Raw genomic sequence first — 1064061 nt, 5'->3', positions numbered from 1 at the left:
GCAGGAATGAAAAAAAAAAAAGTCCACTGTGCCTAGAGTGAAGCAGAGTTCTGCTCTCCGCTGCTGCACAGCAACATAACTTTGGATGTATGGCTCTTATTAAAACTGTCGTTCAAGTACAGATACTTATAAAACAAAGTATTTTACTGTTTTTAATGGCAGGGTATTGCGATACCTTTTTAATATTGGTATGCTGTGCAACACTAGTTAAAACACTACTGAGCGTTCCAGCTTCTCAAATGTGAGAATTTGCTTCTTTTTATTAAAGAAGTTTGAGGCTCCAGAAAATTGCTGCTCATGTGGATTTTGGTGCAGAGTTCTGTGTGGTTTGTGTTGTCTGACTATGCTCAGTTTGCCTGTTCCCCTCATGGGACCTTTTCCATCCTCTTACAACCTGCTCTCCTGCCTCCCCCAGTCCTCCGCTCTTTGTGAAGTTACTGTACATCATGTCTGTTCTCCCTCTTCCTGCAAATGTTTCTTGTCTTTAGAGAAATTGTGCTAATGTGCAACCTGGCATGACAGCATCTGGTGATCTAATGGTCCCTCTGTGGACATAGAGTTGGGGTTGGTGTGTTTACAGTTGTGTATAAATGTGTGTGCTTCATGTAACAGAGAAAGGTAGATGAGTGATTGCTCACAGGTGACTGCAGCACTAGTTGGTGGACACGAGCTGGTTTGAATGTGACAGGAGACGTTTATAACGTCAGGCATAATTATGACAAATGGCTGGGGTCATAGCTTATGTGTTCCTGTAAAAGCTCTGAAATAATTTGCTTAAAGGAGTTCTTTCGATGTATACAACTTGATTTATAAGTTTGATTATGTTTTGTGGAGCAGTTAGTCAATGAATTAATCAGTTGATTGCTCCAGAATGAATTGGCTACTATTTTGATAATTACCTTTTTTTTCATCTCATTTTTTTCTGAAAAAAATTACAAAAATTTTTTGGTACCAGCTTTGCTTACAACTTATATTTGTTTCTTTACTAATAATAAATGTAATTGTGAGTTTCAGCTATAATTATTAGTGGTGTGGAGCTGGACATATCAGGGCAACATACCACTGGAATTCCCAGTACTACTTAAGCTCCAGTAGTTTTACTACTTTGGCGTTGGCGTGCTGAGGAAAAAAAAATACAAACCACCAAAACTGGTCTGCAGTTGATTGCAGTCCATTTAGCAAGGGAGTTAATCAGCGCCAGGTCGAGTGTGGCTTGACAAGGATGGCTGCTAGTGTCAGGGGCTCTGGGTTTCCTTGTAAATGCATTTCATTGAGGTGATATTTCAAGCTTGAACTTCTCTGATGGTCGATGCTCTTATCAACAGTTCCATGTGGGTACTTTTTAAGTGTAAATGTTCCATTCATGAGGCCAAGCAGCATCTTTTCTTCTCCCTCTATTATGTAACAAAGCCATTATAGCTCAAGTGGTTTAAATGATGCACCGGAGTGAAAGGGCCCCAGAGAACCTGATTAATCAGTGTTAATTTTTTTTTTGAATGAATTATTTTTTCTGTGATTAATTAATCAGAATCAATGCGTTAATTTTATAGCCCTAATTATAACACAAGAAGATGCTTGCTATTGGACTATGGGAAATAATTTTGTAATCATATTTGGTCCTTTTTGATATTTGTGGTATTTTATTTGTCACGTATTCATATGCTGCAGAAGAAGTGCCAGAAAATTTCCAAGCTTGTATGAGAAAGCAATACGTGAGGCATGATCTGACCTGTTGGGTGAGCATGTGGTGTTTTTTTTTTTTTTTTTTTTTTTTTGTTTAAATCTGTGCCAGTTCCTATTAGTCTTAAGTCCTCATCAATCATCTCGACAGGCCCTTCCCTTCGTCCAACTCAGTGATTGGCTGACAGCCATTGGCCAGTACACAGCATTCACAGCTACTGTGATGTAACAGTGTGAACTCTACCTGAAACTCTACCTCCACCTTTTCTCTTTCCTGAGATGCTTTTAGTCAGCATGCTTTATGCTAGTGATTGATACTGTCTGCAAACACACAAACACACACCCCTCAGTGCATCATTAGCAGTCACAAGGCTCCTTTAATGTTTGCTGTGACTGTTCTGACATGTCAATCAAGTCGGCAGGCACGTACACACATAGACAAGTGACAGAGATGAAAACTAGTTTGTGCAAACTGGATTTGCAGGTTTGGAGCTTTCACCAGAAGCAGTGAGTTGTGTGAAGGTTGTGCAAATGCTGGGTGAATAAACAGATCTGTCTCATTGTCTGTGAGTTCATCACTGACCTCATTCTTTAATTTCACTGGAAAACAACTTGGTCAGGCTCACGTGGAGCCAAGATTACCAGGTCTAGACAATGACTGTCAAAGCAGCAGGGCCAAGCTGGAATTCTGATTGCAGGGAACCTAGCTGTGGTGGTAGTCACAATTTTTGCTGGAAAAAATAACATTAGGTTCATTGGAAAAGAAACTTCCACTGAATTTTATAGAAGTGGAGAGTATCTATTATTAGGCTAATTTTCTGTATTTTATATTCATCCTTTCATTCAGTTTTGCCAGTAGTGTGGCTGACCAACTAGTTAAATGTTTGTTGTTGGAGTTTAATGTTTTTAGTAAAAACAGACGCTGGTGTGTGTGTTCTAGGGCACGTTCCACCCTGTCCCATCAACATAATGTTATGAAGTAATGTTATTAAAAATCATTGTGAACTGATTAAGAATCATAGAAGCTAGGATTCACAATTTGCTCAGCCACTGGGACTGTGACTGGGAATCTTTGAGATTGGGAATGGTGAGTGTTTAAGTGCTGGTCCTCTGGGATGATGTGAGGCAGATCTGTGACAGCATGGCTGTGATCTTGGCAGACCGGCGGGCTGCTGAGGGTGACAGACTGAGCCAGACTGGGTAGCAGGTCACTTTCCTATGGGCACCCAACACCTTTGATGTCTGTTCATCACAGCTCACCAGCAGTTGGTGCTTCTCTACATCCTTGCCTGTCCCACATTACATTGGCAGACCACCCATAAATGAAAAAATGTCCCACCAGGTTTAAGTTTTCTCAAGAATGCGGCCCATCTGAGCATCCCCTAGCCCATCTGGACCCCTCTCAACCTGAGAAACCATGTGATGATTGCAGCGAGTGTGTGCTTTTGGGGTGTGGTATGCTCTGAGTGTGTGGTCACTGGGGATAATTGAGAGCCTCTGTAAGTTAATTCCAGAGTCTCAATATCATCTAAAGAAATTCACATGTGCTCACTTGAGAGGAGCTCTATGTCGATAAATGCTTTAAGGATTATTTTACAGTATTCATGCAACTCAAGAACTTGCTGAATAGATGTTGGTGATAGATTACCTTTAATGTATTAAAAGTTAAAGGTACTTTCCTCTGATTTTCCCAGTTCACCTTCAGCCATTTGGACCAAAGTCTGTTGTTTATTCAGATCAACGGCAGGTGATCGGCATTGATATGGAAAGCATTTGATAGTGTTTATGGGAGTTTGTCGCAGCAGATGTAAAATGTTAAGGGCTGTTAAAGATGCAGATGAAAGGTTAAGTGCCTGTTTGAGCAGATAAGGTAGAGCGGGAAGGAGGGAAGACGGTTGTGTGACGCAACCAACCTGACTGCTTGAGTCTTGAGTCTAAAGCTGCACCTGTAATGCTGCTTAATCTCTGTGTACATTTTTTTAGGCAGGATCAGAAGAAGAAAAGAGGAAACTTTATGATTAAGCTACAGTATAAAGTTTGAGTAAATGATTGACAAATACTAATAAAACAATTTAGTATCATAAAAACAATCATAAAAAGCTTTTACCACATTTAAAAAGTGACCTATTTGAAAATTGTGTGCCAATAGGCTACTGGCACACTGACAATCCACCAGGCAGTCGCAATGTATTCTTCTCAGCTGTGCTTTACAAAACACCTTGCTACACAGGACACTCACAGTTCAATTATTTGAAGCATGTTTAATTATAAGTTGTGCTTGATGTGTGATGATTGATTGAGTGCCTGTTTCCTAGAATTACATCTGTCTTTGTCTATTCCAATGCTTCTTATCCTACATGTGGTCATTGTACATAGCCAATATAATTACAGTACATAAAGTTTTGGCACGGAATACTTAGTGAGTCTTCTGTCCATTTCTACATTTGCTTTTGGTGTTTGTTCTTCAACAGTTCATATTTAGCAAGGATTATTGCTAAACACTGTAACTGCAGTTATATGACAAGCAACAAATGAGTATCAAACACATTAAATAGTACTAGAGACAGTCATAGATTTGTGTGAAATGAGTGTGATAACATGAGTCACAGGTCATTTACTCAGAACGACTCTGAACTCTGTCTGTCACTGATGTTTTGTTTTGGCTGTGTGTTTGAGTCACAACCTCTGCGTTGTCTGGTAAAGACTTTCAGGTTGGCTTACCTGTCTTTCTCAGAATGTGATGCAGACACATGTGACCAGTAGCATAAGTGTAAGTACTACAGTAATTTCACAATTTCTCTTAAGTATCAGGGCCTAACACACAAAGTCAGCAGATTTTTAAAGATTTTAAAGGCACATAAAAAGTCAGTAGATTTTTTTTTTATGTGCTTGTTGGGTTTTCAGACTGAAAACAGTACTGCTTCAAATACTGCACTAAGTTGAATTGGTGGGAAGCTTTATTTCAGTTAATACTGAAGTGAAGTTCAGATGAAGTTTAATTTAGAATAGAATAGAATTTAAATTTAGAGATTCTCCTTGGGCTTGCCAAACAGAAAAGATAAAAAAAACACTTGCATGTAGAGTCCAGAAAACATAAATTACTAAAAGCATAAATACAGCATTCATTTACCAAAGTGGTCTATGTGGACTTTGTGTTTTATTGTATATTGTAAGTGTAGGTCCTTGCCAGGTGACTTTAGACTGTGTTGCAGCTAACACTGAGCCAGGTAACTGTTTTGTTCAGACTGAAAACAGCCCTGTGTTAAAATAAAATACAAGTGACTGCATTAGAGGATTGTGTTTTTTCAGGTTGTGGTGAATTTATAAAATTCATGTTACGAAACCCTGTTTGTGTAACAGAGTCATGATTTTTAGAGGCTTACCAGTAGTTATAAACATGAGCATTATTTTAGCTTTTATTGCAGCAGTCATCAGATAAATAGTAGGATTCATCACCACATTGGTACCACCACTGCAAAACTGATTAAGAGCAGCTGCTGTCAGATGAATAATGGGGTTGGATTTTTTTCCATACAGTGCTGATGTCTGACTGAATATGGTCCTCTTGGTGGCTGCTCATCTGATTGAGCACATTGTTGTAAAAAATGATTGTTGTCGAACACAAATTGTTGTGTGGCTTGTCGTTAGTTCCATTACGATTTCTTTCTGATCATCACTGTCTGTTCTTTTCCTCTTCTACAAAATTAGAAGATTAAGACATTGTGGGATCACTCAGTGCCAATGCACATCAGATTTATCTTGTGGATTATGAACACAGACTGGTTATTTCCTCTCATGCAGGTGTTGAATGAACATGCATGTTGGCCTTCACCTAGCTGTCAGTCTTTCTGGTGAAGTCAGCTGCAGCCTTGAATAGAAAACATTAGCTGCTGTAAAGATTAGATGCAGGTTAGTTCTTTGCTATAGAATTGATGCATTAGACCCATAATGGTCGTTGTGTCAAAATAATGTAGACAGGTATGCTATAGCTACCCTAAGTTATACTTTAGGTCATACTTTAGGACACGTAATTGAATTCATTTCCCACACCCACTGGCTGAATGAGAAAGCAAATACCAGCAGTAACAAATTTGAAGTGTAAACTGGTATTATAGCATATTTGCCCTGTTATTTATTGTACAGGGACACACACCCATAATATAACATAGCAACAGAATCAAAACATTGATCCACACAACATGTTTTTCGCTTACCTCTTTGTCAGTTACTGCCACAGAAAGAAACCAGTCAAGCAGCCACACAAGGAAAAGAGGCATAAAAACAGGAAACATTTCTTTTTCCATTAAACCTGTCAACAAAACTTTTCCTTTGGCTAGTTTTTAAAAAACAATTTAAATTCTCCACAGTATCTGAAATCCATTTATTTTGTAAATTTATATATATATATATATATATATATATATATATATGTGTGTGTGTGTATGTATTTAGAAAAGGTTTAACAACAGCCTAGCCTTGTGAGTTGTGAATGATTAAATGTTGTATAACATACCACCAATTGTAAAAAGATGTTGGGTCCATCTACATGTATGTGATAAAATGTGTTGCTTTCAAATGGCTGTAAAATAAACAAAAAACTTTTTGCAGTACCATTACAAGATACCCACATATTTACACCCAGCGCACTCACTCAAGTGACTATGACACACACCCATGGCACAATGTCAGGCCCCAGGGTGGGAGAACAGTCTCAGGTAGATTGGGTGTCATTGTTCTGTTCCTGCTCATTCATTACATCTATAATCAGGTCATAACCCAGTTGATGTCTTTAGGAAATAATCTGCCACACTACAGGCGAGTACATGTTAAGAGTGTAGAGTGGCATGGTGTGGAAACTCTTCCATCACACACTGCAGCTCCTCAGACTCAAACCTTAGCATGGGCGAGTTTTATGTGGACTACACACATTAGGTCTATTTAAATACAGAATGAGCATGGTGTATAATTTGAGTCATCATAGAGAGTGAATAATCTGTGTAGGTGGGCATTGTGCTAGTGTAGTGTGGGTAAGAGGTACATGTATACTGTTTGGGGTCAGTGTTGGGTAGATTATATTGTACACCACCGGGGGGCAGTAGAATAGTTCCCACTGGAAATGGGGGCTCTGATGTCAGGATGCAGGTCATGCTCAAAGAGACAGTTTCTTTCACTTTCTTCATCTTCTCTGCTTATCTTTGCTTTTCTTCCTCTTATTAACGTTTTTCTGATCCTATTCACTCTTCATTCCCTGCCTTCACATTTTCAGTCACAAAGAACAGGCACTTAGTTTGCACAGTTATTTTCAGTAAAAACACCTCCAACTACTGCTAACCAAATTACTATACATGGTGTCAGCGTTCTTGTGAGGTGTGAGGTCGGCATGTTTTGGAGGCGTGATGGAAGAAAAGAATAAGGTACAGTAGGTGGGAAAGCTAAATCAAGTAGAGGGGGTTGAAAGACGCATTAGAAATGCATATACAGTGGGAGTTAGTGTGGGTTGTAGATAAAGCCTAAAGTAAAGTAAAGTCTTCACATTGTGTTGACTTTGAAACACAAGATGACATGCTGAGGTGAATGGCCAGAATGATTGTCTGGCCAAAGCTGTCTTTTTTTCTATGAGTGCTTATGTGGTTTAGGGAAACTGAAAAGTATGATGGAGGAGGAATTTTATTCTGTTCAGTTGTGGTCACTTATGATGAGAAGGGTGTGAGTGTTTGTGTCTTTTTGTGTATGAGAGTCTGTTGATGTGAGATTTGGAGTCAGCAACAGCAAGAAGTAGTACTCAGATCCCTAAATATCAATTCAACAATGACAAAATACTCAATGACAGTAAAGATCCTGCATTCAAAATCTCACTTAAGTAAACACACAGAGATCAGGAAAATGTACTTAAACTACCTAAAGTAGAAATTATAAAATACTTATTAGTGATGCATCAATAAGTACTCTACTGTTGTAGCTGCTTGTGTGCTAGTTGTAACTTTTTTGTGTTTGCAGTTAGAAAGCTTATTCCAGTGCTTCACAAACTAGGGGTTAGGACCCCTGTAAAGAGGTCATAAGATCTGAGGGGTTGTCAGATGATTAATGGCAGCTGAAAGAAAGTTAATTTCTGGTAATTTGTAATCAGTTTTTATACTGTTCACCTAAACGTTTTTTAATTTGAAAAGTAATAAAACTATCTGAGAAATTTAGATTAGAAACTAGTGTCTCATAAACAATTGAAGGAAGACGAGGGGTCCCATCCTTTTTTCTAAGGTGTCACTACCCAAAAAAGTTTATAAGTCGTTGGCTTAATCTTTACCAATAATTGTGTTGTTCTGAAGTATGGTACTTAAATTAATGTATGTGGCTATTTTCAACCACTGGGTATCAGCCAATTTGTGTAGGCATTTAACACCGGCTTGATGAGGTTTGGAGGGCAATTGCTCACAAGCATGCTTTGGTGTGTGTGCGTGTCTGAGTGGGTGGGTGCTGGTGGGGTTTTTTGGGGGGTGTTGCATCCATTCCCGGGTGGTTGGTGAAAAGTGCAGCACAGCAGAAATGCATTCCAAGGTGGGGGGAGAGCTGCATGGGTTCCACGACTATCAGGTTCTTTGGCTGGGCTGTGGGTTTGGCTCCACTGTAGCTTAATGGCAGGAAAAGAGGGGAGTGTGTATAGATGATTAGTAGTGAAGGGGCCAAACCAGAAAGAAATGTTTTAGCCCCAGCCTTTTATTGTTTATAGATAAAACGCTTTGCCAGAGCTATTAAAAGGCAAGCAAAGGGGAGAAAAATCACAGCCTTAGACCATTAAGAACAATAACTGATTCACTTCAGGAAGAAAAAGCTGCTTGTTATGTGATGTTCAGTGTGTCTGTGAATACGTGTGTATGTATGTGTGTGTATGCATGTGTCATGTGTGGCTTGGAGAAGCTTGCAGCAGGCTGTGTACCCAGTATGACTGCTAATGAACTTGGACTGGCGTCCGTGAGCACTAGGTCTGAAAGGGCTCTTTCTCCAGCTCGGCCACAGCCACTCAGCTGTCACTAGCTGACCTACAGCTCTCTGATTATGTCACTGTCGCTTAGAAGGCTCCACATTTGCATCCAAGCCTGGATCCCCAATCAAACGCCCTATTAAACCCTCTACTGGTCTCTTTCAGTTTGTCCGTTGACTGCAGCTGCTGCTAAGAACAGAAGTGAGTCAAAATAATCCAGTTTCATCTCTTCTTGCTGTCTTCCTGACTTTAAATAAGGATGAACTGTATAAATCTAGTGATAAAACTGGTTCAATGTCACTGTATTTTTACTCATCTTCTTTTTTACTTCTTTTTTTTTTTACTTCTCTTTACCTGTAGTCTAATTCTGAGGGATTTTTTTACATTGTAATATTTATGACTCCTGTACTTACTTCACAGATCAAGAATTAATATTAAAAAAACATGATAATCTACGAAGTATAAAACAGTCAAAAATACATCCAATGCTTTTCAGCTTTTTTGGCTCGTAACAGGCCTATTTAGCTTTATTTAATCAGGAAATCTCATTGAGTTCAAGATCTCTTGTGCAAGAGCTGACCCGATAACAAAATTACATATACAGAGGATTATAACAAGACATTTTATTCGCTCAAAACAACCATCACTTGCACAAACACAGATGGCCACACAAATGAAAAGAGACAGAAATGCTGTTAGACAGTAAAGCTTTAAAGTCTCTCTGAGAAATTAGTGTCTAATTTCAAGCTTTGCTGCAGCTCTTTGCAGTAGTGAGGATCACAGCACCGGAAAGCAGTTATCTCCAGTGGAGTGTTGGTATGAGAAACGTTTAAAGATAGTCTCTCCTGTGAGCCGATCTCATGATTATAAACTCTAAGACCAACTAAGGATGTTACATTTCGTGACATCTTAGATAGCAAGATTTGTCTTGTGAATGTTTGAAGGGACTGACCCTCAGGTTGGGTACTGCTGAATTGCATCACTTTAATCTATATAAGGCAGTGAAATACAAAATTACTAATAGTGCTAATCTATCAGAATTAACATCTAATCTCATTTATGTTAAAATGTCAGTCACAACGGACAGTTCACTGATTTCCCTTTTCTTGCTTTTAAGCATGTTTTACAGATAATACCTGCCATGGAGTATTTTCACACTGTCGTAATGGTGTTTTCTCTTACAGTAAGTAAAGGAATACTTTGTTGTCCTATACAGTTTGTGTGCGTTTGTCCTTTGAAGGAGTCCATTAAACGTCAGTCACCATGAGCAACAGGCCTTCAGGAGGAGGGGTAGGAGGTGGAAGGGTCTGGTGTTGACCCATCCACACCTCCCTCTGTCTCTCTTTCTGCCATCCTCCCCTCCCTCTACTCCACCCCCGTCACATGGGCTTTGCCTTTGGCTGAACGCTGGGATTCTTTCACAGAGGCTGCCAGTTGCCAAGAGAGAGCGAGCCCCAGGAAAGCTGGGCAAATGTATGTGGGTCACTGCGAGTCAGAAGGGGGCTTTTCATTCTCATCTTCCCTCCTTTTTTCTCCATCTTTTTGTTCCTTTGTTCGTTTTGGCTCTCTGGCTCACTCTCATGAGTGAAAAGATAACATTGATTTGTGTCAGTCCCGTTTATTATTGTCCTGGACTAGCTGCTAAAACAAGGCCCAGTAAGATATGGAGCCGTGTCTTATTGACTTATTAACTTCTCCCTCTGTGTGCACACATCTCTGAGCGTCTCTTTGTGTGTGTGTGCGTGTGTGTGTTTGGCTTGTGTTCCTGACCAATGCACAAACAAAACCCTCTGCGAGAATGGGTCGGACTACACTAAAAAGGATCTGGAGCAGATGTTTCACTGGCCTCAGTCTCACTTCCTTTCACCAACTCTCGACTTCTTCTTTCCTTTCCTCTTTTTCTCTGATGGATGCTGAGTGCTTCGTGCTGTTTTTGTGGAAGCCTGTTGGTCTGGCTGACTGTACAGACGCGGGAAAGTAATCCAGGCTGTTGACACCACAGACACAGATCAGGAGACAGCTTGTGGTGTTGATTTGGTTATTACCTTTTATATATTTGTCTCTGCAAGCCATATGCACTCTGTCTCTCTCCCCTATTCTCTCACTGGCTGTTTATGACTTTCTATTAGTTATCAAAGTTAATCATATAAACAACCCACAGGCAGAGTGGCATTTAGGCCTATAAGATTAATCAGTACCATCTCAGTCAGACCTTTGAAGTCTTTAACCTCTTACAGAGGATTCAGATATACGGGATTTTTGTTTTAGTGGACATGTCATCTCCATTTTAAGCATTGAAAATGATTGCATGTATAAGAGTTCCTCATTTGTGTCTGTATACTTCCCAAGGTTGAGAAACACTTTGACAATTGGGGATAAAGTCTAGATATCCCAGATATCGACATCAGAGTGCCTACTATTATTTCATTAGATTGATATCAGGTTGTCTGACACTGCCCTCTTTCTCTCTCATTCACCCTTCTGCAGCAGAGTGTCTCATTTCAGCAAAGACAATGGCCTGTCTATCCTGTGGTACTAAGTAAATGTCAGGTACTGTCTACGCTCCCCCTCATCTATTCACTGAAATGCTCTAGGGGCTGAGGGGTAGATATCCATCTAGCAGGGTCTGTATACATGTGTGTTACATGGTACAACTCTAGTCAAGTCACTGGATCGAGTTTCCCTTCAATGTATATAGTTTACAAGGACTCAAGAACAGCTCTCAGGCATATTTATTTGGCTTTACCCAATTGTGTTGGCGGGGATATTTGAGTCTTTTCTCTGTCCCCAACATATTTCTTCATTAGTAAACAGGCAAATCCCTGATTGAAATTATGAGTTTGGGGCTTTGACCTTAGAGCAGCATTTACCTGCTACAAGTAAACTTTCATCAGTAGTCCTGTGTCTGTGGAGGACATTATTGTGTTAGGCTGCAGGAAAAAGTTTTTTTGTTTGATTAAACACATCACAATTTTCATAGGTTTACAATGTTCAGAAACTTTTCATTAAGATTTACAAGTATCAAACAGATCTTATTTCAAAATAAGAGCAGCTTGACATTTAAAGTGGAATGAAGCTGTATTTTTATATTGATGTCAGTTTCATTCTCATGATGATGAATCAACATAGTTGCCAACTGCTGTCACCCATCACCATTAGCTCTGTCTGTCTGTCTGTCTGTCTGTCTGTCGGTCTGTCGGTCTGTCGGTCTGTCGGTCTGTCGGTCTGTCGGTCGGTCGGTCTGTCGGTCGGTCGGTCGGTCGGTCGGTCGGTCGGTCGGTCTAATAAAAATACTGCTTTGTACATGAAAACAAAAGAAAAAGGTTTGACCTTTTTGTACTCTCAGGTATACACTAAAGTTGAATTAGTTCTAGCTTGAAAAAGAAAATCTTCACTGTCGTCTTCCTTCTGCTTTTCCAACATCTCAGCTAAATGAAAGGGACATGGCTTTAATAAAGATTGGGGGTTGTTACTCCTGGAGGGACTGACGGCATGTGTTATGTTATATCGTTAGGATAATAATTCCCCCGATATAAGACACCTCTGGCAGTCTTCAGCCCTTTCATACTCCCCTTTTCTATGGACATCTGGCAGACATACGCTTCAGGCTCATGGCAAAGGGAGGATGTGGGGGCAGGGATCAATTCCATAACTTTACGCACTGTTGATTGAGAACTTCAGTATTTTTATGAAGAGAAATATGGGTCTTTCAGGTGTGAGGGTGAGCATTTTTGTGCCATTTTTCTGCCACTAATGGACACACTCTGCGACGGAGTCTGTTTCTACTGTAACACTGCGAGGTAGAAAAAACACTATAACCTGATTTCCTGTTTCTCATTTGAACACTTTTCTTCTCACTTCCTTCATGTTTTTTACCAGATATTTTTAGAAAACCTGTCTTAGTGGTGATGACAGCAACACGTGTGCTGTAAACCTGTTTTAGGCTGTAGTGCTGTGAACAATAGGTCATATGTGTTGTGACCTACTTGTTTATAAAGCCCACTGAAGCTTAATTGCTATCAGACATTAACCAGGGCCTGCTTGCATGAGCTATACAGATAAAAAAGCAGGTAGGGGATTGTATGAAAGAGATATGGGATGTGGAATTCCTGCATGATTTATAAGATGAGATAAATGTTATTGAACCCACCAGGAGGAAAATACATGCAAAATACTGAAATACATTGTTATAAGGAGGATGATCATTTCCATAGCCATAGCAAATACCAGAAACAGCAATAGATTATTAGTGCTGCGTTATCTTAACCTCTCTTTCAGCATCCCTTTGTGGCCCTCACAGGAAGCTCGTCCACCTCCAGTCGAGCACCATTCATCTTCCCGTTTATTTTCTTTCCACTGCACGTGTCCAGTGAGAGCTTTGCAAATGACCTAGTTTTTGTCAGGACTCAATAGGGAGCGTTGTACCAAGAGCTCCAGATGCCAGACAAGTCCAAGGACAGGCCAGACCAGATAACACAAGAGTGCAGAGTTCTTCAGGAAGGCTGCAAGCGTCAGGATCCTTTACAAATATTCTTTTACACATAAAGGTTTCCCACCGAAAATGTTTGAAGTATGTAAGTATTATCAGGAATAGGTTCTTAAATATTAAAAAGTAAAAGTATCTCAATGCAGAAAACTGCCTCCAAGATTCTTATATAGTTAGATCGCTCATACTCATACATTAATGTGTAAACAGCATTTATCTTGTTGAGGTGCGGCAGTTTTTTTCTATCTTATAAAGGCTGCAGATAATGATTATTATGATTATGCCTTAGTCTGCAGTTTTACTTAATCACTTGATTAAATAAAATACCTAATCAGTTGATTGATTATAATCAAGGTTGTTTAAATATGAGGATAACATGGCACATTTTTAGTCTCTCCTGGAAATCATTTATAGACTTGCACTCAATTATTAATGAGACACTAAAAGTTGTATCAAGAATAAAATAGAGAGAACTTGAGTGAGTTGGTGTATGAGAGTACGCATGCGTTTTGGAAAGTTACAAATATTCAGATAAAAAGCCCTCTAATCCAACATAGAAAACTCAACTAATCATTTAAACTTTTAATATTATTTTGGGTAGTTTAATCTTTAGCGGTGCTTCATATTTTAGAAGCTACCAAGTAACTTAAGCTGTCAATTAAGTGGAATAAAGTGCCCAAATTGTAGTAGAGTAGAAGTACAAGGTAACATGAATTGTACTAGAGTAAATGTACTTTCCACCACTAGAGTCCTTGCACTTGAGGTAGAAGTGTGAGGATGATCCCAGAGGAAGTGAATGTACCTTTAGAGAAGGAAAACTCAGTCTCTTTATTTGTGCCTGACTGCTATAACCAGCGGCTGTGCTGTAAAACAGCTCTCCAGAATCCTTACGCTGCTTCTTTGCTAGTTAAATTAGAAATTTATGCTGCGCAGAATTTGAGGGTGGGAAAGCAAGATCTGCACATCATAGCGGGGTCTATTTTGGTCGTTTGGTATTTTAATGTGGCCATTCTCATCAGTTATGTTCTGTTGGATGTTCTGGGTTTTAATGATGGAGGTACACAGCTAGCTACCTCATGGAAAATGTGCATCATTACCACACTTGGCCTGCTGCACAACAAACTCACAGACACACAAGGAAACACACATTGAAGCACGTACACACGAGTCAATGTCAGAAAATCCATGTGTAACATAAAGTAACTTTGCCTGATGCTAGCAAACAATTTTTCTAATGTTTCAGCCATCATTTCCTGTTCCAGTTGGGATGTAGGTGATGAGATGAGTAGGGGGAGGATCTGGGTGGGGTTTTTTTCTGGGCAGCCCTGTCTAATGAGCAACTCTTTCACTGAACCAGACAGTTTATGGGGTGGCTGCCAGCCTTATTAAGAGCAGCTCTTAATTGCCTTTTTTTTTTTTAAGCTAAAACCCCAAAGCTGAAACATCTGCTGGGCCATGAACCTTGTTCCTCCTGATGCTGTTCCCTCGTCCACCCTTCATTCTGCTGTGGCATTTGTTGATCACTCACTACCAACATTACTGACTTCAATAACAACACTCAGCAACAACATGCAGGCAGCTCGAATGAACACAACAATCCAGGGTGGTTTAGAGCTGGGTGGACAGAACTTTTAAAAGTCACATAATGTTGTTGTGTGTGTGCTGGAAGTTTAAATAAGCAATTGCTTAGTTGCTTTTACAACTTCTGCTGATCCTAAGTGACCAAAAAAAACCTGTTAATGCAGTTTTAAAACTCTGGCCTTTTCACATTCATAAACCAGCTGCATATGTGCTGCACATTGCATCTCTGTACTGTTTAGTTTAAAGTGAAGTACAGACTGTACCCATCTAGACTAAAGTACCATCTGGGTGACAAAATTCATCTGTAAATTAAAAGGACTGTCTGTATACAGTTTTAAATAACCTTTACTACTGAGTAAAAAATAAAGATATTTTGTCTCTTATGTGGAGACAAGTATATTGTTGGAAAGTGTTAGAAAACAGAGTAATGTACAAAAAGAGTGCCATTTTTGTTTTTGATCTACTGTACGAAGAATTCAACATCTCAGAATGAGGCTAAGTCTTTTCTTTGGCACCACACTGTCATGGTAGCATATCTTGTCTCTGAGCTGAGGAAGGTTGTAGGAGTCTGTGGGAGAGTTTTGCCTGAGAAGACCTGTTGATAATTTTTCCAGATACAGACTGGCTGCCAGAGGAGACTGATAAGACAAGCAGTTTAGAGAACTCCTCATTGTCCAGTGCCCAAGGTTAGACTAATTCCCTGTGTGTGACAGAGTTTTCGATAATGAGTCACTGTGTGGTCGGAGTGACCTTCCTTGCCTCTGTGGTAGATACAGAAAAGAAAACAGTTTATGGTCTAGCAGATCCTGATCACCGAGTAAACAAAACAGTTTTTAGCCATAGTTTTTTTTTCCACTTTAGGAAGTTAACAACATGAAATCTGGAGCTAAGAGCTTGGAAGATCTTGGTTGTTAGTTCTGATTTGTTTTTCGCTTTTTACAAGCCAGAACGTTTCAGATTTGAAATGTAATTGAAAAAGCTACGACATATGCCAACACTAAGTCAAACCCTGTCGCTGTTGTTTGAAATGTTTAGCTTTCCTCAGTTTTACATAGAGTTGAAAATATTAGTTGGTTTATCCATGAAAAACCATGACAAACAATTTTAATGATCAAGTTATTCGTCAAACAGAATTACTAAGTATTGCCTTCTTTAAGACTTGCATATTCTGTTGAAGTTTGGTAGAACACGTTTTTGTAAAAATTGATAGTTTTGTTTGTTATGGCAACCATGGAAGGTTTTCCCATTGCTTTTTTTTTCTTAGCGGCATTGTAAAGGGTTACATTTAAATGTAAGTTTTTTTCTACTTTTATACAACTGCCAACTGGATATTTTCACTTTTTAAGAGGTTGGACAGGTAAGACAATAAATGTGGAAATGTTACAATCAGTTGTGGGAAATTCTTATTGACATTTTATCAACCAAAGTATTCATTGGCAAATTTTAAAGATAATGAACAAGTGAATTAATAGGGAAAATAATCTTAAATTCCAAAGGCAACACTGTATTTTTATGTGCTTATCTAAACATATATTCCATGTTAAGTGTTTTATTTACTCTGTTGCAAACACAATCAGAAACAGCGACAGTGGTTACACTTCAAGGTGCAAGTTGTTAAATTCCTGTGGTGGGAAAAGCCTAAAATAAATTGATGTTGTTTGACCTCCTACTAGTGTTTTCTAGCTGTAGAGTGAGAACAAGCAGAGGAACATAAAACATACAAAGGGGAACATGGTCATCTAGCCAAAGTGACAGATTTGTTTGTAAGGCCTACACTTCACAGCAGCTCGTCCTGAGCCCTTTCTCAGCCGTGTTGTGTTTTGGGTGTTCGTTTCCCATTGATTACCTGGTTGGCTAGGAGAGATGAGACAGGAGGGGAAGGGTGGGAGAGTGGGTCTGTGAGAGAGTGTGCAGTGGTGGTTTTCATAACTCTGGCAGGCTGTGGACAGCTGGACCACTGGTTCGAGTTTCTCCTCACAGTGAGGCTGAAATTTCAGCTCCTGAAAATCGAGGGTAATAAACGATTGGGGCTCTCAAAACAACCTTTCTGTGTGTTTTTTTTCCCTCCACCCTTTCCTTTTTTTTCCTCTTCCAGTTCCTTCGGCCCAGCGCGGCTCTAGCAGGCGCTGGTATAATAGCAAATATGATTATGTCAAAATATTTTACTCCAAACATGGAGTGGTAAAACGGTAAATGATAAAAAAATAAATTCCCTCCACAGCATTAGTACTATGTCGAATCAGCAGGGTTCACAGCTGGTATATGCACAGCGTGGTTCACGTGGTTGGGATTATTCCTTGACCACAGCCATTGTTTCTTCCTGATCTGAAATCAGCCATCCAGCCATATTTTTCGATCACAAAGGTTTTGCGGAAGTGAGAAATGCTGATGTGTTGCAGTACTGGTGCAACTGGAGTGAGTAACAACAGGATGAAGCAAGGTCCTAGTGTGGCCTGGGACGTGACTGGGGAAGTGCGACCAGCGTGGAGATGCATCTCAGATTGAATCATGATGACAGTAAAAATAGAGTCAGTTGAAGTTAATCATGATCATTCTTCCACTTCATGTGCATTTTTACTTTATCTGTATTTTTTGTGAGCCGGTGGCTACTTCACATTTTAACAGGTTCTGCTTTTAGCTGTGACATATTATGATTACTTTGTGATGGTAACTGCTTTTTGAAGAGACTATAAATATTGCTATACCCATATGGTTCATGTATGTCCTAACATTACTATGATTCCCTAACATTACTCATGCAGCACAATCTTTTGTTGTCAGTTCTGTTATAATCTGTCAAGAGAAGCTGAGAAATGTTTAACCTGTAGGCATTTGTTAGTGCTGAAAAGATTGGGTGATAAGATGCTAGGGTTGAAAGTTCCTTCTCCACCTAGAAAACACTAGCTGATAACACCATCTCTATACATATCAAAAGTTAAAGATACATGACAACTTGGGAAACCTCATTTGTTGTGTTTGGGGTAGTAGGATTATATTTGAACTTTGGAGAGAGCCAAACATTTCTTCTTGATTACAGTTCTTATGCTATGCTATGCTAAGCGGGCAACTAGCCAGCCGTATGTCTTTATTTACCACTGTGTGTTATCAAACATCTCATATAGCTTTTGCTGTGCCAGGAATTAGCATATTTCCAAAGGTGTTTTATTCCTTTAAAAACAAGTTGAAACCAAATTGTTGTCTATAATGTAAATCATGCTCAGTAGTTTCCTGCACATCCTCTTAGTCTACAACTGAGTTGACTCTATACCAGGCTGCTGCAAATCTACGATGACTCGCATAAAATGGTCACATGAATGAGATGTGAGCAGTCAATCATTGGAGCAGAGGTTTCACAGCCCAGCTGTCAGAAAGTTGAGCTTACCTCTGTTCTTACTCAGCAGAGTAGACAAAAAAACACACTCTTGTCTCTTCATTTCCTCACTCTGTCTTTACCCTCAAACTCCTCCTCTATGATGAATGGAAGGTATGAATTCTCCGTGGCCTCCCTGGGTTTCTCTTTGAGGCCCTCAGCAGCTGAACAAACAACGCGCCCTCAACTTAAAGGTGCAATCAGGAATTTATTTGAACCATATACGTTTGGGTATATTTGTGTATGGCTCAGAAGTGCTTGAGAAGAAACATGGAAAAGAGATTTTTGTAGCGCTGTCATAACTCAAACCCTTTTTTTTTTTTTTTCCTAGAAAGTCTGCAACTGTAAACAAAACCTTTACGAGCTCAGACTAAGCCCACTCATTTATCAAATGTTCAGGTAATGAATTTTAATGAATAAAAAAACTCCCCACACCCAAATAAATCATTACATAAACAAAGCCAGTAATGGGAAAACAGTTCTGTCTTTAAAACATGTGGGCACAGACACATAGAGGAGGAGGAGGTGGTCGTGGTCGTGGGGAAGGAAAGGGAGTGTTGTTGGTCAGGACTGGAGGGGTGGTCCTGGTCAGGAGTTAGACCCAGCTGTTGTGGTCTATTTATCCATGCCACAGTTCCAGAGATTGCGGTGGTGGAGGGTTGGATGATTTGCTGAGGCAGAGCATGAAACAGAAAAGGAGAGAAAGACTCTGTATGACAGGGGTGGGGGTGGAAGAGGAGATGGATGAGGATGATGAGAAGCAGATGGAAGGCATGTTTTGTATTTTCTTTTTTTCTTTTCTTTTTTTCTTTTTTAGAGACTATCTGATTGTGACGCAGGTTGAGCTCTCCAGGTGCATTGTGGGTAGCCTGGAGGAGTAAATGCTCAGGTTCTTGTGGCTCCAAATTGATCACTGAAGACTGGCTGTGGTCATGCTGCTGTTTACAATGGAAGAAGTATCCAGATAATTTACTATAAAGTACCAAATTACCACTTATGGAGAAATAGAGATGTAATATCAGCATTCCAGTGCCTTCCAGCTTAGGGGTTGTGCCCGCCAAAAAGTCACATATGTTGTGAAACATTTAACAGGATAGAAAAGTCAAGAATGATCTGCAACCCAAATGTATTTTCATTTTTGGACTACTATGATTTTTGCTATTTTTGTGAAATATTGGGTAATTTTACCTCTTTGGGACTCTTTTGAAACAGTTTGAGAGATTTAGATGAAAGTGTCTCTGGAGGGAGCTCATGAACATGGCTAAAGTTTGAGAGGTCCCACAGTAAAGTTCAGAATCTAACAGGTTTGGGGACCAGTGATACAATATTAACAATGTGTTGTGTTTGATGAGCTTCTCATAAAACACATATGTATTCAACATAAACTTTCTTGTAACTACGCCTGCCCAAATAAATGTGGAGTAAATGATTAGGAGTTTGATCTTAAGTTGACATGCTAACGTGCTCAGTGTTAGTGCCACCATATTGATAGATAGCAGGTACAGTGCTGAGCTAATTGATGATGGCAATGTCGTCAGTATTGTCCACATTAAAATTTTAAACTCATGATTGTTGTAGATGAAAGTAATGGGATCACCAAAGTTGTTATAGGTCATACTGACAGTTTCCACATTTCATGGTAATTGCAGTATACTCTTTCACTCTCAACCACAAATGTCAGTCTCATATTGGTGGTAGAGGAAATGCCAGGGGCTCATAGAGGTTACTGGGCTTCATCCACTGAGGACAATGAAAGTCACGACAATCGATTACTTTAGTGACAAAAGTGGTGGTCCAATTAAACCATTTAAACCAATTTAACATTATCATCTCTAGAGTAACCCAAAATGTAGTTAAGTATAGTGGTACATGGTATAAAAAGGAAATAGTCAAGTAGAGCACTAGTACCTCAAACGGGTTCTTTGGGACAGCACCTGAGCAAATGTGCTTACTTACCACGGCTGTCAGGCAGAAAGGTGAGACGGCAGCTGCTCGTTTTGAGATGATGTGAAATACACAGTAGAGCGCTGGAGGCTTGACAGCACTTTAACGATCTGCAGGCTGTGTAATTCAACTGGTCTTCACTCCCCTCCACCCTCCCATCCATCCACCCACCTCTGCACGCTGCAGCAGCCAGAACATTCCTCACACATCTGGCCCCCAAGTCTTTCCCAATCGCTCCCTCTCCCACTACTCTGCGCCATAATTACCCACAAGCCCTGTGTTCTCCTTTTCTCTTTTCTTTTTATGATCCTCAGCCCCCTCCTTGACTCAAATCATAAAAGCATGGCGCACACAAACGTCATTTATAGCCATGATTTAGAAGGAAAGAGGATTTCTCATGTCCACAGAGATGTACCATCCAGAAATATGCTTTTTCCTCAGCTGAGCATGTGTAGCCAGAACTTATAAAAGCAGGACCAACATAATGAATCAGTTACCTAGTTTGAACTGTAATTTCTTCTCTAGAGAGCTATTTTCCCCTTGAGATGTTTGTGCTGTTTTGAAGCAGCCAAGCAAGGAGTGGGAGTGGGAATGAGGACGATTTCTGATGCTATAGATGACTTAGATGTTGGTGTGTGTTTTCCAGAGCTGAATAATGACAAAGTGCATACTAAATTTTTTATCTATTTGGTACAGTGTTGAGGTACTTAAGAGTATTTTCATTTTATGGTAATTTATATTTTTTATCCGCTACGTTTCAGTGGGAGATACTGTATCTGCGTTCATCTGGCAAGTAACAAAAGTGCTGTTACTGATCGTATGAGTAAAATGACAAATTCTGTAGAGACTACAGAATTGTTAACTTCTGCTTGGGCCCTGACAGCACTTGGTTATAGAGAAAGATCATGGTCTTGGTTTAATGACAAAGTCCACAGTTAAATTATCATTAAACTGAAACCATCTAAAGGATGTGTACATAAGGGTCTGTGTAGTTCTGGATGACTGTTCATGCACTGTCGGTATGTACTGTTTATTTTGATAGCCTTGTAACTGTAGTGGTTACACATTTTTTGTTCCACCTTTCATGTTGTTCAGCCAAATACAACAAACAAAGGAGCGCTTCTTCTTGCTGTTGCTTGCTGTGAGAGGTCATCTTCATGTTGTGCAGTGCGCATGTCTGGAATGTGTCTGCGTTTTCATACTTGATTGTAGAATGAATAAGCTCGTCCATCTGAGACCAAGTGGAAACCAGTAACTGGTCTTAACCTTAACCACCATGTTTTTGTTGCCTAAACCTAACCACAGACACTCGGGAATCAAACCCCAGTTTCTGGTGTCAAAGTCCTGAACTTTGTCTGAACGTCATGCAGCTAAGTCTAATGCTTAAAAGGCACTGCATATGGACATTATCAAGGCAGTTGAGTTTGTCACCATGGTATAATCAGAAAAAAAAATTATAATTGTAATTTGAACAAAGCAGGGTTGGTGCAAGTACTTTTGCAGTAACAAGTACTTTTACTCTTGATATGTCTATTTTACTGATAATTCTTTTATACTTCTACTAAAGTAGGATTTTGAATGCAGAGCTTTTTTTGCATAACTTTATTTAACCAGGAGAAGAATAAATGTCTTTTACAGAAGTACTGGCCAACAGAGCAGTAGCACCTGCAATATTAAACATGGAGGTTTTAAAAACATGGCCACAAACTAATATTAAAACAAAATCAAAATGAAGATAATTATCAAATGTCAGAAAATGCTAAAATGACAGCAGCTAGTACACTATTTCAATTAATGCAGAATCAGATTGAAGTATACAAGAGTTTCACAGAATCATAAGGAACAATTATGTTGCATAATACCAGGCAGAATTCCAAGAATGAGCTTATGAATCAGAATGTACCAACATTAGAGTCTGTGTAAAGGTAGTGAGGGCCAGCACACCCTGTCTTAAAAAAACATGATGATGAGCCTTTACTTGGATTGTATATTTTTACATTGCAGTATTTCTCTTAGGTACACAGTCCAAATACTTCTATCACTATTGTTGTGTGTGAGAGTGGCATTGGGGTCAGCGGTTGATGCCGCGTGGGGTCAGTCAGCGCTGATGCGTCTGTGGTGAGCCACAAGGCTGAACGTCCACAGGAAGCTAGGGCGCATGCAAGGGGACGTACATACAGGAAGGTGCTTTGTTGTCGTTCCCTGCCAGGAAAGAACTATTGTTAAAAGTACTTGGCTGTGTTTTTTATCTGAGGGTACTGTTTACTCCTGCTTTGTCTGTAATCTCAGGCCCCTTGCTACTGTACCTCCCACCACTGGCACTTTGCCATACATTTGTCTTGCAGCTCTTGTGTTTTTCAGATACTGGCTTACTTTCACACTGTGGGAACAATTGTTGCGACACTTGAGTGCCTGCTATCTGAATTGGATTAAAGGTTTGTTTTGAGCTGGATAACAGACACTAGAACTGATATGGTGGGAATACATATGAGTGAGGGTGGCTTCTGGCAATATTTGTAAGTATAAAGGTAAAAGCAGGGGAGGTAGATAATAAATGGAAGAATGGGAAGTAAAAGTTCTTTTAAGCATAGTTCTTTTTTCATATCCTTGAAAGCACTGTTCAGTGCAAGGGCCTTGGCATCGAGTTCTACTTGTATCTGGTGTTTGTTGTGTTTAACTAGCTCATCCTGTGAGGAAAGAAATCAGACACTTTTCATTGTCTTTACTGAGTACAGCACAACAACCACCACATTGAAAAAAACCAAACAAAAAAACCAAACAAAAAAACCAAACTAAAGTTCTTTGGCTAACTGGTGCTATACAGATTTATGACCACTAACTGAAGGACTGGTTCAACACCTACATGGTTCATTTGTTTTATTTGAGGAACATTTTGTTGTTCCATGTGGCTCCTGTTAGTTTGATCTTTGGTTTTTAAGTCAAGAAGACCTTTCACAGTTTGGTGTTGGTGTGATCTAAGGATATAACTTTGAAGCAAGCTGGTCAGTAAAACAGTACCATCTTGTCTATTGGTTAAAATAGATTCAGTGTGTTTTCCTTTGAGATGCTCACCTATTAATATTCTTCTAATTCACGTAAAACATTTTATATATTTTTTTTTAATATATACTAAATGGCATTTGTTTGTCAAAAAGTATGGTACTGCACAAAATAACTTTGTTAGAGGAATGCTTTCCCTCATAAAACTCTACTATGATTCCTTCTCTTTACTATTGGACTGTACCTTCGGCGTTCCTGTAGCCCTGCTCTCCCTCTTTAAATCCCCTCAGTCTGCCTTCAATAGAAATGGAAATTTGAGGCCCTCCCCTCCTGTGGCTCCCTGTCTCCTCACTTCACTCCCCCAGAATGAGCCAGGATGTTTTGAGAAGTGGGATATTGCTCCTAATGGATTCCAAACACCACAAAAGTTTATTAGGAAGCAGGGCATTGTAAAAGCAGGAGGTGGGGGTGGAGGAGTGGGGGGATTGAGGTGGTGGGGGAGATGTGGGAGTGGGCAACAGTTTCTGTTTTGTTTTGTTTTTGCATAATATTATTTTTTTTAAACTTTGCAGCAAGGAATTAAATTTAACCTGCTTTGTTTATGGGGGATACATTTTCAGTACAGCCAGGCACTTCAATCGACTTTTTAAATATACTTTTCTTTAGTTCAAATGACATTAAACATATTTGTAACGTTTATGTGTCAAATATAACTAGGAGAGCGAAGGTGGATGCTGTGTCATAGAATGCATTCTATTGTGAGGCCTGTAATAAACAATAATACAATTAGAAAAGAGGCATTTCCTAGGTCCACAAAATTGTATGCCTAAATGTATTTTAGTATTTCACAGTACATTACCTTCATTGTGATTCTTGAAATAAATTGAACCAAGCAACAGTGTGGTCCGAGCCTAGATAATTGCTGGACATGCTGACATAACTACAACTTACATAAGTTTTTTTCTTTCAATAGCACATTTTTTCTGCAGCAAATACTCTGGTGTCTCTAATGATCAGGAAAGTATGGCAATCAGTATCACAAAGTAGGCTTCTAACCGACATGGAGGGAGTATTTTTTCTAAGACTGCATTAGGTTTAGCTACAGTAGGTGTTCCTAATAAACAGCCAACTTAGTGCATGCCTCTGCATAGCTGTGCGTGTGGACATCCACTGAAAGGGAAGGAAAAATGTGGAATTATATTAAATGTCTTTGCTGTGTGTTGGCTTGTGTGCAGAGGCAGTTTTCCTTGCGTGTGTATATGTGTGTGTGTTTGTTCGTTCATTCATGGCCCCTTCTTGGCTGGGTCCATCCTTGCGTCAGAGTCCCTAATCTGGTCCTCTCCTCACAAAGCCCCTCTTTGATGTGCTGCTTCTGCTTCCTGCCATGTTCAAATCAACCTTCACAATCAAATTGAGTCTGCCTCCACTGAATGCATTAGTCTTTAACAGCATTATTGATCAGCTTAGAATAATTCCACAAGTCCCTCTCCCAGTTCTTTCCCTGACACATGGCTAAAACCTCCCACCTCTGTTTCGCTAGCACAGCTTCAGAAGTGAAGCGGTGAGTTGAGGAGTCCTGGAAAGAACAAATACCTTCCAATGACATTTTCTCTCAATGGGTGATATGAGGGTCTTAGGTGGGATTGCATTTGTGATTTCCTGCTTGATCCTTTAATCCTTTAGTCCCCTTTCTTAGACAACAAAACATAATTTCACTTCTCAAATCCTTGTTTTGCCTTGCAAGTTTCATAAAGTCACTTGTTGATTTGCAGAAGCTTCCTGAACAGGGCAGTTTTAGAAATAATTTGACATTTTGGGAAACAGGCTTATTTGATTTCTTCCTGATTTAGATGAAGAGCTCAATACCACTCTCATGGCTGTACCATAAATATGTAGCTGGAATACTCTGGACCTTAGCACAAAGATTCAAAAGGGTGGGAAAGTTATTGTAGATTGGTTGTCTGAAACAAAATTCTCCTCACTGCGTAACATCACATTAGTAACAGTAATCAAAGTGTACAAATGGCAACTTTTACTGGGGGTTATGTTTCTGACTGTTTTGCCTCCACTGCCTGGCAAAAGGTCCCAGTCAAGAAATAGATTGGTAGTCTAGACTCTTTTATGTGCATTTTCAATTGGCACATGAAAGAAAATGTTAAAATGTGTGATACGTTTGGATGATAACTTGACCAATATTTGGTTTACATGATTTTTCATATACTTGTTTCCATAGTGTAGCAGACTCTGACATATTTTCGTACACCAAAATTACAGCTCCTCAGATTTATGACCCTCTCTAAATCACATGGTAGCACCATGTTTGGTCACAGCTATCAAAATAAAGCTCACACTACTGTGGCAACTTCCTATTCAGTTCACAGAATATGGCCTAACACCGGCAGAAGCTTTGTTAATGGGCAAAGTATTGCATCAAATATAGGATGACCCCCACATTTAAGATGACCCATTCTCCTCTGTTTTTCAGGAAAGGGCCAGGAAACACTTTTGTTTGTCTTGTTTGCAAAGCAATTTCAGTTTCTTGTCATGTTGTAGTTATCAGGGTCATTTTCTCTCAAAGCATTTCACACCATGACAGCCCAGATTCTTGACTGTTGTCAGAAGGTGTTGTAAACTTGTTTATTTGTCAGGAATTATTTCCCTCCTGGCAGAAAATTTTTCACACCTAATTTCCACAAAACAAATCATATATTTTGCTGATAGTTAGAGAAGATGATTAGCCATGTTTGTCAATACATTAGTAGCTGGGCTGGACTGTTGATAGCTAACCATCTGCCTTATATTTATTGGGCAGAGATGAGAGAGTTTGAAGTTCTCATCTAATTCTGCAAGCAAGCAAAATGTGAGTCTACGCCTTTAAGTAATTTTTTTAATGGTACAGGTCATTCAACATGTGTCTATCAGATCGTGCGCTGAGAGAGCTGGCGTCTCTGTTCCTCAGTTAGTGGGCTCCTGACAGACATGCTCTCCAGCCCCAATAATCAACCCAAAAAACAAGGGGGAGATGTTTTCTCTCTGCTGCTCAGTGGGAACAGAAAAGCGCAGTGGGAAGAGAATGGTGGGGGCGGGGGTCAGCAGAAGACTTGAATTCCCTGAGACGTGCTCAGCCCCCACCTCCATGGGCCTTCCTGGGCCAAGTTAGCCGTTAAATCCCCCTTTCTTCTTACTGATGACCCATGAGTGATGTGGGGGAGGGGCAGGGGCAGAGAAGGGATGACGATGATGGAGGTGGTAGAAGCGGGGTGGGGGTGGTGGTGGGGCAAAACAAAGACTGGGTGAGGCCAGGCGAGGAGGTGCACTTGTCTTTCCACTCGTGTAATCCCTCCAATTTGGATTATTAAATCTAAATCTGTGTTCCGGATTCATCAGAGCTCACATTGCTCACAAATTACTCCCAGGTGTGCCGAGGGCATTGCTGCATGGGGATGAGAACATGACTCTACTTATAGATGCAATCACATATTGTTGTACAGCCCAAAAACTCTGAAGTCATTACAATAACATTTGAATAGCATTTTAAGACGTTGCTTTTGGATGAAAATCACGCCACTTTAGATTTTTTTTTCTCTCCCTGGTGGATTGAGAAACTTCTGGGTTGGGTTGAGTTTGTGAAATCTTTTAGATTAGTGGAAAAACAAAACAAACAGTTATGTAAACTCATACATTTGTCATTCAATTGCCATGCAGCTAATGTCAGGTTCCTTTTTTTAACACGTGAAAAGGTGATAACATCTGAAGATATACTGATACTGCTGTGGTGGTAGTTCTCACTGGACACAGTTGTCTGATGTAGCTGTTTGGTGTGAAGATGTTCTGTGAAAGTGAGAAATGAGAAAAGGGCAAAAGTAAAGCGAAAATGAGTGGGAGTGGTAGTGGTTGTCATTACCCTTTCTAAGTGCTGTGGGATGGAATATTTGATCTTTGACTTTTGATACCACTGAATTTTAAACTGCTGCACGTGGGGAGAAAGCAACAAGATGTACTCAACAACTTTAACATAAAATTCATTATAGAGTTGTTATACAAAGCATATTTATATTTGCTAAAGGAAAGTTTCTGGACAACTACTGAATGTAAGCTTTGTTTTGTTTGGTTTCACTAGCTGCTAAATTAGCTGTTAAGTAGTTCACTATGGTCAACAACTTGTTGCCAACTTTGTCTGTGGTTTGGTGCTGAGCAGGTAGCACACAGTGGATTTTTAAAAAAACTGACTGTTGCTGGAAACAAAGCTGATGGGATTAGTGAGAACACTGTTTACCATAAAACCAAAACAATCATCTATATTTATCTATATAAGGCAGATTGAGGTTATCCTTTATGCTCATTACGAAGCAACACCTTTCACGTTATTTATGTGAATATAAAGATATTGGTTATAGCACATTGGTGGCCAACTGGGGCCTCACATCAAGCCTGAAACAAAACGTCAATATTTTAAGTTGTTATAATTACATATCTGCAACATATATAATCCTTGTTGTCAGTTTTTCTAATTGCTAGGACGTCTCCATAACTATAGTCACCAACACTTCAGCTTACCATAGAGGATATTACTAACAAAACATAAACAAAACAAATATGTGGTAAATTGAGGGAGGAGTAAATTAGGCTTTAGCTTTGTTTTGATTGGAACACAGACTCCACCCCTAACCGCATCTGGGCTCGTACAATCCAGGGGATTGCAACACCTCAGCCAATAGAATCAATGCCAAGGTGAAATGCACCACACCCAGAAAGTCCTCCAGTATTTATTGAGATGGGTATCTATTCTTAGAGCATATTTAACACCTTAACCAACTTCCAGGTCTTTAGATGTTGACTTTTATCCAAAAATGTCTTCTTTGTTTTCATCTGGGTCACGCAAGGATAGTTACAAAAGTTCCATTATTAAATTCCATTTCACTCACATTTTCCTAAATAAAATTCATGTGGCTCTTTTGTGCTTTTAGAAGGGGACAATTTGTGTTTTAGATTATAGTTATAAAGAAGTAAACAAAAGCTTTGTGTCTTATGTTACAAAGGGTTTTGGTTTATCTGAGTGTCGGCAAACCCCATTTTCTTGATGTCTTATATTATTAACATTGTGATGTGTTGTGGTAAATAAACAAAGATGCTGCTGTAGCAGTCACTGCTGAATCATAAGGCCACAACCATAAAGCAATTAAACAACAATACAGCTAGAGACACCAGACGTCCATGTAACTTTTGAGTCATTGTTACCCTCAGTCATGCTCGTTGTAGAGCTGAAATGCTCTGGTGGAAACATACAAAATAGATATTTCTAATTTGTTTTTTTCCAATTTACACCCAAGAAAGTCAGCTGACTGCAATTTTCCAGCTAATGATAACCGCAACTGACAGGCATTATAATCAGTGCTAAATTAAAACTGCACCTAGATTAATTTGAATAGAGCGTTTTGCCTGAAGCTTTCCCTGCAGCACAGTCGAAATTATGCCAAGAAACACATTCCAGGGTGTCAGGAGCATGAGCAGTGGCTTACAGTTGACTACACTGTCAAGACAGATAGGCAAGACACCAAAGAGAACCGGGATATGCAAAAGACGAAGGGGACGTCTTGTACACAGGGGTTGTTTCATATCATAGGGCCCTGTTGAATTGAGCCAAGTTTCTTGAGTGCTTGCGCAGCACTGTTGGGGTCAACACATCTCTGCTGTGACCAAGGGAGCGTGAAATCTGGACGAGTGCACCCACATCTCCCAAATCCTGCTATTGTCCAAACACAGAGGCGGTTGTGGGGCTGTTTGAATGTCTGTGTGTTGTGTTTCTTAGAGGTGCAATGGAGGGCAGAGGAGATTTTTGATGGTTTAGATGAAGTATAGCACACTCTGCCATGCCTGCCAATAAGTAGGTAAAATCCCCTGTTCGCTAGTGTTGTGCTAAATTATGGCTTGGTAGAAGACACAGTTATTAGGTCATGAGGTGTATAATCAAGTCATAAATCTCTGTGCACTGACATTTACTGTAATAAACATTTAAACTGGACTTTCTGGTTTTTTTTTTTCATTTTGAACCAGCAGCACATCTACATTAGGCATCTCACATGTTCCTACATTCCTGTTCCAGCAGTCTGTTGGTGTTGTGTAGCCTGCTTCATATCAGTTACAGCAGAATTTAAATAGAATAGAATAGAATAGATTTTTATTGTCATTGTTTTATACAACAAACTTGTCTAATTAATATTCTTTTAATTTGAAGTAATAAATAATTAATAAAAGCATGGATGGTCTGAAAAGGATTTGGAAAGATTTCAGTAGCATAGACCTAATAAAGTGCAATTTAGCATGTTGATATAAAACCTGCTTCTTTGATAATTTAACAATTTTATCTCACAATCAACAGCAAAGTGTCTTTCTCTTAGATGTCACTCTCTCTGCATTTAACTTGCACACTTTGTCTTCTGTCTTCTTTTTCATCTCCTGTATATTTTTTTCTGACTGCATCACACTTACCCACCCACCAGCACTCAGTACATCGTGGGCACTCTGGACCTTCTTTAAGTCTTCCAGAGGAAGTCCTTGAATGTCCGTGGTGGTGGGTATGGAAACTTCCGTTTTTGGCCATGACCATCTGCCTCTAAGAGGCTTTCTCGATTTGTGGTTTGACCTTTTAGACCTGCTAACACGTCTTTTTCAACCACAGACAGTGAAAGATCAGACACTGAAACTAGTGATGTGTGGGTGGCCCATTGTACTGGAACACTGGTAGACAAAGATAGTAATGGTGTTTTTGTCATATTATTTGCCCTGTAATTTCTAAAGAGAAACTAAGGAACAGCAAGTAATGACAAATAGCCAAAATAATAAATGATAAAGCATATGTGTATGCCTTTATAAGCTCAAAGACTAGGTGGGGCTTTGGCCAAAGGTTTCCAAAAATATCTGTTAAAAAAATAGTTGTAGGTGAATCTGTAGCCAACATTCTTCTTAGTGTTGACCCAGAAAAATGGAGCCAATTTTGATCAGAAAATCACTGATCATGAAACTAAACTAGAAAATGTTGGCACTGCACAGAGTAGTGGAACAAAAATGCTGACCCACACCCACAGAAACCACTGCATCAAAAACAAAACAAAAACCAATAGCAGCAGTATTAAAAACTAATAAATGTAGCATATACAGTATCTACTAGTTAACAAGCAAACACAATTTTGTTTTCAGTTCCAAAACTACCGAAACCACCTGATAATTTATCATAATGGTCAGTTGTTACTATTTTCCCCCTGTGTTTCAAAGACTGCATGTATTTATAGTTACTGGAAACTACGACTTTTGAGAAGTGTTGATCAGGTTTTTCCAGTTGTGCCTGTCTTTTTAACAATACTGATACCATCTGCTTCTATTACCATTAGTCAGTCCATTAATGTCGGTCAGTAACTTTTACACATCATCATATCAGCAATGATCAAACCCAAAAGATGAACAGATAATGAACACATGAATGTCCCTCTGTTTTTTAATAAATTTATGATTAGCTTATGATCCAGTATTCAAAATAAATGTTGAGGTTAATGACGGGATTAATACCTGCCATTGAGTAGGATGCATGTATATACATGGTAATACAAAGATTCTGCAACTTGCAGAAAGTGTGTCTGATGTGCCCTTGACTGAGATGTTCTGCAGCTGATATTGTCTTAATTGGAGGGTGGAAGGCGAAAAAAGAATGTTCTTTAGGGATTAATGAACATCAGTATCACTGTCATTGTATGGCGCTATGTATGTCTAATTTGATAGTAAATTACCATGTTTTTGGATTTCTAGTGGACTAGTGGTGTGCTGGTCATGCTGACATGGGTAGAGCATCAGCGGAGGTGATGTAGGGGGTGAGCAGTCTGGGCGGGATTACAGTTGAGGGCTAATGTGACTTGATGACAATGGTCCTGCTGTGTTAGTGGAGGAGAAAGGTGTGGGTAAAATGGGAGGGTGGTTGGTGGAGAGGTTTGGAAGGATAAGGGGGGTGGGGAGTGGCAAGAAGGGTCATGAGGAGCCTATAGAAATGCAGATTGCTTCTTTGAATTATCTCACAGGCCCAGCTTTGATGTAAAGAGAAAAAAAGAGGGATTTCATACAGACTACCTTTCACCATGCCTCCCTCCTCCCGCCTTTTGTCCCCCACTGCTTCTCTCTTCTTTCTCTGTCTCCCTTCAACTGACAAAACAGACCCTCGGACACACTAAGCTGCCTCCTCCAGACTTGTATAGCTCTTTTTGCTCTACATTATTTTGCACTACTCCACTCTTTTCTCCTCCATCCTCCCTTTCCTCAGTGAATTTGTTGTTCTTGTTGTGATCATCCTGTCGCCACAAAAAATGACACTGTGCTACCATGATTAGCGTAAATCGTATATCTGGGGAAACTGTCTTCAAAGAGACGAACATTCGTTATTGGGTCAAAAAACTTGACAAAGTCTTAAAAAAACGCCCTCCTGTGGCCAAATGTTTCGAAGCAAAAGTGGAATTAACAAAACACTGTTTTAGCACTGTAAAACCTCTTAAAGTCCAAGGGACTGCATTGGTAGCAGTGTGCTGCGTCAGGTAACGGTGAGACAATGGAATCACCTGAGTACATTGTGAGCCAGAGACTACTGCTTTGGCAGCATCTCAGAGGGAAGTCATTCCTATAAATTAGTTGAATGAATTGTATTAGTACAGGGACATTTTGGCGAAACTGCAAATGATGGCACAACCTATTCTGCCAACATTTTGTCGATGTGTCTGTGGTTCTTTTTACCATGTGGGAGATGTTGGTGTCAGAAAGTCGCGACATCTCCAGGCTCTGAATTACAAGTTGGAGGCCAACTCAGCTTGTAATTACATTTTAAATAATATGACTTGAACTCAGTGTTAGACCGCAAGGCTACAAACAATTTTTGTTTACAGTACAACTCCATGGAGCCCCTTTAGCGAAACCTCAACTATCAGAAAACACTGAAGTATTATTTTTGTAATAGTAATAGATGTGTTGGAAGGCAGTGACAAATAGGAGCACCGCATCAGAAAATACTTATACTATGTATTATGTTTTGGATGGAAAGGACAAATCATTAATTTTCCATGCACCTTAGCATTTCCAAAATCATTCAAGAGCCAAACTCTCAGTAATAGAAATCACCTAAAAACCTTTCTTCTTGGTGTGTGCAAGCTGCTTGAGCCAGAGGTTTTAAAACAAATCACATGCATCAGCGTTCTTTGAGCACTGATCAAAAACAGTAGCTTAGCGAGGATGGAGTAGTAGAAACTGAGAGAAACAAATGCACTTTCAGATATTTCTGCACAAGCACACAAGCTGCGTATCTGTACACACACACACACACACACACACACACACATTAATTTGCTTAGTTGCCTCCTCCTAAGCTCCTCATGTGGTTCTTCATGCACTCAGGACCTGTTGATTTGGTGCTTAATCCCAACTGAATATAAAACCTTCTATTGTTTTTGATGGACAATATACTGTAACACCCCTCACCCTCATTCCTGATTTGAAATGCTTCCCCTCCTCGCACATCTCACCCTTTGGCCCTTCTTCTCACCACAGACTTGCATTTCTGATTAGTGAAAAGAAAAGGACACATACACACAAATGATGGAGTTAAGGTTTTGAGGTGGTCTGGAAAATGCAGAGTGGGCATATTGAAATACAGATAAAAGGGAAAAAGGAGAGTGAATAGTGGGCCATGCCGAAACGGTTGGCTAATTAAATCCTTATACCATGTCTCTGTGGAGAAGCTAATCTGGTGGGTAGGAGCTGCTCTGTCCTGCTTTAAAAAGAGTGTTCAAAAAACTTTTCTTTCTTGTTCCATGCATTTTATTTTTCAGCCCACCCATGGTTTTCTTTACCCTTGGTGATATATTTTTTTTTCCACTGCATTTAATGGAAGATTGAGAGCAAGGTGGACAATGCACAGCCTCATTAGTGGAACGAGGTCTGAGGAGAGATGTCGAGACAGTAAAAGGAAAGGAAAAAAGTAAATCACACAGCAAGGAGGAGGATTTAGAGCAGGGAGAAATGTGAGGAGTTTTATCTTTCATTTGAATGTATGAATACAGTGGGTGCTGAGTGTGGGGGAGTGGGCTGAGCAGTGGAATAACAAAACACAAGAGGAAGTGTGCTGTAAAAGAAGCACTTAGTTGCCAGTCTCATGTAAGGAGGACACACTGAGACTGCACTTTTGTCTTTGTCCCAAAGGGAACGGAGAAAGAGACAGAAGAGGAGGGGAACCAATGATCTGAGATCAGATGTTTCCTCTTGATAAGAAGCAGCTGTGATGATCACTTCCAGACACAGCTCGGGTTTTTTTCAGCAACGAGGCCAGGGGTTGACGTCCATGAGTCTTGACCTCAGACCCCATATCCTCCCCATTTCTTCTTCTCGTCTTCCCCCCTCTTGTTCCATCTTTTCAGCAGGCCTTTCTTACTCAGCAAGCCAAGTCAGGAGACTGAGGGCCAAATGTTATTTGCTAAATTAGATAATGGAATCTGTCCACAATATGTAAATATTTTCTGCTTGGTAAACAATGATGTTGTGTTTTGGGTCCAGCAGCAGAAGTTGTTGTTTTTCAGTGTTTTTCAGTCTTTTGGCATCGATAGCCCCCAGTGTATCTACCTATTTAATGTATGGTTAGGAATAGAAAGCTTGGAACTGTGATACTGAATTTCTTTAAATGGCACTAATATATATTTTTATTCACAAATTATGGGATATATGGCGAAAGGGATATCCTTGACACACTCCACATATAATCCATATCATTTAATTCCTAGATTACATCAGCATCTTTTAAAGTGTTTTCAGTTCATTATTTTAGTTTTTCTATAGTAGAGTAATGTTTTGACAAGTAGGGCTCTTTTGTGTTTGTTCTTGTTCATGTGGATGAGGACATATGTGAATATGTACCATTATGCTAATGGTTTTATGTTATTCTAATAAACTACAAGTAGAGGTAACATGTCCAGAAACACAGCAATAGGCCAGTGAAGGCAAGTGAAACATAGCTGTTAATCCAGAGTTTAAACTTTTAAGAAAAACGGGCTTTGCAGATAATTTTTTTAAGAAAATGTATTCAGCTAATTTGGTAGGCTTAAAGAATATACAGTTTGGTGAGTTTTTAACCATTTGTAAGCAGATTTAAAGCTGAAAAGTCAATTTATCTCTCTTTATTAGTGTGGAATGTATACTATACTGAACACAAATTGAACTCTCAAAGAAATAGATGAAAGTCATACATAATGTACAATCTAATGTCACTGGGTACAGCTGAGCTCATTAAAACATGGCTGGAAGAAAAACAGAGACAGGTAGAGAGTAAGGGAATGCAAGGAGAGGGAAGAGTTAAGTCCATTTCCTGAGTATAAATTAAAAGCGTCTTGTAATCACATTGCAGGAATGCAGTCGGTGTACACTGTTAAACACTCCCTAAGCCCTGGCTCCACTTCACTCTCTCAGCACTGCACACAAAGGAGCCTTTGTTCTCTCTGCTCTTGAAAAGCAATGCTCATTCCCTCCCTCCTCCTCTTTTCCCTCTCTGCTCTCTCGCTCTCGTGCTTTTTCTGTCATTCTCTCTTCTCTCACTGCTCTTCTCTCATTATCTGTTTCTTTCATTCACAACCTTGTTTTTGGCCTTCCATTTCTCCTCCCACTCTATCTCTATCCCTCTTTCTTCTCTCTTCTGTCTCACACACTGGGGTTGACTTTGGCTGCTGCACTTGTGTGTTTGCCAGAGTTAAAAATGAGAAACTTGCATCTTACCCCAATAGAAATGCACAAACTCAAACATATTAATCATCACATCCACAGGGAAGTCATAGGCTCTCTCTGAACCAATCCACAGTGCCCTCAACATTACCAAAAAACAGCCCTTCTGAAAATGCCCTTGCCTCAAGACTTGTTCTCCCCTCACCAACAGCTTTTTCTGGTTAACCACACATTTACGGTAAAAAAACTGGAATGGGGTGTGAGGGGGGGTCCTAGTCCCATTTTCTTCTCATAGACCTTCCACAGAAGATAGATAGATAAACAACACGACACACAGACACCTGGTACAGTGTCAGCCTTTGGGTGTGGAAACTCTTATTTTGTTTGGCAATCAGGTTATATGTGACAAGTTTCCCAGTTAGAACACGTTTCCCCGGGAGAAACCCTCACAGGCTCCTCCTCCTTCAAAACCTGGCAGCCCTGACCTGTTGATTTCTTTTTCTATTATGTCAAAATAAAGGAAGCCTACACAGACATGTTTCTACACTAAAGTGCCCTTGTAATGGATTGTGTTATCTCTTGTTTGAAAAGAGCAACATCCTGTCAAAACTAATACATATATGAAATATATTATTGGTAATACTTACCAGGCTTTAATGCATATTTCTCCTTTACTTTCTCTTTTCTTCTTTGGCTGTATTACAATTATGTTCTTGTTATGATTGGAGTTTATACCCTTATACATACAGTAAACATGACAGCCCCAGTAATTACATGATTAATTTAAAGTGCCTTTAAGAACAATAATTTCCTTATCTAGAGTTTTCATCTTCTTTTTGTTGAAAATCCTCTGTCATAATCTTATTGGTGCCATTTAGCATTGGTTTCTACAGAGTTGATGTCTGTCACAAACTTGGCAACAAAAACAGGTACCTCTAACTTGATTGTTCCTCTGATTGTTGTTAGAGATGTGTTTATGAGGGGAAAAACATACAGACACACAACTGCACAATATGCTTTTTTCTAACTTAGACATACTATAGGAAACAATGTTAAACTTTGTACCTGGGCTGTAATTAAATTCACTGCCTTTGAGAAAAAGCACCTGAGGTAAGTATTGTCATTGCTGTTGTTCACTTGAACTTGGCACAGAGCTACTTGATGCAGCTGCAGTATTAGATGAAAATGTTTTCTGATCCATCTAAAAGAAACAGCTGTATTGTATATTTTCACAAATCCTACCCTGAGTGTGCAGGGGCTAGTAAAGTAATCATCATGTTTTTTTTGTTTTTGTGTGTGTGTGTCTTTCAGCGTGTCTGGTCTTGCCTGAGTTTAGCCCCACCACATTGAGAGGACCTGAGGCATGAGCTGCAATCATGTCTATCAGCTGCTCTTATCAAACCTGTCACAAAGCGTCTGATACAGGGGTACGTTACACAATCACCTCCAGACAGATAAGTCCAGACCATGGTAAGGAGCTTTAACCATAATAGTATATTACAGTTATATGGTTATTCACAAAAGGGAATATCAGTGACTTCTGAAAATGTATGTTTGGCTCACATATTTTGATGGCCACACTCTTCTTTTCATTCATGGTTCACCACTAAATAATGTGTTCTGTATCACAGTTACTCCTAAAGCCTAAAAATGTTTCAGCTTTGGTTATCTGAAGACAAGCAGGGATAGAGAAAAGAAATCAATTACCATGATACTAACATTTTATGAAACAGTTTATGGTTAAAATGCAGACTCTTAATATTTAATAATGCAATTTAAAAAGGAGAAATACTGTCAATCCTTTGTCATGTATTTAGTTTTTTTTTTTTTTTTTTAGATTAATTTTTTTCCTTTGAGATTTTCTGTTTTATTGTAATCATGTGATAAGACTGAAAGTTCCTCTAGTGAACTATTTTTTCCAAGATTGAGGATCAAGTTTCGCTTTAACTTTCTGGCCAAAATGGATGAGAAGTCCTTAAAGTGCTCAAAAAAACTTACATTTTTAACATCTGCAATTCAGTAGAAGAAGGTTATTCTAGAATCTGTTTTCTGTCTGATGTAAATCATCTTGTCTTGACTGCTGTTCATCACTGTATTCACATTTGGGTAAGAAGACCTTTCAACTTAAATAAAAACATCTATCCCAATGAAGAAACATATAACACCACATTTTTATGCTGTCTGGACCTGATCCTTGAATACATTTCTGAATTTTTAACCCCTTAAGAGCTGAGGACTTTGTTGTAGACCTGGAAACTTTAAGGCGTCGTCACACAAGCATCTCAACTAGCAACATTTTATGATACAATTCAGTTAATCACTGGGATTAGCACATTTTTTGGCATTAACCTTAGTTGCTGAACCTTTAGCCACAACATAAACACATATCTAGTTACCAGTTAGCTTGATAGTTAGCTTGGGGGCCTTATTTCCTCCTTCAGTAAAGACGTTACCTGTGACTGATGAGTGCTAGCCTGGCTGGGTAGTGTTGATTGACAGACACTTTATACCATTGGCTAATATAATTCAGTTATAAGTTTATGGAGGTGGTCTATAGACACATTCATACATTGACTTTTAGTCTATGGTGTTTTTATTGTGTATGGTTTTGGTGTATCATCCTATTTTTCTCTGTGTTGTGTTTTTAAGATTATTTTTCAGTATTATATACAAAGCAGAACACATCAGATCTTGGCAGCATGCAGCAACCCGCCTGGCCTTTCCAGCAAATCTGTTTCACTCTGTGCAAACATACAATGACACACACACACTTACAGAAGGAGAGAGAAAAACATACACAGGCCGGAGTCTTTATATGTCTCCCCATCATGATCCCAGATGCAGGCCTGTAGCAGCCTGTCTGAAACCAAACCACCTTCACAAGGCAAGAGAAATAGCTCAGGGTGTATATGCACTGCAGGCAGGGTTGGGCCCATCTCAACCTCAGCCAAACAGATCAGGTGTCTTTGATGGCAGCTACACACATCAGAAGAGTGAAAGGAGACACTGATCTGAGGTGTTGTCGAGGAGAAACACCCCACAGGCAGGTTCAGCCCCAGCCACTTCCTTTAGTACTATTTCAGAGCAGAGAATATTGGAAAGTTTATATAGAAAACATGGTGTGAGTGAGTCAGGCTGAGACATACAGCAGCATCAGTGGTGTCAAGGTTCACAACACACACAGACACACTTACACAGATTGTCTGGCTGAAAGTTGTGGACACAGTGTTCTGAGTAGTTTAAACACACAGTAAAATATACAAACACACACGCTCCTCCATCATACACCCTGTTCTAGCTCACCCTACAAGTTGATCCATCTTGACTTGGGTCTGTTTGCATCTGCATGTTTACACCTCTTGCTACATAAAGAACTCATCTCAACAGGACTGCATTTGTTTATCTATTCTGGCGTCTTCTTTTGGGTTTTACTCTTCCTTGCTTTGCTTACATTGTGCTCAGAGGGTTTGAAGGAGACAGGGAGAGCTTAGTAGCAAAAAAAAAACAGATGAGCAAAACATCTGCAACCTTTACTGGAAGAGAAATTTTGAGAGCTGCATTTATTCAGTTATAATTCTGGCAGCTGTAATGAAGAAGTGAGAAATGTAATCAAAGTACCTTTAGCTCAGCTATATCTAAATTAATTATAAACAGTCACCATCCGATTTCTGATGTGATTCATTAACATGAGTGTTAATTATCTTTGTTCAATTTTAAAGTAATTTCAGTACTGGCCTGCCCTACCTACTCCACACCCTGCCTTCCTGTCATCCGGTCCACACATTGTTTCCTGCTATGGCATCAACGTAATCGAAAACATCCTTTAAGCTAGAGGCTTGTTAGGGGATGCAGTTAAATGACAAGTGACAAATCGTCAGGCAAGCCCTTCCCTGAGCGTTATGTTCTCTTTATTGGCCAATCATTACATGACCTTTGACCCTGTGTTCACAGCATGAGCCTCTTGGTTGATGAGTTACTTGTGTTATAGTGGATGAGAGGTTCCATTATTGCAGCTATGACCTACAAAGTTTTGAATGTAAAATATGGGTGACAGGTGGCAATTATCTTATATTTAATCCAAATCCTCTAGCTCCACTCATTATGGTACTGACCTAAGCAAATCCTTAAAATCCAAAATGATAACGAATTCACTTGATAAACAACCTATTGTTACTAACTACTACATGCTGATTACTTCATGCCTTTTGAATAATAACCACAAAAGTTATGTGTCATGGTGTTCATGTGAGTGCGCGTGTGTGAATTTATGTATGCATACACACGGATGCATTTTGTATGTATGTGTACATGCACAGTGCATGTCTGTAAGAATTTAAATTAAATTCTACTTGTGTGTGTCTGTTTATATGTTCAAATGGGTACACATGCCTAATAGTGGAAGTCAAGATGTTTTTCAGGAAGTCAGGGTGAGGGGGCACATGAACGCAAACCGTATAAAAGGTAACACTCCTGTGAACCCTTCTGGACATCTCACATCTCCACTGAACCTCCAGGGTATGGGGTTAAAGGTCACAGGTTGCAGAGGTTATGATTAATCCACGCAGTCTTCCCCTGGAGGGACAAGCACAACATAACACATCTCTATTTATAACTCTCTTTGCCTCTTTGCTAGACTCCCTTGTTTTACTGCACTTCTCTGGAACTTGTCTGCTTAACTGCCTTTTCTTATGCAGAATGTGGAGGTACAAAATGTGTTCCTGACAGTATGTGTGTGTCACTAATGACAGATAATAGCAGTTTTTAGTTTGGCAATGTGTTTGTGACTGATTACACCTTTGTGTGTTTGTTTGGCTGTTTATGTGTGTGTGAGAGAGGGAGCGACAGAACGATGGAAAGAAAGGTTTGTATTGTGATAAAGTGACTGTCTAATTGCAGAGAGCCTTGTTGTGTGGCATGTCAGATTGTTCTTCCTCTATGACCTGAGGTCTCCACCAACAAGAATGTGTGTGTGACTACATATGTACGTGTGTGATGAATTTAAACTGCTTGCTTCAAGTCTTGGCAGGTTGCCTGAACACCAGGGACCCAGTCAACCATACTTCATGCTCGCTCTGAAAAAACACCATACATTTTTACCTATGTGTGGTTCACCTAACACTGCATCTGTTACAGCAGTTTAGTGTGTAAATGTGTATGTGCTGAATGAAAGCATTTGGGGAGATGATGGAGAAAACTGCGGAGACTCCACGCTCACTGGACCACAATGGCTTGCATTGTTCTAATGCTATAATCAGAGCGGACATGGAACTTGGCCTGGAGACCAAGAGGTCTCTGCAGCCCTGGACACAGCTGCTGGAACTAAGATTCACACTAAATCCTACACTGGAGAGTGAACGGAGGGGGTGTAGGTGCTGCTGGGACATAAGCTGCTGCATTTTTTAGTTTGAGATGGATTTTGAGTCTGGGGCTAAGTTAAAGAACATATTTCTTCATTTGCCTTGAATGTAGCTTTGGTTTTATCTCCATAGTTTTTGAGATATATTGATCTCTGAGTATTCTGTCTCCCTCTACCTGATACAGTGAGGGTGAATAAAGCACGATTTGCTTTTAGCTCTGCAAACCATCAGAATGAGTCACCATAGATCATGTGCCTGTCCTCAAAAACATAGTTACAGCTTGAGACTACTGGAAATGTGATCACTTAACTGCTTTGGGGTTTTACAGTAAACATAATGTCAAACTGCTTAAATGAGCTTCTCTGTGTAAATAAATAATCAAACATTTTGGAAAACACATATATTAACTCTCTTTCCAGGACTTAAATGAGAAGCTTTATACAGTACCGCTCTCCTGACTGTGTATTAAGTAAGGACCTAGTGTTGGGAGTTAGCTTAGCTTAGCATGAATACTAGAAGGAGGGGGAATAACTACCCTGTCTTCACAAACATAACTAAAGCACCTCTAATTCTCACTAACATATATAGTTTCTCATTTATAAATACAAATGTCAGTTTGTGATTTTAGAGGGAGTTATGTGCTCTAAGTAATTCTCTGCAACAGACTGATTTGCCTGGCAACTACCACTGCGTTGGTTTGTTTATCATTTCCCTTTTCAGTTTACCGTTTTATTCATTAGTGGGCTTTAGAGGTGCTGGTAAGTGGATTTCTTCATTTGGAGAGAGCTAGAGTTCCAGATAAGCAAGGCTAAGCTATGTGAACACCACTGTGCACTCTTACATTTTGCAGTGTGAGCAACCTCACCAACCAGTCATTGGAAGAGTGTTTATGACCTAGAAGGAAAGTAAACATGAATATCCAGAGTGATGATGAGTGATGACAGATTAAACTGATGCACTATCACTGATGCACAGACATGACAGTTTTATCAGGCTTCTTAACTAACATGCTCCAAGAAAACCAAAAAGTATTTTTCCCAGAATGTAGTTTAGAATATATCTGAATCTTTGTGACCCTGTGAAACCTTTTCAAGTGCAGCTGCTTCATCACAATATAGAGCAGCATATGGTCTGAAATATAAGAGTACAGTTAAACATGCTTACCTTCCTTCTGACTTTATTTGCCTTTATTTAAATCTTCACACTTTTGTTTGCTACTCTGGATCTGAAACCTTTTGTGTAAACAACCAGTTCAATTCTCATATTTTCTGAGAGGCCTTTTTTTTTTACCACTGCTTGTTCTGTTGTTATTCTTTGACTTCCTTTATCACTGCTGTTTCCTCTTTCTCTGGGTTAGACAAAAAGCAAAACAAAAAACAAACCTTAATTTATTTGTGTGCCACATTTTAATTAAATGAAGATTCAATATGCTTCAAATTAAAATCTGAACAAAACTCAACCATATATATATATACATATATATATATATATATGTATATGTTGTATATATATCATATATACAATTCAGCATGCAAACATGCAGGTAATAGTAGGAAATCACAAATTAATTAAATGCATAGGAAGCAGAAAATGCCAGCAGCTGGGACAACAAAAACTAAACCCTAACCCAGCTTTTGATTTAACTCTTTGAAAGATTATAAACCTTGAAGGAGAAGAACTGTGAGGCAATTATTACTTCAACCAGCATGATGATAGCTGAGTGACTAATTCCTCTTTTGTGGTGGAAAGTAAATTTACCTGGTTAAAATAAAAACTTTGCAGCAGACTGTTGGCCTAGCAAGGTGTTAGGCCTGGGACACAAATACACAAATAGTATGACACCACAGAATTTGCTCACAAATTTGTAAATTGTAAATTTGTATATTTCTATTTTGATTGAGTATAATGATCAAAGACTCAGCTTTCAGCGACAGCACAAAAGAGTGTGAAAAAAAGTTGTCACTCAAACAACACCTCAACACCTCTTCCCTCTGTGCTTTCCACCATAATTCAAGTGATGCTCTGGCATTTTTTAAAGTGAGCTTGAGGTATAATGAGTCCGTTTACCACACTGATGCCCCAAAAAACAGAGCTGTGACTAATAAGCCAGTGGGAAAGCATGTAGGGAGCTTTCAAAGTTTTACAAGATAAGACCACAATTCCTCTGAGGAGTGCTGTCTAATAAGAGGCTTAAGATGGGCCAGCAGTCTCCCATGGGTCCAACCATGATAATGATACAGCTTGCTGTCTCTCTCACTCTTTCTCCGTTACATAGTGGATTAGGAATCATGCTGCAGTGCTGCTAGATTTTTAATGTAAGTTTGTTTCTGTGTCGTGTTTGTGCGAGGTGTGAGATTTATTCCTCTGGACTGTGTTATGGTTTTCCCAAGGGTTTGTTTTAGCTTTGTTATGTTTTGTGTTGTAACAATAAAGGTGTTTCAGAAATAAAATTCTTTTTCCCCATGAGCCAGCTGTGAGGAGGTAGAGTTGAGTTAAAGGCCCTAGCTGGTGAGTCAGTGTTTCCACAGAGCTGCTGCTGGCCTTTCTGGTTCTGACTAGACCTGGCCGAGAGCCGCTCTTATACACTATCCAGATAGAATCGGGGGAAGAGCCATGCGCACTGTGTGTGTATACAGATAAAAGAAATTGTTTGGTATTTTGGGAAATGCGCTTATTGACTTTCTTGCCTAGAGTTAGAGGCTTGACATGAGGGCTGTTTATATGTCAAGTTCAGCACCTGTAAAACTCACTCTTCAATATGCTATATCTTTTTTGTGTAATCCATCCAGACAGTGAAATTTGCATTGACAAGTTGCAATGTTATGGGTGGTTCTGTCCAGAATTTTACACAATCTGCACAAAAAATGCAAACCAACAAGATACAATGTGTGAGATTTAGACATGCTTACAGGCAGAATTGGACAGAACCTGGCTGCTGCCTGTAGCTTTATATTTAGCATACTAAATTAGAGAGTGGTATTGATTTTCTCATCCAAATGTTGGCCAGAACAAACTGTATTTTGTTTCTTGTTTAAGATTTTTACTCCTTGTTAAAATAAACCTGTTGTGCATCATTTAATGGAAGTGTTAGGAAAATTCTATTTTGAAGCACAGGAAACACAAGATGACACCCTGTATTGATTCAGTACATGTGATGGTATGGTTGATTCCACTGAACAACTTCCAAGGAATAATCATCATGATTACAAATGTGTTATATAAAGAATGCTTAAAGAAGGACTTGGTCAGTGGCATCCACTGTTATGTCTTTTGTGTGTCTCACCACTTAAGCTAAAGACGTAACAGCCTTCATTCCTCACACACTCATGAGGGGACTGTCTCATGCGGCTTGTCAACAGCCTGTTAAGCTGTAATAGTTGCACCATAACGTCTAAAAATTGATTTGATTCTGGGCTGTGTTTGTCTTGGCCAGGGCTTGCCTTTGTGGTTGTGGTCTCTGAGTGGAAAGCAGAGGGCAAGAGACGGAGGGGAAGCAGTTGGAAAGATTGTAGAGAAAGAAGGAGAAGAAGGTGGTATTCAGAGCATTATGTAAGACATCAAACAGGTCCAGTCTGGCAAGGAGTGTTGATGTGAGAGTTGTGGGCCCCTTGGGTCAGGTGGCCTCTCACATAGCCGCCCATATGGTCTGAATTTCCCCTCATTGCCTCCACCCTTCTTCTAATTGCCAGGTAATGTATCGTTACTTTGGCCTATTTCCCTCTCATCACTATTATTCTTCTTCTTTATTAATGGAAGGCACACTGGTGTGGTAATGATAGTGGTGGAGGTGATAGTGGCTCTGGGCTTGGCACTGTGCCCCACAGAGGCCCAGTACTGACACTCTATACAGTGGCAGGTTTTACCAAGGTGTTCATTTCAGGAGCATCTTCTGTGCTTCAGCTGTTTCTCTTTCTTCTCCCTACGGCTGTGGAAAGTAAATCAAAGCTGGAGGTGATACTGGAGACCTTCTTCAAGCTGACTGTGGTCATGACCTACACCTATCCCACAGTTGTGGCAGACACACAATATGTACATATAGACCACTGCATGCTTGTTTACAGCCATGCACATATTGTAAATGAGTCTTCTCTTATATTAATCTCTGCACCTCTCACTGTGTGATCCTACCATGCAGGTCTTTCTGTGTAGCTTATTTCACAGCCTTTGTACTCAAGTCACTGCTAAACATAACAATAGACTAGCAGGCATATGTTTGTCATAAACTGTAAGGCTCAGTATTACATTAAAGTTGTTTACACTTTGAACAAGGTTCAAAAAGAATCATTGTACACCACATTAAATCATGTGCCGTACTTAATGTTCATAATTCTGTAGTGATTTTCCACTGCTGGACAGTTGAAGCCTAACTGCAGTGAAACAACATGAGCCAATCAAACTAAGTAGGTCTTTTAGTAGCAGTAAATGCCAAACCCTGTTTGTTATGCCTCACAAGCCAAGTCTCTCACTAAACTCATTCCATGTATGGGCCTGGAGCGCCACTATATCCAGATTCTGTGTTAGTAAGCTCCTACAGATATGACAGTAGCAACATGAGCCCATCTGAGGCTTGTCAGGCCTTTGTCAGGGACATAAATGTCTATAGATTTTACCAACATCCTGTGCAGCAGATAAAGCCAGCATTACTATCTGGTGCACATGGAAGAGCTCAATTACATAACTTAAGACTTTCATTTGCCTCTTCGCTTCATTGAGTTCTCTGGGAAAGGTCCAGATGTGACTTCATGAACAGCCCTCTCTATGCAGAGCCTGTTCACTCTGTTCCGCTACGCCCCCCTTCTCCATCCCTGCAGCTGTAAGTACTCAGAGGAAAAGCAGGGAGAGACTGGAAAGAGGCTGAGTGCTTTATTAAAAAATTCAGACACCCCTTCGACCCCCCAATCTTCCTTCAAAACAGTTCCAGCTCCACCCACAGCAGGCCTATAGTCCCCTTCCCTCCCATAGGACTTCTAAAGTAGGCCAATAAGTCTTTTAGCATGTGGTCTCCCTGTCAGCCCAAGGTGGCTGACTAGACAGGCTGCTGCTCCAGGGGCAGGAAGTGGGAGGTGGCCAGGAGACACTCACTGAGAGACTGCCCAAGTAAACAACCCTCCTCCTTCAGGACACATGCTCATACACATTCATATGTGTTTACATATGTAGCAGACCTGTACATACATACACGCACACTTAATGCATTAACTCCAGAAACACTTGACGACCTTTACTGGGAAGTACTGTAAATGTGGATGGCACTGTCTTACTGTTACTATCATGATGGTTTATATATGACGTTAATTTGTTTCAGATGTTTGGTTTGGCTGAGACCACAGTGCCCTTTTAAGATTGAAAACTGGAAATTGTTAAGAGCCTTCTAATCAAATTAATGGCTGTGTTGTTTGATCGTGTGTGTGCAAAGTATGAACAGCTGTGTGCACGCCACTGTGGAACATCATACCAAAATACTATGCCAAAACAACAATTTTTTGCCCTAGAGAGGTAATTTGTTTTATGCATTGCTGCCTTTTGAGACCCAAAACTCTTGATTGTGTGACTGTGTGTCTGAGTATCATAGTCATCGCGGTTTTCCAGATCAGGGCAACTGCTTGTGTGACTCTGTTTCTGGGAAGACAGCAGACACAGGTGGGGAATCGGTTAGGACTGTGATTTATTACGATCTCTTTTGCCTCATATTGTGCTGCAGCCTTCCTGTGGGCCTCAGCCTGCCCTCACACATCATGTTCCCCTTCTTGCATGTTATTCCATGTCTCCGATAACAATGATGCCTGATTCTCAGAGTGGAAAACCCAGATGATTTCCCCTTTGAGAACAAATTTATTGTCTCACCTACAGAGCCATTGTGTAGGTGGTTTTCTTTTGGGTAGACACAAACCCAAGAAGTACTGTTTTTAAATATTTTGGGTCTATTCCAAGTCAGATCTTGTCAAAGCATGTCTTGTCTGTCATGTGTTTCAATTCCTTGAAGCAAGTACAAATCACAGCTTTATAAGCAATTTAAAGTCTTTTAGGACTAAATGTGGACAAGTAATAAATCCATGAAAATTAGAATTAACATATTTTTAAATGAAATTGAATAAGTTGACAGTGTATGAGACGGATGTTATCAATTTCAGTTGGACTAGATTGTTCACAAGTGGTGTAGCTGAGCAAGTGGAGTGATGTGGAACTGTATGTAAAGGACTGTTGACCTTCACCCACAGTTCCCTCACACTAGTACTCAGATCAGGAGGCAGAGGGTATGGGATAATGAACTATTCATCAGCTCTGCCTTTCTGAAAGTATAAAAAGCTTTTGCCAACAGATCTAAACACCCTGACCCATAATGTTGCTTTGCTCTGCTAGCTACTGTAAAGCACAAGCTAAGAGAGCAGTTTTAGAAATCATATCCAGATTAAGCTCATTGCCCCAAAACTCCTTTCCCTGGTAGGGTCTGGTGTGTTAACTAGTGCAGCTTAAGTAGACAAGAGTTGTGACTAAGTCAGAAAACAGACTAAGTAATGTCACTTATACGGCTAACTTTAGCTGACATTAGCTGTCGTAAGCCATGAGCACAAGAGTGTATTGAATTGAGCAATCATGTATTTTGCTCATAAAGTCAATTTTACTTTGTGTTTCTTGGAAAAACACTGAAATATTTACGGTTAAATACATTCAGTAAAATAAAGCAATAGCTGTCAAAGATTTGGCAAAATTAATCTTAGTCATTAGTCTTAGCTGAAGTCCCATGTTATGTCTATTCTTATCATCAGGTCTCAAAGTAGTGAAGTCTAAAGTCCTCTGTTAAGTCATCTCTCAAACCAACATCTCTGGACTTAATCAAAGCCTGCTTCTAATAGTGATAATCCCATTTTCAGTCAAATGTCTGTCTCCCTCTGGCAAAGTTTACAAAAAGCCTAACACTGCAGGCACATTGAGATGTGATGTTGATTTAGTAATATGCTGACACCACCATTACTCAAAGCCTTTGTGTAAAGTTCTCTAATCCATTTTTCCCGGCTACCTATGCGAGTGCATGTCACAGCAGGTTCGCAGGTGAGGCTCGAGGGTGACCGTAGGACGGGAGCAAGCTTGACAGGTTTGAGGCTGGGCCTTATCTGAATGAAAGACTTGCCTTGAGAAATCTGAGTAGAAGTCAGACACTTCCAACAATCTGTGTTGTGTTTTTACAGCTAAATTTCTCAATCAGGAGGAGCCACACATAAGTCCCAAAGGGAACCCAGTGTCAGCTGTTAAATGTGCCTTTCCTGAGGACGCTGGTTTATGTGTTCAGACTTCATATGAGCCAAAGCATACATGCATGTATGCCTCCTGTGTGTGTGTGTGTGTGTATGCGCATGTTCCGGTGTGTGCATTCAGTGTGTACGCCTGAGTGTTTCTGTGTACTCTTTCCTAGTGAGTGGGTGTGAGATCTGCGGTTTCTCACAGTCAGTTCTTATCTTCATCTCTCTGAGCCTCAGCCAGCAGGGCATTGTGAAATACGCACACACTGAAAGAGAGAAAGAGACACAGATACAGAGTTCACTCTTAACTATTCCCAAACGTCCCAAGGCCACATATTTAGGACTTGTTTACAATGCAAACAAAAAATGCAACAGCCATGGTTATATTAGCAGGAGGCTAACTTTAGTCCATTTATCCTTCCTGTCTCATTATCTGTCTTTGTCTGTTTTTGAAGAACTCACTGTCATCATTTTTTAAAAACTTTTTTGGCCTTGAAGTATCTTCAATCTTATCGTGTCTTCATTTCACTATTTAAATTTAGTTGCTCATCACCATCATGTGACTGAGTTGATGGATAGATAGAAGATGATCATCTGTGTATAGCACAGACCTGGCCTTGGTACAAGATGGAGCAAGGACTTCCTGTAAAGCTATTACTGATCTTCTGTCTTTTATACCTCTAAAAGGCCTGTGTGACTCAACTTGATCAACTTTACAGGTCTCTCATGGTCTGATGCATATTTGTAGGTAGGTAAGGGTGTAGGAGTTTGTTTACTGGAGTGTGATCTGTGTATGTGCTAAGGTAATATAAATCAGTACTGACCTGATAAGAACCTGAAAACTGTATTTAAGAAGCTAGAATGAGGCTGTTTTCCACTGCCACAGGAGGAAACAGATGCTGCAAAACGAAACTGAGAAATGTGTGAGCAAACGTGTTGTTTTTAATTTTAGCATGGTTCAGTGGCTGACAGGTAACCTCATTCACTGTCATGCGTCACAGATAGTGAGATGTTTGAAGCGGTTTAGTCTCTCCTCCATATGTCATGGGCTATGATACACATTGTACCGGCATGATGTGTTTGTCAAAGAAAAATATTAACAATTTTGGTCATATTTTTTCATGCCCTAACCTCTATGGGTAGTAATACAATTTTAACAAAATAACATTATTCACAAAGTTAATTATTGAGCTCTGAGAACAGGGCAACATTGCTAAACATTGTACTTTGTCTTACCATGCTTGCAATAGTCGTGCACATAGTTTTCTAATACAGTGAAGCATTTCAGTTCTGCTCACTTTTTTCCCCCAGACAAACTGCTAGAACGGGGGTTCTCAGCCCAGGAGTCTGGACCCCAAGCAAGAAGCAGTTGTGAGAAGCATACAGGAGTGGGTAGACAAGAAAAATGAAATTTTGTTACTTCTGTTAAAATCATATTTATTTTTGGCTTGTATGAATGAAAACAAAAAAGAGAATCTGTCAGGCTACACTGCTCACAGCTGCTCATAGACATATATGCTACAAAGAGGGGTTGCAAATGCAAATTATTTTGTATTAAGTAGTCACAAAAAAGCATGTTGACCTCTGGTTAAGAAAATCTGGTTAAACCACAGGTTTGGCTTATGTTTCCTGCTTGTCCTGTATTGTAGTGATGTTGGCAAGTTCTAAGATCAACAACAAAGTGAGCACAATATTATCATAATGGGAATGCAAACTGCAAAAATGAGACCCAAGTAATAATAATAAACAAGGTTGATCTATTAAAAAGTCATAAAGCTGACCAGGTTTTGCTCTGCTAATTGAGACCACTTTCCTCCCATCAGGCTATGATGAGTTAGGAGAGAGCACTGCACTCAGGAGAGCTGAAGGATTCATTCACTTGGCCCAGTAGACCAGAAAACTAAAGCATAACAGTGTCAGGTTCGAGACAGGTTCCCCCATTGGCTAGTCCTCAGCTCCTGTTTCCAGTGGACCAGTGTGTCTCATTAGCAAAAGGCCATTGCTTGTCCATTAGTACGGGGCTCAGCGAGAGTTTAGAGGCCCCATGTTTGTTTTCCTGTCGCACTAAGAAATGGAAGGTTGTGTTTCCACAACCTGTCAGAGCCATCACTAGTGCTGTCCCCTGCTCCTCTGCTCAACACATATTATGTTTTCTCTTCCTTTCTTTTACAGGTCAAGGATTTCCACTTAGTCCCAAGGAATAGAAGCATATGTGACACCAGATCCTGGCAGGACTAATGGTCATTGCTCAGTAAGCAGTGTGTCATAGCCTCAGTAGCCAGATAATAAGGCTGCACAGTGCCTGTGTTAAACCCACAGGATCAGGGAGTGGTTGTGATTGTTGTCTTTGTTGATCTGCAATCAGTCTCACTGTGACACATATAGTCATAGACCTTCAAAGATAAAGCCTGCCATTTGCTGCAGGCAGCAAACTGCATTAAGTAAAAGTGTGACATGAACAGAGATTAGAGTAGCCTAACAGGTACTGCTAATACATAATCATTGTATGAGGTAGCTTGTGAAATACTGCATGTGATTATCCAGAAACATGTTTGTTGGGCAAATCAGGTCAAAAGTAGGACTGTACCAATGTTGACAATGTGAACGCTACTGTACATGCAGTGTTTAAACTGTAATACAGTAGTTGGCATAGTTGATTTTGTTTTGAAGGTGACATTTTTTTTAAAATATAAGTATGTAGGTATTCCACTTTCTATGTTACTCAAAGCCAGTAATCTGTACTGTTTTGTATTCAGCAGGTAAACTTCCCAAACAATGAAATGTAAACGCTACAGACTGATAATAGTCAGGAAGGGATTAGAAATGGGATGTGACGTCTCCTGGTTAACATAAATTATGAGACACATCCCCATAATTAAGTTAAGAATTTCATTATTTGTGAAAACAAGACTGTAACTCCCCCCAAATCCCCCTTATACATGAGCAAACCAACCACATAGCATAGTTAAAAGTGAATGTAGACAGAGAAGATAAAGGTGTAATTTAGCCATACTTAAGCAAGAAGGGACCTTTAGCAGCAGTGGCAGGGTTATGAGTGTGTCCTGTAATAGGAAGGTCAAAGGTTTGATCACTACATGTCTTGTTGAAATTTGTTTTAGACACTAAACTTGTGTTCTGTGTAGTCATGAGCTTTTGTAGATGCCAAAAATGTGACTTCATTCTTCATTAGATTGCTTAAAAATTTGACTCACCATACTGGTATTTGCCAAACACCATTATTACGATATTTAAATCTGCATCGAGGACAAAAAACAGGTTCTGCAAACTTTAAACTTTTTTAACATGAAATATATTGGGTGAGAACATCCCATCCATCCATCCATCCATTTTCTATACCCGCTTTTCCTGGCTCAGGGTCACAGGGATCTGCTGGAGCCTATCCCAGCTCTCTCTCAGGTGGAAGGCAGGGGTACACCCTGGACAGGTCACCAGTCCATCACAGGGCTGGGTGAGAACATAAACAACAAATATTTCAGTTAACAACAATATCAGCAAAAGGCTTATTTGCAACACCAGTTTAGCAGAATACAAGGAAAGGTTTTGCTGTACTGTGATGGATTGGTGACCTGTCCAGGATGTACCCCTGCCTTTTACTCAAAGATAGCTGGGATAGGCTCCAGCAGATTCCCGTGACCCAGAATAGGAATTAGTGGGTATAGATGATGGATGGATGGTTTTGCTGTAATGCAGTGCGTTGACATTATGAGCTGTATGCTTATTTGCTTTATTGTCAAGAGATGATAGATGCCACTCTGCAGAGTACATATGTAGTTGTAACAAAAATCCAATTAACTTAGTATACAGACTGAAAACAGGGAAATAGCCATCTTGTCTATCACTTTCCAGCAACCCCAAAGTTCACAAACACCAAAGTGTAAAAATCACTATTTGCTCTTTGACACAGGGAGGCTATTTCTTGGCTATGATCAGTTGTCAGGCAACCACTGAGAACTGCCATCCAAAAAATTGTCCAGCATGTAGCTCTGTAAAATGGCAAATTGCAGAATTTACCCTTTGGTTTTTATACAGATTACACAAACCAAGAGCCTGGCTAGCTGTTTCTCCCTGTTTTTGTGTTTATGCTAAGCTAACTGTTTGCTGCCTGCAGCTTTATATGAGACATGACAATGATACCTCTTTTCACAGGTACAGTAACTCTGCAAGATGTAAATATTTCCCAAAATGCCAAATATTTCTTTAAGCTTGACCATCGTGTATGTTAGTTTCATGTGGACTTATGATCCCACCATGGGTCAGAGGGATAGCTCATCTCATCCCCATAATGCAGGTTTCTGAACTCTGTTATGTGTCAGAAGTTAATCATACATCTCTATTTACAACAGACAAAGCAGCCTCTGAATACCCTCTACCCAAACCCCAGAACTCAGTGTTAATCTCAGTAGTTGTTTGGTGATTAATTATCTGTCCCACATCACCTGTCATGCTGCAGCGATGCAGACACAAGTCTAGTAGCTTGTGTCTGCTCTCAGCTTGTGTCTGTTCTCAGCTGTGAGTGTAGATAAGGGAAATAGCACAGTTAGCACTATTTGCTCAGCTCTTTCTTAAACAAAGAGGCAACCCTGCCTTTGATAAGTCAATTACAAAGTGTACATGCCACATTCTCTTGCTCAACCTTGAGGGTTAAAGGTGAATGAAGATTGGTTACTTAGAGTAAAACTACTCCCATCCTTTATCCTGTTGTGCAGGAAGTAATGAATTAACCACAAGCCTGATGTGTGTCATTGCACCTTTTCCATATTGGAAAGTAACCTGCTGCACAATGTGATGAAATAATGGAAGTTTTTTTTTTGGCACCTATAAAAGGCAACCTTCCTCCCGCTACCACCGTCAAGACCTGCTTCTGCAGGTTCAGAAACCCACTTCCTGGTACTTCATCTCAAGGTGTTTCTCTTCACAGACCACACAAACAGGAAACAGCCCTCTTTCATGTCCCTTGTACTGCATGCAATTGAAGTTCCTATGAAAAGGCTGCAGAAAGCCAGAAGGTATGCAAGAGTCACAATCACCTGATATAGTTTGAGATATGCAAACTTTAGCCTTTAAATGTGTTTTACATGTTATCAGGCAAAACTCTTATTGATAGCCAGTTCTCATCACATTAGAGAAAGTGGTGAAGTGTAAAGGTGATAAGACAATAACAATTGGGTTTTTAAACTGCTGAGGTTGCCTGTGCAAACAGAACATCCAAGCTTAGTAATTCATATTCTATTCTTATTTAAGTGACACTTTAAGAGTATACATTTGTATAACCCGATGTCTTCTTCTGCCTAGTTTGTTATTGACTAGATTGGCAGCCTGTCCTGTATACTCATTGGTTTCAGTTTGTTGTCCACATGCTGTGGAGGTTTTAACTTTCACTGCTTTTTAGAAATGATTCAGAATGAAACAATATGAAGTAGTGCGTAATCGTCTCAAAGCGAGTCATGAGCACCTGTGAAAATCAAGAGAAGCAATATTTTTATGCTGTTCCCTCTAATTGGTATGCAGAAAGTTATTGAAGTTACACTGGGCCTTGATGTAAAGTCACATGCTCAGTAGGCAGGCAGTTTGTTGAGACATGGCACTGGTGGGTGGGTAGCAAACGAACAAGATGAGGATCTTCCAGGCCCAGGCTCTATTGAATGAAACTAAAAGGGAGCCTCCATGGGTCAGCACCCAGCATTGTGTGGAGGCAAGGGAGTTCCTGTTCTGGCTCCTTTTTTGCAATCTGAGAGAATATAAACATGGACAGACGGAAGTGTCCAGAGAGGGCGGAAAAGCAGAAGTAGTGTGGTTGTTGAGTGGAGTGTAAGAAGAAAAAGCTAAAGTATGTTGTTACTGAAAGCAAATACCACTCTGCATGTAATCACAGTCAAATAGAGATTGTCATCTACTTTTACTTTCTATGTCAAAAATATAAAATTCTTCAGACCGTAATCAGGTAACCTCAGCAACCTCAGGTAATCACTTTTAATTCGTGGAAATGTTACAGCCTGACAGATCAATATTTCTGCTGAAACCAAGAGTGTCATGTATTTTTGTAACCAAACGTACTCAATCAGAGTTTGATCATCCCGAGGTCAATACCCCCAACAGCTCTGTGCAGCTCACCAATCAACGTGCATGACAGTGAAACTCCCCTTAGTTCTGCATCATGCACAAACAGCCAGGAGGCCTTTTTTCCCATTTTTATTTGATTTTACTATTAAATAGAACATTTGCAGATACTGACTTTTATAAAAAGCTTAGTCAGTTGGCTGTGGGCTTTAACTTAAGCTATTTTTAGTGGCATTATTAAAAGTATAGTTATTACGAGTATTTTGTAATTTCTCCATGAACGTGCAGACATGTAACACTAGAATTACTTTTATGCTTAAGAAAAATGAATAACTCATGCAAGTTCTGAGGAGGTTTAATAAGTTCTAAGCATAATTTTAAAACCCAATAAAAACTGACAACTTTCCTAAACAACTCAATTCCCTGAAGTGTTACATAAATGTTAAAAAGTTCATATCAAAGTTTGAATATAAAGTCATTCTTTAATAGACATTTTAAACATCTTCATTGGACAGATTTTAAAAAGACATTTGATTTGAATCCAAATATTTAACAATTTTTGCAATACCATTAGTCAAAGGTATGCTTTTGCCCTTTGGATAGATACTCCTGTCACTTCTAAAGGTGTAGGAAGCATCTAAAGCTCGAGATTTCCCAAAACCCTTGTACACAACTTATTACACAGTTTAATGATTCCAAAAATATGGGGTTTATTGATTTATCTGCAATTGGTACTTACAAAAGAGAGGGAAAAAAAAAACAAAAAAAAAAAACAGGCTTTCAAATAAACTCAGAAATTACTGTAGTGAAAAAACATGGCTGAAAAATACATTCAACAGCTTTACTTTCTTTGTGTCAAACTCAGTTAACCAGGCAACACAGAACAAGGGACTTAAAAATTAATTGTCCTCCATTATCAAATATAAAAGGCAGCAAGGCCTTACCTACCTGGAATGTATTCAGAGGCACTTCCAATGGTCAAGAGGGGGCCAAGCAAGTGCATCAAGCATCCAAATTAAAAACAAAAAAACTTTCCTCAACCCATTTGGTCACAGCTATTGCTTGTAATAAACAGACTGGGTGTGAGAGCATTACTGATATAACCAGTCTAACTTGGAGACTCTCTTAAGCCAGTGATGTCAGAGGTCATATAGCCCCCCACATACTTCTACCATTAACACAAGTACTGTGAGAATACCGCTCGGGACAAGATCTGAGACAAAAAAAAAAAAAATGAATCAGTGTAATAACAGTTAGTTACTGTTACTGTCAGATTATTGTAAGCTATGGGGTTGGGGGGAACACCAGGAATGAATACAAGCAAATCTACTTTTGATGGAATTGCAGTCCAATAAGAGGAATTAAAGAAAAAAAAAAAAAATACAATAAATAATCAAAACGCAAAACATCTTTTTTTTTTGCATTTTTTGCTTTAAATTAACTTTCATTTTGACAAAGTGTTGCAGAACAAAAGTCATTGAAGTACAATATATTAAACTGTGAAAAAAGGAAAACTGCACAAAAACTGAAAAACTTCACAATCTTTAGATTAATATGGAAGATCATAATTTAACATAAAAGAAAATATATTCTATTGTTCATTATCCTGATAAATACAAAACAAAATTAACAAAAAATGCATATGATCACCAATAAATATGTTCTGATAAGTTAAATAAGCAGTGACAAGAAAACCTTCGTTTCTGAAAGTTTTTCAAATAATAATAACCATAATAACATTAATAAAAAATAATTATCAAATAAAGAAAGCAAAAGGGATGCAATGAGTACAGAGAGTGCTCCTTGGAGCAGGTTTAAAGTGGGGGAAAAGAAAAGTAAAATAGCTTGGAGTTGCAGGATGTACAACTGCACCATGGGAATGCTGGAATTTCCCAGATTGGCAATGATGAAGGGAGGCAGGGTTGAGAGCCAGGACAAAGTCTTACAGGTTCAATGATCAGTTTGATATCAAGACTTCCTTCCCCCCCCAAAAAAAAACAACCAAAAAAAAAAAAAAACAGAGCCAGTGACCAGCAACAGGAGAAAGGGGTGGAAAAAAAAAAAAAAAAAAAAAATCAGGAGGGAGGGGGGGAAACATAACCAACTTCCAGTTCAAAGTCCTTCCTGCAGACTCACCCAGTCCACAATTACATAAGACGGTACTTAAAGAGAACCATAACGGGGAAGAGAAGGGGGTAAATGAGAAAGAACCAACAATAAACAGTAGTCCATTAAACACATGCAGGAACCACCCCAGGCACTTTTTTCTTTTTTTAAAAACAATTCATATCTTTTCAGGGTCTGTTACTTTTTTTTCCTTTTGTTTTAACTCAGTCTGTAAAAACGGTTGTGGTAGATCTACAGTTACATTAGCGAGCACCCTCTAGCTAGCTCAGGGGAAGTGGTATTGACAGGGAGGGGGGTTAAGGGCTAGTGCAATGCACTCCCCTTTCCAAGGCCACTTGTATTGCTACACATTCAAGAAAATAATGAAGAAGAAAAAAAACAAACAAAAAAAAAACAAAAAAAAAAAAAACAAGTGGCACCTGGCAAAACAGTCAATCCTTGTTCTTGTGATTTTCATTGTTCAATTCCTCTCCTTTTTGGCACTATGACACATGGCAGGGTACTTTTTAAAACTTGCTGTGCGGATTAGCAGGGATGAAATTTGAGATCCCTTAATCAACTACATCCTTACGATGTTAACGAGGAACTAACATGGTGTGTTGTGTAAGGGAAGCCAGAGAAGCTTAGGAAAGAGACAGAGGTAGAGGGGAGTGCCATGTTCTCTTTGTGTCACTGAACTCAAAGTCACTGGTGGTTGTATGTGGTCTAATCATCAGAGATGGAGAGGCGGCTGAAGATGGGAAGGCGGCGGGTGTTGTCTAGCGTGGGTGACTCTGAGCCACTCAGGCTGCCTCCAGAGCTGCTCTGGTAGCCCTCTTGATCTGACAGAGAGTCAGGTGGGCTGGGTGGAGAATCAAACATTTGAGGGGACTCCAACATGGGTCTGAAATAGTAAGGCGCGATGGTTGGAGAGGGTGGTGCAGGGGTGTTGGACTCTGTGCCTACAGGACCAGCATTGAGGCTGGGTCCAAAGAGGTTGGCCAGCTCCTGGCTGGAGTAGGTGAAGGGGTTACTGCTGGGCCAATCAGGGACCTCATCAGGGAAGAACATAGGTGGAGGGGTGACTGAGGTGGGGCTGTCTCTCAGCCCAGCTGAGCTGGAGAAGCCTGCAAAGCTGTAGCTGTGCTGCAGCCGAGGCCTCTCTATCTTGTTGGAAGAATTTAGAGGGGAGGACTGCTGGGGAGGTCCACGCCGCTCCTCAGCATTGTGGATGAAATGGCAGCGAGGCCCATATGGACAGAACCCGATGGTGTGGAAGGTGCGGCACAGCTCAGTTTTGTATTTGGGATGGCGGCTCAGGCTGCGCAGTTCATGGATTCCATGAGCAAACTGGCATTTGTCACCATACTTGCAGGAACCATTCTCCTCAAAGGGCCTGCAAAGCTCTGTCTTGTAACGGCTGGAGTTCACTTGGCTGGTGGGACTGGCAGGGCCCAGGCACTTGTTTAAGAGCCTCTCTCCTGTCTCAGAGAAAGAGCGGTCTCGCAGGCGGTTCTCCTTGTTGTTGCTGGTATTGCCAACCCCTGAGATGAGCGAGGAGTGGTCCGCTGCCTTCAGGCTATTCACAAATGGGTTCTGGCTGAACTTTGTGCTGCTCACTGAGTGCCGCCGCTGGTACACGCCTCCCGTGGAGGGAGATCCCACCGCCTTCCTGTCCAGCAGGGCTCCGGTGGGGCTGGAGATGGGCACGTTGGTGCCAGTGCAAGGGACAGACATGGGATGGGGCGCACCCAGGTTGTAGCTGAGCAGTTTGTTGTTCTGTAGAGAAACAAAAGAAAACAGGTTGTTAGAACATGGTGAACTATGGGGGAAAAAAAAAAAAAGAAAAAATCCTCAGCCTTCTTGGATGACTGATCTTTCTGGTTCCCTCAACATGAGCGGATCCAGGTCTATAGAACAGCAGCTGGTTTGGCAAGTTGCCCTGGTTAGTAAATGGAGCAGCAGCGCATGAGGCCATTGGGCCGCTAGTGGCTCTGCAAAGGCTGCATCATGAAAGATAATGAAAGTGTCAAAGCATCCTGCTGGATTACAAAACAACACTGATCTGCTTTAAACACACATGAGGTGGCTGTTGGACTTACAGCTTAAAAAAAAAAAAAAAAAAAATCTCTCAGTGAAAAGGTGAAAATATAGCCAGTCACAACAGTGCAGTGTCTGTTCACTGGTGAGCTGTAAAACCAGTTATTTCCCAGCAAATCTTAGTGTCACACACAAGCAGTGATATGAGCAGTTTTATAGGAGCAAAGAGTAGATTAGAGGCGCACAAATCTGGTCAATGATTAGCGAGCATGTGGCTGCTGCTTTGTGACGAGCATTAAAAGTGGCGCAAAACTGCTCTCGTAAAAAAAAAAAAAAAAAGAAAAAAGTTAAACTAAAGCCAGCGCTTGTGGTCGCTTGGCCTCGAAAGTGCACCGTAACTGGTAAGCAAAACCATAAATGTTATGTTCAGCTGTTGTGGCACATGTTAAATAGGAAAAAGCCCAAGTTTACCACTGCAGTAAGTTTTAGATTAACACTGGAGCCAGGTTACGGCTGACTCCGGAGACACTTGTTTGACGTAAATAAAGCCCGTGTCGACGCTGGACAAGGACGCGGGCGAAATAAACAAACAATGAAAGTTAAAGAAACGAACGAAAAAGCAAAACACAACAGCGTCCACAGGCAAAAGGCCCCGGACATGCAGCTCGTCATTCCTCCACAGCGGCTAACTCGGCTAACCAGAGCTGACTTTTCTAGAAGAGACGAGAGAGGAAGAAAAAGTTTTGCAGCTACCTTGTTTATTACTTCGAAGTCGAAGAAAGGCGATGCCACGGCTGTGGTCATCTTTGCAGCGACCAGGATCAAGTCAAAGTAGTAAAAAAAAAACAAACTGTGCTTGTTAGAAAGTTGCGCAGGTCTGCTGAGTTTCTGGTTTGCAGCTCCTGTGTATTTTTGACCCTGCAGAACTTCCCCCTCTGCCCTGCACCAGCTCGACATTTGCTTTTTAATCCTCTGCAGGAGGAGCCTGAAGCACTGGGCGTAACTTTCAGTTAACTTTTTTTTAGTCCTCTTCTGAGGGAACAAACCTGACTCGTTTCTCAGTTTGTTTGCGATTACTACATTGCTGCACGTAGTGTGAATGCTACACACTGATGGGGATTCATTGTAAGGGAACATACAATAAAATGAGTCCGTTTTAATCACTATCTTTTTTTATACTGATCCAGTTTTTATTTTTATTTATTTTTTTTTATTAGGAGAGCAGTGGATTAAACATACAATTATTCAAGTGAGTGATGTGGTGTTATGTTTACTCACTGTAAATAAGTTTAATATAAATCTTTTTTATCAGCAGGTTTTAAAGCCCAGTTCTTTTTGTTATGGAAGTCTGGTGCTTGAGCACTCTGAAGTTGTTTATTGGGAGGCGCTGCACTGTCCTCAGGGTTTCAGCTACCATCCACTACTCTGTAATTAATTTGCTCCTAATTGCTGGACTGCAACCTCACTTGTGGGACTTTCCGGTGAATTCAGGCAGCCAGGGTTTTTAACTCTTTCCTGACTGCATTTGTAGACTTTACTTTCTGTTTTGCCTACTGCTTCTACCACATTTCATTTCCTCTTGCTTCCCAGCTGAGTCAAGGCTGATCTCCTGATCCCCTAAGTTCAATATGTGCATGAATGTATGTGTCATTCCAACAGGTTGATGATAACCTGATACTTTAGGAGTGATTCACAGTCACAAAGATGCTTGGAGCCTCATATGAAAGAGCTGTGCTGCAGAGTGAAACCTATACAAATCTTTTGTGGCCCATATTCTACCTCCCTCCCCGCTGCACGCTAAATCCATGACAGAGCAGCCATCAGCCATGTGCACAGTCAATGTCAGGGTTGGGTTGCAATAGAAAAGAGGGAAAAGAAAAGCTGGGGTTGGGAGGGGTGTGGGTAGAAGAAGCTGTTAACAAAAAAAAGGGTTGGAGTTGGAGGAGGGGAAGTTGGTGTGAGGGGGAGATTTATAGGGGACATTTATTACTACACAGCACAGCCCCAGGGAGGTGAGGGAAGAGGGGTGGGGAGAGAGAGGCAAAACATTCCCTTTCCCCTTCTACTTCTCTTGCCTATACAGGAGCCACACAGGGGGTGGAGAGCTTAATCTCACTGCTAGCAGCCATGGAGGAGGCAGTGAAGTTGTTTTTGCACTGAAATGTTGAATTTAGCTGAGACAGAACAGTGAATGGTGGATGGCCATGAATCCAGCATGGGTTCTCCTCATCCAAAGCAAAGTTCTGAGATGTGTTTCTCCCAATTTTTCTTAAACTGAGCTTTAAGTGCTACAATGTTATTGTACCCATGCTTAAAAAAAGTAGATGTGCATAAAAACAGTCAGTCTGGACCCAGTTAGCAAGGAGCAGGAGTGTGTGTTTTAACATAAAAAGAGTTTTACGAGCCAGGGCTGTGTGGAGTAATCTCCCCCTGGAGTGTTTTCACAGACGACAGGGTGGGATGACAGACTTGCTGGAAATCACGTCTGCAGTTCAAAGGCCCTGTCACTGATTGATTAAGTGGATCAGATCGATTGTCTCCCTCTAAGGAATAACCACAGCAGGCAAGTAGGAGGGGAATCATCTTTTTTTCAGCAATACAAAAACCTCTAGCCGGTGTAAAATGACTTAAAGGGCCCATAATATATCAGACATTAAACAGAATCAGAGCCAGAGTTTGTTTAAGTACAGTAAAGTGATGTTGGCACTGGAAGTTTCACAGCAGATAATTGTACAGTTTGAACTGTGCAAGGTCAGCTGGGCTCAAAATGCGACAACAAACCACTGATGGAAAAGTATTCTTTGCTGGGCCTTGGCCTCAAGAAGCTTCACATGCTGCAGTTGTTTACTTTAATAGTCTCAAATGTATCGTGCCTGCTTGATATTGTGTGACTTAGTTATCCTTCCAGGTTTAGGAGGAGGCACCTGTTTCCTGCCAACATGAAAATATAAAGAAAAAAAAACTGGCTGCTCTCTCAGGGGATAATATCAGATGTGATCCTGTTTTAAAGATGCAGACAGTAAACCTCCATAACTGACACAAGTTTGACACAGAGCCCTGACTTACACCGCTGCTTCATGTTGGGCAAAAGGCATTTACTGACTTCCATGCAAAGCCCTTCTAGTCTTAATTATAAAAATCATTTGAGCTACACTGTAAAATTAAGTTAGAAGAAATATTTAGTAACTTTACTTCACAAACAAGCAAAAACAACCACTGCCCATCACAGCTTGTAGGAGTGTTGGAGACATACTTACGAGGTTTTCCATATTCATTCTACTAACTGCCATAATGAAAAAGGAATAAAAACTAAATCTCAGCTCATCAGGCAAGAATTTCCACAGGCTGTTGACAGAGTCAGCTTCTCTCTCCAGAGACATGATTTCAGAGAATATGTGCTCTCTAGGTCAAGGCTGGCCTCCTTTGGCTCATCGGCCCTATCAGGCTCTGTAGGAGCTGCAGTCAGTCACTCAACAGTTTCATTCCTGCCTCCTGCACTGTCGTCTCTGATGACCCCTCCGCAGAAGGGAGGATATGGATGAGACTTGAGGTCACTGAAAATGTTTATGTGGGATGACAGGATGTTAAATTTTTATCTGTCTGAACTGGATATAAAAGAAGTCACAACAAATTGGCTGGTGTGACAGTAACAGGAGCCTACTGCAGTACCTGCTTATAGCCAGCAGAGGGCAGAGTTCTTCATTTTCTCCATCCCCCATTTGCAGTGTTTCCTATTTTTCCCCCTCTTTGTAAAGTTAAATGTTTGCCTCAAGCATAAATTTAGGTTATCAGAATTGCTACACCTCAAGTGAGAACAGGTCAGCACAGTCAAACAGAGGCCTTTTCTTGTGTGGCTTTGTGGTGAATTAGGACTCAGCACAAGATTGTGTACTTTGTAATCAGCCTTTCATTTAACATACTAATTTACTGGCCTTATATGAAGCAAGGAGACTTATCAGCTACAAAACACAAATGCTCATACCAGTAGTGTGTTAATCTCATGCTGTGCTGCACCACATTCCACTTAAGGCAACCACAGGCTCATTAAATAAAGTCTTAAAGGAGGAATAAGTAGTATTTTTACTGCTATGTGTTACATAATATGCAGTTGTTGGTTGTTGATGAATACAAGTGACTTTCCTGTTTGCCACATACTGTCATGTATGATTTCATTTAAAGTCAATTTTCCAGCTGAAGTATCTGTTTTGGAAGAAAGCCTCCCCACGCACTTGCATTTTCAGTTCCTTAACATTGAAGTGTATTCTGGGCAAATGGAACATAAATAATTCAATTGAAATTTCTATTGAATTTTGTCTGTTTAGGTGAAAATATCACTGAATATTATTATCAGATCAGTTTCTTAAGTACAAGTGGCAGGACTATTATGCAACATTAAAGTGATGAATTTTACAGTACTCAATATACCAACATTTCCCTTGTTGACATGATCATACATTTTATATTTAATTGTTATTTAATCATTACTGAGCTGGGTCTAATTCTAATTATTTTATATAAAAGTAGCTTAATGTAAAATAATGCACTTATTGATATTTGCATGTAAAATCTTGATACTCAAAATCTTGATACTAACTTAACTGCAATATAAATGTATGGAGCAGAAGTAAAAAGTAGTATGAAGTACCTGAAATTTCTACTTAACAGCACATGAGTAAATGGGCTGAGTTCCATGTCACAAATGCAGACCGGATATTTTACAGAAAACTGGTATTTCAAGTTCTATTAAAACCCATAGATTACTTAATACTCCTATAACTTCCCATTTTTTCCTGAGCATGTGACCACGTCTTTCAACACACTGACAGGACAACTAATCAGCCAACAGCATTGAGCAATCAATCATCCAGTACAGTCTAGTTTGGGCTAAACAGGGTATTATTTCTTGAATATGCTGTCAAACGTCAGCCCATGTTTGCTGTGACACTGTGTGGGTTTCATTTTTGTATACATTCTCTTCCCCACATCCCAATTTGCGTGATCCGGTTTTTGTCTGTATAAGCTTTGACAGCCAGGACACCATGATTGCCTCTTTTCATGTGTTATGACATGTTTGCCAAATTCATATGGGAGGACCGTGGTCATCTATGGGGTGAAACCAGCCTCAGAGGAAGAGAGTTTACGGAGAGAGAGAGAGGCAGGGAGCGAGGAAAATAAGAACTAGCAGCAATTAATTGTCCATAAGAGTAGCCACAGCATTGTTAGTGGTGAACCGCCAACTGCTCTTGCTGATGTTGTTCCCATGAATCGCTCCAACATGCCCATCCGCTCGCTTCCCCTGCCCTTCATTTCACACTGGGTGGGATCCATCATCAGTACGAGCTTTGGCTAGTTCGGATGACTTTGACACGTCACAGCATTACAGTCATGACCAGAGTTCAAAACAAACACTATCTTGGAAATCAAAGTCTTGGGCTCCATCATTGCCAGTTTGCAGTGAAATCGAAGAAGCATAATGATGTTTTGGTTAAGTGCGAGGTTGCAAAAATAGCAACAAAACAGCAGAGTGAGGGGTCAGCGTTTAACAGAGATTTACTGTCCAATTCTCCACTGACACACTGGTCTCTAGAGGAAGGTTGTATTTAGAACGAAAGGCCGGCTTCCTTTTCTGACTTCCTGACCTGCGTTTCCTGAGGAACTATCTCTCTATCTGTCCAGAGGGCTCATGGGAAGGGATAGTTTGGTTTTCCACTCGCACATTAGGGGTTGCAAAGGAAGAAGCAGAGGTCAAAATCATCAAATGAGACCACAGCGTTATGATACACGATGCTGCGGGCTCACAGTGCAGAGATGGGAGATGATATTAATGTGCGTGAAGAAAGAGTTATGGATGCAGAGAGGAATCTGGTTTGTGATGTGTCCAGTCCCCCTGGACTCAGCATGCTTCTGCTGGGGATCAGACAGACCTGACCCTGGTCCAGGTGTCATGACCATGCGGCGGACGCTGAAACAAGATACTCCTCAGCTCCTCACTCAACACAGGAAAAAAATCAATGGGCTTTGTATAGTGCAGGAACAGTGGAAAGCATTCTCTCATCCAAAAAAATCCTGCCCTTGTCCCATCTGTCCCCATTCTCCAGCACTCCTGGACCTCACAACCGGCCCTGTGTGGTCACTCCCGGACTAGAATTACACAGTCCATGTGTCCAGCTCTGGACAATGCACAAAGTCAACCGTTCATGTGACCCTGCCCACTTTTCTCACACTTTATTGTCACAGATTTATTGAATTGGATGTGATTTCTCTGTAGCTATTGATATCCCTCCAGCTGCTGTTGACAAGGACTTACTTCTGACGTGGGTGCGTTATGTGTTTGACAACAGCTTGCCTATCGGAAACGAGACTTTGATAATTTGTTTTTGATCATGTGTGAATTGATGGGAGTGTGATTTTGATTAACTGATGTGGAGCTGTGAGAACAGGATCATTTGTTTGTGAGCCGTCCTCAGTCGACCCAGGGTGTATGGTGTCAAAATCCTCCATGTTGAAGACGTGATGATTTATTTTGAAAAACTGCTTTTGTTGTTACTGCAGCTCTAATTGGAACCTTTTTCTGCTGCCTGTTTATTGCTAGCAGAATGCTACAGATTAAATTGTCTGCAGACTACTTGATGAAGCGCTACATGACTTCTTATTTGGAGCCATGGCTTGCGATTTATTTATTTATTTCTTGTCTACTACTGTAGATATTAAATTTCTGTTTAGTACTTATTAGGGAGGGCCACGGTTGCTCACAGCGTGGCATCTTAAGAAAATCTAAATACACAAACAAATTCAACAACATAAAATGTATGTTGATGGTATGCAACAGAAACAAATGTGCGGCAGATTCAGACATCACAACAAAAAGAAACAGTTGACACACTGATAGCATGGTTTAGATATTCCTTCAGATATTTGCCTCACTTTGTGTTAGTGTTATTACAATTCAAATGTACTGACTAAATAGCGATTAGCGTGAGATATATGCTAAGATAGCCTGTATCACATACGTCAGTGAGGTAATTAACTGTGAGGTCACACATAGCATCGACTTGCATGCCTAAAAGTGTTTATCAGATTTTCTGACTTTGGTTTCTAAAATTTAAAAAAAAAAAAAAGTGCAACTCGCAGCATTTCTGAATTTGGTTGCTTTTGTTGTAATGTTGTAAGTCCTTTGGTGTTTGTTCCTATTGTTTGTATTTGCAACCAGTCCTTGCACTGAGTTGTGTTTTCTGTGTCTGTAGTGCATTTTGTTAGGCTGCATATTTTTTTGCACTTTTGCAAATATCAGTGTCCTCATATTTTTTTGTTAGTGTTGCATAATGGTGCACTGTAGTACTGCACATTATTGCTGTAATGTTAACAGTATTATATATATATATATATATATATAATTAATCTGTTCAACAATACCTTTACGTGTCCTACTGAGATAAAAATTCCTCGTAACTTTAATTCTTTTCTTCTTTCTGACCTCAGAAAGTCACTTGAGTTCATGTAGTTCATCTATCCCCTCTTAAATGGAAAATGAATAAATGAGGAAACTATCAAAACTGGATAAAGATCAAGAAGCCGGTGGCAGAATTATTTTCTCAACAGAATATAGACAAAGGCTCAAGTAGCATTTTATGGTCTCGGGGGGGGGGGGCAAAATACATCATCATCTTACCTCTTTGATTGGAATTATGCAAAAGCATTCCCAATCAGTTAAAGAAAACAACTCTGAGGGATTTTGTATGATGACTCACAGTACAAACAACACAGCCCTAAATAGAGTTTGATGTCCAAGATGAGTCTTAGCTGGTTCTTTTTGTGCTTTTTGTGTGTGTTTGGAAAACAGCCCTCTGGGTCTTTGAGGCAGGTCCAGTCCAACTGCCCCCAACTCTTTTCCACTCCACCTCTCTTTCTCTTCTCCCTCTTTCAGACTGTCCTCTTGTCTGGCAGTAAAAGAAAGTGCAGCTGTGTGGAGTCCTATGTGCTGAATGAGAAGAATCAGACCATTTGGTTGACTTTCCTAGCCAAAGCTATAATTTGCTGCTGCCAGGGCCTAACATCCAGTCCAGAGAAATTCATTGGTTCCAACCCCTTGTATCCAACAGGACAATACAGCCATATACCATACGGGGTCCCATGTGCATGCCTGCCAATATATGGAAGCACCCAAGGATTCAGACCTGGGTACAACACTAAGCACTATGATTTTATTTTAAAAAAATTATTAAATAATTAAATAAAAAAATTGCCACGTCCGTTTCTTTCCTGCACAAAGTTGCTTATTTCAAAAATTCTAAAAAAACAAATGTAATTTTCTTCATGCTACTGCTGAATTATCTCGTTTCAAAGTGGTAGCACTCATTTCTACTAGAATTCCTTAAACCAAAGAATCAAAATTAAGAACAAGTGGAATTATTTTACCCCAGTGCCTTCAAACTGTACAATCTGAAGGCTGAATGTGAGAAATTACTTGTCAAGACAGATGTTTATTGTAATTTGACCAGCAGCATGTGTGTCAGTCTGTTTGTGATACAGAGCTTTAACAAGCAACGCTGGTATGAATTATGCATTGAGTTTGGGTTTAGATTTAGTGAGTGGTTTAATGTCATTAGCTTGCCCTCAGAAGTACAGACAACGCTGCTTGTGTATGTTTCCAGTAAGCACTATTAGTGCCACATCAGGCCCAAATGGCAGCCCAAGTGACTGTGTCCACCCAGGGGAGTGCTCACATTATGTCTGTATTGTGTGACAGCTGAATATGGAAACACTTTTTGTGCTTGTTAAATTCTTTCTGGTTTGCCCATTTTTTCTTGCCTTGTATAAGGTTCTACAAGTCTAGTAAAATTCAATGACTTTCCCAGAAATGAAAGTTTATTGTCCCCCTCAGCCCACCCGACTTGTAAATAATGGCAGATTTACCAAAAATCTCAAGCCAACAGCCCCCACCTTCATACCATTACCAGTACCACTATACGCCAAAACGGCTGCCAAAGTACACCCAAACAAACCCCCTTCTTACTCATTGAGACCTTCCAGCTGTCTGTTAACAGTGTTTACACCACTAAAGCCCTCCAACTCAACACTCAGAGTGGAAACTGTTCCTGCAGCTCCTACGCCACTAAAATCCAATCTACCTTTTTAACTTTAATTATCATAATGAAAACTATAAGTACTTTACTAGGCATACTCATGCATCAAAGAACTGCCTCTTTGGTGTTTGACTAAAACTTTGTTGTAGCACCTCCAAATGTAAAGTTAATAAAGCTTAGAAATGGACATATAAATGATACACAAAATGAACCTTCGGTGCTAATAAAGTCTTTCTTTGAACTAGTTTTTTGAAAACTAGAAAATTACATTTTGCATTTCATTCTGGTTTTGTGCTGGCCTCCAATCACATGTACACTTAATAAAGGATGCGGTCAGTTTCTGTGTGAGATATTCATTCAGATCTTTTGAAAACGCCAACACAGTGTCTGCATGATCCAAAAAAATCAGAGATATTAAGAAGAGAGGATAAAATGAGTTCCACATGGGAACTACTCCTACATGGAGAAACCTGTTAATATTTTTAATACAGTGACCTCAATCATTTATGTTAGGTTAATAAAACCTCAGATTCTGGCTCACTTAGACTTAGCGTGAGAGTTTAATTTGACTTGCTTTGATCATCCGTTTTAGCTAAAATTATAAATAATCAAGCTTTAAAGCAGTCTATAAAGTCTGTGAATGAGAGAGCTTGAATGGAACAGTTAGCATGCGAGCGATGATGCATGTGTGTGCAGATGTGGAGACAGGCTGCTGATGTGTAGGTGTGTAAGTGCTGGTAGAGTACAGTACTGGAGCTTCCACTGTGGGTTACGTCTCACTGCATGACTCACTGCGTGAGATGGGCGTACAATTGAAATACCACAAAAGATCCTCACAATGTCCACATAAACATTCTTGCACCTACAAACTCTCATATCGAATAATGACATCAGTGTTGACGTTTGTACCCTTGGTTATTATATTAGAAAGTGTGACCTTAGACTAATATCAAATCCAAGGATGACACTCAAAAGATTTACTTTAATGATTACGTCTAAGCCGTAATCAACTTGAGGCTAAGGATGTTTGTTTTTTCCCCATGTCAGTTCTCATACACAGAATAAGAGTCTCTCATCTATGTGAGATTGAGATATTGAAACTGCCTTCTGTTATCACCTGGAATTTTCAGAGTTAATAAGGATTGAAGACTTTGACTTGACTAGAGAATGAAGAGTAAAAATAAAATAATAATGTTGAAACCCTGTTCTGAGAGAGAAAGACATAGAGTGGGTATTTGTAGAGCTCAGTATACAGTCATGATTTATCACCACTGAGGTAATATCAAGGTCGGCGCCCTGAAATGTCTTTGCTTCAACAAGATGCCTTGAGCCGGATAAGAGGGCCTAAAGCTCTCAGATCAGCAGAATGATGGATGAAAGTCTTCCATCTTGTTTATGCAACCTGACACAAGGCATCTGCTGGCCTCTGCAGCACTCACTTCATGCTGTAATAACCATCTGAGCTCGCTATTAGACAGTGAAACAGAGATTATTAAGGTATTTCAGATGCAGTGGTGAGGAGACAGCCATAACATTATCTGTACTTATTGGATTTTTGACTTATCATTGAGCAACATGTAGGTTAAATATAATAGCCTACTATGCTATCTTTAATGTATTCTTGATAAAAGTAATACTGTACTTAACCTTCTAGTTTGTCTTTATGAAGAAAATGAATTCACAGCTATAAAGCTAAAAACTTTATGGGATCCAGATTCTGGATTCTGGGCAGGTTTTTCTATTTTCCAGTATATCCAGCAGAAGAGAGTGGACACGACTAAGGTGTAAAGTTTGGCAGAATATCACAGGTGTGGCTCGATGTGCTAAAACTACAGCTTTCTATGGAATGAACTGCCTTGACTGAGCCAAATCATGTAACAAAACCCAACCAGCTTTCTCTGTTTATGCTCCTGCCAACAATGTTTTTTCTCTTTTTCAGATTAGACAAATAAATAAGTATGCATGGAAAAATCTGTCAAGGCAATGTGCTATTGGACATGCTGTAATCATTATACAGCCTTGTAATATACCATAAATGTCATAGCCAGAGGCAGTGATGGAGTGTGTTTGCTCTTGTGCGGGTTTGCTGTGTTTAGGGATTGCTCCATATGTGAAGAAGCTGCTGCTCCAATATGTCTTCCATCTGTCTTTGTTGTATGACTAACTTAAACATAATCTCCCATTCAGTTTTTTTCCCCTTTTCTTTCACCCTCCACCTCCTCTGTCCAGCTCCTTTTTAAAACATCCATTACTGCAGGACACAAATTCTCTCAAACAATCAGCTGCTTGCATAAACTTTCCTTCCTTCTTTGCTAGTGTACGGTATTAAGATGGCAAAACAACAAGAAAGAAAGACAGCTGAAGAAAGACAGAGAAGCAGAGGGAGGGAGGTAGAGACAGGCCCAGCACCAGTAAGGAGAAAGTGCGGAGTCATGCTGTAGGAATGCTGGAGGGGGGGATTGCTGGCGTGACTGCCCCATTTTTCACAGCCATAATCAGAGCCAGCTGTCAGTGAGAGGGCCCAGAAGATGAAGGGGGAAGGGGAGGCTGATGGGGAGGGAGGGGAGGGAGGGGAGGAAGGAGTAAGGGAGCTGGATTTTTTCTGAAAGACAAGGAGGAAAGGAAAAGCTGGTCAGAACTGAGTTTTAGTGAAGTTAATATATTTCCTCTCTGTGTATCACCAGGCTATTACAGAGTTATGCAAACGACGAGTCTGTAAAGAATCGTGTGAAAAACTGTCTTTGTGTGAAGATGCCTTCGCACTTGCATAACACAGTCAAAAGGAGGCGTGGATCAGACTGCGGCCTTGACTAGGCCTGACTACAGTCTGAGCCAGGTTAAAGGATGATAGAGGGGGCTTCCTGCCTTCCTGCTGCTCCTGGGACTTTTGCAGCACAGAATGACAAAGCAGAAGCTGTTAGACACTCCATCCAGCGTCTGTGTGAAGTGTACAGTCCCTTGTGTACATATATGGGGCAGGGATATAAACAACCAAGACGAACATCCTCATTCAAGATTAAAAAAAAAAAAAGATATAAGTTTTAATTTAATATTTTGAACATTATGGCAGATCAGGATCAAATGCATCTTTGACTCAGAATAAGCTTGGAGTCTAGTAGCTGCTCTTTTCACATCTGTGGCTGTTGTAAAGCTGCTGCCAACAGCCATGCCAGTGCCGTTAGCGTCCTAGAGCTCTGACTCTAAACTTCTGGTGTGTTTATGTTTAGTCTACAGTCGCAAGGTACATCCCCCTTCCACTATATGTGAGGTTCTGTTGTGTTTAGCAAGAGGGGCCTTCATCCGGTGTTCTGAAGGTCAAATTGATGAACCCATTGCACCTTAATTTGATGAAATATGAAACGAGGTGATAAAAATGAGAGTTGTGATAAGTTTCACCCATAAAACAGCCTCAGCTTGAAAAAACAGTAACTCTGAGGTGAATTATTACACAGTTGATTTCTGAAGTAGGGTAAGGTATTAAGGTTCATATACTATGGTAATATAGTTTATGACCTATCTCTTAACCTGCTCTGCCTTGTACAGTGACAGTGCCATGTGCTGTGTATGACCCCTGTTTAAAAAAGGCTTGGTTGAGAACTGCTCGGTGTTGATTTTTGCGTGATTCATGGCGACCTCCTCAAAGTTGAAGTACCACTTTTTCACATCAGCCGCCTCTGACATAGTATCCTAAACACATCCAAGAAATAGTCTCACTGCTAATGAACTTTGCAGCCACTACACTGATCTCTTTCTTTAAAAGTGGGTTAAATAAATCACCTTTTCAGGTTGCAAAAAGCTTTACTTGGACACTACAGCTTTCTTGGAAATCTGGTTTTCATCAGTGCAGAGGCCTTGTTTTCTATGAATGATTTAAAAATATCTCCCCTTTACATTATTTCAGAAAGCTGTTACTGGAGCACAATAGATGACGCGCCCAAACAGGAACCTTTAGAAACATGTATTTGGGTGTCTGAGCTATTTTAGATCTCACAGAACTCCCCTTTCTGCCCACTTCCTGTGCTCAGGTCTTGATGTAATGCGGGGTTGTGCAAACAGCCTCAAAAATCACTCGGGTCTCAGAGCAAAAGTTTTTTAAAATGTCCACCACGATTGACAATAAAAAACCCCATGGTTGTGAAGTAGTCATTCTCATTTAAATATTCAGGTGTAGGCCACCTTAAGTGCCATTACTATAAAAAACTAGAACTGTGTCCCTCCTTGTATTCTCATTGATAAATATCCTGTTTTTACAGTATTCAGTGGTACTGTACAGTAATTTTCCCGATCACTTTTTTTTCTAGCTCCAATTTGAATTCTTAAAATTTGTCTGGTCCAGTACTTAGATTTGCCTGAATAACAGCTTTAGGCGCACAGTCAAGTTACTGTAACCCCAAATGTGAGTGGAGAAGCCATCTCTGGTCTGGCAGTTCCAGACATGTAGTGGTCCCAGGTTTATGTATGGTAATTTGATTAAACACAAAGCCTTTGTGACACATATCACAGCACAGGTGTTCATAATAAAATGAATGTCTGAATTCTATTTAACTGCTTTGGGTTCAGGGTCCTTGCTTTGTACATGCTGGCTCAGTGCCACATGGTCATGCGACAACTGAAAAGAAAGGAGCCACTGTTAATGTTATTAGTAACACCTGTGGTGTTCGTGATGATAAGTCAAAATGGCTGCTGTGAAAACACGCCTTAGCAAATCTTGAAACCAAATTTTGACACATGGACCTTCTACACAGCAGGGTTTGCTGATTGTGTACTAAAGTGTGACCTGCATCAAGGACCTCATGATTAGAATCACAAAAGATTTATGTCTATGAAGCATTTGCTCCGTATTGCATTTACCACATGAGCCCGACGCAATAGACAATTTAGAAGAGTGTGTTTCCCGTTTTGGTGAATTTAACCTTTGCTCACCTTTGTTCAGCTTTGACTGTACAGATGTGCATAGTCATAAAGTTGAAATAATCATGCATACACACTGTGTTTGGAAAAAGAGAAGTTATTATTCTAGTGGTGTGCCATCACCCACTGCAGATTTGTTCTCAAACACTTACTGTAAAGGTTTGTGATTTCACTGTTCAGTAGAATTTTTTTTACTTCTTAAGTTGGAACCAAGGCATCATATAATTTTCACTGCTGAATGTGGGGCAGCTTTGTTGAGCACAAGACTAACCGACATACCGTGTAACCTAATCACTGTCCATATAACTTATAGTTTTCTGATGTGTCAGTGGAGCTGTTTCTTTTTGACTTCTTTGAGTCACTAAGTTGTCTGAATGTACTACATCTACATAATCTGCTTAGAGGTAGAGGTCAGTTGGACATTAAGAAAAAAGCTCCTTTTATGAAGTCTGCCAGTTTCCACCTGAGGAAAATAATGTAAACATATGTCAGCTGGACAAATTCTGTGCTTATTTACCAAAATGTAAAACATCATGTCAATTTTTTTTTTTTTTTTTTTTTTTGCGTATGGGGTTGACATGCTACAAGCTGCGCTCCCTCTCAGCTGGCCTGTTTCTCTGCCCGGGCCAGTTGTTTATCACTTCTGGGCAGGAGTGAACGGCCTGTAGCCTCTTTGAATTCCAGCCAAGTCCAAAGTGGAGCAGGTTCAAATTCCTTTTTACTCTGGCCCTGCCTTCATGTGCCACAGCTGGTCCATTATCAAAACTAGAGGTGTATGTTGACCCTCACAAACCGTGTTCTGGGGATTGGAGTGGGTCAATTACTCCGTTGCACAGAGAACCATCCAACCCAGATATGGTTTCTAAAAACCCTCTCAGGTGGTGAAGGGTTGTGTTGAAGTCATGACACAGTCATTATGTTGAGTTGTGCTGTAACACAGACTAACAAAATGATCATCTTTAGTGAATGTGGAGCTATAGTTTCAGACTCATATGCCTCCCTTCCAGTTTATTTAGAATTGATTTTAAGCTGCTGATTTTTGTTTTTAAGGCCTTAAATGCTTTGGCTTCCTCCTGCCTCACTGGTCTTGTGCAGTAGCACAAACCGACTAGATCACTTAGATCATCAGGTCAGTACCTTCTAGAGATTCCTAGGGCCAGATATAAACGCTGGGACGACTCTGCTTTCGCCATTGCAGCTCCTAAACTTTTAGTTTTTGTTTTGATTATATTAATAGTATTTTTTTATATATTTAATGATCTTATTCTGTCGACGTAAAGTACTTTGGTCAACTGGATGTTGTTTATAAAGTGGTATATAAATAAATATGATTTAACTTGATTTGATTTGCTTATTGTCTTGCAATACACAAAGACAAAAAAGCTGTAAATCTGTATGCATTTTTTTTCTATTTCATCTGTTTTCTTCCTCAGCATGTTGAGATTAAATCTGGGCTGAGAGTGTCTGTTATCAATTGATTATTGCTGAAGATGATTTTCCCCTGTCTATACAGCAGAGCTTCGTGGGTACTTTCCAGGGCACTTCCTTTTTTTGGCAGTATGTTGCCTTGTTTATCAAGCTGCTAAACTTTGGTAAGACCACAGGCTGTGATTCACTCCATGAACCCGGCAGTCGCTAGTTCAGGGTTCAGTTTACAAACAATGTTGCTCAAAATGTTCTCTCTGGCCTAATCACACTTGTCATTGTGATGTGCGTTTCCAGATCTGCCACTAAAGATCACTTCTCATGCCTGTTGTTTGCCTCACTGAATTACTGTTACTAAAGCTCTTCTGGCGAGGCATGATTGTAAAAGTCTCAGTTTCATTTCAAAATGACACCAACTCTTAAAATATCAAGAATGACGCCTTTTGTCATTTAGTATTAAAACTATGAGTCACTAAGTGCTGTTTCTCAGATACATCTGTTTAGAAATATTAATGGATATGATAAAATGAAAGCAGCAAAATGTCTTCAGAAAGGGTTGGCACTACAGTCATGATAAACTGAAGTTATTCTATACATTTTCTTATCTGTAATTATCAGGTTGTGCCTAATAGTGTGTAGGTTGTGATTACCTCTACATAACCTGGTTTATATTCTCACACAGTTAAGGGGATTTTTTTCGATACAGTGGCCAATAATTAATTCCAAGCACCAAGAAATCATCAGCCAAAGATTGAGAAAGAACAAATAGGGGTTGATGATGACAAATGACTGATAAAATGGAGGGTTTGAGATTATTTGTAGATTCTAAACAGTTCACATCAGACAAGCCGCAGTGTTGTTTTTTTTTTTTTTTTTTTCATGGCCATAACACATGCAGTGCTAACTATCAGCCTCGTGCCACTGGCACACAGCCTGCTACAGGAACTTAAGTCACTTCCTTTCTTATCTTATTGATGTGGAAAGAGGAAGCCCCCTTACTTTCCCCAGACCTACTTATCACAAGACCAGAAAAAGTGTGGTAATGTTATTTTGGACCTGAAATAACCTACATTTTTCACTTTTATACACTGAACAGATGTTAAAATAAACTTTATTTCCTGACTTGTAACTGTCACATATAGCACATGTGTATAGCTGTGTTTTTGAGTGTGCTGTGGTGTTGCAGCACCTGTGCGCAGATCTGTGTAACAGGATGTTGGGGGTTGTTCTATGTGTCTCCTTTTGCAGGCATCCGTCCCACCCACCAAGCCTTTCTGCGCCCTTATACTGTATGAGTAAAAGTGCTGAAGACTGTATGGAACATGCAGAGGAGGTAGAGAGCGCTCCCTTCTTTGATGCCTCAGTGCACATACCAAGGCTTGAACTGTCTCGCCACACAGCTGTTTAACCCATTCAAGCCCACACAAGAATAAGTTAGTAGCAGGAACAACAACAACAACCTTTGCCATTTGGAAAATCCACCCATTGTTCCCTTTTATTTACTTAAGCACTTTAATGTTGCTTCATTAGCATTTCCATGATCTCCATGCATCATAATTCAGACCAAGGGCCTTATTATTTAGCCCAGAATTAGCTTGTGGTAAAGTCTAATGACAATGGCAGCTCTGAGTGTTCCATGTGTTTCCTGTAAGAGCTAAACAGAAGAATGTGCTAATCAATAACACAGAACTGGGACTCAAACCAACCTTGATCAACTTGAGCATTTAGCAACTAAAGAGAAATAAGCTCCAGAATCTAACCAGACACCAAAATATAATAATTGAAATACTGTATATAACTCTATATAACAACAGTGACCTACGCTGCAAATCAAACTTTATACCCTGAGAGGATAAGGACCCACTATTTTTTATATATTATGTATGTTATCATAAAGAGCATGATCATAGCTGAATTCCAACCATTTTACCATTTGCACTGCATCTGTCACCTGGCCCCCGTGTTTGTTTAAGGAGGTGATCACGTGAAGGCCGGGACAGGGGCAGGTTAAGTAGGTTTAAATGGTGCCATATTACTTCCTCTGGGAACCTGTTAATGGCACAAACAGTCGCCCCAAAACAAGAATCCAATAGCAAAACAAGCAGCATAGCTGAAGGTCATCAGTTTTGTGATGGAAATAGCTGGAGGAAGTGAGTGATGCTTCTTATCAAATCATACTGTAAGTCATCACAGAGTTACAGAAGATCCATTACTGTGGTCTAGGAATTTTTTTAAAATATATTTATTTATATTCATGTCACTCGTAATTTACAGTCACACATCGTAGAAGGGAGTGGACGGGATTGTGTAACACAGTCTGAAAAAGTATTGGTTTTGCTAAAATGCAATTGCTATGAAAATAATGTCCACAAATTATAGCAACAAGCCCAAATAATTTCCTGTAGTGGTGCTTAAACTCTGCTATTTCTGCCTGTCCCTGTTTATTTTTGGGAGGAGGGGTCCAGGGGGATGGGGACTGCGGACACATAATCCTCCCAGAAAAGTGATTTATTTATGAATTCCAGTGCAGAACCTCCCCTCCTGAGAGCTGGCCAGCCTGCCAGAAGTCATTGGCTGATGTTTACAGGACTGGATTGGCTAATTCCCATGGCGCTGTGTGCCTGCAGTGCTATCTTATTTATACAAGGCCTGATATGGGAGAACAGAGGGGTTTATTTTGGGATATTCCCCATAGATGGATCTGATTTCTCCAACTGGAGCAGTTTCCTCCATACGTGCTGCCCTTCAGGTTTTAGTGGTGGACTGCACGCCTGTGGACACAGCTCGCCACTTACTGAAGTTTAAAAGGGCTGAATTGGCTCATTGGAGGAAACCATGTCATAACATCTTGAGTCAGACTCAAGAAGAGAGACAGAGTTCAGGGACAACACAGGAAGTTGAATATTAGTCTCATAAAAAATGCATTGTTTCTCTTGTCAAAACAATTTTCAGGAATTAAAACTCCTACGTACGAGTTAATTTATCACTGCATTTAACGAAGCATTGAGTCAGTGATTTTGCACAAGGGCTTAAATAACCAACAATACTTCAGGAAGAATGGTGATATCATTTTGCTGAAGTAGCTGTCATTTTGTCAAATGCTGGGTAGTTAACACTGCCAAAGAGTCATTTCACAACCTTCCTCAAGCTGAAACATTAAACGCATAGTAAACGGATTGAACAACGTAATTGTGGTGATAAAAAACAACTGTACTGTTTTCTTACCTCAGAAAACAAATTAACCACAGAATACTTGTCTCTGAGCAAAACATGCAACTCATGTTTGCCTTTTGAAGAACATCACCTACAGGCTTAAATTGAGTTTGGTAGAATGTTTTTCTCTTGCACTCAAGTTCTAGATGAGTAATTTGTAGAACGGATGATGCTCAATTGGAAGCATGGCTCACACACTCTGTAAATGTTTTAATTATGAAGCACAAACACATGGAGACATGGTCATAACAGAGCATATTTGTGATGTTAAAGCAACATCTGTCTCTTATAAGACCTGACGTCATTATCTGCAGGTCAGACTTGTGCTTACTGACATAATACACCAGTAATGCTGCAAAACACCTTGCAGATCCTTGTTTATTTCTTTTTCTGTCTTTAACTTATCCTCCTGTCTTTCCCAGCCCCCTACTGCTATTATCCCACCTCCCTCAGTGATATAATACTTATATAAAGGAATGAGGGCATTGTGGGAAGCAGTGCAGGACCCCTAGAAGAGCTGACACTCTGGCCGAGGTGTTTTTCTGGCTGCTTATGTGTGTTGATTGTCCATTGCAACACAGGGCTGCTGCTGGAGCAGAAACTCAGTTTGAAGTTCTGTGGCAGTAACTCTGAAAAAACATGACAAACTTCCTCATACACTGCCATAACTGCTGCGTATTTTTCCACTCCGAGCAAACACTGTATCTACATTCAGGTGCACATGCAACCACACACGTTCACCTACACTGTGGCACAACGTGATGAGATGATTTATATCTCTGTGTTGTTCTGTAGTTGTGTGCAAACCACAATAACCAGTTTGAAAATGGCTTTGTTTTCCCCTTAAAAAACATCAGTAATGGACAACAGACTTTCTCATCAGCTTGAATGGGAGGGAGCCAACTGGAATTAAAACATGACTAGACTCCCACCAAGCTGTGACCACTGTCCCAGAGGCATGACTGTAGGAAACTCAAGCACTGTGATCATATTCTGGTAATCATTTGTTAGCCGTATGTGCTGTTCTCTGGGATTAGCATTTCTTCAGAACTCAGGAATTAAATATCTTCCTTTCTGAAGTTGGATAGAAAGAATACACATTTCACTGTAATGCCTTTTGGCGTCAGTAACTGAAGCAGTTACAATTTTGCAAATAAAATATGGATTTAGTTTCCAACAATGAAGCAAACTTTAACATTCAGTCATCTAGCAGAATAAGGAGGAAATCACAGAGAAGCTAAGTAGTTCGTTGACATGCTAGGCTGCACTACTGCTACACGAATGGAACTGCTAGAGGCAGAGGCCCAGTCCTTACTTCAACATGGCTAATTTTCTTTACACTGTTATTTAAAGTTTGTTGTTTTGGATAATGCTTTTATTTTGTCTTTTGCAGTGAAGAAGGTGAAAACATTAGGTGAGAGCATTAAGACTGGGAATGGGAGGAAACCTGGCAGGGTCCAGCGATTATAAAGTTGGCCTAGCTCATTAGTACTCTCATGCCTATATGAAGCTGGAACCAGAAGACAGTGAGCTTAGCTTGGAAGAAAGACTGGAAACAGGTCTGTCTGCCACTAAATCTTTTGTATAGTTCAAACAAACCTGCTACTACAAGAGTGAGTTTTAGAGGCGTTTCCATTTATTACCTGCCTTCATGCTAAACTAAGCCTCCTGGCTCCATTGTGATTTTTGATTCTTGATTTGGATTTTTAGTGCCATCACATAAGCAGCCATTTAATGATTTTCTTATCTCTTATCCATTTTTCTTAACTTTTGGCAAGAGATAAATAAAGCTCATTAGGTTTAATAGCTTGAACTGCAACTTTCCATTGTTTGCCTCGCTGTATGTTTTAGAGGCCACAGACATGCACTTATAGTCATTAGAAAGATCAAAGCAAAATGAAAGTGATATTAGTAGACTTAGAAAGTGCTTGTACAAGTTTAAGGCACAGTTAGGGTCTATTTGAACACATCTTGTATCTTATAGATAATGTATCTTTAAAAGCAGATGCCATAATTATGTTTTATGGCGCAGCAGAACCACCAAATCTTGAGCTTTTCATAGTAGCTCAAGTTTCAAAACTTGTAGTTCAGCTTGGAGGACATTTCAACATTTGGGGGTGCTGTTATATTGGAATAGGTAAACTATGTCCTTCTATGTTTGACCAGTGGAAATGGGAGCCAGATGTGAAAATGGTTAAGGTGCAGGAAAAGGAGTAAAAACAGACTTTCCAGTGTGCAGAGAAGTCCAGAGAAGAAGTGATCAGGGAGGAGTATAAAATACTTCATAGCTGAATTTAAGATTCAGTATATCACAAGTTTGGTTGACTTATTCTTGTCTACTCTTTCAACACCTGACATGGAAAATATAAATCCTCATCTCACTTAACCCCAACTTGTCCTTTTCATTTAGAGGTTGAGTCAGTATCTACATTTTCTGGTCTGTTTCTTTTCTTCCACATCTTGTCAAGAAACTGCTGAAAAGCTGTTCCCTCTCTAGACCTGAGTGGATCATACTCTGGCTGCTTGTGAGCGATGATTGTCAGAAAAGAGCCTTATGTCATGGGAGAAGATGTGCAGTTTTTTTTAGCTGTTTATCTTGTAATCACAGAGTTGACTGGCTAAAGCTGCATGCAAGTGTGTTATGTCTTGTTGTGGTGCTGGTTTGAAGTGGTACAGATGGCGGATGTTTGTGTCATGTTTTGTGTAAAAATCCTATGTCTTCATTTTAAAAATCTGGAGGTCTGCCTCTTTCTGTCTCTTATTTTTTCCACACCTCTGAAAGATTTTTAGAAAATGCAAGCTCAAATGGTTCTTTATTTTAAAACTTTAAAAATGTCAAAGATAAACTCAAAATACCAGGTTACACCCACATACGTCTTGCAGACATCAAGAATTGAGTATTTATTGCGAAACCTTCAAAAACCACTTCCCCACTTTTTTTTTTTTTTTTTTTTTTTTCAAAAATGGCAATAATTCAGAAGAGGCTTGACTTGCTCAAACATTGCACCAAAGTGTCAAGTGCTAAGTGACTCAGATCAGAATGTCTTCATCCTACACATCTGGAGAGGTTGTTTTTTTGCTAATTTAAAGCCTTTTTTTAAATTTCCATATGACTGGTACTTATAAGGTTGTGTGAACTTTAGATTTTTCATGAATGACCATTATCCCATTTGGACAAAATCCTGTGTTTTTTCCTTTTTGCTTCTCTTTAGGCCTCTTTCGGGAAACGCAGCTAATGATTCATGATTTTTGAACACTGCTCTCTCTCTCTCTCTGTCTCTCACTCCCAGCATTAAAATATATGACACCAATATGACACATACTTGTTCTTCTCCTCCTTGGTTTCTAGTCTTACTTTGGTTGCAAAAAATGGATTCATCAAGCCAGGCAGGCCCCGTGATCTTCTCCGTCAATCCCCTCTCCTCTCTTGCTCACTAACCCCAAACTCCTACCAATGGTTTCCAGCTGGCTGTGGTGAGGCGGCCCTCGTGGGAGAGGAGGAGCACTCAGCTGGCTCCAGGCTCCGACTCGTACACCATCCAACAGCCTTGCTCAACCCTCCACCGCCCCCACCCTTACTTCCCTCTTCTATCCTGACCCAACCCTACACCCTCTTTATTTGTTTAATTTGTGGAAAAAACCCATAAATATTTGTACGTGATTTGTGGAAAGCGACTGACCGGGGTGTGCGAGCAGGGGGGCTGCATTTGTGTTTGTATTTGTTGTCCAAATTTTACATGCTGATTGTGTCCAATGTCTTTAATGATAAGGTGAGGTTATGAGGTAAAAAGTCAAGTACATGTGTAGTTGGTGTACTTAGTGTGGAGCGGTTTGGTCTCCTACATGTGTCTGGTGACTCATCTGAGGCTGCGACTGTGAATCTTCTGGGAGGGTTAACCTAAAGTCAGTTATGATGAGGGGGGATATGTACTTAAGAAGATTCATTTTATGTCTTTTATGTTAACTTCATGAGTGTAGCACTTTGCTCTGGTGGTGAGGAACTTCTAAATATAGTTAAGAGAGTTGAGAATAGTTCAATAGCAGGGCACTGCTTGCGTCACCCTGTGTAAATATTTCTCTTTTTGGCAACAGTTGTGTACTCTAAAACTTGCTTTTTCCTGAACATTCAGCAGAAAAATCAAAGAGTGTTGGCTTTGGTCATGGCTGCAGGTGGCCTGGATTTAGGAATTAGTTATTTAAAGGGCAGAGTAGATAAAAACAGATCAACTAACAGCTTAATAAAAAGCAGAACCAAAAACAAACCAAATGTTTAAAGAGGACCAAACAGACATGGGAACACATAAAAGTGTGAGCATACATTCACAAACATACACACACAGTATCAGTCCACTATTCTGTGTGTGTGCTAGTTTTTGTAGGATGCTGTGTTTACCTAGCAGGAGACATGGTGATGAAAGGCTGTTGTCATCAAGTTCAGAGGTCAAATGAGGAGGGGGAGTGCTGCTGATGGAAGGATGTGGTGCTTTGTCACTCCTCATGTCTGAACCGAGTGTCTTTGGCTTTGAGGTGTGGGTGTATGCGCGCGCGTGTGTGTGTGAGTAAGTATCTGCATACATGCATGTCTTTGAGAGTGCCTATGAGTGTACATAGTCATCTTTGCAGGCAACACAGTGCTGGGAAATGTGTGTGTTTATCTTATGAGTGTACCATGTGACATTGTGCACACACTGCAAATCAGCATTCATACCTTCACATTTTGTGAAGAAAATCTCCAGAGGTTTTTTTTTTTTTGCCATCAACTGAACCTTGACACGTCTGTTTGCTGAGCACAAGTGTTCAAGATTCACACTAGCTCAAACAGCAGAGTGTTGCAGTAACACTGGGGTGTGATGCTGTTCAACTGCTGTGTAGTGAGTCGTCCAGAGACCTGTTTTGAACTTGTGCAAAACCACAAGGTAAACATAAGATCAGCCGGGCCAGTTTAGTCAGAGCGAGTGGTGAGGAGGAACATTGTGTTATCTGTGTCATCTGACTCAAAGTTAAATGAAGGTGCAGCTTTGTATGGCTCGATTCTAACGCTGACGAGTCAGTAACAAAGCAAAAGTCTTTTAATTCACAGCTTTAAAACATTATATTGTTTAGTTTTAAGATAAACCTTGAGCAAGACTCTTTAGCTCAATTTCAGTTGCACAGAAGACTGATCTTGATACAGACCAAGTGTAACAAATGCTTCAAAGGAAGAAAATATAACACTTCTCACATGCAGCAGACACACATGGATCAGAAGCCGTGTGGATGGATTTAATCAAAAAGAGGGAGCAGTGCTGCAGGCTACTCACAGACTCGCTGTGTGCTCTGCTTACTCAGTGTGGAGTTCTGGTTGGTCCCAGTAGTCTGGTGTCAAAATCATGAAACAAGTGAACTTGCCATGCTTTACCATGTTCCACATGTGCTTTGTAGGGCTAGAATTTTTTCAACCACCAATTTTAAGTGAGGATATATATGTTTGTCATATATAGTATGTTTTAGTTTCTGTTTATTTAGCTCATTTAATTACATCTAAGGTATTTCTGTTTTCTTTTTAGGCTGTTTGGGTGGTTACCGTGGTTCTTGATGGTGTCTGGATGCGGTCAGTCATATTCACAGCTCATTTTTCTCCTCATGTATGAGGCCATTTGCTGCCATTTATTCTTGAACAGCAAACAAAATCCCTAGACATGAGGAAATCACTTCAGCTAATCCATCTGCAGAGATTAAAGGAGCAGTTCCATATTTTGGGACGTTGAGCCCATCACTCCCTATAGTATCCTGGTACACTTCTGGTGTACCATTTGTTTTGGTATTTTCCCTATTCCTTGTTTGTTCTTTGTCCTTAGGGGGCACTGGACAGTTTTTGGTATTTTTATTTCATTCAGTTATCAATAGTTGCTTATTGATTTTCTTGCAGTGCAATAATCATTGAATTCACTAATTGTTTGACTACACAAATATAAGTGAGCTGTAGCACTAAATGTTACTATCCATGCATCTATGTGAGCTGATTATCTCTGTGTGACAGGAGTCTTGGACACCAGACAGGTGTCCAACTGGTTGCTCAGGCCGGCTAACCCCAAGCCTCTGGCCTGGCTCTGGTGCCGTAACACTGAAGGTCAGAGGTTAATGGAGTAGAGTGGCGCCAACCACTCATCCCCCAGGATCTTGAGTGGATTTGGTAAACAGTGAAGCTGTCACTGCAGATTAATACTGAGAGGACATAGAACAGGGCCGAGTACACAGGGGGCTAATGGCTCCTAACTCAGCCATGAAAGTGACTGTCTTCTCCGTTCTCCTCTCTCCCTCATCCCTACAGATAAGCCCCACAGGTTTTTGAATGCAAAGGAGGAAGGGGAGGACGAGGACAAGAGAAGATGAAAAAAATAGGTAGAAAAAGGAGTTAACTCCTGAAAAGAGGAACTAACAAGAGGGCAATAATCACAAGTGCACTCGAGCACTTGAAAGTAAAGAGAAGAGAGTGTGGCACCTAAAAGCACAGAGATGTTTTTGTCTCTTCCTATTGTGTGGATGCAGAGCTCTGCCCTGAGGTTATTCTCTGGTTAGAGATATAAGAGCAAAGCCCCAACTGCCAGTATTGCTCTGAGGGGGATCTTTGGGGACTTTTTTTTTTAATATGAGGTACATGCTAGCCTTGACACTACGGTTTGTCTGTCTTTGCATCTTAGATACCAGGGGACGGCCCCCAAACCTTTGTCGTATGCAGCCGTATCAAAGCAGGATATTGTATGTCATGTCACTGCAGTGCTCTAGTTTGTGGTTCCACTTTCGCCACAACTCAGTAACACAGAAAGCAAAAAAAGATATGGACCCTTGTTCTACTAATGACAAGAAGTGGTGTTCTTCCATTTTGAATTTTTTCATTCTTCCATTTTTTCGATTTTTTTGAAGTTTTAACTATTAACTATTTCAATAATCTATTTAGTCTATCTAGTTTTTTTGGTGATCCTGTTGTGTGTGCACATATGTGTGTAACTCTTACTCTAATTGTGTGTGGCCTTTCTAAAATCACTGTACTTTCTTGTACACAGTCCCACTCCTTCCTCCAATTACTCCTGATGCCCCCTCCCAGCCATGGTGTCAGTTGGCCTGCAGGAGGGGGGTCGGGGCCGTGAAGGGGGCTGTTTTCTGAGCAGTACTCCATTGTACAGTCTTCACAATGGGACCAGGCTTTTGATCTCAGAGGGGTGTACCTCTCCTCTCCCTCTTCTTTCTCCTCCTGCTCTTCCTCCTCCTCATCTCTTTTCTCTTTCTTTTACTTTTTTTTCCCTAGTATTAGCCTTGACCCGCTGCATACCGACAAGAGGTCTGAGAGGAGATGGAGGAAATGAAACACCGACTGAAACAAATGAAAATTAAATGAAGTAAAGGGAATACAAAGCAAGAAGGGGAAACAAAAATCTGTTGTTATGTTCTTCTTGTCCTTCCTTATTTAAAAGTCCGGGGATGTACTGACATGGCCTTTTCACATATTGTCGACATATTGTTTGCGGTGTATTGTTCAGCCCCTCTTGTATCTTCACAGAGCAGGTGCTTCCAGAAGGAGATTGAGCAGCAGATATGGGGGCTCAGTGATGGGGGGGTTTAGTTTGCTATAAGGGCTAAAGGATGGGGGTAAAGGGGGGGCAGTAAAAGCCCAAACATCCCCTGATGGAGTCTGTCATGTCAATATTTTCTATATGTTGTGAAGGCACTGCTGATTCTGCTGCACCAAATCAACCATGCTCCCCTACTGAGTTGAGCCACTGCTGTGCCCCATCATGTCCTCTGCTTGGCTCTGGGAAACAGAGCGCTTAACCCCCCCCCCAACTTCCCCAACCCTCCTTCCCAATAGCCCAATGCTCCAGTGAGCGTTTATAGAACCTGGGATCTGCACAGCGTTGCATTGTCTCGCTTTCTTGGCCTTCTGCCAAGGACCAAGCCAGCTTTGGAAAAGTTGTACTTCACCAGAGCCTAATCTTTCCTTTGCTCTGCTTCTTTTCTTGCTCCCCTCCCTCCTCCACTGTTGCTTTTCTTCTCCCTGCTTGGCTATTTTCTTTATGCCAGAGAGCCTGCGAGTATTGACCAGTGCACTGGCATCGAGGCTTATTGTGTTTAGGGCTGGATGGAGTGCGAAAGGCAGAGTGAAGGGGTGGTGCTGAGGCTGCTGAATAAACAGGGATGTGCATGTCCTTACAGCAGAGATCCAAGCGATGGTCAGTACTTTATAGTAAACTATGTTAAAGGCTGGTTCACCCAAACAACTAACAGATTCATCTTATCACTTAACCATAGTATCTATTCTCGCTTCAATCTTGGTTTTATTTGCAAAGGATTTGAGATATCCACACTTTCTATTACAGATCCATTAAATGGAGGTGAATTAAATTTTATTTGTGGCATTTGAAAGTTTAACAGAAACATCTCTTTAGTATTCCTGCTTCTTTGGGTGTTCCCCAGATCTTATTGTCAACAGTTTTTATTAGAACTATTCTACTGAAGAAATTCTCCCTGTTACAACTGGTGACCACAATGTCTTTATCTTATGTAGTGCATGGTGTTAGGCATGCCAACCAAAAAGCAGGCAAAAGAGTTTATGCCTTTTGTGAACAGTGATGCTTGAAGTGAAAAGTATAAAATAACCTTCTGGCTGCATCTGAGTCCCTGCCTCAGTCTATCTCAAAGAACACTTCTTCTCTCTGTCCTTCCTTTTTTGTATCTTTTGCAAAAGTCTCAAAGGAATGAATCATAAATATGAAACCATGCTTCTCAGAAAAATGACAGTATCAGTTGTTGCATGTTCAAAATGTTCAGAGAAAGGAGACAGAAGTGGTTGCATGGTTCAACAAGCAATCTGTCTTTGACACAGGAGGGCACTGTTCACTTCCTATTTCCTACTAACCCTGAACATTGGTTTCTTTTTAACCACATCTGCAATTTTTTCTGAATCTTAACCCAATGGTTATTGCCTTGACTATAATTATAAGCATGTCATAACCTTAACAAACAATCAATCCAAACTATGATGTTTCCCTAAATGTTATCAAGCCATGTGTCCCTAAACCTAACCAAACCTTTTAAGCAGCTGTGATATGCAGTTGTAGACCCTCCGTTTGCTTTGGATACTCCCTGTTGTCTTGTCCACTTGGACTCTCTCATTCTGCTTGTTGCCAACTCTCTTCGATACCTTCAAGGCCCAAAGACCTTCACTCTCTGTTGCTTTTCCTCCTGCCTACAACACCCTGCATGTATACTTACACCTTTATAGGGACACTGTTTGTAGAAAGTGAAGACAGAAGTTTCAGAGAAAGATATCTCAGAACTATCTTGAGGGCTTGATCGTTTTCTAATATAACAAAGCATTTAGGAATTACTTTTTCTTTGTCACTCTGACTCACTCCTTATCTCAGACACTCATTAACTTGCTCTACTTCTTTCTCTTCTCACTCTGGGACGTGATAAGACTCGTGTTTCTTTTGGGCAGCTGAGAGGAGGAACAACTCATTCAATCCTGCACTCCTCCACCCTAATGTTGACCTCCCCAGTCAGCTTACCGAGTCACCTCATAACAGCACCCACACCCTTGGGGGGCTGCATGAGGGGTGGGGAGCATCCCATTTCGACAGCACTCTACATCCCAGACGTAAACACGGGTGACAAATAGGCCATGATATCAGATATCGGGTGTCGGCGTGGAAGATTTATAAGGTAACAAGACAATGGAAGGCAGACACAAAAAGCCTCTCTCTGCCATCAACGCTGAGAGGGTCACTTCCCCACTGTGGCAAAACCCTCTTCGGTTTCAACAGCCATGGAGAAAATGATGTCCCCTTTAATCCTCTCATCCATGTGGCATAGGTTAAGTGCTCACACAACCGAATCAGATGTCCGTGGCTCACCAGGAGAACATGTTTTGGTGTGCAGATTGACTTTGCAGGAGTCAAGCACAAGAGAATTTGTTGTTGTGAAGTGAAGGAAGTCACCACTCATGGATAAGGAAGTTCAGGGTCAGGCAGAACTTGGCCAGGGATGGATGGAGAAGGCGGTTTTATTAGCAGGAAACTCAGATTTCTGTATATCAAACTGTCTCAGAGGAGATTTGCAAAATTACAAAACAGAGATCTTGCTGTAGTTGGTGGATCTTTGATGATAATGCACAGGATATGATCGGTTTGTGGCCCACTGAGGTCATGTGTAATTTATGCTCATTGATGAGCTAAAATAAATATATTAAAGACCAAATTTTTAAAGAACATTCTTACTCGGGTGATAAGTTATTTGACTTTAACAAACTATCTTAGTTGCGGTCTTTAATCCGACACTCTGCAACACACAAGGATCCATCCATTATCTATACCCGCTTATTCATTAACCAGGGTCACGGGGATCTGCTGGAGCCTATCCCAGCTCTCTTTGGGTGGAAGGCAGGGGTACACCCTGGACAGGTACACAAGGATCCTCGCATCCAGTTCATCAGGCGTCAAGGTGATGACAGGTGGAAGAGTAGTGTGATTGTTGGGGTGGAAGGGGGAACAATAGGAGGCACACAGATTCATGAGATGCTGATTTGGACATGTAGAAATCCTGCTTGCACACACTCCCCCTCCCCCTGCTTATAGACACAATTGACCACATCTCCTCCTACGCAGCCTCGCTTAGAGGACCTGAAACTGGAGATGCAGTCAGCAGGAATGAACCTCCACCCGGTCAGCCCCACTCCCTGTCCTTTGTCTCCTCTCAATGCAGAGTGGTACAGTGAGCTCTGACACCTAACAGAGGGAAAGACTGCAACTTTTGGAGCTGCGTGTGTGGTTTAGTTTGTGCTGCTAACCTCTTTTCGTTTGAATTTACATATCTCAGACTCACTGTGACACAATTTACCTTTTAAAAAATGAAAAACATAAAGCATTGCTTCACCCAAACTACAAACAAATTGCATTAGTAGAAAACAATCAACAAAATTTTGTTTATTGTTGGCTCTTAAATGTCTTGTTTACTCAAAGTTGTACTAGTAACTATTAAATTGTCACCCAGCTCTGAAGTTTCTCTCAACTCTACAAAGCCATTAACTTATTTTTTTTTGGTTTGCAGCCCACAGGTTTGCTGTTTTGATTCACTCTCACGGTTCTCTTCATTGCTTTCCAACCACAGCAGGCAGCAATTTGCAGCACAAAGACCGTGTTGAACGCACAGTAAACTAACCTGTTCCTCGGCACACAGCACACAAATTTAGCGATCAACTGGTGATCATAGTGGCGCATGGTGGTAGTCAAATATTTCTCTTATGAACCAGTAATAAACCAACAAAGAGCTGAAAGGTGTAACTGTTTAACATGTTCACCGTGTCATTTCTGTAAAGTGGTAATAAGCTGTTTACATGCAACCAACAACTTTATACTGCAGATTTAAAACAAGTGAAAAAAAGCATGATTTAATCAGTTGAAAAATGGCTTGTTTTAATAATGTTTTAGAAATCACTGTCAGTATTTTAAAACAAGACAGAAGTAAACAAATCATTTGTACAATAGGATGCAAAAATAACTTAATAAGATCCAGTATGCTAGTGCCGTGGTGTCTGTTAAAAATGAAATGTCATGTGTAATTGTTTTGAGCACCACAAAGAAATTTTCGTCCACCTCCACTGGAGCAGTGACAGAAATTTCAAATTTGAAGCAAATGAAACCAAAAGTATCTTAATGGCTGGATACCACAAGGAGTAAGATTTTGTTGTTTTGCAGTTTTGAAGACCCAGTGATGTGAGTTATTTTAAGTTACAGTATATAAATCATTGTATAATCATATAATTAGTTCACTGATTGAATCTGTTTATATTGCACTATTTATTTCCAAAGATCATCACTCTTTCATTGCACTGCAGCAATAACCACAGAACAACATTTTTCCACTGCGGTCTATACATGGCTGTGCACCAAATTCTTAAGTTCCTTCAGTGGGTGGGGTTTTCCCAGAGGGTTGCCAGCGCTGGGACCTGATTGGTTGCCAGGGACAGTTGAGTGACAAACTGTCAGAGGTGATCCATCAGGGGACAATGTGCCCACTGAGGGGCCCAGAGGTCAGCCTGCGAACAACAGCTCCACTAGTGAAGTTTATTTTCATGTGAAGAGCCACCCTTTCATGTGTGCCACTTATTATCAGAGTTTGTGCCCCCCACTGCCCTAAACAAGCCTGCCCCTGTGTACAATTGTGTGTGTATTTGTGTGTGTGTTTTTATCAAACAAACCTCTTTATATCTTCTAGTGACCCTGTTTTGCCAGAACTGGAGTGGATACAATTGGGAATCCAACTCAGGTTGACCTGAGCTGATCTAGGCTCGCCTGTGTTTTGTTTGGCATCAAAGAGGGGCAGGAGGAATGGCGACATGAATGTCCTTGTCTGTTTAATCTGGACCTCCTCTATCTCTCGCTGTAGGTTTGCTCTTGCTTTCCCAAGCCAGCATCTTTTCAGATATTTTCCGCAGTATGAGTTCCAAGCGTTTACATAATCACTGTTGCAAAAAGACATACATCTTGAAAAACAGAGGGGCAGATTTCCTGGAATGTGGCTAGCATTGGGTTGATGTCATCAGTGTCAGATTTTTAGGAGCTGCCAGAGAACAGCAAAGTGAGGAGAAACAGTGGATGCCCTGTGGAGGAATAGACAAGTGAAGATCAATAGCTTGGAGATAGAGGAGTGTTATTCTGAGCCGTAACCAGATAGACACAGGCCTTTTGTGTTAAAGATGAGAGAGGATCTGACGCTGTGTGAATTCATCCAGTTAGTGTGGACATATGTGTGTGTGTCTGCTGCTAGTTATGCAAGAATGCTTGTGTGCAGACACTGCATGTGTAAATGAGGATGTTTGCATGAATTTCTGTGCATGTGCGTGGGTTCACTTCCATGTGTATGTGTTAATTTTGGTATGTGTGCTGATCAGACATGGCCTTTTCCCTGGAGAAGAAAGCAGCACACTGTGTTCATGCTGTCCTGGGTTTAAAGTCTAGCCTGGTCTGGTCTAACACCAGGCCTGCTTGGCTATGTGTCTCAGTATGCTGAAGCCCAGCCTTGTTTCCAACTGTTTGTTCAGCTGGCCCCCCAACAGCGACACCAGGGACTCAAAACACCCCTCTCAGGCCCAGTTGGACACCTCCATCGCTGCACCCACCCAGGTCACCACCTCCTGACCCCCTCACCCGGGGCTTGTTTGCTCCGAGGTCATCGCTTAAGAAGGGTGTTTTGTTCAGCCTTCGTTGGTTCCACAGTCTCCAGTGAGGCTCTTATCATCAGTGCCATTGATCTACTCCACTGGAGCTGATTAGGGGGACTGTAGTTTGTCCTGTTGAGTGGGCCAGTCTAAGCTGGGCTGAGCTCGGCAGGATGAGGGCAGGATTACTAGGATGAGAGATGGGGTCAGAGTGCACACAGAGCAGACAATTAGACAGTCATGCTTAAAGATGCAACATGAAATTAGTGATTGTTGGAAGATGGTTAGATCAAGGCCCAGCTGGTTGTGTTCAGTTGCAACTCCTGTGTTGTTGGCAATGCTGCAGGCACTCAGATCAATGTGGTTTCTGACAGAACTCTCATCATAGACCCTTTTCACTTTATCTTTTTGCTTTGTCAGACTTCTCTTTTCACTTATGTGTGGGTCAGTGTCCTTTTAAAGCCATGAAGGTTATGTGAGGGCTTCAGTGAGTTCATGCATGCCTTTTATGGGTGTAGGTTTAACTAGGAACAGCCATGATCCTACCAATACTGAGGTGTGGTTTTAATTGTCCCTTCAAATATTTTTACTGATTGTTCATGTCCACCATTAGATAGTACAGTAGATGGAGGTGCAGGGTCTCAGGGAAAACATTTGGCTATAAGTTTAAATGACTGAAAAGCCTGAGACCTAACAAGTCTTGTTTACACTGGTCTGAATTTGTGGGCGAGTTGGTAAACCTGTTGTTTTTTTGCCCCCTTTGTCTAATTTCTTTTCACACAGCAAAAAACCAAAACCAAAATCATCATTAAAAACCTTTGTCCTTTGAATTTTTACTCTGCGTTTTGGTTAGATGTTTCTAAAGTAAACACAGGCTTGTCTGTCAAAATAGCAGTGATGCTCTTTGTTGCTAGTCCAAGTCATACCTCAAGTCTTTTTCCAACTACATTCACTACTTGCAGCTGTTGATTTTGCTCATCTGCATCCCAGTATGGAAAGTGCACCTGGCTGCAAGAGGCATTGAGCTCAAAATTTTAAAGCCTGCTTTCCAAGGATGCCAAACAAACCAAAGTCAGACTCAACTGCACTTAATGCAGGTTTGAAGAATCCTTAAATGTGAGGAGACAACTTATTGGTCGCCCAATGAAAAATTTTCTTTTCAAAATAAAAATCAAACTTGAGCCCATGTGTTAATTTGTGTTAGCAGTTCCTTCTATTTATTAGTCAGTGCACCTTATAATTACAGTCTTAGTGTAATCTAACACTCCCACCTCTCCCTGTATAAACTGAAAGTCCTCCCTGTCCTAGGTCAGGGATTAAAAATGAGGCCTTGCTGAATAAGCTACACATTACTCTCACACATCCTTAACACTTGTCAAGGTAGACATCAATAACATTAGAGGATTGGGCTTTGTCTAAGGCCCTGAAATAAGGAGAGGGGGTAGTTAATGACACACAAAGTGGGGTTACCTACAATTATTCACACTATTTATCCTGGGGGCATAAACACAGAAGCAGTGATTTGGAATAATGAAGAGTATTGTATATCAGTGTAATGTGGACACATTGTGTACATGCGTGGTTAGAGACCCTTTTCATATACAATATCTGGTCTGAAATGGGCCTGAGAGCTACAATAAGGCCTTTGTTCTCTTGCTTGTTTACTGCCAACTGATGTTTTCCACAATTTGGGCAGTTTAATGGTGTTAAAGCATTTGTTCCAGTGGGATAGTGAAACTGCAAAATGTCTTGGAAGGATGTGATGTAATTGCCCAGTTCAAATGAAACCAAAGCTTTTTTTTTAAGCTAGACCTCTATGCTATGTTGTGTCACAGGTCAAAGTTTACGGGGTTAGGTTGCACACTGTCCTCATTAGAGGTCTGGAAGTACTCAGTAACCAGAACTCCTCCTCCGCCTCTTTCTTTTCCAAACTATCTGTCTAGTTCTGATAAACAGCTAGATCAGAAGAGAGGTCTTAGCAGTGTCAACACAGAGCTGCCTGACATGATCCACCAGTGAGACACTTACAGCGCTAAACAGTGTTTGCTGCAGTACATGTTCATTATGCTTTGCATATTGAGATAACAGAACAGTTGTGCAAAGTATGCACTTTGCATAAGCAACACAAGACAATTACTGCAAACTAAACGTCTTTAACAATCTGAGAATAAGATACTGATTCCCAATCTAGAAATATTTTCACACTAATTACTCTCAAAATTGGGGACTTGAATTAACAGGTTTCACAATTTAACGCAGATTATTTTTGGAGTTGTAAGAAGGAGCTGTAATAACCCAATGAGTAAACACCTGTTCTTCTGGGTTGCAAGTTATTATACGTTATTCTATGGTGGTTAGCATTAGTGCTAACCTTGTAGCCACTCCAAATAAACAGCCTAAATAAGTTTCTTTGTTGTGTTAGCAGCTTATCAAGTGAAGCCACATACAAAATTCAGCTGTTTTATTTTGATAGAACAGACAGCAATACTAAATTTTCAGTCCTTTTTTAAAAATATGTTTCTTGTTGTTTTCGTCTGCGATATTGTTAGAAATTCCTGGTATCTGCGCCCTATAAGCAGGACGTTTGATGTCAGTGTTTTTTTTGACTACTTGCCTGCTGATTAAAGCTAAGGTCACAATATGATGTGAATGTGCTGCAATGAGGCTCATCAGATTACCTTGATAAGACATATGGAAACCAAGATAGTGCCACACAGTGTAGCTTTATTATTCAGACATTTCTTTAATCTTTGGATAGTTTTACCACTTGAGGCCTCTAAGAATTGCTTAAATAAAACAGTCCAAAAAAAGAAAATTGCTTCGAATAAATCAAAGACCTCACAAATGGAGACTTTCCTTCATTTTATGGGGTCATATAAGGTTGAGAAACAATAATACAGTTTCAGTTCAACACTGAGACAGTGGAGTCAAGGTCAGGCTTGATAACTGCAGTTTGTTCCCACTTTTAGAGAGAAGAATTTAAAATTGCTCTTTAAATAGTCTCACACTTATGTGATGTGCACATAATTACACAGCTTCAGTCCAGATTGGAACAATGAGCGATTGTGTGCTGTCTGGTAATGTGTACAGAGACATGTGCAATGACAACAACATTGTTTTATCATTTGTCTCCATAATAAACAAAAAATGGATCACTTCCTGTGTGGCATGGGAATTTCACACCAGGGCTAAAAGCTTTGTTCCACTTTGCAGGAGTTAACTAGAATACTGGTTATTTAATAGAGCTTAAAGAAGCTGCTTTATTGCTTCCTTGGATTAACTTAAGTTGAAAACAGCTGCTGCGGAAATGAGATCAAATGCTGATTTTTTCCTAAAGTGACATAGCAGGCTTCCAAACCCACTAAATACAATCTTTATTCTCTTGTCCTCTTGGAGTGACCTGCTTAAACATTTAGAATTATTCTTGTCTATACAGAACCTACTGAGCCTCAATCTGAAGTTCAGGAAATTGGGGCCTATAGCGCTGCATCAAACTGGGCCCAAACGAGACTAAACTAGATTGAATTAGACACTTGACCAAACCAGACCAGACACAACACATGTGAGGGGACTGTCCCTCTTCCTCCCCAAGATTGTTATCAGAACAATGACATCACTGTAGTGTTGTTTGCCTGTGACATTTCCAAATCTGTGGCGAAGATTGACGACAGAGACCAAAGAGGCAATGAAGGGAATGAGATGCACAGAGAGAGTGAAAGACGGAGATTGAAAGAAGGGTGCATTGACAGAGACAGCAGTAGTTTCAGAGAGAGAAAGCCCCAAGTTGTGGCTTGGCTGAACTCACCGTGAACCTTGGGAGATTTATTTTCTCCGGAGCCTGTTGCTCACTCAAATGGGGCCAGATTAACGTGCCTCTCCCTGGGCTGCTCTGAAGCTCTACTAGGGGAGCTGGGGATGGGATAAGAGTGCTGAAGGGACTAGATGGAGGCTTTTCAGGGGTTATGGAGGTAATACAGAGCAGCAGAGGAAAGAGGTTTTCACATGGAGTCCACTTTCTAGTCCATTATTGGCTGCTCAATAATCTGGCCTTGAGTTTCATGTGCCCTGAGCGTTACTGCTTACCAGCTCACCATCCTAATTAGAAACATTCTCTCCATTAAGTGGGGTGTTTCATTTTAAACCATGTCGTTCATATTGACAGCTTTGGAGTGAGCACATGAATCCCTGCTCTCATAGCCCATGCTCTTTGCATCCTCTCTGTTGGCATGTGTTTTTGTTTTCTTACTATGACCATTATGTAATTTTTTGACACAGTCTGGTTTATGGAAGCAGTAACATATGTGCTGTACACACACACTTTTTAGAGACCCCAAAAACAGTTTCTAGAAGGATGTCATAACCAATTTGGGCATTATGTAACAGTATGAATGCATAAAAGACCTACTCAGCCCTACTTTACACATAATTAACTTTTGCATTTAATTGCCTGAAAGAGGTCTTTTCCTTTTAGTTTTATCTTTGGCTAAGAGTAGACAGTATGAAACCATGCTGAGACACTATTTACGTTTTATGCCGTGTATTACAGTCAATACACAAGGACCTTTTTCTATGTATATTTCCCCAATGTTCAGAAATCCATTGTAATAAGAAATTAGGATATTACATGCAGTGAATCAGCCTTACTACTAGTTTGTATCAGTGGCCAACTGCAGTACTGCAACCAGAAAAATCACTTGCAGTCCAAAAAGCATTCTACACATAGACAGATATTATAAAAGAGGCATTTGCAAAACCTCCAAATGCACTTATATGAGTTGTCTTAATATTAGGTTATTTAAAATCTGAACCTAGTAAACTTCCTGTGCATAATATTATTACACTATATAAACTGTGCTCTGTGGAGTACGGCCCAAGACAGAGACACTAAGGGTCAGTTTATGCTAAAAAAGAATTAGTCTGTATGATAAGTATAACAACCATGTCAGAATGCAAAAGTGTTTACTGTTGTTCCAACTGGCCAAACTCGAAACTGGAGAGAAAAGAGACACGATGATTGTTTAAATATGGGCAAGGGCTGTTTTCAGACCGCCTCTCCTGACAGATATTCATGGTGTTGCCTTCGCTTGTTCAACATGAAAAGTGACCAAAATATGAAAAGTGACCACTTTTGTAACAGACACAAGCCAATAAAGGCAACCACACCAGCAAGCAATTTCAAAACTTCCACCAAAACACAAATTAAAAGAAGTGAAATTAAAGATTTAAAGCTTGTAATTTCTAATGAAAATAAATCACTTCGTTTTTCAAGTGAGACTTTATACATTTTCCAACTACTTCAACCCAGCCAGGCTTTTTGGAGACAGCTTTTAGTGGTCGTTAGAGGAAATATAGCCCAAGTGTCTTTGGTAGTGGGTACAACATTGAACCTGAACTAAAAAAGTAGATGTCATCTTTAGCAAACTGAGGTGGTTTCTATGCTAAGAAACACTGAAAACCCCACTTTAAAACTTAACTTGGTAATTACAGTTAATGCATGTAATAAACATTTAATGTCAGATTTATCTTAAGGCAAACAAATAGACAGCTGACATAAAATGTCTGTGAGCAGTGTCCATATTGTATCCAAAAGTCAACTTCACTCAAATTTAAACATGAGTCCTCCTTGTCCCCCTGCTGTATCATGTACTTTATCTGAAGATAATAATACTGCAAGTAAGTTCACATTGGAGCCCACTGAGGAAGAGAAGAATTAGCCAGCTGTCCTGCACTTCTGAGTCAACTCTCTGTGAACTGCTCGTGGAACCGGGGTCAGAGACTCTGGATTTCATATCATTTTTCTCTTCTCACTACGCTGCTGTTTTTGCTGGGGGTGAGTCTGGGAGACAGGAAGACTCTTGGCTCCCGATCCCAGAGCTCATTCTGTTTGACAGGTAACGATCAACAAGTCAGTAGGTGTGGCCCAGCTGTGACCTAGAAAGTAACGAGCCGGGAGAACAAAAGGCCAAACAAGAGATAGGTGTAACGCATTAGAATTCAGCCCCGTTTATTTGATTTAGACTCATTTCATCCAGATATGGACTGTAATAATGTCTTTCATTTGAATCTTCCAAAGTTGTTTGCTTTGCAGAAGATTTCTTCATGTCAAGTGTTTCTCAAATTCTTTCTTCCTTCTGTTGTCAGAAATCTGATCTGTGGACTCTGCAGAGGAACATTCGATTGCATTTATGATGCAAGTTTGCTAAATGTATAGTTTTACTTCTCCAACAGCACAAGTGCGTTGCTAATACAATGCTGTAATGTGCTGAATCAGATGAATAAGTGATGATTTGCAACACCATGTTTTTTTAGTATCTCGGGTGATGTCAAAAACAGACGTTAACGTTTCAAAAGCAGTTGCCTGCTGATCCCACAATTATTACAAACCGACAACTTTCAAGTTCAAGTGGCGATGCTGATGTTTTCATGGATATCTAATGAGTTTTGATGCTTTTTTCCATTATAACATGGTGTCTTGACTCCATAACGTTGAGATCGGGGCTTTGTGGGGGTCATACACTTTGGTGCAGGACTCCATGTGCCTCTCGTTGCTGCAGACGGTTCTTTATTACTCTGGCTGTGTCTTTGGGGCTTGTTGTCATGTTGCTGAATGAATATGGAATGGAAGAGACTATTTTCATATCCAGCTTGTCTGTTGTTGGGTACGTAGTGTACAGTGGGGTTTTGCGCTGTATTTAAGTCAGGCACATCAGGCAGGCGGTTCACTAATTTATAGTAAATGGTTATTTAGTTAGAATTGGCAGAAAACCATTTGCAGGGACTTTGCAATGAATCCAAGCAATGATGTGGATTCTGCTAAGGGGGCTAATCCTCCAAACATAAGCATAAATCTTAGTTAACACAAAATGCTTCATAAGTAGGAGGCTGGTGTGGTACAGGGAGCTGCGGCAGCTCTGGCTTCAGTGCTTTGCATGAACTAATGCTGTGCTTCATAGCCAACAACTGTGCTGCAGCTGGAAACAAGGCTGATGACAGCGTTTGTGAGTGAACCGAAACAACAAAATTGTACCCCAGGAAAACCAATGCTATAAGCTGAAACATGTTAAAACACTCACACATAGAGACAAGGTGAACTACAGAGTCACCTGATATTTTTCTATGGGTTCATCATTACAGGTGACGCCTGATTTGAGGTTTTAATATATTGTAAAAAACACTGGGTTATGCAACTTGTGGTCCTTTTTAGTCAAATACAAAAAAACGATGGGAAAATGTGGATGCAGTGGTGTTTTAGAAGTTTTGGAAGTACAGACTTGTGTGATCCTGTGTGTAAACAGAGCAGAGGTAGATGGAAGTTGGTTTTTCAAGTGACATTTCAATTATAAAGTCATCCAACACCACATAATTATAGACCTGCAGATCCCGAAAGCCACCAAAACCACTCACGTACTGTACTGCACTTACATTACAAGACACAAATGCGAACACACACAAACACATGCACACAAAAACCACATTGTGTAAATGTAAAGACAGTGTAGTGTTTCATCTTTTGGTCTGAAGCTCCTATCAGAAGTACATGCACACACTCATATACACATCAGCGTGCTCGAGGTAAGAGTAGGAGGAGCCGATCAAAGTAAATGTGGTTAAAAAAGAACACCCAGGGACACCCACCTCCACATAAACAAGGGATCTCCTTACCAAAAACAAAGATTCCTGAGCAACCAGCCCACATCTAGCGGAACAGGGAGGGGTGAAAGGGGCTTCAGAAAAGAGGAGGAGGGATCAGAGAACACGTTACATGGGCGGAAAGGTAGAGCAAAATCATTCATTACTGTAATTACAACCTGAGCCCACTTACTCTTTCATTCAGCAGAAAAAAGGCAGAGAGGAGAGATTAAACTTGCCCACAGGGGTGTTTAACACATTAACGTAAAGGAACACACTTACAGTAACACACACTGCAGGGGTTCCTTAATCAGTCAGTGCAATGTGGTTTCTGTCAGTAAATGAAACGAAGTATGAAAGGCCTATTTAAGTGTTTTCATCATGGTATTTATTTTCTCTCCCTGCCCTGAGTCATGCTGTCTCTCCTCACCTCACTTTACTCATTATACTTCCAAAGCTGAACAGTGTTTGGACCTTTAATGTGTTTGACTGCCGGAATAATATTTCTTTCTTCAATCTGGAAATCGCACTGAATCGCTAAGTTTAACATTTATGAAACTGTGCTTTGCTTTCTTGCCAGGGCATAGAAGATGGATTACAGTGGTTGTAATCAATATTTTTATAATAACAACAGACCAATCATTACATCAGTTGTTAAAATGTTAGTTTAGTTAGTTCATTTAGCCCATAACTGTACTATTTTTTTACCACTTTTAACTTTTCAGTCAAAATGGGCTGCATGTAGTCCCAATACACCAGCAGTCAGCTACCTGTCCTGCAATAAACCACAGACGGACCATTTCCAGTCCATATGCTAAACTAAGGTGTCGGCTGACTGTAGCGTTCTAACCCACTTAAAGTACCAGATGCTGAGTTGCAGCAATCTTGTCAAATAAGTATGCTTCCCCCGAAGGTCAAAGCCAAATTGTTAATTTGATTGTTAGACCATGATACTCCCTTTATGTACCTTTATAAGGTTAAACAATGCATGCAACCCTGGGTTAAAGGGGCAATGTGTAAAATGTGAAAAATTTAGCAGCATCTAATGGTGAGATTGAAGAATGCAATGTTCTGAGCAACCCTCACAGCCCACGCCCCTTTTCCAGATGTGATCATCACATTTAAAACAAAACTTGGTTCCCTGTCTAGAATCAATATTTGGTTTGTTCTTCCTGGGCTACTGTAGAAACATGGCAGTGCAGCATGGTTGCCTCCATGAAAGGAGACCTGCTTCCTATGTAGGGTTAAGAAAACGCAACCGTTGATATTTTCTGGTGATCACGCAAAATGACAACAAATTTATAAATACTATATTCAGTTTCTGCTAATAGGTTGCCCTTTATATTACACATTGTTCCTTTAAGTCTCAGAATATGTCACTTTTATGTGACTAATTTTGAGCACTAAACTATTCTTGCTTCTGTTTGTACAACATTTTCTGGAGTAAGTGGACTCACTTTGTGACCACAGCTTCCAGTCTCTTGTCTTTTTACAGTCTGCCCTCAATGTGTTTACCTTGCTCTCATCTCCGTGTTCCACAGGACTTTTAAACACTGGCCTGGGTTTTCCTTTGGGGAAACAAATGTGCTATAGAGACGAAGCGAAACAGTAGCCTAATGTGATCTGAGGACAACAGCAACTTCCAGTGCCTGGAAAGTTAAACCCACCGAGCCACATTGTATAATGGTTTTTGCTGAAGGTGTTTCCAGTCTTTCAGCAGACCTACAGGTGTTTCATCAGTGCCAGGAAACAAGTCTTCATGCATCCTGTTATATTCATTCATTTATAAGATACTGTAAATTCATAGGAAAGTTACATGTGATATTGTGCATATATGCATGTATATGCACGTGTAGGTGTTTGGAGATGTGTGAATTAGGTGTTTCATGTGCAGTGTGGTTTGTGCTGTATATTTTGTATATCCGTTTATGTAAACAAAGAATACAACACTATACTATAACATTTTCATTTTATTAATTCTTTGACCCCAGAGGAAAAACAGACAGTAATTGGTTAGATTTTGGTGTCTGTGTGTCTGTGCTAATGGAGGTCATGGGTTTCAAACTCAGGCTGTAGTCAGATGTTTCACAGAGCACAGGGCTTAAACTTGTCAGCTGGAGAGAGTGAGGCAATCTGTGTTCTCTAGCAATGCAAAGACAGAGCACAAGTGGCACCTAGTGGACACAAACAGTACTGCACTTTAGGAAGTTCACAGCAGTTGGCTCTTGAAGGGCTTGACTGCTTCTTCACAGACTGACAGACTGGTAACACATGTTCTGAGCAAACTTTCTTAGGATTATAGTTTTATTTCGTCATATGACTTGACCTTTATTTTTCTTCAAAATTATGCCTCACTATGGTGCAGTGGAGCTACAGCATGTTTTTTCAGACATGTATATTTACACATTATTATTCAGGGTTTTTGCAGGATTCGTTGAATTACAGTAGACTTAACAGTAGACGTGTTTTATGAAAATATAATAAAAAACCAGGAGGAATAATATGGCTTAGAATAATGGTAATGTTTTATATGTAATTTTTCTGAACCTAATGAAATACAGCTCCTAAACATGTTAGTGCTGCAGCAGACAAACATCTTGGGTCATCAGATGAGTCATGAGTTATTACATCCTGTTGTTCTCCACAGCCATATAACACTCCATATGAGTCCTACGCTGCTTTGCTCTCATGATGCTCAGAGATTATAATGCCCTCATAAATATTTCAAAATAAAACTTAGACTTGTTCCGTAAACATCAGGATGAAGCAAGATGCCTGTTGTGTCCTCCTCACTAGTCACCGGATTTCCACGAATTACACTTTCCCTCTTGAACCTGGTCCAGTATACCATCATGCATATTTCAGGACTTGCTCTTATGACACGAAGGCACAGAGTTAACCTATTTTTTTCTATTTTTAGGCATTTATATTTATTTATAAGTGTGCCTTCCTATTTCTTGTCCATTTCTTTCTTTCTCATTTGTTTTTACTGAGAGTTTATGTAGTGGTCAGAACATCTGCGTCCATCTGTGTGTTTGTCTTCCCCTGACCTGAAGCAACTCCTTTTCCTTTATAGATGTTAAGCCTCCATGCCTTTAAAAACAGAATCCATCTCTGAATGGCTGATTGTATCTGCTCTTAGGGAGTTATGACTCTGATCTTCTCTCCTTCCACCCACAAAAATGCTGTTTGTTCTATGGCCCATTTGGTTACATACATAGACACATGTGTGCACAGCTTCTATATAAAAAAAAAAGATTGTGCGTTCTGTGTAAATAAGGATACACACAGTCACTCATACACACAAGCATCCACGCACGCGTGTGGAATTGTACATCTGCCTCTCGCCTCTTTTCTGCTGACAGTACATCTGCAGCCCAGATGTGCAGTGTACTCTGAGGTGCTGCTGAGTGCAGGATGTTTTGCATTCCCTCTGTGGAACATGAGGCGTTCCTGTGGGCCGTCCGTCTGGCTGCATTAGTCTCTGTGTCATGGGGATCTGTTTGCCTCGGCCCCTTGTTGGCTGGCTCCAGGGGTTTGGGCATGTCCGTTTGCATGCTAATTCAGGGCAGATGTTGGGTGCTGACTCAGGTGGTGAGAGGAAACTCCGGCCGTAGCAGGGAGAAGACAGTGACTGCCCTGTGTGTGGCAGCCCAGCCTTACATAACAAATTCTTCCTGGGCTGACCTCATCTGCTCCTGCATTTATCACATATGATGTGAAGAGTGAGTTTCTCTGATGCACAGTAGAGTTTTTCTTCTGTAAACAAAAATGTAGCTTAAAGCTCAACCTACAAATACAAGTTAGTGGATTTAGATGCTCTAACCTAAAGTAGGTCTGCTTTTTTATAGTTTGGCCACACAAACTATTTCAAGGTACTTGTGTTTTGTTAAGTGCTAACTTTGAATGTTACTTTGTGCTTTTTCTTACATGTCAGCAAGAAATATTGTGCTTTTTTCCACTGCACTTTTTTAACCTTGCTTACCTTGCAGATTCAAATTAATAACAAAGTTTGATTTGGTAACACTGGTGACCTTTAAATTTGGCAACATCATTAAAGCTGAACAGAGCATGAAACTTCAGCTGTTACATGAACTTACCCCCCAGATTAGTCGAAACAAAAGCTGACTTTTGACTGCAACAAATAAATTCAGTATAACATAAAATCGTAACATGAGCAGTGGCAAATACATTGATGTATAGGCAACACCTACATCTAAGCTCTTAAGGGTCCATTACTGAGTAGCCGTGTTTTTAGCACCTCTTCAAATATGCTCTGTGGAACAGAAGTACTACTTTCAAAAGGTCGGTTGTGAAAATTCCAGAAACATGGTTGTTTCACAGACATAACGGATGGAAAGACGAGCTGAATAGTGGGCAGTGTAGGATCTATTGGTCGACTTCTACAATTGATTTTGAATATTCTTTTTCTAATCTGACTGAAGTAACTCAACTTAATGAAAGTGTCATATTCTAACCTAATAACACAGTTGCTACAATATTAGCAGATGATTATTGATGTTAAGGCAAATATTTGGACACTGCTACATCAGCAGGAAAAGGAAAAATGGATCAAGTCCTTTATTTTATTTTTGTCCATCCATCACGTTCATCCCAAAGCTAATCCCATGTTTCCAGACTCAGCTGAGGCCTTGGACTCTTCTTTCTTAGCGTCTCTTTCCTCTGCCCTGTGACCGTACAGTCCTTCTTCTAGTTGAACTTTTTTCAGGGAGTTCATGCCGTTGGCAGGCGTCTCCACAGCTGGCCAGGAACAGATTCCAGCCAGACCCACACAATTGTGGCCCTCACACCACCTGCTATAGGGTCATGTTCACAGAGTGAGCTGGCTCACGGTGTGTACTATGTGTGTCGAGTGCATGTCTGCATTTAGGGCAGTAGAGGATGCTTTAACACACTCACACTGTTAACTGACACAGCATGAGGCACCATTGTGTCCTAATCAGTATACCAGTAACTGAGTAACCAGTGTGTCCTCCTTCCTTCGCTCCAGTTGTCTGAATATGATGAGATAGGGACAGCGAGCGACGGAGAGCTGGAATTCCCCTTTGATCAAACTGTCCGTTATTCAATGGGATGTGGCGTTGCTAGGGCTGCAGAGTGGGTTGAGGCTGCTGGGCCCCAGTGCAGGGAGAGTGCTTGATTGTCTTGTCCCTTTCTTTTTTTGGGATAGTCACCCCCACCAAGAAGCCGATACCGAGGTTGTGACCTTTTGCCCCCCTTTCCTTATACTTAAAGGACGCTTTCTGTCACATGTAACTGCTGAACAACCTGTTTTAGAAACATCGAACTGTTTCACACAGCTGCTTGTCTTTCTTGCCATCGTATATCATTAAGATGTGGAGGATGAGACGTTGGCTAGTGGGTGTGGAAGCTTTGCTTTTAAGTAGGAGACAAAACTGAGAAGAGATGGATAAATAGCAAATTGACAGTGTGAGAGCATCTGTTGCTGTGCGTTTTTTTTTTTTTTTTTTTTAAATAGAACCAGTTTTCTGAGAACTGGAGGAAACAGAAGGGAGCTATTTGTTTCGAGAGCCTGGTGTTATTTACGCTATTGTTTTATCTGTATGCAGCCAAGCCATCAAAGACTCCAGAGCAGAACATTTGGCCATTAACAGTTATGCTGTGTTTGACAGCTGTATGACATATTTTTCATGCACAAAAAGCATCTGTACTTTGTATAAGCTGCATAGAGATGCCCTGACACATTAATCTTTCCAACACAATCAAAACACTTGCAATTAACAAAAGAAAGAATCTAATTATCACCATTTGTTGAACAGGAGGTGGTCCAAGTCCTTGGCTGACAATAGTGCCATTGATTAGTCAGACAGATTAAGCTGGTTAGTGGTCTGCTGGGAACAGGACAAAAATAACATCAAACTGAGCAACAGAACAACACTGACATTTCAGTGTGTGCAGTTATGTGCAATTACAGAGACCAAGGCGAAAACAAAGCTGTATTTAAATTTATAATTTGCATGAATCACTCAGGAAGGTAACATACAAGTGGTGGAAATAGAGATGCTTGGAAACTAACTGTTAAAAGTTTCAAAACAACAAATGCAAGTTAAACTGCAACTTTCTTTCTTATTATTGTATCAATCCCTAAAATATGTCTGTTCTGGAGAATCTTGTAAGGAGTCTTTTTACTCTATTGAGACTCTTTGCCTTTGTTACCTGTCATTGTACAACATGTTTGTTTCTTGCTCCTGCCATAGTGGCACCTTTTTACCCTGGATCTGGATTCCCTTTTTGGAACTCCTGTTTGGGGGTCTTTACTACTCCCACTTCTGAAGCCTTATTATTGTGATTAATAGGAATACAAATAAGTGACATATAGACTTGACTCAAAATGAATTGAAAATGATTTGTTCTCCCATTTATTAGTGGGTGTCAGAGGAGCTGCAGTTTTGGCAGTCCCTGGTGGTGAAACTGAAAAATGAAGTCCCAAAGGACAGTACTTTTCTTGTCCAGCAGAGGACAGCATGTCTCTGAAATGGATAGATTCTGCAGGACTCATCCTGTGCCTTCCTCACTCTGCCACTTTCTTTGAGTCAATATTTGCCTTTCAATCTCTCCTTTAATCAGTCGCATTGATTATTGTTTCTTCCATCAGCCCTTCTTCCTCTTTCCCGCTTTAGTTTGTTCACTGTCATCTTTGCTAAAGTTGTTTATAGACAGACGATACCACACAAGCAGTCAAACCATGCCATGGTCTGGTTTTTGAATTGTACATCAGAGAGCTGTTATTCCTCTCTTCTCTATACGTCTGTCTGCTAAAACCATTATTCTCCACTCTCTAACCTACACCCTCAGTTTTTCACTCTCCATAAAAACAGTTATTCCTCCCGCTCATGTCCTCACCTATCTTCATCTCCAGCCACCTTTTCTTTCCTTTCTTCACCCAATCCTTCCTCCTTACTCATTTCTCATTTCTGGCTCCTTTTCCCACCCCATCACTATCCCTCCCACCTTCTTCCTTTCTTCATCTTCAGATCTATCTTGTTCTACTTTTCTGTGACCAAATGTCGTCAGCATTATTGGCAGCATGGGTATGAGATCAACACACTACTCACTGAGATAAAAAAGGCCAACTTTGCATCTGTCCAGAAAAAAAAGCCCCAAGGGAAAAGGAAAATGCATTTGAGTTGTTCTTGCCCTTTTCACTCTCCCAAAGTCATATTTCCCACATTTCTGTCCATGTTCCCCATAAAAGAAGATGCAAACCTCATGGAGTTTGTATTAGCAGTTCTGAGACAGTATAAGTCTTCAACTACAGGCACATGGTTTCCCCACTAATCACAATTTGATGACGTTATTGATTCATACAGTTACTGATTGTATTTAATTGTCATTGCACTTGCACTTTTATAAAGCTGTTAAGTGGAGTGTGGATAGAACCAAAATCTTATCTTGATTCTATCATGAGCGCATAGATTCCAGGCAGTCAACTGTTCAATATACTGTCCCTTGAAATCCTGTGTGAACCATTGGTTTCTTTAATAACTTTAATAACAAAATAACAAAGTCAGCTTAGTATGTGTTACACAAACCCACCATCAGTGTCTCCTCTCCTCCTTTGCAGAAACTGGCTGGCAGGTAACAAAAACATGTCAACACTGACTGTTCAGGGGGTTTATAGCTTCATAAACGCCTGGTTTGAGGATATGGTTAACAGTTTTCTGGCCAAAATCAAGCCCTTTTAAGTGTTGTGTTTGATCCACCTTTAAAAAACAAGAATGTGTTAGAGTTAATCTCTTTTTGCAGCATTCAAAGTTTTCTATCTGTTGTTGAGGCAGGAAAAGCACATCACGCTTTGAACAGGTGGAACATACCAAGATCGTATGAAGGTCTGTGTGGGCCCTGCTCCTTCTGTCTGATCTCCCATCTCACTCTGACAGACATGTGCACACATTCGTTGTTGTTATTAAAACCCACAGGCCATTTAGAACAAACCAAGCTGCTCTGTTTCATTTTGAAAGGTGAGATGGAAACCAGTGAGAGCTTTGGTCTGCAGTGGTTCACTTCTCCTGGTAACATCTGACCACAGTAAATCAGCTGCTCCACATGATTGATTTGGCACAAAGTTTTATGACGGATGCCCTTCCGGACGCAACCCTCTCATTCTACTCAGGCTTGGGACCGATACTAAGACGAGTTTGTGCAACCTCAGTGGCCTGAGTCTGATGGCCCCTGGTCTTCCATGGCTGTCTCCTATCCAAGTACTAACCAGGCCTGGCCTTGCTTAGCTTCCAAGATCTGATGGGAAAGTAAAAATCCAGGACAAAGTCTCAATTTCAGCAGGGGGCAGAGACAGCCTTGTGACTACAACATCTAAAACAGTCCAGGAAATACTAAAGGAGATCAGTGAAATCACAAACCTGCGGCTGATATGTCATACTGTCAGCAGCTGGGAGCAGACATTGCTGGGGTCATTGTTAATGACGTTAGGAGTTTGGAACAGAAAGAGGCTACAGAAAACAAAAACCCAAGTGCAAACTTTCTCTGGATGAAGTCAAGAAAAAGATTAAGAACTTTATGTTAAAGAAGTTCAAGCTTCAATTCACTAAATGATGGCACAACCAAAGTTAGTTGTTTTCCCGTCCAGTCTTTGCACTAACCAAAGCAAACAGGCTGCTGACTAAAGCTTCACATTTACCTCACAGACAGTTAAATAGTTTTCATTTTCTCTAAATAACCTAATTGTTCAAAATGTCAAACCATTCCTTTAAATAACAACTTAATTCCAAAGAGCTTCATTATTCCACAGAAACTGTAAGATTAGAAAAACATCCAAAAAGTGATTAGAAATTTGTGTCAGAACCTCGTTCCTTTCCCTTCCTGACCTATTAATCCTCTCAGCTGATTTAGTGTTTGACCCCTAAGACTCAATTTTGTTATGTTGATACTTACAGTATTGTTTGCAGCTAACTCTTTTACTTAAGTTTGATTTATGATGGAGTTTTGCTTCTAACGGTATTGTATCTGTGTATTAGCACTTTTAATTAAAAAAGGATTTAGATACTTCTTCCACTGCTGGTCTCTTGTAGTTGAAGTTTGGAGTTGAAAAAGAAATGCAATCCAGCATTGAAGACAGGGATTTAAATTTTGTCTCTGCTTTTCTATAAAAAAGGTTTGCATCCAAATCTCACATCCTCTCTGCTTGTGTCAAGCGAGACACTTATCAAAGCTGGATCTTATCATCTCTGCATGCAAAACACTCTCACTCTGTAACCGCTGACACCAGGCCTATCACAGGGCAGGACCGCAGCCAGAATCTCCCCAGAGGAGCGAATACTTCAGGCTGGAGAGTCACAGTTTACAATGCTGGGTTTTCTCCGTTTTATGCTCTCATACTCTCCATTGTCCTCAAGCTTTCAGAGCTTCCCATCTGTAGGGTTTTCAAAAAATCATGTGACATTGCCTCATCCTCTGTTTGCAAAACGCCCTGTTTTTTCTCCCTCCGCCCTCTTTTACTGTGTTTTTTCCAAATTTCTAAACACATACTATGCACGCTATCTGGCAGTACACTCTAATTCTATCTCTCACTTCATCATTCATCTTTCTCACCTGATCCACAGTTTCCCAGTGTAAACAGTGGGTGCATTATGTCCGAGCAGATCTCATCTGTCCTTGGTGCTGTCTGTTTTGTCTGTGGGAATCACCATGATGGACTGAGATCCTTTCGATGTGTACGCTAGACATTTCTACACACTCTGTTTTGACAAAACAACAATGGTGCTGTTATTGGTGTTTTACTCCTTCAACTAAGGGCAGTGAATGTAGTTTAAAAGGATATGCAGCTATAATTTTGTAGCATATCAGACAGATTTAGTGGAAACACATTTAGAAGTCTAAAGGCTTCCTTGCAAAGTGACTTCACCTCCTGTTAAGGTGTATAAATATTAGGATATTTTGGAAATACATTTATGTACTGGCAGAGATGCATGAGAAGATTGATACCACTTTCATTTCTGCACAGAAAATATGAAGCTACCACAATATAAACAATATATATATATATAACTTACTAATTAGAGATCTTTATAGATGCCTGCAGAGGGATTTGGTAACTTTCCTGCTAGCTGCTTCCTGCTGTTCCTCCTTTATGCTTAGCTAAGTGGCTGGTGTCTGCAGCTGCCTATACTGTAGTGTCATGGAGTGGTGTAAATCTTCTCACCGAACTTTTTACCAGAATGTAAACAAGCCAAATGTTTCCTAAATGTCAAACTATTCCTTTAAGCTTTTTGCACTGTAACAGCTGCATAACATCTTTTTACGATGGCCTGTTGATAAATGAGACCACCCCATAGCTACAAGGTTATAAGGCTGAATCCCTTTTTAATGTAAATGTTCTTCAGCAAGACATTGAGCTCCTCCCTCTGGTGCACAAGTATGTTTTCCTAGAGTAAAATTCCCAGTCGCATAATCCAATAAAGGGACAGAGCTTTAAATGTATCAAATATGACATTAGGGGCTTGTTAGAGTGAAATCTTTTTTTACTATAGCTGTGAATTTGTGACCGCAGAACGTGAACGTGGCTCATTTCACAACTTCAGTCAGGGAGGAAAACTATATTCAACAATTGCGGTTTGGTGGTTTGTGGATTGGCTGTGATTTGCACTCCAACCCATTGTAAACACTCTAGCTGGATCACCTATGGTAAATCTGAAAAGCATGACCACAGGATTCTGTGTTGTAATTTCGATCTTTACAGGGCTTCATCCTGCACACAGACAAGCATACGTTCACATGCAAACACACATTTATTGGATACACACTGCATATCCACTGTCTTATTGAGATACACACACACGCATGCAGTCCCAGTGTGCAGCTTTTTGCAATGAGTGTTATTGTGAAGTGGCTAAACAGTCATCACTCACTGGACCTGTGATTTAAGGATCACTGTCTGACCAAACTGACACTGTCTGCCTCCAAAGCCACTGTCACTAGGCAGACTACTTTACAACTCGCTCACCAAACATATTTTCCAAAAGTTCCTGTGCCTGTGATGTTGATGGTATGCACCATGCCAGTCCAGGACCCTTCTTAAATATCTGTTACACATGCTCAGTATCACAAGAAAGAAAAATGGAATAAAATGTACCTTCTGTAATTTAACCAAGATGGAGTTGGTTGTTTTAACCTACAAGTTAAATCTTGAAGCAGTTGTAATTAATATTTTTCTGAGAATTATCAGCTCAGCTTATTGTTTTGCTGACAGTCCCACAACTTTACTGTTTTCTTACTACTCTCAAAATGTTGTTCAAATGACCTAAAGGTCCTCAGCATACTATCTGCTTAGCACCAAATGGCAACGAGACACAGTTAGTGACTTAGTGAGGAAACATAATGGAATAATAATGAGCCAGAACCTTCCATCAGGAGTCGCTAACGACCAGTAGCAGAATTACTAGGTATTGAAATCATATTCATGTGCAAATAAGCAGCTTTTTGTTAACAAATGAGCTGTATCAATTTAAAATTATACATCTTGTTTCTGCAGCCCCCATATTGCCAAAATTAATGCCCCAATTTAGTGTTTGTTATACTAAACAATGTGGCAAATGGGATTCACATATTAGATCAGAATCATATATTAAGTGAATTTCCATCCACTTGTTTCTGTGAATATTTTACTGCTTCTAGTTGGGAGGGATTTCTACTATTTCCTTTCAAAGAAGTGGCCAAATGAGAGATGACCCCCTACCTGCGACACTAGCTTTGTTAACTTGAAGTCACGCTGCAGCTCATCAAGCAGACCACACACAGAGTGAGAGGAGGCATGCCAGTGAAAAGAGTGAGGGGAGACAGAGGCAAAGGGGAGAGGAGTAAAAAGTCTTGTTATCACAGAGGGGGAAAAATTAAATAAGTAGTTTTTCCGCTATAAAAACTCAATGTACATTCACCACCTCCCACCAATATCAGAAATGGTACTCTCTGTAGATCTCATCCATAGTGTTGTCATCTCTCTCACAGTGTTGCTGTTAAAGGGCGTTTGGTTTATTTTCTTTTTATATAGAGTTTCCATCATGCTTTAGTCCCTCTGTGGTTCCAGCACGGCTGGCCAAATGGTAATAAAATGCTCAAAGGACATCAGAGAGGAAAAGGAGACTTATTTGTTAGCCCAACAAAATCCCCAGTAGTTAAATAGCCAGTCAACATGTAAAAAATAGGACAATGCTCTGCTTCCATACTGTTGGGAAGGGCAGGACACGAGGGCTAATGTCAGCCAAGAGGTTTCTAACCACTGTCAGTACAGGAGATAGGTCAATAGTCAGTTAACCAACCTTTAGCATCTGAATTCAGTGATCTTTATTTATGATATGGGAGGGTTTTATGTAAAGTGTCAATTAAAACTCAATTGCAGCCAAAAATATGCAAAATACAAGAAAATAAAGTAAATACACACAAAAACAAGCACATAACTCAGACTAACTTTGGTCAAATTAAAAAAAAAATGCAAGCAAAGTCATCATAAAAACAACTACTTTCAACTGCTGTGTTTGCTAAAATTATGGCTTTAAAATGCAAGAGTGGAATGACTGTGTCTACACTGAGTTTTTCCTGCAGCCTGTTCCATTTGGATGTGAAGTGAATGAAAACTGAAAGCAGCTTTTTCCATGTTTTATTGTGGCTTATGAAACTTTGAAAACTGTACAGTCCAGACAAATCTATGCCAGCGTACCCTCTGACTCTCGCTACCGTTGGCTTTTTCTCAAGGTTATAGCTTATATGTGTCTGATACGTCTTTCAAAATCAGGCCAGAATCACCATTATGTCTGTTAGACAATCCACACCTCAGTACTTATGTCCAAAGCCAGAAAGTAGGCTGCTCTGTATGTAGCAAGACAAATCTTTAGGTTGTGAAGGTTTGAGATGAACCTGCAAGACGTTTTATTAACCTCATAAACAATCTTTCCTTGACTTTGACCGTATCATCGTTGCCATGTGCAAATATTGTAGAAAGAGTTTCTGTTTGAGTTACTTGAATGATATTTTATGAATACTGTCCTCCAGAGCTTCTCTGCTCTGCCACTGGTAAATGACATACCTGGTCACAGTCTGGGTCATCCCACTGTTCTGGAAGTTAAAAAGCTGCAAGAACACACATTCACCTACAGACACTGGAACTGGCCTCTCTACTGTCCTGCCTCCCCCTCACTGCACTGGCAGTCGTGCCCGGGAGTAGGCATGTAAACCATGTAGGTCTGACACCAGTTGTTTTGACTGAGAGCACTGAGGCACTGACTTATTGTGCAACACAAGGCAGAGCCTTTAGCCCGGCCAACTATAACTCTGAAACCCCTGCTGTAAACTCACCCCTCTCATTTACAAATTGACCTCTTCTAGGATGGAATTTGGAAGCATTTTCCCCAGAAAGGTGTGGTTAATCATATCTGAACCAGAGTGTATTTCTCAGCATTGTTGCAGTGTTTCTGTGAAACCCACACCCATTAGTACTCATGATAGTTTTGAGCAAGCTTCCAGAGTCAAATCAGTGCAGTTTCAATTTTACTGAAACTTTAACTATGGAGTAAGCTTTCAATTTGTCTAAAGTGTGTGGGACTTCACATATTGTCCAAGCAGGTTCAAACAAGGAATTAGCGCTAGGAATCATACAAATACAGTGTATGGTTTAATCCAGATGTAGATCATTAAAGGAAGGTAAGATGGCTATTTCAAGGGTTTGCATGATATTTAGTTTAAATATTCATGATCCCCAGTGGATAAAACATAATGGTGATAATGGTAAGACTCTAATTTTTCACATTAGTGAAAAGGCACCGACTTTTGGGTGAATTGCCATGAATTCATCCTGACATCACCATCTGAATTCTTATAAATTTGGCAGTCCCGTCATCTCCAAATAAATTTCCCAATACTTTGGTTTCTGTGCAAATATTCTGAAACACTTCTATCAGCCTCAGCTGTGCTCTGTGTTCAGTGCTGCTATGCTAATCTAAAATGTTGTACGTCAGCATTTAGCTTAAAACACTGTTGTATTTAATTGCATTCACATCTAATAACTAAAATGTGCAAATATGCACAGTATGTAAGAATAAGACCTACAGGCATGCCAACTGACTGCAAATGCACAGTTTCATCAAAATAAAAGCTTTTATGTGACTATGTGATCTTATTTCCATGTTGAGCAGCAGTTTTCACAGAGCAGCAGCTGAGAATTGCTTGCAGTTATTTGTGTGCATTTTCAGTCTGTGCCTGATTCAGTCTCCATGAATTCACTCTGTATTTGTGCTCTGGGACTACTTCAGCCTGTGGACGCCCCAGGGTGTGTCACACCACTGCATGCTTCTTACACTGCCACACACAAATAACACATAAAAAATATGCCGTAGTTTCATTTCAGGCTGTATTGTAATTAGGTTTAAAATATCCTTTGTGTGTTAGACTGAGAGACTTAAAACTCTGCTGTATGGGTTGCTATCATTTGCTAATTCATTTAAATGCACCAAATTTTTATTTGGGTATCACATGCAACAATTCGAACACTCAGACAGACATAAAATAAAATGTTCCAGATGGAGATGTATAAAGACTACAGAGAGGAAACCGATCTTCCCACCAGTCTGCTTCTCTGATTAGGCCCCATTTGTTTCTAAACGACACCATTGATTAAAGCTGCTTGTCTCTGAACCATTTCTGACATTACAGGGAATCCTTGTGAGGTTTAGGCAATGACGGCCAGAGCTCAGAAGGGGATCTGAGACCTGAGTGCACTTGTATTTTGTTGGTGTGGTCTCAAACTATCCCACATTACAATTCTTTTACAACCCAGATAATGATTCATTACAGTTGCAAAGCTCCACATGGAGGTTTAACAACTTTTGATTCCAGTAAGGCCCAGTCTGCAAGCTTTGCCAATAAACAAACATGCTGTAATTAGGCTACTTTAAACCCCAGAGTTGGACTTCTCAGTGCTCACTGATGGTGGTCTTTAAAATGATGAGTTTTAATCAGAAATAATGGGTATACAGACTACATGACTTACTTAAACAGCCCCTCCACTACTTATTTGATGTTGGGGCTTCACTGTGCACTACAACAATCCACTATCCAGTCAGACTCTGTGTACGAGCAAATAAAATGAATGACCATCATGTCTGAGCTGTATTGTACTTTGTTATTAGGGAATCTTAGTATGCTAATCTGTCAAACTAACACCTCAGTGTTAGTGTGGTAGTGTGGCCTCATAGCACTGCTCTTAACCAGTCCCATTATTTTGACAAAACTACTTCAGATATAAATATTTTTTTTAAAACTGAGCATTTAAAGCTTATGTTTTAAAACATGTTTGAAGCTATAAAGTACTGCACAAAAATATAGGAGCAACAGGTCTCAAAGAATTGCTCCCTAGGCTGTGTGTTTACATCCTAAAGGGAAAACCCAGGCCAGCCTTAATGTAATATCCTGAGCAGCTCCTGCACATAAGGGGGCCTGACTCCTGCAGAAATCTGATCCTGCATTGGGCCCTTTAAAAGAATATGGGATGAGTCTGTTGAATCGAGCTGTGAGTGAGCCCCACTGAAGTCTGCGCTCCAAAGAAAGCGAAGGACAGCAGCGGGACGCGGCGACACGAGACATGAAAACACAGAAAAGAAATGAATGAGAAGTGAGAGCGGAGAGAAAGTCGACGGGGTGACAAGGAAGTTATGAGCCGAATTGCGACGATTTACCGGCGAAAGTGTCCGTAAGCGGGGAAAGCCGACAGGAGAGGGGGCAGAGACAACAAAGTCACAAGGTAAAGTAGCTGTGAAGACTCGGCTACCGGAGCACTGAATGGTCTCTGTGCGTCTGCACGATCACTGAGTTTGTTGCACATGTCAATGGACGAAATTCACCTGGACTCAGGAGCCGGTTGTGTGTTTGAGACAGAAGCCGCAACTGTGTGTTTTAAGAGATGTCTGATGCCTGGTTGGACTACTTTTCTTTCTGTTTTCTTTCTTTGTTTATTTGTTTGGTTGTGCTGACAGACAATTTTACGGTTTCTGCTCTAATACTAAGCTTTTGCGCAGTTGGCGCACCTGTTGCTTAAAGCTTTTTTTTGGACGAAATCTTGTCCACTTCTTTCCAGTGAGGTAGTTCTTATAACATTTATTCAAGCTATTTTAAGTTTCTGGGTGAATCCACAAAAACATTGTCTTAGTTGCACTGGTTTGCCACATAAGCACAATTTCCCCAGAGTTTGTGCATCTGGAGAAGTCATAATGGTCCATATTGCTCCATACATCACTGGACCCCTTCAGGAACAGCTATAGCTGTTATTTAACACCTTCCCAGACTAAAACAGTAGAACAGAAGATTTATAGTTTGTCTCATAATGTGTGGTTAGGGTTGTCTGTTACTATAACTCATGCCCCCCCCACTTCTCAGCATCTAGAATTAAAGTGTATGTTTGCAGGACAGCAGAGCTGCAGAGGTAGATGTTTACACCTCAGTAGAGAGGAATGTCAGGGCCTGTATTTAAGGCTGAGACTGATAATGAGTGTGGTCAGTTTGCTGAGGCCTGTCATTAACCTATGCTGCTGGGACTGAGCTGCAGGTTTGCTTGCTGGCAGGTAGGAGGGAGGAGAAGAGGATGTAGAGGAAAGGAGGAGGGTGGAGAAGGTGCTGCAGGAGGAGAGGTGAGGCAGATAGAGGAGGAGGAGTAAGACGATAGATTAGAAGATAAATGAGGGGAGGATTACAATGAGACAAATTCATGATTTAAAAAGCAGGCAGAAGACTTGCACTGGCTTTTGTAGTATTTTAAATGCCTGATTTGAGTGATTGCTCAGTTAAAGCTGTCATTGAGTCTGAGTTATAGCAAGATAATGAAACCTAGGCTAAATGTTGTTATTCCTAAAGAATTAAATCATTCTTCCTTTGCATCATCTAACTTAAACCTCAGTTTTCTAAGAATAGGGTCAAAGGTTAAGAAACACGAGGCTGCATTGGCGATTTCCCCCTTTTATTTATAGGAATACACCTTTGCTATAGTTTAAAATGGGACCAAAATAGTGAGGCGCTAATTTAAACAAAAGTGTGAGGCCCACTTGACCGGATGGGAGTTGACAGAGGTCCCCCTTTGTTAAACATATGTGGCCGCTGAGCAGAAGATAAGGCAATATTTAACACACCCATACTTCACTCTTTATGCTCTCAGATCACTTGTCCTTGTCTCAGTTTTGTACACACAGATTCGACTGACCCAGATTTATACATACGCTGCTGTGGTGTCTGATGGGAGGCGGTTTTTATTTGAAGGTGGGGGGTGTTGGGGCCGCCAAAATGTGGGGAAGCCAAGTTGGACCTCGGCAGAGACAACAACAGTGGGGATTTGAAATGTCTGGTGGGGATGATATCACTGAACCACCTAATCACTTACATCACCACAGCTGCATGCTCAGCAGTGTGTGTGTGTGTGTGTGTGTGTGCGCGTGCAAATGTGTCTGTTTCCAATCTATTTCAGTGTGTATCTCCATCTGTGCCTGTCTGTGCTCTGGTAAGCAAGTACTGAGGAGTTACGACTGGTCAGGGAGTGTGTGTTTGAATATGTGGTGATTAAGGAGGTTCTAGTCAATGGAACGACTGACTTGAGACTTGTACATGTGCTCCCTGCATTGTCTAGAGGGCAGTACGCTGCCTTGATCTCTTTACTAAGCAAGAAATGTCAAAGTTGCAGTAACACATTTAGAAAGAAACATCACACACTGTCCAAACAATTTTATTGCAATCCATGAAATCTTTCTATCCAAACTCTTCTTGCTGGATATCAGATCTCTGAGTGATAATGCAGTCTGTCAGTGCAGTCAATGGAAAGTAGTTTTTGGCCACAGCAGCTGTAGAAACTATCTTGCTGGGATCTTTGCAGTGGCGTTTCCATTCACGTGCTATCTCCAGTTTGCTCTGGCTGTGACTGTGACTGCATGCAAGCTCTTGCAGCTTGATGAACATAAAGGAGAAGCTCCCTGGGCCTTTGTCTCTGTCTGCAGCTAGGAGAGGACTCCCATTCTGGGCTACGGCTGTCCCATGCACCTCCCCACTTGCCTGCTTTGGGTGGCCCAAGTGTTACCAAACATGGCTCTACAGTGCAGTGCAGATCCTGGAAAGCTAGTTTTTGTTGTCTTAAGTTTTTTTTTCTCCACTCCTACCTGAATGTTTCCATATGCCAGACAAGATACTACAGAAGGGAATAGTATTTATCAGATTATATATAACAGTAGACTCAGTGGAAAAAAAATCTGCATTTCTATAAACCATCCCACAATGGAGGGTTATGGTCATACAAAAGGAGAAAATGACGCCAGTTTAAGCCTTAACTGTAACAAAAGCTAAACGATGAGCTGCAATGCTCCCACACACGCAGTGAAAATGACCTCATTTTTGACAGGCTGGTGTAGTGGGTTGATTTCCATCCCTGTGCACCCTGATGCAATGAGCTGAGAGAATATCTGGTCATCTGTAACCTCTGGTTGCCTTCCTTCTTCATTGACTTTGCACTTGCAGATTATTCAGCTCCTGGCACTAGTTGGCATGAGCTGTAATACCTCCCCTCTGTCCTGCAGGCAGGGAGAGCTAAAGGAATTGTTCATGAGAAAATTAGCATGGCAGTGTGGAGAGTGTTTAACCAGTAATTGGCTTGTTCATGTCCAGCTGTTTCAGATTCTGGAAGAGGACCCAGTGTGGCCCAGCAAGACATGTCCAAGCTCCCTGATTTCCCCTCTTCCCTCTGCTGGTGTCTTGCTTTACTTGACCTTCATTCACTCCAGTCTTTTCTGGAGAGGCACATGTCGGTAGCTGAACCTTGACTGCCTGGGTACAGTGGTCGACTGGCAAAACCTCCACACGCATGTCTTCTGTAATTTGTTTGCTAGCCCTGTATTTATGAGCATGCTAATTGTAGGGAGCGCCATGGTGCAGTTATAGTTTCTGGACTTTGAACGTCTGCAATTCTGCTGACAGTGTCTGGCTGCGCTTTGAGCCTGTGTTTCTGTCTGAATGCTGTGTCTTTCTAACTTCTTTGTATTCAGTTTGGTTTATTTTTCATGGAATGATTTGGATCATTTCAATGAAAATCGTACATTTCTCAACATCATAAGCCCTTGTGAGTTATAATCCCAAAGCTCATTGTTATCGCTACTTTTATCACAAGATAATCACATTTTTATTGAGTTCACACAGCAGGGCCTTAACCTTTGTGAATGGGTACCCTGCCAGAGAGAAGTAGCCACTTCTCAATCCTCCTCAGGTAAAAATAACTCGTCCCAGTTTCCCACATTCAGCGCTCAACCCATTCATTCTCACACATTCTTTACTCCTTTCTTTGCCGAGGTGAGTTGACGGCCCCCCTCTCTAGCTGTGATGGGACTGTCATGCAGAAAGACACTATTGTGCCATGCAAGATCCCGTTTCACTCCTGCCTTGTAATTAAGAAGGGATTGCATGGCTAGGGAGTTGTGGGTGGGGGTAGGGGACTAGGGGATTGGGTTAGTAGGTAATTTGGCCAAAAAGCAGAGCAGTGACCTGCTTTGTAGCTGGCAAGCCTGGGAGCCGGCACGCATGAACCCAACTCCCCCACTGACACAGCGCTTCCCTGCTGAGGTTTTGTTCAGTGTGTGTGGGCATGTGGAGAGACTAGGCACACATCCAGTGGACGACAAGGAAGAAAGATTCAGGCTGTGGGGATCTCCATAAAATGTGTTTTGGTTTCTGTATAGAATGCATGTGTATGTTTCTTTGGGGTTATGTGTCACAGAGCAACAGAGAAAGTGGGAGGAAGTTTTCATTAAACTCATGTCATTGTGGACTCATTAGTGTGTGCTTTACTCACGTTTCCTCAGTGAATCATGGGAAATGCAGTTAGCATGGACAAGCATTTTAGAGGTTAAATTACTTTTTTTAACTTTTGTGCTGTAAGTGAAAACAGAAGCTGGACTGCTTGAGGGAATATCATCATCACAGGATTGTTTCTGCATCCAGTTGAGGCTGATATGTCTTGTTTACATACAAGTTAATACAATACAGTCTTAACAGCAATCTGAAACCAAACAGGCATGAGGTTCTAAGTAGATTTGTGCTTTGTGTCTTTCAGTCTGGTCTGAGTCAAGAGGTAGAGCACTGATTCTTCGCCATGGCCGACGTGCTGGAGGGTGGCGGCTCAGGAGCTGTTGGAGCAGCCAGCGTGGATTGGCAGAAACGCTGCATCGCTCTGGAGATGCAGCTGCTGAGGTTCCGGCTCCAGGCAGGGAAAATCCGAGAGCTGCTGGCAGAGAAGGTAAGAGAGAAAAGCACCATGGTTAGTATAGCAAACAGAAACTAAACACAAGAACTGTGTCTAAAACTCTCTTAAACTCCTTTACTTTACTGAATGTGATGAGCTTGTTAGTAGAAAGGGCTGTACCTTTCAGTGGCACTGTGTAGTGTCACATGGACAAACTCAGAATTTGGATACTCAAAGTGCTGAGGGCTAAATGTAGTGTACAATATAGTAAATAGGGAGTGATTTTGAACAGAGCCAGAGTCTGTAGAGTTTTATGATTTAGTCAGATGATAAACCTGTGAAATGAGACCCGTCTCTTTCTTACTATAACATGACAACACCTAAAGTACCAGGCACAGGTAAGACGTGAAAGAGAAAGTGGCAGATTTTTCATACATCTCAATAATGGCTTCCAAGAATCAGAGACATTTTTAACAGGACAGAAAAAGCTGAGGTACAAGAATGCTTGTACAAAAAAAGTTAACTGGGCTTTGAGTGAGATTTTCTAAGTTCAGCTTGAGCTATAGATCTGATCTGCACTGCTTTAGCAAGGATAGTTTAACTTCAACCAGAGTACCACTGTGTAAATTAGATTTTAACTTGTCATGCCTCTTTCATCTGCAAAATAGGGCATGCTGCTTACTAATGGCCTGCAGATCTCACTGCCTCGTCATCATCTTCTGCAGTGTTTTTAAGTGTTTCATGCATGAGGAAGTAATTAGAGCATGTGAATCAGCTGAATATACAGGTACGGATGACTGTATGTTTATGTGTGTGTGCAAAGACAGATGAAACTACTCATCTTATTTGGTAAACATTTGATCCACTCATTCTGTGTCATCAAAGTTTGACCGTACTTTCAGCCAAAATGAATATTTAAGATTTAACTCATGACTGCTGGTGCTTCCCCTTAAGTTGGGGGAAAGAACCGCCAGCAGCTGGCCAAAAGCTTGTAAAGCTGTGGCTGTTGTAAACCTGACTACCAGACACTCTGGAAAGTAATCAGCTGTCACTCTCACTGAGTGACTCAGTTCCAAAGAAATGATAGTAAAATAGTGAAAATCTTGGGATTAGACAATAGTGGAAGGAGTTCAGTATCAGGAAAACAGTTTTCCTGTCTTGACTTTTGTACAGTTTTCAGTTGGTTTATTTGGCTTTAACAGTGGCTGTTTTTTTCAAAGACTCAAAACATCTTGGAGCTGCTTTTGTTTGGAGTGACATAGTGGTTCACGTACTGTATCGTCTCTAATCCTGGAGGAGTCGAGTGGTTCATTCAGTCAGTCAGCAGGATGTTTACAGTCCAAACACAACCCGATGGCTGATAAGAGTAGGACGACTCCCTGCTGTGTCCTCTGTCAGGTTCTGTTTAAACCTATCGCTCCTCTGTGAGATCCATGCACACACAAATACACACGATTTCCAATGGTTAACACTCTCAGAAGTCACTAATAAAGAGTTTCTATGACAGTAATCTACACATTTTGAATGAGATTCAAGAACCTCTACTCATTTCTGTAAGTCAGTTAAGTAAAAACAACTGTAACTGTGAAAGAACTAAAGAAATCTGCACACTATCAGAAATAACAGCCTTTTCATCTGCAGCCTTATATTTCATGAAAAAAATCTGAAGTTAATTACTTGAGATCAAAAACTAAAGGTATATTTTACATCAACACTACATATTTTGTTCTAGTACTAAATAATTGCTGGTGCACCCAGTACATAATGTGTCAGTCTGCATCAAATACACGGTTCCTTCCTGTTTGAATATTTACTCATAACTACAATTCCCAGCTTATTCTGCCTTTTTTAAAAGTATTTATGAGCTGTTGGACAATGCACCAGTTGCTTTCCTTTCCTTCTCTCATAAAAACATGTTACCAAAGCATCTACACAGTTTCATTATTAGAGTTCAAACCCCTTCTTTGGAAAAAGTCTAATTAATGTCACTTTTTCTGCCAATAAACATACACGTAAACAAACACACACAGCGTTGAATGGGGTGTAAGTGGAGGCCTGAGCTGCTGAGTGTATTTTGCTGATTTAGTTTTTTTAACCCACCACTCCATCATGTTATTGCTGTTTGGAAAGACTGCTTCACACTCTTAATATACTCTCTTGCCAAGTTCGGAGTGTTTTACGCATTGACCCACTTTGGTATGGAAAAACATGAAGAAAGTTGACATGGTTGTCTGTGACATGGCATTTATCTCCAGAGGCTGACTGCAAGTCAGGGAATATTTAACCTATAAAAACTTACTCATATGAAGATGAGTTTGCAAATCTGACTGGGGAGAAGATTTGGTATATTTCTGAAACTCAAAGTTAGAGCTCTAGTCTCTTATTTTTAACTTACAGTTGACTGGACTCATAACAATACTAGACCAGGTTTACAAGAAAATCCTCAGTGACAATGTTGGGAATCAAAGGTTTCCATAATTAAATCCTGAAAGTCTGGTTTAGAATTTAATTTAAATTAAATGTAAAAATACCTTATTCCAAGGGTTTGTTTTCATTGGGTGGAGGTTTCCCTGCATTACTTGGCTAATCTAACAGTGACTAGATTAGATTCATCTCTTCCATTAAGTCTCATGTGGCTCAAGCAAAAGTAAGGATTTGTTTTTAATAGTTAAGCTGCTTTTAGTAGTTCAAGTCTGTCTTTCATATTGCAGCCCTTTTGATTTCAGTTTTTTATTTCTTTCTTTCATCACTTTGTTCTAACTCCTTTCTTGTGATTTGTGATGCCCTCTGTGTTCAAAGTTGCCAATGTGCACAAACAGAAATGGACAAAGACACACATTAGATTTTCAAAATCCCAACTCATGGACTTACATTAAAGGACTTCTCAGACATAGGGAGTGCAAGTGAGACAGGTTTAAATAATAAAGCCACTAGTAAAGCCCAGTCTATACTGTAGGTCCGATTATAGATTTCTGTCAGCCTCTTTCTATCAGTAGGAGTAAACAGATATTGGGCAGTGACTGATCTGTCTGTGTCTGAAGAGCAAATGATTTGCTGTGTGTAGTCTGCACTCATCCTTATCTAACTTTAACTTCATCAGTTATTCTGAAGTCCAAACAAAGCAGAGCAGGACATCACCTTCCTTCCCTACAAGATTATTCTGTAAAACTCTATTGCAAAAATACATTTACCCCAATGGTGATTTTCAGTTATATTTTCAGCTGGATATATTCTGCATTGTTGTTATTGTCAGTAAAGACCAACAGCACATTACTCTGCTTCTTGATACCTTCAAACCCATTCATCCATACTGAAGATGTGTTAGGAAAAGAATAAATATACTGTATGCTTTCTTTTTTTGAAGGCCAAATAATTTCCTGAAACAGCTGAACAGTGTAAATCTTGCATTCACTGGGGTCAATTCTGTGCTGTGGACTTGGGATTCAATCAAAATAAACCAGTCCTCATGTTCATATTAATAATATAACATGGCACTAAGTGAAAGGGTGTGGCTCATTAATATGTTGATATACGATAATACTTGTTACCATAAAATTAATGAGATATCCTCAGATTTCACCATAAAGACTGGCATTATATGCAATATAGACTATTAATACGAGGCTTTTGGAAACATGACTCCATCTCACCCATTTTCAGCCTCCTCAGCAGCAGACGTTTTGCACTGTGGCCTGACAGATGCTGGATAGCAGACATAGTTGGCTCACGCCGGCTCAGCAGCTCAGGCCTCAACAGTTGGACTGAGCAGTAACTAAACAGACAGAGATAAACTGACACCATGAGCTTCCTCAGTCTGTATCTATAGCAGATAACTGAAATTTCCTCCATTTGACTACTCAGACTAATAGAAACCCAGAGCTCTGATGATAGAAAGAGTAACAGTGAATTAGGTTTTGACTGGAAATGAGATGAATCAGTTAAACAGTAGCAAGGGAACTGAGATGTTTAAACAGGTAGATAAAAGTAGCAAATAAAATGAAATTGATATTCCTGTGTAGTTTGCATTAACTAAAAGTATTTGATGAAACTAGTTAAAATAATTGGAATCAGTAAAATAAATAAAAATACATTTCAAACAGCTGTCAAAAAGTAAAGAACATGTAGTTAAATTGTTACCTAAAGCAGCTGGACAAGTGGTGAAAGTTAAAAGTAAAGACTATACAGTTCACATTGATCTGAAGTAAAGATAGAAATAGCTGGTTAAACAGTTAGGAGACAGCTGAAAGTCTGAGAGTTGCCAATATGTGTTGCATAGCTAACTTTAAGTTAATGGATAAACAGGTGAAATTGTTAACTGACCATTGATAATGGACATCTTTAAAAATGGTTGGGAACTGCTGATATATAAGTTAAGTCTCTTCTTTCCACCCAGCTGTGAAGAAAATACCCTTAAACCACAGCTGCACACTTAAACCACATCTGTAATGCTAAGGTCTTTTCTCTGCATTGGTTGGAACAGAGGTGTAAATGTCCTGATGTCAGTGCAGTCTCTCTTTTGAACTCAGTTTGAATTTCACTGATGTGAAACAGTTACGCTGTGCATTTAACAGAGAACTCCTACCTTAATGAAGTGAATGTATTACTGTAGGCCCAGGTCCTTCAATATACACAGTCTTTATTCAAGCTTTGGTTTCAGCTTCACATTCAGACTGTGAGCTAGTCCACACTTTAATCTCATGACTCCAGGTCCTACCACCTCCACCTCCTGACCTCTAACGTCTGTGTCTTCACGGTGCTGTTTTGTGCTACATATGTATTTTACACTAAATATCTATTAAAAGAGGACTAGTTGTTGACCTCCTGTTTACTTTGTGCTCTGAAAATAGACTTGGCTACATCTACTGTAGATCCATGCCTCTGTTTTTCTTAGTTTTGCCTAAAAGTCCAGTGTTCCTTACTTATAACTCATGACTCAAATGGGTGTTTTATGTTCTCTGCTGGTGAATTCTGATGACCGCTTCTCTGTCCGACACTGTGACCTCTGAGATAGTGTTCTATTCACCTGAAGTGTTCGCTTGTCCCTCCTTTTTTGTTGCTCGAGTGGAGAGCAAATGATGTTTGCTCTTCTCTGGCTCAAGCCAAGTAAACCCTTTGACTCATGACAGAAGGTTCTGACCTTGAGGTGAGGACTCATCCACCCACTAACCATCAACCTCCACCCACGCCTTCCCATGCAGATGTGTTCTGGTTTTAGTGAGTGTTAATCTGGCTGTGTGGAAGCATTCAAATGTTGTGAGTGGTGGATTCTGGGAATTTATGGAGGTGACAAGGAGGCAGAAAGAAAGACAAAGGAAGGGGAACAAAGATGACAGCAGGAATTCAAATGCATTTCTCAAGCAGAGTGAATCCATTAGTATGTTTGCTCTCCTTTCAACTGGGTCACTGAACTCAGAAGAAAGGGCGTCCTGTGTTGAACTGATGTGTGTGTATACTGTATGTGTGCAACCATGTGGGAGTATTATTGTGCATATACTCATGCGTATGTGTGTTTGTGTGTGTGACTTGCTAAGAGAGAGGGTACTTTCAGATGTGTGCATACTTGCAGGATGGACAGTGTTTGCCTTTGAAAGCATGAGTATGCATGCTTGCACAAAAGGTGACGCAAGCTTGTGCACACATGTACTAGCATTCTTCTATCTCACTGTTGTTTGACCAGCAGTGTGAAAGATGTTCAGCTTCCACTGAGGGCCTCTGGTGCTTCAACCTTATGTCTTTGCCTTTAAGCTTACAGTGCCACTCCTTGTAAAACAGTAAATAATTTGATTTTTTTAAGATGAGATTATCCTTTTTAGTGACGTATTCCTCCATATCTCTATGTCTGATGTTTGGCCCTCCTCCAAACCACCACTTGTATTGGTCAGTTACTCATTTTCTTAATTAAAAATGCCTTTAAACTAGTTAGTCTGTTAAAGCTTTCCACCCCATTAATTTTTAATTAGCTTCTCTATGGCAATAATGATTATGAAGGATTAAGTCTGTATGTATCTGTATATATGTGTGTGTGTGTGTGTGTGTGTGTGTGTGTGTGTATGTGTAGGAAGACACATGAGATGTGTCTTGCCCATGACCAACTCTGCAATTTTGACTGAACTGAGCCAAAACCATGGTAACCTCTTCTGTCTATACCTCAGATGCAGGAGTTGGAGCAGAGGGTGACGGAGGCCGACCAGCGAGCTGAAAGTGCTGAGAGACAGGTAAAGGGGCAGCTCTCATTCTTATGAGCGCATTATATATTCAAGTCAATTTTTATTTATATAGCTCAAAATGACATATGACAAATTTGACTCAAGGGGCTTTACAGTTTCTACAGCATACAGCTGCCTCTGTTCTTACACTAGCTCTTAAATCAGATAATGAAATACTCCTCAAAGGTTTAAAGGTTTTTGTTCTCACACAGTTTAGCAGTGAGGATTATATGATTTCTGTTGTCATTTCATTTTCAGTTCTACCCCCATAAAAATAAAACTAGTATTTCTTGCCTTTTCTGTAAAACTGCTGTTTGCAAGGCCAAGAATGAGTTTTAATGCTGGGTTATATTTTGGATTATGTGTTTTTGTTTGTTTTTTCCTTAATTAGGAGTCAACATTTAATGGGGCTTAAAAAGAGAGTTTGGTTTGAGGCTCAGAAACCTCATACTGTACATATCACACACACTCTCTCCCTCGTGCTGCCGGGTTTAATCACAGATTTGCCGTCATTACTGGCTCTTCCAGGTGTTTTCTGAAGCTGATAATTTAATGGTGCCCTTTTCTTTAAAAACAAGAAATACCTGAGCTCTTACAAAGTGTTTTTTCCCTCATCCTAGTTGGCAAAACGTATCCTCTGTTTTCTTCTTTCTGGTGCCCATCAAAACCAAATGAACCATGTAAATCTGAGCTGTCTTTTTGGCCATCCTTGTGCATTCACTCTTCTACTTATGCATTTTAGATCCATGTCATGGAAGAAAAGCTGAAGTCTGCAAACATACAAACCAGCGAATCAGAGAGCTCATTGTACAGAAAGTATCAAGATCTGACCAGTCAGGTTCAAGAAAAAGATGCTGCCATAAAGAGACTCGAGATCCAGCTGGAAAAACAGGTATGAATAAAGCAACTAGATAAAACACAAATGCCCATTTATGTTCATAAAATGTAGTGTGAAATAATCCACAAACCCTTTTTTCCCTTGTCTTCAGATCTTAGTCAGAGCCCAGGAGGCAAAGATTATTGAGGAGAAGGCTGCCAAGATTAAAGACTGGGTCACCTTTAAGCTTAAAGAGGTAAGCTCAGACATGCACAGATACCCCCCTGTCTGAAGTCAGAATCTCTGGGAAAGCCCTCATCCTCGTGAGAGACATTATCTGTGAGATGCTTAAGTATATTATCTACACCTTTTATGTGCTTTAGTTGTGTCCACAAACAGAATTTCAGATGTTAAAGTGCTTATTTATAAATGACAACCTATGCATCTCTGAAATGTTTAGAAATTTCACTTGAAAATTCAAGTTATGCTTTTTAAGACCAGGGTAACTCTCTCAAAACTGCATTATAACATAGTTTCTACATTTATACTTGTATATTGCTGCCAAACAATGTGTCATATGCAAATTTCTGCAGATGGAGCAAGAGAACCAGCAGCTGAAAATGACCAACCTGAAGCAGACAGAACAATTAATGCTGCTGCAGGACAAATTACAATGTGAGTACTGACATAAAGGCAGAAGGCAGATTTAGCTTCAGTCGTAGCTGTAACAAGCTCACTTGCTAGCTTTTGCTTATATAGTGCCCTCACTTTAGCTACATTTACTGTGATTTGCTTTGTTTTCTTCTTCTTTTGTTACTGAAAATATAAAAAGCTGTTTTCCCTGAAATTACATGTTGCTTTGGGCTAAAGTTTTCTTTTATGTAGGAAAGCAACTGTTAAAAAAGCAGGTTCAAGTCTTAACACAATTTTTCCAAAACTGACTAAGTATTATGTTTTGTTGTTGTAGGGTAGAGTTTTTGATTTCAGTTCGTATTGAACCAGAGCAGACCAGAGAACCGTGCAGTGTGCAAACTTAGATTTGTCAGTAGAGATTCAGCATCAGATTAGACATAATAAAGTCATTTTAACAATTTGATTATTTTTGAACATTGCACTCCTCCAATGTGTTTGTAGTTCTATGAATACTGTAATTACAATTTGTTATACCAGTAAAAGGTCATGTAGACAATTAGGGAATGGATGAAAACTGACTAGTTGTCTTTCTCCTCCAGCTCTCTTAGAGAAACCTGTGTCCTTGGGTTCCCCTGCTACCTCCCCTGTGATGGATACCCACCTGGTACCCAGCAGTCCGCTGTTTCCTCCCAGCTGCCCCAGCACACCACCTGCCCAAGATGACAGCTGGAGACACACAGGTCCTCGAGGGGCTAATATGAAGATCCTACCAACAGGTGAGTTAACTTTGAATAACAGGAAGCTTTTTAATTTAAGCTGGGCTGATTGCATGATGGAAACAGAATCTGTAATGGTGGACTGACTGGTAGCCTCACCAAAAGTCTGACAGACAGACATTGATTATATGTTGCAAAAAAAATACTCCTGTGCTCTAATAATCCTGATCTTACAGTAAATACAATTCAAGACATATTTTTGTTGCTGTATTCCTTCAGTGTCAGTTCCTAGTATATAGGCTTTCTCAAATGTTATAAATCTTTCCACTCTCAGATGTGAAAAGGCCTCATGAACAGGTCAGTAAAGGGATTTGTGTTGGAGACCTTGCAGTCCATGATGGTCTTTCTCAGATTCGGACCAGGGATGGTCCCAGCAGTCCTGTTTCCATGAGTGGACCAGAGCTCCCAGTGGAGCTGAAGGGTCAGGCGGGGGACAACTCTTCTGATGAACTCAATAGCAAGTTCCGCTCTCAGTGCCTTCACTCATCATCATCCTCTTCATCTTCATCCTCTGCTTACGACATGGCTCAAGGACCAAGCTCTCCAGACTCACTCATCAGAATTACACCAAAAAGCCCACTCCTGTCACGGTCCCCCTCCACCAACAACCCCTTTCCCAATCCGCCCCAGCCTCTGGTTCACCAGTCAGGAACCAGTATGACTTTACCCAAAGTGCGGACACCTCTCACCCCCAGAGACAGCATCCAGCTGGTAAAGAAGCACTACAGCCAGCCACAGCCCAGTCTGGACAGACTTCACAACCTCAGTGTTAACATAGACATCATGACCCCATCTTCCACATCCTCCACCCTGAAGAGCACTGGCACTACGACCTCGCCCTTCTCCCAGGTGGTGGAAGAAACTGACATTGATGATGGTCTTCCTGACAGCATGGATGGGGTGGTGGAGGGACCAGGGACAGAGGACCTATCCCAGGACGGGGTTTCCTTCGTGGGGCTCTCAGAGGAACTGGAGAAGTTGGATCCTGAAGTTCTCAAACCGCCAACGCCTCCTTTACACCGTTTCCCTTCATGGGTATGAGTATAGTTCAACTTCTGCATGCTTCCTACATTACACTGTGCTGGTAAAATCTGATCTGCATGCTGGTTCATTTTGATTTTTTTTTTTTTTTTTTGTGGTAACCATTTATTTGCCTTTTGAGAAGCAAAAAAGATCAATACCACTCTCACTTCTGTATGATACATATGATAGTACCCAAGCAACCAATAATCATCTAACTCTCAACAAGAAACCAAATGAGCATGTTTCACAAAATGTCAGACTGTAAATTTAAAGACCTGTTTAGCAAGAGTGTTGGTGTTATAATGTTGTATTGTTTATTCTATAATGAATGTTTAAGTGAAATGAAGAGGAATATATTCTGTGTTAATCTCTGCAGGAGAGTCGTATCTATGCTGTGGCTAAGTCAGGAATGAGAGTATCGGAGGCCAGTCCTGGAACCAAGACCCCTGGACGAGGTCAGTCCCCCACTGGAGGAGACAAGAAACTACTGATCCACTCATTCTTCACTAACATCTATCAGAAGCAGTTTTTTGTGTAAAGATCTAGCTCACTGTGTGTGTGTGTGTGTGTGTGTGTGTGTGTGTGTGTGTGTGTGTGTGTGTGTGTGTGTGTGTGTGTGTGCGTGCGTGTGTGTGTGCGCGTGTGTGTGTGTGTGTGTGTGTGCATGCGTGTGTGTGTGTGTGTGTGTGTCATGAACTTAGGTGGTGTGGTAGATGAGTCAGTACTGTGAAGTGGCATGCCATTCAGTTGATGCTTAAGCTGCTGGGGGAGGGGTGTGTGGTCCGTGTGGATCTGTCATTGCTGCTTTTAATATCACTTCCTCTGGCCTCAGGCTCCACACACCTGTACAGGTGTGGGCTCCTCTTCAAGAGGTTGTTCAGACCCCTCATTCCCAACTCAACTTTTTAAGGAAGAGCATTGTAGGAGGGAGGTTTAGAAGAGCACAGGGAAAGGCTGCTTTTTAATCAGCTATGATGAAAGGATGTGGTCCAGGTGTAATTACTGCTATGTTTTCGGTCTCGGCATCATCCCGTTAGTCAGGATGCAGACAGTGAGGTTTGACAGCTCTGACTATTGAATTTCCTGGCTGCCAGGTATACGCAGCTGACAGCCAGACGGCTGTTGTGGATTAAGTCATAGCTTGCTCAGCTTATTCAGTTTTACTTTGTTTTATTTAAAGGCTGTTTTTTCACTACCAACAACTTTAAAAGCCAGTTTCTGTTTGAGAGTTGCATTTAATTTAATCAAATTTTTATTGTATTGATGTTACTGTTTTGTGACAGTTGTCGTGTATGTCTCTATAGAGGTGTGTATATTTATGCAAAGGCCTATTTTAAGCATGAGCTTTGCAAACCTGTAATTTATTCATAGTTTAATACTGTGGTTTTCTACAGCTATAGCCTACATTGTTCTGGTATCTCCAGTAGCTCATGGTGGTGTAATGTTGTGTAATGTTGGCCAACTTTGATAGATGTCGTTGTGTAACTGACATCACAGAGCCTGTACTGACTTTATGACTCTTCTGTATAAATGATAGTTACACTACATTTCAGTATTCAGCATTTTCTGTAATTGCCACTTCTGCCCACAGTAGCCACTGAATTAATGTTTGCGTATGTATGTTGCAGGGTTTAACTTACCCCAGTATCCAGCAGCAGGCCCGTTCACCCAGCTCATCTATAAGAATATTAATGTACCAGTTTACACTACATTGAAAGGGGTGAGTAAAATGTTCTTTATTACTGAGAGTTGGCTTCATCTGTATTTGCTTTTCCTCTAGCATGTCAGTTATTACCAACAGACCAGTTTTATTTGTATGGAAATGATGTGTTTCACCTTACTGTGCAGTTTCAATGACTTGTTTTAGAAAGCCACTCAAATTAGCAGTGTTCCTCTGCCTGATGATGACTCTGGGTCAGAGGACGACAGCAGCTCTCTGGCCAGTTTACGGACCTCAATTCTGAGTCCAGACAGGAAGGGCAGTGTCCCTGGGAGCCCACGTGCAATCAAGAGAGGTGAGTCATTGTCAGTGAAAACTATGCACCTCTAAAAATTTCATCATCCTCTCATCTCTTATTGAATAAGGGCATGAAGTATCAAATATAATAGTATAAAACTCTGGATTTTCAATTTAAGAGCTTCCAGAACCTCTAGTTGTTTGCTGGCTCTCAGTCATGAAGTGTAATTTATTTCCTGTTTTTCTCTCCCTTCCACCGTTTCTGTACTTATTCAACCTTTCTCATCATTTGTTTTTATGTGCCATCTTCTGTTTTCCAAGGTGTATCCATGTCCTCTATCAGCTCGGAGAGTGACTATGCCATTCCTCCTGATGCTTATTCCCTGGACAGTGATTACTCTGAACCAGAACATAAAGTCCAGCGGACCTCCTCCTACTCCTGTGAAAGTACTGGGCCTGTGAGTCAAACTGTCTTTGCTTTGCCACCTGCACTGTGCACAAATCCTCTAGTGTAAATCTACACATTTCTACTGCCAAAGTACAAAACCTGAATGATAAATAAATCATTTAACATAGTCAAATATAGTATGTTGTATTTTTAGGTCAAATATAACTTGGAGATATAGTGTAGTATTATCTATATACGGTAGAATATGATATTGGTCAGAATGAATAAATACAATTATATATTTTAGGTTCTGAGTTACATATTGTAGCAGATAAAGTTCTTATGTGAAATGAATCATATTGATGTGGGATTGTTTTATAGTCCACTAACTGTATTAGCATAGTAGCATAAATTCAAAATAAGGCTCTTGAAGGATTTTACAAAAAAAGACCGTGTAAAGAGGCAGAGTGATTGCAGATCAGAAAAATCAGACTGTAGGAAAAAAATCTGCACACAATGAGCTGCATTAGTGAGTTAAATGTTCTCCTATGCCCTTTGTGTCTGCAGGAGATGTTGGAGAAGTCTGGGTACCTGCTGAAGATGGGCAGTCAGGTGAAAGCCTGGAAGCGCCGCTGGTTCATACTGAGGAATGGAGAGATCCTCTACTACAAATCTCCTGTGAGTCTTTCTTGCCGAGCGTCTGCCTGACTTCTTCCTTCTAAGGTTTCACTTTCTGCACAGAAAACATTGCATGAATATTTCTAAATTTTTTGTGTTTGGTGTGGGCTGAGTGTAGGTGAAGGCACGCATACTGTATATCCACCCCGTCAGACTGAATTTAAGAAGAATGTACAATAATGCATTTGTGGTCACTGCAGTTACAGAGTTGGTGGGATTTGTGTATAATTCTGGACAGAGATGAAGATTATTTATATATATGTGTGTGTGTGTGTGTGTGTGTATTAATGTGTGTTTTCAGAGTGATGTAATCAGAAAACCTCAGGGTCAGATTGAGCTCAACTCATCCTGCTGTATAGTACGTGGAGAAGGGGCACAAACTTTTCAAGTAAGTGGAACACATTTCTGTAGGGACCCTAATTGTACTTTAATATCTATGTTGAACACTAGGATTCGCACTGTGACAAATGTAAATGGAGCTTTGATTTTTACAAATCTCCAAATTGAAGGCAAATGGAATAGAAGAATAGAAAAACTATTCAAATAAAAAAAGACAGTCAGGAGAGCCTACATGGAACTACAGACACACTGGCATTGTGTCACAGCAGAGCTTTACTGCTGCATACCAGAGAAGCAGCTTAAGATGACATCAGGTATAGCATTGGACTGGAATGTTTTCCTGGCTCTTCAGAAGCTGATTCTGATCTCCTCCAACATGATGATGCTATCTAAGTCAGCATGGCTTAACATTTTTCCCATATTTCTGCCTTTTGTCTAATCAGTTGATTACAGAGAAGAAGACCTTCTATCTGACCGCTGATTCACCCAACATCCTGGAGGAGTGGATCAGGGTTCTGCAGAACATACTCAAAGTCCAGGCCAGCAGCCAGTTTACTGCAGAGACCACCGCCAAGCCCACCGTGAGAGGCTGGCTTACAAAGGTCAGAGGCCAGGACTTATGTTCTGTTGTTTATCTATAAAGCTTAAAGTTGTAATTTGACATTTTGGAAAATACACCTCTTCACTTTCAAAATTAAGCTGGAGTTAGCTTAGCAGAAGAGAATTAAGTCTAAACAGCCATGAGAACATTTGACCATCTGCAGATGTAAAACTCACTGTGTAAAATGGTGTGTGTGAAAAGTGTAAACACCACCACATTTCTGTTAGCTACCAAAAACTACACTGCTGGCTGTAGTTTCTTAAGGCAAAGGTTTCCCAAAAGGCTTGACTTGTCTTTGAAGTGTTTGTGCATAGTGTTAAATGATCATCAAATCTCATTACATTTTGTATAGAATCAGAAATGATGCAAATTTAATCATGTTAAAAATAATTTCAAATTTCTTTGTGTATTCATTCATTTATATTTGTTGAATTAAGGTAGTCAAATTTATTCGGTTTGTAAAGTTGCAAGAGGTATAGGTTAGCCAGGCTTTCTTTCTAAAGAGGATGCCAGAAATAACTCTTTTTCATGCTTGACATCCTCTTCCAGCCAGATATAGTGTCTGTCAGTGAGGTGGGGAGGGTTTGACACAGCCCTCTTACAGCGGATTCTTGAAAACCTTCTTCACGTTGGGACATGGTTTTCAAACCAGAGCTGCTGGAATGCTGCACAGCTCCTTCCCCCCCTCTGGTTTTCTCTCTGCCTTTCTTGAGCTGAAGCCTGTCTGCCTCTTCACATCTGACGGGTGTGCTGGATGGGTCCCTGACAGATGACTGACAGCCTCAAGCAACCTCACCAACCCCCCAGTCCTCTTCCTGACAGTTGTCTTTGATCTGCTGGTTATGATGTGATCTCAGTTCAGACTGGAGCTGCTCTGCCTTTGAGCACAGTTAACCCTGGTGACCCCATTCGAAGGATGCACAGCTGGCTTTGAGTTGAAGGCTTCCTCCAGTGACATCATTCCCCCAGTCATATTTGTAAAACTCTGAAAATAGTCAGCTTGTGAAAGGGGCGTGTAATTATCATCTACAGCTGCATTCCTGGTTAAAATGACGTTGAATGCAACATGGAAATCAGAACGTGACCAGACTGTTTTTATTTGTCACTTTGCCTTGGAAACAAAAAAAGGTCCTGAAACATTTCTGTTTTTTTCTGCTGTTGGCTCTCTGTTTCAGGTCAAGCATGGACACTCGAAGTTGGTGTGGTGCTCTTTGGTTGGAAAGGTCTTCTACTACTATCGCAACCAAGAGGACAAGGTTCACACAACAAGCCTTTCCTTACTCTTAACATGCCTTTACTTGCATTTAATTTTATCTTTTGCTAGCTGTAATTAAGACTTATCTTTAAAAAGCTTTGCAATTACATGATGCTTTATGGTTGTTTTAATCAGTCCAGAAAAATAACATTTGACAAATAAAGAATAGGTGCAGGTACAGCTGTTGATTAGACAGGCTGATGTCAATTGAACGTTTATTTTATTGTAACCATATTTATTTTGTATGTTTATTTAATTAAGCATAATTTAGTCTATCAACATTAAGATGCGTTCAGAACTAAGAGAGCGTGCACGGCTGAAGCTGTCATCTTCTGTTTGATTTCTTCTTTACTGATTTTGTTTCTCTGTTCCAGCTGCCTCTAGGTCAGCTGCAGATGCGGGAGGCGTTGGTACAGGAGGTGGATCGCTCCTGTGATTCAGATGAGGACTATGAAGCAGGCAGTCGAGGTTTCCTGTCCTCACACTGCACATTAGTGGTTCAGCCCAGAGACCAGAGTCCTACATACCTGCTCATTGGCACCAAACAGGAGAAGGTTTTAATAAATGTTGAACTCTCATTTATTTTAAGGTTCAAACTGTTTTTTTTTTTTTTTTCATTAATTTCTGATTGTATATTAATGAGTAGTCTTAATTCCACGCAGGACACATGGTTGTATCACCTGACTGTGGCAGCGGGCAGCACCGCAACCTTCAAGGTGGGCACAGAGTATGAGCAGCTGATCGGTAAACTCCTCGATGCAGAAGGAGACCCAGGTGAGAAACAGCAATGAGACTTCACTGTTTTCTCACAGAGTCATCAGTGATTTGTTGGAGCGTTTGGACTTTTATTGGGTAACAGTGCTGACAGTAATTCTGACTTATTACAAGTACAAACAACCTTAGAGTTTTGACACTGCATATTCCTATTAGAGATATATCTATGAGAAACACAGTTCAGATGCACTGACTGAAAGATGTCAGGCTTAAAACGTCTGTATGTGGCTGTAAAGTAGCACCGTGTACACTGCATGTTATTTTGATCCACAGGGTCTGACAGGCTTAATCCACAGTGCAGACAGTGTTTATGACTGGTGCTCGCACATGTGAATTTTTGTCAGCTATCAAGCCATTACAACTTTGAAACTTAATATGTATGTGTGTGTGTGCATGTGTCTGCATGGATTTTGTGTGTGTTTATTCTTTGCCCAGAATCTGCCTTGTGGAGGAGCGAGGCCTTGAGCTTCAGTAAGGAGGGTCTGCGCTCACCTCTCACCACTCTGCCCTCTGAAGCTCTGCAGACAGAAGCTCTCAAGCTTTTCAAGGTCAGTCTCTCCACCTCTCACCCTTCTTTCTCTCACTGTCTGTCTTTTGTTTCATCCTCCTTGCTTTTGATTTTCCTCTTTCTTTCATCTCTTTCTCTGAACCGCTCTCACATTTTCTGTTTGCCTCCCTCACTGTGAGAGCCTGTTCAAGACATCATCCATCCAACCCCAGTTTGTTCCTGTCATATCCCCCTCTTTATCACCTCCTATGCACTCGTCTTCTCTTTCCTTCTGCCTCAAAACCAGATCAAAGGCTCAAGGATGAGGGCCCCAGCTCATTAAAAGTGTGGAAGCGAGATAATGGTCTTGATTATCTGCTCTGATTGAGGCTAACCATTCCTCTGGTTTAGTGTGAAAGGAGAGGAGAAGTGGGAGGTGAGGCCCTTTACATAGTAGCAGTAGTGGATAAGGAAGCCACAGGCTGGGGGAAGAGAAGTTTAGATCAGAGCAGAACATGGACCTTGGTGGACCCTTTTCCTCTCTTTTCAACTCTGTAGTGCTCGGGGCACTCCCCCAGCAGCCCCCACCCTGCCCGACTCACGCTTCACAGCCCCACCACTACAGTAGGACTGTTGGATTGATAGTTGAATGGACTGGATCTCACTTTGACTAGTGAGCCTTAGAAACAGTCCCAAACACACACAAAGAAACAGAATGAATGGAGGAGACACACTTTTCAAGTCTATGCTCTACTTCATGTCTTTGAAGTATTAATGAATCTGACAAGCTTGATGAAAATTGGTTAAATTGGTTATTTATCTTCAGTCATTGTGGTGAATGAGAACCAAATAATGATGATCATATTTTTTTCCTCATACAGGGGCTCTTACCGCCCTCACGCTATGATGTTTTTGTTGTTTTTTATTTGACCTGAATTATCACCTGTGTTCTGTTTATTTTGTTATTGATTCTCTGAAAATGTGCAGCTTCCACTGAGTTTGGAGTTTCTGATGAGCGTTTGGCTCCACCTGCTGGTAGTTAATGGAAATTAAACAGACTGAAAATAAACTGTCTCTGCAGTCTTGTCAGCTCTTCATCAACGTGCTGCTCGAGTCTCCGTCCGTCGATTACCACACCTCACTGGCCCAGAATGCTTTGCAAGTGTGCCTGACCCACCCGGAGCTGCAGAATGAAATGTACTGTCAGCTTATCAAACAGACCAACTGCCGCACGCCACACAACTACTCTCTCACACAGGTAAGTGTAGCACACACTAAATTTAACATTTATCTGATTTCAGCTGTATCTGCAGCCCTCAAGAAGCACTACACCACTGAGAGGTTTTCAGCAGCCCAGTTAGTGATGCGTTTGTGAAAGTACTTGTCCCTTTGCCATCCCTTCCTGTAGTGCTGGCAGCTGTTGTCTCTGTGTGTTGCGCTCTTCCTTCCTCAACAACATTTCCTCTGGTACCTGAGACAGTACCTGCAACGCAACGCTGACCCAAGGTTAGCTGCCTCACACATGTTGCTGATCCCAAAGTTCCATTTAAATCCATCAAAATACATCAAACTTGGTTTTCATTGTGTTTTTGAGATCCATGTATTGTTCCTTTCACACAGGAGCGAGGTGGGGAAGTATGCAGTGTACTGTCAGAGGTCTGTGGAGCGAACACTACAGAATGGAGAGCGCGAGGCCAGACCTTCACGTATGGAGATCATCTCCATCCTGCTGAGAAACCCTTACCACCATTCACTGCCATTCAGCATCCCAGTTCACTTCATGAACAACACCTACCAGGTAACACATAGCTATAAAACTACACCTATCTGGATTGTGATGTCCTCATCATCATTACCTTGTTGTCAGATCTGTTCTGCAACTCATATAGTGAAGAAAAGTAATAGCAGCTGTGTTAGTAGATGCTGTGAACTGCACTTGGTTGTTAGAACTAATTTATATCTGCACTGGAGACAAAAGCTGCAGGTCCTGACCTGCAGGCTCTGGACCTACTGTGTCACGTTTCTGCAGCTCTGTGATATCATCACTCTATGCCCATTGTCTTGTCATGAACTCTAGGTGGTGGGATTTGATGGCTCCACCACAGTGGAAGAGTTCCTCAACACACTAAATCAGAGGATTGGCATGAGGAAGCCTCAGCTGTCTGGGTTTGCCCTCTTCACTGATGACCCATCTGGCAAAGACCTGGAGCACTGTCTGCAGCCCTCTGCCAAGGTAGTATTGTGGGTCCCATCCACACACCACTGAGGCTTTTGGCTTTCTGTGGTGTATCCAGCCAAATCATTCCACTCATGTTACCTAATAATTTACAAGCTCAGTAGTGTGTAGTTCTGAACTGTTTTGTGAAACTGGAACTGTCCAACTCTTTTGTGAGTTTTTGATTTTCAGATGTAGGCGTATTCCATCATACCATAGCCTTCCCATATAATTTCATTTCAATATAATATAATTTAATTTCACTCAGTCATGCTCAAAGTGGTGCTTCCAGTATGTGTTTATTATGGTTACTGAAACTGTCCTGGTGAAGAGCCTACATCATAGCTCTGTGTGGCTCATAGAGCACACAATACAACCAACATTTCTGAACAGATCAGTGTCTTTGTCTCTTGCTGCTGCCACATCCAGGCTGACCCAGAAACAAGATAAAAGCTTTCATATGTCTGACTTGAAACTAACTTGTGTCTCTTTTGCCAGATCTGTGATGTCATTTCAAAATGGGAACAGGCCTTAAAGGAGCTTCATCCTGGGAAAAACGAGGGGACAAGGATTGTTCGACTAACATACAAGAGCAGGTGGGATTTCAGCCGTCACATCTGGACTTTTTAGAGCCAACTCACACATGTACATCCTTTGCCATGTGGCTGCTAACAAAGAAAGAAGAAAAAACTTGCTAAAGTGAAGAAGACATAGCAGATAGAAACAGTAAAAGCAGGAGATGCGATATGTGTTCTACCATTCTCGCTTTGTTGGGATTAGATTTTCTGTATCTTAGAAATTTGTCAAGTAGGGAAAAATTCAGCCTCTACCACATAACAAGTCCTATTACAGCATGTGTCCTCATTCCTTATCTTTTGTGTGTGTAGACTTTGTTTCAGGTCTCAGGTGAAAGGAGAGACAGAGCGAGAGCGCCTCCTGTTGGCATACCAGGTGAATGATGAAGTTCAGCAAGGACACTTCCCTGTTAACACAGAACTAGCCCTTGAGGTGGCTGCCCTGATGGCACAGGTTTGTTAAGATTTGTAGTATGAATTAAAAATAAAGATTTAAAAAGACCTGTCATTTGATTTTGTATTGTTATCACAATGCTGTGGCTTATTAAGAGATTACATGATTCTTTCCTTTTTCTCTCTTTCCAGGTTGAACATGGTGATCTGGAGCGACCAGGTGGCTCTCCTCTATCTAAATCTCAGCTGATTCTCCTGCAGGTCTTAGAGCGCTTCTACCCCAAACGTTACAAACAGGACTGCAGCTCAGAGCAGCTCAGGTAAAATAAACACATATGGTGTTTAAATACGTCACCCCACATTCTTTTTCTTGCTGCAACCTGAGAACTTCATGTTCACATACAGATTTATTTACAGTGTTTCGCAATGTTCTTTTGCAACAAAAACAAGTTCAGACATAGTAGTGGCACTTTGTCATGCACTGATCTATGAAATGAATTCACCCCGACCAAAACTCCAGGATGTTTTTTGTTTTTTGTGAATTAGCTACAGATGAGCTTTAACCAGTTTCTTTTCGCCTTCCAGAGATCTTACTGAGCGTCTGGCCACTAAGTGGTCTATGCTACGTGGGTGCAGTGCATCCGAGTGCGTGAGAATATACCTAACTGTGGCTCGGAAATGGCCCCTGTTTGGAGCCAAACTCTTCAGTGCCAAGGTATATGTGTATTATGTGTATAAGGTTGTGCTTTTTGTGATGATCCTCTACCTAAAAGAAACCATTTGCTCTTGATACAAAACTGAATCTTTCATAACAAATAAAAGTCAACTTTTCATTTGTCTTGAACCCTAATATAACCATCAGCATGAAAGGAAACAAAGGTTGGACCAGTTTGAGACTAGGGTGAAGACCAGGGCGGAGGCTGTAGTGTTTACTAGCATAATCTACACCTCTAACGTGATCTTTCTGGTCCATAGCCTGTCCCCCCTTCTCCTGTTGAGCAGAGCCAGGTGTGGCTGGCAGTCAATGAAGATGGACTGTGTGTGCTGGACTACACGATGGTGAGTTTCAGAATATGTCTAACACATATTTCCCTCAACACAGACCTGCATTGTTAAGAAACTGTGCAAAATGAATAATGCGTTATTTATTTGAAACATTACAACAGAATATAAAAGAGCTGCTCTTTTTGACATTTCCAGCAGCTTCAGTTTTTGTGTTAAAAAGTTAGGGTCCTTTTTACAACTGCAGTGCTCAGCGGGAAATGCCACAGCTTTAAAGCTTTATTCACCCTCTGGTCTGGAATGATTTTTATTTTGTGGTGTTTCAAACACCAGAAATCCACAGGAAAATAAAATTGCCAGCCTCAGATTTGACATTCTGGATCCTGACAGACAGCAGTTCCACCATGTTAAAGATGTTAAAGTGAGCTCTGTAATTTTCAGCGACCCATGCTGATCCGTTTCATTCTTGGTCTGGCAGGCAGTCTTGCTCGTGCTCTCCCAGAAAGTCAGAGGAAAAAAACAAAGTGAAAATTACAATAAGTTGTTGGATATTATGTAATGCTTCTTCACTCTCAATTTCCCCCTCAAAAAATCAGAAACCAAAATGATTTTCCAAATGAATCCTCAGCTCTATTCTGCAATCAGTATTAAAACCTGAACATGCTCACTGTTTATATCCGTTTCACTGTATATGTCACACTGGCAGCACTTTCATTTTTCAGCACACACTGATCACGTTCCCCTACCAGTCTGTGATTACCTTTGGTGGTTGCCGTGACGATTTCATGGTGGTGACGAGCCAGAAGGAGGCTGGAGGCGGGAAGAAGAGCGTGGAGAAACTGGTCTTTGCGATGGCTAAACCAAAGGCAAGCCTGCTATGTACATCTGCACGAATCTTTAGCCTGATTGATTTGTGGTTGTTTAAGAGCTGATGAACATCAGGTTTGCAGTTTGCCACCACATGTGAGGTTGTCACTTGCCATTTGTTAGAAGTAGCCTGAGATATCCTAAGAAGACGAGGGAGTGAAAACTGAATCCTTGACTTTTTTATATTCACCTGTTTTCAGATGATGGCTGATGGAGAAAACAGGTTGTTTCTACTTTATGTGCAGAAAAGCTGTGGAGCTTTAACACAAAATCAAATAACTTCATTCTTGAGTGCAGATCAGTTGGGTTTCTCATGTTTTTACATCTTCTGGGAATTGTACTGAGTTTCCACTTCTTTGAAATCTAATGAAACAAAATCGTATCTTAATTTTAAACTCATTAATTCCACTCTGGTCTGCCCTGTTGTTGCCCTCCTCTCAGATACTGGAGCTGACTCTGCTCATGGCCAGCTACATTAACCACTGGAACCCCGGCCTCCCATCTGCCTCACACCAGCCGCTCGGCCACTGTGACGTAGAGAGCAGCCACTTCCCCACCATGAACTACACCACCAAAGGCCCCACACTACTGTGAACTGTGATCCGATATGAATTACACACAGACTGTTTGACTTGATGTCAGCAGTTACCTTTGGTCCACATTCATCTGGAGTGCATTGGGTTGCATGTCTGGATGTTTACATTCTTACAGAACAGGTACTAAGTGATTATTTTTTTACTGTGTCTGATGAAGATAGAAATTTAGGAAATGTAGGTTAAGTCTTGCTAGACTGTACAACAGAAGAGTGGTTCAGCTCTGCTTAAAGTAGATCTAATATCACATCTATTGCTTAAATTGGAGGGAGTCATTGACACAAACCCTTTTCTCTGACCATCATATATTTCAGTCTTTTACTAAACAAAACTGTTGCATGCTGGGAGCCTGGCTGGCTGAAACAACAGTGTTGTGTGTCACTGTAATTATCACACATACTTGATAATGAACCAGAGTTTAAATTCATTGAAAAGGTACTGTGCAATTAGAGCAGGGACTGATATGATATGTGATACTACACATTCATAGATTTTAGTGACTTTATTTGATATAATGCACATCTGTTACTCTAATTTAGGGCTGTAACTAACATTTAATTTCTACCAATTTGATCTTTGAAATATAATTAATGAATCCCTAAAATGTCAAAACACGATATGATAGTAATGATAGTAACAGTAACGTAGGCAGTGGGGCTGCTTATTCCCAAAGAAATTAAGCTCATGCTTAAGGAACCTTTGATAATCCTTTATTTTTAATACAAACATTAATGACCATTAATGTAATATTACTGGTACATAACAAGACAGTGGAATAGAAAAGGTATATAATGGTGATAGATTGATATACTGTATGACTAAGGCATCTGTGAAATTCTAGCTGTGCAATGTGTTCGTATGTTCATTTTCTGCTATATTTTGTTCTTAAAACATAAAGACGTGCAACATTTTTATAACTTAGTAAAATCTTTTTATATCCAGCAGTCTAACTAAAAAGAGCTACCAGAATATTTTAATGACTTGAACTGTTTTGGATCAAACCACTGTCTTGCTTGTGTTTGTATTAGTTATTTATTTTATTTCAGTTTTTTTTTTTTTTTTAGCTTTTGCTTAAAAGGTGATGTTTTTTTTCCCCATGTGTCACATACAGTCACCTTTAGGTAGCAGAGTAATTTAAGAGTAGAGTATGTTTGGTTATTGTACTTGTACTAGAATGTGATACAAGCGTTTGAAAGATGTCTGCCTGTATGTGTGTGGTAATAAAATATCCTTTTCATGTACTTTTTTAACTCAATTTTTCTTTATCTGAATTCAGTTTCTGTATTTTACAGTACTGAATAGTAACTATGTACACTTACTTATGTAATGTACTTTAGTTACTTTTCATATCAGGTATTTACAGTAAATAAAAACACATCTTGTAGTCGATTATAATTTGTTTAGAATGAACCAGAGAGAAATATATAAAGAGCTTACTTTTCCTCAGAAGGCTGGACTGGGTGATACTTAATCATGTTACTATCAGTGTTTTTTTTAAATGAAAATTTAATTTAAATATTAATGCAAAATTACATGTGCATTAAACCTTCATTTTGTCAAAAACTAATTTTGGAAGCGGCAACTAAATACATTGACATTCTCATGGTGTGATTGCACTGCATATTTACCACAGAAACACAGTATTTAGCACTCTGAAAAAGGCCATACTGCAATTTGAGAATGCAATGCTTAATTACACTTTTCTATGTGCCACTGATGCCTGAAGTCAATATTTAGAAAGTACTATTCTGAAAACCCAAATGACTGAGCTCCTTGATAAAAAGAGTGTTTTCAAAGTGCACTGTTATTGTCTGCCTTGAATGCATCTGTCATTTTCTTGGCCCAGTTTCTTGTTTTGGAACAAAAACTTTCATTGGCTTCCCCCTGACGAAACACATTTTGTCAGCAAATCTAAAAAACACTGGTATTATACACTCACAAAGAAAATCATATTTCAGTCAAAGCTCCTCTAGGAGAAAACAACAACAGTGTTTCTTCTACAGTTAGTGCTATTAAAAAAACATTTCTCATTCAACACATCCATAAACTAAATATCCTCTGTGCTGGTTGTACACAGTCAGCCCCGACTGCATGTTTTCCTGGAGATTAGGTTGTAGGGGTGGAAGCTGTTCTTCTTTTTCATATCCATGAGGCTCAAAGTGGTAATAGCATTTTCCTGCCAAATACATGCTATAAATCCCATATTTTTTATAGTTTGGTAAAGCTCTTGTTGTTCTAGTGCTGCCCTTTGCAAAATGAAATGCTCATTATAGGACTCACTGCTGAATTCCTGCATGTCTTCACTGCACATCAAAAAAGAAATGTTTTAATTTTTCCACAGTGAAATATCACATCAAATTAATCATTAAATCAAATTAAATTTAAAGATTCCACTGATGTGGGATAGATGAGTATTTTGTTATTAGCATTAGCATTTTGTTACCTTTTCAGTATTTTACTAGACGACTATAAAAAGGACTGACTTGCAAAACAATTCTACACAATACAACAATTTTTATCTTGTGTGTATAAAGAGGGAGGTGTGGGATTATTAAAGTATTATCATAATATTATTAACTCATCCTAAGTCAGGAAAAGCAGTTTATCTTCTTTAGTACTTTTCAGGGTCTTTCATTCATTAGTTATTTCATTGTAACATTTGATATCTGAGCTGAAACAATTTTTTATGATCAATTCGTCTAATGAAATATATATATATATCAACATGATGTGCTTGAAGTAATAAAAGTATGAAGTAATAAAAGCTGGTTCCACTCAACATGTTCTATTCATTAAATACAGGTGTACTGCGTGTATGTAATTGGTAACAATTGGTTTAAAGTACTTTACTTCATTGGCTGTCAGAAGTTTCTATGAAGTGAAGTCACAGTGCAAATACACGTCGCTCACATGCATCAGGTTTTACTGAAGAATAGTTTTTACAAATCAAATGCCCTTTGTGCTCATTGTGCTTGTTTGCCTGCTCCCTGTGTGGGGGTCACGGTTAACCTCATGTGTGTGCAGGCTCACACTCTTCAGTGCTCTGAGGCAAACGGAGGGCAATTTTAAACCAGTTTGGTCGTAGCTGTTCATGTGAGCCGAGTCTAACTGAGCCTGGGAGCAGTCGGAGGGATTTGCTGCTGCTGGAGGAGCAGACAGCCCAGAGGGACCCCAGCCAGCACAAAGCGGGACGAGGTTGGTGCTGTGACACAGGATACCACGCGGAGAAAGCTTATAACGACTCCAACTCGTTTTATTCTTTGTTTTTAGCATCTTTAAGCCGTCCACGGAGACTACAAGCTGACAGCTGCTCCCTTCTTTCACAGCAAACCGGAAAATGGCAACCAAGAAGCCGCAGACCATGGTCCGGGAAGCCTCCCATCAGATCATTGCTGGCGGATCCGCTGGTAGGTCCAACATTTGTTTTCAACTATTTGAACTTACGGATACAGATTATGCAACAGCTTTCAGGGCCTGAATGCTGCTAAATCTGTGTAGCATGGCTAAAGCTTCAATTACACAAACCGGTTTAGCACGTCCGCCTCAAAGACCCCCCCACATAACAGGGACAAAGTCTTTGCGGGTTTCATTTCACATGCGTGACTAATATAAAGCCGAATAAATTCTAGCAGAAGGTCTGCGAAGAGTATGAGTTACCAAGATAGTTCACTTCCTGTTCACTAAGCGGGTCACTTGGAACATACCATGTCAGATGAGGGTGGAGACAAAGTGAATTAGTATCTTCCATCTTCTGATTGAGTGAACACACCTGACTCAGGTGATCAGCGGCGGGTAGGCAGGGACAGATGACAGATGGAAGACAAGGAGGACCACGGGTTGTCCACCCCAGGTTTATATGTTTTAAACCGGGTTGGCAAAGGTGGATATGCATTAACCTTTTAAAGGTTTCTCATGGACACTCTAAAATCTGTAAAATACTCCACCTGTTGGCCTCCAAGTCCTTATTAGGTCTTGTGCATCCAGACCTCAGGTGATGAAATAAAACTTGACATGTCTCAGTTTGTGGTAATTTGATTAAACACAACTGTATTTAGGAACATGCTCCTTGTGATGGTGATATAAACTAAAATATGAAATGTCTTTACTAGTGTTTCACACAGGGCAGATGGTGATGATCTACTTTACTGCTGAGAATGACTTAATACATTATAAATAATGAGTTTGACAGAACTATTGGAGAACCTGTGGTGTCTGGGGACCCTCTGGGTCTGTGGCCCCTGGAGTGTTTGCTTAGTTGGTAATTCACTCAGGTACAAATTCCTATTCCTGTTGTAGTTAGTTACAGTGCAGATGTGCAGAGATGATTAGATGCTGCCATGTGAACAAATAACCGTTTGTTAAATACTGATCATTAATTCTTCCAGCGTATCTTTTCTGTGGTTGGCTGAGTGGACCGAAAGTGCAAACCTTCAATGTCCAGTGCATGTTCTGTCAGGAACAATGCTCAGCAGATCAGCAGGCAGAAATAAAATCCTCTTCATGACTTGGATGAAGTAAACACAGACTGCACCTTGTAAAGTAACGTTTTCTCACTAACAGCTCCTGCTCAGGTGCAAAGTGTTTGGTATTTGTGCAGCAGGTCTGTAGAGGAAACTTCCTTCCTATTGTTGTGAACTGGTGTCGGCTGCTGGAGGCAGCACTGAGCACACAGCTGCAGGAACAGACCTGCGGGCAGGCAGTGAGAAAGAAATGGCCGCCATATCTCAGGTCAGCTGGGGCCTTCGAGGCCGCTGCTCGAGTTAACTTGTGGGTTTTGATTATTTGTGCTTCACCCAAAGGATCCCGTCATCTGGTGAGTTTCGTTTCTTTGACTTTATGCTCAGATCTGCAGGTGCGACACATGAAACTGTCTCAAGCTGTATTGACGAAATGTTTGTTGACTTGTGTTGACGATGTCTGGAAAAGTAAAGGACCTGTGTAGTGTTTTTCTCTTTTCTCCGTTTAACCTGACGCGCATGTTAAAGACGTTTATTAACTAGGAAATGTAGAGACGCACGTACAGCCCAGGTAATGTTAGTGTCAAACAAAATAACGTGTGTGTGTGTGTGTGTGTGTGTGTGTGTGTGTGTGTGTGTGTGTGTGTGTGTGTGTGTGTGTGGCTTTTTGAACGCAATATTTGAACAAAGTTATAGTTTATTATTCCTATTTTCCTACTTTCTGAGAATTGACTCTTATTTCAAACCATCACAATAAAGCCCCGCGCCTTCTAACTCTCATATAATATATATATATATATTTATTGGATCAGTGTAATTCATTAATAACAAGCAGGAACTGCATATAGATAAATAAAGGACTCAGGGCTCAAAATGAAAACGTCAATATTGGTCTATCTTTCTATACCTGGTCAGACGGAGGCAGGAGAGACGCGCTGCCTAAACAGGAAGTGAGCCAAAGTGAACTCTTTTGCTTCGTTGCTCCACTTATCCCGTTTACTCTTCGCTCCTCCATTGCTGCTTGGTTCTGTAGTGAGTTCATATTGTGCAACATGACTGTCCTGTTGCAAAACAGTGTTTTGTTGGAGCTGCGGGAGTAAAAGTCACAGGAATTAGGCAAAAGAAGCGCGTTAGATATGAAACACTGCATGTCCTCTCCAGTTTATTAGGTACTCCAGAGTCAAACTAACGATATGTGATCCAACAATTTAAATATTTAAATGAACTATCACTCCTAAAGTAAGTTTGTAATTATAATCTTATTGAACTGCCAGTATGACTGCCAGTACTATGATGATGTAATATTTTTGCAGCTTTAGCAAATCATACAGTGTTAAAAAAAATCTCTAAAAGAAGTGAAGAGACTTGTGCAAGCAGGTTGGAACGGGTGGAGGAAAGTGTCAGGAGGAATGTGTGACAAAAGAGTGTCAGCAAGAATGAAAGGAAAGGTGGACAAGACAGTGGTGAGACCAGCAATGTTGTCTGGTTTAGAGACAGTGGCACTGAGACAAAGACAGGAGGCAGAGCTGGAGGTAGCAGAGCTGAAGATGTTGAGGTTCTCTCTGGGAGTGACGAGGATGGATAGGATCAGGAATGAGGACATCAGAGGGACAGCTCATGTTAGATGTTTTGGAGAAAAAGCCAGGGAAGCCAGATTGAGATGGTTTGGACATGTTCAGAGGAGGGACAGTGAATACATTGGTAAAAGGATGCTGAGGTCAGAGCTGCCAGGAAGGAGGCCTAGAGGAAGACCAAAGAGGAGGTTCTTGGATGTAGTGAAGGAGGACATGAGGATCGTTGGTGTGGGTGAGGAGGATACAGAGGATAGGGTTAAATGGAGGCAGATGATTCGCTGTGGCGACCCCTGAAGGGAGCAGCCGAAATTGAAAAGAAGTGAAAAAATTCTCTAAGCAGCTTGTTCAGTATGTGCCAGATGTTTTTCTGCCACGTTTGCTTCCTGTGATTCCAGATGTCTAATATTTTCATTCTCACCAACACCTTCCTCAGGCTCAGTCTTATTTGTATGAAGGAGCCAACAGTGGTTCCTAACAGTAGTAAGAAAAGATAATGGGCTGAATATGGGACTTTTGGACATAAATGCTGTTCCAACATACAGTGACCTATTTATGGAGCACACAGGGCCTGACTGCTCTCAGGTAAAGTTTTTGTTAGAAATAAGGTGTCCCTTGTCTGCCATTGCTGCTTGTCACTCACTGTTCATGCCTAACAAGCCCCCTGGGTCTGACAACCATGCTGTCCTGAACCCACGTCCAGCAGCTGTGGAGGTTTCATCTGTCCTCACCAAGGATGATGGGAGCATGCAGAGGGCAGAGGTTTTACCCTGAGGAGAGTGACCTCATCTCCACCTTCCCCCTGAGCTTTTTTCATCCACATTCACTGTTTATGGGGATGGAGAGAGAGTTAATTTATGTGTCACCTGGTCCTGTAGTTGGAATTAAATGTGAAACGGGAAAGGAAAGCTGCTTCTGGTGCTCTCTAACGTCATCTGAGCACAGTTTGGCATCTTGTGGTGCAAATTTTGCGAGAGGACAGGACATGAGGAACTCATTTTCTCTTCATGTGATAAGGTGATAATGTGAAGTGTGAGCCAGCGCCTGTAGGGATACATTAAGTTTCTTTGCAACACATATACGTTGTGTGTGTGATAGAGGTGCAACACACAATTCATTTAACTTGTCTTTCAGCAGAACATTTTTGTTTCACAGCAAAAATGCCTAAAATCCTGTAGCTCCAGTTCCTACAGTTTTCAGGAATTTCTTTGTCTCATGTTGGTGATTTCCAACCTGTGTTGTCACTATAGGCCAAAAAAGATAGACCAGGAAGAAAACAACAAAGCTCTGCTACACAAATTAGCGTTTTTATGCTTTTCTTTTTTTTGTCAATACTGGGTAGTTTGACCTCTGTTACCCTGGTGGTAGCTGTAGCCTCCAGGATGTAAAATTTGTAACACACATCTCATACCTGCTATGAGGGCTCACATTTGTATGGTAGTTTATTTTCAGAGCTCATTAGTTTTAGCCTCGATCTGATTGGGAAACTTTTGTGAGAGTAATTGAATATTTTTGGGCTTTGGAGTGTTGGAGCTTTAGTGGCATCAGCCTGAGCTGCAGGAACCTGAGACGCCAAGTTTCATTGACACTTTATAGCCCCACCGATGATTTGATTAAATGAGGTAACCTGCGTGTCTTATTCTGCACTATGAATAATTATGCTTTAATTGAATTCATATTTGAGAGTTCATTCATATTTCGGCCACAAGGGGGTAGCACGCCCACGTTCTAGCTCTGTTCACGGTAAAGGGATGTTACAACGTTTTATCGCGTTTAGGCTTCAGAGAGCTTGAATAAAGGCACATAGTGATGCATGTTTACACTGCAGCACACAGGCAGTAGTATTTCTGGGTCGATTCTGGAAAAAAAAACAAAAAAACAACCACCATGCAATTTCTGTTCTCTTGCAAAACGTGAACAAGTTATAAGTAGAAGGAGAAAATAGATATGAGAATAATAAAGTTTAAAACAGAGTAATAATAAGCCAAATGTAAAAAACAGGAATGAAAGGCTCACACGCTCCCTGCTGTAATGCTTTCTCTAAGTCCTTTGTTATTTTCCTGCTAGATGCCTTTTTTTTAAGACTCATGAGTAAATCGATCCGTCTCCAGTAAATGGACTGTAACGACATGAGACAGACGGCCCGCCTGTGATTACTGCAGCTCTCCGTCCAGCCTGTCAGAGCCTCCTGATTTCACTGCTTTTAAACAGGCAACCTGAAATCAGCCTGCAGAGAACAAATAAAGCCGCTTTGCCCAAATGACGGAGGGGAAGAAACGAGGAGAGGGGAGATCAAATAAATAAAGTGTGTGTCTGTGTGTGTGTCTGTGTGTGTGTCTGTGTGTGTGTCTGTGTCCGTCCATCCATTGACACAGACTGCACTGAGCAATGAGTGTTTTTTCCCCTCCCAGGTTCCCGAGTGGCTCACCATTCACAGCCGAATTAGGTCTAATATTTATTTCCAGAAACAATTGTACGTGTTTGAGTGGGGCTTTGATTGAACTCCCGGAGGACATGTTGTCGACAGATGTTTAGATGACCTCATGTTTGAAGTAATGTTGATTCTGGATGGGGTGCTTCTTGGCCTGCTCCTCTAAATCAGCCCCCTCTGCCTCCCAGCTTGTTGTTGTTGTTGTCTCCGTATAGGAGGACATGCGGCCTGATATTTCATGTTCAGTCATATTTCATTGACTCGCATTAAACAGCACCCGTTCACATTTTTGTTCCATCTTTGACAGGCAGATGTCTGTGCGTGGGTGTTGTGGGTGGCTTGGTTAAAATGAGCCGTGATAGTGCTGAAGGATTGGCTCCTCGTGCAGACACAGCTGCCTCTTGTTCCCAGCGCGTCTGTCTCAGGGGGAAGCCGATCGGTTATTATTAGATCTCTTATATGTGATAGTCAATTTATCGATCCAAGTAATATCGGAAATGAATTTCAGTGAATCTCGTCTGTTTCAGTAGGAATAAATTGCAGGCTGCGAGGTGTGTAATTAAAGTAATCCCTCATGTGATACAGCGCAGCAAACATTCCTTAAATAAGCACCAAAGATTTATTTTCTCCGCCAGCTAATTACGGCGCTCCCTAAATGTGAATGATCACAGTGTCATAAGAAATGAGTTGAATGCGAGCAGGCATTAAGTCTAATTCAGTTAATAGTACACTACAAATGCCCCGCGTCCTAAAATAGATCTTATAAAGCCTCAGATTAACCAGGACCGAAATGCTGATGGGAAAATAATGAAGGCTTTTGCAGTTTCTGTGCCTTTTTGTTTTAGATGTTCAAATCAATTCTTCGTTATAGCTGAAATGTAATTAGATTTTAATTCTATAGAATTAAAAGGGCTATAGGGTTTTTGCTGAGGTTAATGTAATTATTATTATTTTAATTGTAATTAATATTGTACAATATCCTCGCAAAACCATGAACTTTGTATTTCCCCCGGAAAAATGCCACAAGTTGGTCACAGCTAATGTGCAGGGCAGCCTGTACGCTTATTACCAACCCCAGGGGAATGTTACGGTGATTTTTCTCGTCATGGGACAGATGTGAGTTACCTCAGCTCATGCTTCTGCTCTCAGAGACTGTGGATTCTGCCGGACATGAGCCATTTGGCTGAATTTCTGCGCTACAATCAGCGTAGCTAATGACTGCGTTTTGACAGCAATATGCCTATGAGGATTCTCAGTCATCCAGCTCGGATAGAGTCAAACAAGAAGTCCCTAATGGCTCCGGTTAAATCAGAAGTGGCTGTGAAGAGCAGCGCTCTCTAACTTCCATCCAAGTTCTCCAAATATCTCAGAATTGCTTCAATAATATAAGAATATTTTTGTTTATTTAAAAAAAAAAAAAAAACAAAGCCAGCAGGCTGGTCTCCCTTATTTATGCCTTAAGTCCAAATCCTGGTGTATGTAATGCTTACAAGAAAATCAAAACCATGCTTAGGACAGAAACTTGGTTTAGGTTGAGCTGTGTGTACAGGTGAGGCCTCTAACAGGCTGCAGGCTGCACGTGAATCATCCTTATTTGACAAGTGGCATAAATTTTCGCTCTGACTTGGACAGAGATCTGTCTCAGGCACAATTTGGCTGCGACAGCTCAAACAAAAAGGCAAATGATTCCTCAAGATCTAAAATGTAAGAAATGAACCCACGACTACACCGCTTCATTTTTATTGTCTGTATTTTATGCTTCCGACGTGTAATCACAACAGAGCGAGGTTGTGTTGCGGTGATGCTGACAGGCTATAACATGAACATGCATTTGCAGTCACAGTCTGGACGGGAATGGGGACTTTGGAGAGGCCCTGTGATGTGATGTATGAGCCCCAGCCGCGCCCCCGACGTTATCTTAACCACATGATTGATGAAAACTGTTCACTGGCGGGAGCGGGGTCGAGCCGTGCAGTCGAGATGCAAAGAGCAATTACCCGGTTCGTAGTTCCTCGAGCGCGCACGGCCACGCACACTGCTAAACTTTAGCAGCGAGCCAAGGGGAGCGCGCACTGCAGTGATTTCTGCATCAGCTGTTATTAGTCAGGGAGCCAGTGCAGAGGGTGACACACTCATCACTCACAGCAGATTATTGCACCTATTGTCATGCCAAATGTTTTGAGGAGAAAAGCTGTGAGTGCTTGTTGTAATTGAGCTCTAGATGATGTTTTGGTGGACTCCTGTTGTCAGTGTATAACCTGAGTCGTGGTATGATGATGATGATGATGCAGATGCAGATGCAGAGTTGCATAATTGCAAAAAGTCCAGGCTGTCACTGGCCAGTCAGTGGCTGAATTCTCAAATGGATCATCAGTCCTGATGAGTAAAAGGAGGCAATATAGACAGATGCTCCTGTCAGTTCATTGTTTGCAGTGGATTCAGGAGAGTGATTTGGAAAGTGGGCTTTCCAACAACCATCCTTAGTATGAACTGTAATGTAGAGATGCTTTAATAGGTGATTCAGTTGTTCTGCCCAGCCACAACTAAGAACCTTCACTTTTTTCCTGACAGCCGCTTCTGAATATCACGGTTATACACATCACACACAGGACATTTATCATTCATGCAAGTTCTTAAAATAATACTACTAATAATAATAATAATAATGATAATTATAGTGTTAGGAGCATAATTGTGATTGCTCAACATGGGAGTCTTGTCTCTGGATGATTGCCTCCTATTCAGAGGTACCAATTATTAAAACCAGGACACAGTGCTGCAGGAAACTCTGAGGCAGATTCTTAGATTTTGGAGTGTTTCATTGTATTATTGAATAATTTCATTCAGCAAACAAAGCTCTTTAACTCTTTTTGCCATGTGATGCTTAACGGTCAGCGTTCCAGTAATACAAGCGATTATGTCTGTGGGAAAGGCACATTCAGCCCCAAAACATGCTAAAGCAGGAAGAGGACAGATGTAAAGTGAGCACTGAAATCACTCAGACATTCCAAGGCGTTCAAAATGTGAAAAGTGAAGGGATACATGGTACAGCACATGGCAACAATAATAAAAGTGGGGAGGGAAGTCAGCTAAACAAGCTATGCTTAATTGAGCACTTAGACTAAGTAGTCAAGGGGCATAGAGAGAGTGACCCTGTAAGAAAATGAAAGTTTACAGTTGTGAGAATGGACTGTCTGTGTGTGTGTGTGTGTCTGTGTGTGTGGGTGTGTGTGTATCTGTGTGTGTGTGTGTGTCTGTGTTTTCGTACCTCTGGGTTATGTATGCGTGTAAAGGAAATCGCTGCAAGTGCGTGCATGAGCTATATTTTCATGCCACGAAATGGTCAATTGTACATTTTTGTTTGTTTGTTTTGCGTGTGTGTGTGTAGCCGAGTGAGAAATTTGTGCCCGGAAATTGGCTATAATTGCGTGTGTTTGTGTGAGACATGCGTGCACATCAATCCAAGGAGATAGATATATTTAAGTGTGTGTCTGTGTGTGTTCTTATGTGCCTGGGTTATGTTTTCAGTTGTTTTGAATATTTTTGATCCTGGCTCCGTCCGCAACAATCACAGGAGGAACAAGCTCTTCCTCTGGAGAGCTACTGTCTGTCATTAATGCAGACTTATTATCTCAGTGTGTATATGTTTGATAGCTCATTGCAGAAGTCAGGGTGCTTTGAATAATATTAAAATAGGTTAATAAAAATGGATGAGACAGGCTTTTTCAAAATTTCTATTTGGTCTCTCAAGAGCTGCGACATGCACTCTGTGTATCCTCTACCACTTTATTCCTCATGAACGCTGACGTGTGTGTTGAAAAGTCTTGAATTGGGCATTTAACCTCCTGCCCTGTAGCTTATAGCTGCAGTTGGTAGCAGGTCAGACATATGGGTCTGTTACACTGCGGTAGAAGTAACCACTGGATGGCTTCCTAATGCAGATTTTTCAGGCTCACCGGTTTTTGATCTCTTGTTTAATAGTTTTTGTTTAGTTTGAGGAAATCTTTGGGAAAAAAAGTCAAGGCCAAGACAAGCCTCATGTTATTTCAATTGAATTTGATACATAATTCAAGAGTTAAGATACAGTAATTACAAACTCTCTGTGCTCCTGCTGTAAGCGCTGAAATATAAATAAACATAATAAGTACTGTCAAAAAAACAAAAACAAAACCGGACAAACTAAAAACCCTGAATTACGTGGCTGCTTCTGTGTGTATGTATTTGTGTGTGTGCGCGTGTATGGTTGTGTGCCTTATATGTGTCTGCCCTGTGATTCTCTGGATGAGCTGGAAATTTACAACACAGGTTTTTACAGTAAGCCATAGTCAAAAACTGTAATTCTTTCTTCCCTTTTAGCTCTAAAGTTGGGAGACAGGCCTGCCCATTTTGGGTTAACTCTATCAACATGAACAGCATTTTGGCCAGTGCAGTAATCATATTGTAATTTGTTGTGCTCTTGGGCCAATTTGTGTCATTTCGGAGGATATATCTCGTGCCTGGTGGCCATGCGAGAGCATGTCCCGGGGAAAGGCTTTAATTAGGGAAGCTCAAATTTATGGACACTTTGTATTATTTCTGATCCTGAGTGGGTGAAGGATGACATACTTAGGAGGACGACGCTGGCAGAGGACGAGGAAAAATTTGATAATGAGAAACACTGAATGATAGGTCATGTTAGGAATTTGTTTACTGTTTCATTATCATTTTGAAATCAAAGAGTCCTGCAGTGAAGGCGAACCAGACACAGTCTGGAAAAAGCTTATAAAGAACAGTTAGAAGTACGCACCAGTTCTCTTTAGTGTGTTTGAAATGAGAGAAATGGAGATGTGAGTGAGGTGCCAGCTTGTAGGAAAAAGCAGTGTGTTAATGTTCATCTGTTGGTAAACCTATGGATATGCTGCTCCCACAGTATGTTAGAAATTGTAAAGCCTATGAGGGGAAAAGTCCAGACTTTATTAATTTACTGCACAGCTCTTTAATGAGGATTATAGCGTTTTGCTTTTAGAGCACAACCTGATCCAAGTATTTCATGATGACTCAGATGGAGTGACTAGAGGGCAGAAGAGAGCCATGTTTTTTTTTTTTTTTTTTTTTTTTTTTTTTTTAAAAACAATCTCAGTAAAGTTTTGGGTGAAGAGTTTGTTCTGTTCCCACTGGTACTTTTAGTAGTAAAGCTTGGTGAAGTTCATGGATTTCAAGGTAATACAAAGATGGATAACTTTTCTGATCCTTTCACATGTATGCACAAATCATTTCACTTAAGCGAGATATACAGCTCTCAAAATATGAGATAATCCCCTCACATCTGTGTTTAGTTTGCTGGAGGTATCATTGGAAATGTTAATATTACCAGCACAAATGACTTGTACAACAGACGCTGCCTACATTTATTCTGAAAAGCCTCCAGGTTTTCATTCAGCACACTGAGTCTTGAAATTGTTTCACCCCACACTGAGATCCAAATCATGACTCACCACGGTACAGGTGATGTTTTCTATGGCCTGGGTGAGTTTTAAAACAAGAGTTCACACTGAGATGCGTTTAGTAGAACAGAGACCACACAGGGCGCTGGCCCAACAGCTCTGCAGCGTTTGAAGCGGGTCCAGGGGGAGAGCAGTGGCCGAGAAATGGGACGGAGGAAGGTTAAGTTATCAGTGGTCTGACAGTGCGAGCACTCAGTCGGAGAGCTCTGTAATCAGAGGATCTGACAGATGCTTTTTCGATAAGAATCCCCCAGAAGCTTTGGAGGAACACACAGGCAGCCAGCTGTTTCTATAGTGAGGCATTGATGTTGGTGTCTTCAAGAGGAGAATGTGAGTCCAACAATAACTCTAGCAGAACCTGTCTTATTTCACGACGTGGCACAAGTCTCCCTCCAGCCTGTTGCATTTGTATTACAGCAGGTGAATTATAACTTGGTGGCTTTCTTCCCCATCCCGGCTTAGTGTTTTCAAGGTTTGCGTGTGGTAAATAACAGAGAAGAATTATCAGTCAAAAACGTTCCCAGTCTTTGGCTATACCGCACAAGAAGAAATCTTTTGTGAGTGTCATTGGTGTTCTGGTCTTTCCTGAGCTGCAGTACTCTTGGGTGTGTTTCATAATGGTACTTGGACCGTTGCAGCTTGATATATCGCACCCAGGGGAGAATCTGCACTCTGCACCAATCTATCAGTCCCCAGCCAGAGGAAGGGAGAATGACACGCTCAGGCCTCTACGATTATGGCTCCCCCCCATTATATAGAGAATTTTCTTTAAATGGATGGTATGACTTATTTTCCATAAAGGAAATGTCTTCAGTGACCATGCACAGGCCACTGTGGCTTTGCAGATGTTGTTTTTATTGTGATGTTTTGTCAGTAAAATCTTTTCTGAAAGATTATTTAATTTTATCAGTTATTAAAGACTTCATTTTAATAGTTCAAATATATATACAGCACTTACAGCTTCTGGTTTAATCCATTTATTATTTTAACTGTAAGAAATATTATTCATACTAATTTTAAGAAGCATGCCTTCTTCTTCATACTATAACACTACAGCTCTTGGTTTTCCTTAAGTGGAAGGGAGACAAGGTAATTACCCTTGGGGCAATTAGAGAAAGCGGCTGAGGGAGTAGCAAAGTCATTTTCTAACCCAAACATCCTGGTCCGAGGGGCCGGAGAGGCTGGACAGCCTCCTGGAGGCCGCTGGCTGGCTCACGGGGAGCCGTTCGTGGGGAAGCAGATCAGGGTTTGTTTTCTTTCTCTGGAGGCAGCCTCTGAAACTTCTGCCAGATGAACAGCACCTGAAACGCCGAAGCTCACCCACCACCGTCAGCAGAGGGAGTGATTTACTGTACTCGGCTGTGGCGTGCTTGGTTGTATGGAATCCTTTAGTCAACTTCATCACACTGTAAGCAGTATATCAGAGAGGAAGGGGTTTGTTGTTGGCTGAGGTCCCTAATGTCATTTCTCTAGTCTCTTCAAAGCCGCTTGAAAATGTTTGTGTAAACCTATAAACATGCACATCCCACATGCAGGCAGAATGCTAAATAACTGAAGTCTACTGAGGATACATGAACATCAATGTGGTTTCAGTGGCTTCCAGAAATGTAAAAATAGTTTTGAACTTACAGTAAACCTTTTCTCTTTTCAAAGAATGTCTGAGCTGAGCTCATTAATTGATTTAATTATTAGTCGATCTACATGGAAATGATTAGCACCTAACACAATAATTCCTGCACCAAAAACTGGCACTGTCCGGTTCACCTTTTGATCCAGTTGTATTTGACATGAGAATCACTCTGCGAGCTGAGCCACAGTACTGACAGTGCAAACCAGGGAGCAGTTCAGAAGCTTAACGGCTTGTGAGTGATATCCATCAGGGAAGAAACGGGGCAGAAAACTCTGCACAAAAACGCTACATGAAAAATTGAGCTTTGTGGGAAAGTGAAGGGGTGAAATGGTTGTTTCTACGTAAAGGTGAATCAAATTGCAGGATTTAAATGACAGCCATGATGTATTTATTAGTCATTCTTGAGAATCAGATCTCCTCCCTTCTGTGCTGTATATGTTTAACGTTGTCTTGTAAGCAAAGAAAAAGTTTATATGTGCATTTACAACTGAATGAAAATTTGTCTTGGCCTTCTGACAACAGTGTCTAATGAGCAAACACCAGATGACATCATTCTGAGGTTTGGAGGGAATTAGCTTGATTAGAATAACCCTCCACTCTCACCTTGGCTCAAGCATCCAGCTCCCTTGCAGCCTTCCTGTCAAAGCCTCTCTCAACTCCACTGGTTTTGGTTTGAAACTTTCTCCCCACATTCTGGTGTGTTTAATGTGGAATAAGTAGATTGAAGGAGGAAAGAAATATGAGCGCTGGTGCTGACATTTCGTTTAGCTCAATTTTGTTTTAACATTTTTAGCTGTTAGCAGAGAGGTGTACGGGGGGCATGGTTTATTTGTCATTGTGAGTTTGCACAGTTCCCTCTTTGCTGGGATGAGTGAGGCTTGCCATCGACTCTCTAAGAACAACAAGCCTCGCCTGCCAAACTTCCTAGATAATTAGTGAAGCATTTCACACACTGCAGAACATCAGAAAGCTATTGGACAATGGTCAAATTAAGCAAGGTCCATGTAGAGCTGGAAGGCTTTCTCTGGAGCAGAGAGTTGGTGTTGCTCCAATGCAGCAAGTTGTCACTCTAAAACAAGTTTTCTGTATAACTTTGTCTAATTTACACCAATCAGCAGAGCTGTGGCTTTTTAATGCCTGTTTTCATTCTTAAAAGACTTTTTTACATTCTGAATTAATTAGAGCTACTTTATCTGCAGTTGTTTGTCATAAAGGCCTCATAACTGATTATAAGCACCGCAATAAGTGTGAGATGAATGTGTTAAATAGTATTTTAATGCAACCACAACATGGCTTGACTGGGATTTTGGACAGAAATGATGTCTGCTGCATTTCCTAGCTGGGTCACACACTTTTAAAAGGCAATCAAAGTCTGAAATGTGATTAAAACGCTGTTTGGTTTTGTTCGGTGCTGATTGTTTAAACTACTTGTTTGTGTAGACTGTGCCTTTCGTGGAACGCCAGGCACTTTATATTCTCATTATTAGCTCCTTCATCATCAGTGGCAGAAAATACATTTACTCTGTACTTAAGTACAGTTTGGAGTTATTAGTGCTTTACTAGAGTATTTCTGAATCCTGTTGCTTCACACTTTTACTACAGTACATATAAATATTTAATTCCTCTACATTTATCTGATAACTTTTAGTTACTAGTTACTTTTCAAAATCGGATGAATAAAACTCAATACAGTATGATCATAACCTCATTCATCCCTGGTGGGAAATTCACAAGCTACCCAGTAATGTGTAAAATAGGCCTATTTGAAATTAGAAACCTCTAAGGCAGTTAAAATTAGCTCCACATTTAAGAGCTGCAAAGATAAAGTGAACAACAAAATAATGTGTCACTGTTTGTAATGATTATTATAGCTCAAGTCAGGAAAATCCCAAACATAGACTTTATTTTGTGTTTAAACAGATTGATTAAAAAAATAAGCGAATAGTATATTAGAGAATAGTAGAAATATGTTGTTCTACCCAACCAACGGTCCAAAACCCAGACAAATTATTTCACTAAGTCGACATTTAAAACAAATTTGTTTGCATTTAGCATTACTCACAAAAACAAACTGTGTATCCTTAAAGTCTTCAAAATGTTTTAAGATTTCCTGTCATCAAATATTTACAAAACTGAAGGTTCAAACGTCATTTGCTGACATTTTATTTGCTAGAAGTTATTTTTACTGTCTCTTTGCTGTCAGATTATTGTGTTTCCTGAATCATTACCAAACATTTTTTGTTCACTGAAATGCATTGAATTTATTTTTTTGGTTAATTTTGAAACATCAGCTGACATTTATATGGTAACTCACATCGGGAAAATCATACTATCATATGCCAAAACCATAAATTCATCCTAAATAGCCCTAATAAAAATATTGTTCTGCATGCATTTGAGCATACACATTTATAAACTACATATAAAATCACATACAAATACGAGGTGTCTGCACATACATACTCATCCTGATTACCACACCCTGTCCTGCTGCCCCAGCCCATCTGAGCCAAGCCAACAGCGTAAACTGTCAGTGTCCACTGTGGTACTCTGGAGAGTAGAATTTGACTGAAACATATGTCTTCAATTTTAATAGTGCTCCATTCCCCCAGATGGCCTGAAGGGGGGGAAGCTTGCCTGAGAAGCTGCGTTTCATGTAAGAATAATTTGTGCTAAGTAGCTGGGCGATCTGTTTGTTACGCTAGAGCTGACAGTTTGTTTATGTTTCTTGAGGAGTATGATGGATGGGGCAGGAGTTGATGCTAATTAGACTAAATTGTTGCGAAGAATGCTGAGGGTCTGCACTGCGCTGCTGAGCCCAGTCTCCATTGTCCCTATATCTTCGCACATTGGCTTTAATTGAATGTAGCTTGGGCCCATTCGTCAAGATAGTAGGTGCCTACTTCAGGAAACAAAAGACTGGACATGGACGAAGAGTTCTGGGGAGGACTGTGGGTGATGGAAGGAGAGCTGGTCACTGGTAAAAGATGCCACTCCCCCCACCCCCCAAGTCAATTAGAACAGACATAACCTGAGTCCAACTGACCATGAAATGAATGTTTACCCAGCAACTCTTGACCACGGAAGATTAGCAGCTCCTGAACTCCTCCCCTTCAGTCAGACTGGAATGGTCAACTTCAAAAGATGGCCATTAGTGAATGTGTCACTGCAGACTTTTCTCTAGGAACCATGTTCACGCTCCCATTACTCATGCTACAGCTTTTACTTTGAGTGTGAATATTCAAATGTGGAATTCATTCAGAAAATTCACAGTATGTTTTTCTGCAGTAGTATATTAAATATGAGCTTCCTTCCTCTGAAGTCTAAGTTTTTATGAAAGGATTTAAAAATCGATGCTGATAATTATACATTTCCTGCAATGCGACTTGCTTGTCTTTCATCCGTGTCCGATAAATGCACTGGTTTTGCAATGTCCCAATCGTCAGTCTGTAACCCAGGCTTTTTGTTGAAATTCTTCTATTTGAAAGCTTCCTTTAAAGCCACAGAACATATTATACAACTGTTTTCATGCTGAATAGTTCTTTTCATGAGGAACTTAAGCTGAACATAATTTGTGATGTTGGAGGAGGAGTCCCCCTTTTAATATTAACTGAACAAAACTTGCCAGTGCAAAGTCATCCCCGGTTACCCTTGGTCTCGGTAGCTATGGTCTGTATATGTCTACCTGCTGCAGCCTAGTTTTTTGTGGCTTCACAACACTGAGTCAGTGTCTCACATTTACTTTTGCCTTTATCTCCTCCATGTTTGCTTTTTCCAGCAGCAGGAACCTTGTGCAAAAGGGAAGAAACAAACTAAAAAGGAAATTAATTTAAAAAACAGTTAGGTCTGTAAAGACTGCCAGCTATGCATTGGTGCGTCCCTTGACCATTGCACATACAGTACTCCATGACTGAAACTAAAACAATTATACATACTCACTCATACATAAGGGGAACTTGGAATATTTCCCCCGTTCAGGGGGGGAGGAGAATATTCCTGCATTACAGCCAAGTGAACACATGTGCGTATCCCATACTGGACTCCATACAAGAAAATCATTGCTTAGTTAGGACAAGTTCAGTGCCTGGCATGTTGAGTCTGACAGTACAACATACTTGACCCTCTCAACATGTCCAGTGTTTAACACCCTCACCCGGTGAGTCCATGATCCTAGAAGCTGCATCTGAAAGTCATTAACCCTTAAACATGTGCAGTACAACAATGCTGTAAACAAAATGGCATTGTCACAGTTTTACAAGTAAATGTGTGAAGTCTTAGCTAACAGAGACCAGAGCAGAACTGAACAGGGTAGACCTAGCACATGTTCAACCTCACATAGGCTTGACAAGGATTTCACCCCCTCTGCCACTTTTGGCCTAGCTGGGCTTGAGTTAACCTCTGAGCACCTCCAGTTCTGCTATAATATATAATATATATATATATAATCCCTTGAGAATCAGTGTTTTTGCAAATTTTACCCCATCCTTTTATTCTGTTCTGAGGCCCATGGGCCTCTATAGTTTGCAGCCAGACCAACACATTCACAATTATCTTGTAGCTACAAGTTTACATTTTATTTTTTATATTCTGATCTTTGGGTCATGGTGATTTTTCCAGTTAGGAGAATTGCAGTGTTTAAATAAACAATGCAAAATCTCAGTCATTATGTAGTCGTCATCATCTCTTCTTCCTCTTTAATAGATTTCTGCCTGTCAGAATATATAATGCCAGAGCAAAGTGAATCTTCTAGTAAAATGCCAAAATCAGATTTTAATGGCTAAAACATTTTCCTGCACACTTGGCAAATGTTTTTGTAGATGCACTGGAAATAGCTGATAATGCTTAAGGTTCTGATATTATGGCAATTTCCTTGGAATATGGAAAATATACAACCAAGCAATGAAATGGAGAAGTGCAAGGTGCATTGCCAGTGCTTATTTTTATTCAGTAGAATCAGCATGATTTTTTTTTTTTTTTTTTTTTTAGGATAACTTTAACCTTTAACTCTGCTCATGGAGAATTAAATATTTAGAGCTTCTCCACACATCCTCTCATTGGCCTAGGAACAAAACCAGCCAATAATAACTGTTCACTGTCTCTACTTCTATTTTGAAATGTCAAAATAAATACAAAGAATTCTGAAAAGCTACAGCAGCTGCTCCTGAGCCCTAAGATATGTACTATTTTAAGTTTGTTTGAGATGATGGCATAGCAGTAATTTCAGTTTTAGCAGATGAAACGTTAAAACGCAGTTTGTATAGCCTTTCATTTTCTTTATATCCATGTGTGTTGGACAAGTACTGTATGGGTGGGATGTGGGTTAAGGATTTTAGGGATGGGGGGTAGTGTGAGGGGATAGAGAGAGGAAGCGAGTTAGCCTCGGATGGGCGAGAGTGAAACCTGAGCATGATTGAGTTAGGGGAAAGGAGACAGGAGCCCTGAGGCTGCCAGTCGGATGCTGTGTGTGTATACACAGTGCTCTTGTCATGCTGCCCTGTTAGCATGGGGAGATTGTGATGGAGTTATCTGGCCTGGCCCTAAAAACGGCTTGTCATGTTGTGTATACACAAGGAGGTAGCGTTAGTCTGTGTGTATGCTTGTACGGTGCCAGCAACATTACTCACAGGCCTTTTGGGACACTAGCAAAGCCTCGCCTGGTTCCTTTCCCTCTCACTGGAAATGTACTCATTGCATCCTCTGAATTCTCAGAAGATGGTTATACAAACAGAGATGGAAATTAGGGCTAGAGGGTTAAACTATTACCTTTCTTGTGGGATTCATCCTCACCTGCTTTTCAAATGATCTGTGACATGGCTGAAAATGGGAACAAATTAAACTGCCCTCTATAAAATCAAGCTCTTAACTGTCACCAAAGTTTCATTAGGAATATATTCCTCAGGCCTGATATACTTTCTTTTCCTCTTTTCCATCTTGCACCGTGTGTGAGATGCTGTTTAAACTGTGGGAAAAAATGTCCCTAACTGAACACAGTATGGAGCCCCTGCTTCACACTGCACCAGCACTAAGCAAAAGCAGATGTTATAAAGTTTACAGAAATCAGAACATTATTTTCCTGTTTCCATTGCATTCTTCTAAACACTTAGTGAACAAGCTTTGAAGTCACCCAAGAAATCTAGTCTGCGGGAGAAATGATAGGATCTCCTGGAGCAATGGAGCCAGGGAGGGTGGGGGTCTGAGTGAGGGAAGGAGGATGAGGAGGAGCCTTGAAGGGGGCAGGGTTTGATGAAGTATTAGAGGTGCTTGTTAGATCTAGATTGTGCTTTCTTATATGATTTCAGATTGAATCATCTGATTAGGACTTGTTCGCACATCTTGAGCTTTCTCTCAATCCCTTTCCCCAGGCCGAATGTGATCTGCGATGCACGGGGACAAAAGCAGTGTTTAGGGTGGTCTGCTGTGGGTCTGATCATAACAGCAGATAAATCCCAGTGACTGTGTTAGATAGCCTCACCGCAGGCAGTGTGCAGGACTGCCAGGAGCCCACATTAGGTCTCTGTAATGCGTAGCCAATTTTATAATAGATCTTCCAACTACATGAGTAATGTGACTGCCTGGCAGGCATGTCCATTGAAAGCCTTCATAGAAGTCCCCTATCAAGCATCCATCTTGCACCTATCCTTCATTAGTGGTGCGATAGCAGCGGTTGTAGCCTGTTCTTTCTTAAATGTTCTCAAATCACTAAACAGTCATGTTGTAACGAAAAACGTGTGTCTTGATCAAAGTGGTTGCAACATCATTCCTTGTATCCCCAGATAAATTGATACAATTCTTGTTCTCTAAACATTTTCTTCAAGGACTAGAGAAGCAACGAAGCAGCAGTGAAGCAAGCTTTCAATAAAACGTGTGACTTCTAAGATGGCTACATCTGCGGCGCATTAGGGTTTAAGCACGCTCTTACAGGTTAACTAACTCGTCATGTTACCTCGAGTGACTGAGTCTTCTGAGAAGCAAATGCATTGCAGCGGACTTCGATGCAAAACACGCCGATGCGCTTCATCATCTTAAGATGCATTTGACTTCAATGTCACCATCACTTGGTTTTGATTTAGCTGTGCAAATCACCCTTGTTACCATGTATTATGAGCACAGGAGAATACAAATGCCTTGTCCCCCTCCTCTGGCATTCCAAGCCAATCTGCCTCGTCTCAGTCCTTGTTGTACGCTAATATAGTGTGGCATATGAATCATACATACAATGCATGTCTTCATCTGACCTCTATAGACAGGACCTCACAGGACAGCCACTTTGGTGTTTCCTGCACTCTCATCTTCAAGGCTTGGTCGAGACGTGCATTCCTCCTCTCTTCTCATAATTCAATAGAGTATGACAATCACAATTAGGGCAAAGGCAAAGTAGTGTATAAGCTTTCTTTTTGTGAAATGCAATTGCAAAACTGTACCCAGTTAGCCACACATACATGGTGGGTCCATGCAGTGATGCATCTTCTCTGGGCTTGGCCCAAAAGACCCCCCCTCTGCAAAACAAAGTGCCTGCAGAGAGCTCTGGAAGATTGCCAGGTTGGATTGCCACTGAAAACCCATGAGAACTTCTCTGGGGAAGTGAGTCTTAAAGATTTCTGCATGTGTGAGAGTAGGTAAGGGGTCTACTTCAGAGTCTGATGGGAAGGGAAAGGATGATGTATATGTATAAAGTAGACATGCAGGTATTTCCGTCCAAGAGGCCTTTTTTTCCTCTTTGTTTGCCTTGTTTCTTCTCCACACACTCCATTGTTTTCATTGGCTGCCCAGCTGATGATGCTGTGATGCTGGAAAACGACTGGTGTGATTTTTACAGGAGGACAGGGAACATGGGTCATAAAACTTGTCTCCATTTTCCACAGCCAAGAAAAAAAAAAAACAGCGCCCCCGCCTTCACCTTCCCTGTCAAAGCACAAGACCTCTGTGGGAAGTCTGTACTGTATGTAGGTGTGTGTGGGCAGTCAGCGTGTGTGCCCAGGCACATACGCAGACAAGAAAGTCTTACATTCAGACATTGCACATCCCCACCACAAGAAAAGAAATGTGATGTCATTATCCTGTTATTTTTTTTAGTGATTCCAGTCGATTTGAAGCTGCACTATGCAGTGAGTGGAATCTCTGTGATTGAACAGTAATGTCCAGTTGTCCTGGTCTCAGCTCGCCTGTGGGGGGGTGCACAGCATTCCTGCCCCAGCAGTGAGCCGTGTCACCCAGACAAGAAGTCTGTCAATCATCCTGCACTCCAGAAGACCCGTCTGCTTTTTCTAAATTCAGAAATCAATGGGGTTTTTTTGTTTTTTTTTTTTCAAAACTTTATTAAAATGTGCTATTTCTTTTTCAATTGACAAAAATACCATCAGCTGTTTGAGGCAATATAGCATACAATGCTATACAATGGTGAAATGACATTATAGGGGCAACAATTTTGAATTTTTTTTTTGTTTTTTTTTTCTTCTTCTTGGTATGATGAAGAAAATAACTGATACTGTTATCTAGTTGGTATCGGCTTAGGCTTGCAGACCACAAATTTATAACAAAAAGCTCATATTAAGAATTATGGCTCGCAGTTAAAAAGGTGAACAATTCATATTCCAACACTAGGGCTAATAGATATTGTGGCCTGCTGTTAGTGTGAGGATAGTGGTACATGATTTGAACTTGCCTTCAAAATATAATTTAAAAGAAACCAAAATGATAATCTATCCATATCTAATCTTGGAAGTCATCCTAGAGATGTCTATGTAAGTCAAAGCTTCTACAGTCACAAAAATGCACTTCTTACCCAAAGGTCAGTCTGACCAATGAGTATTTACTTTTCTTCATGTGTGTGTGCATGTGCGAGACATTTTAGGATGTACATGTTAGACAGCTGCTACAGGAAACCTCTTCTGCTGCATGCTGTTTTTGGGTGTGAAGGAGAGGAAAACATGGGGTGAAAGATGGCCCTGTAGGACTGGAGCCAGACCATGAAAGTTTAAGTAAATATGGAGGGGTGGATAACCCTGGTGGTCTGGGGTCCCCCCTTCTCAGCTGATGTTTTCTCTCTCCTCTGCCCTTGTTTGGAAAACAGTGTGCAGTGTTGTGCGATGCCCCAGTGGCCTAGTCTAACAGTTTGCTTTGCTTGAGAATACACTACTGTATATTGACGGTGCAGTGGTATGAATTCAGCTTAATGCCATGCTGTCACAGGTCTCTGTAGGTACAGTGAGATAGGTGGGCTGAGTCAGGAAAAAGACAGGCTTGTTCCAATGTGCGCTCGTTTCCAACCTAAATCACAATAAACACATTTTTTGTGTTGTATTTCATTAGCTGTGCTGTCAAGATGTTGGTCAAGCTGTCTCATGAAAAGAAAATCAAAGCCATATTATGTTCGCACACATTTAGCGTTTCAGAACAGTAACAGTGTCATGTTTTCCACTTTGGTGCACCGTTTTCAACTTTTAAAACGTCTCATGTGTGGTAAACATCTGAAATGAGTTGCTGCTGAACGATCTATTCACACCTTGCATTCCAGCCTTAATGTCCAGCTGCTTTTCTACATAATTAAAAGCAGACCAATTCTTCTTTTCTCAAAACCTTCACACCATGTTTTTGGTCTGTGTAACTGAGCCTCAGAATCTGTGCCTGTTGTTCCACGAGGCTGAGAATTATCTCAAGCATCTCAGTTCCACTGTTCCATCTATACTGTCTTCAGCTGTGCTGGTCCATTACACTGCTGGACATCCATACTGTATCAGTGAGGTCTGCCACTGAATGTACTGAAATAATGTGGATGGAGGTGACGCAGATGATTTTCTAGCCGAGGCATGAGGGTGAGTTGCTTGACTTAGTTGCATCACCCTTGTTGGGGCTGTTGCAACTGATTTAATGAAGCAGCATATCAAAGCATTGCTAAGCTATAGTACTATTGAACTTCCTTAGAGAGGGGAGGACACTTTAGAGGAAAAGATATTAGTATTACAAACACCAAAACATGTCTTTTGTGTATACTTTTGAGATGTCGTCATCTCTGGATTATTGAAATTTAAATTGTGATAAATTAATAGTGAAAATGTCATAGAATTTAAGTCAATTTAGTCAGGTGACTATTTTAGATAGCTGAGGGAGATATACTCTGGCTCCACTTTGTCAAGTATAGATTTGTTCCCATAGTTTTTATTTTAAATTAGGATAAAGTGAATATATCTGGGTTTTGTTGTGTTGTGAGAACATGCACTTAAATTTTGTTGAAAAATTAAAAATGAATAGAAACAATAATGACCAATAAACGTCTCTAAATAATTTGCAAAGTCTGGTGCAAATGAGATTATATAAAGTATAGCTCTTGCTTTAACAATAAGTATTAGTTATCCTGTAAAACAACAGTTTTGAGGTGATAATGTTGACAAATGTCATCATAGGTCCAAAATCACAACTGTGAAACTATATGTAGACCCTGTTTTCATTATGATGAGGTTTTCCTTTTTTAAAATCAGGCAGTCCTTAAGAGTTTTATAGTAAATATATGTAACTAGTTTGTTACATGGGAGCCCACAGCTTTCATTTTAGATTTCTGCTCATATTTCATTTCCGTTTAAACACAGTATGATGTGGTAGCATGAGGAGAGTAACATGGTAGCATGAAGTCTAACATACTGTGTATAGTTGCTTCTTCCGGAGATCTGTATTGAAATAACTTCATCTGTTATGCCAGTCCGCTGTGTTTAGTATCACTTTTGTATTTCCTATGTGTTTCTATAGATGAAGTTATTTTTGGTTCTGTCCACTGCAGCCACATGATTAAAATTCATTGTGGGACTTGTGAAATATCCCTCCCGTGTGGAAATGCTCCGTTGAGCAGGTGTGCATGCCGTGTTGAATCTTTCCCACCATGATTAAATTGGTATGTTTTAGATTATGGTGTGTTTTTTGGCTCCCCGCCGTTTGGAGGTTGTGTGTGTGTGTGTATGTGTGTGTGTGTATTCATTTTGAACTCGTTGCTGTTTCTCTTTTCATGTGCTGCTGGGCCGAGTATCTTAGCTGGGAGCTGTGCGGCCTGAAATGAGCTGCATTCAAGGAGCTAAAGCTGGACTGCAGCTGTTCACTTATTGTATTCAATGTGAACTCAGGACACCTTGTATTCATAATGATAGGAACATCTGATAGGATGGTTAAATTAACAGAAAAATCTGCTTTTGATTTGAAAAAGGAGATAGGGAAATGTTTTGGGATTCTGCAAGTGGCATGACATAATATTCTAAAATAACCCAGATAAATGGATAAACTAACTGTTGTCTAAAAATGTTGGATAAAAACTACTGTACCTTTGGCTATTATGCTTAGACATTTTAGGTGTAGTATGAGCTGTATCATGGGCTTTGTTTCAGGCCTGGAAAAGTAATGGAAAATGGGTAATATCAAAAACATTTCAGGTGAAGTATTCATGGTGTTTATAGAATCCCTTAAAACTAGTTGAGTACTTTAACATTGGTTTTGGGCTCTAGAAGGTCACCCTTTGAAGCCACAATAAACGAAAGGCGAAATTTTTTTCATTATTTATATTTGAATTGGAAATCAAAGTCTGAGAGATTTGAACCAACAAACTGTCAGAAAATAACATTTTAGCATAAGCGCAGACAGAAATTGGCCATGTAAACCACACTGTTTCTCCAGAAATAGCAAATCAGAAAGTAAGAGAATATGAATAGCAACCCATAACCCATCCTGAACTCTACCCAATTTTCAGGGTGTTCCTAATGCAGCGAAGGCACCGAGTCTCTGCAGCAGAGGCCCTGAAACCTCAGCTCTAAATCTGATGGGTGGATGTAAGATGAGGCGGACGGTAGAATAACAGAGCATGCACTTTGTTCACCCCCAGCCTGCAGTAAAAAGCTCTGAGAATTACAGAGTGAGAGACAGTTTAACTCGTGGTCATAAATATGTGTTTGGAACATTTTCACTTTTTCCCTGCCTCCATGCTTCTCCTGTGACATCCCTGTTACTGTGCTATATAGAGGCTTTCGGGGTGTGTGTGTCTAAGATCTCTGGCATTTTATGTGTGTTGCCCATATGCCTATACCATTTAGTATACAATAGGTAGTCGTTCTATTCCTTACCTCTCTCTTACCAGATGCATTTCAATCCACCTGTTTCTTTGCACATTTTCAGTTTGCACACAGAAATACCTGGAGTGGAAATAAAATTGCAAAAGTCAAATTATCAGAAAAAAGTTTTGATTTGTGCCTGAGGTGGAAAAGCTGTCTAGATTAAAAGCAAAATATGACTAAGCTCAATTGAGACAGATTTGGTGAGTAAATGAAATGACACGTGACTTGTCACTTAAATGTCTGCTCCACTAAAGACACGGAGAATTGCAGAAGACAAAAACATTTAATATGTGGAGACCAATACGCAGCCTTTGGTTTTGCCAATTTTTTGTAAATTTGTTTAGGATTTGTGCTACAGTGCATTTGGCTGAACTCATATTAACACACTCACATACACAGTTCTGTCTATATTTTTGTCATTCGTGTTAAGTCATCTTTTCCCTTTAGGCAGTCTATCTGTACACACCTCACTATACTGTGTGTGTGTGTGTGTGTGTGTGTGTGTGTGTGTGTGTGTGTGTGTGTGTGTGTGTGTGTGTGTGTGTGTGTGTGTGTGTGTGTGTGTGTGTGTGTGTGTGTGTGTGTGTGTGTGTGTGTGTAAGAGGGAGAGGTCTCCCTCCTTTCTTGTTTCCAGCCTGTGGGAGAGTCCCTACCCAAACCGCAGCAGGGTAATACTCACTTAAACCAAATCAGGCGCAATCAGGATGAGCTGGGCTGCAGCTGGGAGGCACCCAACCCGTGGGGATGAGGGGGGTGGAGTGGGTGAGTGAGGAGGTGGGTAGTTGGTCGGGATGACGATGTGGACACTGATGACCACAAGGAAGATCAAGAGCGCCAGCCTTTGATGTGCCATCCTCGACCTCATCTGGCTCCAACAGGGAGCGAATCAACAGGGGGAAATTGGGGAAATCAGAGATGAGATTCCCCTGCAGAGTGAAGGTTAAATGCGGTTTCTTGTCATCTGTGTATGGGGGTGTGTGTGTGTGTGCTGTCTGTGTGTTGTGTCTACATGTGATTGTTTCGTTAGTGCTCCCCCGGCCCCTGCTGAGTCACTGAATCTGATCTTGTGTGATCCAGTGATTGTGTTCTGAGCTATTTTCCTGGTGTTTGTGTTGTGATGTAGGTCCTGTCACAGCTGCAGGCCCCACAGGAAGACACACACACACACACACACACACACAACTGCACGTAAGACACTTCATATAGCACACATGCACTACACATAGGCAAGTGTAGGTCTTGTCAGAGTAGTATGCCTGTTGCAGGGACAGCTGCAGACAGGCCTAGGCATGTGGGCACACACACACACACACACACACACACACACACACACAAACACACAAACACACACATATGCAGGGTTGGGTGGAACAATGACAGAGCCTGAAATCCAGGCGATTTATTGGGCTCTGCCGCAGCCAAGACCTACAGCCTGTCAAAACTGTCTCCATTTCTTTCCTTCTGCCTCTCAAAGCTTATCTCCTTGCAGTTTGCAGCTCAGGCCTGCTCCTAATCAAACAGCAATGCTGTAACACTGAGGTAAATCTGAACTGTGCATGGAGTGGTGGGTGTGTGCGCTTTCTAACGTGTGTGCGCTATTTGTCATAGCAGCCTTGCTGTTGTTAGTAGCCCACCTTATAGCATCTGCCATTCATTTGGAGTGGAAGACAAACACACTGATGAAAATGACTCAGACCACAGGACCATTTATGTCTGGATTTGTCTCTTTCCTTTCACTTCCTGACTCTATTTCTGCTTCTTTCTTGCTTTTCTCTTTCTGAGGGGGGGGGGGTTATGAAAGAAGCAAACAGGCACTTCCACTTCGCTGTATATGTGCATATCTGCATTTCATGTTTGCACAGCACATGGACCAAATTTCAAACTCAAGCTACATCTCCACAATTGAATTTTACTTTGTTTAAACATACTCTCTGTGCTGCCTCAGCGATGTCACCAATCTGCACTGAAACCCAGTGAAGACTCAAACGTATGCAAGTGTGTTTGTAGTGCATCTGCGTTTAATTTTTTTTTCTTTCTTTAAGTTTGACATGGAAACGTCAGGAGTAAAGATCCTCCTCATTCATCTTTGAAGCATTTAGCAATTTTCTGTCCGTCATCTCCAGAATGAATCGATAACTTCCTGGTTAAAGATTTGGTGTGTTATGGTTTGAGCTGCAGTGACCTGGCAGTCCAAAGCTTTTGAAAAATCACTGGTTTAATCTCAATAACAACAGCGTACTGAAGGAACATGAAATGTTTATTTATGTCGTTTTGAGAATTGTTCCTCTCAATTATTCAGAAAAGTTTACTCATTAGCTTGAGGTCTTTGGCCACAGCATCATCTATTAACAGACATTACAAAGCAGTCCAAGACAGGTTCTAAACAAATCCTTATTTTAACTATATTATCCAAACCAAATTATCATCTGTTCGTTTGACTGCTCCTGTTACTTCCCTCAATGCGCTATTGTGTGTCTGGTAAGTAAAATGTTATCATAAAAAATGGAAAAGATGGCCAAAACTATGAAAACAAGCCCCAGGATTTTCTTAAAACAACAGGAGGCCTCGTGGTGACCTGTAAACACATTCATCTCTCCCAGATGTAGATGAGGAAACCCACATTTCTAATTACACCCACTGTGACATGGCAGTTTGAATACTCTAAATTCAGACGATTTGAGAGGAGACAGATTTCCTACCTGGGTTCCTTTATGGCATGGCGAACTTGCGGGTGGGTGCAGACTTTGGAGGAGGGCTGGATGAGTGTTTTGTGACAAGGTGTTAAAGTGGAACAGCCCACTGATCAGCAGGATGGACACCTGCCCCCCTGGAGCAAGTGACCTGGAACCCTCCCACATCCTTCCTCACACAACGGAAATGCACACACTGTGTTAAAGCCTCTGAAAATGTTTCTTAAAAAAAAGCTTTTTCTGTTTTATAGCATTGCTAATTAAATATATGTTTTTTGGCAAAATAGAAAGAAACATTCCTATTTAAAGACTTCTTTTTTTTAAGGCTGACTGATCTTTTATAGATATTTATTATTTACCAGTTAATACAAGTAATAATAACAGGCTGATGAAAATATTTGCTTGTTGCTGCCTAACTCAGACTTGCTTAGTGCTATCATCTGTGTCCAAGAAGTTAGAGAATAGTTTATGAAGCCAGTGGTTTTGAAAAATGTTTTTTTAGCTGTAGAAGTGAGAATTTTTTTTTTTTTAATGTTCACTCATGAATAATTTTGCGTTGCCGTCAAAAGCTCCAGTGTACAACCTGCATTAATACCATGCATGTCATGGTTTTCAAAACTGGGTAGCGATTTCCCACATTTCCTTGCTTCTCAGCTGGGGCTTTGATAAGATAATAGGAGCAGTTGCTCAGTGAGTGTGTTCTGAAGCACCTGACCCTTAAATAGGTGCTGAGTGGAGAGCCCGGGCTAAGCTGCTGAGACGTGCTCATACTCTGTTGACTTAAGCATTCAGACTAAGCCATCAATCATCTGAGTGACGGCTCTGCCCCTGAACCCCAGCCTAGTTTATCTGCCAGTAAAGCCTCCCTGCTCTGTGTGTGCATGTAAAAACCAGCCCTGATCTGAAAGAAGTAAATCACATTTTAATCTCCTTCTGTCTCTTTCACTGTCTTAGAAAATTCCATTTTTCTCACAAACATACACACCTCCCTTTTCTCTCTCTTCCCTGAAACAGCTCACAGTTAGTTTTAAATCCTTCCTTCCTACTTTTTCAAACCGCTGAGACATTTGGAAAAGCTTCTTTGCAATTATATTTAATCGTATGCGGCCGTCCCAATCAAGGCCAGCTCCGCTGATCACATTTGCATTGGTTTCAGGTTTTGCCCTTCACATCAGTGTAGTACCCATACAGGCTCCGGGGGTAAGGACCACCTGGACGATCCACAGATCAGCTCTTTGTTTCTGTGCCTTTCTTTTTCCTCTTCCTCTGCTTAACATTTTTGTGTTTGTGTTCATCCTAGTTTTTTAAGCTGTTCAGCTTCGACACTTAGAGGAAGTGGAATGACTGATACCAAATTTCTATGAAATTGTAAAAATAATGAAATGTGTGTGTGTGTTGTGTGTGTGTGTGAATTCCCAGAGGCTTTGGCCCGTTAAGTCCAGCTGACCAGCCCACCCAGCCAGAGAGAGAGTGGGCTTCCATTTCTTTTCTCTCTGTGGACCGTAGAGGTCAGCGTGCTTGTGTGTGTCTCTGAGCATATCAGGTCGTCATATTTGCATGCCTGTTTTTGTGTGTTTTTTGAGGACACAGGCCATGTATTTGCATGTACATATGTTAGTGTGTGTGTGTGAACATGCTCATATGTGTCACAGGAAAGCAACTTCTGTCTATGATCCCCTGCGCCTCTCATTTTCTCTGGTGAAAGGCAGCATTATAACTGATTTCCATGAACTCAAGCCAGGGCCTTCTCTCCCTTCATGGCCTGAGTGTGTATATGTGTGTATGTGTTTGTGTACACGCATTATAACTGCTTTCCATGACCTCCAGCCAGGACCCTCCTCTGCGGCCTGCCTCGCAGCGCTTGTTTAGACAACAGTGGTGCACATGTTGGCTGAAATATGGCTGCTGTGCTCGTTTGCTCGGGTGAATTAAGCTTCGGCATGTGTGCTTAAACCCAGACGGCTTGCTGATTTATCCATATATTTAAATGATTGATTTAAGAGTCATCCAGCCAACACTTGTTGAAGCTGCGGGTAGGGGCGAGCTTACAGAGATGAGAGAGATGAAGGGCAGAATTCAAATTGGAGCACACACAGCTTCTCTTCACAGGTAGTGATATTTACGCCATCCATCGCGGTTGAGGAACATTATTCACAGAGCTGAAATAAATTACTCTGAAGTAAATCTTTACTTTGCACAAGATGGATACATTTAACGATGTACTGATTGCTTTTTAACATAGTCCATTTTCAAATGAGCTATAAAATTTTGTTTATTATGGTTCAGAACATGACATAGGCAATCTATTTTAATGTCAGGAAAGCATAGAAGAAAAAGTATGAAAACATGTCCTCCCATTTGCTGTGATGTGTGTGTATATGAGGGTGTATGTGCTAGTATGTTTTATTACCTGTCTCATTATTAAATGTGTTGGAGGCCGGCTCAGCTGGGACAGAACATTCCAGCTGCTTTAATGTCTCCCTCTCGTCTCCCCTGTCCCCCTCACTCCTCTCTTTGATAATACTTTTCCTTATGAGCTCATAAAACCGGACTCTTTCTCAGAAGACCACATTTTTACTCTATGCACTACAAAAAATTAACATCTTCTTTGTCCTAAGAACAAGATACGCTGAAATTTCTTGAATTTGGTGGTATCTTGCAATCACATTGTTTCGTTGCTTTTTCTATTCCCACACTTTCCATCCTGCTACTCAGTGGTGGAAAGTAACTTTGATACCACTGAGTTTAAGTAAATTTACTCCAAGTACAAATTTGATGTATTTGTAATGTATTTTTATTTCTGTTACCTAAAACGTCACGTGTAGTATTTGTTGAAGTCAGATTAATGAAGCAAAATACATAAACAGAAATTCATAATAAACAAGCCACCATGCAGTTTATAAATTCATTTCAATTCTAACCACATAATGTAAATAAAATTAGCAACAACTTTATCAGTTGCAGCATTAAATAATTGAACACTTGTACTTGTAACAGTATATTTCACAGTGGAATTACTACTTCTACTTAGGTAAAGTCTGAGTTGTTCTTCCACCGCTGCCTCTGCCTTCTCTCCAGCTCTCCTCTCTCTCTCTTACAGGGCTGAGTTAGGCATAAGCGAATAATTAGGTAATTGCCCCCTTGATTGAGCTCAATAGGAAACATTTCAATTAGGCTAAAACTGTGCGAGGAGGAAGTAGGCTCTTACAAAGGGAAACATTCCTTGTCATGCAACTGTCAGCCCCTGAACCCACACCATGAGCCAGGATTAACTGGATACTACAGAAGGAAATGCTGGGAAAGAGGGAGGGCGTTCTGGAAAGCCATAGGGGAAAAAATGCTGGGGAATAGAGAGCTATGGTGGTGGGTGGAGGTCTGGATGGAGGGAGTGGGGAAAGTTAGGGAAATGGAGGGTGGAGCCTTTAATGTAGGTGGTGGTGGTGATGGTGATGGTGGGGGGTTTGAAGAGACAGCAAGAAATGATTGCGGCAATTACGCCTATATTTAAACACGCCTTCCCTCTGATATGATTTTCCTGGTGATCCCTTGTCCAGATAAGAGGGAGACCTCTCTGCCTGCCCAGCTGCCTGTAACAAATTACAACCTCCCAGCCATGGAAGAGACATAGTTCCTGAGTGAGAGGGGTGGGGGGAAGAAAGGAAAAAGAGGGGAGCTTAGGGAGAGTCAGATAGCCAAGGAGAATAACAGTATCTCTGACAGACCATGCTGGGTTAAACAGGAGAAATATAGAAAGCCAGAGGAGATTAGCATTTAAAGAACAGGATATAAATAGCTCTGGAGAAATATGTGGTTTAGAAAACTGGAAATCAAAATAATCTCAAGGGTTTTTTTTTTTCTCTCCTTGCTTTCAGTTTTGTACATTCAGTCTCCACTTGATCAATAAACTCCCATCCCTCCAGCTGCTGTACCAGCGTATATTTTGGATAGTTGTGGAACAGATCCCAGCTCTAAACTGTAAATTCATCTGTATTTTATGTAAACACCTGATGCTCACTGATTCAATGTACAGGGGTGTGTACAAGCTATGCCTGCCGCCTGCATACATGTGTTTATTAGTGAGTGATAGTCCATCTGCAGCAGTGGAGCTGTCCTGCCCTTCTGTCATCACATTCACCTTTGCTGCCCTCATACATGGGCCATGAAATTGAAGAGCTGGGTGCTGACCTCTAATAGAATATGGGTGCCTGTAGGTGTTTTATGTAGGTGTTAATGGATAGTGTGTGAATGTCTATGTGGACAGGTGTTAACATGGAGAGATGGACAAACTGTTTGCCTGTGCCTGAGCATCACTGTGTGAAATTGAATCTCTGAGTGTGAGCAAGTGTGTGTGTGTGTGCACACATATATCTGAAGATGTTTGCATGTTAAAGTTTAATTTGTATCTGAAATTTTCTTGTCTACATTAATGATGCAAATATATCTTGATTTTTACAGTAGATATTACCAGACATACCAGATATGCTGGTATGTCTGAATTTATATATGTGTGTGTGTGTGTGTTAGTGAGAAGAGGCTTTGGCTTGAGCTTTTTATCCATGTCCCTGTGGGACTCAGTGTGGTTAGGAGAGTAAACGGTGGTCCATGTTAATACGTTTCCTGTGTCTGGCCCACCATACCTGTGTGGTTCACTTTGGCACACATTCTGTACAACAGTCCGTTGTACAGTCAGATGCATAGCAAAGCCTCTTTTAGTAACATTTAGTTAGAACATGCTAGATACAGATGGCTGAAACATATTGTCCTCTATATTTTTGCATTTTCACATCAGCAGGATATTAGTATAGTGACGGTGCTAGAAGCATTGATAGCCTATACATTTTAATTTGCATGCAACTGAGTTATTTTGTTGATAAAATGTGTTTTAAAGCACAAACAGAAAGAAGATATTGTTTCTCAAACTTCAAGACTTTGGAAAAGTCATCTGCACCTCACTTTTTCTTTTTAGTAAACAAAAATATGTTGCGCAAAAAGCTGTAAGGTTTGTGTGACAACTGATGGTTATATTCATTTTGCAGTAACTTAGAGCAGAAAGCAATTATTTTCTATAGTGATTGATCTCAACACTTTTCTTGTTTATTTGCTTTGTCTATACAATTTCAAAAAATAGTAAAACATACCCGTTAACATTTCCCACAGCTCAAGATTGATTTCATTTCAGTCCAAAATTTAAATAGAACAAAATACCATGTTTGAGAGGGTTAAACCTGCATTTTATGTTTGAAAAATGTCTAAAATCTTTTTTTTTTTTTTTTTTTTGCGGATCTATGATTTTTCTGTCAGTCAACTTATCAGTTTTTGCTGCTTTAAATTAAATCAAACGTTGATGAAAAGGTCAACTCCTTTGGTCTGCTTACAGCAATTAGATCAATATGTTTGAGTTAAAATGGGTGTAATGTATTCTATTAAAATGCCAACTGTAGCACCTCTAATGTGCACCCGTATATCTATGATACCAACTGTATTTCTCTCTTCTTCAGTTTGTCTATGTTGTATTTACCATCTGTCTCTCATGTCAATCACTCATACGTTCGTATTATATTGTGTTTACCCCAAATAATCCCATAGGACCTGCCTGGAATTGACTAAAACAGCAATCACAAGAACTCAGGCCACCTCCACCCTCATGGTGGCCCAGACACCAGCACTCTTGTTATGACAACTCCCAGCGCTGTCTTGATTTAGCCAGGGCAGGACAAACACATCCGCAGTTATAATTCAGTAATTTGTGTTTGTGCATTCTGTGACAATTGTGACAAATGACTGGCCTGGAGTGAAATGCCAACCTGCTCCCCCCATTTCCTGCTGGGGCCGGCGTATGCTTACACTGCTCAGGTGTATGCTGAGAGGGTTTGCGTGCTCAGCATGAATAGGCCAGCTGACAAGTGAAATGATTATATGGACTTGTTTATTTTAAATGTGATTTTTATTGATGAATCATATCGACTCTGCAGGCTTGTATGATCTTGTTTAACAAGTGGGTGGCATGTTGGCTTTGCTATTTTTGTTCTTCTTGAGGTGCAACGAATCACTAAAGGGCTCACGCATATAGTTTGATCCTTGTTGGGTGACATGCTTTGCCTGTCAGAACACACATGCTTACTCATAGACAGAAATCATTTCATCTAACCAGCCCCCTCATATACATGTCCCAGGGCATTTTTCATCATAAGCGCATTCTGTCATCAATATTTGCAGGGAAATTGAGGGTTCAAATCAGAGCGGGCCTCAGCAGAACACGGAACTTATTATGGAAGCCAGGCAGCAACAGGAGGAATCCTGGTAATGTTTTACCCACGAAATGAGTTCCATTCCCTTGGAAGTCTTGTGTGGAGTAAGGGATGTAATACTCATATGGAGCAGTTTATGAGGATTAAGAGCTTTTATTTAGTCTATGAGGCCAGCAGGCCGCCTCTCCGCAGCCCTCCTCAATCACATCCGAACTCTCCCTGCAGTCGGGTGGGTGACCAGCCAGTTAGCATGAGGGATGCGAGAGCAGGGCTCTGCATGTGTGGAACAGTGTTTTTGGTGGTGACTGTATCTGACTTTGTGCAGTCCTGTGTGCTAACCACCCTGCTTTCCACCATCCTGGGAGTCAACACGCCTGAGCTCTAACACCTGTGGCAGGTGGACTTGTAGTTTTTTTTTTTTTTTCCATCAACTCTTGACTTCTGGGCTTTTCCCAGCTCACGTCTCAATTGTCTCTACCTTTTTTTTTTTTTTTTTTTTTTTTTTTTTGCTAAGCTTCATAATGTCTTCTCTAAGTGTGTTGCTTTTTTGTTTTTGTTTTTTTTTTTTTATTTATTGTGTGTGAGTGTGTGTGTGTGTGTGTGTGTGTGTGTGTATTTGCTTTTTGTCTGTTGATATGCATGTTATGAGAGTGCATGTGCATGTGTGTGGCTTTCCTCCATCTTTTTCCCCAGAAGGAAAAGTCTCATATTCTCTCTGACTCGTCCTGGTAGAGGGTCAATTGCAACCAGTTGGCCGCCAGTCTGCTCCAAAGTAAACATTTGGAGAGAGGCGACTGTACAGGCAGGTACCTGGGGGCTTTGTGAGTTGCTCAGCTTTGCTTTTTCCCTTCTTCCCTCACTCATAGCCTCTTTTCCCCGTCTGCTTCTCTACCTATATGCCTTCTTCATGCCCAGCGGTGGACTGTACTCTCTTAAGAGCTGCCGATTGCAATGGTTGCTGATTTTGGATACAGCCAACTGGTTGGCCAGTTTCTGTAAGATGTTCTGTCTCCTGGGATATGTTTTCTAAAGCGTCTGCTTCGTTGGCCCAGTTTGTCCTCTCTGCTGTGGTCTGGCCAGTTAAAGAGTACTGGAGGATCACAGAGACAAGCCAGCCCAGGTCTATTTGATATGTATATATGAACACAAAGTACATCTCCCTCATTGTGTAAGATATCAAGAATATGGTTTTCATTTACAGCCCTGTGTGCCAGCTAGATTTATTCAGGTCCAGGCTGGGGCCATGTTTGTTTTGTGTGGCAGGAGAGGGAAGGTCTGCTGCAGATTTGCTGTGAAGTGTCAGGGAGCAGTGCAGGCTTGTTCTGCAGCTTGCAGCCTTTTGAGCCTGATCGCAGGCGACTCCTTTAACTGGGGCTGGGGAGCAGTCTGCACAGCTCAATTTTGCCCACATTAATCAAACTCACATTTCCTCACATCAGCCCGTGTGCCTATCAGCAGGTCTGGCTTGTTAGCATAATGAATTCAGCTGATTTTACACAGAGGGCCTCAGTCTCCTTAAAGTGAATTCAATCTGTTAAAGATGAATAAAACAAGAACATAATTTTGTTTTTGCTTAACTTATAATTTATTTTATCAGCTTGTCTTTGCCTTTTTCTAAATAAACTTATTTTAACCTTAATACAACAATAATTTCCAGCCTTCATTAACTTTTACATTTTTGTTAAAAAAAATTATTCAAATCCACATTTATGCTTCTGTAGCTCTACATCGAAATCTATCATTTCATAGAGAGTTAAAGTCAAAATGGCCTTTTGTCTACATGCAGAGTTATTTCTTTTCAGGAAGACTTCCTCTTGGCATGAGTAAGGGGGTCAGCTAGAAGGGAAGGGGCCAGAGGGGTTGTTGAGGTGGCGGCGGTCTGAGAGTGAAAGCATGCAGTCAGGCAGTGGGAGCGAGCTTTGCTTCTCTGTTCACTCATACAGGTGCTTATAATTTGCAGTGTGTGATTAATCATTGTTGTGTTTCGGGGTGACATCTTGTTTAATGGATCTGTCCATCTCCCCTCTTTCACTATTTTGGGAAGGAAGTAAGTAGCATGCGTAACATTCTAGACAGATAAGTACATGTATGTGTGCACAAAGATTTTGACATCAAAATTTGCTTAGTTGTGATGTCAAGTTCATCTTTTTGCTCCAAAGTAGTTCCATGCTTGCTCCAACACTGTTGAAGTCAAAAACTGACCAATGTCTGAATTAGCCAAATACAACATGTGTGCAAGCCCACCAGCTGCCACCACACAGAGGTGGTGGTGTTTTCTGTGTGTGTTTGCTTTGGGTGGAGGGCAGGCAGGCTGGTCAGTGTGGCTGTAAATCAGAGTCCTCCTGATGGAACCCTGATGGACAGGAACCTAATCTGTCCCCAGTGTGTCATTATGCTCAACCTCCCAGATAGCTATAGATCCTGCTCCTCCTCTCATCTCTGCCTGGCCTCCACACATACCTATGTCCACAGCAGTCCAGTCTTCTGGAAACCAGAGACAGTAATGGAGACACACATGTTGAACATAAACCAGTTGAGCCAGTGTCAAGAGTTCATCGTCAGCATCTGTCATAGCAAAGCCAGTGCCCAAAAAGCATTTGCTCCTCTCATACCACAGCTCCTCGCCTTTGCTTCAAATGTACACAGGCCATGCAACTACTGTCGCCAAACTGACCTCAGTGGTGGCTAAACATAAGCAAACTGACGGATCGTTTTAGGACGTGTCAGGATCTGTCCCAAGACTCGATTGGCTGCTGCACAAGAGCCCCCACACATTGAAAGGAGTTTAAGCCAAGTTGTCATGAACCTTTTTACATTCAAATCCTAAAGAAAATTTACAGATCAAGATTTTAACAGTATGTTTAATTTCATTCTTTCAAGGTTTTACTACCTTGTACTTAAATGAAAGAGCTTAAAACCTCAAAGACTCCATAAACTGTTGTAGTTACATTTCCTTTGCTGTTTATTTCATCTTATTAATCTGAGGCTTTTCAAATGTTTTGGAACTCCTCAAACACCTTCTTTTGGTTTTATTAGTCTGGTCATTGTTTGACTTCCCCTCGTTTTCTCAAAAGTGGTTCTCATTCATTCATTCTGCTGACAGTTTGGAGTCATTTCAGCAAAATAGCAGGATGAAAAGCGACCACCACATCTATGCATGGTTCACTTGGAGTTAGTCCAACAAGGAGATCTTGACCCCTCAATTACAGGATGATGGAGCTATTTCTTTTGCGTGTTGCTGAATTTCATTAACAATTTTGCATCCACACATGTGAAAGGAACTCTGTAATGTTAAGTCTTGCTATATATAGTTTTTTTTTTTTCCTATTCATTGCCCTAACTGTATATTTCTGACAAGTATTTTCATGTATATAGAGTATCCAATGCTACTTTAGTATGTATTCAGGATTACTGCAGTAATTATTCCTAAATGCAGCTGAGAGTGCCTATATTTCTGTGATCTTTGGCTGCTTTGATTACTTTCAGCAGCAAATCACTCACAATGCCAGAAACTGGAGAACCAAGGCTATAATCTGATGCCATCACAAAAAACCAGAGACAAAAGGGTTGAACTGCTCCATTGACAATGAAACTGAGACTTATGGACTTAAGGAATGTTTGCTTGACCTTTCCCAGCATCACCTCGGACACTGAATGAGCCTAGAAAGTCAGTCGGCTCATTCAGTGCCAGTGGAGCAGCTCCAGGGTTTGTCTCTTTAATGACAACTAGAAAGCCTTGCCTTTCGTTTCCAGCTTTAGTGACACGTGATCATGTATGCAAATCCTGACTTAACTGTCTGTAATTGCAAGAATAATGTCATGTTTGCTCTGGTTTATGATGGATTTCCCTAGTTTGATCTCTGTTTTTATCTGCACATTATGAGGAACCAGTTCTGTCTCTCAAGGCCTCTGCATGTGTTCTCTTTTCTACGGATCTGTAGTCTGTGTATGATGTTGATAGGCCAAGGTTAAGGCCTGTATTGTGATTAAGCCTTTCCCTTGAGCTGGGTGAGTGACATGGCATAGGGCCATCTGCCAAAACAAAAGTGCCACACAGTAAGCCTTTAAGCCTTCCTGCGACAATTAATGACCCCAATTCAAATAATCTTGATAAATCATAAACATAACACAAAGTTGTGCTGCCGATTGTGTAATTATTGCATTAAACAACTACCGTATGTAACCCAATCTTGATCTATCATCAGGTTCAAAGGCCCAATGTGCATCTGGAGCTGTTATGTAATGTTTGGAAAGAGACACAACAAGCTCGCTAATAATGTGTGAAGCTGGTAGGCTCGCATAGACTTTTCTATCTCCTGGAGTCTTTTATTTAGAAGGGACAAAAGAGCCCTGTTGTGTTTGGATGTGATAGACCTCCGCCCACACCCTACTTTTTTTTTTTTCAAGTGCTGGAACGTATTTTGACTGTGTTTAAGCAGTGATGGCTGAGTGCATTTACACTTTAGTAATGGCTTCCTGCCTTTAACTCTCCTGGCTTAGGACAAGAGCGAACCATGCGGGTATTTCCCTTTTGCTGCTGCCGCAGGTCCTGTCCCTGCTGCTACTGCAGCCTCGCAGCTCTTCTCCTTTCCCCCTCACGCCTGTCAGCCAACCCAGTGCAGAACAGACGGACCACCCTGTCAGCTTATTCACTCTCTCCTCTACTGTATCACTTCTACCATGGATAGTTTGTGGACTGAGAGATCGTATCACTCTTCAGGAATGTCCGCTGGTTTTTCAGTCCCTGCATCATTTGCATTTATCTACCTTGCAGCCCACTTTTTTTTCCCCGCAAAGATTGTATGTTTGGAGATTGTCCCCACCATGATGCATCCCAAAATGTCAGCCAGAAAGGGTTTTGGTCCAAGTTTCTTGCAGGGCCCACAGAAGATCTCTACCCTGTATTTTCAACCTCAAACTAGATCTTGGGTTTCTGAGCTGAAAGTTACAAGCTAGCCTGCACATGATGCGTTAAACGTCCCTCAGCAGCTTACTGTTATGACATGCAGGTGCTCAGCAGCTTGTAAAGGTGATGGTCTTTTTTTGCTTTTTAAAGGTGAGCCACTGGCTCTCTGCATGAACGTCCATCCAGCCCGTTCTAGACAGCAGCAAGCGATGGGGGGAGATTCAACCTGTCCTTATAGACAGGGTGTTAACAACTAATTAAACAATTTACTGCCTCACTAAAATGCTATTATTGCTGTTGCCTCCCAATTATTGGTTCTATTATCAGCTTTTATGGAGTCAGGTGATCTTTTGGAGAATGTTGAGCTTGTTTTAGTCGAGTGGTCATCTCTGGCTCTGCATGAAAGGACAGGATTGGCTGTTAAGCCACGGCAAGGCTTAAATCTTGAAGTTCCTTTTTTCTTTTTTTTTCTTTTTTTTCTATAATGAAGCAGAATCTTCCAGTCTCAAAAGTGAGTGTAGTGATTGATAATTTGTGTCTATTTTTTTTTCTTTTTACATTAAATGGAGTGTGCTTCTGTAGCTGCTTTCCCCCTTTGTCAGGCAGAGAGCCAACTTTTGTGTGGTTTCCACATGTGCTTTCCATCGCTCACTTCATCTCACCTCTTTGTGTATTAATCAGTCTCTGTCTCCCCTCCGTCCACTAGATGACAGTAACGACACAGCTCTCCCCTCTGGGGGTTGGGGATGGGATGAGGTGTGATTTTATATATATATTTCTTTTTACCAAGGTGAATTTGCTGAAGCCTAAAGGTTATAGGCTGGGTGGGTGTGTCAGCAGTGGTGCTGATGTTCTAGTGATGTGGTGATGTGGTAAAGTTAATGACAGTGTTGTCTACAGTGGGAAGTCCACTTACTACCCATTTACTATTCTGCTTCAAATCACTCAGCAGCGTGAAGACTTGCCGTAATGGCCCATTCACTCTGCTCTGCATAGCTTAAAAATATCACAGAACAGAGAAATGCCTTAGTTTTGATTATTATTGCTACACACCAGTGGTTCTCTAAATGTATTTTTTATTTGACTTAACCTCACAGCCCCATCAGATGAGGTAATGCACCAGTCATGTTCCAGATGTGTTGAATTTGAACTTACTTTAAATTTCTATCTTAAAGGTGAAAAAACTAAATGTATATGTATACTTTGTCATACATCACAAAGTGACTCATAGACTGTTGTATCAGTATAGTCTGATGCATACTTTTACATCTACTACTGTCCAGACACCACCTGGCCATTTTAACAGTTGATAAAGTACCAGGGGTCACTGGTTCTGACTGCAGAATCAGCCCCATAATCTTTTGCTTTTGCAGGACATAAGCGAAATATTAAGCTCAGTGAATTCTTGCTGAGATGCACTTTTGGATCATAGTTAATATCCACCTGGATGTTATTGTGTGTTCTTTTAATCAAAGAACCAGGTGCTTTGTTAAAACAGTTGTTAAACCTTTAGATTCTATAGCTTATCTAAGCTTTAGTACTGACTCTTACTTCTACAACTCTCTCTATGGGAAATCAAATCAGATTTTTCTGCTTGCTTTCCAAATAGTCATCACATGCAATTGGTAGCAGTAGATAAGTGCTACAGTTAAAGCAGGTTGGTGGTGGGTCCTGTCCAGCTGACAAGTTTTTATTTATTTTTTTAAAGTTTTTATACAAAATTAATTTGACGTACTCCCTATGATACAAGCAGCTTGTATCACTATTTGACAGGTCAGTGGTGTTACAGTGGGACTATTCAGCATGTCCAGGCTAGAACAACATGGACTGATAACCACACTGATGACTAGATTGCATTTCCTCATTGTTGCAGTAGACTGACACACAGAGCAATTTCTGTTCCATATCCGTTTTGTCAGTTGAAATTCAGTGTAACTTCAACTGAACTCTGATGCAGGAAAATAAACACCACTGCTTCTCCTTGACTGTCAGGCTGTTAGATCTGTCTGATTGCAAAGTAAATGATTGTAGGGAAGAGTTTGGTGTGGGCACAAGCTGTTTGTGTTTTCTCACTGTTTTGGTAACCTTTAATCGGTTTCTATTGAGGACATTGCTTAGATGGATTTACTGTGAAATCTGTCTGCCGCATTGACTGATCTTTATGTTGCATTTCTAATTTAAAAAAAATCTTTGTCATAATTGATTATCATTTAGTAATGATACTGCAACAACACAATGCATGCCCTTGTATAAAGTTCTTTTAATTACAATCAATCAAAGCGTTTTTGTCAGCTGCTATAGGTTTTCAGTCTGAATTTGTCATATTTGGATGTTTGATGAAATGGTGCAGACAGGTGAGTTTTAAGTAAAATACACAAAGTGAAGAGGAGCAAAATAAGCATTTTTCAGATTATTTGATTTAAAGAACTATGTGGTTTTCAGCAAACATTATGGACCTGAGGCATTTTGGTTAATAGCTGAAATATGTGACCGCAAAGTTGTATGATCAGTGTTTAAGTGAGGAATGCGGACTAGGTGTGCGTTTGTGATGAAATATTAGGTTTTCAGTGTCATGACAACCTGAACACCACACACATATTTCATGTATAGTCTAAAAAACTGACAGGAAAAACTAACTTAATAGTTGAAATGCTTTTAAATATTACATTATTAAAAGTATTCAATATTAGTCCCCCAAATTTGGGCAAATAGTGTAATTGCAATACAAATTGTTCAATTTGTGACAAATGACACATTTTAAGGGAATGTTTAAAAGCTCAGTCCCCTGGGCCCAACAGTAGCTACTATTGTGGACACAGAGGTCATGTCCTTCGGTGTTTTGGTTTACCAGTCCAGGAAAGTTACAGTCTACAATTTTAAAGGCTCACATACAGTGTAAGCTAATCCTGCTGTTTTGAAACACTGTATAAGTAGATTTTAATAACATTTAGGTCAATACATAAATCAGTGAATGCTTCATTGTTTCTCCACTATAGATTTATTCCTATGAGGTGTTTTTTTTTTTTTATTGTAGCTGAAGAATAAAATAAGATTAGTCTAAATAAGTAAACTATTCTCTAGGTCTAGTTGTTAGTTAGTGGTTTAAGAAATTCTAAAAAACATGAGGGTGTGATCCTGTGCCTGTCTGCCTTTCTCCTGATAATTTTAAATAGGTCGTGAACGAACAGACTTTTTCTATTTGTGTTCCACTTCGTTGTGCCTTTATAGAAGTGGTTTGTTCTTTTCCGCCCTAAAAATGCAGAGGTGCAACTATATTGTAGACTCCTCCACACAGTGTCCACGTCTGTGATCTGTGGGTAGTTGTTCCTGGATCATGTGTGTAGGTGGTGGCAGGTGTCCTGCAGGAGTTGGAAACAATTTGTTTAAAAGCTACCCTTGTAAAAGAAATGATGCCAAGATGACAGTGAGCACTTCCTCCCCGACATCAGTTACACCAGGTTTTGCATTCATTTTGTTCCCTTTCTTCTCCCCTCTGTCTCCAGCTTCCGCACTAGTGCAGATATTTGCATCACATGATTGTGTGAAGAAAAAAAGTGTAAACCACAGGTGTCAAGAAAGCAGCGACAGTAATGGAGGGGGGAGGCTTTGGCACTGACGGCACTGCACTGTCTGCACGTCTACCTGTCACTCACTTATCAGTAGCGCGGCTCTGCCACAGTCCACAGCACATTCAGCTCAAACAGCCTTTACACCTCCATCAATATCCCAGAGGTCACCTGAAGTTTAACAGACAGCACTTTCTGCGTATCTGGTGGGAGAAATGCGCCATTACGCATGACTTCAAATGATCACTAAAGAGAAGACAGCAGACTCAGCTGAAAAATCACTATATCAGTTACACACTGGATTCATTATATGCACAAATGGCCAAGCGGGTGAAGTAGAAAGGATTTATTTGTCTGCTCTGTCATCCCAACTCATGCACTTTGTGGTGTGTAACAGGATGCTGCGGGGCTCTGCAGGATGTGTGTCATTATTGGGCTCTCATTCAGTTCAGCGAGGGTGGAGGGAATTAAAGCGCGTTTTCTTGGCGAAATGACACTTAATTCATCTGTTTTAAAGAGACTGGATGTGTAGAAAAATAATCTCAAAGTATCCGCAGTGTGTTGGAGTTTGGTTCCTGGAAAGCAAATGTTGATGTTAACATATTCAGTGTGAATTTTATTAATGTAGTATTTTATTTACTATTCAAGGTGCAAAGAAATGGAAACATGTTTTCTCAGTTAAAGGGCTGAATTGATGCCATAATGCAATACATTTTTTTAAAAAAGTGCAGTCCATCTTAAATTATTTTGCCTAAAACATGTTTGACTTTGTTTTGCGTTAAAGTGAACAATGAACTTTAAAATGTAAGTAAAACTGGTCAGGTTGTATCAGGCTGGAGGCAGAGACTGTACTGAGGGATGGAGCAGCAGCACCAGTAACCGACGCAGGGCTGCATGTGGAATAAAAAATGTGGAGGTGGCTCCGCTTGTTTTGGCAGAATTAGGGAGAGTTTGGGGAGTTAACCGGGACAGTCCTGCGCTCCCGAGCCAGGAGGTCTGATTAATAACTGGCTTTCTCTCTGCCTCTCTTGCTCTCTGTTTTTTTTTTTTTGTTGTTGTTTTTTTTAAATCAGTTTCTACATAACCAGTTCCTCCTCGTTAGTGTTTAGTAGACGGAGTTTATATAATGTTCTCTTTTCCTGTTTCTGAGGATTTTTGTTTCCCCCTCCCCTCCAATTTGTTGAACATGGATTCATCCACCTCTTAAAGTTCAGGGTTAGATGAGGAGCATAAGTCATTTTTAGTAGTGTTTGCCATTTTTGTCACACCCATCTCTCACGTGAGATGGTCATTTGTTCTTATTACAGATACTTGTCATTGTAAAAGTATTTTATTCTCTCATATTAATTTATATGTGACCAGTTTGGAATTGTTACACTGCCTGTGGCCACAGGGCATTATTTCAATGATTCAGCTTTCTCAGGAAGACAGTGAATACAGTGTGCATTTATTATCTGCTGTAGTTTATTAATATGTATTATTTATTATATAATTAGGAGTTATTTGTTGAGCAGATTTACACTATATATATATATATATATACACTATATATATATATATATATATATATATATAGTGTAAATCTGCTCAACAAATAACTCCTAATTTTTTTTTTTATATCTGGTTGGTTGTTTATATGGTAATTCTTCTTTATTGCCCTGGCATTCTTCGTTTTTTGAGCTTTACTTCTGCCTAACCATTCAAACACCCTGAAATTCGTCAGTTTCTAAATCAGAGTGCCCGGCCCAGTTGCTGATGGATATCACATGGCTTTGTTACTGCAGATGACAAATTGCAGGGGAGCAGCAGCTCACAGGGCTTGTTTAGCATTCCAGACTCGATGTGTTTTGAAAAGTATTAATGGAGGACATGCAGGTATGCGATATCACCTGCAGGTTCAGTCAGGAGCACTTGTCAAGACCAGAGTGGGCTGGTGAGGTGAAGCTCTATCATCACGACACTCATATGCTTCATCTAATGCCTCAAAACCACAAGACGAGCTATGATTTTCTGCTTTGGCACTCAATGACCCAAGAAATGTGTGTCGTAGCATTTTTGTAAAACAGTTAGCAATATATAGGTTTATTTCTGAAGTACTTTATTCAAAAACACTTCTCTGTGATGTTTTGATGTTATTAGTTCTGTTAACCAAGAGCAGAATTTATAATCTGTCATTTTTGCTTTTTTATACAGTTTAAATTTGCCTAATGAACGTTATAAATGAAAAGTCTTCATTATTTAATGAGAGTAATTAAGAAACTATTATTAACATATTTAAGAACATACCTAGAAAGCATTTACTGTGTCAAGTATGTATGTCAAATAAGCAGCCAGTATGTATCTCATGTGTTACTCTATTTGACTGGGGGAGTGTTACTTCCTGTGGCAGTGACCTTCTCCCTGTGGCTGCTGGGAATTACAGTCATTCAGTGTGTGTCTCGGTGTGATGGATGACACCTGTTGAGCAATCGCTCCCTGGCGCACTATTGTTTTTCTTTTTCACTTTTGTGTGGGAGCAAACTGTGTGCATTCCTGGCCAAAACCAACTCAGATAATTATCTCATCTGCATGATGTATGATCATCTTTCTTTGGAAGATAAGTCATCGGATGACCTGGAATGTCTTACCGCTATGAAGGTGGCAGTACTAGTGCTACCAGTGAGGCCAGTTGTTGGACCCGACCTAGAGAACTACTACAGCAGGTCATGTAGGATGGCACTTTTTAACTTTCAATCTCCTCATATTTGCCATATGGTCTTCTTATCCAATACCCAGAACAAAAGCCACCTTCCACAGCTGTTAAAATACTGCACATGACGTCAGCTCTGTGCACAATTCCACAGCACAATTAGCCTTTACATCAAATCTTGGCGCAGAATGCTTTTGTGGCAAATAGTGGTCTCATAACCTATATGTCAGAGTGAGCCTTAATGGCTGTGCTCCACACACTCCATTGCTTTATTGTGTGTGTCTGCAAGGCACTGGATGACAAGCCCTGTCAGTACCATTGTGGTTCAGAAACAAAAGAGCCTTCAAATAATGGAATCTCCCAATATGTCAGTCACTGATGCATAGCAAAGCCATAAACATCAACCAGATGGCAGGTTCTCTATTTCCTCTCCTCCTAGCAGCTGGAAGAGGTGGGTGCCTACTGGGGAAGTTGGAGCTAGACTGAGGCAGGGAAACGTTGAACTAAGCAACTTGGTCCCATTGGCCCTTTGCTTTGCCCTCACTGTGCTCAGCAACTGTGCATCAGAGGCTATAGTAGGGTGTGAAGTGCTCCCGAGTGTGTGTGGGTTGACTGCTGCTGCACTCTGTGATTATACAGTAGTATGTGCTGACAGCAGGAGTAGAAGAGCATGATACACTGAGGCACAGTGGAGTAAGAAGCTGCCTGTTAGTGGTGTTATGTAAATGAAAATGATGCATGTGGCGGCGTAAGACCTTTGAAGAGGATTCCATGATGTGTCACTGTCAAAATCTAAATTAATGACAGTAATGCTCAGCAAGTGTTTTTTTTTTTTTTTTTTCTAACAGTAAACTATCCAGTGCTTCCCATGTAACAGAAGCAGACAACAGTCGGCTCAGGCTGTGTAACAGGCTGCATCTTTCATGAACCTGCTGCTTGTTTTATAAATACAGTTCCCTCTTCTGCAGCTTCATTTGAGTGACATGGTGCACAGAACTACATTGTTCTCGCTTGACTCACTTTTTCTGCACTGGAAATACTTTTACCATTGCTCTTTTCACCTTTATGTACACCACACAAAGAATCCTTGAGGACTGGGAGTAGCCAAAAGGCATTCTGGGAAAGCACCAACGAAAATCTAAGCTGAAACTGTCTTAGAAAGGTCTATTTAGGGTTATTGTTATATACTTTGTCCTGTTTTTCTTCAAACACCTAGACCCTGTCATCTCCTTTCCCATCAGCTGTTCTTGAGGCATCTCGTGTGCAACGGTGTTAGACAATGGTAAAATAAACACAACCGAGTTTTACATTCATGTGTGTCACGACCTAATCCCTCTGCAACTGCCTTTTTGGATATATAACACAGGCTGTGTTGCTAACTGACACTAGCCTCATATTAAAAAGACACTGGTGTATTGTGTGCTTAGACACTAAACTACTGACAACATGGGAACTGAGTACACACACACCTTAACACACTGAACTAATCACTGTATCTGAATGGCACAGTGGTGCAGCTCTGCATAAGGAAGTTACCAAAGCATTTGGAAACCTGTGTCCTTCAGAGTTCCTGTAATCTGAGGTTTACGACTAGCCCAAAATCTAAAATGAATCATTTTTAGTGAAGTATCCAGATGTGCACAGACACTCTGTTCACTTGCTGGTACAAGAAATATTTTGCAGTGGTCAGTTTTTGATTGTTGGTGAAGATGTTACTTCTTGTATTTTGTAGTTTAACAATGGAAATGGAAACACGACTGTTACAGCTGCTGCTGTATTCAGTCTTTCCTCTCTGCATGTTTATAATAATTTATTCTCTTCTTACATAAAATATCGTATTGCCCATAAAGAGAAATGTAAGTGCCATTTACTTCAGTAGTAACTGAGACACTGAGACTGTCCTGCACCAGTTACACATTCAGGCACTGGCGATGGGCTCTGCTGTGCTGTGACTGAAGAGGGCAGGCTAATTGATCCTCATGTTGCAAAATAACCATGTAACAAATCATGATGGTATTGACACCAAACTGAATTATCAGTCTTCAGATTAACTTACAAAATTCAGTTTCAGGAAGTGTAGTGAGCTGATAACATTCACATTGCAATCTTTAGGTCTGAAAAACTTGAGTTTCCCTACAAGAAGAGAAGTTTTAAAACTTTAAAATAGTTACTTAACGAAGTTTGATTTGAAATGATTTGCCTGTGAGTTAGCCTCCACAGAAGAACCCTGTAATTAGCAAAGTGGAATGTGTTTCTCTGCTATAAAGTGCATCATGCACAAATCTGTGGGAGATTTTTAGTGATTAGGACAATTGTGGTAGATTTCATCTTCTATCTTGTTATCTTTCATCTTGTTACAAATGTTGTTGGTTTTATACAAAGTGTACTGTTTGAATGGGACTGTTGAAGTTCCCAGGCTCTGCTCTTCCACTACGAGATCACCTGTTGGAACATGTTCGGTCATTTCCCAGCATCTTTTTGTTTGCACAGGCTGATCTGATTGAGCAGGCAGGTTTGGTTTCATCATGTAATCGGATTACCTGCTGAAAGATTTGATATGACTCAGCTTGACTGCTGACTGACTAGTGATAAAGCCTAAAAATAATGTGTCCAGTGCAGTCTTGTTACCTTTTCAGTACACTATCATTTGTAAGCATAGGCAGGTCAACTGAGTCGTGACAGGTGAAATTTTGTTTGACTGTTCTTGCCGTTAGCTTGGTTTAGTAGTTCTTGGTTTTTCTATTCTTATCTTAAGATGCAACTTTAGGCAAAGTCATTTTTTCTGTGGTATTTCACTTGATAATTACTTCCCTGGAAAAACCCCAGAAGACACACTCTTTTATAGACAATATGTTTAATTGAGCAAATTAGAATGGGTCCATATCGCACAGCAGCTGTGTACACACAGTGGAATCTGCAAGAAAAGCCCTCCGAGCACCAATAAAGGGATGCAGTGAGAATCATGACTTTAAAAACAGCCTGATTGAGTCAGAAGGCATCCGTGCCAAAGCAGTGGCTTTTCGACACAGATGCACATAGTTAGCATGTGTGTGAAACCCAGTCCCACACTGATCACCCAGCTGTACAGACTCTCCAGCTGCTGGAACAATGCTGATGGACTGGTTTAGCATGGACGATGTGGTTGGTGGTTCCTGCTCTTCAAAATGTTGAGAATTTCGGGGCTACATCCCAGTTCCCTTATTTAGAGTGTTCCCCAATCCTTGCTCAACCTGGAAGTTATTCCAGTTCTCAGTCTCTCTTATTGTCTAAGCATTGAGGTGGAGGAAGGGTCTGTGAGGAGTCACGAGCAAAAACACAAAAGACCATCCTTCACAAAAGCCTTTTAACAGTCAGGCACTTTTTGGAAGTCTACTTGTGATTGGGCACTGCAGCTTATTGGGCTGATATGATGGTACATCACATCCACTGCATATTCATACTAAAGTAGACAGGCAAATAACATTAATTTTATGACTTCCAAGTATAATTAGGCAGTCACCTCTTCAGACAAGTGTTAAGAGGAAGACATCTGACCATAGTCGGGTACAGGAACGTTAGAATGGTGTCAAAACATTCAGTCATAGCATGTAGCAAAGATAGCACAGGACTGAAAACGGGTAGCTGGCAGTTAAATTTGGCAGAGTAATAATCAGTGTTGATAGGGTTCCTGTGGAAGACTGGCTGACCGTAGCACTGACTTTGTGTCATTTGGTAGAAACCTTGGGCAAATGTGTTTGCACAGTATTTACTTTTAAAACTAGTTTAAATGAAAGAGAAAATGTCCAAGAACAGACATCCACTGACTTTTGTCTGTTAACTTTTAACTTTTTTATCAGATTATTCTGAGATGATAGATTTACATCAGTGAGCCAAAACAGATCTCATCAGAGTGTCACATGTCAAGGTCTGGGATATACAGTGTCAAGAAGAAGCTGGTGAACACTTTGGAATTACCTGGTTTTAGGTATAAATTTGTCTTAACATATGGCCAGAGCTTTATTTGATTTACAATTAGGAACATACACCATCTATTTTAACTAAACACACAAATCATTGTATTGTTCTTGTCCATACTGAATACATTATTCAAACATTGTAGGCTGGAAAAAGTATGTGAACCCCAGGGCTAATGACATCAACAGAAGATAATTGGAGTCAGGATTTAGTAAACCTGGAGTCCAAACAATGAAAGCAGATTGGAGGAGAGAGTTAGAAATACTTTAACTTGCTATTCACAAGAATCATCTTCTGATGTGAGCCATGCCTTACAGAAACATCTCAGAAGACGTACAATCAAGCTGCTCAGCTGACACGCTCCAATGTTGCTGAGAAAACGGAGACTGATGAAACTGAGGTTGAATTGTTGGGAAGGACACGCAGCACTACATGTTGCTCTAATAAGGCACTGATTAACAACAATGAAATGGTTTGCCATGGCTTTACTAGATGTGTGGGTGTATCCCTGTCATGTAGTTACATTTTTTGAGGAAGCTCCATAGCTATTATGTACAAATACTGTATAAATTAAGCTTTTTGAATATTAGTCCAATCTACACTTGTTTTCACAACATGAGAATTTGTCCATAGATGTTAAAGTTCTGCTTTTTTTTTTTTCTTCTTCTTAGGATTGGTGGAGATCTGCTTGATGCACCCCCTCGATGTGGTGAAGACAAGGTAAACCTCATGTGTTAGTTCATCTACTGTGTAACTTTATTTGAGGTATAAACTACTTATAAGGAAGCCATTTTTAGTCCACATCTGCCTTGAATCCTCTTGATGGGTATTTGGGTCTGTGCAGTGACGTTCCGAACATACCAGGTCTTTTTTTTTTTTTTTTCCAGCTCAGCAGCCTGGCCAGCTCTGTACTCTCATTCTTCACATGGGCACTAATGCCTTAGACATTTTGAGGAAAATGAAATGCATCATTTACCCATTCGTTCCCCACCCAGTGTTAATATGATATGTTTTATGTTTTCACATCATTCCAAATTTTTACCTTATTAATTTAAGAACACAGGATCAGACCTTTTCATCTCATTGTTTTTGGCCACGGTTCCTGACAAAGACAGACTTGCAGAGTAAATTAGATGCTACTTGGGTTTTCCGTCACTGTCTCCTGTTTGTGTGTAATACAGAAGTGGCGGCAGTCTTGGGCTCCAGAATGATCAGGAGCCTCACACCACAGTGTCTCAGCCGGCCATAAACAGGTCGTGGGCTACTACTAAAGCTTTATAGTCTTTCACAGGCCCAGCCAAGACCTCTGGCTTTGTTCTTAGCCCCCCTGCCCCATTCACTACTTGTCAGTAAATTGTACTGCTTTTTCTGTCATTTACTGCAGCAGTTTCTTGGTAAATAAATTGCCCGGTGTGCCTTTTAAAAAAGTGAGATGGTTGCACTTTGAAGGGAGTGCCACCACCAGAACATAGAGAAGGAAGCACAGCGATAAAAGCCAAAGGTGAGCGGTGTTGTATTAGTCGATATTTGATACTTTGAAGGCACACAGTGTGATTTATGGTCACATGGAGAAGCTAAGGGGGTTTATTACAGGTAAGTCTTGAGCTCTCCCTGTCCGTCCTCACACGGGGTCAGGGTTAAAAGTGCACTCACTATTTTCTTTGTAATGCTCTTCCTTAAAATATGGTAAAACCTGCTCTAAAATTGGACAGGTTTATCTGTTTGTTTTCTGTTTGTGTTGCCACGTGTTTGTGTTGATAGGCATTCTGTTTCTTAGAATGGGTCTGTGTAAATTGATTCCTGTTGGTCTTGGCTCAAGGTATACTTTTTTTTTTTTTTTTTTAAATGAAAAACAGAGTGGTCTTTCTTTTTATTTTAATCTGCAGCACTAGATAATGTTAAGACTGTTTAAACAACAGCAGATTGCTGCTTGCTCTGAATGACAAACACTCACGAAACTGCAGTGCACATACAGATCTTGCATGCATGCTGTACATGCATGTTCACACACTTAACATCCACACATGATTTCATAAACCAAGCATACATGCCAGCTAATTGGGACACTGAGGGAGCTGAAATCCATTAGCAGGAACTTTGGAGCCGAGAGTCAGACACAGACACACCTCCACTGGGTCTCTCTCACTCTCTCTCAGGCATGGCTCTTATTAGGCACCGGCTCCTGCTTTAATGTCCACCAGGCCAAATTGAATGGCAACTGGAGTAAATTTACTTTTTTCCACCATCTCAGAATCAAAGGGATTTTTTCTTTCTTTCTCTCTTTTCCTTTTTTGCAAGGTAAACTTGACAAAATGTGTACCTGCCTGGGAGCTGAGTTTTACCTATTTTCTAAATGAGGGTTTATCTTTCCCCCCTGTCCTCTGAGTGGGAGGCAGGGGCAGTGATTTGCAGATTTAGGTGTAGTTATTGTAGCAACATTCCACCAGTAGTCAAATGCTGCTGTTATGAATCAAAAAAATGTCAAGATTACTTGGCAGGTTTTTTTCCTTTAAATGAATACCGATTCATCCCCCAAGATGACTGCTTTGGCAGATGAATGAATAGCTGTGTTCCAGAGATTTGATAAATGATGACACTTCAATTTCAGCATGATTGATTATGCAAAATCTGGATGCCTTCAGAGGTATTTGAAAGTAGAATGGGAAAGCTAGTCCTGTGTGACAAAATTATTAGCTCAAAACATCAGTTAAAACATTGAAGAGAAATGCTTTTGGTTAATAAAAGCACTGTAAAAAATAATCACCTTGATGTCACTGGACATTACATACATATGGGACTTACAGATGATTCACAGTGTGTCTTTTTGCCTTTGTTGTTGCACTTTTACTCCCCATGGTGTGCTGACCAGTCTAGCTATGACCCCTGTTACTCACCTTTTCTAACAAGTACATCTATCTTATATCTGAGGGACGCCTGCAGAGCCCACCTTCCATCAGTCCTGACTCACAGTCTCTATTATCACTGTGAAAGAGTTGAGAGTTACAGATTTATATGAACCGTTCTGAGATAAGTCAATGGCTGTATTGTGGTGTTTCACGGTTCAAGAAATTACAGCGTAAAACAATTGGGCAGTTAAGTGACATTTACTGAAAACCATTTTAATTCATTTCAATCCATTTTAAAGTACAAGTGGTGCAGATTCACTGACTTTCTATTTTTCATGGAGCGTTTGAAGAAAAGAAATAGAGTAATCATAGTGATGCTAGACTGACAAAGTACAAATTGACACTGATGCAACTGGCTATAGCTTGGACTGAACCATGAGGGACCATAACCAGTACTAGGGCTGTATTTTCTATTTTCAATTATTAGTTAATCAATAGAAATCATAAAGTTTGACCAAAAAGCACAAAATATGTCCAGTACCCAGGTTGCCCAATCAACCGTCCAAAATCCTAATATATTGAATATATTTATTTTATTATTTAAAATATAAAGCAGACCTCATCTTGTTTAAAAATTTTTAAATGTATTTTTTGTCAACTGAATCATTTTAACATAAAAAAAAAAACTTTACTTTTGTACTACTATAGAGGGAAATCAGGGACATTATTGCATTTTGTATGTGCTATTTAAACTTAGGTTTCTATAGACACACTGTAAGCAGTCAGGGAAAATCACTTGAAATAGCCAAAACCATTTAAAACACAGTATATAACATGGAAACATGCAACTTTACATCTGCAGGTGTGACCATTCTGTTTCTTGTCCCTTTGATGCTTTTACTACATGAAATCTAAAATTTGAATCCAGAAATGGAAACATTTTTCTTAATGTGAGTTACTCTGGATAATAATCAGCCCAAATGTAAATGTAGCATAGTTCACACAAAGTAAACAGTTAATTACCCCTGACCCTGTCCAAACCCCTCCCACCTCCCTTCCCAATCATGTGTAGGGGCAGGACTGTGGGGGTGAAGATCGAGGGTACGGTGTGGGGAAGGAGGGCATTCGTCAGTTTAGCAGAGAGCGACAGTGGGACCGGAGTTACAGCTTTTCATTAACCTGGAAACCACCTAGTTACATGGTTCATGGGCTGGTCTCAGCTCACTTGGAGGTAACAAAGGGTGTCGGGCGGCACTTTCTGCAGGGGGCTGTGCGCTCGGGGCGCCCCATCTGACTCTGATCAGGTTCTCCCTCTCATTAGAGAGTTGCACCGAGCCCACATTTCCCTTCATGTTGAGATTCTGTTACATAGAGCTCCACCCTTGTACGCTGTGCAAACATACTCATGCTCTTCTCCACAAAACCTCCCATCACCCCCTTTACTTCCTGTAAAGAGTTAAGCCACACCTTTGCCGTGTCTCTGTTTGCCTGAGCAGCTTCTACTGTCATTGTGAACTTCCGCAGTTTACACAGCATGCACATGTTCTAATGTGTTTGCTTAATAAGCTCCAAAGATGTGTTTTGTATAACTCTTCACTGAGCCGCCACTCCTCTGCCTCTGTTCTCCCACTGCACTCACACTTTTTCCCTTCACTGATCCAGACAGACTGGATCAGTGAAGGGATTTGCTTCTTTTTTCCCCTGCTTGTCAGCTTTTTTTTCCCCTTCTGTAATAACCACTCTTCATTCAGCCGTTTAACTCCTCTCACTGACTATAAACTGCTTCTAATGTATACACATTCTGTCTATTGTGGTTTTAGTTTTTCAGCATGTATCTCTATTAGCCTGTTGTTGAAGCATCCATTACATTTAATATAAACCTAATTATGTAACAGCATCGGTAATGGTATGTGAAATGCAGTATTTAAACTGCCTTATGTAAGGATTTGTTTTAAATTTCTGTCATATATGGGTTTTAGAAGATTTGTCTTGACTCAAAGAATTCTCTATTCGGTTCTATGACCAAGCTGTCAGAGTCATTGCACACAGCCTCTTTCAAGCCTGATTACAAAAACCTGGTCGTAGACCTTGCTTGCGGCAGTATTAGTGGCAACACTACCTCCATTTGGTCACAGCATGCAAGAAAGTGTGCCCCACCTGGGGGGCTTGAAAGTGATCTTTGATGAGGGCTTTGACAGATGACGTCCAGTCTTTTTGGGGGAATGTGTGACAGTACTGAGGATGGCCCAAAGGCTTCACCCCTCCTCTCTCCCACCCCCATCTCTGTTTGCCCCCATCTGTTTGGTGAACCCCAGTGTGCTTATGGAGGAATCCCTCACACAACTCTCAAACAGCAGGGCACAAAGCAGCAGTGGCCTCATAGCTGATCTTTCCTTGTAAAGGAGCAGGCAGGTCAGCGGTCGTCAAATCTACTCCTAATCCCCCTGGCGCTATGAGGCAGGGAAAGACTTTACTCACAGTGTAAACCCACCGAACACATGCTGCCTGCATGGATAAACCAAGCTCAGCCGGTGCACTGTTTCAGTGCATGAGCATGACTGAATTGTGAGCGTAGTTCAAGAGGTAGAGAGCTCATGAGCATGGTAGAGCAGTATTTTTGGCTGGGATTAATTATGATGCTTTTACATTCCAGTCAGACTGTCTGGGTGATGCCTCAGTTTTCTGTACAAAAAAAATACATTCTTTACAAATTTAGATTGTAAAGAAAATATTGTGACTGCAAGATGGATAGATAGAGATACTGTACCTACCCTCCAGCCCAGCATTACATCCATACTGACTGCTTCTGTGTCATCTTGGTTCAGTGCCAACCCAAAAAGCAATGTGCCTCCATGTGGCAAGACAGAAAGTAAAGGTGTGGCAGTTTGAAATAGCCAGTGTGCCAGTACATTAAGTGTCATGCTCCAGTTCACCCAAAAGACCAAAAACAGTTAAACAATCCTGACAAATGGGACAGCTCCCTGAACTACCCTATTTATCTGTCCAATATAGCTTCAATACAACTAAATAAAATGAATGACTCCTGCTGTGGTCTTGAAAGAATCATTAGATGAGTTTTCACCCACAATTTTTATGTTTGTTTTCAATTTTCACATTAAAAAAACCTGAATAGAAACGCAGGAAAACTTTGATGCCTTGATGGTCCCTGTGGTAGAATATATGATACATACTGTACAGTGTAAATGTAACATCCATATTTCTGTTTTACTGTCAACTGTCAAATGAAGGCAAAATGCCAGAAAAATAAACTTTAAAACCCTAACCTATTACTTGTAATTGTGTGACAGATGTTAGAACCACTACACACAGATGCTGGAGATTTAACTAGCAGCTCCAAATGGATTACAGAATAAGAGAATTCATCTATGGAGGTCGAGCAGATGTACTTGTAAGTGTGCCTGTGTTTACCAGAGCACCTGTAATCATTATCAGTGAAGGGCTTCACATTCCACTACACTAATTACAGAGTGGAGGCATTGTGTGCTTTCATTTGACTACACCCTGACTGTGTTGCAACCACAGTGCTGCCCCCCTGCTGCCTCATCATTTTCTTTCTGACTCTCTAAACTTACACAAGCATGTCTGTACATCCTTTATCCGTCTTTCATCACTCCTTTTCCAACCTCTTGTATCACTGAGTTGCTTGGAAAAGGCACCGTCACACTAAGTATGGCAATTTCTAATGACACAACACCCTTTAGTCATCAACTTATTAACCATGGCAAGCTTACCTTTTCACCTATTCCCAGAAACACAGCTGCAATTTTCTTCCACTTGTTGATTCAGTTGTGATATTCTGAACTTGAAGTTTTGAGCAAACATTTAGGAGCTCAGCGTGGTCCCTGCCCCAGACTCTGTGCTGCACATACTATTAATTTGGTCTTGTCATTGTGGGAATTGCCATTGCTCTCCAGTAAGGCAGACGTGTACAAACCTACACTTAGAAAACAGGAAAGCTGCTCTCAAGGTTGATGAATGCAAGAAAAGGCGTGTGTGACAACTCTTTATTAAAACATTCAGAATGGCGGAATGTGACCTTTGCATAACATGTGCTGTTTTTCTTTGCTTGCTTCCTTATTGTTCTTGCCTCTAGAAATATGTTCTGTAGACTGTCTGGTTGCCTATACTGGTTCAAAGTTCTAGTTCAGCTGCTCATGTGTTTTAAGTGTGTTTTAAAAACCTTTGCATGGTTACTACTTTCAAAGGACTACATTGCTGATAGGATCCGAAATACTTTGTCACTTATGGGAATGTTTGCACTTAAAAATAACTGGATCTAAGAGACAGAATCTGTTTGGCGCCCAGTAAACGTGGCTATAGCCTAAACTGGCCTTAACTTTTCATCCTTAGTTCTTACTTACTAATACCAGTTGAAGACAGAGTTGCAGTATTTGTCTAGGAAAGATGTATATGTCTGAAATGATGAAAGGAACACTAAATGGTAAAAGAAAACAGAGAAAGATAACAGCAGTTGTAGCTTTTTAGCTAGATCCCTATTTATCCATGTTAGCATGTGCAGTGGTTCCTCTACATGCTGCTGATAAATCTGCCTATAAAATACAATGCTCATATGGTCCCAGTCTAAATTTATATTACCAAACACAGGGACATTCATTACAAATGTTTGAACAATTCTGAATTGTTAACGGTCCATGTCTGTAGGATGGTTATTTATATTTTACTTTCATTTTTATTTTGTTTTTTTGTTTTTTTTTGTGATTTGTTTTTGACATGTGTCAGATGCTAACTGACACAACAGTATGCTGTTTCTTGGCCTCTGAGACAAGGCAGGGCAGGGCAGTGCAGTAGCTGTGACTCTCACGTTTCTTCCTTTCTGGAAGCATGCAGGACATTTTTCTTTTGTCTGGGCCACATTGTGTTATAGCCTGTGGTTATCTGCTGTCGGTGAAGCCTCCAAAATCCTGCAGCATTTCCCCACATCAAAGTGACTGTTACTGTTGCTGGCCTGGCCAGTCCATCAGAGTAATCCTGACCTAGTTTGTCTGGCCTGCTGTCATCTATCATACAGCCAAGGGCTTGAAATCCTTCTCCTGTGTTGATATTGTGAATCAATCTAATTTGGTTCCTAAACAGTACAGTACTTTCTGGTCTGCTGGAAAAGTATTTTCTTCAGGAGTACATGGAGAACTGCTGCAAAAGATTGTTTTACAGAGATATTCTGCTACAATGGAAATTTTTGCTGTAACATTTGTGCCATCATTTTAGTTAACAACATTTGGCAGTGGTTAAGACGTCTGTTTAAACACCCAAGAAATCCTTTCTATTATGCAACCACATCAGGCAGATGTCAGTAAGTCTAACTCAAGTTTTCCACTTATCTACTCCACCTCACAATGTGTAGATTTCTACATTTGCTAGAGTCCACTCAGACCTATATATGTATGTATATGTGTGATCTGTCTGTCAGCTAGAAGTGTAATGCTTATAACATCTGAGTCTTTGGTGCTGTTTTATGCAGCTCTTTTCCTACTCTCCCATACTAACACAGGCTGATCTGAGGTCACAGAGGTCGCAGTATATGAGCAGACATCTGGACGAGCAAACTGGCCCCAGCATCACCATAGGGAATCAGAGGAGTCAGTTTTATCGGTGTGAGAAATATTCCAGAATGACAGAAAGATGCCTTAGCCCTTTAAACAGCCAGTGTAGCATTTTCTCCCTTATCCACACCAAAGCCTGTTCACTAATCTGGGTCTTCCCAGGTCCAGTAGGTTTGTAGTGCTGGTAAAACCCAACCTGGCCTGGTCCAGCTCAAACTCTGACAGCCTGCCATATCACAAGCACCAAGACTTTATCATTTCCCTTATGGTCATATTTTGTGTCCTCTTCCTCTCGACTTTATTTTCCTATTCTACCCTCCAAAGGTCTTTAAGTCTTTACTGGCCTCATCCAGCCACACTCGCACACCTTATTCTTTAAGAGTTTTATCATACGCATAATTTCTCACTATTTCTGATGATGTTGTGCATGTTGAAGGTCAGTTGAATTTATTACATCCGATTTTTTTTTGGCAGACGTTCTAAAGTGTTTTACAACAGTGTTAGTCCATCTAGTAGCAAGAGTTAGATATCATCAGTTATTGGAAGTGTATACCAAATAACTAAAGGCATGTTCAGTGATACAGTACAAGTGTTTAGACATCATATTCCTTGTTTTTATACTCTTTATATTGCTGAAAACACGTGTTGCTCAGTGAAAGTCAGTCAACAGACTCAGCACCGTTAACAGCGAGTTGTCAAAACAAGCAGCCTTTAGATCCATAGGGGACCCATTTATTTTTAGTTACACTCTCAACCTGAAGCACGATTGAATGGCTAAAGTCACAACTGGCCACATTTGCCATGTTGGATCATTTAGTTTGGAAAAGTGCTCTTAACCTCATGTACCAATGCAATGGACTTTTACCATCTTTATGATCCTGCTCATTAAAATTAACTGTCTAGCTGTAAAAAATAGATTTCCCTCTTTATGTTGCCTTCTGGATTGTCTTATGCACTTCAAATCTAACATGAGAAATTGCTCAACTTTCATCTCCCCCTCCGTATGAGTCAGTTCTTCTTTTTTTTTTTCAATTGTATTTTTTTTTTTTTTTTTTTTTTTTTTTTTTTGTCAAAGCACTTGGCATGCCAAGAGGAAAGGCGAGAGTAGAGCAAGGCTCTGTAGCAACTGATCCAAATACACAGCAACATAAGTCATATTGCTCACACTGGGAGAAAATTACGCAATCTGAAATATTACACTATAATGGATTGCTGAAGATAACTACCTGTTGTAGAGAAGGTCACTTCTTTATATTGGGTGTTAATTTATGTGTCAGTCTGCCTGAATGGCTATAAATATCATTTCATATCATGTCTATTGGACCTTAAATTTTTTTTAATGGCTGTTGAGGGAATACCTCTCATTTAATAGGGCATATTTTTAAGAGCTTTCCCTAAATGCTTGGCCTGCCTTTTTTAAAGTATGCCCATCAGGCCTCCACCTTTTGATCAACCCAATAACCTCTGTACCTTTTCCCATAGGCATCTTTTTAACGCCATCATTAATGAGTCTCATGTCAACATCTCATCATCTCTGACGTGACAGCCCATCTTGTTTGGTAGCCAGTTCAAGCCCATTACCACCGGGGTCTGCGAGCGGACACGGCCTTTTAAGACCCCAAACACTGTGCTCCTTTCCATTAAACAAAAAAAAAAAAACAAAAGATTGGACTTGAGCCAGCTACACTGCCCTCATTTACCTTTTGACTTTTTTGTGAATGCCTAGAATTTGTCCTTTTATAGGCAGTGGAGGAGGTCAGGTGGATGAGGTCCCCAAGATTATTTACCCCTAAGTGCTTGTCTCTCTCTCAGAAACAGCAACCTGCCCTTGATTTCACCTTCACCTGTGCAGCTCTGGGCCTGTAAAGTACAAACACAAGGAGAGTGGGATGTGGGTAAGGAGGAAAAGGAGGGGGAAGTCTTGATGAACTCACAGATCTCATCACCTCTCTGTAAACTCTCACAGTAGCTCATGCTGAAGGAGATACTCGAAGTGGCATGTTTTAAAGAAGCCTCTGGGTTTTCCCTGAGTCTTCCATCTGCAAAGTTTATGATCTGTGTGTCTGACTCTAAGGCCAAGTGCATCTGCCACAGACTATATCGCCTTAGTTACTGAGGTCTTATTAACAGAAACTACAGCTTTTCGTTACAAATCCTCTAAAACAGGACAGTTAACCAGGACTGCTTTGAGGCTTATTTTCCACTGTTGGTTACTGTGAAAAGTGACATTAGCTGCTTCCTAGCCAGGGGCGTTATGGTTCTCCTGCTGCCACAATTTCTTCTGGTCTTCCCTATTATCTCTCACTCCCTGGGCCTTGCTGTTTGGTCCCTGGCTTTTATGGTAGGGTAGAAGAGGGCCATAAGGAAATGAGGTGACCCCAGGGTCATAAGTGGAGTTAGGGGGCAGGAACTGGACCACGGCTATGCCAACCCCACTCTCTCAGGACCAGTTCGGGTCAGGACAGGCAGAACAAAGGAGACGGGGGAGACTGAGGACAAGGTCCTCTCTATCCTTGACCCCCCAGTGTCATATGCCTTTAATTAAGCCAGATTTGAATTTGTTTACAAGCCCCAGTAGTCTTAAATCTTCTAGGTCTCCCCCTTCATCCCACTATCCTCTCATACCTCGAGTCCTTCTTTTTATCTTCTCTTTAATATGGTGTCGGTCATCGATTTATTATGCTGTTGTAATTGGTTTTCATGAACATGTTACAAGCTGTTTGGGAATCCAGCAAATATGGTTTGAGGGACAGCCTTCTAAGATGTTAATCTGTTAGTGATATGAAAGGCTGCTCAGCACACTAAACTCCCCCCCTTCCCCCGCCACTGAAACCTGGGGGCTCTTTATGGCCCCATCAGGCACCCGCATGGACGACTTACTGCTGACCTTATGGCCTGGCAGTTGAAGCCATATGAGGAGGGAATCTTTCTCTTGTCCTTTCAGCTCTTACTCTCGTCACTTCTGCATCTGCTTCTACCCTGATGCTTTATGTTTGTAAGTTCTTCAAGTTGTCAGGCATCACACTGTTCAATCAATTTCTTTTATTAGTTTTATTTCATTAATCACTCAATTAAGTCTACTATTTCATTTATCAGGCCATTTAGTTTAGATCCACCTCCTCACTAGCCTTTATTAGGGAGGTACCCCTGTGTTTGCTATACAAGAAAGTTCTTCAGCTGACTTCATCATATCAGAAATCTATATGTAACACAAGAGCTCTTACAGCAGAAGGCATGGTCCTGGGGAGCTGGCTGGCTAATTGGATCAGTTGGGTTAAATAAATGTTTGAGTTCTCCGCTGCGCTGGTGGGACCTGGTGGTAAGAGCCTCTCATCTTAGCTGAGGAGGGAAAAAAATGACAGATGAAAGTGAGAGTGGAGTAAAGTAAAGAGGAGAATGAGCTCATTTATGATAAAGTTCAAATTTGTTCTATGTGTCACAATGTGATTTACGGAGACAGGACATTAAACAAAGCTAAAACATTAAGGTAACAACAGTGACATAACTATATGAAGCCTGATACACATAACTAGTTTGAACAATCGATCATGTGTATAATATTTAGTAATGGAAGGTTTAATGAGAATTTTGTTATTGCAGGTTCCAGATCCAGAGAGGAACCGGTGACCCTAACAGCTACAAGAGTCTGGGCGATTGCTTCCGGACCATCTTCCGCAATGAGGGGTAAGTTATCCGCAAGAGCTGTAACTGGTAAACAAAACTAAACATTTACACACACAAACCACTTTTATAATATAAAATATGAACATACCTGTCCAGGGTGTACCCCTGCTTTTCACCCAAAGACAGCTGTGATAGGAATAGGAAGTATTGCATGTAATTGGCGTAGGAATAGGTAGTGTCACATTATTAGTGACAGTGTATAAGGTAAAAATGTATGTAATATTTTGAGTGCTGCTTACTGTATACCAAACATTCTGATTAATATTAATCTAAGTAAAACATTTGCTGGCAGGTTGGTCAATTGGTTAGAAAACTGGAGGTGCTGCAGGTTTGGTTGTTTTAAAGTTTATGCCATATCTGTTAACAGCCTACAAAACAGCCCTTCGCTTCCTCCACTGCAGTTACTGTATCACCCATTGTATGCTAGGTTGGACAAAAGTGCAGCTGTTGCCCCTAAAACCAAAATTTAAGTTTCACATCTGACTGAAGACAGTCATCATGCTGTGATCCCTCCTCCTTTGCCTGGCTTGTGACAGGTCTGTGAGACAGTGCAGGCATAGGAGAAAGTGGTTGCCACTTGCTCTGTTTACGGCGAGTCGACAGCTTTACAGCGGATATAAAGTTGATCTGCTGTGAGGTGTGAGCAAGCACATGGTGAGAGGCCGGCTAGTGACAGTTGGAAATCCTCAGTTGGCTGTAGTTCAACAGACACAGCTATGCTGCTACAGTAGCTGTGCTGTCTTTACCCCACACACACTTACCGTATGAAATTTAATGCCTTTGTGCTTGCATGCTTTTTGGGTGTGCCCTTTAGGAGTAAGTGTGCGTAAAGTTCCAGAGTATCCCCTGACACAATAACAAGCTTGTCAAATTACACTGCATTCACATCAGCAACGACGACATCTAACCTTGACCCTACGCTCACATGACAAAGTTACAGTGTGTGTGTCTACAGACAGATCTCCTTTTCATCTCAAACAATTATCACCAACAGTATATTTTCCCTGTGCTGTAATCACTCCCCACTTGCACAGAGGATTACCTCCAGGCTAAACCACTTAGTTATAATTTATACAGATAGTGGTAGGCCCCACTGTTATAGCATTATTATTAAAAATAAACACCTCTGGTCAGCTCATGGCAAGCACAAGCTAACACCAGGCTTCACTCTCTGAGGTGATGAGGGATGAAACCTGAGCTCTGAAGTCGAGCTTGGTGATTAAACCGAAGAAAGACATGGAAATTGTGCATGTGACCCCATCTTGATGAACATCTAAAGCTTGGACCTGATAGCCAGGCCTAGAGAGCGAGCTATATTTTTAACATTAGTAGCTACGAAATTAAAGGTGACAGACATGTTAACTTAGATTCTTACAGTCGGTTGTTATTGAATTTGGAAAATCTAGCATGAAATCTTCTAGCTCATAAATGTATGACAGTGTGAACTATACTCACCAACCCCTGGTTGTGTATTGCCTTACAGGCCATGCTCCTTTTTCTGTTGCATGTGGGCGCAGCAGCATGTGTTAAGTGTTTCCGTCTGGAGGCAAACAAAAAGACTCTATGCTCAAGCATTCTTTACCAGTGTGGTATCCAGAGACTGGGTCGAGACCCAATCATGGCCACAGGATTATTAAAAGGGTCCATGCATTACAACAGAGCACATTGGCCTGTGTACTGATGTGTATTGTGTAGTGTATTGATGAGTAATGCCTGGAACTAACTGTGCAGGGCTGGTTTGGGGTGGGGGGTATCACTCCAGCTGGGGGCCACCCATGCAAAAAAATATATACATTCGTGGAAGTGTGAAGAAGTGCAGATTACCATGACCACCAGTTTACATATGTTCTGCTGTGCTGAAACAAGCGCAGGCTGAATGAATTTGCAATAAGATTAAAGGAGTAGTTCAACATTTTGGGAAATATGATTTTCTTCTTATTCATTTTAATTTTTACATCTCAATTTTTTTTTTTTTTTTACAAATTGAAGAAAAGGGAAATTTATTTCAGGGGTGCTGTTTTTATTTTTCTTATCTTTCGACAGAGCTAGGCTCGGTGTTTCTCCCTGTTATGGTCTTCATGCTAAGCTATGCTAAGCTGAGCTAACCAGCGTCTGGCAACAGCTTGATAGTAACGATACTGACATGAGTGGTGTTAGTTCTCTTGTCTGAGAGAAAAAAGGAAAAATCTCATGTTATGTCTTTGGACAAAATGTTATCAGACTAAAAGTTAAAAAAGATTGGTTTGAGTAAAATTCCATTAAATAACAGAATTTATAATAACAATAAAATAAAAATTAAAATAAATAGTATGCATGCTACACCAGAGTAAGTTTCCAATAGATTCCGTGATACCTGAAGATAAGCAGCGTGTTATTTGCACCCAGTGGATCCTGGCCACTGGTGATTCTGCTTTATTGTTCCTGTTGGTGACAATGGCAAGGTTACAGCAGACACTGGGGAAAGTGAAAATATTTGCAGTTGAAGCATACAGGCTGTTTACATATTAAGAAGTTCCCTGGGGCAGCTCATATTTTTCAAGAATTTCCTCATGGCAATACAGTGGAAATGAGCACACAAGCCTCCTACACATTTTTACTACTCAGTGTCTGAATTATTGACCAATTTGTTTAATCCTGCATGTCTGTTTAGTACTGACAGTGCTATGCTCCTCTCCAGATGGATGGAGGCTGTTAAAAAAGGAAAGGTTTATGAAAATGAAAGACAAATCATACACACAAGTACATACAAACAGAAACCTACATACATACACCCACACACACACGCACACACACACTCACACTCCACTCCCCTGTCCCCCCACACTTCATCAGGAGGACATTTGTTTAGGAAAGCCAAAAAGGGACTTAGTGTGTGTTTTACATTGGAAATCAAATTAGAATTCAAATGAATGCCACTCACTAGAGGCCATATTTGTTCTGTAACAAATTTCACTCCACCTTCATCACCTGGTGGCTCCCCAGCCTCACCACACCCGGGAAATCTGTGGTCACTATTTGCATGGACAAAGAGAGCAGAGGGAAGGGCCTTCCGTCTGACTGAAATAACTTGTTTACACAAACAATACAAGGAGTTCAATTTTGGCTTCTAGGCGGGATTTTCCTCAGCCATAATCCCCTACACTGGCATTATTATGATGGCTCGATTATCCGAAGCCATTACCATTTGTGTAACCTGAGGTGTTGATGAAGTAGGTTGACTCTGTCACCTGATGACAAGTGTTTTGATAATTAGTTCTGGTTCACTGCAGTTTTTGGAAGGCAGCCTTGGTACTGTGGATTCTGTAATGGGCTGATCTTCTCAGGTTATGTTTAGTGAAAATGTGTGCCAGCAGTGAAAATATTTACACTTGGATCCAATCAACCAAGATCATCTCTGTTGACTTGTTGAGAATGTTGCCACAACAGATCTTCAGCCGCTGTTCGCAGGATATAACCAGTCATGCCACGTTGTCCTTTGTCCACAAGCCTGTGTTCTATATCAATACACCCTCCTTTATACTTTCTATATGTCACCTGCAGGAAGCTTAGTCAAAAGGGGACTGTTTTGGCTGAGTGTGGGCCATGCATTGTTCTCTGATGCCCTCATCATAATTATCCTGTGCAAGCTTAACAACAAATTACCCATATTGTGCCACTTTTGACTTTGTTTTAAATGGCTTTGATGACTGAAAGGATAAGACAGGTGATATTTTAATATCGTTATTATTAACACATTCCTAGAAAAGACCAAAGCCAGTGCCCAAGTTCATTATAATGAGGAACTTGTCACAGTTGATGTGTTTTTTGACAACAGTAGAGCTCCTTGGCACAGAAGGATGTGTGACGTGACAGCATGGACAGTAGTGGTAATGGATCAGTTTATTGATGGTTTTGTGTTTTTCATTTCTGATGTTGCTCTTGTTAAAGTAGCCAAATATCCAGGTCTAATTTGAAAACAACTAAGTGACTTAAAAGCTTGCCACTCAATTACATCATGTAATGTAATGACGTTTGCTCACCTGGCTTTCAGATTAAGAAAAAATAAACTGCTCAGTCACTAAGGTGCTTTGAATGGTTATGAACAATTTTCATGTTTTGCGTTTTCCAGGAACGGAATATTTTCTCATGGTAACTGCTTTTTTTTTTGTTCTTTTTTAAAAAAAAAAAAAACAGGAAGTGTGGCAATCTGTGAAGCTTTTGAATTGTAATCCTGGTGTTAGAACTGGTTTGTTAACTGTTCCTATGTTGATTGGGTTTGCAGGGTCTCTCAGCTCCATAAGTCTTTGTTACACATTCAAACTGAAATTAAACAGTGGTTTTTACTGTTATATCAATTTGTTAATATTCTTCTTAAAGTGTGTAGGATTAGATAATTAAACAGACTAGACCTATTTCCAATGATTGGTTGATTAGTTATATATACACAAATGGAGGCGTTAATTCTTTAATTGATCTCTTCGGTCCATAGAACATCTGGATTTGTTCCAAAATGTGCGATGATGGTGTTCGCCGCTTCTCTTGTTTAAAGGTTTAGACCTGTTTTACCTGTTTCACTTCGAGGCAGTCCCTTTAAAACAACATTTAGGAATAAGAGCAGTGGAAAATTAGTTTGCTTTTGCCAGCGGCAGTTTGTTATCAACACAACAGCTAATGACTCAATATAATCTGATCTTACAGGTGTTCTGTGCTTTAGACCTGGGGCATAAACCACACACACACTGCTTTTTTTTAATTGTTGCCCTCTAATGTTGCAGATAGCTTTGGCAAAGATGCTTTAGACAGTAGACAGTTCTAAGAAGACATTTGGAACTCAATGAAGAACTTTCATATTTTTTCAGTCAACAATGTATCGGGTTTCATCTGCCTGGACCTGTTAGTGTAAACTACACAGATGGAAAACAAATGAACTATTCCACCCATGTTTTCACTAAACTAAAGCATGAGGGATATTCATGTGTATGCATTTCTGAATGTATACAAAACATGCTTTGTGCCCACTTTGCACAACAGAAAACATACTACTATCTTCTTATATGTATCAAAGCCTGGTCTTGCAGTTGTGGGATTTCATGACTTCCTTTTTTAATTACGTTCTTCGTATTTGCCCAAATGAGTTAAAAGACATCTTGGGCTATTGTATAGTTTAAAATGTGTAGAAAAATGTGCAGCTCAGAAAGATTCGAAAGGAAGCTCATTAAGACATTTGTGTACAATTTAGGAACATCAAATAAGTGTTAATAGGTGTATTAAGGGGAATTTTCATGGAACTAACCAGTCCAACCAGTGTCCTTTTACTCAGTAAATAAAGATTAGATTTCTTTCAAACTACAGCTTAAGTATATGTATATACTTCAATATGCATAATTCACTGTATCATTCATTATTTTTCCTCTCTGTAAATATATACAAATTCCCAAATTTGACTGAAATTATACAGCACCCGTGTTTTGAAACATCTGGTATATCAAATACTGAAATAAACTGTTGAATCACTTCCTCTGCAAATTCCTGCTGAGCATGTTTACGGTTTGTGGGTTGAAATTATATCTGGGTAGTTATGCTGCCAAACAGCAGCAATATACTTTCCTATTTCATGAGCTTGGTATTAGCCCTGCTGAATATATTCAGCACTGTGAGAGATTTGATTGCTGCTTGATTGAGAGCGTGCCATGTTAAAGAGCAATGCCCTGGTGTTAGCAAATTTAAGCTGAAGGGTAACACCACATTCTTAGTCTTTAAAAGGAGCTTGGTCTTGCCTAAGAAATGAACCCTCATGTCACTGAGGTTATCTCAGCTTGACAAGAGACAACAAATTTTTAACAGAAAGCCTGCATTACAAGCTGCAGGTGTGAGGCTTTAAAAACATGGGTGTCTACCTGGTAGGGAGGGCGGATCTAAAAGATTCTGTTGGGCGATAAGCTTCTTGGGGCTTGAAGCCTTCTAGTAACAGAAAGCTGGGATATCAAGATAAAACCCAAAATATTCTTTGTCAATTTGTTAGGTCCATCCTCCTAATGTAATGTATAATCTGCAGTTTTTGTTGAAAGTGTTTTTGCGAAGTGCTGATTCAACCATATAATTATTATGGAAGATGTGGTTCTGTTATACAGAGGTGTTCCTGCTATTTAGCCTACCCTCACTGATTTATATAGGATTGGCAAAATATTAGAAACATCTGTCAGTATGCTACAGTATAATTCAACATTTATAATCTTCAAGAAGGTCAGATTTGTCTGCAAGGATAATAGTTTTTATAATTTAGTGTTTGTGTTTGGCTTGTCTATTTTTACTATTTTTTAAACAATTGTTTGTAACTTCATGGTCATTTTGAATCAATTTTCACTTGTTTTGTCTGTTTTTTGTGTTTGGGGTTATATTTTCTGTTTAGTCAGTTTGTGTTTCAACAGTTTTATGTAATTTTACATCACTTTTTTTCTTGGTTTATTTTGTTTATGGTTGTTTTGTAGTCATTTGATTAAATTCCCATGGGCGAAGGAGGCCCGTTAACTAATCCATCCATGCATATGGCACAGAACAGCAGTAAATCTTCTCCACTGAAATGTTAGAACAGGGTAATGTTTGGCAGTTTTGATGATTAATTTTCTGACACCGGATCAACTGGCTGTTCAGCTCTTGACTACATCTTGTTTGATTAAAGTATTTGGTGGAACCTGACACGTCAAACGTTATGCAACAGTAACAGTCATCAGATTACTATGTGTAACATTTTATTTTCTCTTTCTTCAGCATCTTTGGCTTCTACAAAGGAATCCTGCCTCCGATTCTGGCAGAGACCCCAAAGAGAGCAGTCAAGGTGAGATAAAGGATGTACATGTTTGTTCATAGAAAGCTGCAAAGCATTCTGGGCTGTAACACAACCCTCAGCCTCTGGTTTTACTAAGAACTGCTCTACTGCCGTATGAAAACACTCCAACCACAGTTGCTCCAACATGGTACACACATGTTGATTAAACACATGATACCATTCGTCATGTCAGCCTCCTCTGCCACTCCTATTTGCTCTGTTAGCCTACCAAATATTGACTTACAAGCATTTACAGCAAACCTTCCCCTGAACCTGATCTTTTGATATTCATTAGTAGGGAGACTTGGCAACTCAGCTGCACGCTAACATGTAATGGGGTGACGGTGGTGGGAGCTGGTAGAGGGGTGCAGAGGCGGCCTGATGGCTGGTATAGAGCTGCTCTGTAATGAGATGCTGGAGAGGAGGATGTGTGAACTTTAAAAATAAGCACTCACACTGAGAAGATGGGGTAATCGCTCACACAGCGAACAAAGCTGCCTGATGGTGAGAAATGTCTGGAGTAAAGAATTAAAGCAAATTAAAGCTCAGATTAAAACGCCTCTTCTGGCATTTTGCCCTCTGCTCAGATAAACAAATCACTAGATGTGTCTGCTTGTGAGTGTGCATTAGACTCTTCTTCTTCTTCTTGACACTGAGGTCTAAAATTGGTGTAAATATGAAGCTTAATTTATACATGCTTATTGAGCTAACAAAATTCCCACTCAGGTTCCTCTTTCCTCTGGACTGCTTTTAAAATAACTACTTTTACTAGTGTGTACACTAGAGTGTACTTATATGCACGTGCATGTGTGTTGAGATGTCAGTTTATGCACTGTGACTTTCTGGCAGAACATTTATCCCAGTCTTTCCTCTTCAGTTTTTCACCTTTGAGCAATACAAGAAACTGCTGAAGATGACCCCTTTGTCTCCTGGAGTTGTGAGTATTCAACACAGAAACACCTGAATACACTCTCACCTGGAAAACAAACACACACACGTGCACAGGCAGGAAGAGCGTTGACACCCAGTGTCAAATATGAACGTTTCAGTTCACCTGCCAAAGGCTGGTAAAACAAAGACAATTGCCAAGTCAAATGAATTAATGTAAATGTAAACTTGCCTGTCAACGTACACTTTTCACTGCTGTTTCATATATAAATACAGGTAATGCATGAGTACATTCAGAAGATTTATTGCTCATTTGACATTTTTGACAGGTTTGTGAGTTTACTATTGTGAAATTGGTATACATATGACATATTTGATGTTTTTAGGTATATCATAGAGGGTACAATAAGAACAACTAGTCGGGTGCAATTCAGCATAAATTGTGTAGTTCTAAAACTGTGCTATCCTTGCCTGAACAAATGGATTGAGCCATGCATACAGCACACAACTGGGCATGATCGTGTTGTGGGGCTGTAGTTTAGGAACTTGATTTATAAAGTGTACTGTTGAAATAGACCACTGATTAGTGACTGGGGTGCAGTTGGAAAACAGAGATCAGTTGGACCTTTGCTAAGCAGCTTGGCACATATGGCTTAATTTCTGTGCCTGAGCATTTGTTGTATATGTAAGCTTCAAAGATTTTACAGACGTTTGGTTGGTACTGCTTTGTGTGAAGCCTGTGTAACTGTGAACCATTTTTATTACACAGCCAATGTTTTGTTTTATTGGCTTCCAGTGTGAGAAAATATTTGGTGATTAGCACAAAGAAAATATGAAAGCAGGAGGAAAGCTGCATGAAACTAAGACATTCAAATGTGGTCATCTTAAAACATTTACACACTCATGTGAAACTAAGTTTCAAAGTTTTGTTTTTTTGTTTTTTTTTACTGGTCTGGGACCGTTTTGATATTTATTTATTTAATTCATCGCACTGGATTTGAACTGACAGCAACTTCTGTGATTAAAATACAGACTCAAAACTGGGCAGATACTGTAACTATAGAACTGGTTGGTTTTGTCCACTGACAATTTCAATAAAGCTTATTCAAACAAGATGACTGTGTACTTAGCACTGTGGGCAAAAAGAGAGAAAGGCAGCATTACTTTGTGTCATTGTGCTAAAAAACATAAAGTACGAAGAAAGGCAGAAAAACATGTTGTCATGTTCGGTTTTATACCACAGCACTGTTTTATCTTTAACATGTAATATGCCACTTCAATAGTAATAAAACAAACTCACTACAGTTAATCCACTAATCTTCACACAGCAGCCATTTGGGAAATCAGACTGTGGAACCGATGAAAATCTTAAATGCCAGAAATTCATGTGACTGTCAAACAGCCAGATTGCTGATCGCTCAGGCAACTGACACCATAACCCCTCTAACCTGCACCGCAAACAACTGGTCTGACAATGAAATTGGTCAAGGGCAACCAGTTCAGGGTTTATGCCTTATCCATACAGTGTCTGCCTGTATTTAATATCAGGTTTTTAAATCTACATCAGATAAACTATGTCTGTGCAATATAAAGTGCATTGAATTTCTATGTAATTATGTGATTGGTATAAGTAAAATGCTTCATGATGTTTCAAAATGCATGATTTTTACTAAAAATGCAAAGATCTGAAATATTATAAACGCTACTTAAACCAAAAGTAAAGCCAAGATAATAAAATACATATAAACAGGCTCTACTGTATATTTGCTTAGCAGTTGTTAATTCTGGGCTTTCAGCACCAGAGGATGTAAAAGTGGTTTCAACCTTCTTGACTAATCTTTGTCTTATATTGAGTCAGAGTTTTAAGCCAGACAGATTCATGTTGCTGGGCTATGGTCACTACACACCACCTATTCAGGTGGCAGCCAGGTGTCAAGAATGATGGATGACTTACCTGTAGCTTAGTGCAAGGGCAGCCCCAGCACAGCACATATCCCCAGCTTGTTTTTGCAGCTATTGGTGGTGAAATCTTTACCTGTCTCATCCATCATGCTCTCTTCCCCTCCTCCTCTGCCTCCTTCACATTATCTCCTTCTTCCTCTTCTTCAAGTGCCTCCAATCTCAAGTACTGTAATCACATCAGATCATTAGTGTGAGAGAATTACAGATTGGGCTGAATGGTGCTCTCTCGCTCTCCTATTTAGCATGGCACAGCTGAATGCCTTCACTCTGATTAATGAGGACACACACAGTAATAATACAAATAAGGAATTAAAATGTGGCTGACTGGCTGTGTAAACATCACTAGGCATGTCTGAGAGGATGGGTCCTGGGGCTCTGACAGCAGGATAAAGAGGCAAGAAGAGTAATGAACTACAGACACATTCTTGACATGTTCCCATTACACTTCAGAGTACACAAGCACACAGTCACACACAGACATATACAACCTCATGCAAATGCATGTCCTGTCGCAACCTCCACTGCTAATTACATGTCAGGGTATACATTACTAAAACCTAGTGTGTTTATTACATCTTGTTATTATTAGAAAATAATTGATAATTCTGTGTTTTGTTTGACTTCCTTGCATTTATTTTTCTGCCTCAATGAATTGCAAACGGCTTTTTATTTTGTACACATTTCTAATTTCGTCATTTTGTTCAGCTTCCTTTCCTCCTGTCTGTCATCTTATATTTAGGCAAATGATAACAAAAGCAGGTGTCTTGTGTGTCTTTAACATTTGTCAAACAACAACAGTGGCAGGGCTGACATGTCCATTTCAAACAACTCAGAGACTTGGGAAACAAGTTTCTGAAAATGCGACCACAAATTGGCCTTACACTCCTATGGCCTGAGCAAGTTGGCAGTCTTCCTCCCTGTCTTTTCTCCACTGTCTTTACCCAAATATTATCTTCACATTCTCAGTCCTAAATCATGTCCATCTCCCCACCAGGCACTGTCTGCAGCAGGGCTTGGTGCAGGCTTGACTGAGGCTGTTGTCGTCAATCCGTTCGAAGTGGTGAAAGTCAGTCTCCAGGCCAACAGAGATTCCTTCAAAGAGGTTAATAGAAATAAAATACTGTCTTTACTTAAGTGTTTGTAATGTGCACATTTCTTTAGAGGCCCAGTGGTTTCATGTCAGCCTTTGACATGTCCTTTTGAATTCCCTCTCTCTAATACAGCAACCGTCTTCCTTCGCTCAAGCCAGACTTATCATTAAGTCAGACGGCTTTGGGCTCAAGGGTCTGAATAAAGGATTAACATCGACACTGGGACGCCACGGCGTTTTCAACATGATCTACTTTGGCTTCTATTTTAATGTGAAAGATGCTATCCCTACCAGCACGGTAATTATGCCAGTCAAAATCTATGATCACACTCTGACCTCCTGTTCTGGGTTTGACCACAAATTCAAACCCCAAAGCGAAGTGACAGAAAAGCCACTTTAGCTTTGGTGCTTGTAACCTTGACTACACTACAATTTTTCCTAACCTCAAGTTCTTTGATATACATGAATCCCAGCCACCTTGCCAGTGGGGAATAGCAAGTGTTTGACACTGTAATTAATTAGCCCGACTACCATGGCAAGAAGGAAGCGAAAATCAGAGAGAAGCTTGTAAGATCAGCGCCACTAATACCTCTTCTGTTTGCTCTTCATAACATCCTCAAAGTCTCAGATTACACATCCGGCAGGGCCTGATGGCCTAAACAAAAGTTAATTTTGTTTAATGGAAACATTACCATCCGCCAGTTCCACATGTACAAACTGCAGCATTAGATTAACTCCAATGAACTAATTGGAAGCAGACAACAGTACTATTTTCAAAAGGAGGTTTACAGTGGGAGTACTGGCCCTACTATATTTTCAACATTTTTCCAGTGACGCGTGATGTACAGAGAACTAAGTGGTCATCTTCTGTGAATGATAATTATGTGGCTGGGTGCCTCAAATAGCTCTCTTCTTAGATTGCGGCCATTGCTTTTGGGAAGGATCCATCAGCATGGACTTGGAATGATCCTGTTTGTGAGACGCTAACGACCGCCATTGTTGAGGCAGCATTGGATAAATATTGTGGCCTCTCGCAGCTTACAGGCTGAGCTGAGAGTGGCATCCCTCCAAAGCCCTTTTGTCTGCAACATGAGAAATGAGCTTGCAACTCAAACATGTCCATAGTCAAATTCAGCTGGCCACGCTCAGGCTTCTCTCATATCACATTTTAAATAGGACAGAGGAGACAAATAGCACACTTCTTTCAAGTCTATATGTGAGTAGATGTTTTTCTAAGGCTGTTAGGAAGTGGGTTGTTGGGTGTACTTAGGCTATAGGTATCCCCACATCCCACAAAAAAGTAGAAGAGGGATTAGCTGTTGATTTACCTCAGCTCTCAGGGTGTCCAGCCACTTGAGAAAGGCCTGGACCAGAGAGGCTGCTGTCATTTGTAAAAATATCCTGGCCAATTAGCTGTCAGAGCTCTCTGAGTCTGGGCTTCTTTGGTACAGTAATACCCCTGTGCCGAGTCACAGCCCAATTACCCAAATTGTCCCCATATGCCTCCCCAGTCTGCCTGCATGAACCCTGTTTATAAATCCTCTGTCTTGGCTCCCCAAAGAACATGTGCTTCTGCTCAGCCAATCAAATCACTGCACAACAGTCAGGAAGCACTAATCTGCCCCCCGCTACCATAAAATGATCAGGGCTTTCATGCCAGCTTTGCAATCATATGGACAAGCCCCCTCCTGGTCTCCCTCACTCACTTGCTCTCAAATATATATACACATAATGACCCGCTATCTATTTTGTCAACTTTGTGCCGCTACTTTATCTTTATTTATGTTTTGTGCCACCAGGTTAAACACCTGGTGCCCACACTAGAAGTGTTTCCAGTAAAATTGGGCCTGTTGACACTTTATTTAAATCCTGAATCTGCTTTTCTTTACCAGGACCCCACCCTTGAGTTCTTGAGGAAGTTTACTATTGGTTTGGTGTCTGGGACCATCTCTTCATGTGTGAACATTCCCTTTGACGTAGCCAAAAGCCGCATTCAAGGCCCCCAGCCAGTGCCAGGAGAGATCAAGTACCGCACCTGTTTCCAGACCATGGCACTGGTGTACCGAGAGGAGGGGTATGAACAAGGATACACAAATGACAGTGTGTCATTTATGCATCCAAGGATTAAAGAGCCACTTTGTCTGCTTTCTAAGCAATTGATAGTTATTTTCCAACCTGGCTGTCAGCAACCAACTGCAGCTACATGTTAGCAGCACTTGATTGTGTGGTGTAGGTTTCCTAGACTAACTACACGGGAAGTCCATGAATAGCTTGATGCAAAGCTGTGATCCGGTGATTGGAAACCGAATAGTGATGTTAGATTCTGGGCAGTATTACCCACGTGTGATCATACATTTCTGCAGAGTGTCAGTTGTACAGTGAATGTTAACATATTTTCAAGCCTCTGAGAATGACAACACTAAATGGAAGCTTCAAGGAAAGATTTATGTTATGTTAGCAAATGCCCCAGGCTTTCTACTTTCCCCCATGGAGCTCTGCTAGACAAGGGGCAGGGAGATGTTTGTAGTTAGTGGACGCAGGAGCCTTGGGGGCTACAGCAAGAACGGTACTGAAACACTGTCGTCGCAGGGGTGCGTGGAGGGTGCCCCCTCCGCCACATCCAGTCCCTGCTCTAACACAACACAGTCCCAGCTAATTAGTGGTCCCTATGGGAGATGTCGTTAAGCAGACCCTAACGAGCCGCGCGGCGCTCCACGGGTCAATCTAATCAGACAGAGGGCCAGGGAGGAAGTGGGTCGAGCCTTATTAACGCCATCAGTGGCGGGGGCAGGGAGCGGGACAGGGAGCACGAGGCGGAGGCAGGGAGCTGCTGATCACCTTGAATGCATTAAGGGGCAGGTACTCATCAATGCTGGCCCTTAGACTTACAACTATGTACCTGACTGGTGAGAGACAGGCAGACCAGAAGACAGAGAGGCAAGACCTCATTCATTCCAGTCTTTATATACACATAAATGTCCACAGGCACACATACCAATTGTAGGAATATGTGGGAGAAGTATTAATTTTACAGTAAAAATAGTGCTACCACAGTACAGAAATACTCTCTTACAAGTAAGTCATGCATTTAAAGTTTTACGTATGTAAGTGTGTATCTGTGCGCCACTTTAATCTTGCAGTTGGTAAATAAAGGCTGTATAGTAAAGTAGCAGTAAATACAGGAGATATTGTAAAGTGAATGCAAGTATAAATATATTCTCTACTCAAACTGAAATCTTCATAATATTTACATATTCTGGATTACAGTTATGGTTATTTGGTGTTTGTTTAATGTTTGGTTTCTTTTTTATAGGTATTTGGCATTATATAAAGGGTTGGTGCCCAAGATAATGAGGCTTGGACCAGGTAAATAAAATATGTTTATAACCTCAGATTATGTTAAAGATAAAAAATGTTTAGTTTGAACTTGATATATAGTTTTTGTTGCAATAGGTCTTGAGATTAATTATATTTCTATGTACTTTACATCTGTATTTTTATGTGGCAGGAAAAATTGTATATCTATAATGTGTTCCTTAGAAACCTAACTTGCTGGGCCTCTGAAACTGCATTTTAGGTCACATGACGCTAACTATCAGCTTACATTGGCTGGATAGATTGTTCTACTTAATCACTACCATGGACATGTGGGTTTATTCACTGTGGCTTCTATGTTCTATTACAGGTGGAGCAGTGATGCTGCTGGTCTATGAATATGTGTCTGGGTGGTTGCAGAAGAACTGGTAACAAAAAGTGTGCCACATTGCTAGTAATGTTACCTGATATCGGTAACATGACCAAAAAACTTTTTCTTTCAGTTTGTTTACCTTAAAAACTGAGCACTACTCTGCAAAAATACTAACTCATCATTTCAACTTATCTTAGAAAAAACAGTTTTCTAAAAAGAAACCCACATCTTCATTTAAATCATTTTCTCAGGAATTTTAAACAGCAGCAATATTTGACAGTTGGCATATATATTTTTAATATAAAACTGGGTTTTAACATTGGATCAACAGGTTTTAAAGGCCATTGATGCTATTTTGTCAGTCAGCTTCTTACTTTGGATACTGGTGCTCTACATGCATATATGATTTTCTTTCAAATACTTTGGTTACTTGATAGATTTTTGTCATTTTCTCTCTGCTCTTCTCACTGGTTTAAAGTGGATGGTGCTCACTTGGGGGAAAAGTAAAAGTCTTAAGTGGAGAAGTAAGCAATATTTTAATCAGCCTAATAACAGTTGAGTTGTGGTTTGCTCATGTTGGTCAGACTCAGTCTTAATCAGGCAGATTATATGTTTATGCTAGACTCAAAGCCTAAACATTTTTTTAATTAGAATTGACTCTAGTTGTTGCTTTGTTTAGTCATAAACACATCGTTTTGGGGTAGAAATACTCAATGTTACGTTTTTTAGCTTTAATGATAAGATCAAATAAAATATCACAAGTGGATTGAAAGCATGTTTTAAATGACAAACAAAAAAGAACTCAGCTTTAGATCTATTATAGAACACCTAAGTATACAAAATATTTTTATTATATTGCATTCCAGCCAGTGACAAAACTTCAACCTGTCCAGACCTCTACTGGACAGACAAATATATCTCAGATCTTAATCTGCCTGTTCTGCCAGTACATACACCCGCTACAGCCATGGAAGTACACATTTTGTACCTGCTATCTATATGTATACTTCTTTCACATCACATATACATAATTCCAAATATATACAATGACCAGACCCATAATACAGAATTTTCAGACAAACCAAACAGCTGTGATAGTGCCTAATAATTTTTAATAAGAATTAGGGTGTTTGTTTTTTTTATACACTAATATTGTTGAGGCCTGTTGTTATGATTCTTTGTGTATGACTGATATTTTATACACCTCTTTTAAATTGGACTAGTGTGAAATTGTACATTTTTATTGGAAAAAAATTGTTAATTTGATTTAAATACTAGCAAAATGTGTGTAAAATGATTACATCTACAGTTAAATAAAAAATTTTTTTTTTAAAACCTCTGTGTGTGTGTGTGCGTGCGTGTGTGTGTTCTGTATGGTTGTGTGTGTGTGTGTGCCCGTCCATGCGTGCGTGTTCTGTACGGTTGTGTAGTTGCGTGTGTGTGTTCTCAGTAAGCTTGGCATTGATATAAGCATATCACCTTTTTCTTCATCTTTCCCCCATTGGAGCACTTTGTTATTTGAGAAGCTGTATTGGCCAACCAGGTGTCAGTCTTTTTGCTGTCTGTGCTGGGAAGTCAGTGCATGAGTGTAGCTTCAGTGCAGGCTAAAACAACAAGCTTAAGAAATTCAAATGTGGCTGCATATCTGGAGCCACATTTTGTCCTGCCAGTCTATCTCCTACACAAATATGCACACTCACACAAATGCAAAAACACACACACACCTGTTGCACAGCCTTGGGGCTAGTGGCTGATCTCTGAGAGACCCATCTTATTCTCATCTGGTAGTTGCTTACATTGAGCCACGTTGGCATTTGACAGTCATCATTAATGTCAGTTTGTCTGCCAAAATGCAAAGGCTCCTGTTTTTTTGCCCAGGGGCCTGTGGTGATAGACTAACTACTGCAGCTTGCAGACTGATGGAACTATAAGTGCGTAACCTGTCCTTTCTGCAATGGCGTGCTGTGTGCTTATGTTTGTTTCAGACTTGACAACTTGTAACATGTGCTGCGTGTGTTGCTGGTAGCTAAGCAACAGAGCCACCCTTCACCTGGATTCTCTGCACCACGTTGATCGTAAATCTTTAGTGGCGAAGTCCCTCTCTCCTCCTTTTCTTTACACCCTTTCCCATGTTTGTTCCTCATCTTCACCCATAACATTTCTATGTAATTGCTCACCTTTGACAATCCTGCATGGCTGTACCTGTCTTTTACAATGCAGATGTGGTTAATAAGATGGGCAGATTTACACTTTGTGTAAAAAAGCAATGATTTTCATTTCCTTACGTGAGCCTCTTGCATACATACCAGACATGTTGTGATTTTCCAAGCACAGTTGAATTTTTTTTTTTTTTTTCTTTTCTTGAGGTTGTACTCACCTGTCTCCCCAGTGTTGCTGTTTTAAGGCATTAAGAAAACATTCTGGTGGTTGTCAGCTTCTTTTAAAAATGTTCATTGAGCAGAAACACGCATGAAGTCCTGCGTTCACCCAGTGTTACATACTCTGCTCTTTGTTACTCTGCAAATGGCTGTCTTGTTTCTGATTGCATGTGGAGAAGTAAAGATAACCATATGACACTGAAGTCAGACTCAACATAATTAATTACAAACACGTGTCTGCCCCTATTTTTAAAACTACGCCTTTTAGACCTCGCGTCCATAAAGCTGACCAACATTAGACTACAAGAGCAGGGATTATTAGACTTTCGAGAAGCTATTCGTCCTGTCTAGAACACACACTGTTCCTATTTTTTTTAAATACTGGTGTCAATTAGGACAACCACATTTTAATTTTGTTGTATGAGTCAGAGGAGACTAACAAGACTGTGCACAGTTCGAGTAGCGTAGTTAAAAGGAAACGCCGTTTGGCCTTGTTGTGTGTAGGCTGAGGTAAGAAAAACAGCATATGATGACATTTTTTGCCACTCAGAGTTAACTATCATTTGCGATGGATGTAAAAGGGTGGATGGTACAGTGAATGTATGAACGTCACGTTCCTGTGATGTGGTTCATATACGGTCAAAGCAACACTACGATCCCTGAGCAACGGTCCGTGACCACTGGATGCGGGGAAGAATGCTTTCCAAGTCAAATCAGTTCCTGCGTGTGGAGGATTGTTGACACTGTCACATGGGTGGACTGTTTATGCTGTACCACAGGAGGAATGGAAATATAGGGTCACAACCAACTACCTGCTGAACCTCCAGAAGCAGGTAATACTATGTAAAAGAGCAGTTGATGACTTATATCAAGTTATCAATCAACAGCTATGTGTCTGGAACCTGCTGTTTAAATCTCTGGTTTCCACTGCAGAGCTAGACAGGACTTGCCAGGCTCACTCATAATTTATTACACTATGCTCTCTCCACCTCCCCCTCGAAACTTTTAGAAAGTATTTTTGCATAATTTTGCAAACATGTCATTAGTCAGCTGGCCTGTGTGCCTTTTTGGTAATAAACAGGTTGAGTTGGCTCTGACAAGCCCTGCTTAGTCCTTTTGTGGCTGCTGAAAGTTCGCGTTTGGGTCACAAGTCTGATGACCTTAGAGACCGCAGGCCAATGAGCCTATTTGTGGGTCTTTGAATGTACATGGACTCCACCTCACCCCAGAATTGTGGGAGTCCTCGGCATACAGATCTCAGGTTTTAACGCAACAGTGATGTTCTAATTTATTGTGTCTCACATACGCCTAAGTCCAAATGCCAGATTACTTTTCACAGAACACTTGACTCGAGAATCACTGGAAATTATAATTCATGACAGAAGACCTTCACTATTATTTACAAAGGGTAGGAAAGCTTTTCAAAGAATACTGCATCCCAGGAGAATTTTACTGGAGGTAGTTCTTTTTTTCCTACATTTAACAATATAAACAGTAAGATTAGGAGATATCATGTATTTTGTTAATAATACAGCAAATTAAATTTAGATCATTTCGCAATCTACATAAAATATTTGCTTTAGACTAGATTTATTTGCGAAAAGTGCAATATATTTTGGACTAATTATGATCAAATACATAATAGATTTTGTTATTCTTTTGTTGCTGAGATAACACCAACACATATTTTTTATGACTATAGAAAGGCCCCTATTTAGTGGAGCCTGTTGTTGTGAGGGGACATGAGGGGACATGTACCTGATCTGTGCTATTTTATGGCCAGAAGATTTTATGAAAATTGCTTTGTGTGTGTGTGTGTGTGTGTGTGTGTGTGTGTGTGTGTGTGTGTGTGTGTGTGTGTGTGTGTGTGTGTGTGTGTGTGTGTGTGTGTGTGTGTGTGTGTGTGTGTGTGTGTGTGTGTGTGTGTGTGTGTGTGTGTGTGTGTGAGAAGCATTTCGGCTGATCTTTCCTGTTGAGTTGCGACACATAATAGAAAATACAGGCCTTGTATCAGCACACACACTGAAGTTTTTTTATGAAAAGCAGTTTCCTGCTCATGTAAAACAGTCTACAATGCCCTGAATTTAGCATCACTACATTGCCAGAAAGAAAGATAATGGAAAGACAAATATTTTTTTAGCTGTGATATACTTCTTTCGTTCTCAGACTAAAAAGTGTTGCGGATTCTCTGCAAACAACCGGAGAACTCCATGAAGACCAACAACAGCCAAACAATTTAATAAGATACATTCAATTTCATTGTGCAACATTTGTCAATTGTTAATTCTCTATAGACTCGAACATAAGATCAATGCCAATTTTGTCTAAACACGCGTGGAGATTCCCATGCTGTCGTATAAGGCTAATTGCACTTCATTCAACGTACCTTAATCTAATAAATAAACTCCTCTCTTCTCTCGCTCTGGCATAGGCTACATTTTTAGAGAAGTGGGAAAACGATGCACCATAAGACAGTTACTTTTATAAAAACATAACAAAAAGCATACAAACATACAAAAATGAGCAATTAATAAGCACCCTGAAACACTAATGCAAAGTTTTTTCCCCTCTTCTTTGATTGCTTATTCATGAAGTTATACATTACCCCATCTTGCCCAAAGACATTTGCAGAAGTGTGCAGTAAAGAATCTGAGAGGGATTGTGTTGATGGGTGGTAGCAGTCATACATCAGTCCTTCAGTACACCTCTCCTGCAAGTTATTTCAGACAGGTTTGTAGTACAAATTGACAGAGTGTTTTTTTTCCTTGGGTCTCTTTGGTCTGAGTGTAGCTGGAAGGAGGAGGGTAGGTCATGTACAGAACAGTACAAATATGGATCCTGGGGCTGAGTCCTTCATAGAAAACAGGCAGTGGGAGTAAGATGCAGTGACAGGGGACAAACTTGTCTCCTGTCCTCACCACTTCTCTCGCCATCCCTACCCCTTCCTTCCCCCCTCTTTCTCCTATTAGTCTGTGGAGGTGACTTCACAGCACCGAGGCGGTGACTGGGTGAATGGAGTCACGGTTGGCTGTCATGCTCTTGAAGGCCAAAGGGGTGGCGATGTCACAGCTGTGGGGAGATAGAGCACTGCCACTGCCCGGCTGCCATGTGGGTCCGGTCACATAGGCCGACGTGGTGGCGCTGTACCCCATGTAGGGTGACACTTGGGTGGGATGGTGGTAGGGAGGGATGCTGGGCGCTGTGACATAGCTGTTCACTGTGGGCAATCCATTCGGCGTCTGAGAATAAAAGACATTAGCAGGTGAAAATTTGTTTTGAAGATCTGATAAGTCACTGATAGTTTGGCTGCATCTTTAGAAAAGAAATCCTGGTTAATGATTTTTATTATTGTGTTTTCTCATCATTGGGAAATAGAAATAAATCACTAATAAGGTACACTTCTTTTTTTTTTTTTTTTTTTAGCTGTTAGTGAGCCGCCAATCCAGGTAGACAATCAGCTGAGCAGTGTGGAAAGCTGTAAAAGAAAGTGAAAGGAAAAGTAACGTTGGTTGAATTATAAACATCAGAGACTTAGATTCTAACTTCAGTCACCACATAAAAAACCCATTTTCCTGATTTTGATGAAAGTATGAATGATCAATTATGCGCACTCATGCCCCTGGAACATATTAAACATGTCTAAAAACCATAAATGCATGATTGCCCGTCTGTATGTGGGACTTGTTTTCCACCCCAAAGTGGACGTTTCTCTGGCGGCGTTGATATACCGCGGCAGAAGATGGGAGACAGGGTGGTTGAGGGTGCCACAAAACAGATGTCATGAGAGATTGAGAGTGAAAGGGCAGGAAGAGGGGAAATATGATAGAGAATGAGGCAAATACAGGGTTCGAAGCATGAATGGGCTTTGCTTCCCTGGCACAGCGACAGGACTTAACTTGAGGAATTTACCAAAGCATTTCAACAGGGAGGCCGAATTTCTGTTCCTGGGTGGTCTGCAACTACTGAGAATTATTTCTACAATTGGGATCTTTTCTGTTTCTCTGACTTCTTTTGATAGACTTGCTCAACTGGCAGAGTCACTGTTTCTCTAAAACAGATTAAAATAAAATTACACTCTACACCGACATTTGTGGTGATTGTAAAACATAACTATAGAGAGGAAAAACTTCATTCGTGTGTATATGCATGCTCCTGTGGGTGTGTGTTGGGTGACTGTGGGTGTCTGTGGGTGCTTTTATGGGTGTTTTGTGTCTTCACTTGGTTCCCTGATACTGCAGCTAATTTCATAAAATGCCATACAAGCTTTAATGCAGTCTATACAATAATGTTTTTTTTTCCATTTAGACCAGTTGGTATAGTTAAATATTTTTCCAAAGATTTTGACACTTTCCATTAATGGAAAGTAAAACATTTAACATATGCATATGCAGACAGGCTGCAGTGCATACCTATGTGCAAAATAACAGGAAACACTTTTCAGTATAATGGAATCCACTACTACAAGAACACCACTAACTACAGCTTAGACTCGACACCTGAGACAAAGTCAACACCGTTTAAAAGGTTTACGAAGGGTGTATTTATGGCTGTGCTGTTGTATCAGATTACACCATTTGTTTAGGTGTACCTGTTATTTTGTCCAGCCCTCCTCCACTACCCATTATCTAAGTGAATGTGTTTGTACATACTATCATGCCTGAGAATTTAGGTTTATTTAATATGCCCCCTAAATTATTTAAAATATGTTATCTAACGAATTCACTTTCAGTTTTTATGCACTGCATTTAATGGTCCAACAGCTCCATGCATGTCATATTAGGTTAATACTAGATTGGGGTTAGGTTTCTTATCTCTCAATGAAAAGATGTTATTAGAATATCTGCGCTATTTTTTTGTGTCATTTTAAAATTACCAGTTAAATAAACCCTGAGTTGCAGAATGAATAATAACACTAAAAGACCAACGCCATTCAGACAGATAATTACACCTCATATAGCTTCACCTCGCCACGCTCTCATTACGATATTTATATTTCAAATCAGTCATTAAAATGTTCGAGTATGCTCTCGCGATAATGCTCTCGCGACTGAGGTGATCTCTTTAAATCTCTTTTAATGATGCTTTATATATAATGAGACTTTAATTATCTCTTCTTCCAGAGAAAACCCTGACGCTCCCATGGGTGCGCCTGCCCTCTGAACAGCGCCTAAGTTTCTAACCGAGGCCTTTGGTCTTGGAAAGCGATGTGTTTTGGGCTCAGAAATAACATTTCATTGTCCAGGTTGAAAGGACTTTACAATCAGTCTATAGGAAAACAAGAAAATGTGTTTTCAAACGCAACACAAACACAAACTGCAGATCTATTTAGCTTCAGATCTGCAGCCTGCAATAGCTGCCTGTATAAATCTGAGTGACAGAGCACCGCTAATCCCCCAGTCTTCTGGTGGACCAGCACTTAATTCACCATTCTTTGATTTTCATGCAGTAAACTCTGTAATTTATAGAGTTGTTATTTTCTGCATTTAATGGCTGACTTGTGTTTTTGCACAGCTGCTTGGCTAACCGCTCACAGCCAGTGTACCCAGTTTGTGCAGTAACTTTAAAACGCGCCTAATCTTGCAGCATCAGCCCTGTTTTCTGTGCAATGAGCGTGAAAACTCATCCGTGATAAAGTGGCAAAATAATGCGGCATGAAACGGTTTTTTGTCTGTAACGAGAATCGCCTGCCCATTAAAATAAGAGGGAAATACACAAGTACGCATGCGCATCCACAGGCTTTCATCATTTATTATCTAATCTAGAAATAAAAAAATAAAAGTATGAAGAGACGTTTTCATAAACTCTTAAAATGAGTTTTTGATATGAAAGTAGAGACAAACATGAAAAATATATTGGCCTATCTATACAGGCGAGTTCTTGCCCATTAAAATAACACAAATAATGTAAAAACGCAGAAATTCTGCGTCGACGGGTTGTTCATCTTTTTATTTAAGACAACTATTTGCACGTTTATTTATTAGCTATAACAAATCGATGCAACGCAATGAATAGTCCTACTTCTAAAATACAGGCCTGCTCGACAAACACAGCTGATTAAGATTATTTTATTTTATTTATTTATTTTCCCAGTCTCTTTCTGTGTGTGAAGTACACTACAATTCATTTTAAAAAATCAACAAGCTTGAAAACTAAAAGCAAAGCAGTAACTGTGCTATTCAAAAGTTAACCTGCTAAATATGAAATCATTTCAGCTGTAGCCTGCTGACTTATGAAAGCACTGGCCATGCAGCAGGACCTGCAGGAGAGTCAAAATGCACCCAGCTAGTCAACAGAAGGAGCGCATTACTGCTGTGGAAGGGGAAAACTCGCAGGTCACATAATTATTAAAATATTATCAAAATACTCAACACTGCAATTAGACGAACAGGCTGATTGTCAGAAGTTTGGACAGACTGATTTTACTTTTTTTGTTACAAAAAATGAGGTGTGTCCATTTTTTTTTTTTTTACCTGTGTGTATTTTGCTTCAGGTTCTAAATGCGGTTTATCCACGCCATTGACTAGTGGAGAGCTTGCTGCTGGGAAATTAGTCCTGTTTATAGCGCTCCATTCTTCTAGTTTGGCGCTGGGAAAGGATGGACTGTCACTAACTGGGGGGCAAAAGAGAAAGAGAGAAGAGAGGAAAGTCAAAGAGGAGTTCGTAAGTTTAGAGAAAAAGCTTCGCACAGGCCGCTGCTTCTCATGCAGGCACCAGGCCCAGGATAGGCATGTTGCAGGAGACACAAAATGATTTGCCATTTTACGCATAAGTAGATAGTGAGCTTTAGTGTGTGTGATGTATTTATAAAACGTTTGTGTTCTTCGTCACAAAATATCAGTTTAGTATTAAGGCTATTATATAATTTACATAATCAAATTATTTTTCTTTTTAATTGTCTGCAAGTGAGACGTTTTATTAAAATATAAGGCTGAGATATTTTCTGTTTTCTTAAACTTAACCAGGCTGTGAAGTGAAATTCTCAAGTAAATGTGCTCAGAATGAATGAAACTAAATGTTTGTGTTCCTGCTGCAGATCAGACTGAGGCCCAGCTGAAAGCAGGGAAAGGTGTAAGACGCCTTTGTGGTGAGCCGGGGTCATTTTAACCAAAACGTCTTCCTGCAGGAGATAAATAAGATTTACTTCCTCTATCTAGCTCCTTTGTGCGTGATGCGTATTATACACGGTTCCCAACGCATAGAGCAGTGAGAGAATGGCCACCTACGTTACAGCTGAACGAAGAGCTTTTTAAAAATCTGCGTGTTGGACATGTTCAAAGTGTATATTGATGCATGTTACTGAGCTCACCCACAGCTTTTTGCTCCTGCACTGTGTATTCCCGAAGCCCATCCAATAGATTAGTTAAAATCACTCATATTTTAAGGCGATTTAGTCTGCACATTATGTTGTTTCTCTTTTAATTAGGACATGTCATTTTTCATACATTTGAAATGTATAAATAATCTGAGTGGTGACGCTGCTGGTGCAAATATGCTCTCGTGACACCAAATGTCCTTAATCATAATTGAACCTACTTTCTAAAAACTGCTAGAAACATCTGCTAATAATTTAGAAATACAAAGGTTGTTTATAAAGGCAGTTTTTCAAAGCACATCCCTCCCCTTATGATTTCTTCTTGATATCTGCCTTACATGTGTCTTGTCTAAATTGCCCGAGTTCCGTTTCAGTATAGAGGTGGAAGTGGAGAGCAGGCCGGGGCGTCTTGGCTCATCCTGACAGCAGGACCCCTGCAATGGACTGACAACACTTCCCCTTCTGCCACTGGAAAACACGCTCTAAGAAAATCTCTTCACAAGAGCGAGCCGACCATTAACACTGATTTATGCCGGATCCTGTTTCACTGTTTCCAAAACAGTCGTGGTCTTGTTGAGCGCAGTTATCTGGGCCTACCTGCATGTGACACGTATACGATAAACATAACACATGCAGCAGAAAATTTATCTGTGTGTACTGAGCCTCGCAGGTCTGAATCACGGTTAAACCGGCTCACTAAGAACCCCTGTACAAAATGTCTGGCTCCAAGTCATGGCAGACATTCCCCGCCACCTCATTTTGATGCACTTCATCTCACCGCCTTTTCCTCCGCTATCCTTCTAATATTCCACATCCGCCTCTTAATTATTAAAACAAGCCCAACCATCTGTTTCTGAACTAACCTGCCTCCCTTTCAAATTATATCAACAGGCAGGTCAAATGGCATTTAAACTCTCTCCGTACAAGCCTGTGAGGGTATCATGTCCCCAAAGTTACTTTTAGAGGCCAATAAAAACAATTAGAGTAACTGAAAAGAAAAACAACACCCCTTCTCTCTTTCAACCATACACACATTCACACTCTCGCGCGCAGAAGCTGAATAAATGCAGTGATTTAAAGAAACGAAATCGCATCCGTGCAGCCATGCTTACTTTGTTGCTCTGTGATAGACCGTATCCCCAGAATATCTGTTACTGAGTGCGAGGAAGGCCATATCCTGTGCATGGCCATGTGTCCGGGAAGGGTGGGCATGCCAGGGGGAGTGGGCACTTTGGAAGTCGGGTATGAGTATAAGTGGTTGTAGGGTAACGTTGGTTGTGGCGTTGGATGAGGCGCCTGCTTGCCCGACTCATACTGGCTCTGCTGGGACAGATTCCCGATCTTGTTGCGGAGGATCCGACTGATGGAGCTGACGGAGGGGAGGTTGAACTTGTCGCAAACGCCGTCGGCGAGTAGCCTGTCCCGGATTTCCCAGGCAAAAATCCCCGGGTCTCTCTGTTTGTATGTCCGTATGTGCTTTACCACGGTGGGTGTGGTGACCCGCGGCTTGCTGCCTCCAATGGCCCCCGGGAGGATGGAACCGGTCTCATTGTAGCGGGCCAGGATCTTACTGACGCAGCCGTGGGAGACGCGCAGCTGTCTGCTAATGTCACAGGGTCGAATCCCGAGCTGGGCCAGCTCTACTATCCTGAGCCGGATGGCGTTGGGGAGCGGCCTGCCGTTCACGAAAACACCGCCGAGTTGGTTTACCTCACCGAAGGCTGGCTCTGGTGTCAAAAACAAACACACAAAAGCACGGAACAATGAGGCAGCAGTTAGGTAACCAAACCAAGGCCCATCACAGACTGCTAATAACCAGAGTTCAAATAGTTATTGGTAGGAGTTTATAATTCTTAGCATGAATACAATTATAAACGAGCAAATAAATTGTGTTTAAAGTTGTCTATTCCTGGTTTATATCATTTATAAGAACATGGAAGAACAAATATTCTTTTAATGCAGGTTCATGGTTGACCAGCTTTACGCAGGAGTGCAGCTTTTACAGCATGAAGGTAATTTAATGAAAATCTGTTCACTCCAAATCACATAGTTTAGTTATGTGTAGTTTGCTTGTGAAAGTACCAACTAATAGTTTGACTTATCGTTGCCGCGCGCACAGGCTAAACTTTACGGTTATCCAGTAGTCAGTGCCAAAACTTATGCGTAACTGACACATGTAATAATTCAGCTTGCTGGTTTCTTCCCACTGGGTTAACAACTAAACTGACCCGTCAAAACATCACAGACAGACAGTAACGCTCTATATTTCCCCACCTTGCCGTAGGACGTTGGACCGTTCGCTGCATCCCTGACAAGAAAAAAACGATCCAACACCGAACTCACCCATCGTGTTAAAGCCGCAAAAGAAGAATACGGTGTCCGCTTTGTGCCTCCTGCGTGGATCCTGCTCCGCGTCCAGCGTGTCCACTGTCCACAACCGCGTCCAAGAAAACCTTCTTGTGCGATTAAGAACAAGAGGGACAAAATTCTCGATCTGTTTCCTGACGGCGCCGGAGACAGGCTTACATTTCAATCTGTTGAAATCAGTAGGCTGGACTTCCAACGCTTCTCTCACGCTGATTGGCTCGGCTTGCCAGTAGAGTTTTCAGCTTGCACAGAGCTAAGTTGCCATTGGTCAAAAGTTTGACATGACAAGTCCAGAGAGATTCGCCCCCAATCGCCCTCCTCGTTTTGCTTTCTCCCCTCAGAAAGCAAAGCTGGGATATACCACCATGAATGTGTTTGTCACCGACACAGATAGGGTGAGCATAATGCAGGATCAAGATTCTGGATCAGATTCTGCACCTTTTCAGGAGTGATGTGACGCTAAATAAAACAAGGCAGAGAAACCCCAGTGGGTGTCCAGCACAAGGAAATGTTACCTGAAAAACGTTCTTTTTTTTTTTTAGAAAAAGCTCATAAATTAGTGAATTTTAACGCCCCTGTGCTGTAATGTTGTCCTTTTGTGTGTGTGTTTTTATAACACCGGCTTATACTTTAAAAGTAAAATAAAAAGTTCTCACTTCTGTGCATAAAGAGAAACCTTGTGAACCATTGGCTTCATGCGCCAATACACCAGCCCTCATCTGAAAGATTTAAAAGCCGTCACATGGGAAAAAGGAAGGAAATAAGTGATTGTTTTTAAGTAGTGTAATTGTTTGGGTCATGTTGGTAAATTCTGTCTCCATGCGTTTAACCATCACTTTTTTTTCCTCATTTCTCTTTTGCTTTTTACTCCTCTTTGCGCATCAACCTCGACTACCCTTTATAGTCACGCCAAAAACAAAGATTTCCCGGGATGATGTTTTCCTGAAAATGATGCGATCAGAAGATAAACATGTTTAACCTTTGGCAAGAATCTGTTTAGTTTGAAAATAAATGGCAGCGTAAAACCGCCCCCAGATTTAACGCTCGTGCCATTTTCAAATGAAATATTATTTATTTAGACACCAGTGTAACGAACAGTACATCTTTACGTCCTGTTTTCACTCAGTAATTTTAGCTTTTTAATTTTAAACTCTAAGCCCATTTGATTTGCATTAAGGCTTTGCGCCTGACAGACGAAATGTTGCCTTTGTTTGCCAATTACGCACAGCAACCGTTAAAGATATGCAGCTTTTTAGAGCTTGTATATGATAAAGAAATTACATTTTATGTCTTAACCCTGCGGCTCCCAGTTAGCACACCAATATCTTAAAGAAGGATTTATTTCTGACGTTAGTACCTCTGCATACACGGATTGCTTGTACTGAAACCCACTTGCAAGCAATAAGAAAGATTTGTTGCTTCCCGACATGAGAAACAAACACATGCCATAACTTTGCGCCTTCACTCTTTCCCCATTTGACACATGCTTTGGGTTTTCTCGTGTCATATTTTAAAAAGGCCACGGTGCATGACTGACCTTCATCTCTGAACAACCTACAGAGATCAACGGGCATGTAAACATCAAACGGCACTCTTGTACAGCAGTGCAATTAGGAATATATTTGAAAACCTCTGCTGACATTAGACACCGAAGCGGTTGTGAGGGGATAAAAAGTACACCAAGTATTCCTCAGAATTTGTTTCAGCGCGCTCAGCTCTGTCGGCTCAGTGCTGGAGAGTATAGCTCCATTTTATTTAGGTTTGCCACTTTCTCATGATGGAAGAAATCTCTACAGTTACACAGATTAGCGTGTGCGCCTCAGCACTAATCCAAGTCAGTTACACGGCCCTTTTTAAAGAGGCGCAAATTAACGCTTTTCAGGAAATATTTTGTTTACATGAGGGGTTATTTGCCTTAAGATGACCGACCGGGAGTCTTAGTTGAGTCATTTTTCTTAAATTTACCACCTTGTCACTGTGAGTACCCCCAACATCCCCACCCTACTCAGCTCCCATGCCACTAATGCGTCAAGGATGTTTAGCCTACCGTGGGGAAACGTGCTCGGCTTGTTTCCACTGAGGTGCCTCTGGTGGCTGAAATAACAAAAGGTCAGTGGTGAGGGATTAAAGGTCCGCGCAAACCGCTACATCTTCAGCCTTTTTTAGTCTGAGCGCACATGGCGCTGCACGCTGAGTGTGTGCCTCCACCGGTTTTTATACATGTTTATCAGATTAAATGACACCACACAACAACTGGAAATTATTAACATTAAATCAGCGGTGGAAAAAAATTATAGCAGATTATTCATTCGTTCAAAATTCAGTCAAATTAGGCCAATGTAATTTTCACAAATTATCACACTCAGTAGCGATCATTAGGTTATTATTAATGTCACTAATGTTCTTCTTATTATTGTCACAACTAAACCATACTCTATATCCTGTTTAAACCTGACTAATAATAATGAAAATAATAATAGTTAATAATACCTTTTATCTTTTGTGTGTTTATCTTTAACCGTGTATTATATGTACAGTCTGCATGTATGAGCAGTCTTTAGTAAATAGACTAAAGGTTAGGGTACTGATTTTTTTTACTTGACCGAAGTCCATTTTTTGTTATTTTCTGTCCGCCCGTGAACGCCACGCCAATGCTAATAGGCCTCCACGCATGATTTCCAGACTCTGTATGGCTGTCACATGCCTGTACTACTCACAAGGCCAAAATCGTCCATGTCGAATTGAGTCGTTCGTACCGCCTGTGAAGGCAACGCATCACTTGTCAGACAAATTGTGTAACAGTGAAGTCTGGACAATGGTTCTCTGCAGCCCCCTTTCCTCGTCTCATCCTGGTTCTCTGCAGTTAGAGAACCATCCGCCTGTGCGTCTTGTGCCGTGTGACAGTGGGCCCTTCACATAAAGTTTTAAATCTCATTAAAGGTCATATCTTCTATTTGCATCAAAGGTTTTAAGATGAGGCTGGATCATTTAAAGACATTTTGTCTGTAGGTTTTTGGTTACATCCTGCAGGCTGTCAGCAGGCAGAAGTATACACGTCTATTCCAGCCCTGCAGTGTGTCTGGTGCGCAGTGCAGCGCTTCCATGACCCGGTCTCAGCAGGTCTCGATAATCTATGATTTAATGCTTGAGGAACATTTTGTAAATAATATCATATGGACACATACTTGAGTTTCTTCTACTTCCTCCAGCCTGTTTTTCAATACAGTGACCTCCTGCGTCATGGAGACCCCCCCCCCCCCCCCCCCCCACTGCACATTTTACACCAGGCTTTTTTTTCCTCTTTAGAAATAACTGCAGAAATAATTAAAGATATGTAGTAATATTAGTTTGGTAGCATAATGTAACAAAATTATGTGATTAACCCGAGACTGCTAATGAGTAAGAATATTGTAATTTAGTGGTTTCTTGTCTTTGTTTTTAACAAACATTTGGATTGTAAATCTCTTTTGCCTGCTCATTTGCACTTGTACCTGTTTATATCGCAGCTGCGTTTCATGTGAAAGTGTTTGCTCTGGTCATAATTGTTCTCATGGCTAGAACGTGTTTATTGACTCAAGGTGATGGGAGAAGGGTTTAAGTCAGATATATTTTTGTGTTGCTCTTTTTTTCTTTCTTGTAGGAAAACGTCTGCATGTTCCGTTCAGGTCATGGTCCTCACAAATGAGTTTAAAACATCCCCCCACCCCCCGCCATGAAGAAATGGAGAGGAAACTGAAATATATTTACAATTCGGTCTTTTCCAGGTAAATATGTAAACACAACCCAAATGTAAAAAAATTGTCTTACAACAGGTCAGAGTTCAGACACTGATGTTTTTTAAAGATGGGGCTGCATTTTTTTGAATTAAGATTCATGTTCGGGCTTTTTCTCACAGAGCTGTTGCGATGCCAGAACACGTAGCTCCAGTATTTTGGTTCTGTCTTTCTCGCACCGAGAGAGAACTGCCGTGCCAAAAACCTGCACAGATCCACCTGAATCTGTTTATTCCACATTCTGCAAAACCGCTATAATCAGATGAAACGGGCACTCCCACCTCAGCTATCTCCTTCAAGTGTGAGCAAAGTCACTTAACCAGCGTTTTGTTTTTAATTTCCACATTTTCAACAAGTGAAGACATCAGGAGCTTTTTTTCCAGCATTTGTCACCTCAGTGAAAGACAGAGAGCAGCACAACAAATACTGTTTGTGTCTCAAAGGCTGGTATCAGCAAAAATATGAAACCTGAAGAAAAAAACTGCTGGTTGATGCAGGACTTCGATTAAGTCTGATCGAAAAAGTCAAAAGGACCTCCATCCAGCTGCCCATGATGTTGTGACAAATAAAAAGCAGGTAACGGCTTTATGATCTCCTTTAAACGAGCCAAAAACAGACTTAAATCGATGATCTGTGTGTTTAAACACGTGCTTTTCTTTTGCACTGCTGTCGTTGTATGTCATCTCAATTAATCGCATCCAAAACCATAATGGCTATTCATCAATTATAAAAAAATCTCTCTCTTTTATTTATATATATATATATATATATATATATATATATATCGAATTAATGCAAAAAGAAATAAATGTAAATAATGATAAAGTTACTTCCTCGTTTGGCCAGAAACCTAAATAATTTGAATAATTTATTATTATTATTATTATTATTATTATTATTTAGCATTATACTTTGCATCCATTTTTAGCTCCTCTCTGTATGGGGGAGATGCTGATGAGAGAAGGAGTGGAACAGGCCTAAACTGTCTGTGCCTTTGATCCAATTAATTAGAAGCAGGTCAGGAATATTAATTTGGTTTATCTGTTGTAATCTGATCTTTAATCTCCTGCTCAATCAGGCCTGGAGCAAAGAGAAAGTCTAAGACAGACAGAAATAAACCAGCTCAGTTAAGATCCAGTCATTAAAATCAGGTCGATACTGTTTCAAATCCATCATCGTACAAGGCGCAATCAAAGCGCTCACGAACTCCTGAATAATGATCTGATAGCAGGTTACAATAAATCACTAACAAAAAGGAGAAGGCTAAACAAAACGACGTCTTTTGCCAGTTGTGCTACTTTGACTTAAGGAGTTTGTTGCTCAGCTGTGGATTTATGCCAAATAACATTTTAATAAAGGAAACAACCGAACCGAAAAGTTACAAACTCATGTCGAATTATTTAGGATGTTTTTTTTTTTTCGTTTTGAGGATGTGCACTTCAGTGTTTTTTATGTCAAATCCACGTTTTAATATATCGTTTCTAACATCATTACCATTATTATTCATAAATGCATAGTTTATTCTGCATTCAGGGATTTATTGTTAATAATCCGATCCATCCGCGCATAATTCATCGCAATCTGAAGTCACACATGTTTTTTTTTTTATCACTGGGCCCTAACTTCAAAACACATCTTCTGTGTAGAGACATGAAACTGAAATTAGATTAAGACGCTTTGGCTCTAACCCGCCTCCTGATTCCTCTTTGTAGTCCAAATAAAAAAAATAGTGCAAGGCGGGATTTGATGCCTGTAGCGCACTGACACAGAGCCGCTGTGCTGCTCAGATTATCCGTGCAGAAAACAAGCAGAGCGCTGAAAAAATGTCCCCAGTTCCCGGTTTACTGTTCCCAGTTAGATCCTGTGGGGAATTTCAGTTACCACTAACTAGGGGTTAGAGCCTTGTCGTGTCATACGAACTGTCCCCAAACTGACTGACATCTGCAACAGGATACACATATGCGGAGCGATATGGTATGTGTGTGTTTGTGTGTGTTGCTTTTGAGAAACAAGGCCCAGCAGTTTGTCACTCAAAAACGCCACAAATCCGGGTTATTAAGGTGGAGAGGAAAGTGTTGTCGCCTGCGACTGTTTGATGCAAACAAGATAAAGATTATATGGAGCATTTTTAGTGTGTGCAGGCTGCTGCTTTTTGGAGAAACGCAATTGCTCGGGTGCCTTTAAAATAACCTGCACTGATGGCTCCAACCTTGGCAGCACAAACGGCGGTGACACCATTAAGGTCTTTGTGCAGGTTAGCACTTCTCCCGGGCTGAGTGGCCCGGTGACTTTAGTGGGGCCTTAATGAGGACGAACGCGGGTTAACGACATATGTAGTCGTGTTTCAGAGGCCAAGCCTGGGTTTCAGCAGAGAGGGTCAAAAAGAAACAATATTTACGACACTTATGAGCATAGATCACCTTGACATCTGTTCGTCTGGCACCTGGCATTCATTACTATTAAATATTTCATTCCACCCTAATTTGAAGCCCTCTTTGTCCCGAGCCAAGGGCACCGGCAAAAAAGGAGAGCTCGACCTAAACTGTGCCTTTACGCGGCGTTTCCTCTGTGCAGAAAAGTGCAAATGTGCTGTTGATGCAGACCACACCGCCGCGCTCTGCGCTAGAACCGAGGAATCGTTGACTCATACCTGGATTGGACTTATATTTAATTTCCCCATCCATTAAGATCCCTGCATAAGCGCAGAAACAGCTCTGCAATCAGGTTCGGGCACAGGACCCTCAGATTTTTACACAGTGTTATTAGATTACTGAGTGTTCACTATCCTCATAAACAAACACAGGTCGACGAGAGGCAGATGTATAATGTCAGCGAGAATTGTGACAAAGTACCACTCCTGTGATTTTTCTGATATTTAACTCGGAGCCTGTCGCCAGGAAAGTAAACGAATAAAACTTAGGAATGGTAGAAATTAAAGTAAAGTTTCATTTTTTACGCTGTGACCTACAGCTGAATTGTGGGAGATGTAATTCTATCCACGTAATGAAATTTCACAGGATTAAACCAATCCTGAGGCCTCCGCGCTGCGTGGGGACACATAACATACAATCAAGGTGAGGCTGAAACACGTGGCTGCGAAGTTTACTGACAAGTCTGATGTTAGTGGAATATGAAGCAGCGTCTTTGGGCTGAAGCACCAGGTCCAGCGAGATGCGCTGATTTTACTGAAAGAGGCACCAAAAGGGGAAAATGTTGAGCCGAAGCAGCCGCACGCTGGGACAGTCCCTGTGTCCACCCAGACCGTCTCTGATGCTGCTGATTCACTGCCAACACCAGTCTGCCTCTTTATTCGCAAGTGCAGTGGCGCCGCCTGGTGGACATGTAGGAAACGACGCTGAAAGGTTTGATTCCTTTATGCACTGACAGATTGAGTTGTGAGCTCAGTTCTTGTGACTCATTTTTAAATGACTGGGCTCCATTCATCAGATCACGTGATAAGCTCTGAAGGTCTGATGTTTGAAATGCATGTAACCTGCAGCTTTTTGCAGCATAAGTGACTGGTGGTTTCCTTGTTCATGAACAGGTGTGATGGTGCCCTGTAGATCTTACCTGCAAGAACAGTGAGTTCACCCAGTTTCCCTTCTCCCAAACACCCACAGCACCAGAGGCACTGGACTCTACCCACAGCACCAGAGGCACTGGACTCTACCCACAGCACCAGAGGCACTGGACTCTACCCACAGCACCAGAGGCACTGGACTCTACCCACAGCACCAGCAGCGTCTTCAGGTAAGACTTCCTCTGCATTTTGAGTTGACAAGTACCAAGTCTGGTTAATGCGACCCAGTGACCACACAGACACTTTAGAGGAACTGACACATCTGAAGAAGTGACTGTGTGGGGTTAAGTTTTTGTGCTGAAACCACTTCACCTTTTTCAAAAGGCTGAAGTGAACTGGAGTCCCGTCACTTTAATGTGTGTCCTGTAGAGGGCAACCAAGGATCACACGTCAGCTGCATTAAGGAGAGTTTACAGTCTGAAGATGTTTGCTCTCAGGATTAAGGGGTTTTGTGTTCACTGGTGTCTTTTTTTTTTTTTCAACTTTATCTAGATGTTGTTAAATGAAAACCACTTTTCTTTATTTCCACAGTGGGTTTTTCAAAAGCACAGTTTGAAGCAGGCCAGGACCTTTATCTCCATACAAAAGTCAATAGGGTTTAAAATGTAAACTGCAATACAGCTGCACATTAATTCCCCATTGGAATAGCAGATTATTGCTTCATGAGACATTTGAGGAAGGAAAAAAGTGCATTAATGCATCTTCCTGATAATGTTATATTTGATACTGATTATTGGGTAATTCTGCTCTCATTAAAATAGAAATAAAATTCTGATCATAGTTTGATGCATGTAAATTCACTCAAAATTTCTTTGAAACATTTTGTGGCATTACTGCATCTGACAGACAATATTAAGACTATGTTTATTGTTTAATACAGTCTCATTATTATGATTTTATTCCCACGTTTGGCTTAGTTCTATTTAAAAGCCTGAAGTTTCATATACCTTTAAGGAAATACATGCTTGCATTAATTTTCTTATATCTTGTCAGAAGATGAAATATTTGATATTTATGTTCTATATCTTTCTTGCCTCCTTACGAGATTATTTAATCCTTTGGGATTATTTAATCCTTTGAGGGCTTTTTCTACTTTTTGAAAGTCTCTGACCTCCTTACAGTCTGCACAAAGGAAACACCTTTCAAATCAATTTGTTCCCATTCTGATTTTCTAATGTTAAACCAGTGAGAAAAGTTTGAAATATATAAATTCAGAACCAGGATGAGATTGACATTGGGAGTTCTCTCCTCAGATCATCAAATCATTTGAAGTTGAAAGTGAAGTTGGTGTTAATCGGTTTTCCCAGTGTGTAACATGTTGTTTTGGGAATCTTTGCCTGTTACAAGATCAGTCTCCTTTTGCCTGTTTCGTGTCTCTTTTTTTGAAAATCCCTTTGGCACACAGTGGTTTTGTGTCCTAAAGCACCGTTTAAACAAACCTGACTTTCTGACACACTTTCACTGAGCAGCAAACACACAGCTGCTGCATGGTCAAGCAGCTTCACAAGACCCCAGTTTACTGCAGGGAGAGTGATGTGTCTGCCAAGTAATTATCCCCCGCGGCCCCTCTCCAAAATGCTAATGGTATTTACAGGACAGAGAGCAAGAGAAGGGAGAGGACGCCAGCGGCAGGTGCAGCTGCTGAAGCACGATACTACACTGAGGGGTCACTGTGGCTGTTTAGGTGATGGATAATCAGTCAGAGTGAGATCAGATCAACATCCCCAGGAGCTATCTTTCATTTGTTTACTGCAAGGTCACAGTTTGAGCCAACCTGTAATTGTGCTATGTATTCTGGCTCTGCACAGAGCTTTCAAAACTCTTGGAAACAATATGATGAGGTTTCAAACTATGGACTGTTAAGGGGAAGAATAATATCCAGTGATTTTGAGGTTTGATGCATCATAAGAAAAAAAAAAAAGGCAGAGGAGCTCAACTCTCAGGACTGTTCACCTCTAGAAATGTAATAAGAACTTTTCAAAAGTAAATATATATTTTGGCAAAGAAATCAATTCAGCAAAAAATATCAAAGAGCCAAAACAACAGAGTAAATGGAAACCAAGTAAATTGATGAATTATCCAGAGAAGTTATGGAAAATAAAATTTTGAGGTACCTCAGTTTTATTCTTCTGTACTTTTTACTTCACTACAATTTTAGGTTTTACATAAAAACATGTGACCAGGTTGTAAAATGTGATGTATTATAGATTAAAATACCAGAATATTTCATGTAGTTAATATTAACTAAGAGTATAACATACAAAAAGATGTATACACAGTACATCAGTTATAATAATTCAAGAAAGTATAAAAATGTAAAAGTGAAATTGGCAGCTGTGCTTTGGACACTTATACTGTATTTTACATGAATGTACTTCTGCTCAAGTCATATTTTAAATGTGTAATTTTTACTTTTAACAGAGTTTTAATATTATTGCAGTTATTTTTAGTAAAACATCTGAATACTTCTTCCACCACTGTATCAAATGTACAGTCTCCTGTTTTTATAACACAGCTGTAGCTGACTTACACCAGACTCCAGAAATGTCTAGAGGTCTGATGGGTAATAACTAGTTTTAGTTAGAATCCTTATTCCAAAACTGAAGTAAATGTAGTAAGTGTTTGAGTGTTATATGGGAGCTTTGTAAAGGCTGTTTAGTTGGCCCGATTATCATTAAGCTCTTGTTGTTTTTCTAAAATGTCCAAACCGTCAGTTTTAGCTGCTGACTCCAGAACCGTGTGAGAAAACTCTCCATTTGGCTGAGGAAGGATCGGGGATGGAGAGCTGAACAACAGAGTAAATATTTGGCAGTGGAGAGCTCTTGGGAGCTGCAGAGGACCCTCTCTGGCTGAAGCCTGTGGGTGTTAAATAGATTAAGGGGCTGCTGGGTCATTGTGGACAGAGAAAATTCCCGCTCTTTGGATATGACTTTTCTTTGCCTTTGCGTGTTTATGCTCTCCAGTGGAGTGGCCTCTGTAAACTATCCACTCCAGCAAACCTGCGCTACTGTAATCCGCCGTTCGTCAGCCACTGAGAGGCCGGTGTGTACACAGAAATGATGCTTGAACAGTCAACTCTGTTTATGGTGATAGTGAATCTTTAATTAAAGATGCTTAGGAGTTTTGTTTTTCAGGGAAGTGCGTGTGCGTAATGTGCGTAAAGATTTGCAATTGTAAAACCTAGAGATGGAGTCTGAGTTTGTGGTATAAATCACAGGTCACCGACTTTGTTGAACTCTTAAAATCTAAAAGGAATTTAATACGCCTTGAATCACATGTGTACCATAGCGCTGGACCATAGACCGAGCGGCAATAGACGCAGAGCAGTAGATAGTGTCCCAGATCCTATTCAGCTCGATTCAAAACCATGACAACACGGAACAAGCTCGGATTTATCCTGCAAACTTAAAGGACATTGTGCCGGGGCGTCAATCAGGCATTATTGCGGGACTGAACAAATGCAAAATCTTGACTGGAACAAATGCTTCCAACGGGTCTCGGACGTGGGGCTACATTTTCCCCTTTTGTTCCTCTCCTCTGGTTGGCATGTATTTGTGTTCCCTCTCGTCCGACCACCCAGGGCGACTTGGGGAGGCATGTCCACCCCGGCTCTCCAGCCAGGCCTCATGCACCTCGCTGAAGTGGATGAAGACCGATATCAAAATCAAATATGACAGAAAGAAAACAACCCCACAAGAATCTGGATTCATGTTTGTGCATTGAATGCTGTTTAAATACCTGGACAACAATAAGAGCCAAAATATCAGCCTGTAGGCTTCATATCGGGTAGAGGATGTTCAGATCATTCTAATATTAGGATAAGTAAACAAATAATGCATCCCTGTGTGCAGCATGATAAACTGAGGATAATGTCTCTTGATTATCAGTTGAAATCTAAGATCAGTCATTGCTCCAATTTGTCAGACGCTGAAAATAGGATGGCTGGACATTTAATAAACAGCTTATAAAACACTATAATGGAGTCAAAGGCCATTTTAGTGCTTATATAATGAATGACACTTGTCTACAATTAGTGTAATTTCTCTCATGAGGACATTTTTAATATGAGGCTATTACATCTGTGTTTTACTGCATTGTCAATATCCACATTTGGGTGCAGGGGAAGTTAGAATTGGTGAGAAATTGATTAATTAACAGAAACAGCTGCTCAGAGCTAGAGCAAACTAGATTGGTGTGTTATAATTAACTGTCAAAGTCAAGGGTTGTAAATGTGTCTGGATTAAATATCGTAATAGTGAAAGTGTAAAAGCTAAAGAGGAAGATGTTGGAAACCCCTTTATATAGCCTAGAACACAGACAAAGGTAATGGGTCCAATGTACATGTTCCTGAGACCTCCATCCATAAACGTCCAAACCTCTCATGCTTGCAATTAATACGCCTTTAATAGACGTATTAGTTAGACCAACTCGCAGGCATCACGCTAATTGCTCACTTTGTATGTAAATGTTGGACACATTGTCTGGGCGAGGGGAGGAGGGAGGTGGGGGCGGGGGCGGTTTGATGATGGGACGGGCTCTGTTGTCAGTTGCCACCCAAGACGTGATTCAGCTCCAACAATTCCCATTATGTTTCCCAGTTTGACGATACGGGACGAATCTGTAATGATGACGAGTGTTTCCTTCACTCATTGTTGAAGCGCTGTGTTTTTTTTTTTTTGTTCCTGTGCTTCCACACCTACCGTCATTGGGCAACACCACTCGAGCCATTCAGGTACTCAGCGGAGGAGGGGGCTTTATAAGCGAGCAGCCTTGTGTTTGCAGCTTCTGGAGGACTATTTGTGTAAACACTGCGCCCAGTGCACAAAGCGCGGGTGTTTGGACAGTGCGTAAAGTGGAAAGGATCCGCTGCGTTTTTCTCCTCCTTGGAGAGCCGTGTTACTTCTTTTATCGAAAAACAAACCCGGACTGTATGTAAGGTGCGCGATGGCTGCATCGACCAAGTTCAGTTTTTCCGTCAGGAGCATCCTGGATTTGCCTGAGCAGGATGCGGAGGCAGCGCCGCGGTCCTCCCCGGTTTACTCTTCCTGCTCCACCGGCTCACCCTTCACCTCCTGGGTGGACTGTGACCGGAGCCCGTGCATATGTGAGTGTATGTTTAAGGACACGTTGAATTTGTTGATGCATTTTAAAATGTTCTTTTATCTGTATGCTTTTTTTAACACCCTTATTTTGAAGTTATAATGAAGCTTTGTCAAGAAAACCCCATATTAGAAAAACGATGCACCCTCTCCCGGATGTATTTGTTTTAAAATGCAAAATTATTAAAGATAGAAAGATCTGGACTAACGTGTATTCTTATGTCAACAGCTTCCGATGAATGCAGTCTGGAGGCCTCCCCTGACTCAACGAAGCCGGATGAGTCGACTCTGGATTCAGAACTCGACAAGAGCAAAAAGAGCAAGAAGCGTCGAGTTTTGTTTTCCAAGGCCCAGACCCTGCAGCTGGAGAGACGCTTCCGCCAGCAGCGTTACCTGTCCGGCCCGGAGAGGGAGCAGCTGGCCCGGCTCCTCAGCCTGACCCCGACCCAGGTGAAAATTTGGTTCCAGAACCACCGCTACAAAATGAAGAGAGGCCGGGCAGAAGGAGCGCTGCAGGAAGTGGAGATAGCACAGCCTCCGATGCTGCGCAGGGTGGTTGTTCCGATCCTGGTTCGGGATGGAAAACCTTTTCACACCTGCTTACTTGACACGGAGAAACCTGGCTGTTTACCCCCTTCCTCTCAAGCGGTACCCTTCCCCCTGGTCTACCCGTCTCTTCAGCATCACTCCCCGGTCGCTCTTCCTCCCAGGTACCAGCACTTTCCCACAGCGGCGGCCTCCAGATTCGCCTGGAGGGACTTTTGGAGCGACTCGCTCCACTTTAACGCTTTCAAGTGAAGGCCTCCTTTCAATGCACAAACTCATTTAGAATTGCATCAAATGTTTTCTGAATGTTTTACATCATTTCGAGCAACTTAAACATTTAGTTTTTCACTATAGAAGAAAAGATATTTTGCACATTTTATTTTGATATTTTCTGTGTGTGTCTGACTATTTTTAAATGCGGATATTTTCTCGTATCTCATATGTCCGGTGAGATAATGTATGTTTTTGAAGACATTTAAACACAATATTTGTATAAATAGCTTGTTGTTAAAGGCAAATAATGTAAGTTAGGCTGCATTAGGCGGTAATAGAAGAGGTAGCAGCGAAGCTATAACTATATCCTGAATCTCTGAAGGAAAAGATTATTTGTTTTATTGAAGGAGACTTTGTGTAAATGATTTCACTTTTTAAACTGTTTCTTTATGTGAACAAAAAGAATGAATAAACTCTCTCCCATATTTTGTACGATTAGATCCGATGTGGTTTCTTTTGGAAGTTTAGCTTAATCCATCTCCATTGAGTCTATTCATGAAACAGAACTGATGTAAAAAAAAATTTACATAGTGTTTTAGTTTTCATTTTAAACCCCTCAGTGTGTTCGATGTAGGGCTGGTCGCTGGTTTTAGAAGCATAATATGTGCTGTAAAATACATTAAATGTGTCAAATCAAACATGTAACAGGTTGTGACAGGGGCCCAGAGGCTTTTCTAATGGTAAAAAACTAATTATGCACCCAAAAGCTGAGCAAACATCACTTCTAAAAGGACTGGATTTGCTTAAGCATAAGAATACCCAGTAAACATTACAGCCTCTCTCCATATGACACCCTGTTGTTGTCTGGGCCCATGGACTGCTTTTCAGTTTTATACATTTATCTTTTGTTATTCTGAGGCAAGTGGGACGAATGTTTAGTTTGTGTACAGTAGATATGATCTGGATTTTAAAGGTGCCTTTCTTCAGGCACTATCCTCAAATATTTAACTTGGTAAGCGAAGAGGTGCAGTGAAGGAGCGTTATGCTTTCTAGAGTAGTAAGAAATAAGAGCTGTTACTTCAGTCTTTTGACATTACTTCCAGAAAGTGTGGGAAACAATGACTGTTTTATTTTCCTACCCATAGATGACTTTAAATATACTTCACTAATGTTCATGTTGTAGTGGCAGCTCAGTGAAGCATTTCCAATCCATATCATGACAAATATGTTTCAGTGTTTAAATTCATGTCAGTATTTCATCAGTGACGAGGGGGGTATTCTGCTTTCACGCCCACTATAATGTTGTTTGCACGTCCTGTGACCCTGCAGCCCATCGTCCCTGTCACCTGGTCCTTTGTCCCCCTCGCTGGGGCCACCTTGTATCACATATGGAGGGGACTGGCCGGACCCCTCAGCTCGCTGCATCTTCCCTTAAACAGTCTTTTTGTCTGTGTGTCTCCTTGTGAATGGACCATTGTCCCTCATCTAAAAAGGACCGAGACAAAATCTTTAGTGTTTCAATTCCCGTGATGTTTAATCAGTCCCTGCGACAAATTTATGAGGTTTAACTGCACAATGGTGTTTTAGAGCATCTTGGGGTTTAAGGGTGACAAAGACAGGCTTTTAGAGGTTGCCATTGGTTTTTTAAGTTGGTCAGAAGAATTGTCTGAAAAGGATGGGCTTGTATTAGCCGGCCCATCCTATAGTTTTACTGACTGGCCTGCCTCAGGGCCCCTTTTAGGAACATTATATGGTCAACATAAACCAGGCCACAGGAGGAGTTTTGTTATGTTGTTAAACATTATTTGCCCCCAGTTAGTAATATATAGATATATTTTTGTAAATATAATTTTAAAATTTTCTTCGCCTTTTGAAAATATTTAAAACCCAAACATTTTCCTAAATATTGCTCTTTGTAATTTTTTTGCTGGAAAATTTTTGTTGTAGAAACCTGGAGTTCTTTGGAGACACTGCATTGCTGCCTTTTCAATCAGAAAATCACGTTTTTTTTTTAACAGTGTTTGCAAAGATGTTACAAACCTAGTTTCTATGTGTTTAACCCACTTTTATAGTGCCTATAGATTATAATCTATAGGCACACATGGTGTAACATACACACAGTGAGACCAGTATCTGGGCGTACCTACTGATTTATTGCCAGCTGATGCAGGTGAATGACAGCAGGTGCAGAGAGGATATGCTGAACTTTACAGGCTCAGAGTCCACATAAAAGAGGGTTTTCACAGCTGTTACAGATAAATGAATCTATAATTGAAAGTGGATGGGTAAATAAGGATGCCATCAGAGTTCAGTCAGCTAAAATATAGTTTGATATGAAGTGCAGCAAGAGGTCAGTGGTTTTCATACAGTTTCCTGACATGTTAAATGGGCGGTGTTTAACTTTCCTCAATGTGATAAACAGGGAGTTGGTTGTTTTTTTTCCCACCATGTTAGTGATTTCTCAGACTTTGGAAAAGCAGATTAAATTGACAATGAGCCCTTTCTTAACTTTTCTGGGTTGTGGCCTCTTTAAGAAAAAGCATCATCACAGTGTTAATTATTTATTATGTTGTTTAACTGTTTTATAGTTCTTTTACATTTGACCTGCACACAGTTTCTGCAGCAACTTCGAGGAGCTGCTGCAGTCCTTCTGTAGATTCAGGCTGTCCCAGTGTCTTCTGTTTCTCATGTGATCCACACTGACTTTACACTGCCCAGATCAGGGCCTTGTGGGTGTCAAACCATCTGCTGCAGGACTCCTTGTTCTTGCCTCTGAAAACAGTTCTTCATAGGCTCTAATGGGTTCTTAGTGTACTTGTCCTGCACAGTGGGCTATACAGTGAACCTGGGATCAATCAGAGACCTGATGATGTTGTGTGATGAGAATCTAAAGTCCCTAAACATCTTCACAGTCCTGTATTTTTCTTATTTCACTGAAAAGTCCGTCTGTGCACTGGAGGTTTTGATATGTCACTAAATCCTTCTGTATGTACATGTCAAACTCAGATTAAAGGTGAACACAGCAGATGAATGGGAAGCCAAGCACAGTCCTAAACAAAATATATAGCTAGTATTCTATTAGCAATAATAAGTCAATGATAATATAAATCCTCCAGTATTTCAACTGTTCTATCTTCGTGTTAGGTCTTTGCTGTTTATAGTCCAACCCTCCACTAGATGGCGGAGTAACACACTGGATTTATTTTGCAAACTGTGGTGAACGTGCCCAAACTGTGTGTTTGATTGTTAGTTTTATCCACCAGGGGCCGTGCTGCACCCAAAGGCACCATGCTTGTTCCTTCAAGGATCCCCACTCCTCTGTTGCTCTGCAGGAGGGGATTGGTGTGGAAAAATGGCTGCTCCTGGTGACGTACATCTGGCTGCTGTGACGTCACGCGTAAGTATTTGCTCAAAGGTTGTTTCAGCACTTCAAACTCTCTTGGCCTACTTTACGATATGTGATGTTTGACGCGCGTTTCCTCTGAACACCGAGTTGTTGGACTGGATTGGAAAACATAGAGCTGTTAATAATTAGTGGAAGCTCCTGTGGCTCAGTAGAAAGGCTGGTGACTGTCAAACACACCGTGTCCGGGTTTCTTTTTCCCTGCTTCTCGTGTCCTTGCAGCGCAGGGGTTGTCAAAGTTGTCATGGAAGAAAACAGGAAAAGTCGTTAAAGTACCAATACTGTCAGAGCATAAGACAATTATCTGGGCCTTTTGTTAAAACTAGATTTAACAGGCTCTGTTTATACCAAGCAGGTGTGGTATTGTGGCATAAGAAAATTAATATTTGTAATAATTCTTAGTATAAACGTGAACTTCAAATATCACGTTTTTAAATATAAATAATCTAAATTGTGATATATCTATACTTGATGGCATTTATAATATTATTTGTAACGTCGAGGAGCATTTGATATTTACAGGAACACAACAGCTACTACATTAATACTTACATATAAGTATATAAATATTTGCAGCTATGTTTTGCTTTTAAAACGAGTTTATTTTTACTGGAATATAATAACTTTGTCACTTCCTTTTTAGTTTTTATTGCACTACTAATTTTTCCCTCCTGAAGTTGTTCCTGGATTATATCATGCACCAATCAGTTCATAAACAACAACCTGAAGACTCGATAACAAAAGGCTCGGTAGCCTCATACAAGCCACTTCAAAGTGTCCTCATTATTCTGAGGAATTAGCCGGAACATTTGGACTAATTATCGCTAATTGGCCATAATAGCCGTGTGCCAGATCAGGGAAAGGTACTGATTTAGATGATTAAGAATGTCTTATGGAAAAAATCCGTAATTAAGGAGGGCGTAAGCAAGATTTACCTTGGATGCAGAAACATGCTGTAATTTTAATTGCCTGCGATTATATGGCCTGCGAATCGTGCGCCCGCACCTCGGCTATCATACAAACAATTTATTCTAACTGTAATATTTAGTCTTCCTCTATATGATAACATTGCTTCATTAAAGATAATTGTAAGGCAATAGGAGGATATGGGTGTGTACAAATTGCACCACTGCGTCTGCGTCCTGCAGTGAAAATGGTGCATTGATTCTCCTGCTATAAGTGAAATATGCAGCCAGAAGCCTGTCAAATATAAAAGTGTGGCTGATGAGCCCCGTGACAAACTGTTAGCGATCTGCGTCTCGCTGCAATAGTAGGACTTTCCTCGACACTTTCCAGGAGTAGGTGCTGAGCCTACACGGGTCCAGCCTGATACTGGTGGTGCACCAACAATCAAAAACAGTACAACTAAAAATCCACCGTTTTATTTGAGAAAGGGAACAAGAAGCACGGGCTTACAGTTGACAAAAAGTAAAGCAGACAGTGTTACAGCTTAGTGCGCCTGCCACCAGAAGACGCTGTGTGTCTTTAATTCCTGTATAAGGGGATATCGGCTCAACCTGCAGGCTCAGACTTCTGTTAGGAGCTGGTGGCTTTAGCTGCTGCTGCAAGACTGATGTTAGACCTCCCGACAAGACCTTTACAAGACCAGCATTTCTAAAACCTGCTCTGTTGTTTTTGCAGTAGCTGTAGGTTCAGCTCCGATATGATCCTGACATCCACAGATTGTGTAAGTTAGAAGTTATTGCATTGATTTCAGATTGTGGCTGTTTATTTTTTTTATGCTGATTGTCAACAATTTTGTAAAAAAAAAATATACAGGGATAAATTTGACTTGTAGCTCGGCTAAATACATAAATACTTACATAATTTAAAATAATATGCCTTAAAAATAAATACATTGAATAACATGCATGAAATATTATATGTAATGATACTACCATTCCAATACGTAGGCTAATCATCATCATCATCATAATGTCTACAGTAATTGTTTGAATTCATATTTTGTCACTTTGAGCGTAGAAGGCGACGAAAAAAGGCTTTGGACTTTTGTTCAAAACTAACGCGCCACAACACAATTTCTAAACTGCAGAACTGGACTGGAAAAGTCCAAATATTTTCTTATGCTTTTGCGTAAACTTGTAGAAATGAGATACAGTTGAGTTAAACTGTTATGGCTCCTTGGGCATTAAGGAAATGTGCTTCTGAGGGCTACCTGGCGTTTTGCTGCAGGAGAGTACTTGAACGTCTTTAGGTTAACTTCACATGAGAGCCTCTCCCCCTGCAGACTCTTAGTTTTTTTTTTTTGTTTATTATGATTATTAATATTATTATCATTATTATTAGTAGGCTACTGGCTGTCTTAGATAACCGTGTGCATCTGAATTTAGGTAACATGCAGCTTGCGTCCAATGATATATAAAGAAAAAAATGAGAGGTTAATCATTTACGCAGCCACTTAACACGCGGATGTGTATTTATTTACTTATCAGTATCAGTCAATTTCCCTCCCCGCAAGTGCACTTTTGCATGTCTGAGTATGATAAGGCATAACACAAACAATCCTGCAATCACTGGAGGCCTCTCATGGCCATTAAAAGTCAGTAGTTCAATTGAGGAGTGGTTCTCCAACTCTCAAGTCCATATAGGCCTCCTTTCATCAAGAGGCCCTCGTAAACATCACTACAGTTAATAAAGTGTATTGTGGTCACCGCAGTCCCAGGCAAGTTGTAGCTGCGTGTTTATCAGCGACAGCAACAAGTCAAAAAGTCTGCAGCTGCAGCGAGCCCGGACACCGCCTGCAGCCGCCGCGTTGAATGATCATGTACGGCGCTTATGTTATTGTTAGTGGGAGGGGAGCACATGTCTTGTAAGTGAAATTACGCTCGGCGAAAGGAGGCTAGCGCTGTTTTGTATTGTTGCCGATGCCCCGCCTCTGATGGTAGCCTTAAACCTGGCACCCAGCTAAAACAAACCAAAGCCAGGACCGAGCTCCCACTCAATCCAATTAAGGCGGACTTGAGGCGCTCTCCTACGTGTTCATCTACCAGGATCGACGCTGAGACAACAGGAACCAGAGGGGCTTTGGCCAAAAAAAAAAAAAAAAAAAAAAAAAAAAAAAGGGGGAGAGAGGAGAGATTGCCTTGCCTTCTAATTTCTCCCTCTCCAGCCCCAGAACAATGTCGATGAGCCCTAAGCATACGACTCCTTTTTCTGTTTCCGATATCTTGAGTCCCCTTGAGGAGAGCTATAAGAAAGTAAGTATGGAGAATAACAACTTGGGGGCACCTCTCACTTCTTACCGGCAGCCGCAGGTCTCTCAGGCGGCGATGCAGCAGCACCACATGGGCCATAATGGGACTGTGTCTGCGGCTTACCACATGACTGCGGCAGGTGTTTCTCAGCTGTCACACACGGCCATGGGGGGCTACTGTAACGGCAACCTGGGCAACATGGGCGACCTGCCGTCCTACCAGGATGGGATGAGAGGCAGCGCCACGGCCACCGGCTGGTATGGAGCCAACCCAGACCCGCGCTTCTCCACCAGTGAGTATCCTGCACCTGCACTTTGACTCCAGTTCTGATTTATCAGAGGCTGCACATGCTGAAATCCAGGTTTTGTCTACATGCTTCGCCTTTTATGTTGCATTTAGCAATTATACTGTTTTTCACCGGCGCGTAATGGTGCGCCAAGGTGGGCGCTCTCCATAGCCATGTTGTATAGATGCGCATTTTTTTTATTGTTTTAGAGGACAACAATCAGACAAAACCCTGTGCATTAATCGAGTGTGTACAACATCTGGAAAAAAACTCACCAGCACCTGTTTTCCCTCTAAGCTTCGCGCATTTATTTAAGATTATTTATTAACAAGAGTCGACTCTTTTATCGCATTAATCCAATGAGCTGTCAGATATGAATCACTGTTGCACTGTGATGTCCAGAAATGTAGTTGATCTAGTTTGACAGCTTGATTATAAATGAATATGGACTTAATGAATAGGGGTACCTGCTTACTTAAGAATCATTTGGGATTATCTGCTCAGCTTTTTGTTAGAATAGATCCAGCTTGAGATCCAGCCTACTTTTACAACAACTATGGAAATACTTAGATTATAATGTTTTAATTAGATGGATTAATTAAATTATAATCCTTAATTTTTAACCGTCAAAAACTTTCTGTCTTTGAACTTGAACTAAATTTTCTATAAGGTGTTGGACATAAAGACAAAAAATCCACCATCTAACCCTGTACTTCATTGTGTTTATGTTCTTTTTCCTTAGTATCTCGCTTCATGGGGTCGTCGTCGGGCATGAACATGGGCAGCATGGGCAGCCTCAGCTCCCTGGCAGACGTGGGTAAAGGTATGGGCTCACTGTCAAGCACCCCGAGGAGAAAGAGGCGAGTGTTGTTCTCCCAGGCTCAGGTCTACGAGCTGGAGCGACGCTTCAAGCAACAGAAATACCTGTCGGCACCGGAGAGGGAGCATCTGGCGAGTATGATCCACCTCACACCGACCCAGGTGAAAATCTGGTTTCAGAATCACCGGTATAAGATGAAGAGGCAGGCTAAAGACAAAGTGTCCCAGCAGCAAATGCAGCAGGAGAGCGGATCCTGCCAGCAGCAGCAGCAGTCCCCGCGGAGGGTGGCGGTGCCGGTGCTTGTGAAGGACGGGAAGCCGTGCCAGGGCAGCGGCCATACGCCCACATCCTCCGCACAGACACATCACCAGCAAGGGGGCAATGTCATGATCATGTCCAACAACACGCCCGGCCTCGGGCAGCATCAAGGCCAGCAGGTGGGAAGCACAGGTCACTCTCCTGATTTGGCGCCGCACTCTTCTAGTCCGCCGTCACTGCAGAGCCAAGTGGCCGGCCTCTCCCACCTCAACTCCCCCGGCGCAGATTACGGCTCGGCCCTGCAGTGTTCAGCCCTGTTATACGGCAGGACGTGGTGACAAGAGGCACCGGCCTTGATTTAAACCCTCTTCTATTTAAAGAAAGACACTTTCTGTCGGGACTTCGACAGGTCTCACTGTAAATGTGCGCATTTGAACAAGAACCGAGTGAATTCGGTGTAGCTCTTCTTGAATTTTCACCATTTGGGAAGGAAGTGACTTGTGCGGAAGAAACACGTCCACAAACTGCGGACGTGAAAGTCTTTGGGATTAATTTATGTAAATTATATTGAGATAAAAGAAGAATCGTCAGTCAAATAGGCCGCGTTAGGTGGGAAAAGGTGAACTTGAACAGGAAGGCATATATATACAGGACTGCTGTATATGGGTGCTGATAAATCCCGCTCCATACACACACACACACACACACACACACACACACGATGACTGATTTCTAATAGAATTTAATGTAAACCGTAGATCTAGCTTGTATATTTCTGTAAAAGGTTCCAATTTTAGCTATCTGTTGTACAAAGTTTTTGACGCTCTTGCCGGTTTGTTGTCGTTTCATTGGTATTTGTACGTTTTATTTCTTTGTAACTTATATAGATATTTGACTTACTACAGAACACTGCTATTAATAAATTATGGAAACATGGAAGTTAAGCTTTTTGTGAAATATGTTACCACATGCGGTCTTAAGTGGCAAATATTTTCCTTTGGACAGGATTAAAATGAAACTGATGCGGTATTATTATTATTATTATTATTATTATTATTATTATTATTATTATAAAAGGAAGAAGAAGAAGAAATCTGTTGGCGCCTACTCGTTTTTGTTAGGAACCTTACAGATATTTGGACGGACCTGTACTATGGGAAAACTTCAAAGAACCAGGCTCTCCATGTTGCTAAATAGGTTTGACCAAATCAGCTCAGGCTCTTATTCTGACATGACAGTTCAATGGAGCCTGTTTTTCTGTTTTAGTCTCTGACAAATCACACACCGTTCAGGCTTATCGTTAAATGCTGCAGCTCACACAAGCATGCCCTGCAGAGTAAACTCAGCCTTTATGTGCCTTTTCTTTGCTCTTTCTGTGTGTGTGTGTGTGTTCTGTCTCTATGCCGTCTGTGTGAGTCAGAAAAGGTGAGGTCTCTCGGCTCCCAACATCAAACACAAACGCTGCTCAAAGCGCAGCTTATCGATGAAATCCTTCACCAAACAGCGCCGGATTCTTCTCGAATCACGCGAGGCGAACTGTCGGCGCTGCGGCCTGTCAGCTGCTTGATCAATAATCAATCAGGGAATTTAAAAGGAAACTGTTTGTGTCTGGCATCGATAGTCTCCAGTCTCCACAAACATTTCTGATGGTTTTAATTTATTAGCCTATTATTTATTAGGCTATAGTTTAGCCCAATAAACTGTTTGATGATGAAAAACTATTTTTTGAAAGAGCCACAATAGCGAACACACAAAAGCCGTACTTTATTTTTCTGTAGGTGTGGGCTCTGTAAATAAAAGTTATAATAATCGTTAGAGACTATTTTTCGTCATGGACCTATAGCTCTGAGACAGTAAACAATGCGGTTGCTAAGCGACGCAGATAACGATAGTTCCTTTTCGTTTACGGCAGAAATAAGTTGTTTTCAATTAATTGTTGTCTCGTATCCTGTAACTATAATTTCCAACACTTTCCATAACATATAATGTACCTGGGCTGCATTTATGTGACCCTGAAGTAATAGAACATATTAGCCTGTTTATTATTCTGGCTTGAGGGAAGGTTTTTATCCACTCTTCATTTTTGTTAGCTGTTTTGTAAATACTTGACATTTGTAGATCGAATTTTTGACCCTGCACTTCGTTTATTGAACATTTCATGGAGATTAGGATATTTGTTTTAGGGGGCGTCTTTAGCTTATTTCTGCCCTAAAATGAGCCGTGAATAATAAACCGTGTGTGCAGGAGTACGGTCGATTATTGCTCACAGTATGCAGCTGCATTAACCCTGCATGCCCACGCCCCTGTGCCTGTGTGTGCCTTGAGATCACTGTTTCTGCTGTTTTTTGTTTTGTTTTTTTTGTGTCATTATTCATCTGTTTGCTGTACCCGGGCCAATTATTCATTTCCAGTGTGTTGTTTAGTAAAATTAGATATGGTCTCTTATGTTGTTTGCCCATCTGTCCGCAGTTTGGCGTTAAAGCAACGTGAAATGTGTTGGAAGAAAACTTTCCTGTTTAATGCAATGGCTTTGAGTCACACTGCTGCAGCTGTTCTCATGTGATCTGCTTTTTTTCTTTCGGGCGACACTTTTTTACGTTTAGAAATGAAAAGAAAACGTCATTTGTTCAGAAATATTATGGAGGAACGGCGACCCCTTCACAAAACTATAGGCAGCTCCTCCTCTCATCTCCATGTATCACTTTAAGCCAGAAGTAGCCCCAGTTTTAGGTCACCGGGCTGCCCCCCCCCCCAAAAAAAAACCTTTTTGGAGGCTTTTAAGTGAAATCTCGCCAGAAACTGTCTCGCATCAGGTATTTTGCAGGGCTGGTTTTGTTCAGGGGAGAAGTGAGAAGTTTGGGATTACATTAACATGTCTTTGGCGCGGTGTGTGGTCTTTGTGTGCAGCTTGTAGCTGTTGAGAATGACTTGTTGGAAGCGTGTGTGCTCTCATCACTCTCTTTTGTAGAAACCCACAGTGCAACTCCCCAAGTCCTCCTGGCCTTTATGGTGGGCTGGTCTCCATGAACCCCAAGCAATTAGTCCCTAATCTCAAGGTAATCATATTTGAGTTAGTGACTAGCTGGTGAATTTTATTCGCCTGTTTAACTTCAAAATCACATTTGAGACACTAGTGAGGCTGAATGTACAGTCTACAATAAATTCCAAGATATATCATCAAAAAAAAAAACAAGTCTCTTTAGTGACTTCGACACGTGGAAGCAAACCCAATTAGAGTGAGTGACATTTGATTTACAATGAACGAAATTTGAAAGCTAAACTAAAAAAAGACTAATTTAACCATTAATCATGGCCAAGCTGCGTTTTCATTTTAAATCTGTATGTTCATAACGAAAATGATATAGACTACAGTGTCCCTTTCCACAACACATTTCCTGTTTTAGGGAAAGAAATCTAAAATCTGGAGTTAACATCTTCGCTGCAGTGAAAACTCAAGACACCGCAGGTTTTTAGAACTTGACAGTCGGTAGTTTGGCTGCTTGTGTTCAGCCTTGCTGCAGCACAGCACCGACTGCTTCTTCCAAAACACGTTAGTCATCGATCTGAAACTTGTTAAACTGAATGAAACTTTATTTGACAAAGGGAAAACAAGCATTATCCAACCACATGATATTTAACAGGTGTGGAAGTACAAAATTGAGTAAATTACTGGCGGGTCTAAGTGTCTGACGTATAGGCCTACACTTATTCATCTATATTTGGGAATATTACACATTACATTTCTACATTAACGCCACTATGGGGTTTGTTTGCACATAGACATATACAAATAACAAACACGAATCATGAAATAAAAACAGGAAACTTTTTACTTTTAATGTTTCTGTTGTAGAAACATTGTAGGCGGGCTGGGTGCTGTCCGCGGTGCTGAAACAGACATGTTCATTGAAAATCCTCACAAAGACTTAAAACATTAACACAAATACAGACATATTATGTGTTAGACAAGCCAAGTCATAATCAGACAAGAGAAATCGAACAATTTTACCGTGCAATTGAACTCGGCGTGGCTAGTTTTTAAAATAATACTTAATCACCTTGTTTACACTTTCTCATTTTAAAACACAGCCGCACTCGTTCCTCTTTCTGAAGTTCCTAAACATTTCATTGCTGCCGGCCTAAACATTCATGTGCATTACAAATAGGACAATTACACAGCAACTGCAATCACTCCCTTTGGTAAATGTTACTGTCAGCTAGCAGCAAAAATCTTTAATTGTCCTACGTTTATGTGGTTCTTCAAGCCATTGTGCAAAGAGCGCAAGCGAGGGTCATTTGTGAACCGAAATACTTTGCATGCAAAGCGGAGCACAAGATGCTGTAATACTTGACCTTTCAGCATAATTGTTGCAGGAATGAAATGCAGCATTCAGAGCTGGCTGAGTGGAGTCTTTTTTCTTTCCCTCCCTCTGATGAACAAAGCGCATTTTATACATCTTCGGTGTTCATTTGGCTTTGTTTCTTTTGAAGAAAAACTCGCTGGAACTGGCTGCAATTTATCTTCATTTTAATAATACTGCTGAGGCGAAAAAATTGCACAAATCACAAGATTTCTCAATTCAAGGTTTAACAATGGTCTTCATGCCTACAAAGAGGGAGCACGTGTTAATGGATGTGTTGCTATCATTTTGACATGACAGGTCTTTGGCTAAATTATACTGGACAGTAGGATTTCAGTGTTTTGCTCAAGGGCACTTTAGGAGGACAGAGACGGTGCATGAACATTTTGGGCTGTTTCTCAGATCAAAATTGAAAATGCTCACATGATACTGAAAAATGATCAAAAATATTTTATTTGGCAACTTCATAACCACAATGTTATTGAAGCGATTGATCTACAGAATCTTTAACTATATGCAAAGTTAAAACCTTCAAACCACAGAAAAATGATCAAAATTAATGAGCAAACACACCAAAATAAATTCAAAGGCAAAATAAGTGTTGTGTGAAATTGTCTGATCACGATCTGAGGTCAAGAGACTGATGTTGCATAGGATTTTACACAAAAAATATAATAATTGTAACAGTTAGTCTTCAACAGAGTAAAAGATAATGTTTTCCCAAATATTTGTTTTATAAATGTTTATACTTCAAGTTGATTTTCTGCACCAAAATCCCAACTGTATAGGACCATGGCAGTTTATTTACTTGTGCAATTAGATGGCTCACCTGGTATATTTTAACTATGTTTCCTAACTCCTGTTTCTACATCCAATACCAATTTATAGGTAAACACCAACTGGCCAGACAAACCACCCAATTTGTGTGTCAACTACCTGAAAGACAAAAAATGTCAATGCAGATTTGTTGTCAGGAATTTGTAAAGACAGATAAGACAATCGGATTTTTAGGGGGTATCATCTGCATAGAACTTAACTTCACAGTGAAGGTGGAGTTAGTGGTTTTAGCTTCATCAATGTGACATTTCCCATTGAAAGAAGACATGTGGAGTAGTTTAGTTATATTAAAGATTCAAATCAAGACCTTAACCTGTGACTGGATTGACAAAGTTGGTGTGACTTGTCAAGCACAGTATGTTAAGGAGATGCAGAGGACTAGTGGCTCCCATAGAGACCTCCCTCACCTGTATCACAGGAGTACAATGTGAAAGAAATCTATTGGAAATGTAAACATAGTTTTATCACAGCTACAAGCCCCACACTATAGCAGTCATGTCAGGAGGAAAAATAAGGGGTGCTTTGTTATATATATAAAGAAAAACATAAAATCATTTTTGACATTGGTCATTTAGCTTGTAAAAGCAGATAAATAATGAAACTAGCCAGGCAGGATAAGGAACTCATAAAATATATTTCCCATCTGTGTGTCTTTAAAATAAAATAATAATTACATCAGTGATATAATATAGTAGACAGAGGGAGTTTGGGGTAAAATAGAGCTGGTGTAGTTTCTAATTGTTGGCAAAGTGAAAACACTCATGATTTTTTGACTGAAATCAGCGCACTTTTTATCTAGACTGAAATCACAACCAGTTCCTTGATCACAAATATCTTTTCATGTACAAACTTAAAGGTTTTCACATAAAATCACAAATATCCATATTTGTTTAATTTATAGCATTAATCATCAGGTTAATTGAGATTATGGTCCCCATACCCTAAAGTTAAAAAATGATTTGTAGTTTTATTTTTTTCTCAGTCTTAAGTTTTTTGTGTGGATAGCGGCTGATAAATGAGGACCTGAACAACACCAGTACATACCATCGATCAGCTCTGAGAATTTGGGTCAACTATGACATTGTTAAAATGATTAGTGAAACAGAAGTCTGTTGGGATGAGATATATTGAATTGTGGGTGCTGTACATTACATGAAACCTTATTTCTATACAACAAAACATTCATATCTACTCTAAGAGATCTGGCAGTGCTGACAGACACACTCAAACACTTCAGTAAGTTAGATTCTCTTCTAAACTAATGAAGTACTTTCCTGTGTTTAGCTGAATTAAGCCAAGTGCGTACAATGTCATCATTCAGTTATCTGTGTCATTTGTCCTTAGATTACCTGGTCTGAGCTTTAGGACTGGGCCTACTTAAGTTTGGTATTTGGATTAGTTAAGGCAGTTAAGGTCTGTTATATCCCACCCTGAGACATAATAATGCATTAAGGTAAACTGCTTTCAATTTGCATGATTTTAGGGCAGAACTGTTCTTGTTTTCCCCTGCAAAGGTGTCTAAACACCTTGACCCCACTTTTTTATGCAGAAAACCTCTGGTACATTAAAAGGGAATATGATAACATTATGAGCCATTAGTTTCTTTTTCCCGTGCAAAGAAGTAGTCTGCTGTCATGCATGTTTATCAGCCTTTTGTGCAGGTGAAAAAAAACTTACTCATCTTTTCTAAATTTTGTCAAAAGCTTCTTTTAACCCTTGGCACAATCAGCAGAACCCAGACTTTGGTGTATACAGCCTGATAAGGTTATGTTTAAACACACAGTGGTGAATGATTTAATTGTCATGGTGAGCTGTTCTCCTTTTGAACTGAATCACACTTATTTTCATCAGCATTTCTAGGTAGTCTTTTGCCAACTTGTAGACTACTTGAGATTTAAATCAAAGTTTTGATTAGAATTATGTTCGATTCAATTGGTTCTGCCTGAGTAAGGGACTATATATATACGGGCCTCACAGGGATAAAAATTTAAAATTATGTGCGTGTGTGTGCGCGCTCCCCGTTAAGATGCCAATTAAAGAGAGCAGACCAAAGCGGAGTTGTCATGTCTGTGTACAGTATCAGCAGGAGTCCTTTAGAAACCAACGAGCCATCACTAACCCCGTTAACACCAAACAGTCCAGACCGAGCCCAGTCCCGCTGCTCGCTCCATTTAACGACGCTTTGAATAGGTCAAGACTATCCCTGCCAAATGGCCAGGCCGAAACTGACTTTAAATGGATGTGCACGGAGTCACCTAACATACAACTATTTTTTTTAGTTTTGGGCTTAGAAGAGTTGTTTGACAGTATTAAGAGCAATGATGAAACATTTTCTCAAGTACTGAGCTCAAGAAGAAATCTGAGGTACTTGAGTAAGTAATGTCATTTTGATCCTTTATACTTCTACTGTAGCTGCTTCTCTGCTGTTAATTATATATTTGAAGTACAAAGTATTGCTCCTTTTACTTAAGGAAATGATTTGAATGGGCTACTCCACCACTGATTAGGAGATCAGACTATAACAACACTAAAGTGCCATTGTAGGACACAATAGCATTTTGTAAACGCAAAAAAGTCACAACAACAAAAAAAAAAAAAAAATATATATATATATATATATATATGATTCCAATATATGCCTAATAATGAAATATATGGACCTGCTGTTGCATGGCCTCCTGATTACTTTGCTAAAAAATAATTAATACATTTTCAGGAAATCATCCCATCGTCCAGCAGTGAGTCCACTCTTCACTGTGAGTGAATAGTCGGTTCGTCTCTTTGCAGACTAAAAAAAAATTCCTTGAATGTTGCTACACAATAAGCAATCAAGATCCCAAAGCCTAGACATTTGACAGCTTAATGAGTTCAGGCTGCAATCACTTTAAGAAAAGACCTGGTCCATTTTAACCCGAGCAAATCTTCGGCTATATGAGCTGAGCAGAGAAAAGGCACGTCTCGTCCATTTAACTCACAGCAAAGACGCACATAACTACAGGTTAATGAAAACCCAGGGTGGAGGTGGATGTAAATAGGTCCTGTATATTAGGACCTGTTGAGACTTGCATTTTTTGTTCTCCAACCAGGAGGAGGGGTGATATTTGCCCCCCTAATGAAATATGTCATTACGAGGAATTCATGTGACACAAAAGGGGCGACAGTCAAAAATTGCCCCACTGCTGTTCAGTAATTATATAGTTTGCCCTGGCAGCGGCTTCAGGCAGGTGGCTGGTCCATCATGCAAATGGCTTGGCTGTGCCGCCATAATTAGCCACTGCGAGCCGCTTAAATTAACAATTAGCTAACATGCAATTCTGTTCACAACGCGGTAGTTCTCCTTTTAGGCCAATTGTCACTGTATGTTATTCCGGTTGCTGAATTGCTCAGTAGGATATAGCCTATGTGATTTCTTACTTGGTCAATTTACAGGCTAAATGAACGGAAATCGACAGAATAAGGGCTTATCCCTAATCCCTAAAGAGCAGCTATGTGCTGCATGGAGGCACATTTATGTTAAACACTTGGGTCTTGCCGTCAAAAGCCTATAACTCGCACCTCAGGGATGTCAGGCTGACAGGCAGCTCAATAAAGGAGTGTCAGGTGTTGATAGTAAAATGGCAGTTTAACAGAAAACAGCGCTGTAAGTGAGAGTGAATCACACCCGGAGGCCACATGCTGCGTCTCATCCAGCCCTAAAGGTTCTGCTTTTCTAACCTCTCCACTGATCCCCCTGCAGCCGACGTCCTAAACACTGCTGCCTCACTGCAGCCCAATCACGGCCCACCCACTCTCTCATTATTCTCGCTGCCCTCCGACATGACACGGGAACAAAGTAGACATTAAGCAACATTAAACCCAGGGATGGGAGTAATCAGGAACCCGTTATCTCTTAATGAAGGAAAACACATGCGGAGCGATACACATAGCGGGTAATCAATAGAGACGCCGGACAAAGAGAATCAGAGGGGCCAAAAAAAAGGGAAATGCAAATCAATTAGAATCGTTGTTTGCTTTGAAACCGTTCAGTCTATCTCCATTAATTACATGTCCATTAAAAGTAATTCGTCTAGGCTACACAGCAACAACAGTTGTCTATCCCTTGTCCTTTTTTAAGGAGTGATGGACAAGACACTGGCTGGGGTCCAGCTCCCCTTTTAGTATTTAATCTTACTCTGTCTGGGACTTTTGGAATAAGTAACCAGACCTGTACTGTTTTCAGCATTTGAGTTAAAACACTGCAGCATGAAAATAGTCCCGGGGGTTATTTTATTTACTTTCATTCTTATCATTAAAACGCTTTTTGCAACACTTATATTTACAGTCATTTGCTGCAGCCTGCCTATTTGCATATAAATCCCCAGTCTTTGTTGTTTAACCAAGTGCTTTGTTAAAATGTCATGTTTTACCATCATGATCAGTATGCTATCTTTTCTCCTTATCTCCTTTTTACACAGCCAGAGTTGCTTTTACCAAAGGCCCACAACCTCTTGTTGGTTGCTATAGCATTTTCAAGCACCATTCTGATAAATCCCAACCCCCACATAGACCTGCTCTGCACACTTGTAATAAATTATCCTCAAGTGAAACGACTAAAAACGAGCTGGACCGAAGCTGGACAGAGCCACTTTACTGAATCACACCTCATAAACATTTTCATTTTTGTGTGACTTGACCCCCAAAGCTTTTATACAATCAATGCATGTGTCTGGGTCTTTCTGCGCATATCCTTTAAACCTTGCCAACTCTATGGGCCTACTGTTATTGCAGCTCTTATCTGCTTGCTGATGACTGATGTTATGCAATCACATTTTGCAACAGCGGTAGACAAAATCTGTAGGCGGCTGGATGCATCTCATGCAGAGCCTTCTACTTATCCAGCGGCCTGAAGTGCAAACATATGCGTGTGGAACACCAGTGAGGAGAGCGCTGATTTGTTGATTAATTAAACATGCTCCCCCAAAATGCCCCCTAAAAGCACATGTTCACGATGTCGCACCACCAAGTTTACTGGTGAACAAGTGGAAATTTGAATCAGCCTCTTTATTCTATGAGCCCATCTTTGCAAAATTGAATGCAGATTGAAAATCATTTCTCAGCTCTTGACTTCAGCTATTCACAGCTCTCTGAATTTGTTTTGCTACTGTCACATTGCCACACAAATGTAAATAAACGCATTTAAGTCTTCAGCAAATTCTTCAAATGATTGTCTTTTGAAGGACACTGTCTCATGTGCATAGAGAAATCAAAAATGACAGCAATAAAGCATTAATTAATTTTCAAATTTTTTTAAATATATGCAGTCTTTCAAGTAATAACATAGTTTTTATAATAATACACCTTGAATAAGCATAAGCAATTTATACATGTAAAAGCACAACACATATCTTGCAGCATCAGCTCTGCAGCAAATGGCTGCAGATTTATACTTTTAAGAAACACTTAAAAAAAAAAAAAAAAAATATATATATATATATATATATATATATATATATATAATATAGAGTATATGTACATGTGTGCAACAAACCAGAGCTTACCTCCTCCAGTGGTTTCCCAGTACAGGACCAGAGCCTGCTGTGTTTTGGCAGGAAATCAATACAGGGGGGAAAAAATCTGTTCTAATCATCTGTACATTTACCATCACAATCAACAATCAAAGCCAAGACCTGAATCTTTATTTGTAGGCCTGAACTGAACAATTTTCCCACTGTGAAAGGCAAGCTAAATTAGAACCCTTGGTTCCTGTTAGTAGCTCTTAATGGCTCTGATTTGTGAACTGCTAAATGAGGTTATGTAAATTGATCCTGAATGTAGGCAGAGGCCCCCAGGTGACAGGTGCAGTCGGCTAAAGGTGGGGGGCAGGGATGGTTTCATGAAGTGAGGAGGGGGGAGTAAGATGTAGCGGCACCGAGAGGCATATTCACTGACTGAGGTGAGGTAGATTATCTGTGGACTGAGGGAAAAGTTCAACATATTCAAATTTCTATGTCACAATTTTGAACATGGTAGAAAAGTATTTCTTAATTTCAATTGTTTGCAATTCTATGTAAGTAAATTTCTAAAAGCAGGACTTTTGTTGCTGCATTTTTACACTGTGACCACTGCCAGAGTCTATACCTTTACAAAACCGTGTGTACCTCTTCATGTACTTTCAGTTCTTCTACTGATGTTTCTCAGACATTATTCACCTTCTCAGGCCACTTTACATATGTTGTGTTTTGATCAGTGTATCTGGTGTTGGCAGACAGCCATGTTGGAGACACGGCTCTGAGCTCTGGCTGAGGATGTAACAACAAGAGAACGATCAACATACAGCCTCTCGTTGAAAGAGTGCTGAGTGACTGGAGCCCTCTGACTCACTGTTACGCTCTGCTGGTTACTGTCTCTGCTGCAAGAAGGACAACATTCACTCAAGTACTGTATTTAAGTATAATTTTGTCTTGTGCTCACTGGAAGCTTATATTTCTACCCCACTGCATTATTGTAGGAAATATTGCACTTTTTTATCAACTGCATTAGTCTGACAGGTGATGAATAGTATGTCAAATTCAGAATGTCCTGAGAAGGAGTTTATGTTCAACATTAGGTTTTTAAGGCTTATTCTTAAATGTAGATATAGTTTAAACACTGTAAACACAACACCGACTGACTCGTTTAGCAAAGGTGCATGTTTATGACAACAACAACAATTACAGAGGCACATTATAGTTCATCAGGAGTCGTGGCCTACATGCCAGAGGTAAAACTTCTGTTTCGCTCCCCATCAACTCTTAAGGGGAAATAAATGACTCTTTGACTCTTTAGCTGCTAAATGCTCCATAATGATCACCAGCTAATCGCTAACTGTGCCTGCCTGCTGCTGGATGCTAAGCAGGTTAATTAATCAGAACTTTTTTTTAAAATCAGCTGCTGCTGCTGGAAATGGCAATGATGAGAGCAATGAGAGTGACACAAAACACTAAAGTTGCAGGATGTAAAACTGAAACAATTAGCTGAAAGATGCTAAAATGTACCATACAGCTAAACCGCACAACCAGACCAAAATGCAGGACGATAACATTTTCCAGGAACATCACTGTGTGCTAAACACATTTTCTAAATGATCAAACTTTTACTTTTTTTTTAAGATTAAAAATGTTTGCACAGCTTGGTTGATGGCCAGTGGAACATTTTTTGCAGGGGTCTGCGGAAGGAGCTCAGTGTTTCTAAAATCCTGGTCATGGTTGCTAGTTACTTTTACCAGTTGTGATGTGGTATTGTCAGATTTAACGTGGCTAAAAAAAAAATCTTAATTTACACACAGAAGGTGTGAAATGGAAAGCCATCTGAACATAAGTCAGGTAGGAGACCTCTTGAATCACCCCATACGTGCAAAGGAACCTGTATTAAAGCTGATTAAGCGGTTGCACATGGAAGGGCTGGTGTGCTGATAGCCATGCATCTTCCTCTTGCTGATTGGAAATGTGGCAAGAACAGCAGTGTGCAGCAGTAAAAGCCAGTTAATAACTTTATGAGGATCCTTAGCGCTTTGTCCATATCATTAATGCTCTTCACAATCAGAAGTGGCTTAAAGCAATAACCTGCCTGCCTACCCTTGTGGCTAACTTTCAGTAGAGGCTGTAGTGCAGAGAAGTTTGGTGTTTTTCCCATCATGTTATTTCACTCGAAGCTTAGTCATTTTTCAACCACTATTGGATGGATTGCTGCTAACTTTCATAGAAACAATGTTACCAGCAGGGAATGATGCTTACTGGCTTTGGCGATCCCTGACTTTTGCTCTTGTGCCACCATGAAGTTGACAGTTCCTGTTTTGGCTTTTGTGCTGTTTAGCCAATGTTAGCATGCTAACAAAGTGAAATCAGTGAAATATGTTGCAGGACATCCAAGTTGCCTGGAGGATGAATCCTAATAACTTTTCTTTTACTGTCCAGTGTAATATCCTCATATCTACAAAATGAATTGGGACATTTTGTACAGACATTTAGAGTTGTCAGACAATCAATCAACTTGGTAATTCTTTGAATTTTCCTGTTTTTTATAGCATTTTTAAATATCAGCAGTACTAATGACCAGCACCCTGTTTATTCCAAATTAACAATTGTTAGCATGTTAATCTATTCTCTCTCTATCTCTTAATCTAAACATCAGTATGTAAATATTACTGTGCAGACTTTAGCAGCTTAAAGTTGCAGCCCCAGTCTAAACAGCCACAAGGTGTTATTAGCATGTCTATAGCTTTGTTAAATACTGAAATAACCAGGCATCTCAGCAGATTTTACTCTTCCGTCCACTGTCCTGCATCATAACAAACGGTTCTCTTCTCAAAATAAAACATGGCAGCTAAAAACAATGGCTGACTGTTATAAAAAGCAACGTTGCCGTGATCATCTGCTCTTAGGGGGCTGAATCCTGAGCCCACAGGAAAGGAATACATTTAATTATTCCCTCTCTCAGTGAAATGAGACAAAACCTTCCCACTGCAATCCACTTGCCTCTCTACATTGTGCTCCTGACCCTCCCGTCTGGCCTTTACTCTGTCTCATGCTCTGTCAACATCATCTGCTGTGGAGCAGACAGGCTCAAAAGTGGACCTTTTTACTTTCCTGCAGGTGGCTAATGTAACTGAGGCAAGAGGCAGTGACAGTCCCTTTCCATGTGCTTCCCTCCTTGTTTCCTATATGACACAAACTCCCTCTTCCTACCAAGACTGCATTATTGTGAGCCAATGTAGAAAACTGAATACTGGATGAGCATGGATGGGTATCACAGTAGCACCTGTTAGCATTTGTGAGCAGTAATACATGTAAATAAATATTTTGTCTTTAATCATAAAGTATGTCTCTAACATTATAATCATTTAATACCATTCATTAATTGCCCATGCAAAAGTTACGTATTGACATTTAACAGTGTATACATAAACTACATTCAGAATTTTGAAGTATTTATATATTTTGCTTATAAATGCTAAAGGTGGGGGTTAAAGTCACACATTTTAAAACATTAAGACATGGTTTATCTGTAGTTGTGGCTTTGCTGATGTGCATCTATGACATCATATTTATAACAGCCAGGATACAAAAGATCTTAATAAAACAAAAAAAAATCTTTTAATGCTGTTTTATTGTTATTACTTGACTTTTTTTCACAAGTACAGATCTTCATTTTCAGATTACAAATGTTTTTTAACATATGGTGCCTTGCAACCACATATGTTTGCAAAGCTGGAAAAATTACATTCTTAAAGACTGTAAGCATCAGAAAAACCTATATTAGATTTTAAAAGTTAAATATAACTAAAAATATTGCCAAGTTGTTTGGTTATCTAAGCACCTGAAATCACACTTCTTGTCAGTTAAATAACAGAATAATCACAGCTCTTGGTCTGCAGCCAGGCAAATTAAATGAGCAGTTTTTAAATTTCTGAGCTCCTTGCTGTGTGGGAACATTCAGCAATGGCTCAGCATGTCAAACCATGTCAAGTGTTACAGTTCCCTTCCTGTTTTTTGGGAGGGAGGGGGATATCACCCCAGAGATGAATTAAACTAAAAAGGCTTGTCTTCAGACCCCTTCCTAAAATGATTAACCCTTCTAGAGAGCATTATTGAGTTCTGAGTGGTTGTGCTTTCTCATTGCCTGTAATTGTTCTTTTTCTGTTGTTGCCTTCATCAGTCTCTCTCCTCATTATATAAAAAGAAGGGAAAAATGTCTGAATAGAGAAGGGAGATTTTCCCACAGTCACTCAACACAGAAAAATACGCCATTGTGGCCAGGTTCCCATCCCAATACCCTGCTGCACAGTCCGCTGTGGTCTGAGGGACAATGTTCTTATAATTGAGTGACCATTCTTTCTCCTGTCTGAAAAGTGAGTGGGGGGAATACAGTCAAATGTAGCTACAAATCTCACATTTGAGTCAGGCCAGTCTGCAAATTTGTAGGTTCTTCTTGAACTGTAGATATAAATTAAAGTAGAAATCCTGAAGAATAACACAATATACTGAAATAATTTGAGTTTTATTGTGGCTGATGTAGATACACATGCAGTTACGGTCATTTCAGTGAGTACAGCCAAAACATAATTTTCTTCTTATAGGATCATTCATCTTGTATTTCCCCAATTTCTAAAAAGCTTCAGTGTGTACTGATCTATAGTATGAGTGTATTTTTATAGAATTTATGTACCAGTGCCATTGAGCCTTTTTTTTAAGTCTTAATGAGAACAGAGTGGCACTTTATTCTACAGAAGCCTCTCCTAATGATATCACCATTACCTACAGCATCCTACATTTACAGCAATAATGCTACCCAATGAAGATTGATTTAGGTGCCTTAGTTCATGCATAGGGCAGTGTCAAAAAGCTATTATAAAAATTGATTTTCCTAACAGGATATTTGTCACCAGCTTGACCAGCAAAAAGTTAAACAATCTATTATATTTTTCATAAGAAAAATTATATTAGCTGATGTTATTAAACACCAAAAACATCCTTATAGCAGTTATATTATAGTGTATTATAAACCATTTATTAAATGCTATATACTTATTTTAAATGGTAAATGGGGGACCTAGAGAATTACAACAATTAGATAATCAGAGATAATAAGTAAAATTATTCAAGAAAAAAATCAGGAGCTTAATCCTTAATGAAAATAATTTGTTGTTCATAGGTTTTTCAGAAAATAGTTAAAAAAAATTAGCTTCCCCTTAAACAGCTCCAATAAAAAATTTTAATACATGAGTGTTGATATAATGTACAGCTGAAATGATTAATCAATTAATTGATTGATAGGTAGAAAATAATCAGCAATTATTTTGATAAGATCTTTCTAGTCTTGAAAAAGGATAAGTATTTTACAATAGCTTCTTAAAGAAAATAAATTGCTGCTTGTGTGGGCCATAATCCTTTGAGTTTTGAACTGCTGATTGAACAAAATGAGATTTTGAACGCATCTTGGCAAAGTAGCGAGGGTTTAAGTGTTTCATTTCACAATTTATTAATGTTTGTACCGACTGATCACTTAATAAAAATAATCAGCATATTAATTGATCATGAAACGACTGCAGTTGTAATAATCTCAGGCATAACTTAATGACAAATTGATAGCCTAACAGTGTGGCGGTTACTATGGATTAAGAGTACATTTAGACTACCTGATTATCCATATAGCCTTAAGGTATACTTTAAGTGCAGTACTTCTACCTGACACGTAGATTTGCTGTGTGGCATTAGTACTTTTAATGAAGTGTCTGAATGACTGCTCTCCTGTTTTCTTTTTTTTTTTTATTATTGGTGAACCTCTACCCCCACGTTTACGGTAATATTTCTACTTCATCTACTGCGCATACTCCGCCGCCACATTCTGCCCAATCAGCGGGCAGCATTGTGCAAACGTTGAACAGCAATGGCGGAGACAATGAAGCTGAGTGGGAAACGCGATTCTCCAAACGAATACGATGAATTAAGCAGCTACATGGACTGTATGTGTGTGTTACTCAAGCTTTTGGTAGACTTCAGCAAAGAGGTTGGTTGTTGAGCAGTTTTGAACCGCGTCTCCCCGAGTTACGGTTCATTCAGTCCGCGTTTTTAGCTAGCTATATGCTAATGTTTTTAGCATCGTGGTATATTAGCAGGGCTGCTAACTTAGCTCATCCCACTGTTCGTTCACGGTTAATTAACAGCAGGTTGCAGCTGTTGTGCTCGGGTTTGTACTGTCGATAACTAATTTAACGCTGTTTCAAACCGTTTACATTAACAAAACGTGTTCAGGTGTGGCTGATTTAATACACACTTCAGCGGAATTTCTTATTTTCACCTCAGATTTGGCGATTCTTTCCCCTTAGACAGGTCTTATCTGGCCTGTGGTATTCATTTCACATTATAGGACGTTTTACTGATATTTCATTAGCATTACTCCTTACTCAGTGTATGTGTAACCATTTCACCCCTATTTTACAATCAGGTGTCCAAGTAGAGATTGCTTTTGTTAATAAAACACACACATTACAACTTTACAATAAGGTGTTTTTAATTTGCTTTAGTCTGACCAACAGTCCAGAGCTTTAAGATATTTTATTCATAGTAAAATAAAACAGAGTAAAGCAGAAAATGCTTGCAAATTATTGCTACACTTTAAAGTGGCTGTTCCACCTAATGACTTTTATTTTTTAAACAGAGACAAAATTAATGATTATTGAAACTGTTGGTTAATTTTTAAGTAATTTACTAATCATTAAGTTACAATCACTGTGGCAAATGTTAAGTAAAGCTGAGGCCATGTTATTTGATGTTATCTAGTAAATGTGTTGTAGGCTGATGTTCAGGGCACTCACTGTCTGTGTGTTTTCTCCCCCATTCAGCTCAAATTAGGTGATGGTGCTCTGAGAATAGAAGTCAACACCAGTGCTATTCCATTATCTACAGCTGCTAATGTTTACAGCTGTTTGCAGGAGCATATCACTAACTTACAGGTAAAGTAGCTACAGACAGTTTTTTATATTAGTTAAATACCATTACATTATAAACTATTTGTAATTGTCAGTGCATTATTGCATGAAATTACACAAATTGTTTTTATACCTCTTTTTCAGTTGTTAACGAGAGTCACTCATTTATGATGTTATTGTTGCTTTGACAGTGTTCTTCCTGTCTTAACATGACATTTCTGTGTATGTAGGCTGTCTCAGAAAGCTTAAAGACACTGGTGGATGCTGATGCTGGTAGATTATCCACAGAGGAAAACACAGCCGATGCAGTGACTACATGTTCATACAAGCAGCAGGCGAATGCACAGATAGAGCACCATTCACCCAGCGCAGAGTCTGCAGAAAGAAAGATGCCACCTGATGACGCCATGGTTCAGATCAGAGCTGGGAAATCAGAGGTTAGTCTGAGATCACTGAGCAGATCTGTCAGCTGTTCTGGCAGTGACATTTTTAGAGCACTCTTTACTCTCTGTCAAGCAAATGTATAATCATAAGTAATTGCTCCCAAGGATGTGCACATGATGTCCTACAGTGAGACAAATGCTTGATGGAGACCTGATAAGCCGGGTTCAGCAGAGAAAAGGGGGTCCTTTAGCACTGTGGTTGGGTAGAGCAGACCACATTGCTGGAGGGCTTTGAGAGAGGGCCAGGTCCTTGATGGATTATGAAGTGGATGCTCATTACTCTGAGATTGCATGTGGATGAAGGACAAGAGGCCCCATTCTGTTGTGCATTTATTTTGGTAGCCAAGCAAACAGTATTCATATTCCATCATGTGATAATGGCAAGCATTTCAATTCTTTTGGATACCTGGTATAATTTTCTACTACATTCCTCTTCCATGTAAAGTAAATTGCTGCATGCTGTTTTCCTCAGATCATTAACTTTAAGTAGGGAAAAAAAAATCCCACTGCATTCTTGACACCTATCAACGGCTCATCAATCCATCGCATTATCTGTGTTGTCTCTCTATTGTAACCCTAGATCGAGCGAAGAATATCTGCATTTATGGAACGCAAGCAGATGGAGATCAATGAAAACAATGTACGCGAGTTCTGCAACGTGATCGACTGCAATCAGGGTGAGAATGGGAGAGAGGTTGGGGGCAGGGTGGAGAGGGAGCCTGCACACAGATTGCCAATGTTTGGGAGAGAGCTGATTTCCACAGGCGAGAGGTCAGGCTGAACTGCTGCAAGAGTAGGGCTGAAGTAGCTAACGCACTCTGCCTGAAAACACAACCAGCTTAGTCCAGAAAAACAGGGAGACAGAGAACCTTTTATAAATTCAGAAGCCTATGTGAGATACCTGTAAAAGAAATCAGGACACACAAATAGTATGAGTGTATTAAATGTAATATATGTCATAAATTTTTTTTTTCCCACCAATTTATTTTTATATTTTTACATTACATGTTAAGTGTAATGTTCTCCTTTACAGAAAACAGCTGTGCCAGAACAGATGCAGTTTTCACTCCTTACCCAGGTTTTAAAAGCCATGTGAAAGGTAAGAAAATAAACATTTGACACAAATATTAATTTCACATTTACTACATTAAATTTAAGCATTGCAACCTGTCATTCTTGAAATTACACACATCACTTTGAAAAATACATCTGTATTTATCATTTTTAGGTATTTATTATTTAATATGCATACAGATAAATTCCAACATCACTCTACAGTGCAATATAAAGCACAAACAGCAGGACTATAAAATAAATAAATGTCAGGGGTTTTGCACTACCCATCTATGCATATCCATGCATTTTGCATGAGCTGTCTGTTGACATGTCAGTTTATGGTTAATATTGGTTTACAGCATCTGTGTCTCATTTTCCTTGACTGTCCAGTTACACGGGTGGTCAACACATATGGGCCCCAGACTCGTGGGGGAGGCAAAGCAGAGTCTGGGGAGCAGCAGAGGGGGCTCAGGGCAGGAGACTGTGGAAATACAGCCATAGAAGAACGACTGCACAACATCGAGACTCACCTCAAACTCCCAGCAGGTCAGACAAGGAAGAAGTTTTACTTGTACTAAAATGAGTATCTCACTTTAAACCAGTGTTAATTTCCAATTCAGCATCTCTTTTTCACAAATAAGCCAAAATGACATGAGTTTACTAGTGCTGTGTATAAGATATGTACCATTTTGGTATGTACGGTAATTATTTATTTTTTGACATATATGTCTGTAAATAAAATAAAGCAGATAATTAGTTTTTACCTTATATAAACAGTGTAAAATTATATATTTAAACTAACCCACTACTATGAAAATGCTTCTTCACAAATTCCACCCTATGTTGTTGAATTAGTCATGGAAAAAGATCAGTAGTCAGTGTGTTCAACAAGTATTTTATTCTACAGTCGGCCCGGTGCCATTTAGTGTCTACCAGCGACTAAAGAAACTGGAGGATCGTATCCTGGAGCTGGAGGGCCTCTCACCTGAGTACTTTCAGTCCACGGTGAGTCCTCTGCCTTTGAAACTGATACATGAAGGGCACTTAATAATTATTACTCAATGTAATGACACAAGTCATGTAATTTTGACATTTTATTAAGAGTGAAAATGTAGAAAAACAAGTGTGCATTCTGTCACCAAAACACAGACTAGTTTTAAAAATGTACAGAGGATTCATTTTATACAGTTTAAACAGATATATAAGAGCCAGAGCTTCAGCTTGTAGGCAGGTTTAGCTTTTTTAATTTAATGCAATTGGCCTGTTTTCTTCACACTCAATTCAACTTCATTTCTGACAATGAGTCACACTGTATTGGTCACAAGCTCTTAAGAGTATTTTTAGTTTGTCCATTTCATGCACTATTCATTGGTTGGCACACTAACCTGGCATGTAGAATACTGGTTTGCTGTAGAACAAAAATCCTTTCAAAATAAAATCTACCTACAGAGAGGAGGTTGTGGGATATGCTAATGGAGTTTCCCCCAATATGTTCTGACACTTCAACACGTTTCTCTTCTCGAGTTATACTTAAGTTGATTTGAATTTTTTTTTTTTAAAAAAAGCAACATATTTGGTTTACTTTCACAATTAGGTCGCTGCAGACAGCTCAAGAAATGATGACTTTTCTCTACACCATGCATTTTAAAGAAGTGCAGGCTCAAAAGAGGGCAGTAATTTATTGGACTTCATATTCAACCTGACAGACTTCGGCAGAGTCACACAGACTCTAATTTCCCATCTTGAAGGAGTCTGTCCAGCATGTGTTTAGTTATCTGAGTAAGTGTGCTTGAGATGCTGCATGTCTCTTCACACTGGTATTTCTCAGCACAGCATGCTCTTCTGTTGAGTGCGCTGCTTTTGACTCACTGCATATTTGTGTGAGCAGAGCAAGAGATGTCGAGTGCCTTTGACTAAACTGATAGCGTCTTTTTATTCTAAGTATCACTTTTTTTTTCAGTTTCTGAAAATACTGTAGCTTGGTGTTTATACCATATTCTCAGGAACATTTCAACACTGAAGAGCAAAAGGAGGATACTTAACAAATTATGCAACTTAAAAATAAACAATTTCACAGGTTGAAGTTGTGGGTAAGGCCATGTTCATGCATTTTAGCACCTTGGGGTGGCATGTTATAAATAGTTTCCAATGTGACGGGAGCATTTTCTCATTTTCTGTGCAGCTGGCCATTGCAGTTTTTTTTTTTTTTTTTTTTTTTTTTTTTTTTTTTAAAAGGAGTGCCCTGAACACCTCCAGCTGAAAAAAATTAACTTTGAACAGAAAACACCTGATGTAATTTGTAATTTTTTTTTTTCCTTTGTCAAATCAGATGAATGTGTGTGTTATATTATTGTCTTTCAGTGTTTAATGGTGCTGTATAACAACTGGGAGCTTAGAGATTCATCCAAGTGAAGCTCCAGGACCAACTGGTTCTACTTTCCCTTCTCTCCTCTTTCTGAGGGTCTCATGTACCCACATGGATCTCTGTTTCTGTGTCCACTGTGTGTGACCACAGCCTCGCACCCTCAATTTGAGTCACAGCAAGTGTCTTCAGGGCCTAAAAACACATTTCTTTATCTAAGTCTTAGGCCCTGATCATACAGAGCATGTTTTGCTGCTTAAACATGTATTTAAACATTAATTTATCTAAACATCTGTATAAAAATGGACAGAGCACACTTCCTCTGACTCTGATTAAGGGTGCAGGCTGTTCTCAAACACAGTGGACACAGAAACAGATCCATGTGGGTACATGAGACCTTAAGAAAAAGCAAAGATAAGGGGAGTACCACTAGTTGGTCCTGGAGCTTCACCTGGATGATGGTTATTTCACAGTTGGATAATCTACTGTCAATTATTGAGCTCCCAGTTTGCCTAGAGTAGGGGTCTGCAATTCTGGTCCTCGAGGTCCACTGTCCTGCTTGTTTTCCAACTATCCCTGCCCTACCCACTGCTGATTACCTGGATCAGGTGTGTTCAGCCAATCAGAAACTGCAAGGGCAGGGATAGTTGGAAGACATGAATATAACATACCCACTGCAAGTGGTTCCAACAGGTGCTCCGAATGCATAGGGTAGAGTGTGCAGTGCTGGTGGTTCGAGCCTGGTCACCAACAAACAGTTGGCCTGCTGACCTGTTGTTTTTTATTGACATCTTGGTAATTATAAAGTTCCGGGTATCCAGCAGCAGTCACCAATTTCTCCTCCATTATGTCGTCACTAGACTTCACCACCTTGCAGCTCATCTGATTGAATAAGAGGGAAAAAAATGCAAATGACGTTGGACATTTTTTGCTCTGAGATGAAGTTTACTAGTAAAATACTATTAAAATGACACCTATTCCTTGCATAATTTTTAGCATGTGTCCACTTTTCTTTGCACATTGAAGTTAACCTCTTTTTATTTCATAAGTGGCTATGAGGAAATTCCAAGCCTAGATTTCAATATTACAGAATGTCTTTCCATTAAATTGTCACACTACATTTTTTTCCAGTCCTTAATACAAAATGAAAGACAAAGACTTCAGTACACCTCTCAACATTTGAGGAGATTTAGAAACTGTACTAATTAAAAAGATCTAATGTGTAATTGTGTGCTTTTTTCGGTAGAGTCACCTGCACAAGCGACCAAAGACCTCCCCTTCTCAGGTTAGTAGTTTTCTTTCTTTCCTTTCACCGCATTGTGTAAGAGGACGTTTCCCGGTTTTGATCATTTGATCAGTTTTTTCTTACCATGTCCTTCAGGCCTGCAGTCTGACAGAGCTGGATGAAAAGATCAGTGCAGTGAAAGCAGCGCTACTGAAGAAGGTTAATGAATTTGGTCCTGGATATGGGGCAGAGTGTCCACTGTAACAAACAGAGCACATCTGTCAATGCATTCAACATGTTTCCTCAATTACTCATTAGCACTGTTCTCACCACCTATGCTATTAAAAACACACAAACATTTAATATGTGCTTACCTTTGGAAAGTCTATATGGAAACTATATTACTATAAACAGTTTTGTAGTTGACTGTGATGTAATTGCTTTGTAAATAAAGTTTGTTTTTCCTACATGAAAACGTGAACTCATAATTTGCTTATGGTTTTACTATATTAACTGTAAGAAACGATGCATGATTACTTAACTAGTAGGAACTAACAATGCAGTGAAAGACATTCACTAGCATATGCCTTAAAAATCTATATAAAACCTACATCTATAAAATGTTAGTCAACAGTAAGTTAACAAAACACGATTGTCTTTAAACATCTATCGTCTGACCAATAATTTAGAACTACAGCCCAACCAATATGGGTTTTTGATATCAACATATTGGCCGATATTATTTATGTGTATATTATAGTACAGTACCAGTCAAAAGTTTGGATACACTTGCACAGGCAATAGCATTTCAATTTGTGTCTTTTGACTGGTACTGTATATAGAATACAGAATAAAAACAGAATATATATACATAAACGCATTTTAAATGCACATAAAAAAAATGTCAATATTGGCGGCATATTTGCCGATACTGATATATCTGCGATAGGCTCATATCGGCTGATAAAAATCGGCAAAATGATATATCGGTCGGGCTTTATTTAAAACAACTATTAATTTCAAATATATATCTTTTTTTTTTTATATGTATTCATTTAAGTTTTGATTAAAGGTGCATTAACTCATATTGTTTCAGTCACTAGAGGATCTAGTGAGACTTGAACCAAACTCAGACTATAAGCAGGTCCTAACTGCCCTTCCATTACTTCCTGTTTCCTGTTGACAATGCTACAGATGTCGCAAAAGGCAGCATCCAGTCCAAAGCTAGAATCAGCTCACTAACGAATCCCAGCTCTACGGCATCACAGCGGCACAATGTCAAGTGACGAGACTGGATAGTTAAATGACACACACATCTAACATTGTAAAGGTCGTATTTACCTGGTCATGTCTATTCTGATGAGGACATATATAGCTAACTAACTGGGCTGTGTTATTCCAGACACTTGTTTTTAACAAAACTACAGTGTGTAGGGAACACAGTGAAAAAGGGAAAAATTACCAATATGCTAACTCGCTAATTAAACCAAAACAAACATTAGGTGTGCATCCATAAAGAACACCACCATAACCCTGCAGGGCTTTCCCTCTAGAAAACAACATATCCTCTTCAGTCTTGCAGAGAGCTCCTGTTTGGAAAGACTATTCACAGGCAGAAAAACGCTGCTAATAACCTTCCCTCGGTTTATGGACTGTACTTTGAAAACACTGAGTAGAGAAGCTGAAATAACAACACAAAGGAATGTGATTAAGTGTGAAAGGGGGTAGTATAGCTGACATACCATGTCCAGTCCCACGTTCACTTCACTTATCACACAACGGGTAAAATCTTAGTTAATGCACCTTTAAATCCTAACTAACAATTCATTAATTATCTATTGTTAATTTTTAAGTTTCTGACAATGGACAAATCTTTTTAGCTACAACTGTAGATAGACTTACTGAACAAACTTACCGGGCACACGGCAAGGGGTCGGGGGCTCTAGATCAGAGAACCTTGAAGGGACTGCTGAGAGAAAAGAAAAGAAAAAAAAAAAACAGATGCAACATTATACAAAAATCAATAAAAAGTGACAACATGACTAAAACAAAAGACAGAAAAAACACAGTTATATGCAAAACCAAAGTAGACAAGTAAAATAGCTGCAAAATGACAAGTTGCAAAACAAAAATTGACATGAAACATAAAAACACACAAAAAAAAAAAAAACAGGCATCAAAACTGACTCCACACTGCTGTTCAATCTGTGAGTCTTGCTCCAATAAAGTGTAGGACAGATATACATGTCTGTGCCTGGGAGCCCACTATCTCACAATCTGTCTGTGCCTATCACCAATAATTCAACTACCTAAATCACACATTTAAAAACAGAAAATGCATTTTAAATGATTTTTCTTTTTACCATGGATGTTTACCAGCTTTAATTTCTAATGCTAAAAAGTTGCATGTGTGTGCATGTTGACGTCTGTGAGCGTGTGTGTAATTGAGATGAATCAGAGAGCGCACCTGATTTATCTGCCTGACTGCTGTGTGACGATGATCACCCCTAATGGTTGTTATTATAACAAATGACCTGATTACAGCAACTCTGTTTGGAAAACATATTGGAGACCCAACGAACCACCATTAAATGGTACGCCACTGCGTTTGACACTGTTATGAGTGAACCAGGAGGACTGCAGCATTATCATGAAATTGCAGTGAAGGATTATTTAAGATGCTTACATTTCTGCCGTATGTTTGCTTCTATGGAAGACGTATCAGATTGTTTACTAAAGTAAAATTACCAATACAATTTAGTTTATTTACAAAAAAGGGCCAAAAAAGAAACAGCTTTGTTGACACAAGCCAAAAACATTAGAAACTCCTGATTCACTCTGTAACAATGTCTGCCTTTTATCATGTTTTTTTTTTTTTTTGGAACATAATATCTTACCCACAGAACTTAAAAGTGGGTCATGACTGGAACCATTTTAATCTCCAGGTGAAAGGATCGTTATCTCACACTGCAAATTAGCTTAGGCTATCAAGGTTTCATTTTAAATAGTTGTACCCAATCAAACAAACATTAGCAACTAGTACATATTAATTTTAGCTGTCAGATCAATTTAGTAGAATAAAAAGTACTGAAGTATAAAGCAGCAAAAATTGCACTTAAGTATAAAAGTTGACCACATCTGTGCCAGAGCAAGCAGTCCTCGAAACACCTTTAAAAAAGTAATAAATTAAGATCAAAGTAAATTAAATTAATATAAAAAAAGTTGTTTTGAAGGGGGGTTGTCCCAATAAAAGCATTAAAGTACTTTTGGGCTTTTTCCCACAGAACAAAAAGATAATTTATGGACGTTTTAAAATAATTTTGATACAAAAAACTTTCTCACGCCTTTGGAAATTACTGTAACTTCCTTTCCTTTCCTTTGCAGATGCTCTTTGTATGTCATGTCAAGATTTATTTCAGAGTTGATTGATGGAGTGACCTGAATACAATCGAAGATGGCGCATTGTGTGTTTTTTTTTTTTTCTTTCAGGTGTACCCCGCTTTTTCGGATGTGTCTTTCGCTTGACTAGACTGGAACTTTCTAGGCAACAAGGGGTCACAATGTGCTGGGAAGGGGAGCACTTGAGCTGCAATGATGTGGGCAGGGGGGTGTTCTCATTGTTCCCCAGGAGCTTTTGTCTCAGACACAGTCCCCCTTATGAGGGTTAATGAGGACAAATTGGTCTGAGTGCAACAAATGGATTTTGGAGTTGGACAAAAGGTTGTATTTTGTGGGCTGTGTTTGCTGGGATCCACCCATCATCTGCCCATTGAGCCAAGCATGCTGACTAGCGTCTGCGTGAAGTGGCTCACTAAATATCTCATTATCTTTATCCTGTCTGTTTTATTACATGAGCACATTATGTGTGCAGCTCCCTACAGTGAATTTAACTAAAATATTCAGTTTATATTACAATAATGCAGTTTGTAATCACTGTAATTAGCTGGCTTCTTTCCTACAGCTTATGTCAAGAATATGAAGTCAATATGTCAACATTAGTGTCATTAGTTAGTGCTCTAAGGTTGGGTGGGCACGGTGTACCCTTTCAAATTAACAAAGAGCCACTTGCTAATTAACTCTATGTAATTCCTGCCTGTCAATCAGTCCTCCCTCAGCCTGATTTCTTCTAATGTCTTTGGAAACCTCAGTAAAAAGACACAGAGGTGTTCCTTGTCTTCTATGGGTCCAGTTGTATTTTTTGGTGGGGTCGAAGGAGAGGATTCATATCCATTCATATCTCACAAACTCTTAATGGGCTCCAAGCCCAAAGAAAGCTCTTTCCTGTGACTAGTCAGCTCCAGTCTTTATTCATCTGTGGCTCTGTGTCAAAAAAGACTGTTGCTCGTTTGTGCCCTGAACAATGAGGAACAAGGCTGAATCTCTAGCTGGGAACAAAAGACAGAAAACAGGCTTTTCACTCTGCAGAACATTAGATTCTGACACATTTTGCCATGGCAGTTTTTTTCCCCATCCTGAGTGCTATGGCTCTGGTCTTTTAAAGAGACCACCTGTTGGCAACAAGCCTGTTCTTCATTACAGACAAGCCTATTATCACAGGATGAGGAGCGCCACAGGCTAACTTTTTTAAGTTAACCCTGCTGCAGTTACCAAAGCTGGCAGACTGGGAAACATAGATTACGTGTTACCACTGAAAATCTATTTCTGCTTGTAATTTTGTATCTTGTTTTAGAATAAGGGCTTTTGACAGTGTTAGAGGGAAGTACTTCATACTTGCCCTTGTCAGTCACAAATGTCGCAAACAAAGGGACTCAACTGTTCTATAACTACAGATTTGGAGTCATATTCATGCATGCATTGTTAGGAGAAAATCCAAACAAACCTACCGTAAAGCTGTCAATAGTGGTCTCATGGTTTTCAATTATTTCTGGCATCTGGAGGGTTTTTGCTCTTTTGAAAGCAGATCTAAGGAATTTTCAGGGCAAAAACATTAGCATAAATACAGCATGATAACTTTCACAACTGTGTATAAAATAAAAGCACTGTAGGTGGCAATATGAGGCAATCAAGTGCATACTTTGGCTTTGAATTGGACATGATAAACACAGGCTGATAGGAGCCAGGAGTGGTTGCCTTATTTATTTTGGATTTACTGTGCAGACTTTTCAAAGGTTGTAAAATCATTTATGGTTTTCATTGCTGCAAAACCCACAGATACAGCACTGAAGTTAAGATTCTTCATGAATAACCTTAGCTGTGGATCAGGTTGTATATCATAATTGGCACATACTGTACAGACTTTTGGCAGAAGATAGCTAGGGGGAAATTTTCATTTCCTATAATACACATTAAATGAGCAAATGCCTTTGTCATGCTCATGCCATCACTGTCAAAGTGCATCTGATGCAGTCACACTTGTTTCATGTTCACAAACACTCAGAGGAGGGGGGTGAACGCACCTGTGACCCTCCCCCACAAAACAGACAGCCCAAGAGAGGATCCCCCTGCAGCCCACAGGCTTCAACAAGAGGCAGTCAGCTGCTCTCTGTGGCCCTGCTGCACAGTCCCCAGGCTCTCCAGAGTTAAATGTGCCCGTGATATTGCCAGGAGGGAGCAGCGGGAGTTGAATTCAGGCAATTACAATCAAGTCAGGGCATAGTTAGTGCGTGGGCCCTGGCAGCACCTGAGCTGGATGCTGATGAGACACTTAGCCCTAAACCCTCATGCATTGGCCCAGGCACTGCGAAGAGCAAGCCTCCTCCCTCCACCTTCCCCCTCTCCTTCTCTCTTCCCACAGCAGCAGACCCCCTACTGGACACTTCCACTTCCCTTCACCTCATTTGGGCCTCTAGAGCTCTCTCACCCTCTCTCTCTCTCTGGCCCTCACATTGCAGTACTTCTGCTTTATATAGGTGGCGTGGAGTACTGCACTCAATCACTCTTCATTCATTCACACTGTACAATAATAGACTACTACTCTGATATTGTCCTTCAAGTACCTGTGCATAGCAGACCTTCAAACATCTTGTGATGTGTCATGCCAAGTTCTTGAGAAATATGTGGAGTTATTTCTCTTTAAGGTACGAAAGAAAAGCAGCAGGTAAGTGCAGATAGGCTGCTTTTCATCATTTCTGTTACACCATAATATGCAGAAGCAAGGACCTTTAGAAGAGCCTTCCTGTCTGTTCTTATCTTTATTACACATCAAACCATCAAGCTCAAGCCCCATAATACTGCTATCTCTGCAGTGACATTCATTTGCAGGTGGCTGACTATAGGATCCCGTGTCCCGACTCATGTTTTATAGCAGTAGGCAGACAAAATAGAAAGGGAGGTGCAATTCTTGAATATCTATGGCCCAAGAATATGGAGTCAGGCATCACAACAACACTCTTAGCCCCTTTTGCCAATAAGATGCTCTCAGCTCTTTCTGAGGGAAAGCCTCCCAGTTCCCGCCCTCTCTCAGCCATCACACTTTGCTGAAGTGTCATTAGGATTGGAAAGGGCAGGTTGCCATAGAACTCAGATTGCTGCAGATGTATGGACTCATAGATAAAACTATGATATTTTGAATGTAAAGACCTGAGCGTGTCACTTAATACGAGGGGCCATACTGGGGACTACACTTGCTGCTGCTTCATCTGCAGTCTGTGTGCATGCATCTTTCATGTGTTGCTTTAGTGTTCTGTTTTGTGAGATTGCTAGCTTTGCTCTTCAATCCACTTTCATTGTCTATCTGTAGCTGTGCTTGTTAGAGCTGGGCATAGTATTTGGCGGAACCAAGGGGAAAGGTGGAACACCTCTTTCACGATTTTTGCCATAATGGTTGTCTTTTGATTTTTCCTGGGCTTTGGAGACTACCAGGGATTGTCTCTTTGAAATTATTCCATTTTGGCAGAGAAAAAGAAAATGGATTGCGCTGATCCTGTTTTGTTCCTGGGGGGACGGCTGCAGTATTATCCTGGGATGACACTGGTGGCGAAGAGGCAATCACAGTGGCCCTCGCTCTGACAAAAACACTCCATCTGCAAAGAGAGGAGGAAATCACACCACAATGATGTCTGACTCTTCTGCCTCACTCTGGCAGCTGGGCCCTGGGACCCATGAACTGCTACACAACCACCACCACAGCCGCTGCTATACAAACGCACAAACACCACACTACAAATCAGCAGCTGTAACACACAAAGGCAATGCACCTGCCATCACACAACAAGAACAGGGTGGATTTGTTCGAGAAGTTTCTCTGATGAGAAAGATTTTAGTTTCATCAGCTGCATGCTTTTCAGAATTAGTATTACTAATTATATTGATATCATTATTAGTATTAGAGGTATTAGTATTGGAATTATTTTCAGTTTGTCCAGTTTATGGACCTTGGCACAAATGAATCCACAGTGGATTTTTCAAGCTTTTACCCACTAAGCTGTTTGCCTACAAAACACAAATACCATTAGAATGTCAAACACACACACCCCAGATGAAAGATAAGCAGCCATGTAGCTTACCCTGTTAGTATTCAGTTGTGTCACCTCTTTCCCTCTGTGTCCAATACCTGGGGATCAAACGCACCTCTTTGTGAGAGAGGCCTGACCCCCTGCTATTAGCAAACAGAAGAGAGCCCAGCTGACACCACTCTTGAGATGTGCCATGCAGACGGAGGCCTGTGATTACGGCACAATCCTGAGGAGACAACCCTCCACCTCCTGCAACTCCGCACACGCACGCACGCACGCACACGCACGCACACACACACACACACACACACACAACCTGCCCACCCCCACCCACACTGCCTCTCTTCCACGACAAATTCACCTATCTCTGAAATAGATGTTAATCTCTCGCCCAACTGGCTGCCTCTGAGACCTCGTTGACACGTACATAACTGTGTCAGAGCCATGAATAATCAATAGGCACTATTTTCAGGAACATATTTCCCAGAGCAGGTCAGTTCTTGTGAATTATCCTGTGGCAGATTAAAATCTGAGATTGAACTTTTCAGATTGGTGCTGAAGGTACTGTAGTCGTGCATGTATGTTTCTACCTATGTGTGTGTTTCTCTGTGTATGGATGGATGAGCTCTCTCTTGATACAGTGTAACACAAAATGATATAGGTCTGTCTAATGCCTTCATAGAACATGAAAACCAATGAAGGTAAAGCAGGAGGGGGGATTAATTTGTTGTGAGAGAGGCAGAGGCTCAAGTGGGTCTTCTAATAGCAAATTAGCAAACCCTCATTTCAAAAACCCTCATACATACTAGAGAACAGTAATGCACAAACACAGGGATTATGCATGTGCACATGCATACAGTATGTCCCTGTGAGACTGAAGATTAAAAATAATTTTCAGAAACATAGTTCCTACTTTTCTTTTTCTTTCTCACTGTGTCCCTCGACACACACACATACACCCATTCGCACACACAAGAAGAAAACTTCAATTTTATCTGCAGGGGCAGAAATCAATCTCACATCTCTTTAGTTAATCCGCAATGGCTCTCTACAGATCCTGACACTAATAAGGTATTGAGCAGGTGAGGCCAGGGGCTGAGGAGGAGAACAGAGGGAGAGGAGAGGCCTGCAGTCTGGGGCCCGACTGGCGGCTGGCACTGTTCCAGTGCAATTATGGGACTTGTGTATGGGAGAGAAGGGTGCAGGAAAGAAACATCAGAGATAGAAGGGAGAGAGAGGCAAGGAGAAAGAGAGGGAGGCACAGAGAAAGAGCGAGAAAGAAGGGGTGGGGGAAAGAGAGAGAGAGAGAGAGAGAGAGAGAAAGAGAGGGGAGAGAGAGAAAAAAAAAAGAAGAAAAAAAAAAAAAAATCGATCCCATCTGTGGTATGATGGTTAATTAAAGCAGCTCTTGAGCAGCCCAAGGATGAGAGGCTTGGCTGGGCTCCTGGAGGCACAGCTCTGATTACTCACACAGAATGGATGGTTTCTTAGCAATGAAAGGAGGAGGCCAAGAGCTGCCTGGTAGGGTGCACAGACGACATCAAGAAGGAGAGACATGTGTGCGCGTACACACACGCAAATGGACTCATACAGACGTGCACTTGCATGCGTATGCATGCATATACATAGGCACTTCTATACATCATGAGTCTGTAGACACAAGTGCAAACATCAGCAAATTAAATCAAAATAAATGCATTAGCAAACTAATCAGATATAATGTGAGTCCACTGAATCTGAATTTCCACAACAAGATGAGCTCAAGAGGTTAATGAAAAAACATACCCAAAGTTTCTCTAATTGTAGCTTATGGTGCATACTAATGTCTGTGTGTGACTACCTTCATGTTACTGACAGAAGAATCTTTAGTTCAGGGAGTGAAAACCATCATCTTTAGGGGGAATTATTAATTAATTCTGTATACTCTTTCTACTCTTTCCTAATTCCCTCGTCTCCATCATATATCTGAATAAGAAGACAATGATTCTTCCTCCAATTTCCCCCCAGTCTTCCAAATTTCATCTTATCTTACCATTACATTTAAATTACACCAAAGCCCATTAAACCCTCCTCATTGACATTCATGGCTCTTTTACATTGAGAGGGCACTGGCAAAAACACTAGCACTTCGGTGTGACCCCACCCCCATATGGTGAGATTTGGTATTGCATAACAGGGCTAAGCAATAGAGGTTAAAAATCTATGTTTTCTGCATTTGGACAGGTTCATACAGTAAAAGCACATTAATTAATATTTACTATCACTACATTTAAGATTAAAATTATTACTAGTGTGCAGTGCATTCTAACTTGATCATAAAGTATTGATAAGTGATGGAGAAATGATATGTACACAGCTTGACTTTATCTTCATATCATATCAATATCACAGAAATAACAACAGCCACTAGGACCACGAAAGCACGGGTTCTTGAAGGATGGTATGCAGACAGAACAGAAATACAGCCCATCCTCTTCTTTTTATAAAGTTGAAGCTGACATATAATCATACTCTCAGAGTTAGAGAGTGGTTATTATAAACCTCCAAATCTGAGGTGTATGAATTATGTATATGTGGATGATTTGATGGCTGCAGAATAGAAAAGAGGGTGCAAGCAGCTGATTGAGGTGCGCCATGTGGCGTGTCGTTTGCTGCTATGTCTGCTGGTGCAGACATATGAGGTCAGGGCCTCGTGCTAATTGGTGTCGGGCCGAACGCTTGTGAGCTAAATGAGAAAATTACCCGTTCTGGGAGGAATCAGCTGCGGTTGTTGGGGTGCCTTTTACAGTACGGCTGCAGTCGTATCTCTGTGGCAGAAACAGCAGTCTAGCTCTCTATTTCATGGCTAAAGGAGGCAAGTTAGAAATTAAACTTCCCTTTTTTAAATTTGTTCACAGCCACACCCGTTAAATATAACAAACATATAAACATAATGACATAAAGAAAACATTGATATTACTGTGTATATCAATGGGATTATGCATTTAGCCAAAAAATGTTGACCGTGCTTTTCTGGCATTACACAGTGCCAGAGTTCTGAGCACTGAGTTCTCTAATGCAACTGAAGTCAACACAATTATGTGGTACTGCTCAAAGCTCGTTTTCCTGGAACCTCAGGTAGGAACCTCAAGACTATTTAATTATTGTTAAAGTTATTGTAATTATGTAGCAAATTACTATTTATATGTGGAATAGGTTGCTCTTTGTGAGTAACCCACTTTACATATATATATTTACAGTACTCTGCACAAAACAGCAGACAGAGTTAGTGATTGGTTGATTAACAAAGTGGAGAATTCAGCAGCCAAAGATCAAGATATTTTTTAAAAGAAATGAAATACTAGAATGGTCCATTTGAAGTTGGCTGCTAATGTTGCTCCATAACTGCTCCTTGCATAAATAAGCAACTCTACAGTTAACAGGTTTGCCAAATCTACACACATAAAAAGGAAGCCATGTTGTATTTTGGGACTATTGCCACTATCCCCATGTGGCCCACAATTAATTATTGCAGGTTTATATACAATTTGAATGTATATGTATACATTGCTCTCATCGGGCTAGTAAATGATTGTACTTTATGCTGCTACCTCTACTACATATAGTATTTTGTAATCTAATATACCTAGTTAATTCTTAACATTTTAAGTGAAACATCTGATGATCTTATAAAACACGGAGTATTGTCATACATCAGAGTCTTGTGCAAGTATAAATTTAAATGACTGAGGCCTGTGCTGCTACTTTTAGTTAAGCAGAAGAGTTAAATACTTCTTCCATCACGTCAACAGACCTACAGGAGTGACATTTTTATGTGTGATTTGACTAAGCTTCTGTTTGGAAGCTCAAGGGAAATGAAAATTTCTACACACTAACAGCCTAATTTTCCTCTATTTGTTTATATCATATAGAAAAATTCTCCAAACACAATCAACATGATCCACTCAATATGATCTACATGAAGACGTATTCTTTGTTTTCAAATAATCTCACTAAATTCCTTGATTAGTAATATTGTTTAAGAAATTTTCACTCAACTTAAATTGTCTTATTTGTGAAATGCTTTTTTCACGTCTTATGCAGGAAGATTTGTGTCATTCAACACCTGTGAATTATTCACTTTGAAGCACAGAATTCCTCCGCTCCTCCAGCACACCCAACAAACAAATAACAATGTGGACTAAATGACTAAAGTTTGAATTGCCTTTCTTTTGTTCTTTCCCTTATTTCTCTTTTTTGCTGGTCTTTCTCTTTCCAAGACAGAGTCCTTTGGTGGGGAGCCCCAGTAATCTTAAGTAAACATCATTAACTGTTTGCTCATATCGCCCACAGAAAATATGCTGCAGCCTCCTTTGTCTCACTATCAGTTGTTTAAAGAGGTTTGTGCTGTAATGGCGTGGTCAGCCAGTGCCAGGGGCTTTGAAGTACCATCTCGCCTCAAGAATAACCTCAATGGTCACTGAAAACTGACACTGCAGTTACAATTTCAGGAGGTCACGTGGCAAAACAACTTGTAAACCCTGCACAAATAAGCAGAAACTAATTGCGTCCTGCTTTCTAATAAGACACAACTTACCAAGGCCTTATCAGTTCTAACAGATTGCCTTATGAATTGTTAATAAGTGATTTATTAATCCTTTACACATCCTGAATGACAAAGTAATAGACATTAAAAGGACAGTTTCTGATTGTCAGGTTGCCTATGAAATAATTAGCATTTCTTTTTAGCTCTCTTAACATTAAACAAACCACTCTCTATTTGGCTGTTTTTTACAAGCTGGAAAGCATTCAAGTCAAAAACTGCTAGGCATTTATTAACAATTACAATAGAATTTTATAGGAAACACACCTTATACTGACATTATAACTTCAGACTTCATTGTAAATTAAGAAACCTGATGTTTCATCAGTTACATTCTAATATTTAAAGGGAAAATATTGTACGTTTATAACTGTAGACTTGATGGGTTATTAGAAAATTACTAATATCAAAATTACTAAAAAAAAAAAAAACAATAATGCTTTGCATTCATCACTTGGTAATAAGGAATCTGGCCTGTAGTTTTAAATGTTACTAATTATTGTAAAAGGTATTTGCAAATATTTATAAATGGCGTCCGACATTGTACAACTTGTGACAGGCTAGCTTATTACATCTGCAGGAAACCAGTAATCCTTAATTAATAACTTACTAATACTCAAGAACATAATTCATAGATATATATGTACTGTGAGAAAATCTAATTAATTATGTAATAACATCTACAGACTTAAATATTTATTAAAAATTGTCAACAATTAAAGGTTCCAGCTGTTCTACCTTATAACAAAATCATAAGCTGAAAATGTTTTAGAGGTTTATCCCAAAAGCATTTAACCACTTAGTTAGAGATATTTATTTAACTTTTATAACTACAAACCCAACAGATTACAAGCACAAAATCCAAGCCCTTTTGTAATTCATCCTAGTACTTTTACTTAAATTTGCCACAACTGTAAAAACAGCAGGGAGTTTTTAAAATTTAGCAACCAAAGCGTTTTGTCTGGTTTCATTACTGATCTATAAAGCATCAATAGCATTTGAATCAACCATTAAAAAGCCATTAGTTACACATTTTAATACACTCCCTTTTAGAAAGGTTTTATCTCCATTTTCGTAAAATGGTGCTAACTTAATGCCAAGATGCTTTTGGAGACCCAGGCCCATTATTATAGAGATTTTAGCAGCAGCAGGACCTGGGTGAGTAATGGCAGAGGTGCATTAGGAGAGAGAGAGGGAGAGAGATGTGTGATAGCCTGAGTTGTGAGTCAACATCAGAGGCCGTAGACTGACCCCACAGGGGATTACACACTGATTTAAGAGCATCTCTCCAGCTCCTCTCCTCAACATGGCACTCATGGCCTCAGTGCCTACAACACCCACCGGATGTAACATAAAGTCCTGGAATACAGACACCAGCTCACATGCAGGCTCACGCATTCTCATTATACCCTTATTCTTAGCTCTACTCCATCTTCTGTTTATAGCTCTTTTTACACTACCTGTTCAAGGCTGTACTATGGCAGCTTTTTGCCGCCACATCGTGCTGTATAAAAAGGTACAAGTCTGGGATAGGGGGTTGGATTTTTGACCTCACATTATACTGACAGTGGAAGTAGCAAAACTGCCATGTTAGTCTAAATAAACAATGGCATCATAATGAAAAGTTAACTTCATAGTAAAATATCTTTCTAAAAAAGGCCATAGGATCGGGGCAGAGTTGGATCATATTAGGGTTTGTATCCAGAAAAAAAAAGGAGAGAGAGATCTGAGCTCCTGCAGTGGTAAGTAAATACAGCCTAATGGCCTCTGATTAATTCTACATTGCTCTCATCGGGCTAGTAAAAAGAGATGTAATGACCTGCATCTCTTTCTCTTTCTCTCTCTCTCTCTCTCTCTTTCCTTCCTTCTCCCTCATTTCTCTCCTTTACCCCCTCCCCCTCTGTCTTTCTCAATTTCTCCCTCATTTGCTCAGCTTTTGATTATGAATTAAAAGGGATTGCAAATGGCATGCTGTTGGTTGCCCCCCTGATTGCCATATTTGATTAAGAAATGTCAGTGCGCATGTTTCCCATGTCTGTCTTTTTTTAGTGCCTCTGTTCGCTGTAACATTCACACATGCACGAGAAACACAATGGCTCCTCGGCTCTCAGACAGTCTGCCATGAACAGCAAACTTGCACTAATCAAATGCATTCTTCTGTCTTCCCTTTCTCTTTTTCTCAGCCTCTTTTCTCATTTTTTGCCTTTTTAAGATTCCCTGGGTTTTTGTATCAGCTGTGAGACACACCAACAAGGCAGAAATCACAGACAATTAAAGAGCATTGAGAAAGAAAGGTAGAGCAGAATGAGGACAGGAACAAGTGATGGAGATCTGAGTTCTTTTGAGAGGACTGAAATCAGAGCAGAGAGGGGTCGCCTATCTCTGTAAGATAATTGTATTCCTGAAAACTGAAACTTCTTGCAGTTGTTTGGCAGTATCATTCTGATTTGTATTTTCATTCAGACCATGACCATACCGTATATATACCTATGTGTTTACTGCTATAACATTTAACAGCTGCAAGTACAAGCAAAAGAACAAACATACACCAACTCCTCTTAACATGAAGGCTGCAATTGACCCTACTGTATAGGAAATTCAAACAAAGTCTGTCTGTTATACAATTGATCTTTTCTGGCAACTGGACTCCTGTAGTTCTGCTTACCTGGAACAGCTCCTGGTTCCTTGCTTTAGGACTCCATAGCAGGTTAGTCGACAGCTGGCCTCCAATCAGTAGCTGAGAAACACACTGTAGTCATTCTAAAGGACAGAAGGAGTCATGGTTTAAAGGTCAAAGGTTTAAGCTTCATCCATTCATATTCATGTCCTTAATCTGAACAGGCCAACCCTGTCTCTGAGTAGTTGCACTTATAGAGAACTGTCTTCCTAACTATGTTATAGTGACAAATGTAATACTTGCCTGGATAATGTTCAGAGGCAGTGTTTTCTGAACTGAATGAAGAAGGTGTACAAAGAACATGGCTGAAGCACCAAAGTTCAGGTATGTCATCCAGATTCCCATTTGTGTAGGTTTAGACAACAAAAACACTTTGACCTTGATATCAGTTAAATGTTGATAGACACACAAGCTACTTTAGACTTTTCTCTGTCCTTGCTGGTAACAAAGCTCTACTGGTGTAAACATAAACATAAAAGGCTTAACAATGCTCTACTCTATAGAATATTAAATAAAATATTTTGGTTGAAAACAAATCCACTACTTATTCCCAGTGTGATTTCAAAACATTCCCTTCCTCATTGAAAACGTAATCTGGTCAGCATTACAATTCCTTCAAATGTAGTGGTATGTAAATATAAATTTTAACTTAAGTTATAAGCTACCAGCTCTTCATAAGTTCAAGCTTAGCCTAGTTATAATAAGAGGCAGATGGAGATTTAGTGAGCTAGCTAGCAACTGAGACTGAGTCAAAGAGTCTTTGACTTCCTCACGTAGACATTTGATGAAGACAAACAGCAGGAACATCTTATATCAACAAACCTTGTAAAAACTGTACTGTACATTTTCTAAAGAACACTATCAATAATCCATTAGTTCTTTCACAATGATGTATGCCTCTCTGTTACGTTATAATAAAGTATATCGGTATACAAAAGTACTGATATTGGTAGCCCTGGCATCAAATTTTGTGCCATCAGTTTCAGCACCAAAGGTATAATCACTTCATATCAAAAAGAAATGGTGGTAGTACGAAAAGAAAAACAAAATGATCTTACACAGTACAACAGTCATGGCATAAAAAATTATTTACATACAAACTGTTACACCAATGATGCCTACATACCTGCAAATGTACTGACACCTGCTCTTCTCTTTACCAAAGATACCATGATGTTTTTATCTGTTTCTTTAAGAGTCCTCATGAATCCTGCATCATATTTAAGTACCTCATAGGGTACTCACTCCTCACTTCCTATAGCAGCCCCCAAATTTAGACTATGATTAAAAATATATAACTACAGGGCACATTAGCTAGCAGAACACAAAGCAGCCTTACGATGCAGTGTGTTAGCCCGTGTATGAAGTTTACAGCAGAGTCAATACATAGTTACCTCAATCACCATTCAAATCTCCAGTAAGAAACCCACCCAGACATTTAATGTCTTCACAAATGGCTAAAGGAACATTGCATAAATTATAATTACAGTTGAGTGCTGCCTAGCGTTGGCTAACCAACTGACAAAGCTAACATTAGCCTGCTAATATGACCCGTTTACCTGAAGACCTTACGGGGAGTATGGTCAGCGATTAGCTGTCTAGGGTGCAGGTTTACGGCGTCCGTGCTTTCATACAGCCTTTTTTTCATCAACCAAACTCTAAAAACTCACTGTACGCTACCCTGCTGCAAACGGTTAGCACCTAGCTACTAGCAGCTAGCCAAACATTTCTCTCAGGTGTTGGTGGAGACCAAAAACGGAGTTGAAAGAGGACGACTGTCGGGTTTACCTTCATCAGGGGTCCAGAAACGCGTTTTCAAAGAAATGACAACGTTGCTGTATAACGTCTGAATGAGTAAATAATCCGCTGTTTTCTAACAACTTCATTATCGTTCTGCTTGTCCTGCGTCTTCCTCGTCTTCTTCGTCTTCCTCGTCTTCGTCTTTGTCTGACACTTGTGCTGGAACAACCAGATCCACATGGGGCTGGGAAACTTCAACCAGAAAGGCCCCTAGGCCAAGTGGGATTCTGACCCAGAACCTTTTTGCTGAGGCAACATCATCACTAATATTTAATTTATACTTGGTAATATTTTTTTTTTAAAGTATAATCAAGAAATTACTTAGAGCAGCATCTACATAAAAGCATTTTGCCAATTGCATTAGCTTTGCAAAGATGAACTGGAAATCTAAAACCCAATGGGAACTACAGGAGTCCAGTTGCCAGTCCAGTCCTGTCCTGTCTTCTAATGACAGCAGGGACAGCTGAGTAGTCGCCGTGTCTTTTCTCTATGCCTGGCCTGTCCAACTTTATCTTGTGGGAACCTACATACAAAATTCATCAGAAAATTTGTAGTTTGTGTTCATGGAGTATGTTGCAGTGAAGATTCGTCCACAGTCTTTTTTAACCACTCTGGCTTCAGAGTTAAAATAGTTGCAATATTTTTTCAGTCTAGTCTTAAGTCATCAATTTAGTGACGTCAGTCTCACTCAAATCAGACTGCTTACCTGTAGCTCTGGTTACTACCCTCAGATATGAGTTGGTCCTAAACTTTAGTAACAACCAGCCCTGACCATTATCCTCTGCACGTCCGGTCACACTCACAAGCAGCACTGACCATGTTTGTGTGAGTATGCGTGTGTGGTTGCTTGCATGCTCCCTGTGTCTGTTTGTTCACAGGTCTGCGCTGTTGTGCATGAGTGTGCGTGTCTGTGTATCTGCATGCATGGACATGTGAACAAGTGCGCTTTTTGTATGAGTGCCTTATGAGTGTGTGTGTGCTTGCACTTGTGTGTGATAATGGGCTGTGTCCATCAGCACACAGAACACGAGCCTTCTGTATCAGGCAGAAGACACACTTAATGCCTGTCACAGGGTCAGATCAAGTGTGTACAAAGGAGAATTGATTCCTTTGAAAAACAGAATCCAACCAAGGACAGTTTTCCCATTTGCCAAGGAGTAAGAAAGAGAGAGGTGTATAGAAAGAGGGTAGAGGGAGAAAATGGGAGAGAGAAATTGTGTAGATGCCTGCAGCAGAGAAATGTGTTGATCTTTTGAGATGAAAAGCCTTACTTTCACAGGCTACAAGATGGAATGGTGGGCTTCAGGGCCAAGGCTATAAGAAGAGGAGTTTCTTTCCCCTCTAGGTCTTTTTGTTATCCTCTCATCAGTCCGTCTCAGAGGAGGAGGTATGGGGTGAGGGTGTGGGAGCTGATGGCTATGTCAACTCTATGCTTCCTCAGCAGGAAAAGGGCTTCCTCCTCGGCCCTCACAAGCTACCTTACTGAAAATGAACACAGGAGCAGAGGAAGAGGTGAGGTGTAAGTTTGAAGCAGGCGCAGAGCAGAGGAGGGTGTTAATGAGGGGACGCACAAGTAGAAAAGGTTCCACTGGGTTCTTTTTTAGAAGGTGGCCCCTCTCACATTATATTCTTGACTCCCCTCCAGGAGGGCCTAATGATGCTCTCCAAGGATGGCGGTCTTGAGGAGGAGAGGGGGGCTGACTTACTGGGAGGAAGCACCCCAAACGCCACAGAGGAGGTAGCCAAGAAAAGGGAGAGAGAATGGTGTGCCCACTAGAGAGATGAGTGAGAAGGAGCTCTTTTTCTCAAGACTCTTCATGTGCCCATCTTCCTCTCACTTCAACCTCTCTCTTCTTCTCTGGCTCACCTCTCCACCTCTAGCCATCCTCCCTTTTCTTGCTGCTATGTCCTCTGGAGCAGGTTGGTAATTGTCACGTATAGCAGCACTCTTTTCCATTAAGTATGTACAAGGAGTTAATATCTGAGCTAAACTGAGCTAAATGTTGATTTAGTTGTGAATTCAAGCTCCATTACAGGCAGGAGCCTTAGGTACCATTTGTAGTACAATATATTTACAGAAAATTCCAAGATTTTCTATCTTTCCAGTGCTTTTTTGCCTCTCTAAAACAAATTTATAACCCACACCCATCTACCCCCAACCCTTTTTATTCCCCAAGAATGTCAGAGTATCCATAAACAAAATCAGAGGGTACAGTAAGGTCTCTAATCAAGGCAATCAGTGCTGTTTTCAGAGGTGTACAGCACAGCAACAGCGCTGGTCTCATCTTTATCTGTGCTTTAATTACTTGCTTTTGCATTTTGATGGAGGGGGGCGACGGGGGTGATTGTGCCTTATCACCTATCTCCAAGGATAAAAGACTACCCAATTACTTTGTTTGGATGCTAATGATTGCATTTCATTAGTAGCCGCTCTTAGCCCTCCTCACCCAGTAAATGAATGAATATGCTGTAATTTCAATAATTGGAATTATGAAAATTGCTTTTAAAAAGACGGCACGGGTATCATCAGCTTTCCACTGTGACATAATGCCAGTTTAATTTCTATAATAGTTTTAATTGTCAGTGGCCCTGCTGTGCATTAATCATTTAATTGTATTGTCTTTTTCTGCTGCAAACACCTACACCCCCTGAACACCCACACGCTTTCCCGCCCCAGCTTTGAAAATACAAATCACAATCAGCAGTATCATCTTGAGAGCAATGAAAGACAGTGAAAAAAAAACCAAGTTAGAGATGTAATCCAAAGTTCTAAGATAGTGACAGATAGCTGTAGTTTGTTAGAGGCTTTTACAGAGGGAATATTTGCAAAAAGCTTGACCTTGGAGTTTTCTGGTTGTTTGGTTGGATTTGTATTAAAAAAAACAGGAAAACTTTATTGAATCAGGTGAAAATAGTCTAAATGAAAAGTGTATTTTACTTATAAGCTGCAGGTTTTACAAACATTAAGACTGTATTGCTTACACATAAAACTCCAACCAAGCATATGTTCATTCTTTAAGTAAGAAAAATTTATTTTTCTTGGTTTATGTAACATTGTGCTACACTCTGTTTTATGTAACTTTACACAGATATTTATTTGACTATACAAGAAGGTCAAAGGTCAAGAACACCATACAGCACTCTGCTGACAAAACCAGGCCACAGTGACTTCATATAATCCCCCATTAAACAAGAAAGGCAATGATTTATGGTTCAGAGCTTTTCTATGATGTTTTTGTTTGTGCTGTTAATGTCATTCAAGAACAATACCAAGATTAATGAAATACAACTTATTTTGCTTTGACGTTCAATACAATGGACATTATTCTCAGAATTCTAACAATAAGACATGGCATGGCACTTAAGGATTTCTTACATAAAGCAAAGGTTTATTAAAAATATTTTTAAAGCACTGAAACATTAAATGAACATCTGAAACAGATTAACAAACAACTTTAAAATCAAATGTAACTAAATAGAACAAACTATGAATTCTAGGTAATACTTGTTCTGTTTCAAAGCATATTTATTTTCTGTTGATATTTTTAATTCATATTTTACACATTTCACAATATTTTGCAGCAGTGACATGCTGTGAAGAGTAAAGTAAATATTACATTTTAGCACAAGAAGCCAGTAATGCAGCACTACATTGAAGTGTAGAAGTAAAATCAAATACCCAACATATTCATTTTTTCTACATGTGGAGCTGTGAGCTGAGCTGTGCAGCAGCAGCAGCACCATGAGAGGAAAAAGTCTGACTGACAGCCTTGAGAAGCTCTCCACTGTCTCCTCCATTGCTCCTCAAGAGGTAGGAGGTCAAGTGTACCCCTCAAACAAACACACTCAGATGCCCATGCAGAACACCTTGCCAAGCCTTTTAGCCACAGCTATTTTTCTTAAACTTGTGTCATCAATAGCAGCAGTGGCATCTCTCAGGCTTGGCCGCAATCGAACAGGAAAACACACCAGTGTTAGGCGGATCAGGAAGTGTGCACTCCCATGAATACATTTAATGCCACAAACTACAAATGTTTCTTTCTAGTGTGTTTTGAAATAAGCAAAAACACTGGGCAAGGATAGAACCAATGTTCGCTCAGGGGCATTTTGTTTGGTGTCATCTTTAGATTTTTCCTGATATTTTTTGGTCTTGAAAGACTTGGAGCATAGCACAGACCTAGAATTGTATATTAAAAACAACTTTTTCATCTGTACAATCTAATGCGTCTACCCTGCTATAACATCTATCTTGATGTAATTCCAAGTTATTTGTTTTTGTCAGAAACTTGTAAATTTGCTAACATAGATTAGAGGGAAATATTAGAAACACCTCTGAATAATCATGAACTACAGCCTCAATACTAAAACTAGAGAGAATCAACAAGAAACTAAACATTATAGGCATTTTAAAAAACAGGCTGGCAGTACTCTTGTATTGGACTTTAAAGGTTCAGGCGGTGGTATTTTTGACAGTTGTATATCCCACAAATATTGTGAGGCTCTCCTAAAAACACTGATTTTGTTTCTAGTCGTCTAGTTCTGATACTTTAATACTGCTGCTGAAATTGACAGCCATTAAAGTCATTAAGGAATCATGTCTAACATTCAGCACAGTGCCACTCTGAAGGTTGTTACAAGGTCTGATGTGACCAGGACACCGCACTGTCCCTCAAAAGATGGCAAGAAGAATAGAGGGAAAGAAAGAAAAGAAGTGTCTGTGTGATGAAGACTGACTGTGGAGAGAATCTGAAAGAAAAAAGAGTGCAAGAGCAAGTAGAAGACAGGAAAGTACACTTGATTGAGGAGGGGATTTACAAAAGACTTGCCCTTGATGAGTTTGAATTATATGACTTTGTGGAAGGGCCACATACTCTTGATCTGGGGGCTTTTCATCCATTTATTTTTTGTTTCAAACGAAAAAGGCCATGACATTTTGGCAACTAGTTAACACTGTCTTAACATATAGTGAACAAAGATGGAGATACTGTTTTCTATGACTGTCTAAGGAACAAGACCTCGGTGACAGGCTTTTTATATTGCATCAATGGCACCATGATGAATGCCTGGCCTGTGAACAGCTACTACACAATTGTGCCACCTTCTGGAATAAATGGGAAAATCTCTCAAGGACAGGAAAGAATTCAACTGGGATTGAGAGCAACTTTGTGTGTGGACAATTAAACCAATGAAAAAGAAAAAGTGAGGACTTCATTTATGCATCTACTTATTTATTTAGCTGAATAGATAAATCTGGGGTGGTTCTTTACTTGTATTTAACTTCAGAAATACATTGCACATCAAAGAGCCTATAAAATATGAAATGAAATTCCAGTTTATTTTCACTGTTTTTGTACTTAAAAATGTGATAATGCTACATTTAACAACTCAGTAATTTAACGATGACAACTGGTCCAAGTAATTAATCCCAATACTGCACTAGATTAAGATAGAGAGTATTTTATACAGTCCACAGCAAATCAGGTAAATGTGCAAAAATGAAAAATGGATCTACAGGCATGTATATAATTCAAGATATTTAGAGAGGAAAGTTTCCAAAAATAATTAATGAAAGAAAAATTAACTTGGTTGAAAAGGTTTTTCCAGGAAATCTATTCTATTCTATCTACTATTTCTGCTGTAATTAGTACCATACATATGTTTTTCAAAGAATCATTTTAGGAAATTTTACCAAATTAATTAGAAATGACAAACCAAGAACTTCAAGAATGTTGGCGTTCACAGATATAGCACTACAAGTAAGTTCTTATGCAACATAAAGTAAATAAATGCTTCTCTCAGGGCTCTCCCCAGAGTTGGTTAGGATGTCATATTGTATTTACATAGTATTTTTCTGTTTGGGGTTTGTGGAGCTGCCAGAAAGGCTAAAGTGTGTGTGAGTGGAGGCACTCATGAAAGCATGGCTATATAGATGCGTTTGTGTATTTGGCACTGTGGGGGCTGGGGTATCGAAAGAGAAAATTGGGGAGTGATTCAATCGCTACACAAATGGATTTGACTAATAGAAGGAGCCTCTGATCCTGACTGGTGCACAGCTGGAGCTCCCCTAATTGGAGAGTGAAGAGTGGAGAAGAGAGTGGACAGAAAAAAGAAAGAGAGAATATGGCCCCAAGAGAAAATGCACCTTTGCTGTAACACAACTGATTTGACGAGCATCATGCCAAATGTTAACACTGGTGAAAAATAACACCCACCTACAAAGAAAGTCCTGTGGAAGCTCATCTTAGCTCAGTGCTTCTACTCTCACCTTGAAAAGCAGCTCAAAAAAATCTTTGTGTAATCATTGTCAGTGTTTTAAATGCCTGATGAGGGTTACTATATGAGCAAAAAGTGCCTGGCTCTCTAACCCACTTCACTTCGGCAAGGACTATTAGAGAAATAACTCGGCCTGATAGGTGCAAACAGGAGCCTTATAACCATTTAAGCAGCACTCGCCACTTTATGTCAAATGCAAGAAGCTACACTTTCTATCATTACAGCTGGTTTTTTATGAGAGAGAAGATATTATCTTTTTATCATATATTACCATGATAAATTTCTATTCAACCTGTAAGTATATATTTGGACTTGGTAAACTAATTTTGGTTTTATCACACAAGGTGAATTTAATAAAAAGGTTAGCAGGATAAACTAGGTAGTGGATAGAGGAGGTGAAGTTAGAGAACAAGCAGGAACAAGACATGTTTGAAGCAGGCAATTTAAGAAAATATCCAGAGAGAAACAGGCAAAAACAAACAAAATCCAAACACAAATAGAAAATTCAAAACCCAGCAGGTCAAACATCAAACACAAACTGGTAGATGGTCTAAACTTTGACTCAGGAACTAGCTGATGTGGCAGAGACCTGTGGGAAACATACATATCCTGCAGAGCAAGTGCAGGTGACAGAGGAACCATCCAGGGCTGTCTGGATGCTGGAAGGGGACAGACAGTTTGTGGAAATGTTCAGAAAATAAATAGAGCTCAAAGTGAGGAAAGTGAAAACAGAGTAATAGAGCCTTGTGACATACAACAGTTTATATAAAGTATATCTATCTTTGAAAATTAGGAATGGACTATACCACATTATGTTTAGATTTGCTAATATATCAAGTACTAGGATGCTGCATATATTTCTATTATTTAAGGCAATATAAGATTATTTAGTGTGTGTGTGTGTGGAGGTTCAACTTCATTATGATGCAGAGAAGACAGAAAAATTGTGGATCAAAACAAGACAAGATTATGTCCATGTCACAGCAGTGTAAGAAGAAATGTCTGACTGATGATAGACCAGGCTGAGATTTGATCAACCTTTGTGTCATTATGATCTAAGTGTTTAAATAAATCCTTATATGACTTATGAGTCTACGGTTTTCATTCCAAAATATCTAATTCTGTTCTTCATTGGGTGGGAGGACAGTGTCCCTGATGTTTTGGACACAACCGAGGTTAATGTTGAATGAATGAATGAATTCAATGACATTTGTGTGTGTGTACATGTCCTTCTATGGTTGTCGGGAAAAACATTAGTTCATAACCATCATTGTGAAGACGTGGGGGGTTTAGTGTTAAAATTGGTTTTACGTTAGGGCTAGGGTTGGAGCAGGGTCGGGATTATGGGTTTAGTTGTGATGGGGAATGTTAGGGGTAAGGGGCTAGGGAATGCATTAAGTCAAAGGGAGTCCTCACAGCTACAACAAGCCCAGCGTGCGTGTGTGAAAGAAAGAGTCAGACAGTGAGAGAGCTCTTGTATGTATTCTAAAAGCAGGGGGTCTCTTCCAATCGCCAAAACACAAAGAGCTGCTCAGCATGAACACACCAGGGGGGCTCTTATAAAACTCATCAGCTCACAGGGGCAGAGGAAAGACTTACAGACTCACTGCATATAGGAAATGTGCTGTATAGGAAGAGCACAAACACAACACACTCATCCTCAAATCCTCATGGCATTACCTTCTTACAACAAAGCAGAAAGCAGCAACGTGTGGACACACCTGCTAACCAAACACATCTCTAAGCTGATGATGGTGAAAACATTTGTACAACATGTGTCAAAGCTGTAAGACAACTGTAAATGCCTCACAATACCAGGAAATGGACTTTTTGGACCACTTGAAGAAGAAGACCTGGACCCCACGCAGCCCATTTGGAAATCCAGAACCTAAGATCAACATATTAGTGTACACACACAGACAAACTGTCAGAACTTGCAGGGACACTCACACACGTAGGCAGGCCAGCAGACCCTCCCACCATGTTTCCATTGTAGGGGCCATTGTAACAGTTTTGTCTGAGCCATATGGGCTGGTTTAGGGATGTGGACCCCCGGCAGCTGAGGCTTTGTCCCCATGTCACAGAGGTCGCTGGTATTGTGTTCCCAGCTAATTCCCCCTTTCAGTGACTACAGATCAGAGTCTATAATGATCTGGGCGGCCTAGCACAGGGATTATTGCTGCAGCCTCTGACATAAACGGGCTTGTGTATGTGTGTGTGTGTGTGTGTGTGTGTGTGTGTGTAGATGGGTGGGTGTGTTGATGGTGAGAAAGAGAGAAGAAGATAGAGAGAGATGACATCTTAAGATGAAACATTGTCCATACTCCCTAACAACAAGAATCAATTGATCCCCCACCCCATGCCAAACCCACCCACCACACCGAAATAGATCCACCCCACCTCCCAGACACATACTCACACACACACGCTCTGTGTTTTCCACCTCATTTCCCTCAATCTAGCTTAGGCAAACATTATTAGCAGAGAAAGTGAAGTCAGTGAAGGGAAAGTAATAGCTGCTTGTGTTTTGACTGACCCCCATTGTCATTATAGGGTTTACAAATTACAGAGTGCGGTCTGGATGTTTTGACTTATACATCCAGCGTCGATGTTTCTGTCCTACTATAAATAATTAAACCACAATTTAAAGTTTATAATTAGTTGTTTGTTGTTGCAGTAGTGGCAGAGAGTAATCAGATCCTTTACCTAAGTAAAAATACTGTATTACAAGTAAACATCCCCTATTGAAAAGTATGTAAGTACAGAAAAATGTCTCAGAATAGTATGAACTGTTTGCCTTTTTGTCTTAAAATGACATAAAACAATATTAAAATAGTTCATCCATATCCATCAATCTTCCAGTCAATCGACTAATTATTTCAGCTGTACATGTTTATCACTTATCAATATACACAATGGAGTATGGCAAGAAATATGTGAATATTCATATTGAAGCTCCCTTTTTAGATTCATGTCCTACCGGGACAGATAACCCCTATCTGTCCTAAATCTTCAGGGCTCCACGACAATATAATATAATGTAATATAATCTGAAATGTAGTAGAAGTATACTGTGGAATGAAAAGTACCTCATAAGTATACCACAGTACATGTACTTAGTTACCATCCACTACTGTCCATTACAGGCAGGCAATGTTCTGTACTGATATTAAATGTATGTACAACTGCTGAGCAACTGTGGGAGAGGAAAATGTACAATAGTTGCCTTGTACTTAAGTAAATGTAGATATGCTACTTTCAAACCCTGACTGAGCATCCAGAGGAAAAAATGAGTGAAAATTAAAGGTTACTTGTCTGTTCTTCTGGTCTTTATGGTTCCAGTGCAATCTGGAGCACTCTCTGGGATCACAAGCAGGAAAGCCTGTATTTATTTTAATGGCGTATTGCGACCAAGGCATATCAATTACTTCCAGGGAAAAAAAGGCCACAGTGCACAATTGAATTAATATATTTGAACATTGTTGTTGCTGTATTGAATGCTTGTCAGACACACTTCCAGGAAAAAGGAAACTGACCTGAGTAATGAGATATATGTGTTCTCACGAAGAGAGACATCTACATCCTAAATGAAGAGCACTCACACACATACATGCAGAAGATAAAGCACCCTACTTTTCATAAAGACATCCACTGCTTTCTAAGGAGTACTTTCAGCTGAAAACAAAACTTGTTTGCTTTCCTTCTTTCCACTTCAGATTTTCTGCTCTCATTTGCTTCTGTAGGCATCTTTCCATATTTTATTCTTTCTTTTTTTCCCCCAGTGAAAGGGACTTTCATTGAAATTCATGCACTCAAGGACCAGCACCCATGCAAGGCCAGAAGATAATAGGCCAACCTATTTACCCTACAGTTTTATTTATCTTTTCTCCTCCATACCTCCTCCGTTCTCCCCGGCTTTGGATTGATCACGGTCGCTGCAAGATGACAGCTGCCTCCTGTGCATTAGCATTGCAAATGAAGTAGAAGAAAAAGAAGTGGAGCTTTAGTGTGTTGAGGCACAGACCAGTGGTCTGGGCTGGGCAGCAGTGAAACAGCATCCTGACTGGGTTCTGCCAGGTTACTGTGGTTGAGAAGAGACTGATAACAGGGACACAGAGACAATAGTGTCACCTGTAGTCTTGACAAAATATTCATAAGATAGCATTTTTCTCCTTTTATCCTTCAATGAAACAAATTTAAACTTTTTTTTTTTCACTCTCTCCCTCGTTTTTGTTAATATATGGTGGAGAAGGCCACAGAGCGCCTGAATATCAATGCTAATGCTAATAAAAATGGACAATGAATATCAGAAAATCCAATGTGAGCCAATTCACTGTCTTCTTCGTTAATTCAATTCAATTCAAAGAAATTTACAGTATTCATCTTTGAGATAAGTTAAAAAAAGTGCATATTGCATAATGGCAACTAATACTAGCCACCTTATCACTCAGCAGAGAACCACAGACAAAAGAACTGCTCACAGTATATGAACAGTAGCGATAAGGTGGCATGACTGATGATGTTAAAGCTATCAGTGCTGTGTGCCAAGTCTAATGTTTTCAGCACTGATAGTTTTTTTGACATAGCTGATGGGGTCCACATTTTAAACGCTGCTTTTATCAGTGATCACTTAGACATTATTACAGTGTTCCTTAGTGGAAATGCACGTTACAGCTTTGCTTGCAGTTTGTCAATAATCCAGCATTTTGTTAGGTTCTTGGGAGGCTCGATCAATGCAGTATTACCGATTTTTAGTCACGTTTTATACATATGCTTAAAGACCATGGAAGGAAAATGTATTCACTTTGCCAATGCAATGAATATGCCTGTATAAAACCAGGATTGATGAACACAAGGCATTAAACCTGTCCTTTACAAGTTGTGTATGTTAGTACCCAAGGGCAAATCTTATTAATATCACTTCTACATGGAGGCAATATAGGTAAGTGATTGTTCCAAACCCCTGCAAAGATGTACTGTCATGGTAACCAGTGAGCACTTCAGACAAAGCTGTATCCTCACAGAGAGAGAGAGCTCAGCCTGAATAAATAAGCAGACGTACAAAGTGAAACAGACAAAGTGGTGTGGTGAGAGTGGCTGTGAAAGTTTACTTGACATAATTAAAATGGAAGTTAAAGTTACTTCAGCTCTGCTCTTGGTTATGTGTGATGCTCTCAATCAGCAGTGGCAGCAAGGAACTATCTAAACTAACTCAAGCACTGAACTAAGTACAGTCTTGGGTATTTACATTTTGTTACTTTATATTTCTGCTGGATGGCTTCATTTATATCATGGCTGCTCCCTTCTTCAAGTTAGTCCCTTTCTTATTAGATGTTTCAGCACCAAACCAGCTGGCTTGAACAGGTCCAACCTGAGCCTGCTTCATCTCAATCTTCTCCTGCACTCATTCTACTAATGACACTGCCAATTCCAATACTATGAAGGTTTAGATTGATCTGGAGCGACTGTTTCAGGCATAAAGAGGCAACTATCTATAATATTTCACCAAAAAGCTATTTTTCTTTCATATGCAATTAATCATCTCATAAGCCTTTACATTTATCTTAGGGTCCTTTAGAGGAGACCGGCTGAGGAACCATAGGGGCCATTGTTTCAGCAGAACAAGTATTTTAACTTTGAATACTTTTAGTGCATTTTCCTGCAAGTTTGTGTAAGAATTTGAATATAGGACTTTTGCTTGTAATGGAGTATTTTTTGTAGACACATTTACTTAAGTAACGAATGTGAGCACTAAATCCACCACTGTTAATCAGAGTTACCTGAGAAAGATCAGCGATGGAGATCCTCTGCTTGAGCCCACCTTAAATTTCATGGGGCCAGAGACACACAGAGGAAGGACAAGCGAACCGGCTTGGTCCTTTACAAATGCTAGAGTGGCCATCCTCCCACTGCCAGTCCCTCACATAGGACCACTCATTCTTCTCCTCTTTTTTGTCTCTTGAGAAGGCACCTCACTTGAGAAACCACTGAGGCTGCTTTTTAAAGGTTCCCTGTATGGCAGGGTGACAGAGGACACCACTCTCTGCCTTTTCTCTCATTTGGAAAGACTGAGTGAAATTGAAAAAAGGGGTCCTCAGCTCCCTCCCCAAAGACCCTCTCTACCCCTCGCCACCCCCACCCCATCACCAACCCACCATCTCTGCCTCAGATTGGGTGGACTTCCCTGCTCGGTTCTCAGACCTCCCCTGTCTGTGTGATATCAGTGGTATTGTGAGAGACTGACAAAGAACAGGAAGCCCAGGGGTCGGAAGGGCAGGCATGAAGGTCAGTTCAATCAGTCTCTGTATGATGGATGTAGTGTGGGGGCCGGGTCACCTGAAAATGCACCAAACAAGATGTCCAAATGTATTCTCCCTCTGCACTGGACCTTTTGTAGCTTATTCTATCCCCCTTTTAATGTCTATCTGTTGCACACAGCTTCCATCTTTATAGATGCATTTTGTTTTAAAGGATACGATATGAGGCACAAGATTTTGTAGCAGAAAATGATGCTTCACCACAAAAATAAAACATAGCTACTGATTTAAGTCATTACATTTTAAATAAGCAGAATTAAGGTTACAAACAACAAAACTGAAGGAATAAAAACAAATGGGTTTAATAATAAATTCGTAAAGATGTGGTCTGACGTGACTTTCTCTGGCATCCCAGCAGCCTCGGTGCTGTGTCAGTGGGTGGGATGAGTGGGGAGAGGGGTGTCCATTGTCGTCATGGAGACTCCTATGTGTGGGAAGCAGTCCAAACATGACAGGTCTGAGTTTACTGACTCAAGGAGACTGGGACGAGGGCACAACACCACATAACGGGGAGACAATGGCCCCTCCATTAGTGCTAATGGGGGACACATGTAACAGGATTAGGCTGAGGACAGCTAGGAAGGACCACATGCAGAGATTTTACACCAATCCTACCCCCAAACCCTCCCTGCCCTATGCTACTCCATCAAACCTGGACAAAACCAGAAGTCTGCTGCAGAGGAATGGCTGCCTGCCTGCCCACCGCGATGTTTGACAGAAAGTGTGTGTCGACTCGGATTCATGGTTTTTATACTTTACTGATGAGATGAGACATTTCCACTATGCCTGGATTCATAAAACAACTACAAAACCTCTTAGTTAAATAAGCCCAATGGAAAGCAAGGCTAAAAATAAATCTTTCCTCTATACTAGGTAGAATTAACCAAGTAGTGATGGTGGAAAAGGTATTTACATAATTAAAGATGTAAAAGTAACAAACACGGTGATCATAAATATAGCAATCCATACTTTCACAATTACAGCACAAAACAGAAAGTCAAAGCACTCACTGTTATTCATTGTTATATGATAATACTGGCAACACAAAGCCCCATGGTTAGAATACTTAATCAATATAGAAACATACAATAACTTGTTAGTGTATTTTAATATGGAACCTGTGAATGAAGGAGCCGTTTTAAAGTTGAGCTCTGGCCCAATTAACGTATGACAGAAAAAATAAAAACTCACACCGCTGTCCCGTCGTTTTGTAGGATTTCTTCTCACATGCCTGTGTACTGTCACTCTTTCACAGCCTGCGGATCAATAAAGTTTATCTCATCTTATCTCTTTAAACTGTTTTGACACTCGGGTTCGGCTTGTTAGTCTCATTTTCGAGCATTTCCTGAAACTACTGTGACGCACCGACGCATTTTACGCATATTGAGGTATTTTGGTAAATAACGCAATAGTTTACGTCTCTGCTATATTCTATTTGTATTGCTGCTTATTATTTATGGATTCATGTTTAATACTGTACCTGTTCAGGCTGGAGTCAATTAGTTGAATTAGTTTAATGTAACAGGCTATAAACAGAGTGAGGAAACATCTGGCTCAGTAACATTAACAATATTCTGAAAATTTGATGGACTTTTAGAATCAATATCTTCAATTTTATCCAAATCAGAAACTGCTCAAATGTTTTTAAAAAATACAAAGGTTTCACATCTTAAAGTTGGCGCTTTTAGCCCAGATGAGCTTCATCCTCACATGGTCACCTTCCTACAGCAGCAATGTAAATCAAACAGAAATAAATCTGACACTGACTTCACTGAACCCTCCCTGATTGTCCCGCCCCACCAGTCCTCTCAGCTCATCCCTTATCCTCGCTTTTCTGTCTCCCCCTTCTGCAAATTCCTGCACTCTGCCCAAGACGCCCAGTCAATTAATAAGACATTGTCTCCTCCCCTTGGAGCCTGTGCACAAGAGGCCACCCAGGAGCCAACAGGCCTTCACTCTAAAGCTGCTTCACTGGTGGCCCCCAGGAATGCCAATCGCTTTGGAAACAGGCAGAACAGGGTAGGATGGGGAGTAATGGTGGAGGGGGGGGGTCTGGGAAGCTAGATAATAGAAACAGGCCCATCATGCTCATGTGCTGGGGCAAGCCAGTCAAAAATTGGAGGGCAACAAAAGGAAATGTGTTCCACTCCCAAGGATCGGAGGCACTTCACCCCTGTACAATCCAGCCTAAACCCCGCCCTGTGAAACACACAAACACACATCGGTCTTGCCATACTCAAGAGAACTCTGCTGGATCACAGTAAACGAGGCACTAGGCTCTAGTCATAATCTTAACTAGTGAGCCAACAATCAAGATGAGACCTGACAAAAAAATTTGGACTAGTTGCTCAGAGTGGGCTCTGGGCCTGTAGGGCTTGAGATGCTGTTTAATCACAAAACACATAAAGTCCTGTGGAGGAATTTTGTCTTTTGTATGTCATTGCACCTCTCCCTCTTCCCTGTTCCCTCTTCCCTCCTTTCCTGTCATTTCTCAGTTTGAAGCATCTATTAAATACACAAAAACACAGAAACTCTTCCACTGTCACATATTGTACATCTCTCAGCCTCAGCTCAGCTGTTTTAAATCCAAGTGCTTTATTCCCTGAAGCTGTTTGAGTCTCAAATCGTATGTTTAGGCTACTCACTACATTTATTCAGCTTCTACAGTTAAGTGCAATTTCGAGATATTTGCATAGTTTTGAGCACTTGAAGTTATTTATTTATTTATTAGCCACATAAATTAATGGTAATTCCCAACTATGTCAATTTGTAGCAGCAAAGCAAATGAATTCAATCATTTGTAAAAATGCTATTTTCTCAATGGTTGCAATCAATAATCTAGATAATCTTATTATCGTAAACGTGAGGTTGGTTCAGCACAGTATACAAAGACATGAACTAAAACAAAAGTAAAATTGTTTTTGACTGAGGGCTTTGAAGGCAATCAAAAGAGGGTCTGCAGAAATAAACAGAAGTGTGATTCATCCCACAACAAACAAAGCTTCACATTGTCTTGACTTCAGTATTGTTGTAGGAAGAATCTTTGTCACATTGTCTTATTCCTACATTTCAAAATCACCTGTGCGACCACTATGCAATTGTAAATTAGAGGCTACTGCCTAATAAATGAAATTCAATCCGTTGGGCATATCTTGCATTTTTAGATTTTAGATTTTTGGATTTTAAAATGTTTGTCTTTCTGTGTGTTTTTCCTGATGTATTTGCAGCCAGCCTACCTCTAAAAATCGCACTGATGGATTTTAGAGTGCAGACCCTCTATTTGAATACTTGACCACAATATACAACACATTGTTTAGTAATGGATAGCATGTTAGTGCAGAGAGATTTCAAAGAAAAGAGGTATTGTGTACACACACATACATACACACACACACACACACACACACACACACACAGGATAATGACTTTCTCCTGCTGAACGTCCATATTGATATCCACAATGCAGAATTAGCCAGGCGAAAGAGCTCTGTAAGTGCACCATCTGTATTGTTGCATATAGTAGCAAGTGGGGTGAAACCACAATAAGTGGATTGAAAGCCATGCATGAAAAAAAATGGCTTTGTTTTTTAAATACTGGGCAGCGCTACTGTATTAACCTGTCTGTGTCCTGCAGAAGCTGCTGCACATTTGGAAACATGAACTTGCTGCTGACTGGTGTTGAAGTGACACTCAATCTGATAATGGAAAGAGCAGAAATCAAACACAGAAAATAGAAAAAAAAATCTAGAAACTAAATACTAGGAAAAATAAATATTCTCCTTTGAAGCATTTCAATATTAAATATAGTATAGTATCAATATGAAATTAACCATTAACTTAGGTTTAAATTGATATCTTTAAAAAATAAAAAACAGTATTTTGCATGTTTTTGAACTGAACTGGTGTAACAGAAACTGAGGTAGGTTTTTTCTTTTTTGTTGGAGCAATTGTGCACACACATGACCTTTGACCTTTTTTGCTTGATTCAGACCCTCTGCAGGGAGTACCTGACCTTGTGCTAAAGGGCGTCATCTACTACTTGTACTCTCTTCACCAATTGTTGGATTAATCCAATGGTGGATTGACAAGTGCTTTAAAAATCATTCAACCTTTTATTTATTTTTATCAACAATACAAAAAAATACTGGTTTTAACTTCTACAATGTGAATATCTGCTGGTTTCCTTAGTTTTGTATAATAATAAATATATAATATGTTTTGTGCTGTTTAGATAAAGCAAGCAATATGGGCTTTCAGAAATAGTGATGGATATTTTTCCTGTATTAGATCAAGATGAGTCCAGACAGTTCAGTATTTTCTGAAATAGCTCAAACACCCTAAAGCCCTTAACTTTAAAATGAACATTTATCATATGATATACTCTAGCTACTGTACTTTCTGCATGTAACAACTCTAATCAAAGCATAAAAATAATATAAGGGGATATACAAAGTATTTTCAATTCAACTTTTACAAGAAATAATCTTAATTTGGTTAAACTGATGGATTTAATTGACAGAGTACATAGACCTAAACCTGTAGTCCTGCTAGACAGCATTTAATTGTAAACATATTTAAAATCTTCTCTTTGACTCATTTATAGCTGAACTATAAAGGCTGGAGTAAATGCTGCACAGTACTGTTCTCCTTTCCATACTTTATTAAACACTGCCATCTAGAGGCTGCCACTGAAATAAAGTTTCCATGAAAACTGTTAAAACATAAAACAAGTTTGCACTTAATTTAATAGTCAAGATCACTGAATGAATATGAATAGTCTTACATTTATTCATGTCCTTCTGACAAATCATACGCACAAATCCCGGTATCACAAAATATCTTCAGTAATGATGTAAATACAATGAAGCTAAAAGGACTCACCATGACTGGTCTCAGGTTATTAAATGTACAAACGTATTCAGCCAGCAAATAAAGCATTTACTGAAGCAAATCAAGGTTTTTCCTCATATTATCAATGTGCCTGAAGGATGATGTTCACAGTGCCCTAAAAAGCAGTACGCACATGGTGTGTCCTTGCAGTAAGTAAGAGAACTATCCGGTGTTGAGGTTTATATTACAGTATTACAGTATGTGGGAACATCTGAACCCTCACAAAATCAAAGAGGACATTTTCCGTTTACAGAAAAACAAAAAAATTGATTGCATGATTAAAAGAACAAATAAATAACATACAAGTGCAAAGTTTTGCCCTTAAAGCTTGATTGCGTGTTTGAAACAGTTTAATATTGACTAATCTCAAAGGGATTTTCTGCTACAGTACTTTTGACATGCTTCAGTAATGATATAGAATCAACAAAGAATGAAATCAAGCAGAAGGACATGCATGATGGTTTTGGCAGTGGTGGAAGAAGGTGATGATGCCCAAAGTGGCAGGTTGGCCTCAGCAGTAAATGACATCCTTTAAAACATGTGCATACAACAACTAAAACCTTTACTTGTAGATTTAATGTGTGACCAGCATTACAAAGAGCAATTACAGGCTCTCTGTAGGTGATCCTGTGCTTTGACCTCCGGGCAAGGTGAGAGAGAAAATTTACCCCCATATAGAATCACTTTTTGCTGTACAACCTCTGCCACCTTGGTTTGGTTAAATGGTCCCTAGTTAGGAAATATCAGTGTAGGAAATTCAAAATTTCAGACTCATATTCTCTTCTCCAGTGTCCCTGATGCTTTGGAAAATCCATACACAATCCAGCTATTTTCATTTAAACAAGTTTTTTCCCCCAGAAAAAAATACTATAAACAAATAGAAGTATTTATAAACAGTGTATTTTTGTTTGATTTTGTAATGTTAGTGAACAGACCACATCAAATAGGGTACTAACTGTCTCGTGTGAAATAAAGTACACCCACAGCCCCTTATAAATTGATTTTCATTTTGATGTTATTTGACACTGTTAATTACATAACATTCTTATACTTAAGCGTTAAAGCATCATCCTGGAATGGATGTTTAGGCTTAGCCTGGTCTGTATTCACACTACTACCAACACTGGACATTCAACTATTTATCCAGAACGTTTTGCTCAGATTGGCTAAAGCTGTTTCACAGCTTGTCATAACAGTTATTTATAACAGATATTTGTAAGTGTTTTTCCTCCTAAGCACAAATTCTAATATTTCAAATTAGCTGAGCTGCTTCACAGTCTTTCACAAGATCTACACAAAACCCCCTGGGGTTACAAGTCTGGGAATCACTGCTTTAACTGATCATTATTACAGGTCACTGTAGAAAACTGCGTGTTTATGCAGCAGCACCACCAGGGTTTTTGGCCACTTCAGCACCGTGGACAGCTCCATAAGAACCCATAATAAAAGCTGGCTAAAATGATCCCTCAAATCGCATCTGTCCAAAAACATCACGTTCAAAGACAACACATTACCCAAAGCACCCAAGAGCCATGCTTTCGGTGCAAGATGTCACAGCTTTGGCACCCACATCTCTCTCTTAAGCACATACATAACACTACTGACAAAAGTACAGAAGGACACATGGACATGCCAAACCCACTCCACTGATGGTTTAGCATACAAAGGAGTTTAAACTATCCACCTCTTAATACTGTTACAGAAAGCTACAAAGGCTTAGCTCATCAGGAGAGGGGCTTTCAGTATTAAAAAGAGAAAGTATCATAGGCCAGCACAATGTATCAAAAACAACAGGACCCAAAATCCAGGCTCCCTCTGTCTTTCCCCACAGTGGCACACTGAACAAGTTGTTCCTCAAAGGGAGGGGGGAACCTAGTTAGAACATTAGGCCCAAGAGACACTGGTACTAAAAATCAACCCTTTCCTGTGATATGCTGTTATTTTCCCTACAAAGAACGTGAGCTGGGTCCCACAGCGGCAGTGAGTGGAGCATGGTATTTTCTTTGGAACAAACAGCACTGCAGCGCATTGGCTAATAGAGCCAGGCTCCCAGAGGGAAGCTCAATATAGGACACTCTTCCTCTTCCTCCACTTGAGCTATTAATACACCCAAACAAAAGAAAAGAGGCTTAATGAGGCAGCAACGGGGAACTCATGTGAACTAAGTTAGACAAGAGGTTTGTAGTGTTTAGCTCCAAGGATTCCAGCTTTTCATATAGGCAATAGATCCTACTTTGCTGTTCCTATTGGGGCCAACGCTATGTGATTCAAAATACAGTATTTGTTACACCCTTTTAAGCACTATGTTTGGACCTATTTGTTTGGTCCTTTTAAATTGGCAAAAGCAATGCAACAGCAAAAAGAGATGCATAGATTTAAGCATGATAATGTGTGGATATGGATAATATAGACTGTGTATAGTATCTCTGAAGGAACAAACCATGACAAAATTCTATGTGTTAGGGCGTCTTTAACCAGCTGGACAAAACAAACAAAAATGGTGATATATAAAGCATTTTGTTGCATATTTGCATGAAAGGAAATATCTCATGCAGCTTAGAGCAGCTACCTTGAAGTTAATGCTTTGGTTCAGATTCAGAGTGCATTAAAATGGAAGCAGATGACGGAGTGTGTTTAAATGCACACAAGTAGTCCAACAAAGAATTTGTATCCTGTCTGAGCCGAAGAAACCGTTTCTAGGCAGCTTCACATACTGATCACAAATACCCTTGTATTTACAGACAGAATATAGTATTTAAACTACAACCATGGAAACAGACATATTTGCAAAATATAAAACACAGCATGGCATTTCACTTGCCTAACTACCTGGCTAACATCAGTATTGTAACATTGGGACATTACAATATTCAAAGGGGGTCTTGGTGAAAACATCCGACACACTTCAAACAATAAAACTTCAAAGTCCCAAATTAAATCTGCAATATTTAAATGTGCAAGTAAACAAACTTACGTCAGACACAAAGGAAAAAAGGGGCTGATGCACTAGGGGCTTAATACTAACCAGATATCTGCCTCAAAGTGACAGAAGTCACACAGTGTAAAGATACCATTCAGTCATGCAGTACAACTTGGTAAACAGGGCAAGGGATGGTGTTAAAAGTGAAACGAGTATTTGTCTGAGGTCTGTCCCCAGACACTTAAAAGTTTTCATAAAGGATCATTGTTCTGCATTAGTTTTAAGACAAGAAGCAACTTTTTACTATATTGCCTTAAAATGTCCATATATATCCCCCGCCTTTACACCTCAAACATGACCCATAGCTGACTGAAATGCATTTTTTTGGCACAAAAAACGTTCCACTTTAAAATCATGTCTTGTTAAATCTGCAAAGGAAGTTACTAGAAGCTGCCTTTTGGCATACTAGACCTCAGAAAAGTCAACCATAAACTTCTTGACGCACTGACCTCGCACTAAGCCGAACTTAATTTTCTATGTGGGACATTCTGCACAATCCAATTGGTCGCAGTGATAATGACACAATTAAGCCTTACACCATACAAGGCAAATCTACTGCTGGATTAAATACTCAATTGAGAATCAAACCAAGTGCAACAGCAGCAGTGCTGAGCCTTTAAGTGGTCGTACTCCCACATCAGAGGCAAAAATAAGTCTAAATATAGCTCTTCTTGTTGGGTCAGACCCTCAGAGGCAGCAGTATTCCCTGTACAACGATAAAACCACAGATTTGGCTGAAAATACTACATCTACATTTGGTTGCTTCTACAAAAAGATGTTTACTTTTGTTTCTTTAATCCTCATATACAAGGAAAATGATTTTTTTGACCACTGACAACAGCTGTAGTTCAGTCAAATTCACCAGTCTCCACAAATAATTTACATCAAATCAACAAACTGCATCAAAACCATTAACCAGTGGTTAAAGATATTAATCTCTTGTTGCTTATAATAATCTTACAATGCCTGCATAACTATGAATCAAGAACAGACTAGAAGAATGAATGTCTATGATGATTACAAAGAGGTATGAACAACCATTTGACTACATGAAACAGTCTTTGAGCTGGGAAAAACACAAACATACACAAAATATCTTATTCACCGTAACCATTATTTCTTTTCAGATCACTCTGAACCATAAATAATTTAATAATATAGCTTATCATAAATAAATTTCAGTCTGTAAAATTCACATATAAATACCCTGATCCATCTAGCAGAGACTTCCCAGAAAACAGAAGTGGACCCATTATATGTCACGCTGCAGCATGCTGCATTTCTTCTCCCCCTTTCACAATAAAATACAAAGCATCCATGTTGTAAACACTACGACTTTCCCTTTAAAACCTCTGCAGGCATGGACAAAGACAGCTAAATGGAGTAGATAGAGCTGTGATTTTATGATGAGACTGAAGATGTCTCTCCATTGCCTGTCTGGACCTGGGGCAAGAGGGCAGCCCTTTTCATCATGGACACCAGTGACAACTTCTTCCTGGTCCAGTCCCTGATTGATACAGTCTGTATGTGAAAGAAAGAGAGAAAGAGAGAAAGGGAGAGAGAGAGAGAGAGAGAAAAGGGGAAAGGCTATTGCTAGTGATGATTGATTGACTGATATTAAGGTGACGGCTGCTGCTCCTACTGCATGCTTGGTTTGGAGACGTGCGGACGTCCATGCAATTGAGCCAAAGGCAGAATGGACAGCGAGAAAGAGAAGAGAGCTGTCTCTACACCGTCCAACCTTTCCTGCGATTCACGAAATTGCCTGAAGATCCTTTTACGTCTTACTGTCCTTCTGAGAAGTGAAAGGCTGAAGGTGCTGGTTGGTGCTCAGAGTCTGTTCCCAGGGAAATGGGCGTGTTGGTGGGGGTGGTGAGAGGAGTTTTGCTGGACGGCAGCGGGTTGGTGTCGCCTTCGGGGAAAGTCTTCTCCTGAGACTGGGAGGAAGAGGACGAAGAATGGGTGCTCTCACTAGAACTGCTGCGGGTGTCTGTGCTGGTACTCGTCTTTTTCATCTTCCTCCTCTTGGCTAGTGGCGCCTTGTCCACTGTCTGCAGGCGGAAACCTTCCCGCTTACATTTATTAAATGCCTGGGACAAAAATAGGGGTACTGGTGAGACAGACATTATAGTAAAGATATTAAGAGATTTTACAAATGATTATTTTCATTTATCCTTGTAACAATTTCCTTTTTTAGTCCAAAACTGAAAGACTATCATTTATGTTTACTGGTAAAAAAAAAAAAGAAAAAAAAAAGCAACAAATCTTTAGCTTGAACTAAGGAATGTTTGGTGCTTTCAATAAATGTAGAAATGTTTTCTACCAGATTTTGACATAATACATGAAAAATAATCTATATTTGAATAATCTATATTTCATCTTTCATGTTGACCAGTTTAAAAGTGATACCAGCCCTGAGCAATAGTAAGTTGACAGTTTAAACAGCTGCTTAAACTGTTTTACACAATCTAAAATTGTGGAACCAGAACAGTTGAGAAACGATGACCAGTATCTAAAAAAGTCATTTCTTACATTGAAAGTAGCTTTAACGTAAGTGTGGACGGAGGCGGTGGAGGAGCCGAGAATGTCCGGGGTCATGAGTGGGTTGGAGGACAGCTGGCTGTCGTCCTGGAGCCAGGCATTGTAACGCAGGCCACACATCTTAATCCTCTTGTTTGGGTCGACCGTCAGCAACTCTGCAAAGACCGGACACAGATAATGACCTTTAGTGCTCTTAATAACCACAGTGAAAAGCTAAGCCACAACTGAACCACGAGAGGAAGTGATTGATTCCTCAGGTAGTTCAACTTCTCTAAGCTACTTTGTAAGTTAAATGTTCAGTCATAACTAACTGAGAATCACAAAATATAATAGTAGGGTATATATTCATAATAGGGATATATCTGTAAACCTTATGTTGATGAACACTAGAAAACCTGTAAGTTCAAGTACAATGGTCATGAGTCTTGTCCGCTCATTTCAGGTAATATTGAAATGTTCTTATTTTAGCTAAATGTAGTGCTCAGCATGCTTTAATTATGTTAGTATACAGTATACTAGAAAATGTATTTCAAAAAGCAGTCTTAATGTGCAATAATATTTGATTTCTGAAAAAAAAGTGCTTTATACTTTAATCCACGTGATTTAACAGTGAGCCAGCAGTCCCATTCACACCTTGTATCAGGTCCTTGGCCTGCTGGGACACGTTTCTCCAGGCCTCTCCCTCAAAAGAGAAATCTCCTTGTTTGATTTTCTTCATAATTTCCTCTGCACTGGTGTGGGTCAGACTCTTCTCTTGACACTGAAAAGGTACCTGGCCAGACAGCATGGTGTACTGCAAAGAAAGCAAAACCACACAGCTTGCTATTAAAAACAGAAGCTACGTTCAATTTCCAGCCTTAAATATCTACACTGTAAACATGTTGTATAGTCAGTGTAGCACAGGAAATGCTACTTTTTGTTAATATCAGATTGTGTGTGATTAGTTGCAGGCAGGCATTAAAGGGAAAATGCATCAACTGTTAAACATAACAACATTCTCGACCAATCACGACTGTCCATGTTTCCATGGTTATGCTGCATGTTGTTGACCATGGCTGGACCTCTACCAAACAGAGGAGCAGTTTGTGCTCACCTTGCTCTGCATACATTTGCCCTTAGATTTCTCATTAAAATGACAGTTGGGTACAGCCCTTTTGGCAGTGGAGGCTCTATCATGCCCTGAACTTTCTCTCTCTCCTGCCTCCCTCTGTATCTCAGCTCAATTTGCCTCCAGCCAATTATGCACATAGCTTGTCAGCAACCATTTCGTCAAAGCTCCATGAGGCACACTACTCCCATATCCCCCCCAGGGGGCGACGGTGCAAAGCAGCACTCGCACACAGGGGCCAGGGTCGGGATGGATGACTGGCCAAGTACAGAAGTCTCTCTCTCTATTCTTCACCCCATTGTGTACCTTCTCCTTCTCCTCTCTATGTCTCCCTTTAATTTTCCTCTTCCACACAGAAAAAGGTTGAATTAAAATGTCATTTTTGCTACTGGGAAGCAACCTTTCATTTTCAGCCTTAACCAGCTTTGAGAGCCAGACTGGTTGCTCTTCACTTCACGGTGAACAGTTAACTGTGTCAGCTCACAACAGGATGCCGAAGGGTGTAGCACTGAGCAAGAGAGGGAGATGAAAATGCATGCATACATACATACATGTGTGTATGCACAAGAACCAACACACACACACACACACACACACACACACGCACACGTACAGAGACACGCACACGCACACACGCACACACACACACACACACACACACACACACACACACACACACAGCAGCCAGAGTAAGTTAAAATAACAGCTGATTGCAAAATCAGAATGGCCTGTAGCAAATTCTTAATTCACAAACTTGAACACATCAACAAGTCAACAGCGTATGTAGCTTATGATTAAACATTAATTTGGTTTTAGAAATATTTCAGTTAAAATCTTTATGAAAAACAACAGCAATAATCTTTTTTAGTATGCCATTACTTTTATCTTGGTCACATTAAATAGTGCACTGTAGGCATTCTGTGTGCTCTTGATTTAAAGATAAATTCAGCACAAACTTGGATCACCTACTTGCTAAATAGGGGCATTTTGCAAACAAACAACATGGTACACAAAAAAGTTGTCTTTCCCATTTTTTGTTCAACCTGCTGTAAAATAAAATATTTATTTCTAAGAAAAGAAATACTGACATAATGGGCTGCTCACATGTTTGTTTCCTCTCAGAACAATGTCAAGTTGAATAGTGAATGATTTTGCATTAGTCTAGCTACCAGCACTTCATTTTAACCTGAGCATGGCTCTGCCGTCCCACATCCACTCACCAGAATGACTCCCAGACTCCAGAGGTCACAGGACTCATCGTAGCCATCATATTTAAGGATCTCTGGTGCAGCATACTGCAGGGTGAAGCAGGGAGTCTTCAGCAGCTGATTGTCTGGTGGTTTGAGGCGAGCAAAGCCAAAGTCTATGATTTTTATCTCGGAGTTCTCACTCTCGTCTGTGAAGAGCAGGTTCTATGAAGCAATTCAAGACACAGTCAGCAATCATTTCTCTCTGCTCTGCAAAACTGGTCCACTCAAGAGCTTACTAAATTGGACTTCAAGACTTGTCTGACCAGGTACTTTTGACCCATGTTAGGGTCAAACAATTTTACTCTTGTTTTGTAGAAGACTGCAGAGTCAGAATGACAATATGACAGATCATACCAGGTTCACAAAAACACAGTAATTCTCTTTTGAAAATGTGTGATCCAGTGATCTATAGTTATCACAGAGAGACAAGCTGCTCAGACAGAAAAACAGTTCTACTAGCAGCCCTGCTGCTCCTGAGTATACATCCAGTACCTCTGGCTTAAGGTCCCTGTGCACCACTCCTACATCATGCATGTGGCTGACAGCGGACACCAGTTTGCGCATGATGCGGCTGGCCTCTGTTTCACTGAAATGTTGCTTCCTACGGATCCTCTCCAGCAGCTCCCCTCCACCAAGTAACTCCAGGACCAGGTACGTGTGGAGCTACAGCAAACACACAAACGCACGCAATATTTACATTTCTCACCAATCTGCATTACAGCCATTTAATCTTTGACATGCTCTGAAACAGTATAGTAGGTGCAAGCATTCCTATGGCCTTCACAATTAAAGAAATAGTGCTGAGCATGTGTTAACTACTGTAGCATTAATCCTGCTTTCACAGCATGAACTGCAAGTTCAAAAAAGCTGAATGGTGACATGTGAACAGGGATTTTTCTGTTCTATAATAAATACAGTAAAAACAACCCATCCTTGATCCCATGAAGGCAAGATCAAACCATAATGGCCTTCAGTAAAAGCAAAAGGGGCCAAACAAAGTGGGAGGGCAATAATGTGTCTGGGCAGCAGGGTAGTGTTTCTCATTAGAGCTGTGTGTGGGAAACAAAAGGCAGGACTTGGACGAGGCAGCATTGCTTTGATCTGGGTCACAGGTCTCTGAGGTACAGTAATAACCCCACTGAGCTCATCAGGACTAAAGTGGTGCTCCTGGGCTTGAAAGGCCAGGGCTAATGAATCTGTAAACAGTCAGACACATAGACACACCTTCCAACTAAGCTACATACATTTGGAACATACGCACACTCAGTTTGTTGAGCTCAATTAACCACACAAGTGAATTAAGGTTGTTTGAAATCTAGGCTGTTTCTGATCAGTAGTATAGAATTGCCTATAGAATACAGCTGCTGTTTAATACTGACTAGTGTGAAATATTGAGCACATGGTGAGATGTTTATGGGACAATATGTGAAAAGATAAGCCAGAGACCCTGAGGGCTTCCAGCATCTTCATTAATCTGCCTTGTTCTAGTTTTAGGACTTAATAAGCCTGCAGTCCCTACAGGCCCCACAAAAAGCCACACAATACAGAATTTATGGTGGTGAGTGTCAATGCTGCCATGAACCTTACCTGGTCGTGGTAGATTTCATGTAATTTAACAATGTTAGGGTGGCCATCGCAGAGTTTCAGAGCTGCTATTTCACGCTGAGTCTGTGCCTCCATCCTACACCAAAGGAAAGAGCAGTTTTAGCCTCTTGAATAGGTCATTTTAGTCTGAACTGTCACTGTGTTACATGTTAGCAAATGAGCATTCTATTTTAAAGTGCATGAAGAAAAGAAGACAGCATCCTCAGCCAGTTTGCGTCTTTTTTTAGTTTTGAGCTTTTTCTTCTGCTTAGCATTTTCCCTACAAATCATCTAGGGAAGCCCATGACATCCAGTTCCAAAGTTCTCAGTGTTTTAACTTCAGAGGCATTTCCTTCATCCCCATTCAGCAAGTGCAGTTTGTCTCTGCAGCACCACTGACTACTGACCCCATATAGATTTTAACATAAGCATGGTTCAAAAACACAACGATGCTCTGACCAAAGTGTGATTTACTTTTCAACTGCCTATCTGGATTTAGGAACATGTGTTTGTGTCAATGGATTGTCCCAGTGAGGTTCGCTATTATTAAAGCCATAATGTTTGGTGCCATACTGTCAGTAGAGAGGTGTAGGAGTGTAGTGTAGGACTGCAGTCGACACACATCACAAACCCATTATTTGTAGTGGTAACTAACAAAAGAAACTAGCAGAGATATATTTACATTTTTAACACACATCTCACAACCTTAAAATCTGTGTAATCAAGCCGAATTACAATTGCATTCATCAGTATAACATAATATTTATTTTCTTGTGCAAGATTTGTTTAGAGATAACTGTCCAACACAAACAGCAGACAGTACCTCTTGCTGACAATCTTAACAGCAAATTTCTGTCCGGTCTTCTTGTGCGTGCACCGTCTGCAGATGGAGAAACTACCCTCTCCCAGAGCACTGTCCTTCAGGTCCATCTCATAACTCATATAGAAAGGTGAGTCCTATAGAGAAGAGCAGTGAACCAAAGCAAGTTGTCTAGTGAAATATATTTTTTTAATATTGAAGCATCACCAAAGAGACCAATAATTGCAAATGATGTAAATTAAAAACTAACCTCAAGTCTAAGTTCACTCAAAAAGAATGTATTTATTTAAAATTAAATCTTTCTTAGAACATGTCTATACCAGCAGGTTGCCAGGATTGTTAGGAGAAGTAAGTGCACACAAAGAAGTACACTGCTACCCTTTCAAAAGGCTGTACAGATACTGTACAAACAATAAAAAAGGAGAAAAAAAGTTCTAGTAGAACAAAAAGGAAGTGTGTGTGTGTGAGAGACTGAAGCCACACACATTAGCTAAAGTGTGTTTGTGTAGAGGGGTCCATTTATCTTACAGTACCTTCATCATAACGCTGCGGGCCACCGCTGCAGAGCCTGGTCTCTCAGAGCCCCCACACAGCTGGACAGGGTCATCCATCACCACATTCCTCTTAAACAGGATGGAGGGGGCCATAAAGGAGTAGCCCTGCACACAGAAAATCTTCATGTTCATATTTTAATAAAGACAAAGCAAAGATTTGGACAACAGAAAAGAACATTCCCACTGATGCAGTTTACAGTTTCATAAAGGACTGCACCAATGAAATCCCATTAATTATACTTTATTTTATATACATTTATAGACAATTTATTCTCTATATTTTCCACTTTACTTTAAAACTAAAAATTGTTTTGCATTTTTCTTCAATTGTTCCTGCGTCAAACCAGCATGTCAGCTCCACAATATTCTCAGTTCAGTTCATCTGAGTGACAGTGGCTGTCCAGCTGTTCCTATTGTTAGATCTGTCACTGTGAAGTGCCGCCTGCTTCTTTCCAGCTGTGGGGAGCCCAGTGCTTTGAGCTGGCATTAATCTTTCTCTTCCTTTATCACCGACACACACACAGCTGTGTGGTATGTAGTGACAGCCATGGATGGACGGAAGGATGGATGTTGAATGAATGAGATGCCCTAAATTGCTGGGCTTGAATATTTGATTGCTCTGCTGTGAAATTACATCTTGGCGCTCTTAATGCAATTTTAATTTTGTTTTGTGAGGCACCGTGGGGGAGCGAGTGCACGGTTTAAAATTGGGATTGCTGTCGTTATCTCAGAGATTGCTAGGCTTGCAAATTATAAAGACCACAAAATTTCAGACTATGTGAATGGCAGCTGAGAGCGAAAAAAGCCAAGATGAAGTTGGCAATCAAAGACTGAAGGCGTAACCGAGACAGACGTGGTGATGCTCTCAAAGTGTAACCTTTTATTCCATGAGAGAAGCCCGTTAATGGATCTATTGATCTACCAAGCTCAAGGATCCAGAAGGCAATCAGAGTTGAAATTTCATGCAATACATCAGACAGTCATCAGCTGGCACAGAGTTGTGGGCCATATTATGGTTCAAAGCTACATCAAAAATAGTCATTCACATCTGTTACTTCAATAAGAGCTGCATATGGCAGCAATTACTTCAATAAAAGACTCTTTAGTCAATTTGAATACCAATGCACACAGACAGACTCATGTTGACTTACAGCAACCTTTTGAGGACATTCAAAACTTCACTTGATTACTTCAATTGCTGTGGAGTATGTCAAATATAGTCACAGACAAAAAGCAGATAATGTATAATGCGATTTTTCATCCATGTCAACATTTCACACTGCCTGCAACCATAGCCCAGACACACATTAGCACAAAATGGATGCAAATATAAATGTTGCCCTGTGTAACAACCTGCAAGGAGCACAAAGGAATATTTCTGTCTGATAAAACACTCCATCCCACCTGGAAGATGCGGTCACAGTTCTGAGGCAGAGCTGCAGGGGAGTAGGTCGGGTCCAACTCTGTGAATTCATCTGCAAAGTTGCTGACGTCCAGCTCATCTCGAATCACAGGCTTAAATGGGGCAGGGACCTTCTTAGCTGCCAAGTCCTCCCAGTTAATTTTCTAAATTTAGAAAAAAGAAAAATACAAATAGTCTGTGGTCCATTTCAATCCTTATTAATGTTGTTTATATAAAAATGTTTTTTTAACTACTGCTAAGTTAAACCAACCAATCATATACAATTATTGTACATCCCAGCTAGTCATTTAATTTTTCTAAATATTGTGAAATATTACAGATAGGTAATGAGATCCACCTGGTAAAAGGGGTGTTTTTTTACATTCTCGGCTCCATTGGGACCCGAGCCTAATCGCTTCTTTGGATCTTTGATGAGGAGTCGCTGGATGAGGTCTTTGGCCAGTGGTCCCATATCTTTGGGGAAAGGAGGATCCTTCTTTGCAATCCTCCTGTGATGTGTAAGAGATATGGTCAGTGTTGTGGACTGATAATAACTTACTACAAGCTGAAAAATATGGCTGATGATCAGGCATACTTGACGATGTCTGTGTGTGAATTCTCATCTCCATCAACTGTGAAGGGTGAGCCTCCAGTCAAAAGCTCATACATCAACACACCAAGGCTCCACCAGTCCACTGCCTGGAATGCATGAAAGCACCCACCCACTTTGCATTAACACACTAAAAGAAAGATCTTTTGGAGAGCACAAAATTTAAAATTACAACTTACCTTGTCATGTCCAGACGTTCCTCCTTCCACTATTTCTGGAGCCATATATTCAATGGTACCACAGACAGAGAAAGTTCTTTCCACCTATTTGAAAAAAACAAAAAAAAACCCCACAATGCATCAATGCCAAACATAACACAAAATAAGACTCTTAATCTTAATAGACTCTTAATCTTTGCACCCCAAGACTTTTGTGTTGCTATGTTGTGAAATGCCTGCAAGTGGCTGGGATTATAAGAGTCAAATGTCAAATAAAATCCACTAAAAAGCCCACTGCAAACAGGGAAAAAAAAGCTGATTAAGAAAATACTTTTAAAGGATTTAAAGAAACAGGAAACTTTTCAAAAAATCTTAAAGAGAACACACCAATGAATCAATTTTGATGATTGTTGAGGTGTACTGTACCTGATCAAATTCTTTACTAAGGCCAAAGTCTGTGAGAACTATATGACCATTTGAATCCATTAAAATATTCTCAAGTTTTAGGTCCCGATAGACGATCCCAAGCTGCAATAAGAACATGAAACAGGGTCTATAACAACTGAAATGTAAAAAACAGTAGATGATCTCAGAACAGACACTACTTGGTTGTGCTGAGTCTGGGATTTACTTTGTGTAGATGTTCCAGTGCCAGCACAATCTCTCCACTGTACAAGGCTACTTCTTGCTCCTTAAACCGCACCCTTTGCACCAAGTGTGTGAAGAGCTCACCACCATTTACATAATCTGTAATAAAAGACATAATAGATAAGTTGACTAATTTTTCTGAAGATATAGGAAAATACTTAATTCCTCTGATTGAAATCTGTTTCTTTCCTAGGATTAAAAGGAAATCATTAACCATCTATTTTACTTGTGAAAACATAACACAGAGGTGATGATCTTTTGAATGTAGGCAGTTCCATATAATTATCCTAACCGAGAATGAGGTGCAGCTTGGTATCTGTCTGGAAGGCATAGTGAAGTGTGACGAGGAATGGAGATTGGCGGATGTGCTCCAGCACCTGCCGCTCTGACCATGTATGTTCAGCAGTCTTTGCCTTTTGCACAATAGTGGCCTTCTTCAAAACCTTCATGGCATACAGCTTCCCCGCATCATGACCACTCACTTTCCTGACCAAGAACACTTTGCCGTATGCTGGCAGTTAAAATAAACAAAGACAGAGGGTAAGGTTCAGTGGAAGTAAATGCTTAACCAAAAATAACACCTACAGCATGCTTAATATACCAAAAAACAGACCATTTTATATGCCAGACTGTCAAGCAAGCTATCATGTAACTGTCTGATGTTCTGTTCAACAAAGAGAGGGACCAAGGTTTTACTCACCTCCTGTGCCCAGCACCTTTAGTAGCTCAAAGTTCTCGATGCCTACCCGCTCTACATGGCCTGTCAGGTTGGCTGAAGCCAGACCAAAAGAAAAAAAGTAATATTAAATATTATTTCTTTCATATAACAAGACAAAGATGGCTTGAATGACAAAATGCATGGATACAATTAAATAACATATCAGATGTCATTTATGGCCTTTAATTTAATATATTTTTTCACCCCAACAAAAAATTATGTCAGTGACCTGAAATAACCTTGTTCTGTTAGACATTTTACCATTGACTAAACCTAATGCTTATCTAAGACATGAAAACATTTTGGTTTTTATTCACAACACTGTTAAAAACTTCTATTGCTGTTTGCAGATACATTATAAATCTCCTGTCTAAAATGATCAGCACCACATTAGACAATTCACTGGATAATTAGCATGACTGACATTCAAGACCTACAGTCACTAATGATGGCAAAGGAAGCTTTTGTGCACAAACAAGACTCAGGGATAGTTTTATCCCAAGGAGGATAAAGGTACTAAATCAATCCACCAAATACCCACTTTTCAAAACCTGTCCAACTAATTACCTTGCTGCACATTTGCAGAAGTAAAAGATTGCATGACTTGATCTATTTGTATATGTGGAAAATTGTAAATATACATTCTATTTTATTTTTAGGCATTGTTTTTAATGTATTTGCACCAAAGATATAAGACTGCACAATGTAAGTTAAATGTGCATGTGGAAAATTGTTAGATATGTATACTGATATAGGGAGCTGTATATTGAATTTTGTTGTCCTGTGGGGCACAATGACAAAGAATTTAATCCAATTCAACATACTAAGTACTAAAACCAAAACAATAAACATTTAAATAGATACAACTTGTGGATGCAGGTTGTAGCATAAAAGTCAAAGTCTGGATTTACATCTAGAAAACTTTAAATTTATATCACCTTCTATCTGCTGCATCTCTACATTATAGCTGTTCCTGCTCCTACATGATAAATAGATGGAAAGATGCTAAGTGAGCAGCAAGCTATTGAGTTGTGATAAAATTATCAGCCTATAGGCAAAAACATTGAAGAACTTCTGTTTATTAAATACTGTTTAGGCAGCCAAGTTGTAAATACACATGGGACTAATTAGCTGTTATTTCAAATAGCTGTGGACAATTTAAAACATGTGACCAATTGGGGAAGTCAGTGTGGTTAAAGATGGTAGATCACCTCATCTCACAGAGTTTTGTGTTGAAAACTGTAGCCCACGATAAAAATAATGCATTCTTGTATACTGATGCAAACACACTGTTTGACTCTGACAAAACTTAAAACCATGATATTAAACTCCATAATCACAGAAAGGTTGGAGACGTGGCCTTTAAACCACATCTTGTGCTAAAAAAATGTAACTCTTACTCAAATATGTAATATCAGATAGACCTTTCATGAAACTGCAAGCAAATATGCTACAATCCCAAGCAAAGGTCATTATCTTTCTAAGTTCTTCAGTGAATTCAGCACGTCAGTGACTCCTCATGTCTTTCTATATCAGTCTCCCAATACAGCTGACTGAGCAGAGCATGCATGACCATTGTAGTGAACACGTTCCTTCTGTCTCACACTCTGAAAATAGGCTACTGAGCAATTAAAGAGGCTGATTTCATCTTTTCTGCTGCTGTTCTTGAAACTAACAGGCAGTTCAAGTGCATACTGTTTCATTTCAAAACAACAACACTGTCCTTTAAAGATGAGGTCACAGGTTCAGGTTACATAACACCCATGTCAAGCTCACCCTGCCCCTGCCAAGGCCAGGTTTGATTTCAGTGTTTATTAATAGACTGACAGAGGTGTCCAGCTAGATAATGCTTACTGGAAGACAGGTTTACAATAGGGAAATATCTATGTTCCTCAAAAACAAGATTTCCTTAACACATGTATTTGATTGATTTCCTTAGTGATCAAACTTAAAAACACAACATCTAAATACAACTGAATTTCAACAAATCATTTATATTTTCATATTTACCATGATGACATTGTATGCAAAACGTAAATAAATAAAGGCTGAATGGGCTTGTTTATGCTCACGTTTACCTATATGGCCCCCACTGGGTCAAATACTACAGCTAGTGTGCAAAATTGGGTTAAGCTGATCCAGTGGCTAACATGCTGTGTGAAATGTAATACAAAAAAGGTAGAACAACTGAACAGGCTGCATATTTAGGGCAGGGCAGTAAATGGGGGTGCAGCATAGTCATGTTGCAGCCTGAACAGTAGCACTGTCATTATAAACCAGTTGCAGCTCAGGCGGTGTCCAACTTCATTCAGCAGCTCTCTGCATCGAGTCAGTAAACTTCCCACTCTACTGAACATAACCAACATCACTGAAATATTAATAATGAACATTTGTATACTGTACCAATATTTTTTGGAGTTTGTGAGATTCTGCTGGGGCATGTCAACACTTGTTCACCTTTTACAAACAATCAATTAAATGACACCTCACATTCAGGATGATGCTGAGTTTGATCAAATTCACAAGGCCAGCCAAGACACGAAAGCAGTTACCTGTGTGCTAACGTTACCTGCAGTGACTGTATACATCTGTGTAGCGTTAATGCAACCACGCTAACGTTAGCTCTTCTGACTTAACAGCATTGCAGCTATGTCTGCTCTTCCTTGGTTAAGGAGAAGTTAGCTTTGCATGCTAACAAATCCAAGCAATAACAGAAAAACCAACTTAACTAGTAATTGACGTTGGGTTATTAAGACGTTAACAGTGTCATGTAGCAAAATTTCTGGCGATTGTCTGAATTAACCCAGTTAGGGTAACAGCTAGCTTAAGCTAATGTTTTTACCCGGGTTGACCACAGTTATTAAGTGGTAGTTAGCTACCGTTAGTAACGAGATTAGTTAGCTAACGCTGGCCTGCGTGAATTAGCAGTAACTTGTCGTTACAAGAAACAAGGACAACTGGCTAATGTTAGCCTTCGTTTGCCATTTCTGGAGCTGAGTAACGTAACGTCAATGTTTGAGCTTACTACAAACGCCCATTGACAGTGACAGCTGGCTCTTCCAAGCTAACCAGCTAACATTTCTCCCCTGACAAGTCCAGGCGTCTCCAAACAATAGAATGCCAATTGAAACCTGCAGCCTTGGAAGTTAGCTAACTTACCGTTCTTCAGCTCATGTTTCACAGTAAACAGGTCACCCTTTCTGGAAGATCCCTCCATCGGGGATGGCATCGTAATTTCGTGCTCCAATTACGTTCAAAGATGCTTTTCAGACAAGGTTGCGTTCACCTCGCGAGCTAGTTTGTAATATGAACATGCCGTAAACAACGCATACAGCAAGATAATGAAACACCTGTGATACAGGCGTCACGCTGAGCAGATACACAAGCAGAATGATATTAGTAAACCCAGCAGCAAGCAAGCCCCAAGGAAACACTTGCTCCTTCCAGCACACAACCACTACCACTATCTTCGCTACCAGACAGTCCCTCGTCGCTGATTGGTGTTGCTATGTGAACATCTAGCGTCTGATTGGATGTATTAATGTTAGCGACACAAGTTCCCGCCTACCTCAAATGACTGGCGCTGTGTTAAAATTGAAGTGCAATCAATTGATCATTAAAAGAATATAATATGTTTTTATAGTGTTTGCATAACACTATGTTAAATATTACAAAATTGTCTTTGATGTGTTTTGATTTCATAAAATACGCTTATTGGTCCAGCACAGTGGTGAAGATTTTCCTGAAGTAGGTTATTATGTTAGTAGTGTAGTTTTACATTACTGTTAAAAATTCTACTCGATTACATTTTTGTCCAAATATTTATTGCTTCACTTCACGTGTATTCTAAAGATATAGTCACTAGTCAGTCGATAATTTAATTATTCGATTATATTTATTTATTGTCATTTGTTTATGTTTTCATTTACGGTAATAGTGAGACAGGCTTGTTGTAGTCTTAAAAGCTTGGACCTGGTAGGATATAGAAATCATGCAAAATAATAAGTGCTGCTAGTGAGTAAATGATTCAAAAGACTGGTCTATAACTCAGGTATGGAATAATCTCACTCAAGACAGCTGTAGTGCGCCATTTGCCAAATGTAATGTAATTCTCCAATTTGTGCACAGGGTGTCACCTTTTTGCTGCCATGAATGTAGGTTATAGGTCACGTAGGATGCAGCCCAAAGACAAAAAATGCACACGTTTTGACGAAATTTTGAATGGATATTCAGATTTGACCTCTCTAGGATTTAAAAATTAAAGCTTATCTTCAACTTCTCATATTTGCGTTTGTGTATTTGCCCTAGAAGATGCCCAGATGCAGTTCTGTATTTACCTTGCCATTATGACAGTTGAATACAGAAAACACATTTTCAAATCTAAATCAAAATTCCCCGGTGTAAAAAGGAATTAATAAATACATAGTAATAGTTACGTTTACTAGTTTAAAGTCAGCTTTCTGCCACCACCTTGTGTTAGCTTGCTGTATTGCTATTATTTAGTCTAGTGATTTTTATATTGTATGTTTTCCTGTGCATACATTTGTTCTAACTACAGTAACTTACAATTTTTCCTGAAAATTAAAAAAAAAAATCTTCGAAATTAGACAGGGGACTCGGTCTTACCATTCAGGCAGGACCCAGCTGTTTTTTCTTTTTGTTTAGAAGCAGCCCAGTTAAGCTGCGTTTTGTAGTCCTTGACCGTCCAATGGGCTGCGAATTCCTCACGCTCAGCCAGTGGTAAATGGGTATTCTAAATAACCCCCAATCAGCTTCTAGAGTCACTTTTCCGGAAGTGGCAGAAAATCGCCAGCTTTCTTCACACCGCTGTAGTGACCTCCACTCCGAAGATGGCTGGTATTCGAGCCCTTGGTGTTCTTTCCAGATTGACATCAAGGAGATATGCTCTCTTCACAGGTAGAATACAAGAATTTGCTATATATAGTGAAAGAAAACCCGTGCAGAAAATGATAGGTTTGCAAAGCGCCCAATTAGCTTGTTATATTAGCTGTTAGCTCCGCCAATGCAGTAGTAGTGCATCATGCAGTTTGTTTCTTTCAGCAGATGTACATGTCAGTGGACGTTTAACAAGATTATTCCTTGAAAGTGGAACTTTTGAATTGTTTTCTTTTAAAGAGCACACATACGGGTAAACTTGCTCTTTGTGTAAGATAGCTAACTTAACGCTAGCTGCTACGGCATCACGTAAGTCAGGTGGGCAGCTCGGTTAGACATTAAAGTTGTAAATCAGAAGGTTATCTTCCAATTTGGCTGTAACCTGTACGTGTCAGGGCAGTTTTAACGAAGCTTTGACACAGATTAGACCTGTGCTATTCATTCGCCATTGCGATAGTGTCAGTCACTATCAATGGTAGGCGGAGAATCTAGGTGAAGGGTCATTGTGCACTGGATTGCACCGCGTGGGTAAAACCGACTGAGGTCATGATAATATTATCTCGTAACTTGTAATTCATGTCATGTGAATTTTTTATATTTAGTTTGAATACAGTTTTTAGGGCTTATGTTTTTAATATGTGGAAACTATGAAGCATGTAGGTTGGAATAGTTAGAAAGCATTTTAGTCACATGACTGTAATTATATATTGTTTACTTTGAATTTTCTCTTCACAGGTAATGATTGTCGCTCTTTCTCAGTAGCTCCTGCCATGCTAGGTAATTCTAAAGTCATTGCACATGTTTATAGTGTATGTGTAAAAATAGGTTAATATGTCCAGTGACATAATTATTTTCTCACTGTAGTTTATCCTCCTTTTCTATTTTTAGCCAGAACACATGTGAACTATGAAGTCAAGGATGATGTTGCTGTTATACGGCTCAATGACCCAAACCACAAGGTGTGAACTCATTAAAAATGACTGACGGTTTTCATTTGTGGACCGAACTGTGAACCTAATTGTCACTTCTTCTAGGTTAACACCCTGTCAGCTCAAATGCAAAAGGAGATGTCAGAAGTAATGAATGAAGTGTGGGCTAACAATGCTGTTCAAAGTGCTGTAGTCATCTCCTCAAAGCCAGGATGCTTCATCGCAGGGGCTGATATTACGTAAGAGAAGTCTCTTTAAATCCCTGACTCCTAAATTTTGAAATGTCTGTGTGGTATTTTAGTCAAGTAATGTGGCTCCTATGCTAATTGCATTGCATTTTTCTGCTTATCTGAAGCAAAAATATATGATATTACCATTAAAATGTTCCATTGCCTTTTGAAGTCTTCTTGTGTCTTGGATTTTCTGGAATTCTTGTAATATACCCTGTGTCTGCTACAGTATGATCCAGGCCTGCAACAGTATAGAAGAGGTCACCAAACTTTCTCAGGAAGGACAGAAGATTCTGGAGCTGATTGAAAAATCTCCTAAACCCATTGTTACTGCCATCAATGGCTCTTGCTTAGGGGGAGGCTTAGAGGTAAAAACAAATCATCTAAGCAACCAGTTTATATGTTTGACTCTGCTGGAAGTATTTGTCGAGGATGACTGATGATAACGTGTAATGGGCTCTTTTTGTATTTCAGTTTGTTATTGCCTGCCAGTACAGAATTGCAACAAAGAACAACAAAACAGTTCTCGGTACTCCTGAAGTAATGTTGGGTCTCTTACCTGGAGCTGGTGGTACTCAGAGACTTCCCAAAATGGTCTGTACTAAAATTATATTCCCTAAATTTCCATTGCTGTCCCTCAAAGTTAATTACCTGCCTTTCAATGAAATACAGACACACCTTGTATACAGTGCATAATATATGAAAGCATGCTATAACAGCACAGCACTATTTACATATGTTTTTTTTTTTCATTAGGTTGGCCTACCCAGTGCCTTGGACATGATGCTCACAGGAAGAAATATCCGAGCAGATAAGGCCAAAAAGATGGGACTTGTTGACCAACTTGTAGACCCTTTAGGTAAATAAAACTTTAACTGTTTCTAATAGGTAGTTTACAGTTTTACCACATGTAGACATTGTTATCTGTGACCCTTGCTCAGTGTTTGAATTAGAATGAAACTGTTAAAATCAATCCTTGCATGATTTTAAAAAATATTTTTTTATTTTAGGACCTGGACTGAAGAGTCCAGAGGAGAGAACGATAGAATACCTTGAGGAAATTGCTATTGAATGTGCAAAAGGGATTGTTAACAAGAAGATCGCTCTCCGCAAAGAGAAAGGCATGATGCAGAGTAAGTTGTCCTGTAGTTACAGAGCATTTCACTCTTTGTAGTCCCTTATATTTCATCGTTTCATCATGAATAAAGAAATATATACTGTATCACAGAGTCAAAGTTCTTTCTCCATAGAAATTCAAGACTACGTTATGAGCTTGCAGTTTGTAAGGAATCAGATTTACAAAACCGTCCATGATAAAGTCATGAAGCAGACCAGGGGACTTTATCCAGCACCCCTGAAAATTATTGAAGTAAGTAAAAGATTCTTCTAAACAACAACTTGCTACATCTCTAGATGATTTTGGAAGAAATTAAAAAGATAATAATGACCTAAAATACTAAAAGTAAGAGGGCTCCAAATAGTGTGCAGTTGAATTTAATTTTTTTTCAGCGTGGAAAATGAATGCCAGAGTGACACTTTTGTGTCAACTGAATAAATTGACAAATAAACAAAAGCATTCACTGGCCACAGCTTAGTAATTGTGATTTGCTGGTTTGAGGATTTCTTCGCTAGACTACCTATGTCTAGGTAGCTACCCATGACTACATATGTTTCTTTTGTGATATCTGTTTTCCTAATTATCTTATGTTTTTAGAAAATTTGTCTCATTTTTAATGCGGCTTGAAATTAAACATTTGTCTTGTGTTGTTTCCCCCTCTCAGTGTGTTAAGACTGGACTTGAACAAGGCCCTGTTGCTGGATACCTAGCTGAGTCTCAGGTAAGGTTTGTTGGCTTACATCATAGGGAAATTTAAAAAAGTAAATTGTTTGATGAAATATCACGTGTACACATTCACATTTCCAGTTTAGGACACCTAGTCTAATCATTAGATATGATTACTTATGTGTAGCCTTGTCTAGTTGTAATGTTTTATGTAGTACCATGGGTCCCTGAGGAAGATTGTCACTTCACTGTGCACTGTATTCACTGTAAATGGCAGAAACAACAATAAAAGCTACTTGACTTGACTATTACAGAATTTTGGGCAGTTGGGGAAAACCTCAGAATCAGCAGCCCTGATTGGTCTATATCACGGTCAAGTAGCATGCAAAAAGAACCGCTTTGGAACCCCTCAAAGAGAAGTGAAGTAAGTGTGTATTACTTTCACACACTATTAACACGTGATCAACCAGAATTTAATATGTCATGGTTGAATACTTGGTTGCTCTGATTGGGAATCCAGGTCTCACTGACACATTTACACTAATGCTAAACAGATGACTTTGTTCTGAAGAACGCATGAGTCTTAAGACCTTCCTATCATAAAGTTATTCTGTTTCTTTATTTAGGTGGTAGATAAACTGTCTGACTTTCTTTCTGCCAGGACTCTTGCCATTTTGGGAGCAGGTCTGATGGGGGCAGGTATTGCTCAGGTGACTGTGGACAAAGGTGTGCACACGATCCTGAAGGACACCACTACAGATGGATTGGCCAGGGGAGAGCAGCAAGTTTACAAAGGGTAGGTTTTTATTTATATGTCAGATATTTGTTTTAGTTGCTTTGGTCATTGAAAATGTTTTATTTGAACAGGTTAATTATTGAATACACATCCTATATGTAAATATAGCAGATACACCTATTCAGAGTTGCCTGAAAACATGAAAGTACTGTAGTGGTACATAGCATAGAATTGATATAGCCTTCCTTGTGTGATCTTAGTGTGTTGATGTATCATTTGACTTTTATCTTGAAAAAGACTGAATGACAAGACCAAAAAGAAGAGCATCACATCATTTCAGAGGGACTCCATACTTTCTAACTTGACCGGCCAGCTGGATTACCGTGGTTTTGAAAAGGCTGACATGGTTATTGAAGCTGTGTTTGAAGACATTAAGATCAAACATGCAGTCCTGAAGGAGGTTGAGGCTGTAAGTGACTGAAGAGACTTTAGTTGGTCTAACTGATAAAGAGAATGTACTCATAATAGTTCAGTAGTTAAGCTGAGACTTTGAACTATGATCTGACAAACATTTGCATGCAGGTGGTCCCACCTCACTGCATATTTGCCAGCAACACATCTGCTCTGCCCATCAAGGATATTGCTGCTGCCAGCAAAAGGCCAGACAAGGTTTGGACTTAAGAACCTTGTAACTTAACTGTCCTAGTTTGCTTCTAAATTAAATTAAAATAATCAATGTTGCTGAGTGTTTTCACTGTATTCTTAGGTGGTTGGAATGCACTACTTCTCTCCAGTTGACAAGATGCAGCTGCTTGAAATTATAACCACTGATCAGACGTCAAAGGACACTACGGCCTCTGCTGTGGCAGTCGGTCTGAAGCAGGGCAAAGTCATTATAGTTGTTGGGGTGAGCTTTAGTTGCTTTTTCATTGTGAAGTTAATAACAAATGAATACCTATTAAATATTCACAACATAGCATAAAAATGACCAGTACAGTGAGTTTGGAAGTAGTTGACCTGATTCAATAATATGACACAAATGTCTGCAGGACGGACCAGGATTTTATACGACCAGGTGTTTGGCTCCCATGTTGGCTGAGGCAGTACGAGCGCTTCAGGTTAGTGATATTATATTACAGTGCAAACTACAGCTGTGAAGATGCACAGCACTAAGATCGGCAGAATCCACTCCAAATATATTCATTACTTTTGGATAACTGTTCATAAATCTGCATTGTAAAGTGACCTTGGGGATTTTAATGTGTATATAAATATAATGTATTATTGTTATTATTATAAATCCATAAAATCTATAGTATTAATTTAAGCATTGTGCATTTACAGGAAGGGGTTGACCCCAAGAAGTTAGATGCACTCACCACAAGCTTTGGGTTCCCTGTCGGTGCAGCCACATTGGCTGATGAAGTTGGTATTGACGTTGCTGCCCATGTAGCCGAGGATCTCGGCAAAGCTTTTGGCTCTCGTTTTGGTGGCGGAAACGTGGACGTTCTGAAGACCATGGTGAACCTGGGATTTAAGGGTATGGGAGGTCACATTTAAGGAATCTGTTCAAATGTTAGTTAAATAAAGTACTGAGCTATAAATATTTAATCTTTTTTTATTTCCCCTCAAGGCCGCAAATCAGGAAAGGGTTGCTACATCTACCATGCAGGAACCAAACGCAAAGATGTCAACCCAGAACTTGGAGAACTCCTGGAGAAATTCAAGATGACTCCAAATCCTGCCGTGTAAGTTAGCACTGGACAATTGCAGTAACACTGCAGCAATTTTAATTTACTTTGTTCATATATCATTATTAGTAGATGCTGTTAATTTTAACAGCAAGTGAAATAGATTTTTATTTATTTTTTTTTTTTTTTGATAGACAAAACCTATTGAGCTTTTAACTTGGTTTATTATGAAAATACTCATTTTTACATGTGAATCTCTTTACAGTTCATCAGACTCTGATGTGCAGTACAGACATGTTTCACGATTCGTCAACGAGGCTGTGCTGTGTTTGCAAGAGGGTATACTGAATAGCCCCTTGGAGGGAGACATTGGGGCTGTGTTTGGGCTGGGATTTCCCCCCTGCCTTGGAGGTCAGGTTTCAGTCTTAGTCATGGTCATTTGAGCCATTTTTGCTCAGTAGCTGTAACCTCTTTCCATGAAGAGATCATAACCCCTCAATATGGTGTCCTTTTGTTCTCTGTGTAGTAGTAACAAAACATTGTAGGGTGCAGTAAAGATCTTAGGAGTAAATTTACTTGCCTTCCAAGTGTTTGTTCTAACTTTAAATCCAACTGTATTTGTAGTAACCAACTGGTATTTGTAAAAAAGCTCTTCTGTTCAGATCGTAATGAAAAAAAAACAAAGTGATATCCTTATCATTCATTTAACATAGAGATTGCTGTGATAATATTAACAAAATATCTTGCTGCTTACAGGACCTTTCCGTTTTGTGGACACCTTTGGTGCTGACAAACTGGTGGCAAAGATGAGGACGTACGAAGCTGTTTATGGGAATCAGTTCACACCATGCCAACTCCTACTGGACCATGCAAAAGATTCTAGCAAGAAATTTCACAAGTAACCGACTCACCATGTGTGCCAGAAACTCCGGTCTGTCACTAAATTGGGCTTAGCATTTACTTAATGAGTGCAGACAAACCTACTAAAAGATAAGCTCAGTTGCTGGTTTATTAGACACATCTAGCTAAACGTAATGTTGTCAAACACAACAATCCACCAAAAAACAGTCCTGCCTTCATGAATGTTCAGTGTTCGTTCATTTAACTGTGATCATTTTGAAGGCCATAGATTATTTATATATTACTATATATGTTTTTATTATTATTATTATTATTATTTAGTCTAACTTTGCAGATATAAATGAAGCCTGCAAAATGAATCCACTCCAAAAACGTTTTGAGCTACAGTGAATGTCCCTAATAAACTGGCAAGTGGGTGTGTTTCAGTATGTTTTTTTTTGTACATTAGAGGGTGTCTTTAATGTTTAAACACTTGTACATTTTGAGCTTGAATAAAGATTTTTGCTACTAAATCAAAGCAGCATCTTCCCTTCTAGGTGCGTTCATGTGTTTGTTGGAGGATAAATGACTATAATTACAGAATTAGAGTCTATCTGTGGAGCATGAAGGTTTGCTCAAATCCAATTCGTTGAGCCAGTCACATGTCTGATTTCCATTGTCCGCAGAGCAGGGTGTGTTCCGTGGGGAGGCTGTGTGGGCTGGGTCGGGCTGGCTGAGTGTTTTTCCTCCAGCAGCATCCTTTTAATATCTGGTGACATCCTTTCATTTCGGGAGGATGACCTGGGGGGACGAGACGGCGCGTTTATCGGGACGGTAATAGCGGATCAGATCGGCTCACATGAAGTGCGTCTGACGCTTTCTGCTGCACCTGTATGGAGAGGGAAAGACGCGCAAAACTGTGGCCACCGCCTGAGAAAATGGCATTTTAACGGGGTGAGGATAGTTATGCTTTTTTATTTTTAACCAAAATGTCTAAGTCCAAGCATTGCGAGGCGGTCAGGGTGGTGGTTCGCTGCCGGCCATTCAGCAAGAGAGAGGGGATACCGGAGTGTGAAAACATATTGGAGATTGATGAAAAACTGGGGCAGATCACCGTCAGGAACCCAAAGGCACCACCTGATGAGCCAATGAAAGTATTCACGTTTGATTCCGTGTATGGATGGGATTCAAAACAAAGCGACATTTACGATGATGCAGTCAGACCTCTCGTGGACTCTGTGCTCCAAGGCTTTAACGGGACTATATTTGCCTATGGACAAACTGGGACAGGTAAAACATACACCATGCAAGGGATTTCTAATGACCCAGAGAAAAGGGGAGTTATACCAAATTCATTTAAGCACATTTTCACTCAAATATCCAGAACTCAGAATCAGAAATACCTGGTAAGGTCATCATACCTGGAAATCTACCAGGAGGAAATCAGAGATCTGCTGTGTAAAGACAACAACAAGAAACTGGAGCTCAAAGAGAATCCAGACTTTGGGGTTTATGTAAAAGACCTTTCCTCAGTCGTCACTAAGAACGCCACGGAGATCGAACATGTGATGAACATGGGCAACCAGTCCAGGTCTGTGGGGTTTACTAACATGAATGAACGCAGCTCTCGGTCACATGCAATTTTTGTCATAACTGTGGAGTGCAGCGAAGCAGGGCCAGATGGCGAGGATCACATCCGTGTTGGAAAGCTGAACATGGTTGACCTGGCTGGCAGTGAGCGCCAGAGCAAGACAGGTGCTAAAGGGAAGCGACTGAAGGAAGCAGCCAAAATCAACCTGTCTCTCTCAGCTCTGGGGAATGTCATTTCAGCTCTGGTGGATGGGAAGAGTACCCACATCCCATATAGAGACTCCAAACTGACCCGCCTGCTCCAGGACTCACTGGGTGGGAATGCAAAGACAGTCATGCTAGCAACAGTGGGGCCTTCACACAAGAACTTTGATGAGTCCCTGGCTACGCTGAGGTACGCCAGCAGGGCCAAGAACATAAAGAACAAGCCAAGAATCAATGAGGACCCCAAAGATGCCCTGCTGAGGGAGTTTCAGGAGGAGATTGCACGCTTGAAAGCCCAGTTGGAAGAGCGAGGGATGCTTGCAAAGGAGAGGAGGAGGAGAAGGAATAGCAAAAGACTGAGTAAAAGTATGGCTGGTATGGAAGATGAAATACTTAAAGAGAGGAATGCTGAGGTTTGGAAAGCTCTTGAGGAGGAATCAGAGGTAAAAAATTACATGAAGAAAGGAGATGACATCTCCAAGAATCTGACCTGTCAGGAAGGCAGTGAGAAGTTAAAGCATGTCAGTGAATACAGAAAAAGTGTAGAGGACATGCAATGGGATCAAGATGCGTTGGAGAAGATCATAGAGAAATATAAGGTACTAGTTAAAGTCAAGTGTTGTGTAATTACAAAATACAGTGATGAATGACACACTGGTGGAACAAAAGAAATTTGCATAAATAATTTATATGTCTTTGTTCACAGGCAATGGAGAGCAAGCTGTTAGTTGGAGGAAAGACTATCATTGATCACACTAATGAACAACAGAAAATGCTGGAAATGAAGAGGCAAGAGATTGCAGAACAGGTAATTCACAGTTGATAAAAGACATAATCATTAAAGTCCTGCTTTCAGTGGATTTTTCCAGCATTACTCTTTATAAAACATATTTGTGTTACTTTTCTGTTCATTTTGATATTAGTGTAATTGTAGGTTGAATGGCCTTAAACAGGAAGACGTTTTGAAAATAACTTTCATTTTAAAAGGGTTTTTTTTTAATATGCATGCAACTTTGCAGATAAGAAGAGAGAGAGAGATCCAGCAGCAGATGATGCTGCAGGATGAGGAAACCTTAGAAATGAAAGAAACGTTCTCCTCCCTGCAGCAGGAGGTAGAACTAAAGACAAAGAAGCTTAAGAAGGTAAGATGACTCACCAGCTGCTGTGTTGCAGCGTCATTATCAAAAAAGCAGTTGCCTGTTATTCAATCCCTGAATCTTATTTGCAACTAATAATCTAGAAGAGGCATGTCTAGGAGCGGTAATATGGGTGAGTTTAGGTTTCTTGGGACAATGCACTTTAACTTCCTTGTGTTTAGGAATAATTTAATCTCTTATCTCTGATTGGCAGATGAAGTTTTCTATTTGTATTTGTTATATTGTTCTTAGACAACAGTGATGAATATGTTCCCTTTCTGTTCAGTTGTATACCAAACTGCAGATAGTGAAGGGGGAGATAAATGATTTCATTGAAGAACACATCATAACCAGGCAGGAACTTGAACAGACGCAGCATGAACTCACAAGAGAACTGAAGTACAAGTAAGTACAATACCTACATTACTAATACACACACATAATGTCAAATTTAGTTTTTTGCCTTTCTCTGTTTTCTTCTTATTACAGGAAAATAATTTAGAAGGAAAATTAACGACACAGCTTGGCATCTTCTTTTTTTTAGGCTGGCTGTATTCACAATCATCAGGCATGCAAATACATTGAATACAAGCCTGCTTGTACAAGACAATATACAGTAAATTGCAGTGTGGCACAGTATTATATATATATATAAAAATTTCAGTGCAGCACAGTATTATATACATATATATATATATTAGTGTTATAAATATTTAAACATGTTTAGTGTATACTTAAATAATTTTGATCAGTTTAAGATAAGTGTGTGAGTGTAAGAGAAGGACATAAATCATGAAGGGATTGGTAAAATAAATAAAACATAATTTTTAAAATAGTGTTAAAAAATCTATTGGTATTATTGAATGAATTTTCTATGGTGTACTGGCCCAAGACAGAAAATGATCAGTATAAGTTGATGTTTATGTTAATATATATTTGGGTATAATTCTGTAGAAATGAGATATTTTTATGTATGTTTTAATGTATTCCTTCCACTGACCCCAAGCTGCACTTATCTTGCATATTGCAGGTATCTCTTAATTGAGAATTTTATACCTCCTGAGGAAAAGAACAAGATTATGAACAGGCTGCAGTTTGACAGTGAGGAGGATCAGTGGAGACTCCAGCCAGTCATTCCATCAGAGAGGTCAGAGAAATCATTTTACTCTGCTTACATAACATATTGTAAGTGGTACATTAAGGAGAAACTAAAAACTCAAAACAAACTCTGCAGTAGATCTCATAGGTATTAAAGTGCTCTACTGGGTAAAATCCAGGCAATAGAAATACAAGTCTCTGCATCATTAGTTACCTGAACAGACTATAATGTGATGCAGCTTTGTAATGTAAAAGATGTTAGATTTTCTCCTACACAACTCGAAAAACTTTCATTTTACTGTAGTTGTCTGACTTTGGACCTCAATACGTCACACCCAAGTGTACCTGCACATTCTTATTCTGTCAAGGAAATGGGAAAGAAATGTGTAGGAAATGTGTAAGTGAAGGAACGTTGCAGGCCAAAAATTAATTCACTAAAAGTTCATAAATATTGGCCACATCAACTAGAGTTTATTTTTTATGATTTCTGTCAAATGATCTCAACAGCAAAAGTTTTTCATTGCTTTTATTGGCTGCCTGTCTTTTTTGATACTAACACTATGGGACGGCAAGGCAGAATTTTTCCAGTCAATATTAGCTACGCAAGACTAACCATTTTTACTATAGATAACTTGTGTATTTATTTATACCTTTCCAAGAAACAGACATCTTTTTTTAAACAACAGAGATCTGATATCCTGGCATCTTTAGTATTTTCTATACAAGAAAACTGAGTGAAAGATGACAGGGGGATAAAACATGATTCTTCTGGTGGCTGTTGATCAGCTGGCCATACATGGGGAATATTGGATTATAGAGGTTTGCATCTCAACCACTACACCAAATATAACTGCAATTAACAGAATGCAAACTCTTCCTTTCCCATGTCTTTATCCCAGTGCACCCACTCAGGTCAAGAGGAGGCCTCTCTCGGCTGTGGGATACAAGAGGCCAATCAGCCAATATGCACAGATGGCTGTTGCCACAGCGACTGTGGACCCGGCTAGATACCAGGTCAGAGCTTAGATATTCATAAGGACAGGTGAGAGGGAGAAAGAGGCATGAAATAGTAGTCTTAAACGCCTTGTTTCCAGGTTCAAAGACACCCTTGCTGGAGGATATAAAGATGGTTGTAGCAATGGAAACCATTCATATCTTTGATCATGAATATTCAATGTAATGTCACAAAGCAGGGACTGCAGATTCTTAAATAAAAGTCAGCACTAAGATATTAGCAAAGGTTCAGTCTCCATCTAGCCGTCCATTATCTGCTGCTTATCCTGGCACATCCAGGGTTGGGGGGGGAATTGTTACATTCAGTCTGGTATAATAATTTTGTGACAGGTGGGAAATTAAATTACCTACTCATGCTGTGTTGTATTACACATAGAGTAATAATGAAATAATACAAAATGAATTTAGCATAACCTTTATTATTTAGGACAGTACAATAATGTTACTATGACACAGTATAATCCAATATTGCTCTTAGTTTAAAAAGCCTAATTTGCTGCACTTTGTTATTGTTACAAAACTTGTAATAAAACCTGATATTTACTACAGATGTTTCAGAATTACAGCTTTTGAGGAAACGGAATGAATAACTGTATGTACTTGGCCTGATGGACCGGTTTTCCTGAAATCAGCAGAGTAAATATTGAACTTGCATTTACAGCAAACGAAAGAAGCTAATGGGAGCAAAGGGGAAAACAGGAAGGCATTCTAAAAAATACATTTGTGTGTGTAATTACACTTTTACATCTGGAACTTTATTATTATCTGTTCTTACAGGCTGAGAATATAATGCTGTTGGAGTTGGATATGTCTCCACCAACCTTGTTCACCTTGAACCTTAATGGAACTCACCTGGAAAGAGCCTTTTCTCCCAGGCTGCTGCGGGATCTTCCCGTTAGGGAGAGGACCAGTGTATCATCACGAGTCAGAAAATCCCAATCCTGGTGAGAGAACAGTCAAGAAGAGTATGTGAGAATAAAAATCAAACATACCGTATCTGAAGTAATAAGTCATTCTGTTTTTTTTAAATGCTCTACAGGTATCAGACACCGCAGGCAGCATCTGTCACGTCATCATCGTCATCCACCACTCTGGCATCGGGATCTCAGAGCTTATCTCCCTCTCAGCGACAAAGACCATCCTCGGCTACCTATCTTCCACTGGGTGGTTCAGCTCAGACAAGCCCCTAAAGTGTGTCAGTACGTTTGAATTGTACTGTTGGCCATAGTTCAAGGTGGCACCAAGGTCTTGAGACTAGCTAAGGGGCATTTAATTAGATGTGGAGAAATATTATGCCTCAATGTTCAAACTAATTAATTTATTTTTGAGTAGCTATCACTTTAGTATGCACATATTCAACTTAAGTGGAAAGACAAAACAACCTTAATTTTCGCATGACTGCAGTGGAGGATTTGTTTGTGGAGTTCTTTCAAGTGATCTTTGCCTGTTTGCTGGCTTCATCCTACTGTTGCCTAAACCATGCATTTTCTCTTGGCTTTCACTGGCCATAACAAATAGCACAGCCAAAATATTTGTAAACTGTTTTGGGAACATTTGCAGTTCTTATTTTAGTTTTACTATATTTAAGTTTGTATTCATCACCAACACTCCAGTGTTTTTCATAAGATAAAGACTACAAAATACATCCAATCTTTGCCTGAACAGTGGAGGGTCTGTGGTTCTAGGGGCCACCATGGTTTGGCCTGTGCACTTGATGAATTGTTGCTTCAATTTCTAGCTTATGCAATTGTGAGCCAAATATGTGGAGAAAGCTTGCAGTGCTCTCTTGATTAGCTGCCTTAATTTTCATAGTTGTGAAACTGCGTGAAAGTCCATTTGCTTACACCTGAAAATAAACTAAGTGAACAGATCTACAACTGCCTACTGTTCTGTTCCCACTGGTTATATTGCGGATTTTCCACATGCCTCCTGGGACCCTGGTCTTAATTAGCGTTGACAGCTGCATAAATATATGTGGGAAATCTGTGGACTTAGAAATGACAACTATATACAGTAAGATGACGTTTCCTTCAGAGTCACATGACTCCTTACAGTAAGTCCAACATGGCAGACGGAGTGGATCTTACGCGGTAACTAATGCAACATTTCAACTGAAACAGACAATTTCAACACTACTCTGCAACAACACATCCACAATGAGGGAGAGACAGAAGAAAAAGAAGGGGCGGACCTGGGCTGAAGCCGCTAAAACGGTATTTGGGTCGTTTTTTTACCTGTCGTTTGTTGTGGTTGTTTTCCTTGAACGCTCCCACTTGTACAACTGTGTTGATGAGTTCATGACCCGCTGGTAAAGACGGAACGTTGCGTTCACCGCGCAGGGGCCTGTGTTGACGGCCAGACAAGTAGACGCTGCTGTCAGTGCCTGTCTGGCTTGCTTCATTTCACCGCTGGTCTGTGCATAAAGGCAGCGATACGAATGCGAGCTGTGTGCACCCAAGCATGTACCCGACTCTCTTCTCTGTGTTATGTGTGGCCGGTGCCGGTGACATGTCTCTCGGTTTGAGGTGGAATAAAGTGACCGTGAAGTAATCGCGTCAGTTGTGCGCGCTAGCCAGGTTAGCACGCTTAGCTCATGCTAACGCAACTCAGTTCGTCAACAAGTTTGTTTGATATCAGTTGCGGATAAAACACAGTAAAATGTGCAGTGCCCACTTTAACTCATTTCTCATATATCTCCCTAACTACATACCAGATGACCAAGTTAGTTAATCTGTTATCTGCCAACGTTAGACGACATGGAAAAGTAATGTAGTTAGCTAGCGTCGTAGCTAACTAGCTGTCTAGCTCAGCGAGCTAATGAGCAACGTTAAGTTAAAACACATAAAAACTCACAATAATTTAACGAGTGACACATGACGTTATTTGTGGTGTTGGCATCTACGGACCAGTAATGTATTTGCTCCGTTAATGACTTAATGTCAGTAACTATTTTTATCATACAACTAGCTAAACCACTAGCTAACTCCATAACACTGTTAGTTTCTAAATACCCCTAAAGTTGTTTTACTGACATGTTCAACATGCTACAGCGAACAGTCGACACAAAAATAGACAAAGTGGGAGTGAAATAAAACCGACATTGTTTACCCAACACCTGATGCATTTAAATTATGTTACTGACCTGGGAAATGCTTTCACTGATATGTTTTGAGTTTAGTTAAATTTGTTAAAAGTGTCTGCCTTCCTGCTGCAGTCCTTAGTCACATTTTGACAGTAGTTAACCACCTGTTATTTATTAATAGCATGATTCCAGAGAGTGGACCAACGTTACGCAATATTTATATCTAAACCTGACAGTGTTTGTAAAAGGTTTGTGGTCTTGATTATTATAAGCATTATATCCTGCACGTAGAAGAATCAGAGTTTAAGCTTTGTGGAAACTTGCCACATTGTATTTAGTATGTGAAATCTCCATGTATATGTATATATATCTCAACTATATATATCTGTATTTTGCTTTTGTAGGTTTTGGAGAAATACCCAAACACACCTATGAGCCATAAAGAGATCTTGCAGGTTATCCAAAGGGAAAGGCTTAAAGAAATAAGGTAAGCATTTTTCTTGCATCAAGCTTTACTACAACAATTTCTTTCTGTTAGGAGACATTTTCATGAGAGCGAGGCCAATACAGCTGTCTCCTTCTGTTATTGACTGCTCATATCATGTACTTTCTTTTTTATTGATCACATAGATGCAGCTACTTCACTCAAATAATAATGCTTTCATTTCTTTTTGTTTCATTGTCACTGTTCTCATCCAGAAGGTAAGAAAAAGCTAGCCCCCATCCCTTACTTTAACAAACTCACTGCAGTACCACTTCACATGGTTTTACCTTTTGCATGTTATTAACAATAACATGTCCTACATTCAGTTGCATAAAGACGCAGTGTTAGACTCGCATTAGTTAAACTTCCTAGAGCCACGTGTTGCATAAAAATGACCATATTTTCATTGTATTTTCCAGTATTTGAAAGTGTTTGATGTTCTAACAAAATAAAGCATGACAGCAGATGGCAGTGTTTTTACTTTAAAGATGCAAGAATTCAGTTCAGCTAAGTGAAATTATCCCTCAAAAAATCTAATATTAATGTAAATGAATGAGACAGTGATATATGTAAGCCTAATTAGTGTGATTTACTAAATGAATAGTAGCTTTTAGATTTTTCCCTAAACTACAATATGCACATCCTGCACAACTAAGCTGAAATTTGCCTGAACATTTTATGCAGTAGAATTTTTCATGTCCGGTGAGTTTAATCTTAGAATCTCATACAATGATTAGATTAGCCTTCGGTTAACTTTATGCAACTGATTCCTAATAAAACATTGAGCAAATTTCCTCACAACTAAACTGATAGGAGTTTGAACTAAACTCACATGTTCTCCTGATGCATGATAGCAGTTTCTCCCCAGGTATAGGACCAGCCTTTACCCTTCTCGTGCCTTTCTCCAAGCTGTCTAATTTATTGAAGAACAGATATGTAATTTGTGTTTTTCTCTCATGATCCAGTGGAACATCGCCGCTGGCCTGTCTGAATGCAATGCTGCACACAAACTCTCGTGGTGAAGAGGGGATCTTCTACAAAGTCCCAGGCAGAATGGGTGTCTACACATTAAAGGTTAGTTTGTCACAAATCATCTTTAATTAGTCTGCCTTGTAAAATCAGAAAAGATGAATCAGCCATCTCTGAAACATAAATTGTTTTGCTATTGTAGTGTCTGGGGTCTGAGAATCATGTAATGACTGACAGTCTTAGCGTCATGACAGGCTGATAAAAGAAAAATGTACATAAAAATGAATACTGTTTGTTCATTTTATGAGCTTACCCCACTGAGAGATCTATTTCTTATTTTTCTTTGCTTGGTTCTTCCTTAATCTATCAGACAAAATAATATCCTGCATGAACTCTGTTTTTTTACGTAGAAGGACATCTCAGATGTGGCAAAGGAGCTATCTGAGGAGGGCTCTGAGGAGAGCAGTGACAATCTTTCTGACTCGCGAAGCACAGATAACAGCAGCGGTGCCATCACTCAAGAGGGCAGAAGAGGGAGGTGGATGCGGAGAGGTACTGTATACTATATACTAGATCATTAATAACAGTTTGTGCCCTCACTGCATTACTTAAAAAAATTTCTTTAACAGGGGTTTTTAGACTACTGCCTCCAAAACCTGATACATGTATTGGCATATTCTGGAATCAGCATTCAGCATGCATAATAACGGCATTATATGTTTATCTCATATATCTTTTGCACCTTGTATAGACCAATCCTCAGTAATTTAGAAACAAATTGTTCATTAATAAATAATTGATATTGTTAAATAATAGTGGAATTAGTAACGTGTATAGCTCTGTTCATTAGCTGATTTTCACTGATTGGTTTCCTAACTGTTATGTCAACTAGAGTTGACACCCCCTTTACTCAACTGCTGTGAAAAGTTACTGCAGTAGCAGAGGAAGCCAGCTGAAGTAGCAGTAGATTAAGCAAGTTGTGAGAAAGTGACTTCACCTCAGACATAAATTGCACCATCTCATCACAGTATATTTTGTGGAATACACTGAACCTCAAACATGATGATAGCAAAAGGTGGGTTTTATCTTTGAGCAACCGTTATGTCCATATTGTTTTTTATTAACTACGCAGTGAAGCAGCAGGGTGCACCTGACGATCACATTCATGCAGTTTTTTCTCTTTTGTCTGTTTGTGGAGTCATTGCTTTATTTGGAATTGCACACCTGATTGCAGTGTAACTTCAGAGAATGAGCTTTTTATCAAGTGCCAATTATTTTGTTTTGCTCAGCCTGTCCTTGCACTGACTCTCATTATTTCTTTCTGCCTCTTGAATATTTTAAGTGACTGTTAAAACAGGAAACCGTATTTGCTCAGTATGATCTGTGACCACTTCCTCATTACATGCTAGTTAGAAACTGCCAAGCAAATAACTTTAGTTCACAGCTCACTGGGACGATACCAATATTGTTGTATTTTTGAATGAATCGAGGAGAAGAGCCACAAAGTCAAATGCAAATTAGGTGGCATCACGAAAGAAACAAGTGGAACTGCTATGGTAGGTAGCAAAGGTTTTTTATTAGAAATAGCAGAGAGAGGGCAGTTGTCCTGAACAATCTTCTTTTGGATATGTTCAGCCCTTTTTAGTAAGATGATATTTGGTTTCAGTTTCATCAAAACAAAAGCATCATGCGATAAAGTTTGTACACCTCCCTCTGGAGGTGTATTCTATAACATGTGTTTTGTGCTTTTGTATTTCATAGTTCCCTCCAAGCTGCAGTCACAGCCGTCGTCTCCACAGCCTCGATGCTCATCGCCTTCAGTTCCCACCAGTAAGCTCATCTCTCCTTCACAGAAACACAGCAAGAAAGCGTTGAAACAGGTATTGATGACAGTTTCCCTATTTCTGTTTTTTATTTTAAAAATGCATTTATGGTGGTTCTTATTGGAGTTAATATAGTCACGATTTGCAAAAACATACATCTCAAATGTTACATGAGTTCCTGCCACACCCTTATATTCACATACACCCATAAAACCCCCTGGCATTCTGAAACTTTGTAATATTGTATTTGTAGTTTTATCGTTTTGAAATATTTTTTATTATTATTACAACTATTATTACTGCTGTTTTGTTGTATTTTTCCATACTCTATTCTACTGTTTATATTGTAATGTTTTTGCTCATTGCTGTAACATCTAAATTTTCCTGCCAGGTAATGAATGAAGTGTTATCTACTCTAATCTAACACAGAAAAATGTGCTTGATAAGTATACTGAGGTTTTTATCTGTTTTATCTTGCAGTAATACACCAAGTCTATATTTAGATTTTTTTCACTCTTTTAATCCATGTCAAATACTTTTACGTACATCTACATCGGACATGTTTTCAGTAAAAATGCACGTAACCCACATTGTGGTTTGAGCAGGCACTCATTATCATGCCACTGCCTGTCTGTTTAACATCTTGTGCTGATTACTGAAAACAATGAAGGCGTCAGGGAAAAATGCCTATAGCAGGTTTTACAGTATTAATGTTCTCATAATCCACCCGTTCAGCATTTTCCTATTGGCTGCTTTGTGCCTTTTTTGTTACATTTAATTAGCTTTCACTTGATTGCACAGATTGTAATTCACTCCATCTGTGCTGTTGTGAACATTTCAGCTCTGTAGGTCCTATTTGTATTAATTTATAAGTCATAGGGAACTCTACAAGATGGCAGTTTAGTATTAGTACATATTTCAACCACTTGAAACAAAAGGAAGACACTCATTGCACTGTCTCAAATGGCTTCTTTAATCTGTTGACATTGTGTATGTGAGGTGATCAGAATTCTCAACAGATTCACAATAAAAGCAGATGATTTATTCTTGCTTATGCAATCTGGGTTTCATTGCTGCACTATTATTTAACAAGGCAAATGGCCCTGAGGCAATCGTTGCAGAAAACAGAGTGTTACACATCCACTCTTTTTCTCTCAGTCCTGCCTGCTTGTTCCTTCCTTATTTTACTTGTTTTAGGCCTTGAAGCAACAGCAACAGAGAAACCAGCGCAGACAGGGCGGGATGTCAACCTCCTCCAGTCCCAGACTGCTTCTGAAAACCATCAAAGATATGACTGACAACATTAGTACGAAGACTGGTAGGTGGTATCTGTCTGTATCTACTGTTCAATACAATATGCACAGCAGAATTAGTTCTTAATTATTACAGGTTTTCATTAGACAACAAAGGCATTATATCATTATTAAAATGTGACTCATGTGATTGGCTGTATCATTGTCGAAAGACTCAGAATTCTGTCGCGCAGTTTCATAGGACACTTCCTTACACTCCTCTTCTTCTGACCAAACAGACTTATGCCACCCAGTTGTACCCCGGAAGGTTTCCCAGAGGGCAAGTCGTCTTAGTGCAGGTAAGTCAGACATTAGCTTTAATTTAATTGAGTGACTTGGAAATCATAGTCGAAAGAGCTGGTGGTGTTATGCATTTTCGTACTGTCAGCTAATCCCATTTAAAAACCAGCATTAATAATTAATTGTTTGAACTGTGTTGCAAAGGCCTAGTGTAGCACATTCCTATTTGCAATTTTGTTTTCCAAAATGCTACTAAAGAGTTCTTTAATTATGATGAACACGGACCCTGGTTTATTTTGTGTCTTTCTCACATACATCATCCTGCTACTGTAAAGCACCAAATATATTTAAGCCTTGGCTGAAAATAGTCACAAAGTCCACTACTTCCTCCTGTTTGAATAATGTTTAAGACTACAGTGACCAACTGATTAAAAAAAATTTAAATTTAAACCACACAATATTTGTGACCTGCAAAATCAATAAGTCTTTTCGGGAGGATTTGTTTTCAATACAAATATGTAGAACACCAGCCACTGCCTTAAAAAAACAGTTAAAAATATGTCTTTGGACAATTGAAATGATCCTACATTAGCAGAACAGAAGTAAACATTTTATGTGACTAAATTTGAAAGTAAATTACTCCAGATGTCAGCTGCAAGATTTTTTGCACTGCCGGTTATGCCTTGACTTACATCTGTTTCCTGTTTTGTAATGCAGGGCAAATAAAACGCACCAAGTGTAAAATTGATGTGGAGACACCAGACTCTATTTTGGTTAACACCAACCTTCGGGCGATTATCAACAAGCACACCTTCTCTGTGTTGCCTCCAGACTGCCAACAGAAGCTGCTCAAACTTCTGCCTGAAGTTGACCAACAGGTGGCTCAAAAATTACACATCCTTCATATGCTCATAAAATAGTTTACATGCATCATGTACAGTATTTAAGTCAATGTGCCGATGCAGTGGTGGTGATGGTGACGGCCATAACATTGTGCCTCTTCTCCTCAGGCTTGCATGGATGGCCTTCTGAAGGTCACTAGTTCTGCCTTAAACAATGAGTTCTTCACATCAGCAGCACAGTCTTGGAAGGAGAGACTGGCTGAGGGTCAGTGCAGCATCTTCCATCTGATAACAACATTCACTTCACATTTGAAGAAATATTATGCCACCAAGGTTCATTGTGAATAGACAGACCAAATATAACTGATTTATTCTTTTTTTTAAATTGTATAACTGTTTCCTTTACAGGGGAATTCACTCCTGAGCTGCAGCTGCGTATGCGTCAAGAAATTGAGAAGGAAAAGAAAGTTGAGCATTGGAAGGAAGCCTTCTTTGAAAACTATTATGGTGAAAAGTAGGTTCTCCTTGGTAATGTCTTAATTCACTGATCTGAGGCATATTTCACAAATGCCAAAAGTCCTCTAGCTAGAGGATAAATGTAGAACAACTGAATATCAGTTATCAGTGGATTGGGAAAGGATGCTCCAAAATCTATCTCTGTTTGGAGGCTCATTGATTGTATATCAAGATGCCAGTTGAAGAGTCTATTTCTGAAAGATGCAAGAGACAGGATGGATGAATACCCATTATTATACCCACCTTATCTCATGCATCATACAGTACAAGGCCACTCATGGCTCAGTACTAGAACATCCATCCATCCATCCATCCATCCATCCATCCATCCATCCATCCATCCGCGGAAACGGGGATCTGCTGAAGCCTATCCCAGCACTCTTTGGGTGAAAGGCAGGGGTACACCCTGGACAGGTCACCAGTCCATTACGGGGCCACATAGAGACAAACAACCTCACACACTCACACTCACTTCTATGGGCAATTTAGAGTCAATCAACCAAACATGCATGTTTTTGGACTGTGGGAGGAAACCAGAGTACCTGGAGAAAACCCACAGTGCTAATCACTCAGCCACTGTGCTGCCATAGTACTAGAACATGTTATATCCATTTCGAGAAGATACACAACTTGTAAATTCAGATCAGATGAGCCTGTCAAAATGAACACAAATGTAAGGATTTCTTTTGGAACTTTATTTTAAAACCATAATGTTTTTTTCTATTATCTATAAAACACTACAAATAACAAAATGTTGTTTATAGCATGTTTCGGGTTATTGTCACATTTAAGCTTGACTTTTATGTGCAGTTTCTTTAAAAGCTGTTTGTTTTTTACATCTCTGATTTATGGATTTAGTTCTTTGTCTGTCTGTAAAGCTTCCTCTTCTTTCTGCTGGTATAGATCTGGGCTTAGCTATGAGGAATCCAAAGAGCTGACAAAGGCTGATCTCAATCAGAAGTCTGACAGCCCAAAGTCCCCCCCTCATCAGTCAGGACCTGCTGCTCAAGCACCAGAGGAATCCAAGGGCAGTAAGGACAGCAGCCAGACTAATGCTGCTGCTAAAGACATGAAGCCAGGACAGGCATCGTCACAGGAGCTTCAGAAGGCACAGTCCACTCAAAAAGAGCCAGACTCCACCACAGAGCCCATGAAGACACGGTGCTCAGAGCATGTTGAGGATCCCAAGTTGAACACAACAGCACAGTGTGGGCCAGCACCTACAGTAAGAGCACCAGAGGTTGCCAGACAGACTGATCACTGTGTAGCAGGTTTACTGCCAGAAAAGGAGCATAGAGTGGAGGTAAAGGAGGAGAAAACTGTATTTCCTCAGTCGCCTGTGAGGAAGAGCCCTCCATCAAAGGCTAGTTCAGAGTTAAAAGAGGATCAGCTGGTGTCTGTGGTTAAGCCTGCTGAAGAGAGTAAGGAGGTCATCTCTGAGCCCGATGGCCTGTCAGAGCCTCTAAAAAGAAAATCTGTTAGTGATATGGAGGGTGATTTGACACCAGAGAAAAGACCCCGTGTGTCTTCAGTTTCCTCAGTGTCGTCAGTCTCCTCTGTATCTCCTCCAGCATCATCCATATCCAGCCCTGCCACACCAACGCAAACACCCAATCCGAGGGTTCCACCACTGAAGGTAGGAATAACATTTCAAAGTCCCCCCTGATCTGTCTATTGTTTGGATATCATAAACTCACCACTCTGTAACTCACTGTATTATATGCATATTTCATAATAATTTTCTAACATCTTTGTTTTCACTTTGCAGATCCCAGTGTCACGAATTCTTCCCATTCCTGTGTCACCTAGCCAAGTCTCTCCCAGGACTCCCCTCCCAGGCCCACTTAGCAGCCCGGGCCGTACTGGTGCTCGTACTTTGGCTGACATCAAAGCTAAAGCTCAGCTTGCCCGAGCGCAACGAGCAGCAGCTGCCGCAGTGTCATCTGCATCTAAGGGAGCAGTTCCGGGCCCAGGACCAGGAGGAGGCAGTGGTGAGCAAACACAGGCATTGTCCAGTCCCAGCCCAACATCACCATTGGTATTAACCAAGTTACCAACCACCAGCAGCAGTCAGGGCAGTTCATCTTTTTCTTGTCAATTTGACTTCTCTGGTCAGCTTAGCCCCAACTGGTCTCAGACATCATGCTCAAGCAAACCTGGTGACTTACAGAAAGGTCTTCCTGCTTGTACTGTCAGTACAGGACACCACAGCTTTCAAAAGAGTTTAAGCTCTACAACACAGTCTTCCTCTGTGCTCAGTCTGAAGGGACAGGAAAACCCATCTTCTTCTGCATCAAACAGGGCCAGCTCTTGTATCCCTGCAAACAACCCACTGGTCACTCAGCTTCTGCAGGGCAAAAACGTTCCTTTGGAGCAGATCCTCCCAAAACCGCTGTCCAAAGTGGGTGTAAAAATGTCAAACTTTACCTCTGCTAGTAAAGGGAAGACATCACACTCTACAGCGCGCAGGGCTGATAAGCCAGTGTCCCATCAGTTCAATACAGCAGGACAAGCTGGAGTTTTCTCAGAATACACAAGGCATAGCAGGGACCTTCCAGATAAGGAGACTCAGGAGCAGATCCTACAGGCTCTAATGCAGAGGAAAATCCATCAGAACCAGCCTTATGGAAGCCTGGTGCCTCAGCAGCCTCAGTACAAAGTCCATCAACTGGTGCATGCAGAAGAACATCAAGACCAGTCCAGGATTTCTGTAGGTTTTTTAGGTCGTAAAAGGATGCCCAAACCTGCCATGACAGGACATTATCTGCTCAATGTGTCCACATATGGGCGAGGGTCTGACAGTAAAAGACTGCACCAGTCTGCCATCCCAAATACTTCTGTGTCTAGTTTAAAAAGGGAAAGCACAGAAGGAGAGGGGGCAGTTAAGGAAGAGGAACCAGCCAGGAAGGTTTTCTCTCCTCTTTCTGGTGTTAAAACAGAGCAGCAGGGATACTCCATAACCAAGTCTGAGGAATCAGCGAGCTTTCAGTACTGTGCCAGCATAAAAACTGAGCCTGGATCAGAGGAACGTGCAGCTAGTGCAGAGAGCAGCAGCACCACTGCAACAGCCAAAGACACCAGCTCTTCTTCTCAGTCACACCGAAGGCACCTCGAACTCTGCAATAATAATCAAGGAAACTCTGAGCCATATCTTACCCATTTGGACCCCAGTCACCAGCGGCTCTCTGCCTTTCAAACCCAGAGAACGCTCAATAATCAGGAACCTGTGGTAGCGTCATGCTATGGTGGGACTATCAACATGTCTGTACCTCACACTTTAAACCACGGCACTGCAGGCACTGGCTCTTCCACATCCTCATCAGAAGCCGACTGCAGCAGCGTTCACGGGAGCATCATGTCTTTCTCAGTGACTGTCACCACCATACCAGCCAGTCACTCGTTAGACCACGCCAACCAGGGCGAGCCTTCCCCTGAGCAGTCGTTCATTGAGGGCTCCAGCATGGAAGACGTCCAGTCTAAATGCTACTGCCGTTTGAAGGCAATGATCATGTGCAAAGGGTGTGGAGCCTTTTGCCATGATGACTGCATCGGCCCCTCGAAACTGTGTGTGTCATGTTTAGTGGTACGATGATATGAAATGAATAAAACATAGAAGATTGATTTGATTGGTATTGAATCATGGGACAAAGAAAAGGCAGGTCACTGAGGACCAATACACATTGGGGATAAAGCACATTAGCCATGCTCCAGATAAAGAGGCCAGCATGAAGTCACAGTTTGAAAGGCAAGGATTTACACTGGATGGTCTTTTGTTTCACCAACATCTAAAAAAAGTTGTTTTGTGCAATTTTTTGGTAGAAATGTTGATCAGTTTTCAGTCAAATCAGTAGTCTGTCAGATGTGGTAAATATGAAATCTGGCAATGTTTGCACTCGGCTAGGGTTAGTGTGCTATATTATTTATATATCTATATATATATATATATGTGTGTGTAAATATATATATATATATATATATATATATAGATATATGTGTCTGTGTGCGTGTAGTTTTTAAAAAAGGAGGGAAAGTGAATGTTGCTATTTTTGTAGAACATAAAGACTGTTGTGTTTTAGACTGACACTTTTCATTATTGGGCCTAATCATTTATGGTTCAAAGGCAAGAAAATTGGCGCTAATGATAATCATTGGTTGTACAGTACCTCCTATTTGGCATTGATGCATGCAAGGCAGGGAAGTGCAACCTATAGTAACTTTTTTTATATAAAAACTGTACATTTATTACTGAACACACAAATTTAAGAATGAGAGAAAATGTATAGTTTTAGAAAGAATATAAAAGGGTTTTTAAATGATACTTTATAAAAATCAACACGAGAAATGCACATCACATCGTTTCTTGACTGACAGTTACAGGGCAAAGCACTTGAAAACCATGTGGAGATAAGATAGTAACTGTGTACAGCACTTAAACATAGGGAAAAGAAAAATCATTTATATATATGTAAAATTGTATGTTCCTTTTGGAAATTGAGATCTTTTTCATTTTAGATGAAGATTTAAACTCACATCCTACTGTGTGAACATGCATTTTCTCCCCAGAAAGCTGGTTTGTAGATACTGTTTCCTATGAAGTCAGGTTTCTTATGTATATCTGAAGAGCTGGATCAGCAGTGGCAGTTAAAAAACACTCAAGGCAAGGGGAGAAAATGTTTTTTTTTTTTTTCACTGTAAATATTTGCTCTTTTACAGCATATACCTAGGTGTAGAAATTAATTTCATTTCATTCATGCAGCACATTTTGCTTGAGCATATCCATCTGTTTATTACAAAATAATTGTTACTGTGGAAAGAAAATAGAGAACAGTAAATTATGTTAAAACGCTAAATGCTTTATCATGCAATGATTAAGCAAATTATGCTTCAGTTTTACAAAATGATTTGGAGGTACAATATGGCACCAAGTAACAGGCAGGTCTGACACTTCACTTTAAAATCGCCATTCTTCAGATTACTACGAGAAGACGCTATGGTAATGTGGTGTGAAATATTGTAAGTAAATAATAATGTGTATATGTAATGTACAAGGATAAACCAGCACATGGTTTGTGGTTTGAACACTGTGTTGTTACAATCTTGTAAGTGCATTATGATGTGAACACAACATTTATGCTTACTTTGCCACATATTAACATGCAAAAAATGCCAGTGTGAAGTGTTACCTCAGCACGTTTTTCTAATGTTCGTGCTGACTGCAATTAAAGGCGCATCATTTATATTTTGAAATCTCCTCAAGGTGCAAAGTAGGCCTGTTTTATAGCAATTATTTACAAGGTAATATGCCAAAGTCACCTTAAAGAAAACAAAATAATCAGAACTTGTTTTTAATGTCAGGCTAGTTAATCAAAGTAATATATTTTAATTAATATATTTTAATATAAAAAAATCTATTTGCTAATTGTTTTGACAAATCAACAGGGTATTTACTATAATAATATATTGGCTGTCTATTTTTCCTATGATTTTGTTTAGACCACCTTATAGAGAATAACTTGACTTTTGTAACTCAAATTGCCCAGTTATCTAATATTCTGTATGGCCCAGGTTTTTCAATGAATTTGTTGGTTTCTATTTTTCCATAGAGATGTCTAATCTGTGTATCCTTGTAGTTGTCCACATTTGTGTCAATACCTTTTGAAATCAGAGATGTTTTTACTGCACCATTTTTGATCAGTGAATTAATCTAAATCTATTTGAAATGTTTTTGCTAATTTGGGGTTGTGTCTTGTGGGAAATTGATTCTAAAATAAGATTACAATCTGGAGAGGTTCCCATGTATTTAGTATAGTCATTTCATTAAAACTGGTTTACCAGGTTTTGATCCCCTATAACTACTTAGGTCTTATTTGTTTGAATGTGATGTTAGGATGCTCTGTTAAATCATTTGATTAGATATGGGGACAAAAAAAAAAAAGATCAATCACACCCTGAAGGCAGCTGAAATCTTTGTTAATGGGGACTTCACCATGAGTCAGCCAGCACCCAATCCCCCCCATCCCCCATTAGTGTGTGTGTATTTAGAGAAGCAGTTCATATAGAATTGGCTGTGTCACAAACGGTCACCACCAATTTTAAACCAATCACTAAGTGAATTTGTTTTATATGTCTGTGTCATTTTGTTTCCATTTAAACTCCGGGTGAATGTAATATAGTCATCAGCACTTGTAAACAAAGTGTATTTTATCAAAAGTTATAGACTATAATGAATAAATACTGAAAAGGAATGCATTTTGTGTCTGTTTTAATAAATAACTCCGATTATATGATTTTGAAATGTAAAAACAAAAAGCCTTAGAGGTGCAGATTTTGATAGAACAGGACATTTAAGAGGTAGAGAAAGTGTGTTTCACATAAGTACACTGCCTGGGACATGAACCGTTCAGGGCTGAAGTGAAATACAACTCCCAACGTCCATTTCGGCAAGAACCATCTAATCTCGGAGCTTTAAAATTTATTAGGAGCGATACTTTTATTTTGAAAAAATCCTTCAACATACCCCGACAGGATCATTGCAGCGTCCTGCATTTCCAAGTGATGTCGAGGATATCAATAAAATGTAAATAAAAAATGCTCCCACACAGACACGACTGAAATGTACTGGGATTTGTAGCATCCAGCATTTGGATCTTGACTGTAAAAGTCAGTGTGTATAGGCGACCTAACTCTGCTGCATCAATTCTGGCCATCTTTCTTTAATGTCTCTTCTGAGCACTGCGAATTTATAAAGTGCAATAGTAAAAAACTGGAGTGCCCCTTTAAAATGTATTAAATCTGTGTTTATGTTGCATCCCCAGCCTATTATGCTGAGGATCATAATTCAAAGTAACAGCAGCAATAGTAGTAGTGCGCCTTTAACCAGCGTGCGTGCGCACATGGGTAAAAAGTATAGTAGGTGTCCGCGCATGGCATCTCTGATCCTGCTTGCGCTCTGCTCTGCCGTCCTCTGCCGCTGGGTCGCTGATGATGCCGAGCGGAGCGGGGCGCTCGCACATTTCTATGTGCGGCTGCAACCGCAGTTCCCAAGACTGAAGTCGAATGAAACGGCAGAGGAGCCTGAAAGGTGATGATGGATGGTCCGAGCCGTTTCTCATCGCTCGGACAGCTGTAACGTCGGCGGGCACACGCGTGGATTCAACAAAGGTGAGAGTGCGGCTGTGAATGACGGAGGAAATATCCTCCTTATTGATGTATCCTGGACACTTATCCTCCCCATCGGATGCTGCTGCTGCTGCCGATGTTGATGATGCTCTAAACGCAACCTGCGTGATTTTCCTCTGGCGAAGGCCAGTTCTCTTCTGTGGTCCTTATTCGGCTATCGAGACACCGGTGAGAATTGAAAAGATGCAGGGCTGCCATTGTTACTTATCTGAAAAATTGTGGGCATCACGACACACCATTCCCATTGCGGAAATAAGGTAAAAAGGCAGTTAAAGCAGCAATATGGCTGCGTCTGTGCTGTGCCGTCGCTTCAGAAGTGAATTTGAAGTGTTGCAGGGTTGATCTCTGGGAGAATTGAGGCTTGTAGGAACCGAGAAGTGAATGATATCGGCGGAAGGGAGATACTGCGGTAACCGAGTCCTTATGTTGACTCGCGTCAAAGGATGTTGTCATTACCTCGAAGCTGAAGGTGCGGTTACAGTAAAATGCACCTTTACAGGCCTGTGTTGAGCACTACACAGTCCTACTGCAACAAAAAGCCATGATTGTTTATGTGCAGCTGAATGAAAGCTACTGACTAAACTCCCATTAATCATAATCTTTATCACACTGATCCTGCCCTCTGCCTTTGAACGGCTTCTCATCTGTGAATTAATTATGCCAATAAATTATTAAGAACTTCCCCCGTTTCCCTGATCTTATATAATATAATCAACATACATATTAAATAATTGTCATTTGCTGTCATCACTGCTCACAGTTTTTCTGCATGTTGCCAACCAAAGCAAGGCCTGAGTTGCCTACTCATGAATTTCTGCAGTTACTTCACAGGCTGAATATTTACAATGAAGCATTGTGTTATTTTGCTGACATGTGTCTGTTGAGTCTCCCACTGCATAACCAATGTTTGCGCCCCTCTCCTCCAAACTGCATTAGTACTTGTCAAACTTGTTTATCACTGCGTTAAAATGCAACTTTAACTGGTGGACTTCACATCAGCGATTAGAGCTGAAAAATCTTTGATCTACAAAAAAATGAATTTCTGTCATTTTTCCAGCAGCTTTGTGAGAATTTACGGCTTTTCTTTGTTTCATATTATTGCTAATTGAAGGTATTTGGATTATGGATTGTTGCTCAGATGAATCAGTGGACTTGAAGCTGTCACCTTGAACTCTGTGAAATGGGAATGGTATTTTTCACTTGGAAGTTAATGGAGAAAATAGTTATTTTATAATAAAAATAATATTTTATTGTAGCCCTGATCAAATCTGATCCAAATGAAATAACATCTGAATTGAAGAACATAGCACTTCAGTGGAAGAGGCCCTTGCTGGTGCCTGTAACCAGCAATAAGAGCCACTCAACTCAAGGCAGAGTTGCAAGTTTATGAGTGGAAAGACGTTCTGTCACAACAGTAGAGCTCCTTGCGAGAAGAAGCATGTCTCCAAAGCAAGACTTGATGACCCGTCACTGAACGCACCATGTGAGCCAGACATGCTTTGGGTCCCCAGCCCCTCACTTTGAGGTTGTCCGGGACATCCAGTGCTCATCACTCATTGTTCAGCCGTAATGTGCTCTGTGTCCGTCATCATTAAGTGGTTCCTTTGCAGCTCAGCCAGTGTCATTAGCCCACAGGATGCAGTCATTGTTGAGCAGGATGTCATGGAGAATTATCATTTGCACAGAGCAGGGGCACTGAAGTGTTCCCCATCCAGCTCACCAATATCTCTACAGGACGAAAGAGAAGGGAAACAAAAGCACAAATTGAGAGTTAATTAAGTCCTTGAAGGAGGGAGAGAGGGGAGGTGTTAAATTACTTATTTAAAAGTCAGCTACATTTTGTCAGAAAGGAACAGCTTATCACATCAAGTCTAAAGAAACCCTTACTAACTAGTTCAATTTCTTCACAGGGTTGACGTTTGCAGCTTCACTTTGTTCGACATTCAGCCAGCGACAGGTAAACTTTAGAAATCTTCCTGAATTCAAATATGCTATTTTACAGTTATATCTCATGTGGTCAAATACATTTCTGTCATGTATGGTTTTATTAAAAATAAAGGATTTCTCTTTCCATTACCCCACAAATGTAATTTACTGATACACATTTTAGAAGAGCACAAGACAATATTACTGTTAGAGTAAAAATATCACAGCTTATCTGAAGAAATGATTAATATCTACACTTTAAAAGCACAGATGACACTTTTTGAAGAAAAGCAGACTGAAGGAATGAATGAAATAGTGAAACTGTGATTGCTACAAAGGGAATTTGTCTTCCACAGGTATAAATACTCAAGCATTCAGCAGTGAATCCTTTTTGAAACGGCACAACAGAGCCAACAATGGAGTCAGGCATAATCAGTTAACCTTCAATAGATATGGATTCTTTCATATGAAAAGGGCCTTTTTGTTCCTTCAGCCAGCACCTAATACCTGCCTCTAAAGGCTTCAAACATCATTTTATCTTTGAGCATTTAGTTTTAAAGGTGAATGCAGACTGTCACAACAACACACTTTAAATGAAGTGTTTGACATTATGGAACTTTTCTGGTTAGCTTATTTTAGCACATAGTGTTCTGAATGTTCTAGTGTTCTAAATGTTCTGGCAAAAAAAAAAAAGGTCTAAAATGATCTGGCACTTATCGCCTTGTAAGAACAGGATTTGTTGCTTTTTGTATTTTTGTGTTGATTAGACAAAGAAGAGATATAGCGTGTTCATCTACTGATCAACAAGAAAGCAATTAAGCATATTTACCCGAACGTTGAACTATTACTTTGAATAAAAGTAACAGTTTTGTCCATATCATTTTTTAGTTGACAGTGGTCTAAGCATCTAAAATTGGCAGTAGCTTTCCAGCACACTTAAGGCGCCAAGATACCAGTTTTTCTGTTTTTCAGTAGCCTGAATTGCTGCCCACGTCTCCATTTGTCAGGAAATGAAATAGTAATGAAATTAAACAAAAATGTGAATCCAATCTGGTTCGTACTCAAAGGTTTACTAGGTCCTGTATGTCCTCCATTGATGATTGTGGAAACATTTTCTTCAGTTGCGTACTTGTTATGTATAAAAATCCTGCTCGGCTGTGTGGTATCTGAATAATTTCGGAGCTGTGAATTGCATTTATTACCATGCTGCTGTCTGAACAGTAAGCACTGCATGCTCTGCTGTTTGATGTGCCACAGAATGATCGAAGAAGGAAGCAAACGAGGCAAGGCCATGGTGGAGAAGAGACAGCTCTTCATGGAAATGAGTGAGTGGAGTCGACTGACTGAAATCTCTTTTCACTCTTCACAGTCAGCAGCGGCTCATGTAACTCTTAGACTGCCTCTAAGTCGCACAGGAGATGCGTGGTCCCTCACACTTACAGTATAATTCCTCCCACACAAAAACAGTGATAGTGTTTAAATGTACTGTCAGTAAGGCTGTTTGTAAGGAGGTTCAATTATTCATTAAGTTGAACAGGATCTGAATTACCTACGAACATAGTGTGGGGAATTTCTTGACACTATTGTTTGCTTTTGTTTTGTAGGAGCTCAAAACTTTGATGTTATCAGACTATCCACTTACAGGACTGCCTGCAAACTCCGGTTTGTGCAAAAGAGATGCAACCGTAAGAGCATTTAAAGATGAAATCATTTCCTGTTATAACCAATAGAAACATTTCAGCATCAATACAGACGTAATTGATCACAGTGTGTCTGTCCTCCCCCTCGACACATACATGCAGTTCATCTGGTGGACGTCTGGAACATGATTGAAGCCTTTCGTGACAACGGGCTCAACACATTGGACCACAATGCTGAAATCAATGTGTCGCGGCTGGAGACTATCCTGTCTTCCATCTACTACCAGCTCAACAAGCGGCTGCCCACCACCCACCAGATCAATGTGGAGCAGTCCATTGGGCTGCTGCTCAACTTCATGGTGGCCACCTATGACAGGTATGAGACAGGTAGACACTGCAGAAGAGTAGTGGTCAGTAGTCATTAGTAGTAGTCACAATAGTCATAGCATTTTATTTCCCAAAACAAAAGTGTAAACAATGTTTGAAAGCCTTCTCCACATGTTAGGATCACACTCTGATAGAGAAAAACTGAATTTGTCCTCATTTGTCTATTTTTTTGGACTAAAAGTGATCAAATTTAAATATAAGTCCAAAGACATTGCAATCAGCCAAAAATACACACTGTCCATTTGTCTCTTCATATGTAAGATTTTAATTTTAAAATGAAACCTCCTCCAAAGTTGTTGAAACACCACAACTTCACTTTGAACCATCTCTCCAGCCTCAGAAACCTTGCATTAATCTGATGGCGGGAACGAACACGGGTCTGCTGGCAGATAGAACAGCACTGTGCTGTGTAAAGAACGTCTGTACCAGCTGAAGTATCCCTGCTGATGTTTCACTGTACATCCTTCCTCTTAATGCACAGTGTCCGTGCTCAAGGCCCCAGTCACTGTGCATTCTGGGGCACAGAGGTTTATTATTGACCGTAAAGCTCTCTCTCTCATTATTGTACCTTGTGTACTCAAACTGATTGGCTGCTTGCCCTGTTCATTCATGGGCCCATTCAATTGGTTTACGTTTATCTGTAAGGCCATTCTGTTCCCGCTGCGTTATGATTCATGCTGCTGTATCGCTGGGAAACTGTGGAAGTGACCGTCTGTGATCACAGGAAGCGGTTTTGCTATGTGTCCCTGAGGTCCAAACTGAATTAGGCAGAACAGCGTTTATGTACTCTGTTACCTCTGCTCAGAAGCCACAGCTAAACGAATCTGAAATGAAAGAGCCGGTCTCCCTTGGAAAGTTAAAAACGAACATTGTGTTAATAATATTTCTGCTTTTGGATTTTGCTTTTAAATTTTTAATCTCTGCAGAATTCTCTTGTTAATTTAAGTATCTGCCCAAATAGAATAAAAATTAATTTTAGCTTTTCATTACACATATTTTTGGTTTAAGGAGGGCAGCATGGTGTGGTTGGTTAAGTGGTTGGTTAAGTGGTTAGCACTGTTGCCTCACAGCAAAAAGGTTCCCGGTTTGAAACCTAGCAGGGACCTTTCTGTGGGGAGTTTGCATGTTCTCCCTGTGCTTGTGTGGGGGTTCTCCAGTTTTTTCCCACAGTCCAAAAACATGTATGTGTTAAAATGTACCTAACTAACACCGGCCAACATTAGCAACCAAAGGCCGCAGTCGCACAAGATAATATAAGACCATAGCAGCAAAACTATAAAAGGCATTTCACCTTTCACAAGTCACATGACATGTCGTGACAAATGAAGCCTCACTTTTCATTCCTCTCTGCAGTGAAAGCCATGGGAAGTTAACCGTTTTCTCAATGAAAGCCATGCTAGCAACAATGTGTGGAGGGAAGATTGTGGACAAACTACGCTGTAAGTATTTATCTGAAACATGATCTGTGAAAACTTTAACATTACCAGCATTTCCTGAAGTTTTATGTCTTTGTCAGCTTTTTTTTAATTTTTCATGCGGTTGCTTAACTTGAACACACAGGGGCACTGTTGGAGCATAAAAACAGGATTAAATGCACATGATTTGACTTAGCTGAGTAAATGGTCTTTGAATCAGTTGTTAACATCAAAAGAAATGTCACAGGCCTGTCTTCACTCTGGTTTTGCACAAAATCACAACGCTCATGTTTGCTGCCTGTCAGATATTTTCTCACAGATCTCAGACTCAAGTGGAGTCATGGTGTTTGCTAAGTTTGATCAGTTTCTTCGAGAGGTGCTGAAACTCCCCACAGCTGTGTTTGAGGGCCCCTCGTTTGGCTACACTGAGCATTCGGTGCGGACGTGCTTCCCTCAGCAGGTAGGAGACGGAAATCTTCTTCTTCTGCTTTTAAATCTCTGGTACTGCAGACTTCTCATTGAACACGTATGTTTGTGTTTGTATCTAGAAGAAGATCATGCTGAACACATTTTTGGATGTGTTGATGGCAGACCCACCTCCTCAGTGTCTTGTATGGTTACCACTCATGCACCGACTTGCTAATGTTGAAAATGGTAGGATTTGTACCTTCAACTGTACGTCCATGTTGGAGTTCAATATGTAGACATTCACGTTCTTTGTTTAATTTGTTTCAGTTTGAAACTGAAGTAATTTGAGAAAATAGAAATCGTGATTTGGTTTTTAAAGTGCGTTGACACAGTGGTGCACAAGCAGGATTAGAGACTGATGTGAGATTGATCTGAAATGTGACATGGAGCTCCAGCTAGATATTGTATGTTTTCTTCTAAGTGGGCAACAGCCAAAAGGTTAAGAAATCTTTGGTTCAGTCTTATATATTGCATTGCATGTCATAATCTTATAGGGTTGTTAATCAGTTTAATGTCAAATCTTAATCTGTACATTTGTGAAGATTAAAATAACAAAATGTATACACTTAGTATTTGTACAAATAATTGACTTAAGCACATTTTTAGTTACTTTCCACTGATATACTAGGGGTATGTCATATACAAAAGGATGGGAACCACTGCTTTAAAAATAACTATCTACAGAGGATTCTGTCAGTAACCCTGTAAGTAGAGATGTTACTGCTCAGACAGAAATCCTGTCTCTGTTTTGGTTTTTCACCGCTCAGTCTTCCATCCGGTGGAATGTTCATATTGCCGGAGCGAGAGCATGATGGGTTTCCGGTATCGGTGCCAACAGTGCCATGGCTACCAGCTTTGTCAGAGCTGCTTCTGGCGTGGTCATGCCAATGGTCCCCATAGCAACCAGCACCAGATGAAGGAACACTCGTCTTGGGTGAGACAAAAACGCTCATCATTCTCAATTTTATGTTTTATTTTTGCTTTTACAATTTCAAACGTAATTTCGGTGATTTTACACAAACCATCGTCCTAAATATCCTGCCCTCTCAAAGCAATTCAAGAAGGATTTTATGTTGTTTTGGAAATTGTATTCATTGAATTTGTCATTTTGTTGTTTGTGATGGATGATAAACTTTATTAACCTGGATTGACCAGGCTCGGGCAAAATACATAAACCATCTCTGCCACTCGTCGGGCGGGCAGGCAAACAATAACGCCACTCTGCGTTGCGGACACGAAACAAAAACTTCTTCTTCTTCTTACAGCTACAAACAACATCTATACAACGCAATGCAATGCTCCCACACTGAACAAAGAAAAACAGGAGATATAAACAGACTCAGAACCAAGACTAATGACAAACAGGTGAAACTAATGAACTAACAAGACATAAAGTTACCAGTAACTCATAAGCCCAACACAGGAAACCAAAACCCAAAATAAAAGTCTGACAGGAAAGAGAAACCTAAGCTCATAACACATTTTGCCTCATCCCCCCCAAAACTCAATCATTATATTATTAATCGAAACAAGGCGCTGGATCTCAAAACCAATTCCCATCCCACTTGGCTCAGAGAAGAATGACTGTTCATTAGACTGGAAAGTTGTGCCTGAGTGCATCAAACACAAACATTTATAAGATTTATCCTGAAGGTTAGATTAAATCTGATTTCCTACTGTTGTGATATATTGGTGTAAATCATGAAACACATCATTGGTCACCATATGTTATTTGTTTCCACTTCTGAAAACATTCTGTATTATTTGGTTTTACTCTATTCTGATTATCTATTCTGATTATCTGGGAGTAGTGCTGTCCCTTTCTGCAACACAAAATATGGTTGATCATTTAGGCATCAGTTGCTGTGTCAGTCCCTGTGTGTTACCAAGTGCACTGTTTTTGTTTGAATTACCATTACATAATGCACACACTGCATTGCGTATTTCACTACAAATACACTCGGTGTGCTTTAAGAAGACTTTTAAGATCTCTTGAAGAATACAATTAAAAGTTAACCACCCAAAAAATGTATGTGGAAGTGTCTAAAAAGACAAACTGTGATTGATGCCACGTCAAACATATTCAGGATTTAAGGTGTTAACCCTCCAATGACCAGCCCTACAACCATAAAACCATCTTCAGTTGTCTAATGTGGGAACACATAGTAAATATTTCTCCTACACATCCCATGTCATGTGAATGCAGCATAATAACCAGCAGCAGCCAACAAATCTGCCTGTAAAATAACAGAAACCAGCCCTTTCTGAGAATGCACACAGTAAACAGGATGTTGACCTAGTTATGTAAATTACTTCTGAAGCTGATTAAACAGTTTTGTGCTACTTCAACACAATGACAGTGGAGAATACAGCAGACCAGCTGGCAATATGTATTTTTTTATGCCCTCCTCACAGAAGTCTCCGGCCAAAAAGCTGAGCCATGCAATCAGTAAATCTCTAGGATGTGTCCCCATCGGAGAGCCGCCACATCCTGTGTTCCCCGAGCAGGCAGAGCGACCACAGGAACTCACCCATACTGTGTAAGTGCCATCCTCAAACATTTGTTACCACCATTTCTGTCATTGATGAGGGAAATCCTACTCATCTATTGATTAACAGCACCTCGAAGCCCAGTGTGCTCTTGATCTATAGTGTCTTTTTGCCATGTAACTCCATCTACCGTTTCCATTTTGTTGTCTCTGCATGAGTGATAGAGTGCCATCTCCCAAAGATGTTAAGACCCTGATTATTTGGTAACGTGGAAATGCTGATATAATACGCAGGTTCAGCCCAGTCGTCCTCATCAGTCTGCTGGCAATGAAACGAGGACGATAGTATAAATCTCACACTGCAGGCTTTGAGGCGCCTGGAAGTCATTATAGCAAATGCATTATATTCTGCTGCTGTCTTAATCCCTGCACATTCATTTACATTTCAGTTGAAAAATAGTATGATTTCCATAATCAATTCTACCACTGAGATAGTCCACATCACTAAAGTCACTTCATATTTTTCTCATCGTGGTTGCACCATAAGTCTGACAGTTTGGCACTCCACCAGGACCAAATCTAATAATGTTTCAGATTAAAAACGTGATTTATGATTTTGCTTGTTCATGGCATTAACTGGATCACAGCAAATCTCTCAACTTTCTCATACGAGCTTTCAGCAGTCCTCATGGCACATTTCATAACAAAATTCTGCTTCATATTCCAGTCACGACCATAAATCCAAGCTGTCTGTATATGCTTTTACTGCTGGCAACTGTCAGTGAGTAACTGATAGTGAGCCACATCACGGGGGAGAAACAAGCTCAGTGAATGCCAAGAAAAACAGACACAGCGTAAATACATCAGCATGAGTTCCTGTTTTACTGTGTGGTGGTTGCCATCAGTTCTTACATCCAGCCCACTGGCGGGAGGGTTTTTCTGCATTGTGTCCAAACTTATGCATTCAAGATGAACTTTACATTTGCATACATTTACAATTCATCACAGAGCAGAGAATCAACTGTCGACCCGGATGTTTCCCTCGAATAGAGAGATGAGGCGATTGGATTAGCTTGTGCGGCCGTGTAGCACGAAATACCATCACACAAGTCAATTAATATTGATTAGAATACATTTATGGCCATGATGTGGATTATTTCAGATGACGGAGGCCCTGACAATGCTGAGGTCTGTCTGTTTGGGGCTGTTGGTTATAATGGATTTTATAGCACAAAGACCTTTCAATGTATTTCTGTTTTCTGAAAGATTTTTCCATGAACCATATGGCCTTGTTTCAGTATTTTTTACTGTAAAAAGATCTATCTATCTATCTATCTATCTATCTATCTATCTATCTATCTATCTATCTATCTATCTATCTATCTATCTATCTATCTATCTATCTATCTATCTATCTATCTATCTATCTATCTATCTATCTATCTATCTAGTTTTTTACCTACAAAATTGAAGTTTTTAGGTAGAGACTCCAGGAACCACTTGATGTTATGTTCTCCTTTAAGACTTTAATGGACAAAGAGCATTCTCATGCTGTGGTAAATGGCATTTCAAGGTTTGTGAAAGTGTGTATGTGTGTTCACTGACTTTTAGGATAATGGATGTGGCTATTGACCCTTGAGACTTGTTTGTATGTCTCTCTATCTGTTGTTATATCTTCCACAGGGAAGGTCGCTACCAAAAGAAATTGTGTGTGCTGATTACCTGGCGCCTCTCATCAAACATGGCCTGAAAAGATGTCCCTAAACCTGACATTCTTTTGAAAATAGCTATTCAGTCGTGACTGTCATTCTCAGTTTTGGTTCATATTCAGTGCTGCCAGATTTAACTGTGCATGTCTTCAAAATGGCAAATACATATATTGGTAAATCACTGATATGTATGGAGTCTAGCAGAATTCACCCACAGGTAAAATAGCAAGAATTTTTGTAGAATATAACACAAACAAAGACTGTAAGGACATTTAAAGGATATCTGTCAGCCAGCAGCCAGTTATCTTAGCTTACCCAGGGGAAACCAAAGACTAGCTCTGTCCAAAGGTGAAAAAATCCATTTACAAGCATATCTAACGCTCACTAATTAAGATGTTTTATCTTGATTGTTTAAAACACACACTTTCCAGAACTTAAAATTGACAGGAGAAGATAGTTTAACTATGCAGAAACCCTCGAAACATGTTGAAATCATCTTGCCTGTCTCTGTGCATCAGAACCAAAATGCACCTACCAACACCATTAAACAAACAAATTTACGTTACACATTTAATAATCCAGACAAAGAGTATAACATGTTGGATATAATGTGTGCTTGACTGCACGGATAGATTAATGTAATGAATGGGCCACCTGGGCACAGGCCCAGGGCTCCGAGGGGTCAGGGGGATCCTGGAGGTCACCTGCAAAATATCCCAGAACAAGATATAAAACAACCACGAAAAGCAAACTGACCACAAGGCAAATGCAAAATAACTATAGAGATAAACAAGTGTGTCCTTTTCAGTATGGGTATCTTGGTTTTACTCAAGAGGGTTGGGGTGCCCCGTTAGTCATAATCAGCCCATGCCTGACTGTTTCCTGACTCCCACCGAGAAATGGTTAAGCACATGACCCCCACACTTCACTGCCGTCAGACAGTCGGGCTCGCTGTTTCCCCTGTTTGCTGTTGTTTTCCTCAATCCAGCCAGCTTGTTGTAGCTTCATCTTTATTTAGTCAACTGTCTCACTTAACTCTCCAGACGAAAGCAAGTTAGCATAATGCACTACTATTAGTTTATACTATTTCTTTAAATCCAGCATACCATTTGTAAATCTTCTGGGCTCCATATAGCTGTGAGCCATACAGGAAAACAACTGGTACTAATGGAACAATTCCCATTTGTTAACAGTCGATTTCAGAGAAATTATAGGTGAATACAGTAATTATCTGCCTTCCATTCCCATGTTGATTTCCCTGTTGGCTTCAGAAATCTTTCCTCAAACCAGATTCCTCAGATAATTAGTCACAGGAAAACTGCCAACCCTCCAATTTGATTGTACATTGACTCAATTTTATTGATGATACATAACAGTGAGAGAGATGTACTGCTGCTATTCTAAAACAGGCAGCTTTTGCCAAACCTGATGAATGTTGTGTGTGAAGAGGTGTTATTTCATGTTGCACAGTAGGAGACATCCATCAGCATGGTCTCTCAGGTGTTTGTGCATGTACGTGGGAGGGCTGAAGAAGAGCCTGTGAGTGAGTAATAATGGCAGAATCAGGGTACAACGTCAGGTCTGATCAGAACTCCCAAATCGAACGGACATGAGTCTCCCAGTTGTCTATCCTTCAAAATGTCTGCAGACAAAGTGCTATTCTGATGCTCCTCTGAAATATTTACTGGCATCTGAAAGCAAAGACAGTGAGCTGAGCTGTGAATTTTCCCCTCCACTCAAACTGTCAGGGAGATTCTTGGGGATTTGTGTTTTGGAGAAGAGTTATAGGTTTGGGATGCAGGCTGTCTCAGGAACTTCAAATCTATGATACGGCTCCTTACCTTCAGACTTAGCACTGCTTCTGCCGAAAGACTAAGCACCAAAATAGTCTGAGTTGAAAACAGGCATTACGATGAAGTCTCAGTTTCATGTTTAATATTTAGCAACCAATTTCCCACTCTATCCCCAGATAGCCCTTGGCATTTTAGTATGTCTTCCCGTTTTCTGTTCTTTGGGTCAATCCTAATTCAATCAGTGTCATTAAAATGGGACCAAGTGGACATGCATTTCACTTTTCTGTGAGTGTTCTCCATTGGGTTTTCATGGCTGAGGTCCCGACAGCCTCACAAGGAAACAGGAGCCTCATTGCCAGCAGGAGAGGATGCTTCATGTTTGTGTATTATTTTTAGCCAGTTGAGGGTGAATGGAAGCAGCCGTGCATCGTCGTCAAAATTAAGGTGAATGTGTGTGTATGAAGCGCAGCCACACTTAATTTTCCCTCTATCTCTGCCAACTGCCAAGTACAAGGAAAGGGTGGTACATTGTCATTCAGTGCACGCAGGTAGCACGACGCTTAGCGCATTGCAGACTTTGATCTCTTAGTGCCTAAATGTTGTGTCAGTTAACTCCCATGTGACCTCTGAGACACCGGCTGAATGTCTAGACTGTGTGTCCTTAACCAACATTTGTTCAGTGTGAATGATATTGGACTTATTTTAGAGGAACATTAAATACTGCTATGCTGAGGCATTTACATAAGTTTTTTATTGTGGCCTACTGTTGCATGAGTTATATTGGCATACTCAAAAAGGCAGGGATGATTATTTATAGAATAGCTGTGAGAAGCATTGACTTATGTAACTCACTGAAGGTAAGAGGAAGAGTTAAGATGTGTAAATGCATTTATATATTGACTGTAGAGGCCAGCTTGGAGCATGCTTTAGTTCTGAAGGGATGAGAGTACTTTTTTTTTTTTTTTTAAGGATGCAGTTAAGGTATTTTGAGCAAATGGCATTTCCCTTATTTCCAGTGTCTATTAATTAATGTGTTAGAGTGGTGACAAGACAGAGTCAGAGCAGAGAGCTTCAGAGAGAGAGAGAGAGAGCGAGAGAGAGAAAATCTACATCGTCATAAAGTCATGTGACTGTCGAGTTTCCTTGGAGACAGCAGCAGTGTAGTACATTGAGATGCTGCCTGCTCAGTTGAGGGCAGATTAGGCATCTGGCAACAGCAGCAGTTGGATGTATTTTGCCAGCCAGGCAGGTGTTTTCTCTCCTCACAGAGGTAAGTGTGATGCCTCGTCTCTCGTCTTTGGTCTGGAGCTCACCTTCAGGGTGGATCATTGAAATGTAATGAGCATAAATTGAAACACATTTTCGCATTTGGACTATTTGTGCAAATAGTCTGTCTGTGAAGGAGACCATAAAGAAGCATGTGCAGGTTTGAGAAGTGACTTTCTGTTTTCGTTGCCTGAAACATATTAACAGAATAGTGTTTGTGCAAATGCCTTCAAAACTAAAAATTAGGATTAATGAATTACTTATATGAGACTGACCAAGGCTATCTTTTGAATTGTAAACATATTAACCAGTAGATTAAATAAGCAGCTTATCCTAAAAAGAATATTATAGCCTCCTTGCGCAGTCACAATAATTCAGGTTATATGCACTTTAATTTAGAAACAAATAATATTGCAAATTATTTGATTTAGTGACTTTTGGTTCTGATTGTGTTGTGTTTTTAGTAGCACAATAATGTACAGTATAGGAACAGGGCTAGCTAAAAAAATATCTTTCGGTGCTTCCCGCTGATAACAGTATTCTGCACAATGTGGATATAAATAGTTTGATTTGGCCAAAAAATGCTGGGTGGACAAATACGCATAATAGGACACAATGCTTTCAGTGCTTTCCCTCTTGTGTGATAATGAGCGCTTTAAATAAAACAGTTCCAGTTGAGTCGGGGCTGATAACTACAGAGAGGTACTGTGTGCACACTGAGGAGATGCACCTACAGAGACATGGAAATCAAGTGCTGTCATGAGTGACTGCTATTTTCTGTGCCGGGTGAAGTGTGAAGCTGAGAGCACCTGAGATGTGCAGAGTGATATTTTGGTCTGCTAATGAGACTCTGTGGTCCAGGCTCCAATGAGCTTGCTGGGGCCACTGATTCAGCCGCCAGATGGACCCCATCGCTTTGTTTACTCTCGCAAATTACCTCCCACAATGTCACCTTACCTAGTTTTTCACAGACTTTCAGTTTAATTAGATTTCTTGTCTGCTGTTGTTGCTCTTGCTCATGTTAATTAGGTTGAGGCTAATAGCCTAAAAACATCTAAATTGCTGTTTCCAGAAAAGTCAATTATTTTGCAACAATTTTAAGTTAACTGGAGTACAACATGTTGCAGCGCACTCAGTAGTTTGTAATGATCCCTCCCCACGCCTCCCCTCTTACCCTCTAATGTACAGGATTAAATTTGAGTCAGGATTGCTGATTCATGATTATTAATAGAATGCAAATAGCACCTCCCCATTCCCTGGTGACAAGCACCACCGACCTCTGCAGTGTAGCATTAAAGACCTCTAATCTTGTCTTTTAGTCAGCCGAAACCAGTGGCCAACAACATGAACGACACAATGCTCATGTCCTCTGGGGCACCTACTCCTACCAAAAGGTAAGCACCCACAGGAATGATGATAACATTCAGTCTTCCACACATCTAGGTTCACTTTTGAGATAATTGCTCCTAATGCTTTGTTTACAGATGACAAAATGTCACTTTAATTTACACGCATACAAAATAAGTCCTTTGAATCACACAGAATGCAGTCTGTGCTCAGAACAGGAAACATATTCTTTCTCATCAGTGAAAATAACAAGAATAGCGCAACAAATCCGATTACAGATGATATTTGTTCCCTCACACTTGACAATACATCTTTGGATTGGAGCAGCATGCCCTTGTGAGTGTATTTTTAGAGGAAAATTTGTTATGCTGTCATAAAGAATATGTGAGCACTCCTACTTAAAGGGCTGATTTGACAAATAGATGATGATAGAATTGGAGCCTTATCATGTAAGCAGATAGCAAACAAGGGCAGTGAAAGCAGTCTAATTGTCCTCTCATTTCTACCCTTCTCAGTTAAAGGCCACCTCTATTATTATTTACTCAGAGTGGTAATGAACCATTGCGGTTATGAATTTGATAATGGAAGCAGTGTGAGGGAGCTGCAATGTATCTGCACTTTGTCCTGCATGGCTGTGCTGGGTGAATTTTCCTTTTGTGTACAGTATCTTTCTATCTCATCTTTCTGGCAATTTGCGTGTGCAAGATGAGACTGCTCAGGGAGTCAGGACTTCCCACAGCACATTAGGAGGGAAGAGACAGAACAGAAATAATAGAGGTGTGACCATTCACCCTGTTTAAGATCAGGAGTTTGTTTGAAATTTGGACAAAAGCCTTTGTGAGGAATTGAGAAAGAGCTTGAATGAAGTCTCTGGCCATTATATCCACTTGTGCTCCTCTGGGCTGGATTATCATACAACACTATTCCAAGGACCTGGGCAGCAGAAAGGCAGCATACACACTGCATTTCTGTACATTGAAGAAAGTGTAATCATCTCTCTGTGTTTAGAAAAATGAGTCACCAGCAATAAATGCCAGATTAAGTTTCTTGTCGCGATGAGCGTTTTGTTCGCTGCTGTCTTGTCTCCGGTGGATGACAATAATAGACACATTAGAGCAGATTTGAAGGAAGCCAACAGGATAGGGACACCTGAGGTTAGAATGAAGCCTTGCATCCAGACTCGTGGAGGTCAGTGGAGGACATCACATGAACAAGAAGAGGCGACACTCTCCTGAGTTTTGTTTCACTGTGGCAGCAATGAAGAAGGCTGATAACCTTTGTCTTGACATTTTGCTCTGAGTCAGAGCTGCTTTGGGAAGATGTCATGCACTGAGGATGCTGCTGCCATGGGGAGGGGGGTGGTGGGCATAACAACTACAGAGCTGCCATATTTAGAGCAGAAATTGTGCTTTAGGCCACTGTGACGCTTCCAAAATAGGTTGTGTTGTGTGTCAAGGTGGATACCCATAGATAAGGTGCTGAATTAGAAAGGAAAGAGCAGGTTTCACTTAGGTTTGGTTGCGCAGAACAGCCTCGCCTTATGTCACATTTGGTTTGTAAATATGAATCTATTGGTATAATTACCCTGCACTGGTTTGCCTGCTTTCACATGAAGGGCCTATGAGTCAAAGATGCCACTGCTGAATAATGCAAAGCTCCTTGTGGCTCAGCTTCAGTTCAAGAAGCTCAAACTGAAAAGCGGCAGCAGTGCTGTCCTTGTTTGTTGACCATTTCAGATTCCACTTTTTATCAGAGAAAAAACTAGAAAACACATTCTTGATTGTGCCAGTGCAGAGTTTGCACTGAGGTGCATTCTGTTTAAAAATTGTGTTGTTGCTGTGCTTTCAGCCTCCATCACAGTCTGCTCTCTGATACTGTCTGCTGACATGGCATCTGCCCCCTCCCACCTTGCTCTCTAGACGTGCTCACTAGCTGGTCCTCCAAGGGCAAACTGACACTGTGCAATTTATTACCTGTTAGTCATGCAGAACCACGGCAGCGGTGGATAATATTAAAAAAAAGAAAGAAAATGTTGTCTTGAGCTCAGTGAGTTAATAGAGAATTGACTAAATGTGAGTGAAAAACATGCTGGTGGGGCAGCATTTTGTTTCTGTCAAGAGTAAGAGTTATGGACTAAAATAGAGTGGCAGATGCAGAAATTGAGTAGAGAAATTAAGTAACTCTGACCCTCCTTACTTTAAAATATGCTCCATACCTCAAATTTACAAGCGTGATTAATTATATCAAACACAAAAGTTGTAGATGTTCATAGTGACGTTAAATGTCATTTAAAGTAGATGAATCCAGTCCTGCCACTGTTAGTGTGAGCATACTTTATGTTAGCGATGCACTAATCCAACACTTCTGTCCTGATACAGACTCTGGCTCCTTAACTCAGAGTATCTGTGGAGACAGAAAACCAGACTGGTACCAGATTTGCCAAAGTCTGGATCTGTAAACCCACTCTGTAAGAAAGTCATTACGGTGGGTTTTATGTAAGGTAACATGAACTGAGCAGCAGACATTAATGAATCTGAGGAGAAACAGAACAGTGTGTTGATTAGGTTTGGCATCACATTGCATTTAATGTCAACCTGTTACATCAGGGTTAATGGTTATGTTACGCTTTTTAATTAAGAGAAACTTGTAACAGGAGCTTTGCAGACAATATAATGAAATAATTGCTTCTTGCCAATAAGAAAGTGCTTATGATTTTGCAGTACAGAGTAAATACTTTTATCATCTAGTCCTGTTTAATAGTAAAGATGCCATCCAGAATGCAGCAGCTGTTGAACACTTTGACATCTCTGGTTTTGACCTTTCATTGTCATCAGGCAAATCAGGAAGCAGTGTACAAGAGCACCGCCTACTCTTCTTAAACAAACATAGAACCGTTGGTGTTTGAGATGTTGTTTTTGAGTAAAAAACTAAAATAAAAGTACCTGGGAAACATGCCAGTTCAGGAGGGCTTCAAGGCATTCAAACCCTGGCACAGGGCATCAGGTGGTGCCTGATGAGACAAAACCAGGAGCAGCTCCTAGACTGATAGCCTGAAGGTTCAGACATGCAGTCCAACTCCACGTTTTTTTTTTCTGACTCAATCCCCAGGTCCTTGATATCTGTTAATGCATTACTGTAATCCTACAAGAAGTCTCAGACTATCTATGCTCCAGCCTGTGGACGAGGCTGTAAATTATTTAGCAAATGTCCCATTTTTTGACATCTTCCTCAAAACAAGTGCTTTGACATGTCTGACACTTTTCCCCTGCAGATCAACTTCGCTTCTTGAGTTACGTGACACTATTTTGAAACAAGTAGATGATCTGCCACATATTTTAAGATTAAAAAAAGAAAAGTAACAAGCAAGGTGAAAGTCAGGGCAGCTAAAATGATCTTATCACAACAGAAGCTTTTTTGTCTGGTTTTCAGAAAGAAGAGGTTTTAATACAAATGTCAGTTTGAAGGCTGGTCTGCAGTGTATTTTGAAGGGTGCAGGGGCAGTGGTTGTTGATGCAGCGTGTTTGAAGCCAGATTGGGTTTAATGGTTTTAATCAACACTCACTCTCCAGTTAGGGCACCCAGTGCCATTTCAGCTCTCCATCACTCCTCAATGCAGGCTGCCTGCTGGGAAGGGACAGCATATGCCCTGTCATCTGTCAGCACCATATGCCACGCCCATCATCACTTTAAGTCTCATGCTTTATTTGACATTTTCAGTCAGTGGTGAAATGCCCAGGAAGGATACTGGCATAGACACCAATGTATTTGGCATGCTGCATACTCTCTTATCCATCTCAGTTCATTGTTACGACCAATTATCTCACTGTTTATCAACACTGGACTGACAGCCAAGTGTCATTTCATAAGGTCACCTCAATTTCAAAGTTTTTTCATGCAAATTCTTTTACATAATCACCTAGCCTGTACAAACTTTTTCTTCTACTTATATAAGAGCTTTTGACATTAGAGTCAGTGCTGCTGTGTATGTGCGTGTGATGCATCGCTGTCTTTGCAGTGTCTTGGAGAGTCCCAGCCGGTTAGATGAAGAGCACCGCCTCATCGCTCGCTATGCTGCCCGCCTGGCAGCCGAGGCAGGCAACTCCACAGTAGGTGTCTCGCAGTGAACGCCAGTGGACCTGCATTTCACATTTAACGCTTTGACAAGTTATTGTTTGGCACATCATTGTGATTACACTAAATGTATTCGGGCTGTAGTTGAAAGGCTGCTCACACCTACAAGTCAAACTTGTAATACGCGGCCAGAAATAACTGTCTTTTGTTAGATGAGTTATCTTAAGTAGTTCTCTGTAGCAATAAATATTTCTGAGTAAGCAACATCGAACATCTTTGTGTCTGATAAAAGTTTTCTAACATTTCAGGCTAAAGTGTAGTTTCATCTGACAACTGCTCACTCATTATGCAAAAACAGTCTCCAGCAGAGTGTCATTACTGATCACCGTGGTCACACAGTAGCCGTCGGTGTGTTGTTAGCACACCATTGCTAATGCCATTCTATGATAAATTTGTTTTTCAGCAACAATGTCCTCCAACAGACCTGAGTTTCAACTTTGATGCCAATAAGCAACAGAGACAGCTGATTGCAGAACTGGAGAACAAAAACAGGTACAGCTTTTCATTTGAACATCTGGACATACTCATTGGAAACAAATCAGGATTTTATACTGGGTGTTAGCAGTGATCCACTGAAGTACAAGTGTGGTTTTTAGGTTTTTACTGCTATGTACTTAAACATTTTACCTTGTTTGACAGCAATAACTGTTACACTACGAATTTAAATAAACCAGATCAATATAAAGTGACGAAAGGAAGAGTTTGACATTTTGGGGAAATAAAGTTTCTTCTTCATATCTGTTCTACTTACTTACAGTGGGTACGGAAAGTATTCAGACCCCTTTAAATTTTTCACTCTTTGTGTCATTGCAGCCATTTGCCAAAATCAAAAAAGTTCATTTTATTTCTCATTAATGTACACTCAGCACCACATCTTGACAGAAAAAAACAGAAATGTAGAAATTTTTGCAAATTTATTAAAAAAGAAAAACTGAAATATCACATGGTCATAAGTATTCAGACCCTTTGCAGTGACATTCATATTTAACTCACATGCTGTCCATTTCTTCTGATCCTCCTTGAGATGGTTCTGCTCCTTCATTGGAGTCCAGCTGTGTTTAATTAAACTGATTGGACTTGATTAGGAAAGGCACACACCTGTCTATATAAGACCTTACAGCTCACAGTGCATGTCAGAGCAATTGAGAATCATGAGGTCGAAGGAACTGCTCAAGGACCTCAGAGACAGAATTGTGGCAAGGCACAGATCTGGCCAAGGTTACAAAAGAATTTCTGCAGCACTCAAGGTTCCTAGAGCACAGTGGCCTCCATAGTCCTCAAATGGAAAAAGTTTGGGGCGACCAGAACTCTTCCTAGACCTGGCCGTCCAGCCAAACTGAGCAATCGTGGGAGAAGAGCCTTGGTGAGAGAGGTAAAGAAGAACCCAAAGATCACTGTGGCTGAGCTCCAGAGATGCAGTAGGGAGATGGGAGAAAGTTCCACAGAGTCAACTATCACTGCAGCCCTCCACCAGTCGGGGCTTTATGGCAGAGTGGCCCGACGGAAGCCTCTCCTCAGTGCAAGACACATGAAAGCCTGCATAGAGTTTGCCAAAAAACACATGAAGGACTCCCAGACCATGAGAAATAAGATTCTCTGGTCTGATGAGACCAAGATTGAACTTTTTGGCGTTAATTCTGAGCGGTATGTGTGGAGAAAACCAGGCACTGCTCATCACCTGCCCAATACAATCCCTACAGTGAAACATGGTGGTGGGAGCATCATGTTGTGGGGATGTTTTTCAGCTGCAGGGACAGGACGACTGGTTGCAATTGAAGGAAAGATGAATGCGGCCAAGTACAGAGATATCCTGGAAGAAAACCTCTTCCAGAGTGCTCAGGACCTCAGACTGGGCCGAAGGTTCACCTTTCAACAGGACAATGACCCTAAGCACACAGGTAAAATAACAAAGGAGTGGCTTCGGAACAACTCTGTGACCGTTCTTGACTGGCCCAGCCAGAGTCCTGACCTAAACCCAATTGAGCATCTCTGGAGAGACCTGAAAATGGCTGTCCACCAACGTTCACCATCCAACCTGACAGAACTGGAGAGGATCTGCAAGGAAGAATGGCAGAGGATCCCCAAATCCAGGTGTTAAAAACTTGTTGCATCATTCCCAAGAAGACTCATGGCTGTACTAGCTCAAAAGGATGCTTCTACTCAATACTGAGCACAGGGTCTGAATACTTATGACCATGTGATATTTCAGTTTTTCTTTTTTAATAAATTTGCAAAAATTTCTACATTTCTGTTTTTTTTTCTGTCAAGATGGGGTGCTGAGTGTACATTAATGAGAAATAAAATGAACTTTTTTGATTTTGGCAAATGGCTGCAATGACACAAAGAGTGAAAAATTTAAAGGGGTCTGAATACTTTCCGTACCCACTGTAGCTTTACATGAAGACTGGAAAGGACAGGGGACAACAGTTATTCAGGCTCTGACCAAAGATAAAAAAGTCGATCTACCAGCATCTAAGCCTCAGTAATTAAAAGTGTATCTCATTTGCTGAATCAGCACAAAAATGTAAGTGTAAAAACAACAATTTGTGGTTTTATGGTAGGGGAGTATGTGCCAGGAGCCATAACTTCTTCAAACAAAGAAGCATATTTCCCAAAATGGGCAACTGCTTTAAAATGAGCTTTAACTCATCATTAAAATGCCTCTGACAGCATCCATACTGAGTTTAGGTACTTTAAGAGCATTTTTCATACTTCTTTACTTTTGATTAAGTAGCATTCTGATTACAAGGGTTTTACTTTCATCCATCCATCCATCCATCCATCCAGAATCTATACCCCATTATTCCTACTTAGGGTCCCTGGACAGGTCCCCAGTCCATCACAGGGCCACATAGAGACAAACAACCTCACACACTCACACTCACTCCTATGGGCAATTTAGAGTCACTAATCAACCTGACATACATGTTTTTGGACTGTGGGAGGAAACCAGAGTACCTGGAGAAAACCCACACAAGCACGGGGAGAACATGCAAACTCCACACAGAAAAGTCCATGACAGGTTGCGAACCCGGGCCCTTCTTGCTGTGAGGCAACAGTGCTGACCACTCATCCACCGTGCTGCCCACTACTTGTATCTGTTTTCATAGTATTGTTCTACTGCTTTAGTTTAATTAAAGAATCTGAGTATTACTTCTGCCACTGCTGATTAGTTAGCTAAGTATCTGACTTATTCAGGGAGATCCTCCAGGAGATCCAGAGGCTGCGTTTGGAGCATGAACAGGCCTCTCAGCCGACACCAGAAAAAGGCCAGCAGAACCCTACGCTTCTGACTGAGCTGCGGCTCCTCAGGTATCAACCCTTCTTTCTTTTCTGTACAACCAAGTTTAGTAGCAGCACTGTTGTATTTATCATGGCTGAGCTCAAGTAAAAATAATGGCTTCCTAATTCAGGAGGATGTTTTTGAATTAGCTTCATGAGCAGCAGCAGTATGTTCATTCATCATGCTGGCAGGACAGTGAGACCCTTGGGTTCAGTTCTTGGAACAGATTCATCCTGAGAGGATGTTTCACAGCCCTTGTTGTCCTGAACGAGTCTGTGTTTGTCTGGTCTGCCCTAAATAATGACTCAGCAGACAGGTTTAAGGTCAGCAACCATGACAATGTTTAAGTTTTATATTCATTTAGTCATTTATAACGTGTATTACAGACTCCCTGCCAATGATGGGCAGTTCTATTTAGTTATCGCAGATGTTTTTATATGCATTTGTCAATTTTAAGATCCGCTGTTTGGCATTAGAGGATTGTTGTAGCTCGAGAAATCGAATTATGTGTTTGCAAAAAAGTAGTTTTTTGCCACTGAAGGATCCATTTATTCCACTTATTTGGAGTTACTTCTCTAAGTATTATTGCACTCACTCAGCCTGTTTATGATTCAGCCTTTAGACTGAGATATTATTTATACTATAGAAGTGGCAACTCTCTCAGCTGTGCTCTGTGTTTGGAGCCAGCCTCGACATCCCTGATATCACTGCTATTCAGCAGAGGTGTTTACACTATGAAGAGTTTATGATAGCACAGCTTCATCCAGACTGACATTGAGGCTTGTTCAAAATGCAGTTACAAACTGTGTACACCAGAGGGTAATGATAAGTCAAGGCCCTCATCAAATAGAGACGGTCAGATCTGCTCTGTAAGTGTAGCAGCTGTGCTGTTTGTGTTGTGTTCCTGGAAAACAGCAGATTTATAGTTCAGATTAGCTGTCACTTTCATCTGCATGGATAACAAATGTCAATTGTTTACTTCTCTTGAAACAGATCAACATTTTTGGCTCATGAAATATTGCAAGTACTGCAGTGTTGCTAAAAAAAGGAAAAAAGGAAGAGCACATGACACTACACTACACTACAGTGCAGTGGCCTGATGCAAATACAAAATGGCATGTTACTCAATAGCATGCTGCACCATTGGTCTGTAACTGATCATCTGATTATTGGACCCAGTCACACAAAGCAAAAGTACAAATCTACCCTCTCACACACATTAAACTGACATCTACAGGAAATGTTTATATAGCCGCTTTATGGAATATATTGTGGGTGATTTTAAAGATTTAGCTGTAAAGATCATTTAGTGTACTGGCTCCAGACTCTTCCTATGCTTTTGTTTAAGATTGTGACTTGATATATGTATCCCCAAACTTTCTGTTCTGTCCTCCTACAGACACAGGAAGGACGAGTTGGAGAGGCGCATGTCAGCCCTGCAGGAGAGCAGAAGGGAGCTAATGGTGCAGCTGGAGGGACTCATGAGGCTGCTAAAGGCAAGTTCTCACCTGCTACTAGAAGATTTATCTTTCAAGTGAGACTAAAAGGCCTCTGTATCAATATTAAAATCTTCATCCAAAATCTCCTAAATCTGTTGTTTTTAGTATTTATGGGTTTTGTCAGTTCTAATCTGTCTCACACAAACAGGTTTTTAAGGCTTTGTGGCATCTGGCATGTTTGATGAAGTGAAATGTGGACATGTTTAATTCTTTAAAACCAGGACAGTGCAGTGATTAGAGGTTATGTTACTGTGCCGAATGGTGCATGCAGAAATCCCTTCCTTCTTCTTCTTTCACTGCTTTAATTCCGTTGCTCTCACTCTTCTTGCTCCCTCTCTCTGCGTACCTTTGCTGGCTGATAGGATGAGGAGCAGAAGCAGGCTGTAAGTTGCCCTTAATTCAGTTTGCAAGGCTCAATACCTGGCTCCACTCACAACTCTTAGGACATTTTTTTAACAGATTTAATAGATTTAAAGAAGGATTTCAGGAGAGATGATAGGATTCCACTGTCTAACTGGGTTACATTGATCAAGTCCTCTCAGGCAGGCTTCCCCACCACCTCTTTGCGAGCAATATTAGACAGCTCAAACCACAGATTGAGACACCATCTTTAAAACAGGGTTTCTCTGGTCCATGATCCAAACAAGTTGAGAGGACTGTGTTTTTCTTAGTCCAAATGTCAGGGACCTGCTCCTTTCATCAGCACTAACAGCCTCCCTTCTAATGTGACTGCAGTCTGGCTGGCCATCTGCTGCTTGGCTCCAAGCCACCAACCTGGGCCTGCACCAGTCCCAGAGTGACACACTGATCCTTTCTCTGTGAGATATAGCTCCCGACTCAGCACGGGTCCCAGTCGCTCACCCACACATGGTTCTCATTACTTCCTTGATGCGGTGAAGGTGCACAGACACAGAGCTTGGCCAGCTAGTATGGGATTACCCGAAGGGTTTCTTGCCTTTAAATCATTGCTCTTTACATGGCATCCCTATAAGAATGAAGTTCTTTTGGTCACACCTGTGTTTCTTTTTGTTTTAATAAAGCCACCTTTAGAAACAAAAAGGTAATCTCTTCTTAAAGCTGCAATCTATGATTGAAATGAATCATCTTCAGCTGAAACGCAGTTGTTCCAGAATTAGCTCTGAAGAAATGAACTGAATTGAATTTTGTTTCTATTTTATCAGAAACTAAGATTCACTTAAGTTTTTCACACAGAAGACGACCAAGTATGTCATGCAAATGTCAGCCAAATATTCCATGTTATTCACCCTAGAGAGGGTATGATTTAAAAAATAGGTCAACTACTCCCTTTTCACCTGTCAGTCGAACACATAAATAATATATAACTAAATGTGACCTAAAATTTGGGGAAATGTAATTTTTTTTACTGAAGATGTAAATGTACAGTAAACACTAAAAGCTACCTCCAGCAGTCAGTTAGTAGCTTATAATAAAAACTGGAAACTCAAAAATGGCCGTCTGGCTCTGACCAAAGGAAACTAAATCTGCCTAGCAACACATCTTAAGCTCAGCAAAATCATCCTAAATTGACACGTCATTACCACACAAGAGTAGTGTGTCAAAACTCACTAAGGGAAAATAGACCTGTTTTAGGGTGTACACAGTCATTTCTCATTTGGAAGGTCAATTATTTGTAATTTATTGTGTAATTATATTGTAGTAATCACAGGTGTTTTTATGTTGCAGTCCCAGTCTGGAGGCTCCCCACATTCTTCCCCCAGTCACGGTGCCGGCTGCTCCATGCCCATGCCCATACGCTCCACCTCAGCTGGGTCCACCCCAACTCACACACCACAGGACTGCCTGGCCGGGGTGGGAGGGGACGTACTGGAGGCCTTTGCTCAGGGTGAGTGTGCACCTGAAAGAGACTGCATTTATTAAAAACCTGCACAATGCAGAGCTTGCTCAGTAATTAATGTGAGCTCGGAATTAAAAATTGTTCTGGAAACACTCCAAGACAAGTGACTGCAAGTGTTTTTAATGGACGCCATGTGTTTCCCAGGTGTACCTAGAAATCTTCGGAATGATCTATTAGTTGCTGCTGATTCAATCACAAACACCATGTCATCACTGGTGAAAGAGCTGCACTCAGGTTAGTCAATAACACATGTTTTATAATTAGAGTCTTTTATGTTTGGTTTCAGGCTATTAGAGTTTCCTGGGTTTGAGTCTTTACTATAATGAATTTAATATGTTCTAATACATTATCCACATTATGTCATTACATTTGTGTTATTGTCATGTTTTTCTCCCTGTTTACGCCTGTACATAGTGACTGTGTCACTGAAATCTCATGTTTTATTTTTAAAGTAGATGACGGGGGAGAGGAAGAGGAGACCAACATGAGGAACGGTGGGGACAGAGGTGAGTCTAATTCATGTTCATGCTAATGCATGTAAGATTGTAAATGCTAATGTCTTTATTAGCTAATGCTAATGCATTGTAAGACACTTCCTGACGGGGTCTTTCAGTCAGTTATATACTATAGTCACATATATATATATATCTATATATATATATATATAGATATATATATATATGTATATAATTCTCTAATGGCATATACCTATATATACACACACATACATATATATACATACATACATATATATATGTGTGTGTGTGTGTGTGTGTATATCTCTCTATATATATAGATATTTATATATATGGCAGCCAAAAACAGATTAGAGAATTATTTGTGTTGATCATCAAGCCAAAGCATAAACTATAAACATGCAGTATTTTCAGCTGAAGCAGAATGAACCAGAAAAAAGTAGAAATTAGAAGTAATTGATATTATATGAAGTATAGATATCATACTAAAGTAGCTGAGAACAGCTGTAGTTCTAATAATGTTTTTGTATTCTGTTAACTGAAGGTCACATATAACTTCTGTTATTCTGAGGGTAACTGTTTTGTCATCATGGGTTAATTATCTCCAGGAAACAAGCTGCTCTTTCAAAATTTAACAAGATTATGTTGTTTTCTCACAATTTTTTTTTTTTTTTTGTCACGTTAATGTGCTCATTCTGTTTTCTCAAAAAACATATGTCAAGAATATTACACCACTGTCATGAGAAAAGAGCTTGTATCTTCAGAAACAGCATGTTTTCTCGAGATAGCAAACTAATTAAACCATTATCACAAGAGTATGACTCTTATATCCTGTGGTGAGAGAATGAAATAAAATTATTGCAATCATGACTCTTCTTGGTTCCTGAATATAATAATTTGATAGTTGCTTGAAGTCCATGTATGTTCTCCAAAAATAGTATCTACAGCTAATACTGTGTGGATTTGAATTATGACTTGGTCTGGTGGAGTGGACTGTAGTTAAATATTTGCATGGCACCTTTATCAACCAATAATATACATGTTTGGCTCTTTATAATGGGCAGCTTTCGCAACCCTCCATCTGTAAGCAGCTAGGCAATGTGGCACGTTGCCACAGAGTCATTTATACTTTTTTTTTTTTTTACTAATTCATCCAGGCCGTGCAGGCTGTCAGCAGCTTTAAATATGCTCGTCTGTGTGTGTATCCAGGCACAGTGAGAGTACAGAAGCACTGAGGGAAAGAGAGCACCAAATCATCCTGCAAGGACATACAGTCATCAACTGGGAAGAATCAGTAACAACAACAACAACAACAACAAACCCCCCTGGCATTAGCACGTAGAGTAATGCATGCTGTAATCTAACAGGATTTCACTATGTGAAAAAAAAACATTTCTTCACACCTTGCAGGTAGCAAGATGTGTCTAATTAGCGAGTGTGTGTGTTGTCCTGTAAACAAAAACTGCTGTAATTACCCAATGATTTCCCTCATGACTGCTAAGGAATGGCTTGCTGTGCTTTATCCCCCAACTGTTCCATTGGCAGCAGATCGTTCTGTATATAAAACACTGTAAACACATGACCATGGGAACTTACCAAAATGCAGGTGCCGTCCTGTCATAACATGTTCCCTGCCATTGCTTTTGTATGATTAGCGCTAGTCTTTCTTTTTTCCCTTTTTTCTTAAATTATTTTTGCATGAAGTTGCACTCATGTCTGAATTTAGGTACTGTTCCATGCTATGCCAGCGCTTTGTGGGTTCCTGATGACAGCTGGGGTGTCAGAAGTGTCCTGCCTCAGAAATCACGTTGAGCGTGTTTACTTGTGCATCTGTATTCTGATCTTTAAGAGCTAAAACTCGTAAAAGCAGTGGCCCATTTCCAATAGTCAGGACATGCTCCAGTGGAAATACATTGATTCCCTTTCTTGCCTGGAGTGACATGAGAAGATTGAGCCCACCACTCTTGTGTCTGCAGGCTACAGGAATAAAGAATCTGCAGTCAGCAGACAGTTAGCTTAGTATAGCACAAAGACTGGAAATGTGGAGAAACACCTAGACTGATCCAGTCTAAAGGCAATAAAATCCACCTGTCAGCCCTGCACTAATTAACATGTCATATCTTGTTTAATCAATGCAAAAACTGAAGTGTAATGACAGGTTGTGGCGCGTTATGTGCTGGACTATTTCTTGGCCAAGCATGGTGATTTAATGCGTCTGTTGTTGCTCCTGGTTGCCAGGGAAAAAACAACAAATTGTCATTTCGGCACTTCTTTTTTTTTAATAGATAAACAAGATACAGCCAACCCCTGTTTCCAGTCTATATGGGAAGCTAACTGGCTGCAGGCTGTTGTCTTCCTTTTTTAAATATTCTTGTTTAAATCTAGTATATTTCCCCCCAAGTTCGTTTTAATGATTTAGAAATTCATTCTTGTGTCCAAGTGTATCCACTGTGCAGAGATGCAAATTCACAGCATATCCCCATTATGACCCTGACTGAGAAAATATGAGCTGGTCTCCAGAATATTATGTGCATGTAAATACACTCACATACTGTACTGCTGCTACTGTGCTCTCAGTGAGCCACCCTTGCAAGTAAGAGGGCTGTGCAGTTAGGAAAAACCTAGGGGCTACTCCAAACACAATAATGTCTCGTTCCTGAGTCTAGTTGTTTCCTCACACTGGAAACTTAACAAAAAACACCTGAAGGGCATTGTAACACTCAACACAGCATGGTGCCTCCATCCAAAATACACTGACTAGCTGGTAGCCTCAGTATTTATAGTTTAAGTGTAGGGAAGCACCTCAGGATGTTTAATAGTGATGAAATAGTCTGAGTTTTAGTTTTGAGTTAAAAGTGAACGCAGTCCGTGAGGATTTAAGGTAGTTGTAAGCAAGTAGAAAATGCTTAGATAGCTTTATTTAGTTAATAAAGGAATATTGACAATGTTTATGTGCAATGAAGGTAGGTGCTCAGGGAATGCAAAGCTACTCTAAGTGAAATGTGGTGGTAATGTCCTTTGAATGCTAGAAAAGCCTTTGCCACAGACAGAGAAATGAAATGTCAGTCATGGTTTAATGTAAGGGTTTCATTCCCAAAGATGCACCCACTGTTATTCACCAGTATTTCATTTTATTCCAATTTCACTTGTTGGTTTTGTCTAATTTTGGAATGAAACTCTTTAAATACATAAAGGAAAACAATAGAAAGGGATTAAAGGACAGAAAAATGTGGATTATAAGAAGCAAAGACTTGAAATGCTGTTTGGTGGAGCATGTTGTTTGTCTGTGGGTGTAATTTGTCTGTGTGAGAGTTTGGGTTTTTCATTGAAAAACAAAGTGATATGTCTGTTACAGAGGAAGCTGTCAACCAGAAAGGATGTTTAATTTGAGTCATGCAGAGACCATGTCTATGTTACTTCACATTTCTGTCTTCTGATTCAGTGTTTTTGTCCTTCCGGGCAGCCTCAAATGTCAAATGTCGAGAAAAGTTACAAAAATCGAGGCTCCTCTGTTACTGTCTTTCTGAATGTGATGTTTTTGCTGAGTACTGCGTTCTGCTCTGTGTTATCATTACTGTTCTTATTCTGGTTTGCAGTATTAGTGGAGTATAATCATTGTAATGAGTTTGTCAAAACACGGATTCATGTGCACACTCGCACACACTTGCATAGCTGCCCAAAGGTCAATTCATATAAAGCTGGTATAAAAACTGAAGTACCATGATGTGACCAGTGCTGTGCGATGCTTATTTTATTCAGCTCAAAAGGTCCAAAAATTGTTGCAATGCAAACTTTAAAAAATGTAAGGAGTTCTTCCCCTTCATTCAGATCACACAAAAAACATTTTGTTCTTTCAGTTCGTGCCTGTAGCTGTTCTGTGAAGTGCTGTATAAAGTAATCATTCTGCAAATAAGATGATCTATCAGCCTTTATGTCAATGTTTTAGTCTGTGACTTTGTAGAGATTTTATTTATTTATTTAATGTGTTCTGGGGGAAACTTATGCTTAGCCTTTACATTTGTGCCAAACTGTTTGCAGACATTGTGTGTCATACAAATTACAGGTATATATATCAAAGTATATCTGCATTAGTATGTTGTTGTTGTCCATAGTTTATTCACAAAATGCCTGGAGATGGTCACATTTATTGGTTTCCACTGCTGAAAACATAACATGATAAAACTCACATTTAATAGTTAAGAAAGATAGAAGACACATTCCAAAATCTACTGAGAGGTAGTCGCTGATTTATTTTAACCAGTGAGGAGGCAATACTGTACACCCTGCCAGGCCAAACCTGGGGGAACACAAATAAAATACAGCCAGTGAAATCAAGGTGTGTACGTCATCATCCTTTCACTTGTTTGCAGTGAGAGAGTGTGCAAGGAGAACCTCGAACGCCCACCTGATATTTGTTGACGTACATGTTCTGTATGGTTCTGCTTCTACACATTTGTTTCTCATGTTGATTTTACTAAACATAGTTTTATGTCACAAAGCCACTGTCTTTTGTAAATAAATCAAATGTGAGATATATTAAAAACATTTAAAATATGGCTGTGATGGCTCATGTCATGTTTGTTCATTTCGTTTTATCATTCATCAGTTACTCATGTACTGTTTTTTAGTAAACTAGTTTTGAGGCACTTGTACTTGAGTACTTCTCTTGTACTACACTTAGTGGGAAATACTTTTTACTCCATTACAGCATTCTCACAGCTGGAGTTACTGCATACTTGCATTATCAAAAGATGTATTAAATTAGCTCCACTTCAACCAAAGCTGCTTACACCTAAATGCACCATAAATTATACAAAAACTGTCTATGCAACAGTTATACAGTAATAATATGATCGCTCATAGAGCAGTCAGCACTTTCACTCCTGATACTAACGTATATTTTGCTTTGAATCAAATAATGTATTGAAAGCAGTAATTGTACTTTTAATTTAGCAGTGTGGTTTTACAGCATAGCTCAGTTTCTGTTATGAAGATTAAACATTTCTGCTGCTATCCTGCTACATTCTGGATATAAATAATGTTTTTAACAAGCATTACCAAATTTAGTTTGTCAGAAATTTGCTTCATGTCAATTTGTTTGCTGAGTAAATCTGTCAAACATGAATCTTGTTAATTTTGTTGCATCAGACTCCCGTTTTTATGTTTTGCTCCCAGTTGTTCTGGGATGACAAAACTGCAATGCAGCAATTACAACATTGTTTCGCCTGTGTTTGAAGTCAAAATGTACAGAGCAGAAACAGAATGTACACAGAACGACACAGAAACACACAGATTACACACAGTAGTTTTCAGAGCACTCGTAATAACAAGTCTAACCACTGTGCTATGATATTGGGGGGGGGGAGGTTTGTGCAGTGGAATATGTTAAATGCACAGTAATACACAGTACAGTAGGAAGTACTTACCACACTCCTTGTACTCAAACATCTGTATCTACAAGGTGAGTACATATTGTGCATTTAAGCCAATGTACTATATAAATATGAGGAGATGATGAGATTTGATATTAAGAGTATATATCAGTGTTATGAAGTAAATATAAACTATTGAATACTCTGAGCAATAAGCTTAGTGGGCATATGCTCCACTTCACTAGGCACCAAAACTTCTGAGAGGCAGTAGGTAATTACATGGCTGCTTAGGGCTCCACAACCACCAGGGGGCCTATAAATGAAGCAAATAAAAAATGGGAAGTCTCCTCAGGTTCCTGTGTTCATTTTGTCATCAATGAAAAAGCATTAGTTCACATTTGCGGTACATTTGTTTGTTGTGTCTCAGCTATTTTTGTTTTTTGGGGGGGGGGTTGGCAAATGAAGCTGCAGTGGTTTGCAGCATCTGTCGAAGAATCATCTAATGAGCAACTAATGGAGTGGAGATTTAATTAAAAGAGGTGATATTTTAGTATTTTTTTCTACACGACACTGAGATGAAATCATATCGGTAAAAATGTGTGTAGATGTGTGTTTATTTAGGGGGAGACCATCTTCACCCCCCGCCCCTGTTCGCTGAAGCTGGCTGCCTTTAGGACCCGGTGGCAGCTAGCGGACCGTCTGCAGGCCCCTGCAGTGAAAGCGGCGCAGCTGGAAGAGAGCTGGCCGGCTGGGGAGGTGGAGGACGGGGAGAGAAGAGGAAGGAGGCTCCGGGAGCAAGCGAGACAAAAAGGGTCAGGCCTGGGACTTGGGAAAATCGGGTAACGAACACACAGCGATTCACTCACTTAAATCCTTTTAACCCGGCACTAGTAACCGCACAGGAAGGGTAACCTCAATGTGAACAAAAACGTGAAAGCCCTGAGAGCGGAAGGCGGTCGATGGAAATGGGGAAATCGCGATTTAGGGTATGCTTTTTGCAGATGTGCTGATTGGATATCGCGATGCGCACTTGAACTTGACCAAATTTACTGCACAGACCCAGGATCGCGGCTCCTGAAAATACTGGCCTCATTAAAAAAAAAATAACGGGGGTTTATCCTTTAGTGGCCGTGGCCTGTAAAAGAGCCACAATCCCCTGGGTCATATTGCAGACTTCCCCTGCTGTAAAACACGACTGAAACTTTGCAATTTTAAGGCATAGCCAGGTGAATTCTAAATGCATGCTGTCGATCGCAGCAATGGAAGCGTGAGTCCTGATTGTTGCGCGATGTGCATGAGACTGCGGTGACAGTAAATGTCTGTGTGGCCTTCAAATAAATTATTTTTCAAGATAACACGTTCTGGTTGTTGCCTGAAATTATTTTTCACCCCTGCAGCCTGTTAGACCTTTGAAATGAATCAGAACAGATTCTAATCAACTTGACGCTGTAGTGCAAAATAAGCACATCATGTATTAATATGGACATACGGCGACATACAGATTTGCACATTTCAACGAGCGCAACAGTAACTGTGGCTCCACTGTGCGCATGGCTGACCGCTGGAGTAACTTTAACACTTCAGCTGAAATTTAAATATTAATCATTTTTAAAAAATGTTTAACTTTTAGATCATCTTCAGTTTTTTTTTTCTTCCCTTTTGCACCGCCTGCACAGTGGCAGCTATTTAATGCTGAAGAGTCCACCCATACACCCATGTGGTGTAAAAATGCAAGGCCCTCTAGGCAGCTATGTAGTACCCTATATAACAGCCTCCTATACGTCAAACTGTCAAACTGATGCCTGAATCCTATTCATGATGTTCAGTAAGATTTGACTAAGCCTATTTGAGGCAATATGCAAAAAGTATATCAGTGCTTGTCACTGCAGTGTGAGGTTTGCATGAAACTCTGTCCACTTCATAATGAAAACAACACTAATGCAAAACTAAACTAGTAGAATTTGTGTCAGAATGAGCAAACTGATTTTCACTTTTCTTCATCTTCCAGGAGAGAAGAGGGGATCATCTCACTTTAATTTACTTGCTTTGAATTTATTTTCACCTCAAACTTCCCTCATATACATCACCCATCATTAAACTTTCAACCATGCCGTCCAACACGTTCGCCAACACCAACAGCACTGCATTCAAAGCATCAGACCTCACCGATTCACCAGGAAACAGAATGGTAAGAAACCTGTGTGAAATCTAAAACTAGGGAACCTTAACTAAACTATGTTATTTGCCTCCTCTGAAGCTTGGCCTGTTCTTCAGTGACTCAGGATTTCCAAGCTATACAGGTGTTGGCTTCAAAGAGTTCATTCAATCATGGCTTTTTGACTGACCTGAGCTGAGCTGTTGACTAATTTGGATTTGATGCTCCATCACTGAAAATTACATTTGTTTTAAAAAGGCCTCAAACTCACCAAAGCTGATTTTAAAGGAGATTATTTACTGCTAAGCTGATCTGACTGTGATGTAGTTCAGTGTGTCTTTAGTATTAAAATATGTCAGTGCGCATGGACGTGTGTGTGTGTGTATGAGATAGGGATTGTAAGTTAGATTGTGTTTTTTATAGTGTTATTAATGTTAGTGATGATAGAGCCTTATAATAAAATGAGTGTGGTTTGTAAATTCACTTCAAGTCAAAACCAATTAAAACATTTGACAATTTTATGAATGTGTTTAATCAATCAGTCAAGCTAATGCCTTGTTATTCAGTGCAATCCAAAAACCTACTGGGTTCCTTACGTCCAACAGCATATGGAGTGCCATGTCACCTTGCATGATGCAGACAGACTCATTATTGCAGCCCATGTGTAACTGCAGCATCACGGATGCTCCACAGTGGCAGCTACAGCAGCATCATCTATTATGTGGCATTTGCTGTTGTAATGGTGGTTGGTGACGTGGGCGTTGGCTGGCGTAGGTTGAGCTGGAGCTGGAATGGCTCTACGGCTCTTATACTGGGGGGATCTGTCCTCTTCCTCTACATTCCCATTACACACTGCTGCCCTTAGTCTTGTTGCTTGGCAACAGACATTGCTTTAAATAACCGGCTACCCAGACGGAAATAGTGCAGAGATATTGACAGTGTGGTAGGGTTCACTCCAGGCAACAGCAAATCATATTTCAGACGTTTCTGTTGTTTCTGTAGAAAAGATCAGGGTGAAGCTGTGTGAAAATGGCGTGTTCTTCTCATTCAATATGTCTGAGCTCTCAGGTTGAGAATTGGATGAGCAGTGTGGTCTAAGCTGCTCCTGCAGAGATAGCCAGGCACCACTGAATTGTGTCATCCACATAAGTGGTTCCCAAATGAGCCTGCACACCAGGCAGCACTCAAAGCGTGCTATTATCTATGCAAATTCTGCTGCACTGGTAAGGAAAAACTGAAGCACCAGGCTCTCTATTAGTAGTCGCACAATGAACCGACACCATCTGCAAAATATGTTCTCACGCAAAAGCATCAACATCCACATTTGAAATAATATTTTAAATGCTTGTCAGTAACCTCTGTGTTTTTAGCCCGATATTCACTGATATTTCCAGATTTTAGAGCCATTTTTTATCAGCTATGCTCATTAATCAGTTTCAGTTATTGCAGTCACATCCATCTCTACATAGAAATTAATTTATCATCCTGGGACACTAATGGTTGATGGATTTATTCCATTTTTTATCAGGAAACAGTCTCAGGACAAAACATAACGTAAATTCTCAAATCTGTTAAAATCTGTGTATGCAACTAATCCTATGTTAGAATTTTATTTCATTTTTGATTAAGAGACAGACAACGAGATGGGAGAAAATTATTAGATGCTACAAAGCTCCCTCTCTGTGACCTGATCAGGAATATTGACTGTATTTCCACTATCATGTCTTAGGCTGTATTTTTTGGTTATATACTCTAGAACTACATTCTACCACAACACTCAGAAATCAGGGCAACACCAAAACCCAATTTTTATTTCACCCCAAGGTCCATTTAGTAGCTGCTCTGGAACTTTGATATCACAAGATCTTCATCAACAGACATAATTTAGTGATAAATTATAAATAGACTATTTTTTTATCATCTTAAAACTACCTCTAGCTGTAACTCTTACATGTAAATGTAGTCTAAATTGTCATTTGTTAGATGTTTTAAAACTGAATCACAATTTCGATTTACATATGCAGTGTATTTCTCTTTGTTACATGACATTAAACATGTTGCAGCTTTTTTTGTACTTCAGTTACTGAACATTGTCTTGCTGTATCTAATTCTACCAACAATACAAAGTCATGCTGTGTCGTTCAGTAATTTTCTTTCATGTTATTCTATATCACAGAGCCTGAGATTAAAATAGTACGTAACAAGTCAGCAGAGGTTGCGGGATGCCTTACAGTGTGGAAAGCCCATTTATCTTCGAGGGAATCTCACATTCAGTCCTGAAGGAATTTAATAAGGACCCAGCCCTCCACCTCCTCATCAGAGCTGTCGGGAATGGCCTTACAGTCTCATTTGCATTCAGACCTGGTGCTGGTGGTCCTATTCAGTCAATATTGAAACTCAAAAGCATCTACATTAGGATCATCTTTTCTCTCATCAACCCCAGGGGTACTTGGTGGTGGCTGGCATGGGGCTTTGTTCATGGGCGTAGACAGTTTTATTAATCAAAGGGAAATTGCAGCAGGGGTAGGTGGGGGCTGGTCAACGTCTTTGTAAAGGTGTCAAGAGGAGATTGTCTGAGGAAGGTCAGCTCTGCGTCCGCGGAGCTTTCACTTCAGCCTAGTTCAAAGGAACGTGTCATTCAGTTTCTATCTGTCTCATTGTCCACTCAGTCAAAGACACTCAAGGACCTGCTGCAGTCCTCCCCAGATGCTCAAGTGTTTTGGTGTGGTGCAGTTTTGTGTGTCCTGTAGTTCTGGTATCACTGCTGCTGCAACTCTGGCTGAGGTGAAACTGCAGTTGATTCTACTGTATGCACAAAACTAATCTTTCATAACCTGGAAATCTGCAGTGTGTGCAGCCTGTCATTACATGCACACTTGACATTCCCACAGTGTTGTGTACTGTTGCTTCTAATACTGCAGGAAACTGTCTCAATCATCATCTTTTTTTGTTCATAGGGTGAGAGCACAATACTGGACATGGACCTGACAGAGGAGAAGTCAGCTAAAAGTAGTGCCTCTTGTAAAGTTGGCAAGCCTGGAAGAAAGCGCAAACAGTTTCCAGTAAGTGTTAATCAAATTTTACAAGTGCATCCACCTGTGCATACTGGTTTTATCAGCTGAATGTATCCTTTCTGATATACCAGTGAGATATTGGTCTTTACCAACTATAGACACTGAGCACAGTGTCATAAAAGTAGTAAGTCAGTAGTCAGTAGTCAGTAGTTTTTAATGAGCAGAGAGGACCGAAACCCTTTAAGGAACTTCTGAACCTTAAATAATTTCTTTATCCTGGATCCTAGTGAATAGTTTTAGTGTCCCGGGATGGTCTAAATGGTTTAAGGCCAGTTTGTGCTTGATAAGACATAGTTTGTGCAGATGTTGGAACTGGGTGGGACTTTATGGGACAAATTTTACAACTTTCTAAAACCAACAATTAAACAGTTTTGGCCTCATCAGGTAGGGCTGGGCCAGGTGTATGGCAGTGAGGCTTGCAGGGTTTGGACCTTTCTTTCATGTTCTTTTTTTTATTCTTGTTCAAACCACATGCAGTGAAGATATATGAGGAGAGACTGTCCAAAAATATACGATGGTACTGGCCTTTTGAAACAGCTATAAATATTTTATCATGTCACACATCAAATAACAAAAGGCTTTGGTGAAACACGACACAGTTTCTTAATATAAAACTGAAAGAATATTGACTATCTACGTATGATGTTACATGTGTAGACAGATGTTGTTTCAGCCTTCAGAATCATGGAACCTGTAACACACCACATGTGCCTCTTTGCACTCATGAATAAACATCTCACAGTCTAGAACCATGATGGCTGCGATATTCGTCAGTGTTTTCACAGCTGAGAGTTATTGATGACATGACACTGCAGACACGCAGCTGTTTCACTATTATTGTTCTTCTCGGAATGAGACAGTTACTTAAATATGTACGTGTAAAGCTAAAACGCTGGTAAATTCTTGTATGTCTGTCAACATGGACCATTGGTGTGACTTTTTTTTTTTTTTTTTTGCACTTATCTGAAGTAATAAATCAATAAATAACCCGAAGGTAAAGCTGCTTATGGCTGTTAATGGTGGTATGTCACCAGGTTAAACCCTAACCTGCTTGAAAAATGCAAAAGGTATTTAGTCATTGACCTTATGTCACAAGGTTATACATTTTAAATATTAACGTCTGTTAACTGCTTCTTACTTTCGCAGGTCTAGGCTCATCTGTAAGAGGTTACACAATGCTCAGTGGATGGCATTAGTCAGTAATCTGAACTAAATTCATAGAATAATATTAAACTAATTTCTCTGCTGGAGTTCACCAGCATAACATAGTTTGTTTTTCAGGATTTCTTAATATTAAACATGCTGTCACTTTTAAGTCATCATGCCTGGCCTGACCTGGTCTGGGGAGATTCCCTATCGTCCAGGTTATGGCGTATCCAAAAATGCTATGGGTGATAACTGGCATCTTCGGTTGCTGCCCATGTGACTCTTTAGCTGCTAAATGCTCTGCTGTGTTTACCAGCTAGTGTCTAACTTCCGTCTTCCTGCTGTTTGGTTCTGCACACATAGTGTACAGTGGTTTTATTAGAGTTTGCCATTAACAGCTGAAAATTATGCAGATGAACCACTTAAGGTTGTGGGCCATAAACCAAAGCAAGAAGTAGGTGCTAAAATATAAGTGAATACAAATGACCTCATTTGTATTATGCATAGTCATTTCATCAATGGTTAATATGAAACTACTGGTAAGTGCAGCTTTAATAGTTTATTAAACACACTGAGTAATACTACACTTGTAGTATGGCAGTGTGTAAGCTGTACTGCTGCACCAGTAAGTTGGACTGGGGAGTCAGTGCTTTGCTTTGACCTTTGCTTGTCTCAGCTGTGTCATGCTGCCTGTGACCTCTGGCCTCTGGCCTCTGGCAGGGGCCTGGTGTAGGTCACTGGGTCACTAATCTGCTGTGTAATTCTGTCAGCAACAGTGTGTGTATTGTTTGTGACTGGGTTTTTGCACTTGTTTGACTTTGTGTTTGTGTCTGTTTGTTTGTTTGTGTGTGTGTGTATGTGTGTGTGTGTGTGTGTGTGTGTATTTGCCTAAACACCAACATGCTGCAACTTCTTGTTTTAGTTATGAATCGAGAATATTAATGATGTCTGGGCTGTGAGTTTATTATTTTCATTAACGGTGTAAAGCAGATTTACTATAGCACTGGTCTTGTATGAGTGCAACTGTTCAACATTTACTGTTAATTTGTTCTCAGTTACTACAATGAGGAAGTCATTTAGACTTTGGCAGCAGTAAGGAATGCTCAAAAACCAACTTTGGCTTGATGTAGCTTTGTTTTACGATACAGCGCAACTTTATTTTGCATCACTGTTCCACATAGCATCCATTGCCTTCATTACACAAATGTTACGTAGGTCTCTAAAGCTATTTTTAAGTCATGTTTGCTTATACATGGTGCAAGAATCAGATTTCATTTTGATTGAGTAGCTTCTAGCACCGGGTCTTGTTCACTAAATATCATCAGACAGATACCTCCTGAAGTGTTACTGTCACCTGCCTTGAATGCAAACTGCTGTGCCTACATCTACAGGAGATGAAAGCATCAGCATTGCTTATATCAGTATTGACAGTCTGATCTCACAAGACATGCTCCACTTTCTACTCCCAGTGACCCAATAATGGGATTGTCTGAGAAAGTGTGATTTTTAAAGCTATTTTTGTGCAGGAGCAGAGACACTATCACATTTCTTCAAACACTCAGAGTTGAACAAATCTTGACAAGGTATTCTAAGACAGGAACTGAACGCCTGACTCTGAAGCTTGAACTGCAGCTTTAGATGGATCAGCTCTCTTTGAATTTACTCCTCTGCAAAGAATGAAATAGTTTAACTGGGCGTTTCAAACTGGACAGAGAGAAAAACTCCTCTGTTGTCAAACAGCCAACATTCTTGACATATTTCCATGCTGCTGTAATGATGAACGCACAGCAACAGGAAACTCAGTAGTGTACTGTACCTGATGAACTGTAATGCAATCCCTTCCTCACTGGCAGTACAGCAGATTTACTGGCACAGCTCTGACAGCTACAACTCTGGTTTAGCAGAGCTGAAAGGGAAAGGCCATAATTCATTGAGTAATAAGTGCAAAAGTTACACTACGTGTTTGAGTTTGTTCAGATAGATTTGAGGAGGTGTGACATTAACCTTCTCTAATATGAAAAGGGTGAATGCTTTAAAATGCTTTAATGCACATTTTCTTTCAAATCACCATTTTACCTAAAACAGAGTGAAGAGGTTATCATCACTCTGATGGTGCAAACTGTTTTGTTGTTGCTCACGCAGTGGAGGATTTGTTGTAAATCCTGAAAGGTTTTGTTTACTGCACAGGCAGCTACAATATATCCAGTGATATGTCACAACTGCCGACAGGCACGATTGTACATCAAACTGTATCATAGTGCTGCTGCAATAACAATCTCTAAAGCTGATAGATTGCCAGGATGTTAATATTTCAACCCTCTATTCCCTGCCTGCAGGTTGAGAGCTGCTGCTCTTTCAAAGATGGTGTGGGTGTGGGCAACAGCTACACTGGGGTGGGTAGGCCGTCCATGGCACAGGTCCACAATGGAGACATGGGCGGGCACAGAGACAGGACGTCTGAAGCCTGTTTCCCCAAACAGGAGAAGAGGGAAGTGGAGAACGGGATCCCCAGAGACCCTTCCTCCTGCCGGGCAGAGGACAGCTCCCAGGGTCAGAGCCTGAGCCATTCCCAGGAGAACGGATTCCTGCCCAGCCCGGAAGAGCAGGACTCAGAGAAAGACAAGGACGACAACCTGTCAACGCCACGCAAGAAAAGAGGGAGGCGGAAACTGGAACGCCCAACGAAATGTGAGTTTTTGACTTCTGCTTGTTCAGTTTCACTATATTTTGATCTGCTCTCTGTGGATGCAGCAACAAAAGGCATGTGCACGTGACTGGTACAAGATGTTGAGTGATGAACTGTAAATGAGTGTCATACTGAGTGGGTGCAGCTCCACCAGCAGTCTAAAAGCCTGAAAGTGTTGTGTTCATGCTGCTGCACAGTGCAGTGAAGCAAAGGCACTAGTGAATATGAGGTCTACAGAGGAAGCATGATATCAGTATTCATTTTATATGTGTTTTGCTGAATGTTGGCATGCGTTGTTTCACTTAATTTCTTTTGAATGTCTTTGTGGTTCACCAGACACTTTCAGTATGCAAATGAAATGAATGTGCAGCATGCACCATGTGACCAAGGCCAAAGATATAATGGAGAAACACGCGGCTGCAATGAAACAGATCACCAGAGACACACAGACTAACACTCACATTGACGCCTACGAGGTGTTTAGTGACACCAATTGAACTGACCCCAAACTGTTTGTCTTTGGACTGTGTGAAGAACCTGGACTAGCTGGAGAAAACTCACACAGACACAGGGAGAACATGTAAACTGTACACAGAAAGGCCCCAGGTTATAACAGGATTCAAACCTGAAAACCTCTTGCTGCCTGAGGCGACAGCACTAACCATGACACCGGCCCTAATTGGTTGCCCTAGTTATGTGAATTTTGTTGATAAAGGCACAGAACTGCTCAGACAGCATGAATTAAAACGACTTAAACAAATGTCATTCAAAACAGTGGCGTTACTTGTTGCAGTGCTTTATTAGGTGAGAGGGGTGCTGACAGGTAGTTTTTAGACCAAGATGGAGATTAACTATATCACTTAGCTGCCCACCCCTACTATCTCTTTTTTACTCAGCCACGTGTCTCTCTTGCTTCTCTCTCGGCCGTCGAGACACCGGGTATGACCTTGATGAGGAGTGCAGTAAATAAAGCCGGGGGAGGAGCGACTCGTCTCCTGGCAACGAGCCTCTGTTGGGAGCTGGCAGGTCTCTGTTGTGGCCGCCTCTCTGTCGGGGCCCTGCCAGGTGGATGGCATTGTGCCCAGAACTCTTTACAAACTGAGTCTGCAGTCTATATTCACCTGATCTGTGTTTCTAGGATATGTTACTTAATTTCCTAGCAAAAACCAGGGATAGCCCTGTTTGCTTTTGTTTTAAATGACTTGTGACAAGACTTCCAAACACTCCGGTCAATGCTGCTAATTTAATTTAATTTGATACAGTAGTGAACATAGAGGGCATGAAAAAAACGCCACATATTCACCTTGATAATGAGCAGTTCATGATCCGTTTTTAAAATGTTCAAGAGCAGCTACCAGGTTCCTTAAGAACACCTACATCTACTTTATATGATTTGCATCATATCAGCTGACCATGTTTACCGACACATTGGAGCAGCCGCAGATAAACAGTGTTCTTCTGTGTTAGCTGTGTTAACAGTGACACTAATAAAATACTAGTTATTCTTAACATGCTGCACAGTTCGTTGCAATGTGTTGCTTTGAAGTGACAGATCTTAGAGGTCTGTTCAGGTCCCTCAAGACCGACAGCAGATGTTAGTGACACTTTTTTAAGGCTGCACCCGAGCAGCCGCATAGTGATATGTGAACAAAGAGCAGGATGCAAGGTTTGTTTGCAAGCCTCACACACACAGACCAGCTGTTTTTCATCCGTTTGTGACACACTGAAACAAGATTTGTTGAATTAATCTGGACATCTAAATCATGTGGAGGGATAAAAAAAAAAAAAGTAAAACTGTACAGATTGCAAGTTAGTGAGTAAACTTCTCAGAGCCTGATGTATAGATTTAATTTACTGAGTCTCCTAAACAACCAAATCAGGCTACAGGTAAAATATAAATGGAGATATTAAAGCTGTAGCTGAGCACGTTAGATTAGAGGGAGTGTTGGTACATATTCATCTCAGGAAAGTCCTTGGTGGGGGCAGCGTGGTGGATCAATAGTCAGCTAAAGAGGGTTTCTGTTATCCATCTGGAGGGCACAGGAAGGATTTGAGTCCGTCTGGGGTGGAACTGAGCTCTACCAATACGAAAGCTGGAGTCCGCTCAAACTGGCAAGGTATACTCTCTTTGGGCAACATTAGCAAACCCCCCTCACAAACCCAGTGACCTTAGTGGTGCACACTGCCTCACCGATTTGTTATATAGTCACTTATTCCCAATGAGGACGAGGAGACCAGGAGAGAGGGGTGGGGGAAAAAGAGGGTGGAGGGAGAGAGAGTGGGGTCAGCTACACATGGAACCACCTTGAAGAGGCTGCTAAGAGAGCAGGCTATTGTTTGGACAGGTCTGTAGGGTACTTCACTGACAAGCCAGTTGGCTGTGCAGAAAACACGCCATCAAAAGTTGTCCTTAGCCTCTCAGGGCTCAAGTGTTATGATAGTGTTTGGGTTTCGACTCAGCAGATAGTCGTGTTTACTCAGGCTGTGCCATCATGCTAATTTAGGGCACAGATGCTTGAATGATGTGTGTATATATCCACTAGTGGATCACTAAACCTTTTTTAGGTTTCTTCCTTAAGTCATGAATCCTGTCTGCCACCCTGTTGTTTCAGTTGGGTGATATCCATGCTCCCTGGCTAACCCCTCACTGCTCTGCTGAACATCGGCAAACAATGCCGTTGAAGAATGAATAACATGCCCTTGCCTTTGTGAACCTCCACATCTTAAATCATGGCCAAGTTAATAGGAAATCCAAACTGCAGTTTTCGTTGTGTTCAAGACATTTTATTAGACTGTGGTTTTAGAGCATGTTTAACCAAATGTTTTCTGTGCTATTTTTGACTCTCTTTCCCCTGCTGCTGCACCTCTCGCTTTGGTTTTGCAACTTCCTCTGTATATATGAGGGGTTTCTTTCCTGTGCAAAATGTCTGTCTTTCTAAGAAAAGTGCCCATAGTTCTGAATTTCTGAATCATTATAATAAAATCAATGGAGAATTGTCACTTTAATCAGAAGTGACCCTGCTGCTAGGTGAAAGTGCAAATTTTACTTCTTTTTGCAAAGAAGTAAGAATTATAGCTGTCAGATAGAGCTGCAAAATGTCTGTAAAGTAAAGGTAGAACTTGTAATGTGCCAGTATTCAAGTGTGTGACCATAACACATGGCAGATGAAATGTGCCTACTTGTCCATGGTGTCTTTAAGGTCTTTAAGGGCTTCAAAAATAGAAAGTTTAGGATTTTCTCTTTCATGAAAACTTAGAAATTCCACGTGCTGACAAATAATAATTGGACCTGAAGCTGAAATTGTATTAACTGCTGTTTCCACAGTCAGATTAGGACCTGAAATTATATTTTATGTATTTATTTTATTTATTTATCTGTATTTAAGCAGGTGATTCCCGTTGAGTTTAAAACCCCTTTTGCAAGGGAGACCTGTTTAGGCAGAGTACTTGAGTAAACTCATTCATTTTCAGCTTTACTACATAAAATTGGAGCACTGAGTTTTGGTTCCAAATAAAACAAACAATTACCAGATTCTACACTGTCAACAACAACAACAGCATGAAGAGATTCATGTCTTGGTCCTGTTAAATCTTTAGAGATTGGCAGGGAGGATATATTCGGCCTTAGAGCCACAGAAATGAAGCAGTGTAGTTGCATTTACAGCTCAATGTCAGTGGAGGGGGAGGGGCCTTGCTAATAGCAACCAGCTGTGTGTCTCATAAAGGGGGATATAAGGTCAGAAGTGTGACATTTGCCAAAGTAAACCTGGCACCTCTTCACATTCATCATAACCTGGGCAGCCACTCCAAACCCTCTGGGTTGCATCAAACTCTCACATGGCAACTCAATGCAAAAAAACGCCCGTGATCCCAGGACTTTTTTGAGCACACGGGAGTTTCCAGAGTCGTGTCTCCCAGCAGATTTCTTAACCTAGCTTTAATTTGGTAAAACACACAGACCATGAGATGAAATGTAGGGCACAGTCAAGAGTTAGGGTCGATAAACGTGTCATCAGGTTTACTGATGAATAAAAAGCCACTGAAGTATAACAGAGATGCAGAGAGAAGCTATGTGGCCAATTTTCACTGTTGTGTGAGTGACTCAGGACATCCGTTGTGTCACTGTCTTCTCTTTAGATGTGGAGCACAAGGAGGAGGACGACAGTGGTGCAGTCAAGACTGAGGTAAGGTTTCTGCCCTGTTTCTATCTCTGTTAGTGGCTAATACAACCCTTGAGGCCTCTTTCACACCTGCCAGGCCTGTAGCTTCCGTTATGGGGATGAATTATCTTTCTTCTCACAAACTATGAATCCACTGCTTGTCAGTATGATGCATGGCTGTGGAGTGAGAGCACAAGAAAGTCTTTTCTTAACTTGAAAAGGGACATTTCTGTAGCAGAACAGATAAATATGATTGGACTCTCCACCTGACTCCGTCATATTGGCATGCATATCAATGTGTCAGCTCATCCACTCTCTTTTAGACCAGTGTGCTGTCTTATTACTTACAATAGGCTGTATGTTTGATGAGGCGAGGTTTGCAAGTGGTTTAATGTGACTGTTGGTGGGTAGGAATTGGTCATCACACAAAATTGGCCCAAAAAAAGAACCTGAGGGAACATTACTACATCTCACTAATGACTCATAAACACTGTGCTTGTTTCATCTGTACAGAAACAAAACCTTGTCATTTTATAGAGGGTTATGTGCCAAACTTAACCCCCTATAAAACTGGACTCTGGGACCAGTAACTTGAACAGAGGCAGTTATGCAAAGTCTCTAGTGCAATGGTGCAAATAAAGTTTACTACCAAGCAAGATTTTATCCTACATTTGTGTTTTTTTTTTGTAAGTATTAGACAAATTAGATGTTAAATTAGTTAGCTTTAAAGGTGCTGGCAGGTGGATTTTTTTTTTTTAAACCTTTGGACAGATCCAAACCTTTTCCTGCTGTTTCCAGTCGTTACATATACACATTATAGTGAAATCTTCTCTTTAACCCTGCAACCATTTTTAAAATTTGGTACTTGCACAGATTCCACAAACCAGATATAACATCCTAATTAGTGAGCTTTAGAGGGAAAGGTAGTCACATTGTGAGAGCCAGACCAGCTGTTTACCCTGTTTCCAGTCTTTCTGCTAAGCTAAGCTAATCAGTGTATGAGAATAGCATAAGTCTTTTTATTTAACTCTTAGCAAGAAATGGAAACCAATAAGTTTCCATTTGTACTCAAATCACTTCAATTTTATATCTTGTGTGATTAGACTCTTAGTCAGTTTCTTCCAGCATCACTGTTAATTTCCCCTGTTTTTTGACTTGTGAAAGAAATGGTACCTAATGGCGTATAGATTTGAAATATCAAATACACTTGGGAGCTCCTCGTATCGCTTGGTGCTGCTGACCTTGAGACTGTTGCCAGGGATTTGTGATTAGACACTGTGGCATCACTTCTTGCTGCCTGACCAATCACAAGCTGATAGCAGCATACAGCACACCGACACGGGAGTCATCATCTGCTTAGAAACTGGACAACTTTGCCTCGTCCAAACCTCATTTGTTAACTAGAGTCTGTTTCACAGGCTTTAGTGAGAGTTTGGATGTAGAGATTTACTTCAAACTGCTTTATGAGAGATATTCTCAAAGAAAGAACTAAAAACAAGTAGCTAACTTTTTTTTTTTTTTAAACACCTTAAACAGGGAGGTCGAGGCAGGCTGCGAGGGGGAGTTGGTTGGGAGATCAGCCTTCGTCAGAGGCCCATGCCCAGAATAACCTTCCAGGCTGGTGACCCTTATTACATTAGCAAGCGGACCAGAGAGGAGTGGCTGGCCAAGTGGAAGATGGAGGTGAGTACCCCAGCTCTGTCCCAGCCACCATAGAGCAGGATGAGTGACAGGCGTTGACTAAAGCTGACAGGGTCAAAGTTAGGGCTCATGGTGTGTTCACGGCCAAGTGTATTTGATGGGTCATTTAATATCTCATGAAGGTACCATTTATTTCAGTAGACTCCCAGGGTTGGCTCCTGTGTTTCCTGGCTTTATTCTATTCTATTGTATTAGCAGAGGAGAAATCACATGCAGCTGTAGTGATCACATCTGTAAGGTGAAGCATGATAGATTGTCCTGGATAAAAATGTTAAATTTAAGTTTGCATCACTGTGTTTTTTTTTGTTTTTTTTTTTGCTGACTGGAAGCTGAGGTAGATTGATTCTAGATAAACGCCTCACCTCAACAAAATACAACAAACACATTTTCTTTACTCTTTTTGAAGTTTAAGATACTTTTGTTTTTTGTCTTTACATTTTATTTTTGCAAATTGCAAACATCTGCTATGGAAGACCATGTAAAATGATCAAAAGCTCCAGAGTAGCTCTTACATAAATTTCTGACCCAGTAATGAGATGGATTTGTTGGAAATACACAGGTATTTTTACTGCATCCAGAATGATCACACACGCCTGCTTCTAAGCTATTGTGACAGGTTAACTAAGCACAAGTTTAATCTTTAGAAATGTGAGTTTCCCCACACTGCTCATTACTTAGTGATGTTAAATATGGCTTCTGGAAGTAATGTGATGTATTGCTTCATCTGTTGCATAATGAGGAGTCTCTATAGTATCAACATGGGGTCTTCAATTTCTTCTGCTCGGGGAGCGGCCATAAAAGTGTCTCAATGGAGGAAATATTGCCAAATTAGAAGGAGATGCCGGAGTCTCACAAATATTATTTAAAAAAAAAAAAAAAAAAGTAAGTAGGTAGTTCACATTTTCCAAACAGAGGTGAATTTTCTTCAACAAGTGTCTGTGCTAGACTGAGTTTTAAACAGTTTTGAATGTGCTGCTTATTTTTTTTCCATTTTCTCATCTGCATGTTGCAAACTTTGACCCAAGAAAGTCTGATTTGTTTTGGCATCAAAGCCCTTTCCTGAGAAGTAATGTGATGCGTAGCCTTCACTTTTCACTCAGCTCTTGCTGTAAAGCATTTTGCTGTCCCATGTGTCTGAGGAGGGGAGGACATTGCAGCTGAAAGGGTTACTGCCATCTTGCACTTTCTCCAGGATCTCTCTTTTTTTCATGAGCCTTGTGGACAGTGGACTTCGCCGTCTCTCCCTTTCAGTTTCCCTCCCCCATTCTTCTTCTGACCCCTCCCCCAGCTATGGAAATGAACTCTGTGCTATGGATATGAGGGTGAAGATGAGGTTTGCAGCAGATTTCCAGCCCTGCTTGCAAGACAGCCTCTTGGCTCACTGCCAACATTTTGCAAGTCCTCTCTAGCCAACCAGAATTCCTGTTGGCAATCACCTGACCCTGAATTCCCAGACAAAGAAATGTTCATGCTTTCTTTTTTTAAGCGATCTCTTTTCCCCCAAGAGTGGGGGTGAAAAAAACTGAAGCCCCACACTGGATTATGAGGGTTGCACGTTGGCGTGAATGGGTATGTGCACTGCATTATTTGTTTGATAACACAGAGGTGATAGTGTGCATGTCTGATTAGCCTGCGTACAGCTAGGGGAATATGCTGACTTCAGGTATTTCCATGAGAGTTGTTGTGGACCATCTGCTCTGCACAACTTAAAGGGAAACCGTCTCTTTAAAAGAGAGTGCACAGGCTGTAGCCGTGTTTGGGAGAAAGTTGGTTGCATGAAAAAAGTTTTTCCCGTGGGGTGAATCTGTGCTGAAACTATTTCCTGTTTCATAGCAGCATCTAGAAATGTCAGAGTAGCATAATGTTTTTAGGTCAAGTACATTTAGTCTAAAATGTTGCTGTGTTTTCAGAATCAGCAGGATTTTATCTTATATAACATTTCAATGGGAAAAAGGTTAAGTCGTGTAGGCCTCAAAACTTTTCTTTCCTATCACCGTGTACTTTGCTCTGTTTGACTCAGGACGTAGATTTGCAATAAAAACACTCATTTAATTACTCGAAAGGGTTTTAAAGGGATTTGGCGTAAACCAGGCAGCCTCCTCAGGGAGCTTGTTTAACAACTCCACTTGTAGCTTCATGGGGAAGTCTGTTTATGTATTCATGGCTGACACTGTAATATTCCTAATTATCTCTGAAAAGGATGCAAGACAATGAGAACCAGATGGCCTTTTTGGTCTGACCCCCCCCCCCAAAAGGCCACACATGAAATACATGGCTTTTGTAGGGATGTGTGCTAAAATCACACTAATGAACACTGTAGCCACAATTCATTTCATTCATTTTTTTTAAGGTTTTGAATCAGTTTTTGCTGCGTTCTTGCCCTTGAGTTCACTTCACCTGTTGCGACTTCAGGAGGTTTTTTTTTTTTTATTATTTGTCCAGTCCTGCTCAGCAGATAAGCTTAGACGTTTGCACAGAAGGCAGATCTCACTGTAAAATCCATCAAACAATGACACAAACCAGACCCTGCTGCGTCTCTCCTGCCTGTTGCGCATGAGACTACTGCATTCAAAGGTCAAACTCTTGTGTTGCTTCAAAGACTTGCTGTCATGTTGTGTGAGGAAGTAATGTTCAGTTTATTTCATCTATTGCTTATTTTTAATCAGTGTGTGCAGAATATTTTGTAAAGATGGCACCTTAATATTTTATTATATCCTGTTGGTTTGATGCTTGGTGCTGTTGTATTACATACAAGCTTCCAGGAACTATGTGCTGCAGTGTTTCATCTCAGCAGCTGCACTTTTGACTCTTTCACTCTTTGAGATTAAGAAATTTTCCTTAAAAGCCTTATTATATACTGTGATTGTCTTAGAAATAACAGCAGCCACACAGTAATCTTTGTTAACAAGTACTGCCTAGTTTGGATACTGAAATATCATCTGCACACTCCAGAGACCCGTACCTGTTCTCTTTCTCTGCTCCCAGTGCACTCTGTCACCCTTTGAGCCCTCAGGGTATCATGCTGCACAGCCTGTAATTCAGATTATCCCTTATTGTGCTCCCAACATGTCTCTACACTCTGCCAGCATGCAGCAGAGCGCCTGTTTTCACTCTATCCATAACAAAATCCACCATTTCTGTAAGTACAGTAACTTATCTATCATATCTGTATATACCATAGTTTTTCCAAGGGAAAAAGTGGTGGTGCTTTCAGTGAGGTTGCTTAAATACATTTGTTTTTCTGTGTTTATACAGCTACATTATGTCTGCTGTAATTTTAGGTATTTGTCTTCAGCGTGGCGTGACAGTGGATATAAGTGGTGGTATTTCTGAGCTGTCATTGACGGGCAGGCGTGCGTAAATGATAAAGACCGCATTGTGTCTCCACTACCTCCTTTCCTATTTTCCCCTTTAGACTCGGTGGGCCTGCCTTTGCTGGTGGAGCTGCACACACTGTGAGGCCCCCAAAAGGGGGGCATTTACAACTGGGAAGAAGTCCAGAGGCAAATATCTGGGTCTTATAGCCACTATACTTTCTCTCCTCCCCACACTGGCATTGTTTGCATCACTTTCTCACTGATTCTGAGGAGAAGGAATCCTGGAGACTGGAGTCTGGCACTACAATGAGCACAGTAACAGTAGCTCAGCCAGTTTATTGGTGTTTGCAGATCTCCCAGTATACCTGTGATGACCGGTCATTAAAATCCTGAAGCTGGACTAAATCCTGCTTTGCATATACTCTGTGAGCTCATTCCCTCTTTCCTGCTTCACCAATGTGATTGCAGATTGTTTCTCCCTGTATGCATAACACAGCAGTTTAATTGACATGTGTTAGTTTTTGCAGTTTGCCATCTGGAAGCGAACATCCATGCAGGCTGTCGAACACTAACTCCAGTGTGCTTGTGCTGGAGCCAAGAGGCCTAACACATATGGCCAAAGGCTTTGAACCATCCATCCAGCACTACAGTACAGATATTTATAAACCACAGCAGAGCCTCTTGATTGAAGAGCATGTGTTTCTACTCTTCTGTGCAGAAACCCCTCCCCACGCCATCTAGGCACCACCTCCCCTTAAAGGCTCTATTGTTTACAAGTTACACAGGGGGAGAAGATTGTGCTGGTCGTCTCTCTCCTGTATGCTTTTTTTTTTTCTCCTCTTCCCACACACCCAGTCCAGCTCTGGACATTTACAGTGTGTGAGACCTGAGAACAGACTTGAGGAAAGTAAGCACAGCTGTGCAGTGTTGCTCTCACGTGGAGCCTATACTATGACTAACACGTGTTTACATATGGAAGTGCAGATATATATCGTGTGTGTGTGCATGTAAAAGAAGAGTGTGAGAGAAGGAGAAGAAAGTTAGTATGTGGGTTCTATCGTGTGAGTGTTTGAGAGATCAGAATGAGTGCAGCTGTCAGGGATTTACTGTGAGAGGCTTTAGTCCCGGCTGTGTCTCGTCTTCTCTGATCGAACTAGCGGTTCAGTGTTAGGTACCATAAACCCAGTGAACTTTCTGTTGCACTATAGAGTTATTGTATACACTGCTATTGATGAATGGCTATTCTAGTCAGAGATAAGGATGTGTTTAAAAATGCTTTCAGACTCCCACATTCAGGATTCTGCACGTACACAGCAGAGATGTGGTGCACCACAGCTAAACTGATAAGAACTGCGTCAGCCTCAACTTATACTTTACCTTTTAATAACAGTTTTTCTGAGTATCCTGCGTAACAGGCATCACAGCAGGTAGAGCATATGTAGTTCATTCACTGGTGTGATGGACAAGTATAGATGACAGAGAGACAGTCAGATGATTGTGTGGTGTTTCCCTAGCAGTTGGTGGAGACCAAACCAGAGCTAAAGATTAAAGGAAATATTGGACTTTGATTTGCTGGATGCTCAGAATCACAACTCCAAAAAAAAAAAAAAAAAAAATCCTATGTTGCTCCATGTCTGCTGGGTGTGTAAATAAGCAGCTGTTTGCTAACACATTTAGCATGATAACTTATTAATGTTTGTCCATAGCACAGAGTATCAAACACTGGATTACATTGTCTGGTCAGATCTGTTATTTAGGTTAGCACTAGCAAGGGAGCAATGGTTATTTGAAGAGGCACTGTGGCAAACAGGAGTTTTAAGTTTGTCCTTTAAGGTTAAATTGGTTTGTAGAACAATATTCAGAGAAGTAACACATCCATCTGAATCAAAACTGAAATGAATGCACACATCATATGCAAATCCCTGTCCTTATCTCTGCTGTCACTGGACTGTTTCAGGCAGAGAAAAAGGCCAAACTAATGTCAGCGATGAATGCGATGAAGGATCACAAGGAGAACGAAACAGAGACCCAGAAAGAAGAGGTCTCAATAATCAAGCACCCACAGCCTTCAAAGCAGCAGCAGCAGCTGCAGCCTCAGCAGCTGCAGCCTCAGCCTCAGCCTCAGTCGCACACTCAGCCTCAGTATCAACAGCAATCACAGCCGTTGCTGCCACAGCAACATCAGCAGCCGCCTCAGCCTCAGCCTCAGCCTCAGCCTCAGCCTCAGCCTCAGCCTCAGCCTCAGCCTCAGCCTCAGCCTCAGCCTCAGCCTCAGCCTCAGCCTCAGCAGCAGCAGCAGCAGCAGCAGCAGCACCAACAGCAACAGCAGCCTACTGACCCAGCTTCTCCCACTGTGGCCACAACCCCTGAGCCTGTCGTCATCGGAGGTGGAGACAAGACATCCCCCAAGTCTGCAGACACTGAGCCAGAGTATGAGGTGAGATCATTTTGGACTTGCTTCACACTGATTACTGTGCTGTTGTGCAATAAGAGGATTTTACATCTGAGATCTGTATTGGAAATAGGATTTAGTTAAAGATAAGGGTTAATCCTTGTGGAATTAAGTAGCCATTTCCGTTGTGGGTAATCATTATCTGAGGTGTTATTTGTACAGCCCTGTTCTGCCCTCTGCAGAGCCACGGTTTTACACTTATGGCAAATATGTCACACTTAATTTAATAATCAATTACCTGATAATCAATTTATTAGGCTTTGGAAAGATTCTTCACTGATTCTTAGACATTGACACGTTATTTAGTTGCAGCTCTCATTTATACAAATAATCACTTTTAATTATTGCTGTTATGTGGTATTATTGATTGATTTGTGTAAGATTTTTCTGTCTAACTTTACCATTCCAAAAAAAAAGTCCAGAGACAAGCTGTTTTTAAAAAGGATTCATAGTCATGCCCAGAAGTTAATGCAGAGCGGATGATTTGTCTTTTTTTTGGCAGCAGGACGGTCGTGGTTTTGGCATTGGCGAGCTGGTTTGGGGGAAGCTGCGAGGATTCTCGTGGTGGCCAGGCCGCATCGTATCCTGGTGGATGACGGGACGGAGCAGAGCTGCCGAGGGAACCAGATGGGTCATGTGGTTTGGAGATGGAAAATTCTCAGTGGTGAGCATTTAGAGCCAAGTTTAATATTACTGTCAGGTGTTTTTTTTTTTTTAATTTTATTTTTTTCGAAGAAGAATTAAGAAAAATAGCCTTCTGTAATCCTCCAGGGCAGGTATTAGCAGCACCTGCAACTCCTTTAAAAGACAAAACCCATGCTCTGTTGGCCACCCATCAATTTGGGTGATGTCACTAGAAAGCCCAGGATGTTGTCTTTGCAGGACATGAGGACAAACGGACTGGAAGCACAGTGGACAAAAATGAACTGCTGGGACAACACTGCTGATTGGAGACAACATTAGAGATTTTTGCTTTGTTTGCTTAACCAATATCTCTCTTCCAGTATAAACACAAAAATGGACCTTTTGACACTTCTTACCCAACAACAACAACAAGTGTTTTAATGGCCTGCGACACTGAACAATTATTGCTTTTTCTGTATTTTGCCAGGTTTGTGTGGAGAAACTCCTGCCATTAAGTTCGTTCAATAATGCCTTTCACCAACCAACTTACAACAAGCAGCCAATGTACAAGAAAGCCATCTATGAAGTGCTACAGGTGAGTATAAGAGCAAATTCTACTGTGATGTATTCATGTAAACCAGCCCATTATAATAAGCTTATTGACCTCAGTTTTTTTTCATAGTTGCTAATTGATTTTATTACTCACACAGTCCATTGGGTTACTAGTACTATTTGTATTTCTTTAAAGGAATAGTTATAAAATTAACAGGCAGGTAGCTTAGCATAGGATGAAGGCAGGGGCAAACAGCTAGCCTGGTTCTATGTAAAATATTAAAATACCATTACAGTACCAGCACTTCTTAAACTGACGGTTTGCCATGTTTCATCTTAATTGTGTAATATGTACTCAAACCTTAAAGTGTGGTTTTAACAGAGGAGGCACAGAAAATGTGTAATTTCAAAATAAGAAGTGCTTAGATGATGAATAAAGAGAAAATAAATATGTTCCCTTTTTGTGAAAATAAGAGATGAGATCTGACAACGTTGAGTTAGTAGATGATAATTTGTATAGCTATACTGATGAGGAAGTTAATCATAAATGTTTTTTGTGTATTTGTAGGTGGCTGGTAGCCGGGCAGGCAAAGCCTTCATGGCCTGCCCTGACAATGATGACACAGAAACCTCCAAATCAGTGGAAATGCTGAACAAACAGATGATTGACTGGGCTATTACAGGGTTTCAGCCCACTGGGCCCAAAGGCTTAGAGCCACCAGAGGGTAAGAGGAAGGAGGCTGGAATTTTTGAGCAGAAATGTCTCTCTTTGTCCCAAATATAAGCTTCAAATAAACCGCTTTATTTACAGTTTCTCTATTTAATACAATATACACTCATTATACAATATACACTCATTCGTAATGTTGTCTGTATGATTAATTGCCTGATACGCCGTGGACCCCAGAGGAGCGTAACCCATACAAAGAGGTTTACCCGGAGATTTGGGTGGAACCAGAAGCAGCTGCCTACACACCTCCTCCAGTCAAAAAGCCTCGCAAAAGCACAGCAGAGAAACCCAAGGTCAAGGACATCATCGATGAGAGGACACGAGGTAAGGTGCCTCATTTATTAGGTTAAACAAGAGTCATGAACTCCACATTCACTCCCCCTGGGAAGACTCAGTTGAGCTGCACTTCAGGAGTAAGTGGTTGGAGCAGTAGTGTTTGGCCATTACAGTGACAGGTTTAAGATGAAATTGAGTGATGTGAGCACAGAAAAAGGTTCAGGCTTCAGACAATGCATAGCCCGTTGTTTGAATTTATATCCAAATGTGCTTCATTTGTATTGATGTCGGATGTTTTGGCCATGAGTCACTCACCAATGCAGAGTATGATCAGAGTTCTCGTCCCGAATGCAAAAACTCTTATTTAGGTTACCTTGAATAAAAATGTTAAAGCTAAATGCTAAGTGTCCCACTTAATTTGCCAAACATCACATCTCACACAATAGTTTGAACAGGATCCAAAAAGAATCTACGTGTTAACCTCATAACACTTCTGGACATTTTGTTTGGTTTTTGACATGAACACATTTTAATCTTAAACAGCAGAACCCTGCATGGAGCCAACATGCCTCCTGAATAAAGGTGATTTCCTATACATGAACAAATGATGTCTATCTATGTTGTGTTTTCAGAGCGACTTGTTTATGATGTGAGACAAAAGTGCCGCAACATAGAGGGTAAGTGATGTGTATTCTGGCTTGCAGCAGGGATGGGGTGGGGGGGGGCTCTCAGAGGTTGCATAGCAGTAAAAATGTTTGTGTCTTTGGTATTAAAACAATAAAAGAGGAAGAAATAACCAGTCCATGGTTTTTGCTGACTTGTTAGTTCTAGCTTCACATCTGTTCAAATTGTTTCGTTGAAGTGAAAGGTTTGAAGCCTTGAAGCCTTGTAGCCACTGAGTGTTTTCACCTCTTTGACCTCTGCTGCTTCTCTTTCTGCAGACATCTGTATCTCCTGTGGAAGTCTGAACGTTAGCCTTGAGCACCCGCTGTTTGCAGGAGGAATGTGTCAGAGCTGTAAGGTGAGCTGTGATAGAGGTCATTAAAAGTCTGGTACTCCCACTGCTGTGTCGTAAAAAATCACAGCTCCTTTCAGAGCTAATAATAAACTGGACATATTTCAATTAGCTCCTGATGTGTTGCCATAAATTTTGCTTTTCAGCATGTTAAAACGCTCACGTCTGACTTTGCACCACTTTTGTCACAGAATTGCTTCTTAGAATGTGCGTATCAATACGATGATGATGGTTACCAGTCATACTGCACTATCTGCTGCGGCGGCCGGGAGGTCCTCATGTGTGGAAACAACAATTGCTGTCGGTGAGGTTTCTGCTGGGTTCTAGTGTACAACGGGGGTAATATAAACCATGATGGGCTGTTACAGTGAGGTCTGATTTATAGTTTTCTCCAAACAAGCAGCACGTGTTGTGGTATCTTAACAAGCTGTATGATACCTCTAGGTACAAGAGAGCCCAACATACTGCTCTGCTTCTTTTTTTTAACAGAAATCATGTTTCCTATGAGAAAATATGAGAAGTAGTCTCAGAGAGTATCTGCAAAAGGGCAGACTCTAAAATTAGTCTTGAAAAATACCACAGAGAACAGATGGAGCCTTGTCAAATTCATGTTTGACCAATCAATAACAGTGATTTGAATTGATTTTTAGATGATGGTATTTGACATTTGGATGACATTTTGATGATAACCAGCTTCCTCTCAAAACCCCCAAGCTTGATTCAAAACCGCTTAAACAAGGCCTTGTAGATGTGAAACAAAGACGGATGCTGCATCTCTGTGGCCTGTTTCAGTCCTCTGACGGAGAACTGTCAGTCACAGATTGTACAGCCTACTTTGAAGCATGGAGATCGAGAAATTTTATTTTCTGTCTACAAATTCAGTTAATATACAAAAGCCAACTCTGCATTTCTCCAGTAATCAGTACTTTTTGACATCATTTCTCTCTGTGCAGCATCAAGCTCTGCTGAAGAGATCAGTCTAAATCAAAACACATATAGTTTGATTACAAAAAAACACTTCTTTCAAAAAAAAAGTCTGTTTGATTTGTCAAATTCCTGTGACTGCATTAAACCCTATAAATCATACCCTCGACTACACACCAGATGGATTTATCATTCATGGTTGTAATCATTTTCCTTGTGTGCAGGTGTTTTTGTGTGGAGTGTGTCGACCTCCTTGTTGGTCAAGGAGCGGCCCACGCAGCCATCAAAGAGGACCCATGGAACTGCTACATGTGCGGACAGAAGAGTGTGTTTGGCCTGCTGGAGCGTCGCACTGACTGGCCCAGCCGCCTCCAGCACTTCTTTGCAAATAATCATGACCAAGATTTTGTGCGTAAAAAACCTTACGGCTATAAATCCCACTCGCTCTCTCTCACTGTGGAGTCTTTTTTTTTTTTTCCTTCGTGTCTCATTTTCTGCCCACTCTCTCGGTGTTGCGTTTCAGGATCCACCAAAGCTTTACCCCCCAGTCATGGTGGAGAAGAGGAGGCCCATTCGTGTCTTGTCACTGTTTGATGGTATAGCAACAGGTTAGACAAGAACAACTTTCTCCTCTTTGTCTATATGAAGTGTTTTTTACATCACATGCTCCTCCTCTATATTAAATGCAACCTTTTCATTTAAAGGTCATCATGGAAAAAAATCCCTTTAATTTACTCCAAGTATATTTTCATGATATGTTGATGATCTTGTTGGATAATAAACATCATACTTTCAGTGTTTGCTTTTTACAGTGAGTTTCTCATAGTAATGTTGACTATTAATAACACCACATTATAACACTATCATAGTCAGTGTAAGAGTTAACAGTAAATGCAGGACTGAAAGTGTTATATTAGTGGGCAGAATTACATGAGGAGCATACTGTACTGATACCATATTGCAAGTCCGTGACCATTTTCGATATTATTCAGTGTTTTCTATTATTCGGAGACATCACTGTAGACTTTTGTAAACCGTTTTCTGGATGTTCGGTTTGACCTTTGACACTGCCCTTTGCAGGGTTGCTGGTGCTGAAAGAACTTGGCATCCAAGTAGATCGCTATGTAGCTTCTGAAGTGTGTGAAGACTCCATCACTGTGGGTATTGTCCGGCATCAGGGTCGCATCATGTATGTTGGCGATGTGAGGAACGTCACACGCAAACATGTGAGTCTCATGTTTTTTGTATGGGGTAACTAAGCATTCATGTTGTTTTTCTTCTCGCTTATTAAATGAGTTGTTTTATGGGACAGCAGTGTTTTTCTGCATTAAATATTAAAGCTGAGGCCAGATGTGATGAGTAGCCCGAGCAGTTTGCACATAACTCTTTTAACATGCATGGATATTTTTGTGCTGAATGTGGGAAATGAACAAATATTGGACACATGCATACAGACAGAGACAACACACTGTGAGTGAATGCTGGCTGTGGTTACAGATTTGACATCCTGTCCTGAAACAGAAGCACATATTTATCAGAAAGAATTTTCCTTGTTAATTTATACTGCAGCCATTATGGGCATGCTAACAGTAAACTCTTCAGAGTGGGCTGGAAGAGAGAGAGAGCTTCAGCTGAGCTGTGGCTCTGACCTCAAACTGAAGTGGATAATAAAATAATAGCTACTCACTCAGAGGACATTTAGTTTGCATTTATATTTCAAATATGTTCAACAGCCCGTGCTAAGCTGTCTAGCCCAGGTCAAAAGCTGAGTTTTGTTTTTCCTGCCTTCACCTGTGTGCCTCTTAATAAGTTATTAGCTTAAAAAGTGTAATACTAGTTTGCTGTCCCAGCTGTACTGCCTCTTTTATCTTTCTGTTTCTGACTCGGTATACAGATACACGAGTGGGGTCCTTTTGACCTAGTTATTGGTGGGAGCCCATGCAATGACCTTTCAATAGTCAATCCTGCTAGAAAAGGTCTTTATGGTAAGTGAACCATGTGCATTTTCCTTTTTTTGTGAATTAGTCTGGTCAGATAATAATTTGAACAGATAAATTACTGAAGTACTATCAGTATGTGCCCCATAGTGTAATTCATCCTTGTTTAATGACTGTCTCTGTCCCACAGAGGGCACCGGCCGTCTCTTCTTTGAGTTTTATAGGCTCCTTCACGAGGCTCGGCCGAAGGAGGGGGATGACCGGCCTTTCTTCTGGCTCTTTGAAAATGTGGTAGCCATGGGTGTCAGTGATAAGAGGGACATATCTCGCTTTTTAGAGGTCAGCCTGCTCTGACTGTAGTGCTCTCTGCCAGTTGAACTATTTGCAAGAGCTAATCTAACCTGCCTATTAATTTACTTGTAGATACAGGATGATGTGAAACCAGTAGCATAAGGATAGATGGATTATTCATGTCTTGACTCTTAATGTGAAGTTTTATTACATTTAATGTGCTGGAATTTCCTCCGGGGTTGTTTGTTTTTCTTTACATTAATTGTCCATTTCATGGCGTGTATATACAATATGTAAATTTAAGCATAGCACAGAATCTTCCTCTCTGATGGCTGACTTTCCTCTTTTGCTCATCTGGATTTCAGTGCAACCCAGTGATGATCGATGCTAAGGAGGTGTCTGCTGCCCACCGTGCCCGCTACTTCTGGGGTAACCTTCCTGGCATGAACAGGTTTGTGGGTGAATGCTGAGGGAAGCAGCAGCCTTAAACATATACAATGGAGGACACCAACCCCAATGCACAAGGGACCTCTTTTATACCTTTATTAGACTAGATGAAATAGCAATACATTAACTATATACAGAATTCTTCTTTGGGTCTGACTCAGGCTTGGTTTTGATCATAAGCATCAATATTTGTAGCACTGCACAGCCACACAGCAGCTTACAAGATTAAAGACTAAAGTCTAAAAATACATGAAACATGGGTCAGCTTGAACAACCAACCAATCATCCCACTTTTAGATGATGACACCATCTGTTTCCAACAACCTTTAAAATTAGTTAAAATGCACAATGATTCTGAAAACTTTTATGTTTAGATATGTCTCCTGTTTCTCTTTTCAGGCCTCTGTCTGCCATGTGTACTGACAGGCTGGACCTCCAGGGCTGTTTAGAGCATGGCAGGACAGCTAAGGTGACTTATGCGATACGCTGCTGTGAACAGCTTATATTTGATTTGCATTTGCTTATTAAAGAAACATCTGTTTTTTTTGTTTGATTGGTGTTATAGTGGAGTGGAAATGTGTTTTCTCTGTGATATCTTTGTACACTAGTGCCTCCCAGTGGCAGTGAGAGGTAACAGTTTATGAAGTAAACTAACTGAACACTGGATCATAAACCCAGTCTAACTAATCTGTGATACTGTAATGTCAGGGGTCAGTTTTAGGGAAAAATGATACATGGTTTACATTTTGATGTGTGACAAGTGAAGAAGAACATGTCGATGTTAATAGTTATGAAGGGAAATTTATCTTGTTGCCTTTTTTCTTTAGTTTGACAAGGTGAGGACCATCACCACCAGGTCTAATTCCATCAAGCAGGGCAAGGACCAGCACTTCCCTGTCTACATGAATGAGAAGGAAGACATACTCTGGTGCACTGAGATGGAGAGGTATGTAAAGATCATCCTTTACAGTCACAGTGGTTTTTGTCATTCAGAAATCAAAATCTCAAGAAGCCCTTCCTCTATCTTCTCCTGTTTTGCTCGTCTGTCTCTTTCCCCCTGGTTGTTTTGCGTCTGGTTGCTCTTGCCAGAGTCTTTGGGTTCCCAGTCCACTATACGGACGTGTCCAACATGAGCCGACTGGCGAGGCAGAGGCTCCTGGGCAGATCATGGAGCGTCCCAGTTATCCGCCACCTGTTTGCACCACTCAAAGATTACTTTGCCTGTGTTTGAGCAGCAGGAAAACCTACTCAGAACCATTTTAGGAACTACAACTGTATATTGTGGCTAGAAGTAAGAGCCTTGATCCTCAAATTATACTCCTGTATAATTTGCAAGTGAGACATTCTATTTAATTTTGATATGTCATTTTACCTTTTAGCAGTGTTATCAAGTTTTTGATTTGTTTGTGCAAGCTATACTTGAGACTATGCTTTCTTCTCAAGACACTGAGATAGAAAAAGTGCTAAATATGTATTTTAACAGAAATGGTAATGTGATGGGAAACATCTGAATGATGCGAAGTGGTTTTAAAATATGTGAAATATTTCTGCTGTGTGAGCGTACTGCGAGATTCCCACCTGCAGTGCAGCCATGCGTCCAGCTACTGAGCCTCACGGAGATGTGAAGAGAAAGGTGATTTTCTTCAGTGTCAGGAAAGCTGTGTCTCTGAGAATCCAAAACACCAGATCACATATACCTCTTTGTTTACAGTTTCTATACACAACTGAAGGTAATAAAGGTACTACTGTAATATGGTTACAATACCATGGTGCTCCAAGATGATGAGAAACATCATAGCCCATGTGGCCCTATAACCTTAGACAATACGGAGCTCTTAACCTGTTGCTGGAAAAACTTTTGATGTTTTTACACTTAATGGAAAAAAAAAAAATCTGTTCTGTGCCGTTTTATTCTCTTCAACGGAAACGTTGGAGTGACAGACAGTAGACTGCAAAATAGAGCATATCCTCTTTTCTGCATTTTACAGCTTTTATACAGATTGTACTGGTGCTCATTTAAACTCTCAGCCTTGCTACACTCAGGCTTACTACCTGGATCTGCACAAACAGAAAGTGAAGCTAGCCACATGGGAAATGATGTTTTCTGTCATTCAAAAAGAAAAACCTTACGATCAAAGTCTGTGGTGAGCTACTTTTTTCTAGTTTCATCCTGACCAGTGACATTACTGTACAACTGTTAGTAAGTATGGCGGCTGGAGGGAGGCAGGGTGTCCAGGCCGGGTAACCCTCCTCCTCAACTTCCACCTCTTTAAACTGAAAAACTGTCAGGTGCAAATCCTCAACAATATGGTGCGGCTTCACAAAGTTCTTCTAACTTTTTATAGCAATTTTGTGCTGTTTTATCAACATTATAAAGCACTTTTATATGTATACTTGTGTTTTTTTTCCTTGATATTTTAAAATAAATATTGGTTCTTGTTAATTATTTTTTGTTTTATGATGTGAACTGATCTACCCTTGTGTAATACTTTTTGTATACAGTAGGGCTGTGCCAATAGAAGTGAAAGAATGGATTTTGATATGTGAAACCCATGTTATTTGACTCTGTGCAGTAGATGGATTGACATTTGTAACCTCAAACCCTTTTCCCCTCCTGCACCATCCATATTGTTCTGTGTTTTAAAACAGTGATACAGTATGTTACAACCCAAGATTCAAAGAATGTCTACTTCTACTCAGACTGTAAAATGTAACACAGAGTTAAAGAACAATGTTATGCGCTTGTCCCTTGTGATGGACAGTTTTTCCATATCCCTTATAAATCTGTCATCATGTTGATAAATTTAATTGCTGATCCAAATTTGGATTAAATTCACAAACTAAATTCTCTCGATTGTAACCTCTAAGCTAAATATGGAGAGTGTAGGCTGCAGTTTGTCAAAACAAAAATCTGACAGAGTGATTGACTAAGATGTCAGCACTTAAAGAGTAAAGAGGGTAATAAAAACAGATGCTATCTATATCATATTTAAGATTCAAAATTTGAAATTTAATTTCTTAATGTTATTAATTTCTTAAGTGACCTTATTGCCATCGTTGTATCCGTGCACACTGGGTTTAATATGAGGCCCTGTGCTTTGTGATATATTAACCAGATGTTATTTTCCTCCTCCCACTATAATACTTAAGATCCCTTCATGTTTGTACATTTTGTACATAGAGTTTTCTGGTTGCTGTTTTCAATTTGTTTTTATCTTTTTTTTTTTTTTTTTTTACGTATGAGATGTACAAATATAATTCTTTGCTAATATATATCATCAAATTAGAAAAATCATAGCTTAAAAATAAAAATCAAGTGACAGATTTGATTCAAAACTTGCTTGTAGGGAGACTCCAAGTCAGCTTATTTTTTTCGTACTGATTTGTTTGTGTCAAGTGAATCCAGATTTGTCATGTGATCTTAATAGTGGCCTATGGACAGCTTTAAGGTGAACAGTCTCAACTTCACTGCACAGCCCTACGTTGTGGTGTTTCTGTTTCTTTTGTAAGGAAAAGAGGAATTGTAGTTGTTTCCGATGGTGCTAAACATTTTATCTAATCAAGAAAAATATATTTGATTGGAAGAGAAATAAACATGTCTTCACAATGACTGTTTTTAAGTTCCTTGAGGTAATGGAAAATAACTATTATTTCACTCATATAAATATATTAACAAAGACATTCTAACTTTGTACTTGAAAAAAAGGATAAGAAATAATGAAAGGTTTCCTATATTGTTTTAGACTAGAGATTGCTGTAGTTGGTGCTTATCTGTGAGAAAATCGTGTGAGAAAAAAACATGGTAATAACTTTTACTGTAGCATAATGTATGCTTAATACGCATTGCTTCTTAATCTTACATTCCATGGTGTAATATTATCCATGTCTGCCTTTGTTTTTTTTTTATTTTTTTTTTTTATCAGAAACATTTCATTTTTATTGTTCAAGACAGGTCAATAATTCTATATTGGGTGATAATGTTGACACTGTGTGACTTTCTTTGTCATAACTGTTTTATGGCCTATACGCTTTTCCTAAGACCAGTTCGTACAGCAAATGTAGCAGTCATTCTCCACTTTGAACCCCCATACTTATGTTTAGTGTCCAGAGAGAAGATAAAGGCTCCGTATGTACTTGTGCTGGAGAACACTTGAATAAATGTATTGTTTTTGTGCAAGAATCTGCAAACTCCTGTCCTCTTTTTTTTTTTTTTTTTTTTTTTTTTTTTTTTTAAAAGAGGTATGTGCGTGACATTTTCAGCATATCACCAGCATGTTGAAAACTGACTTTAGATTGACTCTGCGATTTAGCATTTACAAAGACAGCAAAAGCTTTTTCCAAAAATTTTACTTTTTTTTTTTTCTGACATGTTTCTAAAGCTGCTGCATCAGCAGTTTTGTTTTTTTTTTTTTTCTTTTTTTTTTTTTTCTTTCATTCAGTGTCTTCATTGTTGCTCTAAAACTATGCCCTTGGTCATAATTAGGACTTCTCAGAAAAAATAAAAGTATGAACTACCTCATAATTATCAGATTATAAATCATAATTATGTAGAAAATCACATAATAAGCAAAGGTCCAACAGCTCCAACAGTAATGAATGCCCTCCTGACTCTTTAGCTTCTAATTGTCAGGATACTGACAGTAACATCAGTGTTAACATCAGTAGTGGGCTCCAGTTTTCATGCCATCATGCCCTCCAGCAGGGGATTTGTTCATCAGCGCCTTGACACCCGAGTCTTCACTACCTTCAGTGCTCGAAAAAGAGGGAGTTGCCCTGCAGCTTCTCGATGATCAGACCTGAACATTCTGCCACTCTTACAGCTTTTTATCCAGCCATCAGTCACACAGAGTTTATGGGCTTGCACTTAAATTTCCTACTAATGCCATATGATCATTTAAGTATTATCAATCTGTTTATGTTTCTTATTTATGTTAAATTGTTTCAGATCAGGCCCAGGTCCTTTATGATCACATATAAGGGAGGAATATATTCAATTACATTTCAGTTAGACATTTAAGCCGATGAAATACATGATGATAGTTAAAAATTTTAAAAAATCTGTTATTTTCATGCCACCCTCTTCCTCTCATAGTGGTACAGCCTCCTCAGAGTGGACACGCCCAAAGTCCACAGTAATTGGTTGCTTAGGTGACCAAGCCTTCTCTCCTCCGTGCTGATTGGACCGCCACACGGTCGCACGGTCTGGATGCTGCGACGTACGTCAAGGTGACCACAGCAAGACAGAATGGTACCGGAAAACAGGTGAATTGTCTACAAAATAAAAGCAGGAATGAGAGAGTTACCATATGCTCAAAAGCTGATGCATTTTTTCAAAAAATGACAATGCATTAGTCTCTTAAAAAATACAGTAAATAGACTTGTATGGTGTGTAATATCATTCAGATTAAGTGCACTGCATTTACTGAAGCTGACATTGTTTACATAATATAGGAGTATATCTAACTAACTGCTATCAGAACATCAAAACTGGAACAAACTTTTTCTGCTGTTCTGACCAATCTCCATAACATACTTTTTTATTTGCTAATCTATTAATGTAAATGATGATTTTTAAATGTAAAGATCCCTGTTGAGATTTACATAGATCACTATTATAAAAATATATATTATTAGACAATAATCAAACTTTTTTAATACTCTGTTTGTTAAACCTAAAAGACTGATTTAGCATGGGGATAATGGGGTGGGTATCATGGTTAAGATAATTTACAAGATATATACCATAAAAATCTCGATCCATCCATTATCTATACCCTCTTATTCCTAATTAGGGTCACCTGGATCTGCTGGAGCCTATCCCAGCTCTCTTTGGGTGAAAGGCAGGGCTACACCCTGGACAGGTCACTCAAACTCCACACAGAAAGGCCCCTGCTGGGTTTCAAACTAGGAACCTTCTTTCTCTGAGCCAACAGTGCTAACCACCGATCCACCTGCATATACAAAAAGAATATAATACAATAAAATAATAATATAATATTTCAAATATAATAACAATGGGAAACATAAGTGTATATGCTACTGTAACAATGAGATCTGGGGTGGGCCTTCAAAAATTTGACTTTCCTTTTGTCAAGGACCATAATTTGCATTTTATTTTGAAAGCCGAACGGGGAAGTCGTATTTGTTTCGCTTTATTGACTTGACAGTGATGATGCTGCGGTCTGCTGGTCCCGGACCGGCCAGGAAGCCATCCATCTGGTGTGTGTGTGTGTCTGCTTGGGAAGTGCCATCCACGGACTGTGTTGCATTCTGTTCCAGTGAGCAGAGAGCCGAGTGGAGCAGCAGCAGTGGGCCCTTAGAGCAGGTATGTGGCGCTCAGCCTCAGCATTATTCCGAGTAGCTCTGTCTGGAGGGGGGGGATCCTCTGCTGCAGCCTGGAGACTTTGTTTCCCTGCCCTCTGGCTGCACGTCTGAGTGTCTGCTACCCTCCCAGGATGCACACACACATACGCACACACACCCTAAAGTACAGCTACACCACCTCACCTGGCAGGAGGGCGGCGTGGGGCCGTATGATTATACTGGGCCCGTTAGTAAGCAGGTCTGTGGGTGGAGGAGGAAGAGGAGCGACCGGGGAGGACTGGGAGATGGGAAGGCGGTTTCTAAGTCGATGATGGACGCTGTGCACAGCGGATGGAGACCGGTTTCTTTGTGTCAAGTCGCACAAGTGTCCTCATTTCACTGCGTCTGCACCTGACCAGCAAAATCACCGGATTGACCAGGATGCTCATTCTAGTTGTCGCTGATTTACAAATGTGTGTGATTTGCTGTAGGAATTTAATAGATTTTCATCGACGGGTCAAATGTGGACATTAGAAACAGAGAGTATGAGGGCTGGGAGTTTTCTAATTGTATTAAAAAGTGAAATCTAAAACAGGTGATTAGTTTATAAACTAACTGATCCATGGGTTCTCTACTAAAACTAGTATTTAAGCTCATCTGTTAATACAAACCCTCCTCAACTTCCATAGTGTTGCCCAAGCTCTGGGCCCAGTAGTATCATTTGTTGGCCTGTCGCTGCCTCCAGGCTTCTTGGATCAGAGGAAATACTGTTTTGTCTTCTGACTTGCAGCCTGTTAGTCACGGTGCATGTACATTTAAGAATCAGCCTCCCTCCACATTATCAGCCATCAGCTCTGGATGTGTGGAGGAGCCCATGCCTTGCAGTAGAGTTGCCGCACCCTCATACGTACGCATAGTGCACGCACGCAAGGATAGACACACAAACACACACACACACATACACACACATAGCTCCCACACAATACAGTAATGCAAAAGGGAGGAGAGGAGATAGTTTTTTCTGAATAATGAATAGAATGAATGGATCATTGGCTGTAATCACTTCCAGTTTACCCAAGAACTGTTTTGATTTCATAATTTGTCTTACTGATTTTATGTTATTATCACACAGTAGGGAGTAGAGCACAGGAACGTAGACCAACCTTTGTTCATTCAGCTCAGCTAATTTAAAATCACAACATGAAATTGGATTACCTGCAGTGAAAATCCTATCATATATTATTAACAAGACAACAGCTGAAAGAAAGAGAAAATTCTAAAAATTAAATAAAGTGTCTTGTAGCATATCTTGTATTTGAATTATTCCATGTCCAAGTAACACTTTGCTGACCATTGTTTTTTGGGGTCTTGACCCGCTGGTTGAAAAGCACAGGAGTAGAGTAGAGACCTGTGGATGGGAACCTATCTACATTTTTTCATCATTCACATTTTTTAGCTGTTGTGCTTCTTTATTTACACTTAGCTTTGTTATAATTGGCGTTGTGAATAGCTTTATGCAGCTTCAGCCCTTTCAAAATAAAGCTCTCATTGACCCTTGTTGGCCCTATTGTGATTCACAACTGAGCTCAGCTTCTTTCTGTTTACCACTACATCAGTGTCCACTGGGACGTCAGGTCACAGGCGGTGACTGACACAGCCTACAGTCTTGCAGCTGATGTCAGTCACAGTCTGACAGACTTGTCACAGAGCTGCAATACTGGCCCTTCTTTCTCTCCTGTAGTCTTAGTACACACTGTCAGAATGAGGTAAAAACATTTCTTTATTGTAGAAATGTAAATGTTTGTTTCTTGGATTATTGTGTTGCATCATAGGATTGAACAGCTTTAAAAAGTTGTGATCACTGGAACTACCTGTTCTTCTCTCTTGCCTACAGAGCTATAGCCATGTCTTCCAGCTCAGCGATGGTGCGGATCCTGATAAAGGGCGGCAAGGTGGTGAATGACGACTGCACGCAGGAGGCAGACGTCTACATCGAGAACGGCATCATCCAGCAGGTGGGGAAGGAGCTGATGATCCCAGGTGGGGCCAAAGTCATCGACGCCTCAGGCAAACTGGTCCTCCCCGGGGGCATCGACACCAGCGTCCACCTGGAGGAAAATTTCATGAACGCCACCACAGCAGATGACTACTACAGTGGCACCAAGGTATGTCCTGCTGGAAATGGAGGAAAAGAAGAAGATAGAAGGAATTAGACTGAAAGTAGCACAGGTGATATTGTCCTAATTGTAGAACAGAGCAAAAGCAAAATAAGTTTTTTCCTAACTAAGATTAATACACTCAGCTTTGTGTTGTTACCTGTCGAGTGGAGCGCTTCCTGCTTCCTGGATATTCCTCTAATTTTGATACTAAAATCACAAATTAGGTTTATTTTATTTATCGGAAACAAAAAACAACAAAAGTTTTCCACTGATGTTAAATTTAGCCAAAGTGTCTGTTTCTTTTTTTGGGTTTTGGTTCAGCGAGAAAGCTTTCTTCATATTTTGGGATCAAATATGTTATTTTGGGCAGAACTACTGTTTTGCTGTCAGTGTAAAAAACAGAAATAAGAAGAAGCGTAAAGTGCAAAGTAAGTGTGGCTTGTTATGGACATCTTTGACAACGTTCTGATATTTTACAGACAAAATGACTATCTGTTATTTGGTGCCAATAAACTTGGCAGGTTTATGTTAGTTGTTCAGGCAGTGTGAGAGTTGTGCAGGTTCTGTTTTATCTCTGATGATTTGGCACTTTGCTGTTAGCCCTGTAGCTCAGCAGTCCAGCCTAACAGCTGCCAGAAAAACTGGAATGGAGTCCTGAATGCTGATAAGGCTGGGATACCCCCACTGCTTCAGGGCACTGCGGTGACTCATCACTCTGAAACACTTTGAGATGATGGGAGCAGAAAGATGACGGACACTGGCATTGAGTTTTTAAGTGACTGCACAGACTGGTAGATGCTGGTGACAGACACTATTCTCCACTGTTCTCCTTCTTCACCCTCTCTCCTCGCCCCTCCCTGCCTGCTCCGCTGCTGCCACGCTCCAAAATCAGTCCAGAGACAAATGCAGATCAGTATCTGTTTCCATGGATACCAGGGGGCTGCTGCAAAGACTGCCGCAAACCCTTTTCACTCACGCCATTGTGTCTGGAGACAATGGTGCTCAGACCTACACCCCCTTCCCATCTTCCCTCCCACTACTCAGTACTCAGCTCTCTGGGGTCAGCTGACAGATGCTCAGTCAAGCATGCACTTATACACAAAACATACTCTGTTCTCACTTGTTGGGGTTAATTGTTTGGTTTAAACGTATCTATGTTTCTTTTTTGGAAAATAAAGGTAAAAAATGCTGATACTGTAAATGATACAGTTATTTCTTTAAATGATGACACTGTGAGAAGCAGTCAGTCCTGTGCCCCTGAAGGATTTGTACAGTATTTCCCTCAGCAGATGTCTGCAAATAACTATAAAGTTAAGCAGGAAAGGCAATTGAGGCTTTTACTTTGATACTTACAGTTAGGGCTGTGATGATGAGTAAACTGAATCAATATTATTTTGCTTCAGTCACTTAATGCCACAGTTTAATGTTCATTTAAGGTAATTTAAGGTCTGTTTTTTTAATAATAACTGACATTTCCAAAAACAAAAGCCTTTTGTGTGTTAAATGACAAAAACACAACCTACATAACGTGTGTGATTGACTGAGCACTATTGTGTGTGTTTCTTCTAGGCGGCTCTAGCTGGCGGTACAACAATGGTGATTGGGCACGTTCTGCCAGAGAGGAACGAGTCGTTGTTGGAAGCCTACGAGAAGTGCCGCAGCTCAGCAGACTCCAAATCCTGCTGTGACTACGCGCTGCACGTGGGAGTTACTTGGTGGGGACCCAAGGTACCTAAACATCGTGCTTCCCAGTCTGCATGATGCATTTTTCACAATTCACTGGTTTATTTTTAAAGGAAAAGATCCCCAAGTTAAACTGTTTGCAGGTCTAGATTTCCACTTCTGTCCTGCAGGTGCTAGCTGAGATGGAGAAGCTGGTGAGAGAGAAAGGAGTGAATTCCTTTCAGATGTTCATGGCCTATAAAGACACGTTCATGCTGAGAGACAGTGAGCTCTTCCAGGCCCTGCAGCACTGTAAGGATATCGGCGCTGTAGCAAGAGTCCACGCTGAGAACGGGGAACTGGTGGCAGAGGTGAGGGACAATGATTTCACTACCTTCATTTATGTATAGTTTCTAGTACTATACACATATCAAGTGAATATAAGTTAAGTTATTTACCCTTATTGGTCCCACTATGGGGAACTTGCATCACCCACCCAAAGTGCACACACTCGGTGTACACTGTGAACACACACCCGGAGCAGTGGGCAGCCAATGCTGCGGCGCCCGGGGAGCAGTTGGGGGTTTGGTGCCTTGCTCAAGGGTCTCACCTCAGTCGTGGTATTGAACGTGGAGAGAGCGCTGGCTATTCACTCCGCCCCACCAACAATTCCTGCCGGTCCTGAGACGGGGTTACAAGTCCAACTCTATTCATTGGGCCAGGACTGCCCCCTATGAAGTGTTTGTGTTATTGTGTTTTCCTTCTGATTGTGTTGATTTCTATTTTGTGTGTGTGTGTTAAAAAGGTAGACTTGTGTCCAAATGGATGTTTTTTGTTTTACCTTTTTTCAGGGTGCAAAGGAAGCATTGGACCTGGGAATCAGTGGCCCGGAGGGGATTGAAATCAGCAGACCTGAAGAGGTATGATATCTGCTTCCTGTCATGTGACAGAAATTGCAATTGAATACGTCCAAACTACAATAAACTGTACACATTTTTTTTGAAGTTGGAAGCAGAGGCAACCCACAGGGCAATTACCATCGCAAACAGGGTGAGCACGACTTTGTAACGCAAATAAAGAAATATAAAGTGGTCAAAACACAAGATCTTTATTTCTGTATTATATTTTTTTTTGTGTCTTCTGTTAGGCCCACTGTCCGATCTATCTGGTCAATGTGTCCAGTATGTCTGCAGGAGATGTGGTGGCAACAGCCAAGATGCAGGGTGAGGCTTTTTTCCTGTCATATTTGCTGATACAATCACAAAAGTGAATAAGATAAGATTAAGAATTTAATTGATATTTATCCCCATGGGGGATAATAAAGTTTATCTTTTCTTATCTTGGAAAATAACTATAGAACTAAAAACTAACTCCAGATTATAGGGCATTTACTTTCCTGCCAAATTTGTGTCTATTTAAAAAGTAGCTGCTTTCCCAGAGTTCTCAGTTGAGATGAGTCAGGTTTCTTACTTAATCTTTGCCCCTTTTCTCACACTATTCTGACATTTGATCTAGTGCATGTCCATGTTGTACTATTTGGTCACAGGTAAGGTGGTCCATGGGGAAACAACTGTGGCCCACGCTGTCCTGAATGGCATGCAGTACTATCATCAGGACTGGGCCCATGCTGCTGCCCACGTTACTGTGCCTCCTCTCCGCCTGGACCCCAGCACTCCCAATTTCCTAATGAGCCTGCTAGGAAAGTAAGAAACACTATAACATTTCACATTAAATGCACTGTAACATCACTGTTTTCTAATTTCATCCACTCCTGTAATGTCTAACTGTGGCTTTCCATTTTAATGCGTCGCACCTGCAGTGACACCCTGAATGTTGTGGGGTCCGACCACCGTCCTTTCACCATCAAACAGAAAGCCATGGGTAAGGATGATTTCACAAAGATCCCCCATGGGCTCCCAGGCATCCAGGATCGCATGAGTGTCATTTGGGAGAAAGGAGTGGTATGTGTAGCTCTTTAGTTCTGGTCTGGTCGCCAGACGGGAACAAACACAAAAAGGACATCTGTTTTTGTGGGGTGCTTATTGATTTCAACTTTAAAAAAAAACAGAGGCACAATAAACATCCATTACTGCTTTTGGTGCGTCAGTTGATTCAGTTACATTTGTCTGTGATTAAAAGTATATTTTAAGTTATGCCTTTGTTATAATTCACAGATTGGCGGGAAGATGGATGAGAATCGCTTTGTAGCAGTCACAAGCTCAAATGCAGCCAAAATCTACAACCTCTACCCCAGGAAAGGGAGGATCATCCCAGGAGCAGATGCTGATGTGGTGGTCTGGGACCCCGAGGGATCCAAGTATGAAACTCGATCCATCTCTTCATCGACCAGCATGTCTCACTGCAGCTTTCATCCCCTATCTCATAGGCTGATTAGGCCTGGCTTTTTCCAGCTAAACTGGCTTGTCTCTCTCCTTCATCTCTGTCTGCAGGACCATTTCTGTGGATAACCAACTCCAGGGAGGAGATCTAAACCTGTTTGAAGGTCTCCGCTGTCATGGTGTTCCCCTGGTCACCATCAGCCGTGGGCGTCTGGTCTATGAAAATGGCATGTTCACGTGTGCTGAGGGCTCTGGAAAGTTTTGCCCATTGAGGACCTTCCCAGATTACCTCTATAAGAAGATGGTTCAGAGGGAAAAGGTGACAAAAGCAAATTTATTATATTTTAAATTTATTATATATTTAAATTTAGTACCACATGTTCATTAACCTGCTTGTTCATGTGTGTTGTGTATGTGTGATCTCATGTTGGTCCACCAGTGCCAGGCAGTGAAAGCTGTGGAGAGGGAGCCCTACGCAGGTGAAGTTGTTGCTGTGGTCAATTCAGGAAAAAGGGACTTTGGGGCCTCAGATCTGGACACTCCGACACGCCCCTGCACCAGGCACGGGGGCATGAGGGACCTCCACGAGTCCAGCTTCAGTCTGTCTGGTGAGAACCAACAGATTCATACAAGGATCACATAAATGAGGAAAAGTCTGTTTTTGACTGTGTGAGAGCGAGTGTTCATAAACTGAAAACACTGATTACTGGTATAATTTGAAGCTTGTGTTGCTGCATTTTGCCACTGCTGTTCTGGCCTGAAGTCACTTGTTGAAGTCCAGATAACAGTGCACCTTGTTTGGCATCAAATCTACAATATCTTGGCATCTGGGAATTTGTTTTACCTATGAAGATAATAAAGTTTTCTCTCTGTTTCAGTATGAACGTTATTCAGGCACCAGAATATCAGATTTTATGCCAGGAAACAATACATTTGTTCTGCAGACCCACCTACTTGCCAGTAACCATAAATGGTTTGGGTTTAAAATGGAATGAGAAAGATCGGTTTGATTATCTGAAACATGCCGCATTGGCTAAATCTCACTGAAACTGTTGAGGAATTAAACTAAGCCGAACGCTTTACAATACAATAAGAAGCTATGATGATTGATCTGTGTATATATTCTACTCAGAAATACTGGGTTTGTGTTGCAGGTGCCCAGATCGATGACAATATTCCAAAGAGATCCTCAGCCAGGATCCTCGCTCCTCCTGGAGGAAGATCCAGCGGGATTTGGTAACTGATTAGGTGGGAAGTGGAAGAATGAGCCCTGCGGGAAACATATGGCCAAGCAAGATGACTTCTTTTTCTTTCTGAAAGCTTCGAATATGTGTGGGCGGTCATGTTTTAATTTTGAACTCAGCACAGTTACTTAGGATTGTAAAACATTAAACTGTATGTAATAATACTGGAACATAGGTCTTCATTTTTTTTAAGTGATTATAGATCCCGATTTCCAGTCAAATGGTTACCAAATATGACCAGAATATAAAAATGGGCCACCAATAAATTACTTTGGCTATTGGATCACATTAGGGGAAATATCTTAGTATTAGCTTCAGGAATGTGAAGGTGAGTCATGGTTTTTATGATGCGATTGTGTTACCTCACTGTAAATTACAACTTTGCACTTGTATCATGTACTATTTAAATGCCTTTTTACATGATTTAATGTCACAAATGTCTTTTTACTGCGAGCCATGGTGAACAAAACGTAATAAGTTGTTATGAGGGTGTCCACGTGACATTAATATGTCATTTGTTTAATAATGATGCAAGCTAACCTTTTAAATGTGTTTATTTATGTTGTGTGCACATTTCTTTTTAGGCACCTGCATTTGAATTAGTTCCTAAATAAGAATGTCTTTGTTCAGCAGCTCATCACTGTAGGATTAGCATTTCAGATCATATTTACAGCCTTATAGCAGAATAGACTTCGGGTACACTTCTACCAAATGTGCATGAACCCATGCTGTGTGTACGGTTAAAACTACCATAGAAAGCACTAATATTGCTCGTGTTACCCAGCATTCTTTGTGTTTGTGTTCATTTTCCACTGAGAGCAAGAAGTCTCACCCAAACTGCCTTTTTCTCACCTGAGAACACTGACACCCTCAAACACTCCTTCCCATGCTGCTGCTATAGATCATTTCTTTTAGCGCAGGAGCATTTTACAGCTTTGATGCATTCTGGTCTGCAACAGCAGGGTTCAAAACGTTCTGTCTGACACTTCCATTGTAACACACCACTGTGAGGCATAGAGAGGGCGAAGCGATCCCTGTAAGCATTGATGATTGAGTTTAACAGCATCTTGTCAATAAATGCTATTTCTTCAGGGGATTAAATGCTTTGACATACCAGTGAAAGCTGAGTACCATACCTGGAAGGTATGCTTGTTTAGTAACTACGAAAAAGCACTGATACTTTCTCAAGTTCTCTACTACTGTATTTTTATGGTTTGTTTTTAATTATAGAAGTTTTCTTGTGAATAATTGTCTTAGTAAGTGGTTTTGTTGTGTTTTTTGTCAAAACTGCAGAAGGTTTTGATCATGTTTAGACCCTGTTCTGAATTCCATCAGGCTACAGGAAAAGTTCTACATTGTTGTTTGTATTTTTGGACAGACTCTGATCTTTAGATGCTCCAGTTAATGTTGTGTCTTTTCCCTCCCAAGTGGACACTGGTGCTGAACAATGTGTTGTCACATTGAATTACTTTTATGTCTTTTATTTCTTCTTGCAGCTCTTTATCACATGACTTGAGTGCAAATAAACCACAATGAAATCCTGCACCTGACTGCTACATTTATTCAACTACTGTCCTGACATTTCCTTCATGTCAGCACTTCTGTTTTATGCTACGTTATACAGCTACTTCAGTGCATTCACAGGTAAGCCTGAACGCTCCACCTTTTACTCAACCACATTTATTTGACAGTAATAGCTATGAGTTGTTTGTGGTGTATTCACTGACTCCCAATATAGAAAATGAACCAATTGCTGCTGTCAATGCTTTGCAGACTGGTTGTTGGCCAGAACAGTAAAAAACAAAAAGAAAGTGTGTTGTCCCATGGGAAAAACGTCAGAAAGTGCCAGAGATCCACTGTATGTAAAGTTCCACCTTGACCAGCTACAACAAAAAGATGCTGCTTACACATTGATGCATCAGTGTTCATATGTTTCACTTGGGCAGGATCTTAAATAAAGGACCTTCACTTGTTTTGGAGTACTTTGCATTGTTATTGATCTGATTCAGTTTGTCATTAGCAAAAAAAATAATGACCAAGTATTGTGAAACTCTTCTGTTCTGATTTTGTCTGCTGTGTGTGGATTGGACAAAACAAGACATCTGAAAATATCAGAATTGGCTTTGAGAAGTTGTAATCTTTCATTATTTTCTGATATTTGTTATCAGACAGTTTCTTATTAATGAAGAAATTAGATGAAGAATCGTGAAATGCATGCAGCCCTACATGTTGCATTGACAGCGTTAATTAGAGGAAGGATCTGAGTGCTGCATTTCTCATCCAGAGACAGATAAAACATTAACACAAGTCTTTTTGTGCAGCCTGACTTCACAAAAACCTTAGTCACTAGCAGGCCTAAAATCCACCCAGACGCATCATGTGTCTCTTAGCTGGAACAGGCCGAAGTCCTATTTATAATGAACCTTTAACAGCATGGAGTCGGGCGCATGCGCCGTAGGAGCTGGATTGTTGCAGCCCCAGACAGGGCGGCCCGTTTCCAAGCGCTGCACCGCGCAGGGTCTGACAACGACGCCAGCAACGGGCATTGACATACGGAATAGTGCCAGCGTGAAAACAACACAGACAGTCCTGAATACAGTGAGTATAGACGCACGAAGATCCGCTCTGTCCTGTTCCTTGCTTCTTTTTGTGCGTGTGAACGTGTTTGCGGGGGAGCTGGCTTTTATTCCCATGTAGTGGGATGTTTCCCGTGCGCCGCCTGTGCTGAGGTATTCAGGGAGGCCTGTAGAGGGGGCCGCTAGGAGAGCACAAGCATAAGCAGCGTTGCGGGTTTTTGTGACCAAACGCACCCAGCAAACGGACACACACATTATTATCGGCTCGGGCCGGTGGGTCAGACCTCCGCCCATTTGTTCTCGCTCGTCTTCAGCGGTTTGCACTCGGGTTTTTGCTGCAGTCATTACCGGAGCTTTCTCAAAGGCCCGGTAGATTTTTAGAGAAGAGATTGACTTTCCTGTCGTGCGCCGCTCTCGTCACAATAATCCCTATGTATTAGTAATTACACCCACCGTGAGCTCTGCGCCTCTTCATGCAGCACCGCCTGCCTGCTTTTGTGCCATAAATGGTTTTCCAGTCGGTCATTGGGTTGTAGGTTAGAATCACAGAATTGTAGGGTATAGGCAAACCCCATGGGAGAGTGCTGGTGTAATGCGCGCTGCTGAGGGTTTATTATTAGTGGTTACCATTAGAAATCACCGTCGTGCAGATTTGAAGAATGATTCAGTTGTTGAATTGAGAGACATTGTGTCATTTCTGTGTGTCTGACAACTGCACACACTGCGTGTGCCCTGAAAACCACATTTTGAAGTCTCTGTGTTGCCTGGGTTAATGTGCAGTTTTACTGCAGGGACTGTCAAGGTGTTACAGGCCCTTCTTTGACATGGCACCGCTGGAAGGCATTAGCAAGCAAGCAAAGTGAGCACAGAGGAGGCTGGAGCTGCCAGATGTGGAAAGCTGCTCACAAGCATCAGGATGTTTCTGTTTAATCTATGGAGGATTATGCTCACAACACATGGAGATTTACACTGAAACTGTACTCATGCTTCTCAGGCAGTGTTAGTGATTTCTGTGGGCTTTACAGGTCCACAACAGTTTCTGACCCAGCCCAAGATCTCTAATCTGAGAAGGATCAGAAAAACTAACTCATAAAACCTTAGGACACCAGGAAAAAAACTTGTTGAGCCATTATGAAGACTAAATGATTAATTGAGAGCATACTTGATAGATTAATCAATAACGAAAAAAACTATTATTGGCAGGTCTGAATAGATTCAATATAGGTTCTGCATTTTTCTTTTTAGGTCCAGGATGTGGAGGCCATCAGGGTGGGCAGCTTGGTTTCATGGGTGGGCGGGGTGGTTGGAAAGATAGAGGAGGATGGAGACCAAGCTGTCACACTTCACCCAGCCCAAGCTGATCATATGATAACAGCAAACAGTGTTTTTTTCATTTACGTACAATGGCCAGTCACCAACAGAGGAGTCGTTCAGTTTGAAATACTTATGATATTCCCTGGGGTCGACTCTGACCTCTCACCTTCCCACCAACTTCCACTGATGTGTCCTTTTTTTTTTTTTTCAAAAAGAAATTCAACAGTGATCTGCAATTATCTGATAATAATCTAAGTTCCAGTTTATTAAATAAAAAATCACAAATGATTGTGTTGTCCTTGACTACATTATTGAAACTCTCAGTGTAGGTTGGAAAAAGTATTTGCACCAGGGAGTACCTGCCTGACGTTACTGCACCACTTGTTAGATCCAAGCACTGTGAAAGTTAATGGCTTTGTTCGACAGAGATACATTAATTACACTGGTGTGTGTTTACATCTTCAAGACGTTGTGTTTGACTACACTTGTGACTTAGATGAAGATCACATATTTCTGGACCAGTAAAGCAGAAAACCAGGAAATACTGATGGCTTGACGTGCTTCTTCTTTCCGCTACATTTCTGTGTGTGTGTTGTTTGTTTTAGGTAGGGGATGGCAGTGAATGTGTACGCCACATCTGTGTCCATTGACAACCTCAGCCGACATGACATGCTGGCATGGGTCAACGATTCTTTGCATCTCACCTACACCAAGATTGAGCAGCTCTGTTCAGGTAAAGCTAAAGTCTTACTTCAGTCCTGCTTGATAAATAATTCTTACCTGTCCAAACAAGGCCAGAGAACTAATTTCTGTGTCGTTGTGTTTTCCAGGAGCGGCATATTGCCAGTTCATGGACATGTTGTTTCCAGGTTGCATTCTTCTGAAGAAAGTCAAATTTCAAGCCAAGCTGGAGCATGAATTTATACACAACTTCAAAGTTCTTCAGGCAGCTTTTAAAAGGATGAGCGTCGACAAAGTCAGTATGCTTTTATTAATGCGTCATGTGTTTGATTCAGTACATTTGATTATACCTCGTACTTCACCTGTTGATACGACAGCAGCATGGGTCTATTCAAGCATCCTGTTTCCATTCTCTAGATAATTCCTGTAGAAAAACTTGTAAAAGGAAAGTTCCAGGACAACTTTGAATTCGTGCAGTGGTTCAAAAAGTTCTTTGACGCCAACTATGACGGGAAGGAGTATGACCCTTTACTAGCCAGACAGGGCCAGGATGTGGCCCCTGCCCCCAACCCAGGTGATCACTTTATCCACAAACCAAAGAGAAACACAGGTAAACCAAACAGTTTTGCCTTTGCTGCACGGCCTTGCTGAGCTTGGTATGGCTCAAAAGCGCTCCCTGCAAGCAAGTGGTGTGAGCAGCACGATTTACAGAATGACTGCTGTCTTCTTAGATCCATCTCACTGCACAGAAATCACGAGCCACATGACACTGTGTAGGTATGACTGAGTCACTGGTGGGATATTCTCATTATGTAACTCCAAATGTAACATGCTTTGTCAATTCTAATTAAACATGATTAGCAAGGCCAGACGATCTACAGAGATACTAAACACAACCACTTTGTTTTCTCAGTGTCCTGCATTGTGTAGCTGATTTACCATTTTTGCTGCTAAATCTCTTTGAAAGCTGAAGTGATAAAAAGTGTCTCATTTTACTAACAAGAGTAATGTCAGCCTGACCAGCCTTGCTCTGTCTCTGTGAAAGCTTTTTGCTTGAAAATCATGGCAAACAATCTAATTTGACTTGTACTGTGCCATAAGCCTGCTTTGTGACTTTGTCACTGGCAAGCTGTGTGGTTGTAAATGGGCAAAATGACTGCATTTGTTTTATGTTATTTTTTTCTTTCAAAACTGTCATAACGTGTGTTGGCATGTTTTGTCTTTAACCGATATGTAACACCTCTGCTGAAGCACTTATAGAGGTTTGGCGGGTTTTGTTTGAAGATCTTTACTCATAAGACTGTGACTTTTAAACATTTGGGAAGTTTTGAGTTATAATTTGGCCTTTTACATCTTACAGTTTAAATTCATATCAGTTCCGGTGGGTTAGGGTCAGCTCTCTATAATGTGCTGTATCCATTGCCACAGTTGCTACAAAGCCAAAATAAATGCAGTAAATGTTTCTAATTCAAAAACTCAACATCTGTCACCATCTCTGATCAATCCAGGACCACAGAGGACATCTCCAACAGTTCCCAAAAACATGCCAACACCACAGAGGGTCCAACACAACACTCCGGCCATGAGGAAGAATCCAACTTTATCCAGAAACGGAGGCAGTGACGCTGAGATCATGGAGCTAAATCAACAGGTAGAGCTAAGTTTTAGCTCCTTTCTTTTGACTGTTTTGTATTGTGTCGATTGTATTGTGTCCATAGATTCACACCCATTGAAAGCAGCTCATATACTGTGTTTTAGGCCTGTTAACAGCAGGAAAAGCACATGTGTAATTAAACTCATGGTTGTGGGTTTCCTTGACTACCCAATTCAAAATAGTTTCTGGACACTACAGACATAAATATATGTTTGTCTTTCCTTCCTAAGTTGATGGAGTTAAAGTTGACTGTAGACGGACTAGAGAAGGAGAGAGACTTCTACTTCAGCAAACTACGGGACATTGAGCTGATCTGCCAGGAACATGAGAGTGAAAACAACCCTATCCTCAGCAAGATAATCGACATTCTCTACGCAACAGAGGTATGTGTGCACTGCCAGCAACAACCCCAGACTGCAGTGCTCTACTGCAATTACCATATTCTTCTCTCAGAGTAAATTGCTATGGAGAGTCTAAGTGAAAGCTTCGTCCAGCCATGGAGCATAACCATGTTTACCAGTATGTTAGGTAGCTGTAAAAGACAAATGAGGATATAGTCTAATCTTTTATACAGCAGACATCACAGCTAAGAGGTAACATTATATGAGAGTGTCTGTGGTTATTATGGATCTGGATAGAAGTCATTTATACAGAGTCAGTATTGATGCACTAATACATTTTCATTAGACCTGTAATTTGTATGTATGTTATGAATTGCTATTTAGTTTTGTTATATTGAAGAGGTTACAACATCTGTACATTTTTGTTTGTATGAAGAACATAAACAACAAAAACATGCTTCATGTTTCAGAAAGTCCAATGAAAGAAATGAGTAACTGCAATGAGTTAGAATAGCTAGAGGAACAGGGGCTAGCATGCATGTGACATCATGACTGTCTCAGGTAAACTTTAAGGTCAACAGAAAATAAAGCACAAACCCAGAATATCTTTATTCTTTTGTGCATCTCAGGAAGGTTTTGCGCCTCCGGATGACGATGACCTCGATGAACAAGCCCATCTGGACCAGGATGAATACTGAACTCGTCATCCCTTCTCCAACATCTCCATCCTCCCTTTCCTTTTCTTTTTGTCCTGATTTGTTTTCTACTCTCTGCCTGCTCTCTATGAATACCTACCATTATCCCTGCACTCTGTCTGTCTTTTCATTTCTTTCTCATATGTATATCTGTTTGTAATCTGCCCCCAGCCCACCCTCTGGTCATTTGCATACTATACACAACTACTGTTCATCATCACCTGCTGCTCCTCCTGGCCTCCACTTACACAGTCGAAATAACAGTAAAGTACAATATATTCATTTTTTTCAGCATGAGCAGCACAGAAATCAAGCCAAGCCTGGCATGGAGGTTGTTATGACTAACAGTGATTAAGTCTGTAAATATTACTGACTCTTCTGAGAGAACAATGTCTTTGGTTATCACTAAGTTATTTATTTGCCTTTGGCGCACTGTTAATATTACTGTTAGAGCACAGAACAACACTGCTCCAATGTGCCATCAAGACACTCACAGAGCTACTAATACTGTAACAAAAGTGGCTTTCTAATGACATTTTCTTATTTATTTAACTTATATTTCACTTAGGTTCATTTTCTGTAGCAAAGTTGGTGCAAAACCTACTGTATATGAACTGAGAGCTGAAGGCCCTGTGTTTTATTTTAAGATCTGTGCTGGAGAGCATTAGGTGTCAGCCAGCAGGTTGGTTTCTGTTATGATGGGTTCATGGCATGTAGAAACTGAAGGAAAGACTTTGGTGTAATGACTCAAAGCATATAATCAGTGCTCTGCGATTATTCATTATTGATCAGAAACATATCTGAGCATGAGAATGTTACACATTGACTGTGAATGAGTGATATTTTTTAAACGTATTTTGTGTGGAGATTTTGTCTGATGTTGCACGATTCTGGTTAATTGCCGTTGTATCTTTTAGGCCAACATGCAGTAGCCTTTAAGTTTGAATTTTAGAGGTGGCGAGCCACCTGCAGACTGACAACATGGTTATAAATTGTAGCAGTTCTAATGTTTTATTCTAAAATATAGTGGAGCCTGAAACAATTAATACAGAAACATTTTCACATGACAGTTTTTGTCATGTTTGTACTGCTAATCACACTGTCACACTTTTGGTTTGCTGTAAAGAGTTGCCCTGTGAGTATGAGTTAGGAAGAACGTCAGTATTAAGAGACCTGTGACCAGTTGACTGGTCATCATTAGCATCCAGTTAAGACAAGGAAGTCTTCTTGTCCTGCCCCAAACTGGCTGTCATCTGCTCTGGAACTTGCATTCATCGACCATGTAAACATCTACAGAACACTCATCTTCTGAGTTTTGAATAAATAAACAGTTGTGAAATAAATGTCTTGTGTTATTGTGTTTTATTTTGGAAATCAATGGACTTGTAATGAAAATGTCTTTTTTGAACAGAAAAACTTTCAGAGGTTCAACTTTTAATAAAGTTAATCCTACAGTATTGAAGACTAATTCACCCTTTTCCTCATACAAAAGTCCAGCCAGTATCTTTAATTCAACAAAAGAGGATGGTTTTTTGGAGGCCTAGTACCTCTTTGGTAATACATGTCACAGTGTTAATGCAGTGGCAGGAATATAGTTCCTATCAGGTTTGTTGCATAAAATGTATGCATGCGCGCAGGCATGTGTTGCCTAAAGTACGTGCACGCGCACTGGGGCCACGAAGAGTAAGAAAATCATTAGCTTGTCTTACCAAAACATTACAAACTATTCTCTCTGTCGTCATTCAGAAATATCCAGAAGTAACACAGGCATTAAACTCAAATGCAACTCTGAGCCAGCAGGGGATGCTGCAGCCCCTTCAGCACCCCAGTCCCTGTGCCATGTTTTAATGCTGCTGCTGCTGCTGCTGAGTGACGAGTTCAGGTCTTTCCATTTTAGGTGTAATATTGTAACTTTACCTAAAAATGGTAGTTCCATAGATCTTTTTCAAGAAACTATTATAACTACTATGAGAAAATATCACAAATTCACACAACCGTGACATCGAGTCAATTTACGTCATTTATTTGACAATTTTACTGTATTTGTATATATGTTTATATGGGTGGGGGATTAGCTCAAATGGTAGAGCGCTCGCTTAGCATGCGAGAGGTAGCGGGATCGATGCCCGCATCCTCCAGATACTTTTCGTTTTTTCTTCTGTTGAAAATTGACCTTTTCATGTGTTTGTGTAAACACTTCGGTCGTTCATCTACATCCCCAATCAACTTACTGGCCGTGGGATCGAGGAAAGTGAAGAGTACTGTGACGTTTATACCGTCAATGGTGATGATCCAGTGCAGAGTTATCAAACTCCAGCAGTGTATTCAAGCTAATCAATTTAATCAATCATTTTACTGACTGATTTTTTGTTCTGTAGACTATATTACCATTCAGTCCTTTCTACCAGCACTAGTACCTCCAAGAATCCTGTGAAACCAGTAAAATGCAGTTGTCTTCTTACTCAAAACTGAGGAAACTAATATATTTTTTACTATATATACTTGTATCAGACTTTATTTAATTCTTGTGGATAATATTTTAAAGGTTGTCAACCATCCATTTCGGTACCTGTAAAACCCAGTAACACAGTATAACCAAATAAATGGGATTTTCTTATTGCCAGTGATTACAGTTTATTCTGACGCTAAAATAGGATTTTAAATAATGTTTAAAGTTTTATTTTTATTTATTTCCACATCATATAACTTCTTTCTGTGGACATAATATTTTCTTTTTATTTCTTGAAAAAATATTTTTAACAAACGCAAAAAGACCAGTGAGCCAATCATCGACAAGGAGCCGGTGAAGTGGGCGTGGCCGTCAATCACGGCCATTTCGAGTCTGATCGCCACCTGAGGCCACAGATAAAGTGTAATGTGATAATAAACACGTTGGTTTGGCGCCAGGAACTGAGGGAACAGGTGCGGAAGCAGAAACAAAGCGAGGGAAATTTACTGAGAAACTGATATTTGACAAATTCACCTGAACATAGCTCTTAAAGAAAAGTTAGTTTGTTGTGATAGTCACCGTCTTCAACATGGACACTCTTCCAGAGTATTTTTTCCCCTTAATCTGCTTTGACAAATGTTCTATGTGTTTGTACCATTGACGGTATGTAGAAGTTTAGAAGTCCAGGCTTTTTAAGACCCAAGAACCTGGTCTCTAACACACACATGTTCTTTAAAACCAACATACATGGCTGTGCTCTTCTGTGATGTCCTGCAGGGGGAGGTGCTAGGTTGCCACCTTCTGATCAGCATCTTCTGGAACTGGATTACAAGTACTGAAGAGTCTGATATCTTTGTCTTGGTTTCTAAAGGGTAAGAAGTCTGGTTACTGTTTTCTGAACTAGTTTACCAGGTTCACATAAACAGTCATAAAAAGTTTTCTTTGCTACAGAATAAAATCATTGCCAAGTCTTGATGTTGGTTGATTTGCCTGGTTCATTTTTCCATCAGTAAATGGTGGAGGTACCAGGGTAATGATGGACTCATCAGACTAATTGTGATTCTGTAAGGCAAGTGTTCAAGCTATGTTGTAAGAGCAGTTGTGCTGTTGATCATCACCACCCAAATTTTGATGAAATATAATGTTGGTTGTACTTCTGGGTTGTCTGTCTGCCAAGGTTCACTCCCAGGGGGAAACTCGAGGCCTGGTGAGGCCAAACTTTGCGTTTCATATCCTTTAACGTTTCCGGTCTGTGGGGAGGCCTCCCAACAGGGGAATTTATCCCACCCCTGTAGAGCGTTACATCACTGACGCAGGGATAAGTCGGGCGGTTTCATACGTACATGTTGGTCGGTCGACGTGGCACCAGCCAGGACTGGGTTTCTGTTGCTGGGAGGAAGTGAGCCTGGCAGACACGGATGATTCAGACTGTACAGAAGCTGCTGGACACTCAGTTTGGGTGCGTTTGTTTAATTTCCCATCCAGTGGTGGTGACGGCAGCAGTGACTATGAAGAACTGATTAGTGTCTAATGTACAGGTTGACACCATGTTGAAATATTAGTGTGAAATATCTGAAGTAGTAATATTATACTGTGGGCTGAACTAAAGGGCTTTGTACGGTTAACAGGTGGGTGTTGAAGTGATAGAGCTGGTGAACTTTGCTTTTAGAGCCAGAAGCTGCAGGGACAGTGCTTTTTATTAGAGAAAATATTTCTATTTAAGTAAAGAATATTGGCTCTATATATTATCATTGTGTGTTTCTCATTTAATTCAGATTGTATGTCAACTTTGAATAAATCAGTTACACATTTATTCTTGTATGCCCTATTCGGTAAAAGCTGATGTAGTTTTTCATAAATTTGCTTAAAAGATGAGTCTGTATTTTAGCAATGATCAGTATTTTAGTCAAAACCTGCCGAAGAGGAAACTACAGCACAACAATTTAATGATTTCAAAGGGGATTTGATTTGTTTTTGAGTAGCCCACATCAAAGTTAATGTAGTGTCCACATTTAATAGGCTGCATGGAGAATATCTGTAGCACATACATATACTCACAGCCAAGCTTTAACAAGCTGCTTCCAACTGACCTTTAGTTATGATGCTCACAACATGTTTTCCGTTAGGGTAGTTTATCATTATATAGTCAAACGTAAAGACCAGGACACTGGAAACTTAGTGATTCAGAAGTCAGTTTATTCACAAATTTGAAATATCATACATAGACACAAATAGGACAACATGACAAAACATGCAAGAGCATTGGAATCCCAACACAAGCTAGTCTGTCTACTCACTAATTCATCAATGAAACTGTTAAACCAATTGACTTTCAACTGTCAAGTCAAACTGTGGACACTGGATTTGATGAGAATTAAAAACCACTTTTTTTTTGTTTTAGAGACACGCAAACAGAACTAGTATTCGTAAACATTAACCAAGTGATGAATGCACTCAAGATGAATTATCACTACTGCTGTTGTAGTTTTAATATATCAATTATGTTGTCAAAGTGTAAATGGAAAAAGAAAATCACAAAACATTATAAATTGCTATTGGATGCACACCCACTGAAAAAAATGGTCATTTGCTGGTTTTAATTCAGGCTCCCAGCATTTTCTTCACCATGTAACCAGGCATGTTGTATAGGAAAAGAGCCAAGATGGCCAGAAGCAGGAGAGCAGTGACAATCTTGATGGTCAGCCACCTGTACTGGTCACACACTAGGTGTTTTGCAGCTTTGAGGGGGATGAGGAACCAGAGGAGGGCAACATCTGGGCGGCTGGAGGAGCACAAAGATGTAAACAGTTGTTATAGAAGTAAAAGGCAACCAACAATGCAAAATAATCCAACAATTACTTCCAAGGATGACAAAAAAAGCTCCCACATCCTGAAAGAACCTGAAGCAACACCTCTGTACCTCCACACCAGTTAAGGCTTTTCAGTGTGGAGGCAGGAAGAAGATGACACATGTAATAGAGGCATGTGTTGGAGTAATGCTAGACTGCATCAGCTGTGTTGGTGTCAGATGTTACTTTGCACTGCTTGACAGTGCCTGTATTTCATATCTCAGAGGCATATGGTATATAGATAAGAATTTAAGGTAGAATAATTAATGGCTTTTAAGTTCAGTTAATCTAGAATAGCATCAGACTGATCAGAAAACCAAAGCACCACCATGCAAAAATGCATTTAAGTGCAGGAATTGTAAATTCAGAGTTGTGGTTCCAAGCTGCTGCTGCTCTCAGCTGTTGCTTGTAGTGTCCTTATCTCTGTTACCTTGTGATGAAGTGACAGCCCATATGGATTAGCCTGGTCTTTCAGCAGTTTCTCTTCATTAATGGTTTGGCTGCACTGGTCCCATATTTACTGATAGTGTATGTGTACATTTAATTAGATTTTTGAAATAATGACGTCATTTCTGTTCTTCCTCACTGTTAAATTTCTTTCTGCTGGCTGCTTGAGGTGTCGCTTATGTCTATAGGACACTGCATGTCGTGATTTTGGAATGAACACATTCTCTTTAGAAACGTGTAGAGTTGACTCCAGGTTGATGCGAATATTACAGATAAAAACAGAAAATCTTTATAAACGTCCTATAGAAAATGTTATTGTGGATCAAATCTTTAGCACCATTTTAAAACCAGACTGTACTGGTTAATTGAAAACTTTAGTTATTTCCCCAATTCATTCTTATATACCTAAATATGCAGTGAAATCAGATGTTCAGTGTTGGAAGAGACATGTCTTTTATTTTGGTTTGATTAACAGTCATTAGTGAGACTCTGACCTTTGACCTATGTACTGCCTTAATAAATGACCTCCTCAGTTTGCATAAAGTTTAGATTACAAATTTATGTTAATGTTAAGTTTTTTAATATGTTAACATAATTTAGAGTTGGTTTTTAATCATGTTTTAATTTAAATTTAAGTCAAATTTAAATGACTTTTTGTCACTTGAGGAGTTTTCATTTTCATCATGTATAACGTGGCTTCTGAAAACATCCTCAGAGCATGCTGGTTTGCTGCTGTTTGGATCTCAACTCTTGGCCCACCTAAATTATAAAAGGCTGTTTAGTTTGAACAACCGTGTTTGAAGGGAAACTGTAGATGGAAAGTCAGAAGGAAAGAGAAAGTGTTAGAAGCCATCTGGTTAGTGAAACTGCTGGAACCTTCTGCAGTGGTGTCTGAACAACATCTCAAGCTCCCAGCATTTTCTTGACCATGTAACCAGGCATGCTGTAGAGGAAAAGAGCCAGCATGGCCAGCAGCAGGACAGCAGTGACAATCTTGATGAACAGCCACTTGTACTGGTTGCAGACCAAGTGCTTTATGGCTTTCAATGGAGTGAGGAACCACAGAAGGCTGTTGTCTGGGCGGCTGGAAGGACAGAAACACACGTGTTCAGTAATACGGATTTTAAGCGCGTGGACCATTCTACCGTCGCTCTTTTTTTTTTGCCATTACTGAAACAAAGTTTAAGCAACAGGTAAGAGAAGAATAATTTTATGTATCTCAAGATTTAAAAATGATCTAGGCGGAAATACACAAAAGATATGAAGAAACAGCAACTTACCATGTACAGTAAGAAGATCCTAGGTAAAAGCCCAGAATATGGTTGAAGGAAATCCAAACATGAAAGCCATGACAAAGCTTTTGTCTGTTAATTTATTCTTATTTTTGTGTGTATATGTTATTCTTGTTTATGTGAGTTTAAGATTTCATGTTTTATAGTTAGTTATAGTATAGAATCATTTTAACTGTTTTATTTAGTTATTAGAATTTTATTTATCATAGCATTTAATATGTTATTCAGGTGTTTCACATTTGGTTTTTCAAGCTTGATTTTCTGCTGTTAAAACTAGATGATGTGTGTCCATGTTAATGTTAGAGGAGTAAAGAAAAACCTGGACCTTGTCCCTGAGAAAACAGACCAACAGAATAGTGTGGGATGTAGAAGAAAAAGACAGAAGCTGTGGGATAAGAACGTCCTTCATACTTGGGTTTTTCCAGTGGCTCTGGTTCGTTGCGCCCTTCACCGACTGGGCTTTTCTCTGCCTCCTCTCCTGTCAGGAGATGCAGCTCTGCCTCCACTTTTCCCTGCAACGATGAAGACGTCAGTCATGTGGACGTCACTTATCGCAGAGCCACACAGGTAAAACCAGTGTTGTCACGGTGAACATGTTGCCAGATTAGTGTTAGCAGTTAGTTCAACCTAGGCGACTGCTGTTTAAAATACAGACACTAGCATGGGTGTTGACCTGTAGTCTAGTTTTTCTTATGCCCACTCCTTTGTGTTGCTCTTCATTGAGACCTACTGTGAGTTCAAACTCGTCATCTTCATTTCTGGCCACAAATGGCCACCAGCCTTTGATCCTCTTCTGTTTGAAGATGGAGACTATGGGCATCTCTGCTTCATTTGTCACCATCTCGATGGTGCACTGCTTGGCAGTCTTTGCACCACGTGGGAAACGGTTCAGGTCCAACTCGATTGCACCTATGAAAACATTATTGATCTGTGTTACATACAGCTAAAGGTAGTTGACAAAGTGGGAAAAACAATTTTTGGTTAATTCCAAAAATACCAACATTTGTTAGGAAAAAAGTGACACGTTTTAGTGCTTCTAAAGCAATATTTAGTTTTAAAAAATACATTTGCATTCCATATAGTGTGAATAGTGTTCTTTCGTTTAATTATACCACTAGTTGACAGTACCCAGGAAGTCATCTGCAGAGAAATGGTCGGCGTCCCACACTTGTAGATTAAGACGAGCTGGGATCTTGTATTCAGTCTCGTCCCATGCAAACATGGACTCTTTTTTTGAGATGACGATCTTCTCTTCAGCCATGAGGTAGTCAAAGGGGTAGATAAAGCGCCAGTTGAAGTTGCCCTCCCCAGTGATGGAGTGGTAGTGGACATCGGTGTCCTGCTTGTCTTCTTGCTGCCCTTTCAACCAGCTGGAAAAGTGAGGTAGAGGTAAAAATTTCCCAGTGCTCATAAAAAGCAACAGTTTCATTTAATAGAATGAAATCTTTTGGCATTTCTGTGTGTTATGAATTTGCGTCTGTCCTGTTGTGCACATTAACAGAACAAAAAGCTCATCAGACTCAGATAATTACCCTCGCACAAATATGTCACTTGATTTCTCGCCAGTGAAGATATCATCGTCCTCCAGAACAACCTCATCTGTGTTCCAGATGATCACCCTCAGTTCAAACCTGGACACATGCAGTATATGAAATAACTGACAAATATGATAAAAAGTGAATTAATCCCAACATTTACTTTGGTAAAAGCCAAGCCCTGCTAATTCATATAGTCTATATGAAAGCTACAAACAGTTTCAACAAGCTCTGAAATGAGAACCTACTTCTTTGGTTTCCTTGGTGAAATGTCAAGTGCAGGACCAGGTGCAGTCATGTCCTTAGGGAACATATCCACCCACATCTCAATTCTCCCCTAAACACAGTTGAATAAAGGAAACATGAGGTTTCTGTATACAAAAAACATGTCATGCTATTAGAGCAGCACAGTGATTCCTCGTTCAAACCCAGGGTGGGTTTTTTTTGCATCTTCTTCCCATTTCTAGACCTGTTTTCTCCACAGTCCAAACACAAGCAGTTTGTGGTTAGAGAAATTGGTGACTCTAAATTGTCTGTAGTTGTGCATGTGAATTTGTCTGTGTGTGTGTCAGCTCTGTGATGGACAGGTGATCTTTCTGAGGTGTACCCCACCTCTCACCCAGTGTCAGCTGGTGCTGGCTCCAGCCTCATGACCCTGGGTGTTCCAGGACAGATGAATATTTACATACCTGTTCAATTCCCGGTTTGTCAGGGTGGAGCAGCGGTCTGGTTTCCACATGTTCTGGGACAAGTTTGCAGCCGACACGTGGGATTTCCTCCCAGTGCCTCAACACGGTCAGAGCCAGGTGATCATCTGTCTGCTTCTTCAAACCTGACCAACATCAACACAAAAGCCTCTGACAAAACTACTTGTATTTTTACATTCATCTTCTGCTTAAGACCAATTTAGAACAAGTACAGACTATAATGCAGATATCACAAGCAGCTGGCAGTAGAGAGAACACACTCCCCATACAGTAAATTAGTTTGGGATGGAGAAACAGAGTGAGTGAAGTAAACATACCATTTTCATCCTCAATCTCAGTCGGTGCCATGAAAACACGGTTCTCCACCTTCACTCTTCCTCCGGGGCCATAGTGAGGCCCATCCAGTTTGCCATCCTTGCACAGTTTAGCTAGGATTTGTGTGGGTTTCATGGGATCCCTCCAAACATTGTAACCATGGCTACAGAAAAGATGCAGAAGTAATTAAAAGTTTCATGAGAAATATGCACTGAATGAAACTGTCATTACTGTGCAGTAAATAGTACAGTTCTGCTTTCTTTGGTAGAGCCTTGGCACTACACACAGAACAAGAACCATGAATAACAACTGTAAAAAATCATCCTGATGTTATCACTAAGACTTTAATACTTAAATAATTTACGATTGTGTTTAGTCTTCCACACACTGCTGTAGGGGGTTTGGTCTTTGATTCTTACATGGAGTAGTTACATGCGATGCCACATGTTGCTCTGTGTTTGCTGTAGAAACGGTTCTCAAGGTCTAATTTGGTTTCTCCAATCAGATCATCGGTTCCCACCAGGTCCCAGTCATAAATTGACACAGTGAGTGTGGAATCCATGGGGAACGTGGCCTCCACGTCAAAGGATCTAAAAGGATAAGAAATACAGCTTTTGTAGGATTTGTATGCATAGTTTACACGTATGCATCAAGTCAACTAAATAATTTGACTAAGTTTGTTTTTTTATTTAAATGCAGCATTTGTACTCACTTGCCAAACAGAGGGTTCAGCTGTTTGGATATGTAGTTCTCTTTGTCCTTAACCTCTGTCTTTCCCAGTTTGATAGCGATGTATGGATCAGCTTTCCCATTAATGTCAGCTGGATGCAGATCAGTCGCCTACCACAACAATTATTTTAGTATTAAATTGACAGTCAGAATAAACTTGTCAGCCTTCATGGTATGTTTGCAACAGTATTCACATGAAAATGCATTGGAGCACAGGATTAGCTCACCCTGATGACATAGATGCGGACAAGGACGTTAATGGGATCGTTGTGAGGAATGTTCTGAAACATTCCCATGTTGGAGTCGAAGCTCATGTCTCTGGGCATATCATCAGACACTTTATACATGCACAGTGACCCCTAAAGGGACGCAGTTTAACAAAGGGATGGATACATTGCAAAAAAAAACATACAATGCTGCTAAAATTGTTTCATAATATGCAACCTCCTCGCTGGTATCTGCAGCTGTCTTATGTTAAGCAAAACGTCAATCACAACAATAGGCCAGTATATTTTATGTAATGTGCTGTAAATATTCTGTTCTTACCTTGAATTTTCCAACAATCCTGTCCTCGTCTGTCAGGTTTTGATCATCATCATCGCCACCCTTTCCCCTGAACAGGTTAAAACTGTGAAGCCAGTCCTCAAAGTTACCAAATTCATTCTCCAGTTCCTTAGGATAGACCTAAAAAGCACATAGAAAAACCTGTAATTAATTACTGTTTCTTCTACCAAATAATTATATTCTCTTGTATTTTACTGGGATCTACAGTTTTAACTAGAATCAGCAGTGCAGCTTGTGCTGACTCAGTTTCAGTACCTTCAGCTCATCCAGCTTTGGCTTTTTCTTCTCAAACGGATCGACTGCCTTCTTCTTTTCCTTCTTTCCTTTCCCTTTCTTGGTGCCTTTCACAGGAGAGTCATCAGGTTTGATATCTGAGAACAGGTGAGTGATGTGGATGGCAGGAAAAGGGACGGGGGAGGAGGGAGAGGGAGCAGAGCAATCGAGACATGAATTTGACATGAAAGTTGCCAAAACCAATTGCTACTGTATCCAACAAGCACATCAGGTCTATAGTTCAGTGGGGACACCTGGTGGTGTGACAGGATCCTCCAGGTAGGCAGCTGTGTAATCTCAGTAAAGCTTGTTAAAGTTAATGAGCTAATAAACTCACAACTCTACTGGTTGTAGCCATTACTGCTATGATCCACAGTTAACTATATACTGTATTATAAACCACACAACAGAGAAATTGGATAATTTTGCATTTTACAAAATGTGACAATTTAAACACCACAGAAAAACAAATGTGACACAAACATAACATGAAGATGCTACTTGATTCATGGCACAAGATGGATACTATAAATATATGAAACTTAAGAGAAAAACCCCAGGTCAGCCTTATTTGAGGTTATCTGGTGTTACCTCCGCCATCTGCAATGTCCATGTCATCTTTGTCCTCTGAATCTGAGAGAGCTGCTTCTTGAGCCCTGAGTGCCTGCAGAACCAGAAGGTCACTTCTTTACAGGAGCCAAATAAACTAAACACATTTCCAAAGACACTTTAAAATTAAAATTTAAAATGTCTTGTTTCTCACTTCTGTCAAAGTTTCAATGGAGGCAAAGTATTTGGACCACCAGTCCAACATGCTCTCATCGAGTTCCTCTTCTTCAACCTCATCCCCCTTCTTCCTCTTCTTCTTCTTCCCTTTTCCATCCTTATCATCATCCTTTGTGTATAAAACACATCTTGTCACTACGACTTGAAACATCAAATCTCTAAACTGCAATTTAAAAAATGGAAAGCAACCACAGCGCTTTGCCTACCTCGATTTTGACCACAGCATCGGAGCACTGGGTAGAAAACCAGAGTGTATAATTATAACATCCTTTACTTCTCATAATCAGATTTTTGTTTACTGTGTATTTCTTAGTTTGCTAGTGTACAAGTGCTGTTTGTCAAGATTGTCTCTTTTAACTATATGGGATTATTATAAATGAATGAATGATTTAAAAAACAAAACTCACAGAGTCTAGTTTGACCACAGTGTCCATCTTCTTGAAAGCAGGCTCAGACTCCATGTTGACAACAATAATTTCCTCTGAAAAATGAAGGGATGACAACGACATCTGTCAAAGGTAAACTTTGAAAACGTGACTGTTTATTTACATTATCACAAATTATCATTCACAGGAGCAAAGGTGTTGCAGGAGCCAACACATGTACTGTGTCCACTGTACCTGTTGTGGACCAGTTGTTGGCCTGCTTGTCTGTTGGCCTATAGATGAACTTCCGCATGCTGGTGACAGCAGTGGAGCCAACCAGAGTGAAGCGACCAAAAGCCCTGCAGTCCACCACTCGGATATTCAGAGGTGGGTGAAGCAACTCATTTTCTGGCAAATCCTGCCACACACAACTCAGAATTAGGTGGACTAGCACATATGAGTTTACAGGATTGTGTCAGTAGTTGTAGTAGAATATAAATATCGGGTGAAAGAGTAAACATTATTAGCAAGAAGCAAAGAAATGATACGATACCACTTCAAACCACTTGACAAGGGTGCTGAAGTTGGGGTTTTTCCTGTAGTTGGGGATGAGGGCTGACTGAACTCCTTTCCCAGCACATTCAATGTCCACACGAGGCCGGTCAACCTGAGCCAGATTCACCCTCTTCAGGTCCCTCAAGCCCCAGAACAAAACCTGAAGAACAGGGATTGTTGGTGGTGTTTCACTTTCAGATTCAGATACATTTACTTGATTTATATTGTTCATATGAAAGTTAATACGAAGACTTTACCTCAATCCTGTACTTGCTGAGCACTGGTCTGATGCCCAGTGGTACTGGCAAGATCGGGCCACGGTCCATATCTGCGGGACCATCTATGGGAGGAAGGTCAGCTTTCCCATTGGGACCAATCTAACAGATGACACAAAGAAATATTATAAAACTGTAGTGATAAAAACAGAAGCCAGTGAGTGTGTGGTGTCTGGATTTGAGAAACTAACCTGCAGTAGTTCAAAGGCTGCCAACATTTCTCCAGCAGTACAGTTTCCACGGTAGATCTGATAGTACTCCAGCTGTGGGGGGAAGCGTGGGGGACCGTAGTGCTCATCTGCCATCTTGACCACTGGCTTGGCAAAGGTTCTGCCCATGAAGTCAGCTTTACCCTTCAAGCATACAGTAAATCAGACCTTAACTCCATGTTATGAAATTTAAAATTTGGTTTGAATATTCGAAAGAATGGTCTTTTGAGCCTATAGTACATAGTAGTATAGTGGATTTATAAAATAAGTAATTAAATAAGGTTGCATATGGTAAAATCATTAGTTTGATTTGTCCTATGAGCAGGTGGAAACATGGACTGAGATCCACATGTTTCTAGGCAGACAATACACAAAACAGGTAAAGAGAAAAAATGAAACAGCAAGATCCCTAAAATAACCAGTAAACTGCAAAACAGACATATCTATGTCATGTCAAAATGAATGATTACTGAAGATCATATAAACAGTTGAGTCTCTCTTGCAGTTAGTGGTTATTAAGAGTCCCAATTATTTGTTGGCCACATACAAAAAGCACAAAATTTCACCTAAAGGAATGCAACAGGTACAAGTGGACCACTTTTCTGGATATGTGTACATTAGCATCAAGTGCAGTGATACACATCTTATTCCTATTGCATGCCTTATAATGTTATTTACTCTGCACACATTATTAGTGTTTCTACAGTACATCAAGCCATGAGAACACTCTACTTATCCAAAGGGTCATCCAAAACAATGGTGGTGACAGGAGCAAATATAAAGTTGTCAGTCAGCAAAAGTATTCTTTCATATAATTAATATCAGCTTGACACAAATAAAAGTGGTAAGAGTAACAAAAGAATACAGTATTACATACATATCACACTCTGGGTTTAGGCTCGTTAGCATTTAGGTGATATGTTTAGTCTTATATTACAACTGAAAGACAGACTTTAATTATTAACAGAAGAAGACTGTCGTTATCTGGAAATTCAAGCTGTGTGAAGGCAGACTCTTTCCTCACATTAATTCATATGGAAACTTTTTTTTTTAAACAACCCTTACCACTGTGTCTTGATCATAGATTTCAATGACAATAATCGGGGGGTCATCTCTCAGTTCACTGGCCTCTCCAAACAGCTCCACATTCTCAAAGACCAGCAGCTGGTCCCATGTGGGGCAGAGAGTCTCAGCCAGTATCTGGCAACAAAAGAGAACATTTAAAATGATGAAGAATCTGCTAAACAAGAACTCAGACAGACAGGCAGACAGCTGACTTCCTTTAAAAGCCTTCTGAGTGTGCTCACCTCAGTGACTTGGCTTTGTGTCGAGAAGAAGACTCTCGCAAAGGGATCAGACAGACCTGTGCTGTCGGCCGCAAACAGGCTGCGGGCCTGATACATGTGGACCCTCAGCTGGAAGATCTGTTTCACTGTGAAGAGAGACAGACGCTCATAAGTGTAATGATTAGTCCATAAATACACAGTGTGTAATTTGTGTTTGTAAAATGATGATATTCTCTCCATTGTATATCTTTAAACATGGTGGATCAGGTCTATAAATGGCAGCCTTTGTCAATGAATCTGTCAGATATCTGATTTTAGACTCAGTAAGTTAACATGAGAAATACTGAATTCTTTGCTGGTCTTACTCATGTAGGTGAGGCTAATTGGAGGTGAGGACGGCAGGCCAGGTCCTTTGGACAGCTTGTTTTCCTCAAATCCATTGGGAAGGCCACTCAGGTAGTCTTTGCGTTGTTTATTCAGACCCAGCCACAGATAAATCTCTATCTTGGACTGCACAGTCCAGCCAGCAGGCCCAAAACCTTTTTTTCCAGGGATCTTTAATACATCAGGAAAAAGAAAAACAGCTTGCTTACAGATGATGACAGGAGTTTGATAGCATTATTTGATTTCTCTATGGCCTAAGTACATACCAGCTTATATCAACTATTATCTAACTACTATCTATGTACTAATATCAGTGTAAACTCACCCTGAGAAAGATTGTCTTCACTTTGCCACAGTCCTTGCCCCTCTCCTCATCTACACTGGAATAAAGGATGTCTTTGGAAGGGACATGTGCATAAGCAATGCGCTTCCCATTACTTATCATCCATATGAAAACATCAGGTACACTGTGCTGAGGCTGTGGAAGGAAGAATGCTCACATTAAATATGAAAACAACAATAAAAACAGATTACACTATTTGTAAATGTGTGCAAAGTCAACACAGCAGAGCTTACTTCATCAGCCAGGAAACGTAGCTTTGAGAGGAAGTTCTGAACCAGCTTGATTTTCTCTCTCACTGTACTTTTCTTTACCTGTGACCTCATGGCCTTAGCTTGTTGGCCGATGGTCTCCTAAACACAGAAACAAACATTTAGTAGGACAGCACAAATATTGACAATCAGCAAAAAGAAAAAAAAAAGCAGCGCCCCTCGATTAATTCACATACCACTTCTGACAAGCACAGCTTCAGCCTCTCCCTGTCAAGTTTGGTTCTGCCAGACTGATTCTGGTCCTTGTTTGCCAGCAACAGAAACTGACTAAAAGAGGAGTAGCTCAGTCAGTGTGAAAATCGGTATTAATCTATTCCAGTGCATGATAAAAACAGCATGTTGTTCCAATATGTGGTTAGTGTTTGTAACCTCTGACCTGCATCCTTGGCTGAGTTCTTCAAGGACCCCCCTAAGTCTGCGCTCAGGGTAAGGCTTCTCTGTCTTAATGATTTCTTGTACATCATTTAGTCCATCCTCCTGCAGAAGCAAAAGCAGATGGAAATTTCCTTGAATATTTTCTGTGGTATAGGATCACTAAGGCTCACTAAAAAGTATGTAGTGTTTATTCAACTGTCGCCATAGAACATCATAGAACTATCTACTAACATTTGAAACTATACTCATCTACTTGCCAGTTTATCTGCAATGTTGTCTATAATGTTAGAATTGTACAGCCTCCTTCTCTGATCCTGCCACCAACTCTTGATGTAGACACACGGCTTTCTCTCAAAATAAGGTAGGTGGAAGTAGTTTCTGTGAATTACAGTAATAAATAGGAAAGCTGATTGGTTAAATGTGGAAGACAAAAAGCAATTAATTGTTGGCAATGAAAATGTATATTCCTGTAGGACTGACAAAAATATCATTTTAACCCATTAAACTACTTTGAACTTAAAAAAAAAATGGAGCCACAATATAAACTTATTAGCAGCAGTGATTATACAGGAAAACATCTGACTGGGAAGAAATACGTTTCTAAAATTCTATTATATGTTCATTTCTAAGGTGGTTTGTTGTTATTTGCATTATCCCTCTGTAATAACCCTGACCGGTCGGTGATCACAGGTTTCATGGGGGGAGTAGTCGCAACAGAAGTCAGGTCTCCGTCACTGTCCATTTCCTCCTCGCTGGAGTTGTGGATCAGTTCGGTTTCTTCTTCATCACCATTGCCTCCACCCTTCTTTCCCTTTGTATTTGGCTTGGCAACACCATCAATCTCGTTACCATAGTAACCTAGCAAACAGCAATGTTAATAGACTGTAAATTGTGCTTCCCTAACAGTGCAAGTTAGGTTAAGCATATTTGAGCTCTAAAAATGAAGATTTTTCACTAGGTTTTGTCCATAAATATATTGCTAAAAATAAACTTTGCAATATTTCAAAATCTGATAAGGACAAAGTACTGGAAAATACCTATGGTGACCTCAAAGTTGATAGGCTTATCACCAATCTTTCTGTCAATCATTGTGGCCTCCAGAAAAGATCCAAAGAGAAAGAATTCCTCAACCTTCCCAGTTGCAGCCTGTGAAATAAAAAAGTGTGAGTATCTGTGGACAGACACTGTTGTCCTAACAATCCTGTGACAAAAACTTTTGGACAAGAACCACATGTCTGAGGACTTGAGGTTATGCTACATGTGCTCAGTTGAATTTGCTGTGTGACACATTATCTGTCAACAAATAGCAGCTGCATTAATATAAACAGCACATTAATAATGTACCAGGTGGGATAAATAAAGACAATCAATAATTTACTATAACCACAGCACAATGACCTGTCAGCAGGAGGAACAATTGGCTTAATCTGCATGGCTGCCCATCCAAGCAGGGACCCACCTCTGAGATGTTAGGTATTCCCTCCACCTGCACCTCTGTGGAGCTGGTAATGTCAGGTGAGGAAGGGTCCAGGATCTCCACGCCGAGGCTGATAAGCAGACGGGCTCTGAAGGACACCCCCTCTCCAAGCCCTTCATTTAACTCCTGATACTCATCCATCAGGGTGTAGGTGCGTGTGGATCCATACATGTTAACCCAGGCGGGTCCAAGTGTGGGAAGGAAGCCTATGAAAGCCAGAATAGATATATAATTTGAATCCGATTTGCAGGACCTAGTAAGTAGCTCTGGTCACTGTTCACAACAAGTTCCCCAAACTGATCCAACATCCAAATCAAATCTTTAAAAAATGTGTTTTGGAATTTAAGGAGAGAGATGTTACAGATGTTTTAGGAAAAATCTTTAAAAAGCAAATCACCTTTGTCCCCATCATTGGAAATCTTCTTTAGGTCTAAGAAGTGTGTCCCCATAGCAACGTCATTCACTTTATCTGAGTCGCGGATCTGGATCTTCATGCGTTTGCACAGTGGTGGAAACATCTCAGTGAAAACAATTTGCTCATTCCAGATGGGCTCGTAGCAGCTCTTCTGTACTGATGTTTTCCCCTGTGATCACATATTACAATAGTATACATAATCCCAAATTTAATTGCCAATATAAATCTATGTTTTGCCATATTTCACCTTCTGCCCAGCAAAATGTACTTGGACATAAGGATCAACAAGGTCCTTATTTTCTCCTATGAAGGCCTTCTTGACGTTGGCCATAATGCTGGTGTTCATTCTGGGGAGTCCCTCAGCTCTGTAGATCTTCAGGTAATAACGAGCCCACTGTCGCTCTGCAGGCACCCCCTCTGGGATTAAGAGATTGCTGAAATAACCAAGGGAAATAATGAAATTTGAATAACTAACAAAATGACAGACACTGCAATGTGCTTTGCTTTGCAACACTGAAGGATTTTCTATACTCAGCAAAATTTCATTTACCCCTCTATGTCATCGTCTTCAGACTCATTGGCCTTGTGTGGAGTTTTTATAGTGTCTCCTTTGGCTACAACTGCAATATCACACTTAACATAACCTTTGCAACCCGCTGTGATGTCATCAGGGTCAGACAACAAAGCCCATTTGTGGTAAAACTGATGTTCTGCAAGGCACAAGAGAAAGCACGTTCCCTGCCACTGAAATATCTTTATTTTTCAAATTAATTTGCAATAACAGGTTGTTTTGAACTGGCCCATTACCTGGCTGGGAGTAGACCATACCAACATCCAGTTTAAATGTACCAACCAGTGTTCCACTTCGCAGAAGATTTTTAGAGTGGATTACCTGAGGGTTGGTTCAGTCAGGTAAATACTACAGCATTAAATCATCTCATGGCAAAGAAAGAATCGTATGAATCCATTTTATATTACACTGTTATGAATTAAATAACTTACAGACAACTTCAGGATTTTGTCAAACATAACATCTGGAGGAAGGTGGAAGTCAAACACAAAATACTGGGAAAAAAAGAATAGTTTTTATTGGATGCTCATAGTGTAAACTGTGTATTTAGATACCTAGTAAGCTCTTTTTCTCCAACAGACATTCATATGTTGTAATTACTGACTCACTTCATTGTAGTACGGGCAATTGGTTGATTCCTTCATTGACGTATACTTTTTTTCTTCTCCAATCTCCACACAGACCATTGGATCCATATTCAGTCCCACCAGCTGTCTGGCCTCAATCACTGTCACACTGACCTGGAATCACATGATCAGATGATTGGCAGACTGACTGGCTGACCAATTGATTGATGTAGCAAAATTCTCAAACAACGTTAAAAATAAGGTGAACGTCTGTGTATAATAATGTTAACATTAGACTAATCAAACATAGTGCTGAGTCTATTAAATTATTTCTCTTACTTGATAATCCATTGGTCTTCCAGAACTGGGCTCCATCTTTATGTCTGGCTTTGATCTATAAGACAACGAGGTGTAAAAATATCTTTAGACAGACAATACACATTTTTAAAGGGTGGCCAGATACAGAGTAGAAACATGCTTGCCTCTTATTAGATACATTGGTGGTGACAGCTGTGACTGAGGCCACTGAGATAGCATCAGGATCCTGGACTCCTTTCATGAACATTCCTTGGCGATCCAGGTTCTCTGTCTCAAGAATAGCTGGCTCATCTGAAGGTCACATTACAAACACCCTATGAACAATGCTGCACTAAAAAACACCTAATATACAAAATATGGATGAGGTAACATTACATTTGTAAGTAAGTTTAGGATAATTATACATTTAAAAAATGATTCAGTAATTTGGATTTAAAGGTCATGCCAGCATGACTGTAATATAATTAAAGATTTCCTCGATCCTTTGACCGAATCCTCGATCATTCACTTTAGCTACTGGTACCTCCGTTCCTGTCCTCCTTGTTTCCACGGTGCTTACTGCGCTTCATGGTTCAAAACCGTCCTTTGTGTGCTCTATGGAAGAAATTTAAAGTCACTCACTATTTTACCTGAGTTTCTTAATGCATAAACATCTGCATTATCAGCTGAATTAACTAAAGACCAAAGAAATGAACACATTTTAAAAAATGGACAATGATAAAATGGAAAAATGTCTTAATTATTGAGTAAAATATTTAATGAACATTCATTATGACTTATAAAACATAGAGTACATCAAAGTGTGGCGTCTGCCTGCTACCACACCTTGCCTTCAAAAGGGGCTTTCAATTATTCAAATCAGCTGACCTTAAGACATCAATTAAAGAGGATACATTTCACAGGCGTTGTGAAAAATAATACACTTAAAATAATGAATCTACAGCAATTAATCTGCAATGTGCCCTTTCACAGGTGCACTGTTTTAATTTAAAATGTCAATAATGTGTATTAACTAGTTCTAAGATTGGTATTTTCCAAACATAACAGAATATGACATTTTGTTTACTTCTTTTAGTGTTATTACCACATTGTACAGCACGACACATGAAAACTATGCACCATATGTCTCAATCACATCACAGTGCTTGAAATAATGCTAAATAATGAAATATGCTTGTGAGCTGCAGGTTGCACAAGAGAAATCTTCTGAATGCAAAATTTATATAATATATTTCTGCAAAACCATTTAGTTCAACAACTTAACAGAATATAAATTCATCATCAAAAACTCTCACCTAAAATAATTTAATTTTTTGAAAACTTTGTTTTTTAAACTGAATGTTGAGCCCTAAAGTCGTAGCTTTTATGTTCACATTCAATCTTTGCTTAACATGATATTGCTAATAAACCAGGATAATTTGATCATACATACCATGCAAGAAAATTATGTCCTTGTCTCCCTCCCCTGAGAAGCTCCAAGAAGTTTCCTGCAGAGGAAACAGCCCTTCAACTTTTTTTCTGTCTCTGACAACGAAGCAACACTAAGTAAACATTTACATTAGACTACAACACTAAGAATAAGGCCACAAAGTAAAGATGTACAGAAAAGAATTGGGTTTGTTCAAGTCTGAAGTTGGGCAGGAGTGATGTGATACACCAATGAATAGTGCATGAGCGTTGAACCTGAGACTGGTAACTATAACTAGGGATTGCTGAGAGACGTCACTGTGAGCAGAGTCTGCCAATCCACATAGGCTCTGGACATGACTAAAACTACAAGCATTTTTTGGTTAGATTCATGTTTCACGATGGTTGCAAAAACAACTTTTGTATACCAGCTGTTAGACTGTTATTATACAGTAAAGAGATCCTGCACAATGTGGCTCAAAAAGCCTGATCCTACAGCAATTAAAGCAATGAAAAAATAAACAATAGTAACTACCATTTGTCATGGAATCACCAAATGTTGTCAAGTCCTATTTGCAATGCCTTGTGTTTTAAATTCCTTTAGGACTGAGGTTTAAAAACTAACCTCATATTTGAATCACACAAATGCTGTTGATGTATTTTTGTCAGAGGCTATTTACTTCAATAAATGAAGGGTCAAATAAGGAAAATGTGGTCTGATGCATTTCCTCACAAGCATAAAAGCACTGATTTTGCAGCATTATTTTGCTGAGTTGAATCATGCTTTAGCAACTTCTGTTCAATGGAACGTCTACTGAAGGCTGAACTACAACTCATCATCTCATCAATTACACATACAGCCAGTCTGTAAGCCATACGTCAAAGTCTGAAGTTGCTGGTATCTGATGAAACAAGGCTCTAAATTATGTAAGAGGTCCAGTCAGTGTTGCATGTGGCATTCTCATTATGTGGACATATCACTGTTCACAACAAGAAATGCATTTTGCTTAGAGGAAATAAGAGAAAAACATATCGTTTCCCCATTTTTAAAATATCTTATGTGGAAGTTGTTTTACCCACATGCTTAGTATGAATTCATATTAAAACATGTATCAAACAAAAACATCATGCTTTACTTTATATAACTGCTTTGCTTGTCTTTACCCAGAACTGCAACAGATCCATGCTTTTCCTGCCTGTTCAGCTGGATGTGTATGATACTCTCAGTGACACTAACCTGGCCCCTCTGTTGAGGGATTCTTCCCTTAATTACATGATTTAATACGACTACGAGGGATTGAAGAAGTCCTAGTTCCTCCAGGATGGCTAGTAACCATGTCACCAATAGTGCCAAGTTACCAGTTGCCACTGTAGTCAAATATACTGACCTTGTTCTCTGATGGGTGTTGTCATCAAATGCAACTTTAAACACTTAGCTACCAAACTGATGTCTGTCTTTTCTGGCGTGAGAAAGAATAAAAAAGTATTTAATTTGATTCGAACAATTACGTGCAACCCTGCGTTAGAGCAGAATGCGCAGTCTCTGGTGTAAGTTAATAGTTTAAAAGAAAAACAAACATCTCTGATCTGTCCATTAAAGGACAGAGTTGATATTACTATATTTGTAAGTCTTATAACTATGCATGACCAAGCAACCAGGCCCTTTAATTGACACCTTTGACAGTGTCGTCTAAGGTGAACCACAGAATGATTTGATACCAAACAGGCAATCTTATCCTATGTAGGTCTAGTGTCCAAAGGCATTTTCTGGCTGTTGGGTGTATGCCAGTTATCACCATCTCATTTGTGCTCCAGTGGCTCTGTGGGCACACCACCTGACCAAGGTGTAGTGTATCATTACGACACATTTCAAACTCCTGGATGGGGGAGCTTAGCAAACTTAATGAGTGGGAACACAGCCAGGGGGCATTGTTATTGTTGGTGATGCGAGGGATGGGTTGTACTTTCCAACGAGCACGTAGGGCCAAGGTGCATCTGACCTCAAGTGACCCCACTTCAACATCTGAATGGTCTCAGTTTGAAAAGAGTGCTATATTAAAATCATCATATGTTACTTTACTTTACTTTACAGTGTCTGAAAAGTGTGGTACTGTGCAAAATTTTTAGGCGCAAAAAAGTGTGGATGCATTAAAGAATAATGCCATGAACCGTTTTCTACCAAGTAAGATCATAGAAAATGCAGTAAACAAACAAACTACATAAGTTCAATATCTGGCAGCACTGGAGACTTTAGCTTTAAAACAGCACCGTAGTTTTGAAGGGTCTTGGAAGGCAGGTTGTTCCAAGCATCTTGTGTAATGTGCCACAATTATTGTGTGGATTTAGTCTCAGTGTCTTCTGTCTCCTCCTGTAATCCCAGACTATTTCAATGACCAGGCTTTGTGGGAGCCAGAAAAATGTTCTAGAGACTGCATGTCTGGGGTCATTGTCCTGCTGTGGAATGAATCTGGGACTGATCAGACACCTCCCTATGTGCTGATTGAACGATAAGATCCTGAACAGTTAAAATGATAAAAAATACAACAGCACTGTACCTTTGTCTTCACATCACAAGGCTCTCTTGATGATACTCATAAAGATACTGACAGAAACTACTGTCTCTGTACTCTAGCCTGGATAATGAGAACCTGTTGAAAATGTTTGTATAATAAAAGCCAATGTTCTCGCTCACATTCATTAGCTCCATAGTGAACAAGTTTATTTTCCGTATTCTTATCTCTCAAAGAGTTTGCATTAGATTCTAATACTTGGGAGAGACTCCAGCAGATCCCTATGACCCTAAATAGAAATAAGCAAGTATGGATAATGGATGGATGGACTTGGGAGCAGATTCTGGCGGAAGCGTTTTATTGCTTATGTTATTGTGGCTTTGTGTTGTATATTTCTATGAAGCAGCTCTAGCAAATAATCTGCCTGTATTTGGACAAGGTCTAGTCCAATTAATTTAATCTTTAATCTGTAGTGATACTTTGCTAAAGCTTTTATGTCTGATCCTTTTGCTTTTGTGCTTTAAATGTGGTCTTTCTTTCTTTACTTATTTATTTACTTATTTACTTACTTACTTACAAAGGCCACAAAGAGCCCATGCATAAAACAAAGATTTTGGGAAGGCAGTGATGAATCAGTCTGCAATACAAGCTCTATTTATAGAAAAGCACCAGGTCCCACAAGGCTGAGGGACGCAGCAACACAGACCAGCACTGTGTACTCACCTTTGAACCCTAAAACAGATATCATGAACAGCAAGACTGCGACTAATAATTATTTAAATTACCAATTAATTCTGTTGTTCCAATTAGTCAGCTAATCCTATCGTATATTAAATGCTGAAAATTGTGCCAAAAATGTTTAGTTTACAGTCACGTAAGAGAAATCAGCACAGCAGAGAACCCTAAATTGGTTAGACTTAAAATAATGTTCTCAAAATGACCTATTTAATTTCGAACTGATAAAATAGGACTAACAAATAGCACTATTTGATTGGGCCCTTTTATATTTATGTCCAAAAAAGTGATGAATGTAAACAAATATAAATAATACAGCTGAAGCTTTAAGAGAAAAGCTGACTTCATCTTCATTTTTAGAAAGAAAGACCTCCCCCTAGTGGTCAGAACATGTCATTCATCACAAGAGGAATCATGGGTAAAAAAATGTTACTATTGAGGGCACTGCCTGCATCCAAGAGAGTTGTATTCTGTATGTCACTGAATAATATCCATGTCAGTGTCATGGTAGCGATTTACAAGGACAAGCTCACAGATTTGCCTTCACTCTATTTTTCTATCTCCAGGAAACACTGCATCCCTCTGGCCACTTCCATCTAGCAAGCAGGCAGTGTGGTGGGGGAGTTAAAGTGACACAGCTGTATTGTGTGAAAGTAAAGCAGAGCAGCTCACAAGGGTGAGATCTTTAAAGGGGGAGTATCCTTTTTATAGTCAGGACTCATTGAGGATTAGAATCTCTCCAGAAACCCATAACCTTAAAGCAGACTGGAATAAATTTCCTTTGAGGATAACCTCAAATTATCCCCAACCCAGTGGATGCTTGTTTTCTTGCTTTGCTCTCTGTTGGTTTGTAAGGCACAGATGGACAAGCAGCTGATGCAGGAGGCAGTTCCCCGCACAACACACTCTGAAAGCAAGGACCCGAAGGCATCTTGAAATAGAAATTGAAAAGAGGAAAAGCAGGAGGAGGAGAGAAAGGAGGGGGGGGGGATTTTTTTGAGTGAGCATTGGTATGCCAGGCTCAATACCTAGCATGGCTGTGCAGAAGAAACAGAGTGTCATCCCTCCATCGCAGGGACCACTTTCTACACGTACCACCGGGAGCCAAAGGAAGGGGACTAGATTTGAAAGAACAGGAGGTTAGTAGTTTTTATCTACACCTGTGTTTAGCTAGGATTTGTGTAGTGTCTTTCTTTGAAATAAAACCAGATTGGCTGAAGATCACAAATAAAGGATCATCTGTTTATACTGATGACGCATGAATAGACTACATACATTTCCTTTGAGAAATTGCATGGCTTCCTTGAACATTAGAAGAATACAAGATCTGTCACATATTACATAATATAAATCAATAAATCAGCATCCTTATGTTGTTTAGCCCTAAAGCAATACACTCGTGATTTTCCCTCTAGTACATTTATACCATTTTCTCATCTATAATATTAGGTCTTGCCCTTGTGATTGTCTGTTTCAGTCGTCTTCCTAAGGGTTGGTCAGGTGCTAGCATGTTCTCTTTGCCTTTTACATGTAGTCAGCTTATAATAGCTCTTTCATTTGCAGCTCACCCTAAGGCCATCTCAGTCCATAGCAGCCACTGTTTGGGATCTATTTATCAAGATTATTTGTTTTTTGGTTTATATTCAGCCACTTCACATCCTTTAGGCATTTATGGATACAATCTCATATTCGACATTACATTAGGCAACATAAACAGTAGAAAATCTAAATGTCAAAGGCAAAATTAGGCAACATAAAACCTTGAGGAGCTCCAAGGTACTGCTATTTTTTTTCCCTCGCTTACAGAGAGTGGCTCTTACATTAAAACAAATTCTCAGTCAAAGAAAGCAGCCTTGTCTGTCAACAAGTCTGCCCAAATCTGCAACACAGCCACTCCACAGGTCACTGCAGGTTAGATACAGCTCTCTGTTGTCTGTTGTCCTGCCATCACACTCGCCCCTGTTATCAAGCAGATGTTGTATTATTAGGATATCAGATCAAGCCTTAAAACAAGATTTCCTTTGACAGAATGCATTGATGTAACATGTTACATTCTGATGATAATTTATAAACTAAACAGTATTTCTTGTATTCTAGTAGCTAATGGACTAAATATTGACGAGAGGCTGAAAGCAGCACGAGAAAGAAGAGAAGAGCACCAGAGGGTGCTTGGTATGTCAGTTCCTATAGTGGTACAATTTACACAGCAATGTTTGTAGAAAGATTAAAACACATGACTGATCTATTTGAACTGGATCGTCTTTTTTTGAGCCTCTCGGGAACTGAGCAGGTTGGAGCGGGAGCAGCGGGCCAGACGTTACCATGAACAACAACTGCAGGAGCGCAAGAGGAAACTCCTGGAGCAGCGGCTCAAGGAGGAGAGGAGGCGTGCTGCTGTGGAGGAGAAGCGCAAGCAGAGGCTGAAGGAGGAGAAAGTGAGTTGGAAGGGTAAAAATAAAAAATGTCTATTTTCAGGGAGGCTGATGATTTTATAGCCCCAGACTAAATAACAAACACTGACGTCTGTTTCTCTCCTGAATTAAGGAGCGATATGAATCTGCAGTGCGCAAGACGCTGGAGAAGAGCCAGAAGGCCCTACAGAACCTCGGTCAGAACTCACGAGGAAGGAAACTCACCAAAAATGGTAGTGGAATGAGATTCCTTTTGTCTTCTTTTTTAAGATAATCTTTCTGACCCCATAACACCATACTTACAGTATCTCTTCTCTGGGCTGCATATATCCTAACACAACATTTCTTGGCATGCCTTATCTTTTGTTTTGCTGCACTTGAAACTTTATACTGATCAATACGGTAGCTCCACGTCGCTTACCACTGACAACGTGGGAGAAGAACTTGATCAGTCGCCTCCTTACCCCCACGTGCTCTTATCTGGCCAGGAGCAAGAGTGCTGGTTGTCATTCAGGACAAGAAGGTACTTTCCCCCATGAAGATAGAATATACTCATTTTCATGAATAATATTGCAGTGCATTGTATTTGTAAGACACAGCTACAACTATTGCTACAGCAACTAACTTTTCCATGGCTTTCTGTCACTAATGCGGCTCATTTTTCTTTGTTGACACCCCACTTTACATTTCATCCTTTTCACTGTCCACACCAATTGTGCATATGTGTCCTATTTCCATATGTATGGCATGAAACTCTGACTCAGTTGTCCATATTTGTCGCCGTGCAGTTTCATTCCACTCCATGAACACCACCACCCCCCCTCACAAACCCCAACACCACAGGCCACCTGCCTCTCCCAGTCCCAACAACAGAAGCATCAATCTGGCACAGGTAACTCTGGCTGTATTTTTGGTCTTACATATATGCAGTGTTAGTAAAAAACAGTGTTTATATTATTTTATTATTTTTGGAATCACTTTTAGTGTTTTCAGATTTTTGGTCTTTAAAGGGGAACAATTGAAATGAGATCTGATAGCCATGTTTACTTTTTGGTTTAGATCAAAGCAGCAAAACAACAAGATGCTCATAAGAAGAGCTCCAACAGTGGCTCAAGTATTAGATCAGCTGCCATCAACACCAATATGAAACCAGCCACAGTTAAACAAAGCAGAACAGGCTCTGCCTCACCAGAACAGTAGGTTGAATTTGTGTGATCAGTGTCTCCATTGTGCATTTACAATGTACTAACATGATGTAAACAAAATGGAATATCTGTTCTGTTCTGCGGGATCTTAGAGTCCCCCAGAGGTCAATCAGCAGACATCCCACCCCACTGCAACTCGAGCTCCCATCAGTCCCTGAGGAAGATGCTGCTGTTTGTAGTTCTGCCCTCACTCCTGGTAACTCGAGGCCTGTCAGGACATCAGCTGAAGGTCAGCAAAATAAAATGGGGGCTGATGATTCACCAGAGACTCCTTGTTCTAACCTGCCCAACACAGAGACAGAAGCTGTAACTAGAACAGCGGGTGATGGATGTAAGCTAAAGAAATGCTTGAAAGAAGCAGTAGTATAGCAGCAGTAGTATTTGCATTTTTATTTAATATTCTGTGCATTTAAACTTATGTTTTATCCTTCATCAGGTCCTTCCCAGATGTCTCCTCATCCAGGTCCACCGCCACCTGAAGTCGTGTGCAAGCCCTCAGCTGGAACAACAAACCCAGAGGAGGCCTCACGTCTCCTGACTGAAAAGAGAAGAGAGGCCCGACTACAACGGGAGAGAGAGGAGCAGGAGCACCTGCAAAGAGAAGAGGCCGAGAGGTAAAAAAGTACATTCACCTATGAGATAGAAAGAGTACAGTAGGACAATACGACTGTAACAGTTTAGAACTTATGGCATATCCAGGCAGAGTCGTGAAGAACTGGAGCGCAGGAGGGCAGAGGAGCGAGCACGGCAGCAGGCAGAGGCTCAGCGTCTCATAGAGGAGAAGAAGAGAAGGGAGGAAGAGGAGCAGAGACGAGCAGAGGAAGAGAGAGCCCAGGCTATGAAGGAAGCAGCCCTTCTGCAGAAACAGGTGAGAAATTCAAACGGTCCTCCGTCCAAAATTGAAATAGCAAAATCTGCACCCACAGGCTTCCACATGGAGGCTTTTTGTTTTTATTTTTAATGAACATAGTTTTTATGTTTTTGTGTTAAATAGCGAGAGGAGGAACAAGCCAAAGAGAGAGCAAAAGCAGAGCAGATGAAACAAGAGCGAGAAATACTCGCACAGAAAGAGGAAGCAGAACGCCAAGCAAGAAAAAAGGTGAATATGTTGATAAAAAAAGTTAGTTTACTATAGCTGTAAATAAATATGCATTTCAATAGTTCTGTTTAATCTACAACACAGTTTTCACAAATGGATGTTGAAATGAAAGCTGTTTTCTTTACCAGCGACTTGAGGAGATCATGCGGCGAACCAGAAGGACAGATTCTCCAGATATGGTGAAATTTACTGCTCACTTTTTAAAAAGTACATTGCCACAGGGCTCTTATGACGCACATCCAGCATCAACTAATAACTAACCAGCTGCCCTCCTCAAAGCAGCATAGTCAAAACAGTTCAGTAAATTTCTCAATCCTTTTAAACACAGAAATCTGTACCAGTGAGGATCCTGCCTAATGAAGCCCAACCCAAGGAAAACACACAGCCTGTGCACAATGGCTCTGTCGAAGATAGAGTCAAGCTGGCAGTGGGGACAAAGTCCACACAGCTGAGGCTGAACGATGAAGAGGACATGGTACCTGTGGTGGCCTTCAAAGAACGCAGGTCTCTCAGAACTCTCACTGGACTGGACGAAATCCAGACCCACCATCGAGCAGGTGAGATGCAACCAGCAGGTCACTGAATGAACACCAACAACCGGCCAGATTCTGATAAAAATTGATAGATTAGCATTGAGTCATGCTTCATAAATGATGTTTCTATCCTTGCTTATCTAATAAACAATGCAGCCCAAGTGTACGCTTTCCTGAAAGACTGTTTAAATAACTCCATGTGTTTTTCCAGAGGTCATCTGAGGACCTGCAAAGTGGGCAGATGTTTGAAGATTTTCGTTGTGATTTCTCTGAGGGACAAGAATTACAGCAGTACAGCCATTATGCTGCCATTCAGCATCTTGAGAGAGCATGTAAAATTACAGTGTTGCCTCACTGAAGACATCGACATTTGGTCACTTTTCTGTGTGTAATCAGTCGGACACGTATCGGGCAAGTTCCATATTAGTTTCTTCAATACAGCAGGTTTCCAAAAACTAGATGACAGTAGACGTAGGCATTTGTAACGATAGTTTGCTGGAAAATACAGTTTGTCAGTTCTGTTGCCTCTGTGAAATACTACAAATAGCCATTCTAACAATCACGTATGTCACTTATTGTTGCTTATTCTTAGTATTTCTTGCTATCTAAGCACTTTTCCTTCCTCAGTTTAGTCACTGTGGAACTAGGATAGCTTAAATTGCTGCTTGCGCTAGTGCGCTGGTTAGAGTTTAAGGTGTGGAAATTCACTTCCTACATAAATTCCTATATTTACCCTATGATTTTGTGAAGTATAGCAATCACATATTTCAAAGCTGCTAAGGAACTTAGGTTCCAAAGACTTTGCTTCAGTTTTGTGAGTGATGCTTTAGGAAACACAAAGCATTTATTGCACTGAGAGTTGCTTTGTTTAATATTGCGGTTTTCAAAGCAAAACCTGAGACATAGAGGATAAATGAGTTTATTATAATAAAAACATATAAAAACAAACCTGATCATCAATATTTGATCTTAAAGTTTAAGTACTGCTTATAACTATCACTTACTAGCCTGTTGAAAAGGTAAATTGATTAAAGTCGATACTATGCTGAGTCTCTGCCTTGTTTTCGCTCGATACTTTTACTATATTTAACATAAAAACATCAAACATAAAAATACTGTTTGTCCATACAGTGTATGGATATAGCGTGCACATATCTCAGTATTTGTACTGAGAAAGTCATGGGTTAACAGAAGATGGAGAAGGAGGCTGAATCATTTGCAGCAGTCGTCTGGTTTCCTCGGTCTGCACATGCACTTTCCAGAGCTGGATCTCCAGCTCACTGTTAGCCAGCAGAGATGAAAAATCTCCATCTGTAAGAATACAAACGAACTCCAGGCATACAAAGGAAGACCATTTTAGACAGGCCATAAAGGTTGGCTAAATGAATCCATAACTAATACTAACCTTTCTTGAGGTTTAATACTGTAACTATACCAATCTGCTGGAATTTAACATCTTTCTTCTGGAGAAATGCCAACAGGTACTGAGACATAGTAACGTAGTGAGGTCTCAGTGACTGCATCATCTCCTCTAGGTGAACAGTAGCATGAAACACAGAATATAACATTTAATATACATAGTACTAAACCAGAGCAATTATTTTCTATCAGAAGGTAGTGCTTGTACATTACCACTCATTTCTAATTTGCTTATGATCGCTGCACAGTTGTATGATAACTGAGAATTTTCCATTTGTCCAGACATCTTCATCAGTCCTGAAACGTGTTCTGATGTTATTGTTGTGGAAATCTTAGTCTGCAGTTGATCTGAAACAGTGAAAAATCATGAGAATTATTACTTTTAAGTTTAAAATACTTTTAAGTTTTGGCCCTTTATATGCAGTATAAAAGTCAAAATGTACCAGCCAAATTTTCACATTCAAAACTGAGCAAATCTATTCATTCATGCACACGTCACTCACTCCAGGTCATCAGGTGATGTAAACATGATGTCACATGCACCAAGGTCTTATCTGCCAGGGTGGGAGACAGAAGGGCCAAGAGGAGTCCTGATAAACACCGACTTTCCATCACAGCCTAGATAATGATTGGATTCAATGTGACAGTGTCAAGAGTTAATCAATCTCAGGCAATGCACACGAGTTATGTCTTTACTACAGCCTTGACATGCAATTGTTAACCGCAGTGTCGACATACCTGCTGACCCATGCAGGAGCTACACAGGTTAGTGATTATGTTACAGCTATGTGCGATTATAGCAGAGCTGGACCTGTGATCATGAAGCAGCTTTCCAATTTCATCCAACAGTCCTTCACTTACGAGAACGTCCTGGAATAACACCACACCAGTGTTACCAATATATTTCTTCAGAATTACCTTACAACTGCACTTTTTTTTTGGATGAAATGAAGAAAGGAATATAAAATTCATGATCTACAAAAAAGGTCTACAACGACACAACTAACATACCACAGATAGTTAACCAGTGATGACTATTATGATACTGTTTTGTGAGAACTCATACATTGTTTTGTGGGTGTGCAGACAGTGCAGACAGGAGTTTTATGGCTGACTCTGTCCAGACAGGTGTATAAGTTTTCAGGAGTGCCTTCAGAGGCAACACACAGTCAAGTTCCATCATTTGATCCTGGATCAGAACTAAAAATAAAAGTTACACAAGGTATCTGCCTCCAACACAATGTCAAAGTCAGATTTTATTTGTAGTTACCGTTGTTTGAGAGAGTTTGCAGGCATCTGCATGCTTGGGCTGAATTCTAAAAATTGAATAGAAAAAAAAAATTACACTGTTGCCCATTAACTTCAAAATTCAGTTACCACTTTAAAATTCAGTTAAAAATCACAATTACCTTTTGTACAGAGGAAGACATTAGAGTCAAAAGAGACTTTAACAAATATTGACCCCCAATGCTACGCAACTTGGGGTGATGCTCCTCGATTGCAGCAATGTTGCAAAGGGCAGTGCAGCTACAAAACTGAACCTCTGAATCTGAGGACTGCAGCAGAAGAACCAGGACAGGAATGGCTCCTGCTTGACATAAGATCCTTGTTGACCAATCTGGAAAATAAGGAGAACATTTAAGATAACAGGCTCTGTAACAGTGAACCTAATGGACAGTGTGTCAACAGTGACTTTCGAATGAAACTACCCCACCTGACTGTGTGAGATACAACAGGGCCCAGGCTGCGTTCCGTTGCACCTGTGGGTCATAGGATTTTGCCAATGCCAACAACGGTATGATTCCTTCCACCATCACAGCATCTCTGTTTGATTCTGTATGGAAAGAGAAATATTTCATCAAATGTAAATCAACTGTTCTCTAGACAGATGAGAAAGACATGGATTCAAAAGGAGTGTCTTCTGTGTATGTACAAACCTGAAGAGGCCAGCATGGCAACACAAGCACAGGAGTGACACTGAGCAGTGGCATCACCAGACTGGAACAACTCCAGTAAGGGCACCAGCATCCCCATTTCAATCACCACCTCCTTGCACACTAAAATTGAATGTCATGCACAGTAATTAGGATCATCTTATCCACATGAACTGTAAGATTTCACATCTAAAGTGTGATACTGTGTTGATTTTACCCTGTAACACTATTTCAATACAGAAGAGAAGGGTTATGAATTAACAAACAACAGTATTTTAAATACGTCATGACTCTCATCTCTTACCATGATTCTTTATTAACAGATTGACCAGGGAGAGAGAGGTAGTCTTTTGCACATCCAGGTCAGTCGACAGAAGTAAAGCCATAACTGGCTCTGTGAAGGCATCTGGTAAGGGAGACTTCACTGTAACACAAAAAGCATAAAAAAATGTATGTGTCAGTTAACCTTTTGAAAATAAACTATAATCATCTCTAAATTGGACACAATCAAAATAATGTGTTAGAAATGAACAGATCTGGTAGTTGTGGTCAACCATTTAAATGCATAATCTCCACTGAGCTCATCTCCTCAATGATCTATCAAAGAAGAAAACTGAGCTCCACATAATAAAAACTTTCAATATGAGACAAAGCTCATACTGGAGGATTTCAAATACAAATCCATGTATTTTTCCCTTTGTAATGACACTGAAATCCATACATCAATGTTATCTGCCAACCTCAGAAATTCAGTTGAAAATTTGCATAATACTGGTCAACTGTTAAGAGATTACAGTGCAAACAATTGTCTCATTTTATGCTCCACTGATCTGCAAGTCATTTCTGTCATGAGGACTGCTAGGAGGAGCATAAAAATCAGTTTGGTTTCCTTTACTCACAGTGATGACTGAGATGTAAATAATACATAGCTGCAGTCATTTGTAGATGAATGGCTTCTGAGGTTGCAAGTCTGTTCAGTGCTTGTAGATTTTCCTGATTAAGTAGATGGGTTTCTTTGTCTAAGAGAAGAGACAGATGATGTTAAATATTCACTTAGGTGTTATTCAAATCTAACATAAATACTTTTTAGAATAAGTTTTTATAGAGTCCTTGTATGAAACAATACAGCAGAATAATTTATGTCAGACAAAAATACACATGGAATCTTTAGTCTGGTATTATAAAGTCACAGATCTACAGTATATCAGTGGGATAAATTTTGCCTCATAAGTATAAAAGAGACTAGATAAGTGTTTGTGTTTCTCCCATCCACAACAATACTTCCTACAAACAAAGAAAAGCATGGCTACAGTGTTCCTACCATCCAGGATGCGTAAAGAGAGGAGCTCTTGAGTCGTCGTCGTCCTCCTCCTCAGGAAGCTCCTCTCAGCCGTCATCCTCAGACAGGAGCACTGAGAAAGTTCTCGGAAAAGGTCCCGCACTTTTTGCTGAAACTCTCTGCAAATTATCCTCAAATGGAGAGCAAACTCTTTAAGTAATCGGGAACAGCTCTCACAAAAGCCAGAAGCCATGACCGCATCTTCAGTACAAAGGTGGAGCACCTGCCTGCTTCACATTACCTGCACATAGCCACGCCTGCTATGATGTCACGTGACTGTAAGACACTGTCACGTTTAACACATTATTAAAATAAATTACAATTTCAAACCCGCTTATTAAAAAACAAAATCCTGTATTCGGAATTAAATTACAATGTGGCTTATCAACAAAATATGGCTCCATTTTAAAGTATCAAACTCCCTATGTATAATGTAAACAATGTAAACAATATTTGAAAGTATTTTATGCTTCGTGTTTTATGTTCTTCGTTTATTAGCACATCAGCTCAATTATAAAATTATTTGTAACAGTGTGTATCCGCAGCTCTGCCACATAAATGTGGAGTATAAAAAGGTTTTTAAGTAGAAAGTAGAAGTTCAGTCACAAAATTTAAAAGAAATCATCTTAGCGTGTATAGGTTGTTACGCTCTAGAAACCTTTACGTCATTACGTACGTAGCTTTCATTGGTGAGTTTTTGTTGGGGACGCTCCGCCCTCCCGTCGCCATTGTTTTGGTTGACTTGGAAACCGTCGTAGCGTTGTTGGTAAAGTTTGAAGACAGCACAATCACAGCATGGTAGACGCACACATTAGACTTGGCTATGTCGTATTTAACGTTTGAAGATATGTGTGTTCATGTTAAGGCTCGGACTGCTGGTTGAATGACCTAAATCCTAAAACGTCACTAAGTCAACCATGCCGCTTAGCAAATGTTAGCACTTAGCAGCCTAGCTAAGGTAGCTAACGGTACATAGCAGTTAACGGTTCACGTCTCACAAACGTTGCGTTCATGCACAGTTTTAGCAGATGTCACTAAGAGGACCGTGTGTTTGGCTTCCAGCTCTTCATCTAAATGGCTAAACCCGAATGAAACGCTTAGCTACTGGTTGTAAACCAGCGAAGGGTGATCCAGCAGAGATTTCCTTGTGCAGCATTATCGTCCCAGTCTTTTTCTGGGTTATTCACATTTCTGCACTCAGAATGAGCGACATTATGGTGCCTGAAGATGCCAGCAGGTCAGTTTTCTTGATGTTTCCTCAACACACCAGATGCAGCATTTTAATGTTGTAGCTACAGATTTAAATGTACTGATGTAAAAAAGATAAATATTTCAATCTGAAAAGTGCAATTACACTGCTTTGATTAACTGATCTCAACATAGCTCGTCCCGTCATTATGATACTGATACTGATAGTGTATTCAGTATTTTCCACTGTGAATATTATACACATTTTTCTTCATAAACTTGAAGTAAATATTGTAAGTATTGTAAATGTATGTATGGACATGTAACCTTTTTATAGGTGAGAGTGAAGAGCGGGCAAAGACCCGGGAAAGATTTAATGAAGTTTTCAAGAAATACACTGAATCAGAGAAGAAAAAGTTGAAGAAGAAGAAACATGAGGCACAGGAGACCATTGTGGTATGTGCTCTAATATGTGCACTTCTAACTTGAGAGTAGTCTGTTTAACTTTCCAAGATCTAATAGTTTAATGGTAAAGAGCTTAAAGAAAACCATACAGAACTTCTTTGCTTTCCATGTCCATTTTTTTAGCTACAGAATCTGAAAAAGAATCTCGACCTTGAAAAGGATACGGAAGATGATGAGGCCATTCTCCACAACACATATCACACTGAACAGGACAGCCCTCATTTCATCAAGAATAGAAGGGACGAGAGGGAAATAACAGAAAGGGCTAATATAAACGGCAATAGTAACCAAGGGGAGATACAAACATCAAAATCCACGAAGAAAAAGAATAAGAGGGAGCTTCCCTCCTTCCCTGGTCCTGAGGACACCACAAATTTCATTCAGAAAGATGCAGATGCTTCTAAATCTGGGATTGATTTGGAGCCAGGCAGTGTTGGTGGTGGAAGGGATTCAAAGCGAAAAAGCAAGAAGGGGAAAGTCAAAGAAGTTTCAGAGGCTAAAGCAGAGAATCTGTTAGACGACGCTGATGACAAGCTGCTGAATGAATACCAGCAACAGATAGCACAGGTGGAAGAGAGGACTTTAACAAAGGCAAAGATCAAGTCCGAAGGTGAAAGTGTTGTCTCCCAAAATGTTACACTAAATAATAGTGTTGTGAAGAAGAAAAAGAAGAAGCTGAAGTCTGTAGTTACAGACTCGGATGTTGGGTTTGTATATCTATTATTATCATGGAGATTTGTTGTTTTACATTTAGCAGTAAGCATAACAAAGTAAAAATATTTTTTTCTCCATCAGGGATCAAGATGAAGGTGCAGATCTGGATGCTGATGTGGAAAATGAAACAGGATATAAGGGAAAGAAGAAAAAGAAGAAGGAAAAACATAGTAACTGGATGTTAACCAGGAAATCATTTACAAAACCCAGTTACAAAGTTGACACAATGTGTCATGTTTAAGAATTTTGTCTTTTTTTGTTTCTTATTTCTTCAGTTGTCAAAGAAGAGAGTGAAACAGAGGCAGACGTCCCACAGCAACCAACATTTGATGACAGCCTTGTGCTGGGAGTCTATGTGCACAGAACCGATCGTCTAAAAACGAACCTACTTATCTCACACCCGATGGTGAAGATTCATGTTGTTGATGAAATCACTGGACAGTATGTGAAGAAAGAAGACTGGTGAGACTACTTTAAGACGTATTTGAATCTTTCCTCATCTGTCTTTGTGTTGTGTTTTTGTTATTCAGTGCATTAATTCCTTGGATGCTTCATCATAATGTGAAACAGCTATTTTTGTTTTAGTAAATTCTTGGTATGCAAAAACACTATTTCATTCCAATACAAACAGCCGGTTACATGCTTGAATTAATATATGTATACAGTATCATTTGCTTGTAATACAGCAATATGTCGTTCTCTTGTTTCTCATAGCCATCGGCCTGTCTCCTCATTTTATGAGCAGGAGAACATTGACCACATTCTCCCCATCATGACTCAACCTTTTGACTTCAAGAAGAACAAATCAGTTATACCTGAATGGCAGGAACAGATCATCTTCAATGAACGATTTGGTTACTTTATTCAACAAAATGACCAAAGTCCCAGAGTCATACTCTTCTTTGAAGTAAGAGGCCTTTCCTTTTGATATATTTGGGCAGTTTCAGTGTATTTTAATTGTTTTTTAATGTAAATATTTTGGAAAGATCCTGGACTTCATAACCATGGAAGAAGCGAGAGCCAACACTGATGCTGACAGACATGAACGAGGATTCAAAAAGATTGCATGGGCATTCCTCAAGGTAGTACTTTTAGCATGGCCACAAAGAAGACCATTCTGGCTTCATTTTAATTGCTTATTTTATGTTTTCTCCTTTAGCTCGTTGGCACAAATGGTGTGCTGAATATCAACAGTAAATTTCGTCTCCAGCTCTTTTGCCCTTTCCCTCGAACCAAGAGACAACCCAAAACGATAGAGGTGGTCGAGTGGTGGCAGAAGTACCCACGACAGAAATATTCATCTACTCTTTATGTTACAGTGAAAGGCATTAAACTCCCGGACCATGTAAGTCAGTTGCTATTTTGACACTTATTTGTTTATTTTCATCATGCCTCACATTTCTACTATTTACATGTATGTACAGTAAGTAACTTGTTACATGTTAGATATAGACCATAGACCATGGGAAAGTGCACTCAGTTTAGATATAGCTGAGATGATTTTTGTTCTGAAGGTGGACCCTAGTATCCGATCCATGATGGCACTGCAGGAAGAGAGAGGCAGCACCACTTACAGTGACCTGCAGAATGAGGTCACCAAGAGAAATCTGACACAACATTCAGATGGCAAGACGCCAGTCTGGAGATGGAGCAGACTGCCTGGTCAGGTTGGTGGAGTTAGGAATTATTTTTTGATAAATCTCTGGCAAAACTTTGTATTAGCGTCATTAGAACTTAAGTAACACAAGGCAAGTGGATATTTTCCAAAGTAGACTCTTTTTGTATAAAACACTTATTCTCTTACTGTGTGGTTGCGTACACAAAAGACTTCAGAATATACTTAGGCTAAGAACCAGTATTATGGATTTCGTCCCCTGGCATTTACATTAGACAGTGAGAAAGTGATCTCTTTACAACCTGTATGGACAGAAGGAATAGATGGGGACCAATTACACTTTTAAAGTACATATGGGCACATGCCTTACCTGAACTTTTCTGTCCAAGGTCTGTCGGATTCCTAACAAGCCCATCCTGGCGTTTCGTGGTGGTCACATGGGCTGTTTCACAGTGCTTTTCTCTCATGCTGGAACAATGTTGGCTGCAGCTTGTGCTGACAGAGATGCTTTCCCTGTTGTAGGTAAGGACGTCCTCATCAGTGTTAAACTCCCTCTGCTGATGCTGCTCACTCCATAATAGCCAATTAACGTGGTGTTTTTATACAGTATGCAGTAGCATAATGCAGCTTCCAATATACAGTGGTTTGAAAATACACTGGATAAAGATTAACCTGGTCATTTTCTGTTTCAGTATATGAGATTCCCTCTGGCAAGGTTTTGGCTGCCTTCAGTGGTCATCTCAAAATTGTCTATGATCTCTGCTGGTCCAGAGACGACCGGGGCCTTTTGTCTGCCTCCTCTGACGGAACCGTCAGGTGAATTTCTGTTTATAAAGTAATAAATAAGAAATAACACAGAATAATAGTGATTATGAAGCAGTTGATGAATTGTTGTAAAAACTGTTACCAGTGATACCAGTGACACAGCTGATATCGAAATGTAATCTTTGTGTTCTGGCTAAAGAGTATATTCAAATAATACTTGCTTTATTCTATTTTTCTCCATCTTATAAGAGAGTGGAATGTGGAGAATCTTATGGAAACAGCCCAGAAGGTGCTCCCTCATCCATGCTTTGTGTACTGTGCTCAGTACCACCCTGCAGCCCAGAACCTGGTGCTGACCGGAGGCTATGACTCTCTGGTACGAGTGTGGAGGCTTGATGTCGATGATGTGAATGGCCGGCTGCTGCAGGAGTTTGAGGGTCACAGCGGTTTCATCAACACAGTTTGTTTCGACTCTGAAGGTATGATGTCTGCAGTGTTGTTCCTGTATCCACAGGAACCCTGTCATTGACTATTACTGTTGGGGGCAACTGATGCAGAGTGCACTGGATGTCTTTCCCATTGCACGCTGGGAAAGGCTGTATTTATGTTGCAAACTTTTGCAAGAGACAAAAGTATTGTTCTTGTGTAATTTTAACATAATATTCTTTTTTTTTAAGAAAGTAAAGTAAATAATTTAGGTAATGTTGTTTCTTTTGTTATATTGTTTGGAATTAGGACGGAGAATGTTCTCTGCGGACAACACAGGCCTAATCATTGTGTGGAGAACTTCAGTAAATGACAGCAGGCAGCAGCCATGTCATCACTGGTGTATAGAGAAGGTACAGGACATTTGCATGCACACATCACATCGTATACTTTAGATTTGTGAGTGTTTTACAGAGAGACAAAAATATTCTACTGTAATTTTAAATTCTACATGTTGTCTCTTGGCAGAAAATTGATGAGAGTGACCTCAGCGGAATCCCCATAAACATGCTGCAGCTCCATCCGAACGGGCGATGCCTGCTCATCCATGCCAAAGACAGTGTCCTGAGGATGATGGACTTAAGAATGTAAAGGAGACAAAACTTAAAAATGACCCTATAAAACCACAAGAAATAATAAAGCAAAGAAAGACAAATAATTTGAACAATATATATATATAGAAAAAAATGGAATTCCTAATATAAAGTCAAACTAATGCAAATATGTATATTCAAATGAATGTATCATAGTTTAGGATCTATCATGTATGTGTTCGGTTTTAAATATAAATTCATATTTTCTTAACCATTTAAATGCTGTCTTTCAGTCTGGCTGTAAAGAAATACATTGGAGCTACAAACTACAGAGAAAGGATTTACAGCACTTTCACGCCCTGTGGGAACTTTATCTTTTCTGGTAGCGAGGATGGGATGGCATATGTCTGGAATATTGACACAGGTGAGGTTTTTATTCAGTAATAAGGAAGCTAGTTGGATTTGAACAGTTCTGACAATATTTTATATAGCAGCTCCAGATTTCAGAAATGTTATCTTCCCAGGGGACCAAGTTGCAGTGTACTCGGAGCTTTCTTACCGCTCTGCTCTCCATGGTGTGTCCTTCCACCCTCATGAGAACATGATTGCTTTCTGTGGCTTTGGTCATAGCCAGCCTGTCCATGTGTACCTGTATGACCGCAAAGGTTTGTGATTTCTTTGCCATTTTGTTTTCTTGCAAGTGGCTCCTGGATGCCTCATTCATTTCAGCTAAAGGCAGCCAATAGTGATGTGCACCGACTGAAATACAGAACTAATCTGTAACTGTCTCTTACTGCTCCATACAGTTTCCCAGCTGGAAGTGCACAATTTAAAAGCCATGAGATCAGTTTCTACTGACACCAGAACTATGGGAAACACACCTGACTCCCTGCTGTTACAGGACACAGCCATTGATCAGTTTACCCAAGCAGCGAGAATTGCTCTGAAAATGCAGTGTGTTAAGGAGCAACTGGATTCAGTACTTGTAAATACTCAACCTCTATTACCTGTTGACTGAATATTGCTTTGAATTCTTAGTAGAGAGTATACACCAAACCTCACACTTTCAAACCTTTTTCAGGAAACACACCAAAGGTCTTCTGGCTACATTTATGAGCGAGGTACATTATTAGTATCATGTACATCATTACATCTGGAATAATATATACCGTGTGTGTGTGTGTGTGTGTGCCATATTGTTGTCTGTGCTTTCACATGGAAAATATTTTGTCTTGTTTTTGTGCTTTGCATGCAAAATGGGCTTTACTACACGTTACTTACACAGGGAGGAGCTTGACATCAGAGGCTGGCACAGTGAGTATTTTGAATACTTGGTCTTTATTGAGGTCACAGATGGTGATGTAACCTGTCAAGTCCTTTATGCCAACACTGACTTGGTGTTTTTTTTAATCTCTATCAGCTTGGATCGCTCTTAAGCATTCAGGGAGGAAACATAAGAAATGAAAATAATTTTAAGAAGCTATTGTCTGTGCATTTCTAATAATAAACTCAAATCAAACATGCATTATAGCAGCACATTGCATTCATGCTAATCCCTTCATTCAGATTATCTTGCTGAAAATGTATAGTATTTATAGGAAACCTTGACACTTCAATTTAATCTTGACTTCAAATTCACACCTGTGACTTTGAAAATTGTAATAAAAAAAAAAAAAAAAAAAAAAGCAGGAGCCTGAGCAGATCTACGTAAAGGAGAATATAGTTATTAAATTACTGCTATTTTGAAATGAAATAAAGTGCCATGCAAGTCAAATCCAGTTTTTTCCTTTTCAGACAGGATTAAATGCCTCATTACCGTCTCCATCTCTCCTGTCTCCACACTCCAAGCTGCAGCTCTCTGGTTCTCTGGCGGAGCAGCTTATCCCCCAGGCAGCTCTGGGCAGCCAAAACCGTCAGTAGCTTGTTCAGTTACTCACAATTACTTGCCTTTAACCAATAAATGGGTTTTTCTGCAGTCCTATAGAATGTAAGGTCAAAATATTCACCAGGATTATAGTTGTACAAAGTATAGCACAGGGTGACTAGGATCAAATGCATTGTGAGTTAGAGGCCCCTGAACAATGTAGACCTCTTGTAATTTTGACGTGGATCTGTAAGTGATCTCTGTAAACATGTATCAGTGGATTATGTTACTGTCTAAGTTGAAGTAGTAATGCTTGCATTTTGTTTTTATTAATTGTGGTTTCAGGTCAGTTCAGTCCAGTTGGTCAGCGTGTGAAAAGAGTGCCATCATTCAGGCTTCAAACGGTAAAGATGTTAATTGTTTTTGAAGTTTATTACTTTATGTGCTTCTTCCTGTCATGTGCTTTCATTTCTTGTTAACCAAATCTTTGCTGCTGCTGTTGCTCCAGTCGATCACCACAAACACTTATACAAATGCTCTTTTTCTCCATCAGACCGTTCCTGATCACATTTCTTCTGGTGTCCATGTGGGAAGAGATTCAGCTCCCGTTCAACAAGTACTACGCACTGCATGCAGTTTAACTGAGATCAGTCCCATGCAACCTTTTCCCCTCTCGTGCTCAATCCATTGTCATTCCTCTTCTAGGTTGTCTCACTTTATAACTACAAAGCTAATCGGTCTGATGAACTGACGATACACCGCGGCGATGTCATCGAAGTGCTGTACAAAGACAATGACAACTGGTGGTTTGGACGCCTGGCCAATGGGCAGCAGGGATATTTTCTTGCTTCTTATGTAGCAGATCAGAGTAAGTGGATTATATTTCCTTCTGGTAGATGGTCTAATTCTGGTTAATGTAAATGAACCCTTCAAATCGGAATTATTTTATTGTAGGGGACTGCAGTGAAGAGGTAGCTCAGTCTGGTGAGGCACATGCAGCCTTGTCTGAGGAGACTGTGGAGAGGTCGACACCAACCAGGGTAAGGAGATAGAAGAACTGAACACTGTTTCCCTGAGCGTATTTACCCTTTATTCTACTCATCTACTCTTGTAGATGAGATGTGACAACATTTTCACCACAGATGGTCTTTCTCACAGCAACTGTAGAGATAACACTGTCGGTATTTTTTGTCTTTTAATCCTATTGTAGATGAATTGTAGCTTCTTTTTGTGAGGCCAATTATTATCCAACACCTGACTGAAGTTGTGCGTTTGCCTGCTGATGAATATTTGAACTATTATGGAAGTGCAATGGAAACATTTTAGTTAAAAGTATCAAAGCCATACTAAGACATATTTTTGTAAAATTGGTGAAATATGAAAGATACTGGAAACAGATTTTGGGAGGAGGTTTATGTTTATTTGATATGTAAAAACGAATGCATGGTGATTGTAGTTTCTGTCTTCGGTATCTATCGGTGTTTCTGTATTTTTCTGGTGGTTGTTTTATGTTTTCTCATTCCTTACTCTTCCAAGGTCTCTGCTGCAATTAGTTCTTCTGGGGAACTTAAGTTTCTTTCTGAGCCAACCCTTTCTGACACAGAACCAGAATTGACTGATGCCAAGTAAGCGGCTCCCTTCACTATTGTTTTGCTTAAACCCTCCTGACTGGCATGCTTTAGTAAACACTGCATGAGGCTCTAGGTTGTGCTCCTCCTAAAGCAAAGCACGGCAGCACAGTTTTCTAACTGATATGTCATATCACTAATAATCTGTATTATCAAATATGGCTTTCCCACAGAGCTAGAAGGAAAAAGAAGGTGAAAAGAACAGGAGTCCCTGCACTGCCATCTCAGACCACATTTTCAGATGCAGATGCTACGGGGCCGAGCAGCAGCAGCAGGAGGAGAGGGAGACCAGCAGACAGACCTCTCCCAAAGAGACCAACAGGTCAGACTAACGGTGCCTTTGAGCCTGATAAATAAACTCACTGACAGGACTGTTTTCAGCTCGAGTGCTGTTTTGCTTAGATGGATTTTTATTTTTATTTAAACTGTCACTATGTTTGTTTTCTATACTGTGCAACTGCACAAATGTCAAAATTTGTTTATAAAAAAAAATCTTCACATCAAAAATTATAGAATGCTTTGAATCCTTTTTGCATATATTCAACTTAACACATTTCTTTCAGTTTCTATATTTCCTCAACTATAAAAAATGCAAATGATTAATTTATAAATGTTTTGCTCCTCTATTTCTGTAAATCATAAGTTAACACTAAAAAAATCTAAAAATCATTAATGTGTGTATTTTAAGCATCATGCTTTTAATATATTTCAAATTATTCTGCTGAACTTGAGCTAGTCCAATTGAGTTACCTGTATATTAACATTAACATATGCTGTTCATTAGCATTGACACGTAATGGTATTATATTTAAGTTTTATATTTAACTTTGATATATCTTAATATCTTTTCGTTTCAAAATTATAGTCCACATCAAGAACACAATTCATTTTAGGAGTGAACAGATTGTTTTAGATTACAGCTAATGTTTTGGATAACTTTCTAAGATTTAGTCTGTGACTTCCTTGTTGTATAGAGAAATGGTGATTTCCATGCATACAGTAAGTAAAAATATATTTTTATATGTATTTTACTTTTTATTTAAATCAGTGCAAAGGTTAAAGATTCATTAACCTAAAATTGTTCATTCTGAAAAGAATTTACACTAACTGCAGAGAAATCTGCATCACTCCCACAGTTATACTAAAGTTAGGATGTGTATTACATGAGGTTTTCTATGACCATTACATTTTAATGTATCACTTAATAAACATAATGTCATAAATGTACCTTCAGTCATATTTCTCTGTATTCAGCAGCTCATGACATGTCAGTTTAATCCTAAATCAGTCATGATTTAAAAACCTTAAGATCATCATTACAGCAGTTTGAGTTACATTTGTTAAAAGTCACGCAGTGATTATGTCATATAAAGTATAAAATAATATAAAATAGTTATTTCCAAATCCTGTAGCACCCTAAAGTGAATAACATAGCTGCAGGAGAGCACATACTACAAACAAATCATTACAATCCCTGCCACACAAGTTATTATAATTTATAACACTTACAAGTCAGTTAATACAAATTTATTATTTGTGATAATCCCAGGTAGAAAAACCCTTAGGGTCTGGTTTTGTTCAGTTTGGCATCCTTCCACATTTTTAAGGCATTTTCATTCATTCAGGAGAGGAGTACTTTCATCTGTTCGTCTACTCCTGTCTTCTCGAACACTTTAATTCAAACACAATAGTAAAAGTTATATATTCAGATTCTGGTAAACCACAGAAACAATGATAAATATGCTTCTACATACTATATATATAGGCATCTCAACATTGGACATAACACTGATTTTCCTGATTTGAGGTTAATAATTACCTTTGTTGTCGTGGTCGTTGACAGCGATAATACAAAGTGAGCAGAAAGGCCTGAGGACAGAGTGATCAGTGAATTTCATGTGTGTAACTGCTGAGAAACGACAATCACATGCTTCTCTTTCTATCAGTCTTTATGAAATGTTTAACTGACAAATGGTTACTGGGCCTGAGATCACATTTATCAGTCCTCATCAATAATGCCATGCAAGGAAAGCCCTCATGCACCCTGAAGTGCATGAGTAACTAGTCCTGTATTCTTGATGATATAGTGATAAACTACAGTATAAACTGGAATGACAGAGAGAAAACAATAAAATGCCAGTGAGAATGTTTACACGTCTAAATTATTTAAAACTTACAGCCAAAAATGCCAGGCCTCCTTGGACTGCAGCTGCCCATTCAAAACTCAGATGTTGTGTGATGAGGCCACCTACTATTGGGCCATAAAACATCCTAAAAACAAATTTCAACTTTAAAATCAAAATCAAAATCAAAATATTTAAAATCTAAAGGCAGGAAATTACCATGACACCATATCCATTGTGTTATAAACCTATGAGGTCTAGATTTTTTAATTTCTAGATTTAGACATGAAGACATGATTTAGACTGAAGTAGAGAATGGCTCATTAAAAAACAGTAACACTTACCCGATGGACCAGACTGCCCCAAATAACCCAGAAACCATGCCAAGAGTACTCAGTCCTTCTTCGAATCCTTGTTCACTGCAAAGAAAAATAGTGCATGTGTGCCACCTTGTGTTGTAAAAAAATAACTACAGGTCACAATGTACAAGTAACGTGAAGTCACTCACTATGCACATGTGATGATCTCGGGGAACGTGGGGATTGCAGTCATGCCCAGAGAAAACCCAATTATACCAAGCATCAGGATCGTCAACCACAGCTTACTACATGTACAAAATATTATTATCAGCTGTCACTCAGTGCAAACCAAGCTGTTTTCATAGTTCCCAAAAAGCTATTAGGAAGTCCTAAGTCAACAAAAGAAATGTTTAACTCATAATGAATGTAACATATAAATCCTATACAGACAAAAGCAGAGTCTTTGAATTGTTAATATACTGTTTTCCATATTAAATGAGCAGGTATATCAATGCAGGTTATCAATGCTCTTATCCAACTCCAAGAAATAAACCAAATGACACTTCTCAAACAACAAACTATTCCTTTAGAGTTGAGCCTACGTTACTGTATGTCTTTATCACATGCTCACCTCGGGATGTGTAGGAAAGGAACAGGGCCGAGCAGACAGAAACTGGCTGCTGTGGCAATACCCCCTGTGACCATGAACCAACTCCTGTTGGCCTGATAAACACCAACACACTATGTTTTACTACCATAAAATAATTACCCATGTTTAATCATTTTGGTTGCTTTCATACTCACTGGATATTTATCAGTGAAATAACCTATCAGTGGTGATGCCAGGCAATATGGCAGTGACAAACCAAGCATGATGAGCCCCACGTAGCCAGGTGAGAGGTTAAACTAGGGACAACCAAAGGAAAAACATTCAATCACATGACACATAGAAGGTTGTATATGATGCAAGCTGGCTGTATGAGATGCTAGGAGATTACCGTGTTAATCGAAAACAGGGACAAAGTGGCATCTAAGAACCCCAGACCTGCACTAAGAGTGAATATCACATAGCAGATCAGGACTATTTTCATATGGGTAAGGAGCCGAAAGAATGAATCCTTTGAGGGTTCTGCATCTGAGTGTGGAGACAAGTACAAAATAGAGCTCAGTGTTACAATCCAAGTAAAATAAACTTCCTGAACTAACTGAAAGTTAACAAATAATTTGCATAAATGTCCAAACTGATACCAATGGTTGGCAAGACATAAATGTTGAAAGGAACCATGATCAGCAAGAAACATCCGAGAAGCATAAAAGGGACTTCATATCCAAAGGACTGGTAGAACCACCCTCCCACTGGTGGTCCCAGAATAAGACCAAGTCCTGTAAAAATCTCCAAACTACCCTAAAAAGAGAGAAGTTAAACCCATTCAAATGTGGAAGTTCATGCACTGTGTGTGTGTGTATGTGTGTGTGTATGTATATGTATATAACCTAACAGGAATTGGACCACTTCTGTCAACTATTACAACATACTGTATGCCAAAGGTTTTATTGTTTATATTCCATGGCACCAGCAGTAGGACACATACAAAACAAGTCACTATAATGCTGTTTTTGTTCTCTCGTGGTTCCAATATCTAAACAACATGCCAAGAAGACAAAGGTTGTCTACACTCACCAAAACAGTTGCCACATTGTTTGGGAATATTTTTGCTGTCATGGCAAAAGAGGAGGTCATTGCAGCAGCAAAGCCCACGGCGTCCACGGACCTTACTACAAAGCACAGAGCAAGGAAAGTGGGTCCTTCGGGAACCCGATCAAGTAATCTGCCAGAACAGAAAGAGAAGACAATCCATTTTCACACCAGCCCTTACTTTTTCACATAAAACCTACAGTGCATTAGTCTGTCAGTGGTCGTCAGCCCCAGTACCATTCATTAAAAGATTATTGACAGCACACAGGACCAGCACTTACCCAAACAGAATGGTGCAGCCTGATGATACAAAAAGTCCCGTAATGAGCATAAACTTTGCACCAATTTGGACAATCTGATAACAAAGAATCGTTCAGTTACTCTTATGCAGGAAACCGTGCCACAAATAACATGATCTGATCAGAAATGATAAAAGCTACTTACATATTTTCCCAATATCAAGGAACCAATTAAATTGCAGACAGCATAGCAACCAAAGATGAGCCCAATGACAGTCTGACTGGCTCCTTTCTTTACTGCCTGTGTAGGAACATTCAGTGACACCATCTAATTAACAAAAGCTACACAAACTTTTCAAATTTCATCTTTTAGGATGAAATAGATCAAAAAATGGAAAGTGAACTGAGCTGTACATGAAATGATCTGCTAAAAGCTTGATCAGTATCTTGTCATGAACATTTTGCTCCAACGTTGCTCAACAGTTATTACTCATGAGAGATAATGACTTGACCTGTGACTTTATCTCCAGGAGTAAACCACAGCCAGTCATTCACTTGCCTTCAGGCAGGTTCTCTGTTATTTAGCACATGATTGCTCCTTCCTAAGACACTACTGCAGATTGTGGAGGGACTTGGTACAGCCTGATCCGCAGGGGGGGGGCATTATCTTACCTCAATAGGGAAAAATGGGCCTAAAATGGAGTAGCAGATCATTGAACTCAGGTTGACCGATGCCATTGATATGAGGGTGAGAGTCTGCTGTCTTGTCATCCTTTGACGAGGATCCGATGATTCAGCTGCGGTTCGATCATCTTGTATGAAACAGAAACAAATAACAGGAAAGGAACAGAAACAGAAACAGGGAGAGTCGCTAATAACAGGTGTCAATTAAATAAACAGTGGGGGTGTCATTAAAAAGCGCAGTTCATGACTGTTGGCTTGTCGGCGTTTATTAGTTGTAAAAGTCACCAACCTGTTGGCTGACGGTCAGCCAGCTGGTCCATTTTTAATTTTCAGGCTTCCGGCTCCAATTAATCAGAAATTCAGACGGTGACATAACGACACACACAGGATCAATGATGAGCACAGCAACAACACACAGTCAGACAGCTGCTGACAGTAATATGCCAATGTCTTCACACAGCGAAGCTCTGTCGTCGAACATTTCCTCAATGAAGTGCAGTCACATGTTAAATCTTTTGAATACAAAGCATCACTTTCCTTTTCTGCCTTCACAATAAAAGCCCCGGTCTGCAGCTTTCCGTGCTCAATTTTTAGAACAGTCACGCTGAATCTGAAAATTAACACTGATTTGAATCATATCAATTTATAGGCTGTCTTTGGCGTTAATTCTGAATCTGAACAGAAACCAACCATATTTTTATTATATAATAAATACATTTTCCTATTAAACGCCCTCAGTTAAATGAATTGATAGTTTCGTTCAAAAGCATTTGGGCTGTAGTGTTTCTATTATGACAGTTTGTGCCATTTATGCATTCCTAATATCTGTAATAAAAACATCCATCTACATTTCTTTTCTTGGCAGAACTACAGCAAATTATATTGATCGCTTCATACCAGCAAAAACAAAGCTCCAGCATTGTGCCAGAGAATGAGAGAGCCACAAAAATGTACAACAAAACACCTGGAACAAGAGATTTTTTTTATTACATTTTGGCCAGCCTATAGATCCTTACAAACCTATGGTGATGTCTTTTTTGTTTCCTTCACAAAACAAGAGAAATAAACAGGCATCCAACTATTCACCAGGCAGTTTAGCTGATAAGTGACACACACTGTTGCTGAAGTCTCTGAAGCTGCATTAAATGAAAAGCTCTTTTAGCTTGGTTCAAATATTTTCTCAGTAAAATAACCTCCTAATAACAAATGACAAATGTCCAGACATTTTCTCATTTGTTTTCTTTATACATTAGCACCAAATCTACGTAAATCTCACTCTTACTGACAGTTAATCTCAACAACCTATAAATATGTTGCATTTAATCATTTTGCAAGTTTATTGTTCTCCTTTTATTCTACAAGGGCAACATCAAAAACTCTTGGTACCGTGTTAAAGTAAAGATGAAGTACAAAAATTACCAAAATTAGCAACATGTAAGCACATTTTCTCTAAGCATATAATGGTGTTAGGTCACTTACTAAGTACACAACGCAAGCAGCATTATATTTTCTTTTGCAAGTACAATATCAGTTCTATGTAGGTAGCGTTATTGCTAAGCTCTATCTAAAGCAGGATTGATTTCCAAAGAGGAAAACTACTGTACTTCACATTCAAAAGCAGTTTTCAAGTAGCATCATGAACACCCAGTGAAAACAACACAAAGCCAACCAAGAAGATCTCCATATTTACTAGACGCAAATTATTCTGTTCATAAGAATATTTTTTTACTTTTTAACCTAGTGACTTACAGTACTTCAGCCAAAACACATCTGTTTGGCTCTATTTGGCACACACAGTCTTACTGTTCCATTATTGACAAATTTCAGTCATTGTAAAGGGGAGGGAATTTACACATGAAAAATGAACACGTTGTCAGATTATAAAGGCTTTGAATAATAATTTGCAATATTATGGCCAAAAATATATGATTTACTATGTTCATTGCACCACTTCATAGAAGTAACATGGATAGAAAATATACAAACTATAGTTAACTGTACTCAGCTTGCTATTAGAAGATCAACATATTCTTCTAATGCATGTTCAGCAATTTGAACATAATGTATACGTGATTTTACAAAGAAAACAAATTGAACAAATAGGATTTAAATGGAGAATAAAGATACAAAAATGGTACTGAAACAGCAATAACTATAAGTCTAATACTCATAATAAAACATGAATTCATTTACCCAATTACTGAATAAAAACAGTGCAGTGCTTGGTTCAGATATGGTATGGCTTAGTTGAATTTTATGTGCAATTTGGCCACTGTACCTCAATATATTTACTGTGTGTATTTTGTTTTAGAAACATCACAAATGTAAATTAAATGGTTATTCATTTGTAAGATGTTGAAACCATTTAATTAAAGAATGGAAAGATGCCTTTGGCATCAGAAGTAGTGCTGAAACTACCAGAAGGCTTTTAAAATTCATTCCAACATTTGTTTGTTCAAGATTCACTTATGGCGTAAAGTTTGTGTACATTTTATTCCAGTAATTAATATTTGAATAATAAATAAAGTCAGCTTTAATACATTCAATATATGAACTAGAAGTTATGGATAAAGAGTATAGATTCATCATGACTTACCTAGACTGACTGTGTCATCAACAGACTGATAAAATATCAACATGTGCAAGATCAACCTCCTCTTTAAAACAAGAACTGCCACACTGAGGAGAGCTTCTTTTGAATTAGTCAACAACACAAATAACCTTTTCACTTCAGCCTCTGAGTCACATTGGCCAAGGCAACAGCAAATGCCTGCACTGCTGAGAAAGGATACTGGAAATCCAAAATATAGGCATTCCCATCTATTCGCCCAAACTGCATCACCTAAAAACAGACATGAAAGAAGGACATTTCAGAGAGCAGCCATTGCATCAACAATTTTAACTGATTCATCTGTAACAGCAGCTAATAATCACACTACCTGTCTACCATCCAGCTCTATCTGAAAATTCTTTGCTGATTCCTGGGTGACTCGTCCTCCAAAGTCCAGCTGGTAGACCTGGGTGGCTTCATTCCACAGTGGCTGTTTATTGGCCATAACATAGACAAATCCCTGGCTGCCCAAGCTACGGTCCTCTCTTTCATTTGCCTTACGGCATTTAATTTCCTCCAGCTCACTTGCCATACGCAAGCTGCGCTTGTTTTTCCAGCTCTTCTTACTACTCTGGTTCTGGTTCATGAGCTCATCACCGCTAATAAACAGCTCTGGCTCACTCTCTGAGCTGTCCTGGAACTCATTTGTGGTCCTGTTCATCTTCTTGGTTTTATTGAGTTGCTCTCTCTGCCCTTTGGGCTTCTTCTTCTCTCTGCTGCCAAGCCTTGGGCTGGAAATGAGAGTGTTAAAGTCAGAGAGTGCACGCCCTTCCTTTCTGGATTTGCCCTCAGAGACCGTGGACATGTTGGCGTCCTCGGCTCTGCTGTCCAGTCTTTTGCGGCTCTTCTTGTTGAAGCGTTCTGACTCCTGTGGCACAGGACTTTCGTTTAGAGATGATGGTTCTGGAAAGTTGTTGGCAGATTCTGCTAGATCCTCTGTGGCACTTTTGGATGGTGGTAGCTCAGTAGGTGGAGGAGGAGGGGGCAGAGGAGGTGGTGGAGGAGGTGCAGTTGGAGGGGGTGGGGAGAGAATTGGCTTTTCTAAAATCTGATGAGTTTTGGTAGGCAGGGGAGGTGCTGGAGGGTCTTGCATGGGTGGTGGGCAGGGGTACGGGTTCCAGGGGTGAAGGTTGACAGCGTGGAGTTGGAGCCCAGCACATGAGCTGGCTCCTGGATACATCGGAGGGAGAGGGCAACAAGCCAAGTTAGCAAGATTTGGAGGGTAACCTGGTGGCAAGACCAAATTGGGATCCTGCTGAGCAAAAGGAACTGGAGCAACCATTTCATTTGGAGAGCACTGTGGGGGAGGGTTCTGTAGGGTCTGAAGTGGGGGCCCACTGTGACCCACACCTGGAGGAAAAGGTGAGAGGGATATCTGGTAACCTGATGGGAAGGTAAGAGTGCTTGTGCTCGGACTTGTTGGAGGTTTAGTTGTGAGAACAAAAGGAAGTCGGGTCATGTCCAAGTGCTGAGCTTGACTGATGATGAGTGGAGGTGGTTTATGAGGTCCTGGTGGGGGGGCCAGCATTGTTTGCTCTGGGGTGAGCCAGAACTCCTCTGTGGTGGAGGTGTCCCACTGGTAAGGCGGAGGGCGTTTAACTGTCAGACTGACATCACCAAGAGTCAACTGACGTACAGACTTTTCAAGGTGACACTGCTGATTCAAAGTCTCATCTTCAGTAAAGGCAGAGTTAACATACACGGTCCTGTCCCGGCTGTTATCAACAGCCCCTAGCAGGCTGTAGGATGACTGGGAGGCCAGGGGTGAGGCACTTTTGGAGTGCACTATAATGGTACTGTGATGAGCACCTTTCCCTGGTGGGAAGTCCTGCCTCACCACTGTGCCACCTGCAATACCACTACTTGTAGTTCCCCCTCCAGTAACACTGACACTCGTGCTGCTGCTGTTACTGCTGCACTGTGTGCATGTGTACAGTGCAGTGGGCACCCTCTGCTGGTAGGTAAGAGCTAGTGCACTGCTCATTTTAGCCTTGGTGGGAAGGGTTCTTGAACTTTCCAGCATCTGTGGCACTTTAAGTCCCACATCCCTGCGGTCACGGCGCAAAGTGGCATGAATCAGACTGCTATCAATTCTCTGAGGGGGAGGAAGCGTTGCAGTTACTTGATTGGCTGGATCAGGGTATGGAGGCGGGTCTCCGCTTGGTATTGAGTACCGAGGGACAGACAGACGACTCAGTGTTGCTGAGCTGTATGGAAGCTGAATTTTTTTACTCTCAGAGGAAGTGACTTTGAGTGTAGCCGAGCCCCCGATACCGTGCACAGCATAGGCATTTTGGTTGCGAATGAGGCGCCTGCGTGGCCGACAAACCTCCTCCACATTACCACTGCTGTCAAAGGTTGTGATCCTTTCATACCCCAGAGGTGTCGGGTACTGTAAAGTGACAGGGTGAAGCAAGAAGTCATCCTTCTTCAGACAGGGGTCAGTCGCCAAGACATTTGGGCTGTCACAGTTTGTGACAAGAGTTTGAGGTGTAGCAGCAGCTGCTGCTGCAGACACTACAGTCCCAGGGTACGGGGGAGGAGGATTCACCTTCCTCATGTGAATCTCCACTGACCCATCTCTGTCATTGAAGGTGGGAGGTAAAGTCCGCGGCAGACTTGGCTTCAGAGTGTGTCCGTGCTCACCCCTGTCTAGCCCAGGCTCAGTAGTAGGTGGAGGAATTTGAGGCAGAAGATGAAGCTGTTGTAAGGAAATATTTGGGTAGCCAGATGGAGGAGGGGGCAGTGACATCTGCATCTTCAGTTGCTGCTGCATTTGTTGGTGCTGCCTCTGCATCTGTTGATGTTGCTGCTGGATCTGTTGATGCTGCTGCTGGAGCTGCTGCTGCTGCTGCCTCATTTCCTGGATCTGTTGCCGGATTTGTTGCTGCTGCTGTTGCATCTGTTGCTGCTGCTGCTGCATCTGCTCATGCTGCAACTGCATCTGTTGCTGCTGCTGTTGAATTTGCTGTTGATGCTGAAGTTGTTGGCTTGTCACTTGCTGTTGAGTTTGTTGCATTTGTTGGTGCTGCTGAACCTGGTGTTGATGTTGCTGCTGCTGTTGGTGTAATGTCTGCTGGTGGTGCAGTTGCTGCAGCTGCTGCTGTTGCTGCAGCTGCTGTTGTTGCAGTTGCTGCTGCTGTTGCTGCAGCTGTTGCTGCTGTTGCTGCAGCTGCTGCTGCTGTTGTTGCTGTGACTGGGACGGGTGATGATGTTGCTGCTGCTGTTGTTGGTGATGATGCATTTTTTGCTGCTGCTGAGCCTGCATTTGTTGCACCTGTTTTGATGACTGTTGTTGGCGAGGCTGTTGTGAATGAGGCCTCTGCGGGTGAGGCTGTGGTGGGAGGTGGTGAGGTGGAGGTGGGGGTGGTAGAGTTCCAGGCAGAAGAGGACCCATCTCGAGCCCATTGAAGATCACCTGACCAGGGTTTGAGTATCTAGTTGGCACCGGGTAGGGTGTTGCAACTGCATCCTGGCCATGATCTGTGACAGGGACAGAAGCTGCTGCTGCTGCAGCTGCTGCTGCTGCAGTGGCTGTAGGGTTAGTCAGGACGTCAAGCTGAATGTTCTGATTGGCCAACAAAGACTGAACCAGACCAATACTCTGAGTCGGGGACATGGCCTGAGCCGGGCTGTGGATAGGAGCAATGGGAATGTTGACTGTGCAGGGAGGATTGTCTCCTGCCACTCCTGATGGCCCCATCACTTTATAAGAACACAAAGGAGAACTGTGTAAGTTACACTGAGCACATACATAAATGCACAAAATAAATGTGATTGCAGTCCTTATCAGTATTTCTATAAACCTTTATATTGAGCATATGGTGCTTTTATTCATTCACACCTGGTAAATCATCCTCATCCTCACTGAACACATTGGGGTTGAATACAGGCAGGCTCATAAAGTCATGAGAAATCTTTCGCACTTCTGGAAGGTAGATTGTCATCTGTCTTGGTTGCAAATGAAGCAAACTGGTCTTATATATAACTGAAACACAGAAGAACAGAGAAGAAAAACATACAGGGACGTTCAGTTTAGCAGCTTTATAAAGTTAATGTATGTTTGGCCTTTGTGACATTTACCTGCCCCAAGATTGGCAGGAAGGAAAGAAGCAAGTCCAACAATTTTGAACTTTGTTCCCCAAATGTTGGATGTGACTTGAGCAAGGTAGTTGTGCTGTGAAACAGAAAAAAAATGTGAATAATTGTTATGACAAGACAATAAATCAGGAGTTGACATGAGCCTACAGGTGTGATACATGAGAGAACAAATGGTATTAACATTGTACAATTATCTTTGAAATTAAAGAAGAACTATTAGGGATATATCGCTTTTTAATAGATTTACTATTTGCTAAAACAACTTTTGTGATGCTATTTTTACATTAGAATTCTATTATGAAATGTTATTAGTTTGACACATAAGACGGTTATTACAGCAAAACCAGTAGATAATGCAGATTCAATAATGGACATTTTTTTCTAGCATCAAAACATCGATCATCCAGCATCACACCTCTGTGATCCCATCCATAGAAAACTCTCGACGTGTTAGACTTGGAGATCGAACTGGAGGCTTCTTTGTTGGTAACCGTGGCGACCGTTGGCCTTCCTGATTGGCACGTGAGAGTTTGGGAGATTTTCTTGAGTCCATGTTCATCCTTTGAAACAAAGAGGTACATTTTTTATTATCTCTTCTTCCTTTGAAATAAGAGCAGTATCATGGTGAAACAAAATAAACGCTCAGAGCTGAGAGTTCTTTTATATAATGTTGGACATGTCGAGTTCAGGTGACCTGTTTCCTCGGGATAACTTGGGTGACTTCTTCCCAACCCACTCATCGCTCAACTCAATGTCACTGGAGTCGGAGCAGTTACAGCTGTCGGTGTATGAGATCATGGGATTAACACACACCTCCTCTGAAAAATGAAAACACAAAACAGTGAAGGTGAGTTTGAACTGAGTCTTAGTATGTACAAACATGGCACTGAAGCGCCCCAGGGTCAAGAACATTGTCTATTAAAAGCAACTAAAGGTTTTGTGAGTCCAGAGGCCAAAGGCAACTTCAGTGCAGCCTAGTCATGACACAGACTATTCCAGGCCTCAGACCATGTTACATCCAAAAAAAGGGGGTCATCAGCAGAGTCTACATTTGTCATTAGCCAAGCTGAATGATGGGAACATATTTCAAAGTGGAGCACAAATTTAATTTCAAGATGACATGGAACATGATTTCTGACCTTTGGCAGGACTGCTAGTGTGTCTACTGGTGTTCTCTTTTTTCTTCAGCTCTATCAGTATTTCAAAAGGTCAAAATCTCTTTCACCTCTTTTAAAGAGCGCTTTGGGAAATCTAAATTCTCACTGTCTTGTCGAGAGCTGGATGAAACAATTGTTACCACTCTTGTCTGTGTGTTAGCTACAGAGCTAGAGAGATTTAGATTCAGGTGAGTTCATTAGCAGGAAACAGGTTAAAGATTAAAGTTTAAAGGAACAGTAAAATTAAAAAATACATTTCTAAGTTCTAATGCTGCAGCTCTGTGTTAACCAGTCAGCTACTAACCCACCTGCTTTGCTGTCTGTTTTTGGATCCATAATGACAAACTCTGGCCGTAGTTTACTGATGCGCCTCCCTTTGAGAATAGGCACAAGCCCTCCTAAGTATTCTAGGTAGAGAGTGTAGCAGGGTCCCCCAGCCTCAGGGCTGTCCTCTGCTCTCTTCATGGTGCAGTGGAGCCTCTCGTTCCCAGCTGTGGGATAGCTGACAAAATCCCGGATGTTGTTGGGGTCAGGGATTGGGGGCTAGAACAAAGAGAGGAAAGAGCTGTAGGATTACTGGACACTTCAATGAAAACACTGTCAGCAGTTTTGCTTTATCACAGCACAACAAAGTTGGTGATTGTTTCTGCTCCATAATTAACCAAGGGATCAATGCACCTTGATGGTGGGTATGAAAGCAGTGGTAACATAAGAGCAGAGCAGCGAGGGCATGTTAAGTTTCCCCACATCTTTCTCCTCCCGCAGGGCACTGGCGATGCCCTGCTGGCATAACAGTTGGAGACTGGCCACCCTGTGCTCCACACGCACCACGTACAGCGCTGGCCCACATGCAAGGAACAGACGAGAATCTCTGTGACCCCAACAGATGGTGGTGATGGGTCTCTGAAAAACAGGCATTCACAAACAATAATTTAGTGTTTTCTTTTTTCATTTCTCTTGTTTCAAAAGGTGCAGCTGAAAAAGGATAGCAAGACAGCGACAGTGACAATTTCCTTCAGTTTACACAGGACCTACCTGTGCAGGTGTTTCCAAAGTGTAGATGTGCTCTCCTTGGACATTATAAAACTTAACAAGAGCGTTCCTCAGGATGGACACACAGGTGGAGTCAGAAGGAAGCCCGTGTCTCTCCATACCGGCCACGGCCAGCAGATCTCCCTGCGAGCACCACTGGGCCTCGACATCTGGATTATGAAAACCGTATGTGTCATGAGTCGTGTGAGCAACATAATTCATGAGAACAGGTGACAGTAAAACATGGATTTTCACACCTTTCAGCCCTGAGCGAATTATGGCAGGAGAGAGATCATCATAGTTGTTCATTAAACTGATATCTCCCGATAAGAAGGTGACTGTCAACAAAGGTTTCACTCGCCGCACTTGCAAGAAAAACAACACAGTATATTAGCTTTCCACAGCTAACATGAGTTAGCACGTTGTCATATGAGAAGTGAGGACATTTGTTTGTACCTAAAGGCAGAATGTTGTCATCAGAGTCCGTGTCGCTCTCTGTACTGTCCTCGACAAGGAAATCAGGGCAGTTCCAGGACATGCTCACGATGCCGTCAGACTCGTGTAACAGAACATGAGCAAGCATCCGTCCATGACAGTCCATCACTATCACCTGACCATCTGCTGTACCAAACAACACCTGAGGGGGCATTACATTAAACTTCAATAGATGACATGATGAATAACCCCAGGAGCAACAAGTTCTAGGCCTGAAAATGCTGTGAAAAATCCAGTTATTCAAGCGAATGAATCACGTTTAAAGTAATTTAGATTTATGATATGATTTATAAGAGAAAGCAGATCCAGTCAGTATTCTGGAAGGTTCAGCCAGTACCTGCTGATCATCAGGTGTCCAGATGCCGCAGGTGATTTGACTCTCCAAGTTAATCTCAGAGGACCAGTGTCTTTGCCCACTGACCGAGCCAACTAACACAAAGCCATCCCGGTACGCAATGAGGGCCTGAGTGCCATCATGTGACCAAGTAAAGTCACTCACCTGAAGGAAAGAAATGCTACAAAATAGTATATATTTCTGCATAGAGGACACTACAGTATTTACTCTTTCTGGTCTGGTTTTTGTGTATCAGAGGTTTCCTTACAGATTTTTCAGATGACATCTTTGCATCAGGAAAAGCCATGACAATTTTTCTTTTATTATATTATAAAAAATTTGAACATAAATCAATATTCCCTGGGCTCTGAGAGCTCACCTGGGCTCCTCTGTCATTCACTAACTCCACAGACCATCTCCCTTCATACTGAATCCACACGAAAATACCTCCTTCCATATCACAGGTGGCCAGTTTCTGAAAGGGTTCATTCCAACGCACCAGGACAACCTGCAAAAGACCAAAACATTGTTACTATTTTTGCAAAGCACAGGTGGCTGTCTGCACAGAGGAACATTCATGATTAATGTCCAGTAAAAGTGAAATGCTAAGAAAGCATTAAAGGCTGAATATGGTTTAAAATCCCACTGGAGCTGGAAGGAAAGTCAGCAATACAGAGAGAAAGATGAATCACTTAAATAAGCATGTTCTAATAATAATAACAGACAACACATATGCATACTTAGTTACAACCACTGCCAGAAAAACACTGATCGATACAATTATGATACAACATATTGCAAAAAAAAAAAAAAAAAAGTTGATGATGCCGAAGTCAAAATTCACACCTCGCTGTTGTGTCCACGCAAGTTAAAATTGATTCTCTGAGGTGTACTTCTGTCCCTCCTGCAGTGACTTGATGTAAATGTCACCCCAACAACTCCTCTCCCGTTCCCCGTGGCAAGCCAGCCCTCCTCATAGTACCGTCTCCGACACACCGGCTTGTCCTTCTCGCTCTTGGGGACCCGGCCTTTCCACGAGAGACAGAGGATGTTGGAGTCGCTGCAGAGGATGGGACCATGTTCCACGGCAGCCAACATCCCTACTGAATGACCAGGCTGGTAAGTAAAGCACAGGAAGAGGGAGGTGAAGAAGCAATACAGAACTTTTTTGACCTTCTAGTAAAACTGGGTAAAATGTAAATATCAGTTTGTGTCTGACTGTGAACATGAAACACTGTCTCTTCAATGCTCCTCAGGGTGTTTTGGTGTTGCACCATGAAGATAAATCCATTTGCAAAATTACATTACATTATCTGGTAAAAGGTATTATTATATTATTATCATTATTATATTAGAGACAATACAATCAATGCCTGTTTAAACTATTAGTCACAGGTTTGGACACACGTTCTCATTCCATTCAGGGGACAAGTGTGTCCAAACATTTGACTGGTGGCACACACACACACACACAGAATAACACCTGAAACCAGGAGCTCATGGGCTCTTTGTTTGATATATTTCATCCTAAGTGAGCAGACGTTACATGAGTGAAATCACCATGGCTCCGGCTCATAATGTTCTGGCTATTGTTCTATTATTCACTGTCATTGGAGCTGCTCCAGGATTTGTCTGTAGATGACATCATCACTACAATCTGCCTTTTATTTGTTCAGACTCACAAACTAAAAGTGTTATTCAAATATCGACTAAAATATCCCATGAATGTGGCACATTAACCTGATAGTTATATTTCCGAGTGGTGCTTTCAATTCCAGCCTCGTGCTACCTGCTTACATTGAGAGCCAACGATATGAGAGGCCTCACATGTATATTCTGAACCACAAAAAAAAACAACTCAATTTTTCATTTCACTGGCTTGAAAAATTTCTAGTCACATAAAAGGCAAAGCTTTTAACCCTTTAACAAACTGCTTTGTGCTTTTATTTGCCCTTAAGTAGCTCTGAGGTCATTCAAATCACATATTCACTACCCTCATGTTTACTGAAGCTATAAGATCCCCTCATATCTTTTGCATCTCGTTTGCAATATGAAAATGATGCTCTGTAACAATAATGTTCGACTGTATGATATAAATGTATACTGACTAGCAGCTAAGTGAGGTTTAAGGGCTTAAAGATGAGATGTGGAATGTGGAAACTAAACATTGCCATGTCATCTTAAAAAGTCAGTAAGATTCGCTTCAGTTCAACGTACCTCATAGTTCCTGGACATGTTGAGTCAAAATTCCTCCATTGAAGGTGTCCATATTTCTACTCAGGTGATGCACTGAAGGGTAAAGGCTGCTGTGCTCCTGGTACTTCCAATATAATCTATGGGAAAGTAAAATGCATCATACAACCAGATGTCGTGTAGCTTTGTATTCATTTAGATCAAGCAGCTCTGCACTTCAGACTTTGCCCTGTAATGACTGAGGCTTCTCTGATGCCAGTGGCCCATCCCATATGGCTCTGGAGAGTTGTGCAGTCCTGTTGCAAATGGAAAAAAGACGAATGAAAGCAGCGTTATTCAACAAGTAAGGCCATTTAAAAGAGAGAGAACAGGAGAGATGACTCTTGCTTAAAATAGCCGCGTTGTTATTCAGTGCATCAACCTTGAAATTCACGATTTTTTTCCCTCAGTCTCTATGCAACAGCAACACTGCATTGGGTATCAGGGCACTGGCAGTCTCCATGGGTACTGATACTGTCCGTTCTTCCTATTTTACGTCAAACACCAGAGCAACCAAGGCAACGATGTGAACTCAAATATCCCATTTGTTACACGAAGCATCGTCTTTATCATGATCTGATGCGGTTCATAACGCAAATGCAAAGAATGGATGAAAAAAGCGGGTCAGAAAGCCCTTCTGGCTTTGAATGTAAATCCACAGCATTACATCTATTACTCATTCAAAGGCGTCTTTACATCTGACCGCATGCAGCAAACTGAATGAGCCATGGGCGGCCAGACGAATAAACTGCAGGAGCAAATAAAGAGGTGCACTGACAACCACAGACAGCTTATATGGACAGACATTATGCAGCTGTACGTACCTGACACCGCTATAATAACGAATTAATCCAGAGGGAGTCGGCGCACAGTGCAGTCGTGTTGCCAGGCACTTTTCCGCTGGCGCAGGATTGTTGCTTTAAAACGGGTTGCCATGAGGGAGGCAGCACGGAAAATACACCCCGAACTTCCAGTCCAGATGAAACGAAAGTACTAATATACCTAATACGCCTGTGAAGCATTACTGAATGTAATTATATGTAGTTTTACTACATTTTAATCATTCTAATATGGAGCTGCTCCACTGCCTTGTATAATCAATACTACATGTATTGCTGCACCCCAAAAGGGGGTTTCTTTCATAATGGCAACCTCACACGACGCACCCCATCTTTGTAATTAAAGTTGAAGTGACATTCTTGACATAAGACCTCAGCGTGATGAATGTGCTGCAAACCCACTGTCCTACCCACAGTCACAGTATTAAGTGTTAATATAATCGACTTTTCCATATTTACGCTTCATTTTCACATTTAAGCTTCTGATGACAATAGATTCATTTATTTCGAATAAATAAGCTACTGATTGTTTTAGTTTTACACAAAAACACAAGCAGGAGAAAATCATCTCTACATCTTTATTATGATATTAGACAATATAGCCTGTCTATCTCCCACAGTCAGGGCACACACACTCTCCTTATCACCAGTGTCTCCTAGTGAACTGCATCATGAGGGGCCCTGCAAGTGCCACAACAAAATTATATTAGGACTTTCATGATTATGATTAATTGAGTAAGTCAACAACAGAAAATGAACCAGCAGCTACTCTGATAATCAGCTCATTATTTGAGTGGAGCAAACAGGCTTGTCCTAATCTTCTCCAGTGTGAGAATTTGCTGCTTGTTCTTAAGCAGGTGACAGAACAAGACATTTGAAGTCACTCTGGGCTTTAGGAAACTGTGATGGGTGTTTTTCATTATATCGTGACATACTATAGAGAAAATAATCAGCAAAATGATCACAAGGTGCATCCCTATTCTATCTATTCTTTAATATAATACTGCAGACACCTAATGGCTTTCAAAGCAGCTGTCCATAATAAAGAGCAGAACACAGCCAGACAGTCCAGTGTAATCCCAAAACGTTCTCCTTTTTCATTTCTTGCTGAATATGCACAAATTTAAGTGCAAGTCTCTTCAAAAGCATGGATGACACTGTCGTATGCAGGAGGAGGAGTCTGTGAGGGGAGGAACCCTTTAAGTGTGTTGCTGCCCAACCAGAAGGAGTGTCTCTTGTTTGGTACGAGTGATGCTGAGTCTAACAAGTTTGAAGTCGCTGTGTCCTCAGGCATAGTGACCTGGGTGTCATCTCCCATCTCCAGGTCAGCTTTGCTTCTCTTCCGCAGTGGACGAAAAGTGGAGGTCTCTGGACTGGGCTTACTCCCCAGAGGACCCACTGGCTCCAGAGACGGCTCTCTGTGGACGCTCATGAATGTGCTTCGGTACAGGCCAATGTGGTTGCTCATGAGGTTGTGTGTTTGTGAAGTACCGGATTTCTTTTTGGAGCGCCTGGTGATCCTGGCAGAGGCTCTGCGCCTGGAAGCCCAGGTCAGCAGAATGTAGATTAAAGCACCCAGCAGCAGGCCCACAAGCACCGATAAACAGAAGGCGAGAATCATGTCACCTGGAAAGAAAATATCATTGTAGAGTCAGAAAAGAGAACTACTGATAGATCAAAATAATGGTTGGTAATGTTTAGCAGGATGTAAGACCACATGCATTGTGTTGTTCTAAAAATGGCAACAATTATTTGCTTAGATGGTGGATTCACTGCTCTTTAAGATAGAAATAAAAACTGTCAGTAACAGAATGAAGTAGATCTCATATAGATGTCTTTTAGGAAATTGTGCTCTGGCGTATTGATTTATTATATCTGGGCACTGCTATACTGGGCACAGTGTTACATAAAATCTTACATCATACCTGGTGTGTGGGTTCACTGTCTATTTAGGATCATCGTGTCTAAGCACAAACAGACATAATGTGTCAGTGTGACACGTCAAAAATAACTCCAGCTTTTATCATTGGATTTTCATGTTCTTCTTAAAATGCTGTAAATGGCGACTGATGAGAAAAGTTTATGACTTCTCAAGCAAAGTGGTTCAAAGTGTGAAGTGCCACATCTTTCCATAACAAGGAAAATGAAAATGCTTTACATAAGACATAAATCAGCATGATGTGATTTAAAAGGATTGAACTAAATGAGACAAAAAACAAAGTTGCAGCAGTAGATAATACTACAGTGGTGGGTGACATACAATATAGTTATAAATATGTGGATCACACTGTGTCCAGCAGGACCATAAGCAAACTTGTCCTAGACAACCGAGGGATCGGGGTGAATCATGACATTACAGCAGATCAGAAAAATGTTCTGACCCTAAAGTTGCTAAGTGGTTTATTCAGAGCTGATTTCCTGCTTTTCCAAATGAAGACAATGTTGTTTCAGTGGTTGTCTGGAAGCCAGTTTCACAGGTGAAAATATCACTTGTATCAACGGAAGAACAATCACATCTACATTATACAAATCAAATGCTGCTTTTACAGAGTAGGCTAAAGTTTTGTGAAATAGTCCATGGCTGTTTGCAAGAAGCAAATACACATTCACTCACCCAGGCTAAATGATTTCAGTATTTCCAAAAAGGGATGTGTTTCATTATGTGCCATTATTCCACCATAAGCTGGTGTTCAGTTCCACACTGACTCCACGCAAACAGGCGAACACTAAGCTTTTTCCAAGACAGGCTTTTTCTTTTTTCCCCATACAATGTAAGCTATGGCGGAAACTTTGCTGTCATGCTTCCTTCCCTTTCTGGCTTTAAAATTAGAAAGTGCATTGCTTATCTGTGTGGGACATAACACTGGGAAACAGGGTTGTTTCCTTTTGCATCATTTCCTAAGGATCAATATGTTTTAACAATGGACCTATTGGCAGCATTTTCTAAAGCGTGTTACTAGTGTCCTTAGGCAACAATTATAATCACAAAACAGCCTATACTTTTTGCCAAATGCAGATTCTCAGTAGGACCATGTGTTTAAATAAAAAGGAACTGGGCCCATTAGATATACAACCTTCCTTTTGACCTAAAAGGTCTTGGCAAAGGTCTTGACAAGGTTCTGGACAAGCTAAACCATGAAAATCTAACCATCCACTGGAGACTCTCCAGACTATCAGGCTCTCAGTCCCAGCTGGGATTTCCTTCAATTGTTGCCCTGTTCCCTTTCACTTCTGCCCTTTTTCAGGTTAATTACACCACATCTTTCTGTAGATGGCTGGCTGATATAATCTATAGATTCACATATGAATCATTTTTCATAAGATTACATTAAAGCAGGGCCTTAATTAGGTATAAGCACTTCTCTAGGATCATCTGTCCTCACGAGTTAGTGACCTGACATTTACAACTGAAGGTTTTCTTCTGGACATTTAGTTTAGATGTTCATTTCACAGAAAAGTCCAGCAGGTGGTGCTGAAGTACGTGCAATGAAATTGAAATTTGGCACACACACTAACGTCCTTAATAATCTGAATACTGTAGTGGAGATGAAGCTTCTCCAGAAAAAATATGAGAAAGCAGGTAATGATTGACCTCCAGGCATGTGGGGTTTCCTGCCTGATCATGTAATTGTGGAGTAGTATGACAGTTACAGGATATGGGATTTTACACATACAAGTGTGTTTGAAACAAGCCAGCTATTTTTAATAAAGCTGCTTATTTGAAAAGTATCACATCTGCATTTAACAGTGCAAATGCTGCACAACTGAGACCTTAATTAGTTTGAGCACCAAACATGGCAACTTTGAAAACATCAAATAAAAACCTCAAATCTTTAGTGTCCATACCATTTCTTGTTCTTATCATTCTTCATGTTTGTATTGTCCATAAAAATATGTTTGGAGAAAAATCCACAGCATGAAAAGTCAAATGGATATCTGCTAAAAATCCTTCGTAGGGTTTTCATGTTGTGGTGCAGTGTAGAAATAATATCAAATAGAAAGTTTATACTAAAAAGACTAAAGACACTTTGGAAGATATTAACTTAATTTGTTTAACGCAGATTAACGGGAAAAAATTAGCAAATAACAATCAAGGACTAATTCTTTAACATGGAAACCTTGAACAATTTGAACAGAGCCTGTGTAAAAGCATTTTTTTTGTTGTTGTTGTTGTGCAAAAGTTCCTGTTTTTCAGAGGTGTTGATTCAACTGTCTGGTGATTTCAGAGACTGTAGGTTGGACTGATATTGAGCTGTTTCTGTTATTGAGGCGGCCCGTTGATATAGGCGTAAATAATGGAACCACCTGTTTGTGCATTACAGCTCATCAACAGCAGCACAACCCACACCGCCCAAATGATCAGTCAGTTGAATCAGCACCTCAGTTATGCAAAACCATAACCTTCATGACAGGGACTGTTTATTGCATTAGTGCTATGGGTCCAAACAATCTGCAGAGGTCTCCACAGTCACCATAACATGCGCCACGCTGCGCACATACGCGGGATTCCTCAGTGCCGAGCTAAATAACGAACCCCTTTGTCATTAAAAATTCAGAGCACAGGAACTGGACCACACATTTCCGACCCCTCCTCCTCCAGTTTGCTCAGCGTGCTGCCTGCAGTGTGCCGCTCCGCTGCCTGTGGTCACAAACTTTTACGTGGGTGCTTCTCTTTACGCCACCCTGTTTCATTTTCACCGTCACCACTGGCAACCAGGCAACACAGACACTTCCTGCGCCAGGTTACCATGCTGCGCAGTCCTCAGAGCGGTAAGATCAAATGTCAGAGGCAACTTTGTTGCTTATGTATGTTTATGACGTTTGTGTATCGGTTGTCAGGGTCCTTTTGACTAAGTGTCATGATGTGATGTTTGGATGCGTTCAAGTTAGTTCTTCCTTGTGTTTGTGGTGTTTTAGTAACTTCCTCTCGTGTTGGAGCCCACACACACATACACACACACACACACCAGCATGGCCACCATTCAAATGGCTGCACAGGCAACGAGCTTTGTTTGTAGTTCAGTGTTAAATGACCTTATTACATTATTTCAAATGTGCACAAGAGGTTTAGCTACATGTGGAATATTTCTTGAGGTAACTTCCTAATGAGTGTTAGTTCGCACATTTTCAGGATGAATTGCACTAACATTTTACTTAAGAACCTGTTGGCCAGTTGTTTGTCTGTTAATAGTAGCTGTGTGTTTATGTTTGCTTATCTTTGTTGTCATGTTGTGTCGTGTCTATATTTATATTTGTGTTTTCCTGTTAATTTCTGGAGAACTGCTGATAACTAGTCTTCAGTCAATTCTCATACTTGAACCACGAAAGTTTATTTTGAGTCTGTATCTTATGTCATATAAGCAATGAATTGATTCATTTACACTTTTATTTACACAACCTATTAGTCTTAGGTCAGTAGTTATGGAAGCATTTGTAGCTAGATAGAGTGAGCCATCTGCATTATTTTTATCAGAGCAGATATTTCCACTTGTTTAAGGAGCACAACCACAGGTGTTACTAAGAACATAAACATTTAAGCTGCCGTGCTGTTAAAATGATCTGCCTTATCATTTACACTTTCCTACTGTCAAATATCAAAACGTCTGCTGTAAAACAGCCTGATTAATTCTTGGGACATCTTGTGGCCAAACTATAAAAAGACATGGTTTATTCTTTGTGTCCAAACACTTTAAATTAATCTGAGGAAACTCAGATTGGGAGGAATATGTTAATAAAAATAACAGGTTTTAAATAAAAGCATAAAAATATCAATTAAAACATACACATGCAGATGGTAGTGATTTTTTTTAATGACAGGGAAAGTGAGAAAAGCAAAATTACAATTACAAACTAACTAAAAACTGAGTTGTCTAAGGTAGCCTTGATGTCAGCATTCAACATCAGTATACACTGCTTGATGATAGGTGTGGCCTCATACTTCTCTTTTACAGGCAGTGACTGGAAGAAGAGCTTCTATTGGACAGTAAACCTGCTTGTACCTTCATGAAACCTGAGATTCAATTGGATCTGGTCCTGTGGTGAACTTAGAAAGACAAACAGAGAGAGAGAGAGAGAAGGAGGTAGAGGAAGGCAGAGGCAGAGGGGATGTCCCACTCAAGACTGTTGTGAAGGATCTTCTGTTGTCAGCATCAGTGACACACCTTGTCACACAGCTGCGGCGAGACAACATGGCCTCTCCCAGGCACTTTGGTCGAACGTCTACGGACATTGCTAATGTGATGCAAAAACTGCAGGGTAAGTGTCACTCTTTTGCTCAGCTGGCTTACAGACAACACATTCTCTGCTGCACTGCTGCACAGGAGTATTGTGCTGATTCAACGCCTGGGCTGTGTGCCCATCTCAAGTTTGCCGGCTTTTGCAAGGCAGGATGCTGATACACACATGCTTACATACACAACCACTCACACATTTACGCACGAAGAAGCATTTAGACATACGGTGAGAACACTTGTTACTTCTAAGGATTTGTAATGACTGGGCATTACTGGCCAGTACAGAAATCACAATGTATAGTATGTTTTTAATACCTCAAAATGATAAGTTACAGCCTTACGCTGTGTAATTGGCCTGTTTTACATATCAGTCACACATTTTAGTCGCCTGGTTTATATTTTCAAAAATAGCACGTAATTGTGTTTAAAATAATAAGAAAACAAATGTTCCTTATGATGTCCTGTGACTAGATAAAAAGTTATTTGGTGGAACATGATTTGTTTCATTCAGCGATAATTGTGGTACTCCTGATCTCAACACGATTCAGTCTCTACTTTGATCAGCTTGACCTCACATCATTAAATTAGTGATTAGCACAAAGTCATCTTGTCACCAGTAAAAACAGCACTTAATGCATAAAAGACTTTTTCTGAAGAAATATTCTAATGAACAACCTTTTGTTTGATCTGAAAAATGTTTTAATGCAAGTCTTTGGTTAAAGGTTTGCCTCTGTAGTTCAGAAAAAAAGAAAAAAAGCAGCATCAGGAACATTTAATCTGCACTGAATCTTGCCATGACATGAGATACTCTAATGCAACACAACTGCAGCTTCATGAATGTACAGACAACACACTGAATGAGACTAAAACCTGACACCCTTTCTGCCCTTGGTAAGAGGATTGATCGATTGTAGGAGTCTCTTTTTGTTGGTGTCCCCCTTCTGTTGCGAGGGCGTTAGGCCACTACCATCACAAGTCCAGTCGATTCTGGCAGCTGCTACTGCTCAGTGTGGATGCATTTCTGGATATATAGTATACCTGGGAAATTGACACATTAGGGCTTGTTACTATAGCTACTGTTATGAAACATTTGTCTGTGGTTGTGCCAACACTGCCCAGTTCCTGCTGTAGAGTCTTGGTTTCCTGTGTGCTGCATAGACATTTCCATCAATTGATATCATTAGCTTTTTATTTTAGGCATCCCAAAGAACACCTGTCATGTGGCTGTTATTTCTTTTAGACATCCCCATATTGGCTCCGACGTGTCCTGACATGGACTACTTATTAAAGTGAATTCAAGTATAATTGAGTCTCTTTTAAATACATGCTTTTCTCTTATTAATTTTGCAAATTAATAACATGAACGAAACCTCTTCTTAGCTACCGTGGGAAGAATGTTTTCATAAAAGTGCATTAAAATTCAATTAAATTAGAGTTAAATTTTTACTGTAATAAGAGAGACACTACAAAATCAGAAAAATCTTTGTGTACCTATAATACAGTGTGTGGGAGATTTACCTGAACCATGTACAAATGGCATAATCCACCAGACACTGCTGTGTTTTATGTCAGGAAGTAGACTTTGGTGACAGTGCACATCTGGAAGACATTATTGTGCCAGTCGTTTTAGGTGCTCTGGAACTGGTGAACAGCTGGTCATCAAATGCAGCTTCCTGGCATTAAAGGCATCCTCATCACATGAACAACAGCAAATATACAGTAATGTGAATGCACAGTCTCTATAATTATGATTATAGTAGATTATTAAAATAAATCTATTATCAAACCTATATCAATTCTGAACACTCAACCCTTTATAGAACACGAAAACCCATTTTGTATTTTCGTCCTGCCGTCATGCTAATGTCAGTTTGATTCCAGGGCCATATGACGATAGTGAGGCAACACTTTGTGACCCGAAATGCCCCATTGTACAACTGATGCCTATCTGTTGTCTGGTGGAATGTGCGTGACAGGCATGTTGCCCTCATTATGACGGGTTCTTGTTGGTTTCATACTGGCTGAGGCTATGTGTCAAACAGGATATGAAGAAACAAGCTGGTGAAGGGTTTGTGGTGACGAGTGTGATGAGTAACCTCCCCGGAAATACAGAGAAGCAATCGGATCTAATATCACATGAAGACACTTTTTTTTTTTTTTCATGACTTTCATACTTATGAAACTTTACAGTTCTATGTTTTTTGCTTCCTGTGATAAGTATCCAAGCAGGTATGCAAGTATCAAAGAGTAAATCTTTACAGTTGCAGCCAACAGTTATTTTCTCAAACAACTGTTAATTCTTTAGTCTATAGTCCGAAAAGTCAGTTTTTGGTAAAACACTTCTTTACTCTTGCAGCTAGAGAAGCTTTGATGTTAAAGGTCAAAAGCTAAAAACATTGAGAACTCTGTAGCAGAGCACACCCATTGTTAGATATGCACGTCCAGCAAGAGGCTGGGCTAAAAGCAAGTGAAAGAAAGGCAAGAGATGCTTCTGTTCTGTAGTGTCAGTAACAGCTGCCAGGCAGACTTCACACAGTCTTAACACCAATGTGATCAGATGAACAGAGAGCCTAATTTCCACTCTACAGGAAAGCCAAGTATCTGCAGGCTGTTTTGTATATTTACTATTGCAAAAGGTTGTGGATTAAAAGAAACCACGTCTTTTCTCTGTACTCATTTTGAATATTAGATTACAGTATTGTCATGCTTTTGAAGACCAGGAAACCATTCAGTTAGTAATAAATCCTGTGTCAGTTCTCTGAGTGGATTGGCTTGAGTCCAGCTGGAGAATCATTTCTTGTCCTGCCTGATTGTTGTTGGCCTGTCAGAGCTAAAGTGGGGCTGTTGTCGACTAAATGGAACAACAACAGTGTGAGTGGGCTTTTACAGTGCTCCCAGGTGAGCCTCATAGTCCATTGAAACCAAAGGTACCATCTATCCTAAAATCACCTTAAGTACTCCATTACTCATGTGAATTGCAGGTGCTTTAGTGGTTTGATGCTCTGCTTGGTGGGGCTATCCATTTGCAATTGCCACATAGACGCGAGTGATACATTAGGCTTAATTAAATACGTTGACATAAGACATAATGACTCCATGATGAGGGGCTGTTGTACATGAAGGTTTCATGCTTGTTAGGGGTTATACATTTATCTAGACCTAGAGTTATCTAGTGTTATCTAGACCTGACTTACCTTATTACACAAAGTGCACCATATGTCTGACTTCAGGACTCTGGACAGCTCCTTAGTTGGATATAGCACTGAACAGCTGGAATATCAGGAAAGGTCAAGTTTACAATGTGTTTCTTTCTGTTGCTTTTAACGTTCTGATTTTGGTGACAGTCTGAAAGGTGTGTCTGGGGCTCTCCGTCAAACAGCAATAATTTGGTGTCCAAAGGTCCAATTTGTGTTGGGAATTATTTTATCAAACAACTTTTTCCAAGGTCAAGATCAAACATTCAAACTTAAACTTCCCAGTTTTAGACTATTTTATTTTATGCGTGCAACATGTATGAGTGATTTTATGGGTCCTAGTTGCCTCTGGTGGAAACAAAAACACATCATTTCCTTTGGAGCACTTTCAGATTTGCAGATTTTTCCTGGGTTGGGTTAAATTTATCTCTTTGAACAGGGAAGCGAAACAAACATTGTATAGCATTTTCCATCCACCTTTCCTGTGGGATGCTAACACTTTAATGGACTCATGGTACTATAAAAAGTTACATTAGTAATAGTAATAGTTTAATTAATATGATCATGTAATATTTGTAGTTACTGTGGTTGTTTTGGAACATAATTAAATAATGCAATTCACAGCAGAGTAAACAAATGAAAACTTAAAAATACAATGCGTCTATGGGATTGGTGTTTAAAAGCACTAAAAATTAAGAAAAACTTGAAACGGTTAAATATCAACTAATACTACCATTTTAATTAGTCCCCAATGACCGATCATTTTCAGCATTTAACCTTTCTTCTTGTGCTTGGGCTAAATTGGTCATAAATGATTGAGAGCATTAATTGTAGTAACTCTAAAAGCTCATTGTTCTCAGTGTGTGCAGCTGTTAACCTCAATTTAATGGTGCTGCTTCTAACCTTTTGCTGTTTTGGTGTAAAAAAAAAAAAAATCCATTTTCTTTCAAATAGCTTTTCTGGGCCAATCTCCACCCGCAGTGTATAGAGCAATAATAATAGAGTCCCAAGCTCAGACCTATTTTTAGTATATCAGAAAAGCTTTTAGTATGCCGGTGGTCTTGAAAGAATAAAGGGATCTTTCTGCAGCAGAGATGATAAGCTATCAAGTACTGTACTTATTCACCATTGTGTGATATATTCAGAAGAGTAGAGTCCACTAGAAAAACAGACTGCTCAGAGGTGATGTGGTTCTGCTAGGTTTTACAGGACAAATATGGAAATACTTTGCAGTGTTTACATGTTAGAGTGCATGAAAAGGGAATCCCAGGGTGGGTGTGTCTGCTTTGTCGTCACAGTAGCGTTGACAATGAGAAAGAGCAGGTGGTAGATGCCATTCGCCAGCCTCAGCATTAATTATTCAGACTGGCTGCACCGTGGTGAGCTTTGTGCAGCAGTTCTGGTATATTTAATCAGTAGGCCCATGGGGATTTAATTTAATTTAAAAAATAATTTAGGAAAGCATTTTTAAAATGTATTTATTTTTTTACAGTTTTAAATGTCAGCATTCTCTTTGTAATGTAGATTAGACAAATCTTATAGGCAGACACACAAACCATGCTTAAATCAGGATAATGCAGCCAAGGCTGTGATGTCATCACCTCCCACATGCTGATTGGTGTAGCCATGCATCTAGCTGATCTCTCTCCAGCCTCAGATGTCTGATACAGCGAGGCAGTACAGTGGGAGCTGTGCACATCCATGCAGCCATGGCTTCTCTGGATGAGCAGAACACAGGAAGAAGGAAGGATGGGCTTGTAAATCACCCCTTCTGTTAGAGTTTTCCCCTCTGCCGTCTGTGTGTGTGCGTGTGTCTGTGTGTGCGTGTGTGTCAGTGTATCTGTGTGTGAGTGTCAGGGAGGAGGGGACGTTTCCATCACAGCGTCCAGCAGCTCTCTGGAAAACCAGGCAGCCAAATCTGTTTTGCTTTCTGCTGGCAAAAAGGGAAAGGACAGCTGTGTGTTTTTCTACTGTGGATCTTATTTATACACATATATGTATATTTATGTACCGTGGAACTCATGAAAGCCAAGGGGACCAAGCTGGAGAGTGGGGTGTAGAATGGCTCACTATAAGGATGTATCTGTCAGGAAGACTTCTTTAAATCTGGTGACTGGATTTTTTCAGTATCTACGTGGTAAGTAGGGCAGCAGCACCCTTCAGCTCTCATCTGTGGGGTCCTATAAAGCTAATATAGGACAAAATATATGCTTATGTGTTGTTGATGATTCCCTGGTATGTAAACTAGTTGCACAAACACAGCTGTATGTGTGCTGCATCTCTGTGTATGTGTGCATCTGTGTGCTATGCTTCAGTGGGCATCCCCTGTACATCAGTAATGAAGAATTAGCCTGTGGGTTAACATGATGTCTTTGCTGTCATTATAGTGTTATTATAGTGTTCGCATTGCTTCTTTAAACACGTGACCACTGTCTGTATCTCTAAGGGTGGCTGTTTAAAAATGGCCACTCTGTGCAGTGTGCAGCACTAGCCTACCGGCATTCGTGACAGGGTGTTGGGTATCTGTCTTGGTTGCGACAGTAGCATCACTATAGCAAAGAAATCTGCTGTCCTGTTACACATGCTGCATAATGCATGAGGCATTGTTGCTGAATATATTAGTAGCCCATAAAAGAGGCCTGAGTTGAGCTAAACAATCATGCATGTTATTACTTAACACAGAGGGGATTTGGGGGATGTGTTGGCAGAAATTTCCTCCCTGCTCGTTCTCTAATCTCCTTGTATGACCTCTTTTTGAGAACACTTCACAGGAGCATCTGTTACACATTGGCAAGCTTGTATTAATCAGGTTGCGTACACCTACCCATTGCAGAAGTCATACTTTTTTCATCATGCTTGGTGCAGGGTTGCTGTTATGCTATTAACAGAGGCAGCGTAAAATGAAGTATGAGGTTGGATAAGTAGGATTTTAGCTAGGGGAGCCCAGCCAAGGTTATAAGTGGCAAAAGGTATAGTAAAAATTAATATTTTATGTGTTATATGTTTCATTGACAACTATGAAGCCAATAATATCCACCAGTTCCTTACAAAAACAAATCTGTAACCTCAAGTCCGGTTGCATGTGTTGTTTCTATTTGATTGTGTGTCCTTTTTCACAATCGCCAGTTCCTGTTGTCTGTGTCCAGCTTAGACCATGTGCTTTGTTCCCTTCATTTTCAGATGAACAAGAAGCAGTGCAGAAGAGAACCTTCACAAAATGGATCAATTCTCACTTAGCTAAGGTAAGTGTTGATTTCCATCTGTGCTGTCTGCTGCTTACACACTTTATGGTTATCATCATCACTGGTCTGGAGTTGGAGACTTTAGAAGCTTATCAGGTTCATTTTAAACAAGTTGTCTAAACAATCACATCAAGTGATTTTAAAGCTGTGCAATGTTGACCTTCTTTATGAGAGAGAGCAATGAGATTTTATTGCTCATCATGATTATGCAGCTTCTCTTTGGTAAGTGTTATTTCAGGCTACTGACCTCTGATGCTTCACAAGAGAACTGACTGCAAGATGAGCTTTGCCATGAAAGCTGAACGACCCCTAATAACACTCCACCATGTAGCTGAATGCATCCATCTGTAATTAATGACATCATTTAACGTCTGTATCTGATGCCCTCAAGATCAAATCATATTTAATAGAGCACAGTTTGTTTATAATATCAGTTTTCTGACTGTAACCGTCAGGAAAACGCACACCCTGTCTACTATATATAACCGCAGTATGATTCTTCTGTTACAACATCCCGAGAGGTAAAGGATTGAAAAGATCTGGGACTGCTGCTTGTTGCTTTGCAACAAAGATGACACAGATGTCAGAATTCATAGGAGCGTTTATATTTGGATGAGTGTCTCTACCTCCAGTGAAGGGTGTTTGTGTGGACAATAATATTCAGAAACTGGTGTGTTGAGTGTATGTATTTGTTGTGTATTAGGGGTCTGTGGTTAGTATGTGCATGGGTTATTTATGTACTGCGCGTGTGTGTGTGTGTGTGTGTGTGTGTGTGTGTGTGTGTGTTAGTATTTGTGGACAGGATTGGCAGGGACAGTGATGAAATGTGCAGATGGAAAGCACCAGGGTGAGGACAGTTCCCTGGAGGCAGTCGTCTGCTTCTAAGGTTCAAGGCACTGAATGCACAACAATAACACATGCTGTATTACATCACACTGTGACCCTAAAATAACAAAAGCGTTATTAGATTATGCACACAGCATTAGAATGAACCTTAGCTATAAATAATAAGAAATTGACAGAAACTACTTCCAAAAAATCCAGAATAAGTAGCTGGTAATGTTTACGTAACTGGATGACACAGCAGAGTATGCCTAATCAGACTCGAATTCAGGGTTTAAGTCTGGACCCTGACAAAGAGATTTGGTATAGAGGGGTCTTTTGTTGAGCTTAATCTGTCCACAATAGTTCAAAGTGTGGTTTCTAAAACTTTAGAGGAATCCCAGTTATGTGGTGGACCAATGGAAAACTGCTTTGTTGGTCTATTCTTTGTTATTCATGCACTGTGCTCACTCACTGTGCATACCAATAGGACTAATGTAGTCCTAATGAAAGAAGTCTGTCATAGTCACACTGCAGACAGCTACTGTTTGATAGGTTTGATTATTTCATGTTTACAGTTTACAGGACATGTTTTCAAATCTTACTTGCAGTAATTTGTGCTGGTTTATGTGTTTGAATAAATGAGGCATTCTGGTTTGAATGAAATCTCCTGTCCCACGGGTGAAAGTGTATATTATCTAAGTCTGTACTTCCTCCAGTTTGTCACACTTTCCCTTCAGCCTGTGTCCGTTTCCTCTGATTTCTGCACTGTTTTAACAAAGTTAGGAACTCTCATGTGACGCCTTTTCCCAGCAAATTCATTTTCCAGGGTGTGAATGATCTCTAAATAATTCAACTATCTTTATATGATTGTGCATATTAGCAACTGGAAAACTAGATTGTTTTATGCATGATAGCTTTAGTGTAAATTGAGCAATGGAAGCAATTTGAATCACCAAATAATAAAATAATAGAGGTTGCTGCACTGAGCTAGAGATATCCTCTACAGTCCTCCTGTGAAGAGAAAAAAGTCTACATACTGTATACAGAAAAACAGGACAGACGCTTGCCTATTCACACTCCCTTGCCCCAAATAGGCAGCCAACTGCATCATGTCATGGAATATGATGAGTTGTGAAATGGCTTGTATACACTGCCAAATAAAGCGCTGGTCTTTTAATTAAAGTTTCACTCTCCTGAATAAACAGACTTCTGTTTCATTTACTTACAAAGCAATACTACGCGAAGATATAACACTGCCATTCATCAGCTCTGTAAATGTGTGGATATGATATCAGGAGACAGTATCCAGTTAGGGTTAACCTCCATTGCCTGAAGACTGGGCACCAAGCCACTGCTGAGGAAAAGACACCATCTTTTCAGCTGCAGGGAGGCTCTGTGGTTGTTGCTAACAAGCCTGATTCACAAACAGCATTTGGTTTCTCCTTTTTCCTGCTAATGGGTTAGAATACCAATATCCAGTTACTATGTAGAATTGTAGCAGTGCAGCAGAATCAGCAGCAGCTTTTATAAATGTACTGGATTTACAGATTGATTCATTGTGTTGCTTTGTGCTATTTCTGAATTGAATTTATTTTTAATTTCTGTTCTCCCCACCAGCATAAACCACCTCTAGAGGTTAATGACCTTTTTGAGGACATCAAAGATGGGGTGAAGCTCTTGGCTCTGTTGGAGGTGTTGTCTGGTCAGAGACTAGTAAGTAGTACTTCTAGATAATTATGCACAGGATTTTAACCTTCATTGCACGGACCCATTGGGCCTCATTCATGTCTGTAAGATGCTTAAATACCTTCTGACTGTGTGGATTTACATGGGAGTAAGTTAACATGCCTTTGTGCATGATGTTGACTTGTAATAATGCTAATTTAATGCAAGTCCCATCTTTTACCTCCGCTCTACAATGAATCAGCTTTTCTGTGTTCATTCCCCACATTACATTGTACTGGGGCTAGAGCCATCCCAGTGGACTTGGACTGAGAGGACACCCTGGACAGATCACCAGTCTATGACAAACCTAGTTATATTTTGTATAGTGTTAAAAAAACACTGGGCTTAAGGCTTTACTTTTTTTGAACCATGATGTTGATTAGACCAGTAGTCAGGTGTTATCGTCATCCTTTTTCATTCATTCTGTTGCTGAGCAAATTCAAAATGTATGCAGAGATTCAGAGGTCTGGAACCAGGTTAATTGGTGATTTTTTTTTTTTTAATTGGTGATTTTTGGAATAATTAAATGTATTTCAAAGCAATGAAGATGTTGCAGTGATTTATGTGTTAGAGTTTAGATCACCAAAGCTGGTAGGTTTCATGTCAGCCCATAAATCACAAGAAAATGAACTATAGAAATGACAAATATAGAGTGTGAGTCAGGACGCAACCAGAACACATTTACTCTGTGTCCTGTTGTTAGGCCCCATGACACTGAGGTACAGTATCTACTGTACATACATGTTCTAAACTTAAGAAATACAGAATTTGTATTGAAATGTTGTTAATATTTCATATTAGATTGCTGCACAAAACAATTGCTGCACCATAAATTAGATCTGGACGTCCCCACTGTGTGAAACTAATACATGAGTCTCCACTGTTCCACATTTACACCGACTCAGACACTGACTGGTAGTAGTTCAGCTTGTTTTAATACAAGCGTACATGTCATCTGTAAACCTTATAGTTGTCAGTTGCACTGATGCTTTCCCTTGGTGCAAGTGTACCCCTGCTGATTTCTATCTGCCAACATTTTAACATACTATAGACAGGTCTCAGTGGTGCTGGCTCATGGTTCAGAGTACAGGATTATATCTTTTCTCTTCCAGCATTCATCAGTCCATAAATTTAAGAAAATGCCTCCAGGCTGCTTTCACTCTCTTGCTGTGCAGCGACTAAGAAATACAATGGTTTTTCAACCAAAGTGGGTGGTTGGTGCAGTAGAAATGCCATCTGCAGATAACTTCTTGCCATGTTTGAAATCAGCAAATGGTTGAATGACGATATCTTCAGTTTGTATGATATATTTTCTCGGCTAGTTTGATTTTTACTGCCTGTCTTCTATGTGTTCAGCCCTGCGAGCAAGGCCGCCAGCTGAAGAGGATCCACTGGGTTTCCAACATTGGTACTGCGCTCAAATTCCTCGAAGGCAGGAAGGTAAGAATTCAATCATATCATCAATTTAACCTTGTAAATGTCTTGAAGTCATTTGTTAGCTATTAGTTAGTGCACATAAGGTGTCTCTGTCTACACAAATTAACCACAAGGAGAGAAGCAGCACCTAAAACAAGACGTCTTGATTACATAACCCATCTCTGAATCCCCTGGCTCCATGGAGCCTGTGTCCCACTTTCATCTTGGTTCCCTGAGGACTGAGACTTACATTGTGATCTCTCTCCCATCATGTGTGGCTTCAGTCTGTGTATCGAGGATCTCCGGTCAGTCGCCATTAAACGCCCTGTGTGATCCCACACTGTATGCAATTTTTTTCATTTGATGCACGAGGTGTGCTAAGCAATGCTTGGTTATAGCCAGTGTGTTTCTATAAATGTACTCTTGCTTTTCTACTGACATGCATTGTCACTAGAACACTGTTTTCTGATGTGCCTGGCTCCTTACAGTTCTCAGCTGCTGGAATGTACAAACATAAAGATGGCAAATTGTGACAGGTCTCAGGTTTGCAGTGCTTTGGTACATCTGCTTTTCTTTTAATGGCTGGTTGAACACACTTTTCTTTTTCCCTTCTGGTTCATGTTTACCATGGTTGTTTCTGCCTTCCTGGTTTGGTTACACAAATGCTCAATGATTAGAATATTTACTGCATCCAAGATTTAACTTTTAGTAAATAAAGCTTGCAATGTTGTTTTGAATGATATTAAACTAAAGAGGCATCTTTTGGATGAAAATGCTAAATATTGTCACTTCTGAACTATATGGTGGTGACAGAATAATCCAGAATAATCTTCTGCTTGGGTTTTGTTTCAGATCAAACTTGTTAACATTCATGCCACTGACATCGCAGATGGACGACCATCAATCGTCCTTGGAATGATATGGACCATTATCCTGTACTTCCAGGTAATATCTGATATCACCAGATGCTGAAGGGTTAATAACTGTGCTCAAAACTAAAAAAAAAAAATCTGTTACGCACACATCAACTGCATGCCATTTTCTCTCCATGTTGCTATGGTCACATTGCAATTTCTGCTTTTTGTTGTTTCACTTGTAGATTGAGGAGTTAACCAGCAACCTGCCAGCCCTCCAGGCGCTTTCTAACAGCAACTCTTCTGTGGACAGTGTAGCCAGCTCTGAAACAGGAAGCCCCCCCATGAAGAGGAAGGTGGTCAACAAATTTCAGGGCAATGCCAAGAAGGCCCTGCTCAGATGGGTGCAGTGTACAGCAGCCAAGTACGCCACTTTTTCTTTACCTTTTTGTCTAAATGTTAAGGATATGGATGTAGATACAAATTCACACATAAGAATAGAGAAGGACTAGAGCTACAGAGGCAACTGCACGTTATATAATTAGGATATTTCTGTATTTTTATTTATTTATTTGTAAACCAAAATACTAACAAAATATGTTTCTTTAGGTTTCATGGAATTGAGGTGAAGGACTTTGGTCCTAGTTGGCGTGATGGTGTTGCATTCCAGTCGGTGGTGCATGCCATCAGGCCTGACCTGGTGGATATGGAGGTGGTGCGGAGGAGGAGCAACAGGGAGAATTTGGAAGAGGCCTTTGCACTTGCAGAAAATGAGCTTGGCATTCCCCGTCTGCTGGATCCAGAAGGTGCCTCTGGCCTTTGTGTTGCCATTTCAAATTTGACCGTGTTATAGAAATAACATCTGCAAATATACACTAGTTTTTATGTGTAAATTGTAGTAAATGGTATTACTTCTGAGCTGCAGAGTATTTTGTCCAAATGTTTACAGAAACATTCAGTAACAGCCTGTGGAGGATTAAACCTCTGTGTATACTTGTCACTGAGCTTTAGTTTGTGGAAGGGAAACAGGCTGCAGAGCCATTGCAGACCTCTCTTCACTAGTTGGGTCATGATGCTTTAATGCACAAACAAGCTGCACTGAAATATCTCTGATTTTATGGGAGCTTGACCCTGATTTCTAGAAACATCACATCAAGAATGGAGATGAAAGTAAACATGCATAATTAGCTGTCAGGCCTGGAGCAATTTATCCCCATGAGGACACAAAATGCTTTTTCATATTGACTTAGTAGCAAATGTGATGATTCTGCCAGTTGTGTATATGTTATGGTTTTGTGTTTCTGTAGACGTGGATGTAGACAAGCCAGATGAGAAATCCATTATGACATATGTGGCTCAGTTCCTCAAGCACTACCCAAACCCTCATCATTCTGAGACAGATGGGGAGCATGATGAGGTACCTTGTTTGAAACTTATGATACTCTATATTAAGTGAATGTAAAGCAGTGAAATATCCTTCCTGTATGTTAACGCTATTAGAATTGATGCCGTTATTTTTATATATATTGTTGTCATTCACATTTCCCCCAAATCACCTAGTTTATCATGATTCATAGAGAATGATTCCATGCAGAGATCATAACAAGCGTTTCCATATGCTTAATGAAAACATGCTTAACTGCTGCTCAGCTCAATTGCTGTACGCCTGTGCCTGCTTCATGCTTTCTCATTTTTTTTCAAATAAAGCTATAAAAAATTAATCATAGCATGAACACAGCAGTAATATCATCAGCAAGATTTAGTTTTCCATCATCACAGACTCATTTAATTTCTCCATCTACTTATTTTTGTGCACAATTAAGCTGCTTCTTGGCTCAATTCCAACTTTTGCACTGTCAGTGCCAGTACTTCAGGTGAGACTTCAGGTCACTGCATGGCATGCTTTCTGTTTGTGGAGTATAATCTCTGATCCCATTTCCCATCCACTTTTTTCCCCTTTTTCCTTGCTCTTCTAATGCCTTGTGGTGTGTTTGAATCTTTTCTGTATCTTGCTGCTTTCCTGGATAGTTTGGTCCCCAAGATATAGAGCAAATGCTTGAGGTATGTTTCACTGAACTAACAGACCTAGTCAGACTTTTAGTGTCTCTTCTTTTAGGTCGACTGTGAACTAAAACTAATCTGTGCTGAAATGTAGAGGTTGTCTTTCTGTAGAATCTGCTAATATCAGGGCAGGTTAAGTCTTTTCTAACCTTTAACTGTATATTTCTGAAGTGAGAGCTTGGTGTGATGTTGTTAGTGCCTGCTGATAAAACAAGGATTAACATCAGTTTGATTGTGACAGAGAGAGGAGCGGAAAATGCTGAGAGAACTGAAGGTGTTTTTAGACCAGCTGGAGAGAGATATACTGCGGGCTCAGGGAACAGAGGGAAACCTCACTGACAAATATCAGGTGAGTCAGACCTGGAAAGAGACAATGCATTGGTACATAATATTCTGCTTTGGCAAAGAGGTTTATCAACTCTTAGCACATGTAATGAAAGGATGCCCTCCTTGTATTCCTTTGTTTTGCAGGCATTTAAGAGCTTCCGTGTTCAGTATGAAATGAAGAAAAAACAGACGGATCCTCTGCTACAGCCAGTCCACAAGGATGGAAAGCTGAGTGTGGACCAAGCTCTGGCCAAACAGACCTGGGACCGTGTGTCTGCCAGGGTAATTGTACTACATACTTTATGCAAAATTTATAATCAAGCCACAAAGAAAATAAAATTAATTATAATGAATTATATCTAAATTAAACAAAACCTGTGGAATAACAATAGGTCATTGCTTTTTTCAGTTGTTTTCTTAGCTAAAAAATTGCATCATTGTACTGAAAGCTTCCATAATGAAAGAAGCACAACTCAGGGTTTTCTCACTGCCAGTGAAAGTTCAGTGGGGTGCAAGTGTTTGAATTAGAGTTGGTTCAGAGAGGGTTCAGATAGGAACAGAGGAGGTTTTGTTCACTGGCCAGTCTGCTCCTCTGCATATCCTCTGTTCGTCTGGACTGACATAAAGTCTCTTTTGTAGCCCCGAACGTGGAAATGTTTTGATCAGCTTAGCCTTCTCTATGGTGGGATCTTGTTTTGGTAGAGTGGCTTTTTTAATAGATGTCAATTGCAGCTGTTGGATTGGCATATCCATCTGGACAAGTCCTTGCCTGGTCCTCTGGGAGTGATCGGAGCCTGGCTTCACAGGGCAGAGATGGCTCTGAGAGAGGACATTCCCATTCAACAGGCTCATGAAGAGACAGCCAATGTTCTTCACAGAAAACTAGAGCAGCATAAGGTAGCAAAGCAGACCTTTGAGTTGCTTTATCATGACTACACAATGATGCTGTTATTTTATACAGATACATTATAGAGACACTTTGAACATGATTTTGTGTTTAAATTCTGCAGGAGGTATTAAAAAACTTGGAATCGCACAGGCAAACTTTCCAACAGATCCACAGGGACAGGTCAGTGAATGGGGTACCTGTCCCTGCTGAACAACTTCAAGACATGGCTGAACGGTGAGACCTTTATCCAGTGGTGTCCAGTTGAGTTTGAGAGTTTCAATTCGTCCTGTGCTAGTGAGCACATCAGGCCATAAGGTCTCTGCAGAGGAGATGCTCATTGTTTTTGTAGAAATGAGGCTTTTATGGGGGTGGGTTGCCAGGCTGATGCCCAACTCTCAAAGGACCTGGTATTCCAAGATGGTCTCTCATTAAAGCACTAACCAGGCTTGGCCCTGGTTGCTTCTCAAGGTCACACAAGATTGGGTTTGACCAGGGTTATGTGTGAATGGCCGGTGTTATCTAATAATCTCTTATAATTAAACATCAACTTGATGTTGATCTTTTATTAAGCAAAAGGTTTTCTATTTGCTCCTGTACCATCTTGTAAAATCCAAGATGAAATGGAATGACCATTTGTTTAATTTGCAGGTTCAACTTTGTGTCTACATCATCTCATGCTCACCTGATTAAACTGGAATTCTGGGAAATGAAGTATCGCCTGATGGCATTTCTTGTGTTGGCTGAATCAAAGCTCAGGTCCTGGGTCATTAAATATGGCCGACGAGACTCAGTTGAACTCCTGTTGCAAAGTTACCTTGTAAGTTCAAGTCATTGGCACTGTATATTGAATATATAGTGTCTATTGACACTATTTAACCTGAATTTTTGTGTTTGTCTTTCCACTCCAGACATTCATTGAAGGCCACAAGTTCTTTGAACAGTATGAGATGATCTTCACAGCTCTCAAACAAGCTGCAGAGGTTTATGTAAAGTCTGACAGTTCAAGTAAGAATCCTTTCTATTTATTTATATATATATATATATATATATATATATATAAGGCACATAAAGTTATTATAATTATTATTATTATTATTGTGGTTATAATTATTTACTTGGGCTTAAAGTTAATTTGCCTTATTATCAATTTCATGTTACAGGGTCTAAGACCTGTAACAGAGGTAAGTCCAAAAGCAGTCTGACAATCTTTAAAACCCAGACTTTGCTTGTTTCCTGAGCTGTTTCTTTTTATAAATGTGGGGCTGCAACTGAAATAACATCATATAATATTGTATTATGCATGAAAGATTAACAGTCATTGCATTAACTGTGAATGCTAATTTAGCATGAGCTTTCTGAGCTAACACACTGGAGGATCAATCAAATTGCTAATGCTTGGCATACATAATTAAATGCTATACAGTTGCCCTTATTGGTTTGAACTAAACTGAGCATAGTCCATTTTTTTTTTTTTTCAGTTGATGAAGCTGAAGGGGTAAGTAAATTCCTCAGTGATGCCACAGCTCAGTGGAAGAATCTGTCTTTGGAGGTGCGGAGTGTTCGCAGCATGCTGGAAGAGGTGATCTCTAACTGGGAGAAGTATAGTAGCACAGTAGCAGCCCTGCAGGCCTGGCTGGAGGATGCTGAGCAGATGCTCAACCAGTCAGAAAGTGCCAAACGTGTAAGCACAGTCACTAAAACTAGTAGCGACAAACAGTATTATTTGTAATGTGCAACTTTTCTTTATGCTATATAACACACCCACAAAGTGTGCATGGCTTTAATTAGTTGGTTGATTTTTACACTTTTTTAGGATTTCTTCAGAAACCTTTCTCACTGGATCCAGCAGCACATGGACATGAATGATGCTGGGAACTTCCTCATCGAGACTTGCGATGAAACGGTCTCCCGGGATCTGAAGCAGCAGCTTCTTCTTCTAAACGGGAGATGGAGGGAGCTGTTCGTCAAAGTTAAACATGTAAACACAATGTAGTTTTAAATATCGAATATATCATGAAATAACAGGGCTGGTTTTTAAAAAATATCATCCATGACATGTTTTCCCCTGCTTCACCTGCAGTATGCAAGAGCAGATGAGGTGGACAAATTGAGGCAAGATTATCAAGATGGTATTAACACCTTAAAAATGTTCATGGAGGCAACCAATGAGAAAATGACTGCTCCTGTCCAAGTATCTTTCCTGAACGTCAGGGCCTTTGTCCAAGATGTTGAGGTAAACGGTTCTTACATTAATCCTCTTTATCAGGTTAGAGTATTCTTTCTAATCATTGCCTCTTTAGTTTGGAAAATCATCAAATATCCCATATTCCTGTAGGAAATCAAGCACAAAGTGCCAGCTATGGAAGCAGCCTGTAAGGCAGCAAACCGGACAGCTCAGCTGTTGACCAAAGACACTCCACAGGAAGAAGTTTCAGAAATGATGGCTGTGATGGCATCAATCAAAGAGCAGCTGAGCAAGGTGTGTGTGTGTGTGTGTGTGTGTGTGTGCGCAATGTGTATATGTGTGTGTGTGATCTAGCAGTTTAACACATCTTTGCATTTTTTAAATCTGGGGTTAAAACTGTGGTTTTTCATGACTCTCATACTGACATTAGTGCCTAATTGTGCTTCATGCTAATTATATGAACATGATTGTTTTCAGGTTATGTATCTGAAATCTGCTGTTTTTATGGACCCTGAGGATATACAGCAGGAGTTTCAGTGATTCAGCACTATCACTGGAACTAATTGCAGACCATGTTACAACCTGTAAAAAAAATGGATTGCTTTTTGATCTGAACCGTGTATCGGTCAGCTGTGATTAACTTTTAATCAGTATGCTGTCCTCCAATCAGGTGAGAGAGAGATGTTTGCCTCTGTTGAGAGAGTCCCAGTCTTTACTACCTCCTCTGGAAGAGATGGAGAAGAACATTACAGGCTTCTACCAGGCTCTGGAGAAAGCCAGTCATATCACCAGCACCACCGACTCTGATGGACCAGTAGATTTTAAACAGAAATGCCAGGTAATTAATGATTTTTAATATGGCACTAATCATTACACAGTGTCATAGGATGACTTTTACTTACAGTGCATGAATAAAGAAATTATGTAAATAATTTAATATGTTTTAGAGAAATACGCTTTAAACTGAAAATCATGGCAACAAGATATGAACAAATGGCTTTGTATACCGCAGGAGCTGGTGACCTTCACGCACAGCTGTAAGAAGTGTCTGACAGTAATAGAGAGAAACCACCAGACTATCCAGAAAATAATGAACAGCAGTAAAACTCTTGAGCACATGGACATGAGTCTTCTGCAGAAAAGAGTAGCAGACCTGCAGGCCTCCTCACAGGTAAAGCACAAGGCATGTTTTGAATCTATTCACCCTTTAGAACTGTTTAACAATTTACAAAATGACTTGTGCGGTTAGACCATGATTAAGGAATCTACAGAGTGGCGGAAGCACATGGAAGCGAACAGCAGCCTTATGAAGAGGTTCGATGAGTCACGGGTAGAGCTGGAGAAAGTTCTTAAAATGGCACAGAGCTGTTTGACAGAAAGAGGCAACCCAGAGGAGCTGCTCAAAAAACACACAGTAAGAAAATGGGTCTTCTGCACCACCAGGCACAGCACGTACGATACACAACAGTGCATTTATCCATCACGCTCACTTCACTTTCTCTATGTGATATGTGACATATACGAACATGTGATAGATGGAATGTGAAGTACACAGCTGAACAAATGTATTATTTACATGTTTCTATAATATACATCACCTGTCTTGTATAAAGTGTGAAATCTAATGAGGACTTCATGTTTTTTGCAGGAATTCTTTGGTCAGCTGGACCAGCGTGTCTTGAATACGTTTCTTAAGGCTTGTGATGAGCTGACAGACATCTTGCCAGAGCAGGAGCAGCAGTCACTGCAGGAGACTGTCAGGAAGCTACACAAACACTGGAAGGTTGGTGCATTGAATGGTGATACCAAAAGCCACGCTAAACTTTGTACCACAGTGGCTACAGAGTCTTTTATTATTCTTCACCAATACAAACAAATCTCTATTTATATTTCACTTTCTATAGTCAGCCAAATGGTTGGTTGAAATAAACAGAACGATTTGCATAGTTGTGTTTCTTACTTCTCAGGATATCCAGACAGATGCCCCCTTTCACCTCCTGCACCTTAAAGTGGAGGTGGAGAGGAGCAAGCTGATGTCATCGCTGCAGGAGTGCCAGGCTGAGGTGACGAGGGAGAACCGCCACCTAGCTAGCATTGGAAGCGAAAGGCTCATCAAGGAACACAGAGTGAGCACTGGGAACTGGGACGCTCACTGAGTTTATTGTATTGATCAACTCAGTGTAAAATTATTCAGAGTGAACTGAACTCACTGCCTTGTAGCTGTGGGAAGATTTTAAAGAACTTGAGGCAAAAACTGATGCTCTTTTAGTGTCAAGCAAATGCTGTCTTATATAAGCAGCGTTTTGTCTTACATTCACATTCTTTACTGTTTATGAAGCACTAGCACACTTGTAAGCTCTGTTACCAGCGTGCATTAGTTAGACAAGTAAATCATTGTGTTGTCTTTAGTCCTTCTTCAGGGAAAAGGGCCTGCAGTCAATCTGCGAGAAGAGGCTGCAGCTGATGGAGGAACTTTGTCAAAAACTCCCTGAGGGTGACCCTGCTCACCACACACTGGAAACAGCAAGAAAAGACTTTGCTGAGGTCCAAGAAGAAATCGAGAACACCCATCAGAAGCTAATGCAGCACCCAGATAAATGGAAGGAGTACAATGCAAGGTCCAATAATTTTTAGAAATGACTTATTTTAGTGAAGTCATCCTTTAATACGGCCAAATGACTGGTGTGTAAAGATGCTGTGGTGGTTACACTATACTAAGAGCAAACAGGAAGTTTGAATTGTGGCTGTAAAACAATATGTTGCCATTCATTCATTACATACCAAAAGTAATCATGTTAACATTTTTCATTCACTTGAGACAGAGACCAATAGTTGTGGCAAGAACAAAGTTTTCATCACATCACAAAACACAATATTTGTAAATTTTTGTTTAAAAAAACATTTGAGATTTTCATATTTTAATGGTATTAAAGCACTAGTATCATTTTTTTAATCAGCTCATTCCTGACCACTTTTTAAGTTTGATGTGATTTTCCCTTTATGGTGTGAAACAGATATGCTGAACTCTCCTGCTGGCTTATATCAAAAGAAAGCCAACTGAGGCTGCTGAGAAACCGCGCCAGCGACCCCAGAAAATATGGCCAGGTGAAGGCTACCATCATGGTGAGTTCCTGACATACACTCCACAGTGACTGGCCTCTCTTTGCATGTGCCACTTGTAATGTGCTGCTGTCTTGTTAGTATCACTCCTGTGGAAATTAGACCGTAAATGCACTTTGTGTCACATGACTCTTTGGACCACATGGGCTGTATCACACTCTATTGTTGTGTGCAGGAGCTGAGGAATGATGCAGAGCTACAAGAGGGGAACCTTGGCTGGCTGAAAGCCCGTATGGCTGTACTGATAGAGATCTGTGCTGACAGCGATGCCCAGAGGCAAGGAAGTGCCCTGAGCAAGCTCTCTACTGATTTTAAGGGTCTTCTTGCTTCACTCTTAGAGGTAGGTGAAATGTGTTTTATTAAGCTGCCAGACATAGTCCAGACATCATATCTATCCCCTCTGGAAAATTACAATATCTGCTGACCATAGTTAAAGCACATACAGATACAAGAGAAGTACAGGAATCTGCAATTTAATCTAATATGAGCCCACATTTTTAGGGCATTATCATAGCATCATGTGGTTGATTGTATTAAACTAGACATGCAGTATACATCCCATCATCAACTCCTCATGTTTTCCTCTAGGCTGACAAGATGGTGCTGGCTGTGGGGGACTGTGTACAGTTCAGAGAAGAAGTGCAAACTACTTTGGAGGATCTTGTTCAGGGGCAGAAAGAGGCTCAGGCTGAGGTCACCAAGATACTGAGCTGTCCCACTGTTAGAGAAGCTCAGCAACTGCTGCTTGTCCACCAGGTACTGCAGGACACTGGCAAGAATCTAATCTGACTTGCCTTTTTGTTTTGCTGGTTTCTAAGGCACAGTGAACTCAATAATGAATTGAAATTAGTTTTAGTAGGATTGCAACAGCTTAATATTCTGATGTGTGTGTAGCAACTGCTGAAACGCCTGAAGCTCAAGCGAAAAGATGTCCAGCAGCTGATCACCAGAGGCCAGCAGCTCCAGGCTGAGGAGGGTCTAGGAGAGACTCTGCAGCAGGACCTGCAGAGTTTAGAGAACACACTGAGCAAAATGGAGCAGAATATGGATTCACAGGAGCAAAGCCTTGAGGTGAGCAGTGACACTAAAGCAGTAATTGGTTGGAAAAACAACTAGTGATTTCTGTCTTCTTGTCTTGCAAACTTTGTTTGTCTTAATGTATAACGTCAAACTGTCCAGGAAGGGGCAGTGAAAATCATCCTTCGGTCACAATTACATCATATTGATGTTATGATTGATGTTAAAATACGCTGCTCCATCAAGTGAATAAAGGAAACAATTTGTGGACAGAAGAGAGCCTGGTTATGGGAAGGAGGAGAGGGAATACTGTCAAAGGAGTCGGCTTTGAACATGATGCAGCATTTGTACAAGGTGTCCTGAGTAGACAGTGGAGAGGTCTGACAGATGTTTCCTTATGGAGGCAGTTGCTTTCGGATGAAGGCAGTTTCTTTAAAGTTAGTTTTGCAGCAGGTCAGTCATCACACTCTTGAAGGAGCTTTTACAGAAAGCAAACAGGGCAGCTGTGGGAGTTTTGATATGGAAACTTTATTGTGCTTTTCTCTGCTAGGAAGGAGGCGTTATAGCTAAATGGTCTTTGGTGAGGTGTACACTAATGAATTTTATGTTTTTGTCTCTTTCAACAGTAAAACTGTAAGTATTAACTACTGGGGTAATACAGCCACTAGATGATTTTAGTATTAGCCTTTGCCTCTACCAGGCCACTTTGGGATTAGCTGTGTTATATTTTAGGGACTAAGTGCTAAATGATTTAACATGACACAGGTGACACTGGCAGCCTGGCAGGAGTTTGACAGCCAGCAGGAAGCAGTGCACGAGTTTGTTAACAAGGCACGCTCAACAATGGAGAGAGACCTGAACTTCAGCAGTCCAGAGAGCTTGTCTGTTGAACTGGACCAGGCCAGAGTAAGTAGAGTTTGTCTCTGGGTTTAATTCTGGACACATATCCTGTGGTCTACTCTTGATATCTATATAAGTACATTAGCCAAATAGAGAGTAGTATCAATATTGTTTTATTTTTGAACAGGTGTTGTTGAAGCAGTGTGAAGCAGAGGCCTCACATATGAACACTTTGCTTAAGAGAGCAACAGAAATCCAGCTTGGTCCAAAGAACAAGACTCTGCTTGTACAACAAGCTCGTTCCCTCAGTGAGCAAGTGGACGAAGTGGAGGCTGGACTCAAAAAAGAGTAAGATCATGGAGTTCCTTTCTGTGTTTTACAGTAGTAGTCTTCAGATAGTCTTTAAATAAATAATGGTTTTCCAGGACCAAGTGAGTGGAGTTTGCCACAGAGAGCATTAGAGCAAAATCATAATTTATATGGAAACACTGGTGTATTTGAAAATCATTTCAGAAATATTTTGTGAGAAATTACCTGACACAGTGTGAAGGAGCCAGATGTGAAAAACTGCTCATGTTTCCATGTATCTTACATGAACGCCAAAGCTTATTTGCAACTTTCTAATTTCTACACGTTTCCAGTGTCAAGAGTCTGGAAGAAATGAAAAGTCAGTGGGATCAGTTTGGAGCTGAGTTTGAGACCTTCTCCCTGTGGATATCTGAACAGGAGAAGCAGCTAGACACACTGAAATCTTCTACCTTGCCTCTTCAGCAACAGCTCAAGGCAGTGAAGGTAAAGTGTTTCGTATTAGAAGTCTACAAGCCTTTAATGTCCCAACATTAATCTCTGCCAGCAAGCATCAACCACAAACCCGTAACACTACTGTTAAAATCAATAAGGACATCTTAAGGAGACATTGGCCTTAGCAGTAGCACAGGCCTTTTTGTACAAGTGTTGACTCACTGTCTGTACTTCACTTCTGGTACCTGCATCAACACAAATGCAGAGGACGAACTGTTTATGAAGTCTGTGGTTTGCACTTTCACTGACAACCTCAATTGGCTATTTGGGCAACTCTTGACTGAGCCTGTAAGAAAGCACTCAGGCATTTTTGATTTCAACTGTCAAATGCTAAATTTAAAGGGGAACTCTGCACGTCAGTCTGTTCATAGGTGTCAGGGAGTACTACTGCAAAAGCTATATAAAGCTTTTTCTTTCAACCTGCCCAGTAAATTTCCTCACATCACTAAAGTTAGTTGTTTGAGACTGAACACCACGTTTGAAAATGAAAATCATCTGTATGTGTCGAGTTAGAAAATAGAGAGTTATGAGAATAGAGCCGAGTAGCCGGTTCCTTACAGTATCTCTATTTGAGGCTATAGGTGAAAGGTTACGTTAGCTGCTATTACAGAACACCCAAATCTCTGAAACCGACAGCAGTTGTGTTTCCATTGTTGGTAAAATAGGAACTAGGCTCTGACAAGGAAGAATTCAAGGGGGGAGCAATGTCTCTGGTTCTACTGCATCAATTTTTACAATTGTTTTAAACGGTCTGTTACAAGTCCTCCACTGTTAGAGGAGTGTTAATGAGCATCATTTTAATGTGGCCACTGTAGGCATTGATTCAATCACTGTTAATCTGTTACATATCTGTACGTCCAGACTATTGGAGCAGAACGTCAGGAGAGAGCTGAGGTCCTGTCTCAGCTGGAGGCAGATTCCAAGGTGCTGGCCCAGTTTGTGTCTTCCGGGGAGGCAGCTCGTATTAAGGCTCGCCTGACCCAAATTGGCAGGTACTGGGAGGAGCTAAAGGAGAGTGTACAGCAGCTTGATGTACAACTGGAGGAAAACTCCTCTCATCAGCAGAAGTTCAAGTTGAACCTGGAGGAGGTAAATATAGTGACTGAAAGTGATACAGATTGGTGTTTAGGGATGTTGTGGCCTTAAAGACTAGATCTTTATTGTCTCTTAGGCTCAAGCATCTCTCAGTGAGCTACAGAAGAAGCTGGAGCATCCTATCAAATTGTGTACCTCCTCATCAGAGACCTACAAAGCTCTGCAAAACCACATGGTATTCAAGATCTCTACTTTTTTCTACTTTTCAGTGTATATACACTGTATATACTATATTTATGTCTACTGTATATATACTACATAAACCTCTGAACTTACTGTTTTCATCTTCTTTACTCCTTTATTGAAAAAATAGTATATACCAATAGTATTTGAAATGAAGTTTTGCCAGTCCTTCATTTCTGTACCAGTCCTTCATTTCACAGGTAACCCTCCTTTTATTGTTATTACCCAGGATGTCTGTCAGAGTCTGGAAAGGCTGAAGGGAACCTTGCTGTCCCTGTCAGCCGGTGCCCGAAGACTCAGTGACAAAGAGCAAGCAGAGAGGACTGTGACAGAACTAAACACCAGCTATGACCAACATGTCCTGGATGCAAAGGACAAACAGAGCAGTTTAGAGAACCTGCTTTCTCTCTGGCAAAAGTAAGACCTACTAGACCATTAACTTAACATATGTAGGAATTTGGTAGTTTGTGAATAAATGCAGTGTTAATAGTTAAACTGGACCAGATACTATACATGCAAGAGGAAGTGTTGTTGGTAGAGACAACAGTGTTGCTGTTGATGGGTTTCAGGTATGAGAAACAACGATCAAACTTTGTTTCCTGCTTGGAGAGAAGTGAGTCTGCATCCAAAGTGGAAAGTCAGTGTTTGTCAGCTGATAAGGCCAAACTTCACACAGAGCTACAAGATTTGCAGGTATTATGCGTACAGTGAGATAGCTGTACAAAACCGTATTAATTCTGAAATAAAAGCTACATGAATAATTTAAATTTATGAATAAATGAATGGTTTTCCTTGCAGGACTTGCACTCAGAGACCCAGTCCCTTGAGACAGCTCATGCTGAGTTGGTGTCTTTAGCGATGTTGTTATATCCTGCTGCACCTGAAGAGAGTGTGAGGCAGTTGAAAGATGAGCTGGGGAACCTGCAAAGTAGAATGCAGGTCCAAAATGAAGTCCTGTCTCAAAGGTAATTTAAGAGCACTGTTTAAACTGGCTCAGCAGCATATTTGTTAACATCTCTCTTTGTCTTTAGAAATAGTCCTGTAGACATTATCTGAAATGTAAGATGTTTATGTCTTCTCATTAAATGCAGTATTACTATGCTTTATTCAGAAAACCAAATATTTTTGTGTGGCAGGTGTTGATTTTACTCTACTGTCGTTTTGTTCCTCAGAATCAAAGAGCTTCAGAACCACGTCTCGCTTGTGGAGCAGTTTGACAAGGCCCTGCTTAAATTCTCGCAGTGGAGTGAGACCATGCTCTCAAATCTGCACTCAGGTTCTCAAATCAACATTAACAATCTGCAATCTGCTGCAGCACAAGTAAAGGTAAGAGGGACTGCATACAGAATCCTAATTTTCTCCAGGATCAGTTAAAGTCAGTAAGCACATGAATAGTACTTTGCTTAAGAACATCTCATCCTCTGTCATTTGCTTTTTACAGGAGACCCAGGTGGCTTTACAGAAGCAGGCCAGTGTGAGACAGAGTTTGGAGCAGCAGACCGACAAGCTCTGTCAGCTCTGTGAGCCTGCTGATGCACAGCTTCTACGCAGCAGAGCAGACATCTGTCTCCAGCCCTATGTGGAGGCCCAGCACATAGCTGCACTTCAGTTAGAGTGCCTGGAAAGGCTTGAGGCTTTTCTTCAGACCCACAGTGTTGCTGCCGGGATGTTGCGAGGTCTGAGACAGACTGTGGAGAGTGCTGGGAGTTGGGATCGTGGAAGAGTAGAGGAGCTGCAACAGGAGCTGGCAACTATTGTGCCAGATATTAGCCAGCTTGAGACTTTAGCCGTCAATCTCGACAGCAGTCTCTGCAAAAGCCATCTTCATATTGGTGCTGATGAGGGGTCTCGTAAATCCTGCCGTGCACTGGCTGATTCACTCAGTAATGAGCTAGATGCAGTGAGGAACTTACTTGGTACCAAGCAGAGTGAAGCAGAGGCCCTGGGGGCTCTCTGGACCTCCTTTAGACAGAGGAAAGAACAGCTGCTCAAAGCTGTGGAAGACATTGAAGAAAAAGCAGACCACCAGAGCTTCAAGGAGCCCAGCCTCCATGCTCTACAACAAAGGTAAAGCATGACAGCGGAGTGATCACATCAAAATCAGTTAATCATTGAGTTAATTACCAGTTTGGGCTACTACTCGGTTACAAGAATGACAGCAACATTTTATCCCTGCATGTTTTTTTTTTTTAGGCTGCGGTTCTTTAATCAGCTAGAGGATGAGCTCCAGTCACACCAACATGAGGAGCAGTGGCTGAGGGACAAGGGCAACCAGCTGGCCCACAGAGATGCAGAGTTGGCAGGGGAGGTGTTGAGGGAAATTGGCCTGCTGGAGACCACGTGGGAAGACACCAAGAGACTTATCACAGAGAGGTACTAAAGGAATGCCATATCAAATCAAGACAACAATACAGAGAACAATAGTCACTAATGAGGACTGAGGCAAAACTAAAAAAGTCATACTTCTCTCCTTTTTAACAGACAGGAGCAATGCAATGTCCTTATTGAGCTTATGAGAGAATACCAAGTCCTGAAAACCTCCATCAACACTATCATTGAGAGCACTGAACCTCTGATTGACATAAGCTCTGTTCTAAGGGACCATGAGGAAACCAAGAGGTCACTAACTAAGGTCAGGCCAAGTGATTTTTTTTTTTTTTTTAATTTCCAAAAAATGTTCTTCAGGTTGTGGCCTCAACTCACTTTGCATTTCACATAACTAGTTTGGGGTTATACCTTTATGATGGTTCTTTATTCAATATGTAGCATGAGGCAGTGAAGGCAGAGATGGCTGGAAAGCAGCCTGAACTGGATCAGTTTTCCAGCAAAGGAAAACAGCTGGTGATTGAGCTAAGGAAGATCCCTGACTGTGATTCTCAAATGATGAAAAAGGACATGGAGACACTCGTTGATCAGTGGCTGGATGTAAGTCTAACTACAGTCATGGTGTTTTCATATGTTTATGATGTGATGCTACTGTATTCATGTGTTATTTTTAGAATATCATGGAGCTCTGTGGCACAGAGGGCAGAGCTTTAATGTAATACTTGTTTGCATGATCAATTTATTACCATTTTGGTTTTTAATGCTATTTGTTGATGAACAATTGCCACACTGCTAAGCCAGCTTAGTACCTGAAAAGCTTTCACCAATACGGTTCATGTTTAAATACAACATGAGATTCTGCATGGTCAGAAATGTACGAGATCTGAAATTTGGTGTGAAATTAACTCTCTAACATGTTTCAAGATGAGAATCAAAATAATCTTAATTTCCAAATACAAATAATCTATCCTAAATGATCAAGAAACATTTGCAATGTAGCACTTTACAGTCTACATAATGTTGAATTACCATAGCAACCTGATTGAAAACCTGAAGTTGAGTGTGAGATTTGTAAATATTTGTGTTAGTCCCCTTTGTGAAGTTTCTAATCTACTCCTCAGGTTTCTGAGAAATTAGATGACAACATTGAGCGCCTGAACCAGAGTTTGGCACTGTGGGAGGATGTGCGGAAAATCAGTGAGGACATTGAGAGCTGGACAAGCAATTGTGTGATTGAGCTAAATGAGAGTCTTAACAACCTTAATGACAGCCAGAAAGTGTCAGAAAGGCTCTCTGTGTTACAGGTATGATTTCTGATCTCAGTGTGGTTTTGCACATAACACAATGCAAATATATATGTATGTGTGTGTGTTTTAGATATCATAACCCTGTCTGGTCAGAGACAAAAGTTACAGAGGTTAGCACGCCTAAAGGAGTGTAACACAAGGTTTTCTCTTTTAATACATCCACAGGCTGAAATGGGTGAGAAGGGACAGAAACTTGAAACCCTGCAGGGCAAAGTGTCCGAGCTGAAAAAGTGCAGTCAAAGTCAAGAAACACCTGCTAAATTACAGGTACTAAATATTTTCAGTCTTATGTGTTTTCTTTTTCTGAATGAATTTTTGTATGTATCAAGTGATACAACATTTTCACTTGCTGACCAACACATATTAACCAAGGTCTGTCTCTCTATGAGACACAATTGTGTGTTATGTCACAAACCTTTATTCTACTTGCATCAGGCTTTGGAGAGTGACCTATGGAAAAAGATCACCACTGTTCAGAAGCTACATGAGCAGGCCAAGGGTAACCTCATGGACTTTAGTTCCCAAAGGCAACAGCTGGAAGACTACATTTCACAGATGTCTGCATGGCTAAAAAGCATGGAGGATTCTTTAGTGTCCACTGGATCGGATCCTGAGGACATTTGCAGAGTGAAGGTACTGTGCTACAGATCATCAACTGTTTTCCAATAAAAATCAGACATGTTAGATTGCAAATAAATGAATGCACTTATTAAAAATACTGTATGCTTTAAAAATACTGTATGCTTTCAAGGATCTTCAGAAAGAGCTGCAAAATCAGCAGGGGAGCATAGACTCCACCAGGGAGAGCCTGAACACCCTCTGTCGAAAATATCCTTCTGAAGAGCTGGCTGGTTTGGGTTCAGCACTCACTGACCTCATCAAGACCTACGAGTCTGTGAACCAGCTTTCTGCCAGGACCTTGGGGTCGCTGCAGAACTGTCTTCAGCAGCAGTTCAACGGTAAGGAGTCTAAGTCAGAATAAAATCTAAATAAAATGTGTGCCTTCACTAGCTCAGGCGGTGTTCATGCCACTGGTTAGTGTAAGACCTACTGTTTTTACTAAACTGCTTTCTTTGTCCTCCTATTAATTTCTTGGCATTTGATTGGTTAGTCATGCTTTACGTGCTTGTGTAAGAGAAAACCTGATTCATTTCCCATGTTACATCAGATTAATGCTCTTCTTTTCCCTCTGCTCCTCAGACCTGGTTCAGGAGTTCCATCGCTGGCTTTCAGAACAGAGGGAGATAGTGAAAGAATGCTCTGATCGATCTGGAGATACTCAAATTGTGGAACGCAAACTACAGAAACTAAAGGTAAATCTAATTTCCTGAGTATGGAGTAGCTGGATGTCACTAAATTACATTGAGGAATAGGAATGAGAGTAGACGGAAGATGAAAACCTAAAGAACTGATTTAAAAAATGTGACAGGAGTTAGAAATAAAAAGCTAAAGGTGACGTGGGTTGTCTGTAAGGGTGCCATGGATCGTGTGGAGGAGGGCGAAGTACGTCTAACTCAGGTCTGTGAGGAGGGGGAGAAGCTCCTGCTTCATCTTCCCAAAGCCAGTGCTGGGCAGGTCCAGCAGCACCTTTCCTCCATCCAACAGGACTGGGACAGCTTTGTGGAGCAGTGCAGACAGAACCAACAGATCCTGGAAGACAGTGCATCGCTCATGAAGGGGTAAGACACTGAAACAAGCTGCTTCAGTAAAACACTTTGTAATTCTAAAATGTATTACCATGGCATTGTTCTTTGTAGGTTTGAGGGCCGCCTTAAGAAGCTCAGATGGTGGTTGGAACACATGGAAAAGAAGATGACCACAGATCTCCTTGAAGCCAAGCAGCGTGGTTCTGAAAAGGCTGTGCTTGAACAAGTGGAAGAATATCAACAGGAAGTGCTCAAAGAGAGGTGCTTAATTCATTTATTGTTAAACATAAAACTCTGTAGCTTTCTTTAAACATTTTACTTCCTTCTGTGCAGGGATTCATTTGAGCGCTTGTGTCAGGAGGGCCAGGCGTTAAATGAAGGTGGGCGAGGTGACGGCAGTGAGACAAGAGTGTCAGCTCAGCTGCAGTCACAGCACCAGGCCTTGCTGAGGCGTGTGAGAGAGAGACTGCACAACTGCCAGCTGACTCTACAGGAACAGCAGGCCTTTGAAGAGACACTGCAGACTACCTGGGCCTGGCTTAATGGAGTACAGGAGCGCCTGGCTTCACTCAATAGCACAGTTGGCAATAAAGAGACCCTGGAAAAAAGGCTAGGTCTTGTACAGGTCAGTGTATTAAAAAATCTGCATTTTTGATTCCATGTTTTCTGGACATCATTTAAAACAGAGAGTTTGTAGTTGCCCTAAAACAGTTTTTTGTGCATTTAGGATATCCTGCTAATGAAGGGCGAAGGTGAGGTAAAGCTTAATATGACAGTAGGAAAGGGAGAACAAGTCCTGAAGCACAACAGGATGGAGGAGCAGGAGGCCATTTGTTCACAGCTGCAGAGGCTGAAGGATGCCTGGGCCAATATGTTGATGACCTCAATGAGCTGTCACAGGTAGGAATGTGGTTAATAACACCCACTGACGTCATAATTCAAAGTAGATGCACTTTCTTATGAAATGTTCTTATTGTCCGTAGTCGCCTGGAGTGGACTGTAGCCCAGTGGACCAGCTTTCAGGAAAACAAGAGCCAGCTGGAGCAGTGGATGGAGTCAGTGGAGCAGGAGGTGGGGATGACTCTGCCTCAGCAGCCTGGCCTCAAAGAGAAGTCTGCTATGCTTGAGCGTCTCAGAGCCATCCAGGCTGATGTTGATGCACATGCAGCAGCACTGTCACGTCTAACAGATAAAGCTGTGGAGATGCATGAGAAGACCGGTGACCAGACCTTTGGACCAGAATTGAGGGCAGAGCTCAATGTGCACTTTGCTGACATCTCGGCTGTTGTGAAGGTAATCTCGATGCAGGCAGAGGTGGAAAAACTCTGAACTGGAAGACTTGTTGCTTTAAGCAAGCTGAAACAGGACATTAGTAAAGTAAATAGACTTTACAATGTAAATGTGATTAAGGTTCTATGGTTCCTACTTTTTTTTCTGGTTGCCAACTTCTGTCCCTGATTAAGAAAATTATATGATATCTAGCAGCAGGTGTTCACATAGTCTTTTTCTTCTGTGAAGGGGAAAGTCCAGTCCATGCAAAACATTGTGTCTGAGCATGAGCAGTATCTTGATGCTGTGAGAGACTTCAATGATTGGCTGATCTCAGCAAAAGAGGAGCTCCAGCGATGGTCGGACCTGTCAGGAGACTCACTTTCTATTAAAAGAAAGCTCTCCAAAGTGCAGGTGAGGAAAATATATATAGTTGAGAAAAACACAAATACAACAAAAAATATGTCTTAAAGATGATGTTTTGTTACATGGATGATTTCACTTTTGAGCTTCAAGGGTATTTATACTTGGGATTTATTTATTAATTAATTCTCCATTTGCAGGAGCTACTTGACTCCAAGCAGCGAGGCAGAGAGAGGCTGAGCCGGGTGCAGAGGTGTGGGGCAGTGGCAAGAGATCGCACCGGCTCAGGAGGCTATGAGGCGATAGAGCGGGAGGAAGCAGCCCTGCTGTCATCGTGGGAACAGTGGGAACGTGGAGCTTTACAGACACGGGCTAGTCTGGAGACTGCTCTCTCTCAGATCGCTAGCTCTGAACAGGAGTTCAGTAGCCTGTCAGCACATTTAGAGCAGAACCTGCAGGACTTCGGCCATCAGCTCCAGGACTGGCGGCGACGGTTAGCTCAAGCAGATGGAAAAAAAGAAGGGGAAGAAGCCGTTAAAGGCTGGCAAATAGCAAAGGTAGTGTGTCATTTACTGTCAGTGATAAACCACCATTAAGTGTAACATGCAAACATAGTATTAGATGACAAAAGGATGTAATATGTCATGAGTGTCAATGAATGTTCTTGGTTGTTGATCATTTTGTATTAATTTTCCACCCAGGACACTTTGGAGGAACTTGTCAAAGCTGAGCCAGTTTCCGATAGTCTGAAGACGCAACTTAATGATCTGTGTCGATTCTCCAGAGATATGGGCACACAGTCAGACAGAGTGTCTGCGCTTATTAAAGAATACAACAGGTGAGAGAATTATTAGACACATTTAGCATTTACATGGGAAATATATGAAATATTTTCAGCTTTTTGCAGCTCATTCCACAAGATTTGTTTTAGAAGTACTGTATAGACCAGGAGTGACACTTCCTGTCTTTTACTATTGTCTAATGCCTTTTTTCCCTTCTTGTTCGTAGTCTGAGTCTTCAGGCCTCCAGAGAGTGCCAAAGCAAAGAGAAGCTGCTAGAACAGGGCTTCCGCTCAGCGTTCAGAGAGTTTCAGCAGTGGTTGGTCAATACTAAAATCAACACAGCCAAGTGCTTTGATGTACCTCAAAATCTCACTGAGGCCTCATCCAGCCTGCAGAAGATTCAGGTAAAGCATTTTAATTCAGATGCCCTGCAGCAATGAGACAGTTGTGGTGCCGGAAAAACTTATTTTGTTGTTGATTTTCAACACGTTTTAAAGAATATACCTGTAACTAAGGTTTTAACACATTAACACTTAACACTTAAATTGTCATTTCATATCTATCTGCCTTTCTCCTCAGGAGTTTCTAAGTGACAAAGAGCAAGGTCAGTCAAAGCTGAATGCTGTGGTTGTGAACGGTGAGTTTCTCTCCAGTGTTGCAGCCAAAGACAAAGTTGATGCAGTTAGGACTAAAATGAACACTGCTAGAGAGGACTGGAAAAATATGATGTCCAACCTGCACAATAGAGAAACAAGTCTACAAGTAAGCTCCCTCACCTTTATGAATTATATAACCATTTTAAAACCTGTAGTGCATGAATCCACTTTAAGCCAAGGGAACATTTCAACAGTCTTGCTGTATCATCTGTTGTGTTTCAGAACCTTTTGTCTCAGATGAAAGATTTTGAGGCAAGTGCGGAGCCTCTTCAGGAGTGCTTGAATGCCACAGAGCTGTCTGTACAGGAGAGCAGCACCAGACTTCATGATCTCACAGCTAAGAAGCTAGAGCTTCACAAGCTACAGGTACTAATGTCCAAAATCCACTGAGCATGGACCACATCTCATGTTGAAACCTACCCATGCTTAGTGCAGCAGCCTCTTTGCCACACTGACTATAACTGACCAAAGCTCACCATTCCAGCTATATTACAGTGTTTTAGTATTGCCATTATTCCTTTGGGAAGCCCTGTCAAAGCTTGTGCTACCTGCTAGTTTCTTTCATTTCCACCATCTGTCTGCTCCTCTTTGCTGATCTCATGCCTAAAAACCAACGTTTGCTTTATTCATTAAATACCATTGTCTTCACTGTCTGTCAGCTACTTCCTGAGGTCTTGATTGCATGTTATGGCCAACAAGAGCGAGCCATGTTGCCATCTGTAACGCCGTCATTCTGTCTGAGTCAACTGTCTGATACTGTATCTGTGTGTCAGCTTGCATGCCTCTTTGATAACCTGCTTGTGCTCTTCCAGTCTGTGCTTGAAGAGTTAGCCTCTCATGAGGTTCAGCTGAACAGGCTAAAAGAGAAGGCCCAGCTGCTGTGGGATGAACACGCGGCCGGCAAGGGTTTTGTGCACCGTGTCTCGCAGCTCTCTGCTCAGTACCTAGCTTTAACCAACCTGACCAAGGTACAGTAATGTCTACCAATCTGTCTGTGCAATGGGGCTTTTCTAGGGGTAGTGCTTTTGAGAAGCAACAGAGGCACTAGACTGGATCGAGCTGTGACTTAACATTATTTTACAGATGATAAACAGAGAAGGTACTAACTCACCATAATTAAACACTCATTTCTTTCTTTTGTTATTATCTGTTGTTAAGTTTTACACATTAGATATATAAGCTTATTTTCTTTATGTCTTTTGTACTAAATCTTTACTAGTCATAAAATATGTGTCAGGCTGGGCCTACTGTGGATAACATTTATAAAACCTGTATCAATCATTATTTGATTGTGTGGTGCTTTGTGGTTCTGCAGGAAAAGGCATCACGGATTGACAGAATAGTCACTGAGCACCAGCTTTTCTCCCAAGGGTTAAAGGAGCTTCAGAACTGGGTGGTTGACACCAGCCACATGCTGCAGACTTACTGTGCCCCCACAGCTGACAAAAATGTTCTCGATAGCAGGATGATCAAGTTGGAGGTATAAAAAAGCCGTTAAATGTAGTGTATAACATTTGAGTGAGCAGTTTTAATGCCCAGGATAGGGTTGTAATAAATGTTGTTGCACCAGGCATTGCTGACTGCTCGTCAGGAGAAGGAGATCCAGCTTAAGATGTTGATCACAAGAGGAGAGTCTGTTCAGAGAAACACCTCAGCTGAGGGAGTACCCGCTGTCCAAAAACAAATACAGGAGCTGAAAGATTCCTGGGATGCTTTACTTTCCGCCTCAATCCAGTGCAAAAGGTTTGTCACCTACAAGTAACAAATGAAAAATGTATTTCTTTAAGGCTGTAGCTTCTCAGGTGTCCACAAAGGTTTTTTTTCCAGCTGTGTTAATATATATAAAAAGTATCACAGCTGTTGCTCTAACCAGCATTGTCACACTCTTTAAAACTGACAGTCAGCTGGAAGGTTCCCTGTCTCAGTGGACCAGTTACCAGGAGGATGTGCACCAGTTTGTGGCTTGGGTTGAGCGTGTGGAAGAGATTCTTGACCCCTCTGATAAACAGTGCCCAGAGATGAGAGACAAAACTGCTAACCTTAGCAAAGCTAAGGTACTTCAGTCTTTTCTGTTATGCTGTGTACTGTTTTAGATAATGTAGTACATTAACTTTTTATTGGGACAGACTTTCATACATTAGAATTTCACACCCTGAATGAGCAGTGTAAGCTTCAAAATCCCAACAACATTTAACCACAAGAAGTAAATATTTGAATTTCTTGCACAAATGATTACTAATTTAACTTCCTCTTGTTTCAGCTGCTGTATGAGGAAGTTCTCAGTCACAGCACCCTGTTAGACACTATTTCTGCAAAGAGTGCCAGTATCGCTGAGAACTATGTCACTCAACTGGAGCTCCAAGATCTGCAAGAGCGCTATAACACCATCAAAGACAATTCCATGGTAATGAGCAACAGAATGTGCACCACACTTAGCAATGACTTCTGTTTAAAATACATTTAACCTTCAGTCTTGTGGCGACCTGCACATTTAGACAAAACACAGAAAATAATCCATTTTCTAAGAAAAGATTGTCCCAAGTGCTAGAATGAGCTACATCATTAGGCTATGAATCATTGGCGCTTCATGAGGTTTTTTTGATACAATAAGAGTTTCATCGAAGGAAAGCATCACACTGCTGGAAACACAGTCAGAGTGTGAAAATACCAAGCCAATAATCACGTCAACAGCGATGTCAAAGGCAAAGTAAGATACAATTAGCCTTAAATTACAGTGGAGTCATTATCCTCACTGTGTTCTCAGAGGGCAGTAGGCAAAGCAGAAGAGCTGGTGAAAGCCCATCAGGAGTATCAAAGAGGCCTCCATGCATTTGAGGACTGGCTGGAACAGGAACAGGAGAAGCTTGGATGCTACACCCAGCTGGAGGGGGATGTTGACATGCTGGAGGAGACTCTCCAAAAGCTACAGGTCTGAAAATTAAGTGGGATGATGTTGGAAATAATGGGGATAATGAAATTCTATAGCTACTACGAAATAGCCAAAAGTTTTATTGAATTCATATATTTCCAAAAGTTTAGAAAAAGTTTTAGAAAAATGCTCAGTCACATCTATGTAACTACAGGAGCTGCAGCTGCACTGCACAGAGGGCCAGGCTTTGTTGAACACCATACTGGTCACTCGAGAGCTGGTCACTCCCTGGGGGCTGCCTCAGATCGAAGACCGGGCACTGGAGTCTCTGCAGCAGGAGTGGAGGCTGTACCAGGCCCGGCTGGCTGACACACGCGCGCAGCTCAACAGTGCACTGGCCAAACTCCGGCAGATGGAACAGAAGTTCCAGCGCCTGGACAGCTGGCTGAAGGGCATGGAAACCAAAGCTCAACTGCGTTGCCATCGGCGATCTGATCGTGCCACTAAAGACGCTCAACTCCAGCTAATAAAGGTGAGTAGTTCACACAAAAATGTATGACCATTGGAATATTTTGTACTGCTGTACAAAATATGGATAATTACAATGTATGTAGTTTTGAATGTTTTTTCATTTGCTGGAAAATGTCCTCACAAGTGACATAGTGTTGTAGGGCAAAGCAGTTTCTCCAGTGTTGTCTTAACATTACTAATGATGCTTTCTTTAGAGCTGGCAAGAGGAAGTGCTGGTTTATCAGGAGGAGATGGAGGGCCTTAGTCTCCTGGCTCAGCAAGTTCTGGATGAAACCCATATTAGCAGTCGGATCTGTACCAGAGCCACCCAGATCACGGCCCGTTACCACGCCCTGCTTCTGCATTTACTGGTAACATCCACTTGACCAGTATAAAAACACACACAAAAAAAGAAAAAAAAACTAGATTTGTCTTGACTGAAATCCTTAAAGTTGTTTCTTTAACCAGAAGACTATGCAGATTGCCAGTTTAAAATCTTTGCTGAGAATATTTTTGACAGTGGAAAAATGTCAGCACTTTAGGTACCCTAAACATTCTCTTTATAATGCAGGAGACAATCAAACAGCTCCAGGAGGAGGTGTCATGCATTGAAGAGGCACAGTGTGTCTTCGGCACCTTCTCAGACTGGCTCAGTACAGCTCAGAATAACTTCAGCACTGTGGCTATCAGTGTCGATGTGGTGGATCGCTTGGCTATGGAGAGAAAGATGAAAAAACTGGAGGTACACTCTAAGAGCATTAGTTATCTGAATATTATAGTCTGCTCTGTGAAGACCATTGATCTCCACATTGATCTGAGCCATATAAATACTACATACCAACATTTAGCTATCAGACTCAAAAATCTGATATCTACTTAAAAATGAATGACACCAGCCCATGTATGTTTCAGGCTCTTCAGGCCGATATGGAACAGGGTCACACTTACATGAAGACAATGAGAGAGAAGTCGGAGCGAGCCATGGCATTCCTGGAGGAGCCTGAAGCAGAGCAATTAAAGGAGGAAGTGGACCTCCGCCTCTTCCAGTTAGAGGAATTGATGGCAGCTCTGCGCACAGAGCACAGCTCCCTCGAGAAATGTATCGCACTGTGCAAAGACTTCATGGATAAATACAAGGCTCAGGCTCAGTGGGTGATGGAGACCAAGAACCTTTTAGCATCAAGTGTAGAGCCTAAAGCAGAACTCTACCAGAAAAAGGCTCAGCTTGCAAAGTACAAGGTAACATATCATTGTTTTTTTTTTTTTTTTTTTTCTGGTGATAACAGCAACAAGACAAATATTTTCTTCTTCAATATGTTGTTTGCTTTTTGTTTATGCAGACCATCCATCAGACGGTGCAGTCTCATGAGTCTGCGGTGAAATCAGTCATTGAGAAAGGGGAGGCCCTGCTGGACACAGTTCACGACTCCACGATAAGTGAAAACATGAAAAAGTTGCACGCTGACTACCAAGACCTCTGCTTGGCTGCTAAGGTATGACTAGTGTAAAGCTGTTTTTCCTGAGATCTATTTTGGGCATTCAGCCTTCAATCTTCAAACGTCCAAAACTCTGGATTTTATGCACAGCTAATGTTATGGTTATGGTATTATATTTACACTACAAAGGTCACTGAGCTACACTTAATGTTGCGTTTCAGACCCAGGTCCAGAACCTTGTGGAGTGGGTGAAGGAGCATGAGGATTATAACAGTGAGTTGCAGGAGGTTGAGAAATGGCTGTTACAGATGTCCAGTAGACTTGTCACATCAGACTCGATGCAGACCAGCAGTATGGAAATGGCCACTCAGCAACTTGCTCGACACAAGGTGCCCAACTCTGTCACTGATGCAGTGGTTACTATAGTCTTTGTTAGACTGCGTTGCCAGTTACTACATTATTATATTATCTTAAATTCATTTTGGTTTAAATGGATTACTTTACTTGATCTGTTTTTAAATACGTGACCATTGTTTTTCAGGCAATCATGGAGGAGATAGCCAGTTTTGAGGAGCGTCTCACCAGCTTGAAGCAAAAAGGAGAAGGTCTTGTTTCCAGCTGTACAGACCAAGTTCAAGCTAAGATCAGTCAACAAGTCCAAGCTCACCAACAGGGAACCAGAGACAGCTACTCTGCCATTTGCAGCACTGCCCAGCGTGTAAGTATTACAATGTCTTTATCAGGAACATTAGCAGATCTGACTCTTTGTTATGATATCATGTTAGCTAAGGTCTTTCCTCACTTTGTTCAACAGTTGTACCAGAGTCTTGACCGGGAGCTGCAGAAACATGTTAGTCACCAAGACGCTCTCCAACAGTGTCAAACCTGGCTCTCCACGGTGCAGGAGGAACTCCAGCTCAACAGCCAGGGACCATCTGGCTTGCAGGAAGCTCTGAAGCAGGTAACTGACACAGTGTGATTTTTTTTTTTTTTTTCTGCTTTTGGATGGCGACAGTGCACTTCAGTTATTTTTTTATATACAGTATATTTTTCAAACTACTTTTGCATACACAGGTGAAACACTACAGGGCCCTTCAGGAGCAGGCCAGCACTTACCTGGACCTGGTGTGTTCTGTGTGTGACCTGTCTGATGATGCTGTGAGAGTGACAGCTGCAGAGGTCCAGCAGGTCAAACTCACGGTCTGTCTCCCTTATTCTACTGCACAACATGAGACACATGTTAGAATAACTGTCTGAGTAGTGTATCATCATAATCAATGTCATCCATCCATTACCGATACCCACAGGGACCATGGGTATCTGCTGGAGCATTAATCAGTGTCATGAACATGTCATGACAATGTGTTTTTGCAGATAGAGGAAAGGATGTCCAGTGCGCAAGAGCTTTCAGAGGGCTGGAGGGAGATCAAGGACCAGAAACAAGATCTAACCAGCCTCTTCCAGGACATGGAGCAGCAGCTCCTCAGCCTCTCCAGAAGACCAGCTGAGCTGGAGACCAAGATAGCTCAAAACATGCTATCACAAGCCAAGGTAGGAAACCAGTGATCCACAGGCACGCCAATCATTTTTTCTTCTGCAGTCATGTTTATTTAACGTATGCCTACATATGTTCTTTACCTTAACACTATAGTAATGTGAGTCGAAACACTGGTTTTGTTATTATTATCTCACTGAGCATTTTGGCCTGGGATTTCTAGGGTCTACCAGGAGATCTGTTTACTGTGTGGATGTATTTGTGGTTACCATTCAGTGTATTGTTTGTCACACAGGAATGCAGCCAGCAACTGCAGTCTAAACAGAGTATCTTGACCAAGATGACTGAGACTGTGCGCAGATTGACTGGAGGCCAGGACTCTCCAGAACATGCAGAGCTTGATCGCCTGAGCCATTCCTGGCTTGAGCTCTGTCACCAGGCCAACAAGCTGCAGAGCCAGAGGGACGAGGACCTGCAGAGGTCTAAAGAATACCATGACTGTATCTCTGCAGTGGAGGCACTGTTTGAACAGGTGTCCAAAGAATGGGACAATATGGCCAGGTATGTTTACATAGACTGGTAGACATGGTAGTTTCACTTTGTTTCTCTTTTTCCATTTTATGTTTTTTTTTTTTTTGGTAATGAAAAAAATGTATTCAATATTTCAGTTATAAGATTATAACTGTATATATTATAAGAGGATGTTTATCATTAGAAAAGTGATGCAAGCAAACAACATTTGTGTAATGACTTGGTTGCTTTTGGCAGAACGGATGCTGAGAGTTCATCTCAGCACTTGGAGGCTTTACGGAAACTTGCAGTAACACTGGAAGAACAAAAAGGTACTCTTGAGGATCTTAAAGACCAGAAACAGAAGGTCATCCAACATTTGAACCTGGATGACAAGGAACTGGTAAAAGAGCAAATCAGCCACTTTGAGCAGCGATGGTCACAGATGCAGAACCTAATTGAGAGGAAAATTCAGGACTCAGTGGTGACACTAGAAGATATGAGCCAAGTAGAGGCTCGCCTGAGAGAGGCTCGGGACTGGGCAGAAGAGCAGCAGCCTGCCCTGTCTGAGGCCATGAAAATGAGCCCTCCCCCTGAGTTGGCTCAGAGTTTCCTTTTTGACCACCTGAGCATCTGCAGTGAGCTGGAGGCCAAGCAGCTCCTCCTGGCCCAGGCCATGGTGGATGCTGACAGGGTGCTGGCACGTCTGGGCCTCAGTGAGCGACAGCGTCTGCAGCAGCTGATTTCTGATACACAATCTGAAGTGGAATCTCTAAGTGTCAAAGTGGTGCAGCGCAGAAAACACCTCAGCAAGGCTTTTACAGAGAGAACGCAGTTCCTGATGGCTGTGAGCCAGTCCATTTCTTGGGTCCAGCAGAACGAGAAGAAGGCCCAAGCTGAGGAGTACATCGCTTTGTTACCTGATGACCTGGCCAAGCAGGTCAGAACATGTAGGAACATCCAAAGCAGTTTGAAAGCCTATCAGAGTGAGCTGACCTCCTTATGGTCTCAGGGGAGGGATCTGATGAGGGATGCCAGCGAGGAAGAAAGAAATGAGATTCTCACAAAGTTACAGGAGTTGCAAAACATCTTTGACAAAACACTGCACAGATGTGGACAGAAACTTCAAGAGCTTGAAAAAGTACTTGTTTCCAGAAAGTATTTCAAAACTGACCTAGAGAAAATATGCCAGTGGTTAAAACAAGCTGATATCGTCACCTTTCCTGAAATAAATCTGATGGTTGGAGATGCTGAACTGGAAGCACAGCTACTGAAGTACCAGCTGATAATTGAGCAGGCAATTGAATATGAAAACCTCCTCCTAATTGTACAAAGAGCTGGTCAAGAAATATTGCCCACACTGAATGAAGTGGACCACTGTTATTTGGATGAAAAACTTAACACCCTCCCCCAGCAATATAATAGCATATTAGCTCTAGCTAAGGAGAAACAGGAGAAAATCCAGCAGGCCATTCTTACAAGGAATGAATACACCTCCTTCATAGATGTCACTCACAAAGCTCTTAAAGAGCTTGAAGAACAGTTCAATAATCTTGGCACACAGCCTGTAGGGCTGCAAACAGAAGAAGTGGTCAGTCTGCAGAGTGATTACAAAGCCATTCAGGCAGATCTGAGCAACCTTGGTTTAGCTGTGAGTGAACTAAACCAGAAAAAAGAGGGATTTCGTAGCACGGGTCAACCATGGCGCCCAGAGGAAATGACCCAGCTTGTGAGCCTGTACAACAGCCTGAAGAGGTTGGTTGAACAGAAAGTAGAGCATCTGAATGAAACGTTGGAGTCATTTGAAGACCACAAGGCGATGGCTATGCAGGTCGATTCGGAGTTAAAGGCCACTAAAGAGCAGCTAGTTAAAGTCAATGCAGAGACCCAGTCAGCTGAGGAGAGGCTGAAGAATTACCACGCTTTGGCGGGGAGTCTCCAGAGTGCCAACTCTCACTTGTCAAGACTCATGGAGCAGATGGACACTCTTGCACCTCGTGTGGACCAAGCAGCACAAGACGCCTCGAAGGAGCAAGTGCTTCTGTGGCAAGATGAGTTGCGGTCTTTGCAAGCTGCAGTAGGGGAGCTGATAGAAGAGTGTGAGAACCGATTTATTCAAAGCAAAGATTTTGAGACAGAGATGAAAAGGACTCTGGACTGGCTGCAGCAGGTTAGGGATGAACTGGGCTGTGCTGTGATTGTAGATGTGAGGGTGGAGAAGGTGCAGGAGGAGATCAGGAAGCAGCAAATCATGCAGGAGGAAGTGCAGTCCAGGCTGAGAATCGTGGCTGCTCTCAGCAGCAGGGAGAAACAAAAGTATGTTAGTGCCAACGAGCTCGTCCCAGTACGAGTAGATACAAGTCTAGAGGAAATGGCAAAGCTGCAGGCTGACGTTCAGAAAGTACTGAGCTCAAAACAGGTGGGTCGAGATGCCATTCTTTAAAATGAATGAAATCATTAATTTAATGAAATGCTTGTTTAATGTTGTCATAATTTTCTTGATGCCTGAGTATAGAATTTTATATTATACATGAGATCAACATATTTTTTTGTTAAATATATGAAGATTACACTGGAGGAGGCCCTGGTGTTGTGCCAGAAATACCACTTCAGGATGCAGTCTGCCTGCGAATGGCTGGAGGATGCTGTGTCCTTCCTGCAGCAGGCAAGCCTGGGTGTGGATGTAGAGAACTATGAAGAGTGTCTCCGGCAGCAAGGGGACATCATGGCCACGGAGCAGGAGTTCCTCATCCACCTGGAGGAGCTGCAGGCCCTGCTTCCTCAGCTGGAGAATTTGGTCAACCCCATAGCTAAAGAGCAGCTCCGTGTGAGTGTGGAGTCGGCAAAGCAAAGAGGTGCAGAGGTCCGAGAACAGCTCCAGTGTCACCAGGATGTCCTTCATAGGTAGTGATGATAAAAGAATGATGGTACATGAGCAATACACTGTAATAAGACAGTCATTTAGTTAATAACCACATCCTCTGATATGTGTTCTTAGCTGTGTAGCTCAGTGGAAGTCATACCAGGAAGCAAGGCAGACTGTCATTGAGCTTATGAATGAGGCTGAAAAGAAGCTGACTGAATTTTCCACTGCCAAGGCAGCCACAAGTCAAGAGGCTGAAGATAAGCTGTGCAGCCATCGGGTATGAGCGGCTAAAACTGTCACTTTTCACGCAGATAAATCTGTGATGCTACTATGACTGTTATGCACTTTGTTTATTAATTGTCTCTTACTTTTCCAGTCCCTAGTTTCTCTGGTGAATGGCTTTCAAGAGAAGCTGAGTGGTTTAGAAGAGCAGGCAGCCCAGCTGGAGCTGGTGGGGAGTGATGCCAGCAAGGCTACCATCAGTCGCTCAATGACCACTGTGTGGCAGCGCTGGACAAGACTACGCAGTGTGGCACGGGGACAGGAGAGAGTCCTGGAGGACACAGCACAGGATTGGAGGACTTTTAGAGAAAAGGTGCATAGGCAGACAACTTAGAAAACTGGTAGTGGTAGTAGTTTATAATGACATGAAATACTATTTATAATATTCATTTCTTATAGATGGTCAAGGTTAGAGCAGTCTCTGATGAGCTCCAGAGTCGTTTTCCTGACAGTGCTGTAGAGAAGGCCTCCAAAGCTACCCTGCAGTCTCTGTTAGACCAGCATGACTTACTGAGCCAAGATTTGGAGAGAGAGCTGTCTTCACTAACACTGCTCCGCCAGTACGCCCTCAGCCTGCTGCACGACGTGGAAGTGCCTTCACCAACTAATGACCAGGATGAGCTGCCCAGCCTGAAGGAGATCAGAGCTGTACAAGACCAGATGGAGAGGTAGTGAGAGGATGAACCCTGAGGAGTTGTTTCTGTCAATAAGCCCCATGTGTGTTTTCTAAAGGTGCAATGTGTAAAATGTGAGAGATTCAGCAGCATCTAGTGATGCCATTGCAGAAAGCAACTTATTCTCCCAATGTAGATGTAAAAGGCTCTTTCTAAAATGAAGAAAATGCAACACAAATGAGAACATATTTATGAATACTATATTTCATGTCTACTAATATTTCACTCGAAATATTCCACATTGAAGCATTCAATTAATGACTTTAATAGTTATTTTGTATAGATTATTAGCAGAAAATTAGCAGATTTTGAGTAGAGTCATTTTTCTGATTGACTCCAGCCTCCTGACACAGTCCAGGACCAAGCGGGCTCAGGCAGCTCAGGAGCTGAGAGAAAGAGAGGAAGTGGAAAAGGAGCTTAGTGTTGTGAAAGCCTGGATCCAGGAGACACGAGAGCTTCTTCTCAATCCAACACCAGACATTGATTCGCAACTGCAGGAGCTTGAGGTACATCTGCTGTCAAGCAATATTATTAGGAATATATATTTTTGTCATTCTCACAGAACATCATAGTTGAATACTATATAACCTAATGCTTCCTGTTATATTACCTATTGAATAGTATATTAACTGATGTATTATTTCTGATTTTTGTTTGCTGTGTATAGGTTGTGCATGGAGATGTGATTACTTATCGTCAAAATGTGGATAAATTAGCGGAGCAGCAACAGAGCAAGTACCTGGATCTTTACACTATACTGCCCTCTGAAATTTCCATGCAGCTGGCTGAGGTTTCACTTGCACTGGGTGCCATTGAGGATCAGGTGCTGTATATGATCAGATTAGCTTTGATTTGACACTTATACATCTCTTTTTCTGCATTAACTACATTGATTGCATATGACAGAAATTGTGTGATATTTCTTATTGGTGCTTTAGGTTCTGTCCAAAGAGAGAGAAATTCAGAAAACTAGAGAAATAAAAGAGGACTTCAGTTCCAGAATCCATGACATCTCTGAGAAACTTAAAGCTGTCTCTGCTAAATTCAAAGAAAAGTCTCCAGATATTGATCATGCCAAAGAAGAGGTGAAGGTGGGTCACCTTATTTTGCTTGGTCTAACTGTGAATGGCTTAGAAATAGTACAGTTATACTAACATTTAAGAGCATTAAATGTTATCAGGATATACCGTTGATATCATAGTTTGTTCCACAGAGCCTGGCCGAAGACTTGGACTCCTGTGGTCGCGCTCTGTCAGAACTGGATGCTGCTGTACAAGAGTTTAGCCGCAGAAACCCAATGCTGGCCAAACAGCTAAGTGATGCCATCAACAAGCTATCAGAGATGCATCATCACACTACACGGCTAGCAGACTGTAGGAACAACTGGCTCAAAAAGGTTTGCTTTTGCAGGTCTCGTGTATGTAGCACAGTTACTCTGCTCATGCTAATGTTGTTTTATGCTACAACATTCATAAGTTGTGACACAGTTTTTGTTTGTGTTCTCTAACCATATGGTCTCTCTCTTATCTCGGCTCCTCAGGCTATCTGCTATTTAGATGAGTATAATGAGATGCTGGACTTCATTGTGAGGTGGTCAGAGAAAGCCAAAAGCCTGGTGAGGGCAAATATCATCTGGAACTCCTCTGTTCATCTACAGGAGCAAATACGCATGTACCAGGTGAGCTGGGATCCAGACATGTATTCACACAGTGTGTTCAGACATTTTAGCTTTTTAAAAATTCATTCACTACCTCAATGCTTTCTTAGGCTGTCTTGCGTGAGTCTCGGGAGCTCCACGGAGACCTGGAATCAATGGCAGAGAAAGTGGAGCTCCTGTCTGAGGTGCTGCAGGTTGAGTCTATGAGCCAGCAAGTGTGTGAACTCAGTCGACACACTGAGGAGCTTCAGCAAAACATGAAGACACGTCTGCAGAACTTGGACGATGCAGATAAGGTAGAGAACAAAAAAAATGTGTTATTATTAGTGTTAATGTATTACTAATACTCTCTTAAGGGAGTAATACTTATATGGTATCATATATATATATAAAGCTGACTGTTGCATGATATGTCCTCAGAGCATGGAGGCCCTGGAGTATGAAGTTAAAGCCCTACATGTTGCTCTGGAGCAGGTCCAAGCAACACTGACCTCACCAGAGTTGGCACATCAGAGCCTCAAAGAGCAGCTGGCTCAGAGACAGGTAACCATGCTACATTAAAATAATCCTATAAATCATCGTAATGCACAGTCAACACTTAGCTTGCATGTTTTCCCTTGTTAACAGTTTCACATAATATAAACTCTTCCTGTTTTTGCAGCGTCTGTTGGCAGATATGGAGAGTTTCAAGCAGCAGGTGCAGGCAGTGCAGCTGTGTCAGAGTGCTCTGCGGGTCCCAGAGGAAGTGATGCCCAACCTTGCCATCTGTCGCACGGCTCTGCGTCTGCAGCAGGAAGCCAGTCAGTTACAGCACGTTGCCATTCAGCAATGCAACATCCTCCAGGTACAGCAGGGGGCACTACTGCTACAGGACAGCAACTTTATACTGTTTGAAGTTCTGCATTCAGACATAATATGCAGTGCAGGACAGAAAGGTCTGGCTACACGAAGGAGTTACAAAAAGTTAAAAACTAGTTCTAAAATGTACTTTAATGCCAAAAATTAAAAAATTGTAACACAAAGAATCTCTTCAGCTAACTAGTGGAAAAACACCTTCTGTTCCTACACAGGAAGCAGTGGTGCAGTATGAGCAATATGAACAGGAAGTGAGAGACCTACAGGGGCTGATCGAGGAAGCCCACCGTATCATCCAGGACCGTCCAATCCCCACCAACAACATCCAAGAGCTGCAGGCCCAGATCCTTCACCATGAAGTACAATATATGAATTCATTCACTTTATCAGATTTCCTTTACAGAGAAAAGTCATATGGAAATTATGTGCTTGCATACATGCTTGCTTGTTACCTCTCTGTGTTGCATGTTACATTTTATAGTTATATACAGTTAGATATTTATGATGTGTTGTATTTTTTTTAATAGGAACTTGCCCAGAAGATCAAAGGTTACCAAGAGCAGATCGCGTCACTGAACTCAAAATGTAAGATGCTGGCTGTGAAAGCCAAGCATGCAACCATGCTGCTGACAGTGAGCGATGTGGAAGGACTGCCTGAGGGACTGCAGGACATGGATAGAGAGAAATCCCAGAAAACCTCAGCACAGGCTGTTACGGTAATAGAACATAACGCACAACATCATATACTGATCCTGGGAAGATTTTTGCATTGTTGGTGGTGGTATTGTCTAATTAACCTCTTGACTCTCTGCTGTTTCTGGCTTCATCTTAAAGAGTGATAGTGTTCTTATGGGTTTTTTCTGATTTTATTAGATATTTTTCTGTAATTAATCCTTCCCAATCCCTCTTGCATGTCTCCTCTTCTGTTAATGTTTCTTGCATGTTGTGTCAGATGATGGCTGCTCGCTGTCACACCCTCCTGTCTCCTGTAACTGAGGAGTCTGGGGAGGAGGGCACAAACAGTGAAGTTTCTTCTCCTCCTGTTTGTCGCTCTCCTTCTCCCATCACTCAAACTGAAGCCACTATAACCAAGGTATCTGCTTACACTGTTCTTCTTTTTAGCCTTGTTTCCCAGTCAGTGTTCTTTTTCCGAGACATTGTACATATTATATTTCACTTTCATTGTAGTAATCTAATTTTCTCTGCTCTTTTAACTTTTAACTGGAACTGAAATGAATAAACGATGAAGGCAAAACCAAACCAGGAGTAAAAATCCTTATCTGTTCTCCACCTGTGCCTGCAATGTCATCACGACCAACAATACATTTGGACTTTTCCATCTGGTTGCTAAATGTTTCACAACTCATTTGTCTTAATTGCTGATGCTGCTGTTTTAATGTTTTTAGATGGGGAGAGGAACACTCACAAGAGCTCCAATCCAGGAATTATATGACCCAACGTTTGAGTCTGTGGCCAACTTAGATGACTTGCAACGATCATGGGAGACATTAAAAAATGTGGTATGTGAATAATACAAGACATCAGCTTGATGGTTTATTGATTCTCAGTGACTTTATCATCTTCTCCTTTACAGATCAGCGAGAAGCAGAGGTCTCTGTATGAAGCTCTGGAAAAGCAACAGCATTACCAGGATTCACTCCAGTCAATATCTTCTAAAATGGAGGCTCTCGAGGCCAAACTGAGTGAGCCTCTGGAGGCAGATAAAAGTCCAGAAAGTCACATAAAGGCCCATCAGGTGAGTCCCATGCTTTAAAATAAATGTGAGTAATAGTTGGCTGAATAGAGATATTGGCAGTTTGTCTTTCTACACTTTTACTTTTTTAATTATACAGGGCTGTATCAGTATCAGTATGTTTGTTTTCTGTAGGGTCTAATAGAGGAGATACAGAGAGTTCAGGAGGAAATAGACAGGCTGCAGACAAGCTTCACCGAGGATCTGGCCTCTGATGCTGTGGACTCGGATATGGCTCATCAGTTAGCCATGCAGTCCTCCCTTTCTGTGTTAGCTGAGAGGATGGCCACCATACACATGAAGGCATCAGGAAAGCAACGACTATTGGAGGTAGTTTTTGTAAAAACTACGAAAGTATATGACTACTGATAGTAACTACAGTAATATTTGTGTTTTATTAATTAACTGTATTAATGTATGACTAATAAACCTCATGTAATAAGTAAAATGAGATGTGCTCTGTTCCAGGAGCGTGAAAGTGACCGTTTGGAGGGCCAACTTCAGGAACAGGCCATACAACTCTATCACACCCAGGCAGATGAACTGAACCACTGGTTGGCCAGAATGCGCAGCGCTGTCACCTATATCCTTGGCCCTAAACCTGTAGAGGAGACAGATATGGAGGATCAGATCACTGAATGTCAGGTAAGAGCTCCCCCTGCTGTCCTCTCAGAGCATGATGAAAACATACACATGAATTATTACATAAGAATTTGATTACACTTATGAATATGATCATTAGATTAACTATTAGTACATACATGTAATTGTCAGAAATGACACAGGTACAGTAACTGTTCTCTAAGTGTTCGGTCATTGGCTGTGGTCAGCACAGACAGTGGAGTATTTACATCTGTCTTATACACTGCATCAGTTTATTTCTTTACCTTATTGCATATGGATCATTCCTGGACGGCAGGAACCATTGAGTCAGTAAACAAGAGCATTAGCAGAGTTAGAGGGGCATTCAGATGGCTGGGCTTCTAAGCAACTGTTAGTACTCGTCTTAAGCAGATTATGCAGATGTCTCTGTGTGACAGAGACCTATTAGCACACAGGGTGGAGCAGTCAGTGGTTGTGACTTTCAGACGATTAGAGATCCTAGAGTTGGGATTGGTGTTAGTGCTAAAGCTGCTAGAATATCCAAGTGGGAGAATCCTAGTGAACAGGGAGAGAGTATTATTCTCCACCTTAGAAAACCTGCAGAAGCTAACCATTACAGAGTAGTGACTATGCTATTAGAAAACACTTCTTTTCAGCATTCACCAGTAGCCATTCTTGAATGGTTTGTACATTCACCATGGTGTTCTGCACAGGGCCATGGTGAAGGATAACTGCCTTCGAATTTGAACAAGAGCATGAAAGATTAGAGCTAATATGTTGTGCAAGACGTGAAGCTGGAGAGGTGGGCCAAGGATGAAAGCAGAGGGAGAACTCTCCCTGTCCTGTGGCCAGGAAAAGCTGCTGGTGTGAGGGATTCAACCAGACCTGGAGGGTCTGTTGGGTAGAGAACAGAGCTGTAGGTGGTGACATCATGTTTGAGCTGGCCTCTCTCCTGCTGTTACTGCAGAACATGCTGCTGGAGATTGAAGAAAAGGTGCTGGCACTGTCAGAGTTGTCCATGCACAGTGAGAATCTGCTGCTGGAGGGTCGGACGGAGACCAGAGAGGAAGCTGAGCAGCTGGCCAGAAAGTTACAAACGTTGAAGGGCGGCCTGTTGGAGCTGCAGCGGATGCTACAAGACAAAAAGACTGACATAGAGGTGAGCTGTTGACATCATGTGCATGTGGTGCTGAAGTCTTCAGAGTGAGTACCTTGCTCATGATGTAGATGAAATGTTCCCAGTCACATGTGGCATTTTCTTTCTAATTGCACTATACAAAATAAAGAACTCCAGGACTTGCTTGGACTTGCACCACCTTGTTTGCTAGAGCATGATCATACATTGCATTGTTTTTGTTTTACAATACACTCTCTGAACCCTACAGGGGTCTCTGCAGGAGCAGGAGGACAGTGAATCAGACTCCAGTCTCTCTTTGAGTCCCAATGTGCAGGACTGGCTGGCCCAAGCCCGGACCACACGTTCCCAACAACACCAGGATAGTCTGCAGAGACAGAGGGTATTTTTCTACATTGTTTCTAATCTGGATTGCAAAGTAGAAACTGAAATTTCCTTTGTCAAACCTTGGTTTTCCTTTTTACTTGTCCCTACTACCACAGACTGGGAAACTTATATAATATACTGTGTCTATTTGAAGAATAAAATAAATTATCATATCCCTGTACCACCACTACAGTGATTCAGATTTTATGAAATGCTTGAAAAGCATGGTCAAACACTATACAACAATTATTGTCACATTGCATATGTGCTCTGTAGGAGCTGGAGGAGCAGCTTGCAGAACAGAAAAAGTTGCTTCAGTCAGTTGCAAGCAGAGGAGAGGAGATTCTCATCCAGCAAGCCTCACCCAGCAGTGCCAGGTATTCTACTGTGCATACAGTCAATAAATTGACAAGGACGTATACAGTATGTGGTGATTTCTGTGGCAAATATAAATGGAATCTTAATTCATTCATGTTTTTCTCACTGTACAGCACAACAGAGCCTTTTTCATCTGCAGCTTTGGTTGAGAGGGAAGCTCAGGCTGCACGAGATCAGTTGAGGCAGAGATGGGAGAGCTTAAGACTTGAGCTAAAAACGAAACTGCAGCTCCTAGAGAAAACTTTGGAGCAGGACCACAAGCAGCCAGTACAGACCCTGTTATACTGTTTTTGTTAACACATATGATAATAGATGCAAAGTATTCTGTTATCGTTGTTTGGAAAATTTAAAGCTAGGAACTGTTCTTCATCGTTATCTGCTGTTCCTGCAGGTGTATTCCAGGGCCTCCCGTGTGTCCACAGCTGGGTCACTGTTTAAAGGAGATACACAAGCTGACAAAACCTCCCTGAAGACCTTGTATGATAGTTTCAGACAGACAATAGAAGACATGACCACTCAGGTTCTTACTACTGCTAAAGCATTATTGAATGTGTCTCATTGTTATTGACAAATTAAAATACTAACATGCATACAAAACGTATGTCCACAGTCCGGTGGTGGTGAGACACAGGTGGCGCAGATGGAACAGCAGCTCTACACAGCTGTATCATCCACCTCCTCCTGGCTGGATGGCGTGGAGAACAATGTCTTCTCTGCTTCGGTGCTGCTGGCTGAAAACGCAGAGACGCAGCTACAAAAGCAGGAGGTACAGTCAGGTTTGATTGTGCATCTGCTTTAATTATTGTAGATAAAATGGCAAAAACATATGTGTCTGGTAATGACCGTGACATAGTAGTTATAAGTTATCATGCAACAGATAAATTGTTCTAATGTTCTAATTTTGCAGTCATGTTTATTTTGCTTTAGAATAAATATTATTGTTGATGATCTTTTCTGCAGAGCCTGGAGAACGATGTGAAGCATGTGACAGAGGAGGTGAAGCTCAGCCAGGCTCTGCTAGGTGGGTCTTCAGGCTTGAGACATGAAGACCGGGCCCTGCTGGAGGACAACCTTGACTGCCTGAAAGAAAGATTAGGAGCTCTGGGTTCTGCTCTGGGACATCGCTGTGACCACATGAGGACCAGGGCAAATGAACTCACAGCCTATCAGGTTCACTTGATTCTGTTGCTTTTACAGGGCCTCTCATACTGAGCTGATAAATGGCCAGTATGAAACCAAAATGTTTATTATATAAATGGTAACTGGTCATCATATGTTTCCCTTTATTATGTTAAGTTTATCTTATTATATTATTTACTCAATTATAGTTACAGACATGGGACTACCTACCATAAATAATGATCTATGCCCATATATTGAATTATTATAGAGCTTAAACTCCTAATATTTATGTACTAATATGGATTCTATACACTTAAATGTTTAACACAGACTGAATTGCAACTTCTACAAACTACTTTAATTGAGACCAAGTGCCAGATCCTACAGGCCTTAGCCGGAGCCATGGACAGACCAGCATCAAAACAGCTGGAGGTAATGCAGGCTTTGGCATTGACCAACATGGACGCACATTTACCTTTTCTCCCAGTAAGGCTTATGGAGCGTAGAAGATGCTTTTGAATGTCATTCACTGGGACTGTCATTCTCATAGGTCATTGCTGGTGCAGAGGAGAGCCTAAAAGACTTTGAACAAAGGATGACAGAGCTCAAGACCAGAGGAGCATCTCTACAAGCAGATGAGATCTCAACAAACAAACTACTGAAACTCCAGGTAATGTACATGACTGACAGCACTGTCATGACTGACAGCACTGTCTGACACTCGCTCTGTCTGACAACTTAAATTTAGCAGAACAAACTATACAGTATGTAGTGTTAGATCAAGTGTTGATATTGTAGTGTTTCACTTACTGTTACATTATGTTGTACATGCAGACTTGTCTGTATAAGGACATGTGATAAAGGTATAAAGGATGAAGCTGATATAACCATAAACAAAAATAATGAGATCTATGTGGGTTTTCAGGATTCTTATGAGGAGCTTGTTATGACAGTGGCTTCCCGGCACAGCGGGCTGAACCAGAACATGGCTCTGAAGGAGCAGTATGAACGTGCTCTACAGGACCTGACTGACCTGGTTGATACAGCCAAGGACAAGATGGCTGCTGATCAGAGGATCATTGCCAGCTCTGTAGAGGAAGTCCAGAATCACCTGGACAAACATAAGGTTTGGTCAGCTTGGTGCTCTGCTAAGTCAGTGTGTGAAAACACTTTACTCAGGGCATCCCTACAAAAATACTAGCACGCTGATGTGTTTGTGTGTGGTTGACTGTGTTTTCTAGGAGTTCTTCCAGGGTCTGGAGTCCCATATGATTCTAACAGAGACATATTTCAGAAAGATCAGTGGTCTGATGCTTCCCAAAGAGAGACAGGCCCTGGAGGAGACGCTGGGAGAGGCTCAGAGCGTTCTCAAAGAGGCACACAGTAAAGGAGTTGAACTGGAGTGCATCCTGGAGGTGAGAGAGAAAATTTATGTTAGCCACGGTAGGTAGTCCTACTACCACTCACTGCAGAACTGCGTTTTGACTTATCTTTAACTTATCTCAGAAAATAGTTATGGAAATTTGTCAGTAAAACATATGTCTAAAGTGGTCTTCATCAGAGGTTTTCTTGTCCCCCATTCAGTTTCAAATGTTTTATCAATTCTTTTTCATTAGACCTGGTGCCGCTTGGTGCAGGATTATCAGAGTCTGACCCGCCAGTTGGAGACAGTTGAAGGAAGTATTCCTTCTGCTGGCCTGGTGGAGGAGACAGAAGAGAAGCTCATTGACAGAATCTCATTGTACCAGGTACAAAGTGACATTAGTAGTATGTCATAGTTTAATAACTGTATTATGTAGATATGTTAAGTTTTTTTTAAGTGACCATGATAGTAAGGTCTCTTTCTGATGGGGTTTGAGTTAAAGCCAGAAGGTACTTTACATTCATGGACACTATAAATGACTTATTTTCTTTCATTGTCTGCAAAGGGTCTGAAGGGGAAACTGACAGAGCACCAGCACAAGCTCTACCAGGTCCTGGATGAGGGCAAACATCTCTTGCTGTCAGTGTGCTGTCCTGCGTTAGAGAATCAGCTGGCACTGCTGGGGGAACACTGGCTCGACAATACAGCCAAGGTCAACAAGGAACTGCAACGCCTGGAGGCCATTTTAAAACACTGGACCAGGTCAGGCATTAGAATGATGTTGCTTTTCAGGACAGATATCTTTGCAAAGTGCATTGTTCTCTGTTTACATTGGGATTTTCTTTAAGATATCAGAGGGAGTCCGCAGAACTTTGTGAGTGGCTGCAGTCTGCTTTGGAGCGTTTGGAGTTTTGGAACACCCAGGCGGTGTTAGTCCCACAGGAGCTGGAATCTGTCCGAGACCATCTCTCTGCTTTTCTTGTAAGGAACCAGACAACGTTTTGATTTGCCTTTTGTCTTGTTTTAGCAGTACTAGACATGTAGACATTGTTACGATACATATTTGTTGGAAAACCTCTAGGTTTTTCCTACACAGCCAGTGTGTACGTAAATATTATTATTATTATTAATCACCACAGGAACTTAGTCCACTATATTTGTCCCATCCTAACTGTTTAGCAATAGTGGATATCCATAGTGCAGAGTTTCCTGAGGCCAGAACTGAGTGCTTTAGTCAAGGATAATATTATTCTTGGGGTTGAGGAAGCTGGATCAGGGAAAACTTTAACATGCAGAGTCTGCACAAGAAGCTCTGTGAATTTTTCTTGTAAGCAAACATGTTCTTTATATCCAGTGTTTTTTCTTTTGTTTTGTTTCTTTTTAACAGAAACACCTGTGTATAACCTGTGTATATGCCGTGTACTTGTATTATATGTTACTGATTGCATACCTGGTGATGATTCCTGTCACTGTTTGTCTCAGGAGTTTTCAAAGGAAGTTGAGGGCAAGTCCAGTCTGAAGAGCTCAGTGGTAGCTGAGGGCAACCAGCTGCTCCGACTGAAGAAAGTGGACACAGTGGTGCTGCGGTCTGACCTGGCACGCATTGATACTCAGTGGACTGAGCTGCTCACACGCATCCCAGTGGTCCAAGAGAAGCTGCATCAGGTACTGTCACATGCAGCCAGACTGAACAGGCTTAGCTGCTACATGGCAAATAGGATTAGTCCTCTCTAGTGCTTCACCTCTGTACAGAAGTTATCAAACAAGGTTGACTTCAGCATGTGCATGTTATTCCTCCTGGATGTTCAATATGCAAAACCATTGGGTGTGATTTCTTCTCAGATTCAAATGGAGAAGTTGGCCTCCCGTCACGCCATTTCAGAGCTGTTCAACTGGATATCCTTGATGGAGAATGTCATTGAAGAGGATGAGGAAAACCTTAAGAGTGCTGTGGGATCAAATGTCATTCAGGATTATTTGCAAAAATACAAGGTAGTGAAAAGGTCATCTGTACTGAACTAGTTTGCTGAAATACAGACTTTGTCATGTTTATGAAGCTTCTTACTGTGTTTAGAAAGTCTATGATGTGAGCAGTTATGGAGGGTGTCTATCTGAAAATCCAATCCAGCTATTGAAGAGAAGAATATGTGTTTATCAAAAACCTAGATGTTTAAATATTTTCTGATAGCATCTTTCTTTAATGCTCTTCTGCTCTTCTGGTTAAAATGGTGTTGCAGTCTGTGGTTCAGCTTATGAGTCTGGGGCTGTAATTTTGATCATGAATCTACTGTTGTTTCCTGACTTTAGGGCTTCAGAGTAGATTTAAGCTGTAAGCAGCTGACTGTGGACTTTGTCAACCAGTCAGTGCTGCAGATCAGTGGTCAGGATGTGGAGACCAAGCGCAGTGATAAGACAGACTTTGCTGAGCGCCTGGGAGCCATGAACCGGCGCTGGCAGATCCTACAAGGCCGCATCAATGAGAGGGTTAGTGATACGGTTAATGCCATAACGGCCACTATCATTTATTTAGTGCAAAGTCGGAACAGTACAATTGATTTTGTATGAAATAATTGCAGATCCAGTTCCTGGAAAACCTTTTGGAGATGTGGTTGGAGTATGAGAGCAGTGTTCAGGCCCTGAAGTCTTGGATGGCAACTCAGGAAGAAAGATTGAAGAGGAAACATCGGATAGAGGATTTGACATCTGTACAGAATGCTCTCAAAGACTGTCAGGTAGACCAACACTGCAGGGCAGTGCATTTCATAGCCCTACAGTACATGCTTTAACATCACACCTTTTTATTTCCATTTATATGATGCAAAAACTATTAACTTGTAGGAAATGGAGGGATTGCTGAAGGAAAAAGAGAAAGAACTAGAGAGGGTTGAGGAGCAGGGCTGTGCCCTTGTCCAGAACAAAACTGATGAGGCCTGTGCTATTGTCATGGAGACACTCCAGGGTGTCAATCACACCTGGGCTAACCTGGACCACTTGGTATGCTGCCCCGTTCTCTTTCCACTCTATGATTTTCAATAGCAGCAGTAGATTTATCTTTATCTATTCTGCTCCACTCTTTTCTTTTCCATGTTGACATGGTCTTTACAATGATCTCACCTTTAACAGATAGGGCAACTAAAGATCAGCCTGAAGTCAGTGCTAGATCAGTGGAGTCTATATAAGCGGGCTTCAGAAGAGATCAATGGCTACCTGATGGAGGGAAGGTACTCTGTGTCTCGTTTTCGCCTCCTCACAGGCTCCCTGGAGGCGGTTCAGCTTCAGGTCCAAAGTCTGCAGGTATGTTAGGAGGCTTTTAATGTTTCAGTAATGAAATTGTTCAAATTTTTTTAGAACATATATCAATCTGGTGAATTAACCCCAACCCTCTAATCCTGTGAAGGATTTGCAAGAAGAACTTGAGAAACAGGAGAGCAGTCTGAGAAAGTTTGGTGCTGTGACCCACCAACTGCTGAAGGAGTGTCACCCTTCAGTGTCAGACTCCCTAAACAATGCCCTTAAGGATGTTAATGCTAGGTGACCTCTCTTCATTTAAATATTTAAATATTTTAATATATTGTTTATCTAAATGTGGGCTCTATCACACTGATGCACTGCTGGACGTTATATTTGTACTCAGATGGACGGGCTTATTGGAGGAGATTGCAGAGCGGCTGAGAAGCAGCAAGGCCCTGCTTCAGCTGTGGCAGCGTTACAAGGAGCTTTATGAGCAGAGCTGTAACAGCATCCAGTTGCAGGAGGAAAAGGCAGATCAGCTTCTCAAGACCGCCTGCAGCAAGGACATTGCTGATGACGAAGTGTCTGGCTGGATTCAAGAATGCAGCGTGAGTGAGGCCACAGCTGTGCCACTGTTATATTTTTGAGCCACAGTTTTAGTGCTGAGTGTGTAAATCTTCTGCATCCTGATGAAAGCCAGTACTTTGTGCAGCCAGTAAAGAGATAGTGTTATATTGTGAAGAAATACTGTTTATTTTTTATCAAGTCAAACATTTTGGTTTGTGTTTAACATAAAAAGAGTCTAAATTTTCCGGTTACTTTATTTTAGGATTTACTTCGGTCCCAAGCTCCAGTGCAGGCCTCCCTGCAGGTTCTCCAAGAACTGGGAGATCAGCTGAAACAGCAGGTGGACACATCAGCAGCATCTGCAATTCAATCAGATCATCTCTCTCACACCCAACGACTGGCTGCTGTGGAACAGGCCCTTACCAGGCAGCTTACCACCCTGCAGGTAAAGGAACAACACCTGGGACACATAGTTTTGACCCAAAGCTGTCCATTCAGCCAGCCAGCTAGAAAGCTGATGTTTTCATTTACATTGTATTGCACTCAGCTCAATCAGGAATTTTACACTTGCGGGTTGCAAACATCTCTGTCACTTTTCTACCAGACTGGAGTCCAAGATTATGAAACCTTTAATGATCAGCTGGATTCACTGGGTTGCTGGATAGTTGAAGCTGAGGAGGCTCTGAAAGTGCAAGACCCCAATGGCTCCACCGACCTGACAGTGATCCAGGACCGCATGGAAGAGCTGAAGGTTTTTTGTTTGTTTTCTTATTGTCTGCTAAAGTAAATAATGAACTCTTCTGATTAGTCTGAAATGGAGAAATATCACAATTATTTTAACATCACATTCCCCCTTTTTATCCTACAGAGGCTCATGCTGAAATTCAGCAGTATGGGCCCTGAATTGGAGCGTCTTAATGAGCTTGGTTACCGGCTCCCTCTCAATGATACAGAGATCAAACGCATGCAGAACCTCAACAGGAGCTGGTCAACAGCCTCCGCACAGACCACGGAAAGATTCAGGTATGATGCACAAAAGATTTATATCTGTAAAGAAAAAGCAGTTAGCCTTTTGCAAGGGGTTGTTTTTTTTAGATACCGTCCATCCATTACAGTAATAAATTTGGACCTTAAGGTATAAGTACGAGGCACTGCACAGACGTTGAAAAAAAAGATTTTACTCCACAGATGTAGAATAAAGGCCCACATATCTGTGAATGGTTGACCTTTAAAATGACCAAACTTTATTTACTCATTTGTTTGTTTCTTTGCAGCAAACTTCAGTCCTTCCTGCTACAACAACAGACCTTCCTGGAGAAGTGTGAAACATGGATGGAGTTCTTGGTCCAAACCGAAGAGAATCTGGCAGTGGAAATTTCTGGGAACTACCAGAGTTTGATGGAGCAACAAAAAGCCCATGAGGTTCGAGTCTGTTTTAAAGCAAAAAGGCTGAAACAGCTACTGTACCCTATGAATTATGAATTCCCCTTTATTCATTAGAATTAATTATTCATTTGTTGTTTTTCCAGTTATTCCAAGCTGAGATGTTCAGTCGCCAGCAGATCCTGCACTCTATCATTAGTGATGGACAACGAATGTTAGAGCAGGGTCAGGTAGATGACAGGTAAAGGGCAGATCCATGCTGTTTTTAATCTATCTGTCATTACTCCACCAACCATTTAACATCTAACACAAACGTGCTGACTGTGAGTCAAAGATTGTTAGACCCTCTAAATGTAATGGCCTTTGTTTTCCATGAAAAATCATATTATTGCTCACCCTCTTGCAGAGATGAGTTTAACCTGAAGTTGGCTCTCCTGAGTAACCAGTGGCAGGGAGTTGTGCGGCGTGCTCAGCAGAGGCGTGGTATCATTGATGGACTGATCCGTCAGTGGCAGCGCTATAGAGAAATGGTAGAGAAGCTGCGCAAATGGCTGCTGGAGGTCTCCCACCCTGCAGAGGCCCTTCAGTCAGGGACTACAGTGCCTCTGCAGCAGGCCCGCTCAATGCTAGATGCTGTTCAGGTAGGCAATGTAAAAGCTTACACAGCATATACCTGGATGGTACGCGACAACACAATGTTGTGCTCATTACACCCACCAATTTCTCCAGGACTGTCATATTTTCCTCATGTTGGATAATGTTTTAGCTTCAGTGGATCTTAGTCAGGAAGATTGAATTCATTGTTTGGGCAGGATCTGTGTAGATCAATAAATATATAGCTTTATTTTCAAGAATTCTTTTATCTGAGTGGCGATGCTTTCTGCCACAGCTGAAGGAAAAGGTGCTGCAGCGTCAGCAGGGCAGTTACATCCTGACGGTGGAGGCTGGCAGACAGCTGCTGCTGTCGGCCGATAGCCGGGCTGAGGTGGCCCTGCAGGCAGAGCTGACTGATATCCAGGAACGATGGAAACATGCCAGTATGTGTCTGGATGAACAGAAGAAAGAGCTTGCCACCTTGTTAAAGGTATGCCAGGCAACGTGTGCATGTGTGTAGAGAGCCACAGGAGATGTTGAAGGAATATTGTAAACATTTTATCTGTTATGAGAGTTTTCATTGTAGGTACAAATTTGTATAATTTTCTTTCTCTTTCTAAGTGGTTCAGAAACTATTTACTATAGAGAAGTTTCTGTTTAACTTTTAGTTTTATTGAAGTAGGTTTTATTCAGATTAAACGACTTTGTGTACTGTATCATATGCAGGACTGGGAGAGGTGTGAGAGAGGTATTGGTGGATCACTGGAAAAACTTCGAGCCCTCAAACGGCAGCTCTCTCAGCCTCTTCCTGATCATCATGAGGATCTACAAGCTGAGCAGATGCGCTGCAAGGTAACACTGTGTATTCATTTTTCAGTGGTTTTATCAAGTGGAAATTAGCCAACAAATAAAATTAACTTCACTTTCTGAATTTCCTTTTGGGGATTAATAAAGATTATGTTATCTTATCTTATCTTATGTTGTCTTGTCTTATCTGATCTTAGCAACATAATCCTTAAAATCAACTTTTCTTTGGCGATTTAGTTCTGTAAAGTGTAGAACTATCTTGTAGCTGACTGAACGAAATGTAACTGATAATGTTGTCCAGGTCATGAGGTGTAAAACGTCTGTGTCCAAAATGTCCAAATACTGTTACTACTTGTCTCATTAACAGGACCTGGAGATCACGTTTGATGGCTGGACAGGTGATCTGGCCCATCTGACTGTGCTCAGAGAGTCGCTGTCTTGTTACATCAGTGCTGAGGACCTGTCTGTCATGCAGGAGAGAATTGAGCTGCTGCATCGGCAGTGGGATGAAATCTGCCACCAGGTACAATGCAGTCACAGCTCAGTACCTCAGCATGGCTTATTTTCTGAATATACTGTGTGCAGCTACTAGAAAATAATTTGTAGAAAATTTGAATGACTTTTTACTTTACACTGCTGTTTTATACACTTGGCTCTGCAGTCTCATGATACACCAAGTGGGGGTGCTAGTATCAAACTAAATTATCATTGTATAAATACAACATATCAGTCTGTTCATCTTCTGGATGGTGTCAGGAAACATCAGCGTCATAGAGCTGATTACCAAGTAGGTATAAGACTGAACACGAGACTGATAAATGTCAAAAAGGAAACTGAGTTTTATTGCAAAGAGAATATTCACACATGAATTTATTATAAGAAGGTGACAAAGGATTAATAAGGTTACAGCCTATCAATAAAATATGCACTGATCTTCTGATTACTAAATATTTAACATACCAAGGTCTTTCACCTTCAATTTCAAAAAGGAACTGTGCTGTCTGCATAATTTGCTTCACTCTGCAAAGTTAACTTGCAGTCTGACAGTACAGAAAACCTGAAACCTCAAGGACAATTTTTTTTTACTGCTGCTTCCTGTATGAAGTCGATAAAATACGCAGACAGGAAACACACAGGAGCAGACACTCGCTGCTTGATGCAAATTAATTAGTTAGGGTACGATGATCTTTCTAGCAGTGCTTTCCTTTCTCTGAAGTTATGAAGTTAGAATTTATGTTTGTTGTAGTTGAACATGCTTTGATTGATTGTGTTTATACATTGCTGTGCCTCTGCAGCTGTCGCTGCGCAGGCAGCAGGTGAGTGAGAAGCTGAATGAGTGGACAGTTTTCAACGAGAAGTACAAGGAACTCTGTGAGTGGCTCACCAACATGGAGAGCAAGGTCTCCCAAAATGGAGACATCAGTATAGAAGAAATGATCGAGAAGCTCCGCAAGGTAAATACATATGACGCTTTTAATGTCTGATGGATGTTTTTCTCAGTTTTAATATTCACTCACAGTGACTGAAACAGATCCTATTAGGTGTTTGTAAAATACAGTCTGAGACATCTTGGTGTCTTGAATCTTAATATTTATTGGTCAGATTTGTTGTAATTTTATAATATGCACATTACAGACCATCCTTCTACATGTCACTGATGCTCCTTTAGAATCCATTGCATTTAAGGATAGTGTTTAAATCTTTCTTCGCTTGCTGGTCGTGTCTCAGGACTACCAGGAGGAGATCACTGTGGCTGAGGAGAACAAGCTACAGCTGCACAAGCTGGGAGAGCGTCTGGCCAAGGCCAGTCACCAAAGCAAAGCTAATGAGATTGAACAAAAACTCTGCAAAGTCAGTGACCGCTGGCAACACCTCCTGGATCTTATTGGAGCTAGGTGAGCATACACATGGCTGACTGACCTTTGATCTCTTACTCAAGCATGTTGCATTAGACTGTACTGACCGAGTACTCTATTATTATTATGTTTTTTAGAGTGAAGAAGCTGAGAGAAACTCTAGTGGCCGTGCAGCAGCTGGATAAGAATATGAGCAGCCTGCGCTCCTGGCTGGCCCACATTGAGACTGAGCTGTCTAAACCCATCACCTATGACTCCTGTGACTTCCAGGAGATTCAGAGGAAGCTTGATTTGCAGCAGGTAACACAGTATACATTTAGTACTACATCATAGATTTCATTGTGCTGCTGTGGCAATTTACTGTTTACCTGTGTGTTAGGAATGAATGATGTCTTTCTGGTTTTTACTCGCAAATTTAATATTAGTCAGTACTGGACAATAATACTTCTGCCCATATTAATCTATGGAGGAATTTAGAAAATAAATTAAGTTATACAAAGACACTGCTATTGTTTTTCTTATGGTAATATTTACTGCTTTCCCTCCCTGTGTTTCACTGTTGTGTTATTGCACACAGTTAAAAACATTCATAGTCTGTGTCTGTGTCTCTGTCTTACCTCTCAGGAGCTTCAACGCGACATAGAGAAACACAGTACAGGAGTCGCATCTGTACTGAATCTATGTGAGGTTCTTCTACATGACTGTGATGCCTGTGCCACTGATGCAGAGTGCGACTCCATACAGCAGGCAACTCGCAGCCTCGATCGCCGCTGGAGAAGCATCTGTGCCCTGTCCATGGAGAGGAGACTCAAGTAAGATGTTCAGTATTAAAGAACACGTCTTTCTCATTTTTCCACGTGTCTATATTACATTTACCTTCCTTAGCTTATTTTTGACTAATACCTCTCTCTGTTAGGATTGAGGAGACGTGGCGTTTATGGCAGAAATTCCTAGATGACTTTGCACGATTTGAGGAGTGGCTGGCCACTTCAGAGAAGACTGCTGCTCTACCCAACTCCTCTGGTGTTCTATACACTGTAGCCAAAGAGGAACTTAAGAAATTTGAGGTACAGATATTGTACAAGTGTTCTTTTGAAATTTAAAAATGCTTAGTAGGATGGTGTTGATCAACAACGTGTAAAGTACTGTACATGGTATATTTCCAACATGTCTGGCTGTGTTTCTGTAGGCCTTCCAGAGGCAAGTCCACGAAAGCCTGACCCAGCTGGAATTAATCAACAAGCAATATCGCCGTCTGGCCAGAGAAAATCGCACCGACTCTTCCTGCCGTCTGAGGGAAATGGCCCACGATGCCAATCAGCGATGGGACAACCTGCAGAAGAGGGTGGCATCCATCCTCCGCAGACTTAAGGTATGCATTTATGCTTTTTAAAAAAAAAATTGAATTTAACTTTTAATCATGCATTTTATTCTCTTTTTCTCTTTTATTCTCACTTTTATGTTAAATGGCAGCATCTATTAATCTGGAAGCATCAGTGACTAATGAAGTCATTCATTTAGGTTTGCAGAGAAGGTTTTATTGAGGATAATAGATATAACACATGATACTGTTTATTTTTATCAACTGTTTTAAGTGCAGCCCACTGTAACTGCAGTGTCTGTCTTTCATATATTCAGCACTTTATTAGCCAGAGAGAGGAGTTTGAGACAGCCAGAGATGGCATCTTGGTGTGGCTGACAGAGATGGACCTGCAGCTTACCAACATCGAGCACTTCTCTGAGTGTGACATCCAGGCCAAGATCAAACAACTCAGGGTAACGTTGGTGCATGTTTGTCACAACTTGTTTGCAAAAAATCTAGTTTATCCAAACAGATGTGTCTTTTAGTTTTGACACCTGAAACATTTTGGCTCTTTACTTTCTAGTTTGTCACAATATACCTGTTGTTATTATTAAGCACATAGCAGTTGTAATAGCGGCAGAATCACACAAGGTATACTGAAGATTAAAATGATTAATACAACTGATTGGTTTAATTAACAGAATTTAAATATCAGGTGTTCTGAAATCAGGCCTGAAATAACATGATTTAGCATGAAAAAGGAGAATTAATGTTGCCTTATTTCTCTGCTCTTCCTCCTCTGGTCCCACAGTCGTTCCAGCAGGAGATTTGTCTGACTACAGCCAAGATCGAGCACATCTTCCACCAGGGAGAGGCACTGATAGAGAAGAGTGAGCCTCTTGATGCTGCCGTCATAGAGGAGGAGCTGGAAGAGCTGCAGCGCTACTGTCAGGAAGTGTTTGGTCGAGTGGAGCGCTACTACAAAAAGCTCATTCGGCTCCCTGTAAGGCCTGGGGTTAGAAATATTTTCTGTGACCACATACAGATATAAATAATATATTTTTACTCATTAACTTTTTTTTTTATCTTTAGCTTACAGACGATGATACAGAGGTGTCATTCTCAGACCGTGAGCTGGATTTGGATGAACCCATTGATTTGTCCAGCCTGCCATGGAGCGAGCGTTTGGGCGATGGCTTCCTGTCACCTCTCCCATCCTCCGGCCGCTCAGCCTCTCTGGCGGCCCAGCTCCGGACAGAGCGCTCAGGCAGGGACACCCCAGCCAGCGTGGACTCCATCCCCCTGGAGTGGGACCATGACTATGACCTGAGCCGTGGACTGGAGAGCGCCAGCAGGGCTCTGAGAGAACATCAGAATGAGGAGGGAGACTTCCTTCAGCGGCCAGCCTCAACCTTGTCAGGTTAGTTTCCAAACATAACCAATATTCCGATCAGATTTGGATAACATTTTTTATATGTAACACTGATCAGTCTGCCAATGGAAGTAAACATTCAGACAGTAGAGGCAGTGAATGCTTCAGTTATTAAACAAAGACACCGATGATGACTGTGAGCGTGACACTGATGCCAAATGTAACATGTTTAAGAGCTGAGACTGAAGCCACAGGGTGACAGACGTGATTAATTACGTATCTAGGCAGCAAAGTTAAAAGCAGCAGGTGAATGCCACAACTGATCAGTTCATGCAGTCAAAAAGTGTATTGCCCACTGCTGAATGTGTGTACTGTACAATGTTTCTTCCAGATGTAGTGATTCCAGAGAGCCCTGAGGCCTATGTTAAACTAACAGAACAAACACTGAGGTCCTCCACTGGTAGGCAACAGCAGACCCCAGCATGCCAGTGTTTGGGGCCAGAAATTACAGCCACACGTTGAGTCGATATCACACTTGTAGCCAATTCACCGGCTTGAACTTTAATTTGTGTTGATTTCTTCTCTTAAACACACCTTGGGCACACACTGTAACCAATGGCATCACTTTCTAACACTGGGGATAGGATTAATTCCATTTGTGTTTCTTCATTACACTGGTTCTGCTTTGGTCTGTAATTCAGCAGAACTGAAATGGAATTCAGCCTAACCCTTCTTTCTAACAGGCTTTTCTTACTTTTGTTTGACTTGCAGTGTGCTGTGTAGCTAACCTCTTTGGATTTTTGTGTTTTAGAAAAGCATGTCTTATTGTATGAACAAGTCTGTATTCTGACCTTCTTGCTGAAGGGATTGCAGATTTGTTTAAAAAGAATGTTCACAGGCTCGTTCACACAGAGGCACAAATGCTTTTGAATGCTGTATTTCAAATGAAGGAGCAGGCAGAACAGGAGAACACAGAACAGGAGCCATGAGGCTGTAAACCTTTTACAAAATGCAGGAACAATCACTTGTCAGTCTGCTACAGGCAACATGAATGAGAAGTGGTTGAGATATATCTGCCTTCCTACTTTTTTAACAATTTTTTTGCATGCCACATCTTGTGTTTCTCTGTCTGAATGGGGTCCTACTTTTCTTGGTGTGTAAGGTATTTCAAGTAATTCTTATGATCGAATATACAGTATATCATATATATATAATGATTATTATATTAATATGTAATTATTTTCCGTAAAGTTGACCAATTGATGTTGTGTCAACAGGTGAGGTTGCATCTACGGATTCACATATTCACCCTCTGGACGTTGGCCGCTTCCACCTGCAACAAACGGACAGCAACCGCAGCCGCACTCCCACAAGCACAGAGCAAGATGCCTCATACATGGGATATGTATGTGTCAGCCTTACAGTTCAATAGTGAATGCAACAGTAACACTCCATGAATCTTTTTTTGCACTGAACTTTACATAACATCATAATTATTTCTGTGCAGATTAACAACACACTGGTAAAGGTCCTTACAAAGCAAGTATTGTCTTATTTTTTTTAAGCAGCCACCAGTCATGTAACCTAACATATGTCCATATGTCTGTTGTGTAGATGCGGCTGTTAGGTGAATGCCGTGGCAGTATTGACACAGTGAAGAGGATGGGCTTTGAGCTGAAGGAGGAGGAAGACACAGTGTCTGGACTGGCAGATCCCAGTAGCTCAGAGTCCCAAACATCAGGTAATGATACAACACAACCAATCCTAAATGCATATGTCCTACATTACCATACATTTAAATTAATGTACATGAAAGGACAAGGCTGAAATCTATAAATATTACAGTCTTTTATTCTTTAAAGTCTTTTGTCATGTGTCTTAGCTGTCTTTTACCTCAATCTTCTTACCTTCTTCACCTTAGGAGTGATTGAACGCTGGGAGCTCCTGCAGGCTCAAGACCTCAGCAAAGAGATCCGCACAAAACAGAGCCAGCAGCAGTGGCACCAGCTGAACTCTGACCTGAATAACATTTGGACGTGGCTCGGAGAGACAGGGGATGACCTGGAGCAGCAGCGGAGGCTGGACCTCAGCACAGATATCCAGACAATTGAGCTGCGCATCAAAAAACTCAAGGTATTATTGGTGTTGGTAACTTTGGATGATATGTTTCCTTTATGTTTAAAATATTTTTGCTTTTCTTGTCTAAATATAGGTCACAAAAAAGTGACAGAAAACAGTTAATACATCTTCAATGCATTGTTTTGAGTGCATTCCTTCATTTTCATAATGTAAACGTCTACAGGAGCTGCAGAAAGCATATGACAAGCGCAAGGCTATTGTGCTGTCCATCAACCTGTGCAGTGCTGAGTTTGTGCAGTCGGACTCAGACGAGTCTCGAGAGCTGCAGGCCAAACTGAGAGACATGAACAATCACTGGGACAAACTGGGCAGCTCACTGGAGGAGTGGAGGTCTTCACTACAGGAAGCCCTAATGCAGTGTCAAGTAGGTGCCCATAATTATCTTAAGACAGACGTTTGATGGACAGGTTCACTGAAACACACACAGTAGTTGAAGCTCTACATTTTTGATCCACATCTGATCAATAGGACTTCCATGAGATGAGCCACGGTCTGCTGCTCTGGTTGGAAAACATAGACCGTCGGAGGAATGAGGTGGTTCCCATTGACCCAATCCAGGATAGTGACACTCTCCACGAGCATCATAAAACTCTTACGGTAAAATTAGGTTGATTAGTTCAGTGAAAATATACATCCTAATCAAACACATTGGATCAAAGTATAATGTATGTTTAATAATCCACAATCCTCGCAGAAAATCCGTCAGGAGCTGCTAGACACGCAGCTCAAAGTGGCTTCGTTACAAGACATGTCCCTCCAGTTGCTGGTCAACTCTCAGGGCAGCGACTGCCTGGAGGCCAAAGAGAAGGTTCACGTAATTGGGAATCGCCTCAAGCTGCTCCTGAAAGAAGTAACCAGAGACCTCAGAGAGCTCGCCAAGATCCTGGACATCACAAGCAGTCAACAGGTAGATCTGCACTTAGACCTGTATATACCTGTCTGCGGTTACCTGTACAACCCAGTGACTTGTAACCTGGTCTTTGTGGTTTATTTTTGCAGAGGAAAAACATTTGGTTATGTGGTTTGATTCAATTTCTTTTTGGAACTTTTGTACAGATATAATCAGATATTTTTGTTGCAAGGCCAGATGTGGCCTGCAGGTTGTTTTTGCCTATGACTACGTTCCACTGCATATCTCACTTTTGCACTACGCACCTTCTTTCTTTGTGTAAACGTTTCTGTTGATAGGATCTGTCTTCCTGGTCATCTGCCGATGAGCTGGACACATCTGGTTCTCTCAGTCCTGTATCAGGACGTAGCACCCCAAGTCGGCGACGATCGGTAACATTTACACCTACATTTACATGTTGCTCTATGAAAGCCAGGTGTTCGGTAACCCCTCTGACACAGTGCAGTAACTTGTGCCCTGAATGCCCTGTTGAAACCAGATTCACCCCTGTCATCCCAGGATCTCTCCTCACACTTTCTACACCTCCACAGCCTCTTTTACACCCCCTCCCTCTGAATTCTGAACTTTTCCTAACCTTTTACTCTTACTCTTGCATGTTGTCTATTCCCAGAGCAAATCCTGCTAGAAAAGTAGTCCTTTCTTCTTCTGTTTAACACTTTTGTCATTCCTTTTCTCAGTAGACCTTTCAGTTCTAGGCTAGTTGTCACTTTTCTCTTCCAGTATTTCCAAACTAAACTTTCTGTCCTACACATCTCTCCTTCTCCTAGATTTTCCTTTTAATTTCTTCTCAGTCTAGTGTTGTTTTTATTCTTGTAGTTATTCTCAGGAATACTGGCTATACTGAAACTGATATTACTGGACAATAAGCATAGAAAGTGTGATTTTGTAATGTAGTATGCATGATATCATAGTTGTTTTATATTGTAGGAGTTTATATAGAATGAGAAAGCCAAACTATTAGTCAGTCGTTTTTTTAAATCTAAGAATCAGTTTAAAAAAGCATGTCACTGCTTATACTGTGCAATCTATGTTACTAAATGTCATTGTTAGCAAAGAGATTCATGCATCTCATTGCACAGTTGTAGCTTCCTATGTGCAATCACTTTGGTGCACTCACAAGCTGAAGCACTTCAAAGTAGTCGTGCACTTTGAAAAGCCAGATTCCTTATTGTCTCTGGGTGCAAGATCTGTCACCTTCACATATGATTTTGTTGCTGCTCTTCTTTCATTTTGGGATTTCTTTTCATCGGTAGCTCTGTCTTGATTTGCCTGGACTGAAACATTCTTTCTTTCTTTTACCCCCTCCCCCCTGTTCATTGCAAACAGCAACGGGGCAAATCTAGTCTGTCACAGCCTGGACCCTCTGTGAGCAGTCCACACCACAGGTACATTTCTGTTGGTTTCTAGCACACCCAGAAGATAATGGAACTCATCTGCCCATGATGCACCTGGAGGCTGATTTATACTTTCTGACCCTCCCTAAGTGTTAAACCACAGCTGTGTTCTAAAGAGTTAAAAATCCTAATTTCAGTGTTTAAGGCTTGTGCCAGATTAGCCGCTCATGATAGTGAATTCCATCATCTTCTGTAGATCTAGGCGCTCTGTGTAGGCTAGGTGATGAGGTGAGTGGCAGCCCACACATCCTTGACAAGAGATTCACAAGGAATAGTGCAAGGCCTCTTCTCCGCCAATGTCCTTGACTGCTTAATATCGCTAAGAGGGCATTTCTAACAGAACAAATATTTCTTTACCTCTAACACTCCCTTGCTGTTACTGAGCACACAACTCCTTTTTCTCTCAAATTGCCGAGCCAGTAAATGTCTGCAATGAACAATGCAAAGGCTGCAGTTTCTCTCGCTCTCTATTCCTCTCTCTCTCTCTCTTTGGCGTGACATTTCTCTTCTTCTGCTGCTGCTTTCTCAGTGACTATCCACCATCTCCCCCTCTGTCTGTCATCTGTGAGTGTTAACCTCTCAGGTCTCCATTGGTGAAGAGTAAAGGGGCACATTTGATAACAGCACCGGACAACCTGAGTGTGAATCATACATTACTAATGCATTCCTGAAGTCAGGGATCACTTTGATAGGATATGTTCAGAAGCAGGCGTGGTTTGATCTCAGTTAAAGTAACAATCATGTTTTCACATTAGATATGTAAGTAACCTCGTTGTTGTATTACTGAGGGAGCTGGGGACTATAAATAATACAGTTAAGCTAAGTTCAAAGCTAGCTTAGCAGAAACCTTAGGATGAAGCATCACTAGGCTGCTGACTTTAGGTTCAGTGGTATCAATCTTCTTGTTTAACTCTCAGCAAAATAGTGAATTATCATATTTCCTCATCTATTCCCTTAAAAAAGCTTGGCTAAACTACTTTGACAATTGAAGCCATTTCTATGCTCTTCTTGCCTTGGCCTGCTTTGCCTTCAACAGGACACAAACTTTTCAAAGAGGCCTTGAACAAATATCTTTGTATCAGCTCAGATTTGCAGCATGCCTTTTCTTTTTTATCTCTTTTTACTCCCTTTGCAAAGGAATGCAAGCTAAATGTATTTGTTTGGTTCAGTGTCTCTGTAGTTGTGTTTATCCACCCAGTCTCAGTCAGCATGTAGATCACAGTGTCAAGTGTTGTCCCAGCATTGCTTTGAACCATGTTGGCATTGTCTTTGGAACAAACACAGCAGACGCTGCCTACAGTTCCCTTCACTGAACTGAGATCCTATTGGGATTGAAACTGGTAAAAGACACATGAAGTGTTAAGTGTGTGAGCGAAGGATATTAGCTTCTCATGTAGTTCAGTGAAGCTTTTTTTTTATTGAAGCACTAAAGTCATTTGTTAGCTTAGCTGAGTTTATTTTTGTAATGGAGATTAAGAAAAACATTATTATAGCACATTTAAGGCTTTCTGTTGGGTTAGAATAACCAAGGGCTCATATGAGAAAGGCGATAGAAAGGTTTTGAATGTTCTTATTGATTGATGTGAGTAACCAAACCTGTGTGTGTGCTGTGTTGTGATTGTGTGTGTGAGCAGGTCTCACAGCGACGCTGGATCCGCTTCCTTCCCTTCTGATGTGGAGACATCGTCAGTTCGTAGGTCGTCCTTTCTGTGGCGTGTCCTCTGGGTCGCGTTGCCTTTCCAGCTCTTCCTGCTCCTGTTAGTGCTCTTTGCCTTCCTGCTGCCAATTTCTGAGGAGGACTATTGCTCTCAATCCAACAACTTTGCTCATTCCTTCTACCCGATGCTCAGCTACACAAATGGGCCACCTCCAGTGTAAGAGGCCGTCAGGGCCTCCTGTCTCAGTATTTTTGTCACTATGACCTAAATCAGAGTCGTATTGATATCCTTTACCTGGTCCTTCATGTTGGGAGCAAAAACCAATCTTAGCCCTCTGTTTGTTTGGCAGAACAACAGCTGCCATCCTACAGTTAATATCTTCATGTGTAGCACATAGGAACAAGCATCTCACTATGTTACTCTGTGTAATGCTGTGTAGATTACCTATCTTTGGTGCAAGGAGACTGAAGAAATGCTTTCTGCCCACAGTGGACTTCTGCTGGATGAACCATTCACTCAGTGGCATATACATGTTGTGTTTCTCTGGGGAGAACTGTCAGTGGATAGCACCAAAGTTAAATGCAAAAATATAGCCTGTGAATTTGCTTGTAACTCCAAAAAAAAAAAACAAAAAACAGAATATATCTTACATTGCAATTATTTTTTTACCTGTATTTTGGCATGTACCTCTGGTCTTTGGTTTTATTTCCTCACATCCTTTATTGTGTCTGTGGTAATTTTTTAACTTGAATTACACTGATTCATGTAAAGTTCATTTAAGCTGAGATGTGTGTTTTAATATCAGTCAGGCACAATTTAAAAGTTTAATCTTTAACATCAACCTCCATGTTCTTTATACATTTTGCTCTTTTATTTTTTAAAAATATGAAATACGACTTTAAGATTAAGAATTATGACATATAGAACAATTGTATATTTTGTATGACTGTCAGTCAAGTATCAAATGTATAACAGTCCTGGATTATTTAACATGTGTATATAATGATAAAGAAATTAAAGAGAAATGTATGTATATGCAACCATGAAAAACAACTGATGCCAAATCCTTGTTTTGATATTTGTCTTTTTATTTTATTGTGATTGTAAATTCCTAATATTTGTTAAATCATATGTATACTGAGCTTTTCCTGAAAACACAAATAGGAAAACGTGGTTTTTGAGGGTAAAAGGTGAATCTTCTTATACTTTTTAGACAGTAGTACCTTTAAATTTTAAGGACAGCTTACATAAGTATGCTTTAATGTATAAATAAGGTTTCTTAAAGGGCAGCTGCATCCTCCCTGAAAGCTGACCTGGAGGTAGAGACATCCAGTGTGGAGCTGTCATGAAAGTCCTGGATTTGAGGCAGGTGAGCCCTCTGGTGAGTAGGACAGTGCCAAGGCATGTTCATGTGGTGATGAAGGTGGTGATGGTGATGAGTGTGAACAAGGGTCTCCAGTAATTTGATGATTTCATGATTTGGGACAGCCAGGGTTGTGGCATTCAGACCGAGCATCTGGGAAACAACCATCCGGAAATCCACCAGCTAAAATTGAATGAAAACATAACATAACATAATTCACAATCTGAGTGAAATGATTTGACCCACAACTTGAACTTGACACCACAGAGCACCCAAAATGTTTGTTTTTATCTAATGGACACTTGGTGCTTAAAGTGACTTTATGTGGTTCTAATATTGCAAAGACATTTTTCATGTTCCTCATTTTCTTACCTCCCGCTCCCTCTCAGACAGCTGAGCCACGCTGTGTCTGAGGGTGTTGAGCTGCTGCTGGTCCTCTCTGCTCTTCTTTTCCTGGTTCTCTAGGTCTGAACTCACTGTGCTCAGCTTCTTCTCCACCTTCACCTTCCCCTTCATCAGCTGATCCAGCCTCTTTTCCTGCTCCTGCACGGTCTGACTCTGTTCCATCACTTTTAACTTGGCACGTCAAACAAAGGTGATGAATGAATGAACTGTTATTCAATTGCTTTATTAGGGAGATAATGTTACATATTTATGGGCATTTTGCTGTCGAAATACTCTTGATACTTAAAAATATACACAGTTGATTTCAGGACTAACTTGTTTTACATAACTGATGCACAATCACTAAATATTTCCATAACCAAAAATTATGAGGTGAAAATGCCTCTGGATTGAATTTGGGTCAGAACCTTTCTCCCCTCTACCTTGAGCTCATTAGTGTGAGAGAGCTGGGCTTTGAGCTCAGTGTTGGACATCCTTGTGGCCTTTAGCTCGCTTTGCAGACGCTCCAGTTTTTTCTTCAGCTTCCTGGCTTCCACATAACCGTTGTCTCTTTCCAGAGCCAACGCTGTCCTCTTCTCCTCCTCCAGCTCTGTAACCTTCTTCCTCAGAAACTGGATGTGGAGTCCTTTGCTGTCTAGCTGGTCCTTATGTGACTTTAACTGGGCATAAGAAGGTTTTGATTACAGATGAATCGCTGGTCATGTCAACACAAAAATTGTTTTTAGAGATTCAATGCAGAAATTAGACTGGGTATCCTCATGAGCTCTGTATACCTGTAGAAACTTGTGATTGGTAGTTTACAGCCTTTTGTCATGTCCAAAGATAATAAAACTTCCAGGAACTACATTCCAAGCACCTGTACTACAGCCACTAATATGTGTGTTACCTTTCGCTGTAGACTGTAGGTCAGACTTTTGCTCTCGACCAGAGCAGTTCCTTCTTGTTTGACAAGTTGTTCTGCACGAGACAGGATTAGTTTTAGCCTCATATCGAAGCCTATTTCCACAGCAATACTGTCAACCTTCATTGTCTCTGACAGCTGCTCCAGGAACTCCTCATACTGTGAAAACAAACACTGAGTAGTCATGGATATATGTCTCTGGACAAAAATTTTCAAAGAAGAAGAATACTCACTTAAACACCTTTACTGACTTTACTCACGTGCTGTTTGCTCTGTCGCAGCCTGTCACCATGCATGTCCGCTGTCAGCAGCTCAGTCTCCAGACTTTGTAGTCTCTCCCTCAGGTCCTGGACTTGCTGCTCTGCAAGATGAGCCCTCTGCAGTGTGCTGTGCTGGAGTTCAGCCTGCTCACTGAGCTCCTTGGAGACATGACACAGACTGGCCTCCATCTTCGTCATGGTCTGCAGAGTCAGTTATAGACCAATCACAGACTGCCGCTAAAATACGTAGTAAGGACACTAGTATTTATTTTTCAGTAGGAGTATGATTGAATACTGAGTTACATATAGAGACTGGTAGTTCAATGTAACTACATACGTTTACTCAAGTAGTATATTTAAGTACAGCTTTAGGTACTTGTATTTTAATTTCATGCAAATATACTTTTATTCTGTCTATCAGACAGATATTGTCACTAATTATTTTGCAGAAGAAAATAAAAACTAAAAATAAAACTTTTTATAAATTAAAACAACCAATCAGTCTATAAAATGCAGATTAGGCTACAACAGCAACAGGTTACAATGAAATTCTGCTTACATGTAAATAATAATCCAGTAGTTGTAACATAAAATAATGTAACACTGACAAACACTTTAGCTGCATATTGATTCTTTATATGAACATATTTTTTCTAAGGTTTAAATAATTACTTAAGGAAGGATTTGAAGATTTGTTTTTAACAGTAAGACACAATGAAAGTCATTTAAAAAACCCATAAATGCTGAGTTAGTGTGCAGAGTTATAAATTACATGCGTCATTTTGTAATTTCTTGCCCATAAAGACCAAAACTTAACAAATGAAGAACGACTTTATTTTGAAACCAAGTCCCCAAGCTGGAATGTGTTGATCCTGTTACCCTAAAGACTATTTCTCAGCCCTAGGTAATCCCCAGTGAGATTCCTCACCTTATCCAGTTTCTGCATAATATCTTCCTCTCTGGGCAGGACGACATCTTCACACTTCACCTGCAGTAGGCCGGACACTTTTTTCAGGAATATTTGAAGTTTCTCGTCTGCCGCTCGAGTCTCTTCTTGGCTGGTTTGCAGCTTTTTTTCAAGCTCCTTCACTTGTTTCTCCAAACAGCCTGACTCTCGCCTGGCTGCCTCTATCACTCTCTTACTGGCTTCAAGTCTTTCTGTTAAGGTCTGTGTCTCTACTTCAACACTCCGCCTTCCAACCACCAGACCGTCTAACTCCTGAAAGAGACAAAAACACCACACAACCGTTGTCAGTTATTTAATTTAATGTCCTAATGGCAACTTCAGTGCAGAACTAAGCATCGGAGATCTATTTAACAAGGTCATGTAGGCTGATGTCTGTCTTTATATTCTCAAGTGATTAAATTACACTACTTTTAAATTAACAAAATCCATCAATCAAAAAAAGATCACTACCCACCACAATATATATATATATATATATATATATATATATATATATAGAATAAAACTTAAAACTGCAAAAGTTTGCTAACTAAAATATAAAAATATTTTGGGATTTGTTTAAGTACCTCTTTTAGTGAGTCGAGTGCTACTGCACTACTGGCAGCTTTCCTTCTCTCTCGGTCCAACTCTGCCACCAGCCTCAGCACAGTCTCTCTGCTGGCTTTACACTCCACCTCACAGGACTTCACACTCTCCTCCAGAACAGCAATTCTCAGCTTCAGCCTTTCCTTCTCATTGGATTGGTCCATCTGAATATTTTTAACAATCAATGAAAAGGTTAGTTTCATAGTAAGAACATACATATTTATATTTAGGTTTTTTTTATAATGCTGAAAAAGTACAGCCTGATTAAGAAATTGCCAACATAGGGTGTGATTTGTGAACAAACAAATTAACAAATTAATTATTGTTGTGTTAACATACCTCATCAGAGTTTTCCATAACTTCCATAATTAGAGGTGCTGCACAGGGAGTAGATGTGCAGGAGATGCTTCTTTCTGTTTTAAATAAGTATCCTGGCAACACCAAACACAGGCTATACCAGGCTTGACCAGCAGAGGTGCTGAAGCTGAGAACATCTGACAGCTAGAGACTTGATCAATGGGAAAAGTGGATCTTTAGATGCCATTCAAATGTAATCAATATCCTATAAACTATTTATCAAGTCACGACAAGTGGATTAAATGTATTGAAATGGCTCAAAAGTAAGAAGGTGATGATGTGTATGAAGGTCAAGGAAATTTGTATTGTTTGCCCTGAGTTAATACTTGCAGGGGCCCTTATTCTGAGGCACCTTGTTGAGCACTCCATCATGCCATTGTGTGAAATTAGACACTGATAGACACTCTATAACTAGACACTTTAAACCTTCTGAGATGTGTCTCACCGACTGTCATATTGCCTGGCTGTCCAGTTAACAGTAAAGTTAGTAAACACCAAACTTTTCTGCTGCTAAAGTCCGGTCCTCGAGGGGCACAATCCTGTTTTTACAACTATGCCTGCTCTTCCAGCTTCTGATTGGCTGAATACATCTGATCCAAGTAATCAGCAGTGGGCAGGGCAGGGATAGTTGGAAAACAAGCAGGACTGAAGTTTGACACCTGTGAATGCCAAAGCCAAGTAACAGGGAAAAACATTTCACAATATGTTACTGTCCCAAACGTGCTGGATTTGATTGAAATATTTCTCTTTTAAGATAAAGTAATTGTTAATTTGAAGTTATAGCTAACTATCAGGTGAATTAAAATACTTTCCTAACCGTAGCTGTGATGCACCTGAACCGGCCAGTCAAAGCTCAGGGCAAAAAGGCCTAGTTACATCATTTCAACCAGGAAGTGGGCGACACCACTTTATTAGCACACGCCAAACACGCCTCCTTGGTCTGTGATGTCTGTTGTCATGTTGAGCTTGTGAAGTTCATGTTTAGATTTTAATATAACACTGAACACAATCGACTTTTTCTTTCCAAGAGCTGAATTATTTCCAACATCGGCTTGTTTTGAATCGCTTCTCCATTTAAAGGTAAGTTAGCTAAAGGCTAACAGCTACATATCGGCCAGAAACACTGACTTGTACTAACAGCTCAGCTACTTGTGTTTTTAAATAACATTTCATGGTTTATATTTACCGGTTATGTGTTAGAGATAATCAGCCTGAGAGAGAGGCTTTCTAAAAGCTTAGGGTCAGCCCATTTGTATTGATCAGTTTCTACACTTGCACATAGGTTCAGGTTGGTTCTGCAGAGTAAGTTACAGCTTGTTGTGTTTCCATCATGATGCATCTCCTGTTACCTGTGCTGTGTGTCTACCTGTACAGCTCTACAGGACAAGATGTTTCTCCGGACTTTGTGGTCCAGGCTGGGAGCTCAGTGGCCTGTGGAGAGGAAAGTCTGCACATGTGTCTCAGGCAGTCTCTCCAACTCTGTGCAACCACAAAGTTACAAATCCAAACCCAGGACACTCTCGCTCTCAGCCTGGTGTGGTCCAAGGACCTCTTATTTAAAAACCCAGATACATATAAGATGTGTTCTTCCTGCTTTAGGTGGGTTTAAAAGTCATAACAACACTTTCCTGACCGATCCTGGGATGCTGAGTAAATATAGAAGTGGACAGAAGTGTTTTTATACTTCAGACCTTGTAAAGTCAGTGTTAAAATCCAGTTTAAAACCAGCCACCGTGCCTGGAAAAAGGGCTCCCAAAGGACCAAGAACTAAACAGCCTTCAAGAACCAATCAGCCTTCCTTATATGAAGACCAGGTGATTCAGCTGGTCATTAGATCATCAGTGACGCATTTCATATTTTTGCTCCAGTGATTAATCCAACCATGGGTTTTCTCTCTAGGACATGATGCAATGTATTGCCTTTGCAACAGCAGATCAATATCATTTACCAACACTTTCCCACGACTTGATAAACTACGGTTTCCATGAGATAGATTTACCAAGAGGTAGAACTCAAAATAACACATTTACACAACTAACACAATTACAGCTTTCCAAGGAATTAACTGTGTAGTGTATTGTTTGGGTACAACATTTTGACAATCATGTTTTAATTTCAGATGCCTCAAATGTGCTGGTGATAAGCACAGACATGGCTGCAAAACCAGAGGACAATGCTGTAATGTTCTTCTTCAGGTAGAAATAAATAAGTTTGTTTTAGGCTTTGTATTGGCTGGGTATCAGACTTCAGTCATTTTTGAGTACTTACAGAAATGAGGCTTCGGAAACATGTTTCCTGATCAAATTCATAACTTTTCTAAGTTTAGAAAATGTTTTATTCAGGAGAACATCCTCTTTGACTGCTTACATTATGACTGCACTAAATTTCAGGGAAGGCTCAGTGGTTTTCTGGAATGTTGAAGAAAAAACGGTAAAAATACCAAATATCTTTCATAGATTACATGTTATTGACATCATTTCTCTACTGTACCATACTTATCACACAACAGTGTTTTCAGTGTTTTCCACCAACTTTGCAGATGAAAAAGGTTTTAAAACTACTGGAACATCATGAGATCCAGCCTTATGAAGTAGCATTAGTCCACTGGGAAAATGAAGAGATAAACTACACTGTTGGACAGTATGTTCTTCTCTGCTTTTTATTTGTTGTTTGTACTTCCAGGCTTTTTTTGTCTTATGTGAATTTTAAACAATTTCTCCCTAAGGGGAAATACAAAGCTTGAACGTGGCAACTTTATTCTGAGTGACGAAGTGGATCAACATGAAGCTGTTCTGGAGAAATTTGCATTTTCAAATGCACTCTGTTTGTCAGGTGAGACCATGCAGTTCAGCTGTAAAGCAAAAAGATTGCTCTTGTTTGTGGTAAGTCTCTCCTCTAACCTTTTGCTTTCATTTCCAGTGAAGCTGGCGATATGGGAGGTGGCATTAGACAACTTTGTAGAGTCGATTCAATCAATTCCTGAGGTACAGTGGACTCTCAACTGCAAGCAGAATGAAATCATGAAGAACTGACCTGTAATGGTTGGTTGTGTGCACAGAAGAGTGTTAGGACCTCTGTAAGGCAGAGGTGAATGCAGAGGTACATAGATGAATGTAGGCCTAAATTAAATTATAAGATGAGTTTTATTAATCCCAGCAGCGGGGAAATTCACTTATAGCTCACATAGATGACATAAAGTGCAAAGACAGAAAAACAAGTGTGCATGCAGAAATATCAAAAAGTGTGCAAATTTAAAGTATTTACCAAAGTGTAGAGCTGAAGCAAAAGTGTGTAATGTGGCAAAGCTGAAATAAGCAATTTAATACAGGCTATAGTATATATTATAGTATATATATTTATATATAAGGTTGGGGTCATACTCTCAAGTATTTGCTTCAATGAGAACGTGAGTCAAGAATAATTTGAAGCTCAGATGATCAGTGGCTGTAATATGTTGACTAGTGTAGCTGGATCAGTAGGGATGATAGCTGGACTCCAGAGTGCACCATAGCATCCAGATAAAGCTGCCTGTCCAGGCAGTGGCGCCAGCCACAAAAGATTAGCCTAAGCAGATACGAGGCACCAGGCATGTGCTCTTTCCTTGGGTGAGTGTTGAAGTTAAAAGCAGCTTAAAATACATCAGGTCTGATTAAAGGTGCTGCAGGTTAGGGTTAGAGAATGCTGTCACCTGATATGGGACCCAGCAGATTTATGACAACACAGCAGGGCCTAGTCATCAGCTCTTAAGTTATATGCTGTCACATATAACAGTGTACTGGTAACTTTCACTGCATGTGACATTTATTATTGTACCGTATCAGGACTCCCCTTAATGTCTAGATTTCTTACATTGATTTTTTTTTTTCCCCCCCTACAGACACTAAAGTCTGGCAGAAGAGTTAAGTTGTCTGCTGCAGAGGTTATGCAGAAAATAGGAGAACTTTTCACATTAAGGTATGTTCAGTTTTGTCTAAAGAGCACTTCACTCAGAGGGAACTACAAGCATTTGTTGTGCAGCTAACCAGAACGTTCCAGTTACAACTGACAATCAAGTCATTCAGTTTGTGTCTTCAAAGAAGAAACATAAATATGCTGACATCTGTTCTCCATAGTATCAATAATAATAAGCTATGTGAACTGTTAAACATGAGTATTGACTATTTCCATATCCCACTGTTTCTGATAGACACTGTATAAACCTGAGGTCTGACCTTCTCCTGACACCTGATTTCTACTGGGACCGAGAAAATTTGGAAAAACTTTATGACAAGACCTGCCAGTTCCTCAGCATCAACCGCAGGGTTAATGTAATTACACTGGAAAAAATAGTTTGGGGATGGCCTGTCACTCCAACTCTTGTAGTAAAAGCCAGTTGTTTTTTTCTGATTCCTCATTATTCACGAGGTTAGAAACAGAGTTTGTGTGTTTGTAGGTCGTGAATGAGAAGCTGGAACACTGCACACAGTTGACAGACCTGATGAGGAGCCACCTGAGTGAGAAGCACAGCTTGAGGTTAGAGTGGATGATAGTCATCCTCATTACTATTGAGGTAAGAGAGATAAGAGATTGTTCCTGCCTTAATTTGATTTTATGCAAAAATGCCTGTTGATTTTCATTTTTATTATTTGCCTTTTTCAATGAGTTAATTTTACTTTGTTTTCATTGTAGGTTATGTTTGAGCTTGCAAAAATGATCTTCTGAACTGCTGCTCCAACAATTCACAAGTCTGAGAAGAGCACTAGAAAAGCTAGAGAGGAAGAATGCTGGACTAAACCAAGGTACTCTGTCCAAAATATGTGACAGTGTTTTCTAAGTTACGAAGTGAACCTAAATGTTTAACCGCTTTACAGTATGTACATTTCAACACATCTTTCATCTGTTCCCTTTTTACAATTACTGTTTAGCTGAAAGGATCTTTCTTCTGTTCACTGATTTTTGTGGAGAAGTGCATTACTTGGACTTTTGGGATCAGCTGACCACAGTAATGTTTTGAATTTTGTTTGTTAAATTAATGTACTTTAAAAAACATTTTATTTGATTTTTACTTTATGTGCAAGAATGTAATATATCTTCTTTAATCTGAGAGATACTTGAAGGGCTTTGAGTCGCCTGTGACATTATTCTTGTGACTGTGGTAAAATATTCACATTCAAGTGCTGTGCTACAGAAGATCCAATAAAGTATTTGTTTTAAATGTTTGCAAGTTATGTATCAACATTTACATGTAAAACATCTTAAATCATTCTTAGTTCAGTAAAATGTCTAATGATAATTTATGAACACCAGATTTTTTTTGGTATGCAAGAGGAATTGCAGTCCAAGAAGCACTACGAAATTACAGGTACGTCTTTATTCAAATAAAATATATATTTTTAACAAAACAGGAAAAAATATAAACATAACTTAGGTTTATGTTTTGCACTTAGTGATTAGTTAACACATATTAGCAAGAATTCTCCATAGAGCTCATTATATGTGGAAAACAGACCAACAGTCTCATATATTTGTTTTCTCACCCAAACCCTTGGATTACTAAACCTGCTGTCATTGATGCCATAAGCTCATTTAGACTTGCAGCACACAAACAGCTGCGACAAATAACATGACAAGTAAAGCTGCCATGATGTTTTGAGGCTCTGCTGATTATATCAATGCCAAATATGTGCCATGCTTTCATCATGCTTGTATTGGAAAGTTTGTCACAATAGAAATTCTTGGAGATTGAAGATGAGCACAGTTAGGCCTGTTTAAGCTTTAAAACAGTCTGTATGTACAAGATAATATACTGTAATGCTATAATATATGTCTGCTCTATGCTATAGTTTCTACCTGCATAGATGGGAACAGTAACATGGCTTTAAGTGAAATGATGGAGCAGATATTGAATGACAAAACCGTTTATGAGCATAGACACACAGTAAAATATATACATATACTAGAGATTAATGTGTGCTGTATTTAGATACATAATGAATTATGTTCTCAACACTTCTCATTAAAAGACACACAAGGTGTTAACAAAAATACTGTCTTAATCTCCTGGACACATACGTTCTCTTCAGATGTGAATTATTATCCATGAATGCTAAAGTAACATGATTAGTAATGAAAATTGCACTATATGTCAACAAGTCACAAAATGTACTCAAAGAGGCCACTGCATAATGGATGTAGTTCTGTGTCACATCTCTAAAATTTGCCCCCTGAGAAAATTAGCGCTTTTTTGTAGATGCTTCTTAGCTTGAGTCCTCTTATGAATCATACATTTTATAATCTTGGTACAATAACCTTACCAATGCAGAGACTAGTCTGACCAATACTGGAGTACCTTTGGTTCAGCAGAAGGTCAAAAGCAGCAAAATGCTGTTTCCTGTTTTTCCACTACCAAGGTCAGTCCGTCTCTATGGCTTTCTAAACACTGCTTATGAACTTGAGAGACTTCATTTCTGATTATCCAACCTTGCAAGAAAAAAAAACAAATTTTGATATTCCAATAAAAGTGATGCATTATTTTCGATGTAAAAGTGATTTCTTTCATGGGACAGATCCCCCATTAGATTTTAAACAGGAGTAAATGAAGACGTTTACCAGTTGAGTGGTGTTGAATTAATCCCAGTCCAGTGTAGCGACACTTGCAGTAGCAGTTTGTGAATGCTGAAGGGCCACTGCAAAATCTTCACTTTCATTTGCAGTTTCACACATTACTGCTGTTTTGTGGGGTTGTTGTCCTTCTTCCTTAGTCTTGGAACTAGGAGCCAGATCCAACTCATGTTCAGGTCCAGCCATTACCTCCTGGTCGTCTTCTGTGTGATGTGCTGCCACAGTGTCAATGTCTTCCTCAGCATCCATCCACACATCCTGCTCGTTTTCCTCCTCTCTCTGTTTAACAGGCTCTTGTGCCTTTGTTTCTTTGTCACAAGCTTCAGATAACACAGGCTGGCTCAGAAACAGTTCTCTTTCCTCTGTCTGACACACTGATGTTTCTGTCAGCGCCACTTTACGAGTTACTCTTCCTGTTGATTTGATATGTTCTGCTAGTTCTGCTGTTTCCATTGCTTGGATGCTGATGTCCAGTAGTACAGGTTGATTCATGATCACTGCTGTCTGTATAGAATCTGAATTAGTCAGTTCTGTTTCAGTGATTCCTGTTGCTTGAACACTGACTTCACATAGCGCTGTCTGTTTCTGACTTTCAGCTCTTGGTTTTGCTTCTACTGGCTCTTCAGGTTCCACAATCTCTTCTGTTCGGACTGCAGCTCCAGACTCGTCTGTCTGGCTCACTGGTTCAGTTCTGTCTGTTGTAGGTGGTGGGGAAGCTGGTGCCTTTGTTTGCCCAAACTGTATGTTAAGTTTCAATTCTAAAGAAAGACATGAAGGGGGCTCCAAATTACCTACTGATGAGATTATTGTATTGTTTTGTGGGACGACTAATCCATCATTGCTGGGTATTACAATTTGGGAAATTTGTGGAATTTGAGCTTCTCCATTAGTTTTCTTCATATCTAATTCTGACTCTTTGGCCTCTTCAGCTACAGATTGTTCCAGTTCAGCTTTACAGTCCTCTAGCTCCTCTTTGAGATCATGAATAGAAACATCTGACGTTCCTTCAATATTAGGTGTTTGCATGAGATCCTCAGACGCATGCTGTTCAGTTGCAGAGTTATCACTGATGACAGCAGGTGCCTCATCTTGTCTTTGGCTCGATGTCCCAGTATATTCCACCATCACTTTATGAATTCCCACTTGATTTGATTCATTTTCAGCCGTCTCATTCACTTCTGTCAAATCATCAGGCTGTATTATGTCTTCTTTCTTCAAGTCGACGACTTCGTCCTGAATGCTGGATTGAACAACCAATGATTCAGGTGCTCCTTCTGGTAAATTCTCCTTTATATGCTGAATGACTTCTTTAATATTTACCTTATTTTCTTCATTATTCAGTTCAGTGTCTTGGGTGGCTGAGAGATTGTCTACTGGTTTGACAGTTACATGGCAAACATCTATGACTTGTCTGGGTTCTGTTACCCCTACTTCTAGCCCTGAGTCAACAGTCATCTCAGGTGATTTTATATTGACATCAACCACCTGCACTTCAATACTGTGACTGTCCTCAAACTCCACTGATGGCACATGCATCATCACAACTACGCTCTCTTCCTTTGCTACCTCAGTCACATCTTCTTTCACTAATGGCGCTGAGGCCTCGACTTCCTCCTTGAACTCTAGCTGCCTTGCTACCATGTCCATTAGTGGCTCTTGACTGTCTGTTTCCTCTAACAAAACACTGGGTATTGCAGCTAAGACTTCTTTGAGACTACATGTGGTGACTTGTGCCACTATGGCATGCTCAGCTGCAGCTGTTTTTATTTCAACATCTGGAAGTTCACCTTGTTTTTCTGCCTCCACACTGACCTGCACCTCACTGAGATGCATGTCATGTTTGGGTTCATAAGTAACTAAGGCACTATCTACACAAGATGCGGGAGTTTCTTCAGAAATAACTGTCTTTTCCAAGACTTCTGCACCACTTGGTTGCACATTAGCAGAAGATATATGAACTGTTGATAATGGTTGTAATTTGTCTACAGCTTCAGGGATTCTGTCTTCCTGTTTAACTTGGCTGTCTTCTGTAATGCTCTCAGTTTTCTGATCCTTATTTATCTTTAGAGCCTGATTCAGTTCTGATTCACTCTCACTTTTATCTGTAATTGAAACAATAACAACACTAGCATTTAGGTTGGGAGCATCGTCTAACAATTTTTGTATTTCCGGTTCTTCAGCACTATAAGCACTACCTTCCTCAACACTTTCTGAGACTCCATGCTCAGATATAGATGCTGCTTCCTCTGTTTCTGTCTTGGCTATTGTGTCTTTTCCATCACATTGCGATACATGTGGTTCTTGAAGCTGTTCGGTTTTGACATGTTCTGTTGGTAGCTCTTCCTCTTCAGTTGCCTTTGTTGGTTTATCTGCCACACTGTCTGTTGGTGGGGTCTCTGCTGCTCTTTCTTCCATTTCACATGTCACAACACTAACCTCCCCTGAATCTAATCTCACTACTTGTACAGTCTCTAAAACATCTGGTTCTTGAAGCTGTTCAGTTTTGACATGTTCTGTTGGTAGTTCTTCCTCTTCAGTTGCCTTTGTTGGTTTATCTGAGACATTGTCTGTTGGTGCGGTCTCTGCTGCTGTTTCTTCCTTTTCAAATGTCACAATACTAACCTCCCTTGAATCTAATCTCACTACTTGTACAGTCTCTAAAACATCTGGTTCTTGAAGCTGTTCAGTTTTGACATGTTCTGTTGGTAGTTCTTCCTCTTCAGTTGCCTTTGTTGGTTTATCTGAGACACTGTCTGTTGGTGGGGTCTCTGCAGCTGTTTCTTCCTTTTCAAATGTCACAACACTAACCTCCCCTGAATCTAATCTCACTACTTGTACCATCTCTAAAACATCTGGTTCTTGAAGCTGTTCAGTTTTGACATGTTCTGTTGGTAGTTCTTCCTCTTCAGTTGCCTTTGTTGGTTTATCTGAGACACTGTCTGTTGGTGGGGTCTCTGCAGCTGTTTCTTCCTTTTCAAATGTCACAACACTAACCTCTGAATCTAATCTCACTACTTGTACAGTCTCTAAAACATCTGGTTCTTGAAGCTGTTCAGTTTTGACATGTTCTGTTGGTAGTTCTTCCTCTTCAGTTGCCTTTGTTGGTTTATCTGAGACACTGTCTGTTGGTGGGGTCTCTGCAGCTGTTTCTTCCTTTTCAAATGTCACAACACTAACCTCTGAATCTAATCTCACTACTTGTACAGTCTCTAAAACATCTGGTTCTTGAAGCTGTTCAGTTTTGACATGTTCTGTTGGTAGTTCTTCCTCTTCAGTTGCCTTTGTTGGTTTATCTGAGACACTGTCTGTTGGTGGGGTCTCTGCAGCTGTTTCTTCCTTTTCAAATGTCACAACACTAACCTCCCCTGAATCTAATCTCACTACTTGTACAGTCTCTAAAACATCTGGTTCTTGAAGCTGTTCAGTTTTGACATGTTCTGTTGGTAGTTCTTCCTCTTCAGTTGCCTTTGTTGGTTTATCTGAGACACTGTCTGTTGGTGGGGTCTCTGCAGCTGTTTCTTCCTTTTCAAATGTCACAACACTAACCTCTGAATCTAATCTCACTACTTGTACAGTCTCTAAAACATCTGGGTCTTGAAGCTGTTCAGTTTTGACATGTTCTGTTGCTTGTTCTTCCTCTTCTGTTGCCTTTGTTGGTTTATCTGCCACACTCCCTATTGGTGAGGTCTCTGCAGCTGTTTCTTCCTTTTCACATGTCACAACACTAACCTCTGAATCTAATCTCACTACTTGTACAGTCTCTAAAACATCTGGGTCTTGAAGCTGTTCAGTTTTGACATGTTCTGTTGCTTGTTCTTCCTCTTCTGTTGCCTTTGTTGGTTTATCTGCCACACTCCCTATTGGTGAGGTCTCTGCAGCTGTTTCTTCCTTTTCACATGTCACAACACTAACCTCTGAATCTAATCTCACTACTTGTACAGACTCTAAAACATCTGGTTCTTGAAGCTGTCCGGTTTTGACATGTTCTGTTGGTAGTTCTTCCTCTGGCTCAGCACTGCCTTCAGTTCTGCCTTCAGTTGCCTTTGTTGGTTTATCTGACACACTGTCTGTTGGTGGGGTCTCTGCAGCTGTTTCTTCCTTTTCAAATGTCACAACACTAACCTCTGAATCTAATCTCACTACTTGTACAGTCTCTAAAACATCTGGTTCTTGAAGCTGTTCAGTTTTGACATGTTCTGTTGGTAGTTCTTCCTCTGGCTCAGCACTGCCTTCAGTTGCCTTTGTTGGTTTATCTGCCACACTCTCTATTGGTGGGGTCTCTGCTGCTGTTTCTTCCTTTTCAAATGTCACAACACTAACCTCTGAATCTAATCTCACTACTTGTACAGTCTCTAAAACATCTGGGTCTTGAAGCTGTTCAGTTTTGACATGTTCTGTTGGTAGTTCTTCCTCTTCAGTTGCCTTTGTTGGTTTATCTGAGACACTATCTGTTGGTGGGGTCTCTGCTGCTTTTTCTTCCTTTTCAAATGTCACAACACTAACCTCTGAATCTAATCTCACCACTTGTACTGTCTCTAAAACATCTGGTTCTTGAAGCTGTTCAGTTTTGACATGTTCTGTTGGTAGTTCTTCCTCTTCAGTTGCCTTTGTTGGTTTATCTGAGACACTGTCTGTTGGTGGGGTCTCTGCAGCTGTTTCTTCCTTTTCAAATGTCACAACACTAACCTCCCCTGAATCTAATCTCACTACTTGTACCATCTCTAAAACATCTGGTTCTTGAAGCTGTTCAGTTTTGGCATGTTCTGCTGGTAGGTCTTCCTCTTCAGTTGCTTGTGTTGGTTTATCTGCCACACTCTCTATTGGTGGGGTCTCTGCTGCTGTTTCTTCCATTTCACATGTCACAACACTAACCTCTGAATCTAATCTCACTACTTGTACTGTCTCTAAAACATCTGGTTCTTGAAGCTGTTCAGTTTTGACATGTTCTGCTGGTAGTTCTTCCTCTGGCTCAGCCCTGACTTCAGTTGCCTTTGTTGGTTTATCTGAGACACTGTCTGTTAGTAGGGTCTCTTCTGATATTCCTTCCTTTTCAAATGTCACATTAACCTCATTTGAATATAGTTTCACTACTTGCACAGTCTCTAAAACATCTGGATCTTGAACATGTTCATTTTTGGAATCACCAACAGACTTAATACTGACTTCAGTGAGAGACTCTGTTTCCTCTTTGGATTCATCAGTTTCCACCACTGGAGAGGTCTCTGACCTAACTTCTTGTTTCAGTGGGTGAACACTGCCTTCCTCTAAATCTAATGTAGGCACTTGTACGTCTTCTAAAACCTCTTTAGCTTGATAATGTTCAATCTTGCGATCATCCACTGGTGACTCTGTGTTTTCTGGCCCAGCACAGACTTCAGTGAGATCCTTTGCTGTCTGTTTGGGTTCATCTGTAACAGTTTCTTTGGGTAATTGTGTTTCTTTTTTTGATGTTTGAATACAAACCATCTCTAAATCTACCGCAGCTACTTGTACAACTTCTGTTACTTGATCATCTTTAACTTCTGCAGCATCTGTTTGTAGTTCATCTTCCTTTTCTGGTTCTGTACTGACTTCAGTGAAGGGCTCCACCTCCTCCGTGTGTTCATCTGTAATTGTTTCTACTGCTGCGATGTCCTCTGGTCCTACCTCCTTTACAGTTAATTGAAAAGTACCTTCCACTGAATTTAATGTGGCTTCTTCCTCTGCTGTTACTGCAGGTGGTTGGTCTTGATCCTCAGCCTGAACTTGATCAGTGAATATCTGTGTGATTTCATCTTTTGTTTCTGACATAGTTTGGACTTCAGTGTCAGCAGCTCCAGTCTTAGTTTCCTCTGACACTGGAGCAGCTGAATCTGCATCATGAAAGTCACTGTGTGAGCTTTTTCTTTCAGCTTGATGTGCCTCAGCTAAACCTTCACCTGCAACAGTGTCTTCACTTTCCAGCAGTATGTCTGTAGAACTGGCCTCAGTTTGGCATTCTACCTGACCATGGATCTCATTTGTGCTTTCTAATTCTTTTATTCTTTCTTGTGGATGTTTAACATTGACGACATGTACGTCGTCTACAGCAATTCCAGCAGTTTCAAACTGCTCAGTAGGATCGTTGGATACAATTTCATTGGAAACAGCTTCTTTGACTTTAGATATGCTCTCTGTTTGGGCTGTTGCTGCAAATTCACTAATTGCATCCAGTTCCTTAACATTTAGACCTGTGCTAATGTCAATTGCCTCTGATCTGCTGTGTATTTCCAGAATCGTTGTCTCCTGTTTTGTAAATGTTTCAAGTATTTGATGGGAGACAGAAGCTACTATTCTCTCTGAGCTTAATTCATCTGAACACACTAGGGCTACCTTTGGGCTTATGGAGATGGTTTCAACAACCTGCTGCAGGACCAACTCCGTGTCCTTGACTTCATATTCTGCTGGGACTGGTGTTGTGTTTCCAGATGTTTTTGAAGACTCTGACAACTGGGAAACTGCAGAGATCATCTCCGTTTCATCTGCAATGGTAATATCTACAGGCTCTGGGGCAGTTATGGCCTCAGATGTGATCTCTATCAGATCTTCTGCTATAGTGTCATCTCTAGCTGGCTCCTCAGCGACAGAAGGCGGCGTGGCCATGGTCTCTGTGATTACACCCTCTTCTGGAATGTCACTGAGTTGCTGGTGTTTACTGATGAATTCTGTGAAGTCCTCACGTTCTTCTTTTAAAACAAGAGTTGCAGAGCTCTCATTTTCCAAAGCATTCTTATCGTCTTGGACGTTCTTCGCTTCACTTTGAAGACTATCACAAGGTAGGCCTGGTTCAGACGGCTGATCAAGGGGGTTTTGCTGGCTTTCATCGTCTGCTTCATTGGGTACATGACTTTCTACATCTGCCTTTGTTTGTAAGTCTCCTGTCTCAGCTGTATCAAACTCAGACAATGGCACCACAGCTGGTGTTTCAGTGTCTTCATCGTCCGAAGTTATTTCCTTATCAGCCTCATCAGAAGAGACTTGGTCTTGCTTTTCAGCAGGTCTCTTCTTTGTTCGTCCTGGAAGAAGTTTCTTTATAGCAGAGGAGGACTCATCCTGAGTAACTTCACTGTCAGATTGTATAATTTCGTTATCATCCTGATTCTTTACTTTCCTTTTGGGGGTGACAAGTTTTTTAAATGATTTCCACGTTGACCCTCCATCACCTTCTGAAGGACTTCCTACTTGTTTTGGGTAACAAGTTGAAATTTCATCACCGTCATTAGAACTTTCTAGTGGTGACTCTTGCTTGTTATTGCCATTCTCAACTTGTGGTACTTCATCTTCAGAGTCTGATGTTTTTCGGCTTCTTCGCCTTCCAGATCCACACAAAACAGCTTCCCATGAAACAGATGAATCTTTTCTTTTCTTCCCTTCATCTGTGCTATGATCTGATATTTGCTCGCCGTCACCTGGCTTTGATTCCTGCGCTGAACTAGGGATTAGTGTCTCTTCATTGGTCAAGGATGACCTCTTCACATGTTTTTTTGGAGTCACAAGTTTTTTGAAGGAAGCCCATGCACCCTCCTCCTCTCCTGCATGACTTTCTTCTTTCTGATTGTCAGCTGACTTCGTAGATGAAAGGAGCTGATCTGAAACATGTTCTCCAGAGTCCGACAGTTTAGCATCACTGGATTTTCTGCCTCTCGGCTTTTTGGAGAGTTTCTTTAAACTAGACCCCGACATGAGCTTTTTCAGAGGACTAGCCTGAACTTTGTCTTTCTCCTGCGAATTCAGAATTTCAGGTTCACTGACAATGATTGTTGGATCTGTGGAAGGTGATATCGCTTCATCTGTTGTCTGAGTTGATGTTGCAGAGAGGATCTCCTCTTGATGCTCATTATCTTTATGTTCTGTCTCAGCTGTAGCTGCCTCAACACCTAGACTAATCTCCTCTGTATCCTCTTGCTGTAAAGTTTGTTCTGTTTTCGCTGTGACTTCCATTTTCCCATTGTCCAAGAGCTCTTTCTCATTTGTGTCAATGCTTTGAAGCTGTTTCTTCTTTCGTAGTCCAGAAAAGATTCCAGTGGTAAAAAACCTCTTAATAGGAGAAACAACCACCTCTTCTTCAGGTGTGGCATCATCTTCACCTACAGGTGAAGTTGTAGTTTCACCTCCATTATCAAGTTGCGCTTCCTCTTTGATTTCAGTTTTCTCCTCTTGATTTACTGGAACATCCTGAGATGTAATGTCTGTCAGGGTAGGACATGTTGAATCATTGAGATCAGTATTATGTTCAGCATTGTCATTTTTGGTTTCCTTTGCTGCATCCTCAGTATCTTCCAGTCTGTTTGTTTTTTTGTTGGTGGACTCATCAGCTTTTTCAGCTGAACCTCTCTTTAATGTCGATTTGAAACCAATATTACTGAAAAATCGCCCTAAACCTTCATTGATCTCATTCTGTTTTCCATCTATTTCAGTCATTTTCATAGGGGGTACTTCATTAGCATCACCTTGATTTGATGATTCATTTTCATCCATTTCAGTCTTTGGTCTTTTTTCTTTAAGTGGCTGTTCAGCTTCTGAAACATCTTCTGGGGAGAGGATTGCTAAACCATAGAAGAAGTGAAATATTTAAGCTTTTTGTTTGCAAGAACTGTTAAAAACTGATGAGACAGGTGTAATTCTATCTGCTGTAATTCAGCAAGTTGTGCATTTGTTGAATTCCTGTGCTGACATGGTCTGTTCATGAGCAGTAATACACAGATTATGTGTACCCACCCTCTGCAGCAGTCTCATCCTCACAGTGACCATCTTCTTCTGTTATGGGGCTGTCCGCTTTTCCATTGAGTTCAGAGATCTGCCCATTCTTTTTGAGAAGCTGAAACAAAAAACATAAACAATATGCATTATATCTCTACTCTTTTAACATTAGATCATATCAAAGCTGAAATAATGGGTAACAGATTTTCAGGTGTTTTAAACATTTCCGAGTGGCCCATAGTAAGCACTTGCTTCAATTACAAGAAAAGCAGCGGCAAGATTTACTCAGCTGTAATAATAACAAATACATGTTTGTACTTTTTTGAAAGCAAACAAAGAATTTCCGTCTTTGGTGAACTGAGGACTCTCAAATCCTATTTTGTGAAGAAAAACAGTGTGGACTGAGTGTGATGGTAAACCTATCCCTACAGTCTAACAACCTTAATTGTCCTAATCTCCAATTCGTGAGTCGGATTAGTTGGGAACATACGAGCGGGGGGTTAGGAAACAACTCAACTTTCAACTAATGTGAAGAAAACCCTGAAGAAACAGTTTAAACAGCTGTTCAGATCATTGAACCTGCTCAGACATTTTTCCAGGTTTTATCACACACTCATTGTTTCCATAGCACCACTCACTTTAAGTACTTGCCTTTAAGTGTGCTGCTTGATATGCTCATGTGCGTTCAGACTAAATTATTCTTTGAAAGATATTTATCCAGCCTTAATTTCAGTTTTGGTAGAGACATAATGCTCTGTGCAATAACATGAATATTATGGCAGATGTTGATATTTACTGACTAAATAATAATTGACTGTTGAAACAAACAAAATATCACAGGCGATAAAATGTTTATGGTTGGCTGTGAGCTCATTTTCCCGTCAATAGTTGTACATTATTTACATGCACACGCTGAGCCTGTGTAATGGGGCCTGAACGGCCATGTCTTTGTTTTCAGACATCCTGATCCTGAGATAAAGGAACCACACTTAGCATAAAGTAGCTATGTAAGGGGGAAAAAAACAGCTATACAAACATTAGTGTTAAAAAGTGTAACACAGAATAAAACTATAATATACTAAGTTGTTTTGACATTTTAACTGGACAAAGGTCTGCTATTTGTCTTGTAAGCTAGCACAATAGAGGAGTGCTAGGAAAATAACTGAGCTTTTTTTTTTTATTAATTCGATTGAAAACATAAGACATAAAACTTTATTCCAAATGAAATTATTTCTTTTACCAACCTCATGCTTAGCCCCTTATTCCATCCAACTCATGGAATCACCTAATTCACAAAGGTCAAAGTTGCCATTAACTCACGACAGTATCATGACTGAAGCCTGATATTTCCACCCTCACTGGATACTGCTGTCTTATTGACTTCCATCTCAGCATGACACAGTGATTGTGTTTTAAACAAATAATCAATGTTGCCGTCTGCTGAGGGCAGCAAAAAGAAATTCCTCCTCTTTACTTTGGTCCCTCAACGGATGAGATGTCATTAATCCTCCCGTTTCCTTTCCAGAGACAGCAGATACAAACCATTGCAACAGCAATGAATCAGTGAAAACAGGCTGCAGCAACAACAGCTTCTATCAGACTTTCATAACACACCTCAGCCAACAGTCCCCAACCTTTGACACAACAAAAATAATCCTGAGCAACTTTAGGTTAGAAAGAATGTGGTCATTTCTTAATTTTGCAGCTGCACTCCTCTTTTTTTATTCTTCAGTTTATCTTTAATTCTTTTATATTAAAAACCCAGAATGGCTGGATTCGCTCATTGCAGTTCTTCCAAATGGACTTTTCCCTTGTCTTAGGGTTAATGGATGTTTTGGCAAGTAGCACCCGCTGTCCTGACAACAACAAAAGCCACCCTCAGCAGTTTCATTACACACACCGACCACTGGAAATCTTCAGAGACTTTAGAACAAACTAGTTTGTATCTGCAGTTGATCTATGAAAATGAGGATGAATAATTCCTACAAAGTTGGTGCATAGATGCAGGACTAACTCAGCGTCTGTGGGGAAAGAACATGATACCTCGTCTTCAACACGCTGCTCAGCCTGAGCATCATCCACCGACCCTGTCTCCTCCTCAGCCGCTGAATCCTTCTTGTCGTCCCGTTGCGCAGACTGAGCGGCTCCCATTGTCGGGACTGCAGCGCGTCAGTGTCCGGAGTGAGCGGCTCAAGTGATGCAGATATCCCCCAGAAAAGTCGTGCGAGGGGCTGTCAGCTCTCAAATGCTGCAGGCTGGACGATAAAAGAGGCGTTTTTTAGTCAAACACCTCCCAGCAGGATCACATGAAGCCTCTGAGCCGAGCCTGGCCTGGCCCGTCCCGGCCTGGCCCGCCTTTCGCTGCATCAAAAAAAAAAAAAAAAAAAAAAAAACCGCAGAGAAACAGCCCGATTTACTGAAACACGTCCGAGCAACAAGCTTTACCCTGCACCGTTATTACATATTCAGCCCGAGGCTCGAAGTTACTGTACTGTACAACAACAATAATAATCATATTCATGGTTTTATGATACAATTGAATTGGAAACAGAATATAACTGCGGCACATTTTCCAAACTGACTTTTGCTCTCATCTTTTTCTGTTCTTTTTATAAATGATTTGAGTATTTTTATATTATTAGTTTCTGCTAAATATTGGAAACTGCAGTCAGAACAGACAGTCGATGTGAGTAAAAGCCCATAAACAAACTGCAGAATGAGGCAACATGAAAAAAAAAAACATCCTGATACATATTTAATAAATAGATTTTTGTTTCTCGTGAGGTCAGGTTGTGTGTTCATCAGTACCTAAAAACTCTCCAGGTTATTGTGTAGCTTGAACTTGATGTTTCTGGGGGAAGCTGGAGCTGTGAGCTCTGTCCTGTTGGCTCATGGGAATAAGTCACCACCTCTGTGATCAGTGTGTTTATATAAGAGCATCATGTAGCTGATGGCCAAGGCCATGTACTTATTGGATTTGAATTTTGATGTTTTGAAGTGACACAACAGCCTCGATGTGAGAAGACTCATTTTATCTCCACAGTGAAGTCCTGTGTAGCTCAAATCAAATGAATCTACAGGTTCTGAGGAGGCAAAAAGCTGTAGGTGTTAATTAAAGAGAAGCAGTCAGTAGCCCCAGATTTGTTCTTATGCCTTATAAGTGAACTACAGCTTATATGCACAAATCCTTATCCTGAAAGTAGTTTATCTATAAAATCAGGAAATTGTCATATTTCAAAATGAAGAGCTGTTGTTTTTGTGGCCAAAAACATATACAGTATAATTTTGAAACCATTTGTTAAGTCCCAATATTTATTTACATTCCCACTGACATGAAGTTGCTACTTTTCTAAAATGTTCTGTAATATCTTATTTTATTTATTGCTGTTGAATGTTTTGCAGATCTATTATAACTTGTTGGAAAATACACTTTTTATTTCAGAAAGAATCAGAAAGCTTGAGTAAGACCTCAGATGATTTCATGTCTACAGTTCTGTCCATAAGTCGTACTGAAATGATTTTTCTGTCATCCTAATGATTTGACAGTATTTAAGTTATTGCAGTATATTTATATAAGGATGAATCTAGTCAGGGAGACTTTTTCTTGAAAATAGAAATCATCTGACCGCTCGAATGTGACTGGAGAAAAACAGACCTAATGAAATTTGGGGATTAGATTTGGAAATGTGGGCAGAGTAACATGAGTTTGACAGGTTGCCCAAACATGAAGTAGATAAAGCTGCTGTGAAAGTTTGACCTTCAGACAAAATTAGGCTGATTTCTGACTTCAAATGATAGCACGATGTTAATCTACCATTTATTTGCTAATTGGGTTTTCTGTTGAAAAGCCTTTGAGGAATACAGCCCTGTTGTTGCTGAATTGGCCTGACCTGTGCATCACATGTGGTTGTTCAGTGGGAGGTTCTCCACAAATCCAAACAAAAATCTGATATAGATTAAGAATTCTGTATATAGATGAAGGGCAGTTCGAAGAAAGGGTGAAACATTTTGGGAAATGCATTTGTTAGACAAGAAGATTGTTACCACCTGTGTGTCTGTGAGGTAAATATAAGGCCTTAAACAGAGGACTGACGACACGTTTAAAAAGTCGGGCTCTGGGAAAACAGAGAAACATCTACAAACCCATGACAGACATTCATGTTAATTTGATCAGATGCTCAGAGACACGGGTGCCGTTATGTGAACCTCAGTACGACTAATAAGTTCAATTAATTAGAGTCACAACTTTGGGTAACTGGAAACAGCTGATGTTTTCTCCACTGATTACAGCCACCGATGGCCTGATGCAGGAGCCTCGCTCACTGTATGCACATCCTGTTTTCTACCTGTGCGTTTAGGGCTATCTAATATAAAAGTACTGATGAAATTTAAATCTGATGAAGTAGCTCTTTTTATGCTTAGTCACAGTTCATTGCTCTGCACATTAAGTTGGTTTAGAAACCATGAATGTCAGTAGAGTTTCATTCCATCCATCCATCTTCTATACCTGCTTAGTCCTTAACCAGGGTCCCAGGGATCTGCTGGAGCCTACCCCAGCTCTCTTTGGGTGAAAGTCAGGGGTCCACCCTGGACAGGTCACCAGTCCATCACAGGGCCACATAGAGACAAACAACCTCACACACTCACACTCACTCCTATGGGCAATTTAGAGTCACCAATCAACCTGACATACATGTTTTTGGACTGTGGGAGGAAACCAGAGTACCTGGAGAAAACCCACACAAGCACAGGGAGAACATGCAAACTCCACACAGAAAGGCCCCTGATGGGTTTCAAACCAGGAACATTCTTGCTGTGAGGCAACAGTGCTAACCACTCTCCACCGTGCTGCATGTCACTGTCATGTGAGAACTAAAAAGATATTAAATAAGATGTTAAATAAACTCAACGAATTTGCAAATACTTCAAAATTGTATCCTGTTACAGTACTTTAGTGATTTTACATTTTGTTGCCATCTTGTGGTTAATGTTTGCTCTACTCCTTCACGTTCTTCACATCTTTGAATAGTTACTGTACAATTCAGTGCATTAATTCAACTCAGTTTCATGTATGATGTTCTGAATTAAGAACTGAACAGATAAAATGGTTTTCTGTTGTAGATTGAAGTGTAAACTGTGTATGAACATTGAGGCTATGACAACAAATAGAAACCTTACTGCTTGAGTTGGGGTTTACTAGGGGATTTTTCAGTCTCATCTAGTTTCATTCATGCTGTTCTTCTCATCTTAAGAATCGGGCGTCAGTTTCATGGTGAAGTGTGCATTTACAGCTGAGTGACAGAAAAAAAAAATCCCCTTTGAGAAGCATAGCCAGTGTGACTCAAACCCATGTGGGCTGGTGGAAATTACAAACCGCTGGCTGCTGGCTGTGGAAATGACACTACTCTTTTGCTTCTTACACATCAATCATTTTTCTTGTTGAAATATATTTCACTTACTTTTTCTGGCATCTTGAGTGCTATTCATGACACAATGCATGTGAGAATGAGCCTTTGGTCAGATTGGGGTTTGTGAAATTGAAAGCAAATTGCATGTGAACAAGCTGAAGCGAACTGGTGTCTGCAAGACTTTATCATTTGTTATCACATGTGAGCACAGTCCACCCCTCTGGGAGATAACGTATCTAAAAGGCTTCCTCCTTTTTTCCATATACTGTTGTTCATCAGTGTCACTGTGTGCTGACCTTTTTCTTTTTTGAGGCTTTAGTCTAATATTAGCCCCCTTCCACAACCTGTGGTCAGACATGAAAGCTAATTTTGAAATTTCTAGGTCAAGACATTTATACAGCTGCCCTGAGAATATAGATCAGTCATCATTTTTTCAGGTTTGGTGTCACCTTAGAATGCACACTCCATGTGACACAAAAGGAATGAACAGATGTATCGATGCTGTCGGTCAACATTTCTAAAAAATCTTTCACTCTGTCCACAGCTGCCGAACCTATTGCTTATTGGACTGAACGGTCACCAAACCAAATCAAAGCTACAGAAATCCTCAAAAGAACAGCCATACAAGTAAGGCATCACACTTCTCTTATTCTAGCTTTATTTTCCATGTTTTTACATATTGCTTTTAGCTAACTATTCAAACATGAGTGTAAATTCCAGTAGAGCTGATAAATACCCTAAATGAATAAATGAATAAATGGCCTTATCTTTTGTCAGAAAAAAATCGCCTAACACATATTTGACCTCCTTGCTGGTTGCTGACTTTTTCAGGTTAAAGCACTAAGCACTCTTAGTATCCCCACTCACTTAAAACCTGATTACAGTCATTTGTATTATACCTTTCTGCTTAAAACTTGTTTGGTAAGTAATGAACAAGATTGAATGTCCTGGCAGTTAAAGTATGTTCATCTAAGATTACATGATACTGAAGGGGCGAGAAGTGGAAAAAGGTCACGCATGCTATAGATCATCTTGCTTCTTGTAGATTTATTACGTTACACTAAGCCCACGCCTGTTTAGACGCCTGCAGTCATGCTCAGTAGACTTTTGCTACAAGAACAAGTACAGACTTGTTTTTTGCAGCTGATGGATCTTAATCTTTTCATGCCTGTGTGTTTTTTTCTTCAGTTAAAATGAATGCTAATGTTTCATGTCAGCTGATCTTAGCCATCAGGGGTGTTTCCACGTTAGCTTATGAACTACCAAGCTCTGAACAAGACCTCCTACCCCACTGCATCAAAGCATGACTCCAGCACAATCGGGGCAGATATTAAACGCAGGGCTGAAGCTGTGCTGCACCAGCTGCACATGCTGAATGCTGTCAGAGGAGAACTGGAGGCCCAGCGAGGCCGCTCTGACCCCGTAGCACGTATAGCACGAACACAGTACCAGTGTCTGAGCAAAGATCTGCAGGAGGTGATGTTCAGCTACAATGATACTGAGATAAACCACAGGGAGGCTTGTAAACGTCAGATGCAGAGGCAGATGGAGGTGGTGGGCAGAGAGGTCAGTGAGGAGGAGCTGGAAGAGATGCTGCACAGTGAGGAGTTGAATGTGTTCAGTGGCCAGCTGCAGGGCCAAACAGTTCACTCAGCCTTCGTACAGATCGAGAGCCGGCACAAGGAGCTGCTGGCGCTGGAGAAGAGGATCACAGAGATCCAGGAGCTGTTCCTGGATGTGGCTGTGCTCACAGAGGAGCAGGGAGCAGCCATAGAAAACATCCAAAAAAAGGTCCAGGATACAGAAATGACAGTTCAGGATGGCGGGGCACATCTGGTTAAAGCCATTACATATGATAAAGACCACCCCTTCAAAAAGCTGTTTTGTGGCTGCTTCCCATGTTATAATAGCAGATAAGTCTGATTGGGGCCACTGGGTTTGGATCAGATCTACTGATCCATGCAAGTAAATATCAGTTTGACAGTTTAGTGAACAGTGTAAACATTCATGAAGCTCAGCTAAATCAGAAAAATATATGTGAAAGTGGGAAATATTTAACTTTTTTACTCCATTGTGTTTAGAAGCAGAAGAAGAAGAAGGACTTTATTAATCCCCAAGGGGAAATTCAATTGTTACTGCAGTTATTAAATTTGAGATTATTTAAATTATATTGATTAATAGTAATTCATAAAGTAAAGTTAATAAAGTAATACTTTAACTAATTATTTATTTGCGGGGGGTTGTGTGTGTGTGTGTGTGTGTGTGCGTGCGTTATTGTTTATATTGAGGAATTATAGTCTTATGGCCGTGGACACAAAAGACTTCCTGAATCTTTCAGCCTTGGCTTTACGGCTGAATGAACTTCCCATTCTCCACAGTTCCTCATGAAGTGGGTGGGCAGAATTGTCCAGTATGGAGTTGATTTTGTCCACCATCCTCCTCTCTGCCACAGCCTCCAGACTGTCCAGTTCCAGTCCAACAACAGATTTTGCCTTCCTGATCAACTTATTTAGTCTGTTGGCCTCAGCAGCCTTGATGCCAACTTTATTTACCAGCTTAAGTTGCTAGTTATTAATTACTAATTATTAATTGCTAGCATTGTTACTCTTCATGCAGACTGGCCCATTTATGGTATTTTATTTAAAATGTTGTAAAATTAAAATACACTTAGTGTGAGCTACAAACTTAGCAGGGTCACTAAAAACACAATAAGTATGAAAAAGCTTTATATTTTACACCTAATGTGCAAGGAATTCCTAATCAACCTTGTGGCGATGTTCCCCGCCTAATAAACAAACGAGAAATATTACGTTTTACTGTGAAAAACACGTTCGTACTCTATTTCCGTTTTTCCTGTGTGGTTTTTCATGACCTGACTCCTTCACAATAAAAGCGCGCGTCTTTTAAATAAGCTTTAATAAAGGAGCTAAACAAAAACAACTTGCATATATATGATGCGTTCAGACACTAAAAGCAACACAATTTTATTAGACTATGCTAAAGTAAATTTAAACTTACCGGGAATTACTCAGGTAGAAAAATCCTTGAACGTTAAGACACATACAGGCACTGGTCTATTTCTGATGTTGTGATTAATAGTTATTGATCATACAAACAGTCCACACTTATCGTACCTGTAATTAAAGGAAACAAAACAGCAACATCCACCACTTTAATTTCCAGGCATCTTGTAGTTTCCTTACCCTCTAACTAACTACGTGGACCAAGGCTGCAGCGACACTTTTAACTGTTTTCAAGGTCATCAGTATAGTGGAAGGCTTCAGGATGGTAACAAGACACCCTGATAATAAACTGGACGCTTCATATTATAATATCTATGTAAGATGCGCAAAGTCACCTGTGCGCTTCGACATTACAGACGCACAGGGGTGTAAGAGTGACTGGAGCTGCGCCTTCCTGGACTCGACCCAGAGAAGCGGTGGTGTGCGCGAGGCGTGATCTTCCGCATTGGTGCTGGCTGCAGGCTGTCTCAGAGTGAGACTGAGACTCTTTAAAACACACTCGGCGGAGTCGTGTATATGTTGAAACTCGGTGATATAACGGAGAGAAAAAGAGGAAATGAACTTTGAAATAATGCGCTCGCCTCTTCTGCTCTAACTAAGTTCTGTGGTGTAGGACCTCCGGGATAAAACACAAAGGTATGTATGCGTCTTTTATTCTGTGTAATGTGGTTTAGATACAACCAGAATAATCGATGAATTGATTCATAGTCACCGCAGACATTAAGTGTCAGGTTTTTCTTCTTTCTCATGATTTTCACTTGTCATGGGCGATGATGCTTTGCGGTTTATTCAACTGGTTTATTTGCGTTTGTAAAAGACTTTTCAAACTTTAGCACATTAAAGCTGTGTAACAGTTTTTTCTCAGTAGGAAATAACCGAGTGTAAAGTCGACGCCCTACAATTAATTTCTATTTGCGATGCGAACTTCACGGCAGAGGAAGTAAACTATCATTTTCATTTTTAGAAGCTTAAACCGATTGTTTTTGTTCATTTATTCTAAATTATTGCTGAAGTGTTCTTGTTTCATTTTACAAGTTAGATTGTACGTATAAAAACTGGTTCATATGATATAGTAAGTAAAACTACTAGTAGAATAATGAAAATACTCCACTACAAATAAAGGTCCTCCATTTAAAAAGTATAGAAGTATTATAAACTAAATGTATTTAAAGTGTAATAACCAAAAGTACCCCTTCTTTGAATATGTAATATAATTGATAGTATTCTATGTTATTAGTTAGTTAGTACTATGAAGTATTTTATTGCTGTAGCTGGTTGAGTTAATTATAGTTTGTTTCCCAACCTCAGGGTTGGGCCGTCTATAGGGTCATGAGGGATGTTGTGAAAGCAAAGAAGAAAAACACATTCATTCTTATTCATGTGGATAGTTTGATGGTTTTTTTTTCAGGGAAAGTCCTACACTTTCAGACCCGGTCAGACCTAGTACCTTTCTAGAGTCTCCACTGGCCCAGAAGGTCAAACTGTTCCTTTAAAAAGCTCAGTAAAAACTCCTGATTCCTCTTGTAGGTGAGATGAGGGACCGACTGTGTGAGCTGCAGACCTTTGTCTCCATGCCTGCAGGGGACGGGTGGCCTGAGGAGAACCCCGATCACAACACTGAGGATGAGGAGCATCTGGAGCAACAGGCCATTGTTTTTGAGGGGGAAGATGTGATGGACGGCATCTACAGGGAGGCCCAGGCGATGAGGAAGGAGATGTTCCTGCTTAAAATGGATGTGAAGCGTCTTGGAAAGCAGAACACCAGGTTCCTCACGTCTGTCAGACGGATCAGCAGCATCAAGCGCGACTCCAACGCTCTGGGACGGGACATTAAGGCCAGAGGGGAGGCCATTTATGCACGGCTGGAGAAGCTGGGGAAGCTGAGCAAGGAGCTGGAGGAGGAGCATGGGGCTACCTCAGCTTTAGCTCGCATGGTGCGTTCACAGTATGTGTCCCTGACCAATGATTTCCATGATGCCATGTCTGAGTACAACGAGGCTGAGATGACCCAGCGGGAGAACTGCAAGAACCGCATCCAGAGGCAAGCAGAAATCATGGGAAAGGAGGTGAGCAGGGAGCAGATAGATGAGATGATTGAGACGGGCAAGTGGAACGTCTTCTCGGACAATCTACTACTGGAAGGGAAGACTGCTAGATCCGCTCTTAATGAGATCGAGAACCGGCACAAGGAGCTTCTTGAGCTTGAGGGTCGCATCAAGGACGTTCATGAGCTTTTCTTCCAGATGGCCATGCTGGTGGAGCAGCAGGGCTCAATGCTGGACAACATAGAAGCCAATGTATGTGCAACTGAAGACTATGTTACAAAGGCAACAGTTCAGATCAAGAAGGCTGTGAAATACAAGAAAAACAATCCGTGCAAGAAAATCTTCTGTTGTTGCTTTCCTTGCTGCAACTGATGCAGAGTGTTATTTTTTTCCTCAGTACCAAGAGAATATCGAGATTAGATTAGAATCAGCTTTTTTTAGCGATGATAACAGTATCTTGCTTTGGTCTCTGTATTTATTTGGCTCTAATGAAGCGCCAACTCCACTTTAAAGCAGTATCAGTGTGGAAAGTCACACCGTGGTATCGTTTCTTCACGGAGGTGGTCTGAGAAAATGTTGTAATTTCAAAACATGCAAATGTGAACATTGGGATATGGGTGCGATATTTCCTGATTGAGAACAGTTTTTGCATTTGAGCTATTATTTAAAGCATCTCAGGTTTCTTTCTTTCAGCTTTGTAAAGTTTTGTAGTGTTTTATAAGATATTTAAGTGATGTAAATTGATTTACTCTAAAAATGCTTAGGAGTGGCCAGATTTGATAGCCTGGATGCACATTTGTAGCTAGTTTGGAACAGGAACTAACAGTAGCCCTATTTCTTGTTAAAGCCATTGCTTAACACTCATTCGAGACCCGGCGAATGCAATTGAAGCTTTGATTGTGGTTAGCTGTGGAGGCCACGTAGAGTTGTGTGGATTGTGCAACTATATTTTGGGCTTCGTGCTTTGCAAGAATAGTTTTTCTTATTTCTCCCCACAAAGGGACATCCAAATGATTGTGTACATTTGTGTTCGCTCAGGCACTGGGACATCAATAGAAAGAGCAGGAAACTAAACCGGTCAGAGTACTTTCTGTTTGCACAGCAGGCCTATGATATTGTCTAGTCAATGTATTTGACAATTGTAAAATTAAAAATACCTGTGTCATCCTGTGTGTGGGAGTCTATCACCCCCTTGAGGAATCCCGGGTATCTGGTGTATCTACGGTGACCACAGGGTGCATACGAGTCAGTAAATGCTGTTTTCTTCATAACTGCCTGTGCTCTGTGTTGAATTTTCTTGCAGGGCTATAATGATCGCACTTCCTCAACAGGCGGTGTGGTTTGTGTGGGGCAGTTACTGGAACCACGACATAACTTCACAAGACTAGTACAGCATCTTTGTATGATGGAGGCCATTACTGTTTTTCTACATGTCATGGACCAGGATGGCCGAGTGGTTAAGGCGTTGGACTTAAGATCCAATGGACAGTAGTCCTCGTGGGTTCGAACCCCACTCCTGGTAAGAACAACTCCAAATTTTAACAAATAGCACACCTGACTATTTGCAGTCTTGGTGAAGGAAAAATATAACTATGAACACTGAAGTTGTGTGCAAAGCTGCAAACTCATATACAGTAGACAGACAGCATTGACAACTAGTCCTGACAGACATTTCACAGGCTGTTTAATCTCCACACACAATTAACAAAGCTAATTCAGGAAACCACAAAGGGAGAACACCCTGACTCAGCTAACAACCTTGAATTAGATTATGGTATCTTGCTTTTATTTTTTTTGGAGGGACTTTGGAATAATATGGGCAGCACACTTCCTCATGTATCATGTTTTAGATTCAAATTACAAAGCAAACAAGCACAAATATTCAAAGGAGAAAAATGTCATCACACCTGGACTGGTAGACAGGTGCTTTAATAGAAGTAAACAGCAGTGTGATTGTTGTTTCTGATGTAGATGTTTCTTTCTGTGGCAACCTGGCGCCATCTAGCAGCAGGAGCTGGGAACATTTTGCCATTATTTTTGCTTTTTTTAATTTAGGCAGTGAAACACTTCTGCCTATCATGACTAAGGCACATAATGCCCATTAGTTTAACTCATTTCAGAGAAAGAATAAACAGGCACTGGCTTTAAAAGTCCCAAAACTTTATTGTCTGCTCAGCCTCTCTTCTTTTAACTATTTTACTTTGTGACAATGTTATCTCAGGTGTTTTATCTCTTTTGTCATATTGAACAATTGACTAATGAAGATATGGTGAATTTAAGTTATTGTTTAGTTTAATAAACTTTTAGATGCTTTAAAAAATAAATGAAAAAAAAAACTTTCAACAGTTATCTCAATCTGTTGTCACCTGACCTGAGTACAGGACGATTGGAATTTCTTAGTTAACACAGAGGTCAACCTTGTTGTCAAGTAGTTTGCTGAGAATCATGGAAATATAAGGTACTAAATAAATAAGACACCTTTAAAAACCAAAAGCCTCTTTATTCAAAGTCAAACATGAAGCTGGCATATTGTGGCAAAAAGAAAAACACAGCAGGAGTGAAATCCTGAAACGCTGATGAAAATGTTGATACACTCCAGGTTCCTGCAAAGACTTGTCTGCATTGCTGAGAACCATAGGAGTACACTGCAGACAAAACACAGTGACTTCAGAAAGTATTTAATGTTTTTCACCCATGAATCTACACACGACCTTTAACAAAAGCAAAAACACGTTTTTAGAAACTTACTGCAAATAAATAAAAATCTGTTTGGATACATTTACACCTACAGATTATGATCAGATGTTTATTTTCTTTAATAATGTATCTCTAGTGTGATTAGAGTCCAATGGTCACAGTTCCCATAAAGTGCTAAACTACAGGCCTGAACTCATTTGTAAATGAGCATTTTCAGATTTTCTTCCCTTATTTGCAAACATTTCTACTTTGTCATTATTAGATATTGAGTCTAGACTGATGAGTGAAAAGACAAACCTTCCATCTACAGTCAATCCTTTCTGAACCCACTGAACATCTGTCTTAAAGATGAACCTTAGAGCACAACAGTACTAGGTCAATGCTCAGGTCCCCGTTCCACTTCATCCATTAAAAAGGTTAAAACCTGGAGGATGAGACATGCAATCAGATCTGGATGAAATTCAAGATGATTTAAGATTTAAAAACTGTAACAGCTCACAGGAGAATGTGCTAATCCACTGTGCCTGAGTAGTCAAAAGTACAAATGAGAGGGAGTACAACTCCTGCTACTTGAGCAAAAGCCCTCAGCATCAGGATTTCAATTTTACAGTACATGCCTTCATGTGCAAATCAAGAACTCAAATACAAATCCAGACATTACAGAGGCAGAGTTTTTCTTTTGCAAATAAAAGTACCAGTACAAAAAAAACAAAACAATAAACCAAACATGGACTGGGACTGAAATAGAAAGACAGCTTAGTTCTGACACGGCTTGGACTTTGCATCAAACTTCAAAAAAATACAAAAACTTTTATTAAAGTTAATCACTTCTCTTAATAGTAATCAGTTACTTTTCTAGGAAATTTTCGATCAATTTTGCATTCCATATCGCAAAACATTTAAACCCATTTTTGACACAAGGAAGCAAAGTATTTCATTATTCCATCAAGGTGTTTAACAAGCCTGAACACTCCACGTTGGTGAAGCACAAACAGCATTTAGCTGACAGCCTGATTCAGTTACTCAGGTATAATCAACTCTGACGGATGACAAACATAAAAACATGTAATTTTGTTAGTCCAGCACTGCATCACACACACTGTTATAATAATACTGAGTGGTACACCAGTCAGTTCTAAGACCCCACAATAATCAAGTAGCTGACAAGTCATTTTGTCATTCCAAGCAACCTACAATGAGACAAAACTTCATGCTGCAACCCAGAGACACCAATAACATTTGAACACAGTGGACATGTAGTGTGATAAACGTACAAACGTGATACATAATAAATGTGAACATAATCAGTGATACTTGTAACTGGAGGGAAGTGTGTGCCCATTATACTTCCAAACACCTGACCTGCAGGGTTTTATGAAGTCTGACACCGAGGGAAGGAAACCGAGCTTCCCACTAATTACATTCATGATGTTACTTTACTGCTACATTTAGATTTTTGGAGAGAATGATTTGCAAACGACTGCTGGTTACTGGTCAAAGTTGCTGGTAGAAGAGACAAACCACAGACTAACCACTGCTAAAAAAAGGACGACTGCCATTTGCCTGGTAAATAGTGTTTAATTATCTCCCACCCTGACTAACACGCCAGCCCATTAGTCAGACATGAGAGAAGTAAAGAGGACAATGGACCACCTTTGCTACTGGTTTAACTTCAGTGCCATGTGCCACACTACAAAACACACTACATTTAAACACCAAACATGATGATGGTGATGCTTATGCTGGTGAACAGACCCACACTGATACGGTCCGATCCTCCTGTAAAATGGCATACATTGTGCTCAGCTACTGCAGATGTTTGGTCAGTCTTAAAATGTAGAATTAAACCCATAAAATCTGAGTTGTAAGAAGTACACACATGGTCACTCTAGGTATCAGGAGAAGATATAAAATCGAGCAAAATACCAGCAAAATGTTCCAGTTAAATACAGAAGAGAAATCTCACCAACATATTCAGAACAACCTCCAATGACGAGAAAAACAAGTTATAATTTAAGGCTCCACTCTAACCTCCAAGCACAGTACGGACTTTTTGATATAAAAATAAAAAGATCCACCTGAAAACATCTGATTATTTACATAATGTCAGAGTATATATTGGTATAATGGTACAAAGGTATCAATAAATCCACCAGAGGGGAAGACAGTAGGCTAGCAGTGTATTTTTGCTTGTTTACAGTCCCAAATCTGTGATTGCAGCATGTCGGCCTCCACTAAAATACAAATCAACCCACTGCTAGCTTTGTCAAATTAATGGGAGTGAAGAGTTTTTCCACTGTGAAGTATAAAACAACCAACATTTCATAGCATCCAATGTTTTTCTATCTTTTTGAAGCTGAAAAAAAAAAAAAAACTAATGTCTGTAAACACTGGAGGGAAATGTGTGTTTGAGGTCTGATGTCCTCAAAAATGTCCAAAAGATGATATTTCTTATGCTACTGGTTTGAGAACTGAACGTAAACACCTCCCCTCTTTTGTGAGCTCTCTAGTGAAACACATGCATGGCAGAGGAATGGCCTCCTCCCGACGAGCAATTGTATTAAACTTGCACTTCTTGAGGTGGTCGGCCATGCTGGCGATATTGGCAAACTTCCACTCATTCACTGTACCGAAAGCTGTGCTGAAGCGCCACACCTGATAAATGACAGAGAATCATTCTGTTACTTCTCTCACAGTGTACAGTTGGATTATTATTCCACAAATCTGAAATGTGTTTTATTTTTAAACAGTAGTTAACAGACTAACCTTATCTGTGATCTGCCATGAAAGCGACCCGTCGGCACGCCGTTTCTTCTCCCACAGCAGGACGACCATGCCACGCATCTGGAGCAGGCTGGCACACACGTCCCTCATGGTGCGGGATACTCTGGACAGCTGGCACAAGCTGAAGCTGTCCAGGAAACTTGCTACATGTTGCAACACCTCAAATGGAAGATTGCTGAGCTGATCACACTTCGAGCCAAAGTGGCAGGTGTTTCTTGGGAGGTTTTCCCCATTCTTTAAGGGTAAACCAGGCTGAACTCCAAAGGAGCCGAGGTGCCTGTCATGGATGATTCGGAAACCCTGTACAGACGGGCAGAATCGCCTCTGGGAGTAGGTGCAGCCATAATAGGCCAAGGGGCATCGTTGCTCCATCCAGCCATTGAGTCCTGCATGAATATCCCCATGAACGTTCTTGAAATGAGATGAGAACTCATCCCGCCGGAACAACTGCCCACATACAAAAGTGAACATGGAGCGCTGCTTGGTTTGGTATCGAGCAACACATTCGAGCACCAGGTCCAGCCTGAGTGTGTGGAAGGGGCTGGGGTTGGAAAGCTGTGGGCTGGCGTGATCACACGCTGAGGCTGAGGCAATATCACCCACCATGGTATTGGTTGCAAGAATAGCTGAAGGGAAGGAGAACGTCTGAGTACCAAAGTCGATGTGGTAGCCATCGACAAACCTGCTGTCTGAGATTCCCCTGCCCCCTGGAGAGTCACCGAGACAAAAAAGCAAAGCTGCAGTGATGAGATCAATGCCGTGGAGGCCCATGGGATCATCTGCTACCTCCAAGTCAGATGTGTCTACTGCCTTGTCTTCCATCTTTGCTCGAAACAAGTAAGGGTCTGATAACAGAGCTCGACGTCCATTAAATGTAAACATACTTATACCTCTGAGGACTTCCACATTCTGGAGTTTACGCTCCAGACACCTAAACCTGAGTTCAGTGGGTAAGTGTTGAAAGAGATTATGTTGCATGTGATCGGTGAGCAGGAATGGCATTGGAGGTACAAGTGGTTCTTGTTGAAGCACAGGAGGCTCCAGTGCCACAACAGGCATGTAATTCTGAGGCATCTCTGGCCAGACAAGGTTGGAATCATTTATTGGCTCCTCAATACTGTCCTCCTCAGCAAAATTATTTTCTTCTGCCCAGCTAACGCCATTTTCTTCTCCGTCTGTTCGAACTACACAACCCACCCCGCCCACTGCTCCGAGCTCACACTCTGAATCTGAATCAGAGTCACTGTCCTGCATGTCTACATTCTTCCCACCCTCAACAACATAAAAACTATGACTATCTCCATTTTCTCCATTGTGGATTGCCCCATTCTTATTAGTCTTTTCCCCATTTAAATTTTCAACAATTACATCAATGTCCTTGGAACTGGTGAGGATGTCCAAGGCTGCTGCTAAACTTCTACTTGTCTCCACTGAGGCTTTATACAACTCATTATAGGGCTCTTCTTCCATTTCTATTGTTCCATTACACAACACTGTCTCTGGTGAACTTGATGCTGTAGCCATCTTGTCACTTTCATCCACATCCTTGTCTCCATTTTTTGACACAGTGGTTGTGACCTTCAGGGACTCCAACAACATCCTCTGATCCTGCAGAGCCAAGGCCATGTCTAGCTGTTCCACCTCATCAAAGTCTCTGCTCAAGTTTTCATAGGACTTGCGATCAGCATAGCTCACAGGCCAGCGGTTCCACTCCATAGTACAACATACGATACTTGCTGGACAAGTCTCAAGGTGTTGTGCCATCTTGATCCTTGCAATTATGAAGGGGCAGCCAAACCCACTGTTAAGGCAGGGCATTCGTTCATATGGACACAGCAGGCGATGGTCCTCCAGCTTGCATGAGTGAAAAACTGCCCCACAGACAAGAGGACAGCCAATGAGGTCACAGGACACACCCGGCTCTGTTCTTATCATGCATCTTCTGTTGATGCATTTAAGGCAGTGGGGGTGCAGATTCTCCATTTTAGCTGTATTGCTCCTTACACAAATAGTTTTGGCAGAGAGAGTGTGATGTGTCCAACCCTGAAACAGAGAAAACAAAAGAAAATGTGTTCACAAGTCTCCATGAAAACAACAATGTTTTTAGGTAAGCACCCTGAACAGGACATGCTGGTGTTTTATTAACCCATAGGCACTAATGCGACCATGTCTGAGCATTAGAAGATGTTTCTCTCTCTCTCTGCATGTTTACTAAACCTTTACTAACGTTTCACAACACCCTTCTAAGGTTTCATCCGGGACAAATGTGACCCCTATGAGCTGCCCTTAAGCCAGAGTTAAATACCCATTCAGCCAAACCCTTAAACATCTCACCTTGTTGTTCAAACTCTGTGCCTAATGGCCACAACACACCCATGGGGTAAATACCTTTAATCTGCAGACTCGGGCTTATTTGGTAGTGTTGCTCGTGTTAAGGGATTTGTAGGATAATGGATGCTTGCTAAAAGGGCACCACACAATAAACGCAAAGCCCCACAACAAAGCTGCAACCCCGAACCGCAATGCTACACGGGACAGCTAACGTTAATTACGCAAGTATAGCTGGCGTGTTAGCAAACAGCTAAAAACACAAACAAAACAGCAACAGCCGGTGATGACAACGCTGACTAATGACAGCCTTATAGCCAGTAATATCGCCGGTGCCTATCTGACTATACGAAGCCGGTTTCGTGATAGCTGTGCAATATAAAATTATGATCTGATATGTCACTAAACTTTTAAGCGGAACACAATAACACCAACAAGTCCAGCAGGGAGCATTAGCAACCGTTCGTCGTTAGCCCAGTTAGCTGGTAGCTTCTAGAAACCGCTTACCCGAATTACGGGGCTTTCCACTTGTTTTATTAATATTTCTTCACTTCTATCAGCCCGGACAGCATCAGCGCAGGGAGACTTGCATAATCACCTCACAAAACTCAATGTCTCCGAATGTTCTCACGATCTGAACCGACTGTTGCTGGTGATTCGAGTGTGAGTGAGTCCTTCGTCGGCGTTTGTGTTGATCCTGGAGTGGGACGTCGCGGTTACGTCATCACGTAAAGGGGAAAACAATCTTACTCTGGTGTTTTAAAGCCAAGGCGAATTTAGCTTGTTGCTATCATATGTTTTATTTCTCAGTCAAATGTACATTTAAAAATCAGTTTCTTAATATTTGGTACACTTATTGTAAAGTGCTTAGAATTGCATTGCTTTTGGGAGGTGCTATACAGATAAACTGTCCTTAGCTTGAAGACTTGCCCAGGCAATTCAAATAACTAAATATATAGTATATACATATATATCTGTCCTGATAAAAAACCAAAACTAACATCAGACTGATCCCACCAACAGACAATGCCTGTGATATTCCTCTCTATCACTGCTGAAAACACACAAATAATGCACACTGTGTTACATGTACAGTCATTTTTATTAACCCCATGGGGTTAATAAAAATGCTGCTTCACAGTCCTCAGCAAATGCACTATTTATTCATGTCTGAGCAACAACTACAGTTGTCAAATAAATGTAACGGCATTAAAGGGACCATATTCCTTTTAAAATCGAGAGAAAGTAGGAGAATGAAATAAAATATCAAGTTATTTAAATCAAGTATCTGAATAAATGCATTTTTCACTATTGGATAAACAGGGACATTTCTTTAGGGAGATCTTTATTAAACTGATTTCATACAGATCAACACCTTCATTTTATAAGTAGAAATATATGCAAGATTTTCTTTATTAGCATAAATCATATATGTCTGTATTTGTACATGTGTAGGTGTTAGTTTGTCCGTATGTCTCCTTAGAAAAGCTCCTGACCCCATCATTCATGAGGCCACCTCTGAGATGTGGTGAATGTTGGACAGGGTGAGCTGGGCCTCCCGGGCTGGGTAGAAACGTCTGGATCGGAGCCACAGCCTCCCAATCACCCCTGTGATCAGCAGCAAGGTTACCAGCAGCCCTCCAAGAACAAAAGTCTCCACAGGGGGTACTCCACCTGCATCTGCAGAGAAAAGGATACAGGTACAAGCACACTTTGCATATGAATTGGTTTCAGTATCTGGAATCTCTAAGCTTTGTAGATGTAAAACTAAAGATATAAGATCCATTTGAATAACAGAGATTGTATAAAAAGTAAAAGCATACTCAGATTAGGATTTCTACTATCGTTTAGTAGTCGCCTGATTGGTCCATAAGAAACTGTGTGGGACAGAGGGATGTCTCTCCGCATCCTTGTTAATCCATCATCACCAGAGCAGTTCTGATTAAGTGAATGAAATGCAAATGCTGTAAGGTTCAATGTCAAGCAGTGCACGTTTAAAATCAGGGCAGCTTAACTGATAGTTCATGTATACAGTAGCTGAGAAGCAACTCTAAGCTGATGGGTCTATATTAAGGACATAGGCAGCACATACAACAGGCTACTTGTCTGAACTGGTCTCTGACTACCAGCTTGAGGAATGAGTGTTGATTGAGCTGACTCACAGGGTGGCACAGCCCCGGGGCACTGTGGCAGATCTGAACATTGCAGTGCAGGAAGACGTTAGTATACGAGCTGCCCACAAACTTGAACATTTGTATCCTGAACATGGCCTCTGGACCCTGGCCATTCTTCAGCACACTCAGGGTCTGTTCATTTGACAACACCGGACAGCTAAGAAAGGGTGGGAGACAAGTCAGTCAGGGAGGCCTGGTGCCTACAAGATTTCAATCTAGAATAAAATGCTGTATTTTAAAAACAAAGCAGTGACTTCAACTCATGATGAACTGCAAAGCTAACATTATCTGAAGTGATTCAACACAGATTTGTTAAGAGTATTTTCCTTTCCCCCTTGGCATTGTGAAATCATTGAGCATTTCATTGCTCTGCTGTTGCTAACAGTACAAAATACTGCCTGGTTGTCAAGGACATGCACAGCTGCTGAGCTGAAACGCATGTGGCCTCTCAGACAGGTGTCACATGACCAGGCTCTGAGAGGTGCTGTCTGGCCAGCTCTTTACTAATTCTCTTATTTCAGATTTCAACAGCGATCCTGTAAGAGGACTTATGGCTATTTGCAAGAGTGGTGAAATAACACGACCACAGTGCAAACTATAAGCATGTTTCAACATATGGCCCAGTTTCAGTATCTGCTTATTCTTACTATATTTTAAATGCAAGGTGGCAAATGGAAAAGAAAAGCCCTTGTCTGCTTTAAGCATTGATGTATCTATTTATTATGAGATTAGTTTTTTATTTTGCACATTCATTTACACGATGAACATTGCTTTTGTTTGAACAGGCCAGAGGCAGACCTATCTCTGATGAAGGTGTACTGGATATTGCTGTATGGATCACTGGTTGGTGTTGCCCAGCATCTCTCCATGCGCAGCATCAGGTGAGCCGGTACCTGTGACACAGACAGGTGTGAGGGACAGACAAGTCAGCTGTTAGACAAGGCAAACACTTTTTCATAATGGGCCATCAAATGCTGATTCATAGTAAGTAAACAGCAGCTGTACCAAGAGGTTATAACAACATGGAAGAGAAGAGGAGCAGCAATCACATGACCATATGGTTGAGTGTTAGATTTCCAGGATTACTGGGAACATCCTGCCACACAACATATTGCTTAACATTGTGTAATGTGCTTAACCTAATCCAAAAATAGATTTATGTAGTGTAATAACATGCAATTAGGTCTCACACAATATTCAGGCATATGTATTAAGTCTTTAGTAAGTCTTTAATACACTGTAGTACAAAACATAGTAAACTGACTTCATCATCCCAGATGATTTACCATGAATACTTTCACAAAAATGTCATCATCCAGTGACAGTGATGGCACAGTGGTCCATCTGTCCTCAAAGGCATCGTCTTTGTACAGTAACATCGACACAGAAAAGTTCCCATCCTCTGTATTCAGAGTAATAGTTCTGCAGAGAGAGGATTAGTACATGGTAACAACAAATAATTTCACTGTGAGATAGTCATTTAGTTAAAAAAAAAAAACAGAGGTACTTACTTAACATCCACTCTAATCATGTTTTCACCATGGGGTTGTTGGACCATGTAGTTGATAGGATAGCGGCACACAAATGTTATGTTAATATAGTTTCTCGTTATGACATCTGAATCGTTGTTGTGTATGGTGTTAATGAACATGATGTGTGTATCATCTGACACCTAAGAGAGAACAAAGGAGGTGCTTACAATGGTCAGTGGAAAAATAATCAATTTAGATCATTTCAGATTTTCTTTTGCTTTTGTCACCTCTGTCCAATACCCAGGATAATATACAATGGTTCATTCTGCTCTTTGGGATGATATATTTATATATTTGGCACTGAATGAGTGGATGATGGGCTTGATGACATGTCATATCAAGACGGTGTCTCTGCTTACATTTAATTTAGTCTTTGAAACCCTCAGGCAGCTCAACAATTCCATCGACCCACTGACCCTGAGCTACATTCATCTACATTGTGGCTTCACTTTCCCACTTAATTTAGGATCTAACATCATATAGATATGTCTTTCTTACACTTTCGGTTCAGGAAAAGTAAACTAACTGGTAGGTGGACCCTGGTAAATTGCTAGAGATGATTGTCCTCATCCATGAATCTGACCAGTTATGTGTTATTTGTTTGAGCATCTGATTTATAAAATGTCAGAGAACAGTACAGATTGTCTATCACAATATAGTAAAGCCCAATATACCAAAGATAATCATTAGTATCATCTAGCACTGGCCCAGAATTCAGAGTGTATAAATATGTGAATAGTCTTCATATTGCACGGCCTTATGAGACTGAAAGGGTAAATTTGATTGTGAGCGTTTCATTGTGGTTGTAGACACTAAAAGCAGCATCTTCCAGCAGTTAGTCATTGTACAGTAGCAGGTGGGGGAGAAGTAACTGAGAAGAGTTTATTTAACCTTCCAAGCTATAACTTCAACAACTATCATCTTTTCACACACTGTAAACCTTTGGGGCAAAGTGACGCAGATGAAACCATAAAATAGGGACGACAGAAAAGGTTTATCTGGGCTCCTGCTGGGTGGGAAGGGAGGATGGCTCCTGTGGTCACTGAGCAAGATAAATTGCCCCACACTCTAACACTTGAGGCATCTTTTACTACCTCTTGGTAAACAGAGAGCCCCCAGCACCACTGACAGCTCTCTCAGCAAGCAACAGAACCCCACTGGCACTTGCACTTACCACTTGTTAATACAAACAGTGTCAGTGTCTCACAAATGCAAAAATATCACTAAAACAAGGAAGAGCAAAGTCGCTATCAGGTTTCAGTGAAAATGACCTTTAAACCCAACAAATCAGTCATTTCTTCCCTCACAGTGGAGTTTAAAAGTTCTAAGTTCAAGGTGAAAGCAGGAGGGGCAGCTATGGCATTCTTCTGCTTTAGCAACAGGCCTCTGATCCAGAGCAGGTTTACTTTACTCAGCAAAAGCCTTAGAAAATGCCTGAGGTGGAGTACAGACAGAGTTCCACTCTCTGGAGGTTGTGTTAACCTTTTGCTTGCTTTACTAGAAAAACCTTCATGCATTCCAAGCAAGCAATTCAAGGACACTCGTGCGCTGAAGTGGGGATTAAATCTCAGCAAGGTTTGAATTCGTGAATTAAAATGATCAAGGGGCTTGCTGGCCAGTGATTCATGGATTCCCATTCAGTGAACTTCAACAAATAATCATCATTTCCATGTAAATCCTGATCACTTAGGGCCACCAGGCCACCAGGGTCCCCTAGCTGCTCTGAATAAGCTCCTGGGCTGTTATAGGGAAAACGAACAACACCACCGTTCTTTGGTGACACAGACGCCACTCCCCCCTTTCTTTTCGCTGCTCTCCTTTCTGTCTGGGTTCAGAGTATGTGCCTTTCTCTGTCCATCTTATTATAATTTTTATGTCCCAATTCTATGTAGCTTTCTTTACAGAGACGGACTCAGCCCACATGTATGTGACTGCAGGAAAAAAGTGGTGTTTCTGGTCTTGAGTTATTCCAGTTATCTCACTGTTACGTAAAGAGCAATAAACTCAGTGTGGATGCTCCTTTTTTGGGACATGAAAAAATCCTGACTGGACAGCGAGTTCACACAACTACTGCAGACATCGTAAAATAGGTAATTTATTGTGATGGGGATTTTATATTGTCAATATGGAGATACCAAGTGTAGTTAGTCTTCATTGTAGTTTAAGCTCATGTCTTCTGTCTTTGTGAAGTGTTTTTCTAAATGTCTGAGTTGACACGCAACATTTAATTAGACTCTTAAATCCTGCAGACATGGTCCGATTAAGAAATAATTATAGACTATAAAGACAATGTTTATCAAAGACTGAATTTCATACCATCATGGTTCCACAGTCGGAGAGGTTTTTCTTTATGCTGAAAAGATAGTTGTCTCCGACCTCAACACCACGGCACTCCGGATCATTTAAATGCAAATCCCAAACCTGAACAGAGGAAACAAAAATTCCAATATTAAAATTCCCACTGAAACTAGTCTAAACTTCAGAAAAAATGTTTTTTAGTTTTAGGGGAAATGCTTTTATTTTTGTTGGTGTTAACCTACATAAACTGGAGGCACTTTGTTGAGGAAGAAAGCACTGGGAATAACAACCTCCATATGGTCGTTGGTACAAATCACAGTTTCATTGAGCTCTAGTGGAAAAATGATAAAAACAGTTTAAACCTCACACAAAAATATTTCTTCTGGATAAGGTGAAGATTTTTTAATGTGTATCCTTCACACATACTGTAGCATTATCTCTCTTAGACTTCACATTCTAGTTCATCATATTTCCATTTTCTGTTACCTCATACTTCCAAACTAATCTTTTTCATCAGACAGCTTCCGTTACTTTTAAGTCTTATTAAAACATACGATTTTATAGCTCAAACTACCCAGTAAATTAGATCCAAGCATTAAAATGCAACAGTAAAATATATAGTAAGATGGCTCATTCTGCTTCATAATGAGTACTTTCACTTTGCACACTTAAAGTTGACTTTGTTGCTAAAATATTTGGATTCATATTTAAGATTTTAAGTACAGGACCTTCAGTTGTAACTAAGCCTCTTCACAGAGTATCATTGCTGAATGCATCTTCCACCATTACTAAATGTTTAAAGGAGAAAACTAAGTAAGATCACTACAAAAGCTCATTTGTTCATAAGAACTGTCCTCAGTCTGTGCAGCCAGGGAAGCCCATCATAATCCAATATGAAAAAGGCTAAATGAGAAAAAAAACTTAGTTTGACCCATAACATTTCATACCTGGAGGTGTGATTTGAGTTGTGACTTCACCCTCCTCCTCAGACTCTGGATAGACTGCTGAGGTGACCATCCTCCCATTGAACAGTAACCAGGCAAAAACCAAACTGGCAGATTCCATCTTCCAAGCCCGTTCCCTCTGGTGTCTCATAGCTCAGCCACTCCACTGCCTTTTGGCCCTTTCCCTGCAACTCTGTGAATATTCTGCGGGACTATTCACCAGAGCTCGCTGTCACCACAAGTTGAGGTACCCGACTCTTATTCCAGCTCTTGAAGCACAGGTCTAATGAACCGGGAGCCTCCCTCTGGCCTTAAAACACCAGTTTGAATGATGTTCCCACCAACAATGAGATTCCGCACATGAATAGGGGAACTGAAGAGAGTCCAAGGTAACACGTATACTACTGCTACTGCGGTGATGTCCTCTTAGTAAACACCTTATACAGTTTCTTACTGCAGGGAGCAACAAGAGGTCTGGTAACCATGCACAGAGAAACAACAGTGCAGAGCTGGCAGTCTTTGTTTCTTACAATGTTTTAAAATCTTTACTAGTGCAGGAACCCCGGTCAGCGAGGCGAAAAGAAACTCATTATGGCTGAAGGGCAATTGAGTGACGATGGTGAGGATGTGTTAGTGTGTGTGGTGGAACAGGCCATAAAATACTTAAGCAGTCAAACACAAGAAAGGAAAGATTTTTTTTCAGCTTTAAAACATGGAAAATGGAATAAAACAGCCATATATTCATAAAACTCTCCAGACAATTTGTAAGTGGCAATATAAGAAAACAATGAGATAATTGCTGCAGTGAGGCAGAAAACTTCTTCACATTTTCAGACTTTTATGAGTTTAGTTTGCAAGCTTAGTTTCCAAGACACTGAATCTTCTGCTTTTTGTCTTGCAAATCAGACGGGCTTAAGTGTTGGCTGTATTGTCTGGCATTGTTTTAACAGAAGCTTATCTGGAAGCAAAGGAATCTGCTATAATCTCTCACTGTTCCTCTTATTGTAAAGAAGTGAGTTAAGGAGGTGGGTAAAGATCAGTGGCTTCCTTCCTGCTTCCATTTCTGCTACACAGAAAACGAACCACATTGAAAACACAGGACAAAAGAAACAGTCTTAACGGGCTGACACCCTTCCATCAACAGAATTTTATTTCCTGTCATTTTATTCCTGATGTGATTTCAGCATTTGAATTCCTCCATTTTCCTCTGCCTCACCATGCAGGGACGTTGTATATAAACGCACATAGTTATATTAGTTGAACACAACAGTACTGTACAGCCTAGTCAAATGTAATGTGAAACACATACTGAAGTTACTGAATCAATAAGTTACTGTGACAAAGCACCAAAATACATAAATATCTGAGAGTTTTCAAATTTGACTTTAAATACGTTTTAGAAACATGTTGTGGTCTGTCAGTGATTTGCTAAAATATTATTTTGGAAATGCATTTGATAACTTCAAGACGCATCTATTAAAAAAGTGGAATGTGCAAAATCCGAGTGCTTCTGTCACCACCATGTGAAGAGTGAAATCTCTTTTATGCCTGTTGTTCTGTAGCTGGTGTTCAGACTCACTCCAGAGGTTCAGCGTCTTCAGTAAACAGATCTGCCAGGTCGGCCACTGTCAGTACAGCAGCCTCCGAGTGCTTCATGGTCGTGCTGCTGTGGCTGGAATTTAACGAAGACGTCTGTGAGTAAACAGTCACCTCCAGTTCCTCTTTGAATCAATAGGTTTTGAATCCAAGTTTGACCTGACTACATTCTGTGTGTGCTCACCTTTTCTCCGCAGTCTTCAGCATTGCCTGCATTCGCTCTTCTATAGTGGATTTAATGAGGAATCTGTGAACAAATGTCGGCCTGGTGGGAAAGAAGGACAGAAATTTCACAGTATGTACAACAGAGTGAGAGAGTGAGAGTGACAGTAACACACAGTAACAGGAGTTTAGAACAGGAGATGTGTTAAATAGAACATTTTAAATGATAAGCTTTTAATGACACTGTTATCTACTGACACCAAACGCACGGCCTCTTACTTGGTTTGGCCAATCCGGTGCACCCTGCCGATGGCCTGGAGCTCGTGAGCTGGATTGAGGATTGGCTCAACCAGCAACACATGAGTCGCTTCAATGATGTTCAGGCCGTTGGAGCCTGTGTGAAGTGGAAGGAGGAGAATGTTGATCTTCTCTTCGTATTTGAAGGAGCTCAGATTCTCCTGGGAAGAGAAATAATGTCTGAGTCAACATTTTTGTCATGAGAATGAAGGCTGAGGGGTATTTCAATACATTTCAGTATAGCAGACCTAAGTGTTTTATGGGTTTTAATCTTGGTTCTACATCAACACTAAATCTAAGACAGCAGCCATTAGGGTCCCACATTAAACCCTGTTCAGTGGTTTCTTCTCTGTCATTTCAAACCTGGAATTTGTGAATCCCATTGATTTGTGAGAACTCCATGTTGTTGTCAAACAAAGCCTTAGCAATGATGTCGAGGACGCTCTGCCACTGTGTGGGACAAAGAAAGGGACAACATGTGTCAGATCCAAATTTGATGTCACTAAAATGAATCTTACAGAGCAGGGAAGGTCTACAGTTACCGTGGAGAAGACGAGACACTTGGCCCCAGGGTCCGTCACTTGGATCTTCTTCAGCGTTCTCACCACTGCTTCCACTTTGGTGGAGTGGCTTCCCTGACAGACACAGGAGCACAAGAGTTCAAAGTTAGGGGGGAAAAAAAAAGCAAAATCCAGATGTGGGTCAGTATCACATGAGGATGGTGTTGCTGACTGACCTTGACTGGGATGTCCTGGTCCTGACAGGACGACTGGGTGGTGAACACGTAGGAGATCTCCGTGTGGGAAGTGGTCTGCCTGCAGATGGCACACTTGATGGCACGACGCCTTGAGCCGACACTGTACTGCTCCACAATGATAGCAATGCACTCATTACAGAAGCAGTGGCCACAGGTCAGCACTGCCCACTGGAAAAGACAGAGAAGAAAGACATGCAGCAGAAAATTAAATAGACCCACAAACTGAAAATGAAAACATCTTCCCACTGCTGACTTCTGAGTGCATTAGGATGTTTCTCCACGTCTGACAGTATGTACAATATTACATCAACGGGGAATGAGTCAGATCAGATGTAATTATAGTCCCTCAGTAGTGTTGCTGAGAGTTCACATGAGGTGAGGTGTTTTGTTTTTTTTTCATGAACTGGAATGCACATTCTGTCCAGATGATTTCAAAGGAGCAGGTTTTATTATTAAACATAAAAGGCAGCCAATGTTTAATGATTGTCAAGTCAATTATGAGGAGGGATGTTGCATTATACAGTCACCAAAGAAACTCTGACACAAATAAAACATGTTAGCAAAGACACTCCTTAGAGCTAAACCATGCTCACCTCTTGTCCCAGTGGCCGGGCACAGATGGGACATGGCTCTGGGTTCAGCCCTCCAGTAGACTTGTCCTGGGACTGGAATAAAGAATTTATGTTGTTTGGAGTGAGATCATATCACACAGTTTGAGATAACATCTCCGAATGAGCCACAGCTAACTTTATGTACTTTGTAGCTAGTATGAAAGAGGAAATTTACCTTCTCCAGATTTGTGAGATACAGAAACTGACCAAGTTTCTTTTGGAGCTGAGACTTGGCGACTGCCTGGTCGTTCAGAAGCTTGACTCTGTTCTGCTCCACCTGGTATGAAGGGCAGAGGGCAGGGAAACAACAATAAATAGTCAAGGTAGAATAGTACATCCTTAAAATCCCTTCAGGACCACAAAACAATACATTCCAGGACTCAGTCAGAGGTTACACTAAAACTCCTACTTCCACTGGGCTCCTGACAGATTATTTAAATTAGATAATGTTAATGTAAGTTTTAAAATTAAAAAAACCATTAAGATTAAGTGTTTATTGAACCCTTTCACAACATAATGGCCACTGCAGTTCACTGTGAAACAATTCCAAAGAGTTTAGTCTGGAGGAACAGTCTGTTCACTCAGCATCAGCATAACTGTGCTGCAACCTTGGTGTGTGCAAATCAAGATTGTTCTTTGAATGGAAAAAAATTGAGATTTGTGACGCTGGACTTTATGAATTCCTTTGACTGTTTTATACCTTACACAGACAGAGAACGTCTGTACAAGGTATCACTGTCTTTACCTCATGCGGCTCAATGATGTGCAGCAGTTTGGGCTTCGGCTCATCAGGCAGACGCACACGTAGCCTCTCGGTGGCCATACCAAGCTCATCGATGGCTGACACGTGATTCCGCAGCACCATCCAGTACTCGTGCAGCACCTGACAAGACGCGACAGTGACGTCAATCTGTTTAACTCCTATTTAAAGGGGGCACTAATTATAATGTTTAATGTCTACAGAGTGATCACAGCACAGGATTGATTTGTCAACTCTCACTTTGCAGCCTTAAGTTTTAGCGCAGACTGTTTAGGAACCAAAAATCCCCACAATCACAATTATCTGTGCAAATTTCAAAGAGGCCTGGGTGTTTCCATCAAACAGACTGAGGCAGTAACCAAAGGTGAAAACAGGATGTTGAACAAAGACTGAAGCGTATGTGCACCAATAGTATGTAGACAAACCTTGTACTCCTTCTTCCAGGTCTCAAACAGCTCCATGAAGGTGTTGCCCTCATCCACCAGCTCTGGGTCCATGCGCTTAGCTTTTGCAAAGGACAAGATGGCTTTCAGAGTGCGCTCAGTCTCACTGGCTGCCCACAGACCTCGGCTGGTGGTGGGGAGACGGTCGTCCATCAGTCCCTCTTCATCCTCAATCATCTCTTCAAAGATGGCTGTCTGACCCTTCACCCTGTCAGAGATTATTTTCTGATTAATCTGCTTTATGTTTTCACACACTCTGATTTTAAGAACTGCCGTACTTACGTGTGAGAAAACAGCTTGGACTCGTAATCGGTAAAAAGTTCATCTGCTTTGCAAAAAACGCAGCTAAAATATAATAAGAGAAACATTAGATATAAAAGAAAATAACTGTAATTTATGAAGCCAATTTTATATTTAATAGCCATGATAAAAACACATGGTTTTAAAGTGAAAGTCTTACTTATTAAGGGGCAGTCGCACAGGCCTCAGGTGACAGATGGTGGCCTCATCAATCACTTCTTTTGAAGCAGGGCCTTCAAGGTGCTTCACTGCATCTTGTACGGTCTTTTGGGACTTCATCAGATCTTGCATTTGTGTAGTGAGCAGGAACTGCAAACCATAGACGTCACGGAATCTGCAGGACACACGTTTGCTTTTAGCACATTTGTGTCAGGACAATTCTTAACTGTGATCTTATGAAATAAAGAGTTTACTTGTCGGCCATGGACAGCTTGTGCGCTTGTTGTTTGTAGCTGGACGTCAGCTCATTCTTGATGCGGGACACCAGGTCGTCATCGGTGGAGCAGCGGATCGCCCTCTGGATAACATCCAGCCACCAGGGGGAGTTCAGCTTAACCTGAGGAAGAAAGTTAACCTCGGTGAGTTTGTTTCAGGTCATCTATTTTGGTAATATCCATTAATTAATTAATTTTCAATTTGAGCTAGATAAGTTTGATATATACAGAAATTCTTGTTGTTGTCTTAATTGCAATTGTACTGCAAAGACAAACCAATTTGACTTCAGTGTGTTTAAATTATTGTGTAATCTTGTAGATTATCTTATTATTTATTTTCTGTAGCACAGTGTGCATGAATGCAGATACAAAGATGTTTCTCACTTTGCGTTTTAGCTCTTTGATGTTCTGTAACACCGGCTGCAGAGCCTGGTGAGCGTCTGCCACCTCTGAGTCGTATTTGGTCATGTAGTGCTGCTGCAGCTGCTCAGCCTTAGGAGACACAGAGGAGACTGATCGAAGGCACAAGAAACATTTCTCCCAGAATAAGCATGGCAGAGCTGTGACGATCACACAGGCTTTACTCTGTGTAATGACTGCCAACTCTTCAATGGGTTCAATTACCTCCTCACTTAATCTGTCATCTCTCAGCGTAGGAGGTATCCCAGGATGCTTTGCACTCAGCAGTTCCATTAGGTTGTGTGTAGCATGAAGCCTCTGTTTTACCACAGTGGATAAAAAACAAATGTAATGATACTTTTTTCATTTTGCAAGGCATGACCTGAGTGGATGAGGACATATACCTGTAGTGAATCTGTTTTCAGTCTGTCTTTGTGCTCCTCAGATGAACGAAGCACTTCTCTATACATCTCTGCCGCCTCTACATATTCACCTGCAAGTGGCAAAGAAAACTGTCATCGATAGTGACAATATAGCTGCCACATGCAGAGTTAATGAGATGTGCTATACAAACCAGCCCAGTGCTATGAGACTCGTTATACAGTTTGCTTTGCTGAGAGCTGCAACAACAAAACATCTCCGTACAAAAAGTGTTGGGAGACAAAGATGAGCTCATGACGTGGGTTTTCCTTGAACTGGTTTCCATGGGAAACTGGGAGCACAGAGAGCACAGAACAGAACAGAAGTGGAGTTTTATACCTCTGATGATGTGGATTCCAGCCAGGCCATTTAGAGCACACACCAATTGTCTATGAGCTTCTTCACACTCCACTCGACATTTCTTCTGCAGGGACTTCAGGAGCTCTTCCATTGTCATGGTGCTGAGGAGGGAGCAGATAAACCCACTTAACAAATCCTCCAAAGCAAATTACATAGAATAGGCCCACTTTGAATAAACACTGTTACTAATGGTGTGATGCTATATTTAGTCTGGCAAGATTGTTAATCAACCCAGGCAGCTGTCTGCAAAAAAGGCCTCTCCACCTTGAAAACAAAACCCCAAGTGTCATCTACCTTTTCTGCAGAGGCAGGAACTCCCCCCTCACAGCCTGTGGATGGCAGCAGGCCTGCCGCAGCCTCAGTAGAGGGCACAGTATAGTATTGACGGTGCGGCGGTCGAGGGTGCCAAGTTTTAGGCTCCAGTCCGAGATCTTCCTGAGTTTGACTAGAGCGTCCTGGGAGCAGACCTCATGCTGACGGTGGTAGAAGTGACCCTCCACAGGGGAGAAATGCAGCCAGTGCACCTCCTCTGTCTGAGGGGGAATCTGGATCTGGAAAAAGGGAGAGAAAAAAGGACCATCAAACGCGTTCCCCAATTTTCTGTGGCTCCCCCACTAATTGTTAGTTTATTACTAAAAACAGCATCACCACATCTTTTTGATGTACTGATTTACTTTTGATTTAAATATAGTTATAGAGAAATTAAGAGCTTTTATAATCTTACCTGATCAATGACGTCTTTTTTAGCCGATCGCCATAATAACTGAGCAATTACATTGTACAGAGGCTCTGTGTTTCCACGGCGATAGGGGCGATAAAGCAGCTGGTCCCACCAGTGTTTCACCCAGTATGGATCAACTCCCAAGAAAAGTACAAGGCCGTACAGGTCTGTATGAAGATCAGCTTTTTGTCTTAAAACATGCATTTTCCACTAAGGTTTTAATGATTTCTTTGCATCTATGTAGATCCTAAAGAGTCAAATCACAGATCCTCTAGTTACTAGGGATGTTTTTCTTACCTTCTAAGCCTCTCTGGACAGGAGTGCCACTGACACACCAGCGGTTGACAGATGCAAGACGTAAAGCCATTTCTGCTGCCTGACGGTATAAACAAAACGTAGCATTAATCTTCAATAAACAAATTGAAATAAAACACACAGTTTCACATCTCCAATATAAATTTTGATTAAATAATGACCATTTCCAACATTTGAATCAGGGTCATCATACAGTATTCTAATAAAGAAACAAGGTTGAAAACACAAAACCAATCCAAGCGGCCTTCTGTACCTCTAGTGTACCACAGGTTCTGACTTCCGGGTTCTATCCAACTCACCTTCGCAGTGGGACATTCAACCATCTGAGCCTCATCCAAACAGATGCGCCACCACTCCACGGCCACCAGAGGGCTGGGCACAGCCATGTAGCGCTTCTGGTTGCGGAAGCGACGTCCATCCTTGCTGTTGCTGTGCGGAATGTCAACATAGTTGAGCTCTGACCGCAGCACATCATAAGTGGTGATGACTACGTCCTGCTCAGCGAGCATATGTGGCTGGATGAATCCATGTTTCTTCACACCCTGATAAACCTGAGATGAAAGCAGCTGGATTAATTAAGCTTTGTGAAAATGTTCTCTTTGGAAGTACAAGGTAATGCAAGTTAAAATGCAAAGACGTGTGTGCATGCTGTAATAAAGAAAAAAATTCAAGTGGTTCTCAGAGGCCTCCTCTGCAGGGGAGACAAGGAAGGGAAGTAGTAGATTAGTCTGGTTTCTCACCAGCACTTGGAGCGAGGAGGACCTGATGTGTCGGTTTATCTCCTCCACCCACTGGTGGCAGATGGAGCTAGGGGAGATGATGAGAGTAGCACCAGTAGATACGGGTTTCATGGCCACCAGGCAGTGAGGGCAGTAGAAAGGTGTAGTTTCCAGGCTTTCCTCCTTGTAGTTAACACAGTCAGCATGCTGCCACAACTGGCAGTTCATACACTGGACACGAGCTTTGTAGTCAATAATGCCCAGTTCACCACAGATGCATTCAAATCGGTAGTCTGGAGTGTTGAAAGGAACCACAGACGCTCTGGTTGGGGTTTCTGCTTCCTCCTGTGAATCAAGCAGAGGAGCTCCTCCCTGGTCTTCAGGTGGATCATCCATTCTCGGCGTGCCTTGTTCGCTTTTATCCTGAGACAGCTGTAAGGATGTTGTGGACGAATCCAACATGTCATCTGACTCATCTGCTTTCTCTGTCAGAGTTTGATCCCATTCCTTCTTTGTTAGAGTTTCCTCAGGTACAGGACAGACAGGTGTAGGAGAGCTCGGATCTCTTTCATCTTCTGTAAGAGAGTTTTGAAGAGCTGCTTCTGCTTTCTCTTTGGCTCGTCTCTGAAACGTTCTCCTGGGTGTGCTCTCTGTGTTTTTCAAAGTCTTAAAATAAGGACACAGACAACAGTTAGATGTCACAGCAAAGGGACACTGATAGTATAAAGATTCATATTAGCAGCCTTTCTTCTTACAGACTTGGACGCTCCTGCTAATGTTTTCTTTGTTTCTTTGTACTTCTTTCCCAGCTTGAATGATCCAGCTAAGCCACGACCTTTGACCCGATCAACCATGCCTTCATCTATCAGCTTGGCCAGTGTTTTCCTGATGTGGTTGCGGTTCTTTAAGAGGTCATAACCGTAAGTGGCACGGATATAAGTGAAGATAGCGTTGACTGAGGCTCCTTTGCCAGATCTCATCTCCTTTATGGCAGTGAGAAGCATGACACGCACAGCTGCAGAAGAATAAACATGTTGTGAAAAATCTACATCAAACTGCAATGCTGTCAAAAGCTGCAGATCCTGAGAGCGCTGGGAGAGACATACTTGGGTAGGATACTTTCATTTTAGGCTGAGCTTCAGGTTTGCAACGGAAAACCTTCTCTTGTTCCAGTGGAGGTGGAGGAACAAAGTAATTCACAGATTTCCCCTGTAAAGAAATAACACATACCATTTTACATGACCTATTTTATCTGAAGCCCTGTACACACAGTGCTTTGGAAGGGTGAAGGTTAAATTCTATATTTTGAACAAAGTCTGTGTTTTTAACTGTATCCTCACCACAGGCAGTGTGAGTGCCTCCTGCTCCAGGTCCTGGCGTGTGTGAAACAGGATCAGAGCCAGAACCTCCACTGTCTTTCCGAGCCCCATCTCATCGGCCAGGATCCCACCAGGCCACTCGATTCCAGCCAGTGGAAATTCTCGGATTAAGCTGAAAAATGAAGGTAATATGCGAACACCAAAAATTAAATGTACCCGTAGTGGGTGTATAGACAGAAGATTTGTGTTTGTGTGTGTTTGTGTGTGTGTGATTTGGGCAAACTGACTAATTATTGTGAGATGATTCAAGTTCTTACCAGCCTGTAAAAGGGTTGTAAAACAGCTTCTTGCCACACAACGTAACCAACTCCTGCCAGAGGAAATGCAATGATTGTTCTACAAAGGAATCATAAACACTGAATCATTTTGTGTCCATGTACCAGTGTATCAGGTGCTCTTTGCTAAAATGAATGGAATTTAATACAGCAGTTCTTCAGTAACCTCCTTCATGATGGTTGTGTTATTTGCTGACTGTTTTAAAGAGGTGCTGGTTCAACTTGATAGTCATTTGATTTAACTGTAGGTGTTTCTAGTATTTTGTTCACCCTCTTATATTCATGAATGTAGGCTAAATATCACAAACATCTCTGGAAACTGATTGTATGTAGCCTGAATGGGCTTAAGGGCAGAAAGTCACTGTTGTCTCATTATCCCTAAGTTTCCCATCTCAAGCATTGATTAACTGATCAAATTCCAAAATTTCCCCCCAGTCCCAAAGCACAGGTGAGAGAAGATGAGCACAGCGTCTACCTTTAGGTGAGGTGTTCCTGTATTTTTCTCTCCTCAGCATCCAGTTGACAGCCTGACTCTGATAGGGTCTGAGCACAGGGATCAGAGCCTCGTGCTGGACGTCATAGTTCACGTCTTTGCTCTCTCTCTGGTGCAGATGCCTGACATAATCATAGAGCTCCTCAACATTCTGCCTCTCCAGGTCAGTGTCACACTCCTCTTCCTCATTCTCCACAACTTCTGCAGGTGAATCAAGCAGGGAAAACAAAAACCACATTATATATCGTTGTTATTAATGGTTTAGCAGCTTTTTACTTGATTTAACCTCCACATTATTTCACATTAGATTTAATGGTGAGGGTGGCATTGTATTACAGATCATGGGTCACAGTATGCAATAGACATAGGTCCAGACACATACCTGGGATGATGAAATCATAGAAATACTCCATAAACTTCTGCATTAGTTGATTTGCTTTCTTCAGCCGAGCGTTTCCCTCGCTGAGAAACTCGGGTTTACTGAGTCCACTTTCCAGCAAGTAAATCCCCACCTGCCAGCACAGACAAACAACAGCTGAAGTGCCATTTCTTTACACTGTGAACCAGAAAACTTTCACCGCCATCTCAGCCTGGGCAACAAGTGAGCAGGTATTTACTCCTTCTAAAGGTTTTTGAGGGAGGCCCAAGGCTTGATACCGATTAATAATTCAGTTCATCTTTGTTGTCCCACAACTGTAAACTTTTTGGTGTAGAGAGATGTACTAGAGATGGTAACTAAAACAAAGAAAAACAAGTGAAGAGATAATCCCTGTGACTCAGAATAAAACATGTTGTATGATAAAGACAATAGCAACAAGAAAAGTAATAAAATGTTGAGCTGAAGGAAAAATTACAAAGCAGTTTATAATGTATTGGAATTGGGACGTGTTTTGCATTCATACCTTGATTGACTCCTCTTTTGCTTGGTGGCAGAGCTGCACCACCCTCCTCTTCTGCAGCCAGTCCAGGTCCTCCAGCAGGATTCGACTGAGGCTGCACTCTGCTGTGCAGCTGTCCTCCCCAGACTGCCCCTGTAGCCCTGAGCTCTCATCACAGCTGCTGTAACTGAGGCAGAGCTGGTCGCTGATCCTGTGGAGCGTGAACTCCTTCTGTTCATGTTCAGGTGGGAGCCAAGCCGGCCGGACACTGAACTCCCCAATGAGCGCCCTCCAGATGTGGCCCAGCTTCGAAGCTGGCACCAGAGTGAGCGCCAGACAGGCTGAGGCAGCAGTGCCCTCTGAAGATGTACCAGGGACCTCCTCGGTGAACGGCACTGACTGGTCACAGGTCTCTGTGCCGTCCTCCGAGGTTGAGAGAAAAGAGTTGTTGGGGGTGGGGTCGATGGGAAGGAGGGAACAGGTTGGTGTTTCGTCACCATCCTCCTGGATCACCTCGTTCTTGCGATCCTCCAACATGTTCCAGTTCAGCCTCTTCTTGGCTTCTTCATCGACCCTCACAGGAGGGGCCCTCTTTCTCCGGCTGGTCATGGTTACACTCTACACAGAACAAATGGAGTGTTAATTACAAAATAATCCACCTTCAATATATTCATTACCACTTAAATACAACAGGACTGTACATTTATTAGTGAGTTTCTTTAACAGCAAAAAGCCACTGATCATGGCTGCAAATTACATCACTCAGCTGATGGGCTGAAACTCTTAGAAACCAAATATGATTATTTAGTCTGGTTAGTGTTTAATGTCGGTGTTAAAGGGGAACATCACAGACAAATCACGCTTTCTACATTAACACTGCAGGTTATGGACAGTGTGTACAATAACGTTAGTAGCCAAAGATCATTATTATTATTATGAATGCAGAAGAGGTTACTGTTGTGTAACCGATGCCTTTGTGTAGTTCTTGTTAATGTAATAACACTGGTACACAATGAAAACACTGCGGATTTAAAAGATGGACTGTGAATAACGAGATAAAAAACAAGCGTGTTTACTTTTAGGGCCTGTGGTTTCTATCTCTGCCCCTGGAGTCGTTTCATGCTGCTGTAAATCCAGATAATGAAGACGAAATTCACCAAAACACACTTCGTTTAGCCACTTCTCTGTTCGTGTCCGCCATTTTTAAATACAGGAAGTGACGTCAGAGAAGAAGGACGTGGACTGAGTTAACTACTCGGGTTTAATTTCATTTGTAACACATTTAATTATTACTTAATTATTATTATTATTGAAGTACTGTTTTAACGCATTTACATTTCAGTCTGTTTTTATTTTATTTTATTTTATTTTATTTTATTTTATTTTATTTTATTTTATTTTATTTTTATTTACTGTATTGTTATTTATTTCATTTAGCCTTTAGGCCAGATGGCAAATTAAAATAACATCGTCACAAAGACTGATAAGAACAGTCACTAAAAACACAACGAAATACGTCTTTTGGGCAAAATAAAACAAACCCAGGCTTTAAATACTGCTACTAACTTGCTCACTGCTTTTTGTTACTGTGAAGATTAGTAACTAAAATTATGTCACATTTGTCTTTTTCCCCTTTGACTTATCTTTCATTATTTTCTTTTTTCTTATTTGTTGCAGTTTTTTAATTACTGTTTTTAAGGCGCAGCTGTAGTACCAAATATGTGCCACACGGTGGCAGCAGAGCACGATCATTTTGGAGTTACAGCTGTGAATTAGAGGTGCATCACATCTGGCAGCGTCACAACGCAGCAGGACTAATTCAAAGAAGTTTGACCGATCTGTGGCCAGTTGTTATGAGGACTATGAACAATATCCCACTTCAGAAATGTTTGGCACTTTTATCATGTCTGCTCAGGCTCCCAGCTGTTTAGAAATCCACACATTTCAACACGCACTTAGACGTTTCCCCAGCAGTCAGCGTGACACTGTCCTCCTGACGCGTACGAACCGTGGTTTCAAATCAGGGGCACTGCAGTGAGTGTGACCCGCTTTCAAGATGCAGTGATGAAGAGGAGAAGAAGGGGGCACCTGAAGACTAGTGCAGACAGGGACAGAGAGAGAGCAGGAGAGGGAGTCAGTCTCACAGTGTTTTCTCGGCAGATGAGCCGGAGTCCAGTCTGGCTGCTTCAGAAGAGACACAGAGCCGCTATGTCCCCAGCTGCCCGGTGCAGGTAGGCTAAGTCTTGTCAGGTACTGATGCGTTGCTTTGCAGACACTGACTTCCTTGTTAAAATGGGAGGGTTTTCTTAAAGCTGCTTGATTTTCCAGTCAGCTCTGTCAATTAAGCTCTTCGGTCTAATTGGGATTCATGTGCATGTTGGTGACGATGTTGAAATCTTTGTCTTCTAAATGCCCCTGGCTGCAGAGCTGGGACTACAGCGATGATTCACACAGTCTGTGCGTGATGTTTGGGGGGGAAAAGTTAAACACACACAGTCGCAGCTTGAAATTGGGAATCAGCTGAGATCCTCGGCTGTAACAGAGGCAGCAGCCCGTGGTGCTGAAGCTCAAAGGCGGGTCTCTATTATAAAGGCAACTTTCTCTTCCCCACATTCAGCGTTAGTGCATTTAAAGCTGAACATTTGTTGTTTGACATATTACAGCAAAGACACTCTCATGCATATATTTGCCCTTTTGCATGTTTTTGAACGTGTGTATTTACTGTGTGTGTGTGTGTGTTTTAATGTGTGAAAAAAGGGAGAACTACCTAAGACCTTTCACAGCTTGGAGAATGATGATGTGATTGAGTGAAGTAAACAGCAGCTATGAATCAAACATGTAGGGCTTGGATTAACAAAGTGGTCAACTGAGCAGGTGATTCATCCCAAATGTGCTCCACTAAAGAACAATCTGTCAGATCCTCCATCTTGTGAGAGACACCGTGTTCTAGTTTTTAGTTGGTTTACTTTATATTGTTTATTGGATTATCTATTTTATTTGTCTCTGTTGCTCTTTTATCACAAAGGTGGGTTTTATCAAATTGCTGTGCTTTTTCAGTGTGAACACGACGCGAAAATAATCAGAACCATAAGTTTTCTCTCATTGCCATTTTATCTAAAAATACAAAAACGAATGAATTATCGAACTTGTTGCTATTTATTTTTATGTAAATCTAATCAATCAACCGATCGATCATTTCATCTCTAGAATACTGGTTTGTACAGTGTAACTAAAGTGCAACAACACATTTTTGCCACAGGACCTTAGAGAAGTTTAATCCAACCCCAAGATATTTAGTTTACCATCATACAAAAATATCACCAGTTCTTCATATCTGAGAAACTGGAACCAGAGAATAAAAATGACTTAAAATCTTACAATGTGTGAAAAACATGAATTAATGCTCATTGTCTCACATCCAGGGTGACACAACTGGAGGAGCTGCAGATGAGTTAATTTCTGTTTTACCCAAAACTGGATTGATGGTCCTCCATCATGGCCCGGTGGACATGATTCTACCTTCAGCACCTGTGGCACAATGTCAAATATGATTTTCTTGACTGCCATAAGCGTTTTGTACTTGCCTGTTTTGCTGTTTGAGGCATTTGAGTTGTCAAAAGACAAGTATGAGAGGTCGGTGGTGCCGACTTCTGCCTCTCGCCTAGTGGCGAGGATGGACGGGGATATTATAATCGGTGCCCTCTTCTCTGTTCACCACCAACCCTCAGCTGAGAAGGTGGCAGAGAGGAAATGTGGGGAAGTCCGCGAGCAGTACGGTATCCAAAGAGTGGAGGCCATGTTCCACACCTTGGATCGGATTAACTCGGACCCAAACCTGTTACCCAACATCACCCTGGGCTGTGAGATCAGGGACTCCTGCTGGCATTCCTCCGTGGCTCTGGAACAGAGCATCGAGTTCATTCGAGACTCGCTCATCTCCATCCGGGACGACAAGGATGGCTCCAGGTGGTGCATTGAGGGGGCACCTTCCAGTCAACCACCACCAACCAAGAAGCCCATTGTGGGGGTCATTGGGCCTGGCTCCAGCTCAGTTGCAATTCAAGTCCAGAACCTTCTGCAGCTGTTCAACATCCCACAGATTGCCTATTCTGCAACCAGTATCGACCTCAGTGACAAGACCTTATTTAAGTACTTCCTCAGGGTTGTGCCCTCAGACACCCTCCAAGCCAGGGCCCTTTTGGACATTGTCAAACGATACAACTGGACCTATGTGTCTGCAGTCCACACAGAGGGTAAGACCTTCATCCTGACTTACTCCATGAAGTTGTGGAGCTCGCAAGAGACAGATTTTTAAAAGTAATGGTCAAAATTAAAGCAGGAAGTGCCCAAATATATGGACATTTTTGTCTAAGATAAATCAAAGTCAGAAAACTGTTTCCTATATTTGCCATAATTCGACTAGTTTTCTTCATTAGATACACCCTTTGTCTTTTAAACCCCCACACCTCAGACTTTGTGGTGTAAAATTTCTCAAGTGCCTCAAGTGCAGAAACCCAGCACAATAACAGCATCAGGATATGCTTCAGAACAGCAGAAGATTTCACAGGCTGACACCTCTTGGTTTACGTCACTCCTGTCTTGGTAAAATGTTTGAGAGAACAGAGGGCAAGCAAGGAATTAAAACAAAAAGGTCCACCTTACAGAGTCTCTAAAGCCTAGCACAACATCGATTTCATCAGTATTGTTGTATTTCTGCTGCCATTGTGTACTTCATCTTGTGTATAGCATTGTGTGGATTGCTGCTCTAACAGCAGGAGGCTGTTCTCTGTTGTCAGATCCATTGACATGACATTAGTGTACACAGAGGGCAGTTTCATACGAAGAAAGAGAAAATAGTGTTCTCCATGACCTACTGTGAGGTCTAGCTTTGTGCCAGACCTTTGCACTATTGTCTGAAAATGTACAGACTAAACGTTTAATTGATTGATCAAGAAAAAAAAGCTCTTATCAGTTAATAATGAAAATAATTTTCGTTCAAAACACGTTGTACAAAAATCCATCAGTTTGAACAGATTATACCAATTACAACTGTCCCCACACAAGGAAGAGTCAAATGTGATATGCACACCTGAAATACCCACAATGCATCTGTTTTTTACTGAGGGAATATGCAACAAATCTGAGAATGAGCTGAAAACCATCGACTCATACGTAACATGTTGGGAGTTTCAGGGCAGAGAGATAAAGCCTGAATGCTAAAGCTTTTTAAAGTGGTTGTTGGGTTTTATCAGGGATGCTGTACAGCAGCTGATTGTCTTTGAACGTCTGAACAACCAGCCTCGAAGTGACAAGCACTCCCCTCACACTCACCTTCTCCCCTTTTGCTCCAGCTGAGTCCATAATAAGAAGTCTGGAGCACTAACAGGCTACTTAGAGATGTGTGTTCAGCAAACCTTTCTCCTCTGAATGAAACTCACCTCATGGCTCCTCATGTCTCTCTCAGGCAACTACGGAGAAAGTGGGATGGAGGTGTTCAAAGAGCTCGCCTCGCAGGAAGGACTCTGCATCGCTCATTCTGACAAGATCTACAGCAACGCCGGAGAGAAGCACTTCGACAGGCTGCTGAGGAAGCTGCGGGAGCGTCTGCCTAAAGCCCGTGTTGTTGTCTGCTTCTGTGAAGGCATGACAGTCCGAGGGCTGCTCATGGCCATGAGACGACTCGGAGTAGCCGGGGAGTTCCTCCTAATTGGCAGGTTTGTTAGAGATTGTTTTCCCACATTAGTTTTTAGCTTTGTTTGTCATGTAACTGGGAATAAAATCGCAGAAGTTCTCAAACGAGACTAATTTGCAAGATGATGAAAAATTATTTCTCTTATTGTTGTTATTCTTTTAAGGTTCTGGAGGATTTTATAATATATGAATTGGATTAATGATCTGGAAAACTGGACACTGTCAAGTTTTTTCCAAATTTATTGATGAGATTTGATGTAGGTGATTATAGCTAAAAAAACAAACTTGAATTTGTAGCTGCAAATACCAGATAATTAAAAAAAAAGAGTCTATTTTCATATTTAATTTTTTGTGTTACATTTATTGATGACGTATGTGGCGATAATGAAGATAACGGTAGCGGAACAGTCTCATCAGGTCTATTTAATAATGGTTTGGGAGTTTTCAATCATATTGTTTACTTGTGTAATTGTACATTATATTTATTACAGTGAGGCAGAGTATTATAGTTCTATAGCACACATCAAACAGTAGCAGTTTAAATAAGACACCACATAAATATGAATAATAATTATTATTATTCAAACATTAAATGAGACGATCAATGAATATTCAGACTAACCAAAAATATGGACATTGAATTCCCTCCTACAACGCTCAGCTTCAATCAGGGTAGATTGTATACTCAAAGTTCACGTAGAACCGAAATATTCTCTTTTTCCTACTGGGAGTCTGGTTCCTCTGAAAGCAGAAGATGCTTTGAGTCGGGGCTCAGTAATGAATAATGTATCCACACAGCAAGCTTTCCCTCTCCCTGTCAGATCACAGGCATGATGGGCTAATATGGGACAGCACCTCCAGCATAAGCTGGGGAATGTGGAGTACTGAGCATCAAAGCTCATATAAGCACTTATACCAGACGCTCCCTTTTTATGGAGTCTCAGCTCACCTCAACTCCTGTTAGGAGTAGTCGCATAAAGGAAATGAGGCTATGATAAAAGATCGCTATGATTAATTTACTGAGAACGGTTCATTAATGTGTGGCTGCTTTAAAGGCGGATGAGAACCCAAATACAGAAATACATAAAGGAAAAAATAGGACGTTTGGAAGCTTAAACTTGCTCTCACCACTTCCACTTGAATTTGCACTGTTGCTAAAGTCTCCCTGGAAGATAAGGAGGGTATGAGTTTGGTGGAGCAGTGTGTGTGTGTGTGTGTGTGCGCGTGTGTGTGTGTGTGTGTGTTTTCTGGGTCAAGGAGACTACTGAAAACGGAAAATGTTTTTTTTGGAGCAATGCAGTAAGTGAACACACACAGGCCTGTGCAGTCAGCCAATCGAAATGCCGGAGGTGTTGGTCATCAGCTATCCATCCATCCCACACCTCCCTAACAACAGAAAACTCATTTAATCAACTCTGAAGTGAAGTCTCCATCACTTTGGAAACGATTAAAGAACATACTCTAACTACTTACTGAACACTTGCAATTATTTGACTCCTTATCTATATTGTTTTATAAGCATGTTCCCCTAAAATGAGTCCTTTATTCAGATTTACGTAAATGTCTTCCAATTATTCCTCAGTGCCCTAACTTCAATGACTCATAAATGTGTGATACCAGGCTTGTGTTATAAATCTGTACAGTATGTGTGTGTGTTGACGTCAGAGCTGTAGGTTTTTGGCACTCAGAGTGGTGGACTGGGGGGAGTGTGATGCTGAGAAGCAGATGGCCAGGTAGTGTTGATACTGTCACACTGGACAGCCATTGTCAGTTTATTCTTGAAGTGCCAGCCAAGCCAAACATGCCTCTGAATTTGGTTTCTTAAAGCCAAATGTGCATTGTAGATGGTGAGTAACTGATATTTTTGTGTAATGTTCAGAATCTTTGAATTCCTTTGTTATAAGTGCAAAGATTAAGGTTTCTCATTATGTCTTCTTGGTGATCTTGATAAGATAGCAGTGCCGAAGATTCAAATGTGGTTAGAGTTGGAGTAAGTCTAATGTCCTCTGGACATCTGTTCCAGCTCTGCAGTGCAGAGAAATGATTCGCTGCATCTCCATATTAAGTTTGCAACAGTCACCAGGCTGAGGCTGAGAGGGTTCGTACAGTGAAAGACAGTCCGAGATGTGTTTTGGTCCCGAACCACTGAGAGATTTATACACAAGCAGCAGTGGCTTTAAGTCAGACATAAGAACTGGTGTGACTTGACTCTTTCTGAACGAGCTGACGTCTGAACTTTTGGGGGGAAACATGAGGGAAAAAAACAAGTAATCTAACGTTTTCAGGCAATGAAAGCATGGATGCATTTCCCCAAGTGCTGCCTGGACTGGAAATATCTGATTCTGTTTAACTTTGTTTCTGGCTTGGTTTTTGGTTTTCAAAGACAGAGAGGTGAGATGAGCCCAAGCATTGGTCTTCCTTTTTTTATTCCAGTACAAGATTTGGTTTGATTTATTCAGTGTGTTATTTCATTCTAAGGAGCTGCATCAAATGTGAAATCATCCTGCTTCTTAAGGCCTCCATTTTCTTCATCCTCCTTCCTTATTTCTCATGCAAGTACAGTATCACCCATCATTAGCAACTCAAATGGAGGGAGGTTGTTTTTTGTATCATTTTAATCTGAGGAGTCAGTGCTCGATGTTTTGTGAGGGGGTTAAATGCTGTTTCAAACAGCCGAGCATGTGAACTATAATAAACAAACTATGACCAGCGCAGACACAAAATCACACTTGAGACTCCTCGTCTGTGCATGAGGGTGGGAGCTTGTTCCTCTTCAGGGCAGATTGTCTGGTACAGTACTAATCTGTGAATTCTCGCTGGACTTGTGATTGTGTGTGTGGATATTTTTTCTTTTTCTTTTTGCAAGTACAGTGAGCACACTACGCCCCTCAGAGGGGATGCTGAAAGGAAAACAAAGTCAGGGAAACAAAAGGGAGAATGTTTCTGCAGGAGTCAGACTGAGCCTGGGTTAGTCTTCAGCTTCAGACATGATACTGTCAAACAGCTGTCAGTGGTTATATCTCACAACTCTTGACATCCACATGGTTATTTTCCTTTTCTTTGTATATTTATCTGGTTTTAAAGCAGGGCCAATGACCTGCATCTTAGTGTGGTCAGAATTTAGCAACAGTAAACTGTGTGGCAGCTATAGAAAATAGAGAAACTCGGAAAAAAGAAATAATTTATTCATGTAGCAGAAAGAACATTTATTCATCAGGTGGTTAGTACTTAGTGAGTCGTTCAAGATCTAGAAATTCCTTCAGAAAACGGTAAGCACTGGAGATGACCTTCTAGGTTTTGCAAAAGGTCATCTGACATTTATTTACAGTGTAAACTTAATGTTAGCACAGATAAGCACAAACAGGCTGTAGTGCTTATTGCAGTGTGTTCCTCTGTGCAGTGATGGCTGGGCAGACCGCATTGAGGTGGTTGAGGGATATGAACAGGAGGCTGTGGGCGGCATCACTGTGAAGCTGCAGTCCGAAGAGGTCTCCTCCTTCAATAACTACTTCCTGAAGCTCAGGCTCAGCACCAACACCCGCAACCCGTGGTTCCCCGAGTTCTGGCAGCACCGGTTTCAGTGCCGCCTTCCTGGACACCTGCAAGAGAACATGAATTATGCACGAAACTGCTCAGGTAGCTAAACAACTTGTAGAGCTATTATGATGTTTGCTGCAGTTTTTCTGGTATACAGTTTTACGCCAGTGTTCACTTCAGTCTGTCTTGTTGAACTGTTCTGACGTGTGCAATGCTCCAAAGACAATGCTGAAAGGCCCCGTAACCTGAAACACACTCTTTAATTATAAATACACTGCCTGAGGGTAGACGTCTCTCTGAGTCAATCCAATAACACATATTTTTTCATATTGTTCATTTCTGTGACACTTGGCTTTACAGAGGATGATGATCTAGGTAAATTGTTAATTTTCCTTTACAACGGAATTAAATAAATGCTTTAGTTTGACTACTTAGTTTATTGAAATAATGCTCAACAAGCATGTTTCCACAAAATATTTTGACGTACTGTGTATACATTTCTTTTTTTGATAGATATATATTTACGTTTTCAATCTTATAAGGTTGAGGAGGTCTTATTACTGCTTTGACAAGCACTCCTTATTATTAAAAACATGTTGAAATTCTAAAGTGCATTGATAAACGTAAATATAAAATTATGCATGCTGCCAAATAATGAGGATTCTTTTACTTTGCAGTTGACAGCTTTCAGCATTCTTCTGTGAATTTGTTTTTGCCATTGCTCCTTCCTTTCTGCACTTGTTTTAATCTTTTTCCTTTGCAGTGTTTGCACATTATTTACAATAACAGAGTCTATTTTTTTTATTATGCATAAACCTCATAACTTTAATTCACTCCTACAAAGCATCATATATTTAACAGCAGTGTTTATTTTTGTCTCATAAGCAGAGATAGAGTTATTGTTTCCTGTCCTGTCACCTTTATTGAATTTGATTTTATCATTTATTACTTTTATGTATTTTGTTGGTGTAGAACTCCAGGACGGTGAGTGAATCTCTTGGAACAGACCCAGAATGCTCCTCACTTTAGAAATATACATAGAGGTTGACTGATATTAAGTTTTAATCCTAGGCGGGGATAATTTAAAAGGCTTCATAATTTTTTCGTTACATTTCCAATTAATCTCAGTTGACCTCTAATATATGAAGCTATTGGGATGTTTTTATTTGTTCTTTTTTGTCACACTGCAGTGAGAGCCCAACAATTGGTTCTTGTCTGTTCTCACTTTGTGCTCTCACACCGTTTCTGGCCTTAAGACAGTCGTTTAAAACAGCCCAATAACATGTGAGTGAGATGGTAACTGGCTGATCTGGCTTAAGTTGCATGTAGCCACAGATTTAAATAAAGCCACGTTGCATTAGAAAAACATATACCTCTGGGTCCGAAGTCCAGTTGCCATGCAGTTGACTAACCTCGACGTGCAGCAGTAGGCCCTCTGCTTGCATGCTGACATCATGACATCATTGCATCATGACTGAAGCTCACTCAGCTCAGTGAGCGAGGCGAGCGTCAACGCCAAGGACCTGTTAAACTAGGTCATCACCAGCAGTTCCCATCAGACACTCACCCAGCTGCTATCCCACTGAATTTACTGTTTATGTGTTTGTTTGCACAGGCAGTCAGTTTGCCAGCTGTTTCTTTTAACGGTCATTACTTAACTTAACACAAGTGGCAAGAAACACAGCAGCAATGGAAGATGCTCATAAAGACTGACAGCCTCATGTATCACCAGGTGCAACAACAGGCAATTTTTCTTTTTTTAACTGGGATGCACACAGAGCATACATACTGTCTGTCACTGCTGAACAGTCTCACATTTGTAATTGTTGTATGTAAAATAAAGCACTGTGAGATGATGAACAGAATAAAATATTAGTTTTCCACAAAGGTAAGATATTTGCCTTTGACCCATCTGGCAGTTCATTAAAACAAAAAAACACACATAAGCACAGCACATATAAACACATATGGGGTCTTTATGCAGCAAGCAATAAGATACAATACACAAAATATCATTAGAAAAGATGATATTTCCCAGATGATCTTTATCCTGAGAACAAAGCAAAAGAAAATTCGAAATCCTTTAATAATGTGAGACAATCTGACTGCTTTACAGCAAGTAGAGTGACAGGTTTAACTGTAAATATAATAAAGGTCTTCTTTTTAAAAATAAATAAAAAATTATAGTTAGAAAGTCTGCAAAAAAATGTTTTGTTCCAAGAAAAGGTGGTTAAAAAAAATCATCATCTCTAACTCCAGGATCTGCCAAGCTGTTTTACATAAATGGATCAAATGCATGGTTAGCTCTTTGTAGTAACACTAAGCTGACATTGATTTTTATCACAGAGCAACTAAATAACATGCTTTCTCTGCTTCTAGCTTGCATTACACTGAACTGATAGGGTGTGTTTTCACATCACACACTATTTGTATCCTGATATTAATATTTTTGTGTCATTCACTCATCGTGTTTGTCTGAGGAAAGACACTACAGACAGATGACAACTGAGCTGAGTGCATGAGAACAGTTGCTTATTTCCCTGCTCGTGGAGACAGTGTCAGTGGCGTTGTGTTTTAGGCTGACTCTAATTGAATCCTGACTCATGAATGGAGAAATGGATTGTCTTGCCATGGTCGCATTGTTTCTTTGAAGCCATTTTCTGAGGCTTCTTGTTCTTTTAAAGTCATCTCCCACAGAGCCAAAGAGGCGTGTAGTCTGCTGCCAGTATTCAGAGATCTGTAAGCACCCTATCACTCCTTTGTAATATATTATGCTAGACACACCTGTACAGTACATCTGAAATTTAGAAAAGATTAATGCACATACTTTGCTACTGCTTGCAGCAAGCACTTCCTGTAAGGCTTTTCCTTTCTAAAACAGTCCTGGAGATAAATGCTGACTATTCTCTCATGTGTGGGCAGGTTATGAAAGTCTGGAGGACAACTATGTTCAAGACAGCAAGATGGGCTTCGTCATCAACGCCATCTATGCCATGGCCCACGGGCTGCATGACATGCACACTCACCTCTGCCCCAGCCATGTGGGGCTCTGTGATGCCATGAAGCCTGTTGATGGGAGCCACTTACTGGACTTTCTACTTAAGACGTCCTTCACGGGCGTTTCTGGAGAAGACATATGGTTTGATGAAAATGGAGACTCACCGGGGAGGTACAGTAGACGTCTCTTATGATTTTATTTAGCATATTTCATTTAATATTTGTTTTTGTGGAAGAGCAGACTAGCACCCATCTGTGGGGTTGGGCAGTGAAAAACTTTCAGATTGATGTAAAGGTGAAAAGTGTGTGATTTGTTCTGATTAAGAATCACCTCTTTCAGTCAGTAAACCTGTTAATACATTTCAGGTCCCACATTTATTTTATATTTATTGATTTACTAATGACTTGATGCTGATCTGCATCATACTATGTGTGTAAAGTGTATTTTAATGTAACTTCAATGTCAACAATGTCCACTGTGATCTTGTTTGTTGGTGGAATGAGACATAACAACTGATACGTCAGTGTGTATATTAATTCCACAGGTGATTGCAGGGAAAATTAGGACTACCTCTACAAACATTTTCATTATTAATGTCTGACTATATTTATTTGTTTAATTACAGGGTCTCAGAGGTTTGAATTGAATAAGTAGTTTCAGGGAACACTTGGATGTGCAAAGCAATGTCTGAGGAAAGTGATTATCTGGCCTCTTATGTGCTGCATACACTAAGAATTACCTACAATAATCCTGCTAATATGACTGAATTCATTTTTATCATATTATTTATTGTATTTTATTTTATATTTATTTATTATCATAAGGGTATTATGGCTTTAAAGAGTAATTTTAAAAGAAAAAGTCAGTTGTATTTAAAAGCTTCCATATTCATCGTTTCAGTGACTTGTTTCTTTGTGTAGTTTGGGCTGGAGTGTCTTAAAATTCCAGTGGACAGTTTGTATTACAAGAGAAAGTAAGTAAGATGAAAGCCAGAAATCTGAGCAGCTGGCAGAGGAATCCCTGAGTCATTGGCATTGATTAGGAACCTGTCAGGCCTCTGTTGATAAATTATACTTTTTCTTCGTTCTAAGTGGCAGTAAAACCCTTATTATTTCCCCTTTAAGAACTGAGTCAGCCGTGGTGGGTCCTTTTAAATGTGTGTCTTCCTATAACTCATGACTTTGAATCCACCATCAGGTATGAGATTATGAACTTCCAGCGTGTGGTGCCTGGTGTTTATGACTACATCAACATTGGCTCCTGGCACGAGGGCATACTCAGTCTTGATGATGAGATGATCCAGATGAACCGCAGTGACATGGTTCGTTCTGTCTGCAGTGAGCCCTGCTCCAAAGGAGAGATCAAGGTGAAGGACATGGCCTTTACATGTTGTGACTATAGCTTAAGACCATGTTTGGGGTTGCCAGGTTGTGAAAAATTCTTTTGAGTATTGTTTAGAATTTTTATTTGTAATAATGTTGTTTTAAATGTTGGAAGTTGATTAAAAAGTTCTCATGGATTTATAATAATCAATCAGGTCTTAAGTTATAAATATTAAATCATTAAGTCTGTATTTGTAAGTAGTGGTAAGATAGTAACTCATTAATTTTGGTCCCAAATATTTAGACCTCTTTCCTTAGAATATGTTTTGACAGTCTGTAGCTACAACAGTAAAAGAAAAAGACCATTAAAAAACAATGGCAATTAGTAAGAACTAATGTCACCTTGTATTGTTGGTTTTCTGTCCTAACATCAAATATTAAATTGTTTACAGGGATAAAAGGTTTTTATTTGACCTAAAAATCAACTCAGGGTACAGATAGCTGCCTACAGGGGAGGATTATTCAATTTTTCTGTGTGTTTTGTCAAACAGGTGATCAGGAAGGGAGAAGTAAGCTGCTGCTGGATTTGCACAGCCTGCAAAGACAATGAGTACGTCCAGGATGAGTTCACATGTAAGGCGTGTGAGCTGGGCTGGTGGCCTGACAAAGAGCTGGAAGGTAATTCTGATCTTCTTGGGCGCCCCCTTACTGGCTTTCTGTTTGAGGACTAGTTTTAAATTTGCTTTCATGTTTAATATTAGGCTACATCAAGAACGGTTCTGTCTGAAAGTAACTAAACCTGCCTACCAGCACCTCTAACATTCGATAAAGTGCATTTTTAATCTGTACTATGATCCAGGTTTACATTTTGAATTTCAGGGGAAATTTCAGGCGCTCACTGCTGAAAAATAGTTTGAAAAATATAACACACTAATTTGTAGACTTGAGGTGCTGGTAGGCAGATTTAGTGACCTTTGGATGGAGCCAGGTTAGCTGTATCCCCTTGTCTCCAGTCTTTATGCTGTAGCTTCACAATTTTATTTTGAAGCGTTATCAATCTTCTCATTTAACTCTCCGCCAGAAAGAAAATAAACATGTTTCCCAAAAGTGTCTAACAGCTTAAAACACCAAAATGTAATTTCTCTGCAAAACTCACCAGAGCCAAAACCCCTGATTTGATTAGAAATGAACATTTTGCTGTTCTGCAATTCTAACATTTAAATTTAGATGAATTGAGGTTATTCAGTGGCCACAGGCTGAGTTCCTGTTGCATGACTGATGCTTCCAGAGAGAAGAGGAGGTTCTTTGGTCTTATTAGATCCTTTGTAGAAAGTTAAGTTCCTCCAAGCTTCCACCCCACCTCCCACCACCTGTACTCAGTACAGTTTGTCCTGCTAAGATTTTTTGCGGCACTATCTCATAAACCTGTACTGTCCTATTTTCATTGCTTTCCCATGACACCTAAGAGCCATTCATCATCTTCACCATTTCATCCGACAGCAGCCCTACTTCACTCACCACTCTTCTGGCCCACTTTCAAAGGCCTTCTGCACTGTTCAAAGACAAGATACTTTACTAAAAACATCGTCCTGCTTAATGCTGTTGCTTTTTTTTTAACCAAAAGACCTTTAGTGCACAGAAAAACGAGGAAATGTGGAGCACAGAGATGACAAAAAAATTTTTTTATTCTTGGGCATTTTTTTATTCTTAACCTTCCTGCTGTTTAACAATGAATAACACTGACATAAATAAGATATTTAAATAGAGCTCTCAATATAAAGCAGAGATGCGATTTTATTTGGATTCATAAAATACTAATTTACTTTGTCCTGCTGTATTGGCCCAGTCCTCCTCTGGCTGCAGCCCAGCCTGGCCAAGGCTGAGTAGAAAGAGGTTTATTTATAGTTGAGCTAAAAACCTACTTTGAGACTTAATGTATTTTCTCAGGCTAAAATGTATTTGATTACATTTGAATGTGTCTATACTGTGAAATCTTAAAAATCTGAAACTTTACATACAAACAGTTTTTATTTAAGCCGCTTTTTTTAAGATCTCTGGGAAGCTGAACACCAAGCTGATGCTAAGATTATGATTTTGAGTTGCTTTCACTATATTAGTCTCATGTTTTTCCCATTTTTCAGGCTGTGAGCCACTCCCCTTACACTACCTGGAGTGGAGCAATCCAGAGTCCATAATCCAGGTGGTCTTCTCCTGCCTGGGCATCCTGGTTACGTCTTTTGTAGCCTTTGTCTTTGTCTTATACCGCGACACACCAGTGGTCAAATCCTCCAGTCGGGAGCTCTGCTACATCATCCTGGCAGGGATCTTCCTGGGGTATCTGTGTCCTTTCACCCTCATTGCCCGTCCCACTGTGACCTCCTGCTACCTCCAGAGACTTCTTGTTGGACTCTCAGCTGCCATGTGCTACTCGGCTCTGGTAACCAAAACCAACCGCATTGCACGCATCCTGGCAGGCAGCAAGAAGAAGATCTGTACCAGGAAACCCAGGTTCATGAGTGCTTGGGCTCAGGTGGTTATCGCCTCCATCCTGATAAGTGTCCAGCTCACCCTGGAGGTGACCCTCATCATCATGGAGCCTCCTGAACCCATCAAATCTTACCCCAGTATCAGAGAAGTCTTCCTGATCTGCAACACCAGCAATCTTGGTGTTGTGGCCCCATTGGGTTACAATGGCTTGCTTATCATGAGCTGCACCTACTACGCCTTCAAGACCCGCAACGTCCCCGCAAACTTCAACGAAGCCAAGTACATTGCCTTCACCATGTATACCACGTGTATAATCTGGCTGGCGTTTGTGCCGATCTACTTTGGTAGCAACTACAAGATCATCACTACGTCCTTCTCTGTGAGCCTCAGTGTGACTGTAGCTTTGGGATGTATGTTCACGCCAAAGATGTACATCATCATTGCCAAACCAGAGCGAAATGTGCGCAGTGCGTTCACCACCTCTGACGCTGTGCGCATGCATGTCGGCGATGGCAAAATCGTCTGCCGTAGCAACAGTCTGCTCAACATGTTCAAGAGGAAGAAAAACACTGGAAATGGCAGGTAGGTTCATTAATTGAGTCTGAGTCCTGCTCCTGAGGCACCTCAGGGATGCTGGTTTTACTGTAATTCCCTCTCAAAGGGAGCCTGATGTCTTACTGTATTCACTTTTATAGGATCACCTGTTGTAAAGTGTGACGGATATAGGTCAGTACTCAATTCACACAGCTGTTTTAACCTTTGATCTGTTTGTAAAATTAAAACAAGCATCTCTGTGTGCTAAGGGATTACAAGTGGGATCACAAATGCAGACATGCAGGTTAAAAACATCAGGATTAAATTTCACATTTACATTTTTTACATGAACCAGAAATGCTGTTGTTGCCTCCATTTTTCTGGGTTCCTGTGAAGTAACAGCCGTCTTTATTTTGTTCATAGTTCTAATGGAAAGTCTGTGTCATGGTCTGAACCAGGTGCAAGACATCCTCCAAAAGGGGATCACATGTGGCACAGACTGTCAGTGCATGTGAAGAGACAGGAAGCAGGTTCCAATCAGATGGCTGTCATCAAACCCTTAACTAATACCTACCAAAACACAGCACTGGAATTCTCAGACCTCAGCACTAAGACTTTGTACAATGTGGCTGAGGAGGACGAGAGTGACCCTGTCGGATACAACCCCCCAGCTTCTCCCCCCATGATGGCCCTCGGGCAAATACCTGCCTGTGGGTTGATAAAAGAAGTGGGCGAGGAGGTGGAGCTCTATACCACAAAGCATCTGCAGGAAAATAGTATTCTCCCCCAACATGTCATCATGGACCACCTACAAGAGGAGGTGGGGGTGGGCAAATTCAGCAATGACATCCCTGAGCTCACTGATATGATTAGCATCCCTGAGGCCATGAGCGGCGGCATGCCTGTGTACCACCAGGCCCACCTCATCCAGCAGGACCCGGTCCTGCCTATGCACCTCGACCCGTTCGATGAGGAGCCTGCCTCCCCTTTAGAGGAGGAGGAGGAGGAGATGGAGAATGAGCAGTTTGGCCTTCTCCATGGCTACATGTACAACAATGCTCAGATTCATGATGAGGACGACATGGTTGAGGTCAAATTAGCCATGGAGGCCTCTCTGGCTCTGATGCCTCCCTCCCCTTTCCGAGATTGTGCTGTTCCTCCAGTGAGCCCCTTTCCCAACTCACCAGTGTCCGAGTCAATTTTGTGTACTCCTCCAAATGTGACCTATGCCTCTGTCATCCTCAAAGACTACAAGCAAAGCTCCTCAACTCTGTGAGGGCACAAACTAAATAATGCCAGTTGTATATTTCTACGTTTATACTGACTTGTGCTGTACATGATGATATACTGTTTAAGAAAAAGTCATTCTCTGATCGGACAAGTCATTTTTCACTCTATAACCTAATAGCTTTTACATAAGGGCGAACAAGAAGGCAGCACTCCACAATAGAGAAACATTTCCCTAGCAAACATATTTCTATGCTAACATAAGCTTATAGGATTAAAATAGACTTTGTTGTTATCAAACAAAAACTAAGATGGCACATGTATGTACATTTATGAATTAATGTCATACAAGTAGATTTTTGGATCAATTTAAGTAATATAAGCAGCTTGAAGGTGAATTTAGTTAGAGATGAGATAAAGTTCATTCAAGAAGGGAAATCAGTTAGGTTGTATGTAATGCAAAGAGAAAAAAAATGAATTTGACATTTTAGTAAATGCATTTTGTGTTACACATTGTGTGTTTTTGCTTTTTGAGAGAACAAAGTAGTGGAGAGGGGAAATACACTTTTTGCAGGGAGTGTAGATCAGATGATTAAGACTCCCATAGCTGTACCTTTAGATATCAGATGGAAAACCCTCAACTCAGCTTAGCATCAAACCTAAAAACAGGCAGGAACACCCAGCCTATCTCTTTGACTTCTTTGAGTCTCAGCTGAGAAATACTCTGGCAGGTTACTACTGGTTAAAACACAGTACACTATGGTCTTTGTACAAAACAAACACGATATTACGGGTTAATTATTGAACTTTACAGGTGCTGGCAGGCAGATGTTCTAACCTTCAGACAGAGCAGGCTTGCTGTTTCCCTGTGTTTCTAGTCTTTATGCTAAGCTAACTGTAGCTTTATATTTAGCTTCATACATAAGACTGATATGTTATCATCCAAAAGGCAATAGTGCGTACTTCCCAAAACAAATCAAGTAAGACTAGAGGGCAGACTACAAATGTTTTCTTTTGAAGGAATTAAAAATTGATAAATAAACGTGATTTCTCTTTGAAAACACAAACATACAAAAAAAGATTTATGGATTTTTGATTGATACAGTTGTGCTATGCAGGTGCACTGTATCATGAATGTAGCAGAGGACGTTCAAGTGCCACATTTTCATTAAGATTTTTTTCTTTTATACATTTATCTCATTGTTATGGTACTGAAAAGCAAGTTAAACTAGTTTAAATTTTCTATCTTTTATAATTAGAGAACTTATTTCATAGCTGTATAAATTTATGTATAAGATAAATGACATACATATGTTTTGTGAGAGTTTGAACTGTGTGTCATATTTTGGTATTCAGGTGATATCTATATGCATTAGAATATTAGAAAGACGTCTGTGTACGCTTATGTTATGTGATTTATTGTGTATACCAAAAAATGTCCTAAATATTATGAACAGCCTATCCAAACCCTATAATGTGATAAAGTGCTACTGTTACTGTTAGTAATATTCTGAATAAGCTACATGCAGCTTGATATATACACTGTTTAAATTATTTCTGCCAAAACAAATATTTATTGTAGAACATTTGAAGGACACTTAAGTGGAGTAAATTAAATATTTTTTATGTCTTTGCCTCCTGTTTTTCCTGGTGAGCTGTTGGGTGGCTGTGTGTTCTTGAACTGCTTACTTCGACAACAGTTTTAAACCAAAGGTCAAAGATTTATGGCTTCGGTTGGAAGAAAAACAGGAAGAGACAGCTAAACATCATTCATTCGTTCATTTCCAGCATGTTTGCTGTGAAACTTGTTGGTGTTGTTTACTTGTTGACCACGGCATGGCAAGACGTTCAGTGAGCGTATGTACAGACAAACTGTTCAAAGTCTTAGTCATTGGCGACTTAGGTGTTGGGAAAACCAGCATTATTTTGCGTTATGTTAATAAGCTTTTTGATGACACATACAAAGCATCTATTGGAGTTGACTTTGCTCTAAAAACAATTGAATGGAATACCAGAACAGTGGTGAGGCTGCAGTTCTGGGACATAGCAGGTGAGTGTCAAGATTATATCAAAATGCATGTGCTTTAACTTTCAAAAATGATATGGCTATAAAAATGTGCAGTTTCTCTGAAAACAGTATATTTTAACTAAGGTTAAAAAGATTAATACATTTATACATTTGATTTATACATTTAAACAGTATGAATTCTAAAGAAAATAATAACATTTGAAAACTAATTGTTTAAAATTAACAAGAAATCGGAAAACTCATTTTGTTCTTAGATTTTCCATAGGAGCTAAAACAGAGTAATTATCCTACAAAGACAAAAGGAACTGCAACATGCATTTGTTAGTGTTAACCAGTCTGACCACTTTAAATCCTTTTTCTCTATTTTATTGCTTATCAAGTTACTGGTTTCTGCCTAGTTAAAATGAAATATAACTATTGAATACTATTGTATAACTATTGTATTATTTGGAGTGGTTTTATGCCCAGAGCAAGCACACACCTTAGCTTATTTACTTTCTCAAGTCTAATTTTAATCCTTAACCGTGTCCATGGAAACACTATTTTATCTTAGAAAATCACTGTTTTACTTTCTCACTTGTTACATAATGTTAAGGCAACAGCAAGGTTTAATGTGATGCTTCTAATCACATACAACAAATATTACTTCCTCTGTATGTGGGCCAAATCCATAAACTCTAAGCCTTTTGCCAAAAAATGACAACCTTTCTGTGCTAAATTATTATTTTTTTACTCTTGCATTAAGATTTGAGCACAAGCTGTGGGGAAGCATAAATTACACAGATTTATTTTATGTCCCCCCCAAGGCCAAGAGAGGATTAAGAACATGTCCAGAGCGTACTACAAAGGGGCGATGGGAGCAGTAGTGGTCTTTGATGTTACACACAGCCCCACGTTGGAGGCTGCCTCGGAGTGGAAGCGGGACCTAGATAGTAAAGTCTGTCTTGACAGTGGACACCCGATCCCTGCTGTTCTGCTGGCCAATAAATGTGACATGAAAGGATGGGATGGAGGTTTTGTGTCCTCTCTCGACAGATTCTGTAAAGACAATGGCTTCCTGGGCTGGTTTGAGACCTCTGCAAAGGTTTGTGTTGTATTACAGTTATTATGGTATAAGAAAATGTGTCAGTTAGAGATATGCACACATTTCTCAAAGGCATTTTAACTGAGTTAAGCCTGAATAAGAGGAGCCAAATATCCCTTTTTTCATTGTAACAGAAAAGTAGTTTTCAGTATGCATGTTGATGTTTGGCTAGTTTTAAACTGGAAGCTGGTCAGCATGAGGTTTAGTTTAAACATAAACTTCATATTCTTTAGTTTTTTAGGTTTAATTCACCAAATAAATTAACATTGTTTCTATTGTCTTACTTCAATGTTTTGCATTTGACAGCTCCATGCTGATTTAGTAAAGCCACCAGTGGATCTTGTGGTTCTCTAAGAGCACAGCTATTCTGAAACTCATGAATGCAGCCAAAGTTCATACACTGAACTCAACAGACACACATCATGTTCTAAAGCATATTCCTCCTCACCATTTACAGGACAATATAAATATTGATGAGGCTAGTGCCTTCCTTGTCAAACAAATGATGCTGTGCGACATCGGCCTGTCCAATGATGAGCACCACAGGGATGGGATCAAAGTGAGCCATACTCCCAGGGAGACTCAGAGCCAGTCACTGTGCTGCTGGAGACCAAGGCTATGAGACAAAGAGCCAAAGGCTGCTGCTGATTAAACCCCATAACAAGACCTGGTTTTTATACTAACTCATGGATCCACAGAGTCGCATAGCAGCTTTCTACAAACAGTGAGCCTGTGTTACATATAATCACTATATTTATATTTCTGCCTCACTAGTTTTCTCAATACAGTGTTGATTATTTGTGCTGCCTCATAAACACGTCTGTGGTGACGACTGAGCTCATTTCTCTGATAATCCACTGATACAGATCGAGACTAATAAACAGATCAGCATGACACATATCTCACTGAGAGGAGTCTGTGACACTCCCTGTGCAACCAAGACGTGCTGGTGATTGACCTACTAATGAGAGGCCAGGAACTGTGAAACACTCACAATTACCATTTTATCAAACCAAGAAACAAGAGAGAAAAACGGTCTTGTTTTCATTTTTGTATTTTACGCTGTCAGATATTTCTCATTAAATTGTAGCTTTTTCAATCCCAGCTCAAAGTGTGACTTGTGTGTAATGCAACCCCTGCATATAATTATCTAGTAATCACATCACATTGAGATGAGCTAAGACTCAGGCGTAAGCATAGCAGGCTCGCTTGATATGGCCAGTGGCAGAGAAGAGCTATCAGCATGACCTGATTTTTGTGGAGGGAGGAAATATGTGAAAATGTACCACACTGCTACATCCCCAGAGGAGCATGTCACTGAGTGTGCTAAACTGGGGGAAGCAAAGCATTTATACTGTATCGAGTCAGTGCTGGAGAGACATTACAAAAGATATAATATTCTGATTACTATTTGACTATAATTATTAGCTGTGGTATTGTGGTCAGTTACCAAATTGTATTTGATGTTTCACACTTGTTGTTTATGTTTACAGGATTCATTTATCCATACTGTTTGTGAGATTTACCCAGGTCCATATACTTAACCACAAAGTGTAGCGATCCAGTGAATTGTCTTGTAATGTTTGGTGAGAGTAAAACCTTGTTCTTTATGTTCACACACACATGTTGTGTATTACTTGGGTTATTTTTGCACACCTATCTGTTCTTTGCTGTCCTGTAGTTTTACTTTTTGGTGTCCTTGCTGTGCATCTGGGGAACTGTTCTACATCTTGCCGCCAGGTACCTTTACACAGTAGCTTTTGTCTGAATTCAGCCTCTGTCCAGGAAAATTGTGTACTGTAAATGTGCCTTGGAGCAGTCCATACTGCTTTGTACACCAGCATTTATACACTTTGCTGATCAAGTGCATTACAACATAAAAGCCAGCAATTGTGCCTGAGGGTACGTGAGGGAAGAAGTAACACAAAACTGCTAATTATGGATTATGTCCCAGATACCAGAGACCTAATTTGAGGAGTCAAACAGGGATGTTGGCCCCAATACTTTTTCACACTGGACACAAAAGCTCAGCCTCTTAACTTGTTGTTTATAAATATGACAGTCTGAAAGGGAGTTGCATTCATGCAACAGATCCCATTACTTGTGCATTATTGATATTGCCCTATTTTAGCTGTCCTTTTCTCTGTCAGCATTGTTCCTATATTTATGATTGCATGAAAATTTTAATTTAGTCAAACTTGTGACTCGGTTGCAAAAGTGTAAAGCAGCATACATTTTCCTTCTATGCCTCCTTCAGTCTCATATTGTGTCTTGAGTGACCCATTTTATAACGGTCTGTGTTAATCTTTTATTCACTGTCTGGAGAAAGCAGATACAAACTACTGACTGGTATCTGCACATACAAACCGCCTGCATAGTAACTCTTGTATGTGCTGACATGACATGTTCTAAGTATGTGCAAAAATGACAGAATATGAGACTTAAGTATTCTGTACCATCAATAAGACCATAAAGGGGCAGGAATGCATACGTTGCTATCCATGGTACTGAATTCTGGCTACAAGAAGAGCCCTCATGTACAACAAAATCCTGTCAGATTGCAGGATAGCGGTATGTTGGTAGGTTATGCCATCTAGTGTGCAAAACAGGCATGTGCGAAGACTTTAGTGAAGGCCTTAAGGTGCAATTTTGAACGAAATATCATGTAGAGTTTTTAACAAGAATAGTGTATTAACTATAAATTTGTGACTTTATGTTATCCATGTGCAAACAGTATAACATCTGAAATTACAGTCAGGCTTTATGAAGATTGTGCATAAGCATATGTTCACTGGTGTGTGGTATATTTTTAGAATAAAACCAGAAAAATAAGGTGAAACCTGTGGGAAAGCAGCAAAAAACAAAAAACAGTTATATATACTGTATGTCTATATTAAAATTCAACCAAAGTAAAGCAAGGATCTCAGAGCAGCCTAGAGTTAACTACTTTCATCTTAAAATGTCAAATCTGTGTGGAACATTAAACAACGTGTATTAATCTAAATAAAAAACAATGACAACAGAAAACACTGTTGGGACACAATCTACTATCCTACAGCCCGTCTATTTGGCTATTTCAGATGTTTTATTAAATTGATTTCTGAATCATTAAAGAAATGTCAAATATATATATGAAATATTGACTACTTAAATAAGGTAGCAGATCGTAAAGGTGATCATTTAACCAGCTTTTCTAGTGTTAGTCAAACCAGATTTTCTATGGTTTTTAATGCAGTGTGTCAGCTCTGTGGAGGTAAAAGAACCTTATTCTTTCTCCTTGGGGAACCTGAGGAAGGAGGAAATACGGCCTATTTTTCAGGGACGGACAATAGATTGAATCCTGAATTGGGAGTTCAATTGTTTCCAAAAGGACATACCTTGTATCAAATTTCTGTGGGAAAGATCTTTAGTGAGATTTATAGACACGTTTTTGATCATTCCAACATCATTCACGCCATGTTTTTACTGTCACTATTTACTGATTGTTTTTATATATTTGATGGTGCTACAAGGCCATGTTTCTCCTTTCCTAGCCCCAAACCATTAATGTCACAGAGGACTCCCCAGCCAACAGGGGGCTTTAATCAATCTGAAAAAGTGAACGTTATGGTTCCTCTGTTCATCTTGTGCCATGATAAAATGCTTTGCAGGACATTGTTAAAATGTTCATAATTTTGGGATTGTGACAGCATATTTGGGGGTTTATGGGTGCTGTAAACTGTCTTAAAGTTATAAAAGGCTGTCCATATTTATATTAAATTTAATATTGACAGTGCCTACAGTGTATGTCTTGTTATTGAAATAGTACATAAAAGCACAGGCTGGTTTAGTGATGTTTGAGTTCATTTAGAGCAAGGCTACTCTAAATGCTTACAGGTTAAATTATCTAAATAACTTTGTAATTTTAAATTTTGAAATCTGTTTTAAGCTGACTGTAACATTTGTCCAGTGGCTCTACAGTGCATGTATGTGCACTATCCTGTTAATTCAATTAAAAAATTATTGTGAGGTTCACTCGGTAATGCAATGAAGTCACAGTGTTGGTGAACAGCTAACAAATGACAAAATAAAGCTGTGGTTAAAGCGCCTGTGCGCAGAACTGCCTCTCGGGGTCACAAAATGTGACGGGTCACAGAATACACTGTAACACCGGCCGTGCATCCGGGTGACAGCACCGCGCAGACTCAGTCCCCGCTGCAGTTCACTGCGTTTCCGGATCCAGTTTGCGACCCGCTGAGCCCTGGCTGCTGGAAACAGCTCACGGAAACGACTGGTTCGGCTCGCATAGCGCTAAAGCTGGACCCATACATGGCGGATTAACACTGACACCGGAGAGGACGCGCTAAATCAATGTTCGTGACTCGGGTGCTTTTGGAGAGTGCGTTGGCAACACCCTCCGTAACATGGGAGATGTATAAAAAAAGATATTAACTGTGCGTTATTTGGGCTAACTAGCTAGCAGCTACCCCCTCTGTCTAATTTATGGTAGCTCGCTTGAGCCGTTTTTTCATCCGTCGCGTCTGTACCGGAGGAAAATGAAGAAGTTTAACATTAGAAAGGTGCTGGACGGCTTGACAGCGGCTTCTTCTTCGTCCTCCTCCGCAACTGCTCAGCCGGGTACTCCCAGGGAGAACGATGTGGTCCAGGAGACTCTCCAGTCGGAGCATTTTCAGCTTTGCAAGGTGGGTTCCCGTGAACAGGCAGTGACATGAACCCACCGACTGTCAGATGACAGCGGCGTGACCAAACACGGGTTGTTTTCATCTGTGTCAGCTCTGCCCATTGAGGTGGGAATTGCTTCAGTGTGCGCATAAACACAGCTGGATTGTGGTCCAGACGCTGAAGCTCTAGTCACAGCTCCAGTGACATTAACAGGGAACACATTTTAACCATTAACTGTGTCCCAGGGTTATATCCAGGCTGTCACAGCACCATAGCTGTTTGCGTTGCACTGAATCGTCGCCTCAAGCCACTGTTTTCTCATCGTCACTAACATAATGAGCTTACTGCAGTTTGTCAGAGAGGGACAGGTTGACGTCTTCTCCAAGTGTATCTCTATACAGCATGACATTGGTGCACTGAAAGAGTTTTTTTGCCTCTGTAATAGCACACCTTGTCCATAGTTTGCCATAAAAAGAGAGACAGTCCCAGCGTGATTTTAGATTGGTCACAAAATCTGTGTAAAAACCAGTATTGCAAAAGAGCGTTTAATCAAATACTGCATTTAAGTACAGTTACAAAGCACTAGTACTTTACTTAGTATTTCCTTTTCATGTAACTGTACTTCTAAACTACAGTGCAGAAGAAACTGTTCCACTTTTAACACCGCTGAATTTATTTGGCATCTATAGTTACTTTTAAGCCTTTGCATGAAGAAAAACATAATACGATTATAAAATACAGTCCAGCACATTGTTAAAGATTAATCTAAACTCTTTGGCCTCTTTGTTACCTCTTACAAAAAAAAACAAAAAACAGTGTGTAGTTGGAGCCAACGTACCATTTGAGATATCTATCAGTTGCTGGCAACTCCACCAAATAGTGATTTCCACTCAAACTTCTCAGATGATTTTATTTTAATAACTGTTTGGTGCCCAAAAAGGCAAAATAATCCACTATTCACATAAAGGGAAAAGTTCTGTCCACATGCCATCTCAGGATATCAGATCTCTTCTGTGATCCTACCCAAGTACATATATCTGTCACAGGGACTGAAAAGTTTAATGCTTTAAGTACATTTTGCTGCATAAATGTATGTACTTTCACTTAAATTTTCCATGGAGGGCTTTAATCTTTTTTTGGCACTTTTACATAAGTAAATGATTTGAACATTTCCTCCATCACTGGAAAAATGCATTTAGTCCAGCACACACATGATTTCACCAAACCTAATTTTTAGTCGTGCATGGTTTAATAATCTAGCTCATTAGATCAAGCTGGAAAGGTTTTGCCAGTGTGAAATGTGTTGAACATCTTGGAGAGCCAGCCCACCAGCTTCTGTCCCAGCTGGGAGTGGAACAGGTCAGATCCCCAGGTTACAGGACCCATGGCATTATGTGTTACATAATCCCGCTGCAAGCTGTACAGAGTTAATGGATGACTGGGAACCCAAAGCAATTGAGTTATAGATGCCTGATGATGATGGTGGCTGGGGCACTGCAAGGTCCTGGCAATGAAGCATATTTCAAGGCTTCAAATGTGAGCCATGGGATGGATAAAATGATTTTTTTTACTGATGTTTTACAGGATTGAACCTGCACACATGTCAGGCTCATACCAGAAAACATTCCAGTTTCCATTTGCACTAATATTTATGCTTTATCTAATTTATTTTGATAATAGGACTAATTTTCCACATTGATGGATAACATTTCTAGGAGATTATGATAATGTTTTTACGCCACTAACACCAGATTGACTGTTTACTGGACTGATTAGCTGACTGGAAGTCTCATATAAATTCTGCTCTTTCCTGCAGACTGTGCGTCACGGATTCCCATATCAACCATCTTCAATGGCTTTTGACCCTGTGCAGAAAATCTTGGCCATTGGGACTCAGACTGGAGCTTTGAGGCTGTATCCTTTTTGCTCAGGAAAATTAAAGTGAAACAAACCAACCAAGGAAAGTAAAACACAGATGATCCAGTGTTTTGTTTTGACATCCTCCTCCCCCTTGTGTTCCCCCCCCCCCCACACACACACACATACACACATACACACACATACATAATGACATACACCAGACCCATGTCTTGCTGGCTTCCTTTCTGCAAATGTCATATGACCAACCCACCTTTTAGCATTCCAAGCCTGCGTAGTTCGAACAGTAAGTGAATTGTCTTTGCCTTTTGTCATCTGCTACAACAGAAAAGAAAATCTAAGCCACACAGAGAGAAGTGGAGGGCTCACAGGCAGACATTAGCTAGGATGTGTTTCTGTGCAGCCAGCGGCCTCCTTCTCCTGGAGCATTGAGGCTCATTAGTGGTATCTCTGCAGTAGCATGAACAGCTCCTCTGCCATATGCCGAGGAACCAACCTCATCAACTGTGCTGCCCAGGCTGTGTCAGGATGCCACTTCACATGTGCTGTAAACATCACTGGACTTGCACAACTCACACACAATCAAGCTGCTCCTCTGTCATGTGCTTCATGTAACAGTCTGGCCATATACAGGTAGTGCTGTTTTCAGTGTGTCATCAGGGATGGCTTATTCCGTATAAACAGAGTCTGCCTTTGTGTTGATATCCTACATGGGAATCCCATCTGCTTTATTTAGATTTTCTTTGGAAGTCCATGAAGTTCATCCATGTCTTTATCCACTCTTTACATTAAGAGAGCGTTGTGTTACAAGACAACTCCCAGAGAACACACACTGCCTTCATGTTGTCCTAATGTGTAAGGTGGAGCTGATGAGATTACTGTCATTCAGGCAATTGGTCCATTTATCAAAAGACATGCTGTATTGATCTACTTCATTGCCCCTGGAGTTTGGAAACGCTGTCACAGCTCAGTAGACACAAGCTCAATGAGGTGTCTGCAAGCAATAAATGTCTGCTTTTACAAGATGTGTCTTTACTACAGGGTTTTAATCAGTGTGTTACTACTGACAGCTCCCTCTCTTTGCAATACACATGCCCTTACAGTTAACAAGTATTTGGCCCACAGGAAATGGAAGTCAGTGAACTTTTAAAATGTGAGCCTCATGTTTGTTCCCTGCATACCTTAGTTTGTAGATTAATGTTGTTATTACAAGCATTTTTAGGGAATGTGCAAGTTTGTGCAAAGTTGACAATATTGCATTTTTAGTTGTAGGTGACTGCTCATGCTGTAATTCAGACGTGTGTTGATAAACTTCCAATGCAGAAATACTGGCGATCATCCCACTAGGCTGTAGCGTCCTCTTCTTTGGGCATTAACAATTAATATCCTAGACTTTTAGAATGGCTGCAGGGAACATTTTCTCTTTTTCATTTTGAAACTAGCATGACCAGGATAACTTCCTGTGCTGATGATTATCAGCTGACTACATGAGAAAACGCGCTGATGTTGAAATCCTGTGGTGACCTACTCTTTTACCAAATGGTGAAGTCTTGATGTTGTCGGTGTGTTATGTCTTAAACTCTCAGGAACAGTAGAAATGCTTGCAAATGTTCAGAGAGCAACATATTCTGTGTGTGCTTATGATATGACATTAAAATTTAGTAGGTTTGGACGGCAGGGTGTGTGTATAAACTAATAATAAATATTGCGATGCATGGAATGTAGTGCTGAAAATGATCATAGTTTCATTATGGATTACTTGCCAATTACTTTGTCATTTCCCAAAAACAGTTTTATTCATGAACTATTAAAAAGGGGGTACAAATTGCAGTTTCAATTTTAATAATATGTCAGTTGACTAATTGATTATTTGTTTGAGCCTTGGCAGTTCATTTGACTCTAATCATATGACCAGTGGGTAATGACAGGAATTATTATTTCAGTTTTTTTTGTTTACCCCACAGCAGGATGTTTTTTTATGTGCACAGTCACATTATTACTCAGTTTCCTGTGTTCACACATAATCAGAAACATAAAGATAAAAGAAAGCAAAGGGAAACATGTTGTACTCAGTGTAGTCTGTAGTACTCTGTGTTTGATGAAGTCTGGAAGAAAGTTCCAACAATATGCCCTACTTGCTCACCACAGTGATAGAATCTTGTTTGGTAGTTTCCGGCTAGCCTAGAAAGTAGCTTGTCACAGCAGCACCACTAAACTACATTGCAACAGAATCACTTCAGACTAGACAACTTTTCATATGTGTGTACAGATGAGTTAACGCTCACAGGAGAATAAACAGGGTGTAGCACTACCTTGTATCAACAGTACAACAGTATACAGGCTGTTGAAGTGATCCTACTAGATCCTAGCAATGTAAATACACAATAGTATTACATATCAACCTTTTTGCTCTGTGGACTACTGCTTTGTTCCTATTTATGCACAACCAGAGGATATGAAGCAGACTTAATGACTCTTCCCTCTCCATGGAGAGCCTGTGAAGACATGATGTCCATTAATAATTCTGACAAATGTACAGAACTTGCAGGGCCAGGAGTTAAAACAGGACTGAAAGGTCATGGCTGAATGACTTTCCAACAGCCTACGATGGGCGCCTGTTTAAAGTCTGAGGGTCTTTGTTTGCCTCCATCCTTCCTCGGAAGTGATGTCCAGCACTGAGACTGTCCTTAATAAACAGTCACCTGCAACCCCACCTTAGTTTGTTTAAAGCAGTAAAGGATTGTTTGATCACCGCTTGGTTAATCCTGTTGAGTCAAGTTATGATGTGTGAGCTCAGAATAGACAGCTGTCTGCATTTGAAATGAAAATGAGTTTGAGAAGCAGTGTATCCTTTTTCTTTGTGGCCACACCATCTATCTAGAGACTCTCTATGATTAGATCTTATGCTGCTTCCTTTTTCTTTTGTGCTGGTGTACATGATGCTCTGCACATACTAGCTCTGTGAAAGTGATTACAGGCTTGGTAAAAAAGACGAGCTTCTTGTTATGCTTCTGATTTCTGTGCTGCTAGTGAAAGTATTTGGAGCTTTCTGTGGGATGCATCACAGTCCTGGTGTCTACGTGGCAATGCTCCACTGTGGCCAGTGTGTCCTTTTTGCCATTCGTCCAATAGTTTTGGGTTCTCTTAGTTCACATACAGTTCACATTGTTTTTGAATGGACAGATTTAGGAGGTGGGGATTTTCTGACCTGAATGTAAAAGTCTAGTAGAGAGAGGAGAGAGTCAAGTTAATCAGACTGCTGTCATACTGGCTGACGCATGTGAATAAATAAGGCAGACAGGGCCCACTGATTTTTATTTATAACTCACTAGTTTGATTTGTTTTATGCATTTTCCAGTGCCTGTTTAGGGATGTAAACTGAAAATGGCAACTTACATTTAATTAAAAAAACAACTAAAAGCTTTTTGTAATTTTATAATATGATAAACAGTTACAGTAGGCTGGAAATGATCCATTAAAAATGATTCAGACACACATTGTTAATGAGATAATCCACACTATATTTAACAGGGTTTTTCCAGTGTTTCCCCCAAATGAACTTTACTGGCAGCTGTCCAGTTTTCTTTGACTGAGCTCTAAGCTTCGGCCGTGCGGGTGTGGAGTGCTACTGTCAGCATGAGAGTGGTGCTGCTGTCATCCAGCTCCAGTTCCTGATCAATGAGGTTTGTTGCCATCACCTATTCCTTGTTTGTTTTTCTCTCCTCTTTCCATCTTCACTCTCTTAGACTTCTCTGTACGTCTGTGCATGTTCCTGCTAGCAGGTTCCATAGTATGGACTGTGCTTATAATGCACAAAGTGATTAAACAGTACTGCTAGTTTTTGTGTGCCACCTGCCTCTGTAACACCCTCACAGTTGTGTACTTGTGAAACTAACACATAAAACCACTTGTACCCAACCACAAGATGTTCTATACTTGCTAATAATCCACCTTTCTGCTACCTTCCTCACAGGGGGCGCTGGTGAGTGCCTTAGCTGATGACAGCATCCATCTGTGGAACCTGAGGCAAAAAATCCCAGCTATCCTGCATTCTCTGAAGTTCAACAGGGAGAGGTTCAGTAACATGTTGTTCTTTCTGTGTTTGAAGTGATGTTGCAGCTGTCTGTGTGAAATGTGAACAAAATTTGGAAACAGCCCTCTCAGCTGGCCATATGCCTCACACTGTATAATTAGTTGTTCTGTAGTTTGCAAACTTGGGTTTTCCTTTTTAACCAAACAGGAAAAGTACATTCCTGGGGTCATGCTAAAATACTGGTGCCTTCTAGCCAAATTTAAGAATATGACAATAGCTGTACATTGCTGAAAATTGTATACTAATATTTATACTTATCCTCCCCCAATCATTATTTAGGCTGATGGACCGACAGGAAATTTTACTCAGCTGTGCAGTTTTTTTAGCTTCTGTTATCTTATTGTTTAGTTTTTCTGCCCACAAATTGTTCCCTCAACAGACCTGTTTTCTGCAGCAAGTAAGGGCTTATTAAGTCTAAAATACTAAGATAAACCTGTTGTACAGCACCTGTCCAGCACCAAACAGCAGACATTAGCAAGTTAGGTTCTGGTTTTGTGTCAACAACTTTAAACAGTGATAATGATGCAGATGTTATGTTTTTAGCTTGTTTCTTTGGTCCCATATGACCAACAAAGTTAATTCAAACAGCTTTAATAGGTGCAGTTCAGTCATTTCTATAATATACAGACAAGGGAAGAATAATAATCAGTATTTTCATTACCTGACAGATCACATATGATCTGTGGACAGATGAACAGTCCAACATAATACAATATTTAATATCATCCCTGACAGTGTAATTGTGGTGTATGGCTAAATGTTTCTTCCTAACAGTTGAGAATGGACAGTAGTATTAATGCTGCAATTCCTCCCCACGGTTCTATATATAGTCCAGCTTCATTAGTGTGACACAGCACATGGCCTTTGTAATTAAATCTTAGTCACTTGCTACTCCTTCCAGTTAGACCAGCATGATTAGCGACATGGGTGACTCTTTGATGGGATTGAGTTATTAGATAATGAAAAGCCTGGTAGTGATGGGTCCTGATCTCCTCCTGCAGAATCACTTACTGCCACCTGCCCTTCCAGAGCAAATGGCTTTATATCGGCACAGAAAGAGGAAACATCCACATTGTCAACGTGGAGTCCTTCACTCTCTCAGGCTACGTCATCATGTGGAACAAAGCCATTGAACTGTGAGTCTGTATTTCACAGCTTAGCTTAACCCCCTCCCCCACTTTTCATTTGCTTATCGTCTTTGTGCACTTACGCTTTTGATACTGAACCAGTAACCTCTGAAATGCAAAGGAATTTGGATGCCTTTGTTTGCAGACATATTGTGTCCTGTAGGATGAGAATACTGTGGCTCTCATCAGTGTGAGGGTGGTAAGGGGGTGGTTAATTGTGCCATGCTAAAACTTGCTGTTAAGACTTCTGGAGGTGTATGATGCCTGATTTAACGGAACATCTGTCAAAGGAAGTGACTTATCCTGTGTCACCCAATCCTACATGTAAACACCCACTGTAAAGATCACTAGGAATTCTGCATCCCATCATTTGCATCAGCAAATTCTGTACTACATTTCCTGCAGGGTTCATATTAACCTTGGCAGGCACTAAAAATAGGTAAAATTAGATTTCAGTGGATAAAATCAGTGTCAACTGGTGCATTGAACAGAAACCTTTAAATATATTAATTTTACAGTGCCTGGTTCTGTGCATGTGATGAAACTGAAAAGGAATAGTGTGATGAATGAAAATCGTATCAGTCTGAGTTGCTCCCTTTTTAGAACTTTTTCTAGTGCAACCACCGGTAAACTAAAAAACAGTTTGCAGCTAAAATTTGGAGTTGAGTATAAAGCCATGTGTGGGGCTGCTGGTGAAATCCTGATAAATTGCTCTTTTAGAGCTGGGAGTTGAAAGTGTCAGAACACCAAAATATGCCTTCAGCTCCAAGAGATGTCTTAGAAACAGACAGTGGGGATAGAAAATGATTTCGGTTGTCTGACTGTGAATTTAATTAAAAAGCTCTTGGCTGTGGGGTGAAATTAAAACATGATATTCTGTCTCCTTTTAATAGATGAGCTGTCCGATCTCTGATAGAAGTGTCTTTTTTTATTGTCAACTTCATAGTTTGTTGTCTCTGTAAACTTGTGGATTCACAAGTGTAAGGCCTCCTGCAGAAACAGCCCCTGTGGTCCTTATGATCATATTTAGTGTGGTGGTGGAAGCTGAACTCACTAAACTGATACTCATTACTGAAAATTTGTCACCTACCTTAAAAAAATATGTGAGAAACTGTTATGAATTTTAAACATCTTAAAGACAATAAAATATACTTGAAACACAAATTAATAGTTAGAATAACAAATCGTAAGTGTTGTGTGTTAAAACAGTTTACGGTAAGTGTGTATCGCGGTGTGGTGATTACCGACTAGAGTTTGCATTGCAGCCTGTGCCTTCCTTTTATTCACTGTTGCATCTCTGGCTCGATCGACTCTTCACCAGCAATGAGATCATTAGCCACTGGAGCCAGACCACTTTCAGAGGCAGCAACACTTTCTTTAGGCCAGACCTTCACTTCCTCCATGCTCCTTCATGCTCTGTTGCCACGGTGATGCTGTCTCCTCACACTGTAATCTCTCAATAACCCTCATGTGACCCTGCTCTCCATCTCTCTCTCTCTCTCTCTCTCTCTGTCTCTCATATGTCATGTCTTTCTTTAGTGTACTGATCCGCATACTCATTTTAGACTGTAGCTTTTTGTTTTTTCTTCTATTTTTTTCTTGTTGGCTGTCTTCCCTAATTGCCTCCCTGTCTTACTCCCCCTCAAAAAGCTGTGCAGTATGTTTTAGACAACTTCTATCAAATACATTTTACTGAGCCATTAGGCATGTTCATCCTCGCAATGCAAATTCTCAAACTGTCTAATTTGTCTCTTTTCTCTAAAATTTGTACAGATCCACCAAGACACACCCAGGGCCTGTTGTGCACATCAGTGATAACCCCATGGATGAGGGAAAGGTAGCAGAAAGTTAAACACTACTTAGCATATAGATATACATTTCTACACCAACACATAAAACAAAACACACCATTATTTGTTATCTGATGGTGTCGTTTTTTTCTGTGGATAACTGCTGTGGCACAGACAACACAATGTCAATACAGATTGTGCATCTACAATGGAGAATGATAGCAAAACATTTTAAGCTAATTCAAATGTCAATAGTAGCCATCAGATTTTGGTGTCTAAATCAAAGAGAAACGATTTCTTCCTACACTGTTTTTTCATAGAAACCTTTCACAATGTTACATAGAGAGAAAATTGTGGCAGAATATGTGGGAATATTGATTTTTATTTAAGTCCTATGTGGCCATGTCCATAGGCACATCTCTGTGATTGACTGCAACAACATAATGCAGCTTATTTGATTTTTGTGCACATGGGACACTACAAAGTATTTATCAGTAATGAATAAAGAATGTCTTATGCTTAGTAACTTGTTCATGTGAGTTGACAGAAATCTGACTTTAGTTGGATGGATTTGAGGTTGGAACATCACAGGCTCAGTTATACTGTATGTGCAGAACATTGTATGCATAACAGTCAACTGAGCAGTGCTTCGCTTTTCTTGTTATTGCAGCTTTTGATTGGATTTGAGTGTGGTGTTGTGGTGTTGTGGGATTTGAAGTCCAAAAAAGCTGACTACCGTTATAATTATGATGAGGTAAGGCATTATTTCCTTTTCACTCTGTTCTTGTGAGGATACCAGAATGTTTGTTCATGTTTATTTACTGTTATCTCAGAAACATATTTAGCTTTTTATGTGAGAAAACAGACGCTTTGAGGGCTGAATGTGCTCGTGGCTGAGATCTACAGACAGACAGACAGTATTGAGAGGTGGACTACACTTTTGGATTTTGTCTTTTTGTGGGATTTGTTGACAGTATAAAAATGTAGGAAATCACCAGCCTTATCCCATAAACACAGACCTGTAAATAAATGTATCACTGCACAGCTGTAAAATTTTCACTTTAGGTATCACACTCTAATGACGTACTGCTGTGTGTCTTACAGGCGATTCACTCAGTTGCCTGGCACCATGAGGGTAAACAGTTTGTTTGCAGTCACTCTGACGGTACTCTGACCACATGGAATGTACGCGCCCCAGCCAAGCCTGCACAGATCATCACACCACATGGTAGGAACTGGTGTATATACACAGTTGTATTGTTTATATACACAACACGCATAGGCATATTGAGTGGAAGCCACCTATATCTAAAAAAGCACATAATGTAGTTCAAAGTTCCTCCAATCCTAGAGGTGTGACTACACAAAAAAAAGACAGATGGATGGTAGCAGCATGTCCATATGTGTACAGGAGAATATACCATATGTACGGTACTTCTGCAGACTTAAGTTGAATGTATTTTTGTCTCTTGACCACCACTAGGAAAGCAGCCTAAAGATGGAAAAAAGCCAGAACCGTGCAAACCTATCCTGAAGGTGGAGTACAAAACAACAAGGGCTGGGTAAGTGTGATGGCAACAAGTTCCCACCCATCCTGTGTCTCAACTGGCTCTGATTTGAATCCATGTCCTGTACTGAAAGGAGCCTTTCCTGTTACTTTATCTCAAAACCACATCTAGTGTATCTAAGAGACCAGTCCTGTTGACAGTATCCTTATGCTGGTAGAACTGGGTGAAAAGGTAGATAGCTCCTGTCTAATTGTTTTTACATTCTCACAGGCTTTTTCATTATAATCTTTTAATGACAAATGATTTGTTTTTTAGTTAGGTAATTACAGTGAACAATTATTATTTGAAGAAAACATGCTTTTTATGTAAAGGTCACAATGAAAAGTTAAGCAAAACTATGGTATAACAATATGACATGAAATGAACTATTTTAGTTAAACTGATCTAATTATCTCTTACATTTTGCTCAGGTGTTAGAGGACAGGGATTTATATAGTTGTTATTATAATTAAAAACTAGGCTCCTCCTATCACAGATTCTCTTGAAATGGGGCCAAAATATCTCCAGAGGAAGCACAGCGGTGCAATTTAATGTCCCTCTTCACCCATTTACCACTTGGTCTAGTAGCTTTTCAGCTTCACAACAAAATGCAATGAATTAAAATGTTGGTGTGTGTTTCCTGAACTCAGGGACCCATTCATGGTCCTGTGTGGAGGTCTGTCTTATGATACAGTGGGGAGGAGGGCCTGCCTGACTGTGATGCATGGAAAGAGCACTGCTGTTCTGGAGATGGACTACCCCATTGTAGATTTCCTAACGCTGTGTGAAACTCCATATCCAAATGGTGAGCTACTGTATATAATACTCCACTCTGGACAGGTTTTTTCATTTGCTTCAGAATCTGTATCTCACTGATATTACATCATTATCCCTGTTCTTTTTGTGCTGTTTTTTGTGCCAGACTTTCAGGAGCCTTATGCTGTTGTTGTCCTCCTGGAGAAGGATTTAGTTGTAATAGACCTCGGACAGATTGGGTAATTGTTTGAATTTCTAAGTATAGTTTAGATTGAGTATTTTCAGGATTTGAGATCCATATTCTGTTGTAATAACAAATTACGTTATGGAACACAAAACAACTGTTGTAAAAGTTTTTGACCTACTATTGCTTTTCATTAACGGTCCAGAGAAACCCTGAGAGCAGTGGTTTTTCCAGTCAAGCATTACATTATATTCTTACCTTGATATTCTAATGGTTAGTACTTTTTCCCAGGGTGCATAATACTTTTTCTGTTATACACTAAACATAATCTAAAATAATTATTCTTAAATCTCAGCGTTTTCTTGTGTGAACTTTTTTTTTTGTTGGTGGCAACCCCACCCATATAAGGGCTGAAGATGCAATCCTCAGTTTGGTTATAACACCAAATCAGGCTCCAGGCTTCCACAAATTTGCTTGCAGCTTAGCATTAAAGCAGTAACATAGGTCTGAGTTGACATTTGGTTGTTGTTAAGGAACTGTATGAGACTATAAGAATGAAGTTCTGTAATAGAAAGTCTGTTAGTCAGTCAGAGTACTTAGCAGCATTGGTTATAAAAATAATTCATTGTCATTTTCTTAAGTTGACAGATGTGTATATGTGATTAAAAAAAGGTCTGTTTTTAAATTGAATTCTCTATGACACACTGTCTTGACAGATACCCTATATTTGAGAATCCATATCCTCTAACTATCCATGAGTCACCAGTGACCTGCTGTGAGTACTTTGCCGACTGCCCCGCTGAACTTATTCCTGCACTTTACTCTGTTGGCAGCCGGCAAAAGAGACAAGGTTACAGCAAGAAGGTTAGTTACTCCTCTGTGTAATTTGTAATGTTGAAAATTAATTAGACATGGGAATTAATTTCTCCAGACATATGTATACTCCTACTCCCTTGTAGCTGCAGGTAGAAGAAATGAATGCACACACACACACACACACACACACACACACACACACACACACACACACACACACACACACACACACACACAGAGTCTGTATTATAGTATTTGATAATTGAAAGTATTCTTTTTTGCAGGAATGGCCAATAAGTGGGGGGAACTGGGGTCAAGGCACACAAAGTTACCCAGAGATAATAATTACAGGGTTAGTGAATCATAAATTTATTAATTCACTTGTGATTTCATGCAAAACCTTGAATCACATATATTATTATTATTATATACACTATATTCCATCTCAGTGTTTCCTCTGTGTTCCCCTGAAATAGACATGCTGATGGGTCGATTAAATTTTGGGATGCTTCTGCATGTGAGTAATTTTCAATACTTTCTTTGTGTGCAATGCACAAATAGTATTGCCAAAAGAACTGTACCAATAATTTGCAAGTCATGCAGAGGAGGACACACTAACTTGCATAATAATATTGTACATTGCCGTAAGAATTTGCTACATTAGGGTGTTATTTGCATACAAAACAGTGCTACTTGCTCAAACAAATATGTCCGGTCTGTGACACTTATAATCATACCCAAATTCACAAAGACCAATCCTTGTGGCACACACATTTTCACTTAAAGCTGTTTGAGAATGATTGACCTAAACACACCACCTCATGGCCTATTCTTACCTGCTTACAATTTTTAGAGCAGCTAGTGTTTCACCTAATCTTCCTAATTGCTTTTTCACTCTTCTCAAAGTAATGCTTCAAGTCCTGTACAAGATCAAGACTGCCAAGGTGTTTGAGAGGACCCGTGGCAAAGAAGACAAGCCAAGTACAGATATAGTAGAGGAGGACCCATTTGCCATCCAGACTTTGTGCTGGTGCCCTGAGAGCAGGATGCTCTGTGTGGCTGGAGTGTCTGCTCATGTTATTGTCTATAGGTTTAGCAAACAAGAAGTCACCACTGAAGTAGTGCAGGTGCGTACATGTAAATGTTCTTTATGTACAGCAATGTGGGATCCGACATATGTAGAATTATAGTTTGGGACAACATAATCCATTAGTACTAAGATTTTGGTTTGAGAGGCAGTCTGATTCTCCCTGTTTTTCTCTTTTCTGGTAAGATTTCATCCAAAGTCGAGAAGTGTGTACAGGTCTATGAGAGGTGAAGCTCCAATATTGAAACTTTTGTGACATATGATCTCTTGTGTTTAGCTTCTGGAGGTGCGGATGCAGTGTGAGTTTAGCGATGTAGATTCTCCTGACCCAGGAGGGGAGCAGACCCCCACCCTGCCAACGTCAGGAGCTTCCTCCAGCCCACAGGAGAGTGAGCCTCATGCTCAGTCCTCCACAGGCAGCAACTCCTCCAATGGACCCCGTGACAATATACCGTGCCTGCAGTATGGATAATTATGTTTTTTGTCCTTCTTTGAAAAAAAGGTTGAATTAGACTCAGCTGTTGTCACTGTGAAGTAGGGTGACACTATCCAGACCAAAATTGATGCAAAAATGTCATTTAAGAATGGATGTACAAGTCATTCCTTCTAATCATCTGTTCAGTCCTTCATAAAACCTCTGCATCAATGCACCAGGAGGAAAAATCCTTTCTAAGAATATTAAAAATGAAGAAATGTTTTGAGAGTAAAAAATAGTGGAAGGGGGAATAATGATAATAAAAAAAAGATGTTATTGATGGTGTGGCTTACTCAAAGGGTGACAATGTCCTGCTGTCTCATCCTGCTGTGTGTGATGCAGGGTGCGGAGCTCCCCGCTGAAGCAGTCTCCGGGCTACCAGGTGGAGCTGGTGATCCAGCTGGTGTGGGTGAGCGGGGAGCCACCTCAGCAGATCACCAGCCTGGCTATCAACTCCTCCTACGGGCTGTAAGTACAGTGTCCATGGCCAGAACATTTGATATTTTGACATTGAACCACATCACCTCCCACACTTGTCCTGACAGTGGTAGTTATGCCTGTCCAGTAACTGCTTCTGTGCTAAATTTGTACCAGGAAATTTTAATTGCATCCTATCATGCAGAAGGCAGCAGCTAAGCATGAATATAGTGTGAATGTAAATAAAGTCTGCTTGGAGTAAGAAGAAAAGATCTGAATTGTACCCTTGATTTGTCTTTCATCCCTCTTATGTTTCAGTGTAGTGTTTGGAAACAGTAATGGTCTGGCTGTGGTGGACTACCTCCAGAAAACTCTGCTGCTCAACATGGGCACATTGGAGCTCTACAGTCCATCTGAGCCCTACCAGAGGCAGCCTCGTTCCCCACGCAAAGCACGACAGCCCTCTGGAGGTAACCTGCACTTCAACAATTATATCTGTCTCTCTTTTTTACTGCCGCTCACTCTCAGCTACCGCTCAGTACCGGCATGACTGCCTTGGATAACATAACGTTTCCTGAAATTAATAGTTATTCCTTTGTGTTGCTGAACCAGTAGAGCCACTTAGGTGAATAGCTCTGACTCTGGCAGTTAGAGGTGGGTTAGGGAGGCAGGACTGATACTTGGCAGCTGCCTTGACTTCGCACCATGAGCACCACCCCCTGCAGCAGCTCCTCTCCCTCAACAGGGGGCATCACTGGCAGGTTCTCCATCTGTTCACTTGGACAGCGTAGGAACAGTAGAGCAAGCATGTTAATGATCTTTGCAGTCACAGTGGATGCTACATGATCGCTGCGCTTTATTAAAATTATCTTCCGTTGGAATGATGAACATAAGCCTTGTCTTGCTTGTTTTAGACTAGCTGTTACTGTTCTGTCTTTTACTGTGTTTTCTCTTTGTGTTCAACCATCTTGTGATTCACTATGTTCATTATTTTCAGTCTCAGTGGTCTGCTGCTAGATAAGAATATTTTTTGTGTGCTCTGCCGTGAATAGTAATTTTAAAATTATGCAGATTGTAAGCACAATATGTAAAAAATAAATTTCAGTATCAAATCCAACAGCAAGCCTCTGAGACTCATATCTTTCTTTTCTTTTACACTTATGGTTTCTGATCATTTTTCTGTCTCACTGTTTTTACTGTTGGTCTCTCTCTGTGATTTGATAAAGACATTCCAAATGTGACGTCTTGCATGTCCAGACTTTCTAGCTTGTATACTGAGTCTGTGAAAAAACTACGCTCACCTCACTTCAGTAAGTCATGTTGTGTCAGAATTTCTTCTTCTCCCTACAATATCAGTTTTCTCATAATGATATACTCCCTGATTTTGATATTACATCCCTCGTTTCCAAAGCTCATTATTGACTTTTTGAAAGCATTAGCAGGGAGCTTCAAGGAAAGTTTCAGACTTAGCGGTGCTGTAAAAAAATCTGATAGTGTATCTGTCAAACCTACCTTGTGTTTTGCTAGACAAACAACACTAACACCTTGAGGCAATGTACTGTATGAGTAGCTATCCCTGTCTTTGTTCAAATAGATAACCCTTTATTATTTTCACAGTATGTCCTGTACTGTAGGAATTGGTGTAGCTTTAGTAAGAGTTCCTAAAAGTAGTCCAAGACTACACCATGTTTAATCACAACCTTTCTGGTCCCGCAGCACTTTGCGATTCCAACGATGGGTCCAACCCCCCAGAGGACCGCTGCAAATCACCTACTTCAGGTAAGACTTAGTGGTTCATGCAAAGAGCAAGTCACTTTATTATTCTGACATCATTTTCAAATGCTGCCTCACCAAGTAATTCAGATGATGAAGGAAAACAAGTTCTTAGAGAAGGGCACTGCATTGTTGAAAGTTGCCTTTCCCCTGAAATGTGAGCATTTATAAAATGCCTGCAGTTATCTGACTTGTCTTTTTAAACCTTGTTTCCAGTGAAGTCCAAAAGCAGACATTTTTCCAAGACGGTTGCCAATGACCTTGGTAGTGTATCATCCAAATGTATTCTTTCTGATTACGCACCCTTTCTCTTTGAATGACAGCATCGTAACTACTCTGTGCCTTAATCCTACATCAATCTCTGCTTCTTGTGCCTATGAAAAAAGATGTGCCATCAAAAAATGTATTTTTACTAATCATATGATTTTGGAACTTGATAGTTGATTTTGAAATGAATCAGGATTCTTTAGCATATGTGTGACAGGGCATCTTTTCAGATTTTCTATGCTGATTCCTGTCAGAGTCCTGTAGGTTGCTGTAAGATAGGAAGTAAAATGCCAAGCTGGGTGAACATTACTTGATTTTTATTTTTACTCATTCAAAAGCATAGAAAATCTGCTTCATGCCACAGTCTTAGTGATACTAATCTCTAACCATTTAAATGTTTACATGAATTATTTCTTTTCGATTGTAGACACTTGCTTTGTGTGTTTCTGATTTCAGGGCTTCAGCTCAGTGTTAACTGTCTGGCTACACACTGATTCTTTTCCTCTTCCTTCCACTCCCTTTACATAACTATGTTCACAGAATTATAATTACCTTATTTCTTGACTCCTTGCTTTGTTTGACATTACAGGCCCCTCAGTTGTCTGTGATGCTTCGCAGCCTCATTTGTGCTCTCAGGGTTTCTCTAAGGGTGGTCATAAACAACAATAGGCAACTTTTGAGGTCTGATCCCTGAGATTACCAAAAGCAGCAAAATTAGTAGCAGTAACAAATAATACAACAGAAATACCAAAAACGAAAATGTTCCTCCTATTGCAATGTAGAGATATCTATCTATCTATCTATCTATCTATCTATCTATCTATCTATCTATCTATCTATCTATCTATCTATCTATCTATCTATCTATCTATCTATCTATCTATCTAATCTATCTAATCTATCTAATCTATCTATCTATCTATCTATCTTATAATATACTGTATAGGTATTCTCAACTGTTGTCCTACAGTGTGTGTGACCACTCTATCATGTCTTTGAAAATATTTACAATATAAAAAAATGTACAAATTATTTAAATGATGATTACTGAATCTCAGTCTGTTTCAGTAACCATTGATTCTTCACAAAATGTCTATTTTTATTCATCATTCTTTCCTCATACAATCAAGGTATTTGTCTCTGTTACAGCCAAGATTTCACGGAAAATTAGCACATCTAGTGAGCAAAAGCCAGATCTGGGTAAGCCAAAACCAATAACTTTTACTTTTCAGAAACATTTCCATTCCCTTACAGGCGTTCATGTTGTCATTTGAATCTTTTGCTTTGCAATTACATTGACATAATTACTGCTTATTGTCTAGCAGTATGTTGGTTGAATATGAGACTCCTGTTATCTTGGGATGTTGTACTGTATGTTAAAACGAACGCTCTCTCTGTTTGCACTGTGAACAGAGGACAGGTTCCAACGATGGTGGTCAGTTACATTTAGGACACGCTCTGGTTATATGAATGAAGGCAAGGCAGCAGCCAGGGGGAGCCAGAATGGGGTCATCAGTAGAACTAAGTCAGCCCCAAATGCTTGTGAGTGGACCAGCCATGGTCTGACTTGGGCTGAAGTGGGTTAACTGGTACTAACCCCCACCACAGCTGGGGCTTTTAATTCTGAACTGGGCGACATGTGACACTAATCCACTTACAATGACTATTTCCTTCTTTTCGAAGAGGTCCTACTGGCTTGACTTCACCCAGTGTTAAAATTCTTGCTTTCTTGTTTACAGTTTTTCCTTGTGAAGAACACAGCTGATGGACGGTGTGTTTCACCTTCCACACAGATTTTTTTGTGTTTTTGTTGGTATCCCTCATTAGCTTGTGTTTCAGCTTCCATTGAGACAGTAATGAGCCATGAATAAGTCTTGCTCCTTAAATAGTAGTTCTTCCTTGGGAGTCACTGTATGCATATCTTACACATTTTTTCACATTGAGAATGTTGTTGTTAAATTGAATTTCCAAGCGCAAGCAAATTGGTAACCTTTTAAAGACTACATTCTTGGATGTTAACTGTGCAAGAACATCTCAATGTCAAAAAGGCTTTTTATGGTGTACACTAAACCAAATGTTTGCTTTGCCTTTATGTTTTTTTTTCCTGCACTGGGTCATTTCTGTAAAACATAATATGATGGAAAGTGTCCTCCAGACTTGTGGCTGAACATAGCAAGAACATAGCTTTAACCTGTTAACTGAGATTTGACTTGTCACTAACATCTATAATTCCCCTCTTTACATGCAGAAATCCACTGTACTTCTTACCCCTTTCTTTTCACAGCAATCATTTGCTGATTTTAAAATTTTTGTGTTTACTTCTGCTATTCAGATGCCAAGGATAACTCATTCACCCGCTCACGTAGTTCAAGCGTAACCAGCATAGACAGAGAATCTCGAGAGGCCATCTCCTCATTCCACTTCTGTGAGAGTTTGCCCAGAAAGACAGATAGCCTGGTCACCCCCTGTCTGATGGTGGGAACCACCCAGGGCTCTGTGATAATGGTGGCCCTCAGTCTGCCACCTGGTGGGGACCAAAGGATGCAGCAGCCAGTCGGCATCTCCTCCTGTGGTAAGAAGCTGAAGTGAACTTCATACTGTTCACCAGGTGTGACTGGTGACATATTAATTCAGTCACAAACATTAACTTGACTTCACTTGACAGGCAGTCAGAAGTGAAGCCACAGTTTTAGGACTTATTTCTCACACAAACCTCTAAACTTCATTCAAATCACACTTCTCTAACAGACATCAGGCATGGAAAGAAATTGTGGCACTTCAACCCTTTCATGCATTGTGGTCACTACAGTGGGAAGCTATTTAAAAGCAATGCATTGGTTCTGATTCTGTAGTTGCATATCACCCACTACAGTGTGTTATTCCATACTCTGCGACCCACTGTTTGTGCAACAAAGAAATTCTCAAAATTAAGATGGCAGATGGAAAGCCAGAAAGGCTGAGTAGTGTTTCATATATATATATATATATATATATATTTTTTTTTTTTTTTTTTTGCTGTTTTGTGAAGTTGTTTCTTCACTTAAAAACTGCATTCAGGCCACTTGAGTGGACATGTAAAGAACCTGAAAAAAGCATTTTCAAAAAACATGAGGTTCATTTTTTTCTTCTTATACCCAAACAGAATAAAAACACTGAGGAAAATAATTCAGAAAGTAGCTTGTGTAAGGAGCTGTGTTTCATAACAGTGTCGAGCCAAAGGTCAGTTTTCAGTCCCAGAAATCCACGCACCTTGTGAACCTATTAATTACTGAATGAATGTTAATAAGCAATCCTGTTTACCGTATTTACTACCATTTTAAGAGTGCATTGTGACTCATTCAGTGCAGACACTGTATACCTTGACAATAGATATACTCAACTAAAACCTAAACATTTAGCTTTAAAGTGCATTGTACTGTCACTATACATTGTGTCTTTTGCTAATATTAAAATTGTTTGTTTAAATTATATTTGCAACATAGCAGCATCGCATGAATAAATGGAAAAGGTCACATTTATTGAAAGCAAAGTTAAAATGCACCAAACAAGTTTTTTTTTTTTTATTGCAGTAAGTAAAAGGTCATGTCAGACAGATCGTATGTGTATATAAAAGCCATTTCTCTAACCACAGTGAGAGCATGAGACAAAGAAACTTTTAATAGGGTTGTGTGACTAATGGAAGTGGTTTCATTGTTTTATTTCTCGTCTTAGTTATTGTGCACATGATCTGAGTGGACTACCCTGTGCTGTCCTTTTAGTTTATCTTGAATTGAGTAGGACAGCAAAAACTTTCTTTACATTGTGTTATTTTTCTCTTTTCCTATTTAGGCACTCTGGTCAGACTCAAAGGAGGCATTTTAACTATGGCCCTTCTGGACAGTACTGGAACTCTGCTGCCCCCTTCCTATGAGCCATGGTATGACCCAAATGCCTCAGATGAGGAGAAGGAAAAGATCCGAAGGAGGAGGCCAGGCTCCCCTCCTTCGTCACAAGAAGGTCAAGACTCCCAGTTCGCTGTGCTGTGTTCAGAGAAACAGGCCAAGGTGGTGGCCATGCCCTCTCAAACCCGCGTCTACAAACACAACATCACAGAGACCTCTTTTGTGCTGAGGGCAGATGTTGTGCAGATGGCCGGAGCCAACTGCATTGCCTGTTTCTGTGCTAATGGGCACATCATGACTCTGAGGTATTGCCACTGCTAACGTCTTCAAAAAAACAACTATACAACTACCTTTATACAGCACATTTCATAGCAAACATATAATTCACTCCAAACTAAAACAATTGTAGTTTTAAACAGTCCACTACTTGATGGCCTTACACTGTGTGATCTGTGTCTTCAGTTTGCCCAGTCTACGTCCTCTGCTGGATGTAAACTACCTGCCACTGACAGACATGCGGATAGCCAGAACATTCTGCTTTTCAAACCTGGGCCAGGCCTTGTACCTTACCTCTCCTACTGAGATCCAAAGGATCACCTACAGCCAGGAGACCTGTGACAACCTGCAGGTGAGATGCTGTTAATTTGTGATTTTTGACAGCATTGATGCCAAGCATCCTCTTGAGTGCAGGTAGAATTTTGGGAAAGTATATTGCTATCCAGTGCACTTACTAGGTCTCTGAGCTCACTAGTATTGCAGTTAGAAACACATTCTTTTTAAAAATGTAAAACCACACATTAAATAGCTTGGATTTTATTAAAACAAGTTAAAACAATTAGAAGGTCCACAGGTCAGTCTGTATTTCCACAGACATGTCTTCTGTTTTCTACAGGAAATGCTTAGTGAGTTATTTACGCCGGTGGAGACACCAGAGGCGCCTAACAGAGGTTTCTTCAAAGGTCTTTTTGGTGGAGGAGCTCAGTCTCTGGACAGGGAAGACCTCTGTGAGTACAGAATGGCCAAATGTCACATCATGATTCCTACAGCTTCTTATATAATATATTTCTTAATGCAACTAGGTCTCTGCTATCTATCAATGCTACCACTGCAACAGAATGTTTTATTTTCTGTATAGATAAGAGTAATTTACTGTTTTTCATCAAAATACCAGATGCTATTTAATTATTATTAACACTAATAATAATAATAATAATACTTATTTCGTGTTATTTTATGTGAAATGTGACAGTGAAATTCCTTCAGCGTGATTTAATTTAACATTGAAACTGACAATAAGGCAACACATCACCTGTGTTTTTATTTATTTGATTTAATCATCGGCAGTTGGTGAAACAGCAGCTGGTAAGGCCTCCCGTAGCCTGGCCCAGCACATCCCTGGCCCAGGCAGCATGGAAGGTATGAAAGGTGCAGCATCGGGGGTTGTGGGAGACTTGGCCCGGGCCCGGATAGCTTTGGACGAGAGAGGGCAGAAACTGGGCGAGTTGGAGGAGAGAACGGCAGCCATGATGGCCAGTGCAGAGTCCTTTTCCAAACATGCCCATGATGTATGCATCTGACATTTCATTAAGCAGAAAAACTACAGTTTTCATGTAAAGTCCTTTTTTCTGACTCTGCTTTTTTTGTATTTTTGCCCTCAGATGATGCTGAAGTACAAAGACAAGAAGTGGTACCAACTCTGATGGCAACGTTTGGAGCATCAGACTCTGTAATCATACACACCATTATCTTTGAGGAGCTCCCTCTTCTTCTCTTTTTATTTTTCTCCATGGGTGGTGGTTCTGCTCAAGAGTCATGCTTTTATTCTCAGCACAACTCTGCATTACCTCAGTCATCACAGGACTGCTGCGGAGTAGACACCAACTTAATGAGAATGGAAATAAATGGAAGAAGAGAACTTCTTAGGTATCTCTCTTTCCATTTCACCTGGCAGCACTGATGTTTATTTAACATCAGTCCACAAAGGGGATCTTTCATATCCATCAGTCATATATATATATATATATATATATATATATATGTGGGTGTGTGTGTATATATACATATATATATGTATATACACATACACCCTGCTGTTTTGTTTTGAAAGATAAGAGACAATTTTGCACTTGCGGTGGCCTGACTGCAGTTGTTTTTTTTTTTTTCTTTCTTTCTTTCTCTGCCCTTTATGGTGTCTGCGAAACACAGTGGACTTAAATGAGGAGAAAAGTCTGATGACCCCTTGTCCTTCAAATCGAATCAAGTCAATGATGTACGTTTCTATAGGAATGACTGAAACAGTTATTAACTTTGTTTTTCTGGTCTAAATTGTGTTTAGAGTTTGATCTCTGTCTGTTTTTGTTCTTTTTTGTCCAGAAAGAGCCTTTCAAGCACTTCGAACAGTAAAAAAATGGACATAGATGATGAATTTGTTGCCTCTCACTGAATAAGGGCTGGTAGTACACTAGGGTCATCACCAACCGTTTCTTTTACAGCATTTTCTAACTAAGTTAATTTAGGTGAGAGTGTCACATTGGTTTTATTTTAAATTAGTTTGGGAACAGTGTAATAGATGGGAAGTGAAAGAAGTTGGGCATTACATTTGTTTTTCCTTTGTCAATCAAATGAGCAAAAAAGTACTAAAAACGTTTACCCCTGATTAAGAGTTTACATTAATCTATCAGAGAAATGAAGAGTTGATAAACTGGAAACCCCCTGTAAGTCTAATATTGTTCTAACTTTCAAGGGTCTGTGGCTAAGTCATATCTGAGAAGACTGATGTGTTGAAGGGCGAGAAAAAGATTGTCCTTAATATAATTAGCATAAATTTATATTTTGGTTACAATTTAAAATCTTTTGTGATAAAAATACTTTCATTATACAATTATTCAAATTTCTTTTTGGCATTCAGACATAGGCGAAGCTGATTTCTATCTCAGTTCTATATGTACAGGGAAAAAGCATGTTGTCTTCGTTGTCATTGTATTTGTAGCTGCCAGTAGAAATGACTGAGCACCACAGACTGTGTTTTCACACAGTGCCGTTGGTCATCTCTCTCTCTGAACCTTTCACTTAAAACTGTTTCTCTTCTGCCTTTGCCTCATGATGCATATATGCTAACTTCTACCTATGTGTATATCTGTGTGTTTGTGAACATACACATATTCAGGAATATGTGTATGGGTGCCGATATTTATAATACTACATAGATGCAGTGTATTACAATAGGTCTTTTGAGGTTTTTATTTTTGCTTGACAGTGTTTTTCAACGTGGCTAACTAGAATCCTATTGTAATTTGATTTCTTTTTCATCAGGTGCAAAGATGCTGCTACTTGTGTCAGTGTAGGAGCATTAACTGTTGGCCTTTTGTTTTGAAAAGAGAGAGACAAGACTTTGTCAGTCCAGATTGCTGCCAAATGTTGTAAATAACAGGACAGCTGGACACAAATCTGACAGTGCAGGTTCAGGCAACGTGACATGCTCAATGCTTGCGGCCATGTTCTTTTCTGACACCAAAGAGTTGCTTAATTTCACAGAGTTGTCTTGATTTTTCCCAAATGGTAAGAGGTAGTCTGGATTCCGTGGACAGCACTCTTAAGAAGTCTACTGTGTGTAAGGGGGAACATAGATTGGCTTTAGCTTCTTCTTATGGCCATGACACCCTCATTACTGTCCCAAACTGCTGTACATGTATTCAAAAGAGAGGCAACGTGAATTTGAAGAGTTTCACTCCAAAATGAAGTATCCACAAAAGAAAATTATGTAACACTGACTCATGGAAAATGATTTCAGGTATGAAGTAAAACTTAATAGAAATTGTTCTGAAACATTTTTTAGATTTTAGAGTCTATGAAATCACATGTACCAAGGAGATTGATCATTAGCTACACCAAAAAATGTTTTATTCAAGGTGGATATACAGCACTCTGGATTAAACTCTTCACTTTTAGCTGCCTGGTTTTAATCTACTGTATACTACTATTTAAACCTATTTGAAAGAGCAGTTATATGGGTTTTGCACTATTTTTTGTACTTAAAATATTTTTGTTAGTTTGATTTTTAATGTGTTTATTCTTTTGTGTCCAATTTTCTCTTTTTTGACAGGACCAAAATATGAAAGAATCTATGCTTATCCATGTCATTTGCCATTTATGGTGATTGCTTCACTCTCAGATTTGTTTTCAATGTCAGGTTGATGATTATATGATATATTTATATATTTGAAAACAAAATGAAAACAAATATATATACTTTTCATTTCAATAATCTATTAAAAATGAATACCTTTAATGTAATTTTTGAATAGAATAACTCTTATTTAATGTCCAAACAATGTTTGTGCATAATTACCCATCATCCAGACATGACCATAAACTTTTCTGGTTCTATTAAACATGCTCATGTCACATTCAAACTTCGCTACTGCAGGAGGGTCATCTCCTCTTGGTGGGCCTCAATAGAATGTGGCCTCGACTTTAAAGTGCTTCAGTTTGCAGCATATACGTCCTAAATGGTCTCTTATTGCACATTGAAGGATGCATGATATTAAGTGTTTACAAACTTGAAGCAACCATGTATTATCCCTCCTAGAGACTGTCTGTTCGGGCATTTGTATTTATCATCATGTTGAACAAAACTAAAGTTCTCATCAGACATCAGAAGTATGTCCCATTTTCATTTGATCATGCCAGCTGTATAAGTGTGAGAAATTCTGAATTATTTATTTTATGGGTACATCTGTTTATGTTACTCTTGCTTTCCCTGCACTATAAAGATGCATTAAAAATGAAGATAGGCTATTAGCACCATGCAGGAGAGCTCAAGGGTTTCTCAGTCAGCATACTTCAGTCCATCTGTCTTCTGGGATGAATATCTGTGCAGTTGCAGTATTTTCTCATAGTAGGCAATTTTTGTACAGTTTTATTAAAATAAATTTCAAATGGATGTCTGACTTAATCTGCTGCCACAAACAATTTAGACTGTAGATACAGTATATATAGCCTAGATATTATTGTGCAATGGAAAATAAATATAAAAACAATCATGTTTTTTTTCTTGTGTTTTCTGTTTCCTGTTCTCTTGTTTACTCACTGACTAAATTTAAACATGAATTCCTTCCTGATGCCAATATAGAAATTACTTTTGTCCCTCTCTGGGTCAGAGGTCAGAGGCCAGCATTGACCCAATCATCCTAAGGAACAAAATTAGGAAGATGTTTTTGCATTTTCGGGTTACATTTTTTAAGAAAAATCTTTTTAGCTCTTTTAAGACTTGTCTTTACAAAACTATGTGACTTTAAGAACCTACAAGACATAATGTTGATTTGCGGTAGATGTGTCAGTTTCAGATATACGGACGCTATCCTACAGTATGTCAAAATAATGTTTGATATAATTTTTAGGTATTTTATTTTAAAAGTCCTACATCTCCCAGATGCTCCTGCAGATGGCGCCAATGCTTGTAGAACTCCCGTCGTCCAGCGGGGTAAAAACAGCCGCACTCTCACACCGACTGAACCCCGGCGTATGATCGGCAAAGTTAAATTCGGTGTAAGGAAGGCGCAAAGTAAGCCACAACAAGTGCACACTGCACAGGTACAGACGAATTTTGCTCTTTTATTTTTAAAAGCTTTTCTTTTTATAATTGTGCCGCGTCGCTTTGTGTCGCTTCATCGTCAACCTTTTATATTTTGCTCCCGGTAACGTGAAGTGTTTGATGGACCTTGTTCGGTAACCGTTGCGATGAATGAAACAAAGAGGGTGAATGCAGACCGAGGGGACGCCAGCTGTTAACGGTATGGTGTTTTTCCTTTACAGAAACTTTACTGAGACGTAGTCAGCTCAAATTGTCTCACCACCCAGCGATAACGTTAACTTAACGTTTCCGTCGACGCCGTGAAGTAACGTTAGCTAACGTTAACGTTACTTTAACCTTAACGCGCGCGTCACCTAAGCTAACCCTTAACGTGCGTTCAACGGTTAAAGTTACGTTCGTTTGTTTTGGCTCTTTTTGTCTCTAAAACAATCATAGTTGTTTCGTGTAGGAACTTTTAACGTTTCCGTTCACTTACACGCTTCAGAGGAATGAAGAGAGTCCGAAACTGGCATGTTGGCACCGTTTTCTCCGTTTTTGCTCGAGAGAACTTCAGCCTGCAGGTGTTTGACGCGGGGCTAAGCAGAAGTATTTCATACAACTACCTACCCTGTTTTCTCTGAATATGCATGTGCTCTGTTTTTTTTTGTGTGCAAACTATAGATGTGTGTGTTTTGGAGAACTGAACCTGGCACTGTGTGCAAAGTGGGAGTCACATGGAACAAAGTGGTTGATTTCCTCTACACAGCCCACAGCAGCAGTGTGAATGGAGATGATGGCGTGTACGTAAAATTTCCTTTCTGTTTTTGGATTCTGTTTTAAGATGAGCCAAGGGCCAAACCTCGTCCTCGAGTGGCTTTCCAAGCTTCACCTGGCCCACTATGTCGAGTCATTTATTGACAATGGTTATGACGATTTGGAAGTTTGTAAACAGATTGGGGAACCAGACCTGGATGCCATAGGTGTGCATATTGAGTACCACAGACACAGGCTGCTCACAGCAGTGCAGAGACTAAAAGAGGAGGACAACAGGAAAGCACCTTGTTATTATTTCACCTTAGAGCCTTTGGATTCTTCTACTTGCCACCAGACTGCAGACTCCAATACAGAGGATGACTTCAGGACACTGAGGTCACACGCACGGACTACAGGAATACACCAGGCCTCTTGTCCTGGAAACCATAACCTGAGATTCACAGATTGCAATGACTTTGTGACCTATCCCAAACTGAAGCTAAAGGTACTGATAAGAGATAAACTAGCAAAAGATGGGATTAACCTGGGGGAAGCACCTTACACCTATAAGGTAGGTTGGTTTTACTCCTTATTTTACAGTATGATGATGCTAAATGCTGGCTCTTCAAGCACTGTCTTGTGGAATTAAATACGCTTTCTTTGTTATGTATAAGATGAAGAGTGTGTCAAATTTTGTTGACGGTGCTGACGTCCGATTCTTCTTTATTGCTTCAAGGATGCATTGGTTTCTTCTGAGCCTTCTGTGTAGTGTTAAACTTTCTTTTAATTTGCTAAAAATAGTTTCATACTAAGGCCCTCTTTCATATATTCAGTTGGTAATTTCATACAATTCCCAGGATGCCAAGATGACTTTCAATGGGCATGAGTTTCACACTTCTAAAATAAGGTGGCGACAACTGATCAGTCTGCCACAGTGACAGATGTTTACTCTAGATGATGCATTATTTACAGCATGATATTTTATTTCAGGGGCTCTTCTATCTTCTGACAATTGTCCAGTCTGTGTTTCCCACAGAGACTTAGTTAATGTAATTTCAGAGAATGGTTATTTTTCTTTGGCACTGGCCAAATCCATTTAGTTCATGATACAGTCAGTGAATGGTCTAAGGCCTGCCAAATGAAAAGCTGAATGACAGGTTTGACTTATTTTCTGTAATCTGTCATTGGAGGGTGTGGTCAGTGGATTCTGGATTTGGTTATTTCACAAAAAGTTGGTAAGCTGATGATATGTTTTAGGTGTGCAGACTGAATCCCTGCTAAGCAGCACAGAATACCTTTACACTTTCATGTCTAAGGTACAGTTTCTGTTCTTAGTGACGACAAAACAATTCAATGCACTTTTGTACTTGTCTTGGTTTTGTTTTCCTAAGCAGATACAGCTTTAAATCACTGCTCATGAAGAATGAATGAATATTTTCTTAGGGACTTGTAAGCCAGACACAGCTTTCTGTTTTTATTGAACAGATCCTTATCCCACAACAAACTTTAGAGGATATTAAATCATTGTTTACACTGGCCTTCTTTTGGAGACTTAATGTAGCCATATAAAAATGTGCAGTGTTTGTCATCATTAGAATAAATGAGACTATATCAATCTAATTGAAAAAAGTTGCTTACATCTCTGTAATGCCATAACCTTTAGAATAGTTGTACTGTAACTAAAGTACAGTACAGTTTTCTTTCACATCTACAAGCATATACTGTTCATGAAAGATTTAGAGGCTACAAACTACTAAGTGCAAAGGCACTCTGTGATTCACTTCAAACCTTTAGTAGGTTGTAGCCAATGTTGGCTCACTTAAATGCTCCAAGACAAGTTCTAGATTTGTAAGCATCATCAGCTCTAGGGTCAGCACGGCCATACTGGGCTTTTCAGTTCATTCACAGGGCAAAACTCAATGTTACTGGAAAAGATTTGACAGCAGTAAATGGGATAGGCCTTGTACTGTAGTTGCGCTCATGCTCTATGGGTTAGTTGATGTAGCATTTATGTTTTGGTTCTCTGGCCTTACACTGTAGTTTTTAGCTTTGAATTTTATATAATTCTGTTAGACTTCAGAAGGGAAAGGACCAGACCTTTTGGCTTACGTAATTTGGCCTATTTGATCCTTCTCAGTACTTACATTATGAAGATACTGTAGGCATGATCATTTTATTCATTTGCAGTGTGAATAATAATAACCAGCTTGACTTACAGCAAAATTGATTTAACACAATTAAGTCAGACTTGCTGGCTCTGTGTGATAACAGAAATTTAGAGCAGTTTGGCCTTCCAGGTTCATCAGATTTAGTCCATTAAACAGTTGGAGAATCAGGTATGTAGGCCAGTATGGCCCATTTTCTCACCAGGAATAGCATACAGCAGCTTCAGGCTAAGTCCTCTGCTCTGCCAGCATTACTTATCTGATTAAATTTGTACAAAGCTTGGCTAAATATCAGTATGATATTATTAGATTACAATACTGTTATTTTTAATTAGAGATTGGTCTGCAATTTGGTTATTGAAATATAATTCATAATAGAACCTCTGTCATTTGTTATTTTTATACTTTTGTATACAATGTGTATTCTACTGTGTAGACTGTTGCTCTGGTTAATAAACTGTGCAAGAATTAAATGTTTATATCAATATCTGTATCATAACATCACTGCTTTTATATTTGAATCTGATCTAGGTGAGATCAAGCTACACTATAGCATGTCCTCAGACTGTGTTCTGTGTGCAGTTCAGGAATTCTAGTGGATCTGTAATTCCACATTGCCTCTGCCTCTCAGTATGAGTTTGGTAGTGTGATCAATGAGCAATGTGCTCTTTTGACTATGCTGCATGCGTGACTTGTTCACACAAGTCCACAGGACCTATTAATGACTTTCAGAGAGCAGAGAAAAAGTAATGCGATTAAAGCTTGGTTGAGCTGTAAATGACCTAAACACTGGCACCACAATGACCGTTTCGCTGTATCCGTGTATTGGGGATTTTCACAAAATAGATTTTTACACTAGGGCAACATAGAAAAACCCAGACCAGCACTAAATTAAAAAGCTCCAAGAACCATAAACTTGTGTGATCACAAGGTAGAAACTAAAAAAACAAAAATACACGTCATTCACTTTTTACTGACAAAAATGTTTGCTGTTTCTAAATGTACTTGGACACAAAGAATGTAGGACTGTACACAACAAGTACATGTTGAACAAGCAGACTTAGATGCTCTAAATCAAAAGAGTAGTGCTAGTGCTTCTCTAGAGTGTCTGCTGACAAAAATAGCCGTAACTTGACACTTCCTGTCTGTGGTTAAGTGTCCATACCTGACATTAGAAATTTCAGTTAATGGGTATAGGATGTTCATCTGTGCTGCAGCCTCCTCTCTTGATGTAATCTAAAAATTAATTTTCTTATGTGTCAGTTTAATATGTAGATTATACATTTAGAAAGAGGTCATTAGTATGAATAACAAGTGAATTAAATGTACATGGCTTGATTAGTTTTGTCATTTGACAGCTAACATACATCATTGTTCATCACACCAAGAGCCTGCTGGGAGGATTCTCTTTACAGCTGTCTTAACAATGGGCGTCAACTCTCTAGAAAGCCTGATTGCAGCACTGAAAAAATTCTCTAAATTGGGAACAAATCTTAGCTTTTCTAAAGATTTCCCTGTGTTTCTCTGCCAGAAGATCGGAGGACAAGCAAAACCAGCAGGCTGCTTTTGACGAGAGAAAAGCCATTCTGAATAGAGCCTGGCAAAATACAAGCTCTGCCACAGCTGACAGCTGTCTCCGCTTTTGTCACCTTAAAATGGAGACTGAATAGAACTGTTTTTGTGGAATAATGTTGGCTTTTAAAACACCAGCACCAATTCTACTATGAGGACAAGTACAACAAAATGTGGGGCAGAAAGAACCTGTAAATAAAGGAGAGAAAGGACTTTTGTAATTCAGTGGTTAATAACATCAATCACTTTTGTTTACCATGGAGCTTAATGTGTATTGTTTCTATATGGCCTTACATGTTTCCCATGTGCATGCGTCTGAGTTTGACTTTGTTCAGAGGTTTGTTTATGCCATTTTTTTGTCTGTAATAGATGTAAACCCTCCCTGTGGGTTCATGTAATGGATGGATAGAATATGTTACTAGTCTAACTTGCATGTTTGTTGAGATCAGTGTATACCTGGACAGTATACAGTAAATGACCACTGCAGTAATTATTTCTTTATTATTATAACCTACCATTAGTACACTCTACAAGTGTATAAAATCATTATACTGTTAAAAATCTGCTAAACATTTCGCTTAGTTGTGTTATCATTAGGTTTGCACTGATCCAATCCTTTGTGATAGTGCTGGTTGAGACCTTGTTAAATGAATTAGGTATTCAGTATTTCTGCAACTACAGATACATTATTTACATTAAAACTGAGAATCCACTGACCACCAACTCCCTTTTTAGTGTCACAACAGTCCCTCGGCTCATGTTACTGAGTTCTATATAGATTGGTAGTCATTAACAGATACTTTAGTCTAATCTGAACTGTATCAATATGGACAGAAAAAAAAATATCCTACCGACTTAACTGCTTTAAATGTAGCCGCTGAACATCTGCCAGAAGAATGGTTTAGCTGTCTGAAGGGTTGCTGTCAAGCACGTGTTGGAAACTTTTATATCAATCAGATATATCAGTTTGAGTAAGCAAGAGGTAAAAGTCAGTTGGAATCCCTTGATATTGGCATTGGTAAACTTTTTTTTAGTGTCTCATCCAGATTTTCAGATTTTTATTTGCATTGATTTTCACTATATACAAATGTATGTGTTGTATATTGGGCTGAACAGTTAAGTAAACAGTTGGTCTTGTAGGGTTATCATGCGTGTCTTCTGTCCACAACCACTGTCTTCTTACTTATCGTGTTGTGTGTAGGTCTATTTATGGACTTGATTCATGCTGAGTTAGAATAGATTAGGGTAAACCACTGGCCATTATAGGAATATTGCTGGATATTTGCGCTGATGCTGCTGAGGGGGATTGAATAGTATTGCACAGAGCACTCAAAGGTTTAACGTGCCATGAACACGCTTGTCATTTAGGATTCACTAAATTCTTGTCTGGGTGGTTGCTCATGCAGTAGTCCCTTAGTCTCCTCCTGAAGTTGCTGCTTGTATGGGAAATAGGACTGCAGGGACAGCTGTCACTGTGTGTTTTCAGCCACTCCACATTACATCACTGCTGACTGATTTCAGAGATGCCTGTGTTGTTCACACAGGGAATAGAGTGCTATAGATAATGTAAACCTCTGTATTAAGTAGAGCAAAAACACTAACTTTGTATGTGAACTGCATTTGTCAAGCATCAGTGGACTGAAGTGACAGATACAGCTTATATCTCATTATTCTGTGTATATATTTCTAGCAAGTTAATTCTCATTTTCATTTTCATTTTCATTGGCCTGCAGCCTTAAAGTTGCCTTCAATTCAAAATCATTCAGAACAGCATTTGTCCAGAGAAACCAAGAGAAATGCATCACACATGCGATATATATATCACTTGGCAATATGTAACTCAAGAAAGGAAGATTTTATTTTTCTGATTTGAGTGAAAAGTATTTTGTGCAGTTTTAATCACCCCTAGTTATTGAAATGGTCCTCTAACTCTCTGGCCTTTATCTCTGTTTCTTTAACTATTGTATAACAATGCTAAGTAGGTCTTTGAAACTTTGTGGTGCTCTCTGAATTTAAATCACTATGCACTAAAGAAAGCCTCTTTTCCTTTTTGGCAGACAAAGTTTGTTTGAGGTCTATATCAACAAACAAATACATTCATCACATCTTGTAGAAAAATATGCAGCTTTGCCTTTGGTATGGCTTTAAGAGCATAAAGATGCTTTGAGTATCTGTTTGCACTCAAAACCTTCTCTCTCTGGATGTTGTCACCACCAGGAACTCTAGCATCTTAGAACTGCACTACGTTGACGTTTATTATGTCCCATTACTACCATTTCTCTGCTGAGGTTTTTTCACTGGATGTGCAAGATGGGCCATTTTAGCAGGCATGGCAGGTATTTTTCAGTCAGTCAAGCTGAGGAACCTAGCTGCTGGAGGTTGAAGGCTTTTCTTTCAAAAGGAACCACTAATGCTGTTATCTTTCTTTTATAATTTATTTATGCCACTGGTTTTGCATTTTGTGTGACTGGATACAGCGTATTGCTAAATTGTGAAGAATTTTGTAACATATTAATTTATATCAAAAAGAGACGCACAGTGTTTTTAAATACCATAAGAACAGCTACATTTTACACATCTGCTGCCAGTTACTGGTTTTCCAAGAGTCATTAAACACTGACCTAAACTACATTTATGCTTTGTGACAGTTGGAAATTCGTTATTTGTTTCTGAAATACTGATACTTTTTTGCCTGCCAGTAAAATGAATTTTTGCCTTTTTTCTTTTATTATTAGAGTTAAAATCAATTCTGTTTTATTTGAAATATAGGTCACATATGAATTGCAGCTTATGGTTTTTTACATGCCCAGGCTCATCCAGTGTTAAATCTGAATGTCACTTTAATGGGATTTACTGTAATTCAAAGCAAGGTGTTATAGCAGGGATGTGCTTTTCAGCATGCATGTCATAGTAACGCTGAATAAAAATTGGGCAAGATCTTGCTGTGTAAGCTATTACAGGTCTCTGAACCTGCAATTTACAAAAATATGCTCATTTCAGTGCAGTACTGCATTTTAATCCAGTACAGTGTGCAGCTGTTGAGCAGTTCTGTTTTAAATTAAGAGCTTACTGTACTGTCCCAGATAATCTTCAAAGTGAGCATCATTTTTGTATAGCATACAGTAGTATTGATTTTGCCCAGTAATTAAAAGTAATCCATTCAAACACTAGGCACATTTGAAGAAACAAAGAAACATTTTGAAATTTGTGCTTTTGTGCAGAAATGTCTGACAGTTGAACCATGATCAGAGAAATGAAATGTAGGAATTGGTGCAGAAAAAATACAAATTTAGCCCTCGCGAATCTGTTATGAGACACATCACTCGCTCATTTAAAGATGATCTGAACTGATCTTGGTCTTTGCATGTGATGTATGGGTGAACAAACTATAGGGAGGGAACACATTCAGTTCTGACGATTATCTGTTAAATCTAAAATATGTCCTTTTCTTTGGGTTTAATGTCAAATATTTAAAGTTGCCTACAGCTCATTCAGATTGCACACAGTAGTACACGTCAAATCTCTGCAGATGTTTGACAGTCAACCAAGAATTCACTCAAGCTTTTCTTGTAGGCCAGCTGAGCACAAAGAGCCCATAACATTGAAGTTCTTTTTTCTTAACTCATGCTTGTCAGGCAGATGTGAAGCAACTACATCTCAGGTTGTCTGGTACTCTTGCTTCCACTATTCCCAGTTGAAGTATCTTCTGCTGGAGCCTCCTGTTAAAATACTTGTGAAAAACTAAACATAACATTTTTTTAATTGACAACCAAACATGAAACGTTAAAATGGATTTGGGTCCAGTGGTCTCTATTCCATGGTCAGTGTTGTGTCCTTGTGCCTTTTCCTGTTACTATCTCAGCAACTTCAGTTTTAGCTAAACCCAATTGAAGACGGATGCCAATTTGCTTTGAGGTTGTCTGAGCAAAACAATTTGTTTCAGATGAGCTATGACAACGAGAAGACAAATATGAAATAAAGTGCCAACATTTTGTGTCAGAACTCTACTTTCTGTCCCCTGTCCACCTTCAATACCACGACTGAGGTGGAACCCTTGAGCAAGGCACTGGACCCCCAACTGCTCCCAGGGCACCGCAGCATTGGCTGCCCATTGTTCCAGGTGACTGCTTCTCCACAGTCTGCTACTACTTCTATTCATTGATAGTCTGTACCGTTTGGAATTGGTTGGACCAGTGCAAGTTTTGGTAAAGTATCTTTCATGTTGTAAAAACAGCATCATATCTGACTTTTCAGGGAGGCCTTAGGCATTTATATTGGAAAAAGCCAGAGGTTACACTCCTGTAGTGCAGTGAATGCTGTGTTCTCATGACCCACTTTCCACTGCTCTTCCACTCTACAGAAGCTAAGACCCTCCTTCCTCATGAATTTCATATGACAAGTTAACCGATACCATTCCTTGATTCAGTGATTCAGGCACAAAAAAGTGTAAGCTGAGTTACTTCCCTGGTGATCCCTTTACATAGTTTATGGCAATTCTTCTTTCCCTGCCATGTGAAATTAAGAGGATGTGACTTAGTTTCATTCCTGTTGTCCTGAATTTGGTTTCCTAAGAATACTTAATGTGCCTGATGGGACCCTGTCAGCATACAGAACACATTCAATCCAAGACATCCAAGTGAAATGAAGCAGCTATAGTGCATTAATTTGTTTTGCCCTGTATGCCCTTGTATTGGATCAAGAGACATCTTTTGCTGTAGGTTTTCATACTGGGAGCCAATGGAAAGCAATAGTACTTGTGTGAAACCATTAGATTAACTGGTGTGTCACCAACTAAAAAAATCAGAGCAAACAAATCTGTTGCATTCTGTGAGGCTATGATTATCTGCATAAGAAGTAATGCCTGTTGGGAGTTTCCGAAGGCCACTTTTATTTCTCTATAGAACATTGCTTCAGTGTCGGTCTGGAGGCTTTTGGTTATGGTAACGTTCTTTTCTTGTGCCTGTTTGCTTGTGTAGTTGTGATGGTGATGAAGGGTTTCCTAGTGCTGTTCTCTTTTGTTTACATTTTTATGTCTTGCTGTTTATTGTACAGTCTTTGTCAAAAAGATTTAGTTAAAGGGTTGTTATGCTTAGTTTTTAATCTTACAGTAGTAGCTCTGGTGTGTAGAGGGGTAACAAACTGTAAAGGCTGAAAAGGTCACTTCAACACTTAAACATGGTTCCACTGACAGTGTGTAATGACAAAAACCGCTATTTGTACTTAATGATTTTAAAGGGTCTATTTTCACACTCAAGTTCATTTACAAAACAGCAAGTTATTAAATATTTTTTAAAAATATTCATCTTAAAACACAACTGAGAAGACAGCAGTGAGTGGATTAGACAGTATCAGTTGACTTTTGTTGTTTATGTAAAACTGTAACAAGATCCTCAAAGCTAGTGAAGTCTCCTAATCCTGAACATAAGCAGCGACTACGTGCTCTAATTTTGAAAGTTTAAGTAATTATTTAATTACATTTCTATAGTGGACTGTCCAAGTCGAGATGCACATGAACTGAGAACAAGAAATTACAAGCACCTGCACTGTAACTAAGCAGCAAGCACTAAAACCAAGACTTTGATTTTATAACCATCAACTGGCAAGTAGCTTAGTGAAATGTAAATGAGATGTATTAGGGTGGAATCGACTCCTACTGCTTTGCACTCAAGTGGGCCAAACATGATATCTGTCATAACATAAATCCCTGTTCCCCCACTGCCAATATGGTGATATTACGCAGCTTATGTCTATGGTAGCTAGTTCTTTATGTTTCCTGAAGTCTCTGTTACCACTTCAGTTGTAGAGGGTTGGCTTGTTCTTGGTTAAGTGTTTATTTTAAATTGTATGGAGCTTAGCTGATTGTCTAGGTAGACACAATCTAGAAAAGATATAGAGTCTGATCAAATTCATATGTGTTTATCATTTACCAATTTTGAAACTGCAGTGATGTTAAAGCAATGGTGGAATTAATTGGCTCAATTCACTCAATTTCCATTTGAATAGTGAATTCCCCCTGGTACACTTACATCAACACTGTTCAGTTTGTCTGATTGTAGCTCAGAAATCTTTTTTCTCCTTTTTAGATTTTTTTTGCATAGAAGAGCCAGGACAAAAAGATTCACAAAAAAATGTGAATCTACATTGTCTGAAAAGTCAATATATGGATGCGCTAATATCACATTGATCATGCTACTTGCATCGTGGTATTTTATACTGACTACCTACATCACAGGATGGGCAACAGTTTATATTTATTCTTCAATTGACTATGTCTGTTCTCTGTGTGGTTAGGCCACACTTTGTTCTTCCACTCAGAATGGTGTCATTCAGACATGGCATTGAAACGTCTGTTAGGTTTAGGCATTAAAACTACTTGGTTAGATTTGAGAACAAATTGGGACTTTCATTACATTTGTCTACCACCACCACAGGTCACTATTGCTTGCTTGTTCTTTCCACATTGTCACTTTCTATAACTGCAACAACAAACCAGATTTTTAAAGATTATTTCTTTGCAAGCTCACACACCAGTGAAACCATACTGTATGTCACTGTGGGTTAATAATATGTATTGATTATGAAATGAGATAGGAGATTAGTACTACATGAAATTATTATATAAATGTTTATTGTTCTATCCTTTGGTTAATTAAATCTACTTTGAGTACTGTGAACTGAATATGTCAGCTTGGTTGTGTGTGTGTTTATGGGTTATACAGAGAGGAATGGCAAAGAGAATATTTGATGAATAGACTGAACTGCAATGCCACTGACTGGCCTTGATCTATGGTGTGATAATGTCATACAGAACCTGGGGACAAGGCATTGCAGTGTTTCTATCCCCATGGTATTATACAGTATCTGACTTACTTTATGCTTTAATGCATGCAAAATGAGGTCTTATTCAGGTATACTTGTTTTCAAATTGAAAACTGTTTTCTATTGTTCCTCTACCGCTACAGCCATTCAGTTACTAGCAGTGTATTTTGGGTAGTCATTAGATCAATGACACCCTGTGGGGGGAGTGGGTGAGGCATCTTATTGAGTCTGGTCTGGCAAACTGACAGGAGTGCCATTAGCTATTGCATTCATGACTAACCCTAGCCTGTCTTGCTGCCCACTTTGCTGCAGGCTCCCACAGTCATCCTCCCAGACATGACAGCTGTGGTAGATACAGAAGCATGGGGTTCACCTTTTGCACTGATTTCAGAAGTTGGCATGTCTGCTGGCATACACTTGGCTTTCACTGTGGTTAATGCACACATGCTAAAAAATTCCATATGGCACAATGAGGCCAACATACCACCACACCAGGACCTCTGGCCTCATGTCTGGTGGGTTCTAGTCATGGTGATTCACTAGTGGAGTTGTAGTGCTTCCAGCCATGCACCTAATGAATTTTAAAATGACTCATTAATGTTTTATTTTTGGCTTGCTTCATAGCTCTTTTTGACTACTATCCAAAAAGGCAGTTTCTTAAATGTCAATTATGTCACTGTTATGAACCATGCCAAGCTTTTGTTGGCATTTAAATTTTAAGTTCAGTGAAAAGACTGTGGATGGTAGCATGGTTTGGAGGTGAACATTTTGTTTTCTCCATGGTAATAAAATGTAATTTAGATTTGGAGCATATACTATACTAACACTGAAAAATGGCTAAGTGAGGATCTCAACAAAATGAAGGGAAATAAAATTTCATTAAGAAGTGTGGGGGAAACATCAGCTCAGACATGGGTCAAGTATCATTGGCACATGGTTAGCATTTGTCTTAATCTCCTTGGTGTAGCAGATGGATGGGGTTTATCCACAGGGCACATTGCCTTTGGAGGAAAATGTCATCATGCTGGAGAATACTGTATTTGTTGCCTAAGTCAAATGATATGAATTCAAATCAGCTGACCAGGACATATTCAAACAACTGATCTGAATTCACTGCCAGCGCCAGGAGCGGCTACTCATTTTACTTGATTTTTTACAACTGGTACCTTGGGATTTAAAGCTGATATGTAAAGTGCCTTGAGATTATTTTTTTGTTTCTATTTGGTGCTATACAAATAAAATTGAACCAAACTAAAAAAAATGTTTTGTTTTTTTTAAACAATTATATGTAAATGTAATCCTTCATGATAGCATGAGTATTTTTTTAAATCATTAACCTTTTGTGAGTTTACTTTTTGACTGTAAAAAAGGTTAATAGTCATCATTTTTACAGAAATAGTCTTCACAATGAACAAATAAATATGCCAGGCTAAAATTGTTGTTTCTCTTAACAAAACCAATCCTAGATAGATTGGACAAATCAGCCTATAGAATGCCTTTGCATTGGAGTAAACAAGCGAGAGGTCAGATCCGCTGACATTTAGCTTTCAGCTTTTTAAAATTCCTCTCTGTAGTCATTGTTGCAGAAAAAATGATTCCAAGTGTAAGACATTTTACATGGATGGGAAGACACACAGACCCACACAGGTTCAACCATGAATGTAAATTTGTGAAGTAAAAGATAACTACTTGGTTTGACTTTTAGGTTGGATCTTTTTGCTTGGCTGTTTTGTCAGATCTTCCTACAGTAGCTTTTGTCATATAAATGTTTTTACAGCTACATATTACTTTATATCTTTACTGGTATGGAATCCTATGTCCAGGGTTTTTGATTTTATTTTATTTTAATGGGACCATGGTTCCAGGCAGATACTTGTGGGTAGGCATTTAACATTTTTCTGAGTTAGAGGGATTAATTCTGTTTCAGTTTGTAGTGTTGAAATGTCCCATATATAAATTACCTGTCCTTCCTTTCCTTAATATCATTGTCAAGGTTATGTTCATATCTAAGGCATTATATCCATTATTCAAGGGGTTTTCTCTGACACCTATTAGACACTAATCATGTAATGGTCTCCCTGGTGGCTGATAAAATCTAGGCTATATAAGAAACATGACTTTTCATCTATTACCTCATTAGTTCTCTAAAATGACATATTTATGGCTTGTCTTCATAAAAGTCTTAAATATTGAATGTAACATAGGAAGTATTATTATGCTGTAAAATTATTCTGTTGATATTCTTCATTTGTTCATTGGGAAAAAAATGACAATAAATCCTGCGAGATGTTGTGGTAGATATGCATACAGTTGCCAGTTTAGCACATAGCAAAATTTGATGCAGTGTAATACAACAGTCCTAGAGTAAATCATAACTTAATGAAGGTTATGATAATCAGTTATGCTGAAACAATTTTAGACAGGGAATTCAATTTTATGATGATTTAAAGAATGTATTTTGTGAGAAGTTGTTATTGTATTGCTGCGCGTTTTTACATACTGTCAGACCTCAAAACACCTGGGTGGCAATAATTTATTTCTGGAATCATTATACTGAATCCTAATTTTGCCCCCTTTACCCAGATTTTCCCATTGCCCCACAGTGGGCCATTGCCACTGTTAAACTGTTTCAGCAGATGCCCTGTTAAAAATTTTATGCAACTGTGATTAGTTGTGACATTTACTTTGGCCATCAATATGTAATTACACTCAAAGTGCTGTTCGTACAACGGCATCTTACCTTCTGTCTTAAATCACTGTATATGTAACAGAGTGACACAGATTCTGGGCTCCCTTTGAGACTGCCATTAACTGTTCAACTGATAAAATCAGTTACACACTGTACACACACTGTATGGTGTTGGTGATGACATCTGTATGGCATCTGATATTTCTGTCCATGTCACATGTGCTTGCCAGATTTTAAACCACCACAGAATGAAGTTGTGTGTTTGTCCATTTTTCATACATTCAGAAACAGCTGAGTACATTACACCATTTCAAAAGTGGCCATCAATGCTAGTTTCAAGTTTACCTTCATTTTCTTCCCACTATGTCAAGTTAATGATTTACGCTGCGATGTATTCAATGAGTTGTTTGCAAACATGTATTATTCTAAAATCCCATTTTCACCTCAAAAAAATTCTAGCCTTGCCCTTTATGAAATAGTAAGAGGATAGTGGCAAATACGGCCTGTCTCGAGTATCGCTATATAGCTACTTGTTTTTGCTTACCATATTTGCCAGTTTCTGGCATCCCCTCTAGATGCAAGGCTAATGACTGGTTTTGTATTTAGGTCAGAGGCAGGGGCAGCTCTGTGGCCCTTCCTGACTGGTTTAGGAGGTCTCCTGGATGTTCTCTCTGCTGCTGATGCCTGGATCTAATGCTCTCAGCAAACTGTTGTGACAGTATATTTCTCTGTTGAAGTTACAGAGTGCCTGCTCCTTCCAGACACTGACTGTGTTATACAAATAGCTGCTCACTCATGCCTGTAATTTTTTTTTTTTTTTTTTTTTGCTTCTCACCCTGCTTTGTCTGTAGTGAAATCAGTAATTTGTCAGCCTTTCCACGTAGCCTTAATCACTTAAGTGAAATTAAATTGATGGATGCCTGGGCTTAGCTGGACTCCAGTGTAATAAAAATCCAGACTGTAGTAGTGACTTTTTAACTTTCATATTCCAAGAAGATTCAGTTTTGCTAGTGACATTTTAACTGGAAAGTATTTCCCACTGGGCTTGTGGAAAATGTCTGGTGCCCCTGTGTATTTCTGATGGCTTAATTTAAATTAACTTTCTACCTGTTTGTACAAAGGGAACATAAACAAGAGGATGCAAGTATAATGGGCAAAATATAAAAAATGCAGAATCTGCATTTCTGTGATTAATAACAGGACACGTTGTATGACAGGTATTGTATCTGCTCAGCCTGCAGGATGGACAGAGCAAACAAAAAATTTCCCCATGACCTTTGCTGTAGCCAACTTGGCTTAGGGATTTTATTAGTTCTATGAATGCCTATTTGACAAACAGGCACACATGAAAACAAATAATAGTTGTTTCTCATTAGTAACTATATTAATCATTGTTCTGTGTTTAAGTTGGTTTGAAACCAAAATATAACCTTCATGGTTATGGATGCTAATACTGTATATACTATACTGTATACTGTTGTTACTCAGAATGCTGTTTACTCAGAATATATTCACTAAAATTACTATAGTGTAGGGCAAAAATAGCAGGATATTACTGTATATCAGTGCTGAATATATTTTTAAAATAAATTGTAAGATTGATCAGTTTTTGCTTGAAGTGTGACTATATATGCTGGTATGAGCAGGATCCAAAGCCTTGCAGTCAGTGCATGGCCAGTTGCAGCAGTAAACAAACTGACTCAACCACTAGGGCCATTTAGATCTCTCCACACATAATTACACAGCCAAATGTGGCAGAGAGGATCACAGGACCATGGCTGAGACTGCATTTAAATAGCACGTTTGCCTACAAACTGATTGCAAGTTTGCATGCAAAATACTGTTGTATGAAAAAAGAAAATGTATCCCATTTTTAAAGTGGAAAAGAAAAAATGCAACCAATAACAGTCATTTCAATTCTTCAAATTTACTGTTTATTGTTTGAAAAAATTAAACTCACATACAAAAGTTTGGTCACCTTTTCACATGCGAAGGGTTCATGAACTAATTAGGTCATAATTGAATTGTTAAGAGTTGTAAGCCATGTCAAGAATTGCCATTAGAAATTGTCAGATTTCAAAGTGATTCATTCTAACTCTTTAAAACTTGTGGTAAAACTCAACTGCCTCAATACCGCTTCTAAACAAGTGACTGAAAATGGAGGATCTGAAAATGGAACTGGAACTCACTGACTAAAACAACAAAGTAAAAAAAAAAAGCTCTAAAAACCAGTGAAAGTGCTTCCAGCTTGTAATACCCACTGTCTGACATTTAATTTGCAGTTAAGGGGAACTGTGCAAATCAAGATAAGATCTGGAAGCAAATACTCATTTGTAATGTCTGTTTACCGCAGGACTACTATTTACTTCTTTTCAATTCAAAAATTAGTTTAGCCTGTGGTGTCCAACTCTTTGAATACTACTGTACTGTATCCACTAGAAAAAAAATACTATATGTGATTATGTAGTTTTAAGGCCACAAACAACTCTGTCAGATGGCTGACTCTTTGACAGCCTAGCTGGAACAGTTACATTATCATGTTAATGACAGTCAGTCACCAGAAAATAAATCTGCGATTATTTTTGATTTAAGTTGATTGTCAAGAACCAACACTCACATATCATCGAAAGATAATTTCACTTATTCAGCAAGATGAAACGAAATCTCTAGTCATTGGTCTATATTACCATTTTTTTGTAGTTTCAACTTTTCTATCTGTGCATTATGTTAGATAAAGTCTTTCCCATTGGTTTCTTGTCGCATCTAATACTCAGCTTGTCATTTCACCAGTTAAATGAAAGGGCTTACACTAAATCACAGTATGCCAGTATCTAAATAATCCACAATTCAGTATCTAGGAAGATGTTGCCTAAATTCAGAGTCCCTGAGAATGGGGTATTTATAATGTTGAGCTATCTTACTGTGGTAGGAAGGCTGGATGAGGAAAAAGAAGATGGAGGAAAAGAAGATTAGGCCAGAGAGATACAGACAAACTAAGCAGAAGAAAGTGGAACAAAAAGAAAATGAGAAAAGTAAAGGTTATATATAAGGAGAACAGAAGGCAGAGGCACTGAACAGGTGGCGATTGGGTTTGGGGGGCTGGGAACCATGTGATTACAAATGGCTGGAGCGGGGTACAGATTTTCAATCAAGAAAACAATCTATGGACCTTCCAAGTGTGACATTCTGTGAGATGGTGATGGCCATATTTAGATTAGCTTTCGATCAGAACTTGTATTTTCTGCAGTGATGTGACCTAAAAGTATAGTGAGTTGATTTTAACTGAATGAACAAATCCCAGCAGGTAGATTATCTAATTAAGTTCTCATGGTGATCAATGTTTGGTTAGTAGCACAACTGTGTGATATATATTTTTAATGCTTTTAATCTTCCTTTCTATTCTCTCCAAGATATTGATCCTGAAGTCTGTAATTGGAGTGGTTTTTATTAGATTGTATATTGGTCATGGGGGAAGACTTGCTTTATGGTTCCAATTAATTTGAATTTCATTATGAGCCACAGTATATGTTATATGAATTGTATATCCCAGTGCAGGGAGGTGGTCAATAATGCATGTGTTTTATTTTTTTTAATTGCTTATCTTTGACTTAACAAAAATAATGCATTCTGCATTATTAAAATGTACACAACACTGTAAATATGGCCACTCTCTCTAAGACTACAGTAAACACAAAGGCAGTTGTGCCTTCAGTTGATGCAACATTTCTAAATAAATAACTGTAGTACTTTTACAAGTGAATGCTGTTTTTAATTCAACTTAAAGTTTGATGAGGAAAAATTGATTAAATGTGTCTGAGAGTGTTGGTCAGGTGTCATCCTCAAGAAAAGATATTAATATTGAGCAAGAGATGAATGTCAGTGAATGATTATGCATATTTAATCACCATGTCAGTTTTATTGACTTTTAAAGTACTGGGTCAAATTTTCTTTTACTAAATCATGTCCATTTTGGAAACAAAATGTAAAATGAAAAAAAAAATGTTTTTAAAAATGCCTCCGAATACATTTTACATCTTTTACCACAGTTACCCTCATATATGTCATGGGAGGAACATTTGAGCCTTAAGGAATCCAGGCTCATTAGCTGCAGTATGTTAAGCAGAACAGAGTACAGATGTCGGACACTTAGTCAGACCTCGCTTGGATGTTAAAGCAGTTTCAGTTTTTTTAAGGTTCACTGTAGGGCCTCAAGCAGATCTGATGATGTCAGAGTTGAGGTGAGAGGCAGAGGCTCTGTTGAGGTGTCTGTGGTTGTTAAAATCAGTGAGCATGCTGTTCTGAATGTTTGAAATGCATCATTTAATGTGTTAAGATACAGTTCTCTTAGAAATGGATCTCCCAGAGGAGAGAGCCAACTGTGATTTCTAATAGAGGGCCTGCCTCTAGACAAAAGCATAAAGTGTTGTCAGAAACAGCTGTGTAAGATTTCAGCTATTCTCATAGAAAATTTTGTCCATATGTCTTTCAGTTTCTGAAAACTCAGCTTTTGTTCATCTGTTTCATGTCTTTAACTGCTGATTGAGGTACAGTCTGCTGTCTGGTGTCTCCACAATTCTGACACCAGTGAACTGCCCAGTTGGCTTAAAATCTACACTTTCATTGGCTTTTTTGGAACAAGTCTAATTTATCACAATCCTATGTTTCATGTCTCCCAAGCCTGTTTTCCCCATGGAAGTCTCTAAAGAAAAACGTCCAGACGGTGTATTCTTTCCTAAATGGAACAGTCCACTTGTTTTTCGCACCATGTAGAATGACCTCATTCTAGGGCCCCATGACCTTATGTTACATGATTGACAGCTGCCCTTGACTCCTGCAATTGTGTCTCACAGGAGGATCAGTGGATATTGTGAGTCTTGTAAGGGTTGAGCTGGTGCACTGCTAATACACCCAGAGACATTGAGAGCTGGCAGTCGTGTCTCAGGGGATTGCAGCACAATCACACAGGGGTAATTACCCGAATAGAGGGGCGAGGGCCAGATGAGATGATTTCAGCATGATTGAATTAAATGTGGTCCAAGAAATACGAACAATCCACTACAAATCCAGAACCATGCAGAGTCCTTTACAAATGTGAACACACATGGTTTTTTAGGGGTGAATTGCGTTGAATGCTAAAGGGGAGGTCTTCCTATTTGTTTTCAGCACCACTGAATTAAACATGTTCTAAGGAACAGGAACAATATACTGGCTGCCCCAACTACAAAAACCCTGCCATCCAGAGGGGATTCAATACACACAGGATTTCCATGCATATAATTTAAGTGAAATTTAAAAGGGATGATTCAGTATTTGATCTCTGCATTGCTGAATTAAACATGCCCCAAGGAATAGGGACAGAAGCTGCTTCAAAACAAGTTGAGATCCAGAGCAAATCCACAGGGTGCTTTTGCAATAATGGATTATACATATTTCCAAATGTGAGTTATTTTGTTTCCTATCTCTAAATCTGGGCTGTGTTTTCAGCTAATGTTTAAAATCCTGGTCAGATCTGCAAGATTTAGTACTGTAGACAAAAGGTTTGTTCTGTGCCTCCTGTCTGTTCTCTTAATCTTCTTAACAGTTTCACTCACATCATTTTTTTAATCTGAACCTTTGGCTGGTTTCCCTTAGTGGCATGATCTTTATTTTTTGACGCATCACAAAAGACAACAGTGTCTTTAGTCTTTTAATTTTTTTTCTTTGTTTGGAAATCATCCCTATTTTTGTTGTATATCTTTTAGAAAAAATATTACCTTCTCTAGTGGTAAAAATCTGTATATATCCATTTGTGTTCTGCCTTCTTCCCATTTAGAATGAAAGGATTAGAAAGCTATGCAATGAAGCAGGTCTTTTGTCTCCCTCATGGAGACAAAAGACCTGGAGAGATATTTACCCAGTGACCTACGGGGGATGAAAAGTGGAAGCCGAGCTGTGTATAGCAGACCTTGCTAATGCAGTTCAAACAAAACCCAGGTATTCTGTATGCACTCTGTGTGTCTGAATGGCAGCATGCATGTCATGGTGAGATCCTCATCAAATACCCGTTTGGGACTTGTCAAAATCCACTTACTGCTCAGACATGAATGGTTAAGCTCTTCTACTTATCCTCTTTTTCTCTTCAGAGGCTGTCGATCTAGACTGGGCCCTGGGATGCTCTGGGGGAGCAGTCATTTTAACAATCATACCCTTAGTTTTAGTTAGAATAGATATCTGCTGTTATGTGAAACTCCTCTCTAGCCTCTACAGTACTTTAACTTGTGTGGGCTTAGACATTGCTGCATCAATTCAGCTCATAAAAACATTTTAGAATCAGATAGAGAATGTCAAAAGTATGTCATAAAGCTAAAGAGAGGACTGGTTTGTTGTCCATATAGTACTATTAACATAATGACACCAATATAATGATCAGTAAATATAATTCAGTGTTGTATATGTTTACAGTAGACATGTGTTACATATTCCAAGACAAAAAGTGTTTTTATTAAAGTTGCAAATTGTTATGTCATAAACCTTTCCACTTTTTTTTATTAACTAAATTTGTTAGTCTACTGCTGTTTCATGGTTCCCCATTTTTTTAGAAAACCACCTGAAGTAACTCATCCAAAGCCAATGGATAGATAGTAACATGCAACCACTGAACTAAGATTGATGTCATTGCTGGTTGTCTTCCATGTGATGTGACACTGTGGGTGTTCTGCACTGGTTGTTCCACAGATACATGAATTGTCTCTAATTCATTAGAGGAATCAAAACTCAGATGAGTGCTCAGACACTCGAGGTTGACAAAAACAAAATCAAAAGACTTGACAGTGAGAGAAAAGGAGCTACTTGACAGGGAGGAATGGCAACCATCTCCAACTCCCCATGTGCTCTGAAGTGATGAGCAGCTAGCCACTGCGTGGCCAGGCGGAAAACTGCCCTTTCTGGCATGAGCTACCACAACCCTTTGGCACTGGGAGCAGAACATAGCCCTCCACCATCTCTGACTTCCATCTGCAGCTCAGCATAATCTGCAGCCTCCTGTTGCAGATCTGACACTAGTATGGTTACCTCCTGCTGCAACTGCTCACTGCTCTGCAGTCAGTGCTCACTTACTAAAAATGAAGATTAGAGGCAACAGGCTCACAATTACTGGAGGCTAAAGGATATTTCTCAGCACTCTTAATCTCACTAATATTACATGCAAACAAACTCACTAACTTGATCCTTAGGATATGTAAAGATATTGTTATGTAGAAACAGCAGTAAGAAGAGGAAAATCTCAGTGCTGCTTCTGCTGTAAACAAAAGGGATATTTACTGTATCTCATTGTATGTTTATAATATGTCTGTATCGTCCCTGCTGCCTTTGTGACTCTTTCATTTTTATTATGACTATTTTTTTTTTAGTATACTGGACACATTAAAATCAGACTTCAGTAACAGATTAGTGTTATCAGCCTTCTATCAATGACATACCTCAGTAACTAACAAAATACTTTTATTGTAGACTTTTGCTGCCACCTGCTGGTGTCTAGACTGCTAGTGTTCATAAAGCTTGTGATGTACAGAACCTAATGTCTGTTAAATATTCATTTGGATTTGGTTATCACTTCGTATGGTTACCTATTGTGTTTGTATTTCTTTTCTGTGAGGTATGTGTTGGCATGAGAAAGCCCTATGTGTCAGCTGAAGTGTAATCTACCTAGTTTGGTATTTAATTTAGACTACTTGGTTATGTGTGTACTACTGTCATATGCTGTATACAGATTCAGCAGGTCGTGTTCTCTTTTTATTTATTTAATCACTGACAAAAACAGGCACAGAATTTAGCTTAGAATGAAATACTGAATATACAGAATGTATTAGATGTTTCTGGGATTAGAAGAAAGTTTAAGTGCCAAATTAATGAGATTCTTTAGGTTAGCAGTTTCTTTAAGCAAGATGACCCTCCACAATTACTCAATGATAGGAAAACTTGAAATGTTGAGTTTTTGACCACTGGTAGTGCTATGGAGCAGTGATTTATGAGTGAGTATCCGGTTTGTTTGTATCATGAGTGCGCATAATGCCACAAGTGTAGGTAGCCACACTGAGAAAGTGATAGATTTTCTGCAGTTGATTTTATTCCACTGATTCACAGTTAGCTGTAGGAATGTACAAAGAAGCACCATACCTTTGCTATTGCCTGCCTGCAAAATAGCAAACTTGGATGTTAAAAAGACCGTTTTAAACATCACAAAAATCTTTTTATGAGGGAAAATGCATTTTCATTTTTGCATGTTTAAGACATCAAGGATACACAAAATACTTATCAGTATATGTACACGAAAGTAAATATACCATTATTGTTATGAGATAACTCACATGGTACCTAAATTAATAATTCATAGAAACAAAATTGAACATGTTTACAATCAAAATCAAAATATCAGTACAATGTTGGAAAAGAATATAAAACTAGTTAGGGAGACATCTTCATATCAGCAGAGGGAGACATAACTCGCCAATTTTCAGCATTTCTTGCCAACCAGTATTTGCCTGACACATCGCTTTGACCCTCCTGCAGACAAAAACATGGAGACGCACTAAGAGCGAGGTGGTGGTTTATTTGATCATGTGAGTCATACCGCTCATGTGGCCCACAGCTGGACAGAGTAGAGTGCTCCACCCAGTATACCAGCATCATATGTGGCTGCAACTCCCCCAACGTTCCCTCAGCTAAACCACCTCTGATTTATGTGTGCCGGACACCCCTCCACTTCTCTACTGGAAGTATTGTCTACACTCACTAAACTGAGTTAAGTTTCAAAACGAAGCCTTTCACTTACAGCATTGAGGAGGAAATAAAGAACAACTAATGCTGTGTAGCTTCTGTTGGCAGTCAGAGCCCTCTATGTGGTGAGTGTATTTTTGTGTTTGCACTGGAATGTGTTCCTATGGTTAGGGCTCATAGTTTTCTGTAGATTAATTGTGGAAATGTTTACTTTTTATATAGCCTAGTTTGAAAAGAAACTTTTCAACTAATGTATGTCCATTTCTGAGCTTTCCCTGTGGGTTTGTATGCTTTTATTTAGACTTTTAGTTAGTAGTAAATACTTAAACAAGCCATTGCTTTTTCTCACATGATCTTTTGAAGCATCACTTTATCTGTTTAAGATGTCTACCTTAGTTTTTCATAGCTTAATTTGTGATGTTAACATGGGAATCTCTGTTGAGCTAAAATCTGATGTTGAATTATATTTAAATGAATTGACAAAAGAATGTCTTGCTATTTGGGGGATATAATTTGAAAATGAAAATGTCAAATAAGATATAAACATATATATTTCAGCCTGTTTTGTTTTATGAAGCCTTTTTTGGCAAAAATACTATTTTTCATCAGACCAGATGTGGTATTGTGTAGAATATAGTTTCTAACAAACCTGTAGGATATAGTAGAATTGGTTTAAGGTTTACTCTGTCAGGACATTTATCATTAGGTAAGATGCCATTCATAGTACATTCTGTGGTGCTCTATGGTCTTTAATTGTCTGGACCATAGGTATTAATGTCTGGAGAAAGGCCTACCTGCAGTAATCTCAAAACAGGATAAAGTGATACAGATTATTTGCTGACACAGGTCTGGTCGTCTGGAAAGGTGAGATAGGACAGAGGAACTGTAAAAACGCTAATTAGTCCCTCTTACACCTGGGGGCAGATGAATCTTTTGTCTGCCTATGACATGCTCAGTGCCTGAGAAATGTGACCCCTAAGCCTCTGTGGTTGATGTTTCATGCAGCAGTTCTGGCTTGCAAACCATTCATTTGGAAACAGAAGGAAATATAACACACACTGGAATATTTTCCTAAAACTCTCATTCTCTAAGAACTTTTGCTGTGAGAATTGAGCTCCACATTGTATATTGGATTTAACATTCAGGTCAGTTGGTTTTCCTATGCCTAAGATGTGTTTATATTTATCTGTAACAAGGATGTATGCATACTCAATGTTTAATTAGCACTCAGGGCAATGCAGTATCATGTGACAGTGTTACAATAGGCTGTTTATGTGAATCAGTGGCAGTCTAAGGCAGAGTGGCTGTAGCCGGGCACAGTGCAGAGCTTCTCAGTTGGCCTCAGTCTTGTTTCTTGACTGTATGAAAAGCAGCCAGATTTTCAGGCCATTTTTGACCCTGGGGCATGTCATTTACCAAATGAATGCCCCCCTTTTCTGCACAGTTGAGCCAGTCACAGTCTATGATGCCACGAGACAAGTGAGCCCACAGTATTGCTCAGTGCACAAGACTGATTTCAGTGGGTACATTTGCATACCTTCAGGCTATAGCATGACGGAAGCATAGTAATAATAATAATAATAAAGCGTGAAACCATTTATGGACATGCTGGAGGACTGTTCCTGAAGACCAGACACAGCTTTTGTTCATCTGACCAGTTTTAACTCTTGACTAGGCTGGATGTGGAACTGTCTTGCTATATGTTTTAATGCACATAATATAATCTTAATATATTTTGTTTGTCTTGAACAACTCAAGTTGTCTCACTGCACTACGGTAACATAATGATGGTACATTTATTCATACAGAGAAAACATTTTCCCTGTAAGGACAGCTGTATGTGGCAGCTCACGCCTCAGATCAAGAAAGGGCTTCCTCTTAGTGACAATGGTGACTGTTGTGGTTCACGTTTACCACTAGGATGGCATCATTTCCAGATGCAGCAGTAAGCTGTTTCCACCAGAGAAGCTCTAAAAATCCCCTGTACACCTTCTGTTCCGCAATACAAGGCTAATGGTCAAAGTTAAGGATTAACTAGTGATCACAGTGGAGCATTTAACAAAAGGAGTCAGATATTTCCTTTCGGAGTTGGTGGAGACTAGTGAATATTGGATTTACACTCATCAGGTGGACAGAGACACAGCTCTAAATGAATGGTAAAACTGCTCTTTGATGGCTGAATATTGAAATGAGAAACTGTTTGCTAATTGCTAACTTGCCTTCATTAAAGAACTTTATGAGATGATAACATCTCAGCGTTGTGCTTACCTCATGCTTCAGCTGCCATGTGTAGTTAAAAATATCGGTTATTACAGGTTTATCAATGCATCTATGAGTAATTTTTATAAAAAGAAAAGATTTCATATAATATAAAAAAGAATCCAGTAACATGTCTTCAGAATGCATTTTGCTTTTTAAAAATTAGTTTTATATAAATATAAGTCTCTGGAGAAAACGGAGAATTAATTGAGTAGGTTCTCTCAAAAGGTTCACAATGTGCTGACACATTGTGAGGTATCTGGTTTAAAATTCCTCTCTTGTCCAGAATGTGAGTTATTTTCTTGGCAAGGAAAAGGGCCCTATGTGTTTATTCTGGTCCCAGTGGTTGTTAGGTCATAAAAACTAAGCAAGAATTCCCTGAAATAGTGATGTATTATTGACCTTTTTCCCACATGGCAAAAGGCACATAACGACAGGTAGCACAATTTAAGGAAACTAGAAAGGGTTACATCCCGGACAGTTTGCTGTGTGTTAGGACAAAGACTTACCTGACTGAGTTAATGTATTTGTTGTGATTTATGGTAGACTGCACTGTGGCCTCTTCAGTTGACTGCTGAGGGCTGCAGGAGAGCTCGGTGTGAGAGTCATAGCTGTGTCACACACTGCTTCCTCTAGCCAGGGGGTCGGGTCTGAGGAGGACTGAGGAGGTGAAAGGGGCAGTGGGCAGGAAGACAACAAGCTGGTGAAGACAGAGGCAATAGAACAGCTGGACGTCTCTGATGCTTTTACACTCCTTGTGCTTTATCTCAGTGTTTCCTGGCAGTTTGTCTTGCTGATTACAGTACTAAAGCTTAGAACAATGGCTTATCATGACAGTGGTCAGTGTTTATAGTGTTTGCCTGCTGCTTGGCATCTCACTCAACCTCTGGTGGGTGTTGATTTCCTCTTCTGGTGTGTGCTCATATCTTTGAGTGTTTAAATGCCTCTTTATCTCTTGCAGGATGGCTCAGTGGGGAACCTTGATGACCTGGCTCAGGAGTACTCTCAGTATTATGGCACCTCTGTGAGTGACGTGTGCGAAAGGATGGAGGAGCTGCGGAGACGCAAAGTAGTGCAAGATGCAGAGATGGTAAACGGTGTTACCTGTCTTTATCTTACTGAAGTTGGCTGATCAAATGTCTAATGTCTCAGCACTCAACTACTGAGATTGTTTCCAAAAATACTGCATTATTCCTTTGTCATAAATATATGTAAAGAAAGTTATTATGTATTAATTTATGACATTTTCTCAAAATCAGTTCAGTTAATACAGTAACTGTTAAGTAGTGTTGTTCCATAATATAGGCTGGCCAGTTCAGTCAGCTAAATATCTATTTCTGTTATGATGACACTATAATTTACTCCACTTCCCGTGCCTGTGTTAAGGGAAAGGTTGACTCAGTGGCCACATCAGTGCAGCTCCGTTCTCAAATCCAGGTGAGTGTCCAGATCTCAGTGTGTCAGACCCCTGGAGAAGGCAACTTCCTCCTCTGTACGTCAGCAGACAGGCTGATAAGAGCCCAAAAGAATTGCTTCGTCATGGTTATCCAGAGCAAAGCCAAAGTTAAAGGCTGAGCAGTAACATTTGACTGACTGTGATGCAGAGAGCTGGCCTTGAAACTGTCCTTACTGTTAGATTCCATCATAAAATTTTGTAAAATGTTACTAGTGGGATGTTTTTCTAACAAGATTTGTATTTTAAAAGAGCAATGAATTACAAAAATAAATATCTGAAATTCTTCTTTTGTGACGTTTAAATGTAATTTTTCAGTAGAGTGAAGAATTGTCTCTGTGTGTATTTATAATCATACTGTTTCCATCTTCTTAAGGAATCTCTTGGACTCAGCAGCACCACGTCGACTCCAGAGATGGAAAGAAGGTAAACAAAAACAAAAAAAAAAAGAACTTTTTATGTAAAAGTACTTTGATCTATATCCAGACATAAGAAAGACCCAGCATGCTTGATTAGTGGATAAGTATCTGTGAGAGCAGGGACTATGACAAGTGGTAGTAAATATTATAATAGATGACATTAAATATGGCTGGGTGTATTATTTTGTCCAGGTAATAGGTAGTGTTGAGGCTTTACATATTACACAGTTGTTTATTTAAGTCATATCACTTTTGAAAGCTGAACTATGATTGCTCCTCCTGTATTATCTCTTCACTACAATGTAGACATGTGCATTTCCTCTTCTTCCTGGTGGCCTCCAGTCACACTATGAAGCATTTCTCAGCCACCTCTGAACTTCCTCCCTTCCCTCTATTGTCTCTTCGAAGGGTTTCAAGGATTAGTCATATTTTGTCATTGGAAAGCTGAAAAAGATGAAATTATGTTGATGACTCATGATAAAGCAACATATTGATTTAATTAGGATTTTCTTGAAGATATGTTGGGTTTGTTAAAAAAAACTTATAAACATGGATATTGTGAAATTTGTAAGGATTTAATTATTGTTATAAATAGGTCTATATTCTGAACCTGGACAGAAAAACAACAGATAAATCTTCTATAAATTAATTAAAAAGTGTTCAGGAAATTTACACTGCCCCCTAGTGGGATAGTATATAGAGCTGCGAGATGGAAGCTGATGTTTTCTGTATTTGTAATATCCTCCTTTATTTTTATAGTAATATTTAGGAGTGGTTCTGTTTTCATAGGAATCTGATAATTATTACATTTTCTTTCATTGTGGAAAAGTTTTCTTGTTCTTATCACATATATCCAGTTAATGTCTTATGTCTTTACTGAGCTTTTTTAGATTGATTAGCAGTTCCTCAAGACAAGATGACACACCACAGCTTTTCAGTGTCAGGGAAAATGTAATTAATGTATATAATTTGCAAATTGTGATGAGTTATACATGTATGGTCAAGGAGGAACCTCTATCATGTCTGCTGTATATAATCAGTAATATGTGGTTTGCAAAACGAACAGTATAAGTCTGAACTGTTTGCAAACTCATACACTGAATCAACTAGTGTATCACCCAGTGACATTTAGGTTCCCTCAGCTGAGAGAGAAACTATACACAACAAACAGCTCTGAGAGATGAAGAGAGAGAGAGAGAGAGAGAGAGACAAAGAGGGAGGGTGAAAGTGTGCAGGGAATGCAGAGGCCACGTTTGTGCTGCTACTGCTGCAAAACTCAGACTGAACATGAAAAAGGCTCTATTGTTTCTGCAATGGACATAGAGAACTGACCTCTGTTCATCAGCCAAGAGCAACCAATCTTTTTCATCTGTTTTGACGACTTTGATATGTCTTTGTTATGATGCTGTCATGAGAGACGGTGTGCTTGTGTGATACTTTTTTTAAATTCGTTTTTAATTTCACACAATCTGGAAGATAAAGATATGTTTAGGGGGATGGTGGGAAAGCAGGGAAAATGAAGAAAGTAACTTTGGAAAACAGGTACAGTCTTGTTGAGGGCTTTGTTTCCTGATTTAAACTCTTCAAACAAAATAAATATTTTGTTTGACTTTTAGGTTCCCTGTGCACAAATCTAGCTCTGATGATGGATCAGGAGGTAAGGCGATCTTTTATGTGAATGCCTGTTAAATATATCTAATACATCGTTCAGAAAAGCTACTTAAAAGTTAAAAAATGTTTTGTGTCTTTTAGTGGTTGTAGACAATCATCTTAAGATGAGTTTTTTAATAGTAATGATGACAATGTAGATTCAGTGTGTTTAAATACAAAAAAATGCTTTTTGCTTTTTTTTTCTTTTTTTTTTTTAAAAAGAGTATTACAACACAACTTAATACTTAGAGACTATAAGTAGTATTCAGTGTAGTTTAAAAGTTGTTGTTTTCCTGTTACATGGCTTTTTTTTTTGTGTGTGTTGTGTGTTGGTGCTGTTTATGTTCTTTTTGTCCTCTAAAATAATCTAAATCATCATACCACGTAGGAAAATGGGATGGGAAGAAGAAAAACAAGTATTTTTGGCAAAGTTTTCGAAAGTCTCAGAAAGGATCGTTGCGTCAGATATCAAAGGGTATGTTCAATCAGTAGCACAAAGTAAATGATGGAGGGTTGTTCCTCAACACATTTGCATCATTTTATTTAACATTTAGGATTTTAGCTTAATAAAAATGAATTAAATTAAAAATTGAATTAAAGCTGTTAATTGTTTTTAGTCATGTCTGACATTTCTACTTTTTGCCTAATAGGTGATGATGTTGGTTTTGTGGCCAGTGAAATTACTATGAGTGATGAAGAGCGTATTCAGCTGATGATGATGGTGAAAGAGAATATGATCTCTATAGAGGAAGCTCTGGCACGGGTATGAAGTCTTGAACCCTAAGATGCTTCACCTCATGTCTTGCTGCCATTATGTGAATGTTTTTAGTGAGAATATTTAGCTTCAAGTATGTATTCTGATTTAGGTGTATGGCCAAAATGTTAATACATTTTTTTAAAACTTCTCTATGTTCCTCCTGTAGACTGTAGTAATATATGTGTAATGTGTGTTAACTGCATCATCTCTTTTTTGCAGCTGAAGGAGTTTGAGATACAAAACAGACAGACATGCAGGTATGATCCCACACAGTGGACTGATCCCTGCAGTTCCAGCACAAATGAGTCGTTCAGCTGCAATGTAAGTCTCTAGGCTCCCAATCTGGGGGTATCTTGGTTGCTTTTTAAAGCTGAATCACTCTTTCTGTCAGGGTGTTGTGCATGAGTAAGAGTGCTATGCTGTTTACAGCACCTCTCACTTTCCCCCTGTCCTGGTGATGAACCGGGGCCCCTCTAAAGCCCTGCAGCTCAGGGCCCTCACCCAACTGCAGGGCACTGGGCGGACTTCTATTCATTGCTGTCAAAGCGCTAACCCTCTATTGTGCTGTAGTGAGCGGGTGGATTCAGCATGGGGCCATGTTATGCAGGCCACAGCTCTTTTATGCATGGGTGGGGTGATTAGGGGGCTCAGGTTCAGGGCACATTTTTCAGATTTGTCTGGATGGCCTGACTGTTTCCCTCTGCTCTGTGTGCGTTTCCCTCTCATTTTCTCTTTCTGTGCTAACCTTTTCCTTAATTAGCCTGGTCTACACACTTTGGGAGATTCTTGTCTCTGAGATAAAATATGCTAATTCTTACATATTTTGATTAGATGAATTAGAAAACGGTTGATAATTGTTCTGGTTGGCTGAAGTTTTCAAGGTATTTCACAATAAAGATTTATAATTATCTGCAAATCTAGAAACAGGTAAGTATATTTGCCTACAAATATTTTAGATTTATAATGATTGATGTGGCACCATTCTCATTGCTATATCACATTTTGCACTCTTTGCAGTTGTGGAGGAGAATCACATGCCCCCCTCCCAGATTTGAATTATTTTGATGCAGTTTTGACCTGAAACTGTTTCTTGGAAACTGGAGCCAATTAACACTCAGGGCTTAATTTGCCTTTATTAGCAACCCAATTCTGGTAAAATGTTGCTACTTTCATTTCCAAAACTTGCTCCTGGTAGACCAATGTTATGAAATGCCTGTTCTTAAATTGAGTTTCTCCTTTCTTTCTTGATTTTGCATTAAGTATTCTTGGAAGGGCATAGTGTGCATGTTGTGGTCAGAGGAGAAAACCTTAGCATATGTGACTTGAGTCGTCGCATGTACCACTGATATTTTTACAAACTATAATTTCGGGTGATTTCCAAGAAGCTACATTTTTTTTCTTTTTGACATATAAAAAGTATTTTCTTGTCTGTTGTAACATGCTGCAAATGCTACAGCTGTTTGCATCGCATTAGGTGTCATCACTGTGGTTTCCTCCCACAATTTTATATTAAGCTACATGTAGTTACCACAAGAGGTACTTGCAGCAGCCTCTGCAGAGTATACGCAGCTTTTGCACACTTTTAATTTAATGCAAATCACAAATGCAGGGCATTATTAAGATGCCTTGAAATCTGTGGGCTATATTATACTACAATATAGTGTATATTTTATAGTATACAATATTTATAATAAATAAAATGTGTGTGAGAGAGAGAGAGAGAGAGAGAGAGAGAGAGAGAGAGAGAGAGAGAGAGAGAGAGAGAGAGAGAGAGAGAGAGAGAGAGAGAGAGAGAGAGAGAGAGAGAGAGAGAGAGACTATAGCTGATGATGAAGAGAGTAGTATTATTTTTATCAGAGCTGTAATTCTCACATTATGGGTCTCTTCTTGCAGCCTTGTGACCTGTCAGACAACGAACAAGAGGAATCTATGACGTTCAGGAGACTTCATAAACTTGTCAACTCAACCCGCAATGTGAAGAAGAAGCTGATCAGAATTGACGAGTCTAAAAAGCCTGGAGCAGAGGGTACTATAAGAACCATCAGACTTTATCTTGTAAAACCCAAGTAGTTGTTTCAGCCATCATAGTTTTTAAGTCACCTTTTACTGCCCTACTAAGTAATAAAACTGTAGTTATTATACAGGGAAAAGCCACAATAATGTTGCTATACATGCAGCTATAATCTGATTACGCTAATAACATTGTGTATTAACTGCACCTGAGACACTACAATCCTGAATGTGGCGCAGTGTCTAATTAATGCTGTATCTAATTACTGTGTCACTAAACATACAGATTATACGTGTACTATAATACCAGAGTTTTTTCTGTGTGCTCTTTTAAGAATAGGTTTGTATTATTTTTTTGTTTTTTTTGTTTTTATGACACTTTTCAGCATGCTTACATTTTCCATATTATGATAGTGATCCTCAAATAGTATTGGTCATGGATTAAAAACAGTCCTTAAATGCAAATCTGAAATGAGATGATTGTGGCACATTTTGTTTTATTGAGATTTTTTGCATGTTTAACCTCTCTCGTTACTTGACTAAAGGAGGTGAGCTTCCCTATGGAGATGCTGGCACCTTCCTGTACTCAGGTGTGCAGAAGAAATCTGCAGTATGTCCTGTGAACTCTCTGGCTTCAGCTCTCCAAGAGCAACTTGTCTGTGACAGGGACTCTGACAGCCTGATCACCTCCCCATCCTCCGGCAGTGTGGATACCTGCTGTAACCAACGACTCCTTCAGTCCTTTGACAAGTCTACTGGGAGCTCAGTTCATCAGCAGACAAATGTAACAGGAGAGGTCAGGGAGGCAGGTGAAGGCAGTGGGTCATCCATTTCTGAAACAGAGGTTTGCAACGATGAGGACCCTAAAATTGCTCGCTCAGTGACAGATGGAGAGCTCCATCAGCATATACTCAGCCCACTCACCCACCATGGGGTAAGTTCAGAGGACTTTTGTTTGGTGTTTTTTGTCCCATCTATAATCCTCCTGTACATTACAACATGATTCCACCATTACCTTTGGTGCTACTGAGTGAGTTAGGCTTGGTATTAGTATTGACCTTCAACTCATCTTGGCAACAATAAATAACTGGGTTTGTTTGGATTTCTACTTAAAAACACAGTCTGGTTGAGGTTGAGATAACTGTAAAGAACCACCCAGAAAGTCACAATTCAGTGGACTGTATACCCATACCCACAGAAAGTTATGCATACACGAAAATGTCCCCATTCTCACGGATGCACGCTGATGATACATGTAGAAATACTCTATGCTGTCAAACAGTGTTTGTCCCAGCCAGTTTTAGATTTAGTAACAAGTCAGTGATTTCTTCAGTAAATAATAGAGATCATAATATACCTAAAATTAGTCTGTGGTTCTGAGAGATTTCATTTTAGATCTTGGGATCTATGGTGGCAGGAGTCACTGCAGGAAAGCTTGTGGCCCCTTGCATTGCTTAAAAATAATCACCTTTAACAAAAACTCAAACTGTGACGTGAGTGGTGGACAGAACTGGTAACAGGTGCGCGTGGTGTAGTTCCTTCCTTGTGGTGGCTGGATGCGTGCTTTAAAGGCTCAGTGTCAGCAACGAAACCCCCAACTTCCCCTACATTTGTTGCTTGAATGCCCTATTTTTTTTTTTTTTCTTCTCACAGAGAGCTTGTAGCTTTGGAGGATTTGACCTGACCAACCGCTCAGCGCACACGGTTATGTCTGGCAATGACAACACTGTATGTAACTGTGATTCTTCTGAATTTTCATAGACTGAATCAGAGCATATAGTTAAACTTGTTTATTTGCCATTATTTGTGTTTTTTTTTTTTTGTTTGTAAATTAGAACAAAGATGGAGATGAGAGAGATGCTGTTAAGTTGCTACCAACATCACGTATTTCCTTGGGGAAAAAAGTCAAGTCTGTGACAGAAACCATGAGAAAACATATATCCAAGAGATACCACTGTTCTCTATCTGAACAGGTATTTACATTTGGTACAGTTGGAGTACAGAAGCATCTGTCAGTGTAGTAGTCTATGTAATTTTGGGAAAATTATTATGCATACATAAGTTTCCTTCTGTTTTAGTCAAGCCCAGACCACATATCCAGCCGTCCTCACTCACCTCAGACAGACTCTGAGTCTTTGGAGAAACACAAACTGAAGCCAGGAGGCTCTGTGGAAAGCCTGAGGAGTTCCCTCAGTGGACAAAGTTCAATGAGTAAGTCTGTGTATATAGTTTCTGTGCACCAGACTTGGGTGTACTTGCAAGTAATTCTGTTTGTTTTCACTTGGCATTGGAACACCAGCTGTATAAGTTTTACCCAACAAATGTTTCAAGGACATTAAACTGCCTTTGAGACAGTCTAAACTTTGAGCTACCACTGTCTTCTGTTTACAGAGCCCATGTCATATCTGGTTCTTCTGTCAGATTAGAAAAAAAAAATATTTGTCATATACTAACAGGCCCATGAAGCAGCTCATTCTTCTTTTGTGGTTTGTGTAGGTGGTCAGACAGTCGGCACTACTGACTCCTCGAACAGCAACAGAGAAAGTGTGAAGTCAGAGGACGGGGAAGAGGATGAGCTGCCTTACCACGGACCCTTCTGTGGACGAGCTCTGGTTCATACTGACTTCACCCCCAGTCCCTATGACACTGACTCTCTCAGACTAAAGGTATGACCACAGTAACACTACAACAAATCGCACGATACTTAGAGATGATCTAATGCCGGGCTCCACTCAAACTTGTTTGTAGAGTGGAGATGTCATCGATATCATCAGTAAACCACCGATGGGTACTTGGATGGGAATGCTCAATGGTAAAGTCGGCACCTTCAAGTTCATATATGTGGATGTCCTGAATGATGAGGAGGTGAAGCCCAAAAAGACACGGAGGAGGAGGAAGGACCGGCAACCCAAGCCCACCTCTGTGGAGGAGCTTCTTGATCGCATCAACCTCAAAGTAATGATCCCATATAGGGGTCAAACAAATCAGATTGAAGTGTGAAGTCTATTATAAAGGAAGAATTTGAAAATTTTTGAAATATTCTTACTCACAATCCTGCTGAGCTTTGATACACTTTTACATCTGTATATTAAAGATAATGTTTGAAGCACAAAACAATTAGTTTAGATTAGCCTAGCATATCTTATCTTAGCTTAAATATAGCCACAGTAGTTCAAAAGATCATCTCATGTTTAGTCTGCAAGGAACAGCCTCATCCTAATCTTAGCAAGAAAATAAATGTTTCCAAATGTAGAGCTTTTCGTTTGTAATTTGAATACAAACACAGTTTATGGTTTGAACTGTGTTAGTAATCTAATAACCTCTTTTTCATCTAGAGTTCCAACTAACTGAGCAGTTCTGAATGAATCCATTCCCCAGATTTCTATTAATTTATTTGTGCTGTATCCATCCTCACATCTCCACAGGAACATCTTCCCACATTCCTTTTTAATGGCTATGAGGACCTGGACACATTCAAATTACTTGAGGAGGAGGACATGGATGAGCTGAACATCAGAGACCCCCAGCACAGAGCTGTGCTGCTCACTGCTGTGGAACTCCTACAGGAGTACGATGGTGGGTCTGGTAATCAACAGGTTGTGTTACCTCACCAGAACAACTACACAACACCACAAACATTCTCAAATTCAAGTCAAACAGTGAGAAACACTTTTAAAGCAGTATATGTAGCTGTGATTACATAATTCTCTGTCCATAGTTATAAAGAATCTGTTATGTCTACCCCACCATGTACACAACACATAACCATGGTTGTTTGAGATCATAAGATGTGACTGACTGCCCTCTGTTGGTGGTGTTTTTCCTTGCAGGGAGCAGTGACCCTGAGAGAAGCAGTCAGTCTGGAGGCTCACAGGAGAAGCTGCTCCTAGAAAGACATGGCCTCATCGGACACTCCCCACGGGACTCGGGCTGCTATGAGAGCAATGAGAACCTGGAGAATGGTAATGACAGTCTGAGTCGCCTGTGAACACTGTCCTCTGCCTCATCCTTCACTAGAAGGACTCATGTGGTCTTCAGTCCTTCTTGATGCTTAAGCATTCCAAGCCACCAAATTCAGTTCCTATGTTCCTCTGGAAAGACTTTGCTGTTGCCATATTTCTTCTGGCGCTTTCTGTTTTTGCTAGCATCTTCTTGAAGTCATACTTTCTTCGGGCTCTGCATCATTGAATCAAACTGTTTTTCTGTCACTGTTTTGTCTGTTCAGTATTTTTGGGAATTGACACTACTTGCCTTTCTTTACAAACATTACACTCTCGATATAATATTACAATGGAGAAGAGAAAACAAAGTTATCTTATAACGGGGCTAAAAAATTCACTTACATTATGTTATTGCAGATGAGTGCTGAGCTCTACAAGCATGATCTTTGAACAGTTTCTATTTGGAGCAGCTTGTAGGTCTTCTCGTAAATAGAGCCGCAGCTGTGAGCTGTGGTGGTTTTGCATTTGCTGAAAATGGTAACTGCTGTACCGGTGTGATGAGTGTTTAAACAAACTAGATTTTAATAGTTAAATAATTCTTCCAGGCCTATGAATGCTTGCTGTAGCTTTATTATTCTTATCACAGTTATTAGGTTGGGCGTACATCTAAAAATTGTCAGACTGCGAAGTGTAAATTAGGGCTTTTGTGAATGTGTAAAGGTCATGTGGTTAGAGAAAGATGTTTCTTCAGCCACACTTGTACAGTGTGGTCTCAGACGATTTTCCTGTTTGTGGGTATATTTTTAGTCTGGTAAAATAGTGTTGCACAGTATTTTATCATGTGCCTGAAAACTGCGTACTGCAGAATAATTCTAAAATTACTAAATATTAAAAGTATACTTGTTAAAATTTGCTGTTTTGTATAATTGTACATGCACTAAAATTAAGACTTAGGACAATCTTTGAGATGGTTTATATCAGTGAAACTCATTCTAACACTACTGAAGTGTTGCAGTGTAGGGTCTGAAGTCTCAGCATCTGAAGTGTGCTTCTGTCATGGTTGAGCATGAGGAATAAATAGCTCCATGCTTTACCAGACTTGACTGCTTGCTTCTTGTCTCTCATCCATTATTCATTTTTAGCGCACATTTAGTGTTAGCTTTGAACTTTTCTTTTCTCAGGCATCCTTTTACATTTGCCATTTTCCAACTTTTCCTGTTGCCATGTTTAAGTTAAATACATAATTACAACTGACTGGCATCTGCATGATCTGTGCACACTGCACTTGTTTATTACAGGAAGGCGCAAAAAGACTTCTTCACCAATGAGCAGGTCCTCATCTGGTTTTGAGTCAAGCCACTTTCCATCCCCAGAGTACCCTGCCATCCCCCTGACCCAGATCTCCATCAGACCCAGTAAGACTTCACTGCAAAATAAACCACAATGCTGGTCCAGTACCTTACCATCACTGAGACCAAAGAACAGCTTAAATCTCCTATGTCCAGAAAAAGGTAATCTTCCCAGTGAAGCTGTTTCTAGGAGCCAGAGTTGCATGGAGCTAAGAAGAAACCCCACACTGGGGCTGCTGAGGTGCAGCTCCTCCATGTCAGGCCTCCACAAAGAGCAGAAAAAAATACTCATTGACCCTAAAGCCTGGAATCTAAACCCTAGTACCAGGACCGAGGAAAGGTCAAAGCACACAGTAAAGACACAAAAACATTGTGAGGTCATGCTGTCACCCTGTCAGTCTTCAACCACATCATGTGATGCTGTGTGTAGTACTTTGAACAACGTGTCTGAAACAACACAGAGCACACGCCTCACGGGGCCAGCAGAATGGCCCAGTCAATCAGTAACCACAATGTCTATGCCAAACTTTCACCGAGAGCCTCTCCTACCAGAAACTGCCTACACGTACAGTTACAGGGACGATCAGAGAAGTTGTTTAGTTTCAGCCACTTCTGAAGCCCGTCGGCTAAAATTGAAAAGAAATATAAAGAAATCCATAAACTCAGTAAATCTGGGTTCCCTGATGGAATAAAGACTCTAGTTTTAATCTGAGAACAAAGCCACCATCTGAAAAGTTTCAGAAACACAGTAAGGTGTTGCTTTACATATGGAGATTAATTTTCTGATGTTTTCTTTTTTCACGATGTGTGTAATACTGATTTCTGCTGTGAAAAGGCTTTACCAACTAAGTTCATGCTTCCATATAAACAGTTGCTATATAAGACCATCTGTTACTGTCAGCCTAATCTAACTACTGACAAGTTAATGTACAAAAATCAATTCAATGGCACACAGGAACAATTTGCTTATTTTAAAATCCACATTTTACAAAAGGGCTTAACAGAAAGTCAACAGTTACACTGTATTCCACAGAGCAAGCATTAACTATAGACTTAAACATCATTTTTTTAATTTGATTTCTAATGTATGTAAATTCTGATTTTTTTTTTTTTTAAACAGTATTTTATGTACAGTTTTACTGTTCATTAATTAAAATCCCTTCGCATTGTACAATACATTGTAAAATGCCAAAAGGCTCTTAAATCACCTCTTAAATCCCTCACCAGGAATCAATTCTAATCATTTAGATTCTAATTAATTTAGTTTCTTTAAATGTAGTTATTCTCTCTGACAGCAGACATCTGTACCCAAAGGCAACTGTTACTGGTGCCAAACAGTAACTAGTGTCAGTTATTACATTATCTTAAAGAGTTTACTGTTGGTAGTAAATTGATTCGAGTATCATTAAATTATTTCTTTTACACTAAGTTTCTCTATATGTACAGTATAATGTAGAATCTACTACATTCCTAATGCAATGAATTCTAATATAGTTTGATTTGTTATGTTAAACAGTGATTTAGTGCCAGCCTTCGTTCACAGTTTAGCCTGTAGCTGCATTTCCTGAATGCACTGTTTGACCAGCCCCACTGCATCCAGAGCTGTACCCCATGCAAGGGTAACTCCCCCACTCCCATGGCCATAGTTGTGGACTACAGGCACCCTGCGGCCCTGCATGTGCACCAGCTCCCTCTCCACCCTGGGGTTCCTCCTGCTGGGCCTCAGACCGACCCACTTGCTGAGAACTTTGGCTTTGCTGAGTGATGGCTCCAGCCTGCAGCACCTCTCCAGGATGCTCTTCGTGTCTCCTTCATCCACCTGTAGCCGCCAGTCTCCCTCCTGCTTTGTTCCACCTACTGTGACACTGTATATGCCAGGGTAGATGTAGGTCTTCCCCTCTTCTTCTCTGATGAAGTGATGCAGCCAGGGTGCCTCCATCTTGAGGACCTGGCCCCTAACCGGGTAAATTTGGGTGTCACCCACCAGCACTTTGGAGCCCAAGCCAGAGCAGTTAACAATGATATTATAGCTGTTGCTTAATTCCTCAAGACTACTGACTTTCCTCTGTTCAACTTGGCCTCCAGCTTTTCTAAACCTTCAGAAAACAGGGAAAAAAAGAGTGAGTGACTGCAATATATTATAGAGTACATTTAACTTTACACTCATGTGCCCAGAATGGATTTATATCTTACCCTTAATAGATTTGAAACATAAAATTAACTTTTAAGTTCTTTTGGGAATTAACTATTTTAATAAAGAAACTGACCCCACAACAACAGAAATATTCAAAATTTGAATAAAAACCAAGACTGTGACAGGACTGATACAAAGGACAAACCTCTGCTCAAGCCATGGCAGGTATGTTGAACATTCACATTTTATGGTGGTGAATGCCTGGCCAAACTTGTGATCTGGAAACCGTTTCAGTTCATGGTCAGTCATGAGTCGAAAGCCAATCACCGACTCTGACCAGAAAGGCTTTTTGTCGACTGGAGGCTCCTTGAAAATTTGACATCTTAAAGAAAAACAAAACAATAAATGCAATGAGATCTATTCTAATAGGTACCTAGCTGAGCAGTTTCCTGTTTTACTAGTTAGCACTGTGTGGTGTAACAACTGTTACCCAGAGCTCAGCATTACTCCAGCTTCAGGTGAGTGAGGTGAACAGGCAATTGCCAACAGGTGATCAAAGCTGTCCTTAAACCAACCTCTTTGTCTTTGCAGGGGAATATCTGGAGGGATGAAAACAGTAAAACTGTTTTCAAATAAATGAATAGTGAGGAGTAGATGATGAATTTGCCTTAAGATTCCATTAACCTTAAAACTTCAGTGATTGGACGACATGTTTTGTAGTGAGTGCACACAGTGTAACCCACTCTGAGAGGGATTGAACTGCAAACCTGGAAACTTAGGGGGAAACAGGATCCCAGCAGCCACATCACTGGTTGTGTCTGGGCTGAACTTCTCAGCCAGCAGAGTGACAGAGCAGAAAGGAAGTGCCTCAGTGATGCAGACGGCAGTGGAGAAGCCGATCACACCGGCTCCCACCACCACAACCCTGACACGATTCATCCTGGGCAGGTCTGCGTCTCAAGCTGGAGGTACAGAACTGAAACACTGCCTGACTGCTGCAAGGCAAACTTAAGTGTAAACATTAACTAAGCAGCAGAATGACCTTAGTATAATATAAATACTTACTGATGCATAAATGTTTAAAGAAGCACTTTAATGTTAAAATGAATAGTAACTACTTTATAGATTGTTAGACAATTTAATCTCTACCCATACATCATACTTCATAAGTGAGTCACCTAATAAATGACTATTCAGCTGAAGTATTTCAAGTATTTCTGTAAGGTACAAATACTTTAAAACACAACGTACACAAACTAAGGCTCCTGAATTTCTAACCAGTGTTTATACTGAAGTGAGTCTGAGTTTTTTAGTAAATGTGATTAACGAAACATGTAGATAATGTAAACATACTGAAACACGTTTTCATTGTATCTTATATGAATGCTAAAAGTCAAAATCTTCTTCACCTTCCTGTTAAAATTTGAATCGCTGCCTTTGGCTTCCACTGCACACAACACCGTGTTTATTCTGCTTTTACAGGTTGCAAACCCTCCGTATAGGCACTGACAGTGGCTGACAAACACATTGATCATTAAACAACAGTCCAGACGGTAAAACATGTCGTGTTTGCACAAAACATTTCTTTTAAGTAGCTCTTTAAGATTCAGGGGAATAAAAGAAATGCAGAGCGTCAAGTGTCTATTTTAAATATAATGGTTAATCTACAAATCATACAGTTTTTCAGAGTCCGACCGACCTGGAATTTGCGCAGTCCAGAGCGTGTGAACTTCAACTGTGTGAGGATGTCGTCACAACCGCACTTCTCGCGATAATGCGCTCAGCGTTCAGGCACTTCTGACAACGGCTCAAACGACGGTAAGGTCCTAACAGGTCACCGTTTAAAATTACAGCCTGATTTGTTTGCTTTTCCTCTTCGGGTCCTGGTATAAAGAGAAATGTCGCTGAAGAAATTACCTCAGTGGAAGTATTTGATTTTTTTTGCTAGTGGAGGCCTGGTTCTTGCTAGCATCGCAACCATTGTTCGAAAGTACAGTTTGAGTTAGCTTGTTTGCTAACCTCAGACCAAACATTAGCCGGTGTTGCAAAGTGAATATCTTTGAGTTTGGGTCTTTTCTAATACTCAGTGTGAAGTGTATAGATCAAGGGTGATTTGAACCATGACTAGTGATTTTATTGTCGCTTAAGGGCCACAGATTCTTTGTCTAACTTTACATTTGGGATCTTTGAACTTGTTCGAGAGGACCTGAGTTAGCTTGTTTGCTAACCTCAGACCAAACATTAGCCGGTGTTGCAAAGTGAATATCTTTGAGTGTTTATACTGTCGATCTGTTGATTAGTCTGTAAAGTGTCAGAAAACAGTCAAAATTTCATCACTGTCTTCACAAACATCTTGTTTCATCCTGTGAACAGTTCTAAGCCCAAAGATACATTTTTAATTTTACAAAACACAGAAAAGCAACTTTTTAAATAAATTATTCATACTATTGTATAAGAATTAATTTTTTATATTTTAATTTAAAACGGATAAATCACTGCAGCAGTAGACCACAGATTAATACTGACTCATTAGTTCCAAAGACTAAAGAATGATTTACAACAAACAAAGTTGCAGTGCTTAACTGAATCAGTATTAACTAGTGTGATAACCAGGTGCTTGGCTCTGAGAAATTGTGAATGTTATGTCAAAAAATAGCATATATATATATATATATATATATATATATATATATATAGTTTTTTTTTTTGTTTAGCATTCAGTAGACTAAACATTGTTACTTGCAGTCCTACTTATGTGACAATGTATTAAGTAGTATAGGCAAAGTTAATAAAATAAAATTAGTCATTTTAAGTGCACATTTTACGTGGACACACAGCTTTTACTCAGCCTAATATGTTGACACTTTCTTTGCTTTGCTTTCAGGAGCAGAAGTGATTGTTTTGATGGGAAGATGTGAAGATGCCTCAGAAAGCAACAGACAGGACATCATCATTCATGTCCCTTCATTCAGATGCACATAAACAGGGCATCCTGAGCAAATTTGACAAGCTCAGGAAAAGTGACCTCCTCTGCGATGTCACTTTTGTTGTGGAAGACATTCAATTCAAGGCACACAAAGCCCTGTTGGCAGCAAGTAGTGAGTATTTCTCCCTCATGTTCACATCAGAAGACCACTTAAACCAGTCCACCTACAGAATGGACAACATAGCAGTGGAGATGTTTTCATTAATGCTGGACTTCATCTACAGCGCTCAGGTGTCTGTGGAGGAGAGCACCACAGAGAAGCTCCTGGCCACGGCTCGTCTTATGGAGGTCAGCGAGCTTGTCCGAGTGCTGACTGAACTCTCCAGTTCAGCTGCAGGGGTAACAGGTGATAAGGCAAAAGCAGGAAAGGCTGAGTTGCCCTGTATATTGAAACACAAAAGAGGACGGCCGAAAAAACATGTGGACGTGCCTCTAAAAGAGCCAGAAGTAGAGGACCAAAGTGTGAAACCATGTGAGAGCTCAGAGGAGACACAGACTGCTGATGCAGATAGTGATGATGCAGATTACCAGCCAGGAGTGCGCCACAGCAAAAGAAACATCAGGCTGCCAATGAAATACAAGAGTTACAAAGTGGACAGTGACACAGCAGGAAGCAAAGAGCCTGGGAAGAAAGACAAGAAGAGAAAATACCCCAACACTGAGGCGCGGTGCGAGGACTGTGGCAAAGTGTTTAAAAACCACCTCTTCTTAAAAAATCACCTGAGGACTCATACAGGTACTCGGCAGTGTGAGTTGTGGTTCAAGAGACACTCTAGAGGTCAGAAAGAATGAGAAAACTCCAAATCATGAGAGTTTATTACAAATTTTGTTTCCTTTAAGTGGATTTGGTAAATATTCCTGTATATCAGAAAATAACGCTGTTTCTCAGCCATATCCTACTGTACTTCAGCTGCATTACACAGCAAATGAGCACCGCACTTGCCCAAGCACCACAACACCTACCTGAACCTTCTTCTTTGTTCTGCCAGGAGAGAAGCCTTTCCGGTGCCCACTTTGTGGGAAGTGTTTCACCCAGAAACACACTCTTCTGGTTCACCAGCGTATCCACACTGGAGAGAAGCCATTTGTCTGCAAAGTCTGCTCCAAAGCGTTGTGCACTAAACACTCCCTACAAGAGCACATGAACCTTCATGAAAGTAGGTTTTGATAAAGCTGGTACCTTGTGTCTATTTTCTGATGATAACCCTTTTCCCAACATTAATGCATCTGTCATGGGCATAAAAATTTTATTCTGGGATGGTTGTTTTATTCAAGTTCAAAAACTCTGATTTTAGAATATGCTATGTCATCTTTTGATGAAACTTCATTTTTGAAAGTTAAATTGACATGGGTGATTATCAAATTTCTAACATTTATTCCCATCAAGCTGTTTAGTCTGTCTTCTTCTCTCTCACTGGACTAGATATTTGTATTCCCCTTGTTTCTAGACGAGAAACCCTTCAGCTGTGATAAATGTGGAAAGACCTTCACTCAGAAGAGGCAGCTGAAAAGCCATTATAGAGTGCATACAGGTGAGAATCAAATCGCTCTGTCAGCAGCAGGTTATATCTTGTGTAATCACTATAATGGCTAAATGATGTTCTTCAATCTTTTCTTTACTAAAGTTAAATCATTACCAGAATGTGCTCAGTGTCATCACACGTTTATGGACACAGCTCAGCTGAAAAAGCATCTGAGAACTCACACAGGTGAAATCTGAAGCCTCAACAGATCTGTGAAACATTTCTGGTTTTTAAAATAATAATAATACAGTGTAAGTAGTGGCTAACATTAGTATTTGTATAAATATTTTTACAGGTGAGAAGCCCTTCACCTGTGAGATTTGTGGAAAGTGTTTTACAGCTAAGAGCACGCTGCAGACTCACATCAGGATTCACAGGTGAGAAATAACACCCCTGAGATTTTACCTGCAGGTAGTTAATTGATTTTCATTTCTAGTGTGGCTGATCAAAGATTAGGGCTGTTCTAATTGTTATTTATAATAGTAATACTAGAATATACCTTAATATTTTAACTGTGAAATTTTAGCATGTGAATTTTTTGACTGATTGCTTTAGATGTCTGGGCCACTGCTCACTGCTCCTCTTCAGTATCAGTTGTGTTGATTTGAGTAAAAAGGTCTAAAAAGCCACTCGCTGGTTAACACAGTGGAGCCTTTAGCAGCTTCAGGGTGTAGACAGAGCTAAATATTGGATATGCTAATATGTGGATTCATCAGGTGGGCATGTCCACAACTCAGAGTGAATGTTTGTTGCTTCATGTCTGCTGGATGTGTAAATTGGCACCTTTTATCTTGATTATACGCAGTTAAAGGCAGTAGCATATCAGGGTTGTTTGCAGTTGTCTGCTGCCTTCATGTGACCTAAAACATTGTTGCAGTCTTTTCTTCAGTTAAACTAATGAGTTGATATAGATGTCTTTGTGTGTGCATACACAATGTGTTGTCCATCATGGTCTTCAGTTAAAGGTCTTTTTTTTTTTTTTTTTTTCATGTAGTTTTTTTGATAATAGTTAAAGTGTTGTCTCACAGTCCCTTCAGTGTCATGGCGTTCTTGTTTACAGCCAAAGATGTGTAAATAGGAAATTTCTTCCTGAGCTGTTAGTTTGTCTGGGATTTTACTTGGATATAAAAAGACAAATAAGCAACTGATATTCCCATTTTTTTTTCTTTAGCAATTTCTTGGTAATATTCAGAGATGACTAGTCAGGTGTGTGTTTTTGTCACCTTTGAATATATTTAAATTTTTGCTTTTCCATATATCATGCCAGTCTTATTCATACATCTCCAGGCCTGAATGACTTTGTGACATGGACAATAGTGACTAGTGTAGCCTGTTCTGTCTGTGATGTGATTATATTTAACCGGCTCAAGTAAATGTATGTATTGTTTCTCCTTCTGCAGGGGTGAAAAGCCATATGACTGCAACATCTGTGACAAGTCTTTCTCAGACTCTAGTGCGAGAAGACGACACGTTGCCTCCCATTTGGGAAAAAAACCCTTCACCTGTTCCTTGTGCAGCCTTTCATTCACACGCCTGGACAATCTGAAAACGCACACCAAATCCCACAACAAGGAGAGAGCTGTGTCATCAGAGGCCTCATCTGATGCAGCAGGAGCAGGTGCCCAAGCATCACCAGAAGTGCGCAACATCCTGCAGCTGCAGCAGTTCCATCTACCCTCCAGCTCTGAGCGGGAGATCCAGCTGGTGGTGACTGGAGACGTAAGTAACATTAATTTTGTCCCGGGTCAGGACCAGGAGATTGGCATCATCACCACAGAGGAGGAGACCGGAGAATCAACCCACTCTAGACTCACCCTTCTCACACAGTCGTCTGGACATGTGCAGAATGTGGCTCTGGTCACTCAGGAAGCCGTGTTGGACCAGACTCCTCAGATTCAGACTATCAGTATGTTGGAGGGACAGGTGGTGCACCAGCCTGAGCCGATGCATGTTATCACTCTGACTAAAGAAACAATGGAGCAGCTACAGGCCCACCATGATCCTCCACAGCCGCGTCAGATGCTGCACGAGCCCATTGAGGAGCTGGCTGTTGCAGAGGAGACCTCGCAACCACAAGTGAGCCGAGAGCACCACAGCCAAGCCATTCATATCAGCAGCCAGGGCAGCCAACCCATCTCCATCAGCCAGCCCAGTGAGCAGATCTCCAGCCACCACATTCGGGGACAGACTTTTCAGATTCAGGCGGGAACCGTCTCTTACCTGTATACCACCGGGCTGCAGGATAGGTGAGTGTGAGCATCTGGCGTTGCTAAATCAAAACTGCTGCATCACATGTCATAGACAGACGAGACTTAAATCATTTTTAAAGGAAATATTTTTACTGCTACTATTTTTAATTGTGCATTTAAAAAAATCTCTTAATCATTTTCCATTAGCTAACCATATTTTTACACTTTGAACACTTCTTTTCTACTACGCCCCCTGTTGGATTCAAGCATGATTGATGCTGAATACTTTTTTTAAACGTTGATTTATTTGCTTGTATTTTGTCATGTAAACATTAAGGGCTTAATTTTTTCAGTAATACAATAAAATGTTTGCCTAAATTAACCACATTCTCACTGATGATTTTACAGTTTCATGTGAGTAGATCTAAAGACCCATTAGAGGCTTTTGGAAATGGTCAGCAGTAAAATAAATGCTATCACAGAGGTTCCAAGACAAGATTTTATTTTCAGTTGATAGTTACTCACATAGATGTGGCATTTGGGAAGTTCATGGCAATAGTAGAGGCCCTGTGATGGACTGGTGACCTGTCCAGGGTGCACCCCTGCCTTTCACCAGAGCTGGGATAGGTTCCAGCAGATCCAATGACCCTGAATAGGAATCAGTGGGTATAGATGACTGGTAAGATTACATTATTAAAAACCATCTACTGGACAATAAAATACCCCACTGTATGAAAATTTGCAAAATTTGTTTGTGGAAATAGAATAAATCAGACTTTGTTCACACTAAAATAAATAGAGATTGACCAGTCAGCACCAAAGCCACCACTAACTTCTAAACAATTACATATTTTACTGTTACAAAATCTTAATTGATTCAAAAAGGTTTGGAAACCTGTAAAACGAAGTTTGTAGGCAGAAATCTAAATGTACAGTCTTTACTTTACAGACATAAACCTGTTTCCAAGCTCAGCATTTTGAATCATTTCTTATTCAATACAAACCAGTCACACTGATCCACTGCAGCGTCTCACAGGTCCGGTAACGGCTGTGCAGTCAGGACATGCAGGTGAGAAGGCCCCTGTCACAGAAACAAAGTTCTGTGTGATCTGAGTGTTGGTTATGTATTTATCTAAACAGTGATACAGGCTGACAGTGACTATAATCCCAAACAGAACATCCTGTGCTCTTCTTGTTAATGTACAATACATGAATGTCAATAAATCGGTTCTATCCTGACCTGTGTCTGTTGTGCTTTGCCTGTGTTTCTCTAGTCACCACACTGAAACTACAGCAACATTCAGAGTTTGAGCTTTAGTGAAATACACTGTGCTGTGTGTCTCACTCACTCACCACTTTGACTCTGCCTGTTGTGTTTGAACGGCTCCTGGCTGTCCCTGTTCTCTGCTGTCTTGGCTCTGCAGCCAAGTCCTGAAGCGTTGTGTAGTTTGTGAAGCTGCCAAACCCCACTTTGTGTAGACCTGACACACAAACAGAACAGAGACTCATCTTTACTGCAGGACAAAATCTAATCTATAAGCACTGTACTGGGTAGAGGCCAGATTAAAATACCTGCTGAGGGACTCCTAGTGCTCAATCTGCTGAATGACAGCGTGTAGTAACTCCTGCTCTGCCCTGTGATGGAACAGTTGAAGAGAGAACCGGGAGTGAAATGTCGTGTCAAAGCAAATGGCCTCTCAAATACTGGTGTGAGAAACTGTCAGGTATCCAGAAAGGCACAGGAGCTGTCAGTTGGTCTGTGTGTGAGGTGTGTACCTGTTGTAGAAGTGCACCTGGAGACAGCTGCTTCCATGTCGTTCACCTGGTTCTTCAGCTTATCCACTTGCTGAAAGGCTTCTTGTTTGAGGCAGCGCTCCTGCTGCAGCTGGCCCCTGACCTGCAGCCACACAGTACAGTTAAAAGAAAACATTCAGCTAGATGTTCCTTTTTATTATTTAACCTTTCAGTTTAGTGTTTTCCATTTTTAGCCATGTTAGCAAAATAATTACTGCATCCTCATCGCATCAAACAGCAGAACAGAACAAACATGCTGTTTTTGTTTTTCCACATTAAATCAGTTTCATTGAAAAGAGATTTTAAAAAAAAAAAACATTCTAAAGCTAAAAAAATGTCATTTACAGTAGCTGTACTGTTCATCTGACAAGCCTTATTTTGTGTCTGCCAGTCTGTTCTGTGCAGCCTGTTTTTATTTGTACATCACTCATGCAGCACCGACCTGTCGGATCTCTCGGGCGCTGCGTTGCCTCTGTAACTGGCTCATCCTGCTTCCTCTGTCCAGCTGATCGCTGAGCACTCGCAGCTGTTTCTCTCTCTCCTCCTCCTCGGCTCTCATTCGCTCCAGGCTCTGCACTCTGTACCTGTCCAGCTCCTGCACACTGCGGGCCACCTGTGCAGACTGATGCCGGGCCACCTGGAGCTCCTCTGTCTGTGAGCAAGTAGCAGTGAGCGTTTAGTTCAAACATGGAGACTGCACTCAGCATATGTCCATAGTATCTCTAGTTATTCTAGTAAAAATGCCAAATCTCAGTTTCTTAAGTGTGATGAAACAAGATATATGTTACTTCAGGCTTTGGGAAATTCTGGTGACCAATAATCGATTATGGGAAAATACAGCACAGAACCTTGTAGGTGTGTTTTAACGATAAGCTTTCTGACTTATCAGCATATGTCGGTTTTGCTCTCTAGTTTCTTTACGTCTGAGCAGCTGTGAAGTGTAGACGAGGCTTCTTGTACCTTCCTGCTGAGCAGCTTCTTGTTGCTGCTGCACTCGGCCTGACACTGGATCAACACCTGCCGGGCAGTATCCAGCTCCGCCTGCAGGAAACCCACTTTGGCCTCAGATATCATCTTCACTCTCAGAGCCTCGCTGCGACTGGCGATCTCCCTCTGGGCAAAAACAAAAAACCTTCTAACCATGACCATAATCTCTGTAATGTTCCTTTTATGATCACTTTCCTGATCAGCGTTTGACCTTTTGTGGTTGAGACAAATAGATTTGGATTCATGTTTCCTTTTCCTGGTTTGCAGTCGAAGATTCTGATTTCTGAACACTCAATATATTTTCATGGTGCTTGCTGACCTGCTGGGTGTGAAGCAGCTGTCGGTGAAGCTTCTCCTGGTCGACCACCTCCTTCCATCGACTCAGAGCCTTCAGTTTACAAAGCAGTCCGGTCAACTGTTTGTTCTCCACCCACAACTCATTAACTTCTTCTTTCTAGCAAACAGGTGCAACACATTTGTGTTAAAATTAAAATGTTCACGTGCACAAGAGAAATGTACATTATTCTGCTGATTACAATGATTAAAATGATTAAAACACATGAAAGCCTTGAGCTGTGAGTCTGGATTCCTGTACCTGTAATTGTGCATCACTGTCTTTGGGGCAGCCGTGCTTCATCTTGAGCTTCATAATCCTGTCCACTCCTTCCCTTCTTATTCTGTTCACCATCTCGCTCACATCCTGCTCCATCTGTCGGTGATACTCATCGAGTCTGGCCTGAGGATCAATAAGAGTTTTAACCAGCTCAGTTAGGGAATAAGATGAAACTGGAATTCAACAATTGCAGACTCATAAAATACAGAGAAGAAGAGAAAATGAACATTTACAACTAAAATCTTAAAAAAACAAATAACACAAACCTAGTATGTATTTAAGAAGCATAGTATACATTATGAACTCTGAACTCTAGTCATGCAATGTCAGAAAATACTTCTAAGGCCCCATGAACTGTACAGATAGATGGACCAAGGAATTAGGCTCTAGAGCTGCAGTCATCATTTGGAAATTAATTTAATTCAATTAATTTCTCACTTTTAGCTGGATGCAGGTGGAGAAAAGTTGTCGGACCAAAGGGTCGTAACGTTCTTTAAATTTCAGGCTGAGTTGTTCTTCTAGAGATCTCCTCTCTCCTTCCAGCTGAGCCACCCGAGCCTGCAGCGCTGAGATCTCCAACATCATCCCACGACATGCAACAGACACCTGTTGAACAAAAACACACTGTGCTAATTCACTTTGACTTACTGGTGAATATTCTGGGGTTAACAGCTCAATAGCAGCAGAAAATTACAAAGTGCAAAGTATGAACATAAAACAAAATGTTAGATTTCCAACCTCGTTGTGAGAGCTGTGTGTCTGAGAGTCCTTAAGATTCTTTAAGTCCTGCAGATGGAAAATGAACAAGAGCATGAAGAGAATGAACTCATAACAGTCACCACAATTCAAACGCAAGCCTTAAATACTTTCATATAATTGCATGTGCTGCTCTAAATACTTGATGACTGATAACAACAGGTCTTTACTGGCACAAACTCTCCACAGCAAATTATTTATCTGCAGTGTTCAAACTTGTCTTAGGACTGAAAACTCTGTTTTATCTGCTGCCTTTGAATAATTGTTCATCTTTGTTTTCTTAATGTGCTTTTATGTTTTATTTTAATTTACTTGATTTAAATGTATTTTATGTTAAATGTCTTTATTTTTAAATGCTCTTTTCAATGCTTTTAATGTAATTATATGCCTTGTAAAGCACTTTGAATTGCGTAGTGTATGAAAGGTGCTATACAAATAAATTTGCCTTTGCCTTTAGTTTTAAAATGTCTGACTGATGATGTGACGTTATGATCTGACACATGTACCTGTTCTTTCTGATAGAGGAGCTGAGTCTCCTGCTGCAGGATTTGTTCATAAAACTGTGAGTAAAGCAGGAACCTGTGACGCTCTCGCTCCATCAGAGAAGAGCCCAGGTGAGTGAGACACTGCTGGAGATGATCCTGAGAAACCCTCAGCTGAAAGAAGATACACTCAGGATGACAACTTCCATATGAACGGAAAGACAGCAGTTTATAATGCAGCATTAAAAACTGTTAGTTAGCAGGTCTGCATGCAAAGTAACAAAAACTGAACTAAAATAAATCTGGATGTCTGTATCTACACAGAAACACTGTGGAAAAGCTAAATCAAAGTGTACACTGTGTGTTGTTACTGTGCCACACTGGATGTTTCCCTACCTGTCCCTCAGCCTCTTCAGCTTCTTCCATCAGCTGCTGGATGAACGTTTCCACAATCTGTGGTCGCTCAGGGGACAAACTGTACTTCAGAGGGGTTTTCTTCCACAGCTCTGACCAGAGACAAAGTCCTTTCTTTACTGTGACTGCAGCTCTCCAGTTTTTATTAGTGTTAAGTCAGTGTTAAGGTTTTTTTACCTGTAGGAAGGCACGTGTCTTGTCTCGTACGCTCTGAAACCACCAGCGTCAGCTCTCTGTTGATCCTCCCCAGCACTGCTCTGATCATGTCACACTCTGTGATCTCCAGCAGTTTGTGAAGCTGAGACATTTGATAAGGCAGTGAGGTGTTTTGTAAGACATCAAGGGACGTGCAGTTAGTATTAGTACTTGTACCTGCCAGACTTTCACATCAACCTCTGAAGCGTCAGGAGGAGGCAGCAGGGACTGTCTGCCAGAAATGAAGATCTCATAGTCGCGCTCTTTACCCATGTGCTGAGCCAGAGCTTTCATACTGGGGTGGAAGATTTCAGCCCTGTAAAGAAAACACAAGATAAAGATGACATTTAAATAAAACATTGTTTTAGCTAGCCAATGTTTAAAAAGTAATGTTGAACTTGAGATCTTTGGTAATGACCATAAGGTCCTTCAGCAGCAGTTCTGGAGCTTTCTATCATATGACATGTTCTTCTTCACCATATGGATTTTAAAATCTTTTCCATGTTTTGTTGAGGTTTTAATTAGTGTTGAAGTATAGAACATAGAAGGAAAGCTGACGGCTTCAAAGATTTAAAAATCTATTTCTTGTGGCTGAACTGGCTGAGCCATATTACCAACATGTGTTTACAGCTCTGTCTCCATTAAGATTCTCTGTTTCTGAGCTTCTCACCTGTAAAGTTTGACAAACTCCCGATACACACTGGCCGTATTGAAATTCTCTACACCCAGGCGTCTGCGAGCCCAGCTCTCTTTGAAGACCTGGAACTGCTTCGTCAACAGAAGGTAACCTTTGAGCACAGACTGGACTTGAACTGGATCCTGAAGAGGAGCAGTCTCTGAGCAGCTTTTATCCCCCTGGAATCAAGACATAATATGGGATACAGTGAATTATTATTTGTATTTATAGGTAACCCAAGCACCTAGCTGAGTGTTCATTTCTGTAACTACTTATAAAAGTGTGTTACTTCATTAGATTTCCCATCATGCAGAAGGTCATCTTTGTTGCCATGGAGACGGACAGGCGCTGCCTCCCTTCCGCTGTTCAGGACGTCCTCCATGAGCAGCGACACCCCGAGGACGGCTGCATTGGCCTGCAGTCTGCTGCAATCACTCAGACCGCTCAGACACAACTGCAGACAAACACAATCCCTGTGTTTTTATACAACTTAGTAAAAGATGTTCTGCCACTCTCCACGTCTACTTCTCCCTTCACCAAGCTGCTGAAAACACTTCATATTAAACATGTACTGGGATGACCAAACATGTAAGGTAAGATCTCAGATGTTGCACCTGCATGCAGTATTCGATGGGTGGGACGTCCCAAACACGCAGAGAGAACAGTCCATGACAGCCTATAAAACTCCTCCATGGATACATCATCCGTGCCTGCAGAGGAAGACAACATGAAATTTCCACTCTTCTTCACATTTTATCCTAAATAATATGATGCAACACTCTCTGACATCCCAAAATGAACCCACCTGACAGCTTTGAGTCTCTAGAGGTCGAGGAACAGGCAGCGAGAGACTGAACACATCAGTCTGAACAGTGTCACTGAGCAGGGGGAGGGCAGTCGCCATGTTGTCACTCACACTCTGGCAAGAAGCAACATCCCCAGAAGAGAGGAACGCCTCCCTGACCACAGGCACAGATAAGTTTGATTAATTTTCTTTAGGAGGCCGATTATGCAGACCAGCAGGACAGAAACCTCATTTAAACCTCATGCTGTGTTCACCCACTACTTTGTTACGACCAGGTCAAATGTACATCGTCTTTAGAAAGAGGAAAATACAATGAAATGAAATATCAGATAAAGTGTGCGGACTTTTCCTCTTTCCTAAGCAGGACTGTTTTACATGATGTGGTAAACAGAAGAGTATCAGGACTATGGGGAAAATGCAAAGTCATTACATAGGAGAAGCATAGGCAGACAGGACATGGATTCAGTCTTCACATACACTGACCTGATGAGGTGTCTGACAGCAGTATCAAACTGCAGGAGGACGACCTGCCTGCGCAGCTGCAGCAGATGAGCCACTGACTCTGGGCTGCTGGGATTAGACAGTCGGTCGACCTGCTGCTGGATCTCCAGCAGCTCTGCTCCTGTAGAACAACCAGAGAGGAGGAGTCAGAAATGTAATAGGATATAACATGTGCTATAAATACAATAACATCATATTCAGTATATATATGAAATGATAACGTGACTGTATGACTGCATCATTACATCCAGGGGAAATATTCAAGCTGTCTCATCCTTCCAGGCAGATGGACTGGCATGTTTAGATAACACTTGACTGTGCAACTTACATTTGTGGACCCATCAGTAATTCTAGTGAAATTGCAGAAGACAAATTCATCTTTTATCATTCCTGCCAGTGAACATATATAATGGCGCCACCAAACATTAGTATTAGCACCAGTGTTTCCAGGTATAAACCTGTTGTGCGTCCAGCTGTGAGACTCTGTGGGATCCACCTACCGATGCCTTCACTGCCTCCCCAGTCAGCTGTGAGACATGAGCTGGGTCCTTCCCTGCAGCTGCAGGAGTCGTCTGTGTTTCCCAGGCTGGAGAAACTAACCAGGTAATAAATAATGTCATGAAGAGCTGAAACTATCTGCAGCGTGTGATGGACAGCCTCAGAACATGCCTGTTAGAATTAGAACAGAAGGGCAAACAAATAATCTAAATTTTGGAGACATTAAACATTATGAGAAAAGTGAATTAAAGATACACACACAAGGTTTATAACTTGTTGAAATGGCACTAATATTTACTGATGTACCAGGTCTGTGCTGCACCACTTCAAAATGATTCAAAGTCTTGGGAAATGCATGAAAGTGAAAGTAGCTAAACATATAACCTGCTGTGCTGCCATATTCATTTTAGTGGTAAGTGACACAGTCTCACTTTAACGTCTTGTTCTTTGAACATGTGAAGCACTTCAGAGAAGTGAGGTATGAACCACAGGTTGAGAAGAGTTTTTCCGTCTGCAGACATCAACTGCTCCGGCCGACGCTTAAAGGTTCTGTTGGAGGGAAAATTTTAATCTATGGTCACAACTAAAGAAACACAACACATTAGTGTTTTAATGTCAACACCTGGACTTGCATGATGGGTCAGTGGAGCCATTTATCTTTTTTCAATGAATGTAACATCCAACACCACAGTGAAAATTATTGGACTTTGTTGTCCTATCTTTGACATTTTACACATGAAAAGACACGAGACATTACTCTATGATTTTGCACATTAATAACCCATAAAATGTACACTGGTTGTACCTGGGGTCAGGGCGAAGGTCAGCTCCTGAATCCAAAATAACCTTGAGCTCACTGGCTTGGCCAATCATGAAGTGGGAGTGACAGATGGAGGGGATGCCGTCCAGAAGGGAGGTTAGACTGTAGTAATATGCAACAATCTGAGCTCTCTCAAAATACTGAGCCATCTGTGTGTTGACTCTGTGGAAAAACAGACAGACACAGTGTTTAGCTCCAACATGCACTTATGTACAGTGATATATATATATATATATATATATATATAGTTCTTGTCTTGTAAGAAAGGAAGGAAGCCGTTTGTCAAGGACGTACTTGTTGAGAAAGTCGATTATGAGCGCCCTTTTGATCTTTGCTGCTTCCTCCTGCAGTGTGAGAGAAATGAATTCATTGTATTATCCTGCTCAGCTGCCTGAGAATCTACCACTGTGTGCAACTAACTCACTGGGGTTTTTAGAAGACCCCCCAGGGCCTGTTTCTGCCTCACAAATGAATTGAGCATCTCGTCACGCACACCCACTTTTTCCAGCTGGATGGACACAAAGGCTTCCATCAGCCTGGAGAAACAAACAAGACTCTGTGTTTTAAAGAGTCAGCACAACAGTGTGGTATAATCTGTTCTTCAAGTGGGGAGATGTACCTTTGTTTCGAGGTGGTGGGAGTTCTCATGGAGTATTTGGAGAGTGAGGAGTTTGAATTTTCCTGCAGGCTGTTGGTTTCGCTTCCAGGTTTGGAGTCGGATGTTGTAGATTTTACACCTTCATGGGAATGAGGGGCATCTTTGCCCTGAATATGGAAACAAAGAACTAGACACTTTTGTAACCACTCTTTAATCTTCAACAACATGCTGCATGTTATAATTGTACTGTTATATTCTAGGTTTTTTTATGTGAAAAGTAACAAGCAACTGTAAAACAAATATGGTTGATAAATTGTGATGCTGAATGTATAACATTTGCAGAAAGTAGCATTAAAGGGAAACTCCAGTACATTATTCAAATGTGCTTCATTATTTTCCATGTTGAATAAAACCAACCTCAGCTGAAGACGTCACATTTTCTGCCCAATAGCACAGACAGGCCAGTTTCACAGCACTGATCAGGGCGTTCTTCTGTGTAACCTGACAGGCCAGTGACACCTGAAGATTCTCAATACTTTGTTTGTTCATCAGCTAGTAAGATAAAGAACAGAATCTATTTTATTGTTTTATTTATCCATTTATTATCCATTATGCACTGTTATTTTATTTGAACATACGTGAATGACTGCCTCTGCAGAGCTGAAACTAAACCTCCCGATTTGGTTCTCGTCTACTTCCTGGATGCTCAGGGGCAGGTGGGACGGGGTGAACCTGCAGGTGATGGTGCCTTGTTATTGCTGTTCAAACATACCTGAGAGCTCTCAGAGAAAAACACAACTAGCGGTGCACATGTGGAGTGGCAGAGCTTAGAAGGCAAACTGTGCAAACTGCATTTCTTTAAAGACAAATGTGAAAGTTGATTTACAGCTAAAAAAAAAAAAATCGTTACCTGTCCACAGAGCTGTCGTCCTCCAGCAGTGCTGTGATGAAAACAGGCCTCTGCTCTGTTCGGCCTTTCAGTTCAGCAGCTTCAAACTGCACCGGCCGCAGGTAAAGGTGAAACTCACTGAAGCCAAACTCTGCCGCCACATTTCTGTACAACCTGGAAAGAATTACTGAAAGTTAGAGACTGACTTGATACTGAACATCTGGATATGCAGTAGTGTTGCTACAACAATAGAGAAACGACTGTATTGACACTAACTGTATTGTTACATAATGAAAGCTGGACTTTTCTACCAGGATATTTCTAGATTTGTTTTCTTTGATTCATTTTTATGTGGTGGGCTAAAAGTTAGAGACTGGCTTGTACCCACAGCATGCCCTCATTTTTATAATTACATTCATGTCTAATTCTGACGAACTATAATTGGGTGTGACACAACAGTTACTTGATTGTTGTTTATTGTTATTGATGCCAATTTTGTCAAGACAATCCTGAAAAAAAAAAGGTTTTCCTTTGCATTTTTTCAATTTTTTTATGATCTGGAAAATCACAGAACAGCTTTCTACCCTGGTGCAAGCTTTTTCTTAACTGTGCCAGATGTGCGGTCTCTGAGGCAGACTCCAGCAGTCGATGCCGGATGGTGACGAGCTCCAGCAGCTTAGAGAAAGTTTTCACTGCATCTGACTGATTCTCTTGTCCCTGTTTCACGTCCTTCTCCTCTGCAGATCTTACTAATGACAGCCCAACCTTTTGGACAGAAATCGGGTCCTCGAAAAACACATCTGAGAACAACTAATAGTGGATAAAAAGAAATGTAATATATTTGCTTCTTTATTTCATGTGAATTGATTTGAAAATGTTCCAGAGAAAGAAAAACCTACATCGTTCTGTATTTGAGAGCTGTAGGATGCTCCAGGTGAAGCCAGGCTGTTCCAGCTCTGCTGGGCCTGCTGCAGGAGTTTCTGCCTCAGGACGAGTTTGTCAGAGACACTGGTGGCTCGATGCAGCTGACAGAGTTCAGTGTGAGCTTGGATTAAAACATGATATACTGCAGAGGCCAGACAGAGGGACGGGTGAACCTCCAGGAGGAATACATTCATCAGAGCAGGGCTGCAAAGACGACACGAGGAGGAGAATGTGGAGTCATTTTGGGAGATAGCAAATCCAGGGCAGTAAGACTGACTGTTGTATTTACTTGCCTGCTGCCTCCAAGTGATACCAGATGTTTTGGAATGTAGTTCAGTGGAAGACCATAGTCATCGATCGAGCCTTTGCTGCTGCCTCTCCAGACGCGTTGGAGGTACCGTCGCTGTTTTTCAATCTGAGGAGATTAACAACATAATCTGTCACAACATGTCAAAGAGCAAACTCTCAAGGAGAAACTAAATAAGGCGTATCCACCCTTTAAGGTACCACCATAAATTCACTGTGTTGCTGATTTGTTTTCACCTGATTGTCCAGGATGTCTCTGATCAGCTGTTTGTGACTTTGTAGGCAGTCTATCTCTGCCCGGTAGGTCTGGACAAAATAATCCTGGCTTAGGTCCAGCAGCGGTCTGCTGTGCATGATGTCAGTGATAACCTGGGCTAATGCAAACTTCTCCTCAGTCCCAGCTGCATGCTGGTAAGCTTCATAGTAACAGTTTATGATCTGGAAAAAGCAAAAATGACAAGAAAAAATACAAGCAAATGCATATTTCCAGTAAAGAGACATGAGCAACACTTTTTAGTTGTCACTATACCTGAACTTTGCTGTCCATAAACTCAGTCTCACATGTCCACAGGTCGAGAAGAACTGCGACACGGTCAACATCTGTCCCGGCCCAGGAGTTAATGACTGCTGTCGAGGTGGAGACACTTTCAGTGTTTCCCATTTTCTTAACCCTATGTCTCTGGATAAAATGTGAGCCAACCAGAAGAAGTTCACTCTTCAGATCCTCCAGGTCCTTCAGAGCAGCATCATACACAATGTAAAAACCTCTCTGGTCCTGAGTGTGGATGAAATGCTGCTCAGAGCTATAGAAATCATGAAGATTCTCCACCTCTGCAAACTCCATGAACTCTGAGCAATGGATCTGTAAAATAGAAAACATCGTAGATTGATATATACAGGAGGAGACTCACAGACAGGTGTTTATGTTTAAAGCTTTTACAAAAGCGCTGTAGAACACACAACAACAACACAACAGTAGAAATCCTGGTGTGTAAACAACACAACACACCATGTAGTCAACAGGACTGTTGTGGCTGTGCTGCAGCGAACCGACACCTCCTGCCTCTCCTCGTCCTCCTCTAGCTGCGTTCATCCAGCCTGTTTCCTCTGCTGTGCTGCACAGCTCGCCCTCCTGCAGCCGAAGGCCTGCCAGGTCAAAGGTCAAAGTCCTCTCCACAGAGCGCAGGTAGTTTAACATCCCAAGAGCAATACGCTGCAGATGGGAAAAAGGCTACTGTTAACATTTTAGTGCACAGCCACATTAAGATTCCTAACCAGCTGATGCTGATGTCAACAAAGCCTTAGTGATTGATCAGTCACTGATATTCAGGACATTTTACACTGACTTTGTTGTAGAAAACATCATCCAGAACAAACCTGCAGACACATCAAAAAAGCTACAACTACTTTCTGCCTCACCTGGAGCTGTCTGAGTTTGAGATGACGCAGGTAAATCAGGGACAGGTAAGCGCCTCTGGTTACAATAGGATCTGAGGTTCCTTCCTCTAAAATGTCCTCCAGACCCAGAAGGTGCAGGCTGTCCTCAAAAGAGCACCTGTGTTTCATAGAAACAACGGCAATCACCTCGGGGTTTCATTGAGAAGCAGAAAGCACATGAGGTTGATAAATGTTTGGAAATTTTACTTGATAGGTGAGTGAACAACACTCATTTCCAGTCAAACAATTAAAACACATGCTGGAACAGTCTTCTTTGGAAAAGTAAAACCTACCTTTCATTTGCTGCAGTAGAAGTTTGAGTCTTCAGATTCCCACTGGGTGACTGACCATGTGTTTCCTAACAAGACAAATGTAAATGTGACATATTAGCAGAACTGAGAAAAGCAAAGATATTTTTGTATCTGAGCAGAAAACAGAACAATACATGCCTGAATTAAGCTTGTTGCATTATAAATACTCATCCAGATCTCTGAGACTCTGGGGTGTTTGGTCTCACTGCTGTGTGATACAGAAGAGGTTGGTGTAGCCTGTGTCTCAGCAACATGTGCTGCATGTTCTTTAAGAGCTGCAGCAACATGGAACAGATCTGGAACCTGATCAGACACACAAAAAAGAAATGTCAACATCCGATATAATCACATTAACGCACTGAAAATAATAATTCAATTCCATTTATTTGTATAGCAACAAATCACTGGGCACTTTACAAAGAAAGAGACCCAACAAATCCCTTATGAGCAGCACTTGACAACAGTGAAGAGGAAAAACACCCTTTAACTGAAGAAACCTCCAGCAGAACCAGGCTCAGTGGAAAGTTTTAAGTCTAAGCTTAAAAGTACAGTGTCTGGCTCCTGAACCTAGACTGGGAGCTGGTTCCACAGGAGAGGAGCTTGATATCTAAAGGCTCTATTCATCTCATTCTACTTTTGGAAACTCTGGGAACCACAAGTAGACTCTGAGAGCTAAGTGCTCTATTGGGATGATGTGGTACTATGAGGTCTTTGAGGTATGAAGGAGCTGGATCAGTGATTTCTATGCGAGAAGGATTTTAAATTCTATTGTGGATTTGACAGGGAGCCAATGAAGAGAAGCTAACACAGGAGAAATATGATCTCTCCTCCAGGACTCTGGCTGCAGCATTCTGGTTTAACTGGAGGCTTTTAATGGAGATACTGGGACATCCTGATAGTAATGAGTTACAGTAATCTAGCCCTGAAGTAACAAATGCATGGACTAGTTTTTCTGCTCATTTTGAGGAAGGATGTTTCTAATTTTGTCAGTACTGTGCAGGTGAGAGAAGGCAGTGCTAGACATTTGTTTTATATGTGAATTAAAGGACATATCTTGGTCAAAATGAAGGTTTTTCACATAAATGCTGGAGGCCAGTCCTGTTCCATCTAAATTAGTCATATAGAGAGAAAATTACAGGGTCAGTTTTATCAAAGTTACATACCTCAACATTAATTTTAGTGACATTGCCACCGACGTGAATAACAGTGTAACCATATTTCCGATCAGACTCAGCCTTCAGCTTCAGATCTGACTCGATGTGGTTCTGGCCCCAGGAAACTTCAGGCTGGAGCTGCCAATTAGAGTCGGTTCCTCAGCGGGTGTGTCGCTTAGTGGGGAAATCGGTCAGAAACGTGAGCAGGCGGGTGATGAGCCGTGGGCGTATGCTCAGCAGGATGTTTCTGTCCGAGAGCTAACAGGCTCCACAGCCGCTAACGAGGCTAAGCTAGCTGGCTTTTGTTCGAAGCTGCGGAGCTTCCAACTTCTCGCCTCCAAAGCCACCAGACCCTCACACTTATTCCAGGTCTTACTGTGACTAAAGGAGGCAGAGGAAAAACTAAACATGTGGCACAAGGAGCAGGACAGACAGGGAGAGGCCATGCTAGCAGCTAGCTGAGCTAACTGGTAGGCTAACGAGTCGGAAGTAAGAAATAAAGTCTGATAACAACAGGAAGTACTGGGAACTTGACTAGTACAGGAATATGTACCGGTCTGTGACTTGTTGTACTGAGAATCTAGTTAGTTTTTAGGTGTGTCAGACTGCAGCTAACCTATGAACGAGCTGTACAGAAACACGCTCCGCACTACGCGCGACGTGGCCTAGCCAGGAAACACGTCACCATCAGCCACCGTCAGTATCATTCATTCATTCATTTATTATCTATACCCACTTATTCCTATTCAGGGTCCCAGGGATCTGCTGGAGCCTATCCCAGCTCTCTTTGGGTGAAAAGCAGGGGTACACCCTGGACCAGTCCATCACAGGCCCGTCAATAACATATTACACAAATACATTAATATCTAATTCCACTTTAGGGAGAGGCAGAGAAAATCGACAAGTCAGCAGAAATACCTGAAGAAACCTGCAGTGCATTTTTAGCAGCTCATCGACATTTTTGTTTTCCTTCAGCTTCATGATGCACTTCTGCTGCCATGGATCTAATCTGGGTTTCACCTTTAAAAACAAGAGATCAAAAAACAAAACAGTCCAAAACTTCTGTCCCACCAAAAGACTCTGAAAATCAGATTTTCACAAATGTTACACAGAGAAAAGGTACTTGATTGATATTTTTTAATTCCTGAAGTAAAACATTTTTCTCTTCCTCTTACTGCTCTTTAAAAACTAATGCCATCAGTTCCATCCATCCATTTTCTATACCAGCTTATTCCTTAACCAGGGTCCCAGGGATCTGCTGGAGCCTATCCCAGCTCTCTTTGGGTGAAAGGCAGGGCTACACCCTGGACAGGTCACCAGTCCATCACAGGGCCACATAGAGACAAACAACCTCACACACTCACACTCACTCCTATGGGCAATTTAGAGTCACCAATCAACCTGACATACATGTTTTTGGACTGTGGGAGGAAACCGGAGTACCGGGAGAATACCCACGCAAGCACAGGGAGAACATGCAAACTCCACACAGAAAGGCCGGGTTGCGAACCCACGATCTCCTTGCTGTGAGGCAACAGTGCTGCCATCAGTTCACATATACAAATTTCAATAAACCTCAAAAATGTTTTTGGACTATTAGACCCAGTTTTTACATTAATATTACCTGTATGAAGGGGATCCAGTTGGCCTCCTCCTTCAGCGCCATGCTCGCACTTGTCCTCCCCCACTGGGTCTCTTTGACCTCTGAACCATTTAAGTGAGGAAATGTTTTCATCTGCTCTTGTTGTCTGAATATTGTTCTGAACTCCCTCCACACCTGAGGAGACAGTGGCAAACATCTGATATATCAACTTTATATTTATGCAGATTAGTGTGCATAAGTTTTCTAATCTATCAAACAACAATACCATGCTGAACAGTTCCATCTCATCTGCAGTGGTCTTGAGTTTCCCAATGTCATGGGACAGGTGGAAGTAGGTGATCAGTGACTGCAGCTCAGTTAGAAACTCCTCCAGGTGAACAGTGTGCAGGGGAACAGGATCCGCCAGTCCGGAAACTCCTGGAGTTTAATGTTTTCATTAAAATAACCCCCTGGCCTTAAAATGTAACATTTTTAGCCCGAATACTAAAAGCAACACAAGGCATGAATAAAAAAGGACAGAAGAGCAGGGTATGTAGCATTTTTCAGCTTTAGTCATGTTACATTGACATATTTCTGCTGATTCCTTCTGAATTTCGAGGCTATTTGTAGTTCGTTTCTCACCATCAGCGTGTTGAGTCTGGCATAAAGTTCCCTCGTCCTTTTTGAGTGTTGGCTGAAATTCTTTACGTTCCCTTTCACATGCTGGTATATAGTGCAGTATCTGTAAAAAAAGTTTTTTAAAAAAGGTTTACTTCCTTAAATATGCATTGCACACACATTCAAACAAACAAATTTATATTTTCAATAAAATACCAAACACCTTGTATAACAGAAACTGATGGTGGCTTTTACCCTGACAAAGTTGTGAATGGTCTGAGCAGAGTGCAGATGGCAGACGAGCCACCGGAGGTAGATGACCACGTCATCCTGAGTGAGCAGGTCAGCGGGGTTTCCTCGGCCGGTGAGGACTTTCTCTCTGCTCGCTGCCAATCTGCGAGCTCTCTGAACAGCGTCCTCGTACTCGCTCGTCAAATATGACACGTGATCCTGAGAGCAAACAGATGAAAAATAATATGTTCTTAGCAACAAGCTCACAATGAGCAACAACTGAAGAGAGAAAACAGAAGAATGGATGTTTCTGTAAATTACTATTTCCTATTTATTATTTTCTATGTTCATGAAAATAAAGCTCATATCTTGTAATTAATGTTATGGCAACACATTTCATATTTTTGAATTAGGAAAAAGGAAAATTTCAAAAATCTGTTTTTGTCAAGAAATAATTTCCTCCAATATTTGTGTTATAAAAAGGTACTGTTTTGAGTATTCCTATGTTATGCTGTGGCTGATTGGCTTTACACTCTCCATTAATAATCTCAATACCTCTGCAGTAGCAGAGTGAGTGGACGAAGCACTAGAAGAAAACCTTGTGTCATAATAAGACAGTTTTAAAGTGCCTGCAAAACAGACTTTGCTTTTCTTTTCACCTTGTAATGAGGATAAAGCTTCTCAATGACGTTGGTATGGCGGCAAAATCTCCTCCATCGCAGCATGAGCAGATATTTCATCTGAGCCAGGTGATACAATCTGTCTGCAAAGAACTGTGGAGAAACAAATGAGGAAATTGTTTCTTTTATTTCCAGTCATTTGGTCAAGTTTGGTTTTATGGAGTATTTGTACCATCCTGACCTGGTGCAACAAAGGAGGCAAACTGTCAGGAGTGTACTCTAGATTCAGGCAGCTCTCCAGCTCCCTCTGCATCACATCTGCCGGAGACTGAACTGGCAAAACATCAGCCACCTGCAACCAGCAGGACAAAAGGCACAAACGCAAGCTGAAGTACATTTCTGAAAAGCCCAGATAACTTCAGGGCACATTAAGTACTATCCAGAGCCTCTATATTTCTCTTCCATTACCTCGAAGTGACAAATAAAATTTCCTCTGGATAAAGAAATAAAGATGCAGTCTCACCTGAAGCCCTCGCCTGAGTGCATGTTCCCTCTCCAAACGAAAATAGGAAACATCTTTTGGAGGTGGAACAGAACTGAAACAAAGTTTTAAAAGTCATTTTAAAATAGCTTTTGATCAAACTATTTGAAGTAAGACTATGAGACAATAAAAAACAAATCAAATGGAATAACAAAATTTCCTTCTGTGATATGATTGGCTAATAGTAATGCCATAAAGTCGTGTTTATAATAATAAATTAAATTTTATTTCATGGCGCCTTTCAAACTCTCAAGGTCACCTTACAGAGAGAAAAAGGAAGCATACAGCATGAAATACATAGAGTGTATACTGTATGTACATGTCTTAAACTTCAACTTTGAAGGGGGGCTGAGAAAACTCCTCCCTTCTGCTGTCAAACTCTGCATCTTCTAATCCCAGTAACACAGTTAAAAACAAACATGAGGTATTTTTTTACAACTGTAAAAAAAAAAAAAAAAATCACCAGACCTGTATGAAATACCAGATGCTGCTCTCTGTTGAAATCCACTCTCCTCTATTTCCACCCTGAGTGCTGAGAGTTGATGTGACAGCTCTGCTTCCATCTGCTCCACTTTGACAGAGGAGGAAACTCTGTACCGGTCACACATGACAGATCTTGCTCAGGACCAACATGTCCAGAAACTGAAAATGTTTAAAGCTACACCTCCTTTAGTTCTGCCAAATCTCTGCCTCCATGCTGACTTGTTGTGGTGTATCCATGGAGACAAGCATCCAAGCAGTGAGCCTTCCTGTTTCCTCTGGACAGGGACGCCATTCGACCTGTAGAGGGCTCCAAAGTTTCATTAGAGGCTTCCTTTTGTCAGGTTGTGGTTAATATGTCAGAGCTGCTGGGCCTTTTAGATACTCACCACTTCAACTGCAATTTCATGTAAAGCTATAAGTAAATATAAAATATACACAGTGCATCAAATGTTGAGCAGCTTGTGCCTCAGCAATGACACCTCCTTAGCAGTCAGTGGGTCCATTTCTCTTGGATACAGTGTATGATTGGTTCTCAGCTCATGATGTGATTATCCAATAGCAAATCACCTCCATGGTGCCTGCAGAGTCAAGTCTGCAGCTGTGTAGTTCCTCTAGGGACAGAAATAAAAGGAGATATATCAAAAGAAAAAAAAAACTGCAGACTTTGAGGTGTTCTTTAAGCTTTATTTACATGCACCATCTCTGATACAACCAGAATTAGAATTGGAATTACAACTGGCAATGTCAACTTGACATCTCTTTTTTGTAGGAGCAATAGGAAGAAATAAAGTATGGCTATTGGCAGTGAGTGTTACTCAAATTTAATGTAGGAAAAAAATAAAGAAGCTTTGTGTCAGATTTAAGATAAAATGATCCACATGACACTATAGAAATATTTGGAAGCACACATGCAGATGTTTTGGTTAAATAAAAAAAAACAAAAAAAAACAAAACCAAGTGAATAGGATTCAATATCTCTGTCATCAGGGTGTAACACTTTGATTTTCTCAGGTAGCCTGTGAGGCCTTTACAGTCCTGATTAATCCCATTTTGCCAAGGTCAAAATGTCGGACAGACCATTCAAACAAAAGTGCTTTTACACAGCTCTGGCCAGTGCACATGGTGAAAAACACCAAGCATCTCAACAAGATAAACTTAGAGAAACTCAGGCATGTATGTACGTCTTCTTACACCGTTAAATTCAATTAAGTGAGAAGACACATTCGATGAAACCTCCTTCATCACTGACATCTGTTAAAAAATGTAAACAAACAATATAATCCTGCTGTTCCTACAAAAACTGTGCTGATGTTGCAATTTTTTCCCCATTTTACCACTGGCTCATAACATTTATACTACACTATCCTCTCATTCTCACTTATTTAAATGCAGAAATATTTTGGCAATATTTAAAATACTGTGGTTGTTTCTTTCTCAAATGGCAAAATTTGCTCTAAGTTACTTTACAAGCTCCTCTCAAAATTGGAAACACCATTTTCCCCAGCACCTGCTATAGTGCTGATAACAAAGGGGAGGCTACTAATGACGCTCCATCTGCAGCCACTCCCTGCTATCTCTAATTTATAGCACCAAGAACTCCTTCAACTTAAACACCAGAATATTGGTAGTTGAGTGTCTGCAAGTGTAGATATTTTAATCCAAATAGTCTTAAGTGTTTTCTAAATGGTGTCAACTAGCACTAAATCATGTTCTTATTTCTGTCCTAAAGCCTGTATACTGAGCAGTACTTCCAATATTGCAGTAAGTGGAAGAAGAGGAGGAAGATGGTAGAAAGGGATCTGCAGCAGAAACTCCATATTAGTAAGACTTCAGTAATGCACCTCTTCAGAAGGGACAATTCACAGTAATGTCACTAAAATCACATGGTAAAATTCGCTAAATAAAAATAAAACTTTACATACAAAAAACCCACGATGAAGAGCAGTTCATATTTTGATAATATATTGACCTCTAAAGATTGATATTTGGTGCATGACTGTGAATTGATGGGGAAAAAAAAAGCTTTTCATTAACTTTAAATTTTTAGTCTATGTCTCTCAAAGAAAAAAAAAAAAAAACAAAAAACACATGGACCTGTCAAGTTTCCTCCACTGGAACGTGTTAGTTTTAACATTCTCTGCAGCTTTTTTCTGTAAACAGGCTGTCACCCACCAGGCTGGCAGCTGGTTTGGCAAAAATGTTGGTCTAGGTATGAAAGGGTGTGAAAGAGGAGAGAAAGCAAGGTGGAAACATAATTCATCTTCAGTTTCATGTATCACTTGTGATATGACTGATTCCCTGAGACTAACACAAGTTGATGCTTTTCAGATCGTTTTAAGAAAATGTCCTGTACTTCCATTCCAGTTGGTTCTGTTGTTCAGACAAGAATTTTTCTCCACTGTGAAGACACCAATGTGTGTCTCAAACACTTAAAATACAGTACTGAACTTAATGCCTCACGTTAAGAATAATGGAAAAACTACATGAATACAATTTTACATACTTTCTTCCCTCTAGTTGCACAATGCAGAACAAAAACCCCAATTTACAATTGCTCCACCTCTATTTTTTTTCTTTTTTCTTTTTACTCATACTGAGCTCTGACTGAGCTTCTCAGCTTGGGACCCAGGTCTGAGGGGAGGTCTGTTTCGAGCTTGAGAAGCTTTCTGAATTCTTGTTCTGGGCAGAGGTGAGGCGAGAGTCAAAGCTGAGGTCCAAGCAATCTGCATCCATCAGTTCATTGCGAATGATGGAGTCCATGTCACACTCCAGACTGCCGTTGAACACATCAAGGTCCAGATCAGCAGGAAAGCGGTCCTGGCCAGACAAACTAGAGCTGAGCTGCATAGATGTGTTCTTACTGGTAGTCTTCAGGTGCGGTTGCTTGGCATCAGGGTGGCAAGCATCGTTGTCAGAAGTTGACAAGCCAGCTGGCCAAACAGGCACTGAAGAGCTTTGGGCCGGACCAGCACTGGTGTGGTTCACCAACATGTGGTCTTTGCGCAGCAGCATGGCGTTCCGGCGGGAGTTCTGCAGAGCGATGGCGGTGCTGGCCTGCGACATCAGCGGGTCGGACTGAGTAAGCATGACATTGCTGTGGCTGTGGGAGTCCAGGCTGAGCAGATCCTGCAGGGTCTGGTGGTCGCTGAAGTGTGAGATGCAGGAGAAGGTGGTCTGCTTGTTCTCCTGGATGGTCTGCATGGGCGACTGTCGTAGACTTGTGATGGACGGTGGGCTGAAAAGAGGGTTTGGTCCGTAGCTGCCAGATGGGCTACCCAGACTGCTTCCTGAGCAGCTGAAGGTAAACACTGAGCTCCCCTGACTGGTGGCTCCATTGTCTTCCTCTCCAGGAGGAGGCTGCTGGGATGCTGTCAGGCTGATATTGTCTAAAAGATCATCCATAAGGTTATCAGAGAGCCCGTCGTTGAGGTTCATGGTACCAGCCAGGTCAGAAAGCCCTGTGGGCCCTGTGGACGGGGACATGCTGCTGGGGCTGGAGTACAGCATCGGAGAGAGGGGGGAGTCGTCATCAGGCACCTCATCCAGCTCCAAGTTTGCCAGAATTGGGGACAGACGACCGCTAAGTGTGCTGGCGTTGGAATTGGTCCGGGAGCGGAAGTCTGTCCAGGCGTCCAGCTCATCACTGCTGCGAGAGGTGGGACTTCCTGTCCATTTGGAGAGGCTGGAAGAGCTCTCAGAGCTGCCGTCTTGAGCGGCCTGCAGCGATGCTTTTTTCTTGGTGGCACGTCCTCGGGCTCCTTTGATGTACTTACTATTATCCATCGACACAGCCCGTCGGCGGGGGGCTTTGCCTCCTTTCCCACCTTCAGGATTGACCATCCACCACGAGCTTTTCCCTGTTCCTTCATTCTGGACTTTCACAAAGCGGCTGTGGAGGGATAAATTGTGTCGGATAGAATTCTGCAATAAAATGAACGAAGACAGTCAAACACGGCAACACACATTTCATTGATATTTCATTTGTCAAAGCATTATTTCAGTGAAGAAACTACGTGGCACTATTACAAATAGTTTGTAGGACGGTGTAAACTGGCACCAGAACTGATGAAGAAAACCAAGTACTGTGACAGTTCTAATACTGCAGTTTCTTCTAAGAGACACTTCTTCTTTGTACCTCACACTGTGACCTATTTCTGGCTGATCAGAAAGGTCTGCAGGATTTCCCTGGAGATGTTCCCAACCATGTACAAAATTAAACAGCAGGAGTCTGCACAGCTGACCCGCACTAAGACACACTGCAGTAACAAAAAGAAACTGCAGTCATCTCCACAGCTCAAAGGCCAGCATCACTGGGATTGGGTCCAGCATAATTCTCTTAAGCTTAAATTAACTCGAGTAAACTGAGGTCCAATTTAAATCAATCTCTCCGAAGATTAAACTAACACCAAACAAGATCTGCACAGAAAAACCACTGATGCTGAACTGAGCAGAAGACCCAAAGAACATGACCCTGTGAAGGCAGCTGTGGAGGTAGTTCCTCTCCAGCCTTGTGAGGACAGAGATCACAAATGAATCAGAGGAGGAAACTACTGATATCAAACTTCCAACAAGGCTCTCCCTTGAAGCCAATTAAAGGATCAGGTCACCTACTGAATACTTTCATCACTCAAAACACTAAAGGAGATGTGACTCAGAAATGAAACCCAGGTAATGAACTGCTATTTTCTTTCTCGTTTTCATTCCATTTAAGACAAAAGGTTGCTGGCTTCTACCAATCATTTACAACTCAACAATAGGTTAAATTGTAAAGTGTTTTTATATTTATTGTATTGACCAAATCCAATAAAAAGTCCAAAACAGTGTTTTTTGGTCAAAGCCATATGTTCCACATTCCTCTGAAGCCATAAATCTTTAAAGAAAGGGTTTCACATTATTGGAAATACATTTGGTTTGGAGCTAGAAGAGAAAAGTCCCACACTCTGATGGTTGTACTGTAAATTTAAAACTACACTACAACCATCAGCAGGTTTGCATAGCTAAGCTAAAAGACTCAATAAAGGGGGAAACAGCTAGTCCAGCTCTGCCCACCTTCCTGCACCCGTCACAAATATAAAGCTTAATTTCTAGAAAGAACATGTCACTCAGTCTTTTTTTAGTTCTGTGGTAAAATAAGATATATCAGCTTTTGGATACACAAACAATACTTATTAGTCCAATCAAATTATTGTTGGTTTTGGACTTTTTTAGGATTTGCTTTATCCTCTAACTCGCTCCGGCTGCCATGTTGGGCTTTCACCAAACCCTGCAGATTTCATTTGGAAAGTGTCCATTTCCATTAGCTGGGTTTAGAACCAGAAGGCTGGGTTGATAATTAAAGCAGATAAATCTCAGATTGTTTGATGATGAGTGCCAAAGAAATGAAGCGCATGCTCCAAATGTCACAGCAGTGCAGGTGTTAATAAAACAGAGAGGGAGCAACTCACGGTTTGTTTGGTTCTGATTTCTTTCATTTTTTGCCAGCACCTGTGACTAAACGGGATATAGATGTTTTTAGGATTTCTTTTGCTTTTGACTTTGTTCGAAGCGTTTTCCTGACTGAATTTCCTAAAATCTACATTAGTTCCCTTAAAACAACAGGCAAAGTTCAGCTACAAGGAAGTTTAACACTTCTTGCTTCCTAAGGAAACATCTCAGGTCCAAATGGACAGTTTCCATTAATGCCAGTGCTACAGTCACTTAAGGCAATTACAGAGGAAAACATAAGGCCATGGTTTCACTATTATGAATATGACTGTCAATAGTCATTGCTCAGAACAAGTATGCTTTTAACACCACTTTGCCAACAGTCCTATGTTTAGATTTGGCATTTAACAAACAGGTATGAGAGCCTGAATAAAAGGTTATGTACTAAAAAATACATCATCCACTTTCACTTTAACTACTTACTGTATTTCTGATTTCCCCCAAACACTTTTGGTTTTTAAATGTGACCAATAGATTTAAGCTTTTAGTCTACGAATTCACTTAGTTTCACTTCAGCTTTTACCTTCGTCTTCACAGGTGCCAATTTGTTTTGTCAAAGAACATATATGCATTACAAGAACAATTACAAAGAAACATCTGTGGTTATAGTTACTGGATGTTTTCTGCTGTTTTACATCATTGCAAACTAAATATTAAGGCACCACTGGGACAGACTATTATCTGCCATTTTATAGATTGAAGAGTTAATTATCACAGCTGATAATGACAATGATTGTTAAATGGAGTCATATGGTCAATACTGCCCACTGATTTACCACTGCTCTAATTTTTAAATGTCTTTAATAGCTACTTCACTGTGTGTAACTCATCAGAACACACATTATAAGCAAGAATTGTGTGGTGCAGTAATTTAGTCTGTGGATCACCAAGAGTGATTAAATGAAGCTTAAAGGAGATAAAGGGAAGTTCATAATGGCAATAGAGGAACTGTATTTCATATTGATCGGTCACAGATCCAGATCCATTTAACATGTTCAGCACTGGATCCAACAGCAATCCTGTGAACGGGCTTAGTACGTCTTGTCTTTAGCAGTAATTAAGATGAAAAAGCATTTTTACAGGTGTATTACTCAAGAACCACCTTAGACCATCAACAGGCACAGAATCTGATGTCACATTTGTCGACTTGGCCTGAACAGTTTCCCATGACCTATAACCTGGTGGATGCAATAACACCACCACCTGTCTTCTTCAATCTAATGCAGTCCCATACAGTCCTGCACTGAGCAAGAAAACCTTTGTGACACTTGACTCTACCAGGAAGGATTTGAGTCAAATCTGTGGTTATTTCTAGAGCCATAAATAACAGTGTTGCTGTATTGGATTGTACTCTATCAGAGCATAAATCAGCAAGTACACCTTGCAATCTAACAGTTCAGTACAACATCATAATATATAACGTCAAAACTGATTAAAGAATAGTATAAAGCACAGCATTCCTGGACTTTCAGGAGGACTGTGTGCCATGTAGCAGGCAAAACACAGTCCCACTTCTTAAGAAAAAGTCAATGGACATAACTATGTCTATTATACTTTAGGAAACAGTATTTACCGTATGAGCCTCACATGTTTTAAAGATAAATCACAAAGAGCAAACTCCAGCCTTCCCCTCCCCCAGAGTCACAGCAGTGCTGCAGCACCCAGCGAGCAAAGCCTGGATCTGAGCGGGGACTGGAGCGATGCCAGTTTATCCAGAGCCAGATCCACAGAGAAACACTGAGCTTCTCTCACACTGCTACACATTGACCTACATAATTTATAGTCAGCTGATTGATTCTTATGCCCGGGCCACATGGAAAGAGAGTGTGCCACACAGCATGGCCGAGCAGCTCGCTCATTACACATATATGAAGCTGAATGGCTATGTTGGTCGGGAATTTAAAGATGGATCCTCGTGATCGAGCTGCAGACAAAGCTCATCGCTGCATCCGTCCATGTCCTGGCAGTGAGACGTGCAACAGGTCGGGATTTACATTCGTGCAGTCCAGCTGAGGACGTTGCTGCACTCAGTCCATTTTGCAGATGAGCAACCTTAAAGTGAGAGCTTAATGTCACAGCTACAAAGCATCTCCTAGGAAATGCTGATGTCAGCACTTCTGAGACACTAATTTTAACCCTTTCCTCTGCAAACCAATACCTGTCTGAACACATCTGGTGTCAAATGAGCATCTGAATATGAAATAAAACTGAAGAATTAACCGGCAGCACATACACTACTCACAATTAACACCCTCTCCCTTTACAATAAGGGTTTAAAATGTACAATTATCACAGTTTGTGTAATTCCATCATAAAAAGACGCCCTGGAATCGGCCTGCATCCCACATCCACAGTTGCGCAGGATTACAAACCTATTTCCAGAATTTTTCTGCCCCCATGTCTAAATCCTGCAAAGCTCAAAGCTTTCATCAGACTTGATTCCATGACAGATGAATTGGTTTTCCAGACTGAACTAATCCTTAAAATCAAACAGAAGGGCCCTAGTGAAGCTTGTAAGAAGCCTCTGTGCTGCAGACTGAGCAGTTTGTCTGAAAGTGAAATTAACTTTGCATTGCCTGTTCTGGACCTCAACTTTCATACCTGCTCCCTTGTTTGTAGTTGATCAGTGTCTATGCAGTTTTTTAGCTGCAGAACCAAAACTGTGATGCACAAGTGTAGCTTTGTATTTTGACAGCAGCTCAGGCCATAAGTCATTTAACACCATGTCAGGCAGCCACATATTTCCCAATTCTTTGTTGATCCTCTACACTGACTGATAACGAAGCTAAAAGCAGAAACCTAAAAACCACCATATAAATGAGGGTGTCTACAAATAGCAAACCTCCATTTTCACCCTCCTCCTCCTCCTCCTCTAGATTAACAATTAACTGTGTGCGCCGTGTGTGTTTTCATGACCACACTATGGTCTTTGTTATGATGAGAGCATCAGCATGTCACCGCTCACCTTCCAGCCAGCAGAGCTATTACTGTCTCCTTTGTCCTTGAAATACGGCACAGACCTCACCATCCAGTCATAGATTTGGGACAAGGTCAGCCTTTTCTCGGGGGAGCTCTCGATGGCTTGGGTAATGAGGTCTGCATAGGAGTAGTTGCCCCAGGCGTTTCTGCGGGCGGAGGACTTCCTCAGCTGCTGGGAGGCAGAGCCCAGCGCCGCGGTTGGGGTCTGCGCGGAGGAAGGCGAGCCATCTGCGCCCTCCTCCTTGCAAGGGCCGCGCTGGACCTCCACAGGCTGCGAGATGGAGCCGCCACCGCCGCCGCTGCTGCCGCTCGGCTCCCGGGGTTTAGCAGCTCCACCGCTGGGCGTCTGAGCAGCGCCGCTCCCCGTGCTGCCACCCTCATCATCCTCTTCTTCAGGGATTACGTCAGTGTCATTGGTCCCGGGCTTGCCCGCACCAGACTCCGGACGGGGCAGGGGCCAAGTGCAGGACCGTGGCCGCTTCTGGGGCTCGAAATCTGGATCAATCTCAACGTTTAGAGGAGGCTCGTTGCCGCCGTGCTGCGCCTCAGCCATGTTAATCGCAATATCTCGGCACAAAGGGTTGTAAAATCACGCAGGTCGCATTCCATCAATGTTGTGTGCAGGCTGCACGAACAGATTATTTACTATGCACGATATGCAAATGTCCAGCTACAGCACGTGTCCGTCTATCGGTCCTCCTGCAAGGCGTCTCTTCCCAGCATTAACAAAACATTGCCTTTTCTCGTGCACAGCCCACACCCTGGCCAGCATGCATTGCAATTTCTCGAAATGTGGAGTTAAACATTAGAAGAATCAGCGGAGTCTTGAAGGAATCCGAACGGCGTTCCTGTGCAAGCGCCCGCGTCCTGCACCGCGGTCTTGCGACGTGCATGCCAAAAGAAAATGAGAATTACTCCATCTAATGCCAGCGCATCGGCTGGATCACTCCTACAGCTGCCATCTTGACCATTTCCTTTCCCAAGTTCTTTATCATCCGTGCAGAGCTGCCAGGCGCTTGAGCAGTGCGCTGCTGTCCAGATACCATCAAGGCGGAGATGGGTTTCTCAAGGCCCCGCAGCTTTTTTCCCTTAAAAGAGCAACTGGAGAGATGTGGGGAGCGTCAAATCCGCCCTCTCAAAAGCTGTGAGACAATGATGCATCCTGGCTCTACATCTCTGGCATCTTGAACAGGCAAGCGCGGAGTCCGTGCGACCAGCAGCCTGCAAAGACACTTCATTCAATCTGCTGCTGCTGCGGTTGGCGCAAACGCTCCAACTCCAAGAAGGCAAAAAAAAAAAAAAAACAAAAAAAAAAACACGATCCTGCCCCCTGGACTGCACAGAAATTAAAGTGACAGCACTGAGAGAGAGACACCACTGCCCCAACATAATCCTACAGCTGAGTCTGCTGCTTTTTCACCTGGATATTCAACTAGTTAGGGAAAAATAGCCGCACTCCTGACCTGTACCTGCTGAAAACGACTCTGTGCAAAGCTACATGTGCAACATTATTAAAGTTCAGAATAACGTGGATTTAAAAATACTGAGGTCATTAAATTTCAATAAGACCAGTCAAATGTATGAAATCCACAGATTTCTCCCTGAATCCTCTGTGTTAATATTAATTCATGTGCTGACCAGTAAAAAATATACTGAGGATTCAAAATACCCACTATGTACTACACTCAAATACCTTCATCAAATCTAAATCCCCAAGTTCACACAGGGACACTAAGAAGATCGTAGAAAATATATATATTAGCTGATAAAAGGTAAATTAATAACAGTAGCTGCTGGCCTCCAATTCAAAACGTTATATTTTATTTTCTTACCTGAGCATATTTAGTCTAACTGTGAAATACTGTGCACTTTGTCATTATGGATCATTAAAGCTACAACACAACGTGCAAAAAGCAAAGAGTCTGCTTACTTTTCTTTAGCTACTCTATGTCTCAATACGATGAAATAAATAATTTCAACCACACTAAGTGAGAGCACAACATTTTTGTTACATCCTCCATTATCAAAAAGCTCCAATTGTTGGTGTGATTAACACATTTGAGGGTACTTTACAAATTACAGTATTTGTATGTTTAAAGTACTTGAACTTTATGGTTTAAGCAGGACATCATCTTACAAAAATAACCTCAGATTCTGCTGAAGAAAATACCACACACTGTCTGTGCAAACACCTTTTGTTTGTACAGCAGATGCTGTAAAGTTTTTTTTTCTTACTTTCACTTCCCACACAGTCCTGCATCTTTGTATCTGTAAGGCAATGTGCCTTACTGAGTGTTTAAAATAAGGGAAATTATCATGCAAATACATGTAGGCAAACAGTTAAACATCAACCAACACTTACTTACCCAGGACAGATACATTTAAATAGACTCCCACTGGATAGGCCCTTTGTCTGGAAGTAATATGTGAACCAGAACATTTTCTGGGACAGATGTTTTATGTTTTTTTCCATCAGGAAAATGAAAATACTGATGAATGGAGTCAGATGTTTTTGTTCAGTACATTTGTGAAAATGTTCTCAGACAAACATTTCATAAGCACCATCCTCATAAATCATCCAAATAAACACACAGCTGCAGGCCCCCAAACCAATCCACTGCCACTGGATTCAGAGTTATAGTAAAATCATATACAATTCACTGAGATGCATTAACTTTTCAAAACCATTGTGTATCGCAAATAAGACAAGAGGTTAAAATTCCCTTAAATCTTCATAAAAGTCTGTCATGATACCATTTCCAAAAGTCATCCAGCCTCTTCCCAACGATTTATAAAAGGAAACACAGTTGGACCGCTATATGATACTGAATTAAAAGCACATAACGCACCAAAGTTCATCTTAAAAATGATGTGTAAAGTGCAATGTTGTCATAAAGTGATAAAAGGCCTTAAGATATCAATAAATATTCTCTGTACAATGTCCACACAACCCGTTGGGTTTGTGCTGGATGAGTAGGAGTAGTGCTTAGTTTTTGGCAGAGTAGCACAGCGTATGGAGTCTGGAAGTTGTATAACTTCCCAAATGTTAAACCTGTGACTTCGTGCTTCTGTCCCCTTCCAACCAATATTCTTCTGTCTGCATCTCTGTGAGTCGAGACACTGTCCTCTGAAAGGCAAATTTCTCCTCTTCTCCACTGAAGATGGACAGATTGCTGGCTTCTTCCTGTTAAAAAAATAAATAAATAAAGCACTGAATTAAAAATTGCAGTTTTAGTGAAGGTTGGGATGTTAAATTTTTACATTTTAAAACACATTTTTATTTCATTTAAATATATTTTTTACAGTTTAAATGAAAAACAAGTTTGGCAAACTTACATCAATGCTTTAATTACATTTTGGGACCAAATAAACTGGTATTTAAACCTGAAAAAAACAATCTTTTAATAAGAATAGGGAAATAATTTCCATTGGCATTAACACCAGTTTCCCTAAGGCATCAGAAAATGGAAATCAGTGCAGTAGTATTAAGAAAATGGTGCATGGTACAGGCCTCATTGTTTGGTGGAAAACAAAAAGCTTTGGACTAAAGGATTTCTCTAAAGTGAGAGATGGTATTTTAAAACATGTCTAATTTTTTTAAAAACAAACAAACTCACTTGCAAATAATTAGACCTAGGTACTTTTAAATCACTATGCACACTCTAATGTCAATCCTAATGTGCATGCAGTTCAAAAATTACTAATCATTTCTAACACTGAAGTAAGACATTTAGAACAGGGGTGTCCACCTCAGGTCTTTAGAGCCACTGCCCTGCTTGTTTTCTGTTTCTGCCCTACCCACTGCTGATTACCTGGATCAGGTGTGTTCAGTCAGTCAGACAGGAAAAGGGCAGTGATAGTTAAAAAAAAAAACAAGCAGGTTCCCAAGGAGTTGGTCGAGTTAAAGAACTGAAGTTAGGACCCAATGAAAGACTTATGTTCTGATTAGGATGGTAAACTCTGTCTATATAGATCTAAAAGTAGACGCAGAACACGACAAACCGGTTTAGCTGTGAAAACAATGACAGAGCTCTCACTCTTTTCAGCCCCAGATCATCCATCAGAATGTGGCCCTCATCATGACCGTGATCACCGTCATGCACGAAAATGTCCTCCAGAGGGTCGTCTGCAAGAATCACCACCCGCACCTGAAACAAGACAAAATCATTCTAAAGCTCCCACACAAAAAGCTTCCATGTGGTATTTAACTGTGTGTATACAAATGATAGTGTTGTACCTTGTGTTCATAGAGGGCATCCACCAGCGTTATGAGCCGCCTCGCTTGAGTTTTCTTGTTGAGCGTGAGCAGAGGAATGTGTCGAATAAAGACTGTGTCAAACAGCCTGGATATCTCCAGGTAGTCACTGGCCCCTAAAGGCTGAAACATGCACATTCAAACACTGGACATTGTAACATCACATTTGTGGGTTTTTTGCTCTTAACACAATTCAGGTTTAAATTCCAGTACATGTAACATTATTTAATGAAACCACACTTTGTCCTGAAAGTCTGTTGACTAGAAATATGTGGCTGTTTTATTTTGTCTTTGTCTTTCTTCAGCCTCTTTGACAATTTCAACATAAAGCAGCTAAGAACTGTTCAAGACCACTGAACTGTGTTTTGATTTTTCAGTGAGTTCCTTGTGTTTCAAAGGACTCAGGCTGAATATATATATATATATATATATATACACACACAACAATACATAACACATCTGTACACTATGTTTGATGAAAGAGCAGCTCAGCTCAGATTCCATTTATTCAGCAAAGACAGCAGTCCAGATTTCCAGGGCAAAGCTAAAACTGCTTTGACCACTGTGAAATAAACACTTTGGAGTATTTGAGGCCTTTTGTTTACCAACGTTAAACACGAGCAAAAAGCTGATTTGCATGATAAAAGAAGGAGCCGCTAAACAAGAAATATCACAAAGCAACACAACATTTAAAAAAGTACATCCCCTGAAGCACCAGACCAGTCAACATTGAGGATATTGAGTGTTGTGACACAGTAATATCATCGCTCCCATCACACAACATGTATTTCACAAAATATCAAGACTTACTCTGTCACAGAGCTCCTCGAACGTACAGTCTAAAATGGTCCCACATGCTTTGCTTAGACGGACTTTCCTGTTGTGAACGTTCAGAACTCTTGGTCGTGTTACTGTGGGCGAAGAACAGTGGACTATTTTAACTGTGATAAAACAACTTTAAAAAAATCCCACATCAGCTGCAGAACTAAGTCAAATCACCATGAAGTCTGCTTACTGTCATTCTGCTTAAAAGCCAGCTCATCAAACATCTTGTCTAGAGCGGCTTCTGCATCAGGCTCACTGGAGCTGCAGTAAATGAAACCAGACGACATGAACACAACACATCAAATATCTGGCTCTCCATGACCGATTGTTTTTCTTTATCAATTTCTTACAGGAAATAGAGTTTTCCAGCAGATGGTCTGTTCCTTTTGCGATAATCGATCCCAGAATCAAGACGAAGAGTTTGGCAATATTTCTGCATGTGAAAGAGAAACAGGTGCCTTTAAAGTGTAAAGAATAAATGTTAATATTTGTCACAAAGAGCTCTCCATGATTACCAGTTGAGGAAAATTCACTACACTTTCATACCTGTAACACGGCGATAAAAGGCACAAAGTTGACCCTCTGCAGCCCATTTTTATACAAGTCTGAGGGAAAAAAGCAGATCACATGGTTTTACTTTTACTTTATTTTGCTTTGTTGGTCTGTTAAACATTTCAAAGTACACACACTTTAAATTTTTTACATCTCTTTAACACTGATTCATTCTGCGATTAGAAACAGATTAAATCATGGTTTCTATTACCCCATAATTATTTTTAGTCTTGTTTTCAGTTTCTTCTCTGACATTTATAGAGGAACAATGTGGAGGCAGCACTTTAAATCAGAAAGAACTGAATCCAGTTGTATTTTGTCCACATTCCTGAGACATTTCAGTTAAATTTATAGGTCTGGCAATTTCATCTCACCTTGAGGGGGACGATTAGAAGTGGCCACAACAACAACTCCATTCAGAAACAGATTCTCAAAAAGCTGCTTGAGGATCATGGCATCAGCGATATCAGTGACCTGAAATGTGAATTACATAAAAAAGCAACACTGTTGAGGTTAGCCCCTAAAACTTCAAATGTCTCTAAATGTCCTTACAACAAACAACATTCAATTAAACACTGAAAGATCATCACCTGAAACTCGTCGAAGCACAGAAGACAAGCCTCTTCACTGATCTCCTCAGCAACTGGAGCAATGGGATCATAGGATTTGGCCATTTTCCCTGCTTTCCTTTTTGGCATACTCTGTTTGAGCCGATGGATCCCTAAAAACCAAAAAGGATGAAAACACCTTGTTCTGTATGTTTTAAATAACAATAAATACAAATACTGAAGATCTCTGGGCTAAAAGTAAAACCACTACAATCAATAAGTGTACCAAGTCCACTCTTTAGTTTGGAGTGTATCAGATCACAATGAATAAGTAACATTTTCCATGCCTTCTGATTTAGATATTATTATAATTGTTCATCACAGAACAATAATTGAGACAGAATGAAGTCTCACTAGATCCTACTAGTGCACTAGTGTGCAGCAGAAATATGTGACATGCAATGTCATACATGCAACAAAACTGAAAAACAGTGACTAAACAGGAAACATAAGCTCAGCTCGACAACCACAGCTACGTGTCGCTCCACAGATGTAAACACAGCATGATGTGAAGTGGTTTTTTCAACAGCTGCTCTATAACAGGACCCTTGTATTAAACATTAACATGAAAAAATAAAAATCTTCACCACTATAACATCTTTTCATCCATCCGTTGTAAAACACTAACTGGAAATACTGGCTGCAATTATAAGGTCATGTGGAACATTTAGCTTCAAACACCAACAACCAGGATGAACAGTGTCATAGATGCAAACCTTCATGTGCAGAACTGCAGGGTTTGATTCAGTGGGTTGTCTATAAGCACTGACAGCTGATCTAATAAACTCAATTAATGAAAATGTCAAAAACAGGACAGTAGAAAGTGTCCCCCTCTGATGGGACCAAGTTCCTGCCTCAAAGACAAATGGCTAATACTAATAGCCATACGGTTAGCTCCGGTGGATATGACTGAACTTGTATTAATGCTGAATGTCATTTTGGAAAAAAAGAAACAAGAGCATAAATCTTTAATCCGTGCATTCATCCAGTTATGTAAAGCTACTGTACCTGCCCCACGAGTGACGGAAAGATTATTCTAACTCACACACTCTTATTCTCACAACTGCTGCTTAACAACAAATTCTACTCACTTTTATGCACGTCCAACATAAAGCCATGGAAATGAACTCTCTTCTTCTTTTCTGTCTCCACGTACGAATAAAACATGTCCATGACCATAGTTTTTCCTGTGCCTGAAACAATAGAAACAATCAAATCAAGACATCAAACATGATATTCTCAGAGAAAATGGATTTAGATCTACAACTCCATATTTCTTACCAACATCGCCGTAGATGTAATAGCCTTGTGGAGGTTTGGGTTTTGTGAAAAACTGAGGTTAAAGGGAGAACACAAAAACAACAGGTTAAAGACTAAAAGTAAGAAAGCATCAGCAATAATGGGGCGTTTTCTCTTTACCTTGGAGAAGATGGATGTCGGTGTGTTGCTGTATCCTCTCAGAGTTTTGTGCAGCTGGTCCAGTTTCTGCAGAACTGCTTTCTGGTGGTCATCCTCCCGCAGTGTCCCGTCTCTGATCAGCCCGTTGTAGTGATCCAGAGGTCCGCTGAACCTGGCGGCGCTCACGATGTGCTCCTCCACAGCCTGCTGGGCTTCCACTGAGTACCCTAAGAAATTATAGTAACACACAGTTGTGGCACGTCAGCTCCTCTGGTCACCTCCCAAGAAAGGCTGCGGAAAAGGTGAAAGGTGAAGGTGAAAGTGACGTGTGGCCAAGTATGGAGGCCCATACACGGAATTTGAGCTCTGCATTAAACCCATCCAAGGTGCACACACATAGCAGTGAACACACACCCGGAGCAGTGGGCAGCCAATGCTGCGGCACCCAGGTGGCAGTTAGGGGTTAGGTGCCTTGCTCAGGGGTCTCACCTCAGTCGTGGTGTTGAAGGTGGAGAGAGCGCTGGCTATTCACTCCGGCCCACCGACAATTCCTGCCAGTTCTGAGAATCGAACCCGCAACTTTCAGGTTACAAGTCCGACTCTATCCATTAGGCCACGACTGCCCCAGATGCTGAAAGGTAAACCTACCTCAGTGTCGCACAATATACAGATACTAAAAAGATATCACGAAACCCTGCTGTTAAAAATACGATACCTTTTTTTCTATCTCTCCTGCTTCTCTCTGTAAGTTGCAGGCAGTTTTTGAGGGGAAAAAAGGCATGACAGCAACTTTCTGACCATCTACCATTTGTAAACAAAGCAGACCCACAAAGTCAAACATGGCATTATTTCACTTACAGTCAGACAGATAACATTAGTGAATGTGATAGATAACACTTGGCAATTAAGGGCAACTACTTATTATAACTTTTTAGCTCTAATGTTTGTGTTTTTATTTTGCATGCTCTCCCATTTAATGGAAAGTTTGGCTTTAACTAAACATTCAACTATATTTGAGATTGTGCCTGTGAAATAGTGAAGAGCTCTTATTAATGCAAGATGTATTTTCGGAAATAATTTATTAAGTTTTCTATGAGAATCCAGCATGGTGGGTTAGTGGTTAGCACTGTTGCCTCACAGCAAGAAAGTTTCTGGTTCGAAACCCAACTGCGTTCTAGCAGATCCCTGTAACCATAAATAGGAATAAGCGGGTATAGATGATGGATGGATGGAGGTTTTCTATAAATCCAACACTTTTTCCCTGGTATCGTTTCAGTATCGTGACATCACTAAGTAGGTGCGATAATGAGCAACATCCAGTCTGACAGCTGGGCGGGCAGGACCAAACCAGTGAAATAAACAAATAAATAAAAAGGTAAATGTATAAAACAAGTCGAATATTCACGATAGGAGCATGTTTGCTGTGAAACAGTATTGTTACATTAAAGTAGAGCAATAATTATGTTTAAACCAGCGGTCAAACACTTTTATCACTTTAACCGTCACAGCGACTAAACAAAAACCCGCCTCACCTCGTCTACAGAACCGCGTTAAAGCTTCCAGCTGCTGTTTGGGACAATATCGCTCCGCCAAGAGAAACCTGAAGCCCAGAGAAGCTGAGGGTGACATCTTCAAACACAGCGGCACGGACACCACCATCTTGGTTTCAAACGTGCTCAGCGTAACTTTATTAGCAAACATACAATGACACACACAAGCGTTTCTCGCCGTCAGCCAGCAGGGGGCGACATTTAGCTTAACTCAACATCAGGTATTTAATGATTTTTTATTTCTTTCTGTGAAATAACTATTCTAAATAATAAATATTACATTAATGTCATACACAGAGTATCAAGCAGGGCGGTAATAATTTAAAAAGTGGGTTGAAATATTGATAAATATTAGGTAAGGTAAGTTTACCGCCTTCTATAGCACTTGTCAAAAACAAAGCAATTCAAAGTGCTTTATATAAGACATAAAGGCTATAGGATCCAATAAAAAGAAACTCAAAGTTATGCGAATAGGTTTTACAAAAGGAAAATGAACTAAAAGCTGAAATTCAATATGGCAGATTAAGCAGGAGAATAAATACATGATTTGAGTAAATTGTTCCAAATTCAATTTATAAAATAGATCTGGCAAGTACAAAAGTCAATTAATTTAAATGATTATATCAAAACTTTTTCCTGCAGGTCCTTACATATATCTTTAGTTTAGTTTTTTTAACTTTCCTTTCTGTATTTTATTCCAAATAAAGCTGAAATTGTGTGTTATTGAACACTGATATTCAGAAGCACATCTGAAAATGAATTCACTTCAATTATGAAGAAAATATACTCTGAGTTTCTTTTTTTTACAAGTTTCTGAGATTTAAATGATAAGATGATTAATGAATTGAATTTAAACCCCCACATTTCCAGAATTATTATGGATAAATTATTATTTTATTTATTTATTGGTTTGATATTATTTTTTTATATTAATAATTGTCATAGAAAAAAAATTGTCAAATAAAATTTCCCAGATTCCATTACAACGTCTTTAAATTTAAAAAAGAATCTATTTAAATCAATTCAATATTCAAGATTTAATTTATACTGCAGTAAAACAGAAAAGCAGCAACTCTCACATTTGAGAAGGTGAAACCATCGAATCTTCGGCATAAGACTAAAATGATCCAGATTATCTTAAACTGCTGATTATTTTTCTGCAGACACGCTGTTAATTATCTAAAAATGTCATAGCAGATACAAAGCCGGCGAGTATATACCATTTATAGCACACAAAAACACATGGACTGGAAACCTGATACGGAAAAAGAAAAAATGAAGCTCCCTGTTGTAAATAACAGCAGAAACTCTGCCCTTGGTCTAATTATACCTCCACAGCACTGAGCCGGAGCTGCAGACAAAACATGGCAGACAACCATCAGGGTGTTACAGGGCTTACGGGCTTGTTGCCATGACAACAGAGGAGACCTTCTCCCTCCCTTTCTCTCTCTTCCATGCACACACACACACACACACACACGTACACACACACTGTCACTCACTCTGTCTGTGTCGTACACTCACGCTCACATCAATATACAGTATTACAGTGGAATCCGCCTTGCTTTGAGATCTGTGCTCTACTGGAAGCAGAAAAATAACGGAAACACACACGGAGCACAGGGATACTGCACATCTCCACATCTGTTTTGGATGGTGAGTGCCTGCTGACTGGTTATCGTTTGTTTACATACTGTATTTTCAGACAAGGTGTATAAATTACAGATTCTTCAGTGGTTAGCTCTGCTGCTGCTGCTGCTGCTGCTGCAGGGAGGATGGCACGTCTCTTTTATTGTTACTGCATCTTCTTTTTTTTTTTAAGATTAGGGTGGAAGCTGTCATCGTAATGGTAATTCATAGCTGGGTAGCCATGGTGAAGTCAATTTCCCCCTCCCTCTGCCACTGCTGAATGCATTAGTGTAATGAGATGTCTGCAGCCTGTGTGCTGAGCAGCAGCAGCAGCAGCAGCAGCAGCAGTGTGCTGACCAAAAGGGAACAAGGAAAAAGCCACATACAGCAGGAACAAGATGGTTTTCCCTACATTCTAAAGGATTTGGCTTCATAGTCACCTTTAGGCTCCAGGGATTTAAGACAAAAGGGCTTGGCTCTTGGGCTTTCACAATAGAAGACAGCAGGTAATAGACACCCCCTCCCTCTCTTTCCCTCTCTCTCTCCCAGGTTTATTGATGTGTTATCAATTCAGGATGGAGGTGCTGTTTCCTCCACAGCTCTTGCACGGCTGCCTTTTGTGTTGTTTGATTATTATAATGCTCTGCTAAATGCTGCTGCTCTCACCACATTACTTTTGAATAGTCTTCCTTCTGTCATTGTTTGGATGCTGCTGGCATACACCTTTTCCAGGCCATTATGTTTCATCTGAGCTGCTGTAAATGGATGCTAATGCTGCTCTCTAATTTGTAGCGACTGAGGAGGAGGAGGATTAATGTGCAAGTGAAGTGCATGTTTTTGTTTTTTTTTTTTTGCATTTCTAATCCTTGAGCTAAACGGTTGTTTCCTTTGTCTACAGCTCCAAATGAGTGTACCTGCAGCAACGGCACAGAAATCAGACAGCAACAACAGTGAAATGCAATCAGCTGCAGTAGCTCCCTCCTTCATCCCCAGCCAGTCGGGGAAGATCCCAGGCAGGAAGCGAGGGAGACCCCCGCTCCGAAATGTGGCCAAGATGGATTTTCCTAACCGTTACCCCGAGTCGCTCCCTCCACTCAAAGTGCCAAAGAAGAGAGGGAGAAAGCCGGGCTTCAAGGTCAGCCAGATGGGGTGTGTGGTGTGTGGATGCAGTGTGTTTAAAAATGCATGTGTACATATAAATACACAGACACAGAGGCTCCATGGCTTTGTAGGACCCAGTGTAACAGGGAGAATTAACATTTGGGCAAATTTGCTCAGTAATATTGTTACTGATTTTAGAAGTCAATATTAAAAATGTTCGTTCACAAAAAACTCATCATTTCTAGCAAAAGAGCTACTGCTCTATACAAATTTATTATCCCAATTATTCCACCATCCTCCTCACTACATCATTTAATACATGTAAATAAATTATATCCCTAAAATAAACACAGGAATACAAAACATCTTTTGTCCTGCAGCTCAAACCCAGGATGGTGATGACACCACTGGCTATTTCTCCACCCAGCAGCACCCCTGAGCCTGACATGAGCTCCATTCCCCAGGATGCCGCCACCATCCCCCACTCTGCCACACCCCAGGTGCTCACAGGTAAGGTCACAAAACATGTAAGAAGCACTAAAGGCCTTTTTGTGTTAACAATCCAGGTCAGATTAGTATGCAGACATTAAAAGATCACTACAGAAGATAACTGATGTATAATTTACCTCCATGATTCTGCTTTGTCCGTTTCTTTCCCTGTCTCCATCTGTTTCAGTCTGTATCTACATCAACAAGCAGGCCAACACAGGTCCCAACCTGGACAGAAAGAAGATCCAGCAGCTCCCTGATCACTTCGGACCCGACAGGCCCTCTGTGGTGCTGCAGCAGGCCGTCCAAGGCTGCATCGACAGCGCCTTCCAGCAGAAAACAGTGTTCACCCTCCTCACACAAGGCTACGGAGGAGAAAAAATATCAGGTGTTGTACAAAGACCGCCCTCAGGTGTTTGCTTAATACCCTTAAATAAAATTACATTTTCACTTTGCCTGAGGTGAAACTGAGAAATTAAGCTACTATTAGCGAAGATTTAATGACCTAATTTGTGAGAAATTGCATCCATACTGTGCTGTTGTTTCAAGTGGTCCCCTGTTTTGCTCTTCCAGCCACATTTGATGGGAAGCAGCATCTTCTGAGCCTCCCCGTCGTGAACAGCATCGACTATGTGCTTCGTTTTCTGAAGAAACTCTGCCGCAGCTTGCACTGTGAAAACCTCTTCAGTGATCAGCCCATTACCCAACACAGTAGTGGCTCCTACCAGTCAGATGGTACTTCTACATTCTTTACAAATGATCTCTCTAATAGATGCAGATGAGCTAATTCTGTGAACTAATTTTGACTCTAATCTTTTCTTTAGCTGAGACAACTATGGCCGAGGACTATCATTTAGACAAGTCAGATGGCAAACGCTACTCTGTGGACCCTGGTGATTCTGCGTTCAGCTCCATAAGCTCGTCCTACTCGCCAAAGTCCTCCTACGGATTTCGTTCATCACAGCAGTTCTCCAGTGGGTCGGCCTCCATGAGCATGTGCAGGCAGTCATCCACCAGCCCAAACACGTTCCCTGATAGCAACAGAACAGGTGAGTTGTCGTCACAAGACAAAACCAATATTTCTTTAACACTCAGTAAAGTAAAGGTTGCTTGTTCCATTCTCTGCTTCCAGGAGGTTATAATGTGTCTCCAGAGTCTCAGGACTCCAAGGCCCCCCCCAACAAGGACCCATCCACCTGGACTGTGGAAGACGTGGTCTGGTTCATCAGGGATGCGGACCCCCAGGCTCTTGGCCCTCATGCAGACATCTTCAGAAAACATGTAAGCCCACTGTGTTCTTGATAGACTGTGGATTTTCTTCACCATCCAGTAGAAATAGTCTTGGCTGGTGACCTGTGTCTAGTGGTCTGACAACAACTTTGTTCTTCATCCTAAAGGAGATTGATGGAAACGCCTTGTTACTTCTAAAGAGTGACATGATCATGAAGTACCTCGGACTGAAGCTGGGGCCTGCCTTGAAGCTTTGCTACCACATTGACAAACTAAAGCAGACTAAGTTCTGAAACCCCTCCACAATATCTCTCCCCTCAATCCAACGGCACATTTGACAGGGGTCATGTGTGGGGACCACAGGTCTGTGAGCCAATCAGAAGAGAGAAGGGTCCCCAAACATAAGGTGTAACACGTACTTCTGTGCCACAATAAACACAGTTAATGAAACTATTGTAACTTCTGCAAATATATCCCACGTGAAATACGAATCTATACGAAAACCATACAGAGAATCAGACTTTCAAGTATTACAAGGCAAATCTAATAGATTGCATTTTATCATTGGCATGATGTGAACAAGCAGACCAGGGTCAGATTAGTACCCAACTCAGTGCTGACATTACAGGGCTAACATCAGCTGCGTTTACTGTGATGACACCCAGACTGTAATTTAGCACAGTATTTATTTCACAGCTAAACTCAAAACAAACACACACAAACAAAAACTTGCAATAACAGACTTTTTGGAGAAAATAAGTTATAAACATAACACTGACATATAAATATACTTTTGTACAGTAAATTAATGTGGCAACAGTTGACAATCCAGCAGTTACAGAGCAATATTATCATTCATTTAAAACTGTGTTACTAGCAAACGTAAGTCAAATATTTACTCTCTTTTAGTTCTGTCTTTACAGTTGGAAATGATGCTGTGAAAGCCCTGAGAGCGAACCCTAACAGTGGAGTTATGGGCCAGGCATGAACAACAAGGTTAAAGACAATATAAAACTTTGGAAAGCAAAGAGGCGCTGCAAATTCAAATGATAATTCTTTGCAGGTTTATCATTTTGGGCATCTCACACTGTCATTGATAAATTGCTAGTAAAGTTGTTTGTACAAAAATATAGATTATATGTGCTTTAAAGTGTTGAGCACAGAAAACTTAGTGTTTTTCAATTCTAATTCAATAAGACGATGGGTACCCACCTCTTTTCCCATTGGCGCCCTTTGGCAATTGGACCTTAAACTACCTGTGGCACAAATTTTGAAGTAAAACCCTGCAGTCTGTGGACTACATACACCTGATGACTAAATGTAATCAGTAAAAGAAGGCCAATGTAAGAAAACATTTTGTCTCACAAGCCTTTGTGAGCAGCACATCTGTCTGCTGCATGCAGATTTCATTATATACATATATATATATTCATCATCTGACAAGAAATGTATAACAGAAAACACTTTATACTGTACCTTAGGACTACTTTCACTCTGTCAGAGCTCAGTAAACGAGCTTGTTTACTTGTATTTACCAAGCTGAAAACATATCTATGACTGTACTGATAAAAGGTGCATTTAAATACTACATTGCTTTTTGATTAAGAGATTTAGAAAATCATTTTGATACTATTTTTCACATTACTGCATAAAAAAAAAGTAATGTTTCAGTTGGATTTGTCATTCTTTTTTATTTTCATTTTAGTATTTAAACAGTATAAGCTAAAGAAAACATAACATAGAAAGACAGTGGCTCTCTTGTTAGTATATATAAAGAAAAACGAGAGCATCGTGAACGTGATATATTTATGTTTTAATATGCAAGACTGTAACATGCCAATTATCTTCATAGACTCTTCATGTATACTTACGTGAATGTTTTTTTTAATTTCATACCTTTCTATGTTTTTATCAAGCATCAGTGTTGATACAAGTTGTCAAAACACACCAAGTACTTAAATATTACACTGAGAAAACCTAAAAGGCGATGTAAATGGGTATATAATATAGTACTGCTTTTGTATACCACTTTTGGTGTACAGTATGCATCCTTTTCTAATCAATAATCTTTGTAAGTGAATGCTGCTGTAAAGATATTACATGTAAGCCATGCCCAGTGAGATCAAGCTAAGGTCTTTTATTTTGAAAATCCCTATGATGAAGAGTTTTAGAGAAGACTGAGTGGATCAGGACTCTATGCTGGTGCTAAAAATCATCATGTATTTAACTGTATGCGTTTGTGTTTGTGAGATGTAAAGGAAATCTTATGTGTATACTGTACTGTATGTGAGTATTAAATTAAGACATCAAGTAATCAGTGTTGTGCTTGATAGTGTTTAGACTTCGGTATTGGGATGGAGAGCTAGATGTTTTTGCCTTGCTGAACATTTACACTTATCACTTGTCTCTATGCCTAAGAACCCCGAATGGATCCAGATTTGGATATGGGTCCTCACATCTGAGAATTATTTTGGCTGGGAGCCTTATCTCTTCTTTAGTACACATGGTTTAATAAAGGTGACCTATATCTTTGGCTCCCGAACTGGGAGCTACAGGGGTCCCTGTGGGGCTCCCAGAGACTCCCCAGAAAAATGAGGAGCAGTTTCACTTCTTTACAGCTGATTAGCATACTGACTGACAGGTTTCCATGTAATTTAAGCACCATGTAAGCACAGTATGAAGTAAAATAGACTTTGTTGTCATATTGTGACACAGGAGCAGAGGATTAAAGTTACAGTTAAGTAACATCAGATTTTATTTATCTTGCCTAATATTACATATCACAAATCTGAGTCTCGACTACAGTTGACAGTAATTCCCAAACATATTTGAAAAATTGGGCCAACTAAAACCTTTTATCCATTAAAACCCATGCGTAACAGGCTGATTCCACGATTTCTTAGACAACAAATCTTTAAATTTGGCTCTAAACCAAATATAAACAATTGCTTAAAAGATTTAATATCATCCCTTTAGATCTGGATTATATGTTGTGGAGAAGGTAGAGGGGAGCCATTCATGATAAGGCTGGCAGGTCTGGTTAAAAGCTCTCTAAGGAGCTAAGTGCACACTGTATTTAGAATAAATCTTGTCCTGCCATCTGACAATAAACATGGGTCTTTATTTGGTTTTCCAGTCTTGGTTTGGTCATCAAAAGCTATTATGCTTCTTAGAGCCACGTTCAATGACCATAGGACTAAAATATCTCACCTCCAGTTTTAGGGATTAAAAACCTCGAATTAGTAGAAGATTTAATCACTGTCATGCAATTTGTACGCATCTCGCAATTTTGCGCAAAACAAACCACAACATATTTGCTTCCTGATGATGAAATCTCAGGCTGACCATCCTCCTCACGATGAAGGAGCCGGTTATAACGTGACAGGATCCAGCTGGACCCAAACCGAGCAGCAGAGCACCAGTGAACTTATGATCAGGCTGTGATGCACACGGGTGACGCCGCGCTGCTGTAGTCGCATAACCAAAGACTGGCGTGGGATCGGTCCCTGCTGCGCTTCATCTGGAATAACGTCGGGAAAATCCGGAAATTTCACCAGGAGGAGTTTTTTTAAGGAAGGGAGCAGTGTTGAGAATAATCCCTTTCGGACAGACGTTTCAATCGGAAAAGGGGTTTTCTGTACTTTGCAGAAGCCAGAGCAGATTTATTCCGATAGAGAATCACCAAATATAGGCTGCATTAAGGTAAGAAGTGATGCCTGCAGATGGACATGTCATGTGTTAGATCTTGAGATTATAGATGCAGAAAACGGTGAACAGTTTATGTAAAGGTGTCACGCATTATTTTTCATATTTTCCTTCTGTTTGAATGAATGGCATCGAGGAGAGGGTTGGCACACTGGCACCTGCGCATCCCTTAAAATAAAGCCTCTGCATTTTGCCTGGAAACAAGCAGAAAAACAGAAAATTTGACGAATTAACAAAATGTCCAGGATTTGCGCAGTTAATTGGCTTTAAGCGTTTAACGTGGCTCTGCGGAAGCACCGAGAGAGACGTGCTGCGTTTTAAAAATAGATCTGTCTTGTTATGAAATTATGGCATGTTTTTCGACCCGATGCGCATGGAGAGATGTCATTGGGAGCGGGATGGTGGGATCTAATCTGAAAACACTCTCACTGCGTCGTTTCCATCGGAATGCAGCAGCGTCTCTCACAGGAGGCGGTTATCTTTAATGGCATTAACTCAGATGTCATTGCCCAAAGCGTGAAATAAAACAGCATCTGCTGGCCTCTGTTTGGGCACAACCAGTCATTCATACCTGTGGCCTGTGGGATATGTGGCTGGTATTTCTCTTTACACCGCAGTTACATGTTCTCAGCTCAACGCTCCGTGAAACTGTTTTCATTTTCTCATCTTCCTGCAAAATGTTTGTCCTCAAGGTCATTCACTGCAGCCTGTTTCAGATTACACCCAAGATCAGTCCCTTTAATTCGCAGTCACGCTCGTCAGGATTGTGTAGATGACATGCAGGAGATGAACATTAAACGCTGCGGTTTGCACTGATTTTTGGTTGCAGCACATTTGTGCTGTTTGTTGTGGAAGGCCCGATTCAATGCAGCGTAGTGGTGGATCTGTCCAGCCTGCTGCTGCTGCTGCTGCTGCTGCTGCAGAGATGAGGAGCATATGTTGGTGTCAAGAGGTGGGCATTCCCACTATGGTCTGTGTTTGGATATGCAAATAATATTCTGCTGTCTCATTTGTTAAATTATGGATAGAGAATTGACGCATTCCCAGCTATTTTATGTCATTTGCCACATCATGAGTCAATAATTAATGAATCTGGGACTTCTGACAGGCTGCTCTGCTGTGACTGTTTAGATTATCATGATTGCGACTGAGCATTAGAATCTAATCCACTCTGGTTTGTGGATTGTCCTAAACACTGCAGACCAGTTATAAACTGTATTTTCCACTGGTCTGGGATACAGCAGGTCTTCTGTGTGCTCCTGCATGTCGTCCTTGCTCAGATCTCCGGATTTACTGCAACAGTGCCCCTCTTACAGCCGAGTACAGGCTTTGTTGTCATTGTCAAGCTATAGGACAGTGTTTGCAGTGGAAACCTGATAGCAGCGATCGAACATTTGATGAACTGGAGCTGCTCTGACAGTGCTGATCCAGGTCAGTGCTACCCGGGCCACAGACTGGCACAAACAGGCTGAGAGGACAGAAATAGAACACAAGCACTAGGGGAACATTTGCTGCCATCCCAAAAAAAAAGACACACATCTACTCTCCCAGCTCATGTTTGAAGTGATAATGAAAAAGGTAGTTTTCTGTGCTGTGCTAGAGGTTTTCATACCGCCATCACCGAAGCATAGATAAATGCATTACTCACATGCTCTTGCACCATAGGAACCATGGGAAAGCAGAACAGCAAGCTGACTCCCGAGGTGATGGAGGATCTGGTGAAGAACACAGAGTTTAATGAACATGAGCTGAAGCAGTGGTACAAAGGCTTTCTGAAGGACTGCCCCAGTGGCAGGCTGAATCTGGACGAGTTCCAGCAGCTTTATGTCAAGGTTTGTGTGAACCACATCCTCTCTTTTTAACATCAGCTCTCAGAGTTATCTGTCTGACCATGTAATCACACCATAACTATTTTCCATCATACTTAAAACTGCCTTCACAACAGCCTTTTTGAACACACTTCTCCCACATTTGCAGTTCTTTCCTTACGGCGACGCATCAAAATTCGCACAACACGCCTTCAGAACCTTTGACAAAAACGGAGACGGGACCATTGATTTCCGAGAGTTCATCTGTGCTCTGTCCATCACATCCCGCGGCAGCTTTGAGCAGAAACTCAACTGGGCCTTCAACATGTATGACCTGGATGGTGACGGCAAAATCACTAGAGTGGAGATGCTGGAGATAATCGAGGTAAAGGATTATCAAGTCATTAGGCACCTGCTCATCAGGGGACTGGCTCTGTTTTTTGTTATCAGGCTCCTGCACACCTGCAAAGCTTTAAGTACAAATACACTTTTATAACAGCAAAACTGCAGTTGTACTGCATTTCATCATGGTATTACAAACAGTAAAATCAATCTGATATGTGTCAGCGATATTGGAGCATACTCACAATTCCTACTGCGAGAAACCTGTTTCAGTTTAGTTGGTTTAGTTTGGTTTGGTGGAGCCTGTCTTTCTGAACAAGTTAACACATGTAGACTTGACTGAATTACATAATAAACCACAGTCCTCAGCTTATTTCTCACCATGCCTCACCCACAGGCCATCTACAAAATGGTGGGCACTGTAATCATGATGAAGATGAACGAGGACGGTTTGACACCAGAGCAGAGGGTGGACAAGATCTTCAGCAAAATGGATAAGAACAACGACGACCAGATCTCGTTGGAGGAGTTCAAAGAGGCAGCGAAGAGTGACCCGTCCATCGTGCTCCTGTTGCAGTGTGACATGCAGAAGTGAGGCCTCCCTGCTCGCTCCTCTCCCTGTCTGTATTCCACACACTCTGGACAGCAGCACATGTTTTAATGTCTCATTAGGTTCTCTGCCATTTCCACAGGAAAAAAAAAAAACAACAATGCTTGGACTATTTTTCAATGGACTCGCTTCTTGTGGTTGTATGCATGAGAATGTCAAATGCTGAATAATTTTGAATATAGCTATAAGATATCATACATTTCTATTTCAAAACATGCCAACGTGATTTGTGCACAGTAACCCTATACATTCTCATTCAACCTTAGCTTGTATATCAGTGGAGCACTGCATTAAATTACGTTCCTGCAGTATTTAGGACCCCCGGTGTTCACTGCTTCAACTACTGTACGCTTTACATTATAGTAACAAAACAATAATTCCTATGATAATTGTAACTGTCTCTACTATCCAGACTTGATGAGCTTTTGGAGAATAGAGAAGCTCCTGTCTGTTCCAGATGTTTTCACAAGATGGAACCAAGAAGAGTAGGTTCTTTGCATGCATATATTATGTGTCAAAAAATATAAACTCTTACCTTTTGCATCTTTAGGTTGCTATAAAAGAGAAACCCTCTGAAATTCATTTAGTATTGTTGCATGGGATGTACAGTATGTGATTCACAGACCATTAGTTCACCTCCAGTAATATGGGAGCATGCTTCCCTCGTTTTGTGCGTGACACTTCTGAAAGGTACTTCGGCTGCAGTTGTGGGCTAATCTCTGAGGAAGAGCTTTCCCGTAAACATTGGATTATGTTTTGCTTCTGGGATAAGCAGAATCATATTTATGGAGCGCCATTTCCTTTAAAATTTTACTGTACCGCTGCTGCTTAATTTAGATGAAAGGCCACAAAATTTCTCCTCACAATGGTCCAAAATTGGTTTCATTTTCAGGCTGCTTATTTGGTTAGAGTTAAGTAACTTTACTCAGTACATATCGACATGTTTACAGAAATGAAGAGCACTACAAAATGAGTACAGACTTGCCTTTTGACCTTAATGCTGGGAGCTCACTCTCTGGGCCAGGGACCTTGTGAGAGGGGCTCCACTTCCAATGCAGCAAAAAGGGTAAAAAGGCCTCTCATATGTTTACTAGACACACTGCATTCCTAAAACTTTTTTGTAAGGAGAAACTTTTTATCTAATCTGTTCTGTTTGCAGCGATCATTAAAGATGCAGGACCCTCAGGAGAGGTGCTTGATAAAGCTTTTGAAAGAGCATTTCCGTGTGAGACGGCAGCTGGTTGATGTAGGTTAAAGCAGAAATTCTCTTTCAACAGTTTTGCTTCCCCATTTCTTGGCTATGCAAGCATGGACTGAGTGTCTGCTTGTAGTCCATCTAGAGTAGTGGAGGTTGCAGAAGCTTTTCACCGTTCTGTCTGTAACTTTAACCAACCCTCACATCGTCAATGTCTATATTATTTATACATTCAGTCTAGTCACCTTGTCAGATTCTTTGTCTAGTAAATGTTTATATCAAATATGAAAAATCATCATACAAGTGACTGTATTCTTTTATACATGTGGCATGTGTTGCACCCAAACATAATTCTGTAGTGATTAAAATGAATAAACCATCAACAGGCTTTTTCAAAAGACACGGTCTGGCAGGTGCAGTTACAGAAACCAGTAAATGAAGACCAGTCTTTGTTTTTGACTTTAAGACTTGTTGAATATGTGTTATTGTGTATGGATGGTGAAATGGATACAAGCATGAATGGACAGTCCTGTGTATATAAAATCTATGAGCCACACAAAACGTCTTCTACTTAGAATTTATTGGAAAAATGTTTAGTTTTCATAGAAATGCTTTATATCTGCTGCCTGTGAATCAGAAAGTGTTTTTAACAGAGAAAGAGTATAAAATAAAATATATAATCATCAATTAAAAAATCAATAATAATCAAATTTAAACTGCTTTAAACTAAACTTCTTGCTGTAAAAACATTAACACTGACAGACTGACCGGTTTGCAGCAGAATAAAAGTCTTGTAACAAACATTAACAGTACATTAAAAAAATATTTCCAAGCAAGTAAAGACATTTTCCATTTTATATAAGAATTGACTCAACTGTCAAAATCACCTACTTTGGTCAATAATTTGATAACAGAAAAAATAAAAACAGCATGTAAACAGAGGCAGATATCAGGTCTAGTGAGCACAAACAGGCTGAATGTGCTGCACCAAACACCTTCATTGTTCATCATTAATAGTTTATTTAGAGCAGACCTCACAGTTAGTCATGCTCTTTTTTTTTTTTTAAATTTGTGTTGTTTCTATGGCGGGAATCAGACGTGCGACATCCCAGTTACAGGACACACACACACACACACACACGCTCAATCAGTTCACAAGTGAGAAGGACTTCAGTTAATGAGATCACCAACCTGGATAGTTCCTCTGTGCACATAATAAATATTCTCATAATTCATGCCAAAAAACTAGTCTAGCTAGCTGCTGGCCTTTGTACCCCAACCCAGTAAAAAAAGTTCAACTGACAAATGTAACACTGCTATTTCACAACAATGAACTGTTCAAGGGATAAGTTAACCCCACTGTGCCCTGCAACATATACTGAAAAAACACAGCCGGGAATTTTGCCAAAAACATACAAACATGATAAAGACATTTAAGAGGCAGTGCCGCTATGACACATACAGTAATACAAAAATAGACAGTATAAAATATACTAACTAGTCATTTCAAGCATTTTCATCCCCCGTTTCACTCTGGTTTTCTTCTGGATCTTGAAGCTGGTGGATTTTAATGTGGCTCGTTTTGGGTAGACTGCTACAAGACACAAAGGAGAGCTTCATTTGGTGAGTTATCACATAATTACTGACATCATCATCAAATGAAAACAAATTAAAGAGAGATAACTGGAACCTAAACTGGCTATCAAAATAAAAACACTACCTAAAAATAATGATAACATTTTTGTTTAAATGATGCTATATACAACTATTGAAAAACCAATTAAATATAATACATTTTGATTGAGAAATTAACAGTGTTTAATCAATTCACTGTCCAACGTGATAAATAAACATAAAATATATATAAATATAAAAAATATGCATTTTATAGTAAAAGAAAAAGTGAAAGGATTGATTATTTAACCATCACTTGTGTTTTGTTTGAGTAATGGATTAAAATTCAGCAATAAAATCTTCTAGTTCATCCGGTGGCACAGTCAGAGTGCACACAGAAAACAAAGAGATGTTTACACACGTTTGTAAGGAGGGGGATCTTGAAAGAAAGTAATAGAAAGAACAGCACGTAAACACCTGGTGGTCAGAGGAGTAATAAAGATAAACTGTCGAAAGTGCTGCCGCTCTGACAGCTCCAGGAGGAGATCCAGGGAAATTCTGCGGTTGTGCATATCCTGCATAGGAAGAACCAAAGTGAGTCCATGCCAAACATTGGTTGAGCTTTTCTCTTGGTTTTTCTACAAATTGCATGTGAAGATCACAGTGTTTCCAAGGTCATTGTGCCCTCACCATGTACACGTCAAACTCATCGAGGCATCTGAAGGGGGATTCAGTGATCTCCCACAGGGAGAGCATGAAGCAAACGGTGGAGAAGGAGCGTTCACCACCAGATAGTGACCTCATGTCACTCACACCATCGTCATCCCAGCCTGGAGGTTTTACCTTCAAAAGTACCAGAGCTCAAATTAATCTAAACAAATGCATGGCCAAGCAGGTTCCAGTTCTTTGTTCAAGATATTCTGGGGTATTTATGGGTAGACAGAGGAAATGAACGTGAGGAGGGATGATGTGGATTTTAACTACAGACATCATGATTCATGGTTAAAGCCCAGCTCTCATCTTTTGCAATAAGCACAGTCCTACAATTAAATATTTCAATTACTGTAATTCTAATACAACAATCATACTACAGAACAAATGCAAATGGCGGAAGGAATGAACGTACCAAGATTGAGAGTGTCTCATTGTTGTGATCAAAAATCATTGAGCCACAGCAGTTCAGCTTTATCAGGAAGTTGTTGAAGTATAGTTTGCATCTCACAGAGAGAGATCTTCAGGAAAAACAAATAATCAGAAGCAGGATTTTCTTCTTTGGTGTTTAAAACTTAGAATTGTGTATTTCTGAATTTCCTGTCAAATTAGTGGGCTGTTATTTACCTACGGAGTATTTTGTATCTGTTCTGCCTGTCTGACATAATGTTGTCGAGTTGATCGATGAACCTCTGTAGATCTCTCACTTGGTTGGTTTTCTCTCTGTAGAGAGCGAGGGCCTCAGCGTACTCCCTAACGAGGGCAGAGGGAAGAAATTGGTACAGTCTAAATTCCTCTGACTTCAGCCTTCAGAGCGCAGATGTAAAATGAGGGCAGAAGATGATTTAGTGCTGGCCAACGGGCAGACAGGATTGAGGCACAGTAGAAAAAGCTGTTACAGAGAGCAGACATTTCACTGGAGAAGCTGTACCTCAGTGGACAGAAACACAATTTCTGTCTGAGTAGATCACAAAAGCTGAAACCCAGTGGACATAAAGACAAAATAAAGCTGGAGGGACTTTATAACTCTTGTAACTTTAAACCTAACAAGTTTCACTGCAGTACATTGTTTAAATTGGGTAACATGGTTGGCCTAAAAAGGCCAAGTATGCCGTTGTATGAGCAGTGAATATTAATGTAATAACATTAATACATATAATCTCAATATTATATTCCTGTAAAAGGTGTAAATCCAGTGAAATGACATCCAGTTTCAGATGTTTGTAAAAAGCGATCTCTCACCTGACCACCTGCTCCTGCTCGCCGTGGCTGCTCTCGTACACCTTGATCTTCTTCTTCAGTCGAGTGATTTCTGCGTCGATGCTCTTGGTGCTGCCGGGCACGTGCAGCCGCTCAGGACTGATCTTTGTGGCTTTTACCACATATTCCTGTCATCACATGTAACATCTGATGACAGTCTGGATTTGACTGGTGACAGGCTACAGCACTTTGTAGGCAGTAAATCATCTGCTTGGTGGAGCTTCCTAACGACTAGCAGATCTGAACAGTATACCATTCATCTTAAGTACACCAAAGAAAGTTTAAACTAAAATACACAGCTAAAAAACTCTTCTTTTATGCCTCTGATGATTTATGGACAATTTATAGACAACTCAAGTTCTTCTTACCTGCAACTGTTCTTCTCTTTGGGTAAGTTCACTTTTCATAGCCTGGACGTTGTCTTCATGGGAGTTCAATTTGTTTTCTAAAGTTTTAAGGTTTCGTTCATGTTTTACACACTCTGTCTCCAGTTTCAGCTGCTCATCCTTTGGGCCAACAGACAATAAAAGTTAACTCAATTTAAAACTAGTGTGAAATAAGACTGCAGCCTTAAACCACAGAGGATTACCTGAGAGAAAATTAATGTCAGTTTCAAATCCTTATGTTCAAACATTTAATAGATAAAAAAACTTTTCATTACAGGACAGAAGCAATATCGAACCCACAGACTCGTGCCTGCAACAGCAGTAAGATGCTGTCATAGTTCTTTGGGTTTCGAAAACTGTTTTTAGGATCTTTGTGATAGAACATGTTTCTATACCCTCAATGGCTCCATTTCCTCAGACAGCTGGTCAATTCGTTCTCGGACAGACGAATACTTGCAGCCTATGTCTTCTGCCATTTTCTGGTACTTGTCGAGTTCTGTCTGTGCTTCATGAACAGTTTGCTTTTCTGCCTCAATTTTCAGTTGGTTCTCTTGTGCAACTTCTTCCTGCAGGCAGTGTTTGAAGACATCAGACTTAAATAATTCATGGTGGGATTTCTGTCTGTTTTGATGAGGAATGAACAGAAACTAAATTATCACCAAGGAGCTGATGTCGTCGATTTGGTCCTCAGCAGCAGTCTCCAGCTCTGTTATCGTTGCCTTGACTTGATTCACAGAGGCCTGCATTACAAATACAGAAAAACAGTAAAATCCTTCCTAGTTTAAATCTAGAAATATCTACATTAATCCCACACTTGCAGCAGCGACCTCAGTGACAAATCAATGAAGTCAATCATTCTCTCACAGGGAAGGGAAGCAGAGAGAAAGCACGAGGGGGAAAACAGAAAACCAAACGGCAGTACTGTTAAATTAAACATGTTCTCATGCTCGTGCTGCAAGAATATGCTCCACTGACCACAGTCTTCTTCAGGGTCATGATGGTGCTGTTCAGTTTGCTCTCCATGCCCACAATGTCCTCAGTGACAGAGGCCACTTGAAGCTGAAACCTGGACAGCTGAGCCTGGAGATTCTCCAGGTCCGGCTCCAACATGCTGTGACAGGCAGAATTTCATTTTCAACTGGACGCTCCACACAGGAGCACATTTCTTAAAAAAATAAATAAAAAGCAGCTGTTGCACAAAACATTTAATCAATATTTCATCAAAAGTAAGTACCAGGTGTCATTTCAGGTCAGCTAGATGCAACAGCTGGTTAGCTAAGCTTAGCATAAAAACAAGAAACAAAGGGAAACAAGTAGGCAGATCCAGATAAAGCAAACAGTGAAACCTTTGTCTAGATCTTTATGTGTTTTCTCCTGTTTCTGGCCTTTATCATATGTTAAATATGTAGGAAACATTTATGAGTGTGGTATCAATCTTATCTCTGTAAGTCAGTAAGTGTATTGCCCAAAACATGGAACTAGTCCTATAAACAGACTTTAATGAGACTTTTCTCCTTTAAAATCCACCGACAGATATTCCTTTTTGCCATCTGCTGCTTTAAACTTGACTTTCAGGTTGGAGTTGTGCGCTTATCCACTCAAACAATCTTATAAATCGTTTTTATACAGTTGATATCTCTTGCAGATATACTGATGTAAAAGTAGTTTAGTTACCTTAATTCTGTCTCAAGATCCCCCCCAAGATACTTGGCCATGCTGAAGTCAGAGGTGTAGTAACGGTTTGGATACACCTGATCTCCCTCCACAGTGAAGGCCTCGCGGCAGTTTTTGGGTGGCCGGCCTCGCTGCATGAACCTCCTCGCTTTGGCTTTCTCCTGTGGTCCAAATCCAGATGGGTTACAGATAAAATAACAATTACCACACTCCTTCTAAAGCAGTAACACATGCAGTACTCTGTGAGATACTAACTTTGATTATCAGAATTGATTCTATCCCTCTCATATCAATGAGGCAGTTCATGATGACTGGGCTCGTTGATATGATTACATCCATCACAGATGGGAACTCGGGATGACAAACTTTCCTACAAAACAGCAAAGGAAGAGAAACAAAATGCAGCTTTAAAATGTGTTGGAAAAATGCCTTTAAAACTAACAATGGCAAAGAAATACTGGTCCTGACCGTCCATGGAGGTTGTAAACTTTTTCAGAGAAAGGGCAGACAATGATCTGTGGCCTGTTGCTCTTTGGATAATGCTGAGACATCAGCTCCTGAAGGACCGCCTCATCCTTGTAGTTATCACAGCAGAAAGCCTTCATGAAGCTTCGCAGACAGCACTCCACAGCTACGGCCAACGTGGGATCCTTCAAACTGATACAAGACCCTGAGCGCAAACACGTTTAGAAACACATTTATTTACTTTTTTGCAAATAAAAAGATCAACCTCTCAGGTCCTCACAGTAAACACAAAGCTACAGCCAGCAGCTAATTAGCCTAAAGAGCAGAAACCAGTGAACAGCTAGTCCAGCTTTGATTCAAAGGTAACCAACACCTCTACAATTAGTAATTAATGCATTTTATCCATTTGTTTAATCCAACCACAAAACAAAACAAAAGAATTTGCCCAGTAGAAGCACATTTTTCAATATTGTGTGGATTAAACAAACAGGGTATAACTTGTTAATTAACAAGCTATGGGGATCCTGGGAGCTGGATTTGTCCCAGCTGTATGCTAAGCTAAGCTAACTGACTGCTGGTTCTACTGAACAGACATGAGAGTAATCACTGTTCTCATCTAATTCATCTCAGAAAAAGTGAATAAACCTATTTTCGGAAACGTCCAGCTGGTGTCTTATGCTAATAGGTGCAAATCTTTGCTATAATGCTGTGAAGATGTCAAAACCCAGAAAGGACGTCACCTATGGGACCGACGGGTTTCTTCACAAAGCGTCCACTGACATGAGCCTCAGTAATCGAATCCAGGAGGTCTGGTACACTATCTCCAAATCGCTTGAGTTTGTTTGATCGACTGGCGAGGAGCTGATTCTTCCTCTTCAGTTTGGACTCATACGAAGCTTGGATATTTTTTTCCTCCAGTCTAGTAAATTCAAAGAGAGTTTGTATATATGTATAGAATTGTATATTTGTGTGAGAGCAAATCAAATCTTTTTACCTCAGCTTGTCCCGCTCTTCCTTTCCTTTGAACACTGCCTGGCGTTTGTTCTTGACCTCATCATTTAACTGAGTGCATTTGTTCTCAAGCTCTTCAAGCTGCTCTCTCAGACCACATAACGTCTTCTGTCGCTTTGCATATTCTGTCTCTCCATCACTGTTTAGGATTATACTACCTCACAATGAAATCACACATATTGCATTTCTATTAATGTAAAGATATCACTTAGAGCTTTGTTTAAATCGTCCTTATCCGGTACCTCGCTTTGGCCTTTGTAGTTTTCTTCTGAAGAAGGTCCTGCTCCTTCTCTGACTGTTTGAGCTTATTCAGAGCCCGGAAATAAACAACCTACAGGAAAATATTATGTGACTGTAACAAATTTGAAATTATAAATAAACTTGACATATACAATAAAACATCCAGCCTTGCATAGAAACATAACAAGGTTGTAATATTTCCTTATTGTACCTCCTGTTCCTTGTGAGCTCTGCCAGTGACCTTGTCTTGCTCTTTCAGTTTCAGACTTTCCTCCGTTAGAGACTCTTGCTCCTCTCTTATCCTGTCAAGTTGGCTTTTGATCTCCTGAAGCTTTTTCTCCATTTGTATGACTTTAGTCTGTGGGAAAGATGAGACAAAAGAGAGAAAGTACAAAAAATGACAATGACCAAAATAAATTATTTACCAGATAGAACCAGCTTTTTTTTCCAGTGGATTTAGTGTAAACCTTGAAATGTAATATGTGAAGTAAGAGCACCAGTTTATGTGATGTTTAATTTAGAACTGTAACATTTATAGACTTATGTGTATTTAACAGAGGGGGAACAATTAAGACTCACCTGACAGAGCTGAAGGTTCTCCTGATGTATGTTATGATTCTCTTCCTTTTCAATATCTGCCTTTAGCTGCTCCACCAACTGCTCCTTCTCTCTGACCTGAAAGTGACAAAAAATATCTTCATCAGGTTCAAAGGCATTTTTTTTTTTTTTTTTTAAATCATGATCATGAAACACAGAACAACATGGTTTTTCCATTGGCTTTGATTTAGCTTGTTTTTTTTCTGTTTCACTTCCTAAAACCCCTTTAGAACACACAGTAATGTTTTTTTTCCTGTCTGACAGAGAAATTCTTACCAAACACCAGGCCATTGTTTTCTTGAGATTCTCCAAAACTGACTTCATCTCAGTGAAGGACGATACATTTTCATATCTCTCTTTTCGCTGTAGAAATTCTTGCTTCAGGTCCTTGAGACACTGAACATAAAAATATTTTAAAACATTTTTTTTTATTAACAAAAAATTCTGTACATGTTATTCATAGAAAAACAAATCTCTTGCAGGCAAACGTTTCTAAAAACAGGTGGTACAAAGTGCACAAAGGGAGAGGGGAAGACACAAAGAAGACAATATGTAATAAATCAGTTTGATAAATAAATCAGTTTGATAAATCAACGGTTAAATGTTTGGGTGTTGAAGACACTACCTCTTCATGTCGCTGCACCTGCTGTCGTGTGACTGTTTTAGTGTGCTTGATATAAATGTAATCCCTTTTCATCTGTTCCAGCAGAGTTGCTTTCATGAAGAACTACAAAAGACAAGAACACAACAGCACACGATCACATGAGCTTCTCTACATACAGATGTTAAAATTAAAATTCAAAGGATCTGTGTTATACCTTGTATTTGTCTGTGTCACTTTTTGAATGCAGAAACTGTTTACTCATTTCTTGGCTGAGAATGGACACTGGGTTATCCAACTGGAATACACAAAAAAATAAATAAAAGGCTTGCTGATATGTACAATTTTTGCAGTGGCACTAAAGGATATCACAGCAGAACCACAAAACAATTACATTTGATATGGCAGCCACTGACCAGAGTTAAAGAAAACTAAAGAACATGACAGTAGGTACCTGGATGTTGAAGTGGTCTAAGATGGTGGTCAGTTCCTCCTTCTTGTTTGAGATAAGATTTCCTAAAATGCAAGACGGAAGGAAGAAGTAGTAGTGAGGTTCATACCTGTTGTTCTGACAAAGATGAGAATATAATTAAATGATACTCTGGCATGGCAACTATTTTGATTACTGATGAATAATTTCACCCATTTTTTCAAGCAGAAATGCCAAATGATTCCTGATTTCAGCTTCACAAATAGAAAGATCTGCTGCTGTCAAATATAAAAGTGTTCATTTGAATGTCTTTGGGTTTACACTGCTAGTCAAAGACAAGACACATCACCTTGACCTGACAACACGATTAACTAACTGATTAAGAAAATACATAAAACAATAATTGTAAAATTAACTAAAATTAACTACTCAACTAATTAGTAAAAACAGCAGTGGGTTGCAGTCGTGCACATTACAAGTGGCAAAGAAGGACAAGAGCAGACTGATCACCAGAGATCACACGTCACTTCTCAGGGTGAAAATTAATCCCACTGACTATATTCAGGAGCAAACTTTTCTCTTACCTCAGTCAGTAACTGGCACACTGGCAAGTGCAGTTCCTTTTATTTATCAAATAAATCAAGACATTTACAACGTATGAAAAACATCAGCACAAGTGTGAATGTAAATATAAGGGTAAAGAATGTACACAGTGTTAGGAGGTGACAGTCTGACTAAAGTGCTTTGTCTTCACCGCTAAGTGTGTTTGGAGTATCTGAAATTTAGGGAAGGTTTAATAAGACTGAGACAGACTCATCCTGGCATGACCAGAATATGTTACTCACCTGATTTGCTCTTCAGCTTGTAGGTCCGACTTCCATCACTTGACAAGCGGTGCTCGATGGAAATGGTGTTACCGTAGACATCCATTTTATAAGCATCCGGCCCTCTGTTTCTCAGCTTTATCGTTATATCTGCAGCACTAGAGAAGAGAATATACTGTAAATACCATTCTAGTTCCAGGCTGCAAGTAGACAAAAATGACAGCATTTCACAACACATAGCAAATCACAATTAAAAACAAAACATGCTTCCAGTCGCCACTGTGGGAAGTTATTTACTCTGGCTTACTTTTCATTGGTCTTCACAAAATCTTTCAGCGATATTCCTCTGTTTGTGACAGTGGCCTTCCCCCCGAGGCCGACAATCAAAGCAGTCAGGATGGCACTTTTTCCACCTGACGATTGAAACAAAGATAGTGGATTAAATCACAACATAGAAAACAAACCACAATGCTGGCTCACAAACAGGGTGTATGCAAAAAACATAAATCACCCACAGGGCTATTTTAGAGTACAGCAAGTAGAGGGATGAACTTCACTAATCATAAATATCTGAGGAATAACAAGTTATTTTTATTTATGTCATGTAGATTAATCAGTTAAGTACTTTTTCAAGCAAATATCCAAACATTCCCTAATTCGAGCTTCTCACTTGTGGAGATTTGTGGCTTTTGTCTTAAATTTTGCTGCTATTTTTCACTTAACTTGATCTTTTACAGTCCAGACAACGACTCAAGAAAATAACTGGCAGACTGATCAAGGATCTCATAAATTATTGTTAATTACAAGACTGGGTGGGTTAAATTCTCTGTATAGTGATAATTTAAAGGATAAATATTAAGAATAAAGTGTATTTATCCATCTGTGTCAAACAGCAGTTTTATTTACTCGGTATGAAACCATGACCACTGGTCAAACACATAACAAAAGATTAAACAGATTATCAGGCAGCCATCATCTAACGTTGGTACATGGGTGGGTGTGTTGAACACACATGCCAAAGCCAACAGCAGATCACATGACATTCAGGGATACAGGCCTTACTTCCATTGTTGCCGACGATAAAATTCACATTGGGCCCAAACTGGAATGGGCCGAGCAAGTGATGACACATGAAATTTTTCAGAGTGATGCTTTCGATGATGCCAATGTCTCCCTGGAAAGACAATCAGGAAACATCGTTCAGTATCAAAGAAGCCGGTGACAAGTCAAAGACAAAGAATCAGTGCATTATGGGGAAGCGACTCACCGTGGCAGGCTGAGCTGTTTTGGGAAAGTGCTTAAAAGATGGTCCCTGATTGTTTTTATCTTCAGTTGCATCTTTGGCATCCACTACCGTCACTCTAGAGGTCTTTACAGCTACTGCATTGGTGATCACTGAGCCTTTCCTCTTACTCATTTTGAAACAAGTCACTGGAAACATAATAAACAGGAAGAAACAACACACTAATATCAGTACCATAAGACTTCTTTGCTATGAGACAGACATATTGGTTATGTTACCAGGTTAAAAGGTACATTTCACTCTAAAAGTCCACTGTGACAGTTCACTACTCAACTTTCAAACTATAAACCAAATATAAATTATAAAAAAAAATATTTACAGACCTACAGGTTGAACTTTAAATAGCTTGTTTGCATTGTAAACTTTTAATATCATGTTTTAATGCAGGGCAGTGGGAATCCTAAAGAAGATGCAAACTTCAAACATCAAACTAATTTTTATCATAACTTTATTTTGAATTTGGTGTTATCAGCTTATGTCCATCTCTTGGGGAAACTTGTTCCTCAGGTTTTGACAGATACACTTGAAACTATGCAGTGCTATTTTGAGGAATGCAAAGTATCAACTTCAGACACTGAATAAACAAAACCAGTGCAATCACGAAAACTTGTTTCCCAAAAAGGGAGCATGTGCAGAAGATGTGTGAGCCTTTGTCTTTGACCCAGGAAGCCACAGCAGACTCCACAGGTGTTGCACAGCCACAGCTCAGCAATGATTCCCCCTTTTGTGTTTCCAAATCTTATGTAATCGAGTGTGATTTTCGATTTACCATGACCCATGTTACTCTCACTCAACCATATCCTGTCAACTGAGCTCGGTCTTCACAGTCCACTGGACATGATGTGTTATTCCCACCACTGTTAGCAAACCCTGGGGCAAAGTGTTTTCACGACCACGCAGGCTGAAATTAGTCTTTAACTTCCCGCCACTGGACAGTGAAAGGTTCATTTCAAGCACCGCAAAACTTCCTGCTAAACAAGGACAAACAACAAGCTTTTTATTTGCCTACCATTGTACGGGTCTCTGTGTGTGCAGCCTGCAAAAACAACATGCTCATCCGGGTCGGAGCTGCAGCAACAGTTGTGGGCGTGGTCATTTCCCGAACGCGTACCGGAAAACGTGCTCTGTGATTGGCCAATCCGTGAGCGCTTACAATATGAAATCTTAAAATATGTATATATATATATATAATACACACCTCAGTGCTCGTGAAGTCGTGTGGAGGCTTTGGAGCTTAACAACTTCAAAGTAATAAAACAGATATGCATGTGTGAGTTTTTGCGTTGCTATGGGGTGGAGGAATGTGAAACCAAAACCTATAACAGGCCCTGACAGTGACCCCCCCCAATCCACGTCCTGCCATTCAACGCCAGAGAAACATGTGATGTGTCTTCTGCACCAAACAAGGTGAGAAATTATAAATAGCAATAATGCAACAGTCTGCAAGTTGTTTCAAACACAAACATGTTCAGGTTACATTTGAACAATGGAGAGACAGGCAGTTCACAGCACACCTGAAGCAGAAATAATAGACAGCAAGGAAATATCCAAGTTTTCAAAATGTTGTAGGCCCAAAAGCACAGGACCCACCTGTGTACACAAGATGAAATAAAACACTTTGAAACACTGATTCCTTCGTTTTCTCTCTGCTAATATGTAGCTTTTAAACTTACTTACTAACCCCAGTATAGATTATTGTAAATGTAATGGAAATATTGGCCTGCTGCTCCTGAACAGTGTCTATCCATCCACCTACTTATGGAGCATCATCCCCCTGATTTAAGCTTAGATTGTGGTTCAGAAATGTTAAATTGTTTGCATGTTCAGCAGGTGGACAGTGGATGTCACCAAATGGCAATTCAGAGACCCATAATGTTTGGTTTGGCCTTTTATTCAACTCTTCAGACTCTTCTGTATTATCATTTATCACTGTTTTTGAAAAACCTTAAATGCTTTTTAACATTTACAGAAATACTTCTCTGCTCTGATCTAAAAATGATGTCTACTGCATAATAAACATGATTTTTTTAAACCTGTTCCGAACATAGGGTTCTTAAATCTTAACCAAATCAAACACAGCAGCTGGAAGGGACAAGCTTGTTTATTTGTCCCAAAAAAGTTAATGTTTTATGATCTGGGACATGTTCACATAATTTAATCATCTGATGTTTAGCTTTTTCTTGAGTCATACAAAATGACAGATTTGATCTATTAGCTTTTTTGAATTAGGAAATCGACATTATTTAGCAGCTATTTTGACATGAAGCAGTTAAATTACTCTTATAATATTTTTAAAATGCTTTGCTGTTCTTTAACATCAGTCAGGTTCTTTGGTCTACCTTGCAGGTACATTTGAGCACTGAGCTTCACCATGTGCTCAATTCCCGGGCTTCCAACACCAGGATCAGAAGTAGGTTTTCTTATTACGAGAGTAAACCTAAGCCCCAGTTGTGGTCTTGTGGAATTATGGGTAAACATGGATGACAGAAAGAAGCACATTTATGAGCAGCTGACAGAGGAAATTCAAACCCCTTTAAGGAAGTTTTATGGATGTGAGGGAAACCAAGGGGACCTTTGTCTGGTTTGCATCACTGGCACCTGGCACAGAGCTCGAATTGTATTGACTGAAAGTGAAACTTACAGCGTTTTTCTTATTGACCAGGGACAGCCACACGTTTCTACAAGTGAAGCTTTAGCATGGGGCCACAGTGACAGTTTTCTGCTTCCTCCTGAAACTGAATGTTGCATACTGGCAAATGTCCTCTCTCTGGAGAATAACTGGCCTGAAAGAGCAGCAACGTTTTTAAAATCTCTGTGTGGCAAAAAGTTTAAGGGAGTGGTTCAACATGTGCTGATGCCAGACAGGACAATCCTCCTTGACATACCAACTCTTTCGGCACATGTGTGTAAGTCTGGCTTTGCAAAGAAAATCCCAGGGGATGAGTTTAAATGCCTGGTACTGAAACATCTACAGTTACCCAAAGGAGAGGCTTCTGAGACCTGCTATATAACTCAGGAACAGAATTTGAACGTTAGTTGCCAACTCAAGAAGGACGACCAATACTTTTACCCAGAGCTGTTGACTGACACGTTTGAGATGGTTAACGTGACAGAGGTAACTCGTCCACATAACATTTTTTGCAAACTTCAAATTTTTTCCAAGGCAGTGAAGATATTATCAGAACAGATTCACCAGCATTACGAACAGAGCTCAGATTTTGGAGAGGCACAACCACAGGCCTATGGGGATCCATGTGCAGCTAGAGGTGAAAATGGCAGATGGCATCGCTCATCACTAAAGCAAAACATTGTGACCAATGATGGTGATGTAGAAGTCCTGCACGTGGATGAAGGAAAGACTGAATTAGTCCCAGTTAGAGACATCAAACCACTGCATAGTCAGTTCCTGAGAATGCCAGTTGTCACTTATCGCTGTTGTCTTAATGGAGTAAAAGATAATGGCACAGGGTGGACCACAGACCAGACTGACTACCTGAAGTCACTGCTCCTGAACCAGACAGTCATGGCCAAGTTTGACTATCACAGTATATCTGAAGATGCGTATTATGTCACTGTGTATGGCTGCAACAGTCATTTTACAGAGAAGGCAGAAATTTTTCCATCTTCTAAGACTGAACAAGATTCAAACATTCAGAAGAAACACACCCCCACCTCATGTGTCAGTTCTGTTGGAGAAGAAGAACACTTGGACTTACAGAACCAAGTCACCACAAATGTTGATGAATTACAAGTGGAAACTTTGCCAAGCACAAAGAACCTAGCAGTGAATGGCAGAACAGATGATGCAAACATATCAAGCGCAAATATCTATATAAACGGGAGTTCAGAACATTCAGCTGCTTCATTAAAAACTGGGTTGAAATGCACTCTAACATCTGATGAAGAAGATTTGCTGCATAACATGGTTGATAGTGAAATGCCATCTGACAGTTTATGCAAGCGTCTGGCTCAGGATTGTGCACAGACTGAAGCTCATGTGCAGATTCCTCCACAGGTCTCATCAGATGCATACAAATACTGCACATACAATATCGAGGTGGGTGGAAAAGAAAAAGTGTTGGCAACCTTTTCGGAGAATGTTGCTCACTTCTACTGTCAACTGAACAGGAATTTTCATTTGTTGGACAAAGTGATGAAAAATGTTAAACAACTAATGGGTCAGCCACAATCCACAGATCACCCACTTGGACTTAATAGCATTTGCTTTGCTAGGTACACTGATGATCAGTGGTACAGAGGTCAAATAGTAGAAATGTTTCCAAAACTTAAAGTGCACTTTGTGGACTATGGTGATACTCTTGTAGTGAATGAATCAGATATTGTGCCTTTGACTTCTGAAGCAAGTATCGCCAGGTCTGTTCCTGTGCTGGCTATTCCACTTGGACTGTATGAGGTCCCAGGAGACGTGCCCCAGGAAGTTAACGAGTGGTTTGTAGATAATACCACTGGCCATAGTTTCTCCATGTTTGTGGTAGCAAAAGGGACTAATAGGAAGCTAATAGTTGAACTGTTTAATGGACCCCTGAATGTAAATGCACAAGTCAGAGAGAGGATATCTGCAATGACACAACAAAACATGACTGGTCTAGTTCAGCAGCCTGACCAACTGTTCTCCAACTGCACAGAACAGGTTACTGTGGCAAATGAGGACTATTTAACACAGTATAAAGCCCACAGCAACAATGGAGTTTGTGCTAGAGATGAACTAAACATGAGTTCACAATCTATAACTGCTTGTTCACCAGAGATTGAACATGAAAAGAGTCTGGATGAAGGAACACAATCAGCTTCAGACGTCGTTCTTAAGAACAAAAAAAGAGCCTTGGCAAAAACCTTGATTCAAGGCAGCCACAGTGGTTCAGAAGTACATCTCTCCCTTTGCATGTACATGTGGCCAAATATTTGCCAAAACAAGACAGAGGACATATATGCCTCATGCATTGCTGGACCACATTACTTTTGGTGTCAGTACACCAACACTGAACTCTTGAACAACTTGTCAAAGCATGCTCAGGAAGCAGCAAAGACACAGCTGGACATGGTCTTTTCAGACACTCTGGATTCTGGTAGTCCATGTCTTGCTCTCTTTTCCAGTGACAACCAGTGGTACAGAGCTCAGGTAATTCAGAGAGCTGGAGATACTCTCCATGTTCTTTTTATTGACTATGGAAATGAGTCTGACGTTGACATCAAGAATGTGAGGTCACTGCCTCAGAACCTGCTGGAGATGGCTCCTCAGGCCTTTCTGTGCTCTTTGAATGGATTTGATGAGTCCAAGGGCTCCTGGGATGACCAGGTTTATGATGATTTCTACAATCTCCTGGTGGATAAACCACTCAGAGTGACAGTGTTAAACACAAAGGATCATGCAGAGACTGGACTTCCTCAGTATGTAGTGCAAGTTGAGTGTGAAAATGTGATAATAAATAGCCTGATGGACAAATACTGGAACCCATTTTCAACAGAACATGCTGAAACTGAATTAGCTAAACTTGAAGCTTTCCCCCAATATGGTCATACTGAGTTGAACATGACGCATCTCAATGTTGGTAAAAGACATGTGAATACTTGTGTATACAAGACACCAAATATTTCCAAAAATGAAACAGTGGAGGTGTATGCCTCTTGTATTGCAGAACCCAATTACTTCTGGTGTCAATATGCCAACACAGAGGATCTCAGAAAAGTGTCTGCACTTGCTCAGGAATCGGGATGGTCACAGCAGGACATGATATTCCCAGAGACTCTTGGTCCTGGCAGTCCATGCCTTGCTCTGTTTTCCAGTGACAACCAGTGGTATCGAGCACAAACAATTCGCAGGGATGAAGATGCAATCTATGTTGTGTTTATTGACTATGGAAATGAGTCTGATGTTGACATCAAGAATGTGAGGTCACTGCCTCAGAACCTGCTGGATATGGCTCCTCAATCCTTTCTGTGCTCTTTGAATGGATTTGATGAGTCCAAGGGCTCCTGGGATGACCAGGTTTATGATGATTTCTACAATCTCCTGGTGGATAAACCACTCAGAGTGGCAGTGTTAAACATGAAGGATCATGCAGAGACTGGTCTTCCTCAGTATGCAGTGCAAGTTGAGTGTGAGGGAGTGGTTGTGAATAGACTGATGGCGAAATACTGGAAACCAGTTGCCACAGAACATGTTATGACAGAAAGTCCTCAAATGGAAAATTCATTTCAAGGTGGTCAAATTGAGCCCAGTATGAAAGATGTTAATGTTTCCAAAGGCAATGCAAATACTTGTGTGTACGAGAAACAAAAAATGTCCATAAAACAGATGGAGTGTGTTTATGCCTCTTGTATTGCTGAACCCAGTTTCTTCTGGTGCCAATACTCCAATACAGAGGATCTCAGCAAAGTCTCAGTGCTTGCTCAGGAAGCAGGACAGTCAAAGCAGGACACAATGTTCGCCCACACTCTTCGTCCTGGTAGTCCATGTCTTGCTCTCTTTTCCAGTGACAACCAGTGGTACAGAGCTCAGGTAATTCAGAGAGCTGGAGATACTCTCCATGTTCTTTTTATTGACTATGGAAATGAGTCTGACGTTGACATCAAGAATGTGAGGTCACTGCCTCAGAACCTGCTGGAGATGGCTCCTCAGGCCTTTCTGTGCTCTTTGAATGGATTTGATGAGTCCAAGGGCTCCTGGGATGACCAGGTTTATGATGATTTCTACAATCTCCTGGTGGATAAACCACTCAGAGTGACAGTGTTAAACACGAAGGATCATGCAGAGACTGGACTTCCTCAGTATGCAGTGCAAGTTGAGTGTGAGGGAGTGGTTGTGAATAGACTGATGGAGAAATACTGGAAAGGAGTGGACACAGAAGATTTGGTATCAGGTTAGAAAATTATACTTTATAGACATTAAAATATACTAATCTAGATATATAAAGATAATTTCCCTAGTTCATTTAATGTAATGTGACCTTTCATCTTTAGTGAAATTGGGACCCTAGCTGGGAGTGCTGGGTTTAAAAATCATCAAAAAACCAAATGAATAGTAAGTCTTAACCATTTTTAAAAATCTAATTATAAGATTTAATATGCATCACAATGGCGATAAAGTATAGCAGCAACACATATTCATTAATGGCAAACAACTTAGATGTAGTTTTATGTCACATGGTCAATTTGTAAAAATTTGGAATGAATGTAGACATGTAGAAATTTCAAAATGTGAACTAATCTTTGTGTTTGATTCTTGCAGTTTTGGACTCAGATAAGTGCCTGTGGAGAAACCCATCTGTGACAGAGCAGTCTTGCCTTTTATAAACTAACAAAATGTTTGTATTAACTCTCATTTCACTAATTACATGAAATTAAGCTTATTTAGGTGATAAATTGTACTGGAAAGGATAAATAAAGTGGTGACTATTTAAAATAAACTGCGCACAGAGTATCACTAAATAAAGTAAAACAAATTTAAAACTTCATTTATATGTGTGATTTATTTTTTTTAAATCTCTTGAGATAATTAAATTGGAGAATTAAACAACATCCATCCATCATCTACCTCTTATCCTGGAACATCCATCGCTGCTGTGGGGGCTGGAGCCAGTCTCAGCTGACACTGGGTGAGAGCAGGGGTACACCATGGACAGATCACCGGTCTATCACAGGGCTGACATACAGAGACAGACACTCACATTCACAACTATGAGCAATTTAAAGTTGTTAGTCAGCCTAAACCCAGACTGCATGTCTCTGGGCTGTGGGAGGAAACCCGAGTACCACAGACACAGGTAAACTCCACACAGAAAGACCTGAGGGTTGAACAGGATTCAAATCCCAAACTTTCTTGCTGTTAGGTGACAGTTCTAACCACTGTTCCATCCTCTGAACGAACAACAATCAATAAACTGTAAATATATCAATTAGCTGAAAGGAAACCACTAGTGCGGGATGTTCTGCTGTTGGCATATTATATAATAGGAATGCAGCACCACTGACAAGTGCAGTCAATTAAAATGCTTTTAGTCCATGTCTGCTTGTTTATTTGCACTCCAGATAAACAAGACAAAGTAATGTGACATCATATCATAGCATCTATTATGTCCAAGTGCAAATAGTAGACAAACTGCTTTTAAATCTATCTGGATTTTCATTATAAAATATTTATTCGCCTATTTTAATTCTGGATTTTCATTAGATATTAATTATTCTTATTCTGATATTTGGATTTTCACTATCTATGGATATTTATTAGTCTGTTAGATGATTTATTTAGGCTGTATATGTGAATATTCATAATTTTCTGATGAATACATTGATTCCTTATTTTAAGGCCACACAAAAAGTCGAACAAAACAAGTTACTGAGAGAGATACTAATCAAGTTTAAGCTGCGGGAATTTGATCAATCCTTTCTGACTAAACAATCGAATAATTCATTATAAAAATAAAAGTGGCAGATACTTCAGGTTTGCAGACTATGCATAAGAGATGTTTCGAAACTTATTAAACCGTCATATGGAATCTGAAAGGATTTTTTTTTTTTTACTCAAAGAACCACAACTGATTTTTCAATATCTTCAGTTTCATGTACTCACATTAGACATGAAAGGACATCAGGCTCCTTCTCACAGGTTCCGCTTCCGGTTGGCCGCCGTGTTGTTTTACTTCGAGGGTTGCTAGGCAACCACTGTTGCCGAAAATGACCGAGCTGCATCAAGCAACAGCGGCAGGCGATCCGGATCAAGTCGAAGCGATTCTAAGGGAAAACAAATGTAATCCCAATCAGAGGGACATGGACTGGAGCTGTAAGACAGCGCTTCACTGGGCAGCAGCTAGAGGTAGTTAGTTAAAGAGCGCCCACCTGTTTATATAGGCCTAAAGGTAACATTATCAGATACACCTGTCACCAATGCAATGCTGTTTTAAGGGTTAACGCTAAAACTCTGGTGAGAATGTGTGGCATAATAGCTAGGCCTGATACTTTGGTTCAAGGCTGCATTTTGTCAGGCTGAAAAAGTAAAGTGCTGTTTACCTGGATCAGGTGTGTTCAGCCAATCAGGAGCTGAAAAGGCAGGGATAGTTGGAAAACAAGCAGGGGAACATGTGTTGACCACCCCTGGGTGATGACGATGATAAATATAGACAGGTGAGAATAAGGTTATATATGGGAGGAGTCTAAACAGGAATAAGGTAGGCTAATAAATAAAATCTGAAACTTTTGTGCTAAAAATATGGATTACTTTTGTCACTTTGTGCTTCCCACAGGATTTAATGAATTGGTCTGTTTTACTTTAGCTGAAGTATGTTTGCAACAGCACAGCCCATCCATCTTAGATTCAATAGGCCTTCACTATTAGTCTGTTTATTCAGATGATGTTATTAGAGGTACAGATGATTTGTTTTAATCTTTCCAAGTGTTGCTCCAAGATTTTATATGACTGGGCTTCAAATATCTTAAATTGTTTTACACGTCATTCATTCTCCAGTAATTCTTCTGTTTATAAAATGTCTGAAATGTCACAAAATGTTCTGTTCTGTTAACCACAAAAACCCAAAAGATTTTTCATTCTCAATTAGTCCCATTGGAAAAGCTAGAAACAGCCTTAGTTCTTCTTTCCTGTGATACATGAAACTACGATTTAGTTTTTAACAGACTAGATTTAAACAACAAATCTCCAGGTTCCTATATGATTGTCAGATCACACTCTGATGCTTTTCCCACAGGCCATACAGAAACAGTCAGGATCCTCATTGAGCACGGAGCTAGGCCGTGTTTGAGGACAGAGCACGGGTGGACACCTGCCCATTTTGCTGCAGAGTTTGGACGACTGGGCGTCCTGCGGCTGCTGCACTCCCTCCATGCCCCTATAGACAAGGAGGACTGCTGTGGAGACAAGCCCCTGCGGATAGCTGAAATATATGGACACCAGGACTGTGTTCGATTCCTTAAGAAGTATGATTAAAGCCCACTTTTCCATTTTTTTTACTTCAATCTATAAATCATACTTGACTTTCTTGTGCATGTCATACTTTAATACAAAGCTTGTCTTTCCAATACACAGGACAGTAGCCTTACGCAATCACAGCAGTTAAGCATGTTCTTGTATGTTACAGAGCAGAGACTGAGTGCCAGGCCTACCGCAAGATGGCAGCTCAAAAAGGGAATTTCATTGATGACACAGATGAGGAGTGGGAAGAACAGAGGAAGGATCTTTAAAAGCAACATTCAGAAATAGGCCTAACTCACCTCCACACAACAAAGTGTAAACAGGAGTTACAGCCTTGTCACCTTTCACTGGAGAATCTCTGTGGCATTTCAATGTGTGCAATGAAAAATATAATGTACAGCATAGCTTTAACTTTGATACCAATATGTAGTGTAATATAAAGTAAAAAAACACAGCTTGGGTATTCAGTACTACTACTACTACTACCAATACTACCAAACAAACATTACAGTATTGAGTACATTGTAATCTTAGCTTCTATTACAGGTAGTAAAGTAAAATAAACGACAAAACAAAACAGTAGTAGTTATATTAGAGAGTAAATCTGTGGCATTATGTTTAAAATGTAGTTTGAAGTTTTCACTTCGTCCCTGTTGAGTCTAACTTTGTGGTGCTGTTGCTGGTGGAGGCTGAGGCCTGGACAGCAGAGGAGAAAAATGTCTAACATTAATAAATAGTCATTGTGGTGTTTTACTCATGAGTCATCTATTCACTGTGCACTTACGTTTTTCCGGAGACGTTTCAGCAGTGCTTCACGGGTCTGTAAAAATTGGATAAAACATTTTAATGATGCTATAATACATGTTGAATTTTTGGAAAAACATGTATTTGCACAGTTACATGAGAAGACCGATGCCATTCTCATATCTACTTATTAAAAATGAAGCTGAAGCCAGAGTGTAAGGAAATACAGGGAAACATGTCTGGCGTTGCTGTTGACTAGCAGCCTCTAACTCTCAGTAACAATGACAAACTCAAATAGCTGTTTTCATGCAGTTGGTTTTTATCTTTATGCTAAGTTAATTAGCTGCTGGTGTTGGCTTCATATTTAAGAGACAGACATGAGATTGGTGCTGATCTTTGCATCTGACTCTCTGCAAGAAAGGAAATGAGTAATAAGTGTAATTTCCAAAAATCTTGAACTGTTTCTTTAAAGATCAGCTGGCCTCCAGTGGGTTAACTTCTCATGTTGCTGCATCTATTATTCATCTTCTTAAACTAAAACTGTTGCTGCATTGAATTCTGGTCTATGGAGGCTCCTGAACTTTGGTCAGTTTAACTGCAGATGGGTGATTCAATACAAAGCTGGATTTGCAAAACATATTATGATTTAGGGGAAAAACTCCCATACATACCAGTCTGTCCCCCAGGCATGTGGTTAACAAAATGAACAAACCCTGCAAATGAAGTGGCATAGGTCACTGAACAATAAATACTTTCACTGGCTCAGATGTTTAGATCAAAATGAAATTAACCATACCTGGAATGCATTCAGCAGGGTAAAGGCATAATTCACTGCGTATGCTACGTATCCATAGGTGAGATCAAGAGACATTACAAAGAATCCAAAAATCCAAGTGACACCGAAGATGGGAGTCAGAAGAATAACTGTCCTCATGACAGTTTTTGCAGCAGTTTTTTCATTAGATTTTGCTATACTGTCAGGGTGATTTAAAAGCAGGATGATTACAATCACCATGGAGAACACGTTGGTGAAAACAATTATACCAACTGGTATTAAAAATGTGTGGATGGACCCTCTGAAAAGCCCCGAATAAAGCAGCCAGCAGGTGTCACGGGAGTAGTACCTGCCCATAGCACCACTCCCATTACTAAGAAATGCAGTAGTAACAATAAGCAAAGGACAGACATAGCCCAGGAAATACGAGAAACTCAGGTAGTTTTTCTTGCTCACATTATGGAACATGAAAACTGCTTGGTGAAGAAGCGTGCAGCTCAGAGCCAACATCCAGAAGAACATGGCCAGGAAACAGAAATGCTTCAGCACTACAGAGGTCACACACCAGAAGTCTGAAATAATCTTTGGCTCTAAAGATGCTAAAAAACAGCCATCTGCAACTAGCAGGCAGAGAGAAATGTTTACATGGGCAGTGTGACGTAAATGTAAAGTACTTGTTTTAACAACAGCACTCCAGACTGTCACTTCTATTGCAAGATTAATAATGAGTGACAAGACTGATACAGATAACCCTATGTAGGTTAACTCATTCACCCAATAGATCTCCAGTGGTTTCTGTGCCATTAGAATGGCAAATGAGGACAGATGGCTGCAAACACAGCGTTCCTCATGAGAAGGACCCTTCCAAGAGCAACCATTTGAAGACCAACTCCTGGTGGCGTTGTCCCATGTTACACACTTTATTTCAACGTTGCGAGGTCTTTTTTTGAGCAATGGGAAGTCAATTTGAATATTAACTGAATCCAACTGTTTGATCTGAGTAGTTGTTGACACAATTATGCTGTTAGGCAGATATGTCTCATTGTTTTTAGGGAAAAAGCTCTCCAGGTTTTTAAATCCAGTGGTTTTTACACTGCCAGCACTTGGACTGTTTAGAAGGACAGTGACATTGAACACAGAGTTGGTACATTGTTGCTCCTGTGTGTCATTGCATGTGTCCACCTCTACATTTGTTTTTTTCTTGGCACCTGTTGTGTTTGTCACTTCAATTAACTGCTCAACAGCACTCAAATATCTCTCAGCCAATGAAATATTCCCGCTGCCAGCTTTTGCTTTCCAAGATTCGTCAAGACTTTCTTCCAGTAAATTGCTGGATGATCCCAGGAGATCCTGAAAAGAAGAGGTTTGTTTTAGTCATGGCAGATTTAAGTACAACATGTCTGCTGTAAGTTTGTTCCTGTTTGTGTGAGTTATCAAAAAGAATCAGGTAAAGTCCACATTAAGGTCTTAATGTTTTTTGTCCATATCTGTAAAAACCTGATAAAAACATTCAATAAACTTGATCAAAGATTCTGGTAATACTTACATCCATTGATGATTCATTATTTATAATGTTTAGTTTCTGACTCAAATTGATGAGCACATGAACTGATGCATCCATATTGGCGTAAGTATTGATGGCACCTGTGATATTAGTGGCATTCTGCAGGCGAGAGAATACATTTGCTGCATTTGCATCTAGTGAGCCAAGTCCACTATCAGCAACCTGCAACAACAATGATGGTTTATTGGAGTAAAAACTTCCAGCATCCAGGATTTGATCTACAAAACACTAAAGGGAGCTACAAAATACATAAAAACTAGATAATCATATACCATTTTGTAGTATGACTATTTGCACAACTGTAGGTTAGAGCTTTTGCATCCTATGCTATTTTAATTTGTTGCTTTCCAAAAAATTAGTCGGTTTGTTTATCACTATTAAAGAATGAAGATAGGCTTACAATTGCACTTTGCAGCACACTCTTCAAATCTAAGTTCACACAGTTAGATTCCTCCTGTTCCCATTGTGCAGGTGTTCTGAAATGATTAGTGGATTAATCATTAATCAAATCAATAAAAAAAAATCCTTTTCAAAACTTAAATTTTGCACAAAACAAACTGCTGTGATTGGCACTTTACACTATTTTGGGCAATATAAATAATGGGTAAACTAGAAAAATCCATCCATCCATTTTCTATACCCGCTTATTCCTTAACCAGGGTCACGGGGATCTGCTGGAGCCTATCCCAGCTCTCTTTGGGTGGGAGGCAGGGGTACATAAACTGAAAAAGTAATAAGCAAATTATTTACTAATAAAAACAATCATTAGTTGTAGCCCTACGTTTTTTTGCATGTCCTTTGTCTTGTTCCATGTGCATTCTGGCATTTTATCACTGCATCGTATCCAGCTTTGGTGTCTTTCCAGTCACCATCAGATTCACAGAATAAATCACTGACTGTTTTGAAAAGAAGAAAAAGTTAATTAAAACAACAACAATAATAATAATGATAATATGATCAAAAATGGGCAAAGTTAACTTCAGGACAACAAGAAGGTAATCTGAAATTCAGTTGGAGGATGTGAAGGCCATAGAGGTACAAAAAAAACTTCATATATCACTTCCTGTCAAATATTTGCTGTCTGAAATCACTCCCATCTTCACTGGAGCAATATTCTCTGCATCGGTGGTTCCCAGCCTGGAGCTCAGGGAACCCCATAGAAGACACAAGTTCAGATCTTTAAAAATACCTCTGAGAATCATACGTCAGGTTCAACACTAGTTTTTTACTATGGGACTGCTAAACAACTGAGCTGTGTTCCATTAAAGACAACTGATGGATGTGGTTGAACGTTCTGGAAAAAGTAAAAAGCAATAAATAATTGTTAATTTTAGAATATTTCATCACAGGTTAAACTGTCCAGGCATGTGACTGGCCTTTACATCACAGACTGGGGATTCACTGGTGTATGAAACAGAATCGTTCAGGGTAAATTGAAATTTCAGACCCTTTTCAGATCCTTTTAGCTAAACTATATATGCATGTGGTACAGCTTTCATTTTATAGTAGGATTATCTAAGGATTCATTTCATAAAACAGAAAACTCACTGAGAATTTGGACACCCAAATAAAATGGAAAATAATTCAACAATATTTGAACTAATATTAAAACATACCATAGATGATAATGATCTTGACTGAAGCACTTCGATTTTGAGAGCATCTGTTCGTAAACGTGCAGGTTACTTCTGGTGCACTTTGGTATGAACAGCTAACATACGTATCAACTGCGTAACGAGGAGAACCTGCAAGGATCACATATGTGTGTCATAAATTTTTCAGGTTTCTAATTTTCATGAAGCTTCACTTAAATGAATACAAAGAAATATACTTACCAGATTTAACTTCATTTAGTTGAGCCTTGATGTTTAGGCTTGCCCATGTCACATTATATGGTTCACTGCTTATGCCAATGTCACAGATGACCCTTACTTTGACTAGATCTGTTCCTTGTTTACAGCGTGGAAATCCTGGATCTGTAGTGATGTCGATGTTTGGCAGGGTGGATACATCCATTACAGTGCTGGCTTTATGGGATATGGTGACTAGATTCATGATGTCACTATAGGTACATGTATATACTCCTAAGGAAAAAAAAAACAAAAACACATGAAAGTCAAAGCCACAGTGCAATAGTTTTATATGACAAGTAGGATATATATATATCCTACATATATATTTTTACAGGTCATCCAGATTTGTTGTGCACACACTAATCCCATTATTCCATTGACAGCAACAAACCACGTCGGAATTTAACTTTTCAACAACACATTTTTCGGCCACTTGAGGGCTGCAGAAACAGGTTGTGAGCACAACGCTGAAATATCATCACATTTTAGGATGATGAGGAAAACTTAGTAAACAATTGCGTCTTTCACATCCATCAGTTACAGAACAACATTAGAGCTGCTTTTTTTGTCTATCCAATGAATGTAAACCACCTCAGTGGTGGAAGAAGATTTATTTTTTTGATAATTGTGATCCTGATGTATTAATATGCAAGTACAGTACAGAGGCTTGGTAAATTCTTGTTTTTCTCCACACTCCTATATTTTTTTTCATTTTCAAATTTGTAGATTGTCACCCACAAAATTCTTTATACAAGTTTATTTCACAAACATACCTGCCCAGAATTCTGTTATGTTTTTAAGTGTAACTGTGCTTCCATTTGTTGTTGTCACTTCTGACCCAGTGCCATTAGTTATTTCAAACGCGTTGTCCTGTTTTAACAGCTGCCACAATGGTTTGTTCTTCAGGTCCCCCTGCACTGAGCAGCTGACATTATGCTTCCAGTTGTAACACACAGGGTTGGGTGGGCTACTTAACTGGACCACACCTGTGAAAAACAAGAGCCAGATCAGTATCCAGAAGGTATGAAGTGTGTCTGCGAGTCTACACCTTCCATAAATAACTTCAATGTCTTAATGAAGTCCTCCCCATATCACTCCTTCATCTATTAGCAAACAGTAGTAGCATCAATTAGTTGTTTGGTTTATGATAATTAAAACTAGGTATTAAATAATGTCCATAAACTATTTCACTGATTTCATTACGTATCTGTAATATTTTCTTCGTCTGCCATCTTGGTGCTAAGAAGTTAACTTTGCAGTTTGTGGAACTAATGTATCCGTATCTGTGACGATCAGCTCCTAAGACATTTCCTTAATGTGCTAAAAAACTAAAAAAATCTATGTTCAATGTAAATGAACTGTAAAATTTTAAAATAAAGTCTGAGGTCAAGTCTCAAGTCACTCTGTGTGGGACTTGAGTCCAAATCCTAAGGCCAAGTCACCATCTCTGGTCTGAAGCAACTGATCATTGACTAGATTTAATTAAAAAAAAAAAAAAAAAAAAAAACATGTAACAAGTGCATCCCACCCTCCGTTACACAGAATTACCTAAAGTTATGAAGTTAAGTGAGGCCGACAGTTTGCTGGTCAGAAATTGTGATTTTTGCATCAGGTCTTGTGGCAGGATGGAATTAGCGATGATCAGTTCAAAATTTGCAATAACGCTTCCAACACTTGAGTGAAGAAAAAAAAATGTAGATTTCAGTGTCATATTAAAAACAGATCCCAGTAAGGACAACAAAAATGATTGTATTTGTAATGTAGGCAAGGCAAATACCTGTAACTCATAATTTTTAAGACATCAAATCCCTTCAAAGTGCTAAACACTTGACTCATCTGAAAGACAACAACTCATCACATGGTTTTTCTCAAAGAGCCCTAATAATATATGATGTGCCAATAAATGATGGGTTTTTTTTTTACCTCTCCTGTCAGTTTCATATCACAACTTATAAAGTCTGCAGAGGAATGCTGTGCCAGACAATTTTCATACTGTGATCCTTCCAAGGTAATGAATCCTTTGATAGTAACTGTGAATAAACGTTTGTCAGTTTTGGAGATACTGTTGTGCTGGCTACACACAGAGTACACACATATATACACAACACAGTAAAAACAGCCAAATACCTGCAGTGTTTGAAATACACACGTGAGATGAGTTTTGGTTGAAGATGCAGGTCTGGTTGCCACAACATTTCTGAGTAGACTGACAAGCTCTGTCGCTCCACACGTGGTTTAATTGGCAGTCGCACTTCGTTCTGCCATTTAATTGAGGCTCACACACTGTTTAGAAAAAAAGCACAAGAATTTAGGTTTGATTTTGGATTTAAAATATTTTCCCCAGTTAAAATCAATCAGAACATGCACCATAAGAAGTATTAGAGAGTTGCTTACTTGTTGTCATTTTAAAGCCATCAACGTTAACTTCATTAGTGGTAAAAGGAGACGGGAGTGTGAGGTTACGCAGCGCACTTTCATCTATTGTCAGTTTGACATAAAGCATCTGTGTAGAGTCTGAAACAGCAAACAACCATCAAAAGAAGAACAATGCTACTCACAAAATGCTGCTGATTTTTAAACTCATCCAAATCATTTTACCGTCTCCAGCAACCTGTAAAAGTGAAAAAGATCTAATTCAGTCTATAATTCAGTCTAATGCAATTTAACCCTGTAGTTTTAAGGTTGTAGATGTTACTGACTCACCTGACGGATGTTTAGTGTCAGGATATAAAGAAACATTAAGGTCCACATCCTGAACCTGCAATTCATAAATAAACAGTAAGATGTTATTTGAATTTGCATTTGGCAAACAAAAGTTTAATCATTGTTTGAGAATATTCACAGTAGCCATTTTATTAGGTACACCTGTACAATCTGCTATAAATCCACCTTTACAAAGTTCATATTGTTCAGTTCTTGGTTTAAGTTGTTGTTCTACTTTATTTTGAGAATTATTACCTTTTTTTCTTCTTTGCATTTACATAGACCACCACTAACTATGAACACAGAGCTGAATTAATAGCTCTATGACAGTGTTCAAAAAATGAAAAAACAAGCATCACGTTGAAACTACACACTATTTATCAGTTTACCAATGCAACTAGACGTCTCTCCTTCGATTAGGCTTTTTTAGTCTATTAATTGAGACGGTGATTCACAATGTGTACAGACACACTCTGTCCTCAGACCGATTTGGATAAATAAATGTTCCCCATAAAAACCTGCTCATGGCAAAGAAACTTCAGGAAGTGATAAGAGAATCTCTCTCTCAGTGACAGGTCCCATTTTTCATGTCTGTTTCAAAATAAAACTCACTTTCCCAAAATATACATTCAAATCAGACACATCTGCTTACAGCTATTTACTAAATGACAGGTTAGATAATAGTTATATTACTGCACTGAATTCTTTACATTGAAAACATTAAAAACAAAAAGTTTAAGAGTATTTTAATTTAAGAGTATTACCAAACATTACAAAGAGTTTTGTTATAAAAGACAATGAAAAACAGGAAAGATCGGCTCACCTGTTTTCTTTGTTGTACATCAGTGAAACAGTGGAAGGAGGATCTGTCCGTGCCCTCTGACAGCAGCACACTGGTGGAGGTGTTGCTGCAGCAGCAGCCTACAAGGACGTACAAGCAAAAAAATAAATGAAAGTCAGGTCATGACACTGCTAGATGGCACTTATCAGTGCTGGATAGAGTTTTGCAAGTAAAAAAGTTCTTATGTGGAAATAATTTGACTTTCAAATTGGTGTTTGTATAGTGACATTATTTAGAGGTAGGGTGTCAACTCATAAAAACATCTGCAACACAGAGTCCATATCTCTACTCTGAAAATACAAATATCAGACAGTGCAGTCAGTGAAACCTGTACAATTATTATTCATTGTATTTGAATTTATATTGACAGTAATGACTGCATTAAGGCAATCTGCCATTTAAAAGAAATGATGGGAGATGGAACGAAGGAACCTCACAAATGTCCAATTTATAAGTTGACTTTCAATTTTACATCAGTGACTTGTGACTTCAGCTCAACTTGAGTTCAAACTGTTAGTCTACATGAATGTCAGCATGTTGTTGATCATAAATGATCAGTAATAGTGAGAGTAAAACTGGAACTATTAGGACTCCACCAGACAGAGGGGCCTCTAAAAGGCTGCTATGTAAGTTGTGTCTGCTGAACAGTCTGATGTACTATAGATCCTCTAAGGGCCCAAAGTGAGCACTTCACATAGTAATTACATTACGTTGAGAAAAAAGGTTAAAACAAGTTGGGATTTTACATTGAGGACTTAGAGTTCCATAAAGAGATGCATGTCTTTACTTGTTTATTCTGTAAAGGAGTGACAATAGATTTATTGAAACGGGAATAGGGTCCACTGAAGTGCACAAACATGTAATATATTAGATTAGAGGCTTTTTTTAAAGCTTTATGGAACAAGCAGAGTTATACAACCCATGTGTTCAGGACATTCATGTAAGCAAAGTACATAGAGCACAACTCTTCCTTATTCTGACCCCATTTGGATAAAACCTGGTCCACAGGTGCATTGAAGATCTAGTTTGTTCTATATAACAACAGACGCTAAGTAAATTGATATTTAATATGCAGGGGCTAAAAGTCCAAAATAATCACAATGCATTAGAGGAAATCTAAAATGTAAAAACCTGGCCATAGCTCAGGTTCAAAGAAACTCACATTTGTTAAATTGTCAAATGTTAAATATAGGCTAAACTGAATTTTAGTATTTTTCTGTTTCATAATAAAGACAATAATAAAACAATGAGAAATGCCTTTTAGTATTTTTGTGGCATACAACAGTAAAATTTGATTACTTTAGGCACAATATGTCAATGAATCTGGAACAAAGATTTTTTTTAATCAAAAGACATTTTCTTTATTTCTCAGTTGCAGAAAGTAAAAGTACAAAATTATTTAATCACAAAATCTTTAGTCTTTCTTTTAAAATGGGGGGTGCTCTGGGTTTCAGCTGCATTAGCTAAAATTCACTCATACATTCTTAGAAAGTGAGCCAATATCTCACAAGAGCATGACACAGGACCATTCAGCTGCAGCACACAACAGCTACATATGTAGAGCAATAAAAAAAACATTTAGTTGTTCTAGCATAGTGCAGTATATTTTCACGTGTACGTGCAAGGAAACTGAAACAGAATCTGTAGTGTTGACTGAACATTGTTTAGCTTTGACCTTGCATTTAACAGAGGGAATATGGAGCTAAAAGACAAAAAACATGTCTATTCTTTTCATTCAAGTGCTGTGTCTAAAAACTTGTTAACCGTTTTCCAACCTGACATGGGAAAGTGTGATATCACACAGCTGTTTCATGCTCTACAAAAGCTGCACTAGCATGAAGGAGAAAACTCTCAGTCTCGTCCTGTGCTGGTCCTGGTTCCTCCTGTTGGAAAGCCAGTCCATTCATTTCTTTGTGCTGTGGTGGCTGCCTTTGTTCTGATGAGTGCTGCAAGAATTAAAACAGGAGAAAAAAAACAGCGGGACAAGATTAAATTTTGAACTGATGATACTGCAAGATGAAAAGAAAAGGAGTCACCAAAGTTATCAGCATCTATGATTTGGGGACTGATGAAAATTTCAAACCAATCCACGTGATAATTGTTACGTCATTTCAGTTCGGACCAACTAACCATCCAGAGCATCACATGGCTGAATCTTTCACAATCCCAAATCATGGTGAAGCCTTCGCTTCACGCATTTAACTATGGGCAAAGTTATAGTGTTCGCTCATTGCCCACCATAAGCTACACGATGATGTCCAGGTTCTGATAGTAACATCCACCATTTTTTGGTATGATCTCTCTGATATTTTTGCTCAGACCACTGCAGAGTCTTCACTCTCAACCCCAAACCTCTTCTAGTAATGTCTGACAAATGAATTTCCACATTACTTCTTAACCATTTAGTAAATACAGAGTTTGATTTTTTTTTTGCCAGTGATCTTGTCTGAGGACTTTAAAGTACCGTCTGTCCCAGAGGAGTCACACAGCAGAGCTTCTTTTTGAGATGATCAGGTAAAAAAAAGAGCAGCTTCCTTAACAAGGGATAGATTGTGCCTGGTGTCACATCTTCTTCTTTCATGGGGCCTAAATAGGAAACAAAAACATTTAAGGTTAAATTAAAATGTCCTGCTAAACTCTAGACTGCAGAGAGCATATTCACATGAAAGAAGTTACCTGCCTGTTAGAAAGCTGATGATCAGGCCTATTAGAATGACTGTGAAGCAGTTAAAAGCACTGTACCACATGTAGGACAAGGAGTAAAACCTCTGCAGTCCGGTGGGTTGGCTAAAGAACAAACAGAGATGATTAACTTGTAAAAACCAAAATACACTGTGCTGTCTGCGAGCCTGATACCTCAGAGTTACATTGCTGAGTGCAGGGTTAGCGGCAGTAGTCGTGTTGTCTGGCAGCAGGATGACTCCGCAGTTGGGCAAGTGTGGCCGGGGGCCGGGCCAACGGGTGACGATGCTCCCGATGCCAACCCAGAAAGACACAGACAGACCCACCACCAGACCACCTACTGCTCCCTGGGGACAGCAGGAGAAGCTACAGGTGGGACTGATTTTAATCATCTAACAACACACATTACCTGGATGGACAATGGACATACTTTGAGGAAGAGTTGTTGCTGTAAAACAGGATGACAGACATAAGTATATGCATAAATTAGCTATGTTCCCACAGGAGGTCCTAAATAAATCTGGGGTCACCACATGAACCAGTATATACCTCCCCTGTTCGTATGTACAAACTCAGACTGCTGAAGTGTCAGGATGTCAATCATTCAAGTTTCATCCAGATTGTAACAGAATTTCACAAAAACATTTGTTTCATGTATTAATTTAAGTAATAACAGCACACGTGTGTGCAGTGCATGTGACTGTCAGAGTGATGCTTTGGCAAAGTTACAGAACTGGTTGGACCCAGAGACCTTATCCAGTGTGAAATATGCACAGCAGGGAGTTTCCAGGAGCTGTCAGTGTCTAACACGCTTTTACCAGCTCAGCCATGGGTAAAAGTTAACATATATTTTTATTATTTCTTTTATTTCCACTGAGGTTTTTATGTGCAAATTAAAAATGTGCATCAAAACAGGTGGCACATTTATTGTGAACTGAACAAAATACATACACATGTGTAGGCTGCTGACTCAAAGAAGCAAAAGAAGTCGAGCAGCATTTAACAGAAACTTTTACCTTTATACAAATGTCCTCAGACGCAAAGGAGCAATAATTAACAGCCTTTCATATCCCTACCCACACAACTCTAGCACAAATCTATACCTGCAGGGCAATTGGAGTCACTGCTGTATTATACCATTTTAACAACCAGTTTTGCAAGGTAAATATATTGCAAAGCTAAAGGCTATTTGGTAGGTAATTTAAAAGCCAGAGGGTTTTAGCTCTGTACTGACATCTCAAAATAACTAAATAACTGCTCAATCATAGCTGAGTGTGTAAATGATTTGCTCAACAATAAACCCATCCAAAAGAAGAGCCTTTGAATCTGGGTTTTTGCACCACATTACCTGCTGAGCTGACCCAAACCTGATCTTTTCACAGGTGGATGAACAAACAAAATCAGATATTTTTAAATATCAGATCTGGGTCTGGGCCATTTGCATGATACACGAGACATGACACAAACATGAATGATACACATGACAGATCTCAGTGACGAGGTTCAACTTACAGTGGAGTTGGCCCAGGGGAAGAACATCCCCAGACAAAACAGACCAAGAACAGGACCACCAACCATACCAAAGATCGCCAAAACCACCTGAAGTTCAAACAGACGAGTCAGAGCAGATTCAGTGAGAAATGTGAGTGACCATCTCCTCCTACACCCCATGACCTTACCTGTAGAACTGAATCACCCATGAGGTGAGTGAAAAAGGCCATGGCAAGACAGACCAGCCCGTACGACGCAGCTTAAGGAGGAGACATGTTGAAACCTCAGAATAATGTGTTAATAAACATCTCTGATATTAAGCATGACTGAATGTAAAGCTTCAGGGAGCAAACCTAAGGCTTTGGACAGCAGCGTTGCTCTTGCCTCTGACATCAAGGGGAAATGCGGTTTGATGAGGTCTTCCATTGTCACAGTGGCCAAAGAGTTAAAAGCAGAGGAGATGGTGCTGCACAGGAAACACAAAAATCACATATATCACTAATTCCAGCTTTAAAACACATGAGCCAACAAATGTAAAATTAACTAATCATGGTCTGAACTCATTTTCATTCTGAAATCACCCCAGTGTTTAACACTCAAAGCAAAGATATATATATATATAAAAAAGTACAGCAAATGCAGTTTACAATAAATTCCACCTTCATTAAGGACAGAATCTCCTATTCTATCCTAGGGTGCACTGACTCAACGGTATGATCCCTCTGGAGGATGTAGTTTTCAATGCTGTTGCATTACACTGCACCTGAAGTGTGCGTAACAAACAGGCAGCTCAGTATTCTTCAGTAAAAATAACGTTACCCTGTAAAAACTGTGATAAAATATAATTTCATATAATTCTGAAGATGTGAGACATGATTGCAGAAGAATTTTTAGTGTAATTGATACAAGCTACAGGCTCAGAACAGCCTTGTAATCATTACAGTAACAGATCAAGTGCAACAACAAACATTTACTCAGGTCAGATCATATCACTGACCTGTTTGCCTTCATTGGGGTCAGAGTCAACACTTGAAAATGTGAAAAGTTCACTAAGGTTTTATCTAATGACCATAACCAGCAAATACAGAAAGGTGACAAGCTAAAGGAAGAGCTCGAGTCCCTGACACCTACAGTGAGGGGACCAGGTGGTTCAGTTGTGCTGTGGGGACATTTTGCTGGCACGGTTCAGGGCCACTCTTTCACTGAATGGTCTGATGGGTCAAAATTATGCAAATAATATGGCATCAGCTTAACAGTGATCAGGTTTCAACGCAGTCCAACACCTGTGGGAGATATTGGACTGATGATTTATACAGCTCTCTCCACCACCATCATCAAAACACCAAATGAGGGAGTATCTTCTAGAAGAACAGTGTGTGAAAAACAGTGTAGAGCTCACACACTTGCTGTCATGGAGGCACGTGGCGACCTGACACCGTACCAAGATATTTTTCTTTAAATGTCACCTTTCTGTACTCGCCCAAATGACTGAACTCTTTACAGCCTCTTCTCCAATTATGGTGCCACTCACATTTTTCTTAACAACACACAGTAAGGATGGTATCTCACTCAGGCTCAGAACTACTGATGTGTTTACTGATCATGAGAGAAATTATTGGTTATTTTGTCAGTGGCGACCTTTTGTTTAGACTGTCAGGGTTTAATGTTCAGTGCAAATTAAAAACCAAAAAGCCACCGACACTGATGAGTGCGCTGTACCTGAGAGCTGCACTGAATAAACATGCAACGAACAGTCCAGGAAGTCCAGGCAGACCTTGGAGCATATCCATCACAAAATATATCACCATCTGTGAAAAGCACATTGTAAAATAGCTTTCCTGGAGCACTCAATTTGCATACATCTTTAGTTACCAAAACGAAACACAAATATGCACAAATGAGGCACCAATGACAGCACGGTCAAATTTTAACAAAGAGCCTAATAATGTTGGAAGGACTTAATGTAAAATACGCAAATGCTCTATAGCAGTCTGCTGTAATTTGCCTTGGTAGATATGCCCCAGTGGGTTTTAAGCATAAAACTGCATAAAATTAATTTAACCATCCATATATCATTGATATCTCATTATATAATGAAAATGAAAAAAGCATAAAAGGAAAAAATGAAATCCCTATTTCCAAAAAGCAGATAGTAGAAATGGTAACTCTAATAAGGGGACAGACAGAAGGAAACTCACTGCATCCCTTGTGTAGGTGCCTAGTTTGTCAGAATGATCCTCTCCACAGTAACGTGCAAACATGACCAGCCCCATCACACAGCTTAGAGCCAGAGCCAGCTGCAGGGAGGGAAACACCATGTAGCAAGATCTGCAGAGTTAGAACAGTAACATCTTTGTGTCATTTTTGACAGTCCAGGGATGGAAATGACACATCACATTCATGTGTTTCAGATCTCTCCTATGTCACAAAAGGAACATCACATATCTGTATTCAAACATGTTTGATTCTTGATTCTTTTTCTGACTCCCCATCTGTGTGTGGTGCATGAACCATTATTATAAAGGATTCTGATACAGGCATGTGGGTATTTTGACATATTGAATGAATTTTGCCATCCCCTGGCGGCTTATTTAAATTATGACATCCAGCTGGCTACTTAGATTGAATAATTGATATTTTGGTACAGCTAAACTTTTAGCTGTGTGAATTCAAATGCATTTGCTGTGAAGTATCTGATAAAGATATAAACTGACACTGACTATCTAGAGCCTGTGTACCTGACAGCCTCCTTTTCAGTGCGTGAGCTCAGATATCTCTGGACCTGAGCCTGGTTTACTCCATACAGGGACAGCATGAGGAAGACCCCGCCAACCCCCAGAGTCCAGAAGGTGTGTCTCACTGTGGGATCTGGGTTTAAGCTGAACACAAGAGAGAACATGCAGTATATCGGTGAAAACAATACATGCACTGAAACCTTTCTCCATGTTGGTGCACAGAAACAAGTGGACTAAAAACCTGCAGGACTTTTTGCCAAAGCACAAATTATAAGATCATCCTCTCTGGTTAATGTTGTATAAAACGGCTGGACTGTTTGTTAGGACTATGAAACCTGCTACTGCTTGGAAGCTCAAAAGATTTGTGCTAAAGATGATTTTTTTTTTTTTTTTTTTTTAAACTAAGTTTGCTTAGTTTGCCATATCAGCTTTATAGGCCTGTGTTTATTGTGGCACCCCCAGGTGGCAAAAAAGAAAACTATCAATGCAGGTTTAAGTGAATACACAAAACTAACTACAGTATTTCTCCACCAGAACAATGTGTAGTGCAGTCAACAAAGTCAAACATTCAACTGATCCTTTCTTAACAAAACATGAAGATGCATTTGTGCTTTTCCCATAATTTCCAGATGCTGGTCATTCTCCAACAAAGAAAATGTGGACTCACTCAAGACCCGAGATGCGGTTTCCTTCCCATGCTTTCCTCCAAACTTCAGACACTCCTCCGGCCTGCTGCACTCCCACCACGATGACGGCCAGCTGCCCGGCGAACATCACAACCGTCTGAAAGACGTCTGTCCAGATGACAGCCTTCAAGCCACCCTGTCAGGAACAGGCGAGACACATGGGAATGAATCTGTTCATAACTCAAAATCTTCTGTTTTAGTGAACAACCCTATGATTATCTTACTGTGTAATATCTCTAAGATATCCAAATTTCTACAAATGATTCATGAGACGTTTATGTACATTTAACTCTGTTAGGTCTAAAAATGTTGGAACCTTAAGTTTAGTTGAGGCAGCTCACCAGTGTTGTGTACAATGTGCACACTAGGCCTGTTGCCAGAACTGTTCCCCATAATTCAAATCCAGTCACTGACAGAAAACACAGGAACACATTTAACCACACGCTTAATGAGAAAGAAAAAAATACATGAAGATATGTAACTTTCTGTACCTGTATTTAGTGCAAAGGCAGGAGTATACACACAAACTCCCATATAAATCACCTGTAGCCAAGTAAATAAAAGACAAACTGGATTTATAAAAGGTAAATACATGTTTTAGAGACAGCTGACTTAGCTTTGCATATAGAGTGGAAATGAGAACCACAAAATAGTGCAGAACATAACATTTAAAGCAGAACTGGTCAGTTTTACATTTTAGCTGTATGGATGAAATTGTACTTTATGTGTTTTCACTACGAGTTACACTTTAGTCACAGCTGGATGACAACTCAGGTCTAATTACCACAGTGATTCCTAACCTCATGTTAACCCACACAGAAACAATCTGAATTATTAACATATATTATCATACAGATTGAACTTAGAGAAAAAGAAGCCGAGGTGTCAGTTCCCAGTGTCTGCAGATACACTGAGTGGAGGTACTGGAATTGTTATTTGGAGATAAAGGACTGGATTGGTGCATTCCTACTTTAATATTTGTCTGTACTCACCATCTGAAAGATGAAGGTCAAAGTACCACAAATACGCACTGTTTTGCTGAAGCGCAGTTCAAGATACTGTGAAGAAGAAGAACAACAGGAAAATTGTAGATTTTGAAGGATAAACATCATCGATGACTTTAAGATTTAAACCCGGTGCAAGTGAAAAAAAAAAAAAAATTTTCAGCAAACCTGGTAAGCACTGGAGAGCCGCATTCTGTAAAACACTGGAATGAAAACATGAGCTGGAATGAGGAGGCCTAAGATGTAGGCACAGCCAATGAACCAGTACTGAGTGCCATGAGTGTAGATTTCTGCTGGTACGCCTATGATTGCAACAGCGGACTGGAATGAGGCGATGAGGGACAGGGAAACAGGAACACAGTGCATTCTCCTGTCCGCCATCAGGAACTCCTGTGTGGTGCGCTGACGCCCGCCAGACAGAGCGTTGTACAGGCCGATGCCTATAGACACAGCAAGCAAGAAGGCAAATACGACATAGTCCAAAACCGTGAAGTGCTTCTGATTGGACGGGTCCATTGTGAATGACTCTTGGATGCAGATGGAGGTTTCTCTCTCCTGCAGTCACACAGTCAGATGGATGGGAAACAGCTTTGTCCAAACCCATCAGTCAGGAGATTCCAGCAGCCTTGAAGAAAGTTAAACACTGATTACATCTCTCTGTGACAAAGGTGCCAAGGTGACATCTTCAAACGTCTTCTTGTCCAGTCAACAGCCCAAAGCCAAAGGAAATACTATTTAAATGGTAGAAAATGTTTTTGTTTGAGTGTTTTGTTTGATCTTACATTTTTTCCTTTGAGAATTTCTTAAAACAATATCAAAATTGCTGCTGACTGAGTTTCTATCGATCCACGAATCGACTGTTCTGCTGTGTTTTTTTATTGGCTGGCAAGTAAAACAAATTTCCCTGAATTGGTTTTCTGACAGATTTGTTCCATCACAGGCCGATCATTCACCTAAAGTGGCACCGTCACATGGCACAACCTCCAGTCTGTAAACCAGGACTCAGTGTAGACAAACCGAGGTCACACAGCCTCTGTGTTAACTTTCCCCCGCTTGAGGATCCAAAAATACTGACTGCTGCCCTGGAAACACGACATTTAAAGGGGAGGTGTCCTGCTGCTCTCGCTTCTGCTGCCATTGTGTACTACTCCAAAAAGACAAACAGCAGCAGCCAATCTCTGTGGGTTTTGAAGGTCACAGATATCAAACGTTTTGTCAGACATAGCAGAGAAATTGATTTTGCCCATACACAAAATACTTAAAGTAATCATCTTATAGTTATTACTGTCTGTCTGGATTTATAAGTCAAACAAGTTGTTACCCCAGTTGACAACTTAATTAGATTCTTAGCAAAAAAAAAAATCCTGTTGGTGCTTTACCCAAGTACTTGTGTCAAATATTTGTTGGTTACCTCCTGAGGACTCTCAGCTTTTTACTATGCTACTAAACCAGGTGTCATTAGTTTTTAGACTGTTAAAGACGCAGCCTTTTGCTCCAGGAAATGATGACTAGCAGCTTTTACTACTGTCTCACATTTAACAGACAAAGCAACAAAATAATCAACTGATTAACTGAAAACAAAACTTATTTATAGTTGTAGCAGTGTCTAAGATCATTTTCACTGTTGATTAATCTGACAAGTGTTTTCTCAACTTACAACTGCAGAGCTCAGTATGACACATTCAGGCTTCTTGTTTTGTCTGATCAGCAGTTAATACCAAAGATATTCAATTTACAATAACACAAAACACAAATTAGTTCAGTTTAGTTAGACAGACAGACAGACAGACAGACAGATGGGCAGATTCAAGCGCAACAAGGAAAAATCCAGGAATATTAAAGTGATTTTTACTTCACTTGAGGACACTGCTACTACTGTAACGTTATCTACATTAGTTATAAATAACCAATGTGGGCTCTACTGATTCAGATGCATAAATCCAGGAACTTGCGACCACTGACCCCAGATATCTGATAATAGCTGTTTCACTGAACTGAACAGGAGCATGTTACAAAATAAAACACACCGAGTGTAAACAATATGACATGCAGTGTAACGACAGATATAAACAGGTGAAATAACATGAGCAGACTCACCTTCCTACACCAGCGCTGGTGTTACTTGGCTGTCAAGGCACAATGCTATTCACTGGGAGACGTTCAAGAGCGCTACGTTATTAAAAACAACGTTTCTAAGGCTAAAACATGAAGCTAAGAACAAGAGACAACACCGTGGGCTCGTTTTGTACACGATATTTTTTTTTCTGATAGACTTAAATCAACCGAGCACCTGGCTAATCTTTTGCTCCACGTTGTCCACGTGATCGCAAAGTGATTTGAATTCTCTTCCGGGGGCCGCTGTTGTAAACACGTGACCCAAGAGCCGCCAAAATCCAAAAATAATCCGCGAGTGTTTCAGTCCGAGCAGCTTCACCACCAAACCCAAAATAAAGACATCAGCCTGTGAAACATGGAGGCAGCGTCTTCCAGAGGTAAATCAGAAAACAGAGCTAACGCTAACTCATTAGCCTGTAAAGGAGTTTGTTGTGGTGCTGCGTTAGCTAATGCTAACAACTTGTGTGTGTCTTTGTTTGAGGGGTAGTAAGAGTGTTTTAAATCACAGGGGTTTTGAGTCACCTGAGTGCGCTGGAAGCGAAGGCAAGGAGCCGTAAAGATGAATCCCAGCAGCAGAGTCGTCTGAAGGAGCTGAGGGCTAAAGCTGAAGCGCTGAAGGTCCAGAGAGACCAGCTGAGGGCACAGGTGGACACACACAAGGTGAGGTGGTTCACGGTGCCAGGAAAGGTTAATACCGTGGATACATAGTCTAAGGCCTCGACCCTGGGCCTCTACGGGCCACTAGCCTGTTTGATTTCCATCTATCCCTACAGACCAATTCACCCACTTCACCCTCATAAGAAATGCTTAGCTATCTTCCAGCTTCTGATTGGCTGGACACACCTGATCCAGGTGAACAGCAGCAGGTAGTGCAGGGATAGGTAAAAAACAAAACAAACAAACAGGAGAGCAGCCATTGAGGAGCATAGGCTGGGAACCTTGGTTTAGACTCTATGGTCATTTTGGAGCCTCACACCAAAATGATTTTCTAATGGAAGCTGCACTTGTCATAGCATGTGTGTGCAAATGGGTTTTCAATGCTAGAAGTGGAAGGAGGGTCACTTTAAAAACAACATTCAGATATACCATTGTAAACTTTCTAAGAGTGCTATGAAGTTGCAGTAGATTGGGTATAATAATACAATATAATGTCTAAGCATCACAGCTGCTTTATGTATTAACGTCGCCCTGTGTTTCGCTCACTGTTTGAAATATATGCTACACTGCATATGGATGACCTGTTGGTGTTGCTTCCCTCCTACAGCATCTTACGAGACTGAGGATGGCTATGGAAAAACATACCCGTGAGGAAGAGGAGGACATGGATGAAGACTCTGAGAACTCACAGCTTTTGCATTTGATGGCCAGACATACACAACTGAATGACCTCCTATATGCTCATCACATTATTGGTACTGGCAACTGGATATTTTCTTAACTTGTTTTTGCATGTCATTTACCCCTTTATCATTGGTCTCTGTTTGCTGATATTATTAGGTGGGTACGACATCATAAAGTCTCCTCAAGGTAAAAGCGTGTGCGTATCTCTGGCGACTGCCTACGAGGGAACCTACTTAGACACCTACAACCTGGAGTTAAACGTGAAACAAACGCTGACAATCGTCCGTCATAACATTCCCCCCTTCATTCCTCTGAAGTGCCTGGCTAAAGAGAGCAACATGCAGACAAACATAAGGGCTTTTCTGGACACCCTCAGCCAGAATCTCAATGCCTTCGCTGGTCGCAAACAGCAGTTGAAGCTTATTAAGGTGTCGGATTCTTTTTTGTTTTGTTTTTTTTTTTTCTTTAAATAATATCTATGTTTAGTTGCACAGTGCTGCTGTAACAGGCTCTGTCACAGGAAATGTTAGTGGCGGTAATAATAGGATTACATGCTAGTTGCTCACATTGACCCTGTCCCCCCTGACTTATTTATAGGAGGAACATAAATCCGTGGAAGTGATGGAGAGTAATCTTCTGTGTTCGATACTGGTGCTCATGTTCACTGTGCCGAGAACAAAGGCTGCTGTCCTCTGCACGTTGGACTACACAGACCACAACAGATGCCTTCCCACACAGGTCCGCTTTGAATGTGAAGGTAGGATGTTTGAACTACAGTGGTTTCCCAACTCAGAAACATACCAGTACAGTCCATACTGGGAAGCTGAAACAATTAATCCACTGACAGAAAATGAATCTGTGCTGCTTTTTCTAACTCAGCATCAAAAAGCATCTGTTCTCAAGTTCCAGCTTCTCAATTATGACGATTTTCTGCTTTTCTGTTTTACATTATTATAAATTCAGTATCATTGGGTTTTATAATGGTGGTCCAACAAAATAGGCAACTTGAAAATATCACCATAGGGTCTGAGAAATTAAATCACTTTTCTAGGGCGAATGGAAAATTTCCAACCCAAATATATTAAATTTACTCTTCTATATGAAAAAGAAAAGCAGTAAATGACTGATTAATTTCAGTTATAATTAAATTAGTAAGCAGACAGTATACAAGCAAACTGTGTTTCCAAATATGTTAACTGAGGCAAGGAGATCACATTTTGTTATTTACTTGTTTTACAGACAAGGAGCTGCCTGATTCTTCAGAGTGGAAGAAAAACTGCAGCCTACTGAAGGAGACTCCTGTGCACAAAGCTTTGCTAATCATGAAAAAGATGGGGAGTATTGTGTAATTTATTCAGAGCTAAAGTGTTGAATGTGTATTAAAAACGAGCATTGTTTGACAAATAGTCATTGTACATAGTCATTGTTTATAACAAAAACTTAGTTAAACTTTTTTTGTGTGTGTTGAGGTACAGGTGTGTAAAGGGCTCCAAACTGTTATGTTCCTCTAAGGAGGCTCCTCAAGTATTTCCATGTTGCCTTTGTCCTTGAGACTTTCTATAAACGCTGTGACCCTGTTGTGTAAAGTTTCTCTCTGAAGTTCCCTCAGCCTCTCCATTTCCTCTCGGGCTTTCTGTTGTTGCTTGGCCAGCTCCTTTTCTGATATTGAGTCAATAGCTGCGATGTTCTTCATCTGCATTAGAGACAGGCTGCTCTGGATGGTTCCTCTGCGTCTCACTGAACTTGTGGCTTTAACTGACGGATGTTGTGCTGAGGTCCACCGTCTCGGCTCCAGCTGTTCAGATCCCTTGCTGTGATCCTGGGATTTGTTGGAATACAGTCTTCCATCAGACGTGTGAATACCTCTGAAGTGTGTATCTGCTGTCAGGTGTTCATCTATTTCTTTCATAGCGATGTTAACTGTAGCTTTAGATTCACAGATTTTTACCATCACTACTTTTCTCTGTTCTTTTATCAGCAAGTCTCGTCTTTGTTGAAGTATTTTTCGGGTGTACCTGTACTGTTTGTCCAGCATGTTGAGTTTATGCTTGAAATCTCTGTCCTCCTTTTGGTTCAACACTCTCAGCTCTCGCTGCATCACAGAGCTTCTATAGATTTCATCCATTTGTAGAAGGTCTAGAGGGAGAAATGTGCATTTTTCACTCAATTTCTTTAACAAATTCTGGCATTTTTTTCTTATTAAATTAAAATAATTTTTTCTTACCTGATTTGTGTGCACTGTCCCCTGGAGCAGTGTTGTATAGGAATGTTTGCTGCTATGGCTGGCTCAGTATGTGTAATACAATAGGCCATTGTATCTTGAGGTGGATGGAATTGTTATAAATGCAATTGTGCTGTTGGTGCATTGACACGCTACTGAGATTGAATTTCAGGCGCCTTCAGAGCAAAGTTCCAGGGCATGTTGCAGGTCATGCAGTCAACAAATAAATATGACCCACTTTGTGCAGAGCATTTTGTGTTTTCTCTGGCTTTATGCAGCAATCGTGACTTTGATACTAATGCTAAGTTATATTTTAGTCCTTTCATCATAAAAGTAATGACTACATTTATGGTTATTCAGTTTGCCAGTATAGGTCATTTACTAGAGAAAAGCTTTCATTGTAATAGCAAAGCACTACACAGTAAATACAGATATTGCACACAAATTAGATTTTTTTCAACAAAGCATAGTCCCCCTGGTACTGAATACAAATGCTAAATCCAACGTCTCTGAGAAATATTTGCATCTAAACAAAAAAGATGTGAAAAGTGTAAAATATTGTGCAATAGGCCTTTAATGAGCCCAGTGACGTGAAGAAAGCCTGCCCCTCATGTGGTTCTTCCCTCTCACAATAAATGGGAGCCCAGACTGAACTATGGTCCAACTAAATTTCTGCAGCCACATCACAGTTAATGAGGTGCTGACATTGGCTGGTAAGTTCATTCCTTTAATGCTTAGACAGAATTGACAGGTAACAGCTGTTCAGTATGAAGCTACTATGCACTTTAAATAATGTATTTAAGTTGTGACACAAGTTCATCCGTGTTTAGACACTAATCAGCCGTGGATATTACTGCGCAGGCGCGTTGCGAATCGGGTTTTTATAATGTAACCGTGAAACTCCACGGACTCTTTCTCTGTCATTAGACACAACTGCTTCACTAATATTACTCTTCTTTCTTTATGTTTACTTCTTACATTTATTTTCACGACGCTCCCCCAGCTACAAGAAACTGCACTGCTACGGAAAGCCGAATGGACCACAATTCATCTCTGTTTTGATTTTATGCGTATTGAAGGATGAACACGTTTTTACATCTTTAAAGGATTGACTCACCCAAATTACAAAATAATAACAATACCGAGATTTCTCTGACCTATATTTGTATTTCTGACCTTTATTTATTTATTTATTTATTATCTGCAGTAATAGCAGTTTTGGACCAATGTCCCTGTGCAGTTTTATTTGGCAGGGATGCTCAGGCTGTGACAAGACCGTTTTTAGACAATACTAGAATAGATTTGTTTAATAGTGGCTGTCTGGCAATTTTTTAGAAAATTATTTAGGATCTTTAAGCAGCTGATGACCCGTCCAGGGTGTACCCCTGCCTTTCACCCAAAGAGAGCTGGGATAGGCTCCAGTAGATCCTTGGGACCCTAAATAGAAATAAGCTGGTATAGATAGTGGATGGATGGATCTTTGAGCACTCCATTTCCCAGCGATCGCTCACTGTATTAAGAACTCTTTAAGAACTGGTGCACTCTTGATAGTAATGACCTACTTTGTCTCCTTTTTTTTTCAGTCCAATCACATTTTCCACTGCAACATCACACTGGCAGATTTTTCCTGGGAAACACTAACCAGACGGTGAGGGTTAATAAGAGCAAATACAAAGCTTTTTTAAAGCTGCTTCAGTTTAACTTGCTGCTGTTGTTGTGACATTTGGGACACCAATTGTACAATAGCAAGGCATTTATTTTAAGAAAAATTTAACCCTGTTTTACTTCCTTTGATGGGTGTTGCTCTAGCTTTGACAAAATGATGCAGGCAGTATGTGTCGACATACCAGGAGGACCAGAGAATTTGCTGCTGCGAAATATCCCCAGACCTCAACTTAAAGATGGAGAGGTCCTGATTAAAGTTCATGCAACTGCCCTCAACAGGGCAGACATATTGCAGGTCTGATTCATTCAAACATGCACAATACAGTCTACTGTAAATATGATGACTCTGTGGTTAAATGATTATTTGACAAATTTCAGGTCTAATAGTACTTCTTTCTGTTTTCCACAGAGACAAGGACTGTACCCACCTCTTCCAGGTCAGAGTGACATCATAGGCCTGGAGGTGGCCGGTACTGTGGATACTCTGGGCCCAGGGGTTAAAGGAGGCTGGAAGCCAGAGGACAGGGTCATGGCCTTGCTCTGGGGAGGAGGATATGCAGAATATGTTGCTGTGCCTGAGGAGCTTCTCATGCCTGTCCCACCTAATCTCACACTCTGGCAGGCTGCTGCAATCCCAGAGGTCTGGCTCACTGCCTTTCAACTGCTGGTCTTCATAGGTACCATGCTTTATTTATTCATTTATTTATTTCATTCTTTTGAAAAAAAACAAAAATTAGTATAAGTAAGGGAGGGTCTTATATGCAGCTTATAAAAGCAAAGACAACCAATAAATCATCAATGTTAAATAATAGAATTTTAGGCCAGAAACCAGCATGTTCCTAATACTATATCAAAGATTAATAAACATATTTAGAAAAGTCATATTTCAGTCAGGAAATGCCATTAATAGTAAAACAGAAAATTACATTTGATTAACAATTTGTAGATTGATTAATTTTTACTGTTTGTTACTTTATTGTTTAATATCAATCATTTGGGGACTTTGTTTTAATAAGTGCTGTATGAAAAATAAAAATATTAGCAAGAATAATGTTACATACACTATATGTAAGGGGCATATAACCATATCAGAACAGAACAACAGTTAAAATGCAACTTCATGTTCATCAAAGAGTTTTTTACAGTTACCAACAGGCCAGTATTACTGTAAATTCACTGTAAGTTGTACCTTGTTGCCATCTGTCCTGTCTGCCACAGCTCAGGTGAAGGAGGCTGAGGTGGTGCTGGTTCATGCTGGAGCCAGTGGAGTAGGAACAGCTGCTGTTCAGCTGGTTCGTCTGTTTGGAGCCGTGCCCATCGTTACTGCAGGGAGCCCAGAAAAACTGAAGAGGGCTGAGGAACTGGGAGCAGCAGCTGGGTTTAACTACAGGGAGGAAAACTTCGCACAGGCAGTTCATGACTTTACTGGAGGTGAATTGTGTAGCTTCAGAGGACAGGGGGCTTTACTAAAAATCAGTAGTTGCCGTTGTTTTTTGCACTTAACTTCGTTTTACAGTGATTTGTCAAACAATACAGCAGAGATCTAGCAAAACTGACTTTACCTTTAGATCTTCACACCCATATTAATTATTTAAATGCAAATGGCTGACTACATGGTAATGAAGGAACATGTCACTCACTGTGTTTTTAATAATTTTGACAATGGAGCTCTGTGGCACAGACAAATGCAAACTCAGGCTACATAAAAACAATGGTCTTTTCATGAGATTTGTTGATTTCATTGAATGTGTTAATAAAACCTCACCAGCTTTGTCTTTAAATTTATGATACATGCAATAATTTTATATATATATATATATGTATATATTTTCATTGCTTTAAATCATTTAAGTAGAGAAAAATGTACCTTATCTTGCTTCTAGGAGTTCAGAGGTCAGGGTCTAATCTGGAACAATAGATGCTGTGTCTACCAATTCATCAGAATAACACACTGCACCTCCACAGGCAAGGGAGCAAACATCATCCTTGACTGCATTGGTGGATGTAACTGGGAGCAAAATATGAGCTGCTTGGCCACGGATGGCAGGTGGGTGCTGTATGGCACCATGGGTGGCGGGGCTGTAGAAGGAGAGCTGTTTGGCAAACTTCTGTCCAAGCGAGGACACTTGCTCAGCAGCACACTCCGCTGTCGCAGTCTGCAGGTGGGAATTTAAACCAAGCGGAAATAACACACCAGATGTGTTCCTTCAACTCTGCATGTGAACATGTTGACTCATGTTAAACTGAAATGCAACAATTATGTCTTTCTCTGTGAATGTCATGGCTGGTTTTCCAAAATGACGCAAATGTTAAGTTGGTGTTGTCACACCTCTTGTATTTGCATCCTGAGCCTGATTCCTGCTTTGCTTCTTCTCACAGTACAAAGTGAACCTGATACAGGCTTTTACACAAAGAGTGTTGCCGCATTTCTCAGGCCAGGCTGCCTCCCTGACGCCAGTGATTGACAGCACATTCAGCCTGGAGGACATTGCAGAGGCTCATCAGCACATGGAAGCCAACAAGAACATGGGGAAGATTATTATTAATGTGATTCCTCAGAATCAGGAGACTCAGGGGTGAACAGCTGCAGGTGCATGTTTACAGAAATGTAACTGCTCTGATATGCAGATTTGTTTTACAATTTACAACCTAATGCTTGTTATTTGAAAACTATGTTTCACAATAACATTAACAGTACAGCTTGGTCCACTGTAACATAGTAGAAGTAATTCATTCAGGAATACCCATAGCTAATCGTTCATCAGAACTGTGTTCGTGCTGGAGATGTAGAGAGGCTGTGAAAGCCCTCCAAAATATTTTAGCATCGCAGAGCTACAGTCTTGAAATAAAAATGCATTAACTTTAAGAAAGGCTAATTTTTGTGTTACCTACAAGGTTGTACTTTTTATTTGTTTAACAAAATCAACAAAACATGGATTCAGTAGTAGTAGTTATAATAACAGTCATACACATCAATTAGTTGTGTATAAATATATTATTAATCTATAATAAAACAAATTGTAAATATATTAACCTATTTATTTATTAACATACTCCTATTTGAAATGCATCCATTCTTTACTCTGCTTAGTCCAGTTCAGAGTGACAGGGGGCTGGAGCCAATCCCATCTCACATTGGGCAAGAGGCGGGCGGCATACGCCCTGGGCAGATCCTCAGTCTATCACAGGACTGACACACGAGAACAGACATGCACTCACATTCACACCTACAGGCAATTATTAGAGTCACAATTGACCTAATTAAATTACATGTCTTTGGGCTGTAGGAGGAAGTCCGAGCTACTGGAGCAAACAGACGCACCAACATTTTCTAATTGATTCCCTCGTCATTTCCAAATGTTTCCAGTAAGTACACGTAAAATTAATTTATACCAGTTAGTTGTAGATTTAGAAAGTCGTAAAATGATGTAAAAATCTTAGTAGAATTAATTAAATTAATCAATTATGAAGCTTTGTTTTCAGTGAACTTAATAATGTCCCCATGTATCAATTTTATTATATTACTAACGTTTTAGATTTTATTGGTATTTGCTAATGTAATTACTGTCTTTTAGTTCTATTGAATGTATTGGTCGTCGTCTACATGCTAGTTGTCGATTATACCAATAAAGTTGTTTTAAAAAAAAGATGACGATTTTTTTCTGAAACTTTATTGACATTCCTGACTTCCTGGTTCTCTGCGGCGCCTCTGAACTTTCCTCCGGTCATGACGGGAGAAGTTTAAACAGACCAAGCCGTGGACCGGTTTCCCTGAGGGGGACAGATTTTAGGACGGCTCGGGGACGAGGTTCGGCTCTATGATTCCACCGAAAACAGCGACACTGATTAATCAGTACGTAAAATTTAACGCCTTTCTCATGCTAAAGCTAGCTAAGCTAAGTCCGTTAGCTTTCCCCCCCGCAGGGTTTAAGTTAAATATTTTAATCAAACTAAATCTATATGTGTATTTTTTGGTAATCGGTTAAGACTGTAGGTACATTATTAGTCGTGTGCCCTGTCAGGATGTTTTAACTTTAAGGTTTTTTGTGATTTCTTTACTTCCTCACCGAAGCCATTACAGGTATTTGTACTAGTTTGCCCACAGTCTGTGGTCTGTGTCCACTGCATCGATCAGGACATTATTGTCTGTGTTTGTTTGTGTGTGTCAGCTAAATCTTGAAACATGGAGGACCCACACAGACCTCAGAGGAAGATGTCAACAGCTGGAGACAGCCTGTACAAAGTCTTGGGCCTGGAGAAAGGAGCCTCTGCAGAGGACATAAAAAAGGCATACAGGTTTGTTTGAACACTTACCCTGAGCTAACAATTGGAATTCAGTGTTATAAGTATGGCTGAACTAAAAGGTTTAACTAAGAGTACACGCCCAAAATAAGTAAGTTACAGACTGACCTCATGTACATTATTTCTGATGAAAAACCAATATCGGATAATAATCATGTTTTATCCCAGTTTATACAACATAATATTGTAGATAGTATCTTCAAACATGTCTACATGTTCAAACTCTGACCCATTTATTTGCAGGAAACTGGCTTTGAGACATCACCCTGATAAGAACCCAGACAATCCAGAAGCTGCTGAGAAATTCAAGGAGATCAACAATGCAAACTCCATCCTCAGCGATGAGAACAAACGGAAAATCTATGACGAGTACGGATCTATGGGCCTTTACATTGCAGAGCAGTTTGGGGATGAAAGCGTCAAATACTACTTCCTCATGTCCAAGTGCTGGTTCAAGGTGAGAGGCATTGAATGTGTTTTCAAAAGCCAGTAAGCACAGCAGATATCTAGAGCTGTTTTGATATTGTAGAATTTCTATGTTGATTTTAGGCAGAGCTTTGTTTCTGTCTCCTTAAAAAAAAAAAAAAAATCATCCTTAAAGTAGTTTGTGTGGGCAAAGTGAGAGCTGTGATACAAAAAGTTCATATATAATGAGATTCTTTTGCTTTGTGTTTAGGCACTTGTGGTGTGCTGCAGTATTTTCACCTGCTGCTGCTGTTTCTGCTGTTGCTGCTTCTGCTGTGGGAAGTGCAAGTCTCCAGAAGATAGTCAACATTTTGATTATGTGGACCCTGAGGACCTGGAGGCAGAGATCAGAGAACAGGATACAGGTGAGGGACTTTTGGATTGACCTTAGCTTGTACAGGAAAAAATCTGTCTTCCTGCAGCACAATGTCAGGAAAATCACATTACATTGTAGAGTTGATGTCATTATGCAGATTGCATGTAAAAGTAAAACAGAAACTAAAAGCTTGGTTTAGTCAGTTATCACCTCATCTGTGGCTTCACGTCACTGAAAAACCTATTTGAGAACAGAACTCAAAAATCCTGCACTGAGATACATCTGTAAACTGCACGACATGTTCATGAACCCAGTTTAGTATTAATACAGCATAAATCAAATCAAAGCATTTCAGCATCTTTAGAAAACATTTATTCTCAGAGAGAGAACTGAAGATTGATATGTCATAAATGAATATAGCAGTAAATTAATATTTGGAACCAGCGGCAGGTAGGTTATAGCAGGAAATAACAGCAATACATAGCCAAACCTCATTTTTCACTTTAGTTTTGTACAGATGAAACAAACAAGAAAAAAAAATATTGATTTGTTGAGTTCTAGAGGTTCTGGTAGGTAGATTTCTGCTGCCATTTTAAGAACCAGGCTAGTTGTTCCCCTTGTTTCCAAACTTTCTGCCAAGCTAAGCTAACTTAACAAGAGAGCAAACCTATTTCCCAAAAAAAAAACCAAACTTTTTGTTTATATCACACCCAAATCTTGGCGCCTGTATTTGTTGATACTCTGGAAAGTGTCCTCCCACTCTGTAGCCATGACAACAACTCAAGTTGTTCTGGTAGTTTGGTGTTTGCTCAGTATTCAATTCTGTTTCACAGCAGGAGACCATGTAATAATTATTCAACCAAGCCCTAGTGCTGCCAATGACAAACCAGGTAAAGTTATGAGCTCTTCAGGTAATGTTCACCTGTTCTCTGCTGCTCAATTTATATGGCAGAGTCATGTGCTGTTTCGTGTTGCGGCAGCTTCTAACAGTGTTGGCCCTGGGCGTGGACTGTGTTGTTACCTAATCACATACTAACATTTTACTTGGCTATGCTATCTGTTTAACAACGCCCTCCTTCTAAAGATGTAGCAAAGTAACCTGAGGTGCTTTGTCCATTTATACCTTTGCTGTCACTTGTCACTGTGGATCATGTTATTAGCACTGATCATAGAGGAAATAACAGCTAAAGATCCATATCAGTGATTCTCAATCTGGGAGACAGGATCCTACATGAATTCCAGAGAAGTAACACAAAGATTAATCATGCAAAGAAACTAATAACACAAATTTTCTAATCTTCACGTTTCTGTTGTAAACCACATTTCCACCCTTTTGAAGCACCAGTTACTTGATGTTAAAGTGTAAAAAAGTTTGAGAACCACTGATGGTGAGTGATGCGCTGCTTTTTGTGCACGCTACTAAAGAGCAAAAATGTTTTAAAGTTGCAGTTAGTATTAATTCAAGGCATTTCGTGCTGTGTATTTCCTATGTTCACTTTATTTGAATCATTTGTTCTGTTGTCTGGCCTCCTAATATGACATATAATCATCTTTGATGATATAATGATATAAAACAGAGATTTGGCTTTTTTGCTTGGTTGACCAATTGAAATAATAAATTATTAGATTACATTATCGACTCATCGGTTGCCACCTAATTCTTTCTGTCTTTGAAACAAACAGCTGCTGCCTGATAAATAAAAGCACGGAAACTGTGGTTGTCATTAAAAATACACTGTTTGTCACATTTACAGGTGAGACTGCTCCGATTGTGATTCAGCCTCATGCAACCAACGGGGCCTCAGCTGACAAATGAGTCGAGCTGTGGCCGTCCTGACAGCTTCATCTTCTGGACTGTCAAAAAAAACTGGGTGGTCATCAGTAGCTGTATTAATCATTTATTTATAAAGACTGACTATGAATTTAAATACAGTTTCTGTGTTTGAATGCATATGTTTTCCTCAGAGACTGGCTGACTTGTAGAAAATATTCATCTCAGACGCATGTTTGTTTACATGAATCAAGCAATGATTTGATTGTGCCATTGGATTGTGCCATACCAATGGATTTGTCTTTGATCCAAAGTTATATTTATTTCCCTATTTCCTTTTTTGGATATTGGGCAATATTTGAACTGCAGCGACAGATGACAAGACGTGCCGATCAAAGCTCTGGAACAACTGCTTTTCATGTGCACCTTAAAAATCTACGTTCGGATTTAAACTCCTAAAGTTGCCACATTGCTGTGAGAACATCTGGGCTCACGGGTCACAAATGTTTTGCTATGTTTTAAATAAGCCAATTCCTGTTTTTTTTTTTTTTTTGTTGTTGTTTTTTTTTTTTTTTTTTTTAAGATAGATGCCAACCACTTTGATGCTTAGGAGTTCAGTCATGCGCACATAGAAACATATCACAGAAACAAGGTAAATGAATGATGCAGATTTCCACCCAGATTCCACACTGTGTACAGTATGTTGTAACTACACACTGTGTATGTCAGACTGGGTTCAGACCTTAGCAGTGTCTGATGCTGCATGTTTGTACCCAGTGAGAATTATTATAAGGCTGCCCCACATTGAAAGACTAATTTAATTTCGACAACAGTCTAAAATCTGTTGGTCACTGTGTTCATGTCATATGTGGGGGATGTGAAAAATTCCCATGTTAGTGACAGCACATCACATCACTGGGAAACTAAAGACAATAGTTCCATTGCAAAGTGAAAATTCGTGAAGCTGGGTTTAATTGCCTTTATCAAAACACTTGGACTGATGTGAGACGTCCATGTTTGGTTTTCAGGCACATTCACATTATTACAACAGTACAAATTTTGTAATTATGATTTGGTTTGACTTGAGTTGTCACAATAGCTTTCACAAAAATCCAGTTAACACTATTGACACTAACACTGTATACAAGTCAGAAATAGGTCGTCACAGTAACTAATATGACACAAACCTTCCATTTGGTTATGGAGGTGGAGCCAGGACACAATTAGCTTAGCTCTGTTATATCCAGTGATTGTTCCATCACAGCCTAATTAAAAAGACAAATATAAGAAAGGCAGCATTACTCTGTGCTTATTATATTAAAGCTCAAAAGAAAGTACTGTCTTACAGAGACTAGTGGTAGTGTTGATTAGTTTGCTGTTTGTGAGCTAAAAAAAACAAAAACAAATGGCGTATTATTTAATAAGTAGTCACAATGATCGCACAAAATACCTGAACATTATCTCAGAAGAACAAACAATATTTTAATTGCTTGAGAAAACAAAACAACTTACCGTGTTCATTTTGGTTTCTGTCTTTGACCTGGTGTGATCCAGCTGAGATGAGGTTTTCTCTGAGTTGTGTGAGATGATTTCCAGCCTGTAGATACAGTGACACTGCAGCATTATAATAAATACAGGAATCATGTTTTTGTGTAAATTCTGTGTATTTATGCTGGGAACTTCTATGACAGATTGAGTGTATATTGAGACAAAGCCTTAAATTAAGTCATCTCTTATCATGTTTCTATTAAATTGTGGTTTGTGCTTCATTGGGACTGATTTTAAAGATATTTGTGCATCATTTTATAGCATTTGATCTGTTTTTCTTGGACATCAGGAGGCACATCAGCCAGGAAGTGTATTTATATAGTGTAAACAAACCCAGAGATGTGTTTAAAAGTCAGTTTTGTGTACTTATGCATAACAGAAGATATACATGACAAACTTCAAAAGTGCCTTACTACATTTTAGTGGCATTACAATGGATTTTTTTTTCTTTAAATAAGAACTTTTCAATCATATATTAAAAAGCAAAATTTGTATGGTTTTGTGAACATTCCTGGGTGTTTTACATGTTTACAAACTTTTTTGGATCAAATAAACTTGAGTTAAAATGGAAATGTCAAGAAATTGTCTTGTAATTGTTAACAGTGGATGTGAGTGATCAGCACCAGTGAGCTCAGTAATCTGTCATTGGCTCCTGTTGTGCTCCACCCCTGACAGATAACACATGTTAAAGAGCAGGTGGAAAAGTGCGGAGCTACACTTTAAAACTAGTTAGTACAGAGTAGAGTTCCTGGCTTGTGCATATGGAGTTATCAACAGGTTCAGAGAAACAACCTCTGATTGAGACTCATTTGGATCCTGTCAGCTGGTATGTCAATATTCTTTTCACAAATATGCACAAACTCAGCACATCTACACAGGAAAACCCGTGGTCTGTCTTTCAGGACAAGTTCTCCAGAGGAAAAATACTCTGAGTTCAGTGATGGTGGTTCCAGCGTGGATGGTCTGTGGCCACCTGAGCCTGAGCAGCTCTGCCAGGAGACAAACGCGACCTCCGGGACGGACAGTAGCTTGAGGCGTTTGGCCAGAACGAAGCTTTTCATCGCCTGCACTGTCAGCCTAGTGTTCATGATCGGAGAGGTGGTTGGTAAGATCCGAATAATTGTGTCATGTTATGCAACTAGACAGCGTATTAGTGCAAGTCACATTTACTTAAGTAAATGTTTTAAATTCAGGATGTTCCAGTTTGAAATAAAAACAATGAACACTAGATTATAATGCAGTGCCACACTCTCAGCTTAAAGCTGGATATGGAACATATAATGTCTTAGTACTGAGTTGTTATATTTGACTATAATTAAACTACTGTACTGGAAAACACCCACAAAAGGCCTTTAACGGGAAGGAAAACTATTTAGGATAAGCAATAGATGCTGTGTGTGCAGAATGGATCAGTGTAACAGATTTAGAGTTTGGACAATCAGATTGAAACAATTATATATTGTAAACATACGTGAAGAACATGGATTTACAATACGTCCAACAATCACAGAGGGAGAGAAAAGGACAAAGGGAAATGAAACTAGCCTGCTGTGATTTTCCAGAGGTCTGCTGTAATAAATGTCGTCACACATGTACCTTTCTTCTTCCACTGGTGGTCCACAAGGATTTCTCTCCTCTGCAGGTGGATACGCTGCTCAGAGTCTGGCCATCATGACAGACGCAGCTCATCTTCTAACTGATGTTGGGAGCATCGTCATCAGCATTTTCTCTCTGTGGATTTCATCCAGGCCCCAAACACGCACCATGACCTTTGGATGGCATCGAGCAGGTGAGATCAAAATAACCTAAAAACTGTATTGGACAAGTGATTTTGTAGCCACTACTGAGAGAACTGGGGTCATGTCCTCTGTCTATTTGGAGAATTTGGAGGATTTAGTAACCTTTATTACAGTGCAAGGAGTTGAAAACACAATTTAGACCTTTCTGTTGGACTCATCCAGTCTACGGCCCTGAACACAGTACAAGGTCTGAGCTGTAGAGCTGTAGAAAGGAGGCCACACTCTTAGTGGTTAATGTTAAGCCTTGTCTGTTTAATCCACAGACATTCAGTTTTGACTTTTCTCTTTGTGTAGGGATTAAACAAACAAGCTACAACATGTTAATTAGCGATGTTTAAAGCTGATAGGTGTGTTGGTAGGCTCTCTGTCTCCGGTTAGTTAGTGTAGTTACATCACAACTCCAGACGCTCAGACATGAGTGGGTTCAAAGGCTTGTTCTTGACATTGTGTTGTGGGTGGTTACTTGGCCCTGGTTCATAATTTATCTGATCGCAAATTTAGAAAACAAACTATTATTTGCACTATTACATTGTATAAACAACTTTGTACATTTGTTGTTGTAAACAGAGATTCTGGGCATGTTGCTGTCAGTTGTGTCTATCTGGGCTGTGACAGCAGTGCTGGTCCTATCAGCCATACAGAGGATTACGGATGGGGATTACGAGATCGACAGTCAGATCATGTTAATAACCTCAGCCTGTGCTGTGCTGGCTAACGTCCTGTGAGTAGGCTCAGCTCAATTCCTGGGTTAGTTTTATTTCTTCTACTGTGCAGTCTACAGGGGTCAGACACTCTTTAAAAAGTCTGTTTTATTTAGGATGGTCCTGATCCTCCATCAGTCTGGTGCCTCACACAGCCACAGCCACGGGTTTCCCTCCAGCCTGCTGCAGAGGGAGGGGGAGGGTCAGCGGCACGGACACGGCCACGGACACGGACACGGACACGGCAATGCCAGCGTGAAGGCGGCTTTCATCCACGTAGTGGGAGATCTGCTGCAGAGTGTCGGGGTCCTGCTGGCTGCCACCATCATCCACTTCTGGGTCAGTGTTCACACAAACATAACACGGGTCGGCATCTCCTGAACTAAACCATATTTTTTGCCAGACAATCTTAACTCCAGTTCCAATTACAATATTTACTTTGTCAGGCGCTTCAAGCCGCATCTCGAGAAAGCAGCAAACACTTTGCATAAATTATGATACAAATTGGTGAGGCAGAGAAAATAAATATTGTCATTTTATGAAACTTGCTGCAAGCAAAGTCTTTTGATCATCAGCTTTTGACTGTTGTGCTGTATTCTTCACAGCCTGAATATAAAGTTGCAGATCCAATATGCACCTTCCTGTTCTCAGTCCTTGTTCTTGGGACAACAGTGCCAATCACAAAGGAGGTTTTCAGGATGCTGATGGAAGGTAAACACACAAGCCCATGCCAGTGTTGACAATCTTTCAAAGTCTACAGTTAGTGTAAGCAGCAGTGTTTGTTTTTCTACAGGCACTCCTAAGGAAATAGACTTCAGCACTGTGGAAGAGCTGCTGCTGTCGCTCAAAGGTGTCGTGGCTGTTCACAGTTTGCACATGTGGAGCCTCAACATGACTCACTCATTAATTTCGGTTCATGTTGTCACAGGTAAAGCAGTTAACACTGCTAATCTCTGAAAAGGTTGTGGAAATACACTGTCAGAGATGATAAAGAAGCCGTTGTGTTTTCTGCCTTGAATACATTACTGAAGGACAATTTGTCATGTACTTAACCTTTTTGTCATTTCTATTTTTATTCTACTGTATGTAAGGTTAAGGCATCACATAAAATAACCTTATGAAATACAATATTTGGTACATTATAAATACATTTTGGTGCAGAATTTCCTAGTAGAAGGAGTTTGAATAGAGGATTCTAATGTGTAACGGGGCATTTTACTGATACTTTGGGTAAGGAGGCTGATTATTTATTTATTATTTCTTCCAACACTACCTAATTTAAGACATTTTAATATCTTGGATTCTTTTATCTGACACTGTACAGTGCTAATGAGGTTCCAACCATAGTGGGACTAGTTAAATAAAACAAAACGTACTAGTAACATGGAACAATGAAAATATCAAGAGTTTACTAGTTTCATTACACTCTCAGGCTTCTGCAGGAAAAAGCACAAAGTGTTTCCATCCAGCTGTGGCTAAAATGAGGCAAGTGTTGAGAACATGCAGGTGCAACACAGGTGGTCAGAACACGGGGTGTGCACGGCGGCCAAGGTTGCAGTGCAGATGACGTACTGTATGTTGAAGATTACTGAGAATAATGTCTGTGTCCTCAGAGAAAGCTGCTGATACACAGATCATCCTCATGAAGGCAACACAGCTCCTGCGTTCTGAGTTTGGGTTCTCCAGCATCACAGTCCAAGTGGAGAGATACAGGATTCCTGCTGACAGGATGCTAGGAAGACCATGAATACCGATGTCTTCAAAAAATGAGGCAGGAGGTTCCTCAGCCTCCTGCAGCTTCCAGTTCTCCTGTCTCACTGGCTAAAGGTACAGTTGGATGGTTTGAACTTTCAGGGCCTTGTGGCAGCATTCACCTCAACTTCCCATTCATGTTTTGTTTGCTAGAGTTCAATGTTGTGTCTTCAAAATATTAGCGCTGTGATCCTTGGACAAAGTCTTTATTAACACACTTACAGAGGTCAAGTTTGACCAGGGTATTGATTAAGCAGAATATCAAATTTTATCCCAATTAGCCCAGATGCTGAACAAATGTGAATATTTTTTGTGAATGTCATAAATGTTTTGTATTTGTAAAAATACAACCAGTGTAAACAATGTTTTCATTTACACGTTTTCTGTTAAATCAGTTGAAAATGTTGTAGGCAACTCCTTCACATTAATCATTGCTTGTTTCTGAAGATGTTTTGATTTTTAATTACCAGACTTTTTAGACTAATCTTCAATATTTTTTGGTCAGTTGAAGCTGATTTTTCCTGAAATCTTTGCTTTTGTTTTTGCAACATCAGTGGGAATTTATTTCAACTGACAGTCCTGGTCAAACCATAAAGGCACATAGTTATTAGGTTGTACAGTACGGACAATATACTCATTCAAACAAGGTGTACAAATCATCTTCACACACATATTGGATGCATAGTCTGGATCAAAGTCCTGGTCAAGACGAGAAATGGAATATGTAGCACAGAGATATGAAATTTTTTTTTTTTATGTACTCACATCAGTTTAATGGTAAAAAACAAACAAACAACACAAACTAAGTAATATCTGGATATTATCTGTTCCAGGTTATCCAAAAGTATCTTCACAGTTAAGAATGTGTGCGTTTTTCAACATACCACAAACAACGCCATGAACTCCTTGGTTGAGCGTCTTTGGAACACTGCTAATGTTTTGGTTCGGGGCGTCCATCTTTCCAGTAGTTGCTGTAGGTCTCCTGGAACATGTTCTTGCAGGGTATCTTAGCTTTGAGTTTGGAGCAGATGAGAAAGGAGCCACCCATCTTTCTGTGGAGGGAGTACGTTTCCTCAGGGGGCGGCGTCAGTCGCTCCCTCAGCATCACAGGGATGAGGCTGTGGATGCGCTTGGTGGTGCTCTGAGCTCCAAAGTCAAAGGGCTTCTCAGAGGAGAAGGCCTCCCCGAGGATCATCACTGCATCCACGTGGGCGTTCTCCATCGCCTTAATACGAGACAGGATGAGTTAATCTACAGGCTTTATAGCAAAGAGTGCAGTTACTTATTTTCAGGTGGACATTCATGCTATTTTCATGGTTGTGTGCTTAAAAAAAAAGTTTCAGATCTGAATCTTGGGACTCTGACCTCATATCACAAACCTGTGGTTAAGAATTTAGGATATTATTTGATAATGACCTTGCTAAATTAATCCAGTGGTACAGAAATGCTCCTTGCAGCTATTTATTCCTCTCATTTAAATTCAAAGCCTTCATGTCTAGTACGAATCTGGAAAAGACAATCCACGCACTTATTACTTTCAGTCTTATCTCCTTAGCTGCCCCCTTTTGAATGGGACACAATTTACTTTTGAGGACAGAAAACAATAACCTACAGTACTGGTTAGTCCCCCTGACACTTTTCTGTATTAAAGCCTCAGCTGTTTACACTGGGAACAAAACTGTGCGTATCTGTACAATGCCAATTCAATGTTTCCCACTTACATAGCATTTTAAAAGGCTTTTGGAAAGAACAAAATAACTTGGTAGTAATTATACTGTAGGACACCAGCAGGGGTCAGTAAAGAACTGTTAATGTGATGAACGGTTTTTGATTAAATAGTCAAACAGTTCACAACATAGATTTGTAATCAGGCACTCTAAGTTTTGGGAGGGGGAGCTGCTCATTAGGAGTCTGCAGGTTTTTCATTCAGACTGATCACAGCAGAACATTTTGCAGATTAACGCCTTCACTTCTCAGCCCTCTGCTGTACATAGGTTTAGAGAAGTGAAATTTCTTCTGAAGGTTTGTTTGTTTTCACTTTGGTGCAGGTGATTTTGGGTTAGTAAACCAACTAGAAGCATATCAGTCAGTCCACTACTGATTCATATGCTTTAATGTTTATTACCTTTGACTCATATCCTGTGAGAAACTTCATTTCTCTGGATCTTTGCAGAACGTTTTCTCTGTCCTGATCTGCAGCTGCCTTAATTATCTTATGAGACAAACACACAAGCTTGCAAGTTAAAGAAAAGTGTTAATGTGCTAATCTGATTAAATGCTTGTCTGAATTAAATAAGGCACATTATCATTGTCATTTTAATTCTGTAACAGCCAGTCGGGTCCAGTTCTGTTTTCCTGCAACATTTCTGCAAACGCTGCCTCATGAATTTCATGTCACAAAAGTTTTCCTACACAGAACATCACTCCCAAATGTGTGTTCTCAGATTCTTGTTATAACAATAAAAGTTTCTCATTTTGTTCTTACTTTACATCTTATTACTATACACAAAAATATTCCACTTTAAAAAAATAACTTTTTGTAATAACATGGTTTTACATCCTCATCCCAAGCACTTTACCTCTATGTACGCATCAGTGAAGCTCTTATCAAATCCTCGTGTTGCTCCAAAATCCAACAGTGCAACCTACAGATGTGAACCGAAAGGACAGTGCACCTCAGTGAAAAGGGGAAATGTGGACACTGTGGTGTGTTTATGAAGTGACTGAGAAAAACAAACCTTGTGAGATTGTGGATCAAAAAAGAAGTTGGACCAGTTTGGATCAGTCTGCATGTATCTGAACTCAAAAAGCTCCCTCAGGCATAAAATCAAGATTTGCTCACAAATCTAGTAGAATACAAAAAAGAACTGATTTAGCCACACATTCAAACATGAGTGTGAAACACGATGAGTGAGAAACACGATGAGTGAAAGTATGTAACTTGTCTCTGAGGAATCTGGCGCATTAACTCCGGCACTTGGCAGTATTAAGGTGTAAATTGTATTGTAAGCAGTGTAGAGTTCTGGGTGACCTTAGGATCTGTGGACATACCTCATTCCTGAGTTCCTGAGAGAGGTGAGTGCCCTTGTCCAGAGGGAAACCGGGCACCAGCGTTGCAGTGAGGACGTGCTGGCTGCTCAGCTCATCGATCACTTCAGGCACATTGAAAAACGGGTGATCCTTCAGCAGCTCTCTGTAACACAAACAAAAAAGTTTAAGGTTACCTGTACCCTGACTCCAAAAACTAATAAAACATCAGCAGAGGCTTATCCTGATACCCAGAACAACATACAGTGTCCGATGTTAACTTTAAATTTCCGTTGATCATTCAAAATTTGGGTTGTATGATTTTCTGGTCCTGATTTAAGAGTAATTTTTTTTGTATGTATCTCTTTTTTAAAATAATTCTTATTTCAAAGGGAACAAGGACAGAGTGGAGTGAACAAATCTGATGTGTGATGCTTAGACCAACTGCAGGCAGTGACCTGAAGTACACAGAACAAATACTTTGTAGTAAACATGAGCAGCCATTGCCACCATGACTACAAAAATAGTGGCACCTACAAAAACAAACAGTTCATCAGCACAAAATCTACACCTGCTCTGTTTTGTTCACAAGTGAATTCTGTGAAGCGTGGCACAAAAACACAGCAAAACCTGCTTAGTTTGCACCAAAGATGAATACAAAAACAAAATGCATCTTCCAGTTAACTATTCTACTTCAGACACAAAACCCAAACCTGACAGTAACAGCAGTGACTCCCAACCAGGAGTATTTGTACCCCTGGGAGTAATTTAATTGATTATATCAACTACACTGTCCACCTTCAATACCACGACTGAGGTGAGACCCCTGCCCACTGCTCCGGGTGTGTGTTCATGGTGTGTGTGTGTTCACTGCTGTGTGTGTGCACTTTGGGATGGGTTAAATGCAGAAGCACAAATTCAGAGTATGGGTCAAAATACTTGGCTACACAAGTCACTTTCACTTTTTTCACTTTAAACTTCACTAACCAAAAAACAGAAACTGGGACGTATTTAAAAAGAGACTTGGATATGTTTCACACTGTGTTAACAGGATTAGAAATTGATGTGATGCTAATTGTACATTTACACAAGCCGCTCATTGACCTAAGTCATTCACAACATATCAGCAACACTAGTTATCCAGTGAGCAGCAAAACCAGTTGGGACCCACTGTTAGAAAGTTCGGCTCAGCATAGTGCAAATACATGTAAAATGAATCCTAAAGTGTCTGTGGAGTAAGAACATCTCACGACAACTCACTGGAATTTTTTGGCACATTTCGCCTCTCTTATGTAATCACACTCCAGCGCCAGCTCACGACTCATGACCTCAATAAGGTGTTCAGGAAACAGGCCTGTAAAAGGAAGCAAATGTTGAAAAGCTGAGAATCATGTCATTCATGCTGCTAAGGGTTAGTATATTGACAGTAGTGGATACAGACATTAGACAATGGCAGCTGTTATCATATAAATGATTAAAAAAAAAAAAAAAAACTCAAACAATGTTACCTTCAGGCAGTGCGTTGCTTAAACTCAGAGCAGTCATGATATTATTCACGTCACTGTTGATACTCTTTGCAACTCCCGGGTACTGAAAGAAAATATTAGATCTTTCAAAATTTGCTGCATTTCTCACGGTTTGCGTCAGTGTTTTATCTCTGTGCAAACACTCCTCTCACCTGGATCTTCATGGCTACTTCTCTGCCGTCCTTCAGCCTCGCTAAATGCACCTGACCGATAGATGCAGCTGCAAACGGCTTCTCCTCAAAATACGCCAGCTCCTCCCTCCAGTTGGGACCCAGGTCACTGCTAATGACTTTCTGCAGGGACGTTAGAAACAGTCTTATCTATGAACCTGGTTAAACTGAGTTTATGCTGTTCACTACAGCTCTCCATACTTTACCATCATCTGTTTGGTGGGCATGAAATCCGCACTCTGTCGAACACGCTCGAAGATTTTAGCCAACTGAGGGTTGATAAAAGCTTCGTCTGGCACACAGGAAGAAGAGAAGAGTGCATTCATTGTCTATTTGCTAATTTTGCACAGTGACATACTATGTATAATAATACACATTATACACAGCAACACTACAAAAGTATATATATAAGTATGTATGTATAAGTCATAACAACAGGAGGAACTAAAAGTGAAACTGCTGATGACACCATCAAGACTGAACTATCTTCTTCTGAATCAGGAAATAAAATGTATGATACTGACTGAAGATTGTTTTACTGAGCAGTGATTGGATAATTCATTTTTGACCCAGATCAGACAGAAAAGGACTGAGGATTTTAAAAACACCTTCAAAACACTACTGTAAGTGAGCTGTTTAAAGTCAACAGTGTCAGTTCAGGCCGACAATAGCTCAGCTACAATGGCTCTTATTGTGATCAGCTGGCCTGAGGTTTATTTTCGGTGATGACATTTCCCAGTTGGTAAAGGGATTTTGCCTGTTTGCCAATGAGACTGAATCAGAAACAGGATGAAGGGCGGTTGGGAACCTGAGGCACGGGTTTACTGTCAGTGTTTGGTCTGTGATGAAACCTGAGCCTTTATTTGCTGATACATGCAGGATTATCGTCCATAACATGCCCTGTCAGTGTGCCTGTGTGTGTGTGAGGTCCTAACGGCCCTGTGCTGTGCACTGTCAGTCTGCCCTGAGTCACTGAAGATGACTTCCTTGTGTTTAATGTGAGCTGACAACTCACCTTGAATACTGAGCACCTGACCAATTTTTAGAGCTGCGCCTCGAACTTTGCACAGTGTTCGGACAATCCTTTCAGCATTGGCTTCAGACAGGAATGCACTTGAATCCAGGATGGATTTCTTAGCACCTAGAAAAAAATCAAATAAAAACAACCATTAGTAAGCACCAAATCTTCACAAAAGCAGAAAACGTTAATAAGCCGAAAAACCGTCAGGCACAGGCACATTACTAACTCTGTTGGGTAAGATGTGTGGGTGATTATCAGACTGACTAATTTCACAACATTGCAGATGTGCAATCCTTTTCCCCTGAAGCTTAGTAAGAAGAGACTAAACCAAAGCAGCTGACAGGAACTTTAAGACACTTTCTGATACTCACTGCTTAGCATGTTTTTGTTTGTTATCAAAAAAATACTGCAGTTAAATATTCAGTCAAGTTAAATGTTAATTCTGCACAGTACTGAGCTGTTTTAAATCTCACAGCAGAAACAAACAAGCTCATTATTTCTTCTAATTGAACAAGTTGGCATCAGTTTTCAAAAAAAAAAAAAAAAAAAAAATATATATATATATATATATATATACATATATATATATATATATACACACACACATATATATATATACACATATATATATATATACACACACATATATATATATATATACATATATATATATACACACACATATATATATATATATATATATATATATATATATATAAAAAATTCCCGTCTCACCCCTATGGGTGGTGTGTCTTCCTCAATCTCGGGTCCTCTACCAGAGGCCTGGGAGTTTGAGGGTTCTTCGCAGTATCTTAGCTGTTCCTAGCACTGCGCTCTTCTGGACTGAGATCTCTGATGTTGTTCCTGGGATCTGTTGGAGCCACTCTCCCAGTTTGGGGGTCACAGCCCCGAGGGTGCCGATTACCACGGGGACCACTGTTGCCTTCACCTTCCACATCTTTTCTAGCTCTTCTTTAAGCCCTTGGTATTTCTCCAGCTTCTCATGTTCCTTCTTTCTGATGTTGCTGTCACTTGGGATTGCTACATCTACCACACTACGGCTTTCTTCTGTTGTTTGTCCACCACTACTATGTCCGGTTGGTTAGCCATCACCTGTTTGTCGGTCTGTATCTGGAAGTCCCACAGGATCTTAGCTCGGTCATTCTCCCTCACCTTTGGAGGTGTGTCCCATTTTGACCTTGGGACCTCCAGCCCATACTCGGCACAGATGTTCCTGTACACTATGCCGGCCACTTGGTTATGGCGTTCCATGTACGCTCTGCCTGCTAGCATCTTACAACCTGCTGTTATGTGCTGGATTGTCTCAGGGACATCTTTGCACAGCCTGCACCTGGGGTCCTGCCTGGTGTGGTAGATCCCGGCCTCTATCGATCTTGTGCTCAGGGCCTGTTCTTGTGCCGCTACGATCAGTGCCTCTGTGCTGTCTTTCAGTCCAGCTTTTTCCAGCCACCGGTAGGACTTTTCGATATCAGCCACTTCTTGTATCTGTCGGTGGTACATGCCGTGCAGGGGTTTGTCCTGCCATGATGGTTCTTGCTCTTCGTCCTCTGCATCGGGCTTCTGTTGCCTGAGATATTCACTAAGTATTCCATCGCTTGGGGCCATCTTCCTGATGTACTCATGGATCTTGGCCGCTTCATCTTGGATGGTGGCTCTGACACTCACCAGTCCCCGGCCTCCTTCCTTCCTCTTAGCGTACAGTCTCAGGATGCTGGATTTGGGGTGAAGTCCTCCATGCATTGTGAGGAGCTTCCTTGTCTTGACATCAGTGGCTTCTATGTCCTCTTTTGGCCAGCTTATTATGCCAGCGGGGTATCTGATGACTGGCAGGGCGTAGGTGTTGATGGCTTGGACCTTGTTCTTCCCATTTAGCTGACTTCTTAGGACTTGCCTTACCCTCTGTAGGTATTTGGCTGTGGCTGCTTTCCTTGCGGCTTCTTCCTGGTTCCCATTTGCCTGTGGGATTCCAAGGTACTTGTAGCTGCCCTCAACATCCGCTATGCTGCCTTCTGGGAGTTCAACTCCTTCAGTCCTGACAACTCTCCCTCTCTTTGTTATCATTCGACCACACTTGTCCAGTCCGAATGACATTCCAATGTCGTTGCTGTATATCCTGGTGGTATGGATCAGTGAGTCGATGTCTCGTTCAGTCCTGGCATACAGCTTGATGTCATCCATGTACAGGAGGTGGCTGATGGTTGCCCCATTTCGCAGTCGGTATCCGAAGCCAGTCTTAGTGATGATCTGGCTGAGGGGGTTCAGGCCTATGCAGAACAGCAGCGGGGACAGAGCATCTCCTTGGTAGATGCCGCACTTGATGGAGACTTGTGCTATTGGCTTGAGGTTGGCTACTAGGGTTGTTTTCCACAGTCCCATTGAGTTCCTTATGAAGGTTCTTAGGGTCCTATTGATGTTGTACAGCTCCAGGCATTCCAGGATCCATGTGTGAGGCATAATATATATATATATATATATATATATATATATATATATATATATATAGGCAGTCATACCATCCAAACCTAATCATTACCTTTAACCAATAAATCAAATAAAAACCCTCCTCTTACCACTTTGTTGTTGACGTTTGAAACTCTTCTTGGCCACTTCAGCGACCGCCCCGATGCCGAGTCCAAGAGCCAGACCTGCAAGAGTTAACGTCATCAACCTGGGAATTGTTTCTTTCATTACCCACAGCAGTAACCTTCCTGATGCCCTACTCTGCATCTGATAACAGCCACAACAACACAGGAGGTGATAACAGCAATCACCAACCAGATGTGGGTCTAATTTCTCAAAACAAGTCCTTAAAAGTTCAGGGGGCAAGAAAAAGTGAAATAACTGATACTGCTGGACGTGTGCTGCCCTTTGATGAGAACCAATCTGATGGTTAACAACATATTTTATTTTAGCTGGATTTTCAGACAGGACTCGTATGTCTCTCAAACATTTTGTCAGCTACAGATACTCTGTAATTCTAGTGCCGGGAAAGAGTCGGCACCGCCCCCAGTCTGACCCCAGAGCTGGAAAACCTCGTCAGCTTAACCCAACACACTGTGCAGGGATGAAGGAAAAACAAACAACTTTCCCTGTAACGTTAGCTAAAAGAGAATAAAAACTATGTATGTGTTAAAGGGCTGTGTGATCAAATTACATACACTGTGCTGTGGTGATTGAAAATGCTGCTGTTGATGTTGTCTGCAACTGCAAATTCATATTGACTGTAATTTCAATTTTTTAGGTACAACAATCCAGATGAGTTAGTTCAAAAACATAGCTTCAACCTGTTTTTTCAGCTATTTGTTTAGCCTACAAAATCACAGAAAAACAAAAAATAATCACCAACCTATTACTTTTCTGCATTTTTGCTTAAAAAAAAATACAGGAAATAAAAATTGTTGCAGATTCTAGATTCTAGTTAGTTTATTAACGTATGGATGTACACTTGTGTGATGCTAACAATTTTCCACCGATCTTAACACACTACAATAAAACAGACAACTGTGAACAAATAAACATGAATATAAACAATGCAGCTTTCAAAATGTTTTATGAGGATGGAAAGTATGTGAGACCTCAAGGACACACACAATAATTTTGGTGAGATATAATCCTTGCCAAATATTCTCACCACAAAAAAATGGTAAGAATATTTCTCAGGATACTTTAGAATTTAGTGAAAAAAGCTAAAACAAATAAATAAATAAATAATTTATAAATAATCTTCTTTCTGATTCACACATGAGCACAGCTTTACGGCACCTGGCTACAGCCCTGCCCCTGTCAGCCGCTTTACTGAAGGGAACACTGGCTGCAGTGTGAAATATTTACATTCTGCAGATTGGGGTCTGGGGATTCTGAAACTGAACCATGACAACCTTTGCCTCACTTTTTTCAGCTGGTGTAATGTGATATACCAATATACCAGTAGACACACCTACCTCCAAAATTCACCAGCCTTCCTATCCGTGTGACAGGCACCTTCCTCTCTCTGGCCTTTTCACTGAGCTGAAACAACAGAACTAAACTTGAATGACAAGACACAATCAAAACGCTCCTGCAGACACAGAAGCAAAAACCACAGCAGCCAAAACAAGTAAACTGATCAAATTCTGATAAAAAACAAAGACTCGATACCACTTGCTTATATTGCTTGATGTCTGTTTTCCTGCTGTTTTCTGCTTTGTCGATGTCCGCTGATGTCAGCCGCCCCACCGTGGTGTTGTCCTGGTTAAATAACCTCGTATGTCCACAGAACAGCTGACTTGTCCAGTCCCTGCGGTATCTCAGCCGCCCAGCACCGGGGGCTCCACTGCAGGTCCCCTGGCTGCCATTCACACTTCCAATGAAACGGGTGCTGGAACAAGCTCCCATAGTGGAATATCTACGAAACTGTGCTGCTGTGGCTCCGTGGACACAGACCTCCTGTTTGATGAACGTCTCCTGGATGACAGAACATGATTCAGTTGAGTATTCATTAAGGTTTGCAGTTAACACTCAAGGCTGGATCACAAGCCAGGTCAAATGTGTTGCCCTGGGGCAACAAGTCTGTCCTGGGTCACAAATGCCCCCATATTTACTCCAAGGCCGTGTGTGTGTGAGTGCGTGTGTGTATGTGAGTGTGAAGGCTGCTATTAGTGCGTAGAACAGTTAAATAGCAAATAGTTCAAAACAAGCGTTAAAACTTCTATTTGTCCTTCATTTGGCTGCACAAACTCCCAAAACGTTTCTTACTGAGAAAAGTGTAATGATTCATTTTTTCCTTATAATGTTAATACAGTTTGCAGGACACATGTCAATATGTGCTTTTATTAGCCTAATTATTTCATCTTGTGTGGTACACATCTGTAGGTATTCACAATATATCCAATTAAAATCTGCCAATATTCCCACATGAGGAGCTGGAACCAGTTAATTTTGTGCATTCGTGTTTGAAAAATGACTTAAACAAGGACTTAATTATCAAAATTGCTGCTGATTAAACAGCTGATTGACTCATCATTAAACTGACTAATATTTTCAGCTCAAGGGTTCTGGGTGTCTGGGGGAATAATGAAGCTGCCATATGTGTCATGTGTTTATGCAAATCAGTGGTCAGAGGAGTTGCCTTAGCGGGGGGTCACAAGACGACATATGGAAAAGAGAAAACTGACTAGGGTCCTAGAGCCTGTAACAAATAAATAAGACATTTCAGAAAGCTTTAAAGGGAAAAATCACCAGATGGACGACAAATGGATGCTGTGACAGCAGGTCACAAGTTAGAAAACGCTTCTTTTGAAGGACTCAAAGACCCAAAAGGTTTAGTGGCAGTGGTTTAAGTGTTTTGGAAATAAATATGGCAGAAACAGACAGAGGAGGCATCTGGGTTGTTTGTGAAACTCTATCTCTTTCTGCAGCAGAGCACCATGATGGACAAACCACGGCTGACATGCTCACCGTTGCTGATCCCACGGCGTGATGGAAGTTTACCAGCCCCTGGTTCCCGGCACCGGGGAGGCCTCCTGGTTGAGCCCTGCTGGCCGCCTGCTTCATCCAGATCAGACCCCTCCAGACCACAGCGTCCCCAGTCATGGTGCCGTCCCGTTCAGACCTGCACAGGAACAACAGGCCTCTGCTACAGTTTGTGTTTAGGACATGAGGTGTGATTGATGAGTGTAGGAGGAGCTGATTGGTGCTATTGACCATCAGTTAACACTCAGTTGCCAGTTTATTAGGCACGCCCATCTAAAACCACAAGAGGCCTGCACTAAAGTCTCCACTCATGATGTGATAACAGTTGTTTTTGGTTAAAACAGCTTTAGAGGTGATGGTGAACTGTGTGATCATTTTAAATTGCACTGTGTTGTGCTGACAGGAGTTTCTATGATTGTGTCCACAGCAGCACAGTCTACAGGCTCCACACAGTGACCACACAGTTCAATCATTAAGTTTCAAAACTGAACACAAACATGGAAATAAGTGCATGAGCGCTGCATTATGGTGCATTCGTTTCTGTTCGCTGTGCCTAATAAACTGAGCAGATGTTCCCATGTGTGTGGGATTAAGAACCATGTTACCATAGCACGCCTATTGGGCAAAACAACCGAATCTAGTCTTTTGATTTTGCAAGCTTCAAGGGAAAACGTGCACGCTGGTAAATTTTAAAACAAACATGTAGCAAAAAAAAGCAGTGAGTTCAAAGACTTTACGGCTGATTTGAGAAAGCAGGAAATCCAAGTTGTACCCACCAGCAGACACTCCACCGCAGAAGTCCTCTCAGCTCCGAGAGCATGCAGCGAGCATTGTGCAGCTGCAGCACCCGCCGTTCACCTTGATTTGACTTCACGCTAACTCTTGTAAACACCTCAGCTCCGGCGCGGGAGCAGGCGGGCGACGAGCTGAAGGACACGCAACTTCTCCCCGAGGTGCCCCCGGGGGAAGTTTAACAAACACGGGCCAATGAGGCAAAGTTCGGCCGCTGCGTCCGAGTATCAACAAAGCTCCGCACTGGTCGGACGGACTGTCAATCACCGCTCAATGTGGCGGGCACTCTGCTGACGTGTCCACTCAGGGCGGTCCGTGAAGCCAACACGTGATGCGTTCACAAGCTTCCCGCACATAATGGCTCTGATTATAATTCGCACTAAACGACAAATTACCGTTTTTTGTTTGTTTTTTTTAAGCACAACCGCATCGATAAAAGTGAAAATAATTTATTTTAAAATTAAGTGAAATGCCTGGCTAAAAATAAGAGAAAGACTTTGTTCCCGAGATGTAAGTTTCAGATTAAACTTTAAAATAGTAAAGACATGAAAATAAGACACAAATCACTAACTAGACTATGTTTCTAGTTTTTCCTGCGTTTATTTTTTTTTTCTTCTTATCTTGGACGTAAGTTTCAGTTGTACAACACGTGCTTGTGTCTTTCTGTGAATGTTAATAAAATGTTGGTATAAAAATGGCTTTTTATTTTAAAAGGCAGGGCCTGTCTAAAACAAGTTTCAACAAAAACTGACCATTATTACCTTTATGAAGGGAGGATTTATTGTAGGAATGGTGGATTACTAGAGTTAGGTATACAATAATGTGGAAAACAAATATATTGGGTGTATGAGTCACTGCTTTTACTTCTGCTTTGTTGCTTTACACTGCTGAGTTGCGTTTTTATTACTGTAGACAGTTTCATGAGTGGTTTAACACAAGTTCAGAACTCAAATGTAGGAGCTGAGGAAGGAGCATTTAAAAGGCAACAATAGCTCATAATACTGTGACTGACCCAGGGCTGTTATAGCTGGGTGTAGCAGCTGATAATTAGTGAATGATGAATCACCTTTTAATTATAAGCCAATATAATATATAATACAAGTATACAAGTGATGAGGGAAACTTCTAAGTTAATGATATCACTGCTTAGATCAATAGGTGCGCTGTGTTGTGGCATGTCTTGAATATTCACATAGTTACAGTGAGTGTGACTGATGTTAGGAAGCTGCTGTACTTATTACATTACCAAGTGTTGGATGCTTCAGACAAATGAAAGATATGTAATATGTGTATTAAGTGATGTTCTTATTTTTAATTATGTAAGAATACCATGAATAGATCACATTGTTTAACCCTCTTTTTTTATTTATGAACACTTTTAGGGCATTGTGGTTTAGTCAGATGATAAGTCAATAAGTGAAAGAGATTACAGTGGTAACACAATAATGTAGGCATTTAATGTTCTTGAGTGATGAAATACATGTGTGAGGTTTGTCAGAGTCTGATGGCCAGTTTTAACTTAGGGAAGAGTTTGAGAGCATTCTGTGTTGTCACCTCCACCACCTTTTCCACAGACACTCCTTTGATTTTACTGATGTACTCAGCAGAGATAGAGATGTTTCTGGGCTCATTTCGCACCTGCATTCAGGACACAATAGGAGAAGGATAAGGCATGAGTGGATTAACACGACTGAAAGGATTTCAGGACAGAAATCTGAGAACTATAACAGTAGGTCTTAGTTGTATGTGTAGCATATATGCATTGAAAAGAAAAACAAAGGAATATGTAGGTCACAATGTAAATTATGGAGTCAAAGAAAATAGGAAAAGTATCACGTGTAACACACCAAGTAGTGGAAAATACTGTGGGTTTGGATTTTATTCTGTGAAGAAAAAAATACTTTACCTGCTTTTCTGGACCCAGAGCAGGTGAATCGGTTTCCAGACAGATGTTTTCCAACGGCAACTGTTTCACAAGTTTCTGCTTCTTGGTAAGAAATATACCAAGAAACCATCATTAATTAATTATTACCATTCAGCGTGATAATGGCAACCAGTAAACATGAGGTAAACATGCCAGCACGTCTGAAGACTCTACAACAGTTACGCAAACTGTAAATGATCGCATACAAAGGACATAGATATTCAATTTGTAACAATGTCAATAAAATCAATTGTCTACCTAATGACCTGACTAAGAACAAACAAAATCTAATGCAGCATAATCCAACAGTCCTGCATTAGATCCTCCTTCATGAAGAAAATAAAGTTGAGCGCGAGTTGTTTTTAGAGAGCTATTGATTCAATTGAATGATCATATTGGAAGTTGTAGTTTGTGCTGCTATTAAACTGCACTGCATCATACAGAGAAGTGTTCATTTTATGTCGCCTTGCCTCAACATGTGTGGGGTGGACAAAATAACAGAAATTTTAAATAACAAAAACCGAAAATGTACACCTTCAAGAAAAGACGATATATTATATATATATGAGGATATATTTCAGGACTGTTGTATTAGATTGTAGTAGGTTCAGCTAGGTGTAATAGCTAATACACTCCCACCAAGGTGTATGAATGACAAATAAATATGTCTTAGACTACATATAAAGAAGGCAACTTGACAGATCCGGAGAAGTGAATCCAAGTCAATTGCCCTCTGGTGGCTGTATAGGTTATAAAACCTGCCGCTATGTGTTATAGGTTGTGACATGAGCCAAATAAAAATTTAAGGTACATATTAAAACATTTCCCCCAATGGTGATTTCTGTCATTTTTAGGTACATTTCATGCCATTGATTTGTATACATGTGGTCATTTTATATAAAAAGGAATGTATTTTGGATAATTCTAAGAATATGTATTTTTTCTGAAGAGGATTGATAACGTTATGATACAGTGTAAAAATGCCAAGATCAGGTGCTCTGCTTTACCTGTTCACTCCGTATTATGGATGGTGGGATAGAAAAGAAATATCCAGCTTTCACTCCCTCCATGGCAACAGATGGTTTCCCATCAAATGCATGAAGCAGGGCTTTTTCGACACCTAGTGACATTTCAGGGGAGCTACAGCTTATTTCTCATATATTCAAGCGATTCTTCTTCTAAAACTAAGAATCTGAACTAAGCTGTTTACCTTGGTCTTTCAGGAGCTGGATGGTGGGCCTTCCTGCAGAGCGTGAATGAACATTTCTACAAACATAAGACACAAAAACACCCATATTATTAAAGCCTGTTGGCTAAGGGGTAAACTGGAGAAGACTGAGCTCCCTGAATGTCTTCAGAAGATTTTATGATAGTGGTTATAAAAGTGGAAATGCAGGAGAATATTTTATTACAGTGAGAAACATGAACTCGTGTATTTATATAATGTACATCTTCCAGTTAATCTCCCTTTTTTCTGTGGTGTATTGAACAACATTAATTTTAAAACAGAAAATGAAATGCTCACAGAGGGAGATCCAGTTCCTTTGCTATCTGTGCTTGTCGAATGAGGACCTGCCTTTGGTTCTCTTTATCAGTCTCACTGCTGACATATCTTGGTGTAAAATCCAAACCAACCTACAACATCAATGAGAAATAGGTCTGAATATAACATGAAAACTAACAAAGTCAGCACGGTAAAATGCTAACACAGTCATTAGAAATACTGACTCTTTACCTCTCCAATTCCCACAAGGTGGTCTTTGTATTTCTCTATGATGGGCTGAGCAGCATCCAGATCCTGCATACAAGAAATATTTTATTTCTATACTGTAACATAGTGAGTGCAAAAACCATATACTGTATAATCCAATCAATTGTAGTGTTCTTTTTAAAGTACTGATACTACTTTGGTCTCTAAGTGTTTTAAGACAGTTTATGGATCATGAGGAATAATGCTGGCAGCACAGTTGGTTAGCAGTGCTGCCTCACAGAAAGAAGGTTCAGTGTTTCTGTGTGGAACCTGCATGTTCTTTCTGTGTGGGTTTTCTCTGGCTAGTCCAGATTCATCACACAGCCCACAGTGATCTTAAATTGGAATGTAGAGAACAGCCGGATGGATGGATTAATCAGATCAAATGTTTCTGAAGACGAGTGTTTTCAAAATTGGAAGTACCACAAAATTCCATTCAACGTGAGTGTATTTTATTTATACAAGATTACACCGCACTAATGAGAAATTTGTCTAAAAGAGCTTTACAAGCTGGTCAACATATGATGTTTCAAGAAAGAAACCTCATACAGAGCATGAGAGCAGTGATCACTCTTTAAGACAGATGAGTAAAAATAGTAAAACCATTCTAATCACAACATTGGAAACAATATGCAAACACAACTTTAACACAATCAATAAAGCCCAGCACTGGTAGGACCTGGATCAAATCAAACAAAAGCTGTCTGTAACAGATAAGTGAGAATAAAATGTTTGTTTTTTGTAATTTGACGATCCTACCTGAGGAGAAGCCGATCTCTGATGCTCCGGGGAAACTTCTTGAACAGGGTGGACTCCTAAGCAGGGGAAAATAAAACCTGGGAACCTATGAAAAGGCGAAACCATCACTACACACATGAAACTGACTAATAGTACAATTATACTGTGGTTAACGTTACCTCTGTGACAACGCAATAATCTTGTCAAATTCCCCAGCATGCTCTGCCACGGCTATTAATGCCAACAGTCCAGCCTTGGAAAAATTAAATAAAATGATCTGACACACTATTTTATTTTATATTTAACTTATTCTTAAAAATGAATCTAAAAAAAGATGGCTCACCTGTTTTGAATTCTCAATCACCTCCTCTATGTCCTGACAATAACAAGAGGAAAATCTAATTTATCACAACACATTTAAAATGTAAAACCTTCACTTATGTCTTTGTAAAGTGCTGTAAGACCTTGTCAAAATCCCCGGCGGAGATATGACAGTGACAGTCCACGAAGCCATGCATGTGGAGGACGGAGCGTTCAAAATCAAAACATTACCCATTTCCTGACAGAAAGCGCACCGCGCATGCGTTCACGTCGGGGCGCTAGATCTATGTCAAAGCGTTGCCCGGGAGAGAGGGGTTCTTTCAATTTGACTGGGTGAAACCGGATGGTGAGTTAACGTGGAACAAATCGAACGTCCCCCGTCGCATCAGCAGCAGTTGTCGAAGGCGCGTTGCATTTACTCTCGCCCTCTTCCCTGTTTTTTCGCTTCGTCATGTGATTTTTATTTTCCCTGTCACGTTGTCATGTCATAACAAACCCGTCGTACCGGATCGTTTTTGTCACGTCAAGGGATTGGTGTTGCAATGGGCCGTCTAAGTCTTGTTTTACTTTTGTCGATGCTGCTGATCGGAACCAGCAGAACCAAATATGAGCCGACCTGGGAATCCATCGACTCCAGACCACTGCCCCCATGGTACGACCAGGCCAAGGTGGGCATCTTCATACACTGGGGGGTCTTCTCAGTCCCGAGCTTCGGCAGCGAGTGGTTCTGGTGAGTTTTGTTCCGCATTTCTACTTAATCTATATAAGGAAGTGTTCGGGTTTAGACAAAGTTTGAATCACCCTAAAATAATTATAACATTTAGGAAAATACTTAGAAAACTGCAAGATTCATTAACAATTGTTATTCTGGGTCTTTCTGGTATAATTGAAAGATGCAGAAGAGCTACTAAAGCTGGTTATAGGTTTGTTTATTCATATTTTAAAGTCACAAATCAATAATCAATCAAGTCTGATTATAGGATTGTTATAACATGGCCATGTAGGGTTTTGTATGAGGTATTACTACATGTTCAGGTTATTAATATGTCTAGTTTTACCGTGTACAACAAAAGGTCAATACCTTTGTACATGAAGCACAGGTGCAGGTTGGCAGGTTTGTTTCATCCTGTTTGTAAAACAAGAAAAACCAACAGTAAATGATAACATACAGTAAATAAGCATCTCGTCTCTGCGTGTTTCGCATTCTTTTTCTGTCCTAGGTGGTACTGGCAGAAGCAAAAACTAAAGCCATATGTTGACTTTATGCAGAGGAATTATCCTCCAGACTTCAAGTACCAAGACTTTGCTCCACAGTTCACTGCTGAGTTTTTTGATGCCAAAGAATGGACAGACATCTTTGCCTCCTCTGGAGCAAAGTACATCGTTCTGACTACAAAACACCATGAAGGTAGAGTACATGTCTGACATCCTGTCTCTCAGCATTATTGCTTTTCTAGGGAGAAGTTTCTTTATTGTTACAAATACATATTTACATGCATATTTGGACTCTTATGCTGCATCTTTTCAGCCATGAAGAAAACTTATTGTCGTATTTTCTATATATTTCAGGCTACACTCTGTGGGGCTCAAAAAACTCATGGAACTGGAATGCAGTGGAAGTTGGACCCAAAAGAGACCTGGTGGAGGAAATGGCCAGCGCCCTTCGTGCGAACAGCGACCTGCGTTTAGGGTTGTATCACTCCCTCTTTGAGTGGTTTAATCCACTCTTTGAACAGGACGCTGCCAGTGTCTTCACTACAAACTTCTTTCCTACCAGTAAAACTTTACCTGAGCTTTATGAGCTGATTGTTAAGTACAAACCAGAGGTGCTGTGGTCTGATGGAGATGGAGATGCACCTGACAAGTACTGGAACAGCACGGGCTTCTTAGCCTGGCTCTATAATGACAGGTAATAATTAGCAAATTATTCAGTGTTTATACATTTTCCATAATCTGAACTGAAGGAAATCTGTTTTACTTCCATAGTCCAGTGCGAGACACAGTGGTAACAAATGATCGGTGGGGGGCTGGCTCCATCTGCACCCATGGTGGATTTTACACCTGTGCTGATCGCTACCAGCCAGGACACCTGCTCAAACACAAATGGGAAAACTGCATGACCATCGACACAAAGTCCTGGGGCTACAGACGTAACGCTCCACTCAGTGACTACCTCACCATTGAGCAGCTTGTAGCGGTGAAAATCTCATTAACCTTTTAAATGTTTTATTGCCAAAACAATCTGTTAAACTGCACCATCGAAACCCAAACAATGTGTTGACATTCACCTTTAACTCTGATGTGTGTGTGTGTGCTTCAGACATTAGTAGAGACCGTGTCCTGTGGGGGAAACCTGCTAATGAACGTCGGCCCCACACATGACGGACGAATCGCTCCGATCTTTGAGGAGCGTCTGAGGCAGATGGGTCAGTGGCTGAAGGTCAACGGAGAGGCCATCTACAACACCACAGCATGGCGGGCACAGAATGACAGCGTCACTCCACATATCTGGTGGGTTTTTTTGTTAAATTTGGTTTACAGTGATCTTCGGATCCTTTGAATTTTATCACAATAAACACAGGTTTCCACCATGAGCTTGTAGATTTCTTTTGAAAGAAATGGAGCAAAGAAAATATAATTCCAAACATCTCGGTGTATTGAACAAAATACCAAGTTGGGACTTTTTATAACTTCCAAGTACATCTTGTGTAACTGCACTTTAAGTGTACAAAACATTTGCCAAAAGCTAAGTTTGCTAAGTTGCTTTAATTCATGCTTTACGTAAATATTACATAAAATACTGAATTATAAGTGATGTCAATATGAGGACACAGGTAAATATGTTTTGTTGATAGTACGATGTCACCAAGTCATTTAATGTGTTTAAAACATAAATATTACAAGATCAGATATTAATTATATTGTTTATGCTCATAGAGTATAAACAACAATACTATACATATCTATATATGTATAATATAGATAATAATTTTACTACACCGTTTTAAAAGTTTGTGATTCTTCAACAGGTACACCTCCAGACCGCAGGAAAAGGCCATCTTTGCCATTTTACTGGAGTGGCCTAATAACGGTTCTGTGATTCTGGGTGAGCCAGTGGTTACACAAGGACAGACTCAGGTAAGAGCAGAACAAGGCTGATAAATCTGCTGGGTGATTGGCTTATTGTAGATTTATTGCTTTTGGCATATACAGCAGCTGTTAAGTGCCAAGAAATACCAGTGGAGAACTGCCAAAGATATGCTGGAGGTCATTTGGAAATAATGTGTCTATTAGGTAGTTTGTCCAGCAGAGGGCACTGCCAAGTTTGTCACCTGCAAAATTGCCCAATCAGTACATGTCTTTATTACTATAGTTCACAGAACACATTAAATGGGTTCTCATCAACAATGTGTATATGTAAAAAATAATAATAATGAGGAAATATATATATATATTAATAGTGAAGCATCAATATTGGCACTATAAAGGTGTTTAATTACCATTTAGCAGTAATTATGTATTGATTTGTTATTTTAAATGTTTAAATTGATTTCTGAAATGGTTGAACAAGTACTTTACAAGTAGTTTCAGCTCTAATAGCAACAGCTGATGAGATGAATAAATAACATCTGTGGCTTTACAGACTGTTGAACTGTAGTTGTGGTCAGGGAGAAATCTCCCTCATGTGAGTGGTGAGAGAAAAGACTGGACAGCGTTTAATTAAAAACTCAGTATATCAGCGAACTGGTCTAACCTTGATCAAATGACCAATATTTTGGGAGATGAGGTTGACTGCCATGTTAACATTTCTCATCTGTTGCTTTTGTTATTAAAAAAAAGGTGATGCTTCTTGGTCATGGCTCTCTGAAGTGGGAGCCTGTGAAGCCCAGCGGACTGGAGGTTGTACTGCCCCAGCTGTCCTTCAGCCAGATGCCATGTCAATGGGCCTGGACACTGAAGCTGACAGGTGCCACTTAAAGGGAAACCAGACCACTTGAAGAAGAACAGACAGAGCAACAGTCTGAGAGAAGCACTCACAAGTTAATATGTTTACATCAGTGAGTGCAACACACGAAATAAGACTGATTTATCTGTCCTGAAATGGGTGAGGTAAGAAAATATATACACTGGATTGTCTGTGATTTGCACTGTTTCAATGAAGGTGTTTTTAAAAGTGGGACTTACTCATAAACAGTTTGACATGATTGTTGTTTTTGTACTGGGTAAGTTTTTTGATCAAGGTCTTGTGATGTTTCTAGAAGTCCAGAAAAGGTTAAAAAAGAATCTTGTTTAGCTCATGTGCAATAATCTAAATGAATGATGGAAACATTATAACATGTTCCACAGATTTTCTGCACTTTAGTAATTATTTTGTTCATGTTGTATCATTTTTTTTAATATAATTTGCACCAATGCTGAGTGTGATGGCTTTGTTTTTTATATGTGAAGGAACCTTTAAATAAAAATGATGAACCTTTCAAACGTCGTTTTATGATCTAATATTTGTCAAATTGTGTAGTCAGGTTTCCTTATCAGCTTTGGTTGCACTGAATGACTTCTGCTTCCCTGATCATGGTCGGATTATTTCAGGTGAATGAGTCCCTCTAGCGCCGCCTGTTGTTCATATCGTAAATAGCATCACATCCGTGCGGAACATTTTCACGCACGGTAACGGCGCTAAACAGATCTCTCCAACCGTGCTGTACACAGACGACCAGGGAGAACGACGGTCCGTGTTATGCATCAGAAATGTCCGGTGTAACGAAGATATCTGCACGCTGCTTGGTGACTGGTAAGGCTCTGCTCTCCGCTGCTTCGCACTGCGGTCACACTGTGTTTTTGTAAGGCTCTCCCTCCGCCGGTTCACAATAGGTGTTAGTTGTATTTGTCACCTGAGATAGTGAGTCCGGTGCAGCGCAGCTCTCACTGTTGTGTCTGCTCTCCGTTGCACGCCTTTAAGGTGGGAGGTCCCTGTTCTGCAAATGTTCCATGACGTGCAGATGGGGGGTTTGCAAGGGGTTCTCATGTCCGTGCATTTCCCCCCTTCAGCAGGCTATCCCCAGCACATGACAGCTGATCCCCTAAACAACAACAAAAACAACAGAGAGGTGTCAGGATGCAAATGATGTGCGGACAACAGCATAAAGAGCCTGGAGGTGTAGTTTAGTGTAGTGTGGATGATTTTAAATGCCAAACCACATTTATTCAGTCAACATTTATTATTATTCAATCATGCCAAATGCAATTGAGCAGGGAGGTAAAGCTAATGTCAATATGTCAATACCATGTTAAAGCTTTGACCTATGATAAGAAGGGCTGGTGACAATGCATTTATCTTTAAGTGGAGCAGAACAGCTGCTATTAATCATTTATTGATTAATTGATTAACAATCTCTTTTCCTCCTATTCCTAGTCTAATGTAATGCATACATTGAATTCACAGGTGATTTTGTATAAATATGCCATATTTGTATTTGCATGCAGGGAAAATGACCTAAGAAAGATCTAATGTATGGTTTCATGTACATGTACCTTAAAGTCATTTCACACTAAAAGAATAAGCCGTAACACTGTCGAGATGGCTGAAGCCATTTTCTCCACTCTTCTGCAGTCTTGGTGCTGTAATATGTGGTAGTAATTATATATGTAGACAGGAACTGGGAAACTGTTAAGGACGTTGGCGTGGTTACCATGGAAACACACAATCATGTCAGATTATTTTCAGGTACTGCTGTGATAATGGCATGTAAGTATGCCTGGTTGGAGAGGTTGGTTTAACAAGATGGATAAATGAAATGATGGTTAATCAAAAATTGAATCTTGAATCTTTCTTTTTTTTTTTTTTTTGAATGAACTGATGGTGCATCAGGTGAGAAGTGGAGAATTGCAGGGGCGGCTGGGGGTGTAGAGTTTTTGCTGAATTTACTGGTGTTTGCATCAGCTGTTTGTTCAACCTACAGTGTCCAGTGTCCTCTGTAAGCAATATCTCTGACAGCCCCGACCGCCAGCAGGGAGGAAAGCCTCATTCCTTCCATTCATAAACACACACACACTCTCTCCCTCTCCTTGTTGTACCCTCTGAGTCTTTCCCCTCCCATCTGCTTTAGCACGAATATCATTAGAGGCCCACTAGTAGCCAGGTGTATTTGTGGCATTCAGTCACACACAAATTTGTGTCAGATTTGAGCAAGTCAGCAGAGGTGCAGTGTAGATTTAGATAGTGGAAATGCCAAGCAGCATAGAACATCCCAGGGGACAGACCATTATATTTATAGTCGGGCGACTTGACCTTCACTGCACATTGACTATCAGCCATTTTAGTGCTGCTCCTCTAGATAGTGAATACAGCATAATGGATCTGAGCTGCAGTGCAGTTAGTTAGCTTCAGCTTCATCTTTGGCTTGTTAGAGGAATATCTAATAATAGCTCTGTGCAATTCCATACTGTGGAGGAACTCTGTCAGTACAGTCTCTGCATTCACTACTTTTCTGGCACACGGCAAGTTGCAGTTTTCCAAAGGAAATGCACTGTGAAATTACAGTTTTGCTGTGCAGGAAATAAAACTTGCCCTTTGGGCAGGAGTTTGAATTCATAGGAGAGGTTCAACTGTAAGTTGTTATATAACTTTAAAGCCTTTGTTCAGCTGTGTAAGCTTTATGTTAAGAGTAAAACCTGTTAAATATGCCACGCACAGTTGGCGCAAGCCTGAAGCCAAGGACTCCTATTCATAGAGGCACCCAGTTGTTCTCGCCCAGTGACATGCTCAAAGAGGATGAAGTATTTATAGTTAAAGTACAAATTATGTTGTTGAAAGGCCAAAGTTGCATACCATTGACAGTGATAAATCCATTCAAAATCACCTTTAGTTGTATATAGGAAGAAAAGGGTGAAGCAGTTTAGGAGGAACAACTTTTGGTAGAAATACATTTTGACAGGAGACAGTTGATCACCTGGTGTACCCAACCAGTACTCAATTAAAATCAAAACCAAGTCAATTTAGTGGTTTTCTCTGTTTTAATGTAGCTAATCTAGGTGGTGCTCAGGGACATTATTTATGCAGTTTAATAATATAACAAGCTCTATAGATGCATCAAAGCAGACACATGTAATGGTTTGCATGCAAAGCTTTTATCTGCACAGTAACTCTACCTATTGTACATGCAGTGAGGTAAAAAGTACAGTATTTTTGCTCAAAAATGTACTGAAAAAAGAGACAAAATGCAAATCAAAATAAGTCTAGAAACATCTAAAACTGTACTTACATACATTACATATATACATTTATGCATAAATGTACTTGGAGTAGCAGTGGTGTGGAAGAAGTACTCATAATCTTCATTTAAGTAAATGTAAATTTAATTTTAATAGCCCGTGTGTGATATATTAGTGGAATATTGTCACTGATGCTTTTACTTTACTCTTAACATAAGCAGTAAAACATATCCCTAAGTATTTTGCTCATTGCAATACAATAATTGCTGCATTAATGCAATTAAGAAATATTTCTCAGTTCTAGATATATATTTATTTTTGATTTACTTAATTTGAAATTCCAGTTGTAAATACAAAATATGACAATAAAGTCTGTCTTTAAGCTTAAGAAAATAGTGTCTACACGTTATTTAATTTTTGATGGTCTTGTTCAGAGAAAGCATCTAGATTTTTTAAAAAGTTATTGCATTAATGCAGAAGCCGTAATAGCACACCACACTAAACTCACATCTGATTCACAGGATGAGGTTTGCAGCTGCACATAATCTGCAGCATTGTCCTAGTTTTTTGCCGTGTTAATGGCACCCTCATCACGACTCTCTCCATTCACAAAGCAAATCCTGTCGTGACGGGAAGAACTGGCTCTGAACAGGCTGTGGGTGTCTCAGAATTCAAGATCATGTCTAATTTTTGCACCATCCTTACAGGCAGCCACATGCTGTCTTTTCATTGAGTTCCTCTCAATATACACACTGAATAGGATCACGCTGTAGGAAATGTACATTCAGAGCTAATGCACCATGTGATTAATGTCTTTCAAAGTGCTTTCCACTTTTGCATTTTTCTTCTGCTCGGCATATGTTCACATGCCATGAACAACGGATCTATATAGGAAATAATAATGAATATGCCTACCTGAATGAATTTGTGTGTTCATCCAAATCACACAGTTTCAGGCTACAATTAATGACTGAATGAGGGGTTGAATGGGCTGCAAGTATCTAGAAAGGTGCTGTTTAGCTCTCTGCATCATGATATCCAATTCCCCACTTTGTGCGTAGTGTGAAGCAGCTGCGGCTGTGCTTTGAAACAGTGAGAGAGGAAAAGCGTCCTTAAACGTGGGCTGTTGTGTAATCCCTCCCTGGGCCCCTTTGCTATTTTTGTGCCTGGGTCCGCACGTCATGGTTGGGTATTTTCTCTGGTGACTAGCTCGCATCAATAGATCTTCTAATGTACACCCAGGCAGCGAGCAGCTTCAGGACTGATGGGACTTTACCTTGCTAATTTATTTCATTACTGTTACCCAGACATGAGTAGAATGAAGAAACGGACTATGCAGCATGAGGAATGTCACATGTGACTGTCGATATGGGACAGGGGACTATTCAAATGTCAGGTTTGTATGAGGATTATATTTGATATCTGAATGTCAGCTGCTGAATGAGCTGAGGCTTTCTCCCATCAGACTGTGTGCTTTATGTCATTCTGATCACAGTGAGGCTTTCTGATGGATTCTGCATGCTATGTGCTGTGTTGCTGTTAGTGTACAACAGAGGGTTTTACCATCCAGCCTCTCTGAAGCTGGTCATCTCCTTATGATATTTATGGATTTGTTGTCAGCGTGAGGTTTCATGTCTGTTCCCTTTAATGGCCAACTTAGCCTCTAATGATGTAATGCAGCGGCATAACGATGCTCACCATAGCCAACATTTGTTTGCTCATTGTCCCTTCTCGTATGTGGAAAACAGTAAGGGATGTGCCCCCATGAATGTCTTCTGTTTAAATAAATGTCTCCATAATGTCATCTATGCATGTGTACATACTGTACCACAATCAGCCCACAACGGTCCTGAAACACACCTACTGCCACCCACCTGCCTCCTGTTGTTTCACGTCATTGCTGCTGTGTCATATATTTTCGTATTGGTTAGCGCTTGTTTTCCAGGAGCATGAGAAATTTACAAGTAAAGGTCTGTTAGTACAGTGGTTATACAAAGTCTGATTCTGCTACCTGACTTGTCAATGAGACTGAATATGTCTAGTCTATTCCCTCTCTATCGTGCTTAGTTCAAAGGTATGCACAGTTTCGGAGGGTCTTATCTGGCTGTCACTCTGCACCTTTATTCCCCTTTCTTCCTCTTGTACCTCACAGAGGATGGAAACTAAGCAATGAGGTCAGACCGACCTTGAAAGGGAGCTCCCTACCAGGCCTCTGAATTTTGTTAGCCCCAGGCACCCCACTTAGTTTACCTCTGTGAACCTCCCCATTGTAACATGGATCATTCCGATCCAAGGCACCCCCCCCCCCCCCCCCACAACCATCGTTCATCCAGTATGGCTTCGTTATTTTTTCACTACCCTGCTCTGGATGAAGCCCTCAAATCTGCCTGAAAGCAAACTTGAATTAAAAAAAACAGCCAAAAGACCAAATGGGCATTCGGGAAAAAATTACAAAGGGGAGATTATCATCTTTACAGCTGCTTTCCAGCATCTATCGGCATCTCAAGAGTCACCTTGGATTCATAGCCTCTGGTTTATGTTGGAGGAGTGTGTGGCTTGCTAACAAAGAAAGAGAGGGAGTGAGAGAAGGAGAGAGAGTCAGAGGATGTCCTAATTAAGGGGAACTCAGAGGGTTTGAACCAGATAATCTTACATAACCTCGTTAGGGAGGACACAGCATTTGATACTGAGAAGATGGAAATGACGTGCCCTCAGAGATCCATCCCCATGGTATGAAATAAAAGTGTAGTCGCAAAACCAATTCACTTTATACATGGGGATGATAAAGATATTTCTTGCTGGAGTCTGGCATGTGCATAGTACAGCCTGTGATTGTGTGATGCTAGGTGTGGAGATGACAGCAACTCAGACAGGTTAAATGGGCCTGAACTACAAGTGAGAGTTTGTTATGTTACTGGCAATGTATCCATAAAATGCTTATTTAGGTGAAAAATATCTTGGTATTGGATGTAGATAGTAGATTTAAAGGGTAGGCAGACCCATCGCACTTCATTGCCAATGATCAAACACTGTCATCTATGCATCTTTCCAACACTATCTCCTATCTTTAACTCATTTAAAAGTATTTTGCTTAGTTAGATAACTTTGCACTATTTTTGGCATGCAAACCTCCAGTGAAGTTTGATTTTTCTCATAACATACAATGTTGAGAAAAATACATTTTTTAAAGAAATGAGAAGTTAAATTTGGGGATATAGATTAAAGTACCTGGCTGGTATATTGTAGATATTTTACTTCTAAGGTTAACAGATATTTGCACTTAATACTCTAATAAAAATTACATTTAATATTGATTTTGATATAGCTGAAGCATGTTAATAGGAGCTCTAACAAAGGATTAATTACCTATGAGAATTGACACTAAACAATGTACAACCATTAATGACACTAGTAAATTAGAGTACAGGCTTGTACCCTAGGTACCTACATGCACACACATCTATGTAAGTCCACAATGCTACAGGAAATATGGGTCATCTGCTGGGGTTAATATGAGGTATCTTTTTTTAAAGGTTGGTAAAGAGATTGTTTTGTTATTCCTGCTGTGATGGAGCTCATTATGAATTTTTGTTTTAGTTTTATTATGAGGAACTTAAACAGCTATTGTGTAAACTTCTTATGTGCTCCCAGTGTAGGATATTGCTGTTCTTCCATCCATATGAGTTGCCTAATTTCTAATTTCATTTCTCTTATTTGTTTCAGATGACCCTTCCCTGCAATTCACATGTATGTTAATATCATTACAGTTACATAACAGATATTGTCCCTGAATATCGATCCCAAAGAAAGTGACATTGGATTCATGGAGTCACTTGAAACTACTGCAGGGGTGAAAAGCTCCACAGAGGGTCAGGACAGAAATGTTGCACAGAGGAAACCCACGTCAGAGGCTGCACAGACTAGGAGCCCACCAGCTGAACTGGAAGGCAAGGGATGGCACCAACAACTGCAAGAAGGTCAGAGAAGGGACACATGTCGTTTTAAAGAAATGTCTGACTCAGGGAAATCACTCCACTTAGAAGATCAGCGCTCCCAAACCCAGGCCACAAGCCATCAGGATTACGAGGTATCTTCATACCCACTACAGTCCCCAAATCTGTTTCCCACTGGCACACAGAAAGCTGTAGGTCAGTTACTTTCTGCACAATCCCCTGGACCTGCAACTCACAGAAAGTCCCCTAGTTCATCTGAAGTCCAACAACAGTGTTCCCATTCAGGTATGGATCAGCTGTCAGACACTGTGTGTAAGGTGGAACAGAAACCACATAAACCTGGGAAGTATGTTTGTGATTACTGTGGAAGGGCATGTGCCAAACCCAGTGTGCTTAAGAAACATATTCGCTCACACACAGGGGAACGGCCCTATCCATGTGTCCCCTGTGGATTCTCCTTCAAAACCAAGAGTAATTTATACAAACACAGAAAGTCCCATGCTCACTCGGTCAAAGCTGGAACAGTGCCATTCTCAGAACTTGGTTCTTATAATGCCAATACAGACCAGGGGTCTTTTGAAGGGGAAGGAGAGTTATTCTCTGATGCTGAGCAAAGCACGGACACAGACGAGGACACTCTTAATGACCCACTGCTGCTGCTGGACTCTCCAGTGGAGGGATCAGATAACACTGCTGTAAAAGTACTAAATCTCATTGCTCAGAAAAAGGGAGCCACGTCGATGTCAGCTCAGGATGGTTCATCCCAGCCCCAAGAAATCAATGCACCTCCTGCTGTTGCCGAGGCTAGCCGTGCAATTCAATCTTGCACAATCAAGCAGAGGCTTGCACTAAGGCTGTCTGAAAAAAGAAGCAGTGACTCTGACCATAATCTGTCCCTCCCAAGTCAGTCTAGCAAGGGCAGCACAGACTCTGGCTACTTCTCACGCTCTGAGAGTGCTGAGCACCAGACCGGTCCTCCAAATACCAACGCAAAGTCCTATCAAGAAATTATGTTTGGAAAGTGTTACAGGCCCAGCCCTAAACAGGCAACAGCTTTCATGACCTGCAGCACAGACTCAGGTGAATGTATTGGGAAACGCTCAGAAAAAGGTGTTTCCCGAGTTTTCACGCAGGAAAAAGACACTGTTGAGTCAATCAAAATAAACACAAAGTCATTCATGAGGGAGGAGGCAAAAGAACCCCAGATAGACAGTGGCTCTGATGTTGGCCCTCTGATCAGAAGCAACTCAATGCCAACATCTTCAGCAGTGTGTCTGACTATGCCTCAAGCCCTCAGAGGCAGCCACTCGTTTGATGAGAGAACAAGCACTGGAGGCATGAGGAGACTCAGGCGCCAAGCTGCTTTTGAACTTTCTGCACATGATGGCCATGCAGATTCTGACAGCCATGGAAAGATGAGTGAGAGTGGCACCTCAACCTCAGGATTAGAAATGGAAAATCACCCCTGTGCGGTTTCAAATATGAGCCATCAGAGACATGCAATGGAATTGGCAACCCGGAAACGTCGGAAAGAAAAGAGGGAAGAGGAGGATTTGCCCACTCAATACGAGGGCCATCGTGAACACTGTGAAGAAATGTTGGACTCAAGCAGAGACTATGATTCAAAACAAGCTGCAGTGGCCATGATGGCTTTAGGGAAAGGACATTCAAGTATGTTAACACAGACGGATAGATGTGACATGGACATATCAGTGATCCCTGAAATATCTGGTCGAAAAACCATAGGGAATGTAATTTCAGTTATTCAGCACACAAACTCAATAAACAGGCGTCACTGTGAACAGTCAGAGTCCTACAAGTATCATGGGCAGAGACTGGAAAGTATTTCTTCAATTCAAACTATAGAGGCAGGTGAATCATATGAAATGGAAAGCAGTGATAGCAAACTACGACAGTCATTTCAAATGGGCCCCAAACTTGTACGGCAGCCAAACATACAAGTCCCAGAGATAAGGGTTACAGTAGAGCCTGACAGTCCAGAAAAAGCTCCAGAGGTGCAGGTGAAGGAGCCAGAGAAGCACATGGAGGAATTTCAGTGGCCTCAAAGGAGTGAAACTTTAGCACAATTCCCTCCAGAAAAACTGCCTCCAAAGAAGAAAAGGCTACGGTTAGCTGATATTGAGCACTCCTCTGGTGAATCTAGTTTTGAGTCTGCCTGCACCAGTCTTTCCCGCAGTCCGAGCCAAGACAGCAACTTATCTTATAGCTCCACCTTCTCCTTTGACAGGGAAGACAGCTTGAAGTCGGTTTCTCCAGCCAGGCAAGATGAATTTGGCAAACCATTAGAGCTCTTAGCTGTGCCAGGGAGTGGGCACTCCCTCTCTGTGCTCAACCAGCGTCAACATGAAATGAGACGCTCCTCCTCAGAGCAGGCACCATGTAACATGCGCAAGGAGTTCCCAGAGATACGCAGCATATCATTTGACTATGGCAGTCTTTCTCCAACATCCAAAGTCAGACACGTGGACATCAGCACTGGCCACTCCGCTGTGAGGGAGAGAAGGAGGGGAAACTTGGTGCGACAGGAGTCATTGAATATGGACACTGAAGTAACACAAGTCCCATCACAAGTGTTCCCGCAATACCTCAGTAGCACCTCCCCTCCATTCACAGCAGTTGCTGTTCTGCCGCAGGCTTTGCCAATATTTTCCACTGGGAATACATTTCCCCAGCTGTCACATCCGAGCCTGTTAGTTCCTGTAAGAATACAGACCCATGTACCATCATATGGCAGTATCACATACACCTCAGTATCACAGATTTTTGACAATCAGTATGACAGTTTTAGCTCTACTAAAGCCACCTCTCAGAATCGGACTTCACGTTTGGCTGGAATTCTTGATTCTCATAATGTTTTGTCTCATACAAGACCACATTCGACACACACTCTCAGTGTTGAAGCCCTGGATTTGTCATCAGCTAAGCTCAAAACAGGCATCCCCCTCTCTCTGACATCCAGAACTATTTCAACCACTAATGCCTCCAGTGGTGGCGCAAACAAACGGATGCTATCCCCTGCCAGCAGCCTAGACCTGTTCATAGAGGTCAAGCAGCAAAAACGTGTAAAAGAGGAAAGAATGTTTGGGCAGATTGTAGAGGAGCTGAGTGCTGTGGAATTGGGAAAATGTAATTTGAATGAAGAGAAGGGGCATAGGTCAGAGATGCAGGGTGCATCCACACCTCATGCTCAGGATGATTCATGTAGAAATAAATTTATCACACTTCAGCAAAAAGTAACAGAGGCCACAGACCATGGTGTTGAGTCAGCCATGGAAAGCAGTTTGCCTCCCTACTCTATGATATCTGGCAGTGAAGTAAAAGAAGTTGGCATAGAGAAACAAGTGCAGATGGATATGGGGGCACAGCTGGTTACCAGTCAAGACGTCCTGATCTCAGACGCTGAGCATTCAAGACTGTTATCACAGTTTCCAAGTCTTCGCACAACGACAGGTGTGAGCTGGTGTTATCTCAACTACACCAAGCCGAGCTGCTCTCCCAGTAATGCCCCTTTCTCCTCTGTGTACGCCACCTGGTGTGTGAGCTCCCACAACCCAAATCCTCTTGAACTGAGCACTAGTGCTGCTCTGGCTCTGTTACGGTCCAAGCAGAGGGGAGACAAGGTTATATACACTGTGGCAGCCATGTGTCAGGCTGGCACGGGGAAACTGGTTTCATCTCTCATCCTGTGGAGGCAGACCATAGAACAGGTGAGAAAACACTCTCATCTCCACATTGTTTCTAAAGCACATTTCTGCCTTGTTACAGAATTCTTTTGTTCATGCTCTTAAGAGTAAACCCCTATTTACAATTTATTTAATTGGTCTTGCTAATACCATAATTGCCTAGAAAGGGAATCTATTTATAATGAAAATAAAAGGTTTGGCAAAAACTGCACATTCAAATCTTTTGGGAGAAGGTTTAGTCAGTATTGGCATGTGCCTGGAAAGAGCATTTGCCTGCTTCTGGATGTGATGTTATAAGCTTTGATTTATGGTTTGCTCTGGATTTACTACTTACAGATAAGATGTGCTGGCAGTAAAAATACTGTATTCAGGTAAATATCACAAACCTACAAAATTTCAATCTTGGCAGCTTAATTAAGATTGATAAATGGATGTATTACAATATAAAATAATGCCTAGTAAACTACAATACAACCATAAAAATCTGCCAAATTGGAGTTAGCTGTATTAGGCTTTTCCCTAGCAGGAGCATTATTTATGTTTGCAAAACCTGCTGTGGAAGACCATATATGACACAATACTGGTGGCATCATTTTACACTGACAATATGATGTCCACATAAAATGGATGTTAACAAAATGTTCATTTGATTCAGCTGCAGAGGAAACCCGAACCCAAAGAGGTGGACGTCACCTACGGGAAGAAGGTGAAAGAAATCAGCTGCAGAGTGAAAACTGCCAAAGAGGAGTGGAAGGAGAGAGAGGCTTCCACAACTCAAACTGTGGCAACACGCATCAAGATCTTTGAAGGAGGGTCAGTCAAAATCTTAGTTATCAGTATTGATAGCAAAGACAGCAGCTGTATACTATATTAAAGCACACACTTTCTAAGACCTTTGCTTTTTATATAATTTCTTATTTTGAACTTCTTTATTAAAATCCAGCTTGTATCCAACCTTTCAGGTACAAGTCCAATGAAGATTATGTGTATGTCAGAGGTCGAGGACGGGGGAAATACATTTGTGAGGAGTGTGGTATTCGGTGTAAGAAGCCAAGCATGTTGAAAAAACACATTCGAACCCATACAGATGTGAGACCATACATTTGCAGGGTCTGCAACTTCGCTTTTAAAACTAAAGGTGGGTATTCTTTAGTCTTTATAGAAATTACTTTTACTGAGTGCAGAAATTATACAAAATGGGACGCTATTACAATTTATTCGAGGTACTACAGAATCATACAAAATCAACATAAAATCTCATCAGTCTCATCTCATATTGGGGAACACAAGTTTTCAGTTAATGGCAATATACAGCAAAGGTAATTAAACTAATCTGCAATGAAAACTTACAAACCTTGTATTCCCCTGCAGGAAACCTGACTAAACATATGAAGTCAAAGGCACACATGAAGAAATGTCTTGAATTGGGAGTGTCAGTGACAATGGATGAGACGGATATACAGGAACATGGTAAGATATTGGCATATTCAGTGTTATTCAACGTGTAAAAGAGTAAAGTTACTCTAAAAAAGATACAGATACATGTTGGGAATTTTCTAAAGCTTTCAATTTAATTTAAACTCTATGTAAATGAATACCTTTGTCTTTTATAAAGTAGAAGACATCCAACAAGAATCCAAGACAGAGATTGCAGTGACAGCAAAACACCAGTTCTCAGATGCTGAGGACTCTGAGGGCATGGATGAAGAAGCTGATGAAATTGATGAAGATGATGATGAGGATGATGAATATGAGGGAGACTCCACTCCAAAGCTGCGTTCAAGAAGTACAAGCCCTCAGCAATGTGGAGTTACCTCAGTGTCAGTTACAGCCACCATTGCAGTTCATGAAAGCTCCCTCACTTCTTTGCCTGATACTAACATCCGTCAACAGTCTTCTGGCAGACGGTCAGGCTTGGACCACCGACAGGTCCTCACAACAGACCTGAGAGAAAAATCTGTGGATGAAGACTCGCTGACCATGCTGTCTCCAGAGCAAGCCAGCTTTCTCTTTGACCCTTACTCCTCTTGCCTGCTGTCTCCTGGATGGGAGTCTCCCATCAGGGAACCCTCCCCTTCGCGTCTGCGTTATCCATCCCCAAGGCGAGAGCTCTCCCCACGAGGTCGTTCCTCTCCCAGATGGGATACCACTCCACTGAGACCTGGCTCACCCAGCTTCACTCCCATTCAGCACCTTTCCCCGGTCTCAATTGAACGACCAATGTCTCCTGCACTGGAGCTGGCTGGAAAGCGAGAGTCATCAGTCAGAGGCCGGCAGAGAGTCGTACTAAGAGCCGTTTCACCACGTAGAGGCTCGCACCAACACAAAGGTGATAAAACTAGACAGCAGGCAAAGATGGAAATGTCTCAACATCAAGGACCCTTTGAAATGGAAATGGTATGTATAGCATGATGCATCCTCCACCTAATTTGACTATATCTAGACCAAATAATCTTTTGTTGGTTAATTTGTTATTTTGCAAAGTATCCTTGTTTACCTTTGATAAAGCAATTCAGACAGTCCAGCTGTTTTGGGAAGCTGCTCAGCCTTTTTTAATACAAAACGAAGGCATACACTGTATTCATGTCTAATTATGTAAGAGTTGTCTTCAGAAGGATTGGATGTGCTTAGTGCTTAGTGTCAGACAGGATTCAGAAGTGATTAAAAGCTGACCTAATGCATTGTTGGTTTAGGTATTTTCTTGGGGTTTGTTAATAACAATTAAAAAAAAAAACAAAAAAAAAAAACAGACTTTTAAAGGACTGTGGAGCTGTGGTGATGGAGTGTGCTCTCCAAATAATGCTTCATTTCTCAAATTTCTGCAGCATTTCTTACTGTAATACATTGTCACCTGAGAAATTATGTTGGCAATGTTGAAACTGCTCCTGACGCTACCAATACATTGTTTCAGGATCAAAGGAGCAGCTTGGCTTCTGCTTTGCCTGGTGCTGCCAGCTCTCAGCACCAGAACATCCTCAGCCACCTCCCACTTCACTCTCAGCAGCAGGCCCACAGTTTGCTCCCCGTCGTTCCTGTCGGAGGCCTCCACATGTTACACTCCCCGCCTTCCTCCAGCACTGATGTCACCCCCTCCTCAGCGCTGAGCCCCCAGAGCAGTGAGGGCCAACATTGCAGCAGCAGGGAGGGATCTGTCCATGGGCCTGAGATGGGAGGAGAGGAAGTCAGAGAGAACCAGATGTCCTCCCTTCAGGCCTCTCAGGAGAAAAGCCTCGATCCCAGCATCAGGGACAGCAGACAGGAGGAGAATGTCCAAACCTGCTTGAAAGCCATCGCCTCACTGAAAATTACCACAGAAGACCCTCATTAATACCCCCTTTTCTGTCTCCTTGATCGGATCCAGAAACAGACTCCACGCCCTTCTACAACACGTGAAATTGTGTTGTCCTCAGCCCTTTAGGCACATAACCTGACCTTCATCCCATTAGAGGCAATATAATATCACTTCATCTGGTCTTGCACATAGTCCAGACAACTCCTTTTAAATCTGAGTGGAGCTCAAACCTTCACAGTGAAGAAGAAACCCGTCCTGTCTGTGCACTTCTCTTCAGAGATTTGGACAAGGAGCAGGATGTTTTGCAAGGGGGAGAATCGGTGTTGGGTGCAAGTGCAATATGGAAAGATATTATGCTAATATGCCTTTGTTTGACATAGTAGTTTGCGTACAATTGCACATAAACTATATTTATGGATCCTTTACAAATGTCCTTAACATATACTCTTCTTAGATGCATACAAACAGTGTATTTTACTGTATGTGTACTTGGAAAATAGACTTGTTTAATGTAATCATATCAGTGTGATGCAGTAGTGCAGTACATAAAGACTATTTATAAGGGGAAAAGTATGTGTATTATGAAACAGTCTGACCAAATTTTAAGTAGCCGCTTCTTGTGCAGTTTGGTGCTTCTAATCAGGCAGCAAGGGTTTGTGCCTTTATTTTGCTTTTCATCATTTTGTTTTCAGAAGGTTGTTGATAAAGGAAAAATGTTGAGGTACCCTTTATTCAGAAGTGTCGGCGCTTTCTGAGAGTTGGCGCAAAGGAAAAGTTTTTTTTTTTGTTTTGTTTTTTTTATCTGTTCTGCTCACAGACGGACACAGCTTGATTTATGTGAAACAATCTTAAAAAATGTTTCTTTGGTTGCATTTTTCTTAATGTTGTGGTTTTTATCTTGGTAAAAATGCATGGGATTTGCTATTGCACAAAAATAGAGGACATTAATATGTAATTATGAATACTGTAAGATGTATTTATATATTAGAACATAAGCACTTATTGATACTGGTAAATATTTGACTACTATTTATATGGTATATCTGTACTTATGCAGCAGTGATGCAGTTATGCAGTGAGCCACGCTGGCATTGCTTTTGTTCTCATGTCTTTGCTATGATTAAACAGACAGCTTTTTTCTCTCTTACACAGATGACCATAACATTTATGAGTTTTGATGACGCACTTTCATCCTTTCATCTTTGATGTTTAACTGACTCGGTCAGTGGAAATGAGGGAGTAAAGCATGTTATGTTCTCGTGGTTTTGAAACATTCCACTTGTTTTTCCACATTTCTCATTGTGTGAACATATTGCACACAAATTCAAGGGGCTATGATGATCGGTCAATAGCACGTTTTCTTGCATTACAAGTGTAACTGGATTAATTAATATCACTTACTGTAAGTAATACTAAAGTAATGATGTGAGTTGGTTGACTATTACTGTGCTTCAGCTCGAGATGTAAGTAATCATTCACCAAATGCATTACTTCTTCTTTGTATATATATGTGTATTTTTATGATTTAAACTATTTTTGCAGTGTTGAATTCTGAAAACTTTTTATGTGGATTGTTTATATCTCTTTAAGAGGTAAAATGACTGCAGTTGACGTAACAAAGGTTGAATGAGGGCGAAAATAGCACAGTGTTGACTGCTAACACCGTGTCTCATCTTAACAAAAAAAGTGTATTCACATCTTGAAGTGGTTATGTTACCAGTTTGAGAATGGATTTTAAAGTCAGAAAACACTTTGTTCAATCATGTTTACATGAAAAATTTTAAAGGTGCACTGCTTTAATTTTGTGTTTCCTTTACTAAAGATGTATGTAGCTTTGATTTCATGGTTATGTAATTTTATTTGTCGTGGTAACGGTGCAGAATGCTCATAAAATGTGAAGGGAAAGTGAAGCCTTTTATTTGCTTTTGCATACAGTATGTATTCAGATTGTGTTTGTGTTTTGTTTTTATTGTGTATTCATATTTATAAAACTGCATTGTGCCTCTCATGTCTATGAAATTCCCTGTAAAACACACAGAGGACAAATCATTTTACCTCTCAGCTAAAATTTTTTGAGGGAAAAACCTCAGTAGCCAATCTGTTATTCAGCTATTTGCATCAAAACTGGTTAGTCAGGACAGAGTGCCTCTTTTATGCTATGGGGAATTTATTGTTTGGTGCTCTACTTTTTCAGATTAAATTCAAAATTGTTTTAAAAGAATATACTTCTAACCCAAGAATGTGTGTTGGAGCTTATTTCATGCTTTAATGGCTTCTATACCTTTCCTCCTGCATAATTAACATTTATTTAAATTCGAGCATTCACATTTTATCTTGAGAGGGAGCGTAGAAAAAAAATCTCCAGAATGAAAAATTGGAGAGACTACTACCAGTGACATCCTCTGGTGAAAAATTATTACTGCAGTCATAACATGGAACAAGAAAAATAAATGAATGCTTCCAAAAATAGTTCTCACCTTGTGGATAATATTCAGTCATTTTCAGGTTGCATCAAACTCAGCATAACTACATCATCTCCACTGTATCAGGAGTACACATGCAGTGTGCTGTACAGCAAGTAAATACTGCATGTGTTAAGCATATATTAAGTAAGGAAATGACTGTGATCTAACAATGCATTAAGCTCTTCTCTGGGTTGAGGAGGAGGTCTGTTCTAATTCTGGCCAATCAGAGAGACAGTTCATTTTTTCTCTCCCGCTCAATGACTAGGCCTGTCAGGTTCATTTGTTAGAATAATTACATGGCTGTTAACAGCATCTCATCTTAAAATAAAATTAGTACTGCACTGGTTTAAAGCAGCAGTGGCATTGTGTAAAATGGCCGGTTAAGATCTTAGAAGAAAAACATTTACATGGTAAAACATTTTGAACAGATTCATACACTTGTAAATTTCACACAGCTGCTGTCTGCCACACTGCTAAAGTCCTACTAACAATCAGAGGAGGTCCACAGGTTGTTTATGGGGTGTCCCTAGACAGAGACTGGGACACTGTATGTCTCTGTCCTCCCTCTCTCTGCTCAGAGTGAGCTGTGCTCCTCCAGTTTATTTTGAGGTGGTCTTATCACAGCTGTTGTATTTGTGGTGGCTGCCTGTCCGAGCCCCTCTACACTCTTCCTTTTCCCCTTCTGGCCCTTGGTCCTGGTAAGAGCCTGTTTGCTTGTTATCCTGCTTCTTCGGACATTTACACTTCATTATCATAAAAATAGCTTTAAATCCTTGGCTTTACATTAATTCCACATCTGTTGTTATTCCTAACACCAACTGTTTAAATTTGATGGCTTTCTAAAGCTTGCCAAGTTTGTTGAAGATAAGAGCTGTTGAGAGACTGCTGAAGGATTGAGATTTGTGCCATATAAGACAGTAGAGACAGTAAAGATTTGTTTTCTGTAAGAAAACATAACATTTTCCTTTTTAATATTTGTTTAATTGTGCATCATCACTTTTCTGTCTTTGGAGAGTGAATAAATCAATATTGACTTTTCCTACAATTGTTTATTCCTACATTTAGACATGTGCCTCCTTTTAAGAGAATTGAATATTGCTGAGGTCGCTTATGTAACATTGATGTTTTTTCATAGTTGGAAAATTCAGCTTTTGTACACACAACCACTGACATTGACAGCAATAAGAGTGGATTAGAAATAAATAAATAACTTGCCCATATTAAGAAGTTCTTAAAATAGCGTGTGGAGTCTGGAACAGGTGCCATGTGGTCTGCTTGTGAAAGCGCAGGCAGTGTGAAGGCTGCAGTAATTTTATGCACGTAAACAGGCCGTCTTTGAACCTGTACAACACATTAAGGCACTATATCACAAAATTTCAATCACTTTGCTATCTCATTTATTGAGGTTTTTGCCAAAAAGGCAGAAATTTTCCAAATTTTTGTGCATTAAGACTAAAGCATGCTGTCAGGACCAAGAATATACTGTTCAGAAAATATATAATGATTCTCACTGACACCCTGCTGAATGTTGTTGAGATGCTGTTTCTATATTACCTGAAACATATCTGTGGCATTTTGGTACTGCAATCGCTTAATGTTGATTTAACATAATACATCTGCAACAGAGCTGCAGCTAATAGTAATTTTTTATCAACGATTAATCTGCTGATTGCTTTCTTGACTGACTCTCATAAAATCCCACAGGCCAATGTCACTTGATCAACGGCCTGATACAAAGATATTCCATTTTCTGTTATACAAGATGTACTGAAGAAAAGCAGTAAAAAAAAAAGCAGTCCTCACATCTACAAAGATGGAAACAGCAAATAAACTTTTGGCATTTTTCTAGCAAAAATAGCTAAAAAAATGACCCATAAAATTAGCTGCAGGTTAATATGTTGCATTTCGATTAAATGATTCAAGAACACATAACTGCAGCTCTAAACTGCAAAAAGCTAACACTGACCTTCAAAAAAGTCACCAGGCACAAACCCTTGCTGCCTGATTCATTAGCCTGCCACTCTCACAATAAAAGAAAAGCACTAGTATAAATAATAAAATTAGCAACTGCTAAATTCCATTTAACTGCTTTAGGCCTCAGTGTCCTGATGTTGTGTTTGGACTCAAAGTTACATGACTGGAACATTTGAACAGAGCTGAGTCATTGTTTAGACTATTAAAAACATCTGTTTGCTCTGGTAAACAATACTTGAGTTTTTTTACATCACATGAAATTGTTTTGTTAATGTATATTCGGTTATTCAGACCTTTTGTTAAGTATTTCTCCAAACAGCCTTGAAAAAGCTATGTACCTAGCCTTCAAGAAAACACACAGATGGAAAGAGTAATGGTTGGACAGAGAGAGATTTGTCAGATTTGGCATCATAATATTGAAAATCTGTCCAGATGATGCAGTGGATTCAAAAATATATTATTCTTCTCTTTATCAGAATACTTATTATACTTGCAGTATAGAGCTAAATTATGAAAACATACCAAGGTTCATCATTAGAGGCTAATCCTTTGGATAACAATACCAGGATGAGATGAAATACTATCACTTTCATTCTCCAGGTCCCTCACAGAAGCCATCAGTTTTCCTCTTACTCCAAGCGCAACATAATGGCAGCTTGTCAGGTGAGCAGTCCTGCACCCACTGGTCCTGAGGCGTCACTAGCTGAGGGTCAACACATTGACCTTACAGAGGACCTGGGCCAGCAGCTGGAGGACATCATTAGCACCTACCAGGACACTGAGATACCTGCTGAGCCAGAGGACACAGAGGAGGTCACAGCCGTCAAAGAGGCAGACGCTCGCAAGGACCAGAAACTGGAGAAGAAGATGCTCAAAAACCTAGGTGTTTTGTTTTTTTTCAAAACGTTTTACTGATGTTAGCCCAGGTGGGTTTCACTCAGCTGAGTCAGCAAAATCCCAAGTTGTACTGAAACTGATAGGAATGTAAGCAGAGCCATATCGCGTGTAAGTGCAACCATCTGCAATAGAAGTGCAGGTAAAATGGTATTTCCACATGCTTTTTATAGTTGCCTTTAGCTGACACAGACACCAAAATAGAGAGACTTCTCGTAACCTCAGAATGATATTCCAAAAATAATGTCAGCGCATTTTCTCTTATAAACAACTTAATTTACATCAACTTGTGATAAATCATATTTGCCTTGCAAGACAGGATGATCACTGGTGGCGGATCTTTAATTCAAAACTCTCTGTGGCTGTTTAGGAAAGGAGGCCATGCTGTTGATGCAAAGTCTGAACAAACTCGAGACTCCAGAAAAGAAACTGGAGGCTATCATCAAGAAGCATGCTGAGCTGGTGAGTGGATGACAAATGAAGGCAAGGAGAAACAAAAGCTAAATTATTTGTCTATCCAGAGCTATGGTGGAAATAAGGATAGTATTCAGGAACGATATCTCCCTCTTTCTGGATATGAGAATTGTTCTGTTTATTTTTGAAGTTGGAGGAACACCGCAGTGATCAAAAACAGCTGAAGGTTCTGCAAAAGAAGTTGCTCCAAGTGATGAAGGAGAAGGACCAGTTGCAGAGCGAGCACAGCCGGGCAGTGTTAGCTCGCAGCAAACTTGAGGGACTCTGCAGAGAGCTGCAGAGGCACAACAAGACCTTAAAGGTACTTCAAGCATGGTATCTATTCTCAGCAAGTGAAATTTCCATGTGCTAGTAGGTGTTCTATGGTGCCGGGAGGTGTCACCATATGTTGTGCTCTACAGGAGGTGACGTCAGCTGGCACCAAAGATCAGCCATTATGTCAAAGCCCAGGATTTGACCTCTCAAACTGCCACACCCACAGCTCATGCTGTGATGCCAAGTGTTATTCAGGTCTACCATTTCCAAAGACATAAGGCAGATGACGTCAATCTAAGTGTTTTGTTCATTCAACAGTTCAAAACACAGCTGATCATCATATATAACAAAAAGGAGCAAAGAAGGTGCAAAACCAGGAGCAAAATGGCATTTTTGACTGAAATGGTTGATAATCAATATATCTTTAAATCATTTAATCAAATTATTGTTACAGCTCTAGATTGTTACTGGCTTTTCTATCAACAATGAAAAATGTGAGGCTTATAGAAGCTATTTAAACTATTCAAGTGTCTGTATATACATATGTCATTAGGCCCATAATAAATTGGCCAGTCTTCATGACAAATAGGTCTGGCCACTTTTAGGTGAGAAGGTAGTACTAGGTAAAAATTCATGGAAATTTGGGACATTTGGGAATTATATGGAAACAAAGCATCCGTATCTTGCATTGTGATTTTAGCTCTAACACATCATCCCTGAAATACAGGAGGAAACCCTGCAGAGGTGCAGAGAGGACGACCTGAAGAGGAAGGAGATCACCACCCACTTCCAGGGAACACTCGGTGAAATTCAGGCCCAAATTGAAGAACATAGCAGCCGTAACACCAAGCTGTGCCAGGAGAACAGCGCTCTGGCAGAGAAACTGAAGGGGCTTATTTCACAATACGACCAGCGAGAGGCGGTATGGATCCTGCCACATACTAAGGAGGGTTTAGACCAGATAGTTAAACAATATTTGGGTGACGACTCATTTGTTTGCACATTTTTCCTTCATTAATTCTTAAGAGCATTATGTCAGATAAATAAGCTGTTATAACTCGAGAACTAATAAACAGATATCAGAAATCCACCTGCATGTCTTCCAGAACCTGGAAAAGGTCTTCAAACACAGAGACCTAAAAGAAAAGCTGCTGGAAACCAAACTTGCACAGGCAAACATGGTTCTGAAGGAGGCAGAAGAGAAACACAAGCTGGAAAAAGAACATGTATGTTTTGTGTGTCAGATTCGTTGAGTGCTATAAACATTTTTATAACAAATTTGTAACAATCGTCATTTTCATGGAACATTTTAATATTCCACAGTTGCTAAAACAGACAGCAGAGTATAAACTGCAAGTGAAGCTCATGAAGGAGCAAGAAATCGATATGAAGGCCCAGGTATGGTATCATGGTGTCATGGGCAAAACTGGCTTGTTTATCTACTTCCTTGGAGGCACATATAATGTTTTTCCTCACGTTTTCTCCTCAGCTTGACATGTACTCAAAGAAGTTTGATGAATTCCAGGGCACGGTATCAAAGAGTAACAGTGTCTACAGCAGCTTCAAACAGGATATGGATAAAGTAAGGACAATTTTACAGAATATTTGAAGTCTGCCTTGAAATACTGCAAATAAAAGAATGCAAAAACAAAATGGGAAAAAAAAAATCCCATGAGATTTATAATACTACTTCAGAAATCTGACAAACTGAAAACTCCTCTATTGTGACTGCTATTTTTAAAAGATGCTGTGATTGTGTGCCACATAATGTGATCTTTTTGTGTTATAGATGGCCAAGAAAATGAAAAAGCTAGAGAAAGAGTGTCAGTCATGGAAAACTCGCTTTGATGGCTGCAACAAGAGTCTCATTGACATGGTGGCAGATGTAAGACAGTTTTTCTCCTGTCACAAGGATTTCTTTGCAACACATGAAGGGCCCATGAGATTTTCTCACTTTAACCAATATGTTTCATACATTTTAACCCTCAACAGAAAGCAATCAAGGAAAAGGAGTTTGAACTTCTCACTATCAAAAACCAGAAGCTTGAGAGTCTGTGCAGAGCCCTGCAAGAGGAAAGGAAGAATCTTTATGAAAAGGTGCAGGGAGCTGGAAGTCCACCGGACATCAACACTGCTAAACCAACAGAGGTAGAGGAGACCCAGAAAGAGCCTAAAGATGATCACCTGGTTCCAAATACTGCAGCCCCTGCTACTGCTGCTCCAGCTGCGACTCTGACACTTGAAACCCCTCTGACCAAGGAACTAGCTAAACTAAAAGCTGAGAAGGCACGTCTCAATGAGATTGCAGGTTCTTTCACAATATCCCATGTAGAAACAGTTAGCCAAACACAAGGACTCCAGGAACCAGAGGAGAACCACACAGAGGAGAGCAACAGCGAACACCCCCAGGAAGCCAAAGAGGATGGAGACCAAGAACAGAGAGATTTGGAAATGGAGTCAGTTGATTAATCTTGCAGCTACTGTGAAAGAAAACTGGTTCAAAATTCATAGTAATAAAAAGAAAAATGCTGGCTTTGTGTTCAGTTTCTGACCCTGATATGCTGAGATTAAGCATCCTGAGATACCAGAAGAAGTTACAAGGTGGAAGGAGCTGCTTTAGGCCACTAGTAGCAAAACTCCCATTCATTTCTTCATAGACTGTGTTCCACAACTTAGGCACAAACCTTTTCTGGTTAATCAAATATCAGGTCTTGTTATGAAAAAAGATGAAGATGGGGAGTTAAAGAAAAAGCATGTACACAAAATGTAAGGTGAGTAAACAAAATCCATTAACCGAACTTAGAAATCTGCTGCCGTTGTGTGACGTAAATCAATTAATTCACTTTTATTTTCAGAGTGAATTTTGAAGAATCTTGTAGGTGCAGCAATGAAATATGTTAAATTTGCACCTCTGACTTGCTTTTCCACAGAAACAGCAACTGAGGCTTAGTGGTATTGTATAAATAGCTGTCATTCTAAAACTTCAGAAAACACAATTTCTAAAAGCAAAGTTGAAATAATTGAAACAAGGGTCCATACCATTACCCAGAAGGACCACTACATTATCAGAGAGACTGAGGATATGATTTAAAGACAGACTGGGGAACATGAAAATGGTGAAATGAGCAAAATACAATATTATTTATTACAACATTATACATTTTTACTTTTCTGAAGCACTTTTTCACATTGATGTAGTAGTTAGTTTTATATTTCCATAAAGTGACAAGAGAAGACAGGGGGAAACTGAAGCAACAGGGGCCAAATTATCTATTTTAGTCCTGAGCATGGATAAAAGCACAAAACCACCGATTCTTGTTACCCATTATGCACCTAACAGCATCTATTTGTATTATCCTCTTGTATACAACAAGTGCATGTTCCCCGTTTCTCAGATCACTACACCTATAATGCTTTACAAATATTGTCAGACATTAGAAAGCTTCTCCACTATGGCAAAACGAGGCTACATCCATGCAAGTGTGTTATCACCAACAAATTACCGGAAGTCAAGACAAAACTGCTCTGTAAATAATGAAAAGCATACTTTATGAATGCTCATACATTAATTTTCTAGGGAAAATTAGAGGAATATGAAATTAAGAACCAATAATGCTGTTAACCTGTTAATCCTATCAGGTACATTTATTGTTCGCATTTATTAAACTATATAATGATGTGTTAAACGTAATTAAAAATGTGTGCCCTCTACTTATGCTCATTGTGAGTGGCAATGGTCTGGCACAACTTCAATCAGAAATATCTCAATTGATTTTTAAGGTGTACAATTGATTCAGTGCACACATTCAGTGTTTCTTCATTTAAGAAAAAGTAGAGGTTTTTTGTTTTTTTTTTTACACTGGTGCAGCAGAAAAAGTTGCACATTTACATTACACTACTATTACACATCTTGCACAGATTCAAAGAGTAAATGGCTGAAAGAGCAGAACCACTGCAGGCTCTTGTGTAAAAGCTATTGCAGCTTTTGTCAAAAATGGAAAAGCTCTGCTGGACAGCAGAGAAGGTAGGCAGCATTTTGTGAGGCCAGACAAGTGCACATAAAAATAGACAAGCAGACACTGATCTGTAGTTGGCAGGCGATTTATGCTCATACCATGAGTGGAGGCAGCAGGAGGCCTGTCAATCTTTAGACACAAAGAATGAACCTAAACAGACACACACACTAACTTCATGTACTTTATCTCACATAGGCTTCAGGATTCAATCCACATGGGGGAAAAACTCACAGCTGGGTCTGATTGAAGATGCTGCAGCTTTGTACACAAGATTCTGATGCACTTCTAACTGCAAAAGCTTTTCATAATTCTATTGCTACTGTACAAACATACTAGTTATTAAAAAAGTACATACATTTGTGAGCCATAAAGCATCACAGATTCAGCTTTACATTTAAATATGAAGGGATGAGCTGTTTACTTTCAGAAAAAAGGTCACAAAAGGTCTAAGGAGAAAAAAAACCTTCAGTAACTATATTTACTTCTTATTAAAGCATTTAGCTTCTTCTCAGAGCTTCGCACCAAAACTACCAAACTAAACAGCCAGATTTTTGCTACACAAGCTAAAAGACAAAGACTGCCTGAACATCAAAACCTTACATTTTTATGGCTTTCAAGTACATTTAAATATAAATAACTGGGATCTAGACTTACTCAGGCCACTACACCTAAATAACCAGTCTCCATAAAATGAAACACCCTATAGTGACATTTCATGTGCAGCACTTTAAGCAGTAAATAGTTAGTTACTTACATTAAAAAAATATCAAAAAATGTTCTCAACTGGACAGATTTATTCTTACTGAGTGTAACCAATGTAACACAGGTGTAGTGGGATTCCTTTCTGCAGGGTTTGCATGATGAATTACAACAGTGATAAAATACTGGATGAACACTCAGACAAAATGTATTTCACCTGATACACCCTTCTCATCAATGCCAGAACAGGAGAGTGAATTTAATGAATTACGATATGTGCCCAATTTTGTTAAGCAATACATATCTCCATATATATCTGTCTGAACCTTTGTTAGCGTGGCCTATTTTGCACTTAAGTATATGAGCATTTCTCTGTGTTTTGCAGAACACTGGGGAAATATCTTGGCAGAGGTAAAAAAAAAAAACTGCTGGTGTTAAACTATCAGTTCTTCTGCTTCTGTCTGTTCTGTTGTCTACACATTAAAGAATTGAAGAAGAATCAGGTAAATGAGCCAGGACAAATGTGCACGTCAAAAGGTGTCACTCATGAATCCACAGATCTGTGGACAGGGAAGTTTTCAGGTTCATATACCAATTATCCTATATCTCAGCTATGAAACATTGTCTGTCAAACACTTAGCTGCATCTCTGTATTTGATACTATTTTGCAGCAGTCCCTGGATGCACACTGTATGAAAGTGGTGGTCATTTCTTTTGGCTGTCAGGAAGGAGCTTTGCACTGACTATGACACAAGCTGACAATATAACATGGTGCCTGATGCTGATAGGAAGGTCAGGGGTCTAGATCAGGTGACAAAGATGCAGTACATGCTTCATACTTGATGGATAAATAACTCTGAGGTGGATATTGCAGATATGTATTTGGCCTTAGAGCATCAGTGAAGAAAGTCAGTACCCAGACAGCCTCCATCAATTCAAGATGACATGTTTCAGGTAAAATGCAGCTCTCGGCTTCAAGTACAAACTAATATATTTGAGCTGGCAGCAGCACAATGAGCAGTGCCCTTGTGCCTCTAAAGTTCGAATTCTCCAGTCAAACTTCCCATCTAACCAACAAATATACAAGCAGTGCGTGTGTAACCGTAAAAGCAGGAAGTCTGAATTCAGATAAAATAGACTCACATTAAAACAAAGCTTTTCTGATTTTAGTTCAATGTGTCCATTAATTTTGGTTTTTGTGTTAAATGTTATACATCATTTTTATCAATTTACAAAGGATGATTATTTCTGTTCAAGCTGGAAGGTGACTGTTTTGAATGAACATGGGAGGGTGCTGTTCTCTCACTGCTGTCAGACTCCTATAGACCAACCCTCCGTAGAGGGCATTTTATCTGCGCACTGAAGATTAAACTTCGTCATGCACAACACAGTTTAATTAAAGGAAAACAGAAACAGGTTATAACTTTCTTGTACTAAATGTATGATAAGAGTGACTGTTAAGCTGAACTATGAAAAGACCACTGTGACAATCAGCTTTAAACAACTGATTTCAATTTGAAGAAACAGATATGACAACTGTGTAAAATGCATGAGTAGAAGACAAATCAAACATGTACAGGTTGCCAATATGTCATGGAACTACTGCAAAACAGTGGAAAATGAACAATAAAACAACAAACATGTTTCGTAAAATTGTTTGAATATGATAGAAAAGACAAATGTAAATAAATGAGGCAGAAACACATTTTTGACACACAACAGGAAGAAGTTGTCAAGAGTGGGGCAGATGGCAGGAAAGGTGCAAGAAAAGATGAGAATGTGTGATGTCAGATACAGAACTGCCTGGAAATCTAGATTCACAGTTTGGCAGGTGCAGCAGAAAGGTCCATACCTTTCTCTTTTTATGTGTCATTCTAGTAGTAGTAATATTTCCTGACACAGGAAAAGACAAGTGAAAGGATGCAGAGGGCTCCTACTAAGTAGATTTATAGCCAGTGAATAGTACTACAAAATTTACTGTAGTTGTTGCTATTGCAGACTTTCATTAGAGATTCTGAGGGGTTTAAAGGTATTAGCTTCATTACTGCACTGTAAGGGGATGCAACAAAGCAGGTGTTAGAAAATTTAAATATTCCATAAATCCATGATGCTAATTTGCAACAGAATTTTAGAGCTGCAGAAAATCCTTGAGGAAATTGAGGAATTCGATTACAAAAAATGCTCGAAGCAAATTCTTTGCCTCGAGGATTTGTTTAATTACCATCACTTGCGTTACTGGACCTGCTCCGCCTACGGTCCACACAGACCATAATCACTGTCGCACAGCGCATTTCAGTATCACAAGTTGGTGATATGGCAGAGAACAAAACCGTTCATAATAGGCAGAAAATGTCCAAAGTTTGGAATCATTTCAAACTTTAGAAAGATGACAACATGGTGCAATGCGTGTATTGTGAAGTAGAACTGGTGTACTACAACAGCATTTTCATCAATGCTTCAACATCTGGACAGAAAGCAACCAGCTGTGAACCAGCTCACCCAGCGGAGCCAACACAAAGTTACGTCACTGCCCGTCTTCTACTCAACATTGTCTGGTAATGTCAACGTTGATGTTAGCGTGATTATTGTTTAAAAATGCAAAAGTCAATTTTATCCAATGAATGAATTTTGGCATACTGAAGTTAAGACCTAGGATTTCATGTTACCTTATATTTTAATGAAGTTTGAAAATGCTTTTCAAAGTAAAATGTGCTTCATAAAAATGCAGCTTTACTTCCTTTCTGGAAAAAAAAAAACCTTAAAAACCTTTTTTGGATTTGGTGAATCTGGATGGATGTTCTCACAAGAGAAACAAATTTAAATCGCCACAAGTCAGTGGTCACAGCAAGACTTTTCTTAATAACAAACTTTGGAAAATTACATAACCTTGACATGATCATGCACTCTTGAGTTTTTTATAATTAATAAATGCAAATAAATAGACTTGCTCTGATGATCCCTAGCCTTGTGTCTATTTTTCAAATGGATCACTATGGCAGACACTTTAATATGTTTCTCTCTCTGACAGGCATCTTTCCTGCCACATCCAGACAACAATACTGTTGATTGTTAAAGTTTTTCTTGCTATAGTGTTTATCTAATTAAGGGCTGGTTTTGTTAAGGCTTTTGTTCCATTGTAGACTACCCAGAAACCTTTGGAGAAGCCAACAAAAGCTGCCCCACATACATACTGCTGATTGAATAGGAAGACATGTAAACATAAATTGTTCTGAATATCACTGGTATGCAAGGGAAGTGGATTTCCCTCAAGCGTAAATATCTGTGTCACTGCAAAAAGCAGGATAAAAATCTCTCATGGTGACTGTTAAAATGTCTGACACTAGTTCACACTGTTAGCATCACATGACAATATAGTGCAGAATGATGAGAAATATACTATAAATCATGTAAATAACTGCACCTGAAAACCCTAGTGAGAAATGAAAACATGCACCATATAATAACAAATAGAGAAAATGACAGATAAATTTTGATTGACTATAAAAATGGAAATCATTTGCCTGTGACCAATATTTGATTAGGAAACTGCCTAACATAACAAAGACCCACTGACCCGTTAAACGAGGACAGAGGGATGAGGGAACATTGAGGGGAGAAATGACAGTGGAGATGAAGTAGGCAATTATGTTTAAGAACTCACTGCACTGTACCGCAAGCTTATAACTAATAGGGAATGGATTAAATAAGGGGTGTGGCCTGAACAGATCCAATAACAAGAACAGATAAGAACTTTTCTATCACTTGTCTGCTGTTATCTGGAGAAAAACTACGTCATCTGGTCTGGTAGCAACTTTGAGGTTAATTGGTGAAAATGCCAGAGGAGGAAGAACGAGAGACATTAGCCGAAGTCATCAGACAGTGGAATAACAACAGACTGGACTTATTTGAAATAAGTCAACCTGATGAGGTAAGTCGCCTGCAGGCAGCAGACAACTGTTAATTTGGCTTAGTCTTCAATCTCTCCACAACTACCAGTGCCACAGTTTCAAATGTAAAGTTGTACTTCTAACAAGTTACCATCCACCCACCAACCTCTAAGCTACTACTGTTGTTATGGACTTTACCCAACAGTGAACTTCATAAAATGCATTTTCTCTTATGGTATTTATTGTACTCCTGCTTTCAATAACAACTTGAAGATTACCGAGTGCCCGATTGGGTTGACACAAAAAGGGCATGTGGAGTAACAATGGGCCAACTGTGCCATTAATCATATTTTCTAGTATTATTCAAGAATTAAACAACACTCAAGCATTTTCAGGGACATTTTTAAAGACTGCAATTACCTTAAGCAGCATTTTAGAGAAGGAAGAATGACCTTTACATTCTGAAAGCTGATTCAACAGTATGGTCACAGTACGTTACAATAAAGGTACAGAAAATACAGGACCCACTAAAATGCTACTTTTTCTGTTTCCTGGCAGAACCTGGAGTTTCATGGTGTGATGCGCTTCTATTTTGAAGATCATGTTGGAGATAATGTGGCCACAAAGTGCCTGCGTGTTTGCAGCAGCTCTTCGACTCGTGAGGTCGTTGAAACACTTTCCGAGAAATTTAGACCCGATATGAAAATGTTAACGACTAATTATGACCTGTATGAGGTTCACTGCAGTAAGGGTAAGTACTCAAGTCAGTTTGTTTAAAGGTGATACAATAAATTAGTCACTTAAAAAATTGCAGTAACTATACATATCTTGCTTTAGTGTGCCCTATATTATAATAAATTAAAACAGAACTGAAATTATTGGTCTACTCGATTAAACAATTGGTGAAGTAATATAAGCTGCTGCTAGTTTGATAATCAATCGCAGTAACTTATCACAGAAAATAGCTGAAAAGTGCCAAATATTCTCTGGCTCAGCTTCTAACATGAAGAGCTGGCACTTGTCTTTCTGATACATCACTGTAAACAGAATATCTTTGGGTTTTGTACTCTGTGATGAAAACAAAAAGATATTTAAGGACATCACCTTGAGCTCTGGGTAGTTGTGACGGGCATTTTTCGAATATTTTTTACCATTTCATAGACTAATCAATTAAACAAAAAATGTAATAGGCAAATAATTAATATGTTCCATAAACTGTCAGTGTATGCTCTGAACATTTTTCTTTTTCATATGTGTATTAAGAACGTAAATTGGATATGGATGAAAGACCTTTGGTTGTGCAATTAAAGTGGAGCTCAGAAAACGGAGGAGGACATTTTGTGCTTAAGAAAGACAAGCACAGTTTCCAGGTATCCTCGATCTATTGTACTTATTTCTCTGAATTCAGCATGATAAATGTCATATCTCACTCTAAATGATCAAGAAAAGTGCAATTTGAAAGTTGTATGATATTTTTGTTACACTTTTGTTATGCTTCACATTTTGTTATGCTTCATTTACTCACACACAATCTCATGCTTTTATGTGCTGAAAAATAAAGAAAAACTGTCATGAGAAGGAGAAAGAAGGCATGATTCAAAACTTCAAGAGGACACTGTCAAGAAAAGAAAAAAAGAAAGAGAACAATAAGACTAAGGTTACTGACAAGGTCTCAGGAGAAGAAAATAGGTAAAATGTTTTAATGTTCACTAATGTCTATATTTCAGATACTGGTTAGGCCAAGTTTCCCTAACCATCAGAATAACATCTTAACCTTTTAAACAAATACCTAGGTCAATGGAAAAGCCACTAAACAACACCAGTGTTTGTGTGTCTAACCATGAGGCAAAACAGCAACAGAGCCAGGATTCCCCTAGTAAGTAATGTGCAAACTGCAGAAATGTAAATATACTAATGTACTGTATGAACAAGACATTTTCCATGTATTCAGCTCATGCATATTTAACTTCCAATGAGTAAAGAGAACTACATTTTCAAACAATTTGGAAGAATACACGCAGGAATAAATCAATTAGGAAGTCTTTATCCTGACTTTTCAGATCAACCTGTATTACCCATTGGGATTAAATTCAGTGAGAACTGTAAGTATGAGGTTTTCTTCTACAGGACAATTTTCTAGTTTCATATTTGTCAGCTGTAAGCTCACTACCAACCCTTCCCCTCCTGCCCTCTGCTGGTGTCTTTCATATTTCAGCGGAGGAAGCCTTCCTGTCTGCAGTCATAAATTACATCAACAGCTCCACAGTTCATTTCAAGCTCTCACCTGCATATATCCTCTATGCAGTGGGACGCTTTGCTCTGCAATGTCATTGTAGGCGAGGCTCTCCGTCATCAGGACACACACACAGTGTAACCTTGATCACAAACAAAATGGTGGCCATGACAGGAAAGGTTGTCCAGGCAAGTCCATGAAAACTCTTACCTGTTACATTTGCAAAAATGTAAATGAATTAATGGTGTAGTTTACCAGCAAATGGAGATATCTGTTGTTAAAACCAAGTGATGTGAACAATCACAATATGACAAAAACATCTGCTAGATGTTCTGTTAGTTTACATGACCTTGCTGCTTGCTATATTTGCCATTCAGAAGCAGCAGACCATGGCTGGGGCTCTTGCCTTCTGGATGGCCAATTCCTCTGAGCTGCTAAACTTCTTCAAGCATGACAAAGACCTCTGTCCACTCACACAACAGAGTCAGCTGGATCTGTCTCACCTGGTGCACAAAGCTTACAGGTACAACATATGTTAACAACTGTAGAGATTTAGTACATTTGGATTCAAACTGAAACTGCAGTTAATACTCAACATATCCAGAAGAGCTAAAATTATATCTTGTCCTGTTCACCCATCTTTTACCTTTAAAACATCTTTAAACCTATTCAGGCTCTGCAGGTCTGTATCAACCCAACAACCGATTTATAACCACAAATATCCACACTGCAACAGCAACCCTGAACTGCCTAATCCCAACTATGCAGTCTACACAACTACTTTAGCAATTAGTAATGATTTTTTTTTAGCACAAAAGTGAGTGCTTCTATTTTTTTTCATTACTTTATAGACTTAACAACTCAAAAGAATGGACAAATTAACTGATAATTACAATATCTGTTCCTGTACCCCTAGAATATTGTTTATTGTAGAGCAATGCTTGATTAATAATGTGCTCTATTCCTCCAAGGTGCCTGCTCCAGTGTATACAGAATGAATTATTGAAGCACTTGCCAACATTTCTGATTGATCCTGAACAATATGGCCCCCTGCCATCTGGTATAGGTAATTATTTGTTAATTTAATACTAAACCAGTAACTATTTTACGCAATATACAATGTAGCTCAAGAGTCTTGGAAGAGCTATGATACTACAGGACATTTGGACTCCTTTATCAAACACTCTCTTACAGAGATGGTGCTGAACACATTGATGAACACCATGTCTCTTTTACGACGCTGTCAAGTCAACCCCGCCCTCACCATTCAGCTTTTCTCCAAGCTCTTCCATTTCATAAGTGTCTGGCTTTTCAACAAGCTGCTAAGCCCAGAGGCCAACAATCCAGGCTTGTGCTCCCATTACTGGGGAGCTTCACTCCGCCACAGGCTGACTGTCATTGAAGCCTGGGCAGAGAGGCAAGGCCTGGAGCTGGCTGCCGACTGCCACATGGGACACATCATACAGGTCTGTCAATGCAGTTCATGTCTAAAAAAGCTGTGACATAGCTTTCATTCAAGGTCAGATCAGTGCCTACCACACCATTAACCATAAGGTGTTTGAGTCTGTGAACAGATATAGCTCTAAACCATCTTAAAAAAATGTTTTTTCTGAGCATTTTGCACTGATGCAAGGTGTCCATTTTAAGTGAAATTGTGCATAACTTCTATGCTGGAAGCAGAAATTGGATAGAGCTAAGGTTTTTGGTTCAGCAATCCAAACAAAGTTAGCTACAAGAAAGAAAAAGTACTAATCAGTTCGACACAAACTATAAATGTCAAGATGGCATCTTTTTTTTATATTCTTTATATTGGATGCTGTTTTTAACCAGGGTTCTTTTCACAGTGTCAGAACATTTGATATTGCTTTCAGTATAAACTTTTTAAAACACCAAATGCCTGGCTGTTTCTAGGCAACCACACTCCTGACCATGAAAAAGTACTCAAAGCACAATGTGAAGGACATCCAGAATACCTGCTTCAAGTTGAACTCACTGCAGCTGCAGACACTGCTATCCAGCTACCTCTATGCAACCAATGAGCCTCACATCCCCCAAGTGAGTACTTCCAGTATGCTCTACAACTCTGGCACTTCAGTTGTTTTTCCTGTTAGTAACTAACAATACAATGCTGCTTTTTGGGTAATATCAAATATTTTTAGTCAAAAACAAAAGCCCTTAACAATGAAACTACTACTACTAATTTAAAGAAAATTTGCATTGTGTGAATTTACTGAAAACAGAGTTAACATTTGGTTATTTGGTATTGACGAACACAGCAGCTGACCAGTATTAAGGTTTGGTTGAGTAAGGTAGAAGCCTTAACCACTAAAGAAAGGCTCAGCAGTACAGGATTAATAAATGAAAAAAATAGCTATGATAAATGTATTTGTGAACAATATCTGAAGAGTAGTAGATGGAGTTGTGACATGCTTTTGAGTGAAATATTTCTCAAATACTTTCCTGAAAATTACGTTTGTGAAGAATGTAAATATAACTACCTACTCTCTGTATGTCAAGTGTCTCATTTATCCATTATTACAGGGAAAAATAAATAAAAATGAACAGGAACTCCCTCCAAAACAACAGCAGAGCTGGAAAAGTCATAATTCTGATTCAGACACTTAACACTCAAAGAACCAACATTCATATTTCATCACTATGACTAAAAATGGCATAAAATCAACATAATGCACAAGCTAAACAAACTTTACTGTGTCCTGATAATTTCTGAAAACCCCAGATGCTATTTAACAACACTTAGCTAACTAATCGTCTTTTAAATGTTATAAATGGTTTTGCTTCACTTGTGCTGTGTGAACAAAAGTTAAAGGTCCTTGCACAAAAGCAGTTTTGTATTTTATGTTGTCTTCTTTGCCTTTTACAACACAAAAAATACATACACTCAGCTGCCAGTGTATTATCTACAACTAGCTAGAACTAATGCAACAGTCCTTTACTAAGTCTCCACTCATTAGGGGGATAATGTTCAGTTTTTGCTTAAATTGAAGTGCTGTTAAAAATCATCAGGGTTTTTCCAATGTTAGAAAAACTCATGTTACTTAACGCTAAAGTTAAACTCGGTGTGGCATCCAGCAAAAACAAGAACTGGCTGGTTGTAGAAATTAACAGTGCAAAAATAGCACATAGGTAGATAACAGCAGTATGAAAAAAAGCAAATAAGCCACAAAAATAGAAGATAGCGTGGGAGAGCGTTAAGCTAGCAGCCGTTAGCAGCCTTTGAGGCTAGCTAGCTATCTATCTTAACCAAACACACAAACAACTAGCTGTTAACTACAAACCAGAGCCAACAAAAGTAAAAAAAAACAAAAAAAACATTGACAAACAAGCAACAGCGACTTATCTTGTTTAGGTGAAACAGTCGCGGTCACAGTATGTCGACAAGGACCTAAGGAAACTCGGCTAAACAGTAGGAGCTAAACATTTAAGACACTAATGTCAGCTCGCTAACAAACGGCTAAGGCGAACCAGTCCCAGACATTGTAACAGGAGGGGGCGGGGCTTTGGCACTAAAACTCCCGCCTTTGCGGTGACAGGTGACACGTGGTCAGGCTTCAGTTATATGACTTCATTACTTAGATTATATTATAGGAAACTAAAGTAAAACTAAAGTGTACACACAAAGTATTACTGCGACTAATACTTATACAACTACTAGCTATTATGTTAAACCCAAAAAATAATACTGCAATAAGCTATAAAGCTTGACTGTTAGCAACTTAAACTAATACCACTACTTCTACTGCTAGTAAAACGTGTGCTACCGCAGTGAAAGTTAAGTGGTTACAGTAAACAATACAAAGTCGAAATGCTAAGCTACAAACAAGTCATACATCGAAAAATTTAAGTGAAATAGGAACTAACATTTATGGAAAGTATCAAAAGCGAAGTACTCATTCTGTAACAATTTTATTATTATAGATTATTATTGATGCAGTTTGTGTTTGTTAAAGCTAGGTTTGATATAATTCTTTTTACAAGCTGATTGTACTATAGTATGATGTATGTATGTATGTGTGTATGTAGTTATAGCTGTCAAATACATTTAGTAAAAAGTAAAAATAGTAAGTAAATACAAAGTATAATGTTTGCTGTTGAAGCACAATGTGTAAACTACCATCACACCAATATATATTTACTCTGATGGTAGAATTCTTTACTTATGTACCTCCGCAGTGAGGTCAGGGTCATCTGCAGACAGGTTGGGTGTCCCTTCCCTGAAGCCTTGTCATAAAATGACAAATTCCAATATATGTACTAAACAACCTTTTCCTGAAATATTTCTGCTGTCTGATTTACTTGTTATCCTCGCGGCAGGATTTGATCGATGCTGTAGTGACAGCTGCAGCAGCCTCAGCAGATAACCTGATTCAGCGTGAAGGACGGGACATCCAGCTGGAGGAGAGCCTCGACCTCCACCTGCCCTTCCTGCTGCCAGAGGGAGGGTACTCCTGTGACAGTGTGAGAGGAATCCCTCCAGGGTTGAGGGAATTTTTGGAGGCAATTTGTCACAAAGGTATGGGTCATTTTTGCATTGAAAATCTTATCCCAGGTTTGTGTTGTATTTAAGATAAAACCAAAAGAATTATGTTTGTTTTTTTGGGGTTTTTTTTTGTTCTGTATTTGTATTCCAGGTCTTTGTTCTTTAACATGCCATCCCAACTCCTGCAATGACTGGACTGTGCACTTCAGTGATCCTACACCATCTGCAGAGAGCACATATTTGGTTGACAAAATCATTGATTCTCTGTTTTGTTTTTTTTTTTAAATACAATTTATTTTCAAGATAAAATCAAGTATATATAGAAGACAATTTACTATAATATTTTCTTCAACAGGCAGTAAACAGAGAGCCAGAGATTGTCATTATCACACTGAACAAACCTCTGAACAGTGGGATAGGGGTCAGCATCGTGGCTGCCAAGGTGACTGTCTCAGTTCTGACCAGATGTTTTTTCTTAATTCTATGAGCTCACTAACTGGAACTATATATACACTAAAGAATAGATGTCTCAGCTAATTTACTGTGCCACCCTAATTTATTTTGCCACAGGGAGCAGGGCAGGGTAACCTTGGGATTTATATCAAATCTATTGTTAAGGGAGGACCAGCTGAAATGGTGAGATCTGCAGTAACATACTTTTGATTTAGCTATAATTCTTTCTTTTTTTCTTTTTTTTTACATGGAATTACATAAGAAAAGATCCACTTACATTTTGTGTTTTTAATTTGTGCAGAATGGTAGGTTATCAGCTGGGGACCAGCTGCTCAGCGTGAATGGTCAAAGCCTGCTTGGGCTCAGCCAGGAAAGGTAGATACTGTATATAACAGCCTTTTATACAGTTAACTTATAAGTTAAGTTTGTATTACTTATTGTTTAATATGGCAATGAAAGTGATAATTTTTTTTATAATTTGATATTTAGGGCAGCAGCTATCATGATGCAAACCGGCCCTGTTGTGACCTTGCTGGTTGCAAAATTTGGAGCAAGCTATCACGGCCTGGGAGCTCTGCTGAGTGAACCAGTTCCAGAATGGTCTACAGGTAAGACAATATACACAACCATTATTTTTCACTTAGTCATTCATACATTAATTTAAGACCTTTTCTTGCTTCACAAGGGATTAAAAATGACGCTAAGCCAAAAGGTAAAGCGCTCATGCTGTACAGTGTTGTGGATCCTGGTCAGCAGCTCCAGGAAAGCAGCAAAAGGAAGAACGAAAAGATAATGCACAGAAACAGACAGCTTTATTGCTCCAACCCCAACATGACCAGTGGGTGCACTTCTCTTCTGGTCACTTATCGCTGCTGGGCTCATACAGTAAATGCCTTCATGTGAAATATGTTTAATGCTTGTGGGTGAGTCATAAAAACAACTCTAGTGTATTTATTTTCTCCTTACTGAAGCAGACTTCAGCCTGGTGGATGGCAGTGAACTGGATGACCTTGCTGTGAGGAGGAACAACATTGCAGCTGTTTCCAGTACCAATCTCTGCACTGATGTGAGATTTTTTTCTAGGTTTGCTAGATATTACATTTTATTTCTTTATCCTCATGTGTTTGTGGAGGCTGCACAAACCGACATGGACACAAGCAAATCATTTTGCTCTGTTTGTTTTACATTTTTCCCATATTTCCATGAAAAAATTCTAATAATATTACTTTCTCCTGGTTTGATATGAGTATTGCCAAAAAGGTTTGGATTTCTATTAAGTGTTTATATTTCTGCACATTAAACACCCAAAAAGGAAATAAATAAACAGTGTAAATAGTAGTAAATTATTTTATGTAAAAAAAGAATCCATTTTGTTCACTTTTTTGCCTCTATTCAGAAAATTCACAGGGAATATTTGACACTACCAACCCCTAAATCCCAGGACAAGAACATATCTGAGTCCAGGCAACAATTGTCTTTAAGAACTTTAGATGGACAGAGCTCCAGTAGGAACTGTGTCATGGTAAGCTTTTAAATGCTAAAGGAAGTCCTGATATCCCAAAATGTTTTATCATACAGCAGGAAAATGTAAATATTGTTCATAAAATGACAAGTATTAATAAATGAATGGTACAATAATCTGTATCTACCCTTCCAGCGTCAGGCCCTCTCACAGGAAAACCTGTGTATGGACAGTGGAGGCCCCCTGCTGGACACAAGGTGTAACATTTGGGAGCAGCAGGACAGGAGGGCAAAGCAAAACATGAGCCACTTTTCATCTTTCCCAATTCGCTCAAGTGTTTCCACTAATGACATCCTCTCTGATAACAGTTCCACAACAAATGGACAGCAGGGGTCTCATACAAGTGGTGCTAGTGTCTGGAGATTCCCCTATTCACAACATCCAACACCTACACCTTCAATCCAGCCAATACGCATCGACATTCCTGTAACCAGAGCAGTGCAGACAAATCCTCCACTCACGACCTTCTGGAGTGCGTCAAAACTGGCAGTAAAAATGAGCAAAACTCTTAAAGTGAATGGACAAAATCAGAGTCCTCGAAACCAAGATAATCAGATTTATGCATGCCCTGTTACTGCAACCACAAACCTACCTAAGTCCTTACTTTCATCACAGCAGCAAAGGTCCAGCACATTCAGGAGTCAAGCAGTTAAATCACAAGTAAGCATCAGTCCAACTAAGCTTGTTTCCTTTCAAGAACCTCTCACAAAAAGGGCAGTGCAGAAGAGCACAAGTCCTATGAAGCGGAAAGACCCTCAAAAGCTGCCTGACCCATGGAAGAGGGAGGCTCGGGAGAAGCTGGAGAAACAACAGAAGCTTCAGGCACTGGAGCTGTTGCAGCAGGAGATGCAGAAGCTTCAGGTTAAAGCAAAGCGCTCAGCAGAGGAGAATGATCGACTCCACAAACTAACCCTGGAGTGGCAGTTTCAGAACAGGCTGCAGGAAATTCAGGAGAGAGGAGAGGATGAAGAGGAAGATGAGGATTTGAACATGATGGTGACATTACAGCAGATGGAGACACAAGCACAGGTGAAGTACACATCACAGACCTTAGTTAAGGGGAAAATCAACCCTAAACAGCCATAAGTGTTATACTGCATTTAAGTCCTGCACATTATGCAACGCAGTTTTGCTATGATGTCTCTGTGGTGCTCTGGGAAACGTAGTCAGGCTGTAGGAAAATACACAACACATTTAAACTTGTTTGTGTCAAATATATAGGCTAGTGTAAACATTTCATTAATTTACAATTGCAAAACTTGATCCTATGGCTTATACTAAAATACCACGTAAATACATAAATTATTACTTTATGCTTGTGGTCTATGTTTTTTAAAAACTAAATTTTTTTTTTTAGTTTAGTAGGTTTTAAACACTTTGAGTCAGTGTTTGTGCTTAAAATTAAGTGACACATATAAGGCCTTTCCTAACCTAAATAAGAGATATTGTAATATGTTATAAACATGCTTCATAAGTTTTCTTTGTATAATGAACTGCAGATTGATTAATTAAGACATATATGTATCTCCAGTGTCTTAAAATCTTAAAATTAAAATTTAATAATTTTAATCAACAAAGGAACACTTCTGTGATAACTAATGATACATTTAAATAAGTTTCCTATTTAAAAAGCCACAATAACCTCCATCTCTTTCTCCATCTTCAGAACAACAGAAGTTCTGCAAGAAATGCCAACACTGAATTCAAAGAGATGGAAAAGCAGGCAGTAACTCACCTCGCACCAGCAGAAAACAAAGCCAAGACAGGTAAGTGTTTCATGACAAATAATTACAGTTTATTAAAACATTTTTCAATTGCAACATTTTCTGTGTTTTTGGCAGATCATAGATCATGTGAATCGACTCAAGATGTTCACAACATGGCATCAAAACAGTGAGTTGCAAAACATGCAAGTAAAATATTTCTGCAGTGTTTCTACTCATAATGACACACTGTGGTGTACTACCACAATAACTTTGTTATATTCTATTCCTCTTACAGTCTATACCACTTCTTAATCCATTGAGACATTATAGTATTTTATTCTTTCCAACTGTGGGAAAAGAAATCCCTGAGTAAATCTGTGGACTATTATATATAAATACATTTTAAAACTGCACAAGCTACTGTTTGTGTCCCCATGAGTGCTGTCCCATCTGCAATACAATTCAAGGACTCCAGCTAACTTTGTTGTTTATTTTCAGAAACCAGGAGGAAAAAGTCCAGAGAGTGCTGGCTCCTGAAAAGCTCACATTCAAGGAACGTCAGCATCTCTTTTCTATGGCATCCAGTGCATAAATGAAGCTTAAAGCTAGGAGAGGACATGTCTATATAAAGAAGCGTAATGACAGTATACAGTACTATGTAAATATGCAGTGTGCATATGTATTTACTATAGAAATGTTTGTCTGTGTTAAATGTCCCAGGGACATACTGTATGTGCTTTCAACATTAGAGTTCAGAATTCCTGTCCAGGACATTAAGATTTTTTTTTTTTTTCGTCTGTTTGATCAGTATTTTTTGTATTGTCTTTTGAATAGATAAAGTATTCACTCGGGAACAACTTAGATACTTCTTCTCATTATTTTATGCTTATTAACCTTTTTATTATCTTCATTATTAGATGCAGAACTGTATTTTAACTGCAAACACTACTTAATACGCTGATAAAACTGCACCACTGCTTTTTCTTGCTCATGGGTTTCGATTGAACCTCGGCGCAGTTGTCGGATCTCATTGATGGCATCAATCCCGGAAATCTTCCTGGTCTTCACCAGGTAGCAAGCCAGCATGGTCCCTGTTCTTCCAAAACCATGCATGCAGTGAACTCCCACACCCTGAACAGGAACAACATATTTTGGTTAATTATCTGTAAAATGCTATACATCCTGCATAACTTTCTGTTATGAGACAAGTACTTGCCTTGTTTTTTGTTGATTAATAGAAAATGAAGCACCAAGTACTGTGGCAATCACTTACTTGACGTCATTTTTGTTTATTGAGAAAATAATTGTCTACTACTGGAGAGAAAAATCAACTACTCCAAATAGCTGACTAAGTTTCAGTGAAAAACATGGTGCTGGTACTCTTTCATAGGGTTTCAGAAATCAGATGGTATGCAATTATACACAATGACAAATATTATTACAGCCTCATGTATTTTGGAGAGGCTGCAAGGTTGTGAAAAGCTGCTCCAGAAGCTCAATTTCAAGCAAACTTGATGCCAAATGTTTTAGGTGTCAGCAGTGTAGACTCAGCATTCAGTACTGACTCAACCCTTGACTTGAGTTAATAGTACTCTTTAAGCATTACCATCCATCACAGTCTATCAAGTATCTGAGCTCTTACCTCCCCCTTGGAATTGGCCTCTTCCACAATGGAAAGAAATCTGTCAATCTGACTGGATGAAGGAGGAGTGAAGTCAGCTATCTTGATGTGCTGCAGCTGTAACTCTGGGCATGAGTCATGGTAAGGTGGCTTTCTCTCAGTCAGACTAACCAGGTGTTTGATGCCATTGTCCAGCAGATACTGGTATTCACATGTCATCCTGGGCATGGCCATTCCAGCCAGTTTGCCTGGCTCGACCCAGGAGAAGTTGTGTGGAGGAAAGGAGCCCATGACTGTCAAACTGAAGAGAGTTGATTTGCATACATCACCCTTGATATGCTTAATAAAAACACTGAATAAACTATTAAAACCAGGCCTGAATACACATATAACAAATATTCTCTTTCATCTCTCCCTGTGTGAGTCTTGGATATAAAATGAACTCTAGTAAACGTTGTCTTTCTAACAACCTGAATAATTAAAGTCAAACAGTGGAAAAGATGTGAGAAGGAAAGCGCATAAAGTAAACACTGCAGGAATATTTGTCTAATATTAGCATACTGGCTAAGCTAGAAAGTTCAGTGTCTTACTGAAGGATTAGTTTGCTAACAGTACATATTTCAACACAATAAGACACAGGCTTGATGTAGCTAGAATTACAGTATGTAAGCCTCACCAGATTCCCCTTGTTTTACTGAAAGATTAGAAAAAGTAGACACGCGCGTAGCTTTTACTTTAGCTATATTCAGATATGACTTTAGCTTGAAGCTAACTAGCTAACCGCTGGCGTCATATTCATAACAACTCGCTCTAGCGGTAGTTAGCTGTTAGCTTAAGGTTAAGCGAGGACATTAATTCCCTGTTACTAGCGAAAACAGCTGGATTACATCGATGCCCCCGTTTCTCCCACATTATACCCGCAATGTTACTTACAGAAGAGTTTTCCTTGGTGAGGAACAGACTGCTTGTCAAGCTTCGGCTACCTAACTTAGCTAACCGCTAAGCTAACTGCTATATTCACTGGTAGCCGTGTTGAGTGAGACAAACCCTGGGTAAGCTCACTACAATAAAGGTAGATACAAACACATTATATAACCCAGGGTAGCTTAAGTCTGTTGCAATACTAGGTGGGTCAGTGTTGTAGTTAAACCTACCAGTCGATCCATCATAAGTCTGGAAAACAGCTGTCATTGTAAATCCGTTGTGAAAGCCGACATGAACTAACGTGTTGACGGTGGGTTAGCAACATGAGAAATAAAAGATCCTTATGATCTAAGAACAGAACTATCGTTGTTTGTGTCATAGTCCGGATTGTAGATATTATATTGTTATAATATAAACACAAAACCACACCTACACTAAAACACGATCAACTTCACAGGATGTGTTAAAAGATGACCTGCAAAAGCTTAACGTTAAGTCAGGATGGCCGAGCGGTCTAAGGCGCTGCGTTCAGGTCGCAGTCTCCCCTGGAGGCGTGGGTTCGAATCCCACTTCTGACAACAACCTTTTTTGGTTTATCTTCAATGGTGTTTAATGTCGTATGTTGAATGAAGTTTTCAGACATTGTACAACCACTGCTACTGTGACCACTGGGAACTTTGCACAAAAATTGATTGGTCTAACAGACTGATAAAGCCTCATATTAACTTATTTAGATTTAAATATCTGAAGATTTCTTCTAGTTTTAAGTATAGAAATAATACCTAAAATATGTACACAATATGTTGGATATATCTGCAGTTATGTACGTAATATATAAAGACTTTTAAGCTGCAGCTTCAAGTAATTTGTTAGCCTGCAGTGCAAGCAGTTTTATTTTATATTTGAGAGATGCCTTTGTTGAGTCCATATTGAATCATTCTTGTTTTAATATTTTTTGTCACTTCCACATGGAGGCTGCTCATTTCATGCAATAGTTAATGATACAAACACAAACATTCAGAACTCACAGCACAGCACAGTTTACTTGCTAGTCATTTTATACAAATAGTAGAAAGAGGGTTTGTATCTGAAGGAGACAAACTGCATCACATTTGCCAGATAGATGTTGATACACAGAGACTGATTTTTCAGAAAGGTGTTCGCAAAGAGAATCACAGAGTCGAATGTTTCAAACATCCCATTAAAAAAGCTTTCACTAACCTGTTGGTGTAAAAAAAAGTTAACAGAGCAGTTTCAGTAATCACATACAATTATAGAAAGATATCTAGAAGTAAAAGTTGAAATGAACATAACCAACAACGTAAAAAACATTCCGATAATCAGGAGGCGTCTAGTGGTCCTACGGTGGTTGATCCATCCAAAACCCATTTAACAGAACATCTGGAAGTCCCAAAAGAACCACAAAATATTTTTATTCTCATTTTATGCTTTTTTGTTTTTTTTGTACACTTCACAACCTGAAAACTTGGTTGGCTGACTGGTTGTCCACTATGTCTCTGGATTATCATCATACTCTTTATCAGCATCCCTTTTGTATCATCTAAAAGTACAGACCCCTTCAACATGCTGCAACACCCCTCAACAAAGCAATAACAGCCCCTTTAATGGTTACATGTTAACTCTGTGGTTTTAATTTTTGCACTCTTTATGTGCTGTTCGAGAAAGGGGGCAATAATCGCCGTGCCTTCCTATTAGAAGATTTCTATATATTTTGAACGTCCATGTTCAAAGTCCCACACTGAGCAGACTGCTGAAGGGCCATGCTGCGATTACAGGATGGCACAGAAGAACTTCTTCTCCCTGAACGGGTTCTCTGACGCTGGCACCGGTGACAGCAGAGGGTCCTCTTTGGCATGGGCTTCGCAGTATGACATTAAGTCTGCCGCAGCTTTTGACACCTGGAATTAAGCACACACACATATGCTCACATCAGATCACGCTGACACACAGTTAAAGAAGCAGTTCAACATTATAGAAAATAGAATTATTTTGTTGAGAGTTTGATAAGAAGTTTGACTTCACTCATGTTTGTATTGTAAATATGAAGCTATAACCAGCAGATGGTTAGTTTAGCTTAGCATAAAGTCTGGAAGGAGGGAAAAACAAAACAAAATAGCCTCACCTATAACTTTTTACACTGCGTTATTTGTATGAATTAAACAAAAGACATAATTAGTGAGTTTTATAGGTATATTTCAACAAAGCCAGGAAAGCAATTTCCAGTTTTTATGCTAAGCTATGTTTACATTTACCAAAACGTCGAACTGTTACATTAAGTATGGAGTTAGAGGTGGACGTAATCAGCCCAGCCTGTAGCATAAAGATTCGAAGCAAGAAATGTGGTCATTGATTTAGAGACGTAAAACCCAGCTAGATTGATTTAGTCCCTTAAATACAACAATACATTTAAGATAGGATACAAAATTTGGATTAAAATCGTTGCTTAGCAGCAAGAATATGTATTTTATGAAATGATGTGATTCTTACTGTTTGCCTACTTTAGGACAACAAAGAAACATGAAATATGAAGCTTTCTGTCAAAAGATTGTTTTCACAGCAGATATTGTGACTTATGGTGAGTGATGGTACAGGAGTAATTAAGAACATTATGTTTAATAAGATTAGAGTGTCCCAGTAATAGATTCACATGTTATAATCTTAATGCTGGTAATAACATGCTTCTCCTGCACTGACATGAAAATGTTGGCTGTATCTGATCAAAGATATAAAAGTGTAAGAGCTTCCTGCAAGTACCAGATTACCAGGCATGCTTCCAACATTATTATGTAATAATAAAAGTTTGACAAAGTGTTTAAAGGAAAGATGATGAAATTGTCACCTTTAATGATTTCCTGCAGTATCTGAGTGATGTTTTGAGTCTACAGAAGTTGATTTTTGAAGCCAAGAGTACAAAAAAAGATCAAAAACACTGTCATCTCACCTTTATCCTGTCAATGTTGGCCTCCATCTTCAGCTGCTCCACCAGTTTCCTGGCTTGTGCGATGCTGGCCGTGTTATTGCTCGCCATGGGCGCTGTGAGTCAGGTCTCCTGTGCTCTGTCTACATACAGTAGAGGAGAAAGCGATTTTAACATCCCAAACACTGCAGCTCACCCACAGCGCGCCGCTGATGAAGACGAGCACGATAATGTGGCAGGCATGCAAAGAGGCGTGCTAGTAACAGATACCCCATTTATTATCACATGCCTGTGGATACACACACAAACCACAGACACAGGCATATTATTTATGGTGTCAGTTGCTAGGCAGCCAATGACAGTGAGGGGGAGGCAGAGAGGGTGGGAGGAGAGTAAGGGGGCAGCGCTTTGTCCAGCACTATATTTAAAATAGATAAACGAAAAAGTAACGTTACTGGTTTCAGAGATAAAAACTTGTTTACACTAGTAACTGTGTGTTTTCTAATTCATACTGTGTCACAGTGTTGGCGTCTCTGCCTTATTAGGTGCACAATAAATCAACAAATCAATTCAGTTTGTCTTCTCTTCAAGGTAAGACAGGTCACCTTGTTCGTATAACATTTGATTTAATATTTGCTTTATGTAGGCCATAGGTTTTAATTTTATGCAGCTAACATCTGAAATGGTCTTCCTGATGTTAGACAATCCTCATCTCTGGTGGTGTTTAAGTCCAAGCTAAAACCTTTTCTTTTTAGCTCGGCACATGACAACAGAGTGTTTTATCTACACTCATTCTCCATTAACTTCATTTCAAGTTAATCTTCTACTATTTGCTGTTTCTTATTTTGATTTTTGCATATGTAACTTTTAACACAAACAGGCTGTTTTTATAAGCTATTGGTGTCTATTATTCACGTTTTAGAAAAAGTTTATTGTATTTATCTGTTAAACTGTTTTTTGTTTTTTTTTAAATCATATTTGAAAATTTGTTCGTTTAAATGTTTTAACGCCAACATTTTTGTGGGTAATTATTTTGAAGATTTGCTTTTACAGTGAAAGTTGATTTTATGTGGGATTTGGTTAGAGTTTTCACACTGTGGAAACTATTACAAAAATGATAAAATGAGGTAGACTCAAAGTTGTCTGCATGCATACTGCACTGATACATGAGTGGTGTTATTTCACAAAATTATGAATGCTGGTAAAGAAAGTGTCTGGAACACTCTGGAAAGCAAATCAAATATTGCGTCTTCGGTATGACGCGTTACTTTTTTCTGTTAGTCAGATGTAAGACAAGAAAATTCTGTCTGGATTTGTGACTACAGGCACAGACATTAGATGTTTAAGATGCTGGTAATCTTAAAATAATCCAAGGTTCAAAATTTGACAGTATTTTACAGGACTTTTCCAAAGTCACAGTTTTACTGATGTTGGTTGGGAAGTCTTGTGTGTGAGTACACAATACAAGTAACTAGATATTCATCTGTATACAAGAAGAAAATACTGGTATGCTGTTATTGTACTAATATAGCCACAACAGTATATTATGCAGATCAGTGTGCACCATCCAACGGGTTTGAAATCTGGTGACTGCGAAGGCTGTATCATTTTCACACTCATCATACCGTTAGTGAGACCTCGTGCTTCGTACGGAAACATCTGCTTCTCATACATTCTCATCGCTCGTCTACTCAGTTTTTTTATCACCTGTCTGTTTTGGTACTCAGTTTTAGTTTTGCACGCTCAGTTGTTCCTCTGCCTTTTCTAACATCTTTGATTAACTGGATCAAGCTGCAGGGGCTCTAAATCAGCATCATCCTTGATGTGTGATCAATCCTCTCTGCGCGCTCACCCCCTCTTGTCATCCGTCTGTATGCACTGTGGTACGGCTCAGCATGGGGTTAACACTGATCTCAGCCAGGTGCTGGAGCTAAGCATGAATATTGATGCTCCATGGTGGCACACCTGCCCACCAGGCCGGTAAACTCCTGCAGGAATCTCCGCTGTCACACTGACCTGAGCCCCCCTGACCTGATGTGCTTGTTATTAATCATTAAAATCCCCACCATCCATCCCCACCAGTTACAGTCTGTCTCTTTCACTGAGCTATTTCATTTATTAATTTTAGACGCCTTGCAAAACTGGTTATAAACAAGAATATCAGCTAAATCTGACAAACTCCAAATACTAGAAAAGCCATTTGTGGCCAGTGACACATACTCCAGTTGATTCACATTTGGTGTGTGACTATAATTTATATAAAATGTCAGAAATCAGAAAGAAAATACTGCCAAAACCACATAAATCCAAAAATATTATATTTTGAGAGAAGTACAGTGGGTACGGAAAGTATTCAGACCCCTTTAAATTTTTCACTCTTTGTGTCATTGCAGCCATTTGCCAAAATCAAAAAAGTTCATTTTATTTCTCATTAATGTACACTCAGCACCCCATCTTGACAGAAAAAAACAGAACCCAATTGAGCATCTCTGGAGAGACCTGAAAATGGCTGTCCACCAACGTTCACCATCCAACCTGACAGAACAGGAGAGGATCTGCAAGGAAGAATGGCAGAGGATCCCCAAATCCAGGTGTGGAAAACTTGTTGCATCATTCCCAAGAAGACTCATGGCTGTACTAGCTCAAAAGGGTGCTTCTACTCAATACTGAGCACAGGGTCTGAATACTTATGACCATGTGATATTTCAGTTTTTCTTTTTTAATAAATTTGCAAAAATTTCTACATTTGTTTTTTTCTGTCAAGATGGGGTGCTGAGTGAACATTAATGAGAAATAAAATGAACTTTTTTGATTTTGGCAAATGACTGCAATGACACAAAGAGTGAAAAATTTAAAGGGGTCTGAATACTTTCCGTACCCACTGTACAGCACAGTCCAGTGTGCAAAGAAGAGAAACCAGAGAATCTAGCAGCTTTTGCTCTTCGTATATTTGTGTGTATTTTATTATTTACATATATCTCTTATTTGCACTTTGATAGTGTCTGCACTGTTTGTTACATGTTGACCTGGAATTCCTACACATTTCTGTGCGATGATACTAACGTATCTAACGTAATCCTAAAAATGACTCATTAAACTTACTAAATGTTTCAGGCTTGTTGCAGTAAAGTATTTGTCCATCATACACTCAGTGTAGTAAGAGAACACATGTTGGGCAGTTCTGCATACAGTGTGCGAGTTAACAGACATGAATATTATTCCTTATCATTTTGAGAGTCACTGGAAATAGACATAGATATTAGACATTCAAATTGTTTTAGGACTGAAACATTTGCTCTGAACTGAACCATTGTTGGTACAAACCAGATGACTGTGTAAAGAGGATTAATGGGCACAACCTGCAGGAGACTGCACAGTATTAACAGTGTAATATAAACATTACGTGTTACAGCCAGTGCAGCTGTGGGATTCTGGTCGTTTTCACTCTGAGCAGGGCTTCACATTTTAGGGAATAACAGCACCTATATTCATGCCTTGCACATAAACCTCACGTTGTCCCTCATTAAACTCAAAATAGAGCAGACACTTGCTACAAGGTCGTGACTGAGGCATAAAAATTAGTCTTTGGTGTGTCTCATATTGAGGCCATAATATCATTTCTACACTCAGGGGAGATGTCGAAACAGGCCAGTGTATCACGAGACTATTGATAGGGACAGATGTCACTCTTTAAGGTTTCTGGGATGGCTATGGAAAAGTAGGCTCCGTTCTTCACAGAAAATAATCAGACAGTGTGAGACTAGCCTAGTTTGTATGGAATTGACAGGATGATTTCAATAAATATCTTATAAGAAGATGGAAGCCTGTCTTACAGGGCAGGGAAGGTGAACGAAAGTAACATCTAATCCTGCCATTAAAGTTTATCCAGTGTCCAGAAAGCAAAGTTTTCAGCTACGCTAGCGGCTCATTGGATTTTGCTTTGGTCCAGCTTTGCGTTAAGCTAAATGCTAATGTGAATATTTTCAAAACAAACACAAACATAGATGTGCACATCATTTCTATTAATATGTTTAGTTATTTTCCAGCATTGCGCAAACATAGCACCTTCATATTGTCATATCTAGGGAGTGGGAGTGTGAGGAGATGGTGAAATGCACAGTAGCAGATGTCTGTGCATGTGTCAACTCCAGGTGAAATAGCTGTGACACTGCAGGCAGCTAGATTTAAAAAGTAATAATTAACTGGTTATATCGCTTTTTTTGATCACTGAGTTTTACTGCTGCTCATCTGTATCATAAAACCTCTTGTCCTTCCCATCAGCTGCTCAAAATACCATCATGAGATGTTGCACATGGTGTCAACATGCTGATAAGTGTGACATCCCAGCAGTTGCTGATAAATAATGCATTCAGATGGACACAGGCTTTAACTGTGTCAGCTGCAATGTAGACGCTGTAACGATAATTTAAAAGCTGTTTGCTACTGCACAATTTTAAATCAGCTTCCAAGGAGTGAGTACTGTCACTACGACCATTCATGCTGTAATACTATGAAACTGGCTGATATTTCAAACCTGCCTTGTTACTTTGCCTCTTCCTCTTGTTTTCACTTACCTTGTCTGCTTACTCCTCCGCGCTCTGCCCTGTGTCCGCCTGCACTTCAGTCAGCAGTTCGTGTCCGCCCAGCTCTCTGCAAATACGAAGTGAGAAAGAGCAGAAAAGAGTAAGACTTGGCGGCTGATCACAGGCAGAAGGTCTACATGCTTTCACTGCTGCCTTCCAGATAAATCAGAGCGACGCTTGTGTATGTGCAGCCTCTGTCCTCTCATCACTCTGTGTCAGAATGTTACAGCTCGCTCCAACAAACACCACTCCAGGGAAAACACTGCTGGAGAAACACCACCACAAACTACAGAGAAAGATGCAAAGGAAGCACAATCAAAGGGACAAATTAACTGATGGTTTTGCAGAAGAAGCTCAGCAGTTTGGTAATATCTGCATATTTGCTTTCTCACTGATCATCATGAGAGGACAGATGGGCCTGTCATGTCTGTAAAGCCAGAATCAACAGCTGGTTAGCTTAGCTTAGCATAAAGTCTCTGCTGGCCACACCTTTTTCTGTTTTTTTTTTGTTTTTTTTTTTGGTGCAGATGAAAGAAACCAGATATAACATCTGCCTTTTCCAAGGGCTACTAGATACTTCACATTTCCAGTCTGCAAACAATGCAAAGTTATTCAGCTGCTGGCTTCCACTTCCTTACTGTACAACGAGCATGGTACCAACCTTTTCATCCCAAGACACAGCAAGAAACCAAATAAGCATATTTCCTGAAATGGCGCTGACCTCCTCTGCTCTTTCTTCCCTAACAGGGTCCCGGGTCCAACAGATTTATGCTTAATGCACCTATGACTCTGCAGCTGGGTTTTTTTGCTGCTTCTCTGATAAATGGGACAATTACCCTGCATGAGCAGATCTGCAGAGGAAGGGAATTCCAACCATCATAAATCATGGCAACGTTAAAGCAACAGTACAGTGAGGCATCCACTAACAAAACCCTGCCAACAGCGACAAAGCCCCTGAGCCAGAGTACTCTAGTGATGCTGAAACTGCTTACAGTTTAAAAAGCAAAAAAAGGAGAGTAGGAGATCTGACTGTAGTGCACTGTCACCACTCCTGATTCACTGGAGTCATTAATCTACACTGTGGAACAAGATGTGTAAAAGCAGTGCAGAGATCCCTAAACTATCTGCTGCAGTGCTTCAGTGTGCAGCAGGATTGTCTTGTGGCTTTTATAAGAAATTGTCTACCATGTTTTAAGTCAACACAAACAAAATACCAAAGTACAACATACAACAACAATGGTGCTGAAAAACAAACAATTCAAGAACTTTGCCTGAAAACAATCAACTCTAACGGGCTATGGTTTGATTATCTTATAAAACCAATAAAGTTTATAAATTTCCCCAGTTCTTCTTTTACTTCTTTTCTTCTTCCACTTTTGCAAATATATTCCTGCATCATTTCTTTTAAACATGAACAGAATGACACTGTAGGTGTTTCTAAAGAGTTAAAATACAACAAATATGTAAATAAGTATGACCCAATTGCAAATAATCATTATTGACATTATCTTCTTGGCTGACAGATGGGCTCAGATGTCCTGACAGGTTTGTTTGCCTGAAGCACGTGGTCGCCCACAGGCACATCCTGATTATCATTCACCAGACTCATATTTACATCTGGGTGTTTCCCAGGAAAATTGTACAAATGCCCTTTGTGTGCTGCTGGATGCCTGGAGATACAAGTGTAAAAAAATGGTTTTATCATACTGAAGTTGTCACATGCCAGGGCGACGACATGTACACCTTCTGGCTGTTCTTTGTCTGTCTCTATCGTATCTGCAGATTTCAAGTCTTCAGACTGACTAAGTGACGTCCCAAGGATTCAGTCCGTCAGACAGTACAGTTTGCTTCTCCACTGAATTCACCGTTAATGTAAATTAGGACATGCAAATGTGTGTGTTACCATGTTGAGAGTAATGCAAAGCTTGTACTAAACTTAGCAGTGGAGGTTTTGGCCTATTTATCGATTATAACTATTTTGTGAGGTATGCTGTTGTGGCCTAGGAAAAGTTTTTTTTTTTTTTTTTTTTTGCTTGTGTAATCCGTCACAGCAGGTTTGCAGTCCTGACGGCAGTCTTACAGCTTGTCCACTCTGTGCTTTTTTCCACTCTTACGTCAGTTCACTGCGTGCGACTGTTCTTAAAAAAGAAAAAAAAAAAAAGATGCTGCTGAATTTGATTTCCTAGTGAACTGACTGTGTCATCATATTTATGTTGTAGAGAAGCAGAAAGATCAGGGGATGTGAGACACCAAAGAGTGTTTTTAAATCTTAATTCTTTGACAGTACTGTTTTCTACTTTTACGTCAATAAAGCATCTTGAACTGAGCTGAACTCGGGGGGCGAAAAGACAGGAAGATGCATTGTGATCCATTTCTCTCCTGTGTCCCAACCTTCTGCTTCCCATCCCTCCCTCTGTGGCAGACAGGTGTTCAGTGATGGGATTGAAACAGCCCAGCATGCTCCGTCCTGCTGCCAACACCACCGACCCCCTGCGCCATCCTTCCCTTGCCATTTGGAGTTGTTTTGAACCCCTTCCTCCGGGGTTTTCGGGGGGTCTATGTTCGTGACGAGGCTCTCCACAGATGTGATTATAGCTGCTGCTCGACTCTGGGTGTCACTGACTTAAAGGGTGATTAAGCGCCGCAGGAAACATCCTGGTGAGGAAAATATAATTCCTGGCCTGTCGAGAGTGACGATCTCTCACGTACTCCCACACACGCTGACTCTCAGCTCAGTTCTCCTCCCTCGTTCTCTTTCTGTAGTGCACACCTTATTATCCTGTCTTTTTTTCCCTTTACACCATCCAAAGAGAGAAATTAAGGCAGCCAGGCAGGGAGTTTTCTGTCCTCTGTGATGCCCAGGGTGTGAAATCAGAGCGTGGTAATTAAGTCTGTCCCTAGCTCAGCCATCTGGATCGTGGAGAGCCAGTGATTAACCTGTGAGGGTCTACAGGGACTGAGAGGAGGCAGGATGGGACCCCTGTTCAAAGATAACGGCTGCTGAGTTCTGAGGTCCACATACGATTTGTCTATACAAGAATGGAAACGGGCCGCTAAGCTCCACTCTTCCTTAGTAGCTGTTTCTACACCTGACAAACTTTCAATCTTCACATGGAGCCACCAGATTGTATCTGCTACACCTCGCAAGCTAGCTAATTAGGCTAATGTTAGCTCCATTAAATTGGATGAAAGAACGATCTTGGCTAACTTCCTGCTTCCAGCCGACTTGTTTTAAAACGAGAATTTATTAAAAGTCTGAAATATGATAAAAGGCCCACTGTCAGTTCCAGACAGACCAGTTGATGATCAATTTAAGACATGAAAATAAAGAAACGGCCTGTTCTGTGAATGCACTGTATAGCTACTTAGCACCAGCATTATAAATCCAAGACTTTGACCCAGTTTGACAATATTTCATATTTCCAGCTCTACACTGTTAACATTCAAAGACAAAAGGCTTTTAGGATGGAGAATAACCAATGTTCAGTAAATGTTATGTTGACTCGGGTCACTGGAATGAAAAACCAATAAAGAACAGTGCAGACTCAATGGACTACACCGCAGACATGTTGGTTGTGAACCAGGATTATGTTTCGTATAATGAGTAATACCACAAACAATGTTTTCCTTGACCATGGTAGTGATTCACTAAATGAAGCTGATGTATGTTCATTCTTGAGGAAAAACTGTTTATTTGTCACAGAAAACCTTCTGACCCCAATTTTGTAAAAGCTGACACAGGCCTTTTCTTTGCTGAGTGAGTATCCTCTGTTTTACTACAAAGCCCATCGAGTGAATCCAAAACCCGACTGCGGAGTTTCAAAAATCTAAGTCTGTTTTCTATTATTTCTTAACAGAGTACAGCAGTGGAGTGTGAGCAGGCAGAAGCTTCAGTCATCTGAGCCCTCACAGTGTGACTGTACCATCCTCAGTGTGTCATCGGACAATGTAGTGCACTCTGCGACGTCACCGTGAAGCAAGAAGGCAGTGAAGGACACGCTCAGCACAGACAAACAGAAATTTATAGGGTCGTAATCTGATAGAAGATAAACAGAATGAGAAACAAGGGAAATGGGAAAGTTTATCAGGAAGGTAAAAGAGGCCGTGTGGGTAATATCTTCTTCCAGAGTGACTTTTACAGCGACTGCAGCAAGGAGAAGTAACATAAAACTAACCTCCGGAGTTATTAATGAACACAATCAAGAGGATACTGACTACTGAATGTAATATAGCACGGCTCCCTGCCCTTGAATAGGAGAAAGGACGCCCCCTCCCTTCGTGCTCAAACACAAAGAGATGGAACAGAGAGCAGAGCTGTCAGGCCACGATCGTCCGGGTGTTACAGCTCAGCCTCCATCTCCATCACTGTTTTTGTTGATACAAGGCTCTGAGCAGGACTCAGACCTGGACCTGGTCTCCAGACTCATCTTACACTCATTGTACAAGAAAACCTTCCTCCCAGTATAATCTGTCCAAGAGGTGGAGTCTATTTTTCAATTGAAATCAAAATAGCAGTACTACTACAATGGCAACTACTACTTTTACTCCACAACTAAGCTAACATGTATCAAATATGTTTAAAATGACATATTTTACAATGTTATTAACATGACTGAGAATCAAAGTCCTTTCTTTAAACTTTATGCTGTCTACACAAACTACACAAATGTGTGTCAGTATCTCACTACAGCAAAATATTTCTATTAAAACATTTTTTGTGTGTTAGTGTAATCGGTCTATTAGTATATTATCCCTGGAATACAGCAGACCTGTACTGACTGACTCACATTAGTAGTAAATCTTATTATGGCCTTACATTTAGTATTTGCAGCATGTTAATATAATTATGGTGCATCTACTAGACTGCTGAGTCATGTTTATTTACTATAATAACACCTTGGTGGCTGGGATTCAAACTGTATGCCTGAACGGTACGAATCAATTGCACCTGAAACCCATCACTGATGTCACAGTGTCCTTACCCACCTGCGAGTTACATTTGTGCCATGTTCCTGAGAGCACAGCGGGAGGTTTTGAGCACAGAATATTTTACTTTGACCAACGACATAAATATTCTGTGTTCATTGATAAACTCTTGACTCCCCATTCATGAGCCATTGTTTCTCTTTGCTTACAGTAACGCAAGAAGAAATATACCAGAATTGGCCTTCCTTCAAAATAGCAGGAGTTGGTGAGAGAGCAAAGAAGTAAAGTTGAGCCACAGTGAGTTTATTAACGAGCAGAGAATATTTTTGGCTGCTCAAACCACATTTTTCTGTGCAAGATGATAATGTCTCTTTAAAACAAAATTTGCATGCATGCAAAAGCATTTTCCCTGTGCTCAAAATGTGCAGTTGTGCACTAAGGAATATGGCAGAAATGTAACATCACAGCTCCGAAACCACTGACATTAGCAGAAACGAGACTTTCAGCTCATGTTATGTTGATCTGTAAAGTTCAAGATGGAAAATGTGTTTAGATAAAATGATGTGTAACGGAGACACACCAAGACTGTGTGGGTGTGTTTGATCAGATTAGCCTGTCAGGGCATTCTGATAAGTGCAAAATATTTTCATGCATGTAAAACATATTTACAGAGGGAAATGAGAATGGGTGCACTACTTTTCACATTATTATGTGTGTCACTGTAAATCAACACTAGCTGCTCTGAGCAGCAACTAATACAGCTTATGTCAGTGGGATGAATATTTCATACACTTTTGATTGATTGATGGATTAATTGGGGAAAAACAAAACGGTCTAACCCATCCACCCAATGAGAAGTAGGCTAACATCTAACATGAACACAATGTCAGGCTGAATAAATGAAGTAAAACAAAATGGCAGTCAGTGCAATTATTTGAGCAGAGCCTCGCCCTTTTAGGAATCCCCTCAGTCCTAATCTAAATTAACTCATATTTTATTCATTTTGGCAGATAACAGTGTTTATGCAGGGCCGTTTTGCTTAGAATAAGATTTTTTTAAATGAGCTTCAAGGACTAATTCTTTTTTTAAGACATTAGAAATTTAGATCACATATTCATACGCAATTTGAGAAATTATCCACAGGTAATGTCTTATTAGATACCACACTTGATAATAAACATTTAACTCTTGATGCATTGACCTGTTTTAAACTGTGCATTAACCCTAGATCTCTTAGACAAACTACCACCACCCATTGTCATTTGATTAGCACTGACATCTGTGCCACCCCCAGCATGCCCTGCCCACCCTGCCATCTTAGACCTTGTGGTGTATGTGTTTGTATGCATACACATGTGTGTTTGTGTTGGAGGTTAATCTAAGTCCCAGAAGGGGGGAGGGGAGAAGGCAGTGGCCCAGGAAATGATGCATCTCCAGGGAGTCAAGAAGGCAGCAGGGAGGAGGTTTATTGCTCCAGGGAGCACAAATGTGGTCTATTATGTTTATTAAATCAAACAATCAAGGCCCGGCATGTGTCGTCTTTGTTGGAATCAAACAATGACCAGGTGGTTTTCTTTGCCTCAAATGTTGACAGAGTCACATTTAAAACCTTTGATACTTGTGTTATGTAACAGCAGTGTAGTTAGTGGGGTAGAAACAATGCTTGACACTGCTGTGACAGGAACAGCTACAGACCTCTGGATGCATTCAAAGAAACCATGTGTCTTTGTATGACCAGGACAGAAAATTAACACCAGCCACCAGCCTCATGACACTGGTGAATTCTGTCTCTGAGAAAACCGTTTTAAATTCCCCTGGTCACTTTGGCTGGAAACCAGCTTCCATGTGGAGCTTCTTTTCCACTCCTCAAATCACATATGAATGTGGCAGGTGTGGTCGCTAAAATTAAAGGGTTAACTTCCTGCCCTGAAAAAGATGTACCAGTTTTGTGTACATTACGATGTTTTCTCTGTGCTTGAGCTGAGAGGAATCAGTGGGGGACTTTGCATTTGCATTTGAGTCAGGAGGCATAAACATACTTTTCCTCTGGAATCAATCAGCAGGCCAAGAATAACACAGCCAGACTCCTGGGCTGTTAACAATATTACAAACATCCGGAGTTGTTTAGATTCTGCTGAGTTCAAACCTCACTGGCTGAAGACTATCAAAAGTGTATCTGCTTTGGGGACAACGGAACATGTCAGTCTGCATCCAAACCTTTAGTTCCAGGTGAATATTATTCCTCATTTAAAGTCTTTTGGGTCAGCAATCCCACACCTAAATGATTTGCTACTGACAGTTTGCTACTGAATGTTGGATCTTTTACAAAAAGACTTGACTCTCTTCAGATTTGACAGAAAAAATATTCACATGTCCTATTTTGTCCTTGAGGACTTGGGAACTGTCCAAAACCAATTCTGGTAGACTCAGACTTGAGCGATGGACTGAGTCAGAGGAGAGGATCTAGGACTTGGACATGACTGGTGCAAGACTTGACTCCCTAAAAGCCTCAGGTGAGAATTGAAAGCAAAGACATTCAAGTTGGCGTTTTGCCTTCAAAGACAAAAGGCTTTGCAAAAGACATAAAACAGCTCAAATAGATTTGAGAGATGGAATATGGACTTGAATCAGACCTGAGTCACAAAAAAGCACTTGACATTTGAACTCAGGTGAGTCCCTAATGATATAACTCACAGAAGACATGACTTGAGCCTTGGAAACAGTAACTGTCACATTTTGACACTGCTGGGAGACCTAAGACTTGACTACTTGACTTTTTGAGTGAGTTGTATCTACTTACATTTTAGACTTGACTCTAGTCTTGACTGGGAAAGACTTGGGCTTGGTCTAAGAGAAGGCTAAAAACAACTCTGGTAAACATAAGACTTGACAAATTGATTTAGGTTGAATGAAAATAAGTTCCAGGATTTAAAGGACAACTGAGACGCTCTAAAGATTTGACCCGAGACTCAAGAAGTCTCATATTTCACCTTTAAGACCCAGAGACTTTCTTTGAGACTTGAAAAAGTTCTGGTAGATTTAAGACTCAAGACCTTCTAAATGACAAAACACTGATCTTGACTTGCTTGAATCCTGACTACCCAAACGCCTGACAGGAAGCAACAATTCAAGTCTCAAGTCATGTTTTGATCTGGCAGAATAAACACTTGTCACTGGACCTGGACTTTCATCTCTTCAAGGACTTGATTGGCCAGTGTTGAGCCTTTTCTCCAAAAGCCCCATGCTTCTATCTACACAGAGGAGACCTTGCTTGAATGAGCTTAAAAAACGAAATAAACATGTTTAAGAAGCAAACAGGTGCAGTAAGTACAAAGGTTGATGCCTTCAGTATAAGAACATCCTTCATGTTATCTGTCTCCTAACTTGCTCCATTTTAAAATTCAGTGAAGTTTCAGATTCACACAGAGATTCAGTAAAGTCAAAGATGTTATTAGATAGCCTAGCCCTGCATTTGGAGAATTCCTCGCACTTTGGCCTGAAAAGGAAGGATTTTTTGTGAAGGGAGTGGAGAGGTCAAAGTGGTCTACAAGGCGTGGAGGTTTGCTTATTTTTCTTTATTCACTTCCACCAGACATCCCTGACTCCCTCTTCCTTTTCTATCTGTAACAAGACTTTCCATTGTGCTCCTCAAGGTTTTTGCTGTTTCTTCAGTGTTGTTATTTTGTGAACCACTTCTAGTCTCAACATCGACATGTGTGAAACAATCTGTGGCCTTGGAGCAGCTCGCCTTCGCGATACAGTACGAACTGCCTGGATGTGAGCTCTTGCGTAATTCTGACTCACTGTGTGCATTTGTAACAGGCCTGAATATGGAACAACACAACCACACACACGATTGGATGATTTAATGCGAGTTGTACATGACGGTGCCGTTCTGTAACGAGCTAAGTAAGAAAAGCAGCACGCCTCTGACCATTTTTCTGGTTTTCCTGCAAATGAATGCCACCGTCAATGTCTGTATCCCTCTATGTACAACATAAAAACACCAAACCCGCCTCCACCTCCTCTTCTCCCAGCCATCTGCCTGATACAACCACTACCTGGAGCTTTTGAGTGGTCAACTGCTGCTCTGTATGAAAGGCAGGGGGTTTGAGAATGGCCAGAAAAATGTACAGGAGGTGTGTGGGAATCCTTTCTAGTGTTTTACTATGTCGTTTGTATCTCCTTCTGTCTGCCACATCCCCCCTTTGTCATCGGTCTCTTTCTCTCTTTTTCATCCCCTTATAGCTCCTGAAACAGATGCCCCTAATTCCTGTGGCTCCATATTATGGGATCTGCCCAACACTGAGAGGAAAAGAAGGAGGGAAGGACTGAATGGAAGAAAGCAGCTCTCTCATTCTCCTCACACATGTTCATGTACAGGAGGAGGCAAGAGGAGGGGGAAAACAAAGCAGCAGCTCACCTCAGAGAGGTTTTCAGAGATTTTAGGGGGGGGGGGGGGGGGGGGATTCCATGATGTAAACCAGCCAGCGGCATCAATCTCACCCTTCAAACACTGACAAAACATTATGAACCCCACACACACACACACACACACACACTCTCGAACACACCCTGTTTTGGATGCAATTACCCCAGATGGCTCCAAAACAGAAAAACATAAATAATACCTGTCCCCCTCTAAATATTTTTTGAAAAGTCTTACCTTTTTGTGTGTGTATGTGTTCTTCCGTGATGCCAAGCACATCCACACCACGAGTAGTATCCACTCGTTCTCGCGTCTCCTGGTCTCCTTCTGTCACACACAAACACACACACAAACACACAGTCGGTCAGTCAGTCAGGGAGGCAGGCGAACACATCGACACACACAACACACACTCCTCCCTCTGTATGCCTCTCCCTCTCTTTGCTCCAGCTGAGATCCTCCCTGCCTCCCTCCTCACTGCTGCTCTGAGTCTCCACCCTTCAGCCAAACGCTCAGGCTGCAAGAAACTACCCTCCTCCTCCTCCCCGTCTTTATGTCTTCTCTTTTCTGCTATCAGGACACACTCTCCATCTCCCACAGGTCCACAGGAAAAGCCTTCACTGTCTCTCTAAACACCTAGAGTAAACAAATGCATACCAGGATAGCTGATGGTCTGGACTAGCTGGATTTTTCTGATAAATATCCATATAGGTCCCTGTTTACATTTCAGCTACTCATTTTCCTCTTTCGTAACCGCATTTGTTACTGTACTACTCATTCAAGCGAGGTCTTCTCTGTGTAGATAGAAGCATGGGGCTTTTGTTACTACTGTACGTGACTCCAGAACTTGCATGATAAAAGTTCATTCAACCCTCAAAAACGACATCCTGAGGTTCACACACAAAATGTTTTATCGTCAGAATTGAAGCTTTTAATCTTTAGACCACTTGGATATTACAGCGAAGCCATCAAAGATTAAAAAAAAGAAAAGAAAAAAAAAAAAAAGTTTCCCAGCAACTAAACACCCAGGCTGGAACTACACAAGTAAACAAACAGCATGCTGCACACACTGCCCGTTCACATCTGGCTGTTTATGAACAGAGCTTTTATCTGCACAGGACTGAGATCGAGTGCAATGCATGCATGGAGCTGATATGTATATAAGGAGATAAGTCATTTTAACTGAGGAAGCTATGCTTTTGGTGCCACACATTTGCAGATATTTATGTGTCTTAACAGATTTATGTGTCTGCATTTTATAATGAGAAACAAAACATTCAAACATTCAAAATGATTGATCTTCTTTGAAATGTTAATGGCAGGGACAGTGTTGAACTTTCCAGTACTTTGGTCCTGACTGTAATACCTCAACAACTACTGGATGAATTTCCAGTAATACAATGCCAGTACTCAGTGAGATCTGTCTTGTGCATTTCTGACTGTCAGCATGTGTTCAAATGCACACATCTGTGCTGCTATGCACATATTGTACGTCTGCCTCACGCAAAACTCAGCTATTGTTACTCATCTTCTCCCTGCTGCCTGGACTGAACATCATGTTTTCTGTGAATCACATTTTCCTCAGCTCCATTCATGCAGATGTAGAAATTTACAGTAACAGTACACAGCCAGGGAGAGTCTCAGAGTGAGAGGAGGAGGAGGAAGAAGGAGAATTAGTGAGTCATAGCTTCTTCAAGGATAACACAGATCTGTCATAGATCTTTCTGGCTTCCCAGAGCAAGCAATATCCCTTCTAGCTTGACATACCCCCACAACTGCAACAGCTGAGACCCTCTTCACTAGCACCAACTATCATGTTCCTAATATGTTGCTATGGATGAATTATAACCTGGTTAAAAAATATCTACCATTTAACCATTAGTCTACACTGTGATAATTATTCTGATCATTTATACATTACTTTTACTTAACACTAGCTATTTTAGCTGTGTCTCTATTAGCTCACTATTTCAACCATTAATTCCAAGGTTGGGAATCCTGGCCCTTATGTCTTTGTTGAGACAGTGACAGTGAGACCCTTCCCTCCATCACCGGGGAAGAGATAAATCCAGAGATGTGTTTATTTGTAATCTGATTATTATGTTTTATTATCGGCTCTGAGGATCATCTCTGAACCGTGTGTCAGTGCAGCTGTTCTGGTTAATAGGATGGTTTATTAAATGCTGTTAATCCAACTGTAAGAGGGGATGGGCAGATGTTGTGACTTGGTATCAATAAAATAGCATTTCCTCCTGCAATAAATCATACAGTTGTGTACCAGGGTGGAACAGAAATACTGTCAGCTTTTAAGCATCTTAGGCTACCTTGAATTCACATTAGCCGCATCTTGAGCTTTATGAGCCTTAAGGGGTTTGAATATTTTCTCATATGTTGAATGTAAACCTTCAGATGAAATTAAAACATGTTTAATGAGATTTACACACAACAATTCAGTGTGTCAATTTCAGGATAGAGGACGCTCGAATGGCCCTGTACGAGCTGTGTTCAGTGTGTGTGCACAAAGGGTGGTGTTATCACGACTGGTGGGGGAGGGACCTGGATTTAATTTCTGATTTGCAACCATCTGGCTCCTCTGGGCAGCCACTGGCCTGAGCGGAGCGGAGCCCCGCCTGTCCTGCCCCAGTGCCCCATGGGATTTATGAAGAGGTCACCGCTGTTGCTGGAGACAGTGGCGCCTAATACTCCTAAACAAGCAGCTCAAATCATCGCACACACACACACTCATAGATGAGCAGCTGTATGAAAACTATTAGCAAAGATGCAAATAGAGGAAACTTCTAGAGACGACTGTAAGATGAAGAAGATAAAAAAAAAGGTGCCAATGGAGCAGTTTGAATCGCCACTTCAGCCTTTTTTATTATTTAAATATTGCAAACACCAGTAGGGTCAGCACATGATGACCTCGCTTGTTAAAAATGCAAAAACAACCTGTGAAAATAGCCTGAGCAGAGCTACACCTAATTCAACATGACAAAAGAAAGGAGAGGGAGGAGGGGGTGGTGACAGAAAGAGAGAATGCCCCCCCCCCCCTGTGTTGCCATGGCGACAGCAGTGGATGGTGCATGACTGATTTCCGGTACAGCTGTGGAGAGGGCGAGGAAGAGAAAGGAGGTGGCGCTCGCTGTGGAAGGCATCCATGTTTTCTATTAAACTGTACATCAGTCATTTAATCTTTATATTTCTAAGGATTATTTTTAAATAAAAACTTTAATCAACCAATCTGCTTGGCCGATTGCACAGGTCTGCATCACATGCTGCCTAAGAATGCATGTTGGTTGTTCAGCAAACTGGATACTGGACTGGAAGATGGAGGTCATTCACTTGAATAAAAATTGCTTACATGTTTTCTAGCTTATGTCTGTGTGGCACATTGCACATTTGCATTTGTTTCCGTCCACAGGACCTGCCTGCACATTCCTGCTTGATGTAAAGCATTTACACAAAAATGAAGCCCACTTGTTGGTTTTGACAGGTTATTTACAAATATGTGTTTCTGTTTTATGATGTGTCTGTATGTTATTAGGATGAGTCTAAAGCTAAGCATTGTTTTCTCTAATGACTGATGAATCATTTTGTGTGCAAAACAGTAAAAATAAAGTGGGAAAAACAATCTCAAGTTAATAGCATCCAAGACGATGATATGAAATGTCCTGTTTTATCCACTCAACAGTCTGAATATATTCAATTTCCTAAAAGAAACAACTATAACGTTTCAGAGGTGAACACTATTTCCATTTTTGCTCGAAAATACGCTCAAATGTTTACCTTCATTTTTGTTGATTGGCTAATATATATGATTCATTGCATTTCAACAGTTTGTAACAGTAAGATACTTCCGACCAATTAAATATTATTCGACATTTCTTTAAAATATCCATAAGCATCAGAATAGCTTCTAATATTTAAGCAGGTCAAAAACCCCGACGCAATATGGCGACAGGAATCTACGTCAACCGTTACCGTTTAGCTAGTTAGCGTTAGCTTTAGCAAGAGTTTCACTAGGCTTTTTTCCTCCATCAGGAGCCAGAAATAATAGTGTTACTAACGAGGATCATAATGATGTCGAATCATCAAAATAAATACATATCATCAATAAAAACAAACCACTAAAGGAAATGAGCAAGTAAAGTTTTTTTAACTTTAGCTTTGGCTAGCAGTTAGCATAAAGACGCTGACGTACAGCAGGTTAGCTTACCTCTTTCTTTAGTTGTCTATGTGAAGATGACAGAATGAAGTTAGCGATTTGGTTTTTACTGTAATGTAATATTTTACCGTGCATTTTATGTCGTAATAGTTTTAGTCCAGATGCCAAAACTGGATCTTAGCACAATGTTGTCTTACCAGCTTCTTCCGAACATAAAACCAGCTGACGCTAATTGACGTCCAGGTGGCCACATCACATCATCATCTGCAAAGAAGTAAACATGCAGTTCCGTTCAATACTAACACTGCTGCATTGTTTCATAGGCAAATATATTATTGATCTTTTTGGAGCACAGAAGTCTCAAGTGTTATCATTTTGATATTTGACATGTCAAATAATTGACAATACTGTCACATCAAACATTTGAATGGAAAAAATTAAAAAAGTTCAGCCTGGACTCGATAAATTAAAACCACAAGCTCAATGATTTTTATCTGATCTTGAGATTTATGATGGTAGAAAGAACAGAGGAGGATGAGTCAGAACAAATACTTTCCATCATCTGGAACAAATATAAATAAAATACTGAAACGTCTTTTTTAAAATCAGGAGTCATGGAAAAGCCATTTGTTGCTATCTTTTAAACAAACCAAATGCAATTACTCCATACTTTCAAATATCAGGGCTTAGATCATTGATGTTTCCACTGTCCTAGTGGACATTTACTCAATATTAGTTTTAACTGTATATTTATGTGACTTTTGTTATTCACAATAAAATGATTTGTGTATTTGCAATGAAGTGTTGGACTTAAAGTTGGCAGGTAGTACAGGGTCTAACACACACAACAAAAGTGTTGCTGCTGGGTCATCAGTCAGACAATACTGCCACCTTCAGGCTGAAAAATTAAACACATGAAAGTAAATGTGTCACAGCAGAGGGCAGCACAAACCAACGGAACATGACCGAGGGTTGGCCATATGATTAGCACCTCATTGAGAACACACCACATTTAATGTATTTTAATGGTTTAAAAGCTGTTTGTATTCAAAATAGAGAATATGAATGGAATATGAATGTTTTTTTAATCAAACTCTTAAACCAAAACTCTTATCAACTGCAACTTTGCACCATTTTGAAATCACCAGAAAACAGCAGAACTATGTTAGATAAATGTACCATTTTATTTGATATTGAGGACATTAGTACCAAGAAGGCACAGACCAGACTTCATAATAACAAATCATTTTGTTTAACTACAGGGTGATAAAAAATAAAATAAAATAAAAAAATCTTTCATTTTTTCTGAAGGGAGATCCTTTCACAGAAAGGATTATGGACACAGACATACAGACTTTTAAAAAGTGTTAAGTATGACCACATATTGAAGTCAGAGGAGAAGGTTCAAACAAATTATGACTTTAAGGACATGGGTTATGGCTGTATGGCTGTGTACCTTAAGCACATACCATTTTAATATAGGAAACTCAGTCCATCAAAATATGACTTTAGACATTTTTCATTAATGAGTAGAAATAATTACATGTTTAAAACAGTGAAAGAAAACTGTATGAAATATAGTTGTTTTAATTACATAGCAGTATCAAATTCATGTATTTGTTATGTAATACATATATGCTTTTTTTAAAATCTTGTTCAGATGCTTTATTGCTAGGCTGTGAAAAAGGTGAGTTTATATAGACATCAGGTTACTTAAAGCTGAACTGGGATGAATCCAGGAGAAAAAAAACAAAAAACAATCTCACATGACTGTAATTACGCTTGGTAAGAGTGGGAAACGTACAGAAAATTACATATGATACAATTTAGTTCAGCTACATTTAATTGGTTAATAAAGGTAGCTGAGGGTTGGATGTACATTTATCACTCCATCTGTTTACTGTCTGATATTTGAAATCATAACATCTTATCTACAGATGGGACATAACACAAAATATTCACTTTCTTGTTCAGTTCAATACGAAGATTGTTTACTGTGTGGTAAACATGAAGTTACAGCCAGCAGCTGATTAGCTTAGAATAAAGACTGGAAACAGAGGGATATCATGGTTCTGTCCAACAGCAGACTAGCACCTCACTCATCAATGTCATATGGTTGGTTTCTTTTATTTGGTGACTTTTAGAGGTGTGGGGTGTAGATTTTATTAGTTTGGTGGGCTCACTGTTTTCCTATTTCCAGTCTTTATGCTAAGCAAAGCTCCTTGGCATCTGGTTACATCTCCATACCAACAAAGTGTAATTTCCAACAAACTATTCCTTTAATTTGACTTAACTTTTAACTTAAGCCAGTCTTTAACAATTAGTGTTACCTTAAAGAATAATTTCAATCAATTCAAGAGTTAATTTTAAACCAAGTGGTCATGATAGTGGCGTGATTGCGAGTAAAATGACTGCTTGTTGTTTTTATCTGCAACAACCTCCTGTCCTCATTCACACCAGTTGTAGTGTGCTGAAATTTGAGATGTGATTTAGGACTAATAACGGCTTCAGTTCTCTTGAATCGTACTGAGATAAAAATGGCAAAACTAGTCTTTCTTGTTCAGAGGCACAAACAATATCCTTAATACTGTCACATACAGTACATCTGATGGTAACACTGAATCACATCAACTGCACATAGAATAACTTTTCAACACACACAAGTTGGGACAGTTCATACAAAAAAATCAACACATGATGAGATTTCATGTAAGGAATAAAAACTGTAATAAAATCCAGTTTAAACGAAAGATGAAATGAAACCGAAGAAAGAATCAAAGGAAGACATACGTGTGCATTATGATTTGTTTTGGCCAAAAGCCAACCATGCTCCATTTTGTGTCTAGATTAGAGAGAAGCTTTTGTGGCCGCAAACTCAATGCGAGTCCGGACATGTAGAACTCACCCTGCCTCATTCCTCCCAAGAAACCTGTTTGGATTTCACAGGACATGAAACAGATTCAAATCAGATTCTATTGTTATTTAAGATGCCGAAAAACTAGCTGGATCTGTCACAGATGTCTTTCCAATGTTTAAAAAGTTAAGCTTTGAATTCAGATGGCTCGGATCTTTTTATATGACTAAACTGAGGGTGTGTGATTGTCAAAATAAGGGTTGGACATCTGCATAGTGTGACAAAGGCACGTCGAGTGTGTTCACATGATGGTTGGCACGCTGCACTTCCTGTTGAGGTAAAATGAAGTGGCATAGAAGCGTAGAAGAAGAGAGTAGGGAGGAGCCATGGCTGCTTTCTCAAAGGATTCTGAGTCCATCTTCCCTCTCATCAAGACTTTGACATGTTTTTGTCTTGGCTGCACATTGGGAATAACATTGATGTAGAAACAGATGTTCTTTCAGTTCATTTTCATTTCTTGTCTTTGGTTCGTAGCTCAGAATGACTTTGTCCTCTGTGTCCTCCACAAATCTTTGATATGTTTCTCATGCCGGTGCTTGAGTCTGTCTGGTATATGCCTACCTGTCTGTATGCACACAGACTTTCTGTTCTTGAAACCAGTTCAGAGGAGACAGATTTGAACAAAGCATTTTTTTTTTTTTTTTTAAACAAATCCCTTTTGTTTCCTTTACACAGGGAAGCAGCTTGGGCAACATTTTAGACAAAGGTTCTCTTTAGCCTGGTGTTCACTTTTAAAATTCCCATTCCTCCATGTCTGTTTATTTATTATGTGTTATACACCTCAAGTGGTAACTGAAGGGACAGACAACTTGTTGCCATTTACTCATCTCTTCTTTTCACTGCCAGGAATAGAAACCACCTCTTCAACACTCTTTTCTCGTTCCCTGAGGGCTAAAATCCCTCATCTGACAAAGAGGAATGAAAAGGTCAGCCCAAGGTCACCTTGCTTCTGCTTTTATTACACGACGAACTCCGGGACCTCATCACTGGTCAGGTCCAGCGAAAAGTACTTGTTGGTTCTCTTGATGGGAAAGGGGTGCTGCTCACTGAGCATGCTGGCTCGCTGATCAGCAAGGCCCTGGTAGCCGCCGCTGTCGCTCAGCTCCGGAGCGCAGCCGAACGTGTAACTGTGTGCGGTGTCCTGGCAGAGCTCTGCCCACTGCAGGCAGTCCTTCTGGTAGAGCCGGATGTCGTCCAGTGACTGGCTATGCCGGTCGGTTGAAGACTGAGGCTTCCTGCACGTAGATGTCTATAGGTGGAAAGTGACAAATCAAACAACACTGGGAAAATCAAAGATATGAAGATGAAGTTTTTACACAGTCTGTTTATAGTGAAATACTGTAATTTACTTTTATTCTGGACTTATTTATTTTGGCTTTAGTTTGTGACTCCCAGAACTGGCCCTATTTACCCGCAAAGTAGTGGTTGCAACGTAGGTTTGTCCAGACTATGCAATTGAAATAAAGAAGGATAATACAGAAAATATATCAGCATCATCAACTACTGACAAACACAGACAAAGAGGATGCAGCATCAAATACACCACAAATGGAAGATTCACAAAGATGTAGCAAACACTATGAAGCATTGTGGTGTGTTTCACTGTAGCCCAGTGAAACCCAGCTGCTGCTGAAGAATCTTGTTTTTCCTCCTTTATCACTTCATTGTTCTCGTGTGAAACATTAGTACATAATGAAAACAAAGTAAACATTTCTGAATTCATTCTGAGACTGACATTAAAACTTTACTATTTAAGTTGAAATAGCTGACTCCTCTGTACATGTAATTATTACACCCTCGTAGAAAATTAGGATGAAAAATAAACAACAAAAACAGCAAAATTGAAATGATTTTCTCAGTATTAGTTAACTCGTTGTGAATTAATAGTGCTGTGAAACTAAATTACCTGTGGCAGAGACTCGATGCTCTGTCCTCTCATCTTAACAACAGTCTCAGAGGAGCTGGAAGTGGAGGAGCTGACGTCTTTCACGATCAGTCCTGGGAAGCACACATGCAAATGTTTTAGCTACAGTGTGTGTAGAGACAGCTTGCTGTCAAATCGCCTAGTGGCAACTATTAAATTATTTTACAGATAAAGAAATGAAAGAAATCGTCCTGGGTATTTTTGTTGTCCCTGATGCTGTTACATTTACTCTTTGTGCACTGTAGCCTGAATTGTAAGCACCTGTACCTGAGTATCCGTTGGTCTGATCAGGGGACATAGTCAGCATGTCCTCTGTGATATGGATACACAGCTCCTGGTCCAGAGCCATCTCATGCAGCTCTTCATAGTCTTTAGGATCGTCCACCAGCATCTCGATCTCTGCAGAAGAAGTTGTGTCAGAATTATTACAATAAAATCTAAACAAATTATTTTGGCTACACTTCCTGTGACATATGCTCAGTATTTCTTTTTTTTATGTCATTATGTTCTTTGTTGTTATTAACTTCACTGTGATGCTTACTTGACATATCAGTATTTACCGTCATCATCTAATATGCGTTCCTTGCCGCTGCTCTCGATGCCAGAGGTGTGTGAGCTACCATGACTGGTTGTGGACGAGCTGCAGGTCCGTAGAGGCCTGTGTGGGGTCTGACCCAGGGCTCTGAAACTGTCTGTCTCAATGCCGGAGGTGTGTGAGCTGCCGTGGCTGGTTGTGGAGTGACGAGACAGGCGTTTGTGATGAGAAACACTCCCTGCACTGCTGCCGCTGGCCCGGGAATGCTTGTCCAGGTGCTCCATGTCCAGTTCGAGAGCATCGCTGATGTACGACTCCCGATACTGCTTCTTTTCTGTAAGCAACCACACATGTGCAATTTTTAACATTTATTACAGACTGGATGATATTTCCATGTGCCAAAACCTGAAATACTGTCTTGAGGAAACTTGACCAGTTGGTCAAGTTTCAGGAAATGATTGCTTTTCTGGCAGACAGCCTGGCTCTGTCCATAGGTAACCAAATCCACCTACTGGCACCTCACTAATAACATTTTATAACAGTTTGATTTAATCTGTATAAAAACCAAAGTGTAAAAACAAGAACTTGATTTATGTTTTATGGGGGTCAGATGTCAGACTATAACTGCCAGGCAACAAAGTCTACACAGAGTTACTTGTCCCTGAAGGAGTTTTTTCCTGTAGCATTAAGCTCAGCTGAACCTTACGGTTTACAGCTTTTTATGTTAATGTGTTTTTCCATATAATATAATATAAGATAAGAAGATTATAAACAAAGCTGAAAATTACCTTCATTTTCCTCCAGTCTACGGACTTGTTTGAGGACTGGCTGCAGGTTCATGTAGAGCCGGTGGCTGTTGCTGAGTAGCTGCAGGAGGTGGCGGGACCGCATCGGACAACCTGTGTAGTAGATGAGCTTACGGGCCGAGGGCAGACCATCAGGAAGGATTTCAAACTTTTTCCCCTGAGAAAGCAGCAGAGAGAAAAACATGATGGATGCTAATTACAGAACTTAAAGCAGTTCATGATATAATATATAGATGGATGGAACTGAAATTATAATTCAGTGCCAGATAGGTTCGTAGGAAAACCTCAGAGGAGGAATGAAGTTTGTTCTTGAAAACTATTGTGTAGCAAAAAACAAAGCAACATAAGTCTGTGTGTCTGTTCTTCATTTCATTATACACAGTGTGAGGACATGTCGGGTGAATGCATGGAAAAAATGAAATGGAGGGTTTATGCTTTCTCCTGTGCTTTTTGGCAGAAGCTTGACTAAATAACAGCTGTCTTTGGTGTCAGTGGGATTGTTTTCAATGCAGACCTATAAACATTTCTTCCAGGGGTTTGGACTTTTAAAGGTTTAAACCCTGTGGAAATGCAAAGAGCTGCACATTTCTGACCACAAGACTGAGCTTTCACTTTATTTATCCAGACATTTAGAAAAACAGCTGAATCCAAGTATGTTAAAGCCTGTACATAGGTAGGGAAGCACATATATATATATTCAGCTTTGAGCTGTAGTGAAAATAGATCATAAAATCTAACTGACAGTTCCTTGACAGTGGTTTTCCTACAAAATCTTTTCTCTGGGCAGAGATATCCTGGAGGCTTGTTTCCTGTTCAAATCCTGGACTGGCAGAAAAACTGAGGGTGGGAAAATTATGGAGAAATTGTCTTCCATTCTTAAAGTTGAGTATTCGACTTTAACCTCAAACTTCCCTCTGCAGCTCCAACTGGTCACCAGTACAACACAGGAGCCATGCTGGGAAGCGAACAGGGGTGAATAAGTCTGAGTGACCAACCATAGGTGCAGCTGCATTACATTTCTGTTTTATAATGTATTTAAATCAAGAAACCTTTTAGTCCGAAGCTGTTTTACTTTCTTTATGTACAGGCTACATCAACTGCTGTGAATTATTATTTATAGGGCAAGACTGCTGGCTAGTCAGAAATGCCACAATTCGTCATTTTGTTAGTGGTACTAAACATGTTTTAGGACAGTTTTTAAGGCCTTTTTGAGGAATTATATTCCTTTATTCCATAGCAGATGTCAGGAAGTGAAGGGAAAGTGAAAAGGGAAATGATATGTGACAAAAACCTGTGGGTCAACACAAACCAAGGATGCTATCCACTGCTAAAACCACTAGGCCAACAAGGTGCCCTTGTTCTGGGACAGTTCCTATGTTGTCTGCATTTAGAAATTGGCTTTGTTTAGCTGTATGACCACAGCTAGACACACTAAACAACAGTCTATAAGTGGACACGGTGAAGTTTCAGTGTTAGGACAGAACCGTGTTTATAGAACTGTGTTTTTTTCATGGATTTTCTCACTTCTATTGTTTTTCTTATTTAAATTCAGGATAAAGTGTTTTCAGTTCTCATTGTGCTTTGAGCGAGTCAGTCATTTAACTGTGGGCTACTGCTGCATTCGTGTCACAATGCAATTACCGTAATTACCAGGTTCTGACAATGTTCACGTCAACATCCAAGGTTGCAATTACAATCAGGAAACTGAAATTTTTTTTAAACCTTTGCTGAATCCAACTTGGCACTTGATAATACAGAAGTGTCTGAACACTAAACAAACATGAATGGCTCATGTCAGCCAAAATCCACCTTTCAAGGTAATTAAACCCTAACTTCATATACTGTTATATTGTCAGTGGAGACAATCTTTAACTCTTATGCAACCAATCTGCAGATGGATCATCATCATCCATCAGCTCCATCATCCATCCCACGACAAGAATGAGGCATAAATCTGAAGCCGTTTGCTCGTAGTCAAATCTGTACAATGGAAAATCATTCTGTACTTGCTGAAGAGGATCCTGTTTGCACTGTAAGTTAATTTCTCAATGCATCTATGGATGTGTATCCTCAGTGGACACTGATTCATTAGTATATGCATTACACCTGTGTGTTCTAGATATATTCATTTATGGCCCAGAGAAGGCGGCCAGTACGTTTTGATACAAGAAGTTTAAAAACAGTCAAAAAAAAACAAACAAAAAAACACCTAACGATAAAATGGTTTTCTGCCATTGCAGATTAAATATACACAGCAGCCTGGTGTTAAGTGCCAGGTTATTAAAAGGGGTTTAGACAGTTTCTTGTTTCATGCGGTACACATGGTCTGTCCATCTAAACCTTCTGCACAAGACAGCTGTTCATCTTCCAACAACACAGCCCTAACAGGCCACACACATCGAAAACTCCCAGAATCAAAAAAAGGAATGTCTAATCCAACAATCCCTCAACAAGACTAGCATCAACCAAAGCTGTCGAGTCAGACGTTGGCCAAAAATCCAATACCACAGGACACCAGGATGATGACTTCAGCGTTCAGAGGGAGGAGAGCTCAAAATCACAAAGGCTCATGAGAAGCATAAATGCATCTTTGTTTTCTTCTGCTGCCTCCGAAACACTGGTTTCCACCCTTCTCTAACAATGAGCAGAAAACATTCCCCTCCTTCCTTTAACCCTTGATACCAAAAAGAAGAAAGTCTTCCTGGCCAAAAGCCTGAATCAGAAATCCCCCTGAAACCTTTGCAACATCTGGTGTTTATTGACCCACACGTCCCTCCGCCCTGCTCCGCTCTCTGGCTCATTTAGCTGTAGCTGCAGCCATGGTGGCAGCAGTGCTCGATGACGTGACTCATGGGTGGGGTGGAGGAGAAAGCCTGTTATTCAGGAGAAGGGTGGGACAGGACCACGAAAGGCCTTCGCATCCAAAGTGAAACCACAGCCACGGCACCACCGGTTCACTCTCACGACGCTGCAGACAGCAGACGAAAGGAAACCACGAAAAAAGCAGGAATGAGGAAAACAGGATGTCTTCACCGTGAACTGTGTGGGAGATGCAACGGTTGTTTGTGCCATAATTAGCAAAACTTGCTCTTGGATCTAAGCAAGTTTCCCAGGGGCATTACAGTCATAATTCATTCAACTATGTAAAAGCTAAAATTAGAATCACAAGGAGCTTGTTTTTGTGATCAATCATCGACTGACAGAAAATGTGAAGCCGTCAGAGTGAAACAGATATACAGTAAGCTTCTTTGCCTTCCTGCAATAACAGAAGCCCTATGGAAGCAAATTACCGACTGCTGTGCTCAGCTTAAAGACAGGCTGACTCAGAGCAGAGATGAGAAGATTTAACAGGATTTCCTTTAAGGGGCACAGGGACACCAGTGGTAATTGATAAAACAGCTGAATCACAAGGCATGTATACCATATGAAAGAAAGCACTGCTGCTCATTACATAAATATGTATGTAGTATATAGTGTCTGTGTACACGCAAGGAAAGTCTGTCTAAATCCATGATTAGTTCCAGAAGACTTGCAGGGCTAAGATAAAGCACCAGTGTGGGGAAAAGAAGCCTTGTGTAAAAATTTCCATGATCCTGAGAAGGAGTTAGACTTTGAAAAACATCGCCATAGGCCAGATGTTTGGGTTCCGTCATCGCCGGAATGTGTACAAAAAAAACTGCACCTATGAAAAAGGTTTCTCTGAGTTATGAGTCAGCGTTATGGTGCATCTGACTCACCACAAATACCAGTTTCCCCACATTGGTCCAGGGGAAGTCGTACAACAGCTGTCTCACAGAGCCGACGTTCTGCAACACAGAAGCACAGACACATGAAGTCAGTGATCAAAGCATCAAACAACCACACCACACTGCATGAACTCCATCTTAACACGTCCATCAATGAACCCTGGATTCTTGTTTTTTTGGAACTTGTAAAAAAAGAAAGAAAAAAAAAACACTCACCAGAATGACAACAATAAACCTGTGTTGAAAGACTTGTGAAGAGTCATTTTAGTTCATGTGTCTCAGGATACTGAGACCTATGTCTAGATACAGGTTTGTACTGAAAACAGGCTGGCTGGCAGATTTCTTCAGAAAAAACACTGAAATCCTTTAAACATAAGAAAAATGCAAGAACTGATGGTGGAGCCATGTTTAACGTACTGGTGAGATAACTATGATCCAGAAACAGAGCACAGTGGTTTATACTATGAAGAAGGTTTTTACTGCTATGGAAAATTATTGTATTGTTTTTCTCATTGAACAACAGAAATGCAGCATCATATGACAAATGACATCGTGTACAACTACTGTGCTGATGCAGTGATCTCAATAAAATGGCTTTAAAGACATTTAGAACTCAATCACAAACAAAAATCACTTGACAAGTGATATATTTTGTTGTGAACTTATCTTCAGAGTTTAGGTATCTACAAAACAGGAAGCAAACAACAACAGTGTCAATCTAGGTGGAAATCCTAAAATCTGCATTGTATCTGTAAAAAAAAAAATTATACCTGGAAAATTTGAATTCCACGTAAAGTCAGTCCCAATGTAAGAGATGCCTCTACTTCCTTCTTGTCCTGTTCAAAGTAAAGATAGTGTGTAGATGAGAACATCCAGTTAAACTATATTCAGTAAAATAAGCTGAAATCTAATGTGTGCATCATTTGCTCACTTCATCTACAGAACTAACAATTAAATTTGTACTCCAGTACTGATATATGCATGCACAGGACTGAATGTCTTGGACAGAAACAATAAGACTTTTATTGATACAAGAGAAAGCTACTGCACATCTGACCACATCCCTCACCTTGTAGAGCCTGTAGTAGTGGACAGTAACGTCATCAAGCTGGGCACACTCCTTAATGTATTTGAGGTGCGCCTCTGAAGCTGTGAGAGCAAACTGGTCTTTGTGCATGTTCGGGATATGCCTCAGGATGTACTCGCGTCCACGCTTTGCTATCACCTGACCAGGGGCAGAGAGAGGGAAACATCAGGCCTGGCTGCTCTGGAGCTGCACTGAGATTACAGCAGGACTGGCAGCACAGGTTGCCAATGAGGGTAATGAATCTGCCTGCCACAGGGCAAGCAAATGTCAGTGTAGAGAAACTGAGCAACAGCCAAAGACAGGAACTGGAAATGCACTCACTACACTTTGCATGAGGGATGAAGACTTTGTACATAAGCTCTTTAAGCACCTAAATCTGTGGAAGATTTACTGTAGAGTAGCACTCATCATCAAACTATTTCCTGTCAACGCTGGTTTTAAGCAGTGATAAGGACACAGGAGGATAATCGCAGGAAGTGAAGGGCAATCAGACGGGTGTGGCTGTCATAGCCAGTGAGGTGGCAGTGGAGGGGGTGATGGCAGTGTGGCCAGAATAGCTGTGTCAGCTAAGGCATTTCTCTTGATTTAGAAAAAAGCATGTGTGCCAGTTAGAGTGGCAAAGATAACCATGGTGTCCCCGTTCTCATTATCTCTCATGCTCAGATGTTGAACTGTCACTAAGTGTTTGGTCAGTGTGATTAATGGAAGGTGGCCACAGACCCACATACTGTAAACACTGCAGTCCAGGCTGATGAACACTGCATGATGTGTTTCTGCTTCTCTGTCATACAGCAACTTTTCTTCTTTCAGATTAGACCCATTTAAGTCACTGTTTTACAAAGAGACTCGCTGTGACTCACTGAAATATCACACAGCCTTACCACAGAGGGATTAACACATTAATGTGTGAACTGTATTACTGTTCACATTACAGGGCTCTTGTGTATACTGCAGCCTTCCACAAGAAGACAATTAAAATGTAGCACAACAGCGTATGGGATTCACATTACTGAATAATAAGATTTCCATTTATGACGTGAATTTAAATTTATTATGTGATGAGAAAATAATCATTAGTTGCGGCCATAATCCTGAACATTTAAAAATAAATTCCTAAGCATAAACAAGTCCTACAAATGAAAACAAAACCATCATCACAGAAACCAAATGTCCGTTAGGGACAAAACTCAAATAAAAACTAAAGCAAATATTCAAGAATCTCTGGCATAACATGTGGTAGGTGATTCAGAGAGAAATGTGCCAAATGTTTGTAATATTAATACAAGGTGTCAGGTGTTAACAGGAAAGAGGAGCAGTGTACAGGTTGATGGTCAACCATTATCTGACATATGCGGGTTCAGAGCACATACTGTACTCACCCATGGGGGGAAATAGGCTTCAGGTTCGAAGTACTTCCCAAAGTGCTTGTTACGCTTGAAGTTGCCAAGGTCAGCCTGCAGGGCAAAGGCTGCCAGGAGAAAGTAAGCCTCCTCCCTTTGGATACACTGAGAGAGCAGCACCTGTTTTCTCAAGTGCCAGTAGTAGTAGTACCTGGCCACCCGGTCACTGCAGGGCAAACAGACAGAAGAAATAACTGGCTTACTGCTGCTAAACTGAGTGATGTTAGAGTAGTCTGTACAGGTATTTAACAGTATTTTCTTTATTATCAGATGTACTTACCTGATCAATCTCCCATTCTCAACGTAATACTGAGCTCTGAAGTGAATGATCATTGGAGGGCCAAACTGGTCGATGCCCTGCAAAACACAAATCTTTGTTTATTGTCCACACCAGGAAAAATTTAACTTCAGTTATATCAGAAAACACAAGTAAAAGTTGGATTAAAAGTAAAACAGGAAAATTATTTCACCTATGAGAAGTTAAAGGATTAGTTTTACGTTTTAGGAAATAAGTGTGTTATGTTGCTTTCTAACGGCTGGATGAAAAGATCAACACACTCATTTCTGTGTGGTAAACACAGAACTGGAACGAGAAGAGGATTAGCGTAGCTTAGCATAAAGACCAGCAGCAGACAGAAACAGTGAACCCATACACAAACAAAAAATGACTCATCAACTCCACCTGATAACTGGAGATTTGCTTGTGAATACATCTGTTCCTAAAACTGGAACTGGTCTTTGAGGAGGCATTTCCTTTCTTTGTGTGGGCAGATACTTATATCTACCTGACACTGAATTTCTTTTTGATAAAGGTTGAGGATCAATGAGAGTCAGTTTTGCGATTTAGTAAGTGTGTAAGTTATCTGAATGTGAATTTGCCTATTGTAGCTTTGAAGTGTAGACTTCTTGCCTTCTGCTCCCTGTTAAACTCCTGATAGAAAGCCAATAATCCTGCACAGCATTTCTTACCTTGCTGGCTTCTCTTTTCCATTCTTTGGGGCAGTATTTGGACAGTTTCTGATCCAGCTCCATATAGATGTGTTCATTATCTGTCAGAGGAGGAGAGAGACAGGTTTAAGTTTGCTTTTCTGGGTTATCAGTGTGTGTGTGTGTGTGTGCGCACGCGCATTTGGATGTACAGGTGCCTTTACACTGTGTGTGCTCAGAGAAATCCAGCCCAAACGAGCCCCGTTCAAAGACTGCCTCAGAGGAATCACATCAGACAGCCCCTGCACTTTCCTTTGTACTCAGAGCCTCTGGTGTTTCTTCTCATTTCTTCATCCCACTCTGTCATGTCCTAATCTGCTCCTGGAGTGACACCTTTCATGAGCTGCAGGCCTGCTGATCTGACAACTCTGAGCTTCTATACAATGAAAACCAGTGAATAGCCAAAGCGAATGAAAAGCAGGAGCTGAGCCCGTCTGACAGGACGTCAATGCGTATATTTTATCAAATTTGGAAACTGTCCTGAAGTCTAGATGACTGGACTGTGAGTGTTTATCAGTGATTTTATATTCTGAACACATTGCTATGATCTCTAAAATATGCTGATCCGTTTAAATGCATTGTTTCACCTTGTTAAATTTAAAACATTTCCCCAGAAGGTTTTGGCTTTCATTGGTGACGATTCGAAATATCCACAGCTGAGACTTCTGCCGCCATCCCATTTCAATTGAGGGAAATGGCTTTTGGTTTGTGGTGCTTAAAGAATCCAAAAATTACATTTTAAAATTCAACAGCAATGTCTGTTTCCAGAAAAAATATCCCTATAACACAACCTGACTGCAAAAGCTTTTCACTGACAACTATTTTTTACAGTTGAGCACTGTTAATTAAACCAGGGGTGAGATGTGGATGAACTGCCCCATAGACAGGAACCTGGTTTCTGGCAGAATGTTAGGATTAAAGAAGTGAGTGATGTGATATTATAACAGCTAGAAAAGGACAGAGGTATAGAACTGACAATCCAACTTTACTTCAGGTACAGTGCATTCAGAAAGTATTCACACCCCCTTCTGTTTTTATTAATTGTCTTATATTGCAGCCTGATACTACAACTTTAAAGTCTTTTTTTTCCTCAGTCTACACTGTGTGAAGTATCCTGACCCTTTGCAGCAACACGTGAAAATTAGCTCAGGTGCCTCCCATTTCTCTTGGTCTTTGCTGAGACGTTTCTACAAATTGACTGGATGATAATGAGGCCTAAGAATAACGGCAAACATTCACATTTTACAGTCTGGATTCAGTGAAATCTCTGAGACTTTGCATTTTAAATACTCGTGGATTTATAGTTAATTAATTGACAAATCGTTTTAGTATACAACTTCACTTGCATTTAAAGCAGCTATGGCATTATCAGCTGTTAGTAGGTTTACTACATTCAGACACTTTCAGCAAATGGGTCACAGAAAAGGACACTGAGCAGACTTCAAGTGTTGGATACAATGTTGGGTATATCGTGCAAAGAGCATTGAATCTATACGCGTGGACACTGGTCAGAGGGACAAGGGGGGACACACAGAGTGGGTGGCCTGTTTGCCTTAGAGATTTCATGCTGTTCAGACAAGCACTTCAGGAATGTCCCTCAGTCAGACCCCTTGGCTCCTGCTCAACTGACCTGCTGGGCTGCCACTGGCTCATCTGGAGGCCAGCTGTCTGAAAACACGGCCGTTGCAATTTACTCTCCCTTTGCAGTTGCCTACAACTGTCAGCCACTGTCTGCTTGGCCATAGGGCACACACAGTGAACCATTCCATACATACAACCCTCGGCGAGCCTTGTCCTCATAAAAACAACTTCAGCCTCACCGTACAATGGGAGCCAGTCAGGACGAAGAGGCCTGGGTTCCGGGGGGACTGCCATGGCAGGTAGGTGAGAGATGCTACGTTTATGGCAGATTCCTGACTTTCAGCCAAGTTACTGAGCTGATGAAAGTTACTGCCTGGTTACACTGTTTTTATGTGGTGCTAGTAGTCTTTGAGAGGATCCAGTCCACCGCTCGCATGATGCAACCACATGTTGGTCCAATCACTGTGAAATTTAAAACTTTTAAAATAAAAATGAGGCTTTGTCTAGAGAATTCAACAGCCAGTATACTCTAGTTTAGAAAAGGAGATGTGAAGTGGACTATTCTGTTCAGCAGATGGTTAGGCAAGATAAACTGTATATAGCAGAGCCCAAAGCAACACATGGAACTTCACAAACAAATCCCTGAAATGAGAAGTCTTACTCTGAATAACACTGAGCCCAAACAGGTGGCAGTCCTTCAGTCTGAGGAGGTCACACACCTGGACCAACAGTTCCTGGCACAAAGTCTTCACCTGAGGAGAGAAGATGAGGAGGCTTGCTTTCATCTTTTTAGATATAATTTGTTAACCATCATATAAATAAAATAAACCGGTAACCACACAAAGGATAACCATACAAAACCCAACCCACTGCTAATGTCTGGTACTTATCTCATATTGTTACAAACTGTTTATGTGTTGTATAGCGCATGCATGTGATTTGTTCTGCAGGGCTGAACATTTTTCAAATGAAGTACAGACCTTGTTTTTGACCACCAACATTGAAAGAAAATGTTTAGAAAGGATGAAGTGGTGGTTAAAGAACGAGAATAAATTTGCTGTTAATTTACAGATGAAGTGCTTGAAGCATCTCTGCCACAAAGGCAGTGTTTTGTAAGGAGCAGCTAAAAGCTGCCAAGGAAACCAAATTTCCTAGGAAATTATAACCCCTCAGTCTATGCCTTTAAAGGAACAGTTGAACAAGCTTGTTTGCTTTTGTGCCCAGAGTCAAATGAGAAGATCGATACCACAAACATATCTGTACAATAAATCCACCTCTCAAGTTTACCAGCTAACATGTTACATGTTGTTTGTTCAATCCATAAAAGCCACATCCTGAAGGCAACATGTCAAAAAACTTTGAAGGGATTTGGTTTTGAGGTGCTGGAGTGGGTTATTATTATACCTTTAGAACAAGCCAGGTGAGCTGGTTCACTTTTCCATTTATGCTCATTTAAGCCAGCTTCCTATGTATTTCACAGACATGAGAGTGGTGTCAATCTTCTCATTTAAATAATTTCCAAAAATGTCAAACCAGTCCATTAAGTGTAAGAAAACATTTGTATTGTCTTGTATTTGTATGTCTACTCACATTGACTATGATATTGAGCGTATCATCATTAGGCAGAAAGACACAAACACAGCGGCGGTCCTGCATGGTTTTGTTGTTGTGGAAGTTCAGTTTGTTCATCTTTGTGTGGCTGGGACAAAACAGGCCCCTCCGCCTGCTACAGGGGCTCTGGGCCTTCTGATGACCCGGCTCCACCACCACAGTACCCCTCCTTCAGCTGGAGCCCAGTACAGACACACCAGCACCTATGGGCTCAACAGGCCAAGCAGCAGTCACAAGGCAGGGCATGGGGACTCCAGCTGTAGTCCACCACTGTGGAGACAACAGAGAGGGCAAACACCTTGATGTTAGTGCACTGTGTTGTATGCAAAGGTAGGGATTATGAAGAGCTAATTAAGTTTTTAAAACCGCAGGTCTGCACCAAAAAGCCTGACAGGACATGGAGAAATAAAAAGACAGACAGTCTAAAAGGGCAGCATTCCTGTTTATGTCCATGAATATGTGACATCAGTGCAGGGGAATGTCAGTGACTCCAGAGGAACATGTGAACATCTGTCTGGAGAGGAACTGATGAAATGCAATGATGGCATGAAGGAAAAATACAGTGTGACTAACACTTAAAACTGACTGATTTCAGTTTGATCACTTTCTCACCTGAAACACAACAAACTCAAGTCTGAACTTTAGCTTCAGGGCATTTTAGCAGATCAGAAATAGAGCAGCAAAAAAGCTGTTGATTTGAACAGCTGTTAAGGCATGTACATGTATGCATAGGGGTTTAGATGTCGTCTGGGTGTCCGACTTTGTTGGCTCTATAAGTCAAACACATCTACATTTTCCTCCTGGCATCTGTTTTGTCAACTCGTTTGGTTCTGCCAACATGCTTTCAGCTATTTAAATGTTGTTTTTTTCACTGTCTGCTGAAATCCACAGTCAACAGCCAGAGTGAAGCTCGGTCTGCACCAAACTCTCCTTATTCTCCCTCTCTGAACTGAAGTCAGAGGAAGCTGACAGGGAAACAGAACTATTTTCTATCTAGAGCAGTGGTATTGTTTTGAAATAAATTCTTACTTTTTCACTTTTGTCAAAGGGTGACAGAGAGAGAGAAAGATCTCTCTTTCTTAAAGGGCAACAGGAAAGTGTTACAGAAATGTGGAATAATGTGTGCACATTAAATTTTAAGTGTCAAACTTCCACTCCCTGCATCTGATCCAAGTCAGGTTAGATGTTCCTACATGTTCACAGCTTCGATGAGAGCAAATGTGTCCCTTTGTTATCTACCAACTATATACCTCTCTCTCTCTCTCTCTCTCTCTCACACACACACACACACACACACACACCAGATGTATACACACACCTCCAACTTTAACAGTCCTGAGGTCAGCAAGCAGCTCACAGCATGAAGTGCACCTGAGGACGTGTGAGAACCTCACAGGGCGTGAAAAGTCGCAGTCCAGACAAAAGACTGTTAAAGAACAATGAGTTCAGATTATCACTTCAATCAGGTCAGATTATCACATCTTCCTGTTCGAAGTGCCTCACCGTAAAAACATGTCATTATAAACAGATAAGAGATAGTGAAAAGGATCACATTACTAAGTGAAAAACAATTTGCATTTAAGAACATGCAGTCAGAGAACTTATTTACAACATAAAGTTTCTGTGAGCCATCATACAAGGTGTAGGTTTTACTGCAGCATAAACCTTCTTATGGCATCTTACAGACATAAAAATGTGGTTATTGTTAGTCTTGATTTTAAATGTGGAAACAATGAAAGTAAACATGAAAAAACACCAGTCTTAGAACACTAAACTTTAACAAGGCAAGTAGCAGTGAAAACAACAGTAAAATGACTGACCAATGAAACTAATAAACAAGAGCTTTAACTGTAGAACTTCTGCTGCAAGGTCAGAAAGTGTTTTTTAGAACAAGTACCCTCTCAATATGCATCCTGCCTCCATATAACACCGTTTTGTTGATGCACAGACTGGGAGCCTGGTGAGCGAAGTGGCTGTAAATACACATACTGCTGACATACAGCATCAGTTCTCATTAAAGCTGGTCATCAGATGCACAGTGTGGTGTTCAACCTGCAACGTCTGCTGATGAGCCTTGACTGAGACGGCTCCCAGCACTGCTGCTGACCTTGACTAAACACATCACTACTGCACTGCACACATACATCTACACATATGTATCCAGACACATGTACATCAGACGCATCCACATACACACACTGGGTCTGTTCCTGCTCTCTTGCTACGACCATATGTCAGGTGCTACTACAGAACAGCTGAGCTGTGTGATGGCAGTGGGGTTAATTAGAAGTGAGGTTCATCTAATTGGATCATGTCCATCAGTTGCTTTCCCTCCTGAGAGCAACAGTGATGCTAGTAAAACAGAATAGATGCAATGTTTGCAGAGAATAACTAGTTTTAAATTGCTTTGTTTGCCCTGTTGCACTGGAAATTTTAGACCATGTCTAGACTAAGGCATTCACACATGCTGCTTTGTTTATAGTTTTCCTGCAGAAAGGTTAATGGTCCTAGAAGAAGGCTCTGTTGAAGTCATATCATGTTGCATTTTTATGCAGACATATGATTCCTGACGTCTACACACACCTCTTACTTACAACATGTTTATTATATTGTTAAATACCAACAGCGGATGTGGATGCCTATGCTGGTCTCATGTAGAGACAGGAGTAATTCAGATGTAACTGAGTATAGTCATTATTGATTGGAGTAGAAAGGCCTATTGACTCACGTCTGGTCTACCACCAAAGAGGAAATGTCCACTATGAAATTAAAGGGTGGATTGTCTTACACTCCATGTACTGGGAAGAGTGTGTGAGGGAAGAAAGTGCTGGATAATGAAATTACTGCAGCTTTCCATTCCCCTTTCACTGATGTGCAAAGTGTGACGCAACACTAAAGTCCATCCACAGCAACACACGCACAAAGAGCAGCTTCCTCCTGCCTTTGAGCCTGAAACAGGGATTGTGTCAACGTGGCACAACACAAAATCCCACAATGGGATGCAGAAATAGAGGGCCTCTGTCACAACTACACCTCTCTCTTTCTCATTCCTTCCCTCCTCCACTGACATCAGATGGATGCAGCGTCTCTGTGTCCAACTGTCGGATGGTGAAGTCTAAGAAAAACTTCCTCAGCTTGGGGAAGAACAGAGCTGCTGAAGAAGACTGTCACCACGCTCATTTTAGAATAGCTTCAGGTGTCAAAGCAAAAGAAAAGAGATGAGGGTGGATATATGCTGCAGAGAGAGGGAGCAGGAGGGAGGGAGATGGACTGAGGCAGCTCTCAAAGCTCAGGCATGAAAAAAAAAAAAAAAGAAAACTGCTGCAGTCAGGAGAATTCCTCACAAACATCTGCTTCTCATTCGAACAATGGCGGCCTTTGATTCCTGATGCACACAACGAACAGCAGCGTCCCCAAATCTATGTGACCACAAACTGCATCCTCCCACTGCATCCTACAACTTGGACTACACATCCTGACCATTAGGACAATGTCAATTAGGAAGCCAGGTACAGAGAAATCATCCCAAAATACTTTTCAGCTACTGTGTAAACTTTTCTAGCACATAATTTTCATAATTAATTGTTTGAGAGGTTTTTCAAGGAAAAATGCCAAAAGTTAGATTGTGGGTAAAGGTTGCTTTTCTTCAGGGTATAGTAAACTAAATAAGACCACCTGACATTTTATGGACAAGATGGATAATCAATTCATCAAAAAGAAAAAGAAAAAAAAAAAATCTGATAAAAAAAAAATAAATTATTAGCTGCTGAACGAGTGTGTCTAAACAGCTTAATTATATTAATAAGCCAAGTTAAAAACTAACCAAACCAGACTAAATTTCAATTTAGATATGTAAAAGAACATTGCAAACATTGCAAAAATTTATAGCTTATATTGTTAACTCACATTTAGCAGAAATAATACCACAAAATCAAACCAAATTATGAGAGGAATCCTCCGTATTTCTGATATTTCTTCTTGGAACTAAAACCCTGTATGAGCTAAAGAAAAGACAATGCAATGGCCTTGGTGTAAGCAGCAGAAAGAGAAGGTAAATTTTTACTTTATGCAGCCAATAATATGGAAGGAAATCTGTTTCACGAACTGCAGATGCTGACACAAACTGCCTTTGCTGAAATATTTAAAGAGCTTCCTTTCAAAGGGCACGGCTTTTCTAAACAGTGCCAAGAACTAAATCCAAGTGGGAAGTCTTTTTTTTTTTTTTGCCTCAGTTCTCTGCCAAAGGGACGAGAAACGTTGCTGAGTTGATGAGTAGTTCTAAATTACATTGGTCACAAGATGGCATTACCCTTCTCAGTGAGACTTCCCTCCTTTGTTTAACCTGCTGATACTCTAAAAGGAGGGGCTGAGTGTTAAAAAATAAACAGGAAAAAGCATGCTAGTCACCGACATGCTTGACCACCCAAACCACTAATTCTGGATCATCTAAACATCTATTTTGGACTCTGGCTTGTGATGATGTCGGGAAGTGACTGCTGTTATGTACCAGAAACATGCTCATATGTGTATTATACTTGGCTACCCTGACTTCTTTGTATGTTTTTCTTTCTCTGCTGTCAACAGGTTATACATGATGTAAACAAACAACTGTGATGCTGATTTTAATAAAGCACAAAAGCATGTTTAGCTGCTCCCATATAAATGCCACGATGCCCTCTGTGTGTGTTTTTAGCCTTCAAGTCTAATCTTGGGCTGAGGGTAAACACAGTGCACGATTTAAGAACTTGATTCCCATGATCCCCTGCCCATAAGATCATCCCACAGATTTGTATGTTGACTGTCAGAACTCCTTGTCTGCTTCCACCCAACTCACAGGAAGGGTTAACAATCTATTCCTGGCCCAAAGTCAATGAAAGTCTGAGAACCTAAACCAGATTTTAATGACATATTGTAATTTGATGAAGTGAATTATGTTAATTGTCTTTTGTTTTAAACATAGTAAAAATCTATATTCAAATGTCACACTCACTAATTCCTAAATCTCAGGCCAGTGCAGCATGGTACTGTATGTGACAAGATTCAGAGAAAAGTGAGGAATGAGTGGAGGGTGGCCCAGGCTAAACATCTACTTAGTAAATGCAGCTGCTGTATTTATCACACATTAACTAAATTCAGTGGAGGGGATATCTCACTGGGAAGCATCTGAAAGATTTTTTACATCATTCAGCTTTTGACTTCCAATTGGCTTTGCATGCTTAGTCTAGGAATCACTTTGGATTATGAAAATGGAGAGCATTCCAATATGATGAATCATTCTCCTTCTTGATGGAGAATATAATTATGAATGTGACAGCGAAAGCCTTACCCAGTTGGCAGCCTGCAGTAACAAACTTGCAAATGCCCAAAGACAAGACTCTCAACTGCCTTGGTTGAGCCATTTGTTGACTAACAGTTGAACACCTGTGGAACTAGTAATCAGTTTAGAGAAATATAATGTAGAAAGACCTGTCACTACTCATTTTTGGCAAAGGCTTTATGGACAAATCAAGGTTAAAACCAGCAGTGAGAATCCTGTCTTCAAATCAGATTCAATACCAGTTCTTGATTCAATTAAGAGAAAAAGGGACACTTTTTAGGCTCTTACTCTACTTCACCACTAAACATCATTATCCACAAGTAAAGCAGTGACGTTTGCAGTGGCTGCAGTTGGGCACTCTCTGGGTGATGGTGCACAGAGCATTTGCATGTCAATATGTCATTGTTGATTATTGGGTTATTAAACTAAAAGATACCCAAACAGCCCCAGATAGCTGAACCACCAGATAACTGTATGGTGGATATGCTGTACACCGTGCAGGTTCTGCCCTGTGGCACTGCATTTTGTCTTTGTCTTAATACCAACACAACTTCATTAACATGTTTAACAAATGCTTTTGGGAATCTGTAAACATATTTCAAATCCTTGATTAAAATTGTGAATTTCCCATGACCACATTTAAAACGACCACAGCCTCCTACATGTAGTGTATGTGGATATACCTGTATGGTAAAAAATATTTTAGCATTAATAACATCTGGCTTCCATGTGGCTCTGTACAAGGAGTGCGAACACACACACACACACACACACACACACACACACACACACACACACACCTCAAACCGCCGACACTGCCAGGCATGTTAGGACAGAGTCAGCAGTCCCTCCCTTCTCTCCCCACCCAGCATTCAGGCTTGGCCTGTGCATGAGTAACCCCACAAAACTAGCAATCGCAGTGCAATACGCCATGGAGACATGCACCCGACCATTATGCATGCTTAAAATAGAGCAAGCAGCCCTCAAGGAGAGGATTAAAAAAAATAAGCTGCAATTATAACAAACCAAACCAAACGTTGTCGTTTTGATTCAGGCCAAAATCTTCTGTTCTGACAGGGGGAAAGGGTTGATGCAGGTGATCTGAGACGTTTCCTCTGTGCAGCTTTTGTAACAGGATTGTCTCCTCTTTTGTTTACACTGTCACACCTGAGGAGCGTCACAAGACTCAAATATGATGTGTCATTCTCATGAAAACTCTGAAGGAAGTAATCTGCAGCAGTTTATAAAATTAAAAAAACATACCCGTAACAATTCAAAACTTGGCAGTGCGTGTGGCAACATACAGATGCATGAATTCACTTTTCCCAGTCACTTCATAGTGTGCCAACATCTCCTCTAGCTATTAAGTGAAGTCTGAAGATTACCTCATTGGAAAGAGAGTAAAGATATTGCAAGTCCATAATGTGGCACAACTGCGCAGCCTACACCAAAAGTCAAATGAGACTTAAAAGTGGAATTACAACTGTAATACTGGTTATAAATACCCTGCTAAGGGCTATTCTTGAACTCTGGTATTTTATGTCACTGACCCAGGACTGAACCTCAGTCTCAGTCACACATATACATGCCACCAATTGTAACAAAATCAACAAAATATCCTACAAGAAACACAGAGCTGTAGTGAGAATTGTGGAGGATAAGCCGATAATATCCCCAGGGGCTGCTAGCAGGTTAAATCTCTCTGGTCCACTTCCTTGAAAGGACTCAGGCTCCACTAAAGAGGCCAAGCAAGCAGAAGGAAAACACACAATCCAAGGAAGGGGGAGACAAATGCAGCAGGAACTGACCCATTTCTTTGTTCTGCCCCCTTTTGTGCATGAGACATGGATATGAGGAGGATATGCAGCATCCATGTAACAGCAGAAAAGACGTGCAATGCTTATGCTGGTGGTTTTCATGTTTACATTTAAAATCAGGGTTTGTGCTGCCTTCTACAAAGTATTTCCAGGCCTCTTGAGGCCATAAATCCAGTCAAAAGGGTTAACTGTGAAAGACATTGGGCCACTCTGGAACCCAGTATGTTTATAAACCTACTTTGCTATATATACAATCCAATATAAGGTTTGTATCCAAAAGCATACTACATAGCACAAACTGGTAGCAGCATAGAGCCCAGAGCACCTGTATAAGTTTCACTAAGGATATATAACTGCATACATACCCACTTACTGTACACACAGTGGAGATAACATACAACAGTAAGAGATAAAGTTTCCTCTTCCTTATTGCAATAACAGTAATCTTATCCTTTCTAATGGCCCTGTGGAACCCTCATACCTCAAACATTGTCCCAAGACTCAAAATACGGTTCCTCTTACACCTTATCTTCCACCAACAAGTTTGGGGACAGATTGGGTGATAAAGTCAGGAGAGACCATTTCATAAACAAGCTTCTGGTATGGAATGAAAATCCTCTACTAGTGTGTATCAGTCTTACCTGGGAGAATTTGCATAGTGAGGAGACAATTATGTAAAACTGCGTATAACAGGCTACCACCAGTTACAGGTGTATAGCACCACAGACACTTTCTTCTCCTCAGCTCAGATACCCTGTCTAACATTTTTTGTATTCATCGCAGAGTTTGAGCACCAGAGAAAGACACTACCAAAGATAAGGATTCAGCTGAGCTTTTGTTCTTTGAGTGTAATAGAGAAAATCATCTATAAATTCCAAGAAAACATTTACTTAACTGAGTCAATGTCAAATGTGATGTAAATAAAGAAGCAAAGCTCTAGACAGAGACAGCAAAACAAATGTTAATTAGTGATTTGTGATGTTAGAAAGGATATTACCATTATTACACGACTACATAAATTCCTATGAATGAGTCACTGACATGCACACACACACTATAGATACCTTTGTTCACACGTTTCCTTTTTGTTTCCTACACAAACAGCACTTTTCCTGTGCAGACAGCACCTGCACCATCTTGCTCTGTTGTGCCACCACACCAAGAACATGTTGCCTTCTCTAAAACATGAGCCATTTTTCTTCTATATTCCCCCAAAGCTGGAGCAGAGACCTGGGTGTCAAGTCATGCACGTTCTGCTGGGGAACAGGCCACACAGGGTAGATGATTAGCCTGCCAAAAGAACTGGATGAGTTTCAAGAGTTAATAGTCTTTACAGGGGATCCCCTGACTGACTGTGCTGATGTCTGCAGAACAACCAAATAGTCTTGATTTAATTTATAAAGTATGAGAAATGCAACAAACATTATGGTGCAACCATGTTGTTTATGTTGCACTAACTGCCTTATTATGACTTGGCAAAGCAATTAGGACTGACAGGTTTATAAAAACAACCAACGACAGGACAAAAGTTTAGCTGACACAGCATCCTCAACTGAAGTGCCCTTGAGCAAAATATCAAGCCCATATAGCTCAAGGGAGTGCTCTGAACTCTGTGGAAATGAGGCAGGGTTAAGGAGATTTTGCTTTGAGAGTAAAATTATTCATGCCAGACTGTTCACAGCCTAAAACAGCCTGAAACTTTACATTCAGATCTAAGGATTCCCATCCCTTTTTTGTGCCTGGTTGCCTTCGCGTGTAATGTTAAACCGAGTGGAAATTGTTGGCATTCCTGAGTGCTCGGGAAAACAACTCTGCAGTTTCTTCAAACCAAAATAAAAGAGGAATTTGCAGCTATAAAACAAGACTGATTAACATGGGTCGCACATCATTTTGTGCCATTCAACAGCCTGACATACACACCACTTTGCAGCAACGTTCAGTGATGTCGCTGGATGTGTGCGGGAATTTACTGGCATGTTAAAAACACATTTAAAGCATTTTGGCTACGACTCACGAGTAAACGTGTCCTTTACTGGCACAATATGAAATATAATGACATTAATATTAAACAACATCATCGCTTTTCCATGAGGGCTACAGGTTGGGTAGCGTTATGTTACGTTATGAGTAAGGAAATATTTAAAGCTATAAAACCGATTAATTTGACATAAACTTATTTAACAAGTCTCTGTCAGGGAAGGCTCCACTCACTGACCTGCAGACTCATATTTCGTGGCAACAGTCCCTGTAAAATATCCTGGCAGCATCACGGCCGGTGGAGCAAGAACCAACAACTTTGGTTGGTCTAACTTTGCTCAGTAGCGGCTCCAAAATATTATCAGAAACACTCGGTTAAATGCACCAAAATGAACAGGAATAAAGTTTATTTTGAACAATTTAAAAAGGTTATAACTGCCGGAGTGACGTCACGAGAACGGTAAAATCCCTCGTGCGAAGGTATAAAACGGATAAAGGCATCTTGAATAGCAAAACTCACCTTTTAATGAGAAAACGGTTTATTCCTTCTGAAAGTGTTAATCCAACCAGGTTTATTTGTTAAAGCAAAAAACAAAACAGAAACAAATCCAGTTTGGAAAGACTTTTGGGAAGTTTGGGAGAAGAGCCGTCTCTCCGCCACCTTCCACCAGAGCCACTTTCTGTCCTCGCTCTAACGACTACATAGGAATACATGTGCGGTGGGTGGAAGCGTAAACGGAGGGAACCGGGATGAACATGACGATTTCATACTTCTCTGAATCAACAATGTATGGCTAACCAGTCCCGGCACACACCCGTTCATATCCAACAATACCCTCGATAATATACTTTATGGTGAAAGTGTTCGTTTGTGCCCGCTGATGTCGAGAATCGCCGTGATGTTCGCACCGCACCCCCTAATCGGAACTGAGTTTGGTATCGCCCACGGCTGCCTCTCATTCCAATCCTCCCAACTGAGCTGGGCACGAGCTCTGCCGCATTAATTTTGGAAATCGCGACGGGGGGAAATAGTAACGACGCCTCCCGTGTGTATTAAAAGCGCGCTCACTAAAAAAGTTTTGTGATATAGGGCTGTTTATTTTTACACCAACACTCTGATGCCTTTTCTGAGCAGGACCATCATAAAAGATTGAGTGTGAACCTGTGATAAATCTTTTCACCAGACATCCAATTACAAAACACATAATTATAATACAGAGCATAAGTTTAACATAAGCAGCTACCATAAGATAACTTTGAAAGTAATTAGCAGTAAATCTTTTCAGCTGGCATAGCCTATTATAGCACTGGGCTATTTGGGTGTTGGGTTGGCTGAATTAAAACTTAAATTCAAAAAAGATGCTACAGTATTAAAGCAATACCCACGTTGTTCAAAGCGGTGAAATGGTTGTGTAGACACCAGCTGTGCATTGTGGATGGTAATAAATACAGAGGCCTCATGCTTGTGTTTATTAAGACAAATCACTTCCTTGCACCTCTCCTAAAGACCCATCCTCCCCCTTCATGATGTCAGACACTGGTTTAAAAGTGGGACAGCCCCTCTTAGTTGACATGGTGACCTGTAATTAGTGCTCAGGGGCCCAGACTCTGCTCCAAATGCTTGTCAGAGAGCAAAATGGACTGCCAAACATGAAAAGGGGTGCGGAAGTGTGCCTGGTCAAGCCAGGCTAAACCCCCTCTGGCCGACACTACACGCAGCTTTGAAGTGACATCAGAAAAGGACCTGTGAGCAACAAAGTAAGCCAGAGACCATTCCCTGCAAACCACAAATCCACAGTCCCTGGATTACATACCGAACCAACTACATTATTGTGACATTTGACACTGATTAGGTGTCAAAATGTAAATCTTAATCTGTTATCTGGTGAAAGATTAGGATTGTGATGCTCGAATTAAACCCCCTTTTAAAGGTGTCATTAGATTTTATTGCCAAATAAGTTATGCAAACCTCATCCATTTATAATTTTGGTTATCCAGGCTGTTTTCTGCTCTCTCACTCTCAGTTCACTGCACTCATATAACACTCTCTTCTAAAAAACCTGCTTTAGACTAAATCTTAAACTACAGTTAAAAAAAAAAAACACTCCAAATATGGCACATCACGTCACGTTCCTTGGCGTATGCCTCCCCGCTATCTCCCTTCCTTCAAAATGCAGAGAGCTTCCAGTCTTTGTCTCCTTGATCCCCTTCTTGATTTGATTAGTTTTCTCTGGCCCGGCTGGAGGTGCAGCGGGGTGTAGTTTGAGCGTTTTGTTGCAGCATTATCTGACTAATTGAAATAACTCCCTCTGCGTTTCTGTCTCCCCTGGGAATGATGAGTAGCCATCCACCAGACTCCAGTCATCATGGAGAGTTCTTGCCATCAGCCCTTACCTTGGCTTAATGTGACACTTCTCTAAAACTCCCCAATAAACCTTTTTCTGTTTTGCTGCACTGGAACACTCAATGATAAAGCACTAAACATTATACAAGCATTATAAAAGCATTTACTATAACCATTTACATTAACACAGTTTTTACCAAACCAAGGTTTATTTTCTCTGGTGCACAGGAGAGAAAACACAACACATTTTATTATGAGTAATTTGCAAATGAGCAAAGGGGTTAAGTGTATATGGTCCCAGTGACTAAACTGTATAAAAAGGTAGGTCCATCCAAACATAACTCCCATATGTGATTGTTAAACAGTCTTCTGGAAAGACTTTTCACATGACTTTCTGCAGCAAACACAGGGATAAGGCCTGACTGGGTGTTCCAGTTCACCCCAAAGGTGTTGGACAGGGTTGTGGGAAAGAGTCTGTGCAGGCCAGTCAAGTTCTTCCACTTTAAACTGGAAAACCTTTCCTTTGCTGACCTCAGTTTGTGTGTTGGGAAAATGTCATGTTGACAAGGAAAGGGCTTTCCCAAATCTACTGTCACAGGCATAGATGCACATCTAAAAATAGCACTCTATGCTGTAGCATTAAGCAACATCCACAGTTATGAACACATTGTGTATGTAGTTATTGTTAGACTCATGCATGTAGGCACAATAAGTGGTCATTTGAGAACATATCGGCTGGATGGCCAACTTGGATGGTCATGTATTCGGAAGCTGTTATCAAAGGTAATGTATTCTCTAAATGTAATGGAAACTTTATTTCATCTGCACAATAAACAATTGTGCATATTTGAACTGCACTTGTTGACCTTCCTATAATTTGCTCCCACTTTCCCTTTAAATAAGTACTTGGTAATTGTTGCAGGCCAGATCTAACAACAAGCAGGTGTTTTTCAAACTCAGAGCTTGCACATGAAATCTAAGAAGTTGTGCATTCAATCAAAGTGCAGCAGATGTTGTCTAGTCGCGGTCATTTGGTGCTCTGTTATATAAGGATGCATACCAATCCTACTGAATAATGCTGGGTCAGGAGAAGCCTCCCTGCTTTGAATGCCAGATCAAACAGTATCTATGTGATATGATTGCCATTCATGTTTATTTTATGCACTTGAATGAGCTTGGATGTAGATCTTGTTCTGAGGCAGTAAAGCAGATGGCCGGTCATTTGCATGACATCCTTGGTTCAATACTCTCCCCCCTCAGGGAAATATCAGGGAAATAGTGGAGGGGTATTTTCTTGGAAGATAAATTAGAAAGTTATAGTGAAAGGAAGGCTACAAGGTACACTCCAGAGTGCAGTAATTCTAATGGAGGGCAATACTGAAACCAATCACTTGAAAGTTTTAAGAATGAACTCCCTCATCTTGCAGTATTTGAAGGGAAGTGCAACTATAATTCTGAACCTCTGGTGCACTATAAAGTTAGTGGAAGAACAGTAACAATGTGCTGCGATCCCTGCAGGCATAGATGATAGCACTAGTATAAGTTATTGTGCCAAAGCCCTCTTCAGATGCTGTCTGACAATGCATTCATTTCTCTGTGGCACCAGTAATGGCATTGTAAGCAGAAATACTGGAGAAGAGATTAGACAGCTTGTTATATTGTCTAACACACAAAACTGTTGTGCTGCAGCTTTTGATAGCAAATGCCAGTAATTCCCTATGAGTTTTCCCCATTTCCCTCTAGATTTTAACACTATTTGTTCTCATTTTAATAAAATGTGATTCACCAGCAGCAATTGTTTTTCTTCATTGTTTAGCTGAGACAATCACTGCTATAATGTTGACACAAAAGGCCCAAGTATTTGCCGCTAAAACATTCAAGTCATGCTCACATCTGCACAGTCACCAGGTCGTTTCTCGGTGCACTTCTCACCAAGGGCAGACAACACAGCACAACAACAAGAGAGACAGTGAGAGAGGAAAAAATAAACAAAGAAAGAAAGTGAGAGCAATGGAGGGAGGTGGACGAGTGAGAGTCACCAGATGGTACAGTGAAAAGAATACACAATGGTAACACTACACTGGCTTCATTCAGTCTGCTTATGTAAGCTTATACCGCAATACTATACACAGCTCAGACGCAGAATGTAGCATTATGTTTGCATCACTGGTGTGGAACATCATCTGAAAAACCATCTTTTTTATACTGTCCAAGAAGGTGTAGTATTTTACAGAATACTTCCATTCAGCATTGGAGGATGAAGGGTTTAAGGAACATTTGTATTATTCTGCTAATCTTACTATTGATATTTGGATACGCTGGGTTGTTTTTAGCAATGCCACCGTGTTCCTAGATCACAGGAATGGTACTTAGTGAGTACAGTATTAGAATAATCAACCATGTTGTACAACACTGGCATCACAAGATCCTTTAATTATTTTTACATGGACAGATCTCAAAAATCCACCTGCCTTGTGAAGAGGTATTAATATGAAACACAAGAGATTTATAAGAAAATTAGCTTTAAATATCATAACAAAAATAATCACAAATCAGATTTTGATTGCCATTAACATGATATTTCTTCCTAAATATCTGTGTGAAATTGTACAGATTGGAAAATATGTAGGGTTTTTTCCAGCTAGCCACTATTCCATTAGCACCTGTAACAGAGTCTTGTTTGGTGGGTTCCTTTCACTGGTCTTTATTAAATACTAAAATGTGATATTATTTTTTTTCCCATATTCCAGTTAAAAGGGCATCTGCAGTCAGAGCATTCAGAAGAGAATCAGACACTGTAAGCAAGTGGGCAGGACTACAGTTCAACTTTCTGTTGCTTCAAAAGATGGCACATTGGTGTAGCTGCATCATTATCATTATGTCATTATTTTTTAGGTATTTGTGTCCTCATTTTTTAGTGGGTCACAGAGATGCATACAGAAAATGTGAAAAAATGACCCGCAACTCATGTTGATGGCTGGAATCAAACTGCAGACAGCACACATTCTCTGTGCATATGAACATGGTGCACTGCTGAAACCACTCTACCAGGCTTTTAATCTGAGTCATTCAAATGAATCAGTGCTCTTTCCTACCAGAGCACTCATACTTGGTGAAAGCTTTACAGACTCATCTCATCACTGGGAATCACCTGAATGAATGTTACACCTCTGTCTTAGCCAGAGTTCTGTATACAGTATGTCTGTATGTTTTGTGCAGAGAGGAGCATTGTTTTGTTTTGATATGGCGTCCACGTGGCTCATGTAGCAACATGGGGTCATGCTAGTAGCTGTGAATTAATGCGGGCCAGATCCAGCACCAGCTGTCATACCTGGCCTTGTCCCCATTCATACACAACCACCTGGCATTATGTCAGCTCTGTGTTTTCAACACACAGCATATTTCTACAGTCTTAAGCTGCTTCTACAATTTTGAAATAAGGAAATTTAACTGCCATTGTCAGTATTTTGTACCATATGTAAATTTGTCAGTGTAGGTGTCGCCTTCTGTAAAGTGGTGTCTGACTCACTTTAAAACAGCCAAACATTAATTGGAATTAGCACTGATCATTGCTGGCATACAGGCCACTGATCAGCATAGATGCTAAATTATTCAGTGCAGATGCTGATTCTGAGTACTGCATGCTGCAAAATTTATATATGCTTCCGCCCATGTGTGGCCACTAAAAGATCAGGACAGCAGAATATTGAAGAGGCTACTGGGATGAATGGCTAATGGTCCTTTTTATAACAATCATAAACAGTTATTGATTCTCTGTGTCCTGGTCAAACTTTGCTGTGAAAGACCAGAGCCAAATATCAAGGACTCAGTGCAACTCGATGCTGGTCAGTCAGCTGGTCTTTTTGTCTTTGAGCAAAGGTTAGTGAGATGAATGGATGGCTAACAGTCCTCAGGCCTCAGTTCAACACTGACTCTGCCCTTTACTGTCGCAACCTGATTTTGTCTTCTGCTTCACTATTAGACAGTACATTTATCATATGCCAGCATGTGTTGTTGCAGTGTAAGCACAGTGAATACGTATTGAACAGTGGACTAAAAATAGTACACAAATAAACTATCTCACCACCGCAGACTGTGCTATTATTAACTTCTGTATATTGAGAGTATGTGTTGTTGGCAGTCAAGGTTAAAAAGCTCCTGAGTAAGAAGTTGCTGTGGGAGGGATGTTGTGAGGACAAACACAGGACAACTTGAAAACCTTTCACTAACTACCGTTCACCAAGTTACAGGCAATTAATTTTACTCTGAAAGAGTGAGCCTGAGTTTATTGTTGCTTCCTAAACCAAGAAGCACATCCAAACGCCATTATCATGAATTAAGATGTTTACCCTTTGGTGAAATCTCAAAAGCAGCTCTCAGTCAGTGGGTTATTGTCTGTCCCACCACAGGTCACTGGTTGCTCCGGAGTCATAAATCACCTGAGCAAACCTCGTCCTGCATCTGGCAATAAGTTTACAACGACTTGTCAGAGCGAGGATTAGAATATCTGCTGTTGGGATTAGTGTTGATTGTAATGACTGTTCCTTCCCGGCTCTAGAGGAAGCAGAGGCAAAGGCCATGGAAAGGCCAGAGGCTCAGGCGCAACAAACAAACACCCGCACCTTCTTCAGCTGCTCCCCACCCCCACTGGGTGGAATGTGAATGAATGTTTGCTCTGATCCTAATTGTTAACTCACAGTATTTTCACCACAGAGTTGTTCTACCTGATGTTAACACCCCATAGCATAAACATGAACACATGCAGGTTAATGTGATAAACAACAGTGCATGCATGCTGAACATAGGTAGCTGCTGGATACTGGTGTGACCCCCCCCCCCGCAATAAAGGCGTATGGTCTCATGGACACAAGCAGACAGAAATTATTTAACAATGACTGTATCAGCTTTAAAACAAAGCTGAAGTTCATCATCAGACAGTCCCAATGTCTTATGGCCGCAGGTTCCATCAGCCAAGCCTAAACATTTTTCAGTGAAGGTTCTTCAAACTGTAGTGACAGTCGAGCTAAACACAGTTGGTGATTAAATTAAATGCAGCTCTGCCATATGTACTTTTATGAAAACAACAATGTAATGTAATGTGCTACATATGCTAGAAATTTAACATTTTAACATTTGTGATTTAGGCAATTAGTCTTATTCACTTCCCCTTTTGATAACTACATAATAAAACTGGTATCTCTCCAAGAACAGTGCAGCATAAGGAAGGAGAAACACTAAGCCTAGCTCTGTTAAAGGTTTAGCAGCTCTTACACTCGAATAGGCCTGTCTGTGTCTCTCTAACAATCTTCTCAACTAACTTTGAGATGGAAAGCGAATGAGAACATTTCACAAAATGTCAAACTAAATGAAATGCCATATTCAGGGAGCCTCTTTCTTTCTGACGCTGTGGCCTAAATGCGACTTGATTCAGTTCTTCCATTCCACAAAATAAAGCAGGTCTTTGTTTCTAGCAGATTTATTTTCAAAGATTAAATACAGCCAACTGAACTGTATTCACAAATGAAAGAGCCATTTTATTGCCTTTAATCATAAAGGAATTTCTGAAGTTTGCATTGTGTTTTCTTTGCAATTATCTATCCTTTCAAAGGCTTCTTTCTTTCATTTCTGCTCACATTACACTACAACCATCAAATCAGATTAGATATTTTCACCTCTGGTGTGAATCTATCACTTAGTGTCCCACTACACTTTCATCTCTCCAGTTATTTTCCTTAGTAGACCACAGAGCAAAGCTGACATGATGCACATTATCAAAAGAGAACCTTAAATCCTGTTGTGTTACCTCTGTATCACAATAACCAAGCCAAGAGTGCAGGGTCATGTTTGGGGTACAGTGACAAAAGATGCCAAGTGTCTTATCTTCGAGCAACCTTGCTTTTTTCTATGCACTGAGTCAAAATCAGAGTCCTTCACTGTATCCTAAAATAAAGTGTTTAGTATAACAACTTATCTACACTACAAGACAAAACTGGATAAAACAGAGGACATGCTGCTGTGGTAGGTAGGTATATAGAGAACACAGTGTTGTGTAAAGAAAGAAAAAGATGGAGCAAAAGTAAATATTTGCCCTCACAGGACAGGTGTTTGGGTTTCAGGCACCTCATCCAAAGTCCAGAGACCAAATTTGGTTTGAGAGCTTCTTTGCATTTCCCCAGTCTCTCACTGCCAGTCAAAACCAGCGTGCAAACACAAATCCTGAGTCAGCAGTCCAAGCCCACAGCTGGTGTTTGACCCTGGATGCCCACCTGTGTCATTTTTGTTGCTGGGATGAAGAAAGATATGATGCTCTGAGTATCTGCACGGAGGATTATAAATCTTGTTGTTGACACATGTCGTCAAGGCTGGGAAAGGTTCCCCGCCGCTCCCTGTCAGACTGGTTCGATATAGACAAACTTAGTGTCCTCCCACATGTTTGACTCTCAGGCAGAGATAGTGCTGGTGCCAGGGACTGTGGGGGAATGACGGGGGCGCTGGATTAAATTGACTGAGATGGGGTTTGTGGCTCGCTTTGTGAGGTTTTCAGGGATTAGACAATGAATCAGCACAATTACTGATAAGAGACAACTCTTAAGTCCTAATGTTAATACCACAACAGTATATTTATATAACACTCCTACTTGTCATGTTTATATGACTCCTGAGTGGAAACATTTATCCAACGACCAATGATCAATGGGCTCTTTGTGTTTTATTGTATTATTTAAAGTAAACATCCTTCTGCACAAGCCAAATAAGTGAACCCCTCTCTCTCACAGTTCATGAGGACCTAAACAGTATCGATGTGCTGTATCAAGCCGTATTTAGCACTGGGGGTACAGCAGCAAAGAGGCCAGGCTCTTTTAGTCTCTGAGGGACACACTGAGTGAAGGGACCGTCCTGTTCTGTCTACTGTCCATCGTGCATAGCATCACACAATGGCTCAATGTTAGCATCTTGGTGTTCTCTCTAAATGTGTCCCATGCTGTCAAGAGAGAAGCTAAAAATAGCAGCCTAGATGAAAAGTTTAAAGGCCCTGGGGGTTGTGCGATAGAAGCACATTGGTTCTGTTGTGCATTCACTGTTAAAGGTTTGTACAATTTTTTTTTTGTATTTAACAGGAGTAATGTAAGAGACAGTGTGTAGGATGTAGAAAGGATTATGCCAACCATAAACCTGTCTTTCAGAATAATTCTATTCCAGGCAGCTATTATATCCACTTTATGTTAGTTCGGCATAAAATCTAAATTAAGCAACAGTCACTGATCCATTAAACATTATTCTGCATGATTTACCTTACCTTTCTGCATGTAGTTGCAAAGAGGAAACACTATATTAAATATGTCAGGTTTTAGAAAAGGAAACAGCTAACCAAAATGTAAAATACTGAAAAATAAAATCACTCTTATGAGTTTATCTCAAAGGAATTCCAAGTCTCTCCAAGTTGATTTCCATTTTTTGTTGAAATAAATGGGAATCAGTCAATTATTGGTAGTTCTTAGCAGTAATGAGAAGCGTATATTACAAATGAATGGGCATTAACATGCAAAACCAGCAAACCAGTCTTTAGGTTTTATTTTTATACACAACCATAGAAAGACAGAGAACAGCAGCCAACTGTTTTTAGCATGTCATAGCAGGATAAAGCACATGTGTAAATAGTGATATTAATTAAAAACTGGATTTGAGTTAGGTTCACTCACTGGAATAGTTTTTAGGATGCAGGGCTGGATTAGCAGCTGGCCTGGGGACTCACCTGCAGTATCTGTTTTTTCCTCCACTTGATGTCATATATCATTTTATAATATTGTGAACGTGTCTTTGAGAATAGCTCTGCATTAAAATCTAGATCACACTTTTATTATTTGTGCTTATATTGATCTCACACTGAAACTGAAACATCTAAATGATCTTCGAGCTGACATCTATAATCATGTCCCTATTAAAACATTAATTTGCCCACGAATGGGGCAAATAGGCACAAGCAAATAGGGATTCATTATCTTGCCCAAGGACGCATGACTCTGACAGACAATCCCTGCCTGTTTCAGACACCAGACCATCCTGCTGGGTCCACTAAACGTCAGTGAAAGGCATGATGGTTTGTTACAGTCAGTAATTCCAGGGAGACCTGACGTTGACAGACTGCAGGGTCACAGCTCACATCAGGGAGTGGTGGTAGTGGTGGGGGTTAATGTTTACACTGTGGGTGCCCCCACTGCCCGCCAATTACATCACCATCTGATTACATCATCTCCCACTGGGACTGGTCAGACATCCCATAATGAGTGGCCGTCTGCAGTGGCGTACCGTCCACATCACAGCCCAAGACACTGCGAGTTAAAATTTGCACTGTGGGGAGATTGTGAACAGGCAAAGACCTCACCCTGAGCTGCCATCTCCATCTCTCTGTCCTCCTTTAACGCTCACTTTCACTGTTGTAATTCAACATAACTGCAAAGAGACTTCAGTTCAAGTTAACAGCTTTGCTTGCCCTGCAGCTGCCTGCCCCGCCTTGAGAGCAGACAGTAATCTCAAGATTGACTGAGGCAATAAAGTACAAGTGTGGCCACAGCAGCTCAGCTTTGATCGTGTCTCACACAGTTTTCAGCCTGTTTTTACCCTTCAGGTAAGGTTTCACTTAGTTAAATGGGCTGTTACATAAGATCAAATCATTCTCCAAAGCAATCGGGAAGCACACGTCATCTGAGCATGACTGATGTTATCAGTGGTGCTGGTTATTATTTGTGCTTATAAGTCTGCTTGGAGAAACAGGATATGGCCATCAGCCTTCTATATATAAAGTATATATATATATTTTCAACACATTTTATGAAAAGACCAGAAAAGTATCCTACTAACAAGAATTGTTTTCCATCATCCTTCACTTTTCCAAAAACAAGAGTCCCTAGTGATGCTGGCAGCTTTGTGAGGTCAATATGAGGAAGGTCAAATTCTGATCTATTTGTTTGGAAAGCTAATTCACAGCAGCAGGCACACTGATCCTAAATTTCTGGCACTGCCTGATTTTGCTCTGGTTCGTCTCAAGTCGCCAAAGCTCCAAATCGGCTGTTACTTATTAAAGTTGAGCAATCTTTTCTAAAAGCCACAGTGTCCACCTTATTTGGAAATTACTGTCTTTTTTCTTTTTTTCTAAGCGAAACTACTCCGACAGGTTAAACATTTACATCTTCAGTAGGAACCGATGGGTTTGGGGGTGAGTGACAGATTAGGGAAGTTACAGAATAACAGGTTTGTAGTCTAATAACTTATTGTTAGATAAAACTGTACACGTCAGATTAACCTGTTTGTTCCATTCACACTGTTCCAGTGGGCTTTTTAATTTAATTAGATGCAAACACACATACACCACATTACACCAAATAACAAAGAGGGGATTGTAGGAGCAGAATGAGGCATAAACAGGCACTTTGCATGCAGTGACTCAGACTGGGACTCACATTTGAAACAATCCACTTGTCCCAGGCAGCCAATCTCCGCACTTGCTAATTATGAGATTGCTGAGTTAAGTTATTCTGCTCTGAGTGGCTCAACAGCTTTGTCTGTTTGAGCACAGGGGGGAGATTTGAGAGCTGTATCAACTGATATTTTCAGGCTCTTACTTCAGCTTCATCTTCTGTATAACTTTTATTTTCCTCCACAAAGATGCTCTGTCTCTTTGGTTTGACGTTGTGGTGCAGGAGCCTTTAAATAAAACTATTCATCATCTGGTTTTGGTTTGTTTTCAGTGCTTCACTGTAGGAATACAAGTGTGTTCATATGCAGTAAATGTCATCTAACAATGAAAACACCCGAATCTGAAAGTCGCTTATTTAATTATTCATATTCTGCTTTCAAAAGGCTGTTTAGCCCGGGGGAGGGGGAGAACAGTACACTTCTCTTTGTTCCAGATGGGTGTGAGACGATGTTGCCGTCAGTAATTTCACCTGTCATTGCCCTCACAAATAGAACTCCCTATTTAATCTGCATTCACATCACTGTGAGCCTCCATTAGTACAAAAATAGAACTAATGGATGGAAAAGATTAGTTTTTTTTTTTTTCATTCATTCAGGGACTCCTGCATTCACATAAACACTCTGGGTTGTCATACATGAGTGTTCCCGATGTGCCTGCACTGTTTTGTGGTTTAATTGTGGGTTTTCATCTTTATTCGCAGCCTTTGCTCTTAGCTCAACACTTTTTGGATGTTTGTGTAAAGAGAAAAATAAATCTGGCTTCGACTGGACTTTATTTTCCATGTTATTGCGTAAGATCTTAGCCTCATTTTTACCCCATTTGCTCAAATTTTCCAAAAGGCCTGTTTGGAATAAAGTCAGTGTCACATCACATTTGAAAGACCTTTGCATTATTGACTTGGTCTCAGATGTATGCTCCTCATACAAATGAGCAACAGGCTTCAGAAGATGAGAGAGGAGCCGTTCATGACAACAGAGCACGATTAACAAAGTCATGAGTGGAAGTTTCCTGGCTGCTCGTCAGACGTAATGAGCAAACAGAAGAATTATGATGCTCCCAGTGAATGAAATGAAGGTTGTGTGACTAATGCTGTGCTCTGCCTGGCTCAGTGGAGCCAGCAGGAGGCTCGCCCAGCACGGCAGCTGCTTGCCTCTCTGTCTCAACAACATCTCCAACACACTATGTACAACAACCACACACCACTTGTGTTTTTAAACCTATCAGGGTATATTCTATCAGACATTCAGTAGACCTGTGCGTGTACTGGGGATTGCTAGAAAGTTTTTTCCTTTCCTTTCAAGTCCTTTCCTTTCATTTTAAATTCTGTCTTTGGTTACCTGATGAATATAAGTCCAGTATTCTCTCTCTTTTCAGCTTCTTTTTTTTTTAATCTAAATGTGCTATTAAGCTCAGCAGTTAGTGGCTAACTTTGTTTAGAGCATAGAAGATTACAGCAGTATTTTAGTATATTTTTTGTTAAAAACAGTTGCCTGCTTCACTTAAAACACTGATGAGAATGGAGTGAATGAGCCAAAAGTTAGAAGGCACCGGGAAAGATGGACAGGAGTGCCATCAGTTTCTGTGGATGCTCCAGGAGCTTACAAATACTGACTAATAGCAACTTTAGAGATAACCAGAAATGTCAAACTATCCAAACTATCCTGACGTTCTCTTGTTGAAGTTATATCACACTGTAGACAATTATTCACATGTTCTAAAGCTGCAGCATTAGGACAAATATACAAGTTGTAAAGGTCCATTTTACTGAAATATTTGACTTTATAGCCTTATAGAGCTGTGAGTTTGAACAAATCTTAACCACATACAGTTAAAATTGTTAATATCATTGCCTTAAAAAACAGGTCTGTTAATCTGTACTAAGTCAACAAGCTCCTGAAAATGGAGTTAAATAGAGTTGTAAATCCTCATGTTTTCCAGTCTAAACTTTTGGACGGCACATGGCTGAGTTATGATGAAGCAAAACAAAAGAGGAAGGTCCCTGTTTCAAAATAGAAAAACACACCTGAAGGTACATTCTGTATTCATGATTAAACAGCTTCCTGGCGTTGAGTCAGCCCTACAGGCTCACCTAATGTTTGTTACTGAGCTGCATATCCTGGATTTTAATTGGCTCTCCACATTTTTGTCCCAGTGACGCAGCTTTGAGTGTCCTCTGGCTTACATCAGAGGACATGACAGGACATGAGATGATATTACTCCTTCTCCCTAAAATCAATTAGTAGTGTCCAGATTCAGAAAGTCTAGGATTAGGCAATAAGGGCTGGGGGATTGACTCGATAAGGATGGTAACTTGCCTCGTTCTTGTTTTTACTTGCAATTTGATCAATCACACTTCATATTCAAGCATCTAAACTGCTGTCACACTCTACAGAACCCAGTATAAATGTGTGGCAGCCTGTAATTACAGCCCTGCTACGTGCTTATTTATTCTTAAAAGCTTGGTTTTTTTAACAGCTTCTCCCTCCATCGTAAATGTGCTTTCCAGATACAGGCAGGATGGTTGTTGGTGGGATGCAAAGATCAACAAAGGGAATTTTGTGAGCTATTAATCCCCCGCAGGTTGGTCTGTTCTTCCGTCATCCAGTAAAGGGCTGATTAAGGAGAACAGTAACCCATGGGAGCACCACCCACCTTGTGTGCACTGTGCTGTGAACCATACCTGAGTCTATTAGGATGTTTGCTTCAAAGGAGTTTTTGTTTTTTTCATGGTAATGACGTGGAAGAAAATACTGGGAAGGGTTTCCAGAGGAATCTTGTTTCATTAGAAGCCAGTAGGAAAGAACCATTTTAGTATAAATGGGATAATTAGTGTTAATTAGCAGCAGCTGCAGCACGTTTGCCCCTGCAGTCTTCTTTCACTACATATAACAAAAACATTCTATTCACATTTTTTAATAAGACTTGGTTTATAACAGTAAAATCTAATAATTATATACTGTTATTAAGCAAATTGAAGTGCTTTTTAAGTTAAATGGTGATCCAGGAAAAAAAAAAAAATATATATATATATATATATATATATATATGCATATATTTATATTATTAGCAGCAGAAGAAGTAAATAATAATTATTATACAACAACAAAGACTGATGTTATTTAACACTCATCATTCATCCATATGGATTTTGTGTTGTTTTCACTAGAAAGCACCCTGTCATCATTCCTGTTTGGTTGGGAGGGATTTTTTCATGAATAACTGTGGAAAATCCTCCTCAAAAATATTTCAGCTTTGTGTGAGTCATGGATTCTGAGGTTGACCTTTAGTCTGTCTGTTTTTTTTGGGGTTTTTTTGTAAACTGATGAGGATATTACTAATAAAATAACATTTAAAAAAGCATTCTGTCAAAAAAAGGGCATGTTGTGGTTTCTCCTCTTTCAAGGCGTTAGGTAATCTTTAACTGGTGCCTTGTTTCCCCTTGTAGCTGATTCACTTCCGACTTGCTCTGCATGATTTCTTCTTCCTCAGCCTGGTGTCCCCCTTCCCACCTTCAATATAATACTTCAGTGATCAAACCCTGAAACTCCCCCCAGCAGCCAGTCTGCCACCTTCAAAGCACCTGTAGATCAACTCCTCCTTCCTCACAACCGCATTACTCTGTCTGTCCCGTCTGAAAACTAATTCATACTGGCTTCTCAGTGTGCAGCCTGTGTAATGATGAAAGGCTTTGAAGTCTGGGGGAAAAAAAAGCCTAAATGATGAGCTTCCGGGAGCTTTTACTACAACACTGCATTGGTTAACTTTTACCCTTTTACAAAACTGAATAAAACCTTCTCTGTTACAGATAAAAACAGTAGATTAAAATTTTTAACATAAACATAAACAAAGCATATCAGATCGAGACCAGTGTCAAAAGTAAAAATACTCAGTCTGAAGAAAGGGGGCAGGGAAGAAAAGAACCATCAGAAGAATGAAAGACATAAACAAAGATGGTGATAGTGAGATTATGTCATGTTGAATGTAACATTAGATTTTAAATCTGTAAGATATTTGAGCAAAAATTACATTTTACTCTAAAACATGTTGGAGAAAAGTACAAAGTCACACACAGTGAAAATACTCATTGTTAAAAAAAAAAAACAACTAAAAAACTAAATTCTTGAAGACTAAAATTGCTGGGCCATCTGTGACCTAATGGTTAGGGCACATATCACAGAACCACAACATTCATGGGCTGATTCTTGGTCAGGGAACCTTTGTTACATACCACCCCTCTCTCAGTGGCCTTAAAATGCTTATAGTCTTTTGCAAAGGCTGCCATTACTTTACGTGTTTATTATTTTCAACAAAGTCCATGAAAAGTCCAAAATCAACAATGTGTTAGTTTTTGAATATTCTGACTTCCATAATCTGCCTGTGGCTGTCAGCCCAAACCCCTTCAATCCCTACTGAGGAAACAAAGCTGCTTAATTTCTAGAAGATGAAAGATGAAACATTATTCAAACAGCCAGTCAATGTAGTTTTCAGCAGTCAAGAATAGATAGTGGATATTTGTTGGGGATTATTTTCACCTGTGGATTAGTACAAGATGGTGCATGTGTGGTTGATTTAAGATGAACTACGGTGCCCATGTTAATCTCACTGGGGGGTAAGGCGGATCACTGCTGGGGTTCTTAATAATGGCTGGACAACAATGGAGCTCTTTTGCACAGAGGAACAAGACATTTCCATAATTTATTCATTGTTGGTTTTGGTTTTCATGGAATCTGTCGACTTAGAAAAATATAGATTGCCAGTCTTAGCCTTTCTTCATACAACACATATCTGGAGGAATGAAATGGTTCTGAGATAACTTGGATTTGTTTTAAAGCACAGTTTGCAGTATATTGTATGGAAATACAATCCAAATGTTACACTGCACAGAGAAATATAATGTATGACATGAAAAGAAGTTTGTATTATTAAATCCTTTCCTGACAACATTAGCCCTGAATGACTGAGTCAGATGTTTGTGAAATACTATGATACCTGTATACACAATCAGTTTCTGTTTACACTGTGCTAACACCATTTCCTGTAATGTGGCCTTTCAATCACTGCAGCTAATATGTGCTAAAGGCTGTTGTTCAAATGCTTCAGGCCACACTAGGTCTGCCTGTTTATTTGTCCTTGTGGCAGCGAACTTGAAGGCCAAGGGTTCAGTAAACAGTCCTTGTCTGTAGATGTGTTTACAGCCTTTCCTCCATAATATAGTTCATTGTGTTCCTGCTGCTCCTGACGCTCGAGCCGTAGGTCACAATGCCTGATCTGAAGCCGGCTGAGGTCACCTTCTTCCTGCTGATTGTTGAGATCAGTGTGGTAGCTGTGATAAACTGGACCAGGAAACTGGTAGAATGGGAGTGTTGAATAGGGAATATGGTTTGGGCTGGAGGTGGAGGTGGGAATGATAATGGCAGGGGAAATGGTGGTAATAGCAATGGGAACAGAAGGAGGTGCTGGTTTCTCTGTCCACATTAGAGTCACAACACTCGTCTTGTGCTCTCTACAATTCTCCCTACAGCTCTCTTGCTCCATTCACCTTTTTATGAGTAACACAAAATAAACTATGACCAACGGAAATGAGTTTGTGTCATGCCATCCACTTTCCTACTTCAGGGCTGCAACAGTGCAATTTTCTCCCCTTAAAACAGAAGCCTACTTTAAAATAGTCACTTGATCTGCTAGTGGCCATAATTGCTTGGCTGAATGAGGAAATTCCTGGTCTAAATGCAGAAGTAAATCACCTGTAAAGCCACAGTGAACTTTGAAGACAGTGAAGATTGAAAAAGGAAGGGGCAGGATCAAGGATAAGGAAGATTAAATCTGGCTCAGACTCGGCTCAGGGATGGTCCTGGAGACGGAGGGAGCATTAACTTTGCTATCTCCTGGCTGAACTCCCGTGTTTGGGACCTCAGTGACTCTACGGACACAGGAATGCATTACAAACAGCCCATGGAACGACGCGTGGTATAAACACTGTGCCTAAACAGAACCAGATGTTCCTTCAGCTATGAACCAGAGAGCACTGTGATCCTGCTCTGGGCTGGGCCGATCCCCAGCGTCAGAGAGGAAAACCAGCTCCAGCTATAGGCCTTAGTAAAACATCTCTCTTCCTGTGCCTCACAACAGCAACGTCTCCTACTCTGAAAGGCCTTTTTTCCTGCAGTGTATACATTTCATTAGGTGAATATTAATGCAACGAGTGAATGAAGTGATGTCTTTGAAGTGACCTGGTGTCTACGATGTTACTGAAGTAGAAGTGCATAATGAGGGCTGGTTCAGCCTTGATGTTGCCTGATCTGTGGCCTCATATATTTTTGAGATTCGGACATGCACGTTGGCTAGATGAAAAACTAAAATAGACCAAAAGACTGATGCAAGTGGCTCAGTGAGACTACACTTAGACAGTTATGTAAGTTAGCTATGTGTGAACACGCAAGCAATTGCATTAGGATTTTAGCTTTTAGCATTTACTGATTAGCACTAAACCCAAGGTTTAGCTCAGTCTAATGGGAATTAGGTTTTATATTTTGACCTGACGAGTCTGCTCCATTTGTGTGTATTATAAAGTACTGTGTGAGTTTTTGAAAGTGTTTATTTCCAACAGGCCAAAACAGCATAAAAGTGGCAGAAATAGACAGAATGGACATCACTGCTCACTAGTGTCAGCATCAAATTTAGCCAAAGGAAAAGTTAACATCACCACTGGACATACAATGTGCTGTTTTCATGTTTTCATGTTTTCATGTTTTTCATCTATGTACACACACAAACTCAAACTGAGCAGCCCATAGCTTGTGTATGTAATGGCCCGAATATACACAAGTACCAGTGTTACTGTATGAGTCATAAGGTTTGGCTTTTACTGACAACTGTACCATGACAAAGCTAAAGTTTTTTTTTTTTTACAGCAACACAAATGATGGAATTCTGCACAAGCACAAATGAACAGCTTCATTTTGGGTCTAGTAGACAGTGTGTGGGTTTGGAGAGTGGGGTTTGACCTGTGGAAAGTGCTGCGTATGTAGTTAACATCAGCACATGACAGGGCTGCTCTCCAACCCACTGGTTGTGCAACAGCAGGCCCGAAAGCTGCAAGTCTCCATTTGGAGGGAATGTAAGTGGTTTCCTCCCATAGAACCCCGAAGAAAGGGTGGATCCAGTCAAGTCCCCAAGAATTGGATGCACACTTTATTTCAAAACTTCATCCTGGGAACAGTCAAAAAAAAAAAAAAACAAAACAAGCCAGATTCCACCCAGAGGGAAAATGTTTGCATCATCTAATAACACCATAATGCTTGTCAGATGAATAAATGATGCTGTGGAATGTGAAAATCTGCTGTTTTCACTGAAAATATACATGGACCATGGAGACTAATCCCACAAAGTTGTTGCCTCTCCAAACTTCCCCAGCCCAAGTTTTAAGTTACAACAAAAGCATGATTCCCATGCCAAGACAGCCATCAAGGTTTCCAACTCAAAATTTATGGACTGTCATTAGTGCCTCAGGTTCATGGTCATGGGAAATATCAAAGCCTTGTTGTCTCCTTTGGAAAACCCAAATTTTGAAATTTCTACCAACCCTCTCTCCTAGAGAATTACATTTATATTCTGAATGATTTTGCCAAGTACGTTGTGGAGGAATATTTTACTGTACTGAATTATTTTCACTGGCGAAGATTTTTTAAGTCCTGGAAAAGTGCATTATTCTAGCATAGAAAGGTCATACTGTAGGATGTGGTGGGTGTGTGACATGCAGGACTTTGACACTGGAGACTGCAGCTCATGTCCCGTGGAATGAAAGGTTTAGGCAGCGAAAAGACTGGAAAGAATCAGGATTTTAGGTAGTTTTAGTTCAATTTTTTTGGCACCAGAAACAAGGTGCAATTACTAAATATTACTTTTTAAGTTAAAATGGCAAATGTCTCTGCAAACAGTTTCCTATTTACACACCTAGCAGTTACAAATCAGCATGATTATGATTTAAACTGTGAAAATTCACATTTTTTAGCTCCGGCTTTGGTCTCCACAAACTCCTGAGGGAAATCTCTGGCTCTTTAGTGGTAAAATGCTCCACGATGTTCACCAGCTGCTCTGTAACTGTCTCTCTGCGGCGCAGGTAGTGTGCAGTGTCTCTTTAGAGCCTTTACTCTGAAAAACAGCTGCCTGATATGGTACAAATCAACAGTATGGGAGCACTGAGAGTGTGTGAGCAATGTTATATAGTGAAACGTGTTAATCATTTTGCAGAGGAAATTTTAGAAACAACAAAGTAAAATATTGTCAGCTAATGTTTTGCAGATTTATTCAGTATGAACAAGTTTTGTTTATCAGAAACTGAAATATCCAGGACTCGTTACATCTGGGTCACAGCAGGTAAATTAAAATGAAACTTACCCTAAATGAACTTATCATGGTTCATATTTGTTGCAGCTTGTGAGGTGTGATAAAGATGATCTCAGTGAGTGACTTTCAGTGAAAATAAGCCCTTATTTTCACTGAAAGATTCAGACTGACCAGATTTATACTGACTTTTCCAAACTTATGTGAAATGTCCAGTGTTTTTCATGTGCACAGAGACATCTGGATGAGCCATAAAAATTTAGTAGCTTTAAAAGTTTCCAGCAAGTGTGAAATTTGTTAGAAGTTTGACTCCAAAGTAATGAAATGGAAGGAAAAAGTGTGGTTATGGTTACTGTGGGAGATAAGTGTCTGATGATGTATCTTGTGTCAAATTCAGGCCTGTAAGTCTCAAAGTGCAGGAAAGGAGTGCTCCCTCAGTATCTGCCCTGTCCTCGTCGTGTTTTCCTCTCATTACCAATAACAACGCTAAGGTTAATTACAAATATATCAGTGCGGCATCGTCCCACATCAAGAGGGGTCACAAGTTTGTTCCCCACCACAGCCCATATGTCAACAGCTATGAGCTACACGACCAAAATGCAAATGAGATGCCAAATAATTAGCCTTGTACAAGTTCCAGTTCACTCTGATAAAGCGCCGTGTTCAGCTCAGACCCAAACCAGTTGGCATAGAAATCTTCAAATAACCATCCATTATAACTACACAGTGCTGGCAATACCACAGAACAACTAAAATAACAAGAGTTATTTGGCGCCCAAACATCCCATGCATCTGTTGTGCATGCTGAGGCTTTGATAGTTTCGCCTACAGCGAGTGCCAGATTCCTCTTCTCAAAATAGCTGGCCTTTAAAGTCGATGATGTGTTTAAATTTGCACTCTTTTGAGGCGATGCAGAAGTGGGAATTTCCCACTTTTCTTTTAATGTGGGAATGAAGGAAACTGTACATAAACATATGACATGAGTAAAACCAAATCAGTCGAACAGGTCAGAAAAAGGGTTTTCTTTTCAGTGTTCGAATGATGTTTAAGCTGCTTTGTGAATAGCATGTTCTCCACAGCATTATTCTGATAGGCAGAAGACTTATTAATTAAAGCAAGAAGTGTAAAATAAAAGCCTGGTTATTACAGAAGCACGTACCTGAGCAGGGATGCTGTGACACAGAAACCATCTGATTCTGTTAATATATACTTTAAACCAGCAGCACAGCTTTAGTAATACTAATTTAACTTTCATTGAAGGTCAACCATGTTTAAGGCACTGACATGAAACCATCAGTCTGACAGGCGCAGCACCTCACACAGCTATTTTCCAGGTGTGTAGAGGTCAGAGAGTAAGCAGGGTCTGAACTCTGGCTCTCTTTTTACATTCCTGACGTTGACATATTTCACGTTTATCACTAATCCAACACTATGAATGAATTCCAGGACAGATCCACTGAAAATCTGTGCACCATTAATCCCATATTTAAACAATATTGCATCTCCCCTCTGTATGAGGGCTGGTTTTTCACTCTATGTTTGAGTGTAGCTAATCAGAGCAGCTATATTCACGTCTGCCTCCAGGATGCCATGTGTATGTCTTTTCTAGCCTGAGCCTAAATCCTGTTTGTTCATAAAGATCAATGAGGACCTCCATATCTGGGCAGCCATGTCATCAAAAAAGCCTCCATGCAGTTACGTACTGACAGAGTACTAACAAGTACACTGCACACAGTCTCAGTGAAGTGGTTTTATCCATGGATCATGGCATTTTTTAAATTACAGTAATTTGTCTGGAACTTTGCCTGTCAGGAAAAAAAAATTCTGACAGACTTTCTAGGAAAAACGTGCCAGAATCCAACTATTATACAAACAACCAGTCAAAAGCTTCAACACACTTTCTCATTCAGTTCACTGGGCACTACTCTGAGTCTGTCAGCCAACAGCTCTTTTACTTATTCATCCTCAAACACAACAAATGGTGACATATACAGCATTTCCAGTGGTTCTGCAAATACCATGCTCCAGACACCGTTGTCAAAACGCATCTTTCTAATGTAGTGAGCTGTGTAACCTGTGTGTTGGCTCAGCCTGTCTGTACCTGCAACTGACTTTTAGAGACGCCTCCTCAGAAATGATGCATCCTGATGAAGCTAAAATACTGAGGTTTTGTTTCCATGTCGTTTGTTTTGTGAACTACTGAATTTTGGAGTTTGTCCAGCTCTTGTGAACACTGCTGGTGCGGAGAAAATTCTTCTATATAAATCGAAGAAGAAAAATGTGTAAAGAAGAGCAAGTGAAGCTAAAGCATTTACGAGTTGGTTTTTTTGTGGAACAAAGCCAGTTTAGTGTGACCAGTAAAAAATGCACAGGTGAAGGAGCCGTGAGGGGGAAAGCAGGATGTCAGGAGAGCTGTGAACAGGTTACGGCCTGTCCTAGATTTAGAGCACTGGGTCTAAGCTGACATGTAGGAATGTGTCTCCATGTAGAGCGTGAAATCTGTGCAATGCAATCTGCTCTGTGTGACCAAAAAACACAAAGAGAAAAGGCCTTTGAGCACAGGTATTTTGAACTTATAATATTTGATCTGGGGCAGTGAAATTTACTGTGTTGAAATAACGTGTGTTGAAAGTGAAGAATAAAAAACACCCAGTGAGCAGATGCTTCTCAAAGACTCTGGCTGTGATTTATTAGACTTAAAGTTTGATGGATGTTCTTACAGTGTTTATATTTCATATTATGTTCTCTGAGTTTTTCATTCACTCTGATTCCCTCTGTACCTTTCTGGTACAAAGTAAATACAATTTAATTTACTGGGAGCACAAGATTGTGATTCAGTGAAGTTAAAGTTAATCAAATTTATTAAAACTTTCCTAATTTAGTTTCAAAACTCAGATTCTAATATGACACGACCTGCTTCGTATTTTATCACAGTCAGTTTTTAAAATAAAAAAACGCAAAACATTTTACTTCAAAGATAAAATAATATCTGCTGATTTGAAATATAAATATATATCAGTAATTATGTTAGTGGGTTAGGGTTAGATTGATATCGATTGATGTTAATTCAAAGATCAGACTTCAGTCTATTTTGTGTGGCTTTTATTTATTTACATGACCTGAAGAGGTTACAAGGCTATGAAAACTAGCAAGAACAAAAACTGTCGGCTTCATCCTCAGGGGAATAAATTTCATTATGACAAGAAATACCTAATGTATGTCATAAAGTCAGTACAATCTGAAAACACAGAAAAAATAAATCATATTGTAGGTGCAGAAGTTCCTCAGTTGCTCTTTTCTTCAGACAATCGGGAATCCATTAAGGAGACGGGCTGCAATCATCATGCCATGAACCCTGCTCATGCCTCACATGCCTGGAACTTGACCTGTCACCCGCTGACTGACTTTGGCCCACTGCTGTGGAGCCGATTGTGGTATCAGAGGGCCGGAGACGAGCTCCTTTAGCCGGGGGAAATGAATCTTCCACATGCTGCTGGAGGAATGTCTTGGTCCAGACGGCCCGGAGTGCCCCCCTGGGAGTTTAGGAATTTGGGCACCTGTAAAATCCTCCTTTCGTGCATGTGCAGCCACGTCGATTAGAGAAAGGGAGGATGCTCGATTCTCTAGTGGTCAACTGTCATGAGGGTTTCACATGTGCTGGGACATCAACAGCTGTAAAGCTTTTCACTGCCATCTGTTCGTGGTTTTCTCTCTCAGCACAAAGTGGATTTGAATTATCCTGAACGCTGAGCGGGACTGGATCTGAACGTAGTTCAGGAAGAGATCAGGACTTCTAACAACTAAATGTAGGTTTTCAACACATTGTGAACCCAAAGAAAAAAAAAACCCACAAATTTCCATCAGAGCTGAAGTTAAATGTCCTACTATATCATTTGACCTTTGCCTGGAGGAGTTTTAAAAGACAAGAAAAACTATATATGCAGAAAGCTCACTTCTGACCTTTTGAGAGACATTATAAATCACCCCAGACATCACTCTGACCAGCAGAGGTCTGACACCCTCTTTTTCATTGCTCAAACTGTGGCTGGAATTTAAAGCAGAGAGTTTGAACTTCACAGATCGACAGAACTGAAGCCTTTTGATGGAGCGTACAGTCAAATCAGCGTCAATGGTGCCTGCAGCTCAGACAACATATTGGTGTCACATTTCATAATCTCTGTGCAAAGTGTTTGAAGTTGCATGGCTGCAGTTCATGAATGACAACAAAGAAAGGCTCCACAATGACGGAGTCATGTGAGGACTCAACCAGCTGCTGAACTGGAGATTCATGTGGCAGAATCTCAACCTGCAAACCTCTGCATCTTACAGAATTCACTCGTGTCTGTCTCTTCTGCAGGCACATAGTGTCCCTACATGTGTCAGCTATAAGCACAGACTGTACAGCACCCTGCAGTGCTGGGTAATTCACTATGTATGGCTGAAATAGTTTCTTTTGTGCGCAAGCACCAACAGTAACTGCGTCTAGAGCAGGCGTATGTGTGTATGTCTGGTCATGCAGTGATGTCGTACCCAGCGTCCTTCAGGGGACGAACATGACTTGAAAGATTTAAAATAATGGCGTGATATATTCGTGTGTGTTCACAGGGTACAGTTCATGTGATGAGTGCAAAGCTAATGAACATGTCAGAAGACAGAATGAGTTTATTTGAATATTTATCGACTGACCACAGTGAACATGAAACATGAGTGCAGCCTCTGCCAACTTCATTACTGAGGTGAACTAAGGCCTGTCTTTGTCCTCTGAATTCTAATTAGCAGGTCATAAAATCTGTCCTCCCTCCTGGTCAGAGAGAGGACGACTGAGTCCTGTTGTCCTTCTTCCCTCCTGTGGACTCCAACCTCCCTGCAAAGTCAGATGGTCTCAGCCCATCAACCAGAGGATTTTTTTAAATCATAATATTGCTCATACTCATGTTTCACCCTGCAGTCCAGCTACCTCACAGCACACTGTCACTGCAGGTAATATAGATTTCACTGCTTGTTTACACTCAGTGTGAAGTCTTGGCCTGCATATGATATGGTTTGAAAGTGCCAGCAAAAGCCAGAGGTGGATTTTATTTTGTCAATGAAGTTAAGCTCATGTTTTTATACAAAAAACAAAATCTATACCTGTGGTGTGAGCTGAAAAACCTTGTTCGGTGCAGATGGTGCATTAGATGAGTAGAATGAATCCTCCACCGATGAAGCTTTAGTCTCAACTTTTCTTTGTGAATGTGCTTCTGAAACAGAAACATAAGACACAAATCACTTTCACTGCATCAACAATAAAGCTTGGAAAATGCTTTAACTACTATTTCCTCACAAAATTATTCAACTTGAATTTGGTTAAACAGGTAAATGCAGCAGATAAATACAAAATACTCTTCCAAGAAAATGTTTGCAAACCAAAATGCTTCATAATGTGATGAAAATTCTTATTTATTCGATGTCTGCACATGGGATCAGCCTAAAAACTCTTTCAATCATAAAAACCTCCAACTTTAAAATATAACCAAACTAGATTTGCTGCATGCACAAACCAATTTATCACCCAGAGATAGACACAGATCACAGGCTCAAATCAAGAGGAACCATGAGGCAGAAAAGGAAACTAAGCCAAGCTGGCAGGTGAGTTTTCACAGTTTATTTGCAGACAGAGTGCATGAAAACTAACTTACTGTGACCACTGGTGAGAGAAACCAAGGGTCTACATGGAGGCTGGAGGAACACAAGAAGTCCAGGGGAGCAGGTGAAAGGCAAAATCCATCAAACAAGCAGAGTCCAAAATATTTAGAAATCCAAACAGGAAAAAAAAAACAGGTGGCAAATACACTATAGTGAACACAACACACCACCTGACAATAAACAAACCGACCAGGGACATTTATACTGAGGGAGCTAATCAAGAGAGGGGAGACAGGTGTGGTGGGTGTGGCAGGGAATGGGAGGTTAGAGAGAAAACCCAGGGATGACTGGAAGCTGGATGAGGATTGAGGGTCCACAGAAACCTCCAGGTAGTAACGAGAGGAAAACACTGGGATTAATGAGAATTAGTTAATGATCATGACCACAGTAACCAGGGTCACTTGCATTTTAGGTGAAATGTAATTGATAATCATAAAGTGGCCTTAGCTTTGCTTTTATGACATTTGTTGACAGTAATTAAAATATAGATCAAAACCTGCCACATGCTTTAAAACAAACTTCTGTAAGTGTTTTAAAAGAAGCTTTGGTCGGTGGAGCAGTTTGTGCCGCTGTCAAGTGACCCAGTGTCAGGTGTATCAAATGCATTACTATTAATTGCATTACCTGACCTCAGACCTGCTGACTACCAGCTAATTCATCACTACAAAGACGCAGGGGTGACAGAAGAGGACAAACACTGTTTTCTAATGCACAGAGGATCAACAGGTTATGGATCTGAGACATCCTACAGACTCATATGAACCCTTCTATTATTCCTGAGCCTTCCCCTTAAAATACATGTTGACAAACACGAGAGCCCTGCAATTAAAAGGGCTCTGGCTCAGAGACACAGTGACTGCTGCTGACGAAGTTCAGTAATCGTTCCCTTGTTACATAAACCTTGTAATTACACAGTGGCGATCCGGGCATCATCTCTCTGTGAGGCTGTCAGGACGGTACAGAAATAGTCTGTCTCTCCTCCTGGGCAGATGCAGCTCTCCAGAGAAACACCACAGTCACTGAGCTCTTTCCTGACACTTTGTTTCAAATGTAAACAGGAGGTACGAGCTGAAAGGCAGAAAATGTGGCAGGAAGTGTGCACTAAAGGCCAGTGGAAGTGTCGAGGCCACCTTGATGTGTGGGGGATCAGAGGATTGACTGTTAAACACGTTGGATATGTGGGTAATAGACATATTGTTAGGTAGAAAGTTTATGTCTGGAGTGTTTTACCTTGAAATCAGCACATCAAACACTAAGGCCATGTACATGTGCACTTGTGCATTTGTTATTGGCAAAATATCCAAAACACCTTTACAAACATTTATTTACAGGTGGTGGCAGGTGGAAGCTTTGACTTGCATTGACTTGAGTTTTGAGAAAACATCAGCATCACATGAACCAAAAATCTACTTTACTCACAACACAAAGCCTTTACGTCAGTGCACCTACAACTTCAGCACTTTCCTGTGATGGATCCTCCTCCTGAGACTCAGCAGTGTCCTTGTGTTTCTCATCTACATTTCAATAACTACACACCCTACAATGGAACACTTTAAAGAGGACATCCTGGCCTTTTCAATCATACCTCATCTGTAGGGAAGTGTCCGTCATCTCAGGAGTTCTGCTCTTTGAAAAGGGCGAGATGAGGCTGCAGATCTGCCTGTGACTGAGCTGCTGGTGTCTGCAGCTGATTCTACATATGCTCTTATTATATAGTGTTGTTTCGTGCAGTTGCTGAACTTGTTTTGCCATTTATTATATTTACATGTTCTGATGATGACTTATTAACACACACCATATTTCATAAGAAGAGACTGTTTGCTCCAAGCCATGAATTTTTGTGATATTAATGTAATTACCTGCTGCATACCTGATGTGTCTCAGCCTGTGGTTACATGCTCGGTCTGGGTTCAGGGTTATTGGAGGTGTTGCTGAACACAGTATTATTGGCAGCTAACCAGCTGTGAATAATGCAGATCTCCTCCTTTTGCTGCAAATTACATTATAATCTTAATGTTCTTTGTTAAAGGTTTAAACAACCTGTCACTGGTGAGTAGAAGAAAAGCTTTGATGCTGCATCTGCCCCACAAAGACTCAACCCACTGTGGGGCACTGACATTGCCATTGTTCTCATTATGTAATGTGGCATAAGGTGGGAGCATGGACCACTGTGCAAAGATATGCTTCATCAGTCAGCACAAATTTCTAAGACCAGTCTGGTGCTAATAAATAACAAATATCCAAACACTGACATTTTGTTTCTGTGGTGGACTCAGTATGTTTTGTTAAGCTTATGGTAGCTGTGGAGCTGCTGTACGCAGCCTTATACATAGAAACTCGGGCCAAAAGGGAAAACACATTAACCCTAACCCCATGGCTGAGAATTAACCCTCAAAGAAACATGTCAGTCCTGTGGCCCCGGGGCCCCGGGGCCCCGACCTGGCTGTTATCTGGCTGTTTGTACTGAGACACATGTCACATATGAGCAGACATGCAGCTTCTGTTGAAGTGCTGAGCTTTACACAGACATGTGTCTGCCCACACTTCAGCTCAGATACCTCAGCACTGATGAGCAGTGACTGTGCTTAAGAAGTCATTTAAAATGTTCCAAAATATATAATGTAAAAAATGATAATGTTTTTATTGACTGAACAACAGTATACAGTATAAGATAAGTTAAAAAGTTACTACTATGACAGGACAATGCTCAATGTAACATATTTTATGATATAACGCAGTAAATTGAATCATCCTGTATAACAAGTACTTTTATTTTTGATACTGCAAGTACATTTTTGTACTTTTACGTGAGGAAAAAGTTTGAAAGCATGTCTTTTATTTAAATACATTTACATGGTATTTTAATGAAAAAAGGATCTGAAATATTTTTATTTCATGTACTACAGTACACAGTGGATTACTGTACTTTTTACTCCTCTACATTAATTTTACAGTTAATGTGAATCGTCATTGTGATAAGACAATTACAGATTCATGTAGCTGAACATTATTTTTCTTCTTTCCTGGGCCTTTACTCATATCACAACCCCATCAGACTAAATATGCAGCATTTAAATTTTCTGTGTCAGGACTTGCAGGATTTTAGTTGCAGTAACACACCAAACCAACAGTCCTGTTACTTTTGTCCATCTCCTGTGGAGGAGGAATGCAGATATCCAAACACACACCCATTCCCAAACTCATGGCCAGGTTTGCTCACTCCACTGCCCTGAGATCATGTTTGACCTGGGCTGCGTTTCGGCTGTTTTAGATGATCCCAGAGCACCAGATGTGACAAACTCTAAAACAGATCCATGGAAACTACTGCAGTGCTCAGTGAGTTTAGTTCACAGTTTGGGGATTTCAGTAAACCTCGACCTCCTCCACACCGGAGAATTTTTATGTGAACGCCAACAAACAGCCACAGAAAGACGCAGAAAGACGCAGAAAGAAGCAGAAAGGAGCACATCAACACCTCAGATGAATCAACACTTTTCTAATAACAGTGTGACAAGCACAATGTGAAAACAGAGTGAGGTGGGAAATGGGAAGGTGGGTCACTTGTAGTGATAAACCCGCAGTACTAAATCTGAATCTGTGTTTCAGCTCATTGTTTAGCTACATCATCTGTAACATCACTGTTCAGGCTGATTTGGCTGCAGCAGGCAGCTGTTTGCAGTGAAACACCCACTGCACTACCTGCCCAGCACTGTCTGCACAACACAGGGGAGCATTTAGCAGATGTTTCCATCAGGAATTGGTAGAAACAAAAATCCAAACTAAAAATATGATGAAGTCTAATTACTGGATGCAGCTGTTGACTACTGTTATTGCAGGTTTAAGTAAACAATGAAAATATTTTATAGCCTTATACATGCAGTTTTTATTTATTCATTTTCCATTTGAAGTTGGCTGTAGATCGATTTAACAGAGAGTTTTATAAGGGCAGAGAAAAACAGCAGTTTAGTGGATTTTCCTTCATGTATGAGTCAATTTCATTTGGGCCTCGATGTATTTTTCTTTGCTTTCATGGGATTTTTCACGGCTACAGTCCTGCCCTGCCATTTCCAGCCAGTATATTTTCCTGTGTTTATATTGCAACGAGCATGTGCAGCTATTTTAGTATCCTGCAAACAGTGAAAGAAAGGCCTTTGCATCCAGTCAAAGGGTTTTCTCTCTGGCATGACCACAAGGGTTTCCTGAAAATATACCTGCGGCAGGCTGGAGCAGAGACACAACAACAAACCTTTTTGTTGCATTTTTTTTATTTCTGTACGAGCCACCATGTAATTATCTGGCCTGAAAGGAAGAAACACACAGCTCATAGATGTAAATACAGGTGGAAGAGGGCGGCAATTGTGGGGGAAAAAGGAAAATCATTTTAGTTGGCTGCAATCACAGTGGAGAAACAATTAGTCACTAAACAGTTTCTGGGGGATGTGTAACGTTATAATTGACATGTGGGATGAACAAAGAAGGAGGTATTACAGCTGCTAAATGGCGTCTGTGCTCCAGACTAGCAACGAATAAAAAAATGTGTTTGCAAGTTTACAGCTTAAAAGCTTTTTTAATTAAAATTCAGATGGGTGGTTTAGGTCATCACTCAGGAAGCTAGTTTGAACTACATCTACTTTGATGCATTTACAATAGGTTTTGAAATTGTTTGCCAAAAAAAATGCTTTGGAGAAAAATGTGACAAAGTCATGTTTGTGCTGAATAGTGCTTTAAAAAGTAAAGCTGCTGCTCACAGCAATGGTTTGATTAAAACCTACATAGCTGCTATAGGCCTCAGGAGGATTGTCTTTATATTAAAAGTAAAATTATTTGAAATAACTGGGCAACTATGCATCATTTTGTTAAAAAAAAGGGAAAAAAAGGCAGAAAAAACAAAAACAATACCAACCCTATTGTTTACTGTAGTCTCCTGATTATCTCCTACACCATTTCAGATCGATGAATAAATCATCATTACAAGCCCAAACAGAGGATTCTCAATCTCTTCATCTTCTTTATGGGGTTTAATGGCCTAACCACATGGAGGACGGTGAGAGGACACAGCAGCTCGGAGAACAAGTGCTGCCTTGTTGAACGCTCACACTCGCACCTCGCTGGCGTCCAGTAGCCTGGCGAGAGAGGACGGATCATATAACACTGCCTTGTTTTTCTCATGGATATTTGTGGTTTGAGCAAAAACGCTTCTGGCCACTGGCCTGGGGATTTACATAAAAAAAGAGCTCAGTCCACAAATGCTTCTGCCCCATCCTGCATAATGAAGACACATTCTCATATAAGGAAACTTTTTTGCCAATGAAGTCGACATACTGTAATTAACTATTTGCAGCACTGAACTCAGATTATCATTGTGAGTTGGAATCACAGTGTAGCTGCCTAAATGGAAATGAAATAGATTTGTAGTGGGAATGAGATGAATCTGAAATGGAACAGACGAGTGTGGGAAACTAGACCCTGAACCTTTCTGTTTGTGTTTGCGGTCGGCGGCTCACCACTGAGGTGGAAAAAGTGAGTCAGGTTCAAGCGTGGACATCCTCTCACCAAGACACAGATAAAGAAGAGACTGACTCTCAGACTGTCTCTGTGCCACAGACAAGGTGGAAGAGGACTAAGTACATTTAGCCAAACACCGTATGTCTGTACAGGTTTAAGTTACCTGTACTACTAGTATTCCCATTGTTACTACTTCATGCTTCTGAAGTAAAAGTGAAGTACTGCACTTTTAACTGCCCAACAGCTATTGTTACTAACTACTTTCAGGTTAACATTAATAAGTAAACAATACTTAACAGCTATACAACAGATACAGCATGTGATCAACTGACAACAATATGATGCATTATTATTATAGATAAAAGGCTCGAGCACCCACACGGATGTTTTGTGGCTGGTTACATCTGCACAGTGAAAACAACAGAGGCTCATTCAGAGCTTCTGTTGACGTCACTGTGATGGGATGTTTCTACATACTGGTGTGAGACGTCTCTATCTGATATGAAGACTGACATGACACTAAACTCAAAGTACAGCTGAGACTGATGGGATTGTCTTGAGCTTTGCAGGTATTTGGTCATAAACTTAAGTACAGGATATATTAACTATTTAAACCAAATAATGGTACAAGAGGAAATGCCAAGAGACAGTCATTAGAACTTATCCCCTAGGGACTCTGAATAGCTTTGCCAAATTTAACAGCAGTCCAGAAATGTTTCAGTGTTTCACAAAACCACAAACATCAGGCTCATAGTGATACTAGATACCCACAAGTCAGTAGGATTCATCTTGTCTGCCTAAAATGTGACAGCAATCCATGTAATAGTTGAGTCTGGACACTACTGTGACACTAAGCTAAAGACAAGGAGAATCGAGTGTCTTTATAAAGCATCTTATTTACAAATGTGGTGATTCAGCTCTATGGCATTATTTTCCAAACTCCAACATCCCACACTGCTGCAGAACTTTGCTGCTGAAGTGAAAACAATGGACCAGAGCGAGTTAAATGAACAAGAACTGAAACCACTAACCCAGCAGTGGTACCATCTGCCTTCACTTTACATTGCAAATCAGTAAAAGAGCCAACTGCACATACACTGCAGAGGAATGTGTGTATGTGCCTGATAAATCACATCAAGAAGGCTGCATCAATTAAGTGTACGGGGCAGCTTTTATCAAGCATCTGCTGGGCCCTTTGCATGTACACACAGTACGACCTGACTGCATGGAGACATCAGAGGGGCCTGCAGTCGGATGGTGAAGCAGGGGAATCGCATCAGACACCTTCTTCTCCCCACTCACTGGAGAGATTAACGCCTGCTAACCATAGCCTCAAAGATCAACTCTAGAAGCAGACCTCTCCTCCAAGAGGAGCCACATAGGAGGGTGGAGGAGACTCCACATAGGAAATGAGAAGCCCCAGGAGACCAAATGTAGCTTTACATCTGCGTCTGCACACATAAAGTGCAAAATTTCCTGTCACCTATTCCCTGAAGCTGTAGTGTAAATTCTGTGAGGTGAGATGAAAAGCAACATGTGGTCTTTAAAAAACCTTTTCCACTGCTGTTTGTCATTATGGTTTGAAGAGTCCCACAGTGAGTGCAAGAGGGACATCTGCTGGCCAGGGCTGGAGCTCATTTTATACACATAGTTGAATCAGTTTTATTTGAATCTTTTTCAATATTTTGACCAGACATACATTTGGCCCTTCAGCGAGCAGAATGTATGGCAGCACACAGCTCGGTGTACTTAATAAACTTATAAATACTTCTTCCAGCACTGCTAGTGTGAGCTATAAACTTTGTTTTGTGTTTCCAAATGTGTTTCTGAAGCTACAGCTTTAATGTTTTCCAGCTGTCAGCAACTCTTCGACTTTGTGTCAGGTAACTATTGAAATGGTACAAACCAAAACAGGGAGACTGTTTTCAGAGTTAACCCTTTATTCAACAAAATGTTCAAACCATAAGGAGCACAGGTGGTTCACTGTGAAGTGTAAATGCTACAAACCATAAGTAGTGCTTGGGTTAAAATAATAAAACAATTACATCCTGTTTTAACCATCACCTAAATGATGAATTAGCCCAGGGAGGGAAATATTGATTAAAAACACTGATCATACACACAAACTCTTCCTGATAGAGATTTTGTTTATGTCTGAAACTAATGCATGAAAGCACTGAGTGTTCATGTGTTCGAAGCATTAAAAACAACATTTACTGAGATCATTTATCTTTTGTTTAATTTTCTAATTCAGACAAAAGCAAGTCCAGTTTAAAACAGTCAATTCAGATTATTGTGGGTTTATTTTGCCTTTCAGCTTCATTTTGTTCCTTCTCCTACTCCCCAGATCAGAGCAGCATCATAAGTCATGAAAGGGAGCTGAGGTACCTAGATTGTTCCTCTTTAATAATACTGCAGCATGTACCTGCTGTTTCACAAACCTATTGATAGGTTGGCAACACACGTGTTCTTTAAGAAAACAGAATCTCAAACAAACATTAGAAACAAAATGAAACATCCTGATCCTTAGATCTACGATGCATCACGGGGACAAACAGTACCTACAGAACATTCACCAGGCCTGCTAATTCCAGGGAACAGAGCTCCTTTTTTTAAAAACCCACTTTTTAAAGTCGTTGTCTAGTCTCTTGCATACTGTCAACAGCCAAGTGTTTCAGTGTGACTGCTGGGCAAAGCACACGTGGTATATGGAAGGTTCCTGCCCCAAAAAATCACGTACGTGTGTGACAGGATGCACAATTTACAGACCAAGGGAAACTGGGCTGAGTGCAACACATTAGTTATAATCCTTGACAGCTCCAAATGAAATCAAATAAAATATCTGATACAATCTACTGTTTTTTTGCAACTTAAAATCAGCAGCTTGTTTGGCCCCCAAAAAATTGTGGTGATAGAAGTTATGTTGTTTTATACACATCACATCAATCTCATAGTTTAGAATCTGTTTCTTTATTACCTGCATCAACAATCTGACATTATGTCCAGATATATGAAATGACCATCCCAGTTCCACTAACGGCATCTGTTTTCTTCCTTGAGTCTTAGTGCTACTGTCATAAGGTGCAAGGACAAGAGTCACGAGCAGAGGAGCCAGGGAAAGATGTTTTAAAAGACATGAAACATCCTTTCCTCCAGCCTGCCTGCAGCAGCTTTTGTTATGATAATCACCTGTATAGACTATATGGTTCTTTAGAACATAATGAAATTGAACAGAGATTGGTAAAAGGCTACAACTAAATTTATGGATGAAATAACCCTAAGAAAGATCATGTTTGGGAGCAATGCTTCACCTAAATATTAATGCTAATGCAAACCAAACATTTTCTACGGCCGTTTCAAATTAAAAGCAATACACAGAGCAACTTTTATTGTGAAGAAACCAAAGGAAAGATGATGTATTTGTCACTGAGGTTAGCACAGACAACTGTTCAAAAATACCTCTAACAAAGCAAGACAACAGCTATTTTAGGCATTTGTTGGTTTGCAGATCGTTCTTAATTTTTGACCAAGCAACAGAGCAGCCACAGTGAGCTGCAAAGCGAGGCTGCAGCTTCACCTTCTCAATAAGAGAACCAACTGTCTAATGGTAAACTGCTCAATGTTCAGCAGTTATTTTGCATTTCTAAAGAAGCAGCTGCTCAAAGAGTGTCTGCTGTATATTTCACCTCTCTTGTTAATCACTGTAATGGCAGCTGTGGCCAACTAGGGCTAAAACCTTAACATTATTATTAACCTTTTGGGCCCATTTCTTTTCACTCGCCCCTCTGTTTTTCACTGTATGTATGTGGAATGGTGGGTGAATAGTTATGTTGGCTTCAGCTGTCAGGGTTTGTAAAATATACGCAACATAAAACTGTATATACATTTTAGCTGAAGAGTGCAATTTAACAATATAAACTTCAATTGCAAGCCTGGTATTATAATAACTCAAAGATCAACATATAACAAGTATTAAAAACAAACAAACAAACAAAAAAAAACAATGCATAGCATACACAAGATTGCAAAATCCATCCCTACTACACTCCATACCTAAAAGTCACCCGGGAGATTTGTTTCCACGAGTGAAAACAGGCGTCAAGGAGTTTTGGTTTTTCCAGGTGGAGCCTGCTGCTCAGGCGACAGGAGCAGCGCTGAGAGTCTAAAGTGCTCTCGGTGAAAACGAGGGAAAGAGAAGAAAAGAAGCAAGATGTTTTCTGGGGCCCAGAGGTTGGAGGAGAGAGGGAGGTTGGGGAAGATTAGGACTCCCTGTTGTAAACACTGCTGCTCGGGACCAAGGCTCCTCCGGTTCTGCTGACTCCACAGCACTCGTCTCAAAGGAGTAGGGCCCATATGAGGCTCCAGCTGATGCTCTAAGTGTCCTCCTCCTCCTCCTCCTCATCACGGCTGCCCACCACTCTCTTTCTCAGAGCTTCATCAGAGAAACCCTGTCCTTTTGGTTCTGGGCGGCCCTCAGGGGACCCTCTTCTTCTTCTCCATACCTCATCATGGTCACCTTCTTCCTCTTCCTCATCGTCATCATCATCATCCTCACCATCAGCCTCATGCTCGTCTTCTTGAAGTAACCTTGCTTGCTCCGTTGTCTGTTTCTCTGCAGAGATAATTGAGAGAATAAGTGAACATTTATGAACTAGCTGTACACTGAACATGACATGGCTCTGCTTCTCTCATCTATGTAAAAAAATATAAATGTATGAGGTGAAGTAAACCTGCACTCAGTGTATTCTCATATGAAACTTACTTTGGTAGTAATCAGGTGAAGAAAATCGTCTTGAGGGGAAAACGTAATCTGCAATAAACACCAGCAACTGCAAAGATAAGACAACAATTACCATTAATTCACTGCTAATGCTGGTGTGCACTTGATCGATGATGAACATTTAATGCTGTTACGAGGTGAAAATAAATGGACTAAGTGCAGCGTAATTACTGACCAGCCCCAATACGAGGCCAGAGAACAAAGTGGCCAAACCAAAGATCACATATGAACCCCAGACAGGAATCCCCAGATGCTCCGTCATGTAGTTATGACAACGCTGGAAAACACAAAAAATTTATTATTTATGTATTTATTTGACTCTAAATAAACCAAGTATGGTTCAGAAATCTGGAAACATTACTTGTCTTTTCATGGGATTTGTTAATGACAAGGGAAAAATAAGAGAATGCCAATCTGGTCCTTTAATAACAGAACATATATTTGACACCAGATTTGTGCTGGGCTCTGTCAAATCTAATAAAAATGAAAAAGCTGAGACATTATCAACCATGATTTGCAAAACCCATATGTGCTTCCTGTACATTTAGCCTTCTGTCCTACATTACTCATTGTCTGTGCTACATGTGAGGTTTCATTTTCATCTCTTTCCATTACATCCAGCCAGCATCCCTGTACTGTACTTTGCACATGAAGCCATTCTAACTTCCACATGCAGTTTCACAGTAAGCAGGTTAAAGCAATAAAAAGCTTCTCATATATAACTTACATGGTTACAGTCAGCGCACAGTGAGATCCTCACTTACCCGGATAAACATGGAGAGCTTGAACAAGGCAGACATTAAATTCATTCTGCCAAAAGAGGGGAAACAAAAGCAGCTTAAACATGGATCTGTCAAACTGTAATATCACTACAAAGCCTGAACACAAAACAAATAAAAAGTAGGGAGGAGGAGCAGGGTGTTTGTGGTTGTGGTTTAAAACTAACAGAAAGACACTAAGAATAGAGCCAGCAGGGCATGTTTCTGATGTTATTTTCTGCCATTTCAAAGCAAAGAGGTACAAGGGTGATGCAGAAATACTGACTGATGCTTAAATAAGAGAAACACATTTACAAATATACATACATCATTTCTAACCTGCAAAATAAAGAGGTTTTGGGTGATAGCAAAACCTAAAAAAACCTTCTTTTAATACTGAAACACTGCAATATATTAAAAAACATATATTACCTAAGTCTATAGGTCCTAGTAAATACAGTTTCTAGAACTGGCTCAAAGTATAAACTCACAAAAATGAAGATGGCCCAAACCAAGATGAAACTGGCTCTACAGCTTTCCACTTCTGCTCATCAACAAAGCTCAGAAAGTCATCTTTAGCGCGAGCTCCCTGGTACTTCCGGAAGACACCATCCTTACAGCTGAGCACATGCAGAGAAACAGATACTGAGTCATGTTTTCTTCTCAAGAGCATACGCCTGCCTTCAGCTGCTGAGTACAGTGGTAATATTGACTGATAGGTTGCAGGACAAGAATACAAAAGGTCTCTGTGTTTTATTTGAATGCATTGTAGAATAGATTACAGTACAAGTATGCATTTGGCAAAGTATGAAGTTTGAAGATAAAGGGTTGTAAGAGGCTGAAACTATTAGTCAGCAGATCTACAGAAAGGTAACTGATAATAATGGAATGGTTCATTAAACAGTATGTTTTCTATACTGTAAACTCAAATCCTTATGTAATATATATATATATATATATATATGTGCGTGTGTGTTTTACAATAGTTTTTCACAATTTCTTCACATTTTATAGAATACACAATTAGGTTTATGCCAAAACCGCAAAAATATTCAATTTCCTGTGTGTTTTATTCTGGTTATCAAATAACTGCTGACTGATTAATTAAGACTTCATAGTAGAACAGCTTATTCTTGAGCTGAGCAAAAACAAGATTCTAAACGAAATGAAAGCCACAAGAATCTTTCCTGCTACAGTGAAACAGGAAGCAATGAAAACCACAAAATAACCAAGAACTTACTGGTAAATAGTAGGAAGTGAAGTGATGATGAATCGTCCACTCAGACCTTACACAAGCAGGACACAAGTACTGTCAGTGAGCAGGAAGGAACGTTTTGACTCATAAGTGAACGATGAACAACTTCAACATTTGCAGATGACCTGAACTCATCTCCAGAAACAGCTTCAGGGCAGCACTGCCCGAAAATAATACCGACATTTTTTACAGTATTAGCGCATTAAATACAGCAAAATAAAGGAGGGTTTTAAAGATGTTTGCGTTAATCTGAAGAAGTAGGCTACTTTGCAAATCATTCAAGTCATAGGACATCATAAAGTCACAGGATTATTTACCATTAAACATTTACCTCCCCAAGAGCTGCAAAGGTTTCTGAATATATATCAATATAAATACTGTCAACTGTGGAGAATTTTTACTGGCCACTTTTAATTCATGCAAAGTAATTCATTCACCTTGTAACTGACTTTTAAAGCATAATAATAAGTAATTTGTGCATACATAAATTGTATCAATCCCAAACGCTGCAAAATCATCAGTTTCTTATAATAAATATCCATGTAATATATCTGATCTTAATGAAGGATGTAATGGTCAGTGTCAAAGCTCTTTTAGAAACATGCAGACTCATTTTGCAGGGAGTGATGCTGTTGGACTGTATTGCATGATACCGAGATGTCTTTCCAATATTTAGTCTACCCATATTAGGAAAAATGAGCAGGACACAAAACATTAGGAGCATAAGACTGAGTCCAGACTGTTGTAGTCCAGTGCTTTTTAACAGACTATCAACTCTCTGCTGTGTGGAAATAATGACGCACACATCTCCTCTGCAAACTGACAAGGGGGCAAATACTGGATAATGCTCAGACCCCTGTGTATCTGTCTCTGATGTTTGCTGACGTCCTATTTCTGTCCTATACTTACAAGCAAAACTCAGACTAGACTCTTCTGTTTTGATGCTAAGCAGATGTAGTTGCTGGGAAAGGCCATACCGGGTTGTTCTGTCACGTCCACCTTGGCCACGTTGACCCCCATGTCCTCTCCCCAGTCTGCAAACTCCTTCCACACCGGCTGGAGCTGCTGGCAGGCTGGACACCACGGAGCGTAACTGAGGGACAGAAGAAAGACGAACTGACCTGAATATTAGCTGTTTACTTTATCACGATACAACTGTGTGCTAAGCTACGACAGCAGCTGGTAGCCTAACTGGACTTTTAACGATCTGTCAGCACTAAACTGAGGCAGCCAAGGTATTAATTACATAAAACAGAAGGTCTGAGCTCCACTTTAACTGCTTATGGAAACAATGCCTCATTTATACGAGCTCAAAATAACTGACTGACATGCTAGCTATCCGTTAGCCGTTAGCATCAGGACACTGACAACTCAATCATCCACTCTCCAGTCAGGATTTCCTCCCAGTTCCCGTCCGTCACGTCTTTCAGGCTGTCCGGTTTGGCTGCAACTGGTAGCGACGTTAACCCCATCGCCAGAAACCACAAACTCATCCATAATGGCTGTTTCATGTTAGCCACCCTGCTGTTCGTTAGCAAACACGCCATGTCTGCTCGAGACAGCCCGCTCACTTCCGCTATGCGCCCTAACGTCCGAGTCACGTGGTCGGTTTGAAACTGAGGGCAGCGTGCTCAACGTGCACGACGCTATCTCTAAAATACAGAAACAGCTGATATAACTTATATTTCCTCTCGACTGCTTCCGTTTCTGCAGGAAAATGCTGCTTAGTTTATGCTGTGGGTTCAAGCACCTTGTCAAGTGTTTTTATAAAAATATCGCAGGGTTTTTTTCTCATTTACTGCAAATGTTCATCACCAGCAGGTGGAGACATTGTCCCTGAAATAACTAAGAAATTTAAAATTAACTGTTTTGTTAAAGCAGCATGGTGGATGAGTGGTTAGCACTGTTGCCTCACAACAAGAAGGTTCCTGGTTTGAAACCCATCAGGGGCCTTTCTGTGTGAGTTTGCATGTTCTCCCTGTGCTTGTGTGGGTTTTCTCCAGGTACTCTGGTTTCCTCCCACAGTCCAAAAACATGTATGTCAGGTTGATTGGTGACTCTAAATTGCCCATAGGAGTGAGTGTGTGTGTGTGAGGTTGTTTGTCTCTATGTGGCCCTGTGATAGACTGGTGACCTGTCCAGGGTGTACCCCTGCCTTTCACCCAAAGAGAGCTGGGATAGGCTCCAGCAGATCCCTGTGACCCTGGTTAGGGATAAGCAGGTATAGATGATGGATGGATGGACTGATAATCTGCTATTAAAGCACCAAGCCTCAGCAGCAATTTGAGCAGGTGTACGTTGAAATAGTGATTATCTGTGAGGTTTGTCTGCCTTTAATCTCCAGCAGGAGAAATGCAGCTCAGACAGACTGAGATCAGGTGATATGATGATATTCCTGCACTTTAACCTGAAAAGCTCTTTGCTTGCTTTAGTTGTATGTTTTTATTGAAAATATCATCCACTAAGTTTTTATGCATTTGGTTAAATCTGAGCACACACAACAGTAAAATCATCAACAATGCCATTGTGCTCTATTAATTCAATGCATATGAATCTGCTGTGGATGATATGTAATGTATTACAAATTGCATATAGCAGGCTATGTATTTAGAGACTATTCTGTAGTGAATGTATGTGAGCAGATATATATATTTATGATCTTGACAAATTTGAGAACACATAAACACAGAATATCACTGTTTTTCATTCAAAAGGAACTGTTCTGCCATATTAATCTTCAAAGCTGCATGATATGTGTAGCTTACTTTTCTTTTTCTTTTTTTTTTACATTTTTTTGAACAATCAGTCCAGTTGTTTCCTGTCCCATTTCTTCTAGCAGGTGTTAAGATGGGATATAATTCATACAGTATGTTCTGGGTCATACTCAGGGTAAATACCGTATATTTCTAACATTCATCCTTTTAATTTCAAAGGACCACTAATTATACTTCTGCAGGATAACTAAGCTAATAATGGTCTAACGGTGATATAACTTTTCTTTAACTTAATTTAATTAATCAGGTAAGTACCACTATTTGCAAAGATACTGAAAAGCAATAATATACTTTGATTGGTTAAAAAAGTACATCTAAAACACTGATATAATGCAATTCAAGACAAAGGCCAAATATTAAAACAAGGATAACATTGCATAGCATGCATTAATATCTGCTTTTTTCTTCTGATAAACTTGACAGGCCCTTGTCAGGTCACAATCTGCAGGTTAAGAACCACTTGAAACTGTCCTTAAACTGATCCCAAACACCATGCAAAGGAAAATATCTTAACCCCTTAATCTGCACAGTGTTTCCTTTGGTCACTACAGAAAGACACACAGTAGCTGAAGGCTGAGACATAAACTGACTGGAAATCTCAATAACCTGCTCCTGCAGGAGTTTAAGTATGTCTGTGTTGGTGTGCAAGAGTTAATCAGTCTGCTTCTGTTTCTCTGCACTCAAAGAATTCACTCTGAATATGCAGAATGAGTGCATTTATTATTGAGCTCTGGAAACCTGCAGAGAGATAGCAGTGGCAGCCAGTTATCAGTGCACCTCACACTCTAAAAATACCCTCCAGATGACATCCTTTTGTGCCCCTACTATCGCCCCCTTTCTCCAGCCATCAGCTCTGCTCCACTTAGGGCGCATAATAAGTCTCCTTCCTCCTCCTTCTTCTCTGCTTCAGTGGTAAACCAGGGATTTGTAATGTTTTGTGCTGTTCTTTCAGACTCGGCTGTGGTGCTCAGTTTGCTGCTGGTTGGCAGCAGGAACACTGTACCAAACACTTAAGAACATAAACTCTAAACTATGAAATAGCTGCACAATCACTGGGAAAAAAATTGCCATGAAATTGGGCACAGCCATTCAAAGTCCTGGGTGAACTTTACATTGGTAATACATGTTCTCTTATCTGGTTATTCATGCTTCTAACAATAAAGCTTCTTACAAGTGGGTGAGTTTAGCTGAAAGGCACACTGGTCTGATAAGATGCTGCTCCCACCACAAACACACACTCAACACTAGAAGATTTCTCTAATTTTACATTTATTTTGCTGTTGATTAAACTGTTGATAGCTGGCCAGAGGCTGATAGTTGCCATGGTTACTCCTCTGCTCCCGCAGCCTGTGGATGCGGTTAAAGACATTTCTCAAAAAGAATTATCACCTAACTCTGCATCTCCCCTCAGTGCATCTTTCAGCTCAGTGTTTTTGATTTTCTTGACCTGGAACTTTGCTGTTTTGTTGCACTTTGACCAGCCTTATGGTGTTATTTCCAGCCATCGATGAAAGCTGTTCTCTGTGAAAAGGCTCTTCAACTCCTCTGTGCATCACCTGCTCAGCAGCAAACACCAAACAAACACTGTTAATGAGTAGCTGGTGAATACTGAAACATTTTGCGGCTAAAGTGCTAAAGAGGCTATTTCACATGCAGTGCTTTCTCCTAAAGTTTGTGTTGATATACAACTAAACTGTAGAAGAGTAGTATCATTATTTCTTTGTTATAGCAAAGAAAATGTGCAGAGAAAAGTTGTTTTTCTTCTGGATTGTGTGAATAAAGTGTTAGATTTATTAACAGCAAAGTGCAAAGTGTGTGACTGTCACACCACAGGCTCACATTCACATTTGTCGTAAAGTTTAGGCAAATGTCACTATGGTTGAGATTAGGCCAAAATCAGGTTTATGGTTAAATGCAAATAAATACAGTGTCAGACATCACTGTTAACTCTTTCTGTGTAAAGCCACACCATTATCGTCCCTTCACCTAACTTAACCAAGTGCTGGGAGTGCATGAACATAGCCATAAAAAGTTGTGAATGTGGATACTCTACAGCAAAACTGGATATTAAAAAATACAGAAAACACAAAAATTGGGACTATAGCAAAAGGATTACACTAGAGTTGTTCCAGCACTAATGTAGTAAGTCGAGCACAAGATGTTCAATAAAATAAATCCAAGAAATGAGTCGAGCGAATGAGCCTAATGGAATGAGTCCAGTTTATATGTCCCTGTGAGTTCTGCTTTGGTGTGTAGCCATAACTGGGGTGATGTAGAGACACACAGTAATTACTACAAAATAAAATTCATCAGGGTGAAATATAGAAAGGCTTCCTGTCACAGCCACAGCCTCTGTTGTAAATGAGCAATAAATGACAGCACACCTGAAGTCACGGATTAGCCTGTGTGTTTTAAAGAGAGCACAGCCGGATTTTTTTATTTCTAAACTGAGGTCTCAAACATATAACTGATATATTAGCATCTTTATAGCATTTATAAGCCAGACAAATTCACTGCAGAACCTTTGCATCCAGTTTGCGACACCAGAAATTCCATATGCTTGGTTTCCTGGCAGCAATAATTCTTTTTGTTCTCATATATATATTTTATTTCTGAATATTTTCAAGGTTATTTGCATCATCACAGCTTTAAAACCCCCGCTGTCAGCTACAGCTGGCCTACAACTGTACCTCTGCAGAGATGTGAAGGCCATCTGTGGGCAGTGCTACATTTCATGTGCTACTCCATTGTCACACAGCTCTCAGACCATCCACGTGACAGCTGACAGATTGCTGTAATTTCAAGGTTTCAAGAGTGATGAGTGCGAAGTGGCATAGCGTGGGAGAGAGTGGGAGAGGCAGAGCATGTACTCCAATCAAACTGAGGGTGCAAAAGACTTTACAGTCTGCCTCTCTGGGTAGTCCACTTGCTTCTGTCCCCAGATCTCTCACTCACTTATAATTAAATATTTTCACCTCAGCAGTGAAGCTCAGTAATGCACCTCATGACTTTAGTCTTTCACCACTACCCACCAAACAAACCATTTTAAAGCAGTAAAAATGGTTTTGTATGGTCTTTAAACTCTACATAGCATCTATTCTCATCTAATTAGTTCCCACATCAAGCTCACCATAAGGCATGCTTGTAGGGGATGCTTTCCTTTCTATAGGCTCCAGCTTTCACCAGTGTTGTTTCTCCATTGTAAGTAAGGTCAAGTGCTTTGTGATCAGAAAACAGTGACCACACCTGAGCCGTTGTGAGTTTGACTGAGCGTCTTTGTTTAGTGTTCCCTCTTTAAAATCTCGTGTCAGCAGATTCATGGGGATGAGCTGTGTGACATGACGCTACGTATCCCTGAGGACCAATGAGAAAGCCGAGACTTACCCACAAGCTGGAAAGCCTAGCATGGCAATTAACGCTAATTACCAGCTGTTCCAGGATCTCCATGAACATCTGGAGCCACTGGAGTGATCCTAATTACCTGAGAGATTTCATGTTTTGCCCCGTGTCCCTTCATACATCTTATTCATTCTTACAATGAGGACTTATGGTGGTTCAGGCTCTCCAGAGAGATTCACTATCAAATGCTCACACATCAGGCAGCGTAGTTTCACTCCAGCTGTTGCTGTAACACATAACATTATAACAACTTCATTATGTTCACTGTAGATATTTATTAGGTCACAGAATGTGCAAGGGCAACCAGGTATTGATGAATGCATTTTTAAATGTTGATTTATATGTAGTATAATTTTCTCTGATGGTTTTAGTTAAAGCAGAGAAACCTGGACACTGCTAATAAACTGCTAACAATAAAAGTCTAATAATTATAATTATTCATACATTTAAAACCTTAAAAACTCTTGAATATAAATAAATCAAGATTTAGATTCAGGTTTAGATTAAAACTTTGCAGACACAATTGTACATGAGATTTTGTTGTTTTCTATTTGATGATAATTTTTTAGGTTTTAAAAGATTTGAAAAGTCAAATTGTCATAAACCCTGGAAACATTAATCATCATTCTCTTCTCATTGCAACACCATCAGCGAGCCAGGAGTGAAATGAACGTTGCGTGTAAGGATGTAAATAGTTCATGTTTTCAGTACTCCCTTGCTTTCTATCATTTTTCACTCTTTTTACATTACACTATTATGGGGTTTCTCCTCGGTGTAACATCAAAACTACAGCAATGAAAGCCCCTGCCTTTCTTATAAAAACTATAACTCTGCATTTCCCAACTACATCAGAGATTTTACAGCAAAATGTCTTTTCTCAGTGCAAACTGTATCTTCAGACTTCAGCTCAGGCGCCTGCAGAAGTGTCAGCTATTAAGCCTTCTGGTCACTGGTTAATTAGTCACTGAGTTGTCATTTGTCTTCACATTTGTGTCACCAGAGGGAACATTGTTGGATTCAACCCATGTGCCACATTTGGATTTGCATTAATTGAGCTCTGCACGTGCTTAGATAGACACCACTAATTACCAAACAAAATCCAGGATTCATCAATACCAATGTTAAAAATTGCTTTAAAATGCAAGAAGTCTACACATTCATCACTTTAAAATGTCTTTAAAAATGGATGAGGATTCCCAGGATGCTTTTCCCTCTCACATCTGGTGTCCTAAAGCTACACTGTCAGTTGAGCCCAAGGAGCATTTCACAGGCACTGACGTGTCATTTACCAAATGTATTCAATTTAATTTATTCATTATTCACAGAAAATTGAAAGGCCCCTATTTCTTAAAGCACTATTAACACAATGTTTTAATGTGACCTGATATTTAAGCAGGTGATTTGAACCTCATCCATCAGGTTCACACTATTCCAGTGATCAGCAGGTGGCAGTAATAGGTCAAGAGATACATTAATGTGCCAACAAAGGTAGGAAAGAATAAGACGGCCTGCTAATAAACTTGGATGCCAATCATGCAGGTGTCAAACTGCTTTTAAAAGTAAAACTTTGCAAATGTGTTCGAAGGAATGAAATGCATTCAACTTGTCTGTGAGCCCTGAGGGATACGCTCAAAGCCACTAGGTGAGAAACACTGAATTCAAACAGAAACTTTGTCTACAGGAAAACTCTTCTAACTTTAACTCTAAATTCTGTTCAAATATGATGTTTTCATGCAGTTGAACTGTCATGCTTTTCCATTACTTAGCTTCCTCTTTCAATCATAAGCCATATTTCTACATTTCTACATAATCATTTCTCCACATACCTCCTGACCGCTGCAGAAATATGTACCCCCAGGGGTCCAGTTCAATATTTATTCCACAGTGTTTATATGCAGTGATCTACTGTTGACCACATGACTCCAGTCACTACATGGAAACTGTAAACTGGATTGTGATGTACGACACCAAATTCATGAGCTAAAGAACCATGCAAATGGTGAACGCTCCAGTGCAATGTGTGAATGAATTCATATTATGCTGCCAACCACCCTGGCAGAGACAAGGATGGAGAGATCCATCATTTAAAAAGCAAGAAAATAATGATTTTACACCACAGAAGCAAAATTTTGGCTACAGTGAGATCAGTTAAGAAAACCTTATGGTCGGTGTCACAGCTGAGCGTAGGTCATTGTTAAAGTCTTAATAGGTTTAGTTTAATCGGAGTGGAAGCATCTGCCTCATGGTAGAAAATTCAACTAAAAGCAGTGGTTGTCATATGATGTGTTTTCTCACATGCCACTGAATCTCCTGTCTGTTAATGCAACAGCCTCTTTGTGTGTGTTTTGTGTTCAACATGCTCTTTATGTATTTGTGTGTCTCTAAGCTCATTAAGGGAATAAGTGATTCCTTCAGTCCATCACTGCAGTGCTCTGAGGTTTATGGGCTGCAGAGTGGCCGTGTTGCAGCGTGGCGTGCAAGAGAGCGGAGATGTCAGGGGAGGAGTGATGTGTGTAGTGACATAAGAGAAGGAGGCGCTTTTGAAACTGGATCAGTCGGACAGTGGATCACTGGGCTGAGCACCACTGATTCTGCTGAGCTCAGCTTACGTCCTGACAAGCCATCATGGGCCAACAATTTTCACATTAAATTTTCCTTCACAGCCTTAGTGGAACTCTAACTCTAAGGGAATAAATTAATGCTTCAAACGAAGCTGAATGTGTCAGTGCCTCAAGATGAACGTACCAAAGGTTTTCTAGACTGAAAGAACTTTTTATTCCACTCTGCTTGACTTTTCATCAAAGAGCCTGAGTCACCTCTGATTCTTTGTTTTGCACATAATATTTGACACCAGATAAACTTGTGAATGTGTCCTAGATATTTTCATATTCAGACTTTTTATTTTCAGACATATTCAGACTTTTCATATTTATAATAAAACCTTTAAGTGTCTCTGCAATATGTTTCTGTTGCGATAAGACAATGAAAAGTGTTTTTTACAGGGGAGAAACAGAGGTCAGAGAATGACTTCATCTGTTGCTCTGCTTGTGTTTGTTTATTTGTGTATAAAATGCAGTGTGTGCTTTAAATGTGCAGCAGTGTCTACTCTGTTTATGAAAAACCAACAAGTGCATTTGTTTGCATATTCTGTCTGGTTTTTGCAAAGCAGCCGGGAGAGGCTCACTGCAGTCCTGTGTGCTGTAGATTAGTTCAGGAACATTTGTGGTTAATAGTGTGCAGCCTGGGATGCCTCTTTATGGGGCTCTGTAAATGTGTCATGCAGCAGCAGGGGAAAGCCAACTCCTCTGGTCCCTCTAATTGGATTTACACGTGTGGTAGAAGGCCTGGATTCATTTGGAACAAAAGACTTTATTCTACTACATAGTCAGTCCCATTGTTTCAGTGCTCTGTCTTCCTGACTGCAGCAGAGCCAAAAGTGCAGCCACGAATCAGCTCCTTCCTTATGGCAAACAGGTCAGGAATAGGACATTGCACAGTTGCAGGAAAGTTTTCATTTTGAGGTTTTACTGCTGCTTCTTTCTCCATCTTGTCTTTTCTAATACTGTAGTAAAAGGCTGTTTTTACTGATGTGTAATCCCCTGAGGAGACAGAACACCAAATAGCCCTCATCTCTGCTCATAATGTACCTGAACATTCAATCAGTCTATTTTAGCAACAGGAATGATTGCGGTGCCAAATCTGTTCTGTTTGTTTTATTTTACTGTGCATGATTCAACCTCATCCAAATATTAAGGGACACTAAGATCTCTGAGGAAGCCATTACCATTAACACACAGTTAATGTCAAAAACACTGAAACAAATGGCATCCTCTGGTTTCTGCTAACAGCATATTTAATAATGAGACATGGGATGAGGCACATTAGAGCCGACAAACCCAGTCTCCTTCAGAATTAGATGATAAAAAGATGCTGCATTGTCTTCTTTTGTGTCTGGGATGTTTATTGTTGACGTGTATGGTCTTGACTGGCCTCGAGTCTATTGGTTCAAATGCACCGTCCCTCCTACAGGCTGTCAGGGCAGGTTACCTGATTGGTCATACATTTATTTCTGAAATTAAATTTGTGGATGATATCTCCCAGTGACCCAGACTACAGAGATCATACTGCAGAAATAATCAGTGGTGGAAAGTAATTTTATATCTGTTTGTAAGGACAATGCACGTTAATCATCATATCTGCAGATCTGCCAGTGTTAGCTTGTTGTGTGTCTTTTGTGTGTGTTGTTTTGACTCTTTCTGAGTCTCTTTGTGGTAGTCATAGTAATATTTGTCACAGTTTGGTCATTGGGCATCTTTTGCTACTGATATCATGTCTGTGAAGTCATTTTGTGTCTCTTTGTGGTTATTTTACATCAGTTTGTAGATGTTTGATGGACCTTGCATCAAGAAATGTTACCAATCACTTCAGAGAGAGGCCTGTTCAGTCTATCCACAATAACACTAACCTCCACACTGCTCTTGATATGTTCGTATCTGAGGTTTTTGATGAGGCTATTACTTTGGAAAAGTGTCAGGTCCAGAGCATCTTTAGAATAATTTTGCTCATTGTGCTCAGCTGTATAGCTTTGGGGTAGTTTTTCTACCAATGGAAAACATATCTTTGGATGACTGTGCTCTGGTTAGCAAACACAGACGCAACGACTTACACTGTTTCTACTCCCAGTAGTCTCTGGTAATACCATCAGTCCTCCTGATATTCACCATAAACAGACTCTTACATAAGGTGGATTTCCTTGTTTCTCACCCAGCGCCCATGTAGGTGCAGTCATTCATGACTCAGTGACAGATGATGCTCACACAGGCCTCTGCTGTGTCTGAGAGGGAGGAAGGATTGTCGGAAGCAGTGGGAGGACAAGACGCACAAGTGTTAGGAAGCAGCCTGAAAAGCAGGAGGTGGGAAGCGCACAGTGGCACATCACTCACGGATAGACACCCACTCAGACACACAATATTTAAAAATATATGTTACCAGCTTCCTGCCTGAGCAAAGTATATGAGTAAATCCTTAATAAAAATAGACACGTCGCTTGAAACAAACACCTTTTAAGGCTGTGACGTAAAAGATTTGTCTTTCAGTACATTGAACATTACATTTCTCTCTTCAAGATGCCAAATGCATTATGCACTAGAGCTGGCAGTCATGTTAAGCAGTTGATCTATTTTTGAAAAAGCTCTTCTACTGCCTGAAACGTGTCCACCCACATATTCAGCCACTTCCTCTGTGGAAGAAAATTGTGCATTTGTTTTTCTCGACAGAGTTTTCAGAAATTCAGACAAAAAAGACTTTAATGTCCTGAAATGAGCCAACAAGCCTCACAATTGATCTTGATTTTAGAGATGCAGAGATTGACCTAATGCATGGAAATACAAACTGCAGGCAAGACTCCAGGTGCTTCCCAAATCTATTCTCTGTGTTTAGTGAACTATATCCACTAATACACTATAGAGCAGTATTTGTACACAAAGACTGGTGGCTGCTACCCAAGAAGAATATTTTTGTTTGCCTGTTGTGTTTTCAAATACAAATATATTAAATACAACAGATATGAAGGATTTGGTTTTTCTGGAATGAACAAATCTGATCCCAAAAGGTGAAGTCTTTAAAATGTAAATAATGTAAATGAACCATGTGAATGAACCACTCCTCATTTTTATATATATATAACAATAAAATAACTAAATGATTTTGGTTATTTCAAAGGCTCTGTTCCTTCCTTTGTACTGCACACATAGCATCAGCTTCCAAACTACACTTCAGGGCAATTTACTGTGTGAAAATCCACAAATCTTACTGAGTACAACAAAGAAACACCGAACTGTTGAACCAAATCTCACAGTCTGCCATTCTTTGTTTTCTTTTTTTCCGTTTGCTGCAGTTCACCACAGGGACAAGCCTAACTGTAAATCTGTCACATACTGCTCAAAGTTAGGATGGGCTGCATTGCCACTGTATGTTTTTGTTGCACATGAAAGAAGACTGTGAATTTGTGGAAGCTTTGTGAGCCTCATGTTGCTTGAGCTTTGTGTTGTTTTGCTCCCAGATAAGGAGCATCCAGCCGTACATCCAGGTGCTTTGGACACAAGCTGCCGTCTAAAGCTGAAACAAAACAGATGCACAATTGGCTAAAACTGAATCAAAAACACATCATGTGTGTGCATTTATAGATGCTTTCCTGCAAGACATATACTGCTGTCCAAGAAAATGTAATTCCACCATTCAATCATGACCCTTCACAGAAATTTATTCAGCAAAGCCCATAGAAACACTTGACTGTTGACTATCTGATGCCATTTACTGTTGGAGCTGGCATTCACCACCTTTTATTGCTCCCCAGGGTGCTGCTGCTGCCGCTGAGATGGGGGAGACATCGATGAGCAAATCCGGTAGATCAATGTCACCTCCCTGTCCTCACCCACCTGCCAGTGGGGGGTCAGTGCTCAGTGGCAGAAAGATTTACAGGGAGATCAGGGTGTGGCTGACTGTGGGTCGAGGAGAGACGGAAGGAAACAAAGAAGAAAGGATAACGGGTGAGCAAAGAAATCAATCTACAGTGTGCTGCATGGAAATTCTTTCTAATTTCACTCAAAAAGCTGAATCGTCTCAACAAATGTTGGGTGGACGGCCATGAAACTGGGTACAGACATTCATGTAGCCCTCATGGAGAAGTGTTGTCACTTTAGGGACCTAATGCTGTTGGTTCTTATGAGCTTCAGCTGTAATTTGTGTTTAGCAAATTAGCATTAGTGAATGTAAGACATCTAAGAGGAAAATAAGGTCTATCAGAACCAGCTCTCTATTTCCCTATATCAATTTTTACCCTCTGTATTTACACTCCACAATCCAAATGTGGGGTAAAAAGCTGTACATCATAGAGGGAACATTAAAATGTTTGTAACCACTGAATGGATGTGAATGTCACATCACTGGTTACAGAAAATGGTTGACCACAGACGCCCCCTCTCTGAGGGGTGTAAGGGTTTCTGATGCTATGACTGTTTAACATGCTCTTGTTGGAAGGATTATAATGTTGTTTAAGGTGGCAAACTACACACTGTACCAGGCAAACATCAGCATGTCCACACTGTCATGGTGAACACGTTCACACTGTTGATGCTAATATGCAGCTGTGAGTCCAGAGGCAGAGGTCTGTTTTTTCCCAATTAGCTGTGAGATAATTGAGACTTCAGTAAGAAAAGCAAAGCTATTTGACAGCTGCATGTAACACACTACACCTCAGTCTGTATATTAGAAATGTATGTTCAATAACTGCCCTAAACAGTAAAACTGCCTCCTCCACCATCGAGATTTGAAATAGGTTTCATGAGTTACAGTCCATGAGTTTTACAGTGTGGATGTAGAGGTGGGTTATATTTCACCTACTGCTGTTAAAGACTCTTCATAAGTGACAAATGTGGCCACAGGGTCTTTTATCTGTTTTTCACACCTCCCATTGGAGCTCCAATGTCCACTGATGGATACCGCCATCAAACTTTCATTGGACATTGGATTTATTTTTTCCCCACTTTTACCGTGTCCTTTTTAGACACAGCCAAAAGCAGCTTTGCTATACCTCCCTGCGTCTCTGGCATCGTCCTCCTCCTGCAGAATAAACACTAGCTGTAATGTTTTTTGTATTCTTGTGCTCCATTTTTCTGCACCTGTTCTGTTTTCACTAAATCAGCAGTAAACAAAGGAGTCCTCAGGCCAGGAACAATGCCTGCAGTAACAAGAGCTGGCTCCATTAGCGGGGAGTCCCAGCTCGATGCTGGGTGGGGGTTGGGAGAGGCACAGAAAATATGGCTGGAGGCTTTTTGAAGCACATTGCAAGTGTGGTATCACAAATGTTGTAGCTGCTGGTCAAAATAAAAGAAGATGAGAAAAGATGAGAAGCTGGTATTAGCTAAACAATCCCTCTGAGTATCACATTTTACATTTCCAAACATCATAAGGCTTAATTTTCCTGACCTTTCTGCAGATTTTTGTTCTTCTTTTAAGGAGAAGAGGAAAGATGGAGCTAGTCAATAAAAATGGACTTCACACTGAAGCCATGATCTATACAACCATATCATACAAATAAATAATCCCCAAAGACACGATTTGTTTTGTGGCTCGAGTAATTTCAAACTAAAGGCCACATAATTTGTTTGCTTTAACCAGACAAAAGCCCACAAACATTTAGATTAGACTTATTGCACTTAAAGACACAGAAAACATCAATATTTTCTGTTCTCTACTCAACTCAACTCCTCAGGTTGCTGTGGGATAGGAGAACATTGTGCATGTCCCTGTGCAACAGGAGTACCAGGTTTAGCAGCAAATCCTCAGCCCATTTAAAATACAAAATCATTAGGCTATTAATTGCAGCCCAGATTCCCCGTGGAGCCCGGACAGTTTGCACGGGAGATGTGGAGAGTGATGCTGCACGTGGAGGCCTTCCCCTGCTCACATGTCTCTTCAGGCAGCCCACGCTTACAGTAAAATGCTTTCCTCTCCATTAGCTATGCAGCAGTACATTGCCGATTGCTTGTTTTGTGAAAATTCACAATAACTCTGACCCTCACGCCTCTTATAGACAATATGTTTGCAGCAAGCAGGCAGAGAAAAATAACCACCCAGCGCACAATGGAGCACTTCAGTGTATCTCAGTTGCACTTTCAGCTGCTTTGGCCTTTGTATTTCCATTGACATGGAGGCAGAGAGCCAATCCAAACCAGTGGCTAAGGAACTCATCATTATAACATTCCTTTTGTGCTCATTCCCTGAACAAAACTGCAATATTTAAACACAGCATGCAAAAAATCAAAACACAGTGTTTCCTTTCCCTCTCACTGGATCAATAATTCCCTGATGTTATTAATGGTGCATGGCTTGACAGTGAGCATTAATTGTTAATTTGGAAATTTGTCAGAAGACCAAACACATGAATGGAAAAAATCGTTATAATCAAAATCGTTATAATCGTTATAATCAATTCCTGTCCGTTCACTCAGATGAAAATTGGAATAATCTTATTTACAAATTGAAATTTTTGGTCTGCTTGTTTTCTTTTGCAAGTTCTGTGTTCTTCTAAGGTGATGTGACTTTGCATTTCTTCTCTACAGGCCCTGCTAACTCTGGAACCAATTTACAACTTATTAATAAGAATATGATGCATCATTTCCAGTTTCTCCCTGAAGGCCTAATTTTCAAATAGTGATGAGGAAAATGCAGTTTTCAGGTCACTGCCAAGGGCACAGATGGTACTGAATCCATAAACATGAGTTTGTTTGAGCTTGTAGAAGATGTTGCATTGCAGTGACATGTCAGGGAGTCAGCAGAGTGACACTGGACTTTTGTCATCCAAGGTGCCCGTTCTGCGACTGCAGGTGGTGATAATGTGAGAACGGTTGGGCGTGTAGCAAGTCCAACTTTCATGCCTCCCATCCCTTAACTCTCTTTTATTGCTGCTGTATTTATCTGTTGTTGTACCTTTTAATGCTGTTCCCCACTGTGGGAAAATAAAAGTTAATCTAACCAGAAGTTTCCCCAAATCTTAACCAATTGTTTTAAATTGACAAATGCAAAATGCATTTTCAAATTGCACAGTGAATTGGCAGTTGAATAAAGAGGCCAAAACATCCATATATTTGGAGAATAAAGCAATTAAAACATCTTTAAGTCAAAACAAGAGAAACGTCAAACGTTGTGCTGACAGTACGTTTTCTTCACTGTGTGTTTTTGGCCTCAACAACTATCAGTTCTACCAAATTACAGTAACTTTATCTTTTAGAGAATTATAAAACCACAGATTTTCATAAGCCAGAGCTCAGTAACAGCAACACCAGCCACTTCTACTCCTATCTCGACAATATCGCCGCTGTGTCCCATGGAGATTCCTATCTTGCTTAAGCTGTGTACCCTAAAGCTCCCACAGTCTGTGTACTTTACACAGATGGCTTGATGCCTGTGGGGCTGCAGTGGGATTGTGTAGTAAGAAGAGTTAATAAACTCAGTGCAACACACAAAGGAGACTTTATCCCTTATCGATGGAGGGGCAGACTCTGATAAATTACATAAGCTCTGAGCAGGAGCTGTGGTCTGAATACTGCTTTAACTAACAATGGAACTTTTTTCCCCTCTGGTGTACAAAAGATCCAGGGGTTAAAGATGATGCGGATGAAGTAGATTGTAGTTTTTTTGTCTTTATGAGCAACTTGTGATTTCCTGTTGCTCGGCAGGTCACAGGGAACACAGGCAAGGATCACTCAGAGGTGGAAACCAATACAGGAGGCAGTTTTATCCCAAGGCAAGAATAGATTTGTTTACTGGTACACAGTAGGCAAATATTTGCTAAATCCCGGCAGGCACAACATGCTGTAAAAAAAAAAAAAAAAAAACACAGGGCTGCAGCAAATCTGACTCAGAAAGTTTGGAGCATGGTGTCTTGACCTTTTTCGTAAGAAATGCATTAAACCATTTGCTTATCTCCTCTGTTATTAGCTGCTATGATGTCCAGCTAACTGGCTAAACACCACAGCACATTTTAAACTACAAGGCTTTGGGAGGTGATGCTGTCAGAATTGAGTAGCTGCTTCTGTTTACATCTGTTTTAAACCCAGAATATGTTGTTGTCATAAGAGTTTTGTCTTATAAATCTGCACCACTGTCACTACAACCTGCATTATGTGACATTCTTAGCATTAAACAATAAGTGTAGTTTGACAGTAATGTGAATGTGTTTCCTAATACAGTGTGACTTTATAAGGTACAGATGTTTCGTATGAGAAGAAAATTTCAAGGTAGAGTCTGTTTTCTTTAATCTGTGTGTGGCTGCTGATGCTGATGTGAAGCCAATTAATCAACAGCTATTCATGTTTGTCCTCACGATGCCTCTTCTCTTCTGTTATTGCACATGGAGTGACCAAAAACAGCAGCGTAATCACAGACTTAGGAGCATTCTGGGATGTGATCTCTGAAAAGTAAAAAGAGATTTGTGAAGATTGCCTCTCAGAGCTGCCTGACGTGTGTGTCCTGGCAGCAGGACAGAGCTGGCACTGAAACAAAAAGAAAAAAGATAAAATTGAGATTTAGCAGGATTGGCCACTTGTCTCCTCAAAGGCAGCAGATAGGAAGATGCAGTGTGGCCCCAAACTGAGGAGATTACACAGAGAACAATGTCATCATGCCGGAGGCGTCAGCATGCAGGCATCCAAAAATAGCTGATGGTCTTCTTACAAACATTTGGGCTGATTCAACGCTGTATTTGGTTTTAATTCAGTGGAATATTTACATTGATAAACTCACCACTTGTTGTATATTTTCACAAATGTAAACATTACCAGCAAAGGACACTGGGAGAGAATTTATCACTTAATGTTTGCGTAGTGTTATAGCAGTGAAACTTAAAAGCACAGCTGTTGTTCTTTCAGGTGATAATTATTATATGGACAGACAATGGAAATATCTGTTTACACCAAGATCATTTGGCTGATGCCACCTATAAATCCAGCTTCCCTTTTGATTTTCTGGAGCATTTGGATCAACATTCGCACTGATCTCAATGAGATTATTCCCATTTCTACTTTGATATGTTTATCAGAAGCCAGTCTGGATGGCAGACTGTCTTTATTAGACAAAGACGTCCATATTAATGCTCTTCCCAAGTGCTTTTAAAAATATGCAGATGTAATCACACTGAGTGGCCTCTGTGGATGTGAGAAACAGACATTCCATTAAATGGGATCATTTTATTTAATTTCCCTTTTAGCCTCATTGAAGATTAAAACTCACGTTGCCATGGATGTCTGCGAGATGACTGAGGTATTTAGCCACAGAAATAAAAAGGCTCTGAAAGAAGAAGCTCTTCTGAGTGCAGTTGAGAGCTGCTGCTTTATCTTATCTCACAAGGTGTCAGTTTCCAAGTTTTCACTCTCCTCCATGAATGATCTTTACTCCCTCGGCAGCAGAGACGAGAAACAACCCAGAGCCTGCAGGTTTATCCTGTGCAGCCCCCACACAAAGCTGTGTGGGGTTTCAGATGCAGAACCTGTCTGAAGACATCTGGTCTGAAACAGTCCTGTTCCTGTCAGTCTCAATAATCAGGGAAGGAAAGGAACCAAATACACTTATAATGTATTTACTTTATTAGTACTTTACTACTTCTGCATCACTACATTTTAGGAAGTATTGCATTTTTTATTAGTCAGTTGATCATTGGCATCAAAATAATGAATATTACTAATTAATAAAACTAATCATTCAGTGAATCAGCTAACACTTTAGGTCATTTATAGAGCAGCACCATTGAAATGAATCTGGAGCCTGTGATGAATACACACTATTCTCTCTATGATTTGTTTATCTTCATAGAAACGTGTAGAGAAATAATTAGCAGTTTATTGTTCTGTCTACATGGTCAGGTTCATGAATTGTTCGCTATTGTCTTCAGAGGTTCTTCTTTATAATCCCCTAAACAATTAGGCTACAAGCTCGGTGATGTGCAGACACAAGTGCCTGTGGTTTGATCTCCGTAAAGCTCATTATCGGACCCTCTCCACACTGACAGCTGAGTTGTCCAATGGTTGATTGGAGTCCATGGGTTATCCAATAGTAACCCGTCTGAGCTGATGCTCTTTTCTAATTGGTGAGGAGTGTGACGTATCGGTTATTCTGCCTCCTCGGCACTGGATGTCTTTCCGTTGGTCAAGGTTGCACTCGCAGTAATCACAGTAGGACGCGACAGGATCCCCGTTTACGCACCATCAGAGCAGCGGACTAATCAGCCAAGGCTCTGCTCTAACTTCTGTTCGTGTTTGCACACCACAGAGGAATCTCTCACCAGCCATGGATGAAATGGAGGAAGAGTTAAAATGCCCCGTGTGTGGCTCTTTTTACCGGGAGCCCATCATTCTGCCGTGCTCCCACAACATTTGTCTGGCTTGTGCTCGGAATATTCTTGTGCAGACCCCCGACGCCGAGTCTCCTCAGAGCAGCAGAGCCTCTGGATCCGGTGTCTCAGATTATGATTACCTGGATTTAGATAAAATGAGTTTGTACAGTGAGACGGACAGTGGCTACGGTTCATACGCGGGCTTCGTCAGCGCCCCGACCACCCCTTGCCAAAAATCACCAAATGGGGTTCGGGTTTTCCCCCCGACAGTCCCTCAGCCGCAACCACAGCAGCACCTGCTCCCCCAGCCAGGCTCCTTACCCCCGATCCCCCGCAACTCCTGCATCACTTGCCCGCAGTGTCACCGCAGCCTCATCCTGGATGACCGGGGGCTGCGCGGATTCCCCAAGAACCGGGTGCTGGAGGGAGTCGTGGACAGGTATCAGCAGAGCAAAGCTGCCGCTCTGAAGTGCCAGCTCTGCGAGAAGAGTCCAAAGGAGGCCACCGTGATGTGCGAACAGTGCGACGTTTTCTACTGTGACCCGTGCCGCCTGCGGTGCCACCCTCCCCGCGGTCCCCTCGCCAAGCATCGCCTGGTGCCCCCGGCGCAGGGGCGGATAAGTCGCCGCACCAGTCCCCGTAAAATCTCCACTTGCACAGAACACGAACTAGAGAATCTAAGCATGTACTGTGTGCAGTGCAAGATGCCGGTGTGTTATCAGTGTTTGGAAGAAGGAAAACACGGCACACACGAAGTTAAAGCTTTGGGTGCAATGTGGAAACTACACAAGGTACGTGCGTAAATATTACTAAGCTGCAACATCCTTGTTTGCTGTTTGTTACTGGTGCGCATTTTCTCTGCGTATGTTTGGCGTTTAATCACAATGATTCACCGTTGAGCTGAGCAACAAGTCGGCCCTGAAAATAATAGTCTGCGCCAGGCTGTATCTTGTCAACTTCACGTAGCATCCAGCAGATACACAGAGCTGTGGGAATTTTCAGCGTGTCACACGGGACTGAAATCATTAAAGTAAATTCTGACATTGTAAGTGGATGAATATTCCCCTCTGACACACCCCCAGCTCGCATTTTAGTGCGATTCATGAGGCCAAAGAGGAGAAATGCGCACGTCTCCAAAGTGGGAACTCCGCTGCGCAAATCTGTGAGGAGGAGGCAGCTCTGTTTGAAATTCTGTTCACGAGTGGACATCCAGCAGCAGCAGGAAACGCACATTTGCTCTTCTCCTCTAGCTACATTTAAACTTAGGTTGAATAGACATTATTGTATTATATCATCTATTGACCATTTGTGTCCAGAGCCTCCATTCAGGGAATTCCTTAATTCTATTATTGTCCCATTCCCATGTCCATCCATAGCTCACAGGCGCCTCAGAGATCATTAGGGACTGGTAATATTGGACCCAGGCGTTAATAAGAGCCAGCAGTGAAGCACTGGCCTGTGCAGAGCTGCGATGCTATTTTGGAATCTGTGTTGTTGTGGGCAGAGAGGCACGGGCCTAAGAAGGCAGAGCTGAGTTTATATCTAACCCTCTGCACCAGCATCACCTCCACACTCCAGCTTGCAGTGAAGAGGGTGGATGTAGAGCTAGATATAGATGCTCTTCAATACTCACACACACCCACACACACACAGGGAGAGTAATGTGTAGTGATGGTGTCTCCTGGTTTCCATGAAAAACAGTAAAAAATGGTGAATGTATTGCAAATCTAAGCACAAGCAACACTCACACATACACAAACGGTATTGCCTTCCAACAGGTGTAGATAAGCTCTCCTCTCCTCATCGCTCACAGACAGAATTGGTCTTTTATGTCTCCAGAATAACCATTTAACAGACCTCCAGTCCAATCATTGCCTCCCTGGATGGTGGTGTGATAGGGGCTCACCTCAGATGCATGGAGCAATTGTAAAAGTGATGGAAGAATCAGAGGGGGTTTCACTCCCATCACTCGCACAGTTACTGACTTTTTCTGCTTTATCTTTCTTAGATCCAAATTGTAAAGAAGAGCTAGAGGAGTATTTTTAGAAACCACTAGGGATATCTGTGCCAATATCCAGCATGTCGCCCTCTTTTCGGCTTACATCGCGGTACCTGCTCATTTCTGACCCCGCGTCTGAAGCTCCTGCCCACAGAGCAGTGACAGATGGGTGAGAGCTCGGAGCTGGCAGCTCTGTGGATGGGCATGTTTCAGAGCTTCAGGGTGTTCCTCACATACTCAGCGGAATGTACTACGGTTAGTTGATCACAGGCTTATGCATCATCCGTACTTCTAGATTGAATATATTGTGGAAACTCAAGTGGTGCCACTTCACCCTGATATCTGATACATCAGTCGACTAATGTTCTTGCCTATTACTGACTTCCACTGTCCTTGTTGCTCCTTCGTGGTCTCCACAAGCTCCTAAGTGACAGATCTTTTTTTTATTGCAAAAATGCTGCACTGTGTTCTCCAGCTTGTTGCTGTGTCTGTGTGGTGTAGAGGGAGTTTGTAGGGTATTTTGTTGAAATCAGGCAGCTGTCTGCCACAGCTGGAAATGATTTGAGCAGAATGGTGAGTGTGAAGAAAACAGTAAAGTTGTAGCTGTAAAATCAAAACAATGAGCTAAAAGATGCTAAAATGTTGTGTAGATCTGGGGAAATGCAGAGTTAGATCAGCAGCACCTTATAGTCATTTTATTTATATATATATATATATATATATATATATATATAATGACTGCTGCAGTGTTGAGGTTTGCTTTGGCCCTATGCAGGATGTAAATACATGTTCTATTTATGCTCTTCCACCAACATAAACAAACATAAAGATCATACTTTCACCTTTATACTCAAATTGATTAAAGCTGTCAGTTGTGTGATCTGTGCATTTTGCAGTATTGCTGTGTAATGTTGATGCAGGATGTGATGCACTAAGACATTTGCACCTTGTTTTTAAGTGACATATGTTAAATCTGCACCTGGAACATTTGCATTTCAGAGCTGATGATTTGGCACTTTGCTTCTGTCATTTAATAAGATCTCTTCTGCTTTGTGACAGAGAGTTTTTTAATCGTCATCTTGCTCTGTAGGAACAAACTGTGTTCTCTCTCTGTCTTGGTGAAACATTTCTCTCTTTGTGGAGAACAAGTAGAACCACCTGCCGCCATGGCAACTAAATTCCTCTTGATGTTGTGCAGAGCAGCAAATGTCTCTAAGATACTGGACCCCATGAGGAATCCATCCCAGATGCTTTTCAAAGGCACAGTACATGTGTCTGTGTGTATTAAAACAAATGCTCAGCCCATTACTTCCTCTCTTCATGCTCTTCCTCTGCCATTTGCTCATGTCTCCTCCCTCGAAGTCTTTGCTGAAAAAACACTGAGTATTTTATCTCAACCCGCCCCCTTTTGGATTGCGTGACCGTGTCTAAATGACGACGCTAATCAATTTCATGTCTCCAAAGTCGATTTCTGTCATCAAAGACAAGCAGAAATTTAAGAGCTACACAGTCCAGCTCTCGTCTGCCTCTTCAGATTTGTGTCAGAAGGTTTTATGCGGTGACAGGATGTCTGCGTTAATCTCTGCAAATCACATTAAAAAGAGCAAAGAGGCATCGTCAAGTGTTAAATCTGTGCATAGTGAGTGGTCCTCGGTCATAAGAGGTCACACAGGACCCTGAATGCAATCTAGGTCACGCTCTATCACCTCATTCTGTTTAGTGGCAATTAAAGGTGATTAATCCGATGGAAGCTTAAGTACAAGAGGATGTGTGGGTGTTCAGAAATAAGTAGCAGATCGTAGCAGAAAATGAGTAATTTGCCTGCTGCCACAGGAGAATAAATCAGAGGTAGCAGAGGAGATTTTAACCCAGAGACCCCTGAACATTTCCCTTTGAGCCCTGCACACAGACAGAAAAGATCTGAGTAATGTGAGGAATTCACATGTGATTTAAGGAATGTCTTTAGTGGGCACATGTGCTACCCTTTAATGTTACCATGCTAATCCTCCGGACAGACACAGAAGGCCTGCACACCCTGCCTCAAACTGAACACACGACAGATGCTCTGCAGGATCTCATTCAGATGCCTCCAAAAAGCAGGCTAATGAGGACAGACAGAGCAGGTACTGGGACCAGTGTTTAAAGTCTTGTCTCAGTCTTGAGGCTGATGTTGTCAGCAGCACTTGACTTGTTTCTGGATGAGCTATTTGCAGTCCAAGCTGTGAAACGTCAGACAATGGTGGTGGGATCCCCGTCGTTTTCTCCTGATTGAACTTCTCTCTGCTGGCAGCAACGAGGCCGACTGTCATTCTGGATCCACTGAACCCACGACATGTTACACCTAAACCAGCAAGAAACTGTCTGAAACATGAGCTTTAGTTGCTGCTGATATTTCAGATAACATCTTCCCTTTAGTCACTTTCTTTAACATAAGGTGGGCAGCACATTGAACATTAACTCTGTATTATCAAAACATACAAGTCTCTGCAGGATATTTACCTTGATAACCTCTGATTGTCCTCCAGTGCTCTCTCCTGTTAATGACAAATCAATAACCCAGCAGCCTGTGGTGACCCGGTGCAATAACACTCTTAGTATATCGTCTTTGCTATAAGTGACCGTGTGCAGATAAAAGATACGGTCGCTTGATTGTTGATGATAGAAGCGAGGTTGGCGGTGAGATGAAGGACAAAAGGCAGAACTGAGATCTGTGGAGAATGAAATTTCACGGCATGGTCGTTTCAATATTTCAGAGTTGTTTAGGTTGATGCCATGTTACAGGTGGTTATATTCACCCTGCCGTGTGAAGACAAGACGAGTTAAACAAGTCTTAACTCTGCATATCATATCCAGTCTGTAGGTCCACGCAGAAAGCAGTGACTTATGTGTTGTAGGTATTTTTAATTTGACATATTTTATAGAACTTCTCTGGGTGGGAACATCCACCAAAGGCTGAATATTTCAACTTGCTGCAGGCGTAAAACTGGAGAGATATTAAGGCCTCAAATCTCCACTGTGCCAACTGGAAAAGAAAAGAAAAAGAAAGTTTTTCCTTTTCTGTATTTAAATGAATCCCAACGCAAAATGAGTTGTCAACTTCCAGGAGCTTTGCTGCAGATTAAAACAGAATAATATATGATGCTCCATTACAGTGTGTTTGGCTGCTCTCACTCAGTCAGTCCACATTAAATGAGGAGTTCAACCTGAAGTCTGAGCAGCAGAGGCTCTGGACAGGTTCAGTCCATCATCATCTCCATAGTTATCATCAGCGTCATCGTCATCATCATCGTCATCGTGTTGATCATAAACTTTGAAGAGGCTCTGATGTGTCACCCTCAGTGTGTTCATGGAGGCTCTTTTTATCTTCTCTAACAACCACCATCTTGTAGAGCCAAAATCCAGCAAATTGGACTTAATACAAACAGTGTTTGCACAAAAAGAAACTTTGCTTTTTGGTTGAAACCTCAGTAAAAATCCAGGGAGCAACTCAATGAGCTTGAAAGTGGAAAACAACTAGTTCTTACTTTTCTTTGTAGTCTCGGCCAGTATAAGCAGTGTGGTCTAGATGTTTAAGTGGTGACAAATTTTTGACTGGCCATAGCTCACTGATGGCTGTGCATCATCAAGGCAGCAATTACCTTTAACAGAGGGAACATAGCTCCTCTTCATTGTTATTAAATGCATCTTAGTTTCCTCTGGGACTCTTATAGTTGAATTGTTATGGAGTCAGTCCAAGTTCTAGACATTTGGAGCTCAAACTTCCAAACTTCTCACCAGCGTTCAGCTGTTCAACCCCCAGATCAGCTTAATTCTGAGACAACACAAACATTGAAAGACTTTCTGGAGGAAGATGCCGAGAAACGCGCCGAAAAGAAGATGAGGACTGGAGCAGTTGAAGTTTTGTATGTATGGGGATAAAATATTTAATCTTTACCTCCTTTTTTATAAAGTAGTTGCAGCTTCGTTAGCATCAGATGTGATCTAGTGAAAGAAAAACAGACCTTCCTCTTCCTCAGGTTTTACACTGCCCGTCTACTTTATGTCACACTTTCTCTGCACTCGATTGGTTCTTTTTGACCAGGTGTCATTTGTTTAACACAATCAAACCAGACCAGCAGGTAGGTGACTTGATTATTTGCAGGATGCTGCGCCCTCATCAGATTCAGCACTCACAAGAATAGAACATGTCTGGCCTACTTCCTGCTGTGCTGTCCCAGGTGTCCATCAAATAGGGACTCTCACATGAAGAAAGTGTGGCAACTTTCACAAGTCCTCATTATTATCATCAGAGTTTCTTCGCTTTTTTTGTGTGTGTGGATAGTTAACAGCTTCTTGTGCATTATTGATGACAGCAGATATAAGCGATGAATAATGCACCAGCCACTTAGGTTCTGCTTGAGGAAGATGCTTTCATATGGGATCTTGTTAAAAACGGAGGAGTATCACAATCTGGCCGAGTCTTAACTCCTCCAGCATGTTGGAAGATGTGAGAACTTAATTCTTCACAACAGAAAGTCTCCCAAGGCAGCAAATATCATCCAGTCGCCGGCTTAGTATTTCAAAATCTATTCCCTGAGGATTTCATGTTAGAGTCTCTAGTTACTGACACTAATGGGGGAAACACAGTCAGTAATCAAGCTGTGCAAAATTACATTGATTTCACTTTTTTCATCGTAGGCTTTAGTGTTTTATTGTTGTTTGATATTCTTTTTAACCTGAAGTTGACCTCACCCTCAGCTTCTGTCTGTTTACTCTGTGTAACCAAATGACTTTGTATCACACGCAGGATTAAATGAGCCTAAAGAGACAGTTTAAAGCAGAGACACTGCTTAACCCTGAAGCTCTGGGAAACAGCAGGGCACTTAGAGGCAATGCAGCTTGCTGACACTATCTTTGTTGTAGAAGTGACAGAGCGATTTTAATTTTGTAATTTGTAATTAGCTTAAAGAGGAGCACTATGACTTATAGAGCGTAGCAGTGACATTACACCTGCCTCCTCCAGTCCTTTACCACTTCCTAGTGGGGGCTTTAATCCAAACCGGCTCCGATGCCTCCCTGACATCCGCGCTCTTTGGTGACAGATTGGTTAGTCCTCTCTCTCTCACCACCAAAGGAAAATGAAACACACAGAATGGCCCTGGAGCTGCTGGTGAATTATTCATGCTGTGCATGTGCTCCCACTTGGCTTTATTATTGGGATGGCTAGTGGTCCCAAGTAGCAGAGATATCCTAAACCCCCCCCCCCCCTCAACAAACCCTCTGAAGCTCGTCCCAAACAATCCAGTGTCCTCTTCACCACCTTAACACTGAACTGGTGTGTCATCCCCAGACAAGATGTATTTCATCCTCTGGGCCAGAGTGAAGTCATGGTACGTTACTGTAAAAACACCTCAGTTAGTCTTCATCTAAAAAGTAGAATTACATACTGAACTTTTGAAACATGTTTTTTTGCGTATAACACATCCATACAGGTTCCTGATAGGCCAAATAACAATTATTCTTCTTTATAATACAGTGATTTATACAACGTCTAACCAGATGGATAGAAGATAATAAACCTGCTGATCCAATAATTATACTTCCATGTCTTCTCTCTGTTTTGCCTGGGATCTGTAGTCCAGTAGCCTTCTCACCTACATATTTGTTGAAGTCAATCAGCTGGAAACATTAACAAGTCGCCTCTAGATTGGATCAACATTGTTAGTTGATGCTTCTCAACTATAGTTGACAGTAATTTCATATTGTCATTTGTTGTTGACAGAATCAACACTCGTTGCTTTCTTTACTTTACCTGTGTCAGAAATAAAGGGCATTGTTTACAAAGTGACTTGTTGTGTTAGTGAAGCGCATGCTGTGCCATGCAAGAGCAGGAAATCTGGCGGCACCAGCAGTACATTCGAACGGACAAACTCAATTTCAGACCCTCCGTTATCAAATCTCAGCCTGTGAAGCTTTGGTCTCAGTTCATCCCATCTGTGGCTGAAGTCTGTCTTTCCATATGCAGACCTGCCAGCCATGGCATTGTGGTTTTTACTGAGCAGAGAGGGAGTAGCCATAAGCTGTGCAGAAATAAAACAGCCTCTGCTTTCATGGCACGTTTTGACCTGGTTTTGAGGACGGAGCTCTGAAGGTTCACAAACAGACGCTGCGGAAAAACGCCTCCAGACAATCAAGTGCTTTTCATTTCAGCTGCTCTGTCACTGAATGCACACTGACAGTTAAGCCGGCGAGGAGAGGCAGGCGCTCCCTCAGCGTCCAACAGTAGCACTGAGAGGAAAAGGAGAAAGGCAAGAGGGAAAATGAACTGGATTTTAGGACAGGTGATCTGACTGATCTCTGGGAAAAGCAGCAGAGTCTCAGTGAACATGGATTTTTAAGAACATTAATGACAGATGGCCTCAGTTTATTGATCCAAAAGAAACAGAGCGTTTGATATCAGACCCAGAACATGAGGACATAAGGATGTGTTTTGTTTTATTTCTGCAGACTGAATACAACTTTTAAATTTAATGTCGTTCTTTCTCCACCCTGAAATTCCCTTTGTTAAAATTCAAATGTAATAGTTTATTATTTATTTATAATATTTCCTGAGAAAAATATATTATATTATTTGAATTGTCACCTTTAGCTATGGAAACCAGTGATTTTCTTTCTGTGTTTCTTGACACCAAATGATTAATTGATAGTAAAAATCATTCTGAGTGGCTGCCTTAAATTCCATATCTGTCTTCCAGAGTCAGTCAAACTAAAGGTTTTGATTATTCTGTTGTGAAAACCAAGCAGGGGAGAAAACATATGTCTCATGGTCTCTTGAGAAGTTAAAGTATGTTTCCCAAGTTAACAAAGAGGAAGTTTCTTTAAGTCCTACAAAGTTTACATTGGAGTCTTTGCTCAGCTGCTGCTCAGACTGTCCCTCGGTGCAGTGGCTCATGTTAGCGGCAGCTGTCACTGTTTCCCAAACGCTGTGGTCAAAGGTCAACTGACAGCCCCCGCGCACAGACTCCCCTTTGACTGGCTAACGTCAGACACCAGTAGCTGGGTTGACACAATGCATGATGGGTTGTTTTCACAGCGTTTTCCACTGTATCAGCGAGTTACTGGTTTTATTCCTCTCTTCCGGAGTCAAAGTGGTCCTTCTTTCTTTGCTTAGATAAGGCCCACTACGCTCCGTTCCTCCCTGAACATAATATGCTCCCCATGTTGACAAGTGCTCACTCAACCGAGCGAGGTTCCCACAGGGTTATGCCGCATCCTCCCGCTCCACCACCTCCTTGTTCCCACAACCCAGTTTCACATACATGAACGCCCTTTCTCCTTTCCCCTCTGTCCAAACAGAGCTTTCGTGTGTCATCACACACATCCCACAGCGATGGCATTTCCCATCACATGTACTGTGTTCAGCTCCACATTCCCGGGGCTATAATCCAACAATAAATACACACACATTACACATAAATCATCTTAGTTTTATCTGCAAATGTCATTTTGTGTGTGGCTGGCAGTGCATTTTGTCTCGGGTGAAAACACACGAAATGTCAACTTCTTAGCAGCTTTAAAGCAGCTTTGTTTTTGCATTGACCACTGGGTTCGCTCAAAACATAACAACAGACTAAATAATGGAGCTGGCACATGGTGAAGTGAAGAAACTATGAGGAATCTACATCAGCTTCATAAAATCCCCTTCTGAGCTGCTGTTCCTGTCAGTGTTAAAGGTGCAAACAGTTTAGACAAGATCATTTTCTTTGGTTTGATCTATTTCTGCATCCTCCGTCACCCCCACTTATCTTGTCTTTATTATTGGCTTCAGCACCTACAGTATCTACATGTAATGAAGCAGAGAGTGTTGGTTTACTTTGATTTTAATAGAGATACTGATCCTTAAACCTGCAGTGCTGCCTCTGAATCTCTCTTGTCCTCTCTGTGCTCTCCACAGGGTCAGCTGTCCCAGGCTCTCAATGGTCTGTCAGACCGCGCCACCGAAGCCAAGGAGTTCCTGGTCCAGCTGAGAAACATGGTGCAGCACATCCAAGTACTTTAACACACACAGAGACGTGCATGAAACTGCTGTTTTTCCTGATTGCAGGAAACCATAACCTACAAAAATGCTCCAATCCCACTAATCCCCCACTGATGTCTGTTGGCATTTTGTTACCAAGCTCTTATCCCTTTTGTGATTCCAAACCGTCCACCGCAGGGGGCCACTCCAGGAACTGACAGAGACAAAAAGGCTTATTGTATTAGTTCAAGTGTAACTGTTTCATAATGTATTTCGACAGTGTGCTGGACAAAACCTGTCAGGATGTAAAAAAGCCCAGAGAGACTTCAGTTTTATTGAATTCCTTGTAAGGATGTGAGTGAGGATTAAGATTTGAGTTCCATTCACACTGTAGACTGTCAGATGGAGACTCATGCAGATTGTGTTTAAGTGTAAGATGATGATTAGATGAGGAAGGTGGGATTAAATGCCCTTGTTGATTATGGCAGCACGGTGAGATGGTGCTGGAGTCAGACCCTGGGACATGAGGGTGGGAAACTGTGATGGTAAGTTAGAGGAGAGGAGGTGAAGAGTGAGGAGGAGGAGGAGTGGAAGGTTGGGATGTGAGAGAATGAACAGCACATACATTACTCATGTTTCATGATGATTTAATCCACCCACCTCCTCTGATAGATGATGCAGCTTGAGGAGATGCAACTCACATGTACTACATAATTATGTAGTGTAAATCTTAATTATTAATAAACTTAAACATTCTCCTATTAAAGTGGTATTTTTTGGATTTTGAGTTTACAAACTGTGTGTTTTGTCAGTCAATATTAAATGAAAGTGCCAATATATATATTTTACCCTGCAGTTGGTTTGCTCTCCATGACTTTCCAGCTGCTCTGTGTTCATCCTGCAGGAGAACGGCGTGGAGTTCGAGGCCTGTTTGGTTGCGCAGTGCGACGCCCTCATTGACGCCCTGAACCGACGCAAGGCCCAGCTGCTGGCTCGAGTGAACAAGGAGCATGAACACAAACTGAAGGTGAGTGAGCAGGACCAGGCACACAATGGATCGCTTACTTTTCCAAACAAAGTCTCAAAGTTTTGATTTTCTGTGGTTCGATCAGACTTAAGGTCAAAGCCGAAGTTAAATAATAATGTGAATTCAGATTTTTTTTTTTTTTTTTCATTAAAGCTTCCTGTATGAGATGATGAGATGAGGATGCAAACATTTTTATAGCTGTCATGTTGGCAGCTGCATAACCTTGTAACATAATTTTGAAGTTAAGACCCATAGGTAAGAAAATGAATCTCATATCGACTGTAGTGATGTAAATTAAAACCAGTTCCTGCCAGGGACGGACAAACTCCAGTGAAGTACATTAAAAGTTGTTGGCTGTAATATAAAGATTATTATCATAATGTAACTAAAATGAAAAACCACAGCTCTACCTCTTTAATATGTTTCCAGTAGCATTTTCAGGTTTAAGATTTGTCAACGAAGCACATTTTGGTTATTACTTAGTGGTCAACACGTTTTAATTGTGATTCATAAGAACTGACACTCAGTTCCAGTGATTTCTGAGGCAGAAGACCATAAACCATCTGCCACATGCAGAACAGGGACATAACTGAGATGGAGTTGACGGGAGAGGAGGAGGAGGAGAGAGATACATTTGTGCTGTACAGCATCCAATTTCACGCTTGGACGCTCTGTAGAATCAAGGTTTCACACATGTAGGTGGTTTGAGAAGCACAGCCTGTGCACGGCAACATGTGAGCGTGCTCATACACAAACACACACACACACACACGCATACAGTACATATAGTTCACATGTACACTTACATACATATGTGTATACTTTGCTTTCTCCAGATGGAAAATATACAGTCAAGCTCCTCATGGATGTGGCTTAAAATTTCCTGAAAGACTCATTCATTTACATTGAGAGGCTGTTCTGTCATTATCAGTTCTATACCCATCAGCCTGTCCCACCTGCTCTACAGGAAACAACAGGAACAGCTGCTGTCAGCAGCTGATTTTTTTGTAAATGAACTTACCACTTATTTTTCTTTTTAACAGTCGGAGCAGAACTGCAGGTTCTGAAGCTGCAGAGCTGCAGGACCTGGTTCTGACTGATAACTGTTAACACGGATGTTTATTGACGGGGAGAGATGTATTCAACATATTAACACCTACAAGACGGAGGAATGTTAATGTGGCTTAGCACAGACTTCCAATGTGTCGTTCGTTGAATCTTAATGTAGGAAAGACACAATCTCCATGACAGATGTGATATTCCCTTTTTGCTTTGTCAGTGAATCTACGCTGCTCACTACTCTGAGACTCTGTGTTTTGTAGGAAAGTTCTCTGTGTTTTATTTCTTTTTTAACTTCTGGGCCAGTGTAGCCCACTTTCAGTAGCCTTTGCTTGTTTCTGGAGATCATCCTCAGTAATTGGTGTTCCTCTGCTGTTGATGGTCAGTGAGATGCTTTCTGCTTCATTAGAGGGGGAGGTCATCCTGCAGCTATACAGCTATAATCAATGAGACTCATTTCTGTCGTGGTGCACTCCTGATGAAAATGTGCTCCATTGTGTGTTTTTCAGATGTAGCTACTCCATTAGGATTATTTGCATATGAAAAGCAGGTTATTGCATAAAACCAAATGCCAGCTTTGTGTTTTATACGTGTCCAATTCAGAAAGTAATGAAATGCCCTGATTAATACTGCTGATTCAGACTGAAACTCACCATGAAAGCTATAAAAAGGAAACATAAAGGCCAATTTAAACGGGGGCTTCTGCAGCTGACTTGGCATCTGTCACTGAGCTTCCTGCTGCTCTTATCTGGTCCTGGATGCTGACACCAAAACCTCATCGCCATGGTGACCAGAACATGTTGAGCATGTGGAGGCGAGAAGTGGTCCTTCATAACATGAGTCAGGTTCAAGTTTTCTGCACATCAGGAGGACGGACCCATGTTTGCTGAGACAGAAGGTGGTTTTATGGCTTTGAGTGGTTACAAGCACTCCTTGTAAGTAACAGACTAAAATGGGATTTAATGAATTGAAATAAACTCTAAGGCAGCTCGTTTTTCCAACTGTTCTTCAGTTTAAGTTTAAGTTTAAGAAATGTTAATGCTGTGCTTATTTTTGAGGTAGCAGTTGTGTGAAACGAGCCTATATATAATTTGTAGTTCAGACCGCCTCCTTTACAGTCACGAGTGTGGAAGAATATTAGAAACTCAACATCAAATTTAAATGATTTTGGTTTAGAATCTGCCTTTAAAACCCACCATGGTTAGCATTTGTCCTCAATGATAGCTCTTACAGCCTGTTCATTCAGTGCAGTTTTTCAGTCAGATGTGGAAATCCCTTAAATGATAATCAATGATATTTAATTTTTATATTACTATTTTCTTTCTTTCCCAGAGTTAGTGGCAAAGACCCCTTCTCTTACTCGAACTGCATCCAAGAGCCTTGAAAAAGCATTCATGACCTTTGTGGATCATGAAAGTAGTTTTTTTTTTTCTTGCAATAAAAAAGCCTCAGATGTTGAGTCCTGTTGTGCTTTAATGCACCAGCACAGCTGTAACTTTGATAAAGATAAATCAAATTCAATTGACTGTGATAGATTTCTCCCAAGCCCTGCAAGCTCATTTTTGACTGCAACATACAAAACCTTCTTTAATATAACATGAGGACAGTATTAAATATGATCAAACCAAGGCGTCCTGCCTCTGCTGTCAGTGTGATGCTGTGAACTGATGTGGGATTCTTCTTCTGAAGGCTGATTAGAGCAACACAAAGTGAATGAGAAACTAAGTCAGTTTGTGTTTTCTTCCTGCTTGATACAAAGTCTGCCACCGGACACACAGCCCTGGTCATTTAATGAGCGCAGTCACACTGGAGCTATTTTTACTTCCACTGCATCCTCCCTGGTGACTCCTCATCATCTGGGTTTTCCTCCAGGGGATCCCTGCTTGCCAGTTTGGACTTTACAATAACTCATAGATAAACTCAGAACATATAACGAAAAATATGGAACGACACAGCAGGATCTACAGCACAGATTGTTTTCCAGGGAGTTATTGCAGGATGAACATGAAATATTAAATCTGCTGCTGAGATCACTGTGTGGATGTTATTCACCCTGTGTTTGTACTTTACTTCTTGGTAAAGTTTTCTCTAATGGTGAAAACTTTAATTAGAGTTCAACATGTTTGCATTGAGGAAGTGAAGCATATCTTGTTGGCTTCAGTAAGAGATGCACTAATGCCACTTGCCCTGGTCCTCGCTCGCAGCTGAACGTCAGGGCAATGGGCACGTGTCACTTTCACTGACCATCACTGCAGTTTGTACCATACAGGACGACCAGGACTGCTGCTTTTAATTCCTCTGTTCATCTTTCTCTCATCCTGGATTTTACTGTATTTCTTTTTTCTGTTCCTCCTTCTCATCTGTAACTGTCTTCATTCTCCTCCTCACTTCATCTCCTCTTGTGTCACAATACATCACATCTACTCTTTTACTTTCCTTTCCCTTTTTAAACCCACCCTGTTTAATCCCTCCTTACTTTAATCCAGCATAATTAAATCATTATCCAGGGCTTTATTATAAAACAGTCATCACATTACTGACAGGGTGTACCACTCTGTGCTGTTATAATGCAGCCACAGTTTCCTACAGAGCCCAAAGTGCTGCAGTGGCCTAATAATCACAACAGTAGGAGGTAATTTATCTTAGAAAGAGGCAGCAGGTCCAGCTCACAGTGCAGTATGTGCACTTGGATAATATCAGCTGTAGTCAGTGAGGGTGGACAATATTTGTGCTTGTGTAAATCTGTTGAACGCTGCTCTGATCTATATTTTTATGGTACAAATGGCTCTAATAATAATAACGTGAAGGTTGTTGCTCGATGGGGCTACGGAGAATTATCACCCATATCAAAGCTCCCCTTGGGTTTACTGACCTTTACATTGAGTTTCAGCTCATTGTTCTGCTGTCCTGCTGCAACGTTACTGTCTTAGTTCACACTTACTGCTCCTGTGGTGTATTTGTCAGCTGAAGCAGGCAGCTGTTTTTCAGAGAAAAAACTCAAAAAACCCTCCCCAAAGGCAGACACACACAGCAACTGGCTGGTAAACATACAGTAGAATCTATATTCAGATCACTACAAAGCTAAGTTGCTGTTGTATAACTAGAGTAGTGACATGCTTTAATAAGTCTGTGTCCCACAGCAGCTCAGTACGGATTCCATCTGGGTCCCGAGATGAAGAAATGATTAAAAACCTGCTGTGGCAGCCGTGAATGAAGGGATGCTTCACTGTATCAGCGCTCTCGTATATATGTGTGTGTGTGTGTGTGTGTGTGTGTGTGTGTTTGGGATTGTTCCAGCAGAATTATTGAGCTGCTGTAACGGTGTTAATCAGCCACATGTGTCTGGGAGCACAGAGGACGGAGTTTGTTTCCCCCATGATTTTTGTTCATCTCTGCCAACTCGAGTAAGCTCTGCTGCCATCTTGCACTCTATCTCACTCACCCACTCTCTCTTTCTTTTCCTACCTTAATCTGTTTTTTCCACATTTCTTGTCAAGATGCTAAATTTCCTCCGTTTCCATCCTATCTTTGAGCTGCCGTTGCTCCTTCCTTAGCTGCTAAATTCAGATGAATGAATCTTCCCTATACACTGATTATCCACTGATCATCTGGCAGAGCGGTATGGCTGGTGGCAGAGTTTATATCTTATTTTGAGGCTGATTTAAAGAAGATTTCAGGAAAGATGACTGGAATACTGAGAGGAGCTGCTCAGTAAGTAGCAATGAGTGTTGAATCTGGGAGTAAGGACCAGGGAAAAGACTAGATATGATGAAACATGCTGCCATTTCTTCCACCTCAAGTTAATTCCTCCAGATGTATTGTACTGTGTGAATTTAGAGATTGTGATTCCAAGCGCGTACGTAGGAATCAGAGAGTGTGATTGTTGAACAGGCAGTGACAGCAGTGAGGAGGTCTCTCTGGAGCCCTGCCAGGCCGCTGCAGGGATGTGGATGGTCCAGGATTGACACAGCAGGGGCGGTTTGGCCGTTAGCCAGAGAAATACAGATCGAATGATCAAGGCGAGAGTGAAATCTCTTCTCACCGTAGGAGAAGAGGTTAATCCCAGACCTCTGGCTGACTGATTACAGCACTAAAAGAGGTGAATAATTTGAATATGATTAGCTGCATTTTTGTAAATATTCATTTAGTTGAAAGTGTTTTGTTTGCTCTTAGTATTGAAACCTATTGCAGTGGAGTCAGACTTATGGTTTGTCTGCTTTGGTCCAAATCTTGGAGGAGAAGCTGCATTTTTATGTTTGGTTCATTTAAGTTCACAGGGCTGTAGTAAGAATGCACCAAGGCTTAGCAAGTATTCAGTCCTTTTTGTAGCCTGCCAGCTCAGTGGGATGGAAAACCACAGATATTTCTGCAGAGAGAAAGAAGTGAACACAAACGTGACTCAAGTCTGCAAAAAAATGTGAACAATGTTTCTGTAAACTTTGCTTTAGCAGCAGATAATGGCAACATGACTGAAACGCTGAAGCAGTGAAGACTGAGAGTGTCCAGTTGCTCCAAACTAAAATCCACAAGTGTTTGTGCAGTTTGTTGCAAAGCACCAGAGGTCAAATAAACAGGGGTTTGAATAAAACATCTCACTTGGCTTCAGTGAGACAAATCACTTCAAAAGCGTCTGAATACATTATTTAGACCAGCAGCACATAACCAGGGGAAAGGATCGTGTGAAAAACACCTATATAATGCTGAGTCAGTCGACACTGATGCAAAACTGATATTTGGCCATGTTGTCCATCTTCATCACACCACACTCTGATTTTCTAAAAATAGCAGCAGCAGGTCACAGTTTAATTACAGATCCAGTCTGGTCTCAGTATGGAGACCACTGGGGTGGACAGGGTTACTGCTGCATACTGCGCACTGCAAAAGTTGCTTCACCCAGGCTGATTACATCTGAACAGGGCGATTAATAAGAATACAGTCAGCTTTACTGTTGATGCTCTGACCACAGTAAATCATCTTCATGCATGTTGTTGCTCAGCGTCTGAGCGGCAGCAGAAAGGATTTTCCTCTTCATTCAGCCTTGAAGCCCCTCGGATAGCAGCAGTGAAGTTTCTGTTACCTAGCAACCGTCGGTCCAGCACCTCCGTTTGTTTCACGCTGTTGCAGGAGGCTCAGAGTTGTCAGTGCCAGAGTGGGAATCTCCCAAGTTGCCTCTATCAAATATCCAAATAGTCTAATCGATCAGATATTTTCTATATGCAAAAATAAGTGTTTCTTTCACCTGTTGCATGTTGGAGCAGCTTTGCCTCATCTCCACCTCTGATGTAAGCGGTGATGCTGACAACTGCTCACTCGCCCCACGCGTGAAAACAAAATGTCACTTTCCTTCCGTTAACGTCAACAACACAATCGGTTGTTGTCGCCCCTTCAGGCTCCTCTTCCTCCTTCAACCTGTGTCCGAGTCTCAAGAGGAAAAATTAGTCAGTCAGTCAGTCACTTTGACAATCTGCTGCTAATCTCATTACTGGTCATGTCATTCAGTCTTCATCCATTATCAGCCTTGTTGAGTCTGTCTCTTCTTCCTTTCTCTTTGACTTTCTCTCTCTTTTTTTCATCTCGATTCCCTTTATTACTATTTTTAGTGTTTCTTCTTCTTGTTTTTCTCTTTATTTCATTTAACATTTCTGCCTCTCTCTCATCATTCAGTCTGAGCTAATTCTTTCTCTGTATGTCTTTCTCTGTTCCTTCCTTCACTTTATTTATACTCTACATATTTGCACAGTTTATTAAGTGTTCACTTGATTAGGTGTGTTTATTGAGAAGGAAAAGGATGCGGATGAACATTTGATTATATTCATTACTTCCTCTTCTTCTACTACTATTTTTCCTCCTCTTTTAACTCCAGTTTCCTTCTTTTCTCATCTGTGCCTCAGGTTGTTCGGGATCAGATTTCCCACTGTACAGTGAAACTGCGTCAGACCACAGGGCTGATGGAGTACTGTCTGGAGGTGATCAAGGAGAATGACCCCAGTGGTTTTCTTCAGGTACATTATTTAAATCTGAAGTTGCTATCTTTTTAAAGATCTGAAGAGTAGGTAAGCATAGCTGCCTCTCCTGGTTCCCAGTAGAGTATTTGCTATTGATGAGTTTTCACATGGATCAATTTGTCTCTGTGGCTCTCAGATCTCGGACGCTCTGATCCGGCGGGTCCACATGACAGAGAGCCAGTGGGGGAAGGGAACTCTCACCCCAAGAATGACCAGTGACTTTGACCTCACTCTGGACAGCGGACCTCTCCTGCAGACCATCCACCAGCTGGACTTTGTCCAGATGAAAGGTAAAGGGGAGGACATAACAGGGGAGGAGGACGGGGACAAAGGAGGAATTGCAGACACAGTACTGGAAACATTCTAAACCCAAAGAGCCCATTTAAACCCCTTCAGGGCTCATGTCTGCTCTTTCTGTTCTGATAAAGTGTTTCTGAGCAAGGCAGTACAATATGTCAGTACCACCTTGCAGTCAGGCTGACCTTTGTTATAAAAAATATGTCCTTGCTGTGTTTCCAGCAGTAAATTGTTAAATTACTAATTCTACCCGTGAAATTAGTGATGTGATTATTAAACCTAATTTTACTATGATACAAAAAATACACCGACGTTCTCTTCTGTACAGGAGTGTTCTCATTTTTCTGTGCAGCAGTCGAGTTTACAGTCACAGTTTAAAGACAACCTGTTCTTGTACATGACCTCTTTGTCTTTCAATATCTCAATTATCCTGGTAAACACAAGAATAACGTCCCACAGTAATGTGAGTGTGAAAACTTGGGAGAAATAAATTCTGTGATTTTTGTACTTGCTTTATACAGAAATTGCTTAAATACTGTATTTCTTAAATTAATAAAAAAGGCAAAGACATTTGGTGTGATAATGTTCATGAGTGGGAAGCACTGATTCATTATGAATTCATAAATTCATAGTGAAATTTCTAAGTGATAAATATTGACGAGGTTCTGGTACACCGCAGGAGTGTGTGTGTTTGTGCGGGTGTCTTTTCAGTAATCTGGCCTGGTTTTTCCCCTCCTCAGTCCCGGCTGCTCCGATGCTCCAGCTGGAGGAATGCTGCACTCAGAACAACAGCGCCACATTGTCATGGAAACAGCCACCGCTCTCCACCATCGCCGTGGAAGGATACATCCTGGAGCTGGACGATGGGAATGGAGGCCCGTTCAGGGTAGGTTTCCCTCTGCAGGTCCCTTCTGGTTTAATAGATGCCAGCATTACTTATACTCGTAAAAGTGGAACTTTTGTTAGATTAACATTTAGGATACAAGAAGAGAAAGTGAAAAACAAGACAAGCTAGAGTCATAATTCACCTTTACAAAGCACTACCCCCCTCTGTCCCAACAAAGACTTGTTCATTTGGAGCCAGGGAGGACACCAGCTCAGCCGAGGGAATGTGAAAGCACCACTTTGTCCTAGAAATCGTTCGAGTTGACGTGTGATGGCCGTGCCGCTCTGAGTGATATGAGCAGCTCACGTGACACTTTAGCAGGGGATTGAATGACTTGGTGTCAGAAGAAAGGAGTCATAATGCAGCTGCTGGCTGGGGCGATCCTGCAGGAAGAGTGATCCGGCATCAAAGCAGCACCTGTATCCTCTCTGAGGCTCACCGTGTAATCCATCTCCATATGACCCTCCCCAGTTCTCTATACATTGAGGCCCCTGCTTTGTTATAGAGGCAACTCATACTTCCTAAACAATTCCCTCAGTATAATGACAGAGGATATCGATGTCCAGCCTCTAACCCTGAAAAGAGCAACATCCTCCGTACGTTACAGAAACCAAGACTCCCCAAAGGTCCCAGTTTCAAATTGCACTTATAGTACCAGTCACAAACCAAATCTCTGTATTTCTGAGTGTCTTAACTTGTCCTGAACAAATGGGAAGCTTATACAATGACATACTGTATGTCTCTGAATAATGACAGTGGAAACAAAAAGAGCCAAATGTTGACTCTCCATTTATATCTATATTTGCCCTACTTTTTAAAGTGTCCTAAGCAGCACATGGCCACAATTAGTTTGAATGCAGTCTTTCACCCCCAAAACATGAGACAATAATCTACATCATGGAAATTATGACCCGTGATGCACACAGTCGGCTGTTACACTTTATAAGTGTAAATAGATGATCCTGTCAGCTGAGACTGGAACTGCAACTGACTTGTAAAGAGCATCAGCTAAATAATCCCTGTGTAATGTTGAAGGCCCAGCAGCTGTTGGTATCCTGTGTTTAATTTAGTCAGTTTGCTCTCCTTTGCTAAAGCCAGCTGGCCATCATCGCTCACCCTGTGAGTTCATTCTGTGTTCTCTAATTGTGCGTTTGTACGAGTCTTCATCCTTCTCTCTTAATTACAACTGTTCCATAAGAGGGTGATCATTTAAGTCCAATCTGTCAACAGATTCACCAACTGTTTCCGCTAACTGCTAATTGGTAGGCAGTCAAATTGGGTTACAGCTTGCGGATATTTGTTGCAGTTTTCTCTGATAGCTGGTGATGATCCAAATAAACATCTCCTAACTTTATATATTTTGGTTTTTAAATTAACCACTTTGGTAAAATTTTGTGTATTTTAAATGTCAATGGGTTGTTTTTCTCTGTGCAATCTGGCTTTCAGTCTGTGCATCTCATCTCATACACACAGGCTCTGCTACTAAAAGGAGGCTAGGGGAGGTTTGATATTCACTTCATTTGTGTATTTGGTGCCAAGAGCAGCATGCACAGAGCTCAGGTGGGAGGAGAGCAAGAAATAGGGAGAAGGTTTATTGAGAATGAGTTGTTGGGGTTGCAGCGCTGAACAAGAACAAATGTCTCAGAGTCTTCCTGAGGCAGTGTCACTTTGCTGGCACACTTAGCAACAAAAACAACCAGAGTAATGGCTCAAAATTACAGTTTCAAACAAGCCCTCACCAACCACCACATGCATTGGATCAGAGTAAAATATATATATATATATTTAATGTAGATAAAGAAGAACGCCCAGCAGGTCAGTCTGCAATAATCTGTTAATAAATGGGATATTGGCAGGGTTTGATTTCTACTGAATGAAAAGATGCGTCTTCAGTTTGATATCCAACTACAGCAGAACACGTCTATAAATCCACAGCTTCTGATCTGAGAAGCATCATGGCAGAGCACAGTGTGATTATGCATGGCTGTCCACTGTGTTTACCTTCATTAAATCCCGTGGAAATGGCTCCAGGCTGCCACACATAACCACACACACCTCTACACACACAGGACTGGTCGGTAAGAGCCTGGTATGCTGACTGATATGTGGGAGATGTCAGATTACTGGAGCTCATTTGCGTCATGACCTCCTTTCCGCCTTTCTTTGCAATTTTATTTAGCGGCTCATATTTTATTCTTTAATTGCCTTAAAGTGCAAACACTGCTGTATCACATTTTGTGATGCGATGTGACAATTTACGATGGAAGAGTAGCGTTAAGACAGAAACAGCACCAGATTGATGCAGTCACATAAACCAAAAGCCCAGGACTAACAGTGCCCCACAAAACATAAATACAATATTAAGAAAAGCATTTTTTCATGGGGCCCAGACCCTCCCATCTGGCATCCGTCTCTTTTGAGGGTGTATGAACGCTCTGTTTGTCCCTTGCTGACTTTTATCATATGATCATAACTGCACTTCATTCTACACAAAATTTTCCAAATAGTGGAGGAAGTTTTCTCTTCCTCTCTTCTTTTCTTCCTACTCTCTGACTCATTGAGGCTCGCCAACGCAGCGCCACGCTGAGCCTGGCAAGTTGTGTCCCCAAGTCTATTTTTACTCCAGTGTGGGCTGCCTCGCCCACGCTCACTTCTACAAACGCATGCATGCTCTCACTTATTACACTCACCATTTCCAAATGGGACACTCCCTCTTAAGCCGAGCTGGCTGCATTAAAAAAAAACTGGCCTATGTGACTGTTTGGTGTCATAATTACGCACTTGTTGTATCTGCCAGCTCAACATGAAGCACCATATCTTTGCAGGAGGTGTACGTGGGGACTGAGACCATCTGCACAGTGGACGGGCTTCACTTCAACAGCACCTACAAGTCCAGAGTGAAGGCCTTTAACGCCAGCGGGGTGGGCCAGTACAGCAAGACACTGATCATGCAGACCTCTGAGAGTACGTTAAGCATCATTTCCTCCTCGTCTCACTGATATGATGTGTATCTTTAAGGAAAAATACACTCTTACACAGAATTCATCCATCTGTTCCCCTGATACTTGTATTTTGGGATAGATTTGCCGATGAGATACATTTTTTACAGCTTCTCTTCTTGCAGTACTGAACTAAGATGGTTTTGGAAGCCTGAAAACTGTCCCTTCAAAAGAGTAGTGTTTTACAGAAGGAAGAATGGAGAAGAGAACTGCAAAGGAGAGCCTTGTGTTATCAACAGCATACTAACATGATCTTCTTTAACAGGTGTAATACATACATGTCCATCATATCAGGTTTGCATGTTAGCATGCTGAAAATGCTAATTTGCATTAAACAAGTGCAACTGAGGCTGATGGAAATGTAATTGGCTTATTTAGGAATTTAGCCATAAACAAACACGTTGGATAAATTTTGTCCTGATACTGCAGGATTAAAATCTATAAAGTCAAGTTTCTAACTCTAAACCACAGCCTATGGTGCCATAGAGGGAACGTCATGGGATATCAGGATTATTTATCATCTGGGATCCACGATTAGACCATCTGTTCCAAATTTAACAGCGGTTCAGTCACAAATTGCTGAGATTTTTAGCCTCAAACTAAATCAAATCGGTTTTAAAGTTTTAAGATCAGTAAATGTTGACCACCTGTCAACCCTGACACTCATTGTCACCCCCTGTTTTGGTCAGGAAATATCAACTACTATCACATGAACCACAGAGTTCATGTTCATGTTTATTTGCTGCCCGAGCTACATGCCACATGTTACTACTGCAGTTTTATTTCAGCGTACACAGCAGTTGACTGTCTTTAATGTTCCTGTGCCCAAATGGTTTGACACTTAGTTTTTGCATTAAAATATTCATTGTAAGATGTTAACCCATCACAGCAGCAGGATGGGAATTCTGCTTGAGAGTGTGTTTTTACACCATGCACATCCAGCCACTGCTGTATGTGTATAATCCACCCATGTGCTTGCTTTCCTATTAGTCTAATGCTGCTCTGCATAGATGGGGAAGCTTGTCATCCATCAGTGGACCTGAAAGGCCCAGAGAACCTCCCCACCTGAGAGTCTGCACTCAGCAGCTGTCGTGGCTGTACAAACTGATCTAACCACTCGACATTTTCAGTCTTTTTGCAGAAATCTGACGTCCTTCACCTGAACTGGACTGTGATTTGATTTTGTCGGCTTTATTTCCCCCATGGAAAGAAGGAAATCAGAACGGTCTTTCTTTTTGTGTTCATGCTTGTGCCTTTCAAGTCTATCCGGGTTTATGTCTACGAGCGCTTTGCTTTTGTTTGGGGGATTTTCTGCCTGATCTTTTGGCCACTGAGTTGAACCAGCTTCCCTGATCAAACCTGCTTTTTACCCTCTCCACCTCCCCTCCCAACCCCTCTACACTGCCTGCTTCGATGCTTCGCTTCGTTCTCCTCCTCTCCTCTTTTTCTTTCTCTTTTCCCCTCTTGTCCTTTCCCCTGTCATTTCACATTTCAGCTGGACTCCCTCCATGCGATATTCAGTCTATAGGCACAGGTATGGACGGCTCTCATTGCTGACTGTTTCCTCTCTAACCCCCCTCCTGGCCATTGCCTCTTTCATCAGCTCATTCTTTATCCTCAAACCAGCAGGTGGGCAGTTTGCTGCTTTGTTGGCTGCACTTAATAAAGGTTCAATACAGACTTCTAATAAATGTCTTTATTTCCTTTGGGAAATAAAGGTTTTGTAATGAAACTTTACTGCACATGATGACATGTACCAGCAAACCCAGTGGAGCCCACATAAAGTGCAAACTCCCATCTGTTTAACTCCCATATTTCTCTGGATAGAGTATCAAGCTATGTTACTATTTTCCAATCCTGAGTCAAGCAGTTTGCAAAATTATTGGATGATCTATACATATTTATTACTAACCAGTGGAATAAAGCTATGCAGATAGTTCTGGTCATATTTGCTGGGATTTTGAAGCCAGAACAATTACACGTGAATAGAAATCTTACTGCATGGCAAAAACTGCAGGTCAAAAAGTACTTTAATATTATTTCTTAATGATAAGAAATATTAAGAAACTATTACACCTAAAATAGAAGGTTTACTATTATACAATTATTTGCACACTGTCTGAAACAGGTGTGATATTGTTAAGATTGTTAGGATTAAGTTCTGTAATAAACTGTAGTATGATGATAAGAATTAACATCAATAGAGTGATAGTGAGTTTTCTTCTCATCTTTCTTCATATAAATGTTTATTCTTCAAGTAATTTCTTACAGTGTAACTTCACCTCACCTGACCTCCAACCTTCTCACCTTCATAAGTCCAACATGTTTGTGTCTGCTCATATGATTGATGCTAAACAACAGTGTGTGTCCTTCTTGTGCACAGTTGCTTGGTTCACCTTCGATCCAGCCTCCGCTCACCCAGACATCATTTTCTCCAACGACAACCTGACGGTGACGTGTAATAGTTATGACGACAGGGTGGTTATGGGTAATTCGGGTTTCTCCCGCGGCGTACATTACTGGGAGATGACCGTCGATCGCTATGACAACCACCCAGACCCAGCCTTTGGGATCGCTCGGGGCGACGTCCTGAAGGATGTGATGCTGGGAAAGGACGACAAGGCCTGGGCCATGTATGTGGACAACAACCGCTCCTGGTTTATGCACAACAACTCTCACACCAACAGGTAAAGGACGGAAATGATACGAGCATCCTGCAAATACTCTGTGTTCCACAGGATATTACTGACATTATGTAAACTCTGTTATTTGTTCATTCATTTCTCTGTGTGTGGCTTTGCAGAACGGATGGTGGCATCAGTAAAGGATCTACAATAGGAGTGCTGCTTGACTTCACTCGTAGGATCGTCATCTTCCTCATCAACGATGAGCAGCAGGGTCCGGTGGCGTTCGAAGGGTTGGAAGGCGTCTATTACCCTGCCATCAGCCTCAACCGAAACGTCCAGGTACAGCATGAGTCTCTACAGATGAACAGAGAATTTACACATTTACCATAGTGTCTGAATTGGCCACATAATTTCAACGCACTTCATTAAGGCTGCTTTTCTAACTTTTACAAATATGGACTCAGGAGATTAAACTTTGAAAGAGGAAGCTTCAAAGTCTCAACAGCAGTTAATATCTTTGCATTTCTCATTGCTCTCAGCTGGTTTGCTAAGTTTTTAAAGCAAAGTGCCCCCAAGACAAAACACTGAGGGAATAGTTCAACAGCTCCACCTGCAGGCGGAAGAATAAATCCAGGATCTTTACCATAATTTATTAACCCCTATATTTTTGTGGAAATGTGTTTTTCCTCAGGTCACACTGCATACTGGTTTACCCATCCCAGATTTCTACACCCCCGGGGAGGTGGATCCGACTAGCTCTGTGTGCTAATGACACATCACCACCAGGTTTGGGAAAACCTCCCCAGGCTTTCCCAGGATTCATCCTGCCAGTCAGTAACTATGATCCCACCTCCTCTTGTCCCCCTGACCCATGAACCCTGTGACTCTGTGTAACAGGCCCCATTCAGTGCTGAGCCATGCCTTTATCATGCCTAAACCTTGGACACGTGGACCATTCGCAGGACCGTGCTTTGGCATCTGTACCTTGTAATGTGATGTGCTACAGACAGTTAGAGAAGATGATGGACTTGGAAAGGAAAGGAAAAAAAAGTATGTGCAGTGATCATTTATGCTTAAAGGGAGAATAGTTTGACTCTGCCCAGTAAATATGTACCTATAACCAGCAGCTGGTTAGCTTAGCTTAGCATAAAGACTGGAAACAGGGGTTAACAACTAGCCTTGCTCTGTCCAGATCAATAAGCACTATACATTTACCTCTAACGTTGACTTATTAAATGTTACATATATATAATGTGTTTTATTAAGATGTAGAAAAACCAAAGTGTAAAAACACAAATCGATGATTTGACAGTATTTTACAGGCTTGAATGTGTTAGTGAGCTTTAAAGGTGCAGCTAGGTGGGTTGTGTTACCTTTAGACAGTCAGGCTAGATGTTTTATTTGTTTGCAGTCTTTATGCTAAGCTATAGCTTTGTATTGAGAGTGGCATTGATCAAAGCTAATGCTTCCCTATTAGTCAAACCATCTCCTTAAAGGAAGGAGCTTAGAAGGAGCAGCCATCATACATCTACATTTTATCTTATTCCAGTCATTTTCTACTCTTTTTCACACACGCATATTTTTCCTGCCTTCAGTCATGAATGACCCCAGGGGGAGTGTGAGACGTCTTTGCTGTGCAGATCTATGAGGTGTATGAGGGGGTGGATGGGTTGAGACTGGTCAGCAGCTGCAGTGACCCCTGGGGTCAGCCCCATCATGTTGTATTCTCGTCCGTGTAAATGAGAAGCTTTTCTTAGTGGCTTAGCTTGTGAATCTTCTGTATTGTCTGTAAAAAATACAGCATCGGTTTATAAAACGCTACTGGAAGCAAGGCCTTCATGCTCGCTTTCTCTGTAGTGCAGCTGTCAAATCAAAAAAGGGGGATTAGGGGGTTTAATGGAATAAAAACCAGGCAGTTCTGTGTGTTGATGTGAGTTACAGATGATGACTGTGAAGTTGTTTGAATAAGGTGCTACAGCAGCTTAGGTCTTTTTTTACTGTAGGTGATTGAATCCTGGTAGTTTTGTAATATTGTTATTGAAATGATCTATTGCAAAGAGGTGTATAGCTAAATAAGTTATTAATGTTTTTCAATGAGAATTCATCATCCTTTCTTTGTTTCATGTACAGTTATTGCAGAGAGGATGAAACTGAAGCTTTTTGCCACTTTGAAACGTAGTTTAGAGTTTGTTCTCGAGCTGAAGAGGCTTTTTGGTTTTTATGAGAACTAGTTCATGTCCTACAAAAGCAACAAGAATGGCCATGATGCTCCCAGATGTTTTTAGGGCAACATCCTTCTCAGTCACACCAATGTCAGACGAACAGGAATTTCTTAGGACTAAGTCGAGGCAGCAGCTCTGTTTGACTGTACTTAGGCACATTGATGCTTTAAGCTAAATGCTGATGATAACATGGCAGCGTGCTTACAGTGAATAGTCAGATTTGCAGGCTATTAAAGTATTGAAGATCACACCTGAGAAATGAATGTCACCAAAGTTCAGAATTCATCATGAACGTGTACAAAAAGTTTTATAGCTCTTCATTCAGTAGTTTCACTTACAAGCACAAATGTCAACCTCATGCAGGAGGAAACGTCGTGATCAACAAAGTCAGTAGGATCCATCATCTAGAAACAATGAATGTCTGTACAGAATTTGTGCTGGTAGATATCCAGATGTTTCACAGGACAGGTGAACACTTTGACTTGCTGTTAGTGCTACAGGATAAGTGGGGGATCAAGAAACATCAGTAAAATTAAGATTCACACTAAGACAAACCAAAAATCAGCCTCTTAGTGGCACCAGAAGGAGACCCAGCAGCAACCCAGCCAATAGTATTTGAGATATTTCAGTGTGGATCCAAGTGCCCTGAAAGACTTTGCTGTCCTTAGAGTCTCACAGCTGTAAAATGTTTCCTGGCAGCAGTAAAATGTTAAGGGCTCAGTTAGAGGGAACGTTACCTGTTAAAGATGCCCATAAAGTTTCCCTGAGCGTCGTAGCCGTGAGATATACAGTTACATACAGTAAGGTGCTATCCTGTGGTTGAGCTTCATGGGAGTGCCTTTATCCACTCTTCAGTACCCAAAAGATTTATGAAACTTTGCTACAGACTAGATTCATTGCTTCAGCAGAGTCAACTGTAACATCTGTGATGCCGGACTTCACCTGCTGCTACGTGTTTTTTCTATCGTAAAAGGGCAAAACTCAACATTATTCATGTTTGCTAAGGATATAACAGCCACAGTATTGTAGGGTCACTTCATTTTCTGAATCTTTGAGGATATTTTTCCTCTCCCCGTGGGTTGATTGTAAATTATCTGGGACTGATACCACATAGCTGCTAAAGTGGCTGCATGCAGTAAACTTTGTCATTTCCAGTATGATGTGCACATGTGTGCTAGCAAAGATAAAGTAAACTCAGCTCCTGCAGCTTTCAGCAAGTTGCACAACGTTTGATTTATGCAACATTTAATTGGTTGTTTTTCAAGGCCTTAATTATAACACTACAGTACAAGAGCAGCTCATTCAACAGTGGGTCACGAACCAGAGAGAGTTTCCTTTGACTCATACACAGACAAGAGCAGCCATTATCACAGCGTTACACAACCTCAGATTCAGGACAAGTAAACCGAAATGGCTTTAATGCAGCAAAACAGTTCACTGAAGGGATTTTCTATATGTCCAGTATGAGATGACACACACTTCTGTTATTTTTTGGCACAAGATAAACCAGTTTTAACATATTTGCTGTGAAGATGTAACTTATTTGATTAGAAAATGACATAAATGTACAGTATGTTTCTGTACTGAACATGGGGGGTGCTGACATTAAAAATGTGTGATTGTAACATTTATCATTTCTAAGTCAACCAAATCCACTTCATGATTTTAAAACAGTCCCATGGGTGATTTAAATCAACCTTGTCAAACCTTTTACTGAATTACTGAAAACGTGCACAGAGTCGCTGGGCGACACTGTGTGTTATATCTCCAAATGTAGATACAGACAGTGTGTGTGAGTGTGTGTTACCTGCATTTTAACCTCATTTTGACTCCAAAGTGATTCTTTTTGCCCTGTTTGCCCCCAAGGTACATTGCCACCATCAATATTCTTATTTACAGTGATGTTGAAATATGTCTATGGAGAATTTTATGGCTATGAAATGCATTACTACTATGATTTTAACTCAGTATAATTACTCTGATTGTTAAATTATATGTCTGTCATTACCATATTACTGCTATTATTATGATGATTTAAAGTGTAATATAAGCCTCTATGTTTTCTCTATGTGAATATTCAATAAATAGGTGTCAACAAGGTGACGTCTGTTTATTCAAAATACACTTTGAAAGTTCTCAACAGTAAAATACACTAAATTAATGTATTTTTTACTAAATTAATTACAAATATAGTTTATGTGACACCCACTGTGAACATCCCCTGCCTTCCATACACTATCTGGTAAAGGAATTGAATACTACCAAGTTAGCTTTTATTGGATGCACATTAGACAGAAATTACTGTGTTGAGTCAAGTCCAGCTATGAATCTCAGATTGAGATCTGCACTCCAGTCCAGACCCTTGTTGTTCTCAGTCCATTCCCCTGTTGGTCTGGCTTTAGTCTTGGGCCATTGTGTGGATGGAAAATAAATCCAATTCTCAGTTGCAGGTTTCTTCCAAACAGCATCAGGTTTTCCTCTGAACAGAAGATGCACAGCTCCTGGAGCAGGAGAACATGATGTTTAATCTATTGCAGAGTTTCTCTGTGTTTTTTCTCTTTGACCACAAACTGTCTCACCAATGCCTATAGTACCTATAGTCTTAATGCTTGACTCAACTGAACTGAACAAATGGTCATGGAGTCACTCAGAGTGTTTGTTTGTCTTCACTGTGAAGTTTTTGGCCACAATAATGACTCACCAAATGCTGGGTCACCCAGATGCAGCTGTATTTATGCTGCAATCACTGAAACGCCTTTACTGCTCTCAGCTGCATTTAACTAATGATGTGGCTTAAGTGGGAAAATAATTATACCAACACAAAATGTTTAATTTCATGTTTGGAATTGGTTCAGATCACGTTGCAGAGATGTAGGATGTCTAAATCTACAAAGAGAAGCAAAATGTTAATTAGGATGTTGTTTTCAGAATAACATGCTATGACTAACATCAGTTTGAATCGTATCCTTGTAAAGTCATGGAGATTTATGTCAAACACAAAACTTTTCCTGCAGCTCAGCAGAGGCCGGACAGGGAAACTCCCTCCCCCCTGCACTCACCAATGACAAGCAGCAGAAGGAGGAGACTGGTGCATGAAAACTGCCACCATGTTACCTTTCAGCTCCACTTCAACCAGGACAGGTACACCAGCTGCAGACCTGCACAGCCACCTACTCCACACCGAGCTGCACACACGCTGCCCTCCCAGCATGGCGACGCCTCTCACCGACCAGGAGAAGCGCAAGCAGATCAGCATCAGGGGGATTGTGGGGGTGGAGAATGTCGCAGAACTGAAGAAAGGCTTCAATCGACATCTGCACTTCACTCTGGTGAAAGACAGAAACATTGCGACGACCAGGGATTATTACTTTGCCCTGGCTCACACGGTGAGAGATCACCTGGTGGGCAGGTGGATCCGAACACAGCAGTTTTACTATGAAGCAGACCCAAAGGTAAAAACACACCAGTCAGACTGTCAGAGAGTCATTCACGATGTTACTAATATTTGTGCGTGGAGACATTATTCGCAGTTAACACCGGAAATGCCTGGAGAATCTGAAAATGCACTAAATACGTTTGTTTCTGCAAAAGATGTGCAGAAACATTCAGTTTTAAACGTAGATGAATGATTTGTCAAACTAATACAACATATCGGCCCATTCCAGTCCTCAGATATATATATATAAACTATGCATTGCTAGATATTTAAATCCCCTTTTACATGGCTGCATAGCTGCAGCTTGTGTTGTAAGAAAGCCCTGTGTTTGTCCTCTGCCGTGTTTTTACTGTTTTGAAAAACATTTTTAGGAAGTAGGTTGTTTTCCTGTTGCATAACACTTTCCAAGCACTTAGGTGCAGAACATATTTTGAGGTCATCATGTCTACAAAGACATTTTGTGCAGGAAAAACTTTGCTTCTTCCAATTTTATTCATTTGATGCTGAGCTAGAGCTGCACAACATTTTCCGCACCTTCGTGTCAAAGACTATAAATGTTTTCAATTTATATGTATAAAAGTTCTGAAAAGATACAGTTTATGCAAAGACATTCAGTATATTTTTGCATGTCCAGAGGGTGTACTATCTGTCTCTGGAGTTCTACATGGGCAGGACACTCCAAAACACAATGATCAACCTGGGGCTGCAGAACGCCTGTGATGAAGCCATCTACCAGGTTTGACCTTTAATGGAATCAGAGGCAACATCCACAGAAGCACATGTTGAATGCACATAAAAATATAAAACAGAAGGATTTCCTGTTGCCCTCTGCTGTAGCTCGGCCTGGACATGGAGGAGCTGGAGGAGATGGAGGAGGATGCAGGGCTGGGGAACGGAGGTCTGGGCAGACTGGCAGGTAAAAGGCTCCAGGTGTTTGAACCTGAGAGAGATGAGGAGAAAAATAAGGTGGTTTTATCATTACCTCTTCCTGTAAAGCCCGACATAACAAAAGTCACAGGGAAATCTGATAAAAGAGCTTTAAAGGTTCTTTCTAGAATATTTTGTGCTTATTGACCATGTGAAGCAACTTGAAGCCACATAAATGTTTAAATTAGCAGATGAACACTAAACCTCCTTATCAGCACCATGAGCCACTATTTAGTTTTTCGCTTCAGCACTATAGCGTTTGTATTTTTGGTTGTGTGAGTGTCTTTTCTGTCCACAGCTTGTTTCTTGGACTCGATGGCCACCTTGGGTCTTGCAGCGTATGGTTATGGCATTCGATATGAATATGGGATCTTTAACCAGAAGATAAGAGACGGCTGGCAGGTAACTACATCAAAATGTTACTGTCTGCTAATTAGCATCTTTACTTTTCAAAGTAGAATCTTATACGTCTGATTTTCCCTAAAGTTATGAAGCATCTCCCTGCAAACAGCCCAGTTTATCTCTCTAGAGTCCATAGATCTGTTCTTATCTTTTACTTTGAAATTCAGATGTTCATGGTGTTAAGAGTCCAAGTTAAACAGAGCCAATGTAGAAATGATTTAGGTCAGAATACATCACGAGCTAATCATTAACAGTAACTTTGCCGTTGGTCCGGTCAGTTTACAGTCGCTGAAGTCTTTCCGTCACGGCAGACGCTGGTGTTGTTTGGCGGTAGATGGAGAAAAACATTCCCGTGATAAGGAGCTTGCCCTTTTGAATTCTGCTGCTTATTTGTAGTTCAAGCCCTCGATGTAAACATGAACCTCGGAACACTGAACTGGATTTCCACTGAGGTGGATGAACCTGTATGTCTGCTCCCTGCTGATAGTGGACAGTCAGTGCAGTGAGGACCTTATTTCTCTTACTTGAAAGTGCTGTTTTAAGAGGTCAGAGGTCAGATAAGGTTTGCTTTGCCCCGGGCTGCAGGTGGAGGAGGCAGATGATTGGCTGAGGCATGGAAACCCCTGGGAGAAAGCACGTCCTGAGTACATGTTGCCAGTTCACTTCTATGGACGAGTAGAGGAGACGAGAGATGGCTCCAAATGGGTCGACACTCAGGTAAAGATACCAAGTTACTGGTGAGGTAAAACACAGGGAAGGCTTTTATTTTTTAGGCTTCTAGAAACATTAGCAGTATCACGTTAATAATTAGCATTTATTTGCAGTATAAAAAATGTTTAATGAACATTTAAGAATATTTACAATGTAATTCTACACAAATATTCATGTACAGCATTTCTCTTTTTGTAATCATTTTCTCTGTGCAGGTGGTTTTGGCAATGCCTTATGACACGCCCATCCCTGGCTACATGAACAACACTGTAAATACCATGAGGCTGTGGTCTGCTCGTGCCCCCAAAGACTTTAATCTGAGAGACTGTGAGTCCTAAATCCAGTTTGAATTTTCATGAAAATCTTGCTTTAGCAGAACAGACTGTTGGTTTTCATCAGAAAAAAAACTGCAAGAAAGTAAGAAACTGCTGCAACACTAGTAACATGCAACAAGATATCTGGGTTGCTCAAACTGCGGTATTTTCTTACTGTCCTGCAGAGTTTAGAAGCTTTGTTTAAGAAAAAAGCATTTTCAACAGTGCCAATGTAAATAAGACACTTTTAACTGTCTGTAGTTAATGTTGGAGACTATATTCAGGCTGTTCTGGACAGAAATCTGGCAGAGAACATCTCACGTGTGCTGTACCCCAATGACAATGTGAGTTCAATATTCAGTCATTAAGTACATATTGGTGTGTAGTTCATTGATGGCTCACTGAATAATGAGAGGAATGATGCTGAATGACACAATCTTCATCTTTGACTGATGACATGTCTGCTGCACTCAAATCAAAGCTGTCTCTGTCATCTCTCCTGCTGTATCCTCTAGTTCTTTGTAGGAAAAGAACTTCGTTTGAAGCAGGAGTACTTTGTAGTGGCAGCCACACTCCAAGACATCATCCGCCGCTTCAAGACCACTAAGAAGGGAGTGGCAGGCCGGACTTCGTTTGAGAGCTTCCCAGACAAGGTAAGCATCAAAAACAGACAATGGATGTAAAGACAAAGGGGCTGTGCTTGATTCAGTGGAAACAAGGTATATTTCTTCATTTCCTGAGTGTGATCATTAGGAAGTTGTGTTGAAAGGACCATTGCAATAAGATGTTTACAGCTCTTTCTATACAGAAACTGCACAAACCACAAAGTCATGAAGAAATAAGTTAAATAGAATAGAACAGAAAACATCTGCTCAAAAGCCCTTTGAGGCAGCAGTCTCACTGAAGGATGTTTTCCAGGTTGCCATCCAGCTGAATGACACCCATCCAGCCATGGCCATCCCCGAACTGATGAGAATCTTTGTGGACATTGAGAAACTTGACTGGGACAAGGTGGGTGCCAGTCAGACCTGACAGCTTTGATTTGAGCCATTTTGCTTTTTGAGAGTGACTGTCAATAGCTGCAACAGACTTAAATTAGGAAATCATGAACAAATGCAAACACGTACCACAAAGGAAGTCCAAGTCAAGGAGCATGACAAATGAAACATATTTCTGTGTTGCATAATGTTCAGGTGCAATAGGGAAACTTCTCACTCAAGTTAAAAGGGAAAGTCCAAGCAGGCAGGGATAGTTTGTTGATGCAGAATTAGCTGTGGAGGGATGAAGGGTGGATATGAAGGAAGTGTAAAAGATTCAGACTTAGTCAAGCTCTTCTTGTTCGTACTGTATGTAAATAACTGCAGATTTGATGTGGAGGGGACTAAAAATGAGCTCCTCCCTCCTCTGCAGGCCTGGGACCTCACCAGGCGCACCTTTGCCTACACCAACCACACAGTCCTGCCTGAGGCTCTGGAGCGCTGGCCTGTAGAGCTGCTGGAGAAGCTGCTGCCCAGACACCTGCAGATCATCTACCAGATCAACCAGGTCCACCTTGATGTAAGTTACTGGGACCTGTGGATAATCTGTTATAATGGTAGTTCCCCAGTCTTCCAGCTTTAAGCCAGCCAGTGTTTTATATGAATCTAAAATAAAGTTTCTACTACTACTGCTAACTGTATCGGGTACCAAGGATGCTTGTGTCTTGTTTCTGCAGAGGATTGCAGCTTTATTTCCAAAAGACATTGACAAACTGAGGAAAATGTCTCTGATAGAAGAAGAAGGATGCAAGAGGGTAAACATGGCGCACCTGTGCATCGTGGGGTCTCACGCTGTCAATGGAGTCGCTGAGATACACTCCAACATCATCAAGACTGAAGTGTAAGACACACAGATGAGACACAGCTTTAACTCTGGGTGACATAGAGGATGCACAGAACAGTAAGCCACAGTGAATCAAAACTAAAGATTCAGATCAAACTGTAGCTCAAAAGGTCATAAAATAGACAAACCACTAAAACGGTTGTTGCTAAACACCATGAGTGTGGCCTCATATATTACAACAGAGTTGAATCATTGCGTCTGTCACACACCTTCAGCCATGACTGCATGATGGGAGCTTTGCTCAATGTTCAGAAACCAGGGCAGAAATGGAAAAAGCAGGATGAAACCTGGATTCCTGAGCAGTGAGAGTGGAGTATGAGTCAGGTCACATTATTAAGGGTTCACAGTTTCTGCATGACTGTGCATTTCCTACAAATCATGTATAATATACAGCTGTTAACCTGAAAACAGTGGTGCTCTGGCTTTTCTCCTACCGTCTGATCTCAATGTGAAATCCAGTTGACTGAAATGTCTTTAGTTTTACAGGACTATTAGACAAATTACAATTTTGACCTGTTGTCTGTACTACATGTTTAGTCATTTAGTGAAAGATCCAAAGGTTTAAAATTCATCCAGTGGTTTTGGGGTAGGGAAATAAAACAAATTTGAATTAAGATGTTTCCACTGTTGTCCATTACTCCTGCTCAACAACACGTTTCTTTTTTTGTTTGTTTTTTTCACCAGATTTCATGATTTCAGTGAACTTGAACCAGAGAAGTTTCAGAACAAAACCAACGGCATCACTCCCAGACGGTGGCTGCTCCTCTGCAATCCTGGGCTGGCTGAGCTCATAGCCGAGGTCTGTTTGAGCTGCCACAGCAATAACTAGATGGTCAAGTGCCAAGAGACAGTGTGGTGGTTAAGGCCTGGTTGAGCCCTCAGCAGTATATTCCTCAGCTGTCGCATCATCGTCTCTTGGCAGAGGCTTCTTTCCTGACTTCTTTATAGCCTGTGTCTCTTTCCAAATATATATGAGGTGAAGTGCTGCACACACCTTTTACTGTGACCTTTAATATTTGTTTTAGGTCATCGGGGAGAATTATGTGAGAGACCTTAGCCAGCTTCAGAAGCTGAATGACTATGTTGACGATGTTGCCTTCATCCGTGATGTCTCCAAAGTGAAACAGGTAGATTCCTCAGTAGTAGTTCAAAGGAACTAGCATTTACACAAATACTGTACTGGTGCAATTTTTCTGTATTCACTTAATGCTGCTTTGTTGTTGTCTCTGCTACGCTTCAGAGGGAACTATGGTATGTTTTACTCCACCATTTATCTGACTGCTGTTGTTATAGATCCCCTCTAAATGCTGGTTTTGTTTACAAAGATAAAATTCTCCAATATTTCATGAAATCAGATATGAATTTAGAAAAAAGTTCATAGAACTTTGTCTTCTTTCATTTCTTATTAATTTCAACACCCTTCAGATATATCTTGTGATTCACTGGAGCATGTATGCATTTCAGCATAACTAAGTTAATACTCATTTTGCTGAGTAGTGAAATACCATCTGCCAATTGTTGATTATTTCTGCAGGTCATTGCAGGCAGACACATTAGTCTTATTTATTTGTGCTCTGCAGAATTGCATTTTGCAGCTTTGAACTCTTGTACGTGCTCAGACAGGCCACACCTCTTATCTAGTAGCTTTAACTGATAGTCCTTTGTGCCAAGTTGCATATTTTTCATTTTCTCACAGGACAATAAGGTGAAATTTGGTCAGTACCTGGAGAAAGAGTACAGGGTGAAAATAAACGCATCCTCCATGTTTGACGTCCATGTGAAGAGAATCCATGAGTACAAGCGGCAACTCCTCAACTGCCTGCATGTCATCACCATGTACAACCGTATGTGACCCTCTCATGTTTGATTAAGTGCCAGGCCGTTGCACAATTTGTCATAGGTTTGATTTCTGAGTGACAGTTTACACAATACAGTCTGATATGTCGCATATGAATGATTCCCCACCCAACTCTGTGCATGTTAAAACAATGGGATGCAGCTTCCATTTACAATATAACGAGTCTGGGAATTTTCCATGTGCTTTTCAGACTGAAAGCAGTTTCATCAGCAGTTCTGTTCTGTGTAACATGCAGAGCTTTATTTATATGCTGATTCTTCCATGTAGCTCCTTTAAAGAAATAAAAAAAGCATGACAGAGTTGAAAAGTATAATTAAGAAATTGAATGACAGAAAAATAACCAGAATTTAACCAATTAATTAATGCTGATGAATGTAAAAATTAAATAATCAAATCAAAATGGAGACAAAGTTCAAACATGGCCAGTGCTGAAGCATAATAGCTTAATGTAAAGTGTTGTATTGGCTAAAGGAGCAGCTGTCAGGCTGGTCACCACTGGACTCAAGTGTTTTGAGGCTAATATGATGATCACTGTATTTTGCAGTATGGTCCTTGTATGATAAACTGAATTCTCTGACTAATTTGCAGCCAATGCAGAGAGGGTATACAGGTTTGATGTGTCCATATTTTGTTTTTGTTGAAACTGCTTCACTCATAATGAGCTTGTGCCCTTTGCTTGGTCTCAAAGGCATCAGAAAGAACCCCACTGCACCTTTTGTACCACGAACGGTGATCATCGGCGGAAAGGTACCAACTCAGCCGAACCAATGTGACAGAAAGCATAAATAAAGACGAAGAGGTGTAATATTTTAGTTTTATAGTAAGCCGTCCACTGTCGCCTTCTGCAGGCTGCTCCAGGCTATCACATGGCAAAGATGATCATCAAGCTGATCACCTCAGTGGCTGATGTGGTGAATAACGACCCTGTGGTTGGAAACAAGCTGAAGGTCATTTATCTGGAGAACTACAGGGTGTCTTTAGCAGAGAAAGGTACCATATAGACAACTCAACACTACATCTTTCCATATCATAAGAACACACAACTGCATCTCCACTTCCACCTCCACAAGCATTGCACTCCAGTCTGTTTTATAGTATCATCTGGAAGGATTTATTCCTGAATATTTACACCTTTTCTAGCGCATGTGAATGCTTCTTTCAACTTAATCGCACTGTGTATGTTTCTCAGTGATACCTGCCACAGACCTGTCGGAGCAGATCTCCACCGCTGGCACTGAGGCCTCAGGAACAGGCAACATGAAATTTATGCTGAACGGAGCTCTGACCATCGGCACCATGGATGGAGCCAACGTGGAGATGGCCGAGGAGGCTGGAGAGGAGAACCTCTTCATCTTCGGCATGAGGGTGGAGGACGTAGCTGAAATGGACAAAAAGGGGTAAAGGTGTCTCTGTTAAGACTTTATTCTCTATAATGGATGAGTTTGTGTTTAGAAACGTCCTTTTAATTGTTTATTTTTAGATATGATGCCATGTTGTACTACAATAAAATTCCTGAGCTGAAACAAGTGATGGACCAGATCACAAGTGGATTTTTCAGCCCCAGGAATCCAGAGCTTTTCAAAGACCTGACTAACATGCTCTTCAAACATGACCGGTGAGCAACATGAAGTTTTCATTATGTAGGTCATTTCATATTGACACTTTTTTGTTGTCCTTTAGTTAGTGGTAGTTTTTGTTACTTGAATGATAAAGTTTTGTTGAGGTCACATTGTCTGAGTTGTTTTATTGAAGGTTCATTGTCTCTCATCAGTTTCAAAGTGTTTGCCGACTTTGAAGACTATGTGAAATGCCAAGAAAAAGTCAGCAAGCTCTACCAGGTAACATTTACCTCACACAGACCAGGATCAAGTCATGTTTCCTGACATTTCTAGGAAATTGTGTTGCTTCTGTTTTGGTGTTTTTCACCTTTCCTTCCCCTTTAACTTTGGCTTTTTGCCTTTCATTTCTTTTTCTTTATTTTGTAGTCTTATTGATGTAACACTTATTGAAGTTTAACAGCAGCCAAAATAACGTACAGAGTATAAAATGGATAAGTGGGAATTAAGAACATGGTTGCAAGAAGATACAAAACAGACAGAAACAGAATTAAACTAGTAAATAAAATGTTCTTTTCTCTAAAGAACCCAAAGGAGTGGACAAAGATGGTGATCAAGAACATCGCAGCCACAGGAAAGTTCTCCAGCGACAGAACCATCAAGGAGTATGCGACTGAGGTGTGGGGCGTCGAGCCGACCAATCTGAAGATCCCTCCACCGAACGAGCCCAGAGAGGCCATCGAAGAAACAGCCAGAGCTCTGAAGAAAATGTGAGGCTGTTTTTGCTTTACTGTGTGTTTACAACTGTTCCTCTGTGTCTTTAACGTTTCAAGAGCTGAGTGGTCCAGAAATCACATGTGCACATCATTTTCTACACATTTTACTGCCCACACCTGAGTCGAAGCACTTACACTGAAATTTGCCTGTTACAGTCCTTCAGCTCCAGCACAATGTGGAGTTGCTGTGTAGAGTTCAGGATGGGTGGGGTTTCTGCATCAGGAATTCAGTGGGATGTTGGTCTCAGAGCAGCTGACTAAACTGAATCAATTACATTCTTGTGACTGTTGTATGTGCTGAGTGACAAAGTCTGTCCGTACTGCAGGCAGATTTATTTGTGACTGTATCAGTATAATATGGACAAGGAAAAATACAAACCTTCTAAATTTATGATTTGAATTTTGTCCCAGTGTTGAAATAAAAACCTACTATGTAATAATACATCAAGCACTTTTATTATGTTTCTGTTGCAATAATAAATCTGTACAGAAGTGTCTGTCCTGATAACTGGAAGGTGCTGAGAGCAGGAGCCACCGAAAACCTGCAAGACAGGCGGCTTCTCTAGAGCCACTTTACTTTATCTGGTTCTGTAGAAATCCCCTGCAAAAATGAAGGGAAATGTGAAGCACGTTTGTTCTTTTGTTTTGTTTTTTTGACACTTGTTTTGCACATTAACATCGGTTTGAACTTTGACCTTACCTAACTACATTTGACAGATTGGGATCTAAATAGATGCTGCTGTGGGAGAATCCAAGATTGGCACTGTAGGAGATCATTTCAACCTGAACTTCTGTGCTGTGCCTTTTGTGAGCCTGGAGTGATATCTGGTACAGCTGGAGACACAAAAGATACATACGCATCCATGTGCACTAAGAAATTAGCTAAAGTGATAGGAAAAGAAAGTGAAATGAAGACCTACTGCACCTTTAGACCCATGTGATAAGGAACAACACTGTCATCTTCTGAATGCAGAATGAGAAGTGGACTAGTCAAGGTCTGTAAACTGTGTAGAGGATATTCAGTCAGAGATTAATTTAGTAAGTAAAGTTAATTTAGCACCATTTCAATTTTTTTTTTTTTTTTTCTTTTGCACACTATCCTCTGCATGGGAGCTTGAGTACACAAAAGCTGTTGTCAGATTAATCAACCAAGAAGTGGTACAGGAACAGTTTATCATGATTACTTTTTTTCATTAGCAAACACTATGTCGTTCCTCTGCAGTATGTTCCACAACAGGCTCTCAAATCCTGGGAGGAACCTGTACATCTGCAAGAAAAGATGTGTAGAAATATTAATCGCAATATCATGCACACTGTTACAAAGACTTACAGCATAGAAATGGCTACATAGTAAATGTTAGTAAACTTTATGAATGACTCCCAGTGGAGATGAAGTTCCCTTAATATTTGATTATGGTGAAATTAGAATGATATATCTAAGATTAAATTTCAACAGCTGTGTTTTTATGGTTTGGTAAACAGCAGACACACTGTCGCAACAGCTGGCCTCACCTTACTCAGCGGGTGATTGTTTACGACCTCTCCAATTCTTGTGTAAGGAGCTTCAAGGATTAAAGCATCAACAGCAGACCCTGATATTATAGACAGTCAAGTTAAATTAAATTATAAAACACATAACATTTAAATTTAGTGGCTTGCACTGTGTAGTCAGTATGTATTGACTAACTGGTGTAATATGCTGTGTTATGGAAGAATGTGCACATTGAATGCAATTTATAGTTGATGAGTTTCAAATACATTCTTCATCTCTTGCAATCAGAAAATTTTCCATCTGCTCCTCTGGCTGATTGGACATCTGCTCAGCATCAAGGTGAGGAGAGTTCCACCTTTTCCACAGCAGATGTTTGTCATAGTAGGAAAAGCACAGGTGTTACCAATATCACTGATTGCTCTGTTCTATTATATGACCTCCACATTAGTATTAAGTACTTATTGTACACTGTATGTACTGTATAGTAATCTCTGTAATATATCTTTTGCATCTAGTAATAACCCACTCTTAAATGTTATGTTAAAAAATATTTTTTTTCTAACTGTCAGCATCTTCTTGATTTTCTCAGTGAAGTTCAAACTAAAATTTTGCCAAGTTGCAATCACACAATCCACAGTTTCCATCAACCTCAACCTGTGCTTTTCCTGAGGTGACATGCCAACATGCCATCTGTGAAAAAGGTTTATTATAGGAGGTCATTGGACAGCAGGATAATTAGAAGTTACAAGGGTATAATTTACCCTCCACTAACAGTGGCAGCAATGCCAACAGGAAATTAAAGGAGATGCCAGTCAAGCATAGTTGCCCACAGTCTTGAGATAAGGGGCCTAATAAGCCAGAATAAAGAATCATCTGTGTGAGATTACAGTGGTTTTACACTCACCTTGCTCTTGTATTTTCACAGCAGTATTTGTTGCCACTCTACAAAAATGCATTTTGCTCAGATCATTTCAGTTGTCTCTATTGATGTCACGAAAAGTGGACGTTAGTGGTTCAAGTGTCTGTAAGAGAAACTGACCCAGAGCCGAGCGAGTGCCCCCACAAACAGACAAGACTCCTTTTGCTCTGTTTCTTTACCCAGCGGTACAGGTAGAGGGCGTCATTGGTCAATCCAGCTTCACTTGGTTGCCCAGTTGAGTCTCCAAAACCTCAATTAAAGTCATAAAGCCACAAAATCCTGATCGTATCCAAACCATATAGGTATACTGACTGATAACTGACTGAGAATAAATCAGAAACATGATATACACTCTATTTAGACCTGAATAAACTATTCACCTTTAAAACTGCCTAAAAGGTCAAAGTGCCTATTTCTTAAAACAAACTAAAACTCCAATAACAGAAATACAAACATGTATTTAGGATATGGGATTCTGCATGAACAATACTGTCAACATGCATCAAAGATATATCGAATATGAATATCCTGAGAACTCGCATTTAATCAGGTTTTACAGGTGATGTCTAGCAGACATGAAACAGACATTAAAAATAGTTTTTAGGCATAAATCTTGAATGACACTGAAATGTTAAACTTGTATTGTTATGTGTTTTGAGCCCAGGGGTCTCCAGGACCCCAGACAGAACATTATGTTTGCATTTAGCTGAAAAACAATCACTTGGAGAACAATAAACATCTTACCTCTGTAGTCTAAAGATAAGACATGATACCCTGTAGCACTTAAGACCTGCAACAGACAAAAAAATTTATCTAAAGCTGAAAGTCAAATCTGTACTAACAGTGAAAATCAACCTTGCTTTAGACCAGGAACCATACCTTCACCAGTTCCACTCTGTGATGCATGGCCCTGCAGAAAAGACATGAGAGCAATGAATACAAACACTTTCAGACTCATTTACTCTGATCCACAAAACCTTGTGTGCATTGTATCTGCGGATAAACCCAGGAGACTGTGCAGTCATGAAATACCCACTAGACTCCATTAGGAGCAATTCAAGGGTCTCTATTCTGCTGCTCTCATCTCACCTGGTGCCTACGTTTCCATGGAGATAGATAATAACAGGATGGTCGTCTCCCAAAGTCTCCTGGTACCACTCAGGGCTTTTCCCCACGGCCTTCTCCCATTGGTTGGCAGGGAGTGTGTGCCTATGGAGCACAAAGAGAGAGGGAGAGAGGGGAAACAAATGCACCTGTAATTTAAGGTATACAGTACAGTTTTGAGTGGGTCTCCTGCTGCTAAATGAGTAGACTGTGGCTGTGTTCTATCAGTAACCACCTGTACTCAATATGCCTGTGCATGCTCATGATCTTTTCAAGTAGTAATGCACTTAAATGGACACAAAAAGAACCTACAGATGACTCACCAAACTCCCACTGACACACCCTCATCTGTGTCGAGGTAGAAGTTGCACGTGTGGTTCAGCACATCTTCAGGTCTGCTGAGATCCATGAAAAATGGAAGCCTCACTGCAGCACACAAGAGTGCACAAGGTCAGTATCATTTTTGTTTATTTTATATATCACACTGTTGTATTGCAGTGAGTTATCATAAAATACTTGTCTCATAATGTATCCAGCTGCATATACAGTTCGTCAGTATTATAATTTATTGATTTCAGTGAAATTATATCGAAATGGGATTTTGTTCCCTTAATGCTTGACAGAAAGTTTTGTTTTATGTGTAGGGTTTTGTTTAAAGTAATGCATCACATATACAGTAAAATTGTACATTTTTAGTGCATGATATTTTGAAAATACAACTAAAATATGTGAAAATATAAAACATGTATTAGAAGAAATGTTTGTATATAAAAATAAATTTATGTAATTTCTTTATACAAGTGAAAATATTATTTTAGTAGCAATATTTAGCATATTACTCAGCCCTAGTACTGTGTCATATCATGTTGTGCTGTTCGAGGTTATGAGGCTGCACATCCTGATACATTTAGTTAATCATTTTCGTTACAAATTATCTATCAATACTGTTTATTATTCTCCTCAGTCATTTTTGCTGTATTTAAAAGACTAAACTGTGAGGTCACACACACACACACACACTCAGCAACAGCACACGTTACTAAAAACAATGGCTCTGTTCTCTTTAACTGTTTCAGTGAACCATGAGAGTGTGCACAATATGAAGCGTGAAACAGAAACAGCTCGGTCTAAGATGTCATGACTGTACACTGAATAAACACTGCAAACTGAAAAAACATATCACTTACACAAGTGAGCAAATATGGCATGGCCCAGTATCCAGGGAAACAGGTAGAGAAGAACAGGCACAGAGGCATAGACGGTGATCAGAAATGACACGGCTTTCTTCATTTCTACCCCAGATGTAGTAACTTCCTCTCTGCGTCAACAAAATATGCCCAAATCAGTGTATTCCTTTATTCTTGTTTCCTTCCAGAGCTGGAGTGAGTATTGTGAAATACAGAGAAAAAGAGGTCAATGTTCAGCTGCTGACACAATGATTCAGACATGTAGTAGAGGAGAAATTGTGTCAGAAGTATGGGCTACCAATAAGAGCATAGACATGTCCAAGGTAGTAAAAAGCCATAAATGTAAGCATTTGATGTTTAGCCAAAGCAACAGTCTTCAAACATTGTTAAAAAGCATGAAATGAACAAACATTTATTAATGAAAATGATCCCACCACCTGCACAATGCAGCTCCAACCAGAGAGAAAAAAAAACAAAAAACAACAAAAAAAAAGCTGAAATGTCACCAAAGAGCACCGCAGGGCATTATGGGCATTGGAGTTCACTGACGTTAATACACTAGCTGTTAAGATTATTTACTTTTAATGTCAACATGTCAACATCTGTGTCAAATCAGTGTTTAAAAGTTTAGTTGACAACATGGTACATGCTCCTAAGCCAAAGGTAAACCAGCATAGTATTCATTAAACATAATGTTTTTTTTTTCAATTGTGGTGTTATTTTTATTAGAATTATAGGTTATAATGCTTTTAATTGATGTAAAGTGCAATGCTGAGGGAGATGGAGTTCATTTGAACTACCTGATGTATAGTTAGGTATAGATAATATAATGTATAACAATGCACACTGTTACTGAGTAAAGGTACTTAGTTAGACTTGACCAGTAGACTTTAGGGTGCACTTGCAGCACCCTCTGCAGACAAACCAGTATCATTTTGTGTCCAGGGTCAGTCATGGGGCTCAGTCTCAGCATCAGTGGACAAGGACCTTAAAAATTCAGATTATTTAACAGGACAAGCTGTTGTTAAACGTATATAGTCTTATATCAAATAATGCATAAATGCAACTCACTCCCATTTTAAATGAAACACCAGGATACAAATTGTGGTTTTATGGTTATGATGATATTGCTGATGTGAAGGTTGTCGTGTTAAATTACGATATTTAGAGTTGGTCAAATAAAGTTGGAGCTGGTTCTGGTCTGGTTTTTACTTTTATTATTGTTTTGTTTATTGTGAACTGCTGTCATGTGACAGTCGTGTGTGCAGGCCTTTAAGAATAGCTGTAACTAATGGGGATGTCGGTAAACAAACAAACAAACAGACCAGTGGACTTGAGGGTTTCTGCAGACAATGAGCAAAGACATTTATGTCCCCTATCCCGGATGATCAGACCCTCCACAGACTATACTGTGCAGGGTTTACACACTGTGTGCAGACACATTATATTACATCTTATCCTTGTGTGGGATGGTGCAAAGCACAGGTGTGCACAGGTGAGTGAGTAAATAAGTGCTGGAAATAATAATATCTAAGTAAATAATAGCAGAAAATCTCTAAGATCAACAATAATAGGATCTTTTAAAGCTGGGAAGTGTGTTAGTGTTAGTTTGGCCCACAGGGGGCCAGACTGGGGCCAGTCAGACCGTCTCAGGCTCTCGGTCACCGCCCCTTCCTCTTTTCAAAACCCGCTATGAGCCGGAGGAGGATGATAGTTTGAGGCGAGGACACAAAGCGGCTGACACCCCCTGTAATCAGCAAACTCTCGGTCCTGTGTGGAAGTAAAACCTCTATAACCAGCCTCGGCGGGTCAAACCAGCGGCAGCTGCTCGTTTTTCGCGGAGAGGACGTTTTTTTTTCCTCCGGGAATGATGTTGTAAAAGTTTGTTTTATATCCGCGTTTAATCCCCAAACTTCAGCTAAAAAAAGGAGCCAGTCAGCCTCGTCCGAGCTCCGACTCTTTGGTGAGTGGATTTAACTATTAACTTTAAAACACATGCTTTTTTTCCCTTCTGTGTTTGGACATGAAGTTTGGATGAAGTTAGCCGGTTAGCTTAGCCCATATCCTCTTTAACTAGTTTAACTAGTTAAGCTAGTTACCGCTGGTTAAGGTTTACTCAGGTGCAGTGAATAAGTAGCAAACTAATCTAACACTGAGTGATGCTGCAGGTTTATTAAGTAACTGCAGTATCACTAGTTTTTATTTCATTTTTCATCTTTTCCTTTTTATTGACGCGTCCTCGGTTGTTGGGTTAGCTGGTAAAGTGTTTATGAAGCCACAGTTTGTTTATTTCACATTAAAACACATGGTAGCAGCACATTTATTTATTTTTATTTCACTTCATATAGAAAGTTAAGATAAGTGATACTGCCGCAAAGGTTTTTATTAAGATTGCAATGATCGGTTGGTTAACTAATCGATTAATCGTTTTAGTCATGATTAAGGGTTCAAAAAAGCCAAACACTGGATGAATGAATCGTAACAAAGTGATTATTTCATATTAGTTGTCGTCCTGGATGTATTGATTTATCAGTAGGTTATTTAGGATCTTGTGGTTTCTGCTTTTAATAATCAAAACGATCCTTTGTCATGTTTTTTCTCTTCCACCTGTTTAAACTGCTGAAATGTGAATTTGATACCCAAGTCGTGTGGTGTCGCTGTGGCTGGAGTGGTTTGCAGGTTGGTGCCATGTAAACTTGATGGCACTATATCCAAACGATGGCATGCTATAAATAAATAGGTCTGAAACGTGACTTTGCATCTCAGCATTTTGTGCCTTACACTTTGCCAAGAACTGGCCAAACTTCCTCCAGTTGTTTATCGTTGTGTCTGTGCAGAGAAAAGCTAAATATAATACATGTACAGGATGACAGAGAATCTTATGTGTCTTGATAATAATGGATTGATAATAGGCGAGAACGTGAAGCTTGTACCAAAGTCCAAAATGAACAACAAAACAAAAGAATCCCAGTATAAACAACAATTTGCTAATAAAAATGCAGGAAACTCCTCTTTGTTTTTATATGGTCAAAAAAAAAAACATAATGCATCCATGAGTGTTTCACTGGGAATATGTTCAGGAAAGATGGTTTTGACATTTTTGCTTTTCAGATTGACATCTGTTAGTGATAATTGACACACCAGTACCAGTGAAATCTGGGGTGGTGTGAGGATTAACCACCTTCCTGTGACCTGGACAGCCTCGATTCTTTGGACAGCCACCGTGACTGAGCTGAGAAGACGGACTGCCAGGTTAATTGGCTCAGAGGCTGCTTGCAGAAAGCAGCGTCCGACAAGTGTAGAAACCTGACGTGTGTAGAGAGAGTATTTAGTATTAACTTTGAACTCTGATATTTTAAGCTTAAAATATGGTGATTAGAAGCAACTTTGCTGCAACTTTGTTTCCAGTTTGTTATTGCTGCCAATCTCTGTGTGTTTCTTACTGAACATTATAGACAAGCTGTCATACTGCTGAGCCGTGACCTTCTTGCATTTCATAAGCCACTCACATGTGCAGATGTAGAATACTGATTGGGCTTTTGAGGGCAGCCTATTGTTTGCAATGAATGGGTACCCTGAGTCTGGGCCGTGGGGGACACCTGGACGGCTGCCTGATAATCTCAGTGAGAGCAGCTGAAAAAGCAGAGGGTCAGGATGGTGCTTTTTGTACAGATACACAGGCTTAAAGTGGAAGGTTTCAACTCATTAGAGATGTAACAGATGCATCTAATTTGACATTTATCTTAAGCTGCTGATGGCTGACCTGGGCTGTTGCATGTTTATAGTTTATATCACTTTGACCTATGAAAAACTCTTATTCATCTCTCTTAAATTAAAAAAAAGCCTTATATGAGATCACCCAGTGTTTATTGTTTGTGTTACAGTTACTATTATAGAGAAACATGGCCTAGTGCGCTAAACTAGAACCTAAACTTCTGTTTAGGGCCATGAAAACATCATGTCTAGTTCCTCTTGTACAGAAATGATTAATGACAAACAAAACAAACAAAAACTTTCTTCATGTGTGTAACTGATGCCACCAGTTAGTGAATGTTGGCACAAGGCTCTGGTGAGACCTTCTTAATTAGTCTCTGGCTGCTTTGGTTCGCTGCCCCTTTGTCCTTGTTCTTTGTAAGTAGTTTGGAAAAGCATTTAGTCAAAAAACTTCAGACCTTCTACTTCTGTGTGATTTTTATTATGATCATCTTCATGGTTTTTATTTTATTGGCCTTGCAGAAATGAAATAACTATATCATTCATTTATACTTAGTTGAAACCACATCAAATTGTAAACTGCATTAAAGTGTTCATGTTAAAACAGGCACTGACTGACACTGACATGGCACACGTCAGTCACTGACCTTAACTCTGTTCACTCTCGGTGTCAAAACATGGTCAGTGTCAGACTTGGCCTTATATGTCAGTTTACCTGATTGTCTAATCATTGTAACTGGATTAAGCAAAGCCCCAGCCACAAATGCCTGTGGTGCAGACTGTCGGTAGCTCAGTCTCTCAGCGACACTCAGATGAAGTTGCTCTTTGGAACACTTGTTGAGGTTGCCTCTTTGTGTTTTTTAATAGTCATTTGAAAAATGTTGCTTTAAATTTGGTGATTAGTGTTTAGAGATTTGACCTCCAGCCTCTGGTTTATTTTCATTTTTTCATAAGGAGTTTCTACTATTCTGTCTAATCACATAGGGGAAAATGTAGAGGTAAGCCTTAGAAATAAGTTTGACTTTTACCCTCTGTCTCTCAGGGCAGGCTGCTGTCCTGTGGGATGGGTGACGGCCAAGAGCAGGACCACTATGAGGAGCGTCTGAAAGAAGTTTTTAACAGTTTTGATACAAGCGGTTGTGGTTCTCTGTGCCCAGAGGAACTCTCTGACCTCTGCCAGTCCCTGCACCTGGATGATGCCACACCAGTCCTCCTCCATACACTGCTGCAAAACCAGGACCACCTCACTGCCAGGGTGAGTTTACTCCTTTGGCCCTGCAAGCAGTTTGTTTGTAAAAGTGTATTTGAAACATGTGAGTCATGACCCTTCATGTAGGGTCCTCTGCTTTCTTTGAATTTGGAGGACACCTGTGTTGAGCCCCCCCAGCTTTCAGGTCTTTGTGTTTCCAGGCTTTTTGGTCCTTTGTTAGCCGTCTTGTTGAGGAGAAAATGTGCCCCCATCAGTCCGCATCCCAGGTGTCTGTTGTCAGGGCAACCAAGCCAGCTAATCACATTCACAGATGCATTTGGTTGAGGGTTCTTCATGTGGGGATGTATAATGAAATGGGAGGACACTGCTCATATCCAAACAAATGGGCTTTAGTCATTATAAAATGTGCTGTACATTCTGTGTGTTATTGGAGCATCAAGTGGAGCGATGAGGTTAATTTCAGACTGTTCACCTCCACACTTCTGCATCAAGTTTTGCTTGTTTCTAAGTGTGTGGACAGACGGATGGCCTTTGTCTTGCATGTGTGTTTGTGTGGTAAATGTTAGCAGAAGGGTGAGTGAACTGATTACCTACCCATGGCATCCAACAATAAAGTCAAAAAGATCCCCCCTCTCCACCTAAAGCCAGCAGCCTCTCAAGCACAAAGAAAATCACCATATTCGCGGTTAGCAGCTGTTGATTGTTGAAGTGTGACCTCCATGCCCCTCAGAAAACCCTCCTCCACCCAGACACCCAAGGATACCCAGTCTCCGCCCAGCACACAGAGAATTACATCCAGTCTGAGGAATTTTACGATTGTTTCTTTGTCTTTGATTTGCTTTGCGTTCAAAGCATTGCTTGCATTTTATAAAATGAAACTGTGAATTTCTATAAGATTATAAATATGTAAAAATCTTTTAATTCTTGTTTCAGGTTGACTTTGAGCAGTTCAAAAATGCACTGATTTTGGTTTTGTCATCAGCCATCGAGCCACCTCAAGAAGAAGAACAGGAGACTTTGCAGAAACCTGGTAATGTCTTGATTCTGGTGAAATTTCTCTAGAATGAAACAAGTGCAGTGCATGAAACCACACTGTTTGTGTGTTGGTGTTTCATGTCCGTATCTGTTTGATACTGAGTGTTAAGGAGACCTTCTCCATGTCCCAAGTCATTGAAGCAGAAAAGCTGACTGTGTGGGCTAAGTGAGTGCTGATTCAGCTGTGAATCTACATACACAGGCACAAAGCCAATTAGCTGACACTGTCCTGGCATGAACTGGCACAAGTTCTTAAATACCAAGCTACTTCTTAGAAAAATATGTTAACGCTGTGAAATATTATGATCCATCTGTTGACGTAAATGATCGAGAAGGTTGTGAATAAGTATAATAAGTATTGCTGTATCATGCAAACATCCTTCTAGCAAGATAATATGAAGTTTCTCTGAAGGTTCCGCCTGAAACTTTGTGAACCTGTGCTTTGTCTTATTTCAACAAGTGGGAACGTGCAGGTTTAAATGATTCTTTGGTTACAGCTTTTACAGAAGTAGTTGCTTTTGGAGAAGTTGTTGCTGCAGAAAGTATTACAGTTTTTATGTTTCTGGGTTGTTTTAATTAGTTAGAGGTGACACTATGCTATTATTTTACAGTTTGTTTTTTTTTTGGTTTTTTTGTCGTTTTCTCTCCTCAGAATCTCCCGAGATCCAACCAAAGTTTGTGAAGGGCAGTAAACGCTATGGTCGCCGGTCCACGCCAGAGTTCACAGAGCCTATTTCAGACTTCTCTCAATTTGCCAATTCACACTCGGTGGATGAGGACGATCTGGGGAACAACTATGACTCGGCTGTTCCCAGAAAGCGTGAGGTAAAAGGCTCAGACTGGTGTGCTCTTCAGTTTTTCCATCACTGTTCTGAACCTCCAGACACTCCAGTGCCATCCTTATCTCTTGTCCTTGGATGTACTGTGTTTCCCAGCAGCCTCAGACCAGTGGAGAGGTGTTATTCTTAGCTAATCAGCTTAGCAACATGCAGGGCAGATCCTGATATGTAATATAGGCACTACAGCACAGCATCCACATGGTCCTGTTCATTGCACAACAATGCAATGCTGTCTGTAAATAACACTGAGTGTAATTCCTGTTTAGTAAGCCTGGGCTAACAAACTTGTCATGATGTGCTTCTGTATGAATCGTGTTGAACTTTGCCCTGACTCTGTTGACTGTCTGTTATGTGGTGGTCAAGGCAACAGCACGGTGTTTGAGGAATTTACATCATGTCCCAACAGATCTGAGCATTGAGAGGAAAGTGAGACAGTGTTAATTGACAGTAAGGGACTTCCTTAGTCTTCAGAGGACTGTACTGGCTTAAATGGGTGATGCTTCTGTCTCACATAGGTCTAATGCATTTGTCCAGTCATGGCCAATTCCTCTGGTTGACGTTCTATATTCTTTCCGTGGATATTCCTGCTGTGACTGCTGACATAGAGGTTTCACATATGAAGGGAAGCATAAGCTCACACCATCTGACTTTCAGTAGGGCAGTGCTGTCAATTATTGACATATTTGATTAACAGAAACAGAGAATTTGTTGTTTTCTGTGTGGTATTTTATAGACAAAAGGACTTTGGTTATTTAAAAAAATATATCAACCAATGAATAAACAATAAAAATAAGAGCTAAATGCAGCCCTCCTCTTATAGTTTGTGGTAAGAACAGTGTCTACAGACTTGTGTGGCCTCTGGACAAAAGTTTCATTTCTCAGACGAATGCCAGGTTGGATGTGCAGGCATTGATGTGCTGCTGCTGAAGAAATCTCAACAAAGAAAGTCCCCAGCTGGTCACCAAATGGGATAATGATGGCCCGTTCAGCTTGTGCATGGATGGATGTGTTAATATTCTGTCCTTTGTCTGTGACTCCTCCCCAGCTGCCTGCCAGCGCCAAGACAAACACAATTTTAGACATGGAACTGAAGTGTGTCTTGCTGTTGACTAATCTAGGTTGCAACAATGCTACAGAATCTGGGCTTGGGACCAGCAGATGGGGTTGGGTCAGGGTGCTCTGCACAGACTCCGGGCCCGCTGCTTTGGGAGGAGGAGGGTTTGGCTGGGATGCATGAACAATGAGTCCCACTACCCCCTCCCTCCTGGATGCCTATAGACCATGTATCGAAACGCCACTTGCAGAAACCCATCTGTTCTTCATTCCCTCACTGTTTGTTTCCCAAACAATAGATGGCCATGCTGGGGTTGGGTTGGGTCACAACCACGGGTTTATTTTTTAATTCTTAAATGGTTTTTAAAACCCTTTGGTGATCTTCAAAACTTTTTTGCAGAGTAAGTGCAACTGAAGAGAGTAAAATAAAGAAAAGTTAGTTTTCTGTTATCACATTCCTAATTTACCCACTGACCCTCCCTTAAGGCCCGTGCCGTCACAAAAGCTCTCCTGTGTTTTCTTTGTGTGCCACTCCAGCCCCCGTGCACCCAGACCCAACCTCGCCTCATTAAAAAACAAGTTTGAATTCACAAACAGCTGAGTGTCACTGGAGAAATTCAGCTTGTGTGGATGTTTTATTATGATAATTTCTGATACAGATGTGCTTCTAGATATTCAACCTAATGAAGAGCCAGATTAGTTAATTGCTAAACTGTTGAGGTGATTGTTTGTAGAGTCTTTCTAGTATTAATTTGAGTTTCTCTTTAACAGCGCTGGAATGCTCATGAAACAAGCACAGAGGAGTACGAGGCAGAAGGTACGTCAGACTGGCTGCATTTTCACAGAATTCACCGTAGACATTTTGTGACAGTATAATCAGGTCAGTCTTGTATTTCATGTGTAGGCCAGATGCACCTCTGGAACCCTGATGAGCCGAGCACACCTCGGAGAGCTTTCGTTCCTCTGTCAGCCCGCTTAGAGGAGCGAGCGCATGAAGCCTGTGAGGAGCTGGGAATATCATGGGATGGGTGTGCTGGACAGACTGAGCTGCTCACTCTCTGTGAACACCTGAGCCTGGAGGTGAGTTAAAGACTGAGCACTACACCTCATTATCAATACTTGATCCTAGTTATGAAAACACTTTGCTTTGTTCTAAAATCCTGGATTTACTCCCTTAACTGGATCAAACGTATGTGGGTTTAATTTACAGGTGAAGTCTTTCTGCATTATATTTTTTTGCATGTTTAACATTATTAAAAAATGAATTTAGAAGAGACTCCCTTTAAAATGGACTTACATTAACTTTATTACATAAAAATATATATATGGCTGCAAATAGCTGCTATCAAATAACTATTTTCATTAGCAATAATGATAATTAATAGTTTAGTGTTTATAATTCAGAAAACAGTGAAGGTCTGAAACAAAAAATAATGCAAATCAAGGTAAAGCAACATTTTCTCCTTTTTGAATCTGAAGATGATCAATATTGAGTCTTTTAACTAGATAAATTACATGACAGATAAGTAGTTATTAAACTAGGTGCTAGTTAATTTTCTGTTTCTGAATACATATAAACCTTTTGGCTTGAGTGCATTAGTTCATGTTCTGTATGAGGTGCAGTTCTAACGAGCACTAAATCAGCCTGTGTAGCAAATCCTCATAAAAACATACTTTGGTTTTCCAGGTGAACGGGGATGTGCTCCTGAGTCTAAATGCTGATGCAGTGATGAATGTTCAGGAGTTTGTTTCCAGGGTTGTAAACTACAACAAGCCGCCCACACCATCCGCCTCCACGCCGTACAGACAGCTCAAACGACATCACTCCACTCAGGTGTGTGTTTTCTGACCCTTACCAGCTACAGTGTCAGGTTAATTCCCTTGTTTATTTTTATAAGATGTTGGAAATTAATGATGGATTTTTATCTGCAGTTAAAATGATCTTACCACATTTTAAGTACTGAGACACCAATTCTTCTCCCTGCAGCCCTTTGATGAGGGAGGCCGTAGGATAGCCACCCCTTCTGCTTTAACCAGCACCATTAGCATGCGTCTTTTCTCCACCCTCGATGATGGTACCGGTTACACTCCAGCTGAATACATCCTGGATGCCTGGATGGCAGAGGGCATAGAAAACAGCACAGAGATCCTGCAGGTTCAGACACAGCTGCCGCCACCTTCTTTTCCTTCTCCTCATTATTTTTACATTTGTCAGTTTCAATCGTACGTTTTAGACAGGAAGATGTAGACAGTTAACCCTTCAGTGTGAGTAAAATTCAGCAAGATACTCCCAAAAAAGACGAATAATGATTATTAATCATGTTTGCAGGCTTTGAATTTCGGCCTGGATGGCAAACTGAGTCTTAGTGATCTCACCATGGCACTGGAAAATGAGCTGCTCGTTACTAAGAATGGGATTCACCAAGCAGCACTGGCGAGCTTTAAAGCTGAGATCAGATATCTCCTGTGAGTATGAGCCACCACTTTAATGCAGCTCATTCAGATCTCAATACCCTGTTTATATTTGATTACCTGTATTTGGAGTCATTATGGGGGTTATTGATTAGTCAAACCTCCAGAATGGTTTGTTCTCATTTAGCTCTTGGTACAATTATTGCCCCTGTTGTTTTGTGTTGTCAGAGAGTGTGTCGACAGAGAACTCAGAGAGAAGGAGAAAATCCGATCTGACCTGGAAAAAGCAGAGAAAATGAAAACTCAGCTCGCCACTGAAGTGGATGAGCATCACACTGCCATAGAGCACATGAACAGCCTCAATCTCAGGTGACCTTTCCCTGTGACAACACCAGTTGTCATTTTAGATGTTTGTTTTCATTTTCAGCAAAAGTCCACTGAATTTACAGAATCTTAGATTTATTTTTTATATATTTAATTGTGCCTCTGTCTTGTCTGACGGCATCTTTGTGTCGTTGCACAGCTGGATTTTAAGTATTATAGTTCCCACTGATACTCAAGTCCGTTCATAGAACCTGCAGTTAATCCTCTTTATAGATTCACATTCCATTTACAGGTATATAGATTTCATTCATTCTCACTGCAGTAATCTCCTTTACAAAGCAAATAATTGATACATGTTAAACCAAAAGTAGTTTTTTTTTTTTTTTTTTGGATTTTTTACTAAATCCTGCCTAAAATAAATGAAAATACTTTAAACACTTTTTGAGTACTTTGTATAATAACCAATATTATGTAATGTTTTTTGTCCTGAATATTGGGCTTTTCTTTTCAGTGTTATTAAAATTCTGTATACTCTATAGGAAGCTGGAGCAGGACCACAAAGAGAAATTAGCAGCAGTACGAGCTGAGTTGGTGAAAGAGATGGATCAGATCCAGCAGCAGGCAGGCCTGCAGCGTGAGGAACTGGAGGCAGAGATCGAGAAGATCAGGGAAGACGAGTCTTTCCTCAGGGACCACCTCTCAATCTCTGTGAAGGTACTAAAAAGCATTTGTGGAAATATTGTTTAGTGTTTGTGTTATATGTCTTTTTGCTTTAGTGTTTATTATTAAAACTCTCAGTAAATTTATTATCATTAGTTTATCTACAAATAAAAAAATTATTACTTGTTAACGTAACCCACATCACTGTTTGTATCTGTTTAAGGAAAATAGACGTCTTGAAATGGAGCTGCTGGACAGCACAGAAAAACTGGCAGAGGCACAAAGTCAAATTACAAAACTCCAGGGAAGTTTGGACAACATTATGAAAGAAAAGGTGCTGAGACATTTTGTGTCTGTTCATAATGTGGTTCTGCATGTTCAATCTCTGAGCAAAAAAAAATATCTATAAATTTATATGCATTCTAATTTTGTGAAGTTTGGAGACTTGGATCCTGGCAGTGCAGATTTCTTTCTCCAAGAAGAACGTATTAAACAACTACGTGTCGGCTACGAAGCTCAGTGCAGGGTAAGTGCAGCTAAATGCACCATGAAGACGTAGTGACTGTGATACTGGCTTTACAAACTAAATTTTAGATACACGAAAAATAAAATTGTAGGCAATAAATATTTTTTTTATGTAGTGAGGAAAAAGAATTTTTCAGTAAAGGTTCAGACACACATTATTCTTGACTGGTAGGAGCTGCAGGATCGTATTGATGAGCTGCAGTCAGAGTTGCAGGAGTTTCAGAGTCTTGGTCGAGGTAATCAGCCCTGCCCCAAACCTCTCTCAGAGGAACTGGAGAGTAAAAGCCCTGGCATGGAGTCGGATCCAGGTATAAATATTTACACCACACACAGACAATACAGTCCTTGGAGAACTCATTATGAGCATTAACTACATCAGTTAATGGCAGCATATACTTTTTGCATTATCAGTCAGCAACTTCTAAAGTGACTTTTTACAGGCATCGGTTCAGAGGAGGTTCAGCCGTTCAGCATGAGCCTGGAGGCAGAGATGATGCTGGAGCAGCTGAAGGATCAGCATCTTCAGGAAATGGAGGATTTGCGAAACCAGCTGGAGACTAAGGTGAATCTAGTAGACACCTCATGTTCTGTGTTAGATGTATGTACCTGTGGAGTAAGGGTATATATGATCAGAGATATTCACAATTAACACAGTCATAATATATACTTTAGATTCAATGTTTGTAGATAAACATTTATGATAGTGATATCAATCTTTACTGCAAGAAAACAAATAAGTGCATCTCCTCAAACTGTCAACCCATTCTTTTAATTCCCTTTCGCCCTTTGTATCACTGCAGATCAATGAATTTGACAAGATGGTAGAAAAGCAGAGGAAGTCCCATGAGGACCAGAAGGCTGCCTTAGTCTTCCAGTACCAGCAGGAGGTCAAGGCTTTGAGGGAGGAGATGGCCAATGTTCAGAACCATACACAGGAGCTTGAGAGCCAACTAGAGCAGGTGGAGCTGGAGCGATCCTGTCTGGAGCAGAAGCAGGCTGAGGAGAGGGAAGAACTCAAAAACCAGCAAGAGGAGGAAGTGGGAAGTCTTAGACAACAGCTGCTGGAGGCCCACACCTACACCGCAGACCTGGAGGAGCAGCTGAAGACCCTTGAAGCCCAACTGACTGAGCTGGAGGAAACTTTCCTGACGGAGATAGAGGAACTGAAAAAGCAACATGCTCTAAAGATGAATAAACTCGAAGAGATGCATGTAGAGCTTTTTGAGGCCAAAGTGGACGAGGAGAGAAAGAAACTGCAGGAAGAAAAGGCCCAGTTGGAGAAGAGATTGTTAGATGATTATGAAATTCAGAAAGAACTGTTGCTACAAGCCCATGAGGACAAATTGAGGGCTAGACTGGAGGAGGCAAAGATCAGGTTTGAAGAGGAGCGTGATGAGATTGTGAAAAGACTTACAGAGCAGTGGCAGAGAGAGAGGACTCAGCTGGATGAGCAGAGTCATGAGTCTCTACAGGTGCTGCTGGGGGAAGAGATGCTGAGAATTGTCAGGGAACAAGAAGAGAAGGAGAGCAATCTCAAGGAGCAGTGGGAGATTGAACAAAATCAACTTCAGGAGCGTCATGAGGAGGCATTGCTTAATAAAATACTTCAAGAAAGGTTGCAGATGCAGGAGCAGTATGAGCAGAGGGAGAAGCGGCTGAAGGAGGAGTGGGAGAGGGAGAGACTTCAGCTGGAGGAGGATTATGAAGGGATGCTCCAGGATAGGCTGAATGAGGACAGGGAGAAGCTTGAGACTGAGAAGGAGGAGATGGAGAAAAAACTAGAAGGCCTAATGGCAGAGGAGAGAGCACAGGTTGAGGCGAGCCATCAAGAGGCTATGAGGGAGCTGATCTTCAAGCACATACAGGAGAGGGACGCCCTGAGCAGCATGTTGGACAAACTGCGAGAGGACATCGCTCAGGAGAGGTGAGAGATTTTTACTCTCTGATTTATGTCATATTAACATCTTCCATGCATTTTTTTTTACAGGAATAATATGACATTTGGGGAATGCATTTATACACTTAGCTCTCATAGCAGTTACCATAAATATATCTACAGCCGTGGGCCAGTTAGCTTAGCTTTAACTTGAAATAGGGAAACCCTGGCTACTGTGGCTCTGTCCAAAAGTAATAAAAGCCATGCAAAGTCAAACAAGCATATTTCCCAAATTTTCATCTATTCCTTTTGAAATAAACTAAGGTGCTGAAAAAGTTTGTTTGCTGTTAAGGCTTTATATTGTTGCTGTAACAATCCTAAATAACCATGTACAGGAGGGAAATCCAGATCAGCTTCACCCAGAGAATCAAAGAAGTGGAAGATCGTTTCTCAGGTGATCAAGAATCTGTTGCGGAGCGTTTTCAGGCTGATGTTTTGAAGCTTGAAGAGCACTACCAAAGTGAGCTGAAGGCGCTTTCTCAAAGCCAAGCTGAGCAGAAGCTCCACTGGGAAGCACAGATACAGGAGGCTCTTGAGAACGCTGAAAAACAGCGAAGAATGATGGTGGAGGTCATGGAACAGGAGAGAAAGCGCCAGAATGAGGAGTGGGCAAAAGAACGATGTGAGCTTGAAATTATGAACATGGAAGAAATAGAAGAACTGGCGATAAAGAACAAGCAACTGCACAATAAACTGGATGATGTTATTAGCATGGCCCAGACTAAAGAGATAGAGCTGAGTAAACAGCTGAATGATCTCCATAACAGACTGCAGGAAAGCCTGGAAACCAAAGACAAGCTCCTTGCTCAGTCTGAACTCCTGTTAAATCAAACAGTGGACGATTTTAAAGAGGAGAGGGCAGAACTTCTGAGCATCCAGTCAGAACTTGAAGCAAAATACAGCGACATGCTTTTGGTTTCTGAGAGGCAGAAAACAGAGCGAGATGATTTAAAGATGAAAATCGAGGAGCTGGAAATGCTTCTCAGACGGGCAGCAGTGGACTTTGAGCTGGAGAGGAGGGATCTACAGAAATATATCTCTGTCCTTGAGAAAGAGGACAACGATAATGACAGAGATGAGCTTTTAGCAGGGAGGGATCTGCTTCAGAGAAGAATTAAAGAGCTAGAGATGGAACTCAGTCAGCTTTTGGCCTCTAAAGAAAAGTCTGATAAAGAAATGGATGAATCAAATGAATTGAACACACATATAGAGGAGATCCAGATTTCTTTCTCTGAAGATTCCTGTTATCAGGCACTGGTTTGCTTGTCACCATTTCTGACTGAACCAGATGTTGTTGCAGAGAATATAAGACAGAGCCCTGATGCAGTGGATGGACACCCTGAAAATGTCAGAGATGATGGACATGAATATAATAAAGTGGTTCCTGCTGCCAGTTATGATCAAGGTGACAAGATGCCAGAGATGATGATGGTTGCCACTGAAAACCAAGAACAAGACAGTTATATTGTCCTGACTGAGAATAATTCATGGCCTGAAAATGCTCTTGGTATTGAACACGGATGTGAAATTCAAGTTGATTCTGTTTCTAATGACCAAAATAAAGATTCAAGCCCAAAAGAAGCCAAAGGAGTCCCTGATGACTGTTTTACAGAAACTGGACTTTGTCACAAAGAAGACCCTGAACCAAATGTGAAGAAAGTGGAAAACAAAAAAGACTCTGTTTCCTCAGAGATGCAGTGTGTCTCATCATGTGAGCTGTTTGAAGGTGTAGATGTCCATAAAGATGCAACAGATACTGAGAAAAAAATAACTCTTGAATCATGTGAGGAGGACAACAAACCTCAAGATGTACCAGTTATGGACATTGAAAACCCTTCCCAATATGATAAGCCGTATCATGAGACTGTGGTTGATCCATCAGTGCTGCAGGAGACAGATGACCTAGCTGAACTGTGTTTGGAGGATACTGAGGTTAGGTGTTTCCTAAATAACTCTCACGGCTATAAACAGGAATCTGTATATGTTTCAGACCGTGAACATTTAGCAGATAAAATACAGACTGAGCAGGCTGATTGCATACAAGATCCTCTGGAACATCTGGATGGAGATGCTGAATGTGAGGACCAGGCTCATTCTCTCCTTAAACTTCAGGCTTTGTGTGACACTGCCAGAGAGGAGAACACCCTCCTACATGAGAAGATTTCTCTGCTGCAACAAAAGACAGAAATACTTGAGAATCTGTTGGCTCATAACAGTGAAAAGATCAAATCTAGTCACCAGATTCTGGAGGAAAACTACAACCTCAAAGTTAAAATGTTACTGTTAATGGAGCATGTGAAAGAGCTGGAGATAAAGGCCTTAAAGATGACAGAGCTTGAGATTAGATATGAAGACTGCATGTGTGAAAACTTCAAACTCAAGGACCAAAATGATGAACTTGAAAAGAAGCTTTGGAGCCTTGAAAGCAGAATTGGTATTCTCCACGATTTCCATGATGAGCAGATTTCATTTGCAGGTGAAATCGGCAGTATGAAGGAGGACGATATCAAGTTATCACAGTTGTTCAGTGAACTGGACAAGCAGGATGAGTTTCTTTCAGCCATGCATCCAGGTGCTGAGGACGGGTTTCTGGATCTGACTCACGAGGTGGATGTTCTGGAGGTGAGTGACCTACAGGACTGCTGCGTGGACTTTGAGAAGCAGAACACCAAACTTCGCAGTGCCATCACAGAGCTGCAGGACAGGTCACAGACATTAAATGAAACAACGCATGCTCATAGGTAACGTGGAGAAAAAAAACTAGGATCCTGTCTCCCACGTCCCCTGGGTTCTTGCTCCCCCATCCGTTTGCTCCTCCTTTTGGTCCCAAGCACAAAGTGGTGCTGTTGTCCTACCTGTGATTAGGCTCCTCCTGCTTCTAAACCCTGGAAGGAAACCAATCTTAAACACCTGTGCCTCTTTGATCCCTGTAGATGACTAGTGGAAAAGTAAAACAAACAAACAAAGCAGCTCGGCAGTTCAGTGTGTGTGATGTATTCTGTGGTTTTATTGTAGCTTGTTGTAAATGATTTTTTTTGTTTGTAGAGTGGAGGCCAGTCGTCTTGCTGAAGAAAACCTGGTCCTCAAACAAAAGATTGCTGCTTTGAAGGAAGAGGATTTGAAAGAGGCCCAGGAAGAGTTAATGTAAGAAATGCCAAACGTTATTTTCACTGAACCATTTCAGTGCATTTGTTTCTTCTCGTATGAACCAATCTTCTTTCTTCTCTTGCTGAATTTTAGACAAGCATTGGAGCACCTAAAAAACGAGAAGATTGCTGCTCAAAAGGCAGCAGAGAATTTCAAGAAACAGGTATGAAGAACCTGGGCTGGAACAGCCTTCAGAAACTCTTCTCAGTTTTCTTTGATTCGGTACCAGCTCATGTTTTGTTGACTGATCTCCTCCTCTGCAGATATCAGAGCTGCGTTTGCAGAACCAGAAACTTGAGGATGACAGTATAATGCTGTCAGAGAGAAATGTCCAAAATATCGCTGATATGGAGACTCTACGACAGCAGCTGGAAGAGCTGATAAAGGAGAATGACAGCAGGGAGGCGCTGTCTGCTGAAGAGAAAGACAAGGTAAGCTGTGCTGGTCTGATGGTCGTCATGTTGTCGTGGTGGTCGTAGTGGGTAGTTAATTGGTGGATGTTTTGTGTTAGCTGGCAGCTTGTGTATCTGCTCTGGAGGCAGAGCTGACCAAAGCTCTGGAGGATGCTGCACAGCTGCAGGAGAGAAATAACCAGCTGTCACAGCAGCTGTCTGGCCTTAAAGTGAAGGTGAGCATTGGCCATGGACACACATCAACGCCATCAAAGCGTGGTAATAAATAAATAAACCCCCTAATGTATGCAATGTCCTAGTGAAGGGACACAGATCTGACTGAATTCACCTGGAGTACAGTGGCTGTTTACTCGGCTTATTTCAAACTGCTTGTCAGTCCAGTGAAATAAGAACGAAATTGTTAATCATTCCTCTTTCCACACTAGGTCAAAGCAGATGAAGAAACTCTACAAGCCGTCAACCATCAAAGTGCTCGTCTCAAGACAGACCTGCGTGTTTTGCAGCAGGACAGGGATTCCCTCAAACATGAAGTTGCAGTCCTTCACAAGCAGCTGCAGAATGCCAACGATAAAGTAAGATGTTTTTCACCTGTTTCACTTAAATTAGGAAAAATAAAATAGGAAATCAGGACCCTGGGGCTGAAATAGCATTAAATGTTCAGTGTGGCTGATTAAATGTAACTAATGACAAAAACATGTAATATTTATAAGGAACAGTGCATCACTAAATAAAATGAATGTTCCAGTGCAACACCATAGTACAAAAAACAGGTCTTTGTCTTAAAATAAAGTTTCTAGATGTTCAGTTTTATGGGAAACTTAAGTTGACATTTACATTAAGTGTATTTTCAGTAGACTTCACATTTTCCTTTGTCAATACCAGAACCATGTTTTGGAGATGGCTTTGCACTCGACTGGTCTGCAGAATCAGAGCAAGAAGCTGTACAGAGATGAGATGTCTCGACTGATGGGACAGGAGCAGCAGCTACTGAGGCAAGAGAACGACAGACTTCAGGCCGAAATGCTCGATATCAGAGGAGAGCTCATGCAGTCCAGGGAGAGGGTGAGCTGAGCCCTGCAGTTATATATGTGTTACAATATCTCTATTAAAATAAAATAAATATATTTATTTATTTGGGATCGGCAGGTCCGCCAGCTTGATGCTACAGTCCTGTCCCTGAAGCAGCACAAACAGCATAGTCAGTCCTCACTGGTGAAGGCCCTGGAGCAGGAGAACACCTCTCTGAAGCACGAGCTTGGGGCTCAAAAGGAGTTGACCAAGGTAAAAACTGCATGTGTCTAACCAGATAACCTTTGATACTATTTTTTTCTAAACATGCTGATTATGTAGTGTGTGGGTTAGTTCTTAGTGCGCGTGTTTTGGTTTCAGGGCTGTGAAGCTGGACAGGGACACACAGAGCTGGAAAGTCTCCTGCAAGAAAACGAGGTACTCAAGGCCCAAATGGCTCGACTGTCCACACAGCTGCTAGAGGTACATCATGATCCAGCCTTCACCTCTTATTCATTAATGTAACAGTGAAGTGAAATCGTTTTAGTGTGGCCAGATTTTTCTGGCAAACATTTAATTTGAATCTCAAACGCTGAATGAAAATGACCTCATTCAGATGTTTCTCTTTAAGCTGTGTTAGCCTCCTAACTGTTGTTGTGCTTCGTTCAGACATTTCAGGCTCAGTTGGTTGGACTTCTGCCTCCATCACCTCACAGGATGCCCAGAGGACCACATCGAGGGGATGACCCGGACAACATGCAGGTACAGCACAATCATGGTTTTATCTGTCTGCTTTTGGAGTTTAATCATAGTGAATATGCTAAATTAGGTTTTACTACCTGACGATGTATGCCACTGCATCATTGCATGGTTTAGTACTACATTGATCTCCTGCCATTTTTCTCAGTTTTTTTTTTTTTGTCACATCATGTTGATCATAAAGTAATGATCATAAATTCATTGTTATTGGCCACGAGAAGGGAACTTTAAACATCTTTTTTAGGATATAATGGAAGTAAAATGTAAATGCACCCATTATATTTCTTTCACTTTGGTGTAGAAAGTGGTTCCACTTAAATAAATCAGTCAATTCATGTGCCAAAAATGTATTTTATATTCTTTTTATGTGTATGTGGGTGTAACGGCAAATAATAAAACAGCACATTATAAAATGTCCAGCATCAAATCAGAAATTCACAGTAATAATGCATTGCTGTGAAGAGTGGCTCACCTGAGCTGAGTGTCTTTTAGTTGTGATAATCCTCCTTTACTTATTTACTTATTTCTCCATTCACTTTGTTGGGTTTGCTGTGCTGCTTGTTTTGGTGCCCTAGATCCATCTCAGCGCCTGTCTGTCTTCATCTCCTCATGTGTGTTTACTTTTTGGGTTTGGTATTTAGTTTCTGTCTCTCTTTGTTCTGTTCCTGAACTCATTGCCTTTATTTAATTTTCCATCTTGGGAATAAAGTAGTTTCATTGGTGTGATCATCTGGGTGCGGTGCTAGTGACTGGTTTCCATTTGCAGAGTCACGCTGACAAACCTTCATCTCTTCCCAGCAGATTGTTTGTCCAGGGTTTTCTGTAAATGGTGCATCTCTTTGTGTATGTTAATATCATCTGACCTCTTGTGGTGTGTTTTTTATCTTGTTTTTCATGAATCTAGTGGAAGGAGATGATGATGATGATGATATTGTGTATCCTACACATTTACTTTAAGATTTAAGTCAACTTAGAATCAGTGGATGAACGAGTAGTTTTGTTTTTCCAGTCTACAGGATGTGCCCAGGGATGTTGTACCTTGGAAATGAAATAAAATAAAATAAAGGCACCCATCCCAACATATATGCAAATATAATCTTAATATGCAAATCTATGACATAAAAATATTTTGCACAGATTCATGATAGTCAGTACGTTGTACATTTGATGTTTCACAAATAAATCTGAGTAAATATACAGTAAAATCACATTTCATATTCAACTTATTCAATTCAGTTTCTCCTCATATTTCACTTGGTAAAATTGTAAACACACATATCTAATGACCTAAACGTCCCTGTGTGCAGGCTGGTTAAACTGACCTAGTCTGTGTAAGTTTTTGAGATTAGTGGAGAGGGTAGAGCCCTGGTGAAGTGTACCTGCCTTTTCTCTCCAGGGGGCGATACCGGAGCAGCGGGTGGCTCACGCAGACAGCTACCGGCGGATCGGTGGACTATAACATCAGCTCCTCACTTTAGTCTCTTGGCCCTCCAAGACTGCTGTCGTCATATTCTGCACTTCCTCTACTACCTTTGGAGCAAAAGTCTGACTGTAGCACATGATGCCATCGTTTCTTCATCCTTATAGGAGATTGTGAACAAATGTGGCGCCTGATTCGAAAAGGCTTGAAGGCGTGATTGTATTTCCCTGCTGCTAGGTGGGGGAGGCATGGAAAAGGCTCCTGATATTTTTCCCAATGAGATTTTGATTAAAATAACATGCCATGCAGTCTAACATATATACAAAGACTACGAAGTTGTAGCATGACCAGTCTTTTTGTACTTTAAACCATCTTTTTAATGCATGGTGTGTTTTCTGGAAGTGTTATGCACCAGTTATTGTTGTGTGAGATGGGGCATTAATGTGCTCAGAGGCCTAATCTTGTTACAGTTTGCCTTATGATCACAGAGGAATGTTAATGTTGAGACTAGGTTAGTAACAGCTTTCTGAGCATTTTCTATGGGATGTTGCTGTCGGTCTCCAGTCAGGATTTATAGAGATTTCTTAACAAAGGTACCAAGTTTTCATGTTACTTTGTTAATGCCTGTATTTCTTTTTTGATGCTATACATAGCTGAGCGTTTATGTCGTTTCTGTGTTGCTGTTACACAACCAAAGTGAATCCCAGCTCTCTTAAATAAGGACTGGTTAACCACACCACACAGCTGTTGAACTTTGAGTGTTTACCTGGTTATTTATTAGAATTTTAATGTGAACTTATTCACTGTTTGTCCCAGTAGTGTCTCTAGTCCAGTGTCTCATATTTATTGCTGTGATAGTTGTGATTTGGTTTTCGAGTCACTGATTGTGATTTCCTTTTTTTTTTTTTTTTTGCACCGTGTATAGACTCATTGTATTTATTTATTTATTTTATTAGAATCCTGTTAGTGTTTATTTTATTTATGAATTAAATTATTTTTGTAGCATTTTCTGGAATGCATGGCATATGTTTATACTTATTTATTTTATTTATTTATTTTTAGTGTATTGTCTTCCCCTTAGAAACGTACCAGACATAATTTAATGCTGAAATCAACATAAAATAAAGCATCTCATTTCTAAAACATGTGATCTGTTTTTTTGTTTTTTTTTCTTTCTTAAAGTCACGTTTTTGTTTCTCCACTTGCTTCTACATCATTTTATTGAATTTGCAGCAGTTTAATCATGTCCTTTATTGTCTTCTCACCAGGATGAAAGGGAGAGGAAGATGAAGAATATGGAAGAGCGTATGAGGGAAATTGAACTGTCGCTGCGTAATGTCAAGCTGCTGCTCAAAGAGAAAGTTGCTCAGCTAAAAGACCAGGTCAGTTCACGACACACATTCATCAGAAAAACTTCTGGGTTGTCCTGTAAAGGCAATTTTGAGACTCCAAATAATAGTACTTTTAAATAAGTTTCAAAAGTACTAGGATTATGGAATTTATCTAAGGGACATGTGGTACAAAATATAATTTAGTTAAAAAAGTTTGAAATCCTGCTGATCAACATCAGGTTAATTAAAGACTCGGTAAACACATTGTTATGCTGAAGTCATGGATTGTATCAACGTTTCAAAAAGGAAGATCAAATCTCAAAACACCTGCATCAACATTTAATAAAACTGTTAAACAAGTAGAACACCCAAAATATCAAAACTGAAGAATTTTCCAGAAGTATTTTACAAGACAAAAACATCCCCACAGGTTATCGCACCAAAGCATCACAGGAATTAGCTAATTGTTCTGGCCTTTAGGTGAAAATACCTGCCATTCTTAGATTGATCAGTTTTTAAAGTCCATAAAAATATTAAGTAGAAATATGTTGACTGAACCATGGTAGGATAATTTAGGTCTTCTCAGAGTGTAACTACTACATAAAAATTATAATGCATAAACATTGACTGGAGCTAATCCCAGCTGACACAGGTCGACACAGGCATGCCCATAGGGCTGACACATAAAGACAAACACTCACATTCATTCCTAAAGGTAATTTAGAGTCACCAATTAACTTAACACCAAAGTGCATGTATTTGGATTATGGGAGGAAGCAGGACCCGAAAAAAAAAAAACAAAAACAAAAAAAAAACCACACTGACATTGGGAGAACATGCAAACACCAGGATGTGAAACCTTATTGAGAGTCCATGCCACCAGGGTAGCAATGAAATTAAAAGTGGAATAAAATGTAAAATTATTGGATTTTCCCTTTAATCACCTACTTTGTTTGGCTTTTCTAGCTGTACAAGAATGGTAAAGCAGATGGCTTGATCAAAGACCTGTATGTGGAGAATGCCCAGCTGCTGAAAGCTCTGGAAATAACTGAACAACGGCAGAAAATCGCAGAGAAGAAGAACTATCTACTGGAAGAGAAGATCTCCAGCCTTAATAAGATAGTGCGAGACCTAAACCCATCACCCCTTCCTGTACTACCGTACCACTACAAATGCACGTAATGCATCACCTAAAATACCAAGGTACTTTGGACATTACCAGCACTCCAAAGTTAACTATAAATTGTACTCTTTATTTTCAGCAGTCACTTCCTTGTCTTTAAAAACATTTTTTATTACTTGAACCTTCATGCAACTGATTTAACCAAACAAGCTTTCATCTGCATGACCTCTGACATACTGAATCTCATTTCAGCCTAAATGTTAAATGTGCAGTATTTAATTTTATTTGTAACTAGTCTGTGCTGGACCTATGAAAAACCAAATGTGAAGGTTTGACTCTACAGACCACGTTATTTTACTGTAATTTATAATTTAAGTACCTTTCAAAGTGTTACTAGAAAATGAATTCATATTTTACCATGTTGCTATAATTCTTTTAAAAGAGAAAAGCAATACTAAAGTGCACTTTTTATATAAGTGTTCTTGTCTGTGTTGTCAGATTGTGTTAGTCTGTGTCCCTCTCCCTTCTTCACCCTTTATGTAAAAAGAAATCAAACCCTGTCCTTCTGTCGTAAAATCATGTTAAAGTCATATATCGTCACCTTTTCAAGGAATTTTCTTTTGTGCGACACTACCTGAAGAAACATTTGTTTTAAATGTCTCTCGAAGTGGCAATATTTGCTATTTAAATATGTTTGAATAAGATCCTGTGATCTCCTGCAATATGTAAAGCTGCATTTCAAGGTGTGCGATAATGAGTGTCTGATTCAAATGAAGAAACTTGTCTTAGCTGCAGTGAAAGCACTAAAGTTAAAACAGGGTAATGTTTTGTGTTTCAGATTTCAATAAAAATATACAGTGTTTGATTTCTTGTTTGTGCACTACAGTCTTATCCCTCAGACTGAACAGCAGACTTTAAAAATACGCTAAAGTCATTTTCAAGTTCATAGGTGGCAGCACAGTGGGTTGGTGGTTAGCACTGTTGCCTTACAGCAAGAAGGTTCCTGGTCTGAAACCCAGCAGGGGCCTTTCTGTGTGGAGTTTGCATGTTCTCCCTGTGCTTGCGTGGGTTTTCTCCAGGTACTCTGGTTTCCTCCCACAGTCCAAAAACATGTATGTCAGGTTGATTGGTGACTCTAAATTGCCCATAGGAGTGAGTGTGAGTGTGTGAGGTTGTGTCTCTATATGACCCTGTGATGGACTGGTGACCTGTCCAGGGTGGACCCCTGCCTTTCACCCAAAGAGAGCTGGGATAGGCTCCAGCTGATCCCCGTAACCATGGTTAGGAATAAGCAGGTATAGAGGATGGATGGATGGATGGATGAATTGTAGAGGTTTACAGGTGCTAACTGATTCCTCCTGCTTGCAATGTTTCGCTCCAGAAGATTGAATGCGTGAATGCAAATATGTGTATTTTATAAACTGAAGTTGAACCATTTAAGTAAACACACAAAATATATGTTTTGCGGGTGTTTATGA

At 40.4% G+C, this 1064061-nt stretch overlaps 65 protein-coding genes, 4 long non-coding RNA genes and 3 other non-coding genes across 139 annotated transcripts; 41 read left to right on the top strand and 31 right to left on the bottom strand.

Annotated features, from left to right (window-relative positions):
- Positions 1 to 54133: 54133 nt before the first annotated feature.
- Positions 54134 to 58516, bottom strand: zfp36l1a (zinc finger protein 36, C3H type-like 1a). The gene is made up of 2 exons (XM_026308967.1): positions 58343 to 58516; positions 54134 to 57328 (listed from the first exon to the last, which is right to left on the bottom strand). The coding sequence occupies exons 1-2, from the start codon at positions 58391 to 58393 to the stop codon at positions 56276 to 56278; spliced, it is 1104 nt and encodes a 367-aa protein (XP_026164752.1). The 5' UTR covers positions 58394 to 58516; the 3' UTR covers positions 54134 to 56275.
- A 38608-nt stretch (positions 58517 to 97124) lies between these two features.
- Positions 97125 to 139968, top strand: plekhh1 (pleckstrin homology domain containing, family H (with MyTH4 domain) member 1). Of its 2 annotated transcripts, none has more exons than XM_026310380.2 (30): positions 97125 to 97187; positions 117162 to 117344; positions 123443 to 123505; positions 124239 to 124388; positions 124486 to 124569; positions 124907 to 124988; positions 125546 to 125722; positions 125997 to 126757; positions 127122 to 127200; positions 128374 to 128465; positions 128613 to 128760; positions 129024 to 129160; positions 129658 to 129768; positions 130070 to 130156; positions 130551 to 130709; positions 131884 to 131964; positions 132338 to 132517; positions 132626 to 132737; positions 133173 to 133285; positions 134306 to 134482; positions 134633 to 134730; positions 134845 to 135022; positions 135302 to 135457; positions 135938 to 136035; positions 136327 to 136468; positions 136600 to 136727; positions 136993 to 137122; positions 137383 to 137466; positions 138132 to 138275; positions 138718 to 139968. In XM_026310380.2, the coding sequence occupies exons 2-30, from the start codon at positions 117201 to 117203 to the stop codon at positions 138868 to 138870; spliced, it is 4248 nt and encodes a 1415-aa protein (XP_026166165.1). In that variant the 5' UTR covers positions 97125 to 97187; positions 117162 to 117200; the 3' UTR covers positions 138871 to 139968. The 2 variants fall into 2 exon arrangements, with proteins under 2 accessions (XP_026166165.1, XP_026166157.1); XM_026310372.2 differs by lacking the exon at positions 97125 to 97187 and adding an exon at positions 112613 to 112829.
- Positions 139969 to 141812: 1844 nt separating this feature from the next.
- Positions 141813 to 218460, top strand: slc25a21 (solute carrier family 25 member 21). Of its 2 annotated transcripts, none has more exons than XM_026310364.2 (11): positions 141813 to 142064; positions 142196 to 142276; positions 191252 to 191300; positions 202609 to 202692; positions 209440 to 209506; positions 210375 to 210434; positions 213342 to 213449; positions 213571 to 213735; positions 215330 to 215511; positions 216751 to 216803; positions 217123 to 218460. In XM_026310364.2, the coding sequence occupies exons 2-11, from the start codon at positions 142207 to 142209 to the stop codon at positions 217182 to 217184; spliced, it is 900 nt and encodes a 299-aa protein (XP_026166149.1). In that variant the 5' UTR covers positions 141813 to 142064; positions 142196 to 142206; the 3' UTR covers positions 217185 to 218460. The 2 variants fall into 2 exon arrangements, with proteins under 2 accessions (XP_026166149.1, XP_026166138.1); XM_026310353.2 differs by having other exon boundaries at positions 141814 to 142064; positions 142140 to 142276.
- Positions 218461 to 221860: 3400 nt separating this feature from the next.
- Positions 221861 to 229343, bottom strand: pax9 (paired box 9). The gene is made up of 4 exons (XM_026303892.1): positions 229090 to 229343; positions 227928 to 228542; positions 225974 to 226113; positions 221861 to 222742 (listed from the first exon to the last, which is right to left on the bottom strand). Exons 1-4 carry the CDS (start codon positions 229160 to 229162, stop codon positions 222488 to 222490), a joined length of 1083 nt encoding a protein of 360 aa, XP_026159677.1. The 5' UTR covers positions 229163 to 229343; the 3' UTR covers positions 221861 to 222487.
- A 12136-nt stretch (positions 229344 to 241479) lies between these two features.
- On the top strand, positions 241480 to 242432 carry nkx2.9 (NK2 transcription factor related, locus 9 (Drosophila)). Its single transcript, XM_026304956.1, has 2 exons — positions 241480 to 241639; positions 241864 to 242432. The coding sequence occupies exons 1-2, from the start codon at positions 241480 to 241482 to the stop codon at positions 242430 to 242432; spliced, it is 729 nt and encodes a 242-aa protein (XP_026160741.1).
- Positions 242433 to 248936: 6504 nt separating this feature from the next.
- nkx2.1 (NK2 homeobox 1) lies at positions 248937 to 250713 on the top strand. Its single transcript, XM_026304944.1, has 2 exons — positions 248937 to 249303; positions 250040 to 250713. The coding sequence occupies exons 1-2, from the start codon at positions 248937 to 248939 to the stop codon at positions 250711 to 250713; spliced, it is 1041 nt and encodes a 346-aa protein (XP_026160729.1).
- A 16243-nt stretch (positions 250714 to 266956) lies between these two features.
- On the top strand, positions 266957 to 273571 carry mbip (MAP3K12 binding inhibitory protein 1). Its single transcript, XM_026314466.1, has 9 exons — positions 266957 to 267096; positions 267932 to 268042; positions 268249 to 268455; positions 269042 to 269138; positions 269495 to 269560; positions 269908 to 270063; positions 270425 to 270522; positions 273126 to 273164; positions 273261 to 273571. Exons 1-9 carry the CDS (start codon positions 266977 to 266979, stop codon positions 273366 to 273368), a joined length of 1002 nt encoding a protein of 333 aa, XP_026170251.1. The 5' UTR covers positions 266957 to 266976; the 3' UTR covers positions 273369 to 273571.
- LOC113135343 (uncharacterized) lies at positions 272636 to 275071 on the bottom strand. Its single transcript, XR_003296184.2, has 3 exons — positions 275020 to 275071; positions 273132 to 273362; positions 272636 to 272761 (listed from the first exon to the last, which is right to left on the bottom strand). It is a non-coding gene; the product is annotated as an uncharacterized LOC113135343 (long non-coding RNA).
- A 2877-nt stretch (positions 275072 to 277948) lies between these two features.
- On the bottom strand, positions 277949 to 289616 carry LOC113130446 (uncharacterized). The gene is made up of 3 exons (XR_003295701.1): positions 289567 to 289616; positions 287767 to 287861; positions 277949 to 278027 (listed from the first exon to the last, which is right to left on the bottom strand). It is a non-coding gene; the product is annotated as an uncharacterized LOC113130446 (long non-coding RNA).
- Positions 289617 to 306882: 17266 nt separating this feature from the next.
- Positions 306883 to 327715, bottom strand: rps6ka5 (ribosomal protein S6 kinase, polypeptide 5). Of its 2 annotated transcripts, none has more exons than XM_026314232.1 (17): positions 327631 to 327715; positions 321414 to 321485; positions 321006 to 321224; positions 320697 to 320812; positions 320492 to 320593; positions 320087 to 320170; positions 319893 to 319996; positions 319656 to 319806; positions 319300 to 319461; positions 317875 to 318000; positions 317345 to 317478; positions 316525 to 316618; positions 315430 to 315600; positions 314908 to 315099; positions 313213 to 313372; positions 312571 to 312734; positions 306883 to 312128 (listed from the first exon to the last, which is right to left on the bottom strand). In XM_026314232.1, the coding sequence occupies exons 1-17, from the start codon at positions 327644 to 327646 to the stop codon at positions 311823 to 311825; spliced, it is 2373 nt and encodes a 790-aa protein (XP_026170017.1). In that variant the 5' UTR covers positions 327647 to 327715; the 3' UTR covers positions 306883 to 311822. The 2 variants fall into 2 exon arrangements, with proteins under 2 accessions (XP_026170017.1, XP_026169937.1); XM_026314152.1 differs by lacking the exon at positions 327631 to 327715 and adding an exon at positions 324591 to 324877.
- Positions 326235 to 333069, top strand: hadhab (hydroxyacyl-CoA dehydrogenase trifunctional multienzyme complex subunit alpha b). The gene is made up of 20 exons (XM_026314346.1): positions 326235 to 326348; positions 327063 to 327104; positions 327216 to 327286; positions 327362 to 327495; positions 327716 to 327854; positions 327961 to 328080; positions 328243 to 328345; positions 328497 to 328619; positions 328737 to 328855; positions 329268 to 329324; positions 329584 to 329693; positions 329931 to 330065; positions 330303 to 330474; positions 330588 to 330674; positions 330772 to 330912; positions 331055 to 331123; positions 331350 to 331545; positions 331639 to 331753; positions 331962 to 332107; positions 332453 to 333069. Exons 1-20 carry the CDS (start codon positions 326282 to 326284, stop codon positions 332596 to 332598), a joined length of 2292 nt encoding a protein of 763 aa, XP_026170131.1. The 5' UTR covers positions 326235 to 326281; the 3' UTR covers positions 332599 to 333069.
- Positions 333070 to 333216: 147 nt separating this feature from the next.
- On the bottom strand, positions 333217 to 341014 carry LOC113128991 (uncharacterized). The gene is made up of 3 exons (XR_003295566.2): positions 340721 to 341014; positions 338431 to 338519; positions 333217 to 333337 (listed from the first exon to the last, which is right to left on the bottom strand). It is a non-coding gene; the product is annotated as an uncharacterized LOC113128991 (long non-coding RNA).
- kif3cb (kinesin family member 3Cb) lies at positions 333278 to 339088 on the top strand. Its single transcript, XM_026304562.2, has 8 exons — positions 333278 to 334929; positions 335037 to 335138; positions 335350 to 335472; positions 335753 to 335871; positions 336497 to 336613; positions 337464 to 337578; positions 338356 to 338522; positions 338618 to 339088. Exons 1-8 carry the CDS (start codon positions 333526 to 333528, stop codon positions 338766 to 338768), a joined length of 2298 nt encoding a protein of 765 aa, XP_026160347.1. The 5' UTR covers positions 333278 to 333525; the 3' UTR covers positions 338769 to 339088.
- On the top strand, positions 339631 to 353075 carry asxl2 (ASXL transcriptional regulator 2). 4 transcript variants are annotated; one of them, XM_026304212.2, is made up of 13 exons: positions 339631 to 339791; positions 341065 to 341147; positions 341360 to 341362; positions 342110 to 342218; positions 342524 to 342665; positions 343875 to 343993; positions 345134 to 345254; positions 345468 to 345527; positions 346186 to 346346; positions 346479 to 346575; positions 346719 to 346824; positions 347730 to 348462; positions 348595 to 353075. In XM_026304212.2, the coding sequence occupies exons 1-13, from the start codon at positions 339735 to 339737 to the stop codon at positions 350416 to 350418; spliced, it is 3615 nt and encodes a 1204-aa protein (XP_026159997.1). In that variant the 5' UTR covers positions 339631 to 339734; the 3' UTR covers positions 350419 to 353075. The 4 variants fall into 4 exon arrangements, with proteins under 4 accessions (XP_026159997.1, XP_026160079.1, XP_026160240.1 ...); XM_026304294.2 differs by lacking the exon at positions 341360 to 341362; XM_026304455.2 differs by lacking the exons at positions 339631 to 339791; positions 341065 to 341147; positions 341360 to 341362; positions 342110 to 342218; positions 342524 to 342665 and adding an exon at positions 342713 to 343188.
- Positions 353076 to 353786: 711 nt separating this feature from the next.
- Positions 353787 to 384200, top strand: dtnbb (dystrobrevin, beta b). 4 transcript variants are annotated; one of them, XM_026308318.1, is made up of 19 exons: positions 353787 to 353987; positions 355916 to 355962; positions 357189 to 357256; positions 357536 to 357616; positions 357734 to 357947; positions 359312 to 359397; positions 359679 to 359833; positions 359925 to 360027; positions 360609 to 360775; positions 362257 to 362381; positions 368418 to 368492; positions 372461 to 372551; positions 372980 to 373068; positions 375775 to 375888; positions 377259 to 377355; positions 379063 to 379222; positions 379379 to 379468; positions 379687 to 379740; positions 380920 to 384200. In XM_026308318.1, the coding sequence occupies exons 3-19, from the start codon at positions 357190 to 357192 to the stop codon at positions 380943 to 380945; spliced, it is 1794 nt and encodes a 597-aa protein (XP_026164103.1). In that variant the 5' UTR covers positions 353787 to 353987; positions 355916 to 355962; position 357189; the 3' UTR covers positions 380946 to 384200. The 4 variants fall into 4 exon arrangements, with proteins under 4 accessions (XP_026164103.1, XP_026164084.1, XP_026164093.1 ...); XM_026308299.1 differs by having other exon boundaries at positions 359922 to 360027; XM_026308308.1 differs by having other exon boundaries at positions 359922 to 360027; positions 380868 to 380971.
- Positions 384201 to 385719: 1519 nt separating this feature from the next.
- LOC113127486 (DNA (cytosine-5)-methyltransferase 3A-like) lies at positions 385720 to 414441 on the top strand. 4 transcript variants are annotated; one of them, XM_026302122.2, is made up of 23 exons: positions 385720 to 385921; positions 387091 to 387270; positions 390195 to 390299; positions 393794 to 394145; positions 398281 to 398327; positions 399840 to 399986; positions 405279 to 405758; positions 406276 to 406437; positions 406885 to 406992; positions 407518 to 407674; positions 407857 to 408003; positions 408588 to 408632; positions 408897 to 408976; positions 409162 to 409274; positions 410119 to 410302; positions 410418 to 410502; positions 410975 to 411120; positions 411789 to 411879; positions 412022 to 412170; positions 412488 to 412573; positions 412969 to 413038; positions 413397 to 413515; positions 413659 to 414441. In XM_026302122.2, the coding sequence occupies exons 2-23, from the start codon at positions 387190 to 387192 to the stop codon at positions 413798 to 413800; spliced, it is 3096 nt and encodes a 1031-aa protein (XP_026157907.1). In that variant the 5' UTR covers positions 385720 to 385921; positions 387091 to 387189; the 3' UTR covers positions 413801 to 414441. The 4 variants fall into 4 exon arrangements, with proteins under 4 accessions (XP_026157907.1, XP_026157927.1, XP_026157917.1 ...); XM_026302132.1 differs by having other exon boundaries at positions 385722 to 385921; positions 406279 to 406437; XM_026302142.1 differs by lacking the exon at positions 399840 to 399986 and having other exon boundaries at positions 385721 to 385921.
- Positions 414442 to 418720: 4279 nt separating this feature from the next.
- dpysl5a (dihydropyrimidinase like 5a) lies at positions 418721 to 427773 on the top strand. 2 transcript variants are annotated; one of them, XM_026301041.1, is made up of 13 exons: positions 418721 to 418894; positions 420767 to 421037; positions 422601 to 422759; positions 422885 to 423064; positions 423545 to 423613; positions 423699 to 423743; positions 423841 to 423916; positions 424240 to 424396; positions 424513 to 424654; positions 424868 to 425010; positions 425144 to 425351; positions 425472 to 425640; positions 426187 to 427773. In XM_026301041.1, exons 2-13 carry the CDS (start codon positions 420777 to 420779, stop codon positions 426270 to 426272), a joined length of 1695 nt encoding a protein of 564 aa, XP_026156826.1. In that variant the 5' UTR covers positions 418721 to 418894; positions 420767 to 420776; the 3' UTR covers positions 426273 to 427773. The 2 variants fall into 2 exon arrangements, with proteins under 2 accessions (XP_026156826.1, XP_026156817.1); XM_026301032.1 differs by lacking the exon at positions 418721 to 418894 and adding an exon at positions 420452 to 420638.
- A 968-nt stretch (positions 427774 to 428741) lies between these two features.
- On the top strand, positions 428742 to 434880 carry mapre3a (microtubule-associated protein, RP/EB family, member 3a). Of its 2 annotated transcripts, none has more exons than XM_026310550.1 (7): positions 428742 to 428874; positions 430772 to 430899; positions 430997 to 431142; positions 431265 to 431421; positions 432356 to 432498; positions 432732 to 432884; positions 433472 to 434880. In XM_026310550.1, exons 2-7 carry the CDS (start codon positions 430779 to 430781, stop codon positions 433538 to 433540), a joined length of 789 nt encoding a protein of 262 aa, XP_026166335.1. In that variant the 5' UTR covers positions 428742 to 428874; positions 430772 to 430778; the 3' UTR covers positions 433541 to 434880. The 2 variants fall into 2 exon arrangements, with proteins under 2 accessions (XP_026166335.1, XP_026166326.1); XM_026310541.1 differs by having other exon boundaries at positions 431265 to 431457.
- Positions 434881 to 435602: 722 nt separating this feature from the next.
- trnaa-agc (transfer RNA alanine (anticodon AGC)) lies at positions 435603 to 435675 on the top strand. The gene has a single exon. It is a non-coding gene; the product is annotated as a tRNA-Ala (tRNA).
- A 2586-nt stretch (positions 435676 to 438261) lies between these two features.
- Positions 438262 to 453472, bottom strand: LOC113131494 (otoferlin-like). Of its 4 annotated transcripts, XM_026308815.1 has the most exons (42): positions 453415 to 453472; positions 453056 to 453182; positions 452913 to 452967; positions 452616 to 452747; positions 452439 to 452501; positions 452244 to 452328; positions 451987 to 452146; positions 451684 to 451870; positions 451419 to 451605; positions 451004 to 451227; positions 450582 to 450690; positions 450219 to 450402; positions 449802 to 449922; positions 449546 to 449646; positions 449346 to 449436; positions 449134 to 449250; positions 448883 to 449035; positions 448539 to 448728; positions 448195 to 448319; positions 447953 to 448087; positions 446870 to 447031; positions 446661 to 446780; positions 446402 to 446563; positions 446104 to 446266; positions 445891 to 445964; positions 445690 to 445716; positions 445461 to 445592; positions 445289 to 445361; positions 444680 to 444795; positions 444407 to 444544; positions 444088 to 444219; positions 443844 to 443971; positions 443551 to 443721; positions 443134 to 443294; positions 442799 to 442941; positions 442358 to 442446; positions 442107 to 442205; positions 441703 to 441944; positions 441305 to 441483; positions 440986 to 441086; positions 440159 to 440366; positions 438637 to 438768 (listed from the first exon to the last, which is right to left on the bottom strand). In XM_026308815.1, exons 1-41 carry the CDS (start codon positions 453458 to 453460, stop codon positions 440186 to 440188), a joined length of 5385 nt encoding a protein of 1794 aa, XP_026164600.1. In that variant the 5' UTR covers positions 453461 to 453472; the 3' UTR covers positions 438637 to 438768; positions 440159 to 440185. The 4 variants fall into 4 exon arrangements, with proteins under 4 accessions (XP_026164610.1, XP_026164600.1, XP_026164591.1 ...); XM_026308825.1 differs by lacking the exon at positions 440159 to 440366 and having other exon boundaries at positions 438262 to 438768; XM_026308806.1 differs by lacking the exon at positions 438637 to 438768 and having other exon boundaries at positions 439944 to 440366.
- A 4882-nt stretch (positions 453473 to 458354) lies between these two features.
- On the top strand, positions 458355 to 463794 carry map7a (microtubule-associated protein 7a). Of its 3 annotated transcripts, none has more exons than XM_026303297.2 (14): positions 458355 to 458682; positions 459644 to 459715; positions 459815 to 459978; positions 460088 to 460187; positions 460361 to 460477; positions 460719 to 460846; positions 461014 to 461150; positions 461252 to 461490; positions 461596 to 461773; positions 461859 to 462027; positions 462154 to 462258; positions 462387 to 462437; positions 462587 to 462815; positions 463003 to 463794. In XM_026303297.2, the coding sequence occupies exons 1-14, from the start codon at positions 458556 to 458558 to the stop codon at positions 463011 to 463013; spliced, it is 1827 nt and encodes a 608-aa protein (XP_026159082.1). In that variant the 5' UTR covers positions 458355 to 458555; the 3' UTR covers positions 463014 to 463794. The 3 variants fall into 3 exon arrangements, with proteins under 3 accessions (XP_026159082.1, XP_026159073.1, XP_026159091.1); XM_026303288.2 differs by having other exon boundaries at positions 459641 to 459715; XM_026303306.2 differs by lacking the exon at positions 460361 to 460477 and having other exon boundaries at positions 458357 to 458682; positions 459641 to 459715; positions 460743 to 460846.
- Positions 463705 to 467676, bottom strand: LOC113128191 (vacuolar protein 8-like). The gene is made up of 13 exons (XM_026303319.2): positions 467466 to 467676; positions 467044 to 467163; positions 466449 to 466568; positions 466148 to 466267; positions 465925 to 466044; positions 465620 to 465828; positions 465481 to 465526; positions 465277 to 465410; positions 464949 to 465080; positions 464714 to 464828; positions 464424 to 464558; positions 464197 to 464322; positions 463705 to 464102 (listed from the first exon to the last, which is right to left on the bottom strand). The coding sequence occupies exons 1-13, from the start codon at positions 467674 to 467676 to the stop codon at positions 463969 to 463971; spliced, it is 1722 nt and encodes a 573-aa protein (XP_026159104.1). The 3' UTR covers positions 463705 to 463968.
- Positions 467677 to 468200: 524 nt separating this feature from the next.
- Positions 468201 to 477968, top strand: ahi1 (Abelson helper integration site 1). Of its 3 annotated transcripts, none has more exons than XM_026325611.1 (26): positions 468201 to 468720; positions 469009 to 469127; positions 469260 to 469843; positions 469932 to 470020; positions 470126 to 470312; positions 470565 to 470757; positions 470837 to 470932; positions 471010 to 471195; positions 471365 to 471517; positions 471855 to 471987; positions 472158 to 472281; positions 472480 to 472709; positions 472966 to 473069; positions 473185 to 473303; positions 473543 to 473673; positions 473774 to 473914; positions 474056 to 474234; positions 474331 to 474370; positions 474535 to 474563; positions 475098 to 475161; positions 475459 to 475517; positions 475667 to 475729; positions 475819 to 475981; positions 476068 to 476153; positions 476650 to 476738; positions 476915 to 477968. In XM_026325611.1, the coding sequence occupies exons 1-26, from the start codon at positions 468711 to 468713 to the stop codon at positions 477096 to 477098; spliced, it is 3555 nt and encodes a 1184-aa protein (XP_026181396.1). In that variant the 5' UTR covers positions 468201 to 468710; the 3' UTR covers positions 477099 to 477968. The 3 variants fall into 3 exon arrangements, with proteins under 3 accessions (XP_026181396.1, XP_026181313.1, XP_026181470.1); XM_026325528.1 differs by having other exon boundaries at positions 475044 to 475161; XM_026325685.1 differs by lacking the exon at positions 476650 to 476738 and having other exon boundaries at positions 475044 to 475161; positions 476915 to 477038.
- Positions 477969 to 478253: 285 nt separating this feature from the next.
- On the bottom strand, positions 478254 to 482304 carry slc18b1 (solute carrier family 18 member B1). Its single transcript, XM_026325811.1, has 14 exons — positions 482072 to 482304; positions 481771 to 481910; positions 481304 to 481399; positions 481141 to 481214; positions 480845 to 480992; positions 480412 to 480568; positions 480162 to 480298; positions 479968 to 480069; positions 479795 to 479886; positions 479373 to 479468; positions 479209 to 479283; positions 478919 to 479012; positions 478561 to 478610; positions 478254 to 478412 (listed from the first exon to the last, which is right to left on the bottom strand). The coding sequence occupies exons 1-14, from the start codon at positions 482100 to 482102 to the stop codon at positions 478355 to 478357; spliced, it is 1350 nt and encodes a 449-aa protein (XP_026181596.1). The 5' UTR covers positions 482103 to 482304; the 3' UTR covers positions 478254 to 478354.
- A 441-nt stretch (positions 482305 to 482745) lies between these two features.
- tulp4b (TUB like protein 4b) lies at positions 482746 to 494967 on the bottom strand. Its single transcript, XM_026325410.2, has 16 exons — positions 494569 to 494967; positions 493730 to 494001; positions 492359 to 492628; positions 491892 to 492020; positions 491516 to 491677; positions 491140 to 491320; positions 490941 to 491048; positions 490687 to 490853; positions 490330 to 490554; positions 489960 to 490194; positions 489189 to 489312; positions 488910 to 489054; positions 488477 to 488570; positions 488238 to 488381; positions 484722 to 488098; positions 482746 to 484624 (listed from the first exon to the last, which is right to left on the bottom strand). Exons 2-16 carry the CDS (start codon positions 493745 to 493747, stop codon positions 484508 to 484510), a joined length of 5496 nt encoding a protein of 1831 aa, XP_026181195.1. The 5' UTR covers positions 493748 to 494001; positions 494569 to 494967; the 3' UTR covers positions 482746 to 484507.
- A 180-nt stretch (positions 494968 to 495147) lies between these two features.
- Positions 495148 to 497321, bottom strand: myct1b (myc target 1b). The gene is made up of 2 exons (XM_026325929.1): positions 497198 to 497321; positions 495148 to 496209 (listed from the first exon to the last, which is right to left on the bottom strand). Exons 1-2 carry the CDS (start codon positions 497250 to 497252, stop codon positions 495707 to 495709), a joined length of 558 nt encoding a protein of 185 aa, XP_026181714.1. The 5' UTR covers positions 497253 to 497321; the 3' UTR covers positions 495148 to 495706.
- A 1928-nt stretch (positions 497322 to 499249) lies between these two features.
- On the top strand, positions 499250 to 571059 carry syne1b (spectrin repeat containing, nuclear envelope 1b). 7 transcript variants are annotated; one of them, XM_026300905.1, is made up of 146 exons: positions 499250 to 499353; positions 500535 to 500838; positions 507191 to 507252; positions 509695 to 509790; positions 511159 to 511242; positions 512071 to 512163; positions 512318 to 512496; positions 512682 to 512878; positions 513380 to 513489; positions 514375 to 514482; positions 514605 to 514742; positions 515193 to 515357; positions 515471 to 515583; positions 515998 to 516166; positions 516258 to 516354; positions 516510 to 516530; positions 516828 to 517030; positions 517163 to 517327; positions 517430 to 517582; positions 517685 to 517828; positions 518205 to 518372; positions 518547 to 518705; positions 518784 to 518948; positions 519183 to 519317; positions 519502 to 519660; positions 519944 to 520152; positions 520549 to 520657; positions 520830 to 520994; positions 521243 to 521410; positions 521549 to 521725; positions 522437 to 522577; positions 522699 to 522859; positions 523153 to 523303; positions 524174 to 524401; positions 524484 to 524582; positions 524820 to 525007; positions 525160 to 525283; positions 525389 to 525555; positions 525763 to 525916; positions 526032 to 526657; positions 526784 to 526963; positions 527072 to 527222; positions 527357 to 527515; positions 528037 to 528219; positions 528388 to 528489; positions 528658 to 528855; positions 528974 to 529181; positions 529423 to 529535; positions 529696 to 529901; positions 529980 to 530129; positions 530202 to 530493; positions 530596 to 530768; positions 530852 to 531161; positions 531387 to 531551; positions 531701 to 532057; positions 532202 to 532338; positions 532509 to 532686; positions 532862 to 533044; positions 533161 to 533304; positions 533751 to 533906; positions 534254 to 534418; positions 534509 to 534681; positions 534839 to 534992; positions 535199 to 535342; positions 535703 to 535867; positions 536022 to 536339; positions 536533 to 536688; positions 536889 to 537059; positions 537230 to 537556; positions 537658 to 537810; positions 537975 to 538142; positions 538295 to 538471; positions 538568 to 538714; positions 538828 to 538953; positions 539128 to 539304; positions 539544 to 539809; positions 540017 to 542177; positions 542325 to 542662; positions 542757 to 542901; positions 543001 to 543219; positions 543306 to 543574; positions 543921 to 544086; positions 544248 to 544403; positions 544519 to 544671; positions 544794 to 544976; positions 545121 to 545258; positions 545348 to 545533; positions 545658 to 545780; positions 545899 to 546081; positions 546308 to 546451; positions 546620 to 546808; positions 547045 to 547185; positions 547499 to 547612; positions 547687 to 547848; positions 547981 to 548175; positions 548314 to 548490; positions 549416 to 549607; positions 549834 to 549965; positions 550226 to 550326; positions 550441 to 550594; positions 550719 to 550847; positions 550938 to 551093; positions 551288 to 551497; positions 551780 to 551881; positions 552000 to 552119; positions 552375 to 552575; positions 552691 to 552864; positions 553066 to 553197; positions 553378 to 553574; positions 553661 to 553793; positions 554295 to 554477; positions 554655 to 554804; positions 555120 to 555296; positions 555389 to 555544; positions 555651 to 555806; positions 555936 to 556106; positions 556210 to 556343; positions 556447 to 556651; positions 556873 to 557055; positions 557215 to 557361; positions 557479 to 557633; positions 557885 to 558032; positions 558140 to 558234; positions 558400 to 558634; positions 558883 to 559077; positions 559314 to 559439; positions 559762 to 559917; positions 560690 to 560848; positions 561123 to 561289; positions 561388 to 561550; positions 561875 to 562062; positions 562167 to 562317; positions 562440 to 562622; positions 562889 to 563026; positions 563365 to 563556; positions 563646 to 563973; positions 564317 to 564385; positions 565203 to 565330; positions 565540 to 565666; positions 565847 to 566058; positions 566228 to 566428; positions 566533 to 566661; positions 566759 to 566971; positions 567253 to 567345; positions 568301 to 568359; positions 570003 to 571059. In XM_026300905.1, the coding sequence occupies exons 2-146, from the start codon at positions 500772 to 500774 to the stop codon at positions 570244 to 570246; spliced, it is 26340 nt and encodes an 8779-aa protein (XP_026156690.1). In that variant the 5' UTR covers positions 499250 to 499353; positions 500535 to 500771; the 3' UTR covers positions 570247 to 571059. The 7 variants fall into 7 exon arrangements, with proteins under 7 accessions (XP_026156690.1, XP_026156642.1, XP_026156651.1 ...); XM_026300857.1 differs by lacking the exon at positions 533751 to 533906; XM_026300866.1 differs by lacking the exons at positions 516510 to 516530; positions 533751 to 533906.
- A 124-nt stretch (positions 571060 to 571183) lies between these two features.
- ccdc170 (coiled-coil domain containing 170) lies at positions 571184 to 575319 on the bottom strand. The gene is made up of 9 exons (XM_026305374.1): positions 575310 to 575319; positions 574847 to 575001; positions 574489 to 574671; positions 573884 to 574174; positions 572956 to 573156; positions 572681 to 572854; positions 572217 to 572453; positions 571762 to 571965; positions 571184 to 571572 (listed from the first exon to the last, which is right to left on the bottom strand). Exons 1-9 carry the CDS (start codon positions 575317 to 575319, stop codon positions 571306 to 571308), a joined length of 1722 nt encoding a protein of 573 aa, XP_026161159.1. The 3' UTR covers positions 571184 to 571305.
- Positions 575320 to 575767: 448 nt separating this feature from the next.
- Positions 575768 to 580058, top strand: rmnd1 (required for meiotic nuclear division 1 homolog). Of its 7 annotated transcripts, XR_003295892.1 has the most exons (13): positions 575768 to 575944; positions 576239 to 576678; positions 576764 to 576869; positions 576984 to 577059; positions 577255 to 577294; positions 577404 to 577504; positions 577590 to 577696; positions 577784 to 577848; positions 578742 to 578818; positions 579051 to 579171; positions 579297 to 579413; positions 579533 to 579642; positions 579769 to 580058. XR_003295892.1 is itself a non-coding variant. In XM_026310405.1 (12 exons), the coding sequence occupies exons 2-12, from the start codon at positions 576508 to 576510 to the stop codon at positions 579563 to 579565; spliced, it is 1014 nt and encodes a 337-aa protein (XP_026166190.1). In that variant the 5' UTR covers positions 575768 to 575944; positions 576464 to 576507; the 3' UTR covers positions 579566 to 580058. The 7 variants fall into 7 exon arrangements, 4 of the variants coding, with proteins under 4 accessions (XP_026166190.1, XP_026166177.1, XP_026166217.1 ...); XM_026310405.1 differs by having other exon boundaries at positions 576464 to 576678; positions 579533 to 580058; XM_026310392.1 differs by having other exon boundaries at positions 579533 to 580058.
- Positions 580059 to 581470: 1412 nt separating this feature from the next.
- On the bottom strand, positions 581471 to 592333 carry akap12a (A kinase (PRKA) anchor protein 12a). Its single transcript, XM_026305361.1, has 6 exons — positions 592226 to 592333; positions 590201 to 590300; positions 586532 to 590028; positions 585628 to 585784; positions 582608 to 583758; positions 581471 to 582508 (listed from the first exon to the last, which is right to left on the bottom strand). Exons 1-6 carry the CDS (start codon positions 592331 to 592333, stop codon positions 581471 to 581473), a joined length of 6051 nt encoding a protein of 2016 aa, XP_026161146.1.
- A 4511-nt stretch (positions 592334 to 596844) lies between these two features.
- LOC113130344 (syntaxin-11-like) lies at positions 596845 to 597671 on the top strand. Its single transcript, XM_026306885.1, has one exon. The coding sequence runs from the start codon at positions 596845 to 596847 to the stop codon at positions 597505 to 597507; it is 663 nt and encodes a 220-aa protein (XP_026162670.1). The 3' UTR covers positions 597508 to 597671.
- Positions 597672 to 599021: 1350 nt separating this feature from the next.
- On the top strand, positions 599022 to 601828 carry stx11a (syntaxin 11a). The gene is made up of 2 exons (XM_026299792.2): positions 599022 to 599249; positions 600141 to 601828. The coding sequence occupies exon 2, from the start codon at positions 600146 to 600148 to the stop codon at positions 601028 to 601030; it is 885 nt and encodes a 294-aa protein (XP_026155577.1). The 5' UTR covers positions 599022 to 599249; positions 600141 to 600145; the 3' UTR covers positions 601031 to 601828.
- A 269-nt stretch (positions 601829 to 602097) lies between these two features.
- On the top strand, positions 602098 to 602180 carry trnal-uaa (transfer RNA leucine (anticodon UAA)). Its single transcript has one exon. It is a non-coding gene; the product is annotated as a tRNA-Leu (tRNA).
- Positions 602181 to 603165: 985 nt separating this feature from the next.
- fbxo30a (F-box protein 30a) lies at positions 603166 to 609157 on the bottom strand. Its single transcript, XM_026299778.2, has 3 exons — positions 608975 to 609157; positions 606122 to 608182; positions 603166 to 606010 (listed from the first exon to the last, which is right to left on the bottom strand). Exons 2-3 carry the CDS (start codon positions 608120 to 608122, stop codon positions 605807 to 605809), a joined length of 2205 nt encoding a protein of 734 aa, XP_026155563.1. The 5' UTR covers positions 608123 to 608182; positions 608975 to 609157; the 3' UTR covers positions 603166 to 605806.
- A 781-nt stretch (positions 609158 to 609938) lies between these two features.
- LOC113126044 (uromodulin) lies at positions 609939 to 612020 on the bottom strand. The gene is made up of 5 exons (XM_026299801.2): positions 611928 to 612020; positions 611440 to 611534; positions 610630 to 610798; positions 610291 to 610405; positions 609939 to 610147 (listed from the first exon to the last, which is right to left on the bottom strand). The coding sequence occupies exons 1-5, from the start codon at positions 612018 to 612020 to the stop codon at positions 609972 to 609974; spliced, it is 648 nt and encodes a 215-aa protein (XP_026155586.2). The 3' UTR covers positions 609939 to 609971.
- Positions 612021 to 616558: 4538 nt separating this feature from the next.
- Positions 616559 to 627948, bottom strand: shprh (SNF2 histone linker PHD RING helicase). 2 transcript variants are annotated; one of them, XM_026305497.1, is made up of 30 exons: positions 627811 to 627948; positions 626759 to 627352; positions 626239 to 626368; positions 625839 to 626057; positions 625346 to 625424; positions 625050 to 625200; positions 624816 to 624918; positions 624465 to 624724; positions 623731 to 624375; positions 623290 to 623541; positions 622973 to 623051; positions 622679 to 622842; positions 622249 to 622505; positions 621934 to 622055; positions 621579 to 621667; positions 621400 to 621492; positions 621160 to 621267; positions 620755 to 620897; positions 620502 to 620675; positions 620324 to 620386; positions 620024 to 620249; positions 619584 to 619721; positions 619014 to 619115; positions 618821 to 618892; positions 618207 to 618395; positions 618013 to 618105; positions 617834 to 617920; positions 617453 to 617631; positions 617196 to 617276; positions 616559 to 617087 (listed from the first exon to the last, which is right to left on the bottom strand). In XM_026305497.1, the coding sequence occupies exons 2-30, from the start codon at positions 627341 to 627343 to the stop codon at positions 616991 to 616993; spliced, it is 4980 nt and encodes a 1659-aa protein (XP_026161282.1). In that variant the 5' UTR covers positions 627344 to 627352; positions 627811 to 627948; the 3' UTR covers positions 616559 to 616990. The 2 variants fall into 2 exon arrangements, with proteins under 2 accessions (XP_026161282.1, XP_026161290.1); XM_026305505.1 differs by having other exon boundaries at positions 625839 to 626054.
- Positions 627949 to 628190: 242 nt separating this feature from the next.
- grm1b (glutamate receptor, metabotropic 1b) lies at positions 628191 to 646120 on the top strand. 3 transcript variants are annotated; one of them, XM_026309139.1, is made up of 10 exons: positions 628191 to 628965; positions 630157 to 630987; positions 632199 to 632448; positions 635826 to 636061; positions 638885 to 639131; positions 640158 to 640326; positions 640834 to 640960; positions 642424 to 643351; positions 643465 to 643495; positions 643727 to 643797. In XM_026309139.1, exons 2-9 carry the CDS (start codon positions 630273 to 630275, stop codon positions 643484 to 643486), a joined length of 2694 nt encoding a protein of 897 aa, XP_026164924.1. In that variant the 5' UTR covers positions 628191 to 628965; positions 630157 to 630272; the 3' UTR covers positions 643487 to 643495; positions 643727 to 643797. The 3 variants fall into 3 exon arrangements, with proteins under 3 accessions (XP_026164924.1, XP_026164908.1, XP_026164918.1); XM_026309123.1 differs by lacking the exon at positions 643465 to 643495 and having other exon boundaries at positions 643727 to 646120; XM_026309133.1 differs by lacking the exon at positions 643465 to 643495 and having other exon boundaries at positions 643762 to 644011.
- Positions 646121 to 646366: 246 nt separating this feature from the next.
- Positions 646367 to 648291, top strand: rab32b (RAB32b, member RAS oncogene family). Its single transcript, XM_026305108.1, has 3 exons — positions 646367 to 646580; positions 647366 to 647643; positions 648101 to 648291. Exons 1-3 carry the CDS (start codon positions 646367 to 646369, stop codon positions 648263 to 648265), a joined length of 657 nt encoding a protein of 218 aa, XP_026160893.1. The 3' UTR covers positions 648266 to 648291.
- Positions 648292 to 651847: 3556 nt separating this feature from the next.
- stxbp5b (syntaxin binding protein 5b (tomosyn)) lies at positions 651848 to 677438 on the top strand. Of its 4 annotated transcripts, XM_026326612.1 has the most exons (29): positions 651848 to 652325; positions 654122 to 654219; positions 657785 to 657866; positions 658157 to 658257; positions 659278 to 659412; positions 661177 to 661240; positions 661864 to 661947; positions 662298 to 662421; positions 662677 to 662755; positions 663391 to 663545; positions 663663 to 663735; positions 664397 to 664544; positions 664781 to 664848; positions 664973 to 665013; positions 665403 to 665623; positions 665861 to 666045; positions 666401 to 666526; positions 666794 to 666945; positions 667702 to 667785; positions 668192 to 668254; positions 668465 to 668512; positions 669665 to 669715; positions 669929 to 670057; positions 670848 to 671087; positions 672344 to 672701; positions 672859 to 673024; positions 673289 to 673400; positions 673741 to 673961; positions 674055 to 677438. In XM_026326612.1, exons 1-29 carry the CDS (start codon positions 652179 to 652181, stop codon positions 674094 to 674096), a joined length of 3597 nt encoding a protein of 1198 aa, XP_026182397.1. In that variant the 5' UTR covers positions 651848 to 652178; the 3' UTR covers positions 674097 to 677438. The 4 variants fall into 4 exon arrangements, with proteins under 4 accessions (XP_026182397.1, XP_026182478.1, XP_026182559.1 ...); XM_026326693.1 differs by lacking the exon at positions 667702 to 667785; XM_026326774.1 differs by lacking the exon at positions 669929 to 670057.
- A 474-nt stretch (positions 677439 to 677912) lies between these two features.
- sash1b (SAM and SH3 domain containing 1b) lies at positions 677913 to 715380 on the top strand. 4 transcript variants are annotated; one of them, XM_026301368.2, is made up of 19 exons: positions 677913 to 677988; positions 678650 to 679292; positions 703941 to 704069; positions 704366 to 704416; positions 704809 to 704858; positions 706468 to 706508; positions 706890 to 706976; positions 707152 to 707264; positions 707478 to 707579; positions 709152 to 709284; positions 709814 to 710202; positions 710922 to 710996; positions 711104 to 711241; positions 711347 to 711479; positions 711765 to 711934; positions 712017 to 712223; positions 712694 to 712844; positions 713099 to 713230; positions 714508 to 715380. In XM_026301368.2, exons 2-19 carry the CDS (start codon positions 678810 to 678812, stop codon positions 715248 to 715250), a joined length of 3327 nt encoding a protein of 1108 aa, XP_026157153.1. In that variant the 5' UTR covers positions 677913 to 677988; positions 678650 to 678809; the 3' UTR covers positions 715251 to 715380. The 4 variants fall into 4 exon arrangements, with proteins under 4 accessions (XP_026157153.1, XP_026157167.1, XP_026157161.1 ...); XM_026301382.2 differs by lacking the exons at positions 677913 to 677988; positions 678650 to 679292 and adding an exon at positions 700653 to 700845; XM_026301376.2 differs by lacking the exons at positions 677913 to 677988; positions 678650 to 679292 and adding an exon at positions 702767 to 702876.
- A 134-nt stretch (positions 715381 to 715514) lies between these two features.
- On the bottom strand, positions 715515 to 718484 carry ddo (D-aspartate oxidase). 3 transcript variants are annotated; one of them, XM_026301439.2, is made up of 6 exons: positions 718392 to 718444; positions 718102 to 718207; positions 717460 to 717687; positions 717183 to 717291; positions 716898 to 717074; positions 715515 to 716654 (listed from the first exon to the last, which is right to left on the bottom strand). In XM_026301439.2, exons 3-6 carry the CDS (start codon positions 717629 to 717631, stop codon positions 716096 to 716098), a joined length of 1017 nt encoding a protein of 338 aa, XP_026157224.1. In that variant the 5' UTR covers positions 717632 to 717687; positions 718102 to 718207; positions 718392 to 718444; the 3' UTR covers positions 715515 to 716095. The 3 variants fall into 3 exon arrangements, with proteins under 3 accessions (XP_026157224.1, XP_026157215.1, XP_026157234.1); XM_026301430.2 differs by lacking the exon at positions 718102 to 718207 and having other exon boundaries at positions 718392 to 718484; XM_026301449.2 differs by lacking the exon at positions 718102 to 718207 and having other exon boundaries at positions 717460 to 717684; positions 718392 to 718468.
- Positions 718401 to 728182, top strand: zbtb24 (zinc finger and BTB domain containing 24). Of its 2 annotated transcripts, XM_033325012.1 has the most exons (9): positions 718401 to 718510; positions 719577 to 720414; positions 720668 to 720835; positions 721127 to 721210; positions 721304 to 721387; positions 721497 to 721578; positions 722602 to 723447; positions 726439 to 726636; positions 728063 to 728182. In XM_033325012.1, exons 2-8 carry the CDS (start codon positions 719613 to 719615, stop codon positions 726449 to 726451), a joined length of 2079 nt encoding a protein of 692 aa, XP_033180903.1. In that variant the 5' UTR covers positions 718401 to 718510; positions 719577 to 719612; the 3' UTR covers positions 726452 to 726636; positions 728063 to 728182. The 2 variants fall into 2 exon arrangements, with proteins under 2 accessions (XP_033180903.1, XP_033180904.1); XM_033325013.1 differs by lacking the exons at positions 726439 to 726636; positions 728063 to 728182 and having other exon boundaries at positions 722602 to 724629.
- On the bottom strand, positions 723876 to 741888 carry LOC113127098 (uncharacterized). Of its 2 annotated transcripts, XM_033325010.1 has the most exons (47): positions 741611 to 741888; positions 741125 to 741197; positions 740843 to 740953; positions 740641 to 740754; positions 740006 to 740200; positions 739775 to 739874; positions 739419 to 739570; positions 739175 to 739327; positions 738469 to 738570; positions 736535 to 736699; positions 736379 to 736443; positions 736068 to 736203; positions 735658 to 735861; positions 735178 to 735510; positions 734886 to 735086; positions 734636 to 734757; positions 734318 to 734546; positions 734026 to 734228; positions 733440 to 733592; positions 733168 to 733261; positions 732947 to 733081; positions 732551 to 732696; positions 732356 to 732467; positions 732226 to 732275; positions 731917 to 732093; positions 731543 to 731660; positions 731114 to 731282; positions 730596 to 730734; positions 730113 to 730266; positions 729922 to 730017; positions 729597 to 729761; positions 729302 to 729486; positions 728809 to 728947; positions 728614 to 728734; positions 728419 to 728528; positions 728047 to 728196; positions 727523 to 727570; positions 727223 to 727390; positions 726767 to 726907; positions 726491 to 726625; positions 726145 to 726297; positions 725627 to 725836; positions 725167 to 725287; positions 724963 to 725025; positions 724744 to 724871; positions 724395 to 724471; positions 723876 to 724038 (listed from the first exon to the last, which is right to left on the bottom strand). In XM_033325010.1, the coding sequence occupies exons 1-46, from the start codon at positions 741748 to 741750 to the stop codon at positions 724421 to 724423; spliced, it is 6429 nt and encodes a 2142-aa protein (XP_033180901.1). In that variant the 5' UTR covers positions 741751 to 741888; the 3' UTR covers positions 723876 to 724038; positions 724395 to 724420. The 2 variants fall into 2 exon arrangements, with proteins under 2 accessions (XP_033180901.1, XP_033180902.1); XM_033325011.1 differs by lacking the exons at positions 738469 to 738570; positions 739175 to 739327; positions 739419 to 739570; ... (4 more) ...; positions 741125 to 741197; positions 741611 to 741888 and adding an exon at positions 737560 to 738224.
- A 531-nt stretch (positions 741889 to 742419) lies between these two features.
- Positions 742420 to 751351, bottom strand: foxo3a (forkhead box O3A). The gene is made up of 2 exons (XM_026301417.2): positions 750075 to 751351; positions 742420 to 745546 (listed from the first exon to the last, which is right to left on the bottom strand). Exons 1-2 carry the CDS (start codon positions 750639 to 750641, stop codon positions 744239 to 744241), a joined length of 1875 nt encoding a protein of 624 aa, XP_026157202.1. The 5' UTR covers positions 750642 to 751351; the 3' UTR covers positions 742420 to 744238.
- Positions 751352 to 751966: 615 nt separating this feature from the next.
- Positions 751967 to 759394, bottom strand: afg1la (AFG1 like ATPase a). Its single transcript, XM_026310604.1, has 13 exons — positions 759259 to 759394; positions 757748 to 757953; positions 757610 to 757661; positions 757420 to 757521; positions 756311 to 756441; positions 756095 to 756194; positions 755715 to 755773; positions 755519 to 755601; positions 755359 to 755429; positions 755154 to 755254; positions 754326 to 754466; positions 754126 to 754236; positions 751967 to 753272 (listed from the first exon to the last, which is right to left on the bottom strand). Exons 1-13 carry the CDS (start codon positions 759383 to 759385, stop codon positions 753135 to 753137), a joined length of 1422 nt encoding a protein of 473 aa, XP_026166389.1. The 5' UTR covers positions 759386 to 759394; the 3' UTR covers positions 751967 to 753134.
- A 2373-nt stretch (positions 759395 to 761767) lies between these two features.
- LOC113126837 (sex comb on midleg-like protein 4) lies at positions 761768 to 764312 on the top strand. The gene is made up of 7 exons (XM_026301003.1): positions 761768 to 762040; positions 762387 to 762516; positions 762683 to 762907; positions 763069 to 763230; positions 763320 to 763544; positions 763628 to 763776; positions 763893 to 764312. Exons 1-7 carry the CDS (start codon positions 761810 to 761812, stop codon positions 764016 to 764018), a joined length of 1248 nt encoding a protein of 415 aa, XP_026156788.1. The 5' UTR covers positions 761768 to 761809; the 3' UTR covers positions 764019 to 764312.
- A 2787-nt stretch (positions 764313 to 767099) lies between these two features.
- vsnl1b (visinin-like 1b) lies at positions 767100 to 771860 on the top strand. The gene is made up of 4 exons (XM_026301019.1): positions 767100 to 767427; positions 769096 to 769262; positions 769408 to 769623; positions 769978 to 771860. The coding sequence occupies exons 2-4, from the start codon at positions 769101 to 769103 to the stop codon at positions 770173 to 770175; spliced, it is 576 nt and encodes a 191-aa protein (XP_026156804.1). The 5' UTR covers positions 767100 to 767427; positions 769096 to 769100; the 3' UTR covers positions 770176 to 771860.
- An 88-nt stretch (positions 771861 to 771948) lies between these two features.
- Positions 771949 to 783567, bottom strand: smc6 (structural maintenance of chromosomes 6). 3 transcript variants are annotated; one of them, XM_026300975.1, is made up of 27 exons: positions 783511 to 783567; positions 782466 to 782629; positions 782261 to 782372; positions 781506 to 781611; positions 781220 to 781356; positions 780399 to 780460; positions 780162 to 780242; positions 779969 to 780070; positions 779620 to 779739; positions 779326 to 779421; positions 778958 to 779104; positions 778749 to 778837; positions 778490 to 778660; positions 778236 to 778414; positions 777499 to 777700; positions 777286 to 777400; positions 777031 to 777191; positions 776332 to 776467; positions 776016 to 776096; positions 775752 to 775922; positions 775339 to 775476; positions 774953 to 775098; positions 774338 to 774463; positions 774126 to 774231; positions 773690 to 773842; positions 773477 to 773574; positions 771949 to 772979 (listed from the first exon to the last, which is right to left on the bottom strand). In XM_026300975.1, the coding sequence occupies exons 2-27, from the start codon at positions 782613 to 782615 to the stop codon at positions 772892 to 772894; spliced, it is 3273 nt and encodes a 1090-aa protein (XP_026156760.1). In that variant the 5' UTR covers positions 782616 to 782629; positions 783511 to 783567; the 3' UTR covers positions 771949 to 772891. The 3 variants fall into 3 exon arrangements, with proteins under 3 accessions (XP_026156760.1, XP_026156768.1, XP_026156776.1); XM_026300983.1 differs by having other exon boundaries at positions 778490 to 778645; XM_026300991.1 differs by lacking the exons at positions 773477 to 773574; positions 773690 to 773842; positions 774126 to 774231; positions 774338 to 774463.
- Positions 783568 to 784867: 1300 nt separating this feature from the next.
- On the top strand, positions 784868 to 789387 carry tdrd6b (tudor domain containing 6b). The gene has a single exon (XM_026305348.1). It carries the CDS (start codon positions 784873 to 784875, stop codon positions 789385 to 789387), a length of 4515 nt encoding a protein of 1504 aa, XP_026161133.1. The 5' UTR covers positions 784868 to 784872.
- Positions 789388 to 791166: 1779 nt separating this feature from the next.
- On the top strand, positions 791167 to 793197 carry ankrd66 (ankyrin repeat domain 66). Its single transcript, XM_026303108.1, has 3 exons — positions 791167 to 791334; positions 792221 to 792449; positions 792611 to 793197. The coding sequence occupies exons 1-3, from the start codon at positions 791196 to 791198 to the stop codon at positions 792711 to 792713; spliced, it is 471 nt and encodes a 156-aa protein (XP_026158893.1). The 5' UTR covers positions 791167 to 791195; the 3' UTR covers positions 792714 to 793197.
- Positions 793012 to 801031, bottom strand: adgrf3a (adhesion G protein-coupled receptor F3a). Its single transcript, XM_026303096.1, has 18 exons — positions 800907 to 801031; positions 800084 to 800138; positions 799979 to 799991; positions 799775 to 799894; positions 799508 to 799663; positions 799304 to 799410; positions 799158 to 799216; positions 798929 to 799053; positions 798154 to 798366; positions 797363 to 797611; positions 797144 to 797272; positions 796309 to 796423; positions 795928 to 796003; positions 795510 to 795689; positions 793985 to 795313; positions 793860 to 793901; positions 793229 to 793264; positions 793012 to 793140 (listed from the first exon to the last, which is right to left on the bottom strand). The coding sequence occupies exons 1-18, from the start codon at positions 800924 to 800926 to the stop codon at positions 793084 to 793086; spliced, it is 3081 nt and encodes a 1026-aa protein (XP_026158881.1). The 5' UTR covers positions 800927 to 801031; the 3' UTR covers positions 793012 to 793083.
- A 1236-nt stretch (positions 801032 to 802267) lies between these two features.
- slc5a6b (solute carrier family 5 member 6) lies at positions 802268 to 811849 on the bottom strand. 4 transcript variants are annotated; one of them, XM_026305647.1, is made up of 16 exons: positions 811620 to 811847; positions 809691 to 810147; positions 809511 to 809576; positions 809010 to 809061; positions 808860 to 808927; positions 808500 to 808654; positions 807836 to 807976; positions 807296 to 807425; positions 806817 to 806905; positions 805451 to 805563; positions 805286 to 805356; positions 805119 to 805205; positions 803781 to 803953; positions 803605 to 803711; positions 803389 to 803510; positions 802268 to 802870 (listed from the first exon to the last, which is right to left on the bottom strand). In XM_026305647.1, the coding sequence occupies exons 2-16, from the start codon at positions 810036 to 810038 to the stop codon at positions 802721 to 802723; spliced, it is 1872 nt and encodes a 623-aa protein (XP_026161432.1). In that variant the 5' UTR covers positions 810039 to 810147; positions 811620 to 811847; the 3' UTR covers positions 802268 to 802720. The 4 variants fall into 4 exon arrangements, with proteins under 4 accessions (XP_026161432.1, XP_026161429.1, XP_026161440.1 ...); XM_026305655.1 differs by having other exon boundaries at positions 802733 to 802870; positions 803601 to 803711; positions 811620 to 811848; XM_026305644.1 differs by having other exon boundaries at positions 803605 to 803953; positions 811620 to 811848.
- Positions 811850 to 811879: 30 nt separating this feature from the next.
- On the top strand, positions 811880 to 814384 carry cenpo (centromere protein O). The gene is made up of 6 exons (XM_026305674.1): positions 811880 to 812014; positions 812146 to 812297; positions 812902 to 813049; positions 813135 to 813406; positions 813576 to 813735; positions 814218 to 814384. Exons 1-6 carry the CDS (start codon positions 811993 to 811995, stop codon positions 814325 to 814327), a joined length of 864 nt encoding a protein of 287 aa, XP_026161459.1. The 5' UTR covers positions 811880 to 811992; the 3' UTR covers positions 814328 to 814384.
- Positions 814385 to 815773: 1389 nt separating this feature from the next.
- Positions 815774 to 819744, top strand: tp53i3 (tumor protein p53 inducible protein 3). Of its 2 annotated transcripts, XM_026305664.1 has the most exons (7): positions 815774 to 815912; positions 816783 to 816847; positions 817009 to 817159; positions 817274 to 817541; positions 818083 to 818295; positions 818830 to 819026; positions 819244 to 819743. In XM_026305664.1, exons 3-7 carry the CDS (start codon positions 817019 to 817021, stop codon positions 819442 to 819444), a joined length of 1020 nt encoding a protein of 339 aa, XP_026161449.1. In that variant the 5' UTR covers positions 815774 to 815912; positions 816783 to 816847; positions 817009 to 817018; the 3' UTR covers positions 819445 to 819743. The 2 variants fall into 2 exon arrangements, with proteins under 2 accessions (XP_026161449.1, XP_026161457.1); XM_026305672.1 differs by lacking the exon at positions 815774 to 815912 and having other exon boundaries at positions 816788 to 816847; positions 819244 to 819744.
- A 787-nt stretch (positions 819745 to 820531) lies between these two features.
- On the top strand, positions 820532 to 825493 carry dnajc5gb (DnaJ (Hsp40) homolog, subfamily C, member 5 gamma b). Of its 3 annotated transcripts, none has more exons than XM_026305685.2 (6): positions 820532 to 820717; positions 821034 to 821160; positions 821410 to 821623; positions 821843 to 821996; positions 822781 to 822858; positions 823702 to 825493. In XM_026305685.2, exons 2-6 carry the CDS (start codon positions 821048 to 821050, stop codon positions 823761 to 823763), a joined length of 621 nt encoding a protein of 206 aa, XP_026161470.1. In that variant the 5' UTR covers positions 820532 to 820717; positions 821034 to 821047; the 3' UTR covers positions 823764 to 825493. The 3 variants fall into 3 exon arrangements, with proteins under 3 accessions (XP_026161470.1, XP_026161480.1, XP_026161489.1); XM_026305695.2 differs by having other exon boundaries at positions 820533 to 820717; positions 822781 to 822837; XM_026305704.2 differs by lacking the exon at positions 822781 to 822858 and having other exon boundaries at positions 820533 to 820717.
- A 457-nt stretch (positions 825494 to 825950) lies between these two features.
- Positions 825951 to 829547, top strand: LOC113129637 (zinc transporter 2-like). Of its 2 annotated transcripts, XM_026305661.2 has the most exons (8): positions 825951 to 826092; positions 826169 to 826371; positions 826909 to 827055; positions 827633 to 827786; positions 827883 to 828105; positions 828372 to 828477; positions 828560 to 828694; positions 829380 to 829547. In XM_026305661.2, exons 1-8 carry the CDS (start codon positions 826028 to 826030, stop codon positions 829511 to 829513), a joined length of 1167 nt encoding a protein of 388 aa, XP_026161446.1. In that variant the 5' UTR covers positions 825951 to 826027; the 3' UTR covers positions 829514 to 829547. The 2 variants fall into 2 exon arrangements, with proteins under 2 accessions (XP_026161446.1, XP_026161445.1); XM_026305660.2 differs by having other exon boundaries at positions 825951 to 826371.
- coq8ab (coenzyme Q8A, genome duplicate b) lies at positions 829159 to 841757 on the bottom strand. The gene is made up of 15 exons (XM_026305656.2): positions 841511 to 841757; positions 840720 to 840873; positions 839421 to 839726; positions 839225 to 839291; positions 837854 to 837928; positions 835257 to 835382; positions 834448 to 834533; positions 834224 to 834364; positions 834054 to 834135; positions 833806 to 833899; positions 832570 to 832711; positions 832257 to 832364; positions 832098 to 832163; positions 831644 to 831730; positions 829159 to 830743 (listed from the first exon to the last, which is right to left on the bottom strand). Exons 1-15 carry the CDS (start codon positions 841552 to 841554, stop codon positions 830450 to 830452), a joined length of 1872 nt encoding a protein of 623 aa, XP_026161441.1. The 5' UTR covers positions 841555 to 841757; the 3' UTR covers positions 829159 to 830449.
- Positions 841758 to 842870: 1113 nt separating this feature from the next.
- LOC113131145 (putative deoxyribonuclease TATDN3) lies at positions 842871 to 846528 on the bottom strand. 2 transcript variants are annotated; one of them, XM_026308149.1, is made up of 10 exons: positions 846403 to 846528; positions 846282 to 846314; positions 846118 to 846191; positions 845960 to 846044; positions 845186 to 845248; positions 844976 to 845085; positions 844661 to 844716; positions 844458 to 844570; positions 843433 to 843513; positions 842871 to 843164 (listed from the first exon to the last, which is right to left on the bottom strand). In XM_026308149.1, exons 1-10 carry the CDS (start codon positions 846454 to 846456, stop codon positions 843021 to 843023), a joined length of 813 nt encoding a protein of 270 aa, XP_026163934.1. In that variant the 5' UTR covers positions 846457 to 846528; the 3' UTR covers positions 842871 to 843020. The 2 variants fall into 2 exon arrangements, with proteins under 2 accessions (XP_026163934.1, XP_026163935.1); XM_026308150.1 differs by having other exon boundaries at positions 843433 to 843510.
- A 103-nt stretch (positions 846529 to 846631) lies between these two features.
- On the top strand, positions 846632 to 850737 carry fuca2 (alpha-L-fucosidase 2). Its single transcript, XM_026308148.2, has 7 exons — positions 846632 to 846989; positions 847480 to 847667; positions 847829 to 848168; positions 848246 to 848456; positions 848580 to 848770; positions 849289 to 849397; positions 850100 to 850737. The coding sequence occupies exons 1-7, from the start codon at positions 846802 to 846804 to the stop codon at positions 850235 to 850237; spliced, it is 1365 nt and encodes a 454-aa protein (XP_026163933.1). The 5' UTR covers positions 846632 to 846801; the 3' UTR covers positions 850238 to 850737.
- Positions 850738 to 854597: 3860 nt separating this feature from the next.
- On the top strand, positions 854598 to 866641 carry hivep2b (HIVEP zinc finger 2b). Of its 2 annotated transcripts, none has more exons than XM_026302797.1 (7): positions 854598 to 854867; positions 857195 to 861152; positions 861784 to 861941; positions 862091 to 862266; positions 862500 to 862598; positions 862747 to 863525; positions 864040 to 866641. In XM_026302797.1, the coding sequence occupies exons 2-7, from the start codon at positions 857295 to 857297 to the stop codon at positions 864454 to 864456; spliced, it is 5487 nt and encodes a 1828-aa protein (XP_026158582.1). In that variant the 5' UTR covers positions 854598 to 854867; positions 857195 to 857294; the 3' UTR covers positions 864457 to 866641. The 2 variants fall into 2 exon arrangements, with proteins under 2 accessions (XP_026158582.1, XP_026158497.1); XM_026302712.1 differs by having other exon boundaries at positions 862744 to 863525.
- An 803-nt stretch (positions 866642 to 867444) lies between these two features.
- Positions 867445 to 873013, top strand: txlnbb (taxilin beta b). Its single transcript, XM_026302925.1, has 10 exons — positions 867445 to 867583; positions 869460 to 869742; positions 870124 to 870215; positions 870358 to 870528; positions 871210 to 871404; positions 871589 to 871708; positions 871806 to 871880; positions 871972 to 872064; positions 872272 to 872367; positions 872475 to 873013. Exons 2-10 carry the CDS (start codon positions 869508 to 869510, stop codon positions 872949 to 872951), a joined length of 1554 nt encoding a protein of 517 aa, XP_026158710.1. The 5' UTR covers positions 867445 to 867583; positions 869460 to 869507; the 3' UTR covers positions 872952 to 873013.
- Positions 873014 to 878993: 5980 nt separating this feature from the next.
- On the top strand, positions 878994 to 890091 carry afdnb (afadin, adherens junction formation factor b). Its single transcript, XM_026305336.2, has 24 exons — positions 878994 to 879125; positions 879643 to 879835; positions 880348 to 880454; positions 880646 to 880773; positions 880878 to 880960; positions 881145 to 881186; positions 881300 to 881505; positions 881695 to 881840; positions 882289 to 882383; positions 882512 to 882783; positions 883229 to 883372; positions 885653 to 885851; positions 885970 to 886061; positions 886174 to 886260; positions 886389 to 886454; positions 886573 to 886646; positions 886761 to 886879; positions 886957 to 887109; positions 887243 to 887337; positions 887668 to 887793; positions 887929 to 888827; positions 889468 to 889559; positions 889635 to 889686; positions 889998 to 890091. Exons 1-24 carry the CDS (start codon positions 879030 to 879032, stop codon positions 890089 to 890091), a joined length of 3660 nt encoding a protein of 1219 aa, XP_026161121.1. The 5' UTR covers positions 878994 to 879029.
- A 113-nt stretch (positions 890092 to 890204) lies between these two features.
- Positions 890205 to 892538, bottom strand: dusp23b (dual specificity phosphatase 23b). Of its 2 annotated transcripts, none has more exons than XM_026303052.2 (3): positions 892275 to 892538; positions 891142 to 891421; positions 890205 to 890630 (listed from the first exon to the last, which is right to left on the bottom strand). In XM_026303052.2, exons 2-3 carry the CDS (start codon positions 891409 to 891411, stop codon positions 890445 to 890447), a joined length of 456 nt encoding a protein of 151 aa, XP_026158837.1. In that variant the 5' UTR covers positions 891412 to 891421; positions 892275 to 892538; the 3' UTR covers positions 890205 to 890444. The 2 variants fall into 2 exon arrangements, with proteins under 2 accessions (XP_026158837.1, XP_026158917.1); XM_026303132.2 differs by lacking the exon at positions 892275 to 892538 and adding an exon at positions 892054 to 892250.
- Position 892539: 1 nt separating this feature from the next.
- trnal-cag (transfer RNA leucine (anticodon CAG)) lies at positions 892540 to 892622 on the top strand. Its single transcript has one exon. It is a non-coding gene; the product is annotated as a tRNA-Leu (tRNA).
- A 284-nt stretch (positions 892623 to 892906) lies between these two features.
- On the bottom strand, positions 892907 to 909344 carry LOC113128139 (guanine nucleotide-binding protein G(I)/G(S)/G(O) subunit gamma-2). Of its 2 annotated transcripts, XM_026303251.1 has the most exons (4): positions 909158 to 909344; positions 899557 to 899632; positions 895007 to 895125; positions 892974 to 893963 (listed from the first exon to the last, which is right to left on the bottom strand). In XM_026303251.1, the coding sequence occupies exons 3-4, from the start codon at positions 895091 to 895093 to the stop codon at positions 893835 to 893837; spliced, it is 216 nt and encodes a 71-aa protein (XP_026159036.1). In that variant the 5' UTR covers positions 895094 to 895125; positions 899557 to 899632; positions 909158 to 909344; the 3' UTR covers positions 892974 to 893834. The 2 variants fall into 2 exon arrangements, with proteins under 2 accessions (XP_026159124.1, XP_026159036.1); XM_026303339.1 differs by lacking the exons at positions 899557 to 899632; positions 909158 to 909344 and having other exon boundaries at positions 892907 to 893963; positions 895007 to 895099.
- Positions 909345 to 914246: 4902 nt separating this feature from the next.
- frmd6 (FERM domain containing 6) lies at positions 914247 to 940244 on the bottom strand. Of its 3 annotated transcripts, XM_026304638.1 has the most exons (15): positions 939308 to 939493; positions 930995 to 931102; positions 929656 to 929946; positions 928727 to 928817; positions 926467 to 926546; positions 925778 to 925854; positions 925477 to 925663; positions 924080 to 924235; positions 923781 to 923846; positions 923002 to 923070; positions 919247 to 919421; positions 918484 to 918792; positions 918191 to 918322; positions 917906 to 917997; positions 916958 to 917248 (listed from the first exon to the last, which is right to left on the bottom strand). In XM_026304638.1, the coding sequence occupies exons 3-15, from the start codon at positions 929752 to 929754 to the stop codon at positions 916958 to 916960; spliced, it is 1824 nt and encodes a 607-aa protein (XP_026160423.1). In that variant the 5' UTR covers positions 929755 to 929946; positions 930995 to 931102; positions 939308 to 939493. The 3 variants fall into 3 exon arrangements, with proteins under 3 accessions (XP_026160413.1, XP_026160423.1, XP_026160432.1); XM_026304628.1 differs by lacking the exon at positions 930995 to 931102 and having other exon boundaries at positions 914247 to 917248; XM_026304647.1 differs by lacking the exons at positions 930995 to 931102; positions 939308 to 939493 and adding an exon at positions 940174 to 940244.
- Positions 940245 to 972356: 32112 nt separating this feature from the next.
- Positions 972357 to 978527, bottom strand: tmx1 (thioredoxin-related transmembrane protein 1). Its single transcript, XM_026308177.2, has 8 exons — positions 978301 to 978527; positions 977910 to 978025; positions 976918 to 976963; positions 976169 to 976297; positions 975684 to 975729; positions 975095 to 975196; positions 974902 to 974968; positions 972357 to 974751 (listed from the first exon to the last, which is right to left on the bottom strand). The coding sequence occupies exons 1-8, from the start codon at positions 978477 to 978479 to the stop codon at positions 974513 to 974515; spliced, it is 924 nt and encodes a 307-aa protein (XP_026163962.1). The 5' UTR covers positions 978480 to 978527; the 3' UTR covers positions 972357 to 974512.
- A 17310-nt stretch (positions 978528 to 995837) lies between these two features.
- On the top strand, positions 995838 to 1025155 carry trim9 (tripartite motif containing 9). Its single transcript, XM_026310887.1, has 10 exons — positions 995838 to 996785; positions 1005927 to 1006022; positions 1006894 to 1007016; positions 1013967 to 1014077; positions 1014217 to 1014370; positions 1015118 to 1015263; positions 1018089 to 1018227; positions 1020646 to 1020949; positions 1021066 to 1021228; positions 1021581 to 1025155. Exons 1-10 carry the CDS (start codon positions 995949 to 995951, stop codon positions 1021656 to 1021658), a joined length of 2151 nt encoding a protein of 716 aa, XP_026166672.1. The 5' UTR covers positions 995838 to 995948; the 3' UTR covers positions 1021659 to 1025155.
- A 1065-nt stretch (positions 1025156 to 1026220) lies between these two features.
- pygl (phosphorylase, glycogen, liver) lies at positions 1026221 to 1035414 on the top strand. Its single transcript, XM_026300420.2, has 20 exons — positions 1026221 to 1026563; positions 1027182 to 1027283; positions 1027385 to 1027463; positions 1027773 to 1027876; positions 1028462 to 1028593; positions 1028803 to 1028914; positions 1029163 to 1029245; positions 1029417 to 1029554; positions 1029820 to 1029912; positions 1030312 to 1030458; positions 1030616 to 1030779; positions 1031467 to 1031581; positions 1031808 to 1031909; positions 1032479 to 1032626; positions 1033329 to 1033387; positions 1033489 to 1033630; positions 1033830 to 1034037; positions 1034121 to 1034255; positions 1034412 to 1034478; positions 1034782 to 1035414. Exons 1-20 carry the CDS (start codon positions 1026321 to 1026323, stop codon positions 1034968 to 1034970), a joined length of 2562 nt encoding a protein of 853 aa, XP_026156205.1. The 5' UTR covers positions 1026221 to 1026320; the 3' UTR covers positions 1034971 to 1035414.
- LOC113126445 (uncharacterized) lies at positions 1026986 to 1029439 on the bottom strand. The gene is made up of 3 exons (XR_003295310.2): positions 1029304 to 1029439; positions 1028401 to 1028610; positions 1026986 to 1027487 (listed from the first exon to the last, which is right to left on the bottom strand). It is a non-coding gene; the product is annotated as an uncharacterized LOC113126445 (long non-coding RNA).
- LOC113126425 (lysophosphatidylserine lipase ABHD12) lies at positions 1035410 to 1040125 on the bottom strand. 3 transcript variants are annotated; one of them, XM_026300439.1, is made up of 13 exons: positions 1040112 to 1040125; positions 1039675 to 1039864; positions 1038811 to 1038913; positions 1038473 to 1038592; positions 1038263 to 1038293; positions 1038128 to 1038173; positions 1037504 to 1037633; positions 1036731 to 1036819; positions 1036485 to 1036564; positions 1036157 to 1036239; positions 1035898 to 1035976; positions 1035673 to 1035806; positions 1035410 to 1035573 (listed from the first exon to the last, which is right to left on the bottom strand). In XM_026300439.1, exons 2-13 carry the CDS (start codon positions 1039775 to 1039777, stop codon positions 1035546 to 1035548), a joined length of 1026 nt encoding a protein of 341 aa, XP_026156224.1. In that variant the 5' UTR covers positions 1039778 to 1039864; positions 1040112 to 1040125; the 3' UTR covers positions 1035410 to 1035545. The 3 variants fall into 3 exon arrangements, with proteins under 3 accessions (XP_026156224.1, XP_026156216.1, XP_026156232.1); XM_026300431.1 differs by lacking the exon at positions 1040112 to 1040125 and having other exon boundaries at positions 1039675 to 1039919; XM_026300447.1 differs by lacking the exons at positions 1036731 to 1036819; positions 1040112 to 1040125 and adding an exon at positions 1037369 to 1037406 and having other exon boundaries at positions 1039675 to 1039918.
- A 1234-nt stretch (positions 1040126 to 1041359) lies between these two features.
- On the top strand, positions 1041360 to 1063445 carry nin (ninein (GSK3B interacting protein)). Of its 5 annotated transcripts, XM_026298919.1 has the most exons (28): positions 1044161 to 1044230; positions 1044431 to 1044643; positions 1045532 to 1045628; positions 1046286 to 1046458; positions 1048297 to 1048342; positions 1048430 to 1048605; positions 1049213 to 1049359; positions 1049513 to 1049680; positions 1049855 to 1049991; positions 1050166 to 1050306; positions 1050801 to 1050975; positions 1051145 to 1051255; positions 1051358 to 1051447; positions 1051619 to 1051754; positions 1051887 to 1052008; positions 1052247 to 1053370; positions 1053718 to 1056123; positions 1056428 to 1056526; positions 1056623 to 1056692; positions 1056793 to 1056960; positions 1057041 to 1057157; positions 1057368 to 1057514; positions 1057825 to 1058004; positions 1058089 to 1058223; positions 1058332 to 1058433; positions 1058620 to 1058712; positions 1061398 to 1061511; positions 1062427 to 1063445. In XM_026298919.1, exons 1-28 carry the CDS (start codon positions 1044201 to 1044203, stop codon positions 1062640 to 1062642), a joined length of 6933 nt encoding a protein of 2310 aa, XP_026154704.1. In that variant the 5' UTR covers positions 1044161 to 1044200; the 3' UTR covers positions 1062643 to 1063445. The 5 variants fall into 5 exon arrangements, with proteins under 5 accessions (XP_026154680.1, XP_026154704.1, XP_026154687.1 ...); XM_026298895.2 differs by lacking the exons at positions 1044161 to 1044230; positions 1053718 to 1056123 and adding an exon at positions 1041360 to 1041637; XM_026298886.1 differs by lacking the exon at positions 1053718 to 1056123 and having other exon boundaries at positions 1044175 to 1044230.
- The last annotated feature ends 616 nt before the right edge of the window (positions 1063446 to 1064061 follow it).

This window comes from Mastacembelus armatus, chromosome 22, assembly GCF_900324485.2.
Source record: "Mastacembelus armatus chromosome 22, fMasArm1.2, whole genome shotgun sequence".
Taxonomy (NCBI): domain Eukaryota; kingdom Metazoa; phylum Chordata; class Actinopteri; order Synbranchiformes; family Mastacembelidae; genus Mastacembelus; species Mastacembelus armatus.
This window is presented reverse-complemented; position numbering and strand designations above follow the sequence as displayed.

Excerpts from the sequence above, each read along its gene's own strand:
- zfp36l1a (XM_026308967.1), bottom strand. The coding sequence starts at position 58,393 with ATGACCACAGCCGTGGCATCGCCTTTCTTCGACTTCGAAGTAATAAAC. Across the intron at positions 57,329-58,342 it reads ACTTCGAAGTAATAAACAAG|AACAACAAACTGCTCAGCTA; the intron begins GTAGCTGCAAAA and ends GTTTCTCTACAG.
- plekhh1 (XM_026310380.2), top strand. The coding sequence starts at position 117,201 with ATGGCCGACGTGCTGGAGGGTGGCGGCTCAGGAGCTGTTGGAGCAGCC. Across the intron at positions 129,769-130,069 it reads TCCTCTACTACAAATCTCCT|AGTGATGTAATCAGAAAACC; the intron begins GTGAGTCTTTCT and ends GTGTGTTTTCAG. Across the intron at positions 130,157-130,550 it reads AAGGGGCACAAACTTTTCAA|TTGATTACAGAGAAGAAGAC; the intron begins GTAAGTGGAACA and ends TTGTCTAATCAG.
- slc25a21 (XM_026310364.2), top strand. The coding sequence starts at position 142,207 with ATGGCAACCAAGAAGCCGCAGACCATGGTCCGGGAAGCCTCCCATCAG. Across the intron at positions 213,450-213,570 it reads ACAGAGATTCCTTCAAAGAG|CAACCGTCTTCCTTCGCTCA; the intron begins GTTAATAGAAAT and ends TCTCTAATACAG. Across the intron at positions 216,804-217,122 it reads GATAATGAGGCTTGGACCAG|GTGGAGCAGTGATGCTGCTG; the intron begins GTAAATAAAATA and ends GTTCTATTACAG.
- pax9 (XM_026303892.1), bottom strand. The coding sequence starts at position 229,162 with ATGGGTGAGTTCGGTGTTGGATCGTTTTTTTCTTGTCAGGGATGCAGC. Across the intron at positions 228,543-229,089 it reads GTCCAACGTCCTACGGCAAG|AGCCAGCCTTCGGTGAGGTA; the intron begins GTGGGGAAATAT and ends TTTTGACACCAG. Across the intron at positions 222,743-225,973 it reads CTGAAGCAAAATACACACAG|ACGCCGAATGGATTGCCCAC; the intron begins GTAAAAAAAAAA and ends TTTTATTCTCAG.
- nkx2.9 (XM_026304956.1), top strand. The coding sequence starts at position 241,480 with ATGGCTGCATCGACCAAGTTCAGTTTTTCCGTCAGGAGCATCCTGGAT. Across the intron at positions 241,640-241,863 it reads TGACCGGAGCCCGTGCATAT|CTTCCGATGAATGCAGTCTG; the intron begins GTGAGTGTATGT and ends TTATGTCAACAG.
- nkx2.1 (XM_026304944.1), top strand. The coding sequence starts at position 248,937 with ATGTCGATGAGCCCTAAGCATACGACTCCTTTTTCTGTTTCCGATATC. Across the intron at positions 249,304-250,039 it reads AGACCCGCGCTTCTCCACCA|TATCTCGCTTCATGGGGTCG; the intron begins GTGAGTATCCTG and ends CTTTTTCCTTAG.
- mbip (XM_026314466.1), top strand. The coding sequence starts at position 266,977 with ATGGCGGAGACAATGAAGCTGAGTGGGAAACGCGATTCTCCAAACGAA. Across the intron at positions 268,456-269,041 it reads TCAGAGCTGGGAAATCAGAG|ATCGAGCGAAGAATATCTGC; the intron begins GTTAGTCTGAGA and ends TTGTAACCCTAG. Across the intron at positions 273,165-273,260 it reads CAAAGACCTCCCCTTCTCAG|GCCTGCAGTCTGACAGAGCT; the intron begins GTTAGTAGTTTT and ends CATGTCCTTCAG.
- rps6ka5 (XM_026314152.1), bottom strand. The coding sequence starts at position 324,660 with ATGCCATCCCCGATGGAGGGATCTTCCAGAAAGGGTGACCTGTTTACT. Across the intron at positions 316,619-317,344 it reads GTTAAGATTGTCAGCAAGAG|GATGGAGGCACAGACTCAGC; the intron begins GTACTGTCTGCT and ends CCTTTGGTGTAG. Across the intron at positions 312,735-313,212 it reads GGCCAAGGACCTGATACAAG|AGTTGCTGACGGTCGACCCA; the intron begins GTGTGAATGGGA and ends CGGTCTTTGCAG.
- hadhab (XM_026314346.1), top strand. The coding sequence starts at position 326,282 with ATGGCTGGTATTCGAGCCCTTGGTGTTCTTTCCAGATTGACATCAAGG. Across the intron at positions 328,081-328,242 it reads CTCAGAGACTTCCCAAAATG|GTTGGCCTACCCAGTGCCTT; the intron begins GTCTGTACTAAA and ends TTTTTTCATTAG. Across the intron at positions 331,754-331,961 it reads ATGACTCCAAATCCTGCCGT|TTCATCAGACTCTGATGTGC; the intron begins GTAAGTTAGCAC and ends ATCTCTTTACAG.
- kif3cb (XM_026304562.2), top strand. The coding sequence starts at position 333,526 with ATGTCTAAGTCCAAGCATTGCGAGGCGGTCAGGGTGGTGGTTCGCTGC. Across the intron at positions 335,473-335,752 it reads AGACAAAGAAGCTTAAGAAG|TTGTATACCAAACTGCAGAT; the intron begins GTAAGATGACTC and ends CTTTCTGTTCAG. Across the intron at positions 337,579-338,355 it reads TGGACCCGGCTAGATACCAG|GCTGAGAATATAATGCTGTT; the intron begins GTCAGAGCTTAG and ends CTGTTCTTACAG.
- asxl2 (XM_026304212.2), top strand. The coding sequence starts at position 339,735 with ATGAGGGAGAGACAGAAGAAAAAGAAGGGGCGGACCTGGGCTGAAGCC. Across the intron at positions 342,219-342,523 it reads TGGGTGTCTACACATTAAAG|AAGGACATCTCAGATGTGGC; the intron begins GTTAGTTTGTCA and ends TTTTTTACGTAG. Across the intron at positions 343,994-345,133 it reads GCAAGAAAGCGTTGAAACAG|GCCTTGAAGCAACAGCAACA; the intron begins GTATTGATGACA and ends TACTTGTTTTAG.
- dtnbb (XM_026308299.1), top strand. The coding sequence starts at position 357,190 with ATGATCGAAGAAGGAAGCAAACGAGGCAAGGCCATGGTGGAGAAGAGA. Across the intron at positions 362,382-368,417 it reads CAGGAACTCACCCATACTGT|TCAGCCGAAACCAGTGGCCA; the intron begins GTAAGTGCCATC and ends CTTGTCTTTTAG. Across the intron at positions 375,889-377,258 it reads ACTGAGCTGCGGCTCCTCAG|ACACAGGAAGGACGAGTTGG; the intron begins GTATCAACCCTT and ends GTCCTCCTACAG.
- LOC113127486 (XM_026302122.2), top strand. The coding sequence starts at position 387,190 with ATGCCGTCCAACACGTTCGCCAACACCAACAGCACTGCATTCAAAGCA. Across the intron at positions 408,004-408,587 it reads CATCGATGAGAGGACACGAG|AGCGACTTGTTTATGATGTG; the intron begins GTAAGGTGCCTC and ends TTGTGTTTTCAG. Across the intron at positions 408,633-408,896 it reads AAAGTGCCGCAACATAGAGG|ACATCTGTATCTCCTGTGGA; the intron begins GTAAGTGATGTG and ends CTCTTTCTGCAG.
- dpysl5a (XM_026301032.1), top strand. Across the intron at positions 422,760-422,884 it reads TTACTTGGTGGGGACCCAAG|GTGCTAGCTGAGATGGAGAA; the intron begins GTACCTAAACAT and ends TCTGTCCTGCAG. Across the intron at positions 425,641-426,186 it reads GTCCAGCTTCAGTCTGTCTG|GTGCCCAGATCGATGACAAT; the intron begins GTGAGAACCAAC and ends TTTGTGTTGCAG.
- mapre3a (XM_026310541.1), top strand. The coding sequence starts at position 430,779 with ATGGCAGTGAATGTGTACGCCACATCTGTGTCCATTGACAACCTCAGC. Across the intron at positions 431,143-431,264 it reads AAAGGATGAGCGTCGACAAA|ATAATTCCTGTAGAAAAACT; the intron begins GTCAGTATGCTT and ends TCCATTCTCTAG. Across the intron at positions 432,885-433,471 it reads ACATTCTCTACGCAACAGAG|GAAGGTTTTGCGCCTCCGGA; the intron begins GTATGTGTGCAC and ends TGTGCATCTCAG.
- LOC113131494 (XM_026308825.1), bottom strand. The coding sequence starts at position 453,460 with ATGAAGCGCAGTAAGCACCGTGGAAACAAGGAGGACAGGAACGGAG. Across the intron at positions 452,748-452,912 it reads GAAGACCAATGGATTATCAA|GTCAGTGTGACAGTGATTGA; the intron begins GTAAGAGAAATA and ends ATGTGATTCCAG. Across the intron at positions 445,593-445,689 it reads ATGCTGTGGTCAAAATCGAG|GATGATGATAAGGATGGAAA; the intron begins GTAGGCAAAGCG and ends TTATACACAAAG.
- map7a (XM_026303288.2), top strand. The coding sequence starts at position 458,556 with ATGCCAGGCTCAATACCTAGCATGGCTGTGCAGAAGAAACAGAGTGTC. Across the intron at positions 461,151-461,251 it reads GGCTCTGCCTCACCAGAACA|AGTCCCCCAGAGGTCAATCA; the intron begins GTAGGTTGAATT and ends GCGGGATCTTAG. Across the intron at positions 461,491-461,595 it reads TAGAACAGCGGGTGATGGAT|GTCCTTCCCAGATGTCTCCT; the intron begins GTAAGCTAAAGA and ends ATCCTTCATCAG.
- LOC113128191 (XM_026303319.2), bottom strand. The coding sequence starts at position 467,676 with ATGGCTTCTGGCTTTTGTGAGAGCTGTTCCCGATTACTTAAAGAGTTT. Across the intron at positions 465,411-465,480 it reads GCAAACTCTCTCAAACAACG|TTCTGATCCAGGATCAAATG; the intron begins GTAACTACAAAT and ends TTTTATTTTTAG. Across the intron at positions 464,829-464,948 it reads GCTCCTGCATGGGTCAGCAG|GCTGTGATGGAAAGTCGGTG; the intron begins GTATGTCGACAC and ends ATCATTATCTAG.
- ahi1 (XM_026325528.1), top strand. Across the intron at positions 470,758-470,836 it reads GAGTCATACTCTTCTTTGAA|ATCCTGGACTTCATAACCAT; the intron begins GTAAGAGGCCTT and ends TATTTTGGAAAG. Across the intron at positions 471,518-471,854 it reads GGAGCAGACTGCCTGGTCAG|GTCTGTCGGATTCCTAACAA; the intron begins GTTGGTGGAGTT and ends TTTCTGTCCAAG.
- slc18b1 (XM_026325811.1), bottom strand. The coding sequence starts at position 482,102 with ATGGACCAGCTGGCTGACCGTCAGCCAACAG. Across the intron at positions 481,911-482,071 it reads GGCTGACCGTCAGCCAACAG|ATGATCGAACCGCAGCTGAA; the intron begins GTTGGTGACTTT and ends GTTTCATACAAG. Across the intron at positions 478,611-478,918 it reads GAGGCCTGGCATTTTTGGCT|GCCTTTCTGCTCACTTTGTA; the intron begins GTAAGTTTTAAA and ends CTCTGTCCTCAG.
- tulp4b (XM_026325410.2), bottom strand. Across the intron at positions 490,854-490,940 it reads AATTCGCTCAGGGCTGAAAG|ATGTCGAGGCCCAGTGGTGC; the intron begins GTGTGAAAATCC and ends TTCATAATCCAG. Across the intron at positions 490,555-490,686 it reads CTTTGGAAACACCTGCACAG|AGACCCATCACCACCATCTG; the intron begins GTAGGTCCTGTG and ends CCTGTTTTTCAG.
- myct1b (XM_026325929.1), bottom strand. The coding sequence starts at position 497,252 with ATGGCACATAATGAAACACATCCCTTTTTGGAAATACTGAAATCATTT. Across the intron at positions 496,210-497,197 it reads ACTGAAATCATTTAGCCTGG|GTGACATGATTCTCGCCTTC; the intron begins GTGAGTGAATGT and ends TTTTCTTTCCAG.
- syne1b (XM_026300905.1), top strand. The coding sequence starts at position 500,772 with ATGGCCTCTCCCAGGCACTTTGGTCGAACGTCTACGGACATTGCTAAT. Across the intron at positions 522,578-522,698 it reads TTGAACTGGACCAGGCCAGA|GTGTTGTTGAAGCAGTGTGA; the intron begins GTAAGTAGAGTT and ends ATTTTTGAACAG. Across the intron at positions 555,807-555,935 it reads GGGCTAACCTGGACCACTTG|ATAGGGCAACTAAAGATCAG; the intron begins GTATGCTGCCCC and ends CACCTTTAACAG.
- ccdc170 (XM_026305374.1), bottom strand. Across the intron at positions 574,672-574,846 it reads TTATGGAAAACTCTGATGAG|ATGGACCAATCCAATGAGAA; the intron begins GTATGTTAACAC and ends AAAAATATTCAG. Across the intron at positions 573,157-573,883 it reads TTATGCAGAAACTGGATAAG|ACCATGACGAAGATGGAGGC; the intron begins GTGAGGAATCTC and ends CTGACTCTGCAG.
- rmnd1 (XM_026310392.1), top strand. The coding sequence starts at position 576,253 with ATGTTTCTCCGGACTTTGTGGTCCAGGCTGGGAGCTCAGTGGCCTGTG. Across the intron at positions 577,849-578,741 it reads CGATTCAATCAATTCCTGAG|ACACTAAAGTCTGGCAGAAG; the intron begins GTACAGTGGACT and ends CCCCCCCTACAG. Across the intron at positions 578,819-579,050 it reads GGAGAACTTTTCACATTAAG|ACACTGTATAAACCTGAGGT; the intron begins GTATGTTCAGTT and ends TGTTTCTGATAG.
- akap12a (XM_026305361.1), bottom strand. The coding sequence starts at position 592,333 with ATGGGAGCCGCTCAGTCTGCGCAACGGGACGACAAGAAGGATTCAGCG. Across the intron at positions 590,029-590,200 it reads GGATGAGACTGCTGCAGAGG|CAATCCTCTCCCCAGAAGAT; the intron begins GTGGGTACACAT and ends TCTATGGTTTAG. Across the intron at positions 582,509-582,607 it reads CTGAAAATGAATCAAATCAA|CATGCGTCTGAGGATCTCAT; the intron begins GTGGGAATTCAT and ends GCAACTGAACAG.
- LOC113130344 (XM_026306885.1), top strand. The coding sequence starts at position 596,845 with ATGAACTACCAAGCTCTGAACAAGACCTCCTACCCCACTGCATCAAAG.
- stx11a (XM_026299792.2), top strand. The coding sequence starts at position 600,146 with ATGAGGGACCGACTGTGTGAGCTGCAGACCTTTGTCTCCATGCCTGCA.
- fbxo30a (XM_026299778.2), bottom strand. The coding sequence starts at position 608,122 with ATGGAGAATCTGCACCCCCACTGCCTTAAATGCATCAACAGAAGATGC. Across the intron at positions 606,011-606,121 it reads CATGGCAGATCACAGATAAG|GTGTGGCGCTTCAGCACAGC; the intron begins GTTAGTCTGTTA and ends GTCATTTATCAG.
- LOC113126044 (XM_026299801.2), bottom strand. The coding sequence starts at position 612,020 with ATGTTACTGTACAAAGACGATGCCTTTGAGGACAGATGGACCACTGTG. Across the intron at positions 610,799-611,439 it reads TACACCTTCATCAGAGATAG|CTGTCCGGTGTTGTCAAATG; the intron begins GTCTGCCTCTGG and ends ACCCTTTCTTAG. Across the intron at positions 610,406-610,629 it reads CCCCGGGGCTGTGCCACCCT|AACTGCTCTGGTGATGATGG; the intron begins GTGAGTCAGCTC and ends TCACTTAATCAG.
- shprh (XM_026305497.1), bottom strand. The coding sequence starts at position 627,343 with ATGACCAGCCGGAGAAAGAGGGCCCCTCCTGTGAGGGTCGATGAAGAA. Across the intron at positions 626,058-626,238 it reads CTATGATTTCATCATCCCAG|AAGTTGTGGAGAATGAGGAA; the intron begins GTATGTGTCTGG and ends ATTCACCTGCAG. Across the intron at positions 620,250-620,323 it reads TCCAAGCTGTTTTCTCACAC|GGTGAAGGGTCAGACAGCCA; the intron begins GTAAGTACGGCA and ends AATCTCTGACAG.
- grm1b (XM_026309123.1), top strand. The coding sequence starts at position 630,273 with ATGTCAAATATGATTTTCTTGACTGCCATAAGCGTTTTGTACTTGCCT. Across the intron at positions 636,062-638,884 it reads TTATGCACGAAACTGCTCAG|GTTATGAAAGTCTGGAGGAC; the intron begins GTAGCTAAACAA and ends ATGTGTGGGCAG. Across the intron at positions 640,327-640,833 it reads GCTCCAAAGGAGAGATCAAG|GTGATCAGGAAGGGAGAAGT; the intron begins GTGAAGGACATG and ends TTTGTCAAACAG.
- rab32b (XM_026305108.1), top strand. The coding sequence starts at position 646,367 with ATGGCAAGACGTTCAGTGAGCGTATGTACAGACAAACTGTTCAAAGTC. Across the intron at positions 646,581-647,365 it reads GCAGTTCTGGGACATAGCAG|GCCAAGAGAGGATTAAGAAC; the intron begins GTGAGTGTCAAG and ends GTCCCCCCCAAG. Across the intron at positions 647,644-648,100 it reads GGTTTGAGACCTCTGCAAAG|GACAATATAAATATTGATGA; the intron begins GTTTGTGTTGTA and ends CACCATTTACAG.
- stxbp5b (XM_026326612.1), top strand. The coding sequence starts at position 652,179 with ATGAAGAAGTTTAACATTAGAAAGGTGCTGGACGGCTTGACAGCGGCT. Across the intron at positions 664,849-664,972 it reads CCAGAGATAATAATTACAGG|ACATGCTGATGGGTCGATTA; the intron begins GTTAGTGAATCA and ends CCCCTGAAATAG. Across the intron at positions 666,046-666,400 it reads GACAATATACCGTGCCTGCA|GGTGCGGAGCTCCCCGCTGA; the intron begins GTATGGATAATT and ends TGTGTGATGCAG.
- sash1b (XM_026301368.2), top strand. The coding sequence starts at position 678,810 with ATGAGCCAAGGGCCAAACCTCGTCCTCGAGTGGCTTTCCAAGCTTCAC. Across the intron at positions 711,935-712,016 it reads CTGACTCTCTCAGACTAAAG|AGTGGAGATGTCATCGATAT; the intron begins GTATGACCACAG and ends ACTTGTTTGTAG. Across the intron at positions 712,845-713,098 it reads ACTCCTACAGGAGTACGATG|GGAGCAGTGACCCTGAGAGA; the intron begins GTGGGTCTGGTA and ends TTTTCCTTGCAG.
- ddo (XM_026301430.2), bottom strand. The coding sequence starts at position 717,631 with ATGAATCGTGTCAGGGTTGTGGTGGTGGGAGCCGGTGTGATCGGCTTC. Across the intron at positions 717,075-717,182 it reads GGAGTAATGCTGAGCTCTGG|ATGTCAAATTTTCAAGGAGC; the intron begins GTAACAGTTGTT and ends TTTTTCTTTAAG. Across the intron at positions 716,655-716,897 it reads CTGCCATGGCTTGAGCAGAG|GTTTAGAAAAGCTGGAGGCC; the intron begins GTTTGTCCTTTG and ends TGTTTTCTGAAG.
- zbtb24 (XM_033325012.1), top strand. The coding sequence starts at position 719,613 with ATGCCTCAGAAAGCAACAGACAGGACATCATCATTCATGTCCCTTCAT. Across the intron at positions 720,836-721,126 it reads GCACATGAACCTTCATGAAA|ACGAGAAACCCTTCAGCTGT; the intron begins GTAGGTTTTGAT and ends CCTTGTTTCTAG. Across the intron at positions 721,211-721,303 it reads CCATTATAGAGTGCATACAG|TTAAATCATTACCAGAATGT; the intron begins GTGAGAATCAAA and ends TCTTTACTAAAG.
- LOC113127098 (XM_033325010.1), bottom strand. The coding sequence starts at position 741,750 with ATGTGTGACCGGTACAGAGTTTCCTCCTCTGTCAAAGTGGAGCAGATG. Across the intron at positions 741,198-741,610 it reads GCATCTGGTATTTCATACAG|TTCTGTTCCACCTCCAAAAG; the intron begins GTCTGGTGATTT and ends ACTTTGTTTCAG. Across the intron at positions 730,735-731,113 it reads GGGAGGCAGTGAAGGCATCG|GAGCAGAGCTGCTGGAGATC; the intron begins GTAGGTGGATCC and ends GTTGTTCTACAG.
- foxo3a (XM_026301417.2), bottom strand. The coding sequence starts at position 750,641 with ATGGCTGAGGCGCAGCACGGCGGCAACGAGCCTCCTCTAAACGTTGAG. Across the intron at positions 745,547-750,074 it reads ATAGCTCTGCTGGCTGGAAG|AATTCTATCCGACACAATTT; the intron begins GTGAGCGGTGAC and ends ATTTTATTGCAG.
- afg1la (XM_026310604.1), bottom strand. The coding sequence starts at position 759,385 with ATGGTGGTGTCCGTGCCGCTGTGTTTGAAGATGTCACCCTCAGCTTCT. Across the intron at positions 757,662-757,747 it reads CGACATCCATCTTCTCCAAG|TTTTTCACAAAACCCAAACC; the intron begins GTAAAGAGAAAA and ends CTTTAACCTCAG. Across the intron at positions 756,195-756,310 it reads TGTGCTTCGACGAGTTTCAG|GTCACTGATATCGCTGATGC; the intron begins GTGATGATCTTT and ends TTCACATTTCAG.
- LOC113126837 (XM_026301003.1), top strand. The coding sequence starts at position 761,810 with ATGAGTGTACCTGCAGCAACGGCACAGAAATCAGACAGCAACAACAGT. Across the intron at positions 763,231-763,319 it reads TGGCTCCTACCAGTCAGATG|CTGAGACAACTATGGCCGAG; the intron begins GTACTTCTACAT and ends TCTTTTCTTTAG. Across the intron at positions 763,777-763,892 it reads CAGACATCTTCAGAAAACAT|GAGATTGATGGAAACGCCTT; the intron begins GTAAGCCCACTG and ends TTCATCCTAAAG.
- vsnl1b (XM_026301019.1), top strand. The coding sequence starts at position 769,101 with ATGGGAAAGCAGAACAGCAAGCTGACTCCCGAGGTGATGGAGGATCTG. Across the intron at positions 769,263-769,407 it reads TCCAGCAGCTTTATGTCAAG|TTCTTTCCTTACGGCGACGC; the intron begins GTTTGTGTGAAC and ends CCACATTTGCAG. Across the intron at positions 769,624-769,977 it reads AGATGCTGGAGATAATCGAG|GCCATCTACAAAATGGTGGG; the intron begins GTAAAGGATTAT and ends CCTCACCCACAG.
- smc6 (XM_026300975.1), bottom strand. The coding sequence starts at position 782,615 with ATGAGTAAGAGGAAAGGCTCAGTGATCACCAATGCAGTAGCTGTAAAG. Across the intron at positions 782,373-782,465 it reads AAACAGCTCAGCCTGCCACG|GGAGACATTGGCATCATCGA; the intron begins GTGAGTCGCTTC and ends TTGTCTTTCCAG. Across the intron at positions 779,740-779,968 it reads AGGTGCAGCGACATGAAGAG|TGTCTCAAGGACCTGAAGCA; the intron begins GTAGTGTCTTCA and ends TTTTATGTTCAG.
- tdrd6b (XM_026305348.1), top strand. The coding sequence starts at position 784,873 with ATGTGCTCAATTCCCGGGCTTCCAACACCAGGATCAGAAGTAGGTTTT.
- ankrd66 (XM_026303108.1), top strand. The coding sequence starts at position 791,196 with ATGACCGAGCTGCATCAAGCAACAGCGGCAGGCGATCCGGATCAAGTC. Across the intron at positions 791,335-792,220 it reads TCACTGGGCAGCAGCTAGAG|GCCATACAGAAACAGTCAGG; the intron begins GTAGTTAGTTAA and ends CTTTTCCCACAG. Across the intron at positions 792,450-792,610 it reads TGTGTTCGATTCCTTAAGAA|AGCAGAGACTGAGTGCCAGG; the intron begins GTATGATTAAAG and ends TGTATGTTACAG.
- adgrf3a (XM_026303096.1), bottom strand. The coding sequence starts at position 800,926 with ATGTACAACAAAGAAAACAG. Across the intron at positions 799,664-799,774 it reads TGGCTTTAAAATGACAACAA|TGTGTGAGCCTCAATTAAAT; the intron begins GTAAGCAACTCT and ends TTTTCTAAACAG. Across the intron at positions 799,411-799,507 it reads GTGTATTTCAAACACTGCAG|TTACTATCAAAGGATTCATT; the intron begins GTATTTGGCTGT and ends GTTTATTCACAG.
- slc5a6b (XM_026305644.1), bottom strand. The coding sequence starts at position 810,038 with ATGGACCCGTCCAATCAGAAGCACTTCACGGTTTTGGACTATGTCGTA. Across the intron at positions 808,928-809,009 it reads TGCCTTTGCACTAAATACAG|TGACTGGATTTGAATTATGG; the intron begins GTACAGAAAGTT and ends GTTTTCTGTCAG. Across the intron at positions 807,977-808,499 it reads AACCGCATCTCGGGTCTTGA|CTTAAACCCAGATCCCACAG; the intron begins GTGAGTCCACAT and ends TCTTGTGTTCAG.
- cenpo (XM_026305674.1), top strand. The coding sequence starts at position 811,993 with ATGGAGGCAGCGTCTTCCAGAG. Across the intron at positions 812,015-812,145 it reads GGAGGCAGCGTCTTCCAGAG|GGGTTTTGAGTCACCTGAGT; the intron begins GTAAATCAGAAA and ends TTTAAATCACAG. Across the intron at positions 813,050-813,134 it reads ATATGCTCATCACATTATTG|GTGGGTACGACATCATAAAG; the intron begins GTACTGGCAACT and ends TGATATTATTAG.
- tp53i3 (XM_026305672.1), top strand. The coding sequence starts at position 817,019 with ATGATGCAGGCAGTATGTGTCGACATACCAGGAGGACCAGAGAATTTG. Across the intron at positions 817,542-818,082 it reads TCAACTGCTGGTCTTCATAG|CTCAGGTGAAGGAGGCTGAG; the intron begins GTACCATGCTTT and ends TGTCTGCCACAG. Across the intron at positions 818,296-818,829 it reads AGTTCATGACTTTACTGGAG|GCAAGGGAGCAAACATCATC; the intron begins GTGAATTGTGTA and ends GCACCTCCACAG.
- dnajc5gb (XM_026305685.2), top strand. The coding sequence starts at position 821,048 with ATGGAGGACCCACACAGACCTCAGAGGAAGATGTCAACAGCTGGAGAC. Across the intron at positions 821,624-821,842 it reads TGTCCAAGTGCTGGTTCAAG|GCACTTGTGGTGTGCTGCAG; the intron begins GTGAGAGGCATT and ends CTTTGTGTTTAG. Across the intron at positions 821,997-822,780 it reads GATCAGAGAACAGGATACAG|CAGGAGACCATGTAATAATT; the intron begins GTGAGGGACTTT and ends TCTGTTTCACAG.
- LOC113129637 (XM_026305660.2), top strand. The coding sequence starts at position 826,095 with ATGTCAATATTCTTTTCACAAATATGCACAAACTCAGCACATCTACAC. Across the intron at positions 826,372-826,908 it reads CATGATCGGAGAGGTGGTTG|GTGGATACGCTGCTCAGAGT; the intron begins GTAAGATCCGAA and ends TCTCCTCTGCAG. Across the intron at positions 827,787-827,882 it reads GCTGTGCTGGCTAACGTCCT|GATGGTCCTGATCCTCCATC; the intron begins GTGAGTAGGCTC and ends TGTTTTATTTAG.
- coq8ab (XM_026305656.2), bottom strand. The coding sequence starts at position 841,554 with ATGCTCTCGGAGCTGAGAGGACTTCTGCGGTGGAGTGTCTGCTG. Across the intron at positions 832,712-833,805 it reads AAATGTGCCAAAAAATTCCA|AGAGCTGCTGAAGGATCACC; the intron begins GTGAGTTGTCGT and ends TTTGTGTTACAG. Across the intron at positions 832,164-832,256 it reads TTGATCCACAATCTCACAAG|GTTGCACTGTTGGATTTTGG; the intron begins GTTTGTTTTTCT and ends TCACATCTGTAG.
- LOC113131145 (XM_026308149.1), bottom strand. The coding sequence starts at position 846,456 with ATGCATGGCTTCGTGGACTGTCACTGTCATATCTCCGCCGGGGATTTT. Across the intron at positions 846,192-846,281 it reads TGATTGAGAATTCAAAACAG|GCTGGACTGTTGGCATTAAT; the intron begins GTGAGCCATCTT and ends AATTTTTCCAAG. Across the intron at positions 845,086-845,185 it reads ACCTTGTGGGAATTGGAGAG|GTTGGTTTGGATTTTACACC; the intron begins GTAAAGAGTCAG and ends TTGATGTTGTAG.
- fuca2 (XM_026308148.2), top strand. The coding sequence starts at position 846,802 with ATGGGCCGTCTAAGTCTTGTTTTACTTTTGTCGATGCTGCTGATCGGA. Across the intron at positions 846,990-847,479 it reads TTCGGCAGCGAGTGGTTCTG|GTGGTACTGGCAGAAGCAAA; the intron begins GTGAGTTTTGTT and ends TTTCTGTCCTAG. Across the intron at positions 848,169-848,245 it reads GCCTGGCTCTATAATGACAG|TCCAGTGCGAGACACAGTGG; the intron begins GTAATAATTAGC and ends TTACTTCCATAG.
- hivep2b (XM_026302712.1), top strand. The coding sequence starts at position 857,295 with ATGGAGTCACTTGAAACTACTGCAGGGGTGAAAAGCTCCACAGAGGGT. Across the intron at positions 861,942-862,090 it reads ATCAAGATCTTTGAAGGAGG|GTACAAGTCCAATGAAGATT; the intron begins GTCAGTCAAAAT and ends CCAACCTTTCAG. Across the intron at positions 863,526-864,039 it reads GACCCTTTGAAATGGAAATG|GATCAAAGGAGCAGCTTGGC; the intron begins GTATGTATAGCA and ends ACATTGTTTCAG.
- txlnbb (XM_026302925.1), top strand. The coding sequence starts at position 869,508 with ATGGCAGCTTGTCAGGTGAGCAGTCCTGCACCCACTGGTCCTGAGGCG. Across the intron at positions 869,743-870,123 it reads GAAGATGCTCAAAAACCTAG|GAAAGGAGGCCATGCTGTTG; the intron begins GTGTTTTGTTTT and ends GTGGCTGTTTAG. Across the intron at positions 870,216-870,357 it reads TCAAGAAGCATGCTGAGCTG|TTGGAGGAACACCGCAGTGA; the intron begins GTGAGTGGATGA and ends TTATTTTTGAAG.
- afdnb (XM_026305336.2), top strand. The coding sequence starts at position 879,030 with ATGCCAGAGGAGGAAGAACGAGAGACATTAGCCGAAGTCATCAGACAG. Across the intron at positions 879,126-879,642 it reads AAATAAGTCAACCTGATGAG|AACCTGGAGTTTCATGGTGT; the intron begins GTAAGTCGCCTG and ends GTTTCCTGGCAG. Across the intron at positions 881,841-882,288 it reads CTGGTGCACAAAGCTTACAG|GTGCCTGCTCCAGTGTATAC; the intron begins GTACAACATATG and ends TATTCCTCCAAG.
- dusp23b (XM_026303052.2), bottom strand. The coding sequence starts at position 891,411 with ATGGGCTCCTTTCCTCCACACAACTTCTCCTGGGTCGAGCCAGGCAAA. Across the intron at positions 890,631-891,141 it reads AGGCCAATTCCAAGGGGGAG|GGTGTGGGAGTTCACTGCAT; the intron begins GTAAGAGCTCAG and ends GTTCCTGTTCAG.
- LOC113128139 (XM_026303251.1), bottom strand. The coding sequence starts at position 895,093 with ATGGCGAGCAATAACACGGCCAGCATCGCACAAGCCAGGAAACTGGTG. Across the intron at positions 893,964-895,006 it reads CCAACATTGACAGGATAAAG|GTGTCAAAAGCTGCGGCAGA; the intron begins GTGAGATGACAG and ends GCTTAATTCCAG.
- frmd6 (XM_026304647.1), bottom strand. The coding sequence starts at position 929,754 with ATGAACAAACTGAACTTCCACAACAACAAAACCATGCAGGACCGCCGC. Across the intron at positions 928,818-929,655 it reads CGCTCAATATCATAGTCAAT|GTGAAGACTTTGTGCCAGGA; the intron begins GTGAGTAGACAT and ends TTCTCTCCTCAG. Across the intron at positions 924,236-925,476 it reads AAGCCTATTTCCCCCCATGG|GTGATAGCAAAGCGTGGACG; the intron begins GTGAGTACAGTA and ends GCCCCTGGTCAG.
- tmx1 (XM_026308177.2), bottom strand. The coding sequence starts at position 978,479 with ATGGCGTGTTTGCTAACGAACAGCAGGGTGGCTAACATGAAACAGCCA. Across the intron at positions 974,969-975,094 it reads CTGGCCTCGTATTGGGGCTG|TTGCTGGTGTTTATTGCAGA; the intron begins GTCAGTAATTAC and ends TTATCTTTGCAG. Across the intron at positions 974,752-974,901 it reads TTCACCTGATTACTACCAAA|AGAAACAGACAACGGAGCAA; the intron begins GTAAGTTTCATA and ends TTATCTCTGCAG.
- trim9 (XM_026310887.1), top strand. The coding sequence starts at position 995,949 with ATGGATGAAATGGAGGAAGAGTTAAAATGCCCCGTGTGTGGCTCTTTT. Across the intron at positions 1,006,023-1,006,893 it reads ACATGGTGCAGCACATCCAA|GAGAACGGCGTGGAGTTCGA; the intron begins GTACTTTAACAC and ends TTCATCCTGCAG. Across the intron at positions 1,021,229-1,021,580 it reads GCCTCAACCGAAACGTCCAG|GTCACACTGCATACTGGTTT; the intron begins GTACAGCATGAG and ends GTTTTTCCTCAG.
- pygl (XM_026300420.2), top strand. The coding sequence starts at position 1,026,321 with ATGGCGACGCCTCTCACCGACCAGGAGAAGCGCAAGCAGATCAGCATC. Across the intron at positions 1,026,564-1,027,181 it reads ACTATGAAGCAGACCCAAAG|AGGGTGTACTATCTGTCTCT; the intron begins GTAAAAACACAC and ends TTGCATGTCCAG. Across the intron at positions 1,029,913-1,030,311 it reads AGAAACTTGACTGGGACAAG|GCCTGGGACCTCACCAGGCG; the intron begins GTGGGTGCCAGT and ends CCTCCTCTGCAG.
- LOC113126425 (XM_026300439.1), bottom strand. The coding sequence starts at position 1,039,777 with ATGAAGAAAGCCGTGTCATTTCTGATCACCGTCTATGCCTCTGTGCCT. Across the intron at positions 1,038,593-1,038,810 it reads GGTGTGTCAGTGGGAGTTTG|GCACACACTCCCTGCCAACC; the intron begins GTGAGTCATCTG and ends TGTGCTCCATAG. Across the intron at positions 1,035,807-1,035,897 it reads CTTATCACATGGGTCTAAAG|CTGTACCAGATATCACTCCA; the intron begins GTGCAGTAGGTC and ends TTGTGTCTCCAG.
- nin (XM_026298919.1), top strand. The coding sequence starts at position 1,044,201 with ATGAAGTTGCTCTTTGGAACACTTGTTGAG. Across the intron at positions 1,053,371-1,053,717 it reads GAGGACATCGCTCAGGAGAG|GAGGGAAATCCAGATCAGCT; the intron begins GTGAGAGATTTT and ends AACCATGTACAG. Across the intron at positions 1,056,693-1,056,792 it reads CAGAGAATTTCAAGAAACAG|ATATCAGAGCTGCGTTTGCA; the intron begins GTATGAAGAACC and ends CCTCCTCTGCAG.